This window comes from Galleria mellonella, unplaced genomic scaffold, assembly GCF_026898425.1.
Source record: "Galleria mellonella isolate WM207_F2 unplaced genomic scaffold, CSIRO_AGI_GalMel_v1 utg83, whole genome shotgun sequence".
In the NCBI taxonomy this organism is placed as follows: Eukaryota; Metazoa; Arthropoda; class Insecta; order Lepidoptera; family Pyralidae; genus Galleria; species Galleria mellonella.
This window is the reverse complement of record NW_026442162.1, coordinates 3,569,897-4,677,469: the sequence shown is the minus strand read 5'-3', so window position 1 is coordinate 4,677,469 and position 1,107,573 is coordinate 3,569,897. Positions and strand designations below refer to the sequence as shown.

Below are 1,107,573 nucleotides of genomic sequence, written 5' to 3'. Positions count from 1 at the left end.
GGTTCTCGTAACTGTGATAAAAAAATCCTAAATGGCCTCGGTCCCATATAAAATATTATATGTATAAGAAATTTCATAACATTTGTAATTAATAAAATAAATAAATAATAAATAAAGTAAATTTTTTCATTACATATTTGTAATAATTTGAAAGAATAGTAGTAGGTTGTATAGTCTAATTGAAATAAGAATATCTTTATTTCCTTGAACAAATATGCCTATGGTACAATATAGCTATGACCCCACACTAGGCAAAGCCTGTCTCGTGGAAGTGAAAGCAAGTAATTTTACAGTTATGGTGTAATAATTATATAATGTTTCAAAGAAGTGTATGTGTCGTGTGTGTGTGTGTGTGTGTAGTGTGCATATGTATATAGATGAAGGTGTAATATACAGTTCTGTACCATACATTACATAAAAAAAATTCTGTATCTTCTCTCTCTCTCTTTCCAGAATTCTCGATGCCTGGACTTAGCTTCCAGTGAGTTGACAGTCGCTTTCAGCCAGCAATGGGGTTACATTTATTATGTTTAAAACTACAAAAACTCGAAGATATTCAGATTTATTGTAACATAGATACAAAGTTTTTTTATGAAATCCAATCTTTCATAAGTAAAACAGTTGAATACAGTAATAATAAGTCATTATTATAGTGACATTTAATTAGTGAAAATAAAAAGATAACAAAGATTTACGACTTCTCGAGGCTTTTAAAACCTTCACTTATTATATATAATATCCAATATAAAAATTAATATTATATTATAAACTAACTCGAGACTTTAGTTTTGGATGGTGGACCATCATCAGACTGCTCTTGTTTCCTCTTTCTTCCTTGCCCCTGTTTGCCTTTAAAGTGTTTTCCTTTATTTTGTTTGTGGTGATTGTGCTGGTTTTTACGTCTTTTAACCATTTCCTCGACGGTCTTTTTCAAATAAGCTTTCTCTTCCTCATCTTGTAATACCCTAAATACGACCGATTTCTCATTGATTTTTATTTTGCCATCTGTAATTTTTTCTGATACCTCTTTGGCAGCGTTTTCTTTAGTAAGACGAACCCAACCTTCGCTATCGCCGACTTTGAAATCAATAAAAGCTATATCAGCACCTGCAAATTGCCATATAAAAAGAACTGTTAATTTTTCAAGTATTATAAATTTGACTGTATACTACTCTGATTCATAGAATCTGGTCTACACTAAAAACTTTGTTAATTTATTTATATATATATATATATATATATATATATATATATATATATATATATATATATATATATATATATATATAATAAATTTATCCCTTAAAGGGATTTCTTCCAGTTAGCCTTAAGAACTCGAAAGAAGAAATTGTTTATAAGGTTTGTATATAAAGTTGTTTGTATATATATTTATAATTAATAAATTAACATATTACAAAGTGATAGAGCGTATAATCAATACTCCGCTCCTTGGGTACCTAGAGGATTAGGATTTGTTAAGTGACCATCAATGTGATCTTCACTACCATCGCTCGACTGGTGAGCGAGACTATCAGCGAGACTGACAATTGCCTACCAGCTAGACCTACAGCTGCCTGCCAGGGAGACTGACAGTTGCCTACCAGCGAGACTGACAGCTGCCTACCAGCTAGACCTACCAGGGAGACTGACAGTTTTGCTAAAAGACAAACAAGAAGAAACAACAAAAAAAAATGTCGAAGCTTTCACACTAACATCCAGCTTTCAAAGGACTCTTGTGAACTTTTTAAAATTGTCTCTTTAAAAACAACATATCTTTTTCATTCTGTATCTCTGAACCAATTTTGTAATTACAGGATATGAATTTTTTGCATACCTAAAGCACCGAGGGCTTCTTTGACGTCTTCTCTCGTCATCTTGTCATCACCTTCACTGAAATGTAGCACTGTTCCAGTTGGCAGCTTTAATTCCTCCTTGTCAGCCTTAGCCTGCACAGAAGTTTAATTCTAATTAATTAGCACTTTTTAGTGCTACTTCATCTACATGACTGGATGTATGGTATATAAATTATGCTAAAAGATTAAATACGTAACGTAAAAGTAACTTTATTCTATACAATTGTATTTTTTTTATTATGGGTGAAAATTTTATTGCTGCCTGCGCTAACGGGATACGCTGGCGAAACACCAGTGAAGGGTGATAGATGAGAATGAAAACAGGCCAGTTAGCATATCATGATGAATTCATCAGGAATTAACCATGATGGTTTCCAGGGGGAACCGCGAGGACGTCGACCTGGTTGAGTATATTGCTAGCAATGGGATTCTGTCTCCATTACTAACAATCCCTTTCCCCCCTATACAATTGTATTTGCAAGGCTATGTTATAATAAGACTGGTAAACAGCCATAAAATTACTAAGTGTACACTACAGAGATGTTATCATCCTTAGGAGTAGCAAACTATGTGCTGTACAATGGATATCACAGATTATTCTGTTGTTGTATACAGATGAAGGTTAACCTTTTACACTCTTCAACAAGTTTACCAAAGGGAGACTTTGTACAAAAGTCGATTGCTTGGGTACCTCTGTCCCATTCGTGTTTCTACCGTGAAGCAGTTGTGTTTGCATGGGTGTGTTTCGATTTGAAGGGTAAATTCAAATATGTAAATTGAATGAATTTACAGGGTACAGAGGAATAACACCCGAGTCCTCAGGAATGGCAACGCATGGGGGGTACCATGGGCGAAACAGTATGCTCTGTTATGTCCATGGTACTATTCATGTCTATAGGCGACAGTTACCACTTTCCATCAGGTGGGCCATCAGTTTGTTTGCCATTCTAAGTTGTATAAAAAAAAGTTAGATTTGTTTTAATCAAGTTTTTGTTGAAGCTTTAGTACATCGGAGTGACCATGCCAGCCTCATAGGAATTGTCTGAAAGTCAGTCTGTCAGTCCGTCTGGGACACCTTTACCCACAGATAAATTGGATATTAGCTTCACTCTTCATTAGCACTCATAGCTTCAGCCATAAACTGTCCACTGCTAAACATAGGCCTGCTCCATGAGCGGGGGGCTTTGCCAGTAGTTGCCATGCTTGGCAGGTTGGGTTGGCAACAGTAGTTAGGATATCGGCTTGTTTGTATCAAAATAATAATTTTTAAACAAACTTTAAAAAGGAGTTTTCATATCAACCGTATTTTTACATGTTTATTGTAAATATATAAACACATTATAAACGTAAGTAAATAAAAAAGAAACTCACTTCTGCATCTTTCTCCTTCTTCTGTTCCTTCTTAGCTTTCTTGGCTGCAAATTCTTCTTGCTTCAACTTTACATACTCCTCTTGCCAATGAATTAACAGTTCAGTATCATTATATTTTACTGGCTTTGAGTTTACAAACTTTTCAGCCTGAAATATGCATATATGTATAATTTCATTAAATTTCCTTAACATAAATATTTAGAGGTTAGACATTATCACCATCATCATCATTACAGCTATTATTCATCCGCTAAAAATTTTATAAGAAGCAAAATTTACTTAAGTATAAAAAAAGTCCTTATGTGTCCCATACAGGTATGATTAAATACTGGGCACTTCAACTAATTGCAATATGAAAATAAATTTTGTATGATATCAGGAGAAAGTTTTTAATCACAATAAATTTTGGAATATTGTTTTCATATTTTAATAAAGTGTTTGTGTTGCAATATAATAATAATAATAAGTTTTTATTAACCCTCTGACCGCGCATTTTTTTCGCTTTATTTTCGCACATCGCTTTGACAACAAATAACAATAGTATACCAGTATTTAGCCATCCAGTGAGATTTTGAGAAACAATATCAATTTACTAAAACAAATATCGCGGGATAGCAATGTCAATAAACATTAAAAAGCGAACAGGTTGAAATTGCGGGATACGTAAAATTAAACTAGTAGATACTGCACGCGGAATTCACGGGATGCCTGGTCAGAGGGTTTAAGGAGAAACATAATAAACAATTCAATAAAATTAATATTTAATCAGTAATGGTTTTGTCAATTCTTTCTTGTCTGAAAACAAAGGCCTCCTCCAGAGTCTTCTATTCTATGCAATGTAGTTTGAATTAAAATCTCAGTCAATGTTTTTACACAACAGAAGAGCAATATATGACAGTATAATATGTTAATTTCATATAATTTTATTCAATAAATAATGTTAAATTAGATTGTTAAATTTCCCATAAGTACAAATTATACTGTAACTGTAAAAATAACAGTAAGTCAATCCTTACATGTATTTAAGTTAATTGTCTCGCAACCAGTTTCAGGACCATTGTGGATTCCTAATCGTGATTAATAGTAACATGAATGCCCTTATTCTTACAGCTAAAATGAAAAAAATATAAAATTGCGATTCACATCAATAAAAATGAATTATCATATATAAATCAAATTTACCTGCTCTTTTGTTTTAAAAGTAGCAAATACAGATCCTTTGAAATGCCTAGCTTTGGTGTGTGAATCCAGATACCTCCTCATTAAGACGTTTTCCACTTCCTCATACTGTTTGAAGAATTTCAACAAGTCATCTAATACAGAATGCTTTGGGAAACCCTTGGCGTAAATTGTGCGAGACATGAGTTCTTTGCGGCGTTCCTCATTCATCTCTGGAATTGGCATCTCTGGACTTCTTCTCACTTTTTTGTTGTCTTCTGATACCTGTTAAATATATTATTATATGTAATATATGACTTTTCCTTCAAATCTTCTCCAATTTCACTAGATTCAAGCCAAAGGCGAAAAAATCAATACAATTTTGCTCACACCCATATGCAATGTGGAATTTATAAAATTTTATACCCATTGTTATTATAATAGCATTTAATTTTGGACAATAATAATTTTATTTCACTTTTCCACTATATTTACTTGTCATCATTATCTGCTCTTTATGAAAATAGACTACTAAGATATTATGTATTATCTATTTATGTATCAATGTTATAAGTATGTGACGTATTTTATAAGATTAGGGTATGATGAGGCTGACATATCCTTAAAGGATAAAAGCCTCTAAATAAAAAAGATAAAAAAAAAAATCATCTGCTCTCGATTATTTGGTTTATTGTGGAAACTTTATTGATTTATGTTATGGTTGTGTATACTATTTTATATGTCTCAGGTATTGTATGTTTCCCTTTCAAAGTAAAATAAAAATAAAAAAAAAAAAAATACTAAAATATGTATTTTAGTAGCACTCTACCACTCTGGCTAGGATGACATTTGTTGACTAACTTTTTTATAAATTATCCTATTATTAGTACACAAAAATATATACAACTTAAGCAATTTCGTATGTATATATCAAATTGCTTAAGTCGGTAAGGTGCTATAAAGTAGCAAATAAACAAATTCATTTTCACATTTACAATATTAGTACAAATAGATGTAAACTGATGATTACTTAAGAAATAATTTAAACAAATTGAATAATTTTAGTTAATTAAAATTTCAGTAACCATTTACCTCCAATAATCCAGATGTAGAGTTATTTAGTGCTTTAGCTATGACATTGACATCTTTAGACAATTTGGCAAGACGATTGAATGTGGTCAGAACCTCGATCGGTATCCATCCATCATCCAACTTCACTTGCTCACGCAGAAACTTGTCACGAGGCAGATTTACATCACCTGAAATTTGTGTGAATACAAAATTGTAAATATGAAGTTTTTAAAGTCAGAAGTAAGGTTTTTTTTTTATGAGTGATTATGGAATCTCAACCCTATCTGTGTTAACGGTATACACTGGTGAAGCACCAGGGATGATAGGAGACGATTAAAATGCAGATCATTTAGCCCATTGTGATGAATTCACCATGGTGGTTTCCAAGGATGACTATAAGTTGCAAGGAGGTAGACCAGAGAGGGTATATTGCTAGCAATGTAGTTGCTAGTTTCCATTTCTAACAATGCCTTCTCCCCTCCGCCTAAACTAGTTACATTTAGACTTTTGTATTTAATAACACTATTAATATGGTTTGGTGAGTGTTCACACTAATTATTTAGCAAGGCAGAGACAAATAAGATTAGGATTGAAAACACGTGATAGACACTATAGCGGTCATAGTGTATTCTGTGAGCCTCATGGTGCTGTTCAAGTCTGCAGATGATGGTTACCAGGTTCAATTAGGTGGGGTATGATTTTGTCATTCTAAGTTGCTTAAAAGGCATAGTATAGCATTACAGTTACATTGGTTAAGTTATATAAAATACCAGGAAACCAGGAACTATATTCTTTTATAATTTATATTAAAAATCTAACATCAAGAGTCAAATACATAAACTATCCATATAATCAATATAAATAATGTGTAATAATGATATTTAATTTTGTTTGCGGTTTATTAAAAATTGGAAGCATTTCAATTGATGTACCTAATGTAATTATTGGTTAGTGTTTATGAAGGTAATAACGAATCATACTTACTGAAGTAATACTCCACTTGCCGTATGATCGCATTATCCACTTCGTTTTCGTCCACACAACTATCATTTTTAGTATTTTCTCCGTTGGTTTTAGTTGCTACATCAGTTTCCTTCTCTTCAGTCATGGTGATGCCTGGGAGATATGATAAAAGTATACCCCCGCTGAGTAATTAGTAGCGTACTCCGATAAAAATAGAACAATATAATAATTTACCTTTAATTATTTATTTAATTTTATACGGAGTAAAAATTTTTGAGAAAACACGTGTTATAATCTTACATGCGGCCGGTAAACGAACGAAAACGAATGAGTCAAATAGCGAGCGACAAAATAATGACTATATCGAATGATGAATGAAATGAATACACTTTAGCACAGACGATAAATAGTAACCAGAGGTACAATTTCCGTTCATGATAATTTTTAAGGTTGCTAATTTAAAAAATGTAGATCTGCCTTGCGCAAATGGTTTTAGCAGAGATATTGGATATATTGGATTCAGTTGTAATATTTTCAGTGATGGAGGTACATAGAATACTCCTTTTTTATTTTAATACCTAACATTAAGTATTGATCCAAATCTTTGACGATACCTATCTCAATAAACTCTAAGAACAAGGAATAAACTATTATTCATATTCGTAGTGATGGGACTCGAGTGATTTTTTTTCACTCGAGTCACTCGGTACTGATAAGTTACTCACTCGAATGCCACTCGAGTGAAGATAAAACTCGAGTGATTTTTATTGACTCGAGTCACTTGGAATATAAAACTCGAGTGACCAAAATTTTAAAACGAATAAAACAGTATTAATTTTACATAGAAAATGTGTATTCATTTTCTCAAAAAAATCTAAACAAAATGTAAAAAATAGAATTTTCCTTCAAACTAAACCTGTCATACATAATCAAGAAACCTCTTATATCAACTATCAGTCAAATTAAAATATTATACCATAATCTACTACTAATAAGTTCTAATCCAATTTAATTTATTCTAACAAGGAACTTTCATGAGATCCAAATATAAACAGTTTTATTATGTTCTTACACAATTTAAGTAATAATGTACGTGTTTTAAAATTAACTTAAATAAAACTCAACAAAAAAAAAAAAAAAAAAAAACAAAAATAATGTATCTTTAATGAGATAACAAATTTAACTAAAATTGGTGTAATAACTACTTTAAAAAAATAAATTGATAATTTTTTTCCCTACCAAACGGCTTTGATAATATCGACTTCAGCACACTTGCTAAAATAATAGAAGAATGTTTCTCCGTAACCTCTTTAGTAGTAACAGTTTGCGAAAAAAGTTTTGAATTATAAGTATTGTAATAGTTAGGTATGCTTTATTATTGTCAGAAGTCCATAAATCTGTTGTAGCAGCCGTATATTCAACTAAATGTAGAATATCTACAATTATAGTGCGTGCGGCATGATAAACATCAGGAAGAATTTTCTCTCTTAAAAGTTTCCTGCTACCGCGGGTAAACTTGTCACAATTTGAATTTCTCACTCGGTTCGGTATAAACCACTCGAGTGGTACGAGTCAACTCGAGTCACTCGTAATTCGAGTCGACGCGAGTCACTCGAAACTCGAGTCGTCAAAAATTTAACTCGAGTGCATGTAATATAAAAACTACTCGAGTCACTCGAGTGAAAAGCAACTCGAATCCCATCACTACATATTCGTATCATAGACTAAGAATAGATAATAGGTACATATTGTATAAATTTCTTAACGTTTTGTTTATTTAATAAATTTATTAGTATGAATTAACAGAATTTGGAATTAATTAATAAAGTAGAAAGTGTATAAAAAATTTTAGTTTAGCAAATTTTACCTGGAAATTGAAGTATAGACCAGAGTGTATAGTAGATAAAAGGGAAATTGTAATGAATGACAGTATCGTCAGTAATCCTAACCAAAATAAAAAAAATTAAAAGCTATAAAGCCATCTGATAAAATTAATAATTTACTTAATAAATGACATAGAAAAAAGAAAATGGGGGTTCGTGGTTTGACTACTTACGTAAATTCAAATCAAGAATTGTTTTTACAAAACTTTTCTTTACACGACTCTTGTGTTGTTGTCGATGGAAACAGTATGTGTGCTCAATTATATAGGTACGTGAACAGTTTTTCAGCTTTTGGCGGCGATTATGATAAATATGCAATGTATGTGAAAAAACATTTAAAAAACTTTCGAAAATGTAACATAACCCCTTATGTGATTTTCGATGGGAGCCATGAAACCAGGAAATTAAAGACTGCCTATAGTAGGGTTAAATCAAAAATTAGTGGAGCTAGCAGATTGGATCCTGTAACACAAGGGTATCTGCAAATTTTTCCCTTATTATTTAGGGATGTCTTCAAAGAGATTTTAAGAGATATGAAAATTCCTTTTACAGTGAGTGAATTTGAAGCCGATGATGAAATAGCAGCTCTGGCAAGGACTTTAAACTGCCCAGTCTTGAGTTATGACTCAGATTTCTTTATATATAATATAAAGTATATACCATTCAACACTTTGGACCACAAACCAACACTTGTAGAAGAAGGTAACAAAAGATTTTATGTCTTACAATGTAAACTTTATAAAGTAGAATTTCTAATAAAAAATTTTGGTGGTCTGCAAGAAAATATGTTACCTTTATTAGCAACATTACTTGGAAATGATTATGTTGAGAAGAGGATTTTCAAAAAATTTTTTTCTCAATTCAAATTACCTAAAAGTAAAAGGTGCAAGAATGACCAGCAGAGGTCTATTCATGGAATTTTTAAATGGTTACAAAATGAAACACTAGATTCTGCGGTATCAAAAATATTGGGAAGGTGTAAGAAATCACAGAAGGACAGAGTATTTGCTATTATTAAAAAGGGTATTGAAGGATACAACCGTAAGAAATGTAGGGCTTTAAAGTATTTTAATATCAGTAGTGATGACACACAAGAGGAATCAAATTTGACACTGCCTGGAATTATTGACGTAGATACAGAAGATACTGATGATGAAAGCTCTAGTAATAGTTCTTTATCTGATGATGAAAGTTCAGAAGAGATAGAAAGTGATCATGTAGATGGATTGCCTAGTTGGTATGCTGATAAAATTCGGAATAATTTAATACCCTCAGTTTACATGAACTTATACACTCATCATTTGCACTTCTGTTCTCCGCAAGCTGAAGATTATACAGATGAAGATGCATTTCTTTGTACATTGCCTATATTGAGATATAGTTTCGACATTCTCACTGATTTTTCTCATGAGAAATGTATATATGTCAGTAGACAGAATGATTGTAATTACAAGAGAATGTTCATTGACAGAGAGTATGCAATCCCAAGGTTACTAGAAGTGCCATTCAATGAATTATCTAATGACCAGTTGAATTCATACTTCCATCATTTTTTAAAACAAAAAATGCCATCCTTAGATTTGACTGACATATATTTGTTGCCATCTGATTTTCAATTGTTTATGGTATCAATGTTATGGTGGATAACAAATTGTAATGTACCATTGGCTAATGTTCACAGTTTGTTCATATGTTACATTATGCTGGAGGTTATAGACGAAAAAACTGGGACGTTCCGTGGTCACAAACATTTTATGGATAAATATTCAAACAAAATTATGGAAACTAAGAGGAGTCCCATTGATCGCCATAATGAAAACAATGAGTTGTTTTTAAACAAGAACAAGGTTCAGTATGAAGATTGTCTGATTGCAGCAAGTGTGCTTTTAAAACATTTTGAAATTGATGGTACAATCATTAAGAGGCCTAAAACTTACGATGTTAAGAGAGTACATAGTTTTGCACAGTTTCAATGTTGCTTGCAACAATTTAACTGTTTAAATAACTTATGTGGTAGTCTATTTGAACCTACGACATACTATAAATGTTATAATGGGACATTTGTGTATAATATTGCTTTGAAGTTAGAAAATCAAGTTGACCCGATAATATTTTTTGAACAGTACCTGAAAGGTGCGACAACTGTGTTAATGTTTTATAAAAGTCTGTGTTCAGTTTATCGGACATGTTCAGAGAAGATGTGCTTAACCAATAGTGTGTTGCCAGGAAAGAAACGTAATAGAAGAAAAAAGAAAAAAGATGAAGTTGATGAAATTTTTAATAAGTTTTTTGTCAAAGGATTTGAGTCACAGGTGTCAATATAATATACTTAATATTAATAATAATTTTATTACACATGTATTAAAAATATTTTTGGTTCATGATTATTTTGTAATAAGTATATATTAGTATAGTTACATATTTATATGTAAGTTCATATATATACTGGTTGTTTATAATTTTGATCTGTTTCAATGAAACTATAAAAAAATTATCAGACCATAAGTATTCTGATGTTTATTAGTAGTACAAATAAAAAAAAATTGAATGTTTCAAAAATCTATGATTCCAGATAAATTATCATACTGAAGACTAGGCAGCATGGTCTCCGACCTTAGCCTGTTCCATAAAGGAACAAACTTACTAAAAAAAATGTATCTATGTCATTTAGAAAGAGTATTTATATGATAAGTTTTACAAAACATATTTTTTATTAGTTCTAGTGAAATAGACTCAAGTATATATAGATTTAATTTTTATGTTGTATTACATATCATGACTTACTTAATATTTTTTGTATAATAAATACAGAGTATATAGTTTTCTAATTGTACTATATTTTATAGAGTAAGACCTAAATACTCGATGGACAATCCTTGGTGTATATTTTTATCTGTCATTAATACACTGAATTCTAATACACAGCACGCGTGTCCGTGGCAAGTACGCTGTTAATACAAAAAAAAAAGGTTAATCTTCCGCAATTAATTTCCCCTAATTATGGGGTCTATGATTGATAAAATTCCGCAATTTCGGACAGACTTCGTGTTTTGTTCATACCGAAATGGAACTTAATATTTCGTTCATCATAAAACTTTACATACAGGTCCAAAGGAACGATACTTTAATATATTTAACATTTTTGAACGGTGTGTCTATATAAATTTGATGTAATCTTAATCAAATTTATATTTCGTTCGGACTTTCAAATTTGGGAAACATTTCATGGTAGGCCTTCTAGACATATCTTTAAATATGTACGTAGGAAAAAAAGTTGCAGGTTATAATTAATTATAAAAATGCAATCATTTACAATAAAAAAAAAATCATCAAAATCGCTTCAGTAATAGTCTCAGAGACTACTTTTAGGCAAGAACTGTGGTAAGGAGGTAAGGGCAAAGAGTAAAGTAATTCTATCCATAGGCTATTATCGGGCATGTCTGACGCCTGTCTCGTGTTTCGCGTACAAACAGACTACTAAGTAGTTCCGGCTTATCGATGATGTGTCATTCAGTCAGAGCTCCTTTCTATATTTCTATATATAATAACAGCTTATAGATTAATCTTACAGTTTATTAGGTGCAAATAAAATTCATTATCTCAGTCTGTTTTTCAATAATTTATTTCAGTTTACTCTTTTTCGATGTACCATTGCTGTAATATTGTTTTGATATAGGGCTTACTATAGAATTCAATTTTTCGCCGACTATATAAATACCTAAACCTAAGATTGTACTAAATCCACAAAATACGAATCTCATTGGGAGATTTAGCACGTCGAAGATTGGATATGGCCACGCTCCGGTCCTGGCGTGAAGCACATGCATCCATATTATGTAGGACACCACAAACACTATGGTTATGGTGCTCCCGGTTATTCTTGACGGATAATTCCTCTTGGTGACCAGTAACTCGATAATCAGGAACACTGTGATGAATGTGTGCATGGTGTGATTTAGCCAGGCAGGGAATATTTTCTCCAGCATTTCGGGGAATACCAGTGGTTTATCGATCGCGTAGATGCCCCAGAAGGCCACTGACACGTAGAGGGCTATAGGGAAAGCCACGCTGAATAATATGTCTTTTATATTGCGTATCAATGGTGTCCGTTTCGGCGCCACTTCGTTTGTCCCGATTATGTCATTTAGGAATGACACGCAGAAGTATAACGTTTGGAGCATCTGTAACAAAATACATATTGATATTAGATTAGAAAGTCAGATGAGAAGATAAGATATCCAGTAATGGTTTATTAATGCCATTCTGTGTATAAATTTTTATTCAAATCAATTCAGGTATTTAATCATTACGAGTAAGACTTGATTTAGTAAAAAATATTCACTTTGCAGTTGCACATCCTTTACTAATTATATAAATGCGTATGTGAGTTTGTTATGCTTTCACGTCTACACCGTTAGATAAGGCTGTATGATGAATTTTAGTATAGAGACGAGATCGTTCCCTGGAGACGGTTATAGGTTACTTTCTTTTTCTCCTAGTTAGTGAGCATATTTCAGTCATGCAGGCGAAGTTGCGTGTAAAAGGTCGTTGACAATAAATTGGTTTTAAGATCAATTATTAATAGCGAAGTGACGGGTGGTGGTCTTAGCCCTTAGCGCTCCATAATTCGATTCCTGGACTTGTAGGGAGTGTAGTGTTATTTTAGAATGTTGTCAATATTTTGGGTTTTTTTTTGTCTAAGGGCTCCGTATGAACTTTTATCAGAAGAAATCTTGTGGAAATAGGTAGCTTTCTACAAATAGTAAATTATAGATAGCTTTCTAACCGACTAAAGTGTTATAACCGTGGTTGATTCAGATACGATGGATGATATCATCCAACGTAACTGAACAACCACGGACCTACTGTGTATATACACAGTAGGTCGACGTAGGTCATCGATTGACTTATTGACCACGCGTGATATTCACTGAAATGCGGATCTTAGTACCTATATATCTACTAGGGATGCTTTATTACACAGGTTGTACTAATTAATATACGTAATATGGGAGGGGGGTGGGAAGGGAATGTTAGTAATAGATACCTAACAGCCCTATTATTAATAATATACTCCATCAGGTCGATCTCCACGGAGTTCTCCCTGGATTTATGAATTCGTCATTATGGGCAAAATGACCTGTCTCATCATCTTATTCCTTACTGATGCATCGTTAACGTATACATAGATATGCAGATATGCATACGGGGTTATAATTCCCATTATCATCAATTAAAAAAATATATGTATATACGTAATATTCTTTGCTCCGTTAGGGGTAAAAGCTGAATCGTTTCTTTGAAATCCAGTCTTCTAACTAGTTTTCTGTTGACTTTTTGAGTTGCGTTGACTGAATGTTCTTTAATTCTATTAAGGCACAAGCATTCATCGCTACGAAAACTCGTTTTATCTGTGGTTCTAATACCTAGAATAAGTTACCATCCGTTGCCATCATTAAGAGTACTAGAATCTTTAATGTTATCTATCTCTCAAAATATTTATTTAATTTACAAATTTTTCTTGTTAAATGAATGTACCGCCATTTACTCTCACTGTTTAGCGTAACGGTTGACTGGTAGAGAATGTCATCAGGCATTAAGTCTGCCCTTAAGATATATATTCAGTAGTCCATGGTACTGCTCATGTCTATAGGCGATGGTTACCACTTTCCATCAGGTGGGCCGTCAGCTTGTTTGCTTTTCTAAGTTGCATAAAAATAAATAAATAAAACCTTGATGTTAAGATCTTCAGTGTTAGTGCAACCGAGTTTCTTGGTTACGACGTTATCATTTAAAAGTTCATAGTACTCAATAGAGTGGATCAGTTCTTTACTCCGGAGTTAAGAACTATTAGATAAGCTGCAAGTCCGTTTCCGTATAAAATGTAGCTATCACCTGTGGCGAGAATGTCTTGGTACTAGTTCGGTCTTTTTAAATATGTTTAGAGACGAGTTATGATAATTATTAACGAACTAAAGGTTATAAGCTGTACTAACACGATCGCTCAGGTCATGGAATGAGCACCCTGTGGAGATTTTTTCCAAGAGACTACAGCATGAGGTTCTTCAAGCAAGAGGTAAAGAGATTTCTTCACGGTAGGCAATGCGCGCGCAATTCTTTTGGTATTGCAGCCAGTCATAGGCTACGATAACCACTTATCATCAAGTGGGCTGTATGGTTGTTTACCACTTCAGTGGTATAAAAAAAACTAGCTCTTAAATCTGAAGAGAGACAAGTTTTGTGTATTAAAAAGTATTATTTGACAAGTTGCCTACAATCACCTATTAGGCATTTTTAAACATCTACAGTACGTTCACCTCTTTACTTGCTATATGCTCATATTTTAGAATCCAAATCGTTCAGTATAGTGTGGGTTAAAAAGGGTTTTTTTATATGAGTGAAAATGGTATGGTAGCCCCGCCTGCGCTAACGGGATACACTGGCGGAGCACCAGTGAAGGGTGATAGATGAGAATAAAAACAGGCCAGTTAGCCCATCATGATGAATTCATCAAGATTAACCATGATAGTTTCCAGGGGGAACCGCGAGGAGGTCGACCTTGTTGAGTATATTGCTAGCAATGGGATTCTCAGTCTCCATAACTAACAATCCCTTTCCCCCCGGTTAAAAAGGGTTTCTTTTGTGTATTATTTTTAATCTAACTGAAAGAAAACTGTCAACGATAGTTTATAGACATGAATTTAAAATTCATTTACCGGTTAGCAAAGGGAGAGTGCATAGAGATCATACATATGCGAGGTTTGTGGCTACTACATGGATCGGTATTGGCATAGAGCCGGTTTAATTCATTGCTTTCAGATATGTTGAAGCGTAAAGCAATCATATATAGTAAAATAAAATCATACATATATATTTTTGTATCGTCTTTTCATTGTTAGGCAGTTGTTTTTGAATGACTGTGTTTCAGTTTGAAGGGTCGAGATGTAGCAACAGAAAATGTAGGGCATAAGCATAATACTATTTCTGGAAATGCCAACATATTGTTTTTTTTAATGGATGATGTACGCTGGCTGGGTACCAGTGAGGGATGATAGGTGAGAATGAAAAGTCTGGTCAATTAACCTATTTGGATGAATACATTTAGAATTCAGCATGATGGTTTCCAAGGTGAATCACGTGGAGGTCGACCTGCCATATTGCTAGCAATGCGACTGGTATTCTACATCATATCCCTTTTCCTCCAATATTTAGAGTTCCCCAATATTGGGGCTTAGTGGCATCATGTGTATTCTGTACTCGGTACTGTTTATATTAATATCTGACAAGAGTTAATTACTATGGTGTTATACCTATATCATTGAAATGCACTGGAGTACTAAATTGGTAATTATTAAACCACTTAATAAACAATTCACTGCATTGCACCTACTAACATAGATATGACTGGGGGGAAAGGGATTGTTAGTAATGGAGACTGAGAATCCCATTGCTAGCAATATACCCAACCAGGTCGATCTCCTCGCGGTTCTCCCTGTAAACTATCATGGTTAATTCCTGATGAATTCATCATGATGGGCTATCACCCTTCACTAGTGCTCCGCCAGCGTATCCCGTTAGCCCAGGCGGGTTTACCATACCATTTTCAGCCATAAAAAAAAACATAGATATGACTTCATAGTTACCTACCATCTTACGTTATTACTTTAAGTACTCTCTGTTCCAAATTGTACAAAAAAATTTGACCCAAAACTATCGAAATTATGCTGAGTTAGGGTATTTATCTTACATATATAAGCATTTACTTAATCAAAATACTAAGGTTATACATAAATCATCATCGTATCAGCCCTCTACTGTTCACTGCTTAACATAGGCCTCCCCAAAAGGGGGCTTTGCCAATAATTGGCACGTATGTCAGACTGGACTACAGTTAGGCTTTGGTGATGTTTTGAGAGGGACGCTGCTTCCAATCCCACGATCATTAAGCTCTCTTAATCGCCTCTTACGACATCCACTGGAAAGGAATGGATGGCCTATTCTATGCCGGGACCACACGGCACTAAGGTAAATAAAATCCAATTTTTTCAAATATTTATTTCAATTTACTCTTTTTTGACGTACCATTGGTGTAATATTGTTTTGATACAGGGGTTACTAGAGAATTTAGCTTTTCGCCAACTACATATATACCTAAACCTAAAATTGTGCTAAATCCGCAAAATATGAATCGTAATGGGAGATTCAGCACGTCGAAGATTGGGTACGGCCACGATCCAGTCCTGTCATGTATAACGTGCATCCAGATTACGTAGGCTACGACGAATAGCATCGTTATGGCACTTCCGGTTATTCTTGATGGGTAGTTCCTCTTGGTGACCAATAATTCGATAATCAGGAACACCGTGATGAATGTGTGCAGGGTGTGATTTAGCCAGGCAGGGAAAATTGCCTCTATATAGTCGGGGAATATGAGAGGTTTGTCAATGAAGTAGATGCTCCAGAAGGCTACGGATACGTAGAGGGCTATGGGAAAAGCCACGCTGAATAGTACGTCTTTTATAGTACGAATAAAAGGTGTCCTTTTTGGCGATGATTCGTTTGTTCCTGCTATATCGTTTAGAAATGATATACAGAAGTATATAGTTTGAAGTATCTGCAACAAATTATTTGTTATTAGTACTAGTGGGTACCTAGACGCGGTAAGGCGTTCATGATATACTGTGTGAAAGGGTAGTCGCTTTTGATTCTAAACCGTCTTTTTTACACACGTAGGCTTCTGTTATAGCTTACCGGATGACGGATTATAACACCCATTTGAAAAATTCAAAAGGTTTTTGAACTGAGATTAGATCTTAGGATCTCTGGACCGTAGTCAAGCGTTGTTCAAATGACGTTACTCTTTTATACGTACGTACGTACGTATAAAAGAGTAACATGTTTTATTTAACGTGTTTTATTTTATTTTATATGTATAAAAAGACTATCTTTTAACATGTATATTTCTATTTATTCGATGATAAAATTGATATGATACGCACCAGAGTATTTGGTAGGTATGGAGTTATAACATAATTGAATTTATTATCTTTATAATAAATTGCCGAACTAAATTTCAAATGGCGCTATTTCAATTAAGTACTTATTTAAATTTTCATTCTTGTAAAGAATTAAACTGAAGCAAAATTAACATGGATCGTGTTAAATAAACATGAGTTATGAGTTTTACGGTTATGTATCAAGTAGATATTTAATTCGACTTTTTTTGTAATTTAATTTAGGAATATTGACCTATTTATGTTTTTGTTAATGAAATTAATGAATGACGTAGAATAGACAATGTCCATTATAAACCAAACAGTATGAAATTTTGTGTAGGTTTTTTAGAATGTAATTAAATATATGAACTCTTGTACGGTAGGTACTTAGTTGCCGATATAATTTAAATTGTTTTTTACCACGAAGATGACAAACATATAGCTCGTTTGATGGTAAACGGTCATTGTAGCCTAAGAACGTCTGTAACACTAGAGGTATTACGTGTGCGTTGCTGATTCAGATAATAATACCTATAGGGAAATAGTGTAGTTAATATTTAAATTTTTTTAAGTTTTTTATTTTTGAGGTATACATTTGTCGACGAATTGTTAGACATTTTACTTGTATAGTTACTACATCACTTATTTTATTTAGTTTATTGCCCAATTCAAACACTAGTCTCGTAACTTTTTATATAATCGCATTTATTATACCTACTACGCTGTAGTGAAAATATAAACATAAATAAGATATATAACATTAGTATTTATAAATAAATAATAAATAGATAATAATTGCAGAATATAAAAATATGTATGTACTTAGGTATCTAATAATCAATTTCTACAAAATTAACAGATATGGGATTATCATGACAATAAACTATTTAGTTTATGAAAGTATTGTCAAAATTGATTCCAAATTTAAAAGTTATACACGTTTGCACTGTTCACATTCAGAAAATACCTATTGTTGAAATGCGTACGGAAAACGATCTTTAGTGGTGGCTTGGGATCGCTTTTGTGGAGTGGGATCGTTTATAGGAATTTCATGAATGTGTAGGTACTTATGGAAACTTTTCTATGAGAATCTATCGGCTTTGGCTTCCTGCAGAATAAAATATATAGTGTTGTATTAAGATTGATATACAAAAAAAAAAGACAATTATTCATAAAAACTAAAACTACCTACCTATCTAAATATAATCTAATTAAATTTATCTAACTAAATCTACAAATGTAACTGTTACACTGTTTTGTCACTTTCTTTCAAATTGGGAATTTAGTGTAAGATAAAATAATTTAATAGCTATAAGTTCACGAGAGGTTTGACGTATTTATAAACAAGGGGGTATAAATAGCGCGTATTTAACTAAATTATATATAGTCATATATATATAATATATTCTTTATTGCACTAAAACATACAGTAACAAATTAGTAACAAAGTATGCAGAGGCGAACTTATCTCTAAAAGAGATTTATTACAGTCAACCAAATTAATTATGTACTTATGTACTCTATCTCCTGTACATTTAAAAAGTAAATATTCAATGACATTTGTCTATGCCTAATACTATACGCTTTTTAATCACAAAGCTGTTAAAGGATCCTAGTCAGTAAAAGTAGTTACAAAAATTAATTTAGAATTTGCACGTTACATACACACAAAGAAATAAATATAGACAAATTGTCTATAGGAATTAATTTAAAAATAGAATTGAATTGTAAACAATCGTTATGTTTTTATTTCAATTCAAATGTACTCGGGTCTGTATTGAAAAACGTTTTACAATACAATGTGTCTCGTAAACGTTTCAGTGGGTCGGGTAGGTATATTTATGGTGCGTCAGGGTCCCGCGGGGGTGTCATGGGCTTACACTTGCTGTGGATGTCAGTACGAGGGTGTGATTGTGATTTATTTTACGCTTTGTGTCCAGAAGTGTAGCGGGTGGAAACTGGCTTGACCGATGACGGTTACAAGCGACATCACGTATATAGGTACGTATACTACAACCCTCTTTTTTGCTTAGCCGTAGTCGGGTAAAAGTTGTAAATAGACTATGTCTGCTTGTAGAAAAAAAAAAAAATATAAAGAAATAATTATATAGGGGGTCTTATTAAGAGTAATAGAAGCCAAAATAATAATTCTCAAAATTCTTGTCTGTCTGTATGTTTGTTTATTTATTGTATCATGCAAAAACTATAGTATCAAATTGGAGGGTAAAAATCTCCAAAAATTGTGTTACGTAACACTTGGACGTCCTCTATCTTTTTAAGATTTAATTAATTATGTTCTACTGGAGGAACTTAATATTTGTCCCAAAGATATATGCGTCGAATAGCTGTCAATTTTTTTTTATTATTATTTACTTGTACTAATTTCCTGATTAAAGTCCTGTGTTTGTAATCAATTCTCAAAATTATTTAAATTTTTTATATGTAATATTCCTATTGGAGAAATATTCAGTTACATTAATAGAACAGTTCCTTGAAAGATTTATTTATAATTTTGATGTCAACCTACAGATAGATAATTACGGGTAATTTCGTCCATATGACCAGTACCAATGCCATAGAGTAAAAACACTCATTGGTTACGGTTTACTGATTTGTTTATGGTAATTTAGATAAAGCGCTGTGATATCGTTACGTTATGGTATACAGGCATGACGTAAAGCGGTGACACTTCAGTTGAACTACGCTTGACTGCGTGTGACGGGGATCTCAAAATCGAATCCTAGCTTAAATCACCTTTTTTGCGGAAGTCCATATCATTGATTAGTTGATTAGAATTATTTTGTTTGATTCCGCTACCATTAGTATTCATGCTACTATTCTATTCCAAGATTGACTATTATTATTATCACCAGAAGTTTTACAACCTTCCATATTAGCAATCGCTCTCCGACTGCCATTTCGTCCTTGCATGTTTGGCTAACACTATGCTCCGAACAATCAATCAATCTATCTATTAGTTTGCCTTAAAATGCCTCGTTTAGAAGTGAAACTCGTGTCGTCAACAGATACATTTTAACATGAAAATGGAACCTCGTATTAGTTTGTGCTGGCGGAGTACCAGTGAGGGTTGATATGTGAAGATGAAATCGGCCCTCTAGACAAAGTACAGACGAATTTATCGATAAAATCGTTATCGCCAACGAGCCCATGACATAGAATGAGATGGTGATGTGCACTGTCTTACTCTTTCTCATGTGATACTGAGTTAACTAAAGCGATTCTACCGATAGATTCGTTTGTACTTTGTCTTGAGAGGCAAGTCAATTAAGCCATCGTGACGTATCCTCGTTTCTAGGAGTAACAGTGTGAAGGTCGACCTAACAGGATCATTGTCATCTGATGATCTGATGATCTGATGTCTGGTATGATTACCAGCCATTAACTGTCCACTGCAGAACATTGGCCTCCCTCTTGGGGGATTTTGCCAGAAGTTGCCATGCTTGGCAGGTGCATTGGCAACCGCAGTCAGCTTCAGTGATGTGCCAAGACGGATGCTGGTGCCCATTCCTCGACTATTAAGTTTCCTTAGTCACCTCTTACAACACGTATGGGAAAGGAAGGGATGGTCCATTCTGCGCTAGAATCACACGACCTAACAGGATATATTACAGTTATGGGACATTAATACTGTTCTTAACAATTCCTCTCCCTCTCTATTTGAGATTTTAATGAGATAATTTTATATATAATAAACTTTGATAATTGTGGTATCGATTAATATTAATACAATGTAGTATTGGGGTCAAAACTTCACCTAATGACACTTATGGCAATTGTTTATCTTTATTATGTTATTAATTTGAACATAGGTCAAATCCAAGATAGTTGGTAACGGATATTGTTATCAAAGAAAATGAAGTATGTGTATATAACAAAAATACGTATGTACAATACCTACTAATTATATTAATAAGTAAATGTGATTAGTTTCTATACATTTAGAACTTTTTTTTTTTATATTATACGGACTTAAAAATTGGATTATTATTTTGGATATGTTATGTTGGTTTTGTTAGAATTGACTAGTTTTTTATTTTTTAGCTAGCCGTCATTCGTAAGGAATGCTTTTTATATATATATTTATTATATAGATAGAGTGTCTTCATACAAATGCTTCGAGAAAAGTGGGCCAACTTTTTCATACAATTTTGCGTAATAAATAGTTATGAGTGTTTTCTTTATAACTTATAATATTTATTTTATTTTAAATTTTTGCATCTTTTTAATGCGTAAAAACCATTTTATATATGAAATAATTAAATATAGGTAAGTCAAGATACATTATGTGCGTAAATATATAGAACTAATTTGACAGCTAATTTGACAATTAGCTGACAAAAAGTTGACCAGTTTTTGAGGTTCGAGACTCTATCTATATAATCTAAGTTCCTGATATATTCCTCACAATTAACCTGACTTCGTTTCCAACTTATTATTACTCATACACTTACCCGCCATTGTATACCGATAGTAAAGGTGGAATTAAAATTCCATTTTCATCAAATTAACAAAAAACACACTATATTAAAAATATGCTGTATGTGTGTAAATACCATAATCAGTCAGCCAGGAATAGATTATTATATTATTGTTTTAATAAACTACATGGTTTATTTACGTGTTATGTTTATTTTTTTATTATATTAACAATAACCTCATAAAACAAAATAACGCCTATTTTAGTAGATTATTATTAAATGAATAATATTGGCACTGATCCCCTTCTACGGGGCTCATCAATATTAATAGAGGTCACACCACCTTTAGTTTATGGTCTTTGTTATGGTAAAGTCAGAAACTCCTGTAATAATGTGGTGCGAAACTTTTGCTTATCGCAAACAACGTTAATATAGCCGACACAAAATTAATAGGTATCTTATTGTTCGGCAATCAATTAGACAAACTTCAGGTTTCGTATTGTGGATTCTCTAACAATTTCGAAATTTGAATTTAGAATTGTCCGTTTCTTTTTTTATCTGGAATATTATTTACGAGTGGTTGGTGGTATAGAGCCTAATAAATACTAAATTAATATACAGTTCAAAATTGTGCAAAAACCAAGGAATGTTTATTAAGGTTTTTGAAATATGTTCACTTATTTTCTACCTTTTTACAACTTTGCATACATTTATCCGTTCATTCGCCCTTCAATCCAACTTATGAATATTTTAAGATTGAAATATATTGCTTATTCAAGAGATTTTCGAGGTTATTGCATCCAAATATTAAAATGTGAAAATTGTATATCTCCCCTTTTAAATCCCCAATAGTATATTCTTTTTTTAAATATAGCGACAAAACATTTTGCTGAGGGAGAGGGAGTAATTTTAAAATTAAAATGTATTCTTAATTTAAGGTATCATATCCTGACTGACTGACATATACGAATAGGAATTAAGATTAAAAAAAATAATAAAGGAACAAATATTATCTACACATATTATTAAATATTTGTACATACTCGTATGTACAAATATTTAATAATTTAATATGGACTTCGAAAAATGAGTTACAAATTTTTTTTCTGACACTGTCTTAAATAATCATCAATATAATATTTGGATGTATTGAAATTGAAAACGCCTTGTATTAGCAATATAGTATTTTATTTTATTTTTCATATATATATTTATATATATATATATATTTATCTCCAATAAATTTAATGAAAATTTCGTTTTTATGCACAAAAATTAACTGTGACGTTCTTAGATGAATTATTTCTGATGATAATAATAATAATAAAATGATTTTTATTGACATTTAATATAAGGATTTTTATATATACTCTAGAAGAAAAGAAAGTTTTTGCAGGCGGGTACTGGTGATGGACCGTCAGCTTATTGGCCATTCTAAGTTTCATAAAAAAACCACAAAGAAATACTTACAAAACACCATATTGTCAAAAAGACATATCGAGCCTTGAAAGGCATTTCGCTAAATATTGTAGATGGAAACGGTATATCCAAATACAATTGATCATATGTAAATGCATATACATTTAATGCAACCACCGATAAATGGAACACAGGTAACAACATTATGTTAGATTGTTATAAAGAAAAAATTAAATAAATATTATAATATCTACTCGACTGTCAACACTCGCGTTTGCGCGCCAACTAAATTACAGCTTATTTTTTTTTTATAATAAGTAACCGCGTGCATGTACACAACGTTATTATGCTATGTACTCACTATCACGTAAACAGTGGATATTCGAAATAATTTTACGTATCTAAGTTGCCTTGTGTTATAATTATTTATGATTTCCTGTAGTATTGATTTATATTAATTCAAACATGGAATATCTATAATTCAAATTTCATTTAAATTCGTTTCAGCCGTTTAGGTGTCATTGAGTAACAATCATCTATACATACAAACTTTAAAAAATCTTTACACACTTTATGTTTTATAAGGTTTTATGCTTAGATTATAGTTTTATGATATTAGTAAGATTAATAGAACATTTTGCAAGGCACGTGTATGTATACATACTTTGTAAAATATGCCCGCAGACACGATACGTGTGTATAATGCTTAATTTTCTGCCGTACGAGTCACTATAAATGATTATTTATTAATTAACAGGCCTTATTACATAATGCTTAATTATTAAACTGGCATTCATGAAAGCAACCCCATAGAGTAATTATTGCTTAGCGTACCGACTATTTTATGTCATTTTTCCATATTTTACGAATTGTTTTTTTTAAATGGCTTGTAAAAACTTAAATAGCCTTAAATTAAATGTAGTATGCAGCCATAAATTATATAGATAGAGCATCGAGTCTCAAAAACGGGTCAACATTTTATGAGCTAATTGTCAAATAATCTGACTCGTTTTTCTATCAGTGTTCTATATACTTATGCACATAATGTATATTGATGTATCTCTATTTAATTATTTAATAAATAAAATGAGTTCTAACGCATTAAAAAGATGCAAAAATTATAAAAGAAAATAAATATAGAACTTATAAAGGAAACACCTATAACTATTTGCCACGCAAAATTGTATGAAAAAGTTGACCCGCTTTTCGCGAAGCATTTGTATGGAGACACTCTATCTATATAAGTAGTAAGGAAGTAGTAAGTAATGATTGACCTATTTGTTTTTGGAAAAAATGTCGATTAGAAATAAAATTTATGTCGAAACAACTTAGTATTAAAAAGCAGTACTATTAGTATTTTTGGAAGGTTTTAGTGTAAAGAGGATTTGTTATGAATAAATAGCTTTTATAACATTAATGTAAGTTCTTTAGATGTTAGAAGTTCAGGTTCCATATAAATTGAGGTAGTAGGTGTGTCTATCTATTAGGTATGTTTGTGGCTTTGTTTATTTATAGTAAAGGTCTAAAACCTTTTTGGTTGTTGTAATTGTGGTTGAATATATAGGAATAAGGCATATAGGTACCTGATAAGTATTTTTAACTAAAACTCAATGTCTCCGGTTATTAATTTAAATTGTTTAATAATTGAAATTCTTTTGTTTATGCTGTTTTAATAGGTACAAGTTTATTAATAGTCATGCCAAAATAGGTACCTGTATATTATATTATTATCTCTCTATGTCGCCAAGTCTAAATACATTATTAGAAGTTTTTTATGCTACTACTAAGTCAAACAATCTTGGAGTCCGTCTGATGGTAAATGGGATTACGACAGTGTAGAGGCCTGTAACATTAAGGATGTTATGCGCGTTGCTGAACTTTAAAAAAAATATTATGCTCTTTTTGAAGAATCCCATGCAGCCAACCCTCGGCAGGAAGGTCATTCCACAACCTGAGCGTTCGCGGGAGGAAGCTTCCATGAAACCGCACTGTGTGTGACCATTTTTGGGTGTGAAGATGAATTACCTGTCTATAAAAACTTTGTACAATAGACCAAACAACACAATTTGCTCTATGTTTGGGCAGAATCACCTTGTGGTGGTCGATGAAACGCATAAATTGCTTATTGTATAGTGCTTAGACCACTTGTTAAACGATCATGGCTTTAATCTCAGATGGGATAGTTAGAGGCATTAATGGACTCGTCATATTATTCTTCGTTGTTGTAGGGAGAGAGTTTACTACGATCTCACAGATACGTTTCGTTAATTTAAAAATATTTGTTATCTTTGAAAAGTGAATATGTTCAGAATTCAAGTTTTTCCTCAAAATTTATGATATCACGCACCTTTAATTTTGGTCTCAGTTCACGAGGGCGACTATCCCTAGTTTAATGGGCTTTCTGTAACAGCTAAAATTACATTGTTCTTACGTAATTAAATAGCAATATTGTGAATAGCAGTCCATTGATCATCATCGTCATCATTTCAGGGATTATCCGTCCACTGCTGGAAATAAGCCTCCCCCATAGACTGCCATAAAGAATGGTCCTGAGCTACCTGCATCCGCTGACTATCTGCAATGCATTTCAGGTCGTCACTCCATTTAGTGGGGGTTGTCCTACATTGCGTTCATCCGTTCGCGGTCGTCACTCAAGAACTTTTTTCATTTTCATTGATAATTCTCTGAAAATAATTCTGAGAAGCCTTTCAACTCTGGGGTCTAAGTTCAATGCACGTCAGCATCTCAGTCTTGTAGACCATTGTGCTTCGAGCATTTATCCGATTTATATGATGTTGTTTATATTAAGTTGTATATTTCTATTCTTCCTTGTTTGTTAGTTTAATGTATAATTTCATTTTATTTACTTGATATAAAGATTTGATCTTGAGGACTTGTCAAGGTTTCTTATAGTTGTGTTCAAAAATCTTTACAAGATTTATATCTGGGAGTTGCTAGCAGAACCTGTTGTATCTTATATGTATGTATATCAGTCTTATGATGTTTTACTATCTAATGATAGAGTTGAATATCTTCCGATAATCAATTATGAACTTTCGTATTTAAGATTTACTTCACTTCTTTTAGCCTTCATATGATTTGCCCTGAGTCTTCTATATGAAAGCATTTATAACAATTTTACATTAACTTGTTATGAGTTTTTCCATAAAATACTTATATTTCTACTTTGATGTCATGTTCTTAAATACAATTCAGATTTTCTTTCTCTTTGCTTTTCTTTCTCCTTCATTTTTCCAGCCCATGCAGTGATAAAAAATTAGGTGTTGATTAGTTTTGCAGTGTAACAATTATAAATTTTAATTTCGTGAACTTACGTAAGCTTCAAAATTTTCATACAAATTTATATTGCGGACATATTTTTTTTTATATTATGAAGTGGCAAACAAGCATACAGTCGGTCTGATGGTAGACACTCACTGTAGCTTATGAATGCTTAGGATACCTGCAATACTAGGAATATCACGTGCATGTTGCCGAGCTTTAAAGAAACCTTAATATACTCTTTTTAAAGAACCCCATACTGTAATCTTTTTGGAAAACCTCGCCAGGGAGCTTATTCTACAGCCTGAGCGTTTGCGAGAGAAAGTTCGTTTGAAAGCGCACTGTTAATGTTTAGGTATAATAAATTTCAAAGTGCAATTTAGCATAATAAAACATAATTATATCATAAACAATAAAACACCAATGGAACAACGATAATAAATTCTCACACTTTTGTTAATTAAACAACAATAACAATAAAAAGGTAAAGCCGATTAGATCTGAAGTTTTAAAAGTAGTAGTACTTACAAAACACCATATCGTTAGAAACATGTATCGGGCTTTGAACGGCATATCGTCAAACACTTTGGATGGAAACGGTATGTCCAAATACAATTGATCGTAAGTGCACGCATATACATTTAATGCAATCACAGATAAATGGAACACCGGTAGCCACATTATGTTAATAGTCGGTTGAACTGTTAAAAAAAAAAATTTGAAATTAGAATCTATGCTTGACTGACAACACTGGCGATTGCGCGGCAACTGAATTACAGCCTATTCTTTTTTTAAAAGTAACCGCGTATATTCTTATTACGTATTTAGTACTATGTACTCACTATCAAGTTTGCAATCATAAATAATGACTACCGAATTGGAGATAATATTATGTAACTTTTTAATGTTACATTAATATTTTAAGTTGTGATATCTACTTTTATATCAAACATGTAAGTCCGGATTCTCTTATGTACTACCCAGTGCATATTATTGTATTATTGGCTCTTACAGAGAATAATAGGTATATTTCTGTAACATTTATACGTATTATAAGCAATTTAATGTCATACTATTGAGCACGGATATTTTTTTAATTAATACGCTACTTCTGACACGTGGATTTCAAGAGCAGGAAAACAAACGAAAAATGCCACATCTAAAAAGCGTATCAATATGAAACATATTTTAAATTAGCCATGCCAATTAAGTTAGATCTTCAGGAACATAATTGTGAAAACAGCATCTAATTTGGTGCAGTAATGTTTGTGTGATGTCAGTACAAACATAAAGCCAGGTAGACAGAAAACATTTTAGAAATATTGTTTTGGCATCTATTAGTCTTACCTAGACCTCTTATTATACATTTTTTTAAATGTTTTTTATGTTGTTATATACATATGCATATACGTGTATGTACGTATATGTATGCTGTTTCTCACGCTTGTCTTTCATTAGGGTAGGCAGAAACAACAGAGTGTCAAATGCTTCAATTCAAAGAAACCTCTTAGGCTTCCTCCATATTAATCAATCTTTTCATACACGCTCGCCGGTTACGGCTACTTTTAATTAATTAGGCCACACGCCTATTTGGTGCACATATATCCGTCTAGAGCGGCCTCTACCGACATCTCCATTCATTTTTGCTCGATATATCTCTTTCGTAAATCTTCTCTCTTCAAATTGCTAAACCATCGAAAGATTTCTTTTTTGAAATTTGTCATCACTTCGTCTTTCAGTCCACACTTCTCTCTAATTACACTATTTCTTACTCTATATTTTAATTTAATACCTTACATACTTTTCAGAGCTCTCTCTAATCTTTGCAGCATTTATTTTACTTTCATGCTTCTTCTGCCATACCTACAATTCGCTTCCAAAGATGTTGGTGTCACTTCACCCTGAATTAATACAAGGCGAGTTTTGCTAGATAGATTTTTGCTTGCTATAATCGAGAGCAGTGCACCATTAACATTGTTTCCCGCTTTCATTCTCCTTTCAATATCTTTCTCACAGTTTCCATCAATCGTAATTATAATTGTTCGATATACTGGGGACGATAATGTAATGAATCATGAATCATTACTAATGATGAATACGTAACATTTTTAATCTATTACAACACGTGTACAGATAACAAATAGTGCATTAAAGTTTGAATAAATAAATATAAGACACTACAGACACGGGTAATTGCAACTATGTATTTGCATCTGTAGAAATACAATAAAATTTCCGACGACTCGCAATAGATGGTTATCAATTAGCAGAGTTATATAACGTTCTATTAAGGAACTGTCATTAAAAAAAACAATTGGCATGAAAGATCACTAGCAATCATCGTCATCATCTCAGCCGTTATCCGTCCACTGCTGAATATTGGCCTCCCCCATAGATTGCCATAATAATAATTTAAAAAATACTATTGTCGAATATTTAAAATTTTTAATTAGAAGAAAATAAAAACCTTTTTAGAGATTACTTTATGTATGGAATCCTCGGCGTCTGAGTTCAACTCACACTTGACCGGGTTTATTTCTCAATGTCCTATACCCAAAGGTTGTCTGGAAGACTGCTTAGTGATAAGACCGCCTTTTGTATTACTTCATTTTTAATTATTTATCGTAACTAGTGTAATAAAATATAAGCTAATAAAATAAATATTTAATTGAAGTGTTTATTTGCTAGATTAAGTTGACCTTAAAGGTAGGTGGTATTAATAAAAAGAAGTTAATGACAGACCAGAATGCGACAATATTATGATATTCAGGAGATTAAAGAGTGCAAAAGAATGGAATAGTTTATGAATTTGGAAAAAAAAATCTCACTACTAAAGATTATAAATCAAAGTTTTTTTTTTTATGCAACTTAGAATGGCAAAGAAGCTGACGGCTCACCAGATGGAAAGTGGTAACCGTCGCCTATAGACATGAACAGTATCCTGGACATAACAGAGTATGCTGTTTCGCCCATGATACCCCCCATGCGTTGCCATTCCTGAGGGCTTAGGTATTATTCATCTGTACCCTGTAAATTCACTGCCATATCCCACCATTCAAAGCGAAACACAGCCATGCAAACAGTAATTCATTAGAGAGAAAAAATAAGGCTAACTAAGCATATAATAAACATATAGATAGATAACTCCGTGGCACAATGCTAAGTAATCCCTAGTTTTTTGCAAATGAAGTCCCTGGTTTTATTGTTGATCAGATTAATACGTAATGACTTCAAAAAGAAGGAAGTTTTAAATTCGTTTGTACTTTTTTATGTTTCTTCCCTCTGAACTCTCTGTCAGTTGTAAACCGATAGGAAAAATTATTTTTTTTATCTGAAAGCTTACAAATTGGTCCAATAGAAATATTATAAAATCGGCCACAATTGGAGCCGACTTTTTCTGGAACACAATCTTAATTAGTTTAAATTGCTTTTTATTGGCCAAAGGCAAGAATAAAACGAGAGCAGAGTTTTTCCCGCTCTCGCTGTGTCTATGGTAGTTTAGTGATGTACATCCACCACTAGTGTTGGGCTGTCCTCCGCATCAAATGTTAGTAACCTCACGCACTAATTATCGAAATTAAACAAGATAATAAACAAGTACATACAGGATATGGTTTTTTTTAAACATAAAGTATAAGTACTCTGATATCGATGTTGTAAACTTGTTAGTGACCTAAGGTTAAGGATTCTTACTGGGCGTGTGTCGTACGATACATGTGTATGTCCGTTTATAATTGCTTACGTATTTTGTTTTGACTAGACCCAAATCATGTTATCTGTATGTGATTAACTATTAACTATGAATATATATATTTAATCGTTTGATATCGTGTAAGATTCAGTAACCCCTATCTGTAGGGGGGAAAGAGATTGTTAGTAATTGAGACTGAGAATCCCATTGGTAGGAATATACCCAATGGGGTTCCCTTTCCATTTTCACCCATAAAAAAAAACCCTATCTGTAAGATGGGGGGGGGGGGAAGGATTATTAGTAAAGAAGGCTAGTGGCCTCATTGGCAGTTATCATGAATGACTGTTTGACCTACTATATGACCTAATCCTCACCTATTTATTCATTAGCTGGGTATACCGATAGCGGTAATTCTATGCTATGAAAATTCGTACTATTTTAATGTAGTTCCTATCTACTCAATAGGCACCACTTTTTGATATTTATTTTTATATTATGTTTAAGAATACACTTTTATCTCGTAGAATACACTTTTATCTTAGAATACACTTTTATCTTAGAATACACTTTTATTTTAGAATACACTTTACTTTTATCTGGAGAAGCGAAGATTATACCATTGTTAAACCGAACTTACATATAAACGAAGAAAAGCGTTTATCCACCAATTTTTATGGTATATTTTTGTAGCCATATGTAAGTTGATGCTGTCATTTTAGTATACTTACTTGCTGGTACTTATATATGAAAAGGAAAATAAAAATCTAGAAAATTTTATGGTTATAGGTATTTTATCTTATAAAACTATTAAAGAGATAAGTCCTGTCTGACTCATAATCAATAATAAGTTAGATTTAGGTATATGAGACGAGTGATATTTATGACCTTTGAAATTTAATATGTTATAGGTAAATGAGTATATTGTTAAGTACCTAACCTAGTGATATAGGGGGGAAGGGAATGTTAGTAATGGACCTGAGAATCCATTGACCTATATCCAACCAGGTCTTAGCGGTTCCCCCTGGATATATCATGATAATTCCTGATGAATTCATCATTGAGCTAACTGGCCTGCTATGATTCTCATCTATCACCCTTCACTGGTGCTCCGCCAGCGTATTTTAATGCGGGGTTACCATTCCATTTTCACCCATAAAAAAAACCTAGTGATATAGAAGAGAGAAAGGGATTGTTTGGGGTTTAAAACTTCCATTAATAGTAATATAGGGTATTAGGTCTACTTCCACGCGATCGCGGTAAACCATAGTGGTTAATTCCAAGTGAAATCGTCACGATGAGCTAACCGGTCTGTCTTTATCTTCACCTATCATCACTCACTGGTATTTCGCACGTGTATGTCTATACACAGCACAGGCAGGATTACCATTCCATTTTCACCCACCAAAAAAGTTGGGGATATTACATTATATATGTATGTATATAGACATTGTATTAAAATGAATATAAGTTTTTAAAAATAATATATTATATTACGAGGTAATGGAAAAAGTCGACTGTTCTTATTTGTTATATCTTCTTTATGAAAAAAGTTAGATCTTTAGCTGTTTTTGTGAGACGTTGGGAATAACATACAGTTAGAGATCGAAATCCCAATATTTGTATGTGTGATTTAATTATTTATATTACTGAGGTAATATGGTCATGTTGGGGGGAAAAGGATTGTTAGTAATGGAGACTGAGAATCCCATTGCTAGCAATATACCCAACCAGGTCGACCTCCTCGTTCTCTTTGGAAACTGTCATGGTTAATTCCTGATGAATTCATCATGATGGGCTAACTGGCCTGTTTTCATTCTCATCTATCACCCTTCACTGATGCTCCGCCAGCGTATTTCGTTAGCGCAGGCGGGGTTACCATACCATTTTCATCCATAAAAAAAATATGGTCATGTTCGAGTATGGAGTTCATTAAATAAAGGTTCGATAGATGTCTCCTCTTTACACTGTAATAAAACAGAGTAAAATCTCTGTATTTATAGTTTTACTTCCCTTGTCATGGGTCATTTTATATTTGCCCCGACACTTGTCTCTTCCCTTTACCTTTACATATTAAATAATTTTCTAGGCGCCAGGGGTGTTCTCCAGAAATCTGTCCAATTCTAGAATATAGGCATACGAGTACGCGATCTCGGCCTCCCGAGCCGCTGCAGTGTTCCCCCTTTCCTTTCCCACATAAGTTCCTTATTCTTCTTATTTACCAATTTCTTTTACGCATTTAATTTTTTTCCACAATCTTTTCCTCTATACTGTGTATTTGTTAGTGGAGGAAACCAACAAACTAATGCATTCCCAAAGAGAATTAACGTCAGACAGGCGGCCGGTCGTAAAATTATAAGCCAAATCTTTTTATAATATGGGTAAAATCATATTATTTTTATCTCAGCCCTTAACTGTCCCCTGCTGAACATAAGTCTTCCCCATAAGGGGAGTATTGCGAGTAGTTGCCACACTTGGCAGGCGGGTTGGCAACCGCAGTTAGGCTTTTAGATATGTTTTAAGACGCGCTGTCCATCCCTCGCCCTCCCTTAGTCGCCTCTTACGACACTTACGGGAAAGGAACGGATGGCCCATTCATTGCTGGGACCACACGGCGTATATGTGTGAAAGAAAAATGGGTATTTTGTGTTATCATCTTTGTTGGCTATGTACTCCACCGGTCCCTTTGTGCCATCAATAAAAATATTTAACAAATTGCCAGAATCACTAAAAAAATGAAGAGAATGACAATATTTTTGTAAGAAGTCTTAAAGAAAACTAAATGTTACTATATTATTGGTTTTTACAGATGTTTTAAAAGGTACGCTACTGTTCATCCCTCCACCATAAGCTCCCTATATCCATAAAACCATATTATGCCGACCCTAAATAATAATTGGGATAAGGGTAGAAAGAGAATGATGATTGAATAAACGTAGAAAACGTTCTAGAAAGTTGAAATTTTTAATTTATCTCGTTGAGGTGTGAGGTGAGGTTGCGCAACAGCTTTTCCTTATCATTTATATCCGCTTCGTTATCACTGTAATTTGAACAGAGCGAAAAAGAAAATAATCATAATAAAAAATTGTACCACTTAATTACAGTTATCTGTTAATAACTATAACCTTATGACACCGTAGTCATATATCGATTTTCACGGATTTTTTTTAATCAATAGCTTTTTATTTGATAACCTTTAAAAAAAATAAACTTATTTAACATATACTTTGTTTATTCAGGTTATCCACCTATTATATATCTTTATCCGTTTAATTTGATGAAAAAGAATGCCTGCTTTTTTTTTAATCGAATAAAAATGGATCGAATACCACCATTCCATTTTGATTAAATTAAAAAAAAAAACTAACCTCGCCTGCGTTATCGGTATATGTCGGTGAGGTATCAATGAGTCATTTGAATTGTTGACCATGAGTTGGAATGAAACAAAAGACGTTGCTATCTCATTATATATTCTATTAAACGGATTTGCTAGCAATGACGATTCCAACGATGGATCCATTTGCTACTTGTCTAGAGGGCTTGTCTCCTTAAACAAAGTACAAACGAATCTGAGATAGAATGAAATGGCGACTTGTGCTATCTTTTTCTTTCTCATGCGAGTGGTGACTGAAATGATTCTAGAGATAGTTTTATTTGTATCATGTCTAGGGGGGGGGGGGGGGTTAGGCTAGTATGTAAAAAACCGACTAAGGCATCGAGCACAAAGGGAATTTGTTAAAATTCGATATACCGCGTCGCGTGACCTTTGTGTGACTATTTTTATTGGTCTATCAATTTAGACTATTTTCTGGGAGAGGGTGGGGGGAGAGGGAGGAGTCTGGTCATTGCATGAATGAGTACCTATACTTTATTTGCATTAAATAATATAATTAATTAAGCAAGTCAAATAATAAATATACCGTTACAGTTATAAATATATTAACTATTATTTTATATTTTAATGTTCTTACAATTACATTGCGTGTGTTATATTAATGTTTAAATAAATAAATCCTATTAATATAATAAATGTGAAAGTTTATAACGATGGATGGTTGTTTGTTACTCTGTCATGCAAAAACTATTGAACGGATTTGAATAACATTTGGTACACGGATAGGTTATTTCCTAACTTAGCACATAGGATATTTTATCTATTGATTCACACGGGCAAAGCCGTAACACAACTAGTAAATACAACTAGTAAATAAATAAACTCTGAAATTAAACAAAAATACAAACTAAGCGATTCAACAAATATGCTTTCTAGCTGTCAGTTTTTTTATCATTCTAAATTGAACAAGTATTTTTACGTAAATTATTTTAACTTTATATTCTATTTATAATATTTTGTTAATGTTTTATTTTAGTTAGCTGATCTAACGATTAAGTTTACGATTAATCGTGAAGTCCAAAGTCCTTATAAAGTTTAAAGTCTACACCAATATTTACAAAGTTGCATTAGGTATCGTGAGTTCAATGATAAAAAAAAGCCAATAGTTCATCACAATAGTGATCTGGTAATAAGATACCTAATCACAAATTGTGACTACTTTAAATAACATACGATAATTTATCAATAATATTATAATCCTATCAGTTATTAACTATCCACCGCTGAATATAGGTCTTCCCTTATTGGAGGGTTTACCAGTAGTTGCCACGCTTGGCAGACCAATTGGCAACTGCAGTTAGGCTTTGGTGATAATTGAAGAGGGATGCTGCTGCCCATCCTTCGATCATAGAGTTCCCTTAGTTGCCTCTTATGACACACACGGTAAAGACAGGGGCGGCCCATTCTGTTGGAATCATACGTACAGAATTTTAGATTATAAAGACAGAGTGTCTCCATAGAACCGAAGAACAGATCAGCTTTTTTATTCTTGCGTGAGTAAATCTAGTTACCAGTATGCAATTATTGCTAAGTAAGAGGGTGGGAGAGACTTTTCTATTTCAATTTAGTTAAATAAAAAAAAAAAAGATACAAAATTCTTACGAATATATTTAAAAAACAAAAAAAGAAAATCACATTGATGCATACCTTTATTGAATACTTTGATTTATATTGTGTATAGACAGCATTAAAATGCTTTTTCGTTTTAAATAATTGAAAATGGCCATCATTTTAATTAATACACGTGTGTTAATTTTACAAGTAATACGTACATTAGTATATTTATATTATAACAGAAATAATATATCAGAAAGTAATAGTTCTAAATTCAAATTTAAAAAAGCGAATTGATCTGGGATATTTTTAATCCAATTATTTGCAACATTACAAAAAAGGCGCGTTTTGTTTTAATTTAAAGAACAATTTTGTCAGCTATAGATCAGATTAGCTGACTGACTGACTTTTGACACGTTTTTGATACTCGACGCTCTATCTATAGAATCTAAATAGATATACAATATAAAAAGGTAAAGGTGTCGCCTTCTGCTGATAAGAGATTAGGCTGTCTTCCTTATACACATAAAAATGTATTATGCAAACGTTATTTTGCCCAGTACCGCCATCTACCGGGTGCATTTCTTCTTGTTGCTAAAAAAACTTAAATTTAAAGCGTTAAATATGCAATTAAAAAATTTCATTAATATTGATGGATCAGTTTCGGAAAGTAACACGGATAAACGTCGTGACACGTGTCTTTTTATATTATTATGTCGGGTCAAATTTATTATGAATCCACTTAGTCGTTCAAACATGTTCACAAACTTTTACATTTGTAATATTAGGTAGTGGAATTCAACATAAAATAGCCGGATTTAACTTTTTAATTCAAGAGGATCAAGGGTGGTCTTAGCGTGGCCAATATACGGCTTATCTCGCCCCCACACGGGCCGTAAGCCGTGTGCATCAGGGCTCAGCACGAAGATGTGAGGGCCACCACGCGTTCTCGTTTTGTAGGACATGATGTGAAAAAAAAATTACACGAACCGATTTGGAGTTTCATTTCTTTGTCTCTTGATACCTAAGATGTTAATCATATGTAAGATTTATTTACATTTACACGTTTTATTTAAAGTCTGATCTTAATACTTTGTATTAACTAGAATTATGATTTTTGATCTTTGCACTTAGCTGTAACTTACATTTCACGTTCATAAGGTTTAGAGTTCTTTTTGCTTTTAAATTAGTCAAATTTAAATTTTTTTACTTACTTTTTTATTTATTTTATATAAGAGCTTTTGAAGTCGATTAAAAGATGTTTTTTTTTTTCTATATTTTTACAGTAGTTTACAAAATGTTTACGTAACACAAGAGGTTCGTTGTCTGGTTTTTTTATAGTGAAATGTTCTTTAGTTCAAAAGTTGCTACCTTGTTGATTGGCTTTCATGATTATAAATAAAATAGAGGCCTAACAATTTTTAATTTAAATATATATTTTTTTAAATATTGTAGTATTACTAAAAATTATGCTAATTTTTATGTGCAAGACGAGACGACGTTAACACCGTAGACCTTAAAGAAGACTTTTAGATGAAGTTGAAGCAATTTTTGATATGAAAAAACATAGTCATCACTATCATCTCCCTTGGAGAGTTTTATCAGTAGTGACCACGCTTAGCAGTCGGGTTGTCAAACGCAGTTAAGTTGTAGAAAAAATATTATAATATACATTCTTCTAATAGAATCGTCAACTTTTGATCACAATAAATATAATTTAAAATTAATAAAGAATATTTATTTATATCAAATTCATAATTTTCACTTTTTTTGGCAGAATGGCAAACAAGCTGACGGCCCACCTGATGGAAAGTGGTAATCATTGCCTATGGACATGAACAGTACCATGGACATAACAAAGTATACTGTTTCGCCTGAGGACTCAGGTGTTATTCCTCTGTACCCTGTAAATTCACGCTATATCCCACCCTTCAAATCGAAATACAGTGTTTTTATTTACTTTATAATAATTACTGATGACAATTAGAGTTATGCCGATGTTGTCTTTTATGTTACCTATTCACATAAACATTGATTTAATATTTATTTGCATTTTGTACGAATATTTATTTTGTTTGTTTCAAGTGTAATGTTTAAACATTTATTCTACCGTCACTTGTAATATATTCATACTTGTAAAACTTTATATTTTCTCGTATAAACGATTTGTATTACTTTAAGAAAATAAATGTATTAAACCATTAATAATCCCTATTCCTGTCCGTTAAACCGTGGTCACCGTAATCAGAGGTAAACTCACGCTAAGAAAATAAAGTATTAAGTTTTCTATTAACACGCAATTGTAGGATATTATTGGCAATAATGTCGATCTTGGATTTACTCAATAAATACGTCGCTTCGGTACTTATTTTGCTCCCAATATTGTATTACTTTACTGCGGTTAGGTATTTAGTTTGTCATCCTGAATTGCGAATCGTTTTTTATTACAACGTATTAAAGTTCAATATTTATTGTCTCAATACTATATTTGCTTTCATAAATCGAATTTCTTTATTTATTTGTCATTATTATTTATTTATTTCTTTTTATGTTTCTAATCAAAATAGCGTATTTGTGGGTACTTGTGTCCCGTAAATATGCTGTTGTCATCGTTGTTCAATTAAATGGTTACATTTCAAATCCTTACTGCTGTTATTGACGTGAAAGTGACTTTGTTTGTTTATTATATTTTGGCGTCTTAATAATTTAAACAATCATTATGAAATTGGTATACACCCTGGAATTGGGATAAAGAAGGACAAAGGTTATTTTTTATGCTGATCAATTAATTCCAACCAACTGGACGAGTGGCGGTCCTCCACCGTGCGTTTTTCAAGGCACTTTCTTCCACGCACAACCACTCTTTGGAATCAACTTCCAGCAGTTGTATTTCCGTACCGATACGACATCAGAACCTTCAAGAAAAGAATATATACTTTTTTAAAAGGCCGGCAACACACTTGCAATGCCTCTGGTGTTGTGGGTGATTATAGACGTCGGTAGTCATTTACCATCAGGTAAGCCGAATGCTCGTTTGCCTCCTGTGTTGAAGAAAAAGTAAAAAATAAGCATTTTTTTTATTATTAGTTATTTTTACGTTAATATTCATAATAGTGAATTTAATTAGATTATATATAAAAAATTAATACATATATAACTAAATATATTAATACATAAGTTTTTTTTTTATACCACTGAGGTGGCAAACAAGCATACGGCCCACCTGATGGTAAGTGGTTACCGTAGCCTATGAACACCTGCAATACCAGAGGTATTACGCGTGCGTTGCCGACCCTGAAGAAACCTCTTTACCCCCCTTTTGAAGAACCCCATGCTGTAGTCTCTTGGGAAAACCTCGGCAGGGAGCTCATTCCACAATCTGAGTGTTCGTGGGAGGAAACATCTCTGAAACCGCGCAGTACGCGAACATTGAGGCTGTAGGACATGAGGATGAACTCCCTGTCGATGGCGAGCCGTACGATGGTAGAAAATACATAAGTATACCGGTGTGTCTAAAAAAAAGAAATATTATTCGGTGGACCATAAAGTAATAATTTACCAGTCCGCTATTTATGAAGGTCCGAATGTATTAGAATAAACATTAGATATTTACAACATATGTTGTAAGTTAATATGATTTGCTGAAATAAGTGAAAGCTTGTTGATTTCCCCGTGGACCGAGCGCGACCCCACGATAGACCTTTTTATGACCTCTAAAATTATTAGTATGTCAGTTTGCTGCTTTATGACTGTTTTGTAGTAATAAGGCATTTTAACTATGTATTTTTAACTGCAGTTTAACTATGTTCAAGGTAATAATATCAGAAAGTGGGTTTATTATTATTATTTCAGCCGTTAACTTTCCACTTGCCTTTCCCGTAAGAAGTGTTTTGCCAGTAGTTGCTACGCTTGGCAACCGCAGTTAGGCTTTTAGAGATGTTTTAAGAGGGACGCTGCTGTCCATCCCTCGCCCTCCCTTAGTCGCCTCTAACGACACCTACGGGAAAGGAACGGATGGCCCATTCATTGCTGGGACCACACGGCGTGTATGTGTGAAAGAGAAATGGGTATTTTGTGTTATCATCTTTGTTGGCTATGGTAGGCGTTGTAAGAAGTCTTAAAGAAAAGTAAATGTTACTATATTATTGGCCGAGCCACCATCGATACCGCTGACAACCGCATCTCATCCAAGACTCGTGTAAATGTAACTAGGTAATTGCTGATGCTGCAGCACAAGGCTGGCTAACGTGACCACTTAAAAAATCACTGCTGGTTCACACTTCGAACCGGGCAGTCATTTTAGTTATAATTAGATATATGAATTGCATTTCTGGTTCACAAAGCAGCGAGCAAGCGAGCAAGCGAGTAAGTGAGCAAGTGTCGTTTCGCCTACTACTATCGCCTCTTACTACACCCTCGGGAATGGAAGGTGTGGTCCATTCTATGCCGGGAACACAGCGAATTAATAGGGTAATCAGAAAAATTTATCGACTGTTGCTTAACAGACAATTAATTTGGCGCGGCCATATTTCCTTTATTAGAATTGAATGACACTTCAGCATAATATACAGTCGCGAGAGATGACTGTTACGGAGTACAGTGGCTCTATTGCTAGCAATAAAGGTTAACCATCACGTGGTCTCCTCTGGAAACTATTGCGGTTAATTCCTGCTGAATTGATCTAATTTCATTCCAACCTATCATCTCTTATCCCCTCTATGGTATTCCGTCACTCTATTATCAATACGTTATATTACGTCAAGGGGGGAAGGGATTGTCAGTAATGCGAACTACGTGGCCTACTCTGGAAATCGTCGTACTGAGTTCCAGGTGTATGCATCATGATGGGCTAACTGACCTGTTTCATCGTCACATATCATTTATCACTGGTGACCCGCCAGCGCATACCGTTAGCGCAAGCGGGACCATTCCATTATCATCCATTAAAAATATATTACGTCTAACATAACAATAAAACAGGTAGGGTTACCGTTCCATTGTTTGATGATTTTTTTGTTCCGTTTTCCCTATCAATAGAAAGAAAAGAACTATGCTTATACAGCTTCCTTTATTACTACAGCCATCGATAACAATTGATGTTTTTTAAAAAATACACAGTCAACGGTCAGCATAATACCATAGACAAAATAATAATATTTTGATAATACAGTATTATATTGCGCCATATTGTTATCTCCGAGAGAATTTATCTAATTAACATACCAAAAGTCATTGCGGATGCACTGGCTGTCTGATATTGCAAATAACTACAATTGATATACATACACGTCGATAATATTTTCTTAAGATCTATATATATATATATATATTTCTTAATTTTATTGAATGAGATGATTGAATGAACTTTATTACTTATTAAATACTCATACAGTTTATCAAAAAGTTGAATCGAGTTTTATTGATTATCATATCGCACGATATGTAAGTATCAAAATTGTTTTTATTTTTATTTTTTTTATTGGATTTTTTATCGTATCGGTTTCATAAAAATATATGTAAACGAGATATGAGCAGTATAAAAAAAGCGGAAAGAACCAGTGTCAAATTAAAAAAAAGTATACTTGATCTTGGAAATTTTTAATCAAATTACTGGTAACACTGATCGGTTATTTTTGCGTATTGTTTTTAAGTTTTAACAATAAGTGTCAAAATTCAGTTAGTCAAAGTAATTAGTTGAGTGAATTTTTAATTTGTTTTTGACACTCAATGCTCTATCTGTACATGTAATTATAATAGGTTCAGAGCTAATTATTTATCTAAAGGAGACGCGTAGGGTCGGATGATTAACCAGAACATTACCGTCCGGGTCTCAGGGGTGTATAAACTTTGTACCTACTTGTTGATAATGAAAACACCGCGTCGAGTGTCGCACACCAAAAATACGTAATTCCTCATCAAATTCTAAGCAGATTTTAAAAGCCTTATGAATATTCATTTCGCCCTAATTTCATATACTTTGTTAGGGGCTAAATGAGCCAACACTATGAATATGTATGCGACAAATAGCTCCAAATGTAATGGTGTTTAACGGTTTGGTCGATGGAACATATTTTTAAGCGACCATAAAAAAGGTTCTTAATTCACATACGCAGGTATTTTATAAGCCCTGTGTTTCCATATTAATTTGTATTGTAAAATATTAATGTTATTTTTTATATCTATTTTTTCTATGTCATTCGATTAAACTTTTATTGTACGTTATGTACATGGACAATTCTGAACTGTGCTTTTAATAATCTATATTAAAGTGACAATTAAAGCTACTTTTTTTTTATTACAACCTGCTTGTTGCGAAATAAATATTTATTTTTAAATACGCTTCGTCTTTAATGAAATGTGTCCAAGATTGAATTTGCTTTTTTTGCAAAGTATAACTGTTAAAGACGAGTAGTTAATATCAAGTTTAAGAATGAGACACAATAAGGTATATCATTAATAATATTGAGCTACAAATATTGGTAGCAATATGCCATGTCAGGTCGACCTCCACGTGATCCAATCACAAGGAAAGAGGAGGGACAAAACATTCTAATAGTTAAAATAGGTTTATAGGACGTTTTAGTTCTTATGAACAAGGGAATTAATGGACATTTTTGTCATGGTGTTTAATTTTCCATTATTAAATTAGATTACACCTGTATTTAAAGATAATATTCTAAAAATTTCTATGATTTTTTGATATCAAAAAACCACACGGGATTTTCTTAGTCTAAAATCTCACAGTATCGAATGAAATGAAATATTTATTCGTTTTAAATAGACACTTAACATAATAAAGGCCGTGTAACAGAATTTTTTGCCATCTGTTTAATTGCCTTAAAACTGAAGGCACGCAATTTTAATGTATTAATTAAATAAGGATACAATATTACAGTTTGTGATTATTAAGATTAAAGAAAAAAAAAACATATTCAAATAAATCTCATATTATCAGGGGGTGAGGGGGGAGTTAGAAAGTTGCTAAAAACATCACGTGATTAATGACTAACCCCTTACAAGAAGCAGTCAGCGTCGGTACATCAATCAATCATAGACACACTAGTATTGGGGTTTGCTGCAGACTCTGTGCCCAGCAGTGGTCCAGTAATATCTTAATAAACATCTGACGCAGAATCTACATCACCGTCCACTCTCATATTTCAAACATTTCGTTTCCTATTTGTCTTGACCTAGAGTTGAACCCGGAATACACTTTATCACTTCGGGTAATTATTATTTTGTTTATAGTTTTTAAGTTTTTGTTTATTTAGCTTCATTCGTAAAAAAAAACTCGCTTCATTTCAATCTTCGTTCGTTTGAAGGTTTCAAGAAATATATCTTAATAATGTATAAAAAATGACACGGAATTTGTTTGTTTTTTTTTATAATACAGGGGGCAAACGAGGTTGCTCGATAGCATGGGGTTCTCATGTGATATCGCTCTTGCTGCAAGCCCCATAGGTTACAGTAACAGTTTAAGCTATGTGTTTATTTGCCATCATGTAAAATAAAAAATGCAATAGTTCAAACTTAAAAATAATCCATGTTACAAAAAAAATGTTTGATTCACTATCATAATGTTTACCTTCTAGTAACAATTTAAAATATTATTATATACTATATACCTAACGTCACAGATAATATAATACTATTGCTAACGTTTATATATACCCTAATTATTTTTTTATTTACTTAATACTCTTTGTTTGATAATAAGGTCGCCTTGAAAATATAGTTTTCATAAATAAGGTCTCCTTATTGTATTTATACAACTGTTTCGATTGTAATTCTGTTATTTTTTTGTTTAATATAAATGAAGTATTATTAATAATATTATAATAAATAAATATTTATTATAAAAATACAGTGTGCATTTTGAGAAGCCTTGCAAAATTCTTTTATTGTCCATCTTTTGAAATGTAAATTAAGTATTATTAATTATATAATTAATCTGTTATTTAGTTGTTTATTTGTATTTTTTTTTATTCTTTATACTCCAATTTTCACTTCCAATTTGGTCCAGTTTTAAAGGTTGTGTAGTTTATTAATTAATTAATTTGAGTCTTCTAAATCCTCTAACGGTGGATTACGTGGGGGCCTCGTGGCGGATCCCTTTGTCCCAGCTTTGAACTACGGAGGCGACTACCCCCGGGTCACTGGAACTATGCCTCGTTGAGGGTGAGGCATGGTCTTCTAGTACGTTGTTGGAGGTCCTCTTTTCTCTACCGAATAATACTGAATGGATTTGAATGAAATTTGGTACATGGGTAGGTTAAATCCTAACTTAGCACATAGGATACTTTATGTATTGTTACACGCGAGTGAAACCGCGGGATTTAGTTAGTTTGAGAATAGTGAATGAATTTCGCATGTCAGCTAGACCGTGCTTTTGAAAATTACAATTTTCATCCCGGTTTCCGTGGGATAATTTGCAAACGAACTTTGCGATGCTGGAGTGTGCAAGATTTGCAAACAGTCGCAAAAAAGAATTGTAAATATCTTGTACATCGGTGTTGAAAATTAATATTAAATTCATTTCGGCTTCTGAGATTAAAGTGGTGCGCTGCTCGCGGCGTGGATGTAAGAAGCGGAATGAGAAATTAACGAAACGTAATGCTTAGTAACATTTTAAATTGTTAGGAAAGGGATTGTTAGCAATGGAGTTCGACATTGCTAGCAATATGCCCTATCAGGTCGACCTCCACGTGGTTCCCCCTGGAAATCATCGTGAACAATTCTTGTTGAATTCGTCACGATGGGCTAACTGACCTGCTTCATCCTTATCTATCATCTCTCACTGGTGCTCCGCCGGTGTATACCGATAGGGCGAGTGGGGTTACCATTCCATTATCACACATTAAGAAAAAAAACATTTTAAATTACCTACTACCCTACCCTCCTGGTATCGCACGGCTGTGACATACAAGAAATATGGTACTTAATCTTTGTCTCACACACTCGCTTTCTTTTTAATATGGAGACTTTTTAACTCGATTTTTTTTACTTTTTAGTATAAGTTTTCAAACATTTTCTTTCATACTAACTTTGTCCTGACTATAATAACACAATAAACAAGCTCGTCACTTGTATAAAGTTTAATAATGCAATAAAAAAAAAACCTAAATAGCTGCAGGCCTATAAAGCAATGCCTTTATAAACACATATATTCAACAATTCCCATAAGGGGAGTTTTATCAGTAGTTGCCACTCTTAGCAGGCAGGTTGGCAACCGCAGTAGGGCTCTAGTAAAATTTTAAAATTAATAATAATAATTAAATTTACCTATTTATATGTTATATATATTTATATCATAATTATAATAAAACCTTATTAAATATAAAAAAAATGTAACAAGACAATGTCTGTAGGTGGGGGGAAAGGCTATTTGTTAGCAATGGGGACATTAGTCCCCATTGCTAACAAACCCTGTCAGGTCGACCTCCACGCGGTTCCCCCTGGAAACCATTGTGACTAATACTTGTCGCATTCGTCACGATGGGCTAACTGACCTGTTTACATGCTCATCTGTCATACATCACTGGTGCCCCGCTAGCGTATATCGATAGCGCAGGCGGGGTTACCATTCCATTATAATCCATTAAAAAAAATGTCTGTAGGTATATAAATATATTTAAGAAACATTAATATACGAGATCTTAATAATGTGTTTTAATCTTGATAACATGTCAAAACAAATATTTTAAAAGTTTTGCCTGTTTGTCTGTCTGTATGTTTGTTCCCCCATCATGCAAATACTACTGCATTAAATTAAATGCGGATTCCAATGTTGTATTCCTGATGAGTTAGTGTGTAATCTGGTATATATTTTATTTTGATTCACAATTAGAGAAGTAGTCATGTATTTATGTATTTCACTGGTTTTCCCATCCACCAGTCTGAAATATACGTGAGCGAAATAGTGGGTAAAAAGCTAGTATACAACTACAAAAATTAGTTTAAATTCGAACTTATTTATAATTATTATATTGTGTATATAATAAATAATAAATAAATAAATAAATAAATAAATATTATGTATATATTTATTTATCTAACATATTATGTCTATATCTATATTAGTCTAATTATATAATTATATTATATGAATATATTAAGTATTTATATTTCCCCAATGTTTGCCCAATGGTTCACTGATAGAGAATGCTGTACGATGTTAAGTCCACCAAATGTACGTTTACTGTGCATTTAAGTTTGAATAAACTTATAAATTTATTAAAAAAAAAAAAATAAAGAACGAATTATTCTTCCCCATTTAATTCTGCATAGTTCTTCTTACATCGATGTTCCTGTTGTGGTGGCAGGCTGCAGCTTATACTTTTATTTAGTCGTATTCATAATGACGTCACCGGCGTCGTTGGAAATTAAGTGGGTTTTTCAAAAGGACTTCTCATATCAGATTCGGAGTCGTCATATTTAAAACATTTTAGGAAAGAGCTTTAATATACTTTAATGGAATTTCACTTTACACCAGTGAGCATTTTTTACACTTTAAGTGGGTAGTATGGTGATGGCTATGTTATTATATTAGATATTATTACTGTATGTTTTAGTGCAATAAAGAATATCTGTGTATCATGTAATCATATATATATATATATATATATATATATATATATATATATATATCTGAACATCAACTTCAGTATGTTTAATGCTTGTATTTTTTAAGTAAAAGTACAGATAATGATGAACAAATTTAATGACATTCTTTCATTAAATTTTAAGTTTATTAGGATAGAAAAATATATATTTATTAATTCTTATAAATTTCCCTCGATGTGCCAACTGATCTGCTTCATCTTCACCAATCATCATTTACCGGAGCCGGTGTATAAGGTTCCGGTATCGCAGGCGGTGTTATCGTTCCAATATCGTTTTATAAAAAAAAAAAACTCCGTTATCACTGACAAATAATTACCAACATAAAGAAACAAGGTATAATGTATTTATACGTACCACGGCCCAAATGAGAGGTATAGTGCGGAAAAAGAGCCCAACTTACATTACATTGCATATATATTTTTCTTGTGCGTAATATGTTCCAAATTTCATGAGATTCAATTTTATCTTGAAAAGTAACTCTATTCGACAATAAATGGATAAAAAATTACCTAAGTAAAAAAAACTAAGCATGTGTTCATAATGAATTACCTATTTATAGTTTACATTAAAGGTATTTTTTTTTTAATTTTACTACTTGTAATATAACAAATCCAAAACGCCTCAAAGTTTGAAGGCGAATGTCGTAACCAATGAGTGTTGCCGGCAATGACCTATGCAAACGAAACACGGTCCTATACGATTGCCCACGTATGCAAAAGCTTCAAAATACTTCGAAGCTCATATATGAACGATATTTTGGAAAAAATAATATGAGGAGTCTTAGACCAACAGAGGCCAAAAAATGAATTCTAGAAATATTGGTGTATGTTTTATATTGATATGTCATATAAAATTGGTCTACTTTATTATTTTTTTTTTAAACATAGGGGAAGAATATCTACGAATATCTTTGGAAAAAACTGTGAAAGCAGTTCACCTTCATCATCATCACTTTGATCGTTGTTTATTTGTGTTATCGTATATAATCTATAAGTAGGTATATTTATATATGTATATTTATATTTGTATATATGTATTTTTATTACATATTTGTATATTTATGTAATATTTGTTTAATATATTCATGTATGTATATTTATATAATCTCTATTGTATGTGTTGTAATTTTTTTTCACCGCATATTAAAATTTCTGTTTTGCCAAAGGTTGACTGGGAGAGAATGCTATATAGTATTAAGTCCGCCTTTTGTAACAGACATTTTTTTTGTAATGTGGTCAATAAAGCATAAATAAATAAAATAAATAAGAATGAGCACAAGGTTTATCTGATGGTAAGTGATTACACCGTACATAGGCACCCACAAAATCAGAGAAATTGTAGGCATATTGCCTTTTGAGAAGGAATATAGTCTATTGTTTAAGTTACAATGTGATATTTGTTCAGATCAGGCTACCGGGAATTGGTTACATACTTTGGTTGTGCGTGAAAGATAATGTCTCAAAAACGCATGCAGATTTCCTATTTCTGAAATTACGCGTACGAAGTACCGGGAATAAAGCTAGTAATATATTCGAGTATTATACATAGTACCTAAGTGGGCACACGCCTTGTAATATATACGGTCAAACAAGCTTCTTGGAGACATGCCAGTTATAACAAGTGTGCCCAAAATACTAGTGTAGTTACATCGTATTATACATGCAAGAGATACGACACATTCTGTCTTGTTTTAATATTATTATTATTATTTATAATTTCTATTTTCTGTGTTTCGGTTTGAAGGGTGGGATATAGCGTGAATTTACGGGGTACAGAGGAATAACACCTGAGTCCTCAGGAATGGCAACACATGGGGGGTATCATGGGTGAAACATTATACTTTGACATGTTCATGGTACTGCTCATGTCTATAAGCGACGGTTACTACTTTTCATCAGGTGGGCCGTCAGCTTGTTTGCCATTCTAAGTTGTATACAAAAATATATTATTATATATTATTTGATTGATTAAATCTACGCCTATTCACTCTATGGAGAGCGAAATTTGTATTCCTCCATTTAAAATAAGGAGACGCTATCTTGCTTTTGAATATTGTGTCAAAGCTCTTTCCGTATCAAACAACATGTCTACGAAATTGTTAGACGAATTGAATTTAATATTAAGGAATTGGGCATATAAAAAGATTCCTTATTATTATTATCAATTTTCAACGCAGTTAAACCAATTCATGTTCGTTAGCGTTATCCTCTTAAAAAACATTTTAACTCTAGATGTTTGGGTTTCTTTTTTTGATGGGTGAAAATGGTATGGTAACCCCGCCTGCGCTAATGGGATACGCTGGTGGAGCACCAGTGAAAGGTGATAGATGAGAATGAAAACAGGCCAGTTAGTCCATCATGATGGATTCATCAGGAATTAACCATGATAGTTTCCATGGGGAACCGCGAGGAGGTCGACCTGGTTGGGTATATTGCTAGTAATGGGATTCTCAGTCTCCATTACTAAAAATCCCTTTTCCCCCAGATGTTTGGGTTACAGATATTCAGATTAATAATATAATTAGAACAGAATTAGAATACAACGCAAATGCTAAGACTTCTTATGATACTAATTTGCTAAAACAAGAAGTTATCAAAGAAAAAATGCCAATTACGATGATTGGCATAAAGTATTCATTGACGAAGCAAAGTCTACGGGTGCGTTAGGCGCAGCGTTTTGTGATTTAAGTAAAAAACATTTTGGTTGCTTTAAAACCAATTGTAATGCATCCATTACGTCAGCGGAATTAAGTGCAATTTTAGAAGCATTGATATATATCTAATCTGTAATAAATATTCAGAATTATGTATTATCAGACTATAAGACTCTTATTCATAAAAACAAAAACCTTTTACAAATCTATTTGAACAATTACCCTGTTTTGTTACTTTCTTTCAAATTGGGGATTTAGAGCAAAAGAAAGAGACAAAACAGTTTAATAACTAAAATAGGTTTACGAGAGGAGTTTGAAATTTAAATAAAACCTTTTATTAGTTACCTCCTTGGTAGCTTTGTTTCGAAGTAAAAGGTCATTCCATTTTTAAATTACAGGACAGATATGAGTTTACATAGTAATTTATCTGGCTGCAAAACACGACAGATATGGATTTTCACACAACTTTTGCCGGTCGCTGCCCGCATGTATCTGGCCAGTACGGCAAATTTGATTTATCTCGTTTAAGCATGTTTGAGAAAAAATAATTAAATATAAACATTTCAATAATCATATTAGAAGTTGTTTTAATATCATCATAATTTTTATACTTGTTTTCGGATGTTTAGCGTTCGGTAGATAGGTTATTTTCTTTTCCCTCGCTTCATCCCCTTACGCGGAGTCGGTTCTCGTAATCACACGACGCCATTTGTTTCGTTGATATGTGCCACTATCGGTTATCTAATATGTATTAAGAAATCTGTCTACATATATCGAAAAAAAGTACGAAATTATATTTAATTTGTACTAACTGTATCCTGTGGCTTCGTCCGCCTGAATTAGTGTATAAATTAAAATACTTACTAATTTAGAATATAACCCAACCGTGTACTAAATTTCATTTAAATTAGTTCAGTAGTTTTTGCGTAAAAGAGTAACAAACATCCATCCATCGTTACAAGCTTTCGCATTTATAATATTAATAAGATTTACTACATAAGTGTCCCATAAAACAATTATGAAAAATAGTAACCGTAATAATTTCTATCCAACTGAAGTCGGTTAAAACGAGGTGGTTTCAATTCGTCTCTTTTTGTTTATGTTTTTTTTAAATGAAGTGGTAAAATCTTAAATATTTGATGTTGGTGATTCCATATTAATTTAATTGGATAAAACTAATATGGGATTAACGCGAGAGTAAATTCTATCGATTGTAAAAATAATATCAAATTCGGTTCAGAATTAGTTATGATTTCTCGTAACATATACACAATTTACTATTTTACTCATATTCGTAAGCGTGTGAGGAAGCTGTTTGCTAGCAGAATTAATGGGTACGACAAAGAAATTCTAGCAGACGACTTGCACAAAGCCTGCCTCTGACTCAGTGTTGCCAGAATGGGTACTTTTATCGCAATTTTAGGTAAAATTTTTTGTGTTCGTAAAATTTTAGAAAAGTTAAATTGAAGAAATTGTTTGAGAAAAATATAACGAATGTGCATTAAGTTGACTAGTATTTTGAATAGATTTGTTCTACAAAAAAATTACCCAAATTTTTCCACTTTCAAATCTATCCAGAAAATTAAGTCAGTGTAGAAAATGGATCTTAGTTTTTTCGTTGTTTGCTTTATGATTACACGTTAAAACGTAATAAAAACTGGTACACCTGTACCAGTGTTTATTACGTAATGTGTAATTAGATAAACGTGAAAGAAATCGTATTTATTTGAGGGAAAAATTTCATACAGGGTAACAATGAAAAATCTCATCAGGCAATCTTGTTTTGGTTGATTAACGTTCACTAGGCGCTTATATATTTACATAAGGGAATAAAATATTCGCTGTGTTTATTAAAGTCCACAATAATTATGCTTTCTTCGAGGCATTTGCACGCGTTTCGTTGGGCGTTTTAGTAAAAAAAACACGCCCATTAAGCCGAGCTAACGAGGCTCATTCTATTTGTAGGGGGAAACACGGAAATGTAGTAAAAAGAAGGGCCGTTGCAATTTTAAGGTTTCCTGGCATTTCTTTTATTTTTTGCAGGTTTATTTCAGCTTTATTATAAAGAGGAAATAATTATTAAAAAACGCCAAGCACATCCGGTTTTGTCACTTGAAAAGTGATGCTGTGTGAACTCGGATTTATGCGACGAGGTAAGAACGTCACTGATTAAAATAGCCACGTTCTGTTACAATATTTTTTTTGTTGATAAATAAAAAAGCTACTAATTGGCAAGAATGGCAAATAAATTGATATAACCTAAATAATTGAAAGTGAACAGCATAAGGGAGACGACAAAACAGAGATGGAGTAAAAATATAAAACAAATTTTCGACAATAATGAATGCTAAATTCATAAGAACGGCAGAAACTTGAGTGAGACAGAGGTTTTTTTATGCGACTTAGAATGGCAAACAAGCTGACGGCCCACCAGATGGAAAATGGTAACCGTCGCCTATAGACATGAGCAGTACAATGGGCATAACAGAGTATACTGTTTCGCCCATGATACTCCCCTTGCATTGTCATTCCTGAGGACTTAAGTGTTATTCCTTTGTACCCTGTAAATTATATATAATATAAATATCCCTTCAAACGGAAACACAGCTATGCAAACACAACTGCTTCACGGTAGAAACACGAATGGGACAGAGGTACCCAAGCAAACGACTTTTGTACAAAATCTCCCTCTGGTAATCTATGTTAATCTAAGCAGATGACTTTTGTATAGCGTGTTTTCGGTAAAATAGAGGTAGTATTATACATATTATGGTATGATCCTAATTAATATTGAGAAAGCAAATCTTGAGGATAAACCGCTGTAGTTTTCTACCTCCAACGGCCGCTCTATTAAAGGGCATTCCATGAAGGATTCTTACGTCCCTCGGGCTTTATTAATGAGATTTTTCTTCTACGATGCTTCTAGCACGGTTGCTGGGCAAATTTTAATGCAGCACTTTGATGAATACTCACGGAGTTGCTTTTTCGACGTTTATTTTATAACTAGCTAAAATAATATAATAAAATGTTCTATATTTGTTATATATATTAAGATATATGTTAGGACAGGGATTGGCTGAAGACCAGCGCTGTGCAGCAGTATACATTGCACTGGGATACTCACAGCATCAGCTGAGCCAGTTCCTTTTGCCTAATATGACACACTGGGGGGAAATGGATTGTTAGCAATGGAGTTTGACAGCCTCATTGCTAGCAATATGCCTTGTCAGGTCGACCTCCACGTGGTTCCCCCTGGAAACCATCGTGAACAATTCTTGTTGAATTCGTCACGATGGGCTAAGTGACCTGCTTTATCCACACCTATCATCCTTCACTGGTGCCCCGCCGGTGTATACCGATGGCGCGGGTGGGGTTGCCATTTCATTATCATCCATTAAAAAAAAAATTACACATTAGTTATATATGTTGCAGTTAAAATTTTTAACCAACCTGTTCAGTCAAAAGTACTTTTGACTGGTTAAGAGTTTTGACTGTAACATATGTAATATTTCCGTATTTTCTATTGTAACTATGTTTTTATGACAGTAAATATTTTCCATTCTATTTTAAAAATATATGGTACTTTATGCACTGATTCACGTGATTAGAACATAACCTACTCGTGTACCAAATTATATTAAAATCTGTTCTGTAATTTTTGAAAAGTGAAAGAGTAACATCCATCCATCCATGCTATTTATCTATCGTTACTTTCGCATTTATTATATTATATTATATTATTAGGATTTTCAAATAATCATATGTTTATAAATATATCGATGTTTAAAATGATTGTCGAATTTTTTTTTATTGTGACAATTGTGTTGTGAAAGCAAGCACTTCTGTAAAACTACTAATTCTACTACATACGTACTAGTTAGTACTACAATAAAACTTTTGAATGGACTAAGGCAATCTATATAAAGTATTATAAAGTCCTTATCTGTTAGGGGGGAAAGGGATTGTTATTAATGGAGCCTGAGAATCCTATTGCTAGCAATATACCCAACCAGGTCGACCTCCTCGCGGTTCTCCCTGGAAACTATCATGGTTAATTCCTGATGAATTTATCATGATGGGCTAACTGGGCTGTTTTCATTCTCATCTATCACCCTTCAGTGATGCTCCGCCAGCGTATCCCGTTAGCGCAAGCGAGGTTACCATACCATTTTATACCATAAAAAAAAGTCCTTATCTGTCTTGTCCATTGCTGAATAGGGCTTCCCCGTAGGCATGCCATAAGGAATGGTCCTAGGCCACCTGGATCCACTGACTCTCTGCAATGCATTTGAGGTTGTCACTCCAAGAAAATAAATTCATCGATCAATTAAAGATATCAAGATTAAAACATACACCAGTTTTTGTTATACTTTCAAGATTACGACTGTGGAAATGGAATCCAGTTTCGTGTAGGCGTTTTTGCGTAATACCGGAACAAACATACAGACAAATAGAAAGATAAATAATCAAAATTTAAAAAGAAAATCGATTTTGTGTCTATTATTAAAATTATTCTTTATATAAGTATATCTATATATTTATATATATAAAAACTAATGCCACTTTTCGTTGTAATTCTATAACTCAAGAACGGGCTCACCTATCCAAACCAAATATTTAGGCTTTGTTCGGACTATTTAGTAGATGGTTTATGTGAAGTTTGTACAAAATCGGTCGAGCGGTTCTTCATTTATCACATTTTTTGTAACAAATTAATTCAATAAATGGCGGATCATTTTGTTAATGGGGGTTTTTGTGTCGAATTCAAACTTTTTTTAAGATAGGGATTGGATTGTCAATTGAAACTTTTTTCAGTGTTGCCAGTTTTTTTTTGTTTAAGTAAATGACGTTATTTGACGTTAATTTTTTTTTTATTATTTCACTTTATACATAGCGAAGCACATACCGGGCCGCTAGTATTAATACAAATATACATATATAAAAAATTCTCAAGTAATTTCAACGTACAGACATCATCTAGTTAATTTTTTTTGTATTAGTGAGATTACCATAACAACCGCTTTCTCATGTCCAATGACCGTGTTTAAATCCAATAGGTACCTGACCTTAGTTAATTTGAGGGCGTTAATTTCAAAACGGTCTAATTGCAGTTAAATATTCTCCTTGCAAATTAACCGTGAACGTCTGTGAACGGACCATTTAATTTCTTAATCCAACGTCAAAGGGATTAATTATGAGTGAAATAAAATGCAACAAGCTTGGATAGGCTATGATTATTTTAAAATTTTGACTTTCGACATCGTTTTTGAAGTTATAAAAAATACTTTTAGCGAATAACTTGAATTAATGAAAATAGGGTTTTAACGTTAGACAATGATTCATATGTTATGACACGAGTATTATCCATGTATATTTAAATAGTATAAAGCAAAGTGGCTGCCTCAAAAGTTGTCACGTCAAAACTCAGATTGTGTAGATACTGCATCGAAATATAGAAAACGTGTTAAATACAAAGTTAAAATTTAATCAGCTAATTTGACGTTTGATTGACTAATTTCTTGTAGTTTTAAAATTCGTCCAAATTAGACAGCCAAAGAGCATGGCCCGTACAGCCTAGTCATAAGTTATTATCAACGACGAGTTTTTTTTTTAAGTAAAAACAAAACGCGCTATTTTCAGTGTTGCAAGGAAAAAAAAATTTCACAGATAAAGTAATTTTTTTTTTAATTTAGCTTTAAATTATTTGATTGAAGTCAATATATTTTTTTTGTGTAACAATATTTATTATTCTACTAAATTTAAAAAATAATTGAATCCACAATCTCGATTATACAAAGCAACCTGCCTGTTACTGGATCATAGAGATCGGAACAGAATATAGACAGTCGTTAAATCTAATCAGACAAGGTAAAGTGGCGTTTAAACTTACGATTACGTCATTGGTCCCCTAACTTGGCTACGACAGTCGTGGTTAAACATGACCGCTAATATTATTTAAGGTGCGACTGCCATAGTTTCATCTTTCTACCTTTTAAGCTGGATTCCCATTGAAGTGTTTTTTTTAAATACAGGATAAATATAATACGGGCACCAGTGAGGGATGATAAGTGACGATGACGCAGGTCAGTTAGCCCATCGTGACGAATTCACTAATGAATCAATCACGATGGTTTCCAGGAGCAACCGCGAGGAGAACGACCTGATATAATATATTGATAGTAATGGGATTGCTAATCACCATTACTAACAATCCCCTCTTATTATAGTGCTGAACTCAGTTTGCTCTTGCTCTGCTCTCAGTCTTGTCTAGGTCTGGTAAAATATTATTTGTTATAGAAACAATATGTGCATAACTATAATTTTTTATGCAACTTAGAATGGCAAATAATCAGACGGCCTACATAAATTATAATAACATATTTACGTATAAGAATGTAGTATTCAGAATAGTAATAAATATAAATAAAAATATAGTAGTTTATAGAAGAAAAACATTGTTGGATAGTTATAAATTAATTGTAATTAAATTTAAATTATTTACTTAAATACACAAGAAGTTATAACCTCTGCATACTTACAGTAATTTGTTTTACTAAAAAATAAAAAATAAAATAGTTTTGTTCATGTCTTCAATGATGAGATTGGGGTAAAAAGTATTTAGCCCTTGTTCTTTACCAAATAACTACGTGTAATGTAAAATTTAACGATGATTGGTTTAGCAATAGTACATTGGTTTAGTTCAGTTTTTCTAATAATAAAGACAGTCTAATACAGTGTGGGTATTAGACAGTGCCTACACATTACAATCACATCAGCCTTTAACTTTCCATTGCTGAACATGAGCCTTCCTCTTGGGGAGTTTTGCCAGTAGTTGCTATGCTTGGCAGGCGGATTGGCAACCGCAGTCAGGCTTTAGAGGTGTTTAAGATACAGGAAGTTGCCCATTCCTCGCCCTCCCTTAGTCGGCTTTTACGACACCCTTGGGAGAGGAAGGGGTGGCCTGTTCTATGCCCGGACCACACCTAGCATTACAAAACATCACACAAAACATCTGCTTATAGATTGATTGCAAGTTGGATAAATTCTAATAAGAAAAGCAAAAACATTAGTTTAGCTGTTAAGGTACCAAGAGATAGCCAAACCGTACTGATATTGTATGAAATTTTGTTAAGATTTTTATTACTATTGATTCGATGGATTTATTCAATATTTAGTGAAAAGGTAGACAATATCTTTGATATACAAATTATATGCCGATACGAGCAAAGTCACGGGAAACAGATAGTTTATTTACCAATAAAGATATAAAGAGACCAAAGTGGTCATGCCACCTTATCACAATATTGTAAGTAATCTGGTCGCATGCTAACGATTCCTTGCTCGCTTCAATTAACGCAAACTCCGCCGACCAATTTCAGTTCAAGTTTGTATTGTTTCTAATAGTCGACTATTCTAGAATAATATTGAAATTAACTTCGAACATTCTAGAATGTGTGTGTGCCTACAAAATTCAATTAGTATCGGCGATGTTTGACAGTAATAATATAAAATATACGAATATATTCTATTAATATACATATTTGGTAATTTCATTATTACTGTAGACTTGAGCAATGTGGAATTGACTCACTATGGAATAGGTGTGGTATAAATAAATAAATTATAAATCTATACTTTAATTTTGATCATGAATATTATACAAAATTAAATAGTTTGTATGGCTTTACGTAATCTAGTAGTCGTATGCGATACATTGTATGGCTTTATAGCGTAGATTTAATTACAGTAAAGAAATATTAAATGTTTATAACAAAAAACTTCTATAAATGAAAATAAGGATTTTTTTCTGTATCTTTATAATGGTAGAGAAGCTGATAGTCCACTTGATGGAAAGTGGTAATCGTTGCCTATAAATATGAATAAACACAGCGGGCATCACTGAATACACTGGGTCGTCCATGGTATCCCACAAAATCTCCACAAGATAAAGGTGACTGGGAGAAAATAAATCTATGTTCTGTTATGTGGTCCCGGCATTGAATGGTCCACCCTTTTCCCGTGGTGGGAAGGGATTGTTAGTAATGAGGTCTAAAAGCACCATTGCTAGCAATATACCCACTCCACACGGTTCCCCCTGGAAACCATCATGGTTAATTCTTGTCGAATTCATTATGGTGGGCTAACTGACCTGCTTTCACCGTTCTTTATTATCTCTCATTGGTGCCCCCCCCCCCCCAGCGTATACCAAAGCGCAGGCGGAGTTACTATTCCATTATCACCCATAAAAAACCCTTTCCCGTGGGTATTGTAAGAGGCAACTAAGGGATCTTAATAGTCGAGGATTGGACAGCAGCGTTCTTCTTAAAACATGACCAAAGCCTAACTGCGATTGCCAAACTGCCTGTCAAGCGTGACATTGGCAAAACAGCAGCAAAAAAAAAATGGAGGAGTCTTATGTTCAGCAGTGGATAACGTCAGTGACGATGACATGTCATTCTAAAATGTATAAGAAAAAATATTACTACTAACTATAATAAAACTCCGACGTAATTTCACAAATACTGTAGACAAAAGCTGAGATTGAGCAAAACCTATCAACCTATCAGCTCAGTGTAAAATCAAATTGTATCCAGGAAAATCTAGATGGAGTCTTTGGTAAGACTGTAGGTAGGTACTGTCACGAGGAAGTCGATACGAACTCGTCTGCGCCGTCGGGCCGTCTTTATCTAGTTTGTGTCGAGTCTCGAGTCGAGCCTACGGTGTTACAGATTAGTAAGTTTCAGATATTTTGTTGAATAAAAATTCGAAATTATATTGGAATGTTATTTTTATACATATATTATTCATATAATGTTATAATTATTTTTAATGAATAAATTAATAAAAAAATATTTACTGTTTATAATTACTGGAAGCTGAGTTTCGAATGGTACATAAAAAACCACGCTCATAACGAATTCTTGTTATAAAACAAACATATTGTATTACATCCTTTATCACTTTGTTTGGTTGAACTACTTCATAATTTTAGTCACACTTCTCTGAAAATATTCATTTTGTAACAATTGAGGTTGTTTTTCTTTTTTTGGATAATATTTTTTATGATTAAAAAAATCGGACTCGGGCAACAAGAGTTTCGTACAAAATCATCAACTTAAAAATTTTTTTCCGTAATAACTAGAAATTTACGGTTTTCGGATTTTTTCTTTACTTGTGCTACATGACATTGCTTCTTGCCAAATGTCGATGGAAAATCTTATAGCTTTTGATTCCTTTTGCGAATGTCAAAATATGTGATATAAATGGAACATAAACGGCTGTAATTTTTCACTGCGTCGATTTAAAAGCTTGATTTTTTTACGACATGCATTGATTGCAGATCTGAGTATATGATATTAACTTCAACTTGATACCTCTACGCGTTCCTAAGAAAAAGGGTCTTGACACAGGGATGGACGAACGGACGGACAGACGGACGGACAACGAAGTGATTCTATAAGGGTACGGTTTCCTTTGGAAGTATGGAATTTTTAAAAATTGTCCAGTGGGATAACAGAAATAGTATAATAGTTTGAGCATCAATTAGGTGATTTTGAAACACAACCACTTATTTTATATTAGAAAAAATATTGCCATAAATTAATATTTAAAGTTACCATGCATGAATTGCTCTGTGCGAGACGGAGGTCGTTGTAACGAGCTATTCAGAGGCGGCACTTCTATATCGACAACCAGTAAAACACGGCTTAATCTGGTGACGGGGTTGAAAATACTTATTTTAGTTCCTTTTACAGTACATTATCGCGGACTATTTGCATGCCAATTGTCTTCTGTCTTTTCATAATAAATTAAAAACACATAAACAAATTAAAAAAAGCATTGCAAACTTACAAAAGTAGTAAAAGTAACCAAAGATGAAAATATTATTGGGATTATTAAGTTATTTCATAATCGCAGTACATATGTCTATACACATGTACTGTGATTATTCTAACTGACTATAGCTAATAATTTTCGCTATTAAAAATTATGAGCCATGTCGAGTGAGACAGATCTCTAAGATTCTAGTTCAGTAATTGCTGTAAACAATATTCACGCCATTATTTGACAGTCAAAAATAAATAAATGGCCTTTTTCCTTGTCTTTGTCTTAGATGATGACTCCTGGCTAAAGTCTAATAGACTAAAAAAAAATGTTTTTAGCTACTGCATTATGTGCCCATTTACGAGTATTATCCTTAATCTATGTCCAAATCACGAGGAAACTACAATCATTTTTTAAATTACTTAATTTTCCCGCCATTATAGTTTTTTAAAGTCACTCTTTGTAAGTAGACTTTCAAATGGCAAAGGTATCTCATAATTTATTTTCAATAGTTATATAATATAACTTCGTAGTTAAATAGATTCTGATGTGAACATTTTTTTCGTTCTCTCTAATACGTACATAAAAATACGAAATTTAAATAGAATTTTGTTAAAATATTTCATTTAAATAATCAACTTTCGTCTATAGATACTTTATACATAGAGGCTAAATTTAATAAAACTGAATGCAGCATTAACATTTATTACACAATACGTTTTTTACGACTTATACTTTGTAAATTGTAAATTACGAACGGATCCAACATAAAATGTTCATTAATGTAATCATTGAATTAGGATGAAAATGAAGGGAAAAGGGATTAGAATTATTTTCCAACGAATTTTTAATATTCACGATTATTAAAAAAATGTTTTTTTTTTAATTACCCAAGATGTCGAGAGTTATACTTTAGGTACCCATTAAAAAAGTTTTTTTTTAAGTATATTTGGAAAAAATAATACAATTTAAAATGACTGTTCTTATTTTAATTTGTATTGTTTGTTTCGCAAAAAACAATGATCGTTATATTATACAAAGATAGAACTTTAAATGTTCACCATTGTGCAACTCGCCACAAACTAATGTTTCATCCTAACCATCTGGATGAGTGGGGTCTTCCACCGTGCGTTTTTCAAGGCACTTTCTGCCACGCACAATCACTCTTTGAAATAAACTTCCAGCAACAGTATTTCTGAACTGATAAGACATTATAACCTTCAAGAAAAGAGCATATTCCTTTTTAAAAGGCCGGCAGCACACCTGCAATGTCTTTGGTGTTGTAGGTAATCGTCGGCGACGGTAGTCACTTACCATCAGGTGAGCCGTATACTCGTTTGCCTTCTGTGGTATAAAAAAAGACGATATGTATGTATGAAAAACTAAATTCTGATTAATTTTACAAGAATGGGACAGAGGTCCTATTCGTATTTCTACCGCGAAGTAGCTCTGTTTCCATAGCTGTGTTTCGGTTTGAAGGATGGGATATGGCAGTGAATTTTCAGGGTACAGAGTAATAACACCTGAGTCCTCAGAAATGGCAACGCATGGGGGTATTATGAGCAAAACAGTATACTCTGTTATGTCCATGGTACTGCTCATGTCTATAGACGACAGCTACGACTTCACATCAGGTGGGCCGTCAGCTTGTTTGCCATTCTAAGTTGTATAAAAAAATATTTAGAAGTGGAATTAGTTTAGGATTAAATGTGACATAATTAAATATAAAATAAATTAGAAAAGAGTCACAAAATTTCGTTTATTTCTCGTAACGCTTTAACAGCGTTCATAACTTTAGTTTATCGAAGTAAGGTCGCAATTTTCAAAAACAATTTTCAATGTTCCCAACTGATTACTTAAGAAGTTCTCTGCTAGTGAATTAAAACATTAATTATGCAATAATATTCTTATAAAATTGTCACTAAAAGTTAGAATTTTGATGAGTAAAATAAAATGTAGGTACAAAGTTTTTAGCGGCAGATTTATATCATCATACCATCGGCATATCGGCCGTTTACTGTCCACTGCTGAACATAGGCCTTTCCAATAAAGGGGAGTTTTATCAGCACTTCCAGACAGGCGGGTTGGCTTAGACTAGATTTTTAGTTAAACTTTTCGTGATTGGTGACTACTAAATTCACTTGGTCGCCTCTTATGAGACCTACGGGATAGGACGGGTGGACTATTCTATGCCGGGACTAGAGAGTAGATTCATATGTAATATAATTAACGTTTTAGTTCGCTAGCTTTTTATTAACCAATTAGAAACATTGAAAAATTTTCAATCGTTTTTAAATTATGATATACAATTTGACGTTGTCGTATTTCGGTAATTTGAATTATGAACGCTTTTAAATATTTATTTTGTATGTCTTAGACACTGTAGGTAGATAATTTTTAAATTTGGAACGCTGTTTCCGATCTTTTTCTAAAAATAGATTTTGGTGTATCACAATCAGTTTTTGAAAAGTGACAAGTTTTATAGTTGCAAAATTAATATAGAATCAATATGGGAATAAATTTTAACCAAAGACGTGTTATTACTAGTAAATACACTACTAATAGAGAACAATTTGAATGTCACTTAAAATATTATCTATGTACACAAAGAAATATTTATATAGTGTATTGAAAATACTTGTAAAAATTTTTTAACAACAAAACGTGAAATTTATATTAAGAAATTAAGCCATAGTTATAATGATGTTAACTGTCTACTATTGAACTGCCGAATATAGGCCTCCCCCTTGGGAGCTTTTGCTAGTAGTTGCCACGCTTGGCAGGTGGATTGGTAACCACAGACAGGCTTTGGTGACGTTTTAGGAGGGACACTACACATCCCTCGACTACTAAGTTCCCTTGATCGCTTCTTACGGGAAAAGAAAAGGTAGCCTTTTCTTTGCCGAGACAATACGGTACATAATTACTAATATTAATAGGAAATCATAACTGGGACTTACAGTAAGCTTCTTTATAAGTGACGACACTATTGGACAGTCGTCACGACGTCGCATCGTTACGTGCAATGGCTGTTGTTTATTCAACAAATTTCTTTCGCGAGAACTTTCCTGTGCTTATTTATATTGTTATTTAAATGTATAACACAAAACGCGCTTATAAAAGGGAAACGCTGTTCGGAAACTTTGACGCTAGCCCAGAGGAGTTTTAAATAGAATGGTTGTATTTTTTTTTATTATTTTTATTAGTACTCGTACCCTTATCGTTTTTTAAGACATCTGTTTTCTGAACAATGAAAACTTTTATGGAAAGGCAAATAAAGTTAAGAGGATACTGTTTTGAATAGGCGCATAATAAGGTAATATTTTGGATTGCCTACCTTAAAAGGAATCGTTTATATTTACCAGAATGAGACTGAGTAAAACTGAGTAAATCCGTGGGAATACCTTTGTCCCATTCGTTTTTCTACCGTGAAGAAGCTATGTCCGCACGGCTGTGTTGAAGGATGTGATGTGGTAGTGAAGTAACAGGGTACCGACAGAAGCTTATCATATTACGCAGATTTTATTTCGTTTTTTATTGGCTATATATAAACTTAAGTTTGTCTAGTACTTCTTGGAAGAATATTGTACACCTCTCTACCCGCTAACATTGACGCTCATTCCATTTCGGGTTTGCTGGAAGAGACTGAGAGAGAAGAGAGTGTTGCAGCCGCCTTTGTACATTTGTTTACCTCTGTCATATTTTTATGTATTTATTAGTATGTGCAATAAAGTATAAATAAATAAATAATAGAATAAAGTATAAAAAAATAGTCGTACCGTCCTGGCATACAATGAAAATGGTGGCCTTTCGTGAATGTTGTAAGAGGCGACTTAGGAAATGGTCAAGTGATGGACAGCAGTGTCCCACTTAAAACATTACAAAAACCTGACTGCGGTTGCCAAGCGTGACAACTACTGACAAAACCCCCTCATGGGGGAGGCCTATGTTTTTTTTATAGGTGATAATGAAATAGTAACTCCACCCGCGCTATCAGCATACAGCGGCGGGACACCAGTGACGGATGATAGATGAAGATAAAATAGGTCAGTTAGCCTTAGTTGAAGATAAAATAGGTTTCTAGGGGAACCACGTGGAGGTTGACCTGATATGGCATATTGCTAGCAATGGGGCTGTCAAACTCCATTGCTAACAATCCTTTCCCCCTTAGAGGAGGCTTATATTCAGTACTGAACAGTTAACGACTGATAGGTGATGGTGATGAATGATTATTTTTAAATCGCTAGGTTTATTGTCGTGTTGGGCCGTTTTGTTTATGGGCAAGACAATTTTTTAAATATATATGTTAATTTTTAAAACATGCTATACATAATATTAGGTATACCTTGTTAGTTTAAGGGAATAGTAAAAACTTATAAATAAAACAAACAAATGGATTAGGTAGCTATTCAGGATTGGTGCCCGCATCGGAATTGACTGATGGACAGGGAGGGATTTAGACCTATGTCTACGTAAGAGGATTCGGTATAATCAGTGTGTTTTATTGTGAAATTGGTATTAATAAAATAGTATTATATAATTATTATTTTTTTAGTTATTTTATCAAATACTAAGTATTTAACAGTTAATTGTAAACTCTTGCGTTGTTTGTATATCTTAAGTCATGTTAAGTCTCGATCATAAATTTAAATAAGAACGAAAGAAAAATATATATTTGGCGTATATCAATAGCAATTATAACGTGAACATAAACAATTATAAACTTAAAGAAAATAAAAAAAAAAAAACTTATAGTTAATTAGGAATAATACAACCAAAATGGTCACTAAGTTTCTAGGCATTCATACATATATAACGCTTAAACGCTGTTTTTCGGGGAGGAAGGGATTGTTTACTAACCTCCCCATTACTATGGGGAGGTTAGTCCTTATTGCTATAAATATACCCTAACAGGTCGACCTACACGCGGTTCCCCCTGGAAACTATCGCGACTAATTTATCGTTAAATTCGTCACGATAGGCTAACTGACCTACCTTTTCATCCTCACCTACGAGTAACCTCTCACTGGTATCCAACCAGTGTATAGCGTAGGCGGGGTTACCATGCCATTTTCATCAATTAAAAAAGAACAGATTTTCTGTGGAACCAATGAGAGTGGAAGACAAAAAAAGTACGGCTGATAATATGTTAGAAAATTAATAAATAATTATAGATTTTTTTGGTCTTTAATTTTAGATTTCAGTCAATTTCTTTACCAAAATGAGGTTAACTTTTTATTCACGTGTCCAATTATTACTGGATATATAGAGAAATATATATTGTAAGATTAAGTTGGAAAATAAAAACGATACAAAATGTTTACGAATGTATTTGAAAGAAAAATATAAACAGAGCGTAACAATTTACATATAATAATACTTATCTTCACTGATTACTTTGATTCATATCTATTTTTAAAATATGTTTTCCTTTTGAAAATAATTGAAAGTGATCAATTACCTTTTTGCTTAATTGCCTTTTCAATTAATAGATAATTTATAAGCAATGTGAACAATACTGAATGAATAGATTTTATTCCGTACAAAAAACTGTTTTTTTTTTTTTCGTGGCAAAATCAGTTATTTCGCAATGTGACAAACAAAAAAATATGTCACTGAACTGAGAACCTCCTTGATGTAGGTTATGGTTAATGGCTACCCTAAAAAGCCGAAGCCAAAAGAACAAAAAAAAGTAGGTTAAAAATCAATATATCATATTATGATCATATATGTCATAATTAAAACTGTTAAAATGACGGAATTTTCATCCATTTGCTTCACTTTATTTATTTATTAAGAAAATAAAGGTATTTATTAAAAAAATAATGAAATTTATTTTAAAAAGTATAGAAATAATTAAATCTAATTAAAAATAAATTTAAATATTTAATAAAATAAAAAAATATTAAAGAAATTACTTGTTTAAAATAATTAATTTATTGAAACATACATAAATTTATTTATAAATGAATAAATATATTTATTTAGAAAAATATTTATTTATTTATTTAAAAAATAAATAACTAATATTAATATTTATTGAATTCAAGAGATAGACTTACTTTACATATATAATCTAACACTAAAACCAAATCCGCTTACAAAACCCGCCTCTGGTTTCACCAATATTTGACGCGTCACGTAAACCCTTTGTCCAATATGGGTTTTATTTGCCCACAATGTCCGTGTACTGTATTGTGTGGCTCTGTGGACTGTGGACATAGGCCTTCCACGTTTCCCATCTCGATACAGTTTAATTGCGAATGTTGAATACTTAAACAGTACCTATATAGAATGCCAGTGATGTATCGGAGTTATTCTCACATCGTACTCCTTATTGGAATAAGAATGAATATACACTAGAGATATTACAAGCACTATCTAGATTTGGACTGAACATAGCTAAAATGTATTACTTTCCCATATATTATTTATTTGGTCCTGGTATAGAATAGGCCTCCTCTTCCTCTAATGTGGGTGTCTTAAGAAGTCTAAGGGAGGGCGAGGGATGGGCAGCAGCGTCCTTCTTATAACGTACTGTATTGTATTGTAAAATCTTTATTGTACATAATTCAAATTAAGCACTGATAAATGATTTAATATACAATGGCGGACTTATCCCATAAAGGGATCTCTTACAGTCGACCTTTGAGAAGCTGAAAGAAAACTATAGAATGTATAAGGGTGATAACCTGACTAACCTAATAACGTATGAAGTCTAACTGCAGTTGTCAGTCCCCCTGCCAAGCGAGGCAACTATTGGTAAAATCCTCCTCCAAGGTGGAGGATCATGTTCAGCAGTGGACAGTTAAAAGCTGATATGATGATATGATGACATTGTATTTTTTTTTTATAATACAAAAACGGATAATAATTGCTCTTATTTTTATTGTCAAAAGTTTCATAAGTACACATTATATTTTAATGTGGTAGTGTACCAGTTTTAATGTGATTTCTGCTTTAGTGAAGCAGTTGTGTTTGCATGGCTGTGTTTCGTTTTGAAGGGGAGATATGGTTTGTTGATTTACAGGGTATAGAGGAATAACACCTGAGTCCTCAGGAACGCATTAGGGCAACATCGACATAATGGACGAAACAATATACTTTGTTATGTCCATGGTACTTCTCATGTCTATAAGCGACGGTTGCCACTTTCCATCAGGTGGGCCGTCAGCTTGTTTGTCATTCCGAGTTGCATAAAAAAAACGTATATATTTTTATTATTTTTGCATTTAGTAGTGAGTACTTATTGTAGGGAAATGAGTCTGTGAACCCAGACACGAGAACACTTTTATCCTTTGTTTATTCAACCCTTGAATGTAACTCGTAACTTGTTCCTGTACGGTCTCGGATAAAATCAGAAGGGTTTCAGATGCTTATTTTGATGTTTTTTTTCTGCATTATAAGTCAATAATTTTTCGATAATGTTTATCATAGACTAAGAATCTTTTTACTGTGTCTGTTTAGAAAAGTTTTTATAATAGTAATAGTAAGCTCTTTATTGTATACAAAAAAGAAGCATAAAAACTAATATATAAAGATATATAAAATAGTACACAAAAAAGTAGTTCTTATTTACTTATTTTTAGCGTCTTTAAAGTTATATTAATTTTGAAATTGATAATTTTTATAATACATCAATATAATACAATCATAATTACATATATATATATATATATATATATATATATATATATATATATAATACTTTTTTAGTTCATACAGTGTATTTTCAAATTATGCCATTTTATTGTATAACTTGTTTATATGGGATAGTAAGTATTGCTAGCCGTGTGCTTCCGGCATAGAATGGTCTACCTCTTCCCTTCTCGTGGGTGCTGTAAGAAGCGACTAAGGGAACTTAATGGTCCAGAGATAGGCAGCAGGGTCCCTTTTAAAATATCATCAAATGCTAACTGAATCAACGTGTTCAATTTGGAATTAAATTCATTACAATGGTCTAATTGACCCGCCATTTCATCTTCACCTATTATCCTTGACTGGTGTCTCGTCAGCGCTTACCGTTAGCGCAGGCAGTGTTAACATTCCCTTATTGACCATTTTAAAAAAAGAATATAGTACGTATATACTAAATTCGAACACATAGTCGACCGATTTTCTTTATATATTATATTGATTAGTGCTCTCACTTAAGTTTATTACAATCTAACAATAAAAGCGCTGTAGCTCTTTATTCGCTCGTTATTTTTACGAGTTCATGCCCTTGAGCTAGACTAGTCAGTAATAGAAAAATAATAAACTCTCATAAGAACGGGCGTGGCCTTCAGCAGTTCTTTGTCTGAGCAAAGTTGACGTTGATAGGTAAACTTACTGCCAGTTTATCCCGATAGGGGCGCTGTTGTGTCATAACGTAAACAAACGTCATATTTGTTTTAGTCTATGGTGATAGGCGGGAAAATGATATTCTTTTTTCAAAGGCCGGCTGCACATTTGCAATTTCTCCGGTGTTCTCATGGGTGGCGGTAGTCACTTGCCATCGAGTAAGCCACGTGCTCATTTGCCTCCTGTTTTAGATAAAAAAATAAAAACATTATTTTCTCGCTGTTATGTTACTTCCACTACGTACTGTCATTAGAATTTCCAAGTGGCATGGCGCTACAATCGCAATTTTGGGTGACAATTTACTGTTGCAACTTTAACTACGGACAGTACCGAAACTGTGTTCAAAAAGCAGCTAGTTTGCAAGACTTGCATTTTTACAAAATCGTTTTAAAGTGACAGGATAATGTAAAATTATAAATAGACTAAAAAGGTTCTATTTCTGCTTACCACTTAGAGACACCGTAGCATCAACCAATATAAAAGAAATTGCGCGTGTGTCTAAAGGGAGGTAGATTAATACATAAAAGTCTAACTAGTTAGTTAGACCAGTTATTCTACAAATATGTCTAGTAGATGAATTGGCGTGAATTTACTGGGTACAGAGGAATAACATCTGAGTCCTCAGGAATGGCAACGCATGGGGAATATCATGGGCGAAACAGTATACTCTGTTATGTCCATGGCACAGCTCATGCCTATAGGCGACGGTTACCACTTTCCATCAGGTGGGCCGTCAGCTTGTTTGCCATTCTAAGTTGTATAAAAAAACAAATGTAAAGTAATTGTTCGGGACACTAAATGTCAAAGGCGTTAATCCACTGGCTGGTTGCTTTTACTGTGATAATATCGCAATTATTGTCTGGTAATGTGTCAAGTTTCCCGTGGGTTCTCCTTTCTTTCCTGTAGGTATCATAAGAGGCGACTAACAGAACTTAATGGCCGAGGGACGGGCAGCACGTCTCTCTTAAAACACCACCAAAACCTAACTATGATTGCTAATCCGCCTGCGAAGCGTGGCAGCTAACGGTAACCGCTGGCGAGGTACCAGTCAAGGATAATAGGTGAAGAACTACTAGCCTTATGGGGGAGATCTATGTTTAGCAGTGAACAATTAACAATTGATACGATGTTTATGATGAATATATCAAGTATTATTATTACTGTAATTGTTTTAATAAAGTTTTAGAATAAGATGGTCTAATGAAACTTTTTTACGTAATTAAATTTTTATGTTAATAATTATTTTAATGTAATTCAACACCTTATTAAAATTTTCTTAATTATCTAATGGCCCTTACCTAAATTCAAGTCCAGTGATTTTTCCAATTCATTAACATTAATTAAAAACGTTTCGTTCCGTTAAATTGCTGTGGCAATGTAATTTTGTATCAAGTATTCTTCTTCTTAGACCCCTAAGAAGAAGAATAGTATATAGTAATATCTATATATTGGTCAAATAAGGAATATATATAAAAGTCGTTTGCTTGGGTACCTCTGTCCCATTCGTGTTTCTACCGTGAAACAGTTGTGTTTGCATGGCTGCGGATTGCGGATTCTATCTATCTTAGAGTTAAATAAGTTTAAATCAAGCTCTCTAGATATTATATTAAATTCAGAGATATGTGTTTCGGTTTGAAGGGTGGGATATGGCGTGAATTTACATGGTACAGAGCAATAACACCTGAGTCCTCAGGAATGGCAACGCATGGGGGGTGTCATGGGCGAAACAGTATAGTCTGTTATGTCCATGGTATTGCTCATGTCTATAGGCGACGGTTACCACTTTCCATCAGGTGGGACGTCCGCTTGTTTGCCATTATAGAAGCATAAAAAAAGATATGAATGTTAGTTCAAATATACAATTTACGTGACGTACATTTGTTTCAGTGTATCATGTATATTTAGTAGCTTCATCCCGCGGTTTCGCTTGCGTGGGTAAATGCACAAATGTATTCTATGTGCAAGGTTACGGTTACAGTTTTAAATGAAATTTCTATTACAGGATGTATATAATTATATATATACCATACCCTATCCATATACCAAATTTTATTTAGTTCAGTAGTTTTTGCGTAAAAAAGTAACAAACATGCATCCATCCAACAAACTTTCGCATATGTTTACCAGGATATGTTTATTGACTTACTTAGAAAGTAACCTACATCTTTATCCATCACATACAGTATGTGTATACCAAAATCTATAGTGATTGGTTAAGCCGTTAAGGCGCTATAAGGTAACAAACAAACTCACTTTTACATTTATAATATTATGTACCTATATACCTATAAAAGAATAATAAGATTCTAAAATATAGGTATCTAGGTACGTTGTTTTTTTTAATAGATGATAATGGAATAGTAGTCCTGCTTGCGCTAACGGTGTACGTTAGTGGGTTTCCAGCGAGGGATGATAGGTAAGAATGAAAAGGCAGGTCAGTTAGCTCATCGTGATGAATACATCTGGAATTCAGCACGTTGGTTTCCAGGGGAGACCACGTGGAGGTATATTTTTTTTTTAAATGGATGATAATGGAATGGTAATCCCACCCGCACTATCGGTATACACCGGCAGGGCACCAGTGAAGAATGATAGGTGAGGATGAAGTAGATCAGTTAGCCCATCGTGACGAATTCAACAAGAATTGTTCACGATGGTTTCCATGGGAAACCACGTGGAGGTCGACCTAATAAAGTATATTGCTAGCAATGGGGCTGTCAAACTCCATTGCTAACAATCCTTTTCCCCCTCACGTGGAGGTATATTTGATAGGGTATATTGCTAGCAATGGAACTGGTACTCCGCATCACTAACAATCCCTTCCCCCTAAGTACGTTTTGCTAGGTATATACAATCTAAGTACTTCTATTTATAACAGAGTAATATTGGTAGCTCATAATAGCTTTTAAATGGATAGTATTAAGAACTAATTTTGTTTACACATATATTTTAAAAGAAACATAACACCAGCCAGTATCTACCTGTACAGAGTTTTAACGGAAGCTTTCGCAGTTTCCTTTACAAAAGAACAGCTCACAACAGGTGTTATATTGAAAAATAGCTTTCAGCTAATCTGGACTGTGTCGCCATTGGAAAGAACATAATTTAGAATGTGACTATAAAGTTGTAAAGTACATTGTCGTTTTATTTAGTGTCTGAGCCCGAGATATATTTTATATGGCGTCCTTCTCCGTTTAAAATGAATTGCTAGCGTTGGTTTAAGTAGAAAATGCATTTTTTATTGTATTTTTCACTTGTGATTTGATTTCTGGCATATCAATTTATATAAATAAATAGATATCGAACGATCTGGTCAAATGGAGGTTATTTACGTAAATGTTGCAAACAAGCATACAGCCAGTCTGATAGTTAACGGTCACTGTAGCCTATGGACATCTGCAACACTAGTGTCATGTGCGTGTTGCCAAACCTTGAAGAAATTTTATTACTTTACGTACCATGTTCATAATTATGTCTAAATATTTTAAGTTATTTTTAGTGGGTGATAATGGAATGGTAACCCCATCTGCGCTATTGGTATATGCAGGCGAGGCATCATTAAGAGATGACAGATGTGGATGAAAGCAGGTCAGTTATCCCATCCTGACGAATTCAACTTGAATTAATTACGATGGTTTCCAGGGGGAACCGCGTGGATGTTGACCTGCATTTAAGTATATGATACAATATAAGACCGGATTCATGAAGATATCCAATGGGAATGATATACGGGAACTACATAGTTTTTTTTTGATGGGTGAAAATGGAATGGTAACCCCGTCTGCGCTAACGGGATACGCTGGCGGAGTACCAGTGAAGGGTGATCGATGAGAATGAAAACAGGCCAGTTAGCCCATCATGATGAATTCATTAGGAATTAACCACGATAGTTTCCAGGGAGAACCGCGAGGAGGTCGATCTGGTTGGGTATATTGCCTGCAATGGGATTCTCAATCTCCATTACTAACAATCCCTTTCCCCCCGGAACTATATTGTTAGAAGCGGGCAACGCCGCGGGTAACGGCTAGTGAATAATATAAATTCATATGTACCTACTAGATACCTAAATAAACCAAAAATTGACAAATGGCTTCCTATTTCTATTCACAATTAACTATTAATCAGCGCGGAGATTTCCACACACTAGTTGTTATATGAGAAAGGTTTTAATTAACCCAAAAGCGCCCGTGAATATCTGAAACTTTTCAAATTAGTTGTCAACCCCTTGTTAGAGTGACCAAAAAGTTTTGAAAGAGCCTACTTGCGGAGCCGTTTCAACCTAAAATTATGTTCTGCTCCCACTCACACTTGTCAAATTGGAAAGAGATGAAACGTAATCGTTTAAACAGAAATGAACGCAGTGTGTTTTTAATAGTTTTGTCCGACGCAATTAGTCATTTCAATTTAACTTTGTATTTTTGTTCACATGGTTGTAACGTATTCCAATTTTAATAGATAAGGAATATATTATATTACTTTATTTTAACATCAACACAGATAATAAATATTGGGATTTTCTTTATAACTGGCAAGTTAAACCACGAAAAAAAATAAATTTTTGGTGGGAAATTAAGTGTTATAATAAGGTATTGAGTGGTGTACTTTGGCATTATAGTAGGTAAATGATGAATTTATAAAAGTGTAGTGAATTCTCAATGATTAATATGAAGAAATAATAAAATAATAACAGCAATCATGTATTATGTATATATTTAACCTAAGACAGCCCCTAATGAAATCTTTATATTGTTACCAAAGTATTTGTTGTACAAATTTTCTATTAATTAAAACAATTTTTTTAATATTACTATGGTGGCAAACTAGCATACGGATGATCTGATGGTAAAGGTTGTTACTGTTACCTATTTAGACGTCTGTAACACCAGGATATCACGCGCGAATTGTCAAAATCTTAAAAAACTATTTGAAGATCGCCATGCCGTAGTCTCTAGGGAAAGCCTCGGCAGGAAGCACATTCTACAACCTGTGTTCGCGGGAGGAAGTTCTTCTGAAACTGCACTGTGCGTGAACATTCAGATTCTAAGACGTTAGGATGGATTCCCTGTCAATAGCGAGCGATGCGATGGTGAAAGGTGGCTGTAGGCATCATATCGAAGAGATTTTCAGAATAAAAATTATACATGATGTAGAAGATGCAAAGAGAAGCAAAGGATCACTTTAAATTAAAGGGATCGTTTCTGCCTTTTAACCTTAATTCTATTAATATAATAAATGTGAAAGTTTCTAACGATATTGTTGTTTGTTACTTTTTTACTCAAAAAGTATACAAAGGATTTGAATGGAATTTGGTACACGGGTAGGTTATATGCTAATTTAGCTCCTTAGAATATATAGACAGAATGTCTACATACAAATTTTTTAACAAAAACAGGTTAACTTTTTAATCCATGTGTGCATGATTAAAGTTACCATGTTACATTTGCTACTCAGTATATGGGAGAAATTATATTGTTAAATTAAATTGAAATATACATATAAACGATACAAAATTCTTAAGAATATATTTTAAAGAAAAGATAAACAATGCATAATGATTCGTAATGATGCTTATCTTTATTGATTACTTTGATTTATATGCAAGTATAGACTTGTTTATGTTTGTATTACGTTTTTGCTTTTGTTTGAATATGTTTTCCTTTTAAAATAATCTCTAGACTTATTTGTAATCTAATCATTACTGTTTTATGGACTATTATATATATATAAGGCCGCCTTTTGTATATGCACATTCTGTATAAACACTCCTTGTATACATCTCTACTGTGCGCAATAAAGAGTTTATTATTATTATAATAAACTAAAATTATAATAGATTTTGACTTAAATCTATTACAAAATTAGTTATATTGATCCTTAGAATAATGATTTCGCTGTAATACCAAATTGAAATTTTAATTTAAAGATAGATTTAGAAATATTACGCCTCAGAATCGACCCCAATATCACGTCGGAACCACGCTTGATGGATGTATAGTGAATAAATAGGTGTCATGCTAAAAAGGGCCGAGTAAAAAGCACATGCAACCGACTTGCTTATACAGATTGATGAATGTGGAGGAAGCGAAAGAGGTCAAAGGTCTAAAATGGTCACTTTGGTAATTCGTAATAGGGCTGTAAAATGATTCATATTTACAGTTAATGCAATTTGAAAATTCAAAATAAATTGAAAAAGTTGGAATTGTCTATAGTCATGAATGGCATTATAGTGATTGCGAAATAGACTTTGTGAAGTCCATGCTTAAGTCCGTTTTTCACGGTCGTTGCAATTTTTGAGGATTAAGATGCAATGCCTTCATGCTTTTGTAATTTAATTGTCTTTCAAACCAAAACACAGCAGGTTTGGTGTGGTCCCAGCATAGAATAGGGCACTCCTATTCTATGCTGGGACTGTAAGAGGCGTCTTAACGGTAGAGGGATGGCCAACAGTGTCCCTCTTAAAACGTCTCTAAAAGCCTAACTGCGTATCCCAACTCGCCTGCCAAGCGTGGCAACTACTGGTTAAACTCCCCTTATGGGGAAGGCTTATGTTCAGCAGTGGACAGTTAAGGGTTGAAATGATGATGCCAAAAAAAGAGAGGGGGGGGGGCAATAGTAACGGGTGGGGGGAAAGGGATTGTTAGTAATGGAGATTGAGAATCCTATTGCTAGCAATATGCCCAAACAGGTCGACCTCCTCGCGGTTCTCCCTGGAAACTATCATGGTTAATTCCTGATGAATTCATCATAATGGGCCTGTTTTCATTCTCATCTGTCACCCTTCATTGGTGCTCCGCCAGCGTATCCCGTTGACGCGGGCGGGGTTACAATGCCGTTTTCACTCATCAAAAAAAAAATAGTAACGGGTCATTAGCGGCTGTGTTCCTGTGTTTTTGTATATGATTTTGACAATATAAGTATGTTTTTAGGTATTAGGCACGTCAATTTGCTACGATTCTAGTAGTAGCTTTTGTTTTTGGAGCAAAATCTTAAATTATGTAGAATTTTCTTATCGTGGTGCGCGCATCCATGCGCGTGGCTAGATACAGACTGTTCATAAATTATTCAACAGGTCAAAATGTAGAAATAAATCGTGGTGGAACGGTCAACGTACTATCTATATATTCTTATAATAATAATAATAATTTATTTATTTGCTAGAAATGTGGTAATAATAATGGTCTTAAATATAATAGATCTACACATTTCGCCTATCTAAAGGCATGCAAATTTAGTATTATAATTTAGTGGCTTACGTACATATATTAATAGCCTAGTAGGATCAATCCATAAATATTGGCAGCCGCACACATACTAATGGTAGCAGACTAAACAAATACAAATACAAACTAAACAAAAACAAATACATAACAAGTCAATAATATAACAAATGTCATACAATACAAATGAATTACACATTTACATACATTCATTTAATTTTTAAAAAAATCATTTTTTAAATAAAAATTGCATTCCAGTAACCATTTTTTTAACCGTAATTTAAAGTGACTTACTGGTAGTTCTCTTATTGATTTTGGTATTTTATTATATTGATTTTGGTATTTCTTGGAATTTGGAAAAATAATAAATGAAGTACCTAAATTAACATCTCGCTGGAGCTGTACATATATAGTAACAGCTGAGGCGGCTCCTATTACCAGCAACATTAATTGTTTTTTTTTCTTTTTGTTGTTTTAATTTTTAATTTTCTTAATACTAGTAATAAAGGTTATCTATCTAAATGATGGCATGTATGAAAAGAATATCAATTAAAACCGAATTGAACCACCTTTTGCAAAAAACTGACTCAACATTACATGTACATAGTAAATAATAATGTTTCTTGTTTTTTAAAGAATGTCCTTCAACCACTGGTTTGATTTTAGGAGGGAAGGGTTGTTAGTAATGCTGACTCCCATTGCTAGTAATATACCCTGTCAGGCCAACCTCCACGTGGTCTCCCCTGGAAACCTGAATTCCAGGTGTATTCATCGCGATAGGCTAACTGACCTGCCTTTTCATTCTCGCCTATAATCCTTCACTGGTGTCCCGATGGTTACCATTCCATTATTATCCGTTAAAAAAAGAGGACATTGGTTTGACAGCTGGATACGTCGTGTAGGGGAGGCTTAAAATTATTGTCGTTTTTTCGTCAGTGACATGTAATATACCGTTAGAGCACTGCATGTGGTTCCTTACACTGTGGTTGAGTGTGTCAACTATGAAGGTACATGTTTTTGCGACAAACCAAACTGTCCTTTCTATTCTAGGTATTTTCTAAGTCAATGTAACAATTTACAATACCGGATGCAGTGCCAATGAGGTTAACAAAGAAAATCGTTTGTTTTGTTTGTTTTACGTATTGATTAAACCCTGTAGAAAATCAAAAGGGTTAAGTTATAGGGGTCACGACAAAGAAATTGAAGGTAGGCGAATTTTTAAGTTACTTCAAAAAGAATTCTACTTTTACTTGTATTTTGAAACGACTTCAAAAAGAGGAAAGTTCTCGATTTGGATGTACTTTTTTCTTTCTTATCTTTTAACTTCGTCTGTTGTAAACTGATTTGGAAAAATCTTTTTCTTTATCTGAAAGGATATAGTTACAGATTGGTCTGTCATAAATTTTAATTCTGGAATCATTTTTAGAATATTTTTTTTTTATTTGAAGTTTCTTGTTTGTGTACACAATGGAATCGATTCCGTAACATCATTCTTTAAATCTATATTTTAAATTTTACGTATCATGGGCGACACAGTATACTTTGTTATCTCTATAGTACTGTTCATGTATATATATATATATATATATATATATATATATATATATATATATATATATATATATATATATATATATATATATATATATATATATATATATATATATATATATATATATATATATATATATATATATATATATAGCCGTCGGTTACCAGTTTGCATCATGTGGATTGTCAACTTATTTGCCATTTTTAAGTTACATACATAAATAAAATAAACATTAGAATTGTAACAAAAAAGAAACAACAGTTTAAGAAAATTATAAAAATAAAAAAAAAACAAATTAAAACAAGTCAATTTAAGTAAATAAAGCACTTACTTAATTCAAGTATGATTGACGCATCCCAACGAGTATACCAACCCAGCGGTACTTTCAAATTAATAAACGTTTATTTCTGATTGAAACGAAAGGCCTCAATTAAATATAGACAACAAAATATTTGGAGGGAAAACTTTGGGGCACGGAATTGAAAGCGACCAGTATTAAATTGAAACTCCATTACCCAAAGCGAAGTATGTTATACGCGCACTACGCAAAAGAAATCTGGCAGGCGGTCAAAGAACAAGATTTTTGCTATTTTCAGCATTAAATAGCGTGCCATTTGTGAAATTAAACCAGAGCTTAGAATCTTTTTAATAGGAGGAAAAGTGGGTCGTGCCAGCGGTGCGAATCAAATTTTTCTTCTCGCTAGCGTTTAAATGTAAGGGTTTAGTGTAAGTCATTAGCGGAAGCGGACGGTACAGATTAATGCTCTTATGCATAAAAAAGCTGGGCCATCTTATACGACATGACGATTTTTTAAAGAGCATAGTAGAAGGAAAAATAGAGGGCAAAAGAGGAAGAGAAAGACCGAGGAATAACTACATGGGACAGATAAAAGAAACACTAGGTGTCATTCCGTATAGGGAGGTCAAGAATATGGCTTGGGATAGAACTGGTTGGAAGAAAATGAATGAATTAAGAGGAAACTTTTAAATGAAAAGAAGATGCATAAAAAGGTCTCTTAAATGTATTTTGGATATTGAACTGTTTCGTCTCATTTTTTTATGCGACATTCCCAATTTAAAAGAAAGTGACAAAACAGTTCAATAGGCTTGTAGTAGATTTTTATGAATAAAAAGAGAATTAATTGTGAGTTATATGGACTACCGGTCCCATTGCTAGCAATATACCTTGTCTATTATCCATTAAAAAAACTGAATAGAATTCATTTTTTTATACAACTTAGAATGGCAAACAAACTGACGGCCCACCTGACGGAAAGTGGTAACCGTCGCCTATAGATATGAGCAGTACCATGGACATAACAGTGTATAATGTTTCGCCCATGATACCCCCCCATGTGTTGCCATTTTTTTTTATTTACAATCACAAGTACTTTTAAATTATTTTTATTTAAAAAAATAACAATCCTAATTACGCTGAGGTTACGAAACTCTTATGAAGGGATGAGTGGAAATGAGACGGAGGGTCAATAAGAATTCTGTTTCGGGTTTTTGGTAGTTAAAAAAACATAGCGTTATTTACTGTCAAAACCACACTTCTCTTGTTTTTTTATTGCTTATTTTACAGCTCCAGAATAAGGGTTAACGTTTCTCATGAATATTTTCGAATGTCAAGGGAATTGGTTCCACTTTTCCAATTATTGAATCACATGTATTGTGGCAGGAAACACGATTTGCTACTATTTGTAAATATACGTACGAGTACATATTATAAATACACAATCGGGACTTAACGTGATATAAAAACCTTTACGGGTAAATAGTACCTACATACTTGCTTCTTTATTGCCGACGTTTTGACGTGGATTGCGTCACGTCGTGATCACGACAGGAAAGTAACAAAAAAAATGTATAATTAACTAATACATGTACAATCAATAAAGTCATCTATTGATGTGAAGTGAGGTAATGTTGTTTGAATGACGATTGATATTTATTTGTATGGACATCTATCAAATAAAAACGAGCAAGGTTACTTTTTTGGAAGTTTATTTTTTATTTATTACCAAAGGGAGTCTCCCTTTGGTTTGCAGTTGTGTTTGCATGGCTGTGTTTCTATTTGAAGGGTGGGGTATGGCAGTGAATTAACAGGGTACAGAGGAATAACACCTGAGTCCTCAGGCATGGCAATGCATGGGGGGTATCATGGGCGAAACAGTATACTTTGTTATGTCCAAGGTACTGCTCATGTCTATAGGCGACGGTTACCATTTTCCATCAGGTGGGCTGTCAGCTTGTTTGCCATTCTAAGTTGCATAAAAAAATCTAATAATAATTACCTTGAAACATAGTTACGTTTAACGTGTCATGTTTGTTTGTAAATATTTAACACAAATAGTCGTATACAATCTAAAAAGAAAGAATAAATTTATGTAATTCGAGTTATCTAGTTGTGAAATTATGTACATAATAACCCAAATAATGTTATAAATGAAAATTTGTAAGGATAATTGGACTGTTTCAGGATATTTTAGTTTTAATACAAGTTTCCTTTAAATTTATGCGTCATATATATAAATGTTACATTATATAGAATGTGTCTAATTTTGTACGCATATATGTTTAGGTTTATTTTATTTAATTACATTATACAAAGATTAGATTTATACTCGTACATCTAGGTAGAGGATCTAGAATAAAAGGAATCGTTCCAAAAATGGTCACCTCTTTAGTATTTTTTTAAACAAAGTCTACATTTTTTTATATTGACCAATTGCGTGTGACATAATTCAAATTTCTCAAAAACACACAAGTATAAAAAAAGATGGTCTGTTTTTGACGAAGTGTTTGCAGAAAATAGAGAAAGAATATCTCGTATTCCATAGATATCTCATTTGTATTCTTTTAATTTAATATCTATAGATTAATTTAATATCTATATATAAATTAATTATATATATCTATATTATTTATGTCCGCGTGTTAATATTTTATGAGACTGTGGTTAAAACATTCGAATTTAGTAATAAAAAAATAATATTATTAATATAACATTATTGGATAAATTAAAAAAATAAAAATAAAAACGCTCTTTAACAGTTACTTGGACATCAGGGACAGAGGACAAGTAGCGAGTAAAGCTTAAGTAAAAGATGCTCGCGATATTTAACATGCCAAAAAAGATGAAAATCGTGCGGTGAGAAGGTTTAAAGGCTCCTTTTGGGATAATAAATATGTGCTCTTGGAAAGTGTGAAAGTGCATTGTGGAGTCATGGAATGAATTTTGAGATTTCAAACCTTAATGTTGGTGCTATAAAGGTTTCTGTGATTATATTTGTAATCCTAATTCAGTTCTCGGTTTGGGCAATTGATGTTTACTTTACAAATTACTTACTTAGTTATTTAGTTATATATAATCTTTAGATATCATCATCATCATCATCTCATTTCATATATACTTACCCCATAGACTGTCATAAGGAATGGTCCTGAGTTGTTTGAGCCATATCTCTTGCATTGAAACTACTCAATGATGTTTTAAGCCGGTATCCACAATTAGACGTGTTTGACTCCAACTTGCTGGAATTTCGTCGGATGACCACAGACTGTTTTTTTTTTAATGGATGATAATGGAATGTTAGCCCCACCCGCGCTATCGGTATACGCCGGCGGAGCACCAGTGAGGGATGATAGGTGAGGATGAAGCAGGTGAGGATGAAGCAGGTCAGTTTGCCCATCGTGACTAATTCAACAAGAATTGTTCACGATGGTTTCCAGGGGAAACCACGTGGAGGTCGACCTAATAGCCTATTGCTAGCACTGGAGCTGTCAAACTCCATTGCTAACAATCCCTTTCTCCCCTACCACAGAGTGTTTGTGTTCAGAGATTTAAAATGTAATATAATTTTCTATTATTATTAAATATTATTCAATTTAATTGGAAAGTGTTTTTGTACTGCTGCATTCCTGGGTGAGCGTATTTGTGCGTAGGTATGACGTTATTATGAGATGGTGGAATGTGGCTGGTATGATGATGATGATGAAGCAATTTTTTCAATTATGATTATCTACATTATACTATATACATTGTATCTTAAATATATTTTTATTTACTTTTTCAGAATTTTTATCCGAGAATATAAATTGCATGAAGTGAATCATTTTATACTTAACGGAGAATAAACGGCAATAATCAAATTGTTCGCTTTAAAATTCGTCCCTTTGGCCGGTTATTGCTCGAAATTACCTTTCGTAAGGCCATTAAAAGCCTATTCCGCTGTTTAGGTTATACCGTTAAAGGTATAAACCGGTAAATAATGGTAATTTGTATGTAGGGTCTGCTTTCATAGCGTGACTTTTCCACTTTTAGCGTTTCGCTTTTATTTAAAACGGAAATGGCCCGTCCGTCCGGTAGACTAGCTACTATTTGATTACAGTGATACTATTGGATTTTGTTAGTGAGGTGCCGAGTTAAATCGACTCGAATAGTGACTCGAACACCTACTACTACTCAAACACTCGAGCATTTATTATACAATTGAGTACTGACTCGAATTAGGTATGCGAGTGTTCAATTTACACAATCCTCGAAATCTAGTTACATTACTCGAGTATTTATTACAAAATTGAATTGAGTACTGACTCGAATTAGGTATGCGAGTGCTCATTTTACATAATCCTCGCAATATAGTTACATTACTCGAGTATTTATTACACAATTGAATTGAGTACTGACTCGAATTAGGTATGCGAGTGCTCAATTTACATAATCCTCGGAATCTAGTTACACTACGCGAGTATTTATTACACAATTGAATTGAGCACTGACTCGAATTAGGTACGCGAGTGCTCAATTTATATAATCCTAGAATTATAGTTACACGTAAGTTTATATTTAAATTAAAGGAATCCTTATTAAATGATTGATATTTATTATAATTCTTAAAATAATTTTCTAAAATCAATTATAAAATTATTCGAAGTATTCGAATACCCATACAAGTACTCGAGTACCGAATTCTAAGACTCGAGTCAAGATTCGATTATTTTTTTAATGAATACCAAAACACTCGAATACAAAAATAGCGTACTCGGAATATCACTAGATTTGGTATGTTGAACTTTTTCCTCTACAAATAAAGCGATTTTAATCCTGAACACACACATACGCATATTCATAAATGACAATATAATTTTTTTAGATATATGATGACATTGATAATTATGTTATGTATGTATATAGGCAATGGTTACCACTTTCCATGGGGTTTCAACAAACTAATGATAGTTTGTTTTTCATTCTAAATATCAATAGAAGCATGAATGTAGTTTGCTTGGCAACAAGCAGTTTCTTATTGGCGGGAGAGGGAATTTGTAGTAATGGGAATTAACTATTCCATTGCTAGCAATATACCGTATCAGGTCGACCTCCACGCGGTTCTCCTTGAAAACTGTTGTGATTAACTTTATAATTATATTAATCATAATAGGCCAACTGACCTGCTTCATCCTCACCTATTATTCCTTATTGGTGCTCCGCCAGTGTATACCGTTAGCGCAAGCGAACTTACCATTTGATTATATCATCTATTATGAAAAAAGTAGTTTCTTGCTTTTTTAATCGTCATAATATTCATATGGGACCAATAAAGTAGTCAATTCTATCAAATAACAATAAAATCATTAAAATCGATCCAAAATTCTGACGTCATTCCGTAACATAGTTACAAAAACTAATTCGTAAGAAATGCGAACTTTACACTAAGTACTTTACTTTAAAGTACCCTGTATACTTCTCCATCCCATATATTACGTGCATACCAAATTTCATAGTAATCGATTAAACTATTACTCGTAAAGTAATAACGGGTAACAAACAAACAAACTCATTTACACATTTATAATATTAACAAGGATTTTTTTATAACAAACTGTTTTAGTTTTCAGCACAATTCTAGTTTAAATGTGATTTGGTTTTCAGTAGGTTATGAAAAATCAGACAAAATACCTATACATTTTTGAAGCACAATTCAGAAGCAGATTAGAGGATTATTAGTTGACGTATAATTTTTTTTTATACAACTTAGAATGGCAAACAAGCTAACGACCCACCTGATGGAAAGTGGTAACCGTCGCCTATAGACATGAGCAGTACCATGGACATAACAGAGTATACTGTTTCGCCCATGATACCCCCATGCGTTGCCATTCCTGAGGACTCATATATAAATTCCCGCCATATCTCACCCTTCAAACCGAAACACAGCCATGCAAACACAACTGTTTCACGGTTGAAACACGAATGGGACAGTGGTACCCAAGCAATCGACTTTTGTACAAAGTCTCCCTCTGGTAATTCTAACGTTAATTGCTAATTTTAACGTAACATAATAACAACTAACGTATAATATTATAAATAATTCGTATAATTACCTAAGAAAATAAAGTATGTTACTGGCAGGCACCTTTAAAACGAGATACAAACCATAAACAATATATTTATCCAGATCAAAAACACTTTATAGAATAAAAAAGTTACGCATCATTTACTTTACGGTTGGGTCGCCTTAATAAAACATGACCTTCTAATCCTATAACCATAAAAACGTGTAAAAAGTGTGTTTCGTACATTTTAGTATCAAAAAATATGGCAAAGTATAAAGGAAAAAGAATTTATTCTCAACCGACTTCAAAAATGGGGAGGTTGTCAATTCGATTGTATTGTTTCCAGTTTCTTACCCAAGATTTATAACTAAATTTTATCAAAATCGGTTCAGAAGTTTGCTTTTTATATAAAAATAACTGGTTTTGCTACGGTTAGTCTGTGTTTTTTTGTGGGGAAAAATATTAAATTACTAAATTATTTATTTTCATTACATACGTTTCGCCCTGTGGACTCCAGCATAGAATGGACCACTCCTTCCTTTCCCGAGGGTGTCGTAAGAGGTGACTAAGGGTACTTAGTATCTCTTGAAATATCACCAAAGCCTAGCTTCGGTTGTATATCCGCCTGCTATTCATCTTCACCTGTTATCAATCAATGGTGTCCTGCCAGCATATACCGATAGCGTAGATATCATTCCATTATATTTTATTTATATTTCACATAGAGGCGAGTTTTTTTAAATGGGTAACCATTTAAAAAAACTACATTTTTATGGGAGAGCAGTAGCGAACGGATTCAATGAATTTTAGACTCACAGATGACTCATACTTTAAAGTAATACATTACAAAAGAGTTGACTGGCATAAAAGTAGCCTAAAATAGCCTTCTCCATTTCAAAACCTGTACGCAGACTTTCATGACGAATGTTTTTTTTTTATACAACTTAGAATGGCAAATAAGCTAACGGTGCACCTGATGGAAAGTGATAACCGTCGCCTATAAACATGAGCAGTACCATGGACATAACAGAGTATACTGTTTCGCCCATGATACCCCCCATGCGTTGCCATTCCTGAGGACTCAGGTGTTATTCCTCTGTACCCAGTAAATTCACGTCATATCCCACCCTTCAAACCGAAACACAGTCATGCAAACACAACTGCTTCACGGTTGAAACACGAATGTAAGTGAACAATAAAAGAAATTAACTTTTATTTTTTTAACAGTAATAAAAGGTGGGATAATATTAATTATTTGCACCGTTATAAAAAAAAATAAAAGTTTAATATATTTACTTACGTTTAAAAATGAAAATTAAATTGAAGAGCATCACGGCACGGCACACTCGAAAAATTAGAATCACGGACTGGAAATCTCCACAATTTTTCCTCTTACAAGCTCTTTCCTTGTTGAGAATTTTCTCTTGGTCCGAAGTAGCTTTTTATCTTCAGTGGAGATGAGCGTTTAATCTTACCCCCAGAACGGAAAGGATACAAAGTACTAGATAAAGAGCCACTTCAACTGACATAAGTGGGGTTAGAGAAGACTTGGTTGTGGACAAAGGAAATTAATGGACGCGGTCTAAAAGTTTTCCTCAGGTATTTCAAGGTAGCGTATCGTTTTCTCGAAGATATTTTATATACTACACATGTTCAGTATTTAAACTATATTATACAAATCCTTACTAACTCGCTTGACGAATTTTTTAAAAATGGGGCGTCGTTAATCTATACTTATAATAAATCTGTAGAGAGGTCAATTCTGTACATGAAATATATATCCAAAATAACTATCAGGGGCTGATTAGTGATCGATACTGATGCCAAAAATGCAATCAGTAAAATTTTTGTCTGTCTGTCTGTATGTTCGTTATAGAAACAAAAACTACTCGACGGATTTTAACGAAACTTGATACAATTATTCTTCATACTCCTGGGCAGGTTACAATATTTGCATCACGTTACGATCAATAGGAGCAGAGCAGTGAAGGGAAATGTTGGGAAAACGGGAGAAGTTACTCCATTTTTAAGCTTCCGTCGCGTGTGCAGCCTTAATGGCCACTTTTTAAAATGTAAAAATGTCCACCCGTGCGACGCCGGGACGGGCCGCTGGTTAGTCATAATTGCGTTATTATCATCATCATATCAGCTTTTAACTGTCCATTGCTGAACATAAGCCTCCCCCTAAGGGGTTTTGCCAATAGTTGCCACGCTTGACAGACAGATTGGCAACCGCAGTTAGGCTTTGGAGATGTTTTAAGAAGGATGTAGCTTGCTCGTCCCTCGCACTATCTTATTCGCCTCTTACGATTCCTAAAGGAAAGAAAGGGGTGGCCTGTTCTAAGTCGGGACCACACGAGAATTTTAGACAACATAAAATAAATATGACGGCTATAAATTACTAGTATGTATATATATTTTAAGTCATTAATCGATGTATCTGTAGTCCGGAGTAAAATGAACGAATCCTAATTGGAAGCCTGGCTGAAGACCAGCGCTGTGCAGCTGTACACATTGTACTGGGACATTCACTGGGACATTTTTATTCCGATTAGTAAACATAACCCGGTCACGCGGACGAAGTTGCGGGTTAAAACAAGTAATATACTAAAGTGGAAGAATTTGTTGCTAATCTCTTAAACTATTAGTCGAGTTTGAAAAATTATTTTTGCATTGGATAGTTCTTTTTTTAAAGTAGGTTATAGGCTATTTATTTCACCATACGAAGCTGTGGAGTACAGTTCATTTGTAATATAAATGTGAAGGTAAGTTTTCGTCCGATTGTAACAAAAATACACATAATATTTGGGAGCAGGTATATGAATGAATGAATTTATTAAATAAATGAACGAAATTATGTAATAGAATGATAAATGCTGTGTAAATGGATTGAAACATGAGTTTATTTTTTATTTAAAAAATATGAATTGGGCGTCTATAAAAAATTTTATCCTTCCATACTAACTTGATAATTGAACGCGTCATGTGGGTATAACATAAAATTGTCTATATACTATAGAAAAAGGGCAAGCTTTTATTCAGTGTTAGCTAAGTTCCGTGGCTTCGCTCGGAAAAATCAATACATAAAGTGTCCTGCGTGTAAATATATGCGTATAAACCTATCAGTGTACAAAAATTCATTCAAATTTGTTCAGTAATTTTTGTGTGAATGAGTAATAAACATCTATTCCTTTATTCAGTCTTATAAACTATCGCATTCATAATATTGATAAAGTGATAACTTTACAGTTGGACGCGGTATATTTACTTGCTGGACAATTCTATAAAATAATACCATTTAATTTTTATTGCAATACACGTGAGTAACGCCGCGAGACATAACTAGTACATAACATATCAACAACACCGATCACTATGTAGATGAAACATTAAATTTTTCAGAACACGCGTCGCGCGGTGGAACACGCGAGCTTATTAGCGGAGGCTTTAGCGGAGTCCCGCTAACTACCCGCCCACCGAGGCTCACTAACTACGATTTATTGCTGGCCCGCTCTAGTAATAACTCAAAGCTTTACGTAGTTGATAGATGGACGCCGTGCAGTTATTTTGTACTCTATTTCCGGAGACAAATGAGAAATCTGTCAGTAGACATGCTTTCGTTGTCATATATAAGTGATAGAAAGAGACAATAATGTTTGTCGACGACTTATTCCCTCTTCTGTATACGATAATGACAATGTAACTATCGTAAATTCGATAATTCCTATAATGTTAAGGATCCCTAATTATATATTTTATTATTGTATTAATCGTTAACTGTCCACTGCTAAACAAAGGCCTTCCTCATAAGGGGGGTTTTACCAGAATTTACCATGCTTGGCAGTCGGGTTAGGATTTGGCGCCACTGCTGCCTATCCTTCGACTGTTTAGTTCCCTTAGTCGCCTCTTACGACACCCACAGGAAAGGAAATCGTGGACCATTCTATGCTGGGACCACACGGCCATAATTATATGTTTTAGATGTACCTATAATCCTTTTAAATTTGACCACATATCAAATTATTGCAGTCAACTCAAGTGGCTTCCTATCAGACTACGAAGAAGTGTCAATATTTTGCTCTTTGGTATTATACCATTATATCTACTTTACCTTTATGAAAGATTCAGATTTCGCGAGACTGATGCCCGTCTGAGATGCAATATCGTCTTAATTATAAATTCGCTTTGTTTTAATATTCAAAGTTACGCCAAATTATTTCGGTACTGCACAATCATTAAAATAATTTTAAGCAGGTATCATAAAATTTTATTCTGAAACTCCCGTTTTATTGTGCCAATTGTAAATATATATGTATTTATGTAAGTTGCATAAAAATAAATAACACATATTTATTTTTATGCAACTTAGAATGGCAAACAAACTGACGGTCCACCTGATGGAAAGTGGTAACCGTTGCCTATAGACATGAGCAGTACCATATACATAATAGTGTTTCGCTCATGATACTTCCCATGCGTTGCCATTCCTGAGGGCTCGGGTATTATTCCTCTGTACCCTGTAAATTCACGACCATATCTTACACTTCAAATCGAAATACAGCCAGTAAAAAACATGACGTTGATTTAAATAAAAAAATTATTAAATTTATCAATGAACTTTTTGAAATCAATCCTTAAAGCGATGGAATAGAAGCAACAAAGTCTTGTAAAAGCTGGGTTTGCGAAGGTAGAACAGTTTTGAACTTCGCATCCCCAATTGAAGCAATTTCAGTTTGCAAACAAAGCAGGAAGGAGGACAACGAAATTCAATCAGTCCGAAACTGTTTGGATGCAGGCGGCGGTGTAACTTGGTTGTGCGGGGGGCGGCCTACTGTTAATTCCTTAGGCGTTACCGTTGATATATGGTAAAATTCAAGATACACGATTCAAGGCTAAAGAAAATAGAGTACACTCAATTAAACTATTCATTCATTTTTAACTTGGGATGTTTGTTGCCAAATGTGTTAAAATTTTCTTACAAATTTTGTTAAAATATATTATAATAGTGTAGGGAATATATTAATTACTTGAGATAAAAAAGTAGTCTATTTTCTTCAATATTTTAAATCTATCTATCTATCTATCTATTTAAGAGCTGCGCTCTTGTCGGTGGAGCTCTTGCCACTCACTACGATTATCAGCGAGTCTCTTCATCTTTTGATACGTAATACGTGATAATATTTTAAATATAAAGTGTAAATAATAAACAAGCTTACTATTTAGGAAAATTACAAAATTATTTGATTTTGAAATAGTTTTTTATTGTCTTGCTTTTTAGTACAAATATGATATACGTAGCAGTCAAAGTAAGTAAGTGTTTTTTTTGTTCTCGTGTCGTTGAAACTGAATATCATACTCCTGCTGTGGTGTGGACAATCTATCAGCGCGCTCTGTATTGCATAACATTACTGTAATATAATAATAATTACTGTAATATTTGCCTTTACATAAATTATCAGCAAAATTATAAAAATAAACACGCCGTGTCCTAGGAAAACTTAATTAATATTTTTATTTTGAACTCGTGTAATCGTAATTTTTGTATAAGTATGTGAATCTAGGATACTTTTACATCTATGGGCGTAACCTTTGTGGTGCTGCTGTGTATTTTGTTTAGTATGGAACGGATATATTTCAGTTTTACATATAACATAGCAAAGTACTGAGTAAATTTGCACTTCTTATAATAGCAGTTACAACTCGCGACTTTGCGTGACTTCGAAAAAAAGCAAATAATTAAATGCTTAATTCATTTTCTTATTCTCTGTCCTGTCGTTTACATTAAACTTGGTAATACTACCTATATTACCTGCTCCACAGAATCTAAAGCTAATAGTCCACATTCAAGAAACTTGCAAGTGTACAAGTTTGAACGCCACTGGCACCTAGGCCGGAGAATAGGGACCGTACAAAGTTCGAGTGGGTTTGAGAACAATGAAACGCGGTATGTAATCCGTTAATGGAATCCTAATATATGTTAGAACACGTTACCAACGAGAAAGATTAGGATAAATGTTACGGATGGTAATCTCCGGATAGTATACAAATTACGTGTAACAGAATTAACGCGATTCCGTGTTACGATCCAATTAGAAAATTTTAGTTTTACTGTTATTATACAAATATAATTTTTAACCGACTCCAAAAAAGAGGAGACTCTCAATTCGGGTGTATTTTTTATGTTTATTACTTCATAACTCCTTCAGTTGTAAATTGATTGGATTTTTTTATTTGAAAGGACCAGAGGGAGACTTTGTACAAAAGTCGATTGCTTGGGTACCTCTGTCCCATTCGTGTTTCTACCATGAAGCAGTTGGTGTTTGCATGGCTGTGTTTCGGTTTGAAGGGTGGGATATGGCGTGAATTTACTGGGTACAGAGGAATAACATCTGAGTCCTCAGGAATGGCAACGCATGGGGGGGGGGGGTATCATGGGCGAAACAGTATACTCTATTATGTCCATGGTACTGCTCATGTCTATAGGCGACGGTTCCATCAGGTGAGCCGTCATCTTGTTTGCCATTTTAAGTTGTATAAAAAAAATACAGATTGATCCCAAAGAAATTTCATCTAAAGCTTCTTTTTTGTTGGCCACTGTTGTGGGATTTCAAATGGGATACTATAGCGGTGGTCAAATTTGACAATTGTTTTTTAATTGATCAAAGAAAATTTGATATAAAAAGCGGACTTAACGCTAGTAGCTAAAATTATATTACTTTCAAATTGGGTAATTGTAGCCTTTAATAGAGATATTTTTATTATTATAGATATAAATAGTATCATGGACGTCATAGAATGTACCATTTACGTATGTATATAATGTGATATCTACGCAATTCCTGAGAATTACGGTTCCATGGCTTCATATCTTGTAATCTCACTCCTACGCTCCGCCTTTCAAATCAAAACATTACCATGCGAACAAAGCGTCTTCACGTTAGAACATAAGTGCGACAAAGTTACGCACATGATTTTTATACAGAATCAATTTTTGCTAAATTTGTAAAACGATATTATAAATAATAATATGATTACCATATCAGCCTTTAACTGTCCACTGCTGAACATAAGCCTCCCCCTTGGGGGATTTTGCCTGTAGTTGCCATGCTTGGCAGGCGGATTAGCAACCGCAGTTGAAGATGTTTTAAGAGGGACGCTGCTGCCCGTCTAACGTCCTTCCTTAGCCCTTCTTACGACACCCACTGGAAAGGAAGGGGTGGCCTATTCTATGCCGGGATCACACGGAAAATGATAATAGAGACAGCCATAATGTGTGAATAATATTATTTGTTAAAAAAAAAAATAGGCTGAGTTAATTACTTCCAGACATTGTTTTTATTCTCATACTGCTTGTTTAATTAGAATTATTTTGTTTAATTGCGCTACCATTAGTAGGTGACTGCAAATATTTGAGGATTTATTACTATTATTATAAGCAGAATTTCTACGGTATACACCGGCGGGGCACCAGTGAAGGATGATAGGTGAGGATGAAGCAGGTCAGTTAGCCCATCGTGACGAATTCAACAAGAATTGTTCACGATCGTTTCCAGGGGGAACCACGTGGAGGTCGACCTAATAAGGCATATTGCTAGCAATGGGGCTATTAAACTTCATTGCTAACAATCCCTTTCCCCCCGAATATGGGGGTTAGAATTAAAACAGATTATAGTGAATAGATGTAAAAATGACGTGTATAACATACATTGTATGACAGTTGGGTGATTAATTTTTGCTTATTTTCTTACACTTTATTGTACGTTTTAATGTATAGGTATGATTCTAAGTTTTTTTTTTATACGACTTAGAATGACAAACAAGCTGACGGCCCACCTGATGGAAAGTGGTAACCATCGCCTATAGACATGAGCAGTACCGTGGACATAACAGAGTATACTGTTTCGCCTATGATACCCCCCATGCGTTGCCATTCCTAAGGACTCAGATGTTATTCCTCTGTACCACAGCCATGCAAACACAACTGCTTCACGGTTGAAACACGAATGGGACAGAGGTACCCAAGCAATCGACTTTTGTACAAAGTCTCCCTCTGGTGGTAAGCACATGTATAAGTTGACCATTATCCCGTATTTCAATATCCCACGTTTTCCCTCCAAATAAATTGGAGTAGTCCGCGACGAGGAAAAAACGAACTATTTTACTTTGCCTCATCGTAAACAATTCGGACATAAGGGAGATGCAATAACACGCCTTCGTGGACCGCGGTCCTGTTCCATTATGGGATGTCTTCCACCATTCTATGTCATTTGACACCCATACCCGTCCCTTGGGTAACGTGCGGGAATTCCGCGCAATCAATATTATTTAGTTGGCAAATGGAACGCCATTTACTGGGCGAGGTGTCTTGAATGTTTCCTAATGTGTCTACTAGTGAGGCGACTTAAGACATGTAATTTCGAAGTGTGATAAAGACTCTAACTGGTATTTACCAATTTTTGAAAATAATTCGTACACATATAATATAAAAATGTATATATAAAAATTGAATTTGTATATTTTTGCTAATCTATACTTATAATAAATCTGTAGAGAGGTCAATTCTGTACATGAAATATATTTCCAAAATAACTATCAGCGGGTGATTAGTGATCGATACTGCCAAAAATGCAATCAGTAAAGTTTTTGTCTGTCTGTCGGTATGTTCGTTATAGAAACAAAAACTACTGGACGGATTTTAACGAAACTTGGTACAATTATTCTTCATACTCCTGGGCAGGTTATAGTATACTTTTCATCATGTTACGATCTTACTAGTCTAGATTAGTTTATTATAATACTAGCTGCCTGTCCCGGCGTCGCACGGTTGGTCATTTTTTACATTCCCCTTCACTGCTCTGCTCCTATTGATCGTAGCGTGATGAAAAGTATACTATAACCTGTCCAGGAGTATGAAGAATAATTGTACCAAGTTTCGTCAAAATCCATCGAGTAGTTTTTATTTCTATAAGGAACATACAGACAGACAGACAAAAATTTTACTGATTGCATTTTTGGTATCAGTATCGATCACTAATCAGCCCCTGATAGTTATTTTGGAAATATATTTCATTTTACCAGAGGGAGACTTTGTACAAAATTGATTGCTTGGGTACCTCGTGTTTCTACCGTGAAGCAGTTGTGTTTGCATGACTGTGTTTCGGTATGAAGGGTGGGATATGGCGTGAATTTACAGGGTACAGAGGAATAACATCTGAGTCCTCAGAAATGGCAACGCATGGGAGGTACCATGGACGAAACAGTATGCTTTGTTATATCCATGGCACCGCTCATGTCTATAGGCGACGGTTACCATTTTCCATCAGGTGGGCCGTCAGCTTGTTTGCCATTCTAAGTTGTATAAAAAAAAATGTACAGAATTAACAGATTTATTATAAGTATAGATTTGTAACAGAGTTTGTTTGTTACTTCATAGCGCCTTAATAGTTTAACTAATCATTATGAAATTCTGTATACACTTATGACACGGAGTAGAGAAGGATATAGGCAATTTTTGAACGCGGTTATTGGATATATCTCAGTCACACAGGCAAAGTTGCGGGTAAAAGCTAGTAGGAGATATTTATGAAAACTTGACACATGACTTTTAATGCCCGGTACAGATTGGTGCTATGTAATATGAAACATATCATTCCGCCTTTCATTGCATGTTCGTTACAAGTAAGGATTTACCGTGAGTACGAATCGTGCATTCGCAACAAACCAGGGGTCTACCATGAAATGAAATTCCCAATTTTCGGACTCAATTTCGTGTTTTCGTTCATACCAAAATCGGCCTAGTAAAAGGAGCTTAAGGTTTTGTTCGTCATAAATCCCACCGTAACAGTCCAAAGGAGCGATATTTTAACATTATTAAATGGTATGTTTAATACAGTTAATTTAACATAAAAAATTTATTTCGTTGCGCCGCGAAATTTCGGAAAATATTTCATGGTAAGCCCTCTGCCTCGTGCATCTGTTCCCGTCAATTTACCTCATTTATTGCGAACACAACCCGTCATCATCTATGCTTTTAGATTCGCACGTCGCCAGCTTATCCCATGTCATGTTCGTTCGTTCGTTACGCGCAAAAGCACGTCTCTGAATTAACCGTCCTCACTGCGCGACCCTTTGTTTTCGTCCAAAAATCGACAGATAATTAATGTTTGTAGCGTGCGCGTGAGATGCATAGTTTACAAGGCGACCAGATTAAGAAATAGGTTTTAAATTTTTTTTTATTTGTTATTTTAAGGGTTTTTACCTTCTTCAGGTATATCAGCCTTATCATACCCTGAACTGATTTCTCAAATGTTACATAGTGGCCAACAAACTCTTTCAATGCATTTTATATTTCATTGTTATATTGCAACGAACTGTACTCGGTATTAATAAGTGTAATAAAAGCCGAAACAAATTTTTTTTCAAATATTTATCTGCCTCTGATTATCTGTTTGTTAATCTATTTGTATATTTTTATTCTTTTTTCTGTCTGTCTATATGTTTGTTCCGACATCACAAAAAAACTGCCGTACCATATTGGATGCGATTTTCACAGTTGTATTCCTGAAGGTCGAACTAAAAATCTGGGGGTCTACTACGAAATGAAATACCGAATTTTGGACTCAACTACGTGTTTTTGTTCATACGAAATCGGCTCAATAAATGAAGATATATATAGTGTCATAAATCCTACTATGAAAGTCCAAAGGAAGGATATCTTAACATTTTTAAAATTTGCAAAAAGTATGTAACATGTACTTTTAACATCACATTTGTTTCTCGTTCTGCCTCGAAATTTCTGAAAACATTTCATGGTAAACCCTCTGATGTGTGTTATATTATCTACTTCCAAAGTCCACGTGTACGAATTTGCGAGCCAAACCTAATTAAATATATAATTTACAATGGAGAACATCAATGGATAATACGAATACTACATATAGTCTGCAATGATTAATAGTTCGAATTTAGTTAGAATAAAAAACACTGTGTGTCACTTTAAAACATCTGGCTATTCGATGACCAAAAACACTGATAAGGCGCCAAAAATTTCTCCAATAAATTCTAATATATTCGGCAAAATATGGGCCGATATTACGAGTATTATGTTCACTAAAACGATCGAAATATGCCTCTCACTACTTCATTAATGTTATGACAATATTTTTTTTTATTTACAATATTTTTGAGTGATTAATTAAAATGGGTAGGAACCCATTTTAATTAATTAACCTAGGAAGGTGATCTTGAAAAATTACCAAAATTTTAAGCCACGATGATTGAATACACGATGTTTTTAAACCAGTGTTTTCTTTTAGTGAATGATAATGAAATAGTTACCTTGTCTGCGCTAATGGTGTACGCTGGTGGGCCACCAGTAAGGGATGACAGATGAGAATGAAATGACAGTTAGCCCATCGTGATGTATATACCTGAAATTCAGTACAATGCTTTTCAGGGGGCACCACGTGGAGGTCGCACTTATAGGGTATACTGTCTGTCTGCATTACTAACAAATTGTTTCCTCCAAATCAAAAGACATGTTGATATTGTACCCTTTAAGATCTGAGTCAATTTTATTAAAATTATTTATAAATACGAAAGTTTGTAAGGATGAATGGATAGATGGAATGGATGGAAGTATATTATGGAATGCAATAAGAAATAAATAAAAAGAAAAATCTTTAGCCTTTTATACATTTGGACGTTTGTTGCTCTTTTATGCAAAAACTACTGAACGGATATAAATAAAATTTGGTGCACGGATAGATTATATTCTAACTTAGTATATGAGATACTTTGTGTACTGAATCACGCGAGCACAGACGCGGGATATAGATCATATGCAGTAAACAGTTGGCTTGAATTGAATACATTATTCCCTTTCATTTCCCAGTTGAGTAACAAGCACAGAGGTATTACGAAGCCATCTATCTATAAATATTTATATAAATGTTTCAATTGTATTTATTTTTGTTATAGTTCGGTAGAACGCGTAGAAATAAAGTTACACGTCTTCGTTTCTGTTTGTACGTCACATTTTATTGTGTTTGTGTAACAAAACGTCGGAACCCAATTTCGTCCCATAGCATTGATGCTATTAGCTTCGTAAACAGAGATCCCAATTTTGTTTACACACATTTTAAAATAAATTAAAAAAATAGTTTGATTCTTCAGATAATTATTAACTGATATAATCACAGAATAGATACCGTATTGGTCCCGGCATAGAATGGACCACCTCTTCCTTTCCCGTGGCTGTCGTAAAAGGCGACTAAGGGAACTAAAATGGTAGAGGGATTGGCAGTAGTGTCTCTCTTAATACATCACTAAAAGTCTAACTGAGGTTATGGCGGGGGGAGAAGGATTGTTAGCAATGGAGTTTGACAGCCCCATTGCTAGCAATATACCTTATTAGGTCGACCTCCATGTGTTGCCCTGGAAACCATCGTGAACAATTCTTGTTGAATTCGTCACGATGGGCTAACTGACCTGCTTCATCCTCACCTATCATTCTTTACTGGTGCCCCGCCGGTGTATAGCGATAGCGCGGGTGGGGTTACCATTCCATTATCATCCATTAAAAAAAAAATTTATGGCAAAATTTCCCATTAAAAAAGTATATTCACAGCAAACTTTTTGATTTATTTTGTAGAATTTAGGATAGCAACCAAGCTGACGGCCTACCGGATGGAAAGTGGTAACCGTTGCTTATAGACATGAACAGTAGCACTGTGTCGGCCATGATATTCTTTATGCGTTACTATTCTTGAGGGTTAAGGCGTTATGCTTCTATCCTTATAATTTCATTGCCTTATCACCCTTCCATCAGAAACACATCCATGCAAACGCAACTTCTTCACGGCAGAAACGCGAACGAGATAGAAGCGCCCAAGTAGACGACTTATATACAAAGTGTTTCTCTTGTTATCTTCTAATAACCTAGTTTCAACTCAGCGCTGGTCATGGGTTTGTTACAAGTTTTTTATTTTTTATTTTAAGGGTTTTTATTATCTTCAGGCATATCATACCACTGAGGTGGCAAACAAGCATACGGCCCACCTGATGGTAAGCAGTTATCGTAGCCTATGAACGCCTGCAATACCAGAGGTGTAACGCGCGCGTTGCCGACCCTGAAGAAACCTCTATACCCCCCTTTTGAAGTCTCTTGGGAAAACCTCGGCAGGGAGCTCATTCCATAACCTGATTGTTCGTGGGAGAAAACATCTCTGAAACCGCGTTGTACGCGATCATTTAGACTGTAAGGTATGAGGGTGAACTCCCTGCCAATGGCGAGCCATACGATGATAGAAATATATCAGCCCTATCGTACCTTGAACTGATTTCTCAAATAAAGTTTTATGAAACACTTCAAATGATGCAACCGAATTCATCATCTCTTCCTGTTTTTTTTTAAGTTTGTTAAAAAAAATTAAAGAAGTTTTACAAATAATATTAAATGTAAGACGCTATTTTTGCAGAGTTAATATTACTTATATTTATCGCAAACAGTAAATTTATACTACGATTTATTTATTTATGACGATTAGACATAGTAATAAAGTACGCCAAAATTTTCTATTAGTAGACATTATATATATATATATATATATATATATATATATATATATATATATATATATATATATACTATTCCTCTTATTTATCCGCCAACTTATAAATTACGCAGCATTTCAATTCTGGTATATATATATATATATATATATATATATATATATATATATATATATATATATATATATATATATATATATATATCGCATTAGGATTATTCTTTAAAAATCTGTCCGATTCTAGAATAAGGGCATACGGGTATGCGACTCCGGCCTCGCGACCCGCTGCAGTGCCCCAGTCCTTTCCGCGACTGCAGTGTCCTTCCCCTTTCCTTTCCCACATAAATCCCTTATTCCTCTTATTTATCAATTTCCTTTACGCATTTCCAACGTTCCCTTCCTTTTTTCCTCAATCCTTTCCTTTATATTGTAGGTGGCGGAAACCACCAACAAATGCATTACCAATGAGGGTTGACATTAGGCAGGTGGCCGGTCGTAAAACTAAGCCAAATTTTTTTGTAATATGGGTAAAAAACATTACGCCGATCCCATATAATAATTGGGATAAGGATAGGAAGAAGAAGAAGACGTTATATATTTGTCCAAACTTGTTTAAAATTTTCATGTTATTCCAGTGTTAGAAATAGTTCATATTACATTAATTTTATACGAGAAACCAATGGTACTTTAACCCGTCGACTTTGATTGGTCGTATTTTATTCAGATTGCCCTATAAAGTATCAACTTTGCCGTAAAAATTTATAACTTACATATATTTTTATAATAATCACGACCGTGTAAAATTTTGCATTGTTATTGAAATTTAGAATTTTGTATTACACCAGTGAATTGTTTTGCTCGAGAGATAAATCAATGATTTATTTGTATAAACAGAGATATAGCAAAATTTAATTATCGATCGTATAGTGTTATGGTATGTGGATTGGATTACATTGACACGTATTTAATGTGGTACCATCTGTATATATTTTTTATAAAGGCTAGAAAAATATAATATATAAACGTGTATCATATCTTTATCATCATTATATCAGCCTTTGACTGTCCAATGCTGAACATAACTTGGGGGTTTTGCCAGTAGTTGCCACGCTTGGCAGGTGGATCGGCAACCGCAGTTAGGCTTTGGAGATATTTTAAGAGGGATGCTGCTGCCCATCTCTCGCCCTCCCTTCGCCTCTTACGTCACCCACAGGAAAGGAAGGGATGGCCCATTCTATGCCAGGGCACAAACGGCGACTGGGTTTATGTCGTATATAGTACGTACAAACCTTTTGTACAAAAATATCTAAATGACAGTAAAACCAGAATTGAAATGCTGCGTAATTTATAAGTAGGCGGAGAAATAGTAGAAATAGTATATATATATATATATATATATATATATATATATATATATATATAGTCATTTTCCATCCCTTATGTATCGTAGTGATTGGTTAAGGCGTTAAGAGGTTACATAACTTGGAAGGATAACTTCAATATGCGATATATCCAAATGATATAAGTATAATACATTACTGTAACTATAAATGCAGCTATATCCGCGACACACATACACATACTTCGGTTGGGTAATATAGTTTTTGAATCAACGTAACAGGCTTGACTGAAATTGGTGTCTTGGGGAACAGAATTTTATTTTTAACAATTGAACACTATTTCCTTTCGCCAAAAATCCCTCTAGAGGAGCATGTCTGCATGAATGTTGTTTTCCAATCTCGTTGCCTTCCATTCCATATGTTCACTATTCAACATACATGTTCACACAGAGTAGTTTTACGAGAAACGTAAAAATGTTCTATTCCCTCGCTCCATTACCTCAGCTATTTGGCGAAATGATTGAATTTACTAGAAAAACAAATATATATCATAATAAAACATCGCGTTGCCAATCCGATTGCGTTGCCGGTGGAATCAGTGAAGCCTTAAGCGCCCTCCCGCGGGAAATACGCGTAACACCCCACGAGCGCGCCCGTTCGCCACCCGTCTTCACTCTTATTTTGCTCTACGTCGATGGTTTGATGGTTTATATTTTTTCAATATCCAACCGGTTATTGGTTGTAAATTAAACAAGTTTCCGCCAGATCATATATGTTTAGATGGAGCGCCAAGTGGTAAATAACGTCTCAAATGTGTTGCCAACTACTTCGTTTCTGAATAATTGACTTTTGATGTTTGAACGTTGACTAAAATGATGGGAGGAATCATTATGATGCAATTTCATCTATTTGTTATTTTTGTATGTCATAATAGATATTAGCAACTTATTTATCAATTTATTTTAATGTAATTCATATTAAATCTTTCAATAATAAATCTCTTGTAAGGGTATACGATAGTCAGAAAACAGATATAATGCTAATAGTATTTTTTTTTATAACACAGGGGATAAACGTGCATGCGGCTCACCTGATAGTAAGTGTTTACCGTCGCCCATGAGCACCTGCACCACTGGAGCAATTGCAGCTGCCGGTCTTTTAAAAAAGAATATACTCTTTTTTTGATATGTATCAAATGGTAATTTTTTTTTATATAACTGAGAATGACAAACAAGCTGACGGCTCACCTGATAGAAAGTGGTAACCGTTGTTTATAGACATGAGCAGTACCATGAACATAACAAAGTATACTGTTATTCGCCCATGATACTCGCCAAGTGTTGCTATTTCTGAGGACTCAGATGTTATTCCTCTGTACCCTGTAAATTCACTGCCATATCTCACCCTTCAAACTGAAATACAATCACGCAAACACATCTGCTTTACGGTTGAAACACGAATGGGACAGAGGTACCCAAGCAAACGATTTTTGTACAAAGTTTCCCTTTGGTAAACATAAATAAAGTACCTTTTTTTTTGACAAAACTACCTAGTTTAACATTAATATAATTTTGAAAAGGCGCAATTTTTAATCTAGTTAAGCCGTTCTATAAAAATACTCTATCTAGATATTATTATTTACGTACTCATATGTGTGTTTTATCTATGCGAAATATGAAACGTTTTCATATCCGTTTGTGAAATGTTATTACGCGCTAGATATTAGTTTTTAATTCTAATGAAACGAACGAAATGGTTTTCACGTAGGTATAAAATGAATTTTCGATATAGACTTATGATTGTATTCAAGAGTTATCTATTTTCACATGAGAAATTTTAGTCTATGGTTTCCTTATATGACTTAATTAAGTGGATTAGTGTTTATAGTAATTAATAATAATATTAATACCTAATTAGATTAAAAAATAGCAATTTATTTCATTTGTAACATATTATAATCAAATAAATTAATTTATATTGCAAGTTTAATAGGGATTTTTTTTTATTATAAAAGAGTAGCATTATTATTAGATCAAAATAGTGTTGCCAGTATCAAAACAGAATTAATCTCCTTTAATTTTCTATCCCATTACCAGATAATCCGATTTTAGTGCAGTTATTAATTTCTCAGGGTAAATTGAGGGAAATTAAAATTCTTATCCATGTTTAATTAAATTTCAATTTATAAATCTTTCGTTATTCTCTCAAGATTCAATTAACAATCTAATATTATACTGTCTGTGTTGGTAAAATATATATTTATTTTTTGCCACAATAAATAATTTGTAAATTAATTAGTAATAGTTAAAATCAATTTTTATTTGCTATGGGAATATACATTTATGTTTACAAGAAAAAAATATTATTGCCATTGATAATATATATATATATATATATATATATATATATATATATATATATATATATATATATATATATATATATATATATATATATATATATGCATAATTATGTGTCATCTAATATTAAACAAAAATATGACTTGGGGAATAACACGCACGATGCACGATTTACTTTGCATTTGCCAGAAAGTGTTCGTGAAATTGCCATGTGATTATAGACTTAGGTCGTTCGCACATTATAAAACTGATCAGAAACAGATAGGTGAATACAGTGAGTGAATTGGCTGTTATCTTGTATATATCGTTGATCTGACGATATTCTAAATTTAATAACATTTTTTCATCTTATAAATAAATACACTAACCTCATGTGGTCTTCAAATTAGAAAACTATATTATGAGAGAGGACTTTCAACAAATATCTGAGGGGTCTAAATAAAAATAATACAGTACATCTAGATCTACGTCAATAAAAAGTTAAAATTTTAAATTGGCTGAATCGAGAATCGAACTTGGGGTCATATTTACGCAAAGCAACGTGCCCACTATTACATTACGGAGGTTGGCATTGATTGTAGTTGTTTATTAATAAATAGATTTAAATTGGAAACAAACTCGAGATTATTTACTCTGTAAAATTATTTACATTCCTTTGCTTTTTTTCTTGTATTGAAACGATACTGAGCCCACAAACTGTATCGAGCCTTTAAAAAGAGACTTTACTTTCCTTTGTTGTATTTTAGCATTTGTAAAACAAATTGTGTTCTGAGAAATTGTTTAACATGATGCCCACGCATCTATATCTATAACTATTTTCGCATCGCTTAACATCGATTGAAAATCCACCCTCACTTCCTAGAATCTAAACGATCATCAGAGAACTCTCTACTGAAGTTTCCCAATAGACTATATACAGTTAAGGTTTCTTCACAATCGGCTACACGCATATGCTGCCCGCGATAAACGGTAGTCCTTTTCCATCAGATAAGGATTTTGTTTGCTACCAATGTAGTGTTCTGTCTTCATGTGCCAATTTGGACAACGTTATTCAAATCGGCTAACTTTAAATCTTTTTTTGGTTTTTAGGATTATACTCATCATACTCGTAAGCCTTTGTTACCTATATAATTAATTAAATTTTGTTTACTGGTTATTGCCTGCAATTTTGAACGCGTGGATTTTGGAAATAGTAGAGCCCATATAATAGACCAATATATATATATATATATATATATATATATATATGACATACAACAAATTTTAAAGTAGATTTTCAGGAATATAAATAAGATAAAAACTGCATCCTATTTAGCGGAAAAAGTTTTATATGATGAAATTATGACGGAATAAACATTTAGATCGATTGAGAGACAAAAATAAAAAAAAATATATTGTTTTTATTTCTGTCGTTTTTATTAATATTATTTTGTTCTTAATTATCTTCTATATAATTATAATTTTACACACACGACAATGTAATACACACACACACGATCACACACACACAGTTTATTATAAATGTCACACACACACACGACACACACTAAATCACACACACACACACACACACACACACACACACACACACACACACACACACACACACACACACACACACACACACACACACACACTCACACACACACACACACACACACACACGCACACGCATGCGCGTAAGCGCGCGCACACACACACACACACACACACATACACACACACACACACACACACACACACACACACACACACACACACACACACACACACACACACACACACACACACACACACACACACACACACACACACACACACACACACACACACACACACACACACACACACACACACACACACACACACACACACACACACACACACACACACACACACACACACACACACACACACACACACACACACACACACACACACACACACACACACACACACACACACACACACACACACACACACACACACACACACACACACACACACACACACACACACACACACACACACACACACACACACACACACACACACACACACACACACACACACAAAACACACACACACACACACACACACACACACACACACACACACACACACACACACACACACACACACACACACACACACACACATAACATTGATGTAAAATATACACACAGATAACGGTACACACACACACACACACACACACACACACACACACACACACACACACACACACACACACACACACACACACACACACACACACACACACACACACACACACAAGAGGACACACACACACACACACACATAACACACACACATAAACACACACACACACATAAACACACACACACACACACGCACGCTCGCACGCACTCACACACACTCACACACACGCTCGCACTCACTCACTCTCACACACACACACACACACACACACACACACATGGCACATTTAGAGAATGTTCTATTTCGTTTAGGTTACTATTTACATATTACTATAAAGGTACGCTAATATACATATTTTAAATGACATTTTGATTATTACTTGTGCATGATTTTAATTTATGTATTATATTGTTTAGCATGTTTTCATTTAAGATACACAGTATAAACATGTGTTTCTTAGTCTTATGATAGAGAGTAATTCGATCGAGAGAATAATTTTAGCATTAAATATACATATTAACTGGCTTGTATTTTCAACTGTATTCAAAAAGAAAGTGGTTGTATTTTTTTCATAATTCTGTTACACAACACCGATTTGGAAAAAACACACACACACATATACACAGAACAGTTTTATACACACACAAAACACACAATAGTTTACAACATCAAACAACATTTTGTCACCATAATAACACACACAACACAACACACATTTTGATCACAAAAACTAAACTACAACATTTTGATAAAACTACACGACACAATCTCGAAACTTACACACACATAAAAAAACATTTTTCTAAATCGCACAATTGACACACACACACACACAACATAAAAACAAATTGACACACACAATTGAAACACACTACACACAAACACGGTTTATAAATATGCAATTTTGCTCGGATTGCACAAAGACATGTGCATTAAAAGCAAATATGCAATACTGACGGTCCGTTCGTCATTTCAGCTGTACATCAGTGTATGTAGTATTGCGGAGGGTTATATTGTTACCCTCCAGGCTTGTAAATTTGTATAGGTACATAATCAACGTCGAATATCGTCGCTTTGACATGTTCCGTTTGATCACACAAAATGTCACTCGTTAAACAAGAGAGACACACACACACTTATAAATATACACATACAACACACATATTTATTTATTTTTACACATCACACACACACACTTTTACACACACACACACACACACATTACACAATGCACCTACACAAAATAAAAGGTCTCAAGAAAATTATACTCGCTTTTTCGAAGTTACTTAATTATGGCTTCTGTTCTACCAAAAATTTATTTTGCCCTGCCCTAAACTAGGGTCTAGCTACGACTCTGTATTTTGATTTCTGATTTGTGTTCATGCAGGAGATTGTAGATTTTGAATGGAACTTGGAATTAACTTTTGGGATTAAGTAAACACTTGTAATATTAATAAGTAAAATAACGAACACAATTTTATTGTGGTAGAGCCACGCTGTAATCCTATATGGTATTGCAGCATGAATGGGCCGGCTCGACCGGGGAAGTACCACACCCTCACAGAATACCGACGCTAAGTGGTTGCACTTTTAGTGCGATCACATTCCGTATGGTGAGTGAGGGAGTCCGGAGGCCCATCCCATACCCATCCCATATATATTATTATATATTCCTAAAATCCTTTCCCCAACCCCGTCCCCCTATCTTACAACACGCAACCATGGCAGTGGAATTAAAAAAAATAACATACTCCAGGGAGGTACCAGTAACCATGTTGCTGGAGAATCCTCTCTCGAGCAACCACGCTCGGGCTGCCCTGCGTATTCTGGGGGGGCAAAATTCCGCTCTTTGGAACCAAGGGCAAACGAAGCAAGATTTCTACGGCATCCCCTTCGCTCAATGTGAGCTTCTGCAATATCAGGGGATTACATTCTAACTTAAACGCTGTTCACCACCACCTAGAAACGGCGCGGCCGGCATTGCTCTTTCTAACGGAGACACAGATATCCTCTCCAAACGAAACTTCATACCTGACGTACCCGGGATATAAACTTGAACATTGTTTTGTTTCGCGTGCCGGTGTATGCGCGTATGTCAGAGAGGATATCTGCTGTCGCCGCCTTGGAATTCTTGAAGGTGCGGACCTGTCTATTTTATGGCTGCGCGTAGACTGCAATGACCATCCTCGCGTCTATGCATGCCTATACAGGTCCCACAGCGGTAACATCGAAACCGACCAACTCATTGAGCACGTCCAAATGACTACAGATTCCCTGCTCGAACAGATTCCTTCCGCTGAAGTCGTGATTCTTGGCGATTTTAATGCCCATATACCGAATGGCTTGGTTCACGTACAACCGACTATGCGGGAAGATCTGTTCATGACTTTGCTTTGGATTATGGTCTGACGCAGCTTGTTTCCTCGCCTACGCGAATAAAGTTGTGTTGGACCATTCACCTTCACTGTTGGACCTTCTGCTGACCACCCACCCAGACAACTATATGATTTCCGTCGAAGCTCCGCTTGGATCGTCGGATCATGTCTGGTGCGGAGCGAGGTGCCTCTCATGAGTCCGATTCCACCACGTTCCACGGGTAGACGTCGTGTTTGGCACTACAGGTCGGCAGACTGGGATGAGATGCGGATTTTTTTCGCATCTTACCCATGGAGGCAGGTTTGCTTCGCACTGAGGGACCCCGACGCCATCGCCAATTCCATCGCCGATATGGTGCTTCAGGGAATGGAATTATTTATTCCTAACTCTGTGGTACCTGTCGGTGGGAAATCCCAGCCCTGGTATGGAGCCTCTTGTAGAATAGCATCTCGCCTGAAACAGGAGTGCTTCCTAGCCTGGGCCAAAGGTGTGGCGTCGCGAGATCCTAACATCAGTGCCCTTAAAAAGAAGTATAACTTTGCCTCTAGGTCCTTCAAAAGAGTTTTGGCCACAGCGAAGTCAGAGCATATTGGTAGAATTGGCAAGAGATTGGCTAGTTTACCTTCGGGGTCTCGAGCTTTCTGGTCTCTTGCCAAAGCTGCACAAGGGAATTTCTGTCAGTCATCTTTTCCACCATTGCGCAGGGAGGATAACTCGTTGGCTCTGAACGCCAAAGAGAAGGCTGATCTCCTTGGATCTCTCTTTGCATCAAACTCGACGTTGGATGACGGGGAGAAACCACCGCCGACCATCCCGCGTTGTAAGAGCTCTATGCCGGATGTTAAATTCACGCAAAGATCAGTGCGTAGAAACTTCTCTCCCTTGAAATCCATAAGTCGAGTGGGCCCGATGGCATTCCTCCAATTGTGCTTAGGACGTGCGCACCAGAGTTGGCTCCGGTTCTTACGCGTCTTTTTCGGCTCTGTTACTCATCAGGTATAGTCCCAAAGTTTTGGAAGACTGCTTTGGTGCATCCGATCCCTAAAAAAGGAGACCGCTCAGATCCAGCTAACTATAGGCCCATAGCTATCACCTCCTTATTCTCGAAAGTCATGGAATCAGTTGTTAACCATCAACTGCTCCGGTACCTAGAGGATCGCCAGCTGATCTCAGATCGCCAGTACGGCTTTCGACGGGGGCGCTCGGCTGGTGATCTTTTAGTTTATTTAACACACCGATGGGCGGTGGCAATCGAGAGTAAGGGAGAGGCCTTAGCTGTTAGTCTGGATATTGCGAAAGCCTTTGATCGGGTGTGGCATAGGGCACTAATCTCAAAACTACCTTCGTTTGGGTTGCCTGCGAGATTGTGCAGTTGGGTCGCCAGTTTTCTTAAGGAACGTAGCATTAAGGTCGTAGTCGACGGAGCATGCTCTGACTTAAAACCTGTGAATGCTGGTGTCCCGCAAGGCTGTGTACTATCTCCGACACTGTTTCTTCTGCATATCAATGATATGTTACAGATCAGTGATATTCATTGTTATGCAGATGACAGTACAGGAGATGCATTATACAAATCATGCAAAGATCTCGCGGGCACATACCGATGAGCTCCGGAACAGACTTGTGTCTGAAATCGAAACTTCGCTCGACAAAGTTTCGATCTGGGATGAACGCAATCTTGTTCACTTTAACCCCAAGAAGACACAAGTCTGCGCGTTCACCGCAAAAAAGACACCGTTTGTCGTATCTCCTTACTTTCGGGGCACTTCCCTCGATAATAAGTCGAGTCTGGGGATTCTTGGCGTCGATATATCTAGCGACGTCCAGTTTTGCGGTCATCTGGAGGAAAAAGCTAAGATAGCTTCCAAAAAGTTGGGGGTGCTCAATAGGGTGAGACGGTATTTCACGCCAGAAAACCGCCTGAAACTATATAAAGCTCAAGTGAGGCCACACATGGAATACTGTTCTCACCTGTGGGCAGGAGCGCCACATACCAACTCCTTCCGTTAGACCGCATTCAAAGTCGGGCAGCTCGAATTGTTGACGATCGGCGTCTTACTGTCCGGCTCGACCCACTGGAACTGCGTAGAGATGTTGCATCTCTGTGCATTTTCTACCGAATTTATCATGGGGAGTGCTCTGAAGAATTGTTCGGATTGATACCTGCTGCAGATTTTCACCATCGTACAACCCGCCATAAACTAAAATTTCATCCCAACCATCTGGACAAGTGGCGGTCCTCCACCGTGCGTTTTTCAAGGCACTTTCTCCCACGCAAACCACTCTTTGGAATCAACTTCCAGCAGCAGTATTTCCGAACCGATACGACAACATAACCTTCAAGAAAAGAGCATATTCCTTTTTAAAAGGCCGGCAGCACACCTGCAATGCCGTAGGTGTTGTGGGTGATCATGGGCGGCGGTAGTCACTTACCATCAGGTGAGCCGCATGCTCGTTTGCCCCCTGTGTTGTAAAAAAAAAAAATAACGAACACAAAGAAAACCGACTTTAATTGCGACAAAACCAGTTGTTTTTATTTAAAAACTAAAATACTAAACCGATTTAGATAAAATTTCTATGATACCAATTTATAAGTATACCTATCCTTTAAAATATAAAAAGAATCTTCCAAATCGGTTTATAAATGATAGAGTTAAGAGGTAACAAACACAAAAAAAAACTGGCGGTTGAAAAATGGACAGATAAAACATTGACACCTTCAAGAACAAAGCATATTCCTTCTTAAAAGGTACATACCTGCAATTTCTCTAACATCGCGGGAGCTTATAGGCGGCCGTAATCACTTACTATCAAATAAGCTACTTGTTTGACTTCTATGTCATAAAAAAATAGGAAATTATGTATTCTCAGATATGTATGTCTTAGTGGACTCTTTTTTTTATACAACTTAGAATGGTAAACAAGCTGACGGCCTACCTAATGGAGAGTGGTAACCGTTGCCTATAGACATGAGCAATACCATAGACATAACAGAGTATATTGTTTCGCCCATGATACCCCCCATGCGTTGCCATTCTTGAGGACTTAGGTGTTATTCCTCTGTACCCTGTTTCCCGCTATATCCCACCCTTCAAACCGAAACACAGCCATGCAAACACAACTGCTTTACGGTTGCAACACGAATGGGACAGAGGTACTCAAGCAAACAACTTTTGCTCAAATATATTCATTTTTAGGTATTTCACCCATAGAGGTATAAATATATTATTATAGCGACATTTACACATACATTTAAGACATAATAACATTTAAAAATTATACCTAAATGGTTACGTATAGTGCAGTTTCAAAGGAATTTTCTCCCACGAACGCTCAGGCTGTGGAATGAGCTCCCTGCTGAGGTTTTCCCTAGAGACTACAATGTGAGATTTTTCAAAAATATTAAAGTTTCATCAAAGTCAACATCGCGCACTTGACACCTCTAGTGTTGAAGGCGTCTATAGCCTACAGTAACTATTTAGCATTAGGCGGACTGTATGCTTGTTTACCGGTTTCATGGTATAAAAAACCATATGAAGAAAATGAATATATAAATAAAACAATAATTTACTTTCTATTTGTGTAATTCAAATTAAAAATAAATTATTAAAATCGATTCACGATATGACGAATAAAAAATATCCAGAATAAATAAAATAGACTAATAATTCAATTTGAAACTTCAGCATCAAGGAACAATCGAGTTAGCTCGAATGCTAGCGTGTGACAATTTGCATACTAGAGTGGTACAGTTGACTTGTTTATCTTTTAAAGTAATGCTGAATGAGAGGTGTTTGTTTATATTGTACGAACTGTGACAGAAATAGTGTAATGATTGTTTTCTTTAAGGAATGTTGTAGATTGGAAGGAAGTCAAAACTGATCTTTTTTTTTATACAACTTAGAATGGTAAACAAGCTGACGGCCCACCTGATGGAAAGTGGTAACCACCGCCTATATATATGAGCAGTACCATGGATTTAACAGAGTATACTGTTTCGCCCATGATACCCCCCATGCGTTGCCATTCCTGAGGACTCAGGTGTTATTCCTCTGTACCCAGTAAATTCACGCCATATCCCACCCTTCAAACCGAAACACAGCCATGCAAACACAACTGCTTCACGGTTGAAACACGAATGGGACAGAGGTACCCAAACAAACGACTTTTGTACAAAGTCTCCCTCTGGTATGATAGATTAATATGATAGTAAAGTCTAATAAATGCAGTAATAATTACTGAAATCGGTTTGGAATATGCGAATATATTGTGTTGTTTTGTAAATGTCTCCATAGATATGCTTCGAGAAAAACGGGCCAACTTTTTCATACAATTTTGTGTGATAAATAGTTATGATTCCTTTATAACTTTTGTATTTCTTTTATGGTGGTGTGGTGGTGTTGTGGGTGATCATGGGCGGCGGTAGTCACTTACCATCAGGTGAGCCGCATGCTAGTTTGCCCCCCGTGTTGTAAAAAAAAATCTGACAAATTCTGCACCTTTTTAACAGTCATTTTATTTATTAAATAATACTCCAAGACACATTTTATACGTAAATATATAGAATACTAACAAAAAAAAAAAACGAGTCAGCTAATTTGACAATCAGCTGAGAAAAAGTTGACCCGTTTTTGAGGCTCGATGCTCTATCTATATAATCTAAGTAATACACTTGTATATAACAATACGAACGAGATAAGTATTTTTTTTCTTTTTGAAATTGCTATAAGTCGAATATAGTTTGATAAAAAAATGTGCATGAGCGCGCACGCACACACACGCAAGAATACACACACACACACACACACGCACATACACAATTTTGTGTATTTACATACATATAATACATATTAGCCTATATTTGCAGGTTAATTAAGCAACTATATTTGCAGTGGCTCAAAAAATATCTGTGCAGAAATGTATAAAGTTCCATAACATGCCATGTGTGACGAGCTCGAGCCTTGGAGTCGAATGCTGTCGTCTTAATGTTCAAAGGGATCTCCCTGAGCGTAACATACGGTGTGTAGGTGAAAGTTTTCAACTCAAACGGTGCGGATCCGATGAGATTATTTTACTTGTAAGTTACATGTACAACAATTAATATAGTAAGACATGTTAATTTAAATGGACTTAGAAATATTTATTTTAATGAATGAAGATAGAAGGGGGAAGGGATTGTTAGTACTGGGGATTTATTTAATGGATGATAATGGAATGGTAACACCGCCAGCGCTAACGGTATATGCTGGCGAGGCACCAGTGAGAGATAGGTAAGAATGAAATGGCAGGTCACTTAGCCCATCGTGATAAATATTCCTGGAAGTTAGTAAGATGGGACCAGCGGGAACTACGTAGATATCGACCTGATAGAACATATTGCTAGCAATAAAACTAGTAGTCCGCATTACTAACTATCCCTTTCTCCCAGCAGCACTATTTATGCCATACCAAGGCCACTATCCTTTACTAGTTGAGCTATTACTCCACTGAACTTTTGGTATGATTGTTGAGTTTGAATCGGGAGTGATAACATTTCTAAATAGAAGAGAAAGCGGTTTATTAATAATGGGATCATTAGTCCCAATCTTATATATAAAATTCTCGTGTCACGGTGTTTGTTACCAAACTCCTCCGTTAAACGGATGGAAATCGTGTGCAATATAATAATTTTTTTTTTTATTTTTTTTGAGTTTTTTTTTATTTTTATTTTATTTTGATTAAGATAAATTTTCATGTATTTTAATCGCGATTTTTTACCGAAATGATGTATATGGTAAAACATAATAATTGCCGTAGGATAAATTTTCATGTATATATATATATATATATATATATATATATATATATATATATATATATATATATATATATATATATATATCTAAATTCCTACTGTATACGTCACGGTGGGCTAACTGATCTGAAAGTTAGTATTATTATCGTTTCATCCTTCACTGATACCCTGTCATTATATACTGTTATTCTTTAACGGATGATAAAGGAATGGTAACCCCACCCGCGCTATCAGTATACACCGCCGGGGCACCAGTGAAAGATGATAGGTGAGGATGAAGCAGGTCAGTTAGTCCATCGTGACGAATTCAACAAGAATTGTTCACGATGTTCCAGGGGGAACCACGTGGGGGTCGACCTGAAGGCATATTGCTAGCAATGGGGCTGTGAAACTCCACTGCTAACAATCCCTTTCCCACCCGCCATTGTAAACTGTTAGCATAGGAAAGAAAAAATAAAAAATTCTACCGGCTGACCTTTTCGAAATTTTTTCATTACTAAATTACAATTTGTAAATAATAATTTAGTATGTAAAAGTAGTTTACAAAACTAGCACATTTAACGACCTACAAAAGGTGGAATTTCTCTGTTCGTCTGCTTTTTGTGACTTTATTATGTACTTAAAATGAATAAAAGTCGCAAAATGTAAACTATATGTACTTTAAAAAGCACTTGAAAAATGATAGAAAAATACAAGTTAGTGACAGGAAACTGACAATTAGATAAATTGTAAATGTTAAATAATATTTTGGTAACCTCTTACCGAACTAGCTATTCTAGGCTTTCCGCTACATTGTACTTCGTTAGACTAGTGTGACCATTTTTATTTTTACTCGGAACGGGACATCGTCATAAAAGATTGAGTTTTTAAAAAATACCGACTTCAGTTGTCACAAAACTAGTATTTTGATTTCAACACTAAACTACTTTCTACAATAAGTTAAAATAACTTATGGTATCCATATACCTCACAAGAAGCAAGGTAATACTAAATCTGAATTAATGTTAGGCACTAAGGGTATATATAAGATCTCTTATTATTGATTTAATACATTTAAATAGCAAACAGAACAAGAGTATAATTAAAATGAAATATAAATTTCATTTCAATTATACTAACCTAATTAATTTCAAGTGTATATAAATTTAGGTTATTAAAAATGCTAAGGACTTTTTTCTACCCGCTGTATTAAGAGTAGTAGAAATATTGTATCACGGTCAAGTATGAATACCTATATTTCCAGGGAGAACCGCGAGGAGGTCGACCTGGTTGGGTATATTGCTAGCAATGGGATTCTCAGATATTTTTATGATATAGTTTGATATATTTTGATATATTTTGCTTTTGAAACCTCCAAAGCATAAATTCTTTATTGCTATAGTTTTAGTTAGCTAAGATAGTAGTTTTTAAATAAGCTGCCTGAAACATTGGAAATAGAAAAATTCTGATGGCGTGTTCCATTATTTAGGTCGCAATGTGTTCGTGGTTTTTGCAAAAATCTATGCCCTCTCTCTTTATGTGTCTATATATTTAAATCTAGATCTTAAAGGCTTTCTGTGTGACATCTGTAAGGCATCATAATACGGGACTGTCCGAGTCAAAACCGGACACATGGTGACATTACAGTGGCCGTCAGTAGGTAGGTAACCGGCTATGGAATGACAAATTGTGAAATAATTTAGGACCTACATCACTGTCTCCGAACACCGGCTCCCGCTCTGTTTGACATTTTAGCTCGTTCGCTGCGAAAGATTTACTCTTCTAATGTTTACTTTATTGTCACAACTTTAGTATTAATGTGTGAGGATACAAGGATTTATTGTTGGTGGAATTTCATGCCTGATATTAAGAAATAATAATACATAGCAATATATTATTCCAAATTAAGCAAATTAAGTGATTGATAGACATAGACACTTTCTTTAATAGATGATAAAGTATTGGTAACTCAGCTTGTGTTATCGGTGTACGATGATTGGGCACTAGTGAGAGATGATAGGTAAAGATGGAAGCAGGTCAGTCGACCCATCGTGATAAATCGTGGTTTCCAGGCGGAACTGTGTGGAGGTCGACCTGACAGGTTACAGTATAGGTATATATTATACATAGGAAACATCTAGATTAATTCAAATAGATGTATTATAATATTAATATGTTATATAGACATGTTCTTTTTTTATACAACTTAGAATGGCAAATAAGCTGACGGTCCACCTGATGGAAAGTGATAACCGTCGCCTATAGACATGAGCAGAACCATGGACATAACAGAGTATACTGTTTCGCCCATGATACTCCCCATGCGTTGCCATTCTTGAGGATTCAGGTGTTATTCCTCTGTACCCTGTAAATTCACGCCACACATGTTCATGAATACCAATGCTTTGATTATGCGGGTAGAGAAAACGCGACCATTAAAAGTTGAGGTAGTATGTTAAACTGAGATCATAATACATAAACAAATTTATAAAAGTATTTTTTTTAACCAATATAATTTATTTATTTATTTGTGTACAGAAAACGTGTATGTAAAATTTTTGTTCATTTACATTACTAGATTATACATATATTCGACACAGTTTATGTAGAAAGTATGCAAACAGGTTATATCTGAATTTAGTAGGGTTTTTTTTAATGGATGATTATGGTATGGTAACCCCGTCTGCGCTATCGGTATACACTGACGGGGTACCAGTGATAGATGACTGATGAGGATGAAAGCAGATCAGTTAGCCCATCCTGACGAATTCAACTAGAATTAGTCACGATGGTTTTCAGGGGGAACCACGTGGAGGTCCACCTGACAGGGTATATTGCTAGTAATGGGGCTTCTAATCCCCATTACTAACAATCCCTTCTCCCCCCAATTTGGTAGGGTTATACGACCGTATAACATTTTCTATACACTAGCCCGCTATGAATTGAGAAAAATAGCAACTGATGGTGTATCTTTCGTCCCCTTTTTACTTATTATATTTGCGTAAGAAGAAAGGAGGCAACCATATGATTTACAGTTTTTATTTTATCATTCCTTCTATGTAATTCTTTGTTCTTAGAACCTACCTATCTAAACAAAGTAATGAAATAAAAAAAGAACAACTCCAAAAAGTTATTGGACAAGTTATTCTGTTTTTAAGTTGCCTCTAATAAAAATAAGTAAATCGCTTTATCGCCGGAGAGAGTTTGAGAATAAAAACCTTGTAAAACTGTTTTCACTGAGAGGTATTTACAGTAATTGATAAACATGGTGTAGGCGCGTTATTACTAACAGCAATTGGGATCGGAATGGAAATTTATATTTACGCTATTCAATAAGTTTTACGGCCAGGCTTTTATGCCTTTTAACTTTATGGATGTAACTGAATAGCTTCTCTAGAGAAATGGTAAGAGAATATGTCGATAGACACGTTTTCGTTAGTGCCGTTACAATTTTAGCATACAAACATGATGATGATGATGATGATATCAACCGTTAACTGTCCACTATTGAAATAGCCCTATTCCTTAGGGGGTTTTGCCAGGAGTTGCCACTTATGGCAAGCAGGTTTGCAACCGCTGTTAGACTTTGGTGATGTTTAAAGAGAGAAGCTGCTGCACATCTCTCGACACTTAAGTTCTCTTAGTTGCTTCTTACGATATCGACGGCAGAGGAAGGGGTAGCCTATTCTATGTTTAGCAGCTTATGTTTAGCAGGGGACAGTTAAGACCTGATATGATACTAAATACATACTACTAAATACAAACGTAAATGTTCTATGTAGTTATTTTTATTATTATCAAAAGATTATATCGAAATTGGTTGAGAGCTGATGAGTACTCGTATATGGTGAAAAATTTCTCCCTGCGAAGTATTAAATTAATTTTTACCTCAGTACCTACAAATTGCTCTGCACCTTCAACACACCTTGAAAAAAAAAAACAAAAAGAGTAAAATGAACCCTAATGAATCCAATTTTTAAACATCGAACGACACTCGGAAATCTCTGTGGTTCATTGGCTTACAGAGCTCCATTAGCTAATTGCAAATTGGCCGTGTTTCCGTTACAAATCGCTGTTCCACAGTTGAGATAAAGTTTAATTTTGAATAATAATTTAGATTCTGTATCTGTCACTATAATTTTACCATAATATTTTAAGTATCATAAATAATTACTGCCTTAGATTAACAAGTTTTTTTTTTTTTAATTTTTCAAGTTTTAAATTATGACGTCGAAGTGTAAAAAGAGGCGCGAATTTCACTAATGCGTCCAGTAGGTACATACATACATAATTAAAATGAATTAAGTTTCGTTGTTTTACTTCAAATAATTTTCAAAGGGCATAATGGGAGGCACAGTATACTCTATCCATGGTACTGTTCATGTCTATAAGCGGCGGTTACCATTTCCATCAGGTGGGCCGTCAGCTTTTTCGCTATTTTAAGTTGCATAGAAAAGTGTTGACGGATTAGTTGGACTCAAAGTAGTATGTATTATTTTTCTTGTTCATTGTATAAAACAAAAATTTATACCTATAGTACAAATAAATCATATTTTATAATAGTATAAATCTGTACCTGTAATACTTGAAATTGCGAATTTTGATGTAATAAATCTATTATTAATTATATGGAGCACTCAGACGTACGTTTTATCTTATTTTACTTTTATTTCCAATAGTATTTGACAAATTCAGATGTAGACATACAAATTGATTAAAATTTGGACAAGATCTGTCAGATCAAGTATATATATACATATACCCGATTACTCCCGCTTTTTTGAATGTTCACAATTCGCGCGGGAACCCGGTTTTTGCTCGGTAACTTTAAATTTCACACTAGATTTTGCACTGTCGAGGTACACTTTAAACAAATATAAATGATGGCGTCATAATAAGGTTTAGTTTTTATGATTAAGCCTTTAAAGTCGATTTTTGTTTGAGAATGTATTTTTCAGAAGCATCAAATAGGGTTGTCACCGCTAGACAGACGCAGATGGCGGTCCATTCGTATTCAAATGCGGGTTGCTCGCGGTTTGAAAATTGTATGCTCCGTTCGTCACTTACAGAGCTAGAGATGGCGATGAAAGTTTTTCTACGGGAAAAAATGTGAAACTTTTTCATTTAGATTGATTTGTTTAATATGAAGAATTTCAGTTCTATAGCCAATTTAATGTCTACTCTATTGTAATGCTAATATTTTATATCGTTTCTTTACTATCTTTTATTATTAAATATATACGTTGACAACTCATCGGATGGGAAGAAAGCTGTCGTCTGCACTGCACTATGGACACTACAAAATAAGTATATTGTGACATATCCAAAGAATGAGTTGCTATGCTTTTAATTTCAGATTAGTTTTTAATCGTGACTGTGTCCACGTAACTGGGACTTGTTTATTCTTTCTCCATCTCGTATAGTACGTATATATATATATATATATATATATATATATATATATATATATATATATATATATATATATATATATATATATATACAAATTAAAAAAATCACTCACATTTATAATGTTAGTTATAATCAATCTTACTATTAAGAGCGAAGTACAAGAACTTATATTAGTTCTCGTATTTCTCGAATAATTGATTTAATAATGATGATAGCATTATCATCATTATACCAGTCAGTAACTGTCTACGGCTGAAAATAGGCCTTCCCCTTGGGAGATTTGTCACGCCTGGCAGCCGGGTTGGCAACAACCAGAGAAGTTTAAGACGCTGCTGTCCATCCTTCGACCACTTAGTTCCCTTAGTCACTTTTACGATTTCGACGGGAAAGCAAAGGGTGGGAAAGGGTGAAATTCTATGCCGGAACCACACGGCAAGGGGGGGGGGGGGGGAATCTCCATTGCTATCAATATATCAGGTCGACCCTCCACGCGGTTGCCCCTGGAAACTATCGTGACTAATTTATCGTCTAATTCGTTCACGATCGTTTTAATACTAACGTATTAACATAATTTTTTTTATGTCTTCCATAGTACGTGAAAATTAAAATTCATAATGTCTAGTTGAGGCATTAAGACGTGAATAGCTAACAAACAAACTCACTTTCACACATATAATATTAGTAAGGATTTACAAAAACAATTCCACTTTATCTATGGTATTTTAAAACGCACCCCCATAAACGAATCCAGCGCAATAACAGAAACGTTAATTTCACAAATGACAGAACATTCAGAGAACTTTTTACATCGTACCGTTATACGGAAATGAAGCTTTCAACAATGGCTGAACTTTTAACGACTAATCAGAATGGAGAACACCATTAGAGAGGAAAAAAGCGATCTTAATCATAAAGCCATCAATCAAATATCGTCCTGGTCGGGCTAAAAAGCTATATCCGGTGGGGAAATCGAGTTAGTTATCGCCATTCGATTAACATTGGCGTCATTAGCATATCAACGGTTAACTGTCCACTGCTGAACATAGGTCTCTCGTTATTGCTGGGTTTTACCAGTAGTTGCCACGCTTGGCAAGCGGGTTAGCAACTACAGGCTTTGGTGATGTTTCAAGAGAGAAACTGCTGCTCGTTTCTTGACTATTAAGCTCTCTTAGTCGCCTTTTACGATATCCTATAGCTACGGTAACCGTTTACCATTTGGTGGGCCATATGCTCGTTTGCCATCTTAGTGGTATAAAAAAATTCTACGGGAAAGGGGGAAAACAGTGACATACTTAAGATTAAGATAATTTTCTAGGAAAGTCATGGCCTCTTTTTTTTTGATGAGTGAAAATGGTATGGTAACCTCGCCTGCGCTAACGGGATACGCTGGCGGAGCACCGGTGAAGGGTGATAGATGAGAATGAAAACAGGCCAGTTAGCCCATCATGATGAATTCATCAGGAATTAACCATGGTAGTTTCCAGGGGGAACCGCGAGGAGGTCGACTTGGTTGGGTATATTGCTAGCTATGGGATTCTCAGTCTCCAATACTAACAATCCCTTTCCCCCCCAGTCCTGGCCTCTTAAAGAGGTGCATATTCACTCTCAGATATGTGCCAATAGCTGAAAGCTTCGTTCCTGATCCTGGTGGATAATTATGGGGTGGGAATGGAATTCCTGGCCTCCTGTTAGATATGTCTATGTCGATTACCGAATGCGAAGTGCCAGTTACAGCGACGGGGGACAATTTAATTAATTCCCATGATTTGCATTATACGTATATTTTTATGTTGCCTATTTAAATGTGAACAGGGAAATGGGATTATTAGTAATTAGGTTTAACAACTTCATTGCTAGCAATTATACACTATCAACAGGGCCGTGCCTGACGGGCGTTCATTGCGTGCACCGCACGCAGGCGGCCGAAATTAAGAGGCGGCCAAATCGTTACAAGTTGTTTACTGGGCCGATTTCGGTTAACCAAAAACTGATTTTTTTTTTGATGCCCTGTGTATAATAATAAACATTAAAAATTAAAGTAGTTTTTTTTAATGTTATCCTGGGGGCGGCCATACAGACTGGCACGCAGGCGGCCATATACCCAGGCACGGCCCTGACTATCAAGTCATCCTCCACGCGGTTCCCCCTGGAAACCATCATTTTTTTTCATTTATTTGGGAAAACTAAAAGTTACAAATTAAAAAATAATACATAATATTAATCAAAGAAAACATTGAGTAAGTTTGCCACCAACACCGATTACCACAGTTTTAATTCAAATATACTCGTAATACAAATAGCTGAAGCAAACAAGAACGGTTAAAAATTACATGAATCTTTTAGAGATTAGCTTTTTAAAAGTGCTTGGGCGTTCAATAATAATATCAACATCATTAAATAACGCGTTATATGAATTCACAAGTCTATACAAAGGTGACCGTTTTCCAGAATCATAGTTAATTCTTGGGGAATTGTTTACGGTGGACTAACAAACATGTTTTTATACTTACCTATCATCCCTCAATAGTGACCCGCCATTGTACACTGATAATGTAGGTCACTATCTCATTGGTCAATTTTGACTGGTTTTGTCACAATTGAAGACGGTTTTTTTTGGAGTGTACACAATTTTTAATTATTCAAAAAATAATCTTAAATACGTCAACAGTACTTCACTTTTAATTTGATGAATAACATCAAATTAAAAGTGAATCCTTCTTAAAGATAAATATAAAAAAGATAAGTAGACGGAACTTGGCTGTAAACTGTCCACGGAATAGCTAGCGTTTAATAATGTAGATTAAATCTAATATTGCTCCAACTTAGGTTCAAGTTGTTTGCAAATATCGCCTTATCATTTTATAGCCGCAATAAAGGCCGGTTAGAAAAAACACGTCTATTTTAAAGTTCGTTCCACATGGAGGTAGTTGGTTGTGGAAGTTCTAAAGTTCTAGAGTTACGTATCTCATAGTCTGTTTGTTTGTTCACGGCAGCCGCTCGCAATGGCAAATGTTTTCTATTCAGCAAAGGATCCTTATTTCTTAATGTCCCAATTTCTTTGTCAGGATCTGAGAAGAAAACAAAGTGAAGTAAATGAAGAACTATTTATTTAATTATTTATACTTTTGCATACATTAAAATATGTTTACAGGCTGGACTTAATGCCTGATGGCGTTTTCTACCAGTCAACAGTAACGTTAAACAGAAAAAGTGGCGATGTATTGGTCTAACAAAATCTATTTGTAAATGAAATAAATATAATAAATAACAACAGAAATATTTTTAAGATATAAGGACATACATATATAGAATAATATACTTACAAACATTTTTTTTTATACAACTTAGAATGGCAAACAAGCTGACGGCCCACCCAATGGAAAGTGGTAACCGTCGCCTATAGACATGGGTAGTACCATGGACATTACAGACTGTTTCGCCCATGATATCCCACATGCGTTGCCATTCCTAAGTCGTGTTATTCCTTTGTACCCTGAAAATTCACGCCATATTCCACTTTTCAAACAAAAACACAGCCATGTAAATATAATTGCTTCATGATTGAAACACGAATGGGACAGAGGTACCCACGCAAACGACTTTTGTACAAAGTCTCCCTCTGATTACAAACATTACACATACATATAACTATATATTAAATTTATAAATAAAAATGTTATTTGTAATTTTGTTTTGCAAATCATTTAGATTTCGACTATTAAATAAATTTTAACTAGCGTTTGATTCGTCTGATTAATTGGAATGTTAGTGACAGTCTAGAGAGAAAATACGAAACCAAGATTATTTTATTATCTGATACTGCTTAGTAGTTTGTATTTATGCAAATTCATTATTTATATAGTTAAACTTTATGGAAAAAGCACAGTTGAGTTTCTTGTCCGTTATTGTCGATTGAAATTGCATTCCGAATGGGCGGTTATGAAAGAAATGACTATTCAAAAATGCTTAAATCTAAGTTTACATGAATAAAAAAATTTTTTCTTTCTTTCTTCTTTAATTACTTTCGAAGTATAAATGTAACTTAATAAAAATACATTTTGATATGAACAAGAAATTACAGTGTTATTTATCGTCCATTTACTAGCAGTGTTAATTTCTCTTAACTTGTGATTATGGTTGGTAAAGTAAAATTAACTGGAATTTCCCATGATCTTGCCTTTTCCCCATAAATCTCCCCTCTCTCTCAGTGTTCAACATCAGTCTATTGAATTAGTAACACACCCAATTTAACTTGTTGAATGGTCTGCCGGAATACCTGAGGGATTGCAGCATGAGTTTGCATAAAAAGTTACATTGTACACTTTTGTTTTACTCGTGGTTATTTCAATATAAAACATTTAAGAGTATTAATAATAAAGTCAATACATTAAATACACACACACACACGCACGCACGCACGCACGCACGCACGCACGCACGCACGCACGCTCGCACGCTCACACACTCGCACGCACTCGTATAAAAATAAACCAAATACGAACTTCTTTGTGGAAATCGGTTAAAAATACGATGCTTACAGCTTTATATTTGTGATACAGTTTGAGAATTACACGGCAGTAGCATTATACGGACTCTACAAAGTAACTTAACGGGGTCAAAGAGGTTGTTGAAAAAGATTTTTAAATTGTCTGCATTTTATAATAAAAATGTCTACAAAACTTTGTCTTATGATGGAAGCTAAAAGTATCTCAAGCTGCGACGTTATTTTTCTTTACGCCAGCTACTTTATGGTGTAAACAGAGAAAACTGAGTGTTAGAGATATCAAAAAATAAAAACAAAATACTTTATTATGCAAACATCAGGAAATTATAAAGTTGACTGTGTCCTGCAGGATATTCTAATAAATTTTAGACGGAATGGGGGGAGGGGATTTATTATGAATAGCTAGTCGCATTGCTAGCAATATACCTTGTCAGGTCGATCTTCACAGAATGGAATTCACGTGTCATAGGGGTACCACTCCCTGGAAATCGTCATGCTGAATTCCAGGTGTATTCATCACGATGGGCTAACTGACCTGTCTTTTTATCTTCTCCTATCATTCCTCACTGGTGTCCCGCCAGTATATACCGTTAGCATAGGCGGGGTTACCATTTCATTATCATCCATTTAAAAAAATTAACTTTAGATACATCATTCACATAATTACTGGTCATATGTATAAAATGTATGGTATATGTATGTGTTCTTAGTTTACATGCATATACCTATATATTAGAATTTTAATATTTTAACTGTATGTATGTATTTTAATAATAAGCCGCACGGTGATATATCTTAATTTTAATTATTTTACCAAAAACTTGACACAGGCCAAAATTTAAATTAGAAATTCCTGCGTCCATAAAGCATGTAAAACATGGCGTACAACACTTTAAATATTTTGTTGTTTTAATAACGAAATGTTGGAATGACTATACAGTAAACCGCATAAGCTGAATGCACCAACAATATACAATACACGTGTATCCGATAATTCTGGAATATGAAAAACAGCGGCGACCACGCTTGGCAGAATAGTTGGGGTTGCCAAACTGTTGAATTAGTAAGTGGAAACGATGGGAACTATGTAAACTGGACTGGATTAAAGCTGGACGTCACACCGGTGCGTAACATCATATAAAAAAAAAATGAAAATAAACTAAAATATTCTTTATAAAGCTATATATTTTTTGTATTTATTAAGGAATTCAGTTTTCGAATTTCAACGGTTTAAATTCAAACAAAAAGAATTTTATATGAAATCTGTGCAACTAGTTTATTAAATTTAATTTTTTTACACTCTAAAGGTCTTTTTAAATCACATGAATATGGATGTGTTGGGTAGAGGCATATTATAAATAGTTGATATAAAATACTATGATTCTTTATTTCTTTTATTGTGTTATTATTTCTAAGTGGTTGCATAGATTAATTTTCTCCATATAAGGCAGAATTTAAAAAAACGTAAAGATTACAGAGCAAGTAGCTGTGTGATTTTGACAAAACTTGCATATATTCGACACGCACGCGCATGCACATACACACGCACACGCATGCGCGCACACGTACTAATGTACGTATTCACACACATTCGTGCGTGCCCTTTTACATTTATATATACTTTATTTACACTTTTTGGACTATTACAATTCATTTTGTTACATACTAGGTAGTTAGCTCAATTAACATGACAACAAATAGTGAATTTACATTGTATTTGACGCTGGGATTATAAATAAAAAATAAATTACAACAAAGACAAAGATTACAATACTAGTTTTTGCTTAATTTTTCATTTGTAAAATTTTTTTTTGTGTTATTGATTAAGTAGCATGTAAAATGTAAAAGTTGTATGTGAACCTTATTAAATAAATAAATAAATAAAATAAAATTGGTATTATATACACCTTTGTCTTATTTATTACTTTGCAAAAATATTAACTAATGGTATAGCAATTAACATGACATGATTGTGTCTGATTTGTGAAAGGATAGAACCCTATCGGTGATTCGTTCGATCGATATTGATAAAACATTTACAAGTTGGGATTGACTCACTTACCTAATTTTGGTTAAATTTTAATATACATATAAGAAAAAGGATCTTCAATAATTTACCTTTTTAAATAACGCATTGTTGATTCATCTGGTATCTTTAGAAACCACTTTGCTTGCCCTTTAAATATTTCACAAGTAAAAGTGATTTAACATATGTTACACAAAATCATACGTCACAGTGATGTAGCGTCACTTCATACTGACTGCTACAAATTAAAAGAAATTAAATCGCAGATAATCACTGCGTTCGGAGTTATTCGTGAATTATCAGATGAACTTTATTACATTGCATTTAAATCTTAATTCGCTCGCTCTTATCATAAAAAATATCATTTATATTGCATTTTTCTAAGTAAATGGTAGTGGTAAGTTATTATTCGACATTAAATATTTGCGGGCGAAAATCATTCTAGATTTGTCACTAGCAATATCACTGTGATTAAAAATAACAAATTCACTAAATGAATTTTTAATAAATGTAATAATATTGTCCATTCCTACATAAGACGTCTTACGCAACTGTGTAAAAGGGGTGTTGTATTATTAATGTAAAAGACGGAAAAATCTGCAGTAGCCCGTATCCGTATGTGAAATATGGAAATACGCATAGTAATTAACTGTAAACTATAGTGTTATACCATTCTACTGGTGTAACATAACTGAGAAGTTACGATGCAGTGGTTTAAATTTGATTTAGATATATGATATTTCTGTGTATATAAGTTACTCTGATCAAAGCTATAGATAACAATAAATACATTCTCTATGTCAAAACTGAATATGACTGATGATAAGGGTCAGATATACAAGTTTAGAAATTAGAGGGTCATGTTTCTTTTGTAATACGCCTGCGTAGTAAATCAAACTTAGCGCGGTAGTAGTATTATTATATTCCGTTTATTATCAAAATGTTATTTTGAAAATAAATTATAGAAATAAAAAAGAATGGTGTAAATTGGTGCACGTACTTCTCCAAAAAAGATATTTGTCAAATATGCGTCGAATACTTAGAATAGTATTTTTTTTATACACATATAAACACAGCCATGCAAACACAACTGCTTCATGGTTGATTTGGTCGAGGGTTGATCAATTAGTCGAAATTTATTCAGAATTTTCGAATTTAGATTTACAGATACGACATTGAGAAACCTTCGAGAATAGAACTTTCCTTCCTAAGAGGTCGTTAACATATCTGCAATTTTTCTTATTTTTTTTTATAACACAAAGGTGACAAACATGCCCGTTTGATGGTAAATGGTCACTGTAACCTATGAACGCCTGCAACATTAGTGTTATCACGTTCTTTTGATGTTGTGGGTGTCTATTGGCTGCGGTAATCACTTACCATACAAGTTGCATGCTATTTCTTCCCTACGTCATAAAAACATTTTTAAATATCTATATAAATAAAATGCATAGCTAAATGCGCCGTTTAATGTTCACTCGAGAACAATTGGATTTTTTTTTTCAAATATTATTTAAATCTAAAGAACATTCTTATGAAGAGAAAAATTGGAATGAAAAAAACACATTAAACTAGTTGCCAATTCAAATATTTAAATAAAATTGTATAAAGATTAATTATAATAAATTAAGAAAACTAAACATACCTAGTTGTGGGAGACTGGCGTCTAAATTGGCCTGTGTCTTAGATCACCAGGGCCCCTCCTCAGAAATAAAATACTGATATATATCTTTTAAAAGAATTATGTGTATTGGATGAGCTAGTTTACAAATAAATGATAGATAAATAGATAATAAATTTATTAAACTAAAAAAAGAAAAGACCTTAGGAAAGGATAAAAATAATTTAAGATTGTGTGTTCCAAAAAAAAAACCGACTACAATCCAGTTATTTAAATAAAAAAATAAATAAAAAACGACTACACCGATTTTGATAAAACTTCTACGGGACCAATCTCTAAGTATAAGAATTTTCCAAATCAGTTTATAACTAACCGAGTATGAGATAACAAACATAACAAAAAAATATAATGTAACCGAATTGAGAAGCTTCTTTTATTTTGAAGTCAGTTGAAAAATAACAATAACTCACGATATCAGTTGAAAAATAACAATAACTCACGATATTAGTTGAAAAAAAACAATAACTCACGATATTAGTTGAAAAAATGGTATGGTACCGCTCATGTTTATAGGCGACGGTTACCACTTTCCATCAGGTGGGCCGTCAGATTGTTTGCCATTCTAAGTTGTATAAAAAAAAACAATCACTCACGATATTAGTTGAAAAAAAAACAATAACTCACGATATTAGTTGAAAAATAACAATAACTCACGATATTAGTCGAAAAAAAACAATAACTCACGATATTAGTTGAAAAATAACAATAACTCACGATATTAGTTGAAAAATAACAATAACTCACGATATTAGTTGAAAAATAACAATAACTCACGATATTAGTTGAAAAATAACAATAACTCACGATATTAGTTGAAAAATAACAATAACTCACGATATTAGTTGAAAATTAACAATAATTCACGATATTAGTTGAAAAATAACAATAACTCACGATATTAGTTGAAAAATAACAATAACTCACGATATTAGTTGAAAAAAAAAACAATAACTCACGATATCAGCTGAAAAATAACAATAACTGATATCATATGTACTAGACATAATACGGCAATAGAAAATATTTTTAATTTGCCCTGTAATTCTATTGTGATGTCAAATGCAAAAGTACTTTTTTTTATACCCTGAGATGGCAAACAAGCATACGGCCCACCTGATGGTAAGTGGTTACCGTAGCCTATGAACACCTGCAATACCAGAGGTATACGCGTGCGTTGCCGACCCTGAAGAAATCTCTTTACCCATCTTTATACAATGTTAATTAATTAATATGAATTTACAACATAAATTTAGATTTGTAGGATTGAAAATTACAAAGTTATTTCTAAACGCGTTCTTTGACTTTCCTGCAGTTTAATTTGATCTATTCAATTGAACATAGTTGCACAAGTTTGCCACTGATACGTGTAGTCCGAGTTATAACTAGATTTTAGTTTAGATTTCTCTGTGGTTGCAATGCAGTTTGTGATCGTTGCACTATGCATACATAAAATTTGTTACTTTTAATATATGTGTAATTTAATTGTAGGTTTAATTAATAATTGGATACTTGTAAACAAAATTAATGTAATAACTTGTTTGTTTTATATATATGTTGTGTATATATTATCATTATATCAGCCTTTAACTGTCTACTGCTGGACATAAGTCTTCTCCTTGGGGGGGTTGGCAAAGTTGCAACGCTTGGCAGGCAGATTAGCAACTGCAGTTAGGCTTTGGATATGTTTTTTCGTCTGATATTTATTATTATAATATGTACGTATAATGTAGATTACTGTTTTATTTTAATATTATTTATTATACGTTGCATCGTTTATTATATTTTCTGCTATTCTTGTCTACGGTCGACTGGTAGATAACGCCATATGGTGATAAGTCCGCCATTTACACTTTCTAGGTGTATTTTTTATTGATGAATGAAAATAGAATGGTAACTCTGGTAGCCTGCGCTAACGGGATACGCTCGCGGAGCACCAATGAAGGGTGATAGATGAGAATGAAAACAGGCCAGTTAGCCCATCATGATGAATTCATCAGGAATTAGACATGATAGTTTCCAGGGGGAACCGCGAGGAGGTCGATCTGGTTAGGTATATTGCTAGTAATGGGATTCTCAGTCTCAATTACTAACAATCCCTTTACCCCTTTCTAGGTGTATTAAAGTTAAATAAATAAATAAACATAGTATTTCCTATGGTACTGTTTACGCCAATAGACGACAGTTACCTCTTTCTTATTGGTCAAGCCGTTAAGACGTTAAGAAGTATATAACAAACAAACACACCATCACAGTTAAAATATATAATTAAGGCAGACGTGACTTTCAACATATATATACAAAAAAAGAACACGGTCGAATTAAAACCCACCATTTTTGAAGTAGGTCGCAAAAACCGCAAGCATTCTCTTCAACAAACACACGTAACGTTTAGGAACAAACGTAGCTGAAAATCTAGGCACGGCTCGCGGAAACAAGATAAGCGGAAACTTTACATGCCGAGTGTGTCGGCTGACGTCCGTACGTGTCCCCCAACTGCTACAATAAGCGCTTATTTTTGTCCGGGAAATAGTATAATGTCAACAACAAATACTTAGGAATACAATTTTTTTACTTTTTTTTGATGCAACTTAGAATGGCAAAGAAGCTTACGGCCTACCTGATGGAAACCGTCGCCTATAGACATGAGCAGTAGCATGGACATAACAGAGTATACTGTTTCGCCCAAGCGGCAAAACAGCACAATACAAACATATTTATAATCACGACACAAAAGAGACTTTGTACAAAAGTCGATTGCTTGGGTACCTCTGTTCCATTCGTGTTTCTACCGTGAAGCAGTTGTGTTTGCATGGCTGTGTTTCGGTTTGATGGGTGGGATATGACAGTGAATTTACAGGGTACAGAGGAATAACACCTGAATCTTCAGGAATGGCAACGCATGGGCGAAACAGTATACTCTGTTATATCCATGGTACTGCTCATGTTTCTATCAGTTGGGCCGTTAGCTTGTTTGCCATTCTGAGTTGCATAAAAAAAGAATTCTAAATTCAAATTTATTAAATTGATCGACACTGTTCCTTATCTGTATCTATATAATAAGTTTACTATTGTAATCTTTTGGAGGAAACAGTAAAGAGTATCTATTTATCTATCAATCTTTTTGACGTACCAACACAGAACAATTTTAATAAATAATTAACATTAATATATTACGTGCTATAAACCTATTCGGTGCAAATGTACCTACGTAACATTAGAGATAACAATCATGCTTGTACTTTGAATTTTAGTGTGTAATTATATTACAATAATAACGTAACGACGACATTTCTAAGCCCATTAATATACGGCAATTTCCGATAACACGGCCACTGAATTAATATTAACTCCACATAAATGTTATTTCCGTGTAAGCTCCATTCATATTTATATAAAATATAATTTTACTAATGCAATGTGTAAAAAGTATTGTAGGTACTGTTTTTATTGTAATTTTTTTTTTTAAATGGTAACCCCACCTTATGGTATACGCTGGCAGGACACCAGTGAAGGGTGATCGATGAAAATGAAAACAGGCCAGTTAGCCCATCATGATGAATTCATCAAGAATTAACCATGATAGTTTCCAGGGGGAACCGCGTGGAGGTCGACCTGATTAGGTATATTGCTAGCAATGGGATTCTCAGTCTCCATTACTAACAATTCCTTTCCCCCCCGTTTTTTTTTGTAGTATACAGTCTTGATTGTATAGATAGAGCATCGAGCCTCAAAAATGGGTCAACTTTTTGTTAACTAATTATCAAATTAGCTGACTTGTTTTTTTATCAGTGCTCTATGTGCATACGCATACAATGTATATTGACGTATTATTTAATAAATAAAATGAGTATTTAAATGCTTAAGCATTAAAAAAATGCAGAAATTATAAGGCAAAATAAATATAGAGGTTATAAAGGATAAAAAATTGTATAAAAAAGTTGATCCGCTTTTCTCGAATATTCTATATGTTTATGTCTATAGGCGACGGTTGCCACTTTCCATCAGGTGGGCCGTCAGCTTGTTCGCTATTCGATGTTGCATAAAACAGTACTAACATATTAGTTGGACTCGAAGTAGTATGAATTATTTTTTTCCTATATATTACAATTTTAGGATTACAATCAATCATTCTATGATGCATGCAAATTAGCTATACATATGATGAATACATTCGCCGGCCGTCATCGGGTCATTTAGCAATCATTGAACTAGTTTCAACTGGATATAATCGGACAAATCGAACAGTAGTAATATAGTAACTAGTTTTTATCGGGGGAAAGGGGTTGTTAGTAATGGAGACTAAAAATCCCATTGCTAGCAATATACCCAACCAGGTCGACCTCCTCGTGGTTCCCCCTGGAAACTATCATGGTTAATTCCTGATGAATTCATCATGATGGGCTAACTCGCTTGTTTTCATTCTCATCTATCACTCAATACTGGTGCTCCGCCAGCGTATCCCGTTAACGCAAGCGGGGTTACCATACCATTTTCATCCACCAAAAAAAAAGTAGCTTTTACCCACGACTTCGTTCGAGTGACCGGGACGAAAAGTAGCCTATTTAATTTTCCATCCATTATGGTACGTATATATTAAGTTTCATAGTGTTTGTTTAAGCCATTAAGGCGTAAAAGGTAATATTGCATGTTACAAACAAACAAACAAACAAACTTATCCATTCGTGAGGATAACGGAGATGCAACTTACATTATCTACCTATTACGTGCAGTGTTAAATTAGCAATAATAAATTTTCTTACTTAACTTTTTTATTTACTATTTTTTTTATGCAACTTAGAATGGCAAACAAGCTGACGGACCACCTGATGGAAAGTGGTAACGGTCGCCTATAGACATGAACAGTACCATGGACATAACAGAGTATACTGTTTCGCCCATGATACCATGATACCCCCCATGCGTTGCCGTTCCTGAGGACTCAGGTGTTATTTCTCTGTACCCTGTAAATTCATTACTATATCCCACCTTTCAAACCGAAACACAGCCATGTAAACATAACTGCTTCACGGTAGAAACACGAATGGAAAAATTTCTTAGTTGCACTACACATAAATAATCCTATAAGAAGAATTATGCATAAGATTTAATTATCTAATTAACATTTACCACTGTCAAGTTACTAATCTAGGAATACTATGGAGGGAGAGGGATTATTAGTAACGGGGCTTAGTGCCATTTATTGCTAGCATTATACTATCGTAGATATCCACGTGATTCCCCTTAAAAACTTTCGTGGTTAAGAACCACGACGAATTTTTCATGATGGCTCAATTAACCTCCTTTCACCCTTACATATCCTCACTGGTGCCTTGCCAGTGAATAGCGATAGCATAGGCTGGATTATATATATATTCCATTCCATTATCCATATATATTCCATTATCATACAGTAAAAGAACCAAGAAATACCATGAGTGTCTCATTCTTTCCCTGTCGGTGAGTGCCTGTGCGTGCGTGCGTGTGTGTGTGTGCGTGCGTGTGTGTGTGTGTGCGTGCGTGCGTGTGTGTGTGCGTGCGTGTGCGTTCGTTTATGTATGTGTGTGTGTGTGTGCGTGTGTGTTTGTAGACACGTCATTTTAAATTGATTTCTACATTAACAGATATTCTAGATTAATACACACAGATTGTAGATAATAAACATGTCATTTGGTTTAGACACATGTCTCTTCCACTAACAGTGCCTATCTATGTTTGGCGCTGACATCAGATCCGGATATCCCGCTGTCATCATTGAGCTCCGGTTAATATAGTGCATGTCGAAAGCCGGTTTAATCACATTTGCAACACAAAGAGTGTGCTGATTGTGGCGGAATTTATAGAACTAACCCCTATAGGACTAAGTTAATGTACTTGTACAAGACAATGCGCTACATTAAAAAGTGCCTCAATTTTTCATAGAATAAAATAAGTAGTTTTGTATTTAATTCTTGGTCTGTACCATTACTTAGCTAGTGTAATATTTTAAAAGTTAAAATGATTAGGATAATATATATACATACATATATAGGATAAATGATGATACTTCCTTCAAGAGAAGACTGAAATCACATCTTTTAACCAATTGTACATGATAATTCTATGCACTTATACATATGTCTATATATATTTATCTATTTACTTATTTACGTATTTATTTATTTATGTTTATTCACAATTTGTGTTTGTTGTAAATACATTATTTTCACCCGTACCTTTCCTGCACTGGATTACCCAAATTAAATTATTTTCTCTCTAGTCTGTAGTTACACTGGGTTGGCTGGAAGAGATCTCTTTCAGAGATAAGCCCTCCCTTGCTAACAAGTTGTTAAACTAATCGTCGCATGTATTGTTTAAGTGCAATAAAGAATATATAAATAATAATTTATCAAGAACTTCAGAATCAGTTTAAATGTTTAGGAAAAGATTATATAACAGACAGAATTACCTTTTATTTTTTTAAATCGGTTAAAAAATTACATGTAAATTGGAAATGAAATGAAATGAAATTAAATTAAATGAAATGAAATTTATTTATTTGTTATAAAAGTAGTACATAATAGATGGTATGGTTATCTATGTTATATAGATCTCACTTTTAGTCTTTACAGACATGCAAATACATATTTGAATTAATCTATTATTATTCTTTGTTTCCGATAAAAATTTATAACATGTAAAATTTCATTATTTTGTGTCTCTAAAGGATCGACAAAAGTATTTGTAGACTGTAAACATTATACTGAAGAATATTAATAAATAATAATATCCTAAAAATTGTTTAAAAAAACGCCTACAGCCACCTTTTATCATCGCACCGCTCGCCATCGACAAGGAATTCATCCTCATACACTTGAACCTAAATGGTCACGTACAGTGCAGTTTCAGAGAAATTTTACCCACGCTTGGGCTGTGGAATGAGCTCCATGCTGAGGTTTTCCCTAGAGACTACAGTATGGGGTTCTTCAAAAGGGGCTTATTAAGGTTTCTACAGGGTCGGCAACTCACACATGACACCCCTAGTGTTGCAGATATCCATAGGCTATAGTGACTGTTTACCATCAGACCGGCTGAATGCTTGTTATACCACAAAGGTGGCACCTTTGTGGTATAAAAAAAAATACGTGTTGAATTATCTTTTTCTTCAAGTCCAATTTTGTTCGAGTCGAAATAGCAATCTGTCCACAAATGACCATAAAGTCGAAATCAGCTCCCCTTCCATTTCACGCGAATAATAACACTTCGAGACCCAAATTGTACCAATGTATTTCACTAATTGAAATAAATCTATCTGTGCCGAACAAATATCTGTTTCCAGTCCCTTAGTCAGCTGTTTCACTGACGACGACAAAGCGACTGGGGCGTTTATCACAATTTTATCGCTCCAAACAAATTACCACCTACTTCCCTTTTAAATTCAAAAGTAAAAAGAATATATCTTTTAAGGGTAAAATTTATTTTTATCTACTAGCTATCCGTCTCGGTTTTGCACGGGTAGATAGGTATGTATATTTATATTTTTTTTAGGCCCATTTTAGTTATTGAATATAATAGTACTTTTTGTAGGTGGAATTTTACTTTGCAAATAAAAGCGAACACACACACAAACACAGACACACATGTATGTCATATAGGCACGCACGCACACACACACACACACACACATACGCACATACGCACACACACACGCACACACACAACACACACACAGACACACTTACATATGCGCGCGCGCATCCTCACATACACAAAAGATTCAATAGAAACAAATTCAGAGAAATTGAAGTTGTTTAATAAATTAATAGAACTTTATCATGGCTACAAATCTGAATATACATTATGAATTAGGTAATCGCTGCTTCTTATTTTACACTACGGTTTACGCTGGACGCATTTATGATGGTTTACTATAGATATAATGGTGAAATGGTGATATAATCAGTAATTAAATATTATGGTTTCTAGGGAAAATGCATGGAGGTCGACCATGTTTACGACTGCTGACATTGGGGTTGCTAATGCTCACTACTAATATTCACTTCCTGCCTGTAGAATTCGGGTATAAAAAGATTTACGCTATTTTGTAAGTATTAAATAAATACGCGCTATTTCTATATTGATTGGACAGCAGCTTTTGACGAAGTAATTTCGCCTTATTACGAACAGATATGAAATAAACGGATTCCATTCCCAACACCTTCCTACACACACACTCTCTCTCTCTTTTACTAATATAATACAATTGTAACTAAACTATGCCTGTACATGGGAGATATTTAAGAAAAATAACATGAAGGATTTTAATAACACCAGAGGGAGACTTTGTACAAATTTCATTCTCTGTCCCATTCGTATTTCTACCGTAAAGCAGTTGTTTGCATGGTTGTGTTTCGGTTTGAACGGTGGGATATGACAGTGAATTTACAGGGTACAGAGGAATAACACCTGAGTCCTCAGGAATGGCAACGCATCGAGGTATCAGGGGCTCATGTCTATAAGCGACGTTTACCACTTTCCATCAGGTGGGCCGTCAGCTTATTTGCATTAATGAATGATTTTCGGCAAACATGTGCGATTTTTGTCTAATTTCGATTAACTTATTTAGTCTGAAAAGTTGAAGTTCATAGAAAGTATTTAGTACCTAATCTTTAAATCGTAGTTACTTTTTGATTTTTTTTCTTCTTAATTCGTTTATTTTTTTGGCATTAAAGATGCAGCCAATAAACAATAGTATTTATGACAAATTTAGTATTCTTTAAATAGTAGATACATTTTGTTTTTTTTTTTGGAAATTTCAAAAGGCTCTCAATTCGTCTATTTTTTTAGCATTATACACGATTGCGTCACCGATTAAAAACAAATATTGATTATTATAAATTAATTAATACAAATACATTGCATTGTTTGTGGATGCAAACTCAAAAAACCGTTAAAAATTCTTGTATGACAGTTTTTATGGGGGAGGTTTATGTCCAGCAGTGGACGGATAATGACTGAAATAATGATGATGATTGATTATTGATTTTGTAATCTAATAAGTTTTGTAATGATTGACGATGTAGTTTTTTTTGCGGTGCAAAATTCAGCTTATTGTAAAGCAAAATTTATTTTTAACTATACGATCCCGTATATATTTTATATTAAAACATTATAAAAAGAAAGTGTTTCTTGTGATAGATAGACTTAAAAAGTACTCAATCGATTTTGAAAATCTCTTTATCTATTAAAGTTAAATTATCAGCGAGTAACATATATATGTGACATACATATATAAGTAGATAGAAATTTCGAGCCTATATTATTTTCGAGATTTCTATCTACCCGTGCGAAACCAGGCTAAATAACTAGTATATGTCTATATGAAACATCCCGTTGTTGATAAGTATGCTTTCTCAATTTTCGTACTTGTTATTAAGAACGGTGATTTAAAGCCTGTTATTTATTTCTATAAAATATATTATTAAATGTACAGATAATTTTCAATATACTATTTCCAATTTCCATAAAACTTGTTTTTTTTCTAATAAGTTATATCTGGTGAAATTACTTATTTACAAGTCATTACTTGTAAATAAGTAATTTATCTGTAGAATTTATTCAAAGCTTCTATAAATGTCGGCTCTATGTACAAATATTACGGTTCATATTTGCATGTGTTTATATTTGATACAACTCACTGATTGTGACTAGGGGTTTGGGTAAAACAAATCTGCCGAGATAATCTTTAACAGGGGTACTCAATTTGCGGCCCGCAAGCCAAAGTGAATTACTCAATTACGTACGTAGGCAACAATACTTCTGCTTGACTCATAATTAAGATTGTGTTAAAGGAAAACCGACTTCAATTGTGGCAAAGTCAGGTTTTTGATTTTCATTTTCAACTAAATCGGTCCTCGTTTTGATTTTTGAAAACTAAACTACAAAATCGGTTATGATAAAATTTCTATAGTACTAATCTATGAGTAAGTCCTTTCAAATCAAAAAAAGAATTTTCCAAATTAGCTTATAACTGACGGAGATATGGGGTAAAAAAAATTTAATCAAATACAACCGATTTCAGAACCTCATTTTTTTTAAGTCATTTGAAAAATTAATACAATATATTATTCAATTAAGTATATAGGCAATAATATATAGGAATTGTATTATAAAACAAACACACACACTATTTGACTAATACAGAACTCTGTTGCTAAATTAAGCAGCTTTTAACGGATCAAGTCTTTAATTTGTCTATTTTTTGGCATATGTTAGGTGATGTCTTCGTTATTTCTGAATTGATTTTTGAATATTTTTTATATCTCTTTGGTTTCATTCTTGTGTTTATTTTGATTGAAGTTGCAGCATTTTTTATGGACTGTTATAATTTTAAGATTTTGCTCTGCAAAAACACGACTTCAGTACACGGGACTTTGAAAGATATGACCTAAGATCCTAATAACATAATAAATGTGAACGTTTATAACGTTGGATGGATGGATGTTTGTCAGTCTTTCACGCAAAAATTACTGAATAGATTTGAATGAAATTTATTACACAGGTAGATAACATATAGGTATATACATTATTTATCAATATATCACGCGAACAAAGCCACGGGATACAGCTAGGCTGATTTAATTTTAATAATTCGATTATCATTAGTGTATACTTCCGTGTTGATCCCAATTGGGTATTGTATTCTTTTGAAGTCGTTTAAAAATCTGTTTCAACCTGCGGCCCGCACGCTCCATGCAGGCCGCACCTTAAGGCCAGATGACGTAGAGGTCATTAATCACAGAAGTACCTTACAGCTGGAAGCCTCCACTGATAACTTATAGGCCAGTACCCTGAAAATTAATTGCGCGATGTGACAGCTCGTGTACTGCGAGTGATAGCAGTGTTCCGCTGACATTTGCCTTTCAGTGTACATAGAATTTGTCCAATTGCCAATAAACACTGATGGAAAAGAATGATCAAAATCGGTGCCTCATTATTTTTATTTATTATTTTTGAGGGAAGCTTACAGCTGTAATAACTTCATAATTAACTATACATGACAGTAATGAGCTAATTAGAAGTCACCACATATAATTAACGAAAATTGAATTACTTGCAGTCTAGATTTTTTTTTTCAACTCTGATAAGAAAAAAATATATATCTCTCTTATGTGTTTACTTCGCGGAGTTTTACACTGAAGAGTTTAGAGTGAAATTTCGATTAATAATACCATCATTATTTAGACAACAGCTGATCTTTCGTCGTACTGTCAAAAGCAACTAGATTGTGATATCTATCTAAGAGTAAATTATTAATACAATGTATATGTTTGGATGTATATGTTTATTTATGTATGTGTATATGACTATGCTGTCACAGATATTATTTTTTACAAATCTATTTTTTTTAACGCGCCACCTACCTGTTTATGCTTTAATTCCTTCTACCCAAATTTGTTTAAATAAGTTTTGTACTACACTATACGTATTGAAAATTGTTCAACAAATCATGTTATGTTGGTGCAATAAAGTGTTAAATAAATAAAATTTGTTTAATATTAGTATTTGATTACAATGTACGTATTAAACATGTACGGCAGCGAGACATAGAACGAAGAAGAAGAAGATTTGATTAGACTGTTTAAATTAGCTTCCAGGAAAGTTTGTATAGGGAAAAGAAAACCTTTTACGTTTTACCGGAATTATTTTCCAGTTTTTCAAAAGAAAAATTACTGTCTTGGTCCAACAGTACTCGAGATTTGCGCTTAGTGCGAAATAATTAGCATAACATTTTTATTTATATACATATACGTCTTTAAATAAAAATTCCGAAGGGCTGGAAGAAATTTGGGTAATTTTTTTAAATACTCAAAATACTAAAGAGAAAAAGTAACATTTGTACAGGACAAAGTCTGTCTGGCTTTTTGAAATAAAACTCGAGTAGTCAAAATTCATATAACAAAGAGTCTTTCGTTGAATTAAAAAAAACCCTAAAATTTTTAATTCAAAGGTTCGTAAAAATGTTGCTAAAATATTACAAAATGTGTAACACATTACATAATATTCATACGTGTAGATTAATGACTTACAGTCATCGTCCACTGTCATAAAAATCGCTTCGTTTCACGAGACCTGAAGGCAGTGTTGCCAGAATAGGAATAATTCCCAATTTGGGTAAAAAAATGTGTGTACAAATTCAGGCTTCTTGTTCCAAAGTACTGTTTAGAAAAGGTTAATAAGTTTTTTTTTTATGGGATTGGGCATTAAATAGTAGTGCTCAGGCTGTGGAATAAGCTCCCTGTCGAGGTTTTTCTTAAAGACTATAATTTTTAGACAATATTTTTTCTTAAAGTATGGGGTTCTTTAAAAAGGATTTATTAAGATTTCTTCAGAATCGACAATATGCTCGTAATATACCTTGATTACAGTGATGGTTTACCATCAGATGACTGTTTTTTACCTTCGTGGCAAAAAAACAGAGTAAGGATATTTATATACCGAAGGATATTTTGGATCTACCTTTTAATAAATTTAAAACTGTTATTAAAAACACTTATTGAGGGAAGCTACACACTAAACAATTACTTCAAAGACAAATATGCGTGGTATTAGTCGAACATGCACGGGCTTTTTAAATCTATGTTAACACATAATGTTAACATAGATTTAAAAGAGTAACTGTTGAGTTTCCTGCGGGTTCTTCTTAGCAGGTAACAACATTCCGAACACTGCAGTAGAGTCGTAAAAAATAACGATTTAAAAGTGTTTGTAAACAAATCTATTTGTTATTTCAATGATGACTTGAATTTGAATTTGTGTTCGCAAAATTTTGGAGGAATATCATTCCGTTGAAGAAATTATTGGAGTAAATAAAATATATTGGAGTAAAAAAAAAAATTGTTCACCAATTGAAAGCTGCTCAACAAATTATGGGACGAGCTGTCCTTGGAGTTTCTCTGGATTAAAATACAAAATGAAGTAGAGTTTAATATAGTCAGAGGATAAAAATTACCGACATAGCTTAACAAATTTGCAAACTAGCAAGTAGTGGCAGTGAACTTATGGAATATCTGTCGTAGAACCAGTAGCCGCCGTAGTAGATGTATTCTGAAGTGGAGGAAACATATTGGCAAGTATAGTGCAAGACGACTGGTGCGTCTAGGTGGAGTAACGACATATGTAGAGTGGCTGATAAAAATTGGAAGCGACAAGCCGAAGATCGTGCTAAGTTTCGTGTCTCGGGAGAGGTTTATGTTCAGCAGTAGTCTGCAATAGGTTCATTATGATGATGATGGTGAAAAGTGAACAAAATTGTATCAAATTACAGAAAAAAAATTCATAATTGAGTGAAAACAAAAAATTTGTATCTGGTAACCCTGCTCGAAGGGCTGTAATGGGGGTCGCGTGACGCTGGAACAATTTCAGGGGCGGGAAACCGTGATAAATGGTGGCTCCGTATTCATTTATTTTGTATCACTTAGAGTTTTTCCTCGTAATAATGTTTTTAAAAATGTGTTTCGCATAATCCTAATGTGAAATGACAAGGAATTTTAATAGTCCTGGACATTTATACAGCGTATCTAATCTATACCGACTGAGCAAATAGTGTTAACATTCTGTTATCATCCATAAAAAATCAAGAGTTTCTAGGTCGCCCTAACTGTATACAACGAACTCTGACGTGTCTTACCGGACAACTGCTTTATCTAGCTTGCGAAACACGAAGCAAGTGATAAAACATTCGAAAATTGAAAAATTAAAGTTTTATGCCAGGCTTTTGGAACCCTTGAACTGCATACAAGCGTTTTCTGACTGAGTAAAATCATAACTTTTTACTGTTTTTTTTTTTTAAATCATATATAATTTCAGACACAATGTATATATATATATTTTTTAATAAATGACTAATGACTAATAATTAATTCTGTATAGTATATGTTGCCCTGAGATTCAGGTATAGTATAGCCACCTCTTCCTTTCCTTTAATGTCGTAAGAGGCGATTAAAGGAACTTGATGATGGAGGGATGGGCAGCAGCGTCCCTTTTCATACGTTACCAAAGCCTAACTGCAGTTGCCAATTCGCCTCCTGAGCATGGCAATTAATGACAAACTTCCAATAGGGGGAGGCCTATGTTCAGCAGTGCGCAGTTAACACCTGAGATGATGACGATGATGATACGTTATCTAATTATGTAAATATATATATTATGAAGAATATTAGCAAATATATATGAAAACTAATGCCGACACGTTTCATATGTGACATGTGTGATTCGGCAAATTGAATTAACGCTCGCTACATCCAATTAATTTATTGCAGACTGATTCCTCATGCTGTATGGGAATTTGGACTTAATCTCCAACAGAATAAGGACTTTCAGTCAACTTTCAGTATATATAAGATTCAGAGTAATGTGTTGATAAATCGTGACTGAAATATTCATGCCTTTTTCACTGATACATAATTATCATAACGTATTGTATGCTAGACGATTTTTTGTTACGTGCGTACATTTCTTTATATGGTACAGAAAAAAATAAAACATAAACTAACTATATTTACAGGAGGGAATCGAAACTATTATTAGCATTCTTATAAGAGAGTGGAACAGAGCACTTTCTTTAAAACAACATGGGTTTTTTTTTAATGGATGGTGATGGAATGGTAACCCCGTCTGGGTTAACGGTGTACGCTGACAAGGTGAGGGTTAACAGATGGGAATAAAGCAGGCCGGTTAGGTCATCGTAACAAATTCAACAACAAATCAATCACGATGTTTTCCAGGGGGAACCGCGTGGATGTCGACCTGATAGGGTTTGTCGCTAGCGGTGGGATTACTAATCCCAATTACTAACAATCCCTTCTCCCTTCAATGTAACATGTCATTCAGAAGTGCCATGTAAGAATGGCTTAATGTTCTACATAAACTTTGTTAATTTCTATTGCACGGGTTCGAACCCGTAACTATCAGTAGGTAGGCGGTGTATCAAATCACCAAGATCGTTATTGAAATCTTAAAATTTTCAAATGTAATAAAAATCTTAATTATACGTAAAAAATTATAGTGTCTACTTCATTCGGATCAATGTTCATTAAGGTTCCACAATTGTATGAATTGAAGACCAAAATAGAGTAGTCTGAAGTGGGGAGACGGAGGGCGCGATAAGCTCGCCCGAATTTATTTTAAGCAATACATTTTTATTTTATTGATATTTTATTTCGAACGTCGTCGAGTTCGGATAGTCGAGAGTTGGAGAGATGAGACGCTTCATTAAGTACACAGATATAGAATAATATAGATGTCGCACCTGTCGTATTTACTTCGTTTGTTTTTGGTCAGAAAGTTTTTTTTACAACATAGGGCAAACGGGCATGCGGCTCACCTGATGGTAAGTGACTACCGCCACCTATGATCACCCGCAACACTAAAGACATTGTAGATATGCTGCCGGCCTTTTAAAAAGGAATATGCTCTTTTCTTGAACGTTGTGAAATACTGCTGCTGGAAGTTGATTTCAAAGAGTGGTTGTGCGTGAAAGAAAATGCCTTGAAAATATTGCTTTAACAATTTATTAACGTCGTAACTGCAGTCTCATATTTATATTAATATTATAAAGAGGTAAAGTTTGTGAGTTTAGATGTTCGAGGTAGTCTTCGGTACTACTGATTTAGTTTGAAAATTCTGCCACTGTTATTAAGGTATATTATCCCTGAGAGCTATAGACTACTTTTTAATTTAATATATATATATATATATATATATATATATATATATATATATATATATATATATATATATATATATATATATATATATATATATATATATATATATATATATATATATATATATCAATAATTAATCACAATAAATATAACTGTTTGTTACCTAATAGCGTCTTAATGGCTCAAGCAATCACTATGGCATTTGTTATGGCAAACAAGCTGACGGCCAACCTAATGGAAAGTGGTAACCGTCGCCTATAGACATGAGCAGTACCTTGGACATAACAGAGTATACTGTTTCGCTCATGATACCCCCCATGCGTTGCCATTCCTGAGGACTCAGGTGTTATTCCTCTGTACCCTGTAAATTCACACCATATCTCACCCTTCAAACCGAAACACAGCCATGCAAACACAACTGCTTCACGGTTGAAACACGAATGGGACAGAGGTACCCAAGCAATCGACTTTTGTACAGTCACCCTCTGGTACGACGTAGATCTATCGTATGGTATCACGTAGATGATGTCGGGTGTAAAAGTTAGTAACATTACAATTCTTTTCTACTTAATAATTCCTACTATAAATATTCTATAAATGTACGGTACCATTGACAATGGACGCTGTCCGCTTCACGTTTCCGTTACATTTCATAAATTATTCCATTAATATGAAATATTAATATGTCACATCGTCCAAATATTAATATACCTTTCCATTAGTAACATGGAAGCTATTGGATATATTTATTTATATATTTCTCCGTTACTGCATAACTAACTAATGCCATCAATATTTTTTACCCATATGACAGCGGGTTACTCAACCGTTACAAGACATTTTCTTTTGCCAATAAACAAACCTTATCTCAATTAAAATAAGGTGCAAAATTAAATAGCATATTGCAAAGCTACCACAGAGTAGAGTTAGGTGTATTAAGAATTCATAGAGCTTTCGAAAAACATTTTTTCTTCATGCACACATTCGGTTCCTTTAAGATGTTTATATTCAGCTGGAAATCCTTTTTAACCGACTTCTGAGAAAGGAGATTTTCAATTCTACTGTACTGTTTTTGTGTTTGTTCATTTTTGTATAAGCATCTAACAAACTAAACAGTGTTAGCGGGGGGGGGGGGGGGGACACTATCATGGTTATAAGTGTCAGTAATGCGGTCTACCAGTCCTATTGTTAGTAAAGATATAATACTCAGGTCGACCTCCACGTGGTCCGCCCTGGAAACCATGGTATTGAATCCCAGGTGTATTCGTCGTGATGGGCTAACTGACCTGCCTTTTCATCCTCACCATTCATCTCTCACTGGTGCCGAGCCAGTGTATACTTATAGCGCAGGCGGGGTTACCACTCCACACATAAAAAACTGACCACTGTTAAAGATAGGCCCCCAGATTAAGGAGTTTTGGTAATAGTTGTCACACTGGGTAGGCGGGTTGGAAACCGCAGTTAGGTTTTGATGATATTTAAGTGTTCTTTCCGCTGTTTTTTTTTTTGATGGGTGAAAATGGTATGGTAACCCCGCCTGCGCTAACGGGATACGCTGGCGGAGCAGCAGTGAAGGGTGATAGATGAGAATGAAAACAGGCCAGTTAGCCCATCATGATGAATTCATCAGGAATTAACCATTATAGTTTCCAGAGAGAACCGGGAGGAGGTCAAGCTGGTTGGGTATATTGCTAGCAATGAGATTCTCAGTCTACATTACTAACAATCCCTTTTCCTCCCTCTTTCCGCTGTTATCCATCCGTCGATCAATAAGTTCCCCTAGTCTTCTCTTATAATACCCACGGGAAAGAAAGGAGTAGCCCATTCAATGTTAGGGCCACATGACGTCAACAATTTTGTCATATTGGTACAATTTCATGAACTTCTCAATACTAAAAAAAAATATCACTAAAAACATGATCATCTTCATTTCAGCCGTTAACTGTTCGGTGATGAACATAAGCCTTCCTCATAAGGGGACTTTTGCCAATAGTTGCCACGTTTAGCAGGCGGGTTGGCAACCGCAGCTAAACTTTTAAAGATGTTTTAAAAGGGACGAAATACACGATATGAATGTATAATTAGGTATCTAACTCATATGAGGTAATGGTCTAATACAATTCCAGCAAATAACAATTTTTATGTCTTTAAAATACATTTTTACTGTCGTATAAGCAATAATATTACCCCGTCGTCCATTAAACGTAATAAAACTTCAATAAAAGTTAGACATTTTACTTTAGTAATAAAAACATAGTATAAAATACGTATATAATTTCTCGTCGTGAGCTATCAAAAATTGAAATTTCAAGAATGACAATTTATTTTAATTAGTTTACCAAAGTAAAATAGCAAATTTTTTTGTGACAAAGTTGTTTCAATACTGTAGTGTAGGGTTCTTCCCAAAAGAGGTTTCTTCAGGGTCGGCAACACACGCGTAATACCTCTGGTATTGCAGGCGTTAGGCGATAGGCTACGGTAATCGCTTACCATCAAGTGGGCCGTATGTTTATTTGCCACCTTATTGGTATAAAAAAAAAACACTTGTCTTAACTTTGTCGATGGATTAAAGCAATTATGACTTTTTTTATAAAAAAAATAAAATAATTCTTTTATAATAATAATAATTCTTTATTTGGAATAAAGACATTGGTTACAGTATTATTGAAAAACGATGATATCCGCAGAAGTATAAAACGAAGTTCAATAGTGGCTAAACTATGTTATTTAGTTTTTTTTAATGGATGATAATGAAATGCGCCCCGCCTGCGCTATCGGTATACACCGGCGGGATATCAATGAGGGTGATAGGTGATAATGAAAGCAGATCCGTTAGTCCATCATAACAAATTCCACTAGAATTAACCACGATAGTTTCACCATATCCTTTTCTCCAAACTGAAACACAGCCATGCAAATACAACTGCTTCACGGCAGATAGATGAATGAGATGATGATGATGGTCAAGCAGACGAAACTTAAAAACCATATAAACTTACTTTTATTTTTATTGAATTTGGAGATATAGGGATTAATTATTTAAAAAAAACACTAATTAACAACTGGAATTTCATACGGTACAGTTGATTTAGCATTCGATGATTGTTCATTCCAGTCAGTGAATTAGAACAAGATATCAATTCTCAAATGTTAATTTATATGTAAATAAATAAAGTTTACAAATGCTTGTACTAGCTATAATATTTGTAATTTACGCATAAATATTTTCCGATTAAAACTCTCAGGCCCTTGATACACGTGCTACATTGCCGTCTGCTAGGACTCAACATATCTATTTGTAAAAAAAATGCAGCGGTCTGAAGGAATGCGGTCTTTAATAGTCTGTGAAAGATATTTTGTCGATGGATACAATTTTTCTTCATGATAACATATTTTGCATGGCTGTGTTTCGGTTTGAAGGGTGGGATATGGCGTGAATTTACTGAGTACAGATGAATAACACCTGAGTCCTCAGGAATGGCAACGCATGGGGGTGATCATGGGCGAAACAGTATACTCTGTTATGTCCATGGTACTGCTTATGTCTATAGGCGACGGTTACAACTTTCCATCAGGTGGACCGTCAGCTTGTTTGCCATTCTAAGATGTATAAAAATAAAAAAAAATAAAAATTCTCAGGTCTTTAAGATCAACTACAGATCATATGTAGTGTAAATTTTAGTCCGGTTATAATTAAATCTCAAATGGCTACAATGTACAATTTTTAAACCGACTTTAAAAATAACTTTTTTATGTTTATACTTAGTTGAATTATAAATTAATTTAATAGAAATTTTACTAAAATCGGTTCTACAGTTTAATTTTTACAAAACAAAATCGAAAATTAGACTAAATTAAAATAACTGGTTTTGCCATAAGTCGGTTTATTTTTGAAGAGCACAAGTTTTAGTTACTATAAGTATACGTGTTGGATAAGAAATTTGGACCAACGTACACATTTTTACACGTGTACGTCTTGTACAATTTGGATCACAGACAAAATATGGTCATAAGAAAACACCGAAGTAAATTGGCTACAACGTACACATTTTTACAAGCACACGTCTTCTACAAGAAATTTGTATCACAGACAAAATATTCATCGTCTGCGTGGGCTTTGATTTAGACCAGAATATCGATTAGAGTTCACTCTAGGTTCGATATCGGTTCGTTCTCACTTCGATCTCAGTTTCATATTGATTTAAATCTCGGTCTAATAAAATAATATTAATTAAAAACATTTCGACATTAATCGTTACTGGAATGATTGATTGCAGATAGCGGAGTCGATACTGATGTGCCATTTTTCTAGACCTATCTTCAAAATTAAATTTTCAATTTGATCTCACAACAAAACCTTTATAAGTTAAAATTATTTTAAATTTAGTTTATGGTGATTTATAAAATAATAATTTCGTGAAACTATCAAATTAAAATATTAAGGTTTTTTTTAATGGATGATAATGGTATGATTATCCCGCCTGCGCTAACGGTATATGCTGGCGGGACACCAGTGAGGGATGATAGATAAGAATGAAAAAAGCAGGTCAGTTAGCCCATTGTGATGAATACACCTGGAATTCAGAACGATGGTTCCCAGGAGGAACCACGTGGAGTTCGACCTGATAGGATATATTGCTAGCAATGGGACTGGTAGTCTACATTACTATCAATCCCTTTCCCCCTAGTCACCATTGATGACAGCCACGAAAAAGGATGGGGTGGCCAATTTTATGCCGGGACCACATGGCAGTTTCTTATATATACTGTGAATCAAGCTTAAAGATTCAATCTCTTCTGTTCTTTACGAAATATGATTCACTCATCTCTAGATCTTACCAGCCTATAGAAAACCCTAAAGTACTGAATTACTCGTACCATGTAAAATTAATTGAAGAAAGGCAAATTGATCAGTGAAATAGAATATCTGTATGTTGTATATAACCAAGCCATATAACATAGTAATGGATACGACTCGACATACAAGATCGTAGTTTCGAATTTAATACAAGGTCGATCGGTACCTATCATGTTTTATAAATAAGTAACGAGAAAATACACAGCATTTTAGGGATGCGGTTCTTGAACTTTGTATTTCACTATTGTAGGTAGATCTGTAACAAGATTTTAGGGACCATTCACACAGAACGTATTTGTCGATAATGGCTCGGAACATTGAAATTTTTTAAAAAAAAATTATCTTACTTGTGAACAAAAAACACAGTAACACACAGTAAACGAACCTAATTAATTTGGGAGGTAGCGGTAGGCTACTTCTGTTTAATGTATTTTTTATTAATTTTTTTAGTGCATTTAATGCAGTGACATAAATATTCAATATGGTAACATAAAGTACATACTTAAAGTCTAAGGTTTAAAATATTGCTGTGGTAAATCCATCTATTATATACACTCCTTTTTTGCATTAAATCAAATATTTATTATAACGTCGTATGGTATACATATTTTCGGAATACAAAATAATGACAGAGAAAACCATATATTTTGTTCTCACTGGTGATCTTTTGCAAGAACCTTTTTATTAAGAGGATATATACGTATATTTACGTAGGTACATACATGCACACTCAACATACATAATTAATTATTTAATTTTTAATCAATGTAAGTTCCGGAATGGATAATGCGCACCTTTGCAATTCTCGAACTAATTAATTCGAAAGGTTTCGAATTTAAATAATTAATTATTCTCTTTATTGAAACTGTGTATCTAACAAAATGAGTATTGTGAGATAAATGTGTGAGATTACTGTAATTTTAATCTCGGAATAAGTGGTGTTCATATCAGTTTTAAGAACCTATTGGTGATTCAGTAAGTGCAATTTCTAATTTCGGTAATTTTTTTTGGTTTCGAGTCTTCAGAAAAGATGATGTTCCCAGAAACTGTTTTATAAAATGGTCCCTTCTATGTTTTGGGGGTATCTGCTTTTCTAAAGACTCGAAGTTGGAAACATAAATAAAAACTCACCGAAGTTGGGTAGAGGTCGCACTTCAACCATCCCATTAAATATCCCACTGTTAGGCATGGACTTCATCCCTTTAAAGAAGAGGATTAAACTAGCCAGGATTTTATTTTGAGCTTTCCTTTCCTTTAACTGGTGTATTGTGCTTTATTTCTATAGTTGCTCTAAGGAGCGGGGTAAAGTGTATGCCGAGGCGGTCTTTTTATATCTATGTATTAAGTACCCGTTAAAAAATAATCAAATACTGACTCAATATTTATTCGAGTCCTTTTGAACTTGAATGAATACTCTAGTACTTGTATGTGTATTCGAGTACCTTATTACACTCGAATAATTTTCCAATTGATATCTGAGGAAATTTCTTTTAACGGAAATAACAAATGTTCATTCATTTAATAATATTTTTTCTTTTGGTAATTAAAGGAAAAAATATGTTGAAATGTAAACAGGAAAATTATTACTCAAAAAGTGTGGTACTCGAATGAGTTTGTCTTGGTACATAATTAGTAACATCAAGTACTAACAATCTGCACGGGTAGGTATACAGAACTTTCGAAAAGATGTTATTCATTGATAATATTTTTTTATGCAACTTAGAATGCCAAACATGATGACGGCCCACCTGATGGAAAGTGGTAACTGTCGCCTATAGACATGAGCAGTATCATGGACATAACAGAGTATACTGTTTCGCCTATGATACCCCCCATGTGTTGCCATTCCTGAGGACTCAGGTGTTATTTCTCTATACCCTGTAAATTCACTGCCATATTCGATCCTTCAAGCCGAAACGCAGACGTGTACACACAACTGCTTCACGGTAGAAACACGAATGGGACGGTGTTCAAGCAAACGACTTTTGTACAAAGTCTCCCTCTGGTACATATTTGAGAGTGTATATGCACCATTGAGGTTAGGGCTTCTTTGGAAAATAATTGAAAATATGCTAATGTTTTCCCCCTTTCCCATAAGATTTTTTTATACCACTAAGTTAATAAACAAGCATATGACCATCTTCTTTCGATAGGTGAAAAAATTTCTAAAATTTATTGAGTAGTTTTTGAAATTATACATTACAAAATAAATAGTAAAATCTTTATAATATTATTATAGAATATAATTATATATAATTATATAGAAATAAATAAATAGAATAATGGTATTATATATGGATGGAAGCGAGGAATTTTTAGTATAGGGACTCCAATAGTACGTAGCATACAAAAATACAAAAAAAAAATCTGACGTTTATTTTTGCATAATACAAAAGCCTATTGTGATTCCGTTTGTAAATACAATTATAATATTATGCGCTCGTTAAGTATGTACTTAATTCTTCTTATTATTTCGTTCTTGCTTAATTATACTTAAGCCTGTTGAGTTTATGGGCTTATTTTGTAAATTTATAAAATAATTTTAAAACATTTTTACGATGGTAATTTCAATTTATATTTTGTGCATTGTAGTATGGTTCTATAATTACACAAGGTCACTAAAATCATAGAAAAAAAAAATGTAAATAATGGGTCCAAACAATTGATTGTAAAAAATCTAAATTAATCTTATGATCGATTGTTGTCGACGAGACGCTGTCAAATACTTGCTCTGAGATACCAGGTACGCTAAGACTGGTCTTGCATTAAAAAAAAGATATTCTCACGACTACAATACCTAATGGAGTAGTCAGAAGCATTTGTTGACTGTTATTGTTATGGTAAGCGTTATAAAGGGTTACCTATTCTATGTCGTGCGGCCCCGACATAGAATGGCCACCCCTTTCAGAATATATTAGAATCCAATGTATAGAAAACGAATGTACTGTCGCCATTCGGATTAATTTGTTTTATTATCGGTGTTTCCTATCACCGGATTATTAATAATATATATGGCAATGGGCTGGTCACATAGCTCGAAGAACTGGCGACCGATGGTGGAAGAAAGGTTCTTAAGTGGCGACTCCGTAAGGGCAAGCGCAGTGTAGGACGATCCCCTACTAGATGGAATAACGACCTCAAATGCATTGCAGGGAATCAGTGGTTGTAGATGGGTCAGGATCGTTCTTTATGGCAGTCTATGTAGAAGGCCTATGTCCAGCAGTGGATGGATGATGGTTATGATGATGATGCTGATGAAAGGAATATTAAAAATAAAACGAGAGTATCAATCATGAATTTTTAATCTAATTAAATTTAAGTGGAAACATGAATTCTTATAACATGAATCTAAAGAAGGAAACGCTATCATATTCTTAATTACGAAATACTTATCAAATTAACAAATGTCTTTCTTAGTAGTTGTTCAAATTATTATATAATTATATAAATAAGAAACCGTTCAATTAAATATGAGCCACCATATTATGGCACAATTATACGGTATTCACAATGACGCACTCATTAGTAATAAAAACAAATAGAAAAAAAAAACAATTTATTAATTGATAAATTACGCAAAATATAACAAACATACATTTGCGAATTGTGCCGAGCGCGAGCCTGTTTCTGTGTAAATAGACGATGCATCAAGTTTTTCGATTGCTCTCTTTTGTAATATTTTAGTTTCATTTTGAATTTCCAATATACAAGTTGAAATCGAAGTATTTTGCATTTTTTTAATGGCAATATTCTATTGAAAAAAGATTTTTCTTAAACAAAAATGGAGCGAAAACTGGGAAAACAATTTGAGTATACAATATTTAGTAGACGGTTTAGTAGTTAAAAAAAAACAGTTTTATTGTACAACACTCTTGTAAATGGATGCTAATTTGTATTTCATGCTGTAGTATTTTTTTATACTATTATAGTGACAAACAAGTATAGGGCCTGTCTGATGGTAAACCCTTAACGCACCGTTTATGACTCGGGTATATTGTCGACCTTATTACGTCCTTTTTAAAAATCCTATGTTTTTAGAGAAAATACGTTGAAAGGGAAGCCATTCCAGACTCTGAGCGTTCGTGGAAGGTAACTCCTCTAAAACTGCATGTGTATTTTGTTTATTAATTGATAATTCACGATTAACTTGATCCATCTTCTATTTACACTTCGCAATAATTAAGCTCGCCAGTGCCAAATGTAAAACTACCTATAATAAAACGTGTAACAATTAACTGTAATTAAAAACATACTTTTACAATTTTAATTTTATTTTTCATCATTATTTTGAGAAGGCACATGAAAATTTCTTACAAATAAATGAAATGAGACGTGCTGCGACGAAAATCGTCATATAAATTTTTTTTCTTGTATCACTAAAAAGCGAACCGAACAGTGAATGGTGAACAGAAGTTACAAGTTACAATCGTGAATTGTAAGACTGGGATTACACTTTACAATTTGCCGTCCGAGGTTACACTCTCGCGACAATAACAATGACGTTAGAAAAATGCGTCACCAGCCTTTCAAGGTCAATCAGTCGCGTCGCGTTACATTCTGTAATTTGCGCTTACAATTAACATTTTTGTAACATAATATGAACAGGTCTTACACACTATATAAAAATACAACAATATTTATTCATCGGATGAAGCTCTTTGAACTCTAACGAGCCCCGTATTGGTACGTCAGCCGTGAAAGTAGGTAACGATCTGGACCTTAATGCGATGCAATAAAGTCCCAAAAACATGTACCTAAAGTATTCCAGCTACATTTGCCGACTGTACCTAGGTGATATGCCACAGATAAAATCTTATTTTGTACAATGCTACCGTTATTTCATTTACAAAAATTGTCTATTTTTAATTAAAACTCAAATATTTGGATTACGGTTCTAAAATCAGATAGAGGTATATGAATCTGACTACATTCGACTTGCACCCCCCTTAGACACTTACCTATCATTGATAATATTTAATTTGATCCCAAAATAGATAATTCTTACAGCCAGCATGACTGGAGGCATGGAAAGGAAAGTAGCACGATAACATTAGGCGTTTTATATACATATTTATAGCCGATAGCAATAAATATATGAAGTCCGAACATTTGGAGTAAGTGGTTTCAGGAACAAGAAAAAATACTATTTATTATTTTTGAGTCCTTAATTAAAATGGCGGACTTTTTTCCAATATAGAATACATGTAGCACATTAAAGATACAATTAAGAATCAATAGCCAAATTTAATTAAAAATCGTAGAATCACAGAAAATTTTTAAAGTTCCTCAGATCGAATGGTAGAAATAGTACCTTTATAGGATCATTTTGTTGTCTATTTGTCACTCCAAAATTTTTTTTTTATTTTTCCAAATGTGGTTTTAAAACGGGTTTGATAAATTTACCTTAATTATAATAATTATTATATATTTAACATTAATATTTATTCCATTAAAAATTTTAAGAGTTTTTATTTCATTTTTCACTTAAATGCCAATATAATTATTATTAGCGATACAAAATAAGTTACTTCTTTGGAAATAATTTGATTTTATAATTTCAAGTCCGCTGTTTTGTTTCCAAATAGAAACTCCTTACTCCAAAGCATCAAGGAACATCACACACAGTAAAAACAAATATCAGCACACTACCACTACGCTACAAGTAAGAAAAATATATAATTTTCATAAAACTAATCTCTGAAAGCTCGTGAAAATATATTTAATAGTCACAAGATTGTCTTTTATATTTATAATACTACAATAAGTACTAATTGAATAAAAAAAAAAAGTTTGAACAGTAAATGTTCAATAAAATATGATAAATATATCAAACAATCCAAATGTCATCTGTTTTCCGTCAAAACTGAGAGAACTTAGTACTAAGAACACGCAAACTTAAGAAATAATAAAAGACAAACGAAAACACCTTAGTCATGTCTTTAGATCTGCTGCTTCAAACTGATTTTGAACCATCCTTTATTCAACTAATCATTTCAAACAAAAATCTCGTTCAACTGCAAGAAATCTATTACTTTGGTTATGTTGTGTTATTTATAAACATAAATAAAATCAATCTTGAAGCTGTCTTTTCAGGTGTTAATGATTAATATTGTGACTTTATTGAGATTTTAGTGAAACGATGACATATTATAAATGCATATCACAACTGGCCTTTGAATGATGTCAAATAGGAAACACACTTTAATGCGATGTTGGGAGCATGAAATGTCATGGTTACAGAATTTACCGTACTACAATGTATGTAAAGTACAAAATTTCAAAGAATCTCTCCTATATATGTAATTTAAAACCTTTTTACTCAAAACTATGGAAGCCAAAACGTGACGATGTAGCTAAAACACCGCCTACAAAATGTGACATAATTTCATTATTACCTATGAGTTTATTATAAACATATGCTTCTAGTATTACCGAGATAGCTTTTCTAAAACAGTTTCAAAGACTGGTCCTATTTTTAATTTCGAAATTTTAAGAAAATACAGCAGTGGTCCAAGTTTGATTGAAATAAAAAAACGTGAAATGGTGCCAATAGTTACTAAAAACATCCTAATTTCAATAACTAATAAGTCAAAATATGCTTAAATAACACTAAAGAATTTGATATACCAATAAGATATTCTATTAATGAAAGAATAATTAAAAGAAATCAATATATCTAAAGTAATATTGGCACAGTTCCACTTAAAGTCGCTTATAATCCATTATAAGAAATTACATAGAAGAGCCATCCCATATAGTTTAAAAATGACTCATTTAATATAATATCCATTTATGATTGTGGTTCTGACCCTGCCTCGTTAAAGCGATATAACTATATTATGGTACCGATATTATTACAAATTGTTACAATCTTATTCTATACTACAACAAGCTTGACGAAACATCCTAGGCCGTTAGGAACTGAAGACTGACAAATTAAATCTAATTTTATCTCACTAGAAACAAAGTGAAAACCGAAGAGTAAAGAATGAACCAATAGTGATCTAAATTTCACTAAAATTTGGAACTGTTTAAAATAATTGAAGTTCAGCAAAGGAACCAACGCAGAAAAATAATTCTATTCTTACACTAATTCTCACTTATTTTACAAACTTACCGCAGAGCAGTAAGTGATACATAACAGCCAAGTGAGTACCAATGTCGTTATTTCATAAATTAGCGCCTCGCAGTATCAATTGAACTTCAGCCTTCGAAACGTTACATACGATCCGACTTATTATATCATCAACTGTCTCCTATTTATTATCATTAAAAACATCATACAATTTTACTTCTAAGTCATCATTAAAACTTGTATCAATATCATGTAAATATATATTTTGTTGAATTTTGTCATTTGGATTCTGTAAAATCCCTACTTGTAAGTTGAAGCGAGGCGCCTCTTCAATAGTGTCAGTTCGTGTAACTATGAATTTTCCGGTTCATCCCAGTCAACGTTCGCCCATTGTGGCAACTCCGTCTCGTATTCCCAGCCGGGACCCTGTGCAGAAAATATTTAATATAACTTTTCTTATTGTGAATGTTAAAACCTTACGATTTCAACCTTTCCATTCTTTCTCGTATACAACATTCACAATAAATATTCTATTTATAGATGAATACAAAAGTTCAAGTGTCTCTTAAAGATCTATTTAAAAACCTTTATATTCTGGTTTGTAATAAGTTTATTCATAAAATCCCAATATTTATATGCAATTAGGGAGATCTAATTTGCTCGAAAGAAGTTAAAAACGGTTATATGGATTTGATTTATCTGTATTGGTGATATAGCATGAATGGCAACCAATGAGTTTTGCCATGGATATTCCAGTTTACTATCTATATTATTACAAGTTGATAGCCCCCTTGATGGAAAGCGGTAACCACAGTTTGTAGACAAGAACAGCTTTATGAACATCACAAAATACACTGTGATACTTATGGTAGCAAATGTTGCTATTCTTAAGACTATGGTGTTATGCTCCTACCCTGTAATTTTATATATTCTTTTAAAACCGAAATACAGCTGTACACTGTACAGCTGCTTCACATAAGAAGTACACCTGCCCACAGGTGGGATAGAAGTACTTGTCCAGACGACTTTTGTATAGTTTCCCTCTGGTTGAATGTTGGTATGAGTATGTATGAAAAATAAAATAGTAACACTACCTGCGCTATCGGTATACGCTGGTGGGGGACCAGTGAGAAATGATAGAAGATGAAAGCAGATAAGTTTTTTTTTGATGGATAAAAATGGTATGGTAACCCCGCCTGCGCTAACGGGATACGCTGGCGGAGCAGCAGTGAAGGGTGATAGATGAGAACGAAAACAGGCCAGTTAGCCCATCATGATGAATTCATCAGGAATTAACCATGGTAGTTATTTTTCAGGGAGAACCGCGATGAGATCGACCTGGTTGGGTATATTGCTAACAATAGGATTCTCAGTCTCCATTACTACCAATACCTTTCCCCCCAAGCAGATCAGTTAGCCCATCGTCACGAATTATGCAAGAAATAAACACGTCGGTATCTAGAGACAACTGTTTGGTTGACCTGAATGGATTAGACCGCATTATTGACAATTCCTTTTCCCTTGGTGTGTATGTAGGTATGAGCGTATGTCTGGCGTGTACGTAGAGCTCAGTACCTTGTACTTCCAAGCGTGCAGGTACATGACGAGGTCCCGGGGCCGCGGGTCGCGGTACCGCACGCGGCACTCGTAGCAGTGCGGGTCGGCGGACAGCGCGTCCGGCGCGCCGCTCGCCGAGCTGCTCGGCGCGCTCACTGCCGGCGTGCACCCGGTCTGTGTCGCCACTGTCACTTTGTCCGACTGTGGACAAGAAGATTAAAGTCGATACTTTGTTTACGCGTAAACCAAATTTATTCATTTTTATTTATTTATTTAACACTTTATTGTATACCAACATTACAGGATTTGTTGATCATTTTCAAAAGGCGGTCTTATTGTTAAGCAATTTTTTTTTATACAACTTAGAATGGCAAACAAGCTGACAGTCTACCTGATGGAAAGTGGTAACCGGCGTCTATAGACATGAGCAGTACCGTGGACGTAACAGAGTATACTGTTTCGCCCATGATACCCCCCATGCGTTGCCATTCCTAAGGACTCAGATGTTATTCCTCTGTACCCAGTAAATTCACTGCCATATCTCGCCCTTCAAACCAAAACATAGCCATGCAAACACAACTGCTCCACGGTTGAAACACGAATGGGACAGAGGTACCCAAGCAATCGACTTTTGTACAAAGTCTCCCTCTGGTAAAATCTCTTCCAGACAACCTTTGGGTAGAAAGAATTTAAGCATAAATAGGTAGGTGGCACATTGAGAGCTAAGCTATGTAAATTTGTTTTTGTTTTGGATAGATGAAAAGGGAATAGTAACACCGCTTGCGCTATGGGTATACCCTGTATATACCAGTTAATAGTAGATGAAGATGAAATTAGGATTGGTGTAGACCATGCGGAGGAAGCAAATCTATTTACCAGCCAGTCATATATGCGAGCGATATACATAGTATCTGGTTTTACAGTGTAAAGTAATAATAAACTAAAGATGTAGTAACAAGTTATGAGCAGAAGCTTCCCTTCACCTCGGTAAAGAGCGACGATTAATTTAGTTGGCATTGTCGGGTTACCTAGGTCATATATTTCATATTTTATTGTCTCGTTCACTGTACTTGACAACGAATAGTGTTTAATTATTATTTATATAGATTTAACGTTAAAGAAAAGATTCTTACAAGACGTCCAAGCAGTTTTAGAATAATCACTTCATCAACAATTCCATAGTGTATTCGGTAAATGTATTTAGCTGGTGTACATTCTTGTAATGTATCTAGGTACGTTTTGATTTTATAGAAGTATTTTTATCTTGTTTGGCATTATTTATATTTTGTCTAGGATTAGACGACCAAAAGTATTGGATTGTGGAACCCAAGTTATTTTTCCTCAGACTTGCATGGTGTTGGCTTGACCTTTTATTTTAGATATGGTCAATATATACGTCCATAATACCCTTTATAATTTATGCGAACCTCATACATTTATCAGCGATTATGTAACAACAAAAACACTGTCGTCCGGGCCACTGAACGTCTCAAGGGAGATATCATTTATCATTTGTCAGAATCGTCCAAACGCAAGGCCTGTGGAAACTTGGTTCATATAATATGCATGTACCCGTGGGACCACAAGTCTGTTTCTCCTTATATGCATCTGTATTTAGTTCTTATTATTAAATTTGTCATGTATTTATTAAATTTTACAAGATCTATCTAATTTTACGCATGGTCCCTTAAGGAGTTGGTGGACCTTTAACTTACTATAATAAAAAACACTGAAGAGGCTGAATTTTTGCATTGAATATTAAATAAATTATTATATACAGAGATATTGTGATGTCTATTAGTAATCAGTGTACTGATATTCTTAAAGTCCTGAGCAATTTCTGTAGTTTGTAATCTATTGAGTTTATCCATTACAAATGATACTAGTTATAAAGATAACCTTTATATACACAAACAAAAAGAATAATATTAAGAAGACTTAATTATACAAAAGTATGATAAATAAGCAATGGTAGGCGGCTTTATCGCTAAACAGCAAAGTCTTCCAGGCGCCTTGAAAAGTGAGGACCCTGTTTACCTAAACTAGGTTTTATACCTGTGATATAGGTAATATCTTTAAATCGACCATTCATAGAGATGAATCAAATGAGTCTAGTTTAGTGGAACCGCATAGTTTTATTACAATATTCCTATATAATATTATTTTACTGTCATCGAAATATATAAAAAGAAAAATCATTTCAATCTAATCCTAATTTTCTTAGCCGGCTTATTAACCATATCAATTAGAGAACCAAATACATTATAGCCTTATCTATTATTTAATGTTTTTGCGACTAAATTTTGTGTTAGTATCTCATTCATCGATAACATAAGGCGAAGAAGGAAAATCTGATAATGTCATAACTTTTATTATAAGAATCTTGAGCCGTAATATGAAAAGCTGGTGTTATGATTTCCGCGCAGTGATTTGACCATGAATTTTTGATAAGGGTCGACGTTTCCTTTGATGAGGCAACGTGGAAAACCAATGTTGACGAAAAGTTGATACTTTTCTCGACCTTGATTGTTTTAACATATTATTAAATCGGAAATCGATATAATATAAATGACGTTATTCATTACAATATGTCAGACAAAAATATAACCAAATTCAATAAATCACAGTCCTTTACAAATTATGTAATAATACTCTTATATTTGCCAATATTATAAATGTCAAAGTAAGTATTATATGAATAAAATATCTCCTATATATATTTATAAGTAAAAGTTTCGCTTACATATTTATTCTCCAATTTATTATTTTCAGGTTTCCTAGAAGGCATTTATTTGTAAACTGCTTTTAGGTTGCTCAGATTCAAATCCACGTCACGTATTTTGCATGTGGGCTACCCAATTACACTACGATATCACAGGTACAATCTACAGCGTTTACTTTCCAAACTTCTTAACTCGATTAGAAACAAATTTAGAACGTAGACCGCTTCAGGGTGGATTCACTACGAGTACGTATACGCATTTAATATTACCTACCTGTTCGGAGCTCACTGAGATTAGATTTGCTAATATCATAATATTTTCATGTCGTCAATCCTAATAAAATATTCCCAAGCTTATTAAAGTCGGATGGTTCATCATAGGATGAACATTTCCATTAGCAAACGCCACTTGGAGCTAATTTAATTTCTTATATGATTTGGAATGGGAAATAAGCTGACGCACTCTGATGGCGAGTGATGACCGTTGCTTACCGATGAAAGGATCATAAATATCACTTTCATTTTAAGCCTTGTTCAACTGATTATATGACGTAAGTTTTGGACAATCAAAATTTAGTTGTGCCTCGTTACATTCACCAAATCATCTCTTCACTCTGTCTGTGATTTTTTGCAATACTATGGTTATAATTGTATTCGTAAGACGTCTTTGTGCCACGAATTTGTTTCATCATGAATGTGACAGAATAAATTATGATATCCATGGTAAACTGTACGTTGCTATTTTAGAGAATCAAGACGTTATCCCTCCGTACCCTATAATTTCACAGCTATATCCCACCCTTGGAATCGACATACAGCCATAAAAGCACAGCTGCTTGGACGCATAAAAACGAGTAGTAGGTCTGTCTTTTATTAAAGATCACCTGTTTGGCATAACTTAAATATCTGGATTTTTTAAAAAACCTTTTCTACTTGCTTAGTTCATTATATTAATTTTAAGTGCATAAAGTTTCTAGATACATTTTCAGTTCTTCTATACAGGGTAAAATCAAAATCGTTGGTATGCTTTTAAAGGACCTTCTGCCAGTGACACTGAATATTTTCATTAAAGGAATATAGGCCTAAAAACGACAAAAATTTTGAGCCTCCCATAATAACTTAAAATTTGGTCGCTCTGTTTTTGAATTTTTGAATCACGATATTTGTCTTAATAAATTATGTAGCTCATGGGAAGATTTTTAGCATTAAGTACAGTTAATATCGATCTTGTAAATAAATGTTTTTTGCGTATCATCTTTTGAAAGTGGAGCTAGTTATGCAGAAATCTGCCATTTCTTATGGATATCCCAGGTAAAGTGGTTCTTTTCTGCATAACCTATTTAAATTTAAATTGGTGTATAATGTATACCTTGGCATCATTGGAGTCATCGTTGAGGGGGGGCGATGCAAGTGGTGAAGGTGCGAGGGTGCACGGCGGTGCTGGCGACGTCGCCACCTCTACCGGAGCCTCCGCGCCACTTGAAGGACTTGGAAGAGTCGCTGGTAAGAAACACATTGTAATTAGTGAAATTATGGGGTACATAAGTATAACATCATAGTCCTCAGGAATCGCAACGCATGACATGAGATGAGCTTCACAGTGTAGACTGTGATGTCCATGATGCGAGGGTTACCACTTTCCATCAGGTGTGCCGTCAGCCTGTTTTACATTCTGAGTAGCATAAAAAAGATGTCCTGGATATATAAATATATTGAACCAAATTAAGCAACTTATAACTATAGTTGGCAACTTGATGACCTTGATGATGTAGGGGTATAACATATCTTACGTTTCGATGAACGTAGATTTGATCTTAGATATATCCTATCCTGTACCATACATATATTTGCATTTATAAATATGTGTTGTCTATGCATAATCTTTAACTGAACTAGGAGTTATCTTACTGAATTTCACGTCACTGGTTAATTTTTGATTGATTTTAATTAATTATCATATACATTTTGTTTAATTCCGCTACCATTAGTATGTTTGTGGGAGCGGAATTAAACAAAATAATCACCTATAATAAATCACCTATGTATAATCTATATGTAATCGCTTGTCAAGCATGGTAACTACTGGGGAAACCCTTCTTTATAAAGGAGGCCTATGTGGAGCGTTAACGGCTGATATGACATTGATGAATCTAAAGGTATTTACTAACAAAAGAATTCAAGTATTTCTATCAATATTCTAGTATAATATATAGTATAGTTTGGGACTAGATGGTGTTCTGAGTATTTATTAGCATTATTATTCAGAGAGAATATATCAAGTCAAGAGAATATCGTATTATGCTACAATATATAGTACTTACGCGTCATAACAGTAGAGGGCGTGACACCTGGCGCGGGCGATTCTAGCCGCGGCGACGATTCCCTGGACGCGGGGCCGGTGTCACAGTCATCCTCGCCAACTGGCCAATCAATCAATCAAATAAACAATCAATAAATCAATCAACGAACAGACCAACCAATCAATCAAAAAATTAATCAAGTCTGTTGCAAACGTTCATGGCTTAAATGAACCGTATGTTTAAGTGCCTCATTGATGATCAATAAAATATTTTTTTTTACAAATTTTACTATAACTTAGTAATAATTTTAATACATTATTTTGTCGTGATTTTCAGTAAACTTGTGGTCAGTGGCCAGTGAACATATAATGGTCATGCGGACGAAGCCGCGAGTAAAAGAGAATAAATGGTTGGTTAATTACCTTTGTCGTCAGATGTGGGCTTGGAGAACAGCAGATCATCATCGCCCGCGTCCACTCCTAGCCAGTTCTCGGCATTATGTATGGCTATGAGATCTCTAACGAGTTGTTCGTCTGTTTTGCCGCCCGTGTCCCCGCCCTTACCACGAAGAGGTCCGAAGACTGGGTGGTTGTATAGCGGATCGTTCACTACTGGGTAGCCTAAAAAGTAATGTTAATGTTAAGTCTCGTCCACAACATTAAAATCTAATAAAATAACTAACCAAAAGATCATTGAGAATTAAATGATGCGATCATTTAATAAAAATATGGTCAATAGAAAGACGTCTTTACAGTAGTGAAATATCGGTATCATCATTATTATCATCAACATGTAAGCCATTATCTGTCAACTGCTAAACATGCCTGAATAGGCCTCCTCCATAAACTGGCAGTTAACCATTGGATTCTCTTCTAAAGAGATTGAAAAATAGAATATGATTTATTTGCATCACATATACAAGAAAGAGGGAAGAATTAAGTTGAGACTGTTAAAGGTTAAGAACAAAAATGAAATTAGTCGGAAAAATTTAAATTTGACAGAACCTTGAAATCACGATCAGATTTTTTATAAATTGACAATAATAGTATACTAGATTATATAAAAAAGTTAAATATATTTTAGAACATACCCAAATACTGCAAGTGGACTCTGATCTGGTGCATCCTGCCGGTCTTCGGCCGACACAGCACCACACTAGTGTTCGAGTTTCCGTTGTAGCCTAGCCGCTTGAACACCGTTGAACAGTCCTTACCCTTTGGAGATACTTTACACACTCCTATCTTGTAGCTCACTACTTCTATTGGCTCTTGACATTCGATTTCGTCCCTGTTTGAAAAAAGAACGTCATTTTATTAAAATGGTATATTCCACTGTTGAAAATACGCGTCTTTCATAGACTGTCATAAGGAATGGGGTCGTTTCTTTTGGCAGTTTACTGTTGGAGAAATTTTGCCAGTAGTTACTATGCTTGGCGTGAGATTGGCAACTGTGGTATGGCTTTTGGTGATCTTTTACCCTCCTAAAAATCAATCATCTCTCGACCATTAAGCTCCCTTACTCGCTTCTTACGACACCCACAGGAAAGGAAAGGATGGCCATTCTATGCCGGGACTACACCCAAAATATATGTTTACTTACGAGTATATGACTATCAAAATATAATGTTACTAGTTTATTAATATTGATAAGTGAAAATTAAGATTTTCTCTATTACTAGAAAGGGATAAACTATTTCTTACATAACATTTTCATAACAAATATAATTACGATAGACGCGATAAATCTAGGATTTCGTTTAATTATATTTAACCTGATCGGTTTCGCTTTATACATAAAGGTCCTTCGTACGTTTTTAATGTTAATACAAAGTATTTGGTCAAATTCGGATCCTTAATATTTGAGTTTGGACTGTAAGCTACTAAGTAATGATGCTACCTTAAAACATTATGTTGATAAATATTTTTATTTCTTCTTTTTTAGCTAAACACGAAATGGTTTGAACGTGCCTACGCTTATAAACGACTCGAGTGTTTGGTGGGATGTCGACGATATTTTCTACAAGCAACTGGCTAATCATTATGCGTATCATGTTTTTTTTTTACTTTTATACATATATTTTTATACAAACTTAAAAAATATTCTTAATTGTACTGTAATCTTATATTTTATTTAAAAGAGCATTAGCAGCTTTTTTAATTTATTATTATTAAACGCTCGGAATATCTACAATTTTGAAATTTATATGAAAAAATAATAAACGTAAGAGAAAAGAGCGTTATCTTTTTACGTGTTTGGAAATAAAGTATAAGTATAATAATAGATAAAATGTAATAAATCAGGTATAAAGTATAAATACATAATCTACCTATATTCGACAAATATTAAATAAAAAAAAAACAATTTTTTTATGCAACTTACAATGGCAAACAAGTTGACGGTCCATCTGATGGTAAGTGGTAACCGTTGTCTATAGACATATAGACATGAACAGTAATATGGACATAACAAAGCATACTATGTCACCTATGATAAACTTCATGCGTTGCCATTCCTGAGGACTAAGGTGTTATGTCTCTGTGCACTGTAATTTCATTGCTATACCTCACTCTTTAAATCAAAATACAGTCATGCAAACACAACTGTATCATGGGAGAAACGAGAATGGGACAGAGTTATTCAAGCAGACGACTTTTGTACAAAGTCTTCCTCTGGTATCAATACAGAAATAGTATGGAACTAACACGGTGCTAAACCGCATCGATAGCAAAAATAGTAATACCTCGACTTCCGTTATCGCAATTTACACAAACCCAGAGTTATATGATTTTTAAATGTTTAAAGATTCGTTTGTTTGAACGCCACAAACTCTCAGTTGTTCTATTGTATTATTGTGTGTCGCGTGAATTCGACGCACTGCTAAGAGCTTGCAGAAATGCGTGAAAAATTAAACCCCGAATTACGCGAATTTGACTACGCGATTATCACTCAGTCCTACTTATCGCGTAAGTTCGGGCTTCATTATGAAATAATGAAGCCCGAACGAATCATTTAATACTTCGTGACAAAACCTGTTTAGAATTAAATAGTATATATGTATATTTTTTTGAAATTACTTAATTTCGTTTTCATTTTGTATATTTCTATTAAATTTTGTCTCTTTATTGTATCATAACGTTAAAACCGATCGATATAATGTCGTGCTACGATAAATTATAAAAGCGTTCATTGAACAAAAATACTTACTCGGGGAACTCGCCGTCGACTCTGCAGACGTACTCCTTCTGCACTTGTCGGTTCCTTATCTGGTGCTCCATTTGTCTCGCCTTCTTCGGACTCCTCCCGAACAATAGCAGCCCTTATCAAACAAACACATTTCACGTTCTTGAGTTTCTTAACAGAAATTTTAGTTACATCTGATATAGCAGTACTTTCATAAAAATAAAATTCCTTCTACAAATATATTTTATTTTAAACGAAAGCGTTGGTAATTTTGTTAGTTTTTACTTTGATGAAATATTAATGGTATGTTTAGTATTGTAGTCTATACAAATAGAAGATTTATTATTGATACTTAAAATAAAATAATAAAGTTGAAAAAAATGATACTTATTAAAATTTATATTTTGGAATTTAACATCAAGTAAGTACGACGTAAGTCGATTTACGAGAAATTACGGACCATTTATATTATATGTACAGTTAGTTTTAATTTTTAAATTGTGATAATTTCGCAGACAAACCTTCATAGAGTAGATTTATTTAATAAAGCCATTTTCTACGTTATAAATATGCAAATCACAAATGTTGGTTCTATTTATTCTTCATATAAAATTCTAAATTCAAATTTGAGGTTGAAAATTCTGCATAACCAGTTTGAATAGAAATGAAAGATAAATGACCAAAATGGAATTGAATGAATTGTAAAGATCTGTCTGAGCATATATTTATTTTCTTATATTCCTGCAGATAAATTTACTCGAAAGACATTCGGTTTTGTATATTGAATAGGGTTTAATTGTTTACAGAAAGGATCTTCATTTCAAACATTTGGCAAAAAATACTTTTTCTGTATTCTATCTGAATTGAATACATATTTTTATTAATAAAACTAATTTTTACAATTTAAAATTAATATGTAGTTCAGGTATGTTTCTAACATATTAAAAAAAAAAAAACAGTTTCTACATACAGAAAAAAAAATACGAATAAGGGAATTATGCTTCTAGAAATTTTCAAGATATGTTTATATTTCGAGTATTTTTGAATTTGGAAAGTAAATATATTTATAAAAAATCCTGCCAAAGTTTGGAGCATGCTCGAGTTTGATAACGGTTCATATGAAAGTTTGTAGATAGATGCAGTGCGAAGTGAAGCATTCTCTACGTTATCGGTTGAACAACTTACGAACTGACATTTACCTGACGTTAACCTGTCCAGTCTGTGTATGGTCCTTAAATTCTTCAAGTTGTATTCCTTAGCGAGTATAAAAACAACTGTGTTGTGCCTATATCGACCGCATGGATGCACCTGAGGTTACAACAAAATAAATGAGAAAATATTATACAAAATTCATGGGTATTAAATTAAAAAAAAAAAAGGCTGAAAGACAAAATACAAATTTAATAGTAGGCTTAAATATATTTCTTTAAAGACAATGACTAATCAAGTCATTGAAAATAATTTTATACAAATGCAAGTTTTTCAAAGAGTTACAATTATTTAAATTAACATTAAGAATATTTATGTAATTTAATTATTAATGTACGATAATATTAATAGTTATCATTTAAATTGTTACATGATATAATGACGTATAATTATCAATCTAGTTATCACAATTATGTAAAAAAAAGACCCAGAGATTTTCGACACGATAAACAAAGATAGAAATTTAAAATTACATATTTTAGATACTCCTTTGAAATGTTATTTAAATATTAAGATATAAAACAAAAATATAATTGATGCTTTAATAAATGATGAGTCAATAAACACAAACGCTAGTCGCATTATAAAACAAAGTTAAAAAGAAATGAAATGGAATGTTATTCATAGACAGTTGAAAAAGTATATACATGCGAAGTAACTGGTGCAAAAGCTTCAAGAACATTGCATCATGTTGAAAACAATTGCTGTTGCCAACATGATACAAATGAAACATCTTCATGGTTATCATGCAATTATTATGGATTGAATAAAATACTACATACTTGAGATACTGAAAATTTCTAAAGATACATATCTTTAAAACAATACGTGTTAGGCTATAAAATATATAGATTTAAAAATATTATTTAAAAGAGGAGAGTTTATAAAATATTTTGAAAAATCATTTCGTAACAACGAAAACTTCGATGTAGTAGGAATGTCAGCTTTCAATATCTGCAAATCATTCGTATAACAAAGTAACACGATATTAGCCTAAACAACTCAAACAATACTAACGGCACACACAATCGAGTTTGGGATCCACTTACAAGTGGGATTTTAGAGGAGACCGCACATTTTTCCCAGATCTGTTTAAGGTATTTACAGTCTCGAAGTTTTGTGCAGATCACAATCTTGTGTCACACTCTGATGGCGAACTTTGCTCGAGTTAGTTTGAAAACAGAAAAATTTCCGTGGAACTTAGCGAGTGTTTTTAGATTTATATGCTTAAGCGCCGGAGTTTTGTGAAGAAAAAGTACGAGGTCATATTAAATTGGTGTATTCGAGGCAAACATTTCGTGTTATGTCTCAGAAAAATGTTTCAAGTTACAACGACGCACTTGGAGGTAATGCATTGTATTATAAGGGACATATTGCAGGAACTCTTATTATTACAAATTTAATAATAAAATAAAAGATTTACAAATTTTGTATACATTATTTATACGTATATATACGTATTCTTAAACCTATTTTTATCATCTTTGGATAATTATAAATTTATATTTACTTATACTTTAACTGTATTAATTACATAATTAAAAATCAGTTATTGGTGTACAATTGACCAAAAATATTCTAGATTAATGTTGACTTTGATTTCTTGTCTACCAATATCTTTGATTGTCCCATACTTGTCTGCGAGAATAGGTAACAAGATCTACATTACATATGTTAGTAATAGTACGTTGTCTTAGTGAACAACCATCAGAGTCTGACAGTGAACCAAACGCGAACACAACTCACCGGCAACGAGCAAGGCTTGTCTAACACGAGCAGCTCTTCGTCCGCGTGTATGATGCGCAAGGGGTTAGCGAGCACTGGAGTCTCGTGCCTGGCCCACCACGGACACAACAGATTCATTACCACTTGTATTCTTTACGATGCTTCCGTTGCATTTGGGATATCGTCAATGAATATGGTATCAGGCGATTCATTAATCGTTAAGAATTTTGGAGGTGTCATTTTGCATGTCCATTAAGGAAGGAGTTTGTGATTGTTTGGTTGGAGATGTCTTGTGTGAGATAGATATATTTGGTAGTATGTCATTAATAGTTGGTAGATATTAGTTATTATTGTAAATTTCAAATTTCGAATTCAAAATCGTGAAGTGTATATCGTGAATGTTGATAAGAATGCAGCATTTTCATATTTGTGTAAGTTACGGTAAGGTGTTTGCTGTTACTGTGAGTTTAAGTTATCTAATATCAGTAGTAAGATATGTTCTAAATATGTTCTATTTTCAAAATAGTCCTAGTATTTCCTACATGACAAATCTCGAAGCCCATCAGTGGTAAAGTAGGTTGCGTTATGCAAATGGGGTCTCGGGTTTTAACCTAATTCTCAGAGGGGCGATAAAGGAAATTTACTTTTCTAAATTGGCGTGCAAGCTTGTGTTATTCTGTCGTTCATCTAGTTTCTAATAGAATACTATTAGATATGGTTTATTAATTATTATGTAATAGTAAATTACATTGAAGCCATAATTAAATTTAATTATGAATTAAATTAAGAAAAATTAAATTGTTTATTACAAAAAGTAAAAGATTTTATATATTTACGATCTATCACAAAATATTATAAAAAAAAAAATCATTTATTAATCAATATATCTGAAATAACAAATTAATCTTAATTATAAGTACGAGGTAAAAGTAAACACAAAAAATCAATCTACTAAATCGTTACAAATAAAATAAATATTTATTCCTGAAAAAACATATTTTTCCGAAAAGTTTCTCTAATGTTTCCCTCAGTCAAATAATTCAATATTTGATTGCAGGAAATGAAAATTATACAAATCTCTGAACATTGTAAATAATGGAAAAAGTAAAGGAAGCCGCTGTTAAAATTACAGTATTTCTAAATTGTAGGGTCGAAATAACTTGAATTTTTAAAATGAAGTGGAATTCAATGTAACGATTCCCAAATGCAATTAAGCATCACGCACACATAAAAAAATGATCGTTGAATCAAAATGTAATGACAACAGAACTTGGCTGTGTAGATTCGTCAGTTAATAACGTATTAGCCTCTATGGGGTTTTTAGATCCACGCTGATTTAATGGCGGGATATTTTACGTTGTGAAATTGTGTACTTTGTATAGTTGCTTTTTGGCACTCTTGTGTAATAATATAAAATAAACAATTACAGTACAAATGTTAGTATTTTTATGAAATGTCAATATCATTACATATAAATAAATGTCTACAAAAAGGGATATACAGAGCTACATCAGCATCCTTTTAAGAGAGTATTTTATAAGTAAATTGAAAAATACTAACATTATATGTCCTACTGTTATGTTAGCACAAGAGACCTAACATTTTTGATGTTTTTTAAACAATATTTCTTTGCAGAAATGGTTTAGTTTCACCGATAAAACATTTTAAAAGAATGCTAATGATTTCAATAAAGGTTGTCTGATACCTCAAGAGCAATTTATAAGTAGAAATATCTTCAATCAATCAATTTTAATTTTTATTGACAGTCACTGACGAGATTTGGACCCTACGAAACGAGAAGATATATCGAGGGATTTTTTTTTATAAAAGCATGTGAATAATCAAAACTGGTACGAACTGAACGAAATTTACATATACAATTATTTGATAAAGTCATCAATACAGTATCATTTATTAAGATTATGTTTTTTCTATACATTCTGTTTGATTGATTGGATCGGTTGTTGCTATTTGCTATATTATATTAACAGATTGTATGTAAACGCCAACAGAATTAAGTCAGATCAGGTATTTTTTTGGATAAATTACCCTAATATTTCAGTTTCTTCGACCATTCAACCACTTTAGGTACCCGTATCAAGGGATATCATCAGTCAATGTAATCGGCCAGTCATTCTTCGGGCCCTTTTGACGATGTAAATAAATGAAATCATTTCCTTCGTGCATTTATACAGAATAGTTGGACTTATACAGACTTCTAAAGTAGTTCCTAGTTAAACATGTAAGTGATGTAATATTATTGGGATTCTGAAAAAATTATTGAACTAGAATTATGCCAAAGATGTCTATCTTCTTATAATAAAGTTTTAGTTTGTAACTATAAAGAGGTAGAGATTAGAAGTCTCTCTATAACTCTCATTAGTAACTGTGGCTGTAGCCCAGTAGAAAAAGGTGATAATAGATTTTTATAGACTCAAATATACAATAAATATGATATTCAACCCATGATAGTGAAATGTCATTTAAATAAACGTTTTAAACGTTCAAAATGTTTTATATTTAACAATTTAAAACATTTTTATGTCTTATATACATATAATTATTGTCGCTCGCTTCGTGCCTCAGAAGGGATATTAAGCAGTCGTTAGGTACCAGTACACCGTTATTTCGACGACACGAACGGTCTAAAAACGATAACTACTAGAGGGCATCACCCTCATAAAAATTTACTTTTTAAAGTAAAACAAATGATAAATGCGGAGTGACTCTGGAGAGTAAAACAGTAAAAAAATTGTTATTGTTTAGACCTTTACTAGTAAAGGATGATGATTTAATGATAAAAACAATAGTGGAAAAGAAAAACTGTTATAATTCTCGTTGTAGTTATTCGACTTAAACAATATTAAATGAAGGTATGCGTAAAGTGCTGTCTGTGACATGACACGAGGTGACGAACAGAGCCGATTTAAGCCGAGAAAGCCCGACGGCTCTCAAGTGTTGCCGTTCGATGAAACTCGACAGGAATTAAAAGCAATTTATCAGACAATAAATGTAACGAACAAAGCTAATTGTTCGCAAATAATAATATATACATTAGGCAGCATACCTACTAAATAAATGGTAACTTAATACATCGTATATTGAGCCGTTATTTAGTCGAAAGTTAATGGGGGAATTGCGATAATACAAGTAGGTATGGGTAATATGGATACCGATCCGATATTTATATATTAGGTTTCTCTGGACATTGATGGTGAAAAAAAGTTTTCACTTATTATGACATCATCCATATCGGTCGGATATCTATTTTCGAATATGTAATACAATATTATTTACCAGAGGGAGACTTTGTACAAAAATCGTTTGCTTGGATACCTCTGTCCCATTCGTGTTTCAACTGCGAAGCAGTTGTGTTAAACAGAGTAATAACACCTGAGTCCTCAGGAATGGCAACGTATGGGGGGTATCATGGGTGAAACAGTATACTCTGTTATGTCCATGGTACTGCTCATGTCTATAGGCGACGGTTACCACTTTCCATCATGTGGGCCGTCAGCTTGTTTGCCATTCTAAGTTGCATAAATTTTTTTTTTAGATAACAGAGTTTTATTTTTTAGTATATAAAAATTTTAACTATGTAGATATTGCTATATATTACCTACCCCTAATAATATTCAAAAACAGTGTCAGTACCTCGCTCTGGCTTGATAATAAGTTGATTTCTCTGACATTATTCTTTTTAACATTAACGCCTCATACCATTAGTTAAATAAGGCAAAGGTTAATTTTAAATAGTCAGTGAATAAGCTTTAAAATTAATATACAGTAATATTTGCTGGCAGATAATCCTCCATCATACAGCACTCTAAAATATTTCTTACTAAAGGAAGACTCTCGTAATCGGCAAAGGACTTTGAGCGAAGCTTTTAGAGCAACGAAAGAGGATTTCGGTGTGATGGTAGCTTTAGATGTTTCGGTACACATGAGTTTGAAATGAAATTACGAATGCAATAATATTTTGAGAAATACAACGTTTGACGGTTTAAGTGATAAAAAAATTCACGTATTTCTTTATTGGATATTTCGGAATCTCTTCAGAGAAGTTCTTTTTAATAAGGCTTTTAAAGGAAAGAAATGAACAAGGAAATTTTAAAAGAAAATTATTTGTAATAGAGAGTACGAGTATGAGAATTTATGCAAATGAATAATGTTGTAATGCGTAAATAACTAGTTTTTTAAATAAATAGGTGTTAAATTTCTATGATTTTAAAACTAACTAATTTATGGTGAAACTCAATGTAATATTGAAAAAGAAAATTCTAAAAAAAAACCTTAGAATAAATTGTTTTAAACTTAGTTGATATAGCTTTGATATTCTGTACAATTATTTACTATTTTAACAACAATTTTTATTATATATTTGGCAAATCTGACTAATATTTTTGTTTCTGAATTATATTTGATGAAATAAATGATTTAAATTAAATTGACAATAAATAATTTGAAATATAGTGGGAGGACATGTAATATTTTTTATGGTCACATAAAAGGATAAAAGTTAACAGGAGATTGTTAATAACTACATGGTAGTTCTATAAAGAATGATCACATAAAAAGGTGAAATATACAAATACACAAACATCCACTATATCTACGTTATTAACACTAATAGCATAACAGAAATGAAGAAACGAAGTAATGCACAATATGAACAGAAGCGATACACATAACATGGCTGTCTCAATTGCCACTTACGGGGATAGAGGCCGGTTTGTTGACAACCACAATGTCCTCGTCGATATGTACGAGGGTGATGGGTTGGCTGGTGACCGGTACTTCGTGCCTGCAACGATACACACGTCAGGCCTTGGTTTGAGGCGAGCTCCAGACACTGAGCAAAGTATCATCATCCCATTGCCATCGATTCCAATTGGATGTATCCAGTTGTTAATTTATATAGACGATATTCTTGGGATTGCTCAGGGTCCGTTGTATTTTAAATTGTTTCGACGAATGGAAATATAGATTAGACGAGTACAACACAACAACAAATGAACATGCGTGAGCGTATATATATACACAATGACACGTATGAGATCTTTAAATAAAGACACACGTTTTACAATAAGAATTAATGATAGTGGAACTTCTATTTGTGTCTTAGTTGGGAAGCGGTCAGTGCACTCGCATGCTCATTCGGTATTTAATTTTTATTTTAGAGGATTATATTATTGTTAAAGTAGACTATACACAGATATATAAATAGCATTTTTATAAAAAGCCCCTGCATATATTTGCTCTAAGTTAACATTTCATATGTCACTATTTTTATGTTTATTAATTAAAATATTTTAAATTCGTGCGGCAATTAAAATTTCCAATAATCATCTACGGTCTTCTATAGATAATTAAAGATGTTAAATTAGAGCTGTTATATTTAATTATTGAATTTCTTACAGGGTTTCTTAGTAAAATTAAAGATAATTACAAGGAAAGATAGGATAGTCACTGTTAATTAGAACTAAGGTTGTATCTGTGTCCAGTATATAATGTACAAGTGTATGTGTACATTGGAAAGTCCAACTAGTGTAATAGATAATCTATATTGTCGTAATAAGCTATCTACATTGAGCCACAGATATTAAAGTTGTTAAACAATGTGAATTTTGTACCTATGAACGACATTTGCTAGAAGGTCGTTGTGTTTGAGCCTGTAGTCTGGATCCACTCGTTCATAGTTGACAGTGAGTGTTCCAGCCCTGATGCACCTTTCGTACTCAGCTGCTGGATGAGCCCTGAACTCCCTCGCGAACACGTCGAGGATTTTCTCACCGACCCACCTTCCTTTGGTGAATGTTGTGAATGTGAAGTAGTATGGATACACTTTCCTAAGCCCTGCAAATCCAATGGAATATTGAAATTACGTTTAATATGAAATGCTTTGTATTAACATGTAAAATCTCCTTAACTAAGCGATTTTTAACATCAACCGCACTACTACTCCACAGAAACCAGATTTTGTAGTTCTAATAAAAGAATAAAATAGTATTAAAAGAATACAGATTATGTTAATATTTGATAATATTACAATGTTACACAGTTTTCTATCAAGTGATCCGTATCCCTGATTATCACCGCTTTCTAAAAAAATAAAATCCTGTGCCTACTAATTAATCAGTGAAACAATCAGCAGTAAGCTCTGTCTTAAAGGAAAAGAAAAGAAGGAATGGTTGTTGTTCAGATTTAATGATATAGAAATTACCTCTATTATATATTACTTTAACGGTGAAATTTGCTTGATAGATTATTACAGTATCTGCATGACTAATAACATGAGAGGGTAGTGAAATTAAATTGAAGAAATAACGGCATTGCGGTAAGATGACTAAGGCCATTAGCCAATAACATAATGGAACCCTCCGCTCCCTCACGGTAACTATGTCGGAAAATGTAATGTTCGAATTTTATCAGTCAAGTGGATTCATATTATATAAAGTACTATTCACTAACGTCTTATTAAATTATACATAAAATGATATTTAGAATAATATGCATTTTATTGGGTTACTTTTTGGTATTAACTGTGTCTGACTTGCGCCATCTACCTTCCTCTCTGTATTTATTTACTTTTTATGCCAGGTTGTCTGTGAGAGGTTGCTTTTAGCAATTTAGCCGCCTTTTGTATATGCACATTCTGTATAAATACTCCTTGTATACATCTCTTTTGTGCACAATAAAGAGTTTATTATTATTAATATATCGGAATATTATTAAAATCCAATTCTGAAAGTTTCAATTATGGAAATTATCAAGAATATCTATGTTTTTGTCAGATTTCTTACGATATAGGCAAAATAAACAGGCTTGAGCCGTTTCGCACGTCTCAGGTTTCCTTCACTTTTATTACGTGGAACTGGATACTCTTGATTAGTAACTAATTCTTAGATAGTCTATGGACTATCTGGTTATGATAGGAAGTACGCTGGTACAAGAGGAGGTGCATGAAAGAGGAGGCCAAAGAAAGGGGAGAAGAAATTTTCATTTTCAAAGACTGTAACTTTTTTTTCTAGCTTTATATTCTATTGTATATCAAATACTGTTTCGATTTCGCGTGAATTAATATGTGTTAAGTTAAAGTACAACCTACTCGTGTACCAAATTTTATTCAAATTCGTCTAGCCGTTTAAGCGTGTTTGAGTACCAAACACACAAACATCTAAATATGTATCTTTAACAACTTTCACATTTATAAGTAGGATCATTTGAATGAAATTTGCTACACAAATAAGTTGTTTTAATTTAGCGATTCTTACTTAATAGGATTTGATGGGATTCTTTACTTAGTGATTTACGCGGGCAAATCCGCGGGATACAGGTAGTTTTCATATAACGTAAAGTCGGTCCAGTCCTGTTATATATTGTCAAAGGGCGATACTGAGAAAAAAATCATGGAAACGAAATTATCGAGAAAGTTGTGGGAGTTGATGTAATCCAATAAGTTGCTGGAGATTATGGGCTGTCGCTCTTAAAGGAAATCAAAGGGATTTATGGATGGGACGAAATTGAAAAAGAAAACTCTTTACAATATTTTGTGTTCAAAATATTGTGAAGGTAACAGATATTGCATAAAATTTTAATAAATAATAGTTTACAATACTAAGATCTTATTCTAGGCACAAAATAACATCGTTTTGTTTCTAAACACATTTTATGTTTATTTCACCTCATTATCGTACATTTTGTATCATAATCATTGTATCGCTCTTAGCGATAAGTCCTCCCATTGTTTTCTCATTGTGATTATTTCTTGTAATTATTTATATTTATAATAAGTTTACTATTGTAATCTTTTGGAGGAAACAATAAAGAGTATCTATCTATCTATCATTTTAGCCACCACCACCATGCCAACACCTCCATTATAACCTTACAATCTTGCCTTTCGTAATTTTTTTTCATTTATGTAATTAATGTAATGAATAATAAAATTACAATTTTTTGCACGTTGAAGCGTGTGCGGCTGACAACTGACCTTTTGCTACAAAAGGTTTTTACGGTAAAAGAATTGTATTGAATTGGATTTCTGGGGTCAAAGTTTTATTTCAATAGTATAATTTTGTTTTATCATTCAACTCTAAGAATCATAATTGTTTCACTTTGTATTTACTGTTTAATTCGTAAATTGGACTTCTGCAACACGAGAGGAGTTACTAGTTCGCTGCCGGCCTTTTAAATGTTTGTAAGCTCGTTTTATTAATTATATATTATTGTACAAATAGTTTTTTTTTTTTTTTGTAATTATTAAGATGCGGTTAAAATTTACGTATGTATAAAAAAAATTGATGCGCACTGGAAACGCACGGTTTTTTTTTTAAATAAAATAAGCCATGCGACTCGTTGATAACATGGTTTTCTATAGACAAAAAGAATTTTTAAAATCGGTTATACAGTTTTTGCATTTATCCATTACAAACACACAAAAAAATCTAATCTTTTCTCTTCATAATATTAAGTAATAATTATCAATAAGTAGGCACTTACCATTTTCAATATAATAAGACGTCTCGTTGTAACGGTCATCGGTAAATCCTGGCCTCTTCGCTTTCAAAGCTTTCGTTTCTAATTTTGCCTGTAACAAAGAGCAATAAATAAGAGCCTGTTCTTGAAAATGTGCACATTATATGGAAGAAGATTTATGTATGTATGTGGTTGTATGTATGAATTGTTTTAGTGTTATAGTATTACAAAATAATTTCTTGGATTTTAATAAACGGGGTGTTGTTAGATTAGTCTTAATTATGATAGTCTGTATGATATTTGTATACGGTCATAATGAATTTTTTTTTTATACCACTGAGGTGGCAAGCAAGCATACGGGCCACCTGATGGTAAGTGGTTACCGTAGCCTATGAACACCTGTAATACCAGAGGTACTACGCGTGCGCTGCCGACCCTGAAGAAACTTCTTTACCCCCCTTTTGAAGAACCCCATGCTGTAGTCTCTTGGGAAAACCTCGGCAGGGAGCTCATTCCACAACCTGAGTGTTCGTGGGAGGAAACGTTGGAATTGATGAAATGTTGACATCATAGACATAGTAGCACACTCTCATGTAATATATATTTTACATTTAAAGCTTTGAGTTTGACTGAACTGAATTAAAGTAAATACATTTATATTAATGTAGATAAAGTAGCATATACTGAATAAAACAATAAAGGAATTTAAATGGAATAATAAAGGGTTTAAAAGTATTTAATATGTAATTATAGACTTCAGCGTATTGGGTGAACTGTTGACATGCGACAGTAAAGACTGGTACTCTTTTATAATTATCGTCAGTACCCTAACTGTTGAAATTAGGGGGAAGGGATTGTTGGTAAAGCGGACTACTAGTTCCATCGCTAACAATATACTATGTCAGCTCGACCTCCATGTAGTCCCCTTGAAAACCATCGTGCCGAATACCAGGTGGAATTCATCACAAGTGGTTAACTGACCTACTTTTGCATTCTCACCTATCATCCCTCACTGATGCCTCGCCAGCGTATATCGTTACCGCAAACGGGGTTACCATTCCATTATCATTCATAAAAATATTTGTTAAAATTATAAGAAAAAAAATTTTTAATTAAAAATAATCTCTTATAATTTAGTCTGTACAAAATTTAACTCGGCGAATATTTAATTTATACTTATACTTTATATTTAAGTTATTTATCGCGGCTTTATCCGCATGTATCAGTATGTAAATTACCCTATATGTTAACTAAGAATAAAACCTACATTTAAGCAACAATTAAGTAATAAACATACAAACTTCATAAATATGAAACTTTACAAACTTTCATACTTATAATATTAAGTAGGATTTCCGAATCTTCCGAAATTTTGGCTCCTGTATAACAATAATATTTAACAAATACATTTTAATGCATTATGAGAGACATATGACAATAAATTCCCAATAAGAAAATCTACCTGAAGTTCGGGCAACTTCATGATTCGCCTTCCGACTTGTCGAGAACTCGGAAAGTTTATACATATAGGGAAACAATTTCTCGAATATTCGTCGAAATAATAATAGATTGACAGAATATACGCGGGAATTGTGTGCCGAAATCGCTTTTAAAAACTTCTGTCAGCCGGGACTCGGCGTTGAAATGGGAAAAGTTTTTTTAACAAAACAATGGCGGCGCGAGGTTTTATTAATTCCGACGTCGCCGTCGTGTTGTTTCGCGCGCGAATTGTGTCGTTAAATTTTCAGGTAGACGCAAATCGGATGGCCTAGCTGCATGTGGTCGTCATATCTAAGTGGAACAATTTACTCATTTGAGTTAACAAATTGGAGATAGTCGAGCATATCATACTCGGAAGCATGACATGTATTAATATACTAATCTATATACAGTATCATGTTATAGCTAGCTGCTACAGATGGCACGTTATAATATTTGCACTCATTTACTTTGCATAATACTCTGCGTAATATATCATGCTACATCTGTTTACATATTCTCATTATGTAATACAAAATATATATTATAGCTATAGCAAGATACCTTATATGGAATGTCTATAAGCTGTTTTCTGCAAAACTAAATAAATAAATGGCAAGGGATGGGTAGCAGCATCCCTATTAAAACATCTCTAAAAGTCTATCTGCGGTTGCCAACCCGTCTGCTAAGCGTGGCAACTACTGTCAAAACTCTCTTTATGGGGAAGGCTTATCCAGCACTGAATAGTTAATAGCTGAAATAATAAATAAATAAAACTAACTCTAATTTATTAATTTAAAGGATTATTAAGATTATTAATTTAAATTTAATATTTTTCATTTAACAAAAGCACATATATTTTTTAGTTACCTAACATAATTAACATATGATAGAAAAGTAGAAAGGGATAATATTCAGCCTGTAAATTAGTCAACAACAAGTATATTACTTCGAAATCCAGTGAAGGTATTCATAAAATATAACAATGGTCCCAAAAAGCATAGCTGAAATTATGAATATAATTTTTCACCTTTTATACTAAATCAATCATGTGACTAGATGATTAGTATGAAAGTTAAAAATGTATTGTGAAGATACAACAATGGCCTTAAATAGAAGTTTAAAATTTACTTTAAAACATTCAATAATACTGGTTTGAATTCATTTAAAAATTAAATATTCGGTTTAATTTTATCCTCTACAAGTTATAATGCACTTCCATGTTTGTATTCAGTTGCCTTCGACTAAAACGATGGAAAAGGCAAGATTGATGGCATGAAACTCTATCCTAAGTCACAGACAATTTTAATAACGAGTAAATTAATAAGAGTATTTATTTACAATTATATTATTATTTTTATAGACTATGAGGTTTCAGTCTATATTTTTATTAACAAAATATTTATACTTATTGTATCTTTATGTCCACGCGATATGTAATTGTAAACAAACTTGATATAAGTTTTAAGTATGTTTTTATATACACAAAATTAACAAAAGTACGACATAAGATATCGGTGTGTAAGAGGCGACTAAGGGAGGGCGAAGCATGGGCAGCAGCGTTCCTCTTAAAACATCTTTAAAGCCTATTTGTGGTTGTAAATCCGCCTGCCAAGCGTGGCAACTACTGGCAAAACCCCCTAAGAGGGAGGCCTATGTTCAGCAGTGGACAGTTAAAAGCTGATATGACGATAATGGTATGATCATGCAACTTAGAATGGTAACCAAGTTGGCAGCCCACCTAATGGGAATTGGTAGCCGTCGCCTACAGACATGAACAGTACCATGGACATAACAGTAAAACGGATATAATACTGTGTCGCCTATGATACCCTTCATGCATTGCACTTCCTGAGGACTAAGGTGATATTTCATTATATATTATGTGTAATTGTCTTTGCCTATAAAGCACCCTTCAAGCCGAAACACAGCCATGCAAACGGAACTGCTTCACGACAGAAACATTAATGGGAATGATGATATATACTCCGTATTAGGTATTTTTTTTATAATTTTGATTAATGATTAACTAGTTTTGATATTTTTTTAAAAGTCATAAATAGTAATTATTACAAAATTTATTTTTTGTAAACAGATTATATAAACTTTACTTATCAACACCGATAAATTCAATAAAACACGAGAAAACAGTAAAATTCATTAGGGCGAAAGTCGAGCGATTTACGAATTGTTCTCTCCGAGGCATTGTTCGAAACAAAGACGATTTTTCATCGTGCAGTGTACCTCCGGAATTATAACGGGCCAAATCGAAATTTTAATTGAGAATAAATCTCGACTCGTGATATTGTACGTGCGTAAAATAACACAAACAATAACAATGCTATTTCATATTGTAATGCACAAGTATTAAATTATCAACTCGTACACGTATAAACGTGCAATGCAGGCGTAAATGTGAGATTTATAGTTGAAAAGTTTTAATTTGTTTAGTTTAGATTGCTTAGATTCTAATAACAATTTAATTTAAATATTTATCCCGTGGGTGTCGTAAGAGGCCACTAAGGAAATTTAATAGCTGAGGGATGAGCAGCAGCATCCCTCTTAAACCATCACCAAAAGCCTAATTGCGATTGCCAATTAGCCTGCCAAGCGTGGCAACTACTGGTAAAATCCCTCCTTATGGGGAAAATCTATGTTCAACTGTGGACAGTTAACGGCTGATATGACGACGATGATAAATATTCAGTTTACATTAGAAATTGAACATTATACAATATTTTTGATTTATAAATATTTGTAACTTAATTGTACTTAAAAGATAAGATCATTATCAAGGGATAGAATTACTTAATAATAGCTTATAATAATATTTTCTTATCTAAACCGAAACGAAAAAGTAGAACTACAAAAATAAGCTGTCGAACTCTTTCAGTTATATAGAATAGATTAGATATTTGTAGACAGGTATATTTATATAGATAGTAGATTATAACTTTAACTTGATAATTTTACCTAGTCACATTACAAAGATTGGTAAAAACGTGATCGAACGCCTTGATGAAAAGATTAAATTTTCAAATGGATAAATCCACTTCTCTACAATTGAAATAAAATTTCATTTTGCAATACCCACGTTCGACGAACGCTACACACGAGTACAAAATGCATACACGTAAGTATGCATACCGTAAAACAAAGTGCTGCTAGTTTTACCGATTAAAAATACGAAGGCTCCAAAACATGGAATAAATGGAAATGAAACGAACGGAAACTTTGCGGTTGACTTAACGTTGATTGCCGTAATTTAATTTTATATTTACGAATGGATTGTGAATTGTTTTCAAATTTATTGTAGGAATTGATATATGAAGATTGTTAGCAGTGAAACATTTATGGTTTTATAGTATATAATATGTCGTAATAGAGAAATATCTAATGTCTTTAAATTATGAGACTATTCGAGTTTATGACTCAATGTGTCAGGTAAATAAAAGTAAAAAGTTTGATGAATTTTAATAAATCATAACAGATTTAGACATAATAAAAAAAATCTAGAAATGGTAATAGATTACATATATAGGATATAAAATAAATAAAAATATTGCAGGAAATGAAAACTATAAAACAGCCTGTTCATAATTTTATTATACCGCTGTTTTTTGGACTTGATTGAATATTGTAACCGTCGATTATAGACATGAGTTACTCTATGGATATTACAGAATACATTGCGGTGTTCATAGTACAACATGCACTGCCATTCCTTTGAACTAAAGCGTTATACTTCCGTACTCTGTAATTTAACTGTCATATCTTACTCCGTATATCATGTTTTTATAGAATAATAAAGAGGAAAACATTATAAATTGTTGTTATTATCCATCAAGCGTCATTTAAAAGTCCAAAGGGGTAGATACAAAACCTTGCGTGCTATTTAATGACATCAGAATGTAATTAAGGCCAAAATTAAACGCTATGTAAAATATAGGGAAGCTAACAAACTTACAGAAAATATAGAACTTAGTTTTTGTTATAATAGGGTTATTAAAGTATAATTATTTTTGATTGAAATACATATAGAATAAAATGTAACCAAATTATAATTATATTTCAGGTGATATGAATACCCATAATTTGTTTTGTGTGAAAATGTAATGGGTTTTTTTTTTGTATAAAAATATATGTAAAGAGCGTAGAGCGAAATTGTATTTTTTTTATTTCCCATATAATATTAAGTAAAAATCAATGAAAGAAAAAAGGTATGAAAAAAATCAATGTATAAAAAGAAGTGATGCAATATCACATAGTTTTGTTTCATCGCCATCATTACAACATATTCCCATTTCACTATTGGATATCGAATTTTCCTTACATATGAAAAGGATATTAATTTATCAACATCATGCTTTGTTTACATATCACGATGATTTGGTACCAAGCCATTCCATCATCTATAGTAGGAAAACCCAAAATGAAATTACAGTTTTATTTCGAGATTCCTTTATACCCTTCTCTTTCACAGGTGCATGTTTTATTCCGTTTTGACTTCCTTGGAATGAAAAGGAGGAAGTCACATTGTATTGATGAACGCTGTCAGAGCCGGATTTCAAATATCCGTAGAAAGAAATACTTCGTTACTCTTACTTAGATCTCGTATCTGGGTAAATTCCGGTTCAGTATAAATCAACTAGAATTAGTGGAGGATATAAAATGAAGCCATTTTGAACACACTGGTAATGTGGATCAATTTCTCTATGCAATATCTATAAAATATTAAATGAAACTCTATTTGTTTAAAATATTCTAGGTCGTTTAAAAAGAGACCTAGTTCAGTTGCGACGCTGTTTGTGAATCGCATATCAATATATGAGATATAAAAACACATATGTATTCTGAGAATTAATAGATGTAGCGAAAGGAATTATAGCAGTTTGAACTTGTACATCATCTGCAATACTAATGTATATATTCAGCTATTTATTATTTAATGATTCATATCAGCCTTTAACTGACCACTGCTGAACATAACCCTCATAACCTTAGGGAGTTTTGCCAGTAATTGCGCTTGGCAGATGAATTGGCAACCACAGTTAGGCTTTAGAGATGTAATAAGAGAGACGCTGCTGCCCTTCCCTCGCCCTCCTTTAGTTGTCTCTTACGACACCCATGGGAAAGGCAGCGGTGGCCTATTTTATGTTAGCACTACGCGGTCATCATTCAGCTATTGTTACTATAATATTACATTACCACAGTACAAAAATTACTACCAGTAGCTAAACTATAGATACAAGGGGGAAGGGTTTGTTAGTAATGCGGACTACCAGTCCCATTGCTAGCAATATACCCTGTTAGGTCGACCTCCACGTGGTTCACTTCTGGAAACCATCGTGCTGAATTCTATATGTTTTCATCACGATGAGCTAACTGACCTGCTTTTTCATTCTCATCTATCGTCCCTCACTGGTGCCCTGTCAGGGTATACCATTAGCGCAGGGGGATTGCCAATCCATTATCATCCATTAAAAAAAACCTATAGATACAGGGGGAAGGGATTGTTAGTAATGAAAAGGTTTATTCCCATTGCTATCAGGTCAACCTCTACGTTGTTCCTCCTGGAAACCATCGTGACTAATTTATCGTTAAATTCGTCATGATGGGCTAACTGACCTGCCTTTTCATCCTCTCCATTTATTTTTCACTGGTGCTCAGCCTCGGCCGGGTTACCACTCCACAGTCATCCATTAAAAAACCTATAGTGCATCTATAGGTTTCTTTTTTAGTAAATAAACGTTAACAATTTATCTCCACACACTAAATTACCCCAAAATACTATCTATAACACTATTTCTGGCCATTCTCTAACCTTTTTTCGATATAAATTGTTTGTACGAATTCTGAATCGGAAATTAATCGGAGTCAATTAGGCTACCTACTGCTCCGGAATGGACTCAACTTTTTTATTTAATAAAAGGTTGGCCTAAGAATACAGCTGTAGCCATAGCTAACTATATCTGTCTCGTGAAATACAATGCAGAATTAAGAGTATTAAAATCGGTCCACAATTGACATAAAAATAGGTGGACAGACATTAAAAAATATACTTACATTCGAACATAGAATCTCTCCCTTTGTAAAGTCGGTTAAATAGTTAATAATATTGGAGTGGCGATTAGAATTAATTATAAAATATACAAAGTAAAATAGTAATACTCTAAAAACGCGCATATCAATTTATTTATTGACTCTATTCACCACATTACAAAAAAAAATTGGTATAAAAGGCGGACTTAAGGCTACGAGTAAGTTGCATTCTCTGAAAGTCAACTTTCGCAAAATAGAAATGTAATTATGCGGTAATTTTTTTTTATATAATCGTTGTAAATAAATAGTTTCAAACGTATCTCTCTTGACTCACAAATTATACAACACATATAATGAATATTATATATATATATATATATATATATATATATATATATATATATATATATATATATATATATATATATATATATATATATATATATACACAAATACATTAAACAAACATTACTTATATATACAAATATATATAATATATATCATATACGATAAAACTAATAAAGTAACGATAAAGATCAAATGTGATGATGATGGTGAATTACTTTTACAGCTTTTTTATAAGAGATTGGTAGACTTCTTTCGCTTTTAAAAAAAGTTTTGTTATTTGTTAGACACTATAGAGATATTATACACTAAAGACATATATGAATTTCTTAGACATGTCTTCGAAGATGAAACATCCACTCACATTTTGGGGTGGGTACCAAACACCCAGCCTTTTTTTAAGTACACCTATGGTTTGGAAGCGTGATTATGGAACTGCGAGTGTGTGTGTGTGCGACCTTGTGTTTTTATTTTCTTTATACAACTTAGAATGGCAAACAAGCTGACGCCCATAGACATGAGCAGTACCATGGACATAACAGAATATATTGTGTTTGTGTGTGAGAAATGAGGTAAAGTGTCACTATTAACGATATTATATAGTTCAGACCTAGATGTAAAGTGATTTGTTAGATACAATTACCGTTTTGCGATATTATCAGGGGCACCGTTTTGAACTGTGTTACGGGTAAACTTCGGAGCTTTGACTTTGGACAACTTTTGTATGTAGGTACGTACGTATACTTTGTGTAATCCGATTCAAGTTTGTCATTTCCCGGGTAACTTTTTGACGGGCTGCTTTTAATGGATTATGAAAGTGGTAATGTTTCGAGTGAAAACGATTTTTAATAATACTTAACGCCAGTTATAAAATAAATCAAATTATTTTATTCATATAATTTTAGTACTTAACAAAATCAAAGAATGCCATGATATAATGATATGATGTAGGACTCGATTATTGTATTTATTTACACTATTTTTACAAAAAAAAAAAAAAAAACGATCAACTTTTCAACCGACCAACAAAAAGAAGGAGGTTCCCAATTCGGTTGTATTTTTCATGTTTGTTACCTGATAATTCCGTCAGTTGTAAACTGATTAGAAAAAATATTTATTTATCTAAAAGGATATATTTACAGTAGACTAGTTTTTAAATCAAAATAACTGTCTTTTTTTTTTGTGAAACACAATCGTAATTATTTTTCTGTACAGCATAAATTTAGTTTAATCCCCCAATAGCGGAAGACCTATACTCAGCAGTGGTTAGTAAACGGCTGATATGATGATAGTGATGGTGATGATGATAAATCTAGTACATGTTTATGTTTTGTAAATATATAGCATATTTAGTTTCATTTTATTCTGAACAAATACCACTGTGTGATGAAAACTGTTACATTAGTTAATAAAGAAATATAATAATAATAATACATGCTAACGGCCCACCTGATGGAAAGTGGTAACCGTCGCCTATAGACATGAGCAGTACCGTGGACATAACAGGGTATAACTGTTTCGCCCATGATACCCCCCATGCGTTGCCATTCCTGAGGAGTCAGGTGTTATTCCCCTGTACCCTGTAAATTCATGACATATCCCATCCTTCAAACCGAAACACAGCCGTGCAAACACAATTGCTTCACGGTAGAAAGTTTAATCTCAAATAACAAGTCTAAAAAGAAGAATTAAAAGATATCACGTTACAAAAAAAAAACACTGCATTGAAAAGTAGTCGCAATTTATTGTAAAACTTTTATAACGAATTCGAAGTCCTTTTTAATTCAAAAAGTCTTCCCCCCGCCCTCTTTTCTTGATTCCCATTTTCCATTTAATTAATTAAAATAAGATAAGTAAAAGTTTATGTAACTTTTGCTTGTTAAAGATGGTAGGTACGAACTTTTATAGGAATAAAGTAACAAATACATTTAGCTTTAAAAAAAGGAATGAAAATAGGCAACGTCAATCGTGAAAAAAAAAAACAATGATGAATGTAAACATGTTTCTTAGACACATTAAGATTAAATATTTGAATTTCGCGTGTGGTTTCAGTAGAGAATAGGCCACCTCTTCCTTTCCCGTGGGTGTCGTAAGACGCGACTAAGGGAGGGCAAGGGATGGGCAGTCAGTGTCCCTCTGAAAATATCTTTAAAGCCTAACTGCCAATCTATCTGCCAGGTGTGACAACTACTGGCAAAACCCCCCTAGGAAGAGGCTTATGTTCAACAGTGGACAGTTAAAGGCCGAGTAGTACGAACGAGTAGTACGAATAAATTTTGCTTCATACAAGCAATTTTTGCTCCGTAAAAAACACGACTTTAATTATATTCTAAAATTAATATGGAATAAATTGGAGAAATAATTATTAAAATCAATTCAAAATGCGTAACTTAATCACATAATATATCAAAAAAATACAAGTAAATTAAGAATCTTCCTCTTTTCGATGTAGCTTAAACATCTATTCTAATATTCCTTAATATTTTAAATAAATATTTTTAATAAAGGTGCTTAACGCGATGTAAGTCTTTACAGGTAAATAGTACCTACATACATGCTTGTTTATTGCCGACGTATTTTAAAAATAACCACTAAACACAATCAGTTTGTGTGAAATAAAAGAAACATCGATACATTTATGGCTTAAAAATAATCAACGATATTGTTTCCTGCATTACTCGTGCGTTGGTGGCAATTGTTTGCAATAGCATTTGATTTATTATTTTCGTTCCGTTTCCTATTGCAAAAGTAGGTTAATCAGTAGTGCAAACGATAATAAATATTTCAGTATAATCTTAGATAATCTTGTACGTTGTAATGCAATGAGCAATTTCTAAAACATATTTTTGTTCCATTTTGTCTAAACAACGAATTTATTCTATTAGCATGACTACTTGTTGAGCATGGACTTCTTCATCTCTCTTCTCATAAAAGGGGGATATATCCCTGTTGCTATTGGGATAAACAATAAATTCAAAATTGTTTATTGATTAACTACTGGTAGAGAATGTCATCAGGCATTAAGTCCGCCCTGTAGACATTTTCCAATGTGTGCAAAAGTATAAATAAATAAATTTACTGAGTAATTATATATATATATATATATATATATATATATATATATATATATATATATATATATATATATGTATGTGTCTATACTCATATACTTAAATGATGTCTGTTTTATATATTGTAGTCCCGTGAGTGTCGTAAGAAGCGACTAAGGGAGGGTGACGGATAGGCAGCAGCGTCCCTCTAAACATTCAGAGGTTGCCAATTCGTCTGCCGTAGTAACTACTTGCAAAATCCTCCAAGAGGAAGGCTTATGTCCAGCAGTGGACAGTTAAAGACTGGTATGATGATGATGATGATGAAGTAAATTTTTAGATAATCTGCTTATAACTTTATTAAACTACTGTTAGTATATTTTTTACAATGGCTACACCAAATGAATTCATAGTGTATATATTTGTTGTATTTGAAACAGTCTGTGGCGACGAATCAGTTTAATTAAAACGAGCCATATCGGTTGCTTTTAACCAAAATATTGTGGAATTATGCGGTGGTTAGCTTAGATACCAATTAGGCGTTACGGTCGTTGGAGATATTAATTATTAAATGGAGGTTTATCTGTCTGTTTCTATTATTTTACTAGGCAATTATACAATTGATACCAATGTTATATAAGTAAGTTTGGTTGTTTATTTTTTGAGGAATTCTGTACGACAATTGAAATCACTGCTCCTTATTTCTCTTTTGTAAATTTTATTATAAAACACACGTTAGTTATATAAGAAAGACAGAAAGGAAGAGAGAGAGTGAGAGAAAAGAGTGTTGCTATATTTAAAAATATATTTTGTAAATATCTATTGTTGCTATTCCCAAAAATTTATTAACCTTTGGCTGTTGTTGGTTTTAAGTACCTCTTTTCAAAGAGTCAGAAAACCTATTATAATCATTAAAAATTGTGTCTTTCAAAAAAATTGGCTACAATTGTGACAAAACTAATTATTATGATTTAAAAACTGAACTACTAAGCTGCATTTGATAAAATTTCCACGATATATTATTTCAGATAAAAAAAAGAATTATCCATATCAGTTCAGAACTAATGGAGTTATGAGGTAATAAATAAAACAAATACAACCGTATTGAGAACTTCCTTTTTTTTTTAAGTTGGTTCAATATATATGTAAACAAAAATAATTTTATACCAAAAGTGGTAAGAGCTAATAGATACTAAGAAGTCAGTTCGTTCACAAAACAGACTCTGTCGGGAACCTTATAGCACTAGCACGTTCTTTCAAGACAAGTAATGTATTTAAATTAGGGTCGAGTGCACGGCTCCTTGTCGTAAATTTGTGGCGCCCCCTGCACACCGTTTGTGGAGATAATGAAAACAAAATGACCCGACCTGTGGGTGAAGGCCGCTACGAAAACTATGCACTTGGGAGATATTTTTAAAATTGTTTATATTAGTTACTCGGAGTAAAAAATTTAATAAAGTGGATTGTTACTAATAATGATTAGTGGTCTTGGTAGTAATATACTCTGTTAGATCGACCTTCATGCGGTCTCCTTGGGAAACACTGTTGAATTTTGGTTAATTTCTCATGGTGGGTTAACTGATCTGACTTTATGGCAGGTATCGCTTTATTTAACATCTTACCAATAATCTAATAATCCCATCAGCGCAAACCAATAGTATAAATAAGGTTATACTCCATATACATAGATATGAAAACACTGTGTACATCACAAACGATAATGTTTCCAAAATTGGTCAAATTAGAGCTAATTCTTGAGATTTTTATTACAAAAAGGAATAGTGAGTTAGTTTAGTCTAATCAATATTAAACTCAGATAGAACTAGAACCTTCAGAATCGTGTATAATATACATAAGTTATGAAAGTAGAAGATGTAACACATACGTACATGATTATAATGACTATTCTTTAGGAAAAAAAATTAACTAATTGGTACGGCTTTAGACCTTCAGGGCTGTGTTATACAGTTCATCACAATACAGGAGATTCTAACACAAAATCAAGGCAAATAATATTATGTATCTAACCACAAATCAAATTCATTAACAACTAGACATGTTAATTAATAATAAATAGCACTAATATGAAAACCGTAATTCGATAGCATGTTGTCATTTTGTGTAAATTGATGTACTCTCACTGGGACGTTAATTACTGTATGTTATTAATATCAATTTCATTAATTTAATGTTATATAAGATACTGGTAAAAACATGAGAAAATTTGAAAACCTCGCCGTGTGATTTCGACATAGAATGGGCCGTATCGTAAGAGGCGATTAAGGAAACTTAATGGACGATAGATGAGTAACAGTGGCAACAAAAGCTTAATTACGATTGCCAACCCGCCTGCCAAGCGTGGTAACTACTAGAAAAATCCTCTATATGGGGGGGGGGGGGATCTATGTTCAGTTAACGACTGATACGATGATGATGATTTGAAAACGTCTATGTATTTATCATGTTATTATATATATCCTAATAATATTATAAATGTGTGTATCAAGAAATTTGTATGATTGTTACTCAATTACGTTTAAATAGTTGAACGGAGTTGAATGAAATTTGGAAGACGGGTAGGTTATTTTCTAAATTACCACATTGAAGACTTTATATACTAAGTTTACTGGGTACAGAGGAATAACACCTGAGTCCTCAGGAATGGCAACGCATGGGGGGTATCATGGGCGAAACAGTACAATCTGTTATGTCCATGGTACTGCTCATGTCTATAGACGACGGTTACCATTTTCCATCAGGTGGGCCGTCAGCTTGTTTGCCATTCTAAGTAGTATAAAAAATATATACTAATTCACGTAGTAAAAGTCGTAGTATACTGTTTCTATCTTTAGAAAAGTTTAGAAGATATATTTACCTATCTGTACACGAATAAAGTTTATTTCTTAAAATGAAAGTCTTACAATTCGGAGAGTGACATCTGTAGAGTCTGTTACTCTTATTAAAAGGTCTAATTCCAAAACGTTCAAGGGGAAATTATGAACTGTATCTACAAATTTTTGTATAGGTTTACGAAAATATATTTACTATAACTAGTATATATAATATTTACTTAGCCATTTCTATGCTTTGCAAAAATTTCCCTTTCATATCCAAACTCATTTAGGTTCTAACGATTCACCAAATCGCTGAAGTTCGAACGTTACCTATCAGTTCTGTAATATTACAAAGCGATGGCGTCGCGTGATCATGGCCTATATCTTGTGGTGACCTTAATGTACACGCAAATCTGTTCACGTCTTTATTAACTATAACTCATATATTCATATTTATTACTACCAATAAACGAGATTAGATGTAGGATTTACTAGTAAATAGCTATCGAAGGCGTAATAACTTATTGTTTGAACACAACAATATGATCGAAAAAAAACTAAATCGCTTCGTTCAAGTAGGCAATAGACAAGTTGTTGATATTGGGAATATTGTAATGTACTATTGGAATTCGGAAGTGACATATCTACTGTAGTCAGCCTACTTAGAATAAAAACAAGTATTTTTATATTAGCTGTATCCCGCAACTTTGCCCGCGTGAATTAGTGTATAAAGTATCAAACGATATTCCGCGGCATTATCTTATGTGGTAAGTTAGATTATAATCTACCCGTGTCACAAATTTTGTTTAAAGTTGTTTAATTAGTTTTTAAGTAGAAGAGTAAGAAATATCCAAATCATTCAACCATTTCTAAGGAGGAATCCTTACAAATTTTTGCATTTATAGCATTATAAGGTTTCACTATTGCCTTTGTCCGCGTGACTGGTATATGAATTCAAAATTAACCTCCATAGAAATTGATAAATACAGTTTTTAATAAAAAAAAATTAAAAAAAACTGAATAATAATAAAATATAATATATCGAGTCAACAGACGGCTCTTTTATTCAAATTTAATATAATTTATACATAATATTATAAAAAAAAGAACGGTATATATTTATAAACAATATGTTTATTGACAGAAAAGAAAATTTTAATTAAAAGTAGCCTATTCTTTTTCATTTTGGTATACACATAATATATGGGATATTTCTTGTATACCAAATTTCATAGTGATTGGTTAAGCCGTCAAGGCGCTATAAGATAACAAACAAACAAACTCACTTTCACATTTATAATATTAGTAAAGACTTGTATAAAGTAGGTTAAGTACTAGACATCTGTAGTATAAAGCCTTCAAGAAAATGATACGATACATTGAAACACAAACACAGCGATTAATGACAATAACAATAACATGGACGATATATGAGTATAATACATATATAAACATATATTTTACCAGAGGTAGACTTTGTACAACCAGAGAGAGACTGTACAAAATTCGTTTGCTTGAGCACCTCTGTCCCTTTCGTGTTTCTACAGTGAAGCAGTTGTGTTTACATGAATTTACAGGGTACAGAGGAATAACACCTGAGTCCTCAGGAATAGTAACGCATGGGGGGTATCATGGGCAAAATAGTATACTCTGTTATGTCCATGGTACTGCTCATGTTCATAGGCGACGGTTACCACATTTCCATCAGGTTGGCCGTCAGCGTGTTTATCATTCTAAGTTGTATAATAAAAGATTACCGTCTATGTGTTTGTATATATATATATATATATATATATATATATATATATATATATATATATATATATATATATATATATATATATATATATATATATATATATATATTGGCCCCATATTTATATTGTATTATAAAATATTCCATTTATAAAAAATTGCTGAGTTCTTTAGGGATCATTAACGTGTTACATTGCAGTGCCGCTTTAGCGCCGCAGCGACCTTGGAATATGGTTAAATCAATATCATACTGATAGTTCTAGTGCAGTTAGCGGTTTAACGTCGAGTTAGCACTGCCACAGACTGAATAATATTTCAGTGTTCAGACAACCGAAATATTTCATAGACAAACCATAGTGCGATGTTTTGGTAAGAAACTACATAAGGCTTAGAATAATAGAGGACATACATATAGTGAGTGAAATCTCACTAGCTTTTTCCCGTTACTTTGTATGCGTGTATTTCGGAAGTAGATGGTCACTTCTAGATGGCGTATATAAGACACACCAGATTTCAAGTATGACCTTCAGAAATACAACTGTGAAAAGAGCATTCAGTTTAGTAATTTTTGCTAGACAAAAATTTTAAAAATGATTTTTTTTGATTTTGTTCCTCTTATATATATACACATACGAGGTTTGTCCGGAAAGTACGTATATAAAAATTTTATTTTACAATTATTCAGGTAAATCAATTTTATCCCCTTCAAAGTACTCCCCCTGTGACATAATGCACTTGTGCCAACGCCGTTTCCACTGTGAGAAGGCTCCTTGAAAGTCCTCTGGTTGTAGGTTTCTCAGCTGCCCCGTCGTAGCTTTTTTTATCTCATTTATGTCCCCCAAATGCCGCCCCCGAAGTACCAATTTGGTTTTTGGGAACAAGAAGAAGTCACACGGGGCCAAATCCGGCGAATAGGGGGGGTGTTCGGTCACCGTAATGGAATTTTTACTCAAAAACTCACGGACAACAAGAGAGGTGTGGGCAGGGGCATTGTCGTGGTGAAGAATCCAACGCCCCTCTCGCGCCAATTCTGGACGAACTCGTGCCACACGAGCTTTAAGGCGTCTGAGCACATCGACGTAGAATTTTCCATCAACTGTCTTTCCACGTTTTCGTCGGAATGTGAAGTGGAAGGACGTCCTGAACGTGGGTCATCTTGAACGCTTATATATATACAGCATATATATATATATATATATATATATATATATATATATATATATATATATATATATATATATATATATATATATATATATATTTTATTTAAATATTTCTTATGTGAAGACATCGTCTAGTACAATTTTATAATATAATACGAAATTTCATACAATATATATTACTTACTTAGTGACTACCAAAATTATAATTTTCCATATTATTTTTTGTATCTCTGCATTATTTTCACTAAACAAATTTAAACCGATTTTGATAATTCCTTTTACAATCAATAGGGCTTACTACTATTAATGTAATATTAATTTATCATTACAAAGTTCACTGCTTCTTGTGGTGCAAAATATTATATTAATTTTGGCCGTGTCGTGCCACCATTTGTCGTGACAAGAATATAGTATTCTTGTATTCGTTTATTTTATCTGTGGTGACATTGTTTTCACCCTTGCGAAGGGTGGCAAAGAACTTGGAGGGTTCCAAAAAACTTGTTCGACGGCTGTGCAGCGTTGGACAAGTTGTGTTCTAGTTAAGAAGTTGTTTATTGTTATTCCTCACGAATGGTGGTGTGAGATTTCAATATAATTCATGTAAAATTTGGTAGATAACAATGCTTGTAACAATGATTGTAAATAAAAATATTAAATTATGCATGAAATTTTCCTTACGTATATTTCTTTTCAAACGACTTTACAGTTTTTAATTGCTCATATTTTGTTGTTTACAATTAAAACAAGTCATTGCGATAAATTAAAGACGCAAAAATATTATATACTTACATTTTATGAATGGCTTTCTATTCTAGCTACTATATTATGGTTATATTAATAAAAGAGCAATCGATAAAAACTCGAGTATCGTTATAAATTTTGAAATTATTGTTATTCTAGTATTTGGTTATGATAATAATGGCGTAAAATTCAAATTTCGAATGCGTTTAAAAATGAAAACATGGCTACATACCTTTTTTAAGTCCTTGTTGATATCGGTGTCGTCCGCTTTTCTCTTCTCGCATGAAAGTATACAATTTTTCCCATTGTCTTTTTCACCCTGCAACAAAAGATAGCTTCTGTTAGTTTAATTTAAAAATAACATATATTTTGATATTTGAAACATGATCAAGGTTAATTATATGGGAAATCGGCGTACATTTAATACTATAGTGTAAGCTTCCGATAACATGGCTAAACTTAGGGTTATCTCTTAAATTAAAACATTATGTCTTAATATTATTAAAATATATTATTTGCAACTAGTAATTTAATTAAACTGTCTGAATATGCATAAAGATAATATGAATAATAAGCATAAAGTAAATCAATAAGTCATTTAAGAGTCGGCACTGTCCTTATGTAGACGAAACTTTGACAGTTAATCTATGCAACCTAGAGGTATCAACACAATAAAATAAATGAATATATTATACACTATATTGGACAGAGGTATATCTCTATCCAACATATCGACATCATAGGTATCATAAGAGACTTATCAACTTATTAGCGTAAAATTTTCAAATTTAATGAACTGGTTACATAGAATTTATATATACATTTTTATTTGTAGTAACGCGGGCCAGTGAATTACTGAAATGAATTCCCGCCAAATTACTCTTTCTTTGTGTTGTAGCAGTCATAGCCGAAATGATGAGGCAAAGGAAATAAAACATATGCACAACCGTATTCAAAAGGTAATGTTTTAATATTATGTTTATTGATATTTGTTTTTTTTTTTGTATTATTTTAATACGGAATAAATATAGGTTATATTAATGGATATTATTTTAAGTTTTGGTGGCATATTTTTGTTTATACATTAACCTCTGTTTAACATGTTTGTAATATTTATTACTTAAATTATTATTATTAATTAGACGAATTCATTATTACAAAAGAAAATGGGGCTTCGCTTGGTTAAGACCAATTATCTTTTTTTTTACTTTTCACTTTTTTTACTACTATGTTTTTGATTTTGTTATTAAATCCAATTATTTAGTTAAAATTACTTACTCCATTTCTCTTTTGATACAAACTAGGTACTTATATTTTACGACGACAGAAAAAGCGGATTGGCATTGAGCAATTTCGTCAATGCCTACAGCTGAATACCAAGAATACATTTGAGATATTCCATTAGTCCACGTGTTTCTGAGTTATTGCATTAATATAGAATTTCATTTATTCTGGAATCCCCTGGAAGGGAGGAGGGGGCAGGCATTCTTCGTCCATACCTGTCCGTGCCTCGGATTTCAATCGAGACAGATAAAACGCACCGCGTCACTGGCACTTCGTGATTTTTTTTTCATTAAACGAGACAAAGTAACAAAGCACTCAATGCCAAATATATTTTGAATTATAAATATAAATGTTTGTGACAAAACTCAAGATATTTCATTTATTAAATTTCATATGCAGAGGAATCCTGATCCTAAATACATATGATATTTTATACATAAATATAAAAAATACTAGTGTGATAACAGGCATAATATAACATAAATAAAAAAGGTTTACAATGTTTTCTTTGTCTATTATTTGTGTACAATGCAAAAAAAAAAAACAATAAATGAAATTAAAACAATTAAATAACCCTTGAAACGCTTGAATAGATTTTCATAAATTGTAGGTTAAGAACCATTTCGATCACGTAAAACTTTGAATAACTTTGAAACAACAAACAGCATCATAATCGGTCCATTCGTTAACACACACAGCCAGACATACAGATACATAGACGCTTTAAATTTACATCACATCCTCTTTCTGCATCTGGGGCTTTATACAAGGAATGCAAGGTTTAAACGAATTTAAAATTCGATTTATAAAAATTTTGACATTAATGTAATACGTTACGTCATCTCTGATATTAAAACTAGAGGTTTCAACAAAATCACGTGAAGTGATAAAAAAAAAGAGTGTATGAGTTTAATAAAATACAAACAATCACAACACTACACATGAATCAAATAAACATAAGCCCTGCCAGGACAGCTGCACACAACAAATGCACAATTAGCAAGCAAAACAAACATTCCACCGTTGATTGCGCAGCGTACGCACTAGTGCAGTTAGCGTTCACTTCACTACCAACTGTCACGATAGGGTTGCCACTCATTTGACTTGCTTTATTTACACGACTGTTTGATTAGTGTTTGATAAAAAAAAAACAGGTTGTTTTTTTATGGGGCAATTTTTTTTCTTCGAAACAGTGTTATTTAGTGTAGTGTTACCGCAGTCCAGAATATACGAGTATATAGTAATATCATAGACTATATAATTGTCTATGGTAATACTGGTCGAGGGATGGGCAACAGCGTTCGCCTTAAAACATCACCAAAGCCTAACTGTGGTAGCCAATCTGCCTGTCAAGTGTAGTAAGTACTGGCAAAATCTTGTGTATCTAATATAACATTGCAAACATATTCATAACTAGAGGGAGACTTTGTACAAAAGTCGATTGCTTGGGTACCTCTGTCCCATCCGTGTTTCAACCGTAAAGCAGTTGTGTTTGCATGGCTGTGTTTCGGTTTGAAGGGTGGAATATGGCGTGAATTTACTAGGTACAGAGGAATAACACCTAAATCCTCAGAAATGGCAACGTGTGGGGGGTATCATGGGCGAAACAGTATACTCTGTTGTGTCCATGGTACTGTTCATGTCTATAGGCGACGGTTACCACTTTCCATCAGGTGGGCCGTCAGCTTGTTTGCCATTCTAAATTAAATAAAAAAAAAAACTTTTATCTATAAATAAAACACTTCCCTTATTTGTTTAAACATTCTTGATTAACTTGAACAAACATTGATGTATTTGGGCTTTCATTTCATGTAATGAACCTTTAAAATAAACACGCTTTCAAATCTAAATCCCATCAATTTTTTTTTATTTACATCACATTCGTAATTAATTCTCTCTTGATGGCAAATATTAGTAATATTACCTACTTTGTACTTCTCTGTCTGTGAATGTAGAAGTATGTATATGTATATTTTACTAGCTGCTTGCTCCGGCTTCACACGGGTGTACTATCATTATCATTATCAGAATAAGGTTTGTTTTGATAATTATAAACGCAATCAAAAAAAAAATAGTGTAGTCATTCTGAAAAGATATATTTAGTTTGACGTATTGACTTATTAAAACCTCTCAAAGAGTTGGCTTTATTTCGAATCTAATTACACATAAAATAACTAATTAGGTTTGATTATAATGGAATAAAATTTAAATAGTTAAAGGTAAAAAATTTCCTTAAGATCACTGCCAGCTGGTAGCTGGTATTTTTAGTTATTATTTGGCAATTGATTTATATTTATATACATTTAGAGTTTTATAAATTAATGAATACTAAATTTGAGCTGCGTAAAGGACATTATCAGCAACTCACGACGAGATCGATGGCAAAATATTAGTGGAATAACATTAAGGAAAATCGACACCGCCATCTTCGCGGGGTTTCCAACAAAATGGCCTCAAGTGTTATTTGTATGGGTATCATCAATAACTATGAATGATAGGGTCTCGAATAGAACAGGCCCACCCAATACCGTATCTGGATAGAAGTAATATGTAGCTCTCGTGCGTCACGCTTGGCCCAGAATGTAATGATTTATTATTGCGCCTCGAATGAGGATGTTAACAATTTTTATTTTACTTATCCGTTGTTATCTACGTTGGCATTATTGTGTTGAGGCTTTAAGAAACAGTTCTATTTTTAAATGTTAAACTGTTAACATTATTTTTATTTAATTTGAAAATCGAACGTTTCGTTTTGTTAAATTAAAAGTATATTAAATATTTTTAAGACACTCTATGGACTAATTTAAGAGAAATATTTTATATAATTTTTCGATACCAAAAATAAAATGTAAAACTACCCGTGAAAATAACAATAATTTAGGAACTACTGATGTAAACGTTTATACGTATTCTGTACAATAGTTTATATTGTACGTAAATATTTATACTTGATATTTTGTACGTTAATTCCTCGATACAAAACAGATATGGAAGAGTAAATATGTTGAAAGCATTTACGTCATAAACCCGTCTGACTCACTAGACGCGGTAGTGTAAACGTAGACTATTATAAAACTGTAACGAAGGCGAACTAACTAAAGCATTATATAACTATACTAGGTGTATCCCGCGTCTTCACTTGTGTAAATCATCATACTCATCATATTTATCTCATAACAGTCGTTATACGTCCACTGCTGAACATAGACCTCCCACATAGACTGCCATAAGGAACGGTCTTGAGTCACTTTCATCCTTCGACTCCCTGCAATGTGTTTGAGGTCATCACTCCATCTAGTGGAAGGTCGTTCTACATTGCTAACAATGCTACATTTTCCCAATTGGTTGTCGGTTTTTTGAGCTATGTGACCAGCCCAATGCCACTTCAGCTTGCTTTTCCTTCGAGCTTTCTCCCACGCACAACCACTCTTTGGAATCAATTTCCAGCAGCAGTATTTCCGAACCGATACGACATCATAACCTTCAAGAAAAGAGCATATTCCTTTTTTAAAAGGCCGGCAGCACACCTGCAATGCCGTTGGTGTTGTGGGTGATCATGGGCGGCGATAGTCACTTACTATCAGGTGAGGTGCACGCTCGTTTGCCCCTTGTGTTGTAAAAAATAAAAAAAAAAAGCTATGTCGTTCACTTCTTTTGCCTTTCCATAGCTCGCTAAGTAACTTGTAGTTTTTGCATACGTTTTGCATAGGGGTAACCGTGTAGGGCCATGTTTCGGTTTCATAGGTCATCATTGGCAACATGCATTGGTTAAAGATCTTCGTTTTCAAACTTGTGAGATATTTTGCATGCATTTGTCGTTTGTAAAAAGATGTAGTGCAGTTTTCCAAATGCTGCCCCGCAGAGTTGAAATTGTTGGTTGGCCTTTTAATCATTAATCAGTACATATGTACATACATTTACGATATAACCTGCATAGGTAGATGTACTAAATATTCATACTATATATATATATATATATATATATATATATATATATATATATATATATATATATATATATATATATATATATATATATATATATATATATATATATATATATATATATATATATATATATATATATATATATATATTACTGCCTACCCTAATGCCTGCCTGGTAGGCAGAAACAATGGAACGCCAAATGCTTCGATTCAAACAAAACCTCTTTCGCTTCTTCCACATTCATCAATCTATATTTGTTGTGTATATATCTGTTACGTGATATCTTCTCATTGGCGAAAAATTGTTTAACCAGAACTTAAATATTTCAAACCGATTTTGATTTTTTTTTCAATCGATAGAGTCGACTGCTGTTTTGAACTTAGTTACATCGATTTTGACACGTTTGTAACTATATTTTTTTTTTGTTAAATAAAGTGTGAATTTTTAACTCCATTAAATAGAGCTTTATTTCTTGAGTTTCATTTCATTCATGCTAAAGTCCAAAGTAACAGGAAAAGCGCCTACTGGAGCTACGATCGATCGCTACATGTCTACAGGCCGCTACGCGCGTAGACGTAACCAACACTACGAAGAGACAGGCGTTGAGCTACATTCAAAATATGTATAGGGTACTAGCAATCCGTCTCAGCTTTGCACGGGTACAAATTGTATATAGATAGATAGATACTCTTTATTGTTTCCTCCAAAAGATTACAATAGTAAACTTATTATAAATATAAATAATTACAAGAAATAATCACAATGAGAAATCAATAGGCGACCTTATCGCTAAAAGTGATTCCTTCCAGGCAACCTTTGGATGAAGAGGAACAATTAGAGCAAATTCTGTAAAATGCGAGTATATATGAATAATAGCGAAGCTCATATCAGAATTCGTTGCGCGGTTTAGAAGAGATGAAACATAGAAACGCGGACAGTGATAATTTTAGGTAAGGACTCCAAAATATTCAGAGAATATCATTGAAATCATTTGAATATAAAACAATTCTTAAGTTTTATGTTAATACTAGTGATGCGGTTTGGGTTCGCACGGGAAGGTAGATATTTCTATATTAATATATAGCCTATATAGCTCGCTAATAATTTAGCTTTCTATAGGTATAAGAATTTTTAAAATCGGTTGAGTACTTTTTAAGTTAATCCATTACAAACAAAAAAACAATCAAATTTTTCCTCTTTATAACATTAAGTATACATATTGTACGTATATATTTAAATACGGGTCAATATTTATTACATATAATAATCTTGTTGCCTGAAATAAAACAAAATTAATAAAAATTACTATAGATTTGGTACAAATTAAATAATAGTATTTTGGCTTCGTAGCTTTTAATATAAGTAATATACAGATGGTAGTAAATCATGTCTGAACTCCATATAAGTCCGCCATTACTGTGCTCTAAAACAAGCCACACTGTCGAGCCAAGTACCACAGTGCCGAGCTGCAAGTGGGTAATAAAATATTAATAAAACCAGCACGTGTAGATAAGCGAGGATTAATTAAACTTCCTTGAATTTTGGTGAGTGACTTCAAATGTAATTCGAGTATTCTAATTTTAAAATGAATTTATAAAACATATCGATGAATGGCCAGGTATCTTGTAAATGAGATTGAAATTATTTGAATCTAGAACGCGGCAAACATGCACTGTTCATGTGTGAAAATCATATTTGTTTTTTGGAAGTTCCACTTTGTCAAGCCACATAGTGTCAATGCTAAAATATTAATAAAATCAGTACGTTTAGATATACGGGGATTATACAGGGAATTTCACAATTTTTTTTAAACGAATTGATAAAATGCATAAAATGATAATTGACGAGGTGTCTTAAAAATCATCATTATCTTCAGTCCACTGCAATCTACTGTTAGACATAGGCCTCTCCAAAAGTACACCACTATGTATGGTCCTATGCTTTATGCATTTAATTGTTCCTAGCAACTTCGGAAATCTGCGTGCCATCTTGCTAGAGGGCGCCCTACATTAAGTCTGTCTAAACGCAGTCATATCAAGGGATAAGGGGTGAATAAAGAAAAATACCTACTTACCGTTAATTAGAAACTGTTTATTATATAGTCGTTATATTTTTTTTTTTATAATTTTTATAAGAATATTTTACTATATATGACTACAAATGACATTGCCTGTTTAGAAATGAAGGCACATTTTTTTTATTAAAACGCGGTCTATTTTTTACGTCAGAGATTGTGTACCTAGGGGTCTTTTTCTTATATATCAATAAGATTAATTAAACTTTCGTACATTTTGTTGAGTGCCGCGAACATCTCTTCGTAAAATACTCATCGTTCCGTCGAAAACTTTTAATTGAAAGCCTACTGACCCCGTCGGCGGATTGATGATAGATACGACGTTGTAAAGTTTACATCGTGACAAATTGAGATAAATTGTGATCAGATTAGTTCAACTCTTCGATGAGGCGAGATAAAGCGATCTTTACACAACTGCGAAATAATGGAGAGTAATGTTTTTTGTCGCCGTCGCTTTTGTTTCTTCGTGTGTTTTGTAATGTGGGCCGTCAGCTTGTTTGCTTATTCTTAGTTGTATAAAAAAAGTCACCGAATGTACCCCGGCATAGAATGCAGTGCCCCTACCTTTCCCGTGGGTGCCGTTAGAGGCGATTAAGGGAGAGCGAGAGATGGGCAGCAGCGTCCCTCTTAAAACATCTCTAAAAGCCTTATTGCGGTTGCCACGCCCGCCAAGCGTTGCTACTATTGGCAAAACTCCCCTTATGGGAAGGCTTATGTCCAGCAGTGGACAGTTAACGGCTGAAATAATAATAAAAGTAATAATGGTTTTTTGACGTATTGTACACATGTAGTCTGCGTGGGTAGATACCTGTCCAATTCGTATTTTAGTTACCTAAAAGCCATCCATGTATATTTGTTTTTAATAGGTGAATATGAAATGGTGACCCCGCCTGTGTTATTGAAATACATAAGCTCTGAGAGATGATAGGTGAGGGTGAAGTAGGTCAGTTGGCCTTCCTCTTAAAACATTATCAAAAACCTAACTGCGATTGCTAACCCATCTGCCAAGCGTGGCAATAACTAGCAAAACATTTTTTTTTGTGGAAAAAACCTTTGTCCAGCTGTGGACAGTTTGAAATCGGTTAAAAAGTAACGATTTAATCATAACCAATTTGTAAATACTGTTACCGCAAGGAAAAGTAGTTGATTACATACATACTACATATATATCACGTCTGTATTTCATTGGGGGTAGGCAGAAACTATGTATAAAGTAATAAACTCATTTATAAATTTAATTCTTATAGTAAATGACGCCTATCCATTGTACATTACAAGAGACAAAATACTCTATAAATCTTTTTGCTATGATATAATTTATAGGCGCTATTAGTTTTTCACTTTATTTCCGTGAAATTATTGTTATTATACTAGTTTGTACCTGCAACTTCATCCACGTGACCAGAATATAATTACTGACTGGGATAAGAAGTAAATTATAGCCTTCTCTTTTTTATATATTTTATTTAGATAGGGACTAAATTCCCCATTGCTAACAATCCTTTCCGCCCAAGGAAGGTCAGTTAGCCCATAGTATTATATAAAATATTTTAATATATAAGTATAGTAATATTATATAAATTCTGAATCATTTTTTATATTTAAGTAAGCAATTTGTTACACTATAATTTAGGTCTGTGGGGTAACTTGTCAATGGCAGGTGGTGGACGGCAGGCTCGAGTTCTCCCTGACCATAAACTAGTACTGTTCGCCTCTCGTACTACAACTGACCTATAGTTCCCGGGGGCGTCGTTTATTTTAACGGGTCCGTGTTCCAAGTTTCCTGGGATATTAGGGTTCAGCCACGAAACAAGCGGTGGCGGAGCGATAGCGGTGGCGGAGTGATGGCGATGACGGGACTCGAGACGGTCGGAGAGCTACCGATGATATATATTTCTGACACAGGAGGTGTGCTAGTACTTTTATATTATATAATAATAATAATTCTTTTTTACTAGAGGGAGACTTCTAAAAAAGTCGTTTGCTTGAGCACCTCTGTCCCATTCGTGTTTCTACCGTGAAGCAGTTGTGTTAGCATGACTGTGTTTCGGTTTGAAGGATGGGATATGGCAGTGAATTTACAGGGTACAGAGTAATAACACATAAGGTCCCGAGTCCTCAGGAATGGCAATGCATGGGGAGTATTATGGGCGAAACAGTATACTCTGTTATGTCCATGGTACTGCTCAGGTCTATAGGCGACGGTTACCACTTTCCATCAAGTGGGCCGTCAACTTGTTTGCCATTATTAGTTGCATAAAAAATATTACCGTCATCATCTTCCTATCTTTATCTCAATCATTTGGGGTCGGCGTAATATGATTTTATCCATATTACAAAAAGATTTGGTTTTTAGTTTTGACGATCGGCCATCTGCCTGACGTCAACCCTTTTTGGGAATGCATTTATTACCGTATTAAAAGAAACCCCCGAAAAAACTATGGAAGATGTAAACATGTTAACAAAAGGAATTCCTAAATTCTAAACAACCCTGCTCTTCAGTGTCAATACGCGAGGAACGCTTAAGAGACTTGGAGGAGATAATAATATTTTTTTAATATATAAACAGACAAATGACTTTTTATCCAAAGTCTTATAAAAAACTTACAAGAAAATGGCAACACCGACAGCATATGAAGTAAACAAATGAAATATTTATTTTATAAGTCGCACTTTTCGTGGCCTTTGTCTTACTAGAATTGTATATATATTTCACACCACTGCGAATCGAATTATTTAGACTTTAGTAAAAATTACTATCAAGTATCGATTGAACGCGATAATGTAGGTATATATTTCAATAGAATTCAATGCAAATATAAATAAATGCATAACTGACTTCTCTAGTTATCATCGTCAGCATCATCACATCAGTCGTTGACTGTCTATTGCTGAACTTAGACCTCCTCCAATTAGGGGGTTTTGCCAGTAGTTGCTACAATTGGCAGGTAGGTTGGCAACCGAGTTAGACTTTTGATGATGTTTTAAGAGGGACGCTACTGCCCATCTCTCGATTATTAAGCTCCATTTGCCGCCTCTTACGACACCCATGGGAAAGGAAGGGCTGGCCCATTCTATTAGCGAGACCACAAGACATTACAATTAATTTATTAATGGAGCTTTCTAGCTACAGATTACCTTCTTTTACGATTAAGCAGACATAATATAACTAAAATTACTTGTGCTTACCCGCGCAAGAGTGTTTTTTAGTAAAATAACACAAAAATTATCGAAAATTAAATAACTTAAAGGAACACAATTTACTAGATTTTCTTTCCTCATTTATTTATACGAGTATGTCTTTGAATAGGTACGAGAATTTATCATTTCAAAACAAATAATAATGAAATTTAAATAACTTAAAGAAGCGCAATTTACTAGACATTTTTTCTTTATTTATTTATGTCTTTGAATAGGTATTTATCATTTAAAAATTCAGACATGACAATATTTTATTACCCTACAAATACAACCGCGAAGAAAATTTTATCAAGTATATAACAATAAGTAGGTTAATAATGATTTCAAAATATTTTTTGTCATTATTGTCATTTATGATCAGTTTAATACCTCTGATATTGCAAGTGTTCATAGGCTACGGTAACCACTTACCATCAGGTAGGCCGTATGCTTGTTTGCTACCTCAGCGGTATAAAAAAAAAGTTTGTATTCCTAACACTTACTATAAAAGGGTAGATATCGGTGCTCGGAGGGATGGGTAGCAGCGTCCCTCTCAAAAGATCACTTAAAGCCTAACTGCGGTTGTCAACCCAGCCAAGCGTGGCAATTACTGGCAAAATTCCCCTTATGGGGAAAGGCTTATATTCCGCAATGGACAGTTAACAGCAGAAGTGATGGTGATGACATTAAATACTAGAGAGAAACCTTTTGTGTGCAAACGTCTACTATGATATTTAAAGAACGCATGAGGGGCATCATAGGTGACACAGTACACTCCGTATGTTCATGGTACTGTTTATGTCTATAGGTAACAATTACCACTTTCTGTCAGGTAGGCTGTCAGCTTGTTTGCTATTCTAAGTTGTATAAAAAAAATAAAGGAATTGGCTTTGTAAGAATTTTTTATTACCGCAAAAACTGGATGAGCGTTCTATTTTTAAAATTTTAAATTTTGAATGACGTTTATCCACTGGCCTATTCGGTGCCAACAATTGTAACGGCATCGTTAAAATATGGAATATAAATCGAGTTTTTCTACTCACCTTAGCTCGTGCCGTCGCCAGCTGCTGTCTGACCAGTGAAAAAATGATCGCTTACTTTTTAAAACTACTCAGTTACTATTTTGAAATCTAGTATTTCAGGTGGGTAAGGAAACATTGTTTAACATTATCTATAATATAAAGAGGAAGATTTGTTTGTTTGTTTGTAATGGATAAACTTATAAATTATTTAATCGAATTAAAAAAAAATACAGAAGAATTCGCCTATAGAAAGCTACATTTCAGGGAATAACATAGGTTATATATTATTTTCAGAAATTCCATCTACCCGTATAAAGTTGGGTCGAATTGATTAATAAAATGCTAGGAATATGTATCAAAATGATATTAATTTTGCGCAACCCGTCATTTCCACAAGGTCGTTACATCAATTCGTTTAATCACAGTTTTATTACTCATAAATTTATATTTAATTTACTTGGTTTGTGGTGAATTTATATGCAGTACGGGATAAGTTAAATAAAAATTTATGTAATGGTAGGAGAGTATATAAATGTTCATCAATTAATTCTATTAAATATTTACGTCTACGATACGACCAAAACATGCTATAATTTTGATATTACTGTTACTCTACTTTTTCAGATTCCAGATCTTATATAGATTTATGTTTAATTAAAAAAAATAATCACCATACATTTTGGTACATGCAGCAACTGGTTGGCTAGTATAAAATTTTATTACTGGCCACTAAAAATATTTTACAAAAAAGAATAAAAAAACTGTTTCTTAATTTGAGAGGACACAAATAAAAAAAAATTAAATAGTTTATTCGTTAATGGTTCGCATCATTTCGAATAAAAAGCTTTATATAAAATCTGTGCATCCAGGTCACTGAATTTGAAACTTTTACAGTATAAAATATCTAGATCATTTATGACATCTATTGATATCGACATTTTAGATAAAGGAATATTATAGGTAGGTGTACAACACTATGAATATTTATTTTATATATTGTATTAATACTCTTAGTTGGTTGCATAGATTCATTTTCCGGTTTAGTCAATATAAGGGCAGTGCCGACTCTTAAATACTATAAAGATTACATACTCTGTGGTAAATATGAATCTCAGAAAGGATAAAGGTCGCAATTACTAGGTCAAGAGCATACAGCACATGCACTGCACAGATCAAATGACATCGTGCCCATTCGTAGTCAATTACTCCGTGTGCTCAATGAAAACGGGCATAAGGAGCGTAGGTCAAACGATCCGTGATTGAAATCACGACTGTGTATCTAATGTGAGTAATTTAGCTACCATTGGACTATAAAGCTCGCAATAAAGTTAATAGTCGACATAGCGATATGTCCTATATAACGTGGTAGAGATAACTAAATAAGTAAAAGTACCAGACACAGTGCCATCTAGTTCCAAATTCAATATTATATTATGGGTACTGAACCTAAGAACACACAGAAGGAATGATAAAAAGAAGTTATACGGCCGTATAACCCTGCCAAATTCAGATACAACCTGCTTGCATACTTTATACATAAACTGTGTCTAATATATAATTTAGTAATGTAAATGAACAAAAATTTTACATACACGTTTTCTATACACTAGCTTGCTATGAATTGATAAAAATAGCAACTGATGGTGTATCTTTCGTCCTCTTTTTACTAATAATATTTGCATAAGAAGAAAGGAGGCAACCATTTACTTTACAGTTTTTATTTTATCATTCCTTCCATGTAATTTCTTGTTCTTAGTACTAAACTGATAGGAATTATGAATGAATGAAAACTCTTTATTGTTCCCTCAAAGGATGAAACAGATATTTTATATTAAATACTTTTTTTTTTGTAAATAAATATTACATATAAAAATCATCCACATCTACACAGTCATAATTACTAATATAAATGTTTGTATTACATAGGTTTCTTGTCATTTTATTTTAGGATTCTTTTTTTTGCACTGGCAACACTTGTATATTGTACTTTGTTCCATGAGGGGTTCTATTAGTATCATAGTATTATATATCCTGTGATGTTTATGGTGCTGTTAAAGTCTATAGGCGAATGTTTCCATTCTCCATAACATCGGCCATCAGCTTACTTGTTATTAAAAGTTGTATAAAAAAATAAATGCATCTTAAAATGTAATTATCAACGATTTATTACCCAAGCAAAAATGTTATATCCCATAATTCTGACGGTATGAAATACCAAAGACAATTATTTTTCTTTTCTTAAAGACTGTATAAACATTTTGACGGTATGAAGTGCCAAAGACAAATTTTATCTATTTCTAAACACCGTAATATTATATCTTATGGAGCTAAATTACTGGTGATTATTTGAGCGATGACGTCACAAACTAAACACGTCGACGACGCGCCGTAAGTTCAAAGACACCTGAACATACAAAATCGCGTGACTACATACCCTTAAGTTGAGATATCAGCAATATTACGTTTGGTACAAGTCAAAAGTGGAGTGCTTTAAGAGCGTTCTTCTCACTCAGGGGCTTTGGAGAACGCAGATGAGGGCATAGTCATAAATGGTAAACCTGTGAATAATATTAGGTATGCGAATGATACCAGAGGGAGACTTTATACAAAAGTCGATTGCTTGGGTACCTCTGTCCCATTCGTGTTTCAACCGTGAAGCAGTTGAGTTTGCATAGCTGTGTTTCGGTTTGAAGGGTGGGATATGGCGTGAATTTACTGGGTACGGAGGAATAACAACCGAGTCCTCAGGAATGGCAACGCATGGGGGGTATCATGGGCGAAACAGTATACTCTGTTATATTCATGGTACTGCTCAAGTCTATAGGCGACGGTTACCATTTTCCATCAGGTGGACCGTCAGCTTGTTTGCTATTCTAAGTTGTATAAAAAAAAAATACTTTGCAACGGTTTTCTAAAAATAGCGACCCTAGTGTTCTCTTAGTGCGCTGATATGTCTTTTCCATTCTCCTGTACGGCGTTGAAGCGTGGACTTTGATAGAAATAATGTGTAAGATAATACAAGCCTTCAAGATATGGGTTTATAGGAGGATGCTAAAGAGATCATGCAGGAATAGGGTGCATAACGAGACTGTTCTGCAAAGAATACACAAAAAGGCAGAAATGATAAACGTTACAAAACGCCGTAAGTTACTGTACCTGGGACATATAAGAAGCGGAAGAGCAAATACAGTCTTATGCAGCTTATAATACAGGGAAAGATCCAAGGTTGCCGAAGACCGGGAAGACACCGGATCTTTTAGAAAAATCTAAGGCAATGGTTTGGAATGAGCATCAGATCCCTTCTCAGGATGGCGGTGGATGTTGATCGCCTACTTCCGATGGTAGGAGATGGCATCTTAAGAAGAAGATTGTAATTTCACAATATTTGTGCATTCGAGCGATTATTACAACAAAATCGTTAAGCTTGTCACTTAAACCACTCGCCGAGACACCCGTGATGGGTGCTCATTAAGTTCAGAAAGAGGCAATTCTGACATCCGATGTGGGCAATTTTGGGCGTCCAAGTAATTTGAGTTTGTATGGATAGAGCCATCGATTTGGTAATCGGTTTCGTTCGACACGGACATAGACTGTTCAATGTTCCCATTTTGCTAACTATAGATAAATGTTGCTGCGATTTGTTGGACGTCAAAATATGCTGTGACGCTCAAGAAGCAGCCGTTAGTATAAACTAGGATGTTAATGGCTCAGGAATTTATCATGAAATTTTGTTTAGATGTAGCTATTATTTGGGATAGATAAACGACATAGGTTACTTTTAAACCTAGTCATCCACCTAATCCTGTTTACGTGGACGAAGTCACAGGTAAAAAACTAGTTCTTAATATTAAGAAAGTGATATAATACGTTGTTATTGTCCTTGATGAACGTACTATGTAATTCATTTTATAATCGCAAGCCCAGAAATTACATTTATAAATACATAAAACTATACATTCTCACACAAGTAAAGCTGGTATACAATATACATTTATGTATATATGTAAAACATGTTTTCGTAACAATACAAAGTCCGTAAGCATTCTTTATTGTTCACACAATCGTATTTATATAATTAAAGAAACAATAAATTTAATCAATGTGCGTCGATTACGAGCGTATAATAGTAACAAATGCCAAGCAATAAAGATCTAATTAACAGTACAGACGAGGTGCTAATAGTTGAATAAAAAAATGTAGTACTTCAGCCATACGTATATTAATTAAATAATTAAAAAAAAATTAATTAGCTTTTTATCGCTAGTTTCCAAAATACTTAAGAAGAAATAACAAATTAATGATAACAAGTTCTCTTGTTGATTAATGGTTTGAATGAAATTAAAATAAAAAACGTTATAATAACTGAATAATATAAATGCAATAAATATTTTTTTCCAATACGAAAACGCACAAAAAATATAATTTGTGTTGCTTATTTTAATGTCAATACTTTTCAACAATTTTTAACAACATATCCTTCTATAAAATCCTGATTAAATTGGTATGTTAAAGTATACATTTAAACTTCAAAAATCAGCAAATATTTTTTCGAGATAAATTTTTTAGTTACAAGCAATAAAGATGTTAAAATACAAAATTTATGGATTGAATTAGCCTAGCTAGGAAGTCTAATGTACAGCGGAGGTAGCCCAAAAGTACAAGTAGTCTGCAGTAGACAAATGGAAGTAATTTTAAGTTTTAATTATATTAAATAGACAGTCTCGTTCTGTTTATTATATGAAGTGATAGGTGACAATTACCATATTTTAATGGTAAATCGTTTTGTAAAAATTTCTCAATTGAGCCCAATTACTAAATATTTTTTACTAAATTAGCTCAAGTCTGTGTATTCTAGGTCATAACCTAATTATTTCGTTGTCTGCTTTCTTCTGGTAGATAGAGTATCCTCATTTCTATACCAGTCTATTAATGTAATGGACTAAAACTTATTACACGTAATATATTAACATAGTACAAAATGTCCAGTAGGTACCTATTATATAACAATTATGTTTATACTAGATTTTATCAGTGACTTTATTTCTGAAATATGTTGATTCATAAGGGATAAAAACAGCATTTGCCCTTTTTCATCCTAAATATTAACCAACTTATTAACTAAATAAAAACTAAAACCTCCTACAAATCTATTTCAACTATTTGAGTGTTTTGCAACCTTTTTCCAAATTGGAAATTCAGCGCAAAAGAAAGAGGCAAAAGCCGTTCAATAGCTAAAATAGAGTTATTAAATGTTTGACGTTTTGGTGAATAAGAGGGTATACAAAATTTTATGACAATTTGTTGATCTGTAAGACGATAAGGTTAAGAGGTAAAGGCAAGAACAAATAAGTATAGTCATTTTCAGATTTACAATACTAGAAAGGATTTGCATGTATCGCAACAGCATCATAAGTCCACGTTAATGTGGATAATATAATTTAGATGCTGGTGCAATGATTAATAACTCGGTAATAAACTGCTTAATTACAAATTCGAAACGGGGTTATATTATTTAATTTTTAACTAAAATCTAGATTTATTTAAATATAGTCAGAAACAGTGACAAAATTACATTAATAAATATTTTTTACTCGGTAATGAAGCGAAAATTTTATGCCTCAAAACTGCTAAGTGAGTATTTTAAGTTCAAAGAAAGTTGTTAAGAAGTTGGAATCCATTAAATATTCTAGATTTTGCTTCACTAAAATGTTTGCAAATATTTTTTTTTAAATAGCGTATTATTAATTTAAATTTATGTAAATGTTTTCTTACCGTAATCTGTCATACTTGTTTAATATTATGACAAATTACCATGCAAATGGTGCATGTGGTTCTTTGACATTGATTGATATTAATTAATGAGAACAACCATAAGAATAATTTAATTCACCATTCTTACTCTGAAAAAGTTTATTTTTACACTCATCAAAAGTATGGTATCTGATAACTTAGGATATTATCAATCTATATACATTTAATTCGAATTAGTCGAATTATCAAGCTAGATTGAGTAACAATTCTACCAACTATAAATACCAATATATATATACCCAATTATAAATTACCTCAATAGTTATAACGATGCTGTTCTGTTATATTCATATATGGTCTATTATGATGCCAAATATTTTTAACGAGCAAGAACGACCAACTGTTCGCAACACAAAATCGCCCGTTTGCAACTTCTTTATAACAAATAGAAGTATCTGTGCCGTCTAATTTGATCATAGGGGTAAAGGAGTTCACTTGTACAGCTTGCTGGCTATTTAACCTGACCTATAAGGCCTGGCGTCAAGCCAGAGTATTCTTAATCGATACTATACATTAATTACCTAAGGAAGAATAGTAATTAATGTGACAGCCTCATCGAATTAGATCGCCAGATCGGCTTATCGCATTGGCGTTGCCAACAGCGAAATAGTTACCAGCGGGAGACTGTATAAAAGTCGACTGCACAGGTTGTTTTGTATCATTCGTGTTTCTGTCGTGTAACAAGTATATATATATATATATATATATATATATATATATATATATATATATATATATATATATATATATATATATATATATATATATATATATATTACTTCACTATTATATCCCGCATATAATAGTGAAGTAATAGGGTATGGAAGCATAACACCTTAGTTCTCAGAAATAGTGATGCAGAAGCATTTTGTGACATAATGGTTCATGTCTAATGAGTGACGGTTACCATTTTCGATCATATCGATCGTAGGAATTCTGCTGTAATGTAATGCAGTTTGCATTACATTCATTGTCCTTAACATATCAGTCTTTAACTGTCCACTGCTGAACGTAAGCCTCCCCCTTGGGGGCTTTTGCCAGTAGTTGTCACGAGTGGCAGGTAGATTGGCAACCGCAGTTAGGCTTTGGAAATGTTTTAGTCGGTACGCTGCTGCCCATCCCTCCTTTAGTCGGCTCTTATGATACCTATCGTTGCCGTATGGTCCCGGCATAGAATAGGCCATTCCTTGCATTACATTACAGTAGAGTTATTGACTTGAATTTGAACTAGTTTTAATTGTCACGATAACTAGTTGGTTGTGAGTTGTAAAACAGAAATTATAACTACCATCTGACACATGAATCTTTCAAAGTAGATCTTGGTGCGTAGTTCAGATTAACCACACTCATATGGGATGTATGGTTCTTGTCTAGTTATTTCTGGATTAGGACACATAGCTCTGGAAATGTTTGATAGCTACATAACCACTAACCATTTAGCAGCAGTATCAATATACGTGGAAAGGAGTCGGATGAAAGATTGACGAAATAGATATAAAATCGAAATAGGGTGGACGCAGAGGAGGTTCTGGGGTCTTATTGTAAACTTTTAATGACTTGGGAGGTTGAGGTCACGTGACTATAAATTAGAGATGAGAAATATCGATATGGCTTCAATATCTCTATATTGGGTTGCTGTTTGATATTGAAAAAGTCTTCATTCATTTTGATATCTCCCGTACTAGTTAGATATCTATATACATTTCGAAAGGGTTTCAGCTCATTTAGATATTATGTATTGGGTAACTGATATTTAATGTATACGGTATTGGCCTATATATACAAATTGTAGCTACGATATATATACTGGCTTGTTTTCTTTATGATTTTGCCAAATGCAGGGTAGCACGATTTAATGTGAAAAATTGTCAGGTCTATCTTAATTTACATTTCTAGAACATGCTTGTATGTATGAGGCGTATAATAAAGATGGATGAAACAGGGAATATAAGATAGGGTCTTTAGCACTTCGCTAGTAATACATTACTCGTATTTTAAATTTGTAATATGGTAAAAATAAAATAAAAAAAAAATTTCAATAAATAAAATCGATAAAATATATTTACATTTTAATATTTTTTTTAAGATAACACCAAGTTATTAGTCATAATAATATTATTTATGAACAGGTTAATCATCTCGTAATCTGAGTGAACTCTGGGTCAAGTTGAACACGATTAGTGCTTGTGTGCGAACCAAAAATAAACAACATGGTTAAATATTAAAATCCTATATTACATATAGAAATTGCCTAATACAAAATGAGTTTAGATATTCAAGTAATGTTGGGACACTTGATACGACACGACGAACTTATGAACATTATAATAGAAGGTAAGATAGAAGGAAGGAGTGGAAGAGGGAGACCGAGGCATTGTTACATCAGGGAGATCAAGGAAGGAGTTGGCGTCGTGTCGTATCAAGAGGTGAAGAGATTCGCTGAAAATCGTAGTGCTTTAAATAGGATAGATAGGTTCAAGTAATATGGGCGATATTAAAATGGGTGATCACCTTTTTTTCCACCACCAATATACAGAGGAACCCAATATATTATTATTGGAGAGATACTAATATTATTCATGCCTAGTTTGTGTTAACGAGGAGTGTACTGGTAACCTTTGGAAGGTGGAAAATATGTTAATAGAATAAAATGTATTTTTACTGAGTTTCAACATTACTAATGCGAAAAAGATTGCCGTGTGGTCCTGGCATAGAATGCGCCACTTCTTTTTCTATCAGTGTCGTAAAAGGCGACTAAGGGAACTTAATAGTCGAGGAATAGGCAGTAGCGCTCTTTTTAAAACATCAATAAATTCTTAACTGCAGTTGCCAACCGGCCTGCCAAGCATAGCAACTATTGGCAAACCCTCCCCTTCATAAGGAGAGACCTATGTTCAGTTGATATGGTATGATATAATGCGGAAATATACTAATTTGACTATTTGAAAATTATCATTTTGAAGCAAGACAAATTGAATAAATAATTAAAAAAAAAAAAACAAGTTGTTAATTGATTACAAAAGATATTTAATTTTAAAAACAAATCGTTAAGATTGGATTCTTTAATATATATGTCAAAATACAAATTAACTTCAGATTTATAAAGATAAAAAGATAAAAAAAAAATAGAACAAAACCTTTCAATTACACGGAGCCCTTACTCAAATAAACAATAATTACCTACGTAGCTTATGACGTTCAATTAAAGTTTAAATTCTAATTAAAAAACCAGAGGTTACCACGGAGACGAAATAAAAAAAAAAGCGTATTTGAGGTAAATTGTGTAGTCCTTACACCCAAGACTGCGAAGGTCGGTCGAAGCGTCAAGTGGCGACGTGTGGTACAAGCTATAAGTGACGAGCTGTCAATTAAGTAATTATGTATTGACATTTTAGATTGTCATTTTTTAATATAACTGTTATGAAGTTTTTTAACTAGTCGTCGCATTGAAATATAGTGCTCTTTGCACTATTTGTAACACGATATTGAAAATATTTGTAAAAAAACAAATTCATGACTTTATCATGAGTCATTGTAGCTGCTTTTATTACTTATTAGTTAATATTGACCGGCTTCTATAAATAAATACGTTTTTCTAAAAAAGGATGTATGAATCCTTTTTTTTTTGGCAGCTAAATAGTACCCACATACCTGCTTCTTTATTGCCAACGTTTCGGCGTGAATTGCATGACAGGACTGGAGTGAGCGGCATCTTTGTCTGGCAGCCCGTGCAGTCTATTCGGGTGCTCTCATACTGACACTATTATCGTTTAGGTACACAAAAAAATTTCATCGCTTTAAGTTCCGATAGCGTATTTAAAATATGTGTAAACAACGTGAAAGTTTAAAATTATCTAAGTTAATTCTCGTCTATAAATATTATATACTTTGTCGTGTAATCTCGGCATAGAGTGGGCCTTTTCTCGTGAATATTGTAAGAAACAACTAATGGAACGTAATGATCGAAGGATGGACAGTAGCGTCCTTCTTAACCCGCCTGTCAAGCATAGCAACTAATGGCAAAATCCCCCCAATAGTAAACTGCTATAAGGGACGACCCCGCTTCTTACGGCAATCTATAGGGAAGATGTACGCTCAGCAGTGACCAGATTACGGCTGATATGATGATGTTGATGAAATCATGTAATTAATTTAGTACTAAATTTACAATTTTAAGGCGTTTTCATTTATTTTATTCAGTTAAAACATTTTCTATTGACTTTTAATATTACAAATTTTCGTATTATATTTATATATATTTGTGGCAAGAATTTTTATATAAGTTTACCAAAATCACTTTCGTTAATAATTTGGGCCAAGCATAAAACATTTTACGAGTTACAAGAGCCCTCCTTTTAAGGAACAATGTGATATTAAACAAAAATCATTACTGTGAACTGCGGTTTACTGTCGGACATTCTTGAACAATGAGCTTTTTGGCCAATGGTGGTAGTTTACCAACATATACACGGGTACTTTCTTCAAGAAAAAATAAGGTATACACAATCAAAAATGTAGAATGCATGCTAAATTATAGCAGAATCGGATGCCAGCAAGTGGTAAAAACTTATATACTTGTTAACCAGTTAATTGTTACCTGTTAAATAGTTTTCACAAGCTATTACTTAACTAGTTAAAAACATGTTAAATAATAGCTTGTTTAAAATATGCTAAATAATTTCCCATTCATCCAATATTATTAAAGTATTAGCTTGAAACTTGTTCATTACAATAATACGCTTTGATGTAAATGAAACTCAACATTTATTTACTGTAGTAATCTTTATTTTTTTGCATCTAGTACAGTAAAGCGATCTCCACGTGGTTCGCTCTTGAAACCATTGTGAACAATTCTTGTTGAATCCGTCACGATGGGCTAATTACCTGCTTCATCCTCACCTATCATCTTTCACTGGTGCCCCGCCGGTGTATACCGACAGCGCGAGTGGGGTAAAAAAATCTTTCAGATAAAAAAAATCCAAATCGATTTAGAACTGATGAAGTTATGAGATAACAAACACAAAAAAATACAACCTCCATCTTTTTGAAGTCGGTTGAAAAATAGCGAGTTCAGTACGATCAGCAACGAACGTCACTATTATTGTTACAGCTTTCAACCATATTATATCACGTTATGACTAGACTCAGATATGATGATATGGTTAGCTTATTTTGTTGTTGGCTGTACCTCGGCAACAAAAGGCGATAACTCAAAGAAACCGAGAAATCAGTTTTTACGTTTAGCGGGAAAAAGAGTTATAGTTTGAACAAAAAAGTGAAAAAGATTCCTTGCGATTTATGACCGATGTGTTGCCAACGTTGCCGTTGGATTTTATTTTTTATCTGTTCGGAAATAGTTGTGGTTTTTCCATAAATTATGGTTTCGAAATAGGGCACTAATATATGTGTAATAATGTTTGCAACAATTAGTAGATAGTCAGATATTTCACATTTAAAATTATGGGGAAAAAAGTGCTTTTTCCTAAAATGTAAGTCAATAATTGTTAAATAACAATAAATATAATTTAAAACTTATAACATATTTTCAAAATATTTTATTATGCCTGTGTAAATTTAAAATACAAAATTAATAAATTCTTAACTCAAATTTAATTTAGGAAATGGAATGATTTGGATGAAATAATTGGAGAAAGGCAAAATTTATCATTCGGAATGAATTTTATTGAATGGACAGCTCGCACAAATTGAAATATGAACGTCAAATTATATCTACAGACTATGGTTCCATAATTATTATTGAATTATTACTGTCATAAATAATATACTATATATTAAAATGTTTTTAGTATAGATTTAGTATAACGTACTATATTTTTTTATGCAACTTAAAACGGCAAACAAGTTGATGACCCACCTGACAGAAAGTGGTTACCGTCGCCTATAGACATGAGCAATACCATGGACATAACAGAGTATACTGTTTCGCTTGAAAAATCTTGGAATGAAACATATTTTTGGGTAACAAAAGCAACAATGACTGACACAGACTGTCACACAGACTGTCACAGGTGTAAACCCTATCGTATATAAAAAGGATTATCGAAGTTGGTTCAGAATTAACGGTGACATTGCATACACATTCACACAAAACAAACTTAATAATCTTCTTAAAATATTAAAATTTGTAGTTTCTTTTTAAATACCTAATATATATTTACCCACCAATATATTTACCAACAATGAACATAAAGAAATTCGACACCCACTCAACAACGCGACGCGTAAAATCAGATTAACCATTTTAAACGTAGCTACATTAGTACATCGACAAATAGTGGAAATGATATTTAATAGTACATTACTGTTATTCACAGAGATACATTGCCACATTTAACAACTCGCGGACCGCCTACGTAATATGGGATAATTAAACAAAATTGTTTTAATTACGAGCGATAATTAGAGCCTGGAAAGCTGGCTTCATGCAGAGATAAATTAATTCGATTTAAGTATTTAACGTATTGCATTATTTTTAATTGCAAACTAGATCTACTAGCGTATAAGCGTTCGTTTTTTTATGCCATAAAGGTGGCAAACTAGCATACGATACATATAGATACATATAGAGGTGTCACGTGCGCGTTGCCGACTCTGAAGAAATCTTAATATACCCTTTTTGAAAGACCTCATACTGTAGTCTCTAGGAAAAACTTCGGCAGAGAGCTTATTCCTCAGTCTGAGTATTCGCGGGAGAAAATTTCTCTGAAATCGCACTGTGCGTGATCATTTAGGTTCAAGCGTCTGAAGATGAATTCCCTGTCGATGGCGAGCGGTGCAATGATAAAAGGTAGCTGTAGGCATAATTTTATCGGTTGAGAAAGATGCTGCACATACCGGTCTCATTTGGGAAATTTTGGAATTTACCGCACAGGAACATAATGAAGTCCCGTCCGCCTAATGAGGGATAATAGAATGACCTCATCATCATCAAACTTGATCAAATTTTGTTACAGTTTCTTTTAGTACCTTGCAGTAAAAACTGCTAATTGTCTTTCCCAGAACAATTCTGTGACCCAAATCTGCTATGTAGTACATGGTAAACTAAGACTTATATCAATATCTTAAGGTTTTGTTTCCTTAAGCCTTACAGTTATATATTTAATTGGGTGTTTTAAGGTTTTGTTTTATTAAGCCCTATATATTTAGTTCAGAATTCATAAAGTTGTAGTGCGTACAATTCCATACAACTACTCTTTTCCGTCCAAAGATCGCTTTTAGTGATAAAGTCGCCCATTGTATTCTCAGTGTCATTTCCTGTAATTGTTTGTATATATACCTAATAAGTTTACTATTGTAATCTTTTGAAAGAAACAAAAAAGAGTATGCATTTATCTGTTCTATAGAATACATAAGAGATATTAGTGTTCTAAAAGTGTCTATCTTTACAATATAAACACAAAGCGAGAGATTCATCTCTTGCTTTATCTTCATACTTACATATCACACTAGGTCTCGGACTCCTGACTTGTAAATTTTTATATCATATTGAGGGAAATATTCTAAAGATTATATTAAAAGAATATCTCAGCATTTTGATTGTAATAACCCTGTTCTTATAGTTGCAACGTGACATTAAGTCCAAAATTCGTCCAAACAACTCCTGTTAGGATTAGACTTTTTAGACTAATTTTTTTATGATCTTTCTTGATTAATGACAAACAATAAATTATTATTATTAATGTTTCCATTCACTTTCGATATATAAAACAAAAAAATCATTCAAAAACAACACAAAACGGGAACACGATCGCAGCGAGACAAAAAGTAAAGATCCAGTTTCGCCCTAACGATGGCGGCCGAAAAAAGGCAACAATGCTAAACTGTGACGATGGCTGGAATTGAAATAAAGCGGGTCGGAATACCATGCTCACAAAGTGAGCCGAGAAATGCTTCTGGGAAATTGTGCTTGTATTACATAGCAGGCGATGCGAACTACGACTGGGCTGATAATATTGTAAGATTATCAAAAGATAGTAGTCTCATTAAATATTTCTTTCAAAACACAAACCTATTTCAATTTTGTCTAATTCGTATTGGGTAAATAGTCGAGTCCTTCAATTAAAAAAAGAAATCATTGAAGCTACAAAAAAGTATAGTTTACGAACATCCTTCTTTTAAAGTAGGTTTCTAAAACTTTATTTTTGTAATCGTAGGTTTTACTATCGTGTTGGCTGCATATTAATTTTGTAATGATTGAACCAGCTGTCATTAGTCATTGCGGAGCAAAAAGTCTTTATGTAAAAACACGATGCTGAATTCAGAATTCAATTATTTGGAATGCAATGTATTTATGACACATCTCTCAATTTTTCGGTATGTGTATACATGTGTCTATGTGGGTGCGTGCGTGCGTGTGTGCGTGTGTGCGTGCGTGCGTGCGTGGGTGCGTGCGCTCGTGTGGTGAGTGTTGGCGAGTTCACTATAAAATTTTTTTTAGGAAAAATGTATTCATTAATCACCAAATGATATCATTGGCTATAATCAACACATGTCGTTATTTTACGTTTTTGTTACCTATTAGTCGTGATCTAACAGTAAATTGTTCTGTAATAACACAAAACATAACATTTTTAATGTCAATACAATTACGAATACTAACACTTGAAGGCATAATGGTGTTATGCTTTATATTAACATAATTTAAATAACTCGTGAAAATTTATCTTCGCAGGTTTGTTATGAATACACAGCAATTATTTTAGTAAACGTTCAAACGATTCCTTGTATAAATATTTAATCATATCTTCAAGTAAAATAAACACTGCCACGCATAATGATGGTATCTCTCAACTTAATGTAGAATTACATAATGTTTTGTAGGTAGGAATAAAAATAAGTGTTTGCAATATGACGAATAAATATGTCTGATCGCAGACTAGATTAAGCCTGTCTCGATTTGAGATATTAACCTTGGGAAGACAGTAGGGAGGAAGAAGAGGGGTTAAGACAAGAATAAGGATGACTAGGTAATATATAAGATAAAAAAAAATATTTTTTAAACTTAGTGTAATAAGTATATAACCTTATGTGTGTTTTTATCTAATTTTATCGTTAAAAAATAAAACTATTAAATCTCAACTTTGCTATTTATTTGCTTTATTTGCTATTTTTTTAGATAAAAGAACAGAATTATTTTTTACAATTGATTAATTGTATAGAAAAAAAAAAACATTATAATTGGTTTTAAGAATTTTAACCACGTGATTTTATAAGAATGTTAATCTAAGTTTTACCCCCTTATTCATGAAAATGCTAATTCATCAAATGAAATAATTAATAAATACAACTTTGTCTAATACAATAAATCGCTTTACACATTCGGTGCACGACAAACCTTTACATTACTATACCGTCATTAATTCCATTACACCTTAACTTTAACGCAACAATAAAAACTCACAAACACGCGTCCATTACAATTTATTGCAATGCAATTACGATTGACAAGAACATCTAAGACGCGAGCACGACTCTTGTAATCGTTTCGGGACAAATCAATCGAAAATCGATATTTGGCGCTTCAATGACGGGAAAAATAGGGAGAGTTACTTTTTGTGTGATTGCTAGAAAGAGGAAGCGCTCAATTCGTAAATACTTTTTGTCCTGTAGTTATGTTACGTGATATCATTGTCGATCGGAATTGATTAATTCTTTTTGCAATTATTACATTTACTTCTTTGTTTATGTCATATTAATTTTTCGACGAAACTTGAAACTGCTATTATTTCAAAAACCGCTTGTTATAAAGAAAAAACAATTTATAAGTAAGATCTCATATTCAAGATTTATGTATGATCTTCTTTCTCTCTCTCTGTGTGTGTGTGTGTGTGTGTGTGTGTGTGTGTGTGTGTGTGTGTGTGTGTGTGTGTGTGTGTGTGTGTGTGTGTGGGGGCAAACGAGCATGTGATGGTAAGTGACTACCGCCGCCCATGATCACCCACAACACCAGCGGCATTGCAGGTGTGCTGCCGGCCTTTTAAAAAGGAATATACTCTTTTCTTGAAGGTTATGTTGTCGTATCGGTTCGGAAATACTGCACACGTGCGTGGAAGAAAGTGCCTTGAAAAACGCACGGTGGAAGACCGCCACTCGTCCAGATGATTGGGATGAAACTTTAGTTTGTGGCGGGTTGTACGGTGGTGAAAATCAGCAGCAGGTATCAATCCGAACAATTCCTCAGAACACTCCCCATGATAAATTCGGTAGAAGATGCACAGAGACGCAACATCTCTGCGCAGTTTCAATGGGTCAAGTCGGACAGTAAGGCGTTGACTATCGATAATTCGAGCCGCCCGACTTTGAATGCGGTCTAACGGAAGGAGTTGGTACTGTGGCGCTCCTGCCCACAGGTGAGAACAGTATTCCATATGCGGCCTGACTTGGGCTTTATATAATTTCAGGCGGTGTTCTGGCATGAAATATCGTCTCACCCTATTGAGCACTCCTAACTTTTTGGAAGCTATCTTAGCCTTCTCCTCCAGATGACCGCAAAACTGGACGTCGCAAGATATATCAACGCCCATGAATTCACACATCACACGACAAACGGCGTCTTTTTTGCGGTACACACACACACACACACAAACAGAGAGAGAGAGAGAGAGAGAGAAATAGCAATGAATATTACTTATCTGTAACATATCATTGATATGCAGAAGAAACGATAGTACACAGCCTTGCGGGACACCAGCATTCAAAGGTTTTAAATCAGAGCATGCACCGTCGTGAGAGAGAGAATGACGAAAGCAGCGCTCTATGCCACACCCGATTAACTGCTAAGGCCTCTCCCTTACTCTCGATTGCCACTGCCCATCGGTGTGTTAAGTAAGCTAAAAGATCACCGGCCGAACGTCCCTGTCGAAAGCCATACTGGCGATCACAGATCAGCCGGTTACCGGAGCAGTTGACGGTTAATGATGGATTCCATAACTTTAATTAAATAGTTAGCATCTGAGCGATCTCCTTTTAGTAAAAATAAAACTTTGGGACTATGTGAGTAGTGTAAGAACCGGAGCCAACTCTGGTGCGCACGTCCTTTGGAGGAATCATTATAAGAGAGAAAAGTAATGCGTGAATTTAATGTCATCGTGATGGTCGGTGGTGGTTTCTCCCCGTCATCCAATGTCGAGTTCGACGCAAAGATGGATCCAAGAAGATCGGCCTTTTATCATTTAACAAAAAAAAAATTGGTATCGAGTAACCCTTTTAATTTAATTGGGGGATTATATGAACGTTGAACACGAACTCATTATAAGTTTTGTTTTTACAAAAAACAATTAAAAGGTACTGCACGAAACGGAACGTCCGATTCCAATTACAAATTCTTTGGTACACTTGATTAAATCAAATTAACCCATCGTCAAAGGAATACTTAGCTCGCAGTCGGGGAGCCTTGATATCGCCATTTTGCGAGTTTAACAAAAAGATGCCAGCGATTTGGAAGAAATTCATGCTCATGTCCTTTCGCTCTTGAAGTTAGAAAAGGAAATAAAACTGAAGGGCGACGCTCGACCCTTTTCAAGTAAGGCTTCATCTTGACATTACGTCCATTTGTGATACTTTAAAATAAATAATGACCACAGATGGCGTTGTTTCAATCTATATGTTTCGGTAAATTTCTTTTTATTTCTGAAGATGCGTGGCTGATGGTATTCTGGGATTACGTCGTTATGGATTTATTACAGTAATGCGGTAACGAGACAGCTATTTTTTTTTTAATTTTTAAAGGATATTTAAAAGGATACATTTCTCGATTCGTGTGTATTTTTTATATGTTACACATACTGCTTTGACATTTTAAGTAGATTGATATATATTATAAATATATGTAAATCGATCAAGTAACCTTTAGCTGATTAAAATAGTTTTCACAAAGTAATACCTAATTCACTTCAATAAATGTACATATAAGGTTTATGTTACTCCTGTGTTAACTAAAAGTATACTCACCATACGTTGTCATTCCTGAGGACTCAGGTGTTATTCCTCTGTACCCAGTAAATTCACGCCATATCCCACCCTTCAAACCGAAACACAGCCATGCAAACACAGCTACTTCACGGTTGAAACACGAATGGGACAGAGGTACCCAAGCAATCGAATTTTGTACAAAGTATATTCTAAAACTGGGATATAAAAATAGTTGTAGTTAAAAAATGTTTAATGTATATACTATTACGGTTTCACTTCAGAAACTTAAACATCTTACAGATAATTGAGGAAGATTCAAAGGAGATGGATGGTCTGGGTTTCACTTTAGAAACTTTGATATCTTACAGATAATTGAGGAAGATTCAAAGGAGATGGATGGCCTGTGACAAAGATGACGTGATCAGATAGGGAGTGAAGACCCAGATAACAGCAAATGGAGATGAATGGAAGAGAATAACATACTATTGTTACGCCGATCCCAAATAGATATGAGGCAAGGACAGGAAAATGATGAGGAAAAAGAAAAAAAAGAAAGAATATTTTGGCTATTGAAGCACAAATTTTTATTACATTACTACTGATTCGCTCCGGCTTCGTACGGGTAGAAAAATAATCTATAGATAGATATTTTGTTTTAGATTTAATAGGTAAATTATTTATATTTTCATTACAATACTTTTCGTAAAGATCTTTAATTGTAGTAATATATGTATATAAAAACACACAGTTAATTAGGCATGTAATTATTTAACTCTGTATTTATGCTTGGACGAGACTCGCAAAGGACAGAAACATGTGGAAAATGTTGGAAGAGGTCTATATCCTTAAATGGATACCCAAGTAAAGGAAAAGATATAATAATAATAATATATAAAAGAAAGATGAATAATTTATGTAATCGATTGAATAATTTTTTTATAAATTTATTTTATTAAGAAAATAATTGTTATTGAATGAAATTGCATGTAATATATATTTTTTTTCTTTTCTTTATACATATATTTTTTTTTCTTTTATTTATAATTTTTATTTTTATATTTATTATTTTATTATTTATGCTTAGATCATGCTGTATACGCATATTTTTTAAAGGGTTAACTTGAATAAAACATTACTGTACCATATAAATTAATAAAACATTGTTAATTCTCTGTAATGTATACCTATTGAAGTAAAATAAAATAAAAACGTTTTGAAAATAATATAACAAGTAGCCTTTGTTACTCTCTGATAATGTAATTTTATATAGGTGAAAGAATTTAAGAAAATCGGTTGAATAGTTTTTGAATTTATCCATTACAAAAACACACAAAAAATTCCTGACATAGAATAGGCCATCCCTTCTTTTCCTTGGGTGTCCTAAGAGGCGACCATGGACGGGCAGCAGCTTCCCTCTAAAAACATCTCCAAAGCCTAACTACGGTTGCCAAGCTTGGTGATATGATGATTTTTTTTTAATTATTTCAGTCGTTAACTGTCCACTGTTGAACATAAGCCTTCCCCACAAGGAGAATGATGATCATACATGATGATGATGATGATATAAAAATAAAATATTTCCAGTATAGATATAGATAAAACAAAGTTAAAATTTCCATTTAGTATTGAACTTTTCACAGCTATTGATATAATGCAGTGGCGGAACTTTGAGGGATCAAAAGTTGACTAATGATCAAAGACGAATTAATTAATGCTTAGAATAATCATAGCCTTCCCCTCGGTTCAATACACCTACGTAAAATTTAACTGATTCGTGGGTAAAATAGATTAGAGCCCGAATTTTAAAGGGTAATGGTTTATATTTAGCGATAATTAGTTATCCGTGTAAAATCACGTCTACGAAAAGTCTGAGCATATTGCGTAGTATAATATATATTTATTTATTTTTTGGCACAATTAGTAAACGAACTCGGTGTATATATATATAGAAATGAGAATGTTTGCAACATAACAGAGTAATACTGTGTCGCTCATGATACCCTTCATGTGTTACCATTCTTGAGAACTAAGGTGTTATGTCTCTGTACCCTGTAATTTCATTGCCAGATCTCATATTTCAAACTGAAACAGTTTATATTCAATAAAGCCCCTTTACAGGGAAGATATATATGTATATATATTTATCATATTTATTGCATACGACTACTAATTTTACTAATACACTTGACTGCACACTGCTGATAATCCTTTAGATGTTCAGTTAAAAATTGGTTATGTAAAATAGGCACTTGTGCCAGTAAATTCCCCGTCTATTTGCTAGAGGGCGCCACTTACATTTCAATATGAAAGGAACAGGAAATTGGTTTGCAAGCACACGATTCCAGTGAATGCTTCCCATGATTTGTATCGATTGGCATAGATAATTTTGTGGTTTTGTAAACGATTTTAAACCTAAATACGTTGTAACAGAGTATAGCTGTTTTGATTCGACGAGCACTGATGCACTGTTTGGGCGAGTCCGATATATATGGGAAAATAATGACACATTCATGTTTTTAGAAAAAAAATCAATCAAGCATGTAAGTATGGAAATGAATATAAAGCAAGGTACGTTATGTGTGGTCACATACAAATACTATAGAAAACTAGTATGCACACGTGAGTTCGTACACGTGGTCGATTCATATTGATTTATCGCAGTTAAAAGTAACATATTACCTTGTTCATCTCAAACATTACGTGTATGCCAAATGTCATGATGATTGGTGCCAAACAATAAAAAACCAAACTCACTTTTAGATGTAAAACTTCATTTATTATAAATAAGGATTATTTGCAATTACATTAAGTTTCAAATTTACTTTTAGTATTTATACTGTATGTTACTATTTTATTTTTATATTTACTGAATAAAGAAAAAATAATTTATAATTAATGTTATTGTTCTGTAATTTTTGGTTTTGCTAATGTTACGACTACCACTGCAATCTTTTATAATACATCTTTATCTATGTAAACAAAGCAGTAAATACCATCGCAACATATCTAGAAATATGGCATCATTAACAAAAAAACAAAAAAAAACTTGAATTGTCTCAAAATTAATATGGGGAAATAATAGTATGATTTTCCCATCATCGTCACATTAGCTGTTAACTGTCCACTGCTGAATATAAATCGGCCCCATAAAGGGAGTTTTGGCTGTATTTACATACATACATACATAAATATCTGTCACGTCTGTTTCCCATTAGAGTACGCAGAAACAATGGAACGCCAAATGCTTCGATTCAAATAAACCTTTTCGCTATATTTACCTGTAATCAATATAATGGTAGATTTGTGAAAATTTATCAAAATCAGTTCAGATTCAACGATGCAATACAAATGAAGACAAATTGAGAATTTCTACCTTTTGTAAGTCATTTAAGAATAATAGTTCTCTTTAATTAGTATTCACTTAAAAATACAGTTCGCTTTACCAGTGTTTCACTGGAAATCATAAGAACAAATTGTTTCGACGTCGGATTTTTACTTCGTTACTCACTCCCCATTTTCTATTAAGAGAAAAGCAAAATATAACTGTACCGTTGGCTGACTTGTATTTAATGAACAACATTCATTTCTCACACAAATTAACTTAATGAAAAGTCTGTACGTTGCTGTTAATAAATTGTAGTACTTCATGAGAAAATTAGTTTTACTAATAAATACAAGACAGATTATATAAATACCTAATAATTACATCAAACACTTGGTCCTCGAGCTAGGGTAACTTATTAGGAGGAACCAAGAACGCATATCTAGGGGCAACGATCATAACTTAAACAGCAAACAGACAGACAGAACAAAAGTAAATAGTTTAAGATTCCACAAAAATTAATTCATTTGTGGCAAAAGGAGTTATTTTTAGTAAAAAACTAGACTACTAAACCGATTTTGATATAATTTCTATGAGACCAATGTGTAAATATATCGTTTTAGACAGAAAAAAATTTTCTAACTCAGTTTATAACTGACTGTGTTATGAGGCAACAAACATAAAAAATGCAGCCAAATTCAGAACTTTCTTTTTGAAGTCGGTTAAAAGTCGGTTCTATCGCTCAAATAACCTCTTGAATTAATTTCCGTCGTTTTTTAATCATTTTTCCGTCATAAGCATTGACTTCTTCATAATTATTTTCCAGGGGTGCCTGGTCTTTTAAAATAGGCATATTATTCACTCTCGAATATGGCAAAGCCTTTACGCATATTCTGAGGTGAATACCAGAGAATTCTGTAGTGGGCAGACCCCACACAGCCACTCTTTAAATACATCACATTAATTTTATTACAAACAAAGTCGTTCAACTGTCGGAACTGGCAACACAAAACGCATCGTACTATTTGCATATAGAGTCCATAAATTCAGTTGACAATGACATTAGTAAATACTAAGCTAGAACACACCCTGCATTCCTTAAGCGTTGACATCGAAACGACCTTGCTCTATCTATAGTTACATGTAATAATAACAAGAACTAGACAAGTTGAAGCAGATAACTAACAATTCAAAGTGGATTTAGATCGAGCGAGCGAATCGTACTTCCTAATCGAGCTGTGCATCGATCGAATAAAACTGATAAATCTTTGATCAAACTGCTAAAACGTCTGAGCAAATAACATCTCACTTACAGATTGAGGTCTTATTTACATATCTATAGAGGTTACTTAAAATTTAAATGTTCCTTGGTAAATGCATCATTCGAGAACAACTGTGCCAAATTGGGTATTTTTCTTAAATGCACGTAATAATCCGATTAAGAATTTTAGGGAAAGAAAATAAAAATAATTATGCAGTAGTTAATATAAATTTTATCGAAGTCCTATTTTTTTTATTAAGCACCATCAAATTGTGGACGTTATTTCGTTGTCATTGTAAACTCTATCGATGGCTAAATAATTATTAAAATCGGTTTAGAACTTGCGAAGAATAAAGAATTTCCTTCTATTAGAAACATCTAAAAACTAAAACAACTATTATTGAAGCAACATAACTACGATTGGCCGTATAGTCCCAGCATGAAATAGGCCATCCCTTCCTTTTATGTGGGTGTCGATTAAGGACGAGTGAAGGATGGGCCGCAGCGTCCCTCTCAAAACATCTCTAAAGCCTAACTACGGCTACCAATTCGCATGCTAAGCATGGCAATTTCTAGCAAAACTCCCCCAAAAGAGAGGCTTATGTCCAGCAGTTGACAGTTAAAGGCTGATGACGATAACCACGATTATTACTATACAATCGATTAATTCGATTATTTTCTCGCCTTTCACATTAATCAGCACAAGTATCTATCATAAACCCTCGATAATTAGATAAGTGCTAAGCAATAAACATCGGACAGCCCACCAGTCGACCGCACAATTAAATAATCGAATCTCATCGATATAGACGATTATCGATTGAGATTCATTCCCATTCGTTTCTCACGAAGTAAACGCGTTAAGTTGTTAAACGTTTGTTCTGCGCGTGTGACGAATTTTAAATACCGCTCAAGAATACATGGATAACATTATATTTTATCGATTTTATTTTACGTGGTAGGAGGTTATATTTTTCTGCATTTTGTACGTGAGAATATGTGGGCCAAATGTTTACACCACTCGGATGGTAATAGATTCTTGTTGAGCTATATCGAATCGATGAGTTTCGATTGTGATTCGATAATTTTAAAATGACATTTATATAGATAACCAGCTAATGTATATAGCCAAAGCGTAACAAAATTAGTTGCCGATCCTGTACAGGCAAATGCTGTGAATGACGACCATGCACTCGATGGTCTGTAAATAATCCAAGCAATTAATGAATTTTTATGACTTAGGATCTTTTTTGTCATTGACATTGCATATTACAGTCTCTGTAGAATTCATAATAAACAACATCCGAGACATAATCCAGATCACCTGCAGAAGTGCGTTTAATGAATAAATTTGAGCGAGAATCGAATTTGAAACTTAATTACTCAGAGCAAAGTGCCTGCCACTAAACCACGGAGGTCGTAATGGAAGTAACGTTGTTGTATAATCTATTTACTGTCTACAATAATGCAAATGATGATTTTAGTAATAATGTTGATAATTTAGTTCAATGTAAACCACATTGGACGTATATTTTATTGCATTTACAGCTGACGCTTTAATGAACCAACATAACGACTTTATGTGATAAAAGGCCTCACAAATATAGAAACGTAGCAAAAAGCTGAATAATCATAAGGGCTGTTATTTAAAGAAATATCAGCTCCGAACAAGTTGAACGCCCCGGTATAAAGTAAAAAATATGGAAATTAATGAAGTAATTAATAATCAGCACGCAATCCCCGAGCAACAAACACACATATACAGAAAAATATTGGAGTACGACATACAATTATCATATAGTGCAAATAAAAAAAAAATGTGCGATGCAAAGTCCACTCGTGGCCTACATTGGATACTCGATCTTACTATACTGCATTAAAGTTCTTTATTAATTAGTATTTACAAAAAAAAAAAATGTTAAAAAAGACAATAGTCGCCACTGTGAGAACCCAGCGACTATGCATTATGTTTTTTGACATGTGTAGCTAGATTATACGCGCACAGGATAATTTTAAAAGGCAGGAATGCGTTTTTGTTGCATATAGTGATGATAGTTCAGTTCGTGGAACGCTTGATTGTTCGAATTTCGAATCACAGACTAATGAAATTTATGTTTATTTAAAAAACACGTCATTCGTATTGTGGAGGGTAAGTAAAGTAGTCGTCCAGTAAACAAATATTCATTATAAATACTAGATAATAATAATGATCGCTATAAAATAAAACATTAAACATTATGACAGATTATTAATTATAATTAAAACACAGCAAATAAAAGTTGGGTATAATATATATTTTTTTTATATAAATAGATTCCGTTGTCCTCAGTACATTTCATTTTTAAAATTATATATATAAAAAGGGATACAAAGTTTTCGTTTCACGTATTAATATATACATAAATATACATTTTTTTTTAATTTATTATGATTATCCAGTCTATAAACCTTATTATTGATACATTATAGATTCTGGCCCTTATAGATATATTTCTTCATTACATTTATACATACTATGGGACAAGAAACTCCGGCCACGGATGTCGAAGTTACCGGAGTTTACAGCGGCATAGATAAGAACTGTTAAACAAAACAGCTTGGTATTGTCAAAACAAAACAGCTTCCAGACGTTTCCAAAACGGCCTTTTGGATATTTGCGGTTATTTATTTATCTGTTACGCAACAGCTTGGTACACATTTTATTAAATTTATTCAAACTCAGTCTGAAAAATTTGCCTAAAATAGTTTATAAGACCTATTACTAAAGTCAGTTTCATTACAATTTCGTGGAAAGGCAACTAAATGTTGAAATTTTCACAGAACCACTCTCTAAATCAAATTACTAACAAATCGAAATATTTAATCAAACAAATAAATGGTTATTGATTTATTTGTACTACTATTGGACATAAACAGACTTTTAATAGTCAGCACAATCATTCTTCTATTTACGTTTTCATTAAGTTTTACTAAAACAAAATATAACAATTATAAATTCCAGTTTGAATAAAAAATAACATTATGATAAGTTCCATTTTTTGCTTCAAAAACTAAAGTACTGATTTTATCAAAATAGATATTTTATTAAAATTTCTATGAGACTAATCTGTAAGAATATCATTTTAGATAAAAAACAAGAATTTTCCAAATCAGTTTATAATTTCTCGTTATTTTTGATGCCAGTTGAAAATAAAAAAAAAAAAATATTTTATAGAATTAGGTGTTATTTTGCGGAAGTAATAAATTTGATTTGTTTTGTTTAATTCCGCTACCGTTAGTATGCGTGCGACTAAGGTAGTCTATTCCCAAATATTAGCAGTTGCACGCATACTAATAGTAGCGGAATTAAACAAAATAAATGTTATCAATATAATAAGAAAAAAATACTCATTTGTAAATATGAAACTAGCATAGAATGGGCCACCCCTTCTTTTCCTGTGGTTGTCGTAAGAGGCGACTAAGAGAACTTAAAGATCTAGAGATGGGCAGCAGCGTCCCTCCTAAAATATCACCAAAACCTAACTACTAGCCAAATATCCCCCCCTCCCCTTATAGGGAAGACCTATGTTCGGCAGTAAATAGTTAATATAATAATAATAAAATTTGTAATGAGAAATACGTAATTATTTTGCTAGACACTTACTATCCCCATATGGGAGTACATTAGTAATTACTATGTGCAGTTTAAAAGCATTAAGAGAATAAAACAAAAACGAAAGTATCAGCACATCACAGGACCGATAAGCTGATCGTACCCTTGGTGTTGTTAACGATAATAGTCGATTACAGCTTCCTTAATAGCTAGTCGGGAACAAGTTTTATACATTTACCATAAAGATGGGATAAACATGCATCCTATGGTAGCGAAAATGGTTTTTATAAGCGTTTATTTTAAAATAATTAATCAATACTAAATTGGAACTAGGTTGTTTTGATATAAAATCACAAAATTGATTGTTTATAAAAAAGATATTGAGATATCGACCTTTAGCTCGACCTTTAGCATTAATTTTCGATATTAATAATATAGTCTAGTAATGGATTAGTTGTATTAAAAAAAAAAGTTGAAATAAAATAAAACATGTGATAATTATCATGTTCGTAAAATAACATGGCGTACGATACGAGGGACCAGAAAATATTAATTTACAGTATTGATCTAGACACACGGCACCATGTCCTTGGCTGGACACGCTGCGCTAGTTTTTATGTATAGGCATTGTCATATTTGTCTAATCAACTTACCTTTTCATATTTTTATCCAAAATACGTCAGAGTTTCAAGACGAAGGTCTTAAACCAGTGTGTGTTGTCAGTGATGACTTATGGAACCGAAATATTGACCTACACGTTTGCCTGTATACAAAAGCTTTAAATTACTCAGCGGGCTATGGCGAGGGCTACACTCGGAGTTTCTGCGTGATACAATCTAAAACACGGATATCTGCAAAAGAACCGAAGTGACCGACATATCCCAAAGAATAAGCAAACTGAAGTGGCAATGGGCTGGTCACATAGCTCGAAGAACCGACAACTGAAGGGCAAGAATGGTTCCTGAGTGGCGACTCCATGATTAAATATCGAATCTGGAACTTCATTTAGAGAAAACATCATATCACAGTGTTACAACCCTCATCAAATTAGTAATAACCGCTTCATTTAAATAAAATACATATTTGAACTACACTTAATACATACATAAAGTACTTTATATTGATTGGTATAATAATAATAGGACCACTAGCTTCTTCAGTTGGAGTAAATTGCACTGCTAAGTGGCAGTAAAAAATACGATTCATTATATGTATTAATTTATATCTCACGCAATACAGTATATTTATGCTTTTATAGTCGAGAAAAATATCATTATTGTGATTATTATTATTACATTTGATATTTTTATCCACTACTATATAAAGATGATTTTCAATGCAATCTCTCTTGTCCGGGTCTACTTTTGCATTCTTTCTTTTTTCTTTTTCATTCCCAAATTCCAATGGTAGATATTATTCCCTTTTTATTCATGACATTTTTATTCAAATGTTTATTTGTATTGGTCGGGACATTTTATATGCATTATACATATGAATTTGCACTATCACTTTGTTTATTTCTTATAAGGACAAGATCAAAAATAAAAGTGAGTAGCAAATATGCAGGTATATGAAGGCAAAACTAGTTAATTAATCGGTAAATTTCTAACATGTACACGGTATCAGGTTGCGAGAAATTAACTCCGTATCTCGCTCACTCGATTTCATCCTGATTACATTGCTTTTATTTTTAGACCCTGATAGACCCACTCTGGTGTAAATCTAATACGGCAAAACAATTTGCTAGATGTTAACATTCTTTTTAGATATATTTTCATCAGCCATTTTTATATTACATTATGTACCATAAATATATTGAATGAAAATCAATCTATAGAAAAAGTATATTATATCTAAAAAGAAATTGTACTAAAAATATCACCTAACTACGTATTTCATTTTATTCCCAATCTTTTGCTGTAAGTGTTGCTCCTTTTGATATTTGTAAATATGTATACTTTTTTACTTCATTATAATATAATATTTGTTGAAAATAAAGTTGTACTATTCTGAGCCAAGAATAATCTCTTATAAAATATTTAGCAGAAAGAAAAATCTGACATTTGTTTGACGTTTTCAAACGTTTCAGCGTTGCCGCCGAAAACTCTACGTGTAGCATTGTCAAATACTCAGAATTATATATTTTAGTGGTAAGCTATTTGTAATGTGAATTGGCACAGTAGTTAGCGAATGTATCAACAGATAATTGACACTTTGACAGATTTCTGTGCAGAAGAATTGTACTCTGTGATATTCTTGGAGTTGAAATCAATCTAATAATCATAAGTGACACTTTTCAATCGACTTCAAAAAGAGACAGGTTTTTAATTCGGTTGTAATTTCTATGTTTGTTATATCATATCTCCGTCAGTTCTAAACCGATTTGGAAAATTCTTTTTTTATCTGAAAGAATATAATACTTACAGGTTCTATATAAATTTTATTAAAATCGGTTTAGTAGTTTAGTTTTAAGATAAAAATAACTGGTTTTGTCACAAATTATGTCGGTTTTTTTGTAGATCCAATCATTAATTATACGCAATGAAGTGAATAATTGGATCAGTAAATTATATTTTAGTCTTTTCTATTATTATTTTTAGTAACCTGTCGTTTGCTGGGGGAAAGGGATTGTTAGTAATGTGATCTGACAGCCATATTGCTAATAATATATGCTCTTTTCGCTGGTTGATATCCGCGTGGTGCCCCCTAATAAATATCGTGATTAATTCCTAGTGAATTCGTCACGATGGGCTAATTGAGCTGACTTCATTCTCATCTATCATCACTCACTGGTATCCTACAATCGTATACTGATAGCGCAGGCTGTGTTAGCATGCCATTATCGTCCTGTAAAAAGTCGTCTGCACTGTGTTATAAGGTATATTGAGAGGCTTAAATATATTAAATTATACTGTAACATATTATTCTCCAGAAATCCATCGACAAAAACTTGGTGTTAAAAAAAGCAAATTGAAAAGTATAATTTATAAAGTACGCTAGATTAGATTCTAAATTTCAGCAAATTAAAAAATGCCTTTTTTAATAACTTTTTTCTATAAAAAGTGCTAAAAACTAAAACAATAGCTAGTATAGCCATTAAAAAAAAAAACTATTTATTTATAAAACATAAGTCGATAACAAACTTTATCTTTGAACAACACATACAGCAATATTTTGTGTAAGTACATATAACTATGTATTTTTAGGTTTTTGTCTAAAAATATTAATCTTTGTGAGAGTCTGGAATCTGAACTAGGTCGAAACCTGTACTACAGATTGTGATGGTTCCCCCCTTTTGTGCACCCCTATATAATCTAACCACTTATAATAACTACCCTCTAAACTAACCTACACATGGAAAACCTACAAAGCCTAAGAAAAGCCTACGAAGGCTTAACCTAATGAAAACTCATGAAAATCTAATGAAAACCTACCCTAAAGAATGGCCTAACACCCTCAATATAACCCCATACCTATATTGCCTTATACACCACAAACATCCTATGAATCATATAAATCCTTACAATAAACACTTAATATTGAACAGATCTTATAGTAGAACACTTGATCATTTGGCCAGATAAATAAATGTGTGATCGTCTAGTAATGTAGGACCCGTTGTGTGTGTAATAACCAAAAGGTTCTTTAATTGGTATATGATAGGAGTTAAATAATGAAGATGATTGATAAATCTTTAAGGATTAAGAATAATTAATGAATTATACTCATAATTCATGAAACTAGAAGGTTATGTTAATTTAATATTAAATTACAGAATAACTGCAATAATAAAAAAAAATGGGGGAGCGGTCGGGCCCCTCACACGCCCGGACCAGTGGAAGACTTTCCAACTATCTATAACTCTTCCTCCTAAAAGGTAGGGAAGATTATTACTATTTATTAATGCACTCTGATGGTAATAAGGGAAGAGTATTCTCAGTTCCAAACCAAACATAAGTACATTTACTTCAACATTACAGTGGCTCCACCAGCCCCACGATGCTTCCAGTATAAATTGGTGTTTGCCAAAGGCAAAAGGATCGGAACTGAAATCCCAGGATCACTCCGACACGAGAGCTTACTCATGGGCGATGACCCTTTCAGTCCTATATGGCGACATAGAGATCACCCACTAACAGTACGAAACTGTTTCCCAGCGTCACCCTGTTACGAGCTTACTCAATGGGGGTTTCCCTTCAGCTCCACAAGAGATCAGACCAAGAAGCGAGATCACCCAGACACCAGAACCTACTTTGATGGGACATAACCCTTCGGCCCTATAATGTGACATTAGAGATCACCTGTGAAGACAGTCCGATAGAGATGAAGATTTGTGTGATAGGGGATACCTTCCACACCCTGGAATTGGCCAAGCCATATAATGTTGATAATTGCTATATCATAACATAGCATTGTCAATTTAATATTATTTACTTAATACCAAGAATACTCAAGGTTAAAGTTAAATTTGTTGATTAGGCCGGAGCCTAAGAACGAGTAGTCCAACCCATAGGTCGAGAGCTACTAAAAGTAATGAGTGCTATTGAATGAACTATAAGTCCAGTCAATTATATATAATATTATTGTTGGTTAACCACATTGTGAATTAACCAATTATTTATTCAGAGAGATATATCTAAAGGAACTATAAGTCCTTTAAAAGACACTGATTAATCACAAGTTAACAACGTCTCGTGAAATAACCAGTTGGGTTTTCTATAAGTTTGAGGACACTAAGTCCAACAAGCTATTATTGTGTTGAGAGTAATAGAGATCTTTTGTAATATTTGTAGAGGTTTGATTAATCACATTGTGAAATAATCAGATTAAATAATTATGTAGCTTTATAGAGAGGACTATAAGTCCTAATTGGTTGTTGTCATAAGTACTGATAAATTACACATTAAAGTGCCAGGTCAATTATTATATATATAAGTATATAGGAAGGACAATAAGTCCTATTTGTGTATGTTGTAGTAGTAGAGGCAATATATTGAATAATTATAATGTGAAAGATATAGATTAAATATATATTTGTATAGAAAGGACAGTAAGTCCCATTTGTACCCACAATTATTGTAGCTGTACTATAGTCTTAGTAAACCTATTTACTAAGAGGATTTCTCAGATAAACAAGTGTTTTAGTGTTTAAATCATCATGATTAAATCCCTAAGAAATTAGGTCTTTAAATAATTATCATATCATTTAAGTGAAATTTCTCATATAAATAATTCCAATATTTCCCCTACAGTTATTATAAAATAACAGAAAATTATATAAATTTTCTATAGACTTAGATATAGAATCATAACGTGTATAATCTCCTTTTGTTTGACATCTGTCACATTAATGACGTATTGATGTATTGAATTGAATTTTGATTATCTATCACAACTGTCAACGTAACAAATACTAGCAAGTTTGTTTATTTGTATTTGTTTAATATAATTAAATATAAAATCATCATATATCAACCGTAATATATAACTAAATTATCAGTGACATAAATAATCATGGTTTACACCAGAAATAATTAATAGTATCCAGTAATGCTGCAGTTTTATATTCATATCAGTAGCCAAGCTTACTTTCAAATTCAAGAATGAACAGAAGATTAGAAGTTTAACATTCTTATTGCAATTGTACTTGCAATAATATATACATACAGTACTAATTATCAAGAACATTCCTCAAATACATGTGTGGTGAAGATTTCCCAATATGCTATCTATTTGATTTCTAACCTCTAATGTGAATTTATTAAAGAAGTGAATAATCAGTGTTAGTGTTTGCTTTATTAATATTTAAAGTAATTGTCCTAACTTGATATTAATAGGTTCATATCTCCTTGGATACAGCCCAACATATACAACTAACTCGATAATGAAATTTATAAAATACTAATATTATATTTTACTATTTGTATATCTCCATTCTATTCCCATAAATATTCAAAATATGTATATTAAATATAAATCCAATAAAGATTCACTAATTTTAACCCTGTCTGAACTTGTCTAGTCAATATAGCATGAACAAACAACACACATACAAACCTTATCGCCATGACAACTTCCTTTCTAAATATGAGTAAAATACATAGCTTCACAAGTGTCATACAGTACCAATTTTATACTGAACCTCATACCTGGTTAAGAGTAACTATAGTCAGAGAATCTTTTAGTACTTTTATTACCATTAGGAAATAAATCCACACCTATAATATCAGCATAATTAAATATTATTAGTAATCAGTAATACACACAGAATTGTTATTATCAGCTTGCTTACTACAACAAAATCAATATTAAAGTTTATAATAAATCAAGACAAAATATCTATTTAAACAATACAGGCTTGTTTACCATGAACACCCCACAGTCACATGAATTTATCTAGTAACACAATTAATAATGTATTAAAAGTATTACATTCACATAATATCACTTGCAACAGTTAAGCTGTCTCTTTGTACATCTGGTGTAAAACAAATCCCCACATGTAGTCATGGATAATCAAATATAGACTAAGAATCATTAATCTGGTCAGCCGAGTAATGGTATAAAAACACTTCACCATGAAGCATTAAGTATGAACAGATATTCCAAACCAACACTGTAATAGTGTAATAAATACAAATATTTCATCATCATCATCGTTTCAACCATCACCAACCCACGACTGAACACAGGCAATTTCCACCGACTGACACAAGGAACGGCCCCACAATACACATAAAACAGTCACTCCAAACAATGGAGGTAGCCCACACCGCACTTGCATTTACAGAGTCGTCACTCAATAACCTCTCTCTCTCTCATCAATGGTTGTTTCCCTAGCAATGAGACCAGACCATAGTCACTTTAGTCTATTATCCTCAATAAATAAATACTTTATAATAACTAGATATGAAACTAGTTAGTATTGTAATAGTTCAATAGTTGATTCAATAAGTATTTTCCAAAACTGGACAATTAGAACATTGAATCAAATTGATGAAGTTCTATCAAACGACCATATAATTGGATTTTTTATATGAGTAGAATAACGTAAGTACGTAAATTATATTGATGTAAACTTTGTTCAAATGTGATTGCATTTAACGATATACGCATTACCTAAAAGTATATGGACTCGACTAAATACGTATTTTAATAGCTGTTGGGAAAAATATTAAGTATAGACTTTGCCTGTGATCACAGTCAAAAATCTAACTACGTAGTAATAAATGGAACAAGCTCACCGGATTCTCCAGTCTTCTATTGATTAATTTCACACACTTAATCCATAGTGATACACTAAGATCTCAAACCCCTTCATCGAACCAGTCCCTCCTAGATCTATATCCTAGTTATTTTTTTTATTTTATTGCGCAGTTCCTTAAAACACGACTCCTGCGCCATTTTTTTTTTCTCCTTTTTCTTTATTGCGCAATTCCTAAAAACCGACTCCCGCGCGCCCGCCGATCTGCCGGCTCTCCTCTTTTTTTTTTTTTTTTTTCTCTCACCTAGTAACGTCACAGATTATGTCACCGAAGGGTAGATATTTCAATAATCGGATTTAGCCTATTATTCGAACTGAACTTTTCTTTAAATTCAATTTAATTATATGTTAACGTATTTTGGTATTTTCTATTAAATTGATTATCGAATTTATAAAACTTTAAAGGCTCTCATAAACCTTATTAAACTGTGTTATATGCATCCTTTTTACACCTGATGAGAAAAAGGTAAACTATAATTTGGTTAATATAAAATATAATATATTTTTGTTTAATTTATTTAATTTTCTTGTGACGTCCACTACACTCTGGAAACACATCAAAGGAGTTTCCCTTCTGTGTCAATATTTCATATATGGTAACGTCTTTTCTGTATACTATTGTGAAACTTGACTTTAAAGTTTGTTTATATTAAATAGCTCAGCTTTCGCAGCGGTCACCCATAGGAACCCCTGTTTCTTTTCTATGTACTTATGGTATTAAACCTATTGTACTATAGGCGAACCGTCACAAGATCTCCCTGCTCTCTCCAGTATCTTACATTAGGTACATTATACTTTTAATAGGATAGCAAAAACACTTTTATTTACAAAACAAAATCACTATTTCAAACTAAACCGCCTCTCTATTATATCCAAAAGGAATAATTTACAATATTAAAATAAGGCCAAGCTAAGAGCAAAATGAACTGACTTAATTCGTAGGTCAGCAAATGAAAGCAAGTTGGGTTCCATCGCAAAGCAATAAGCACTTGATTTATGATATAAACACTACTATTAAGTTTGCAATCTCACAGGTAACATGTTAATTTAAAGGGGATTAGCTTATGGTGTATTCATTGGGTTCGAAGCATCGCCGAAGGTGCGCGTATTAGACCATGATTGCTCTGTCATATTTCACGATTGCATTTGGGTGGGGCTTGAGGTTATTATTTATTAACCAGAAGCCTGAATACAATTTTTTAAATGGCAAAGTTTCCAAGAGGGCCTTTCATTATATTTTATTATTTGAAGCCTCCTATAGTAAGTTTATAATATGGTTGAATATCCGATCAGCTGAAGAATAGTAGGACCTATTGCTAGCAATATAAACTGTTAGGCCAATTTTCACCTGATCTCTCCTAGTCATCTTTATGGTTAATTCCTGGTGGATTTATTACGATCAGTTTATTAATCGGATTCCTTCTCATCTATTTCTTCACTGATAATCCGTATCATAAACCAATACGCAGCGAAGTTACTATACCATTTTTATCCATTTAAAAGAACACTGTGCGGTACTCAAATCCTCAATAAAAAAAAAAACATTCACAACCTTACTATACCGAAAATTCGAAAAAACGTAGCCGGATGTCTTTCAGTGTTTTCAAAAGAGAAAATAAAAGAAAGGACAAACATACATGAACACTTAAAACATAATCCTTTTCGAGTCGTGTAAAATATTCACATCAAGTGAAGGTAGTTGAGAAAATCCTAATTGTCTCACAATTAATGTGTTCGCCACGTTCTCTACACTCTCGGTAATTGATCCTAGATTCTCTGTAAGCGCTTAATAGTCCCGGCCTGTGTCGTTGGATTATACGTGTTGCTCTGTCTTGTAGACAGCTAAATGGAATTCACCGGAGTACATTGTTAAATTGAGATTATTATGAGAATCTACATTACACATTTCAAATGTAATGGAGCTATTTTACAATTTCACTAGTGCTTCGCAATGGGTAAATAAAGTTTTTGAAAATAATATTTAGCCTATGTGATTCGCTGATAATGTAGATATAGGTGAAAGAATTATTAAAATTGGCTGAGTACTTTTTCAGTTTATCCATTATAGTTAAACAAACAATCAAATCTTTCTTGTTCACAATATTAAAATAATATAGATCAGTACAGATGGAGATTTAAAAAGGTGTTTCATTAATTACTAAAAGAGGCGATAACATCAACTCTGAGCCCAAAACGACTCGTTTATCATTTGGTTTAAATTATTGTATAATAACTTTTACACGGAACTTTGTATACCATAGTATTTTTATATCTTATATATTGATTGTCAGATGAAATAAAACTAAGCCTTAACTTCAGTTGGAAGTATAAAAATATCAAAAAAATTTTGAGGAGTAACAAAAATTAAATTAGATGTACATATATTATTAAATTAGATTGTGTTGTATTTGTGCGGGTGTGTGTGTGTGTGTGTGTGTGTGTGTGTTTGTTTGTGTGTGTTTGTTTGTGTGTGTGCACGTGTGCGTTTGTGTGTGTACATATGTGTGTGTGTGTGTGTATATATATATATTCACATAATTATGGGTTGTTTTAGATACAGATATATTAAGGTAGGTTTCAATAATTACGCAGTCAGTCCAGCATGAAAATGACAATCTATAATTTCTTTCCGATAAAATATCACAAGGATCAGCCGCGTAGATCATAAATATGCATCTATTTGCATATTTCTATGCAGCTTCATGGTAAATTGGAATATTTATCTAGAACTTGTTAATCTGGTCTCGCGATCCTGGGATTGGGTTTCTATTTTTTCATCTCGAGTTAAAAAAAAATAACCATATTTGCACCTGCTCGTTATTATTACACGTATATTTACATCTTATCTCCTAAGATGTTAAAGTAAAATCTTGTATTTTTTGCTTTTAATTTTTATTAACGTTATAAATGTGAAAGTGAGTTTGTTTGTTTATTATTTCTTAGCACCTTAACGGCTTAATCATTAACTATGAAATTTGATATACGCATATGGGATGAAGAAGGGCTTCATCATCATCATTTCAGCCATTATCCGTCCACTGCTGGCCATAAACCTCCCCCATAGACTACCATAAAGAGCGGTCCTGAGCCACCTGCAACTACTGACTCCCTGCAATACATTTCAGGTCGTCACTCCATCTAGTGGGGGAGGGGGTCGTCCTACACTGCGTTTGACCGTACGCGGTAGCCACTCAAGAACCTTTCTTTCCCATGGGGGGGGGGGGGGGGATTTTGCCAGTGGTTGCCATGCTTGGACGGCGAATTAGCAATTGCAGTTTGGCTTTTGGTGATGTATTAAAACGGACGCTGCTGCCGATCCCTCGAAATACAAATAATAATACATAAGGCTACATTTTATATCCCGCATAATAACACAGCCCCAGTAACTAACAAATAATACGTACAGTTGATGAAAAAACAAACAAACATTTATTTTCAATCGTTAATTACATAAACTCCAATGTTATATCTCTAATAAAAATAACTTACATTTCCATAATTAACGCATCGTAATGCACCCATAAAATACTGGATGTAAAATAAATGCATAAAATTAACGTCGAATCGTCGCATTGAGTCGTTAATGAAACAAACAGTATCAGTACTAACGTGGGAAAAATGTGCATTGACCATACAAAATCAACAGTCAGCGCCATCTATAAGTATATATTATAAACTATAACTTGCTTAGTACAAGTTCGACTAGTTAAGATATTAATAGCAAGTAAGATGCTGATGTTGGATAGGGATAGAAAAATGTAAAAAGGAATTCAGTATTCACTTCGATATCTGCGCAGTGACAGTTTATAAATTTATAAAATAAGTGTGAATTGTGGTTATTATAATTACAAATATATTTATTTTAACGTTCTGGCTTCTATTCCTTTTATTGATATCCCTCGTAACAATTTTACTTAAATATTTTCTATGTACAGACATATGTATATCAAATTAACGAGTCAGTCAATCATATCATTGATGTTTGTATATTACTGAGTTTTGTATTTTACTTTGTATATTGCTGTATACACTCTGTATATTATTGTATATTACTGAGTTTTATATTACCTACTGAGTTTAAAAAAAACAATAGCTGAGCTTCTTGCCAATTTTTCTCAGCTGTACATGCATTTCAAACTGGCCAGTAAAATTATAAAATACTATTAAAATAAACGTTGCGCATCGTTTCTTAGTACTCTGGTATCACTTTTATATCTACTTCGAGGTCGTAAAGCGAGATAGCCAAAACTTAGACGTTTATAAATCGATGTAAGTATTTCTGAACGACTAGGTTAATTTATGATACAACACATGGATCATAATGTTGAAATTATATTTTTTTCAGCAGATAAATGAATATAAAATGTACGACTACTATTTTTATTTATTTAATCTTACATACATTATATTGATATACTGTTTTTTGCAGCATTATCTATAAAAAAAACCCATCATTTCTAGAGAGAAACTTGGTACAAAATCCGTCTGCTTGGGTACCTCAGTACCATTCATGTTTTTACCGTGATGCAGTTATTTGCATGGCTGTGTTTCAGTTTGAAGGATGGGATATGACAATTAAATTACAGGGTACAGAGGCATAACACTTCAGTCTTCAGGAATGGCAACGCATGTAGGGTGTCATGGTTGACGCAGTACATTCTGTTAAGTGTCTGGTATTGTTCATATCTATAGATGACGTTTATCGTTTTTATTAGCTTTCATCAGAAGCTGTCAGTTTGTTTGCGAAGTTTCCCTCTGGTGAAATTGATTGATTGATTAGTATAATGGTTACTTACACTTGTTATTATGATTTTGTTTTATTTGTATTATACGATTTATTATATTAAAATTATATAATGTCTTTAGTTGATGCTAACCATTCGTAATAATTCACAACATAATAATTTACATACGCGTTCATGGAATGAATAAAACCACGTAGTATTATGTAAACATTTTAACAGATGTCATAACAATTGTTTCAAACTCAATACGCCACACCTGCGTCAATTTGCGTCCGCGCAGTAGTGTTGTGGTAGGTATAGGTCTATCGGGATTCATATTATAACATACCTTTCTCCCAGGCTGAGCTTGATGCGGCAATGGTGGCGGGGCTATCAGGCGCAGAGGCGGCGGGGCCGGTGGCAGCGCCGCCAGCAACGGGGGCACTAGTGGCACAACGCCGCCCATCGGGAGTGCCACCGCAAACTTTTGCACCCCCATCGTCCACGGGACAAACCAGCCCCCGCCCGCCTGCATCGCCCCCCCGCCGGGCCCGTACCACGCCAGCTCGATCAGCTTCCAAACCACATCCACACAACACCACTGACACTATCGTGCAAACATTGATCTTATTAAACACTTTTCACTAGTACCTGTAACAAGGGAGGATATATTGTTAGATAAAACAATTCAGCTTAAGTAAATTAGATTAAGTTATTAAGACTGAGTTATTCAGATTTAATTATTTTGACTGAGTAATTTAGACTGAGTTATTTAGATTTAATTATTTTGAGTGAGTAATTTTAATTGAGTTGTTTAGATTAAGTACCACTACTGATCGACGACTCCGTACGGGCAAATGCAGTGTAGAATGACGCCTCACTAGATGGAGTGTCAACATTAAATGCATTGCAGGGAGTCAAATGACGTAGGTGGCTCAGGACCGTTCTCTATGATAGTCTATGGGGGAGACCTATGTTCAGCTGTGGACGGATAATGCCTGAAATGATGACTACTACTGATCGTGTGAGGTACCTAACCTTTTGTTGTCTAGAGTTTCTAGACGCTATTTATAATGCATGAATACCTTTGACGTAGATATTAAATCCGACAAAAAATAATATTACTCTCGAAAAATTGTTAAATATATTCACAATATAATAGTAGACAACAATATGATTGCAACAATATAATGAATTTTCCAGACCGCGAGTTTGGCGGTTTGAGCTAGATCTGCAAAATATTATATTATAAAGTACAATTTTTGTCGACCAAGTATTTCGAATACTGCGAAGTGTGAATCAAAAGGGCCAATGAACTGGGTCATGGTGCTTGAAGTTGACTGAAACAACTATTTTTTATGTATTTTAAATTTATATTTTATACTTATACGATGATCATGTTTACCTACAGTCTAATATAATCATTGATACATATAAATTTCAATGGTTATGTTTGTCTGTATTCAATTATAAGTTTGGATAAAAGAAACAACTACAATATTTTAACGTAGTTATATTTTTTTATAATTAATTAAAGCCAAACATATATTAATATTACATCTATTTTGACTTGTTAAGATCTCTTAGAGTCTCTAGATATAAATAATCTTATACCCGTAACTGAGATATGCAGATTGATCAGGATAAAAGTAGCCTATGCCTCATCTTCCTTCTCCTTGTCTCCATCACATATAAGACCTGTACACCAAATTTCTTGTTCCAAAACATAATAAACAAACTGACTTTCACATTAACTAAATTAGGAAGAATTAATTGTAATAATTAAAAATAATGAAAAATAATTGTAATCTATTAATACGAGTATAAACATGTACGAAACCGTGGGCATGGCTAGTTAATTACAACTATTAATGCCAAAACCAGTTGACATAGCCTCGTTTGTTACGGACATATTCACATAACACGAGATTGGTTGCTTGGATAGATCAAAGAGATTTCGGGACGTTTACTGGACCGGAAAACAGAAAGAAAACACTCGATATTATATTATGACAGTGGTGGCTGAGCACCGTGAAATCGAATGTGGCTTAGTTATAATTAGTGGAAATAATCATTGAAATAGATATGCGATGGATTTATGAGACGTTATATTTTTTCGGATACAACTGATATTATTTTGGATTGGATTTACGTCTTTCGGACTAACGTTTCGGGAGTTACTCCGAATCCTAGTCAGAATACAAGCATTAAAAGTCCGAAAAGATAAGTCATTTCAGTGAAATTAATCTTCGGATGTTAGTATTCTGGCTTACGTCTTTAGATCTTTCTTCATTCGAATTAATGCCCTCTACATTAGTTTAAATGACAAAATATCCATTGATCTAAGTCAGAATACTAGTAGCACCAACAGTCCGAAAAATTAAGTCACTTCAGTCAAATGAATCTTTGGGCGTCAGTGTTTTGGCTTACGTCTTTAAATCTTTCGTCATTCGGACTAATGCTCTCTACATTAGTTTAAATGACAAAAAATTCATTGACGTAAGTCACAATACTAGCATTAAAAGTCCGAAATGTTAAGTCGCTTCAGTCAAATGAATCTTCGTACGTTAGTGTTTTGGTTTACGTCTTTAGATCTTTCGTCATTCGGACTAATGTCCTCTACATTAGTTTAAATAACGAAAAATTCATTGACGTAAATCAGAATACTAGCATTAAAAGTCCGAAATGTTAAGTTGCTTCAGTCAAATGAATCTTCGGGCGATAGTGTTTTGATTTACGTTTTAAAATCTTTCGTCATTCGGACTAGTGCTCCTACGTTAGTTTGAATGATGAAAAATTCATTGGCGTAAGCCAGAATACTATTATTTTGGATTGGATTTACGTCTTCTGGACTAATGTTTCGGGCGTTAGTCCGAATCCTAGCCAGAATACCATTTAAAGTCTGTAAAGTTAAATCGCTCCAGTCAAATGAATTTTCGAGCGTTGGTGTTTTGGCTTACGTCTTTAGATCTTTCGTCATTCGGGCTAATGTTCTCTTTGTTAGTTTAGTATGAAAATTCATTGATGTAAGTCAGAATACTAGCATCAACAGTCCGAAAAGTTAAGTCACTTCAGTCAAATTAATGTTCAGGCGTTAGTATTTTGGCTTATATCTTTAGTGCTTTCGTCATTCGGACTAATGTCCCCTATGTTAGTATGAGTGACGAAAAATCCAATGACGTAAGCCAGAATACTAGTTTCAAAAGTTAAAAAAATTAAGTCGCATCAGTCAAATGAATCTTCGGGCATTAGTGTTTTGGCTTACGTCATTTGATATTTTGTTTTTCGGACTATTGGCTATACTATTGGTTCGAAAAATAAAAGACCTAATTATTTAGCTTTGGAGTTAAATGCTTTTTATTAGACGATTCCAAAAACAAGAAGGTTCTCATTTCTATTATATTGAACTAAGAATGATGACACGATGAAAGAAATGATTCATTCATCATAATTTTTTATGCAGCTTGGAATGACACGCAGATGGCATACTTGGCGGATACTGGTTATCATTTATAGACATGAACAACATTGTGGATGTCACAGAATATACTGTGACTCCTGCGTTGTCATTCCTTAGGGCTATTTTAAGGTTGCGTACTGTGTAATTCTATTGTCTTATTCTTTATCTATATCCATTGTACTTATTACCATTGGTATTTAAAAATAGCGTGGGTATGAATAGATTAAAATAGAGTGCATTTTAAATTTAATTAGTATTTAATCTAGTATTTAATTAAGTGAAAGTTTATTTATAACGAATTGAGGACTTCGATAGCAAACCGTAACACGTCGTTTTATAAATAAAGTATAAGGTCTGATAACAGAAAGGTCCTAAGAGTAATTTATAAATAGTGCCGTTTTTATTTTCAACCCATTACAAAAAAGGAAGAAGTTCCAAGTTTGCCGAAATCATATCAGCCTTAAATTATCCATTGATGAACATAGGCTTCTTCATACGGGGTTCTCTCAATAGTTGCCACGTTTGGTAGGCGTATGGGCAAATTAGGTTTTGACAATGATTTAAGAGATACGCTGTCGTCCATCCCGCAACTATAAGTTCTCTTAGTTGCCACGTACGACACCAATGGGAAAGGGTGACCTATTCTATGCTAAGACCACATGGCGATAGAATACGAGTTTACCACTCTCAATAAATAAAAAAAAAAAAAATAGAAGACAGTAATTCCCCATTAATAAAATTGAGTTTATTTTTAATATACTAAAATTCCTATTTGATATAAACAGCTAAGCTACATACAATAAGATATCCTTTGGTATCACATGGATAACATTGCCGTATCCGTTCTGTTATTGCTAACTGCTATAACATTGTTGCTTTTATGGAAGAAATAATTTATTCCATTCTATAGACCTTCGTTGGCGGCATACAATTTTATTATTCCAGTTGGTAATAAAAAAAATGCGATTCGTATTAACGCAACGACGCTTCCTGGTACGTATAGAAGAAATGATAAGGTTGCATTGCAAACATAAGTTATCTTGTACATTTTTTATTTTATTTTTTAATTTTCTTAGAATTTAAAGTTTTTATCGTAACGATCCAGTGTAATGTAATTCACTGGATTATTGGTGCGTGTTATCGGTATTTATTTTAGTGTTTATTTATTTTTTGAAATAAGAAATGACATTCCATAAATTATTATGGGCTAAATCTAATCAAAAATAAATAAATAACATGAATAACATTAATTTATTGCATCTTTTAGCCAGTCTTCTAGGACAATATGAAGAATTAGAAGGTCAAGTATCGCGCTGCGGCGTTAATGAAGAAGATTCTTAATTCGTTGTAATATAATGTGTATATATAATAATATTTTTGTAATATATAAAATGTCATATTATAATAAATGATTTTTTTTTGAATTTATTATGATAAATTGATAATTATAAATTTATAATATATGAATATTATGAATATGATAATTTCAGCTATTATCTATCAACTGCTAGATTAGGCCTCCCTCATAGATTACTATAAGGAACGGTCTCGAGTCACCTACATCCATTGACTCCCAGCAATGCATGAAGTCGTCACTCCATCAGAATGATGAATTAACTAGTGGGGAGTCGTCCTATAACTTTAATTTAATATTACTGTTTTTTTTTTCAATTAATAAGGTTTATTTCCGTGTTCGTTCGGTAGTTATATTTTTTGTAGAACAAAATCTTAATTTAAGGTTAGAAATCTTAATATATTAAAGCACTCCACCTATAGACTCTTCTGAGAATTGTTTACGATAAAAATAGAGTTGTGTATTCTAGTACAAAACTCTTCAGTTGCGTTCACAACGATGCGTTTAGAACCACAATTGTTTCTTTTATCACCTCAAACTCTACTCTCATTTTATTTTGAGTAACTAGATCATTTTCGAATATGTATGTATGTATGTATGTATGTATAGTTTAAACTAGATTTCTGTTTTGAGCTGCGTCCAAGTTTTCAAACAAAGACAATTTTGTTAACTGTGTACTCTGTTGAGATTGGTTGTTATTGGGTTACTGGAGTAAGGTGTCAGACGAGTGAAGTTTCTCGTCTGCTTTATAAGATTTCAGACTTGAACAGCTCAGGTTTCCTTTGTTCGTCTCAATTCAAATCCAATTTGATAGAAATAGTTTGAATGTAAACTGCGATAGAACATTATTTATCTATTTATTTAAACTTTATTAACCAATAAAATGTGGTATAAAAGGCGGACTTAATGCTATTCGAATTTTAGTAGATAAATCACAATTAAAAAAACTAATAGACTTTTAAAAAAGAATAAATGTTATATAGTATAAATAAATTTATTAATTGAATGTCAATTTTTATACAATATATATATATATATATATATATATATATATATATATATATATATATATATATATATATATATATATATATATATATATATATAAACAAAAATATGAAAAACTGATAATAACAGGGTTTAGGGATCGCAATCGAGATAATTATTTAAATTGTTATAATGACTTATTTTCATTTTAAAAACGAAACTGAACCTCAATCTCATAATTGTATTGTATTTATTTCTGTATAAGTAATTTTTTTTTTTAAATTAAAACAGAAAATATTTTTATTTCAATAATTTCTCCTTCAGATCACAACAACCACATCACGTAGTTTAAAAATATTAACAATTTGTAACGCTATTGTATGAAATAAATTGATCAATTTTTTAAATAAATATATCAAGATGGACACCCTATAATTATTTCTCAATAACATGTTTTAACGTCGAACATCGGGTAATTTAAGATCATAATACAAGTAAAGAACAAACATTAAGTGTGGCACAGAAAAAATAATGAACGATAAAAAGTGAGCAAGTCCTTTGGAAACCTAATTACCCGGCGTGTACACCTTCATGCGACCAAATGGCTTAGGGTCCATTATATGTTTTTTTCAGACCTTTAATTCACTTGTATGTTTCTACGTGCAACAAAATTATTACCAGATTCCATTTATCTACATTGCGATTTACTTTTAATCCAAAAGATTGACTGGAAGAGACTAATACCACGCTGTATGGGAGCTAAACAGTTCTTTTTACTGTTTTAATTCCTTTTTTTCTATGCAATTTAGAATGGCAAACAAGCTGACGGCCTACCTGATAGAAAGTGGTAACCGTCGCCTATAGACATGAGCAGTACCATAGACATAACAGAGTATACTGTTTCGCCTATGATACTCCCCATGCGTTGCCATTCCTGAGGACTCTGGTGTTATTCCTCTGTACCCAGTAAATTCACTGTCATATCCCATCCTTCAAACCGAAACACAGCCATGCAAACACAACTGCTGCACGGTAAAAACACGAATGGGACAGAGGTGCCCAAGCAAACGACAGATGACTGGAGACACGAACATTTTAATTATGTTTGTAGCTTATAGTTTGTCAATAAACTCTTTTCTTTTAATAACTTTACGCCTACGATAGGTTACTAATATAGTCTTTTAGAGGAACCAGTAAAATGTATCTATTAATGGATTAAGAGACTTTTAAGGACTTTGACTAGACTACAGTATGAATTACCCACAGATTTTTTTATATTGGGGTTTTTATAGTGACGCGATATAAATAGTAGTACCAGAAGCAGTGCAACATTTCAACGTCTTACTTTATCAATATAAAACAAATAAAAGAGATTTACACGAGGTGTGAAACATCCGTATACAGTACTGTAAACATCCTGTCTATATAAACGTATTGTTGAACAAAACAATTAAATATAAATTTAATACCCTTCTAAAACAAATCGCCATTAATAAGATCCAATTTCCATAATCACCCTAACAATAGCAAATTAATAAATCTGTTTCGCCCTCATGAACATCCACTTTACGGTCCCCTACGGAATTCGAGTTGCGAACGCGGTCGCGCTTGACCAATTCTTTATTCAAGCACCCAGAACGTTCAAGCGAAATTAGATTATATGCCCATTTAAATAACACCGTAGATACGGCACACAAAGGAAGGGCGAGGGCTCCAAATCTGGCCATAATATTTGGTCGCGAATGCTTATCACGATTGCTTTGTACTCGTACGGTGTGTAAAAAAAGAAAAAGTGAACCACAGATCAAGACGACGATAACTCATTGGCGTTTCGATTTAAAATGCTTAATCTGAGCACACATGCAGTTCAGTTGATTCGATATGGAATGAGTTGGAAAAGTTTAAAAAGCTTCCGTTGCTCCGAAGATGTATAGGTTTCAATTACTTTTTCAACCAATATAAAATTATAGAATCAATCTTTGATGCTGAAACCGTTCATAAAGAAAAATATGACTACTACCTATTGGTATTTTTTACTGAACTAGTTTTTTTTTTTATACCACTGTGGTGGCAAACAAGCATACGGTCCACCTGATGGTAAGTGGTTACCGTAGCCAATGAACACCTGCAATACCAGAGGTATTACGCGTGCGTTGCCGACCCTGAAGAAACCTCTTTACCCCCCATTTGAAGTTGTTGTCTTGCAGAAGTTCATATTACTGGTTATTTGAATAGAATCATTTTAATTCCGCTACCATTAGTATGTATGTGACTCCTAACACTCGAAGATCATGCACAACTATTTATTATCTGTGCTACGAGTACTATAAGTTCCACAACCTTCCATATTAGTCATCAATCACCGACTGCCATTTTGTTCACGCACCTTTTGCGTCAATCTTCGAGTGTTGGTAGTCACACGCATATTAATAAGAGCAGAATTAAACAAAATAATTCTATTCAAATAACTAGTATTGGTAAATCGTTATGTTATTTTAAAAATATATTTAAACTTGATACAATTATCCCAAGGTAATTTTATATAGAAATACAAATAAATTGTAAAGAATAACTGTTGAGTTTCTTGCAGGTTTTCTCAACGGATTTCAACATTCCGTACCTAGCGGTAGAATCATAAAAATATGACGATTTGAATAAAGAATATTTATATTCTATTCTTAAGACATCTTTTAAGCAGTCTACAATTATCCGAAGAGGGAAATGCCATGTTCTTTGGAACACAATGTCATGCAGAGACCGAACGCAAAGAGAACCGGTCTTCTAGACGGGAGAAAGAGAGCGACATGAGAGAAGTATCCAGTGGTAGGAGAGCGTATTGCATAAAACTGCAACATAATATAGTACAAGCAGAAAAGGTCAATTTCTGGTAACACAATTTCGAACGTGTTTAACATCACGTCCCTGACTTCGATCGAGGCGTAAAACTCATAATAATGACGCGCTAATGAATCATAAAAAATAACAAAGCTCTTTTGTATCGATAAAAAGGGCAGTATTTCGATGATAATTATTCGTGAAGTACAGTCAACTACAAAATTTATATATTTTATACAATAATCGCTATTCAAAAAGGAGGACGCCCTTAATTTGATGGTATTTTTTAACGATGCTTATATGTGTGTGTGTGTGTGTAACGGGAATGTTATAAAATTACAGACGTTTTTGACAATTATTTTAACTGCATTCGAATGTCTATGTCAGAGTGAGGACAGTAGTTTACGTCATAACGTCTCAAATGGTTTTTTTTTAATATTTTTTTTTCTTTTTTATGCATATATCATATGTATATACGATGTTACCTATTATATATTTTTTTAATTCCAAGTGTTCAGTTACCGTTTCGTACTATTTTTTGTATTATTAGCTATTTTTAAGTGGCGTCTTTGTAGTTAAAAAATATATCATATGTCAATAGTTATATCTAATAGATCGGATTTGAATTCATAATTATTTTTACATAATAGCTGGAGCATACAGAAGAGGAGCTTAGGAAATGGATTATTCGATGGATAATAGAAACAGCAGTAGTTGTGGTTACGTTTGACTTGCCCGTATTACATTAGAATCCAACGAAGCATGAGACGAGCAAACCGTCTGATTTCTGATTAATATGCATTGTACTAACCTGAAACAAAGAAATTAATCTCATTACAAAAGACGTCACAATATGTAATAATCAAATTGAAGGTAGTCAGAAATAAACTTTCACAACAGCTGAAGAAAAATCTCGATGAAAAAATAATAATAATAAGAAAAATATGGTGGTATAAATTTTTCAAAACGCTGGAATTTTTTTTATTATCAAGTACATTATGCATATTTTGATATTTTTTTAAATGATAATAAAAAAAAATAAAAATATTTATGATGCCGACTGTACAGACACAATACAGATATCCTGTATAGGCACGGCCAGCATATAAATATCGGAACAAAAAACGTCGACGAGCCACAACGGCGGTCATAGTTCACTAAATAAATCGATTGACAATTAACGCAACAATAGAGAATTTATACGGTCATTTGGGCAGCACTGGTTAGGGCTGTCAAAATGTGACATTCAAAATATATTTTATTTTTAAACATAACTAAGGAATAATTATTAACAATTAATTAAACGTGTGTTGCTATGTCTGTATTACTAATAGAAATAGCAAATGATACATTATATAAAAAAATATTATAATATTTCTATTGCAAAATTAAATATTATAAAAAACGCCATTTATTTCTTGTTTTATTTGATAAATATCAAACGTTTATGTTTGTCTATTAATAAATCATTATTCGATACAAAAATGTATGAAACATGGTGATAAATGTGGAGACACATGTGTTTAATATCCAGTGAACCTTAAAATATGACCGGATGATGTGGACAGTTGTTCATTTATAACTTTCAGTGGGTTTCGAACGTGCATTCTGTTATCAAAAGGATGTTAAGCATAAATAATGAAACCTATCAGTGCTATGGGTAGGCTCGTATCTGATATCTACAGCATTAATACTCGTTTATAATCATAGTATTAAATTTTGTTATAAATAAGATAACTGCATGGGAAGTAAAAACATTTTGTTTAATCAAGATTTACTATCTCTTTCTCTCTCTCTTCAGGCGTATACTTTTGACAATCTTTGTGGTTACTATTTATACTATATATTTCAGTAATAATGTAGAATACACACCTCATTAGTTAAAATAAGAGGTTTTAGAGGTTTTGAATAGTTTTTATTCGAATCTCATTATGATTCATTTTGTACACTCAGCTAAGTTTAATAAACATTCAGTGCTGAGAACATAATCTGGGCAGCAACGCAATAGTGCAATTTCATAAACCAACGCCTCTCCCCTCTTGACAAATGACAAACGAATCTACCGCTAGTTATATTTCGATTAGTGTTTTTTACTTGACCGAAAAATACACTGGACATCGCTAACTTATTTTAGCTTACGAACGCGGTAGCGATAACGAGTCTATCGTCAGATTTATTTGTCACTTCTCTAGGAGAACTGGTTGTGTGAAATGGACTGACAATGGATTTAGACTACGAAACAAAGATAACGTAACATATCTAGATTCTAGAGTATTGAACACGGCCCAAGTGTTTCGCCATCTGATTTTGGCGCGATGATTATGTCACACATCTATTGTTCGAGCAATGATTTAATTTCAATGACAGAGGCATTAGATTAACGAGCAATTAATTAAATACTAGTAAATGACAAGAATAATTATAAGAAACGTTTAAAAATATTTAAATAAATTGTATATTCAATATTAATATTTAACCTTTTCTACCTGTTGACAACCATATTCAAATCGATTTTGAGAGATGGGAACGATACAAATCCGGTTTCTACTAAAACCAAACGTGTTAAATCGATAAATTTGGAATATAATTACATGTTTTACAAGTTACCATTGGTTAAGACAATTGGATATGATGGTATATTGTTAGGTAGATTGAGTAAAGTTTTGAGTTTTGACGTGGTTGATTTAAAGAATGGGATAACAAAAGAAAAGGTGAATGAAGTATGTAAATATAATATGGATAAATGAGGAAAAAAAAACAAATTAGAAAAAAAAAATGACAAATACACAGGTAAAGACAAAGCAGTGGACTTTATACATAAATTCAAAATTCCTATCTATATATTTAGTATGATATAATATGCTCATAATCTTTACTAATATGTATTATAAATGTGAAAGTGAATTTGTTTTTTTGCTATCTTACAGCGTCTTAACGGCTTAACCAATCACTATGAAAGATATACACGTACTATATGAGATGGAGAGGATATAGGGCTCTTTTTAAGCTTATCACGCAGACAAAGTCGTGAGTAAAAGCTAGTCGTAAGTAATGTATAATGTCAAATATATGATTTACTTCTTTATTGAGTTTTAATAAATATAATTCTGTTATTTGTGTATTATACATTTTGAACCAGATATTAACAAGTATCTAATTAAGAAAATGTATTACAGATACATCATTAGTGTAAACTGAATGTGATAGGCTATATTTAGATGCAATATTTGGTTTCCGTCACTACACAATGTTCAGGTACTCGTAGGTAGGTACGCCATGTGACCGAAACGGCGCGGCGGTCCATTGTCCGACTGATCCATTCCGATATTCATTGACAACGATTGTTTGGTATCGATTAGGAATATCGATCGAATCTTCATCACTAATCTCTAACAAATAATAAATAAAAAAAAAAATATTTTACATTTTATTGTACCAAGTAAAAAATAATTATAATAATAAATACAGTAAATATTAATAAGAAGTGATACAAAAGGCGGCCTTATCGCTAAATAATCTCTTCCAGACAACCATTGGGTAGTGAACATTGAGAAAAAGACAAAGGATAGGTGGCACACTACTATACGAGGTTTGTCCGGAAAGTACGTATAAAAGTTTTTTAAAAATTTTATTTTACAATTATTCAGGTAAATCAATTTTATCCCCTTCAAAGTACTCCCCCTGTGACATAATGCACTTGTGCCAACGCCGTTTCCAAGAAGGCTCCTTGAAAGTAATGCCCCGTCGTAGCTTTTTTTATCTCATATGTCCCCCAAATGCCGCCCCCGAAACCAATTTGGTTTTTGGGAACAAGAAGAAGTCACACGGGGCCAAATCCGGCGAATATATTGGAATTTTTACTCAAAAACTCACGGACAACAAGAGAGGTGTGGGCAGGGGCATTGTCGTGGTGAAGAATCCAACGCCCCTCTCGCGCCAATTCTGGACGAACTCGTGCCACACGAGCTTTGAGGCGTCTGAGCACATCGACGTAGAATTTTCCATCAACTGTCTGGCCTGGAGGGACGAATTCTTGATGGACAATCCCCCGAACATCGAAAAAAACAATCAACATTGTCTTGACATTTGAGCGGGATTTTCTTGATTTTTTTGTTCGTGGTTCCCCGGATGTCTTCCACTCTTTGCTTTGGGATTTTACTGTTCTGAGATCGGCAAAAATTTCACGGCCATTCTTGCCGAAGAGAAACTTGATTACGACGCGCTGCTCTTCAACGGAAGCGGGCTCCATGCCGACGGGGTTTCGTTAAGAGGTAACTTCACAGATGGCGTGACAAGCCAGTTCGCACAGACCAGAAGTATTGTTATAAGGAAGGGGTCCTGCGCTTACCTGGCCTCCCCACTCCTCTTTCTCGCATTCCAGAACACTTTTATACGAACTTTCCGGACAGACCTCGTATAGTACTAATGTATACAAACATATAGGTATACATAAACATACATATATTTAATAGCACACAATAATAGCAGGAGATAATGACGAAGGAAAATTAAGAATTCATAAATAATTAATTTATATTATAATTATAATTTATAAATATTTAATTTTAGACGTAGTCATTGTATATAAAAAAAATAGTAAAAAATACAAGAATTTATCAGAAAAAAATAAATTAATTAATTTAATAAGTAATTAATTGGTACCAGAGTTTTAATGATTCTTTTTTTAATTTAGCTGCGGTAATTACATCATATCTCATATCGTATGTTTAGAAACGGAAGTAACTTGAAACTCATTAGTGAAATAATTATTTTTTGCTTCTGTTTTGCTTCACTCCGTCAGTCCATTAGTGGGTTTGGAGTGCCCTCCGCACTTGCCCTGCGCGCGGCCTGTAAAGTTGCAAATGCCATGTGGCCAACTTTTTTTTGCAACTGGAAATGACAACCTGACATCTCACCTGATAGAAAGTAGTACCTGCCATTTATAGACATGAACGGTATCGCGGATATTCACTACGCGGACAAAATGCACTATGATGCAAATACCGCGTCCTTCGTGAGGATTGTGGTGTTGTCCTTGTTCCTTGGAATATAACTGCTAGGTATATCGTATCTTGGCCGTGGCTCTAGCTTGGAATAGGCCAACTTTTTTTCTCGTAGGTGTTGTAAGAGGCGACTAATGGTCGAGGGAGGTGCAGCAACGTCCTTTTTAAAACACCGCCAAAGCCTAACCGCGATTGCCAATCCGTCTGCCAAACGTGGCAACTACTGGCAAAACCTTCCTAATAGGGAGAGGCTTGTTTTCAGCAGTGGACAGTCAACGGTTGATATGATGATGATAATATCTTGCAAATTGGAATCAAACCACAAAAGCACTATATATGGGACAGAGGTACCCATTCAAACGACTTTTATATTAAGTCATTTATAATCAAGAGAAAATGCTAAAGCGAGTTCGTGTACAGTCAACCTGTAGCATCTGAATTTAAAAATAGATAACAAAAAATACCGGAAAGACAATGACTTTAAAAAAAAACTCTTTGGCATGAACTTCGATTACGTAAATACTAATGGTAACCAGCTCATTGTGCACTTTGAAAAAAATGTACTGTTTTTTTAGTCTCTAAACAAACTACTACTCTGTACCATGAAACACAATTACGAAGTGGCGCACCCAAATATCGTCATATGAAGAAACATGTTTTGTAATTTGTACCAAAATTGCGCAAGGAAATCCAGTGTGACGGTTTGTTAGTCATAAACCCTATCATAAACTGTACGAATGCTATAAATAGTACCGTTTTGACAGCATTTCTTTCGTAAATTAAAAAAGTTTTTGTTACGTTTGACGCCCGGAGCATCAGACGAATTCTCATGGTAGGTAGGCAGTGTCTAATTGTTTACAGATTTAGTCGCATTAACACATATGTATTTTGTTTTTTAGCCGACTTTAAAAAGAAGGTTTTTAAGTCGATTGAATTTTTATGTTTGTTACCTCATAAGTCCGTCAGTTATACATTTTTTATCTTATATTTACAGATAAGTTTCATAATGATTTTAACAAAATCAGTTTAGTAGTTTAGTTTTTAAATCAAAATAAATGGTTTTTCCACAACTGAAGTTGTTTTTTGCTTTTTTTTATCAAACAAAGTACAGTACAAACATTTTTTAAAAAAGGAACAAAGAAAAATTTTTTATAAGACTGTGTTTCACATAAAAGTCAACTTTTACTAATAGATCTAGTAATAGTCTGCTAGAGCTATTTTTGAAAATTTCTATGAGACCAGTTTGTAAGTTAGTTATATATATATATATATATATATATATATATATATATATATATATATATATATATATATATATATATATATATATATAATATATTATCATTAAAGCAAAATAAGCTTGGTTTATACGAGAATAACATTATCGACTAGATAAATCGAATAGATCGATCGTAAACTATTATGCTCATTCGTGTATTCGTAAATACGAATAAAAAAAATCGCTCGAATTGATCTTATGGCTTACAAACATTTCCCTCTCACGATATAACAATCAATGTAGCTATACATCCATTTATTTTAATTAAAATTCGTGAGTTGCTAAAAGTTATTTTACCTCTAAAAATAAGAAAATCTTTCTTTATCATATTTTCTTAAAACATCACCAAAGCCTAACAGCGGTTGCATTCGCCTGCCAAGCGTAGCAACTACTGGCAAAACCCCCTTATAGGCGAGGCGTATGTTTAGCAGTGGACATTTAACGGCTGGTACGATATTGATTTTTTTTTATTTACCTACAGTGTATTTTTTTTTTTTTTTTTTGATGGGTGAAAATGGAATGGTAGCCCCGCCTGCGCTAACGGAATATGCTTGCGGAGCACCAGTGAAGGGTGATTGATGAGAATGAAAACAGGCCAGTTAGCTCATCATGATGAATTCATCAGGAATTAACCAGGATAGTTCTCAAGGGGAACCGCGAGGAGGTCGACCTGGTTGGGTATATTGCTAGCAATGGGATTCTCAGTGTCCATCACTAACAATCCCTTTCCCTTCATGACATCTGAAGACAGAGCCCATAAAGCTGCCATTTTAGGAAACGAATTTTCCAAATTGGTCACAATCGAGAATTGAATCCTGGACTTTAATTATGCAAAGCTATATCCCCACCATAGCGCTGTGGAGGCCATCAAAAATCAACGCAACAACGTTGTTAAATCATGTAGCATACCTTTTTTAAGGACACCCAATGTTATCATGGTTAAAATTAAAACGAAAAAAGTCGAACGAAGCGAGACGGGGCATAATGCTTGCAAATTGCGACCTGAACCCGGGCCCTTTTTCCTTCAAACTTATTTCGCATACAATAAATTACAATAAGATACTCTTGTACGCGACTGGAACAAAATAAATTTGCGGTTTGACATTTACTTTTTATAAAAGACCATGTACACACAACATATGAAAACATCTGATTTGTATAAATAGAAAAAAAAAAAGAACGACGTGGGCAGATGTGAATTATAAATTTAGACAAGGAAATTACGTCGACACACCGACATGAAAGAGTAACAAGCCTATTGTGAACATATATGCTATATTATATATGTATTATATATACATATATGTTTGTGGTAAAGAGCCGATGTGGTAACGCAGGGAAACGCAGAGTGGGACGACCCCACACTAGACTAGACTGGAGTGACGACCCCAAATGCATTTTTTTTTAATGGGTGATAATGGAATGGTAACCCCACCCGCGCTATCGGTATATACCGGCGGGCCACCAGTGAAGGATGATAGGTGAGGATGAAGTAGGTTAGTTAGCCCATCGTGACGAATTCAACAAGAATTGTTCACGATAATTTCCAGGGGGAACCACGTAAAGGTTGACCTAATAAGGCATATTGCTAGCAATGGGGCTGTCAAACTCCATTACTAACATTCCATTTCCCCGTACCCCAAATGCATTGCAGGAAGTCAGTGGATGCTAGTGGCTCAGGACCGTTCCTTATGAAAGCCAGTTCTTATGTCCAGCAGTGGACGGATAATGGCTAAAATGATTATAATGACAATAATATAATAGAACCTGGATGACTGAGCTTAGCTGGGTATTTTTTTTTTTGATAAAAAGTGTTTTTTTGGAAATTATATTTAGATAGATGGTTTAGATATTTTAAATGTCTATTTCAATGAAACATAATGGAAATGTAAACAAACAACCTGACCGTAACAAATTGATCTAACTATAGGACAGTCTGCTTGAATATATAAAAAAAATCGATTAAATGATTGATTCGATTCGTTATTAATTTAATTCAGATAATGTTTCTCTTATAATTTTAACAGATCTTTGTTATATTTTCATTAAATTTCATTGTAACAAACTACCCCCTTATTCATAAAAACAATAAACCTCACATACTATACCTATCTAACTGTTTTGTCTCTTTCTTTCGTCAAATTCTAAGTTTTATTGTTAAAAATTTCGTAAGCACACATTACATTTTAATGTAATAACTATCAGTTTAACATGTAATTGGATAGAGAAAGCTCAACTAGTTTCGGAATCAATTCGAGACCTTTAATCATGAGCGGGCCGGTGGTTACTAAAACGACAAAACAGTGTATTAGTTAAAGTGGGTTCCTTACTTATTACTCGTGTTTGTTCACAAATTATTACTTTAAAAAAATACATTTTAACCGTTTTAGTGTCACTGATTTTTTTTCATATATACTTAAAAATGCCAAAAAAATCTTTGTCGTGTTGATGTCATTTACCTTTGTCTCTAAAATGTATCTCCTCCAAAAATTATACAATTTTAATAATTTTTCTATAGCGAGCTAGAGATTTAAAAGAATAACTGTTGAGTTTCATGCGATCTCTTTTCAACAGATAACAACTTTCCGAACCTTGCAGTAGATTAAAAAAAACGATGACGATTTAAAAGTCTATTTGAATGAAAAGGAATTGAATTATAAAAAAATAATTTGAATATGAAAGAGCATATTCCTTTTTAAAAGGCCGGCAGCACACCTGCATAGCCTTTAGTGTTGTGGGTGATCATGGGCGGCGGTAGTCACCAGGTGAGCCGCATGCACGTTTGCCCCCTGTGTTGTAAAACAAAAAAGAAAAAAGAAATTGTATTTCACAAAAAAAAAAAAAAACTGTCTTCAATTGTGACCTAACCAGTATTTTGACTTCAAAATTAAACTACTGAATGGATTTTGATAAAATTTCTGTGAGACCAATATGTAAGTATATCTTTTTGGATCAGAAAAAAAAAACTCCATATCGGTTTATAATTAATAGAGTTATGACGTGACAAACAAATAAATAAAAAAATATTTAAAATTAAATAGAATCTCCTCCTTTTTGAAGTAGGTTGAAAAAACACGGTTCCTTCATTTCGAATACATTTTTGTAAAAGTACCAACAAGTTTTCGCGAAGCGGATTTATTGTTTGGTACACACGCTTTGCTATGCAAACAAGTCGGTCGCGTGTCGCTGCCTCTCGGCCTATGTACACGGACCTTTATACAAAAAAAAAAAAAAAACTTTCCGGACACTAATGGTATTCTGATTAGATGAAAATAAATTTGGACTCACTTTGATGGGAGCGTGTTGGTTTCTGGGATTTTTTTAAGCGAAAGGGTCCGTCCGGAATAAACATTTGATATACGACCTCCTTTTATTTTGAGCGCATTGAATATTCAGTGAAATACGCACTCTGTACCGAGTTTGTTTGTAGGCCATAGGAAATATTCGCTACTTTGACATTTGTTCTATTTTCGTATTCTATTGGCTGTATCTTTAGTAATGAATGTATTCCATTGCCTTCACTTGTCGTGTCGTCCGGTATGGGTCACATCTTTCTGTCTCGTGGACGTCGTAAGAGTGCGGTTGCCAACCCGCCTGCCCAGCGTGGCAATCCCTTGCAAAATCCCCTCACGAACAAACTGCCATAAGGAACAAGGACTTTTTTTTATATATATTATAACTTAGAATGGCAAACAAGCTGATGGAAAGTGGTAACCGTCGCCTATAGATACGAGCATTACCATGGACATAACAGAGTATACTGTTTTGCCCATGATAGGACTCAGGTGTTATTCCTCTGTACCCTGTGAATTCTTTTGTACTTTTGTACAAAGTCTCCCTCTGGTAGACTCTCCCGTTTCAAACAGTCTATGTGAAAGGCCTATGTTCATCATCCGTTATGTGATTAACTCATTTGATGATGAATATTCTAGTAAAAATCATACCAAAAAAGCAATAAAATTCCATACGTATTCATGCTCGAGCATAAAAAAAAACTTTATATTATTATTACCGTAAAATCCATATCAATTATATTGATACTTATAAAATTAATAGCTGGTATTAAAGTTGCATGCTTTATAAAACCACGTTTGGTTATCGTTAACATACCAATCGATTTTTAATCTTTGTACCAATATGATACGTTCCAAAATCGTATATTGTTATATCCGATAACAAGTATGTTAGGTACATAGTGTAGCTGTAGACAACATAAAGGCTTGTTGTAAATTAATCATAGTGATAATTTGATTCGTTAGAAGTTACCGAAAAAAATGTGTATATATATATATATATATATATATATATATATATATATATATATATATATATATATATATATATATATATATATATATATATATATATATATATATGTGTGTGTGTGTGTGTGTGTGTGTGTATATAACATAGATTAAATATTAATATAAAAATTTTAACTGGACGATGTCTGTAGGTACATGAGAGATATTTAAGAAAAAATAATATGAGGGGTCTTAATGAGACCAATAAAGGTTAAAACATTATTTTTTAGAAACTTTGCCTGTCTGTACGTTTATTCTGATCTCATACAAAAATTACTGTACTAAATTGGATGCGCTATTCACAGTTCTATTTCTGAACGTCTCAATAAAAAGGAGACTACTTCATTTGTTTTACTACTTCTGTAATCACGTGGACGAAGTAGCAGGCAAGAAGCTAGTGTAGTATATCGTCTGCAATAAATATTACAGATTATAATATAGATATAGAAATGTGGGCGTTTCGCCCCACGTGCGGGCGAGACTACGATGTCAAACGTCAAGTTTTCAATGTGGCTTTTCGGACCACAACGTTAATCGCTCATGGATTTTTCTTCGCAGTATATCATTAACGAAGCTAAATAACTGTGCCCAGTTTGATATTATCTTGGGGAATATAAGTACAAATAACCATTTTGTTAATCATAATTTGTACTAAGACTATTCGCGCCATAATATATTTAATAATAATATGAATAATAGGTATTTAGTGATTTATACAATGTCCCGAATCGTACTCGGTGTGAAACGCCCCATACCTGTATACAAGCAATAATATAAATGATATCACGGAATAAGTAAAGATTACATGTAATAGATAATCATTTACAACTAAATATTTCAATCATCGATGTTTATAAATAACTATCTAATCTATATTAATCATCATATCTATCAAACTTGGAAGTTGTATTTTACGATAATAAACTCTAACTTCAACAAAATTGAAGCTGTTCTAAATTGTCTCAATAGAAGTTATATAATTTGGCCCCTTGCCAGATATAATAATAATAGATATATAACTTGTCTAATTCTAACAACTACACGAGTTATATAGTTTATTCACATCTGTTACACAACAAAATGGACATTAAATATCACATAATAATAAATGTCAACAAAATATATATATACATTTTTTTTTTTATACAACTTAGAATGGCAAACAAGCTGACGGTCCACCTGATGCAAAGTGGTAACCGTCGCCTATAGACATGAGCAGTACCATGGACATAACAGAGTATACTGTTTCACTCATGATACCCCCCATGCGTTGGCATTCCTGAGAACTCAGGTGTTATTCCTCCGTACCCAGTAAATTCACGCCATATCCCACCCTTCAAACCGAAACACAGCCATGCAAACACAACTGCTTCACGGTAGAAACACGAATGGGACAGAGGTACCCAAGCAATCGACTTTTGTACAAAGTCTCCCTCTACTATTCTGTAATGTTTATAATATGTATATACAAGCATATATACATACCATTGTAACAATCATAGGTAGGAGATAGTAAAGTGAGTTTACTCATAATAATTTTATGTATGACTTGCCTGGTATCATGTTATTACCTATTTTAGCCGTGAATATTTAATTTGCATTGCATTTGGATTTTGGTTAAAAAAATGTTTAATAAAAACGAACTTGGCAGTTCACGCTTTGGTATATTACCGTAAATATTTCAATCAGTCGATTCAATGTGAGCGATTTCAGTCGAAATAAAATGATTGATCAATCCAAATAATGAACATTCATTAAGATTACACACCACAGATAATAAATAATAATAATAAAGAAATTATAAATACGACAATGAAAACACACGTAAACTAAAGCATTAATACACGTAATCTAAACTATAGAAACACATATTACACGGCAAAATTAAAAACACCACACTTTGCTATTATCTACTCATAGGTGTTAATATTTACACTTGTAAAACTGGTTAATTGTGAATAAAGTACAAGACGAACAAGGGAATAATTGGGTACATGTATATTCAATTACGCACAACACGACATACGTTCGCAATGCGAGGCAATCGACACGTCGTGACATCACTGGTAGATAAGAATGACTCCCCGAGGTGGATGATGTTTACAAAGCCTATAGGTCACGTACAATTATATCTTTATTAATATTCTTATAGGCATGTGTGAGTTTGTTTGTTACCTCTCGGCGTCTTTACGTTTTACGTTACGTTTACGTTACGACTCGACTAATTGTCACGAAATTTAGTTAAGTGTATTTTTTTTTAATTGGTGATAATAGAATGTAGGGATAGGCAGCAGCGTCTCTCTTAAAACATCTCCAAAGCCTAACTGCGGTTGCTAATCTGCCTGCCAGACATGACAACTACTGGCAAAACCCCCTAATGATGGGGGCTTATGTTCAGCAGTGGACAGTTAAAGGCTGAAATGATGAATGGAATGGCACCAGTAAGCGATAATAAGTGAGGATGCAAGCAGGTCGGTTAACCAATCGTGACAAATTCCACTAGGATTAACCACGATAGTTTCCAGGGAAAACCATGTGGAGGTCGACATAACAGAGTGTATTGCAATGGTAATGCAGCAATGGGTCAGTTAGACCCCATTATTAACAATCCCTTTTCCCCCAGTTAAGTGAATTTAGTGTGAATACAGTTATAGGCTTGTCATCATCTTACCAGAGGAAGACTTTGTAGAAAAGTCGATTGCTTGGGTACCTCCATCCCATTCGTGTTTCAACCGTGAAGCAGTTGTGTTTGCATGGCTGTGTTTCGGTTTGAAGGGTGGGATATGGCGTGAATTTATAGGGTACAGAGGAATAACATCTGAGTACTCAGGAATGGCAACGCATGGGGCGTATCATGGTCGAAACAGTACACTCTGTTATGTCCATGGTACTGCTCATGTCTATAGGCGACAGTTACCACTTTTCATCAGGTGGGCTGTCAGCTTGTTTGCCATTCTAAGTTGTATAAAAAAAAATCCTGATCAATGAAAATATACCGTTTGCACGGATGAAATTACAAATATAAACCAGTTAAAATAAATTTAGAAGATACATAATTAAAAAAACGTTTTAATTTCTCAATCAGCATTATATTCATACATCATCATCATATCAGTCGTTAACTGTCCATTGCTAAACGTAGGCCGCTCCCTTGGAGGGTTTTGTCAGACAGGCGAATTGGCAATCGTCTTTAGGCTTTGGTGACGTTTTAAGACGGACGCTGCTGCCCTTTCCTAGACTATTAATTTCCCTTAATAGCCTCTTACGACACCCACGGAAAAAGAAAGGTGTACACTCATACAACTAACGCTGTTTATGTATAATATAATTTATTCATCATTATCATTAACTCAACAATTTTCTGACCACTTTGAACATAGGCCTCCCCTCCACTAACTCCCTGCAAAGAATCTAGTTTCGTCCTACAATGCGTTTGTCCATACGGTATCGCCACTCAAGAAACTTTCTTTTCCATTGGTTATAGGTTCTATGAGTGTGTGACCAGTCAATATAATTTATTATTCACATATAATTTACCGATCCATTCTCGTAATAGGTACAAAAATAGATTTATTTCCTATTGTGAATGGTGTTATTTGTAGCTATAATATAAATAGAATAGAAAGAACGTGGGTACATGTTTATTCAATTACTCGCAACACGAGCTTGTAATGATAGGCAATAAGCACGAATAGTGATATTACTGGTACTAGAAGATCTTTGGGCGATTCGGATCACAGTGTGAGTTTCCCAAATGCGCTTTTTTAATGGGGCGTTTCGGACCACAGTGTGAATTGCCTAAGTATTTTCTTTTCAATGGGTGATTCTATTATTATATCGTCGAATCGCTAATAGCGTAAATTACTCAACCTAAACCGTTTAGGTATACCTACATTCCGTATAGGAACGGGTTGTGAATAAAATACCATCAGCCTCTTGGCTTTTATAAATACTCATTTTTTTTTTATTTAAAAATAGAAGTTTTTATTCGTTCCCATTGGGAATCCAAGGCTTCTTTTTAGATGCAATGTAATTATACAGGGTAAAAGGGACAGGTTGGCCAACTCTGTATAACACCTTAGTCCTCAGGAATAGCAAAACGAGTATGGGCATGGCAGTGGCATAATAGGCGCATAATAGTGTATTTTGCCATATCTATAGTGCTGTCCATGACAGTTACCACTTTCCATCAAGCAAGCAGTCAACTTGATTGCCATTTTAAGTGTTTTTTTCATTCCTGAGGATTGAAAATATATTTTCCTGAATGCAACGAATTCTAAAATAATATGAATGAGTATATATTACATACATTTATTTTAAACATAACCATGTAATAAGATTCCTTTACCTCATATTTTCACTATATCTTTTGTGATTACTACAGGACCTAAAAAAAAGCAAAACCACAGTACCTTCACTAGATATGTAGATTTTATTATCACCTCAATGGTCTTTATTAAGTAAAGAGGGACAATTTCCCGCGAAATCTCGATGTCACGACGCTGTTTATATTCGTCGTAATATCCTTCGTGTGTTAGTATTAAATATGTAAAATCCATTATAAGACTTGGTTACAAGATGTAAATATTAAATAATGTTGCCATTTCAGAATGCATTTAAACATTATACATACATACGTATTAAAAAGCATATTTTATTTTAATAAATTGAAAAATTATTCAAAAATTAGTTTTAAAAATTCAAACTAATTAATTTTTAATTAGATGTAGATATTTTATTGAAATATATGTTTTTAACATTCATCCTTTAGCTATTTTTTTATTATCTGAAAACGCCATAACAGTCGCTTCACTGTGTAAATATAAAATAATAGTTTATATTAATGAATATGTACGACATTGTGTGGATAAATAAAGTATCTCTCTTTCTCTGTTTTTCTTAAAAATTTTCATAAAAAGTATTATCTATCAAATTAAAAATTTCTCCACAAAATACAGTAAATTTAGTCGTGACAAAATTATAATGAGAGCATACTCTGTTTTGGAAATATCAAAATCATCCATCATGATTTGCATATTTTACACAAAAAAAAAAAAAATACAGAGGAACTGAGAATCTGTTCTTTTTTAACGTCGCTTAAATAATCATATTATGAGAAACTAGGTTAATATTCTTACTGATAATAGAGTAACCCGGAACAGCGTTCCAACCAGAATCATATCGACCCAACCTCATTGACATAACCTCAATCAAAACCCTTAATTAGAACCCAAAATACGACCTTTTATGTAACGGCGAGGATTTAGGTGGAGGCCACACTGAAAGCGAACCTAATTTCGGTTAGCTTAGAACACCTAGCTACAACATTTTTAAGTGATATCCAAATGAAGGAAATTCTCAATTTGTCTAAATTTATTTGTAGCTGTGTTACTCGATTAAGTCATCAATTTCTATTCGATTTAGAATTGCAGTTACAGCTGGTTTTTTTACAGAGCGAAATATACTTGTTATACGTTAGATTTCATTATGAACTATAGAAGCAAACCGAATGAACTAATTGAGCAATATGAGTTAGATAAACTGATAATAACAGCTAATCTAACCGTCACTTACGTCACGATAGAAGAGAAACGTAAAGAGAAACGTACTCGTAGAGAAACGTCAATTCGTAGTCTGATATTAGATAGATAGACATTTATTCCTTTAACACACTATACAAGGATAACAAACACATCACAGGTTACAGACAAAACTCATAATATTAATAGGTAGATTTTGTCTATGCTATTTGTATCTCATGTTCATACTTATTTATCAGTAGTGTAAACGCAGATAGTTTACTTTGCATAGATTTATCTAGATCGTATAGTTGAATGTACGCTAAGCTAAATACATAATATTATGTTAGCCTAGCTTAGCTCTCAGTGTGACCACCTCTTAAACATCGTAAGTCGTATAATCACAGATTAGCCGACATAATGCCTGAATGCAGGATTTGGTGTCAATCAATGCACAAAAGTGTTAATCAAGAGGAATCTATATCTAATTAAGAGTTTATTGATTTATGCTATATTAAATATAAGAGAGAATGTGCTACTCGCGACATAGCCGTGGACCGCGCTCATGAATAGAGCTCCTATCGAATGCGAAACTAGTAGGAAATCTCCGTATTTAAAACTCGAGTAACGCTGATATAAATAATTACAATATAGTATGACTCACGATAGTTATTATACAATGAGAGAGTATTTGTCGAATGACGAGTTTTGGACTATTGATTTTTAATTGGTCCGGATTAAACCGGAGTTATCTGGATCCATGTGAAGAGGATTACTATATATAGTCCAGGTTTTTTTATTATTATTAGTAAGTAAATACAAAATGGCTGTGTGGAGCTAGTATACAATAGGCCACCTTTTCCTTTCCCGTGGGTATCGTAAGACGCGACTAAGGGATGGCGAGGGATGGGTAGCAGCGTACCTATTAAAACATCTCTAAAACTTACTACGGTTGCCAATCCGCTTGCCAAGCATTTCAACTACTGGCAAAACCCCCCAAAGGGGAGGCTTATGTTCAGCAGTGGACAGTTAAGGGATGATACGATGATGATGAGTAAATACAAAAGTTCTTTACAAAAAATTCAATTTTTTTTATTCAACTTAGAATGGCAAACAAGCTGACGGCCCACCTGATGGAAAGTGGTAAACGTCGCCTATAGTACATACATGTATAGTACTTTTTATTGGGATTACAAAAAGAAACATCATAATAAGATTTTTATTTTTATATGTGAACCTATAGAACCTACTCTTTTCTGAAGTCGATGGAAATAAAAAAAAGAATCAATCAAATTGAAAAATTAATTTCTGAAGGTAGTTGCAAGAAGGTTTTTACGTTAATTGGATTTTGTTTTTGAATACTGCCTCAGTATAATACCTTCCGACCTCGATTCGACTGAATAGAAGTACCATAATTATGTGACATAAAACATAGGTCCGTGACATCACGAAACATCCGTCGTTGGTAAATAATTTGGCTCTTCGAGGTATGTAGTACCGACTGCAGGTAATATGGTAATTACTGTTTCACAACACTGCATTGACGACATTTCGTGAATGTATGTTTTATATATAGAAACTAGTGAAGGACCCCGGCTTTCCACGGGTGCAATATTTGTTTGTGTAACTTTTAAACTGTTTTTTATACAATTTAGAATGGCAAACAAGCTGACGACCCACCTTGAAAGTGGTAACCGTCGCCTATAGACATGAGCAGTACCATGGACATAACAAAGTATACTGTTTCGTCCATGATACCCCCCATGCGTTGCCATTCCTGAGGAATCAGGTGTTATTCCTCTGTACCCAGTAAATTCACGCCATATCATCCCACCCTTCAAACCGAAACACAGCCATGCAAACACAACTGCTTCACGGTTGAAACACGAATGGGACAGAGGTACCCAAGCAATCGACTTTTGTACAAAGTCTCCCTCTGGTAAATCTGTTCAACACATTTTAGTAAGGCTGGTATTTCGGCGTGTGTAAAAGTACTGCACTAATATTCTTTAAGATTTTACAAAGAACAGTTTGTAAAATTTACTTTACTTTCAATGTAAACACCATCTTTTGGCTGAGATATTAAACTTAGATATATGGTGTAACGGATTTTTTGTAAAGTTAAAGTAATGAATATTGTTACTATATATTATTTTATTCCTTTATTTCAAATCTTTTAGACAGCACCCGCCATATTATGGAATTTTTACCAACTTCAATTATATTAATTGTGATTAATTAATATAATTGAATATATATATATATATATATATATATATATATATATATATATATATATATATATATATATATCCATATATATATATTGGTAGATTAAAAGACAGGGTATATATAGAACTCATGGGATCATGAGGTACAAAATAAAAAAAATACAATCAAATTTAGAATTTCCTTTTTAAAGTTATATATATATTATATCGAAGTAATGATATATACACACCATATATTATATATATCAAGGTAAAATAAATCATTTGAACATAATAGGGTAAATGTACGTGATTACGGCACTCACGACACTGGAAGGCCTTACGTTCGTAATCTTGATTTATTATTACCTAAGCATCAATTTGTTGTATGTCCTCGTATGAGATACAAACTTAACGGAGAAAAACATATTTTTGAGTTATTGCGTCAGTTAGTTGACAGATAGTATCTATTACCAGAGGGAGACTTTGTACAAAAGTCGATTGGTTGGGTACCTCTGTCCCATTCGTGTTTCAACCGTGAAGCAGTTGTGTTTGCATGGCTGTGTTTCGGTTTGAAGGGTGGGATATGGCGTGAATTTACTGGGTACAGAGAAATAACATCTGAGTCCTCAAAAATGGCAACGCATGGGGGGTATCATGGGCGAAACAGTATACTCTGTTATGTCCATGGTACTGCTCTTGTCTATAGGCGACGGTTACCACTTTCCATCAGGTGGGCGGTCAGCTTGTTTGCTATTCTAAGTTATATAAAAAAAATTTACTACTAGGAGATTTTCTTCTACTTACTAGAAAAAAAAAATTGGTACAGGAATTAAGATTAGAAATCAGGATCAGAGATCACTATCAGAATTAAGAGCATGATCAGGGATCACCATCAGGACCAAGAATTAGGACCAGAGATAAGAATATAATAATAATAGTAAATCAGGATCTTGCAACTAACTTCTGCAGGCATAAGTTTTTTTAATGAAACTTGGCTTATATGTTGTTATATTGTTCCCATTCAAACTATCATTCCTTGTCTTACTCCTTTAAGGGTAAATTCTACAAAAGTCAATAAATATATTAATATTTATTTTACGGGAAAGGAAGAGGTATAGGCCTATTCTATGCCGGGACTATATGGCAATTTTTTTAATTATATAAAAAAACCAAATTAATTTAATTGATTTATTTGATTAACATACGTTATCACAATTGTGTTCTAATTCAATTTCTCAAAAAAAAAATTTAAAAGCATAACCACTAGTATAACTATAATAATGATGACGTTATGGGAAAATAGTATTCAGATTTGTAATGGTATGAAATCACGCATATTGAGGTAAAACAACGTAAAAACAACGTGCGATAAATTGTTAACACATTTAATTAATAATACAAGGACACATGAAGATATGAATGGATGAAGTGATTTGTCGCGTTTTAGGATTTTCGCTATTGTAGGCATAAATAAATAAGAAAGGTTTTCGAGTGGCGAACCCGTACAGACAACGTTATTTTGGATGTCTCCCGTCAGTGGAGATAGTGGATGCAGGTGGTTCGGGATGGTTCCTTATGGCATTCTATGGAGGAGGCCTATGTTCACCAGTGGACAGATAACAGCTGATATGATGCATAGATGGAAGTATTATGTGCATATTAACAAATAATTTTAAATTTTATATTAATAACACTAACAACTATAAGTTATAGTAATCTTTTTTTTTTACAACACAGGCGGCAAACGAGCATGCGGCTCACCTGATAGTAAGTGAGTGTGTGATGGTCCCCCCCCTACTGTGTGTACCCCTTTATAATTATAACTACCCTCTAAACTAAGCTACACATGGAAAACCTACAAAGCCTAAGAAAAGCCTACGAAGGCTTAACCTAATGAAATCTATGAAAATCTAATGAAAACTTACCCTAAAGAATGGCCTAACACCCTCAATATAACCCCATACCTATATTGCCTTATACACCCCAAACATCCTATGAATCATATAAACCCTTACAATAAACACTTAATATTGAACAGATCTTATAGTAGAACACTTGATCATCTGGCCAAATAAATAAATGTGTGATCGTCTAGTAATGTAGGACCCGTTGTGTGTGTAATAACCAAAAGGTTCTTTAATTGGTATATGATAGGAGTTAAATAATGAAGATGATTGATAAATCTTTAAGGATTAAGAATAATTAATGAATTATACTCATAATTCATGTAACTAGGAAGTTATGTTAATTTAATAGTAAATTACAGAATAACTGTAATAATAAAAAAAAAATGGGGGAGCGGTCGGGCCCCTCACACGCCCGGACCAGTGGAAGACTTTCCAACTATCTATAACTCTTCCTCCTAAAAGGTAGGGAAGGGTATTACTATTTATTAATGCACTCTGATGGTAATAAGGGAATGAGTATTCTCAGTTCCAAACCAAACATAAGTACATTTACTTCAACATTACAGTGGCTCCACCAGCCCCACGATGCTTCCAATATAAATTAGTGTTTGCCAGAGGCAAAAGGATCGGAACTGAAATCCCAGGATCACTCCGACACGAGAGCTTACTCATGGGCGATGACCCTTTCAGTCCTATATGGCGACATAGAGATCACCCACTAACAGTACGAAACTGTTTCCCAGCGTCACCCTGTTACGAGCTTACTCAATGGGGGTTTCCCTTCGGCTCCACAAGAGATCAGACCAAGAAGCGATATCACCCAGACACCAGAACCTACTTTGATGGGACATAACCCTTCGGCCCTATAATGTGACATTAGAGATCACCTGTGAAGACAGTCCGATAGAGATGAAGATTTGTGTGATAGGGGATACCTTCCACACCCCGGAATTGGCCAAACCATATAATGTTGATAATTGCTATATCATAACATAGCATTGTCAATTTAATATTATTTACTTAATACCAAGAATACTCAAGGTTCAAGTTAAATCTGTTGATTAGGCCGGAGCCTAAGAACGAGTAGTCCAACCCATAGGTCGAGAGCTACTAAAAGTAATGAGTGCTATTGAATGAACTATAAGTCCAGTCAATTATATATAATATTATTGTTGATTAACCACATTGTGAATTAACCAATTATTTATTCAGAGAGATATATCTAAAGGAACTATAAGTCCTTTAAAAGACACTGATTAATCACAAGTTAACAACGTCTCGTGAAATAACCAGTTGGGTTTTCTATAAGTTTGAGGATACTAAGTCCAACAAGCTATTATTGTGTTGAGAGTAATAGAGATCTTTTGTAATATTTGTAGAGGTTTGATTAATCACATTGTGAAATAATCAGATTAAATAATTATGTAGCTTTATAGAGAGGACTATAAGTCCTAATTGGTTGTTGTCATAAGTACTGATAAATTACACATTAAAGTGCCAGGTCAATTATTATATATAGGTATATAGGAAGGACAATAAGTCCTATTTGTGTATGTTGAGTAGTAGATGTATATTGTATAATTATAATGTGAAATATATATATTAAATATATATTTGTATAGAAAGAACAGTAAGTCCCATACAATTATTGTAGCTGTACTATAGTTATACTATATCTACTTCCTTTTAGTGTCTTAGTAAACCTATTTACTAAGAGGATTTCTCAGATAAACAAGTGTTTTAGTGTTTAAATCATCATGATTAAATCCCTAAGAAATTAGGTCTTTAAATAATTATCATATCATTTAAGTGAAATTTCTCATATAAATAATTCCAATATTTCCCCTACAGTTATTATAAAATAACAGAAAATTATATAAATTTTCTATAGACTTAGATATAGAATCATAACGTGTATAATCTCCTTTTGTTTGACATCTGTCACACTAATGACGTATTGAATGACGTATTGATGTATTGAATTGAATTTTGATTATCTATCACAATTGTCAACGTAACAAATACTAGCAAGTTTGTTTATTTGTATTTGTTTAATATAATTAAATATAAAATCATTATATATCAACCGTAATATATAACTAAATTATCAGTGATATAAATAATCAAGGTTTACACCAGTAATAATTAATAGTATCCAGTAATGCTGCAGTTTTATATTCATATCAGTAGCCAAGCTTACTCTCAAATTCAAGAATGAACAGAAGATTAGAAGTTTAACATTCTTATTGCAATTGTACTTGCAATAATATATACATACAGTACTAATTATCAAGATCATTCCTCAAATACATGTGTGTTGAAGTATTCCCAATATGCTATCTATTTGATTCCTAACCTCTAATGTAAATTTATTAAAGAAGTGAATAATCAGTGTTAGTGTTTGCTTTATTAATATTTAAAGTAATTGTCCTAACTTGATATTAATAGGATAATATCTCCTTGGATACAGTCCGACATAAACATATAACTCAATAATTAAATTTATAAAATACTAATATTATATTTTACTACTTGTATATCTCCATTCTATTCCCATAAATATTCAAAATATGTATATTAAATATAAATCCAATAAAGATTCACTAATTTTAACCCTGTCTGAACTTGTCTAATCAATATAGCATGAACAAACAACACACATACAAACCTTATCGCCATGATAACTTTCTTCCTAAATATGAGTAAAATAATATAATAAATAATAAATAACTCACACTTGTCATTTAGTACTAATTTTATACTGTACCTCATACCTAGTTAAGAGTAACTATAGTCAGAGAATCTTTTAGTACTTTTATTACCATTAGGAAATAAATCCACACCTATAATATCAGCATAATTAAATATTATTAATAATCAGTAATACACACAGAATTGTTATTATCAGCTTGCTTACTACAACAAAATCAATATTAAAGTTTATAACAAATCAAGACAAAATATCTATTTAAACAATACAGGCTTGTTTACCATAAACACCCCACAGTCACATGAATTTATCTAGTAACACAATTAATAATGTATTAAAAGTATTACATTCACATAATATCACTTGCAACAGTTAAGCTGTCTCTTTGTACATCTGGTGTAAAACAAATCCCCACATGTAGTCATGGATAATCAAATATAGACTAAGAATCATTAATCTGGTCGACCGAGTAATGGTATAAAACACTTCACCATGAAGCGTTAAGTATGAACAGATATTCCAAACCAACACTGTAATAGTGTAATAAATACAAATATTTCATCATCATCATCGTCCCAACCATCACCAACCCACGACTGAACACAGGCAATTTCCACCGACTGACACAAGGAACGGCCCCACAATACACATAAAACAGTCACTCCAAACAATGGAGGTAGCCCACACCGCACTTGCATTCACAGGGTCGCCACTCAACAACCCCTCTCTCACATCAATGGCTGTTTCCCCAGCAATGAGACCAGACCATAGTCACTTTAGTCTATTATCCTCAATAAATAAATACTTTATAATAACTAGATATGAAACTAGTTAGTATTATAATAGTTTAATAGCTGATTTAATAAGTATTTTCCAAAACTGGACAATTAGAACATTGAATCAAATTGATGAAGTTCTATCAAACGACCATATAATTGGATTTTGTATATGAGTAGAATAACGTAAGTACGTAAATTATATTGATGTAAACTTTGTTCAAATGTGATTGCATAACGATATACGCATTACCTAAAGGTATATGGACTCGACTAAATACGTATTTTAATAGTTGTTGGGAAAAATATTAAGTATAGACTTTGCCTGTGATCACAGTCAAAAATCTAACTACGTAGTAATAAATGGAACAAGCTCACCGGATTCTCCAGTCTTCTATTGATTAATTTCACACACTTAATCCATAGTGATACACTAAGATCTCAAACCCCTTCATCGAACCAGTCCCTCCTAGATCTATATCCTAGTTATTTTTTTATTTTATTGCGCAGTTCCTTAAAACACGACTCCCGCGCCATTTTCCGTCCTTTTTTTCTTTTCTTTTTTTTTTCTTTTCTTGCGCAATCCCTAAAAAGCGACTCCCGCGCGCCCGCCGATCTGCCGGCTCTCCCCTTTTTTTCTTTTTTTTTTTTTTTCTATTCTTTCTCTCATAACGTCATAGATTATGTCACCGAAGGGTAGATATTTCAATAATCAGATTTAGCCTATTATTCGAACTGAACTTTTCTTTAAATTCAATTTAATTATATGTTAACGTATTTTGGTATTTTATATTAAATTGATTATCGAATTTATAAAACTTTAAAGGCTCTCATAAACCTTATTAAACTGTGTTGTATGTATCTTTTTTACACCTGATGATAAAAAGGTAAACTATAATTTGGTTATATATAAAATATAATATATTTTTGTTTAATTTATTAAATTTTCTTGTGACATCCACTACACTTTGGAAACACATCAAAGGAGTTTCCTTTCTGTGTCAATATTTCATATATGGTAACGTCTTCTCTGTACGCTATTGTGAACCTTGACTTTAAAGTTTGTTTATATTAAATAGCTCAGTTTCCGTAGCGGTCACCCATAGGAACCCCTGTTTCTTTTATGTACTTATGGTATTAAACCTATTGTACTATAGGCGAACCGTCACAAGTGTAAGTATAAAATTATGGTAATATACACATACAACTATTAAAATCTTTATCCATTCATCATCATCATCATCATCATCATCATGTCAGCCGTTAACTGTCCACTGCTGAACATAGGCCTTCCCCATAAAGAGGAGATTTGCTAGTAGTTGCCACGCTTGGTAGGCGGATTGGTAACAGTATTTAGGCTTAGGTGAGGAGACGCTGCTGCCCAATACTGGACCATTAAGTTCCTTTAATCGCCTTTTACGACTTCCATGGGAAAGGAAGAAGTAGTCCATACAATACATGCAATAATATTGAATGTTCATATTGGAGAGAACAATGCTTTCGGGGTGAAGAGGAACAAGGTATAATATTATGGCAAGCATTATAGTGTTCATTCATCAGTCCATCACCAGAGAGAGACTTTGTACAAAAGTCGTTTGTTTGGGTACCTCTGTCCTATTCATGTTTCAACTGTGAAGCAATTGTGTTTGCATGACTCTGTTTCGGTTTAAAGGGTGGGATATAACAGTGGATTTATAGGGTACAGAGGAATAAATATTTGAGTCCTGAGTAATGGCAACGCAAGGGGGTTATCATGGGCGAAACAGTATACTCTGTTATGTCCATGGTACTGCTCATGTCTATAGGCGATTCCATCAGGTTAGCCGTCAGCTTGTTTGCTATTCTAAGTTGTATAAAAAAATCTATCATACGAAACGATCAATTCTTGTTTAATGTTTACGATGCTAAAACTAGCAGCTAAGTATATGATGTCATCCATTACAATTTATGAATACAAACCTAACATCACGAAGTTGCCGCGGATTGCCTTTAAAACTCGTTCTGGACAGGAGTGATACCTGTTTTCTTAAGGCTTTATACATCCTTACTAATATAGTATGTGTGAAAGTGAGTCTGTTTGTTTGTAAACACTTAGCATCATAACGGCTTAACCAATGGCTATGAAATTTGGTATATTTGTACTATATGAAATGGAGAAGATAGGCTACTATTTATCAAGATAAACTATTCAAGGTCAAGGTCAGTCAACATAATTCCGATCGCAGACGAAGTCGCGGATAAAAGTCAATGTAATGAAATTTACAATTTTATAACTAGACATAGAAAACATGGTATTAAGAGTCTTAATAAAGACAATACAAGCTAAAACAAAAATTCTAAGAATTTTGTTTTGCTCTGTTTTTCTGTCTATTTGTTTGTTTGTTCCGGTATCACATAAAAACCACTGTCCCGAATTGCATGCAATTTTCACTGTAGTATTATCAAGGTTCAACTTAAAATTTAGTGTATGTTTTATTATGTACTTCCAAAATCTAAGCATACGAAGTCGTGGATAAAAGCTAGCATGGAATCTAAGTAAACAGACGCTCTTTGCCATGAATGGGTTTTATTTTAATCTTAATATTTCTAGTCGCCTATTTCTTAGGTATTATGAGGTAGACTATTATGAGAAATTATTTTCTTTTTAAACACATTAATGTGATCTCACGTCGCGCGAGCTGTACAAGGTTTTAAAATTTATTTATTTACTTATATAAAGCTGTGTTTGAAAAGAAAACGTTTTTATGACATATACATAGGGATAATCATTTATTATAATCTTATCTTGGTATTACTTATCATAATTGTAGGATAACTCGGAGTGTTTAATACTTTTAGAACGTCTCTAGGTATTAATAGTAGGGATTGTGAAGGATTTTAAACAAAATCATTTTAGTTTTAAGTAAGTATCCCATATACTTACTTAAATAAATATTTATTTATTTATTTAAATAATTTTACTGTTATAATTTATATTAAATGAAGATGTACAACAGGTGCGCTTAACTTTGTAAGAGTGGGGGGAATGGGATTGTTAGTAATGGAGACTGAGAATCCCATTGCTAGCAATATACCCAACCAGGTCGACCTCCTCGCGGTTCTCCCTGGAAACTATCATGGTTAATTCCTGATAAATTCATAACGATGGGCTAACTGACTTGTTTTCATTCTCATCTATCACCCTTCACTGCTGCTCCGCCAGCGTATCCCGTTAGCGCAGGCGGGGTTACCATACCATTTTCACCCATCAAAAAAAAACTCTGTAAGAGTTCTCTTCCAGGAATTTTTGAGCGGAAAGGAGCATTAATTATCATTAAAAAAAATGCATTAATTTACATTCTACTGTTGGGCATAAGTAAGGTTATTTCGTAAGGTTTAATGAAGAAAAATTTACAGTTATATATAATAAGTAAACTCTTTTTATAAAGACTGAACAGAAAAAGGTAACCTCGTCTGCGCTATTGGTATATGCTGGCGGGGTACTCTATTACAGATAGGAAATGACGAAAGCCTACCATGATGAATTCAGTAAGAATTAATCGCGATGGTTTCCAAGGAGAATCGCGTGGAGAACGACCTGGTGGCATATTGCTAGCAATTGGGTTATTAGACACCCATTACGTCGTAAGAGGCGACTAAGGGAACATAATGGTCGGAAGATGGACAGCAACGTCTTAAAACATCACCAAAGCCTAACTGCGGTTGCCAGCCCGCCTGTAAAGCGTGGAAGCTACTGGCAAAATCCTCTTTAATAGGGAGGCTTATGTTCAGCAGTGGGCAGTTAACGGCTGATATGATGATGATGATAAATAGATAGGAACAAAATATTTATTTATAATAAAGTATAATTCATTATAGTGTACAAAAAGTATAGTGTTTCAACAGTGAAGCAGTTGTGTTTGCATGGCTGTGTTTCGGTTTGAAGGGTGGGATATGGCGTGAATTTACTGGGTACAGAGGAATAACATCTGAGTCCACAGGAATGGCGACGCATGGGGGGGTATCATGGGCGAAACAGTATACTCTGTTATGTCCATGGTACTGCTCATGTCTATAGGCGACGGTTACCACTTTCCATTAGGTGGACCATCAGCTTGTTTGCCATTCTAAGTTGTATAAAAAAAATAAAATAATTTTGACAATATTAAAGTTACATTTTTTTGCGGAGAAGAATATTCTTCTTATAAATCTACTCGAGTTACCCAGGATTTTACATCAAAGGATTAAACAATATACAGACGAAGCCACAGGACAATTATTAGTTTAACAATTCGAATAGTACATTGAAATACAAAACGAACTTAGTGATTACTTCATTATTCTGCGAAATCAATTTATCCATCTATTACTAGGTATAAAAAACATGAATAAGTGCATCTGTGTACTCGATTATATTAAATATAGGATAATAGGTCTTATTTATTTGAAACAGGGATTTGATTACTTCAACAATATATTGTAATTACGTGTAACAATAGTTATTTGCCATCGCAAGTCATACTTATTTATATAATAGCTAATGTTTGACGTCATCGAATTTAAGTGTACAATTTTTTTAAAATACTTGTCGAAATAAGTATTTGTAGCCATAATAATATATTATTACATATTATTATCTTCAATTATTGACATATAGTACTGCTTTTTTATGGTAACACTGATGTTGTTTTGTTTCAATATGAAGGGCATCGAAGGGTATCATCTGTGTAAAATCAAACCATAGATTAATAACATTTAGATGGGGTATCTCTTGACAGTCGTGTAGTTAACAATTGTACATTTTACTCTGCCAAAGAGAGCGATTTCAATTATAAGAAAATACATTTACGAACGATGCAATATTAGATTATATAGACAGAGCATTGAGTGTCAAAATCGTGTAAACATTTTGTCGTCTAAATTGACATTTAGCCTACTTAATTTGGCACTTTTTTTTTAAATCAAGACAAAAGACATAATTTATTTAGTAATGCAAATAATTAGATTAAATATTTGCCGAACGAAGTAGATTTTTTTTTTATTTTAATTGAAAACTACCTATTTCTTCTAATATTATATAAATATACACATATTCGTATTAGTTACAAATTAATATACATTTATTAATTAAAATAACTGCCATTAAAAAATGGCATATTTTTTAATTTATTCTTACTATATAATTTCTCCCATATACTGAGTACTAAAAGTACATAATGGTAACCCTATTTATGCAAAATGGAGAATTACAAATGACAGAAAATATTTGAATTTAGAACGCAGAATTGTGTATAAGAGTAGAACAAAGAAACTCGCTTTATTCCTAGTCAAGTAAACAAAGTAGTGAGAACATTAGCTGTTTACGATATAAGTAAATATGTACAAAAATTCCGATCATGATTACGATCAAGAAGTAATAATAATAATATCCGTATTAACAACTATTGGTAGTCTAGTCCGCAAATCATCAAATAATGAAGCACTTAATTTTTTGTGTCTGCCATTGTTCATCGTGATAGAATAGTCTTTAATACATCGAGTAATATAATAGGGTTGCTACAAACTGGTTATTATTAATGTTCACGTAGGTAGGTTTCAACCGTGAAGCAGTTGTGTTTGCATGGCTGTGTTTCGGTTTGAAGGGTGGGATATGGCGTGAATTTACAGGGTACAGAGGAATAACACCTGAGTCTTCAGGAATGGCAACGCATGGGGGGTATCATGGGCGAAACAGTATACTCTGTTATGTTCATGGTACTGCTCATGTCTATAGGCGACGGTTACCACTTTCCATCAGGTGGGCCGTCAGCTTGTTTGCCATACTAAGTTGTATAAAAAAAGGCATATTTTTATTTAATATTATTATTATTGAAGTTAATACTTTTTTAGAAACAAAAGAATAAATATTGGTACTTTAATGTACTCGTAATAACTACAATAAAATATAAGCATTTATTCTTCAATTTCTAAAAATCTATTAAATGCAATAATAATGTTATTTTATTTACATAAACCGTATTTAAGTTTAGTTATAACTTATCTATATTAGCTGTGAACAATCACGTTTTATACCTTGGAGAATGTAGTTAACAGTTCACGAAATGAGCAATAGAGCAATCACAACGACGGTCTAAGTTGACTTGATAACCAAAATGGAATCACGTAAACCGGCCGGTCGTTAAACCACTTACCCTGTACTCTGTGCTGGCACAACCCTAGCACAAAAGAACGCGTCGAAATAAAATGAATTTACTATCAACTTGTACGTGATCATTGTTATGTAATCGTTGATAATGAACTGTTGTCGCGTGTTCTCGGATCTAGGTCTTGTGAGGACGAGGATAAAGTCGAATTTCGTTTGTGTTTACAAAAGTTAGATGCGATAGATTTTCATGACGTAGATGTAATTACTTATACGAGTACACTGTATACATCTAGATACTTTTATAGTATTAGTAAATCTTATTATATGTATATTTCAGTGTTACTGAGTGGTACATTTAAATCGTGGGTTCGATATTCAAACAGAAATTCTTTGCATATTTTTTTAACTGACTTCAAGACGAGCGAGGTTTTCAATCCTTGCTAATATATATATTATTTACAACAAAAAATTAAGGACTTACTACCTATAACATACTAAATAACTAACTGGCCTGTTTTCATTCTCATCGATCACCCTTCACTGGTGCCCCAGCGTATTCCGTTAGCGCAGGCAGGGTTATCATTCCATTTTCATCCAATAAAAAAAAACCAGGGCTTCTATATTTTATAGGGTTATAATGCAATGGTATGCTATCGGTATACACCGGCGTAGAATCATTTTCAAAATCGATTCCCAACTGACGGAGTTATGAGGTAACAAACATAAAAATAATACAACCGACTTGGAATTTTTTACTATCTGAAGTCGGTTAATAAACAAGAAACATGTTCTAAATTTAAATATATAGGGTAGTCGTGAAATATACCGTAAGTTTAAACAAATATTATAAAGAGAAGGTTTTTTTTTTACTATCATCATCGTGGTTTATAACTGACAGAGTTGGGGAGTCAAGGTTTTGTTAGTAATAGGGATTAGTCAACTTGACAAGGTTGATTAGACAACTTGTCAGGCTAGAAACCATCGTGTGAAATTCTAGGTGTATTCATCATGGTAGGCTAACTGACATGCCTTTTCATTATACCTTTGGCGCAGACAGTGTTACCATTCCGTTATCATCAATTAAAAATAGCTGACTGACTTATAAAGTAACAAACATAAAAAAGTTCAATTAAATTAACAATCTCCTTTTTTTAAAGTCGGTGGAAAAGGTTCTTAACCCTTTAAAGCCTGATTTTTTAAATCAAATTAAAAAATATATAAGGGTACACTTATACTTTTACTGTATTTACTAATAGAGAAAAATAGTAAAAAATAATCAAAACGATATTTTTATATATTCATTTTGAAAAAAAAAACATTTGGTAACATGTCAGCCAAATATTAAAATAAAATCGATTGTAGGCGCACAATGCGATTTATAACCCCGGTATCAAATTTGAAACTTCAGGTATTTAAGGGTTAATTCGATTATACTCCTATTTTTTTTTATATTTCATAATTCCATCATTTATAATCCGATTCAGACTAATCCTACAGAAGTATCATCAAAATCGGTTCAGTGGTTCGGTTTATAAATCAAAAGAACCGGTCTTGCCACCATTGAAGTCGATATTTGTTTTATGGAGCAAAATCTACCTGCTATCTAGTAATAACACTCGTTATATTAAAAATCAATAAAAAGTGCCTATATTCGCCGACAGATGGCGATGACTCAATTTAAAATGCCACTATGATTTTATTCTGTTTAACGTGCATCTACTGCGAGTTTAACTTATAGATTTATTGTCTCCTGTGGAGATTAATCTAATGTCTATAATACACTTATCATTTTTGTAGATGTAAGTCTGATGTAATCGGGTTTACGTCAAAATTCAATGATCATATTATTATATCAGCCTTCGACTGTTTATTGCTGCACATAAGCAATAAGCTGCACATTAGGGGATTTTCCAGTTGTTGCCACGCTTGGCAGGCGAATTGGTAACTGCAGTTAAGCTTTGGAGATATTTTAAGAGGGACGCTGCTGCCCATCTCTCGCTGTCCCCTAGTCGTCTCTTACGACACCTACGGGAAAAAAAGTGTGGCCTATTCTATGTCGGAACTGTAAATTTACTAAATATTATAAAAAAATTGTAATAATGCTTGATGATCATAACGAGATGGATAGATGTTGGTTATTCTTTGACGCAAAAACTACTAACGGATTTGAATGTAATTTTGTACAGCTACGTAGTTTACATCCTAACTTACCACAGAGGATGCTTTATATATTGATTTATGCGGGCGAAGCCGCGGGATATGGCTAGTTTATAATAGAAATAGGATTTCTTTGCGGGTAAAAGACTAACGCGCAAGTACCAACCGTCTTGATTATTAATGGTCTCGAAGAAGGTTATGGATTGCGTATAATTAGAACTGGTTTTATAAAAACGCGTACAGAACGCACCTGGAGCTACTAATGCCATATAGGGAAACTATAAATGTTGCCCGTACAGACCGCCAGTGGTTGTCAAAGTTTGCAACCGCCCCCTTATAAATCAGCCGCCTGTTACATTGAAACGCATGACTTGTGTAAATAAACGAGTTAAGTAAAAAAATAACCTACTTGTTTATGCTAGCTTACATTTCGTTACTTTATTTTTCTATCAGTGACGAATAATTTTATTTTAAACCGACTTTAAAGTAGAAGGAGGCCTTCAATTCACTTACTACATGGAATGAAGAAGGAAATAGGCTACTTTTCACCTTAGTCAGTAAACATATGTCGGTAACGTGGACGAAGTCGCGAGCGAAAGCTGGTTTAATGTATTTAATTTATATTATTGCAGATTTAATAACACTTTGAGAAGCTGCTTTCCATATAAAACTGTGTGTGTCAGTCCACAGCACACTTTACACGTAAATGTCTACAATGACAGAGCTTGGATCGGTGTGAATTCTCTCGCTTATCTACTTAAATCATTATTCTGGTCACCATAAAAATTCAATCACCAATAACATTATAAATAATAAAAAATATTATATATTATATATATATATATATATATATATATATATATATATATATATATATATATATATATATATATTAATATTAAAAATATTTTAGGCACTACAGATATCTTAAACCGCATGATATCGTCAAGGTAGCATATAGGATCTATGAAATGATGGTATAAGGCAGGGGGAAGCACAAAAGATCCCTATGGGTCGACGTGCAACGGCTCAGCTGACCCCATATGCGAAAATAACATAACATTATAATGTAAAATGAATTTGAATGAATGAATGAATGAAAACTCTTTATTGTTCCCTTCAAAAAATGATATAGATTATAATGATTCTTTTTTAATGGATGATAATTGAATGGTAACCCCGCCTGCGATAACGGTACTAACGGTGTACGCTGGCTGGGTACCAATGTGGAATGATAGGTAAGAATAAAAAAATAGTTCTGGGGGCCTACCATGAAATGAATTTCCGAATTTTCGGGCTCAATTTCGTGTTTAAATCGACCCAGTAAATGGAGCTTAACGTTTCATTCATCATAAATCCTATCCTAATAGTCCAGAGGAACGATATTTTAATATTTTTAATAATTTTAAACGGCATGTATTATGTAATTTTAACATCAAATTTCTATTTCGTTCGTCCCCGAAATTTCGAAAAATGTTTCGTGGTAGGACCTCAGTTTGTCCATTGTGATGAATACATCTGGAATTCATCACGATGGTTTCTGGGAGGAACCACGTGGAGGTCGATCTGACAGGAAAATTGCTAGCAATGGTAGTTTGCATTACTAAAAATCCCTTCCCCCAGATTATAAAGTTTAACAATATGTAATGGAAATAGAACACACTCCCGCTTGACATAAGATCTACTCTAAGCAAGCTAGCTTTTAAACATAAATTGCGCACTTATTTCTTAGAAAAATCACTTTCCCTTTAAACTTCTGCTGGTTATTCTGAGTAGTAGAATGCTATTTGCTCTTCTATTACAGTTGTTTTATTTGTTTTACATAACAATATTTTATGTATGTATTTATTGTATGGATATATTTATTTATTTATTATGTGTATGTTTATATTAGTCTAATTATACGTTTATATTATATTTTATGATTATATCAAGTATTGCGTTATTTTTCCTCTATTCAATAATGCACTGCCTACGTATTTCTCGGTTTGCCCAATGGTTGACTGGTACATAACACCGACCGGTGTTAAGTCCGCCAAATGTATTCTAATTTTACTGTGCATTAAAATAATAAGTACATTTAAATAAATAAAAATAAATATGTATATAACCAAAATGAATAATTAATTACATAAAAGCAAGATAAAGAGACAACAATGGGCGACATATGCATATAATCCTACCATTAAATACATACCTTATATATATATATTTCATATATATTAGTCTAACTACTTAATTTATTATTAATATAAGTAGTATTTATGTGTTATATGTGTATTTATTATGTATTATTATGTATAATTATTTCAGTATGTTGCTATAATTATGTCACATATTTTTCACCACATCTGCCCTTCATACGCTTTCTGTTTTTACCTAATGGTTAGCTGGTAGAGAATGCCATATGGCATTATGCTCGCCACTTGTACAAAGTTTTATTGTGCAATAAACAATAAATAAATAAATACCTCACATCTAAGCACTTATAATAACATATATTACATAAATAAATAAATAATTTAGTGTAATCTTTATACAAGGTGTAAATTAACAAACTAATTACACACATATTTGATCATATTACACGCGTACCCTCTCAGGGTTCGGACGGTGTGAACATTCCCCGCGAGGGTTTACTATGTTGAATTCAGAAAATCCTAACGAGACCTCTGAGAATTACCCACAGCGATCTGACGTTCAGGTAATAAATACATGAATACGTGTGTATTAATGGTCGAGGGATGGGCAGCAGCGTTCCTTTTAAAACATCACGGAGGACAAACTTCGATTGCCAACTCGTCTGCTAAGTGTGGCAACTAAATGACAAAATCCCCCTTATGGGGGAAGGCTTATTTTCAGCAGTGGGCAGTTAATGGCTACGCTATGGTATGGTATGATATGTATTATCCTATGTTATTTTGGTATAAACTAGATTTTTTTAATGAGTATATCAGAGGAAATATGAAAGTAGCGTTAGTTAAAGAGAAAAAGAAAGACAAGGTGATGAACATGTTTTAAGAAAGGTATCTATTAAGTGATGAAAGCGGATGGCTATAAAAGCAGGAGAAGATCCAAAAAGATATGGATGGACTGTGTGAAATATGATACGGTCAGAATGAGAGTGTATCAAAATAAAGTATACTCGTATGTATGATTTTAAGTTAGACTTTTAGGAACTCAACTGTTTGGCACAAAAACGCATACAGTTTGGCGCAGTAATTTTTGTATGACTTCAGAACAAATATATAAACAAACAGACAGATGGACAAATCATCTAAAAATTGTTATTCTAGTTTCTATTGTTCTTAATAAGAATAGCAGAGGCTAAAACAATGATTTTTTTATGTATGCTTCTAGGTTTTTCAATGGGTGATAATGTAATAGTAAGTCCGCCTGCGCTATCGGTATACGTTGGCAGGGCACCAGTGAGGATTGATAGATAAGGATGAAAGCAGGTCAGTTGGCCCATCGTGACTAATTTAAAAAGAATTAACCAAGACGTTTTCCAGAGGCAATTGCGAGGAGGTCGACCCGATATAGTATATCGCTAGCTAGGGTTTTATTGTATAATATAAAAGAAATTTATTAAAATCGATTCAGTAGTTTAGTTTTTAAATCAATATAACTAGTTTAGCCACAATTAAAGTTTTTTTAATAGGATACTATCTTCAATTATGTTAAAATTCAACATAGTAACAACCTAACAACAAAGATTGCATGCATGCATGCATACGAAAAAAACTGGCGGCGTGTCGCTCCAGTCATACGATCACGTTTTGTAATGATACCGTATTCGTCGGTCGCGACCAGTGTCCCAATACGTCGTATTACAGTATTGTTTGATTGGAAAAGTATGACAAAATATCTACTTCATTTGATAATATCGTAACCATGGAAAGTACTCCACCTAATAATACCAACCACCATAACTGTGGTATTTTTTATTTATTTATTATTTAGAACAAAGTATGTGTAGAAGTAGGATAAGTAAGCTGATATGGCAATGCGTTGGTCACATAGCTCGAAGAACTGACAACCGATGGTGAAGAAAGGTTCTTAATTGACGATTACGTACGGGCAAACAGAGTGCAGGACGACCCCCAGTAGATGGGGGGAAAAGGATTGTTAGCAATGGAGTTTGACAGCCCCATTGCTAGCAATATACCTTATTAGGTCGACCTCCACGTGGTTCCCCCTGGAAACCATCGTGAACAATTCTTGTTGAATTCGTCACGATGGGCTAACTGACCTACTTCATCCTCACCTATCATTCTTTACATGTGCCCCGCCGGTGTATACCGATAGCGCGGGTGGGGTTACTATTCCATTATCATCCATTAAAAAATAAATAAAAAAGACCCCCAGTAGATGGAGGGATGACCGTAAATGCATTACAGGGAGTCAGTGAATGCAAGTAGCTCAAGACCGTTCTTTATGGCAGTCTACGGCGGAAGCCTAATGGCTGAGATGATGAATACTGGACATCGTTTCCACAGTTGTATTCCCGAAGGTGTAACAATAACTGGCGTATGTTTTAATTTAGGTACGCTATATAGAACTGATCCATTTTAAGTTTTCACGGAGCGACGACCTCAAATACATTACAGGTAAGTCAGTGGATGCAGGTGGCTCAGGACCGTTCCTTGTGGCAGTCTATGGGGAGGTCTATTTCTCAGAGAAGTTTTTATCTAGTAGGGAAATTACTCATCATGGGCATCAATAATTTAGAGAGATGTTAAAAAAACCTAATTTGGGTACAGCTAATATAAGACAATCCCTTTTTATACGATTTGTACTTGCACAATACACGTGCGTTGTAGCATTAGACGTAAATACAAAAGATATTAATTATCAGGCAGAACGGTTTTTTATTACACAAAAGACTCAAACCAAAGTTCGTAAAAATAAAACACTTAATATGCACATAAATACATTATTATCTTGCTTAGATAATACATCTTTACGACTACAATGCATAAAAGAGACGTAAAAAAACGAACTGTGGTGAATTAGTGATGCAAGGTAAAATAAAGATGATTTAAAATTATAATTTGAAGATAAAGTGCATGAACCTTATAAGGCCTTCAATGAATCATTTTGTATTCGAGGTTTTTAAGTTAATTACATATCTAAGGGACAAAGAGGCGTACTTGATTAAGATAAGTTTTATAGCATAATTTAGAAGAATTTTGTAAAATGAATATGAATAAATATGTACATTTTTACTATTATTTTTGTTTCAGCCGTTAACTGTCCACTGCTGGACATAAGCCTTCTCCATAAAGGGAGTTTTGCTAGAGATTGCCACGCTTGGAAGACAGGTTGGCAATCACGGGTTTTGAGATGTTTTAAGAGGGACGCTGTTGCCTATCCCTCGCCCTCCCTTAGTCGCTTTTTACAACAACCACGGGAAAAGAAAGGGTCTCTATTCTATATCTATAAATATTAAAGGTATTTAAAAATTTCAAATCCTAATGCGAGTGACAAATAAAGAATTCTGTTAAGTATATTCTGATATTATTCGGTACAGTAACAGTAAATTAACGTAACCCATTCTTTAAAATTGATTAGCATTAGTATTACTGAAAGACGGGACTTATTTTTCCAGGCAGAATAATCTGTGACACTGTGACCTTTCCGTGATCTTTTATGCTCGCCCTTTTTTAAGGTTCGCTGCTAATTCCTATTAATGATAGGAATTTCAAGATGTTTTTTGTAGCGACGTTTTTTCTCTCCTCAGGATATGGAGTGTGTTTTCCAAAGGAGATACATTGTTTATGTATGAATGGGCCATACATTAAATTTTTGTTTCTTGCTCACTGTGACAAAATCTGAAAATATATTTTAGGCATAAGCTTAGTTAGGTCATTAGCTTGTTTAGTGTGCAGTGTTCAGTAAGAGCCCTTGTTAATACACATATTAGTTTTACTCAAAAGTATTAATTTCTTGAAGTAATTTTCTAAAGGTCTCAGATGATGATCTCAGGGATTTTGAGTGGTTTAATCCTGGCAACAGAAACCAGCATTTGGTTAGCATAATGAGTATAATGAGTAAGCCCATTCTGTGCTGGACCACACGACACTAATTTACTATATATACTTCATTTAAAATCTTTTAACATTTTAACAATTTGCCTTTTATCGAATGTCTGAAACAAATTGGTTATTGAGAAAATTATCAAACAAGAATTGATGTCAACGATGGCTTTTGTAGCTTTATTAGGACCTGGTTTAATTACATCACAAATATGGAATTTCCCAGTACGATATTATATTTTATGTTAGCAACGTCGCGGTATAACCTTCACTAATTTTGAACCAATTTTAATACTTCCTTTTACAATTAATATGATTCTTGTACTAATTGTGTAAAGGCTGTTTTGTTGCACAGTTTTTTACTTATCACTTACTTTTTTTTGGCAGACGAATAATAAGAAATTCTATAATAAGCTTATATAATAGACAATTAAATTTATGCCATATTTATCCTTAAACTAGAGGACATAAGACACTTTTTAGTCACATAAAATATTATTTTACAAAATTGACCATGACTCATAATTCAGATATCTTTTCAACCAATTTAAAAAAGAAAGAGGTTTTCCATTCGGTTGTATTTTATTATGTTTGGTACCTAACAACTCTGTCAATTATAAACCTCAAATAGAAATTTTATTAAAATGGGTTTAGTAGTTTAGTTTTTAAATTACAATAACTGGCTTTACCACAGTTTAAGTCTGTTTCTTTTTGTGGAACATAATCTAAAATAATATGCCATCTATATGGTTACGTAGAATTTGAATAATGTGACTATATTTGATACAAAATATCTAAAAATAAAGTCTATAAATATAAGCTTATAGAAACTGCCATTATAAATAATGACATGTCATGTAAACAAAGATTAACTTTAAGATATATTTATCCAAAGAGAAACAAATGTACAGACATTAGCTAGCACAGGAGAAAATATTACCGCTAATAAACTCGGGGCGCCGTCAAAATTAATCCTGTTTAAAAATCTCGCTTTCCAATTAATTTTATGTTCGTATTATAAACTTCAAAACCTATGTGTAATTAAGTGAACAACTATGAATATAAACTTTTATGAAACGGAACATTAAACTATCTGTACATTGTTGCTTATGTCCTATCAAACGTACAGTATAGTGGCTCAGGTTTTAAAAGCGAGCTAATAAAACCTTTGTTCAATCAAACGTGAAGATATCAAGACGAGAAATTATCTGCTTAACGTGTTGTGCGGAAGAATTCTTTTGCCGGCATTTTCTTTTTCGTTGAAACCGCGAGCCTTGGGTGATCGGGATTAAATAGGAATTTTAATTGGCGGTCAAGGTGAACAAAGTAAATTTTATGCGTATATAAAACTCTTAAATACAAGTGTTGTTTTTAATTCCACTTAACGACTAAAGTTTAATAATTAAAGACAATTAAAGAGGATGATAAATACTATAAAAAAATAGCCGTAACATGGATGTAGAAGAGCAGAATCGCCTGACAATTTTATGCAATTTAACAGGTAATCTTTGAATTTTAATTAGTGAAGTATTTTTTAAAGAAAACAAGAAGTAAAAATTATCTATTCGTATTGTGTAAGTAAATGGTTTATTTATTTCAAATTTCTTTTAACTATATACTTGTAGATTACGGTACAATGGTACGGATATGTCTTTAAAATTCGTTCTTTAAAAACCAAATTCAACTGTGGCAAAACTATTTTGATTTAAAAACTAAACTATTAAACCTATTTTAATACAATTTCTGTACAATCAATCTGTAAGTATATCCTTTCAGCTGACCACTTTACAACTGACGAGGTATGAGGTAACAAACAAACAAAAAAACAATTAAATTAAGAACCTTCTTCTTTTTGAAGTTGGTTGAAAATAGACAAAAATACCGAAATAATATAAGCAAAGTATATTAAAAAAATCCAATCATTATAATTTCATATGCAAATTTGCGTTTTATTTTGGTTGTATGATTTTCACTAAGGAGAAAGTATATCAAAACGTAATATTACAGTAATTGAGACCTTAGTGGTAAGATATAAACATTATAATAGTGACAACGTGATAACAATGAGGTACTAAATAGGACAATAGAGTCATTAACATCCATATTGAGAAATCAATAAAACTACACGTCAGATACTTCACGCTAAAACGGCGTCATCCATTGCTGTCATTGATACTAGTACATAAATAAATGATGTTATTAACGGAAACATTGTGTGTACGAATCGAATGCGGTAGATTTGTTCTTTTTTTGAATCACAGAGAGGGGTTGAAGTCAGCTTGAGAGAGGGGCAGGGTTTGACATTTATGACAATGGTCATAGTGTCATTTTCTTGTCTCTTATTAGGGTTACAAGGTTCGTAGAAGAAATTCCAGGTCATTCCAGCCAAAACCAGTTGATGCAATCTCATTCTAAATTGATTGCTATCATGCAATACTAGAGCAGCCGGATTTTTATTGTCATTTGTCTGCTCCTATATAAGATTATAATATACGGCCGTGTCGTCTCAGCATAGAATGAGCCACCCCTTCCTTTCCCGTGGGTGTTCTAAGAGGCGACTAATGTAACTAAATGGTCCTCTTAAAACATCATCCAAGCCTAAATGTTGTTGCCAAACCGCCTGCCAAGCGTTGCCACGCCACTACTACTATTAGCGAACCTGCCAATAGGGGAAGGCCTATGTTCAGCAGTGGACAGTTAACGATTGATATCATCATATTAGTTTTTGTTTTTTTATACAACTTAGAATGGCAAACAAGCTGACGGCCCACCTGATGGAAAGTGGTAACCGTCGCCTATAGACATGAGCAATACCATGGACATAACAGAGTATACTGTTTCAGGTGTATTCCTCTGTACCCTGTAAATTCACGCCATATCCCACCATTCAAACCGAAACACAGCCATGCAAACACAACTGCTTTACAGTTGAAACACGAATTGGACAGAGGTACCCAAGCAAACGACTTTTGTACAAAGTTCTTCCTATATTATATACGATTGTCTGTACCGCCACTGTAACCTATTACTTATAGTCTGATATCATCATAATTATCATCCAATGTTAGTATTGCATGTACAATATCATTAATAATTGTGTACTTGTCACGGATATTTAAATTTTGAGTCAAATTACCGATTACCGCAATAGCAACTGGTCCTTAAATGTTGCTGTAAGTGCTCGTGTCTCAACTGTTGAATACAACGCTGATGACATTGATAATGCCTCTTAAAGAGTTTCGTGATGATCATTACGCTTTGTATTTTTCAACTCGTGTCGTAAAATATTCATCGTTCAATTATCTCAAGATAAATAGAATTTTCAACAGTCTTTGAAAAAGAGGACGTCCTCGATTCGATTGTACGAATATTTTTTTGTTTGTTGCCTTATAACTTTGCTTATAAAACTATTTGGACATTTATTTTTTATCCCAAAAGATATACTATCACATTGGTTCAATAGAAATTTTATCAAAATGGGTCGAGTAGTTTAGTTCGTAAATTAAAATTTTCAATCAAATAACTGATTTTTGTGGAACACAATTTTAACGACTATGACAAATTAGAATTTTATAACATGACAGTCAGCATTATATTTCGCCGTGGAGTCCTAGCACAGAATAGGCCTCCCCTTCCTTTCCAGTGGGTGTCGTAAGAGGCACTTAATGGTCGCGGGAGGAGCAGTAGCGTCCCTCTTAAAACGTCATCCAAATATAACTGCGCTTGCCAATACAAGGCGCATTACCAATACGCCAATAATAAGCGTGGCGACTATTGGCAAAACCCCTATATGTTTAGCAGTGGACTGTTAACAGCTCATATGATGATGATGATGATAATATGTCTTACATATTTCGTGGTATTATAAATACAATAACTTCGTCTAATATTATTAGTAAATTCTCTTATACTGAAACTGATGTCAATGTACTTAGTACTACAGTAGTGTTATTTATAGCATTCGAAATCTATTTGGCAACGATGCAGTTATTGGGATTATCGTTGAGAACTGAGAACTAACAGTACACATAAAATTGAGATATATTTCGCCACAACTTTGTAGTGTTTGTTTGTAATATTTTATTATACAATATAGTCTAATAAGTTATTTATAAATTTCTTACTACACATAATATATATTCTTTTTTTTATATTTATATATTTCCATTCTTCTAAAGTCGGTTGAAAATACAGTCATACTGCATACAAACCCTTTTACAATTTGTATTCATAATGATAAGCGTGAAGCAATAACTGAAGATTAATTCCTTGGCTACAGGATGTAGCTGTCACTTCAATAACTATTATATTAGCATGCTTTTGCAATTCATTATACCAACGATTTAAACGAAACCAGTATATCGTGATCCCTGTAAAGAGCGAAAGTAATGTAAACGTAGATCTCACCATTCACTATAGACGAGTTCCACAAGGCACGATATTGGGTCCCACTTTAATTCACCACTTACTTTTAAATGATATGGTAATATATGATGTAATACTGCTTAATAATTTTTATTCACACAAATTCATCATTTTTATAATTAAACTTTTTGAGAAAAGCAACAGCTGAGTTCCTTCTTGATTAAATGTGTGTTCCGAAAAGGCGGTAATGAAAAATAACTATTCAAAAATAACTAAAGCCAAGTTTACTTGAATAAAAATGTTTCTTTATATCATTCAATGAAACTCGGTTTATTTATAGTAAACTATAATTTTTTTTTTTTTGCTATCCTCACACCTAATATAGAACTATTCAAAATAATATATATAGTTTTAATATAACACTGACAGGAAATAAAACATAATATTATTGCCTTAGATTATATGGATAGAGTGTCTCCATACAAATGCTTTGTTAAAAACTGGTCAACTTTTTTGTCCATGCTGCATGAATAAGGTTACCACAATGTTTATATATTATATGTAAACATTATGGTATTAATATAGTATATAACATTACTAACTATATTACTTAGCCGTGTGGTCCCGGCATAGAATGAGCCATCCCTTCCTTACCCCTGGGTGTCGTAAGAGGTGGACTTAATAGTAGAAGGATGGACAGCAGTGTGAGTGACATTGTTTAAAAAATCAACAAAACTTAACTGCGTCTATCTATTCGATTGTAAAGTTTGGCAACTATTAGCAAAACCCCCAAAGGGGAAGTCTATGTTCAGCAGCGGACAATTGGCGGCTGATATGACGATGAAGTACATGTATATTATCCACACTTACTATCTATATAATCTAAGGTTACTACATCTTAAGGTTATGTTAAATATAAACAAAACACAATCATTAGATACATTCATTATAAAAGCTTTACTGTCGATGTCAAGGATAAAACGCACAAAGGAAGTAATCGTGCTACTGTTCGTCCGTATGTTGGTACAAATCTCATAACAATAACTCGAGGTCGCTGCTGGTAAGATAATCACAGCGGATTTACCTAAATGTATTCTCAGAAGTACGTAAACAATTTACTGCAATTAAATGTATTATAATTATATATTATTACATTTATCTAACACTGGTATACAAAATGTTTGTTTATAAAACCATATACATTTTTAAGTAACTCCCAAAATGCAGAAAATACTCAATTCGTATGTATTTTTTGTGTGATTGCAATAACGTTATCAAGCCTTAATTATAATAGGTTATAATAATTCTTTATTAAATTACTTACTCGTAATTTACTCCTGACCATTGTATAATTAAATTACTTTTACTTATTACTTCTTGATACATCGTTCCTTGTTCTAAATCCAAATCTCAGATTATATAGAAAGAGTGTCTTCATGCAAATGCCTCGAGAAAAGTGGGTCAAATTTTTCATACAATTTTGCGTGATAAATAATTATGAGTGACCACTATATAATTTCTATATTTATTTTGTCTTATAATTTCTGCATTTTTTACTGAGTCATCATTTTTGATGAATGATGACGGTCAATGAGACTCATTTTTTAATGAGTAAATACTTATTTTATTTATTACATAATACGTCAAGATATATTGTATGCGTAAATAGATAGAACACTGATAAAAAAACGTGTCAGCTAATTTGACATTTAGCTGACAAAAAGTTCATCAGTTTTTTAAGACTCGATGGTTTACCTATATAATCTAAGATTCAAATATATGCAATACAATATACGAGGTCTTTTTTTTTTTTGTAAAATATATTTGTTCTTAAATTAATTCGCCTAAAACTCGAACCCTTGAATGTATACATTGGTAATAGTATATCTAGAAGCTCAAAAGTTGTTAATCATCTGTCGGTCTGATTTAATTTGTTCTAAGAACATCAAGACATCCTATTACAATGAAACGGAAAATAAGATCTCGCCAACCACGATTTGGATGCAAATTTATTTTTGCACAAATACATTTAATTAGAAAATTGGATTAGACGCTGGAATATCTTTTCATTAATATCCCAAATTAGACCCTTGACAAGAATTAAGCAGATTAAAATTGATCTTTGTTCGATGAAATTCAATTACAGAATTTGCCTTGTCACAATAATATATATTGGTATAAGCTTTTTGTGTATTGTGTATTAGATTGTTTATAGTCCAAAAAAGGTTGTTAATAACAAAAAAAAGGCAATGAATAAATCATTCATTGCCTTTTTTTTTGTTGATCTTAGTAATGAAAAAAGAGAGAGAGAAATAACCTATAGATCTACATAAAAATGCTAAATAATGTGGAGATTTCTTTGTTGAATATTGGGGTCACATAATGAGAAAATAGCATATGCGTTGCAGAATATATGATCAGTCAATTACTGGGTTTTATTCCTGTAATATATATGATAGTAAAAACTTAGAAAAACAGTAAACTGTAGATGATACCCTTGAAGTTGCAAGTGAGTATAAAATAACAAGTACAAGTCATTATTTGAATAACGTCAGAAGTCAGCTCACTTCATTGTTCATCTATAACCGAATAGTGTAACTACCTACGAGTATATACGCTTCACTTATAAATACGTAAGTAATAGGTTAATAGATGAAAACTTTGATGATGATAATCTACTAATAATATAGGTAGACTAGGTCTTGATCTCGAATAAAAAAAAAAAACAAATTGAATAATAAGAATAGAATAGTATTTCAGAAACTATAATGATAGCCTATTCAAAAATGGAATGTAATATTGCTAAATGAATGAAACAGAAGTCGATATTGTAGCTGGTATCCCTGACCTATCAGTATAAAGAATAGGGTATATGATTATCAATAAAGAGGATATTTACATCTTTTTCAACGACAAAAGAACGTCCGAAGGCTGCGAGTAACTCATTATCTGACAGACTTTCATTACTGCCACGACTTGGATGTAATTTGTACCTTAAATAATTAGGAGGGGAGTTCACACAAAAACTCTTGATACTATTATATCGAAGTATTCAATTATCTGATCCGATATATGTAATAATTGTTTTGTCGGGCTCGTTGATGGATGTTAATGATAATTTTGTATAAAAAGAGGGAACAAAGACGCCGCCACGGATTATAGTGATTGAAATGCTTCATAGTGATTCGTTATTCATTTGTAACCGGATATTTCCTTGTACTTTACCATGTTGAAATATAAAAAGAACATAATGATGACGACTTCTGTAGATCGATTGATTTAAGAGTTTTGATTCTCGGTCAGGTCAATTAGAGAATCAAATTGGCTCGTGTCTGGATTATATTATATATTTAACTCGAATGTGTTCTGATTTTTGCTGGCTGGTTTCCATTCCACATAGTAATGTAGTTTGATGATGCAACGATTGGTGACATTGTCTAGTAGACAATTTATTTGTGACATTTTAAGTGCCATTTGTTTTTTTTTTTAAATATTTTATAAACCAGATTGTTAAGATCCCAGTAAACAATTTAAAGAGTAATATTGAAATCACTAACAAATTAGCATCTCTTTATGGGAATGTTTTATTAGATTAACTTAATTTTTTTCTTAAAAAAAGACATGAGTCGAAAATGATAAAAATTTTGAGCCTTCTGTAGCAATACTAAGGCATGAGTTGTATTCCAAGTGATAGATTGACCAAAATATTCGTTCTCACTAAAAAATAAAAAATAAATGGTGGAAAACCGTACCGTATGTTATGAAATCTTGATCGGTTCCATAAAGATACAGATGGTACAGCTTGGTCAGCAAGCAGCAAGATGGAAGTAGTTAATGAAGGCCATTACCTAGCAGCGAGACATCATTGATTGATACTTATATGATGCGTTCAATTGTTAAGTAGTATGGGAAACACTACATTTTTCTCAACATTAGACGACCTATTTCTTTGGGAATATTTGTTTTACTGGTAAAAATTTAAAAGGACACTAACGATTTCACTCTAATCAGTAATTCTGAAACTCATTTTGTCTATAATGTTTACTTGCATAAACATAGTTCATTATAAATCAATCAGAAAAGTATTACTATAAACATATATGGAAAATAATGTTTTAGCACTAATTAGAAACGTTAGAATCCACGAGAACGGATCATTAAGGCTAGTTTACTCAAGGCGGTTTGCCCGCATGTTGCTACAACTACTAAACTTCAGACCTTGGGCAATGTTTATAATAGCACCATGAGTGCGCTCAAGTGATTTTTAATTGTGATTAATTTTGTAACTGCCGCGCCATCACTACCATATTTACTTGAACATGTGGTATTGGTTTAAGTTTTTTGTTTTGAGAAATAACTACAAATCTTGTAGAAATAGATTGGGCTATGTTTTCCTTTCCAGTAGGTATCGTAAGACTAAGGGAACTTAAAGGTCAAGTGGCAAGTACTGGCAGAACACTCCACAGGAGAAGACAGGTCTTCTCCTTCGGGTTCAGCAGAGGACAGTTAACGGCTATTACGATAATAATAGAATATTATAACTATGAATAGAATAGAATACAATTTTATTGCTAATTACTTTCTATACGACTGACATTTTAAAACCGAGTCCATTAATCCATTTTTAATGTTTTCACTACTGAAAATATGCCGTATAGGAATGGTTAGATATATAATTCTAATCCACAGATGGATATAGAGTATTTAATAACAAAAAGAAGGCAAGATTCAATTAAATAAATATACACTTGTATTAAAATAAAATACAATTTAAATAATGCTATTGTGTCGTAAAAGGCGACTAAGGCAACTTAATGACCGAGGAATGGGCACCAGCGTTCTTTTTAAAACAGCACCAAAGCTTAATTGCAGTTGCCAATCCACCGGCCCAGCCCAGCCACGCAAACCTAGCAAAACCCCTCCTCCAATAGGAGGAGACCTATGTAAGTAGTGGACAGTTAACAGCTAATATGACGATGATGCTATTGTTAAAAATAAATTGTTATATTCCCGTATCTTATAAACATTAGGTAAGAGATTGTGCAAGCAAACACTGCATAATTTTAGCCTGGAGTGACACGGCTGAAAGTACTTTGACCCGAAATAGAATAATAAATCTTCAAAAACAAGTCAGCACGTTCAATCGGGTTTTTATAACCTTTTTAGCTGCTAATGAACAAACTTTGAATCAGGTTTGAGAGAGGGAACAAAAAATATATCCAGATATAAATGGTGTTAGCTAAAATAAGTTTTATGAATACGCTTAATTGATATTACATGTACGATACGAGTACAGACAGAGTAATTTAATGCATTAAATGTAGATGATGGAATGGATTCTGTTGCCAAGAAATTGTCATCATTAAATTTGCTCGTAAAATTTCGAAAATAAATCAGTATCCTGCAATTTAAGCACTCGTAAAATTTGATAAATTTGTATCCCTGTTCTAACGATAAATTTTATATACAATTATATAATTTTCACTAAATGTCCTTGATAGTATTCCGTGCACTATCTACGACCTGGTATTATCTGATGCTGGAATGAAGCATTTGGTGTCGATTTGAATGTTTACATATTCAAACAATTCCTTTGTATTATTTTATTTTAATTATATCACATAGTAGTTTTAGGAGATATAGTACATTTACAAAATACACATAATATTAACAGAGATTTAATAGAGTAACTGTTGAGTTTCTTGCGGGCTCTTCTCAACAGATAACAACCTTCCGAACGCTGCAGTAGATTAAAGAAAAAATGACGATTTAAAAGTGCTAAAAACAAGTCTATTTGAATAAATATTAAATTTGAATTTAAATAGTTTGTGTATGCAATAAAGTATATAAATGCATAAATAAATAAATTGTATAATGCCCGATTATAATGCACTTGCATATCATGCAATGCTTTTAAAATAACAAACAGTGTCTATCGTAAATCTCTCAATAATAGGATTGTTCCATAAAACTGCAGACTTTTCAATGACTTTATTGCGTTTTATTATTCCTGCAAAAATACTACAATACCATCAATGTAGCATTCTCATTTCACGAGAGTAATGGTTTCTTTGTTACGAATTATGGTATCATTACGTCACGCGACAAATAAAATTTACGGGTTTTCTCCGTCCGTTTTATTAGCAATGATGGCGAATGAGACCGGTCTGATTGATTTATTTTCTCTATTAACTTCTCGGGACTTAATATGGGTGTCTAAGGGGCAACCTGTTGCACTGGCGGCGTTAGTAGCTTTAAAACTGACAATTAAGTAAACCAGCTGCTATCAATTCAGTGCAGCAATTAAAAGAATTCTTTGTTGGCCATTCATTTTATCAACTGACACCGCGATTGCTCTGTCTTCACCGGTAATAGGAAGCGTCTAATATAATTATATAGATAAATCTACAAATGAACAAAAAACTGTTTTAGTGGAGACCTTCAAGATCACAGTTACAATGAATAAATTTGTTATTTGCGTTTTACTTCTTTATATACACTTAGATAATGAAATGCTAATACGATGCTAATTCTGTGAACGCAACACTACGTTCTAACATGATAATAATAATAAGAAAATCATCACAAGGTCGCTGCCGGTTTTGATTACTGATATTTAGATAGTGGCATAATCTAATGTCTATAAATAATAATACTGTATATTAGGAATTGCCGTATGATCCCGGCACAGAATGGACACTCGTTCTATTCCCGTGTGTATTGTGAGAGGTGATAAAGGGAATTTAATGATTGATGGATTGGCAGCAGCGTCCCTCTTAAAACATCACTGAAGTCTAATTGCGGTTGCCAATCCGCCTGCCAAGAGTAGCAACTACCGGCAAAACTCCCAACAGGGGAGGCCTATATTCAATAGTGGATAGTTCAATAATGGCTGATAATATTAGGAATTGAATGCAAAAAATTGTGCTTTTCTTGATATACATTATAAATATGCACAAGGTTATTTTTTACTGCCCAGCTCATATTATTACGAGACAGATTATTGAGTGGCGAGCTCGTACAGGCAAACGCTGTATAGGACAACCCCTCATTAGATGGAGTTACGATTTCAAATGCATTTCAGGTAGTCAACTGATGTGTGTAGCTTGGGATTGTTCCTTATGGCAGTCCATAGAGGAAGTTTACGTCCAGCAGTGGACACCTAACGACTGATATGACATTATATATTTATTTTGGCAATATATACATGTATAAATATGTATCTTATATTGGAGAAATATAAATTATCCATACATTTACAAAACCTCGGTATGTGTAATGTATGTAAGTATATTTTTTTATGCGACTTAGAATGGAAAGTGGTAACCGTCGCCTATTGACATGAGCGGTACCATGGATATAACAGAGTATACTGTTTCGTCCATGATACTTCTCCATGCGTTGCCATTCCTGAGGACTCAGGTGTTATTCCTCTGTACCCTGTAAATTCACTGCCACATCCCACCCTTCAAATTGAAATACAGCCATGCAAACACAACTGCTTTATGGTAGAAACACGAATGGGACAGAGGTATCCAAGCAGACGACTTTTGTACAAAATCTCCCTCTGGTAAATGTTAGTATAAGGTGGATTACAAAACTAAACGTCTCGTGTCGAGTTTACTTTGGTCATTTATAACAATATCAGAAAACGGCGTGAACTTATTCGTTATCTGGGGCGGCGCGGAGTTTCCCACTTTTTTTCTATTTGTTCCGTGGGAATTTCTAAAATCCCTTTGAATATCCACTTCATAAAAGATCTAGCTGCTAGATTTCAGTTCCTTAAGGCGAGTAGATTTTCGGGCATCATTAATCAGTATGTGAGTGGTATTTCTCTTTTTTTTTGTATATAGACTTATCAAAATGATTCATAACCTTTAGGTATACTGAATTACATACTTTAATAATATATTTTATTTCACAGATGAAACACCGACTTAAAACGTGGTAAAATCGGTAATTTTGATTTAAAAATCAAACTACTAAATCAAATTTTGACGAAACTTCTATGGGACTAAGCTGAAAGTATTTCCTTTCAGATATGCAAAAGAAAAAAAAAATCAAATCGGTTTATAAATGACGGAGTTATGATGTGAAGAAAAAAATACAAACATAGAGAGAATCATAACTCCATCACAACTAAACCGATTTAGAAAATTGTTTTTTTTTTTATCTGACAGGATAAATTTATAGAAGAAACCGTACCGTAGAAAAATACCAGAAATCGGTTCATCGGTTTTTAAATCTAAATAACTGGTTTTATCACAATTAAAGTTGTTTTTTTGTGAATTACAATCATTAATTATTACGTGTCGATTAGCAATCGACTGTAATTAACATATCAAAAATAGCATATTTTCTAAGTGAAACTTATAATTGAGTAAGTTATGTTTTTATTTATTTACGTATTTGAAATCGGTTGTCATGCTATTACGATGCACTCTTATAAAAACAAGATGTGCAAGCTAGCTTCGATTCCAGATACACAATTATCCACTGATAAATAATGATTACGTACTGTCTGTATCAGATAATTTTCCCGTATCTATGTTTTAGATTTTTATAAATTAGAACTTACGTATTCACTGTGGTAGCCTGTAATGATATGTACTTAGTGTGTTTTTTTTTTTCTTTTTTAAAGAATGGTCTTAGTTTATAAAAAGACTAAGTACTATAGGTATAATAGGATGGTTTACCTGACTGATGGTATCAACTATGAGTTAAATCTGTCACCTGTTCTGACAACTAAATTATATATTTTTTATATATTTAAAAATACAGTTACATGAAAAAAAAAATACAACTATATATGCATAATTACAATGTTCTGTAAAACTTGTGGGAGAATGGACCCAAAATTAGATCAGAGATCTGTATCTCAGGAATCCAGGCTCCCTTATTTATTTATTTAAACACTTTTGTACATTCACTTTTAATATATTAATATCAGATTATAATAATATCGAATCGAATATATAAAATATAAGTAAAATTAAAATTATATATATTGTTAAAGCCTGACATATTAAATTTCCATGTAATTTTTTTTTTATTTATTTTTTTCTTCTGCCCGAAGTAATTATATAACAAAATTTGTAGTTGTACTAATGAACTCTCTCTGTATAAATATTTTTCTTTAATAATATAAAGCTACTTCTAAATACTTTCGAGTTTTTATTCGCTCCACATGTCTTAAAAGATATATATGTATATATACATATATAAGTGTGTGTAGAATAACTATTATTATAGTATAAGCAACTTAATTGCCAAGTGTATAGTGAAAACTTTTTTTTAAACTTTGAAGGTATGAACGGTTACAACAATATAATGTTTCTTCAACAGCTTATTCTTTTAGCGTATCTTTTATTTTGAAAGTAAATGTAATACGCGTAATTTGTACCTACTGATTTGCACTTTCATACTATTATTTATTGTTTGATCACGAACAAAGAACCGGCAATACATACGTTCACATAACAAAGTACGCTGTTTTGCATATTTATTTTAAAATACACGTAAAATTTTTATGTTCGCCATTCATTGGCACAATGTTTTTGTGTAGGCAACAACATTGTTAACAAGTTTGTGCAAATATCACTAGCACCATGAACAAGGAAGCACTGTACTATCGCATTATGTTTTCCTTGTCGTTGCCGAGACATACTATGGACCTATGAAAAAAAATTAAGCATAAATTAAAATGAAACGAGACTAACTAAAAGTTTATTTGTAAAGTAAAAAAGGCACATCTGAAAGAAGTGTCACGAAAAGTTGACACGAGTCACGACAATGGAAGAAATAAGAGATGTATATTTTTTGTGACCTTTCTGTGTAGGAATTTGTCTTCTTTTATCTTCTTATAATGCTGTTACAAAGAAAAGTGTGAGCACTGACATAAATAAGATTATTCCATTTTTAAAAACTGATATCGAATATTTTTGTACCACCTAAAGGTTGACTAGTAGAAAATGCCTACAGCATTAAGTCTGCCTTTTGTATTAAATTGTTTCACCTTTATTTATCTATAAGGTCCTTCAGTATGAGTATGGTATATACGCCTTATGTGTGAAGCGAAACGGTGTATAGTTTCATGAGAAACTTTCCATTACACACATATTTATATACCGTAAAAAAAAATAAAAAAAATAAAATAAAAATGAAACATAAGTTTTAAACATCAAATTACTGAATCATTATACATCATCATCATCATATCAGCCTTTAGCTATCCATTTTTGAACATAAACCTCTTTCTAGAGGGTTTTTCCAGTAGTTGCCATGCTTAGCAGGCGGATTGGTAACCGCAGTTAGGCTTTAGAGATGTTTTAAGAGGGACGCTGCTGCCCATCCCTCGCCCTTCCTTAGTCGCCTCTTACGACACCTCCGGGAAAAGAAGGGATGGCCTATTCTATTCCAGGTCCACATGAGAATCATTATATGCAAACAATTTATAAGTAAAATGTGCCAAAAAACTCACTCAGTAACAAATTCAATCAGCTTAGTCGAGATGGTAGGGAACTTACCTGCAAAGCAAAAAATATAATTAAAATCAAGTCAAATCTATAGTCCTTTATCGTTTGAGAAATAGAAAAGAGATTCGTCTCTTCACTGTTATTAATTATACTTAGAAACTACTTTTTATTTGACAGAAATAAAAAAAAATCATTAAAGCATGCCACAATGTGACTCAGCTATTCCTTATCTCATTCTCAATTCAAAGTCCAGCCATAGAATTTAATTATCTGGATACAAATAAATGACTGGAAAACTTACTGATATACGAACTACTTCACTTAATGGAAACACCATATCACGTCAATTAATTAGTAGATTAACTAGTATAGTTGTACAGTACTTTATAAAATTATCTAATAATAAAATGTATGATTACTATAAATTGATTGATACTAAAAGCGGAGCTGCACTTAGTCCTGTCTATTCGTAATGTTGGTAAGTAATCAGTAATTGGATTACGATTATAGAAAGATATTTAACGGTTAACATTGATATTATTCAATAGCTTAAAGTTTGAAGGAGATCTATACTCAGTACGTCTTGGCAGTGCTGACCTTTGGAACCAAAGCATGTCCTACAAGGTTGCCTGTAAGTAGCGAGATATGGAGAGAGCTATGCTCGTGGTTTCTTTGCTTGACAGAATCCGATATGAGGATATTCTCAAAAGAAATAAGTCACCTACATAGCACAAAGTATAAGCAAACTGAAGTGGCAATGAGCTAGTCATTTAGCTCGAAGAACCGACTATCGATGTGGACGAAAGGTTCTTGAATGGCGATTCGGTACGGACAAACGCAATTTAGGACGACCCGTCACTAGATGGAGTGACGACCTCGACTGCATTGCAGGGAGTCAGCGAATGCAGGTGGTTCAGGACCATTCCTTATGGCCATCTATGGGGAAAACCTATGTTCAGCAGTGGATAGATAATGACTGAAATGATGACGATGGTGTTAGATATTATTGGAATAAAATAAATAAATAAGTTCCCACATAATCGCACTAATAGCTTGTAGTTCATGTTAGGATATGATATGAGAATCCAGACAACGAACGTCTGAGGGAACAACCCGGTACTAATCCAAGCCAATTTATTAAAATTCGTTTTCTAAGCTGATCCGATCGGGAATCAAACTAGGGACTTTATATGCACAAAGCAACGTAATATAGCATACATTATTACTTAATTACACTAATGTTGAATAAATATACCCAATAAACTGTTAATGATAATTTATTTATATATATTTTTTAGCGTACGAAAATTACATTGCTATAATTTACTTTGAACAAAGATGTAAAACAGACGAGCTTAACTCTGTAGGAGTTCTCATCCAGCAAACCCAAAGTGGAAAGGAGCATTAATTTACAGCGGGTAGTGTATGTACAGTAAAAAGAAGTAACAGTATGACATTTTTATTAACGTTATGTTTTTAATGATTTATATCAATAACGTCTTTTCATCGCGATCTATCATCACATATTTAATTACGATCTGTCAAATTAAAATGTTTTTTTCGTACAGCTTAGAATGGCAAACAAGCTGATAGCCCACCTGATGAAAAATGGTAACCGTCGCCTATAGACATAAGCAGTACCATGGACATAACAGAGTATACTGTTTCGTCCATGATACCCCACATGCGTTGCCATTCCTGAGAACTCAGGTGTTATTTCTCTGTACCCTGTAAATTCACGCATTTCCTAAACGTGACAGTTTGTATAAATTTAATTATGTGGCGTAACTATCTGTAAAGATTTTTTTTGCAATTATCCACGGATAAGGGAGATACCGGTTTCTGCGCTTCTGGTTTGGTTAATTTACTTCAGATTGTCTTTGAAGTTATATATCAGTTTCTCGGTGAATAGTCGCTTTAATTATATATGTAGCATGATACGAGGTCTGTCCGGAAAGTTCGTATAAAAGTGTTCTGGAATGCGAGAAAGAGGAGTGGGGAGGCCAGGTAAGCGCAGGACCCCTTCCTTATGTCCCTAACAATGCTTCAGTTCTGGTCTGACCGCCGTGCGGTGCGAACTGGCTTGTCACGCCATCTGTGAAGTTACCTCTTAACGAAACCCCGTCGGCATGGAGCCCGCTTCCGTTGAAGAGCAGCGCGTCGTAATCAAGTTTCTCTCGAAACTCGGCAAGAATGGCCGTGAAATTTTTGCCGATCTCAGAACAGTTTATGGGGATGATGCTGTGAAGGAACCAACCGTCCACAAGTGGCTAAAAAGATTCAGAGAGGGCCGAGAAAGCGTTCAAGATGACCCACGTTCAGGACGTCCTTCCACTTCACATTCCGACGAAAACGTGGAAAGAATTCGAACTTGTGTTAATGGGGACCGTCGTTTAACGGTCAGACAGTCGTGTGGCACGAGTTCGTCCAGAATTGGCGCGAGAGGGGCGTTGGATTCTTCACCACGACAATGCCCCTGCCCACACCTCTCTTGTTGTCCGTGAGTTTTTGAGTAAAAATTCCATTACGGTGACCGAACACCCCCTATTCGCCGGATTTGGCCCCGTGTGACTTCTTCTTGTTCCCAAAAACCAAATTGGTACTTCGGGGGCGGCATTTGGGGGACATAAATGAGATAAAAAAAGCTACGACGGGGCAGCTGAGAAACCTACAACCAGAGGACTTTCAAGGAGCCTTCTCACAGTGGAAACGGCGTTGGCACAAGTGCATTATGTCACAGGGGGAGTACTTTGAAGGGGATAAAATTGATTTACCTGAATAATTGTAAAATAAAATTTTTAAAAAACTTTTATACGTACTTTCCGGACAAACCTCGTATATTATGTTCCAGATTCCTTATCATACAATATTAATACATTGTCTGTTTATTTTGTGTATTATCAACCGATTTCAAAATAGGATGTTCTCAGTTCGGTTGTATTGTTTTAAAGTTTGTTAGCTCATTACTCCGTCAGTTGTAAACCGATTTCAAAGATTCTTTTTTATCGTAAAGGATATACTTACAGATTCACAGAAATTTTATTAAAATCTGTTTAACAGTTTTGTTTTGTAAATAACTACGATTAAGTCAGTTTTTTATGTAACAGAATCTTTATAAAAATGTATAAAGTCCAAGTTCACGGAATTCCATTGAAATCCTTTTGTTTCTGATAATATCAATATCATATAGCATTTGGCCTTTGTGTATATCAAAGGTGGTCTAGAAACTCTTGATACATGAGGGCGACATTCTCACACGAGTACTAGCAATATTTGGTCATAACGACAAATTGCTAAAATATATTCACAATCCTTTTTCCTTTTCTAACACTCCATTACCGTCCCACAACTGGACACGGGATTGCAATACATTATCTACGTAACTTTGCATCAAGTGGCAACCCTGCAATTAAGGGTTTTAAATAACATGACGTCTACCGGCTGCCCAATTCCACTGAGTATCCCCCACAACGCCATTTATAATTTCTTAATTTTAATGTTCGCCTTAAATATGGCTATTAGGAAGGATTTATATAGTTCAATAAATTGCAAGCCAGTTGCTGTTTCAAATGATGATAATTATAGAAAGTTAAAGGAGGCTATAAATATTTGGCTTTCAAACAGATCGACATGTTGCTACTCTGGTGTGTTTCATTGGGTTTTGTACGTACTATATCACTTTTGAAGTGGAATGCAGTAGGTTAATCAAATATACCAATTTAAAATGTAAATAAATTCTTGTACAAGAAGAGATTGAAGTGTTCCTTGCAATAAGTCGGAACAAAAAAATGCCGACGTTTTTTATACTACTATGGTGGGAAACAAGCATACGGCTTTTCTGAATCTAAACAGGATTACCGTAACCTATGGATGCCTGGAACACTAGGGAAGTCACGCGCACGTTGCCGACCCTTAAAAAAACTTTTTGAAGAATCCCATGCTGTAGTTTCTAGGGAAAACCTCGGCAGGTCATTCCACAACTTTAGGGTTCGCGGGAGGAATCTCTTTTTAAACCACACTGTACGTGATTAACCGTGATAATATAATATCCACTAATAATATCAAAATTATTATTTTAAAACGACAATTCAAATATTGAATTTAAAATATTTGAATATAGAACACAATATTATGTAACAAATTTTGCTTAATAAGAAGCGGTTTTTTGCCGTGAGGTCCCGGCATAGAACGGTCCACCCCTTCCTTTCCCGTGGTCTTAAGAGGCAACTATGAAAGTGCCATGGATGGACAGCAGCATCCCTCTTAAAAAGCCTGCCAAGCGTGGCAACTACTAGCAAAAGCCTCCATGGGCGAGGCTTATATTCAGCAGTGGACAGAAGGCTGTTATGACGATGACGAAGAAGCGGTTTTTTGCTCCGCAAATCAAAGTAGCAGCTTCAATCGTCACAATGTTAATATAGGACAAACATGAAAATTAAAATTATCTATCTCTAATTGTAAAAAGAATTATCAAAACTTTCGATATAACGACGTAACATACACGTAAAATTTATAGACAAAGTAACTTAACGTGTTACTTTGTCTACAATTTTTTTACGTGACGTATATGTTTACTGGCCGATATAAAAAATAGCTTATATCTTTCTCCACCCCATATTATTACAGCTAATTCATTTAATAAATTAATTTATTAGCTATATTGTAAAGTAATCAAGACTGCAAATTTTATACGTATTTATAGCAGACCTCACTTATCTATTTTTACAGACAATAAAAAAGTTGTTTATCAGACTAAATGTCAATATTTTATAAGCTGGTTTTACCACCACGTCACTCAGAACAGGTGACAATTGTTACCTTATAGCACCTTAACGGCTTTACCAGATTGAGACTTTGTACAAAAGTCGTTTGCTTGGGTACCTCTATCCCATTCGTGTTTCTACCGTGAATCAGTTGTGTTTGCATAGCTGTTTTTCGGTTTGAAGGGTGGGATATGGCAGTGAATTTACAGGGTACAGAGGAATAACACCTGAGCCCTCAGGAATGGCAACGCATGGGGGGTACCATTGGTGAAACTGTATACTCTGTTATATCCAGGATACTGCTCGTATCTATAAGTGACGGTCACCACTTTCCATCAGGGGCCGTTAGCTTATTTGCCATTCTAAGTTGCATAAAAGATGCATTATATTTTGTAATAATGCAAATTTTTTCAACATTACTTTTATAAATGTGAAAGTTGGTAAGGACATTTAGGTATTAGTAATTATTATTATTAAAAGACGGGCTTTCTTCAGACAGAAATGCCTGTGCCACTGCGACCTTTCTATGATCTTTTGTGCTCGCCCTTTTTTTAAAGATCGCTGCTAATTGAATTTGGTATTAATTACATAATCATGCAGAAGCTAATGAATGGGTTTGAATAAAATTTGATTCATGGGTAGGTTTTTTTTTTAGAATTTTATATGTATAGGTTTATATTGATACATGCAGTCAATGCCGCGGGATACATATAGTTAAATATATTTGTATAATTGTGTAATTCAGTGATTATTCTACTAACATATAGACGCAACAGGGAGAAAATCTTGAATAGTAGAAAGGATCAAACTATATCTATCGAATTTAGTATGGGGAGTGCTCTGAAAAATTGTTCGGATTGATACCTGCTGCTGATTTTCACCATCGTACAACCCGCCATAAACTAAAATTTCATTCCAACCATCTGGACGAGCGGCGGTCCTCCACCGTGCGTTTTTCAAGGCACTTTCTCCCACGCACAACCACTCTTTGGAATCAACTTCCAGCTGCAGTATTTCCGAGCCGATACGACAACATAACCTTGGTTGGTCGTTGGTGTTGTGGGTGACCATGGGCGGCGGTAGTCACTTACCATCAGGTGAGCCGTTTGCTCGTTTGCCCCCTGTGTTGTAAAAAAAAAATTATAATAATGCAATAAAATACTATAAGAATATTGAACTTGACTTACATCAATCATGAACTCACGATATCGCTATAAGAAGTGAGGTGACACGGTGTTCACATATTAATTATAGCTGCAACAGGTTGTGCAAGGTCTTGTTTATTTATGTCTGTCGTTCATGAACCACTTTCGTGTTTTTATTTTCAATGTCCAAAGGATGACGGTTTGATGTTTAAATATTCTTTTTTTTTTATGCAACTGAGAATGGCAAACAAGCTAACGGCCCACCTGATGAAAAGTGACAATCGTCATGTCGTTGATATATCTAGAAAGTATTTTATAGTTGAATCTTTCTATATTTACAGGATATTGGCGTTTCACGTGAGACACGAAGTTGAAAGGTCCACCGAAATTGCACAGGACTATTGCTAAATATGATCCAAAGCCCGGTACTAATGTACTCGGCGTAGTAAAATGAGTTAGAATTCTATATTTATACAAAGAGAAATGACGTTGGAGTTGAGAGTTGAACACTTTAGTCCTAAGGAATATTTATGAATGAAGATTTATAAGAAATAAGTTGTCAATTCGATTGTTTTTTTTTTATGTTTGTTACCTAGTTACTCCAGTTGTAAGTTGATTTGGACTATCTATCTGTCCAAAACGGTTCAGCAATTTAGTTTTTAAATCAAAATATCAGGTTTCAGCACAGACAAAGCCAGTTTTTCTTTGTGGAACATAATTTTATTATATAATGACCTTATGCAGTTTTCTCCTCTTACACTGAAAGGAAATAACATGAAGGATATAATAACGTAACGCCATTTATAATAGTAGGCAGGTAATTGAGAAATTTGTCCTCCATTAGGGCGGTCCTCTGCGTAATAATGGGAGTACGCCTTGACTATAATGCTTTGCCCGTTGGAGTGTTGCCAGTTGAAAAAAATCCAAATTATTTGTATATTATAATAATAATATTAATAGGTGAATGGTCTTACCCCAACCAGTTTGGATCAACACCTCAGACGATTAAGATTCCGTGACAGTTTACTTTCGGAAAAGATGCAGAAAGCGATGATTTTAAACAGTACCCGCATAGTACGCAATTTTCTTTTCCTGGGGCCTTGAACTCCAGCCAATTGTGTTTCTGCAGGGCGTTAGTTTGCCATCTACTCTCCTTAAGACTGGAGATATGAACCTTATTTGAAAAAAAAAAAATAATAGCCTTTATTTAGTTCATATGTTTTTTATTGCTTGGATATAACAGTTTAATTCTTAGTCCATTTATCTATTTTGTTTCTCATTATGTGACCCGTTCAAAAGTGACCAACATAGGCCGAAGAGTAAGCAAGCTGAAGTGGCAATAGGCTGGTCACATAGTTCGAAGTATCGATAACGGAAAGAAAAGTTTTTCAGTAGCGACTCTGTATGGGAAAACGCAGTGTAGGACCAGCCCTCACTAGATGGAGTGACTACCTCTAATGCATTGTAGGGAGTCAGTAGATGCAGGTGGCTCAAGATTGTTCCTTATGGCTGTCTATGAAGGAGGCCCACGTTCAACAGTGGAAAGATAACCACTAACATGTTGATGATATATCCTGGATTAAGGTATACATAGATTATTTATTTTATACTAATTCATAAGGGACAAGTCACGGGATATAGCCAATATTATGAATGAGACAGTGAAGAAGTTATTATTTCGATGCAACAAACATCTCTTGCGCCAGCGTATACCGTTAACGCAGACGGGGTTACCATTCCATTATCATCCATTAAAAAAATCTCTTACAGGGGCAAAGAGATTGTTAGTAATGGAGATTGAGAATCCCAGTGCTAGCAATATATTCAATCAGGTCGACCTCCACGCGGTTCCCCCTGGAAACTATCATGGTTAATTCCTGATGAATTCATCGTGATGGGCTAAATGGCCTGTATTCATTCTCATCGATCACCCATCACTGGTCGGTGCCAGCGTATACCGTTAGCGTAGGCGGGGTTGCCATTCCATTTTCATTCATCAAAAAAAATCTCTTACGCTTAATTTTCTAAATGGATTTTATTGAAATTTAGTATTTAGAGCGACCATATTCTAAATTAACTATATAGGGTAATTCTAATCCAATTCTCGGAAGCAAATACAGCGGGGATACAGATAGTATGAAAATAAAATCTATTTATACGAAATTAGGTTTCAATTTAAATCCAGTGTATATTTATTCATTAGAAGTAGCGCTTCAAAGAATACCTTGGATTTTATAGGAGTGAGATCGTGAGAAAAATCTTGTACAGAAATAGACGTGTGAGTTTGTAAACGTACATCGACATAGATGGTCATAGCAATGGCGCTCACCATCCATGCCCATATGGGACGCTTGGAGACTTGATTCTGTCCATAATATATGTGTGTCGAGGACACGATATACCTGTGATGAAATTTTAAACGCGAAGCCGGTTTTGCTAGGAGTTGCCACGTTTGGCAGGTGGATTGGCAACCGCAGTTAGGATTTGGTGATGTTTAAAGAGGGACGCTGCTCATCCCTCTAACATTTAGTTCACTTAGTCGCCTCTTACCCACGGGAAAGTAAGCGGTGGCCCTTTCTATGCCGAGACCACACGACCAAGGCTATATACCTATTAAATGTAACTGAAAACTATCCGATTCATCATTTTAGCCTGTATCTATCTACTGCTGGTTATGGGCCTTATATATTAATATGGGCCTAATACCTTCCAAACATATGTGATCCTCCTTTTTTCGCATATTTTCGGTCCTTTTTGTTGGAGAGCTTATGCTCATAAGGCACCACTATAGGCAAACGGGTTGTTTCTATCTTTAATCTATTCAATTGCTTAACCTACTCACAAATATTTAAACATATATACATTCTATTTTAATTTAGTATTAATATTTCAGTTAGGTCAAGGAATCTCGACTAGTTTCGGGACCATTCGGGACCCTTAATCGTGAGCGGCTGTGACGCAAACCTGACTGCGTGCCTCGGCTTACTGAGCGCGAGCTGTAGGCGTTCGCAGCACCGTCACAGGTAAGAAAGACGGCATTTGGAATGTGCCCATTTATTTCATTATTAAATACTCCATCTCTAAATCGAGGATAACGTTTAACGTTAACGTTAAAGATTGTAAAACAAATATTTAAATCCATTCAACAATTTTTTTTTTTATTTCGAGTTCATTTTGACTTTGATCTTGTCTCAAGTGATGATCAGTAATGATAAGATTTAATTTGATTCAAGGGTCATTGATTAACCAAACATTTAAACATCTTGATAAACATTTATATTTATATTTATTATATAATTAGTGGAATTGAGAATATTAAGAGACTACGAATAAAGATAAATCACTAAGATAAGCAGGTTCAGATATCTATAGAATTATGTTCTAGTTATTTTCGACTTATCACTTTCAACTATCAAAGGCGAAGTAATTTATTTTACAAGAATATCTAATATCCAAAATCAGAGACATATTTTTTTTATATACTAATAACATAAATCAACAACAACAATATTATGTTATGTCCATGGTACTGCTCATGTCTATAGGCGACGGTTACCACTTTCCATCAGGTGGGCCGTCAGCTTGTTTGACATTCTAAGTTGTATAAAAAAAAAAAAAAATCCCTCTTAAAACATCACTAAAAGCCTAATTACAGTTGCCAACCCGCCTGCCAAGGGGGAAAAGGGATTTTTAGTAATGGAGACTGAGAATCCCATTGCTAGCAATATACCCAATCAGGTCGACTTCCTCGCAATTCCGCCTGGAAACTATCATGGTTAATTCTTGATGAATTCATCATGATGGGCTAACTGGTCTGTTTTCATTCTCATCTATCACCCTTCACTGGTGCTCCGCCAGCGTATCCCGTTGGCGCAGGCGGGGTTACCATACCATTTTTACCTATTAAAAAAAACCCGCCTGCTGAGCGTGGCAACTACTGGCAAAATTTCCCTTTTGCAGAAAGCTTATGTTCAGCAGTGGACAGTTAAGGACTGATATGAGAATGATGATGACGATACAGTATACTCTGTTATGTGCATGGTACTGCTCATGTCTATAGGCGACGGTTACCACTTTCCATCAGGTGGGCCGTCGCTTGTTTGCCATTCTAAGTTGTATAAAAAAAATGTCAAGCAATATCAAGTCTTGATTGCTATTTCAACTTGCAAAAAATACATAAACATGTAGTAAACTTCATACTTCATATAAGAAATAAAGCATTGGACCATGCTGTATTAAAGCAAACTAAGATTTCATAACCAACAATCAGGGCTTGACAATACAGGTTTTGTTCATGTACAGAATATATGAAGTCGACATAAAAAACGCAGTCAGTAATTTTGCGTTACGCGGTGTCTTCGGTAATCGTAACCCGATTTTGATACTTCCTTTTGCAATTGAAGGAAACAGTTCTATTGAAATTGAACGAAAATAAGTGACCTTTTTATTAGATAATATATATAAGTACTTTATACATTACAACTTTACATTTAATATGACAATATTAATCAATAATTGAATAAATTTTAATTAAATAAATAATGTACATTAAATAATTAACAAGTTTTTATTTATTTACGTTATTAATATCGTTTCAGCCATTAACTGTCCACTGCTGAACAAGCTCTCCGCGTAAGGGGAGTTTTGCGAGTAGTAGCCACGCTTGGCAGACGAATTGGCAACCGCAGTTAGGCTTTACAGTTGTTTTAAGAGAGTCGCTGCTGCCCATCCCTCGCTCTCCATTAGTCGGCTCTTATGACACCTACGGGAAAGGAAGGGGTGGCCTATTCTATGCCGGGACTACACGGCCAATTTTTTTAATTGACAAATTTTTGATAAACTTTTGGTACAGATATTAGTTTATAACAAAAATGTACATGGACGGTACACTACATGTACAGTTATTAATTAAATTAAATAATGTATTTAATTTAATTAAAAACTATACATGTAATTAAATAATGTATATAATTTAATTAAAAACTGTACATTTGTCAAACTTATTTGGATTTTCACCAGAAATATGGCCAAGGTAAAACAGATACAACGATGAAGAAGTTACGTCAACGAAAACATCATGCGGTAACCTAAAAATCAACATACAGATGTTAAAATATTTAGAGATGATATTTCAAAGTCGGAATGCGAATGCAAAAATTTGCTATACTGTCAGTCATTCGACTAGGTATAATTAATTTACAATTCAAACAGATGTTCATGATTTTCTGATGACCTCGTATCATCGTGACGTACGTAGTGTTACGCGTCACGACTTTTATTCATGGTTGTCAACGTGTCAGTGAAATATATATGTCAACGTTAAAAAAAAAATATTTAGGACAGTATAATTAATATGTAAGATTTTATTATATAAAAAAATTATACAGCGACGATAATGCTAACTAAATTTATATTAGACTGTTAACCTTACTATTCCTATTTTAAAACAAATAAAACTCACCGATGGTCACCTAGATGTTTAATAGACATTTTCCGTTTTACCACAAAAAATATAAACTTGTGATAGATGTTCAATACATGTTTAGACGTCTTATTTCAAAAGTGTGGGAGAAAGGAATTGTTAGAAATGGGGTTTAATAGCTCCGTGTATAGCAATCTACACTACTCGTATCTGGTCGACCTCGAGTGATTCCCCCCTGGAAACCATTGTGGTTAATTTTTGTCGAATTTATTATGATAGCTAACTGCATTAACTAACCTGCTTTCATCCACATCTATCATTTTATAACGCGGGCGGTTTTACAGTTTCATTTTCATTCATAAAAAAGAGCTACAAAAGTATATACTAGTATATATTCACTTGAATTATTCACTTGTCATTGTATATTTTTATTTATGGTGCAATAAAGAAGTCAATAAAATAAATAAATATATCTAATTTTAATGTCTAAAAAAATAAAACGTACATTATTGAAAATAAAAGGAAATAAATTATTTTATAGATTTTGACATATTACAATTATAAATAAACATTATTTAACACAGACTAAATACATTTAATCACTTAAATAGTTTTATTCAATTCTATGTAAATAGTATTTTAATTTTCTCATGGTAGGACCGTTTAAAATATTTGAATTTAGAATGCGGGATCGTGTGTTAAATGTGGAAGTGTCGAAACAGCTTTAACTTCGCAAAAAACAGCGGTGACTAATAAGGAAGCATTCTCTATCGATTGCGAGAATAAATATCGACACCCGTTGGAAATTGGAAATATACCATATACGTAACCTATAATATATGGAAATATTTGATATGCAAAAATTCTTTATTTTTTTTTAAATATTACTTATTTTTTTTATTTAGTTACACCATAATAACCAGTTAACGTAATTATAGTAAGCATAACTTATGCCCAAAAAGTGTTTGCAGATTTTGTCATAATGAGGAAGAAACGCCGCAACAGTTAATTTATGGCTGTAGCCATGTATCTCCTTTGGAAAATACACTTTATGTCCTAAGGAGATAAAAAAACATCTTAAAATTCCTATCACTGTTTGGAATTGTTTACCAGAGGGAGACTTTGTACAAAAGTAAATTGCTTAGGTACCTCTGTCCCATTCGTGTTTCAACCGTAAAGCAGTTGTGTTTGCATAGCTGTGTTTTGGTTTGAAGGGTGGGATATGGCGTGAATTTACTGGGTACAGAGGAATAACATCTGAGTCCTCAGGAATGGCAACGCATGGGCGGTATCATGGGTGAAACAGTATACTCTGTTATGTCCATGGTACTGCTCATGTCTATAGGCGACGGTTACCACTTTCCATCAGGTGGGCCGTCAGCTTGTTTGCCATTCTAAAGTGTATAAAAAAAAATAGTGGTGAACTTTTAAAAAAAAGGGCGAGCACAAAATGTCATGGAAAGGTCGCAGTGTCACAGGTTTTTCTGCCTGAAAAAGCCCGTCTTTTAATAATGATAAGTTTGTTTTCATATCTGTGTTCGAATATGTTATACGATATTATTTTTTCGATAACAGACTTTTAATATATTCGTTATTGAACCGGTATATAGATAATGTAACTAAAATATATAGATATTGCTATATATTACCCACCCTTATTGTATTGTGCTTTGATTTTTTAAACATCTTTAACGATATTTAGGAGATAATAGTACATTACTGCAGCGGCCAGCAACTGAGGCATTGATGGACGAACATACAAATGTGGGCCGAGGCGTAGACGAGGCACACATACGTGAGTCTATCAATGCCTAGTTGTGGCCAAGGCTTGTGTAGTACTGTGTTTCGCAAACAATGCGCGGAAACCAAAAACACAAATTTACTTTTTAAGTTTAATGACGAAAAATGAACAATAATAATTTTTCACGCGCCATTTTGTTCCTTTGTTTTTTTTTTTCAATAAACAGCTTTCTCTTTGCAAGCCAGTTTGAAATTTAAATTAAACCTTTTATTAGTTACCTCCTTGGTAGCCATGTTTCGAAGTAAAAGGTCACTCTATTTTTAAATTACAGGACAGATATGAGTTTACATAGTAATTTATTTGGCCGCAAAACACGACAGACATGGATTTTCATACAACTTTTGCCGGCCGTTGCCCGCATGTACGGCAATTTTTGAAAATTGTCAAAATATTGTCAAAATTTCCAAGCATGTTTGAGAAAAAATTTATGTTGTCACAGTGTATTTTTAATTAACAGTCTACTGTTGAACTAAGCCTCCACCTTAAGGGGACTTTGACCAGTAGTTGCCATGCTTGACAGGCTGGTTGGCAACCGCAGTTTAGCTTTTGGTGATGTTTATAAAGGGACCCAACACTTGGCAATTAAGTTCCCTTATTCGCCTCTTACAAGACACAGCAAAGGAGGGGGTGGCTCATTCTACGCCGGGACGACACAGTGTATTCAATTTCTAATATATATTATAAATTATAAACATTAAATTATGCCAATAGTAGTACAAATCAAGAATTTCATTATGCATTAATTTCTGTATTAATTTCAATGCAATTTGGTTTGGCAACCTTTTCATTCATTTCTATTGAGACGGTATCTTTGCATCAAATTTCTTTCAATGAATTCCATTCATTTTATTAAGTGACAAACATCTATACAAACATTTGTATTTACGATATTGCTAGTATTTAATCCCCCGTTCCAAGTTAGATGGAGTTAACATTAATTTAGTACCAAAATATTAAGCTTGCAAAATAAACGTCAAATTGAAATTGAATCTAATTAAGTCAACATTTTACGCAAATCCGACTTCTGGATGTTTCCATTAAAATTAAAACGTCAGCTGGTTATGGTTTTGACATAAAGTGACAGAAATGTTCGTATAATTGACAATAGCCGTGACCCGAAAATGAGATTAAGATGTTAAATATTGTTTTAGGCGTAGAATGTAAAATATTCAAAATTTTGTAATACTGCATTGTTCAAGTACTGTTTTGTAATCGTTTTAAATGTTTTAGGAAAGCAGAGAACGAGCAAGTTCACTAGCCAGTGGCAAGTGACTCACTATTCATTTAGTGAGCATCACTATTACTACTCGCTTTGCTAAATTGTTTATTTATTCTTTTTGTAATATATTATGATTTAATTTGACATTTATCGATTCCATTTTGCTACTTACACAGCTTTCATAAAATATATTGATGCTAAAATTAAAATAAACCAGTATTTTGCAAATAAATTATATACTCATTTGAGAAACATTGGTAGTTAATAATTTATGTATTTCACTTGGATTTTTCAATTGGCATTATATATTTTTTATGTTTCTGGTGCAATAATAAGTTAAGTAAATAAATAAATAGTTTATTAAAACACGACCAAGAATTATTGATATATACTTAATAAAATACATCACAGACAATCTTAAATCTTAACATTTATTTTCATTGTATAGTTAGATATGAAAGATATTTATTTTAAGAGAAAAACTCGCAAGAAACTCAAGAGTAACTGTTTTCAAATTGTTTTACAAATGAAAATACATAGACACATGTGGAATATAAATAGCGTAGTTATTAATATAGTAATTAGTGTTTACTTTTAAATCAAATTGTATTTATTTATTTAGACATGCTAATATAATTATATACGTACAAAAGGTTATGACGTTGACATTTCGTGTTCCCACTCCTACGTCAATATGATTAAGACGCCCATCATAATCTGTGGCATTTGGCACATTTCACTTGACCCCGTGCCTCGCTGAGCTACTACCAGTGGTTAGTTGCTAGGCAAGTTTACTTGCCTGACAAAGATAAATGTATACTGGAAGTGTCAAGAAAGGCGAGTAGATAAAATGCGACTTAAGATTTATCCTGATTTATTAATATGGTATTATTCTATAAACTTAGACAATGAGTATTTTTAATGAGTCTTTAATAATATTTTCAAAAACTTACTAATAAAATACCCGCGCAATTACGCAATAAATTACGTAAATTTCTTGATACATTTGATTAGCTCCACTTGGCCAGAGGAAATTATCACAAAAAAATATTTAAAAAAACTTGAAGAAAAAGAAGTATAAAGGAATAATACTTGAATCCTTTATTTTTATATTGGACTACTAAAATATAGTAATAGGATAGATACTATGAGTATCTTATGAGATAAAGTCCAAACATATGTAAATAGTACTAGGGTGATGTCATAATTTCTATTAATAACAGAAAGGTTACTTAAGAATAAACACTATATTTGCATATTTCTTGAAAAACAATCGTATGTACATATAACATGTTAACAATGTATTTTTAATACAAATACGTGACTAAAGTAGTATTTTAAGTAATTAAAAAGATGTCCTTTTCATTAATCCAAATTTCTGACAAATTTCATTTAAATGCGATCAATCATTTAAGCGCGGTTCAATGTAAACATTTTTTTAAAACGCACATTTCATTATCAGTAAGCAAATTTTTTTATAATACGCGATATCTTCGCAATTTTTTTTTTAACTTTTTTCTTTCGTTATCTGTTTAGTATTGTAATTGAAATAGTTGTTGTCAAAATTGAGGATTTTGTAAAAAGATTACGATTTTATGTCATTTGACTTTTCAATCTTAAATTATTGTAATTTATTATTATTTATAAACCAACGACCCAAGTGTACTCGTAGGTATTAAAATTAAGAATGTGTTCAACGATTTGGATTTGAATATTAAAACTGCTGAACCGATTTTGATAAAATTTATATGACATTAATCTGTAAGCTTATCTTTCCACATAAAAAAAATAATTTCCCAAATTAGATTAGTAACAAACATAAACAAAAATACAACGGAATTGATAACCTACTTCTTTTATAAGTTGGTTGAAAAAATACGCCCCTATGGCTATTCCATTATACTTTACATTTAGTATCAAGAGACAGCGAAAGTGAAGTATGTAGTAAGGTCGCGCGCAAAGTAGGAGAAATGCGGTTAGTGGAGGGGAGTGAGACGCGCACGCGCACGTTGCGTAACGTATCGTAATCAACGATCGCCGACATTGACCGTATTTGGACGACGAATTTGTATCGTGAGTTAATTTGTGAAGATTCTTGCATTATTGTTAATTATAGTTTTAAATATTTATCATAATTGTATTTTTGTTCAATTATTATATTTAAAAGATGACAGCTATTACTTTATGGATTGATTTTTCGACTTTAGTTGTTATTTGTAGATATAAAATAAAGAAACTAAACCTCTATAGATAGATAGATAATTTATTTGCATTACTTACGGCACACAAATAACAATAGACATAAATGCACAGTAAAAAAAGATAAAAAAATACCCAAACAAAAAATAATAAAAAAAAAAATTAAATGCATAAGATAAGTAACAATTTTTAATTAATTTATTGCATTTGTTTAAAAGATTTTAAGTACATTATGTAAGGATATTTGAGTAAAAATATTTTAAAATAAAAATAATAGTAGCAAGAACTAAACTTAAACTTAAAATGAATTCGTAGAAACTCTAATTTCTATGAATAAAACGGTTAGATTAAATAGTAACCAATTAAAAAAATCTTCAATTTAAAGTTTACATCAAAAATGTTTGGTAGGTAGAGTAGTATGGAACATTTTTTAACAAGTACATGTGGTTATATTTAAATAAAGCCAGTATGTTTATTCGTTCAATAACAGATTTTACTTTCAAATTCAGATTTCGAACTGTGAAAATTTAAATTTAGATTTCTTATAATCTGTATATGCGTCAATACAAAAAAAAAGATGTAATAATAATTTGTAATTATGAATAGTGAGATTACTCACTATTTTTTTTTTAAACGAATAAAATATGCCGATGGACGACTAGGTATTTAGTAGAAACATTAAAATGTTTGAATTTGGAACGCGGAATCACGCGTGAGTTTACACGTGGAAACGAATGAAAAACGGCGGCTTCAATCGTCACAACATGGAATAAATCCTATGAATTGCAAAAAGAGCTATTAATTTTAAACAATTACGTAACATATTAAAAAAATAGGGATAACAGACATGATTTTGTGTTCTAAATTCAAATATTTGAAATTTATAATGACTTCTATGAAACATATCGTTGTTCACGGGTGCTTTTATTAGTTTTAAAATATCGAATAGTGACACGAGCAGCGAATTCCGCTGTACTTTACTATCATAGAGTACAAGTGTTTCGTATGTGAGATTACAGTTCATTTTTTTTATCAGTTCTAATATATATATATATATATATGTAAGTATATATATAAGTTCAGGGGTGCGGGTATGCGACCAAGGCCTCCGAGCCACCGCAGTGTCCCCCCTTTCCTTTCCTATATCCACATATTATTCTCATTTATCAATTTCCTTTACACATTTCCAACGTTCCCTTCCTTTTTTCTCAATCCTATCCTCCATACCGCAGAAAAACTAAAAACCAAATCTTTTTGTAATATGGATAAAACCATATTATGCCGACCCCAAATAACAATTGGGATAAGGGTAGGAAAATGATGTAATATTATGTAAGATGAAAAAAATTAATAAAGTAAAAAGTATTGGGACAGAATAAAAAAAAAAAAAAACAAAAAAAATCTTGATAAAATTCCAGCCTTCCAATTAAAAAAATAATATCAAAATTAGAATACGCATAATGACATTAAAAAAAAGTGATCAAATTAAAAATCCCACTTTTTAAAATCAACTGTAAAGAATTAACTTCCTATTAATCATACCAGCCTTAAACTGTACACTGCTGAACATAAGCCGCCTCCTTGGGAGACTTTGCTCGTCATTGCTACATTTGACAGGCGGATTAGTAACTATACATTACTAATTGCAAAAAAAAAAAAAACTAATAAAATGGCAGTTATTCATGTATTTTTGTATTTAAAAATCGAATTGGTTGCGTTCAGAGTGATACCCGAGCGTAACCCGGGCATTGTGGCCGGCGGTCACAATGCGCACGGGCAGCTATTTCCGTTCATCGTAAATGTCTGGTATATTTTGATACACCACTTGTGGGCACATCAAAAGCTGGACCGAGGCCGACATTAATTGGTTCTACTGGCTGACTATTCTAGTGGAAAAAACTGTATTACTCTGAACAATATAAGATATATAACTGGCTAATAAAAATATAAAAACGTCATCGGAAAATATTACTCCATTTGAAATATGTCCTCATAAAAAATACGCGGCAATAATGTTAAAATTTGAAAACATTTTACAATGATCATTCTAAATTTCTTATTATAACACGTACACGTGTAAAAGAGATATAAAATATAGGTATACATTATAATGATTTTATAAATATTCAGACATATAATAGAATATATTATAATATATATCTGAATACTTTAAAATATATAGGTAATATAAATATCTGAATAAATGTCAGATTTTTAAATTTTCATAATTAATTGAAATAATTTATAAGTTTGTGTTCAATAGATAAAAACCAATTTTAATTGTGGCAACACTAGTTATTTAGAATTAAAAAACTAAAGTACTGAATCGATTTTGATATGAAATATCTACGATACCAATTTAAAATATATCCCTTTAACTTTAAAAAAAGTTTTTCAAGTTGTTTATATAACTGACGAAGTTATGTTATTATTATATAACATAAAAAAAATACATCTAAATTGAGAAGCTTTTTCTTTTTGAAGTCTGTTAAAAATTGCCATCATTCTAAATAAATTTAATAATAAGTATAATAAAATTGTAACTAGATAATGTCTGTAGATTGGACATATTTAAGAAAAACTGATATAAGGTTTCTCAGTAAGAGCAATATAAGGTAAACTAATATATATTTTTTTTATTTTGTCCATCTGTATGTTCACGAAAAAACTATTCCATCAAGTTAAATAAGGTTTTCAGAGTCGTATTTCTAAAGGTCTAACATTAAACCTAATGTATGTTTTATATTGATAAATCATATAAGTGGTGGGTTTAATTTGTCTTACTAATTTTATACAACTTAGAATGGCAAACAAGCTGACGGCCCACCTGATGGAAAGTGGTAACCGTCGCCTATGGACATGAGCAGTACCATGGACGTAACAGAGTATAGGTACTATTTCGCCCATGATACCCTCCATGCGTTGCCATTCCTGAGGATTCAGGTGTTATTCCTCTGTACCCTGTAAATTCACGCCATATCCCACCCTTCAAACCGAAACACAGCCATGCAAATATAACTGCTTCACGGTAAAAACACGAATGGGACAGAGGTATTCAAGCAATCGACTTTTGTAAAAGTCTAAATTCAACGCGAACGAAGTAGTGCGTAAAAATATAGTTATAAATACAAAATATCATACAGAATATTACCTAAGGCAGTAAGGCTTTCTTAATAAATCCTAGTAATAGTTAGATTTAATTTTAATGGATCTTAATAACAGGAGCTCATAAAAACAGAATCATTATAAGAAGTGTTAATGAAAAATAAAATACATTCTTTAAATAATTATTTCTATGCCATTTGCATACGTAAACACATACGAGTGGAATATACATAAAAATCTTTTATAGAACCAGTTTCAGTTTAATCGGTGCATTATCAAATAAAGGAAACACATAAAAGCCCTTGAAATAGAATAGGCCACGAGCAAAATAAAGAAACTTTTCCACCCATTGCGGTCATAAAAATATACCACACTATTATTCCAAAAATATTGGCGCGTCAGCTAATAGCTGAATGGCGTGATGCAAAGCGAGGGAAGCGACGGCTACCTATGTTGAGTGTGACGACGTAGAAAAACCTATTGGCTCTTACATATTATGGTTCACTAAAATATACCATACGGAACGCAGTGTCATGACATGTGGAACTTCCCACTACCGATATTTTCTTATTTTTAACCGACTTCTAAAAGAAAGAGATTTTATTCATATGTATTTTTTACCCTCATATGTATGGACGATCAAGCAACAAGAACGCCGAAAAATTGATGCTCTAGAGATGTGGTGCTGGCGACGACTGCTGCAAATACCTTGGACTGCCTTTCGAACTAACGTTTCCATTCTGAACGAACTGAAAATCAGAGAGAGATTGTCGTCAACTGTTCGTATACGAACTCTCAAATACTTCGGCCATATCATCCGGAATGAAGATTGTATGGAACGTTTAATTGTCCAAGGAGCGGTACAAGGCAAACGTTCTCGGGGTAGATCGCCAACGCGATGGACTGACCTCATCAAAACGGCCACACAGAAATCTATTGTGGAATGCTCTCGCTCGGCGGCGAACAGAAGTAGATGGAGACATATTGCGAGGACCTCAATCGCGAAGGAGAGCCTCACCGACGATCCACCGTCATTGTGAAAACCACGACCACTCTGCCAAGAGTGTACGACTGAAGAGAGAGAGAGATTTTTTACCCGATTACAGCGCAGCAAAAGGAAGGTTACAATTTTGACCGGTATGAATGATCATGAAGTCGTGACATGTGGAACTTCGCACAACCGATATTTACTTATTTTTAAGCGACTTCTAAAAAAAAGAGGTTTTATTCATACCTATGCATTTTTTACCCGATTACAGCGAAGCGAAAAGGAAAGTTATAATTTTGACCGGTATGTATGATCATAAAGTCATAACATGTGGAACTTCGCACAACCGATATTTACTTATTTTTAAGCGACTTCTAAAAGAAATAGGTTTTATTCATACCTATGCATTTTTTACCCGATTACAGCGAAGCGAAAAGGAAAGTTATAATTTTGACCGGTATGTATGATCATGAAGTCATAACATGTGGAACTTCGCACAACCGATATTTTCTTATTTTTAAGTGACTTCTAAAAGAAATAGGTTTTATTCATCTATATTTTTACCCGACTACAGCGAAGCAAAAGGAAGGTTAAATTTTGACCGGTATGTATGATTATGAAGACATAACATGTGGAACTTCGCACAACCGGTATTTCCTTAAATTTTAGCGATTTCTAAAAGAAAGAGGAGATTAAATTTTAATGCGGTAGTTTTTTAATGCCGGAACAAACATACCGACAGGCAGACAAAATTTGTAAAAAAAAAATATTGTTTTATGATTTATTGTTCTTATTAAAACCCCTCACATTAATTTTCCTTAAATTTCTTCCGTGTACCGATATCGTCTAGTTAACAATTTTATTAAAAATAAAGATGATACATAATTGTTATGAATAAACATATTTGGAAGAATAAGATAAATTGCATAATGATTCGTAATGATGCTTATCTTTACTGATTACATAGATTTATATCCGTGTATAGATTTATATCTTTTCGTTTTAAAACCATTGAAAATGGCCATCATTTTAATTAATACATGTATATTAATTTGTAATCAATGCGAACATATGCATATTTATATAATAACAGAAGCAATAGTTTGGAATTCAAATAAAAAAAAAAAGACTTGGTCTGGGAAATTTTAATCTAATTACTTGCAACACTGAAAAAATGGCGCGTTTTGTTTAGATTTAATAAAACATGTGTCAAATTGTGTCAGCCAAATGACAATTGGTCTGACTAAATGTTGATACATTTTTGACAATCAGTACTCTATCTATATAATTTAAGTATTTAGTAAGCTTAACATAACATTTTTAAGATTCTAAATTCAAACGGATATTCCACATTCTAAATTCAAACGGACACACTATTCCTTCTTTTCCTGTTCTAAATTTAAAAATTTTCAACGAAGTAATGACTACGAAACATTTCCTCGTTGATTGGTGCGTTTTATACAAAATTAGTTTTTTTTTTAATGGAGGAAAACATTTGTTTTACGAATTCTAATCTACATACTCAGATATACGTGAAAAATGTTTTAGCAATAACCAAACACCAATCTTAAATCTCAATAAATATTTATAGACTAGTGGAGTGAATATGAATAATGTATACAAGCCCTAAGGTTATGTTAAACAGTAGGTTGATAGGAAATTCCTTAGTTCAACCGACAAGATAGGTGATAAAGTTAAAAAGACAGTTAAATTTTCCAAGTCAAAGCATTTTAGAAACTTTTTTCGTTTTCAAAACAGCGTTCTTGATACTTTTTGACACGTGATATCTTTGACAATTCTAGAGCGATTTTTTGAAATCTTTTAATAATATCATCTTTTATATGTAGATGCTACTCGTATCTTTGTCAATTGTCTAAATATATTTCAACATACATTTCAAGTAGGGACTATGAATAGAAATACAGTTAGAGTCAATTAAGCTTCATTGATTTTAAATTAGGGCCAAATATTGACGAAGAAAGTACATGCAGTTTCAACACACATTTAAATCTATATATGTATATAAATTAAAAAACATATTTTAATTAAACAATACCTATATAAAAAGCCAGCGAGTTTAATTGTGATTAAATTTATATTAAATAGTAATCTTTTTACTACCGATTACAAAAATAATTGAAAAAAATCGGTCCAGAACTAGTGAACATAGGAGGGAAGGGGATTGTTAGTAATGCGGACTATTAGTCCAATTGCTAGCAATATATATTGTCAGGTCGACCTCCACGTGGAAACTACCGTGTTAAATTCAAGGTGTATTCATCGCGGTGGGTTAACTAACCTGCCTTTTCGGGGGAAAGGGATTGTTAGCAATAGAGTTGGACAGCCCTATTGCTAGCAATATGCCCTATTAGGTCGAGCTCCACGTGGTTCCCCCTGGAAGCCATTGTGAACAATTCTTGTTGCATTCGTCACGATGGGCTAACTGACCTGCTTCATCCTCACCTATCATCTCTTACTGGTGTCCCGTCAGGGTATACCGTTAGCGCAGGCTGGGATATCATACCATTAACATCCATTAAAAAAAAAAAAAAACTAGTGAACATATCGCTTAAAATTCACGCATTAAAAATATAGTCAGTCATTGAGAACATTCTTCTTTTGGATACAGTTTAACAGAAATCTGATAGTGTCTATATATATATCCCGTGTCACGATGTCCGTTCACGCTAATTTTGAAACCGCTGAATCGATTTAACGAACTTTTTAAATGTATGTTATTTGTTCCAACTCGAGGGGACAGTTTTTAATCCAATAAGGAAAAATAGACTCGATAGATGGCGGTAAAGGGCAAAATTACATTGGCGGGGTGAGCTAGTATAGTATAAAATTTACGTTTTAGGTGCTTGGTTTGACTGATTGAAGTGAGTTGCGCAATGAATAATTTTTCCTCACTAGTTCAACTACTGCGCAGCTACGTCACCGTGACTTGTCTATGTCCAAAGAATAAATATATAGTAGAAGCGACACTCAAACACTATCATTTATGAATCAATGTCACCAAAAAGTACCCTGAGGGTCTACCATGAAACGAAATTCTGAATTTTTGAACTCAAGTTCGTGTTTTTGTATTTACCGAAATCGGCGCCATAAATGAAACTTAAAATCCTATCATAAAAATCCAAAGGAAGACGGTATGTATTATGTAATTTTAACCTCAAATTTGTGTTTCGTTCCACTTCGAAATTTCGGGAAACATTTCATAGGAAGGAAAGGCGCTGTGTTTGCCCGTACGGGGCTACAACTCAAGAACCTTTTTTCTCTATCGTTTGTATATGTATGTATAAATATAATGTATGGATGAATAAAGCAAATTTTATTGTCCTTCTCGCGGAAAATACAATATATACAAACAATGCAGTTATTATTATTGAATTCATGGTAGTGTCGTTTCTACCTGGACGTGTATTTTTGTCTACGTGCAATAGTTTTATTATCATTATGGTTTTCAATTCAGTGTCACGTATACATACCGGTTAATGAGCGTCGGTTTACGTAATTATTGTTTTTATTGCAAACGCTACCTTTGATATGAGGTCGTAAGTAAGTATAAAAGGTACGACCCCGCTATATGTATTGTTAATTTTTAAAAGGCTACCAAAAAGACACGGTTCCGTATATTTTTTTACAGCGAAAAATGGATGTTTGTTACTCTTTAACACAATAACTATGAAATGGATTTGAATAAAATTTTGTACACGAATAGATTATCGTAACACATAGAATATTTTATGTACTGATTCACGCGAAACCGCGGGATACGGCCAGTAGAACATAAATCATTTATTATTCTAATTGACTTCTTTACAAGTTCTTTTAAATCTTCATTTTTGTATGTTTTTGTTGCTAGGATCGCAATATTATTATTTACTGAGAAAAATTCGTAAGAAACTCAGCAATGATTATTTCCTTATGTACATAAAAGATAATCTTACACTTGTTGGTTACACGTAGTGATTATATTTAGTAATTAGTTTTATTAACAAACAATTTAAAATAAATCATTTTTTTGTTTTTTGTGAGTATTGTACATTACAATTTGTGAAATTAATTTAATCTCTAATTGTAATATAATTTATGATGTTGCTCTGTTCAAAATATCTATGTATATAAATTGATGTCATTGAAAATTCTAGCTACCTTATATCACTAAAAGTAATGTTTAAAAAACAGATAATTAATAATAAATTTAAAATAATATTTTACAATAAATCGAAAACTATTTATTTACAACTGACTTCAAAAAAAGGGAGTTCTTAATACGGTTGTATTTTTTTTGCCTCATAACTCCGTCAGTTGTAAACTTCTTTATAATATATTTTTTTTTTTATCTAAAGGGATATACTTACAGATTGGTTCAATAGAAATTTTATCAAATAGTTAAGTTTTAAATAAAAATAACTGTTAGTGCTACAATTGAAGTCGGCTTTTTTTTGGGGAACACAATTTAAAAATTGCGATATATTAATATTATGTTTTAAATTCGTTCAGTTCCGAAGTTTCGAATAAATTTTCATGGTAGGTTGATTTTTGTGATCCTTCTTTATCGAAGAGATTTACTTCTTAGTAAAGGTACGTTTATAAATTTTTAATTTAAATTCCTTACTAATATATAAATTTCATTTTAAATTTTGTAACAAGTAATCGTGGACAATGTCATCATGAGTACATGATCGATTACGTACTGTATATTGACTAAATATAAGCTGTGATTTAGATCACGGTTGTTTACCAAATGTTACTATTGAGTAATATATTCTATTCTCCATTACATGACTTGATTGATAATGCTCTTGATTTGAGCAAACTAAAATTATAAACAAACGATTTATCTAATTTGTTTTTAAATATAGTATTATTATACTGCTTTATTGGTTTAGTCTACAAAATTATTGAACATTTTCTATATGTACATAATAATATATATATATATATATATATATATATATATATATATATATATATATATATATATATATATATATACCAATTCAGATATCCTCGAAGTTTTTTTTTATACAACTTAGAATGACAAACAAGCTGACGGCCCACCTGATGGAAAGTGGTAACCGTCGCCTATAGACATGAGCAGTACCATGGACTTAACAGAGTATACTGTTTTGCCCATGATACCCCCCATGCGTTGCCATTCCTGAGGACTCAGGTGTTATTTCTGTGTACCCAGTAAATTCACGCCTTATCCCACCCGTTAAATCGAAACACAGCCATGCAAACAAAACTACTTCACGGTTGAAACACGAATGGGACAGAGGTACCCAAGCAATCGACTTTTGTACAAAGTCTCCCTCTGGTAAAGATTTTACCTTACAGACCTATAAGATCATGTTTTCTTATTTTTGGGTAGACCCTTTTCTTATCTAATCCCTTTTTCCTTTTACCTCATTGATATATTATATTATATAAAAACATTCGAAGCAAATAATCAGATATTAAATATGCACTTATAATTAAAAAAAGTAATTTACGACTTTTTTTTGTAGATAATTACGATTTTTTACATATTAACATTTATATTTTTACAAATATTGTAACAATGCACTATTCGAACATAAAAAATTTAGTATTCGATTTTATTTGCACCAGAGAAAACATGATAGTAGTTCATACTCTCTTGCCTTTTCCTAAGATTTTATAGGACAATATCTGCTGAGAAAAATCAGTAAGAAACTCAGCAATGACTCTTCATTTTACTTATGTACATACAAGGTAATTTTACATTTTTTAAACGTAGTGATTATAATTAGTAATGAGTTTTATTTATATATAATTTCAAATATAATTTTACAATTAATCAAATTGATAATTGTTCATGATCATGCCTTTTCCTGAGATTTTTTTAAATAAAGAATAAATTTGAAATTGTCTATGGTTATAATGCACTTATTTCTTGTTATGTATAGGAAATTCACATGAATATATATATGAAATATTCAAAGTGTATCAGGACAGAAAAATGGTATATGAAAGTAAGTGGTCTACACCTCAAAGTCTTAAAAGAGAAGTTTATAATAATTTCGTCTTACCTGTGATGACATACAGTTGGGAAGCGTGCATACTAATGATATGACTAGTCAACCAAATGCATGTCACACATAGAAAACACCGTACATGGAGTTTCTCTGAGGGATCGAATCTAAAACGAAGTAATTCGCCAGAAAACCAAAATCACCGATACAGCTCAACAAATTTGGAATACGAAATGGCAGCGGATTGGTCATATCTGTCATAAACCTGATAATCGTTGAAACAGACATATTCTGGAGTGGTGATTGCGAATCGGCAAGTGTTGTGTAGAAGACATGCGGCTAGGCAAAGACATACGTTGTGTTACAGATGACAACTGGCAGTGAAGAGCCTAAAATCGAGTTCAGTGACGTGCTTTGGGTGAAGCCAATATCCAGCAAAGTACTATAGTAGACTGATTGTAACGATGATGACATAAAAGTGATAATACGTATTTGTTATCTATTTTCCCTGGAATATATTATATCTAACTGACATCCGAGTGAAAACAATTCAACGCCACCATATTTCAATTAATGTGTATTATTAAGACTACATTCAATAAAAGCATTACATTATCCAAACATTCGCCTTTGTAACAATGTGTGTTCTAGGTAAATAGACATAGAAACTAGGTTAGTAAATACCGACTCGTATTGTCTAGAGTTATGCACATACGAGATAAGACTTATTGATTTTAAGACATACAAGTGCTTGTTATTTACAATGATTTTAAATTATGAATGCTTGTACATATATAAGTATAAGAATTAACACTATATGTAGTGTCATACTGACAATGATGGCTTAGATGTAGGGGTTTAATTAAAACCTCTATTAAATCCTATTACCTCTCCCTTTAGTTCTATTTTCCTGTGTTCTCTCTTTATTTTCCTCCGTCATTCTCTGATATTGTATGTTTGCTATTAAATATGTGTATGTTTATGAATATATATATAGAAGTGTGTGTGTGTGTGTGTATATATATGTGTGTTTGTATACATTAGTATCTAAATATTAGTAGAATAGATGCAGGCATTCTCTGTAAGTTTTATTAACAGTGGAATATCCATTGTTTTTTTTTTCATTCATACTTTTTCTTGTTTCAGTCCGCCTTCACTTTTATTACTCTAAGTAGGTAATCCTCTAAGGCGTTCAATATACAAAATTTTTATTACCTCTCCCCAAGCAATAAGGCGCAAGATGTAATCTCTCGTATCGTATATTATAAGTACAAATAAGTATATCACGTTTTGTGTACCTCTGCCATCCCTTCCGGCAAAAGGGGTGATTTATTGTGCTCGTATCAACAATACCAAACAACCGTTCCACTCTTATAAATTTGTCGAACCTTTCCGTCCGTTTGTGTCTAAGTGAAATTTTTGGCGCGACACTAAAATATCTAGTTTCCATCTTCGTTTATATAAATCTTGGACAGACATCATCCCATATGTTTTTTATGGTTTGGTAACTACAAAGGAAAAACGTAACCCTTATAGGATCATTTCGTTATCCGTCTGTCTGTCCGTTCGTCCTTCCGTCTGTCATGACCCTTTTTTTAAGAACGCGTGGAGGTATCAAGTTGAAGTTAATATCAAATACTCAGATCTACAATCTCTCGACCTAGAATCATGAAATTTGGCAAGAAGCAATGTCATGTAGTACAAATAAAGGAAAAAATCCAAAAACCGTAAATTTGCAGTTATATCACAAAAAAAAATATACTTGATGATTTTGTACGGGACCCTCGTTGCGCGAGTCCGACCCGCACTTGACCGGCTTTTCTATACCACACAGGTGGCAAACAAGCATATGCCCCATCTGATAATAAGAAGTTACCGTAGGCTATGAACGCCTGTGATACCAGGGGCTTTGCCTGCGCATTGTCGATCCTGATGAAACCTATTTATTTATGTCTCAATGCGAGAATGTACGTACCAATGTACGTACAATAAATTAAAACAATTGCGTCTTTTTGATATCATTTTAGGAATTGTTATGACTCTCAAAAAAAGGTGGTTTGTGTCTAAATTTTTTATTGTGTGTATATTATGCAAATTCCAAACTGATTTTCGCGATGTTTTTTTTTACAATCAAGACTCTACTCCCATGTAGATTCCATATTAATTTTATAACAACTGAAGCTGCCATGTTTTTTTTTAAATGTTGCGAAATAGTATTTATGTGTATATTTTTATGGCTGATAATAGAATGATAACTCTACCTGCGCTAATGGTGAGGATTGATAGGTGAGAATGAAAAGGCAAGTCAGTTAGCTCATTGTGATAAATTCACTTGGAATTAAACATGATGTTATTTACGACCATAAGGAAGTCGACATGGTAGAGTATATTGCTAGTAATAGGATGAATCCCTATTACTAACAATCCCTTCCCCCTTTTAGACTATATTACAAAATAAGCCATTTTACATCTTGTGGTAAATCACGCTGATTCACCATTGAAGTAGCTTTTTTTACAGAGTAATACATACTTGTTAATTTAACATGTCAATACCTTTACATTCCCGCACAATACCACGGGTAACAGTTTGTATAGACGCCACACTTACTGAAACCATCACAAAGGGGCACTGATGCTAATATCATAAGGAACCGCCTCTGAAACGTTCCACTCACTCTGTTGACTTACCATGAATATTCAATACGTCTGCCAAATTCTAGACCGCAGTCTGTACCGTGTACAGACTATCAAAATTAGGTATATTCAAGTCACCACAAGCTACGGATGTAGTTAGCATAGACGTAAATAGATATAGATGACTTTGGAACGAGAATTTACAAGAAAATCATATAGAAATTAATCATTACGTTATTTAAGATAGATAGATAGATAGATAGATAAACACTTTATTTGAGCCATTTAACACACGTAAATTAATAAATAAAATGAAACAATTTGATTATTTACATTTTTTCAAATATAAAACAACATATAAAACAAAAAAATTAATATTGGAGATATGTTTTCAGCAAGTGTGTCGCAGTGACCCAAAAAGGCTACAGCTCAGTGATACCTTTGCTTAAAAGCAAAGCACTGATTTTCAGCTGCAACCTGAAGTAAGGCTACACGGACGCGTGCAACAAACCCAGAGTGTTACCAATTTAACCTTTTATTTTGACCTGTGTAACCAATTTAATAGCAAAAGGTAAAATTATATTATATAGATACATACTTATATAGATGATGCATAAATAATATATTTCATTAATTAATTAAACATAATTTTTAACATATACAAATAATAATTCACCACAGTAATTATGTTAAAAGCAGTCGCTACCAGGCAACTAATCCAAATGTTTGCTTATTTAATAAATGTTGCTTTATCAACTTTTTAAAAATTGATTTGGATGCAGCTAGTCTCATTGGAGGGGGTATGCTATTCCAGCATTTAGTCGCCTGGTGGCGAAAACATCCGGTAAAAGCGACTGTCCTATGGTTATGAACCGCCAACGGGGGCCGCGTTGATCGAGACACATTACATCCATAATAATTGTTGAAAGTCGGAAATTTGAGTTTTTTATATAGATATTCAGGGGATTTAAATTTCACAAGATCAAACATAAGTACAGCAAGATGCAATCGTCTACGTGAGTCCATGTTCAACATAGATGCTTCATTCAAATATGGTGTAATGTGACTACGAGGTGAAACAACAAAGCAAAAGCGACAGCACGCATTCTGAATCCTCTGTATCATTCGACGAGATGAAGAAAGGAGACGAGGCCCGTAGACCAGATCACCATAATTTAATCTGGATAATACAAGAGATTCACAGAGTGTAATTCGTGATCTTTCTGACAACAAATTTCGTATCTTGTATAATATTTTAAGTCGATAAAAGCAATTCCGGACCAAACCCAACACATGGTTTTCAAAACGTAAATTACTGTCAAAAAGCACACCAAGGTTCTTTGCCTCGCAAACATGTTCAATATTTGTATCACCGATCTTTACAACTAGATTATTATTCGATGCCTTCTCAATTTGATTTTTCGAGCCAATTACCATATATTTTGATTTTAAAGGATTAAGAACAAGAGCATTATTATTAGACCATGCAGCGATGCGATCTAAATCTTCATTCATTTTCTGAACGGCATTAGATATCCCAATTTGACTTCTAGATATATACAGTTGTACATCGTCCGCATAACAATGATAGTTACAGTTCTTAATAACATTAGGGAGGTCGGCACTGTATATAATAAATAGAAGTGGGCCCAGTATAGATCCTTGAGGAACTCCACGCTTCACCAACCTGGGGGAAGATATCATACAAGTACCATCATCCTTCAGCAATTTAACCGCCTGAAATCGCTCTCCTAAATAACTCTTAAACCAATTAATCGAGTGATGATTAAACCCATAATATGACAATTTAGAGAGTAATAATGAAATATTGAGACTATCAAATGCGCGGGAAAAATCAAGTAAAGTTAATATAGAGCCTTGACCATTATCTTGAGCAGCCAATATGTTGTCTGTCACATCAAGCAATGTTGTGACAGTGCCTCTGCCCTTTCGAAACCCCGACTGGAAAAGCGGCAGTATCTTGTTGACTTCAATGTATTTTAATAATTGAAAGTATATGGCTTTTTCCAAGATTTTAGATAAAAAAGGCAATATACTAATAGGTCTCAGATCTTTAAATTCCTTTGGATGGTCAACTTTAGGAAGAGGAGTAATTAATGCCTTTTTCCACTGATGAGGAACCACACCTGTTACAATTGATTTGTTAATTATATCAGTAATAATAGAGAGAGTATGTGGTAGGGTAAGCAAAACCATGTCTCGACTAATACCATCAGTCCCAATTGCGTTTGATTGTATGGACAAAATATACTTGGCAACATCATTTGAACTGATAGGTTCCAATCTAAAACTAGGCGTCGTTGTATTAAACCGATGAAATTCAAAATAGGTTAGCTGTGAAATAGGGACTGTTTCAGGTCCGGGCACTTTTAGAAAATATTTATTAATACTATTAGGGTCGTTAAAGCTGTCAGGAAGATAATCACTTTTACAAGGATCTATTAATATTCTATCCCTCAAATTCTTCCAAAACACTTTACTATTACTCGTATTAGAGTTAATATAATGATTATAATAGGCTTTCTTCTCAGCAGCAATACTCATAGACACTGTATTTTTGAGGTCTTTATAATATTTTTTGTCCCTCTCTAATTTAGACTTACGATATTTATTATGTGCTTTGTTGCGTAAGTCAATCATGCACTTAATTGTATCAGTTATCCAAGGAAGTGACTGATGACGTTTGAATTTTCTCGTCATTATTGGAGCATGCCTGTCGAAAAGGGACATAATAAGCGTATTAAATCTATCGACCATATCATCAACCGTGCTCATACATGAAACAGATGCCCAATCATGTGTAAGAAGGTCCTCATTAAATTTATTTATGTCTATATTTTTTATGGGTCTATATGTCACGGATCTAGGTGGAATTTTAGATTTCCTTAATGTGAGAGTAACATTTATCATCGCATGACCAAGTGAACCAGTAATATTTGTGACAGAAATGTCACGGATCCTACAATTTGTACATACAAGATCAATTAAAGTATCGGAACCAACTGAAAAATGTGTCGGTTCATTCACTATCTGTTTAAGATCCATACAGCTTAAAAATTGGTTGAATTTAATTACACTGTTATTCGAACTATCGAGTAAATTGATATTAAAATCACCTAGCAGCACAACGTGATCATAGTTTGAAAAATATGTTACCGATTCGGTTAATGCATCAATAAATAAGTCTACGTTTAACCACTGTGGTCTATACGCCGTACCTACAATAACACGATAACCATTTACTATTGTCGATAGCCACATCTGCTCAATACCTCCATTGGGATGCTTTACATAGCGCACGCGCATGCCTTGCTTAACATAAAAAGCTACACCACCCCCTCTACCGCCACGCATGTACTGCGGACGCGGCGTGTTCCTTAGCCGGTACCCTGGCACCGTGGGGGCACGCGCCTCCTGGCCTGCCGGCAACCATGTCTCGTTTATCGCCACAATATCCGGTTCGAAACGATTCATTGCAATAATGAAATCATCATGACCTGTGTTCAACGATCCCGCATTATATAGCGCTAACTTAAAAAATTGACTTTTCATCATCATGGCATCGCATATACACATGCATATATATATAAGTCATAATTGTACATTTGTAAATATATTTTTGTTAAATTTGTATTAATTAATGTAATAAATAGTAGTAGATAAATAGACACAACACATACTTCAAAATAATTGCAAAAAAAAGAAAATAGTAAGCTATTAAAATATAAGTAAAAGGTGTAAAAAAACAATAATCGGTACATGTGTAGTATCAATACAAACGGTTCAAGATCATAGGATATTATCACTGCGACACACTGGTTCACCCTACTTTTATATGTAAATAGCGGAGTAGCCGTACAATGTGTATAAAAAAGGAAAATATATACAAAACCACTCAAGCTATTAAACAATAAATAAATATACTCCAAAATTGTAAAAAAATTGACTAAAGCATGCAATAAATGTAACAAAATACCATAAAAAAGAAATAAAACTAACACTACCTCAAGCTTTTGTACACTGATAACAATAAAATATAGATTATAAACAAATAATAATGTTTTTTGTACATTTTTAGAAATTTCGAAGAAAATGTAATTACAGCAGTGTACTAAATATGTGTAACGTAGAGATTTAAAAAATAGAGCGAACCGCTTCCGGACCAAAAACTCGAACAAAATCATCGTCCGTCCGCAAACGCAAACGTGGAGAACCTTTATCGTGATATTGCCGTACATATATCCTGCCTTCCTTTGTCCACACGTAGCGCCATTTATACTGATTACAAAAAGTCCGTGCGCGTCGAAATAGTTGTCTGTTAACCTTTGTCAACCTCTCATTTACATAAAAGCGACGCGGTACGCCCGGCAGCCCTGTTCCTTCCGTGGTGGCACCGCGGCGTACCCGCGCAGCCTGTAGCAGCTGATCACGGGTAGCACGGCGCGCCAGTCGTACCACAATAGGACGAGGGCGCTCCGAACTCACTTCTAGAGACTCTGCCATGCGTCCCACACGTCTCGCACTCACTATGTCCTGATCGGACAAATTAACACCCAGCTTAACAGCGAGAGTCGTAACAACATGCGACAGGCTTTCCTCTTTTTGCTCCGAAATACAAGATATTTCTATATCGTTTAATAAAAGATCTTGATCTCTATCGTTGATGTCCATTTTTAACTCGTTAATAGAAGCGAGAAGTGATGTGTCACATTGCTGCACACCGGACATATTGCCCATCCGATTCTCCAAGCTATTAATGCATTCGTCTATCTTATCCATACGACTCTCGCATGCACTAACTCTACTTGAGATTGCAGTCAATGTCTCATTTAAAGTTTTTAACTGAGCCCGTGTCGACTTCATTTCATCTCTAAAAAGACGTATCTCCATAGTAAGCGCTTGTATATCCGTTATTTCGCTGGTGGTATTTGGAGTGGTATCATTTAATATTGACTGCTCTGCCAGAGAAATATCCATATGCAAGGGTGAGCCCGGAACTGCTCCTCCGCGCTGCACAGTAACACCATCTACTGCTGCTCGAACAGGAGTATTCGTATTGTCGAATTTAGGTTGCCTGCTTTTACACATCACACACCGCCAAGCATCTCTATGCTCCTTCGTTAAGGTGTTATAAAAGCGCTGCTCGGATATATTTGCGCAATCCAAATCAAAGTGTTGATTACATCCACCACAATAAAGATATCTCTTGTTTTCAATTAATTTAAGGCATCCAGCACATTGTATTTTGTCTGACGACATTGTAAAAAACAAAAAAAAAAACAAAAAAAAAAATAACAACAATAATAATAAAATAAAAAAAAAAAATCAAAGGATGAATTCCGAGACTTGAACCCGCAACCTCCGTCAATGTCGCACTTTGCGCTTGCACCTCCGCGCCAGCGACAACTTAAGAAACTTTTTCAAAATTATGAAATATATATACAGCGCAGTGAGTGCGGTTGTGAGTAATTACTGAACAATTATTGACATTGAAACTCACAAGGTCACTTAGCACAATTCACGGTCACTAAGTCGAGTAGAATTTAACGGTTAGAATAACTTAATTTAATCACTACATCAAAACTATTTCAGATCCAGAATAATGAAATATAGAGTTTTAAAGGTTACACTTTAAGGAGCAGAATCATTACTTTTGAAATCCAAATATACTTGTTTTTAACAATTTAAAAGATAAATGAATACGAGAACTAAAAATACACGTCCGCAGCTGTCACCGCGTCCGTAAAACCTCCTCAACTAATAAACTATACTAAACAACTATACTAAGACTCAACAATACCCTTGAAGAATTATATCATCATCATTTCAGCCATTATCCGTCCACTGCTGGACATAAGCCTCCCCCATAGACTGCCATAAAGAACGGTCCTGAGCCACCTGTATCCACCGACTCCCTGCAATGCACTTCAAGTTGTCACTCTATCTTGTGGGGGGGTCGTCCTACACTGCGTTTACCTGTACGCGGTCGCCATTCAAGAACCTTTCTTCCCCATCAGTTGTCGGTTCTTCGAGCTAGTCCAATGTAATATGACCAGTCCATTGCCACTTCAGCTTGCTTATCCTTCGGGCCATGTCAGTTATTTTGGTTCTTTTGCGGATATCCTCGTTTTAGATTCTATCACGCAAAGAAACTCCGAGCATAGGCCTCTCCATAGCCCGCTTAGTAACTTGTAGCTTTTGCATACGGGCAATAGTGTAGGTCCATGAAGAAACATATATGAATACATTAATATCATTAGTAATGGCATGACTATATAAAATATGCGAGATTTTTACGCGATGCGAGTCGAGATTGATAATTATCATACAAAAATGTTCAAATTCAACTGCTTGCATAGATTTGAACAAACATTTTTTGTTTGAAATGATGCGAGCCTGAGGGGGGAAGGGATTGTTCAGCGAACTACCAGTCCCATTGCTGGCAATGCACCCTGTCAGTTCGACATCCACGCGGTTCCCCTTGAAAACCATCTTGGTTACTTCTAATAGAATTCGTTACAATGAGCTAACTGACCTGCTTCCATCGTCACCTATCATTTATAACTGGTGTTTCTTCAGCGTATACCGATAGCGCAGGATTCGGGGTAGTACGTGCACGTTGCTGACCCTGAAGAAACCTTAAATACCCTTTTTGATAAACCCCATACTGTAGTCTCTAGAGAAAACTTGGAATTTAGAAAATCTAGGGTAACCATTATGAATATGAAGAGCAGCATGAACATCACTTATCATAAGTACAATGACTCTAATATATTTGATGACAATGATCAATTATCTGGTACTATCCAAGCCTTATTAGTTCGTCAAAATGGAACAAACGGTAGAGATGTACAGTGTCAAGTTAGTTCACAACTTGTAGGCAGTTCAGGAGTGACAACTTGACAAGTTCATAAACAAACCAGTCAACGGGGAGCCTTGTTACAAACTCAATTAACAACACAAAATGTAATTTCACAATGGAAAGAATTAGATATCACAGCTTACGTTCCGTTATTTAGATATGTTATAGTCGTACTTTTGGGATCTTGGCGTAAGGCTAAAACATAACCTATGCTTTATAAACAGACCCTATAAATACTTTCTACTTATGGGTTCTCAAGGTACGATAAAATCCCTTTAAGGGTATTTAGTAGTACATTGTACCATTGTGCGAAGCTGGGGCGGGTCGCTAGTAAATTTATAAATATTAGTACAACAAATTTCGACCTGCAACTTCGTGTCCATTCAAGGAATAAAATGTAACCTCTATGTCAATCTAAAATAGGTTATAGTTAATCTACGTTCCGAATTTAAATCGAACCCATCCAGGCGTTTAGGCGTGATTAATTAACAAACATGTTCATAGACTCAGATTTAGGTGTAATAGTAGGTTCCTGTAATGTATAATAATGTAGATATACGTAGATAGAGTGAGTAATTCATGTTCACTAAAGTGTTCAGGCAGGTGGCGCGTCGCGTCGGTCCGGATTGTTGAGCATCCTAAAATATGGCTGAACGTAATTATGGTCGGCCCCACCGTCATATACTTGAAAGAGATTCCACTGGTTTGTTTTAATTTACTATATGATTTATTGTTTATTGTTTTTTTTTCTCTAATTTCATAAGTTTGTGTTTATTTTTTTTATGTTCTAACCTCAGCTCGTGTAATTTTTTTATACTACGTAGAATAGCAAACAAGCTGACGGCCCACCTGATGGAAAGTGGTAACCGTCGCCTATTGGCATGAGCAGTACCATGGACATAACAGAATATTCTGTTTCGCCCATGACACTCCTCATGCGTTACCATTCCTGAGGATTCAGGTGTTATTCCTTTGTTGTGTTTGCATTGCTGTATCACAGCCATGCAAACATAACTGCTTCACGGAATAAACACGAATGGGACAGAGGTGTCCAAGCATACGACTTTTGTACAAAGTCTCCATCTGGTGGTAAATATACAAAATCTTAAATTTTATTTAAAAAAAATTCAGTAAATCTAACTATTGTAAATTCCCGGGGTAAAAAAAAATAATGTTTGGGCTAATTAAGCAACAGAAATAAGTAATGATTCTATACAAATTACTGGTTTATATATTTTTTTCTCACACCAAAATAGTGATCTTGTTTGAATAAAAGAAGGGACTAAAATAAAAAAGACTATAAAAAAAATTAGTAGGTGCAATGCGGTTTTAGAAAGAGAGATTTTTTTTTTCTCTTGCGTATGCTCAAGTTGCGGAATGAGCTTAGTGGTGCCCCTAGAGATTACACCATAAAAAGAGTATAATGGGGTTTCTGTAACGCGCACGTGACTTTTTTGGTGTTGCAGATATCCATAGGTACAACAATATTATTCTTTTGCCACATACTATGATAATCGTTTACCATCAGAAGGGCTTTATGTTTATTTATACGTTTTTTTATCAACTTCAAAAAAGAGAAGATAGTTAAGAGTATTTGTACTTTTTGTGTGTATCATACACATAACGACCAATTTTAAACTAATTTTGATAATTTTATTATTTTTATAATCTATACAATTTACTTTTAAATCATGATTCTCTAAGTATATCCTATACTTACAGATTGATCCTACAGAAATTTTTATCAAAATAGTTTTTTTATGCACCTAAGAATGGCAAACAAGCTGACGGCCCACCTGATAGAAAGTACAAGTAGTATATATGTATGTATATATATATATAATATGATGCACTAGTTTCCTTTTTCATTTTATTAAAAAAAAATGTTTTTTGTTACTTGAAGTGCTTGTTCATTTATATTTTTATAATTATATTACCTTCCTAAAGACACTGTGCTTCCATATCAGCTTACAATCTTTTCGCCCATGCTATTATTAATATCCCATTGCTAAGCGAATGACTTCCCCATCATCCAAAACTTCCCGTTCTGCGCCACCTAAAACCAGTTCCTTTTAAATTTGTCTTGATCTACACGCCGTCGCTTCCTGGGCCCGGCGGCATATAAATTATTTCAAATGTTTATGAATTAGGAATGTGTGCTACTAACTAGCTACTAAGCAGTGTTTCATCAAAATCTCTACTCTTCAGTTCAGTACAATTCGTTGTTTTTTTTTTTATTTTATTTTCCTTTTCTTCATTTTCATATTATAATAATCATGCAGTATTTTGATAGATTGGGTAAATACATTTTTAAGACTTAGCTATGTAAAAATCTTTTTTTTTATTTTAATTAACTAAATTTTTTTCTATTGTAAGTACTTACTATTTATTGTTGACAATAATGATATTAATGTAAAAATCAGAAATATTTCCATGAAAGTATCCATCAAATTGTGCATCAGTTGCTCGGGGTAGCAATTTGCCGATATAATCCTGTTATTTAGGTCACCGACGCAGTGCATGGGTGCATTTTATGAACATTTTTATCTATTTGTTGCCTATCGTTTTATTTTATCTTTTTTTTTTAATTAGTGGTCAGTGACTAAGTTGTGTACCTAATAATTTTACATCGTGCCTCCCACCTAATTGTTTATAATTACTCCTCTCCATGTAAAGGTTGGTATACAATATCTGTATATATGAATGATTGGATGAAAATGTTTTATTGTTGCCTTCAAAGGTTGATACGAATTATAAAGATTAACAATGTGTACACAAAAAAAATATAATTAATTATATATATATATATATATATATATATATATATATATATATATATATATATATATATATATATATATATATATATAAAGTCTAAGAAAGAGGAACCATAATCAATACAAATGAATGGTACTTCAGTTTGAAACTTCCGTGCCTATTGTAATTCGCGTGGGTACATAAACACATTACATTTGTTGAGAAACAAAAGCAATAAATAAATAATTAATGAACCCATTATTGAATCCCTAAGTATCTGTTAAATATTTATCTTTATTTATTGCCAATTACTTTTATTTAATACCAATATAAATGTTTAATAGCAAAAATTTGAAATGTAAAAATATATTATTGAAATTTAAATATGTCATTGCTAATAAAACTACTTTGATAAATATAGTAAAAAAAAACAATGAATAATAATGAATTTGTTCAATATTTTTCGTAATTACCTAATAATAAAAAAATGTAATTTAAATATTATTTTTTTTGCAGGAATGTGAAATAATACTCCACTCCCTCCCTCATATTTGTATTCTGTAAATAAATTAGAAATAAAAAAAATATTGTCAATTTTTTAATAACTAAAAAATAAATTTAAACATTATATAATTTGTTTATAAAATTTTATTATGTAAATTATAAAATAACGTAAAATTAGAACTTCCGTACCATTTAACTTTTATATATATTTTTAAAATACTTTTAAGAAACACTTCAAGAGTCGAGCCCTAAAACACCGTTAAATTAAGTCTCTTGACACAGTTACAATCGCTCGTTTCTATTAGTGGAACAGTAAAAATAAATTATGAGTGTATTATACAACCCGAATGGGGTTTTCTTTAGTCCTATGTTAATATTATACACCGCCGGATCGTGAAGGCGATGGATGAAATATGATTGCTTACACAATAGCATCTTTTTAAAAGAAATATATTTTTGTTTTATTTTATTTTGTAACTGAGTATCTTAGTATTAGTTTCATTTATTTTTTAAATAAGTCCTAATTGATTAATAGGTAGTGAGATACTCCTTATAGTTTCCTTCACATAATTGCTTGCAAAATAGCATCTTTCTAATGAGATGTACTTGTTTGTAATTAAGTACATATCTTACTGCAGCGGCTCGGGAGGCCGGAGTCGCAGACCCGGCCGAGCCGCTGCAGTGTCCCAGTCCTTTCCGTGACTGCAGTATCCTTCTCCTTTCCTTTCCCACATAAGTCCATTATTCCTCTTATTTATCAATTTCCTTTACGAATTTCTAACGTTCCCTTCCTTGTTTCCTCAATCCTTTCCTCTATACCGTAGGTGAAGAAAACCACCAAAAAATGCATTTCCAAAGAGGATTGACGTCAGGCAAGCGGCCGGTCGTAAAACTAAAAGCCAAATCTTTTTGTAATATGGTTAAAAACATATTACGCCGACCCCAAATAACAATTGGGATAAGGGTAGGAACACGATGATAGATGAAATGTTAGAATTTCCTACTAGTTGGTTATTTTCATAGGCAACAAAACTACACACCTGTCGTTCTAATAAATATTCAAAGATCAACGTAAACTCACATCATTGATAATCGTAATTTCAAGTTCACAGTATTGATCAAGCGATGACGCAAGCTATCAAACTTGACTTTGATTCTAAAACATCTGTTTCCAGTAAACCAACAACAAATACATGTTTGTATAAAAAAGTACGATATCAAAACTTTATTAAATGGAACGTTGGATGGATATTTTTTTACTTTTAGTACTTGAACTTCAGTATTTTTTATTTATATCTATTGTGTTCACATGTATATCAAAGGTATCGCGTTTGATGTATCAATTTAAATGTTTTATTATTAAATTTAGCGCGTTTCAATACACAAACTTTTACTGTGGTAACAGCTCGCCTGAAGGGGGGGGGGAGGGATTGTTAGTAATTAGCAATATTCCCTGTCAAATCGAGTCAGATCCCTGTGAACTCCACGTGGTCCCTCCTAATGCCATCGTGCTGAATTCCAGGTGTATTATGCGCTAATATTATATTATAAGTTATTTTTTTATACAACTTAGAATGGCAAACAAGCTGACGGCCCACCTGATGGAAAGTGGTAACCGTCGCCTATAGACCTGAGCAGTACCATGGAAATAACAGATCGCCCATGATACCCCCCATGCGTTGCCATTCCTGAGGACTTAGGTGTTATTCCTCTGTACCCAGTAAATTCACGCCATATCCCACCCTTCAAACCGAATCACAGCCATGCAAACACAACTGCTTCACGGTTGAAACACGAATAGGACAGAGATACCTAAGCAATCGACTTTTGTACAAAGTCTCTATAATATATCTGTTGTTATTTGTGTGCTGTAAGTAATGCAAATATATTATATATCTATCTAGCTATCACAGACGATAGATAACACGAAAACAGTAATTTTAATTAGAATTAAAATTATTTATATATTTCTCTATCTATATGTCACACGGACAGCAAATAGTTTTATGTTATTTTGCGATTATCACTATAAGAAGAGACTAGACAACGTACAGTTTGCGATACCTCTTTTAGTGTTGTAAGGCAATAAAACCGCCATTCCGGCGTCCCCTGTTCAACCCCTATCTGACAAAGGACTTGATTAATTACCCATGTATATTGGGAGCAATAGTTATCAGCAGATCTGGAGTTCGGATGCTTCTCTGTAACTCCATAAAGCTGTTTATAGACTTACCCTAAGGGGCCGCCCCCTTGAGGGAGAGAAATTATTGTTAATAATAGGAATAAGCAAACCAATTGCTAGCAATAAACCCTATCAGGTCGACCTCCTCGCGGTTGCTCCTGGTAATCATCGTGATTGATTTATTGTTGAATTAGTCACAATGGGCTAACTGGCTTGTTTCATCCTTACTTATCATCCCTCACTAGTACTCCGCCAGCGTATACCAATAGCACAGGTGAGGCAACTATTCCATTATCATCCATTAAGACTCTAAGGGAGTTCATATAGTTCATAAAAACTAAAACTTTTTAAAAGTCTATTTAAACTATTACACTGTTTTGTCACTTTCCTTCAAATTAGAAATATAGCACAAAAGAAAGAGACAAAACAGTTCGATAGCTATAATAGGTTTGTGAGAGGTTTGACATTTTTATGAGTAAGGGGGTGAATGTCACGTATTTAGACATTTATTATCAAAGTAATTATCTTCATCATTGATACGTAAAGGTAGTAGACTTGATATATGTACTATATTTGTTACTAGTTTTCGTGTTAAACTGTTTTTTTTTTATACTATTAAGGTGGCAAACACGCATACGGCCCACCTGTAAGCGGTTACCGTACTCTATGAACGCTTGCAATACCAAGAACATTACGCGCGCTGCCGACCCTGAAAAAACCTCTTTACCTCATTTTGAAGAACCCCATGCTGTAGTCTCTTGGGAAAATCCGGCTCGGAAGCTCATTCCATAACCTGAGTGTTCGTGGGAGAAAACATCTCTGAAACCTACGCGACCATGTAGGCTATAGAGTATTAGGATGAACTCCCTGTCGATGGCGAGTCGATGCGAGGCGATGGTAGAAAGTGGCCGTGGGCATCATATTGAACAATTCCTCTGAACAAAATCCGTTGTACAAACGGTATAAAATGTTTATTTCTGTTAATAATACATTTAAATTTGTTATATCGAAACTTTATTTCATAATCTTAATTCATTAGGTTCTGTAGGTAATTAGAGCGCAAAAAAAAATTAACTATTAACATGGAATGTGTTTCTATAAAAAAAAAAACAATATAAACATTTACCAAAACTTAAAAACTAATACTGTAAAGTGTGCGAGTATAGGACATATTTATACTTTGCTAAGCATATTAAAATTCGTGTAGAAGTAATCTTCATAATACACAGAAATATTGAATAGATGCCAAATTGTACGTAAGTTTTTTATAATGTACTTTTCAGTAAATACAGAAGGAACCCTAAACACTGGTCGTTGTACGTTTTCCAACACACTACATACTGCGATAAGAGAGAACATGAGTATTTTTGCTTTTTTAACTTAATTAGCTGATTATAATGCAATTTTTTTTTTTAATGGATTTAAAACATTTGCTTTAAGTTTACTCCCAACAAGGCAATTAAATACACTGTAATTTTAAACATTAAAGTCGTTGTATGCCTAATTAATTTGTAATTAAGTGCAAATTAAAGAAAAACATAAATTAATGTAACTCAAAATAGCATTTATTGCATGATTAGGTAGAATCAATAAAGTATCTGATTCTTGATAGCGCGTTAGATACATATATACTCTTTATTGCTACCTCAATAATATTACAATAGTAAACCCATTTTAAGTACAAACAATTACAAGAAAAGATTACATTGAGAAAACAATGGGCGACCTTGTCGCTAAGAGAGTAATTATTTATATTATCTTAGGTTTTCATATAATCTATTATTTGATAAATTATATATATATATATATATATATATTATTAAGTTAGGTTTAAGCCTTTTTTGCATGATTTTTTTATTGGTGAAATAAATAAAGGTGATATAATTCATGTTCAATTTTAAAGGAGAAAGGGTTAAAAAAATAAATTTGGCTGCTGTTTTTTGCTGCAATGCACATTAAAAATGTATCCAGACACAATCAACTGAAAGCCGCCTTATAAAAGAAACGCCCAAAAATTTTTTGCCGTTTCCTTTATATATTTTTTTTAAATATATATATATGTATATCCTTATATTGCATTATATTAGAAGGAAAACTCCAACTTAAGTAATCGAGCGGTAAGCCCTCGTGGTATGTATCCACAAAACCAATTACCCAACGGAAATGCTCTTTAAACCATTTAATGGAGTCTGATAAAGAATTCCAAGACGTTGACACTGAATGTTTGGGAGGCTCTTACATTTACTAAACGCAAAAATAAAGTACAGTGTGCATATAAAATGTAAATAAAAAATGTACTTTATACGTACCATTTTTTTATACAACTTAGAATGGTAAACAAGCTGACGGCCCACCTGATGGAAAGTGGTAAGCATCGCCTATAGATATGAGTAGTCCCATAGACATAACAGAGTATACCGTTTCGCCTATGATACCCCCCCCCCCCCCCATGCGTTGCCGTTCCTGAGGACTCAGGTGTTATTCCTCTGTACCCTGTAAATACACGCCATATCCCACCCTTCAAACTGAAACACAGCCATGCAAACACAATTGCTTCACGATAGAAACACGAGTGGGACAGAGGTGCCCAAGCAATCGACTTTTGTACAAAGTCTCTGTAATGTAGGGTGGTTAGCTAGATCTCTTTTTGAAGAAGGGTTAAATTAAAAGTATCCGTAACTAGCGAGCGTGTATGTATAAGAGGAAGCAAAAGAGGTATATTGGAATCAGAGCATTTGACTTTTCATTGTTTCTGTCTACCCCAACGGGAGACAGGCGTGACGGATATGTATGTATGTATGTAATGTAGAGTGGTTAGGACTCAATCCCAAGATTAAATTTCACAATTTTCAAATTTATGTTTGGGATATTTAAAAGTTATTTTCACTTGTACCGTGCTTCGGAAGGCACGTAAAGCCGTCATGCGGTCAACCACGTCACAATTGATAGAAAAGGTTAGAGATCCTTACTAAAATTTTAGTAATGTAACTCAAGGTGTAAAAAATGCTATAAAATATCTTTGGTCGCGTGCGCTGCGGAAACTATTGGTGATATAACAAAAGTATGTTGTACAATATTGAAGAAAATATCAATAACTACAAAAAAACTTTGCGATACTGTATGTCCAACTATTATCGTTATATCATAATAACCACTTTTTACATTTTAAAAGTTGTTAGAAATACCGACCAAAATTACACCATTTATTCATACTTCTGTTTAAATCCTTATCCAAATATTTATAAATAAAAAAAAAAAATATATATAAAAACCTTAGTCAATTTAATTAGATAGGATTAGATAAAAATGTAAAATGTTGTAAAAATGTCCACCCGTGCGAAGCCGGGACGGGCAGTTAGTCCGTAATAAAATTTTAAAATTAAATTTTTTATGTTATTAATCCCATTAATATAATAAATTCCAAAGATCATAACGATGGACGATTAGATGGATGGAAATTTATTACTCTTTCACACAAAAATTACTGAACAGATTTGAATGAAATTAGGTACACGGGTAGGTTATACCCTAATTTAGTACATAGGATACTTCACGTACTGGTTCTCGCAGGTAAAGTCACGAGATGTAGCTAGTAACTCATAACTATCAATTACAAACACCCCCAGACATGTTATTATGACTAAATTAAGTTGAAGTTAAGTTAAAATAACTATTAAAACAATTTTCATTACTTTGATGAAAACTAATGAAATATTCTGCCAAGGTCGAAAACAAAAGAGGCGTTGCCACTCACAAAAACTTGAAGCAAGAAACTCATTTTATTAAAACAAAGTATTATTAAAGATGTAATATTAAATAATATTTTGGTACCTAGAAAACAATTTAGAGAGAAAATATGACAAACTTAAAACATTAACGACATTGAAATATATCTTAATTTTTCATTTCACAAATATAATAAAACTGTAACTACCTACGTCTTTACATAAGAATTTATTTAAGAAAAAATTATATAAGAGGTAGTTTTTGATATATGACTCGGGACCGATCCTTATGACAGTCTATAGGGAGGCCTATACTCAGCATTGGATAAATAACGTCTGATGATGACATGGGAGGTCTTAATAGAAGCAACAGAATTCAAAACAATAATTTTAGAAATTTTTAGACTGACCATCTGTAAGTCTATATGTTTATTTTGACATCACGCAAAAAAAATTTTTTTTTTTATACAACTTAGAATGGCAAACAAGCTGACGGCCCACCTGATGGAAAGTGGTAACCGTCGCCTATAGACATGAGCAGTACCATGGACATAACAGAGTATACTGTTTCGCCAATGATACTCCCCATGCGTTGCCATTCCTGAGGACTCAGATGTTATTCCTCTGTACCCAGTAAATTCACGCCTTATCCCACCCTTCAAACCGAAACACAGCCATGCAAACACAACTGCTTCACGGTTGAAACACGAGTGGGACAGAGGTACCCAAGCGTTCGACTTTTGTACAAAGTCTCCCTCTGGTAAACTACTACACTGAATTGCATTTAGTTTTCACAGTTGTATTCCTCAAGGTTTTGCTTAAAATCTGGTGTAGGTACGTATGTTACATCTGAATACGCGATCTAGAAATAGTCTATTTCTTTGCTGTCCTATTTCTGAAATACGCGTACGAATTAGTGAAAAAAAAAATTTACAATAAATATACTTTTTTATATTTTTCAATCGGTCAACTGTATTATTAGTTTATTATTTTTATACTCATATGAGAGTTACGCCATCTGGTGTTTAAGTGTTTTATACTGTCTTCATTCACACGAATACCTGTGACGTGACTTACAAGACTACAATTTAAAAAATATGCGTTGTAAGATTGTGTTCAACAAAAAAATCTACTTCAGTTGTGATAAAACTAGTTACTTTCATTTAAAAATTAAACCACTAAACCGTTTTTGATAAAATTTCTACAAGACAAATGCATAAGTATATCTTTTTAGATAAAAAATAAATCCAATTGAATTAAGAATTTTGAAGTCCGTTCAAAAGTGAAACTGCTACCTTTTGGTACTTTAACGAATAAATCAATCATAAAAAAATTTGGCATACTTATGATACTTATTCATTGACGAACATTTTAATCATGTAGACGAAGCCTGCCATGGCTAATTAGCTAATTAGTAAATAATAATTGAAAATTTAAAAGTCCAAGTGAGAAAAGTAAATTATAATAATTTAAATGTTCCACTAAATTAGGTGTTATTTTGCGGAAGTCTATATAACTGGTGAGTTTATCATCATCATCATCATATCAGCCATCATCTGTCCATTGCTGAACATAGACCTCTCCTTATAGACTGCTGCAAGAAACAGTCCAGAGCTATCTGCATATGAGTAGTTGATTAGTATTATTTTGTTTAATTCCGCTAACATTAGTATGCGTAATTATTATTAGTATGAGTCGCCAGTTGCACGCATACTTATGGTAGTGGAATTAAACAAAATTTTACTAATCAACTAACCAATAATTTAAATGTCAGACGAATAAAACATCAAGTGTAAAATTATAAATGCATGCACATAAATAAGATATGGCGTGTTTTTTTTTTTCAACAAGGGACCGATTTGTGAACTGATTTGAATAAATCACGTCAACATCTAATACATTAGCATATAATTGATTTAAATTGAGAGATTATTGAGTCTATTTATCTTGAGTCCATATCAGACTTTTAGGCGACTTCAGAATGGTGGGCGTGCTCAATTTAACGGTATTTTTTATATGCTACAGGACATCTTCACCAATTTAGGACTTATTTTGACAAGGCTACAATCGGTTAGACTTTTATCATAGTAGTTCCTTATTAATTTTATAGTATTCCTTATATTAATTGCTTTATTTATGTACTTTGTATTATATTATATATATCCAAAGCATAGATTATATAGATAGTGTCTCCATATAAATGCTTCGAGAAAAGCGCGTCAACTTTTTTATACAATTTTGCGTGGTAAATAGTTATGATTCGTTTATAACTTGTATTATTGTCTTATAAATTTTGCATATTTTTAATGTGCAACAACTCATTTTATTTATTAAATAATTCAATATAGATACGTCAAGATACATTGTGTGCGTAAGTATATAGAACAATAATTAAAAAAAAGAGGTAATTTAACAATAAGCTGACAAATAGTTGATCCGTTTTTGAAGCTCAATGCTCTAAATATAAAAAACAAAGTTAATATTTATAATAATTTATTAGTAAGATAATTTATTACTAAGATTTTTATCAGTTAACCTTACTTTTTTTCTGACTGTACTAGATCACCGGCATTTAGATAGTCCGCGAGATATTCGCAGTCTCATTAGACAAAGGACACCTACTGATTTATGGGCTTATAGCCGACGCCCGGCGTTGCTTGAAATATACGCAGTGTTGTTGAGATAATTACAGTTTCGCTTGCCAATTGTTAAAGAGCATTTTATACATATAAATGTATTTTACATTGCAAATTGCAATTAGTATAAATTATATATTTTTTATGCAACTTAGAATTGCAAATAAGCAGACGGCCCACCTGATGGAAAGTGGTAACCGTCGCATATAGACATGAGCAGTACCATGGACATAACACAGTATACTATTTCGCTCATGATACCCCCCCCCCCCCATGCGTTGCCATCCCTGAGGACTCAGGTGTACCCTGTACCCTGTAAATTAACTGCCATATCCCACCCTTTAAACCGAAACACATCCATGCAAACACAACTGCTTGACAGTAGAAACACGAATGGGACAGAGGTGCTCCAGCAAACGACTTTTGTACAAAGTCTCCCTCTGGTGATGTCAATATTATGAGAAAAACTTTGACAAAGTCCTTCCTAATATGATTAATATAAACGTGAAAGTATGTCTTCATTAGAGTTGTTTATTACCTATTAGTACCATAAGGACTAAACTTATTTCCATGAAATTTAATATACACATACTACACAGGATGGAGAAGAACATAGAGTATTTTTTATCCAGGTCAATAAACATATCTTGGACACACGGACAAAGATACGGATATTTGGTATTCATATCATCATATTTGGTCTTCGCAAATAAACACATTTCTCAATTTCCTACTCAACTCGAGTATGCTCCTATTTTTTCCGCTTTCGTCGTAATTTACATATCCTATCGCTCCTTTACGCGATTCTTTTTAACCGCATTGTTCCTGATTATCTAAAAGACCTATTCCTGTTTCACTGAGAAACAGGAATCGGCTAAATCAGGGGCTAATGGCCATACTTCACGCAGTGTCAACAACCTCCGCCTCAAATGTCCCGCTCACTCCACTTACTTTTTTTTATTCTAAATCATTTACTGTTCAGGCAGTTCGCCTGTGGAACTCACTATCTTCACGTCCAGCAGCAGTATTTGCGAACCGATACGACATCATAACTTTCAAGAAAACAACATCAAGGCCTTCGAGAAAGGCCGGCAGTACACTTGCAATGCCCCTGGTGTTTGCAAATGGTCATGGATGGCGGTGATCACTTAGCATTAGGTGAGTCGCATGCCCGTTTGTCCACTGTGTTAAAAAAAACGTAATAAAATTTGGTATTTAGGTAAGTTATATACTAACTTAGCACATAGGATACTTTATATTTTCTGAATACATGCAAGCAAAGCCGCATGATACAGTTAGAATAATATTAAAGAACTTTATCGTGAAATCATCTATTTCCTACATTGAAAAAATGTTTGTTACATTACATTTAAGAATAGACTAGTTATTCCAAGTTATGTTAAGATGGATACTAAAACTATGCATTCCGTTCGTTTATATAGATCTGGTTAAAATACTGTTCAAATAACACTGGCTTATCCATTTATCAATTGCGCACATCCTCACACAGATTGAAGCAAGGCCGAACGTCTTGAACGCGTAGACATTGAATGACGTTCTATATAATCTTGGCTACTGTTTTTTTTTTATTGTACACTAATTCTAAATTTAAAATTCGTGATTCATAATTTTTTTGTTAATGGCCAATATCTAGTGAATTTAAAATTCGAACTGATTATTATTCTCAAAGAAACATGCATCGAAATACGCCAAGAATTTTGTCTACACGACGAGTATTTAATGTCTTTGGAACGGTGGATATCGTAGGTATTACACTGGGATCTAGAAAATTCATCGTGCTGTCTATTACTAGACGATGATTACAACGTTTCATTAAAAAAAAAAAACACCTTTCGCCATGATTAGATTCAATAAAAAAGATAAACTAACTTGCGGTAATTTTTTTTTATCATTTTTCAAACCATTTTTCATTGGGATATACTCGTATGATTCATTTTCATTATATAATACATATACAAGTATAACAATAAAATGTACAGGCACGGGCGTATCCAGTTTCTAGCCCAGTCAGGAAGGAGGAGAGGAAGGGGGGGGAGTCAGATTTGTTGCGATTGTGACTTGCTTACTGCGTAGTTTTTTAAAAAGTTAACGTATAATCTTAGAATATACGCATAATAGATTGCAAGGCATACCCTTCTCAGTGGGGCAGAGGGGGGGGGGGCAAACAGTGCTCCCTATATAGAACAAAATAATCAAATCATTAAGGAAGGTAATGATTAAATTTTACTTGTATATCTTAAGAAATGAATAAAGGATATCGCACATAACATTAAAACGAACATGTTTTAATATCACGTATCATACATGAGTCTACAAGCACCAATCAATCACAAACTCCATTAATAAAACTAAAAAAGTGAATTAACAATAACGAATGAGATATGACCTCGTCGTGATGATCCGATTCTACGTGATTAATGTATAAGTAGTTTATCATTTAATGTGACTTGAATGGAGTTATAAAACGCCTATAGACATGAGCAGTGCCATGGACGTAACAGAGTATACTGTTTCGCCCATAATAAATGCGTTGCTATATCTAAGGATTCGGGTGTTATTCTTCTGTATCCTGTAAATTCACTGCCATATCCCTCCCTCCAAACCGAAACACAGCCATGCAAACACAACTGCTTCACGGTAGAAACACAAATGAGACAGAGGTGCCCAATCAAACGACTTTTGTACAGTCTCCCTCTGGTACCGACAATGCAAAGCGAGGAACAATTAATTTTTATCAGGGTTAATATTATTATAACGGTACTAGTTAATGCTCAGTTTATTTTTATAACTATGTACATAATTAAGAGACGTCCAAAAGTTATTCTTAATTTTATTTGATTTTATTTGTAACTAGTAGAAAATAACGCCCACCTGTGTGAATTTTATGTACTGATTTACGATATATAAAGTATCCAATGTGATAAGTTAGGATATAACCTACGCTTACACCAAATTTTACTCAAATCCGTTCAGTAGTTTTTGTGTGAGAGAATAACATCATCGTTACAAACTTTTGCATTTATTATATATTAATAGGAGATTTTCATATCGTTTCTTGCGACTTTAAAATGTTTATTTTACCATATTTAAACGTAGATGCTAGACAGTATGTGACAGGAAGTGCAGGAAATACGGACGTTGTAGCAAGATGAAGGGAAACCATTGCCATAAAAGGGTAAATAAATATTTAATAGAGTATATTTCTATTCAAATACAAATATTAATTGATTATATTGCAAACTAATGTATGTAAGTACTATTAGTAAGTTTTGTATTGTATTCCCCCCTCCCCCCCCTTCCTATGGGGAAGGCCTATGTTCAGCAGTGGACAGTTAATAGATGATATGATGATACGTATTTTTTTATACAACTTAGAATGGCAAACAAGCTGATGGCCCACCTGATGGAAAGTGGTAACCGTCGCCTATAGACATGAGCAGTACCATGGACATAACAGAGTATACTGTTACGCCCATGATACCCCCCATGCATTGCTATTCCTGAGGACTCAGATCTTATTCCTCTGTACCCTGTAAATTCACGCCATATCCCACCCTTCCAACTGAATCACAGCCATGCAAACACAACTACTTTACGGTTGAAACACGAATGGGACAGAGGTACCCAAGCAATCGACTTTTATACAAAATCTCCTTCTGGTATTTATTAAGAATAATTTATATTTCAAACATCTATCTATTATCTCGTATCTATTCATGCTATTATATATAGAACTATATGAGTAGACAGTAAAGTCGAAAGTCGAATGCCAATTTTTTTTAAACTCGCGTAATCGAATTATATGAAAATTAACCAATAATTTCAACATTAGCTGTAATCCTGTGCCACTGAACTACCGTGTCTATCTATATCTACATCTATTTATAATATTCAAGGCACGTGTAGAATCTCATAAGCCGACTGACAGACTGTAAGATGCGCAGCCGTGTTTGTGACATCTTGATTAGCACCTTCAGTGTAAAACATTATTCTAACAAGAGAAATAAAAATAAGACAGCATTTAGCATTATCGTGTCCGGCGACTGTTAGTTCAAGACCGTCTTTTGTATAATTACAATTTAATAAAAATATCAGCTACATAATATTATTCGATATACTTGTACTTCGTTCCACTAAGTTTTTAATATTTTTTTTTTATAATACAACTGGTTTGGAAACATTTTTTGCAGGCGTATTTATAAAAATTAATAATAATATTTACTATTTTTATTCTTATAATTTTACATTGTAATAATTATAAATATAGTAAGTATATACATATAATTTTTATCATTTCTCTCCAAATGATATTACAATATTAAATTTATCACACTCAGGTTGTGGAATGATCTGCTGAAGCTTTCCATAAAGACTACAGTATGAGGTTCTTTTAATAAGAGTGTATTAAGGATTCTTAAGGGTCGGCAACGCGCGAGGGTTTACCATCAGACGGGCCGTATGCTTGTTTGCCACCATAGTAGTATAAATTTGTAATAATTTTACATAATTCGTAATAATTACAATTTATTAATTTCAAAATGAAAATAATAAAATTATTAATTTAAAGTTAGAACTCAAATTTATAGCAAAATTCAAATTACAGATTAAAATAAAAAAAATAATTCAACAGTTTTCGAAAGCAAACTAGAGCTTGTGTTATGAGCAATCTAGTAACTAACATCTGGGGGACACAACTAAGAACACTTAAAAAACGTTCGTTTCCTAAATATGCCTGACCGGGATTCGAACGCGGTACATCATTCACGCAAAGTAAAATTTCCCCCACTGCGCCACGGAGGTCACCAATAATACTAACATGACGTAATTTTATAACACATATCAAATGAATACACACATTGAAATACAATAATAAATAAACACAATGAAATGTTAAAAAGAAAAGAAAGCACAGTTAACTATATAAACAGCTGACTAGATAGATTTCTGAAATAAACCGAGCAATGTTTATGGGAACGTACACTAGGTGGCTTAGAAAAATAATCACAATCTATCAACGGAACGCAATATAAACTTTTCGATTGCTGAAATTAGAAATACCACTGTTCACACGGAGATTGTTAATAATTTCTCTGAAAACTATATTTTTTTTTTTGGTTTACCTACTTGATTTATTTTCACATTATCATTGAACCGTTTACATTTTTAAACGGAATTCAATTTATTACACTTGTAGTTCTTTAAAACCTTGTAGTTCAGACAATTTATAGACCTATTCCGAAATTTATTTATCTAACAACATATATATAATATATATATATATATATATATATATATATATATATATATATATATATATATATATATAATAATAAAATTTATTCCAATTCTTCAACCTAAAAAGCTCGAAAGACTTCATCATTTGCAATTAAGAATAATGAAAGGATACAATCATTAAGAGTTGTTTGAATCAATATGCGAAATAACGATTATCATTATAATCATCGTGTCAACTTTTAACTGTCCACTGCTGTATATAAGCCTTCCTCTTGGGGGGTCTGCCCTTAGTTGCCACGATTGGCAGGCGCATTAGCAACCGCTTTTTCAAAGTTTTTTTCTGCAGAACAAAACTTTAAATTATCAATTTAACCTATTTGCTGATTTCATAACCATTATCAGGATGTTTCAGAGTTCTGTTACAAAAAAATCGGCTAACAAGATTTTAGGATTTAAGAGTATGATGAAAATATTGGCTGTGGTCCCGGCATAGAATGAACAACGTATGAGCCGACTAAGGGAACTCAATTGTCGGGAGAATGGGTAGCAGCGTTCCTCCAAAAATACCACTAAGTCTAATTGCGGTTGCTAATCCGCCCGCCAAGTGTGGCAATTATTGACAAAACCTATCTTATGGCAGATGCCCTATGTTCAGCAGTGGACAGTTAACGGATAATATGATATGGTATACGAAATTATGAATAAATGTAAAAATTTGTAAACAATTGGCGATAAGCAAGGCAAATCTTTTTTTTTTTTTCGGTGAAAAATCTTAATCTATAGATTATGAACTTTCGTTGGAAATACTAATCCACAGATTACCACTTTTCACAGATACTTAACATCGATTAACTCTGTCCAATATATAGTCCTGTTACGAAATTATCTACAATCTGGCATACCAAGTTCCAAAAACTATTTTCGTTTCGAAATGTTACCCAACCGAATGTCTGTCGCATCACCGAAATCGGTCTATATTTGAACCAGTAGCCGCTTCAGACTACAATCCTGTCGAATTCCGGCCACAGATATCTCTCGATCCATTAATGATACATAACAATATATGTTTATATACATTACTATCAAGGACTTCACTAGTGTCAACGCGTCAGTAGCAGCTGGCCGATGCATAAGACCTCCTATAAATTCTTGGAGACAATTTGATATCACTTTTACTTGGCAACAAGAGCACATTTATTTTTTATAAAGCGCGCGACAGACATCTGAAACAAAAGGTTCGAGTCGAGAGAAGAATGTCTCTTTTTTTTTTTATTTAAAAATAAAATACGGAAAGTTCGTCGTTCGCCAACAATCTGTCGCGAGACAGTCGGATGTGTGTTAAAATAGACACAGTTCGAGTCCGTATCTATAGGCGTCAAAACTGTTCTCTAGCATTTGTCTCGTCTATTTTTTGTCTATTTTAATTTTGTATTCAATCTTGAATCGAATTTGATTTGTATATTGTTATAATTCACGATTGATTTTGTTTCTCTTTACTTAATAACATATTTAACCTCCTCAGTGTATAATCCTTATTCATACAAAAATAATGTACGATTTGTTTTTGTACAAGTAAATGGAATTTACATGTTTTCCTCAATAATAATTAGGAAACAAGTTTAGAAGCAAACTATAGGTAAGTATGATTAGATACTTGTGCACAACAGAATTTTAAGTCTTAATATTTATATAAATAATTGTTTTTTCTTTATTTATAATTTATTGTATGTACAAAGTACAGTGTTATAAATTATATTAAATGAAGAAGTACAACAGGCGATCTTAACTCTTTAAGAGTTATCTTCCAGCAAAACCCTGAGTGGAAAGAAGCATTAATTACCAGCGAGAAGTGTGCGTACAATAAGAAACAGTATAGTACAAGTACTTACTATTATTATATTATATATTTATTATTTAAATATAATTGTGGTATAAAAACATCCATATATCTGGTAATGTTATCTAATAATTATTCTATCAAATTCGTACATATAGACTGAAAAAAATAGAATTTACAATTTATCTTATTCATCTGTTATGTATATTTTTAGTTCTATCTGTGATCTTTAAAAAAAATCTTATCTCTATGGTTGCGGGTTCGAATTCGCACAATAGAAACATTTGTATTCATGAGTATGTTTGTTTGTTTTGCTCTGAGCGTTTTCTGTATATACAGAAACAAGTAGATTTTGCTTCGAGCAGTTTTTTGCTCCACACAGTAAAACGGCAATTTCAATGGTCACAAAATTAATACGGGACGGGAATGAATCTTTCATTTCTTCGTCTCTTTCGCGATATATTTGTTAAAGTTAAGCCGATTTTGATAATTCTTTTTGTAGTCGATATGGTGTATTTTACTTCTATAGTACATATTAATTCTATAGTAATTTTATCACGATCAGAGTAGTTTTTTTTTTGGATCAATATGTTCATATTTATAGAACATTTTTCATACTTAGTCTTCATTAGTTCTGCGTTTAGCATCATGCAAAACGCAGATCTCCGGAGGCTTTAAAAGTGCTTTACATTTTTGTATTATTTTGGCATTATATTTTTAAATGAAAAACTCATATATTCAACAGGACATACATATTTACATAATAAATTCTGTATAAGTGCAGAAAGTACTAAAATTTATTTTATACAAAAACATTAATTAAATCTAATTAATTTATACAATTAATTTATATTTATTTCTTTTTAAAACTAATCACTTGTTTTACTAAACTAATTGTTTTTAATTTTTTTATAAATATATCGATATAATTAAACATAGTACTTACCTAGAAAAAGTTAACTGTCATAAACGCCATAAAAACTCACTGATAACCCGTTTCTCAGTTTTATATAATTAATAAAATCTAACAAATTATTAAAAATCCTAATTCAATCTAAAAGTACTTGAGTACCTAATCATAGTGAAAAAAAAAACAATATAACGAAAAAAAGTTTTAGTTAAATCCAACAAAAATAACGAATAATATTTTTTTTTTTACCTAAAACAGTAAAATTGCAAACAAACAATTGTAAATAATGGTAAGTAGTAAATAAAGTTAATTTAACATCTGTGACAAAAACTAATATCATTATTATAGGAATCTCAATTTGTCATTTTTTGTAAAAGATTTACAAAAAAGATTTAATAATAAATTGTAATAAAAGTGCATAGACGAAATAGAAATAAAATAATTTAACTTTTCTTTTAATTTATTTCGGTCCAAAAAGTCATTAAAAAATTATAGTCTCATATAAAAATGATAAATTTATGTTATATAAAAACAGACAGCGAGTAAGAAAATATATAATTATTATTAAAGTATAATTTATAAAATAAATGTAATTCAGTTATTCTAAGATTTCATCTAAAAGGTACATTCGTGAAAATCTAGCAATCTAGTTGGATCTATTTTTAAAATATTTTATTGAAATGCCATATTTTAAGAGACAAGTTGTCCCCAAACTTGGTACGACCTTAAAGTAATCGACCCTTCAACTTGAAAACGTTAATATTTTATGTACCAAACTTTGGGGTCCATTGATGAATATTCTATTAACGCACTTGTCATATTGTAAATGAATTATCCGTGTGAAATTCTAAAAATAAATTTTCCATTAAACTTAGTACTAAGTACTCACTTGTTTGAAGGAAAAGCTGAGCAAATTCTAACAATCCACACACCAACTGTTTTCCCAGGCTGATTTTCACACAGAGCTTTTCACTATCAAGACAATCAATAAGGCTCACACATTAACGAAACAAATTTACTAACGATCAAAAAGATTTTTGTCTTTTATTGAAATATACTATTACGTTATATTTATATAGGAATGATACGTAATTTTCGCGGGAAACGCAGAGCGTAAAAACACGACCCGCCCACACGACGGCTGAAGAGCGACTGAACTGCTGGTTCACTTCACCTGCATTGCGTGCGCTGATCAGTGGTGTTCGAGTGGGACGGACGATACAAATAACAGGTTGTACGATAGGGACGGAGGGCATCACACGTGCTTCAGTACCCGTGTAGGGGGTGAGCGGTTTTCAGGAAAGGGGCGCGTTATTACAAAGCTGGAATGAATAGGCATGTATTTTGCATTATGAAGGCGGACAATGGGTCGAGTTATGCCTTTTGTTGGACTACGACATTTTCGGTCCCACCTTCTTTCGTTAATGAACTTCTTTGAACACTATCCAGGTTGGTTGCTATTTTCTGATAATCTTTTGTAATGGTATACAAAGCTTGCGGTGGTGTTATGGAAATATTAGAATAAACAATAATTGAATAAACGGATCATGACTCCATAATATTAAATACTGTATTTAATATTAAATTTCCGATTAAATTAGAATATGGAAAAAATATTAGGGCCATGTTCCGTGAAATTCTTAAATAGTCATTCGATTCAGGTTATTAAGAAAGTAATTAAGCATTTTTGATAAAAAAAATCTATTTCAATATCAAAATTTGTTCTATAAATAAATAAAGATTGTCTCCCACAAATAAACCGACTTCAATTATGACATATTGTTACTAACCACAAAAAAAAAAAAAACATTTCAATTGTGACAAAACCAATTGTTTTGATCTTTTAATTCAAACTAAACAACTGAATCGATTCCGATAAAATTTACTTCGGAACCAATCGTATGTTTAGAACTGCCGTTGTTATGAGATAATAAACATAAAAAAATGCAACCGTATTGAGAAATTTCCTTTTTTTTTGATGTTGGTAGTTTGGGTTGTTTGGTTTGAGATTGGTTGGTTGATCGAAGTGAAAGTTATATGGAATTAATATAATTATAAGAAGTAAACTCCATCGATTGCAAAGTAAAGGATGCTAATAATGATGACGATGATGGTGATGATATCAAAATTAGTAAAAAATTGGTGAAGATACAGTGTACCTATCATACAATATCTTTTACCAATTTTGAACGAGAAATAAACTCAATAGCCCATATGATGTAAAATGAAAACAGTCGTCTGTAAACAACGAAACTTGAATATATTTCTCCCTCATATATTTCTGAGCAAAATTTCCTGAGACCTAATTAGTATTTTTTATGGGTGAAATGGAATTGTAACCCTGCCCGCGCTAATGGGATACGCCGGCGGAACACCAGTGAAGCGTGATAGATGAGAATGAAAACAGGCCAGTTAGACCATCATGATGAATTCATCAAGAAATAATCATAAAAGTTTCCAGGGGGAACCGTGAGGAGGTCGACCTGGTTGGGTATATTGCTAGCAATGGGATTCTGTCTCCATTACTAACAATTCCTTTCCACCCAGATCTTATCAGTTATACCACTGTACTTTTTACTATCACTGCTCTATGTCACTTTTCAAATCGAAACACAGGTAAACACAACTGCTTGGTGACAATGTAAGTGTGGAACAAAGGACGCTTATAGTATTAAATATTTAGTCTATTTTTGTTCAAATTACTCGTAATGGCGTGCAACTGTTATAAATTTGTTTATCTATTCTGTCTACGGGCCTGTCTATAATGTCTACTGGTTTATTTTAGTGTAAATAATAATATATTATTTCAAATGTATTGAACGTATACAAAATAAATCTATATAAATTACCTTTGAGCAGTTTTAAAAGATAAAAATAATGAAGACAAACATTTTGTGGGTGCCAACCATTATATGGATATGATGTAATCCCATAATCTTAACTCACAATACAATTTATTACCGAGTAGATATGACAATATTAAAGATATGAACATAATAATTGCTCTTCGAAATATACTCTCCTGTATATACATTTACAAATCATATATATATATATATATATATATATATATATATATATATATATATATATATATATATATATATATATATATATATATATATATATATATATATATATATATATATATATATATATATATATATAATGAAAAATAGACGATAAACAATGAGTATTAATGAATAATTTATTGTTTTTTCACGCAGGGTTAAAAAAAAATTTATAAACACAAATACTGGTGAAGAATTATCTCTCTCGTGACAATAGCTTGATTTTTGTTTGTAATCAATTTGTTTTTATACTTTCAAAGTCCACGTGTTTGAAATTGCGGATAAAAACTAGCAATAACTAACTACACAATATTAGTAAGAAGGGAAGCGAATTGTTAGCAATGAGAGCTCGTAAACACAATGCTAGCAATAGGAGCTCCTCTTGATTCTTCCTGGAATCTATCGTAGTGAATTCCTATAAATTGATCAGGATTGGCTAGCTGATTTGACTAGTGGGGAAAGGACTAACCTTCTCATTACTAATAATGTACCTTATCAGGTCGACCTCCACACGGTACCCCCTGGAAACCGTCGAGGTTATTTCTTGTGGAGATCATCACAATGGGCTAAATGATCTACATTCATTCTCTATCATTACTCACTGATGCCCCGCCAGCATATGCCGATAACGGGGTTAACATTCCATTTATCAACCATTAAAAAAGAAAAGCGGATTTGACTTCATCCTTATCTATCATGACTAACTGATACCCTGACAGCGTATATGGACAGCGCAGGCGTATTAACCATTCTATTTTCAGCCTAACAAAAAAAAAATATAAGTATGGATATGAAAAGCACAATGAGAAAGACGTAGGTAGAACTAATTTCACATGCCAACTATATTACTGAAGGCTCTTTGATATAGCAATAATAAATATTCGGATACAATTAAATATCTGATTGTGTAGCAATGGCGTCAAACACTCGGAGCAAACATTTATTCAATTAAGGCCTACATTGGACGTAAGAGCAAGACGTGATACAATATTGACAATGAGAGTAACATCATTATATATATATATATATATATATATATATATATATATATATATATATATATATATATATATATATATTTATATATATATATATATATATATATATATATATATATATGATTCTGGAATGCACTGCCTTTTTTAAAAGATATTCGAGAATTTCCAAATAGATTAATGTTCAAACAAAGAGTCATTACAACAGTTTTAGCTGATCATAATTTTTTATATATATTCTTTATTGCACTTGTAAGGTACATATAAAATAATGTATTTATAAATGTTGTGAGCAAGGGTTATCTCTGACAGAGATCTCTTCCAATCAACCCAGTAAAGTAAGAAAGCATGTCGTTAGAGGGCAGCTGAAGTGCTACAACTACTAATACATAAACAAATTTACAGTTTAAATATTAAAATATAGTACACATATACATACACTATAAATAAATATAATACCTATCTACTTATACAATAAGTGTTAAAATAAATGAATACACTACTTGCATTAGAAATTTAGTTTAATAATTTTAAGATTTGGCAGTTCAATTAGAAAAATAAAAAATTATAACTCAAGGGAAATAAAATGTGATTTTAATCTTTTCTTGAAAGAGGTATTTATATATCTATTTAGTTATATATATATAGATTTATATATATATATATATATATATATATATATATATATATGCATATTTATTTATATTTATGTATGTATTATTTGTTTTGTATAGATATAAATTTTTGGTTGTTATTATTTATTATTATTTATTGGATTTACTGATCATCCTAAAGATTGACTGGTAGATAAATACCAAATGTGAGTAATAAAAAAAGTATTTTATTTTAATACGTCACCTAGAAGTGTTTTACTTCATTGATTTTCCTGATTCCAAACCCATAAACCTGTTGGAGTTTTAATACTGGCTGTTGACACTGAAGTTTTTTAGAACAATATATTATTTTTAAGTTCGTTCAGTGTCAAATTTTTAAGACATGTCTTGTATTTTTTCACTAAACTTATTATTTTATATCATAAATACATATATGTTTTATTAGTGCATTTTGCTATTTACAACAGGTTATGGGCCCAGCTCTGTAAGTAGAAAATTTTCATGATATCTAACAAGAGTAATTTGCCAATCTCCTTTGAAAAACTTAAAGGACGGGTGAACTATGATTTTGAGGGTGAGCTCTTATTTTTGAAAATATATGAAAATGTATTTGTGGATATAGTACAGATGATAGTTTGTAACCTGAAATAAGAAAACGGCTGGACGATAAGGAAAAATCATTGATTTTAATTGAAAAATGTTGTATTTCTGATCTCATGGGAGCTAAAACTGCAAAGGAAGCTTGGAATGCTTTGGAAGGTGCATATGATGATAAAGGTCTTGGTATGAGATCGAAGACGTTACGTAGTCTTTGTTCAATCAAACTGGAAAACTGTGTTGATATGGAGGCGCGTGTCAATCAAGTTATGTTGTATTATCTACAGTTAGTAAGTACGAATAAAACTATCGATGATGAGTTTCTTCGGGCAATTATGCTGCAAGGTTCTCTAAAATTTTGTTGGCTGTATTTGTATAATTATACAAATATCTATGTGGGTAGAAAACCCACATTTAAACAAATAAATCTATACTTATAATAAATCTGTAGAGAGGGCAATTCTGTACATGAAATATATTTCCAAAATAACTATCAGGGCGTGATTAGTGATCGATACTGGTGCCAAAAATGCAATCAGAAAATTTTTTGTCTGTTTTTGTCTAGACGGATTTTAACAAAACTTGGTACAATTATTCTTCATACTCCTGGGCAGGTTATAGTATACTTTTTATCACGCTACGATCAATATGAGTAAAGCAGTGAAGGGAAATGTTAAAAATATCCACTCGTGCGACTGCTATACTAAATTGGATGCGATTATCATGGTTGTGTTCCCGAAAGTCCAACTTAAATGAAATCCACGTGTACAAAGTAGTAAGCTAGAAGCTAGTCTATTTAAAAAATATAATAATAAATAATTCATAATATCGTTCTTGACTATACATTTAAACTGTGACGTCACTATACTTAGTCACATCAATATCAACACATATAATAAAATCGTAACTGGTTGCTGTCTGTACATAGGAGATTTTTTTTTACAATAAAGGGGGCAAACGAGCATGCGGCTCACCTGGTGGTAAGTAACTATCGCCGCCCATGATCACCCACAACACTAAAGGCATTGCAGGAGTGAGATATATAAAAAAACTATTATAGAGGGGCTTAATAAACGCTCTAGAACCCAAAACAATGATTTTTAGAATTTTTGTCTATTTGTGTGTATGTCTGTTTTTCTGTACATTCGTGCACGCTAATCTCAGAAACGGCTTATCCGATTTATACGCGGTTTTTACTAATACGTTGCAGTTTACTCCACTTAACATTAGTATTTGTTTTATTTTAATCGATTCATAAATAAAATAGTTATATTAATCTAAAGGATCACATATAAAATGCTATAACTGATTAGTTGTATTTACCAGAGGGAGACTTTGAACAAAAGTCGATTGCTTGGGTACCTCTGTCCCATTCGTGTTTCAACCGTGAAGCAGTTGTGTTTGCATGGCTGTGTTTCGGTTTGAAGGGTGGGATATGGCGTGAATTTACTGGGTACAGAGGAATAACACCTGAGTCCTCAGGAATGGCAACGCATGGGGAGTATCATGGGCGAAACAGTATACTCTATTATGTCCATGGTACTGCTCATGTCTATAGGCGACGGTTACTACTTTCCATCAGGTGGGCCGTCAGCTTGTTTGCCATTGTATAAAAAAAAAGTTGAATTGGCTGAAACTTTTTTTATTATTATATATTATTATGTATTGGTTTTTAAAAATTCTGTCTACTCGTGCGAAGCCGGATCAGATCGCTAGTGATGACATATGTTCCAAAACAAATATTGAAAGAAATGGTCGTAGCAACAAAGTTACCTAGTGTTTGTCATTAGCCTTCCTAGGTCGTTACATGTCAATAGAGTTCTTATTGACATAACCTTTATATATTTCTGTTGCTATGCAGTAATTTCCCGGATAGATTAGACTAAATAATCGTAACTACATTGGTTTGTCTACATCTACATCTACACTAATATTATAAGAAGGAAAGATTTGTATTTTTTGTGTATGTATGTTTATAATGAATAAATTCAAAAACTACTTTGCCAATTTCAAAAATTCTTTCACCATTAGAAAGTTACATTCACTTTGAGTAACATAGGCTATATTTATTGCTAGAAAAGATTAGGAATCCTTACTAAAACTTTAGTAACGTAACTCAAGGTGTAAAAAATTCTATAAAATATCTTTCATCGCGTGCGCTGCGGAAACTATTGGTGATAGAACAAAAGTATGTTCTACAATATTGAAGAAAATCTCAATAACTACAAAAAACTTCTGGATACTATATGTCTAACTATTATCGATATGTTACAATAATCAATAAATTGTGAAAATGTCCACCCGTTCGAAGCCAGAACGGGTCACTAGTATAAAATAAAATATATATAAGATTACTGTATCAAAATATTGGTAATTTTTTATTAGTATTTAATCATTTATTTATTAATGTTTTGCTTTTTGTCTAAATGTTAGTAAGAGTTAATTTTATTAATAGATATGGGACCCTTCCTCGGGTGAAGGCCTTTTCCAGTCCTATCCACTTATCTTTGTTCTTGCCGATAGTTTGCCAGTCCTTTTCTGTAAATTTGGTTATCAGCCCATCGTCTTTTTGGTCTCCCTATTCTTCTTTTCCAATTCCCAACCATCTGGATAAGTGGCGGTCCTACACCGTGCATTTTTCAAGGCACTTTCTTCCACGCACAACCACTCTTTGGAATCAACTTCCAGCAGCAGTATTTCCGAACCGATACGACTAAAAAACCTACAAAAAAAGAGCATATTCCTTTTTAAAAGGTCGGCAGCACACCTGCAATGCCGTTAGTGTTGTGGGTGATTATGGGCGGCGGTAGTCACTTACCACCAGGTGAGCTGCATGCTCGTTTGCCCCTGTGTTGTATTAAAAAAAAAAAGTGCCCTTTCCATTTTATTGGTTTGTATATCCGTTCCACATCTTATGGTCATAGGTTTGATGCGCGAGCTGTACGTAAATTAATTTGTGTATGTTGTAACTACTCCTCATAGGTATCACTATGTAATTACAATCAAATCAAAACCGAATTAAAAAGTAATTTAGTAACACAATTTACTTTATCAATCTAGTCGGTGACGCCTCCTTTAATCAATAAAAAAAAAATACAATAAAAAGGAATAGATAGAATAAAGGTTGTCTGTAAGAGATTGCCCTAGCGATAAGACCGCCTTTTGTACCTTTATGTGTATATTTCAATCTGTATTTATGTTACTGTATTTCATTTGAATTATTCACTTGTCATTGTATATTTTTATTTATGGTGCAATAAAGAGTTAAATAAATAAATAAATAGACTTTGTAAAAAAGCATGTCCATTTTTATGCCTGTTTTTTTTAATGCCATATCCCACTCTTCAAATCGACACACAATTATGCAATATACGTGATACGTATATGTATATGTATTATTGAAAATCGGGTAAGCAATATGCCAATACGATTGCTTAACCGATTTTCACTAATAAACTGGAGTTTGCTCCACTAAACATCAAACATTGGTTTTATTTTAATCGATTCATAAATATAAAAGTTATATCACTCTAAAAAATCATCAAAATCATATAAAATGCTATAAAATAACCGATCAGTTGAATTGGCTGACACTTTTTTTATTATATGTATTGATTTTCGTAAATTCTGTCCACTCGTGCGAAACCGGGTCTGATCGCTAGCTTGATAATATAAATAAACCATACATAAGATGCTTATTAACTTAATTTACGCATGTATACGCAGTATATTTACATGTCGTAGAGTTAATGAGGAAAAGTCGACGTAAACTAGTAATTAACTGTTAAATATTTAATATCATTTACAACAGAGGAAGCTGCAAATACAATTGTGGCTTCCGTTAGTACCAGGGCGTAGCCTTGGAGGACCAAATTAATGGGAAACGTACTTACTACGCAGGCAGAACAATGGTTTGAAACTCGACCTTATTTCATTTGTAAGTAGCGTTTGCCCACAGCCTCGCACGTGTGGATTTTGTAAGTTGGAAACCCAACGAAATAGGGGGGAAAGGGATTGTTAGTAATGGCGTCTTATTGACTCATTGCTAACATTACACCCTGTCAGGTCGACCATTTTTTTTTATACAACTTAGAATGGTAAACAAGCTGACGGTCCACCTGATGGAAAGTGGTAACCGTCGTCTATAGACATGAGCAGTACCATGGACTATCATCATCATCATAGCAGCCGTTAATCGACCACTGCTGAATATAGGCCATAATTAAATTCTTTCCCATAATTAAAGTTCTGCCAGGAGCTGCCACGCTTGGTAGGTGGGTTGGCAACCACAGTAATGCTTTGTTAATATTTAGAAAGTGACACTGCTGCTCATCTCTCGACCATTAAGGTCCCCTGGTCGCCTCTTATGACGGGACGGACGGACGGGGGACTTATTCACGGGAAAGGAATGGGTGGCCCATTCTATGTCAGGACTAAATGGCGATATCATATCATCATACCAGTCGTTCATTGTACACTGTTGAACATAAGTCTTCTCCATAAGGACGGTTTTACCAGTAGTCGCCACGCTTGGCAGGATTATTGGTAACCGCAGTTAGCCATATGTTATTGTTATACAGATAGAATAACAATATAAAATTTATTACACGCATACAGATATTTATTTATTTTATTTTATTTATTTAAACTTTAATACACAGTGAAACTATATACATATGGCGGACTTAACACCGGACAGTGTTCTCTACCAGTCAAGCACTGATCCAACCGAGAAATAAGTAGGCGATGTATTCTTGAATTGAGAAAATATAAAAAAGTTATAAGATATGGATTTGTTTTGATATTATATTACGCATACACCTATTCTAAATACCCGCTACCGTATAAAACTACCCACTAATTGGGGTTCGTATCATGAGAAGCACGAATTTAAATAGCTAGGGCGGACTATGGAATGGCGCGGGATGGCACGGAAATTTATGCATTAGTATTTTATATTGTCGTGTTTCATTTATCATTATTTACTAAAGAGATTTACCAGAGGGAGACTTTGTACAAAAGTCGTTTGTTTGGGCACCTCTGTCCCATTCGTGGTTCTACCGTGAAGCAGTTGTGTTTGCATGGTTGTGTTTCAGTTTGAAGGGTGGGATACGGCAGTGAATTTACCGGGTACAGAGGAATAACACCGGAGTCCTCAGGAATGACTACGCATTCTATGCGTATCTATATATATTCTATGGGTATCATGGGCGAAACAGTATACTCTGTTATGTCCATGGTACTACTAATGTCTATAGGCGACGGTTACCACTTTACATCAGTTGGACCGTCAGCTAGTTTGCCATTCTAAGTTGCATAAAAAAAGATCCTGAAATAATTGAGAATGATTACAATATTTAGATACAATGCGATAGGTCATATATGACTCAAATCTCCTGCATTTTTTTATACCACAAAGGTGGCAAAAAAGGACTTTAATTGTGACAAGTCAGTATATTTGTTTTAAACATTAAACAAATGAACCGATTTTAATAAAATTTATATAGGACTAATTTACTCAAGTAAAATAAATTACAAATAGCTCTTATTATATAAAAACAATACAACAATAAATTAAAGTTAATATAAAATTCCTTAAGTACTAATACTAATTATAAGTAATCCCCCAACGCACCACACCGAGGCAGCGTACCCAAGATACTGGAAGCATTACCTCTTTGGATTGCCAAACTTATCTTTTGGGCAAAGTAGCTACCAGCTCTTGGGTCACCAGTAACCTCAATAAGACGCGGTGCGATCGTCCGATAAAATAATAGTAAAATAAATAATTTCCCAAATCGGTTTACAGCTGACGAAGTTATAAGGCAACAAAAATAAGAAAAAAAAATACAACCGAATTGAATCTTCTTTTTGAAGAAGGTTGAAAATGACTGTGAAATTACAAGATATAGAGTAAGTCAAACTACAAGATATGGAGAGATTACACGATATCGACTAAGTGTTATGAGGTAACAAATATAAAAAAAAAATTACTAGATTAAGAATTTAGAATCTCCTTCTTTTTGAAGTCGGTTGAAAGTTAATAAAAAACCAACATGAGAGTAAACTTACTAATTACGAAATTAAATTATCAAAATTTATTTAAAATTAGTTAACATAAAAGCACAAAAACATACTGAAAATTTGAGAACGATTTTCTTTGCAAAGTTACGTTCATTTTCATAATAAAAGCTGAGGTTTCGATTTTCAAATATAACATTATTAGCTTTTGCCCGCGTGACAGGGATATGTTTACTGACTGGAACAAAAAGTAGCTTATATCCTTCACCATCCCATAAACCCCTATATTACATGTATACCAAATTTCATAATGATCGGTTTAATCGTTAAAGCGCTATCAGGTAACAAATTATTAGCAAGAATTATGCGTAATTACCAAATATCTCGACGAGAGACGATTTTTGCACACAAATACGTGTATTAAATTGCTTTTGAAAACTTGTTTAAAATGGGAAATATAAAGGAAAAAGGTAAGCCCAAAATAACGCGTCAACGAGTCAAAAAATCACCTCTCAACTTGAAATATCCTGCAATCCGCAAAATTGGTGCAAAAGTGACGTGACGTTTACATACGTAGCGAAAAATACGTCAACTCAGGGCAAGGGATCGGCGGCGCGGATTAATGGTACTGATACGCTAATACCGGCCTATGACAAGCCAGAAGTGTGTTGCCTTGACAAGTTTTCTACTTGTGTCCAATTATAGGTTTTTCTTTTTAATAGATGATAATGGAATGGTAACATCGCCTGCGCTATCGGTATACACTGGCGGGGCACCAGAGAGGGATAATAGGTGAGAATGAAAGGGCAGGTCAGTCAGTCAGATGAATACACCTGGAATTCAGCACGATGGTTTCCAAGGGGAATCACGGGGAGATCGACCGTATATACTATGGAGGGTATATTGATGGAAATGGGACTAGTAGTCCGCAGTACTAACAATCCCTTCCCCCCTCCAATTATAGGTTACCAAAAAGGGCACAATAAGATTTTCAATGGATATTAATAAAATCACCCGATGACAAAGAAGATAGTCAGAAAGCATTGGATTGATAATCGTTTTTAAAAATGAATATTTTGTATAATTTTTAGACAAAGTGTAAACTGAGAAATTCGCGTCCATTATATGCGGATTATTTATCATACAAAAGAAATGCATTCAATCATCATCATCATCATATCAGCTGTTAACTGCCCATTGCTGAACAGTTGTTAACTGCCAATCCCCCATAAAGAGAGGTTTTGCCAGTAGTCGTCACGCTTGGCAGGCAGGTTGGCAACCGCAGTTGGACTTTTGGTGTTGTTTTGAGAAGGATGCTGTTGTCCATCCCTCGTAACGGTACGAGAGTAAGAAGGGATGGGATGGACTTCCGAGAAAGGAAGAGGTGGGCTACTCTATGCCGAGACTACATGACAACCTTACTACATTGGCTAGACCGAAAATTTAACCGGGGACCTCATTATGTAAAACAGAGTGCCAATCGCTACGGTACAGAGGTCGTCTACAAAAGAGATGCAACCTTACGTTGATTCTATAGCCCATATCATACCATATCAGTCGTAAATTGTCCACTGCTGGACATACATCTCTCTCTATTGGGGCTTCTAGTTAGATCTTGGAGATGTTTTAAGAAGGCCACTGCTGCCCATCTCTCGACCATTAACTTCCTTTACTTGCTTCTTACGTTATCTACAGGAAAAGAAGGAGTGGCTTATTTTACTCTGAGACCACATGGATAATACATAAGTCATACATATTTCACAATTTCTTATCATCAAATACCTATAGAGTCAATACGTCATGTCTACATAGACAAAAATAAAGATAAGTACTTCCATTGAATTGATATTATGCTATGCGACCTTTTTTAATGATCGAAAAGTACCTCGAGGATTGTCCCCTGTGAAGACCTTTAGGTTATTTTTTGATTAACATTCACCGCAATGTATTCTGTAATGAGATCCTTCGTATTTGTACTTGTCAGGTCGCCGCCCCTGAAAGTCTGGGCCCATTCATTAACTAGACAATTAAGCTATTGAATTAAGGAGACATTTCTGCAAACATACAAAGGTTTATACTCGTTATACGAGAAGATAAAGTATTTTTTTTATACAACTTAGAATGACAAACAAGCTGACGGCCCACCTGATGGAAAGTGGTAATCGTCGCCTATAAACATGAGCAGTACCATGGACATAACAGAGTCCTCAGGAATGGCAACGCATGGGGGCGAAACAGTATACTCTGTTATGTCCATGGTACTGCTCATGTATATAGGCGACGGTTACCACTTTCCATCAAGTGGGCCGTCAGCCTGTTTGCCATTCTAAATTGTATAAAAAAATTACAAAACAGGATTGTACGAGATATGAAATTGTAAGCATTGCTGTGTAGGTTACATCAACTCGCAATACCGGTACAAGGTTATTCGCAAAACGGTAGCACCACGCGAGTCTAGAAGCACTGAAGAGAGCAACTAAACACGTCGGGTGAAAGAGTTCTCAATAATTATGCCACGAAAAATGAGAAAAAATTACTGAAGGGAGCTACTAACCACGCCAGGTGAATGAGTTCTTAGTAGTCACGCCACGCAAATAGAAAAATACTGTTGAAGCGAGCTACTAAACTCATCAGGTGAGTGAGTTCTCAATAGTTACGTGACGCAAATCGAGAAACACTATTGAAATGAGATACTAAACTTGCCAGGTGAGTGAGTTCTCAGTAGTTACGTCACACAAGTCGAGAAATATCACTCACCTGGTGAGTAACTTCTAAGTCTAAACTCACCAGGTGAGTTATCAATAATTACAGTAATGTGCTACCAGTTATACTGAATTTTTTTTTAAAAAATGTTTTGTTTATATTTGCTGTGAAGAATCTGTCATTTCATGAATACATTACAGATTGAAGGTTGGAATATGGTAGTAAAATTACAATGTACGGAGACATAACAAAATGGAATAGAATAGAAAAATCTTCATTCAAATAGACTTGTTTACAAGCTCTTTTAAATCGGGATTTTTGAATATTCTACTATTGGTTTCGGAATATTATAATCTGCTAAGAGGAAACCGTAAGAAACTGAACAGGTACTTTTCAAATTATTATATACAAGATAATTTTATATTTATATAGATACTGTGATTATAATTAGCATTCTTCATGTGTATATTTCAATCTGTATTTATGTTACTGTATTTCATTTAAATTATTCACTTGTCATTGTATATTTTTATTTATGGTGCAATAAAGAGTTAAATAAATAAATAAATAATTCTTTTTATATTATTCAATGGAAAATAAAAAAGTAAACATGAGCAGATCAGTTCTCACACTCACACAGCATCCGTTCACGATTATGACGGATGAACCAGCCATCATTACGTCCAACCATATTTTAGAGCTCAACGATCTAGCCCACTACGCCAGTCTAAACCTTATAATGAGCATGATTTGTTCAAGTTATCTGACTACGTAAATATAATTTACATCAATACATTACTTAATCATTGAAATAGATAGATAGATAGATACTCTTTATGGTTTTCTTCAAAAGATTACAGTAGTAAACTTATTATAAATAGATACAAACTATTTCAAGTATTTGTGTTCAATTTCTGTTCTCTAAGTTTGGCACCTGATTAATTGCCTTAAGCGATGTACATATGCAATTATGCATGCAAATATTTTTTTCAGTATAAGACATTTTACTTAAACTTTATTACTTCATTGGTCACGATTAATGATGCTGTCTTATTTGTAAATAGATATAACAGACAGTCATCTGCGTAATATTTAAATTAAACGTAATTTACAATACAATGCAAGGTTGTTTCAAGATAATTGCAGGGAACAATTGCTAACGTCGTAAGGTCGGTAAAAATAACCTCCAGTCATGGCAGGAGAATTAATAATAACTAAGTGTCATTTTTTTTAAATGGATGATAATGGAATCGTAACACCACCTGCGCTATCGGTATACACCGGCGGGGCACCAGTGAAGGATGACAGGTGAGGATGAAGTAGGTCAGTTAGCCCATCGTGACGAATTCAACAAGAATTGTTCACAATGGTTTCCAGGGGGAACCACGTGGAGATCGACCTAATAAGGCATATTGCTAGCAATGGGGCTGTCGAACTCCATTGCTAACAATCCTTTTCCCCCTACTAAGTGTAATTATATTAAGCATAATTTAAAATAATAAAAATTTAAATGGAAAGCTCTGGATATATCCTATAGCAATATCTGGGCGTGTGGGGACAGTACATTAATAGATGCCGCTGTAAAAATAAACAGTATATGGAAAACATACAGATAATAAAAAAGATTTTTATAAATCGATACCAATATTTGTATTGTACAGGAATCGAACCTATTGTAGGATTTGGAAGTTAAGAAGTTATTTAATTTTATAGTAAGTATTGAGTTTCTTGAGAGTTTTTCTTAACAGATGCCAACCATCCAAACATTTTAATAAATTAAAAAAATAAAATAACAATTTAAAATTGCTCGAAAATAAGTTTATTTGAAAAAAGACAATTTGAATTTAATATATATATATATATATATATATATATATATATATATATATATATATATATATATATATATATATATATATATATATATATATATATATATATATATCGTTGGGTAATGTTTTTTTTTTAATTCTGTCATCGAAAATTACGAGTTGTTCTTTTATTTTTTTTCTTTTTCATTCTTTTATCTTTATAACCTAGATTACCTAAACTCGTGCCAATTTCGAAAAGTTCGTTTACTTGGCCAACCAAGAATCAAATCCCAATCGTCAGTTACGCATAACGATATACTGCGCTGTTTATTATTATTGAAAAACATTGCATACTAGCTGTATCCCACGGCTTAGTCTGCGGGAATCAGTTTAAAGTTTCGCATTTATAATATTAATAGAATATCCTATTAATAATTAAAGAAAAAAAATAAATATCGCCGTGTGGTCCCGGCATCGAATAGGCCACCCCTTCCTTTCCCGTGGGTGTCGTAAGAGTCGATTAAGAGAGGGCGAGGGATGAGCAGCAGCGTCCCTCTTAAAACATCTTTAAAAGCTTAACTGCGGTTGCCAACCCGCCTGACAAGCGTAGCATTTATTGGCAAAGCCCCCTTATGGGGAAGGCATATGTTTAGCAGTGGACAGTCAACGGCTGAAATAATAATAATAATAATTAGTTAATATTTTAAACATACACCTACGTTCTTATCTCAACAGAGACTTATCGTTTCGATATCGAACTATTTTATCTGATATGTATTACTAGCGGCCCGTCCCGGTGTTACACGGGTGGACATTTTTACATTTTAAAAAGTGGCCATTAAGGCTGCACACGCGACGGAAGCTTAAAAATGGAGTAACTTGTCCCGTTTTCACAACATTTCCCTTCACTGCTCTGCTCTTATTGATCGTAGCGTGATGAAAAGTATACTATAACCTGTCCAGGAGTATGAAGAATAAATTTACCAAGTTTCGTTAAAATCCGTCCAGTAGTTTTTGTTTCTATAACGAACATACCGACAGAGAGACAGACAAATATTTGACTGATTGCATTTTTGGCACCAGTATCGATCTCTAATCACCCCCTGATAGTTATTTTGGAAATATATTTCATGTACAGAATTGACCTGTCTACAGATTTATTATAAGTATAGATTACAAATTATAAATTACAAGAAAACATGAATAGAGATAACAGCAACCACTTGAAGATGTACCTAATCGTAACAATCTGTCGGTAACAGAGAGACAGACAAATATTTGACTGATTGCATTTTTGGCACCAGTATCGATCTCTAATCACCCCCTGATAGTTATTTTGGAAATATATTTCATGTACAGAATTGACCTGTCTACAGATTTATTATAAGTATAGATTACAAATTATAAATTACAAGAAAACATGAATAGAGATAACAGCAACCACTTGAAGATGTACCTAATCGTACGTTTATTGTAGTAATAAATTGTATCTTTAATTACATCAATAAATAATTCATGTTATGTTCTGATAAAAACATATCCTTGATATGGACACATACATACATACATACATATAGATAACGCAAAATGATGACGACTGTCAAGCGTATTTGTACTCGTGTTCATTTTTTAACGACATCTTTATACACCTGATTTTTTTTAATGATAATGAAATAGCAGCTATACTGACGGAATACCAGTGAGAGATGATAGGTGAGGATGAAGCAAGTTAATTGGCACATCGTGAGAAATTCAACAATAAATAAATCACTATGATTTACAGGGGGAACTGCATGGGTGTCGATCTGATAGGATATATTGCTAGCAATGGAGGTACTATTTCCCATTATTAACAATACCTTCTCCCCCCGGCTCGCCTGATAGTAAATGACTCCGTCACCCAGAGGCACGCGTAACTACAGAGAAATTGTATATTCCTTTTTTTAAGGCCGGTAGCACCCCTGCAATACCTCTAGTGCTGCAGGTATTAATTGGCAGCGGTAGTCACTTACCATCAGGTAAGCTGCACGCTCTTTCGCCCCTGTGTTATAAAAAAGTGTTGCCAGCCTTTTAAAAAGAAGAACGATTTTTTTTATATTACAAAGGTGGTAAATAAGCATACAGCCCTTCTGATGGTAAACGATCACTGTAGTCTATGGACGCCTGCAACACTAGGGGTGTCACGTGCGCGTTGTCGACCCTGAAGAAACCTTAATATATCCTATTTAAAGAACGCTATACTGTAGAACCCCATACTGCACCGTGGGTGTCGTAAGAGTCGACTAAGGGATAGCGAGGGAAAGGCAGCAGCGTCCCTCTTAAAACATCTCTAAAAGCCTAACTGCGATTGCCAATCCGCCTGCCAAGCGTGGCAACCACTGGCTAAACTCCCCTTATGGGGAAGGTTAATGTCCAGTAGTGAACCGTTAACGACTGAAATAATAATAGTAAAAAATACAGTAGTCTCTAGGGAAAATCCACAGTCTGAGCGTTCGTGGGAGAAAATATCTCTAGAACTATATTGACTAATTGATTAAATGTCTCAATTTGTTACCAATTTCATTTGGTGAGCATTTCTCAGACTATTTCAACAAAACTTGGTTAGTATTTCATTAAGTTACATTGAACCAGGCTATGTATATTAATTATTTTGTACATGCAAGTATTTATTTAGCAAAAGTCAAAACTAACGTCGAACCCTCATCAGTCATTGTAGAACCACATAACTTCGTCATTTCAGAGCTCAGTTTGTTTTCGTCCTTTGGAAAACTAATTTGGGGTATAAAGTCGATGAAAACATGGCGTAATTGAAATTGACGGTTTATATAACTAGTCTTTATATGCGACTTTGTTTATATGGTGGGAATATATATACATTTTTAGGCTTTTTTTATACAACTTAGAATGGCAAACAAGCTGACAGCCTACCTGATGGAAAGTGGTAACCGTCGCCTATAGACATGAGCAATACTATGGACATAACAGAGTATACTGTTTCGCCCATGATACCCCCTATGCGATGCCATTCTTGAGGACTCAGATGTTATTCCTCTGTACTCTGTAAATTCACGCCATATCCCACCCTTCAAACCGAAACACAGTCATGCAAACACAACTGCTTTATGGTTAAAACACGAACGGGGCAGAGGTACCCAAGCAATCGACTTTTGTACAAAATCTTCCTCTAGAGGCTGATGTAATGATAATGAAATACACTCTCAATATAATATTTTGACTCATAATCATAACAAATTAAGATCCATGTATAAGATATCAGCCTTACACATGTATAGGCCTTCCCCATAAGGGGATTTTGCCAGTAGTTGTTACGGGGCAGGAAGAAGTGACCCATTCTATGCTGGGACCACATATACCATATAAGACACTTTAAACCTAATTGTCATAAGTAAAGACGCTTTTTACCACTAGTAACGAAACAGTATCTAAACAACAAACGTCTATACGAACGCCATTCTGTTCCCTACTTTAATTAATGCAACTGCACTATACAAAATGACAACTTAATTGCGGTAGGTAGCGGCTTCGAATCATTGGTTTCCGCTGATGCATCTACGTCTGATTGACGGTACAGGTCATGTTTGATTCTTGATAACTCGTTAATAAGTTTGCGTTAAGTTAATTAAGTTATAAACTGTTTGTATGTAACATTTAGTTGATTTATCTTTACGTCGTGTCCCGTAGGACGGAAGTTTAGTTTATCAATAAAAAATAAATTATGTTCGTTGATAAATAACAGTTGGATTTAACAGATATTTATATTTTCTTTTTTTATGTATTTTTAATAGTTTGGTTAAAATTTTTAAGAATATCGATATGAGATTCAGATAAAACAAAATGTATCCTGTCAGTTAGTATTTTAAGTATATATTTAATTTCTTATTACTTTACATTTAGTACTTTATATTTAAGTTGTAGGATTTTGTTTCAGTTGAACGTTACAAAATTGTTCATTAATTATAAAATTGATATAAAAAATGTGTATCTGCTTCAGAATAAATTTGAAAATGTGTTTCAATTTTGAAATAGATTAGAAAAATGTTGAATGAATGAATGAATAAATGCACGAAAGAAAACTCTTTATTGTTCCCTTCAAAAACTGATAGAGATTTTAAAGATTAACAATACGTACGTAAACAAAAATAATAATTAATTACATAATAACAAGATAAAGTGGCAACAACAGCCAGCCTTATCACTAAATAGCGATCTCTTCCAGACAACCTTAGAATGGAGAGGAATAATTAAATTATAATATAAATAATAATAATTAAATGTGGTGTCAAGACGCAACAGAAAAATAATAAGACTGAAAAAGGCAAAAAGAGGGAGTTGCACAGATTAAAAAGTTACATAATAAATATTATTTTCACCCAAGTTTATTTATTTATGCATGATAAAAAATGTGAATGTTTACTAAAGTTTTACTGTCGTGTCATAAATTAATTGCTACATATGAAAACAAAATAATTACTGTAAGTACTGTTACGTAATTTGTGTAGCCATACCAATTAATATATTGACTCGTAATTGCTAAAAGACAAAAAAGAAATTGATGTATTCACACATAATTGCTCCCGCATACGACCATAATTGGTGGAAAGTGTTCTCGTATATGGGTGCAATTATTTGAAAAGCCGTATTTAATACTCGGATGTCTATCTAATGCATATAGCTTTTGACCCATGAAATATTTTTCTGTACTATATAATAATACACTGCCGTGTGGTCCCGGCATAGGATGGACTACTTATACAAGTATATAACATATTATGAATGGGGGGAAAGGGATTGTTAATAATGGAGACTAAGAATCCCATTGCTAGCAGTATACCCAACCAAGTCGACCTCCTCACGGTTCCCCCTGGAAACTATCATGGTTAATTCCTGATCAATTCATCATGATGGGCTAACTGGCCTGTTTTCATTCTCATCTATCACCCTTCACTGGCGCTCCGCCAGCGTATCCCGTTAGTGCAGGCCATTCCATTTTCACACATAAAAAAACATATTATGTATTATAAACACTATATTTAGTATCATACTGATATAGTGACGGTTTTGGTGTAGCGGTTTAAAATACTGCTTCACATTTAGATTGTCGCAGGTTTGATCCTCGCACGGTACAAAACATTTGTATTCATGAGAATGTTCATTTGTACGTCTGTATGTTTTCTACGTATAATTTATACATTCCATATGTACAGTGCAGTTACTATGTGGTCTTGGAATAGAACGTGTGTGTTGTGTGTGACGTGTGTCCTTTACCGTGTGTATTGTAAGAAGCGACTAAAAGAACTTAATAGTCAAGGGATGGGCATCAGCGTCCCTCTTAAAACATCACTAAAGCCTACCTGTGATTACCAACTCGCTTTTATTAAATGAAATGAAATGAGTTTATTTGCATTAAACAGTTTAAAATTATTACAAGTCACGTGGTATTATTTTGGCACCTGTTTAATTGCTTTAAAAGATGTAGGCATGCAAATATTTTACATTTTATATAAAAAAAAAAAAACCGGTAAACAAAATTATAATTCAATTACATTATTTAAACTGACTTACATATGACTTACAAAGTAAAAGTCTAGATTATAGTACATTATGTCATTTATACATATATCTACACATAACAACTAATACAATAAATTTTATGCGTGGCAACTACTGGCAACTACTGACCCCCAATAGTGGGAGGCCCATGTTAAGCAGTAAACAGTTAAAGGCTGATATAATGATGAGAATGATGATAAGAAATTAAGGAAGATTTTTATAAATATATAAGATTTAGTACTAGCTTTAATTTGCAACTCCGTATGTTTAGATTTTAAAACTAGAAAAACCAATTAAATAGTTCATATCTTAGATCATCGTATCAAGATAAAATATATACGAGATGATAAGTTAGACCTTCAGCAATATGGCTATAAAATCCGCGTCCAATTTGGTGTTTGTTTTTATATAAAATCAGTAAAAATATACAGACAGTCAGACAAATATTATAAACATTAATTATTGCTTTGACTTCAAGTGCTTTGTACATAATAGTGTTTAATTACAATTTCATTTCAAGATATATCTTATAATAGAAAGAAGACTAATTTCTGTCCAATATTTAAAATAGCGGTTCGATAACTTTAGGGTCTAGATTCGAACTAATAAAAATAAAACGATTTTTTTATGCAACTTAGAATGGCAAACAAACTGACGACCCATCTGAGCGAAAGTGGTAACTTTCACCTATAGACATCAGCAGTACCATGGGCTTAACAGAGTATACTGTTTTACCCATAATATCTTCTATGCGTTGCCATTCCTGATGTTATATCTCTCACTCAGGTGTTATACCTCTGTACCCTGTAAATTTACTACCATATCCCACACTTCAAACCGAAACACAGCCATGTAAACACAATTGCTTAACATGAATGGGACAGAAGTGCTCAAGCAAACGATTTTTGTAAAAACTCTCCCTCTAGTAATTATTATGATATTCAGAATTCGGGTTTGGATCAATGAAAATTCAGATTTTTCTGATTCTGATATGTTTACTACATATCCCGGTCACGCGAAAAAAACTAGTAATAGTCTATAAATGAATTCAGACTTTTATGCTTTTATTTATAGAAAGAATCATTAAAATTCAGAAACAAAAAAAGCGAAATGAACAATCTTCTCTTTTTTAAATAAACTGGATGAAAAATAACATTACTTGTATGAGGTGTAACCAAGAGCACGTAGCAATTACACCATAATACTGACCTGAAACAAAAAAAAAAAAACGAATTTTATTAAAAAAGGCACATATTCTCAGTAAAACGACAGAGTTGAGTCCCAGTGATTGGAATTTACAAATTATTCATGTTTGTGTTATTTAAGTGCGACAGCTACATGTTTTGTGCTTAAAGCCACCGTCTGGTAAGTCACGTGTAAAAATTCCGTATAAGGATTTCGTGTGTCAGGTGGCGGCTTTCAACCTTAAACGTATCGCAGTACTAATTTAGAATTAGCGGAAAAACCGCATAACCACGTATTTGTGTATATGTGCGTGCATGCGTGCGTGCGTGCGAGAGTGCGTGCGTGCGTGCGAGCGTGCGTGCGTGCGTGCAAACGTGCGTGTGTGCGTGCGTGCGTGCGTGCGTGCGTGCGTGCGTTCGTGCGTGCGTGCGTGCGTGCGTGCGTGCGTGCGTGCGTGGGTGCGTGCGTGCGTGCGTGCGTTATGTAAGAAAAAAATATATGCGGCATAGAGCAATAGAAGCCAAAACTGTCGAAATTTTGTTTGTATGTTTGTTATTCCTGAAGGTCCAACTTAGAAACTGGATTGTTTTCTTGACATATCAAGAAGATAATCAATGAAATAGAACACTTCTAGGTGGCGTACTACCTAGAAGTGTTATATTTCATTGATTTACCAACTTCTGGAAACCACGTGTACGAAGTAGCGGGCAAAAAGCTAGTATTATCTAAAATGAATTAAGTAGATAATAATATTTGTATAGGAGCATAACAAAATTAATGAAATGTTAATTATATTCCATCCGTGACGTCAGGGTTACTTAAAATTCCGACGCTTCAGGCGTTTTTATTATACCCCCGTCACTACGCCAGTCAAATTTCAGCTAAAAATAATGGGTTAGTGATATCAACAAGCAAACTTACTCATTAATTTTGAAATTTTATATTATTATTTTACATATATAAGAAAATACCTACATCCCGCGGTTTCGCCCACGAGGATCAGTACATAAGGTATCCTATGTACAAAGTTAGGATATGACCAAATTTCAATTATATCCATTCAGTAGCTTTTGGGTAAAAGAGTAACAAACAGCCTCCCATCCTGTAATTTTCCTTAAAGTTATAATCTCAAGATGTTCAAAAGATACGTGAAAAAGCAGCTAGTAAACAGACATAGTGAAGTCAACCCGTAAATTAGGTTTCCCCAGCTCACCGGTTGATCCTGTGTTTGAATTCTGCACCAAACCTTGTTTTTGCAGGTATATGTTACTCTATCACATGTCGAGTTGTTAAAAAAAAATCCATCCATTTTTCATCATTAAAATTTCGCATTTATCTAGACACGCGGCAGTGTACTCAGCCAAGTTCAAAGAAAAAAGAACTGGCAACGCAGCAGCCGAATGTAGGTAATATTACACTAATTATTTAGAACGACCATTGACTCCCTCACAACGAGAAATATAATTCAAATTTGAAAGCGATATAAACGCTCTTCAGTTTGTCTAGAATCCATAATATCTTAATAGTTGCTCAAAAAGTTGTTGATATATTAACGATTAAAAATCGGCATTTTAATGACTGACACTGACTGATTTATAGATTAAAAACCTAACCCACTTCAAGATGATTTAGAAACTAAATATTTGGCAACAAGGTATTGTAGTGAGACTAGTTCTTATGTACAGACTTTATTATATTTGTCAAATCAACTTATCTTTATTAAGTCATACACAAGTTAGTGTACGTCTTGTTTGTATTGTACTCATACTGTTGATATAATATCTATATTGCTTTTCTAACATTTGTTTTGTTGGTAAAAACTAGCCAAGCCAAATTCTGAGCTTGAATTACATCCTAAGTAAAATAAATGCATTATGTTAATAGTTGTCTATTAAAATTTAAAAATTTATAACATTAAGTAGCATACATGATAATAGTACTAAGAAATAAGAAATTGTTATATATATATATATATATATATATATATTAATATATAATTATAATTAAATATATATATATATATATATATATATATATATATATATATATATATATATATATGTATATATATGTATAGGCATGAGACAAAACGATATCAGATTGGTAATACTGAACTTGGCTCTCATTTCACTTTTATCACCGCTATATTAGTATGGACAGTCCTTTTATACGACATTAAATATTTGTTAACAGACATTTACCATATGGTTATATACCGAGATCAATATATACGTAGATCTTTATTCTATATAGATATCTATATATTACACGCCTATATAACACGACACCAACTCCTTCTTTGATCTGCCTGATGTAAGGTAATAGCCTTGGTTTCCCAACCTTGTTAGATCCTCCTTCCTTCTATCTCACCTTCTATTATAATGTTCATAAGTACGTCGTGTCGTATCAAATGTCTCAACATTTTGTCTTTATTGAGTAGTATTCTTAATTTTTATTTATACCTACAGTTGTAACATATAATCACAAAAAGCTAATTTGCACTCAATGCAATATATGTAATTGAGCAAAGAACTGGCAATGAATTAGACATACGAGGCTACAAATCATCGTGTATGAAATGGTATGATTACATTAGTTGTGTTTCATCACGTCGCTGTAATCAGCGTTTGAATGTATTACTGATAATGTTAAGTACATTAAATGTTGTTTGTGAATCATTAAAGTAAGGTAAGGAAGAAGGAAGGGATTGTTAATAATGAAGACTCAATTTCTCACTGTTAGTAATATAAATAAAAAATCAAGTCCAAATTTATGCTCTACTTTCTGGAAGCGGTCTTTGTAAATTCCTAGTGAATTCACTACGATGGGCCAACTGGCCTAACTTCATCCTCACCTTTCATTCCTAATTGCTACTCTGTCGGCGTTTTATGCCACCTAGGTGGCAAACAGGCATGCAGGCCATCTGATGCCAAATGGTCACTTTAGCCTGTGGACGGCTGCAACAATAGGAATGTTAATGCCGATCCTGAAAAAAACCTTAATATACCCATTTTTAAAAATCCAATACTGTAGTCTCTAGAAAAAAAAAAAAACCAAAACCTTGACGCTCCCTGTCAAGGTATTCCATTATCATCCACAGAAAAAAAGTTAAGAAACTAAGATTCGCTCCGTCTAAATCCACCCACGCTTTATTATCATCACCTCTAGCAAGCCACATATACACTCATGAAATATTCTCCATTAATCAAGACCTAAATTTGCATGCAGACAACAATCTGACGGGCTATCAATAGCCCATTGTTCATGCCGCTATGACTGACGGTACACGGTAGGTTGACATATTTTTCACTGTAACGCCCGTGGAAACACGCTCGGTGTTGTGGAAACACGTCAATATGTCAATGTCATTTGATCAATGGCGCTCACAAAATTTGACATTAATTGAAAAATTATAAAAAATTGTATTATATATCTTAAAAATTATATTATGTTGATTAAATTATACTAATGAAAAAAAAAAACACCTAATGAACTACGAAACATTTTCTAGGTTGTATAGCTCTTACCCCCTTATTCATAAAATCGTTAAACCTCTCATAACCTCTTTTAACTAGTTTGTCTCTTTCTTTTGTGCAAAATTTTCAATTCGAAAGAAAGTGACAAAACAATGTAATAATTAAAATAGGTTTTTTAGTTATTATGAATAAGAGGATTAGATTTTATAGATACAACATCGACTATTTTGACGTTTGGCTGACTAAAGTTTTTTAAATCAAAACAAAAAATGCCCCTTTTTAATGTTGGGTACACACTCAGCAACACTAAAGCTACTTGACAATGGATGGCGTTGTTAAGCAACACTAAACCAAAGAGTGTTTGGTACTTGACAACAGATGGCGTATTTTACAAAAAAAACCGTATAAGCTCAGTCATCCAGGCACTTCCAACATTAAATATACACACGTACGTATTGCTTGCAAGTTAATATACTTGTATTAATTATGATTGGAGGCAATTTTCAATGATTTAAAATTAAAACATGTTTCATTTCTATACTCAAATATAAATCAAAGTATTTTATTTTGTTTGTTCAAATATATTCGTAAATATTTTGTTTAGTTTTGAATTTATAATTTAATCTTACTATATGGTTTCATATACAGACAATGAGTAATATTATATATATTTATCATGGCAACTCAAGAATACATGTATAAAAATTTTACCTATTTTAGTCGAAGCATTTTTATATGGGGACATTATTTATTTATATAATCTAAGATTATATAAACACGTACATTAGGGATGGAAAAAAATATAGAATACGAATACTTATTATCTTGACAATTATTATATCCACTCACGCAGATGAAGTCGTTGATATAAACTAATATTCATATAGTTAGTAAGCGAGCAGTTGGATTAAATAACATACAGTTTAAACGATAGTTATTTAAATGTACCCCAGATATTTTAACAGTATAAGTATTACCAGAGGGAGACTTTGTACAAAAGTCGATTGCTTGGGTACCTCTGTCCCATTCGTGTTTCAACCGTGAAGTAGTTTTGTTTGCATGGCTGTGTTTCGGTTTAACGGGTGGGATATGGCGTGAATTTACTGGGTACACAGAAATAACACCTGAGTCCACAGGAATGGCAACGCATGGGGGGTATCATGGGCGAAACAGTATACTCAGTTATGTCCATGGTACTGCTCATGTCTATAGGCGACGGTTACCACTTTCCATCAGGTGGGCCGTCAGCTTGTTTGCCATTCTAAATTGTATAAAAAAAAAATACTATAACATTCCAATAGCAATTATATTAATTAATATAGTTGCTATCAGAATTTTATAATTTCAACATAATTTCACATTTCCTATTGTGTCGTTATTATATTATACATAGTATGCAATTTAACTTTTCACTATAAAAGTAATACCTACTCAGCCGGTGCCACAGGTTTATCAAAAAGTACAAATCAAACAAAGTAACACGCGAGCTCAACTTTTAATTGAATCCAGTCACCTTCCGAGTCTATAGACATAGATATATATACATTTTTCGAATCATCAAAATATACTAATCAATCGTGTACCATGAATAACGAACATAATATACCTAAATGACTTAACATTATCAGTAATACATTCAAACGCTGATTACAGCGACGTGATGAAACACAACTAATGTAATCATACCATTTCATACACGATGATTTGTAGCCTCGTATGTCTAAAAAAAAAAAAAAATATTCATTGCCAGTTCTTTGCTCAGAGACGGGCTTACATATATTGCATTGACTGCAAATTAGCTTTTTGTGATTATATGTTACAACTGTAGGTATAAATAAAAATTAAGAATACTACTCAATAAAGACAAAATGTTGAGACATTTGATACGACACGACGTACTTATGAACATTATAATAGAAGGTGAGATAGAAGGAAGGAGGGGAAGAGGGAAACCAAGGCGTACTTACATCAGGCAGATCATTACATCAGACATTTCCTCTCCTTAAGAAGAGAGATGTGAATATTATTAAAAAGAAAAGACAATAATGAGCAATAGATACCATTACAGACTTTTCCAATTATAATATTCGTAGTATTAGTACGTTATTGGTATTAACATTGCCGTGTGGTCCCGGCATCGAATAGGCTACCCCTTTCTTTCCCGTGGGTGTTGTAAGAGGCGACTGAGGGAGGGCGAGGGATGGACAGCTTCGTCCCTCTTAAAACATCTCCAAAGCCTAACTGCGGTTGCCAACCCGCTTGCCAAGCGTGGTAACTATTGGCAAAAGCAGAAGTTGCCAGTCATATTCAGTAGCTTATGCTCAGCAGTGGACAGTTAAAGGCTAATATAATGATGATGATGGTATTATATGGTATATAGTAAGATGTGTTTTAGGATGTCTGTGATGATTCAGAAGAGAAATAGTAAAACTATAGTACCGGTTTTCAAAGCAAGATAAGATTATCCGGCTTTATTTTGCCATGCATTTATACTTAATTAGATAGAAACTTCGCGGCTTTATCCTCCTTTTCGGAGCTTTTTCGCCAATTCCCGTGGGATCTCCCAAAGAAACATAATGGATCACTACGTTACACGAAATTTAGTTTTCAAGTTTGTACATTTTCTGGTTCTGTAAAAGGGTAATATAAACTATTTTACGTATTGATATAGAGAACAAAGAAAATCAGTGACTTTAAACCGACTTAAAAAAGAAGGAGATTCTCAATTAGCTTATATTTTTTATGTTTGTTAATTCATGACTACGTCAGTATAAAATAATTCGGAAAATTCTTTATAGATTGTTCCCATAGAATTTTTATCAAATTCGGTTTAGTAGTTTACTTTTTAGTTTAAAATAACTGGTACTGCCATATTTGAAGTCGGTTTTTTAGAACAATATATTTGATTATTGTAATAATAGTTGATTTCACGAAAAAAAAAAAACTAGTGTAAACTAGTATAAGTGAGAAAAAAACTAATATAACTTTTGAAAATGTCCTAAACGACAAAATCGATCAGGTGTTTATTATTTATAGACTATAACCTTATAACTCCTTTTTGTGGCAGAGTACAAGTATTTTTCTAATAATATCAACAAACAATACGATTTTTGTTTTTTAATTTAATAGTGAACGGCCAGTCTGATGGATTTTACATAATTTTATATTTTTTAAAAGGTACTTAGTATGTCTATTAGTGTTTAGTACTCATAGTTAGAACTAGATGGCGCTGTGCAAAATGTCTAGTAGTATTAATTTATTATTAATAGTAATAAAAATAATAAAGAATTTTCAATAAGTTCAGGCCTTTTAGTAAACATCTATTTAATAATTAATCAAGAAGTTAAATGGGTTTAAACTGGCAACTTTTATAGAACTGTCTGTCTGAACAATAACTTGATTTTGACGTTTACTAATTAGGTAAATTAAACTTGAAGTTAGTGGTGGTGTAGCAAATTTATCAAATATTTAAAAGTTTATACAAGATATAATGGTAAGGGCATAAAGAATTCTAAATCCAATCATAGTATTTAACTATTTTATACATAGATCGAACAGTAATACAAACTCGAATGTGGTACTTGAATTTATAAGAGTACCATCAACATTTCATCCATTTACTTTCCACTGTTGAACGAAAATAAGCCTCCCCATATGGGAAATTTCGCCTGTAGCTGCCACGCTTGACAGGCCAGTTGGCAACCGTAGTCAAGCTTTAGCGATGTTTTAAAAGGGACTCTGCTGTCCATCCCTCGTCCTCCCTTAGTCGGTTCTTACGATACCCACGGGCTAGGAAGGGGTGGCTTATTTTATGGCGGGATCACACGCCTGCATGTATATAACGTACTGCATAGTTACTTGAAATAAAAAAAAACGAACAACTGAAATTTAATTTATATAGCTAAAATAGTGTAGAATCAAATTTTTCAATAATTGATAATATCGCTAAAAAAAACCATCGATTCCGATAAATACGATCAACTCAACCAATTTTCACACACGATCAGATTCTTGTAAAACCATCGGAGCGCGACTGGAATCACACCAGGGAATGTCGGCGGTTCTGTGAAATTCGAAGAAATAACGCATCAGAGTGGGACAGCGTTATAGGCGAGCCTCACGCGTGAACGAGACGCAGACACCCGACACTGTTTATTACTCGGCCAAATGGAGTTATGATGATACGGACGATTTATTACGGGGAAGGCCTTTTATTGGGGAATTTATAATGCCTATCTTATATAAAAAGTGGCTGAGGGTAATGAATATACCGCACCTTTAGCCTTAAGGGTTGCTTTAAAGTCGTTATCTTGAACACAATTTTCCGTTTTACCAACAATCGGCGCGGTATTTGTTCCTCTTTGTGTCTGAATATTTCAAATATTCACATTCGAAAATTGAAAATTTAAATTGAATATGGAACTGGCGTATTGGACGCGTAATATGATAATTATCGTAATTTTAAGCTTTATATAAAGTCATTAATATCTCGTAAAACTTAAAAGCCTGGATTTTTCATGGGTGATAATGGAATGCTAATTCTGCTTTCGCTATTCATATATGCTGGTGGGGTACCAGTGAAAGGTGATCGGTGAGTATGTGAACAGGTCAGCTGGCCCATTATGATGAATTCACTAATAATTGACCACGACGGTTTTTAGGGGGGACCGTGTGGAAGTCGACCTGATAAAGTATATTAATAGTAATGGGGCCCTTAAAACTTATAACTAACAATCCTTTTCCTGCCTAGCCTAGGCGAGGCAAATATAAAATCTGCTAATAAAATATACCTGTTTGCGGGATGGACTGATACAACGAGGTTTTTTTTTTATCTTTATATGTGTTATTGATTCAGTGCATAGTCACCACTCAGGAATCTTTTTTCCCCATCCTGCTCTGTACACATATATGTACTAATGAATACATAAATAAATAAATATAGAGAGAACATATTGTTTTCGTAAATATTCATGGAAACACACCTAGCAGCGTTCGCGTGGCCGATATCTTTACTAGATATGCAAATAAAAATGACACATTAATAAATCATACAGGTCAGTAATGCACAAGGGTATAAAATATTTTCACGTCGTACTAACCTCGTATTGCGTGTGAAAACACGTGCAATAGAAATTTTTTTTTTTTTTTATACAACTTAGAATGGCAAACAAGTTGACGACCCACCTGATGGAAAGTGGTAACCGCCACCTATAGACATGAGCAGTACCATGGACATAACAGAGTATACTGTTTCGCCCATGATACCCCCCATGCGTTGCCATTCCTGAGGACTCAGGTGTTATTCCTCTGTACCTAGTAAATTCACGCCATGTCCCACCCTTCAAACCGAAACACAGCCTTTACTTTACTAATTTCACATAGTACTTTAATAATTTCATTTTAATAATAAAACTTTTTTTTACAACACAGGGGGTGAACGAGCAGGCGGCTCCAAAGCGTGATTTTATAAAATCTATATATTATATATAAAAATTAATGCCATTTTCGTTGTAATTTTATAACTCACGAACGAGCTCCCCTATCCAAACCAAATGTTTAGGCTTTGTTCGGACTATTTAGTAGATGGTTTATGTGAAATTTGCACAAAATCGGTCGAGCGGTTTTTCATTTATCACATTTTTTGTAACAGATGAATTCAATAAATGGTAAATTCAATGCTAAATCATAATAACATAAAAATAAAAAAAATTGACAAAAAAGTAAAAAAAAAATTAGGAGTCACCCTTATCATTGAGGGGTATGAAAAATAGATGTTGGCCGATTCTTAGACCTACCTATTATGCATACAAAATTTCATAAAAATCGGTAAAGCCGTTTCGGAGGAGTTTGGTAACAAACACCGCAACATGAGAATTTTTTTTATATATTAGATTTACTATATATGCTGACACAATAATAAATATATTGGGGGGAAAGGGATTGTTAGCAATGGAGTTCGACATTGCTAGCAATATGCCCTATCTGATCGACCTCTACGTGGTTCCCCCTGGAAACCATCGTGAACAATTCTTGTTGAATTCGTCACGATGGGCTAACTGACCTACTTGAACCTCATCTATCATCCCTCAGTGGTGCTCCGCCGGTGTACACCAATAGCGCGGGTGGGGTTACCATTCCATTATCACCCATTAAAAAAATAATAATAAATATACTATGAATATATGTTAAAGTTTGTAACGATACATGGATTGATGAATGTTTGTTACTCTTTCATGCAAAAAATATTGAACGGAAACGAATGAAATTTGGTGTACGGTTTTTTTAATGGATGATAATGGTTTGGTAACCCCGCCTGGACAATCAGTGTACAGTGACGGGGCACCAGTGAGGGATATTAGATGAGAATGAAAAGGTAGGTCACTTGGACCATCGTGACGCATTCAACGATCGTCACGATGATAGTCACGATGGTCCCCAGGGGGTACCGAGGTTCATCTGATTGGGTATATTGATAGCAATAGCAATATGTTGGTGCAATAAAGTGTTAAATAAATAAATAAATAAATAACCTTCCCTACTGGGGGGAAAGGGATTGTTAGTAATGGAGACTGAGAATCCCATTGCTAGCAATATACCCAACACCAGGTCGACCTCCTCGCGGTTCTCCCTGGAAACTATCATGGTTAATTCCTGATGAATTCATCATGATGGGCTAACTGGCCTGTTTTCATTCTCATCTATCACCCTATAGATACCCAACTGATATGGGCGATATCGAAATGGTTAATGACCTTTCGCCACCGATATACAGAGGAATCTGATACATAGATATCGGAACGGTATCAATATTACCCAAGCTCATTAAACCTTAATTAACACAGAAACTAAAACTTTAACTACAAAATATTAAAGTTTAAAAATAAAAAGCTTTTGAAAAACGATCGGTACATTGTGTTAGCAAACTCACTTTTTATGTACAATCATAACATTTTTAAAACAGAACACTTCAAAAAGTCTGGATGTAACTAGTTAAATTTATTCGCATTTGACGTCACAACGCCTAATATCTAGCATAAACCGGAGATCTGTCTACAATATCTACGTCATGCCCACGTGTTGTATGTAGATCACGAGTCCAGTACATGCCTGGAACGATACACGTGTATAACTCGCAATTTGGACTCTATCCATCTGCAGAGAAAGAAATTTTAAAATAACATAAATCGGTGGCTAAAGCGGTGGCCGTGACATCACTCCTCCATTCAGCCATTTATTATCGATACTCTACTTTCTCGAAGTAATATCGCCACTAATAAATCGAAATAAAGACGTGTTTATATTGTAATAGACAACATAAATATTTTATAATTTTCAATACAATTTTTTTAAATATACGTCATTGCAGAATTAAAATCGCAATGAAATATATCAACGTAAATAATGTTATAATTAAATTTTGCTTTTTAAAAAAACCACTGTATTTAACTATAAATAAACACCGATGGAATACAAATAATTTCGTAGACATATTAGAAAAGGTATTTGAATTTAGAACGTAAAATGATGCGTCTACAATTAGATTTTGCTTGCCAATGAGCAGTTATCTGCTTCGTAAAGAAAAATGGTAGTATCAATCGTCTTATAATCAATTGAGTTCAAACAAAAGGAGGTTCATTTAGGAGAAAATTTCATCAAAGAGGAAAATTTAATTATTCTAGATTGTATTGCATAAAAACCCGACTTTAATTGTAACAAAACTATTTATTTCATTAAAGAAGCTAACCTACTGGACCAATTTTGACAAAATTTCTATAAGACCATATATTTGAAAGTGTATTTTCAGACAGAAAAGGAAATTTTCCAAATCGGTTTATAACTAACGGAGTTATAAGGTAAAAAGAACGTAAGAAGATACAACCGAATTGAGAACCTACTTCTTTCCTGAAGTTGGTTAAAAATTAATATAACTACGTAGAAAACTTGGTTCAAATCTATATATATAAAATTAATGCCTCTTTTCGTTGTAATTTTATAACTCAAGAACGGGCTCACCTATCCTAACGATATCCAATATAACGATAAATGCACTCAACATATTGCATTTATCGTTATGTTACAATAACCACTTTTTAAAATGTTGTAAAAATGTCCAGCCGTGCGAAGTCGGGACGGGCAGCTAGTTGGTTTATAAATAGTAATGTTACATAGCCACAAAAATACAGAATTAAGACCTTATTTTTGAAGTTACTTCAAAATCTGATTTCGAAATTAGAGATATCTGTAACCAACATGATGTCGATGAAATATATATAATTCACTGCAGAAGAGACTCCTGTATGCGCAACTCCTAACGTTCATTAGTTTAATAAAATTTTATTACACATTTGCAAATTTTATTTTTAAATCGAGATGCATTAGTAATGGAGGTACATTGATTTACTAACGTTACGTTCTTTTACACTAAAAATATTCGAACATAAATATTCTATACGGACATTTTAATCATAAATATACACGTGTAAAACTGATATCTTATATATAGATGGATCTATTTGATTTGTTATGATTATGAATATCTACCGAAATCTTCTATTCAGAGTGTAATACATAATATAATACATACATACAAATACATAAGCGTGGGAGTACCTACAAGTTATTAGCGACTGCGTCTGCATGACTATGTTCTTCTTATATATATATATATATATATATATATATATATATATATATATATATATATATATATATATATATATATATATATATATATATATATATATATATATATATATATATATATATATTATCTTTGGTATGGAGTTTTTGTTGTTTTTCGGTCCATGTTAATTTTTTTTTAGAAAAATATTCGGTTTGACTGCACTATATGACTATATATATATATATATATATATATATATATATATATATATATATATATATATATATATATATATATAAGCAGTCAAACCGAACCGTTTTCTCAAAAAAAAAATAAACATGGACCGAAAAACAACAAAAACTCCATACCAAAGAATCATATTCATATTTGTATCTTTTTTAGGGTTCCGTACCTCGTAAGGAAAAAAGCTTTTTTTTCGATGTCTGTGTTTGAGAAAAAAGTATTCAGATACACATACAGTATTTGTTTTATCTGAATTTATATTAAAGTATTTTATATTTGAACAATAAATTCCGCTTTAATACAAAGTGTTCTCTGTTTATACAGGTAAGTCTGTTTATTTGAAACATCGTGTTATGAAATATTATTTGAATATCGTCGAATTGAGTACAAAAAGGTTAGTATAAATTTAACATCAAAGTAAAAATAGGTAAACAATCAGACGGCGGTAGTCACCATCAGGTGAGCCGCATGCTCGTTTGCTCTCTGTTATAAAAATAATCAAATAATTGGATTTACAATGCGAGCTATTTAAGAGTGTTTATTAGTTTTGCTTTTTTTATACTACTATGATGGCACTACATATTTGGTAAGCAAAGGGTCGGCAACGCGCGCGTGATATCCCTGGTGCTACAGGCGTCCATTGACTACTGTAACTCTGTTTACCATCAGACGGGCCGTATGCTTGTTTGCCACCATAGTAGTAAAAAAAATTCAAAAACAGCATAATAAGAATATTATTGCATGATTAACGTTTGAGTTCATAGGTATAGCACCTTTTAAATTCAATTCGATATATTGAAAATTCTTTGTTTTGAAAACTTGAAAAAACTACAAGTTGTAGAGTTAATTGTGACAAAAAAAAAAATTATATAACTGCGACTTGCTGTTAATTGTAGAAAAATTAATACCAACTAGAAATCTCACTATTTTTATTATAAAACAATATTTTTAATAATAAACTGAACGCACCATAACATAACATAAAATTTTCTTGGATTACATTTTAAAAATTTAAATTTAGAAAGTGAATCCAGTGTCCACGAGTAAATTCTTATTTTAAAATAAGCAGTATTTTATAATAAGAAATGAAAAATTGTCAACTTCAGTAAACATAAAATTAATATAGGACACAGAATCAAGTTGTAAAAAAAAAATATCCGCTCAGAGTTGACGAAGATATTATATGATCATAGATTATATAGATAGAGCATCAATTCTCAAAAACGGGTCAACTTCTTGTCGGATAATTGTCAAATTATAAACACATAAATATATCTTGATGTATCTATATTTAATTATTTAATAACTAAAATGAGTGTTTACGCATTAAAAAGATGCAGAATTTATAGAACAAAATAAATATAGAAGTTATAAAGGAATCACTCATAACTATTTATCGCGCAAAATTGTTTGATAAAGCTGACCCGCTTTTCTCGAAGTATTTGTATGCAGACACTTTATTTATATAATCTAAATATATGACATACACAAAAAAAAAAACAATTAAGAATCTCTTCCGTTCGGAAGTCGCTTAAAAATGCCACGAAATCTGTCCACCGACTGAATATAGGTCGGGACAAGAAAATCCCTCTTTTAAACTGTGTTAATCCATCGGCTTTTCACAAAACCTTTCATTTTGAAGCCTCTTGCATCAGCATTAACTTGCCAACAATAGAACAGTATGGTTGTATAGTTACTAATCAAGCTGGCAGATGTTCAATTCTGGGATAGATGAGAAATTAATACGTGGTCGTAACAGTTACTTACAAATTGAGGACTGAGACAATTTCTTTATACATTTGGTTAAAATTCTGTATTAGTCTACATTTTTAATACTCAACGTGAGTTTAACACCTGTTTGTGGGTGTAGCCGTTTACCATAATATCTTTAAATGGTTGCCGGTTCGATTCTATACAATATAAACTTTATAAATTTGTCCGCTTTCGTAAGTATATTTATCTGTTTTTTTTTTTTTTTTTTATTTCACTGAGGTGATACAAACAAACAAGCATACGACTCACCTGATGGTAAGCGGATTGTTTAATGGATGACAGGTGAGAATAAAAGGGCACGTCAGTTAGCCCATCGTGATGAATATACCTGGGATTCAGTTCCTAGGGGGGACCACGTGGAGGTCGATCTGAGAGGGTGTTTTGCTAGCAATGGGACTGGTAGTCCGCATCACTAACAATAAGTGGAACGGTAAGCGGTTTTTTTTTCTTTGATAGGTGAAAATGGTATGGTAACCCCGCCTGCGCTAACGGGATACACTGACGGAGCACCAGTGAAGGGTGATAGAGGAGAATGAAAACAGGCCAGTTAGCCCATCATGATGAATTCATCAGGAATTAACCATGATAGTTTCCAGGGAGAACCGCAAGGAGGTCGACCTGGTGGGGTATATTACTAGCAATGAGATTCTCAGTCTCCATTACTAACAATCCCTTTCTCCCCCTGGATGGTAAGCGGTTAGGTCTTTATATATATGTATTTATAAAAAAAATTGTCAATAATTAACATGTCGGATATACCCCTATTGGTGATTTTATCACATAGCGAAACTCCTAACATAGTCCTAACATAGTCCCTCTTCATAGCCAGTGGAGTAACTTGAACACTTCTCATACGACCACAGCGTAAGCCATCACAGTAATAAGTGGTGAAACAGATACAGTACACAACTAATTCTGTCCACCATTAATCACGTTCTCAAGACAGTCACATATTTAAATATTTATTTTCAGTGAGAGACAACAATGACGCTCTTTGATGGGCAACGTCTCGGTATCTCCATTGCATAACTTGATCTATGGTTGACCTATTTAAAAATAAAAACCAGCGATATTCTAAATATTTCGTCGGTGTAACAATTCAACAATGCAATTAAATCGCTTCTAAAACGGTCTATCCCGTTATTAGGCGTTTAGAGGTGGGACAGATTATAAAAAATGTTATTGCCTAAACTTTTTCGAACATAAATTAAGAAATTGTCCACACTTAATACTAATCAAAATTAGATAACGAATTGTAATTATCTATATAGGAAAATATTATTATAGTTTTCAAAATATCTGACTACGTCGTGTGGTCCCGGCATAGAACGGGCCACCTTCCTTCTTTTCCCGTGCGTGTCGTAATAGGTAAATTTACTGGGTACGGAGGTATAACACCTGAGTCCTCAGGAATGGCAACGCATGGGGGGTATCATGGGCGAAACAGTATACTCTGTTATGTCCATGGTACTGCTCATGTCTATAGGCGACTGTTACCACTTTCCATCAGGTGGGCCGTCAGCTTGTTTGCCATTCTAAGTTTTGTAAAAAAAAACGGTGACTAAGGGAACTCACCTCTTACGACGATTGCCCATTTCTCGCCGATTACGTCTAGCAATGGGCAATAGCAGTTCTTTTAAAATATCACTAAAAGCCCAACTGCAGTTGCTAACCCGCTTGCCAAGCATGGCAACTACTGGAAAAACTCTCGTCACTTATCTTTACGACAAGTCTATAATTTTTTGTATAAAGCAATGTCTAAAATATCTTGTCCCATTCTCAGACATAAAGTGGGACAGATTATAAATTGGGGGAGAATATTGTTGGTATGGAGAACGCGTACGGAAAAACACTCCATGGGTTGACATTCATCCAGATGGATCGAAGATTACCGCTGGGGACAACGGGGAAAAATGAATGAAAAAGCAGAGGACCGCATTGCTTGGAAGGCAATGTTGGAGACTTTTATCCAGTAGTGAATCAGAATAGAATGATAACAAAAATATGTATTAAAATTAATGACACAAACAATTTTATTTTTTGACTATAATAAAATTAAAAAAATAACGGTAAACTACTATTTTTATTATTCAATATCTGTATATTGACATAGTCATGACAAGTCTTATACTTTTTTTTTATGGGTGAAAATGGTATGGTCCCGCCTGCGCTAACGGGATACGCTGGCGGAGCACCAGTGAAGGGTGATAGATGAGAATGAAAACAGGCTAGTTAGCCCATCATGATGAATTCATCAGGAATTAACCATTATAGTTTCCAGGGGGAACCGCGAGGAGGTCGACCTGGTTGGGTATATTGCTAGCAATGGGATTCTCAGTCTCCATTACTAACAATCCCTTTCCCCCCAAATATAATTTATTATTAGGAAATCTATAAATATAAGTCGAGACTTCCGTAATTATTTCCTTTCCAAATAAATTTTCAGTCTGTTTCTTCAATACAAATGTGAAATTAATTATTTTATTGACTAAGTTAATTAGTATACTTTTTTATTATATTATTTCAGCCGTTAAATGTCCACTGCTAAACATAAGATTTTCCCATAAGTGGAGTTCTGCCAGTAGTTGCCACGCTTGGCAGGCGGATTGGCAATCGCAGATAAGCTTTAGTAATGTTTTAAGAGGGACGCTGCTGCCCATCCCTGAACCATTTCCTTAGTCGCCTCTTACGACACCCACGTAAGAGGCGACTTACGGAGGCCGAGGGATGGGCCGCAGCGTCGCTCTCAAAATATCTCCAGAGCCTGTCAAGCGTGGCAACTACTGGCAATATTCCCCAAAGGGGAGCCGTTCAGCAGTGGACAGTTCACGGCTGACATGAAATGAATGAATCGATACTTAATATATTCATTATTATACCAATATATAGATATAGTAATAGATATTGGAATTACGATATATATATATATATATATATATATATATATATATATATATATATATATATATATATATATATATATATATATATATATATATATATATATATATATCTCTACTCTCTATCTATTTCAGAAGGAACTTTGGTTGAAGATAGTTCGATAGATAATAAAAAAAACTCTCAACTAACCTCCAAATATAAACTGATATAGCCGTAAGATTACATAAAATTACCTACTCCAAAAACTTCAGGTGAGCTCGAATACAGCTCCACCTTGTTTGTTAAAGGTCCCGTCATCCCTTTTAAGATATTAAGCTGAGATTCACTTTGCGCAGGTTTTAACCTCGGTACCCTTTTCAAATAAACAGCTTTTATGAGTGGAGTTGTCCCACTATTTTTGGTCCTTTGACAAGATTAAGTCAAGCCCTACTTGTGTTTGAATGATATCAAAGCGAAATAGACTTGAAGATTAGAAATATATATATTTTGCGTTACAAATTGCATATTATTTTACTTGACAATATTAATTATATTATTCTTATTGATTTTGTAGAAAACCTTTTAAAGCGAAGTCTCATTTTAGAAGTGCTAAAATGAGAATTTTACGTCGTCAATTCTGAATGAATAAAAATGAAATGAATGCTTTTTAGGGTTCCGTATCTCAAAAAGAAAAACGGAACTCTTAAAGGATTACCTGCGTGTCTGTCTGTAAGTCCATCTGTCACAGTCAATTCTCTCCAAAACTAATGAACTGATTGAATTGAAATTTAGTACACATTTATGAGTCAGTGACTCAAAAATAGACCTGTAACTTAATATATGAATTTAAACATAGGGGCCATTATTGAGGGTAAATTTGAAAATTAAAAAAAGTGTCGTAAAATATATTATATTATATATTATACTGTATGATATATCAAATGAAAACTGTTGTGAAAATCTCAAATATACTTTATTTATTTTTTTATACAATTTAGAATGACAAACAAGCTGACGGCCAACCTGATGAAAAGTGGTAACCGTCGCCTATAGACCTGAGCAGTACCATGGAAATAACAGAGTATACTGTTTCGCCCATGGTAACCCCCATGCGTTGCCATTCCTGAGGTGTTATTCCTCTGTACCCAGTAAATTCACGCCATATCCCACCCTTCAAACCGAAACACAGCCATGCAAACACAACTGCTTCACGGTTGAAACACGAATGGAACAGAGGTACCCAAGCAATCGACTTTTGTACAAAGTCTCCCTCTGGTATAATTTTTTTTTTAATTTTAATATATATTTGAAGTTATTTGGGGAAATAGGCGAAAATTTATTATTATCATCAAAAACTAGTAGCCTTAATATTTTGAAAAAGTACAAAAAATAATCATTACCTATACAAAATACAGGAAAATCTGTAAAAAGTTTATGGTGTTTAAAGTAAAATAGACTTTATATATATATTATAGCACTTTTTCACTTGCCACAGACAAATGTTTACCATCTATACGTGGAATTTGTTTTTCACCTGTCCCTATCATTGTGTGTCCATCCAATAGGAATAAATGAAATAAACATACCACTTTTTCCTACCGATATTTTTTCGATAATAACAAGTACAGTCTGTTAGAAAATTATTAACAGTACAAATATATCCGTAAAATTGAGTCAAATTTAAAACAACTTGTGGAATGTTGATAATCAGTGTACAGAACCCTCTCCACGCGAGTTTAAGTCGTACTTGTCCGTTTTTTGTAATTACGTTGCTAATTCCTAACTGAATTTGATAATTTTTTTATGCAAATAATAAATTTCACTCCAGTTATGGATGTATTTATTTATTTCGACTGAAGCCGCCATTACACTATCATATCTTACCAACGATATATTTTGTAGTTATTTTTATCATAATCATTATACGTACGTACGACCTCAAAGAGATTTTATGGTTCGTTTAATTGCTTCTAATGGTTTATTTTCAGTAGCGTTTGATGTTTTTCAGTATGATTCTGTACAAAGCAACCTCGCTGATTTACAATTGTATTTTAGTGTAAAAATGCCTGTGAGAATTGCGATTTCTAGGTATCCCTACTATTAAAATTAGTACTCCTCTGTTTGAGCCATTAATTTTTACCTTATTCAGGAACCGTGCTCTTGTTAGTGGAGTTTTCGACGCCAAATATTTCTTTGCTCTGTCTGATGTAACTATGCTTTGATCTTCCGCTTCCCCGCCTTCCTTCTATCTTCCATCTATTATAATGTTTATAAATTCTTCGTGTCGTAGCGTATCATCAAGTGTTCGGTAATTTTTTGCTTGCTGATTTCAATAATTTTTATTTATTTGTTTCCTTTCCTTTACGTGCAACAACCACGAGCGAAATCGCGGGTAAAAGCTAGTATACAATAATATATACTCTATATCAGAAATAACATATAAAAAATTATAGATATATAGACAAATATTCTTTATTATTTTCTTCAAAAGTTTACATTAGTAAACTTATTATAAAAGGCCGGCAGCACACAAGCAACTCCTCTCGTGTTGAAGGTGTTCACGAGCGACGGTAGCCGCTTTCCATTAGGTGAACCGTCTGCTCGTTTCCCTTACTAATAATAAAAATAAAATACAAAGCCGAGGTTTTTCCAAGAGACTACAGCATGGGGTTCTTCAAAAGGGGGGTAAAGAGGTTTCTTCAGGGTCGGCAACGCGCGTGTAATACCTCTGGAATTGCAGGTGTTCATAGGCTACGGTAACCACCTACCATCAAGTGGGCCGTATGCTTGTTTGCCACCTCAGTGGTATAAAAAAAATACTAGAAATGATTAAACTGAGAAAACAATAGCCGTCCTAATCGCTAAGAGTGATCTCTTCCAGGCATCCTTTGGATGGAGAGGAGTAATTATAAATAGTTTGACCGGAGGCATGGGAGTCTATTCGGTTTTCTTAAATACATATAGATATGTAATGAAGGTGTCTATAAATATTTTTTTAATATAATGTGTACACGAAAAATATCATCGTTCATCGACGTATTTTGCCACGATTGAAATCGCCAATTTTTATGGTACAAAATATATCTGAAGCGCCGCTACATTTAGCTATAAATTTACTATCAATCAATCGCACACTGATTTCTTATTGATCGTCAAAATGATCGCTATGGGTTTAGCTTTGTTTGAATCATGGCGTTCATTAATCATTTTTCCAATTGTCGAGACGGACACGAGAGTACTGGCCACCGAAACTTCACACGAGAATATTGGAAATATTCGACCGAGACGAGGCGGCCATCTGTTGAAGTTTCTTTCGTACTAGCGTATCTCGATCGAAATGTATGTTACTGAATAAATGCACAAGAATTCTTTATTTTCACTGAACGAAAGACATAATTACATAAAATATATTTTTTATGTTAATTAAAATGGCAAGCAAGCTGACAGGTCAACCCTTGGAAAGTGGTAACCACATCATATAGTCCTGAACAGGTGCATGGATATTGCAAAATAAGATGCATTGCAAATGCCCATGGTACCTGCCCTTCATGCGTTGTCATTCCTGAAGACTATGTACCCTGTAATTTCACTGCCATATCCCATCTTTCAATACGAAACACAGGGGAAGGGATTGTTAGTAATGGGGAGTTTAGTCCCCATTGCTATCAATATACCCTATCAGGTCGACCTTCACGCGGTTTCCCCTGGAAACTATCGTGACCAATTTATCATTGAATTTGTCACTATGGGCTAACTAACCTGACTTTTCAACCTCACCTATCACCTCTCATTGGTACCCCGCTAGTGTATACCGATAGCGCAGGCGGGGTGACCATGTCATTTTAACGCATAAAAAAAATACGAAATACAGGGAAAGAGACTGTTAGTAATTAAGACTACCATTGCTAGCAATATATTTCGTCAGGTCGCCCTCCACAAGATCTCCCCTGGAAACCATCATGCTTAAATCCATATAAATTTATCACAATGGGTTAACAGACCTGCTTTTTCATCTTAACCCATCATCTACTAGTATTCCTTACGCGTCTACCGAGCAGACGAAGTTACCATTACATTATCATCCATTAAAAAAAGAAAAAAAAAAAAAAAAAAAAAAAAAAGCAAAAAACAGCGCTAGCAGCCCGCGAATAAAACTCTTTCGTCTACTTAGATCTTGAAGCTTAGACAATATGTAACTTGGTACCTAACAGGCAGTCTCAAGAGAATTGCCACTTGACATTTCGTATTTGGTATGTGTTAAAACATAAGCGAATATTGACATAACCCGAAAGACTTCGGCGGAGTGGAATGGAAACACAATACTAGCTTTATATTTTATTTCAGCCACAAAGTCAGTTTTTGTCCGTATGAAATCTATATTATTGTTATCCTTGATTCATAAGCATTTAATTATATAAACATATACATATTTATTTAGCTTTTTGCCTGCTATTTCATTCTCGTGGATTCTGGAGGTAAATATTTCTAGACGGTATATCAAAATGAAACATAACTTAAAATATGATTTTTTAAGTTAGATCTTCAGAAAGACAACCGTGAAAACTTTATCCAATTTATCGCGGTAATTTTGCGTGATCCGGAATTCACATGCTGACAAACAGACAGGCAATATATCTATAAATTATTGTTTTGACACATATTGGTTTTATTAAGCTCTAAATTACCTTCCATATACAAATAGACAAAGAAAAACAATTTTAAATCCTCTGACCAAATTAACCTACTTAAAAACAGTGGTATCAGCATGATTATATATATATATATATATATATATATATATCTTAAGAGTAAGAATAATAGTAAGGATAACTAGAACATGCAATATCTATACCAATGTACGTCAATGTTTAAAATAACTCGATTCGATCTTAACTCGATCAAATCTCGTCCACTACAATAGTACAACTTAATGGCTAGTAATACAATATTTCATAATTTAGATATGAAAACTGACTTTTCTTCGTATTAACCGCGATTTGTTTAAGATATTACTCTCATGCAAATTTATTCTCATACACTATTTAAATTCAAACTTGTGTCAATGTATGTCAATGTATAAAATCACTCGAATTGATCTTAACTCGATCAAATCTCATCTACCAAAATACATTTTCATGGCAGGTGATTCAATATTCCTTGATTTATAATAAATATAAAAAAAAAATCACTTTTCTTTATTATGATTATGAGTTGTTTGGTATGATAATTACATTCAATACACTAATTAATGTGTGTGAGTGTGTGTCGATGTCTAAAATAACTCGAATCAATCTCAAGTCGATCAAATCTCATCTATAAAAATAGTATAGCTTCACGGCCGGCGATTCAATATTCCTTGATTTATGATATGAAAAGCGATTTTTCTTCGTTATGACCGCGAGTTGTTCGGTATGTTACTCTAACTCGATACATGACTCGCGATTATTTTGAGGGATGGGTACTCATATTAACGACACGAAACCTGTTTGGATGTATTCCAAATGCGATATTAAAACCGCTTTGTTTGCGTTACTTTAGATTTGAGTGATTGATTCGGAGTAAGTGTATTTTTGTAGTAATAGGCGAATTGATTTTGTGTAACTTTATTATGTTGTTATAAGTTACTAGTATACCTATTGCGTATTTATTGTCATTACTTTAACAATTTATAAACGTAACGTTAAGAACATATATATAGATAGATAGAACATATGTGTAGGTATACTGCGTATACTTACACATGCATACACACATATATTTATGTGTGTATGTATGTGTAAGTATACGCATAGGTGTAAGCATATATTTATGTCTATGTGTATTTATACGATTAAATATAATGTAACTAATCTATATATATATATATATATATATATATATAAATTAATGCCACTTTTCGTTGTAATTTTATAACTCACGAACGGTAACCTATCCAAACCAAATGTTAAGGCTTTGTTCGGACTATTTAATAGACGGTTTATGTAAAATTTACACAAAATCGGTCAAGCGGTTCTTTATTTTTTAACTTTTTTGTAACAAATGAATTCAATAAATTGCGGATCATTTTGTTAATGGGGATTTTTGTGTCAAATTCAAACTTTTTTTTTAAAATGCGGATTGTGCTGTCAAATTGAAACTTTTTTCAGTGTTGACAGTACAAGCATGTTGTTATGTCGTTCATGCGGTCATTATCATTTTGGACGTGCTTCGACTGAAGCAAATTGTCAGCGATATTGATGTTAAAAAATTTTTTTATTATTTCATTTTTAACGTAGCGAAGCACGTACCGGGCTGCTAGTTATGTATAAATATAAGTTTGTCTAGTTCCTTTGTTTGAAAATTTTCACACTATTGTACACCGCTCTACTCGCTGACATTGATGCTCCTTCTCACTCGGGTGTTGTTGGAAGAGAACTCTTTCAAAGTAAAGCTCACCTTTGTACATTTGATTACCTCTGTCAAATTTTTATGTATAATTAGCGTGTACAATAAAGTATTAAAATAAATAAATAGATTAGACAGAACTTCCTCTGTGTAGGACACAATAGGTTTACCAGAGGGAGACTTTGTACAAAAGTCGATCGCTTGGGTACTTCTGTCCCATTCGTGTTTCTACCGTGAAGCAGTTGTGTTTGCATGGCTGTATTTCGGTTTGATGGGTGGGATATGGCGTGAAATTACTGGGTACAGAGGAATAACATCTGAGTCCTCAGGAATGGCAACGCATGGGGGGTATCATGAGTGAAACAGTATACTCTGTTATGTCCATGGTACTGCTCATGTCTATAGGCGACGGTTACCACTTTCCATCTGGTGGGCCGTCAGCTTGTTTGCCATTCTAAGTTGTATAAAAATAAAACACATTTTATGGAAAAATCTTTCTCGTATCGAGCTGCCCAAGTATGGTACAAACTCCCTTCTTGCGTACACGAGAGTCCTTCGATTACCTCCTTCAAGAAAAAGTTGCAATTACATATTCTTTCTTTTGATTCGTAATCTTTATTTTTAATTTAACAAATTTAATTAATACAATAAATTTTTAATTTGAGGATATCCCCGATAGTAGCGAGATGTTATAAAAAATGTCCTATATTAATGGTTTCCATAGATTAATACAAATCACGTGTAATATTTCTATGTAATCCCATAAATAAAGCACTATGAATTGATTCTCTGTAAATCTCCCAGGATTGGGAGATACCGGGAACTGGCTAGTACTATATTATAGATAAAGCTTTCGAGTCTGTAGATTATATGCAACAGTTTTACTAAATGGGATTATTTTCAGTCAGTAGCACATCCCTAAGGATCATACGCAAATCCTTAGGGCTACTATTCACGGATTACCAATTGCCGCTAGCTGTTAGTCACCGTTAAATTAAATTTATTTTACTTTTATTAACAGAAGTTAGATTTCTAAAATAAAAAACAAATAACTTCGCTTTCATATTTATATATGAAAGCGAAGTTATTTGTTTTTTTTTTAATGGATGTAAATGGTGAGGATGAAAAGGCAGGTCAGTTAGCCCATCGTGACGAATTTAACGATAAATTAGTCACAACAGTTTCCAGAGGAAACCACGTGGAGGTCGACTTGATAGAGTATATTGATAGCACTAGGGACTAACCTCCTCATTACTAACAATCCCTTCCCCTCTGTTTGTTTGTTATCTTATAGCGCCTTAATTGCTGAACCAGTTACCATGAAATTTGTTAGATGGGGTGGATAAAGATAGAGGTTGCTTTTTATCGCAGTTAGTAAACATGTCCCAATCACGCAGACGAAATCGGGAGTAACAGCTAATCAATAATAATTTATAAGAGAATCATGATTAAATAAATATTTCTTTTTTTTTTTAATTTAAATTATCACTTTTCTAACCACATTCGAAATAAAAAAACAGGTATATATGTACTATTTACCTGTAACCGCGGCGCGTTTATTTACAATCGTGAATTGAAAAAGTCGGACGTGCGATTAGTCGGCAGTGTTCGGCTGCTCTACACTAGTAGCAGACCGTAGACCGTGTTCATTGTTTGTGGCGGCATATTCATTGGCAAAATCTATTAATTCACCGTACGTGTCGGTGTTGCCAGTTGGCTATGTAGATCAGCTTAATTGGTTTAACTTTGTGCGCGCTGGTGTGTAGGAAGCATTGTGCTCGTATGATTAAAACCTTCTATTTCAGTCGTTACAAAGATTTTTAACCGATAATATAACATTAATTTAATTTTACTTATCTAATTACAATACAACAATAAATTAAAATTAATATAAAATTCCTTAAATACTAATACTAATTATAAGTAATCCCCCAACGCACCACACCGAGGCAACGTACCCAAGATACTGGCAGCATTACCTCTTTAATTTAAACGGCAAAGTAGCTACCAGCTCTTAGGTCACCAGTAACCTCGATGAGGCGCGCTGCGATCGTCCGATAAAAAATCTTTGCATCTGGGCCCCACGGGCCCATCGTTTCTACAGCAAAGACAAAGATTTTTAAATATCGAACATGTCGGAAAAGTAGTATTCAACCTACTACTGGATCCGATTTTTTTTTAATAATTGAAAATACTGATAACAAATTACATCCAATCATTTATTGCACCAACTAAATTAAATCAAGTGACACCAGTAGGCTGCCTATGCCACGTTGGATTTCAATATGCTTATCGAAATGTACTCGTACACATGGTGAGCGTTACTTTCATCACGCCAGTAATAGTAAATAAACGTCTCTGATTGTTTTTTTTTTTATATCACATAGGTAACATTTTTATTAGATAAAATTATTTCTTTGACTTTTGGAATTTTAGGAAAAGAAAATAGTTTAAGATACATACTTACATAATGCGTCTGAATATACATATATGTGTATATCTTAGACTAGTGATCCGGCCCGGCTTCGCATGGGTAGACAGAATTTTCGAAAATAATATAGAAATTATAGAAATATGGTGTCCGTAATATATTTTGTAACTTTAAATATTAATAAATATATAATTAAGATTAAATTACTCTGCTAAATCGCTTCAAAATAATAGCGGTGTTTTCATAAATGTTACAAAAAAACATTTTTTTTTTCAAGTATACTCGTACATGACCAGCCAAGTCTTAATTATAAAATCCGGTCTCAAAGAATATACATCTCTCAATTTTGATGCTAAATCATCAACCGACCTGAATTAAACGTCATTTTACATTTTGATGACACAGTATAGGCATTTATGACGAAGATTGATGAGGCGATTCGAGCTCAAATATGATATGAGGGATAGATCAGGTCGAGAGAGAATTTTAATCCAGAAGTAAAAATAAATTACGTGATACTGTCAAATATTATATAGATATAAAATATTAGGGTCGTGTGGTCCCAGCATAAAATAGACTACACTTACAGTTCCTGTGGGTGTCGTAGAAGCAGACTAAGGAAGGGCGAGTGATGGACAGCAGCGTCCCTCTTAAAACATCTCCAAAGCCTAACTACAGTTGCCAATCTGCCTGTCAGGCGTGGCAACTGCTGGTAAAACCTCCCTAAGGAGAGACTATGTTCATGTATCCGTATCCGCCTGCCAAACATGGCAACAATTGACAACCCATCCCCTTTCCTCCCAAGAGGGAGGCTTAAGTTTAGCAGTGTACAGTCAGAGTCTTAAAACATCTCTAAAGCTTGACTGCGGTTGCCAATCCGCCTGCCAAGCGTGACAACTACTGGCAAAACCCCCCAAAAGGGAGGCTTATGTTCAGCAGTGGACAGTTAAAGGCTACTATGATGATAATAAGATATATATGTATACATAACGATATTATAATACGTGTAGTTAATTTTAAGCTTTTGCGTTGTTTACACATATTTTAAATTTACAATCGAGCCTTAACGCAATGTAAAAGCCTTTACAAGCAAATAGTACCTACATACCTGCCTTCTTTATTGCCGACGTTTTGACGTGGATTTCACCATGTCAGGTCACGACAGGACTGGAGTGAGCAGTGGCATCTCGCACTATGTAGGTACTTTTTTAATAGCTGAATAAATGAAATAGTATCGCCTGTGCTATCGATATATGTTGACGGGAAACTGATGAGAGATGATAGGTGAGGATGAAAACAGGCCAGTTGGCACATCGTGACTAATTCATCAATAATAATATATAATAAGCACGATGGTTTCCAGGGGGTAACCGCGTGGAGGTCAACCTGGCATGGTATACTGCTAGCAATGGGTCAGTTAGATTCTATTACGGAATCAGACATTAGGTAATTTGGAATTTAAACCAAAATTAAAACCTAAGGATGGATCTAAGGACATGAAAAAATAGATAGATAGATACTTTTTATTATTTCCTCCAAAAGAGTACAATAGTTATTTTATTATAGTTATAAACAATTACAAGAAATGTTCACATATAAATACATACAATTTAAATAACCAATTTCGTTAACCCATCAAGCAATCATAACTGATTGGTTGCAAATAGTATGTTATTGAATGCAAATGTAATTAATATTAAATCGCTGAACAGTCACGCTTATCGAACAATGTTTTACCATACAGCAGTTAATAATTGGATAACATACACACCAAAAATAGTGGTACAATGTTAACAATTAATGTAATGACAATAACTTGCTTATTGGAAACATCCACGGACTGCAAACAATCCGCACTGGGAGAGATGTTTGCGCATTTTCCAATATCCGACAACGGTCGCAAATAAACAGTCATGTGTTTGCTCAATCGGTTTACTCAATCTACTGAATATACATTCAGAGACTTGAAGACAAAAAAAAATCACTGACCGAAAAAAAAATCACTGACCGAAAAAAAAATCTGGTCATATTGATGATAATTGTGATTTTAATCACTAACTGTCCATTGCTGAACATAGGTTTCTCTTGAGGGGTTTTGCCAGCAAATGCCACCTTTGTTAGGTGGACTGACAATCGCAGTTTGGTTTTGGTGATGTTTTAAAAGGAATGTTGCTTCCCCTCTTGACCATTAAGTCCCTTTAGTTGTCTCTTACGATACCCAGTGGAAAGGAAGAGTAGGTCCATTCTATGCCGGGACCACTTTACCTTATGCTCTCTACTTAATGATATTATCGCCCATTTTGCAACTATAGGGTTCGAAGCATAAGACTTTAGTCCTCAGAAATGTAAACGCATGAAGTGTATGATGGGCAACACAGTATAGTCTGTTATGTCCATAGTATTGTTTAAGTCTATAGGCGATGCTCAACACTTTTCATCAGGTGAACCGTCAGCTTGTTTGCCATTCTAAATTACATAAAAAACCATTTTAGTCACACATGAGAAATAAACTTTACTTTCTTGTAAGTCAAAATATAAGTAGTTTTAACACCTATTTAAAAAAATAACAGAATTTTCATTGCTTCTAATCAAACTGTTTATAACGACTCCTCTCCATCCAAAGGTTGTTTGGAAAAGATCGCTTTTAGCGATAAGGCCGCTCATTGTTTACTAAATGTGAACATTTCTTGCAATTGTTTGTATCTATAATAAGTCTACTGCTATAATATTTTGGAGGTAACAATAAAGAGTATCTATCTATATATCTATAACACGAAATTCTATATCCTGGTCACGATATCCTAAAATAGATTATTCCTTCGAATCCCATTATTTCATCCCGCTCTTTGTGATGCCAATACCTCGACAATTAATTAGCAAGTATATAGGCACAACAGACAAGTGTAAACTGGAAATTACCTCGTTTCATACAATTTCCTTGGTGCTTTCGGTAATTTCAATCGGATAACGTTCACGTACTCGTATTTGTTGTGCACACAAAACGGCAATAATAGTGATGTGCCGAGTCAAGCACACTCGAATTGGTATTAAAAAAAGTAGGTAATCGAGTTTTTTTCGAAAATTTATATTTTTAGTAAGTATAAATGGAAAAGTAATCACGCCTGTGCTATCAGTATACGCTGGTATGGGCACTAGTGAGTATAGATAGTATAGATGGGGATGAATGAAGGTCAGTTGATTAATCGTAACAAATTTAATGAGAATTTGTCAGGAGTCTCCAAGAAAATCGCGTGTAGGTCGACTTGATAGGTTATTTTACTAGTAATGTGGATGTTAGTCCCCATTACTAACAATCACTTTTCCCCTTGAATATCTATTAAGTAATCAGTTACACGAGTACTCAAAATTCAGAACTCGGATACAGAGTATGCGAATACAGATTTTAAGATCTTACAATATTCGAATACTACATATGTGATTATCATAAGGTTTTTGTTTCTGTTAGCATTTTATTAACATTTCTCTCAATTATCAAAAGAAAAATTAATTAGATTACCGAACATTTATTTTTATCATAAAAGTGAACTTCACAAATCATTGGAAAAAATATTCAGATTGAAAGTACTTGAATACCCGTACAAGTAATCGAGTGCTTGCCCGAGTTCTTGAACTCGAGTCGGGATTCGACTTTTTTTTAACGAACACAAAAAGACTCGAATACAATACCGAAATAAGGCCGATTCGACCCACCACTACGCAATGTTCGTTTTATACCGTCTTTATGATGTGGACCCTAAAGCTACCAAATGGATTGGTTACATCGTACGTAGCCTATGTACGGGCAATATTACATGCCTTTACCGTATTTGATATGTATGAGTAAAAATAAATGAAGGCGCATTTTTGGATTTTCCAATAATTTTAATGTTTGCTATTCAGAGTTCCGTACAACGTATTTCATATATTGGAACCCTTATGGCGCGAATTTGTTCGTCCGTCATTCGATTACAGCTTTTTTTCCTGTCTGTGTTTGCTGTTGGCCGTGGATGACTTACGTAATAGGTGGTTATATTAGTAATATTTATATATGTTTATATTAATAGTAATTACTAGAACTATTGATTTTAAAGTATCTATTTTATGTTATTTTATTTTTCAATTCGCACCAACTAAAAGAAACAATTTAAAACAATGTGAGGGTACCCGCAAAATTTTGTGCGTGCTGCCAGAAAATACACCGCTCACTTCAGTCATGTCGTGACCACGACCTAGTGCAATCCACGTCGAAATGTCGGCAATAAAGAAGCAGGTATACAAGTACCATCCATCTGCAATTTTCATCACATTAGGTCGCCACAATGTATTTAAAATTTAAAAAATCATGAAATTTTCCGTTATCGTAGTATTGTGTGCACAGAAGGCTATTATTAACTTGGTTACGCGGGAAAACTCATGAACATAGCTAGAAGAGAGATAATAGATAATACAAAAGAGTATTCAGGTCTTTTTTGCTTTTCTGAATATGTATTATTATTTTGATGAAAACAACGTGATAAGCAATAACAATCTCGTAAAAATGCAAGTGGCCCGGGATAGGTTATCGAATTATCTTTATGGCGCCCTGTAACCGACCCACCTCGGGCGTATATTCAGATGTGCAAATAAAAATAAAAACGGGAGCATATAGACTTAAATATAATGTATAAAAGTGTGTATACCTACAGGTCTCTTGATTTTTTACCCTCATCATCATATCGGTAGCTAAAAATTTTTTGGCATTTTTCGACGCGAGTTTCTTTTGACGAAAAGAATCAATTTCACTGATAGAATACTTAAAACATGCTAATAATTTTAATTCCATACTGTATAGAATTATGTTCATCCTTTATTCTACCTAAATAATTAAGTCATCATCATCTGAGCCATTATCTGTCCACTGCTGAATATAGGCTTCCCCCTATAGACTGCTATAAGGAACGATCCAGAGCCACCTGCATCCAATAACTCCCTGCCACGTATTTGCGGTCACTCAAAAACCTTTATATATGTATATATAATCACTATGAAATTTGTTATACTCGTATTATAAGGAACGGAGAAGGACATAGGCTACTTTTATACTAGTCAGTAAATACGTCTCGATCACACGGATGAAATGGTGGTAAAAAGTTAGTAGGAATGATAACCCCTACGCTATTAGTCTCTGCTGGCGAGGTATTGTCAATCAGTGACGATAAGTGAAGATACTCGTATAGTCAGGTTACTAGTTAATTGACTAGAATTATTTTGTTTAATTCCGCTACCATTAGCATGTACATGACTGCCAATAACCGAAGATTGACCACCACTATTACTATCAAAAGTTCCACATTTTTCCATGTTAGTCATCAATCTCCGATTGCCATTTTGTTCGCGCACGTTTTACAACACGTGTTGCACCTCTAAACGAGGCATCTTCAGGCAAATTATTGGATCGCTGTTTGGAACCAAGTTTTAATCATTCGGCGAAATTGTTCTGTAACTTTGAGTGTTGGCAGTCACACACATACTAAGGGTAATGGAATTAAATAAAAGAACTTTAATAAAATCGCAGCTCGGAACCAAATTTTAATCATTCGGCACCTAAACTACGAATTGTGTCTTTCTTTCTTTCTAATTGTTCCGTAACTTTGAGTGTTGGCAGTCACACACATACTAATGGTAGTGGAATTAAACAAAAGAACTCTAATTAAATCGCTGCTCGGAACCAATTTTTAACTATTCGGCACCTAAACTGCGAATTGTTTCGGAACTTTTGGCAGTCACACACATACTAATGGTAGTGGAATTAAACAAAATAATTCTAATTAAATCGCTGCTCGGAATCAAGTTTTAACTATTCGGCACCTAAACTACGAATTGTTCTGGAACTTTTGGCAGTCACACACATACTAATGGTAGTGGAATTAAACAAAATAATTATAATTAAATCGCTGCTCGGAATCAAGTTTTAACTATTCGACACCTAAACTGCGAATTGTTCCGGAATTTTTGGCAGTCACACACATACTAATGGTAGTGGAATTAAACAAAATAATTCTAATCAAATAACCAGTGATATGGATTTTCACAAGATAACACCTAGTTCTGTAAAATAGAAGTGAGATTTGTTGGCTATTAATAAATTCACAAGGAATTAACTACAATGGTTTATTGAGGGAGCGCTTAGAGTTGACCAGCTGGTAATGGGGCGGCTAATCCCTGTTACTGACGGTCTCCTTCCCCCATTATCACACAAATTAAGATTACCAACTGGAGAGACGTCGATTACTTTCTATTACAGTGATTATCAGGGGTATAAGGTCTTACATAGTAATCCAGGATAAGCTATTCCATACTTAATATCATTAGTCCCAAGTCGTCCGACATTTGTAAGGTTAAGATTTTTATAGCAAAAGAAAATAGTAAACATTTATTATAGGCTTGTTGTATAGTATAGTTTCGTAAGTAGTTGCCACGCTTGGCAACTGAATTGGCAACTGCAGTAAGGCTTTTGGTGATGGTTTAAGAGGGATGGTGCTGCCCATCCCTTGACTGTTAAGTTCCCTTAGTCGCCTCTTACGATACTCACGGAAAAGGAAGGAGTGGCCTATTCTATGCTGGGACCAGATAGCAAGTAGGCTTATCCTACTAGGATATTATAAACTTATATATATATGTTTGGATGTCTTTTACATTTGGATGCTTAAATGGCGAAAAGGATTTGATTGAAATTTGCCCTGGTATTGCAAGTATAGTCTATTCGCTTACCATCAAGCGGCTTTCAAGTCTGAGCTTCAAACCGAAACACAGCCATGGAAACGCAGCTGTTCTATGAAATAATACGAGTGGGACAGTGGTGCTCAAAGTTGTCAGTTAAACTTGTTATTTTTATATTTTAATCGTTTTTCGATCCATCATCATCATCATCACGTTAATGGTCCTCTGTTGAACGTAGATTGTCTGTCCACCATTGTCAGTTATAAGGAACGGTCCCGAGCCACCTGCTACCGCAGACTATATAATTTAAGGATATAGCAAAAGAATATAAAAATAAATTCGGGTAATAAAGGTTCACAATAAATATTTTCTTCAATAAATATTTAATAAAAATAACATTCCTAGACTCATTTTAAAAGACGTATCTTATAACAAAGAGACTGAATTAATATAAAAAGCCGGATGGCAGTAAATATAACATCCCGTTACCTCATTTCGAATGGATTTCTGGTTAATGAAAAAAAAATGGCACACCCGACATGAAGACAAACAAATAAATCTCACCCGTCAATCAGACACGAGCGGAATTTATTTGTTTGTCTTTATAATCGTGTCAAACATTTTTGATTGATTTGATTTGCTAGTGGACATATGAAGCTCACGGTTGTCATGGAGACCAAATATGAAATGGCGGGAAAATTTAAGGGTTCTAATTTAGAAATAAATAATTTCTATATAGAAATCCCGTATTAGAATATTCGTCCACGCTGTTCTCTGAAACTGCTCGACCAACTTTATTGAAATATTATGTATTGTACGCTCTAATTTGAACAATAACATAGTTTTTATCCCCATAAAAAATATTATGATTCTGATATGTATATATATTTACGAAAGTACATATCGAATAAAATTTACATATTTGCCCTAACATGTTATATATGTATATTTATTCTTATAAATGTATAAATGTGTATGATATCACATTTTCCATGTAGCTACTTAAAATTATAATTAATATGTAACAAAAACTAAATATGGCGGGAAAATTTAAGAAAATTCCAAATTCGAAATATATTTTTATACACCTATCCCCCGATTTACACGGTAGATACGTTCCTGAGAAAAACGTGTAAATCGAAAATTAAAAAATTTCAAGTCAAAACCGTGTAAATCGAAAAGCTTGCAGAAAATGCATAATTTTGCTATTTAACAGTTGTGATTTTTTTCAATATTTTTAGGTGTACACAGAAATAAAAATATAAATTTTCATTTGTTCTAATAGTTTTTATTGTAGCTTCGTTCATGTTATATGATTTTGCAACATCCACTACTTTATCTCCCTTTCGTAAGCGATCCAAAATTTCGATTTTAGTTTCTAAGGAAATAACTTTTCTTTTAACTTCTTTCGACATTATAAGCCTATAATTTTTTTTAATTTATGTTAATTTATAAAAATCTTAATTATGCACTCACTTGTAATTTACGAATATGAAAAATTAAATCTTTCTGACACTGTGAAACTTTCACTCAAATACAATTTTCCGTAGATAAAACTTTAATTTTATGCGAAGAAATACAGACACAGTGTGCATGTGCAGCAAGTCAGCACATAAGCTCGGGATTCCCCGTGAGATGTGTACACAGCGCACGTGTTCAAACACAGTAGCATTTAGTAGAGTGCGATAAAAACAAAAAAAAAAAAAACTTATTTGGAAAACCGTGTAAAAGCGAAAACGTGTAAAACAAGTACCGTGTAAATCGGGGGATAGGTGTACATCAAAAAGAATAGATAAACTCCTTTCTATGCGATTTTTTTTTAATTTTTAATATGAATCATGGAAAATAATAATGAAAAAAGTAAGAATATTTAAATTAATTCTAAATTTGAGAAATAATTTTCAGATTCTCACAAAATACACGAAATTATCTAGGAAAGATGTGTCATTCGCGAAGAACATGCAATATCTTGACTGCCAGTGTCATAGATAGGTGTATGTATGTATTGTAAATAGCATGAGATCTAACGAGATCTCATTTCCTGCCATTTATATGTACATACAAAAAAAAATATTGCTCTCCTTTCTTTTTTTGACAGATAAAAGTTGGATAAAAACAATGTTCAAACACGACATTGTAATGGAAATATAAAAATTACATTAAAAGAAGTAAATTGAAAAAAAAATGTCATTAAAAAAAACGAGAAAGGGCATGCTACGGTGATCCGGGCATGGAGAATGTCACATGAAAGGTTGATAAAACAATATAAACGTGGAAAGTGGAAGCAAAAATACGAGTACATGTACTAGGGGATATCTAATTAATTTATAATGATTAGGGAGCTTCAAAAGTTCAACTTACAGCAATGATAATAAAATTTACTTTGTATTAACCTGCCATGTTTAAAAGGTCTCTCGTGTTGAGAGCGTAATATTAACGGAGTAGTATATTAACATCGGCAGATTATGCTAAGCATTGCCTATAGACAAACCGTGCTACCTTGCAAAATTAGATGTATTCTAAAAACGAAGATAGAGAGTCAATGGATGCAGGTAGCTTAGGATCGTTCTTTATGGCAGTCTATGGGGGAGGCTTATTTTTTATCTTTTAAAATGATGGAATGGTAACCCCGCCTGCCGTAATGGTACATGCTGGCGGGGCACCAGTGAGGGTTAAATGAGGTTAACTGTCCACTGCTGAACATAGGCCTCCCCCACAAAGGGGGGTTTGGCATTAGTTGCCATACTTGACGGGCGGGTTGGCAACCGCAGTTAAGCTTTATTTGTTTTAAGAGGGACGCGGATCATTCTTCGACTATAAAATTCCCTTAGTCGCCTTTTACGACAATTACGGGAAAGGAAGGCGTGGCCCATTCCATGGCGGACCACACGGCAAAATTTAAATAAATAAATATTAACTACCCGTACGTATTACATACGGAAATTTAAACTTGCTCGCATGTCGGCGTGTCAGAAATGATGGAGTTTTGCCAACTATCGGTTGAAATTAAAAAAAAAAAGAACCGACGGCGTTGTGAGCTAATGGATATTCCTAGCTCAATGAATTCGAAATGGAAATACGTGTAAAGTTTTCTTTTAACATTTTTCAAATGGAATTATGTACCGTTAACAAAACAGTGTATCTAAAAAAAGGACTCGAATAAAAATTTAAAATTAATAGATTTCTCTCCGTAAAAACAGCGAGTTCTATTATCATAAAATTATTAAGAGTAAAAAATACGCGAGTCAATAGATTATGTTGATAATCGATAAAATTGCAAAAAAAAGAGAAACATCTATAAACTTAACATATAAACTGAAAAATTAGAGAATACAGCATGGGGTTCTTCAAAAAGGACGTATTAAGGTTTTTTAACGGTCGACAACGCGCGCTTGTCATCCCTGGTGTCACAGGCGTCCATAGACTGCGGTAACTTCGTTTATCATCAGACGGGCCGTATGTTTGTTTGCTATGGCAGATTAATCTCGTTATAATTATGGTTGTCTTCTTCACATTGATGATTTAAAATGCATGTAATAAAGTTAGAATACCAAATTCATTAGTTTCTCTATTTACTATTGCTCATTATCAATCCTTAGTGTCATTGCGCTAATATTTTCGATGATTTTCAAAAATTCTATTTAAGACCAAAATTGATAACGATCAAGATTTAATTGGTTAAATTATATATATATATATATATATATATATATATATATATATATATATATATATATATATATATATATATATATATATTATACAACTTAGAATGGCTAACAAGCTGACGGCCCACCTGATGGAAAGTGGTAACCGTCGCCTATAGACATGAGCAGTACCATGGACATAACAGAGTATACTGTTTCGCCCATAATACCCCCCATGCGTTGCCATTCCTGAGGACTCAGGTATTATTCCTCTGTACCCAGTAAATTCACGCCATATCCCACCCTTCAAATGAATATATTTTGCAGTTGTGCAATGCCAGGAAGGTTAACTAGTATATTTATAAATGGGTATCAAAAAAAGCAGCCGACTGACAAGCGGTAAATTCATCAGTCGATAGATACGTTTTCGTTAGCATTCCCATGTAAAAACAACAGGACGTCGCTCTTTCCTTCTATAACGTGCACCCAATGACGAACTAATAAAATAGTATGGCTTTTGCCTAGATAGAAGTTTTAGTAACGGAAAAAAAAATAAGGACATTGCATTTTTTTGCTAACCGTAACCAACGGATCTCGTGTGCCACATTAATTAAATTTATATTCTTTTCATAATTTAAGTTAGTACTCGTATAATATAACATAGATTTAAAATGATAAATTGCCTATATTATTGCTAAATGCCATTTATAAAACCAACCATATTGCAATAAGAATACAGTCGAATATCCAACTGACTAGTAATTTCAATATTAGAATTATATTAAACTAGTTTATGTGTACGACTTCGCCCGCAAATAAGCATACAGCCCGTTTGATAGTAAATGGTTACTGTAATATATATCCAAAAGTTATAGTGACGTATTACAAGAGAGTCACGTGCGAGTTGCCGATTTTGAAGAAGTCTTAACAGACCCTTTTTAAAGAATCTCATACTGTAATCTTGAAGGAAAACCTCGACTGTTTATTCCACAGCCTAAGCGTTTCCTGGAGGAAACTACTTTGAAATCGCACTGTACGCGACCATTTAGATACTGGAGCGTGAATATAAATTCCTTGTATAATATTACCACAATATAAGTAATTAAGAAGCATTTTTTTATTTTATTTTGTAACACTCAACACTTCAATAGTGTTATTAATTACACAGCAGTAAAAAGGTTGTCTATTAATTGAAATAAAAAAAAACTTTACACTAATTTTAACCCAACAAAAGGTACAATTACATTTCCCAAAACTCGGAAGAGCAACAATCGGAAGCGAGGAGCCACTGCTTTCAAATTCTTCAAGAGATTTCAACCGGAAGGGATTGTTGGCACGGTACAGTATTAGGTACTTGTACAAAGACGGACTCGGATGGGTATATTCTATATTTAAAATTTGGTAGATATTCTAATTTCAAATTTTTAAACTAGAATAGAACTAGGATAATGGTAATTACTTTAAATTTAAAATTTGATAACTTTATAGTCACAGGAACAACAATAATAAGCTAGTTTAAAGACAAATTTAGATTAGGAATTAAAAGTACACAATTAGTTCCACGATATTAATTTCACCAACAATTTTGTGTGTAAATTAATTCTGTAACGTTTAGTAGTTTCTTGTTTAGGAAATATTCAAACGATACCTTAATAAAAGATATTTATGACTCACGATAATTTCTTGTATTTGTTTGTATCTATAATAAGTTCAAAATTACTCAGCGGATTTTTTTTATGATGGGTAAAAATGGTATGGTAACCCCGCCTGCGCTAACGGGATACGCTGGCGGAGCACCAGTGAAGGGTGATAGATGAGAATGAAAACAGGCCAGTTAGCCCATCATGATGAATTCATTAGGAATTAACCATGATAGTTTCCAGGGAGAACCACGAGGAGGTCGATTATTAGGATATATTGCTAGCAATCGGATTCTCAGTCTCCATTACTAATAATCCCTTTCCCCCCTATGGAGAGGGCTATGCTCGGAATTTCTTTGCGTGATGAAATCCGAAATGAGGATATCCAGAAAAGAACCAAATTAACCGATAAAGCCCGAAGGATAAGCGAGCTGAAGTGGAAATAGGCCGGTTACATAACTCGAAGAACCGAATACCAATGGTGAAGAAAGGTTCTTGAGTGGCGATTTCGTGCAGGCAAACGCAGTATAGCACGACGCCCTACCAGATGGAGTGACGACATCAAATGCATTGTAAGGCAGATAGTGGTTGCATGTGGGTCAGGACTGTTCCTTATGGCAGTCTATGGAGGAGGCCTACGTCCAGCAGTGGACGAATAATGCCTGAAACGATGATGTCAGTGATGATAAGCATATTTTTATAATATTTTGGAGGACACAATAAAGAGAATCTATCTATCTATAATAATCTTGTCAAGATTATAGTAGAGATATGTTAATTTTAAAAGAATCATTAAAATTGATTTATCAATTTACAATTAGCCAAGATCGAAAAAATTTCTCCCATTCGAAGTAGGTTGATAAAGAGCATTTATAGACTTCAAGGTTCAAAATCGACCTAAAATAAAGCGCGATAGATTTAATCCTAGCAGATTTTTCACAGCGGCTAGACTAAACAAAACACGTCAAGGCAAAAAAAAAATCAAACCGCAATAGAAAAAAAAAAAAACAGTTGGGTCGCGTATAATTTCTCCCGCCAAATAAATAATTTGATATGGAGAACTGATTGGCACGTATCGTGATCGAGTTTATTTCTGGACGGATCAACAGGAAATATATCGGACATCAAAGATCGGTCTGACAGTGTCAGGTGATTGAGACTGATCGAGAATAATTAGGTACGTTGATATTTCTGTTAACCTTTGACGTCACTTTTGGAGTGCTCTGAATTTTTTATGACGACCTTGGTGTTACTTTTTTAATGGATGATAATGGAGTGGCAACCCCGCCTGCGTGAAGTGAAAGGATTGTTAGTGACGAGGTGGAACAGCCCTAATGATAGATATATACATTGTCAGGTCGACCTCCATGCGGTTCCTCCTGGAAACCATCGTCGTTAATTATTACAGAATTCGTCACCCCGAGCCAATTGACTTGACTTCATCTCCTCACTGGTGCCCCGTCAGCGTATACCAATCGTCCCATATTCTTAGTAATAAGGTCGAACGGCCCCATTGGGGGGATCCTCATGGAAAGGGATTATTAGTAATGAAGACTAATGGCCCCATTGCTAGTTCTGTCAGCCTGCAAGCCCTGTCATGTCGACCTCCACGCAATTTCCCCTAAAAATATTTGTGACTAATACCTGTTCCATTCATCACGATGGGCTAACGACCTGCTTTCATGCTCATCTATCATCCCTCACTGATGTTCCGTCAATCTTTACCGATAGCGCAGGCGAAGTTACCACTCCATTAACATCCATTAAAAAAGTGACCCCATTGCTGGCATTACACCTTATCAGCTCGATCTCTGCGGTTCCGGAACCTTCATGATTAATTCCTCTGTTATTCTCCACGATATCCAGCACAAGTACTACGCCATTGTTTACCGTTAGCACGGGTGCATCGTTGCATCTTCATCCATAAAAAAAAATCTCTTTTGCTCTAATTATTATTATTTTTAAAATTTTTACAAAATTCACATTCAAATTATTATTATTAACCAATTGTCATTAACCATATCATAACAGTGTCGCATGGTCCCAACATAGAATTGCCCAACCCTTTACCGTAAGTATCTTAAGAGGCGACTAAGGAAATTTAATGGTCGAGAAATGAACAGTAGTGCTCCTCTTAAAATATCACCAAAGTCAAATGTTGCTAACCCGCTTGCCAAGCGTGGCAACTACTGGCAAAATCCTCCGAGCGGGTGGCCTATGTTCAACAATGTACTGATACAGTGATAATGAATCATTATTAAATGTAAAGACGGATCTATGCTCCTTACCCCAGCCAACAAAACTGCAGACATAAGTAGTAAACTACTCGTACATTTGAATTTGAACTTTATCTTACGTTATTATTGGTGCGAAAGTTATGAAGTTATAATTTTCCGCTTTAAACTTTTTCCACGAGCATTGCGTGGCCCTATTTTACTGTTCTGTATTATACATATATACGCATACAATATAACTATACTATATATATTATATAACTAGTACTATGAAGACTCTACATTGCATAAAATACTTGTAACTTTAGTAAGATGTATACATGGTTTATTTATTTATTTATTTTACCAGAGGAAGACTTTGTACATAAGTCGTTTGCTTGGGCATCTCGGTCCTATTCGTGTTTCAGCCGTAAAGCAGTTGTTTGCAGGGCTGTGTTTCGGTTTGAAGGATCGAATATGGCAGTGAATTTACAGGCTACAGAGGAGTAACACCTGAGTCCTCAGGAATGACAACGCATGGGGGGTATCATGGGCGAAACAGTATACTCTGTTATGTCCATGGTACTGCTCATGTCTATAAGCGACGGTTATCACTTTCCATCAGGTGAGCCGTCAGCTTGTTTGCCATTCTAAGTTGTATAAAAAAACCATGACAGGTGTTCAACATATGTTTAGACATCTTACCACAAAAAAGTGCCTCTAACATCTGTTTATGTCTAAACAAAAGTAAGTCTTCTAAAACAAAACAAAAAAAAAAAAAACAAGATAAGTAATATTACTAACTAAACAATATTTAATTATTTAAATTGAAGTTATGTTAAACAGTAGTTTCAATATTTTTTAAGTAAGACCATTAATGTGTACTTTAAATGCTTACAAAAAATATGTATTTTATAATATTTAAGACTTTATTTTAATACTGCGAACTCTCTAGAGTTCTGTATTCGAAACACGCTCGAATGCTTCTAGACAGTTGTCTCAGACAGACACCGTACTGACTATAACTGTCCGCGACTCTAAAATACTGTGGAAGTTACTGGAAGTTTATAAACTTTCCACACATTGCGAAACTATTCAATTAACGCCCATTGAAATTCTTAAACTTCTCGATATTTGTATGGAAATACGTAGAAATCATAATTTTCCAAGTAAGACGATGTAAAGTCAAAGGTCTGAGGGATTAACATTAAGTTTAGTTCACGGAGCTTTAAGCGACTCCAAATGGAGGTTCTTGACCCCTTATACTTTCTGAGTATGTAACATGATATCTTCACCATTTCTCAAACGATCCTAATTAATATTTTTAAACGTTAAACGATATTTGGTTGATTGATTTCACATTAAATTACACTTAAAGTGTTATCTTTATGTGGAACAAAATATCGTTCGTTCCGAAGCAAAATTTTATTATAACTCATTGGGTAGTGAGTTTTTGGTGGATTATTCATTATATTAGTTATATAATATCATTTATAACAAATGTACTTTATTCCACTATCTTTCTTAAAATGTAAATACAAACAATAATAAAACAATTTTAATAAAGGCAGTAGAACAAAATAAAAGTGTTTATTCGACTAGAATTATTTTGTTTAATTCCGCTATAATTAGTATGTGCGCGGATGGCAACACTCGAAATTTTACTACTATTCGTATTACAAGAAGTTTAACAACCTTCCATATTAGTCATGAATGTCCGACTACCATTTTATCCATGCAGGTTTTGCGAACATGTTTCACCTCTAAACGAGGCATTCAGCACTGAAATCTAGTCTCTGAGCAGCGATAATTTAATTCGCTTGAAAATGCTTTATTAATTAAGCATTAAAATGAGTTCAAGTACACAAAATCAGTCTAACTGAAAATGATCAGTTATGTATTTCTGTATTTCGAAAAGTTTTATTCATTCGATTATTCATAATCATTTTGTGCATTGATTTCAATGATTATTTCCTTAATTGAAACCATCTATGTTTATGTATATGATTATATACTTATTTTATGTACTGAAGCTATTATATTTGATTTGAAAAAGAAAAGTTTGCATTAGCGGAGTGAACATTTGTTTCTCAAAGTTCCTAATAATAAAAGGCATCTGAAACAAACATCTCTTGCTGTTGGCAACGCGTCGCTTGTTTTTCAATGATCTAAAATTTTGACCCTTATAGGGTCACTTACCTGAAACAAAAAAAAACATAATTATATTCCATAATTTAATGTCTAAGGATATTTATGTATTTACAAATATATAGGTATTTCATTTCATATATATATATATATATATATATATATATATATATATATATATATATATATATATATATATATATATATATATATATATATATAAATGAAATATCAAATTTCAATCAAAATGATTTTGCCACGATTAAAGGCAGTGCTTTTTTTTTAGAACAAATACTAAATTATTAATTATTATACTAAATCATCATAATCATTAATCTAAAATAAATTATTGTCCTGTAACAAATATTCTCTGGTATCTATAAAATAACTAATATATTAGTACTTAGTTAATACCAATAAATAATAGAGTATTAGAGTATTCAACGTATTACACTACATAAATTTATTATCTCTTAAGATATTTGGCATTCCGCGCAAACCAACAGTTCGGCCATTTTGATTTACTACAACTGCGTCCATATTGATACATTATAATGGCCGCATTTGTTGCACATAATTCTGTCCACATGCTGTAAGAATTGCAAACAGATACCTTGATTTTACATACAATGTGCCAAGAAACTCATATAAATCACGTCTTTTAAATAATCGATTATAAATTAATCCGGCCATTTTGTATTAGTGCAACACTAACGCACGTGCGTCCATGTTTTTACATTACGAGTATAATGATAGTATTTGTTGCACATAAACTCTTTCCACATGCAATAACTCTTGTAGACAGATTCCTTATATTACATACAATGTGCCAAGAAACCTAGATAAATCACGTACCTTGAATAATTGATTATAAAATAATCGAGAGTGTTCACACCGAATAATCGAAGTATCCATTAAACAATCAATTGTGTATATTGACGAATTAATGAGTTTACTTTATTTGCATTATACAATATAAGGAATAAACAAAATAATTAATAAATGTAACAATGCAGTTGTATAAGCACAGTAACCAATTTACCAGAGGGAGACTGTACAGAAGTCGATTACTTGGGTACCTCTGTCCCATTCGTGTTTCAACCGTGAAGCAGTTGTGTTTGCATGGCTGTGTTTCGCTTTGAAGGGTGGGATATGGCGTGAATTTACTGAATACAGAGGAATAACACCTGAGTCCTCAGAAATGGCAAATCATGGGCGAAACAGTGTACTCTGTTACGTCTGTGGTACTGCTCATGTCTATAAGCGACGGTTACCACTTTCCATCAGGTGAGCCGTTAGCTTGTTTGTCATTCTAAGTTGTATAAAAAAAAAGTAAGTGATGTGAAGTTTTATACAATTTAATTAATTATAACCTAATGATCGATGCAATACTATCGATAGTATCAATTCTGATGATAGTATTGTGTTACTAATCGATAATATGTTTCAGTAGTGATATTTAGCTTTTACTGTGTGGTCAAGTAACAAACATTTTGTCCTTACAAACTTTTATATTTATACTACTATTATAACCTGCCTGTACTCATTTGAATTTATATAAGTAAGAAGATTTATCGTTTATTTACATATAATTTCATGCGAATGTCGTAAAAGGTGATTGAAAGAATTCAATAGTCGAGGGATTGGCAGCAGCCTCCCTCTTAAAACATCACAAAGGATAACTGCGGTTACCAGTCCCTCTGCTGTGGCCATTAGTGCAGTGGGCAGTTAATGGCTAATGATGATACATAATATCTAGGATATTGGGATAGATTTCTCTAACTTTCTCTCTTATCCTAACATTTTAATTTGAAATTCTTCCAAAATTACTGAATTATGCACCATCATAAACCAAAATTACAATAATTTTGATTGTCTTAGTCCTTAGAATAAAAACCACCATGATATCAAATAGAAATTTTAATTTTAAAATGGCGCCCCAGAATCTGCCCCATTGTCTGTATGTGTATTTAAATTCATACACATTCAGCCTCTTAGATCTGATACATCGTACATTCCAAATTGATTAGTCGATTTATTAAAATTACACAAATATAAAAAATTCAAGGATATTACTGCTGAGTCTAAATCAATTATTTTTATAAGCTTCTATACCTTGGAACTTCCAAGTCTGAGACAAAGAAAATAAAATTATTAGATTAGACACGAGACAAGTACTAAAATGGATCAATCAAGAGACATGTGTAAATGTATTTATTTGTTTATAATATTAGATGAACTTACACTTTCAGTCATATATTTGCAATGCCGAAGGATAAGCAAGCTGAAGTAGCAATAGGGTGGATACATAGCTAGAATTACGGACAACCGATGGGGAAGAAAGGTTCTTGAGTGACGACCCCGTACGGGCAAACCCAGTGTAGAACAACCCCTCCAAATCCCTCATTAGATGGAGCGACGACCTTAAATGCATTGTAGGGAGTCAGTGGATGTAGGTGGCTCAGGACCGTTCTTTATATCTGTCTATGGGGAGACCTATGTTGAGCAGTGGATGGATAATAGTTGAGATGAAGATGATAATGATATGGTATGCAGAAGTTATTTTATTAACGATAAAATTGTATTTTATTAAAATTAAAAGTTATACCTGGTATAGGGTAGAATAATAGAATAATTTTATTATTCATTATTCATTAGTACAAATATGTGTACATGGCGGACTTAATACTAAAAGCATTCTCTCCCAGTCAACTATAGGGAAGTGTCAGAATACTCGAATGCGGTACTAGTAATTATTGATATACATACATACTAAAATTACATATATAAACGAATAGATACATATAAATAACAAATATACTTACACATATTTTCATTTAGATATGATAACTAGAAGTAGACTTTCCCATTAATTTCCCTACTCCTGAAATCCACGAGCGCTAAAAGTTAGTAAATAAATAAATAATTTAAAAAAAAAAGGACAATTTATTTAAATTTTTCACCACATCTGCCCTTCATACGCTTTCTGTTTTTACCTAATGGTTAGCTGGTAGAGAATGCCATATGGCATTAAGCTCGCCATTTGTACAAAATTTTATTGTGCAATAAAGAATAAATAAATAAATTTACAATCTCTAAATTTTTTATACTGTTAAAACCAAACCTTTCAATTGTGACATTAATTCGACATACCTGATGACTGTTCCCTCGAATCCGTTTCACTATATCATAATATCAAATATATATACCACAACATCTGACAATTCTAGTAAACAGATCCTACCCATTAGGGATTTGGGAGTGATTGATCGACGAGTCTAGATTGTGCGGTATATTCCTGGTCCCGAGGGAAGATTCAACGTTGCTCGAATTGAGACCGCGTGTCATATAATATTATAACATCTTAATATGAAGGAAAGGGTTATCCTGATCCCCATTATATTTTTTTTATAGGTGGCAATGAAATAGTAACCCCACCCGCGCTATCGGTATACACGGGGGGGGGGGGGCACCAGTGAAGGATGATAGACGAGGATGAATCAGGTCAGTTAGCCCATCGTGACGAATTCAACGAGAATTGTTCACAATCCACCACGAGCGCTAAAGGGTATATTGCTAGCAATGGGGCTGTAAATAAATCCAATCTTCATTATATTATATATTATATCAGATAACTGTTCACAGCTGAACATAGGTCTCTCCCTGTTGGGATCTTTTGCCATATCTGGTAGGCCATTATCCTTATTAGTATCTTTATTACTAATCTATTACATATGTAATGGGGGAAAGGAATTGTTAGTAATGGAGACTAAAAATCCTATTGCTAGCAATATACCCAACCAGGTCGACCTTTTCGTGGTTCTCCTTTCATTCTCATCTATCGCCCTTCACTGGTGCTCCGCCAGCGTATCCCGTTAGCGCAGGCGGGGTTACCATTCCATTTTCATCGACCAAAATACAATTGTAATTGGGCGATGTTTGTCCATGGAAGATATTTAAATAAAATTAATGGAATGGTTTTGAATAGGTGTAATAGAAGGCAAAAATTGTTTTTTTGGAATTTTGTCTGTCTATATGTTTGTCAATCACACAAAAACTTATGTACCAAATTTAATACGGTTTTCACTATTGTATTTCAGAAGATCTAATTTAAAAAGTGGTTATAAGTTTTATTTTGATATGACATTTAAAATGGTATTTTTTATTGAAAATCTTCGCGTACGAAATAGCAGAAAAAAGCTACTACTTAATCATTTGAAAGTAAGTTTGTTTGTTACATCTTGGCGCCTTAAGCCACTAGCTTAAAATATCATTATAAGTTTACGTGTATAGGTACTATGTGGAATGGAGAAGGATGAAAGATGAAGAAGATGCTACTTTTTATCTCAGTCAGGCTACATATCACGGTCACGCGAACGAAGTCGTGGGTAAAAGTTAGTAAATGATATTATATAGTAGGTATATATAATATTATTAATCTGTTATGTCTATTATACTGCTCATGTCTATAGGTGACGGTTACCACTATCCATCAGGTGGGCCGTCAGCTTGTTCGTCATTCTAATTTGCATAAAAAATTCTCTTCCAACCCTTATTGTATATTAACAAAACTTAGATCATAACTGTGTTACAACTGTAAAATATTTTGTGATTTTTTTTTATTTCTTATGCATGTAACATAAGGTATTACTCTAGTTATATTTAATTTGGTACTGCTTGTTACCAGTCAGAGTATACGAAAGTCTAAAAGATTCACGATTCCAAATTTAAATATTTTTTAAACTTATCTATATAAAAATATACACTATTTAATTTATTTGTAATTGAAATATTGGACAGTTTATTATTTTTTTACAATACAGGAGGCAAACGAGCATGCAGCTCACCTGATGGTAAGTAACTACAGCCGCCCATGATCAACCACAACACCAACGGCATTGCAGGTGTGCTGTCGGGCTTTTAAAAAGGAATATGCTCTTTTCTTGAAGGTTATGTGTCATATAATATTAAATCAACCATAGTTTATGTACTAAAAATATTGTCTACAGGAGCTGAATAGATTGTGCAAAACAGTATAAAACGAACATAATGACGTCCACTAAAACATAGACAATAACCGTCCATAGACTGGTGGTTGCAAAGCTGCAACGTGTTAGTACAAAGGGCCGAACCATAATGGATTACTTTAAAACTATAACCTTTTGTTCTCCTCTGTGGCGTGGTTCTTTGAAATAATAGTGAGTAACTCTTCGCCGCTTACAAATCATACAATGCAGTATAATATTTACACAGTGAATGCGTAGGCATGTTTTTGAAAACAATGACAAAAATATATCTGGTTGCTTTAAGACATTAATTATATTGCACTCGTTTGTTCCTTGTGTGCCATCTGGTGCGTAAAGTTTAGACTGCATTCGATCTGCACCATAATGTGGAGCATAAAATTTTGTTTTATAAAAAAAAAAATTCAACTTCAATCATAAAATAACCAGTTACTTTGATTTAAAAACTAAACTACTGAACTAATTTTGATAAAATTTCTGTACCTATCTGTAAGTATATCTTTTCAAACAAAAAGAAATCCAATTATGATTAATAAAACTGAATAAGTATAAAAATGAGATTTAGACATGTTTTTTTTTTGATGGACGATAATGGTTTCCCCGCCTGCGCTAACGGGATACGCTGGCGGAGCACCAGTGAAGGGTGATAGATGAGAATGAAAACAGGTCACATGATGAATTCATCTGGTTAACCATGATAGTATGGTTAGATATATTGCTAGCAATGGGATTCTCAATCTACATTACTAACAATCCCTTTCCCCCTGATTTAGACATGTTGAAGTATATAATATTTCGTCACACACAGTCTACCCATATATTTTTATCTCTCATACTTCCTCTAATATACTCATTCCAAGGGGAAAAGGATTGTTAGTAATGGAGATTGAGGATCCCATTGCTAGAGCGATATACCCAGCTAGGTCGATTTCCTCGCGATTCTAATTGGAAACTGTCATGGTTAATTCCTTGTGAATTCGTGATGGACTAACTGGCCTATTTTCATTCTCATCTATCACGCTTCACTGGTGCATCGCCAGAGTATCCCGTTAGCGCAGGCGGGGTTACCATTCTATTTTCACCCACCAAAAAAAAAAAAGATATACTCATTTTTAATTTTGCCCATTCTTATTACACCACACATCTATCTCAACATTCGCATCTTAGTTACATGCAGTCGCCTAGTGCAGTTATATCATAACAAACATATAAATATACAACCGAATTAAAAACCTCTTTCTTTCTGAAGTCGGTTAAAAATCATATTATTTATTAAATCACAACATATGATAACTGTTATTCATTAAACGTGTGTAAAATAACAACTACATATTTAGCGCAGTACGATATTGAAGTGTATATAAGTATATGGATTCAAATAATAAAGAATTATGTTCAAACCCAATTTAAATTCACTGGTGCAATGGTGCATTATGCTAAAACGTTAGTAGACGGGTTGTGTGATAAATAAAGTTCTTTGCTGGCCGAAGTTACAGACTTAATTTAGGTCACTAAAGTATTTAATTAAGTATATATCCATTTACATTATAATACCGAATGTGATTCGATCCAGACTTCATTTTTTAAATGGATAAAATAAAATTATAACACCGCTTGCGTTACTGGTTTACACAGGCAGAGTTACTGAGAGATGATAGGTGAGGATAAAGTTAGGTCATTGTGACGTATTTACTCGTTCAATTCTTTCAAGTAACCTTCGTTTCCAGGGAGAATCGAAGTAGCCAGTGGATAAGGACATTGGCTATTCAAAGTTGGAACCAAGCTTGGACGCAAAGTCCCAATGCGTGGTTGGGTTTTAAAGGTAAGGCCCCAACACACGTGCATGCCTCTCGCGATCATTCGGATTTACGACGACACGCCGGTTACACACGAAACGGTTTACGATTACGGCGCGTTTAAAAACAACCATTAGAACGAATGTACGACATTGGCTGTATAGTAAGTGATTTAAGACCGAAGTTCGTAGTAAAAATTTACATGCACATTTTCAAAAAGTAATTTCGGTATACACATACGTATATATAAGTATGCCCAAACTCATACATGTACGTACGCACGAACACATGCACGCACACACTCACGCACACGCACGCACGCATACACACGCCCACGCATGCACGCAAGCACGCACTCAAACGAAAACGCACACACACGCGCACGAAGAGCCGTGTATTTATACATATGTGGATTTGCTTCGATTTTGGCTAACCATTCACAAGATTTGAATGGATGGGTATTGTTCTATTTACAGCAAGTTTATTGAACTTTGAAACATTTATACGCCTATTAGACGATCAGGAAACGATCAGCTGTTAGTCATTGGCAACAAAGTTCCAATTATATTCTTCCTACTCCGAAAATAACCAGCGAAATAATAGTAGAAACTTAAAATTATTCAAAATCTACGTGTATCTAGTATACACGTAAATTTTGAATAATATTAAATTCTTTAATTTTTCATTATTTAATGCATATTTTTATATGGCATTAAAACGGCCACTTCTTCCTTTCCCGTGGGTGCCGACTAAGGGAGGGCGAGAGATGGGCTGCAGCGTCCCTTTTAAAATATCTCCAAAGCCTAATTGCAAATGCCAATCTGCCAGCCAAGCGTGGCAACAGCTGGTAAAACCTCCCTAAGGAGAGGCTATGTTCAGCAGTGGACACTTAATTGCTGATAATATTTAGATAAACGGAAATAAATTATATTATTATTAAAAAAATATAGCTGATATAATGATGATGAATGTATAATATAAAATAAAATATATAACATAAAGTGGCTGTAATTTTGATATTCAATTTACATATTTAATGACCATGCGGCAGTTAATTGCAAACAAGTTTAATAATTTTAAATTTAATAACAATTATTATAATAACAATTGTGACACACACACACACACACACACACACACACGCACACGCACACGCACACGCACGCGCACACGCACGCGCACGCGCACGCGCACGCACACGCACACACGCACACACGCACACGCACGCGCAAACGCACGCGCACACGCACACGCACACGCACACGCACACGCACACGCACACGCACACGCACACGCACACGCACACGCACACGCACACGCGCACACACACACACACACACACACACACGCACGCACGCACGCACGCACGCACGCACGCACGCACACGCACACGCACACGCACACGCACACAGGCACACGCACTCGCACGCACACAGGCACACGCACACACAGAGAGAGTGATGAGCAAAAAAACTAAATTATTATTACATTACAAATACGTATTTCGAAACAAAAACGTCTTGTGACCATATTTTCGTCGAAAAAGCCGGGATACCGTAAAATCGCTTGTAAACATCAAAATTAGCAGGCACCGTTCATAAACGACGTATATAAATATTACGATACAAATACGTATTTATGTATGTACGTGCGTACGTACATTTAGTGCAATGAAAGCTTTGACGGTGTTGGCTTTGTAAATATAGACGTTGTTTGTTCTAGCGTAAAGTTGACAATGCCCTGATCAAGTTGAATGGATCTCTTAAGAGTCTGACTGTGATTGAACTTTTTATTTTCTTGTTTGTACGCTATATTTATAGACTTTATTTGACAGGTCGTAAGGTTGAATTTATTTAAATGTCCACTTGAATGCCAACAATGAAAATATACGGCACATATGAAGCCAGTACCACCCACATATAATAGAATATAATTCTGCTAGAATTGTAATGTCATTTTCATATCGTTTAATTATTGCATTATCGTTTTAGGTGAATGATAACTATTTACAGAAAGGAAGTGAGCAGAGGGAGACTTTGTACAAAAGTCGATTGCTTGGGTACCTCTGTCCCATTCGTGTTTCAACCGTAAAGCAATTGTGTTTGCATGGCTGTGTTTTGATTTGAAGGGTGGGATATGGCGTTAATTTACTGGGTACGGAGGAATAACACCTGAATCCTCAGGAATGGCAACGCATGGGGGGTATCATGGGCGAAACAGTATACTCTGTTATGTCCATGGTACTGCTCATGTCTATAGGCGACGGTTACTACTTTCCATCAGGTGGGCCATCAGCTTGTTTGCCATTCTCAGTTGTATAAAAAAACTCAGCTTAACTCGGCTATTTGTTAATCAGACGGTAACTGCGAATATTCATCTAGCATATTAGTATTATAACTCTTATATATTTTAAGAACATTGGTCTTTGTAGAAATATTTAAATCGTCATTGTCCACTATTAATCCTTTTACTTTATATTAATGTTTTCTTGGCTCGAATCATTAATATAAATAGCATAACAGATAAGATACTGTTAAAATGATTTTTATATGTAATTCATAACGCTAGGCTGTATTGTGATAAAATTTATGCATTTCAACATTTCAACGTAAGACCTTTAAAATTGCCCTGATATGAAAAAAAAAAAACAGTGAGGTTTTATAATTTGTCAAAATAGTACAAGTATTTTTCAATTAGGAAGAGTAAAACACTTACCAAATGGAGACTTTGTACAAAAGTCGTTTGCTTGGGTACCTCTGTCCCATTCGTGTTTCAACCGTAAAGCAATTATGTTTGCATGGCTGTGTTTCCGTTTGAAGGGTGACATATGGCGTGAATTTACAGGGTACAGAGGAATAACACCTGAGTCCTCAGGAATGGCAACGCATGGGGGGTATCATTGTCGAAACAGTATATATTGTTATGTCCATGATACTTATATATTATAAGCCATTTTAAGTGTATAAAAAAAAATTACGTGTGTCATAAATGGCTCAAATAAAGTGTTTATCTATATATCTATCAATATGTCCAATAGTTTAGTACCTTTTCTTTGTTCTGTTTCTGCTACTTTTTTAATGGCCTATGTGTGGCGTCACGTGACTATTTCTATAACGCACCGCGCCCATTTCTACGACGCACCTGCTTAGCTATTCATTACTCGAACATCTACTCATTACTCGAATATTAGCCACTATTCGACTTATTTATTCTGCCGAGATATCTTCTAATTTTTTTTTCAATAATAAATATATTAACATGATTTACATTACGTAATATATCATTGTGTAATTATTAACAATTACGCAATAATATTTTTGTCTTAAATAAATACAAGTTACGTTAAATTAAATTAAATATTGTTTTGAAATTTCAACCTAATATGTGGACGTTAATAAATGTTATGTTTAAATATAAATATTTAAATTTGGAATATATAGATTAATAGAGAAAAGATTATAAAAACCTAGTAATTAAATTTTATAATTTTGTTCAATAACACAGAATACTAAAATAAGATTTTCGTATTTGAGTATTTTTCTACCGACTTTAAAAAGGAGGTTCTAAATTCGGATATATATTTTTTTATATTTGTTATTTCATAACTCCGTCAGTTGTAAACCGATTTGGAATATTACTTTCTTTACCTGAAACGACATATTTACAGATTGGTCCTGTAGAAATTTTATCAAAATATGTTTAGTATTTTAGTTTTTAAATCAAAATAACTGGTTTTGTCACAATAGAAGTCGTTTTTATTTTTGTGATACAATTTTTTATTATTTTTGCGAGTAAATAATTATCCAAAAACGATTACTTTTAACATGTATTTTTAATAACATTTTGACTATTATTTATGGTATTATACCATAGCAATGTTTGATCTCGACTCAGAGCTGAAATTCAAAACGTACTATTTATATAAAATTAAATATATACTATAATAGAAAAAAAAACACTATTATTCAGCAGATTACATTAAAATACAAAACACAACATATATATATAAAAAAATATATATATTTACCGTCAGTATTCATCTTAACAACGTCAGCCACGTATGTAATGTAAATATTTACTTGTCGCGTAGAATTCTCGGGACATATTTGAACGTAAGATCTTGAGTTATAATAATAATTTATCGTTTTGTCCCGCCGTAGGATATCCTCATGATTTTACATGAAACTATTCCTGTACAAACTTTAACATATTCTAATAGAATAGCATGCAAAAGTTTGTAAGAATAGATGGACTGATGTTTTTCTCTCTTTCACGCTGTACAATACTTGCAGATAATCATTAAATTCCTGAACGCAACTGTCATGTGACAGTTGCTAAGTGTCAGATTCTGTATTTTAATTACTACTCTATGTTTGGTTGTTGCTGTCGTACAGTCGAGCAGCTATATGCCGACTAATTCTGTAAAACCGTGTATTTCTATAAATGCAATAAAAGGTTACACCAGGAACACAAGATTTAATTATCTAATTCTTTTATTTGGCTATGCTACACACGCAAATACTACTGATCGGATTTGAATGAAATTTAGTACGCGGACAGGTTATGTCCTAACTTAGCATATAGGAAACTTTATGTACTAATGCAAGTGGGTAAAACCGCAGGAAATAGCTAGGGATAAAATAAAGTTGATCGTATAACTTGGATTTTATATTTGTTCATATGCGTGTATTCATATCAATCATTTCACTACATGAATTGTATTGTGTTAGGGCTTCGTATATGCCATATACTTTTACCTAACCGAGGAAGAAAAGAGAGTAACGTTTCTTAGGTGTATACATGTACGTAGAAATCCATCTTCTCAACACGTCTCTAGTTTTTTGTCTAGATTCTCAGATAGATATAGATATTTTACAAATGTTTTAGATTTATTTTATATAAGTAAGGCCGTGTGGTCCCGGCATAGAATAGGCCACCCCTTCCTTTCCCGTGGGTGTCGTAAAAGCCGACTAAGGGACGAGGGATGGATAGCAGCGTTCCTCTTGAAACATGTCTAAAGCCTGACTGCGGTTGCCAATTCGCCTACCAAGCATGGAAACTATTGGCAAGACCCCCCAAAGAGAAGGCTTATGTTCAGCAGTGGACAGTTGAAGGCTGATGTGATGATGAGGATGATATGAGCAATTTTACATGGTGGTTATATTATTTTATTTATTTATTTAAGGAACACCAACAGCATATTGCATTATAACATATAGGTATAACAGACATTAAATATAATACAATATTAATGCACACGCCTATTATAGGTATTCACAGCATTTACTTTAACATAGTTTACTTTAACATGGTTATAAAGGGTTATGCAGTTTGGCAATAGAGTTTAAACTTTTAAACAGCTCAGTGTTCATCCTACATATTCAACTAACATCATATATCATCAATGGATATATAATAAACGGAATCCCAAACGAATTCTTATTTAAAACAGATTTCCTTTGATATAATTTTGTATTATTTGAATTCAACATTTGCAAAACAAATCGAATACAGCGAAGCGTTTATATTATAATATTATTTTATTTGACATTGATTGAACGACGTGTGAACATCTCTAAATAATTGTCAATCACGAGAAATTTATTGATTGTATTGTTGATGATTAAAATTCATATTAGTAGCTATTTTGCACAATATATTGAAATAAATCCTATTAATATAATGTACAAAAAAAATTGAAATTATTGATGGATAAATGTTTGTTACTCTTTTAAGCAAAAACTACTTAATATACATGAATGAAAAGTTACTCGGGTAGGTTATAGTATAAATTAGCACATAGAATACTTTACTGCGGAAAAAGCCGCGAGATATAACTAATTAACAATATTTTGAGCTGTTAAAGTTTTATTTATCAATTTACGTAACTATTTACATATCTATAAATACACTACTTCTTTATAACCTTTTAAATTACAAAGCATATGATATCATAAGAATTCATAATCGTAAGAAAATAGCTGAAAATAATTTGAGCCAACAAACTACTTTGTGTAATGACGTTAATGGGTTATTTGATCCATGTATGGAAATATATGTTCGCATATATATGGTACGCTTCTGAAGATGCAACAGGCGACTTTAACTTAACCTACATTTTAAAAGAATCTACGAGGAAAACGTAAAATATAAACCATTAAATGATTATGACATTCTGTATACATTTCCAATCTTAGTGCAAAAGGAAGTATTTTGTAAAGAAATATTACAGTAAGGAGAATCGCTTGTTGTACCGGTTAGAGATATTTATGTACAATAAATTAAAAGTGTTCATAACTCTGAGCTAAAGTTATGAACACTTTTAATTTAAATTAAATATCTTACGGAACTCTATATCAAGTGATTAAAAATCAAAAGCACTGTAATTAAAAGAAGAACAAAAGCTTTTATTAGAAATATTTTAAACTTATAACAGTTTATAGTCTATTTTAATTTTTAATGTGAATAATGAAATTGTTGACTTTTTTGCCCACTTTAGAAATCGCTGCTTTAGCTCACCGAAGTTTCGCAACGTCGGTCAATTTTCAAAAACACTTGAAGAATTTTTTATATTTTTGAATAATTATTTAAAAAGTACTCTACGGATTAAATCATTAAACATAGATTACGCTGCATAAAAATTTATCACTATAAACTTTCTCACCTACTTCTTATTTTGCTTTGTAAATTCTCTTTATATTTTTATACCATAAAAATCTAAATTTTTAGTGGTAGTTTAATAAGTATATTTATTAAACCATAACCATTAAGCATTTTTTAAATAATCATTAAATAATCGAAAATTATTAAATTAAAAAATTCTTGAGTATTGACTGATAAATGCGATCTTACCACACATTAATATTACCGATTAATTATATATATATATATATATATATATATATATATATATATATATATATATATTATATTATAATATAATTATTTTATATAGGCATATAAAATTATTCTTTTATATGCCTATATAAAACCGTCGCAAAAATAACCAATCAACTAATGGCTAACGCGTAAACTTTTAAATATTTTTTTTGTATTGCAAGTAATAACTGTAATATATTTTGATATCTCTATAAAAGTATATTTTAAATAGTATTCCACCCACGTTTTATAACAAAAAGTCACTCATAGAATAATAAAAGTAGAGCTATTTTTGGCGAATTCTTCGTGAAATACCCTACTAAAGATTATTCTAAGATTTTAATATATAAAATATTCGGATACCATCTTTTTATAGAATGATTTTTGAACATAAATACTATAATTACATATATAACCGAAAAAGTTATAAACAAGAATGTTAAACAAATTATTTTTTTTGCTCCCAAAAGAAAGATAAATCAAACATAACATGAACTAATACAGACAACCATTATTGATTGTAAAACGAGCAACCAATGAACCGTTTTACAAAAGTGATGTTTAGAAAAATTACGCGTGAAATGAAAACGTATTTATTAGGTGCCGTCGTCGATTGAGTAAACGACAAATCGCGTCATCGAGATGTCCACGATTTGCATACATAAAGACGAAACGACACCAGTCGCGCCTCGGATTGAATAGATACAACCTTTTTATGAACGCCACACGCTGATCTTGTATACGGAACGTAACAAAATGGTATTGTGAGCTGCTATTTCGGATGTTTTTATTTTCATGAGCCGCTGACTCTGAGCTCGTATAGGGATGGGAAACTAAGAATGAATGATAGAACTCGATGTTTTACATCGATTAAAGTTGCAAACATGTACTTATGTGATATATTATGCCACTAAATGCAAGAACTTTTCATCAGATAAATAGTTTACTCACACCTTAGAACTAGATTTGTCAAGCACAGTACGGTTTCAGAGGACCTTCCTCCTGCGAACACTCAGGTTACGAAATAATCTTCCTGCCAAAATTTTCCCTAGAGACGATACCATGGAGTTCTTCAAAAAGGGGATATTCTTTATTCTTTATTGTACACGAAAGGAAATGTAAAAACAAACATAATAGTGCACAAAGGCGAGCTTATCTCCAATAGAGATTTCTTCCAGCAAACCCAATATAAAAAAAAACTAATATATTATGGTTTCTTTAGGGTCGGCAACGCACGCGTGACTTTTCTGGTGTCACATACGTCTATAGGCTACGGTAAGTACATTTACCATTAGATAGGCCGTATGCTGATTAGCCACCATAGTAAAAAAAAGCCTTTTTCATTACTAAAGATCCAACCTAATTTGTAATCTGGTAAGCTGGTTTAAATGAATGAATGTACGTATGTTTATTGTACTATTAACATAATAGTACAGTTTACTTAATTATAGTTACAATAACTATATAAAAAAAAAGAATCATACATAAATTTAAAATTTTATTATTATTCACAATTTTTGACGAATGTTCGTGAATATCGTTGCCCGTATGCGACAGCTTCTAATCTTGATGCTTTATATTATTTTCATGGGTTCCCCGGTCGCTAGCGGAACTTGCTCCTTGATTCATTCATGACTACGGACAGCTATTTACAGAGATGCATGATTAAATGATTTAGGTATTTGTTTGTTACTCTTACCAAAAGGTATTGTAAGGGAAAAAACTGGATTTATTAGAATAACTGTGTAGGTCATAATATCCATAGATTGCTGAGTCAAATCCGACTAGGACTATGAAAACTATATGTTTATATATAAAAAACACAGTTCCGATTATAGGCAATGGTCTGTATTTAATTATTTCCACTTTGAAAAGAAGCTGTGAGTCTGAAAAAGAGAACGAGAGCTGTAAAAATATTGCCAGCTTCATAATGTTAAAGGTATTGCCAACAGCAAAATTTTAATCATTGCACATTTTAACATTAACGATTTAACTAGTTAACTTAAAAAAATAATTAAAGTACATTAGAGAAAAAATTCAAATTTAAGTGAAGGACAATCTATCTGTCCCGTTTACAATTCAATTTTTTCTTTCCTTAATAACCTCAATACAAATATAAAAAATAGTGAAATGACCAACCAACCAACAAACTGAATTAAATTTTTACTAACCTACATAAAAATATTGTTTTGATCAGGTAATATTAAGCTCTTAAAAAAAGTTCTAATTCGTCTCGTTTTTTTACACTTTATACGACATCCTTCAAGTAAATAAAGTTATTTAAATCAAGCTAGTGAGTCTGTCTAACTTCAGAGATTCTAAGTATTTTATAATAAACGTTCTCCTACTGATATTTACAGTCCATAGAGTATTCTATTCCCTTTCAAGACTGTCTGCTTTGATAGACTATTTTTAACATACTTTTCAAAAGCTTTTTCCACGATTCATATATTTTTGTAATATTTTACATTCCGATAATTTTCTCCGTAACATTTATTTGCTATTGAATTTTTTTGTTGTACAGAATGTTTTATGAGACACTGATGCGCATTGCTCTTTCAACCTTCTTAAAGGTAAAATTTTGCGCGTATATTTATTTGCCTTTATTATTTTAGGCAATACTTATTTTTATTTATTTACTCAAGATCACACGTAAACAATAAATATATTTATATTAAAAAATATAAAAATGGTACTCCTTATGCGTTACTATTCCTAAGCACTAATATGCTACAATACTATCTGTAAGCTTCTGTATTTAGTAGCCTTAATTTTTTTAATTATAAATTGGTAGCGTAAGATTATTATATCTTGGCGGTATATATGTAAAACGGGAAACTTTATGAATAGTTTGTCGTTTTTGACAATTACTTCTAGTGCATTCGGTTATCTTCTTCAGAGGGCATACGGCGCCATAGTTCACAGTGATTTCATTTATACAACTTAGAATGGCAAACAAGCTGACGGCCCACCTGATGGAAAATGGTAACCGTTGCCTATAGACATGAGCAGTACCATGGACATAACAGAGTATACTGTTTCGTCCATGATACCCCCCATGCGTTGCCATTCCTGAGGACTCAGGTGTTATTCCTCCGTACCCAGTAAATTCACACCATATCCCACCCTTCAAACCGAAACACAGCCATGCAAACACAACTGCTTTACGGTTGAAACACGAATGGGACAGAGGTACCCAAGCAATCGACTTTTGTACAAAGTCTCCCTCTGGTAAGGTGGGTTGCAGCTGACAGAGCCCGTGAAGATCTCAGTGCGACCACGTGAACGGCGGAGATAGCAGAGAAAGGTGTGTTTTGTATACAGTGTTTTTGTTGTTACCTCATGAAGGTCTCTTGTCTTCGCTGCTGCTCTCTTCGGAACGGTCTAATACAGTCTTACACGCAAAGCTTACTGTGTCTTCCTTTAATTCATGTAGCGATATCTGTCAGTAACAAAAACTTTGTATCTATTGAAATTAGGGCGACGACCAATTTCCATTGCTTTACAAATCTTGCGAGGAATGAACAGCTCTTTTCTTGCTGACTTGGTTCATGACGAAACGTATATAGTACGTCACACCAGAGGTCATATATACAGGTATTTCCCGTTAAAAAATAACATAAGTTTTGAAAATAATACTGCTATATATTTCAGGCTGTAGTGTTATATATGTATATAGTACGTACTATGTATAAATCCATGTTAGGTAATACTATAATATTATATCGTCATAGTCGTAGAATACTGACGGATCTGATAAACACGAGTATTACATATAAAGATCCGTAGGTATTCTACGACTATGACGATATTATAACACTGTATTACCTATTTCGTAGATAGAGAAAAACATTTAAAAATATTGTACCACTTTCTTCAGTAGTTGGATAAATACATCTTATTATCCAGTTAATATCCTGTGAGGTTCTATGCATAGACATAGTTGCTGTCCTAGAAAGCTGCGCAATTAAATATGTCTGTTTAGACAAAGATTTACAACGTTTCCATTTCATTTTATGAGTTATGGATATTGGAAACAGTACGTGTTGATGGTAACGTAGTTATTCATACTAGGTTAGTTTAAAGATTCTATAATAAATTAAGTAACTAAATAATATAATTGTATAAGGCCCCGCTGGAAAAAAAAATTTACTTATCTGTTCCATCGCGTAAAAGCTATTGTACTAAATTGAATGTAGTTTTCATATTTGTATTCCTAGATTTTTTAATTAAAACCTAGTATAAATTTTATCTGTACTTGCCGTGTGTTTCCAGCATAGAATAGACTATCCCTTCCTTTCCCGTGTATGTCGCAAGAATCGACTAAGGGACGGCGATAGATAGGCAGCATCGTCCTTTTAAAACATCTCTAAAGCCTACCTGTGATTGCCAACCCGCCTGTCAACCGTGCCAACTACTGGCAACCCCCCCCCCCCCCCCCCAAGGGGAGGCTTATTTTTAGCATGATATGACAATATATAATATATTTTATCTATAAGTCTATTTAATTGTTTTTTTTCTATTTCAAAAACGTACAAAGGTGCGAGTGAAAACTAGTAATATTACATTTACATGAAGTGAAAAATCATCTCAGCTCAACGGCTCATCATTTCACGCGCCTACATAACACCGCAGCTTAATCTACATTATTATGTATGGCCCATTTGCTACTGTAGGCCAGATTTGGGTCTGTTATACGGGAGACAAATTAGCTCATTATCTTATACTGAAAATATTGCAATGACCATTTTAAGTGGAATTGCTTTTACCACTTGAGCGTGGGAGAATACGTTAAATTAGGTGTCTCCGCAAATTGGTCGTGTTATATTTTAACGCACCTACGCTAAGCGTTCCGTACATAAAACTATTTGTTTGGACTTTCAGACGCGACCTTAATGCTCGCATTAAGTTTAAGTGCCTACTTAAAGAAATATAAACAATGCTGGTTGGGATTCAGATCTGTTGTGTCTTGGTTATTCACCCGATGGTTGACGTCATAACAGCATTAGGCAAAGCAATATACGAAACGCTGGGATCTCTAGAATACTGCGCTAATGTAATTACCAAATTTCAATATATATATGTATATATGTGGAATTTATATTTTCCGTAAAACAATTTTTTTAAAAGAATTTATTACATTTTTCGTCTTTACAAATATGCGTCTTTATAGCTAATTTTTCCGCAATACAATGATACAGCAGAAAGGTAATACATACAACTGACGGACCCCGGGAAGGGACGGGAAGAGAGATCCCTCTCTCTTACACACGGACTGTGTGTAAAAAAGAGGGATCTCTCTTACACACAGTCCCTCTCTTTCACTCTAAGATGCGATCATGTATTCGTTTCAAATTATAATTGCGTTTCAATATATGTGTTTTTTTTTTAAAGAAAATAATCCTACATATATATATATATATATATATATATATATATATATATATATATATATATATATATATATATATATATATATATATATATATATATATATATATATATATATATATATATATCTTTTGACCCTAAAGGGCTAGTCGTATTGCAAAAGCTGCACGTTACGGCTCTGTTCGTCCATGCGGGAGCACGTGCTCGCGGAAATATGTGACCGGTACAAATGACAGTGGGTCGTCAAAGTTTGTTTTGTTTGTGTGAATCATTTTATTTGACAATAAAAAGTTAAATAACAAAATTATAAATTCCTACTCATTCTATTCTAAATCCTTCTTAAAATAAGCAGTTCTTTAGTGGAACTCACTTTCTACCTCTATACGATAGATAGGCTCAATTTCTATTTTCTAAAACTTAGTTAAATCCTACTACCTATCCTTATAATCATTTAGTCCTTATTTACTACCAGAATGATGTGTGTTTTAACATATTAAGAGGGACACTTTGTACAAAAGTTGTTTGCTTGGGTACCTCTGTCCCATTCGTGTTTCAACCGTAAAGCAGGTGTGTTTGCATGGCTGTGTTTCAGTTTGAAGGGTGGGAAATGGCTTGAATTTACTGGGTACAGAGGAATTACACCTGAGTCCTCAGGAATGGCAACGCATGGAGGGTATCATGGGCGAAACAATATACTCTGTTATGTCCATGGTATTGCTCATGCCATAGGCGACGGTTACCACTTTCCATCAGGTGGGCCGTCAGCTTGTTTGCCATTCTAAGTTGTATAAAAAAAAAACATAACAACATTAACATATACATGTATGATTAACATACATGCATATGTTAATGTTATTTATACATAAAGATTAAACTGTTATATAGTAATTAACGCCACAAATTTAAGATTTCGTTAAGGCAATTACTGTAATTATCCGAAAACTGCGAATGAAATGCGTAATTAACTGTATCAAAATTTTCAGTTATCTTAACTCGTTACACTTGTTATGAACCGTTTTCTAAGTACAATACCGTGTCACGGAACATTTAACAATTTAATACAATAAGACGGGGGGGGGGGGGAAGGGATTATTAGTAATGGAGACTGAGAATCCCATTGCTAGTAATATACCCAACCAGGTCGACCTTCTCGCGGTTCTCCCTGGAAACTTTCATGGTTAATTCCTGATGAATTCATCATGATGGGCTAACTGGCCTGTTTTCATTCTCATCTATCACCCTTCACTGGTGCTCCGCCAGCGTATACCGTTAGCGCAGGCGGGGTTACCATACTATTTTCACCCATAAAAAAAAAATACAATAAGACGTAATGTAAATGGAAATAAGTGCTTACTTTATAAGCGAGTAAGCATTTGCACTACTTCTACAAATTGGGTTTCGATTTAAAGGATATGGCAGGATCTATCTATCTATCCTATTTAAGAGCTGCGCTCTTATCGGTGCAGCTCTTGCCATTCACTAAGATTTTCTGCGAGTCTCTTCACCTCTTGATACGACACAACACCAACTTTTTTCTTGATCTGCCTGATGTAATTATGCCTTGGTCTCCTTCTTCTTCCTCTCTCTCTTCCTTCTTCTTCCTCTCTTCCTTCTTCTTCTTATAATTTGTCTCTTTTCTCCAACCCTAAGTAGGACTTCCTCATTACTAATTCGATCTCTCTAGCTAAATTTCTCCAACCAATGGCAGGGTACAAAAGCAATAACATCTTAGTCCGCAGGAATGGCGACGCATGTGGAGTACCCGGCATAGAATGAGCCATCCCTTCCTTTCTCGTGGGTATCATAAAAGGTGTCTAAGGGAAGTTAATGCTCGAAAGATAGGCAGCAGTGTCCTTCTTAAAAAATCATCAAAGCCTAATAGCAGTTGCCAACCTGCCTGCCAAGCATGTTAACTACTAGCAAAACTGGGGAGTTTTGCTTAAGGGGGTTTTTGTTTTGTTTAACCCCTTTCCAATAAGGGATTATGGGAAAGGCCTATGCTCAGCATTGGGCAGTTAACGGCTTATATAATAACAACCTTTTATGTGAAATTCAAATGTCTACTACTAGCGCTTTAAAAACACCCAGAGCAATTATTTTAAACTCGGTAACCTAAAAACCACACTCCTTTCACTTCGAATGTTAATGTTTTGTTTGTTAAAGCTAAAAATCTCCACCACTGAAAATACTGAAACGGCGCAACAGTGCTCATTAACCCAAGCTGGCAGGGCAAATGGAGACCTCTTGAATGCAGAAGTGCATAAGGCAAAATATTACGCTAACCAACCTGCCCGTATTGTTGCTCGCTTTTTATGCGGCAAAGTTTGCAACTCAACGTATTTATATTTACTTTGTAGAACATAAAAAGTGTTATTGTTTCTTTCTATTTCTAGAACTTAATTGAAATCGTCATTAATATTATAAATTGTTCTCTTTTAGAAAAATTTGTTATTCTTATAGCGTTTGGCTTGGAGAAGAGATAGATTTTTTTTATTGGACGAAAATGGAATGGTAACCCTGCCTGCGCTAACGGGATACACTGGCGGGGCACCAGTGAAGTGTGATTGAACGAGGATGAAAACAGGCCAGTTAGCCCATCATGATGAATTCATCTGGAATTAATCATGATAGTTTCCAGGGGGAACCGCGAGGAGGTCGACCTGGTTGGGTATATTGCTAGCAATGGGATTCTCAGTCTCCATTACTAACAATCCCTTTCCCCCCGAAGAGATAGATTATATGTATTATATCCCACTCACCATGTGGTCCCAAAATAAAATAGGCCATCCCTTTCTTTCCCGTGCATGTCATAAGAGACGACTAAAGGACTATAATGGTAGAGGAATGGACAGCAGCGTCCTTTTAAAACATCACTAAAAGTCTAACTGCGATTGCCAATCTACCTGCCAAGCGTGGAACCTACACGCAAAACCCTATCATTTGGGAAAGGCTTATCTTCAGCAATGGACAGTTATCGGCTGATATGATGATGATGATGATGATATTCCAGTCAGTATATCCCGATCACGAGGACTTTGTCGCGGATATAGCTAGTTAACTATTATAAATGTGAAATAGGGTTTATTTATTTCCATTTGTTTTAGGGATTTGAAGCATTGTGATTATAGGTGAATTGTGAGTATATATCTGATTTTTATTATCAACGTTTCGGCATGGATAACACCATGTAGTAGTTAGTTAGTTGTCAAGAGCAAATGACCTTTTGAATACAGAAGTGCATAAGGCAAAATATTACGCCAACGAACAAACCTGCCCGTAGTATTTGCTCGCTTTTTATGTGTGAAACTTCTTAAACCAATACAACCTTATGTTTACTACAATACACTTTATACTGAATATAAATTATATCATTATTTCTTTCTGTTGTTAGAATTTAATACAACAATTGTGACAGCGAATTTTTCTTTGTCTCTTGGCGTATAACCAATGATCGTAAAATTTGACTTCCTCGTATTATGTAGTGGTCATTGAGAAATTTCCATCGGGTGGTTTGTCAGCTCGTTTGTCTCCTTAATAATAATAACAATAAAATACTTATGTGATCAGGATAAATATTTCACTTACACGGATGAAGTCGCAGGTAGCTGAAGTATTAATAGTAAATATTAAAAAAATCGGTTTTAACTAATTGATTAAAAAATTAAACAACTTTAGCGGGGTAACATAAAATTTTAAATCTAAAAATACATCATTTTTAGATATACAAAAACTTCCATTTTTTTACCGTATTATAAATAAAAGTTACGGCCTCCTCATGAAAGGAGCTCTTCCTTGTGAGAAAATACTTGCTCATAACGGCCTTGTGAATCCGTTGTGAATACTGTAGAATATGAAAACGAACCTAAAATTCCGAAACTATGAACACAAGGCGAAACACCCTAGTGTTTTCGTGAATATATTTACTTTCCTACTGCGTTCACTCTTTCCCTTGAAACGTACAGGTCTGTCTATGATTTTCCCGTACAAAAAAGGGACACTTCACACATAAGTTTTACCGGAATTATATGTGAAAAAATACGTAAAAGAAAATCGTGCTCGTTAACCATACGCGCTGGAGCGTGCTTAATGTAGCCTCAATACGCTCTTTCCGTTTGGTACGCGGTTTGGATGCTGATCACGAGCGCTGCAAGGAAAGAGTTGTATTGTTTTAGATATTTTTTTTTCATAATAAAGTAAATATAAAGCACATTTTTTTATTATATAAACATAAATTATAATCTATATAACAAGTTTATTAGAAAATTATAATTTATTAGAAAAAAAGCCTTCAATTTAAAACTAAATTATTTAATTTGAAAGTAGGATTTTCACAACAAAATACGAGTAGACAGACGAATAGAAAAGATAGGTCTGTTTTTGGCAGAAGTGTAACAATTTTTATCGTTAAATTATCACACATACAATAACATAGAATCTACAAATTTCAATATCGTTATTAATAAATAGTTACTTATTACAATGGTGAAATACCAAATGAAACGATGGCTTCAAACGTGTTATAGAAAATCTGTAGATTCCCTAGATCTATAGTAGACAGATAAATCTAGGTCATTTCTTATGACATTTTATAGAAAAGTTTATATTCAGCAGTAGTTAATGAAAGACTGTAATAACGGTGATGATAATGAGTGAACTATTAAACCATGATGATCTTAAAAAAATATTTCGAAAAACGATCCCAATAATGGCACTATTTTCGATAGCAATGTTAGTTTGCAGGAGTCAATATTGGACAAACAAATAGCTAGCTTTGTTTACAATCTAAGACAGTCTGTTTTTATATCTACAATAATCGCAAATATTGGAAACCTGCTAGATCCAATAAAGAATTCCAATATCTCATCTTTGTGTAATGTGCGTATGTTTGACAAATAACAAGTATAGTAATGTTGGCAAATAAATTTATCATATACTAACGCACTTTGAAAAATATTGGAAAAGCTAATACGAGTACAAGAAAGTTTTTGAACTTCTATTTTGTTTAGGATTTGGAATGGTCACTTTGGAAAATTAGATCTGGAAACTAGTCACATTTTCTTTAGCAACTTATATAATTGACAGTTTCTATAAAATAGTCTCTAAAATATGTCTATTAAATAATAAATAAAAAAATACATGTAATAAAAAAATAAACGAATAAAATAATAACGCTCCCTTAAATTTTCAAATAACGATCTTAATTAATTCACATCCACATGCTTGCTTTTAAACTTTACACAAGTAACAACAATCTAAAAAATTATCTAGATTACAAAATCGTTGTTGTTGTATAAATAGTTGTAAAATCAATAATTAAATAAAACCATTTGTATTATTTTACAATATATTTTTATTATAAGAGAGATAATATAAATTATATAAAATTATATACGTGCAAATATAATTTAACAATTATGAGGATATTACTCTATAGATGGAACGATGACCTCAAATGCAATATAGTCAGTGGATGCAGGTGGCATGGGAGCGTTCCTTATGACAATGTATAGAGGGAGACCGTTATTCAGCAATGAACAAACATTGATGATTATGCTGACTCCAATAACTAGTTTCAGATAGCCAAGAATATAAAGAAATATCCATTAGAGCTTTTAAAATGTGGTAAAACAATAAAGGTCAGATTTAAAAATACATTTACAGCATTCTATCAAGTACCAAGAATTCAACATCATCAATAAAATAAAAGATTTCAATGGTAACATTAGAATAGGAACATTAAGATTAGATAGCGGTGCGCCCTATAGTCAACCATGTATTAAGTAAACCTACTAACTTGCAAGGTTGCAAATATTCATCTCAGGTATTTAATGCAAAGTTTCTAGTAGCAGAGACCTAACACTGTTTCTCACTATACTAATAATATTAGCCAGGAGACGAGATGTTGCAAAGTAAACGTAAACAACCAACTTCCGACAATCTTAGACGAAAATTTAGTTGCGGAACTCGATGTACTGGATAAGTTGTGCACCAACAGTTGAGACCAAAATTAGTATGTGACTATGAAATGTTATTGCGAGTTTATGACGGTAGCTAGAACTATGATTTACATTTTATAGGTTTACTAAATCATATTAAAACAAAGTTCTCTCTTATGACGTGCAGCTCAAGAGCTCAATGTACGGTACTAATCCATTAATTTATGACAGAGAAAGTGTACTAAATTGTATTTAAAGGATGTTTTTAATAACATTATATTTTAATGTCCCAAATGGGACTATATGCATAATGCCAATGAAGATTATAAATTTGCAATTGTAAATTACTTCTTTAAAATTGAAAATTGAAAAACAAGTTTTAGAATGCAAAGAGATTTAATTTTTTAGTTCTTACAATTAGTTTAGACTAGTATCACCATATAGTCTTGTATCAAGTTTATTATATACAATAATAAAATAAACTTTATAAATTTAAAACTTTCCTTTCATGACTTCAGCCATTGCGCTGATGAACCTGTCGCATGAATTAATGGACTTTTTTTAAAAGAAAGTAGTTCAAAAATTCAGTAGTGGACGGATAATGGCTTAGGTTATAATGATGGGTGCATTTTTTTTGCAAAATTACCATTATCTTTTTTATCTATATCTTCCCTTTAACATGTTGAGACCAAAACTGAGTACCAATAACAATTATTCTTACATGCATTTTTTATCTTACAAACATATGATACTTGTAAATAAACCAGTCCAGATATTTCCAGTATTTACATAATATTAGCATCAAATTATAAGATTGAAAATTAACTTTTATTCATCTACATCTATAGACATTTCAAGTATATTTGTTACTGTAGCTATAATATAAACTTGAGCAAATCGCGCAGTTTTATACCATTGCCATGCAATATGCAGTTTATTAATATATTTCACTTCTAACACGAAACGTTTAAATATGACTAAATTACAAAAAGGAGCAACCAAAGCAATTCTGTCATTTAGTACCGTTCTATTATGTAATGCAACAACTTGCTTACAATTTTCTGATTATATTTGTGTGTAAAGTTATCGAAATTAAAAATTATTTAACATCAAGTGTATTGCCACTTCCAGCTTCTATTGCTCAAAGTACAACTTTAAATTGGGATGTACCAGCCCATAAACGGTACGTCAAGCCACGGATTAAATTTCGTCTATCATGTACATGAATTTTGGCTTTTAATTAATGTTGACGAAAATGTTATATGATCAATCATATGCAAGACATTTAGTTTATTACATATTCAAGGGTTTATTAGACTTCTTTTTTTTTAAATGATAAAGTGAAGTATTAAATATCATGGTCACAGAATTGCATCCATGTAATTATTACAGCTGAACGAGTTTTCAACTATGCAGTCAATATAATATATTAATCTAATATTTAAGATCTCCGCAAAAACACTAACATTTATTCAAGTAAAACATTCAGAGTCAGTTATTTCTATATAATATCCTTTTGCCACTACTGGGAATGGTTTATATCCCATAAGAAGGAAATATTATCTTATCATTAACATGACGGTCAAGTATATTGATAAAAGATTTCCATTAAAAAATTCCTTTCCCTTCGTCACTGAAATTGGAAACATTGTAGCCCACTTTGTCACTCTATACAAATATAATGATATTATTTAATATAGCTTAATAAATAATACAGGTACATAAAAGCATAAATCCAAAAGACATAAATTTGAAGAAGAAACATTTATAAGAAATATAGTATAAAGGCTCTCAATGTAAGTCTTGGTCACTTCTGGCATTCTCAAGTTTTATAGTCCAAGCTTGAATGCACAATAAACTGTTTATTGTTGCGCACACATTTCACTGACTAAATATCTGCATTCCTGATGAGGAAAGTTAATTTATTCAAGTCCGAATTTTGGTGTAAGAATAAAGAGGGAATTCTGCAGAATTCAGTGCAGAGACATTAAACCTTCTCGACCTTCCTTTTAGCAAAGGAACCAATTTTTCCATGCTATTTACATCCTTTTAAAGGACAAAGAAATATACGCATAAACAGAATGAGGTATATATATTTGTATAAACATTATAACCAAAAAATCAAATCACCTGATTTGTTTTCATGAGCTACTTTGATTTTTTTTACTTTGACTTTAAAAAAAGGAGGACGTACTCAATCAGCTTGAATTTTCACTTTATATGTGTGTTACGCAATATTTTCTCCAATTCTTATAATTATTTTTGCAACAGGTAGGTCTTCTTCCGTATTATTAATAATAAAATTTGTATTTTCGCAATGCCAAATCTTAATTTATAACTGTATAGTAACTATAGAATTGCTTACAAGAAATCTATTCTTCATAGTTGATGGTTCTTTCGCAGAAGCAGCAACTAGTACACAAAATTATGTTAACTTCCAGAAATCAACATCAACACAGAAGTAAATCGAAGACTTTAGTGAGCAGAAGTCTTTTAGTCAGCATCAATAATTTCATTTTACATATCTTTCAATAGATTATAAATCAAATATAAAAAAATTTATACTGTAAATTTTCTATCAGAATTTCTTTCGATTTAAGTTAGAAAATCTTCGAATAATGCAAGAACATTGCGATGCTTCAGTAATTTCCCATCAAAGGCAAGTTTGGGCTGAACTGATTATTTTGTACATGCGCCGTTAATGTGGGCACGAGATTGGATCCGGGATGCCAGACGCTCGTTACATCTCAATTTAACTTGCTCTTCATTTTGTGTGTGAAAGTGTTCACTTTGGATAAAATGAAACACTCCCAGTAGAATTTATAATGTACTAATATATTTGTTCAATTCTGACTACGAAGTTTTTCAACTGAAATCCAAATTTATATCTGAAATTTAAAACAATGGTAATGTTTATATTTCAGTGGATGTTGTATGAAGAGAAAGTTATAATACTGGACAACTTTTGTTGACAATAGCAACATTTATTGTCCTTGATAAGGATTTAGGTTATTTTACGAAAACAGTGTAGTACTTAATTTTTTTTTAATTATTATAGTTAAAATCTCTGTCTTCATTAATGTAATTAAACAGTACATCTTGGTTTGTTTGAAAGTCTGTAACGAGAAGGATGGCGTTGGTATTCGCAATAGTTTTATTGTGTATCATCGTTTTTCAATAATATTGTAATAATATTATAATTATGTAATCAATGATTTTGTTTCAAATAAATAAATATTATTAAACCTAAAAAAAACTATATATATATATATATAGTTTTTTTCTCTGTGGTTTATAAAAACCACCTGCAACTACTGACTTCCTGAAATACATTTGAGGTCGTCGCTCCATCTAGTTGAATTTGAGTACATCGCTCCAATTAGTGTCCAGTATCTAGACTTCATCTGATATCCATTGTATTATTATTTTTTTATACAACTTAGAATAGCAAACAAGCTGACGGCACACCTGATGGAAAGTGGTAACTGTCGCCTATAGACATGAGCAGTGCCATGGACATAACAGAGTATACTGTTTCGCCCATGATACCCCCCATGCGTTGCCATTCCTGAAGACTCAGGTGTTATTCCTCGGTACCCTGTAAATTCACGCCATATCCCACCCTTCAAACAGAAACATAGTCATGCAAACACAACTGTTTTACGGTTGAAACACGAATAGGACAGAGGTACCCAAGCAAACGACTTTTGTACAGTCTCCCTATGTAATATGTAATATGTTAGATTAGAAACTATATTTTTATTGGTATAATTGGAAGTGTTCAGTATAGTTAATCTTTGGGAAAAACGTGTACTCTTAGAAGCTCAAATTTCGAATATTCGCTTTCATATATAATAATATAATAAATTTCTTCTATGACTTTGTACCGTGGTGCTCAAAATTTCATGAGAATCGTAAACATAAAAGTCCCTAAGGTTATATATTTTCGCTAAAACATTTCATATTTGCACTGAAGGCACTAGACGACCCAGGAGCTGTACTGAATATAACTTAAAATTTGTTAGACTTTGTATTTTTCTTCTTTTCTGCTATGCTTCTAGGAGTTGGCAGGTAGTCAAGGTATGTAGTGATTCTAGTTTTTTTTTTCTTTATAGTAAATGTTTGAATACATTGGGCTGCTTTCTTACACAACTAATTATTTAAAAAAAAAAAAATTTATAATTAGGTACTCGTATAATCTATATTAAGTAGTGATGAGGTCTGTACACCAAACAAATGATATTTGAAGTATTTTAAACATTTCAAAACTGAATGAGTTATCCTATCATACTATGGTTCATTGTTAGGGTAATCCAGTAATATCTAATTATTAGTATGGGTTTTTCCCTGTTAGAAAAAAATTTATGTACTGTATTGCACTTTTATTTACTTAGTTGCCTCAAACGGTTTTTTAGAGATAAGAAGTAGTTACTTCTTTTTCTCTATCTCATCGTAATTATTGTTTTTAATATTATTAAGTAGTCATTAATTATATATATATATATATATATATATATATATATATATATATATATATATATATATATATATATATATATATATATATATATAATATATATATATATATATATATATATTATGGTACTGCTCATGTTTATAGGCAACGGTTACCATTTTCCATCAGGTGGACCATCAGCTTGTTTGCAATTCTAAGTTACATAAAAAAGTAATTTCTTTATATTAACAAATAGAAAAAAGACAACATTTGTTGCATCTAACAAATATATCAGCATATAACATACATATAAAGAATGTTGTTGGCAGTGTCTGTTCTTGATTAAACTTGTCGTCACTGCTTGTGAGTTAAAAGCAACGTTTTAATGTTTAGATCAGGGCTTCCGTCTCGTCCGGTTACTGTGAATCTGGCTTCGTAGCACCCAACTGCCAGACGCTCATCGCATTGCAATTTGGTTCTCCCATCTGCATTATACGGCATGTATAAAATGCACCCGTTGCTTCTTCCAACATATATATGTGAGTACTTATGTATAAATAGTTTCTTTTATTTCATTAGTAACTGGCAACTTGGCTATCCGACCTTCTTTATATTTTGTATTTTTATATTATTTTTTACTACAAGTATACTATATTTGATATATATAGTATATGTGTTGACACATCTCTTCTATACCTATATATTGGATTGCTCTAGAAATTGAAATAAGGTGGAAATAAGGTCATCACCCATTTAGATATTGCCTATACCAGTCGGATATCTCCATTCGTTTCAATCAAGTGCTTAATTTCAATACTATATACTATATATATATATATATATATATATATATATATATATATATATATATATATATATATATATATATATATATATATATATATATATATATATATATATATATATATCCAGTGTTGGCAGCCACACATAACTATGGTAGCGAAATTAAACATAATAATTCTAATTAAATAACCAGTGACATGGACTTCCGCAAGGTAACACCAATTCAGTCAGTAAAATATCAACAAATACTAAATTGTGAAGGTCAAACATAATATATAATGGAGAAACAAAAGTGTAAACTCAAGGTTGGGCGTCGAGTAATCGGAAGTGCCAAACGAAGGAACCGTGCCAGAAATACCGCATTACTTCACAATCCCTTTGATTGCAGTAGAAGGTTCCGACTGAAATAGAAGTTATCCAGTCACGTCTCTACAATGCATTTGGAATAAAGATTTTGTTCTACAAAAAAGTGACGTCATTTCATCAGTATCGAAATTCGCATTGAATCGATAAACAAAATCGATCCAAGATTGGTGAAGATTATTTGATCATAAAATTGTTCAACATAAAAGAGTAAGGTAGCTTGGGAGGGGACAGGTGTGGAATGGATGATAATGGTATGGTAACACCGCCTGCGCTAACAGTATACACTAACGAGGCATCAGTGAGGGATGATAGGTGAAAATGAAATCAGGTCTGTTAGCCCATTGTGATAAATTCCACAAGAATTAACCACGATGGTTTCCAGGGGGAATCGCGTGGCGGTCGACCTGATAGGGTATATTGCTAGTAATTGAGCTGGTGAATTCCTATTACTATCCCTTTCCCCCCGTGAGGAGGCAGATAAGAAGGTACAGTGCGGAGCAGTACTATCCCTTAAACTGTGACTACACAGCAAGATCATTAATGAAGATAAGGCCACGCCCAGGAAGTCAGCGCGCTCATTACATCTCAATAGAGGCACATCTCGTCTCCATTGTGTAGTGTAGATCCGTGTTAATGTGCACCAGTTGCTTCTAATAGACTATCATTTTGTTATATACTAGCTTTTAGCCCGTAACTTTGTACGCGTGGATTTTTTAAATGGGAAAAACAATGAAATAGTCCACTTTTTATAATAATAATTCATTCTCACACGCTTTAACTTAAATGGTTATACATAGTGCGGTTTCAAAAGAATGATCTCTCTCTCTCTCAAAGTTTTCCCTATAGCCTTTTTTTTTACAACACATGGGGCAAACGAGCATGCGGCTCACCTGATGGTAAGTGACTACCGCCGCCCATGATCACCCACAACACCAGCGGCATTGCAGGTGTGCTGCCGGCCTTTTAAAAAGGAATATACTCTTTTCTTGAAGGTTATGCTGTCGTATCGGTTCGGAAATACTACACTATGGTAGACTACAGTATGGTGTTCTTCAAAAAGAGTATATTAAGGTTTCTTTAGGGTCGGCAACGTGTACGTAACACCCTTAGTGTTGCAGGCGTCCATAGGCTACAGTGACCGTTTACCATCAGACGGGCTGTATACTTGTTTGCCACCTTCATGGTATAAAAAAAAGAAAAACAATTCTAAATAGCGTATTTAGATAAAACATACACCAGTTTTTTTATTAAATCTTTAGGAATACTGTGTTCAGTTTGATGTAGCAGTTTCTATCATGCTGCCGGAACAAACAGATAGACAGACAAAATTTCTAAACATTGTTATTTTGGCTTCTATTGTTTTTATTAATACCTTTCATATATTTTTTTTTATAATATCTTCCACGTACAGACGCTATTAGTTAAAATTTTATTACATTAGTAAGATTATTTGTAAGTACATTCAAAATGGAGGATTTTTTAATTTGCTTCCAATAAACACTTATCACTATGCTGACGTATTATGTATATGTGTATGTATATTTATATATGTTTATATGTGTATATATATGTATGTGTATATATGTGTATATGTATGTTTGTGTAAATATATGTGTATGTTTACAGGGTATTTTATGTAATTTATAATGTGTAGTTTGTATTATTCTTTGTGTATACATAACTTATGCGTTTATACAATATATGCAGATCGTATGACTCCCTATTTTTATTTTTAAAATAACACAATTAACATGGAAAGGTTGTGCTGGAAGAAATCTCTTATTAGAGATAAGCTCGCCTTTGTACATTATGTTTATAATGAATTGTAATATGTTATTAAATTGCAGTATGTTTTGTGTACAATAAAGAATAAAATAATACGTAATTTCCCACCAAAAATACTGGTATAAATGATTTAAGAATCCGTTATATAACCATACGAACAGAAATGAATTCTAACATGTGTTGCTAAGCGCAAAACTCGAGAGAGGCAGCATTAATTCGGCTATTTTTCATTTAATAAATATACATTGAGTACCAGGAAGGTTCCTATGAAGAGAAAACTTGAAAAAAAATACCCGAAAAGACGTAAAAATTACCATTTTTCTTTATTCTATATAAACTGTTCTTATCTGCCAATTTTTTTATGTATACTTACATGTAATATTTGGAATGAAGAAGGGCATAGAGTACTATTTATTACCAGAGGGTAATTTTGTACAAAAGTCGTTTGTACAAAGTCTCCCACTTTGTACAAACGACTATTGTACAAAATTTCTCTTTTTAAAAATTTTCTGGACGTACGTAACAAAAAAATAAACATATTCTCCTTCTCTTTAGGAGTCGTATAAAAATCAAATAATTTAAACGTTTTAAAAAGAAAACAAACGCTTGCAGGCTTTTAATTAGAAAACTTCCAAGCGGACTATAATTCGGTAGTATTCCGCTCTGAGGTGGTAGGTCTGCTTAACATTGATTCTCGGTACAGAAATTTCCACAAACGCTCTTTTAGAGTTCCGTTATAGAGTTGGCAAATGGTATAGAGTCATCTTGATATTTATTAACCCATCTTTCAAACGTCTTGTGAATTTAGTGATCGTTAAATAAAATATATGTATATATTATAGTATTAATAATACGCATTATATAATATATTATATAATACGTTAGACTCTTATATGTATATACAATAATGAAGACTTTCAAACGCCATCTTTCTTACCTGTAACGGTACCATAAACGCAAAAAAAAAAAACAACCGAATTCAAACAAAATCAGTTATTTTGATTTAAAAATTATACTACAAAACGGATTTTAATAAAATTTCTATTGGATCAATCTGTAAGTATGAAGAACTTTAGAAATCGGTTTACCACTAATAAAGTTATGAGGTCACAAACATAAAAAACACAAACGAATTGAGAACTTTCTTCTTTTTCAAGTCGTTTGAAAAGAAAACGTGACGATGAATAAGTTTCAATGTAAATTTATTACGTCATGTACAAAAGAAAATACTGGTCAAATTTCGAAGTGTAACACATGTAGTTATACAAGACTGTTTTGTTTAAATGAACGGTGAAATGTAGTGACAGACATTTGAACTACCAGTTAATTTCTAGGAAATTAGCATTATATACAAAATTCCTATGAATGAGTTAATTTTAAGTTTTGCGTCTTTTTACAAAAATATTTAAATTTATTTTTTAAACTTAACTCGATGCAATTTCAAGTAACATATCCTGATCACGTGAACGAAGTAGCGGGTAAAAGCTAATAACCTATATAAATAACTAGGATTTACCTGAAATCGCGTCGCGGTAAGTCCCAGAAATAAATTTAAATATGCTATAAATTAAGACGTGGTTTCGGTGTTCTGGTTAATGTCTTCCGATGTTTAACATACAGTTACACAATCCAAGCTGTAGAAACGAGACGATCGCTGTGACAATCTGATATTTTATTATCATTTTTGAACACGATTTTATCTGCGCACGTTTCGAATTAATTTTATAGGAACATTTATCACGATATATTATATAAAAAAAAAAATTATTCAGTATCACAAATCATTCTCCTAGATTTAATTTCACACAATTAAAGCTTTCACATAGCACACGATAAAACATAGTCCTATATGGTTACCCGTATGTTAAACCTTGAAGTTACTCAACGAGCTTTAGATAGGTCTATACTCGTAGTTTTTTATTACTATTTTTTTGATAGAATCCGAAATGAGGATACCCTCAGAAGAGCCGATATAGCCGGAAGGATAAACAAGCTGAAGTGGCTATGGGCCGGTCACATAGCTCGAAGAACCAACAACCGATAGCGAAGGAAGGTTCTTGAGTGGTGACCCCGTACAGGAAAATGCAGCGTAGGACGATCCCTGTTAGGTGCAATGACAACCTCAAATGAATTTTCAGTGAATACAGGTAGCCCAGGACCATTCTTCATTGTAGTCTATGGGCAGGCCTATGTTCAGCAGTGGATAAATATGATCATGATGATAAAAAAAGCTTTAAATGAATTACAGAATCTCGATTGATTTTTAAAAATAAAAGAATAAAAATAGAATTTATAATAAATAAATAATAAAGATATATAATATTTTTTTTTTAATAAATAAAAAGTACATTGTAAACTAAAAAAATAAATAAAAATACAGCTACTTCATAGACACGTTACATAAAAAATATTTGAATTCAGAGCATAGAATCATGTGTCAACTAAAAAAAAATGAAGTTTGTATTTAAATTAAATTAAATTCAAAATGATTAAAATATGCAATACATGTAATATATAATATTCTATATGTAAAATTATTCATTTAATTGGTTTGAATTATTAATAAACACACATTTTTATTTAAAAATGTATTTATAAATAAAAGTTAATCTGAAATAAAAATATATTCTAATATACAAAAGTGTATGTCAAATTAATCAGTTATTTTAATACAAATAATTACACTACAGTAGGTACATGTATTTACAAATAACTCAATCTAATGTCACAAAAAATATATTTAATAACTCAGTGTGATGTCAAATTTACTACTCAAACGAAACCACATCAGTGCGTCTGTAATAAAAGCATTGTTTCTGAAGGAAACCCTTGAAAACAGTTACAAAGCAAATTAACTACTATTGGACGCAAAAAAACACAGCAGAATTTTATTACGTCTGTTGCCTTTTTAACTTTGTAAACAATCCACTGAGTTTCAATGTCAATTATTACAATATTTTTATCATTAACTCATAATATTGGATTATTTCATATCAGCGGTTCCCTGTCCACTGCTGAACGAACATAAACCTTCCCCATAAGAGGAGTTCTGCCATTAGTTGCCACGATTGGCAGGCGGGTTGACAACCGTTGTTAGGCCTTTAAATTAAGATGTTTTAAGAGGAACGCTGCTACTCATTCCTCTACTATTAAGTTCTTTTAGTCGCCTCTTACGACCCTCACAGAAAAAGAAGGGATGGCCTATTCAATTTTAGAACCCCACGGTGAATGGGATATAATACATATAATCTGGCCTATTCTATACCAGGACCACGCGGATATAATATTAGATTATACATTTGGCAAATTATTTTAAATACCTATATATTCACATTTGAATTTTAAAGTAATATTATTAAAGTGCATCAGTAGTGACAGCGGAAACAATAAACAGGCATAAATATTCACATCTGGACGAGTCCTATTATTTCTTACCTTTTGCTGTATACTCATGGAGCTCGGATGCAAAGCATTTTTTACTATTATCCAGTAGCCTCATGTTATCTATACATAGGATATATTTAAGATAAAATATATCAAATAAATAATTTTATCCATCTATTTGTATGTTTGTTCCAGTATCACACGACCAACTACTGCATTAAAAATGCGGTTTGCACTATTGCGTTCTTCATTTAAAATCAGATTTTTTCATAACACAAACAAACGGGCAAACGAGGACATGCGGCTCATGTGATGGTAAGTGACTACCACCACCCACGACCACCCGCAACACCAGAAGCAAGCAAATGTGTTGCCGGCCTTTTAAAAAGGAATATGATCTTTTCTTGAAGGTTATAATGTCGTATCGGTTCAGAAACCCAGCTGTTGGAAGTAGACTCCAAATGTGGTTCCAAATTTTACCTTGATATGCCATCTACGAATAGAAGCTGTCAATATGCTTACTCAAAAATCTATGTACCTTATATCAATTAAGTAAAAAAGAAACTATTTCCCATCATTCACTTACAAGAAAAGGTCGTTATTACATCTATGCGATCTCAACTTAGTTACATTAGAACACTCGGGTCTCCACTCGGCGTCAATTTGTCCCCCTTTTCTTGTACCGCCCACTCGAACCATTGTTTCGTATCAACGCGGTATTTGCTCGAACATTCTCTGCAATCGTCGATCGTTCAAAGCGTTTTTGCTATGTCGCTGTTTGCATTATAGCTTCATTGTGTGCAACCTCCACCATTGTACAGGGTTCCACCTATTAGGGCGCTTGTATGTAATGTCTTTTTGGAGGGGGGAAAGGGATTATTAGTCCTCTTTGCTGGCACTGGCGTAGAATAAACTACCCCGTTCCTTTCTCGTGGGTGTCGTAAGAGGCGACTAAGGGAACTTAATTGTCGAGAGATAAACAGCAGCTTCTTTACTTGTCGACTTGACAGGATATATTTCTAGCAATCCTCTGTTAACTGTTCACTGCTGAACACAGTCCTCCCCCTTTGGGGAGTTTTGCCAGTAGTTGCCACGTTTGATAGGCGGGTTATAGATAGTTAAGATAACCGCAGTTAGGCTTTCGTGATGTTTAAAGAGGGACGCGGATGCCCGTTCCTCGACCATTAGATAATCGACTCCTACGACACCCACTGGAAAGCAAGAAGTACTTGATAGTAACAAGAAATTTTGCTCCACAAGAAAAACCAATTTCAATTGTGCCAAAATCAATTATTTTGATTTAAAAACTGAACTACTGAACTGATTTAGATAAAAATTCTATGGGACCATTCTGGAAGTATGTATAGAGTAAAGCAACTAGTAAAATGCTTTCCAGTAATAATATTATGAATAAGAATGTTTATTACAATTATCCAACCTAAGTAACGTAATCCAACCCACACTTATAATCGTTAGCTGGTATTACATCATATTATACCACCATATTTTTTATACTTGGCATATTTAGTAAACATCTTGCATATTTTTTTTACGAGATTGTAACTTCTCTTATAGATGTACGCGCAGTTAGAATATAAGTTTTCTTACTTACTAGAAGAATACTTCTTTATACAACTTAGAATGGCAAACAAGCTGACGGCCCACCTGATGGAAAGTGGTAACCGTCGCCTATAGACACGAGCAGTACCATGGACATAACAGAGTATATAAATGACGTTAAGTTCTAAAGTAATTAATTAAAAAAAAAAAAAAACAACTGAATTAATAACTTCTTCCTTTTTTAAGTCGTTTGTAAATTAATACTATAATGTAGTTGACCAACCTTTTTTTAACTTTACTCCATGCTCAATTTAGCCAATGTCCATTCTTTCTTTCCTACTTTCATACACGTTCATCGAAGAACTCTTAGCTTAATAAAATAACGTATATCTGGCGGGGATAGGGACCTGCGTGCAAACAATTATTATACTGCTTATTATCACTAATTTTGTCGTTTCGTCCGTAAAAGAAGAGAAAAAAAAGGGAGACCATTCCTGTCCTTCAATGACTCTTAATTCATTTTTGAATTTCTGGCGTTCGTATGATACAATCTCAGTGTGATTAATAGAAACATCTGGTAATTAAGTAGTGACATAATTTTCATCTACAATTTTTATATGTTATTTCATGTGTTATTAATTTGATAAAGAAAGATAGCAATATTAATAATTGTTCACTAAATATGCAGAGTAAGAAAAATTGATTATGCAGTATAATCATCATCATCATCCTCATTATCATCATGTTAGTCAATAACTCCACTGCTGAACACAGGTCTTCCAGAAGTTGCCACGCTTGGCAGGCGATTTCGCAACCGCAGTTAGGCTTTAGTAATGTTTAAAGAGAAACACTGCTGCCCATCCCTCTATATATGCAGTATAAAAGCGCGGTATAAATACAAATATAACAATTGCACGTGTTATTATGCATCATAAATACATCGAACAGACGCCGAGCCGAGCAGCAGGTTTACTGCAACTAATAAATGAATATTAATGTCTGGATATCACTATTCGATAGTACAACTAGTGTGGCTCCGAGCCAATTGGGTGATTTCTTGAGAATTAGTCACACCGAACGCGTCGCGCGACCGGCCGGAAAACGTCTAGCGCGCGTCGCGTGGGCATATGTGACGCGGGAACACACGTCACGTGTTTGGAAATAGATCGTGGGTAATGATAATTCTCGTGGCAACTGGACACAGGAATTTTTAAGAGGAACATCAAGACTGACGCTCTGTTCTGTCCGTGTATATGAACCTTATGATTTTTTATGCAACTTGGGATGATAAATAAACTAATGCACATCATCATCATCACCTTCCTGCCAAGAAGTTAATTATTCAAAGTTAGCCTAATATAGTTTTATTCGTATTTTGGTTTAGCTTTCGGTTTTACAACTGGACGCATGTTTGATGTCAACCGGGGAAGAAGAGATTATTAGTATCAGAGATTAGCAATATCATTGCTAGCAATATACCATAACAGGCCGATTTAATCGCAATTCCCCATGGAAATCATTGTGATTAATTTATTGTTGAATTCATCACAATAGGTCAACTGACCTGCTTCATCTTCACCTATCATCCCTCACTGGTACCCCGCCAGGTAGTAATATTGTAGGCGGCGTGGCCATTCTATTGTCATCTCTGACAGGCCTGACTTCAACTCTCCATGAGAATAAACTCGTGTGTTGTTTTTTTATGTAACTTAGAATGGCAAACAAGCGTTGCCATTCCTGAGGACTCAGGTGTTATTCCTCTATACCCTGTAAATTCACTGCCATATCCCAACCTTCAAACCGAAACACAACCATGCAAATACAACTGCTTCACGTTAGAAACACGAATGGGTCAGAGGTGCCCCAAACAGTGCAAAAGTGCAATACAAAAGTCGTTTGCATCACAGTGGGACAGTAGTGCAAACGACTTTTGTACAAAGTCTCTCTCTGGTTATTTCTATTAAAAAATCTCCCTATATGTATAGCACTAAAGATGAAATTCAGGATTTATATAAAATGTAGACAAATTGTCGATTCAGTTTTCTTTACCTTGTAATGCAATATAACATGAAGATGTTTACTCCAAAAGGATATAATTACAGTATACTAACCCAGTATAAGTAATAATACTAAAATACAGTATGGAAACTCCCTGCCGCCCGCTGCGATCTGACCTCACTCCCTCTCAAACACGTGTCGGCACCCAAATTCTGTATTCTCGCGCTAATCGTAACTACACACGCACACAAAGTCATATATATGTACAGACGTTACTTGTTTCTGTTGTCGTGACAAGCATGGCCTGTGGCGTTTTTGTATAAAGTGTCCAAGTCTATTTCTAAATCTTTGGTCCGAAATGACATATGTAATAGAATTTTTTTTTAAAGCTTTACGGCTTCGGGTGCTCCCTTTTAGCACAACTTTAACATCCATTACTCTTATTGTAATGAATATTACTGTCAGTTACAGTATTTATACTTACCTTTTTATTTAAAATTTGAGTAAAAAGTTCTTTATTTATAAAAAAGACTACTTGTGGATGTTTGAAAACGAGATTCAATTTGGAATCTTTGTTTCAATAGGATTGTGCTTAACAAAATAACCGTCTACAATTGTAATAAAACCAATAATTTTGATTTTAAAACTAAACTATTTTCTTAATGGGTGATAATGAAATGGTAACCCCCGCGCTATCGGTACACACCGGCGGGGCACCAGTGAAGGATGATAGGTGAGGATGAAGCAGGTCAGTTAGCCCATCGTGACGAATTCAACAAGAATTGTTCGCGATGGCTTCCAGGGAAAACCACGTGGAGGTCGACCTAATAGGGCATATTGCTAGCAATGGGGCTGTCAAACTCCATTGCTAACAATCCTTCCCCCTCCAAACTAAACTATTAAACAGATTTGAATAAAATTTCAATGGTACCAAACTATAAGTACGAGTACACTCTCTCAGATGCAAAAAGAATTTTCCAAATTGGTTTATAGTTGACGAACTTATGAGGTAGCATACATTAAAAACAGTGCAATTGAATTGAGAACCTGCTTTTTTTAAGTCGGTTGAAAATACGGGTGAATTTACAGGGTACAGAGCAATAACACCTGAGTCCTCAGGAATGGCAACGCATGGGGGGTATCATGGGCGAAACAGTATACTCTAAATATGTCCATGGTGTCCATGGTACTGCTCATGTCTATAGGCGACGGTTACCACTTTCCATCAGGTGGGCCATCAGCTTGTTTGCCATTTTAAGTTGCATAAAAAAATCCGCGGTGCAAGAAAACTTTTTTATTCTCACCTATCATCTCTCATTGATACTGCGCTAGCGTACATCGTTTACCATTCCATTATCATCCATATATATATATATATATATATATATATATATATATATATATATATATATATATATATATATATATATATATATATATATATATATATATATATATATATATATAGATTCCTTATCCCTCTCTAGAGGCGACCACACCTTCTCTCTCTGATTATCTGTCTCCAGTAGAAATAACAAATGTTTACGGGCGTGGTTGTACACGTCATCTGTTTATGACATAAAAACGTACGGAAATTGGCAGCGACAGCCCTGGGTCGCGATGTTTTTGTATGAAGTGTTTGGGGTGTGGTTCAGCAATAACAATATATACAAACTTACAACAAACCATTTTTTTTCCTTTTTTTTTATGCAATTTAGAATGATAAATAAGATGCCGGCCCAGTTGAAGGTAAGTGGTAAACGTCGCCTATAGAGATGAGCAGTACTATGGTCACAACAGGGTATATTGTTTCGTCTATGATACCCCCCATGCGTTGCCATTCCTCAGGTCTAAAATATGTCTCTGTACCTTGTAATTTTATTACCATATCCCACCGCCCTTCAAACTGAAAAAACAACCACTCCAATTCAACAGCTTCACTGCTGAAATACGAATGGGACAGTGGTACCCAAGCAGATAAATTTTGTACAGTCTCTGGTGAAATTATTATTTATTATATTATTAAATTTATGACATTCAAAATTTATTTCCCATACACAAACGTATTTAAGACTAACGATCCGACCCAGCTTCCCTCGGGTAAATATAATTTTCAAAAACAATATATAGCCTATGTTACTCTCTGATAATGTAGTTTTTTATAGGTGAAAGAATTTTTAAAGTGGATTCAGTAGTTTTTAATTTTTTTCCATTACAAATAAGTACACTCAAAGTTTGTATAATTGTAACCTCTCGGCGCCTTAACGGCCTTAACTTAAGTTTGGTATACAGGTATAATATAGGGTGGAGAATGACATAAACGATATTTTATTTCAGTCACTTAACATATTCAAGTCACGCAGACGAAGGCGCGGGTCAAAGCTAGTATTAAAACATTTTTATGCGATTTCAAAAAGAAAAAGGTTTTCAAAATGGTTGCATTTTTTTACGTTTGTTTCCTCCTATCTCCGTCAGTTATAAACCGATTTTAAAAATTATTTTTATCTGAAAAATTATAAGGTAAGTGCGGGTAATAAGGCCTAGTTAAGAGAAATTTGAAATTAAATAAAATCTATCTACTCGAATCAACAAATTTTAATGTTAATGTAAACTATCACGCTTAAAAAAGAAATGACTATTTTTGCTATAAACAAGAATAAAATTAAACATTTTTAAAAACCTTGTGAGTAGGCCTTATTATATTATTATAGTAGGATAATAAGCCATATATATATAAACAAAAAAAGTTTCTATAACTTTGCAATTAAGATCAATAATTAATAGTTATGCTTACTTACAGGTTGGTTCTATAGATATTTTACCAAAATTAATTCAGTGGTTTAGCTTTTAAATCAAAATAACTCGTTTTGACAAAATTGAAGTTGTTTTATTTATGGTACACAATCTTATTTATGAAAGCAGTGCGCGGACCCGTGATGGATTTGTCATGAATTTTTACTTTTTACAGTCCGCTACCGAAATTAGACACGAACTTAACAAATAAAACAGGTATTCTGTACTGGATTATTAAATTATTTAATTCTAACGTATCCGAATAAACCGTTGGGAGGATTTCAAAATAAGTATAAAAAATGGACGGAACAGATATAACCAAGCAAACGACTTTTATAAAAATCTCCATCTAGTGCGCAGGTTTGCTTCAATGGATAAAATTATATATTTAAATATAGCAAACATTTATGTATTTAAGTGGTATATAAATAATTATTAACGAATGTTAAAGAGAGATTTATGTGTGGGACGATCGACTAAAAGCTTATGCATGTTTTGGGGTTATGAGTTTATGAATATACTGAAACGGCCCACTCACTTTACATTGTTGTCGTTTACTATTGGGTATTTTAATACAATGCAATCTGAAAATCCACATAAATATTATTTGGAGATCCGAATTACGTTCTGACGGTCGGTGATAGGTTTTTAAAAAACGAATACTATTTAAGTACGCAATGTCGTTTAATATAATTTAACACAGAGTCTTTATTTAAAATTAGTAATTATATAATATTATATATATATATATATACTATGAATCGTGATTGATTCCTAAAATATACATCGTACGTTCGCGACTTATGTTAAAACATACTGGCCTCTTGCCGCCCTGTGGTATTCCCTTTTATCAATTTCCTTTGTAAAGTGTGTCTTCATTCTTTCTGGGAATTTTGTGTGGGAACAGCTATTGTGCAATATGTATTGGTATGTTGTAGTATGGTTTGGAATGGGTTTGCACCCGTAACATCCGTATAAATAATAATATAAGAGTGACGAGTAAATATTATAATAAAATTGTATACTGGTTGTCAGATGCTGCAGCCCGTCTCTAGACCAATAAATTCCCTTAGTCGCTTCTTACGATACTTACGAGAAAAAAAGGACCAATTCCCAATCGTCATCAACATTATTACATCAGCCTTTAACTGTCCACTGCTGAACATAAGCCTTGGTGGGTTTTGACAGATTATTTATTTAACAGAGTATTTTTAGGCAAATTGGCAACCGCAGTCAAGTTTTAAAGATATTTTAAAAGGGACGCTACTGCCCATCCATGCCTTGCCTCAGTCGGCTCTCACAACACCCACTGGAAAGGAAGGGTAGGCCTATTCTATGCTGGATCAGACGGTCAATTCCTAATGTGGTCAATTAAGGGGAAAAGGGGATTGTTAGTAATGGAGACTGAGAATCCCATTGCTAGCAATACACCCAACCAGGTCGACCTCCTCGCGGTCCTCCCTGGAAACTATCATGGCTAATTCCTGATGAATTCATCATGATGGGCTAACTGGCCTGTTTTCATTCTCATCTATCACCCTTCACTGGTGCTCCTCCAGCGTATCCCGTTAGCGCAGGCGGGGTTACCATACCATTTTTACCCATGAAAAAAAAATGTGGTCAATTAATTAACATATCCGTACTGTACACAATACACCTAATTTCTAAAACACAAAGTTACACAAAGTCCACGTTCGTAAAGGAACAATTATTTAATGTCACAAAACAAGAAAGATCAGATTGTCGTCTAGTCCAGTGATCATTGTAACCGTACAGGAATTATGGCAGCCAGCTGCACCCGACCTACTAACGGAGACAATAAAATGTTTGTTATTAGTATACTATTTGAAAACAGCTCGTCCAATGTAGTTATATGATTGTAGTTCGTTCGTTTAAGAGCGTGCCAAGTCCTCTTGCATTGTTTATACAGTTTACAAATCTTGATTTTTGTCTTTAAAATAGCTGAGAATAAATGAAACAATGATTAAAGTAATGAATGAACTAATAACGAACAAATGGATGACTGAATGAAACGACACTTCGTAAGAACAAATATTACAAATTACATACAGTTTGTTTAAACTTATTTATTTATTTAGTGCTTTAATTTACTCTGTTATGTCCATGGTACTGCTCATGTCTATAGGCGACGGTTACCACTTTCTATCAGGTGGGCCGTCAGCTTGTTTGCCATTGTAAGTTGTATAAAAAAAAAAACGGTTTATGCACTCACCATGAAAATTGGTATATGTGGGATGGGAAAGGGCATAGGTTACTTTTTATCTCGGTTAGTGAATATATCCCGGTCACATCGACGAAGTAAAAGCTAGTGAACTAATAAAAATTGTTCTCTTCAAAGAAAAGTATTCGGGGTATTCAGAATTGTAGGACCAAAAAAGCTAATGTCCTACCTATGAATGGAAAGCACATATAGCATAATATATAGCACTATATTTTGTTCTTCCTGTCACATCTTACGACGTTCTGGAGATGAAAGGTATTGTGACATAATTTATTCTTACTCCATTACCATATTTCATTTTTTATCTAATGATTTTTTTATATTTTTGTTTATTTGTCTAATAAATTTTGTTTATTTATATAATAAAATAAATTTATTTGCCTACCAAAATTAGTTTATGTTACTAATAAAAATATTTATTATTTCTTAGTAGAAACAAACATACTGTTTCCTCTTCTTATTGTATACATACTGCCTGTTGGTAATTTATGCTCCTTTTGCACTCATAGTTTGCTGGAATAGAAGACTTACAGAGTTAAGCTCACCTGTAATTTTTGTATACAATAAGGTATAAATGAATAATGTTTAATTATTTTAAACGTGCCTTTTAAAATTGTTATATAATGTAAAAAAAAAGCAATCGAATTAAAAATTCCTTCCATTATTAAATATTTTAAAATATAACAAAAATAATATTAAATATAGTTTAATTATTATTATATATTTATTTTTATAATACTTATTTATTTTATTTTTTAATTCTACCGCCGGATACGGCACGTCGTTATCTGCTTAACTGAACCGGTTAAAATCATAGTTAATCTTGTAAACTGACTTTACTATGTAATTCAGAAATACGTTCGTCACATCCATTAATTGTCACACTATATGCGGACACCATAAATTTTAAAACTATTTCTGTAGACTTTCAAACAAACGACGATTTAGATGATAATCAACGCCGGACAGGGTGGGGAAATTTATGGTGTGTTCCGGGATGGTTGTTTTACTTCTATTTAATGAACTTTTAACTTCATATTATCTTCTAATGAATGCGGATAATTAGATTTTATGTTTGTTTCTTTGTAAAAGTTTAATGTGCCACACTATATTCTTATTAATAAGTGTGAAAGTGAGTTTGTTTTTTTGGTTACCTCTCGGCGTCTTAACGGCTTAAAAGATCATTATATAATTTGGTATACATATGTTAATAAAATAAACATAAAATATACGTATTTTTTATGCAGTTTACAATGGCAAATAAGCTGATGGCACACTTGAAGGAAATTGGTAAACGTCGCCTATAGACATGAACAGTATCATAGACGTAATATAGTACACTGTTTCGTCCATAATACCCTTAATTCCTTCGTGAATTTACTGGGTACAGAGGAATAACACCTAAGTCCTCAGGAATTTATTTATTTGAAAATTACTCACCACACTTACAGTTTCCCAAAACGTGTAGTGAGCCAGTTTTATTTTACAAATTTTGTACAACATTTTAAAAATATATTTATTTTGTTATTAAATATGTCAATATCTGGCTGCTGAGCAATCAGAGAATTGAGCAGAGAAATAGCCTGATAAGTGGGAGCAAACTGAGCAGTACAGGTGCGAACCGGCGGTGCCGATAGTAGTCGACAAGAATGGCAACGCATGGGGGGTATCATGGGTGAATCAGTATACTCTGTTATGTCCATGGTACAGCTCATGTCTATAGGCGACGGTTACCACTTTCCATCAGGTGGGCCGTCAGCTTGTTTGCCATTCTAAGTTGTATAAAAAAAATGCGTTGCCATTCCTGAGGACTGAGACGTTACGCCTCTGTACCATGTATTTTCATTGGTATATTCTTCCAACTGAAACACGTCATCTTCACTAGAGTCATAAACATTTTTAATTATGAATGGATGAATGAATGAATGAATGAGTATACTTTATTTGTATTATACAATATAGCGAATAAGCAAGACAATGAACTTAACGATACACTTGTATAAATACACTAAAGAGGTCTTATCTTTAAAAGCAATCTTATGGATTATTATTATTATCTTTTATGTATGATTAGACATTTAATAATTTAAAACAATTGAGATTTGATATATAAATATTATTAGAATATGATAATCATATTGCAACGTATCATCTTCATCAGATGACGTAAAAGATTTCATCGGTTCATGTCCCGCTTATTTCGAAATTTTTAAATTATTTAATAAATAACGAAACATGAATATAATTTAACAATATTTCTAATGTCATAAAGTTTACAATATTTTTTTTTATACATCTTAGAATGGCAAACAAGCTGACGACCCACCTAATGGAAAGTGGTAACCGTCGCCTACAGACATGAGCAGTATCATGGATATAACAGAGTACACTGCTTCGCCCATGACACCCCCCATGCGTTGCAACTCCCGAGGACTCAATATTCCTAAAATCCTAACATTATTGACACTAGAGTCAAAAGTTTCATCACACTTTATTTGACAATGAAAGTAAGTCGTAATATTTCTTTGATGAGCAAAAAAAAAACTGCTCGTTGCGAAGCAGTCTACTTATAGACACGCCAGTCCACGTTCTATTTTCAAATATTTTCAATATACGAAATATGTTGCCATTCATCGGTATAATTATGTTTATGTGTGTGTATGTGAGTGTGCGTGTGTGTGTTTATAAATTTATTAGCTTTTTTTTTAATCCCGACCCAAAAAGAGGGGTGTTAAAGTTTCGCGTAGCTGTGTGTGGGTCTGTCTGTGGTACTGTAGCTTCTAAACAAATTGATCGATTATGATGTAGTTTTTTTAGTTTAAAAACTTTTTTATTTATTTTTTTTATTTTATTTATACATTATTGTACACAGAAATAATACATAAAAATATAACAAAGGAAAGCAAAATTTTAATGGCGAGCTTAACTGAAAATGTGACAATTTACAAATAATAAGAATTGTTTTACTGAGCAAAATGTACTAATCCATTGTCTATTAAACATCTCTATATCAAGTGTAGATGACACGCACGTGTTGTTAACTGGGCCATCGTATTTCTGTCTGTTCGAAATACCGATTGGTTTGATATATAGTACTTCGCGTTGGTCACTGTTCAAATTATTATTGTTTAATTCTATGTCTACGTTCGTGAGCGTAATCAATTTATTTCTTACTAATTTTTAAACGTTAAACTGTTTATAATTACTCACTTAGCGATAAGGCCGCCAATTTTTCTCTCAGTGTAATATTTTCTTGTAATTGTTTGTATTAATTTTTTTTAATAAGTTTAATGGTATAATGTTTTAGAGGAAACAATAAAGATTATTAGAGGATAAACCTTTTGATTGACCGCGTTAAAATATTATTAGATTATATAGATATAGTGTCTCCATACAAAAACTTTGATAAAAGCGGGTCAACTTTTTCATACAATTTTACGTGATAAATAGTTGAGAGCGTTTCCTTTATAACTTCTATATTTATTTTGTTATATAATTTTCGCAATTTTTTAATGCGTAAAAACTCATTATATTTATTTATTAATTAAATATAGATACGTATATAGAATGCTTGTAAAAAAACGAGTCAGCTAATTTGACATATAGGTAACTGGCAAAAAGTTAACCCGTTTTTGAGACTTTATGCGATGAAACTCATTTTGTGTAAATAAATAAATCGTGTAAGAAACAAATTTTTAATGCCACCAAAAATAACTCCTATATTTTTTTACGAATCTTTACATGATACCTTCGTCGATTTCGGATTATTTTTCAAAATAGATTCTGCAATCTATAGGGTTAACTCCATGGACTAGCAATATTCACATAGTCATGATTAAAATAGCCGTTTCTTGCAGAGTCATATTTGTGATAATACAATCAATAAAGTTTAATCTCATTTTATTACTACATACATTAATTACTAGCTGTTCCACGCGGCTGGTCACGTCATGTTTTCTTTTGAATTATAATTTTCAAAAATGCTTTCTCAGTTGAAGCTTACATTATGAAAATAAATAAATTTATGCTCCATATTTTTAGGTTTCCAGGTTTCTACAGTTAGTCGTTTTGGCTGTGTATAATAGTCAGGACAAAAAAATGTGTATATACATATATATATATATATATATATATATATATATGTATATAATTATATTATAAACCTAATTTGAAAAAATTACACCCATTATGTAATTTAGAGTTACTGAAATGTTACTTTGATTACAAACCCGGGTTTTATTTGTACACAGATTATCAGGTACCAGAGGGAGACTTTGTACAAAAGTCAATTGCTTGGGTACCTCTGTCCCATTCATGTTTCAACCGTAAAGCAGTTGTGTTTGCATGGCTGTGTTTCGGTTTGAAGGGTGGGATATGGCGTGAATTTACTGGGTACGGAGGAATAACACCTGAGTCCTCAGGAATGGCCACGCATGGCGGGTATCATGGGCGAAATAGTATACTCTGTTATGTCCCTAGTACTACTCATGTCTATAGGCGACTGTTACCACTTTCCATCAGGTGGGCCGTCAGCTTGTTTGCCATTCTAAGTTGTATAAAAATAAGGTACTATTCTGTATTTCAATTTGTAGTTATAAAATGCATATAACAATTATATAAGTCGAAATTCGCTATCACTAGCCGTATAATTAGACGATATATTTATATCGAATCCCATATACAAATCCAGGTGATTGGTAGAGCACAAAGTCCGCTCGCATATTCTCATTTGTACGATTAGTATTTTTTATTCATTGTACCGTTCGACTATAAAAATAAACGTATTGGGTAGAAGTGGCATATACGTTTATTTATAAATGCAATCATCATAATATTATTAAAAAGGTTTAAAATTTTATTAAAAAGGACTCTCTGTACAAAAGCATATTATAAATTAAATAACTATTTAAATGACAAAACTGCATGGATTTGAATATTGTATTAATGTGAATTGTATTGTAAATGTAATTATTGTATTTTTTTTTAAATTAATATTATTTTATATAGTAATTATTATAATTATAAATTGACGTATCATAAGAATCTGTAACAGATGTATATGAATAAAGATGATTGATTGATTATCATTACATTACATTATCTGTGAATAACATAGGCTATAATATATATTTAAAAAATTTATCTGTCTGTCCCATTCGTGTTTCTACCGTGAAGCAGTTGTGTTTGCATGGCTGTGTTTCGGGTTGAAGGGTGAGATATGGTAGTGAATTTACAGGGTACAGAGGAATAACACCTGAGTCCTCAGGAATGGCAACGTATGGGGCAGTATCATAGGCGAAACAGTATACTCTGTTAGGTGTATGGTACAGCTCATGTCTATAGACGACGGTTACCACTTTCCATCAGGTGGGCCGTTAGCTTCTTTGCATTCTATCTATCATAAAAAAAAAATTAAAAAATAATAAAATTAAAGATGTATACGAAATTTACAATAATCTTATATTAGAATTAGATTTGAATTTTTGTTTGTAGTATAGAAATTCAAAAAATATATCAAAAAAAAAGGAAATTGTGCGAAAAAGGGATAGCTCACTAACTTTCTTTTTGTTCACTCCTATTTTTGTTGCTTTGTGTACAGCGCCTTGTATCTATATTGTTGCTACTTGTGAAAACCTATTAGTGGCTTATTTTGTGATCCTAAACTGTATCTTTTTGCTTTAGTGTAGTCCTGGTTTTCCTATGAATATATAAATAAAATAAAATAAATAAAATAACTGTGTACATTAAACGTAGTCAACATTATTGAATTCACGGTATTGTCACTTCCACCTAGATATTTATTATTATGGTTCGAACACACGCTCTGGCAGGTGGCCAGTTCGATTGTCTGGCGTACACCCAACTTCAAAGTAAAGATATGGAAACAAATTGTACGTCTTGTAATAACAATTCATCATTAAATCTCGTAATATCGTTCTGCATCGGTTTTGATTCGAAGCATTCGGGCTGCGGTATTCAAATTATTGCATCTAAGTTGTATTTATATTAATAGTTTAATAAAATTGTTACTATACGATGTCTGTATTAGCTATGGGTGATATGTACGAGTATATGGATACGATATCTATATATTGGGTGCTTCTGGATATTGATGGCAGAAAAAAGTTCATCACCCGTTTGGATATCGCCCATATCAGTGGAATATTTATTTTCTAATATATTAAAAGTCTTTTTTTTGGATAATAGACTTAAAGTCTGTTTACACATTATTTATTAGTTATTGGACCAATATTGAGACTAAAATATATAGATATTGCTATATATTATATATGGTTGGCTTATATGGTCATACCGTGTGGTCCCGGCAATACCTTTTCTTTCCCATGGATGTCGTAAAAGGCGACTAAAAGTACTTAATGGTCCAAGGATGAGCAGCAGCATCCCCCTTAAAACGTCATTAAAGCCTATCTGCGGTTGCTAACCTGCCTGCTCAGCATGGCAACAACTAATAAAACTCCTCAAGGTTGGAACTTCTCCGTCCTCTATTATGTCTTCATGGAACATAGGCCTCTGTCATAAGGAATGGCCTTATGGCAGACTATGAGGGAGGCCTATGTTCAGCAGAGAATAATTAACAGCTAATATGATGATATAGATGTAGATATAATCTATTTCACTACTTTTCTTTTGCTTTTTTCATAATTAATTATTCAAAAGAGTAATAATAATAATAATAAAACCAGAAAAAATATCTTTCAGCTATTAATTATATCGAGAAAATAGAAAAATTAAAGGGTTTTTTTTTTGCCGACGATATTAGAAAATATAAAATTTATGATTAATATAATATTACTATATTTTATGATGCAAATTAATACCGTAGGTTTTTTTTTTTTACAACACAGGGGGCAAACGAGCATGCGGCTCACCTGATGGTAAGTGACTACCGCCGCCCATGATCACCCACAACACCAGCGGCATTGCAGGTGTGCTGCCGGCCTTTTAAAAAGGAATATACTCTTCTCTTGAAGGTTATGTCGTCGTATCGGTTCGGAAATACTGCTGCTGGAAGTTGATTCCAAAGAATGGTTGTGCGTGGAAGAAAGTGCCTTGAAAAACGCACGGTGGAAGACCGCCACTCGTCCAGATGATTGGGATGAAACTTTAGTTTGTGGCGGGTTGTACGGTGGTGAAAATCAGCAGCAGGTATCAATCCAAATTCCTCAGAACACTCCCCATGATAAATTCGGTAGAAGATGCACAGAGATGCAACATCTCTGCGCAGTTTCAGTGGATCAAGTCGGACAGTAAGGCGTTGACTATCGATTATGTTATATCAATTATGAATTTATTAGGTGTGGGAGTTAGGATTGTTTAATTGTCTATTAACTGTATTATACAAAAAAGATATACATTGAAATGGGATTACAAATACCTTCACGTAGGTAGTATGTAGGCGGACTATAGAGCAATTTCCATTTTTTTATTTAATTATTCGATTCCACATTTTTGTCTATGCGATTTATTGTAAATATGTTACGTGACTGCGTCACAGATTATAAACCGAGTTTTACAATTCTTTTTATAATTGCTGGGATTTACTATCATGTTGCTCACGTTTTAAGTATGTGAAGATAAAAGCTGTCGTTATTCTTTGCGGAACAAACTACTTCTTGTTTAGAAGTAAAATTTTCTTGTAAACATTTGATTGCACATTCTAATTGCAATTATTTTCAATTTTAAGCTTAGACTATAAAGTATTCTGTGTAGGCTTGCGTGTGCGTGGGTGCGTGCGCGTGTGTGTGGACGTGCGTGCATGCACGTGTGCGTGTGCATATGCTTACGTGTGTTTATGTGTGTATGTGACCATGTGCATGAGTGTGTGTTGGTTTAAAATTGGACTCGTTATATGTAATAATATAACACCAATTAATCAAAATGATACCAAGAGAAAAAACAATATCAATTAACACAAAGTGACTGGTTGCCAATCATTAAAACACACTATAATGTTCCGTAGAAAAACAGCTGACAACGATATATCATTCAAACAATAGGTACAGACGAAACTCATGAACGTCCGAAAACCAATTAATTACAGTTAATCTATTTCACTCCCAGTCATTGCAACCGCATTTTTTTTTTCTATCGTCGATAAAAGGGGAGTAACAATAAAAACGCCTTCATAAATTAGACGCTTTGGGATTATACGACTGTGTTACAGGTGATAAACTTAAGCGTTGAATAGAAATTATTAATTTAAATTGGAATAGAAGTTGATAATAGAAGACTTTTTAATTATTTGTCGAGCCAACAAAACTAGATGTCGTTACAAGTTACTCAAAAGACATTTTTTTTATAATGTTTATCATTGTTTTGATTTATATATTTCATATATATTAGTACATTCACATATACTAAAAGTAACGTTTATGTATTATATCTATGTTTCTTATGTATTATGTATAATTATTTCAGTATGTTATTATAATTATGTCACATATTTTTCACCACATCTGCCCTTCACTCACTTTTTGTTTTTATGGTACGTAATGGTTAGCTGGTACAGCATATATACGCCATATGACATTAAGCTCGTCACTTGTACAAAGTTTTATTATGCAATAAAGAATAAATAATTAAATTTTATTCCCCTTTTAATTTTACACTAGTAATTTGTCCAGTAGGAACAGACAAGACAATATAAATTGTGTGTGTTTCTATTGTGTTTATATGAGTGTTAATGATCATTTTTGTCAATTGTGTATCTAATAACTAAGAAGAGATAATACCTTAACGAATTAAAATACACATTTATTAATACAAATTTATTTCGTTCAAAATCTGACATATTTTAGTCAAGAGAAAAATAATATAAATGAATATAAAGCGACATATTATGTTTATCAAAATTAAAATTTATTTAATGAGAAAATGTCTCGAAAATTGGATTGTTGCATTTTTATACCTTTTAATATGTTATTTTTAGTATTTAATTATTGTAACACGAAATAAAATTAAATATATAATTACAGAATCATCAACAACGTTCAAAACATTTCAGCATATTTTATTCTTGTCATAATTGCGTCTCTTTCGATTCGCCACATTTGCTCTCAATGGGGCGCCCATTACTAAAAATATAAATGCAAATCGCTCGTAACATGGACCAGTCGGATCATTCAGAGCGTATAAAAGTAGGCGACTTTAAATATTGCACAATCGGCTACCAAAAATAAACATTGAAGAAATATATTTCTTTAGTATATGATATACAGTCTTCAGACAGATTAATTACTAGAAGTACAATTAATTCTATATATTATTTATTAATATCCAACCCATATCAAGTTATTCAGAAACAAGAAGACTTCTGAGAAGTTAACTCTGTTTAGTAAACGACCGAATAATTTAATTTACAATTCAAAGAACTATGAATAAATAATGTAACAAATAACCCAGTAACAAATAAACAATAAGCTGCGTTTCAATTTTGAAATTCCCAGAACTCAACAAAAAGTTTTTAAATTTAGAATTTCACAAAAGTCACAGGAATTATTATATTATACTATAATACAAAATGTGACCGTCAACCGAACTTACCATTTTAATTATTCTATAAAAGTAAATTTGATTAATAATAATAACGATGTTGCAATAATAATTTTAATAGGAAATATTATAAAAAACAGTAAATGAATTAATGCCATGCTACTGTACATTGTAACTTCTTTTAAGCGTTACGTAGCGAAAAATGGATGAAGCAAAGCCATGACAGCGCTTCATCAGTCTAGTGGTGACCATCGTCTGTAAAACCTAGGGTCTACCATAAAATAAAATTCTCCGAATTTTCGAGCTAAAATTTGTGTATTTGTTCGTACCGAAATCTGCCCAATAAATGAGCTTAACATTTTGTTCGTTATAATAGTTCGTTATAATAAATTATTAATAAATAATTAAAAATATTTTATAATTTTTAATACTTTCAAACATTATACGTATATATTATGTACTTTTAACATCAAATTTGTGTTTCGTTAGATAACGAAATTTCGGAAAATATTTTATGGTAGACCCTCTGATCGAAACGTAGAGATAACTCAGGTAAATTATTATAGATGGCGTTAATTTCCTTGTCTTATAAAACATAATAACGGAAATATTTGAAAAATGCAAACAATACATAGTGATTTTGCATATAAAGTCGCAGGCTTTCTAATAAACCCTTAGATAGTAAGTTTTCTTCACAGAAACACTGTAATAAAATGCCTTTCAAAAGTACTATGAAATGTACTTCGCCGTATTAAGTGGAGCTAAATAAATTGAAATTTATTACTACTCTAGAATCGTTTCCAACAAAAAGATACAAGATTAGATGCGACGAGAAGCTATCTTAAAGTTATTTTAAGGGATTCATTCAGTCAGAAGTAAATATATAGAATACTGATAAAAAAACGACTCAGATAATTTGACAATTAGCTGACAAAAAGTTGACCCGTTTTTAAAGCCCGATGCTATATCTATATACCAGAGGGAGACTTTGTACAAAAGTCGATTGCTTGGGTACCTCTGTCCCGTTCGTGTTTCAACCGTGAAGCAGTTGTGTTTGCATGGCTGTGTTTCGGTTTGAAGGGTGGGTATGGCGTGAATTTACTGAGTACAGAGGAATAACACCTGAGTCCTCAGGAATGGCAACGCATGGGGGGTATCATGGGTGAAACAGTATATTCTGTTATGTCCATGGTACTGGTCATGTCTATAGGCGACGGTTAACAGTTTCCATCAGGTGGGCCGTCAGCTTATTTGCCATTCTAAGTTGTATAAAAAAATATATATATAATCTAAGATAATACTATAAACACTTGAATATTCACTTCGACACGTAAGAGGATTATTATAAGAAAGTAATAAACGTTGATGTAAAATAATTATTTTTTGCAATTGAAAATTATATTCCAATTAAAAAAAAAATACATTATTCTTTATTTGTCAACTAACATGCTATTCTCCTTAAAATTATTTTACGCTAATAATGAACAGATAGTATGCAAAAGTTCCAAATTACCCAGCGGTCTTTTTTTTTTTGATGGGTGAAAATGGTATGGTAGCCCCGCCTGCGCTAACGGTATACGCTGGCGGAGCACCAGCGAAGGGTGATAGATGAAAATGAAAACAGGCCAGTTAGCCCATCATGATGAATTCATCAGGAGTTAACGATGATAGTATCCAGAGGGAACCGCGAGGAGGTCGACCTGGTTGGGTATATTGCTAGCAATGGGATTCTGTCTTCATTACTAACAATCCCTCCCCCCCCCCCCCCCCAATACCCAGCGGTCTATGGAGAGGGCTATGCTTGGATTTTTTTGCGTTACACAATAAAAAATGAGTATATTCGCAAAAAACCCAGAGCCTGAAGGATAAACAAGTTGAAGTTGGCAATAGGCTGGTTACATAGCTCGAAGAACCGACAACCGATGGGGAAGAAAGGTTTTTGAGTGGCGATCCCGTATGCGCAAACGCAGTGTGGGACGATCCCCCACTAGATGGAGTGATGACCTCAAATGCATTGCAGGAAGTCAGTGAATGCCGGTGGCTCAGGACCGTTCCTTACAGTACAGACAGTCTATGGGGGGGGGGGGGGGGGTCTATGTTTAGCAGTGGACAGGTAATGACCGAGATGATGATGATGAATAGATTACCAGAGCGAGACTTTGTACAAAAGACGATTGCTTGGGTATTCTGTCCCATTCGTGTTTCAACCGTGAAGCAGCTGTATTTGCATGGCTGTGTTTCGGTTTGAAGGGTGGGATATGGCGTGAATTTACTGAGTACAGAGGAATAACACTTGAGCCCTCAGGAATGGCAACGCATGGGGGTATCATGGGCGAAACAGTATGCTCTGTTATGTCCACGGTACTGCTCATGTCTATAGGCGACGGTTAACAGTTTCCATCAGGTGGACCGTCAGCTTGTTTGCCATTCTAGGTTGTATAAAAAAAAAGGAATAAAGTATATTGAAATAAATTTTATATTAAAATATTTTACTAATATTATAAATGTGAAGTAACTTTATTTGTTACCTCTTGAAACTTTAACGGGTAACATTAATCAGTATAAAATTTACTATAAATTTACTGTTTGGTATGGAGAAGAAAAAACAAAAGAAGATACTTTTTATTCCTGTCAATCAAAGAGTTCTAAAAGGCATCCTTTTTCCTGTGATTTTTTTATTGTACTGTATCAGCCATTTACGGTCCACAGCTGGACATAGGCATCTTCCATAGGGGAGGTTTTGCCAACAGTTGCAACCCTTGGTTTTATATTCTAATTATTTCCTAATATAATATAGACTAAAGATTAATAAATAGTTTTGTTCTAACTTTATATGATATAAAATAATACTAAGAATGTGTCCAATAACACTATTTTCTTATTGTATCTATTATGGGAAAGAGATTTTGTTCTTGTTTTCTTTACAGATAATACTAAACACAAAATATAGTTGCACGTGATTTTTATATTAATCTAGTTGACTTGGCAAACCTTGTGTTGCCATTTACCGCCACCTACCGGGTACATTTTTTCTTATTTAGATGTAAACTATCCTATTTCTCAAGTTGGAGTAAACAACGCTTATTTACAATACTTGTACAAATATATTTATTTATTTATTTAAACATTAATGCACAGTAAAATTCTATGTACATTTGGCGGACTTAACACCGGACGGTGTTCTCTACCAGTCAACCATTGGGCAAACCATGAAATACGTAGTCGGTGCATTATTTAATACAGGAAAAATAAAGCAATACTTGATATATTTATATATATACATATTTATATAGATACATATCTGTCACGCCTGTGTCCAATTAGGGTAGGCAGAAACAATGGAACGCCAAATGCTTCGATTCAAACAAGCCTCTCTCGTTTCTTCCACATTCATCAATCCTTTTATACCCTTTTATATCCTTTTTTACCAGAGGGAGACTTTGTACAAAATTCGATTCGATTGCTTGGATACCTCTGTCCCACTCGTGTGTTCAACTGTGAAGCAGTTGTGTTTGCATGGCTGTGTTTCGGTTTGAAGGGTTGGATACGGCATGAATTTACTGGGTACAGGAGAATAATACCTGAGTCCTCAGGGATGGCAACACATTGGGGATATCATGGGCGAAACAGTATACTCTGTTATGTCCATGGTACTGCTCATGTCTATAGGCGACGATTACCACTTTCCATCAGGTTGGCCGTTAGCTTGTTTGCCATTTTAAGTTGTGTAAAAAAGAAAACACGCTCGCCGATTACGGGTACTTTTATCATTTACAAATTTTCATTAAAATCAGTCAGGTGGTTTTGGAGATTACAGAGTATTTAAATCAAGATTAATGTAATTACACGCTAATGTTGTAATTACAGTTATAATTTAATTAAAATCTCACCAAATATCAGACGAACAGCGATCGATCACAGCTGCTTACCTGAAAATGAAAATATGATTATAGATTCTAAGAATATTTGAGAGATAAAAGTTGCCTAATTCCATGAAATTCAAACGTTTGATTACACCAAAATGCTCTCATAACGAAAATATCTGGCCAATATTCACAGCGGGACTTATCGCTATTTTCAATAAACTTTAACATTTGCGCCCTCTGTAACGGTGTTTTACTTAGACTATTTTTAAGTTACTTTCAAAATGTTTACGTCAGCATTTTTTTATCTTATATATAAAATTCTCGTGTCACGGTGTTTGTTACCAAACTCCTACGAAACGGCTTTATCGATATTTATGAAATTTTGTGTACATATTGGGTAGGTCTGAGAATCCACCAACATCTATTTTTCATACCCGTCAATGATAAGGGTGACCCCTCCCCAAAATATTTTTTTTTATTTTTTTGACAAATTTTTTTATTTTTATTTTATTATAATTTATCATTGAAAAATATATAAAACTTTAAATTTTCATCGTTTTACGAGCAACCCCTATATTTTAATTGCGATTTTTATATTTCGCAATAAGTGGTAAAACAACGTTTACGGGGTCAATAGTTTATATATATATATATATATATATATATATATATATATATATATATATATATATATATATATATATATATATATATATATATATATATATATCTCATTTATGTCCCCCAAATGCCGCCCCCGAAGTACCAATTTGGTTTTTGGAACAAGAAGAAGTCACACGGGGCCAAATCCGGCGAATAGGGTGGGTGTTCGGTCACCGTAATGTAATTTTTACTAAAAAACTCACGGACAACAAGAGAGGTGTGGGCAGGGGCATTGTCGTGGTGAAGAATCCAACGCCCCTCTCGCGCCATGGACGAACTCGTGCCACACGAGCTTTGAGGCGTCTGAGCACATCGACGTAGAATTTTCCATCAACTGTCTGGCCTGGAGGGACGAATTCTTGATGGACAATCCCCCGAACATCGAAAAAAACAATCAACATTGTCTTGACATTTGAGCGGGATTTTCTTGATTTTTTTGTTCGTGGTTCCCCGGATGTCTTCCATCTTTGCTTTCACGGCCATTCTTGCCGAGTTTCGAGAGAAACTTGATTACGACGCGCTGCTCTTCAACGGAAGCGGGCTCCATGCCGACGGGGTTTCGTTAAGAGGTAACTTCACAGATTGACAAGCCAGTACCGGGCGGTCAGACCAGAACTGAAGCATTGTATATATATATATATATATATATATATATATATATATATATATATATATATATATATATATATATATATATATATATATATATATATATATATATAGTTACATCTTCTTGTTTTATTTATAAATATAGTTTCATTTATACATATAGTTACATGGTCTTGAGCCACTTGCATCCCTGCAATGTATTTGAGGTCATTACTCCATCTAGCGGGGGATCGTCATACACTGCATTTGCCCGTATGAGGTCGCCACTCAAGAACCGTTTGCCACTTTATATTGTATAAAAAGAAGTACAAATTCTCACCTATATTCAATTTCGTCATATTAGCTGGCGAATGTCCAGCAATGAGCCGCGTCGCCAGGCAACAAAGTTGCAAATTGGCAAGGGATTAGGAGGCGTGCCAGTATATTGTCGTAGCGTGGGAGTTTATTGTTATCCCAACCAGTTGCAAGTACACAAAAGTTGTAAGAACTCGCTAAAAAAATTGTCATGCATATCTTTTTTATGCATTTTGAATGGCGAATAAGCTGACGAACCCCTGGTAGAAAGAAGTAACCGTCAGTAATACTAACTCATATACAAATTTATTATATATCAAATTCAAATAATATTTAAGTATGCTTATAAAAAAGATCTTTCAAAATGTTAATTTTTTCTGATTTTACTTAAGTTTCGGAAAATCCTCCGTTTAGAAGGAACTAACTCGCACAATAAATTATTCAGTTAATTATCTTTTCATATTATTATGTGTTACTTGTATATATATACTTTGTATATAATAGTATTTAGTATTACTTATAAAAGACTCAGCATGTAAGTTGTTTTTAAAAGCTGTGGATTTTTGAATGAATAAATAATTAATATCATCTATATCTTCTATACTAATATTAAAAAGTGGAATAAATTGATTTTCATATGCTTTTTTGTTTATAATGGATAAATTCAAAAACTACTTAACCCATTTTAAAATTTCATTCATCAATGAAAAGCTATATTATCAGCTAATAATATACGCTTTATACTATTTACAAAAAAAAAAGCAAAATTCCCTATTTTGCTTTTTTTTTCCCTATTTCACTTACAATATTTTAACCCAAAGTATGAAAATTTTGTCTATTAAAGCTAATACAAAATACTTATCTATCTTTCTATTTATCAACCCGTGTGAAGCTGGACGGATCACTAGTCTATTACATGTTTACACATAAAGAATTTCCGAGTACATATTGTTCCCTAAAAAACCTATTTCAGACATGAACACACAGACACTGATAAACGATGTGATGTTTTGTAGAATGATGTATACATATATGAATATTTGAATTTAGAACGTGGTACCACGTGTCTATGAATAGAGTATTCTTAATTCGATTCTTTTTATTAAAAAAAAAACAGCTTTAATCGTCTAAAATTTAAAATGAGACCAACACATTGGAAACCTCTTTAATTAACTGAACTAATTAGAAAACTAAATTAGAAATTAATATTACGTCCGCCATTTCGTACCTACGCGTGGATTTCAGAGGTAGGAAATCTAATGAAATATAAATATATATAAATCAAGATATATTATCATAAAACATATGAATACACCAGATTTTAAGTTAGACCTTCAGATACATTATGAAAAATATATATAAGTTGGTATGGTAGCTTTTGCGCAATGTCAGAACAAACATACATACATACAGACTGACAGATAACATTTCTTAACCTTTTTAGTGCCATTGATTTAAACTCATATCCACTTAAAAATGCCAAAGAAATCTTTGTCGTGTTGATGTCATTTACTCTTGTCTCTAAAAAAACTGTATCTCCTCCAAAAATTATCCAATTTTAATATTTTTTTTTTTACAGCAAGCTAAACAGCGACTGATTTCATGAGCGCTATGACGCTCGTGGAATTTTTAGTTGCAATGCGCACGAGCGTGATGGCGTTCGTCGGCACTCAAAGGGTTAAAATTGTTTTATCTTTTATTTATTTATTTGTATCAAAATTAGAGGACTTCTTAAAGAATTTAAGTATAGTGTGGTACAAAAGGCCGGTCTTATTGCTAAGCGATCTCTTCCAAACTTTTTTTGCTCTTATTAAGACCCCCATATTTTTTTTTCTTAAACGTTTCCCATACACAAACATAGGCTAGTTACAACTAGCTAGTAAAAAATTCACTTAAAAATTAAATTAAACCTAGTTTGTAACCGTAATTCGATTTATCGGTCCATCGCTACCTCCGCTTCAGTTCACTTTTGTCGACTCCATCATTCAAGAAGCGATAAAGCCATCGCAACAGGTGAGACGCTGGCCACCAGCCAATGCAGCGGCGCGACATATGTATGTCAGATGTGGAATTGAGAATTGAAAGGATTCATAAGGTCAGACATGATATCTTAACTCTGATTAAAAATTATGACAAAAGTATGTCTAAACATGGGAGATATTTAAAAAAAAAATATATATAATAGCTTTTAAGAAGATTAATATATGCAAAAAACAATGATTTTTAGAAATTTTGACTATCCGTCTATTCCGATATCATGCGATATCTACTGCACCAAATAGGATGGTGTTTTCACACATATGTTTGTTTATTATGTTTTCAATGCGTATAGTGTAGTACAAAAGGCGGTCTTATTGCTAAGCAATCTCTTCCAGACAACCTTTGGGTAGAAGGAATTAAAGCATAAATAGGTAGGCGGCGCGTTCAAAAAATAGATCTGTAAAAATAAATATTTGTGACAGCATAGTCATATACACATACATAAATAAACACATATATCCAAATATATACATATATATACATACACATACATATATAAATATATTTACATATGTATGTACACATATACATACATAGATACGCATAAATACATACAAATATACCACACTAACACACATATTCTTCTTTTTGAAGTTGGTTGATAAAATATTAAAGGGGTATTAAATGTATTTTCAATTTATACTGAATTATTTTTTAATACTTTTTGAAATATCGTTACGATTGTGAGAACATATAAAATGAAAAGGTGAACATAATATGAATAAATAATAATTCATGATAATGAATAATTAACTAAAAATTTTGTTAAAAAAAAAAACGCTGACTTCGATAGTGGCAAGTCCAATTAAGAATAACAATTGAACTGTTTGTAATAAAGTTTCTATAGGACCATTATGAAACTATATCCTTTTAGATAAAAAAAGAATTTTCCAAAACGGCATATAAATGAGGTAATTAATTAATAAACTTATAGTAAATCAATAGAAAAATAAATGGATGTAACGACTGTAGACGGAGAGCTCGGAGGTCGGAGACGGCTCGACAATCGTGGTCTATCTTTTCAAAAATTCACACACGTACCTCATAAATCTAGCAAAGCCTGCGGGCTGCCATGATGACAGAGCGATGTAGTGTGAGCCTCCAAATAAAATAAAAGAAATAAAAGATGTCTACACTTTTTCAGTTGGCCGTAAATCGATCTCGTACACGGCATTATTTATGTGTACCCTCAAAGTATTATTATTGAATAAACATCTACAATTACCCTTTGGAGCCATATATTAATATTATAAAGTAATTAATTGTTTGTAATAAAGTAAGTAAATGCATAAACTCAAAAACTGCTGAACCAATTTTAAAATTTCTTTCAATTACAAAAAGCTGTATTATCAGCGAGTATTATAGGATATATTATTATTTTCGAGAAATAGAAGAAATATATAATAGTTTAATATATATATATATATATATATATATATATATATATATATATATATATATATATATATATATATATATATATATATATATATATATATATATATATTAAACTAATATAATAAAAAAAATAATAAAAAAATATTTTATTCATATTCCCGCCAAATCAGCTTCAAGCTTATATTATGTACGAATAAGTGAATGTCCTATTTGTATATCCCGCTGTAACATATGTGTTATTATATTATTATTTTTATATTACGATCCATTTACATAAGTGGCAGTATTACATTGTGCTTTTTTAAAGGTACTTTCTCCTACACACGACTGCGCTTTGCAATCAACTATCAGCAGCAGCATTTCCGAACCGATATGACATCGTACCTTGCAATAAAAAGGTATAATCCTTTTTAAAAACACACCTGCATTACTCCAGTCCTATGGGTGCTCATAAGTGACGATAGTAACTTACCATCAAGTGAACTGCATGATCGTTTGTCCTTTGTGTTATTAAAAAAAGATCTATATACTTTATGATTTAAGATTAAAACGGATTACAGAATATCTGTTACAGTCTTATGAATAGGACAGTAACAGTTTTATAAAGCTACTGCATTTTTTATTACTAATACATTTCTAAGAATGTAATACACTATCTCAAAGACTACCCTCGGCCACCCAGTGGCACGAAAACTTACCGTCTCGCCGTAATAAGGGGAAACACATTTACGTCACCCTTACCTCAATGAGCCTAGATCTGGTTGCATAGACGTTTTCCCGGCAAATGTCTATTATTCAGTGTCCGTGAGAGATCCGACTTGAAATATATACTTAGAAGTTTTACTACCTGCAAATCCGTCGGTTCTGAATAGTGATGTGCCGATCGGCCATTTTTGGTATTCGAGTATTACAATACTCGGAAAAATAATTAAAATTTGTGTCCCACAAAAAAGACCAACTTCAATTGCGACAAAACAAGTTGTTTTGATCCAATAATTACTGAATTGATTCTGATAAAATTTCTATGGGATCAATTTGTAAGTAGGTACATTTTTCGGACAATAAAGAATTTTCCAAATCGGTTTAGAATTGATGGAGTTATGAAGTAAAAAACATAACAAAATACAACTGAATTGAGAACCTCCTTCTTCTTGCAGTTGTTGAAAAATAATCGAATCCTGACTTGAAACTTAGCTGTCGGATATGTACTCGAATATTTATACGGATATTCGAATACTTTATCAAACCCAAATACTTTTATAAATATTTTTTAAAAATTTCCTTTAATGAAAATAAGAAGTTTATTTATTTATAAGCTTCTGTACATTAAATTTTAATATAGATATTAGGTTATAACAAAAATGTACACGAGCGGACTTATTTCTTAAAGGAATTTTTTCCAGTCAACCTTAAAAATTTAATAAATGTTTGGTAATTTAATTATTTTAGTTTTGATAATAAGGGCACTGTATTCGAATACATTGTATTCAAGTTTGTATATTAAATACTCGAATACCTGTTAGGTAATCGAGTTAGTAACCGAGTCCGGCTGGCTCGGTACATCACTATTTCTAAGACGCGAGCCGCCCCTGAACGATTAATACGTAATGATGGGATTAAGTACGAGTAATTAATAGAGACGGCCGTGGTTTAGATGTTTAATACCCAAAAACCCCAGTAGTAATGAATTCAATTTTAGACGATATCAACATTGGAGTAAATATTTATTAATTTAAACTACTTTATTGAATATAGTATAAAAAGTGAACTTAGCAGTAATGAACTAGTAGTCATTCTCTATTATTAAATGTTTAAATCATCATCATAATTTTTAAATTTAATTGGAAATTTAATATAATCGGAATCTTAATGTATAATGACTTATTTTTATGTTGTTATTACTTATAATCTAAGTATATGTAAGTGTTATGATTTATTGAAATAAATTTTCATTCATTCATTCACATATCAATAATTTCATACATCTAATGCCAACTTAAGAATGCAATAGATACAACAATTTTATTTTCAAACGACTTCAAAAAAAGAAAATTTTTAATTCGGTTATTTTTTTTAAGTTTGTTACTTCATAAGTTGTAAAACGATTTGAAAAACAATTTTATTATTTAAAAAGATACGCGTAAGCATATTTAAATTATATAATATATATTTTAAAAACCTAACTTACTGAACTAATTTTGATGAAACTTCTCTCTCATAGAAAAACTGGTATTGCCACAATTAAAGTCTTTTTTATGGAACACACTTTAATTATTCCAAAAGCAATTTAACGTAAATTGAAATACGATAAAAAAATTTGTAGCCCCCCATACTAACATTGTGTCCAGTATTTAATTTAATATGCGATAGATTTTTGATTAATTTTGATTAATTTAAATTTTGATTAATTTAAATTTTGATTAATCTTTTTCATCAAATTTCTTTTTAAAAGTTTCTTTGAAAGACGAGTGGTTTTAAGTCTTTTAAAAGGTTTCTTATTATGAAACAGGATGGAAAATAAGCTAATGGCGTACTTAATGGAAATTGGTAACCGTCACCGTCAAACAAAATCAATACATTAAAGATCTCTACTAGTATGATTTCCACGATTATTTGTTTAGAATTATTTTGTTCAATTCCGCAACCATTAGTATATATGTAATTGCCAATACTCGAATATTTACCACTATTCCTACCAGAAGATCCGCAATCTTCCATATTAGCAATCAATCTCCGACTACCATTTTGTTCATACAGGTTATGCGACACGTGTTTCTCCTTCTTCTAACTTTTGGTAGTAACATTGGTTGCTTAATCTTCGAGCGTTGGCAGTTGCACACATACTAACGGTAGCGGAATTAAACAAAATAAATCGAATCAACTAACCAGTGATATGAACTTTGCAAGATAATACCTAGTTCAGTAAAATAAATTACTCCATGGTACCTGGTATTCATTAAGACACTGGGTTATTCTGCAGTTGCGTTACTTTAGTTTTCTTGTATGCATGTATGATTGGTAATGTATGTATATGTATATATATATAAATCAACTTCCAGCAGCAGTATTACAGAACCGATACGACATCATAACCTTAAAAGAAAAGAGCATATTTCTTTTTAAAAGGCCGGCAGCACATCTGCAATGCCTTTGGTGTTGTGGGTAATCATGGGCGGCGGTAGTCACTTACCATCAGGTGAACCGTATGCTCATTTGCCTCCTGTGTTGTAAAAAAAAGTGTACTATATTATATTGTTTATTAGCATTCTTATTTTCGTAAATTTTAAGCATAAAATTTATGTACCTACTTATTTAAAATACTGGAAGTTATGCATAGAGATGTAATCCTTTTAGATGAATTAGTTATCATTTAGACGTGTTATGTTGTCCAGAAATAATGTTGTTCTATGTTGTAACTGTAACATCTATTATTTTTTCTTTTTTAATAATTTTAATTAACTATTTTTTTTTTGTCTCCACCAATTCACAATTTCTATCAGGTATTCGAAGAACTGGGAAAAACCCCTTATATATGATAAGTCCGCCATTGTACTCATTCTGTTTTCAGGAACTCTGTATCTTATAATTTAAGTTTTTAGTATACAATAAAATGTTACAAACTAACGAATTAAAGTATTATGCCTCCTTATATCCTGTAATTCAAGTGACAAGCACAGCTGCTTCAATGCGGAAACATTTTTATGAAGAATTCAGTGTTACTATATTTATAGCCATACAATTTTATATGGCCATTTTATATACCAGAGGGAGACTTTGTACAAAAGTCAATTGCTTGTGTACCTCTGTCCCATTCTTGTTCCTACCGTGAAGCAGTTGTGTTTGCATGGTTGTGTTGCGGTATGAACGGTGGGATATGGCGTGAATTTACAGGGTACAGAGGAATAACACCTGAGTCCTCAGGAATGGCACGCATGGGGGGTATCATGGGCGAAACAGTATACTCTATTATATCAAGTCTATAGGCGACGGTTACCACTTTCTATCAGGTGGGCCGTCAGCTTGTTTGCCATTCTAAGTTGTATAAAAAAAAAAAAATACATGGCACTACAAATGTAACATTTCACTACATTTCCATATTGAGACCGCCAAACCAATATGTGTATGAGGGACCGTTTTTATTATTCAAGTCCATTTACGAAAACCTAAATAGGAATTTAAATAGAGCGAAACGAGATTAGACCTAAGTAACATTCAATGTTACCGCAGCTTTGGATCCTAAATATTTAATGTACATTGATGACATTTTGATACAGGTCTATACTTTCGTTCTGTTTGACCTTAAAACTTACATTTTGTTCGTATGTACCTACACGTGTTCGTGTACTCATTTGGCATTCGTTGACTATTGCTTTTAAATTTTTATTATAATATTTTATCCATCGTTAATTGTCCACTGCTGGACGTAAGCTTCTCCCATAAAGAAAACCAATAGTTGTTAAGCTTGGCAGGCAGGTTGGTAACCACAGATTAATTTTGGTGATCTTTTAAAAGTGAAACTGCTACCAATTCCTTAACCATGAAATTTCCTTAGTCGCCTCTTACGGCACCTACGGGACAAAAAGATGTGGCCCATTCTATGCCGGGACCAAATAGCTAGCAATTTATTATTTAGATATCAAGATAATAAATATATACGAGTACATAAATTTTAAAGTTAGACTTCAGGGACACAAATATCAAAACTGCATCCAATACAGTGTAGTCATTTTGGCATGATAAATGAACATATGTACTTCGGTAAAAAAAAAAGTTACGAACACTGTTAAAGGAACGCTCTCTTAAAGGAATGCTATTTTAGATTTCACAGTGAGTACAAAAATCACGAATTCCAAAATAGAAAATACTCAGTCGTCGATACGAAATAGTCCACTCCAAAAGGTAAGATCATGAACTACGGGTAGGCTGAATAACAAAGCCAGGCCTTAGCGTCTCATTTTGTATAATCTAGAATCCGCCCGGATACCTCGCCGGCGCTATGTTCAGCGAAAAACACGTCCCATTCTACAGATAGCATTGCCAGATTGGGTATTCTTTTCCCCATTTTGGGTAAAAATTTTACTGTTCACGAAATTTGGGGATATGAAATTATTGGAGAAATGTTTGGAAAAAAGTGTAATGGGCTTGAAGAAATTTGGGTAGTTTTTTGACACTTTTTGTATTTGTAAAAGATATAGTAGTATATAAATACAATAAAGTATTATTAATGAAGGTAGCAAAATGGAGGGTAAGAAAAGTAAAAAATATGGAGGGCATTTTTTCGACATTCGCATAGTGGTTACATGGCAACACGTGGTGAAAATAGACACAAATTTGTGATTGGAGAAGTGAAGGAAATCATATGCATTTCCAGACAAAATATATGATACTAGTTGTACACGCAGCTTCGTTCGTGAATCATTATATAAAACATTGTATATATATATATATATATATATATATATATATATATTCTTTACTGCACTAAAACATGCAGTAACAACAATAAGTTAATAACAATGTTAGCAAAGGCGAACTTATCTCTAAAAGAGATTTCTTCCAGTCAACCTAACGCAGTGGCATAGGAAGTAATGAGTGGGCAGTATGTACTAAATTAGGATACTTACACATTCACCAAATTTAATTCAAAAGCATATTGTACTTTTTTAGTATAAGACTAAAAAAAATGGATGCGTGTTACATCCGTCCTTACAATCTTTCATATTTATAATATTATCAAGGTGTGGGTAAAAATAAAAAATCACAATTGGTAACCCTGCTACGGGGACCTTTGATAATATAGAAAAATGTTCCCTCGTGGGTTCGAGACGCTTTCGTATATTTGTGATATTGTGATGTATCCAAGTGTAACAGGGTTGTGCCTTTTAAAGAATATTATTGTAGACATATCACTGGAGATTTCGTTAACTTTATCCGAACATAATGGGGTTATTCCACATCGGTGGTACCCCGTAATTTATTTAAACATTGCTCACCAATATAAGATGGTACAATACATGGGCTTAATGTAAGTATGTATAGTTTGTTTTCATAGAATTTTATGTATATATTTAAAACAATAGATTCTGTAAAGATGTAATAAAAAAATGTTTACGTTGACCAACTGGTTTGATGTCTTTCCTATATAATACAGCTTCAAATTAAATTAAACTATTTATTTACACTAAGTGGTTTGCATGGGTGTTAGAAACTACTTAGTATCCTTTTAAGAGATATAGTAAATTCGGCATACATGTTTTTTTTTATTATAATATTATGATGTCAGCCGTAGTTTTTTTTAATGTTTGATAATGGAATGGTAACCTTGTCACTCGTACACTGGTGGGGTTAGTGAGCCCATTGTGACGAATGCAAGAAGTGTTAATCACAATAGTTTCCAGGGGAAGCCGCGTGGAGGTCGACCTGACAGGGTTTGCTAGCAATGGAACCATTAGTGGAGACTACTAACAATCCCTTTCCCTCCAATATCAGCCGTAGTGTCTACTGCTGAATATAGGCCTCCCCATGGGAGATCTTGGCAGTGCCACGCATGGCAGGTGGGTTGGCAACCGCAGTTAGACTTTGGTGATTTAAGAAGGATGCTGCTGCTCATCCCTCAATCGTTAAGTTCCCATAGATCCTTCTTACGATACCCACAGGAAAGGAAGGGGTGGACTATTCTATGCTGGGACCACACGGCCAGTACATACAATAATACATAAAATACTGTAGACATTTTTCAATGTGTGCAAAAGTATAAATAAATAAATAAATAAAATAAAATTTTCAACATACTTATATGTAATTTATTAATTATATTCCTAGTTATCTTTCACGTACATTAAATATTCCTGTATGGTGGAATTACTTCATCCGTATATAAATCGTCGTCTCATGTTTAGTGGCAAATAATATTAGTAAACTTAATCAGTCGCAGTCAATATTGTTAGCACTAATTTGATTGTTATGTCACACGTGTGGAGATGTGACGTCACTGCACTTGCTCTATATCGTTCGTGGATATACAGGCAGACAATTTGTTCTAATTTCACTGCTTACTGATTGACTGAAGAGTTATGTCCATGGTACTGCTCATGTCTATAAGCGACGGTTACCACTTTCCATCGGGTGGGCCGTCAGCTTGTTTGCCATTTTAAGTTGCAAAAAAAATCATACTACAGATCTGCGTAATTTATATTTATAAAATCAACTGTCCTGAATAACTATTAACACACAATCAAAAATACGAACCCTATAGATTCTTTCTCCTTTTGGGTTCTCAAGGTTGCTGGAATAAATACATTTAAGGGGGGGGGGGGAAGGGATTGTTAGTGATGGGGTCTAATGAATCCTTTGCTAGCAATATACCTTATCAGGTCGACCTCCACGTGGTTCTCCCTGGAAACCATCGTAAACAATTCTTGTTGAATTCGTCACGATGGGCTACTTCGTCCTCGCCTATCATTTCTCACTAGTGCCCCGTCAATGTGTATCGATAGCGCGGGCGGGTTTACCATTCCGTTATCACTCATTAAAAAAAATACATTTAAGGGATAAGTCTGCTTGTGTACATTTTTATTATAACCTGTATTATCTGTATTATAAGTGAATGTACAAAAGCATATAAATTCATTTATTTAATTAGGCACAGCTACAGTAATACAATTCACATTACATTGACTATAATAAGCTTTATATATAAATAAAAAATAAATAAAACAGTAGAATAATAAAAACCAATTATATATTAAATTCAGACACTTCTTTTAGCGTTTAAAGATAAGAATTTAAACTCGGAGCAAAAATGTCCAAGTCATAATAATTATTGTAAAAATAATAATCCTCATATTCACAAAAATACTAAAACCTTTTACAAATCTCTTTTAAATATTACATTACTTTGAAACTTTCTTTCAAAATTGAACTAAAAGGAAAGAGATAAAATAGTTCAATAGCTAAAATAGTTTTATATGAAATTTGACGTTTTTATAAAGAAGGGGATTAATATAGAAAGCTGAAATTTGGTACAAAGTTTTATTTTATATATATTATAGCATCCGTTAAAAAACTATTTCAACTATTTCAGAAATTTCAACTTCAAGAGAAAGCATGACACCACACGTGCAAAGTCGCGGGCAATAACTAGTATTTGTATAAGTAATCATGATAAATATTAGAGTGCTAACAGAAGAAAACAGAGGTGTCGGTTAAGGTAACTGAAAAAAATATCTAACGTACCTAAAGAAGTTTATCTCCTAGAGTCCTTAAGGGTAGCGTTAAGGTAACAAATAAATAAACCCACTTTAAGATTTATAATATTAATAAGGATACAGTAATACTATATGGGAACCAGATTGTATAACGATATACAAAAAAGTAACAAACAAGAATTATTTGTCAAAATTAAACACGAACTAGAAAAGACAAAGTGACAGATAACTTGTTCAACATAATGAAATTGTCTCCGTAACATTATATCAGCTACATTCAGAATTCGCTAGATACGCTCACAGTGTTGATATTTCACTAGAATTCGTTCCCCTATCTATAACCTACACGTAAGAAAGTTTAGGAGATGTTATTAATTCTATAAATAATTATTAGATATATTAACATCCTTTTTAACAAATATAATCGTCAAAATTATATGCAAATAGAAATAAACCATCATCAGCGATAAATTCACTTACCTATCCCCTAGCATTGCGTAGAGATGTTGCGTATTTTTGCATCTTTTATCGCATATATCGTGGGGAGTATTCAGAAGAATTGTTCAAATTAATGTCAGCTGCTGAAATTCATCAACGTACAGCCTAAAGCTACAAACTAAAGTTTCATCCTGACCATCTGGATGAGTGGCAGTCCTCCACCGTGTATTTCTGTTATCTTATTATAATTAGGAATTATCTTCTTTATCTTCCTTGTACAATCAAAGTATGGAACGAATTCCCAGTAGCAGTATTTTCGAAGAGAAACGACATTAAAACATTCCAGAAAAGAGTATATTTCTCCCAAAAGACCCGTATAATTGCGAGTGCCCATGGGCGGCGGTAGTCACTTACCATCAAGTGAGAAGCAAGCTCACTTGTCTCCTATGTTTTAAGAAAATAACCTTACTTTCATCTATCAATATTACCCTTATGTACAATTCATATCGATAATTATCTATTAAATTATGTTAATCACTCAAATATTTAATTTTGCTTCACCAGAGCGAGACTTTGTACAAAAGTCGTTTGCTTGGGCACCTCTGTTACATTCGTGTTTCTACCGTGAAGCAGTTGTGTTCGCATAGCTGCGTTTCGGTTTGAAAGGTGGGATATGGCAGTGAATTTATAGAGTACAGAGGAATAACACCTGAGTCCTCAGAATTGGCAACGCATGGGGAGGATCATGAGCAAAACAGTATACACTGTTAAGTCCATGGTACTGCTCATGTCTATAGGCAACTACTACCACTTTCCATCAGGTGGGCCGTCAGCTTGTTCTAAGTTGCGTTGCTATTCTAAGTTGCACAAAAAAAACTCACTGTTTTCAATTGTTACAAGGGTCTGTTCCTTATAGCAGTTTACCATTGAGAGTTTCGCCATTTCAAATGTCATAAAAATCATCTCGTACTTGATTACCCCTGATAACAATATAATGGATAATGACGCATTATGGAATAAAAAATGGAATGAACATTAACTTCAATATAACATATACATATATTGAAGCTGAGGTTATATAAAAGGAGGTCCTGTCTCTGAGCAATCTCTTTTAGATAACGTTCAAACGAATATTGGAATAAACAAAGATAAAAAAGAAAATCCAAATCAAGGGGATCTATAATAAAGACACACCAAAGACAACTGTAACAACTGTTGAATGCTCTGATAAAAGTAATCGACTGTGAAGAACGAGGTACTCATTTTGTGTAAGTCATTTTCTTATCTATACATTCGACGTTTTAGACTCAAATTTGCAACGATGTCTTTTGATATGGACTTGAAGATGCAGCGAGAGATAAAAAGACAAAATTTTGTAACTCTGTAATGGTACTGTTCATGTCTGTAGGCGACAGTTACCACTTCCCATCAAGTGTTTAGTAAAAGTTTAAACTTTTTATTAATAATTTTTGTGTTCTTGTAATATTTAAGAATCATCATCATCATCATTATCATCACCATATCAGCCGTTAACTGTCTACTGTTGAACATAGACCTCCCACATTTGGGTTTTGCTAGTAATTGCCACGCTTGGTAAGCGAGTTAACAACCGCAGGTAGGTTTTTGGTGATGTTTTAAGAGGGACGCTGCAGTTCATCCCTCGGCCATTAATTTCCCTTAGTTACCTCTTATGACACTCAAAGAAAAAGAAAGACTGGCTCATTCTATGCAGGGACCACACGGTAATATGGTTTAGTTATTACGAAATTTAAATACAACTGACTATTTTAAACCGTCATAGTAAACGTTACACTTGACGCAGAATTACTTTGTACATAAACTTTACATTCCTCACAAATTGTTCAAATTTCCTCTTAAAAAGTTTCTATGTTGTTAAAGCAAGAGATTTCAAACGGTATTGCGTAATCGAATCGATTCCTAAAAATCGTAACTTTACCCGAATAAGAATTATTTTAAAAACATAAAAAAAAATCGTAATATCACAGGACGAACGAAACAAGCCCCAAATGTCACGTTCGGCGGCGAGGCTCTTCAATTTTTGTCGTAACTAGAGTGACGGAAAAACCGAAATTACAATTCGGAATATCGCAAACCATTTTCAACTTTAACACTTCGGAAAAAGATAAACTATCCCTTGTTGGTAGAGCAATATTTTCCAGAGATGGCGTATTCCATCGTAGAGTTACAAGGTGGAACAACATAATCAAGTTAATGAGATAGCTCTGCGGTAGATATCTTAGTGAATTCGCATCTGTTATGTTAGCAGAAACTGATTTGATAGTGATCTCATAACACTTAGGGGTGCGACAATCGACAATATCCCTAAAAGGACAAGACATTCATATGTTAATTAAAGATTAAGAAAGAAGAACTAGAGGGAGACTTTGTACAAAAGTCGATTACTTGGGTACATCTGTCCCATTCGTGTATCAACCGTGAAGCAGTTGTGTTTGCATGGCTGTGTTTCGGTTTGAAGGGTTGGATATAGCATGAATTTACTGGGTACAGGGGAATAATACCTGAGTTCTCAGGGATGGCAACACATGGGAGATATCATGGGCGAAATAGTATACTCTATTATGTCCATGGTACTGCTCATGTCTATAGGCGACGGTTACCACTTTCCATCAGGTGAGCCGTCAGCTTGTTTTCCATTCTGAGTTGTATAAAAAAAAAGATACCAAGAATTTAGAAATACTCTGTCTACTGCTGAATATAAGCTTCCCTCTATTAGGGAGTTTGCCAGTAGTTGCCACCCACGACAATGGATGGGGTGGCCCACTCTATTCCGGGACCACACGGCTTAAAACACAAAATTGACTCTCACATTTATAATATTAATAATGTTTGGTAATGACATAAATTCCATTTAAAAAACTTTTAAACTCTATAAATATTTTAAATAATAATTTATTCCTGTGACTTTGCAAGCTTAAGAATAAACAGAGTTATTGTCGAACCAACATAAGAAAAGGACAGCTCTACAAAGCACATTGAGGGGAATTTGACGCATCAACCTCATAGTGGGTAATACCTACAAGTATCCAAATGTTTCGGTAGATTCCTTCACGCTTTCAATTTCTTATGTCAACAGCTAGCGCGTGCCTCCCCTAATTATGTACGGTAGCAACAAAAGTCATTGAACATATCAAAATTTTCAAAATCTTTATACACTGTCGTATACATAATATACTATATCATATATAAGATCTAATTAAAATTACCATTCTTTTAAGTAAAACTGATTATCTTTTCCAAAGAATGAGAATTTTTCCCAAATCCTTATTAATATAATACCTTTGAAAATAAGTTTGCCTCTTTGTTTGCTACTTCATAACACCTTAAGAGCTTAACCAATCAGTATGAAATTTAGTGAACATGTACTATACAAGAAGAAGAAGGATATAGACTAATTTTATTCTGGAGTGTTTTTTGAGATTGTCCGTTACAAACAAACAAACATAAAAAAATCTTTATAATATTAGTAGATATAGAATATTACGCATAAACTAGTAAGTATTATTTATATTTACGAGTTTATGCATATGTATTTACAAAATAATGTTAACTAATGATGTTTTTTCTGTCATAAATTAAATAACTGTGTGAAATTGGCTCACTGATCTGCCTTTATCACTGCGTTTTAGCAATATCTATGGACTCCCGCGATGCAGGTTTACGTAGTGCAGGGTCCAATGCACTCGTGATTGTATATTTATTGTTGAAATATTTTTATCATTTTTCGATACATGTTTCTTTGAGAATAATATTCAGTTTTACTGATAGGACACTTTCTTAAAAATTTCAACCTTTTTTTATATAGAATTTAGAATGGCAAACAAGCTGACGGCCCACCTGATCGAAAGTGGTAACCGTTGTCTATAGATATGAACAGTACCATGGACAAAACAGAGTATACCGTTTTACCCATGATACCCCCACGTGCGTTGTTATTTCTGAGGACTCGGGTGTTATTTCTCTGTACCCTGTAAATTCACGCCAAATCCCACCCTTCAAACCGTAACATAGCTATGCAAACACAACTGCTTCACGGTAGAAACACGAATGGGACAGAGGTACCCAAGCAAACGACTTTTGTACAAAGTCTCCCTCTGGTGAAATCTATATTCAATTATTTATCTATGCAATAGTATCTACGAATTATGAAAATCTTTGTGTGCGTGACTTTTGATGTTGACTGTACCATATAACATTAGGCCCTCCGTATACTCTTCATGTACTGCTTTTTTATGTCAGCGCTTAGGAGCTTTAATTTTACACTGTAAATGCTATGAACGTGCTAATGGGGAAGAGAAAAGGAAGGGATGACATTTCTTATCTTTTGGAAATTCAACTTGTATTATCCTATTAAATGAAAGTATTTGACCCATCTTAGTGCATATTATTGTATGAATTAAGATTACACAGAATATATAGTGATGCCCGTAGTACTTAAATTGTTATTTATAAGAACTAAGCTGTTAAGCATCAGTACTTTGTTATTTTTAATAATTGAAAATTGTGTTCCACAAATAAAAAAGATTTTAGTTGTGGACAAAACCAGTTATTTTAATCTAAAAACTAAACTACTAAATCGACTTTGATATATTTTTTTTTTATAAATAACTACATATTTCATATTTCATATAAAACAAAATTCTAAATCAGTTTTTTACTGACGCAGTTATGAAGTTACAAATAAAAATTTTCAAAAATCAAATAGAGAATGTCCTTTTTGAGGTTGATTGAAAAAAAATAAGATATAGGTAATATACAAATAAATAAAAGTAGCAATAATAACAATAATATTTTTTATTGTTAGGGAGGTAAGCAAGCAGACGGTCCGCCTGATGGAAAGCGGCTACCGTCGCCCATGAACACCTGCCACACGAGAGGAGTTGCTTGTGCATTGGCGGCCTTTTAAATGTAATTTCAATAAATTTATAATAATGTATGCATGTAAATTTAATATAACTACGGACTATGTTAAATTCATAAAATTATAATAAAAAGAATAATAGCAACAATATATCTATCAAAATTATATTTTTAAAACCAAAAAATAAAGAAAATATACAATACATTCTTATTACTAATATTATTAACAATAATATTACTAATTTACATCAAATAAACTACACCTTAATAAAACAAATCTTTATTTTACTCAAGAAATCAACAGTATTAGACACATGCCCCATATATAGGAAATTTTTAAATAGTAACATTGCTAATATTCCCACTGAATAAAATAAAATATGGGAACAAATGATTTGATAACTTGTCTCTACAAAACCAGCTATGAGCTGAGAAATAACACATTACTAATAGTAATATTACTAATACTATTTTTATTATAATAAACTCACAATAACAGAATACGACCCAATGACAAACAACTTGTGATTGTTAAGCTTTCGCAATCTCGGATCGTTTTGATTGCAGCGATGGAAAATATGGCTACGAGAATATTGTAAAAGAGAATACGATATCAGAGTACCCAGTCCAGTGCAGTATTATACAGTGACGGACTAACGGGGGGCGGGGGGCGGATGGGGCGGCCCGTTTCGGGGCTCTGGTCTTAGGGGACCTGTAAACGCCTCTATTTACCTTATCAATATCCATTTTCTGTATATGTTTATTTAAAATCTAAATTTAATTTCACTTGCATTTTAACTAAAGACTTTAACAAATGTGAACTGCATAATAAGCTTGTTAAATCATATTAACCTCTTAAAACTGGGGGTCTCATTCAACTTTGCCGCCCCGGGCCCCTGGCGAGCTTAGTCCGCCACTGGTATTATATCTTAGTATAATGTGCTACGTACTGAGAGTCTGGTAACGCAACCACATATACAAGACAAGAAAATAGTAACACCAATGTGCGTGTTTTGCAAATGTGTGTATTTGTGAAATTAAATGGAATTGTAATTGTAAAAATAGCAAAAAATCATGTATTTGTTGTAATTATGATTTCAATTCATAGACGTTTACAACTTCATTAGATTAGAAATGTTTTTCTATCAATTTTTGTAACTTAAATAAATATACGTGAACTTATAATACATGTATATGTTAACAGAGATTTAAAAGAGTAACTGTTGAGTTTCTTGCGCCAACTTTCTGAACTGTACAGTACATTTAAAAATGTCGATTTAAAAGTGCTTGTAAACAAGTCTATTTGAATAAAGATAATTTGAATTTGATCACAATTGTAAAACATTCATTTAAAACAAATTCAACTACAAAATGTAAAAATAATTAGAACTCGTTTGGTTCACACTCGCGCCAAATCAGCTTCGAGCTTATATTGTGTAGGTGAGTGTCCTACTTGTCTATCTCGCTTTCATATATATATTTATAATCTACGTTTTATTATAATAAACAATTATATTAAAAAAACCTTTTCGACCAGTCATCCAATAGACACATCTAGACATGTGTCCCGAATTGTCATGTAATCATTTGGGACATGTCAAAAGCGTTGAAGCACTGATAATTTTTACACTACAATTATATTATCTGAGACGACGTCCAATGTTATTTCAATGGTTAATTCTCACGATAACACTATTTTGGAGTCACATGTGAATTAGAAATTAGCACATAGGATACTTTATGTAGTGATTCACGTGGGTAAAACCACGGTGTACAGCTAGTAGTCAATATTGATTTTGACATCATCAGAGTCATTTTTTTCTACTGAGTTAATTTTACTTTTTCATATGTTAAATTTTACTGATAATCACTCAAAACAACAAAATGTACACAGTGTTATAAATGTTGAGTTCATATCCTACAACTTTTAGCAACGTAGCGAAAAGCTGTGTACATAGGATTATGTGTGTTTCACGCGGGTAAAACCGCACTATACAGATAGAATTTAATATTAATTTTGACATTATCAAAGCCATTATTTATTTTAATAAAGCCATTTTACTTGTCCGTACATAAAATTTCATTGACAATCACAAAATGTACATATAATGTCATAAATGTTGAGTTCATATCCTACAACTTTCAGCAACGTAGCAAAAAGCTGTGTACATAGGATTATGTGTGTTTCACGCGGGTAAAACCGCACTATACAGATAGGATTCAATATTAATTTTGACATTATCAAAGTCATTATTTTTTTTATAGAATAATTTTACTCGTCCATGCATCAAATTACATTTATAATCACTCAAAACCACAAAATGTACACATAACGTTATAAATGTTGACTCCATATCCCACAACATTCAGCAACGTAACGAAAATCTGTGGATAACTTTAGACTTTTGTAGTTTTATATTTGCGTGGATATTATTCTGTCAGTAGGTAATCCTGTTTTATATTTATATTACAATAAAAACAAGATATCAGTGTACTTGCACGCTATGTATATAAAAGTCGTGTATTACTACAATTCAGTGTTGAATAACTTAAAATTTAATCCTATTGAACTGTGCCAAATTGTCTCACATTGTTGGAACATTATTATACAGTGACAACCAGTTACACGATCAATTGTTACTTTACTAAATATAACATTTAGTAACGAGGATTAATATCTAGATGTTTCTGGCGAGTAAGTGTAAATAAAGGAAAAATAATTGTATAGAACTGTATTTTTAAAAGAAGTATGAAATATACAAGTTTTAACTTACAAATTAAGAAAATGACGGTTTTCAATACCATTGTTCATGCCTTATTTTATTCTTTTAGGAGGGAATTTCTAAAAAACCTTTCCTAAGTGAATGTTTACGTCTAAAATGCATTACCTGCTAAAATTTTAAGTTTTTAACCCCTGTGATATAAGCTGTGCATTGATGAATCAGTCAGGACAATATATATATATATTCATTCTATAACTAGATACAATAATATTTATAGCAATATCAATAAAGAATTTTAATTAGAAATAAAATAGACTTCATGCAGACTTAATTAGAAGTGAGGCTCAGAAACAATCAAACATAAATTTCAATAAATAACAACTTGGAACATGCTCTTCTCATATCTAGCATATGTAGTTAACCACTTTAGAAAAAGATAGTGGCTATTCTTTGCTTTAGAACAGTATTCTATGTTAAAACAGAGTTTCGATATAACATTATGTTATTTTGGAACGAGCCAGTGTAAAAGAAGCAGGAACAAGTGCAACAGGTACCTTATTTTACCAGTTTGAGATCAGCTCTACTCTAAATAGGATTGTTTGTTAACAACAGTTTTAGATAACCTCAATTCCTATGAACTTAGTAGATTATAATAATTCTGTGAATCACATTCATAAATACTAATGTAAATAAAATAACTCAAAACAAATATATATATACAATGGAGAAACAAACATTCAGCCGGGGTCGTTCCAATAAATTACAATCAAAGTTGAAAGCTTCATCACGAAGTAATTACAGCTGAGTTAACCCAGTTAACCCAAAGTTTTAAGGGCGTACTATACTGCTTAAGTTGGTGTATTATTATAAGCAGACGTATTACTTGAATCGCAGTTTAATGTCATAACGTTACTTTAATGAAATTAATGAAATAATAAACAATAAATATAAAAAATAAAAAAATAAAAACATTTAGTACAGAAATAACACAGGAATGAATATATAGAAATTCCCAGAAGAAAAACATTTTAATTTGTCTCATATTTGTGGGCAAGAGATTTTGTTGCCGATTGTGATCCAATTTATACAATTATTCTAAAATAAACAGAAATTGGGTGTAGTAAAAGGCGATTAACGGAACTTAATGGTCGAGGGATGTGGAGATTACCTTTTAAAACGATCACCGAAAACCTAACTGCGGTTGCCAACCTGCCTGCAAAACTCCCTTTATAGAGAAGGCTTATGTTCAGCAGTTAACGGCTGAAATGATGTTGATGATCCCTTATGTGAGAAATATTAGCTTAATGTGAGAATATGAGGATATTTTCAATTTTATATAATAATTCTTAACATATTTTTACATAATTAGTTATTTAGTTTAAAATTTGTTTAAAATATATAACACAAATAAATTATAGTATAGGTATAGAGACTTCGTTTATTTGTGTACATATATGAGTCTGTTTAGAGAAGGTTCAAAACATATTGTACACGATTGCGTAAACATACACGCACACACACATACACACGCACACACACACACGCGCGCACACACAGTGACCTTAAAATTAAGGCTTTTGAGCAAAAACGTATAGCGTTCCTTCTTTAAATAAATTGTTATCTATATATAATCATTGAATTGATTATTCCAAATCAAAATATACGTATAGATAGGTCCGGACCTCTTTGTTTGGACTTCAAAGGGCAGGGAGTGTAAATATTCGGCCTTTATGAACTGGAATACGGGCTTTTCCATTTATTGCTTTTGATCTGAACGTCTGTTGTTTGATTTCTGTAAGAATTTAAGCAAAGAAATTACTTTTTAATATTATTTCTTACGTACTACGAATGGGAGGTTCATGTATGTAGAAATTTTTCAAAAGGAAATTAAATCAAATGTTACAAGATGTGAATACGTATATCGTTATACACATACATTATACTCGCATATCTGTTATATATGTATATGGCATGGGGGGTGTCATGGGCGAAACAGTATACTCTGTTATGTCCATGCTACTGCTCATGTCTATAGGCGAAGGTTAGCACTTTCCATCAGGTGGGCCGTCAGCTTGTTTGCCATTCTAAGTTGTATAAAAAAAAACAAAACAAAACGTGTGTGTGTTTGTGCATGTGTTGTATACTATATAAGACAATACTTTAACTACAATTGAGTTCGATACATTACAGTAGCCCGACACATCTATAATTTTATTTTCATCTCAAGTTTCTTATGGGGTAGGCAGAGAACTGTGTGTGAAAGGTCCTTCTTTCTTACATACACTTCTTTTACACTGTATTTTTATACCATTCATTTAATTTTGATACATAGTATAATAATAATATAGTTGAAAACTCTCTGTCGAAGTAAAGTATGTCCTTTTCGTGATACACCCCTAACTAGTTCCTAACTTGTACGTAGACGTTCCCAGCTCAAAGATACTCCACGTCAAAGTAAAATAACTAGGGGCTTTGACGGCCGCAAAGAAGCGGTGGATGAAAGCATTTTTGCATACATAAATAGGTAGGACTCTCAAAAGGCCCTATTGCCTTACACTGTAAGTACCTACAGATTGTTGACCTGTGGATTTTTTCTTTTCATAATTAAAGTAGTGGTCCGCCCAGACCTTGCTAGGAAATTATATATTGCTTTCTCTATTTGGTCGTCAAATATTTATTTAATTATGCATCATGGAATTCAAAACAAGCTGACTGACCATATGATGGAAATTGATAACCGTCGCCTATAAATATGACCAGCACAGAATATACTGTGACGCCCTTTATGTGTTGCTTGCTATCCCTTAGGACTTTGATGCTACCTTCTGTTCTCGCCTTCGTATGTTAACGTAAGATATGCCTTCGTAATATCTAAAATTACTATTATATTTAATACTAGTGGTATACCACGGCTTTACTCACGTGAATCAAGACATAAAGTATCCTGTGTACTAAGTTATGATATAACCTACTCGTGTGCCCGAATTCATTCAAATCCATTCAAAAGTTTTTATATGAAATACACTAGCGACGAAAATTAAGGGATAAAAATTGAAATAAAAATCAATTTTTTTGCGAGGTACTTTTTGGGTAATGCTAATGCCTGCGGTAAGACAGTAGTCTAAAAAATCGAGAAAATTAATAAAAAAAATTAAAAAAATTAAATTTGTTTTTCAAATTTTTTATTATGTCAAATTAAAGATTATTAAATTTTCTAAAAGAGCTATTAAAAGAGTAATATAATAAAAATATAATAAAAAAGTAATAAAAAAAAATTTTAAGCCGGTAGACCTTTTTTTTAGGTAAGAAAAAATTTGCTGAATTTTTTTGGTAGTTATCTTAGGATTAATCTAGACCCAAACATAATAAAAAATATTCACGGTCATGTCTGAAAACTAGTCACTTGAAGCTACAAATTGCTTTTTTTCTTTTTGCTGTACCATCATTTTCCTCGGAGTTACAGCTCGTTGAAAATCACCCAAAAATTTGGATTGTTTTTATATCCCTTAATTTTTGCGACAAGTGTAGTAACAAATTTCGATCCATCCATCCTTTATTCCATTCCATTTTATTTCCATTATTTTATTAATAGGATTAGTTTATGGCTTAAATCCTCAACATACTTATGGTATAAAGTTGTAAACAAAAGAACTTTTCACTTTGCAAGTTTTCGTCAATTTAAAAGCATTTTATTTTATTTACTTAGTTTAACATTTTATTTTATTTACTTCCACCATGCTGGATTAAAAAATAATCTCAAAATATTAATAAGCAAACTCACTTCCTAAACCAAAACTCCTTCATATTCCTCGAGGACTATTATCATACTGAAGTACACACTTCATCCACTCGAGAATTTAATGTAATATACACGAAGCATTCCAGTATCCATTCAATCCCCTTTAAATATCGCGAACGCACGTTTATATTAAATAATAATCGTCTACTTAATTACTTGCCTGCGCTCTCGAACGATATATATAAAGTTATATAGTGTCAATAAATAAGATTTAGTACGTAGTGAAGTGTAATTTCACCAGGTATTATGTTGCTGTTACTCGACGAAACGCTACGTTTAGCAGAGTATCTAATATATTAATTCATTCATTAATTATATTTAATTAAATATTAAGTCTTGGATAATTTAGTTTTAACGTAGTTGGTCCGCCCATAGTCCCGGCATAGAACGGGCCATCCCTTCCTTTCCCGTGATTGTCGTAAGAGGCGACTAAGGTAACTTAACGGTCGAGATAAGCAGCAGCGTCTCTTACAATATAACCAAACTCTAACTGCGTTTGCCAAACCGCTTACAAAACGTGGCAACTACTGACAAAATTCCCCAATAGAGGAAGACCCATGCTTAGCAGTGGACAGGTAATTACTGAGATGATGAAGATGAAAGTGGTTGGCCACTAAACGAAATTGGACATGAAATACTGAATGTGAAGGTGAAGGTGGCGCCAGAATCTAAATTTGTGGTTCTTGTTGATTATTTTGTACTTTATTTGAGGCAAAATTTCTAAATTGGCGAGTGGTTTTTTTTTCACCGATATAGTAATAATTTATTATAATTTTTGTTCGTTCAATGTTTTTTTGCAACGCGGAAAATAAAGAATATATAAATAAATATAATGTACAGTCATGTACAATGTACTCACTACCTACCTCCATTCGGTGCGCTCAATCTCTCGCTGGCTTCAAAACCTCTGTTAAAGCCCATTATCTCTCCCTTTAAGTAACTATTTTTTCCCATGTTCTATCTTCATCTTCCAGTGTCACTCTCTCCTGTTGTATGTGTACTTTTAAGTTTGTGTATGTTTATGTATGTATGTATGTATTTGTTTATGTATATATATGTATATGTGCAATAAAGTGTACATAAACATAAACATAAACAATGATGTATTGATGTATTTTTTTATTTCTTACATTTCTAAGTAATTTTATTGTTAAAAGTTTTATAACCACACGTTGTATTTTAATATAATAACTGTCGGTTTAACTTACGTGTAATTAGCTCGAGAAAACTCAACTAAACTACATGTAAGTTAAACTGGTATTTATTACATAAAAAAATTTAAGCGACTTCATAAAGGAGATCTCATTTTGATTTTTTGCAATCAATAGACTATATTTCCTTATTAGTTGTTTTGTCACGATTGACGTCGTATGTTTTTTTACTTATGTCATTGAACTAGAAGATTTAAGAAATAATTAATGTGACAATGTAAATAAGTGTTTATACAGTTCTAGACATAACTGTACATATGTTAATTGGAGCAAGAATTTAACAGGTCAAGCGTAATAGGATGGTAATGGAGTTCGGACGTAGAATAATTTGCTAGAGTAGAAATAGTTGTGTTTTATTAGAAGAAAAACTGGGCCAAAAGATAACACAGGAATTTTAATTAAATCGTATAATTATAGTGGCATACGAAAGTAAATAATTGTATGGAAAAACAAAACAAAAAAATGTATTTGATCATTTTTGTACAGTTACATTTGTTTAAGATGTAAGTGCTTGCTAAGTAATAAAATATAATTTAAAATAGTTAATATATTGCTGACTAGTAATTCAGCCTGACTTCGTATAGACGGTTAGAATTTTTTATATATATATATATATATATATATATATATATATATATATATATATATATATATATATATATATATCAATATAAGAAAATCTAGGCATCATCTGTACTGTGTTATAAAGATTTGTTTATTTTGCTTAATGAACAAATATTTGTCTTACAAATAAAATAATATTTTTTTTTTATATATTGTACACAAAAATTACATTGTTATAATATATTTTAAATAAAGATGTACAACAAGCGAGCATAAGCTGCAATGCTATTTTTAAGCAAACTGCCTATCGCGGAATAAAATCTAAATTCGAATATTTACTGTTTATTGTAAAACTTCAATACTTTCTAGATAATTCTATATTTTATAGACAGTAGTTATAAACATTGTTAACAAGAGTGAAAGTATTAAACCTAACTCTTTTGAATTGCACCACAATTGTCCACCTTGAACAGATAAGTCTGCCCCGGGAGGACAGGATTTGTGGTCGAAAAACTTTGCCCATTAAGACTCACAGACGGTCATCAGTTGGCTGTTTAGTTGTCACTTGCTACCTACGTGCTCTGATAGCATTAAATGCAAAGTTTAATCAAAAATTGTATTATGAATAAATTTAACTTTTATTCTTTCGCGTTGCGAGGTTTATGGTTTATAAGAGACGGAATTAATAAGATCATTTCGGCAAAATCTCGAGAAAATCATTTATGACAATGGGTGGGTAGAATAAAAATCTGCTACGAAAGCAGAGACATGACAGCGCTACGTTAGTCTACTCGTGACCACGGCCAGTGTAACTTGTTCGTAACATCAAGATAACTTAGATATTTCAAGTAAATTATTACAATATACCTAAATGAACACGTTAATTCCCAGTTCATTAGCTATAAATAAATTGAGCTTGAGAAAGTTAAAAAAACTTTATTTTCCTTCTGAGGCTTTCTCTAGAGACTGACATAGAGTTCTTGAAATGGGTGATATTAACGTTTCTTTACAGTCGAAACATCAGTAAGCAATGCATGGGATCGTCATTCCTGAGGAAGAGTCATCATCATATCAGCCTTTAATTGTCCACTGCTGAACATAAGCCTTGAGGGATTTTGCCAGTAGTAGCCACGCTAGGCAGGCGAATTGGCGACTGTAGTCAGGCTTTAGGGATGTTCTAAAAAGAACGCTGCTGCCTATCCCTCAACATCCTTTAGTTACCTCTTACAACACCCACAGGAAAGGAAGAAGCCCCCCATTCTATGCTGAAACCATACGGCGTATAATAATTGCTGAGGAGGAGTATGTAGTATGTGATGGTAATGGCGTTATTTACGTATATAAGTAATAGTTAACATTTTCTATCATATAATACTTTAGCACAGAGGAATAACACCTGAGTCCTCAGGAATGGCAATGCATGGGGGGTTTCATGGGCAAAACAGTATACTCTGTTATGTTCATGATACTGCTCACGTCCATAGGCGACGGTTACCACTTTCCATCAGGTAGACCGTCAGCTTGTTTGCCATTCTAAGTTGTATAAAAAAAAATATTTGCCATTACAAAATTTTGATACACATATAGACTGTTTATATTAATATTATAAAGAGGAAGGATTTGATTGTTTGTTTGTTTACTTCGACTACCATCGCTGGCGTCCGCACGCGCGTAGTGGCTAACAGCACGCTGGTCACGCAGTGCTGCTCGCGACACAGCCGTGAACTGCCCTTAAGAAGACTCCTATCAAGTTTAATAGAATTAGTAATTAGTGATTTTAAAACATAAATAAAGCAAATATAAATAATTAGAATATCAAACATATTCTATTTATCGGACTGTACGCAAGCGAAAACATTAAATACATTTACTTTCATTTAAATATTCATTACATTAGAAGCAAGAATTCACCGCAACAACATAACTAAACAAATAAGGTTAATATTAATTCTTATTTTTAATTTAAACCTCTAAGAATTGAAGACAGCGAGAGCCACATTTTGAGTTGAATTTAACAAGAGGGAAAATAAAGAGGAAACAAGTTGTTCGTGATCTTATTAGCATATCTCTCACACAATTGTAAACTTGGCTCTTTGATGTACTTATTTTGAACAAGTAGTAAGATTTTGCTATCCTTCTCACTGGTTTATATTTGTAATATTATCTTTTGTTTCAATTATTTTTAATATTATTTTACCCGCGAATTTGTCCGCGGTACCGGGATATACCTGTACTCGTATTGACAGGCATATAGATAGACAAACTTATTTTCTATAAGTCTAGTTTATTCTCCATCGCAATTATTTATTTTTTATATCACATTTCAAAGGAATGAGAACCTCGACAGGGATGTCGAGGTTTTTCCAAGACACTACAGCATGGGGTTCTTAAAAAAAGGGATAATGAGGTTTCTTCAGGGTCGGCAACGCGTGCATGGCTGTTTTAGTTTGAAGGATGAGATATGGCAGTGAATTTATAGAGTGGAGAGGCCTTATTCACCTTAACCCCTTAGAAGTTATCATGACCGAAACAGTATATGCTGTTAAGTCCATGGTACTGTTCATGTCTATAGACAGCGCTTACTATTTTTCATCAGGTGGTCCGTCAACATGTTTGCTATTCTAAGTTGCATAAAAAAAGCTGTAGGATTTTATTTCAGATTTTGCCCTCTATTTTAATCTCGTGTAAACCTATATAAGAAAACACTACGCCTTATCAAAATGGCCGCCCAACGCGTTGCTTTCGTTATAATACAATTTAGTTTTTGTTTAGTCATAGCCAAAGAGCTAAAAGTTCAACCACGTAGCCCTGTGTTTTGTTGTTGAGATAACCTGAAATCCCAATGTAATTCCCGGCAAAATTTAATTTCGCTTCGCCCTAACCAGGAATAGTGGTGAAGTTTTTTAAATTGTCTACCTGCACAGAGGGATTTTTAACAAACAAAACTTGCTCCTAACAGCTAGCTTCATTTGGAATTTTTAAATGTAATTTTATTTTTTGTAGTCCAAAAGGTCAAGTGTAACACGTTAGTGGCTATACACAAAGCTGCTTTATTTATAAATTAGTATAAATAAAGCGTAGTATGAGAGGCATATTAATAAATGCAAGGTAAATAAAGATAAAATATAAGTTTGAAAATCAAGCACAAACATTGAGACTGTTCCATTAATTTAATATCTATTAAGTTATATTTATTTTTAAACTGACGACTTGCTTATGGAACGTGGTAACCGTTGTCTACACATGTAGAGACTGATATCATATAATTAACTATAATGTCCACATGAGTCCTGAGGGAATCGTGGATCGCTTCTCGAAGCCTAGTGTTAACCGTTCGGCACCCAAACTACGGAAGCTGCAATCCGATGGTAGCGGATAGAAGCACTTCCGATGGTAGCGGAATTAAACAAAATAATTCTAACGAAATTACCATTGATATGAAATTCTGCACAATAACATCTATTTCAATGAAATAAGATATTATTTAGTAAAAATATTATCGAACAATATTCGAGAGCAATTTATGTAATGAATAGCCAAGTTTGTTCAAGTTCTAACAATCCCAGAGGTCGCGTTACGACGAATACCGCACGAACTTGCAGAAAGTATATCAGTAATTACAAGTGCTTACTACTTAATCTCAAAAGTATTGCTAGTTTTATTTTTAGAAGTGATAAAACATTCAACAAAATATTCCTTTTTAAAAGGCCAGCAGTACACCTGCAATCCATATCCCTCAGGTGAACCTTATGTTTGTTTGCCTCTTGTGTTATCTGGACCGAAATCTACTATAATTATTGTTACTTATATTGTACTCGAAATTGTGCAAATGAGTTTGTCTATTTGTTTGTTACTTGTTTTATATATGGGACCTGGTATATATCAGACCTAGTGTATGTATGTATATCGACTCGGTGTTAGCGATACTAGTATTAATAATACCCATACCTACAAGTTAGGAGCAAATTGTGTTGATTTTTTATGCAACTTAAAATGGCAAACAAACTGACGATCCATCTGATGGAAAGTAGTAACCGTTGCCTGTAGACATGAGCAGTACCATGGAAATAACAGAGTATACTGTTTCACCCATGATACCCTCCATGCGTTGCCAATCATTAGGGCTCAGGTGTTATTCCTCTGTACCCAGTAAATTCACTGTCATATTCCACCCACCTTTCAAACCAAAACACAGTTATGCAAACACAACTGCTTCACGATAGAAAGAATAGGACAGAGGTACCGAAGTAAACGAGTTTTGTATAAAGTCTCCCTCTGATAAATGACCTCGCTCTGATTGATAGAATTATTAAAATCGGTTCAGATTTGTAGAGGCTACCACACCACATATACATGTTAGTTGAAACCTTTTTTTTTTCTAGAAGTAAGAATAATATATATATCACACTGACAAAAAAACCAATTAATATAATTAAAACTCTTAGTAACAAAAGATAAGTCCTTAGACAATCTCATTATGCCGAAACTTCTACAGAGATGTATAATTTTGTTATCTCAGTTGTCCGACGTACTTCCGAATCGACGGTGGGTATATATTATAATACATGAGCCATTCCAACGCTTTAGATGAAAGGGACATTCAAACTTCATGGCCCTTTTAAGAGAAACTTCGCAAATTAAGAGGAGAGTTGTCTGAGACTATTCTGAGTCGTGCGACATTTGACTATCAGTCGGCAGTCGATAATATTTTGGGATAATTTTGGGGGAATTGTTAGTGACGAGAAGTGTTTTTTTTAATGGGTGATAATGTAATGGCAACCCTGCTTGCGCTAACGATATACGCTGGCGTGGTACCAGTGAAGAATGATAGGTGAGAATGAAAGAGTAGGTCAGTTAGCCCATCGTGATTAATACACCTGAAATTCAGAGCGATGGTTTCCAGGGAGACCACGGGGAGGTCTACCTAATGGGGTATGTTGTTAGCAATGGGACTGGTAGTCTGGATTACTAACAATTAAAGTCTAACCTTAAAAACTGATGTATGTGTCATGTTGATACTACATCTAGGAATGATCTATTTTAATATCTTTCAAATTCACGCATACGAAGTAACTGATAAAATCTCTCTCTCTCTCTTTCTCTCTTCAGTCGTCCACTCTTAACAGAGTGATCGTGGTTTTTATAACTATAGCGTATCGTCAATGAGATCCTTCTTCGCGATTGAGGTCCTCGTAATGTGTATACATCTACTTCCGCTCACAGCCGAGCGAGAGCATTCCACAATAGACTGCTGTGTGGCCGTTTTAATGAGGCCAGTCCATCGCGTTGGTGATCTACCCCGAGAATATTTACCTCGACACTTAGATAAGAAAAGCTAGTATATTATACCTTAAAGCCAATCTCTTATATTGTAAGTAAAATCTAGTATCAAAGACACGTCCACGCTCTTTCGCATTATCCAATCACATCGAGTTCAGAAAAAATTAACTGCACGTTTAGATTACATGTGACAAATGGAATAGACGAATTGTATTGACTCTTGCAATCTCTTGAAAGTCTAAAAAAAACTAATAGAGGTTTCGAATATTTCTATATAAATTATATATCTGTTTCTTATTATTTCATTAATAACAGTAAATATAAATTAATTTATTAATTTATATTTACTGTTATTAATGGAAAAGCTGTTAGTTTTCCAGATACATAAATAAATAAATTGGTGTTATATCACAGTGTGGCAGACAGACATAGAGGCTGTCATGGTAAACAATGGTAAACGGCAGTGATGTTAAACACTTACCGTAGCCTACGGATGCCTTTGACACCAGGGATGCCATGAGCGCGTTGTCGATCCTACTAATTAATTCATTGATTCATTCATTTATTCATCAAATTATACAAATGGAAAGCACTTAATATATGGTCCACAAATCTGCATATTAATGAAACCCATAATTCAATATTGAATTGTTCTCTATTCCCTTAATAATTTCAATTCTATAGGTAGAACATTCATTAACAACACTTTCTCATCATTTTCGGTCACTTCACCAAGTATCACATAAGGATCCTAATAGGGTAGACAGAGAAGATCGTCTACTTCTAGTTGGATACTTGAATATTTTTATACATTGACATTGATATGTCTTTTTTCTGAGAACAGCGGCATAAGGCCGACGACGGTTTCAAAAGCGCGCTATACCGACTTTTCTATTCACAACAAAAATAGGATAACGATCTCATACATAGAAATGCTTTCCTTTTTATTTCCACTGAAGTATAACCATGTCTTAAGCTTGGCTGTATAAATAAGAGTCATATTTGTGTGTTTTAGCAATATTTTTGTATTATTTTTAGTACTTTCGTCACATTTTAATTTGAAAACAATATTTTTATCTGCATTCTAGATATACAGGTTGAATTTAATATCATTAAAATCATTTTCTGTCGCTATTGTTTCTACTCCAGCCTCTAGTACTCTGTCACTACTACAGTGGTAAACAAGTATACGGCCTGCATGATGATGAACGGTTACCCTAGTTTATGGATTCTTGCAACAGCAGGGGTGTCACGCACGTGTAGCTAACACTTAACCTAAATATGTAAAAAACATAAATTTTATTATGTACTTTTTGAAGTTCTTTCAGTAATTACATACATTTTTTCCAAAGAAACGTGACTCGACATTAAAGAAATATAACATACAAGAAAGTAGTATGGAAAGCTTTAAATATTTTATGGCTTTTCTACCCATCATTCTTTTGAATGAAGTGTATTCTGGCCCATAAAAAAACCGACATCAATCGTGAGCATGAAGTACAAAATAAATTGAAGGACCAGATTTTCATAGATACACTACATTAAATATATTTTATTGAATATATAACGTGGAATCGCGTGTACAAGTAGATTTCGTGATAATTTAAAAAAATCAATATTTTTTGTTTCAATAAAGCAAACGGCACTTTCAAACCCAATACAAAACTATTACAGAGTTTAATTATAATAGAAAAATTTTAAACATTGGTTAAAAGTTAGTGACGTAATTATTTAACACAACCGCTACCTACTTCCATATTTTGAAAATCTCTTAAAAATGTTTAGTAGAATTAGAACATACGCTAAATAATTCCCTTATGAATTCTAGTTTACCATATATTGCTACTGCCCCAATATTTATATACTAGATTTCTGTTTACATTGATAATGATAACGAAAAGTCATTACTTATTTAAATGTCGCCCGTAGATACCATTCGAATATTTATATTTTTAAATCAATATAGTTTCTTTTTCTATACAACTTAAAATGGCAAACAAGCTGACGGCCCACCTGATGGAAAGTGGTAACCGTCGCCTATAGACATGAGCAGTACCATGGACATAACAGAGTAGGTATACTGTTTCGCCCATGATACCCCCCATGCGTTGCCATTCCTGAGGACTCAGGTGTTATTTCTCTGTACCCAGTAAATTCACATCATATCCCACCCTTCAAACCGAAACACAGCCATGCAAACAACTGTTTCACGGCTGATACACGAATGGGACAGATGTGCTCAAGCAATCGACTTTTGTACAAAGTCTCCCTCTGGTACAGTTATTGGATAACCGATACTTAATACGAGTATATCCGTTACTGGATTATTATATAGATATTGTGGTCACAATAAAAATATATTGCTATATAATTCCCGTCCCAGATATAAATATAAATAAGCGTTTTCAGAATAGCATCCTAAAGTCTCATCATAAATCGCCTATTCTGGGGCCATTTTAATTGTTGTTAAGAACTTATTTTCCTTCGTGTTCTCGTTTTCTGTTTTACTGTATTGTAAGAGTTTTAAGGCTCATAATTTATTTACAAATGAGAATATCTAAACTAATTTGGTTTATATTTTCTCGTTTCGAAATAAATTATGAGTACGCTCAAGTTTCTATTACAATATATAGTTTTTTTTTTTTTTTTTTATAAAAATACAGTAAACGTTTAATTTTGCTTTAAATTTTAATATTTTATTAGCCATAAAAGTGTTAGGATTATCCAATCTTTTTTTTAATGAATGATAATTGAATGGTAACCCCGCCTGCACTAATGGTATACGCTGGTATACGACCTCACCGTGGTCCCCCCTGGAAACCATCGTGCTTAATTCCAAGTGTATTCAACACGATGGGCTCACTGTCCTGGCTTTTCATTTTCACCTATCATCCCTTACTGGTGTTCTACCAACTTATACCGTTAGCGCAAGTGAGTTTACCATTCCATTATCATCCATTAAAAAAATCCTTTCCATTTAATATAATAAATGTGATAGTTTGTAACGATAGATAGACGAAAGGATTTGAATAAAATTTGACACACGTGTAGGTTACATCCTAATTTAGCATAGAGGCTATTTTATGTACTAACTCACGCGGGCAAATCTGCGGGATATAGCTTGTTGTATCATAAATAAACAAAATCTGTCTAAAACAATATTAGATAGTTATACTAGATTTGTTTGTAAAAAACAAAAACTTTGTACAATAGTACACAAAATAATTAAGTTATATTCTATAAAAAAAATGTCTGCTTCATTGGAATCTCGTACAGCTATAAACGAAACGATTTTTTACTCATGGCAACACAGAAATAAACGGTCGGTCTGCTTGGGCTTTGTACAATTTTGCAAGTTATTGAACTGAACTGTAACATCGAGTAGGGATGTCATTAAATGTAGGCACGTTATTTGTCCGCCTACGTGGCTAGGGGTTTCTATTCTATATTTGAAACGTTTGTGAAAAAACAGATCTATTGTGAGCTGTAGAGACACTTTTATTTTTTTATTACTCCGATCGGAGAGCAAGATGTCTAGACAATGGTACCGACGGCCCACCACTAAAAATTGGTACCTAACCTACGGGGGAGGAGATTGTTAATAATAGAGACTACCTACTCATTTGTCAGGTTGACATCCACGCAACAACCCCCCCTCCTTCCCATACCTCCTTTTGAAAACTATCCTTGTCAATTCGTCACAATAGGCCAACTGATGTAAACAGTAGAATAGAATTGTAAAACATATATATGTATATTTGTGACATAATATTTTTTTTATTTAGTAAAAAAAAATAAGACAAATTTTAAAAGAGACTATAACAATAAATTTAAAAAACAGAACATGTTCTAAAAACATCAATGTTACTCGTAACAGTCAGTATTCAATCTCAGATCAATTTATCTAACTTTATCTTCACCTATTGCTCCTTATTGGCATTAGTGGTATATTAGGAACTGCACAAGTACGGGCGAAATTCGAATTCATTTTCATATTTAAAAAAAAAAACGTTTGCAGAACCACGTGTCTACATATATTCCGAGAACTGTGGCTTCTTTATTCGGTCGGATATTAGAAATATAGGAAGCGGGGGTGAGGTCAGGACGGGAGACGGGTAGTAAGTAAACATACTGCATGGATTAGTAATATTACTTATATTGTGCTAAAATATAAATTGCTTACTTGCGTTACGGTAGAAACGGATAAGTCCATTATAACTACCCTTATTGGGAAGGAAAGGGATTGTTAGTAATGCGGACTACTAATCCTATTGCTAGCAATATACCCTGTCAGGTCGACCTGCACGTGGTCTCCCCTGGAAATCATCGTGCTGAATTCTGGGCAAGTCAGTTAGCTCATTCATCATCATCATCACGATGAGCTAACTGACTTGCCTTTTCATTCTCACTTATCATCCTTCACTAGTGCCCCGCCAGCGTATACCGTTAGCACAGACGGAGTTACCATTCCATTATCACTCATAAAAAAAAAACTGCCCTATATAAATCACAAGAAAAAAACGAATAAAGTTTTAATGTGACATGTGTGACATTTTTTTATTATTATTATTTCAGCCCTTAACTGTCCAACTGTCTAACTGCAAAACATAAGCCTTCCCCATAAGGGGGGAGACTCATGTAAATGCCTCGAAATCGGTCATTTTTTAATATTTTTTTTTACAGTGAAAAAATAATTTAATTGTTTAGAACTTTTAACACAACTTTATTAAACATTTTAAGACTACAAAAAAAAAGAATTATTTTTTTTTTTAATTCAAAATGGCGGCTCAGCATGATGTCTTGTAGGCTGCCTCTGACGCGAGGTCCGAAACTGCTTCATTTGTCACTCATCAACCATTGATCTGAAACACAAAAAAAAAAAAAAATTATTTTTTTTCAGGACATATAAACGGAAAGGATAAACCTATAAAATTAAAAAGAAAAGGATAAAATCCAATATAAAATCAGCCTTAAAAAAAAGTTACGATTTTGGGCTATTTTTTTGACCCTTTTGACCCCAAAAAAAATAAGTAATCAATCAGAAATACCTGAAGTTTTAGGTTTATCCTTCCGATAGTAATGTAGAGAAAAGCCTCACCAAATTTCAAACAAATCGGTCAATAATTTTTTGAGCTACAACACGAACAGTTTTTCAAAAAGTAGTTTCGAGATAATCGCGTTTAAAGTTTCAGTACAGGAAAATGAGTAGTTTTACTGAATTATTAATTACTTACCGACTAATTTGCAATTCCAGGTCCATATAACAGTCCTTCTTCCTCCTCAAAAAGTTGATTTTCATCTATTTGATGTTGTCTGCGAGCTGAACGAGCATCTTTGGTCTCTGAAAGGCTTTTACGATTCTGTCGGGTTATTCGCTCCTCGTCTGTACTATCCGCAAATATCTTAGCATAAGTGCCAATATTCAGATTCAAAAGGTTCATTATTCTTAATACGGAAGTATAACCTTCATTAAATATCCCTGCAGCAATGTAAGCTGAAATTTCGACTACTTTTAGTCCGGAATGCAGGTGTTTTGGGGATAATCGCCAAACTGTAGCGTTAAAACTTTCGTTCGCGTTCTGCGTATGACCACCAAGGCATCGCTCAAGTAAATCATCTTTGGACAAATCTTGATATATTGGTAAAAGATGCTGTTTTAAATCTTCACCAAGTAATGGAGCTAAATTTTCCTTTCGAGGATCTCGATTTTGAGCAATAGCCTTCTGCCATTTGCACCAGCTATCAACGCCTACAGGGCAGTTATCATGTTGGGGATTTTCTGTAGTGGAAAAAATATGATCATAAGTAGCCATTATGGCTTTTTTCATATTTTCAACACTGTTAACATTTCTCTGAATACTTAAACCATAATATTTTGTTAATTTTTTTACCACTTTATCAGTTAGTTTTCCTCTCCCCGAAAGTTTCTTTTCTTTTCTTACATTTCTAAGTCGAGAACCCATTCTTTTTTCTACATGACCAATACATTCACTCTTCACTACTGGTAACTCATTACCGTAAGGTTCTAAATCTAGAATAGCCTTGAATGTCTTAGAATCTCCGTCACCAATGTAGTTACCATATTTTACTCCGAATTTTTCTTCTGAAGTCGAGAACATTTCTTTCATGGCATCGACTTCCATCTTTCCTGACGAACCTTCGTGATTTTTTTGACACTCATCCTCGTGATATTCAATCCACTTACGGAATTCTTCTGTATGAGTCTTGTTCTTCCAGTAAATACAGCCTTGACAGTAACTACTTTTTGTTTTCAAATCAATAACTTTCCCTGAATAATATCCTATGAGCGTTGCAACACCGTAATTTGATTTGAAACCACGTTTTTTCCAAGTACCATCTCCAGATACTTTTAAAATATTTTTTCTCTTCCTTGCTCGACATTTTTTTCCATCTCTTCTTTCACTGCCTTCTGCGATAGAAATTCAAATGATAATTTCACTGTATTATAAATGTGTTCCACAATGTTAGCGTAACAACTTTTACTCAAACCAGTGCATAGGTCCATCAGGTTACAAAATAAATTTATCCCTTCTCTTCCAACACCCAAAAGTCTCATGATAAACACTATTCTCCGGTTTATTTCAAATCCGTTGTTAATGAAAGGACCTGAATTTATTGTTTTATTACCACATGGACATGTGACAACAATTTTAAAACCAAGACCTCTGGAACTACACTCATTGAATTTTATCTTCTGATTACACACCGAGCACTTCACAATTTCAGACAAAGCTGTAAACACTGTAAAAAATTCAATTATCCTGTACCCGTGTAAAGGATTTGTTATTATATCTTCACTATCACGGGCATGGAGTTTTTTGCCACTGGCACTGTGATCATGGCTTACACTGGCTTCGAATTTTTCACCTTCATTATTAGTGAATTGATTGCCCTGAAACTTTCGTTTCCGGGTGTTATTTCTTGCAATATTCCCACGTGTACCTTTTTTATAATTCGGCATTTTTGCTTTTCAAAATCGACTGAACACGAAGAAATCTCCAGCTAAACTAAATATATTTCTCGACTAACGATTATTCGTGTACTAATGTTACACGTGTGCAGAAATGTAAAAGTATATATATATATATTTACTAAAAAGGATTCTCGATAGTTGAACAAAAGAAATATTTCCAGGTATTATAATAGAAGGGTCCTTTTCAAGCGCCCCGACTACCTGGCTCGTTACTTGACAATACGTACTTCGGCCCGCTCCACTGTATTAGCTATAACTTTGTAAATATTCGAGATTTTTTTTTTCCGGCTCGTCAGTACACGCTCAACATAGTATACTTTCAGAATATCGAAAAAAAAAAAAATCGATTTTTTGAAAATTTTACATGAGTCTCCCCCCATAAGTGGAGTTTTACCAGTAGTTGCCACGCTTGGCAGGCGGGTTGGCAACCGCAGTTAGTTTTTTAAATATGTTTTAAGAGACACTACTGCCCATCCCTTCACCATAAGCTCCCTTAGTTGGCTCTTAAGACATCCACGGGAAAGGAAGGGGTGGTCCATTCTATGCCGAGACCGATACGGCGACATTAATACGTACAATTAATACATACATTTAGTTTTGTCCAAATAAACTTATCCAATTAATTACCCTATTCCATTAATAATTTTATTACGCAGTAATAAAACAATAAATTAATTAAATAAATTAATTACCGGCACGTTTATAGCACAATAGTCACAGCCCTATAATAAAATAGCAGAAATATATAACACAGAGTTGCTATTCTACCCAATTTCACCTACAAATTGCTGCAACAAAGGAGAAAGTTACTTTATAGTTTGATAAATACATCTGTTCCGTGCCCCTCAATCATCCCCGCGGGCGTAACCTTACAAGGAAAACTAAAAAAATATATAATGGCAAGACGGGAATAAACCAAAGCGATCTAATAATAGATATACGAATATCTTTGTGCTTCGCCCTTTCTTCGCTTCACTGTTTCGAGAAATAATACTATGACATATTTTATTTGCATTTTTATGACATTTATTACAAAATTTGCTGTAACTCGTGACTTTATAAGTGTCAGTTAGGGTAAATAACATCTTGTGTGGTAATTTCATGTAGTATGCCCCTATGAATAGGGGTAAAAGTATCCTGTATGTAAATATACTGTACTCTATGAATATTCTACGTGCACTAAGGTAAAAAACAGGACACTTTGTTTAAAGTGTTGTGTGTTATAATGATTATTATGTAGTGCATGATTTGCTCACATAAACTGAAGTAAAAAGTATTCCATACATGTATGTTTAGTGTTTGATTTGGTGTACATGAATTGGGGTAAAACAAATCCTGTGTGTTATTATTACTAGGGTAAAAAATATTGTGTGTATTTAGTGTATGATATATCTCCATAGATTGTGGTAAAAAGTACATTGTGAGCTAATTTAGTGTACAATTTATCCGAGGGAATTAGAATAAAACATTGCTCTTGAGAATTGAGGTAAAAAGTATCCTGTGGCTAAATGTAGCCTAAAATTTGCCCGCGTAAATTAACATAAAAAACTATTATATATCTACATGTGTGAATTTTGGATATGATCCATATTCATTCGTTAAAATTTATTTCAAAAGTGTTCAATAACAAAGACCTAAACACTACAAGGCTTCTCAATTTTTAATTTTATTAAAAATAATCTGGCTATGAATCAAATTAATTAAAATTTAAAAGCATTTCTTGCTTGAAAGCAGTTACCATTAAGGTTATGAAAAATTATAAGTAAAGACAAGAGATATATCATAGAAACTACAACCGAAAGGTACCTCGTTAATTATCAATTAAAACACCTTGCATGGTAGGAGTCAGCCACTCTCAACCACCTGTTTCACATTCCTTGACATTTTAACGAACTTTCTTTATGATAATATCACCTGCGCAATAACGAATGTCTGTTAAACAAAAAATAATAAAGACCTTTATAACTAACTTCATTACTGTTTATATATAAATTATTGCTAGCCGTGTAGGTCATGGCATAGAATAAGACATCCTATCCCGTGGATGCCGAGTAAGGGAGCTTCTGCTGGAGCGATTGGCAGCTGTGTCCCTCTTAAAGCATTACCAAAAGCCAAACTGCGGTTGTCAACCCGTCTGCCTATTGAGGCAACTACTGGCAAAACCCCGCTTATGGGAGACTACGTTTAGCAGTGGACAATTAACGACTGATATATCAATATATTATTGCACATACTAATAATACAAATAGATATATAATAACAGAAAACAAACGTACAACAGAGAGGTTTCATCCAGCAAACTCTAAATTGGGAAAGAATCATTAATATGATCAAGTAAAAGTTCACAAACAAAAATATGAAAACATAAAAGTATATTGTACTACATACATATAAATACAACAGTATAAAGTACTAAATCATACATACACTTGTACTAAAAAAGTTGCAAATTTCAATTTTGTACGCGTGCATTGTTATAAAAATAGTCTAAACATATAGCATATAGGATAAACTGACAGAAATTTCTAGCATTCTTTTAATATGCTATTATATATATTCTATTTTATTTATATTCTTTTAATACTACTGAAACAAATAAACCAAAAAAACTTGTTTCAAAAAACTACAATACATTTTGAATCCCATACTGACATTATCATCAATAATAATTATTAATTTTAGATTAATAAAATTTCTCTTATTTATATTTTCTAATACGTGGGGTGATTCTAAGTTTTACGCGCTAACGACTTCATTTTCAGCGTGTATAATTCATTAATATAATTAAGTAAATAAATATATAGTTTTTTTTTTCATTTATAATTATGGAAAATATAAAAGAAATAAAATAATATTATTATAAATATTAAGTACGTGGTACGGAAAATGTAGTAATGAAAGTTGGGTCTACTATTACGCTCATATACTTATTACGCATCAAGCGTAAGCGTAACGGTTAATTGTATAATAATTACAAAGGCTGACACAACGATATCTGCCATCGGGAAATTCAGAAATATATCAAATCTCTTTGCATATTGTTCTATTCTTTTTTTTTTAATAATGAACATGTATAATTTATATTAATAATATAAATTATTATCAAAAGTTGTGAAATATTTAGTAATCCTTTATTATTTGAAGTGTACACAGCTGTGTTCCTAAAGATCTCATTTAAAATCTGATATACCTTTTATTTTGATACGCTGTCTAGAATTGGTTACGTATTTCTAAAATCTACATATATAAAATTTAGGACAAAAGATAGTAAAGCAAAACAAATAAATAAAATAAAATAATTCCATTATAAATATCAAGTACGTGATTCGGAAGCTGTGGTGATTAAAGCCGGGTCCCCTATTACGCTCATATAATTATTACGCTTCACGCGTAAGTGTAACGGTTGCGTCGCGGCCCGTCCAATTGTATAATAATTACAAGGTCTGACACGACAATATTTGCCATCGAGAATATATTATACCTCTCTACACATTGTCACGAAATTGTTGCTTTGACGAGACGTGTCCATAGCGCTTTATATTTATTACATGACAGAAATGTACCTAAAAATATAATAATTTATGGTTGTAGGAACTGCAGTAGACGATACAATATTACTCGTAAAGTAATATTCGAAGTCGATTATGCTTTGACGATAATAATAATAAGTGCAACGCAATTTTTTGACCGCTTCTGTAATACAGTGGTAGGTACGATTCTTTACGTAAATGAGGTCACTGGGTTTGATTTCCGGTTGGGTCAATTTAGAAAAGTTGAGTCTCCAGATTTTTTTTTCATGTAATAATAAGGTGAAAATGAAATATTAACCCCATCTGCGCTATCTCCATTAGTTGTAAACCGATTTGGAAAGTTCTTTTTTCATCTGAAAGGATGTTCTTATAGATTAGTTTCAAATTATTCAAAAGAAATTTATTCAAAATATATTTAGTAGTTTAATTTTTAAATCAAAATATAATAGCTGATATATTGTTTATAATTACTCCTCTCCATCTAAAGGTTGCTTGGAAGAGATCGCTTCTAGCGATAAGACCGCCCATTGTTTTCTCACTGTAATTATTTCTTGTTATTGTTTGTATCTATAATAAGTTTACTATTGTAATATTTTGGAGGAAACAATAAAGTGTAAGTATCTATTTATCTATGTATCTATATATTGATTTGATTACTGATATTGTTATATTATATTTGATATATAAGTAGCACGTTCATGATTTAGTGTTTATTATCCAAAGGCTATTTCCGGTGTATATCCATAATAAAATTTACATTACGTTATAATACATTAATATAAAACAATTTAATATAATTAAAATACAATATAATATTTTATAATTCATAAATGAACATGATTCTTCGAATATTATAAGTATTAATGTGAATTTGTTTGTTTGTTACATCCTGGCGCCTTAACGGCCTATCCAATTACTGTGATATTTGGTACATAATTACTATATGAGAAAAACAAGGACTAAGGCTTCTTTTTATTCCGGTCAATGGACATATTGTTATTTGACGCAGCATCATGTTTACATGCGGATTTTGATTAGAAACGAGCAGTTTTTTTGCTCTACAAAGAAAAACGGGAGTTTCGGTCATATTTTACAAAAAATCCTTAATAATATTGTAAATGTAAAAGTGTTTCCTTTTATTCGAGGATATAGGCTACTTTTTATCTTGGTCAGAAAAAGTACCCTGGTTACGTGGACGAAGTCGCAGGTAAAACCGAGTTAATAAATAAATTTTAGCTCCCGACACGGCTCACTGGAGGAGAAATTGAGAGTTGAGTAGAGGAATTGAGAGTTGAGCAGAGAAATTGAGATTTGAGGAGCAAAATTGAAATTTGAGCAAAGAAATTCAGAGTTGAGTAGAGAAATTGGCAGTTAAGCAGAGAAATTGAGAGTTGAGCAGAGAGAATGAGAGTCGAGCAAAGAAAATAAGAGTTGAGCTCAAAAATCGAGAGTGAATAGAGAATAATGAGTATATTCGTCTTTCATTTTTATAAGCTATTCGGCCCGGATTTGTACGGGTAGATAGAATTTTCGAAAATAATATATAAACATATGTAACTCGTTGATAATCTAGTTTTCAATAGGTGAGAGAATTTTTAAAATCAATTAAGTATTTTCATGTTGATTTGTACTTTTGCACACATTAAAATAAGTCTACAGGGCGGACCTAATGCCTAATGGCATTCTCTACCAGTCACCTGTTACGCTAAACAAGGAGAGTAAATATCGGTGCATTGGTCTAACAAAATCAATCTGTAATTAAAATAAATATTTGATAGATAACAACCTACATAATAAATTTACTTAGGAATACCTTTTAACATACAATCATATAGAATAATATACTTACCAAAATATACATACATTAATTCATTATAAATAAAAATACAAATTGTTCCTCTTTATAATATTGATCTAGATAGATTCGCATTTATTTATTAAATTTATTTAAACAAATAAATAAATAATACATTTAACAAATACCGAATATTACTTGATCTGATATATTATTGATGCAGTGTCAATATTTCGAAATTACGTGATAATTCGTGAAACTTATTTAAAAATTACTAATTAACACCCACTTTCATGTTACTCTTTACTTTAATTCTATTTTTTGTAAAAGATAGGGGTAGCGGTAAAGTGAAGATTGATTGTCGGTATCGATAACCTATCTACGGGCTTGATTGAATGAATTATTCATGCCTCACTCCCCATAAACATAGAAGTTCTTGGATTTCTAGAGGCATGTTATCTTTCACTTTGAATATTTTGACTTGAGGGCGAAATTTGTGGCAAGTAGGTAAACATGTAATTTATGTAAGACGTACAAAAATATTGTTCTATACTCTGGCAACACTAGGTTTGTGGGTGTTGACATACGGATTTATATGTTTGACTCATAAATATAAACAAGGTATAACAAGATATAATAACAAATAAGTTAGTAATAACAATCCTTATTGGTATTATAAATGTTAAACAGTGTTTGTTTGTTTGTACACATTCAGTGGACACGGAATTTGGTGTAAACTCACAATATGAAATTTTTTTTTTCCAACTTAGAATAGCAAACAAGCTGACAGCCTACCTATATGGAAAGTGGTAACCGTCGCCTATAGACATGAGCAGTACCATGGACATAGCAGAGTATACTGTTTCGTCCATGATACCCCCATGCGGTGTCACTCCTGAGGGCTCAGGTGTTATTCCTCTGTACCCTGTAAATTCACTGCTATATCCCACCCTCCAAACCGAAACACAGCCATGTAAACACAACTGCTTCAGGTAGAAAGATGAATAGGACGGAGGTGCCCAAGCTAACGACTTTTGTACAAAGTCTCCCTCTGGTAAAGATGGAGTAAAAAAAAAGGTAGAGAAGAACATAGGCTACTTATTATTCTTGTTAGTAAACATGTCTTGGTCGTTCGGTCAACGTCACGGGTTGAAGCCAATACCTAATAATTCTTATCCTATTTTCTTACGCATTAATACAGAGTAAAATCGAAGATATTAGATGTATGTGAAACTAAATAGGAAAGAAAGGACAGGACAGAAATTTCGTACCTAAATAAAAAATTTAAAAACAAGGAAAAATTATGCCTCTGTCAACTCTACAGCTAATAAAATCATTTCTCTAACTTCTTCATTCACAAAGATATCAAAACAAGCATACGGCACGACTGATTGTGAACAGTTTCTGTAGCCTACAAACATTAAAGACTATGACAACGTCACGTACGCATTGTCGACGCCGACACCTTATTGCGTCTTTTTTAAAGAACCCGTAATCTCCGGGGAGAATCTCGACAGGAAGCTCATTCCACAACCTGTGCGTTTGCGGAAGGAGTCTCCTCTTAAACCGCACTGTACGTGACCATCCACTTTCTACGGTGTGGGAGTGAATTCCCTGGTGATAGCAGGCTATGCGATGGATGATGCAGTAAAAAAGGACGCGGAAAGTGGATTTAACGTTCATTTTAATACGTAAAATTTTTTCCACTAAAAAGCCAATTCAAGTGAATACAGATAGACCGATGATCCATGGAAAGTCGTAGATCAACTATATTGAAAATATTTTTATTTGACGCAGAATTATGTATTTACATGTAGATTTTGATTCCAAGCGAGCAGTATTTGCCCTGTAAATAAAAAGGGAAGCTTCAGTCGTAAAATAATATATTTTACAATAATTCATACTAATATTATAAATATGAAAGTATCTTTTTTTGTTTGGGGTTATAAACTACTTTTTATTTTGGTCAGTAAACATCACATGGACAAAGTCGCGAGTAAAAGCTAATATATAATAATTTACAATAAGGGACATGATTTTTCTAATAATTTAAATAACTTTTACGTGGTTTACTAGTTTTTATTGACACAAATTTATAATTATAAAATCGATGTTTGTTGAAAAAGCAACAGTTGAGTTCCTAGCCCATTCTGCTCATTTGCAAAATTCAAATTGCATTCCGAATGGACGGTGAAATCATAAAAGAAGACAATGCTTGTAACTAAATTGACCTAAAAAAAGTATTGTTATTTTTATTATGACGAGTGAAGCTTCCGTTTTAATTAACATATTTGGACCTAAGAATTAAAAGGAAGTATGAAAATCGGTTTAGAATTAGCAACCTTGTAATATATAGTTGCAAAATAGTAACCGTTACTTTTTAACATAATGCTGATTTTTAATTAATTCATCCCTCAAAAATATATTCAAAGAGTAGATAATAAAAACTATAACTAAATATATCACGTTATAATTAATAACTGTTATAAAATGGTTTATTTCATTACAACAACAGGCTAAATAACAGGTTTATAAATATAGCGACGTAACCTCCAATAATGAGCGCGACAACTCAGCGTAGATACTTGTTGCAGCGACTGTCTTAACACGACGTCGATTTTCAATTAACGAGCAAAAGGGAACAGCTGATTGTGTTCAACAGCTGTAAAGGGAAATTAATGACACTCCTAGACGAGTTCGTGTAACAGCTAAACAAATTTAATAACGATACTAAACTGTAAGGAATATTTTTCACATCAACGTTACGTAAACAATTATTTTAAGATTTATCAGTAATAAATTACAACTCTTGTTGTTATTATAAGTTTTTCATTAATTATTTAAATGTGAAATTATTAAATATGTGAAATTATTTTTAGTTTTTATAGTCAAAGGAAAACTTATAATTTTCTATTAAATTTACATTACAGACTGCTGTGCTAAAATAGTAATTTGAGTCTTGAATATATTTTAGACAATACTAACCAATATGTATTTTTATGTATATATTTTATTTTGAAAAACGTGTTATCTTTATTTTTTCTTCATGTCAAAATAATCATTCAAATCTGTGGTTACTTAGCAGCGTATTTTTTGTAATTCATGTGGTAACATGTAGTTATCAAGATATTTCAAAAAATTTTATGTTACAAAACAAAATGATAACTAAATAAAATATTTTATACAGTCTCCTTTAACAAACCCGTCGAAACCTTAAGCTAATTCTTCATCACGAACACAAATCAATTTACAAGACACGTTTTCACGTAGCAACGAAAAACCGCATTTACAAACATACCGTCGTGTCGTGAAATATCACGTTCTATATGCTCGTAGTACACCTTCGGTGAGATAAAAGCCTTTACTTACGCTAAAACGCTGACTTAAAATAGCATTAATAGAACATAATCACGCCACTGTTACGGGGGTATTATCATCTCCGTGAAGACTCACCGTGAACACGTGATCACAGAAACAGACACGTCACTATTACACGGTCGATAACACGGCGGGCGTGCGTCGATGGCGACGGCTCGACGGAAACTGGGCGGGTGGGCGCAGGACTAAGGACTCGGTTTGGGGTAAGAAAATACAGGGTTGTATTTTGTATACGTTTCCCTGCTCCGGTTAGGCACGGCCGGGAAATGGATTTTTGAAGATTAATCTATTCGTTTCCTTCGGCTTTGACCGGGTACATTTTTTTTTTATTTTAGATCAATAGTTCCGAATAGTAGACACATGTTTTGACATATAACTTAAATTTTGTATTTTTAAATTTAAATATGGGAATATCGTTTCCACTATTCTTCTTCCATTTTCAAAATAGACCTCTCACAATAATAGCTATTAAGAAGAATCCTAAATATTCTGCATCCATTGAAAATTGATTAACAGCATCACATTTAACGGTCACCGCTCAATCTAGAGTAAAAAATAAAATAGTAGTGAAGTTATGTTTTCCTTTCCTTTCTCGTAGGTGCCTTAAAAGGTGAATAAGGGAGCTTAATGATCGATAGATGGGTAGCAACGTCCCCCTTAAAACATTTTCAAAAGCCTAACTGCGGTTGCCAGGGGGGAGAAGGGATTGTTAGTAATGCGGATTATCAGTTCCATTGCTAATAGTATACCCTAACAGGTCGACCTCCCCGTGGTCTCCCCCTGGAAACCATCGTGCTGAATTCCAAGTGTATTCATCACGATGGGCTAACTGACCTGCCTTTTCATCCTCACCTATCATCTATCACTGGTGCCCCGCCAGCGTATACCGCTAGCGCAGGAGGGGTTACCATTCCATTATCATCCATTAAAAAAAATCTGCGGTTGCCAACCCACCAGTCAAGCGTGGCAACTATTGGTAAACCTATGGGGAATGAGCATATCAGCATAGACAGTTAATGATTAATATGTTAATAATTATGTAAGTTTTTCGTAATTTGTCATTGTCTTACAGCAGGTATTTCTGTTATTCGTTTTGTAGGGTAGAATAATAATTTATAAGTGTACAGAGCAAAGTATAAAGCATCCTTTCAAAAGAGGATTCTACGATATTTTTTCAGTAAAACAGTACTATTCCATTTTTTATTAAATAAACATAAGTCGAATAACGACGATAAAATCAAACACGCGACACGTGCAGCTGTCAAGTTAGTATATGAGGTTTAATTTTTTTGGTCACGTGTTGACCCACTTTCTTAAAAAAATTCAGTGTCTCTGATAGAAAAACTCAACTGAGTAAGACAACTTGATATATGTAGATGAAGACATGACCGTAACTGTGAAGCAGGTCCGTTTGTATGGCTGTGTTTCAGTTTGAAGGGTGGGATATGGCAGTGAATTTACAGGGTACAGAGGAATAACACCTGAGTCCACAGGAATGGCAACGCAAGAAGGGTATCATACTCTGTTATGTTCATGGTATTGTTCATATCTTTAGGCGACGGTTTTTTTTTATGCAACTTAGAATGGCAAACAAGCTGACGGCCCACCTGATGGAAAGTGGTAACCGTCGCCTATAGACATGGGCAGTACCATGGACATAACAGAGTATACTGTTTCGTCCATAACACCCCCCATGCGTTGCCATTCCTGAGGACTCAGGTGTTATTCCTCTGTACCCAGTAAATTCACGCTATATCCCACCCTTCAAACCGAAACACAGTCATGCAAACACAACTGCTTCACGGTTGAAACACGAATGGGACAGAGGTAACCAAGCAATCGACGTCAGCTTGTTTGCCAAGTTGTATAAAATAAAAAAGAATATTTTAGGTTGTATTTTAAAATTATACCAGAGGGAGACTTCGTACAAAAGTTGTCTGATTACGAGTAGATACCTCTGTCCCATTCGTGTTTCTATCATGAAGCAGTTGTGTTTGCATTGTAACGAAATTACAGGGTACAGAGGCATAACACCTTAGTCCTCAAGAATGGCAACGTATGGACGACATAGTATACTCTGTTATATCCATGGTATTGTTTATAGTCTATAGGTGACGATTACTACGTACCATCAGGTTCGCCATCAGCTTGTTATCCATTCTAAATTAGATTAAATAATATTGTTTAATAAATTTAAAAAAAAAGTGCAAAGTCGAACTGGATTTCTAGAACGTTATATGGCAAAAAATCTGTCGTCAATGACGGATATACCTACATACAATCGAACGGATCATTACAGTGTGTCTCAAAGTTCATGACATCTATATCAGTTCGGTTCCACCACACAGTGTAAAACAAGTTCTCGAGTAAAGAGGCATTCAATCATCGGTAAAATATTCTCAAAGTTTTCAACCATTACACATTATGAATTCAAATTTATCATGCACATTGCGGGGAGTAGTTTTTACCACACCGGTAAATCAAAAGCAAGTTTCAACTACCAAAACCGTCGTTTAGCGGTATGTCTCGAGTCGGCTAATATTTTTTTACTCTTTTACAAAAAAAATAATAATAATTTTCAATGAAATTGAATCATTTGGAAAATAAATTATATAAAATATATTTTATTAAAAAAAAAAATCGGCCCACAATAGGCGAAAACATCATGTTACAAATCTTAACAGGAAAACATGAAATCTACATGGGGCTTAAATCTATTGACTTCAAAAATAGTTATCGAAATCAGTTTAAAATATAAAATCTTCAATATATTTGATAACTTTTACCCGCGACTTCGTCCTCGTGACCGGAACATATTCATTGACCGGGATAAAAAATAGTCTATAATCTTCTCCATGCCATATAGTACATGTATATCAAATTTCATAGTAATTGGTTAAACCATTAAGGCGCGAACATGTAACAAACAAACTGACTATCACATCTACAATATTAGTAAGAACTCATCATCATCATCACATCAACCGTAACTGTCCACTGCTAATCATAGGCCAACTGTCACGACACAATTCCAAAGATCCTGAATGCCTGAGTGCATAATGTAGAAATATGGTTTCCGAAGCTTAGATCTTCAAACATTAAAACTCTCAAATCTTTCAGCACTGTTATCCTCGGTATAAATGTGCTTTCTAACTGCTAATTATACTTTACGACTTTAGAAGCCCTACTGAAAGTTATTACCTTTGGTGTCATTTAACACCAAGCTCTTTTCTTCAGCCCAATCTAAAATATTATTAATATCGCTTTGTAGGAGCTCACAATTAGAGAACTTAATGACTTTAAAAAATAGTTTTAAGTCATCAGCAAATAAAAAAACAGCACACCGCACTGACCACCCCCGGCAGGTCACTAATAAATATTAAGAAATTATTAAATTACTACTCTGGCTTAAATTAGAATACGTGAAATATGGTTTAGAATCATGTCCTTTATACTGCATATACTGCCTTGTATGGTAGTTGTAGTAGTCACGAGGGTAGTTGAAGAAAAAAATGTATTAATAAAGGAAAAAATCCAGCAGTTGAAAATTTATGGAGGAGTAGGTCATTATCTACACTACCGAATGTCTTTTTTATGTCACAATAAGCTGTATTTATCTAGAATTCAGGGTCTACAGCTTTTATTACATATGTCCAAAAAAACAGTAAGTTCGTAGCAGTGGAACGCTCAAGCTTAAAACCATGCTGAGAGTTGGCTAGTCTGCTCTCGATTTATTTTCTAATTCGAATATGTACAATTGACTCGAATAAGATAGTACAGCCACTGGTCTAAAATCGCTTCCTTACGAGACATTGTTACTCTTTGGGATGAGAACCACGCGGAAAATTTTCCACTTTTTCGGGTACAATGATTTTTTATGATACAAATTGAAGAGATGATCTAACGCCTTCATAAATATGGAACTACAATATTTTAATACGTATGGAAGAATACCGTTAGGACCAGCTGGATTTTTTGCCTCGAATCGTCTGAGTGCAACCGTCACATCTTCAAGAGTTATCATGTCAATGTGTACGCGTGTAGCTTCCGATCCGCCGCAATGGCTTCCTTAGCATTTAAACGAGAAGGGATCTTTGAATATACTAATTGAAAATACTCGGCAAAATATTGCGCCATCTCCTCCTGAGGCATTCCCTCCAAGCATAGATTCTTAAATTTTTTATTTAATCGTTTAGAAGCAACAACTCCAAAAAGACGATGGATCTTTTTTTATATCGTGTTCCATTTTAATTTTATAAATTTCAAGATCTTCCTTAATGTTCAATTTCACCATCGCTTGAAGACTCATAAATTTTTCCCTATTTTAGAGCCCATCTTTTTATAACACCGGTGATGATAAGCCTTCGACTTAATGTTGCCTTTGGTACAAGCAGAGTACCACACAGGGTATGTAAACCGAGATAGCGCTAACAAACGTATTATAATATTAGTTAGATTACACAAGATGAAATAGAAATAATTAGCATTATTTAAAATGCAATGTTCTACCAGTAAAAATTGATATTTTCCCAAAAGCGAGTCGATATGGGACAAAAGATTTTTATATTTCATACATACGGAGCGTCCATTTGTTTACTTAGTAGGAGAACTACAATTTTTTTAATTATTTTATATTTATGACTTCTGATATTTCTGTCCTTTTATATCCTATAAGATCAGTAATTTCTTTATTCTACGTATGGTAACGACTTTCATTTCCATCTGTAACTAACTATATATTAACAACTTACTATGCATTTACACCGTCGCCGTGTGGTCCCGGAATAGAATGGGCCCGCCCTTCCAGACTATGTGTCGTAAGAGGCGACTAAGAGAACTTAATGTTCAAGAAATGGACCGCAATGTTCCTTTTAAAACATCACTAAAGACTAACTGCGATTGCCAATCCACATACCAAGCGGTACAATTACTAGCAAAACTCCCTTTATGGCGGGGAAGAAGAAATTTTTAGTAATGGGGATTAGTAGCCTCATTGCTAGCAATATACTATATTAGGTCGACCTTCTCGTGGTTTCCCCTAGAAACCATTGTGGTTAATTAATTGTTAGATTCGTCACGGTGGGCTAACTGACCTGCTTCATCCTCACCTATATCATCTCTCACTGGTACCCCACCAGTATATACTGATAGCGCAGGCGAGTTTATCATTTCATTATCATTCATTAAAAATAAACTCTACTTATGGGAAAGGCCTATGTTCAGCAGTGGATAGTTACTGGCTGTTATAATAAAATAATGTCTTTACAAATTATGATAACCCCATTAGGAATTATCGTCGTGAGCATTAACTACACTTAACTATTAATGAGCTATGCAACTTATTACAAAACTGGCTGTTGTCCGCGATTTTGCAAGCATGGTGTCCTACTTCCCCTTCAAGTAAAAATTTTCAAAACTCCTTCCTTAACGGATGCTTGCTTTATAAGAAAAGTCAATATTCCATATTTTAGTTTTCTAGAATTTTGGAGTTTTGACTGTGTATTAATAGTCAGCCAAAACAAATGATTTTATAAATATTTATTTATTTTATTCCTCTATAAAGAATAATATAAAAATATATATATTACACTTAAAGTATACAAGGTGGTCTTATCGCTAAAACAATCTTTGAAGAAAAGAAAAAAAACGATAGTTTTTTTATGCAACTTAGAATGGAAAACAAGCTGACGGTCCACCTGATGGAAAGTGGTAACCGTCGCCTATAGACATGAGCAGTGGCATTGACATAACAGAGTATACCGTTTCGCCCATGATACCTCCATGCGTTGCCATTCCTAAGGACTCGGGTGTTATTCCTCTGTACCCTGTATATTTGAAGTATACGATTAAATATTTATTTTGAAAATGAATCGATGACATTATGATCAATCGACTTTAGAATCGGCACAATTAATAATCGAAAGGTAACTAAAATTCTACTACGCTGTTGCGGTTGTCGTTAGGGAATCGAGCCAGCGTTCGGCTCAATTGCGGCCGTGTATAACAACTTTTCGAGCAAAGACACACTCAATCATCCGTGAAATACTGTGAAACTTATAACTTAGCACCATTAAGCCTTGTGTGCACTAGGAGATATTGGTCTCGAGACACTGTATCAAAAAACGGTCTCACTATATCTTACAAGACATCTCTAGACATATTTTTTGATGTAGATATACTAGATGAAGAGCCGTGTGGTCCGGGTGTAGAATGTGCCATCCTTTCCTTTTCCGTGAGTATTGTTAGAGTTGATTAAAGCGAATTAATTAGCAACACCACTTTTAAAACATCACCAAAATCTAATTACGCTTGCCAACCCACCTGCCAGACATAGCAACCACTAACAAAACAACACAATAGGGGGAGGTCTATGTTCAACAATGGTTAGTTAACAACAATATTGTTGCCAAATGTCTCTATAAACATTTATGCAAGTGAACACTAGCCTTTACATATAATATATTCAAAATCGTGTATATTGGCGAGTTAATTTTCTATACCGGTAATAAAAGCTAAGTTTCCATTATCTAAGTTTTAATATTACTCAATTCCACCGTAGAGTCGTGTTTACTTAATTCTTGAGGCCTCGGAAGTAAGTTCCTTGCGATTTTATCGGGACACGCGAGCCCGTAATAAAAATTGATGGATAGTCACAATTATAGCGCTGGTGGTTTTACGATCGTATTACAGTCGAAGTGTGAATTATGCGAGTGTAAGGATATTATAATATTTTTTATGCGGCTTGTAATGGCTAACAAGCGGACAGCTTACGTAATGGAAAGTAGTAAACCTCGCCTACATACAGCACAATGGACAGCATTGTGATGGTCGTGGTTTCCCGAGCGTTGCTATTTCTGGAGACTTCTACTCTTCAGCGGTTCATACTAAGAATTCATTATCATATCAGTCGTAAACTATCCATTGCTGAACATAGGCCTTGCCCTTGGAAGTTTTTTAGTAGTTGCCACGCATGGTAGGCGGGTTGGCAATCGCAGTTACGCTTTGGTGATGTTTTAACAGGGGCATTGTCCATCCCTCGAACATTCGAAATTCTCTTAGTCGCTATCGATAAGGAAAGGAATGACGTGTTTACTTATTGTCTATTATTTTTTGCTCAAACAGTTTGAAACGCCAAAGCATATAATGGCTTATTTATTGAAAAGTAATAACCAACGTCATTAGACATGAAGACCACTATAAATATCATATAATGCATTGGTATTTTTTTTGTAACTGAATTTGTTGTTAGCCGCATATGGCTTTTACAGCTTCACCGGGCGCGTGTGCGGGTGTGAGTGCAGATGCACTCTAATCCCGCGAGAGGGGAGCTACAAAGCGTCAGTTCTTACTTATGGACTGCAGCGTGTGCCCAAGGATGCCAGAGTGACTCGGACCTTGGCTTGAACCACCGCACTTCGACCCACGTCAAGGGACGGATAGTCGATAGGTCTTGACGAGTGGAGAAGTGGGGTCGGAGAGAAGCATTATGCTTGTACGGGTCTCAGATATTGTAGTTCCCTGACCTGAAATTTCACTGTTTTACCAGACTCTTAAAACTGGAACACTGCTTTGTAATAACAATTATTTCAGAAATAGGAAATGTGCAAAGATGTCTATGCAAATGAACTTTGTACAAAGCCTCCCCCATCTAGCATGTATTTGTTGTGAAGACAATGAAAAGAACAATGAGAGTGGATTGAAAGAGATATTCCAATTCATGGGCAGCCTATAAAAGCTTGCAATACTAGAAGTATCACCACACGTGCTTTGCCAATCCTTGTGCACGTGAAACCACCAAGTTTTAATGCCAAAAATATCATTATCAATCTTGAAAACTGCATACACACCTGCTGCATAGCTTGATCAAAAAGGTGAGATAGAAGTATTTATGCTGATAGTTTTCGATATCGCTGAAAATATTGATATGGGAATGGCATACGAGGACCTACCGTAATAGCCCAACCTATTATATTTACTTCTCTATTTAACATGAGCATAAGTCGACGTGGAAAAAATATCCTTGATGCACACACGTACGGGTGACAAAGTGATCCTTTGTTTTTTATCGTATAAAGTACAGAACCCTAACCTAAAAATAGAAGGAAAGTTTTTACGTAGTGACGCGGAAAGTTGCGAAGCAATAACGTTCCCTCCTCGCGTTTATATTATGGCATATTGTGGCGTATGACGTATGTAAGGATAGAGGCCATTCACTCGGTTCTTTTTACTTACTTCGTAAAAGATCTAGAAGAAGGCATTGTTAGTTATGAGGATTCTAGTTCCTCTATCATATCCAGGCAGGTTGGTTCAAACGCAGTTTTTTTACAACACAGGGGTCAAACGAGCATGTGGCTCACCTGATGGTAAGTGACTATCGTCGCCCATGATCACCCACAACACCAACGGCACTGCAGGTGTGCTGCCGGCCTTTTAAAAATGAATATGCTTTTTTCTTGAAAGTTATGATGTGGTTTGGAAATACTGCTGCTGGAAATTGATTCCAAAGAGTGGTTGTGTGTGGAAGAAAGTGCCTTGAAAAACGCACGGTGGAAGACCGCCACTCGTCAAGATGGTTGGGATGATACTTTAGTTTATGGCGGGTTGTACGATGGTGAAAATCAGCAGCAACTATCAATCCGAAGAATTCTTCAGAACACTCCCCATGATAAATTCGGTAGATGTTCTTTCTAGAAACCATTGTGGTTAATTCCTAGTGAATTCGTAACGAAGTCACGATAGGCCGACTGATTGGATATGAATATAAATGTGATATTCATATTTTTTTTATTCGTGGTTTAATTTAAAGTTGTCATTAGAAGTAGGTACAGATATATATATATATATATATATATATATATATATATATATATATATATATATATATATATATATATATATATATATATATATATTAGAAAATAACTAACTTCCAACGTGCATACTACAATGCGACAGCCTTTGTCTTGATGCCTACGCGTATTTTGTGTGCAAAGGAGCTAACAGCTCTCGGCCACAGGTAATATAATATTATTGTCGGGTCACATACTCCATTTGTTTGTGTGTTTATCTATACCTTCCGGCATAATAATTTTTTCACCTGAAATTCGTACTTATGGAACTTAAGAGTTGTAAGAAAAACTTAAAAAGTATCAATTATAGTTGAACATTTTTCAAAAAAGCCTTAAACTGAAAATTTTGCTGTGCTATGTACGCTTAAAGAAATAAGCAATTGTATATTGCAAAATGGATCAAATCAATTTTACTCAATAGACTTATAGAAAAGTTTTTTTTTATTGTATAGCGAAATTAGAAACACATTTTTTTTCTTCCGAGAGGAATTTGCAGAAAACTCAAATATGTGTTTAAGAGTAAAAGGGACTATTAGTATATTGTTATGGTAAATATTGAGCAAAATTACTGCCTACCTACAATATTATTCAATTGTTCTTATAAATTTTTTTATACTACAAAGATAGCAAACAATTTGTCTGATGATAAATAGTAACTTTATACGCTTTTTTTTTTAAATAATACACTGTACATGGTATAGAAAACCTCAGCAGAGAACTCCTCTAAAACCTCATGGTATTATTAGGACAATACAATTAAAAGTAAATGGAAGCGAACAAAAACGTAATCAAATGAAGATACCTATTATTCAACGTGCTTTCAAGAGCTCACGTTTGCAGAAACCTCAAAGGTATAGATTGTTCCTTAATATAGAAGTTTCCAACAAATTAACCAAATTGGTTGAGTACTTTCGCCTCAAACTTTGAGCTCAAGACTTTTTGTGATCACGTAGAATAAGTAAGGGAAACTGGCTACATTAACTTTCACCTTGGGCCACGAGTGAGTTCAGATTCGGCGAGATTATTGAACTTGTAAGAACAGATGTGCTGGACCTTATGTTTCATCATTGTCATCGTGAACATCAACTGATCATCATCATCGTATCAGCCTTTAACTGTTCATTGCTGAACATAAGCCTCCTCCTTGGGGTGTTTTGCCACTAGTTACCACGCTTGGCAGGTGCGTTGGCAACCGCAGTTAGGCTTAAGAGATGTTCAAAGAGGGACGCTGTTTCTCATAGCAAGGCGTACAATTAAAGCCTCATGCCTCGCTCTCCTTATTCGCCTCATACAAAATACACAGGATTGGAATGGGTGACCTATTCTATACCCGGATCATACGGTGGTGCCGGGACCACATGGATGGTCACAGTCACACGGTCACATCAATTGATAAAAAGTGGTAATTACAAAGATTATAGTAGTACATGGCCTCAACTTTTAACTGTTCACTGCTGAACAGAAGCCTCCTCCTTGGAGTGTTTTGCCAGTAGTTGCTACGCTTGGCAGGCGGGTTGGCAACTGCAGTTAGGCTTTAGAAATATTTAAAGAGGGACGTTGCTGCCCCTCCTTTGCCCTCCCTTAGTCGATTCTTATGACACACACGAGAAAGAAAGGGGTGGCCTATGCTAAACCGGGACCACACGACAATAATCTAAATATAGATTGTATCAATATGTAGCTATTTTACGCTAAGTTCTTTACAGTCTTTGTCCTTAAAATTTATTTATAACTAATATAATGTGAAATAGGGTAGAACATTTCCAGCGAATATATGTTAATTTAGGATATATTGAATAGATACAATAGGTACATACTGGGTAGTTCCTCGTAGTTTAGTAATTACAAGGAAATTCTGAGTAACAGATCTAAATGAACTTTCACATTAGTATTATTGGTAGTTACAGGGAATGATAATCATTAGAACACCTCTATCAGGAGGAAAAATGTTAGTAATGGGGAACAGCGTTTTCAATGCCAGAAATATTTCCTGTCGAGCCCTAACCTTCGCGCGTTGTCCTTTATGGAATCATTTTATCTAATATTCGATGAATTCATTACTATGGACTAAATGACCTGATTCATCTTCACTTATTATTTCTCGCTGGTGCCTCGTCAACGTATACCTATAACTCAGACTGGGTTACCATCTCATAGAAAAACCTGTCTATTGTCCACGGCTGAATATAAATATCCCTCATATTTCGCTGGAAAGTACAAACTACTGACACATGCGCCCATCTACTCTCCCATTAAGGATTGTTTTTTTTATACCACTGAGGTGGCAAACAAGCATACGGCCCATCTGATGGTAAGTGGTAATACCAGAGTTATTACGCGTGCGTTGCCGAATAAAGATATAACTGTAAGAATTGATACATATGTGATTAACATATGAATGCCAATATAAACATTTCGTTTATGTAATGCCACAATGAAATAAATATATGCTCAGGAGGTTGTGTACAACAAACTTTGTTAACACAAAAAAGGCATCCAATAAAAGTTGGCGGTGTGGTAAAAAAGTGTTATTATACTAGCTGGCAGTTTTATGGCTCGCAGTTGTTATTAGACGAAGTCAACGTCTTTTTGTCTTACTGAAGACAGTAAAATCTATCTTTTATTCTTATTAATATACGAAAAAAACAAAAGTATCATATCCTTAAAAATTATACTTGAAACGGTTCTGAATAATAAAAATTAATAAAAAAATATGCTCACTACTATACTCTTTAATAGTCGGGATAACAAATCTTGAAGTTTTGTGCTGTTCTTTTTATTTGCGACTATTGCATTTCAATCGACTTTAAACAGAAGGATGTTATCAATTCGGTTTGTTTTATATTTGTTCCCTTATAATTCCATCAGTTATTTTTGCGTAGGTATCGTTACCATTTCAAAATATTACTCATTAATTATTTTAACACTGTAAAGTACCCAATAGTCACTGTGTAGCTTGCAGAATAACAGCGCTGTGCCAGTAAATAAACTTACCATGATGTTGAGTGTTCACCACTTTGGCGACTAATTGTTATAAGTTAATATTATTATTTTGTTGTATAAATTAGTGTCTATATATCTTTCTTTCTTCTTTCATTAAAAAACAACCATTTCAGTTTTACCTCATTAAGAAAACGTAAATTCAGTCACGCAATCACACATGTTTTACGACAGAAATATAAATGGGACATCCACGCGGACGACCTTTGTATAAAGTCCTTTGTCCCATTCGTATTTCCACCGTGAAGCAGTTGTGTTTGCATAGCAGTGTTTCGGTTTGAAGGGTGGGATATAGCATTGAATTTATGGGTACAGAGAAATAACACCTGAGTCCTCAGGAAAGGCAACGAGGAACGCATGGAGGGTATCATGGGCGAAACAGTATACTCTGTTATGTCCATGACACTGCTCATGTCTATAGGCGACCGTTACCATTTTCCGTTAGGTAGGCCGTCAGCTTGTTTGCCATTCTAAGTTGCATAAAAAACTCTTCTTCTGGTAAACAAGAAAACTTACATTCTACCTGTTCGTATATCTACAAGAGAAGTTACAATTTCATAAAAAAAATATGTCAAGATGTTTATTAAATATGCCAAGTATAAAAAATATGGTGGTATAATATGCTTAAATATCAGCTAACGACAATAAATGTGAGTTGGATTACGTTACTTAGACCGTATAATTGTAACAAACATTCGTATTCATAATATTATTACTAGAAAGCATTTTACTGGTTGCTTATAATAACATAAAAGCGGCCAAGCGTGAATCAGTTTCGCATACATAGTGTTCCGTATATAGGCAATTTATGAATAAAAAATTCAAAAAATCGAAGCGCACAGAAATCATATAAAAATAATAAATATAAAATTAATAAATACTGATGATTGTAATGAATTATGAGGTAGTCGGAGGCTTCAGTTAACTGTTGCCGCTGTAGTCTACCTAAAACTTGTCATACCCACATTTTGTCGAGCATATTAAAACTCGGCGTGGTAAGTAAGGCGAGCCTACCGTCGTGGCATCACCGAAATTTCGGATTGTAATTTCAGCAAAGAAAAACGGGCAAGAAATCCAGTGTTGCTTTTTTTCAGACAAAGTTGGGTTTACAAAAAAATGTGCTCAACAATATTGTAGGGTAGGTCGTGTAGGGAGCCCGACATTCCGGCACACCACGCCATCTACAGTCTGGACATTATAGTTAACATGACGTGCCTCAACATACGAGCCTACGTCAAAAATAAAATAATAAAATATCGTATATAGTTAGATTGATGAATGTGAAAGAAGCGAAAGAGGTTTGTTTGAATCGAAACATTTGGCGTTCCATTGTTTCTGTCTATCCTAATGGGAGACAGGCGTGACAGATATGTATGTATGTATGTATGTATATAGTTATATAATTAAAGTAATTATATTAATTTTTATCAAATATTATCATTATCATATCAGCCGTAAATTGTTTGCTGGTCAACAAAGGCCTCACTCTATTAGGGAGTTTTTTTTTATGCATGATGATGAAATAGTAACTCCGCCTACGTTAACGGTATACTCTGGCGGGATACCAATGAGGGATGATAAAGGAGAATGAAAAGGTCAGTTAGCTCATCGTGATGAATACACCTGGAGTTCAGCAAGATGGTTTCCAGGGGGTACCACGTGGAGGTCGACCTGATGAAGTATATTGTTAGCAATAGACTGGTAGTCCGCATTACTAACAATCCCTTCTCCCCCTTATTGCTCTATTGGGGAGTTTTGCCAGTAGTTGCTACGCTTGGAAGGTGGGTTGGAAACCGCAGTTAGACTTTGGTAATGTTTTAAGAGGGACGCTGTTGCTTATCCCTCGGCAATTAAGTTCCCTTAGTCGCCTCTTACGACGAAAGAACTCACAGGAAAGGAAGGGGCGGCTCATTCTATGCGGAGACCAAACGACACGGCCATTGTCAAATATGCAAAATATAAAATATTGCAAATGTATTTTTTGTGTATAATTTTTTTTTAATTTTTATTTTAGAGTTATATACGAAAACGACTAGAATATATTCCTACTAAACGATTTTAATATGGGCATAGTTCATGTGAGAGAGAATACCAATGGTTTAGTAGCTGAGTTACTAAACCAGTGAGTTAGTACGGTGCCTTTGCGGTTTACGTTATAATAATCAAGCTACGAGTCCCTTAGAGGATACAGAGGGTCGAAGGTCAATGACCTTTATCCTTACATACATTCCGTCCCGACCATAACAAACCATTAACGTCCCATTGAGCACAGTTACCTTATTACATACTAGCTTATGCCTACAACTTCATACGCATGGGTTTTGCAAGTTATAGATGGCGTATCAAGTATAGATAAAATCTAGTATAGATTAAAGATTTTAAGGTAAACTTTCAGGAATATTTGTCTGTCAGTCAGACAGACAAACAATGTTTCTAACAATTATTGTTTTGGTCATAAAACAATAATTTATTTATTTATTTATAAACAAATTAATAAATTAAAATGTAACAGAGGTAAGCAAATGTACAAAAGCGATTCTATCGCCTACTTAATATTTTTTGTTTAATAAAAACATGAATTTTATAAAGTATGAAACTATGTGAATACAAACTACTAAGCAGTATCAGACCGTAAATATCAGCAGTAAATAAATAAATAAATGTTACTATAATTGTCACATAGTTTTCACCGCATCTGCCCTTCATACGCTTTCTGTTTTTACCCAATGGTTAGCTGATAGAGAATACCATATAGCATTAAGCTCGCTATTTGTACAAAGTTTTATTGTGCAATAAAGAATACAATAAAATAAATAATAAACATCTTTTTTCTTCTGTTTTTGTTTCTTTTTCCTTCTCTTTTTGCATTTTTTTTTCAATTTACAACGGGACCCTAAAACTACGATTATTTGTTTAGTCCACACGTTTGTTTACATATACGGAACTCGTCCCCGACTGGAGATGCGAACGTGCGCGTAACTACATTGGCGGTGGATATTCGCTTTGTAAGCCCAAGAGGTTTCTGTGGGTACCTTTATTAGGTACATCTGTCTATATACATTGCTATTTACCTTGTAAGGTAAACTATTGACAAAATAGGGTTCAACAATTTGACCAACTCAATTTTGGGATAAACGACTTTGAGTGGGTGCCAAGAGGTAATATTCTTTGGGTAGCTTGTATTTAAATAATTTTATTGACTGAAGAAAATATGGTACAAAAGGCGGACTAAATGCTAGTAGCATAATGTACACCTATACACAATAGATAATTTATGTATACATAAAATGATGATTATAATATACACACATATATATATATATATATATATATATATATATATATATATATATATATACCTTACCACGTATGTATAGGGCTTTTAATGGGTGAAAATGGAATAGTAACCCTGCCTGCGCTATCGGTATACACTGGTTAGGCACCAGTGAGAGGTAACAGGTAAGGATAAAGATAGGTCAGTTGATCCATCGTGAAAAATTCAATGGGAAATAACCACAATGGTTTCCAGGGGGAACCGCGTAGAAGTCGACCTGAGCCTTATTGCTAGCAATATATCCTATATGAATGAAATATTGTAAAATACAGATACAGTTCTTACTAATCACTATTGCAATTTTTTTTATTAAAATATTTTTTATGTAAATTAGAATGGCAAATAAGCTGATGGCCCTCCCTCATTTTATTTCTTTTTAAAAATTCCTACTTACAGACATTATCTAGTTGTAATTTTATTATAATAGTAAAATAATCTATCTATCTATCCACTGCTGAACATAGGCCTCCTCCATAAATGGTTATGCTAATAGTTTCCATACTTGGCAAGCGAGTAGGCAACCACAGTTAGTATTTAGTGATAATTTCAAAGGGATGCTGTTGCCCATCCTTCCACCATTAAGTTCTTTAATCGCCTCTTATGATACCCACAGGATAGAAAGGGGTGGCCCATTCTGTGCCAGAACCATACGGTGAGTAAAATAATATATTTATTAAATTATCTATTTTCCGATCATATCTGTTACAGACAGAGTTAACTGAATGCCAGATACATATAATACATCTCTTATTTCCAACATTTTCATGCCGCGTCTCAAGTAACCACACTAGTTACAAAGACACTTGACTCTTCTCTCAGACGACATACTCATCACATCTTGAAGTGCCATTGTATAATGTATAAAAGTTTATCACATAAATTAGGATAACGATCCCGTCTACTAACCAATAATACAAGCTTGAACACGTTCGAAACTTATTCGAAATCCAGCCGAGTGGCTGTTTCGAGAACTCGACACTAGTTCACATCGCGATAACGCTGAGCAACTAGCTCGATTCAAGAATAATCGAGTATCGATTTCACTTGTGCGGCGCTTGGAGTAATCTATAATTTTGTCACCCCAGGGGAGTATGGAAAGAACTAGATTCCATCCAGATTACACCGTTCCCAGTTTTTACTTGTATTAATGTTAAAATATATCACTGATAATCGAATCCAAAGTATTATTATAAAGAGGAAAGATTTATATTTTTGAATATTTGTAACGAATAACTCATAAACTACGTTTTCTTTAATGTTGACAATGAAGTGGTAACCCCGTCTGCAATAATACCTGGACTACCAATCCTACTGTTAGCAATATACTCTCTCAGGTCAACCTTGGTTAACATGATCCCCCTTAGAAGCCATTGTGCTGAATTCCAGGTGTATTCATCACGGTGGGCTAACTGACCTGTCTTTTCATTCTCACCTATCATCCCTCACTGCGTATACCTTTAGCGAAGGCAGGGTTAACATTCCATTAACATCCATTAAGAAAAAACTAGCTTTTTACCCGCTAGTTCGTGCATGCGGATTTCAGAAATAGGAAAACTAATGAAATTGACTATTTCTAAATGGCGCGTTAATATAAAATGTATATAAGTTTTTAAGTAAAACATTCAGGAATTTAGTTATGAAAATCAAATTTAATTTAATGCAGTTGTTTTTGCACGAAGCCGGATATTATATATAATACTTATATTATAACTCACGTTATTTTTGCTTAAATATCTCCCATATACAGATATCGTCTGGTTACAGGTTAAATATATTTTATAAAATTATAAATATAGAAGTGAGTTTATTTGTTACCATTTGGTTTGAATGAATAAAAAAAGAAATTAATAAAATCAATTCATTGTTATATTATATGTATATAGTAGTTAAGTTAGTAAATATATATATATATATATATATATATATATATATATATATATATATATATCTATATATATATATATATATTTACTAATTTACACATACATATAACAAAATACGGACGAATTCAGAACCACCATTTCCTTTTTGAAGTAATTTAACAACATTGTAAAGTAAAGTATGTACTTTTTTTATGTAGACGGTTTATAATGAATATATACAGAAAAAATATAATATCTTTATATATTCAAAAGTACTCAATGTCTCATAAAGTATTATTTTGCAACTAATATAAATTTTAAAAGGCATGCCTGCCTGTCTCTCCGCCAGCACTTTAAAACAAAACTCGGAAACTAATAAGTGAGCTGGCCATTCGAATCTTTGAAAATTCTTTTCGATTCACAGAATCGGATTAAGAAACAGGAAACGTTCAGAAGTTGTTCGCTAAGTTCAGAACTAGTTCAGAACCTCGGGTTACTCTTAGTTATTATGTAATCGATTTATTGAAACTGGAGATGAGAAAACATTGGAAATGAGCAATAAGTTTTGGATTACCTGGACGTTAGTGGTAATCTTTGTCATAATAAAAATCGTACACTTTTTTATTATATTTGAAATCAGGGATTCTCAAAGTAGGTAGTCGATATCAACTTCATGGATTAGAAATCGGTTTTCCAGGGGTCGATATAAACGAAAATTGGTTAAAAGGGTCGACAAAGTCTAAAAATGGACCGTTATTAATTGACACAAGTTCTTATTTGAAGAACTTTCTAGATATTGTATAAGTTAAAGAAAGAAAGAAAGAAAGAAAACTCTATTGATAACCAATTGCATTTATGAAACAAAAAAGACAGTAACATAAATTTGTTATTATTAGTTGCTAACATGGCCAGGACTCAGCATTATGCTAAGGTATTTTATTTACTGCCACAGCGCTGTTGTGATGTTTTTTAAATGCAACTTAGAATGACAAATAAGATGACGGCCCACCTGATGGAAAATGGTAGCTGTCGCCTATAGACATGAGCAGTACCATAGACATAATAAAGTATACTGTTTCGCCCATAATACCTCCCATGCTTTGCCATTCCTGAGGACTTAGGTTTTATTGCTTTGTACCCTGTAAATTCACTGTCATATCCCACCCTTCAAACCGAAACTTAGCAATGCAAACACAGCTGCTTCACGGTTGAAACATGAATGGGACAGAGGTGTCCAAGCAAACGACTTTTGTACAAAGTCTCCCTTTTGGTGAAGTGTGTGTGTGTGTTATGTGCAAGCCATACAACGTCTTTACGGGCGATCACGATGTATTTTACAGTGTTAACAATAATGAAATAGTATATAAACAACAAAGAGAGAAGAAAATATTAATGTATAAAAGTAACATGGTTAATAGATATGGCATAGATGAAAGAAATTTTAAAATCGATTGTGTAGTTTTCAAGTTCATACATTATAAATGAACAATCAAATCTTTTCTCTTTATAATATGACTATATATTAATTAAAGAAGTTCTGATATCTAGCTTTTGTTAGACTCAAAGAAAAAAATATTCATCAATACAGTAAGAGAACGCCTGTGTTATAAAAAAAAAAAGCACAAGAATTTATCTGCCCAATTTTTGTCTAAGGTTACCAAAAGGAAATTGCTTTGTGATAAGATAGCTTTTGTTACGAATAAATACGTACTACACACAATGTTTCTATTTAGATACTGTTACCAACTAGGTGTTTTTGTACTTTGACAACTTCTAATGTATGTATTTTTTCCAAAGAAATAAGACCTTTAGAAAAATATACAAGAAATATTATTTTGCCGCTATGAAAACTATTTACTTATTTAAACAGCTTTATTAGGAAATGTAATGAAAGTATCTCATATTAATGACAAAATAATGACGGTATATGAGGGAGACCTACGTTCAGCAGTGGATAGTTGACGGTTGAAATGACGATGATGATTATGAAGATAAAAAAAAAATGCTTCGAAAAATTACCAAGATCAATAGACTTTGAAATTTGTTTAGTTAGCTTAGTTCGTAGTAAGCTAATACAAGTTATTCATCATCCTTATATTAGCTATTAACAGTCCACTTTTGAGAATAGCTTCCCCCTTGAGGGATTTTGCCAGTAGTTGCCACGCTTGGCAGACAGGTTGGCAACCGCAATAAGACTTTAGTGATGTATTTATAGGGACTCTACAACTCATTCCTGGAGTATTAAATTCCTTTATTCGTCTCTTACGCCACCCATGGGAAAATGAGTAGCCCATTCTATTCCGCAACCATACAGCTAATAGAAATCATTACACAAGTCTTTTTTTTTTATACAACTTAGAATGGCAAACAAGCTGACGGCCCACCTGATGGAAAGTGGTAACCGTCGCCTATAGACATGAGCAGTACCATGGACATAACAGAGTATACTATTTCGCCCATGATACCCCCCATGCGTTGCCATTCCTGAGGACTCAGGTGTTATTCCTCTGTACCCAGTAAATTCACGCCATATCCCACCCTTCAAACCGAAACACAGCCTTGCAAACACAACTGCTTCATGGTTGAAACACGAATGGGACAGAGGTACCCAAGCAATCGACTTTTGTACAAAGTCTCCCTCTGGTAAACTACTCTACTCTACTGCTAAACATAGGTCATCTGGTCTTTAAGTCTTTAATTTTGTCGAAAATAAAATTGTTTTCGCCGTATTTACCAATATTAAGGAAGACGAGCGCTATTTTGATTAAACTACAATAATGCAATATTTGTTTATTAGTCAATACATATTCAAAGACAATAAGAGCAGTCAGTATTAACAAGAAGAAAAACAAGCAACCAGTTTCTAATTAGACACTGCTACAAAACTATCATAAAGAAACACTACGTTATGGTACAGGGTTTCAAGATCCTTTATGGAAAATTTTTAGAGATACACTTATATCTAAAATTTAAAAGTGCAAATTCTTTGAGATACTACTTTTTCTTGTGTTTTCGTAGATACCTTAACTTTCCCAAATGTAATAATAGTGTATTATAAGGCAGGAGTCTAGAACTTTTCAAAAATATCCGACGTACAAACGCTAAAATTATTTATAGATTTATTTATATATAATCGCCATTCGGTAGTCTCGTTTAAACTCAAAACTCGCTTAACCGATTTTAATTTTTTTTAATTTCATTCGTTGTAATACAGGGGTAGTAAAAGAAAAAAAAGTCGAAAAGACCTAAAGTTCGGCTGAAGAACTGAATAATTAAAATAGGTAGTTTGGTATGGAAATTGCGAAATACTTCTTCGAAATACTTTTAATAGACAATTGTAGATGATACGAATTTCACCAAGTCAGGTAGTATAATAAAATTATTTCTTATAAAAAAAAAACTACGCAATTTTAATTTATTTTTATTTATTCTTGCCTTTCCAAAACTTTCTCTTAGTTCAAACAACTCGGATCGTACTTTTTAAAGAGTTTTACAAAACTTTTTCTGTACCGCTTAAATACACTTTGTACCTTTTTGAACTTACAGATGAAATTTAAGATAAGTAGCTTAGCAAAAACACGCTATGTCGATGCCGAATACGACAGTTAAAACAAAATTAATATGGATCCAATATGGGGAATATATATATATATATATATATATATATATATATATATATATATATATATATATATATATATATTATATTATATATATTATATTATATATAATATTATAAGTGACAGTCAATCGACTGTCAAAGCAATTATATCAAAAAGATTGAATTCAGAGTTAACCTTCTATACTATTCAAAAGCTAAATAATTTGGGTAAATATAATACGAGTTAGTTTCGTATGGGTGTTTGGACATATACGTATAGGAAATAAAGGTAATAAAAAAGTCGACGAGCTGGCGAGAAAGGGATCAGAATCAATAATGATAGATCCTGAAACATATATCGCACTTATATCAAATATTGTTAACTATACCCTTGAGGTGTATTTGAAAATAGGACAGCAAAAGGAATAGAGAAAATCGAAGGATCTCAGGCATTTAAAAAAAAAAACTTAAACGACAAGGCCTGAGGGATGGGTTAAACTCATCTACAGTGGTGGCAGACACTAAGCAAGACTCATAATAGGTGCCTAAATTAAGCATATGTATGTCTGTAAGGCATATACTATACAAGATGGCTCTATCTTCGGACATACTTGCAGATTGTGCAGCGAGGAATCGGAATCCATGGATCACCTGATTGCTATTCCTACGGACTAAGTATTATACTTCTGTACTCTGTAATTCATTATCGTATCTCACCCTTCAAATCGAAACACAGCAATGCAAACATAATTGAATGAAAAAAAGCACGAATGGTACAGCGGTACCCAAACAGACGACTTTTGTACAAACTCTCCAACTTTATGGGTATTTATAAAACTAAAATAAACGGGCAGATATGAAATGGTTTTAATAGCTACAGAGCTAATAAAATTTAATTAAATTTGTGAACAACGAGAAACCGTAAAAATGGTTTTGTTTTCTCTTAATACATTGACTTCATCTTAGCATTTAAAACAGCTACATAGTTTTGTTACAATCTGTGAATTTTCTTACGTGAACTAAAATTATCTAAGTTTCTTTAGTACACTTTCTAAATACTCGAACATGTTTAGACGTATAGTGTATCATTAAAATCCTTGGAGAAAAATACACTTGTTCATCTTTTTTTCTATCATTTTTCTGACTGTTTATGCGTTTGCATGTCATGTAAAAACGGCTGGATTTATTGATGTGACATTTTTACTGTATAATAAACTAAATATAAAGTAACATAAATAAGCCGAGTCCTCATGAATGGCAAAGCATGAGGGGTATCATGTGCGAATCAGTATACTCTGTTATGTCCATGGTACTGCTCATGTCTATAGGCGACGATTACCACTTTCCATAAGGTGGGCCGTCAGCTTGTTTGCTGTTCTAAGTTGTGTAAAAAAAAAGCTATAAAATTTTTAAATATTATCTTCATAATGGTAGAATTATAAGTTTTTCAAAGCCATCTATTATCAAGTAGATTATAATAAAGTGGATATTAAGATTGTCTAAAAAGTAGAGACTCATTGTTATTCTTATGAATGAACGAATACTTAAAGAAATTTCTTTATAGTGAGTGGTGAGTATGAAGATTTAAGTCCGTTCCAGCTGACAAACTTCTATGATAAAAGTTATCGGTTTTCGGGTTCGGTGCGTCGGTGACAAGAATGTAATAAAATTCATCATCATCATCATCATCATCATCATCATATCACCCGTTATCTACTGCTGAACATAGTCCTCCCCATACACTGTCATTTAGAACGACTAAAAGCTACCTTCATCCACTAACTCCCTACAATGTATTTGACGTCGTCATCCAGTGGGGTTGAACCTCCCCCTTCTTTGAAGTCTATATATATATATGTTTTAAACTTGTCAGTCGTTTCTGACTAATAATAAAATTCTCCGATATACATATATAAATAGACATAGTTAAATTAACATAAGTTTTAAAAATAATTAAATATTTTGTACCATAAAGAAAAACTATTTCAATTGTAACAAAATTATTTATTTTTATCTAAAACTAAACTACTAAACTGATTTTGATAAAAATTTTATGAAACCAATCTGAAAGCATATAACTTCAGAAGAAAAAAAAAGAATTTTCTAATTCGGTTTAAAACTGACGGAGTTAAACACAACCGAATTGACAACCTTATTTTGAAATCAGTTGATAATATATTTTGAAGTCGGTTAAAAGTAAGAACTCCGCTATCTAATTTGCATAAAATTTAAACATTACAAAACCCTCTCGGCGTAGTTGAGACGAGCTCATGAGCGTCTTTTTCAATTTACAGACGAGATATAAGAAGTGTTGAATATTGTAAGAGTAGTAAGTATGAACGCCCTCAGGGTTGCTACTAAAATAATATACACGTCTATGAACCCAGGGTTAACCCAACAGGGATAGTGAAGTGCTACAAGTTTCTCGTCATTCGATACTTTACTTTGATGTAGTTAAGGAAAATATCGAATGAATGTAATATTTGGGTACGTTTTCAATATCGGATAGATAGAATATCAAATTACAGTTTTAGGTTTTCGGTTCTGACCCATTTAGTTTCGGGAGATCAGGAAAGTTTTTAACAACTCGAATGTCATCTAATTAAGTGTTTGATTTAAACATATTTGTAGTTTGTATATTAATCTAGTATTCTAACATGAAAATTTATTTTAAAATTTTAAAACTTATCTATTCGGAAATGCAAATTATCTAAAGGCAAAGGGGGGGGGGGGGGAAGGTAATAATAATGTGTAGGCCCCATTACTATTCTAAAACTCTGTTTGAAGTAATACACCTTGTCATGTCGCTCTCCACGCGGTTCTCTCTAAAAAGCATCGTGGTTAATTCTTGTCAAATTCACTTTGATAAACTCACAATCCTTATTGTCGCGGATTAAGTCTTGGCTGATGAATGATTGTATATAATTATAATAAACGCCACACAATGTTACCAATCACCTGATCCTCAAGTTAGGATACCCTGAGTTGTAGGGAGTCAGACAACAAACATCTAGAGGCACCGGCCAGGAAACCCAGATCAGAGCCAATTCGGTAAAACTTCGTTTCCTAAATCGGCTCGACCGGGAATCGAACCCGAGACCTCATTTATACAAAGCAGCATACCCACTACCGCGCCTCGGAGGTCGTCAAATATTTTTTTTTTTTATTTCTTTGTTTCCATGTCCTTACAGGACACATCTCAATTCCACATGTACCATGTCAACAACATTGATTTAGATTTTACAATAATAAATAGTAAACATTCCAGCCCTTATGAATTCCGTCAAAGAACATATAGAGATTAGAACCTCTATTCGAAATATTATTTAATAAAACAAGTGCTCTCATGAAAGGTACGTGATGGAGCAAACTTCTTTAAATGTCTTGTAATTTACAAATATGTTGTAGTCATTTAAGTGACATGCCCATTCTTTTCATTTAAAAGTTTCCTCTTGTTGGTTTCTTTGTTACTCCTAACTTCATGCATTTTTTTCCATCCAGCTCTATCCCAGGCCATATTGACGTCCTTATACGACATGGGACCTAGCATTTTCTTTACCTGTCTCATGTAGTTATTCCTCAGTTATCCCCTTCCTCTTTTGCCCTCTATTATTCCTACTACTATGCTATTTAAAAAATCTATATATCCGTAACTCGTAAAAATCTAATATTTTATTTAATATCACAGCAAAAATAGAAAATTAATTAAACTCTTCGCTATTAATATCCGTCATAAACATCTTTTCAGTATTCGAAGCAGTCACGCAACCACATACATTGTAGTGGGTAGAACATCCCTATTCGTAAGGAGTGGCGATGTGGAATGGTTCTCGCCAGAATCATAGTATAAGGGAATGCAATAGACATTTATTGAAATTATGGCACCGTATCGCGGAAAGGATCTGGAGTGGACCTTTCTGGGATGGAATTTAATGAGCCGACAGGGGTTCCGCGTATCTTATGATTTTGACGGTCCGATAATTTTTAGCCGGCCATCGATTTTTACGATTCTGTAAATCTTTACGTTGATAGAATATCGATTGGGAGGGTTTGTTATCTTAGAGACAGTACGAATTGTCCAATGGTTTGTTTTACGATTGTAAGAGAGCAGCTCTAATAAGCTTAGTAAATGCTCATAGTTACACATCCATCACCTGGTTCTCAAACTAAGGTAACCTATCTTATGAGAAACCATGCAATAAATATTTAAGTTCCAAGCCAATTTAGGAAAGTTCGTTTCCAAAATTGGCCCGACTGGGAATCGAACCTAGGACCTCATTTACGCACAGCAATGTGGCCATCATTACGCCACAGAGTTCGTCTAGGTATATTGAATGGAATTCTTATGCAACATGAAATGGCAAACAAGCTGAGGCCTGATTAAAAGTAAAAACTGTCGCTTAGAAATATAAACAGCACCACAGACATAACAGAACACACTGTTTTCCCTATGGTACGCTAATATGTTGACGAATTATATATTTTCATTCATTTTTCAAGAATTTTGCGTAACATAACAAGGAAATCATTAACCCTGACATGAACACGCCAGAGCCACTACATCGTTCAATATGTGAGCATAAAGGTCGGCAATACTCCTTGTATTCCAGGCATTGATAGGCTTCGGTAACCGCTTACCATCAAGCGGGTTGTATGCTTCTTTGCCACCTGAGTGGTATAATAAGCGTTGTATTACGTCTCTGTACCCTATTATTCTTAAACTGAAACACTGTGTTTCTCTTATTAATTAATTATTGTTTGGCTATTTCCTAAGCAGATGCCTTTTGTATAAGTCTCTCTCTAGCATAGAAGACAGGAAGATCATCCTTTTAAAGATTCTCGTCTATCTTATGTGTAAATATATCTTGGTCCTAGAACACTATTCAGTTCTCATAGTCCTTTCAACAAAACAACAGGAATGATAAATGGTAACATTACTTTTGTGAGCAATTAACACGTAACAAATTGATGTCAAAGTCGGGACAGTGCCAATAGTTCCCAGAATAGAACGGGGAAGTCTGCATACTACTGGCATGCGATTAGTATGAAGAATACCGATGTATGATCAAGACGTATGACCCATGATGTATGATACAATCCTTACTGATATGAACAAGAAAATTTTAGGCTTTCTTGTCACTTGATTTACAAGAGAGGGGAATTAACGCGAGCATTGGCGATGAATAAAGAAGTTTTTTTTTTATACCACTGAGGTGGCAAACAAGCATACGGCCCACCTGATGGTAAGCGGTTACCGTAGCCTATGAACGTCTGCAATACCAGAGGTATTACGCGCGCGTTACCGACCCTGAAGAAACCTCTTTATCCCCTAAATAATATTAGTAAATAAGTTAATTAATCCAAATTTACTACATTCTCGTCGCCACTTGTCCTTTCAACCTTTAACTGTCCACTGCTGAACATAAGCCTCCCTGCTTGGAGGTTTTGCCAATATTTGCCACGCTTGGCAGGCGGGTTAGCAACCGCAGTTAGGTTTTTAGAGATGTTTTAAGACGGACGCTGCTGCCCATCCCTCGCCTTTCCTTAGTCGCTTCATACGACACCTACGGAAAAGGTATTGGCGGACCGGGGCACACGTGGTCCTAACCCAGATTATATTGACCCAAATTAACACATTTTACGTAAATGATCGCGTTAATTCCCGACCCTTATAAACCATCAAATAGATAACAAATAATTTTTTCTCGATGTCTTAACGCCTCATCCAATGGTTTTGACTTTTTATTCTGATTCTGGATATCATCATCATCTTCACATCAGCCGTTAACTATCCACTACTGAATATAGACCTCCGCCATAAGAGAGGGAGGGGAGGGGGTCTAGTAGTTGCCACGTTTGGCAGGCGGATTGGCAACCGCAGTTAAGTTTTTGGTGGTATCTTAAGAGGGACGCTGCTTCCCATAACCGTAACCGTAACTGTCGGCTATAGACATGAACAGTACCATGGACAGCAGAATAGTTGTTTCGCCCATGATACTCCCCATATGTTGCCATTCCTGAGGGCTAAGATGTTATGCCTTTGTACCCTGTAAATTCACCACCATATCTTCACCCCTCGAACCGAAACACAACCATGAAAATACAACTGCTTCACGGTAGAAACACGAATGAGATAGAGGTGTCCAAGCAAATGACTTTTATATTAAAGTTTCTTCAGAATCGGCAGTACGTACATGATACCCCTAGTGTTACAAGCGTCTATAGGTTACAGTGACTATTTATCATCACACGAGCTATATGGTTATTGCCACCTTCGTGGTATAATAATAATAATGGCAAGACAAAAGGTCAATGGTCATGTCAAATCAATTCTCAGAACACATTCCTGTACAGAAGTGACAGAATACACAAAGGATGTAAAAGGATATAAAGGGAGACATGAAGAAGGATTTTTTATTTCAATATACTACAATGCTGTTCGTTGGTTCCTTCAAGCTACTACTGGGATCAAAACATAATTCATTCATTGAAATTACCGCCTTATCGCGCGGTCCCATCTGGTCCTCAGAAAGGTCTCACATCCGATGACGAAACGGGATTAACTAGGTTCGGGCTTTGTTTGTCGAAGTTAAAGGGTACTGTAATTTTGGAGATGATAGGCAACAATTTATATATGTATTTTTTTTTGATGGGTGAAAATGGTATGGTAAACCTGCCTGCGCTAACGGGGTACGCTGGCGGAGCACCAGTGAAGGTTGATAGATGAGAATGAAAACAGGCCAGTTAGCCTATCATGAATTTATCAGGAATTAACCATGATAGTTTCCAGGAAGAACCGCGAGAAGGTCGATCTGGTTGAGTATATTGCTAGCAATGGGATTTTCAGTCTGCATTACTAACAATCCCTTTCCCCTCTTATGTACGTATTATGTACTTGCTTTTTATCCATTACTTCGTATGAGTGGTTTCTAAATTAGAAAAGCCAATTAAACAGACCACTTCATATATTAAGCGTATCAAGATGAAACATACACAAAATTTTAATTTAGACCTTTAGCTATACAGATATAAAAATTACAATTTGGTACAGTAGTTTTTGCGTAGTACCGGAACAAACAGATTGACAGATAGGCAGACAGTCAGACAGGCAAACAGACAGACAAAAAATTTTCAAATTATTGTTTTGGCCTCTGTTTCTCTTACTAAGACCTCTTATATAAATAATACTCGTAAAGACTGCCATAAAAAAGTCCTGAACCACCTGCATCCACTGTCTCCCTGCAAAGCATTTGAAGCCGTCACTCCATCTAGAGGGGGATCGTCGTACACTGCGGTTGCCCGTACGGGGTCGCCACTCAAGAAACATATTTCCCCATCGGTTGTCCGTTCTTCGAGGTAAGTACCACCCAGTGCCACTTCAACTTGCTTATCCTTCGGGTTATGTCGTTTACTTTAGTTTTATTGCGGATATTCTCGTTTCAGATTCTATCACGCAATGAGACTTCGACCATAGCCCTCTCCATAGCCCGCTCAGTAATTTGACTGCTTTTGCATACGGGCAAACGTGTAGAACCATGTTTCGATTCCATAAGTCATCACTGGCATCACTGGTTAAGGACATATTAGCATAGCATTGTAGCATATTTTCAATTATTAATTAATTTGTATTTATTATAGAAACTGAAATTTCAGTTTTGTAGATGTCACTTCAGAATGAACCTCAAATATATTGTAAAAATAAATAACAAACAATTGTAATAACAATTCTCAAATAAAACACAAACTTTTTAACAAATGTTTTAAAAGCTCATTATTGATAAAAGTTTATCTTTGCGTATTTACAATCCAATCCTTCAATCCTAATTACACAAGAAACACAAACACAAAGAGGTCAGCAGATAGACACACTAATAGAAAGTTTCTGTGTGAGTACAAACACCCTTTGTATGTCACTTCAAAGGTGCCGCAAAAAGGTCACGTGGTATGCCATATAGAACGTATATAGTCATGTTGTGATAACTGTAATATATTCGTGGTGGCGTGGTGAGCCGGGTGGTTAAGCTCCCTATAATATTGTTAAACCCAACAATGGCTGACTCATTCGTCATACTCGTGAACGAATGCTTCTAGAAGGGAATGTTCACGAATACTGTGATTGATTGTAGCTTTCATTATTATCATCATATCAGCCTTTAACTGTCCACTGCTGAACATAAGCCTCCTCCTTTGAAGATTTTGCCAGTAGTTGCCACGTTTGGCAGGTGAATTGGCAACTGCAGTTGGCCTTTAGAGGCGTTTTAAAAGGAACCCTGCTACCCATCCCTCGCCCTCCCTTAGTCGCTTTTTACGATACCTACGGAAAAGGAAGCGGTGACTTATTCTATGCCGGGATTACACGGCCTTCCATATTAGCCATCAATCTCCGACTGCCATTTCGTTCACGCACGTTTTGTGACAAGTGTTAAACAAAACTTTAAACAAAGCTTTAAACAAAACTATTTAAAATATTTCAATTTTACCCTGTATAACAGCTGTTTAATTTGACATTTATTCTATGAGCACGGAAACAAGCGTCAGCTTGCTACAATAATCACAGTGAGAAAATGTTATTTTAAAATATGCGGCATTACACGAATATTGTTTTCACACAAATTTATGAGTACCAAGTATTTTTTTATTTTTTTTTTTTATGCTACTTAAAATGGCAAACAAGCTGACGTCGCACCTGATGAAAAGTGATAAACGTCGCCTATAGACATGAGCAATACCATAGACATAACAGAGTATACTGTTTCGCCCATGATACCCCCCATGCGTTGCCATTCCTGAGGACTCAGGTGTTATTCCTCTGTACCCTGTAAATTCACTGTCACGATTAGTTAAAGGCTCTGTAACAATTAGTATTAAACTACAAAAAAGTATATAACAGTAATAATATCTCAATACAAATCATCAACAGAATATCCAACTGCTCACAGCTAAACATAGGTCTCCCCCTACTGGGAGGTTTCGTTTTAGAGATGTCACGCTTGGCAGGCGGGGCGGGCAGTAACAGCAGTTAGGCTTTAGTAAAGTTTTAAGAGAGATGCTACTTACTGCCCATTCCCTCAAACGTTAAGTTCCCTGAATCGCCTCTTACGACACCCACAGGAAAAGTGGCCCATTCTATGTCGGGACTAAGGGCATTTAATAAACGAGTAAGGAGCCATCTCACTATTAAAACAAAACGAAAGTCTAACTGCGGTTGCCAACCCGCCTGCCAAGCGTGGCAAACAAAACCCCCCAATAGAGAAGGTCTATGTTCAGCAGTGAATAGTTGATAGCTGATATGATGATGATGGTGGTGATATGTATTTATAACATAAGAATATATTATGCTTATAATGTATAAATAAACAAATCCATACAATATAAATGTGAAACTGAGTTCTTTTGTTACTTCTTGGATCTTAATAGCTCGGTTAATAGTGAATAAAAAAAATAACAGCCATGTAATTTTTTATTCACATGCTATATGGGATATGGACAAACATAAGTTACTATGTATCCCATTTAATCGATATACAAGTATCTTTTGGACTTACCATGAAATGTTTCCCGAAATTTCAGGGCCGAATAAACACAAATTTTATGTTACAAGTACATAATATGTATCGTTTAAAAATACTAAAAGAAAGTAAGTAAAGTACTTCCTTTGGACTTTTATGGTAGAATATATGACGAACGAAATGTTAAGCTCCATTTACTGCGCCGATTTCGGTATGAACAAAACAAAAAATTTAATTTGAAAATTCGAAATTTCATTTCATGGTAGACCCCCAGGTCGTGCGATCGAAAGTTTTTTTTTACAATACAGGGGGCAAACGAGCATGCGGCTCACCTGATGGTAAGTGACTACCTAAAGTATGTCTATATTAATATTATAAAGAGAAAAGATTTGATTGTTGGTTTGTTTGATTGTAATGGATAAATTCATAAACTACTCAACTGATTTTAAAAATTCTAACACCTATATACAGCTACATTTTCAGCGGGTAACATAGACCATATATTATTTATAAAAAATCTTTGTACTCATGCAAAGCCGGGCCGGATCGCTAGTAATCCTATTAATATTGTAAATGCGAAAGTTACGCAAAAACTACTGAACGGATTTGAATAAAATTTGGTAAACGGGTAGACTATATCCCAACTTAATATGTAAGATACTTTATATACTGATACACACGCGTGAAGCTGCGGGATGCTACTAGTATATAAATATAGTAAGGTCTGGATTACAGACGCATGCGAATGGACGTGACGTTTCCTTGTTCTCGTATCGTAGACGTACATATTTGAACGTCTCTTCCTGGAGTAAGGGGAATGTATTTGACATTCGGTTCATCAGATATTTATAAACAAAACAGAGTAATTTCGTGTGGGGTATAATAACATATGTTGACACGTTTGACAGTCAGTCAGGGGGCGTTAAGACGGCTCTTTGGAACTCAATACACTCGTATGATATATCAGAAAAGTAATTTTTCTCATAAATAGACATGTTAAAGTTTTTTTTTTAATGCAACTTAGAATGGCGAGCAAACTGACGGCCCACCTGATGGGAAGTGATAACCGTCGCCTATAGAGATGAACAGTATCATGACATAACAGAATATACTGTTTCGCCCATGATACCGCCCATGCATTGCTATTCCTGAACACTTAGGTGTTATATATGATATGGCGTGAATTTACCCCCTTATGTGTTGCCATTCTTGAGGACTCGGGTGTCATTCCTCTGTACCCTGTAAATTCACTGCTATATCCCACCCTTCAAACCAAAACACAGCCATGCAAACACAACTGCTTCACGGTAGAAACACGAATGGTACAGAGGTGTCCAAGCAAACGACTTTTATACAAAGTTTCCCTCTGGTAAACGTTGCACTGGGACACTGATAGCATCAGCTGAGCCAGTTCCTTTTGCCTAATATGTGGCACTATTTATATATGTAATATTTTTGTATATCCTTTTGTAATTGTGTTTTTTTGGCAATAAATATTTTCTATTCTATACTATTCTTAAGATATGAAAATTATAACTTTTTGTTTACAATCACATACGAGGGCATTTTATATTGAAACATAAGTCTCATTATTTCAAACACAAATAAATTAGATTGTATGATTAAAATTCGTCTGTCTCGATTTTTTTTTTCAATTATACTATAAATATCGTTATATAATTCTAAAATGTAACGATAGAAATCCAATTTGAATTTAAACGAAAAAGTAAAAAGTTTACTGTAAAAAAAAAAAAAACGAAAACTTCTGTTCCTAATAGAAAACAAAAAACACACGTGTTTTATTTTATAAAAAATAGTCGAAATAGTCTCACATTAATAGCTTTATATTCTTATTTTGCGGAACATAAACGCTAAAAATCAATTATGTTTTCTTTTTTTTTCAAGTTAACATGACGTGGTCACGAAAAGGCTTGTGTATGTAATGCTAGTAACATGAATGTAAGTTGTTTGTATACTTAATTAATAAGGTAAGGCACGAGCATATATTAAAATGCATAATTTTAATATTATAATCAACTTTAAATGGTAAATATAGGCGGTTTCAAAAATGTTTAGTTCCACGAATGCTCAGGTTATGGAATCAATTCTTTGTCAAGATTTTATCAAGAGACTAAAGGATTCTTTAAAAAAAGGGATAAAGAAGTTCCTTAAGGTTCAATGCGCGCGTAAAAACTAGTATTGCAAGCGTTGATAGTCTACGGTAACCGCTTACCGTCACTTGGGCTGTATGCTTGTTCGCCACTTCAGTGGTATAAAAAAATATCGTCGTAAAGTCCCGGCATATTATAGAATGGACTATCCCTTCCTTCTAGTCTATTGTGGAATGCTCTCGCTCGGCGGTGAACAGAAGTAGATGGAGACATATTGCGAGGACTTCAATCGCGAAGGAGATCCTCACCGACGATCCACTGTCATTGTGAAAACCACGACCACTCTGCCAAGAGTGTACGACTGAAGAGAGAGAGAGATCCCTTCCTTTCCCGTAGGTATCGTAAGAGGCGACTAAGGGCACTTAATGCTCAAAGGATGGGCAGCAGCGTCCCTCTTAAAATGTCACCGAAAGTCTAAATGCGGTTGCCAACCTGCCTGCTGCATGACAAATTGGCAAAATCAGTATTTTTAGTATTATTATATCGTTAATTAATCTCAGTTTTCATTTCTAATCTTTATTTTAAGGCTTTGCTCCCGCTACTTCTGATATGTGGATTTTAGAAATATAAAAACCAATGAAATATACTACTTCTAGATATTGTACTTGTACAAAAGTCGATTACTTGGGTACCTCTGTCTCATTCGTGTTTCTACCGTGAAGCAGTTGTGTTTGCATGGCTGTGTTTCGGTTTGAAGGTTGGGATATGGCGTGAATTTGGCGTTGGGAATGGCAACGCATGGGGGGTATCATGGGCGAAACAGTATAACTCTGTTATGTCCATGGTACTGCTCATGTCTATATGCGACGGTTAGCTTTTTCCATCCGGGCCGTCAGCTTGTTTGCCATTCTAAGTTGTATAAAAAAATACAACAAATTTTAATTAACCTTCAAAACAAAACTTTGTAAACCGCATCCAAATTGATAGAGTAGTTTTACGTGATACCTGAACAAACACATAGACAGACAAAATTTCTAAAAGTTATTTGACCTCTATTATCAAGAATTCTCATATTATTTCTTCTTAAATACCTCCCGTGTACAGATACCGTCTAGTTACAAATTTATTTTGTTAGTAAGAAGTAAGATTTTCTGTCTTCATTTATTCAAAGGCTTAAAGTAAATACCACATATGTTCCTTCATTAATACTGCTCTGCTCTCTTATGAATATGATACATGCGAAAAATCGCGTCGACTCGCAGCCCTGACATCCTAAGCTCGGAAAGTCAATGCGCTTTCATGAATAAAAGGCCTTACTCCGTACACACACGCATCATTATAAGAGGCTTCCCTTTTATTCCAGTTAGTACATAAATTACTGTACACATCACTTAACAAAATGTTTGTGCGACGACGTTAAATGCTTCTTTGTTTGTCGAGTTAGTCGGTTGTATTGTTCCATTTCAGCGAGGTTTAATCCTATTTAACATACTTTGCCGCTTTTAAGTCGCTCGGTTTAGACGCTGAGTTAATACAAAGACTTATGATATTAATATCTGTACATTTTCTCAGATATCGCCTAGAAATAACAAAGCTGGTGAAAAATTACATTGTACTTATTTAATATTTGTTGTAAAGTATGTAGATTTATAACTAATCTGTCTTCCTTAATGCGGTAGATAATAAGAAGAATTCATAAACGTAGATTATTATTGCTTAACGTAAATTTATAAATGTGAAAGTGAGTTTGTTGGTTAGGTACCTCTTAGGGGTTTAACGGTTTAAATAATAGAATAGAATAGAACAGAAAAGGACAGAACAGAACAGAACAGAATATAACAGAACAGAACAGAACAGAATAGAATAGAACAGAATAGAACAGAATAGAACAGAATAGAACAGAACAGAACAGAACAGAATAGAATAGAATAGAATAGAAAATATGTATTGCCCGAAAAAGGCATGGGTTACAACAGAAAATACAGTAATACTATGTATGAGTATAAGAAGTGTCTCATATTAGGCAAAAGGAACTGGCTCAGCTGATGCTGTGAGTGCTCCAGTGCAACATGTACAGCTGCACAGCACTGGTTTTCAGCCAGTATCTCTCTTAACAAAATACAACAATCAATCGCCATTAAATTCAGTATACGAATATTAAATGGGATGGTAAAGGATATAGGATGGATTTTTATCACCGTTAATGAACCTATGTCGAATTCCACAATTTTTGTCCTTTCACCTATGACAATTCGAAATGTAATTTTTTTTTCTTTTTTAGGCCAAACCAAGGCAAAATTTTTTGCAAACAAAGACTGAGAGCAGTTAATCTGTCTTTGTTTGCAAATATTTTCGCCAAACCCTGAATGCTATATATAAGTGTATAGATGTTACAATAAGTATAAGTCCTCATATTTCACCATAATTATGCATGCCTTACTTACTTATGCCATACTATTATTATAAAGAAGAAATATTTGATTTTTTGTGTTTGTTCGTAATAGATAAACTAAAAAACTATTAAACTGATTTTAAATGTTCTTTCACCTATAAATACATACATTATCAGCGAGTTTCACATGCTATATATGATTTAAAATAAAAATAGTAATCCATACTAAAATTACAATAATTTACAATAATAAAAAAATTTGCGTATTAACGTTCTATATATTTATTTATTTAAACATTAATGCTCAGTAAAATTCTGTATACATTTGGCGGATTAAAACCGGACGGTGTTATTTACCAGTCAACCATTGGGGATTTTATAATTATATTATAAAATATAAATTTATCTATCTTTCTATCCATGCAAAACCGGGATAGACCGCTAGTATTATTTAAAAATGTTTACAAAGTTGTGAATCTGCAACATACAGAATTTATGAGAGCGAACAGTATATTCACAAAGATAACTTTGACATGGCTCAAAATCTCGCCACATTAACACGTAATTTGTCAAGCGATTCTATACCTTATCACATGGTACTAGCACGTTTGATATTCACGAACAGATGTGCTGATTATATCCTCCCTCCGCCAAATTAATTGCGTCTAATGAAACACACGAGTCTCGGAACCTAATTCTGATGCATAATTAAGCATCCCTAAACTAATAAATATAGAGTCGAAAATAGCATAGCTCTTATATTAAACAGATTCAAAATAAAATGTTCATGAAATTTCGTGTACTCGAGAATTCTATTTAACGTCCTTCACTTTTAAGGAAAATTTATTTATTTATTATTAATTATCGCATTTTAATTAGCTATACTTTATCAGATGATTTATCAAAAGTATTAAAGATTGAAAATTTAAGAAAACTGACTTGAAGGTATTTTTCATTAACAGTACAACATAGTTCTTCAAGGATCAACGAAATTATTAACATGTAATCCTTAACCCCTAAATACTTGAAGTTTCAAATATGATACCGAGGTTATAAATCGCATTGGGCGCCTACAATCGATTTTAATATTTGGCTGTGTACACGTTACCAAATGTTTTTTTCAAAATAAATATATAAAAATATCGTTTTGATTTTTTTTTTACCATTTCCCCCCATCAACGCATGATACTCATCATGCGTTGCCATCACTGAGGACTTAGGTGTTATTCCTCTGTACCTAGTAAACACAGTAAAGGATACGCTTATATATTTTTAATTTGATTTAAAAAATCAGGTTTTTAAGGGTTAATTATGCCTTAATTGTTAATACCGTGTGGTTCAGGTATTGAATGGGCCATCCCTTTCTTTCCCGTGGATGTTGTAAGAGTCGACTAAGGAAACTTAACGGTCGAGGGATGGGCAGCAGCGTCCCTCTTAAAACATCTCTGAAGTCTAATTGCGGTTTCCAAACCGCCTGCTGACTACTGACAAAACCCCCCAAAGGGGAGGCTTATGTTCAGCAGTGGGCAGTTAAAGGCTGATCTTGACTAAGAATACAGCCATTAATTTTTTTTTATACAACTTAGAATAGCACACAAGCTGACGGCCCGCCTGATGGAAACTGGTAACCGTCACCTATAGATATGAGTAGTACTATGTATATAACAGAGTATACTATTCGTCCATGATACTCATCATGCGTTGCCATCACTGAGGACTTAGGTGTTATTCCTCTGTACCTAGTAAATTCACGTTATATCCCACCCTTAAAACCGAAACACAGCCATACAAACACAACTGCTTTACGGGTGAAACACGAATGGGACAGAGGTACCCAAGCAATCGACTTTTGTACAAAGTCTCCCTCTGTCTATTACAATAACACCTATTTTAACTAATCAACTTTCTCCTAACTTCACGTCGAGCTCATTTGAATAATAACTTAACGAAATTTTTGTTATTTCAGATTTATGCTAATAGTTTAATTAATTCCAGTGTTTTCGAAGCGAGAAACTTAAAGTACTAAACTAAAATTGAGTCTTACAATTCAATATATCATTTTTGTTAAGTAAACAGTTGACTAAGGCAAATACTATATCATATCTTTCTAATCTTGTCCCACCCGATTGTCCTCCATTCACTTTTAGCTTGGTGACTGTAGATGTTGTCAAGAGAACCATTCGTTCATTATCTACTAAAGCTATCGGTAGCGATAATGTGAGCCTTGATATGATCCTTCCCGTGTTGGATGTTATTTTGCCTGTGCTCACTCACATAATTAACTTTTCTCTCATGCATAATGTCTTCCCATCACAATGGAAAAAGGCTTACGTCATACCACTTCCTAAATCTACTAATCCGACTAGCTTTTCCCAGTACCGTCCCATATCTATTCTTCCCATTCTTTCAAAAGTTTTAGAATCTATAGTTCACAGCCAATTATTTAAATTTCTTTCCACCAACTACCTTTTATGCCCCTTTCAATCGGGCTTCCGACCCTCTCATAGCACTACTGGAGCGCTTCTTAATATTACAGAGGACATACGTCGGGCTATGGATAGCACAAAATTGACTGCAATTGTTTTGTTGGATTTCAGTAATGCTTTCAATTCGGTTGATTTTGATGTTCTCCTTAGCACCCTTCGTGCAGTCAACGTTTCCACTCCAGTTATCGAATGGTTCTCTTCTTTTCTTTTCGGCCGCCAGCAGTGTGTTAGAACCAATGATGGTTTATCGAACTGGGCTTCATTAACTGCTGGCGTGCCTCAAGGCGGTGTACTTTCCCCTTTATTATTTTCTATCTTTATTAATAATATTTCTCGAGTCATTACTTCTCCCTTCCATCTGTATGCGGATGATCTGCAGTTGTATCGTCACTTTATGCTGTCTGAGGTTACACAGGCAACTTCAGCTCTAAACGATGATCTACTGGCTATTCACTCCTGGGCTAAATCATTTGGTCTTATTGTTAATCCAGCCAAATCTCAAGCTATGATTGTCGGTAGTGGCAGGCTGAGGTGTAAGTTGGAATGGTCTCAGATTCCTCCATTGGTATACGAGGGTACTAAGATATCTTATACTGATAAAGTGAAAAACTTAGGACTTATTATGGATAGTACATTGTCGTGGACCTCTCATATTAATGACATTAGTAGACGGATGTACTTTTCATATCACTCTCTCAAACGTCTCCAATACTTTCTCCCTTTCAATACCAAAATTATGCTTGCACAATCTATTCTTCTTCCCATTCTGGATTATGCCGATGTCTGTTTCTTAGATGTGACCGAGGAGCTGCTAAATAAGCTTGAGCGGTTGCAAAATTTAGCGATAAGGTTTATTTTCAGCTTACGAAAATATGATCATGTCTCGGAATACCGCACTCGTTTAAAGTGGCTCCCAATTAGACATTGTCATGAGACACATGTCCTAGCGGTCCTATATAATATCCTTAATAATCCCAATTCTCCTTCCTACCTTCGTTCCCGGTTCCAATTATTACCTCCTCCTTCCAGACCTAGACGTCTTTGTCTGAACCAGTCCAGGGTACTGAAGCTTCCCTGCTGTAAAACCCATTTTATGGGTAACTCATTTGCATATCGTGCTGTACAGCTGTGGAATAAACTTCCCGTGAATATTCAGAATAGCCCGTCTAGCAGTTCCTTCAAAAAAAGATTAAAATCATTTTATCTTTCCAATTTAATTTAAATATAAAAATGATTAGAAGACTGTCATCATTGTGTTCTCTTGTATTTGATATTTATATGTTGTATTTAACGTGTGTATGTATGTGTGTATATGTATGTGTATGTGTATATGTATATATATGTGTATGTGTATGTATGTATATATGTGAATGCATGTGTGTATATATATAATTATTTATAATTTATGTAAATATTTATTTAAATTTCTGTCTTGCACTACTACTGCCCACTCACTACTTCCTATGCCACTGCGTTAGGTTGACTGGAAGAAATCTCTTTTAGAGATAAGTTTGCCTTTGCTAACATTGTTATTAACTTATTGTTGTTACTGTATGTTTTTGTGCAATATAGAATATATAATAACGTTTTAAATTTAAACAATGAATAATTATATCTTTCACTCGCGACACCTTCGCTAGTTTTGTATCGAATTCAATGATTATTTTTATAGTCGACAGTGTTTACTTTGACGTAATTATGATTGAAGTTTTTTTTTTATGGGTGATAATGGAATGGTAACCCAACCCGCGCTATCGATATACACCGGCGAAGCACCAGTGAAAGATGACAGGTGAGGATGAAGCAGGTCAGTTAGCCCATCGTGACGAATTCATAAAAAATGTTCACGATGTTTTCTAGGGAAAACCACGTAGAGGTCGACCTAATAGGACATATTGCTAGCAATGGGTCTGTCAAACTCCATTGCTAAAAATCTCTTTCCACCCTTATGATTGATGTTGAATTTTATTTTTAAACAACATTGCCGTGTAGCAATCAAATAAATATGATTTGATTTGAAAAACGAGTAATCTCATTGATCAGTTATTTCTACTGCATATTCCCCGAAAAACAGAACTATGATCTAAAATTCCAGATTTTGGAGCATATTTTTGATATTTTGCCATAATATTCAAGGGACGTATTGCAAACAGTTTTAGCTTTGCATAGTTAAAGCGCCGAGTCGGGATCACAGAAATTGTTACAGAATACTAAAACAAGCAGTAGTTCAATTACAAAAATACTAATAGATAAACGCCGCTAATATTAGTGTTGTTAATGTTATAAACTACCTGTATACTGTAACTTTGACTATTGGATATTACTAAAAAATTTGAGTCATTTGAGCTTATGACAATTCTAAAAAAGAGCATTTTTAGTTCGTTACATGTCTAATTTTTGTCGCAGTCATAAGTACTGGGTACATACACACCTGTTCTAATGTACCTAATGTGATTTAAACTCATAACTTTGATTTATAAAATTAAAAACTGTTATAGGCTATATTTATAAAATACTCAGCATGTAAGTTATTTTGTAAGAAAGCTTTTTGCATTTATGCAATAAAAAAAAAACGAAGTAGTGATTGCCTTGTCAACTTGTAACCGATTTTTACAATCCTTTTTAGAATCGAGTTATTCCATCGTTTATCCGATTCAGTTTAATTTTATAATTGATTGAGTTATTAGCCATTTTTCTATGCAGGCAAATCAAAATTTCGCATTTTAATAATATTGTTCTCGTATCTACGAAATATTCCGTCATTTATAGATGTGTGTGTATTCACAATTTAAACAGCTTTTTTTGTAGAATATTCTTGACGTTGTTAATTTGGTCTGCCACTGGCATTTATATTTTCTAGTAGGATAGAGTTAAGCTACTGCTTATTTTTTAATCTGTACCGGTGGTGTGCAGTCAACCAACTAGGTCGTCCCCGCTGCACGTTCCATGGATCAGTAGGCGATTGGGAATCCAGTATTCTAAGAATAAAATGTCAGAAGCAAGTTACAAGAAATATGATATATGTATAGGATAACATAAAAATGAAAATACGCCTCGTATTCTAACACGGGTTTTCAGCTATTAAGTTAGTATTCCAAAACTAAACTAAACACCTAATAAATACAAGAATACAAAAATATTTAAAAATGTAAATCAAGGGAATAGTATAAGTAGTTGTACATGGACGGGTGACGTCGCATCATAAAGGTTTCATCATCATACTGTCTATTGCTGAGCATAAGCCTCCATTTTGCTAGTAATTGCCACACTTGACAGGCGGATTGGCAACCATCCTTAGGTTATGTTTTAAAAGGGACGCTGCTGCCCAACCCTCGCCCTTAGTCGCCTCCTCGTGATCATCCACAAGAAATAAAGGGGTGGCCTATACTATGCCGGGATCATACGGCCAGTATAAAGGTTTATTACGAAGAACAGAGTTCGCTAATCAGGCTCCCCTATCTCTTGCATTGAAACTACTTAATGATATTTTGAACCGGTATCCGCAATTGGATGTATTTGCCTCCAACTTGCTGGAGTTTCGTCGAGTGACCACAGAGTATTTGTGTTCAGACGTTTTTTGTTTCAGTTAAATCTTTTTATATTATTTTTGTTCAATATTTTTGTATAATATTCCTTTTTATATGTTATTTTACTCATGCTTTCCTGGGTGAGCGTATTGGAAGACTGTATGGATCACCCAGTGAATGTAATAAATAAATAAATAAATTTCTAACTATTTTGTACAAAACCTAAAATAATTAAAATTATGTTCCACAAAAAAAAACCGACGTCAAATGAAACAAAACAAGTTATTTAGATTTAAAGCGAAACTAGTATACCGATTTTGATAAAAATTGTATGTAAGTATATCCTGTTAGATAAAAAAAAACCAAATCAGTTTACAACTGATGGAGTTATGAAGTAAGAAAGATAAGTCAATCGAAAAGGAGACTTTATACAAAAGTCGTTTGCTTGAGCACCTCTGTCTCATTCGTGTTTCTACCGTGAAGCAGTTGTGTTTGCATGGCTGTGTTTCAGTTTGAAGGGTAGAATATGGCAGTGAATTTACAGGGTACAGACGAATATCACCTGAGTCCTCACGAATGGCAACACATAGGCGGGGGGGGAGGTATCATGGACGAAACAGTATACTCTGTTATATCCATGGTACTGCTCCACAAGAAGGAGATTCTCAATTCGGAAAATTCTTTTCTTTATCTGTAAAGATATACTTACAGATTGTTTCACATAGAAATTTTATCAAAATAGGTTTAGTAATAAAATTTTTGAATCAATATAATTAGTTTTAACAATATCAATAATTTATTTATGTTGTTTGCATGGGGGCTATTTTGGGCGAAACAGTATACTCTGTTACGTCCATGGTACTGCTCATGTCTATAGGCGACGGTTACCACTTTCCATCAGGTGGGCCGTCAGCTTGTTTGCCATTCTAAGTTGCATAAAAAAACTTCTGAATATTTTGTCCTACTAAACGTACCTATGAGTTCAACAAACGTATACTGTACTACACACATGCATACACATTGTGCAATCGACTAGAAATAGGTGCTGTTATCTGAAAGCGCATTCGATGCATCGATACGTCATCGAGGTATCGTAAACAGGTTTATTGAAAACGGAAATCACTATTGCTTTGTATAGAATACAAACAAGTAAGAGTTTTCTTTCTCATAAAAAAAAAAAAAACTGTAACAATAATATTATTATGACTTCACTATTATTATTTTTAAAGTAAAAATAGGTACTAATATGACTCGTAGAATATAACTAGAGATTTCGTACAGTAATAAAAGATTGTAAAAGAGTATGATCCCATAAAAAACCGACTTCAATCGACACAAAATCAGTTACAATCACCTAAAAACTAATCTACTGGACCGATTTTGATGAAATTTCTATAGGACCAAACTGTAAGTATTTCCTTTCAGGTAAGAAAATAATTTTTAAAAACGGTTACAATTAATGGAGTTATAAGGTAACAATTATAAGAAAATACAACCGAATTGAAAACGTCTCTCTTTTTGAAGTACTACTAATATTATAAATAAGAAAATTAGTTTGTTTGTTTATTTGTTACCCTATAGTGTCTTAACGGCTAAATATGGTACGGAGAGAAATATAGCCTACTTTTTACCTCGGTCATAAAATATATCCCGGTTATGCGGACGAAGTCACAGATAAAATCTAGTGCAGAATAAATAAATAAACTTAGAAAATACTCATATATACTCACATATACTCACTGCATAACGATCCCAATCCTAAGTGACACTTGACACCTCGGTCGTGATCTTCCGGTATTGTTAGGGGCAGACAATAGGGTAACGCTTCTTATCCGATACCTCTTCTAGAATTCTATTCTCAGAAATTGTAATAACACCAAACTGTACCAATTAGTGTCCGATTTGGTGTCTCGATTCGTCTAATGTATAGTATTGGGGGGAAAGGAACTTTAAGTAATGGGGACTAGTAGCCCCAGGTGGACCTCTCCGCAGTTCCCCTGTAAAACATCGTGGTTAATTCTAGTTGAATTAGTCACGATGGGCTAACATGTCTACCACAAGTGAAGTAATTTATTTTTGTGAAACACCATCTTAATTATTTATTTATTCTTTATTGACCACATGACAAAAAAATGTTTTCCCGTGGGTGTTGTAAAAGGTGACTAAGAGACCTTAATGGTCAAGAGATAGACAGCAGTGACTTTCTGAAAATATCTGAAAAATCCGCTTGCCATTCATGGCAACTACTTGTAAATATTTTTTAATTAGTTGTATGGGTGGCTTATGTTCAACAATGGACAGTCAACGGCTGTATCATCTACATCACCATCATTCTTCAGCCTAGCTTCTTCACTACAGACAGATAATTGGTAATTATGAAAGTAGATATAATTGTCGATATACAAATTAAGAGCAGCAAATTTAAATACTGCCAAAATTAAAGAACCATCAAGTCCAGTGATATCTGACAGTACTCTGAATCTTTTGTTCGCACTTTGTTGTACGACAGACTGGCGCTATTTTAAAAAGGAAAGTGCTGATAATTAAATTTCGAGTTCGTACAAACAAAAAAACAAACAATAAAAATGTCGTGACCAGTGTGAATAAAACCCGCTCACTGACTATTTCTTGACTTTACTAGCTAATAGAAAAAGTGAAATAAAAAAAAAATAATCAACTTCAAAAGGTTTTCAACTTGGCAACTTTTTTGTAAAAGTAAAAAATATCACTTAATCTCTTCTCTGATTTCTAAATTAATTTGATAATTTTATCTGGGAATCTACTAAAGGTTTTAATGGTGGTCAGGCCGCTATTTCTATATTCCACAAATTTATATTCTTTTGTCTGATATGCTTCAGATATCCATTATAAACGTCGGACATTATTGACCCTGTACTCTGGTCGAGATACGCACTAGAGTACTGGGAATATAACTGGCCACTAACAATTTGACAAAATATTATTGGCCGCTAATAAAAACGAATCTATTTGTGTTCTTTAAAAGGTATATTTGTCAGTTGTTATTTATAAAAAAAAAAATCCCCTCTCTGCACTAATTTACATTCTTCAGCCTTTTTTTTATGAAAACATATTTTTTTTAATGTTCCTTCAAGCGAATTTCATGAAGATATCGCCCAATAAATAATTGAACTTCACAATTGCTGTGTATGGTATTTACATTTTCCACAAGGAAATGCCCCCATATTCTGCAGCCGGCCTTCATCATTTTGGTCCCGGTGCGTGTGCTATTTTTTAATAGCACGCTAGATCGAATTACAGGTCAGTGGGTACCGTTGTGTTATGAGTACTTGTTGTCCCGTGCTCAAGGGACTACATAAGTTTTATGAAAGAACACTCCTATAGTTTCGGTTAAGTCTCCGCATAGAGTGGCTATTTATTTATATATTTATTTAACTCTTTATTGCACCATAAACAAAAATATACAATGAAAATTTAATAATTCAAGTGAAATACAGTAATATAAATACAGATTGAAATATATACATAAAGGTACATATATACATAAGGTAAATTAATAACTTTTTTCGTGCATAAAATACAAAAACCTATATTGCACAAAACTATCAAATACATATAATTTAATACTATATAATTTAGTTACATAAACATACATACATAAATACATACATAGCACACACAAGATAATACGACGAATCCAGTTAAAAAAAATACAGAAGAATGGAAAAGAGAAAGAAAAGGTGATTATTAAATTCTAACCTTGTACTATTATATTTAAAATTTAATTAGTTTCTTGCAAAATTCATGCAAGATTAGAAAAAAGAGTGAAAGAAAAGGTGATTATCAAATTATAATCTTGTACTATTATATTTAAAATTTAATTAGTTTCTTGCAAAATTCTTGCAAGATTAGAAAAAAAGAGTGAAAGAAAAGGTGATTATCAAATTGTAACCTTGTACTATTTAAAATTTAATTAGTTTCTTGCAAAATATATTAATTAATACCGTTTTTATTATACGTGCTAAATCCTAGATCGAAAAAGCGATACTCTTCGCTTAAAATACTTACAATGCTCATTTAAAGGGGTCCATTGTGTACAACAACAGATGTCTTTATAATGAATATTTTCTTCAAATGCCTGCTGAAGGGTTCCATTCCAAGGTTTCGTTCTAACCTTCAGTGATATTTACATTTTTTTGATGACGATTAAATGAATTTTGAAAAGATGGTGATTGAGGTTTATTTTTAATTTACTGAATTGTGATATAATACGTATAATACGTGAATTTGCTGGGTACAGAGGAATAAAACCTGAGCCCTCAGGAATGGCAACGCATGGGGGGTATCATGGGCGAAACACTATAGTCTATTATGTCCATGGTACTGCTCATGTCTATAGGCGACGGTTACCACTTTCCATCAGGTGGACCGTCAGCTTGTTTGTCATTCTAAATTGTATAAAAAAATCTCCTCTGCATTTTAGGGCTCTCAATAAAAACCATCCTGTTAATTTCAAATCGTATCATTATAGGATACTAGTAAACAAACATAACCATAGTCAAGAAAGAAATGAAAAAATGGATTTTTCCCAAACGGGATACAATAACAGTACAAAATTCCATTTTCAATAAAAAATAATTTAATTATTGAAACCTTTTTATCACGTAAAAAAGTGATATGACTACTACACATTTTATCAAAAATCTGTACGTGAATGCTACGCTCCCAAAAACATCACTGTTATTTCTTCAGTCGAGTTAAAATCATTTCATTTTTATCTAGCGTCACATTAGACCGATCTTCGGTCGCTGCACATCTACAATGGATTCTGAACACACGAAATTACGATTTTGCTACAGGTATTACTTACTCAGTTACATTACACGAAGACTCATAGAACGTATTGTATAAGAAATAAATCAAATTACATCGACAAAGCGTTGTGGAACGCTCGCGCTCGGATGATCGGCAACAGAAGATCGGCGTAATGTGGCATTAGCCTTAAATTTAGAATGCGCATTTAAAGGTGGCCATTGTGTATACAATACAACAGATGTCTTTACATTGAATATTTCGTTCGAACCTTCCCCGCGGATTCATTAAATGAAAATTTCGTCTATAATAAATTAAATTTGACACGCAGCTGATGTCATTGCGATAAATTTATTCCTTATATTTACAAATTAAAATAGATGGCGTGATTGTTCAATTATAGATAATGTTTTTTTTTATTATTAAATAAATAGAAATATTTCCCATAATTCTTATTGCCCATTTGTTATTTGGCCATACTATTCTATTATAAAATATTTGTTAATTTAATTTGTAAAGCGCTGTTAGTTTTTTTTAATAAATAAATTTAAAATTTCGCTTTTTTCTGTACAGATTACAACTACAATGCCGTGGATTGTTTTCAACTAAAGCTTAATTTACATTTTTTTGATACTACGAAAGTAGCAAACAAGCGTAAAGCTCATTTGATAGTGAATGATCAATGTGGCTTATGAATGCCTGCAATTCCAGAGGTGTTACATGTGTGTTGCCAATTCTGACAAAACCTTCATCATTATCATTATATCAGCCGTCTGTCTGTCCACTGCTGAATACAGGCCTCCCCTATATGGGTAGTTTTGCTAGTAGTTTCCACGCTAAAAATCCGGGTTGGCTGTGACTACCAATTGTTAGGCTTTTGGTAATGTTTTAAGAGGGACGCTGCTGCTCATTCCTTGAAAATTAAGTTTCCTTATTCGTCTCTTACGACACCCACGGAAAAGGAAGATGTGGCCCATTCTATACCGGGTCCATACTGCAAAGAAACTTAATACATTCTTTTTGAAGAACTCCACACTGTAGTCCTTAAGTAAAACCTTACATTACGTAACAAACATCATGTACTTACAGTAAGTAAGCAAGTAGTGGCCCATTATATGCCGGGTAGACACCGTAAAGAACCTTAATACACTCTTCATGAAGAACCACATATTGTAATCTTTAAGAAAAACCTTACATTACGTAACAAACATCTTGTAACTTCTTTTACGATATATTTTCACTAACACACTCATATTTAAATCTTTAGTAATGTATGCATTCGTTTGACGAATTCAAAGGCATGACATAATTCGCGCTATTTTTTTTAATGAAGCTGGTGTAGTTTCACGTATGTTGTAGCAAAATCATAATTTCATGTATTCGAGTCCCATTGCAGATATTCGGCGACCGATGATCAGCCTAACGTGGCGTTAACTTAAAGAAATGTGATTTTTACTGTATATCTTCTACCGAATTTATCATGGAGTCTGCTCTGAAAATTATTTGGATTGATACCTGCTGCTGATTTTCACTACCGAACATCCCGCCACAAACTAAAGTTCCAACTCAACCATCTGGATGAGTGGCGATCCTCCACCGTGCGTTTTCAAGACACTTTCTTTCACGCACAACCGTTCTTTGGAATCAATTTTTAGCAGCAGTATTTCCGAAACGATGCGACATCGTAGCTTTCAAGAAAAGAGCATATTTCTTTTTAAAAGGCCGGCAGCACATCTGCAGTACCTCTGGTGTTGCGAGTGGTCATGGGCGGCGGTAGTCACTTATTATAAGTTGAACCGCATGCTCGTTTGCCCCCTTGTGTTATAAAAAAAAAACTAAAGAAAGAATAGTAATATGTTTTAGGTAGCATCATTTCAAGTCATTATTTATGTCTAGATGTAAATAATGATAAATAATAAAGATTTCAGTAATGGATTTTTTTTAATGAAATAGTATTTTGTATTTTTGTTGTACCCCACTTATTTTTTCTCAGAATGTACAGGTTTATATCCTTCGGGAGACAAACTTCTACTTTCCTAATGCATGCATTAGTTTCACAAAGTCAGAGAAAACTCATAATTCGCACTATTTTTTTAATAAAACTAGTGTAGTCTGATGTGTGTTGTATATCATGTAGTCCTAAAACGCAAACCAATTTTCATAAAGTATCTTGTGTCATATTTAGTACATGAAACTAGTTTTTTAATTACTAATTTACATAATGTAAATTGAGGTTCATACAACTAGATTCCATTTGATACAAAGATTTAAATGAGCCTAATACATACTACATGCAACCTTAAATGCATTCGCTTAATTAAGGCAGTTTTTAGCACGTCTACGAGTGAAATATTTAGCAGTAACAAAATTACAATAAAGAAAACACAATTATATAAATGTAGATTTTATTAAAGAGATCAAACTGTCAAAATTTGTTACATTGAGTTCTAGGGTTCTAGGAACAACAGATCTTTGATTGGGTTAGTTAATTAAATGAAATATTAGCGCGTCTACAAGTAGAATATTTAATAGTAAAATGCAAAAAATAGATGATACATATATAAATATAAATTTCATTAAAGAGTTTTAACTTACTAAATTTATTTCATTTGCTCTTCCGTTATTTTTCATTACGAAACAAGTTTCAAGCACGACGCATGGTAGTAGTTGCAAAATGTAAATTAGGGTTCACACAACTCAATTCCATTTGACATAGAGATTCAAATGAGCCTGATACGTACGAGTACCACATGCAGCCTCAAACGCATTCGCTTAATTAAGACACATGTTAGCGCGTCTATCCATTTGGTAGACGTCTCCGCGCGGCAGATTGCGCAGCCGGTGCCACCCTGTATGTATTACATTAATTGAATAATGCACTAATGAAAGAATCTTTGTTCTGATATCTCATATTCTTACCAATATTACGTATGTAAAAGTTTATTAAGATTAAACGAACTTAAAATTTATCGTTGACTAACGTATAGGAGAATTTTTACCGATATTCTCGCAGAAAACTATTACTTATAATACGCTACCTCAAAAAATAGACACCCACCCGAACACACACGCGCACACACACACCCACACTCCCACACTCCCACACACACGCACACGCGCGCACGCACCACACATTTATATACGCACACAGATACGAACGTGTCAAATACAGACATGTGCATAAATACACACCGAAATACAGTCGCACACAAATACAAAAGACATGAATTCACATAGATTCGACTATATCAAAAAAATGCATAAATCGAATAAATTTGAATAATGAAGTCCATTGAAAATACGTGTTATAAAAGCGTATTGTTTTTATTATGCACAATTAATTATACTCCAATATTTAGATTATTTCAATATAATCAAAAGTAAAATAAATTGAAAGCCCGTTTTCCACTTTGAATAATAATTAATGGTGGTCCCGATCGATATATACCTACGTTACTTTGAAACAAGTTTTAATTGGATAAGCCAGCCAGGTGGCTAACCCCATGAACAATATAGGCTTAACCGAATAAACTCAATATCCTTATCCTTTCCCATCAATGATCATAGATTGTCTATGACAGTGATTTTCAAAGTGTGGGTTGAGGGATGATCCCCCAAGGGATCCCCAAGCCTCTACAAAAAAGTGGAAAAAGGTCGCGAAGCCGTAAAAAAACAACGTTCATAAAGATATTTTTATTAAGAAAATGTCCGTTAGGCTAACACAAATTAACAAAATTTATGTTAGCCTACCCTATCTTCTCCATGGAGGCGTTTCGTAGCGTAATCGATATCTTTTTTTAAACATACATACATACATATCTGTCACGTCTGTTTTATGTGCATAATTACTATATTTGACCAATACCTAAGAACATAAATAAAAATGTACGAATTTGACATTTTTTTTATTTTACTTTATGTAAAAATAAAAGAAAAGAATTTTCTAAATCGGTTTAATATTAGTAGAGTATTACGTCATAACTCTAATAAAACTATAAAAAATACAACTGAATTGAGAACCTCCTTTTTTTTGAAGTCGGTTAAAAATGACATAAATAAATAAAATTTGTGATAAAGAATGATAAAACTATTCATTAAATATGTATATCTTCCTTTAAAATTTTACATGTAAATTGTTTTAATTGAGACATCAAGGAACCGGAAATATTTTAATTTGCTCGAATAAAAATAACATAATATTTTGTTTAATTCCGCTACAGTTCTCATTTCATCAGGCTTTTAATAGACCGCTATTCGGATGCTAATATTGGCTGTTCGACACCCGGGGATCGTCATAAAATATTTACACTGTTTTGTTGTTGTTGCTAATAATTAAAATTTTGATCCACAAAAAAAAAACACCGATTTTAATCGCAGCAAAATCAGTCATTTTTATTTTAAAACTACTGAACTGTTTTGATAACATTTCTATGGGATTAATTTTAAACTATATCCTTTCAGACAAAGAGTTTTACAAATCGGTTTATAAATGACGGAGATATTTGGTAATAAACATATAAAAAAATACAACCGAATTGAGAACTTTATGCTTCTTTGAAGTTGGTAGAAAATGGGAGTTCAACTGGTAAAAAACAGAGCCCATCAAAGTCGGACGATCTTGATTGGCATCCAACTGAGACGCCAAACGGTTGGCCCAACATTAATTAATCAGACGGTGCAACATCGAATTGCTTTGATCTGCACAGCTGAAGCTTAATCCCATACGTCTTCGCTCAGATTGTCAAGATTACTCGCGCTCACAGACAACTATATATTCGACTATATACATACAAAACGGGAATTTAACGAACTTACTGTGAATGTCTTTTCCGGTAATCGTTTCGGCTTCATCCGGACGCGCCGTACGCCTTCTGAAGATTTCCGGATGAAGTCGGAACGATTACCGGAAACGACAAACACAGTAAGTTAGTTAAATTCCCGTTGTGTATATATATTATATAGATATCGTATTTAAAAAAAAAACCTAAGTTATAAAAACTTAAGAAATAAGCGATTGAAGTACCTGAAGCTATATGGAAATTAAATTTGTAGATCAGTATATACAGTACTTCTTATTTCGTACTTACTACTTCGTAGTACTTCGTACATTAAAATCGTACAACTATCTTACTAAAATTACATACAAATCTGAAAGTGAGTTTGTATGTTACTTCTTTTTTTTTTGATGCGCGAAAATGGAATGGCAGCCCCGCCTGCGCTAGCAGTATACGCTGGCGGGACACCAGTGAAGGGTGATCGATGAAAATGAAAACAGGCCAGTTAGACCAAAATGATGAATTCATCAGGAATTAACCATAATAGTTTCCAGGGGAAACCGCGTGGAGGTGGACTTGGTCGGGTATATTGCTAGCAATGGGATTCTTAGTCTCTATTACTAACAATCCCTTTCCCCCCTATGTTACCTCTTAGCACCTTATCGGCTTAATCTATCACTATGAAATTTAGTATATACGTCACATATTGTCGTGTGGTCCCGGCATAGCATAGGCTACCTCTTCCTTTGCCGTGGGTGTCGTAAGAGGCGACTAAGGGTAACGAAGGTTGAGCAGCAGCGTCCTTCTTAAAGCATCTCCAAAACCTAACTGCTGTTGCCGTATCCGTATCCGCTTGCCAAACGTGACAACTTTAGGCAACCCATCCCTTTTCCTTCCAAGGGGGAGGCTTATGTTTAATCTTTATAACATATTTCAGTTGCATCGACTACGTTGCGGATTAATTGCAATTTTTTAAATACCTTTATTTTTTATGCAGTGTACAAAATTCTACTAAATATTAATTGATTTTGAGAAATTATAATTTTAACCTAAACCTATTAAACTTTCTGTACTTCCCACTAACACTTCATGACAATCATTCCAGATGTCTTTACGAGAAATAACTAAGCTAGCTAACTCACAGACTGACAAATATACAAACATAGAAATAAAAAAAAAATGTTTTCGCATCACCAGTATTCATATAGGTATTACATATCCAATACCAAATTTAGAATACATGATATTACAAAAAACCGTAAAATAAAATATCATCTGCAATGCTGTTCACTAAACGTTTTTCGATATAAATCCCACTCTTTGACAGTTGGATAAAAAGTAGAATATAAAAAAGCATTACTAGCATAAAATCGTTTTTATTTGTCAACGAAATATTCAGAATCTATTCAAATGGGAAATTTCGTGGTTCCAATGGCCATAAGTCACAAGACGTACTCAGTCATGTCATAGTTGCGATGATATATCATACTTAGTTCCAACTAGCCTGACATGTAAATATACAGCGACAAAACTTCAACTGAAAAGTTGAGATGGCAACAAAAAGATAATGTTAAGTTTAGACACCCTAACACTTTATACATTTCGTGGACATTTTAAATAAATAAAGAAATTATTTTATTTATTTATTAAAATTTAAGATTGTGTTCCACATAAAAAAATCAGAGTTTAATTGTGACAAAATCAGTTATAATAACTGGTTTTGTCACAATTAAACTCTAAACTGGATTTAAAAATTAAACATAGTATACTGTATTGTACTGTACTGTACTGTACTGTACTGTACTATAACAGAGTATACTGTGTCACTCATAATACTCTTTATGCGTTATCATTCCTGAGGAATAAGGTGTTATGTCTCTATACACTGTAAACCCACTGCCATATTCCACCTTTTAAACTGAAATACAATTACGCAAATACAATTATTTCACGGTAGAAACACGAATAGGACAGAGGTAATCAAGCAAACGAGTTTTGTACAGTCTCCCTCTTGTAAAAGGCGACAGAAAAGTTTATCCCATATCCTATAGTAGATTTGGTCACAACACAATTGCGACATATGACTATAGCGTCATTCTCACGAGTATAGGCTACTTGTTCAAGTAATGTTCTCAAACTTTTTGATTTATGTACACAGCTTTTGAGCACCTGCTATATATAACAGGGAGGTAATGTGGCTTGGCAGATGATTGTTATGGATCTCGAAACGAATCTCGTTAGCGAGTTCGTTGCGCAGATTTTTCTTCTCTCTTCATATTTTATTCGACGTGATCAGATTAGTTTACCTGTAACAAGAAAATGAGATTTTTATAGTTATTGAAAAATATTATTCATTTGATGATGATAGCGATATCAGCCGTACTGTCCACTGCTGGACCTCCTCTATAAGAGAGGTTTTGCCAGTAGTCGCTAGTGTTGGCAGATAGGTTGGCAATCACAGTTAAGCTTTGATTATGTTTTAAAAGGTACGTTGCGGCCCATCCCTCGACCATTATACCAACCATAATAATATTATTATGGTAGGTGAATAATGGTATACCACGCGGAGGTCGACCTGTTAGGGTATATTGCTAACAATGGGGTTATTTGACCCCATTAATGACAATCTAAGTTTAGGTATACACGGTTCTCATTTTTCAAGGCGCCTGAAAGAAATTGCTGTTTAGCGATAAGGCCGCCTTCAGTTGCATATTTATCTTACATGTGTGTAATAAAGTTTTGTTAATATTATTCATTTTGTTTGTGTACATATTGTTATTGTGTAATCTTTACAACTAGTATAATTTGTAATTGATAAACTCAATAAACGCTATTATAATTTATAATTACAAACAAATCTCTTTCCCCTCCACGTAGAGCTGTTAACCGCTCCCGTTAGAGATTATAACTGATGAGGTACTTTTAACGAGACTTTAATAAGGAGCTTCTCTCTTTCTAAATACATTTCAATGATTCATTTTATAATTGAGACTGTGTACTCCTGTGTTGGTCCCATATTAATGTTGCCACGATTGAAGTAGGTACCCAGTAATTGATTTAAATTAAAAAGGTAGGTCGTTACGAGATATCATAATTGATTAAATAATTTTCTAGGAAAAATATCGTTCAAATTAACATATTTCATTTTATATAAACCTGTATATATTTATATTTATGACAACACGCATAGATAGGTACATGCAATGACAGACTGTTAATTTCAAATAAAATTCCACATGCAAATTGTCTAGTTTCACACACATAGATAAACTAGGTAAGTATTTGGTAATTGGCTCTTTTGTATCCAGGTACGTTTCTTGTTATAAGGCTGTCAGTGTACGACCGTGAGTACTAATGTTTTACTGTAACAGAGTACTTGGACACCTAACGCCACAGATAATATAATACTACTAACGCCTACCAAAATATTAAAACACTATGAGTACCATCCTTACTGGTTATGTATAATAAAATCGTAACTGCAAAATAAAATATACAAATCTATTCAGAAATGGCTACATAACTAAATAACGCCATTTAAAAGCAACGAGCACTTCTTATAATATTTATCACCTCTTATCACCTTTATCAAACTTATACAAACCTAAAATACGGGTCTCGTTGCTTTTGTCACGTCCCCTTATTTTGCCTTTAAGTGATACCTTCGATAAAATTAATACCTAATACAGCTTTGGATATCGACAAAGCCACACGAACAATACCGTTCATCTGAAGCTTAATATTTCTTACTTTACTGAGAAATCGGATGGCTCCATTCGAGGAACAGCGGTGATCGTACGCCCACGAATATTAAAAGGTCATATAAGCCTTAACTCACCCCGAGACTAACTTTTTATGGACAACGGTAAATATAGGTGACAGTAATTGTGTGTGAGGACACATTTATCCGTTAGATAATTGTTGACTTCTGTTTCTTTAGCAATGTAAAGATTTGTGACAAAATAAATTCAATCGAGAGTAGATGAAATTAATCCCGTTATGTACATAAAATGTAACAATTGTCAAGTCTTGCAATGCAGTTCTTCCAGTACAAAAAGTTATGAGATCTCACGTAAGACCAAATCAGTTATTTTAGTTAGTATCTATAAAAGCACCTATTCAATAACTTTCTTTTAAATTATTATTTATTTATTTATTTGAAATTTACTCACCACACTTACAGTCTCTCAAAACGTGTAGTGAGCCATAAGTTTATTTTACAAACTTACAAATTTTGTACAAAATTTTAAAAATATATCTAGTTTGTCATTAAATGTATCAATATCTGGCTGCTGAGCAATCAGAGAATTGAGCAGAGAAATAGCCTGATAAGTGGGAGCAAACTGAGCAGTACAGGTGCGAACCGGCGGTGCCGATAGTAGTCGACAAGCACGCAATCGCATTATTATTATCTATTATTATTATATATTACAATTATCTATATATTAATCTGAATTAAAAACTTTGTACCCCTTTTTATGAAAATTATTCCGACGGAGGAGTATAATATGAATATAATTGGCACACTTTATATAGAGAAAGAGAATGCAAATTTTTTTTATTGTGTAATAAAAAATACAATATATCAATAATAAAAAAAAAATAAACCCACTACCATGCGTTTGACACACACACGCACACGCATATATGTATATACTCTTTTGTTTATTGTTAAAGTATGTGGTCTCACTGAATGTCAAACATAACCATAATAAAGTCATTTATTACAAATATGTTACGGTTGAATTTCAACCACTGGGCGACCATTAATTTCAATAATAATGAGCTTGGTAGACATGGTAATTACTGGAAAATCCAACTCAATAGAGGGAGAACTATATTCAGCAATGAGCAGTTAACGGCTGATATAACGATAATAATGATGATGATGATGATGATGAACTTGACATTCGGACACGCTATGTTACATGTAGCATTCAAAACTAATTGACATTTATTAAAATATATTTGTGTATATATATATATATATATAACAAATCGCGTTGATCTTTGTCCGATCTTGTCAAGTGGAAATAACATAAAAAATTCATCTGGTCCAACGTCAGTTTGTTCTACAAACTTGTACATAAATCCGATATCCGAACTAGACAAATCTCGGATTCCAGACAGCCAATGTCCGATGCCATTTGTCGGACCTTAACGGTCTATTGTGTTGAATTATAAATGATTTCACACCATTGTCAATTTATTTTCATTTACGTACACCCCCTGGGAAGATAAACTCGTTTGTACGACATAAGTAATTACTTCAGTCTCTAAAATTAACACTTCGGAAATTTCTATATCTTTATCCGCAGTGAAGCAAAAAAAAAAAAACAAGTCAAACATAGTCTCGTTTTTTCAATAATAATACATAATTATACTATGCATTTGCTTACATATGTATTGTATATATTTGTATATTATATATTTGTACATATACATTTAATTCTTCACAATTTGTGAATTTATTAGTATGTTTATTAGTACCATGTGGTTTTTTAATAAGTGATAATGGAATGGTAACCCCACCCGCGCTATCGGTATACACCGGCGGGGCACCAGTGAAGGATGATAGGTGAGGATGAAGCAGGTCAGTTAGCCCATCGTGACGAATTCAACAAGAATTGTTCACGATGGTTATCAGGGGGAACCACGTGGAGGTCGACCTAATAGAGCATATTGCTAGCAATGGGGCTGTCAAACTCCATTGCTAATAATCCCTTTCCCCCCAGTACTTCTTTTCCTGTGAGTGTCATAAGAGGCCACTAAAGGAACTTACTGTAAGAGGGATGGGTAGCAGCATCTCTCTTAAAACATCTCTAAAAGCCTAACTGCGGGTGCCAAACCGCCTGCCAAGCATGAGAACTACTGGCTAAACTCCCCTTATGGGAGAGGCTTATGTTCAACAGTGGACAGTTAACGGCTGAAATGATATTGATGTCTATATATGCTTTGTTCTTTTTTTACCTTTTTCTCTTGTACCTTTCGTGGGTTGGCTAAAACAGATCTTTTTTAGAGATAAGCTCACATTTACTAACATGTTGTTAGACTGGTCGCTGTATATCTTTTTTACAAGTGCAATAAGGAATATACATATATAAACAAATACCCAAATGATATAATTGATAAAATAAAAATATATCAAAAATAAAAATAATAGGAATATTTATGAAAATAGTTAAGTAAATTAAACAATGTTTACATCATTTGTTTTGTTATATTCACCGTGGATAAAAATTTAGGAATTATCCTACTGTTTGCTTTTTGCAGAAGAAATTTAAAGCAATGAATTCTTTCAAATGCGATAAATAAAATCATTTATCACATTTCAAACAATTATTAGAATTGACATTTATTATTTATTCCACTACCGAGATATTTATATTGTTGGATCTGCCTGAATGAATAAAATATAACGTTATTTTTCCGCAAAGCCAAGTCCCTTAAATCCTCTTGAGAATAGACCGAGTCGGTGGAATCTAAATCATATTGAACTGTAGTATTTTGAATGTGCCGGGTGGTTCCGGCATAGAATAGACCACCCCTTTCTCTCCCGTGGGTGTCGTAAGAGGCGACTAAGGAAACTTAATAGTTCTAGGATGGGTAGCAGCGTCCCTCTTAAAACATCACCAAAGGCCTATCTGCAGGCGCCAACCCACCCGCCGAGCATGGCAACTACTGGCAAAACCCTCAGCAAGGGGAGGCCTATGTTTAGCGGTGGGCAATTAACGGCTGAATGTTATAACATATGTAGTTCATAAATGCATTAGTACGTGATCGAAGTAATTAATTAATTTTGTTAAATTATACACGATCAATTATTCTATCTTGTTTTCGACATAGTATACTCTGTTATATCCATGATATAGTTTATGTCTGTAAGCGACGGTTACCACTGTCCATCAGTTTAACCGTCAGCTTGTTTGCCATTCTAAATTGTATAAAGAAAATCCGACCCAATACACATTTTTACTGGCACAATCAGTAACATAGTGTTTAACATAATGTGTTCTGATGTTGTGTGTCTATCTACTACCATTAAAAAAAAGAAAAACAATTTAAAATATTTAAATTTAGAATGTGGAATCGTACAAACAATAGTGTTATTCACCACAAAATAATGAAACGTAACCGACAATTGTAAACCCTAAATTGACAAATCGGTTTAAAATTGTTTGAAATAGACAAAAAATATATTTAAAGGTATTTATTTATTTCTAATTGCATTACATAATATAGCCGGTAGATATATGAACAACTTCAATTAGGGATCCTGTTGGACACAGCGAGTAGAAGATAGGCTATAAATTGACAACCAAATAAAAAATATTATCAATCTACTAAGTCCATAATAACATGTACCAACGAAGCCAACTTTAATGTGAAAGGTGAAATTCTATGCAATGAATTCCTAGAAAAGGCAATCTCACTAATGTCAAAAGGTCGAAATCCGATAGCATTCTGAAAATGTTTAGGGAAAATGTCAACTTGCCTGTGCGACAACAATTCGTCGTATTAATTAGGTTACATCAAACTCGTGCACAACTATGTTCGGAGTTACGTTGCGTGATAGAATCTGAAACGAAAATGTTTGCAGAAGACGACCAATGTGAAAGTTAAAAAGTATATATTGCTATGAAAAAAGAGACGAGTTCAAACGTAAACATACGTGTATGTATTATTGATTGATCGATTGTTGTAACTTTTTTAAGAGAAACTACAAGATATTTCTTAGATAGATATACTAGATCGTAAATATTGCATATTTATATATGCTAAAATTGGCATAAACTAAAATTTCATCCCAACCATCTGGACGAGTGGCGGTCCTCCACCGTGCGTTTTTCAAGGCACTTTCTCCCACGCACAACCACTCTTTGGAATCAACTTCCAGCAGCAGTATTTCCGAACCGATACGACAACATAACCTTCAAGAAAAGAGCATATTCCTTTTTAAAAGGCCGGCAGCACACCTGCAATGCCGTAGGTGTTGTGGGTGACCATGGGCGGCGGTAGTCACTTACCATCAGGTGAGCCGCATGCTAGTTTGCCCCCTGTGTTTGTTGAAATTGAAAGTTTAACGTCCTCATTTCTAACATTTGCTACTCGTACTTTCGTGGAAAAATTCTGAGATTTTTACTGGGATTCGATCTCAGAAGCACAGAAGAATTATTGGTCTAAGCTTCCTCTGTTCTATTATTATATTTACTTAAACAGACATTTTGAAGTATTAGTTAAATGACAGTAAAACATATCCAGAAGCATCGAATAACAAACAAAGCTATCCATGATCATACTTTAGGAGAAATGGATTCACAAGACCTGCACGCTTGGAAGCCAATATCGAGGCGCAGGTGCAATAACTTGAATGGTGAAATGATATCCAATAACGCGCGAACACGTACCGAGCCGACTCCATACTGAGCCCTGATAAATAATGTAAAAAATATTGTTGGCTTATTAGAAGGTGCCTGTGATTTCTTTGGTCAAAAAATTATCTTAGTTTTTTTATGATACTTAAAATAGCAAACAAGTTCAAAGACATAAACAGCACTATGGCTATTAAAGACAATGTGAGACTCATAGTACCCTCAATGCATAGAGGACGAAGGGCACTGCTAGTAATGGAGGTACATCACTGCTAGCAATACAACCTGGCAGATCGACCTCCTCTCGAACCTCTCAGGAAACCGTTGTTTAATTCAATTGAATTAATTACAATGAACTAAATGACCTATCTTTTCGTCCTCACCTACGGAATGAAGTCGGGTATCTACCTACCTCGAGGTACCAGTAGTTATCATGCCAACACAGATGAGGTGACCATTCTATTATAATCCACTATAAAAAATCCTAATGTGTCATCATTCCGAAGACATTATGGCATCCATTCTCTGTAATTTAACTGCCACATCCAGCCTTTCTAACTGAATCACAGCTATGCAAGCATAGCAGCATCACAACAGAAACAAGGACAGAACAAAGATACCTATGGAGATGACTTTTGTATACTCTCCATCTTGTGATATATTTATACATGTAAAGGATGTTTGGTGCTTGGGTTTGACTATTTTTGAGGGTTTAAAAAGATCATGTGCTAGGATTCACCTATATACTCTATGCTCTCAGTAGCCATAGGTAACATGGATACCGATCCGATATTGAATTCCTCTGGACAGTGATGGTGGTAAAAGGTCATTACTCTTTTCTTTATTGCCCATATCGGTCGGATATCTATTTTGAAATATTTTAAAAGTCTGTTTTCTAATATTACTTTTTAGTATAACAGACTTTTAATATATTCGTCATTGGACCAGTATTTTCATTCATCGACGACTTTTTAACCGACTTCCTAAAGAAGTTTTTTTTTTATTTGTTTATATTTTATGAGTATACTAAGTTGCTAATTTTAAACCAAACTTCATATTCGATTTTCAACCGACTTTAAAACGAAAGGACATCCTGATTCGGTTAGTTTAAATTTTATATGTTTGTTACCTCATAATTCCGCCCGTTATAAACCGATATCGGAAATTCTTTTTTATTTGAAAGAATATACTTATTATCGCAGATTTTAAACGAAGTTAGATATTTCGATTTTCAATTGACTTTAAAAAGAAAAAGGTTATCAATTCGGTCATATTTGTTTTATTGTATTTGTCACTTCATAATTCCGTCAGTTGTAAACCGATTTGGAAATATTTTTTCTTTATCTGAAATGGTATACATATATGTAGATCGGTCCCATAATTTTTTTATCAAAATCATTTCTGTAGTTCATATTTTAAATCAAAATATCTGGTTTTGCCACAAATGAAGACAAATGTCTTCAGTTGAAAAAACCTTTTCTTGTGGCATAAAAATCAGTTTTTTTTTGTGGTATATTACTTAATTTGTAATTATTATTATTATTATACATATTTATTTTCTTAAACATCTTTTAAATACAGACGTCGTGTAATTACAATATTATATTAGTAACATTGGCTTTTAGATACTTTTTTTATATTTTTTCTTATCGTCTGGAGACAAGTAAAGAGTCCTCTACAAATTTCGAAATTCAATCTTTATTGTAGAGAGATAGTTATTGAAAGACGTAATATTAAGCAAACTTGGATTAATTTAGTAATTTAACAAAACCACCAAGACAAGAAAATTTTAGCGATGAAATTAATTTCGGGATTTAAGCCAAGTTAAGCTTTATAAATTAATACTTTATTACTAACTAAAACAAGTATATTTTGCAATATCGGTGAACATTAAAAATAATAATTACAAATTAAGTAATTGAGTATTATATGCCACAAAAAAAACTGATTTTTATGCCACAAGCAAAGGTTTTTTGAACTGAAGATATATGTCTTCATTTGTGGCAAAACCAGATATTTTGATTTAAAATAAAAACTAGAGAAACGATTTTGATAAAAAAATTATGGGACCAATCTATATGTATATCATTTCAGATAAAAAAATAATTTTCCAAATCGGTTTACAACTGACGCAATTATGAAGTAACAAATACAATAAAACAAATACGACCGAGTTGATAACCTTCTTTCTCGATTGAACATTGAAATATCTAACTTTGGTTAAAATCTGTGCTAATAAGTATATTCTTTCAGGTAAAAAAGAACTTCCGATATCGGGTTATAACTGACGGAGTTATGTGGTAAAATAACTTAAAAAAAATATATAATTGAATTGAGAATCTCCTTTTTGAAGTCGGTCGATAAGAGATAAATTATAGAATCACATATCAAAAAGATTATTAAAATCTTCAATGAAAATACATTATCATCGACGTTCATTTGGATCCATTTCCGTATTTGAATTTTCATTATGGATTTTTTTTCGGAAATTGCTCGCAAATCCAATTGTCACCAATTTTCTCCGTTAAAGGAGAAAATTGAGGAAAACTTCCTTTATGAGAGAACATGAATGCGTGTGAATGGGAACCGAGAGAGCGTTGCGACTCAATGTGGTAGCCGTACAAATAAGAGAAAATTAGTGCCCCTTTTCTTGCTTTTAACGCAATCTTATACTGATCATTTTAATGTTATAATACAACAAAGAATATTAGAATATTAAGATTTTTACAGTTTTATAAATTTCTGTTTATTTGTTTTTACATCATCATCTCACTGTTATTGTTTTATTATTTAATATTAGTTTTCCTTCACTTCTTTAAATTTGAATATTGTTCAATATTCATAAATTTTTTCAGGGTTGCCAACGCGCACGTGCCTCTAATGTTGCAGATGTTGCAAGCGTCCATAGGACACAGTGACCGTTTACCATCACATGGGCTGTTTGCCACCTTTGTGGTATATATATATATATATATATATATATATATATATATATATATATATATATATATATATATATATATCTTTCATACTAAGTCAGTCGCGCCCTCTTTCTACCTGCGTGCGTGTTACTAGAAACATCACAATGCCTTTGTAATTTCTTTAAATATATGAACTAGCGATCAAATTCAGTGCTTGTATCATTAAAACAGTCACCCAAATCTATAAGTCATAGGCAGTATGAATATCAAATTAAAAAAAAAAAACAAAACTTAATTAAGAAGATACAATTTCTAATTAATTATTCCTTTCCATCCTCAGGGTGCTTGGGAGAGACCGCTATTTAGCAATAAAGCTGTCCATTGTTGCCTCTTTACCTTGATGTATTTTTTTTTGTGTACATTTTGTTAATTTTTATAATCTGTATCATTCTTTGAAGAGAAGTATAAAGAGTTTCATTCATTTGTCAACGCTAGTAAATTAACTCATTACACTTGTGTTAGGATCCTGGAGGACCCAAATAATGAGCGTAATGTAAGTTTAAACGATTATAACTTTTCTATATCAATTACAATACAATAAAAACATTTGGAGAGGATGGATGAAAGAAGAATTACGAAAGAGATTTATCGAGCAAGAATGAATGGAGATGTCGGTAGGGGCCGCCCTAGACGGACGTATGTCGACCAAATAGGCGACGTGCTGAAGAAGGACCAAATTAAAAGTACCCGTAACCGGCGAGCGTGTATGAAAAGATTGATGAATGTGGAAGAAGCGAAAGAGGTTTGTTTGAATCGAAGCATTTGGCGTTCCATTGTTTCTGCCTACCCTAATGGGAGACAGGCGTGACAGATATGTATGTATGTAAATAATAGAAGGTATAAAATTGTGTAAATATGACTGTGCAACCACTTAGAACAAGCCATTTGTAGGTGCTGGTCGGATGTGAAGTGGCAGCCGCTTGCAGTGGAAGCCTACGTCAGCGCACCAGAACGCGCCACCTCCGTAGCCCGCCGCGGGTACCCGCCGCGATGATGTTCGTGCGCTAACAGTTGTTAAATACGGACGAGCAAACTAAAAATTATTTTAGGTATGTAAGGGAATAGGAAACAAAGGATGATGTGTTGATCATCGTGTCTATCCTATAAATTTGTGTGATGACGAAACCAGTAATAATAATACAGACAGACAGATAAAATTTCTAAAAAATATTGTACTGGGATTCCAAATATCAATACATGTATTGATCATATTAAGACCCCTTATATTATTTGTTCATAAATATCTCGCATGTACAGACATCGTCTAATTAGAATTTGATTACATTAGTAAAATTCAAAGAGGACAGGCCTGTTAATAAAATTACCTGGCCGCAAACTGACAGCGTTTTCAACTGGCGGGGCGACGTATAAATCTCTGATAACGACCACTTTGCTGCTCCGAAGCTTTGCTAAATTGCCCCCGAGCTGAGAAGGGGATGCGTGTATCGCAGTAAAATTACGCATTTAAATTTCCCTGTATTTGAGGGGGCAGATAAAGAATTGTAAGGTAATAATTATCTACATTTCAGACGTTTCATGGAATTAAAATGAAATAAAGACTAACTTTTTTTGTTGGCGCTGACAATGAAAATGTGTCTTTAAATGCCACGAATTCGTTGTTTAAGAAGAAGACAAAAGATGTAATTGATTTAAACTTGTGATTCAACCTATTTAGGAGTAGCGATAAAATTTTTATAAATGTAAATTTTATATTAATTAATAAGTACAATATAGATTGTAAACTTGTATATATGTAAATGAATAATAGAATGCATCCTTTTAATTAATAATACTACAATTAATTTATTAATAATAAGTAGCCGTGTGATACGGCATAGAATGGGTCACCCTTTCCTTTCCTTTGGGTATCGTAAGAGACAACTAAGAGAGTTTAAAAGTCGAGTTCGGCAACAGTGTTCCTCTTAAAACATCACCAAATCCTAATTACGGTTGCCAACAAGCGAAGCTTGACAACTACAAGAGAACCCAACCTTATGGAGGAGACCTATGTTCAGCAGTGGACAGTTAACGGCTGACATAAGAATAATAAAAAAGTAAGGGGCAAAAGGCTGGTCATATAGCTCGAAGAACCAATAATTGAAAAGGAAGAAAGGTTCTTTAGTGGGGATTGATAAACGCAGTGTAGGACGATCCGCCACTAGATGGAGTGATGACATCAAATGCTTTGTAAGGAGTCAGTGGATGCAGGTGGCTCGGGATTGTTCCTTATAGCAGTCTATGAGGGAGGCCTATAATCAGCAGTGAACAGACAGGGCTGATATGACGATAATAAATTACTGTTACCTGAGTATATGTTGCAATCGTACCTGTAAAAGGCTATATGGGATTCGACGTATAAAATTTTACATAATATTGCACAAAAGCGTCATTTATTCACGAGGCTTTTTGGAGTGAAATGCTATATTTGAAAGCGCGCGTACCATTTCCCCTATCATGCCATAGAATGTGATTTTAAAAGATATTTAAAAATCGTATTTTATGGATAGGTAGATAATTGAGTGGAAACCCCGCCTGAGCTATCTGAATATATGCTGGCGGGGCACCAGTGAGGAATGATAGGTGAGAATGAAAATAGGTCAGTTGGCCCATCGTGACAAATGCATCGCAGATTAATCAATCCACATGGTTGCGTGAAGGTCTACCTAACAGGGTATATTTCTAGTATTCTCCTACTAATTTACAAACAATTCTTTCTTGTATCCAATTGTAATCTACTGAGATTGGTAAACTTGTAATATTGGTATAATTGCCCTTCTTTTATACAAGTTTACCTTTTTAGATTTTATATTTTTCTAGTTAATTTTAAACATTTGCGTTATTTATACATATTTTAAATACACAATCGGGACTTAACGCGACGAAAAATTTTTGCAGGTAAATACTACCTACATATTTCTGCTTGTTTATTGCCGACATTAGACGAGTATTTTTCAATTTCGAATGTGTCTTTTTATAACTTTTACTTTTTGTTAAATTCCTTTTTACATTATTGACATTTATACGCCGTTATAAAGGAAATAAAAACTGGAAAATATCTAATCGTATTTAATTTTATTGGCGCTGCCCTTCCCTCCTATGATGGTGTTGAACATTGCTATAGCTAGGAAAGGATATTGCAAATTTTTATGCACATATATACTAATATCTATATGAAAAACAATTAAATTCTTTGCCAAAATATTAAACGGTTAAAAATTGGTGAACGATAAACAGGATAGTAACAGTTAACATTCACGAATTCAATTTCAATTAGCAACACCAGTTTCAGCATTATCAGCCACTTACACTTGCTTAAACATAAGGATGGTTTACGCTTATTAGTAAAATGATTCTGGAAATGAGAAAACATATAACACTGGGATAGCAGATTTCGTGGAATTTTCTTATTAGCCCGTTTACACCAAAATTTCGTTTAAATAATGTGTTATATTCCCGGGTTCTGATTTTCATTACCAACTTTGAAATATAATAAAATATTAATATTGATATTTGTAAGACAACAAAATACTACTATTCTGGATAGAAAGGTCATAAGCTACAATGTATCTCAGTCAAACAATATATCATAACATTAAATTATTTTGATTAAGCTATAAAATAAATATAAAAAAATCCACGAAGTTAAATATACCCAAACTTCACAGTTTCACATGGTCACCCATCAGTGTTGGGATTACAATAATAATATGTCATAGATATAAGATATATGGATGTAAATTTATATTGTATTGTAATTTTGTTAATGGTTCTAAATAAATAAATTAGGTTGTTGTTGGATGCTTTAAGTAATGCTCCCAAAAATACCTAGACAAAAACACCTAGACAAATGGTGGCGTGGTACGCCGGATTATTGAGTTCTTTAAAATATGATTAATATAAATGTAACTTATTTATTTTATTAATTTGTCTTAATTATGTAAACATATAAATTTTATAATCTAATACTGATTAATAGTTTGTATTTACACCAATTCATAATTTATAAAATTCGATTTCTTCTTCATTTCTTTTAGTTGAAAATGCGTTCCGAATGGGAGGGAGAATCGTAAAAAATACTAATTAAAATGCTTAAATTACTTTAATAAAAATTATATCTTTCTTACATTCTTTCTATTCCAGTTACATGGACGAAGTCGCAAGTAGAATTTAGTAGAGAATAAATAAATAAATTTCTTATTACAAATTTTGTTACGTGACCAACTTTATATATTCTTCTTTTAACTTGTCTCTGATTAACAACTGTACAATTAATTCAGCGCCCTCACGACGCCCAATTTTATCTTAACTTCGCAATAAAATGGGCTTAATCCCCCCAAACTCATCACTCACCTTGTTAAATCGAAGTCGGCTAAATACCTATTAGAAACAGCATCTGTGTCTGACATCAAGGGATAGTAAATGACTGAAGTAACTGTATACAATAAAAGTATTTTCACTAACAAATTATTATTGTAAGTCGTAAGACACAATTATTTCTGAGGACGGATTCTAGAATGTATGGAAAGTAGGTGCATTCATAAGACGTATTTGAATGTTTGCTTAAAATTGGATGAATCACGACATAACAACATATGTAAAGATAGAGGCCTTTGGGGACTCGACTCTCTGTCCATCCTTCAAGGTACCTCTCGTGAAGATAAATAGATGGATCGACGTAGAAACTGTGTATAAGATAAGTCAAATCGCATCTACCCACTTCTATTTGTTCTCCTTTAACCAAAGGTTGTAAGAGACTGCCCTAGTCAAAAGATTGCCTTTTGTACCTTTATGTACCTATATTAATATGTACTTTATGCTATCGTATTTTACTTGAATTGTTTAATTTTCATTGTATATTTTTGTTTCTAGTGCAAAAAAAGAGTTAAATAAATAAATAAGTTTTTTACCAGTTTCAAGACGTTAAGGAGATTATCAATTTCATTCATTATAGATTTAAGCCATTTACAATGCACTGCTGAAGATCATAAAGCACGTGAATGGCACCAGTATTTACTGAATTCCTACAAGACTTGATATTATAATTCTATTTAACTGAGGGTCAACCCACACTACATTTGCCCATACGCGATTCACTCAAGAATCTTTCTTTCCCAGTTGATTAGACAGTTTTTTTATTAATGTGATATGTCCATCAACTTTGGATTAATATTAATTTTTTTTATTCAACAAGGTTTACTCGTAACACCAAATTGTACTTCGGTATAGATAATCGCAAAAATAAAACTGATATTTTCTTTTTTATAAATAAAATCTTAAACCAGAAAATATCTAATAATCGAACGTTGTATTGCTAGAAAGTTCTTTCCATGACTTAATGGCCAATTTCAAACGATTATAGACAAAGTTACAGCCAAATTTATTCATTCTTCTTCTTTGTTTTTGCTTGTTCCCGTTTATTTAGGATCGGAATCCCTCTTCCTCGTGCGCTGGAATGTTTGCCGTGGGTTAATATTTCATTTAGGTGAACTCCAAGTTCTTTAATATAATGGACGTCTGAGTTGGCAGCGGTCTTCCTCTGTTCCATCCCATGTACTTTACAGCCAGTACTTTACGTAGTATCTGATCCCACCTCATTACATACTCCATAACAATCTATTTTCACATTTAGATACCTTATTATATTAGTTATTAATAAAATTGCACTTAAACAATATCTGTACATGGGAGATATTTAAGTAAAATTAATACAAAGGCTCTTAATAAGACCAACAGATACTAAATATTTTTTTTTTTTAATTTTGTCTGTCTCTATGTATGTTAGTTCTATTATAACGCAAAAAACTACTGCAACAAATTGGATGTGATTTTCACTGTTGTATTCCTGAAGGTTTTACCTAAATTCTGGTGTACACTTTAACTTGATACGCGATTCAGAAGTGGTTTATTTAGTTATATTATTTTTTTTTTTGAAATCTACGCGTAAGAAATAGTGGTTTAAGAGCTAGTTATAAAAATATAATAAATAAATACCACTGGATATCAGCGCCATCTAGTATGATAACAACTAATAAATATATTAAACACAGCTGTTTTTTTAAATTTGTTTACACTACAGAGATAGCAAAAAACATATGGTCCATCCGATGGTAAGCGATTACCACAGCCTACGATCTATTAAGAAAAGACATTTCAAATTTCAACTTAAAAACACAACATCACGCGTGCAAAGTCGTGGTTAGTTCATTAAATATAGCTAGCGATCCACCCCGGTTTCGCACGAGTAGATAGAACTTTCGAAAATAATACATAGCCTATATTACTCGCTGATAATGTAGCGTTCTATAGGTAAAAGAATTTTTAAAATCGGTTAAATAGTTTCCGAGTTTGCCCATTACAAACAAACAATCAAATCCTTTCTGTTTATAATATTAGTTCTCCATAAGAAACGGCCCTTCTACAATGCAATTGAGCGAATAAATTCAACGCTTCACAAAACAAACATAGCCTGCATTTGAAGAGATGACAAAACAAGCCATTTCCATTTTACACGACAATGCATAGATTACCATAAGTTTGCACAAAATTTACATTTCGGTATGGCACCGAAATCCATGAATGAAAAGTCTTAACTGTGATTAAATATTAATTGTTACATTATATACAGTTTATTAACAATAAACTAATAACTATTTTATGCTGAAATAGAGGTTTATTGCATCCCTATTAATACTAATAATACCAGAGGGAGACTTTGTACAAACGTCGTTTGCTTGGGCACCACTATCCCGTTCGTGTGTCTACCGTGAAGCATTTGTGTTTGCATGGCTGTGTTTCGGTTTAAAGGGCAGTGAATTTACAGGGTACAGAGGAATAACACCTGAGTTCTCAGGAATGACAAAGCATGGGGGCTATTATGGGCGAAACAGTATATACTGTTATGGCCATGGTATACTACTCATGTCTATAGGCGATGGTTACCACTTTCCATCTGGTGGGCCGTCAGCCTGTTTGCCATTCTAAGTTGTATAAAAAAAAAACTATTAAGTCTTTCTAACTATCCATACAAATATTATAAACTAGCTTTTACCCGCGACTTCGTCTGCGTGATATCTACCTCCTTCCCATATAGTATATGCACATCGAATATCATTTTGATTGCTTAAGACTTTAAGACGTGTTAAGTGATAACAACAAACAAACACATTTTCAGATTTATAATATTAGTATCTAAGGATATGAGATGTTGTATGTTTGTTATCTCAAGGTGTCTTAATAGCTTATCCAGTTATTATGTTATTTGATATACAGGTATTATATGGGATGAAGAAGGACATTAGCTTTTATCTTGGCTTTATTCTACTTTTTATCCCAGTCATGTTCATTACATGCCAAATGGACGAACTTGTAGGAAACAAGTAGTAATATTATAAATGTAAAGTCGATATAGATGTTTGAATGTTTGTTATTCAATCACTATTTAATAGTTTTTTTTTATACAACTTAGAATGACAAACAAGCTGACGGCCTACCTGATGGAAAAAGCTAACCGTCGCTTATAAACATAAGCAGTACCATGGACATAACAGAGTATACTGTTTCGCACATGATACCCCCCATGCGTTGCCATTTCTGAGTACTCAGATATTATTCCTCTGTACCCTGTAAATTTACGCCATATCCCACCCTTCAAACCGAAACACAGCTATGCAAACACAACTGCTTCACGGTTGAAACACGAATGGGACAGAGGTACCCAAGCAATCGATTTTTGTACAAAGTCTCCCTCTGGTAAATAGTTGAAACGACTTCAGTAAAATTGGTACACAGACAGATCTTTTTATTACTTTTAATTTTGAAATACAATATTTTTCTTGTATGAAACAATAGATACAAAATATAATATAAAAAATAAGTATTTTATAACTATCAAAGAAAATATCAAAATAAATTTAATTCAAAGAAGTTTACAACTTCGAAACTGCACAAAATTTCTTGGGCAACCATAAGTTACCTTAATTGAAACAGGTAAAAAATATAGCCGTTTTCGTAAGGCCGTGTTTCTAATTTCCAAGACAACATATCTTTCAGAATCGTATTCAAGAGCCTTATTGTGCTTTGAAATTCAAATATTCGTAAAAATACCAGCTTTAGGGTCCTGTGAATTAATGTGATATGATAAAGGTTTGGGCTATCAGTCTTTCATGTTAAATGCTAACAGCTACTGCTATAAATTTGATTTTTTTGGACTTCTGAAATTTAATACTTACTTCTACCTAAACAAGGTTGTGGAATGAGCTCCCTGCCGAGGTTTTCCCAAGAGACTACAGCATGGGGTTCTTCAAAAGGGGGGTAAAGGGGTTTCTTCAGGGTCGGCAACGCACGCGTAATACCTCTGGTATTGCAGGTGTTCATAGGCTACGGTAACCACTTACCATCAGGTGGGCTATATGCTTGATTGCCACCTCAGTGGTATAAAAAAAAAAAACTAATATTATAAAGAGGATTTTTTTATAAACATACGAATAAATCTATCCCCACACCTTAAAATCAAAATGGCAATCAAAACACGCAATGCGGTGTTAAAGGAGCTTTCTCCCGCGAACGCTCATGTTGTGGAATGATTTTCCTGTCTAGGTATTCCTTAGAGACTATAGCAGGTTTTTCATAAAGGGTACAATAAGGTTTCTTAAGAGTCGGCAATGCACGCGTAACATTCCTGGTGCCACAGGCACCCATAGGCTACGGTAATAGCATTTACCATTAGATAGGCTGTATATTTTTTTGCTATCATACTAGTATATAAAAATAACAGATAAAAATAATAGATAAGAACCAACACGGAGAAAGAGAAGACCCAAAAAAAAGATTGTAGATAAACGAGGCAAGATTAGAACGCAAAAAAAAAAACGATATAGCGGCTCTAAATTATGGAAAATTACAAGATAATGTTTATTCCAGTGCCCTTAAGCAAATTCGCTGATTACAGCTAGTACAGTACAACAAAATACTCAAGTTCGATCATATAATAAAGTCTTTGTTTTTAATTCTCGCACATGGTTGTAGTTTATAAAACTGTGACCGTAAACCCAGTTTAAAACTTTAATAAGTGCACTAAGAAATATTGGCGCTTTATGGAAGATTTATGCTCGTAAAATTATTATTGGTTGCCACTTTTATACTAGCAAATTAGAGTTAAAGTACTGAAGAGTTTAGACTGTGACAAAATGAAAGTTAACAATCAAATTAAATGCCACATTATTATACTAATCGCCTAGTTCTCAAGCTAGAATACCTTGTGTTTATAAAAAACTAGGCAACGGTTATTTGGGAACAAAAGCCAGAACACCTACAATCGAACCAATTCATAAAAGATCGTTTTCTAAATTAGCTCAACCGGGATTTTCATTTTAAAATTGAACATGCTCATCGCTGCACCACGGAAATCGTCAGTTTAGATTACACTTTAATTAGTCACTTTTATAAATTTATTGACGTACAACACAATATAGCATGATTTGGACATCAGAATATAGTAAGAGTACACAGTTCATACAATTAGTTCTTGAAAATTAAAAAAACATTTACATACAACTGTATATAAAACATATACCAGATTTTAAATTGGACCTTGCAATAAATTTTGAGTTATGCCAGTATAACTATAGAAACAGCCAGACACATCTTTTTTTAATTATTGTTTAGCCTTCTATTGCTCTTATTAAGACCACTGAAATTAATTTTTCTTAATATTCCATGTACATCAATACAATTTCAAATCAATCATGATCGTCTAGTTAAAAATTTATTATATTAGTAAGAATTAGATAATTTATCTACGAAGAATCTCGTCAGATGTGTTACTAAGGCACACGCAAGAAAAGAAAAAAATATGTTACTTATTTTATTTATCTTGCTTTTTTGTATATGTATCCTTTTATCTATTTATTTGCGTACATCTACGCAAATGTCTGTTGTTATTTGTGTAATGTAAGTAATACAAATAAATTATCTATCTATCTATTATCGGTCATCAATCTGTTATGTCACAATTGAACTCGACATTTTTGCGGCGAGAAATGTGCCTGTCACATCGAATTTTAACACGAATCACAAATCTACGACAAGTTGACAATAACGCTTCATGAATTCACAAAAGCAGACTAGTAAGGTAACAGGCTAGTTCCTCCGTCCGCTACTATCCTGAGTTTAACAATTCATGTCACCTGGAGACTTATTGGCAAGGACTTTGTACCCGCGTGTTAAATTTATGCGGACTTTTTCGCCACCAGCTCTCAAGGATATTTTTCTGAGAAAAATATCTCGATTCGTTCTCGGGGGTATATTAAAGGAGTATACTTGATTTTTTGTTATATGTTTATGAATTTTGAAGAATGCAATATTACATTATAACTATGTTCACGATAATAACACTTGATGGGGTAACAAGAAGCATTTTTCGATTATTATTACCTTTGTTTACATTACACGACAATCGACACGCTCACTTTTCGTTGAGTATATTTGAATCAATCACAGTACTAACGTGACAGGGAACAAGCTTAACGCCATCATTTGAAATAATTTGGTTTGTTAGTTTTTGTTGTGTGTTTGAAAAATGAAATATAAAGAAATATAGATTTATTTTTAACTAGCTTTGTGCTCGCTATTTCGGATACGTGAATTTTAGAAGTAATAAAATCAATGTAATAAACTACTTCTAGATGGCGTATCAAGATTAAACATATATCCGATATTAAATTAGACCTTCAGGAATACTCGAATTTGTTGTGGTAGTTTTCGTGCGATGCTAGAGCAAAAATACAGATAGAGAGATATTTTTTTTTATAATTCTTGTTTTCTATTCTTATTCAAATTCTATTACTCTTACTAAAACGCTCCCATTATTTTTCTTAAATATCTCCCATGCGTTGATGATAATTATTTTACATTTTTATTATTAGATACGAAACTGGAACATTTATGCTACTATTATAATTGTGAGTGTGGTTATTTATTTGTTTAATTTTTACCTCTTGCCAATCATGACGATAAGTTAAGTCATTTAGCATGGAGATAGCTACATAGATAGAGGGATAGATAGATAACGATAGATAACAAGCTACTTTTTGTACGTCATATTTACTTTTTTACATTTTTATATAGATAAAATCGCAAATACAGTTAATATTACTAATATATAATAATAAAGTTGTAACTACATATGTCTGTACATGAGAGATATTTCAGAAAAGTTGAAATGTCTTAATACTATGTACTAGCATTAAATCCACGTTTTGTACCATGTTTTCTTTTGGAGAATAAAGTTATTTAAATAAAATAAACAATAGCAATAGAAACAAACACAATATTTAAAAAAAAATTAAGTATGTTTATCTGTTTGCATGTATATTTGTTCTGGCATCACATAAAAACTACCTTACACCAAATTGGATACGGTTTTCACAATTGTCCTCTTGAAGATTTAACACAAAACTGTTATATATTTTATTACCTTGATACACCATTTCAAAATAATTGATTCTCATTGGTTCTCCTAGTTCTGAAATCAAATACAAAAAAAATCGAACAAAATAGAGGGACCAAAAGCTAGTGCTTCAACAAAATAATAAGCAGATACAACTATTTCTCCAACTTTCGGGACATCGATGTCAATAAAACCAAATCTGACTTAGGTTATTCAGTCTCAAAAGAAATATTGGACTGTCTAAGAGTCTATACACTTTATTGAAGATAAATTCAAAGCGTATAAGAAATTTATATAAGTACTTTGAGTAATTGACGTAAACAGAACTTTTTCTCAGAAATAGTATTTCGAACTAAGTATATTATCGAAAGTTTCTGTAAAAGATGGAACGAATGAACGTATGAATGGATATAACAATCCAAAACCTAACGCTACTAGTGTGTTTATGAAACTTTCACGAATAGGTGTGTTCACGAATAATGAACGCAGACCAGTTATCCCACCATGACGAACTCTACAAAATTTATCACTATGGGTTTCTAGTGGGAACCGCGTGGAGGTCAACGTGATAGGGTATATTGCTAGCAATGGAGTTTTTAGATCCCATAACCAACAATCCCTTTTCCATGATCCTACATTTGTTCCCTATAAACGATAGAATGGGGTCAGAACAATATAGCTAATAATGTCACGTTCTATGTACACGTCGGTTTGGTAAAATATATGTATGTATTTATATCTATATAATATTATAAAGAGGAAAAATTTGTTTGTTTATGGAGGACAAACTCAAAAACTAATCAATCGATTTTAATAGTTCTTTCGCCCATAGAACGATTTATTATCAGCGAGTAACATAGGTTATATATTATTTTCAAAAAAATTAGAGATCCCTATGAAAATTATTATAATGCAATTCGATTATATCAAAAATTATGAAACCGAATTATACTAATGTATTAAAAATTTACTAATTAACATTAATATAAAACACTTATTTATATTTCTATCGTCATGTGGTCCCGGAATAGAATAGACTACCCCTTCCTTTCCCATAAATGTCATAAGAGGCAACTAAGGAAACTTAATGATCGAGGGATGGGCAGCAGCGTCCCTCTTTAAACATCAATAAATCCTAACTGCGATTTCCAATCCTCCTGCCAAGCGTGGCAACTCCGGTAAAATCTTCCCAATACTAAAAGGGGTAGGTCTGTGTTCAGCAGTGGACAGTTAATAGTCATGATGATGATGATGATGATGATATTTATTTATCTACATATACACAGCGGATCACTAGTAATTAATAAAATGACGAAAATATAAAAGCTGTGACTCGTGTCACCTATAATTCACACATGCTGACATTGCATTATTCTTCTCAAATATATAAAAAAAGTGTTGCCAAGACTATAAAAAAGGATTAATAGGTACTATGTATTTCGTAAGCGCGTCCCTAACACTCCCCATAAGGGAATCCTACCGCCATAGAGAGCGGAATTCCTTCATGTCGAAATTTAGTCACCCTATTTACATTAATCACGTACACAAGTATGCAAGCTAGTTGGAAATTCCCCTCACGTTTATCACCAGGAAGTACTCAGACTGAATAATTTTGTGCCCCGTTAAATCATTCATTCGTACACTGTTTCAATCACTTACAATTCATTCACCGGACGTTTCAGTTCACTTTGTAAATTTAAATCTTGCGTAGAATAACATAAAACACTTTTTAGATAACGTTCAAAAATATTTTAAAATAGTTGGAAATTTTTGCGACAATATTTCTTAATTACTACACCAATTCAGAACAGATTTTAATAATTTTTTTTTTTAAATAAAAATGGCAAAAAAGCTGTCGATCCACTTGATAGTAAATAGTAAATGTCGCCCTTAGCCATGAGCACAGTATCTTAGATAGAACAGAGTATACTGTGTCGCCCATAATACCCTCATGCATTATCATTCTAGAGGACTATGGTGTTACGTTTTGTAATCGATAGCTTTTGCTCTTATGTTGATTTCATTGTAATACTATGATAATTGAATCAGCTGTTTTGCTACGCTTGCTACGAATCAAAATGTATATGTAAGCATGATTCACCATATAAATTCAAATATTTATAACATGAAACATCTCGTCGGTCGTCAGTATGGACGTATTTATGTTTGAAGTAGTTTTAGTTGACATTAAAAAAAGACACAATTTACTTGTATTATTTTTTCAAAAAGATATTTCCAAATTGGATTGCAACTGACAGAGTTATGAGGCAACAAACATAAAAAAAATAAAAATGAATAGAGAACCTCCATCTTTTGGAAGTCGGTTGAAAATAATGTTATGTAGAGAGGACGAGTCCAATGTTTTCGCCGACAATGTAAACCTACTTTCGTTATGCATGCATTAGTTAGTCACGGAACTAAAACAGTTTCACCCTCGGCACGGTTATTTAATGAAACTAGTTTCATTTAACTAAATTCATAGTGTAAACGTGACGTGATATCAATCTGGCGAAAGCTACAATACTGATGGGACTATGATCCCCTTTATACTATACCCCCGTTTGTACACCCCAAAAGTTTCATTTGTCATTTATTTTTAGAAGATTTTAAACTGATTTTGGTTATTCTTTTTGCTAATGATAGTCTTATATTGATTTTGAATCAATTAAAGCTTTTTTTCTGCATGTCTACTTATTGGCAATCAAAATTTGCTTGGAGACACTCAATTTCTGTTCTAAATTATAAAAAAAAAATGTAAACTAAAATTATAGATCAATTAAATATTTATTTATTTATTTTTAAGGCAAACAACATTATCATCATTTCAGCCGTTAAATGTCCACTGCTGAACATAAAACCCATAACCATGGCAGGCGGTATTTGACACACACGCACACACACATACAGGAAAGGCTGGAGCGGCATATATACACCACATGGACATACAAACACACAGCTTAAAAAAACACAAGACAATTACACAAAAAAATAATACACAAAAAAGACATCAGCCAGTAAAGTTTGCATAGATGAAGGAAACACAAAAAGCAACTATTTTTGAAAATTAAAGCATTAAAACAAACAGATCAAATACCGAAAAATCAAGTCACAATGAAATTAATTAACTTTTTTTAACAGTACAATATAAGTACACATTAACGTTCATAATCATATTTTACGAATTACATACTGTCCGCTGAAATTTCGCACAATTATTATATAGAAAACGAGAACAAACGACAGAATTCTAATATTTTTTTTTAAATTATGCAAATATTTCATTACATCAATAAAAAAAACGTATTACACACACTACCATGTATTTGACACACACACACGCATATATACTCTTTTGTTTATTGCTATACAATACCTAATCAAGAATTACAGGTTATTCATATAAAACTATTATTAAGCTTAATAAGCTATACATATGAGGTTTTATAAAAACTATTACGACAAATTAGTACGCGAAATATTTTAGAATCATTGTCGTCAAATATTCCGACACGATTATTATTTAGTTAGACCCCTATCGTAAGGGAACCTTTGTAGGCCCTAAAGCCGGTTAATTTCAAAGGGATTCTTTGTGGTTGCAAATTGCTCAAATCGCTTAAAATTTATCTTGTGTTTTTGGTGGAACTTATAATCTAGGGTCAAATGTAAAGTTAAACTGATTCGACTGTATTTACACTTTACTACAATAGTTATATGAGAACTATTGAAAATTGGGAAATTGGGTTCAAAAACAATTAGTAAGAAACTGTCAATTTTACAATGAAATAAAAATGCAAGCATTTACTGCACAAATTTACAACTAGGCGACTTACAATGAGGCGACTAAGAAAACTTAATAATCGAGAGAGGCAACAGTGTCACTCTTAAAATATTAGCAAAGCCTAACTGCAGTTGCACGTCAAGCCAAGCGTGGCAACTACTGGCAAATCCCCTCCCCTCCTCCTCCCCAGCAGTGGACAGCTAACGACTGATATGTTGATAACGGTATTTTTTGTTAAATAAAATCTTAAATTTTATACATAAATTCTAAAGTAGACACGATCATCCATAAGACTATACATATGAGATTATAACCATGAATCTCACAAAATTTCCATTAGCAGTGCCATCACAAGGCTGTGCCTGAAACAACACATAATTTGACACACATAAGCGTTTTAATTACCTTCAAAGCTGGGGGACTATGTAAATAAGGCGTGGGGACAAAACCGTAGAAGAAACTGGAATAGTCTCGAACGTTCTTCTTATTCATATTAAAACAATTTTATTTAGACAGATAAGGATTTGTTTATGTGATTCGTGCCTCCGATATCGATGACATCTCTTATCTTTGATACAATTTTTATAAGTTTACTAAAGCAGAGCAATTGAAAGTAGTACTTAAAATACTTCCACGTAGTTGTACATATAACATTGCTTTGCAGTACTCTTTGAAAATTGCAATTTTAAGAGAGCTCTATTCCAGCAACAGTTCGTCCATGATTCAACTCCACGTTTCGTGACAACAATTTACTGAGGACAAAACAAGCCAAATATTGTTGAAAGTGCAGCTTTGCATTTCGAAATAAACACAAGGGCGACGAAATAATGCATACTATTGTACAGATAGAACGCTTCTAGTGTGCAACCATCGTTCTGCACTGTAACCGGCGGTGCATGCCTTCTATCAGCAGGACACACGCGTTCCGAATACTACTCTGAAAGTGTAAATTGCATTCTGAAATCCTATACCTGCTAGTGTTTTTAAAAATAACGGATACCTACGTGAATTTACAGTTGTAAATGAGTCGTTAAATGGAAACAGAAACTTTCTAACAATCTTCAAATTGAAATATGTATGAAATGAAGAAATGTTTCAACCGTAAAGCAGTTGTGTTTGCATGGCTGTGTTTCCGTTTGAAGGGTGGTATATGGTGTGAATTTACAGGGTACAGAGGAATAACACCTGAGACATTAGAAATGGCAACGCCTGGGGGGTATCATGGGTGAAACAGTATACTCTGTTATGTCCATAGTAGTGCTTATGTCTATAGGTAACGGTTACCACTTTCCATCAGGTGAGGTTTGAGTTGTATAAAAAAAAACTTTAAAAATTGTTTTAATACAGATAACATTTCGAATACAAGCCAATTTACGGTATCATCACTTATATTTTCTTGTGATTTTACTCGATAAACAAAACTAAAAGAGGAAAGGAGTCTACAAAGTTCTATGATCATGGTTATTATCCATATATGTATATTGGAGTCAACTTTGATAAGTATTAAATTAGTGAATAACTAAAGGTATAGGAAACGAAACGAAACGAAACGAAATTAATTTAAATAAAATGAAATGAAATGAAATGAGTTTATTTGCTTATATAATATAAGGATTCAGAAAGAAATTGAAAATATTAAAATTACAGGAGAATTGTATATTGTAGTGATATTTATGATGTAATAACTCAAGAATTCCTATTTTCCATTCTTTCATATGAACTTGTAAGTGTTATAGATGGCAGTATCCACTTTTAATTAAGAGACCCTTCAGATAGTTTATTATATTTTAGTTTTATTTTAGACATATATTTTAGTTTCAAAATACAATTTTTTTTCAACTATATTGTACTAATTTTATCAGTGCATAGACCAGTTAAAAATAAAATACAAATGTAACTCAGTTTGTTCATTTAACGATGTCAAACATTAAATCTCTCGATATAACTGCAGCATTAGCAACAATGTCCATTATTTTCTCCAAAAGCTCGTCCATATTTCACAGTAGAGTTATTCAGATGCTTGTAATATAATGCACCTACAAATGTGTGGGCGACCAGCGCTATAAATCCGAGCTGCAAACAGTGTACTCACTCGACGACAGCGCCGCATGTGCTGACAAATCATCTTGATGCAATGAGATTAAATAAAGTCTTTATTCAAATGGACTTGTTTACAAGCACTTTTAAACTATCATATTTTTTATGATTCCACCGCCCGTTTCGGAATAATCTTCTCGGGCAAGAAAAAACTGGATAAAATTCGATAGTTGTTCTTTTCAAAAGTTTCAATATTACTTTCTGTAATCATATATTTTATTATAAAGTAGTTTATTATCAAATAATAAGAATTCATAGATATCACAATTATTATTTACTAGCTTTTGTCCCATATTTTATAGACGTGGATTTTAGAAATAGGAAAACCAATGATTTTGACTATTTATAAATTGTGTATCGAGATAAAATATATACCAGATTTTAAGTTAGATCTTCAAAAATAAGATTGTGAATACCGCATCCAATTTTGTGCAGTACTTTTTGCATATCACCAGAAAAAAAAAACATACAGATAGACAGAGACAAAATTTCTAAAAAATATTGTTTTAATCATATTAAATTACAAGTATATTAGTAACATTAATTCTATAGTTAAGATTCAACTAATGTGTTTCTCAAAGTCAAATGTGATTTTTAATTTGACTCCAACAATTTTTTAATTGATTTAAATTTCCGACTAATTACCCGATGATGGAAAGCATCGTTAATCCGAGTAACGGTGGCAAGCTCAACCCTGCTCTGTTGCGGTAAATTCACCATTGATTGGTTTAATTTGTTCAACGCTGAACAAGTCTATATTCATCCATAAGCGCTTTTTACAGTACATGAAAATGAAAATGCTTTTATAGAAGAGATATTTATTAGTAAAATTCCTCTATGCACTGTCTGCCGTAAACCAGAACCTAATAACAGCCACAATGCATAACGACTTGACCGGTAAGGATCAAGTTCCCGGTGGCTTTTAACATAGTATTTTTTTATAAAGAATTTAATAGCTAAAACAAAACAGGATTCGTGTCGTATCGTATCTTATCAGCCATTAACTGTTCACTACTAAAGATGGGCCAGCCGTTCCTTTCCCGGGGGGTTGTAAAAGGCGACTAATGGAATTATTAAATTCCATTAGTCGCCTTTTACATGTTGCTGTCCATCTCTTGACCTAATGGACAGCAACATAGCTCTTATAACATCACTAAAGCCTAATTGCGGTTACCAACCCGTCTACTAGAGAGGAAAGGGATTGTTAGCAATGAAGATTGACAGATATTAGGTCGACCTCCACGTGGTTCCCCCTGGAAAATATCATGAACAATTCTTGTTGAATTCATCACGGTGGGCTAACTGACCTGCTCCATCCTCACCTATCATCCTTCACTGGTGCTCCGCCACTGTATACCGATAGCACGGGCAGGGTTACCAATCCATTATCATCCATTAAAAACCCGCCTACTAAGCGTGGCAACTACTGGCAAGAACCACCCCCCCCCCACCCCCACCCCACCAATAGGGGGAGGCCAATGTTCAACAGTGGACAGAAAAATCACTGATATGGTATGGTAACATAAAGATCTAAAATATAACATGTTTGATATTACTTGCAAGGATTAAAAAAAAATATATTAGAAATATGAAAGATATTTCAAAATATTGTGTTACTAGCTTAGTTATAACTAATAACTAGGTATACCTAGTTATAGGCAAACCACAATATTGCGAGTACGGCAATGCAACCGACGTGACCAAGCTAGACGAGCTTGGACTTACCAAGGCTTGGGATTCAGGGATTCCTCGGATTTAACCCGGAAACAACGTTATGACATTTGGTTTGGAATAACTAGAAAACATTTATATTATTCACTATCCGTATCCCGTGGCTTTGCTCGCATGAATCAGTATATAGTGTTCTATGTGCTAAGTCAGAATATAGCCTACTCGTATACTAAGTTTAATTCAAATTCATTCAATAGTTTTTGTGTGAAAGAAAAACATCCATACATCCATCGTTACAAACTTTCGCATTTATAATATTATTAGGACTAGTTGACGCTATAGTTAATATCTTTTCCAAATTAATATAATTTTTATACCACGAAGGTGGCAATCTAGCATATAGCCCGTCTGATGGTAAACGATCACTGCAACCTATGTGACGCTTGCAACATTTATTTATTCATTAGTACAAATATGTGTACATGGCGGACTTAATGCTAAAAGCATTCTCTCCCAGTCAACCATAGGGAAGTGTCAGAATACTCGACGCTATTATTGATATACATATCTTTTACCAAAAATATATATAAATAACAAATATATTTATATGACATATACTATATTATACACGGAATTGAGAATAATATAAAGTACTTACTGCTCGGATAAAAATAAAAAGTGTGCGTTAACGCTTTTTTTGAAAGACGGTTTAGTCATCTCTTAATGGCATCAGGAAGCGTTCTGAAGAATGTATAAAACCAGTACGGTGAGAGGGGAAGGATAATTGGAGAGTATTATTGGAACGAAGGTTACGTTCGTGAGTTTCAAAAAGATAATGGAATTTACCTTAAGTAGTTAGAGACTGGGGGTTTCTTAGCAAAGAGTTCAACGTTGGGGGTATCACGTGCGCGTTGCCGACCATGTAAAAACCTTCATCATCATCATCATTTCAGCCATTATCCATTCACTGCTGGACATAAGCTTCCCCCACAGACTGCAATAAAAAACGGTCCTGAGCCACCTGCATCCACTGGCTCCCTGCAACGTAATAATCTTAATATACCCTTTTTAAAGAATCACGTATGTAGTCTCTTAATAGGAAAAATTTCGGCCGGGAATTAATTTCACAGCCTAAGCGTACGCGGGAGAAAATTCCTTTGTTTTAAATCTGTACGCATCACTGTATCGTTAAGCGCATTACTTGAGAATATCTAAACCGATTTGGCGATCATTTTTAATAATGTTCGTACCTAATAGTCCGATTAGGGTTTTAAGGAAAGAAAAATTGGAATTTTAATTGGACTAAGTCTATCGATTCAGCTGGTTTTAAATAAAAGCATATTTTCTATACAGGTTTTATTTATTGACAAAATAACGACCCTGATAATACTTAATACGATGTAGTTAGAGTCGCAATCTCTAGGTTCAGAAGCGATGCTTTATTTTTCATTATAAGAAATGATCCTTACTAATATTGTACATGTGAAAGTAAGAGCACGCAGGCTCGTACTCACGTCACAGCCGCACATAACTAAGGATCACGAATTGATTCCGAAACTAGTCGGGATTTTTCGAACTAATAAAAACTTACATGTAGTAAGTTAGTTACTGGTAGTTATTACATTAAAATATAATTTGTGTTTACGCAACTTTCAACAGTAAAATATGAAAGTTAGTTTGTTTTTAGTTACTTTTTTTTGTTCAAATATCAATAACAATCACACTGATTACAACCTTATAACGCATTTTGAAATTTGATATGTACGTACTATATAAGATAGAGTAGGGAGGCTACTATTTATTTCAGCCAGTGATCATATACTGGTCACGCGGACGAAGTCGCGGGTAAACACTAGTTATAATATAAAAAAAGAAATATTATTCGAACATTAGTGTTGAGCCAAAACTATCGAAGATAAAATTAGGGAATATTATTTTATAGCGGTTTCTCATATTTTTAACCAATTACAAAAAGAAGGAGGTTCTCAATTCGGTTGTATTTTTTTAACGTTTCTTAAATCATAACTTCGTCAACACTAAACCGATTTGAACTTTTTTATCTAAAGAAATACACTTACAGATAGTCTATAGGTGTACATTCACAAATATTTAGACATTTGATCCAATATTGACTACATAACGGTGGTATCTCGTGTTTAGATTAGGATTTTCCTTTCCAAACATGTCAATTAGATGGGATAATATAAAAACAATGCAAAGAAAAACATATCGCAGTGACCTCAAATACTAAGAACAACGATTTAATGACAAAATATCCGTTATAACATAATTAAGCTTTGTTGATTTACCTTCAAAACAAAACCATCGCAAGAAAAATATCTCCGGGCAAAATCTATTGAACGGTTCTCATAAGGTTCTATTATTATTCGAGAACATTCACATTATGTGAAGTTTAATTTCGATAAATTATCCTCACGTGACCATCAACCGATAAACGGAGCAACAAAATTCAATATGCCATCTTTCCTTTTCATCCTTAAAATGCCGTAAAAGCGACTGCGGTAACATAACAGTACATGAAAAGGAAAACATGTCATAAAACCCCATAAGGCGCTGCCTGACCAGGGTGGTAATAGTCGATGCCTTTATCTTATGGGTTCCGTGCTCATTGGGACGTTTATAGATTGTTATGATGATGGTGCTGTTTGCCAGTTGCCCGTTGTTACCAGGCAGTAAATATAGAATGTTAAGTTGAATGATAGCATTAATATTATTGCTGATGTGTCACAATTCTGTTTATATGTTCTCATAAAGGTATGTCAAAAAAAAAATTACTAATTGTTAATAAAATTGAAACTAGAGGATGTTTGTATATGGGAGATATTTAAGAAAAAAATATACGAGGAGACTTAATAGAACCAATTGAAACCAAAAGAATAATTTTTAGAAATTATATCTGTCTGTGTGCTTGATCCAGATTACGCGTAAACTACTGCACCAAATTAGATGCTATTTTCACAGACCCTAAAGATCTAAAATCTATTACATGTTTTATCTTAAAACGCCATCTAAAAGTGTTCCCTGATTCTGAAATTCTCGTGCATGGTGTAGCGTATAGAATAAAACTTGACTGTAAATTTATTCGACCCAAAATGTATTACCAAAACAAAGGTCGCGTGGTGACTCCGTTGATGGAATATTACTACAGTGCATTTATACATAATTATTATGGATCGATTTGCAATATGTATGTAATATGACGCTACGACAGATTAACAGAACATTGAATAAATGATACAGATGATGACATTTGGAATATGTACATATCACATCAATGAATCAATTAGAATGAAACATCAAACATTTATCACAGGAAGCTTCGACTACCATCACACAAACATAGAACATATGAGTAAACTCAGAGTGGACAGACGCAAAATTTAAAGGTGGCCTTTCCTTATGACAGTTTTTGGAGAAGGCTTAAGTACAACTGTAGTCAGTAACAGTCCAGTGATTTTAACAGCCGTAAATTTGTTAAAGATCGAAAAGAAGTTATAGTAAATGTTGTAAATCGTCAAATATATATAGTGATTATAAGAAAGAAAAAAAATATTCAGAAAGAATTGTGTTCTTTTATTGCAATATTTTTTTTCTTTCTTATAATCACTTTATATATTCGATGATTTACAACAGTAAAATCGTTTACTTCTAATAAGTCCTTTATTGCTAAGAATCTTGACTTCGTCTTCTCTCAAACTTGTCTCCATTTAAAATATTTAGTCAATTTGTTAACTGCGATACTAGTAAGTACGCATACTCGTATATACAGATTCTCTTCTCCAAAAGGTTACAGTAGAAAACTGACTAAAGATACAAATTACAAGAAACGATCACACTGAGAAAACAATAGGCGGCTTTATCGCTAAAAGAGAGCTCAAGGCAACCTTTACATTGTCAACATTTCAGCCATTATCCGTTCACTGCTGGACATAAGCCTCCTTCATAGACTGCCATAAGGAACGATCCTGAGCCACCTGCAATCATTGACTCCCTGCAACGCATTTGAGGTCGTCACTCCAAACAGCCAGCTAAGTAATCGTGTAGGATTGTTTCGGTTTCATAAGTCATTACTAGCAACACGCACTGGTAAAAGACCTTTAAATAGAGTGGAGTAATTATAAATACTATATATATATATATATATATATATATATATATATATATATATATATATATATATATATATATATATATATATATATATATATATATATATATATATATATTTGACCTGATCATCGTTATGGTAATCAGATCATTTGCTCTTTAGTTCTTTTTTATCTCAAGTTCCCATAAGATGTTCTAGATTGTTAGTGTCTCTCCGAACAATCTGCCTAAAATATCGGGAATATCATTCAATAATTATTAAAATATTTTAAACGAGGAAGACGAAAAGCCACCAAGTTAAGCAGCTTATACTATGTAAAATTAATTAGAAACTCCTTTAAGGCTGTGATTTAATTTGGATTAACGCCTTTTACTTTTTAACTTTCGAGGAAACGGTTTCATGAACTTTAGCTACTCAAAATTTTCTTACATTTTATTTACGAAATAAGAGACAAAGTCAGGTTAACTACTTAAGAATTCTATTCACCTTGACGAGTGTAATCCTCAAGAGCAATATTTTCCTTAAATATAACTTTATAAACTATTTCCCAGGCATGGAGCATTTTACAGTATGCGTTGTTCGAACATGGAGTGTAAATTCATTACTGAACGAACTGTGAATTGCTTAAAACCTCTATTTTTTTAATGGGGCCTTCCCATGGGAACCATTATCTACATTTCAGATCACGCTGTAAAATATTTCAATGCAGATATGAATTATTGACAAAAACATCGTAGCACGGATAACTTCAATAAAAAAAGCTTTTAAGTGATTCAAAGCGAAAGATTCCATCAAAAAAAAGTATGTATTACTCTATAAAAAATAGTTTAATCGTTAATGATTTTTCGTGTATGTTGCTGATCCTGAAGAAACCTTAATACATACTTTTTGAAGAATCCTATACAACAGTCTCTAAGGAAAACCTCGGCAGGGAATTCTTTCCGCCTTAGCGTTGATCTCGCTATTCTTATGTTAAAATGAATAAAACGCATTGATACATAAAGAAATATTTGAATTTAGAACGCAAAATCATATGCCGATAAATATAAGACTATTTTGCTATTTAACTAAAAAAATTTGATCAGCAAAAAAAATTGCAGGTCAATGTACCAGCTATTTATTGATATACGAGTATATTGATGACTATTGAGTTACAAAATTAATTAGGACCATCACGGGTGTAAGCTCTGTGTATGGTATAGAATATGGTAGGTCACGGTGATGGCAAGAAAACGAAGACTCTTACAATTGGATTTTATTTTACGTTTTTAATATCGTTACTTACAGATAATAAATAGACGTGTGGTGTCGATCGCATCTAGGTGCAGACTAGGCGTGACCTCCGTTGCGCCGATTATAAGTTTACAAACGACCGCACGCAGAGACAATGACATAGACAAACAATTTTATTAATAATTGAGTTTTGAGGCACAGAACGCGTCGCTTACACTCTGTCTATTCTAAAGAGCACATTCTTTTTTTAAACGCCGGTAGTACACTTGCAATTCCTCCGGTGTTGCGGGTACTCACGGGCGACTGTAGTCACTTACCATCAGGAGAGCTGTATGCTTGTTTGACTTGTTGCATGCAGAATTATTAAAGTCGGTCAAGAATTGTCAGATAGTCCCGTAATATTTAAAAATAAATACGACAAAACAAATAAGACAAATCCATGATTGGCTTTGTAATCATTCAATCAAAACATTCAGACAAAACTGACAAACTCTTCTTTTAAAATAAATAAGTGATATGAACTACATAGACAAAGGAAAGAAAAAAAATGGGCTATTATGACAAACAGAAACAAATTGGGTTCTTTTAGATTTAATGAATCAGGTTATAGCAGCTTAAAAAGAGTCAGAAAATGAGAGCATTAAACAAATACCTGCGTGACATAAAATGAGTAAACATATATATGTATATTTATTCATTATTATTTATAAAAAAAATATTATAAAATATAATGTAATATAATGTAAATATTATAAAAAATAATGCATATTAATCTACAAAACACAAATTGAGCACGCTTCATTGAATACAGCCTCAACGCGTTGCGCTCGTTCATATTGTGGCTCATAATATATTATACCAGGATAATCCTTTGATTTTAGTACTTTATTAATTACATCCATCTATGCTATTATGAATCATTAAAATCAACTACAATGAAGTGTTTTTGAATCATCATCTACCTACGCTTGTCCCAATTATTTTGTTTTTCTTTTCCATTCTTCTCTTTTCGGAGTTATTACCGCAATCACTTCCATTTTGGCTATATCATCTTTTATATAGTCCATCCAGGTATTTTTGGGTCTTCTGCTACCCTTATAACCATCACCATTCATAATTCATGCTTTTCTTGAAATACGATTACGAAAATCGGTGTTTTTTTTTTTTCTACAGGTATAAAACTACCGTCATATCTCGGATATTATATTTGATATTAGTGTTAGGCGTTACCGTAGTGTAAGGTATATATTAAAAATGCAAGACTCTTTTTTCTAATATGACCCATGAGTAAACTTCCTAGCGGTATCTAAATATTTAACGACCACCGTGGTACAGCGGCGGGCATATTGCTTTGGGTAATGAAGTCCCGAAATCGGGATTCGATTCTCGGTCGGGTTAAATAAAAAAACGAACTTTTATAAAATTACCTCGGGTCTGGGTGTTTTCAATTGTAGCGCAGATGTTCGTTGCGTGTTTTCTAATAATACGAAATATTCTAGCTTGAGGACCAGATCAGAACCTCATTTATTATAAAAAAATGTAATAAAAAAGAGAAATAAATCTGTTAAGTTCCACAAAAGACTACACGTTCTGATATCAATTTTTAGGTTTTGCATTTATTCATTAACGTCTTGTAAATAAAAGAGGACAACAGATTCACAAAGACATTTACAAGCAAGAAGCAAGGCCGTTAATTGTTTTAGTAAGTGGGGGGTACAAAATTGGTACTCGGGGCACGGTCAGGGGCCATTGTTTCGGTAATGAATAGAAATTGGTGCTACAGACCTCTCTATTATGAGGGGACACGAATATTGTATGAGCTAAGAATTTTTTGGTAGAGAATTTGGATCGGACCTTGATGTTTTCATATATCATTATGACAGATAGTTTATGGGTCAGGCAAAATCAAGTGTCCAAGACTTAAGAATGAGATATACCGTCGCTGAAGTGTACGCGATATATGAATACAAATTATTTGCCATACAGTCATTATGTAATTGGGAAATATCAAATTTAAAAATTCATCCAAATTGTTAGGTATATGTGACTCAATTTTACTGAAATTACTTGCTTCATCATTTCTTAACCCTTCTCGTGACTCCGTACATTTTTCATAGTTTTCACATTTCAACCACGTTTTATTTTATTTCAATTATCTATTAAGCAGTTTTTATAATGGTTAATTATTTCATTTTAATTGCCGTATGAACTCGTCATAGAAAGGGTTACCCTTTCTTTTCCGGAGGCGTCATAAGTGGCGACTAAAGGAAGAGTAATGAGCAGCAGCGTCCCTCTTAAAACATCACCAAAAGCCTAACTACGGTTGCCAACCTGTTTGCCAAGCGTGGTAGCGACTGGCAAACATCTACTTTACAGAGGATGTCTATGTTCAGCAGAGGACAGTTAACGGCAAATATAAAATTGTTTCACATCATCACAATTTAAAAATATTATAGATAGTTTAATCTGAGTAACGGAGATATTAAAGTTGTACTTATAATGCAGTTACTTTCTTAGACAACTTTGAGACATAACATTATCTGTAATTTGATCGAGAAAACTCATCTAGTTTCGGGACCATTCGGAAACCTTGATCATAAGCAACTGTGTGCGAGCTATGACGATAACGTGTACTTTCGAAATTTTTAATAATAAAAATTTGAGTCAATCTTCGCTTTTATACAAATATTACATACAATTTAATGAATTCATAGTTAAGAATATAAGTTAATGTTCCGTCAATGAAACATTACTGAACAGAACGGGCAACATGGATTAACCCCTTGTTATTTTCCTCGACAGCCGCTCTTAATTCGATAAGCCTAAATTGTGTAACCAAATTAACATTACAAAAGCTTCTTATATAGGTACCCATTACTATTGTGGGTACTTAAGCATTATATTGCCACAACATAATATACCTAAGTACCTAAAATTATTACTAATGTAATAAATTAACATTTTCGCCCGCCACTTCGTACGCGTGAATTTCAAAAGTAGGAAAACCAACAAAATAGATTATTTGTAGATTTTTTTATACTACTAAGGTGGCAATCAAGCATACGGCTCACCTGATGGTAAGTGGTTACCATAGTCTATGAACGCCTGCAATACCAAGGTTAATAGAAAAAACTGAAGAAATTGGTTTTGTTGTAGGACACAATCTTTTATTACGGATTATTGAGACCCCTTATATCATTTTTTTCCCATGCACAAACTTTATTTTATTACATTAGCAGGATGTGAAAGTGAGTTTATTTGTTAGCCCCTACCCCTTGTACCCTTAGCTACATCCCGTGCTTTGCTATATAGGTATATTTGTACTAAAAATATAGGTACTTAACATAGCTACAAAAAATAGAGACAAACTCTTCTCAATTCTCTCCTCCTCTATTTCTAAAACGGTTATAAATCAATTCATGTCTACTTACTTTACCCGCGAATCTGTCTACGTGGCCGGTATATGTTTATTAACCAGGATAAAAAGTAGCCTATATCCTTGTCTATTCCATAAAGTAAGGTGTATACCAAACTTCATAATGATTGGTTAAGCCGTGAAGATACTAAGTTATCTTCAAATACTATACTCTCACATTTTAATTTAACCTAAGCAAAGATCTAAAAAATATATATATATATATATATATATATATATATATATATATCGCCATATGGTTCCAGCATAGAATGGGCTACCCATTCCTTTCCCGTGGATTTTTTATTTTTAGGTGTCGTAAGAGATGACTAAGTGAACTTAATGCTCAAAGGATGGACAGGAGTATCCCTTTTAAAACATCAATAAAGCTGAACTGCGGCTGCCAAACCGCCTGCCAAGCGTGGCGACTACTGGAAAATCCCACTTATGGGAAGTCCTATATTCAGCAATGGACAATTTACGACTGATGTGATGACAATGATATTTGTCAAATAAATCAATACCAATTGCATTAACGAAACCAGTAGGTAGTCAGTAAGTTAAAGCATGAGGGCAGTTGATAAGTAACTTCCCAATCTGTATGCTAATGCCAGTTATAAATTGGCTGGTAAAGAGGGAAGGCAAAGGGGTTGAGAACCAATTAACCGAGATAGTTATACATTGTGATATTGAAATAAATCGATAAAATATCATTTTGAATAACAACAGTGAAATAAAATCCTACTAATATAATAAATGTAGAAGTTTAAGTATGCCAGATAAAAGTTAGTTGTTTGCCTGATTCTAGACAACACACACAACTAGTATTAACAATTCGGCGTCAAAGTACCGAGCAGCGATCTACTAATTTGCCTGAAGGTGCCTCGTTGGGAGATAAAACACATTTCGTAAAACGTGCGCGGACTGAATGGCGGTCGGAGATTGATGACTAACATGGAAGATTGCAGAAGTTTTGGTAATAATAATAGTAATCAATCTCCGATTGTTAGGTACATAGTTCAGTCGCTTTAATTTATGACCTATAAATATACCTACTCTATATTCCATTTCATTTCATATTCGAAATATGAATATAATATATGAAATGTACGATATGAGTAGCAACAGTAAAATCCGAATTAGGATTAATCCACCTGTATACATTATCGTTAGAACCTAATATCTTTATTAAAATAAATGTACAAAAGCATATAAATAAATAAATAGTAGCAGTACACGTACAAAGGGGGAAAGGGATTGTTAGTAATGGAGACTGAGAATCCCATTGCTAGCAATATACCCAACCAGGTCGACCTCCTCGCGGTTCCTCCTGGAAACTATCATGGTTAATTCCTGATGAATTCATCATGATGGGCTAACTGGCCTGTTTTCATTCTCATCAATCACCCTTCACTGGTGCTCCGCCAGCGTATCCCGTTAGCGCAGGCGGGGTTACCATTCCATTTTCACCCATAAAAAGAAAAGTCCACGTACAAATAAAACTAACCTAATGAGAACGGACATTGCGCACGTGATATTCATTTTGTAGTTTACCAAGTTTATGTTATCTATTATCCACTTATGCCACCCTTTAAAAAAAAAATTGGCTAGTGCAAGTCAAAAAACATACTATAATATGTGCCTAGTATGCATGATGACTTGACGCAAACGATTCGGATTGATTGAATGGAAATTGAATATGCATGAAATGCTTATATGAACACATGTGTATTGATTTATGGTTACTCTGATTTATATATTTTTATTTTATATTGGTACAAACTGTCATTAAAAAAAATATAATAAATTTTTTCTATGTTATATAAAAATAGATAATGAATATCGAAATATATATTTATATATTCTTCCATTTTGATTTTAAGTCTGTACCCGGATATATTTATCTCCGGGTACAGACTTAAAATCAAAATGGAAGAAATGGGGACCATTATACACCGCCGATAAACGCAATGTAAGATGCCCCCCCACTAGATGGAGTAAGGAACTCAAATGCATTTTTTTTTGATGGGTGAAAATGGTATGGTAACCCCGCCTGCGCTAACGGGATACGCTGGCGGAGCACCAGTGAAGGGTGATAGATGAGAATGAAAACAGGTCAGTTGGCCCATCATGATGAATTCATCAAGAATTAACCATGATAGTTTCCAGGGAGAACCGCGAGGAGGTCGACCTGGTTAGGTATATTGCTAGCAATGGGATGCTATTCAAATACATTGCCTCTGTAATCAATCAAGACCACTAATTTCCTATCAATGGATGCAGGTCGCTCAGGACCATTCCTTATGGCAGTCTATGGGACAGGCCTGTGTTCAGCAATAGATAACCGTTGATATGATGATGATAAACTTAAAATATGTTTTCGTTTTAAAATCATTGAAATTGGTAGTCATTTTAATTAATACTTGTATATATCCCGAGAGCTGGTAGCTACTTTGCCCAAAAGATAAGTTTGGCAATTCAAAGAGGTAATGCTGCCAGTATCTTGGGTACGCTGCCTCGGTGTGGTGCGTTGGGAGATTACGTATAATTAGTATTAGTATTTAAGAAATTGTATATTAACTTTAATTTATTTATGTACTATATAAATTGGATATAAGTATGTATATAGGTTGTAAGCAATATGCACATATATACATTCACATGATATAAAAAATTGTCTACAATTTCAAATTTAAAAAATCAACCAGATTTGGTAAATTTTTAATCCAATTACTTGCAACACTGAAAAATGGTGGGGCTTTATTTTGTTTTAAAAAAAATGTATGTGTCAAAATCCAGACAGCTAATGTGACGTTTGGCTAACTTAATAAACTCAAGTCCACGTTTTAAATTCGAATATGTATTCAAATTTTTTAATTAAAATAAATTGATGAAAACGCACCGATTAATCATTTTATTGTTATTATCAAATTCACATGTTGCCTTTTATTTTTTCTTAGAGTTAATTCTTTGTGATTTAAAATTTACATTAAAAAAAATCTAAATTCATATCATTCCTATTACGAATTTAAAATATAATTAGGTATGATATCGGTAACAAAATCGATACTGTCCGACATTCAGCGATGCAACCATTCGTCTATGCAAGTTTAGCTTGCGTGTGACACGCTATTGAAAACAACCTGTATGTGATAATGTAACTCATTTCTTTCCCATAACAAAATATAAACCTTAACACCCTAAATAGAAGGTTTAAATTAGTACTATATATTTGAAAAGTTAGGCTGTTCAATGCTGTTCAATTTTGAAGTCTTATCAAGAAGCCGGTACAATTCGCGAGTCGCGAAGGTGAATAAAAAAAAACTAGGAGGTGACTCACTAGATATTGAATAGCCATTGTTGTTCATCATTCCAATTTATTTGTTTGCTGTATCAATTTTTTTTATAGCAGCACGATATGTAACCATATACTCCTAAGCAAACACAGAGACCTTATTCGTATTACATTTTAAAGAACGAAGCAAGTGAAAATAATTTTGTAAAGCGATTAAAAAATTATTATTGTGACTACTATACGTGTTCAAGTACATCACTAGGCGATCGCGATCGACTTCTAGCGACGTCCCATCACTACTTCTGTTATCGTATTTCAAAGGTAAAAATTGGTTTCCGTTTCCACTACCTTATTATAAAAATAAGTAATAAAAATCTTGGAGTCAGATCAAAAGTAATTACAATTCAAGAACCAACATACATTCCGAGCTTAAACAACAGGTTTAATAAAGACATCTCATATATTTTTTATACATATTTCTTACGTCTATAAATATTATAAAATTATTATTATGTTAGTTGTTCTCCACTAAACTACTGGCAAAACCTCCCTTAGGTTTTGCCGGTAGTTGCCATTGTCAGCAGGCAGATTGGTGACCACAGTTAAGCTTTCGTGATGTTTTAAGACGAACGCTGCTGCCCATCCCTAATCTTAATATATAAAAATCCTAAAATCGCGCAACCAATTTTTATGAAATTTTCTAATATATAGTATTAGTTTTTTGCCCTTTACTTAGCGTGGTTTCAGAAGTAGGAAAACTTTTGAAATATATCACTTTTAGAATGCGTGTCGAGATAAAACATACACTAGATTTTAAGTTATAACTTTAGAACCACAACTGGGAATCATCATCATCATCATCATCGCCCTTTAACTGTTCACTGTTGAACATAAGCCTCCCATTTGGCAAGCGGATTTGCAACCGCAGTGAGGTTTTAGAGATGTTTTAAGAAGGACGTTGCTGCCCATCCCTCGCCCTGCCTTGGTCGATTCTTAGACACCCACGAGAAAGGAAGGTGTGGCCTATTCTATGCCGGGACTACACGGTATTAACAACTGTGAATACAGAATACAATTTGGTGCAGTTTTATTTCTGGAATAAACATATCGACGGACACAGACAGACAGATAGATCGACAGGCAGAAAAAAAAAAACCAAAAATTATTGTTTTGACATCTAAGTTAAATTAAGACAGTTAAGATACATTTTTATTATATTAGTAAGATCTGCTCCAATTCGAGAATCAAATAGTTTTTATTACAAACGAACCCGTTAGGTGGCGGTAAGGTAAAATAGCTTTTGCCGGGTCAGCTAATACGAATATAGATTATTGACAACCCTATCACCGCACGTGTCGTCGAATTATCACAAATTGAGGATCAAAGCCTTCGTTCGCCCCCATCCAATTCACGAGTGTTGATAAAACGTCTTTTGATGTAAACGACGAAAGCGGGGAATACAAGTGATGTACAGGTGAATTCGCAATACTTAAATAAATAATAATACCGTGTTAAACAGTTTGGAATTATTGTAAAAGATTATATATAAATAACAGTACAAAAATTACTAATGCCAAATGAAAATTAAAAAAAAAAAAAAACAGAAACATTGAGTACACAAAGATTTTTTTGTTACTGAAATATTCATTATTACTAAATGTTTTTTTTTAATACCACTAAGATGGCAAACAAGTATACGGCCCACCTGATGGTAAGCGGTTACCGTAGTCTATTAACGCCTGCAAGACCAGGGGTACTACGCACGCATTGCTGACCCTAAGGAAACCACTTTACCCCCTTTTCTTCTTTAAAATGCTACATAATAACGTACACAAAATACTTTTATTCATATGATAAAAGGCAAACGAGTAAGTGGTTCTTCTGTTGGTAAGCGGCTACCACCACCCGACGGTAATGACTATTATGAAATAATTTCTTAATATGTTTAAGGTAAAAAAATTTGATTTTAGTTTATGATGGTTCACAAAACAGTAATTTGGCGAAATTAACAAATTATAATCAGATTAAAGATAAATTTAGAGAAATGTCACCTCTGAATTGGCCCCTTTGATCAACGTTTGCCATGAGTGTATCACTGGATACTGCCAAATATCGAGCCATCGCCAAATATATTTTTTATGCAGCTTAGAGTAGCAAATAAGCTGACAGTCGCACATGATACCCTTCACGTTGCTATTACTGCGGTACTTAGGTATTTTTTTAATGGACGATAATGGAACGATAACCTGCTTGCGCTAATGGTATACACTGGCGGAGCATCAGTGAAAGACGATAGATGTGAATGAAGAGGCAAGTCAGTTAGCCCATTGTGATAAATACACCTAAGAATTCAGTACATTGGTTTCCAGGGGAGACAGCGAGGAGGTCGGCCTGACAGGGTATATACTAACAATGAAACTGATAGTCCGCATTACTAACAATCCCTTTCCCCCTGGTGATTAGGTGTTATGCCTCTCTACCCTATAATTTCACTGCCATATACCACCACCCTTCAAACTGACATACAGTCATGCAAACACAACTGCTTGATTGCAGAAATATGAATAGGACAGAGGTACCTAAGCAGACGACTCTGCACTTGCTCCTTCTGTTATATACTTACATCAAAATTACACTTTAGCAATCGTCGTGATCAAATCAAATAATTGAAGCGAGTGATTGAGACAATCATTCCGATAATTCACCGATAGCTGTTCATTTTAAATTGATTCATTTTGAAGTATCCAAACCGAGTGAAGAGAACAGATAAAGCAGCCGAGAATTCAGTAAATACGAATGTAACAGTCACTGAACTTTAACTATTCGTTTGCTCTTGTCCAATTGCTTCATTGCTAAAATACGCGCCGTATTATTTGGATCCATTTGGTAGATTGCTTTTCCACTAATGTAACACGAATTTTGCTGAAGTAATAATAATACCGGTCGTAAATGATTAATATCTATATAATAATGCTACTGTTATATTAAAATATATATAGATAGACGATGTAAAAGAGAAACGAAATATAGTAACGTATATGTTACAATGAGATAGGCAGTATAATTGACGTACATTTTAGGAGGCAAAAGATAAATCGGTGACAGTTAAGAAAAATAGAAATGCTGATTATGGTGGGACTTATGGAATTTTCAAGTTTTAAAGTATAATTTAGTTTAATAAACCAACCAAAATTAGTTACACAATACCTAGATAAAGCATAAAATAAACTTTAAACATTTTGCTCTTTCAATGCAATATTGTAGAAACATTGCAAACGTCTTGTTCAAAAAGTTATAGCATTAAATCCCAGCCGTATTTTCTATGGTCACAAATTTAAACTAAAGTATAACAAATACGAGTACATAAATATGTATATTTTTTTTTTTTTATATTATTTTATAATATTATTTTCTTTGTCTCTTATGTAATGTGAGTTTTTCGACTAATTTGGACTTTCTGATTTAAGAAGAGCTTTTAGACTGTGATATTAGTAAGAATGTAAGTTTGTTTATTACTTTTTTACGTTTGACTACTTAACAAAATTATGAGATTTGGCATTAAGCATTTAGTATAAAAAGAAGAATTAGCCGTGTGGTCCATATAGCGTAGAATAGCATAGAAAAGGCCACCTCTTTCTTTTCCGCGCGTGTCGTAAGAGACGATTTAGAGAGAGTGAGGGATGGGTAGCAGCGTCCCTCTTAAAACATCTCTAAACCTAACTGCCGTTGCCAATCCGCATGCCAAGCGTAGTAACTACTGACAAACTTCCCCAAGGAGGAGGTTTATGTTCAACAGGGGACAGTTGAAGGCCGGTATGATGATGATGTGATAATAAAGAAGAATTTAGACTACTTCTTCCCTGGTCATACAGGCACAACTAGTTTTCCAACAAAGAGATCTGTAGTAACTTGTTGATACTCGTGCTCTTGATATGACTTCGATCCTGCTCTTTAAAAGACAAAACGAATAAAACACTGTAAAACAATGAACTATACCGTCGGAGACAACAAGCAAATAAACGAAACGACTTATCTTTGACTAAGCGGCCCCTTTCTGACGAATGTAAACCTCGTAAACCGTTTTATACGAAACCACAAACTGTATGTTGACACGTACGGATATTTCTATTGTTGTGCTGTCAATTTTTATGTGTTCCTACATTGTTAGTTTACGTTCGGAGCTTGTTTGGTTGCGATAAAATTGGTAGTTGTTACCGCTCGGTGAGGTCTTGCGTGTGACTTATTGACTCCGGGTAATAAATATAAATGTATTTCTAACGTCGTAAGTCTATTGCGAAAAGCCATGAACGTTATAATGTATTCATCTTTACCTTCGAAAATACTATTAAAATATCTACAGTCTTAGATTATATAGTCTCCATACAAATACTTCGAGAAAAACGGATCAATTTTTTTTATACAATTTTACGTGATAAATAGTTATTAGTGACTCCTTCATAACTTCTATATTAATTTTGTATGTATAGGTCACTTTTTCCTTTCGCAACAATTGTAAGAGGGCAAAAGGAACATTATGGGGAAGACATCTATATACAGCAGCATATAAATATTTTTTATTTATTCATATATATATACTCGTATATATATATTTAAATTGGGGCGAAATGAAAATGGTATCAACAAGGGTGTTCACACTACGGATTGTTAAAAGTACTTAAAATTAGTTAAAATTACATGAGACTGAATGTTTTATTAGTTATATATGTACTATCTTTAAAAATATTCAGACAAATTGAAAATCCTTTTATTTTGATAGTCTCAATGCAAATAAAATGACAAGCCTTTTGCAATTTATTGTTTCTATTTACTGTAATGTTTTTTTTTTTTCGTGGAGCAAACTTCAGTTATTATTATGCGAATTAAAAAAGGATTTTTATTTTTATCAACTATGTTAAACGATTACTTCGCCATTTTTCATTTTTACTGTGGACAAGGCTAACTCTCATGTTGGTTCCATTTTATCTGAACAACGAAAAAAAAACAACGCATATCATAATCTGTATGAAAATACACGATCTATGGTACCTATACAAGCTATAATTCGTGGCTTGCGTCACATTTTCCAATTAGAGAGTTCCCTTATTGTTCCATTCTGGCGGTCAGAGTTTAATTCAAACTAAAATTTAATTTAACTTGAATTTGCATCGTTGACATTACATTCATAGCACAAAGTAACAGTTATTTCTATCCTACATACTAATATTATAAATGTGAACGTTGGTTTGTTTGTAAAGGTTTTTTAATGGATTATAAAAATGCGTACAATTAAATTAACTTGAATGAAATTATTTATTACTATTATAATAGAATGGTAACCTGTGCTATCAATATACACTGGTATGGAACCAGTGAACCATTTTAGGTGAGGATGAAAGCAGGTTTGAGAGGAATCGGGCTTATTTATTTATTCATTAGTACATATATGTGTACATGGCGAACTTAATGCCAAAAGCATTCTCTCCCACTCAACCACAGGGAAGTGTCAGAATACTCGAATGCGGTACTAGTAATTAATTGGCTTCCGCTTGTTTAGTTCAAGTAATGTACTAAATTGTTCTTCCAGATCTATTAGTTCATTGGTTTAATACTGATCGTTTTTGAAAACGATCTTCAACCTGATTCAGTGAAATTAATCCATTCAATTAGATAGTTCTGTGTATTACGCAAGACTAAATGAAATGCTATTCCTGTATGTTCTATCATCATCATCATCATCATCGTCGTCATCATTAGGTACAACCTATCCATTCTCCACTGCTGAACATAGTTCTCCCTCACTTTATACCACGAAATACGATTCGCGCCTATTGCATCCATTACGAGGGAGACTTTGTACAAAAGTCGATTGCAAGACGTGTTTCAACCGTGAAGCAGTTGTGTTTGCATGGCTGTGTTTCGGTTTGATCGTCGCTCCATCTCGGAAAAGGTGTATACAACACACTCGCCTGCACGGGCTCGCCACTCGAGAGCTTTTCGCCCTCAAGGAAAATAAACTGTTTGAGCTATATGGCCGGCCCATTACCACTTCAGCTTGCAGATTTCCCAGACAATGTCGGCGACTTCAGCTCTTCTGCGGATCTCCATGTTCAATGGAATGACTCCGATCAATAATTCTATTTTAACTAAACAATAAACTGTTACAAACAAACAAATCAAACAATTCAAACAAACAAATTGTATACCACACAAAAAAAACTGACTTCAATTGCTATATAACCAGTTATTTTGATTTTGAGAACTAAACTACTGAACCGATTTTGATAAAATTTCTATTAAACTAATCTGTAAGTATACCCTTTCAGATACACAAGAATTTTACAGATACAGTCTAGAAATGACAGAGTTATAAGGTAGCAATCATAAAAAAATACTACCGAAAGAACCTCCTTTTTTTTAAGCTGGTTAATTATTCTGTATTCTATACAAAACTAAGCCTGTTCTATACAATTATATAATAGCTCGTTGGGTTCCATTATCAGATGAATTGAGTTCAATAATTTAATGAGTAAAAAATAAACTGTACATTGTACAAACAGATTAATTATCACAATTTGCAAACAAACAAATTAATAACATTTGTGTTAAAGACCATTACGATTAAGACTAATCCTTTAGTTAGTGTACTATTATATTTAGTATAGTTATTACCCGCGACTTCTTTCATGTCGGATATATTCAATGATAAAAACAGTTTAAAGAAAGATACAGTTATTCATTCTAAATACTGAGATTCTACTATGACTATGCTATATTTAATAACGATTGATTGAGGTTGAAAATACCAAGAGGTAACAAACAAACATACTTTCGTATTTTTAATATTATTAAAAATTTGTTTTAACTCACATTTTTGTTCATCCCTTTATGTGTATGTTTAACTGTGTATACCAACTGTATACACAATTAAACATAATCTACTGCAATATATCAGAGAAAATGCACATAGAACCCAAAACCAACTATTAGCTATACACAATAGTAAATTTATATCATCATTTCAACAGTGGCTCAACTCGTGTTACCAATCACACAGTTTGTTTAGTGAAATGACGTCACACTGTAGCAGTGGACGAGGATCGACTAACATAAGAATATCACTTACAACCTCTTCACTCGAGACTCTTCAGAAGACCCGTGCTCGCACAGAAGCGTGGTCACATGTCGTGTTACTATAAAACAATTATATTGCTTTATGAAATAATCGCGACATCTATCACACACATTCATACATACGCAACACATACACCCACGTACACGCTTATGTCTACGCATACTAACACGTTACACAGACACACAAACGCACACAAAGACATTGAGCGCGCGCGCACATAAAATCAATTGCCTTTGCCACAAGGCTCGTGGTAATTAATAACATTTTAAAAAAGACCATTCGTTTAACTCTCAAAATAAGCGTCCACGATGGCTATTATACATTTGTAAAAAAATGTTTACCACCTAAAAATTTTTTCATTTGGGATATATTCAGATAAAAACACGTTTAAAGAATATCGGGGAAGAGGTATTCATTCGAAATACATTGAGGATTCTACCATGGATTGAACATTTAACGCGCGCATTGTCCTGATGAAACAAGACTTTTCAAAAAACATACTGGACGTTTTTTAACATTATTAAAAATTTATTTTAAACGACGCAACAGATTGCAATAGTAATCGGAGTTTATTGTTTCACCCTTTTTTAAATCATCCACGAGGATTATACCCTTTGCATCCCAAAAAACGGATGCCATCAATCTTCGATCAGATAAAATTAAATCACAGATTTTTTCTTCGTTTTGATCAGTGGAAGCAGTCGAAAGCCGGCCACTATGGGGCTCATCTTGAATGGTGTCACGACCATGTTTAAACTCTGCCACCTAGTTTTTAACAGTCGCATATAAAGGAGCGGACTCACCCAAAGTAGCAGACAAGTCTTTATCTATAGCTTTTGGAGTTAAACCTTTCAAATTCAGGTATTTTATCACTGCACGATGTTCAATTTTATCAATTTTTAAAAATAGCTCTGACTTGACTTACGATATCACGTGTAAACGAATAATGAGTTACTGTGAATAAACAAAATTGTATACTTGTTACGCACACGAAATGTAACACAAAATGACGCACAAAAACACACAATGACTTTAACGCAATGTTCACGAGAGAACTTTTCATATATATATATCTAGATGGCATGTGTCATTTTATATGTAGATCAAACATGGCGCTATTAAACTTGCCTTAATGTTATATAAGTAAACTTTACTCTATAAAACGACATCCAACTTCTATTGTGAACACAAAAATACACACACGCATATGTGCACATTCTCTCGCATGTACATGCGCACGCACGCACACTTCCATACACACACATACAGCCCTATACACACTAAGGAATGAAGATAAATTTCGTAAATACCATACACTGAGTATATCAAAAGATGTTTGCTGCGAAGCAGTCTTCTGTATAAAATGTATACAACATAACAATTTCTCATTCTAAATAAAAAAAAAAATTATCATGTCTATCTGCAAAACATTTCATCAATTATGGATGTGTTTTTCATCACTGAAGTCCTTATCTTTTCAAATCAAAATGTATATATTGTCTCCAATTCTCTGTTTGAATTACAATCATTAAATTATTAAAGAGTCAGCACTGTCCTTATATTGATGAAACTAGAAAATGAATCTATGCAACCAATACAACCACCAAGTATTCCTCTATCCCAAATAATAAGAGACTTTAATTTTGTGATTATTTGATTTATGAGTATTACAATCTCAACTTTAAGCTTCACAGTGTAAACAGGAGTACTTGACATACCCCTTTCAATTTGCGACACGAATTCTCCCCTTAAAATAATATTGGCATAAAATTCCAAATTCTAAAATCCAACGGTGAAATGTGATTTCGTATGTGGAACACTATTTGGATATTTTATCATGCAGCGAATAGCATTAGGCCGACTTGGCAAATATTGGAACAAAGTTCTTACCAACATTACTGTTAAGGCCGACCGACGTTCATATTAATACGAAATACCTATACCGATATGAGTGTAATACGTACTTTATTACAATTAAATTATAAACGATGTTGCCATCCTTAGAGGTTTAATAAAGTTTGATTGAGACAGACAAACTCATACCTTTATACGTAGTAATTTAAGTTGGATGTGTTTTTTTTGTGCGTGTGTGTTTAATTTTTTTATGTAATCTTATACTACATATTTTCTACATGAATCAAAATCATTTTTATTTATAAGATAAAGCAGTCCATCATTATTTGTTTTCATATTTTATGTTGGTATATTGGCACTAATATTTGTGACCAAACTGGCAATATGCAAGTAACAGCGCCGTAGTCGGCGCGACGGGCGTCGACGACATTCACGGTTTACGACGTTTTTACTGCTAACTGAAAGCAATGCGGCGAGTCCCCGGCGCTTTTAAATTGTGTTCTAAATTCAAAATTGTTATTTAAAGAGACGCGCTTATTGTTGTTGGTCACGGGATAGTAGGTACAATATATACCTATCAGTGATATTGAAAGATATTTCTAAACTGGTCGATATAATCCAGTAGATTCTATAGTAATGAACTCGTAGGTACTAGGTGTTACATCTAAACTGTTCAACATAAGCTTAGCTTTATGGCTTGTAGAGTCCATTAAGGAAAGATACAGGAAAGACCCTAATACCACATTCTGGTATCCAGTGAAAAAGAAAAGTAATTCAAGGTTTACCTACTAGTAGGTATCTAGTAATTATATATAGGTATTCGTTACATAAACTATACAAGCTAAGTTTTACGATTTATGGCGTCCATTAATACTTTCAGTAATCTACAGTAATTTTTTAATGTATATATTTTGACAATTATTCATTACCTAATGACAAAGTAGCTATAATCATCATCATTTCAGACATTTTTTATTCATTATTAAAATAAAATAAAGTCCTCTAAGTATTTTTTTTAAACATTTGTTTTTTTTTTCTATTTAATACGAATCTTGATAATTTTTACTATTTTTTATGCAAATAAACTCTAAACTTTAGCAATACTAACGAAACAAACATAGAAACAGACATTTTAATATATTTATAATTTTAGTAAGCAGTTCCACCAATCACATTAATATTAGTATTCGCGGTATCCATATTTATTATTGGCCAGCAACATATTTGTTTACGACTTCGCAAAACTGGCAACACTAAAGTTTCTACATAAATCGGAACGTCAACCGAACTAGTGTATAAAGCATACGATTATCCGACCAGAGAGCAGCTTGCGAGTAGCGGAACTGTTTTGTAATAATCGAACGTGAGGTCAACAGGTGCACTTTATGGACCATAGACTTAGGGCATAAATTCACTTTTTCGAGTTTTCCACGTTTTCTGGGAAATAATGTCCAGCTCGGAACAAATAAATAACTTACCAACGTGCGATTCAGGGTTGACAACGGTTATTTTGTATTTAAAAAAAGAAAGAAAGAAAGAAAGATGATTATTATTATTTGTTTGTAGTATATAAAAATATTTATTACTCAAATGAGAAATATTTATTTAGATATACGATTTAGGTATTTTATTTTTTATAAATTAAATATAATCCTGTATGGACAAGTTTTAATTTTTATTATTGAAAATATTTAACGAATACCTTTGACTGTAACAGTGTTCTACCTCATATTGGAGTTTATTATAATGTACACAATGCAAACAACCAAATTAATCCCAGACACGTCGTTTCTCAGTTTAATTTTGTTTGTCAACGTTTCCCACGAGATTCGATTAAATTTAAATTCATAAAATTTTATTGACACCAAAATCGTATTCGAATTCATAATTGTTAATATTTAAATTTAAATATAGGTATTTGTTCCAACATTCTATAACGGCATAAAAGCTGAAGGCTCATTTGATTGAAAGTAGCAACTGTCGCCTATAAACATAAACGGCACTATGGACACCACAGACTATACTATTATGCCGATGGTACCCTTGATGCGTTGACATGCCTGAGGATTATAGTGTTATGTTTCCTTACACTGTAATAAATAAAATTTCATATAATTTTTACACTTCAATATAAGCAATGTCTATTCAAACTCATGTATACCTACCGACGAATCCCAGCCCCAGCACACCATTTAGTAATCAAAAAATTAATAAAATAACAGAAAGAATGTCCATTATGGAAATACTGAACATTTATAGAATATACTGTGATGTCACTATTATCCCTCATGCGCTGCGATTCTTGAGGACAATAGTGTCACGCTTCCCTTACCCTGTAATAATAATATAAAATAATAATATAATGTAAATAAATACAAATGAAATTTCATCTATTCAAACCCATGTATACGGACGAATCCCGACCCCAGCACACCGTTTAGTAATCAAAAAATCAATAAAATACAGAAAGCATGTCCATTACGGAAAATTAACAATAATGTTCGATTGCTTGCTACGTTCATTGTGTACGAATCCATTGAGTGCAATAATGGAAATCGTTTTTTTTTTTTTGTATCTTTTAATCTTAATTATTAATTTATCAAAATGTTATTTCTGTTTTGTTTTTGTATAAAAAAAAACGTACACATGTACAAAAACAACAACACAAACCTTATCATTAGGGGGTATAAAAATAAATGTTGGCCGATTCTCAGATCTACCAAATATGCACACAAAATTTCATGGAAATCGGTAAAGCCGTTTCGGAGGAGTTTGGTAACAAACACCGTGACACGAGAATTATATATATATATATATATATATATATATATATATATTGTAAGTAATGTGTGCTCTATCTATCTATCTATAATCTATTATATATATATATATATATATATATATATATATATATATATATATATATATATATATATATATATATATATATAGCATTCTCTGCCAAATAAACTTTAACAAAGCATAAAAAAATATATTTGTATTATTATTTAATAGTAGTGACATTTTATGGCTTTATATAATAAATAAATACATGGTTATTCGTGGAAAAAATATTAAAATCAGATATTTATTTCTTTGAGTTTTAAATATTTTCCTCCTTATAATATTAGTTTAGATTATTTTGCTCTCTTATTTTGAAAAAGTATATAAAAGTGTTATTAAAAAAATACAAATACACTGTATTTTATATTCATATTCTCAAGCCAAAGTCATTGTGGGATAGACATAGAGAGGATACAATGGGCCCTATCGCATATTATTATTTTCTATGATATCATGATAATCTAAAATTATTTTGCTTAATCGTTAAAACAAAGAAATTAGCAACCCTAGTAAAGTTGACGAAACGACTTAATAAAATCCTCACGTACGTTGATATAAGACGGCCTTATTGCATTGAAATACAGATGAAACTTGAATGATAGCATTCCATTTCACGAACATTAATAAACAGTTTTACAAATGAGAATTTGGTAAATGTCTAAATACTGATTATAAACATTTCCTTATAATTTTTTACAAATTATGACTGCCATCAGATTAACAAAGTTATATCTGGATAGAGAAATGAATAATGCTCTTGCGTCACTAATACAGAATTGATTTGGATACTTCCTTTTGCAATCGACAGAATTTACTCTCGTATCATTCTAATATTAAAATTCTATGATGATTGAAGCTACCGTTTTTCTTTACAATTAAAATCTTACTTGTTCCGAAGCGAAGTTTAAATTGAATTTAATCGTGTTCGATTCGCGTTCTAAATTCAAATTTAAATTGATTTAAAATCTAATGCCCACGAAACATTTCGTCATTGAGCGGTACGTTTAATTCGTATATATAATTTTATGACGATATACTTTATAGGGGTGGAGTCATATGTATGTACCTGTATTTGTATATAAGACAAATAATGGACTACAGAACGTATTTTATTATGTGCGTAAATACTATTTCGATAAAGGCACTTCGCGCTAATTGAACCCTATTGTGGTGGCGATATTATCGTACTTTATCGTCGTACTTTCGTCATGCCGATTGCTAGTTAATTCGTGACTAATCCGTTATTTTATGTTACTGTGTTTCCTTTTGTCGTAATTTTTTGTAGGAATTTTCCGAATGCTTTAACATTTTATGAGTTATGTAAGCGTAATGTACAATATTAGGTTATTAAATGCATGTGCTTTTAAATGGATTTTTATTTTTACTTTATACGATTTGGAACGGTAATTAATCTGACAGATAGCTTGAATGCTGATGCTTTTAGTATTTTTATGCGTTTTTACTATTAAAGAGTAAGATAATGTGCACATATCTGGTACCTTCATTGCCATATCAAGCCCTGCTAACCAAAATACGGCTATTTAAGGTTTCAAGTAAGAAACTATTTAGAAATAGTTTTTGACCTACTACTTCGTACACGTGAATATCAGAAGTAGAAAATCCATAGACTACTTCTAAATGGAGTATTAACATCTTCAAGAATACAATTATTGTTTTGGCATTTATTGGTCTTATTAAGACCCATCATACTGCTTTTTTTTCTTATATCCTATATACAAACAACATCATGGTACAATTTTATTATATTGGTAAGATTGATGAATATGTGATGAAAAAAGATACAAAATTATTATACAGTCTAATTGAGAATCTGTTTCTTTCGGAAGTCGTTCAAAAAAGAAAAGCTTATATCCATCGAATATCTTTTGTTTTTGTTCGATATAGTTTTTTTTTTTTTTATGAGTAAAAATGCCTTGGTACCTGTACCTGCACTATCGGTATACACTGAGTTATAAAACAATATATACAAAGATTCCCATGCAATGATGTAATATTCCCATCAATAGCCTAGTACTTATAGTACAAGCTTTGCTTGGTTTAAGATTAGATGGCGCAGTGTAATATTTTCAAGGGGTTTATTTATTTATTTAATTTACTTTGTACGAGGGCCAACCTATATACGACTAGACAACATCGTAATTACACCACACACTGGTCACCTAACACCCGCCGAGTAAATTCACCACCGATCGAGCAACGTACCTATTCTCTGAGTACCGGTTCAAACTCAGCGACTAATTCGAAGAGTTTACGTAGCACTTTCAGATTATACAAATAGAATGTTAAGCGTCAAAGACAGGTCAAAATTTAGTCAACTTATTGTCATTATAGCTGACTGAATTTTAACAGATATTTTTCTTCAAAATAAAACCCGCCATATTACATTGTTGCAAGTAATTGGATCAAAAACTTTCTAGATTTTATTAATTCAATTTGGGACCTATTTTTTCTGATTGAAAGTTTGTGACGATTGAATTTTGACAGTTATGGATTTTTCTTCAAAATAAAAAGCCCATTTTTCTACATTCAAAAATATTAAACTTTTATGTGATTTGGGACTATTTTTTCTGACTGAAAGTTTGTGAAGCATGTAACGATCGTTCAATATTTTTTTTTATATCACAAAGGTGGCAAACCAGCTTAAAAGCCCGTCTGACCATAAACTGTTACTATAGTCTACGGATGCCTGCAACATCAGGGATATCACGGGCGCGTTGCCAATTCTGACGGATCTTTAATACACCAAATTTCAAGAATCTCATACTAAATAGATAGTTTATAGAGAAAACTTTGGCAAGCAGCTTATTTCAAAGCCTGAACGTTCGCAATAAAAAAACGCCTCTGAACACAGATTGTACGCGACCATTTACATTCTGGGGTATGAGAATGAATTCTTATGTCTTGTATATTTATTAATATATAATTAATTTATAGAATTCAAGTCTACCAGTTGGAACACAGTCGTAAAGGAGAGTCCATTAGCCGAATGTAAGTACTGGCTCTCGAACGAGCGCATTTGTGTCGATTACCCAACGATCTATAATGCGACCGACTTTTTAATGTTTCGTTGTTAAAATAAACATAATGCTGTTACAATATACACACGTCTGTATAGATATCGCTGTTTCACTTGTGTTCCTTTCGTAAGATGCATTGTGGATGTGATTTATTTTGTACTAGCCGTTTCCCGCGGCGTTGCCCGCTTTTAATTACGTAGTTCCCGTATATCTTTCTCTTTGGAACTCTTTATGAATCCGGTCTTATATTGTATTATATACTTAAATGATAATTACTTACCTAATACCTTCATAAGGAGGGAAAAACATTATTAGTAATGGGGGTTAGTCCCCCATTGCTATCAATATACCTTATCAGGTCGACCTCTACGCGGTTCCCCCTGGGAACTACTATTTTATTGTTGAATTCGTCACGATGGGCTAATTGACCTGCCTTTCCGTCCCTCACTGGTGCCTCGTTAGTATATACCGACAGCACAATAAAACCTTATTCTTCAGGAATGGCATTGCATGAGGGCTATTATAGACATCGCTGTTTACTATGATGATCAGATTACTGTTAATAGTTGATTACTGAACATAAGTCTTCCCCATAATGGACGTTTTACCAGTAGTTGCCACAGTGGGCAGGCGAGTTGGCAACTGCAATTAGGCTTTTAGTGATGTTTTAAGAAGGACGCTGATGCCTATCCCTGTACCATTAAGTTCTCTTAGTCGCCTCTTACTGCACCCACGGGAAAAGAAGGGGTGGCTTATTCTATGCTGGGACCACACGATGCATTTTTATGACCACAGTTGATGATTATATTAATCATGTAGGTCGTCAACTTTTTCGCCATCCCATGTTGCATAAAATAACAATACTATTTTAAAATCATTTTACATGACTGTCCCGAAAAAGTGTGTAATGTTTTTTGGGCTCATTGTGCATCCCTTATATCACTCGAATGAAAAAGAACTTCATTATCGGTAGCTTCATTCGTCACAAAATTTAAATGGGACCAACACAAGGGTACACTCCATTGATTGTAAGAAAGAATCGTAAGAACCGGTATAGAATTTTCGACGTAATGACTTAAAAAGGAAAAAGGAATCAGATGAATAGATAATCCTTTTTTGGAAGACGCTTGAAAATATTGCATTCAGTCAAAAGAATATTTTCTAAGTGACTAATCTTGACTTAATTAAATATTTACATCAAATAAAATTGACAGTGTGGTCCCGGCATAGAATAGGCCAACCTTTCCTTTCCCATGAGTTTCGTAAGAAGTGACTAAGGTAAGACGAGGAATGGGCAGCACAGTCCCTCTTAAAACATCTCCAAAGCCTAACTTCGATTGCCGATCTGCCTGCTAAGCATGGTAACTACTGGCAAAACCCCCCAAGAAGAAAACTTATGTTCAGCAGTGGACAAGAGGGAGACTTTGTACAAAAGTCGATTGCTTGGGTACCTCTGTCCCATTCGTTTTTCAACCGTGAAGCAGTTGTATTTGCATGGCTGTATTTCAGTTTGAAGGGTGGGATATGGCGTGAATTTAATGGGTACAGAGGAATAACATCTGAGTCCTTAGGAATGGCAACACATAGGGGGTATCATGGACGAAACAGTATACTCTGTTATGTCCATGGTACTGCTCATGTCTATAGGCGACGGTTACCACTTTCCATCAGGTGGGCCGTCAGCTTGTCATTCTAAGTTGTATAAAAAAAAAACAGTTAAAGACTGATATGATGAAAGAAAATTTAGACAAAAGAAAATTTCCATGCACTTAAAAAAGTTGCATCAGAGAACAAATTGTTGGCATCTGACATCGAATTCGCTAGCACTGTCTCATGAGTTGACTTAATTAGAAGACCACAAGTGCACGGCAGTCTGAAAACAAAATAATTACTACATATAACATCATCAAAGCACCCTGCCATGTGGAGCGATATGCATGAACATTAATTAAATGGCGTGTCACATAGATATAAAACAATCCTAGATGCTCATTCCCTTAGAAATGTTATCCAAAAGTTTACCAAATTAGAATTAAAGAAATTTACTTTCCATTAAGTGGGCTATTGGTTTGCCATTTTAAGTTGTACAAAAAAATAAGTAGGTACTGTAAAACATTAATGGAGTTGGCTATTTAAATATTATAAATATGAAACTATACTAGGAGTCACATTTTCACAAAATTTTATAGAAAATTATGGCATATTTTGCTACAAGCGCTAAAAATGTGGTTTCAGAGTTATTTTTTAAATCGTAAATTGCATGTTAAACTTGCAAATAATCCTACGCCAAGTCGATTGACTCGCATTGTAGCAATAGGTTAAAATCCTCTTTTCATAGATGCACTCAAGCGTGATACATTAACGTGTTGTCTTAGTAAGATATAAAGTAGAAAACTAGGTTAAAGGCAATACCATCCAATAGCAGTTGAACAGATTTTTTGACTCTGTGACTTTTACGCATGACTGGGTATCTATCATTTATCCTACATCAATGGTTGGAGAGCAATAAATAATTTTGAAATTCAATAGATGACAGCAAGAGACGTGTCTCTGGATCGTTTATTGAACTTGATAATATTTTGCTACAGACAACAAAGGTCCTGTATAGGAAACAAAGATGGCTGTGTCGTGGAAAAGCTGTCATTTATTGAAGAGTAAGACAGTAACGGTTAAACAAAAGGTGCTTCAAGTTTGTTACATTAAATGTACCTCAGTCGTAGTTAAACGTGAAAGAGAAGTAATTCCTCTGATAAAACGAATTGACGTATAAACAATTGTAGAACAGAGAAATATAATTTCCGTAGATATTTATTAAATTAAAAATACTTTTTTTTAATGAAATTACTAACAACAAATCTATCATCATCATCATCATCATCACATCAGCTGTTATCTGTCCACTGCTGAATATAGGCCTCCCCAATAGATTCTCATAAGAAACGGTCCTGAACCACCTGCATCCACTAATTTCCTGCAATGCATTTGAGTTCGTCTCTCCATTAAGTGGAAGTCGTTCTACACTACGTTTGGCTGTACCGGGTCGACACTCAATTTTTCTTTCCCATTGGTATTCGGTTCTTTTAGCTATGTAACCAGCCCATTGCCACTACAGTTTCCTTATCCTTCAGGCTGTGTTGCTGACTTTTGTTCTTTTGCAATTTTTTTTTTAAACTTCGAGCATAGCTTTTTTTTTACAACACAGGTGGCATACGAGAATGCGGCTCACCTGATGGTAAGTGACTAAAGTGACTTTCCATAGTACACTGTATACGGGCAACTGTGTAGAACCATGTTTCAGTTTTACAGGTCATCACCGGCAACACCTTCTGGTGTCTTTAAACTTAGCGATATTTAATAATATCTATTTTAGTTCATTGGTTTAAATTACAGTTAATAAATTAGCATTTTTTTTTTCACTTAAAGTCTATCAACCAACTTAAAATTATGGAGTATATGGTAGTCAATTTTATTGGATTTTTACCAGAGGGAGACTTTGTACAAAAGTCGATTGCTTGGGTACCTCTGTCCCATTCGTGTTTCTACCGTGAAGCAGTTGTGTTTGCATGGCTGTGTTTCGGTTTTAAGGGTGGGATATGGCGTGAATTTACAGGGTACAGAGGAATAACACCTGAATCCTCAGGAATGGCAACGCAAGGGGGGTATCATTGGCGAAACAGTATGTGTGTGTACTGTTATGTCCATGGTACTGCTTATGTCTATAGGCGACGGTTACCACTTTACATCAGGTGGGCCGTCAGCTTGTTTGCCATTCTAAGTCGTATAAAAAAAATTATAGATATGTTAGGCAATACTTTCGTCAATTTATTACTAATTCAAGTAATTGTACATGATTTATATGAAATTTAGTACATTGATGTACTAGATTATAGATAGGAAACTTTTATTTTAATTCATGGTAACGAATAATTACTTATTAATAAATATCTATCTGTAACAGAGACCAGAGATTGCTATGAGACAAAATGATTTACTAATAACAACCTAATAGAAGGATTTTGATTTGTATACAGGGTGAAGTCGTAATAACTAACATCATTTTATTACAGTCTTCTGCCGATGAAACTGAACATTTATCAAAGGAATATTTTTTATTATATTTTTGTTTTTTTTTTTCATTGTTATAACATGCTATAACATGTCATGTGACCACACCATTTCTGCCTGAGCGAACACAGAGACAACATGGTCCATGAATTTACTTTTACATTTGAAGAATCCGAGGTTATAGGAAAAAGGAAGCACGTCATGAGTAAGGCCATTTCACATTGTCACTGTATAAATTCACGTATGAGTTCGCAAACTAATTTGTATGCGAGGGCGAGCGAGCTATGGTTTAAAAAAACAACAACAAAAAAAGATACTAATCTGATCTTGGATGCTTTCTATTATTATTGTTATATTTCTATTATTATTCTATTATTATCTACTATTGGGCACGTGATGCGCAGGAATGAGAAGCATATTTTAAAAAAAGTATTAAGAATGAAAGTAGATGGCTATAAGAGGAGAGGAAGACCTAAAAAGACATGGATGGATTGTGTGAGGGACGATATGGCCAGAATGGGAGTGAATGCGGAAATGACTGGGAATAGAAAAGAATGGAAGAGGAAAACATATTACGCCGACCCCAAATGATAGTTGGGATAAGGGTAGGAAGATGACGATATTATCTACTATTATTTCTATTATTATGCTTTAGGAAAAAAAAGTTTAATTTAACTGGAACAAAATCTCAGAGAAAAGCTGTTATTGATTTAGATTTCGCCCTGATTAAGTGTACAATTGGCGTGTGGCCTGGCATAGAATGGGCCACCCCTTCCTTTCCCGTGGGTGTCGAAAGAGACGACTAATGGAACTTAATAGTAGAGAGATGGGCAGCAACGTCCCTCTTAAAACATCACTAAAATCCGATTTGCGGTTGCAAACCTATCTGCCAAGCGTGGCAACTACTGTCAAAACTCCCCTTATGGGAAAGGCAGTTCAGCAGTGAACAGATAATGGCTGATATAGTGTAGTATGGTAAATGTATAATTAAAAATAAAAAAAACAAAAACAAATTATTAGAAAAAAATATCTACATGTCTTTATTTAAGAGTATCGAGTATTTATCCGAGTTAATTCTCTTTCAACAACAGAAATACGAGAAAACACCATTTCTCATTACTATTTCTTAGAAGCAATCGGATATTGCATTGTGCAGTAAATACGGTTGTGCTCTGAACGTACTGAACAAATCAACCACACCGCAATTAATACTTTAACTGCATTTGTAATTCGTTTGTAATTATTGTAAACTACTTCTGCTTTTCAAATAGTCGACTAAGGGAACTTCATGATCAAGGGATGGGCAGTGGCGTCCCTCTTAGAACATCACCATAAGCCAAACTGCGGTTGTCAAACCGCCTGCCAAGCATGGCAACTACTGGTAACGTCCCTCCAATGGTAAATTCTGGGAGACAGTCTCTGGGAGAGGCCTATATTCATCAATGGACAAATAAGAGCTATAATATTAATTTCCATTTTTCAAGCGACCACGTGACTTTTCGTTAATTTCCGGGAGTCAAAAAAGCTGTTTTACGCAATAAGATTCATTTCGTATGACCTACCGCGTTGTGTAGATGTCGTGGCTAGATCTTTGAACTGATCACTTCATGATGTAACCGACCATTTCACGATAGATAATAATAGGGACGATGAGTGATGATGAAAGCAGGTCACAAGTTTTACAAGAATTAACCACGATATTTCCCATGGGGAACCGCGTGGAGGCCAACCTGATAGGGCTAACAAGGGGACAGTAAGGTCCCTTTACTAACAATCTTTTCCACCCTGCTACGGTATTTTTTAATGGGTAATAATGGCATGGTAACCCCGCCTGCGCTATCAGTATACTCTGGCGGGGTACCAGTAAGAGATGACAAATGAGGATAAAAACAGGTTAGTTAGCCCATCCTGACGAATTCAACTAGAATTAAACATGATGGTATCCAGGGGGGTCCACGTGGAAGTCGACATGATAGGGTATAATGCTAGTAATGGGGCTGTTTGACCCCATTACTAACACTTTCTGTCCCCACTGCTACAGTGGTTTGGACATGTAGAAAGAATGCCAGATGAAAAGCTGACAAAACAGATATATAATGCGAATGTAGATGGGATGTAGGTACCGGGGGAGACCTAAATTCATCTACTGCAATCAAATAAAAAGTGTTCTTTCTGAATTCAAAACTCTCCCGAATCGGCGTGTGATAGATAGATAGAAATTCCATATTTGGATTATTAAATAACATAAGATTTATTTTATAATGAAATCACCCCTTTAAAAAGGTTTTTTCTCAAAATTCCCAAAGCTTATGCGCGCGCGAAACCGAGATAAATGGCCATACTTTTATTGTGGTAAAAAAAAAAGTTATTTAAACATAACTTATAGATTCAATACTAGAAGAGTATGAGTTATGTTTGTTATATTGATATTATTAATCCCAAAATTTCACTCAATACAGTTCTTTAAAAAAAAAAACAAATAAATAAAATACTTTTAAAATATCAGTCTGTCATCATTTGCACTACTTCACATCAAGCAAAATATAGTAGATCACACTTTGTTTCAATAATTAATAGGCCTTCAAAAATTCCTTACATAGATTCGTCACAGACCTAACAAAAACAATTTGTTATGAACGAAATTGTTTCGAAGCTAATTTTTAATAATATAATTCCCTCAAACATTAGACTTTCATACCGTGAATAATTCTTCATCCCACCTGAATTAATATTAAAACGTACTATAGTCGAACTTTCGCCTTTGTTAAAATAAAAATGTTTTTTTTTTCTTTCTTTTTTGATGTATAATTTAAATACACTTAAATACAAAACATATTACACATATGGCCTGCATAGATTAGGGACATTTATTAGAAACTTTTTAAAAAGTTGTCTGCTCGTCATTCTTCTGTCTCATTTGTGTTTCTGCTGTAAAGCAGCTGTGCTGGTAAGGCTGTGTTTGGTTTGAAGGATATGTCTATGGAATTACAGAGTACGGAAGTATAATACCAGGAATGTGGTATAAAGCATACCTGTGTCTGATTAACTGCACGATATTATATAATTTGCTGTTTCAATAATACTTCTTCTTCTTGTAAAAACTAGTATCTAGCAGTGGACAATGCGATTTAACCTTAATAGGTTGCTACAGTAAATTAGTCATATAATAAATAGGAAATATCAGCCGCATTGCTAGCAATATACTTTGTCAGGTCGATATCCACGTGGTCCCCCTTGAAACCATCTTGACTTGACTTGTCTTTCAATCCTTACCTATTAACCCTCACTGGTAAGCCACCAGCGTACACCCTTAACGAGGTTACCATTCCGTTATCATCCATAAAAATCCTACTTTTTGAAGGGGAAACGGATTGTTAGTAATGGGGTCTAACAGCTCCATTGCTAGTAATATACCCTATCAGGTCAACCTCCACGCGCTTCCTGCAAGATACCATCGTGGATATTTTTTTGTAACATTTGTGACGAAGGGCTAATTGATCTGTTTTTACCCTCACCTATCATCCCTTACAGGTGTCTCGCCAGCGTATACCGATAGCGCAGGCGAGGTTACCATTCTATATTCATCCGTCAAAAAATACCTTATTCCTTGAATATACAATTTGAGAATCCGACTCCGCTAATAGGGTCGTTGGAAAAACTTTACGAACACTCGAACTACTTGAGTTAGCGTTGTAAGGGTTTGGGTCTTATTGAATAGAGTTTGTTGAACTCATTGTAGGTACGTATGTTTATCTACTGGTTCGAAATTTAAAATTTTCTGCAGCGAACCCCTCACAACCTTCCATCACCTATTTAACTGCTTAAAGGGACAAATTCTTAGAATTCCTTTTTTATAGTACAAACAATTCCTATGCGAGTTTTATTAAAGTCTATAATAAAACAAGTTGTTTAAAAAAAATGTCGTATATACTTAACTACACATTTTTAATACAAGGCGACTAAATATATATTCTGTGCAAAACAAAAACAAATTCTATGTAAACACATACCCACACACGTGTACATACACATCGATAAAGTACGAAATATTTCGTAGACAGTCTGCATTGCAAATAATTCAAAACGTGAAATTGAATGTTTAGGTACAGATTTTGTTTTTAAAACGGACAGTTTTTTCCTTTGCAATAATATATAATTTAGCTTAAACGGACAAAAACCGTTATCAAAACTATTTATTCTTCTTTTCATTTAAGAGTTTCCTCTTGTCGGTGCAACTAATTCATGCATCCTCATCCAGCCAGCTCTATCCCAGGCCATATCCTTTATTATTGATAACAAAATCTCTCGAGTCATGTATAATGTGACAAAACACAACAACTGTTTCGACTTCATTCGACAGTTTTCTTTAAGGTACGTACGACGTTTTGCGTCACAGCATCTCTCTATGGGCTGTCAATTTTCGGAAACGACAAACATAGCAAGTTCGTAAAATTCCTGTTATACATATATGCATATAGGTAGTTCAAAATTGGTCGAGATATCGCGTTACATATAAAAAACAGCCAAATAGACAAAATCCTTTTTGAAGCTGCTTAAAGCGCACACTTCGCTTTAACAAATGACGAATTAGGACTTAATAAAACCGGTACTCGGTCGTTATATATTTATTTGCAGTCATTAGTCCCTCCTTGAGGCTGTAACATAAACTCTTATTATGGAAGTTAGTAGGCCATTAGCCGCCATCTCACTCTAAGACTCTTTGATGGCCCTAAGCTAAATATATGAAGTGGCATCTTTGACATCGCTGTTTTCTGAGCCCTGAAAGTAATAATTGGGGGCATTTGCACGACACAATTTTGCACGATTTTAAACGATTTCTAAGTGACTTGGTGATAACTGGATGTATTGATTGATCGACTTCACAGGTATGAGAATTTTTATGATTAGTAGTTGAGCTATTAAAGCATCAGGAGATAACAAAGAAACTAGATTTCACATTTATAATATGATGAAGGCAATAATATCTTATTACTAATAATATTAGCATAGTATAAATACTGTACTATGTCCATACTGTACTATGTACTATAGTACATTATTGACATTCCCTGCCGCCCACCACGATTTGACCTCACTTCCTGTCAAACACGCTACCATAGTCGAAAGGATGTTGCTAGTCTACGTTTTTATAACCACCAATTTCAGAAAAGAATAGAGAATACACTATTTAAGAGGTATAAAGAGGATAACGTGTGACGTCAGACAGGTCAGTCTACATTATACAATACATTGAAGCGCGCGCTTTCCACCCGCTATCCTTTACTACACACGCACACATTGGCACATTCACATACGTTACTTGTTTCTGTAGTTGTAACAATCGCGAATTGTGGCGTTTTTGTATAAAGTGCCCGAGGTGTAGTGTACTGGGTATAATGTATAGTGTATAGTGTACAAGAGGCACTGTACAGACTGCGGTATATAGGCTATAGTATGCAAGCTGTAGTGTACAGGCTGCAGTATATAGTGTACAGTAAGGATATAATATGAAAAGCATTTTACTGCAAAAAAAAAATTAATACAGACAAAATAAACTAATAAAAGATGAAATATTTTGTGGACATATTTGAATACAAATATTTGAATTTGAAAGCCGAAATCAAGATCTCGTAGTCATGACTACGAAAAATTTCGCATACAACAAACAGAATGTTCTACAATAAAAAAAGGCATATTCAATCTTTACAGAATTAAAATAGATTTAATACGGGAGTACACTCTGTCGATTGAAAAAATAATTATCAAAATCGAACCAAAATTGATAAAGATATCGCTAAACACATACATTAACAAAAAATACAAACTAATTAAGAACTTCATTCTTTTTGAAGTCGCTTAAAAATATTCTACAAAAAACAAATTGGTCAAGGTATCAGAAACGTCGTTAGAATATTTTAACGACGACTTCATTTGCCGTTTTTGTAAATAAATTGTTCGACGGCGAAGTTGAAACATAACGGGCAATTTGATATAAATTGCAAACAGTCGGATCTAGGAGGAACACTGTAACGGTCCATGCAAATGTAAACCTTAACCCGAGTGTCGTGAGTAAATTTTCCTATGTGTTAAAACGATAGGAATTAAATTTCGAACATTATGTTACGAAGGTGTATTAAAGTGGATCATACCAGAGTCGGGTATAAAAAGGTGTAGGTAAACAGGAATGCCTTTGGCTCTATTCTCACAAAACAAACCGCTCAAATAACATTGAAGTTGACAAGTCAATCGATTGAAGTTCTATTTTAAGTTTTTTTTTTTTTAATGGATGACAATGGAGTAGGAACTCCGCTTGCGCTAACGATAACGGCTGGTGGAGCACTTGTGAGGGATTAAAAAGGCAGGTCAGTTAGTTCACCATGATGAATAAACCTAGAGTCCAGCACAGTGGTTTCCAAGGGGGACCACGTGGAGGTCGACCTGACAGGGTATATTGCTAGTAATGGGACTGGTAGTCCGCATTACTAACAATCCCTTCCTTCTCTCTATTTTAAGTTTGTAATGATCTATTACGTATCAATTGATTTGCCAACTGGGAAACACAAGACGATTGTTGGCTACGGTAACTGTTTACCATCAGGCGAAATATATGATTAATTATTTAATTCTGCAAAGGTTTGCCACTTTTGCAGAATTAAATAATCAATCGACTTAAATAAGGGGGTTTTCAATTCAGTTTTATTTTAACCGATTTAAAAAAAAGGAGATTCTATGTTCCACTGTATATTTTTTTTATATATCTATCTTTTGTCGTAGTTAAATAACTTTACATAATTTTTCTAAGAAATTTTCAATTGTGACAAAACCAGTTATTTTGTTCTAAAAATAAAACTACTGCACCGAGTTTGATAAAATTTTTATAAGATCAATTTGTTGTTGTTTTTTTTTCTAAAAGGTAAATAAAGAATTTTCCAAATTGAGAAAAAAATACAACCGAATTGAGAATTATTTTTGAAATGGATTAAAAATGTGAAAGCTGTAAAGATATTTCTAAATTTATGACTCAATCATGCTTAAACAGCTGAAGGCATTTGAATGATATTAGGTACACGGGTATAGATTTGATATAAAAATATAAAGATTAAAACATTTTATATACAGATTTGCGCAGACGAAGCCACGGGAAACAACTACAAGTGAATAATATTTAAATATCAAATTTACATCTGTCTCAGAGCGTTAACGCAGAGAAGGCGTCCGGAATGAGAATTATCTTAAACTAAAACGCTAAAAGCTAATTGAAACTTCAGAAATAGTTGGCACCGCCCGCAGTATGGATTGACAGTTCTTTGTCGCTGACACCATTGTGTTTAACGGCGCGACTATGAGCATCTATTTCGGGACCATTAAATATACGGACTTGTAGTCCAGAGGTGGATTGTTCGACAACTATAGACTTAACTAGACAAGTGACAAGCGAATTCGTCGATGAAATCGACATCGCTAGCGAGTCCGTGAGATAGAATGAGATAGTAACGCCGGGTGACTCATTCCAACTCACGGACTCGCTAGCGATGTCGATTCAATCGACGAATTCGCTTGCCACTTGTCTAGAGGCCCTGGTCCTGTACCAAGACTTCGTCCGTGGGACCGAGATAGATGGATTGACGGGAAAAAGTAGGCTATATCCTTTTCCATCCCGAATCGTACGTATATGCTTAATTTTGTAATGATTTGCTAAATTGTTAAAACTCTAAAAGGGAAATACTATACAATAAAAAATTTTAAGTAACCCCCGAGTTGATTTTTTTTTTATACTACTTAGAATGGCAAACAAGCTAACGGCCCACCTGATGGAAAGTGGTAACCGTCGCCTATAGACATGAGCACACAACACAAGTGTTTCGGTTTGAAGGGTGGGATATGGCGTGAATTTACTAGGTACAGAGGAATAATATCTGAGTCCTCAGGAATGGCAACACATGGGGGGTATTATGGGCGAAACAGTATATTTATTTTATTTATTTATTTAACACTTTATTGCACCAACATAACATGATTTGTTAAACAATTTTCAATACGTATAGTACAAAAGGAGGTCTTATTGCTAAGCAATCTCTTCCAGACAACCTTTGGGTAGAAGGAATTAAAGCATAAATAGGTAGGTGGCGCGTTAAAAAAAAATAGATTTGTAAAAAATAATATCTGTGACAGCATAATCATATACACATACATAAATAAACACATACATCCAAACATATACATATATATACATACACATACACATATAAATATATATACATACACATACACATATAAATATATATACATACATATACATATATACGCATAAATACATAGTATACTCTGTTACGTCCATGGTACTGCTCATGTTTATAGGCGACGGTTACCACTTTGCATCAGGTGGGCTGACAGCTTGTTTGCCATTCTAAGTTGTATAAAAAAAAAACTGACCTGCTTTCATCCTCACCTATCATCTATCACTATTGCCCCGCCAGCGTAAACCGATAGCGCAGGCGGGGTTATCGTTCCATTGTCATCCATAAAAAAACCGTTTAGACGCGTAAGATCAACAGATGCTAAAAGAATATTTCTTTTTAGAAATTTTGCCTGTTTGTTGGAATGTTTGCTCCGGCATCAAGTAAAAATTACTGCACCAAATTAGATGCGGTTTCCATAATTGTATTCCTGAAGGTTTAACTTAAAATCTGGTGTATGTTCTATCTTGATACGCCATCTAGAAGGTGATATATTTAAATAGATTTCCACGCGTACGAAGCAGCGGGCAAAGAGCTAGTTATTAATAAAATTGTCTATACTAATGTAATAAAGCGAAAGTGTTCGTTTGTTTGATTGCGCTAATCTCTGAAACTACTCGTACTAGTTGGATTAATTTTTTCTTTTAATTTTAAGGGTTTTTACCTTCTTCATGTATATCAGCCCCATCGTACCCTGAACTGATTTCTCATATAAAGTTTTATCTACTTTCCCTTTTCACGGACAGAGAGAAATTTATGGATATCAACACTTTACAGAGATTTTCAAAAAATCTGATTTGAGTTCAACTAATATAGATTGAATTAGAGCAATATTTATTTTATTTAGATTTAAGTGGCGTATGAATTCTTTTACATTTTTATGTTACACAAAATTATAGTATCACAAACTTGACAATAGTGTGATCAGGGGGTCTATCATGAAATGAAATTTCAAACTTTCGAGTTCAATTTCGTGTTTTTGTTCGTACCGAAATCTACCCAGTAGCTGGAGCTTAACATTTCGTTCGTCATAAATCCTACTATAACAGTCTAGAGGAACGATGTTTAAAATTCTTTAATACTTTTAAACGTTATGTTATTATGTAATTTTAACATCAAATCTCTGTTTCGTTCGTCCCCGAAATTTCGGAAAATATTTCATGGTAGGCCCCCAAGCCTTTCCCATCATATGTACAAAGTCAAACAGCAAATTTATTAAACTAGTCGGATTTGAAGAATTCTTTTTGCACTTATTTGCACATTCTTTGAAAAAGATTGTAGGTTATTCAATATCACTATACGATCACGGACGAAACCGGGAGATATGGCTAGTTATAAAATAAAACCTTTTACCCGACCGCTTGAGTAACCATTACATAGATAGCTAAAACCAGACTAGATTTCAATAGATTTGAATTCTACTAGTATAATAAATCTGAAAGTTTATAATGATGGATAAAATAAATAAATAAATAGTTAATTCAGCAAACTTTGTTACGCTTCCAAAAAAGGTTTATACAGAGTAAAATAACATGTGTAGTGGAGATGTTATGCAATGTTTACCGAAATGGTCCCCGCTCAGGGTTACGCTGCAGCCGAGCAGCTACAGCGCTGATTTTCAGCGAGAGCCTTTCGAATAGGACTTAATTTAATGTAAATTAATATTGTTGGATATTTGTTTGTCACACAAATAGTACTAAACGGATTTGAATAAAATCTGGTACACTGGTAGGTTATATTGTAATTTATTATACAGAATATTTTATATACTGATTTACGTGGATGAAGCCACGGGACACAACTAATATAAAATAATAAAGTCGTATTCCAAACACCAATTGGCGTGCTCGAATTAAATTCTTTTATATTGAAATGGAAACAAACTTAATGGAGTTTCGGTGAACGACGTACACCCATAAAAATGCCGCAACTGCACTTTATGAGTCCATTATATTATACCCGACTGTCGAATAAAAAAGAGTAATGTGATATATGTAAAAACCAAAAAGCAAATTTATATTCAATAGGTTTAATTGTTGATTGCTAATTTATATGTAATTTTCTAAAAGAGATTTTTAATTAGATTTTTTTCTCTGTGACGCGAATACGTCGATAATTTTGAGACGATTTTAATTATTCTTTTAGCAATCGGTTGTGTTCAGTTCTCGTATTAGAATCATTTTTAATGATAGTGTGTTTAATTTTTCTTTGTCAAAATTTTGCTTATTGGGTATCAATTTTTACTTTTACTCTCACGATTCCCCATTCTAAGTTTAAATGTATATATTTTTAAAACATTCCATTCATATCGGTATTACATCATCATCATCATATCGGCCTTTAACTATCCACTGCTGGACATAAGGGGACTTTCCTTGCGAGATTCTGCTAGAAGTTGCCACGCTTGGCAGGCAGATTGGCAACCGTAGTTAGGCTTTAGAGTCGTTTTAAGAGGGACGCTGCTGCCCATCCCTCGCCTTTGGTATCACATATTGGATTTAAAATAAGAATAATTAGATTGTTGAGAATAGTGAAATTATTATTAATAATAAATAAATAAATATTAAATTTGTTACGATGAAGTTTTTTAGGAACAAAATCTGTTACTTTATAAATACAAAATTTCAGATACAACCCTACAATTTTGTAGCGTAATTTAAGTAAGATAAGTATTCAAAAGTAAATATTTTTTTGTTATACTCGTAGCTTTCAAGAAACCACTTGGACTAAATTAAATTTATATCTATTTTTTATCATTTTTTTTCAATAGTACTTAACTAGTACTTGTAACAAAATATCAATTAACTAAAAGAATGATTCGTAAATATAATCAATTCCAGAGAAGTATTTTTTTCAAGAACGGAATAGAGTTGGTCATTGATAAAAAAATTATTATGGGTATTTTGTATACGTACTAGTTTTACCCACGACTTCGTTCATGTAATATTTAAAACAAAGTAACATAAGTTAAAAATAAAAAATAAAATATGAGCATGCTAATTTCTAATACTAACTTGATTGCTACTCAGCAATCAAGTTAGTATTGTTTTAGCAGGGTTTTAGTAAGAGGGACTCAAATTTTCATTTTTCCATTCCAGTATTTATTGATCATTGAAGTTGGAATATTTTTTTTTTTATAATTGGTAACAATAGTATGGTAACACCGCCTGCGCTGTTGGTATATGTTGACGAGACACCATTGGGTGATGGTAGGTGAGATGAAAGCAGGCCAGTTGGCTCATCGTGATGTATTAAACAATAATAGTTTAACCACGATAGTTTCCAGATGGAACTGCAAAATCGACTTGATAGAGTGTATTTGGGCATGGGTGCGTTGGTTTGCCCTTGCCGATTGGGTAGTTCTAAGTTTATTTTACTGGATTTGCAGTAATAACGAATTTGTTGTTGTTTTGGATATTATTTTTAATATTGCAACTAAACCATATAAATTTACAATATTTTAAATGTATATGAAAATGAAAAGGTGACGGTATATAATGCAATTAAATTAAAACGAATGACGTGAATGTGGCTGCTGATTAGTAGGTCATCGCAATTTGCTTCACACTTCACGATCTTTGCAGCAACCATAGATTATGCAGTAACAGGGTGTTTTGCTAGCAATGGGATTTAGACCTCGTTACTAACAAGTTTTTTCCTCGTGTGAAATTGGAATGATAACTTTGTCTGCGTGGGGGGAAGGGGTTCTTAGTAATACGGATTACCAATCCCATTGCACGCAATATATCCCGTCAGTTTAACCTCCACGTGGTCCCCTCTGGAAACCATCGTACTGAATTTCAATTCATCACGATGGGCTAACTTACCTGCCTTTTCATTCTCACCTATCATCCCTTACTGATGCCCCGCCAGCGTATATCGTTAGCGAAGGCGGGGTTATCAATCCATTATCATCCATTCAAAACCAAACAGGTACCAGTGAAAAATGATTGATAAAAATGAAATCAGGTCATCCAAAGGTTACCTGAAAGAGATCGCTCTTAGCGATAAGGTCGCCCATTGTTTTCTCATTGTGATTATTTCTTGTAATTATTTATATTTATAATAATTTTACTATTGTAATCTTTTGGAGGAAACAATAAAGAGTATCTATTTATCTATCAGGTCCAACTTAATGAATCTACAAGGAATTAACTATGATTGCCAAATACTATATGAAGATTGATCAGGTATATCGATGGGGCAGCTATTCCCCATTACTGATCCCATAAAATGAGTAAAACATCCCCTTAAAAGGATATTAATGATTACGATTCCACCCTCCACACTCTCGATCGGAGTTTACGGACAAAAATCTTGGGACTATAAAGAATTCACTTATTTATTCATTTTCAAGCTGTCCCCTGCTGGGGCATCAACAATTCAAATGAGACGGCCGATGTTTATTCCACTCGTTTCGATTTGCATTCACATCAAATATAAGTGGAGCAAAATGTAAAAATGTAATGTTAGAAAGGCCGTTTGTTATAATCCAAGAGGCTTACAATTACATTGTTTTGCGTAAATTGAATTTATAGGCGACTTTGAAAATAAGGGTCTCGTTACGCTTGCATTTTTAGGGTTCCGTAGCAAAATGGTATGACTTTTTTTATACAAGTTAGAATAGCAAACTAGCTGATGAAAATTGGTAACGGTTGCTTATAGACATGAGTAGTACCATGGACACAACAGAGTATACTGTTTCGCCAATGATACCTCCCACGCGTTGCCATTCCTGAGGAAACTATTATGTATAATCTAAAATGTAGCATACCCACATGTAAAATTTTGGAGGAAAAATGACATAATTAAAATTAATAGTTATATCATTCTTTATCGCAAATTTTAATTAATTGTTGAAAATTATTCAACCAATTTAAAGGAAAAGGTTCTATAATTTTATATTTCATTTAAGCTGCAATTTTTAAACAATACAACAATAAATTAAAGTTAATATAAAATTCCTTAAATACTAATACTAATTATAAGTAATCCCCCAACGCACCACATCGAGGCAGCGTACCCAAGATACTCGAAGCATTACCTCTTTGGATTGCCAAACTTATCTTTTGGGCAAAGTAGCTACCAGCTCTTGGGTTACCAGTAACCTCGATGAGGCGCGCTGCGATCGTTCGATAAAAACTCTTTGCATCTGGGCCCCATGGGCCCATCGTCTCTACAGCAAAAGGTTCTTATTTCGGCTATATTATGTTTTAGGTTTATTACTCCATAACACTGTCATTTACAAACCGATTTGGTAAATTCTTATTCGACATTTTCTTTCGTACATTTTCTGCTCTGACGTTTTCTTGTATGGGACCACTGTATAAAAAGCTATTTTTTATAACAATCAATATAATAAAATTGTAATTAGAAGATGTCTGTACGAAATAATGAATCCAAAATATTATTTTTTTTTAATTATATCTGCTTGTTTGTTCCGGCATCACACAAAAACTACTGAACAAAATTGGATACCGTATCCACATTAATATTCCTGAAGTTCTAACTTCAAATCTGGTGAAAGTTTTATCGTGATACGTCATCCAGAAGTGGGTTAAATTACATTTCCCATTTCTAAAATCCACGCGTAGGTTGTAGCGGGCAAGATTGTAGTGAGTAATAAATTTTACTTGATCACTAGTCACAGAGGGAGACTTTGTACAAAAGTCGATTGCTTGGGTACCTCTGTCCCATTCGTGTTTCTACCGTAAAGCAGTTGTGACTGCATGGCTGTGTTTCGGTTTGAAGGGTAAGATATGGCGTAAATTTACAGGGTACAGAGGAATAACACCTGAGTCCTCAGGAATGGCAACGCATGGGGGGTATTATGGGCGAAACAGTATACTCTGTTATGTCCATGGTCATATCTATAGGCGACGGTTACCACTTTACATCAGGTGGGACGACAGCTTGTTTGCCATTCTAAGTAGTATAAAAAGAAATTCGTTTATGAGTTAACTATACACTAAGCATGGGTATCATTGGTACTGAACCGATATCTATGTATAGATTGAGTTATAGATAGATAGATAGATAATTTATTTGCATTACTTACAGCACACAAATTATAACATATACATAAAAATGGAGATAACATAAATGATTAAAAAAAAATACAATACAATTTTTTCTTTTGTGCGTGTGCCATAACAATACAAAATGGTCACAACTCAGTTTATTGCTTCGCCCACAAAAGAGCAAAGCACTGATATTCTGTTGGGGCCAAAGCGAACAATAAAATAATACTACCAAATTATCTATACAGTAAACAGACAAATATACAACAAACATATATTGAAAAAAAGTCATTATCCATTTCGATATCTCAATTACAGATATCTATAATTATAATCTTTTAATTGAACTAGGTATATACAAGTACAATACAATTACATGTAGTTCTGACTCGCAAACTAGGGTTAACTCTATGTCAGGAGCCAGTGCCTTCACAAGCGTGTGCGCGTGTGTGTGCGGGCGTGCGTCCGTGCGTGCGTGCGTGCGTGCGTGCGTGCGTGCGTGTGTGTGTAAGTGTGTGAGTGCGCGCGCGTGATGTGTAATCATTAGTATTTTATAAGAATAATAATAATAATTTTATATTCATATTAACTAGGTTCATTATTTCGATATTGTATATTAGAGAATAGATGTTTAACATATCTGTTATTGAGTTAATGTATACATATGTATATTGTAATCAAAATATATTTATTATAATAAATAATAATATAATAAAAACCATTCTTATATATTACCTACCCCTACTATACAGGTTATTTGAAAGAAGTATTCGCTGGTGCAAATGTTAATAGCATAAATGTTCCTCGTTCTTCGCGACGAATAAGGGGGACCGTGACCAATTCGTTTCGAATATATGACCGTTTGTCACGCGATGTTATTTTTTATTTCTCTACGGATAATAATAACAACTAGTATATCAAAATATGTGTCTACCGACATTATAACTTTGAAGGGCGTCAGAAGTTTGTTTTTATTAAGAATTAAAAATGTGTTCGATTTAGACTGCTTTGAATTAATGGAAATATCTTTTTTATAGAATGTCTTTAATGGATAACAAAGGGGTTTTTGTAATGGATGGAAATGGAAACTTAACCTCGTGACCAGTGTTCAGTCACTTACAGTTAGATTACTTGAGCCAATGTAATTATTTCACCAGAAATTAAACCACCATGGTTAGAAGAGACCGAGTAGATTTTCATTTATTTATAAATAAATAAATAAATGAAACATAAATGTAATATGTTATATATTACAATGCAGGCAAAATAAAAGAATGCAAAATTCCTTGATATGGATATATCAAGGGAAACCTGCAACTAAATTATAAATTCGTAGTCACACAGACTTCTATGAATACTCCAGTAAACAGTTATCCGCCGAGTAAAACTGCAATAAAAACAACAAAAGAAAAGACACAATGCACTTGAAAAATGTACGGAGTGAGTCCATTAAATTAAACGAGCGGCGAGTTGCAGCCAGAGGCCGCTGTGAAAAATTGCTAAATACTTGCATTTTGTTTTCCCACCAAAAGTATGTAAACGTAATTAAAATTTCCCCTGGCTCTCTTGTTCTTTCTCACTCGGAGAACCAGAAAAGATGTATTGTGTCTGTTTCTTTATGCATTTTATTTACACACCTACATATTAAAATATACGCTTATGTTCTACGAAATAACCGACTGCAATTGAGACAAAACTAGTTAATTTGATTTAAAAACTAAACTATTGAACAGATTTTATTTAAATTTCTATGGGAGCAATCTGTAAGTATATTTTTTCAAATAAAAAAGGAATTTTTAAATAAGTTTACATCTGACGGAGTTACGAGGCAAAAAACATAAAAAAAGTATAACCGATTTGAGAATATCCCTCTTTTTTAATTCGGTTATTCTATTATTTAGAATAATAGATACTATATTCATTTTAATACTTTAAAAAATTAGCAATTATAAAGTGGTAATTGGAAAGCTATTTACACAATTAATCCTTATTATTTAAAAAACTTGGTTAGTTTGAACATTTTATGAAGATTATGTTTTCTCTTTACACCGTGTAAATTAAGAAAAGTAACAAAATCAAAATAATGTGCAACGAAATAAATCGAATGCTACCTCTTCTCAGAGTAACATAGGCTATTTTATATTTTCTGTAAAGAACCCGTGCGAAACCGGGACAGGTTGCTAGTTATAAATAAACTTATATTTACAATACAATTTAAATAAATTTCTTTTATAAATACATATATTGCTATCTGTGTCTTATGAGAGACAGAGCCCTACAGTAAGACGTCTAATAGATTTTTTAATGGGTTATAATGGAACGGTAACCACCAATATACAATACAGTGAGAGACGAAGCAGGTCAGTTAGCCCATCGTGACAAATTCCACAAAAAATTGTTCTCGATGGTTTCCACGGGGAACCACGTGGAGGTCGACCTAATAGGGCATATTGCTAGCAATGGGGCTGTCAAACTCAATTCCTAACAAAAAAATGTTTAGTCGTACAGAGTACGGGCTTAATGTTACACAGCATTCTAGTTGTAACATTGTACAATAAAATACCTACTAGAATATTCTATTGTTAAAGCCACAAAGTTCTCTCCAGGCCATAAATCAATTATTTGAAAACGAAACAAATACACTATTCATTATACAATTTTGACAATTGTTTAATTAGTTATTTGAAGTTCGTTTTCGACCGTAGACAGGTATCTGCCATACAAATAACTTAATTTCAAACTAGTTGAAACTGTTTTGCAAATAATATAAACAATACGTTGTTTAATTGATTGACAGATGCATATTTCTGATGAGAATTTAATGAGATATTCTATATCTATTTACCAGAGGGAGACTGTATACTAGATATATTTGTAATTGCTTTAAAATTTAATAAATTTCGTCATTTTTTACTTTAAACATAAATCATTACTAACAAAAAAAAAAAAACCAACTAGGCACAGTTTATAAAAAGTGTAAAATTGGAAATAAGTTTCTTTTTTGCTAAATAATTTTAAATTTTATCCACAAAAAGTTCAGTCGGGATAAAATTATTGTTGAATGAATTACAAAAAAAAAAGAATCGTAATAAATCAGTGCAAAATACAGTTGAATTGAAAACTTCTTTTCTGACATTGGTTAAGGGACAACCATCAAAATCATGGAAAATATCATCTATGTACATATTATAACATATAAAATTAAATCCAATTAAAAATGGATCAATCTAGCAGAGAATCAAGGGATGTAGGCTCAGGCTGGCTTAGGACCGTTCTTTATAGCGGTCTATGGGGGAAGCCTATGTTCAGAAATGGACAAATAACGACTAATATGATAGTGATGGTGAAAAATTAATCGAATTAAAAATCCATAATTGGAATCCACTAAAAATATTTTTCTTTATAACAAAGGGAACAAACGAGCATACAGCTCACCTGGTAACATTGCAGGTGTGCTGCCGGCCTTTTAAAAATGAATATACTCTGTTCTTGAAGGTTATGATAGTTCGGAAATAATGCTGCTGGAAGTTGATTCCAAAGAGTGGTTGTTCGTAGAAGAAAGTACCTTGAAAAACGCACGGTGGAAGACCGTCACTCGTCCAGATGGTTGGGATGGAAATTTAGTTTGTGGCGTGTTGGACGATGGTAAAAAACAGCAGCAGGTACCAATCCGAACAAATCCTCAAAACACTCCCTATGATAAATTCGGTAGAGACAATGCACAGAGATTCAAAGATTTCTGCGCAATTTCAGTGGGTCGAGTCGAAATATCAACGACAGACCTCATTTCTCTTCATCTTTTTTAAAGTCTCGTAAAAGACATTATAGTCTACTAACTGAAGAATTACGAGTATTAATACCTGTACATGCCCTTATGATGTGCCTCACACCAACAGTTATTATAATAAATATTCAGTTTAGAATATAAGGTACTTCAGTTCAAGGTGACGCGCCCATGAATATTATATGTATATGAACGCTAACACTTCGTCTCGGCTTTGTTGTTTTGCTTTTTCGGGGTCGTAAGCTTTTAAGCCGACTAAGTATTCAAGTCCCAATAGGTACTGGTTAGATTTATTGCTTTTTTATGTTAAAGTTCTATTTCCTTGTCGGAATAAATTTTGGGTCACTTAGAATATTGATTTTGTGATAAAGGCAAGGTACAGGTAAAAATGAAAGGATCTGAAGGATTGGTTCTTGGTATGATATACCTACGTATCTATAGCATTATATAGTGATGATGACTAGGTGGAATTATACGATTTTTTTTATAAGACAGTTTTGTGTTCATATCTAAAGAAAAAGATTATTTATTACCACTTTACATCAGACGAGCCGTCACTTTTTTTGTTATTCGAAGTCCCATTTCTATATCCATGAATATAATTAATACCTGAAAGATCACCAGCGTTGCAACTATAAAGTATGCAGTAGTTTACTCTTGATCAAAAACCAGTTGTAATAACTACCGGTTTAATTTAAGTGTAATTAAACACAAATAAACCTCCTCGCGGTTCCCCCTGAAAACGATTGTGATTGATTCATTGGTGAATTTTTCTCGATGGGCTGACTGACCTGCTTCATCTTCATTTATCATCCTTTACTGGTGCCCCATCAATGTATACCAACATCGTAGGCGGGGCTACCATTCCATTATCATCCCTTAAAAAAAACAGTGGAAATAACACCTCAGACGAAGAGGAAGACCTAGAAGCCAAGCCGTTCATACCCAAAGTGTTCCGAACACCGTTTTTCTTATCTATTACGATGATTGCGTCACAGCTGCTCATGATTAAGGATTAGGAATTGATCCCGAAACCAGTCGAGCTTTCTCGAACTAATTATGCGTAAATTAAATCAGTAGTTATTATATTAAAATATAATGTATGCTTACGAAACTTTTAACTATAAAAAACCAAATGGACCTTAATTAGTTGTATCTCGTGGCTTCGTCCGCGTGAGTGTAGGTATATTCTAGGTAGTGTACAAAAACCAATACTTTTTTTTAACATCTTTTTGTCTCTCTTTTCTATACAATTCGGAATGACAAATAAGCTACTGGGCCAGTCGATGAAAAGTGGCAACTGTCTCTTGCAGACATAAAGTGTTTGTGATTACTATTCAAAACCTTACTCACTCTGAATATCAAACAACATGATATGTAGACGATGAGTATCAAGTTGTACCTGAAACGAAAACATATAAGTGTTAGTTTAGTAGTTCAATTAATTATAATTATGGATTATCATTTAAGAATACTTAGACTTATGTGATTTTTCATGACACTTAGAATGCTAAACAAGGTGACGGCCCATGCTATGAAAAGTGGTAACCGTCGCTGTAGACTCGAATAACACCATGGACATTACGGATTATGCTGTTATACTCATGGTATCCCTCATGCGTTGCCATTCCTGAGAACTAAGATGTTATGTCTTTGTGCCCTATAATTTCACTGCCATATCTCACCGTTTGACAGTAGTTGCTACGCATGCATGGCAGGCGGATTAGCAACCGCAGTTAGTCTTTGGAGATGTTTTAAGAATGTTGCTGCTGCCCATCCTTTGTCCTCCCTTAGTCGCCTCTTACAACATCCACGAAAAAGGAAGGCGTAACCTATTCTATGCCGGGACTACACGGTAACATTTATATATAGCCAACTATAAATAACTGATTCTATAAACTCCGCGTATAACTCTCAGGTACCATACCTCAGTAGTATGGTATCTGAGAGCTATACTTAGTGTTTCTCTGATCTGTAATGAGGAAATTCGCAAAAGAATCTAACCCACAGAATATGCTGAAGTGGCAACAGCCCGGTCTTATAGCCCAAAGAACCGATAACCAATAAAAAAGCAAGGTTCTCTAGTGGAGACTATGCACAGTTACACTCTTTAACACTCAGTTTTTGCTACCCTAAAAACGCTCGGTGTGAAAATAGACAGATAAAAATTAAATTTACCATTAATATCCAAAACTGAACAATGTTGCATTGTTAATTTGCAATCCACTCTACTAAAATGCAGTTGAAAATTCCCAATAGAAGTTGGTCACGAATAGTAGATAATGCAATTTAGTAGCAGCCTCGAACTGCCGGCACGAGCAGCTCCCAATGGTAAAGAGTTGAAAAATAATCGGATATCGCTCATAAAGTTTGACTGAGTTTGGTTCATAGACTAATAGGTAGAAGCGCCAGTAACTTTGGTTGTTACGTCTTTCTGGATTCTCGAAAACCTAACAGAAGAAATAATTGGAATAAGTTTTTACTCTCCAATCATTGAAAGTTCAGTTTGAAAGAATTTTTAATCTATTTTCACATTGAAATACTGCGGAAAGTTCAAGTCTGGGATTAAATATTTAATATACAGAAGATTCTACATTAGTTTTTCCACTTTTTATATACTAAAACGCAGCCAAATAAGTACAACTGCTTAGTAAAAAAACATAGGTATATATATATATATATATATATATATATATATATATATATATATAAGGAAAGTGGTAACCGTCGCCTATAGACATGAGCATATACCGTGGCATATACCATGGACATAACAGAGTATACTGTTTCGCCCATGATACCCTCCATGTATTGCCATTCTTGAGGACTCAGGTGTCATTCCTCTGTACCCTGTAAATTCACTGCCATATCCCACCCTTCAAACTGAAATTCAACCATGCAAACATAACTGCTTCAATGTAGAAACACAAATGGGAAAACAAAGCAAACGATTTTGTCAAAGTCTCCCTCTGGTAGGATACTACTACTAAGCATTTTGGAGTTATTACATTTGCTCGGGCGTTGGTAGCCAATGTACATCGATATTGTTGTAGATTAATTTCAATGCTCTGTATAATATATGATATGAGTAGGACGGATAGAGATTATCTCTGTCCAACCCACTTACCTTTAATGCGCTAATGATAATGTCTTATGCAAAAATAAACTAAAAACAACTCTACCTTTTAGGTGTTTAAATTAATTATAGAACAAAAGAAATAAATCCAATAGAAGACAACAATAAAACAAAATATCCGCACACAAGTTCCATCCTTCCGGCGCGCGAACAAAGCAGCCGAAAGTAGTATTTCTTCACAATTTAACGTGTTCGTGTCTGGTTGCAGTTCTAGGCTGTTTTCACATTTTTACGACCTCTAAGTTTTGCCTCTATACAATTTAATATTTCTAAAAACAAAAATTTAACTTTTTTTTTATATTTACTTAAAATAAAAGAAACTTCACGTATAAAAAATATTATAAGGAAGGAAGCAATTCGATATAATTTTATTTAATAATAGGTATAACTTTGGGTGTAAGTTACAGGTAGTTTTATATGAATTGATTTCAATGATCCTTTGATAAATTCTTTTTTGTTTTGGATTGGTCTCAAATTTTTGTATTTTCCCCATGAGAAAGAGATTTTTATCTTAGTAAAATAGTATCATATAAAGTAACATACGAACTATGTAATCATTAAACAGCATGTATTTCAGTTGGACAAAGTTTGACTGTAGTCCGGGGGATGCATAATCGAATTTCAGCCAAAATTTTTGATCTTTTTTAATTTCATGTTTGGATTTTTTAAATTTGTACCACTTACCACCTGCTACGTCTAGTAAGCCACATTAAAAGCCTTCGTTTTTAACAACAGCGACCTAGTAACCTTTGTCACAGGAGGAAGACAAGCAGTAATGCCAGATTACTTATTGATGTCAATATATGGCCGTGTGGTCCCGTCATAAAATGGCCCATCCCTTTCTTTCCCGTGGGTATCGTATGAGACGACTAAAGAGGTTGAGGTTTTTTTTTGATGGGTGAAAATGGTATGGTAACTCCGCCTGCGCTAACGGGATACGCTGGCGGAGCACCAGTGAAGGGTGATAGATGAGAATGAAAACAGGCTAGTTAGCACATCATAATGAATTCATCAGGAATTAACCATGATAGTTTCCAGGGAGAACCGCGAGGAGGTCGACCTGGTTGGGTATATTGCTAGCAATGGGATTCTCAGTCTCCATTACTAACAATCCCTTTCTCTCCAGGAGGTTGAGGTATGAGCAGCAGCGTTATTTTTAAAACATCTCAAGTTCTAACTACGGTTACCAATCCGCCTACCAAGCATAGCAACTAAGGCCAAACCCTCTAAGGGGGAGGCTTATCTTCAGCAGTGAACAGTTAATGGCTGATACGATGATGATGATTATTATTTATTATTAATTATACATTCTATAGTTTTCTTTCAGCTTCTCAAAAGTTGACTGTAAAAGATCCCTTTATGGAATAAGTCCGCCATTATATATTAAATCATTTATCAGTGCTCAATTTGAATTATGTACAATAAAGATTTTACAATACAATACAAATGATTTATACATGATGAGTGGGGACTTTTATAAACTTACTATATTTTTTATATCCGACAACTGTTTATTATACATTATTTATTCTTATATTATAAATTTAATCACTAGTTTTACGGTTATGAGCGCACATGAGCCAAATTCATTATACGTAAGTAGATAATAATAGTTGCACAACAACATTGTAACCGACACAAAATAAATTTCAATTTTAATATACTATTATTTGTCTTCACTTCACCAATAAGCCAATAACATGTATTGGGAACTATGGCGTCAAATAAAACAGTATGCAACTGTAAATTTTACGGCTTGGCAAAACACCAGCTAAAGGCTGAAAGGTGCTAAATAAAGTATTTCGCAGTGGGATTTGGAGGCGATGTGAGGACGGAATTGAATCTGGAGCTTTAATCTAGCTGTCGCTGGATACCTATTATTTATTGAAATCATAATGCTATTGAGCATTATTGTAATGTTGAAGTTACAGGATGAAATCAAAATCATTACCATCCTTTAGGTAACCTACGGTAATTTACCTTAGTTATCTCTTTTATTAAACTAAGTGTTACTTTATGGAAGTCCATATAAGTGGTTATTTGATTAGAATTATTTTGTTTAATTCCGCTACCATGTTAGTACCCCGCTAGTATAAGTGTGAGTGCCAATGCTCGAAGACTGACTAATATTATTGTTACCATAAGTTCTACAATCATCATCCATGTTAATCATCAATCACCCAATCAAACACTCCCTTCTATTATAACTGAAGTGTTATTTTGTCGACTCACGTTTCTTAAAAAAATTATACCACGAAGATGGCAAATAATCATACAACCCGTCTGATTGTAAACGGTCTCTGTAGCTTATAGACGCCTGAAACACTAGAGGAAGACTTTGTACAAAAGTCGATTGCTTGAGTATCTCTGTCCCATTCGTGTTTCAACCGTAAAGCAGTTGTGACTGCATGGCTGTGTTTCGGTTTGAAGGGTGGGATATGGCGTGAATGTACTGGGTACAGAGGAATAACACCTGAGTCCTCAGGAATGGCAACGCATGGGGGGTATCATGGGCGAAACAGTATACTCTGTTATGTCCACGGTACTACTCATGTCTATAGGCGACGGTTACCACTTTCCATTTTCCATCAGGTGGGCCTTCAGCTTGTTTGTCAGTTTGTCATTCTAAGTTGTATAAAAAAAAAAAGGTGTTGCAGGCAGGCAAGAAACCCTAATACACCCTTTTTGAAGAACCCTAAACTGTAAACCCAGAGCAGGGAGTTTATTCTACAGACTCGAGTGAAGGAAAATTTAAAGAGAAAATTTAAATTAAATTAAATTGTCCATTTTAACACTTCATTAAAAGGGCGTCAACGGTTTCGGTTTCACCATCTATAGTTATGGTAACTACATATATTACTTATACGTTTTGTATATCCCATGCCTACAACATAAAATTTTATTCGTTTCAGTCCCAAAAGCAACATGTGGCACATTATATTATTTGCCTCAACAAATATCAGTGGAATAAAACGAGGCGGCACACACTCGCTCCCAAAAAGGCATTACTGGCAGTTTTTAAAGGACCACCAACGATCTACAAGAGACGTAAACGTGACGACCACGATATAATACATATAGAAATAAAAAGTTTATTTTAAAAGAACAATATACAACTGCAATTAACTATCTATTTAAATATAATTAATACTTAAACAAATCTTGTTGCTATACACAGTAACTTGGTGTAATCAGCACATTTAGAATGTGTTCTTTATTTGAGTATGGTACGTAAGATGGTGGGGATGAAAACATGAATATGAGTACTTAGTGGTGTGCCATTACCATCAATTAGTTACCACATTGTTACTGCCAAATTTAGGTACTTTTTTATTTGCTTCAACCCAAATAAAATGCCCTTCTTCTTCTGTCCTTTAATTGCTACCATTACTCTGTCTCCAACGTAACCAACACGCTATTTATTGTAAACACAAACACAGTTCTCCAATTAATCAATAATACTACATATAATACATGTTCAAATCATTTATCATCATCAATAATAATAAGAAATGCCACAGAATCTAAAGTTATGAGGAACTATAAAACTAATGTCTGGAAGCACAACCCAGAACACCTAAACTTGAGTCAATTGTGAAAAGTACGTTTCCTAATTGGTCTGATTGGGAATTTAAAAATGACACTTCAAAAACTGAGGAACTTCTCAATGTAATTGTACATATTTTATGTTCAAAGAAGGAACATAACAATTTTTATGTTTATTATTTCAGAATTTCCTCATTTATAAATCGATTTGGAAAATTCTTTTTTTTTTAACTGAAAGGATATTTATTTATTTATTTATAGGATTACCAACATAAGATACAGTTAAATATTTCAATACAATACACTGGTGTAAGAACAGTTAGATCTAACTTTTCTTACATTTATAGGCAACCACAGCATGCCTTGTGTTTGATAAACATTAAAATAGATTTAAATTATTAAATGCCATTAAATAAGTAAAGATATTAACAATATGAATAATAACATAATATAAAATATTAAGATCCTTTTAGATCGATTCCATACAAAATTGTATCAAAATCAGTTAAGTAGTTTAGCTTTTAAATTAAAATAACTGATTTGACCATGTTTGAAGTAGTACTTATTGTGGAACAAAATCTTACATAACAATAATAAATAAATTTGTGTTTGTTATTTAAGATTCATTTGTAATCCATTTTTTTCTGCATTTTCTGGAATTTTCTATACCAGTTACGTTACGAGCGATCACATCACACGGTCGTACGTTGTAAACCGCTCTCCTGGATTCAATTTGTTGCAGTGAGCTGCCGTATTACCGGCCAGTCCGCCGACTACTCGCAATGAAATTACCAATGCAACATGACGAGTGACCACCGTGGTGGAAAACGATAATAACACAAGGGAAATTACGTTACAGGATGCCAGTTGGTCTGTAAATTGCTTTGACGCTAATTTGTGACTGGACATCAAAAAGCATATAAATATAGCAGTGTTCACATCCTCCAATCAATTATTACCAGTGGATATGTATAGTGGAAGACGTGTTTTTTTATAATTCCCAGAATGGTAACCAAGCTACCAACTTGCCTGATGGAAAGTGGTAACCGTTGCCCATAGATATAAGTATTAGGGGCATTACAGAATGTACTGTGACGCCCATGGTACTACTCATGCGTTGCCATTTCTAAGGACTCAGGTGTTATTCCTCTGTACCCTGTAAATTCACTGCCATATCTCACCCCTCAAACCGAAACACAGCCATGCTAACGCAACCGCTTCACGGTAAAAACACGAATGGGACAGAGGTATTAAGCAAACGACCTTTGTACAAAGTCTCCCTCGGGTAATAATAATGCATATATTCTCTTCAGATTCGTGTGAAAAATACATAACATGTGCAAATAAGACATTTGACAGATCGCATGTATAGTTGTTATAAATTGGCACGCCACCGCATTTGAATGGGGTTTCAGTTTTCGAATACACACAGGGTTACAAAATATATTCCTTCTAAAATGACGGTGCATAATTATGAGTAAAATAGAATTTTTTGTTCTGTCAGTGTTTATGCATTCAATATGTAGTCAGAACTTTTTATTGTAAAGCAGTACCAGAACGACGGTATGATGAATATGTAATGGTAATCTCCCTGCACTGTCTGTATATACTGGCGAGACATTAGTGAGAGATGATGAGCGAGGCTGAAAATAGGCCAGGTAACCCATCGTAATGAATTTCATAAAAATTAACCACGATGGTAGCCAGAGGGATCCGCGTGGAGATCGACCTGACAGGGTATATTGCTAGCAGTAGGGCTATTAGACCTTATTGCCAACAATGTCTTTCCCTCGATGAAGTCAAGTTAGTCAGCCCATCGTAAGAAATTCATCAGGAATTAACAACCATGGTTTAAAGGGAGGTCGAGCTCACAGGGTTTAATGCTATTAATGGATCCATTAATCATATTACTGGCAATCTCCTTTATCTTCGTCAGTATATCTGTTTGTGTGTTAACATTTCACGTAAAAATAATTGGATTTATTGCAAATTTTTGGGTTAACTACGTTATAAAAACTTTCAAAATTACCCTCAAAGATGTACATGTGTGATAATACGGCAATGCAAACGAAGCAGGATAGTATCGGTTGCAGAGATATTTCCTCCCACGAACACTCAAGTTATGGAAGCTCCCTGCCGAGGTTTTCCCAAGAGACTACATCATGAGGTTCTTCAAAAGGAGATAAAGAGGTTTCTTCAGAATAGGCAGCGGACGCGTAATACGTCGTAGGCTACAGTAACCGCTTACCATCAGGTGGACCGTATGCTCGTTTACCACCTCAGTGGTATAAAAACAATGTTAAACACCAATCCACCTCAGTCTGAGACAATGAACTGTATCAATGAGAATTCACTCAGACGTCTCTACAGCATCAGTCGATAGCCACTTCGTTATTGATCTCGAGAGGTAAATTGTCAAGAACAAGTGGATACTGTTTGGATAGTATCCAAGACAGAAAATATATTAGACGACAAATATTCGACGAAATTGTACACATTGTCTTGTATTTGTAACAATGTATTTTCAATGAATTCAAAAAATAGGAGATTATCAATTTGGTTTTAGTTTTTTATTTCTTACTTCATAAATCCATCATTCATTCATTAATTTATAAATTGATGTGTAAAATTTGATTTTTATCTGATATAATATATCCTGTACTTTACCAGAGGGAGGCTTTGTACAAAAGTCGTTTGCTTGGGCATCTCTGTCCCATTCGTGTTTCTACCGTGAAGCAGTTGTGTTTGCATGGCTATGTTTCGGTTTGAAGAGTGGGATATGTCAGTGAATAGAGGAATAACACCTGAGTCCTCAAGAATGGCAACGCATGGGAGATATCATTAGTGAAACAGTATACTCTGTTATGTCCATGGTACTGCTCATGTTTATAGGCGACGGTTACCACTTTTCATCAGGTGTACCGTCAGCTTATTTGCCATTCTAAGTAGTATAAAAAAATACTTTAAGATAAAATTAAAAGTTTTAGGTTTTAAAGTAAAAAATAACGAGATTCTCAATTGGGTTGTATTTTTTTTATATTTTCCTGAACTATGTGCTATCTTACAGAAGTACATATTCCTGTTTCTCATGTGATGACTCAATTGTAATTACACCTAGGTACTGAAAAAATATAAGATATTTTTCCACAAAAAAAAAAAACTCTTACTCCAATCGCAGTTAAACCAGTTGTTTTGATCTAAAAACTAAACTACTGAACCGATTTTGATAAACTTCCTTGTGACCTATCTATAAGTATATCCTTACAGATAAAAAATATATTTACCAAATCGGTTTAAAACTGACGGTATAATCAGGTAACAAACATAAAAAAATACAACTGAATTGAAAACCTCCTTTTTGAAGTCGGTTGAAAATGAAATATTTTTAATACTGAGTCACAGTATTTAAAGGTAATAGTAATAATATGTAATAACATGCAAATATGCTTAATAAATAAGCAAATATAGTAAATAGCAAGTTCTAAACCAGACATCTTCAATACAAATGACAAGTGGCCCAGAAACCAAAATATACTTAGTAATTTGCACTATTTCCAACTGTGTCGGGTATTAGTTGTCTCCCGAACCCAGACAGTGATAGACGTTTTATAAATGAAAGACGAAACTGCGCTCTTTTAATCTGTTTTCTTGTTGCCATTGTTACTGGGTACTAGTATGGAAATACCTAATATATAATGGGCGGGGGGAGGGGATTATTAGCAATGCGAACTATCAGTCCCATTGCTAGCAAGATACCCAATCAGGTCGATCTCCACGTGGTCCCCCTGGAAACTATCATGGTTAATTCTGCTGGGATTCGTCACGATGCGCTAACTGACCTGCCCTTTCAAAGCGCGCATAGCTTGGAATACGTAGATTTGGAGGTTATCTCCAAAAACAAGATATTTTGCAGGCCTTTGCAGCCTTTTAAAAATTACTACAAAGAGGGGATCAAAAACTCCAACATCGTCTAACCAAGTGTATAGCTCTTAAAGGAGATGATGTTAAAAAATAAATGGCACTCATTCGAAAATGTAGCTCGTTGTTTCATTTTTACCGGACTTATCAATCCATCCTCGTATGTGTACATACGTGTCTACACGTATGTACACGTACACATACAATACACATGTGTATTGTGTATAATGTAATGTATAACTACAATATTCAGTTTTCTTTTATATCTATTTATATAACCGTGTTTTTGTTTTTATGATTTGTAATTAAAGGATAATGGTATTAATTATTATTCCAATTGTTAATTAAATAATTGATTATTATTCCAAATAAAAAGGAAATTTCGATTTGATGAAACTTTATCGGCCAAACTGCAGATTCTTATCTCTATTTTATAAACTGGGAGACTTTGTACAAAAGTCGATTGCTTGGGTACCTCTGTCCAGATCGTGTTTCTACCGTGAAGCAGTTGTGTTTGCATGACTGTGTTTCGGTTTGAAGGGCGTGAATTTACTGGGTAGTAGGAATAACACCTGAGTCCTCAGGAATGGCAACGCATGGGGGGTTATCATGGGCGAAACAGTATACTCTGTTATGTCCATGGTACTGCTCATATCTATAGGCGACGGTTACCACTTTCCGTCAGGTGGGTCGTCAGCTTGTTTGCGATTCTAAGTTGTATAAAAAAAGAGATACCTGTGAAGGAATAAATGAAAACTCTTTATCGTTCTTTTCATAGAATGATACAGATTATAAAGATTAATAATATGTACACAAATGAAGTGAATGCTTATTTACATAAATTTCATTACATAAAAGCAAAATAAAGTGTTTGTGGCCTTATTGCTAAATAGTGATCTCTTCCAAGCAAACCTATGGTTTATTGGATGGCTCTGAAGAAATTTTAACATACAATTTGTCTTAAATAAATTAATGAAAACAAAATTACTGGAAGAGCATACACTATTAAGCTACAGCAAAATGGTTCTGGAATATATTGTAGATTATATTCAGCCATTAACAGCAGCATCCGGACGTTATAGATTGAGACGAACACTGCAGGTATCCCCAATAGAATAGTGATTGATGCATTAGTTCTCTCATGCAATTATCTATTATAAACTGTATCTCTATACAGTAATGTTTATAATTGCATCACCGGAATATTATGCACAGTCACATTGCTGGCAACTTCGCAACATGTTCCAGGGTATTAATTGAGTGTATCTGTTTATATTGATAGTTCTGTAGGCACGACATCGCTGTTAAGTGTTTATTCTAGACGCAACAAAGATAATACTAAAAAGGGACAAAATATTTCTCTCATGATGATAATTTCATAACAAAAATTTCTTTTTATTCTAAATAACGAACAGCCTAAAAAATTATTTCTATTTCTAATGACTCTGTACTTATATCATGGGTAACTAACGAACGGATTCGGAAGTCTTCTTCGGGGGGCGTATTATGGCGCTTTAAAAGAAAACATCTATTTCTTTCTACAATATTTTTGTTAAGGTGCATCGTTTGGTATAAAAATAAAATATGGGATTCAATCATATGTCACATAAGACTCTTCATCCGAAATTTATTCTTATAATAAGAGCATTAAAGACCAATACAGCCGTAATCATCATTGATGCCATACTCCTATTTGATGTTAACATTAAATATTATAATAAGACACCGAAGGATATTTCGGATTATATACATATCTTCATGGTCGGCAAAGTGCACGTGACACTCATAGATATTGCAGTGCGTCCATAGTCTACAGTGACCATTTGACATCAGACGGGCTGTGTTTGGTTGCCACCTTCGTGGTATAAAACAAAAGAATATTAACTTTAAATTCTCTTGTTATGGTCTTTTACAGTCTTACTAAAAAATACCATAACTTGCGATTATTAATCTTATTACAGACCCGCAGACGTTGTAAAATCGAGTAAAATTTACCTTTTGGATAATACGCAAATAGATTGTTTACGAAAAATTTTATATAATCACATGAAAATAAACACAATCAGTCTTAACAAGAGGCTCAGTGAGATTACGCCTCTCTTTGTCTTACACAAAGCTGATTAACTGAAGACAATAAGATTCACCAGGATCACATACTTGTATGTACATGTCTGTGGTAATGTAATGGAATATTAGGGAAATGTCTTTTATCAAGCGACTTCAAAAAGAATTAAGGTCTCAATTCAGTTATAGGAAGTTATTACCAGAGGGAGACTGTATAAAAGTCGTTTGCTTGGGTTCCTCTGTCTCATTCGTGTTTCAACCGTAAAGCAGTTGTGTTTGCATGGCTGTGTTTAGGTTTGAAGGGTGGGATATGGCGTGAATTTACAGGTACAGAGAAATAACACCTGAGTCTTCAGGAATGGCAACGTATGGGGGGTATCATGAGCGAAACAGTATACTCTGTTATATCCATGGTACTGCTTATATCTATAGGCGACGGTTACCACTTTCCATCAGATGGGCCATCAGCTTGTTTGCCATTCTAAGTAATAAAAATTTTTTTTTTTTAAGTTTATTACATACAACTGATACAGTTAAAAAAAGAATTTATCAGTATCAGTTGTAAATTCTTTTTTTTTTTATCTGAAAGGATTACAGAAATTGGTCCCAATAGAAATTTTATCAAAATCAGTTCCTGAATTAAAAGAACTGGTTTTTCTACAATTGAAGTTGGTTATTTTGTGGAACGCAATCTTGTCGTTGTTAATAGTGAACACTACATAGTATAAAATAAAGTCGCTTCCCATCTGTCTGTCCATATGTATGCATAGATCTTTAAAATTACGCAACGGATTTTGATGCGGTTTTTTAATAGATAGAGTGATTCAAGAGGAAAGTTTATATGTATAATACATACATAATATTGTAGAGAAACACTGATAATTTTATCGTTCTTATAAGTATGTTACGATAAATTAATAAAATATATATTCGATATTATATTCTGTAGGATATTTAATATCACCATTGCCCCCGTGCGAAGTCGAGGCGGGTCGCTAGTAATTTATAAGGCCTAAATTATGTATTAAATAACTTACACTTAATTTGCAAAGTATGTTAGTTAAGTAATTAACTAATTAGTTGTGTTTGTTTAGGTCAAATCTTGTAAGCTTAACAGGAACCTGTTCCTGACACCGTTTGAACTGTTAATTTTATATGCACTTTTAATTCTGTTAACAATATAATATATTATATATTATTCAGCATTATATTATTTTCAAAATGACTACCGCAACAACATAACGGACGGTATATCCTTACTAATATTATAAATATGAGTGGGTTTGTTTATTACCTCATAGGGCCTTAACAGCTTAAACATTTTTATTATGGAATTTGTTTTAGGTACATGTACTGTATGGGATAAAGAAGGATATAAGCTACGCACACCAACGCGACTACACGCGTACAAAGTCGCGAGCAAAAGCTAGTATTTTATAAACCCTGTTAATTTTGGTATGAAATGAAAAAGCTTAAAGAGTAGGTAACGATACAATAAATGATGTTATTTTAAAATAGCCGCAATCAGAAGATGGCGGATTAGATTATAAAAGTTAATTTTTATTTCATTTTTTACACAAATTTGTTATTAATTTGAATTATTGAATTTCTATAAATTTTGCTGGAGTCAGATTTTCTATATAGTCGTATGTATTTTTTGTTATGAATGATAATGGAATGGCAACTCGGCCTTTACTATCGATATATACTGGCAGGATACAGGAAAGGATGATAGTTCAGGATGAAGCAGATTAGATGACCTATCGTGACGAATTCAACAATAAATCAGTTACGATGATTTCCAGGGGAAACCGCAAGAAAACTTGAATTGAAACTTCTTTGTCGCCATGATGTAAATTTAAGTCTGGCCACATCTATATGTTGATATTATTTTTTTATACGGTTTTCTTCACTATTCAAATGGTTGTCTCGTCTTGTATCTACACGTATTATATATATTGTTGTTTTAAAAAATATTATTTTTACTGTGACCCTCTGCATTATTAACATTTTCCTTCTCCCCTGGGGTCTGGAAGTCAGGGAAGCCTGTATTCAGCAGTGGGCATTTAACGGTTAATATGATAATAATGATATATATATGAGAGTACACAAAAAAAGGGAAAAGGGATTGTTAGCAATGGGGTTTGACAGCCCTATTGCTAGCAATATGCCTTATTAGGTCGACCTCCACGTGGTTTCCCCTGGTAACCATCTTGAACAATTCTTGTTGAATTCGTCACGATGGGCTAACTGACCTACTTCATCCTCATCTATCATCCTTCACTGGTGCCCCGCCAGTGTATACCGATAGCGCGGGTGGGGTTACCATTCCATTATCATCTATTAAAAAAAAAAAGTACACAAAAAACTTTATTTTTATTGCATTATTTACAATTCATTAACTTACATTAATAAAACTGAGACATATTTGCTATGATTTAATAAATTGATGAAAACAGATGAGAATAGGAGATGTAAGATATTGCGTTACCTTATATATCACTACTCCTTAACTCTTAGAAGGAAAGAGAGAACAAAGAAGAAAAAGAGATCAAGAAACAAAATATTAAATACTCCATATTATAATAAATAATTTATAAATTAATATTGGTTAAATAAAAGGAGAGCTAGATGTCACATCGTAAAGGATAATCAAAAAGATATAGTCCATATTCAGAATCAATTTAAGACAGACACAGGTTACTTTAGCTGATAAGTGTAAAAAATAAAATATATCAATTAGATAGATTTGAAAAGCATTAATAACATTATTGGAGAACAGAGGTTCTCAAAATAGAAAATCGTGCGCAATGGGGAATTAACCCCCATGAGATAGAGAGACGATTTCAGGTCTTGCATGAATTCGATGGATATAAAAGGCATAGGATTGTACTTTGTAACAAAATACGAAAAGTAAGAAACCTATATTAATTTTTGGATCACAAATACATTGTAATGATGATAATAAAGATATTAGATATTATGGAGATATGTTAAAAATGTTGTAGAGAGTCCATAGATTAAGGAAGTTCAGAAACGCACTTTCTTCAAAAATATACAAAAGGGCAATTAATAGAATATTGAAAATATGAAATAATTCTGATAATAACTAGATATAAATAATATTTAATCTAAGAACAACTCTGTAACATCTAAAAAAGATCATGCGAATTTCAGAAATTTCGTCAAAGTATGTTTAGTTTCGAGTGTTTGCTTCTTCTCGTGTATCGATAAATTTTTTTGATTGCTCGACGTTCGTTCAAATGCCACAGCCTTGTTAGCCAATGTGATTAGCTGAAGTATATCGTAGTCTCTGTAATGTGTTTCAATAATTTTACAAAGTTCTTGAATCATCCAAGAGCCTTCACTGTCTCTAAATGCCACTAACCCTAAAACATATATTACTTAATCAATTTCTTCTATTCTTACTAATATGAGTTATTTAAATGTAAATACTTGTAAAGAAGATTGAAGAATAGTTACTTAATCACAATAATCAATTGAATAAAATTTGGAACATGTATATATTCCAGATTAACACATAGAAATGGTTTATATCTCACGAATTACAAAAAACGACTAGTCTATAATATTAGTAAAATAATTTATACGTCAAATATACGCAGTAAAATCGAAATCATTAACATTGACTTTAAAGGAATATTCTACCAGTGAATATGAAGATATAGCCTCCATACTTATTTAACTTCTGGAAGCCCTAATGCGCAGTTGTGGGAGGGCTTAAAATTTTTTATTGCTTTTCGAAGAAAATTTAATTTCACTGGTAGATCACTACCTTAAAAGGAGGCTAATGACTTCGATTTTACCCTGTAAACAAAAAATAAGTTAAATAATTTTAAACTTTCGCGTTGTTTACACATATTTAAAATTCACGATCAGGACTTAACGCGACGCGATTGCAGGTGAATAGTACCTACATACTTGATTTTTATTACCAACGTTTCAACCTAGATTATACCTCGACATAGTTCATTCCACTATTTACCTGAAATCATTCATTGCATTAAATCTTGACCGTGAATTTAAAATAAGTTTAAAGAACTCTATTACAGTATTTACCTTCAACAGTAGGGTACAGCGTCAGAAAGTCAATATGTGACGGTATGTGGTAGGTTTTGAATGAAAGAGCATCAGTTTCCACAAAATTTCCGTCGTCGACATCATCTCCTCTACAAGCCTAAAGCACAGATAACTTAAATGCTTATATCTTTGACGAGGACGATTTTAATTACGACTTTGGCAGTGTAGCGGTTTAACATCTCACCTTTTGATCATTAAGGTTTCGGTTTCCACACAATACAAATTACTATTAAGTTAAAAACTTCTACTTTTTCCAAATTGATACAAAGAAACCAGTCTTCGAAGAGACTTTTCAAAGTGTAGACCATTTTCAAATTAATATATGTCAGATATTAAAGTTATCACAATAACTACATCCGAATAAGTATAATCAAAATCATCTAAGTAAGCAGACAAATGACTGGCCGTATAGCTTAAAAAACCAACTGTCGGAGGGAAAAAACAATTTTCAAGCGGTGACCTCATACAAGCAAACCCAAAAGTAATTAGGGCGACCCTCAAAAGTTTACCAGAGGAAGACTATTCAAAAGCCATCTGAATAGATACCATTGTCCTGCATGATTTTTTGCCACTAAACTTGGATGACTGTATTTCGGTTTCAAGCACAGGATAAGGCAATGAAGTTACAGGGTACGAAAGCGTAATCATAGACTACAGGGATGGCAATATATGAAGGGTACCATAGGTCTGACAATGTATTATGAAAGTTCATGGTACTGTTCATGTAAGCAACGTTAGCTCGTTTACCATAATAAGTTGCCTAACAAAATGGAGTGATATCTTTCAAATGTATTGTGTAAAGTCTGATGCAAAAGAACGAGATTTGTTTCTTATGGTAATCTATGGAGAGCCTATGTTCAATAATTACATATAGCGGGCAATAATTAATGGCAGAAATAACGATGGTGATGAAAAATTAACAAAATAACTTTTTTTTATACCTGAATAAAAAATAATTTAGGAATAGTCGCTAGTCTCTTATCCTCGAATAGTTTCGTCAAATTTTGTAGGGAGAAAGGTCTATCAGCAGCATACAAGTCGCCTTGATTATTACCGTGTGTCAAAAATGTTATACATATGCACGAAGTGTTACTGTGATCTCGATCTATGACTGAAAAAATATCAATTTTAAATTTTACAAAAAAACGTACATTAATTAATGTTATGTTCCATAAAAAAAAGAGATTTCAATTGTGGCAATACCAATTATTAAAAACTAAATTATTTAACTGATTTTGATAATATATAATATCTATGGGACTAATCTGTAAATACTTACAGATACATGCTTACAGATAAAGAAATAAAAGTATTTTCCAAATTGACAGAGTTATGTGTTATGAGTTAAACGTAAAAAAATACAACCGAATTGAGAAACATCTTCTTTTTGTAGTAGATTGAAAAGAAAGTAAGTAAAATGGGTCACTTTGTACGATAGAACGATTTTATAAAGAGAGAAAGATAAAATTTAAAAGAAAATATCGCGTAACATACACAAAGAAATCGACGAATTAAGGGTTTTAGGGTTCAAGTATGCAAGTTTCTATTCCCTTTCTATATTCCACCATAACTTCTAAATTTTTAGACAGACTTGGATGTATGGGATATCCAAGGATGTCAGAACCCTTACATCACCTCAAGTCACATTAGCTACATATTTTTTTTTTTTAAAAAAAGAATAAATCAGGTTGCATGAAGCCATATTCAAAGGTGAAAAAATAAAATAGCAGAGCAGACGTGTTTCTTATTTTTCCCGCCAAGGGCCATGCCAATGGCTAATATCATCATCAACATGAGAATTAATTTAGAACATATGATAGAATATTTTAAGTAGAAAGAAATAGAAAATACATTTATATAATTTGTGTGCAGAAAAAAATATAGACATACATACAGGCAGTTACCGTTTCCTTTATGTTACTATATTGTAGGTCAGTGTGTGTAGACACTTCAAACTGTACAGATTTGAACACTTTGTTCAGCTTATCAACATCTTTAAATGTCCCCAACCGAGATGGAGGTCGTTTGTTTCTGAAAGTTCAAATATAGTTTCTTAATACTTTAATAATGATTAACTAAAACTAAATAAAAAAATACCGACTTTAATTCTGATAAAATCAGTGATTTTAATTTAAACACTAAACTACTGAATTAATTTGCATGAAATTTCTACGGTACCGATCTGTAAGAATACCCTTTCAGACAAAAAAGAATTTTGCAAATCAGAGTTTATAACTGACAGAGTTATTAGGTAACAAACATAAAAAAACAAACGAATTGAGAACCTGCTTCTTTTTAAAGTCGGTTGAAAAGTTAATAGAGTTGGTAATATAGTAGTATGAAATCTCCTTGGTCCTCATGCTAATGTTACAGTCAAAACTGATACAACTAGTCAAAACTACTTTTAACCAGCTCGATTGGGCAAAAGTACATTTAACTGTTATTTTAGTCATAAGTATTATTGACTAAAGCATACGGTTAAAAGTACTTTTGACTGATTTTGCTAGTCAATCGTACTTTTAACTGGTTAAGAGCTTTGACAGCAACAGTAATACATGATGTCTATGTATTACCATCCCCGAGCATTGAGAGATGTCCGCACTATTTAGTTCCATTTTTATATAACACAGGGGTCAACGAGCATTTGGGTCACCTGATGGTAAGTGACTACCCCCGCCCATGAGCACCCGCAACACCAGAGGCATTGCAGGCAGACCAATGGCCTTTTAAAAAGAATATGATCTTTTCTTGAGGTTTACGATGTCGTATCTGTTCGTAAATACTGCTGCTAGAAGCTCCAAAGCGTGGTTATGCGTGGAGGAAAGTGCCTTAAAAATACACATGGTAGGCTGTCACTCATCCAGATGGTTAGGATATATGCTATATGATGACGTAGTTTTATATATACATATAGCTAGGTCTTCATAAATAATAACAAATATAAAACGTCTTTCTAGAAAATTCTTACCTAAAATACACTGTGGATTGAAACTTATACTGGTTGAAGATGAGCAGGTACTTTTTCCCCGACATATCATAGTACAAAGCATTCGGGTCGAATTGGCGTTTTATAAGTACCTCTACATTCCGATCGGAGGCTTGGTTTTCCGTAGGTGACGCTTCTGTACTCTGATCGGAGGTTCTGAAGATAATGTTATAGAGACTGTTTAGAAAAAACAAATTCCACGTTTCCTGGAAAACTAATACTTTTAAGCGGCTTTAAAAAGAGGCTTTTCTTTATTCGCCTATACTTTATGTTGAGCTAGATAAAGATTTTGTCTTTCATTGCATTAGGTTGACTGAGATCTCTTTCAGAGATAAGCTCACCCATTACATCAGTAACAAGGTCTACATCTTGATCTATTCCGCTACATCCTTTTTTTTGCATATGATATTAAAGATATACGAATACAGGACCAAATGTAGAATAACGGGAAAAAAAGATTGTGAGTAACAGAGACTGGCAGTCCTATTGCTAGCGATATAGCCATCTTAACTCGATTGCCATGGGATCCCATCTGAAACTACAGTTATTATGATGAATTTAACAAAATTGTATCTGGACGATGTCCGTGCATAAAAAAAAAATTGATTAAGAATTTTAACAGAAGCAATAGAAGCTTAAAACAATATTTTGTAGAAATGTTATCTATCCGTCTATCTATATGTTTGCTAAAACTACTGCACCTATGCATAAAAAACGCTGCATTAAATGCGGTTTGACTGTAGTATTCCTAGAGGTCAAATTGGTGTATGTGTTATTTTGATACGCCATCTAGAAATGATCTATATTTTTGATTTTCCTATTTTCGATACATGCACGTACAAAGTAGTGGGCAAAAAGGTAGTTTTTGTTAAATTCGTCACGTTTTTTTTTTATGTAACTTAAAATGGCAAACAAGCTCTCACCTTGGAAAGTGGTAATCGTTGCCTATAGACATAAATAGTACCATGGACATTACCGAATAGAGTTTAAGACAAATGACTTGCTTTCATTCTCACCTATTATTATCCCTCAGTGACGCCCCGCCAGCATACCCCAAAACGCAGTGGAGTTACTATTGTCATTGGCAGTCGTTAGAATAAAAACACATTTATTGATAACAAAAAAAAAAAATATAAAGATCAAATCTAAATAGAACATCTTCATCACATACATCGAACCTCTGTTTTAAGCTGCTTAAAAATAAAATACATTGTTAAATTCACATAAGTGGAAAGACTGAGAAGATCAACGCACACCTGTTCTTCTGCTGGGTTTAGAAATAAAAATGTTTAAATCTATAAGTGAGCACTTCGAAAGAAGAGATATACCAAAATTCCCCGAGAAACTGTTAATTCATAAAAAAGTGCATTTTGCACTACAAAATCAAGTGATTTCAATCATAATAAAACATACCTGCTGATAAATAACCATATATTTAGACACATGGTATAGAAGACTTTGATTATGGAGGTAGAGCAGCGAGTCTAAGTCTTATAGCCTTAAATTGAAGTCTGGCTGACGGAACTCACTTATTTAAAAAAAAAAAAACAATATAAGTCATTTTCAGTGTTGCTAGTGATTAAGTTAAAAATTTCCCAGATCAAGTCAATTTTTAAATTTGAATTAGGAACCTATTTTTTCTGATACCAAAGTAAAATAAGAAGTATTTATTTATTTATTCATAGGAACACCAAGAGCATATTTATACGGGTAACACATAGTATATAACAAACATTAAATATAATACAATATGAATGCACATGCTTATTAAAGGTATTCACGGCATTTACTTTAACATAATCATATAGTATGAAAAGAAATAAAATAATATATTAAAAATTACATTATTTGTTTTGGAAATATACATACAATATAACCGGGGTTGTGAATAATAAGTGGATAAAATTAATAAGTAATAAAAAAAATTATTAATTATAATTAGAGTTACATATTACTAAGTAGTTCGCCGTGTAATTCCCGGCATAGAATGGCCGAAAGGAACTTATGGTCGAGGGATGGGCAACAGTGTCCCTCTTAAAACATCACGAAAGAATTAGCTGCGGTTGCCAATCCGCCTACCAAGCATGGCGACACTGGGAATACCCCCCAAATATGATGGATGCCTATGTTTAGCAGTGGACAAATAATGGCTGATATGTAAGTAGCTGCAAAGTTTTTAATGGTAGATTTATTTATTTATGCAACCTATTCTACGATTAACGTTTTAGTTCGCTAGCAGAGCACTTTTTAAATAATAATTCAAAAGCATTGTCTTAATTGTTTTTGGAAATTGACAGTTATTTGCGACGTTGTTAGGCCTCGTGAACTTAAAAACATGGTGACGATCTCGAGGAACATAACCTCAAAATAAAATACTATCGAATTGAGACTCTCCTCTTGTTTATAAGCCACTTAAAAATCGAACAAGCAATGAACCATCCAGACGTAAATACAAAGAAAATTCATTTTTAATATCAACGTCTTTAGTAGATAAATTGAACAACAAGTTTCTACTCACTTTGCCTTGGGCGATAGAAAACCAAAAGGGGATGCATCTGAATCATCCATTTTTATAAGCAAACACGTTTACTTTGTTCACTATTTATTGCACAATATATTATTGTATTTAAAGCCGACTGAAACTCTCGAGAAATGCACACAAAGTGGCAAAAATTTACGTTTCTATCGATCCAAAGCAGATATCTAATCGGTATGTCTGTATGACATGATAAGGACTCGATTTTAATTTATAGGGTACCGTAACTATATGGCTGAATCCAATAGGCATCTAATCGTTATATGTCTACTGCTGAATATAGATCTCCCTATAGACTGCAATAAGGGATGATCCTGAGCCACCTGCATACACTGACACCCTGCAATCCATTTGAGGTCGTCACTCCATCTAGTGGGAGGTCGCGTGACAGTGTGTTTTCTTCTACGGGATCGCTACTCAAAAACCTTTCTCCCCTACCCGTTGTCATTTCTTCGAGCTATGTGACCAATCCATTGCCATTTCAGCTTGTTTCAATAGGCATCTTCCTTCATTAGACATCATCCTTATTATTAAAGTAAAATAATAATATAAAATTTTCTTTAACTACAGTAGATACTGGGCCTATACTTGGTAAATCGTTGCATAACAGAGTCTATAATGAAAAGAATCACAGAAGAATCAAATCCAATAGGACTGACAAGCTGATGGGTCATAGCTTAAAGTTCTAATAACTGATGAGGAAGGTTCACAGTGGCGAGACCACATGGGCAAACATAGTTAGGACGAACCCTGTCTAGATGGAGAGACAACCTCACATATACGTATTGCAGAGTCGGTGAATGCAGATGGCTCAGTACCGTTCCTTTTGGTGATGAATGGGGAAGCGTACGCTAAGCAGTGGACTGCGAATGGCTGAAATGATGATAAATAGCCTGCTACAGTTTTTCTAAAACATACAGTATGGAGCGTTTAAAAATGGAGCTTTGTCAAAGTGTTTTGAGGATTTACAATGCATTACAGATTTCTATAGGTTAAACTAATTGTACACCATCAGACATGTTGTAGCGTTTTAGCTTTTGCTACAATTGTGATGTAAAAATCTGTATTTCTGATGAATCTTCTCATGCATTAAACAAAGTGTATTAAAATTGTAACATCATCAAATAAGGCATTTGTAAACGGCAATAAATATCTTAAAGATCTAGTTGCATAAATACCCGTATTATAAGGGAGGGTAGGTAAGAAATATTTTGGCTTTCTGTCAAATATTTTTTCTTATTTTTTATATTAAAAGGGAAGTGATATGATATATATAAACAAGTTTTGTACTATAGCTACAGAACCCCATTATTCTGTGTTCGATGCACGCTTTTTGTTTCCATTACTTTGGTTTAAGTCATAATTTTGGTGTATATGTAGAATAAGTATAACAAAGTATTGCGATTTTTTGTACTTGACATATTTATAAATAATTACTGGTATATTTATTGAGTCATTAAAAATAATACAGACAAAAGTAATAATATATTTTTTGTATCATTTCACCTAAGTTATATACCTATCATATCCCTATTTTATATGTACTGTAATGCTTATTATAAATCTGCAAGTGAGTTTACTTGTATGTCAACCTTTGACACTTTTTTTATTTAACTTAGAATGGCAACCAAGCTAACGGCTCACCTGATGAAAAGTGGTAACCGTTGCCTATAGACATGACCAATAATACCATGGACATAACAGAGTATACCGTTTTACACATGATAAAATGGGCGATGGAAAACTTTAATGGTTCAATCAATAATTACACAATTTGACATACATATATTATTTGAGAATGAAGGACATAAAACTGTTTTACATTTCGGTCAAACAAACGAACTCATTAAAATAAATCCTATGAATATTGTAAATGCAAAAGTTTGTAAGAAATTAATGTAACATTATTGAATTTCCTTTGTTTTTTTTTTATATACATATTGGTGGATTTGTATACCTCGATAGATGATCAACCTCATCGAGGACTTAGCCTGTTTTACCATCCATTGTTATGTACTGTTACCTATGTATCACAAAATAAAATAAATTAATTAATGAAAAGAACTTATATTATTGTTATTTTTCACGCAAACACTATTAAACGTATTTGAATGAAATTTGGTACACAGGTAGGTTATATCCTAACTGATTCATGCGAGCAAAGCCGCGGAATACAGCTATACAGCAGTATAGAACACGAACATAAATAAAAAAAATTTCAGCTTGTTTGTTTAGATGATGCATTGTTATAAAAACACAAGGCAAGATTGTTTATCAATTTTTTGTTGTGTGCGTTACGTTTTACGCCGAATCGCGATATCTTCGCAACCTCAATTACACTGTATGTTATTGTGTATGTTACACAATGGAATATTTGTCATTTCTAAGGCAATTTATGATAATTTTTGTTCCTTACAATATAAACATAGGATTTACTTCAGGGTTGCCAGACGAGATTTTTCAGTTTTACACACAAACAATGTGTTATCATGATTTAAAAACTAAACTACTGAATCTATTTTAATAAAATTTCCATGGAACCAATCTAGCATTATATCCTTTTAGACAAAAAAAAGACTTTTTCAAATCGGTTTACAACTGACATAGTTAGGAGGTAACAAACTTTAAAAAAAATACAACCGAAGTGAAAACCTCCTGCTTTCTGAAGTCTATTAAAGTATGCCTATTTTATATCACTCCATATCTGTTACTTCTCCATCTCTGCTTACTCGGCAGACATATGGCGTAAAGATAAAGAGAAATGAAAAGATAACGCTTGTATGTTTCTGACAGACTTTTTAATTTCGAAACGCAACACAAGCAGTGCCCTATTTCTTACTAAAATATATGTACGTATTTAATTTAATTTTAAGTACCAACCTGCACTTGACGTGGGAATGAATCTGTGAGCACCATCCCAGACAGTCCTCATTTTGCGGATCTCTCCAATTTTCGAGACTCAAATTCCGAGTGTTGGGAACCTTTAAACGCTTTGTTTTGTTGGTTCCGTATATATATCATTCATCATTATCATATCAGGCCTAAAAAGTTTGAATAGTAATTTCGAAATTAATACGTGAGTAAAAATAATAAAACCGATAGAAATAACTTTAACATACATATTTTATAAATTTTCATGTTAAAAAGAGGATCAAGTACTTTATTGTTACCCAATTGTGTTGAATCGTTGCTGCATTTATGTGTTACGTATACTAGAGAATTCAATATATAAATGAGGTTTTAAGGTAGCATGCGTATATAGCAAGAGATCTCTAGAGTTATATTAAAGCGATCAGTTTTATTTATTTATTTAAAGTAACACCAACAGCATATTGCATTATAACATATATAACAAACATTAAATACAATACAATATTAATGCCTATTATAGGTATTCACAGCATTTACTTTAACATAGTTATACAGTGCCAGAAAATGAAGTAATAATTATAATGAATTATTAACACAGTTAAAAAAAAACTGCATCATCTGGCTGGAATTATCTGTAAATATTCGTTCAAAATCGTAAACAGTAAACCTATTAAGAATCCTTATTCTATTCTATTATTAACCCATGATGTCTCACTGCTGGGAAAAGACCTCATCTGCTTCCCTTATTAAAAAAAAAATCTAAATAATTTTATACTGAAAAAAGATTATATATTTTGTTTGTAATGGATAAATTTAAAAAATAATTTAAGCGGTTTTAAAAATTATTCCACCTATAAAAAGTTAGATTAACAGCGAGTAACATGATCTTCATTTATTTATTATTCAATAAACCGGTGCTAAGCTGGGGCAAGTCGATTCGTTTGTCGTTTAATAAATTTAAAAAGTGGTAATTTAATAAATATGAAAGGTCCTTTTGCGTTGACCAAGTGGAAATTGAGCCAAATGTTATATAGCGTTTAAGGGGCCACCATGCCAAAATTTACTGGCACTCGATTGAATTCAGTTCACGGCACGTGCGGCCGATATTAATTTCTGGGAAATTCACAAGGAATTGGATACTCTGAGATATGAGGTTTCGACGTGCTGAAAACCCGCTTCGTTTTACGTGATTTCAGACACGAAGGTTGCCGAATAAAAGCTGGATAAAAGTTGCCGAGTAAAAGTTAATATAACAAATTACCCGATCTTCGTTGTAAAATATTTGAGTGAGACCATGAACAATATTTAGGGCAGAGACAATTGTTAGAAATAAACTTCGATCAGTAAATTATGTGATAGAAATAATTGAAGACTCCTACAAAAAATCTGACTTCAATTTGTGACAAAACCAGACATTTTTAAAAACTAATTTAGAAATTAAACCACTGAACCAATTTTGATAAAATGGGAGCTATAAGTATACGCTTTCTGATAAAATAAGATTTTTCCAAATCGGTTTAGAACCAACGGAGTAATGAAGTAACAAATATAAGAAAATATAATCAAATTGAATTGAAACTCCTTCTTTTTGAAGTTGGTTGAAAAATAAAGTATAAACATTCGTGAATATTTTTTTAATGAATATATTGTACTTCGACATTTTTAAGCAATTTGAAAAACTAAACAATTTGATGGCCCATTCAAAGTTAATAGAAATTGGCAACCGTCGCCCATATTCATGAATAGTACTATGGCCATTACACAACTCATTGTGATGCCTTCATTCTTAACGCTATAAGGTTCCTTTTTTAATGGGTGAAAAATAGAATGGTAACCCCACCTGCGCTATTACTATATACTGGCGAGGTACTAGTGATAGATGACAGGTAAGGATAACAACATGTCAGTTAGCCCATCCAAATTGTGTTTCAGTTTGAAAGGTAGGATATGGCGTGAATTTACAGGGTACAAAGGAATAACACCTGAGTCCTCAGGAATGGCAACGCATGGGGGGTATCATGGGCGAAACAGTATACTCTGTTATGTCCATGGCACTGCTCATGCCTATAGGCGACGGTTACCACTTTCCATCAGGTCAGCCGTCAGCTTGCTTGCCATTCTAAGTTGCATAAAAAAAATTACACATGAATTAACCATGATGGTTTCTAGGCGGAACTACGTGGAGACATGATAGTATCATGGGACTAAAAAACTCTATTACTAAAAGTCCCTTCTGCCCCTACAAATTACATACACTTGGCAGCATAAACAGAAGTGGTCTAGAGGTATTCAAAGAAAGATTTCTGTGCAATATTTCTGGTAATTCAATTTACCAATAGCCCAATATACTATCTAGAATCGCTTCAAGTTAAGCGGTCCCAATAAATATGCAATGAACTTGGCCGACGAACGATCAATCCACGCCAACATGAAGTGCAAACTGTTTATCATAATCGTCTATGAACACGAAAATTCAAATTTTATTGATAACGAAGCATATGCTGCGCTGTCGACGTAAGCAATGGTCAGAACTTGATAGATAGATAGACAGATACTCTTTATTATTCCCTGCAAAAGATTACAGCAGTAATTTTTAATAAACAAAAAAATTACAAGATCACATTGAGAAAATAATGGCCGGTCTTATCGCTAAAAGCAATTTCTTTCAGGCTTAGGACGAAGAAGAGCAATTATAAACAGTCGCAGGCACGATAAAAATTCTGTCCATTTTTAAACACTGAAGATATCTTAGCATCATAAAACAAGCACTATGTGTTTTTTTTTTACCAAAATTATTTAGTTCGCGATTGGGAGATGAGTATTGACTTAAGCTGCGATTTGATACAGCATAAATCTCTAGTAGCTATTTAAGTCTTGCACGCGTAATTTATTTTGATAGTGCTTCGGGTGCTTGTTTCACAGCAGCAAGAAGGAGCACTATGCGATTTATATTAATGAATGATAATGGAATAGTAACACCGCCTGTGCTGGCAGTCTACGCTGACAGGGCACTAGTGAGAGATGATAGGTGAAGATGAAAGTGTCAGATAGCCCATCGTGACGAATTTTACAATAATTAACCACCATGGATTAAAAAGGGAATCACTTGGAGGTCGCCCTGTAAGTAATATATCCTGTATTGCTTACAATAGGATAGTTACACCCCATTACTATCATTACCTTTCCCCCTACAACTACGAGATTTGGTATACATATACTATAATAGTATATGTCATATACGTGTAAGTATATTTGTTATTCATATATATTTATTCGTTTATATATGTAATTTTAGTATGTATATATATCAATAATTAGTAGTACCGCGTTCGAGTATTCTGACACTTCCCTATGGTTGACTGGGAGAAAATGCTTTTAGCATTAAGTCCACCATGTACACATATTTGTACTAATGAATGAATAAATAAATAAATGGAGATAGGAAATAAGCTACTTTTATCCCAGTCAGTGAACATACCCCCGTCACGTGGACGATATCGTAAATCCTAATATATTTATAAATAAATACATATTAGTCATAGACCAAGAAATAACTAAATGGGACAGATAAAGGAAACACTAGGTGTCATGTCGTATAGAGAGGTCAAAGATATGGCCTGAAATAGTGCTGAAGAGAATGCACCAACAAGAGGAAACTGTTAAATGAAAAGAGAAGTCACATAGTTACAGGCAGACTATACAAAATATTTTTTTTAAACAAAATGACAAAAAAGCTGACAGCCTAAAATAACTATAAGCATAAACTGCGCTCCAGATATCACAGAATACACTGTCTGTGTGTGGGATACAATGAAATATCTCATACTATATGTATGAAAAGGAAGCGCGTCATATCTTTAAGAAACTTCTAGCATAATTTCTTATATTGTTTGTGGGCTATGACACGTAACGTTGCGACGTAAATTTTGGATCGATTTTAATAATTATTTCAACAGGAGTTCGTCCCGTGTTGGTTCCGTATTTAGTTTTCAGCGCTTGCAACTTGTACTTTTTTTTACGAAACAAAAGACTAATAAACAAAAATTAGGGTATGATGAGGCTGACATATCCTTATAGGATAAAAGCCTCTAAATAAAAAAGATAAAAAAAGACTAATAAACCTATTTCACCTGTTAAAATGTTTGGTCATTTTCTTTTAAGCTAAATTAACTTTTAAAGTAACAATTTGAAGGAAAGTTAAAACAGGTTTTTAAAATGTGTTAATACATTTCTAGACAGTATTACTTTTCAAAAGACTTAAAAAAAAAGGGGGTTGTGAATTCGGTCGTATTTTTATGTTTGTTACTAACTCCGTCAGTTATATACCGATTTAATTTTTTTTTATCTGAAAGGATATACTTACAGATTAGTCCGTAGAAATTTTATCGAAATCAGTTCAGCTATATAGATTTAAATGAAAATTACTGGTTTTACCACAATTGAAGAAGTTTTTTTTATGCAACACAATCTTAATTATGAATATGACAGTTAATGAGTATAAGACTTCCCACAATCGAATTGAATTCACGGCACCCCATTTATAAAGATCGGTAAAACGTTTATAGTACACCTGTAAATTATTACCTACCCTTTTTTTACTCCACAACTGGCTAAAATGTACGCGATGCGCGCAATAAATTTTGTGATTTGTTGCATTAACACGAATTCAGTTAGGTCGACCTCGTATTAATTTACAGGGTCTTTGTTCCCTCCATAATTAGAAGGCAGCCGAAAAGAAATGTCAGAGGTCCCTCATTAGTGGGCCGTAGCGAACTTTGCGACGTACATAACTACCTACACCGTAGCTATGTCGCAGGGAATTTAGGATATTACGAATTTTGTTAAATAACCAAAACCAAACCATGAAATAACAAACACTGTGATATTCTATTATAATTTATTACTTACCATATCAGATGTTAACTGCCCATTACTGAATATAGGCCTCCCCTTATTACAGAGTTTTGCCAAAAGTTGCCACACTTAGCAAATGGATTGACAATTTTGGCAGTTAGGCTTTGGTGATTTTTGATTGGTGGTGCTTCAACCATTAAGTTACCTAAGTCGCCAAATACGACACCCACGGGAAAGGAAAGGGTGACCTATTCTATGCCGGGACCATACGGCATTGCTGAACATATGTCTCTTCTGTGTTTTTTTTTATACTACTGAGGTGGCAAACAAGCATACGGCCCACCAGATGGTAAATGGTTACCGTAGCCGATGAACAGCGGCAATACCAGAGGTATTGCAGGTTTTGCTAATAATTGCCACTCTTAGCACGCGGGTTGGCAACCGCAGTTAGACTTTGGTGTTGTTTAAAGAGGGGCGCTGCTTCCCATCCCTAGAACATTAAATATCCTTAGCCGCCTCTTACGATACCAACGGTAAAAAAGGGATAGCCCATTCTATGTCCAAAGCACACAGCATTATTCTTTTACTTTAGATTATTTGATTCAGTGAGTTCGATTCTAAGGCGAGATAATTTCTAATCTTAATTTTATTATTTGTTCTCGCTAAAAAAGTCAAATTATATGACAAAAGAAGAATAGAATAACGGGGTCATGAACTTTGAACTGAATGAGATCGACTGTGTTTCGTTTTAAATCATATCTCTCCTTAAGACGAGAGATGTGATTTTATTGATTTATATTGAAAAAAAATAGTAAATGAAGTAAATCAATTACATGTCATCCTAATTCCTGAACCAACAATAACTGTAGCTACCATATTTTCAATGATGCTTCATATCACGAAATTAAATGTAGAAAAATGAGAAAGGAAAACTTATATGGAAAGAATAAAGAACTAAAACTCAAGTAAAGCGACAAACATATACGCGCATGTATGTATATGTCATCATCATCATTACTTTATGATATCCGTAGGTATTTAATAAAATACCTGACATTCTTATTCCCCTGCGACATATACAAAGTAATTGACGAGGTTCGTTTGGTCTTTGTAGATCTTGTGATGACATGAATAAAAAGGGATAAAGAGGTTTCTTCAGGATCGGCGCGCACGTGACACGTCCCTGGTATTTCAAAGGCCTATGGAAGGCGGCGTTGCCAGTTTGGGTACTTTTTCGCAATTTGAGTAAAAATTTTTCTGTTCGCGAAATTTTGTAGAAATTAAATTCCTGTAGAAATGTTTGGAGTAAAGTGAAATGGGCTTGGAGAAATTTGGGTGATTTTTATTCTCGTTATATTTTGAGACATACAGTGCTGTTACAACAGCAATGTTTCTATGATTCGTACCATAAGAATAAAGACTAATTCTTATTCTTGTTATTTTCACAGATTTCCATAAAGTTTCTGAAGTTGAATAAATTTCAGGATTGTTGTAGTCTATTAATTCTTTTTGGATTTCATCAATTCTCGTTTCTTATATTGTAAAATTATACAATATATTTTCACAGGCTTTACAATTACGGGGACCCCTGAACCTAAAAGAGCCCGCCTCGTTTCCGAATCATCTAACAGCAGCGGCGGGCAACAATGCATAAATTACAATTGATATTCTCGTAAACTTGTTTACGCGAAGAACGTTTTAATTGTCCATTGAATATTAATTTTATGTACTCTGTATAAATATCTACAGGGAGTTCATTACGTTTTATATTTCATTTTGCACCTGTCGTATCTCGTAACAGAGTATTCGCCAAAGACAACTCCGTTTAAGCAACATTGAGCGTGTCTTGCTAAGACTTTAACTTAATAAAGTGTGAGCAAATTTTAATCTTCGCATCCGTATATCTGCTTCAATGTTTGTTAATTTAAAATACAAAGTTTGAATTAAGAATTGAATTCTTTTTAAAAATAACACCGAGACAAAGGTAATGAGTGTCTACGGATAGAGCAGCTAGGATTATGTAGAAAATAAATAACATGCTACAATTATTTACTATTAATTCAATAACTCAATTTAATATAAGAATTCAGTTAATAGTTCAGGAAAATGAAGAACTAATTTCTGTAAGCAAATTAAATTTCATCGTACAAAGAATACACATTAAAGACCATGACGAAAATCTTTAAGATGTTAGACTAGTGACATTGATAGATCACTTACAAGTCTGGATATAATAAATAATTAAAATTCCACAAGACTAAGTTCGCTTAGCGAGAAAGGTCTGCAAAAGTTGAGCAAATTTGCAAGCAAATTGGACTTTGTTAAAGTTTTATGAAAATTACAACTCGAAAATGTTGTTTAATAAACGAAGTCTCCTTTTAATGTGCATTTTTCATTCTATGCAATAATATTTATTAAGTAAAAGAAATAAGATAATATGAAATTTTCTAAAATTATGAACAATATATTGGACATCCAGCTTGTATTCTGATTTACCTGAGTATGCCACATTCGTTTAGACATGTCAAAAGAATATTAAATAATATAATTAATTAATATATATTATATTGAAGATATTGTATTACTTATTTAATACAGTTATTATTAAATAATACAACATCTTCAAAGCCTAACTGCAGTTCTCAACTGGCCTGCCAAGCATTGCAACTATTGGCAAAACCCCCCATATGGGGAAGACTCATGTTCAGTAATGAACAGTTAACGGCTGATAGGATGATGATAATATGCAAAATGAAAGTATAAGTCCCGAAAAAGGTGCAGACTTTGAAATATAAAATATACCATGTGCTCTAGATATATAGCATGTGCAGATAGAGCATTAAGTCTCAAAAACGGGTCAACTTTTTGTCAGCTAATTATCAAATTAACTAACTTTTTTGTCAATGCTCTATATACTTACACATAAAATGTATTTTGACGTATTGTTTAATAAATAAAATATAGTGTTTATGTATTAAAAAATCGCAGAAATTATAAAACAAAATAAATATAGAAGTTATAAAGGAATCACTCATAACTAATTATTACGAAAAAGATGTATTGAAAAGTTGACCCGATTTTCTCGAAACATTTGTATGGAGACACTTTATCTATATAATCTAAGCATGTGTGAGGAAAGGATCATTCTCCGAAACCAATGTAGATACATAAGCCCATGAAACTTGAAGTATTCGTAGAAATTAAAATTAATAAAGAGATAGAAACCTAAAAGCCTCGGATCGCCTATTCCATAAAGGACTTAGCGTGAAAACAGTCTGGAACAGTTACGAATCACTCATCACAACCTAATTACGGATACAAACAACGTAAAAACCTTAATATAAATGCCTATCTTTTAGTAAATCATGGGCCGTGCAAGTCGGCACGGCAAGTTTTTCCATCTTTATAGCACCCCAGGGATTGAAACGGTAGGATTCGGAACACTAACGGCATTAATATTAATGCCCGAGCCTACTAGATATTATATTGACTGCGGGTTAGTCATTTTGTAGTACACGCACATATTTCATGAGGAATATGTAATACTTCTTAAAAAATGGGGTAAAGAGGTTTTTTCATGGTCAGCAGAACGCGCTTAATAACCTTTTTATTATTATTATTACAAATTACAGACGTTCATAGGCCGCGGTAACAGCTTACCATCAGGTCGGCCATATACTTATTCGCCAACTCAGTGGTATAAAAAAAAAATTTAAAACTAGACTTTTTAGACTAAAGAGCAACCTAATTTAATGATTTCAATACACCAACAAAACAAAAATATTCGTAGCTGGAGAGCTACTAAATTGTTAATCTGAAGACATAAAATTAGAAGTATTCGATAGGCCTGTTTAATGTTGAGAATGCAAAGAATTTGGGTTCCACTCTCGTAGCGTTTTTATTTATTGCAATTTCAAAGCCCAACTCCAAGCTTATACGTACAGAAACAATACAATGTAGTCGATCCAATTTTCTGAATTACATACATTACATTATTATTTTTTCTGCAATACCTGGATTTTAAGGTAGATTATATATATATATATATATATATATATATATATAGAACTATATCAGTACAACTATCAGACTGACTTTAAACGCAATCAAATTGAGATGAAATCGACATTACGTCGAATAATAGCCGAATGGATGATCAAAACTAACGAGATAGTTTACAAGCATTAACTGGATCACATCAATCTTATTCGACAGACAAATTATGGCAATTTCAGTCAGATATTTAGACATATCGATGAAATTTAGATAACAGCGTTTAATATAGATGAATAAGAGAACTAAACCAATACAAAATTGACGTAATGCACAGTCTGTACGGATTAAAGCAGATCTGTGAAGATTGCTAGCGGCTGACAGCGATCGGGCGGATGATGGATGTCAGGTGATCGGCACATCGCATATTCAACGAAGCAGTTATGACGTAGATAAATGTCCTGGATTTTGAAATGATATTTCCAAAAGCCTAAATCGCTTTACTGATATTGTTGTGTTATTTTTCATCATATAAAAATTAGAATCTACTATAATTTAATCTGTACACTGAGAGAATACTAAATTTCCATTTGTTTGCACCAGCTACGTACCTATTACAGTTTCTTTAAGAAATAACAATAAAGGACAGGATTATATTAAAAAAACTACGAAGACGTTAAAAGACACAATAACAGTTTTTCTACATATTCGTAAATAGACACTTGGTAAAAGAAACCTTAATCGTAAAACTTAATGTAATAGTGTATAAAATAGCAAATAATAAATTACATACAGAGTGATGATGACGATGATGAAAGAGGAATTGGCAGCAGCGTCCCTCTTAAAACATATCTAAAAGTCTAACTGCGGTTTGCAATCCGCCTGCCAAGCATGACAACTACTGGCAAAACTCCCCTCACGGGGTAGGCTTATATTCAGCAATGGACAGTTAACAACTGAAATGATAATGATATACAAAATAAAATCTAAATTATTAACTTTCTTCAGCTTACTTATAAAGGATTGTTCTACAAATTAAACTGAAAGGAATATATGCTTATTTGCCACCTTGATGGTATAAAAAAGAATATTTGTCTTATATCAACTAATGTATCGTTGATATACGACTGAAAAAACTAAATATAAGATACAACCAAGGCATGTCTAGCAATCAAATACTAATATTATAAGCGTCAATTGTAAAGATAGATGCTTGTTACTTAATCATGCTTAATTTAACGATTAAATTAATGATTTCAAAGAAATCTACCACTTTAAATTATACCTTAATTTAAAACAGAATACTTCATACACTGAATCAACAAATTTTAAAGAAAAAAACAGTTAATAGTAAATAAAGCTCTAAATTTTTGTTTCAAGCTTCATTAGGAAAAATATTCAATTACACAGATCGAAACAACACTCCCTTCAAAGAGATGATTTCGATTTTGTCCTATTAAATTGTTAGCACAAACGACTTTAAAACTGCAAATTTTCGTTCATTTTCGATTTTTGAATCGGTCAATTTAAATAATCGCTAAATCGCAGCGCACCGGAAAAGTTCCATAAATTTAAGTCGACGTCGTATTTGAAAATCTTTAAGCTCATTTGGGCATGTAATTTTTACCCCTTTACCTTTTCAAGTCCGCCACTCCGCCTAAAATAATATTACAAGGCCGAGAGACTGGGCAACGAAGATTTTTCGCTTACCTGAACGATCTCAGCACATTTGTGAGAAACAAAGCGCCTTTTAAAAACACGCTGAAGGCTATTCTCAATGTAAACTACTTTTTAAATGATTCTAAAAGAATTTTTTATTCTTGAAGAGTAGGTTTATTTTTATTTGTATTTTTTTTAATAAAACGGTAACAGTGACTTAACTTAGCACTAGGGCATTTGAAGATAATGGCTCAGATGCCTAGTCTGTCTTAGCTTTTGATATTTTGAAGAACTGCATGTTAAAAACCTGTATTGGGGTTTTAGAAAGCAGTCCCACAACTTGCTAAGAGCTTGTGTATGAGGGAGCCCACACCTAAAGCTTATAAGGTACAGAATAAATGTAAATGAACATTTTTAATTGAAAGAAAGAAAGATTTTTATTGAAGTAAACTTAGATTTTTTTTAATAGTAATTTTTTCATAACCGCCCCCATTCGGAACGCAATTTGAGCCAAAAAGAACGAACAAGAAACTCAGTTGTTATTTTTGTTCATAAAGTTTAATTATATAAATAATGAATTTGTGTGCATAAAAACTACTAAGCAATGTCAGATCAAATCAAGTTTAAAATATATATAGTACATAATTAATACAAAACAATAAAATAACTCAGTTGTAGTGGTCAGAGCAAACCAGTCCTTATAGGCAGCACCAGTTCACGAGTATGACAGATTAGCTAGTCCTTATTGCGCTCAACCATATTTTAGGGAACTCAATAACCCAACCCACCACGCCCCCACCTGTCTAGACATTTTAGTGAACATTACTTACTCAAGGCTCAACGACGTCATAGCCAAAATAAAAAAAAAAAACTCATACTACATAACAATTACCGTATCGATTGAATACTTATTTGTGTAATAGTTTTACAACTTTAACTGAAGTAATGAAATTTTAAAAACATACTGAGTTTCAGATACGTCTGTCTTAGTATCTGAGATTGAGAGTAACATCTTCAGATGCAAAACAGCATGTGACCGCACTTACACTTTTTGCAGACATTTGGCAACTCACCAAAAACGGAATGTAAAGTCGACAGGTTAAAAAATACCACCAGATTCCTTAATTCCTTGCGGAGGCAATATTAATGAGCTGGGACGACCTAACTGTTAAATGAGGCAGTCCTGGCCCCTACAAATGAGGCCAATTAAGAACTCGACCTCCTTTGTAAATCTTGCCTTTATTAAAAAGATAAATATTACACCTTGTATCCGTCTATAGATGTAATAAAACAAGTTTCAATATTCAAAAAAAGTATTTTGTTCAAAAAAGTTGTATTCAAAATGATTTAATCAAACATAAAGAATTAATAGGTATAAACAGTAATGCACCAGATGTAGGTCATTTCTGCCACAAAGACGTAACACCTGTTTCGCTGACAGTGCGACTGGTTGACAGTTGACATGCCTAATTCAACTTGAAACGGGCCAAACTTTACCACAATAAATATAGATATAGTGGTTCGTGAGTTACTCCAAAGTTGTGATATCATTTATACATACAATATAATTAAAAAAATTTAAATTTAAAATATAATTACTTAATAATTTGGTGACACATTATTACGAGACTCTAAGCAGAGTCGGAAATTTATAAAAGCATATCAAAAAATATGCACTCAATTAACTTCAGTTTTTTTTACCAGATTTAATTTATATTTATTACACATGTAAATAATTTATTGATTTATAATCACATTCAACGCTGTCAAAATGAGGCCTTATCAAAATAATTAGTTTTTAATCGAATTTCATTGGTTAAACTTTGAATTCATTTTGGAATTGCTTAATTGTCGTTTATCAGGTTTCACGTTTTATCAAGATACATAATAAAACAATACACATGTTTATTTTAAGATTCATATGTTCGAGGAATGGAGAGCAGCGCCTCTCTTAAAATATCACCAAAATAACTGCGGTTATCAACCCATCAGCCAAACGTGATAAATACTGGCAAAAAAAAAATAAAAATATTCTAGCACTCGGACGATAATGCTTTGGCTTTTTGATTACTTTAAAGTAAAATAGGCATGTGTATTAATATTGTATTATATTTAATGTTTGTTATATATGTTATAATGCAATATGCTGTTGGTGTTCCTTTAAATAAATAAATACTTATAAGAGAAAGATAAAGATCTATCCTCGGGGCTAAAGTATCCTAGGCATTCGGTCCCTGCGCATAACTTCATGGAAATTATTTAAATTAGTACGCGTTTCGGATTACGTCCCCGGTTCGTCATATTTTAGGTAATTGTTACCAACTTTATATTGATTACAAAATCTCACAAATTTTCACTAATTTAACAAAGTTTAAATAGACGATGTCTGTACATGGAAGACGTTTAAGAAACTTTTAGTTTTAATAGTAAAAAATATTTTTTTACAGATTTTGTCTGTTTATATATTTGTTACGGTATCACGCAAAAACAACTGCATCAAATTGAATACGGTTTTCATTATTGTATATCTGAAGGTCTAACTTAAAAACTGTACTATGTTTCGTCTTGATACGCCATTTTTTATTTTGCTAGAAGAGTCCCGCGATTGATCACGATCTCACCTGATGGAAAGCGATGATGTGGTTAGACCACATGGATGGAGCTCGCGAGCCCATGAATAGCCTATTCACATTTGCCTTAAATTGATGGAATTATATTTGTATTGTTTATAATTACTCCTCTCCATCCAAAGGTTGCCTGGAAGAGATCGCTCTTAGCGATAAGGTCGCCCATTGTTTTCTCATTGTGATTATTTCTTGTAATTATTTATATTTATAATAAGTTTACTATTGTAATCTTTTGGACGAAACAATAAAAAGTATCTATCTATCTATCTATATTTAGATGGTAAAACTTAAACAGAAAGAGAATTCCACTCCTAAACCGTACGCATGATGAAGGAAGACGCAAAGCACTTCGTGCATATAAATGGTGTGTCTACGAAGTAAGTCAACTAGAATTTATCTATATCATTTGTTTTCCTACTACTCCACGCAGACGAATAGCGGGCAATAATCTATTAATATAAAAATAAACCTTCATAGAGTGAGAACAATGCATTAATAATTGTATTATAGTTGAATTGTTTATATGTCATTGTTTATTTTTATGTTTTTGGTGTAATAAAGACGTAAATAAATAAATAATTCATTTAAATATACTTATAATACCAACACGTAAACCCCTCGAAAGCAAAAACAAAATCAATATTGGTTCAGAATTATTGCAGAGAAAATATTGCATAACTTAAAAAAAAGTACAGAAGAATCTCGAATCTTCAAAATGTAGCCACTCAATAATAATAAAACATCAAACACCAATACAGGCATATTGACTAGAGCCACAATAAGAACTTTATTATGACGAAATATCTTTCCAGTATCCGATAGAAGAATGTCACTTAATCTAAAACAATAGTATTTAAAACACGCGGCCGAGGGAAAACGTTATGACAAAGGTGAATTCTTGTTCCAACTTCCCTACACAAAATGACGCAAGAAATATCCGGCGTGCCCTCCGCGAAACTCTGGTAAATTCTTTAAAATTACTTCGACAAAATCCCCTTATTGTCTTTCCGACAATGTCTCACAGTGATGGTAGATATTCCAATATTACTTTTTAATGTGTGATTAAAGGAAATTGTGGAATTTTCATTCGGGACATCGAAGTTTTTACTATACTTGCGGGCGATTAAGTGAGTACTATGTTTTGAAACTTAAGAACTTACATTAACACCAAGAAGATTAATGACGACGATAGAAATCTAAAAATTAAGTCAGAGATCAGCATTAAGTTATCGCTACCTAAACTTCAATTTATTATCTATACTAATATATAAAAATTACTAAAATATTTATTTATACTCTATTTTTAACTATATAACTACTAATAATTTATAGTACTATTTTTGCACCATATATGTTATGCTTTATATACAAACCCTATAGATACCTTCTCCTTTCTGGTTCTCAAGATTGACTGAAAGAACGTAATATATTAAAATATAACACCTATACATGGCCTGGGATAGAGCTGGCTGGAGGAAGATGCATGAATTGGTTGCACCGACAAGAGGAAACTCTTAAATAAAAAGAAATAACAATAATATTTATTTATTTATTTATTTATTCTTTATTGCACAATAAAATTTTGTACAAATGGCGAGCTTAATGCTTCATAATATATATACTTTTGTGCAGGAAATAAAAACTGGTGAATCTCCAATTAAGTATGTTTATTTATTGTTACAGCCCTTCCCTTCTACCAGCGCACATTTAATAGTAAGCATACCATAGTCCTCAGGAGATCTTCAATTGGTGATAATGAAATGGTAACCCCGTCTGCGCTATCGGTATACACTGGTGGGGCACCAGTGAGGGGTGAAATGTGAAGATGAAAACAGTTCAGTTAACTCATCGTGATGAATTCTACTTAAATTAACCACGATAATTTTCAGGGGGAGCCACGTGGAAGTCAACCTGACAGGCCTATTGCTAGTAATGGAAAAATTAAACCCTATTACTAACAATCCTTTCCTCCTAGTCCTCAGGAATAGCAAAGCATGAGAGGCGCCTTGGGAGGCTTATGTTCAGCAGTGAACAGTTAATGGCTGAAATAATTATGATGAAAGTTTAGGCGGTACAAAGAAAACTATTGTTTGCGGATTACTCATCGATATTTAATCAATTATAGATTAAACTACCTTACAGGAAATTCGAGAGATAACCACCTATCTTATCGAGGGATCGCTTCTAGCTAGTGACGAGGAGTGCTGTGCGTATCATTAAAATTTCCAATGGAGTCTATGTGCTATATAATAAAATATGTATTAAGTTAACAAAGTACCAGAGAGAGACTTTGTACAAAAGTCGATTGCTTGGATACCTCTGTCCCATTTGTGTTTCAACCGTGAATCAGTTGTGTTTACATGGCTGTGTTTCGGTTTGAAGGGTGGGATATGGCGTGAATTTACTGGGTACAGAGGAATAACACCTGAGTCCTCAGGAATGGCAACGCATGGGGGGTATCACGGGCGAAACAGTATACTCTGTTATGTCCATGGTACTGCTCATGTCTATAGGCGACGGTTACCACTTTCCATCAGGTGGACCGTTAGCTTGTTTGCCATTCTAAGTTATATAAAAAAAAGTACATAAAGTATCTAATATACTAAATTAGGATATAACTTATCCGTGTACCAAATTTCATTCAAATCCGTTTAGTAGTTTTTGCGTGAAAGGGTACCAAACATTCAACCACCGTTCCGAACTTTGGCATTTATGTTATTATCCTTACTAATATTATAAATTTAAGGAGGGATAAGGGGGGAGGAACCAGTTTTATTGCTAATAATATACCCTATCAAGTCGAAATCCACGTGATCCCCCTGGAAACCACTGTGCTAAAGTCCAGGTGTATTCGTCACGATGGGCTAATTGATCGGCCTTTTCATCCTCATCTATCATCCTTCACTGGCGTCCCGCCAGCTTATACCGGTAGTGCAGGCAGGGATATCATTTCATTATCATTCATTAAAAAAATATTATAAATGTGAAAAAGAGAGGCACCCACGAAAAAGAAAGGTGTGGCCAATTCTATGCCGAGACTACACAGCATAATACAAATATAATGTAATATATAGAATAGGAAGAACCGTCAACCGATGGGGAAGAAAGGTTCTTTAGTGGCGACCACGTACGGGTAAATGCAGTGTAGGACGACCCCCCACTAGATGGAGTGACGACCTGAAAGCAGGGAGTCAGTAGATGCAGGTGGCTCAGGACCGTTCTTTATGGCAGTCTATGGGGGAGGCTTATGCCCAGCAATGGACAGATAATGGTTGAAATGAATAAATACAGAATAGGATAAAGAAAAAATCAATTTGAATCGAATCGAAACATTGAATGTTTCGATTTTTTTTTTTTTCTTATTTTATTCAGAGAGTGTTTCTAATTTTATCGAAGCTTAGTTATTTTTGAAACGGAATATAATATGAATAGCATCTACAAAATTATATTAATAAGCAACAATTTACTTACCTATTAAAAGCCTTGATTTACAAAAGCTGAAATTACAGCAAATATTAATGGAACGGTCCGATTCAATGCTACCAGATATTATGTACTATGTAGACAAATCCTGATTAATTTGAAATTCAGCGAATCACAAATTCGTCTGGCTTTTGCGGTCCCATCTATTATGAATGTGCTAAGCCGCCTTTGGGTCCCTTTTAGAGGTCTTGATAGCCGAAATTACATTACGAGTTGGTAATTTGAACAAATGTCAAAAGTGCTATTAAGTGATACAAACGCGATTATGTTATTATTAGACTTTTTATCCTTAGCTCAACCAAAAACCTCTTTCAAAAAAAGAGCCCAAAATTAAAAGCGAAACAAAAGGAATTTAACATTTTACTTTTGTTTAACAGATATCAACAAAAAACGGCTTAAAAATGTTAATATTTCACTGAACTAGGAAGAATCTTGCGATTCGTATCCGTTTAAAATTATTTTGTTTCATTCCTCTACTGTTAATATCTGCCAAAACTAGAAGGTTGATTATCACTATTACTACCAGAAGTTCCACAACCTTTTATATTTTTTTTGATAGGTGAAAATGGTATGGTAACCCCGCCTACGCTAACGGGATACGCTGGCGGAGCACCAGTGAAGGGTGATAGATGACAATGAAAACAGGCCAGTTAGCCCATCATGATGAATTCATCAGGAATTAACCATGATAGTTTCCAGGGGGAACTGCAAGGAGGTCGACCTGGTTGAGTATATTGCTAACAATGGGATTCTCAGTCTTCATCACTAAAAATTCCTTTTCCCCCGACCTTCCATATTAGCCATCTAACTCCGCCTGCAATTTTGTTCACGCACGTTTTGTAACACGTGGTTAAAATGTAATGTGTTTATTTTTGTTTGAAAGTATTAGTTTTCAAAACTGTTAAAAAACTACACTGTATTTTTTTTATTGTTTGTTGTTTTATTATAGGGTTGTTATTATTTAATTTTTAGACTCGAGCAGACGGTCCTCCTGATAGAAAGTGATTACCTTCGTCTATACGCACCTGCAATACGAGGGAAGTTGCTTGTGCTTTGCCGACCTTTAAAATGTTTGTAGGTTTAAACCGTTTTATATTGTAAGGGCAAAACTTTGGAAGATTTAATTCTAAGCTTTCTTGGTACGGAACATCTAAATCATTAGCTTAATTATCTTGACCTAACATAATATTGAACCCTGTTGGGCCCTTTGTGTAACAATTACCTACAATAACTTCATATTACAAATAATGTGAATCGATTCACGTGTTTTACGCCCAAACTACCCGTGCATTCTTGATAAAATGCTTAACATATCCAAAATCAACAGACCAAAGCACACGAGTGTGCCCTTCGCCTCCGGCTTATGTTTTATTAAAACTGAATTAACGGGCCCCAATTGTGTTCTGTCGTCTATACGAGACCCTTTATTATTAAACATCGGTTAATCAAAGGACAGCCTCAGAAATTAAACCAACCTTTGTAAACTTAAATAAGGGAAATTGGTAATTTTAATGGTTTACATAGGATATGAAATATTATTTGGCTATGTAAACTACAATTAAGTATTTTAGTTTCCGCACACAACGTGATCAATTGTGTTTATAAAAGTGAAAATGAATTTATTTGTTACCACATAGCGTCTTAACGTCTCGACCAATCAATCAAATGAAATTTGGTGTAATTTAACATCTAAATTAAAAACTGGTGTAAGTTTTAATTTGATACGCCATAGCTAGAAGTAATCTATTTCATTGTTTTTCCTACTTCGGGAATCTGCACGTACGAAATAGCGGAAGAAAACAGTAAATAAATAATCCTTCTTTATTTTTACAACATAATTATTTAAATTAATAATAACAATTTCATTAAATTAATTATAGATTAAATAATTACATATTTATGTATGACAGAGCCAAATACAATATTTTGTACAGACTAAGTATGTAGGCACTTTATCAATTAGGTGAATAGTGTACAGTGTACCATTATAACACAGCGGTGTATCGAGAAATAGATGGAAATAGTGAATACACAGCGGGCTTTTACCATTATTCTACATAGCTATAGAAATACCTAATATTATACCACAGTGTAAGGAACAACCAGTGGTCCAACACCTTTAACAGGAGGGAAAGAAGGGATTATTAATTAAGGGATACTAACAACCCCATTATTAGCAAGACACCCTGCCAGAGCGACCTCCTCGAGGTTTCCCCTGGAAATTTATCGTGTTTTTTTTTTATTGATGAATGGAATGGTGACCCCGCCTGCGTTGTCGGTATACGCTGGCGCGGCACTAATTATGGATGATAGGTGAGGATGAAAGCAGATCAGTTGGCCCATCGTAAAGAATTCAACAGAAAGAAACTGATAGTTTCCAAGAGTAACCGCGTGGAGGTCGAACTAATAGGGTATGGTAATCAATAGGGCTGTTAGTATTTAATTAAATTAATAACAATTCTTCCCCCCCCCCCCCATCATAGGAAATACGCTGGTATATATCCTATGATAGGGAGAGAGGGGGGGTATACGCTGGCGGAGCACCAGTAAAGGATAATAGACGAGAATGAAAATGTAGTTTAGTTAGTCCATCGTGATGAATATACTTGGAATTCGGCTCGATGGTTAAAAGGGAGAACCACTTGGAGGTCGACTTGACAGGAAATACTGCTAACAATGGGACCGGCAGTCGGCATCACTAACAACCCCTTCCCCCAATCGTCATAGTTAATCTTGATGAACTTGATGCTTGATAAGACTTGATCTTGACGAACCCAAAGGCGACTATACTTTATTATATCTCTAATGTCCCGCCAGTATATACCAATGAGAATGAGAGAGATGACCAGTGACATATCATCGTGACAAATTCATCAAAAATTAACCACGATAGTTTCCAGAGAGAAAGGCGTGAAGTCGATCTGAAAGGTCATATTGTTGGCAATAGGGTTCCTAGTCATCGTTACTAACTATCACTTCTCATCGTGGTAAAATGGTCAGATGTAGGCTATCAGTACGAATAAACATAATAAACTGCGTATTTTCGTTTTATTACAAAGTAAACAATGTCCGTTCAATTTAAATACAAAGGATTATAAATAAAAATACACACAGCGCCCTCTTTAAGAAGTTTGTGCAATTAAAATAAATTTAACTAAGTTGCATATAACCAAAAACACAGAAACATCTGCTTAGAGTTAATACAATGTTATTAGTTAAACTCGACAGATGGCGCGGAAACTAGTTTCGTTATCAAAGAATTTAATATTGTAATTTCTAAACTTTATTAAAAATTTTGGAATCCTTTAAATCCAAATATTTAAAAAAAAAAAAAATAGTAAACTATATTTTCAAAGATAAAATCAGAAGTGCTAATGAAATAAGTGATTTAGTAGCACTTTTGCTTTTGTCTTTGTGTAAAGCATTGCTGCTTGACAAATTAGTTTAAATGATAAATCATAGATGGCGCTCATCGTTTTACAAAAGAAAAACAACAGTATTTTATAAAATTATATTACTCTTTTAGAATGAAATCTTTGACTGCACTATTAAATTAATTTAATCACTTACCTGTTCATTGCTGCTGCTCATGAAGCTGGCCTCCCAGAAATCTTCAATATTCTCCGGAAAATCACACTCCTTCGTTGGATCAGGACTCAAACATGGTTGCCTCATTTTGAACACTAATATTAACCCACCATCCTCTTCTTCAGGCCTCCAGGCACCACACATTGTCGCCACAGTCCTGGTTTTCTCTACATTACTCTCTGCATCATGGTTTAATTTAATTTTCTTTATGGGTGGAGAGTCGAGATCAGAATTAATTTTGGAATTTTCACTGGCCATTATCAAATTATTTCGACTTTTAAATCGATATAGTTCAAGTAATTTAATGACTTTATTTTTATTGGGAATTGTTATAAATTTTTTCAGAAATCCTATCATAACACAACTTAAAAACAAAACGTAATAAAAGCCTTACAAACTATTTATTTTAATTAATATTATTAGAAACACAAAAAATTTGAATACGAATAGAATTATATGAATTTAAATTAGATATTTAAGAAATAAACACACGCGGTACTCCACAAAAAATACCGGTTCTAACCACTCAATTAATAAACACTTGATTATATCGAAAGCTTGAAGAAGCTTAGTAAATAATGAGACCCACTGTGATTTCATTCAATTGTCATTGACACTCTACACAAGAATAGTCCAGTTTACTCGTTTTTCGCTCAAAAATCCCGACGTATTTAGGTTATCAGGGAACTCTAACAGAATTAAAAACAAACAGCTGTTTTCTTTGGCGTGAACTGTCAAAAGTGTCAAACGTTGGATGCGTTCGTAAAATATTAATTTCTTACAACAAATTCAAATATTTAGGTACGAATTCACAAAGAATAATATTATTCCTACGTATGTTAATTATATATTAATTTTAATAAATTATTATTCGTCTTACTAATTTTCACTCAATTGTCTGAGTTTTTTACATATGCAAGAAGCAACCTATTTATCTAATTACAACGGCGTAATTATTTTACCCGAGGCTCATAGTAAATTTATTGAATGGGGCCTTTACCTAAAAAGCGATGTTGTAGTTTTATTTTAGGCCAGGCCGTCTCCTTAGGTAAAGGGTTCGAGCAATTTACTCGCTTTTATAGTTACGTCACTGCCAGACTGGGTATTTTTTTATAATTTTGGGTAAAAAATTAATATACGTTAAATTTTGAAGAAGAGTAAAATGGACTTGCAGTAATTTTTTTATTTTTTATTTTATTTTTAGTAGTGGTTTTAATAATTGTAAAGTCTGTAGAGGTATATAGTGAAGTAAAATACGATAATGAAGATTATATAATAAAAGATAAGGAGAAAAAAAACAAAGGATTTGCCTTTTTTCGTCATCCTCTTTGTTGCATTTGGTAAAATGTAATGAAAAATTATACAAGTTGTAACAGTGTAAAAGTCCTGTAAATCGTGTTGATTTAGAAAAAAAAAATTAATAACGTTTAGGTGAAAATCAAAATTGGCATCTGGCAACCCTGTTTGCTATGAAGATTAGGAATTTTTTCTTATTAGTATTGGTACTAACTATATAAACAAATGCTCTATTAATTTATTACTTTATTAATTTAAAACAGGGGTTATAAAGGAATTTTTGCTGGGTTTTCCTCATATTAATATTGAAATAAATATAAATTCTATAGTAGACCAAAAATAGTTAGCAAAAAAATAAAATTGCGACAGCAACCCCACAACCGAATTATATCGAAATACAGTCAGCGAAAAGTGAAACATTTTGATGCTATAAAAATTCAGATCAATAGATAGGTAAAGAATCATCAATGACAGATCAACCCGGTTAGGTAAGCCTATTTACATTTAAAAAGGGTATGGGAAAAAAACCTGCTGAATAAACAGTTATTTGAATCTAAAAGCCAACCTCTAGGCTGTTTGCTTTTGATCTAAGCGCTTTATGGTACAGATATTTTTAATCTTTACAATTTTAGGTAAGATTACAGACAAACATCTATGATCTTTCATCTTTTACCAGTTTATTAAATAAGTTTATACTTTTCTTAGTATTTTGTTCGTTGCTTTGCACGCATAGATTTTAGAAGGAATAAAACCAATGAAATTGGCCACTTCTAGATGGTGTTTGAAGATAAAACCTATACCAGATTTTAAGCTAGACCTTCAGGAATACAGTTTTGAAAAGTACATCTAATCTTGTGCACTAGTTTGTGCAGCATTAGCGATCCCGATACAAACATACCAATAGACAAATATTTCAAAACCCTAACCTCGATTTTTCTTAAATGTCTTTCGTTTTATCGTCCAGTTTCTATTTTATTCCATAAGCAAGATAAGATTAGTAAGATTTAGAAATAAATTAATGAGATTTAAATAAATAAATTATAGATAAATAAATAAATTGCTAGTTATTGAACGCATTACCTACTTGAAAGTACAAAGCCGGACTGGGCTGCTAGTAACTATTATATAATGCAAAATCAACTTATACTTAAATAAAACTTATATAGGTACAAAGCATTATTTGACTAATCTTCTAGGACCAAAGATAGAATCTTTAGTCTTTTCAACCAACTTCCAAAAAAAAGAGAAGGTTGTCAATTCGGTCACATATTTTTTTATGTTTCTTAACTCAGAACTTCGTCTTAATATAAAAGTATAAAGCGACTTACAAAATTCTTTTTCAGTATACATATATTTACATTGTAGTATTGGTCTTGGCATAGAATAGGCTTTCTTTTCCCGTGGGTGTCGTAAGAGGCGACTAAGGGAGGGTAAGGAATGAGCAGCAGCGTCCTTGGTCCTTATAAACCATTTTCAAAGCCTAACTGCCGTTGCCAACCCGCCTGCCAAGCGTGACAACTAAAACGTAAAATTAATCTTATGGGGAAGGCAGGCAGGCAGTGGACGGTTAACGGTTGAAATAATAATAATAAACATATTTTCAGATAATTTCTCTTTGTGTAAGAAAAGCTAATTGTCAAGAAAGAATTTGTATGGTAATTGTTGTAAATTTGTAGATAGTATCAATAGGAATACTGATTTTTCAAGTCTAAAACTTGGTTTCCAAACGATAGATAGATAATTATGTAGTCTCTTGTGAAAAAATTAAGATTTCTATAGTACATTAAGTTAAGAGATTAGGTGGGCAACATATGTATGTAAGTACAGATGTTTCCTACCTCTTGGGAGATAGATTTTGAGCTGGAAGAATCGGAATTTTACCGATAATTTAAGGTAGACAGAAGACATTGAGATATGTAGCATAAAATATAATAAATATTTGCAAATTGAAACACTTATCAATTGACTTTAAAAATAGTGGAAGTTCTCAGTTAGGTTATATTCTTATATATGTTACCTCAGCCTTCCGTTATTTATAAATTTATTTTTTGTTATTTAAAAGATATATTTTATATATAGGATTTATAATACTCGTATTTATGTAAAAAGGACAATTCAATTAAAAACAACTATATATAGATAAATATATTTAAATATCCAAACATGTATTTTATATTTAGATACTGGCAAGAACTTATACTTTCTATAATAATTGTTGGAACAAATATAGGATAATATGTATATAATATTTCTGTTACAAAGTGCGGTAAGCGATGATAGTTCAGTTGGACAGCAATTTACTGAGATATGGAAATCCCATCAAGATTCATTCCATAGAGATTTCATCAAAATCGATGCAATTTGATTTTTTAAATAACAGATATTACGACGACAAATAACGATGTTTTTTTTTTTCTGCGAAATAAACTTTATTTGTAAATGGCACTCACTAATAGATTTCACAAACAGATTAGATACAGTAATAAAATATTAATAAAATCTTCTTGGTCTGAATAGCATAAATTGGGTTATGGGCAAAAGCTTGGAACCTCATTAGACTCGTGTATTTTCTCTTCACGAAATTGTTTCCATCATTCACAGCCGCCGTGGCGTCGTTCATAATCTAGCTGACTAAGACAATGCAATTTGGAGGCCGGAATGAGACAATGACGGGCAATCGACGTCCAGAATTCTTCGACCATGGATTTAGATTAAAAATATATATTTATTATTACCATTTTGCCCACCATTTTGTACGCATGGTTATAGAACTAGGAAACCTAATTAAGTAAATCACTTTAGATGGCGTATCAAGCTTTTTTTATAACAATACTAATTGTTTTAATGACTCATTCAATTAACATTTATACTTGTTAAGTTTTAAATTTATCATACCTAATTATGGCGAAATATAGGGACTTATACCTATTGTTAACATCTATGTATTTACCATGTCTCTTATAAATAAATATTCATTCATACATACAAATAGTAGAAACGAATACCTTTAATCTATAAATCATATTGACAGATGAACCGTTTTTTTTTTTTATCTCACAACAATGAATATCTTCTTTTTTATGCAACTCAGAATGGCAAATAAGCTGATGGCCTACTTAATAAAAAATGATAACCGTCTCCTATAGACATGAGCAGTGCCATAGACATAACAGACTATACTGTTTCACCCATGGTACCCCCATGCGTTGCCATTCCTGAGGACTAAGGTGTTATTCCTCTGTACCCTGCAAATTCACTGCCATATCCCATCCTTTGAACTGAAACACAGCCATGAAAACACAACACGAATGGGGCAGAGCTACCCAACCCAGCGACTTTTGTACAATCGTCATCTGGTGTCCTCCAGTAAAATATATCACATAACTTGATTTAAATATATAGATGAAATATACATCTGATGGGTAATAGGATAATTGTTGCTTCAGCAATTAATTGTCCACTGCTGGACATACGCCTTCCCCATAAGGGGGGTTTTGCTAGGAGTTGCCACGCATGGCATTCGCAGTTAGAATTTTGAGGTGTTTTAAGAGGGACGTTGCTGCCCATCTTTCGCCCTCATTTAGTCGTCTCTTACGACAGCCATGGGAAAGGTAGGGGTGGCTCATTCTATGCCGGGACCACACGGCTAATTAATATAGGATAATTATAAAAGTAAATACACCATTATTTTTATTTTAAATAACGTATAAATTATATATAAGTATTCTACTTCATCATCGTAATAATCATCACAGTTACATCTTTTTTTTTTAACTACTATTTATTTATTTTTTTAATTTATTTTGTAGAGCACTTTTGAATAACGTGGCTATTCTAATTTCCTTATTTCCACGTTCCAACATCCATAAATCAGTCGCGAATGAATCTTACTTGCGTGGGAGAGTCAGCAGATGCTGCATGACGCTTGGATATTGCAGACTGCCACAGCTTTATTTGTTTTTAGCTCAAAATGAATGTTTGTGACTTGTTATTTATCGAATGTTATTTATATTTACTTCAAAGATATAATTATTGCCTTGATGTGAGTATTACTTAATTTTTCCTCTATTAAATAATAGACCGCCTACGTATTTCATGGTTTGCCCAATGGTTGACTGGTAGAGAACACCGTTCGGTGTTAAGTCCGCCAAATGTACATATAATTTTACTGTGCATTAAAGTATAAATAAATAAAATAAAAAAAACTATGATGTATGACGCACAACGGGAATTTAGACCTTTCCGTTACAGTCGTAACTTCGTAGCTTGCTGAGTAACTTGCATATGCCAGCGTTTTATGTATGTATGTATGTATGTATACGCTGGCGGGGCACTAGTGAGCGATCATAGGTGATAATGAAAAAGCAAGTTAATTAGCCCAACCGTGAAGCAGTGTTTGCATGGCTGTGTTTCGGTTTGGGTGGGATATGGCGTGAATTTACTGGGTACAGAGGAATAACACCTGAGTCCTCAGGAATGGCAACGCATGGAGGGTATCATGGGTGAAACAGTATACTCTGTTATGTCCATGGTACTGCTCATGTCTATAGGCGACGGTTACCACGTTCCATCAGGTGGGCCGTCAGCTTGTTTGCCATTCTAAGTTGTATAAAAAAAAATTCAGTACGATGGCTTTCAGAGGGAACTACATGGAGGTCGACCTGCCTGGGTATATTGCTAGCAATGGACTGGTAGTCCGTATTACTAACAATCCCTTCCCTCCTTATGATGCATAGCGCATATACGTAAATGCCGCATACGACATACAAATAATTATCTTCCACAAAGGTATTATTATAGGCAAACTACAGCATTTTTCTTTATTCTAAATGTTTTTACTAAATTGATTTTGTGTCTAAAGTTTATATATTAGTTAATAAGATTTATAAGCAGAAGAGGGTTCATGACTTCACGACACAGGAAATCCTAGTGTTAAGTCTCGGGACTTTTTTTTCTGTATTCAAAAATGCACAGCCTACGTATTTCTCGGTTTGCCCAATTGACTGGTAGAGAATACCGTCCGGTGTTAAGTTCGCCAAATGTACATAGAATTTTACTGTGCATTAAAGTTTAAATGTATAAATAAATATTGTTATTATTAAAATATTATTATTATTTACGTAAACAAGTAGATCTGGAAGACTTGAAGGTTACCTTTGAATTGTAATTCAAAAGATTTAGACGAGAATTTCTTGCGTACGACGAAACACGTTCGTATCGAAATTGGAGCCGTAAACAGAAAGCGATATTTAATTCGTAATGAACTACATACATACATACATATCTGTCACGCCTGTCTCCCATTAGGGTAGGCAGAAACAATGGAACGTCAAATGCTTCGATTCAAACAAACCTCTTTCGCTTCTTCCACATTCATCAATCTTTTCATACACGCTCGCCAGTTACGGGTACTTTTAATTTGGCCCTTCTTCAGCACGTCGCCTATTTGGTCCATACGTCCGTCTAGGGCGGCCCCTACCGACATCGTAATGAACTCTACCATAAAATAACTAAACAATCAAATTTCGGTGCATTTCTTTAACAATATTTATTTCGTTATTTTTTTATATCAAAGTTTTCTTTTGTTGCACTAAGAAATTTCGTGAAAATGTTCATGTTAGTAGATATACTGATTAAATGTTTTTCTCGGCGTAAATTATGAGGATCGCTGTCCGTCTGTCCACTCACGCGATTGGTCCAAAAGAACTCTGTAATCGCTTGTGTCCGCGACATCTGTAAAGTATCAACTAAATGATCTGGCGACGTGTGACAAATGAAACGCACCTTAATAGTAGCCTACGCTGAGGGCCCGAGCCTTACCGGTAGGGCTATGAAAGCCGCGGATTATTCGTATGATTTATTAATGATAAGCAGTTCGCCTTGCCTTCCCCCGTGCAAACGGCTTACGTGCCTCCGATCAAACTATTTATAATTACTCCTCTCCATCCAAAGGTTGCCTGGAAGAGATCGCTGTTAGCCGATAAAGTCGCCCATTGTTTTCTCATTGTATTTCTTGTAATTGTTTATATTTATAATAAGTTTACTATTGTAATCTTTTGGGAGAAACAATAAAGAGTATCTATCTCTCTATCTATGTACGTTCCGAAATTTCCAAAGATCTTTTCCACGGTACTATACCATATCAGTATAACGGGATTTTGCCAGTAGTTTCCATGTGCAGCAGGCGGGTTGGCAATTGCAGTTAAGCTTTAATGATGTTTTAAGAGTGACACTGCTGCCCATCCCTCGAAAATGATTTCCTTTTGCTGCCTTTTACAATACCCACGGGAAAGGATCGCCAGGATCACATGGCAACGGTACATTAGTCCTCTACAAACTATCAAATTTATACAAATCAGTTTAATAAACAAATATATTAAACACTTTTGAAATCAAGTATCTTATAGCTTTTACACGCGATTTGTCCGCGTGACCGGATACAATACGTGTATACCAAAGTGTCGGTCATGAAACATTGTTTATCCGTTCGGTATGCTGTAGAAACCATATTTACACATTTCTTTAATACAGAAACTAATAAGGTGTTTGTGATCCGCTAACTCTTTTATGAAACTCTTACTTTATGGCCACAAGGTCCTCAAGGAACATCAGTGAAAGATAGTGGAAAACCGTCATATTAGCGGTGGTTTTACGGAGATATTTGTCATAGTCAATCCTTGTCGCCGTGAGAGTGTGCAGTGCGCCTTATAATGACAGCAATATGTATGTATATATATAAGGTCATGTTTTCATTACTTGAAACCAGCAAACGAATTCATTATTAGACACAATATATTGTATATTACTAATATAATAAGAATAATAAAATTGTACATAAACTATGTCTGTACGTGGGCGATATTTGAAAAACATTATATCGAGGGGTGGGGGGAGGGAACATCTAATTTTTTGAAATTTTCTTTGTCTGTTATTATTAATTTGGATGCGGTTTCATAGTTTTTTTTTAATGGATGATAATGGAATGGTAACCCCACCCGCGCTATCGGTATACACACGGGGCACCAGTGAAGGATGATAGGTGAGGATGAAGCAGATCAGTTAGCCCATCGTGACGAATTCAACAAGAATTGTTCACAATGGTTTTCAGGGAAACGACGCTAGCAATGGGGCTGTCAAACTCCATTACTAACAATCCCTTTCCCCCAACAGCGGTTCCATAGTTGTACTCCTGAAGATTTAACTTAAAAGCTGGGGTATATTTCATTTTGTGACACCATGTCCCACTACCAAAATCCATGCGTACGAAATAGCAAGAAAAAAGCTTAATTATAGTACATTGATTATATTATCATACAAGCTATTATCTGTCCACTGCTGAACATGAACCTCATAGACTGCCATAAGAAACAGTGGGAGTGTTTCTGGCCACCTTTATCCATTGACTCCTTACAATGCATTCTAGGTCGTCACTCGATCTAACTGATAATCCATCTGAGACGATTCCCTAAGACGTCCTACACTGCGTTTGCCCGTACGGGGTCTCCACTCAAGAATCTTTCCCTCAATCGATTGTCGGTTCTTCGAGCTATGTGACCAGCCATTTCAGCTTGTTTATCCTGTGTTGGTTACTATGGTTTTCTGTAGATATTCTCATTCCCTTCTCCATAGCTCGCTGAGTGACTCGAAGCATTTTCAAACGGGTATCCATGTAGGACCATGTTTTCTACTAATCTTTATTAACATTATAAATGTGAAAGTGAGTGAATAAGATGTATTTGTTTATTCTCTCTTGGTGAATTATGGTTCAATCAACATCATGACATATGGTATACCTAATCTTTGGAATGAAAAGGAAAATAGGGTACTTAAAATTTTAAAAATAATATCCAGAGGGAGATTGTACAAAAGTCGTTTGCTTGGGTACCTCTGGCCCATTTACATAAAAAAAATCTATTTTTAACAACCAGTTTTCGAATTTGAAAAATAAATGCATGAAAACTCTTTATTGTTCTAATCAAGGAATGGTACAGTTACAAAACAATGTGTACAAAACATTAAATCCTCCTTTTGTACCATATTTTCTTTTGGACAAAAATGTTATTTAAATAAATAAATACGTACACAAAAGAAGAAACAATTTTGATAATTATTTTCACAATTAACAGAATTACTTCTGTGTCAGTATTAATATTCTGATTACTGAAGTATCCCTTTTTTGTTTGTGGAAGACATTGAAGATGGCAACTCTTTTGTTTCTTTTTTTTTTTAATAGCCATTTATTTTCATTTTATCTATTACTCTTAATTTTTTTTTATTGTAAATTTTACTCTCAAAATGTACTAAAGCTATTCATTGTTATAAGACAATTTCTTATTTAATATTAAAAGTAAACACTTATGAATCCACCAAACACCCCAACAGAAGAAAATTTTAAATTACCGCAGACTATCAGCCGTGCCATGGCCTAGTTGTAGTAACGTTGAAGTAACCCGTGTCCATCTGAATTAGCCCGGGCATAACTAGCGGGCCGAGCGCCCACCTCAACCATAAATTAGATGCTGCTTGAGCTCTACATGGGTTGAGCGGGTGTCCATTATCGTACGATACGGTTATTTATTATTTTTATAATTAATTAATATAGATATACTAATTGGATGGAGTAATCTCATAAATGTAATTTTAGTTTGAATTATATTGATTTACCTAAATATCTATCCTAAGTAGCTATTTACTATCTATAAATCTTTAATCATATTTTTAAAATATATTTTTTCTTGAGCATTATTCTCAGAACCATCAGAGGCTTGAATTTCTGCTGCTACATCTACTAACTACATTTAATATTGCGATTGAATCACAATTAAATATTGTCATTTTACGACTGTGTGTGAAACAATTGTTAAACAGGCAAAAAAGTGTCTAATATGGGTAATTCTTCTATTAACTATATTTTTTTAGTACTTACATCAAAAATTTTGAAGTTTACATTGAATATTGGGATATATTAATAAACTAATTACCTGAAAATAAACAACAGCATTTGTAATTTGTTGACTTCATAGCTTTATATAGGTGCCACATTTTATAATGTTTTTTTATTTTTATTTTTTTATTTATTAAATACAAACAAAAAATCAAATCTTTCCTCTTTATAATATGAGGTTTAATAAAATGCTTTTCATGAACTCACAATAATTATTTTCTAGACAGAAATTAATAGGAAATAGTAAGAGTATCAAAACGAATCAAGATCAAGGAGGTTTATTATAATCCTGATCCAACAGTCTGGATATTTGATAACCTTGACAATATAAGGATTTAACATTTTGCCTAGCAATTATGCCTGTTTGAATTAAATATTTTTTATCATCATTTCAGCCATTAACTGTAAACTGCTGAACATAAGCCTGTATTTTTTTATGTATTTAAAAATAAATGTATCTGATTATATCTATTGATAGTCCAGACCTCATAGTGCTTCTAATATTGACTGACTGTATCTACAATAAATTAAACAGGATTTATGGCTACGTACCTAAAATTAATGCCGTGCCATGTTGAACAATGGAAACTAGCTATAAAGCATGGGCCATAGACTTTTAATCAATCTGCACGAGCGGTGCGGGACTGCAAAAATGGCAGCAGGTTAGTGCTCTCTTAATTAAAACAATAAGGAAAATTGGTGACCGTCCGTTTGTTACTGTCTGTGTTTTTTGGGTATGGACAACGTAGCTTGATTGATATTGTGGATTTTGTTTTGGTTCAATCTTTTTAGTACAATTTTTTTTACTTGCTACATATTATTGTTCTTTTTCGTCCTCTTTTGCACAATGATGTTTATATATATATATATATATATATATATATATATATATATATATATATATATATATAATTTTTTTAATAATCGAATGTAGTTGTTTATTATTAACAGTTGTAGCAAACGACATACTTTCTCACTGTATTTTGAAAGAGACCTCTGTCAGATATATTGCATTAACAATGTAATTTACAAGTTTACATATTTTTAGTATATCACGAAAAATCATTATTAATTAATTAATTATATATATAATTATATATATATATATATGAGAGATATATATATCTATAATTATATATATATATATATATATATATATATATATATATATATATAATTAATTAATTAATAATGATTTTTCGTGATATATTGGCAAGTTGGTCTAAAAATATTACTGACTTATAAATAAGTTTGGATGAATGAGAGGATTCAATTTTGCGTGCAGTTTTAGTAATTTTTAACCGACTTCAAAAAGAAGGAGATTCTCAATTCGGAAAATTATTTTCTTTATCTGTAAAGATATACTTACAGATTGTTTCACATAGAAATTTTATCAAAATAGGTTTAGTAGTTAAATTTTTGAATCAATATTATAGTATAGTTTTGACAATAACAATAATTTATTTATGTTGTTTGCATATATATATATATCATGGGCGAAACAGTATACTCTGTTATGTCCATGGTACTGTTCATGTCTATAGGCGACGGTTACCACTTTCCATCAAGTGGGCCGTCAGCTTGTTTGCCATTCTGTTGTATAAAAAAAAAATTATGCTGTTTATTAAGTTCCTTTAGTCGCTTCTTACCACTCCCAGGACAAAGGAAGAGGTGGCCCATTCTATGTCGGGACTGCAAGGTATAGTAGATTTACACGTGTTAATATATAAGTCTATACATATAAAATACTGAACCCCAAAATGAGAGGGGGGAAGAGATGGTTAGTAATGGAGAGTTTAGTTCCCATTGCTATCAATATACCCTATATGGTCGACCTCCACGCGTTTCCCCCTGGAAACTATCGTGACTAATTTATCGTTGAATTCGTCACGATGGGCTAACTGACCTGCCTTTTTATTCTCACCCATCACCTCTCACTGGTACCCCGCTAGTGTATACCGATAGCGTAGGCGGAGTTACCATTTTCACCCATTAAACAAACAAAAAGAAATTAAACCCCAAAATGAAAAATAGTCATAAATAAAACAAATATAACATAAGCTAATACGAGCAACTTTAATCTTCGCAACAAATCGCACTTTGAGATGTTTAGGCGTAGAAATATGTTAATATTATTCGAACACGGAAAGTAATCCGCCATTGTGCGCCAGTTTATGGTAATAATGCGCAAGATTAGAGTTGTTATTTACGTCTGTTCGGATTCGGAGGGGATGGGTATTTTCTGTTGCAGAAAAGAAATTATATAAAGGTACATAGTGGTATCTTAGCACTCGATTCACTCTGTTTATCATATATTTTAAATACACTATCGGGATTTAATGCGATGAAACATGTTTGCAGGTAAATAGTACCTATACACCTGTTTGTTTTTACAATATGTGTAAACAATGCGAAAATTTAAAATAAACTGCATTGATATTTTTTTTTGCACTAAAACATTTGAAAAAGTCAAATAATAGTCATATAATATAAATGTTGCAGTCAAAACTCTTAACCAGTCAAAAGTACTATTGACTAGCGAAATCAATCAAAAGAACTTTTATATGTTTTCTTTATACTGATTGTAATGCCAAATTTTTCGTAATAAACGATTTCACATTTAATAAATACCTTTTTTTTTTCATCTAACAAGTTAATAGTGCTTTTGACTGATGCTTTATTGCAGTTAAAACTACTTTTGATGAAGAGTGTCAGTCAAAAGTACTAATAACCAATAATTTTCAGTCAAAACCACTTTTGACTTACCTGTTCAGTCAAAAGTACTTTTGACTGATTTTGCTAGTCAGTAGTACTTTTGACTGGTTAAGAATTTTTACTGCAACACAAATAATTTCATTACATTATATGTAAGAACCCCGTTTGAAGTAAAAAATAAGAGCCGTCTAAAAGCTGCCGAATCATAAAATCCGTATAAAATTCTAAATTCAAAATCTAAGTATGTACAAAAAGAAAATAAAGGTAAAGTAAATAAAGCTAAGGTTACACGCGCGGAGGCATGCGTCCGCTAGTGCTGTAGTTGCCCGATGAATTAAATATGGCGCCGGGCACGCCGTACGCCGATTGTGTGTGCCCGGAACATAGGAGCAAGTGGATGTGAATTACGAAAACTGGATTAGATTATTATTGGTATGTTGTAAATCGAACATTGTTTTAGACAAAAATTCTAAATTTGTCTAAAACAATGTTCAAAAATTTAGTTCTAAACAAAAATTAAATTTATCTTTATATGATCAACTAACTACTACAACTATTAATGGACAGATTTAGTTGGTATTCGTCAAAGAAAAGACTTGAAATGATAAAGAATGAATAATAATCTAGTTTACTAGATGAAGTAATTACCTTAGAGGTTAGCTTATGATAACTTGTATGGTAGGAATACTAAGATAATGTCGGATATATTACGTAAATAATTGTCGATTAAAATTATGAAGAATAAATTTTCACACATGCGTAATACCTTTTTTAATTTATGTTTTGCACTATTACTGCCCACTCACTACTTCCTATGCCACTGTGTTAGGTTGACTGGAAGAAATCTCTTTTAGAGATAAGTTCACCTTCGCTAATATTGTTATTAACTTATTGTTGTTACTGTATGTTTTAGTGCAATAAATATATATATATATATATATATATATATATATATATATATATATGGAACGTCATCAAACATTTGTTGCAGATGAAGCAGATGAAGTTATCATGTATATTCTATATAAATGTTGTCTTATCCACATATTCATACAATCAACGCAACATCGTATTCAAAACAATCCACGGGCAAATAACCGATTCTCGGCCCCACGGGTGTCGTTCCGTGCCCGCTTTACTTTTTCACATTATTCCGGCCGCGGGAGGCGGTGCGTGCGATCTCCATTACCTAAGTGTTTATTTTTATGAAATGTATGCAGTGGCGTACTGTGTGCGCCACACTTTACAATACACATGAGGCGGGTGAAATATAATTTTAAAAAATTGAGACTTACGTCTTTTTATTATGTCTTATCGTATCTTACTAGCTTAAAAACCTCTGTTAAATCCTACTACCTCTGCCTTTAGTACTATTTTCCTGAGTTCTTTCTTCGTTTTCCTTCGTCATTTTCTTCTGTTGTATGTGTGCTATTAAGTATGTGTATGTTTATGTATATATTTGATTGTGTATATATTATATATGTATGTGTATGTATGTATGTATATATGTTTGTATATGATAATATTTATATAATAGTGCGCCACCTACTCTTTGTCTTTTTCTCAATGTCCTCTACCCAAAGGTTGTCTGGAAGAGATTGCTTAGCGATAAGGCCGCCTTTTGTATCACTTCTCATTAATATTTACTGTATTTGTTATTTTTCTTTTTACTTGGTGCAATAAAGTGTAAAATAAATTAATAAATACAATAGTACCTATTATACTATGTAAAATGTATTTTTTTAATGGATGGTAATAAAATAATAACTCCGCTAGTGTGTCGGTATATACTGACGAGGCGCCAGTGAGGGATGATCGGTGAGAATGAAGCAGGTCAGTTGGCCCATCGTGACGAATTCAGTAATAAATCAATTACGATAGTTTCCAGGTCAAGGTCGACCTGATAGATTATATTGCTAGTAATGGTATTGCTAATCCCCATTACTAACAATCCCATTCCCCCCTTACCTGTGATGTAAGTAAATATCGAATAATTTATTTTATTGTTTGTTACGTATACATACATATATCCCTGTATGTAAAATACTTAATGCTGTTTCTTATAACTATCTAAAATATACTGTGCAACATATAACCTCTTACTTTTTCGAAGTCGGTTTAAAACCATTGTCGATTTAAAAAGGGCCCATAACCTATTACCGCTGCCGTACGAATTGTTGGCATTTTGCCATTGTATATACAATATGCTAGGTTAAATATGTTACAAGCCTCACAATAGCAATGTAGCTAACAGAGTATCTTCGACTTGATAGGTGGGTAGGCACTCTTTTTTTTTATACAACTTAGAATGGCAAACAAGCTGACGGACCCAAGCAATCGACTTTTGTACAAACCTGAAATTCAAATCATGAACATAATTTTATTTATAACTGTAAGTATTTAAAGTACTTATATTTTAAAGTCTATATTTTATTTAAGTTTTTACTTTATTTATAAATAATTTTATTTTTCTAATTGAACTCTCAAATCTTAAAATCATTAAACGAAATTTCTAATGTAAGTAGTATATTAATTTATTTTAACATATATTATATAAGTAGTAGGTTGTATATATTTATAGTATTATTTATAATATTTAATTATATATTTTAATATTTTATTTAACTGTATATTTGTTTATGTATTAATAGTTGTAGCACTTCAGCTGCCCGCTAACGAAATGCTTTCTTACTGTACTGGGTTGACTGGAAGAGATCTCTGTCAGAGATAAGTCCACCCTTGCTCACAACATTTATAAATAGATTATTTTATATGTAACTTACAAGTGCAATAAAGAATATATATAATATGGGAAGTTGTAAATATTATGTGAAGAAGTTTTATCTCTGAAAGACGAAGACTTTTGACTTGAACCTTGAGACCTATTCTCATATCTGTACAATTAAGGTTTAAAAATTTGATATGTTATTTTATTATATTATATTATTACATATTAAAAAATTATTTTGTCATAACTTATGTAATGACTGTTGCACGTCAGTAATGACAAAATGTGTGAAACCATTATAAAACTAGCATATGACCTTATTGTACCACATTTTTTGCAATAAAATTCATTCATTCATTCATTCATAGGTCTCAAGGTTGAAATCATATGCTGGCACTATAATACTGTGACTTTTAGATTAGGAGTAGGCTTATTTGAAAAACCTCTCTGTTCACTTCAATTCATAATTTAAGTCCACATATAGTTCCAAGAATAATTGTATCGATTATCTAAGTATGGGTAGTAATCGAACTTAAGATTGTGTTCCACAGAAAAAAAACCAACTGCAGTTGTAGCAAAATAACTAATTTTGACTTAAAAACTAAACTACTTAATAGATTTATATGAAATTTCGATAGAACCAATTTGTATCTTTTCAGATAAAAAAAAAAAAAAACTTTACAAGTAAAGGATAGTTATGAAGTAACTAACTTTAAAAAAAATACAATCAAATTGAAAACTTCCTTCTCTTTAAAGTCGGTTGAAAATAATTAAGAAACGGTCCAAAAACTCATCAGCACACGAACAATATCTGTAATATTACTGAACTGCATTAGTTAGAACACGAAAGGTGTTCCCAAATACAGTGAGAGGTAATAAAAATGTATAAGAAACACTTGGCGGGCCAGAAGATGTGGTAAAGATCTTCAACTCCTTTGAAATCCCACCGGCAACCGTCGTAACAAGGTTTGTGGCGATTTGAATCTCAAAGATTTCAAATTTAAGTTTCGTATCGCTACAGGCCTTTAACTGTGGCCCAAATGATAAGTTTTCAGCGGATTGCATTCATTCATAGACTAGGCATGGGTAATATATGGTAATATAATATGTTATATACACGTAATAACGGTTTCGCTACGATATCTATATATTGGGTTCCAACGGACATTGATGATTGATTGATTGACGATTGATGAACGATTGTATTTATATATTGGACAACCAATATTTAATATGTGCGTTATTGGTCCTACTGTGATAGTCTATACTGTGACTACAATATAGATATTGCTGAATATTACCCCTCCCTACTATAGACGATAGTTTCCTTTTTTTTATACCACTGAGATGGCAAACAAGCATACGGCCCACCTGACGGCAAGTGGTTACCGTTATTATATCATCAGTTCCTCTTTTTATTAGGTGGGTCACCGTCTTGTTTAACATTCTATGATATTTTATGTCTTATAACAAATAAACATATTTTTCGATTTTCCGTGAATTCCCTAGAATCTCTTTTTATTTAATGCCTATGTATGTCTATGTAACTGAAACTTCTATACAAAATATTAACTATTTATCAGATTTGGTGATTCTCATTGTAATAGACTTTTACCAATAGATTTAAAGTATTCGAAACAAATTAACCTGTTCATAAAGGTGGATCTGAATATGAAGACATGTACGCATATGACGGAGAAAGCCTCTTTTATCGAATCAAAGCAACAACCGGCAACAGTAGGCCAGAACTCAACAACCTCCATACCATAATTGTATCATTGGGGATGACTAGGAAGGTCAGATATACTATTAGGACAGGAGCAAGCGGTGATCTATGGTGTCTGCATATACAAAAAAAGGTATATATTTATAATAATATTCATATTAATTATTAAAAATATATACAACCGCTTTGCACTCATATATTATACCAAACAGTATCTTCTTATAAGCAATATTCAATTTCAGTACCCTTTGAAACATCATCTTTATGTATTAGCCAGTCAATCTGCCTTCCGTATTGGAATACAAAATATATCTGTACATTACGAGAATATCTGAAGTTTGGTTGAATTTGAAGATTTTCACATAGATCGTTATGTTTTTGGGATTGATAAAGTTATTAAAATAATGTGAAATAAGTAATGCAGTATAGAATTATCGCTGGAATATTCTCTTCGAGCACTTACTCGTAGATAAACAAGTCAAATATCTTTCAATTATTTTTTTGTTGTTATTTAATTTTGCCAGGACATCGTCAATGCAAAATCATGATCGCCTTTTTTGTAAATTTATGGAATTATTTTAATATACTTTATTCATTCTTTTTGTAATCAATGACGTTTGTTATTGTGCTACATCTATGTATATCATATATTAGCCGGCATAGAATAGGCCAACCTTGCTTTCCCGCTAGTGTCGTAAGAGGCGACTAAGGGAGGGCGACGGATGGGCAGCAGCGTTCCTCTTAAAACATCTCCAAAGCCTAACTGTGCTTGCCAATCCCCCTGCCAAGCGTAGCAACTACTGGCAAATCCCCCCAAAGTGGAGACTTAGTTTCAGCTATGGACAGTTAAAGGCTGATATGATTATGTAGGTATATTAATTTTAATACAATTGAAGCAGACTTATTGCTAGTAAATGCAAGATTCCGCCGTTTATTTTCATATATTTTTAAATCTAATATTTCTACGAAATATTAAGACGCTTTTAGCATATTTTATTTGCCTAAAAATAAAACTTTGTTAATATTAAAGTCTGAAGAAGATTGTTTTTTTTTTTTTTCTGCAGAGCGAAATTTCTTTTTTATACAACTTAGAAAGGCAAACTAGCTGACAGCTCACCTGATGGAAAGTGGTAACCGTCGCCTATAGACATGAGCAGTACCATGGATAAAACAGAGTATACTCTTTTGCCCATGATACCCCCCATGCGTTGCCATTCCTGAGGATTTAGCCGGTATTCCTCTGTACCCTGTATATTTACGCCCTTCAAACCGAAACACAGCCATGCAAACACAACTGCTTTACGGTTGAAACACGAATGGGACAAAGGTAACTAAGCAAACGACTTTTGCACAAAGTCTCTCTCTGGCAAAGCATAAAGCAAGTGTGTTAAAAAAGGTAAAAACACTTGAATCGCCATTAACATAAATCTAATCTTATATTAATGATCAAATAACATCAGAAATCTCATGAGGACAATAATTTGTCTTGAATTTGGGAGTCGAATGTTGATAATAATTTCTAAAAGTCTCCAAGGATGGAGTAGAAAAGCGGATGGTCATAAGGTTGTATGAGACAGACCTATAAATTTGGGTGCAATATTAGTACCTTGGGTAATTGCGTAAGTAAATTGTTTATGTCCATTAATGAATGAATGAATGAATGAATGAACGGTTTATTTTATCTTCACAAAAGGTGGAATAAAGTAACAACATGAGGTACAATTTGAAATGAAGACCAGTTTTGTGAGAGACTGGTGCTTGCGGTAGATTTAGAAGAACCTGTGTTACAAGTCACCAGTGCCCCATCTCCATGGACTACACAAATACAAGACAACCAATTAGTAATTATAATACACAGAAAATAATAAGATATAGAGTGCAAGAATAAACTTAACATTAAAACTTATTTCTAGTATATAACTTAGGCAAAGTTAACAAAAAAACAAAATACAGACTATGTGTGCGCGCGCGCGTGTGTGTGTGTGTGTGTGTGTGTGTGTGTGTGTGTGTGCGCGTGTGCGTGTTAATAAAAATATATTAAATACAAATAAAATAAATATGTGGCCAAGAGATTTCGACAACGCTTTTTTTTTATAATACCTACATACATACATATCTGTCATATCTGTCTCCCATTAGGGTAGGCAGAAACAATGGTACGCCAAATGCTTCGATTCAAACAAACATCTTTCTTCTTTTTTTTATAATACAGGGGTCAAACGGGCATGCTGGTCACCTGATGGTAGGTGACTACCGCTGCTTATGATCATCCGCAATATCAGAGGCATTGCAGGTGTGCTGCCGGCCTTTTAAAAAGGAATATGCTCTTTTCTTGAAAGTTATGATGTCATATCGGTTTAGAAATATTGCTGCTAGAAGTTGATTGGAAAAAATATTTTTTTTATTTCTTCTTTTTTATTGTAATATTTTTAAATATCTTTTTTTACGTTATTAATCCAAAATTTATATTACAGATCGAAACACGCTGCTCTAACTTAAATAAACCCTTGTAAACAAAACCACAAAATTTTATCTATTTTCAAGAACTACGCTGTAATCCAGTCTTTCTGGAATATACTCGTATGGTCAGGGCGTTCATTTAGCTTGAACGATAGTTGATTTGTCCTCGCGTCCTGATTACTACACTTCCCGGGGATTTGTTATGATCCCACTAATTGTCGGCATCCCGGTCGAGGTTCGTTCCTTCCTCATTAGAGGGAACGGGCGCCGTGACGTCACTGGGCGTCACACGTTTCTAGAACCGTATTGGCGGTAACAACATTGCATACGCGAATTAACGAGCACGATGCGGTCATTCAAGCGATTTGTTTTTGCAAAATTTTGAATTAGTTATGTCAAGTAACCTTTTACCAGAGGAAGACTTTGTACAAAAGTCGATTGCTTGGGTACCTCTGTCTCATTCTTGTTTCAACCGTGAAGCAGTTGTGTTTGCATGGCTGTGTTTTGGTTTGAAGGGTGAGATATAGCGTGAATTTACTGGGTACAGATGAATAACACCTGAGTTTTCAGGAATGGCAACGTATGGGGGGTATCATGAGCGAAACAGTATACTCTGTTATGTCCATGGTACTGCTCATGTCTATAGGCGACGGTCACCACTTTCCATCAGGTGGGCCGTCAGCTTGTTTGCCACTCTAAGTTGTATAAAAAAAAAAAAACTAAGTCACTAATAAACACCTAGAAGTATATGCTGTAAATACATAGTTGTCGTGTAGTCCCAGTATAGATTTGGCCACCCCTTCTTTTCTCATGGGTGTCGTAAGAGGTGACTGGGGGAAGTTCATGGTAAAGGGATGGGTATCAGCGTCCCTCTTCAAACTTAAAACTCTAAAAACAAGCATGGCAACTACTGGCAAAACCTCCTCATGGGGGAAACCTCTGTTTAGTGGACGACTGATACGATGACGATGATTGTAAACAGGAAAGCTTTGAATGCTTGCTTGTATATATTACAAATTTATTATAAACTCAAAAACTTCTCAAACTATTTTAAAAATTCTTTGACCTATACAAAAGCTATATTATCAGTGAATATTCGTGTTCATATTTTCGAAAAACATAATATCAGTGAGAGATCAACTGAGTAGGCAATTTTTTATTCATAGTTTGAATAGCTATTGTATGGACAAGAAGGCCATATTTTAATCAAATACTTGTAATTAATTTTTACTTTGTATTTTATTCATAATTTTTTTTTCGTTTTCGTCCTTTTTTGTTATTTTTTTTTTACAAGCTTTTATTTAACTTCACTTTTTTTGTTAACTCATATTTTTGTTGCTTTGTGTATAGCGCCTTGTATCTATATTGGTGCTACTTGTGAAAACCGGGGGGAAAGGGATTGTTGGTAATGGAGATTGAGAATCCCATTGCTAGCAATATACCCAACCAGGTCGACCTCCTCGCGGTTCCCCCTGGAAACTATCATGGTTAATTCCTGATGAATTCATCATGATGGGCTAACTGGCCTGTTTTCATTCTCATCTATCACCCTTCACTGGTGCTCCGCCAGCGTATCCCATTAGCGCAGGCGGGGTTACCATACCATTTTCACCCATCAAAAAAAAAAAAACTTGTGAAAACCTATTAGTGGCTTATTTTGTGATCCCAAACTGTATTTTTTTTTTGCTCTAGTATAGCCCTGGTTTTCCTATAAATAAATAAATAAAAATAAATAAATATATTATTATAGTAAAATTCTCACCAACACCTTACCATATTGCAAATATAATAAAACTAAATTTAAAAAATATATATATATATATATTTATAAATCAATAATAAACATAAGATCAATACAAGATTACCTTCAATTTTGAAAAAAACAAAACTCTACTAACATTCCTTTTAGCTATTTTACGACACAGCCCAAACAAAGTGGAGTTACGCACCTGATGGTAGTAAAGTCGTACTAAGAAATTGCTTTTGCGAGGATCACGTAATCACTTTATCTGATCCGTTGATTAGTGAAAATCACGAACTGAAACGCACCTGGGGCTTAAAGTCCTTTAGTCAAAGGAGTCGTAAGGGTTGTCACATAATTCGAATGAGGCCGATTTACTTTTGGTTTGATTGATACGTTTTAATCTTGCTTTTTGCAAATCAAATAAAACCCAAATAATATTAGATACAGTAGTATAAATACAAACAAGCTAACGGCCCACCAGTACGAATTAAGTGAAAATTTAAAAACAATCAAAGGAAGGGCAAGAAAGAAAGAAACATTATTTATTTAGTGACATATGTACATAGACATTACAATACAAATTCTAGGCACTAAAAAGGCTGTTACTTAGCATGTGTCGGGAGTCCTTACGACCTATGCTGGTCTTCCGTAAGAGCCTATACAAATAGTGCTGTGCGCAAAAATAAAATTAAATAACCAACAATAATAAGACTAACATTAGTGTTAGGTTAGTATATAATATAAAATATATATTAGACACATAGATAATATATAGATAAATACATAATAAGTGATATGTAGTTTTTTGTTGATAAAGTACAGGTAATTAAAGTTTAAAAGGCGGGCAGCCTACCTACAAATTATCCGGTATTGCTGGTGCTCATAGTTGGTGGTAGTCACTTACCATTAGATGAGCTGTATGTTTGTTTGATCTTGTGTTGTAAAAAAATAAATTAGTTGCTTGTGCCAACCCTATAAGAACGTCAGACGGTAGCATCTGATTGTCAAACAGCGATACTATATTTTTTACGATTTTCCATTGATCCCTCGCACTTAATCTTTAGCTGTTTTATATCTTTTGGCTCAGTTTTATAATACTGCTAGAAATGGCAAATAAGCTTACGGATCATCTGATGAAAAGTTGTTACAGTATCCCAGAGTATAAATAATAAATAAATACCAGAAACAGTGCCATCTAGTGCCCAAACTAAAAAACAAAATATGTTCATGAGCACGACTTTAATTCTTGCTGCTGTAATTAGGGGCATTTATTAATATTTTATTATTACTGTTATATATATATATATGATATATATATATATATATATATATATATATATATATATATATATATATATATATATATATATATATATATATATATATATATATATATATATATATATTACTTAAATACGAATTCAACTGCTAATTAGTAACCACAATACTATGAACTCTACTTACAACCAAACAGCAGGTAAAGTACTTATTATTTTAACAAACGAAACAAGTGTATGTAAAAGTTCCAATTAACTGGATTACTTGGAAGCGCAGTTAACCGGACTGGAGGTGAGACAGAGAACAGTTTCTGTTACAATAAGCGTTTCGCCCCTAAATTGAATTACGTGCAATAGTAGATCAAAAATACGGAAACATTTTTCGCACGTTCACGCACGAACCGAACTCAATCTACATACATACACATTTGTCACGCCTATCTCCCATTAGGTTAGGCAGAAACAATCTACGTAGTAATAGATAAACAGATATATGCCACATACTCATATCTATTGTATTGTCTAGTCCTAAAGCTTTAATGTGTGAGTGTAAAGATATTAACAATTTGATGGCACAACGTGTAACATCCACAATCGCACTCATACCCGGGATATTGTTTTCAAAAATTTTCGTATTGCTCCACAAAAATTAGTTGACAATAACTTCATTTGCACGAAGTATGAATGCTGCCGCTATTCTTTTATTAATATGGTCGTCAAGTTAAGTAAAGTTAAGATTTTGACAGCGACTTCATTTGCATGAATTTTAAATATATCACTCATAGTAAACTGATATTGTTTTTCACTGTTTGTATAATTTCATGAATTTACGGTGTTTATCGTTACCGACAATTGTTTTAACCTTATCCAGACATTTTCATCTAGTTACGTTTTATTTTAATGAGTGAAAATAGTACGGTAACTTTACCCCTGCGCTTACGATATGTACTGGCTGGGCACCAGTGGAAGATGATAGATGACAACGAAAGCAGGTCAGTTGGCACATCATGATGATTTCAATAAGAAATTTGATATAACTTTATTATAACGTTTATTCTAAAAAAATAAATTGTATTAAAAATAAACGTTCTCTGCTCGAAAATGCTCCCGTATGCAATTAAAGTCCGCGGTGTACAAAACAAAAACGCAGTGTGGCCAGTTTTAAAATTAAGTTCAATTTAGCGGAAACTGTTGTGCATAGTGTCATAAATGAGGAAGTTTTTTGGTTGGGCTACTGTACTGTTGGGAACTACGTCTAAATAAATTTTCAATTGTGGTTGTATTTTTAAACGATTTCCAAAAGAAAGTGTTTCTTCAGGTTCTTTTTCACGACTAACATAATCGTTACACAACTGCATCATATATTTTATAATTATTTTTGTAATCTTTGTAATATTCCACACTGAGTTAAAAGTCACATTTTGTAAAATATGCTAGTCCTTATTATTATATATTATTTATTAATTATTTATATTAATTGTAAAATAAAATTGCCGTCTGTTAACTTGAAGTATTGTATGTATTTTTGTTCTTTTTCAATTGTTTATAAATATTCTTTTTTATAAAAAACTACAATTGCCAATATATAAAAAGGTTAATTTTAAACAGTCATTTTGCATTGCCGAGACAGACACGTGCGGGTATACTCGTGTTTTTTCATGCAACTTAACATGTCAAACAAATTGATGGCCTATTCTTTTTTAACTGAATAGATATACTTACAGAATGGCTCTATTGAAATTTTATCAAAATCGGTTCAATAGTTTAGTTATTACATTAAAATTACTTGTTTTGTCACGATTGATATCTGTTTTTTTTTTTTGTGGGACCATTATTTAATTTGTTATTGTAGGTATATTTTTAATTATTTAATTTGAAATTATATATTTTTGTATTTTTGCTGCAATAAAGAGTATAAATAAATAATCAATTTACATTTAATTCTCAAAATTGAGGTTCGAGATCAAATACGCTAAAACAGAGACGAGACGTTAATTGGACTGTTTTTACTGTCACAATAAAGCACTACCGCTCCCACTTTGATGGTAACAAAAATCATATACTAATATCTTAATAAACATTAAGTAATGACACCCTTAATACAGTTCTAACAACATAATATCACTAATCAAGGCCTCCTACTCTGTTATTTGTATCATAATTTAATAACACGTTCCTTCTGTCAAATTTTGATGGACCCTTTTTTCCTTTGAACGGGATCACACCACTCAAACATTAATCCAAACTCAACTGCACTAGTAACAAAGTTGAAAATCGATTGCGACCGACGACTGATTCGTAAACAAACGTGCAACCTAATGACGTCATTGAGCGATGCCCCAGAGGCACTTTTTAGTATTAAAATGATAAACGGGCCACGCTATCGAGGACGGAAATCTTCCAATTTATTATACGATACGTCATTATTCTATTAGGTAAACAAAATTTAGGGGTTAATGGAGACGTCACAGCTATTAGGGGTGTGCTCGTTGCGCTATTGTGATTATTATCACGCGTTATTTTCGTTGAAAAATGACCGCTCTTGATTACTCGAACGACCTGTTATAAATGACTTCTGAGTTTTTAGGTGAAATAGCTTTTGCCCGCGGCTTCGTCCACGTGATAGATAGATAGATGATTTATTTGTATTACTTACAGCACACAAATAACAATAGACATAAATGCACAGTGAAAAAAGAAAAAAAAGATACATGTATTAAAAATTTAAAAAATAAAAACAAAATGCATTAAATTAGTAACAATTTTTTCCTTTCATGCGTGTGCTACAGTAACACAAATCGGTCACAACTCAGCTTTTTGCTTTGCCCTAAAAAGAGCAAAACACTGATATTCTTATTCCCATTCGTGTTTCAACCGTGAAGCAGTTGTGTTTGCATGGCTGTGTTTCGATTTGAAGGGTGGGATAAGGCGTGAATTTACACACAGTACAGAGGAATAACACCTGAATAACACCCGAGTCCTCATGAATGGCAACGTATGGGGGGGGGGTATCATGGGCGAGACAGTATATTCTGTTATGTCCATGGTACTGCTCATGTTTAAAGGCGACGGTTACCACTCTCCATCAGGTGGACCGTCAGCTTGTTTGCCATTCTAAGTTGTATAAAAAAAAAACTCGCGGCGTTGGTCACGTTTTATTTTTATTTTTTTACAACACAGGAGGCAAACGAGCATGCGGCTCACCTGATGGTAAGTGATTTCTGCTGCCAACATCAAACGCATTGCAGGTGTGCTGCCGGCCTTTTAGAAAGGAATATGCTCTTTTCTTGAAGGTTATGATGTCGTATCGGTTCGGAAATAGGTACTGCTGCTTGAAGTTGATTCCAAAGAGTGGATTCATAATTCCAAATTCACGCGAATTATTATAAAGTATTATAATTATTATATATAGTGGTGTTGAAAAACGTTTGGATCATATGATCTGCTCACCATCAGGTACGGTGTGATCACTTTGACTAGCTTCTACAAGAAATTAAGATAAGTTTGTGTTCCACTAAGAAAAAACTTCAATTGTGGGAAAACCAGTTATTTTGGCTAAAAACTAAACATAAAGTTATAAATATATAATAATTAATAGCTATATTATCAGCATGTAACATAAGTGAAAGAATTTTTAAACTTGGTTAAGTAATATTTTTTAAACAAACACAAAGATTCAAAACGTTTCGCATTATAATATTAGTTTAAGAAAGGGAGGGGGGATTGATAGTAATGAGGTCTAATAACCCCTAGATCCTCACAAGTCAACTTCTACGCGGTTCCCCATGGAAACCATTATGGTTAATTCAACTTAACACGGTCAGCCAACTGACCTGCATTCATTCTCACCTATTGTCTCTCACAGGCATCTCAGACTATCGTCTCGTCGTCAGAGACTATCGTCTCTCGTGGCCAGTGTATACCGATAGCACAGGCGGGGTTACAATTCCATTTTCACCCATTAAAAAAATATTAGTTTGAATTGGTTTGGATATATATTGTGTGTATATATATATATATTTCTTGTAATTATTTATATTTATAATAAGTTTACTATTGTAATATTTTGGAGGAAACAATAAAGTTTCTAGTCAATAAACAATAAACCGTCTAGCAGTTCCTTCAAAAAAATATTAAAATCATTTTATCTTTCCAATTTAATTTAATATATATTGTGTGTATATATATATATTCTCTTGTAATTATTTATATTTATAATAAGTGTGTATGTATGTGTAATATGTATATATATGTGTATGTGTATGTATGTATATATGTGAATCTATGTGTGTATATATATAAAAAATTTATGTAAATATTTATTTAAATTTCTGTCTTGCACTACTACTGCCCACACTACTTCCTATGCCACTGCGTTAGGTTGACTGTCTCTTTTAGAGATAAGAACATTGTTATTAACTTATTGTTGTTACTGTATGTTTTTGTGCAATAAAGAATATATATATATATATAAAGAGTATCTATCTATTTATCTGTAAAAAAAATTCACATTGTACAATACCCTGTCCACAAGAAGGAATGTTCGTTAAAGCCCTATAATGGCATATAATTGTTATTTAAACTCATCAATAACACACTTCCGTGATGAATAATAAAGAGTGCACACACTACGGCCATAAAGGAGGCGCGTGCGACGTTGTACAAAACAATCATTTACACCATTATTTATAACATCGGAAACAATGAACGTAACTGGGCTCATTAAAAAATTTAAACGCAATCATGGTAGTACCATTTGTGTATATCTCGAACGCGAGTCGGAATATTGTCATGCGTGATATTTATTTAATTTTTATTTACTCTATCAGGTCGACTTCTACGCAGTTCTCCTTGGAAACCATTGTGATTAATTGTTGTTGAATTCTTCACGATGGGCCAACTGACCTGCTTTATCCTCACCTACCATCTGTCACTGATACCTATCAGCGTACACTGATAGCACAGGCGGGGTTACCATTCTATTTTCCCCCTTTGAACACAATGGATCTAACACGGGAAACTTGAGGAAACTCAATCGACTGCAAAAATAATTGCCACAATTGGTTTTTATTGTAATAATTTTTGGACAGCTGGTGGTGCAGACTGAAAATTAACATTGTGGTGTTTTCTAATGAGGAAAAACAAAATAGTGGCCCCGTCTGCACTATCGGTACACATTGGCGGGGCACCAGTAAATCGTATAGGTGAGAATGAAAGCAAGTCAGTTAGCCTATCCTATCTATTTATATATATATCATATTTTCCCCATAATGGAGGGTTTTACCAGTAGTTACCACGTTAGGATTTTGTGATGTTTTAAGAGCGACGCTGCTCATCTTTCGACCATTAAATTAACTTAGTCGTGTCTTATGACACCCACGGGAAAGGAAGGGCTGGCATCACACGGAGTGTCGTGCTATAAAAAAATAAATAAAATAAAACAAGTAGAAATCGAAATCACGTAGTAGTGGTAATCGTGCTACTACCGTTTCCACTACACGTACTATACTTAAACGGTCATTTTCCGCGGAAAGTAAACATACTCGAGTCCGATTTCGAACTGTAAAACGTCACTGGGTTTACTCGCCGCCTGTTATTACCGGCAATATATCAAAATATTATAAAATGAGGGTAATTTCACCCTTGTTTGCTTGGCCGGATAAATTTTTGTTTGCACACGTACCGTGGTGGAGAGCTTTTATGTTGTAAACTGGCAAATATAGTCACGCGTTGCAAGCTTAGTTGTAGATACTGTGTAATTAAAAATGCATACTTTTTGACCTAATTGAAAAACTTCATATAACGTTTTCAACATGGGTTTTCCCATAAGTGCAATGATATATGGTAATTTCCATTGAGTTATTACAAACGTAATGTTAACTAATATTGTAAATGTAAATTTACATACATTTACTTTGTATAAAAGTCGTATACTTGGGCACCTCTGTCCCAATCCGTGTTTCAACCGTGAAGCAGTTGTGTTTGTATGGCTGTTTCGATTTGAAGTGTGGAACATGGCAGTGAATTTACAGGGCACAAAGAAATAACACCTGAGTCCTCAAGAATGGCAACGCATCATCACGGGGTATCATGGGCGAAACAGTATACTCTGTTATATCCATGACACTGCTCATTTTTATAGGTGACGGCTACGATTTTCCATCAGGTGGGCCGTCAGCTTGTTTGACATTCTAAGTTGCATAAAAAAAATGTTAATTGAAGATTGTGTCCCGCAAAAAAAAAATCTGATTCAATTGTGTCAAATCCAGTTATTTTTATCTAAAAACTAAACTACGAAATCGATTTTGACAAAATTTCTATGGATCCAATCTGTAAGAGTAAGTTCAGATAAGAAAAGAATATTCAAATATATGAGGTAACAAACAAAAAAAAAAAAAAATACAACGGAATTGTGAAGTGTCTTTATTTTTTAAAGTCGGTTGGAAATTAATTTGTTTGTTTGTTATTAATATAACTTAGCCTTAGCCTTAGCAGCCTTAGCAGTTCAATCATGTGTTATTTCAGCTGAAATTGTGCAAAAGTAAATACTAAGTTGACCGCCATGTGGTCACCCCTGGAACCATCATGCTGAAGTTCAGGTGTATTCATCACGATGGGCTAACTGAACTGCTTTTTCATGCTCACCTATGATCCCTTACTGGTAGCCCGCCAGCGTATATCGATAGCGCAGGCGGGGTTACCTTTTCATTATCATCAATTATAAAATATACCTTTCTTTTTTTTCCTTATTTATCATCATGTTTATTATGTTTGTAGCCTAATATTGTTAATTCTGCATCTACAAATACAAAGTATTAGTTCTTGTGTGTTGGAAGGAATTGGCTTAGAAGGCACAGGTTACCCTAATTTGTAAGCTAGGATAAAAAACATGTAACTGTGCAACCCTGTATTTGTTAATAAAGTTTAATATTATTATAGCCTCCCCCCCCCATAAATGGGGTTTATATACTATGATACGGTAAAATTTTCACATCGGATTATTCCCAGGATTGACAGCCCTCTATGTCGAGGCTATTTCGACACCGAAGAAACGGCAGCTCACGTAATCCTGGAATGTGAGGCTGTGGCCCATCAACGTTTAGAAATCCTCGGAACGGTGAGATCGCTCCGTGAGGCCTGTGAAGAACCCAGGAAGCTTCTGCGCTTCTGGGCGGAGCTAGGTTGGCTGTACTAGCCACGATTCACACGCACAACGGACCAAATGAGAGACTATGCGCGGAAATTAGAGTCTTTTTCACATTCATATTCACATATTCCCAGGATTTTCTATAGCGCTGACCAAATACCCCTATGTAATATTATGAATAATATGTAATTACTCTAGTTTTCCTTTATAAAGTAATGTAAAATCTTTCCTGGGGAAGACCTAAAAGTGTTTATTATTCATTTCCGTACAACAAGGAAAGAATACATAAATAGATACATAATAAAATAAGTTCAATAACAATTATATATACATATAGTTATATAATAGTTTCCTTAAAACATACTTATGATATTACCTGCTAATATATTTGTAACTAGCGCACACACACATACACACAGCTTCGCATGTGTATATAAAATATTTAAAAATGGTATGTTACTCGATGCATTATATGCATTTCCAAAGAGTGTTGACGTCAGGCAGGCGGCCGGTAGTAAAACTATAAGTCAAATCTTTTTGTAATATGAATAAAAAATATATAACGCCGGCCTCTAATAATAATTGGGATAAAGGTAGGAAGATAATGATGTTACTCGATGATAATCATCTCGTCATGATTGTCATCATCTCAGCCATTATCTGTCCGTAGACTTTCTTTAATAGACTGCCATAAGGAATGGTCCTCAGCCACCTGTATTTACTGACTCCCTGCAATGCATTTGAGATCGTCAGTCCATCTAGTGGGGAGTCGTCTAACACTGCGATTGCCTGTACGGGGTCTCCATTCAAAAACCTTCTTTCCTCATTGGTTGTCGGTCCTTCGAGCTATCCAGTCCATTGCCACTTCAGCTTACTTATTCTTCGGGCTTTGTCGGTTAATTTCGTTCTTTTGTGGATATCCTCATTTCTGATTCTGTAACGCAAAAAAACTCCAGGCACAGCCCTCTCCATAACCCACTGGGTAAGTTGAAGCCTTGGCATACGAGCTACAGTGTAGGACTATATTTAGGTTCCATACGTCATTACTGGCAACACGTATCGGTTACAGGATAATAATAACAGTTGTTTATAGGTGAAAGTATTTAGAAAATAGGTTGAATAGATTTCGAGTATGTGCGTTAACAATTAAATAAATCCCTTCTCGATGGCATGTCAAGATAAAACATGCACAAGATTTTAAGTTAGACATTCAGGAACACAACTGTAAAAACCGCAACCAATTTGACATACAAACAGACAGAAAGTCAAATTTGCCAAAAATATTACTTTAGCTTCTATTGGTCTTATTAAAACCCCTTATAACATCTCTCATGTACCGATATTGTCTAGTTACAAATTTATGGTATTTGTAAGGTAAAAATTAAAAATAATGTATTCTTAAGTAGCTTTTACTATTGACTTTATATGCGTGATAGGGATAAAAAGTAACCTATGTCCTTCTCTATCACAAATATTTAGTATTAACAAGTGTATTAACTTCCTGACGATTGGTTGAAGCCAAGATTGGTGGCCTAAAAGCCCCTAAGAAGTAACAAACACAAAAACAAATTCGTATTCATATTTATAATGTTAATAAGTTCGCTGTTTTTCAGCTGAGTTTAAGAAGGAGGATTTAATTGGGTTTTATTTCTTCATCATCACCATTCATCATCATTTCATCATCATTCATCATTTCAGCCATTATTCGTCCACTGCTGACATAGATAGTCATAAAGAACATCTGCATCCACTGACTCGCTGCATTTCATATCTTATAGGCGTCTATTATTCTCGTCGTATTATTATAAATTTATTCTCTTATGATAAGTTGTATCAAACCGAATTTTTTTAATGACTGAAAATTAAATGGTACCTACCAATGGAAGTGGATTCTTTATTTAGGTGTTAGCAATGAGGCTACTCATCTCCATTATTAAAATACTCCTCCCCCCCCCCCCTTACACGAGTTATCACAACAGCCCACTCATTATTTAAATGAAATCAAATTAATATCATTTAAATATACAATCTCTGACTGCCTTGATATTAAAATTAGTTGTTTAACACGCACAAATAGTAATGTGGCGAGTTAGCCTTTTTAGTAATCGAGTAATTTGGTGCTCGTTAAAATATAATCGAATTCGGACTCGTATAAGCTTTTGAGTAATTTTTCAATTAATTTCCGATTTTAATAAAGATAATATTAAAATCGGAAATTAATTCCGTTAATAATAAATTCCGATTTTAAAAAAGATGTACCTACATAGATACTTTATTGGATCCTCTATAATATCACAATAGTAAACTTATTGTAAACACAAACAATATAAATTGTTTCGTTTTGTAACTGAGAAAAAATAATAAAATGACGAAAAAGAATCATAAGAAATTACAAAGAAGAGAATACAAAGACGACTAATATTTAAGTAGCGCAAGAATTAAAAACCTGTATTCGAAAATCATGTTTCTGAATTTTGTATATTGGATAATCGATACTTAAGTACCTATTAGATATTCGAATTCTGATTCTTGAATCAGTTTGACTCGGCACATCACTAATTACGAATGTACTTATTCGGTAATCTGTTAAACCATAATCATATTAAATCAAAATATTTTAATGTAGATTTTACCTCGTAACGTGACATATGGTGGAATTAATTAAAAAGCTGTCCAATACGATATAAAATTAACATAATCTTTCGTGTCCAAACATGAAATTTTATTTTGAGGACACACTAATAAATGAGTGTAATAAAAATGTTTAGGCTATATGTGAATAGTGAATTTGTTATTGAATTTTTGAAAATTTTAAAGAAATTACAAATTTTATAATTCGACTACTAAATTAGTAGTATATTAATTTTAGTATTCGAATGATTTTACTAATTAGTTATTCGATTCAAACCACTAGTAATGAAAAAAATGGCCTTTCCCTGTTATCCACTATTTTAACAAATAGCTACTAAAGAATGACTAAAATAAAAGTAGCGAATAATATTAGTAGTCGAATAATAAAAATAGTTCGAATCAATTCCTTAATCGAATAATTAGTAATCGTATTAGTAAATTTGCATATCGCTAATAATAATATTACGCTCCGCTAGATGGAGCTAGGATGGCAAGTGTGTTGCAAAGTTAATGAATGTTGGTGGTTCAGGACCGTTCGTTATGGTACTCTATGGAGGTCTACGTTCAGCAAAGAGGGACAATTGACGGTTGAGATGATAATAATATTTTTTTGTGCTATATTTGTCTATATATATAAGTAATACTCGTGCAATATGGTCCCAGAATAAAACCACCCATTATCTTCCTGTGGATGTCGTAAGAGGCGACTAAGAGAAATTAGTCTAAGCAGTAGCGTCCCTTTTAAAACATCACCAAAACCTAACCACGGTTGCCAAGTGTGGCAACTACTAGCGAAACTCCTTTATGGGGAAGCTCTATGCCCAGCTATGGACAGTTAACGGCTGATATAATAATAATAAAAAAAAAAACACTTAATACTATATGTACGCTTATTTAATGGAATAAATTTGAAAATTAGTTGATTCTTTTAAGCATTAATATAACATTTTCTACGGTGGGGGGTATGCAGGAGGTTTGCCTTCCTAACAATAAAAAAAAATATTTAAATCCTACATTTAATTTCAAAGACACACTCCCAACCGAGTTCTATATCAAAATCTAGGTCAGCAACATAATAATCGACAAATGTAACTAATAAGCCATTAAGCCTAGCCTTTAGCCGACTGCACCTAAAAAGAACAATTATGTCTACGTCAACCGTCACCCGTTGTCAACCGAAAGCCAAAGTTCATTAGCTCTCTAATGGGAATTGAAAAACGCGACGAAACTAAAAAAACATTCTATATTAAATGCTGGTGAAGTCAAACAAAAAGCAGGAGTGACAGGCCCGTAGGGACGAGATGTTATATTAAAAAAACAGCATTGATATAATAAAGAAACTAGATACACAGTCTGATACTGAGGAACTTATTTAGAATGCAATTTGGAATGGCAAAATAGCTGATGGCCCACCTGATGGAAAGTGGTAGTATCATGGACATAACAGAGCATACTGTTTCACCCATGATACCCTCATGCGTTACCATTTCTGAGGGCTCAGGTGTTATTCCTTTGTACCTTGTAAATTCACTGCGATATCTCACCCTTCAAACCGAAACACAGCCATGCAAACACAACTGCTTCACGGTAGAAACACGAATGGAACATAGGTGCCCAAATTAACGGCTTTTATAAGTAAGTCTCTCTAATGTTAACAAAGATGCGTGCATTTAACTAAATCTTGCGCTCATTTATGACTATCGCGTAAAATTTTGAGTGGCTACGTTTGCAGAAATGTTCTTACAAATTACTTGTAAATATATGTTTTGATACTGTGTTGCATATTTATAACAAATATTCGATTTGACTCATGGTTTGTCCAATTATTATTATTTTGATTGTTTGTTGAAAATTGTTTATCACATAGAAAGGAATAATATACATAAAAGAAATACACAGTCTTATTTATTTATTTATTCAAGCAACCAAAAAGACATCCACTATGATTAAACTTTTTATCTCAAGCAAATATTTCAGGTATATATGTAGTGTTATCTTAGTGTCTTAGTAGTTTTTTTATCTGATTTTGAGACAGTTTTAAGTATATTTTTGTATGAAAATGTGAATCTTAGTTTTTCTTTATATCAATGACTAGCTGAGACAAAAAGGTATCAAATTGGAATAGTAAGCGGACGGAAACATGGACGTCAAAAAAAACCTATAGAATGAAACTTATAGTATCGTTTATGCATTGCCTTTTTATTATACCTCTGTAGTACCTTAGTAGTATTATATCTTAGTAATTTTACTCTACCTTCAGGCCGCAACACAGCTATGTAAGAATAGCTGCTTATCTTATTTTTCGCATATGGGGTCAGCTAAGTCGTTGCATGTCGACTCATACGGATCTTTTGTGCTTCTCCCTGCCTTATATCATTTCATAGATCCTATGGGTTACCTTAACGATATCCTGCGGTTTAAGATATCTGTAGTCCCCTGGCTCTAGATAAGCCATTCCCAGTAGACTTATACGCATACTTGTCAACGAATCGCAGTGTTCCATGAATTTCTCACCGCACAGTCTGCATAGTGTGTCCGAAGATAGACCCATCTTATTAGAATAGCTGCGTGGTGCAAGAAATAAGTGTGGAAAGGTGTATAAAGTCTCTCTCTGGCGATGAAATGCAATAAACACAATTATTATACAAAGGGGTCGAATAATTTTCATGAAATTATGAAATGTCGTAATTTATTTACACATTTTTACAACCGAAATAAAATTGTACAAGTACTGTCACTAGCTTAATTAAAACTAAAATTACGCGGACCGACCCTTTCATACGATAATTAGGTTAAAACGCAATAAAACTGACATGTTTTATGGTTAGAATACTACAAAAGGCAATTTATTCGCAATAAAAAAGTAATAACAAAACTAAAAATTAAATGGACTTTTACCCCCGTTAAAAGTTGATTTTTCAAAGCCGCCGTTAAGTCTAATAGAGAGGTTGTAAAAATAATTAACTAATCGTAGCTTTTTTGGTAGGAAATGAAAAAAAAAACAATGTCGTCAACGCCCGTAGCAATTGGTTGGAAAACAATAAAAATCGTATGCCCCCGGCAGTTTGTTGATTGAGAAAAATTACTTTAGCTCTGTGAGAACGCATTCTGCGCCAGATTACGAGTATATGGACCGTTTACAACTGACGATAAAGTTTTTTTTTTTAGATATATCTTATATATAATCTCTTACATTTATTGTTTACATACAACAAAGCCCAAAGAATAAGCAAGAGGGTGTGGTAATGGGCTGGTCACATAACAGGAACAACCGATGAAGAAGAAAGGTTCGTAAGTGACGATCCCATACCTGTAAACGCAGTCTACGATGACCCCACACTAGATGGAGTGACCATCTCAAATACATTATAAAAAGTCAGTGGATGCAGATCACTCAGTACCATTCCGTATAGCAGTCTATGGGAGAAGCCTATGCTCAGCAGTGGACAGATGATGGTTCATATAATGATTATGATGATTTATTGTTTATAAAAAACAGGAATTTAGTTTACACGTTATACTCGTACCGGCCATGGTCACGAGTAGACTGATATAACGATGTCATGTTGCCGCTTAAATGCTACTTGTCAAAACCCTAAGATAGCTTAGATAAATTATTGCAGTTTTCCTAAATGGTCGTGTCAATTCCCGTCTCTTATAAACCATAAACTATGTATGTAACGTGAAAGTCTAAAATTTATTACAGCCATCTCAGATTTGTTTTTAAAATTATTAAAAAAATTACACTTTTAAATTCCAAAAGTATGCTTTTGATGGAGTTTTTTCAAAAGAACTGATACAGTGTAAAATCTTCGACAGGTGGATATTGTACCACAAAAAAAAACACTGGCTTTAGTCCTGACAGTCCTTAATCGATTTTGATAAAAATTCCACAGAACTAAACATAAAAGTATATCCTTTAAAAAAAAAAAATTTTCATAAATGACGAAATGGTAAAAAAATAAAAATTAAAAAGGTCTTTATTTAAATAATAAAAATGGTCTAAATAATTGCTGAACGAAGACAGATATCTTTTTCCATAAATTAGAGTTTACATCCATATTGATCCAGTTGGTATGAATTTTGTTTTAAATCGAAATTTTATTGTTAAACAGTTTCGTAAGTTTACCTTATATTTTCAATATAAGCTCAACTAGCCAGTTAGGCTCGCGTCCGTATTATAGTCGCTCACGACTAAGGGTCCCGAATGGTCCCGAAACTAGTCGAACTTTCTCGCCTAAACTCTACGTGTGAACGTAAGTTAAACTGATAGTTATAACATTAAAATATAAATCGATATTGATTTCTTTTTACAATTGATAATCAGTGCATATGTAGTACATAGTAGTTTAGTACATAAAGTATTATATGTACTACGTTTATATATAACCTATTCGTGTATCAAATTTTATTCAATTCAGTAATTAGTTCAGTAGTTTTTGCATGAAAGAAATATAAATATTCATCCATTGGACAAAAAAAGCTGATTTAATTTTGTTACGATGAAAATAGTTTCTTGACGGCATAAAATCTTAAAATCTGTAAAAAATGTTAAAAATATTATTTGAAAATTATCGTATGTTGTAAACGGACCACGGAGTCGATAGTTGACTGACTCACTCATTAGTCCCAAGCTGTGCTTTAATCAGTGGGAATAACATGTAATTAGTTGATCTAGAGCGGGTTGACTCAACTTTCTCGTCGGCCCTTTGACTATTTGACCGGACGGACGAGCGAACCGGTCATTCGCAAACCGTACGATTGTAAACTTCACAAGATTTTCTATTCATTTATATGCTAATTTAGATCGTGTTAAATGAATTTTAATGCCCAACTAGCACAACTAATTCAAAGCTTTGCTCGAACGATTTGGGAATGTTGGGATAAAAAGAAGACTTTGTTTAATAAAATTTGACATCTATTTACCTTCTCAGGTAGGTAGAGAGAGATTGTTAGTAATGGGAACGTTAATCCCCATTGCTCATACCTCATACTCTCTCATGTCGATCTCTACACGGTTCCCTTTGGAAACCATCGTGATTAATTCTTTTTGAACTGTCGCAATGGGTTAACTGACCTGCTTTCATCCTCACCTATCACCACTCACTGGTGCCTCGCACGCATATACCTATAGCGCAGGCGGGGTTACTATTCTATTATCATCCATTATTGAACCTAATATTATTAATATAGTTAAAAAAGATAAGCTTTTTAATGGATAAAAGAGGTAACCTCGCCTGCAGGGCACAGAAGAGATTATTTGTTATAAAAAGTTGTTCAGCAAGTTGCTAGCTATATATTCTGTCAGATCAACCTCCACTTTATACATAGTCTATACAAAGTTCATGTTATATTTTATTCTAGTAATCTCAAATACTTAAAAAATACTTCAAACTGTGGTGCTAGAAGCTAGTTTTTACTGAACAAACAGATTAAACATCTTCATCCATTAGTAACTACATTAACAGCCCATTTAACTGACACGTCGAGACAAAAGGGTGAACGCACGGAAAAACAAACACGCAACGACAGAACCCGCATGTCATTACTATCACTTAACTGATTACTGCGTTAATTACGGACGTCAGATTGCTTATTAACTGTTGATGGCACAATCAAAATGTTTGGCTTCTGTACTACTTTAACAGCGTTCAAAACTTTAGCTCTTCGAAGTGTGATAACGCGCAATCGTGGCCAATTCAAATTCAAATCATCTTTGTTCAAATATACTTGTTTATAGCTATCGGTATACACCATGACCGGTGTATACCGATAGCGCGGGTGGGGTTACCATTCCATTATCATCAATTTAAAAAAAAAAGCACAGGCGGAGTTACCATACCCTCATCACACATTAAAAAGTGCAATTAAGTAATAAACATCCAAATCCTAAAGCTGTGAACTTTATTTAGCTCATATTGTTAATGGGATTAAAATAATACACCCACAGTAGGATTTCACAGTAAACATAATATACGTATACATATAAAACTTTATGAGTGTGCTTGTTAAACTGTATTACATCAATCATATGCCATCCCCAACAGTAAGGAACAGTCAGTAACACCACCATAAAACAATCGTGATCTACTCAACATTAACGATTTATTAATTACAGAATGGCGCGCGGGTGCACCGCATCCTGCCTCTGTCATAGATTAGAGAACAAACGTAGAGGTTATAACTGATTGAATCTAAATAAAACTAAGTTTATTATAATAATAATAATAATAATTTTTATTTCAGACTTTTTGGTCCATTAAATATTTATTAGTAACAATATTCTTAAAAACTAATGTTAGTAAATTTACATACACAATACACATACACACACATACACACATACAATATATTAAGCAGTATACAGATAATCACCGCTGCACAATTCCATTGGAAATTGCGCAGCAGTGATTAACGTACACACAGTCCAGCCTGCTTGCTATCATACTCAGGATGCTGTTGGTGCCGGCACGTACTCTGCGCACCAGGGATGCACACCTTTTTCGCATCGTGGCATAAAAACAATCTACACGATGCTCAGCGAAAATCCCTGACGCGCTGCAGAATTGTGGCAGCCCCATCAACACCTATACTTATTATACTTTTAAAACTTAGTTAAACATTATAGTTAAATGTTAAATTTACTAAAAATGTTTAATACCAGCGATTCACCCTGGCTTCGCACGGCAGAGAAAATGTAAAAAATAGTACTTTATTCTTATATATGCAAAGTTTTGATACTTTGAATTGCATTATTTTAATTTAAGCAGTGTCTTCTAATTTTTCTGAAAATAATTTATAGCCTATGCTACTTGTTGATAATGTATATTTTTATAGGTGAAAGAAATTTTAAAATCAGTTGAGTAATTTTTTAGTCTATTCATTACTAACTAGCAAATATACAGAAAATCAAAACTTTTCTATTCATAATATTAGTATAAATGTTTAGACGTTCAAATGTTTATTAGTCAATTGCGTTTAAACGGCTAAATAGATTATAGTGAACTTGGTAAATCCATTGATACTTGATTTCAAAATAATTTATTTCTACAGTGCTATATTATAAATGCAGTTAGCCAGCTATGGTCTCCTATACACAATAATGAATACAACTGACTCTTTCAATTTATTAAATTATTTGGAGACTAAATATATTCCACGGCTTTATTAGCGTAAATCAGTACTTAAAGTATCCTATATGCTACGTTAGTATATAAACTATCCATGTACGAAATTTCTTTCAAATCCGATTAGTAGTTTTTGTGTGAAAGAGTAACAAACATCCATCCAACATTATAAATTGTTATATTTACATTAATAGGAAATAGTATTAAAAGGATTGCATAGTTTCACTATAAGTTAATCCTATGGTGGTGCATTTAAAAAGTTCTATATTTTCATACAACAATTAAATGATTAAGATTAAGCGTAATATCCTTACTAATTATATTTATAAAATAAATGTAAAGTAAGTTTGTCCGTTACCTTTGGCGTTTTAATGGATCGATCAATTTGATTCTACATATTTTTTTTTTTGTTTGTTACCTCATAACTCTATTAGTTGTAAACTGATTTGGAAAATACATTTTTATTTTAAAGGGTATACTTACATATTGGTATCATATAAAATTTTATCAAAATCGGTTCAGTACTTTAGTTTTTAAATCAGAATAACTAGTTTTGTCATAACTAAAGTAGATTATTTTGTAGACATAATCTTTAATTACTTCATTCATATGGATATAAAATGTAGTATCTACCTACTATGTCACATCTGTTTCATTTAATGATTTGATCTGTGACAGAGGTTGCGTGTGCGCACATGCGGGTCCCACAACAGTTTATCTGCTACGATCTCCTGTCGACGGACAATTGGTAAAAAATGCCCCGACACTAAATTTACCGTAAATTGCTAAAACGGTTAAGTTTGATTCTGTTTACGATTTTATTTAAAGATTGCTCTTTTTAGTAATGCGGGTTATTGGATTTTTAATTATTTTTGTTATCCAATGAATGGGCGTGATAAATTTTGTCATGATGGCAGACTGCATGTGATTTTTTAATGAAATGTCTGGATGCTGTAACAATAGTGGTTTTAGACAGCTGTGAAAGGGTTATTTCGATTTCTATCTACTTTTTACTTTACTGCAGAAAAGAGTGATACCGTTTTTTTAGGTATGAATGTGTATGTGAGAATGATAACCCCGTCTGCGGTATCAATATACGCTGTTGGGGCACCAGTTAGAGATGATAGGCGAGGATGAAAACGAGTCTATCTGACCATAGTGACGAATTCCACAATAATTAACTACGATTAGGAGGAGGTCGACCTGATAGGGTATGCACCTTACGAAGTCGACCTCCCAATACTAGGAATATTCCCAGTATTGGGACTCTTAGATTCTATTTCCTTCCAGGTATTATGTGACGTGTGTATATGTGTAATAAATGTGCCATTCCAACCTAAAGATCCAAATATTGTCATATTTAATATTTGGATCTTTAGAATAACGTAAAATTTTAATAGATTTTAAAAAAAAAACAGTGTTAGTAAATGACATCCATATTATAAATTAGATATACGAAATACCTGAGAGAGACTTTGTACAAAAGTCGATTGCTTGGGTACCTCTGTCCCATTCGTGTTTCTACCGTGAAGCAGTTGTGTTTGCATGGCTGTGTTTCGGTTTGAAGGGTGGGATATGGCGTGAATTTACAGGGTACAGAGAAATAACACCTGAGTCCTCAGGAATGGCAACGCATGGAGGGTATCATGGGCGAAACAGTAGTCATGAGCAATACCATGGACATAACAGAGTATATCTGTTATGTCCATGGTACTGCTCATGTCTATAGGCGACGGTTACCACTTTCCATCAGGTGGGCTGTCAGCATCTTTGCCATTCTAAGTTGTATAAAAAAAATACTAATAAATATGACAGGCTCTTCCTATTTCGTGGGTGTCGTAAGAAGCGACTAAGAGTACGTAATGGTCGAGGGATTGTCAACAGTGCCCCTCTTTAAACATCACCAAGCCTAACTGCGGTTGCCAGCTCGCCTGCCAAGCATGACAACTACTGGCCAAACTCTCGCACAATGGCGATGTCTATGTCCAGCAGTGGAAAATTAAATGCTGATATGATGATAATGACAATGATGGCAGGCTTAAACAAACATATAAAATATATGTGTGTGTAGGTATGTGTGTATGTATGTATGTATATATGTGTATTTATGTAAGTTTTTATTTATTTATGTATTAATGTTATATTATTACTCATGTACTTTTATTATTTACATATGTAGGTATATAGAGCTGTTTTTATTGTATTATAAATTTAATTTTTTACTGGGTATTGTTTAGTTTATCTTTAATTGTACGGTTATTACCCTTATACATTCTATAGTTTTCTTTCAGCATCTCAAAAGTTGACTGTAAGAGATCCCTTTATGGGATAAGACCGCCATTTTATATTAAATCATTTATCAGTGCTTAATTTGAATTATGTACAAAAAAGATTTTACAATTACAATACAATAAGGTAGCGAACTTAAAAAAAACATAGCGGAGTTAAGAACTTTTTTCTTCTTCAAGTCGATTGAAAAGTAGACGAATTGAGAATATTCTTCTTTTAGAAATTGATTAATATTATCTATTATGACTATTCTACTCGACAGATGGCGTAACCACATTTATATCCGAACAAATTTTAAAAGTAAAAAAAAAAAGAACATATTATACAAAAACAACAAATTTGATTAGGCGACCATCAATAAGCAATGATACGATCAACCCTTAGTCACATGGACCGTACAAATTAGAGGCGAAAAAAATTCAATAACCCTCCAGTGGCCACCGATCGGCAATATCAATGACGTTTAACCCTAAACATAATCGAGTCAGAATCGAAACTACCTCGGGGACATCGGGGACTGTTTTGTACCATAAAATTGGCGAGTATGTTTCGCAATAAAATTTCTCCCTTGCTTTAAAATGTGGGGTCATTCGCGCCCGCGGCCTTTAAGGGTTAGGTGGTGTTTTAGAATGTTGGTTTTCAACTGATTGCACTCATGTAAATAGTTTTGTATTTTCAAACGACTTAAAAAAGGAAGGAGATACTCAATTCGGTTGTATTTTTTTATGTTAATTACCTTATAATTACAACAGTTATAAACCGATTTAGAAAATTGTTTTTTTTTTTTTATCTGAAAGGATATAAGTACAGATTAGTCCCATAGAATTTTTATTAAAATCGGTTTTAGTTTTTAGACAAAACTGTCACAATTGTCGTTTTTTTTTTGTGTTGTGTTCAATTATCGAATATTACTTAAAGTTATTTACATTTACAGATATAATTATTTAAATAAAGAACGTCGTCGTCGATCCTAATGACTTTTATTTAATTTAAAATCAAATAAAAGACCCTTGTCGTGTTTCACAAGCGACTGAGTGTCCTTTTAATATTATAAATTCAAAAATTTTACTGAACGGATTTTAACGAAATTTACTACATCGATAGGTTATATCCTAACATAGTACATAGGATACTTTATGTACTGATTCAGGCGGGAAAAACCGCGGAATACATTTTAAACGTCAGAAAGTTCTAAATAGAGTATACTTAAAATAATTCTTTAACAAGGGAAATTAATCACCAAATACCAAGAGCGAGTGATAAAGAATGAAAACTATACAGGGTAACAAGTAAGATTTGCTATTCAGCTTCGATTTATCCTTCCTATGCAACTTATAAACAGGAAATTTTGCAAGGATGTATAAATGAATGTTTCTTACTCTTTCACGCAAAACTACGAAATTGTTTTCGATTATATTTGGTACGCGAATAGGTTATATCCCAATTAAGAATATAGGATACTTTATGTACTGATCCAAGTGGGTAAAGATGTGGCATACAATTAATTAATAATAATTGCGTGCTAAAATTCCAAAATCAATATTTTTGATTCCAAATTCGAATTTTCATTAAAGAGAAATGTAGCAGTATAAATATCATAAATTCAATTTGAAATTTGATTAAATTATGACTATAAAAAATGCGCACGAGAATAGAGAGATGTTTTTCAAAATGCCTTAAATTTTGAATTATTTACTTTTAGTACTTATTTAGTTTTTTTTTATTCATATATATTTGTTAGATAATCTCCTATATGTTTAGAAACATACGTACATACATTACAAATACTTTTATCCACTTTAAATGTAATTTTTTTCTACTTGAAATGGCAAATAAGCTGATGGCTCACCCGATGGAAAGTGGTAACCGCCGTCCATAGACATGAACAGTACCATGGACATAACAGAGTATACTGTGTCACCCACGATACTCTTCACGCGTTATCATATTGCCATACGTCGTAATTTTCAAATAAAGGATAGATCATGACTATATTTATCATCATCTGGCAAATAAAGGCTAGAATCGATCAGACTTTATCATGATTGGTACTTTGGCTGAGTAAACCAAAAGCACATAAAGGTTGCCTAGAAGTGATCGATATTTAACGAAAAGTCCGCCTATTGTTGCCTCTATATGTTGCTTTTATGTTATTAAGTTTATGTAATTAATTATTCATTTTGTTTGTGTACATACTCGTACATATAGTTAACCTTTATAATCTGTACTATTTTTTTTTAAGGGAACAGTAGAGAGTTTTGATTCATTAATTCATTCATATATACTGGTAGTACAGGTGGCGTCCTCACTATGTTGATTTATTTGAAAAAATAAAGTTGATTTAAGAACGTTTTTTTTTTTTCGAGACGTTAAAAAATTCAAAAATCTTAGAAGCTCAACTCCTCTTTAACCCTTGCAACGGCACAGTACATTACCCCCACGGAACCCGCGTGTCGCTTAAACGACCCCATAATTGATAAGTAAAGGAAAAGAAGAGTACCGCCTTATACATATTTATGAGATACCCGAAATTGTTACGGGACCCTGCGAACAGGAGCACTTGCGCCCATTGCCGTCTCATTATGTTTTTAGGGTTCCTTTGTTATTGCCGCTTTGATGTCTGTTGCGTAGAAATCGGCAGTGGGATTTCCTCTAGTTTATATGATTTGAACAGGGCTCGAGGGTTAAATGGCGAGTGAACTAAAGTTAGACGTTTTTAAATTATGCTTTGCGTTATTGCACCTCTGTGCAGTCTATTTCAATAGATCTTACTAAAAATGTAAACATACTACTAATTAATCCGGCTTTCGAGAAATCTGCTTGTTGCAGCTGTTTAAGGTATCATCATCATCATCATTAAAGCCATTATCCGTTCACTCCTGGACATAAGCCATGGACTGCTATAAAGAACGGTCCTGAGCCACCTGCATCCACTGACTCCCTGCAACGCATTTCATGTCGTCATTCCATCTAGTGGGGGGTCGTCCTACACCGCTGTACTGCTGTACCACTGTTTAAGGTATAACGTTGATATAAGTGAATAATTTTAATCTTTCGCGTTGTTATATACATATAGATATATTTATTTATTTTATTTATTTAACACTTTATTGCACTAACATAACAGGATTTGTTGAGTAATTTTCTATACGTATAGTGAAGTATAAAAGGCGGTCTTTTTGTTATTGCTAGGCGACGGTTATCACTTTCCATCAGGTGGACCGTCAGCTTGTTTGCTATTCTAAGTTGTATAAAAAAAATTGTAATATAAGTATTTATAAAAAAAGGAATTATATTTTATTTCGCAATAAACAAATGCATTAAGAAGACGCGTTATTCCATAACTCTACTAACAACAAATAGATCAAGCAAAAATATTTCTAAACCTTAAGTGCTGCACTACTGATATAGGTACATAATAAACAGGCTCTTGTCACGATTGTTTTAAAAATTATAAAGTCTAATAACAACAGGAGGTGAGGTGTTGTTATTACATTAAAAAATTTCAATTTCTTCAGGGCGGCAACGCGCACGTGTTACCCTAGTTTTACTGGCGTCCATACAAATAGGCTACAGTTTGCCATTAGACGGGCTGTATGCTCGTTTGCCACCAAAATCACGAAAATCTAAAAAGATACGTAATTGACTGATGACCAATAATAATAAATCAAAAACAAAAGTAAATAAAAAAGTAGATTAATTGACTGAGTAGAGTAGAGTAGACAGATAGATACTCTTGATTGTTTCCTTCAAAAGATTACAATTAGAATAGACATTTCCATTTATTACTACATTAAGAGTGTTTGCGGGATAAACTCAACAAAACTAGGTTAAACCTTTTTATTAAATTTTATTGAAACGAAAGTGAGTTTTTTTTTGTGAAATTTGGTATACACGTAAATAATATATGGGATGAAGTATAATACTATAGGCTACTTTTTATCTCGGTCACGGGAATGAAGTCGCGGGTATAAACTAGTATAGTTAGCTAATGCAGCTATATTTTCGAAAGTATTATTTATTTGTGTTAAAAATACAACATCTGAAGATGTATGACAATTAATAAAAATAAGTAGAAACAAAAATATCGAAACATATAATACTCAATGATGTTTTGAGCCGGTATCCGCAATTAGACGTATTTGCCTCCAACTTGCTGGAGTTTCATCGGATGACCACCAAGTATTTGTGTCCAAAGATTTATGATTTATTTTCTAACGTTATTTCTATTATTGTTACCTATATGAGTTAAATCTTATTTATATTATTCCAAATAATTATACATACGTGTTATTGTACCGATGCTTTCCTGAGTGAGCGTATTGGAAAACTGTAAAGCACACCCAGTTGATGAAATAAATAAATAAATGCTAAATAAAAATTAAAATTAGGTTAAATCAATTTCCTTTATTTTAAAATTCAATGCAATAAAAATGTACGTAGAATATGTTCCAGAACAACGAACCGCGAGCGCGCGCAACGATGCGTTCGAAAACCATAATAAACGCAAACTTTACTGTCCTAACTCCTTCGCACGACGTTGTTACACCTCTCTTTATGACAATAATCCATTGCTGAACTCTTTATACACGCCAGCTCATTTTATAATTCACACCTTGTTTCTGAACGCGCTTAATGGATCGAGTGCAGTGTACGCGATCGTCGTCGCGTTTTTTGATATCTCCTTGGAATTTATGGTATCCTAGTAACCGGTAATTGTTATAAAAATATAATTCTTTATTAAACTTGCTTCATATGAAGTATTTATTAGTTATTTATTAGTTTATTTGTTCGTACTAGACGTCTTTCCATTTCATAATTTATAAACCATGGCGTCCAAACAAACTTAATTTTGAACAGGAAGACTACCATAGTAGCTTTATAATGAAACAATGGTAACGATTTTGAGAGGTGATTTCTCTAAACCTAATTCTAAAATTAAAAATTCATTTTGATTTCATAACGAAATCTTTATTTTAAGAACCAATAAGACCTATTCCTAATAGATTTAAAACAAAATTATTAGTACTTTTGACGTCTGGCATAGAATAGGCCACCCCTTCCTTGCCCATGAGTATCGTAAGACGATTAAGGGAGCTTATAGTGAAACGATTGGCAGCGAAGTCCGTCTTAAGACATCATCAAGGCCTAACTGTGGTTACCAATCCGCCTACCAAATGATAGTCAATAAAACAATTATTTCACAAAACTATGAAATTAAAATAAGACAGTTAAGTTTTGAGAAATAGCGTCTCAGAATCGACCGCGATGCAATATAATGTTTGATGGGTTTAATAGTATCCTAGTATGTGACTATCCTTTTTATTTCCCACACTTTCCAGCAACAACTCTGATCATGTTTGTATGTACATAAAGCAAACAGAAAACATTCACTCGTCTCTCGACACATCGAACCACTTTGCGGTCTAATTATAGCGAATGCGCAATTATAAGTTTTAATGAATGAAATCATATCAATTTATGTTATGAGACAACACGGCTCCACATGGTCGTAATGTGGCACAATGATTAGCTTCCGGTGGCAACTCCATGTTTGTCATCCAATGATTTGCGATGCGAGCGGTTTTGCAATTATTATTGGCATGACAATGGATTCATTCACAACTGACTATAGGCAGTTTCAAGATAATGTTATAAGACTGATAAAAACAGGCAAGGATATGGTACAAATGTATTCTAAATTCGATCCAAATTCTTTCATGGTTGACGTCACTGAAGATTAAAAAGAACTCAGGGTACATTTGTTATGTATCTCGTATCATAGTCTGCAAACGCTCAGGCTATTGAATGAACTGAAATTTTTCCTAAAGACTACGGTATGGGGTTCTTCAAAAAGGGTATATCAAGTTTCTTCAGGGTCGGCAACGCATACGACACCTCTAGAGTTGCAGACGTCCATAAGCTACAGTGACTATTTACCATCAGACGGGCTGTAAATTTGTTTGCCACATTCATGATAAAAAAAAAAAAAAAAACTAAAACCAGATATAAGATTTTAAGAAAATAGAAGTTATTACCATCATATATAAAATATAATAGCAAAGCGTTTGATAACTAATGAACTAAGTTTGTCGGATATATTCAGACGAAATCTGACAACCCTATGAAGAAAAGAGGAATAGAGGACGTAAGTAAGTACATAAGAGCTATATTAAACTATTCAGAGAGTGAAAAATTGTGCAGCGTCGAGAGGGGTTGCGGCAATGGTAATAATGCCATCCACAACCATACAGTCAAGAAGATGACTATAAAATAATCTAGGCAAAACGTCAAAATAGCTCTGGTTGAGATGAATGTTTTACCCACATAATAATCGTTTTAATCATCTTCTCTTAAAAAACCATAAATCTCGGAATCCGAAAGTCTTAAAGTTAATACCTATTACAAAAGCCAGTTATAAATTTTCTCTTACTCAATACATATTAAAACCATTTCGAGATACAAATAGACAAAGAGAAGTTATTTCTTAAGCCAATTCATAGAACTATTGGGTGTATTGCGTACGATTCTAGTTCTTGTGTAACATTTTTTAATATTATTTGTAATGTACATTATATATAACCACAATATTTAATTATTTATTTTAACAGTGTTACATACCTAAAGTTTCTACACTTAATTAAAAAATATTATTACAATAATCTGAATCATATTTCATCAGACATCCTGCAACGCTCGCGAAGCTGATGAAACGTGGTTCGTATCTATTTTAATATTCATTCATAAGTTCTTTATATTATTCAGAAGAACATCTGCGAATTATGAAGATTTAGACAGAACAAGAAAATATTTCACTAACAAATTGCACTTGCGAAATAATGAAATGACTAAATATTCAAAAATATTAATGATAACGGCCATGGTCGACTCACCTGGTGAGGTGACAGTGAGTCCTAACAAACTCTCTTTTTTTCAATTTTAAATTTTCGCGTTGTTGACACATATTTTAAATACACTATCGAAACGTAACGCAGTGTAAAATTGCAGGTTAATAATACCTACATATTAAATTTTTATTATAAATTTACCTCGTGAGGGTACTCGAAGAGACTGCACGAGCTGCCAGACGAAGATGCCGCTTACTTCAGTCCTGCCGTGACCACGACGTGATGCAATCCACCTCAAAACGTCTACAATAAAAATCAGGTACGTATGACTATTTCTCATTGCGATAAGTCCCGATAGTGTTCAAGATAAACCGATATTTAAAATAAAACTCATATTTGTTCGGTAATGGTGAAGGAGTAGTGCATTTTTTGTGACACTTATAATGATTAGCAAACTGACAGCTCATCAAATGGATAGTAGTAACCTTCACTTATAGACATGAACAGCACTAGAAGTATATTTTCCAGATTCTCCAGTATCGCGAAATATACAAGGTATGAAAATGTATTCTTTTACTTTTTATTTTCTTTTTGCATTCCATAATTTGGTTGGTAAATATTTATGAAAATATATAAAAGTGATAACTGACTAATTAATAAGAATTTAATAAATGATTGATTATTGATTGTTTGAATTAATGATTGTTTGACCAATTCTGTGAAAAATTGTTGATTAGTTGATTGATTGATCAACAATATGGTAGATACTTTTTTATTTTAAAGCATTTTTAAAATTTATTGTCATATTCTATTGTTTTCGAATGCACAGTCAGGACGGAGTGTGAAACATTTGTCGCGGTTACAGTTTATTAACGAGTCGACATGTGTTGTTTTGTCGTGGCACAGACGGTGAGGCGCGGATCATTCAACAGTTATGTAAAGCTAACACAATATTAACCACAAAGATTTTTTTAATGAAATTGCAATGTGAACAGATCGTATAGAGTAATTATATAAAAGATTACTTAGCATTTTTAGTCTATTTCAATTCGTCTTTACTTTTCGTGTATTTTATGTGACTATAAAGAAATTGATGATTAATTTGTTAATAACCAAACCGGTTAATTAAATGTTTTATTAACAAAACCAAATAATTATTAAACTATAACGATTAGTTAATGATTGATTAGTTGAATGATTAACATATTGATTATTTGATTAAATAATGGTTATTTGATAGACCGTTGTAAACCGATTTGTTCCATTTTTTACAACAAAATTTGCGGATATTTATTTGCAGTGAAAGTAAAAATATATGAAAATGTAATGTAACAAATGTAACAAAAACAAATAAAAATATTATTAATCATATTTTATAGAGCTCTAATTTATTATTTATTTATTCATTGATACATATATGTGTACATAGCAGACGTAATGCTTAAAGCATTTATTCCCAGTCAACCATAGGGAAGTGCCAGAATACTCGAACGCGGTAATTATGGATATACAAACATACTAAAATTACATATATGAATTAATCAATACAGATATACTTAATATATAAGATATATAATATACATAGAATAATATATAGTACTTACTGCAAAAGCATAAACGTTTTTATAGAAAGACGATTTAGTCGGTAATCTCTTAATGGTATCAGTATTATCTTATATAATAATAATAAAAAAATATATATATATATATATATATATATATATATATATATATATATATATATATATATATATATATATATATATATATATATATATATATATATATAAAAAAAAGTTTTACTCTGTACTTACTGACTACTAATCCAGTTTAACAGTATAATAAAAAACCTAGTCACGACTATTTATTTACAATATATACTTAAATTATTATTTAAAGTTTTATATTCTTTTTTTTGTATTTATATTCAAAAAACCATGCAAATTAACGCACATGTAATTTATAAAACAGTGTAAAAAAAATTACAAACGACAGGAAGTTCGCTGGGAGATGTCATGTGTTCAGCCTCTGGTGAGGCCGCTGACCCCAGCAATATGGCGGCACTAGATTTTCTAGACTTGTTTTTAATTACAATTAATGATGAACGATCATTTAAAATTGTTGTATCGATAGCCCCATACCTTCTACACTATTTTATCACTTTTTTCAAATTCGGAATTCTAAGTAAAATAAAGAGACAAAACAGTTTAATAATTAAAATAGGCTCACGAGAGGCTTAATTATTATTATGAATAATTAATTTTATAAAACTTTGTTTTTAATTGTGTTATGAGCATTTTTTTTTAAACCGTATGACGCTTGAAATCGCTCGGCTAAATGCGACTATGTCTAGTGCTATATTTTTTTCAACGCCAATGTCGACAAATCTCTCTATTCTTTAAAAATTATAATTATAAATATATAAGACATATTAAAATTCATACAAGTATTCGAAGTTATCCTTTTTAATGTAATATATATATATATATATATATATATATATATATATATATATATATATATATATATATATATATATATATTATAATAATGTTGCGTTTATCTGACTAAAGTTTACAGATTTTTCTCTGTTCAAAAATTCATGCTTAAATTATGATTATATATATATATATATATATATATATATATATATATATATATAATTATATTTAAAATAAAACATATTTAAAACAGTATTTCAGAATAATATAAATAATCTCCCCTAAATACCTCCCAACTAACATTTCGTTCCACGTAAAAAATAAACGTACGAGTATTAATTATCCCACGTATTTAACATTGCAAAATTAGAATAGTCTTTTTGAGAGTTAATTTGAGTGGCGGTCAGCGTTTAGCCGACTGCAAAAAGATAAAACAGTGTTCCCCGAGCTTCTAATGTCACATCTAGATGCAAATTGTTTCGGTCCCGGTATTTATTTTAACTCTAATTTCCCCGTGAGCACCGCAGGGTTGCCCAACGCAGCGGTGCGACCGCTTGCTTTTTTCTTGTTAAAAACTTTTTTATTAACACTTTAAAAATTCGCGACCGTCAAATTGGATATTAATGGGTGGAGGGACTTATATTTTTCTATTTTTAACCGACTTTAAAAAGAAGGAGCTTCTCAATTTGGTTTTATTTTTTTATGTTTGTTACCTCATGACTCCGTCAATCGTAAACCGGTTTGGAAAATCTTTTTTTTTTTTTTGTAATCTAAAAGACCTACACCTATCGATCACTTTTATAGAAATTTTATCAAAATCGGTCCAGTAGTTTAATTTTTAGACCAAAATAATAATTTTTGTCATAATTGGAGTAAGCTTTTCTGTGTTTATTATCAAATTTTATACTTTTTGTTTTAGAAACTGCAAAAGATAACATGGATTCATGATAATTCTTCTTTTACATGATATAGATTTTAGTATGAATATATCATAATCATCATCATCATCATCATATATTTTATTGGTAAATACTTATAACAAAATATTGTCTAGTTTATTAAGGCATAAGTGCTGCATTGACCCGGTATAGAATTGACCAACCCTTCCTTTTCCGTGGGTCTCATACAAGGCGACTAAGGGAACTTAATAATCGAAAAACGAGCAGCAGCGTCCATCTTTAAACATTACCAAAGCCTAACTGCGGTTGCCAACCCATCTATCATCAAGCGTGGCAACTACTGGCGAATCGTCCCTAATAGGAGAGGCCTATGATCAGAATTGGATAGTTATTAGCTAACATATTAGGTCTGAGTTTGATTCTAGTTATTTTTTTTTATACAACTTAGAATGACAAACAAGCTGACAGCCCACCTGATGGAAAGTGGTAACCATCGCCTATAGACATGAGCAGTACCATGGACATAACAGAGTATACTGTTTCGCCCATGATACCTCCCATGCGTTGCCATTCCTGAGGACTCAGGTGTTATTCCTCTGTACCCTGTAAATTGACGCCATATCCCACCCTTCAAACCGAAACACAGCCATGCAAACACAACTTCTTCACGGTTGAAACACGAATGGGACAGAGGTACCCAAGCAATCGACTTTTGTACAAAGTCTCCTCTGGTAAATGTGGTAGTTTAAATCAATATAAAAAAAAACTATATCTGCTTAAGAAAATATTGTTCCACATAATAATAAGATAAATAATTAAATACTTACATTATTTGTGTACACTAATGTATGGCCCGGTATAGAACGGGCCGCCCCTTCCTTTCCCGTGGGTGTCATAAGAGGCCACTAAGGGAGGGCTAGAGATGGGCAGCAGCGTCCCTCTTAAAACATCTCTAAAACCTAACTGCGGTTGCCAATTCGCCTGCTAAGCGTGGCAACTACTGACCAAACTCCCCTTATAGGGAAGGCTTATGTCCAGCAGTGGACAGTTAACGGCTGATATAATAAAAAAATTGGCATCCAAGGGATGGGAAGGGATGGTTTATTCTATGCCGGGACCACACAGGCTATATTATTATTACTAATCAAATAAATATTCATTTTATTGTGTTCCATTTATAAATATATACATTTAAAAAAGATAACGTTTTCTTAATGACCTATTTGATATTCTTGATATTACTCGCACGTGCTTACTCGTATTTGCTTATTTACATCAAAGAAACACACCTCAAATATTTTCGTAAGCGCTACAGCGCTTCAAACACAAAAGACATTTCAAATAAAATTTTGACTGTGAATTAAAAGTAAACATCAAGAACGGGGTAATTCTGTAAAACGCACCTCGTAGGCGAAGACCAAATGATTTTTGGAGAACTACCTGCTTGTAGTTAAGCTTTCGGGCGGGTGTGTGGCCATAAAGTTAGCGAATGTGGAATAATTTTTTTTTTATTGTCACATTATTTAAATTTATCCATAACAGCTTATTTTCACGGTGTGAAAATGGAATTGTAATCCCGCCTGTGCTACCTGTATACGCTGACTGAATACGAGTGAGTGATATCTCATAGCCACATCTGTTTATTCATATTATATTACTAGCTGACCTGGCAATTGTTATCGTGCCATATAAATTAGGGATAGGTACAACCTAATTACTTAGCGATATGTAATATACTTTACGACGTATTCTCATACCTATCAAATATGAATAAAAAATGTATAGAGGTAATTATAGGTTGACTGGAAGCAATCTCTTTTAGAGATAAATTCGCCTTTGCTAACTTTATTATTAATAATGTATGTTTTAATGCAATAAAGAATATATATAAAGAAATTTATAAAAATCATTTGAACAATTTTGGAGGATGGCGTCTACAAATACCATGACAGAAGATTTTTATACATGTATATAGATAACGAATCTAATCTACAAATAGGTTATATATTTATATCATTAATAGTACCTACTTCGCAACAAACTTGGCATGAAGATCTTGTTATCTCTGGGACAGGATAAAAAAATATATACGTGTAGATTTTCTCTGCCTACACACCACGATGAACCTGCCGTGAAGGTGATATATAATAATATCGACTCAATACTAATGAGTTATCTTGATAATCCATTAGTATTACTAATTTTTTTTTTATTTATTTAATTGCCTGGTGATCTGTACTACAGGTTTTAACCTATTGCAGACACCAGCTCTTCACAGCAGAGTTCCCTAATATTTTAATTTTATTTTATCCTAAATACCTCGTGTATAAATTTAAGTTGTTTGTTGTTGGAAATATAAATAAATATTTTATTATTAATATTATATAATAATTAAAATTACTCGCCAACTTAATGGCTCCAAACATTAATGTTTTGTATTAATTAACTCGGTATAATTAAAGTGGTATGCGAAACACTGGCCCCGGCGCGGGTCTTAAACGTTTTTATGTTTTAAACACCGCCTTTCACGTAGACACCGTGTTTTGTATTTAGATGTAAAACAAAAATGTATTTTCAACCGACTTTAAAAAAAGACGGCGATTTTCATTCGCTTATATTCCTTTTATGTTCGTTACCTCATAACTCTGTCAGATGTAAATCGATTTGTGATTTTTTTATCTGAAAAGATTTACTTACAGTTTGGTCTCATAGAAATGTTAACGAAATCCGTTCAGTAGATTAGTTTTAAAATAAAAATAACTAGATTCGCCACAATTGAAGTTTTTTTTTTTGTGGAACTGTATACGTCTGATATACATAATTGATAATCACATATTTTGTTTCATAAAAGGTTTAATTTTTTTACGATACTTAGAAATAATTAAGTAGTAAAAATCTTGGTCAGCTCACTTGGTGACGTGATATTTTTTTTTTAGTGGGTGATAATGTAATGGTAAACCCACCCGCGCCACCAGTATACACCAGCGGGGCACCAGTGAAGCATTATAGGTGAAGATGGAGCAGGTCAGTTAGCCCATCGTGACGAATTCAACAAGAATTGTTCGCGATGGTTTCCAGGGGGAACCACGTGGAGGTCGACCTAATAGGGTATATTGCTAACAATGGGGCTGTCAAACTCCATTGCTAACAAACACTTTTCCCCCGGTGACATGATATTGAGTCTCTATAGTTTCCAAACTTACCATCATTCGGTAATGGGAAAAGAGTAGTGCATTTTTTAAGCGACTTAGAATGTCCCATCTGATGAAAAGTGATAACCGTCACCTATAGTAATAAACAGTACAGGGTACATCACAGAATGCACTGTGATGCCCATGGTTTTATATATTGACATTTTTTATGCAACTTAGAATGACAAAAAAAGTGACGGTCCACCTGATGGAAAATGGTAACTGTCGCTTATAGACATGTACAATACAGAATGCACTATGACACTCATGGTTCTATGCGGTGCCATTTCTGAGGACTATAACGTCATGCCTCCATACTTTTGTAATTTCACTGCCATATCCCTCTTTACAAAACAGTCCGTGAAACAAGCACAATTGCTTCACAGTAGAATCATGGGTATCCAAGTAACTTTACAAAGTCTCCCATCTAGTAAGTATCTAATTGAGACAAATACGGAATTAAATATTTATCACTTGCAAAACTTCAGAAGCGCGAAGACATACAACGTTAACGATTTAATAAAGATCAGGTAAATTTAATATATAATTAGTTTTAAGTATTAAATTTGATTGCCTATTATGTTTTTGTTCTATGTTATAACCTATTTGTTCTCTAGGTAAACCTATTTATTTTTCAAATTGTTTTAGATTATGGCAGTATACACCTTGTCACTTTGCCTTCTTCTATTAATTACGAAGAATAATTACACTAACAAAAAAGTAATTAAATGCTACAAGTATGATTGCTTATAAATAAAAATGTTACCTACCTTTTTTTTGAGTATAAATAAAATAAAAAAAAAAATTATAGTTGTGATCTTACAACTATAATTTAATGGAATTGTCGGAGGCATTTGAAGACTAATGTCGTTAAGAAATTTAAACAATAAAGTATAATTATAATACCTTCAAAATATGTCGAAAATCCGGCTGGAAGGATCAAAATTTGTTCATCATTGAATTAGTTGCAATTTATAGTTAATACAAATTGTACTTAAATTTAAATAGGAAATAAATGAGTTACTTGTTTCTGCAGTAGTTCATATGACGTTATTTTTTAAAAATCTACTGTAAAGCGGGAATTCGTGTAAAAAATTTAGGATATTCTTCTTTCTACAGTTGGTTAAAAATTGACACGCTGCGCCACTGTGCCGGTAGCTGGAAAGCATCGGCCGTGATCCCCAAAATACTACGGTTAATAAGCACCCCGCGTTTATAGCTTTAACAAAATTGCCCGGTGTTTCTGACACTCGGTTTTGAGTGGCCATTCGTGTGTAAACGACCTTTGATCTCTTGAATTTTGAAACGTATTAAAATGAATGTGAGATTACGCAGTCGTTGATAATGTTTTTATGTGTGATGACTATTTTATTACTCATGGACGGCTATATAAGACGCGTGTCTTCGTCGTTTGATAATTTGATAACATTTTTTTTTTTTTTGATGGATGGTAATGGTATGGTAACCCCGCCTGCGCTAACGGGGTACGCTGGCGGAGCACCAGTGAAGGGTGATAGATGTGAATGAAAACAGGCCAGTTAACCCATCATGATTAATTCATCAGGAATCAACCATGATAGTTTCCAGGGGGAACCGCGAGGAGGTCGACCTAGCTGGGTATATTGCTAGCGATGGGATTCTTAGTCTGTCATTACTAACAATCCCTTTCCCCCCAGCATGATATTATATTAGGTATGAATAATATAATTTGTGTATTATTACCAAAATAGCTGTATCCAGTAACATCGCTCACGTGATTTAATACATAAAGTATCCTATGTACTAAGAGAGGATATAACTTGTCTGTGTACCAAATTTCATTGATCCTCACTGTTGCTTAGGCGTGTTAGAGTCAGAATTATACTAACGTCTAGACGAGCTCCCTGTTTTGTTTTTTATAACACGAAAGGTGCCAAACAATCATACAGGCCGTCAGATAGTAAACAGTCATTGTGGCCTTTAACTATTGGAAGATGAATCGTTAGCTCAAGAAATTCGTTAATATATTGCTCTGTACATATAAAAAATAATAGATTTTAAAGTTATTTAAATTTCTTAATATAGGTATAATATAAATGTAGCTAGACTATATAGCTAGTGTCTGTAAGTACATTTGCATGGCTGTGTTTCAGTTTGATGGGTGGGATATGGTGTGAATTTACTGGGTACGGAGGAATAACACCTGTGTCCTCAGGAATGGCAACGCATGGGGGGTATAATGGTCGAAACAGTATACTCTGTTATTTCCATGGTACTGCTCATGTCTATAGGCGACGGTTACCACTTTCCATCAGGTGGGCCGTTAGCTTGTTTGCCATTCTAAGTTGTATAAAAAAAAAAGAGAAGGGATTGTTAGTAATGGGTATTAGTAGCCCCATTGCTAGCAATATACCCTGTCAGATCGATTTCTTCGTGGTTCCCCTGGAAACCATCGTGATTGATTAATTGTTACATTCGCCACGGTGGGCTAACTGACCTGCTCCATCCTCACCTATCATCTCTCACTGATGCCCCGCCAGTATATACCGATAACGCAAGCGTGGTTACCATTCCATTATCATCCATTAAAAAAAAGGTGCCCAAATAACCTTGCAGATACTGTCATCTAAGTCTTTTCTTTATTAATTATGTTTATATTTTTATAAAATAACAAAATATAAAAAAAAAAAAACAGAAATATTGTAATTTTACAGATTTTGGAGAGGATGGATGGAGATTTATCGAGCAAGAATGAATGGAGATGTCGGTAGGGGCCGCCCTAGACGGACGTATGTTGACCAAATAGGTGACGTGCTGAAGAAGGACTAAATTAAAAGTACCCGTAACCGGCGAGCGTGTATGAAAAGATTGATAAATGTGAATAAAGCGAAAGAGGTTTGTTTGAATCGAAGCATTTGGCGTTCCATTGTTTCCGCCTACCCTAATGGGAGACAGGCGTTACAGATATGTGTGTATGTATGTATGTATGTAATATCTGTACTGAGTGAAGTTCAAAATCGTTAACATCCTTTAAATGATGATGATGAAAGCAGGTCCGTTAGCCCATTGTCACGAATTCCACTGGAATTAACCATGATAGTTTCTAGGGGGAACCGCGTAAAGGTCAACCTGATAGGGTGTATTGCTAGTAATGGGGAAATTAGACACATTACTAAGACTCCCTTTCCCCCTACTACAGAGTGTTCTATTTTTATTGTGAAAAAAATATTTTATTGTTCAGATGAAACCTGGCTATTACAGTATGCGTGTACAATCGAGGGGATGATCAAAATAATGGGATTTGCCCGGTGAGATTATGCCAGGATTATTTTTGCTGGGTATGTACTAAAAATTTTTCCGTAACTCAGTCGACGAAGGAATTGTTTTATACGAGAGTGAGCTTTAAATAGTAAGCGGTAGAGTATCAAATAGCTTGACGGTTTTACGCACGGGAATTTCATTTTGTCCCGAATAAAAATATCCTATACGACGGCTTTGCTTTATCATTGCGAAGCGGGGGTGTAATTAGTTTTCGCAAAAGCAAGCCCATGTCCTTATTCTGGAGCTCAGTCCACATTCACATTTCTTTTTTTTACTAGGTATTGAAAGGATCCCGTTATTGACCACGATCGTACCTGATGGAAAGCGATAATGTGGTCTAAGATGGGCCTCGCAGGCCCACGAGTAGCCTATTCACATTTTCCTTTTTTTTAATTTAATGAGCATGCATAAATACATTAAAAAAAAACTGGATTTTTTAGTACCACTTAAACCTCTTGGGCTTGTGTGTGATACTTTACATTTCTTTCTCAAATGTCAATATTTACTTTAATATTCTACCTTACCTTACCTTAATTTGGTGTAGATTGTATTTTAATGAAAAAACATAAGCAGGGAGAGAATTCCACTCCTTGGGCGTGCGCATGATGAAGTAAGACTCAAAACGCTTTTGTTTTTGTAGAAAAAAGAGATCAATAAGAAGGATTATATTTTATTTGCATTTTTAGTGCGTTAAACTGCACATAATTTTCAAAATTAGTTCAGAATTTATAAATACAGAATATATTGCATAACAAAAAAAGCAGATAAGTAGTGTCTTTTTGAACGTATTGATAAACTAAATTCTTAAAGAACGAACATTAATTTCGACTAAATTATTACGCGTATGTGTCCATCTTGAACGTAAATATTTGAATTTAAAAGTGATACATTAAAAAAAATTAATTATTAAAATATTTACAATTAATGTAAATAATATAAAATATATTAAATAAAATAATAATTTCTTATAATATATAAAATTTTATTCCTATTTTCCATTTAAAAAATATTGCATCACGGAATAACACTTCATAGCGACAGGGGCCGGATTAGCAAGTATCCGCCGGGTTTCGGGGGCTGCCGGTGAAAAATTGAAGCGTTCATTGTTTTAAATGTCAGTACGTGACGCCAGGGGGCGCGGGTTAATTCGTCGGACGTAATCTGTTCGAAGGATAATTCTGTCACCACTCGACGGATATGCACGTTCTTTTTTGATTATATTATTTTCTTAAATTTTATACACTTTAATACTAATTAATTAAATTATTTTAAATGTTTAATTAAATAAATAAATTAGTTATTTTATTTATTAAACTTATTTATTGTACTTAGTGTAAATGGTGGACATAACACCATATGGCGTTATCAACAGCTTAGTTTTATTTTCTTAAAGAGTGTTATAATCCTAATTAAAAATAAATATAAATAATTAACTATACCTTATCTTAGTTTTGTAGGTATTTTTTACCCAAAATACGAATGGATTATACTCATATTTGTTTCATACATTTTACACGGTTTTGTCTGTAATTTTAATTAATGTGCTTATATAAGATTTATATCAAATATTTATATTCCGAGAGTCATAAATTTATAGATAGCTAATCTAATAAAAATAAACTTAAATATAGCTTCTGTATACCACCATTTTACGGGATTATAAGTTATGTAATTTATGTTAAGTAAATGGTAAAAAAATATACATTTATTATTTTAGGGATTCCACTTTTTGGATTTGCACCACGATTATAAAAATTATATTTGGGTATTTTTATAAGTATGATAGATAAGAAAAATAAAATTATTTAAAATATATTTGAATAAATATAAAAAAAAAATACGTCAGACTTTTTCTAATGAGAACACATACTTTGGTATATCACACCACTCAATTTATAGTGTTATTGTATACATTCTGTAGTATTATTAATTATATAAATATAATCCACATTTCTTAGCCAATTAAAGGTAATGATTACTTTTTAATTGATTTCGTTTTTTTAAGTCTAATGGTTTTTATGATTTATTTGCTATTTTATGTAAATGCAAAGCAAAATTTCATAATTAATGAAAATAAGTAATCCTATTGTTAAGACGGTATTCCATATTGCATACCTACCTTATGACTAAGAAATATATAATATAATACAATGATTTTAATTGGTATTTCATTAATTAATATTCGCATAATGTGAAAAATATAATTTAAATTAAATTACACTAATTAATGTAAATTATGGCCATATAACTACCTGAAATAAAAATATTTATTTATCATTATTTATTTGCCTTTAGTATTTTACGTCGTTTATCTTCTTAGTATATAAGGATATTTTTTAATTATCGTGCCTTTCGTTTTTTTTTTTTAATTTTGATATTTCAGCATGTTGAAAATGTAAAAGAGCACTGGTGACGTGTTAAGTATTATGATACTTAAATCCTAAAAATTAACCCTTAAATCTTTTATTCATAAAAAATATACAATCAAACTATATGTTCGAATTTAAAAAAGGAATGGCTATATACCCCTCCTTTTCTTAAATTGATTAAAAACTAAAACTTTCTATTTTAACTATAAGACTGTTTTGTCACTTTCTATCAAAATGGGAAGTTAGCGTAAAAGAAAGAGACAAAACAGTTCAATAGCTAAAAAAGGGTTTATAAAAGGTTTGACGTTTTTATGAATAAAGGAGTTAAAGGATTATGTTGCTATCATAATATTAACTACCTGTTATCTACATAAGTGCCGTATTATATTATTTTTTTACATTAAAATTATGTTTCACAACAAACCGACTTCAATTGTGGAAAAATCTGTTACTTTGATTTATTAAATTATTATTATTATGATATTATTTAAAAACTAAACTACTGAACTGATTTTGATAAAATTTCTGTGGGATCAATCTGTAAGTTTTTTTTTTCATATAAGAAAAGTATATTATAAATTGGTTTATAACTGCCTTTATATATATATATATATATATATATATATATATATATATATATATATATATATATATATATATATATATATATATATATATATATATATATATATATATATATATATATATATATAAGTTATAAGGTAACAAACATAAAAAAGTTTTTTTTTTACAAAATTTCTGTCTCTATTTCTATAGAATGTACCCAGATTTGTAGTTTCATTCATAATTATTGATTTTCATTTCTGTACCCTGTATATATAACTGTCTATATATGCAGGTACTGTGGACGACGCACTTTTTTTATTATTAAAAATAAGTATTTTTTCTTTTCAGATTTTGGTTGGTTTTCTTATTTTTCTCTCTTTTTTGCTTTGTATATATATATATACCAGCCTACAGTCCATTTGTATAAGTACCTAGATGTAGGAATCTTAATTACAATTTTAACATTTATATAATAAAGTAAAAAATTATTTTTATTTTACAAAATAAGAAAATCTTTTAATTTACACTTTTTGAATTAATATGATGTACTATTTTTATGTACCCTGATTATTTATTTTTATACTTACTTTCATATATTTCTTAATTTATTGCTAAATAATGGCCATTATAAAATTCCTTTTCACACAAAAAAGAATGTAGTTAAATAAGGAACTATTTATCTTTAATACATTCCTACATAGTCGTTATATTACTTTGCATTAACATAACTCAAAAAAGTCAACCTAAAGTAGTAGAATACTTTATTAAAAAAAAAAGTGTCACGAACAAATGCATCGGTGGCACGATAAAATCCATCACGAACCATATTATTGTGTTACCTATACAAAGTGATTGTCACTCGAGAGGCACATGGCGGCGCTGGGCACGCCGAGGCGGGGCCTCTAGTACCACGCCCCTACCGATAAGGTTCAAATCAGTATGGAGATTCACAAGATTTTCGGCTTTAGCGAACAGAAAGCCGAGCGAACGCGGCTACAGTGCGTGGCTGCCTTAATACATACTTGAAACCCGTGCGGGTCGCACGCATCGCGACAAATCGCAATTCGAACGGCATTCCATTTGACATTCGATTTATTTTTTTTAAAAAAACAACAATGATATTTTGAACAGTGAGTTTTGTTATGCGGACGTAACTTTTTAATTTTTAAAAATGGAAGTAAGTGCAATGCCGCCGATGCCGTTGGACTTCTCTATGGTGCGAAGTGGGAGCGGATCACCTGGTGGCATCAGGGAAGGGTCGCCGAGACCTGTGTCTAACAGCGCCTTCAGAGTCGTTACACCTAAAGGTATGCTTATATTTTTTTTAACACACAACACTCCACAGTTTCACTTGTTTTAAATATTTACAACATAGCTGAAACAAGATACAAACTTTCAACAACTTAACTATTATTACCTACAGACTTTTAATAATAATTATATCTATTAAGTTAGTTTACATTTAATAGATAGCAAATTTACTTATAATTAACAATTTTTTTTCAAAACAACTACATTTTTATATATTTTTTGTAAATATAAAATATTTATTTACCTAAATAAATTAAGAATTTTTTATACTTATTATTAAATAATAATAATAATATTTTTTATTATATTCAGGAATTTTAGCAAGTATATTTAAACACCTGATAAAATTTGTGTTTATAACAATCGTCTAACTAAATGTTGAAGAACAAAATATTTAGCGCTGTGTGTTTTATGTTTTAAAAAAGACGAGATGTGGCATTATATACATATATTATATTCATGATGATATTATTATTTTGTTTTATTTTATTTTTTTTATTTGTCATCGTTAAGTAGCAATTTATTCATTTATTCATACAATTATATGTATAACATTTTTAAAGCTTAATTAAATACTAAGTGAATTAAACTGCTACTTACCTATCTTTATAGGTTACAAATATCTTAGTTGTGTATGTTAAAATAGATTTTAGATCATTTTATTGCTTATTCATTAAAATAATTTCTTTTTAAGTTTCTTTTTAATCAATATTATACAAGGTGAAAATAACCTTATAATAAATAATTTAAGATTGTGATCCAAAGGAGAAAATTCTACCGAATGTTCCAAATGGGTTTATAACTGATGGAGTTATAAGGTAATAAACATAGAAAAATACCATCAAATTGAGATTCTTCTTCTTTTTCTAAAGTCGGTTGTAAATAGACAGTCCAATACTAACTCTGTTGCTCGACACGCCATGTCAAATGATTTAAAAATTTTTGTTGTATTTCGACACATATTTCTTAAAGAAAAAATGTACAGTTTCAGTAGTAGAAACGATCCATTAAAAGAATATTGAAAATTCTTCCTGTTTCTTGTATATATAGGTAATTTTTTATTATTCTTTATTTTATTATTATTTATTATTTTTTTTCATATTATTTTTACCTAATATACAATATTTATTATATGGAAAATGTATCACGTACTGTATATAGTTTTTTTAAAAAAAAGTTAAATATTTTTTTATTAGCTTTTCAAAATTATCATTCTTAAGTATAAATTGTGATTATAACTTTATTTAACAAGCAAATCTAGTGATTTGTTTCTTAAATATAATAATAATTACTTAAAAAAAAAACTATATGAAGCACCTGTCTTTTTTTTATTTAATACCTGTCTATTATATCGACTAATTATGAAATTATTTATTTTTATTGTGCTTATGTACACTAGCCTATACCTAGGTATAAAACGATACGTTTTTATACCTCAGTATAATGTAACAGTTGATACTTCCTATTAAAAAATCATTTAAGGGACTACCGAAAAGCGGAGGGCGCGATTCTTAATTGCGATTGTATTTTTGTACGTATTTGTATGTCTCTCGTTATCTTCACCAATTCTGAACCGATTTTGATAATTCTTTTTACAATCGTTATCGCTTATTCCTTTATTAGTTTATGTCTATTAAAGTTGTCAAAATTGAAGCAGATTTTTTGCAAAGTAAAATCTTAATAACCCTAGTAGTTAATACTACTCCAACTCAAAAAATACCCACGTAGTTTTGGATTCGAAACAGGTGCCTTTGCGTATTAATTTGTAAATTTCGACCCATCTCTCCGGTGATGGTAAACATTACTAACAAAACTATATCATCCGAGGAATTACATACCTATATATAATCGTTCCGTGTCTTATTAGCTTCCAATATTTGACAAAAATATAGACGAGTCAAATGACACACCTGTTCTTTACTTCCTTACCACTAATCTGGTGGTGGTAATCTTACTTTACCACTCTTTCACCAGAGAGAGACTTTGTACAAAAGTCGATTGCTTGGGTACCTCTGTCCCATTCGTGTTTCTACCGTGAAGCAGTTGTTTGCATGGCTGTGTTTCGGTTTGAAAGGTGAGATATGGCGTGAATTTACAGGGTACAGAGGAATAACATCTGAGTCCTCAGGAATGGCTCTGCATGGGGGATATCATGGGCGTAACAGTACACTCTGTTATGTCCATGGTACTGCTCATGTCTATAGGCGACGGTTATCACTTTCCATCAGGTGGGCCGTCAGCTTGTTTGTCATTCTAAGTTGTATAAAAAAAAATAATATAACAGTCAGTAATTCTCAATTATAAATACGAAAGTTTGTAAGGATGGATAAATGGATGAATGGATAGATATCCGTTACTCCATCACGGAAAAATTACTAGACGGATCTGAATTAAATTTGATACACTGGTAAGTCATATACCATTATAATTTAATACGTAGGATACTTTATGTACTTACTAATTTAAATAGGTGAAGCCACGGAACTTAGTACACAATATTTTATATAAAAACTGATATAGATCCCTTTTTATACCAGTAACAGGTAATAAATTTGCGGTAATTAATTTTATATTAACACGTCGTAAAATCAATTCCCTTCTATGTAAATTTATTATTAAATACATTTAAAGAGAAATGTATCTCCTTAAAGATCTTCAAAAATATATCTAATTATGTCTGCCGTTAACTGACTACTGCTAAACATAGGCCATCCCCATAAGGGAGACTTTTAGTTCTTGCCAAGTTTGGCAGGCGGATTGGCAACCACACTTAGATGTTTTAACAAGAACCCTGCTGCCCATCCCTCGGTCATTAAATCCTACATCTCATTTACTTAAAATTGTTAAAAACAATTTATACTGTTCTTAAGAGAATAAAATAAGATATTAATATTATAAAATATAGAAGTTTGTATGGATCATTGGATAGATAGATGTTTGTTGGTCTTTCATTCAAATTTTTTTTTATGTAACTGAGAACGGCAAATAAGCTATCGGCCCACCTGATGGAAAATGGTAACCGTCGTCTATAGACATGAGCTATGACAACAGAGTATACTGTTTCGCCCATGATTCCCCCCATGCGTTGCCATTCCTGAGGACTCAGGTGTTATTCCTCTGTACCTTGTAAATTCACTGCCATATCCCACCCTTCAAACCGAAACACAGCCATGTAAACACGACTGCTTCACGGTAAAAACACGAATTGGACAGAGGCGCCCAAGTAAATTACTTTTCTACAAAGTCTCCCTCTGATAAGACTAGTCAACTTATTTGGATAAAATTTTGGTATATAGGTATAGGTATAACTTCCTAACTTAATACATAGGATATTTTATGTATTGATTCGTGTGGGTAAAGCAGCTGAAAATAGCTAGTACAAAATATGTATTAGTTGGCACCGAATTTATAGCAAACTCAATTTAAATTTGATCATCCCTCTCTTGGCAATAGGTCACGTAATCAATATGACTGTCAAAGGAAACTTAATTGTCACCCTCCGACCCCACAGTGAATGATTGTCGACCGGCCTTTATTGGAACGAGCCCATTATTAGCCCTCTATTTTAATAGAAATGAATTATTTGATCGAAACGGTTATTAACTCATTAGAATTTGACTGAAATATTTAGGGTTCACTTGCTTAATATATAAAGATAGAATTTTTAAGATTTTCCGTATGTTTGCAAGATTTTTTTAATAATCAAATACTATTTAAATAATAAAAATATCGTCCATGTGGTTCGGGCATAAAATATATATAAGCCACCACTTCCATTCCTATGGATGTTGCGAGAAGCGACTAAAGGAACTTACTGGTAGAGGGATAGACAGCAGCGTCCCTCTCAAAACATCTCTAAAAGCTGTAACTGTGATTGTCAACATGCCTGCCAAGCGTGGCAACTTCTGGCAAAACTCTCCTTATGGGAATGGCTTATATTCAACAATGGTCAGTTATCAATTGAAATTAATATAAATATTATACTTATACCGCTAATGTTATATATATATAAAAGATTCTAAAGTCATTTAGATGCCCGTAATACCTATTCAATCATGCCGGAACTGCTGAATAGTTTTGGATAAAATTGTACATGCGATTGGACCAAAACAACTTTACAATTATTTATTATTATATATTATTAATGTATACGACTGTTCATCATCATCATCATCATTCCAGCCATTATCCGTCCACTACTGAATATAAGTCTCCCCTATAGACTGCTATAAGGAACGGCTCTGAGCCACCTGCATCCGCTCTCTAATTATAATTTGATGAAAAATTTGAAGTTATGTTTTTTATGCAATTTATAAAAATATTTTTTTATAAAATAATAAAAATACGTTGAATCTCTTATACTAAATCGACAAAAATAAACTTAAACCACCTATATTTTCTTTAAAAACATGTTCAGTCTCATTATTAATAATTATAGAAGAATATCCCTTTTGATTTAAAATTTTATTTAACAAAGAAGACACTGTTTTCAATCGTGACAAAACCATTTTGATTTAAAAATTAACTACTGAACAGATGTTGCTAAAATATTTATAGGAACAATTTGAAAGTGTATTCTTTCAAATAAAAAAAAAAGAATTTTCCGAATCGGTTAATAAATAATGGAGTTATCAGATAAATAAAAAATGCAACCGATTTGAGCCAAGCTACTTTTAAAAGCCAGTTGAAATGGATCTTAATGATTTCGACATCACCCTATATTTTCATACATGTCTGTAGAACCGTATTCTTTTGTTGTTGACTGTACATAGGTCATAATAATTCTGATTGGTCAAAGGAAACCAACATAGGCAACATTCGGTCGATTGCAATTTTCAAACGATCTTCGACGCCGGTGCGGAATGCATTTGAAATATTAATTTCCAATTTCAAGTCCGCCCCTGTGAAGACACCATTTTTTCACCTCTCTCCCTCACACATTAAAATTTCTATAATGGCGGTTTTTTAAAAATGATGGACTGATTTTTTATTTTATGATGAAATAACAATTTTATATATTTAATTTAACATTTATTATTTGATAAAATACTTAGTGTTTTATGTAAATATGCAGTAATGCATACGATAAAATTTTGCTATACAAAAATCTACGAGTAAAGTTTTTTTTTTTTAATATCCTTTATATTGTATTAAAAATTAAGCATGACCCTAACATTTTGTCACGATGACATTTATTCTAATCCTATGAATATTATAAATGCGAAGGTTTATAAGGTTGGATGGATAGATGGATATTACTCTTTCACGTAAAAATTACCGGACAGATTTGAGTGAAATTTGCTAGAAGGGTACATTATATCCTCACTTAAAATATAGGATACTTTATGTATTAATTCACACAGATAAATCCGCAGGATATACTATGTAATAAAATTTTCTTAAATGAATTTAAATAATTTTATATTAAAATAAATTCCATATTTAATCGTAAAAACAGCCCAGTTATCTAACATATTAAAAAATCAACAAGTATTATTTGTCTACTTTTGAAAGGCAAAGGTATACCACCAACATAATATACTTATATAAGTATATATTTTTTATTAATACAAAACACGAATTTCTTATCACTTTATATTCCTTCATAAAGATATTTTAAAAGTCAAAAGAGCAGATTATGATAACAAACTATCTCTAAATATAGTAACAGTTGTACGTAAGTATCGAATAATACTACAAATTTAGAATTTACTAAAAAAGATTTCCATAAAATATTTTTTTGTATAAATAATATTTACATGTACAATTTTAAACAATAAAGTACAATTACATACACATATATGTACACACACGCGCGCACACACACACACATATATTAACGAGATATCAATGTCTAAATAACTTATATGAAAAAAGAATACTAATATTTTTTTCTTCACAGAAAAAAATAAGACAAATTTAAAAACAGAAACTCCAATTAACCCTCCGTCAAACATAAAAGGGCAAAAAGCGGCCAACACCTCCCTACACCGTGAGGCGACAATAACACCATAATACTAATCCACCGCGATCCCACCAGCCCTCCGGTCTCTGCGACCCGGCACGCGCCCCTACCCTCTTGAAAACTCAAGTGTAAAAACGTTATTTCAACTTACAATGTTTTAGCTGTGGATTACAGCAAGCTTTCACATTTGGAAGCGATGTTATAATTGACGACAGGTGTTTAATGAGAAATACACTAACTACCATTTTTAATACAGACGTTAATACGGAAAGTGATAACCGTCGCCTAATAATATATATAGTTGTAAAACTAAAAAAAATATTATGTTACTACAATTATTTTAGACGATGAAAGCACGGAACCCATTTCACTGTGTAGGTCCAAAGAAGTAGGTAAATTAAATTAAGTACTGATATGAAAAGCAATTAAAAACATAATTAAATATTTTTTTTTTATAGATTACTTATTAATATTGAGAAACAACAATTTAAAATTCTGAACCATTAAACGAAAATCCCATATTTTTTATTTTATTTATTTATGTATATACAAAAAAAAATTAACGATGTATGTATGTATACACATATATGTAACGGAAAATTAATGAACTCACTTTGTTTTTGCCATAAAAAAAATATTAAAAATATTTGTACTTTGTCCAGTTGTATTTATTAAGATATTTATTATTAGATATTAATTCACGCGACCGATATCGATAGATGTGTTAAAAATTGCATATGTATAAGTGGATACTTCTAAAAGCTTTAAATACACTAATTTATTAACTAACTTTAATGAATTTATTTCCATTAACTTGATAGAAGGGCATTAATTAGTTCATTTATTACAATGTAAAATTATAAAAATTAAAACGGTAAACGATATTAATTGAAAATCTCATAATAACATGATACCGTAGATAGAAAAACAATTAATATCGAAGATAATAATCCGGATTGCTAATAATTTCTCGTACATAGCCCAGACATCTGATCCCGGTCGTAATCGGATTTGCCTGATCGAACGGTTCTTATTGAGTTTGCCATTATTTTTGTACGCGTTGCGACGTGGAGGGACATTGATTTTAATGAGATTGCGTATAGATTCGTTTCTATTTTCGAAAATAATGTGTACAATGTAATAATAAATATTTTCTGTGTTGAAAATATATATTTTCTATAAAAACAAAAACCTGTAAAAGTATAAAAAAGTAGAATTGCATTAAAAAAAGAACGCGATTTAGAAAATATATAGAATCAGATTAATTTAGTAAAAAAAAATAATTTAAAATTACTCATGATAGTATCCCAGCGACGATAGAATACTCTTGTGATGTCTAATTTTGGTAAAATGTGCTATGTTCCACAACGAAGATCAAATAAATATTAAAACCTTATTTTATATAAACTGCCAAAAATACTTCAAAAATAGTTTAGGAATAAAAATCACTGTGTCAATACAGTATACGAGTACATACTGAGAGGTACCAAACTATATAAAGATGTAATCAAGAGTGGCCGGAATAGAGTGAATGCCAGGGACAAATTTATGAAAATATACAAAGCGAGAGATAATATTTTTGGTGAGAACAGATACTAAAGTCGATTGCTTGGGTACCTCTGTCCCATTCGTGTTTCTACCGTGAAACAGTTGTGTTTGCATTGCTGTGTTTCAGTTTGAAGGGTGCGATATGGTGTGAATTTACAGGGTACAGAGGGATAACATCTGAGTCCTCAGGAATGACAACGCATTGCGGGTATCATGGGCGAAACAGTATACTCTGTTATGTCCATGGTACTGCTCATGTCTATAGGCGACGGTTACTACTTTCCATCAGGTGGGCCGTCAGCTTGTTTACCATTTTAAATAGCATAAAAAAAATACTAAATTTTTTTTTCTACTGCTGTAGGGGCAAACAAGCATATAATCCGTCTGATGATAAACGGGGTTACCGTAGCCTATGGACGCCTGTAACACCAGTGACAATACGCGGCCGTTGCCAAACCTTATTATGCCGTTTTTAAATCTTATGCTATATATATATATATATATATATATATATATATATATATATATATATATATATATATATATATATATATATATATATATATATAAAATATATATATATATATATATATATATATATATATATAAAATATATATAATATATGCTTTTAGTACAGATCAGAGTGTTTACTTCCCAAAAAATATGTACCAGTGACATTCGTTCCACTGATTTGTACGGCACATGAAACGCAGCGATCCATCATTCCGGATGGAAATCCAATTTGCCCGTACAGCAACTAGACATCTCCGGTAAATAGATTACGAGGACATGCTTCACCACGATTATTGGGCTAACCGATTTATTTTGGCGCTAAATATAATAGGATTTCACTATTAGAGGTGAAAAAAGTAACGTGTAACGTGTGAGGTGTTTGTGTTACGTGCAACAAGGCCCAATTCATATGATTTGATAATCATTTGTACTCTTCTACAAAATAAGATAAATGAACGAATAAATGAAAACTTTTTATTATTCATAATAAAGAAAAAAAAATGTCAAAAATAAGAAAATAAATAAAAGATATTATAATGAATACAAGTCCCTGACCGGTTAAGTCATTTAAAGTATTTTAAACATTATTTTACATTTATTTTCTTTGTGTAATCAATTGAAGAATTGATTTGTGCTAGAGTACAAATACATACATTCATATCTGTCACACCTGTCTCTCATTAGAATAGGCAGAATCAAAAGGGCGCCAAATGTATTGATTCAAACAGGACTGTTTCGCTTCCTTCACATTCATCAATCTTTTCATACATTTTTTTTTAATTTGGCTTTCCTTCATTACGTCGCCTATGTGGTCGGCATAGGTCCTTCTAAAGCAGCCTCTACCGATATATCCACTCATTTGTGCTCGAGTACAAGCACTTTTCTAATAATATTAATATGTAAGAAGGTCCAGTAAATGTCGTCAATCACTACTATTAACTCATTTACAAATATTTGAATTTTTAAAGACATAGACAGCTAATATTCGTCAGATAAATGGTACAAATAAAGATTAATGCATTTATCTTTATAACGCCTCACTTTTTTCCAATAAACAGTTAGCTATTTAGCTACATACGATAACATACATAAAAAAAAGAATTCGGATGAAAATAAAGCCTAAATTCATTTAAAAGATATAAATATTAATCCAAATCATTGTCTCTAAGCGAAACTGTTTGATACAGTAAAAAAAAATCAACACAAATCATTATAAATAAATCTTTTGATGAAAAATTGTCACCTCAACTATAAATATGAAGTTAAAATGGTTACAACATTTAGTTTTATTCTTAAGAAATTTGTAAATCGGATATCATCAAGATAAACTTCTTAGTGACTGCATCCCAGAAAATTATTCTATTACTACTCTCGAATCAATGTTTTTAATCAAAAAGTATGTTTTTAGCCATAAGACTTGTGACAAGGTTATCTTGCCGTGGATGATAAGTTGCAGTTAGCTATACTTATTATTTGAAATACATTATTACTTATTTATTAAATAGTGACATAATTTCGTATAATTTTTTTTTAAATTAGTTTGGAGAGAGCCTTGAACATTTTAGTTTTAAAATACCTTAAGTGAATAGTTACTGTTTATTCAGTGCAGAAAGAAAGACTAACAAAATCTCGACTGGAATTATTAAAATCATTCATTCATCATCATGTTTATAAGTTATCTCGTTTGCCATAAAAAATATTTCTTTTTTAAAACACTTGAAATATATAAAATTTCAAGAATCAAAACTCTTTATTGTATCAACGTGTAAAAATCTAAACAGCAACATGTTACATTAACACATGCTTGCGACAAAACGACGAGATGAAAATCGCACGTCCTTGGCAACATCCGACATCCGCTTCTCACAAGCGCACGCATTTAAATCATTACGCAATAAAAATTAAAAGAATAACGGATGACTTCTACAACCGATGCGTAATTTGTTATTTAACAGTTATATTAATAATTATTTTTCAACTGCAACTGCTGTCAATTATATTTGTTTTTTTTTTTTAATCTACAGTGTATATTTAGTTAGTAGGTATAAAGTTTTAAACTTTCGCGTTGTTTGCACATATTTTAAATATAGAATGTCGTCAATAAAGAAGCAGGTATGTAGGTATTATTAACCTGCAAAGGTTTTTTATAGTCTTAAGTTCCGATTGTATATTTAAAATAGGCAGGGGGACACGATGACAAAGAAAAAAATGGCCCGCGGAAAAAAATTTAATAGATGGCGATATTAGTCGCGATTTATTATTAATGCTTCCGTAAGTCTATATATATATATATACTACTAGATAATAGTTTATATCTATATCTATATGTACTATATTATGCAGCAGTATTTCCGACTATATATATATATATTCTACTACTAATGCTAGTATAGTATTATATTATCTGTGAAATAGGTATAGATTTTGATTCATTGTGAAGTTTCTTTACATTTCAACATATGCAAATAGAGTTGAAACAATTTATAACTTTACTTCTTTTGCATCTTTCAGGTCAAATAGCATCTATTTAACTGATATAATTTATTATATGAGATAAAATTGAAATAGTCGGCGATGCGTAAAACTAAGAAAAAAAGGAAGAAATTTTATGAATTTAAAAACAACAAAAAGTTTTTAATTCTTCTATACTAAGTCAATAGCTAAACATGCCATTTTAATATTCAAGTTAGGGTTCATATTTTTTTTGTTGAATGCTATTTTTAACTGACTCCAAAAAGAAGATTTTCAATTCAGTTCTAGATAGATTTGGAAAAATATTATTTTAGAAATCCTGTAATATAGATTTGTTATAGAAATTTTATTAAAATCGATTCCTTAGTTTAAATTTTAAAACAAAATAACTGGTTTTGTCACAATTGAAATTGGCTTTTTTGGTGGAACAAAATTTTATTATAAATTCAGTATATACATGAATTTTTTGAATATATAATATGATATTTTTTACAAATCAATAATAAAAATACAATTTAAATCAAAATCCTGATTTTCTATTAGAATCAGTGACATAAATAATGTAAATCTTAAAATTTGACCAACTAATTGTTGGCATAAAGATAGGGTCCCATTAGGCTAATGGCGCACACGTGGCGGAGCTCGCCAAATCCCTTCGTCGTATAAAAGGCGATTTACTGCCCAAATTCATTATTAATGGGCCCTTTGAAGCTGCGGTTGGACCAGATGATGATTACTTGATTGCGTCGGATTTTTAGAATTCACGGATTTAGAAGGAATTGAACTTTATTAGAGTGAATTATTCAGCGAATCGCTATAGTAAAAAGCAATCAAATATTTCAATTTTAAGTTATGAAATTCAAAAGATTTGGATGAATTTCTATCTTCCTGGGAAATTATACTTATTAATATTCTTTTTTTTATACTACTGGGGTGGCAAACTACAGTCCCGCGTCTCGCCGACCCTGAAGAAACTTCTTTACCCTTTTTTGAAGAACTCCATGCTGTAGTCTCTTGGAAAAACTTCGACAGGGAACTCATTCCATAACCTGAGCATTCATGGGAGGAAACATATCTGAAACTGCGCTGTACACGACCATTCAGGCTCTGATATTTGAGAGTTAACTCGCCGTCGATGGCGGGCTGTACGATAGTGGAAAGTGATCATGTGCTTCATATTGAACAATTCCTCAGAGCACAGTACTTTGCACAAGAAATAGAACGCGCTAATTATCTAAAAACTATTTTAATAAAATTTTATGAAAATGTAAATAAATTAATTATTGAACGTACCATAACACTGTCTGCTGATCAATGATAATACAAAAAAAATAATTAATTGATCAAATGTTTCAATTTTATTGCTAAAAGTTTTATAATTACACATTATGTATATTTTTAATGAAAAAGTATTCACATCGCGTCATAGCCGCTCATGACTAAGGGTCCCGGTTAGTTAAAAACCATACAAGCTTCCTCAGCTAAAATACAAGTAAGTTAAACTGGTAGTGATAATAGATTAAAATGTTTCAATTTGTCACTAAATTCATTTAGAGAGTATTTCTAGGGTAATTTCAACAAAACTTGATTACCTTTTCATTATTGTAACTTTATATTTCAGTATGTAGTACGTTATACTACGTCTGTGATTGAAGAGATTGTGATGTTTATACTCTGCAAATGAAATGCAATTTTCAATCGACACCACTATGAAGGAGGTCAATACGGTTGTCTTTTTATGTTTGTTACCTCATAACTCCGTCATTTATAAACTGATTTGGGAAATTCCTTTTCTACCCTAAAGGCTATACTAGCAAATTGGTTCCATAAAAATTTTACTTAGTTCAGTAGTTCAACTTTAAATCAAAATAACCGGTTTTCAAATCTATTACTTATACTCGTAGGTACTTATTATAAAATATGATACTTAATAAATAATTTTGTTGATCCGTAGTTTGGGCACTGTAGATCATTTGGTATAAAAGATTCAAAAAATATTTTCATATTTCGACTACATTTCTTGGAAAAACTTTTAGTTTATTTCATAAAATCTTCCGCTGTATTATTCAGATCAGTCTTACAATAATAATCGTCATTATTATCAACCGTTACCCATCCACTGCTGAACATATACTTCCCTCATAGACTATCATAAGTAAGGGTCCTAAGCCATCTGCATCCATTGAGTTCCTAAAATGCATTTAAGGTCGTCACTTCATCTAGTGGGGTGTCAAATAACAATGTGCATTATAATATAATCTTATAACATATTTTAAAACATGCTCATAACAATATCTATATAGAAGTTAACATACTGAATTACGCAATGCTACGCCCCAAAAAAAACCTACTTGAATAATTCACGACTTCCTTGACCTGAAAGCTTTAAATCTTAACCCTATTAGAATCTTCCTGTAGACAATTTATATGGCCAAATAAGCGGCTACATCAAACGTGGACGCCGGCACAATTCTAACCAATGAATTGCTGTATGATTCATGATGACTTGTAGAATTGATTGAAACTATTCATTGATGGTCCAATTTAATTCGAAGAGAAAAAAAACTGGTATAAAGGCGATATGTTTCTTTTGTAAAATTTTCGAGTTTCTAAAATATTATATGAAGAAATTTTTGCATAATATTTTCTACAGAAATTATGATTTATTTCTGTAGAGAATCTGATGCAGAAATATCTTTTTGTAGTTGACTGATCATAACTGTATTTTCGGTATTTTGGTGTCTGTAAATATTGTCTCATGTTGTATTACTGTATTCCCTTTGCATTATCTGTGTTTTGTTCTATTTTATATACTTTTTAGGTTCTACCCGCAACTTCGGAATTTAAAGTAGCCTGAACTCTTCTCCATCTCATATATAGTAGGTGTATACCAAATTTTATATTGATTGGTTAAATTGTTAATTTACTTTAAGGTAACAAAGAAACTCAGTTTCACATTTATATGATTATTAAGGATGGTGTTTTGATGTAAATAAATAACTAAATGTGATAAATTAATAAAAAATATTACCAGCTCAGGTAATGTTTATATTATTTACAGCTTGGACCTAAGCTGTATTTTATTACCTGTATTTTAATTAATATCATGTAATCAATACTTGTTTGTATTTGATGTACTGTGTATCCTTCATTCATAATTTTAATAACGATTTGATGTTGTTACATTACAGACACTATTTAATAGGCCTTAAATTAAAACTGCAAATTGTAACACTATACCAGTAACGACTTTGACCTTAATTTGATGAGCTTCACAATCAGTCCCACGGGCATTAGTTACAGATGTGATTTTATTATTTGGATGCTCATCAACGTACTCGACTGTCGTTAACAATTAAATATTATTCTCTATAATAGATGATTGAACCAAAACGATTTTTTTACTTGTTAGATGCAAGATTTAAATAAAAGCAACTGCATTTTTACTATTGATAGTTCTATTGTTGTATTTATATAGAATGTGGCTGCTACACCTAAATTAAAAGGTAGACATGAACTGTTTAATATCATCAGGCTTACTTTGTAAATGTACAATTTGTGAAGTTATAATTTGAAGTGAAAGAGGTTTGTTAGAATCGAAGCATTTGACGTTCCATTGTTTCTGCCTACCCTAATGGGAGATAGGCGTGACAGATATGTATCTATGTATGTATAATTTGTGCAATCTGTTTTAAACTGTTTTCTTCTTTGTGCTCTCAACTCTAAACACAAGTATCTTCTTCACTGGCTTCTTCTTCTTTGTTATCATTATATAAATTTCTTTTATACCTAATGCGGCATTTTTTTATTTTAATAATAGTTGTTATTTAATGTAACAACCTAGGTGGGTAGGTTCTGATTGACATACACAAAGACCGCAAGGTTTTTCTCCACGAGAGAATGTTATTACCATTTTGACCTAATAGTACAGTACTACTCCTCTCCATCCAAACGTTGCCTGGTAGAGATCGCCTTTAGCAATAAGACCGTCCATTGTTTTTTCAGTGTAAACATTTATTGTAATTATTTCTATCTATAATAAGTTTACTACTGTAATCTTTAGGAGGAAATAATAAAGAGTATCTATCTATGTCCAGTTTTCTTTTATGTTTCCCTTTTCTTGTAATAGGGTTTTTTTAGAATTCCCTTGACTCTCAACTTCTTGGGTATTAAAATGATAATGTAGTGTATTTTACTCAGTTTCCAGAACAGAATATATTATTTATCACTATAATAATATTAATTTATAATATTTCAAATGCTTAAAAATTATTAACAAACTGGCTTTATAAACTTATATTTAAACTTTTCTTTAAAAATAATTACAGTTTCCCCCATATAAAAACCATGCAGACGGACAATTGCGTTCAATTGAAATATTCTGCCCTAAGAAAACATTCAATCTCGCACAATTAACACCTCTTAACCCGTTCAGTTGTTCGCACGACAATCAGTAGCCAGTGGATTGTACAATTTAATCGCTGGACCGTCGTCAAATACACACAAACTGAACGCAAACATGGAGTTTTTGTCTAATTTATTATCTTTCTGGTTGTGATGATTTTATTATAATAAAGTAAGAATATGTATCGACATATTTTTTACACTTTACACACAACTTTAGCCGCATGATCCGGATATATTATTGATCGTCGTTCAAAAAATAGGCATCGATATTTTATTTTTTATTTTTCAATGGCTCCCTCTCGAGGAGCACGTGTACGACCGGATATTAATTTCCAGTTTGTATATATATATATATATATATATATATATATATATATATATATATATATATATATATACATATATACATATACATATATATATATATATATATATATATATATATATATATATATATATATATGTGAGAAGAAAGAAAGAAAGAAACTTATTTTACAGAAATATGCGACAACACAGGGGTTAAAAAAATCATATATTAAGAATTATAATAAAGAGTAACACAAAAAATATATATATATATATACAACATTAGTTGCCAAGCTGTCGGCAAATACCGCCAACTAGCACGGGGGGGGGGGTTATTAGTAATGGTATTTAATAGTAATAATTGTTAGTAATAATATCTAACAACCCTATTTTTAATGGGATGTAAATATTACATTTTCATCCCATCCATTAACCCCAGCTGCGCTATTGGTATACGCTGGTTGGACACCAGTGAGTGACGATAGATGAATATAAAGGCAGTTCATTCCAGCCTTTCGTGATTGATTAATTAATCACAATGGTTTACAGAGGGGACCGCGTGGAGGTCGATTTGACTGAGCAATTGAGCCAAGAAATTCCATTATTAACAATCCCCACACCCTTTCAAATCCCCCATTGCTAGCAATATACCTGGTCAGTTGACCTCCATGCGATCTCCCCTGGAAACTATCATGCGTAATTCCAGATTAATTCATCACGATGGCCTAACGAACTTATGGCTTCATCCTCATATATTTTATTCCTCACTGGTACTCCATCAGCGTATACCGTTAACGCAGATGGTATTACATTCCATTATAACTCGGTAAAAATACATTTGACTAACCCATTAGGAATTATAACCGTGAATATATTTATATTTAACTGTTTTTAATAGACACGTTATGACACAACCGATGGGAAAAAAGTTTTTAGAGTGGCGACTACGTACGGGTAAACGCAGTGTAGGACGACCCCCCGATTAGATGGAGTGACGACTTGAAATGCGTTGCAGCGAATCAGTGGATGCAGGTGGCTCAAGACCGTTCTTTATGGCAGTCTATGGGGAGGCTTATGTCCAACAGTGGACGGATAGTGGCTGAAATGATGATGATGATGAATAAACACGTTTATGATATATAATTGTAAGAAATTCTCAAACACATTCAAAAACAAACACATAATTGGTCGACTAGTAAAGAATACCGTCCAGTGTTAAGTCCGCCAAATGTACATACAATCTTACTAAGCCTTAAAATTTAAATAAATAAACAAATATATAATTAAAACAATGAGGCATTGCACATATTTATAGGGAGCTGATTCACCCAAGGTCGTTTCTATTGCGAATTTAAATATTCACACGAATGGTACATTGACGAGCCACGATTTAATTTGAACATAGATCTCTGGATCAATTAATGTAGCAGATGACAAACAGTGTGACTAACGCCCATGCGTAGGAGTCGTGGAGCCATGGAGCCGTGGGAACTACTCCGGATTTTAAATGGGCACTGACTTACTTTTACTCGTAGATTATACGTAGGCCAAATTAGTACAGAACACGGTCTTAGAACAAAAAAAATAAAAAATACTATCTTTTTAAATAGAATTTAACAAAACTATGTCTGAGTTAATAAATCTCGTTTAATTGATGTAATTTAAAGTTTATTTGCTGTTGTTAAAAATTTTATGTGGTAAAATTGATTAATTATAACAATAAATGCTTTTAGCGTTATGACAGCCCACAATTTTCTCAGCGTTATCTTTGCATTCTTTTCTACTAGTCAACCTTCAGGATGCACATATATATATATATATCACTGAATAAATCCCGGTTACGCAGACAAAGTTATGGGAAACAGTTATAAATAGAAAAATATATTAAAAACAGTTATTTGATTAACATTAATAAATTACAATTTTATTTTATTTTATTTTTTATTTATTTATTCTTTATTGATCACATTACAAAAAATTTCTGGTACAAGAGGCGGACTTCATACTATTATAGGTAAATAACATAGCTAACTATTCGTACTACTGAACTACTAATGCTGCTTAATATCATAATTATGGAAGTTTATAATGATGTTTGTACAATACATATGTTTATTAATCATATTTAAAGGGCTCAGTGGATTATATACTTTTTTTTTATACAACTTAGAATGGCAAACAAGCTGACGGCCCACCTGATGGAAAGTGGTAATATCGCCTATAGACATGAGCAGTGCCATGGACATAACAGAGTATACTGTTTCGCCCATGATACCCCCCATGCGTTGCCATTCCTGAGGACTCAGGTGTTATTCCTCTGTACCTAGTTAATTCACGCCATATCCCACCCGTCAAACCGAAATACAGCTATGCAAACACAACTGCTACACGGTTGAAACACGAATGGGACAGAGGTACCCAAGCAATCGACTTTATATACTGATTTATGCGAGGAAAACCGCAGGAAACCGCAAGTATATTTAAAGAAATAACGACAAACACCTATTTTGGCAAAATGAGAGTCCTAATTAGTCGTTTTACCAAAAAAGGTAAAAGATTAACAAACAGGGTAGATTTAATCCTGAATCATGTAATAATGGTAGAGGCAAACGTAAGCTATTACCTACAATATATGTATTACTAATTAGTAATAAAGCGTAATTACGCTTAAATATTTCATATAACCAAAAAAGGTGAGTCCTAATTAACTCCATTTTCAATAATGGAAAAGACGATGACTTAATATGGCAATACGTCTTACTTACAGGATAAGGAATACCCATCGTAGTAACTAAATTATATAAGATAGAATTATTATTGAAAATATAAATTAAATAATTAAAAATTTGCGTTAATGTATTCTTATATGTATGAATTAAAATTTAAATGATACATTACATAGTGGGTTCAAAAAAAAATCTCTAATAAGAAAACAACCTGTATCTGTACCAAAGACACTATATAGGTATACAGATTGTTCCTTTTTCGAGAATTATTATCTATTATTATTTTTTTATTGTAATATACTCGTATATTTTTCTTTTTTTTAAGAAATTGTTTTTTGAGATAGTGTCTCAAAAAACAATTTCTTAAAAAAATAGTGTTAAATTGAGTGTTAAATGTTCTTAAATTAATAGTGTTAATGAGTATTAAAAATACCTGTTTCAAGGAAAACATTATGTTATTTAACGTACTGTATATAAACATGGTTTATAAAAGCAAAATTAATGGTCGAGGGATGGGCAGCAACGTTTGTCTTAAAACATCACCAAAGCCTAATAGGCCTATATTTAGCAATGGTAATATCGACTCTATACCACTGATTTTTTAAGTAACATTTACAAGAATAACATTTACAATTCGTCTGTATTTATTTAGAAAAAAAAAATCATTAGAAGCGCAATTGCGTTGTAAATTTTGAACCGATTTTACAAGTCTTAAATTGCTTCGACAATAAGAAACTTTAAGACACGAGTCTCTTTAACGAATGTTTTTCATAAATATATTTAACCTATTTATGGAAAGTTTTTGTGTACTTCGACAATGATTTTTATTTTATTTATTTATTTATTCTTTATTGCACAATAAATCTTTATACAAGTGGCGAGCATACAGCATTCTCTACCAGCTAGCTATTTTCTTTTAATGGGTGATAATGGAATGGTATCCCTGCCTGCGCTATCGGTATACGCTGGCGGGGCACTAGTGAGGGATGATTAGGTGATGATGAAAGTAGGTCAGTTAGCCCACCGTGATGAATTCCACTAAAATTAACCACGATGGTTTCCAGGGGGAACCACGTGGAGGTCGACCTGATAAGGTCTATTGTTAGCAATGGGTCAGTTACACCTCATTACTAACAATCCCTTTCCCCCCACCAACTAGCTATTAGGTAAAAACAGAAAGTGTACGAAGGGCAGTGGTAGTGAAAAATATGTAACATAATTATTGTAACATACTAAAATATTAACTGGGTTTTTTTTCCATTTATAATTATTAATATTATTCGATATTAACAATAATTATTTTTCAAACCAAAAATACGCAAGAAATAATCGATAACACAATGATTAAGTTCTCAGAAAATATCATACTTCAAAATAATATTATATACAATTTTGTTATCTTGAAAAAGTATGCGTAAATATATTCAGCTAATAATCTGAAGTCAGGAAGCTGTGACCTGACCTGACCCTACCCAGTAGTCACATAGTATGCGAATAAAAATACTCTTTATTTCTTCATTATGAATAGACTGTTTGTTTTCCACATGATAAGGAGTCCATCGTAGACTGCTTGTCACCCACTTGATAAGAGAATACTCAGTATTGTTTGAAAGCCCATTTGTTTTAAAAGACCTACTCTTTGAAATGCCGATTTGTATAAGCGATTCCTAGTATCGAATCATCTTTTGAAATTTATTTAAAAGCTGTGTAATATTGAGAAATATCAATGCAAGTTTTATTAAAATATAGTTAGAACTTATAAAACAAAATTTCGTCAATAGAACATTTAAAACATTAGGTACAAATATTACAGTATTTTCAAGTAACTTCAAAAATAAAGGGGTTTGAAATTTTCGATGTTCCAATTTTAAATATATCTAATTCTCGTGTCACGGTGTTTGTTACCAAACTCCTCCGAAACGGCTTTACCAATTTTCATGAAATTTTGTGTGCATATTCGGCAGGTCTGAGAATCGGCCAACATCTATTTTTCATACTCCTCAATGATAAGGGTGACCCACCCCAAAAAATATTTTTTTTTATTTTTTTGAGAATTTTTTTTGTTTTTATTTTATTATAATTTAGCATTGAAAAATACATACAAATACACCTTTAAATTTTTATCGTTTTACGATCAACCCCTGTTTGCGATTTTTATATTTCGCAATAAGTGGTAAAACAACGTTTACGGGGTCAGCTAGTTAATTTATAATATCTTTAACATCGGAACGGTTATTTTAATCTAATATAATCTTTTTTGCAAACTTTTACTTATACAATTACAATATTAGGATACTACTACAAAATAAAAGTCGAATCAAGTTGAAATCTCCCACTGCGAGAGCAATATTACAAATCAATATCTTCAATGCAACATATTGCATTTCAAATCCTGTGCATTGTCCGTCTGATGATCTGAGATCAATGACGTACTGTGTTGTATGACCACCCAGGCGCGGAAACGTGACACTTGTATTACAAACTGAAATTAGTTGAGACGATTGATAATTGCCATTATTTGGGGCAATATAATATAAAAACGAAAATAAATATAATATAAATACAAATACTTTTCATGCCAATGATTACGTAAAAGGCAATAATGTAACTGTATTAGGAAAAGATATTATTACAGACGATTGCTGTTTGCAGATGCGAATTTTAAATTTTAATCAAAAAGGAATAATTATAATATACTAGTAAATCCGCCATTGTATATTAAATCATTTACTAGTATTTAATCTGAGTTATGTACAATAAAGATTTTTACAATACAATTTACAATATCGCAATATCTTCTAGTAATTCATATATATATTTATTCGTTTATATATGTAATTTTAGTATGTATGTAATCAATAATTAAATTAATTCTGACACTTCTTGGTTGACTGGGAGAGAATGCTTTTTGCATTAAGTCCGCCATGTACATATTTATAATTTAAATAAATATATTTTTTATTTTCTTGTTTCTTTTTGTAGTGGAGCATATTCCTTTTTAAAAGGCATACCTGCAATGCTGTAATGGACTAACAAAAAAAATATTCTTTTTCCACATATTTATGATCTTTATATTTGCCGTGTGGTTCCGGCATTGAATGGGCCAACATTTTCTTTCCCATGGGTGTCATAAGAGGCGATTCAGGAAATTTAATAGTCGATGAATGGGCAACAGCGTCCCACTTAAAACATCACCAAAGCCTAACTGGGGTTGTTTAATCGCCTACCAAGCGTAGTAACAACTACTTACAAAATACCCCAATAGAGAGAGGTTTATGTTCAGCATTGGACAGTTAACGGCTGATATCCTGATGATAAAGTATTATAAATAAATCCTACACATTCTTACGTATTTTACTTTAATAAATAAAAAGAAATAAGTACGAGAGTTAACCCTATACGTTGAATTACCGAGATCACAACTCGAACATATATTTCGCACTTCTCATAAACATCATTGGCATTGTCTATAAATAAATCGATCCTCGCTCTATAGATCTTTGTTCTTTTATCTCCTATCGAACGATTTGAACTACATCATTCGCTAATAATAATTCAAATGAATGGATGCCCGCTCCCATTGATGAACTAAATGCCTTATTGTCTTACGACAAGTGTATCTAATTGAAGTTACGCGGCATCCTTTCATATTGATAGTAGAAGACTCTGTTGGTGGTATGCGGCTTATCTATCGTTCCTATAGACATTGATTACTGGCAAACGATCTAAAATTGTCCTAATAATCAAAAAGGATTTACCGCCTTTATTTTTAAACTATGGCTCTATTACATTTCGTTAAACTATTGTAATGATACATTTAAAATTAAGTAAGTTAAAACATACAACGCATTTAGTTCATATCCTTTAATAACATTGTTAGATTTATTTTACAGGAACTACTTACTAGTATTATTTCCGGCTCTTTTGGTGTTAATATGTTCTATGTGTTAATATGATTATTTTTTACAAAATTCTATTTAAATTACTTAAATTCGTTCAATAGGATATTACTAACTTTTATGTTTCAAATAATAATAAGATTTACAATTGTTTTATATTTTTTTTACGGAATAGAAAAAAAACATGGTTTAAAGTTTTTGCATGCGTTATAATAACAAACCTATGTTCCAAATATTATATATCTAAACTTACTAGTTTTGGCTATGCGTTGATAGTCAATCAGGATATATTTTTTACTTTATAAGTATTGATAGATTATCTTTTCCATTCCTCAAATTCATTCCTGTCATCTTACTTTCTCTCTGTATCTACTGTTTTTTCATCTATTATTTTTATACGATCGCTATTAATCAGTACCAATTGATCAGAATTAAGTTGTATGACATTATCTTACTTTCACAGCGATATTTTAAGTTGTCCCCAATACAGTTCATAAAGACACAAGGGACCGTAATTCTGAAATAAAAAAATATTGAAGCCCGTCAACTGATCAAGAGCTGTAATAAAGTTAACTGTAATCGAATCTACTTCATTGCATGCAATTCAGTCAAGATGGGTGCGCCGGACATTTGTTATTTGAGCAAAGAGCTGCTAGGGGTTACGGCGCCGGCTTACTTATCTGCTGGTTTAAGTACGTCTCTATATTATTTACTAGTAACCCGCCCTGTCTTCGCATGGTTTTCGAAAATAAAACACTACTTATATTATTCGCTGATAATATTACAGGTAAAAGAATTTTTAAATCGGTTAAGTAATATTTAGTTAATTCATTACAAATAAAAAAATTCGAATCGATATTTCCTCTCTTTATAATAATATAGTTTAGACTAGATTTTGCCCGCAACTTCGTACGCGTATATTTTAAAAGTAAATAACCACTTCTAGATGGTGATATTAAGCTATATTAAGCCTTTAGGATCATAACTCGGAAAAACACATTTAATCTAGTACAAAAAGGGAATAGGTATATACCTACCTCTAGTAGTGATGTTTTCTTATCTCTTTTTGGAAAAACTGTATAATTACATTGCACAATTCATACCATAACAAACCACGAAAGACCCACAGCAGGGCACAAATCACACCCACAGGGTATATAAGTACATATATATAGTCAATAGATAATAAAAGGAAAAATAATCAATTTGCAAATTTCTAATTTTGCAGTCTTATCTTTACTTACATCATTTACAAAAAATTACAATGAATCAGTACTAACTAATTAATCTTACAAATGATTTTTTAAGCCTTTAATCTCATTTATTAATAATGAAAAGGATCTGATTAGTCGTGTAAAAACTATTTTAATCAAGATTTCTGAGCCGAGTCATATCTAATTCTTTTATTGAATTGAAATTAAATTCAATTGTTTCAAGTACAAATAAAAATCAAAATATATGTATTGAGAAAAGTTTATCATACAATCTTTAAATTAAAATTGCAGTTTGTTGTATTGTTATCCTTTCTTTCTTCTTTTTTCTTTCTTCTCCATTCTTCCTTTCTTCTTCGTCTGGATCTAAGCTTGTTTATATCATTATTGATAATAATAATATCAATACCTACTTGTACAACAATTAGTCCATTATCCTAAGGTTGTCTTGAAAAGATTGCTCTCAGCAATAAAACCGCCTTACTTTATTTATACAATTGTATCGTTATACTTATTAATTGTCTTGTTTATTTCCTATATTATATAATGCAAATAAAATATACTCATTCATTATTACCACTTCATGCTTTGACGACTTATCTTCATGAAATTTGATATGCAAATGGAACATTGAGAAGGACATAAGCCACTTTTTCTCCCGATAATACAGACGATCTCGCGGGCAGGGTAGTTTAATAATCGGTAATATGAACTTACTATCTCTTGAAGACCTATAACAGATCAACATACTTCACTTAGCCACTCTTTTTAAGTGATAAGAGCAAGCGGAATTCATAATATTTTGCAGCGTTTGAAAATTAAGTGACTGTGTGGTGATGTAGTAAGAATACAAAGTGTCACCACTTCTTCTCCATACTGAAGACGTAGTAAAAGAGGATTAAGAAAATAAAATATACCATAGTGTCACAGACTTAGAACTCAATATTAAACTCTTCATGCTGTCTTGCTTATCTACAATACACAAGTCCGCGTTCTAAATTCAAATATTTTAAATCTTTTTGTGGAAATATTCGTCCTCGGTTTTGTATATTCTTTTTTAATTTTAAAATAAGAACAAAGGGATGATCAATCGACAGTATGGCAATTAAAATCGCTGTTTTTTGTGAACCAAAATCTACTTGTGCCTATTTCTTTCCTAACGCTACATTAACCCTTCATCGCTCACTCTAATGACTTGATCCGATACACAACACAGGAAGCGATGATACAATTGGCGTTGTCAGCGACAATTTAGTAAAGCCCGCGCCCGGACGACGGTCATTGATTCCTCGAGATGGCGCCATTCGGCCCGCTTTGTTTTTAACTCTTTTATATCCTGCCATTGACTCATCGCACGATACAACCTTGATGGTCCCGACAGAAATAGAAATGGGATTGTGACCGCGTTGACTATTTTTAGCAATTAGTTGTAACTACAAGATCATGATGATCTATTAATTAATGTAATTGTAGCAAATTTTTATCAATTTTTACCACAATTTAGGTTTAAAACTGAATTATCAATAAACTGTATCCGCGAATTTGTTATTTTAACAGTTATAACATTGTTATTTTAACAAAAACTAACATTTAAAATCTAGAAAAATATGTTTAGACAAAAACAACACCTATTTCAATTATGATAAAGTCATCGATTCATGCGTAGGTCTTTCATAGTTTTTTGTTTTTTTTTTTTATTATTTAATTAGACTGACCACTGAACCAATGGTCTTTTTAGGCTAAAACAAGCAGTGATTTTCAGATTTGCTTTTAAATAAAGCTATCATCAAGCTGTGATATACTATTTGTTTCACAGCAACACACATGGCGAGAACATTTTTTTTTTTTATTTTACCTATTTTATCTTTTTTGTTGTATTTTTATAATTATATAAGACATTATATGAATTTTGTTGTTAATTAAAATGTATCATAAATGACTAAAAACAAAATTAATATGGGACTAAATCATGTCGGCTGTTATAAAAAAAATATACAGTCGAATGTGGAACTTCTTTCTTTTTTGAAGTCGGTTAAAAATTATCAAAATCGATTTAGTATTTCGAATGACGTAATAGTATAAAGCACAACATATCCACTTAAACCATACTGTTTTTTTTTATGGGTGAAAATGGCATGGTAACCTCGCCTGCGCTAACGGGATACGTTGGCGGAGCACCAGTGAAGGGTGATAGATGAGAATGAAAACAAGTCAGTTAGCCCATCATGATGAATTCATCATTAATTAACCATGATAGTTTCTAGGGAGAACCGCGAGGAGGTCGACCTGATTGGGTATATTGCTAGCAATGGAAATCTCAGTTTCCATTACTAACAATTTCTTTCCCCCTAGACCATACTGTTATATACATACATGTATACATAGTATATATTCGTGATTCCTGTCTCCCATTGAAGTATATATTGAACATTTTTTAATGGGTGATAATGGAATGGTAACGTCGCCTGCGCGATTGGTACACACCGGCGGGGCACCAGTGAGGAATGATAAGTGAAAATGAAAGAGCAGGTCAGTTAGCCCATCGTGATAAATACACCTGGAATATAGCACGATGGTTTCCACGTGAAGGTCGACCTGACGAGGTATATTGCTAGCAATGGGACTGGTAATCCGCATTATTAACAATCCCTCCCCCCCCCATATATTGGGTGTTTTTTTTTGTTGGATGAAAATGGATTGGTAACCCCGCCCGCGCTAACGGGATATACCAGTGAAGGGTGATAGATGAGAATGAAAACATGCCAGTTAGCCCATCATGATGAAATCATCATGAAGAATTAATCATGATAGTGTCCAGGGGGAACCGCGTGGAGGTCGACCTGGTTAGATATATTGCTAGCAATAGGATTTTTAGTCTCCATTACTAACAATCCCTTTCCCCCCTATATTGGGTGTTAAACTCATACAGTTTTTATATTGAATACGTTCCTACTCATACAGGTATTTCTAAAAATATACCATAAACAACGCCCATGTACATGGGTGCTTTAAATTATCTAATATCTCCACTGACGTCAGGACAGAAAGCCTTATTATGAAGTGTTATTATCATGTATGGAACAATGATATTGCAAATACGCTTTTATTTTGGCATTGAACATTTATCCAATATGTAAATGAACTAGTTGTATGCCACGGATTTACATGCACGTATTAGAAGAAATTTTGTACGTATAATTTAGTATAACTGTAATTTTAATTTCATACAAATTTTTCAATAATTTCAATAGTAATATTAGTCTGTAACAAACATTTACATCAGCCACTAATTATCCATTGCTGAACATAGGTTTCTCACATTAGAGGGGTTTTGCCAGTAGTTGCCACGCTTGGCAGGTGAGTTGGCAACTGAAGTTAACTTTTAGTAATGTATTAAGACAGACGCTACTGCCTACTCCTCAAACATTAAGTTCCCTTAGTCACCTCTTACGACACCCATGGGAAAGGAAGAAGTGGCCCGTTTTATGCTGGGACCATACAGTGACAGCGATATTCAAATATAGTATTAATTATAAATCATGATCGTCAATTTAAATATCCAAACATGTTTCCAAATATTTATAAATAATACCTCATAACAGGAAACACTAATTATAAACAAATATAATTAGTGTTAAAAATGTAATAAATGAGATTTCTCATGTCATGTTTTACAAACAAAATATTGTTGTTTTACAGCATTGCAATATTGCATTTATAATGCATTGTTTATATACAGATTAAACTGTCGAAGATATTTTATTAAAATTTGACATGACTGTTCTTGAATCAAACGGAACAAATTTTAGAATGTGTGTGTGTGTGTGTGTGTGTATATATGTAGGTTAGTGTGAGTGTGTGTCACAATTGACTTATTTTTATTATTATTTTAAGGGCTTTTACCTTCTTCAAATATATCAGACCTATCGTACCCTAAACTGATTTCTCAAATAAAACTTTATCTACTTTCCCTAGACACGGAAAGAGAAGAATTAATGGGCATCAATAATTTACGGAGATGTTCAAATATTTCTGGTTTAGGTTCAGCTAATATAGATTGAATAAAACCAACACAATTGACTTTATAATTGACAAATTTTATAACACAATTTACTCATAAATACTCCTTTAGAATTATGTACATAAATATTTCAATTTGTGAACGCAACATCGAATTATCCAGCGGTCCACAAGTAGCCGGATTCGCCGAGCACACTTGGCACTTTCGGCACGCTGCGCAGGCGCCACCGAATCGCTCTCTTCCTCTCACGCGCACTGATTGTCCTTGCTCTTATCGACCTTATCCTGTTTTGAGATGTCCGCTCTAATTCTGAGGGAACTGTTTATTCGTATATAAGTCGCTGGTTTTGTTGTTTGATATTATTTCTCGATAAGTATGTAAATGCAATTAAACTAAAGTGGCCCTTATTTATACGCTGGCAAAGTACCAACAAGGGATAGGAAGAAATTTAATCAATTAACCTATTGTGAAAAGTTTATAGAGACACGATCCACGATGATAACCAGAGAATACCGAATAAAGTTAGATCTGATATAATAATATATATGGTCAGCAATGGGGCTATTAGTCCCTGTTTTTATATGATGATGATATTGTGCCAAAATCTTGACTTCATTGCGAACAATACCTGAAAAATCACTTAGAAAATGGCGAAATGATTTGGATGCATATTGGGTTGAAGTTTGTACTGTGCAAGAATCGAACCTGAAACAAATGAAAGTAGAAGGGAGAGCGATTTATAATAATAGGGATTAGTAGCCTTATTACTATTAATATAAGTTGTCTAATCAACCTTCTCGTGGTCGCCCCTGAAAACCATTGTGCTTAACTCCAAGCGAATTTATCACGATAAGCTAACCTGATCTATCTTTTCATCCTCACCTATCGCCACTCACTGGTGGAAGATGAAGCAGTGTGTTAAATCGCTACAGCACCAATCAAACATTTGTTTTCGGTTTTATTTATTAATCGTTTTTATATTACTATTTACAAAATTCGAAATTGACATATTTTTCTTTTGTTTCCATTCACGGTCCTAGTCTTTCAAGTTCTTTCCGCCAATATACATATATTCCCAATTTCCATACCTGGTATCCTTTGTTGGCCACAATTTCTATGGGACCAATCTGTTAGTATATCTTTTCAGATAAAAAACAAATTTCCCAATCGGTTTAAAATTTACGGAGTTATAAGATACGAGTAACAAATATAAAAAGAAATAAAACCGAGAATCTTCTTCTTTTATAAGTCGATTGAAAACCCAAAACAAAGTTTACTAAATACTGTATTATCAACAAATTTTGCAGTGATTACTGTTCGCATACATTCCGATAAGTTTAATCACTTAATCCACTTGTAATTATCTATTTAATTAGTTGTAGTTAGGTGTGTTTAATTGGACACATTAAAATTATATAAATTACATACTATGACAATTAATAGAAACTATTTTGTTACAAAAAATATAAATTATACTCTAATAGCTATAGATTAAATCTAATTTCCTACTGCTGGGAACAGATTTCTTCTTGTTTTTAAAGCTTATGTTTATTTTTATTCAATTAATGAACTCGCTGTGTTTTTGTTGTTTCCGACAACTGTTTCAACTTCATTCGGAAGTCTTCTTATACCAATCGTTAACTGTCCACTGCTGAACATAAGTCTCCACCATGACGAGGTGCTTTGCTAGTAGTTGCCATATTTAGCAGGCGAATCGCTATTGGACTTCGGTGATAATTAAAGAGCGACGCTGCTGCCCATCCCTCGACCATTAAGTTAGTCGCTTCTTACGACGCCCATGAGAAAGAAGGGAGAAACTATTTTCGTCTTGATCAATTTATATAGAATCAAACAATACGACTTTTTCGAGTTTTATAATCTAAATCGTTACGTCTCGACCAGAGACATCTTTAATTAGTTCTCACCGTCCTAAGGTTACCTGAAGAGATAGTTATTCAGTGATAAGACCTCCCATTATTGCCTCTTTATTTTGCTTCTTGCAGTTATAATCTTCTTTTTATGTATACATTGTTATGCAACTATATTACTCTTTGAAAGAGAACAATAAAGAGTTTACAATCCTTCCTTCATGACTGAACACCTAAAAAAAATTCACAGTCATTTACAAAAAAAATACATTCAAATTGAAACCCCTCTTTTCGAAGTCGGTTAAAAATCAATTGAGCAACTCATCAAAGCAATAGAACAATGACAGTGGCCTGACACTTCACGCGCTGTGAAAGTGATTGCGAGAGCCCTAATACGCGGGGGCAGGAGTCGAGTAAATCAAGACGGGCCAATTCGTTGACATGACAAACTTTCAATTGGACAAATTGCTGGCAACACCACTAATGCAACATGCTAAATTGTTTGCTCTTAGATAAGACTTGAGAGTCTTGGAAGAGCATGATATTTATAATTATGGTCTGGTCACAGTAGAACGTAACGATAAGGTTTGTTGAAATTATAACACTGTAAATAAAATTAATAACAAATCAAAACATTCAAGATCTACCCTAAGCAAGTTGGCTTTTAAACACAAATTGCGCATCTATTTAATAGAAAAGTCACTTTCCCTTTAAACTTCTCTTGCTGGTTACTCTGTATGAGTCATAGATTGCTATTTGCTCTTCTATTACAGTTGTTTTATTTAATTGTTTTATACAGTATTATTTTATGTATTTATTATATGTATATATTTTTTTTATTTAATATGTATGTTTATATTAGTCTAATTGTATGTTTATATTACATGAATATATCAAGTATTTTTATTTTTCCTCTATTCAATTATGCACAGCTTACGTGTTTCTCGGTTTGCCCAATGATTGACTGGTAGAGAACACCGTCCAGTGTAAAGTCCGCCAAATGTACAATACATAGAATTTTACTGTAGATTACAGTTTAAATAAATAAATAAAATAAACATTCAATCAGTTAATCTATTTTTGACTTGTATTACTATAAAACAGCAGCGGACAATGTTATGTTTAAGGCCATTATTTGTTTTCATTTTCCTGAAGTTCTATCAAAACGAACTTTATATAAAATCATATTTTTATTACAGTTCCTGAACGTATTCCATCTAATAGAGATAATTCCGTTTTGCTTTACAAAAATAATAATTACACGTACAAACACACGCACGCACGCACGCACGCGTACACGCATGCTCGTACACACATACGCAGTACGTAAGTACGTACCCACGCACACATAAACGACGAGATGTTGCGTAGATAATTTACATTGTAAATATTTTAGTTGAATTTAGAATTTGTTTCGTAACAAGCAAATTTTTCCTCCACAATGAAAATAGGCTACTTCGTAAGCAACAAAATTAATATGTAATCAACAAGACTCTATTGATTGAAAATTGAATAGCGAAAATTGATTTTTTTAATCTTAATAATTCACAAAATAATTTAAGGAATTTTAAAATCGACTTTTGTAATTCGAAATAAATTATCAGATTAAAGAATAGGTGGGACTTTTATTTATTTAAAAAAATTATTAGGTACTTTTTTTTAAATGGATGATAATGGAATGGTAACCCCACCCGCGCTATCGGTATACACCGGCGGGGCACCAGTGAAGGATGATAGGTGAGGATGAAGTAGGTCAGTTAGCCCATCGTGACGAATTTAACAAGAATTGTTCACGATGGTTTCCAAGGGGAACCGCGTGGAAGTCGACCTAATAAGGTATATTGCTAGCAATGGGGCTGTCAAACTCCATTACTAACAATCCTTTTCCCCCAATTATTAGGTACTAGCGGCCCGTCTCGGTTTAGCACGGGTGGACATTTTTACATTTTAAAAAGTGGCCATTAAGGCTGCACACGCGATGGAAGCTTAAAATGGAGTAACTTCTCCCGTTTTTTCAACATTTACCTTCACTGCTCTACTCCTATTGATTGTAGCGTGATGAAAAATAAAACAAAAAAAAAACCTGCTCAGGATTATGAAGAATAATTGTACCAAGTTTCGTTAAAATCCGTAAAATCCGTAGTTTTTGTTTCTATAACGAACCTACAGACAGATAGACAAAAATTTTACTGATTGCATTTTTGGCATCAGTATCGATCACTAATCAGCCCCTGATAGTTATTTTGGAATTATATTCATGTACAGAATTGACCTCTCTACAGATCTATTATAAGTATAGATTTTGACATATTCTTAATAATATAATGAATATATAATCATATTACATTAGGTACCTATACCTACACAGCTGTTTCTTTTAATTCCAAGTTTGAATTATTAAGTTTAAATTTACAGAAAATGTTACTACAATGTGACTTTTTAAATGAAATTAATTTGATGAAATATAAATAAAAATTATTTATAGTAAAATAGAATATTTACATGTTTATAATAAAAATTGAATAGAGGAACAAAACATATGGTAAAATGTCAAGCAATCACTCACTACCAATTGTTTCGGGAAACATGAAAAAGTTATTATAATATCCTTTGATTTTTTTTTCTCGTGTTCGCTAATTAAAAATTGACCTTTCATGAGTTCACACAAATGTCGGTGCCGTGTTATGTCAAATCATAGACACGGCAGATGCGTGTGAGTCATGTGTCGTAATTGTTGCGTGGTGCCGAAATGAGGAAGTGACCTAATAGATGGATAGAAATTGTTCAACTCATATCGTTTTACGGAATTTTAGACTATGCACAAGTAAATATTAAGACGTACTCAAGATGATCATTCGTTCTTCTTAGTGTGGGACACATTTAAAATAAAAACATATAAAAAAGTTAAATTTCTACCACACACCAAAGTCATTTATTTACTTTTATGCAGTATTTTTATAACATTTTACTCTAGTCGCTCGAAACCCTTAGTTCAAGGTTTATTGAGTCTTAGTTCAAGATAGTCAACTAATTAATCTTACTGGTCTAGTTCTCTAAACAAGTGGCAAAAGAATTCATCGACGGAATCGACATCACTAGCGAATCTGTTGGGTAGAATGAGATAACATTGTCGGATGTCTCATTTAAACTTATGAACTCGTTTTCGACAACATTTCCATCGATGGATTCGCTTGCCACTTGTCAAGAGGGTCAGACAGGCGGGCAGAAACCAGGTCCGTACTTAGGCAACAATTTGGCTAGCTGAATGACTACTGACTTATTTAGGACTTATACAGAATCGTTAAACTAAACAATTTGAAAAAAATGAGATCTTTTTTTTTAAAATGGCTTAAAAGTGTTTGTTAATATCCAAAATTAACACAACATAAATACATTTTGTTTTTTATACAACTTAGAATGGCAAACAAGCTGACGGCCCACTTGATGAAAAGTGGTAACCGTCGCCTAGAGACATGAGCACTACCATGGACATAACAGAGTATACTGTTTCGCCCATTATACTATAATATACATTTAATAAAAAAAAAATGTAATTTACAAATTATGAAGACAATAGAAAAAAAATTCAAAACGATTTATCAACTCACAGTATTATATCAATAAAATATAATAATAACTCAAGTCAATGATAAAACGCAGATAAACAAATCTTACATTGTGTAAAATTTATGATATCTTAACCTTTTTAATACGTAATATTTATAAAATAAAATAAAATAAAAATAAAAAAAATATTTATAGGACAGAAAATCATATTTCTGTCCTTTACTATTCTTCTACGTATATCCGAGTACATTCACGTAAAATATAATTCCTTTACCCTTTTTCAATATCACACATCATCATTATCATCATCATCATCATCATCACATCAGCTTTTAACTATCCACTGTTGAACACAGTCACCCTTCGGGGGTTTTGTCAATAGTTGCCACTCTTGACAGGCGGATTGACAACCGCATTTAGGCTTTAGAGATATTTTAAGAGGGACACTGCTGCCCATCCCTCGCCCTTCTTAGTCACCTCTTACAACACCTACAGGAAAGTAAGAAGCCTATTCTATGCCGGGACCACACGGTCAAATATCAGACATAGAGAAATAAAAACGTCAACATGCAATAGTAATTCTTTTTATTTATAAAAAAATATAATTGCTATATTCGTGAGTATTAAAAAAAAAACATCAGATACGTGAAATTGAAACTTACGGTTAAGTGTTTTATAGCGATAGTTACTCAAGTAATAGTCAATTTATTACACGTTTAACTGTTCCTTTCATCGCTAGTCAACCAATTAATTTCAGTTCAAACTATTAACATCGTTTACAGTATTGCTTGCAGTTCAACAGTTAAAGTAATGGAATATTTTTCTTTGGCAAACCTTTAGTAGAATATATATAATATATATATATGTACATTACAAAACAGTTTTATGTTCTGGATAGGTTTAAATTTAATCTGTGGTCAATGAATTTTTTAACAGTTTGCTTTTTTATTATTGTCTGTGGTAAAAAAGAAATATTAATCTATATTATAAATGTAGGTATACAGCCATGTATTTTCTAATGGTGTAACAAAATTAATATGAGACTGATTCGGGAGTAAACTCTATGAATTAAAAAAAAATGCTACTAAAATCGCCAGCCATACCAGAATCGCCTAAAGTGTTGTTCTTTTATCATATACATGAGTAAATTTGCCATATTATCCCGGCATAGAATATGCCACCTCTTCTTTTTTAATAGGTGTCATAGACGGCGACCAAAGGAACAAGGTCGAGAGATAAATAGCAGCATCCCTTTTAAAACATCACCAAAGCCTAACAGCGGTTGCCAAGCCGCCTGCAAAGCGTGGTAACTATTGACAAACCCTCCCAAATGAGTGGCCTATATTCAGCAGTGGATAGTTAACGGTTCATATGGTATGAGTACATAAAAATACGATCATATTCTTCCTTCTTTTTGAAGCCGGTTAAAAAACAAAATTTTAATTTGTTACAATAAATCAAATAGATCAGAATACTCTTTATTATTTCCTTCAAAAGATTACAATAGTAAACTTATTATAGATACAAACAATTACAAGAAATGATCACAGTGAAAAAACAATGGGCGACCTTTGGATGGAGAGGAGTAATTATAAACAGTTTGATTGGAGGCACGATGAGAATTCTATTTTAAATGCATATGGAGATGTAATCCAAGCAATAATATAAATAATGAATATATATCTGAATATTTTTTTTAACGGGTGGTAATGAAACGGTTAACCAGGGGGAACCACGTGGAGGTCGATCTAATAGGGCATATTGCTAGCAATGGGGCTGTCAAACTCCATTGTTAACAATCCCTTTCCCCCCATATCTGAATATAAGAATTACTTTTATATATTATTGTAAGACTAGAGATGTTTTTCATTTTCACTTTCTTCCACAGGAGTATCGGCGAGCGAAGCTTTAAGAAACGGGATATGCCACTCTCTTTGGGGCGCGCCAGCGTCCAGACCCGAACCCAGGCTAGCGTCTCCTCCACCAATCCAGAACCATGACACTTATCCTGTGAGAGGTAATTATTTTTAATATAACTAAATATTCCTGCGGAAATGTTAAAAATACAACTAATATAAAGTTGTATAGCATTGTAATAGAATTCATTTTATTTCAAACTTCAATAAGTCTCTCGCCAATAACGCGACATTAACTGCTAGTACTAATAATCGATGGTTTATATGAAATGAATCTTATTATAATTGATATAAGACGTATTTTTTAACATACCAAGTTCAGTAGATGAAAAAGATTGTCTCAAAAAAAAACTGACTTCAACTATGATGAAACCAGTTATTTTGATCTGAAATCTAAAATACTGAACCGATTTTGATAAAACTTCTATGGGTCTAATATATAGGTATATCCTGACAAATAAAATGAGGATTTTTCAAATCGGTTTACAACAGATCTCCATCTGTTTGTCTGTCTGTTTTGAGGTAACAAACATAAAAAAAAATTACCACCGAATTGAGAATCTCTTCTTGAAGTCGGTTAAAAATCAACGTAAACCGTAACTCCAGGATCTACATGAAGGGAGGCAATACAATATGGCTTACAACGTCATAGACTGCGTAGAACGTGAATTCCAATAAAGGGTAATACTAAATCCCACGACTACAGATTTGGGCCTGACATATCTTATCGTGAGCCCGTCAGCCCATATCGATGGCAAAATTACGTTTGTTTTATGACTTTGATTTGGTGTCGGCAGCGACAAAGGTGGCTCATCGATACGCTATCGTGTTCAAACGAACTACATGTTATGATGGTTGTAATTTTTGTATCGAACATGAAATTTTGATAAAGCCGATAAGAGGTACGGTCCGCATGAAAATAGGTTATGTAACTACTATATATCTACATTGTATGAAATAATATACATAACCTTCAAGAAAAGAGTATATTCTTTTTTAAAAGGCCGGCAACACACCTTTAATGCCGCTGGTGTTGTGTGTTGTGATGGTCACTTACCATCAGATGAGCCGCATGCTCGTTTGCCTCCTGTGTTGTAAAAAAAAAATAAATAAAGTCGCTTCCCGCCGTCTGTACGCTTATATCTTATCAACTACGCGACATATTTTAATGTGGTTTTCACCAATAGATAGAGTGATTCAAGAGGAAGATTTATATGTATAGTTTAACAAAGTTTTGTGACAGTTTGTTAAAATATGACGATAAATGTTCAAGATGTCGGAAGAAATCAAGTCGACTGAGAGCTTGCTTTAAAAATGATGCCTAATCCGTTTAAAATATAACAAAACTGTATATAGCAGTATTATTTCTCTTTTATAAGTCCGCAATGGCATATGTTTATCTTTTAAGAATAGCTTGCCCATTTAATTAATATTTGACGGAACAAGCTAATGCAAAAAATGTAAATAAACAAACTCTACTACCCATGCGAAGCCAAGGGGGATTGCTAGTTAAATTAATTACATTATTGTCTGTATGTTTCTTTCAGCATGACATAAATACTACTTCATCAAATTGAATGTGGTTTTCGCAGTTGTAAACTTGAAGGTCTAACTTAACCAAAATGCTTATGTTTTATCTTTATACATTGTCTAGAAGTGATTTGTTTTATTCGTTATTCTACTTTTGAAATCCACGCATACGAAGGAGTGGTTAAAAAGTTTATTTAATAATCATGTTGTTAACATGAGGATCGCTTTTTTACTGCTGTAGGCTATTATATCCATTGACAGTGTTATATCCAACTTTATTCTTATATAATATTATAAAATAGTCAAACAATTTGCTTTCTGTCGGTACTCTGACCGCGTCTCAGAGTTGTAAATCCGATTTGGACATATGTACCTTTGTAAGCAAATATTAGTTTACAAGATAAGGTTTTGTGGCACGACTGTTTGGACGGTATAGATTGTTCGCATTTCGACGAAACCTCATAAACACGATGTCTGTGTGTTCGTTCAGAATCTATGTACTAACTTCACACCAATCTTTTACAGGGTAGTCAGAGAATTGAGTTGTAATGACTTTTATTATATTGCCTCATTTAGTTTGTGTGCAAGTCTTCTTTCCTTTCTATTCTCTCTGACTTCTCTTCAAATCTCTTCTTAGAAATCCTATCACTGCTGAACTTAAGCTTCCCCCATAGATTGCCATGAAGAACGGTCTTGAACCACCTGCATCCACTGACTCCCTACAATATATTTGAGATCGTCACTCCATCTAGTGAGTGGTCGTTCTACGCTACGTTTTACAAGATATAATATTATTAACATTCATAATGAAATAAAATTTGTATAGAAATAATACCACTTGTAATGTATAACTATGTATAAGACATCGGGAATTTAATCTTCTTGAAGGTTTCAATGTTTTATCTATTCTAGAGATATTTTCCCTGTAATTTGATTATGCGTAGAAGAAAATGTCTACTCTAACAGCGCACAGTGGAAGACCGCCACTTAACTAGATGGTCAAATCGAACTTCAGCTTGTGGCGAATTGTACAATGATGAAATTAAGCAGCTGTTATTAATCCTTAAGCACTAAATTAATCATTGAAACAAATGTGCATTAATATAAAGTTTAAACGAAGACTATAGAGTAACCACAATGCTCGATCAATCAAAGGGTAGCATTCGTGCAAGTCAAGGCTGGTCAATATTTGCCAAATGGCTATATACGGTCACGACATTTCTTGTTTGCCCTATTATTCACGACAATGTTTGACTATGTCCCGCCAAATGGGACTAAGGGTTGTTGGACATTAACAAATTCATTTTCTAACCGACTGATAAATAAATATAGAGTTTTTCTTTTTTATTTCATACCACTAAAGAGGCAAATAAGCATACAGCCCGTCTAATGGTAAAAGGTTATGTAGTCCATGAATGCCTGTAACACCAGGGCTGTCACGGTGCCATTGTAAACCCTGAATAAACCTCAATTAATAGGATTTAAAAACCCCAATACTGTAATCTCTAGAAAACTCTAAAGTGATATTTCTTCTGGAATTTTTAACGGATTAAAATTGCTTGATGGATTTTTAAGTCATTAGACAACAACATCCACAGACTATACTTGTAGGTACATGATATAATTATATGTAATAATTATTACTGTAGCTGTAAATTGAAACTTGACAAAATTCGTTAATTTTAACCAATAGAAAATATAGATGCCCCACTACTGGGCAGAGGAATATTAGTCTACCTTGCTGTTCAGGTGGATCTGAAATAGTGTTTCCGACTTCTCCATTCTCTCGAACTGATATAGGTATATGGTTCCTTCTAAGGGTGCTTTGTTCCCACAAACATATCAAAAGCAGTTATTTAGATTTAAAAAGCAAACTACACTATATACTTTATTATTCAGACTACAATGTGGTCCATTTTGTTAGTAACAATTTTCTTAAAAACTATGTTAGTAAACTACTAATCCGATTTTGATAATAATCTGTGGAACTACTCTGAAAGTATATTTTTTCATATGAAGAAAGAACTTACTATATCGGTTTATAAATGACGAGTTTTGAAGTAGCAACCAAACAGAACTACCTCCTTTTTTGAAGTCGGTTGTTAAAGAATGGTGATACTAAAATATTTAGTTATATAAATTGCCAGCTGGATTTTTGTGACATCATGTGTTATCAATTTATAATAATTGAAGTTATAAAACAGTTTTGTAAAGATATAAAAGGATTTAGCATGAGTATAAAGTACATAAATCATACACAGATAGTAAAGGTCTTATTGCTATAAGATTTAATAAATCCATAGACCTGAATATGTACAATCTGTCACATCCAATGTGCATTTATAAGCTTGTGGTATCAAGGCTTAAAGATTTGAAGGAATCATTCGACAAATTACATACATAGGTACGAATAAACAGAAAAATAACTCAGATGGAGTTCTTAATTTGAATTTTTTTATGTCAATCAAATAATAAATATCTTCGAACGGCTCACCATTTACAGAGAATTCATCGCCACACCTAAGAACCTAAATTGTCGTATACAGTAAGGTTTTAGAGCAGTTGACTCCTGTGAACATTCAGGTTTTTGAATGAACTCCTACCCGAATTATTCTCTAATAACTAGGAAAATATAAGATTACTCAAAAAAGTTTATAAAATTTTTTTAAGGTTGTCAGTGCATACGTGACACCCCTAGTGTTGCAGGCGCTCATTGGCTACAATGACCGTTTACTACCGTATGTTTGTTTGAAACTTTTATGATACAAAAAAACAACCAATATTTTCTTAGGCATCTTTCATACTTTCGCCAAATATCTAATAGTTTTAATCTAAGGTTCTTTAATGTTTTCTTGATTCGGCTTAATATGTGTATGCCCTAACAAACTTGAGTCGCCCCGCTTGTGTAAAGTTGCGTGACTTCTCGCTATGACAATTCAATTTGGCGTCGGTCATTTGAATTATTCACATTTGTGATTGTTCCACGCCACTCTTACTAGTGCAACAAACAAAGGAACGGTCTGTTTGTTTGTATTTCTTTATACGTTGACTCTTTTATATGTTTAACAGGTACGTGCTTAAAACTTTATATTGAATACGAATTTAAAATTTAATTCCAGTATTATAGACCACCAACTAACAAATTAAGGTCCAACAAATGTTGTTTTGGCCTATATGCGCCTATATCTTTGACCTATATCCTATGAGCGCCTACAAGGTCCATTTCTTATCAGAATAAAAAATATTCTATCTCTCAAGTTAAATTAAACAACACAATCATGTTTACAAAATTTCATTGAAATTTGTCAAATGATTTTTAAGATAATCGCGAGGGAATGGCGTGATTGGAAATTTTTCTGTACATTTTAAAATACTCATGTCGTATTAAATATCTCACGGTATTCTTATATGAATTAATAAAAAAAAATTATATAATTTTAAATTTAATCTTAAAATACTACTGCAATCTCTAGAACACGAATTGACCTCTACCCAGATCCCCCTAGAAACCATCGCGGTTTATTCTTGTTGGATTCATTACGATGAATCAACTGACTTGCTCCCTCACTGGTCTGATCGTACAGATAGTGCTAGCATTCCATTATCATTCTTAAAAAATACCTTAACTCTCATAATGGCAACATACGAATGACGTCATAGAACTTAACAGTCTATATGGTTACCAGTAGCCATCAAAAATTCCATGTTAAAAAAACACCGTTTCCTCGAAATTTTGTAGTTTACAGCCCCAATATTTCCAGATTGACTCAGCCTATTGACATCCCTCAATTTGCTCTGCATGAGTATGTGCCCATGCAAATCTGGGACGGGCCGTACGGTACAATTTCTTGCTACAATCGTATGTGTTTAAAAAAGCAAGATTGTAAAGTTGGTCATTATCACAAATCCAGTCGTTTATCAAATGTGTGTGTTAATCTCAAAGGCGCCGCGTGTGACATTTCGTCATACGACATACGTGCATATTGTATATGTATTTTTTACGTCCAACAAAAATCAACCTTAAATCTTATAATTATAAAGTTCTTTTATCACTAACGATGTACCATCGTGACCATATTTATGTTTGGATACGACACAAATATGAAGACTGCTATTGTTTCAGCAAATAATTCGAGGAAACATCGAGGAGAAATCGGGACATGCGTACAAAGGCACCGCGAAAGATAATGTAGGGTCACCATGGTGTTAGTTTTTTTGTCTATTTTATTATCGTCATACACTGACCACTGCTGTAGCATAGGAAGAGTTCATAGACTACAATAAAGATAAAGCCAGAGTCACTTGCATCCAATATGCGTTTTATTAATTAAACGCAGCACGGTACGATATCGTATGATTTTATCGATACGATATTATATCGTATTATAGTTATTAAACTATTCTATTACATCGCGGTGATAAAATCGTGTCGTGTCATAAAGTAAATTATTATATTGAGGCACTTTTAAAATTCCACAATGATATCGTACATTTAACACAAAATTTTAAACGCATCTCCGTACAACTGCGTACATTTTGTTCTTCTAATATATGGTAATGATAAAATCGTACGAAATCATGTTATGCTACGCTTAATTATGAAAATGACTATTAGTATATAATTAAAAAATAAGCCGTTAACCGCAGTCAGGCTTTGGAAATGTTTTAAGAGGGACGATGCTGCCATAGTCGAGGGATGACTATTAAGTTCCCTTAGTCCTTAGTAGAATAGTTAGTTAACCGGGACTACAAGGCGATTAAAAAATATAAAACATCATAATTTAATTTAAATTTTAAAAAAAAGTAAGTCGAGAAGAAAATAATAATTTAATTTATGAATTAATTAAATTATTATTTCATGACTTAATAATGTGGTTATTTATACGACCGCAGTGATATCTAAAGGCATTTTATTCACATAATTAAAGGTATTATAAACCTATTAAACAATATTTAATCATTTAGACACAGTTTTGTTAAACACGCGTTTAAATCATAGCTGCAGTAAAATAAAAAAAAAAAAAAATTAAATAACAACAATAACAATACTAATACCTTATAAAACTTGTCATCCGTACTAACAGATGACAAGTCACCAATTCTCAACCCACGTCACTGGACGTGGGTTGAGACCGTCCCACGCGGAGCCCAGGGCGTGTTGAACCTAATCCGTTCACCCAATATCAACAAGCCCGTAAGATGTCACCGCTTGTAAGCCCTGATTTATCATAGTTATCGAAAAGACCGATCTGTCACTATATACTCACACTAATTCTCACTTGAAACGGATGTGACGAAATGCAAGATTAGTCACATAGTTACGTATTTGAGTATCATTATTTCTTTTTTATTGACATTAAAATATTCCGTTAGATTTTTATATACAAATATCTTGTAAAAGATAGTCATATAATACCATATCTCTCATTGTATTTTCTAAATTTAAAATTAGAGCATTTTACTTCGGTAAATTTTGATATAGATGGCGGCTCCAACCGTAACAAAGCAATCCTATCGTTCTTTTTTTAAAACAAATACAACACGCAGATAGAGTATAATTTATTTCGTATACGAGTTAGATCAGAAATATTTGAATTTAGAACGCGGCATTGTTTGTTAAAATTAAAAACCTAGGAATATCATATTTAGGAACATATTCGCCTTCGACGTTATTCATCCTCTAGTTCTTCTAGTTCTCTCCCGTAAACGTTGAGACTGTGGAATGATCTCCCTGCTGAGGTTTACCCTACACTACTTTTAAACTACAGTATGAGGTTTTCTAAAAATGATATATTAAGTTTTTTTTTAGGTTGGCAATGCGCATATGATATGAGACGTTTTATAAAAGCAATATAAATCCAAAACATTTTTTTTTTAATTTTTCTATCTGTATATTTTTTCTGTTGTTATACAAAAACTGCTGTTATACGAAAGTGAAACTTATATTTTTGTATATGTTATATTCCCAAACCCACGCGTACGGAGTCACAGGCTAAAGCTAGTTTAAATTAAAGATAATTTTAATTAAAAATACAATGATTGACTTTGATATACTAAACTTCTTTAAGTAGCGAATAATTTCAATAGCTCAGTATCAGTAAATTCCGTTAGAAAAACTAAATAAAAAAAAACACGATTGTAAAGATAAAGTGATAAACAATCGATTATTGAATAAAATAATAAATCTAATCTCTCACAGACCTTCAAAATAGAACTTTGATTACTTTAATCCACAGAGAAATGGATTAATTTTGAACAAATCCGGCGCGATTAGCTCCGAGGTTTTTTAATATATTTTTTTTATTCTACTTTGAAGGCAAACAAGCATACGACCTGTCTGATGGTAAACGGAGTTACCGTAACTAATGGACGCCTATAATATTAGGGATGTCGCACGCGCAACGAATTTTATTGTATATATACTAGAAATTCCATATAGTACTTAAACTCTTTTAAAAAGCAATTACTTATTGCTACGACAGAAAGTATAGTTCTTGAGTAGCGCCTCGATAGGGGCGACCACCACTCCATCCACTCCATCCCACATTCCACTTCATAATTGGAGGAGGGAAAGGTTCAGTAATAAATAAAGCTTTCAGTAATAGGATCTAACAGCCCCATTGCTAGCAATACACCATATCAGATCGACGTCAACACGATCTGGAAATTAACGTGGTTAATTCTTGAATTAGTCACAATATACTCGTGAATGGAGGAAGAACGAAACCGATGCACGTCACGTAAACTGAACACTAGATCTAAAAAAAGAGAAAAAAAGCATACAAAAATGATTAAACAAAAAACTTCTGACTTCAATTGTGACTATCTACTCGCCAGCGTATATTGATAACGCAGACGGGACTACCGTCCCATTTTTACTAAACTAGATAATAGGCTATTTGACAATGTTAAAAATAAAGTGTTAATTACTGTAATCATGTATACTGTATGTATTATGAGTTTAAAAATGGTAATTTACTATCGGAAATTGGAAATATTTTTTTATTAATTAAAATTGAAAATAGTTAATTATGCAGATTTTTCTTATAAAAATCCTGTGGATCATATTTGCTGACGAAATTTTGAGTTCAGCAATGGACGATACAGGTAGAAAAGTGTGCAAAATCTCGCCTCAAACCAAAAGGCTTAATGTCAGTCTGGGATCATCCATAATAATTCACATAGTTCATCTGAACTAAGAATTATCGAGTATCCAAAATAATAGTGAAGGTGAATGAGGTCAAAGAGTAAATTAACTTAAAATACCATAAATGTTACAAGTTTTTTTTTGTTTTTGATGGGTGAAAATGGTTATTTTTATTTGCGCTAACGGGATACGCTGGCGGAGCACCAAATATAGATGAGAATGAAAACACAATTCGTTCATGATGAATTCATCAAATTAACCATGATAGTTTCCAGTTTACGGTCTGAAACACGAATGGGACAGAGATTTCTTCCAAGCAAACGACTTTGTACAAAGTCTCGCTCTGGTGAAATGATTAAATATATATCAAAGTACATAAAAAAAACGTTATTTTTAAATAATTATTCACAATTTATTAACTTACATTGATAAAAGTGAGACATATTTGTTATAATTTAATAAATTGATGAAAACAAATCGAGAATAGGAGACGCAAGGTGATAGAATTCCTTTATATATATACTTCGGTCTTTTACTAATCAAGATTTGGATAATCCTCGCGATAAAAAAGTATTAAAAATATTATAACACGATTGATAATAAGTATTAAAAGTGAATGATAACATTTGATTTATAAGTAGTTCGTGGCAATTATTGCCCAACGTTATATATAAACATGTGTAATTCCATGTTATTTCGTGATTATTTCGCACTTACTTAGTCGTAACAATGTATAATCATATAATATTAGTATTAATTAATCTGTAAGTTTGTTTGAATGTATCTATGTATGTATATGTCTAATGTTATAACGTTAAAAAATGTAAAAGGTTATTTCATCATCATCATCAGCCATTGACTGTCCACTGCTGAACAGAGGCTTCTCGTTTGGAGGGTTTGTCAGCAGTTGCCAGGTGTTTGGCAGGATTGGCAAGTGCAGTTGGGCTCTGATGATTTTTTATGAGGGACGCTGCTACCCATTTCTCGACCTTTAAATTTTCTAAGTCGCTTCATACGATACGAATGGGAAAAGAAATGGTGACCTATTTAATGCCGGGATTACATGGCATAGAATATGTTAGGCCACTACTGAAGGTAGAAATGGCTAATTTTTTTTACAACACAGGGGGCAAACGAGCATGCGGCTTACCTGATGGTAAGTGACTGCCGCCGCTCATGATCACCCACAACACCAGCGGCATTGCATTTAAAAACTCACATGTCCGCCATCTTGGATTGCGACCATTAAAAATAATTGGTGTATCTGTGGAACAGTAATCAAAGATTGTGTCCCACAAAAAATTACTTCAATTGTGACAAAACTAGTTATTTTTGTCTAAAAACTAAATCACTGAAACGATTTTGATAACAGTTCCTTTCAGATTAAAAAAAAGAATTTTCCAAATCGGTTAAGAACTAACGGAATTAACGGAAACAAACATAAACAAAAAATAATAATAGATCCGAATTGAGAACTTCCTTCTTTTTGAAGTCAAATACCTATCAAAATTAATGTAAATGACCCTTATTTTTCATTTAGTTAAATGTACAATCAAAATACCATATAGTTTACTACACAGTATACCGTATATTATGACAGAATTAACCACGCTTCCCGTATGAATTCGATCATTAGTTAAAATACTAATAATCCGTCTGTCTTTAATTCTGATTAACGATTAATACATGACTTGCAACTTTCTATAGAATGTCTGTTGACGTTTTTAAATGACGATAACATGGTTTAAATAACTCTATGTGATAGTGTTTGCTATTTTTTTTTTGATGGGTGAAAATGGTATGGTAACCCCGCCTGCGCTAACGGTATACGCTGGCGGAGCACCAGTGAAGTTTGATAGATGAGAATGAAAACAGGCCAGTTAGCCCATGATGATGAATTCATCAGGGATTAACCATGATAGTTTCCAGGGAGAACCGCGAGGTGGTCGACCTGGTTATATTGCTAGCAATGGGATTCTCAGTCTCCATTACTAACAATCCGTTTCCCCCCTGTTTGCCATGTTGTTCCGGTATAGAATGGTTCACCCTTTCTTTACGCGTGGGTGTCGTAAGAGGTGACTAAGGAAACTTAATAGTCGAGAACGGCAGCAGCGTTCCTTTTGAAACATCAAACTTAACTGCGGTTACCAACCCACCTGATCATCATGGCAACTACTAACATAACCCCCCTATGTGGGGGAAGCATGTGTTCAGCAAACGGACAGTGGACAGTTAACGGCGTAACAGTTAGGTATAAATGCCACGTACATATTTGAATTCGATGCCAAAGAGAATAAGAACAAGACTACCTAATAATGATATAATACAATTTAATAACGAAATATAATTGTAATGAAATACATAAATATTTTTATTAATGGTCAAAGACCAACTTATCCCGCGTGACGTGGATATACGTAGTAGCCTATCAATTAATTATTTGGCCTGGCACCGACTTCCAACGACTTCGCCGGCTGCACTCTTTTTTTGAAGTCGGCTAAAAATGAAAAATAGATTTACAATTTCCACCAAACATATGTAGTAACATAGATATAGAAATGAAATAAACAGAAAACAATACGGCCCTTATAAAACTTCTTCTATATTTCACGTGTAAAATCAATAGAAATTTATGCAGTATTGATTGGCGATTCAATGGATTCCGGCCAGACCGAATGCAGTCCGATTTAGTGCGACCGCAATGAAAATGCAAATTATCTATCCGACCGCGGGCGCGTATTTTTAATTTGTTAAAAGCTCTCGGAAAAATAACAATCTGAATACATAGCAGCGCAATTTGCGGCCTCGCCTTTATAATTAAAATTGCATTAAGCGCACAAATAGGCGGACGTTAATGGCTCTAATGCAACGTGCATCGAAAAAATGCATTTGACTGACGTTCCGTAATCCAATTTCGGTGAATGCAATGCAATGAGTTTTAACTACGTACGTCATAATGTTGCTGTGTGTACTTATTATTGTTCTACCAGATCACTAATTATTTTCTCCTTTTGCATTTTTTACTTCCAATTGTCATTGTATAATTAACGCCGTATATATAATGACATAAATTAAATAATTTGACCGGTTACTTTAATTTAACACTTTTTTTTTTATACAACTTAGAATGGCAAACAAACTTACGGCCCACCTGATGGAACGTGGTAATCGTCGCCTATAGACATGAGCAGTAATATGGACAAAACAGAGTATACTGTTTCGCCCATGATACCGCCCATGCGTTGCTTACTTAGATACTACCATACTTAGATTTAAGCATTTTGTAATAGTAGTTTTTCTCTTTTACTTACTAATAATATTGTATATTGTCTACTTAATTATTGTGAGCATATTGTTGGTGTGTCTTTTATAAATAAATAAATAAATAAAAATTCCTGAGGACTCAGGTGTTATTCCTCTGTACCCTGTAAATTTCTTTGGCCATTTTCATATCTGAAACTGAGAATAAAATTTTGCAACTGTTTTGTTTAAAATTTAATCAAATAAATATCGATGTAATGGTGCAGTGCAATGAAAATAATATAAAAGGAGATTTCTGTAAAAAAAAAATAGTATAATGCACAGTCCTTAAAATTTCAACCAGGTACCTAACTCACCGTTATTAGTAGGTCCTCCAATTGTAGGTAACTATTTTAAGGAATAGTGATAAAAACATAATGCTCCTAAGTAAGATAGTATCAAAAATACATAAAATCATAAATTTTATGTTCACATGCTAACCCAACAATTATATTCTCCTTTTCGTACAATAAAAACTAAAATCAAGCCGTCAAATTATATTATCTAATTACAAAAGAGTATACCCTGAGTGTACAATGAGCCTCAATAATATCTTTCTTTACATTTCACTTCATTACCCTCAGAGGGTGCCATTCAATATTTTGCAAAGCCATAAATTCGAGCGCACTGCTAGGGCGGAACAATGAATCTAAATAACCATTAATATGTTATAAATACTATGGGGTAATAAAACCGTGTCGCGTAGGGAACAAACAAACAAGTGTACGGAGGCAACCCTTAAACGCTGCCCATTGTTAAAGAGAGCCGGGCGTGAATGTTTGGGGGACGAGTCACGAGACTGAGCTATAGCCACGAGTCCTGCCGAATCTGCCCGATTGGTTCCGCTCCAAATGCCGACAGCTGCTCCTTTTCAGATATAGGGGGCGCTCTTCATTAGCGTAACTTGTCTCGTCTCGAGATGGATGTTTGTTTTGGACAGCGTGAGTTTAGCGCTGATGGCCACTTGATGATCAATGAACGTCATTTATAGAGGGACATTGTTCGTAACGATGATTTGGTTTATGAACGCGAAAATAATAAAACAGTTTTAATTATGGGTTGTAATATAATTAAAGATAGAGATCTTTAAATATAAGAAATAATATCAATTAAAAAAATAATGATAAAGGACAAATAAAAAGTGCCAATAAAATAGGCAACAGACGACATAAAGCAATATAAACATGAAAAGTATTATGATAACTTTTGATCTTTAAAAAGATAATTCTAATACACACATGCATGCTTTTAATTTACTAACAATTCCAATATTCAACCAAACAAAAGCAACAATACATCGTGTGTAAGTAAACTAAACAAAACTAACTGTACAACGAAACGGCCAGTTGGCAGTAGTTGCGTTTAGTCCCGCCCGCGGATTAGTGAATTGTAAAAAAGATTGGGGTCCGCATGACCCGATGTGTTAATTACAGGGGTTGGGCGAGGGATGTAACAGATGAAAGTCAATTTGCTGCTGCGACATGATACGGCTCATTTCATTGAGCGACAAGTGCAACACCTGCGCTTTTTCACTTTGCCTATAGCGTAGGGTGTCTTTTGTGTGCCTATGCAAATAATAGGAAAGAATTGCATTGAAATAACTACAATAATAATAGGACATTTATTAAGCAATTTCCAAGTGTACAGGTTTTCAGTTTTGTCTGTGTTTTGTGGTTATGTTACTAGAGTACGTCGCTAGTGTTTTCTTTTTTTTGTTTATAATTCTTTTTTTATACAACTTAGAATGGCAAACAAGCTGACGACCCACCTGGATGGAAAGTGGTAACCGTCGCCTATAAACGTGAGCAGTACCATGGACATAACAGAGTATACTGTTTCGCCCATGATACCCCCCATGCGTTGCCATTCCTGAGGACTCAGGTGTTATTCTTCTGTACCCTGTTAATTCACGCCATATCCCATCCTTCAAACTGAAACACAGCCATGTTAACACAACTGCTTTACGATAGAAACACAAATGGGACAGAGGTACCCAAGCAATCGACTTTTGTACAAAATCTCCATATGCAGCGAACTTACAGAGTACGGAGATAACAGTCTAGTCTCGTCTTTTGGAATGACAACGCATTAATTACATGGGCATCACAGTACTCTATGATGCTGTATTGAAGAGCAAAATATACTTGCAATGAAACAAGATATAATCTTAAAACTTATATCTATAGGTAATTGTGATTATTATGGTAATGTCGTATTTTATTAATAGACTAGCTTTATGCCTGTTATTTCATACGCCTGAATTTTAGAAGTACTCGTAGGAAAAATCATAAAATCACCACTTCTAGATGAGGTAAGACTAGATTTTAAATTAAACCTTCGGGAACACAACTGTAAAAACCACATTTAATTTGATTCAGTCATTTTTTTTTGTAATGCTTCTATAAACATATAGACAGTTAAAATAAAAAAAATGTTTTAGCATCTACCTCTCATATATGTTTTTCTTAAATATGTATCTCCCATGCACAGGCATCGTCTTATTAGGTAGATAGCTAGATAGATATATAATACATTTTCATTACTTACAGCACACAAATAACAACAGACATAGACAGGAGGAAAAGGGATTATTAGTAATGGGATCTAACTAAACCATTGCTAGCAATACACTTTATCAGGTCAATCTACACGCGGTTCCCCCTGGAAATCATCATAGTTAATTGCTGACAAGTTCATCATGGTGGACCAATTGGCCTGCATTCATTCTCACCTATTATCTTCCACTGGTGCCTTGTCGGTGTATACCGATAGCGCGGGCGGAGTTACTATTCCATTTACACCCATTAAAAAACAGACATAGATCGACATACCCAAACATGGAAATAAAAGAATACATATACAAAAAAGAAAAATACATAAATGAAGTATCATAATTTTTCGTTCGTGCGTGTGCCTTAGTAACACAAAGTGGTCACAACTCAATTCAAGCAATAAATTATTTGATTTGCCCTCAAAAGAGCAAAACACTGATATTCTGTTGTTACAATTTTATTATAATATGTAGTAAGATAATTAATATCATTATAATTATATTACATCTACGTATTTAACAATATGCTCACAACAATTAAGCAGACAATATACAATGATATAAGTAAGTAAAAAGTGAAAAACTACTATTAAAAATGCTTAAATCTAGGTTTACTTGAACAAAAACATCTCACTCCTCACTACCAAGCTTAAGGCCATATGAACACATCAATTAAAGGTGTATACAGCTCTCACAGATAAGCGTCAATGTATACTAAGTAATAATTATATTAGAGAAGACCCAATTACCAATTTATATTATTAATAAGCCTAGTAAACTGCACTAAAGAATTACCAAAGATGTCAATATCATGGTCAACGTTTGCGGCTTTATTATACGATGACAACATTCTGTTGAGAGGAGAATTGGATCCTAAGTTAGTACGATAAGCGTATGTTGAAAATGTGTTAACCATTTTAGCAGTTCTAATATTGAAATTACGTGGTACTATCAAGCGTATATCCTTAAGAACATCAGGTATCAAAATAAGGCCATTTAAAAACTATTAAATATTAATTCTAAAACATGATTAATAAATGTTACCATTTACAGATGAAATTAAATTCGGCATCAATCGCCTGGTTGGAGACAGAACGAATGATGAAGAGGACGAAATTCACAACAACGAGTCCAGACCCGAAGGTGTTTCACCGGCTTCCCGCTGCGGAAGTCCATGCTGGGCTCCCTCGCCCCAGTCCCCACGATCAGTTCGGTCTAGTTCCCCTGAATTAGAAGTTGATTCACCACCCTCCTCACCTAGAAGACCGCCGGATTCTTCAACACCCCCAAAGAGATCAGAAGCATTTTCTATGAGCGTTCTCTTAAGACCTGACGCTCCAAGAGTACAACCACAAAGACCTTTTCTGTATCCTCCGCTGCCCTTCGCGGATCTCTTACGTGATGCAAGCAGCCTTGGTCTTCCAGGCTGGGGTGGATATAGTAATCTTTACCTACATGCGGTGCAAGCGGCTGGACCGGAATTAATGCGACTGCGAGCCGCCGTTCTTGGCGCTCAGGGTCCGTTAACCAGACCTTTGCCGATAGGCGATGTGTTCTCTTGTGTTAAATGTGAGAAAATCTTTAGTACACCACATGGATTAGAAGTTCACGCAAGAAGGTCACATAATGGGAAGCGGCCATTTGCTTGCGAGCAATGCAGTAAGACGTTTGGACATGAAATCAGCCTCACTCAACACAGGTTTGTATTTAATATATTATTTTAATTATTATTAGTTTCGGATAAAGTAAAACATTATTGCAATAGGTAGTTTGAAAAAAAAATATATATATATATATATATATATATATATATATATATATATATATATATATATATATATATATATATATTTATATATCAAATTGATAGAACTGTTCTTTTCTCAATGATTGATGTATAAAATATAATACAATGTAATAAAATTCACATATACTATGATAAAGGTAGAGTCAGTGGATGCAGGTGGCTCAGGGCCATTCTTTATGACAGTTTATGGAGTGACAGTGGATGATTAGTAGTTGAGATTTTTATGCAACTTAGAATGGCAAACGAGCTGACTGCCCACCTGATGGAAAATGGCGTCGCCTATAGACATGAGCAGTACCATGGACATAACAGAGTCTACTGTTTTGCCCATGATACCCCCCATGTGGTGCCATTTCTGAGGACTCACATATCATTCCTCTGTACCCTGTAAATTCGCTGCTATATCCCATCTTTCAAACCGAAAGACAGCCATGCACAACTGCTACACGGTAGAAACAAAATGAGATGACGATGACGATAAAGGTAAACTAAATCTTTAAATTAGAGAAATTTTACATTTCTAGGAAGCTATTTTTACTCTTTTTTTTTTATAGTAGAGACTAACAAATATTTTTTTCTACAGGGCCGTCCACAGCGTAGAAAAGGTATTCGAATGCAAGCAGTGCGGGAAAACATTCAAACGATCAAGCACCCTGTCCACCCACCTTCTGATTCACTCGGACACCAGACCCTACCCTTGTCAGTACTGCGGGAAAAGGTTCCATCAAAAGTCGGACATGAAAAAACATACATATATACACACCGGTGAGTACTTTATTTGAAAAAATGAAAAAATACACATACATAGATATTACAAAAAGTCTTAGATACACATTCCTACAAAATTTACAATTAAATAACCGGATTTAAAATTATAAGAAATAAGCAATTATCGTTCTGTAGAATAGGGGCTCTACCATGAAATGAAATTTCGTGGTAGTCGTGGAAAATAAGTGGAGCTGTTAAAGCGCCATAAACATCAAACAGTTACATTTACTATATCAGTATCAATTTTTTTAATGAATGGTTTTATGTTTTTGTATATATATGTATATGTATTATTGTATACAGATATGTATTTATTTTGATTTTAATTGTATGAGTTACTTATATATGTCAACATATTTATTATTTTTTAATAGAAACATCTATAATGTTTCCTTCTATTATTGTACGCATACTGCCCGCTAGTAATTAATGCTCATTTCCACTTAGGGTTTGCTGGAAGAGAACTCTTACAGAATTAAGCTCGCCTTTTGTACATCTTCATTTTATATATATTATATGTTATAATTTTTTGTGTACAATAAAGAATAAATAAAAAAAAATATGATGGAATGGTAACCCCGCCTGCGCTAACGGTATACGCTGGCAAAGCACCAGTGACGGATGATAGGTGAGAATGAAAAGGAAGATCCCATCATGATGATTATACTTGGAATTCGGCATGATGGTTTCCAGCGGGAACCACATGGATGTCAACCTGACAGAGTATATTGCTAGCAATGGGACTGATAGTTCGCATTACTAACAATCCCTTCCCTCCTTATTAGTAAGAATTAGCTATTTAAAATCCATAAAATATTATAATTATTGATCGATTCGATCAAACATCAATTTTCTACTATCAATCTTAATATAAGCCAGTACAATCTTATTGATATTGTATTTGAACGCGTAACCAAATCATGATACCACATTAATCCATACAGCGGTATTAAATTGTAAACCCTGTAATTTTAGACGTCATAGTATTTGATAAATATGATATAATTATGAATGAAGTATACTAATGAATATTATGTACTAGATTTTACCCATGACTTCGATAATAAGGAAATCGCAAAGTATAGGTATTTTTTTGAGTCGACTAAGGGAGCATTACTTATCACTATGCTGACGTATTAGATATATATATGTACATGTACATGATCATGTATATGTATATGTATATGTATATGTATATGTATATGTATATGTATATGTATATGTATATGTATATGTATATGTATATGTATATGTATATGTATATGTATATGTATATGTATATGTATATGTATATGTATATGTATATGCATATGTATGTATATGTATATGTTTACAGGGTTTATGTATTTTGTGTAATGAATATGTAGTTTGTATTATTTTTTGAATATATTTATACAATGTACACAATTCGTATGACTGTCTATTTTTATTTTTAACTAACAATTCAAATTTACTTGAAAAGATTAGCTTTAAAATAGAGCTGTTAGAAGAAATCTCTTTTAAAGAAGAGAGAAGCTCGCCTTTGTACATTACGTTTAAAATTAATTGTTCTTAACATTATGTTTGTGTACATAAAAGACTATACTCATTGATTGAGATAAAACTAGCCTATGAACAATATAGACTGCTTATACTACTTTTTATTTTGCAAAAGGCTCTATTTCATATAGTACATGTTTACCATATTTCATAATGATTTATTAAGCTCTTAAAGCGCTAAGAGGTAACAAACAAATTCACTTTCACATTTATAATATAAATACGCATATAATTTTATATGAATTATTCATTGCAGTATTTATACTATTTATTTGCGAAATACAATTAATTTTAAATGCTCAATTCGAAGTTTCGCTGCGTGATAGAATCCAAAATGAGAATGGCCGCTGTAGAGCCAAAATAGCCGGTATAGTCTGAAAGATCAATAAGCTGAAGTAGCAATGAGCCGATGATAATAAACAAAGGGTAATTAAATAGGTGAAGATATCAGATTTATTACCGAATATGAATCTACCTCACAGGCTGACAATGAAATGGTCTGTTTTCAACCTCCTTTTTTGAAGTCGGATGAAAAGTACACAGTAGTACATGTAAAAAATACAATTCACCAGAGGGAGACTTTGTACAAAAGTCGATTGCTTGGGTATCTCTGTCCCATTCATGTTTCAACCGTGAAGCAGTTGTTTTTGCATGGCTGTGTTTCGGTTTGAAGGGTGGGATATGGCGTGAATTTACTGGGTACGGAGGAATAACACCTGAGTCCTCAGGAATGGCAACGCATGGGAGTAGCATGGGTGAAACGGTATACTCTGTTATGTCCATGGTACTGCTCATGTCTATAGGCGACGGTTACCACTATCCATCAGGTGGGCCGTTAGCTTGTTTGCCATTTTAAGTTGTATAAAAAAAAACATTGGGTAACAGATAAATGGGATTGCTTTCTGTAGCTACTTAGAAACTGTTTTAGAATAACATTTATATTATATGTAAGTGTAATTATAGTAACCAGAAATTATAGTAAAAAAGTTATAGGCTATTCCCCCCATAAACCAAATTGACATATCATCATCATTGTTTAATTAGTCGTATTTAACAACGAATTAAATATATAAAATTACATTATACTTCCTTGTGACGTAAAATAAACAAATAGCTATCCAAAATCCTGTCCCATTACGACTGAGGATAGAATTTCATAGACTATAACTCAACCAAACTCCGCACCGCTTAGTTGCCCGCAGTAATTCAGTAGCGAAACTCTGTCAAAACATCTTAAGCCACCCCCCGCAACGAAATTAATGTACATTAACACCTAAGATGAGCTAGGTGGTTGTTTTATAATATCGCATAATGCGAGGATGCGCCCGAGACGTTTGCGGTTACATTATAGAGGCGATTGGGTTACTCGTACACACGGCTGCCTTGTGCGTCGAATAAATAATTGAAAATAATGACCGATAATCGTATTTTGCTCCGTTAATCTATTTGTAATAGTATGAGAAAAACAAAAAACATAGTGAAAGTGTCTCAACTTTATTGATTTTATAGTGTCATTTGTATTCAAACAAGATATTAAACTTATAAATTTTTTTATTGTCTGACAAAAAAATTGCTGAGTTCATGCTTGCATATTTCAGTTGAAACAGCTTTTTAAAGAAGATAGTATAAAAAAATTTATTTAAATTATGACTTTATTTATAAATAATTTAAGAAAATTTACTAACAACTGTAGCTACAACGTATATACATATATACTACGTATATAACTGTAGCTATAGCGCTAAAACGTCACATCTGTTAGATTACACATAGAGATTTCATGTTATAAACTCAAGTAGTTTTCATTTAATTTATCCGTGAACATTACCAGTGAAAGACTTTATATAAGAGTCGTCAAGCATCCACTTGTTTGTGTTTTGGTTTAAAGAGTGAAATTACGTACGAAAATATCACATTGTAATCCTAAGAAATGGCAACGGGTAATGGGTACCATGAACTTCACAGTATGTTCTCTAATGTGCTTGATTCTGATCAATTGTATGCCACGGTTACCGCTTTCCATCAGGTGGGCCATCTGTTTGTTTGCCATTATAAGTATCATAAAAATTATTCCTTCTAATCCAAACGTTGCCTGGAAGAGATCGCTCTTAGCGATAAGGTCGCCCATTGTTTTCTCATTGTGATTATTTCTTGTAATTATTTATAATTATAATAAGTTTACTATTGCAATCTTTTGGAGGAAACAATAAAGAGTATCTGTCTATCTATAAAAAAATCTTATCAATCATTGGTGAATTGATTTTGTTTTGAAATAAGAGTACTATTGCTATCTGTAATGGAGCAAAATTTATGTATTTCACTGTGATAAGTAAATCATTATTTTCCTGTGAGTGTAATAAGAGGGTACTAAGGGATCTAATGGCTGAAGGATGAGCAGCAGCGTTCCTCTTAAAGCATCACCAAAATCTAACTGCGGTTGCCAACCCGTCTGCTAAGCGTAGCAATTACTGGCAAAACGAAAGAGGACAATTAATGGTTGTTACAATAATATATAATAAGTAAATCATATTTTGTGCTCGTCAGCCCGCTGGCCTGTGTGTATCGCTAGGCCCTTCATGAATATAAGATGTTGCGGTCTTCGCAACGTTGTCTCACTAACACTTAAGTCGCTGTGAGATTCTCTGAGACCGTATTACACTTAACCCTCAACTGGTATCATGATTTTCATGGACTGTCGTATTATTTTCCTGCCAACACAACAATCATGTACATTTTAGGGTTAAATTCATATAACATGCTTGTTTAGAGTATAAGTTGTTACTTTACGTAACAAATTAGTATTTTTTTTTTAAATCTGTGTGAATATAATCAATATTACATTTTGGAAGATGTTACGATTAGATTATTATAAATTTAATAAACTTATTTTGTCTCTCAATTGCGACACTTGATTTTTATATGCAACTTAGAATGGCAAACAAGCTGACGGCCCACCTGATGGAAAGTGGTAACCGTGGCCTATAGACATGAGCAGTACCTTGAACATAACAGAGTATAGCGTGTCGCCCACGATGCTCCATACGTTGCCATTTCTAAGGACTAAAATGTTATGCCTCTGTACCCTGTAACTACACTGCCATATCCCACACTTTGAATCGAAACACAGCCATGAAAAAACAAAAGCTTTACGGCAAAAACACTAATATTCGTACAAAAGAACTGTAAAAATTTACAACATTAAATAAGACATGAAAGACTCATGAAAATATTAATAGTTTATTTATTATTGAACAATTATTCATAATAATTGTGGATGTAAGTATATTTACTTTTGATACAGGAAGGAAGATGAAAAAACTAATTATTCAATACTAATTTGCACTTAGGTAATTGCATTGCATTGCATTGCATTGCTTGTTTCCTTATTTGTATAAACGTGACGTGCTAAGTACTGAATAATACTTACCATTTTGCGATACACGACAAATGCAATTTGTACCGCGAAACATTTCCTCGATATATCCGATTGGAAATATTTGAATTTAGAACGCGAAAAGCTTACTAATATAATAAATGTGAAAGTAAGTTTGTTCGTTTACCTCTTAAAGCTTTAAAAGGTTACAAAAATTGATATATACTTACTATATGGCATGGAGAAAATATAGGACATTTTATTTTGGTCAATCAATATACATAGGCAAAGTCGGGATTAAAGACTAAAATTTTAGAAAAGTCGAATGATCCCCGAAGAAAAACCGTAATTTTAATCGTTATAATATTAATATGAAATTGAGGACACAGGAGTGAACTCTATCGAGAGCATAATAAAATACAATAATCGGTTCAAAATGAGACACGTAATCGCTAAATACATTTGTCATAAAAAATAGGAACAAATTAAGGAGTTCATCCTTTTGGAAGTTGGTTAAAAGTTTTTATTATTATATCTGTGCCTCTAGTGAGAAAGGGTTCAATTTAAAATGGTCACTTTTCAGGAGAGCCAAAAAACTATTTTAAATAAAGAAAAAAAATTCTGCTGCTTTTATTATTTGCTAATTGAACAAGTCAATGATTGCATTTATAGTAATTTTTTCTCCTCTTTCTTATGAAATTGTCGGTTTTTGTGTAAAACCTATAGTTTTGAAAATAATTCTATTATACCTAATCACACTTAACAAAAATATTAAAATTATCATGTGAAAATAGTTTTAAGTTGAATTAAAACTATTTTATTGAAGTATTGAAGAAAAACAATGTTGTGTATTTTACGCTATAAAAAATAATCGCTATTAAATGGTGTAAAAGGGTTCAAATCGAACTGATTCATTTTACAAAAATAATTTTTGTAAAATATTGTAGTTTTATTTCTAATTATGACTTTTTTACCACAAATATTTTGTTAATTGTAGCCTTTTACATGTTTACTATCTCTATTGTTTTTAAAGATATCGTTACGATTCTTATACCATTCGAAAGAGAAAAATTTGCTTATTTAAAGTAGCCTAAAAAAGAAAAAGGCTATAACTTGAGTTATACCCTTTCTCACTAGAGGCACAGATATTATATTATTACTAATATTATAAAGAAATATTTGATTGCTTATTTGAAATTGGAAAATATATATATATATATATATATATATATATATATATATATATATATATATATATATATATATATATATATATATATATATATATATATATATATATATATATATATATATATATATTACTTTTGAAAATATGTCTACCCGTGCAAAACCGGGCTGAATCACTAGTTTATACATATAAAGATATAATCTTATTACGATGCACAATTGTAAATAAATAAATACCACAGGTCATATTTACAACGCCATCTATGTAGTTCCAAACTAAGAGGAACTTGTATTACGGGTACTTTGCTAGCAATATACCTGTCAGAATATACTGCTAGCAATTGGAATAGTAGTCCGCATTACTAATAATCAAGGGATTATTAGTAATGCGAGCGCGGGTGGGGTTATCATTCCATTATCATCTATATAAAAAAAAATCTACTCTTCACATGCTTTCTGGTTTTACCTAATAGTTAGTTGGTAGAGAATGCCATATGGCATTAAGCTCACCACTTTTATAAAGTTTTATTGTGCAATAAAGAATAAATAAATAAATAATTTATTATATAAACGTTAAATGTAATGGATGTGTTATAAATATTACTAAACAGCGTAACAGACAGGATCTTACATTGTAAGGATTTGTTGATAAAACATTGACTCCGTTAACAACGAAGCTTTGATAAGGAATAAATGCAAGTGATTAATTAACCTCGCAAGTATCAACTTGTCAATGTCACTCAAGTAATATTACAAGGGACACTGTAATTTGAACAAGTAATGCATTTGTTTGTGATACAATTGATTGTGATAAAATGGTGTGATCGTCCTACTAGACTTTTTTAATATTATATATATGAAAGTAAGTTTGTCTGTTTGTTACCTTATAGCACATTAACGGCTTAACCAATCACTGTAAAATTCGGTAAGTATACATGTACAATATCTATTTATTTATCCCAGCTAGTAAATATATCTCCAATTAACGGACAAAGTCGCGGATAAAGGCTAGTATGATTGTAAACGCAAAAGTTTGTGAGGATGTCTGGGTGAATGTTTGCTACGCTTACTCGCAAAAACTACTGAACTAATTTGAATTAAATTTGCTACACCGATAGGTTATGTCTTAATTTAACATATAGGATACTTTATATACTACTTCAAGAGGACAAAGCCGCGGCTTACGTACAGCTAGCTGACTAGTTAAGTGCAACTGAGAGCTATAATTTAATATTTCATGACATATTTTCGCCGTTTAATATTATCCTGAATGTAAAAAAAATTTTTCCAGTAAAGGCTAAAACATACGTTTAAAAATTCTGCAGCGTTCCCTTCTTTATCTAATAGTGCCTTGCCTACCTACTTTGCTCCCCAGTTCATTTAAGATAAGGGTGGGGGCTCACGGCCCGTGATTCAGACGCATAGATTCGCCGTTTTCATTGCTTTGACAGTAGGTGTGAAGGAGATAGAAAAAGATTTTCTAATAGGTGTAAAAAGGACAGTGTTCTGAAGGGTTGGGTTAGTTATTGGATGTTTCTGTTGCTCTGTAGCAATAACTATATATCTATATATCATATATAATATGATATTGGTAGTGTTGAATAAATTTCCATATAAATGTGAAATAAAATTTAAAATGTTGTACTAAAAATAGATTATAATAATCAATCATAATTGGATTGATGTAGACAAAATTAAAACATAATTTCTGAATATTCGTTTTGAAAAGTTGTTAAATATATTACTTATGACTGTATGTCTTTTACAAGCATAAAAAATATAACAGCATACAAAATAATATAACTGCGAAATCAAAATATATCATCCTTACTAAATAATCACAAGTGAATAAAAAGTACAAAAAAATGCAAGTTTTAGTAATGCCAGAAACATTACCTAGCTATAGTGTGCAGTCGGTAAATGCACTGAATAAAGATTCGATCAATATTGTCTGCAGAAACTTCCAGTACCTATAGTGATACAAGTGTGATTTGAGACAATGATTGGGTACAAAAAACTTCTGTCTTGGAAACGAAGCCAAGAAAGCCCCATATCAGTTTACTCGTGACCACGGTTAAAATTATTATAGTTAACCTAAATGATGACATTAATTGTCGTCTCTTATAAAACATAAAAATGTATTTTATATTTCATAAAAATCTAAACAATACGAACAATATTTTTATCGCCCTTATTACCATAGAATGTATATCAAAACTGAAAGCATCCTACATTAACCCTTAGCATTAAATATAAGTACATCCAACCGCAGCTACCCCAAGACAGAGCATTAACAAATACAAATAAATTATGTTACGTTTACACCTGATCCCGCAACCCTTCCACCCACGTGTAAATTATAAACAATATCAACTTAGCGAATAGTTGCTCGAACGGCATTTTAATCAGTGTCCCAACTTCTTGATTAATGTACGCCCCCGCAATTTATCGTTGGAATTTTATTTATAATTACTGCCGCGAAATTAAATGGTGCGCGATTAGTCAACGTCAAGCGAGAAGACCGCGGCCCGCGATTTGTCACCTCACCCGAAGCCGTTTAATTCGACGCTAATTGGGTCCGGAAGTTTGTTACCCCTGAACTTCTACTACCTGTGTTAGTATGGCAATTTTCGACTTAGTAGTTACGAGCGCTAGTTTGCTAACATTCGGGCAATTAATATCAGTTAACGTTTTGAATTATTCATCAAGCTTTAATAACACATTGTTAACAGAAACTTTGTTTCTATTTCCAGTGAAGTTTAAAAATGCAAATTGGCAATAATAGATAACGGATAGTGAGGGACCTATAATTGTACCTTGGGACACACCACAGATAAATTAAAGACGCCATTATTTTTACCGTTCAAAATTAATAAAAATGCGCGTAAAGACTAAGAAGAGAAGATCACTGGGCGTCTCGCATCTCAACCCGTCACATAAATATTTGATTCACAAATTTTCCCATTAAAGTATTTTTTAAAACTCTTCCTTGTCTTAATTAGTCGGGGAATAAACAAGTGGCACATTAGCTCTCGGAATAATTACACAGCGGCTGTGTTTTGGCCTCTTTTGTGTTTCTTCTTTTTTTGTTTTTGCATTACTTCCCTACCTCGGTTTGCGGTAAAGAATTTTAAAAGCATTTTGCGAAATTGTTTTGCATCAATTATCTAATATAGTATACAAAAAAAAATCTAATTATATCAAATAAATATTAATAGAAAATATTCGTCACTACAAAAATGATGATGATGGTGATATCAGCCATTTTCTGTCCACTGCTGAGTATAAACCATCCCTTTGGGAGTTTTGCCAGTAGTTACCGCGCTTGGCAGGCGGATTGGCAACCACAGTTAGGATTTGGTGATGCTTTAAGAGGGATGCTGCTGAACACCCCTCGACCATTAAGGTCCTTTAGTTGCCTTTAACGGCACCGATAGAAAGGAAGGGGTGGCCTATTCTATTTCGGGACTACAATACTACAAAAATATAATTGATAAATCGTAATTAAAACCTTATTGTTCGGGATAAGAATTCTAAATAGTCAAACTGTTTGAGCTTAGTTATAGTTCTCTACGTTACTTTTTTTCAACACTCAATAATAGCCTACTTAATATATTAAATCAAGAAGGTGATAATAACGTATGCATATAATGTCTATACTTTATACGAAATATAGTAACAGTAGGTACATATACAGATGAAAAAAGAAACAAAATTAAAAAGTATAAAACACTTTATAATAGCCTCTCCCGTGCCAAATGTATTTAACACCCGCAACCCCTCTGATTACGTTTTAAAGCCTTTTCTTACTTAAAAATAAGAAGAGATTCCCAGCACTTCCTAAATGCTCGCTATTGTATAATTGAATTTCACAAGTCGCAATTCCAACGTGGAATGGCAACAGTATGCAAATGACGCTAACAAAAAACTTCTTGATTTCTAATTGAATAAGACAAGTTAAGAATATTAATTTGAGTAAAATTTTCAAGTCGATACAATAAATGGCGAAAACGCATACATTTCGTCTAGTTATAACTCGCGGTCTAGGAGATAAGTAGTGTCCTATATTCCGAGTTAGTAGTCTATTCTTGTATCAAATAATTAAGATTGTGTTTCAAAAAAAAAAAACAATTTTAGTTGTACCATAATCATTAAAAAACTAAACTATTGTACTGATTTTGGTAAAATTCCTATGAGAACAATTCGTAAGTAAATATATCCTTTCAGATAAGTATCTAATTTTCCAAATCGATTCATTACTAACAGAGTTATGAGGTAACAAACATAAAAAGAAAAAATACAATCGAATCGAAAACCTGCTTCTTTTTGAAGTCGATTCATTAAATTCAAATCTATTCTGTAACTTTTGCGTGAACGAGTAACAGATATCTAATCACACAGACATATTCACACACTTTTCTATTAATAACAATAGTAGGATTTGAAATACACGAGACCTTTTAGAATTAATTTCGCTTTCATTATTCCTAAATATTAAACCACTAATTAAATATTACTCATACAAAAACAATGCAAAACAAATGGAGCAAATTATAAATAATCGGATGATTTTCCTCAGTGTTCTAGTTTTTTTACATAACTATATATATGATCAAAATTGATCAACCAAATCAAATTCAACTATATAAATAGCAGCCATAAAACTAACTGTCCAATCTCTCAAAACCATTCCTCGTACAAGATTCCAGACTTCAAGTATTCCGTCCACACAACCTAAGGGGAGGAAATCTAAGCGGTCCATAAGGAAGGGGGAGTCCACGAGAAAGTGGTGGGGGGAGGGTGTCGCTCTGCCCCGGGGGGACTGAATCAAGGAGTGCTACGTGCCTTGAGTTTAATTAAGGACTCTGGAGAGTCTTTGGATACTTCGATTTTTAGTGGCGTTCCCTTTTAATTTGTTCAACACATACTTTCCTAAATCATTGAATCGCTGCTAATGTTTCATCTAAATTATAGGAATTTAATAACTAAATTATATTATTTTAATTTTTAATAAAAATATACCTATACTGATTTTGCTTCTCAAAAACTAATTCTAAATTTAAAATTAAATTTTGTTGTGGACAATCTTTAATTTTAGGTTTAAAAATAACAAGTTCATTACAATAGATAATTATAATATGTAATCATGTAATATTAACTATCTACATATGTCTATCCACATCGATATCTATACATGTATTAATATCAAAGATTTCCAGTAAGAAATCCCTACAATTCACATCGAATGTATAAAAGTTTATTTCAACAGAAACCTCCCAAGACGTAATGCTCACAGATTTTTCTGTGCTACGTCGTCGCTTCGCAAAGCCCCTGTGATATTCTCCTGACATGCTCGTTACGGCGTTCCACATTTTCAACTGGTTGTGAAAATGTCTTATAAAAATCTTCTGATAAGGAAAATCAATTTTGTATAAATGTAATTGTATTTATTTATCCAATTTCAAATAGGGACTGATGGAGAAATGATATTTTATCGATTTGATTTATAAAAAATCGATTCGGTCGTGGTTTGAGAACTTAGAAAACTTTGCAATTAAGAAAATATGTTGGAATATTTGTTTGGAATATAAAATATATTTTGGAAAATAAAGTTAGCGATACTAAATTGACTATTTTGTTGAATAATTGTACATGGTATTATTTTTAAAACTTATTATGTTCATGTTTTAACGATATAATTATGTATGTCAAAACAGTTCTCGGAAACCACAAACTGTAACTTCAAAAATTCCCTTTATACACATATATAGAAAATTTACATGGTCAATTTCGTAATAATGACTACTACATATGTATGTAAAACCATTGTAATATTACCATATGACCTTATTATACAGTATTTTTAGCAATAAAATTTATTTCTTTATACAGCCTTTTTAATAAGGGGAAACCAGAGCAGAGGAAATGTTACAGTAATATTATATAAGACCTATGGTAGTGTTCTCATCTATAAAAGATTTTTATACTTTCTATCAGATAGCCCTTGTCCTATTTTGGCATAACAAAGTTACATATTTTTTTTCAAAGTACCTTTCGAAATAGAAAATTTTACCGTAAAAGTAAAGATTTAACTGAAGTTGGAAGTCACTCTCAATTTTATTTAATACACAAAAAAAAATACCTTATTGTTTCCGAACAAACAAACCGTAGAGAAACATCACCGGCCGTCAGATTTATATTTTTTTTCCACGATACACGTAACTCGATCTCACTGGGGATGTTCAACGGAGGAATCACTTCGAGATTTTTTTTCTCACGCGAAAAAATGACACTTGAATTTGTATGCCGGGAGGCCGGCCTCACTCCCATATAATATTAGGCGCTCCCGGGAGAGAGGGATAATTAAATTAATGTCCTCAGCCCTCTTTGGCCCCGCGTTCCGTTGCCAGTAATCCGACACCTGCATTGTTTTCACTTAGTATCTCTTCGTGTAGTTTACTCATAGCAATTTCTGGAGATTAAATATAGAATTATTGCGTAGCTCTTATAATAGTTAGTACTTCTTATGCAGAAATCAAGTACTATGTTAGTACACTATACTATCTGTCGGAAATGTATGAAAATATTAGTACCTGCTTTTATTTTATATTCGGTGCGTTTAATATCTCGCTAGCTTCAAAACCTCTATTAAGTCCTACTATCTCTCCTTTTAAGTACTATTTTCCCGTGTTCTCTCTTCATATTCCAGTTTCATTCTCTCCTGTTGTATGTGTGCTGTTAAGTATGTGTATGCCCTTTGTTTTCTTATTGTGATTATTTCTTGTAATTATTTATATTTATAATATGTTCACTATTGTAATATTTTGGAGGAAACAATAAAGAGTATCTATCTGTCTATCTATGTTTATGTATCTATGTTTATATAATATTGAGCCACCTACACTTTGTCTTTTTTTTTCTTTTCTTAATGTCCTCTACCCAAAGGTGGTCTGGAAGAGATTGTAGCCAACATATACCGATAGCGCAGGTGGGATTACCATTCCATTGTCACTCATTAAAAATATCTCCTTCAATTCTATATTAATTTCAATGATTCTTTTTGTAATCTACAATATTTATTTTCGTGTTAATTCCATAGAAAATTAGTCACCGTTGAATTTTTTTATTATTAATACATTATAAAATCAAAATATTAACCCTATCAGTGTCTGTACGTAATCAAATTAATGCCTCGTTAGATATCACATCGATCGCCCCTAACAAGTGATATCACTTAACTCGAATGAACTCGAATCGAACCGAACTAGAACGTAACCCATGTGCAACCCGAGAAGCGTGGCCGACGCACGCGCCACCTAATTCAATAAACACATTATAGCGATTAGCCAGCGGGCCCCCGCTGGGTCAGAACGAGCGAGCGGCACCGAAGCGCTCCTGAAGGGTTACCAGTCAGATTTGGAATGATGATTTTGTGATATTAATCATTCGTATTCTAATTTAGAGAGCGTGTAGTTGGGGTCGGAGTGCTTGAGTTTGCTTGAATCTTCAATAGTGCCTATTCGTGTTAAGGATGTTTATACTAAAATGTAGCAAAGTCTATATTATTTATTTATTTAAAATTTAAACCATAGTTAAACTATGTAATTACATATGGCGGACTTAACCACAGACGGTGTTCTCTACCAGTCAACCATTGAGCCAACTGAGAAATAAGTAGGCGGTGCAATATAAAATTGAAGAAATATAAAAGTAATAAAATTAATATATTATAAAAAATAATTAGTAATAATAAAACAAATAATTAATATATTAAATAATTAAATATACACATAATATATATATTATTAATTATTATATTATAAAATAAATATATATATATATATATATATATATATATATATATATATATATATATATATATATATATATAAATGGATCAATATATAAAAAAAAATGTTTACTTTAATGTTATATTAAATAACGTTTTTAGATGTTAAAGTTTTTAATAAAAAAAAAAATTAAGAAGTAGTCAATCAGTACCTAAATACTGCAAGAATAGAGTCTATATACGTGATAAATTATTTCAAAGTCTGATTATAATATTTCCAAAAAATTATTAAATAAGTTAAAATAAATTGTTATTGTCATAATAGATTTTAAATAGAACACAAAATAACATTGTTCAATTAATTAATAATGATTTCAACGAAATGATTTAAATACATATTAAAATTACATTGTTCAATTAAAAAATTTATCCAATGATTTATTTTTAAAATGTTCGTCTAAGATCTATAAACATTTGATTTAAATATATTTGTGTAAATCGAAAGTCAACTTTGTCTTTTTTTTAAAAACTTGAGAATGGCAAATAAGTGATTTAAATATATTTAGAGGTAAATCAAAATAACGTCATTAAATTTAATTTTAAATAAATATTATGTATAATACAACAACAATACAAGTTACTTAAATTTTTTTTTATACAACTTAGAATGGCAAACAAGCTGACGGTCCATCTGATGGAAAGTGATAACCGTCGCCTATAGACATGAGCAGTACCATGGACATAACAGAATATACTGTTTCGCCCATGATACTCCCCATGCGTTGCCATTCCTGAGGACTCAGGTGTTATTCCCCTGTACCCAGTAAATTCACGCCATAACCCACCCTTCAAACCGAAACACAGCCATGCAAACAGCTGCTTCACGGTTGAAACACGAATGGGACAGAGGTACCCAAGCAATTGACTTTTGTACAAAGTCTCCCTCTGGTATCTGTCTGTTACATTAAAAAGCCATAATGTAAGATAAATTTTAACTTGTCTTACATTATTGTGTTCTGTCCAATTTACAATGTTTCCTGCAAATTTAAGACTATTATGAAACAAAAAAAAAATAGCAAAATCAATCCAGCCGTTCTCGAGTGAAACGGTTCCTATTGATTTACAACACATTTTTACTCCATTTTTTTTCATATATGATTAATTTCACATTGATTACTTGGTAATAATAATGACAAAGTGAAATTATTATTATATTATATTAAAGATTATCTTAATCGTGGTTGTTTAATTAGAATTATTTTGTTTAATTCCGCTATAATTAGTGTGTTTTGTGACTGCCAACACTCGAAGATCAACCACATTTCAATCAACCGTCCTTCCTCTTCAGTAAAATATCCTAATTGTCTTTTCATCTAATAAATAACCCTGATAAAAACTCGTCAATGCATAAATTAATAATTCTATGTCAATATAATGTACTAATATAGTGAATTATAGCGCCTGTTTCCTTTTTACAAAGCCACTCACTGGAAACCGACTGTTACTATATAAAAAACACATTGATTAACTTATTAACGGTCCCTAAATGATTCACTCATATTCGGTGTAATAATAAAAATATTCTCTATGTTCTTAAAAATAAAGTTTAAAATTCAATGTATGTTGTGTAATTTAAAAAAAATGCCATATTAGGGTGACCTTCCGTTCTGAATATTGTGGACCGATTTAGTATACGTAATATACTGGTCGACATAAATGCGGAGGCACGTGCCGAACTCATGCGCACTACTACAGGATGTCATTATTTAAACAATAAATTTAATTGTAATCTGCCTTTTGTATTTGGTACCTACTCTGTATAATTGCACTATTCGTCTACTAAATTTGAGTGAATTCTTTATTTAAACTTAATGTATTGAAATTTGTTTAAATTCACTACTAGTGGAGATAGGTGGAATAAAATTTCACTCTTGCCCCTCAGCAGGGAAATATTCATAAAAACAAAATAGACTGACCAAAATATCTACTCACTTACCTAAAAAAAATTATAAACTATGAGTTACTATGCATAAAATACTTTTAACAGCATCAAATGTCATTATATTATTTATTTATTATTATAAAATTGTTTGATATGTCTATCATGCATATCAAATAATTAATATGGGTTTTTTCTTATGTAACTTAGAATGGCAAACAAGCTGGAACTGGCTGACCCACCTGTTGGAAAGTGGTAAACGTCACCTGTAGACATGCGTTGCCATTCCTGAGGACTAATATTTTATGCCACTGTACCATTTAATTTTATACCCATATTCTATTCTTATGATTATACAATTGTAACTTAATACTACTAACTCGTATCAATATCTAGATTTTACTGCAATTTTGTATACATAAGATTGATGCTTTGCAACTACTTGCTTCAGGTTTCCAGGTTTATGAAAACTAGTTGGAAAATAACAATTACATTAACAAAACAATTACATTCAAAATAGTATATTATAAAAAAATGTGATCAATGTAAATATATGCTGCACATTCTTGGCAGCAAAAAAAAATACATAGATGCTCTTTATTGTTTTCTACAGAAGATTACAATAGTAAACTTCTTATATATATATATATATATATATATATATATATATATATATATATATATATATATATATATATATATATATATATATATAAACAATTACAAGAACTAATCGCAATGAGAAAACAATGGGCGACCTTATCGCTAAAGGCGATCTCTTCCAGTTTTCAAAATACGACGGTGGCATCACTGTTTATTGAAGTATGTTTGTATTAGTTTATATTTCTCACTGATTGCCACTCGCAGGGAGCAATAGCAAATGGCAAAGATGTGTGTGCAGTTTTTTAAAACGCGCACTGTCTTTTGTTAATATATTAATGTTGAAATTGTATTTTGTCTAGATTTACATGTAACATGATTACGATGTTAAAAATAATTACTTTATTTTACCCTCTCCGCCGTTTAGGAGTAACCAGAGAGAGAGAAGAAAGTATCAACTCTAATACGTTTCTTTTACACACACGAGATCACATAATATAGGGTAGCGTGCCAGCAGCGATGAGAACGACAACTCTTACAGTACTGGTACAAGGAGTTAAGATTGGAAGGTATTCCTTCACCCATCGTGACCAAAAATGGTCAACTAGACGAAGCCTTAGTAGTAGTCTATTTTTAAATGTTGGCAGTAGCACGCGTACTAATGGTAGCGGAATTAAACAAAATAATCCTAATCGATTACCCAGTAAGGATTAAACATTTTCTAAATATGGATTAATTAATTAATAAGTACCTACTAGTCTATAATCTATTAATTAGGCGACAATTATCGTCTATTAGATACGGTAGACTATTTATTTGTTTGTCATTTAGAGCCGTAAATAAGGTATTTTTAAATAATTTAATAATAACGATGACTTTATAAAATTTCATTTTAAATAAATATTATATATAATACAACAACAATACAAGTTACTTCAATTTTTTTTTATACAACTTAGAATGGCAAACAAGCTGACGGCCCACCTGATGGAAAGTGGTAACCGTCGCCTATAGACATGAGCAGTACCATGGACATAACAGAGTATACTGTTTCGCCCATGATACCCCCCATGCGTTGCCATTCCTGAGGACTCAGATGTTATTCCTCTGTACCCAGTAAATTCACGCCATATCCCACCTTTCAAACCGAAACACAGCAAACACAGCTGCTTCACGGTTGAAACACGAATGGGACAGAGGTACCCAAGCAATCGACTTTTGTACAAAGTCTCCCTCTGGTATCTACAGTGAACTTTAACATCGGAATCGATGAGGTAATTTTTTACACCGTGGTTCTACAGCGCAACTAAAAAGGTTATCAAAACGTTTTGATATAAAATTAAACACGTGTCCAGTTACCATTTTCAAAAGCAAACCGCGAACACACTAATCAAATTATATCTATTTTGATTGGCCAGCGCTCGCTGTGCGAATACTTTCGAGTGTTTTGATTTGTCGATGCGACAATAACACCAGTTGTTCAAGTGTTTTCATAAACTCTCCAATTCTAAAATGATTATGTTTTATCCATTGTCGATCTTCATACAAAAGCGATAAGGTTAAGTTTTCAATGAACGTAGAAGTAAATTTCTAGCACATTTCCCCGATCTTAATGTTTATAACATAAGGTTCAATATGCGATATTATAGAGAACAGATGTAAGGGCTAATAGATACTCGCTGATCTAGTGTGAACTGGTGCAACTCAAGTGCAGGAACAATATCAAATGCTAGTGCATTTGTTGAAATAACATGAAATTTCTTTGAACTTAAATTCACGTACATATTCACAAACATACACATAATAATAGCTTTATACTTTTATATGTGATATGTCAAGGAATATAGGAAACGTAATTGGGACACTAATTTTTGTATTTAGATTTAAACTTTTTTTAACTTTTACGCTGCATGTTTTATGGTTTATAAGCAACAGGAATTAATGTAATCGTTTAGGTAAGCTATGATAATTCACCTGAATTTTCTCGACATTTCGGCTAAGTTACACCGGCCATGGTCACGAGTAAACTGATGTTGCGCTGTCATGTCTCCGTTTACGAGGCAGTATTTTTTTCTTCTACCCGCTCAATCTATTAATATTCTAATACGATTTTTTTTATGATACTTAGAATGGCAAACAAACTGACGGTCCGCCCGATGAAAAGTGGTAACCGTCGCGTATAGACATGAACAGTACCATGGACATAACAGAGTATACTGCGTCGCCATAGTAGTATAAAAAAAATTAAAAACATAATTGTTGAAGAGTTTGAGTTTATAACTCAAACTTATAAAAAAATTATAAAAATCAGCTGCGCATACCATCTTACATTACATTGAGCTAACAAAATGCAAATAACTTATACGTAAAAATTTTTTAGATAATCGTAAATTCTTTATTATAAAAATTAAATGCGTTCTGTTTTTTTTTTTTTCAATTTTTGTAATAGAGATTTTATCAAAATCAGCACAATAATTTGTTTCTTTAGCTATTTTACGAATGACAAACTGTTTACTGGTCGTTACTCTTCTATCGACCATTACTTATTCAAACTCTATAGGTATATAAAAAAAAAACGTAAAATGTCGTGTTTAGATTACGCCAACACACTCACACCGCCATGTAAACCTCTACATAAACCGTAAAGAGATTTCCCCGGTACGTACCCGGGACGTACCCAGCACGTACGCTACGTGATCCGGTTCGAGGCAGATTTGCTACGAACAAAGGGCAACGACCTTTCAATACCTAAACTTACAATTTCATTGTCTTTGCTCAATGACAAAATACATGTACTTTGGTACATGTAAAATATCTAAATACGGGCGAAAGATAACAAGTATCGCACTAGTAAAGCCTCAATAAATGCCTAGTGCCACATAATTGTCCTTTTTTATGATAATTATGAATAAATTATTTTGAGCTATTACAAAGCGCCATCTACTCCCAATAATAGTAATCCAATTAACCCTTCTTTGCATGATTTTTTTTTTATTGGTAAACTAAATCAAAGTGATTTAATTCATGTTCAATATTAAAGGAAAAATGGTTAAAGCAAATTTGAAAGCTATGTTTTTTTTTTTCTGCAATGGACATTAAAAAGGTATCCAGACACGATCAACTTAAAGTCAACTTGTCCTTTATAATTTTTGGGCATTCAATGTTATGATGGAAATTTCCACCATTATGCAAAGAAGGGTTAATAATTTAGCACAAATTATACCTAGGCAACCGAAAGTTTCTTTCTTACCTCTTCATTACTCTTAATTAATTGAAAAATAATATGAGAAATTATACTTCTGAGTGGCCAAAAAATCAAAACAGTTGTTGATGGAGTTAATAGTGTATTATGTAGAATACAAATAGACAAATTCAAAAATATAAGTATTTGAATTGTGTGAGAATCGAACCTGCGACTATTGGATTGTAAGATGGTGTGTTAAACCACTACACCATTGGAATTGTCAAATTGCAAATTTGTAATCTTTGATGATGTTAGATATTGAAAATAATATTCCATTATGAATATATTTTTAAAATATATGCAAAGCCTGTGAGTATACTTGATTGCACGTTCCCCAGCCAAACGTCACCATAGATTTATGTCTTTAAAATAAGCCGTTTAATAAACCCTCTTTCAGAACTCACGACACGATTACGATTCGATCATGACTTTTACTACAAATTTTTTAAATCTTTATTTTATCTCATACCTTCTTTTACATATTTTTTATGTCATACCTCATCAATGTCATTGCCTTGGCTTTGGGTATTCTTTCTAAAATAGTATTTTTTCTTTATTTTTGTCCATTTATTTTGTAATTTCTAAATTTATATTAACGTATTTAGAATTAAAATCAATAAAAGGAATGTATTTTATGATAAAGTTATAGTGATACATTTCAATTGACGCCGCAACTGCGAATACATTACGTGTCATTTTTGACCTTAGATTAGGCACAATAAAGGCTAATTGACTATGGCTAAATTGCAATTTAGAATTATTACATAAAATGTATGACAGAAAAAAATAATAACATGTTTACAGTATAGTATTTTTGTAAGAGTTTTTAAGGGCGAAGGTTTTATTAAGCTTTTAAAAAATTAAATTAATTTATTAAAATTATCAGTTGTAACACGTTTACAAAATGAATGGCAGAAAAAAATAATAATATAATTATAACATGATTACAGAATAGTATTTTTGTAAGAGTTTTATAAAAATAATAAGTATTTTTGTAAAAATTAAAACATTTTATTAAAATTATTGATTACTTTTCGTACAAATTAAATTATTTTCGATATATACTCCTAACTCTGTGATTATTTATGTCTTCAACATTTCTTTTCTAAACTTTTCAATGAATAAAGTAGTCGATCCTAAATGTCCTAGTTGAGGGACAAATGTAATCCTGCAAATAGCTTCAACCCTTGCTGGTAATGCTCGTATTATCTATAGCCATTTGAGTGGCAATTTATTTGTCATCTGCAGTTACATATTGGATATGATAGCTAATTATTGTCACATTTCGGATTTAGTGATATTTAATCCTTAAATTATATACCCACACGATGTTCGATATTGATATTTTAATAGAAACAAGTAAGGGAGGAAGGAATTGTTAGTAATGCGGACTATCAGTCCCATTGCTAGCAATATGCCCCATAAGATCGACCTCCACGTGGTCTCCCCTGGAAACCATCGTGCTGAATTCCTGGTGCTTACGATGATTACGATGATGATGATTATGATGATGGTGATTACGATGGGCTAACTGATCTGCCTTTACATTGGTGCCCCTCACTGGTGCCCCTCCAGTGCATACCGTTAGCGCAGGTGGGATAACCATTACATTATGATTAATTGAAAAAAAAATAGAAATGAATATATGTTATATTTAAGCCATTGTCTTCTAATAATTGGTATATATGTAGTAACAGAGAGGTAACTACAGAAAAAATAACTATTGCCCATTTATCTAAAGTATGATATTTATTTTACTCCACAAGTAAAAAAAGGATGAATTCAATTGTGACAAAATTAAAACACTATCAATATTGAAATTATCGATTGAAAAAATAATTATCAAAATCGGTTCACAATTGGTGAAGATATCGCATGACATACGACTTTTGTTATCTCATAAGGATTAATGCAAATTTTCATAATATGTAATGCTAATGTGAATAAGCCACGATTATATTTATTTTTTAACCGCAACTTTGTTCTTCAATTCTCTATATGTTGATTGGTCTGGATAAAAAAAAATACTTAAATATGTATGTATGTATTTACTTTTCCCCTCCTCCCCTCCTTATATTTCGTGTAGTTATGCCTAATTTTATGAAGACGGGCACCAAGAGGTAACAAACTCATTTTCAAATTAGTAATTCTACTATCTGATTAATATTATAAATGTAAAAATTTATAGATATGTTATAATATTTAATTATTTGGATATTTGTTACTCGGTTACGCTTAAACGGCAGAACAAATTGGAATGAAACTTTTACACTTCATATAATTATCACGTATTATAATTGGCATTTCCAAAGCCACGGGGTGTAGCTAGTATTATCTTATAATAAAGATTAAATAGTTTCAGTTGTGGAACAAACTAGTGCCCTTTGAATACCCAATACGAAACTCCGTCGACAAGAACTGTTGGAATTTGAGAGTCACCTCGCTTATTGCTTGGTGACAATTGATGTTTGTAGTTTCACTCCTTTCCCCAGAATCCTTTGTTTAGTTCTATGTACAGTCCGTTTATAGCTATACTTAAATATACGATTTTCGACTGAAATTTAGAGAGAATATTTACTTTTTTAAAATTTAAGATTAATTTAAAGTAAACATTTATTCCTAAAAAAGTATTATTTTAATTATCACTATTATTTATTTCGTTGTCACTATATTCGTCATTCTTGAGTCACAGTCACGATCATAAAATGACCTAAGAACGACGTTCCTTTAGTTTATAAACGTCATCCTGATACCTAAGAACTGAACATTATGGTGATCGTAACAATCACCTTTAATGACTAGATAATAATGTGCAATATATCCATAGGACGTCATTTTTTGGTCATTTTAGAGTCGAGACCACAAAATGACCACAGCACAACGTCGTTTTAGACTCACAAAACTCTTCTACCTGGAAACTGCATAAAATCCTCATCATAACAATCCTTTTCAATGTGCAACTGGCGAAACGACAGCGCGTATTCTACCCCTCGAAAATCTCAAATTCCTCCCCGTATTACGGTCACAAATACATCGCAATAAGTGAAGTGACTCGGACATTCTCTAGTCGCCAGCAATCCCGTCGGGCCGGCAATCTGCACATTCCGCTTTTCGTACTCAATATTGTCAACCGCCATTTTGTTGTCTAGTTGCCAAATTGTTACTTGCTTTGTACAATGTTAATTTTGTGTTTTCTCCGCATTTGTTGGATTGGTTAACATAATAATACGGGCATTTGCTTCAGTTTCTATTTAAATAAATGTAAGTAGGTATTTGAAATATTGAATTTTCCTTACATCAAATTTCATCAACACATTTAATTCATTTAATTTTTTTTTTAATTAAATTAATATTCGAACGGTTTGAGTTTCACTTACACATTTTACATCATGTTGAGCCCACCACTAAAAGTATGATACAGGATATTTAAAACACTCCATACAAAACCTGATTTTCTATCCAATACTGAGTCGTTCCCATGAACACGAGGGTTGGAATTAACGAATTTGTCAACTGTCAACCGAAAGGACCTTATTAGTTTTAGCCAAGGGGCAATGTCGATTTTCACGCTGATACACTTACATCACATAACAATCTTCAGCTTGTTACGAAGAAAACAAAATTATAAAACTATTTTTAACTTTTTTGTACGCTCAAACACGTAAATGATAGTAGCAACAGTATATTTGTTCCCTATAACAAATTTACCGTATATTCACAACAAATTTATTTATTTATTTAATGAGTCACTAATCCAGTACTATCACATAAATCTGACCAAATGTATTTGTTCATGTAAAAAGTGGTCTACCTTATAATGATGATGTGATGATATGACGTAATGACGTCATGCGGTAATGAACATTTATACGAATACAAACTTTCATATTTATAATATTACCAGCATTGGCAGCATACCTGCAATTCCTCTTGTGTTGCGGAATGCTCATGATTGGTGCTATTTCTATTTAATAAATTATAATATATTTAATATTAATTTCATAAATAAAAATCAAATCAAAAGCGATTCCACGATATAGGCGAATTAAGAGCTATTTCCTTTTTATTCAAACTGCACATACATTAAACCACATCACGAGTTACTTTGATATTGTCAATGATTAAGAGAAAACAGTAAAACCTGTGCGTAAAAAGCCCATCCCAAATAGGCGCAGCAGTAACCTAAAACACAGTAGCCTGCACAATAAATCTCCTGTCTAAGTGGCATTTACACACAACACACATCTTTTCCGAGTAAGAAGCGAATCGTAAACGTCTTGCACGGGTTTTGTGACCCACCCCGTGGGTTACAACGTGCGAGATGCAAAAGTAACGGGCAGTGTTTTTGTTTTTAAGATATGCCAACAGGAATACAATATAACCTTATATATATTATATACTTGTAGATAAAGCATCGAGCCTCAAAAATGGGTCAATTTTTTGCCAGCTAATTATCAAATAAGCTGACTCGTTTTTTATCAGTATTTTGTATATTTACGCATATAATATATTTTAACGTATTATTTAATAAATGAATGTTTACGCATTAAAAGATGCAGAATGTATAAGACAAAATAAATATAGAAGTTATAAAGTAATACTCACTTATAACTATTTATTACGCAGAATTGTATGAAAAAGTTGACCCGTTTTTCTCGAAACATTTCTATGGAGACACTCTATTTATATAATCTAAGAATACAACATATAACCTTAGTGGTATACCGTGGTTCGATTCCCGGTCAGATCAATTTAGTAAACGATCTTTTCCGAATTGGCTCGGATCTGGTTGTTTCCCTAGATATTTGTAGCAAGGTTCCTTATAAAAAAGGATAGTTTAGCATGATAAACAAGCGATTGGTGTGATATGACCTAGTGACATTATTATTATTATGTACTGTGCAATTTGATTAGGTTTACTATCATATTATATCTCTGATAATTTTATCAGGATTGGAAGAGCTTTTTGAAATTATGAAATATATAATAATAATAAATAATAATTTATATGAAAATATTTTTTTAAATAAGAATTATGAATCAATCAATCAATCAATCATTTATTTGTGAAACATAAGTGAAAAGAAATTAAATAAATGTAACAAACTGTCTCTCAAATTAAAATATAGTTATTTAAAGTAAAATAATTTCATGCAATAATTTTCTATAGTTTTCAATCAACTTCAAAAAAGATGTTATCGGTTTACAATTGACGGAGTTACTACAATTTGGTAATTTTATCATAATCTGTTTAGTAGTTTAGTTTTTAAATCAAAATATCTGGTTTTGCGATAATGGAAGTTCCTTTTTTTCTTTTGTCGAATACAATTATATTGTCTACCAAAACTCTAAAAGCAAAACTACGTCAGGTAATACCAGACGACTATGCTATAAGTACTAAAAATATTCTAGTCGACGTAAGATGTAAAAATGGAATTCTTATTTCACGTTACAATGTAAACGTGCTTTGTAAAGTAATATTTCGCTACGTAACCACCTTTGTTTTCCAACAAAGATGGCGGTGTTTGCACATCTCTCTCAAGATTGAGCGAGCGTTACCATTTCCCATTAGATGGGACACCAGAGTGTTTTGGGAGCACCAGACAAGAGATTGAATCGTTGTTCAGTGTTTATGTTACGCCAGTGGTTTGTTTTCTCAATCAAAATTCGCTAGATTGCCATTTTGTTTGATTTTCTCAAAATAATTGGAACCCTTGTTCGGTTTATAGTTCGCTTTGTGCTACTATTGAATGTTTACCAAATGAATTCTATAGATTTTATATTATTACTTAACATCTCATTAACGTTATATATTTGGACACAAGTCTCTCCCTATAAAATAGAATATAACCTACTACCAAGCTTGCTAGTCACACAATTTGGCATGATTGGGATATTGCAGTAAATTTACAGGGTACATAGGAATAACACATGATTCCTCAGGAATGGCAACGCATGGGGACTCTCATGGGTAAAACAGTAGGTATACTCTGTTACATCCATGGTACTGCTCATGCCTATAGGCGACGGTTACCACTTTCCATCAGGTGGGCCGTCAGCTTGTTTGCTATTCTAAGTTGCATAAAAAAATTTATATAAATAATTATTTCAAGTATTCCTTTTCTTGTTTGTATGCTTTGTTTATTACCTTAGTTGCCTCATACAATAATATCCTGTTATTAATGAAATTTTATAAATATTTACGAGTTTATAATATTGTTATATATAGCAGGTGGGTAATTTTAAAACCTAATAAGTTGAACTGGAAAACTGGATTGGTATATGATACATATTAGTGCGTTATCCTTAAAAGGTACAGTTGGTAAGCACTGCAGTTGGTAAGGTATAAACCAGTTACCCTGCGAACATTCTTTTCTCACCTACGTCTGTCTACTGTGTTCAATTCCTTTTATCAAAATAAATACTCAACTCAAATTGAACTGTACATACTTATATTTATAAATTTTAATTAAACTTAAACAATTTCGAAAATTAGCGCGAACAATGTAACTCGGGTGTTTTTAAGAAGACAATTATTTGCTTACACATTAACATTAATGAAGACTTAAGTGAATAAATAATAAAGTGAAATAATCACCCCTTAACTTTCCACTGTTGAACAAATGGAAGCCTTCCCCATAAGGGGAGTTTTGCCAGTAGTTGCCACGCTTGGCAGGCGGGTTGGCAACCGCAGTTACGCTTTTACAGATGTTTTAAGAGGGACGCTGCTGCCCATCCCTTCACTATAAGCATGAAACAACTTACTACGCTATTATATTCCTCGATAATAAATACTATATTTATTTACACTGATGATTATAATATTTCGTCGAAACTACAAAACAGAATGGTTCTTATAAAAAGATTGCGGTGAATAACCATCCAGTATTCTCCACACCTCGAGCCACAATCAAGAAACTATCGGATGCTCCAGTAAATCTTATATATATAATCTATAGACATGGTCATCCCATCCCAGGGAGGTGGGAGGGGGGTGGAAGGCACGCGGATCGTAAACCGGGATTCTTGGGAAAATCCTCACTTCACTACAGACCTCGGTAATCACGCCGCGTCTCAGCTTGTGTGGATTTGTAGTACTATACTTATGTTTGTTTACCCAACGCTGTATTAGATGAAAGGTCACAGAAAAAATGAGTTTTGGTTTAGTGAGTATCATAATTTCCACATTAAATATATATTCCTAATATAAAATAGCATAAAGTCATCGGGATAATAGATTTTTGCGTTATCATTTGCTATATGTATCATCGTCATCATTATTTCAGTCATTATCTGTCCATTGCTGGGCTTATAAGCTTCCCCCATAGACCGCCATAAGGAACGGTCCTGAGACACCTGCATCCACCATCCATCATCATCAATCATATCAGCATTTAATTGTCCATTGCTGAACTTAGACCCATACTTGTCACGCTTGACAAGGCTTGGTATGGGTGGCCCATTCTATGCCAAGACCACACTGCAATATGTATGCCAAGTTAAAATAAATTCGCCCTGTAGACATTTTTCAATATGTGCAAAAGTAGAAATAAATAAATAAAATGTTTCACCTTTTCTTTTCCTGCAGGATACCATAAAAGAGAACTATACGTTATGGTAATCTCGTCATCTACTTGAAATCAGTTTAAATTATTATCTATCTACTAGTTACTTTAACTTTTATATTGTCATTAATAAAACCAAAATATGCACTCTCCGCTCGACACTTTAAGTTTGGTATCGTTTTCATGCACTTTTAATCTCGCACCTGGCCACCTCTAAGTGCAGCTGACATTGGCTACTGGGTTTTCTAATCAATATCTATTTATGTTTTAAACGCATTTGCTAAAATATTTTGAAAGGAAAAACTGATCAATTGTCCTATCTAACTTGTAAATGAATCTATTAAAATTATATTATATTTATATATATACCTATATATTAACTGCTGTACGAATACTGACGAAGATATAATGAATTTGTAATTTTTATTTGTCATAATTGAACACATTTGTTTCCAACATACCCAGAAGGACAACCCTTCTAGATATGTTGTAAACAAATCTATCAATAAACATAATTTCACTACAGCATATATATATAAGATATAATTAAATTAAACATATCCTGCCTGAATTACGCCGAGTAAAGGCATGTATCGATGTAAACTTCTTGTATCATCTAAATCTTTAAGATAATGCACCTTGCATCAACTCCAGTACGAACAAAGTCATCCCTCTTTGTGGCTGGAACACGGTCTGAATTATCAATGGGCATGTAAATGCAAGCTGAATTCATGAGCGACCTCCGCAATTTAGTCCACCGTTTTTTTTTATAAGTCACTAAATTATGAACGCTGCCCAAGTAGTCTTTTAAATTATTGTTATGGTTTTCTCAGCTCTCGACGACGGTGTCTTGATTTTCTTTTCTGTTTTCTTGTTATTACGTTATATTTTCGTTTAAATCACTTTTTGGAGTCGCAGCAATTTATTGGCTTTGATCGTAATTCCATTTGACATTTACGATGAGCTTGTTTTATTTATTCATTGCGTATACTGTTTTATTGTTAAGATTGCGCTTTTTCAACAAATTGTAAAATTTTTCATTAGGTATAAGAATGTTTTAAGATTCTTTAATATTATTATTTGCCGAGTGGTCCCGGCATAGAATGGGCCACTCCTTCCTTTCTTGTGGGTAACATAAGAAGCGACTAAGGGAATGTAATGATCGATTAAAGGACAGCAGAGTCTCTTTAAAAATCTTGCCCAAGCCTAACTGCGGTTGCCAATCTGCCTGCAAAACTTTGTAACTACTGGCAAACCCCTTCAATAGGGGGAGGTCTGTTCAGCAGTGGACAATTAATTTCTGGTATGATGATGTTGATTATGTAATCAAACATAATCCTGGTTACTCATAATCATGGTTGCGTCTGGACTTAATTAATCGCGTACTAATTTTCATGGACACAATCAAGCTCTTATCAAATTTCGATGCAAAAAATTGGGAATAAGAGTAACAATAATTTAAAAAATGGCCGATAGTGTCGATTATACAAAGTACTATCTAAAAATAAACATAGCACCACAGAAAACGCCTGCGCCATATTTCGTGAAATCTTACCGGCGAAGCACTTTAAGTTGGAGGCATCATATATTTAATTCACGACCGTCTAAAGTACGTCCCCATAAAAATCCTGCTGTGTGATACTGTGCAGATGAGCCAAGCCAGGGACGGATTTGGGCGTACTATAATTTAATTATATTAATGTCTGTTTTATTGCGAATCTCGCGTTTAGTACCCCGATAATGGCTCGTAATGATTTTGCCTGTAATCCGATATAATCTGTGGTGTTTTGGTTTGATTATTGATTTTGCGATATTTTATTTATGATTTTCTTTATTATATCAGCAGTTATCTTCTTAAATAAATTAGTAAAAAAATATGTTTGTATATAATAAAATTATGAATTCTTTGATAAAAATACTCATATCACATTTTAATTTTCAATTAAATAATTATTAACATGCCGTGCTTATCCTATATATACCTATAATGTAAATGTGGAAAAATCATTGTCGTTATTATTAGCTCACTAATACCCACTGATGCCCGCTGTTGTACGTAGTAGATGTTCGGCTCTTTGCTTACAAGTATTTCTTACTATTCTAAGTATTCCGTAGATGCACCTAGACACAGGTCATTCCACTCTGCACTATTCGACTAATGGTTTCCATTCTGTAACATGTACGCACAAACATTGTAGATTGTGTTTTAGTACAAAAATTGCAAAGTCAAAATTTCGTTATCGATAATTTTGGTTCTCTGGCGAATGGCGTGCACTAGTCGTAGTGCACGCCATTCGCCAGAGAACCAAAATCTTTCATCGTCTACATCATTATGTCAGTCATTAACTTACCACTGCTAAACATAGGCCTCCCCCCACCGAGGGAGAGGGGGTTTTTCCAGTAGTTGTCATGTTTGAGAAGCGGGTTGGTACCACAATTTTTTTAATGGATGATAATGAAATAGTAACCCCGCTCACGCTATCTGTATACACCGACGCAGCAGTGGAAGAAGATAGGTGAGAATGAATGCAGGTCAGTTGGCCCACCATGATGAATTCAACAAGAATTAACCATGATGGTTTCCAGGGGATACCGCGTACAGGTCGACCTGAGGGGTATACTGCTAGCAATGGGGCTATTAGACCTCATTAGTAACAATTCCTTTTTCCCCATAGTTTCAATGTTGAAATAAAAGTAATGTCCAGTTTAAATAGATACATTCGTTCAAAAAAAATTTTTTTTATACAACTTATATTGGCATACTAGCTGACGGCCCACCTGATGGAAAGTGGTAACCGTCGCCTATAGACATGAGCAGTACCGTGGACATAACAGAGTATACTGTTTCGCCCATGATACTCCCCATGCGTTGCCATTCCTGAGGACTCAGGTGTTATTCCTTTATACCCAGTAAATTCACACCATATCCCACCCTTCAAACCGAAACACAGCCTTGCAAACACAACTGCTTCACGGTTGAAACACGAATGGAACAGAGGTACCCAAGCAATCGACTTTAAAATTCGAGAGATTTCTATTTATTGTTAGTGGTTCAGGAAAAATATGTATGGTATCATAATTTTGGCCAACCTCATTTGAAGCTCGATGCATTAGCAGATGTTATTCAGCTTATTGTCTGCTCTATCCACTATACTGATAGAACTGTACGATGTAAACAAACAAATCCATATCACTTACCCGGAAGCCCGGCCCTGTATCCCGGTTATCCGGATCTGTATGCGGGATTTACGGTTATCGCTTACCGGGATGCGTTCAATCACAACCCGCCAACTTAATACTTAACGCGCGTTACTGCTATGCTTTGAGAGTGCTTAAGTTTGTCTGATATCACATGAGAAGTAGAAAATGAATTCATTTATTACAACTGGAATTTGACTATCAAAATATAGTATTATGTAAATGCAGAGAGTTAATAATACTGAGAATAGTAAGGGCATATTCAGTTGTAAATTTTATATGGATCATAGCATATTTACAGATAAGAGACAAAGAATGTCGATTCTTCTTGTCTTCTGTTATCTATTATTCTATTCTTCTACAAATTAATTACTCTAATCTGTGTAATTTCACATTGGTGTAGACAGAAATAATGGCCACCGAATGCTTCGATTCAAACAGATCTCTTTCGCTTTCTCCACATTCACCAATCTATTTATATTAGCTCACCATTTACAACTGCTTTTATTTTGGCCTTTTATAAAACATCAGCTATTTGAGTGACCTACGTCTATTTAGGGTGACATCTACTGACATCTCCATTCATTCGTGCTCGATAAATCTCCTTATTAATCCTTCTCGTCCATTCTCTCCAAGTGACCAAATAAATAGACATCTCCTTTTTCAATCGTTTACATTATACCGTTTTTCACTCTACACTTCCCTCTAATCACACTATACATATTTCTCATTCCTTCTTTTACGTATTGAAATATTAATGTAATTCAAGATAATTAACATTTTTCGTCTGAGTTAATAAAGAAGGAGTTTAAAGCCCATCGTAAGCCGGGAAGCAATGCAGAATGACAAGTAAAAGTTATTGTCGCCGTAAAAATCTGTGAAGCTCTCGCCTATAACTAGTTTATATTCCATTACCCGCTAAGTACGCCGTTGAGACGTTACGATTGCGATTATAGCGAGCGATGAGTTAACGGAAAGCTTGGAACTGGGAATTGGAAGTGAGAATATTGATCAGGGATATTAATTGTCAAGCCGTAGAGGAAAGCACGCTTTACCATTTTCCATAAAGCATCTGCTGATCCTTAATAAATTATAAATGTGAAAGTGAGATCAATTATTTGTTATCTCTTAGCACCTTATCGGCGAAATCAATCGTTTTTAAATTTGGCATGGCGTATGGAGAAGAATAAGTCCAGGCTACTTTTTATCCCGGTAAATATATACTAGTTGCGCGGATGAAGTTGCGGGTAAAAGATATAATGTTTCGGTCTTAATATATTTAAAAATTATGTTTTATTAAGTCATAATCTTAGATACTAACCATAAAATACATTTGTTTATTTATTATGTTACAAGCGGGACAAAACATAAGCTTCATCATAACATCTAAATATAGGTCATCGACATTTAATATATTTAATAAATATGATCAATGTATTAATATGGTAGTCGAGACCTTAAAATTACTAAAATCATTGACGTAATTTTTTAGTCATTTTGCTGACGATCCAAAAACGATTTAAGAGTGCCGTCTTTTTAAGGTCACAGATGTGACCTAAGTAATTTTCTTCTATTTAGCACTCAACAATTGCACCAAATCAATAATTCAAAGTCGATCATTTCATTCAGTCGTCAGCGAGGGCCCTCCGAAACAATTAAGTGTCTCTCCCGCCCCACTCGGAGTAATATTGAACAATTACGCCGCTAAACGCCCCAAGATTTCACCTCCCATGCGGACTTTGAATACAAGTTAGAAGTGGTAATTATATCTCTAGACAATTGTATGGATAATTGATATAAGTATTATTGCCTGATATAGCGAGAGGAATTTTGTTTCTGTACTTATAGAAATATTATATATATTTGTCTATATCTACTTATTCACTTTCAATATTCTGCACTGCATTTATTACGTTTCTGTTTTTCTTGTTTTTTTTTTAAGTGGTAAAAATGGAATGGTAACCTTACCTGCGTTTTTGGTATAGTACTTTGGCGGGGCACTACTGAAGGGGAAGATGAAAGCAGATCATGCTTTGGCTCATCGTGGCGAATTCAACAGTGATTAAACTCTTTGGTTTCCAAAGGAAACCAAATATAGGTCGTCCTGATGGTGTATATTGCTTGCGTTGAGCCTGTTAGACCCCATTCCTAATAATCCCTTCCCCCTGATTGGAAGAGAATGGTATAAAGTACAAAAATAAGTCTGCCTTTTTGTGCTATATTTTTTTATGTGTTTAATAAAGAATACGAGTAAATAAATAAAATATCTATAGATACAATGTATTTAAAAGCGTCAGTACTCAATTCTTTTTACTTATTTATGTTATTATTGAATTTTATTTTTCTAATTAAGCAAATCCCCAATCTGTTAACAGCTGATGCAGTTGTATACAAAATTCACTAAAAACCCACCGTTTATTAGTTAAACATGATTAAATTACAAAATAATGTCAAGGTTACAAATGTTCGCATTCTTAATATTTATAGGTATACATATTTATTAATATACTCGATTATTCTACCGAATAATAGGTACTATGTTTTCGTTGACAATTTCAGTAGTAAGAAAATATTGTATATTCTATCAAAACAACAGCCCAATAATAGTATATTTATTCAAGGAGCGTGCGTAGTACGTAGCGCTATTAGTAGAACCTAAACGCGGGCGCAAAAAGGGCCACGAAAACATCACAATTTGCGGGCCCCACAAAGGGAACATCTTTCTTAGGTACCGCAGTAAAAATCTGTTGCGGAAGTATCGCGCAGATGGAGATAGAGCTAACGAGCGAGGCTCGCGGCGAACGCTCTGATTTCCAATTCAAAGGAAAATTGCGATCCATAGTGGAAAGGGTGGGACTCAGGGAGGCTGGGTGGGGTGCCCCCCTACGCGTTGCTACGCGACGCGGGGAGGAGCCGCCGCAATCACTGCCCAATGGCACGACGGATATAAATTGCTCTTGCGACGCGACAGTGATGCCAGAACGGGAGGTTTGCGCCGCACTCGCTCGCACTAATGAAGTCGCCGGTCGCCGGTCCCCTTGATTGACGGACTCGCGGCCCTTTTTCGAAATGTTATACCTAAGTTCGGCTCTGGTGTGCTGTGATTTGTGAAGGTAATTACCTATTGGACTGCCGCGTTGGTGATAGACTTCTGCCTATATAAATAAGGTCTATTTCGTAACTTAAACTATAAAAATATGTTTGATTCTGAAACACACAAATTCATAAATTAAAATTCACTTTAGCTTATATTGAGTAGTACACAAATTATTAATAGATATCTAATTAAATTAGACAATTATTAACTCTTCTACTTGCTGTGCCCAACAGGGTCCATAATTGAAATGTTATCTACTAAGTATATTATGGAATGCAATAAAACATAAATAAATAAATAAGTATGTTTATTACCTTAATTTTAGGTGAAGTAACTATTATCTACATAAATGACATTTTTGTATGTACCTACCTAATTAAAATCCAAAGTAATTAATACTTTATTATTAAATTTTAAATGAGGCAATACCTAGATTGGCACTCGAAATGAATAATCGATTTGCGCAATTCCACCAACTCATTAACCAAATCTATGGAACCTCGACTATCTAATGCTATTTCATAAAGAATTCTTGCCTAAGCACAGATAGATATCAAATCCTCTAGAGAACGGGGTATGGATTTCAGCATGCACACGTGAGACTTCTACCTATATATGCATACATCGGTAGCCGCTGATTATCACGTTATATCTAATACGCTCTATTACCAATGGATTAAAAAAAAACCATTTATGATAGTCTACGTATTATATATTGATATTATATAACCGTATCTATTAGTTAGGTATTTTTCTAAATCTAAAAGAAAAATCAGGCACGTTTTCTTTATAGAAATTAATCATTTCTCCTATTCAGCGCTCACAAAGGAAACGAAGATTAAATTGAACCCGGCGAATGCCATTTGTAGACAATAGGAAACAAAAGCTTCTTGACAATAAAGCGCTTTATTAAATTCCGTTGGCGCTGCGCGAATCACGATACACATAAAGTTTTAATATACTAGAACGTTGGTGTCAGATAAGCTATAAATTTTTGTAAGTCCAGCGCTGGCCGCGCTTCGAATCCGTAATGCGGACTGGACCGCGCAGAGATTACGCAGACGTGTATTAATATGGGCGCACGTGGGCAACGGTCTTAACATTATAGGGCTGTCAACACATTCTGATAATAAATAACGGCCATTTATATTCTTTATTACTTTATAAACATTTTAACAAATAACAGATTTTTTCAATATAATTCGGGTAGGTATCTAACCATAAGCATTCAAATTGATTTAGAGTAATGGACTTTAAAGTATCTACAAAAATACGGATATTGATCCCAATATCTCTTAGCACGTAAACTATTTATTACCTTATGACAACCATCATACAATATCTATTTGTAAAATATTTAAGTATTACGATACTAACTATATTTTATTTCAAACAACAAATTTTTCCGTACCTATACCTATCTTTATATACCTACTTTATATTATTTTATTTACTATACATTATAATATCCTACTAATACAATCATTATCTAAAGATAGTTAATTTTAATTTACTATATTTATACTTAACTATTTATACTTTAAACTACTGAGAAACCTTAACGATATAATGACTTGAGAATGAAACTGTATGGAATATACCTATATGCCATAACAAATATTAATAAAATTAACCTTCTTTCAACATAATATAATTTTGACACAACCCTAAGTAATACGACACTGTCCTGATCTCCACACATCGTGAAGGTGCGGATCGATAGGTTGGTTGGGGCACGGATTATTTTAGCGCCACTTACATCAAAAACCAAGTTGGTTCGTCCCTGTCCATTTATAAACGTATTTCTGTATATAAACTTATCATGTTACTATATTTGAACTGATTTCGTATAATATTGTTTTACCTGTAAACTTAGATATTAAATCCTTTTCTCTTATAATAGTCAGAATTTTCATTGCAACCCTTTACTTTTCATTTACCTAAGTTAATTTAAGTTGAATAAGTTAAGTTAACCTTTCTTTGCATAATGGTGGAAATTTCCACCATACCATTAAATGCCCAAAAATTATATAAAAGAACAAGTTCACTTTAAGTTGATCGTGTCTGGATACCTTTTTAATGTCCAGTGTAGAAAAAAAAACATAGCTGTAAAATTTATTTTTTTAACTATTTTTTCTTTAATTTTGAACATGAATTATTGATTTATTTTTACCAATAAAAAAAATCATGCAAAGAAGGGTTAAAGTGTAGTTTTAGCTGGTGACCTCGTCAATTTAAGAAGTAGTATATATCATTCTGTGTGTCCCATGTGTACGTTATGTGGTCCCGGCATAGAATAGGCCACCCCTTTCTTTCTCGTGAATGTCATAAGAGGCGATTAAGGGAAGGTGAGGAATGGGCAGCAGCGTTCCTCTTAAAACGACTCTAAAGCCTAACTACGGTTGCCAATCAGCCTGCCAAACGTGGCAACAACTGGGAAACCCCCGAAGGTGGTTTATGTTCAGCAGTGGACAGTTAAAGGCTGATGTGATGATATATCCTTCCTCATTCCATACACTAAGTGTATTCTAAAATTCACAGTTATTCACTGAGCCGTTATTAAGCACTAAGAGATAATAAACTCATTTTCACATCTATAATATTCTTAGGTATTACTATTATGTATTCTGTAATTTTTTTTTTGATGTGTGAAAATGGTATGGTTACCCCGCCTGTGCTAACGGAATACGCTGGCGGAGCACCAGTGAAGGGCGATAGATGAGAATGAAAACAGGCCAGTTAGCCCATCATGATGAATTCATCAGGAATTAACCATGATAGTTTCCGGGACGAACCGCGAGGAGGTTGGGTTAGTCGACCTGGTTGGGTATATTGCTAGCAATGGGATTCTCAGTCTCCATTACTAACAATCCCTTTCCCCCCTATTCTGTAATATTAGTAAGAGTCTTAATAAATGCTCTTTTGAGGGCAAAGCAATTAACTGAGTTGTGACCATTTTATGTTACTATAGCACACGCATAAAAAAAAGGAAATTGTTGTTTTATATATTTTGGTTTTTTTTTGTTGTTTTTTGTTTTGTTTTACATTCTTTTATCTTTTTTACTGTGTATGTCTGTATTATGTGTATGTTTGTATTGTAATTTGTGTACTGTAAGTAATGCAAATAAATTATCTGTCTTTCTATCTATATATATACATACATACTGTTACGCCTATCTCTCTTTAGGGTAGACAGAAACAATAGAACATCAAAAGCTTCGATTCAAACAAGCCTCTTCATTAATATTACTTATATTCAAAATCTATATCTTTGGACACCAGAGGACGCCATTCTCACATGTCTCAAAGTAGTACCATACTCTAAGTTTACAACTATTGTTCGCAGGCGAGAAACCTCACAAATGCCAAGTATGCGGGAAGGCGTTCAGTCAGAGTTCGAACCTGATCACCCATTCGCGAAAGCATACAGGATTCAAGCCCTTCGCTTGTGAACTGTGCGGGCGAGCGTTTCAGAGAAAGGTGGACCTTCGAAGGCATAGGGAAACTCAGCATGCAGATCTCAGACCACCGCAGCATATGCAGCCTCCGCATACAGACGTGCATCCAATGCACGCGCCGGACTTACATGCTGTCTCAGAACACAGAATAGGTATGTTGGTATTCTAATAAAATAATTTAAGTTATGAGAATTCATTTTAGTCTTCTCCCTGAAAACCTTTTTTAGGTAGGTATTATAAATAATTAATATAAGGTCAGATTAATAATCGGAATATTAATCTACTGTTAATTAATAACTACTTAATATTACATTAATGATTAGAAATCACCTTTATTCAACTACAGTCTCTATTCCTTCTCCTTTAGAGTCACAATTCCTTAGTTTCCGTAAAATCAAAATTTAAATAAGTTACGAAAATTTATTTTAGTTTCTCATCCCCAAAACCTTTGGGGGTGAAGAGATCGCTTTAGTGTTAAGGTCATACTTTGTTTCCTCTGTGTGATCTACTTCCGGTATTTTTTTATTTAATTATTCTATTGCTAGTCTTGTTCTTCCTAGTTCGTATGCGTGGATTTCTAAAGTAGAAAATTCAATTAAATATATATAACCATTTCTAGATTGCATACTAAGATAAAACGTTGTACAAATTTTAAATTAGACCTTTAAGAATACAACTGTGAAATCCACATGCAATTTGGTGTGGTAGTTTTTGAGTGACGCCTGGATAAATATAGACAATTGCCAGAGGGAGACTTTGTACAAAAGTCGATTGCTTTGGTACCTCTGTCCCATTCGTGTTTCAACCGTGAAGCAGTTGTGTTTGCATGGCTGTGTTTCGGTTTGAAGGGTGGGATATGGCGTGAATTTACTGGGTACGGAGGAATAACATCTGAGTCCACAGGAATGACAACGCATGGGAGGTATCATGGGCGAAACAGTATACTCTGTTATGTCCATGGTACTGCTCATGTCTATAGGCGACGGTTACCACTTTCCATCAGGTGGGCCGTCAGCTTGTTTGCCATTCTAAGTTGTATAAAAAAAAAGACAAACAAATTTTCCCAAAAATCTTGTTTAATTATCTGTTAGTTTTGTTAATGTCTCTTATGTCATATCGTCCAGCTACATGTTTATTGTAACAGTAAAATAAGATACTTGTAAAATTTAAAATATTGTCATTGTAAAGTTCTGTATTCTAATTTCCTAATTAATATATTAAGGATTCAATTTCTGCATTTCAAACAACTAACCTCATTTTCTTTTCCACAGACCTCCGACCACCACACCCAGAGCTGCGACCACAGCACCCAGACTTCAGACCACACATGAGCACCGCAGTGCCACCTTTGCAACCCCTCCCCTCCTGAACCTCGACAGCCTTCGCGCCTGCCAACTGGCGCTGAGGCAACCAAAGTACCATTTTGATTTACCAACGTCAGAAGATATCAGAACAACTAATGGATATCAAATACTAATCTATGCCATATTATAACATCGTTTGCCTGATCTTCGAGCTAAGATACCCTGTATTATGAGGAACCAGGCACCGAACACCTGGAGGTACAACCAAGAACATCTCAAAGTGTTTTCTACTTCTGTAACTATTCGAATCTACTTCTGGCGTCTAGAATCAAATGTTTACAGTGTCATATCTTAGACCCATCTTCAATATCTGCTAGAACAATTACCAATTACAAAATGAATGGCAAATATGACCAAAAGAATAGAATATACTAAGAACTTAAAATCAAACTTACAATACAAATATTTAGCAAATTTGTAGTATAAACTGTAATAGATGCCAAATAAATACAGAAGTAGAAGTTATATGAACTCTCGAATCGGAAATCTAGCAACTGTATTGCACTGTCCCTAAATGTATCCCATTTAGCCTATCCTTAATATCCATTTTTCTACAAGAAGGACCTTAGAAAAGTGACCAACTGTGCTATAGAAATCACTTATTTTTGGTCCAAAAATATCTAGATTTACCAAAGACTCGACAGAAGGTGTGAAGCAATTGTTTTAATATTTTCATTATGGTTAATATATACTATAAGGAATGTGATGAATGTTAAACCATAGGATTTACCAAAGATTTTGTAAGGGAATAATATACTACCTGCATCTATGTTTACATACGCTTATCATCTGTCTGAGTGACCACATTTTACTTTAAGGATTAATAACCTCAGGGAATCATTGAAATAAGTATGAATTGAAAGTATCCAATGGGTTATAGCAGGTCCTAATGCTGCTATTGACTTATTTAAATTCAGAACTTGTTTCAGTGTTTGACTGAAGATTAACCTTCTCGTACAAAACTGTCACTTTTTTTATATCTATCTCAGGAGAAACCCTAAAAGGAATGAACTATTTATCGAAATTATTCAATAAACTAGATTTTTTTTATTATGCATCTAATTTCTAACCACTATAAGAGTGAATGACAAATATAGGTACCTTTTTCCAGACAGATGGTATTTAACTAGGTACACATAACAACAAAATCTAAGTACATTACCATTGCGAAATTATCTTAATGTTTAGGTAGGTTAAGAGTCACGTGAACGCTTTTACTTGTGAGTATTTTGATCTCATTATAAAATTGTAAAGTGACAGTTCTATGTTATGTGCTAAAAATTTCAGATGAATTTATAAAGTCCGCAATGGGGTCGATTCCGAAGCGCTAATTCTCGAAACTTGTTTGTTTGTATGTTGTTTGCTTGTATGTTTTAATTCAATATTTCATAGTTCAGCAGAATTACTGTTTTAAAGCCGTGTAGGTCCCGGAATAGAATAGGCCACCTCTTCCTTCTCTGTGGGTGCCCTAAGACTAAGCGAACTTAACGCTTGACGGATGAGGAGCAACGTCCCTCTTAAAACATCACTTAACTGCGATTGCCAACCCGCCTGCCAAGCGTGGTAATTACTGACAAAACTTCCCTTCTGAGTATGATGATTGTTTTATAGATGATTATAAACTAGATTTTTAAAAATTTTGACTTAAATAAACCTATTAAAAATTAAGTTTCCTTAGATATCAAATTGAAATTATAATTTCAAAGATACCTACATTTTGAGAAATGTCGCCTCAGAATCGACCCCAATGTAAAGAGTTTAGTGTAAGTACGAAGTACAGTCATGGAAAAAAAAATTGCACGAACATATTTTTCTTTTTGACGTTTACAATTGTAATTTTTTGCATCTATTGATGTTGTGTATAATATTAGTCAATCGTGTAACAAAGTCACAATTGAATTGTAAATAAATGGACTGATGGAATCATTCCAAAATTTTTAATTATGATTTCTTCTAGTACAAAGCTAAGGCCGTAATGGCTGTGCAGTTAAAAATTTAAATAATTCCAGAAATCATTCCTTGATGTCGCTGATTGTTTATTATGTTTAATTATGTTTATTATTTCATGTGTAATGGTAAATATGTTACCACAGACAATTTATTGTAATTATTAATATGTTATACTTAATGTAAAATTAATACTCACATATCATATTGGTATAGCACGTATACAGAATAAAAAAAATATTTACTTTTTAATTTCATTGTATTCTTGCATAGTGTATATATTAGCTTAAATTATATGTACAAAACTGTTGTCTATTTTTATGTATTCTAGTGCTGATACTTTGAAATATTTAAAGGCAATAGTTAATATCTTATACGGTATAAATTGTACTAAAAACAATGTGAAATCCTTCATGCCAAAGTGACATAGCAAATTAGTAAATTTGTAAATACATGATGAATACGTAAAATCACTAATTAGTGAACACAGAACACTTCTATTTTCTCACAGTCGGTTATTACTATTTTTTTTTAATATAAGAATTTTTTTTATGTTTCTTATTGTATAGTACTCGCTACTTTGTAATAAAAATATATAAAATATAAATTTATTTATCATATATTCTTCTTATACAAATTTTGGCTGAATTAATTAATAACATTTATTAGATATATTTTATTTGGACTTTTTCCACCGACTGTTCAATAGATGTATATATAAATAGATAGGCATATTTAATGTTTTTTAACCATTTCACGTCACAATCATATAAATACAGTACTATAATGTTAATTGTAAATAATGTATAAATTTAACTAGTTGTTTTAACGGACCCAAAGACAAACGTGCAATCCTATGTCATTATTTCGAGTTATATTATTATTATAATTGTCACTTCAATAAAATGATGATGTATAAAAAAAAAACCTGTTTTTTATTTCACTTTAATTAAAGTTCAATTCTTTACGCTACAGTATAGTAAAATTTATATTATTTAATTGATTTACCATGTGTTCCCGGCATAGAATAGGCCACCCTTTGTTTTCCCGTAAGTATCGTAAAAAGCCTAAAGGGTAAAGAACTAAAGAACTTATGGTCTAAGGATGGGTAGCAGTATCCTCCTTAAAAGATATTTTAATCTTTGATGATGACCAAATGCATAATTGCGGTTGCCAATCGTGGCAAATACTGGCAACCCAGGAGGAGTCTATGTTCAATAGTGGAAAATTAATGGCTGATATGGTATGGTAATTAATTAGAATTCTCTGAACCACAATATCACTAAAAGACATAAACATATGAAAATATTTGTATCGTAGCTCCTGCCTCGTGAATCAGTACCTAAACTATCCTATATGCTAAGTTAAGGTATAACCTACCTTTGTACTAAATTTCATGCAAGTCCATTCACTAGCTTTTGCGTAAAAAAGTAACAAATATCTTTCCATTCACAATTACAAACTTTCTCATTTATTATATTGATAGGATATATTAGATATTAGGTTATAACCTAAAAAGCATGTTTTTTTTATACCACAAAGGTGGTAAACAAGCATACAGTTATATATATTATTATATATATTATTATTATATATAGTTATATATATTAGTTATGCATATTGATAAACAGTTACGATAGCCTATGGACGCCTGCAACACTAAGGGTGACACTTGTGCGATGCCAATCCTAAAGAATCCTATAGAATCCAAGTATTATAATATATAGGACATGAACAAAACTGTTGACTTCATAGCTCAAATATTATATATATACTATATCACATAGCATCCTGAAGACTAAAATGTTTTACTTCTATACCCTGCAATTTGATTGCCATATATGGATATAAGCGGTTTGAAGTTTAAGCTCTTAAAACCGCGGTACAGCGGACAGCGGTACCCAAGCAATCGACTTCTGTACCTATATGAAAGATATTTAAGAAAAATTGATATGAAATTTTCCATGAAATCAACGTAAAATTTCGATTTGTAGCGTGAATTTACTGGGTACAGAGGAATAACACCTGAGTCCTCAGGAATGGCAACGCATGGGCGGTATCATGGGCGAAGCAGTATACTCTGTTATGTCCATGGTACCGTTCATGTCTATAGGCGACGGTTACCACTTTCCATCAGGTGGGCCGTCAGCTTGTTTGCCATTCTAAGTTGTATGAATAAAAAAGCAGACGTCGTTTAATTACCTTTTTATTATATTAATAGGATTTACAAACTCATTTAAATTGTCACTTTTGTTTGATTACACCAGTGGGTTTAAAATATGGATTTTCGGTATCTGCTGACGGAATTGAATTGTGTAAGTACCTAATACACATTCTGTAAGAAAATTCAAATAGACACTCGATATCATAAGTGGGTTGAGAGAAAATAAAAATTAACAAAATCAACATTATGTAAATAAATTGTGAAACAACCCTGATATTAATACCGTCTCGCCATTAAGATGAGGGGCTAATTTAAGATCCGCTGAGCCATATCTCAAGTTACATCGTCGAGTACAATAAATATAATATTACCAATAAATTACTTGTAGGAAGAGACACTGATGTCTCCAGAACTGATTAATATAATATAAAAAAAAATGATTATCCTATAATGTGTGTATTTACATATGTAGGTGTATACATTTACTTTTTATTGTATTACATGTTTAATTTAAGGCCAGCAGCACACCTGCAATGCCGTAGGTGTTGTGGGTGACCATGGGCGGCGGTAGTCAGTTACCATCAGGTGAGCTGCATGCTCGTTTACCCATGTGTTGTAAAAAAAATTTTAGCTAGATATCATTGAGTTTATCTTTGTCTGTACGATTTTTACCCTTGAACGTTATATAGTTTTCTTTTAGCTTCTCAAAGGTTGACTGTAAGAGATCCCTTTATTTAATAAGTCCGCCATTGTATATTAAATCTTTTAATTTATCCAATTTAAATTATGTACAATAAACATTTTACAACAACAACAAGAATTATGTATGACAAAGTAGATTTTTAAAAAGTTCAACTGTACCATAAACCAATCCAATTAACCGATACTGATTGCAATCCATCGGCGATGTTTGTCTATGCTTTGTGAGTGCTCAATGTTTGCAATGTTATGATCGATTGCTCATTAACTTAATTGTTTATCAATTTTAATCCATTCTAGGGATAGTAAACAAGTCTGTTTGACTACGGCTTGAGTTATTACACTTATTTTTTTTTACATTATCATTATATCAGCCTTTAACTGTCCAGAGGTTTTACCAGTAGTTGCCATGCTTGGCAGGCGGGTAGACAAATGCAGAATATGCTTTGGTGACTTCAAAAAGAAGGACGTTCTCAGTTCGGTTCTATTTTTGTATGTTTGTTACCTCATAACTCCGTCAGTTGTAAACAGATTTGAAAAATGCATTTTTTTTTTGTCAAAAAGTACTACAGATTGGTCTTATAGAAATTTTATCAATATAGATTTATTACTTTAGTTTTTCAATCAAAATAACTGGCTTTATTATAAATTAAGACTTTTTTTATTGTGAAATAAAATATTGAAACTACTCAATGATATTTTGAACCAGTATCCGCAATTGGATGTATTTGCCTCCAACTTGCTGGAGTTTCGTCAAGTGACCACAGAGTATTTGTGTTCAGACGTTTTTTGTTTGAGTAAAATCTTTTTATATCTATTATTTTTGTTATTTTTGTGTAATATTCATTTTTATATGTTATTGTACTCATGCTTTCCTAGATGAGCGTATTGAAAGACTGTAAGTGGATGTAATAAATAAATAAATTATTTTATATATATATATATATATATATATATATATATATATATATATATATATATATATATATATATATATATAGATATATTCAGAATCTTTGTGTGTGATGCAATATGAATTATTCAGAAAGGCAAACAAACCTTTGGTCAATTTGATTACAAACGTACCTACATATAATAGTATAAAAAAGAAAACATTGTTAGATTTAGAAATAAAGCGGGAAGGAGCCAACAAACTGGTCTGTCTCGAGGGGTCGAGTGGACGCTAAACGCCTGTTAGCACGCAGTAGATACAGGGACGCACCGGGGATCTCTGCTATTGTTCTCGACCAGGGGCGGATTTAGAAGTATAACTATTTTATATTTATTTTCTTATAAACTAAACTCCTTTAAAATACGCAAATTTAATATATATGCAAATACGTTCTCTGCTAATCCACCGTTGCACTAAACAGAGAACAATATAATTTAAGAATGTGTTTCACAAAAAAAAACCAACTTCAGTCGTGTCAAAACAAAAAATATTTTGATTTAAAAACTAAACTGTGAAACCGATTTTGATAAAATGTTAGACCAATCTACAGGTATATTTTTATTGGTACCTTTCAAATCTGAAAATTTTCGGAGTTAATACGAACAGCATTTTCAGGTAACAAACCTAAAAAAATACAACCGAACTGAGATCTTCGATGTTTTTGAAATCGGTTGAAAAAATTCAATGCATGTTATTGAACTCAGTGTTAAATATAATAATTAATAAATATTTTTATATCTATGTACGAAAATAACTAGTTATATTTATTAAAATATTTTATTATAATACTGTCTCGAAAAGTATTTAGTATCTAATATCAATTATTTTTGTGCTATTGTGATGTTACATTGGATTAAAATTTTGCAATATTATTTCTATGAGTCATGAGAGAATTTTGTAAGAATTAGAATTTGGAAAACAAAATATAAATTATTTTTGTACTATTGATGATTAAAATTTTGCAATATATATTTCTATGAAATATTCTGTATTATGTATCCTTGTGTCTTTTCTTGTAGATTTGAACTTATCTAACCTGAACCAAAGGAATTGTTAGTAATGGGGTATTACAGTATCATTGCTAGAAATATATCCTATCAGATCGATCTCCATGCGATTCCCCTGGATTTTGGAAAACAAAAAAAATACCTAACCTCTAAAATTCTTTAAGAAACAATGATATGCATTTTTTATACAAAACGGCCAGCGTATACTAATAAACTTGGTTACCATTTGCCTGGAAACCATCGTAGTTAATTCCTAATGCATTTGTCACGATGGACTGACTTAATTTTATTCTCACTGGAAATAATTTTGCATCACTCTGCGTGTTCTACCGCTTGTACAACGGATTGTGTTCAGAGGAGTTTTTATGAAATGTTTCCTCCCAACGAACACTCAGGTTGTGGAATGAGCTCCCTACCGAGGTTTTCCCAAGAGACTACAGCATGAGGTTCTTCAAAAGGGGAGTAAAGAGATTTTTTTAGGATCGGCAACGCACGCGTAATACCTCTGGTATTGCAGGTGTTCATAAGCTACGGTAACCACTTACCATCAGGTGGGTCGTATGCTTGTTTGCCACCTCAGTGGTATAAAAAAAAGTAAACGTAAATAGGGTAGATAAAGTTATCATTTCTATTCATAAAAGAATATATCTACCCACATAAGGCGGTGTGATGGGCCGGGTCGTTTAGTTCCCTTAAATATGGTGGAGCTCAATGATGGATGATCCATCCTTCGTTCGCGCAAACGGGCGCTCCTTGTGTTGTTAATTAAGTACAAAAGTCGATTGCTTGGGTACCTCTGTCCCATTCGTGTTTCAACCGTGAAGCAGTTGTGTTCGCATGGCTGTGTTTCGGTTTGAAGGGTGGGATATGGCGTAAATTTACAGGGTACAGAGGAATAATACCTGAGTCCTCAGGAATGGCAACGCATGGGGTGTATCATGGGCGAAACAGTATACTCTGTTATGTCCATGGTACTGCTCATGTCTATAGCGACGGTTACCACTTTCCATCAGGTGGGCCGTCAGCTTGTTTGTCATTCTAAGTTGTATAAAAAAAATACATATAAATATAACTTAATACTAATTTTAGTCACAGTATCCGTGTAAATGTAAAATTATCTTGTACCTACATAATAATTTGAAAAGAGTAACTGTTAAGGTTTTTGCGGGTTCTTCTCAGTAGATAACGACATCCAGAATACAGCAATACAATCATTAAAAATTTACAATTTAAAAGAGCTTGTAAACAAGTCTATTTGATTAAAAATTATTTCTATTCTATTTTAAAATGGGCTTCGATTTTATCATCTATTAGGGGTTTTTTTTGATGGGTGAAAATGGTATGGAAAGCCCGCCTGCGCTAACGGGATACGCTGGCGGAGCACCAGTAAAGGGTGATAGATGAGAATGAAAACAGGTCAGTTAGTCCATCATGACGAATTCATCAGGAATTAACCATGATAATTTCCAGGGAGAATCGCGAGGAGGTCGACCTGGTTGGGTATATTGCTAGCAATGGGATTCTCAGTCTACATTACTAACAATCCCTTTCCCCCCTTTCTATTAAGGGCTTGAGATTATACAAACCATTCACATAGTCAAGTGTATTATTCTATCTTCATTTAATAAGACTATCAGCCTGCAATAAAACTGCCTTAGGCCACCTGTTATTATATTGATTGTCTACAATAAACTATCGCTTTATATATAAAATTATATAAACACCAAGTGAGTTACATCTCAAATAATAACGCCAGTCCCTGTCAATATTCTCTTTGAAATATCTTATCGTTACATATAATAAATCTTTCCGGTCATAAATTACTAATTAACACTTGTATATACAAAGTTTGATGTTATATAAATAGGTATATTTTTAATATAACAAGTGATTAAAGCAATATTTGTTTAATAACCTTTCACATATCGGTTCCATGGTGTAATGGTTAGCACTCTGGACTTTGAATCCAGCGATCCGAGTTCAAATCTCGGTGGAACCTGGTCCTTTTTGCACCGTTATTTGATATCAAAATAAGATAATCAATAATTATTTAATAAATTAATAATTAATTTACCACTAGGCAGTTATTAAAGAATTAAAAAAAGGCTTGTAATGGATTTAGATGGATTTTTTACGAAAGTCATCTGCAAAAAAGTCTCTGCCCCACTATTGTCTTTAACACCAGACAGCTGTGATTGCATAACTATATTTTAAAAAAGTGAGATATTAACAAAGTTAATATCTCACTTTTTAATACAATAATAAAACATTAGTAAAGGTATAAGATACATAGGCATAATAACTTAGTTTCCAAAAATGACAACGCGTGAAAAATGGCAACTGTCACAGGATATTCTTTGATATCCATGTTTATGTCTAGAGGCAACCTTCATCACTTTTCATGGAGTGAACTGTGAGATTGTTTAATATTCCAAGTCTCATAATAAAATATAAACAACCACTCTATACAAAGTTTCACATTTCAATATTATTTGTGTGATTAATATAAAAAAAATACTAGTCAACAAAAATTAACATAAAAAAGTTCATACTATTTCTTTTATGCCTGAATCCATCCCTGACCGGTCAGAATCGCCAAGCATATATAATTCAGCGACATCCACGTGCGTCTCGGACGCAATCAGTATTGTGAATAATTGATGCGGACGCGGGCTCGCACGCTGATGATTGCACGGCCCGCGAGATTGAGAGATTTCAGCCCTAAGTCTGGCCCTGGCGGATTTATGACGTCGTTATGATTAGACTTATTGACGTAAGAAGGTACATTTAGTATATATATACTATATGTATAATAAAATTAAAACCAGATGATGTTAATTTTAAAATCTGGTATATATTTTTATTTTGATATAGGTACCATCTGAGTCCTGAGTGTGGTTCCGACATAGAATAGGCCACCCCTTCCTTTCCGGTGGGTGTCGTAAGAGGTAATTAAAGGAGGATCTCCAAAGTCTCACTGCAGTTGCCAATCCGCATGCCAAGCGTGGCAACTACTGGCAAAACCCCCCTATGGGAGAGGCTTCTATTCAGCAGTGGGCAGTTAAAAGCTATGATGATGACGATATCATCTGAGAGGTTATCTACTTCCACAAAAATTCTCGAAAAAACTATTGCACTTACTTGTACAATTTCTATTAGATACTACTCGTACCTAAATTATTTAAGTTTAAAGATTTCCTTTGGAGACTTTGTACAAAATTCGATTGCTTGGGTACCTCTGTCTCATTCGTGTTTCTACCGTGAAGCAGTTGTGTTTGCATGGCTGTGTTTCGGTTTGAAGGGAAAGTTCGGCATCTTTCCGGTCTTTGTGTTCCTAAGAACAAGAAATGCATAATTTTCTAATATTCTCTCTTGTGTTTGCTTGTAACGTAGGTACCTACTTACGTGTAATTATAAACTTTTGTCCTATTATTGTTAACAATTACTAAATTGTAATTTTTTTACCAAATAAACACCTGTAATTCTTCTAATGTTGGAAGTGCCTATGAGCGATTGGTAATCACTATCAGATGAGCCTTATATATGTTCGACCCTATGTCATAAAGAAAAAAAATGTAAATAAGTTGGTATCATAAATTAAAACCGTTAGTGTCCATTAGTCAAAAAGTTTTTTTTTTTTTAATTGTTAGCGAGACAAACGAGCAGACGGTCCACCTGATGGAAAGCGGCTCCCGTCGCCCATGAACACCTGCAATACTAGAGGAGTTGCTTGTGCGTTGCCGGCGTTTTAAATGTTTTTAGGCACCTTTTTTTGAATTTGATGTTCATGAAAATGAGCGTCTTCCTAAAGAACATTTTTTTTTTACAACACAGGACAAACGAGATATAAAAAACATATGAAAAATTCTTTCTTTAAATCAAGTAATTTTTAGCAATACTTTCATAGCACATTTGGGTTAGAGGTTAAAAGGTTAAAATCGTTCTAGATAATCACATATCGAGTGCACATAATTTTGATGCTTCTGTTACAAATAATAATGTATAAATTACAACTAGCGATGGAAAAAAGTTGAAATCACGTGACCTATTCACATACATTTGATAGGACGCCTTTCACTATTGCTACGTTGACCTCAGCACATCGTGACTTCTTGTTGACAGAAAGTGTATTGTAAATTTATAAATTCGCATAAGAGGTTCCATGGTGTAATGGTTAGCACTCTGGACTCTGAATCCAGCGATCCGAGTTCAAATCTCGGTGGAACCTAATATTTTATAACAAAAGTCAATTCAATTAGTTGATGATAAAATAAATTAAAATATCAAATAATTATTGATAATTCAAAAATCTCATTAGTTGATTTGTTACTGCAATAATTCTTAAATATGTATTTTATATTATGTATTATTTAAACAAACAAATCTTGGTTATATGATTTTTAAAATATGTTTATTTTTACGGTTCCATAGCTCCAAAGGAAAAAACGGAACCCTTATAGAATCACTTCGTTGTTCGTCCATCCATCCGTCCGTCCATACTTCTGTCAAGATCCTTTTTATTAGGAATGCGTGGAGGTATCAAATTGCAATTAATGTCATATACTCCCGTCTGCAATCTCTTAAACTAGTGAAAAAAATCAAGCTTCTAAATCGATGCAATCAAAAGATACGGCAGTTTATGTTCCATTTATATCACATATTTTGACATTCGCAAAGGGAATCAAAACCTACAGGGTACTTTTCGTTGACGTAGAATCATGAAATTGGTCAAGAATCAAGGTTTAGTACTAGTAAAGGATAAATTTGTAGTTATTTCACGAAAAAAAAATTATAAACTTGGTTTTGTACGAAACCCTCGTTTCGCGAGCCTAACTCACACTTGGTCGTCTTTTAAATTATTTAGTATATACATATATAACTGTTTAGCGTCTCATCTTGAGACATATGAGACATAAGCACCATACTCACCATGAAGATGACTTCAGAATGATGTTTTGTGTTGATGTCAACAAAGTAATTTATTAAATTCCCGTTATTCAGATGTATGGTCATTCTTCAATAGGTTTCTTTAAACTATGGATGCTAAACGTGTTCGAAATATAAAGACAACTTAGTAGATTAATTTTAAGTTACCTAATTCTTGTATTCGTCGAAAATAAATATCGACTAAGAGCGTGTCGACTTTTTTATTAACATTTTAATAAATATTATTGTGCGTAATATTATCTATTATGAAAATGTAAGCAAAAAAAGAGGAAGATAATATGCAAGATTTCCCCGCTTTCATTCTGCGACCACTTACTTTCATGGCCCTATACACAGAAGAGAGTGAATTCAACTGGAAGTGTTGATAATCCGCAAGTCCTACCCAATTTCATCACGTTTTGGTATCACTTTTCAATAGCGCACCCACAATGGTTCCACAGACGCGATCAAATTTATTCAAATTGAGTCGTGTCGCCATCGCTTCTCTGTCGTATTTGGTTTACATCAGTGCCGAGTCGAAACGAACCCTATTTTTAAAGCAATAAAACGCAATTTCTATTACACCGCCACAGTCTCAATTCCGAACATTGCAATGTATGATTATGGATAGAAATTCTTATTCCACTCAAAATAACACCCGTTTCCTCTTAGCAGTGGTTCACTGGCTTTTTCTATAATATTCACAGAGGAATTTCGACGTTGTTACTTTCCAGTTTAAGTCTATATCAGTATGTGAAGTTACTAAATAGTGTCTTGGAACCAAATAAGGATATACATACTAACGTTTGAAACACTTGTATCAATATAATATAAAGCAATTGTTGTCTTTTGAAAAATATTAATTTAAAAGGTCATCCATCAACCATTAACTGTCCGCTGCTGAACATTGGCCTCCTTCAAAAGAGGGGTTTTATCAATAATTACCAAGCTTGGCAGGCAGGTTGACCACCGCAGTTATAATTTTTTTTTGAGGGGGTGAAAATGGTATGGTAACCCCGCCTGCGCTAACGGGATACGCTGGCAGAGCACCAGTGAAGGGTGATAGATGAGAATGAAAACAGGCCAGTTAACCCATCATGATGAATTCATCAGGAATTAACCATAATAGTTTCTAGGGAAAACCGCGAGGAGGTCGACCTGATTGGGTATATTGCTAACAGATCCTATTGCTAACAATCCCTTGTGTAACAGTAACAGTCTTTGTGAAGCTTCCCTCGCATCCTGATGTGAGCAACAGCCAATTCAGAGGTATTTTAATAGATGATAATGGAATGGTGACCCTGCATCAACGGTATACCCCGGCGGGACATCAGTGAGGAATGACAGATGAGCACTAAAAGGCAGATCAGTCAGCCCATCGTGACAAATACACCTGGAATTCAACACGATATTTTCCAGGACCACATGGAGATCGACGTGACAGTGTATATTGCTAGCAATAGAATGTAGTTAGTTACCTACCATTTTCAGTACTGTATCTAAATAGATATTGATCATACGATTTATTAGCAATCGTTCGCCGTAGCTGACACCTCAAAAGGCAACTGGAGAGCGGCATTATGTAAATACAAAGATTACCAGTGTCTCGACCGATGGGGTATCATAATGGGTCGGCTGATGCGATTGGGTGGCGGAGGGCGCGTAGGTAACTCAATACGGCACTTGGACGCCCCTCGTTGATAGTGCTGTGAATGAATATCGATAGATTTCTTTATTTTTATTCAAGTAAACTTAGATTTAGGCATTTTTGAATAGTCATTTTTTTCATTACCGCCATTTATAATTTCTTGCTAACACAATCTTAATGTTGAAAGTTTAAACGTTCACAATCTTGGTACGTCTTTTATCATTAAAGTTTAGTCATTTGAATTAGTATCATCATCATCATCATCTCAGCAATTATCTGTTCACTGTTGAATGTAGATCTCCCTCATAGACTGCCATAAGGAACGGTCCTGAGCCATCTGCATCCACTGACTCCCTACAATGTATTTGAGGTCATCACTCCATCTAGTGGAGGGTCGTCCTATTCTGCATTTGCCCGTGTGGAGTTGCCACTTAAAAACCTTTTTCCCCACATCAGTTGTCGGTTCTTTAAGCTATGGGACCAGCTATTCTATAAAATCCTTGTATTTCAGATTTCTGAAATTCTCCCATTTGGTTAATCGCCAATAAAATAACATGCAAAATTTATTTAAAAAACATTTGATTAACAGAAATTAGATATTTCATCATCTTTCATTTCCACATTTCTATTCCAAAAGCAGGTAGCTAATCGCATTATTGTATCAAATAAATGGTAAATTTATTTTATTATTAGTTTATTCACTTTTAGACCACAATAGAACACGTGTTTTATTCTTCTGAGGGCAAAATGATAAACTGAGTTGTGACCATTTTGTGTTATTATGGCGCACATACAAAAGCAAAAATTGTGTTACTTCTTTTAGGAACTTTTCTTTTTTTTTTAATATATATCCTTTTATCTTTTTTTTTTTTTTTGTATGCCTATCTATGTCTGTTAATATTTGTGTGCTGTAAGTAATGCAAAATAATTAGGTATCACATCATATAATATCTAATTGGTTCACTGTATCAATTATTATTTCGATAAAAAGATGCGACAAAATTGTTTACTAATTGTGCCAACTATAGAAAACAGGTCTCTATGACCTGTTACGCGTAAATATATACTTACTTTAGAAAGGTTTTGGCAAACGGTTAGAAATAAATGACAGAACGCTTATCAACCGTTCTTGCTTAATTTCTCTCTGTTCATTATATCATCTTACCAGAGGGAGACTTTGTCCAAAAGCCGTTTGCTTGTGCACCTATGTCCTATTCGTGTTTCTACCGTGAAGCAGTTGTGTTAGCATGGCTGTGTTTCGGTTTGAAAGGTGGGATATGGCAATGAATTTACAGGGTACAGAGGAACAATACCTAAGCCCTCAGGAATGGCAACTCATTGAGGGTATCATGAGTGAAACAGTATACTCTGTTATGCCCATGGTACTGCTTATATTTATAGATGACGGTTACTAGTTTTCATCGGGTAGGCCGTCAGCTTGTTTGCCATTCTAAGTTGCATAAAAAAATAGTCATGAAAAATTAGCTGAATGACAGCTCTGTCTACCTCAAAAATTACATAGATATTAACGTAGGTGATATTTAAATAACATAATTGGTACTAAGATAGAATTAATTACCTCTGCAGTGCAAAAATTAAGTTAGGTGTGGTTCGTTTCTCCACAAATTTCGAATTTGAGTGTATCATAATGCAGATTTTGATATCTATTTTCTTATAAAACTGACTGAAAGTGTTTTGTTCTATAAAAACCGTTTTGGTCCCTAGTACCTATAAAACCAACACGAGATTAAACCTATCAAATGATAAAGGATCATTAATATCTGTACATATTTTGAAAAAAAAATCATGTAATACAGACACAAAAATACCACCAAAATAAGAACCTTTAATTTAATTAGAATTTAAAGTCATTTGCAAAGCTAAATGTATAAAACATTATATTATATCGATACAATTTATTTCATTTTAATTTCAATTTCATTTCAATTTATTTCATCGACATTTTATCTAATAATCTCAACGTCACATCACTATTCGTCTTGAAAACTCCCGAAAACTCTAAACGGATTCGATGTCTGTGAACGAGGCGACAGTTTTAAAGTACCCTCCTCTCCCTAACTCGATTCTGATGTTTCTCAAACTCGCGCCGCGACACCGGTAGCCATCTTTATGTAAATTCTTCGACCACGTCAATGAAGAAGGTGGCCAAATTTGGTACTACCCAATTTCCAACGAATAATAATAAATTTACAAAGACACTAGCGCCGCGGCAGCTGCAAATATAACTTGGCCTCTCTCAAGTTCCCAAGACAGTTCAATTCATTGGTGTCGTGACGGTTTTTTAAATGTTCGAGCCAGATCCATGTAAGTTGATTTGTTAAGGCTTTTCTGAAGAAATTTCGCTCGATATACATATTAACAATTATTTATTGCTTTTTTCTAAAAATATCACTTAGAGAAAATATCTAATAACAATATCCTTTATTTTGTCTTTTTCTTAAATCTTATTATTTTTCTATTGCTGCGCCTTGACCAGACGAAAGTTTGTCTGAAAGAGATCGCTATTTAGCAATAAGACAGCCTATTGTTAGCTCTTTGCTGTAGGCTTCCGGCATAGAATAAGCCACCCCTTCCTTTCCTGTGAAAGGCGTAAGAAGCGATTAAGGGAGGACGAGGGATGGGCAGCAGCGTCCTTCTTAAAACATCACTAAAACGTAACTGCAGTAGCCAATCCGCCTGCCAAGCATGGCAACTAATGGCAAAACTCCTCTTATTTTTTTTTTACAACACAGGGGGCAAACGAGCATGCGGCTCACCTGATGGTAAGTGACTACCGCCGCCCATGGTCACCCACAACACCTACGGCATTGCAGGTGTGCTGCCGGTCTTTTAAAAAGGAATATGCTCTTTTCTTGAAGGTTATGTTGTCATATCGGTTCGGAAATACTGCTGCTGGAAGTTGATTCCAAAGAGTGGTTGTGTTCTTATGGGGAAGGCTTATGTCCAGCAATGGACAGTTAACGGCTGATATGATGATAACTGCTTTATGTCTTTTTATGAAGTATAGAGAAGCAAATAAACTGACGGCCCACTTCATGGAAGGTAGTAACTGTCGCCTTTAAACATAACTAGTATCATGGACGTCGCAGAGAATACTGTCATGCCCATGGTACTCCTCATACGTTATATCTATCTATCCTATTTAAGAGCTGCGCTCTTGTCGGAGGAGCTCTTGCCACTTACTACGATTTTCAGCGAGTCTCTTCACCTCTTGATACGACACGACACCAACTCCTTCCTTGATCTGCCTGATGTAACTATGTCTCGGTCTCCCTCTCCACCTCCTTCCTTCTATCTTGCCTTCTATTATAATGTTCATAAGTTCGTCATGTCGTATCAAGCGTCCCAACATTTTTCCCCTTTTGTCTTCAATAGTTCTAATAATTTGTCTTTTTTCCTAAGCAGGACCTCCTCATACGTTCATGCGTACTTGTTGCGTACCATGGTATTACACTTTCATACCTAGTATTTCACTGCCATATTCCACTCTTCAAACCGAAACACAGCCACGCGCACACAGCTGTTTCACAACAGAAATATAGTTGAAACCAATTTAAACGACTTTGTACAAAATAATACTCTGGAAAAATTTATGTTTTGATTATTTAAGAAAGCCTCTTTAGAGACCTTCGTGTACAATTAAGACGGCCTAGGAACTTCTGACATTTGACTGGGAAGACTGCTAGTCGCGAGCCTCAGTCACCAGCGGGTAGGCGCCGAGAGGAATACCGGGGTGTTTTTAGTGGGTAAAAATCCCACAGTACCCATTCGTCGTCCCGCCGGCGGATGGGTCTCTTTCTGAAGATTTTCACCCTAGTTAAAAAAAAAAAAGAAAAAAAAAGGAACTTCTGACATTACTGCTACCCTGTGTATAAATATTATACTTGCTTTTAAACCATTAATTGGCCACTGCTAAACATTGTCACCTAAGTGACTAGTTAAAGATCTGCCTCCACTAGGAAAATAATATATTGTACATCATTATCCAATCCAATAAGAGTCTCTAATAGGCTTTAAATAGATAGATAGATAGATAATTTATTTACGTTACTTACAACACACAAATTACAATACAAACATATACATAATACACAGTAAAAGAGATAATAGAATGAAAAAAATAAAAAGCAAAATATACAAAACAACAATTTCCTTTTTTTTCTTTCATGCGCGTGCCATAGTAATACAAAATGGTCACAACTCACTTTATTGTTTTCCCCTTAAAAGAGCAAAACACTGATATTCTGATAAATGAGTTATTATTTACTAATAAAAAAAAAAAAACTTTAGTCAACATCTCTGGAACTATTATAGTTAAAAGTTTCGTAAGCACACATTATGTTTTAATGTAATAAGTACCGGTTTAACTTTCGTGTAATTAGATCGAGAAAGCTGAACTAGTTTCGGGAGCAATTCGTGATTCTTAATCATCAGCGGCTGTGACCTTGATTGCTCTGTTTCGATAATCATTGAATTATCTGAGTTGTGACTTAGAAAACCAACACTAAAATGACTGAAAGTAAAAAACTAAATTATCTTTGAATGACATTATAAACAAAATAGCGGTAGAATTAAAGTGTGTAGCACCAATACAGTGTAATGTAATTTATGTACATTTTTGTAAATTAATTTTAATTTTGTTACAAACTAATCTATGCTTTGCTGAATTTTTTTTTTTATACAACTTAGAATAGCAAACAAGCTGACGGCCCACCTGATGGAAAGTGGTAACCGTCGCCTATAGACATGAGCAGTACCATGGACATAACAGAGTATTCTGTTTCGCCCATGGTACCCCCCATGCGAAAATATTTTTTCAAATAGATTTGAAACTGACGGAGTCATAACTCTATAGATAATAAACGTAAAAAAATCGATCAATCGAATTGGAAATCTCATTCTTTATTTAATCGGTTAAAAGAGACATTTAACGATTAGTTATATTGTAACATCATTATAAACTACAATTAATGCATATACACACATGCTACAAGACAGTGTTCCCGAGAAACTGGCAGCTTTGCCTATCTTGATATTTTTTTTTATACGACTTAGAATGGCAAACAAGCTGACAGCCCACCTGATGGAAAGTGGTAACCGTCGCCTATAGACATGAGCAGTAGTACCATGGACATAACAGAGTATTCTGTTTCGCCCATGGTACCCCCCATGCGTTGCTATTCCTGAGGACTCAGGTGTTATTCCTCCGTACCCAGTAAATTCACGCCATATCCCACCCTTCAAACCGAAACACAGCCATGCAAACATGCTCTCCCAGACGCTCTATACTCTAACAGAGTATCAGTAAATGACGACAGGCGATGATGAAGTCGTCAAATTTTTGCTTCTAGAAAAATCCAATTTAAACGTCATCTTTATCGTCTTTATCTTACGTAAGCTCTCAGGGCCAAGTTCGACCACCTCCGATTTGATTCAGTTCGCGCCACGACTATATCAATTTAATCGTTCAATTGAAATTCAAAGAGTACCACGACGAATCAATTACAGGCGAGCGTGGAGCATTCAAATAACGCCCCGCTACCACCCTAATACGCCCCTACATTGAATTGTTATTGAAGAATGCGCGTGTGATAGAATGTCAACCAATATCCCTGTTAGGTTTTTGTCGGCCGTATTTTGTGCGAGATCCGTTGTAGGTGGTAAACGTGTTGCTATAAAATTGAAAAAAAAAACGCATATTGTGGAACCCGTCCAAATTAATATTTCTTTACTAGTGGCTATATCCTGAATTTTTATTATTACATAGTTTCAATAAAAAAAATACCAAGAAAAATAACATTAAACATAATTATAACCATTTTGATATTATTAATTTTCAATCGATGGCAGATATCATAAATATCTAACCGTTTTCAACCGACTTCAAAAATAGAAGGAGGTTCTCAATTTGATTGTAATTTTCTATGTTTGTTCCCTCGTTACTTGGTCAATTCTAAACCTATTTAGTAAATGTTTTTTTTTTTTTATCTGAATGGTACATATTAACTTACATATTGGTCTCATAGAAATTTTATAAAATCGGTTTAGTAATTTAGTTGGTAAATCAGAATAACTGGTTTTGTCACAAATGAAGTAAATTTTTTTTGTAAGACAATCTTCATTTAAAAATTATACATAGAAAATGCTAATAAAAATAATAATACATTTGTTTATTAAATTTCGTAATTCGACAAACAAATAATAAATTATACAATTTAAAAGTAATTAATTTGGGTTCTTGCGGGTTCTTTTCACTGCCATGCCATATCCAATCAGCATAAATAATAATAAAAAATTAAAAATATAATATTACATATTTCTATTGTATTCTAAATCAATCCATAGAAATCCCAGTAGTATTAAACATATGGACTTTAGCCAAGAATCCACTAGGTAAGTACGTAGTTTATTCCATGCCAGTTACTATGCCCAAACATCTTACGGGATAAATAAATATTGAGAGAAGAGGCTCCTTCCACAGTTCAAAACATACCAACCCGTAATAAACCTATCGTATATCACTAAAAACTTTTTATGAACACTCCTGAGAATCAAGGTGCGTGGAAGCAGAAAATTATGCAAAAAGCTTTGATGGTCATCCGCATATAAACTCGAGGGTTCCTTTTACGGCTTCAACGCATCAATATTTTATGCGACACGTCACATCAATATATAGAATCAATCATTTTTGTCATAGTCTTTTTTATATTCAGATACCGTGTACAGTTTGGTATTGAATCGATCATATTATGAAGGAAAAATGGTAGGTAGATACATTTCAAGCGCGCCAAGAATGAAACCTGGAGATGATGCTAAATTAATTCCACTATAAAATTTGCATTCACTTCCACGCAAATGACAAACACTGATTGGCTTATATGCTCATATTATTTTAATCATTTCATACCTTTCCTTCTTTCATAAGTCAAATAATTGACTTTGAATAAATTGTAAAATGCTTACATGTGCGGTAGCTGTGTTCAGATCATTTTTTTTCATAGATAATTTTCAATCGTTAATCAATTTTAAAAAGGAGAGAGTTCTCAATTTGGTTGTATTTTTTATCTCCTCATAACTACGTTATTTATAAACCAAATTGGATTTTTTTATTATAAAGGGCATACTTCCAGATCGGTCTCTTAGTAATTCTATCAATCGGTAGTACTATAGTTTAATTTTTACTGGTTTTGTCACGATTGAAGTCAATGGGTTTTTTGTGAAACCAAATCTACTTGTTTTCTGAGGGTATCTGAGGTCCGCGAAGTTACTTTCAAAAACTCTATATTCCATCATGCACTACATTTCTTTTCAATTGGTGATCTTTTTTATGACATGATAATGGAATGGTAACCCCGCCTGCGCTATTTGTATACACTGACGGGACCAATAAAGAATGATAGGTGAATGAAGCCAGACAGTTAGCTCACAGTGATAAGGTTATAAGAATTAATCGCGATGGTTTCGTGAAACCACGTGGAGGTCGACCCGACAGAGTATATTGCTAGCAATATGACCACTAGCCTTAACTAACAATTCCTCCCCCCTCGATCTTTTGATTCCCATAATTGCAGGCTACTCTCCTGCACTTTGTTGGCAATATTGCAAGCAACCTTCATTTTCTTGCACCTGGGAAACCATTGTATTTTCATATATTAAAAAAAAAACAGCAAAATAATAATAATAATATCATAATATATGTAATTTGGAATCATAAGTTTTATACGACAATATAACGTGTGACGCACGAGAGATGAAATAAATTTTATCGCCCTATCACTTAGTATCAAATTGCTTATCATAAATATGGCAAGGTTTGTCGTATTTATGGCAACATATAAAAACCCTATGCGATCCAGTTTTTTACTGCAGTAATCACTTTTCATTGCGCATTCAGTTAATATTGACATATTGCGGTTTCGTATGATCACGATTACTGAAAATGAATTTTTAATTTTGCGCGTTCGAAGTAATTTTGAAAATTTCTCTTTGTTCTTGGTCGAGGAAGACTTTGTATAAAAGTCGGTTGTAGGAATGAATACTTCCGTTCCGTAAGTGTTTGTGCTGTCAAGCAACTATAACTGATCGTTTTACTCGTAAAATTAAACCTTATCTTATTAATCACGTTATTCTTTAAACGGTGAAAACCTGATAGTTGTTAGTGAAATTCGAGATCTAGGAGTATTGCTTGATAGCAAACTTAAATTTAATGTACACATAAATAATATTGTCACACGGGCGGCACAAATGCTTGGTTTCCTTAAACGTTCTTTAAAAGGCTTTAAATTGAGGCAAACTAGATTAATTCTTTATAACAGTTTAGTGCGTAGTCGTTTGGAGTTTGCCTCTGTTTCCTGGAATCCAGTCTACAGCTCTTCATCTCAAAGAATAGAAAATATCCAACGAGCATTCACTAGACACCTAGCTTACATAACCCGTAACATATCGCATAGGCGACCTTATAGTCAGAGAATATCCTTCTTTAACATTACCTCTCTTAAGACGCGTTATATGATTGCAGATTTATTGTTTATTCATAAAATTTTCAATAACAAAATTCATTGTGCAGATTTATTGAGTTCAATCCAATTAACGGTACCTCTAAATTATCCTCGACACCCTATAATTAGAACATTTAGCTTACCGCGCTGCAGAACAAACCTAGGACTGCATGAACCTCTGGCTAGGATTAGTGCGTCACACAATGAAATTAATGCCAAATTACCTGAAATTTATATAGTGTATGATAATTCGAATTCCTACAGGAATAAATTGCTGAAGCACTTTGTACAACAATCTTATGAAAATTAACTCTAATTATGATAATATATATTTTTTTAATATTTTTTTTAATTCAATTCACTCATAATCTTATTTTCTGATATTGCTCACAACTTAGGTTACATGTTTATTTTTATTATTTACTTAATTTTCTTACACTGTATAATTATGTTAAAGTGAATGCTGTGAATACCTATAATAGGCATGTGCATTAATATTGAATTATATTTAATGTTTGTTATACCTATATGTTATAATGCATTATGCTGTTGGTGTTCCTTAAATAAATAAATAAATATCTGTATGAATGTAAGGCTTCCATTGAAGGGTGAGATGTGACAGTAAAATAACTGGATATATAAGCATAATATTTATAATTTTTTAATGGGTGAAAATGAAATGGTAATTCCGTTTACGTTATTGATATATGCTAGCCCTAGTAAAGGATAATAGTCTTAAATCCGATGGACCATCATGATGAATTCATCAATAATTAAGTACAATTTTTTTTATACAACTTGGAATGGCAAACAAGTTGACGGCCCACCTGATGGAAAGTGGTAACCGTCGCCTATAGACATGAGCAGTATCATGGACATAACAGAGTATACTGTTACGCCCATGATACCCCTTATACGTTGCCATTCCTGAGGACTCAGGTGTTCTTCCTCTGTACCCTGTAAATTCACACCATATCCCACCCTTCAAACCGAAACACAGCCATGCAAACACAACTGCTTCACGGTAGAAACACGAATGGGACAGTGGTACCCAAGCAATCGACTTTTGTACAAAGTCTCCCTCTAAAATGCTTTCTAAGAGAAACCATGTGGGTATATTGCTAACAGTGAGGCTGTTAGACCTCTTTATTAACAATCCCTTTCAGGCATAACATATTAGAAGGTACTCAAGAATGACAACGTATGAAGTTTACCTACCACGGACGTCACAATGAATTCTACTATTTTCTTAGTATTTTAAATACCAACGTTTCGAGATGGAATGTTTCGAAATGGATGGAAAAATGGTGCTACCATTTTTTGCATTTTTGCTACTTCTTTATTGCCGACGATTGATGCATACGTCGGCAAAACAGAAGTAGATATGTAGGTACTATTTACCTGTAAAGGCTTTTACATTGCGCTAAGTCCCAATTGTATATTTAAAATATATGTAAACAAGGCGAAAGTTTAAAATGAACTATTCCTTAGTTTTTTTTTTGATGGGTGAAAATGGTATGGTAACCCCGTCTGCGCTAACGGGATACGCTGACGGAGCACCAGTGAAGGGTGATAGATGAGAATGAAAACAGGCCAGTTAGCCCATCATGATGAATTCATCAGGAATGAACCATGATAGTTTCCAGGGGGAACCGCGAGGAGGTCGACCTGGTTGAGTATATTGCTAGCAATGGGATTCTCAGTCTCCATTACTAATAATCCCTTTCCACCCCAATTCCTTAGTATTGCTGATGACTATTAATGATAGTTGCCACTTTATAACCGTCAGCTTGTTTGCCATTCTGAATCGAATAAAGGCATTAAGAGAATTAATAAAAATACAACACGAATTCAGCACGATGGTCCTGAATTCCTGGTGTATTCATCACGATGGGCTAACTTGGCCTTTTCGGTGTCAATATCATACCAATTTTATTAAAATTAAAATGTACAGACATCTTTTAGTTGCCATTTTATTATATTAGTAAGATTAGAAGAATTTCCCCATAGAAAAATTAACCCCTCTATACTGCGTTTATTACCTACCCAACTTGAAATATTAATTTAACTGCCCCAATTATCGGGTGCAAACGTAGACGTATGGCGTTACTAACGGATAATGTTCACGGTAGTTGGTGGGAATAATTGATGACTCCTCAATCCCATAGGACTCGCGTATAGTGGACTGGCATGCAATGCTTATGGTGTGATTTACTTCGAGTGCCAACGTCAACAGCCCTGTTGTTTGAATGGGGTTGAAACCGGTTTTAAGGTAAACTTATTGATTAGAATTGGAGGAGGAAGACCGAGGAATAACTACATGGGACAGATAAAAGAAACACTAGGTGTCATGTCGTATAGGGAGGTCAAGGATATGGCCTGGGATAGAGCTGGCTGGAAGAAGATGCATGAATTAGTTGCACCGATAAGAGGAAACTCTTAAATGAAAAGAGAGAGCTTATTGATTAGGTATTTGATTTTAGGACTTTGTAAAATTACTCTTCTCTGTCTAAAGGGATTGTTTGTATTAGGTGGGCCTCCACGCGGCTTGTCTCGGAAATTATCGTGTGCCCACCTGTCAGTGGTATTTTTCCAATATTGACAGCACATGCATGGTTAGCATTCCATTTTTATCTATTGTAAAAATTGACACCTTTCCACCTCTTCCCCCTGGTTACCGCAATTAGGTATTGATGATGTATTAAGAAGAACGCTGCTCGACCATTTAGTTTTACAACATCCACGGGAAAGGAAGGAATGGCTATATCGGGCCTACAATGATTTATTATAGGTCCGATATAGCCACGATAATGAAATGTATGTATGTTAATCATACATACATTTCATTATATTATATTTCCGCTGATTGAAGATATGTAAACAATTACAAACTGTATTTCGTAAGATTTGCTAACAAATTTTTTGTAGGGGCTTTAATATGTAGCAGTTCGTAGTAACAATATGACTTGTTTTAATATACTTGGTGCATGTATTAAACAATTTTAACGTGATTTTTTTTTATTAAATTAATAAAAAAAGGAGGTGAATCTTTAAAAGTATTTACAGATTCACTTCCAAGAAAAAAAGATTTAAATTGTGGTATGTCTTAGTATTTTGTTTTATTAAAACTAAACTAATAAAAAAATAATTTCAATAAAATTTCTACGGTCCCAATCAGTAAGTGTAACGTTTCAGATAAAAGAAAAAATATTTTTCAAATAGATTTGAAACTGACAGAGTCATAACTCTATAGATAATAAACGTAAAAAAATCGATCAATCGAATTGGAAATCTCATTTTTTATTTAATCGGTTGAAAGAGACATTTAACGATTAATTTTATTGTAACATCATTATAAACTACAATTAATGCATATACACACATGCTACAAGACAGTGTTCCCGAGAAACTGGCAGCTTTGCCTATCTGGATATTTTTTTTTATACGAATTAGAATGGCAAACAAGCTGACGGCCCACCTGATGGAAAGTGGTAACCGTCGCCTATAGACACGAGCAGTACCATGGACATAACAGAGTATACTTTTACTCCCATGATACCCCCCATACGTTGCAATTCCTGAGGACTCAGATTTTCTTCCTCTTCTTCCTCTGTACCCTGTAAATTCACGCCCTTCAAACCGAAATGCCAGCCATACAAACACAACTGCTTCACGGTAGAAACACGAATGGGACAGAGGTACCCAAGCAATCGACTTCTGTACAAAGTCTCCCTCTTTACTAAACAAAGCAAAAAAATGGTATACCCTTAGATTATACGTAGATATACCCTAAACCACGACGCTCTCCATAATTCTGCTATTACCGAAATAAATCAAGGAGGTCTTACATTTTTAATATAGATAGGGATATTTAATTTAATTTATCTGCTTTATGAGACATTATTGTAGACAGTTCGCGTGTTCAGAGCCATCTATCGGTAAGTAACGAAGATTTATAGGGACAAGGAGATTAATTAGTATCTCCGACAATTTGCCACATTGATTTGTTGCTTGTATAGAGTTTTATTGCCAATTGACCGATGTTATCTTCAAATAATAAGTATGTGGGTTTCTTAACTATTAAATACTTTACTGTAACTATACTATGATCTGACCCGGTTTCTAACGGGTAGATGGAATTTTCCAAAATAATATCTAGCCTATGTCACTGTAAAAGAATTTTTAAAATCGGTTGTATATATTTTTTTAATTTATCCATTACAAACAAACGATAAAATCGTTCCTCTTTATAATATTAGTATAAACTATAGAATATATGCCCAAAATAAATAAATAATTTAAGAAAATTAAGGAGGGTTTACAAGATTTAAGTTGATACTTCAACAAAATTCACGCTATAGACTGAATATAATAGTTACCTACTGTAATTAAATTCTAATTTTATTAAATTATTTAGCTTATAATATAAGTCTTCTGATTAAAGTCATACACTGAGAAATAAAATTTCTTAATACCTTCATTATTATCATTACAACCCAATATCCATCCATCATCCACTGCTGAACATAAATCTCTATCATATTTTACACAAAGTACGGTCCCGAGCTACCTGCATTCATCGACTCTCTCCAACACTTTTAAGGTTTACTCCATCTCTTTAGATTAAGAAAAATAATTACTTAAAATGTCAGTGAGCAAGGTCTATGTTTTTTTCATTTTTAATAGACGATAAAGAAAGATACCCCAGCTTGCACTATTGGTGTATACTGTTGGAGTACCACTGAGGGATCACCCCTGGTAAGAATAAAGCAGGTTAATTGGCCCATTGTGATAAATTTAACAATATAATAATCATGATATATTCCAGGAGAAACCTGGACGTTGACCTGATAGAGTAAATTACTAGTAACGGACTTACTAATCCACATTATTAACAATCCCTTCTCTTCCCGAAAGGTCTATGATGATTCGAGTATGCAGAAAAAATATCAGATGAAAGGTACACAAGAACATAGATACGACAGTTGAAAGTAAGATAGTGTTGAAATAAATCTTGTGCTATCTAAAGGAGAAGTCAAAAGTCTTTGGACTTAGATTATTAAATATATAAATTGGCAATGAAAATAGATAAAAAAAAATGTTAGAGAAAGATAGACAAGTACCGCATGCACTTATTTACAAAACACGTAGGTACACTAGTGAAACTTGTGATGATATTGCCGACTGGCAATATTAATAAACTAATAGACTTGTCAGTAGGTACGTTATGCTCGCAAACCATTGTATTTTTTTTTGATGGGTGAAAATGGTATGGCAACCCCGCCTGCGCTAACGGGATACGCTGGCGGAGCACCAGTGAAGGGTGATAGATGAGAATGAAAACAGGCCAGTTAGCCCATCATGATAAATTCATCAGGAATTAACCATAATAGTTTCCAGGGGGAACCGCGAGGAGGTCGACCTGGTTGGGTATATTGCTAGCAATGGGATTCTCAGTCTCCATTACTAACAATCCCTTTCCCAACCATTGTATTTGCATGGAACATGTTATGAAGCTGAGATTTCTCCCACGAACACTCAGATTATGGAATAAGCATGAGGTTCTTCAAAAGGGGGTTAAAGAAGTTTCTTCAGAGTTGACAACGCGCGCATAATTCCTCTGGTATAGCAGGCGTTCATAGGCTACGGTAACCGCTTACCATCAGGTGGGCCGTATGCTTGTTTGCTACCTCAGTGGTATATAAAAAAAATATAATGGACAGAAGCCTTTGGCTTCCTACCAGTAGAACTGAAGAATTTTCTCAAATATGTCGAAAAGTAACAAAAGTCTTAACAATCAGACGCGCCTTGTTATTATGACATGCTCCTAATAAGTCAATAGAAACCCATATTCCTTTGAAAAAATATTCACATTTATTCCCTTGTTTAAATGATATAAACGCAATTTCACTCTGAGTAATCTTTTATCCTTTGTGAACTCTAAAAACGTTAGTTAAGAAGACCGATAGGAGCAATTTTAAAGCCAATACAATTTGACATGCACCGCGAGTCCACGATGCAACTGGGCAGGCAATGTGAACAACATTATGCAAACAACCACTAAACGTTACTGCCAGTAACGTAAACGTATACGTTTACGACGTTGGCCTAACTCGTATAGGTTGTTCCAGTTTGGCGATACAATATATTTAATATTTAATTTTTTCATATTTATTTCGGAAAGAACAAGCTGGAATCATCAACGTGTTCCTTCAGTCCTTCATGTCATGGGCCTAACAACCGCGACTCTTATTGTTGTCTTCCATGCGCTCTAATGTGACTAATTTGTTTTTGAAGTTTCGACCACACTGCGTACAGTATAATTTGCCAGAATCACTGTTCGTATATACGTATAATCACTTAGTACAAGTCTGCTAATGCTTTATTATTCTTTGAGATGTTGCCTAGTCTTCGATACGTAATATTCAATATTTCTAATAAAATTATTTCCTATCTCAGTTATATACAGCATATACAGCAAAAACAGATATATACAGCAAAAACAGATTCGTAACTTCTAAGTAAATAAAAGAAAAAAAAGTTGTAACTCTTGCACCGCAGCGGTCGCATCGCAACGTACCACGCCTCCGGACGCACGACACACAACAACACACACCACGGGTGTCGTTCGCACGACACCGCGCCGTACCGTGTTTTTAATGCGTTGTAAATTTACTATTGTAAATTTTGTAAGAAATAAATATTATTATTAGTTAGTTGTCATCAAAAAAAAAAACAAAAATGAATATTTAATATCATTAAAATCATTTTTTTATAAATTTGACCTACCTATTGATAGTTCTGATATTACTTAATAATAACCTATTTAAAATATACATTTAATCACAAAAATAATAATCCAATAAAACATTATTATAAACAACAGCTCCTCATCCTAAAATACAAGAAAGGGTTGTAACTCTTGCGACGCGACGGTCGTATCGCAAACATACCGCGCCTCTCCGCGACCGTTCGATAATTACCGCACGTCGTAGCACGCCCGCGGGTGTCGTTCGCACGACACCGCGCCGCACGGAGACTTTAATGCGATATAAATTTACTTTTATTTGTAGAACGCGGTAAATGCCGGTGGCCATTATGCGAATTGCTTTCGATTTGCGACATCGTAATGTAGGTGCGCGACACATGATAGATGTATGCTGAACGGGTCTTGTCTACTTGAAGTCCTAAGAGGGTAGTATACTAGTGTAAAGAGATAGATTAAAGAGTAATATTAAGTATTCAATACTATCAAATCCTGCTAATATAACAAATTGTAACTAGCGATGTTTTAAATAGAAGATATTTAAGAAAAATTAATATGAGGGGCCTTAATAAGATTAATAAACGCCAAAACAATTTTAGATAATTTTTAGGCAACATTTTTCACGAGTAAATGAAACATTTCTCCGGCGCAATATTGGCCAAACAAATACACCAATTACCAAACATAACACTGTAACACATAATGAGAAGAGCAAACTTAACGTTCCATTAAACAAACGCGGCCAATATTTGAGCAAACCTCCCCTTGTCGCCAAAATAATAATCTTGTTATTAACTGTGCACAATGAGTATTTATAAATAAAAATTCACTCAAAAGGCCTATGCACATCCGTTGTTCTCGCATAAAGAGTCACCATTGATTGTAAAAGGTTATATGTACATAATTTATACAATTCAAAGACAACTTCGTACGTACAACCTCAAAGTCCACATTCGTGTGCTTCCAACAATTCAGATTTAAAAAGGGACTCGTATTTCAGAACCACACTGTCTTTTACAGAAGCCAACCTAAACTGTACTTAGTGATGAAGACAATTAGTCTCAAATTCAATTTACAATTTCTGTTTAATACAAATAGACCAGGGGCGCGCAAAGCTGTAGGCCTATTTGTGTCGGTTTCACACTTACAACAATAGTGTCATGATTCGTGATCCCGGATTATCCCGGAACAATCCCGGGATTAGGTCGTGTTGCGGCAAACAAATAGAGGCGGCGTAAAGAGTGGTGAACAAGTGTTCACAATGTTGCCGCGTCACTAATGGGGTTCGAATTTCAAATTTATTGAGAACAATTTTTTTTAAAACGCCGGAATGATTACAAATTAAATTGTCTATTGCCTATGAAATAATTACACTGACAGTATCAGAAAATTGTATAATTTCTAATTTTAAATAAAGTTTTTAAAAGAATCCATTATAAAACTTTAGATAAGACCTTATCATTTACAATATCAGTACAGCATTGAAGATAATTAAATTGTCTTCCAAAAAAAAAAAACAGTTTCAATTGGGGCAAAACCAGTTATTTTCATTTAAAAACTAAACTACTGACACGAGTTTGATAAAATTTCTATATCCTTTTAAAAAAAATGTGATAATTTTCCAAATCGATTTACAACTAACTGAGTTATGAGGTAACAAACAAAAAATACAATGGAATCGAAAGCTTCCTTCATTTTGAAGTCAGTTGAATTGAAAAAAAGTAATACAAAAAATAAATAATTTTAGAACTCTTTCTAAAGTAAGTCATAACAGTTCCAAAATGATGAACATAAAAAGGAACATTTAGTAAATAATAATCTTATTCATTTTTCCATTATTACAAAAAACAGGTACAAATTTAAAGAAATTATTTAATTTACATAAATTTTCAATACAATTTTTTTTATATAATTTAGAATGGCAAACAAACTGACGGTCCACCTGATGGAAAGTGGTAACCGTCGCCTATAGACATGAGCAGTACCATGGACATAACAGAGTATACTGTTTCGCCCATGATACCCCCCATGCGTTGCCATTCCTGAGGACTTAGGTGTTATTCCCCTGTACTCTGTAAATTCACACCATATCCCACTCTTCAAACAGAAACACAGCCATGCAAACACAACTGCTTTACGGTTGAAACACGAATGGGATAGAGGTGCCCAAGCAAACGACTTTTGTACAAAGTCTCCCTCTGTTAAAATACAATACCTAAATCACATTGTTAGAACACGTTTCCGAAAGTTCTCGTAAAAACGTTATAAATGTGTGTTAAGCATTTAAATACTATAATTAAAACCATATATTAATCAAACGCTCGACACAAACAAAATACACTGTTAATCATTCCCCAACATCTTCAAGTGCTACCTGTTTCATTAGCAACCTTAATTGTCGCTTCTTATCCACCGTGTTACATTTGCACGGTGACCAAAATAATAAGACCTCTTAATTACAAAACTAGAATCATCGAAGTCGATTCTGAAACGCAATTTTCCTAAACCTATTTCTAATATTCAAATTTCTATTTAATATCGAAGCAAAAAAAATTGTAAGGATCAATATGAACGAACTTTCTAATATATGTATTTCAGGCAAAAGCATTGTAATTTAATATTTTTGTGAAGCAAATCTAAAAATATTTCAAAATTGTAATGTTATTCAATTATTTTAAGTATATTGTTGTTTTTTTTTTTTACAACACAGGGGGCAAACGAGCATGCGGCTCACCTGATGGTAAGTGACTACCGCCGCCCATGGTCACCCACAACACCTACGGCATTGCAGGTGTGCTGCCGGCCATTTCTTCGTATTTCAATTATTTACAGCTAGTGATTCTTTATTTAAAATTAATTTGGAATATTAAAAGATTATTCGCTCAGCCTGCCTGCAAATAGCAGCGATGAATAAAAAAATCCATTGTAAAAGAAAACAGTTTCAAGCATGAGATTCTACAGGGATCAACCTATACTGGGGCCCTTTGCCGTTGTTTCGGTACTAATTAATCAGTTTAAATCGCCTCCGACACACCCCGTGACAATAGGATTAAAAGCCATTGTACCTGCTTTAATGCGGTCTCCGTAAGCCCTCCGGTTGAAGACAGGCACCAATTGTGTATGTTAATGGTTATCTATGTAGAGTAATTGTAAAATTTATATTGTATACAGTGCTATTTAAAGATTTCAATTAAAAAAAAAACACCAATTACAAGTTAAGCGTAATCTATCTATCTATCCACCTATCTCTTGGCCACAACAGAATATCAGTGTTGCTCTTTTAAAGGCAAAGCAATAAACTGAGTTGTGACCATTTTGTGTTACTATGGCACACGTATGAAGGAAATGAAAGGAAATTGTTAGTTTATATATTTTGTTTTGTTTTTTGTTTTGTTGCTTTTTTATTTTCATTCTTTTATCTCTTTTACTGTTTATTATGTGTATGTTTTTTTATTGTAATTTGTGTGCTGTAAGTAATGTAAATAAATTATCTATCTATCTATAATAATTTAAAACATAAAAATAATTGAAAACAATAAAAAATTTCCAATGCGGTTCAACGATACAATTTGTGTGATTTCTATTCTCTATGTTCTAAATTTCCAGACTTGCATCAGTAGGAATAAAAAAAGTTTATTTGAATTCTATGTAACCAGGTAATAACCAATGTCGATATTTTTTTCAGAGCCAAATTATAAATGAATGTACACACGATGAATATTCATTATTTTTATATTGGTTAAACAAATAAATATTTCTAGTAAGTAGCATAAATTTTGCATTTTAATTTTGTCAATATAAAGACGCTGAAAGTCAAAATGTCCTCAAAAATAACAATATATATGGTGTGCCACGGACAAGTGCATTATATGTATCATGTCCATGGTACTGTTCAAGTCTGTAACCACCGATTACAGCTTTCCATCAAATGGGACATCAACTTGTTTACCACTTCAAGTTTAATAAAAAAAATATATAAAAGGACAATCTGTAAGAGCCAAGTAGAAAAACATTCAACTCAATTACATGCCACCTAATTAGTAACAAATTATACAAAACGTCGAAACACTGAAACGGAGGAAACCCAACGATTTAAACTCAAACAAATCTCACTCTATTTAGTCAGTTGGAAAAAGAACCGAAATAAATTCACATCCGCCGATTTTCCATTACGACCTGTCTGGTGTAACCGCTAACGATTGTGTTCCCGCTTTTTCTAACTCATTGCAACCCGCAAGACGCCCTCTCTTTCACACTCTAGTGTGAAATCAGTCCGACAAATTAAATCCCGCCTCAGATTATTACATAGCTCAGTGACTGTTCATAAATAACCCGTAGGGAGGAACGCGAAAATGTAGCGAACGCACCCGCTTCCCAGCTCTAGCAAATTTAATTTAGTTTTTTTTTTACTCTATGGAATTTAAAGCTGTATATATAAATTATAGTACCTAAGTATATTTTTAAAGTTCAAAAATAGAATAGATACTCCTAGAGGTAAAATTAGTTGGCCTATTACGACAATTCACCAGAAATTAACCTCGATGGTTTTATGGAGGACTATATTTATGTAGCCCTGAAGGAATATAGATCTGTATTCCTTTCCTCGTTTCCTTACAAGAGTACTCCCCTAATAAAGGGAGTAGTCTTGTAAAAACCTGTACTAAACCAATTTTAATTAGTTTCTTAATTATCACTTCAACATTTAAAAGATGAGATCCTAAGTTTGATTCCCGATCGGACCAATTTAGGAAACTAACTTTTCTGAATTGGCTCGGGTCTGAGTGTTGTGAATTGAGAATCCATATATTTGTTACCTGTTTCCTTCTAACCCAGGGTATTTTTGCTAAAAATCAGGCAATGGATGTGATTGTATGACATTTACGAGTATTATAAGTTATCTAACGGATAATTGGGGGGAGTGATTGTTAGTAATGGGGTTTAAAATCCCCATTGCTAGCAATATGACCTATCAGGTCAATCTTCAAGCGATTTCTCTGAAAACTATCGCAGTTAATTCTTGTTAAATTTGTCACCATAAACCATATGATATGCTTTCATTATCTTCTATCATCCGTCATTGGTGCATCACCAACGTATACCGAAAGCGCAAATGGGATTATTATTTCATCTTCACCCATAATAAAAAAAAATATTATTAGTCATTATTTACGTAAATGAAAAATAAATCTGAACATTTTTATTTACCACAATTCACAATCTTAAAAGGCCACTTCACCATTTAAATTTTAAACCTAAACAAAGAAAAATGCAATGAAATGCGACTGGCCAGGAGGAACATCCATTTCGAATTTCGAAATCCAAGCGTCCAGCGGCCGAAATTCAAATTTGGAAGTCCAACCCCACTGGATTTGGGGCGGGCGAGCATTCCTCACAGACGCGACGACTGCTCGCAGTTATATTATGTCCGTGATTTATGGCATCGAATTCTCGTCGGTAATTAGTGCGTGCCTTCCTCGCGCAACCCGACAGGGCCGGTGATGTCGTTTATTAAATTTTTAGTTTTAAACTCCAGTTAAGATTACAATCCTAACTGCAGTTAATAATACTTTTTTTTTTAATTAAATTGAAATCATCAACACATTAACATAGCTCCTAAAGCGTAGTCAGAATAATGCATGAAGACAAAGACAAATTCTTTCTTCACAATTGTTATCCTCACTGTGTTGACTCACCAAGTGCTCTTCCCTATATTTGAAGAATCCAAGTTCATAAATAGAAGAAAAAAATATACAAGAAAGAAAAAATTTGGATATCCAATACTAATTTTGACACATGTAAATGTCGCTAAAAATTTTTCTGTATTTATCGTCATCGGTTATCAGGTCAATATAAAACTTAACATTTAACTATTCCCATTTAAAAGACATATATTTTTGTAATAGATAACTTTTTAATAATGATAATAGATTACTATTCTCTTTATCTGTTAGTATTTAATAGATATATATCTATATCTAGGCACTTCAATAAAATAGATATTGGGTTTAAGGGTTTCGAATTTTCGATATACCGCCTTGGCTTACTCTTATCGCGCACGATATCATGTACGTGATGTGATGCATTAGATCGAATGGCATCAGGTGGCGATACTCATAATATGATAATATTTTAAACCGAAATATAGACGTATATATTGTAAGACAAATTATATATCTGTCGTTTCAACAAATACAGCCTTATCTTTCATATAATGTAAAGCCTATTTCACAACTCAGGCTCATTTATTAACTACAAAGTTAACACACTGAAATTGATTCTGAAGCGTCATTTCGTTTAAATTTAGAGAAATGACGTTTAAAGTTTTATTTTAGAGATAAGTTTAGAGTCTAAATCTACTTGTAAAATAAAACATTAAATTTGATATTACAACGAAATTGTTATTCTAAGTCTAATAGGAACAAAATTTCTAATAGATTTAAAACAAAATTATTATAAATTTAGTCTATATTGGTTTATAAAACAATCATTTCGCGAAACATTAAAATTAAAATATTAAATTAAGAAATAGGTTTATCTTTATAAGTTTTTGGATGATACATAAATTAAAAATATAATGCAATGGGTTACCACATATAATGCAATTGGACAAAATATAAGCCAGTACAGGACCATCACAGGAGACATAAACGTGGAGTAGCCACTTTTAAAAACACTTATTAAAGATATTAAGTAACATACGCACAAAATATTGCAATGAGTAAATTTTTCAATTTAAAATAACTTAAATACTAAAATTAATAACAGTTACAACTATTAAATAGTTTAGTTAGTTGATGTTTGTTTAATTAGTTACAAATTAGATTTCATCGCTCGTGCATCCGTTTAACTAACCTCAAACACAATTAGAGTTTAACTAGAGCTTATGTCGGCGGCCGCCGCGCCCGCGGATTACCGGAGATTGAGTTTAATCGGACGCCCGGGAACGTCCCATTAATAACGGGACTTCGTTAATTGAACTCCTAGTTGCCGCCAGTTATATTTCAAATATAGAACGCAGTCGATAACGGAACACAGAGTACTTAATTCAATTAATATTATCACTAAAGCGCGATAAATATTAGACAAACTTTATTACAGTAGGATTTTTTTTTTTAATAAAACAAATAACTCTCTTCCGCTTCCACTACATCGCTATGCTTTTCATTAAAACTCTTTCACTAATGAGACAATTGTACATTACCTTTGTACATTATGTTTAAAATTAATTGTTCTTAACATTATGTTTGTGTACAGCAAAAAAATAAAGAATAAAAAATAATGAGACAATATAATAAATAATATTTTTATAATGTATTTATGTAAGAATATTTATGTGACCATAGTGTGTAGTATTTCTCCATTGAATATATTATATAATTTGTGACTAAATATAGACATATCGGTAATTCATTTACCCACAAAAATTTTCTATATTTTTCACTGAGTAATTATATTTCTGTTTTTCCAAAGGTTGACAGGGAGAGAGTGCTATATAGTATTAACTCAGCCTTTTGTACCCAAAATTTTTTGTGATGTAATTAATAAAGAAATAATATTTTTTTTTTTTTTTACTGAACTAGGTGTTCTTTTGCGGAAGTCTATATTGTCACTGGTTAATTGATTTTAATTACTTTGTTTAATTCCGCTACCGTTAGTATGTGTATGACTGCCAACTTCTAAAAATTCCACTACCTTCCATATTAGCCATCAATCTCTGCCATTTTACTCACGCACCTTTTACAACAAGTGTTTTACCTCGAAAAAAGGCATTTTCAGGCAAATTATCAGGTCGCTGCTAAAAGCCCAGTGTCAAACGTTCGGTACCCAACTGCGAATTTATATATACAATAATATATTTATATATATAATAAAAGTATTTCTTATAGAATAGTGGTGGCCAATCTTTGAGTGTTGGCAGTCACACATATGTATACTAATGGTAGCGGAATTAAACAAAATAATTCTAATCATATTTCCAGTAAAATAAATAAATTAAGAGTGGAAAATTTCCAATAATTCTTTTTTTTTTTATTCTTAACTAAAAATATTCACAACTAAAATAATTAGCAACTGTTTCTCTATTGATAATCCGAAAAACGTTTAACTATTCTAATTCCAATTTTTTTTTCTTAAAACAATTCGATTCAGCCTATCTCAAGTGATACGCTTACTAACAGCATTTAATTTTTATTTATATTAAATTATTGAAACTATAAAATATACGACATAACTCTTCCTTTTTCAGGATAGTAGATAAAATCGAGGATATTGAAAAAAAAATCCATGTAGAGTAGCGAGAGCCGGGGAGCTAATGTGATTGCGCTCAGGTGCGCGGCCTGAGTATATTGCCAACTGAGCGGCCGAACAGCTAAAACGGTCACTCGCGATGAATCGTTTGGTGACTGACAATCATTACTGATTGTTGATAGAATTTTGTGATTAAAGTTAGTCATTGTAAAAATCCCTTATGGCAGTCTATGAGCTAAGCTTATGTTCAGCAATAAACAGTTAACGGCTGATATGATGATGATGATGATGATTATAAAGAACGTTCTACTAATATTATCCTACGAATGTACTAACGAAGAAAATGAGATAAATAATTTTCCCTCTCTCTCACTCAATCGCCTTTTTATATGATGATTTTTAACTCAAATTTATTTAATCTTTCTGTATGATTTTTTACTTATACAAACCTTATCCTGAGATTTACAACCGCAACAAAAAAGAATAGGTTCAGTCATTCTGAAGCTTTACATTTATCAGCCAATTGGTTTGTTTTTATACTTGTGAATGTTTGTAACAATCTTTCTTACTCAATCACGCATAAAAAGCTAAATTGATTTGAATGTTTAATAGACTGAGAGGTTATATATTAACACATAGGATACTTTATATATTAAATATATGATATGAACGGGATTTGCCGGCAGACATTCCCAGGTATTTACCTGGGAACATCTATTTGGGTTTTAGGTATATTTAATTTATTTTTAGGTTATTGAGCCTGAAGAAATTTTAACATGCTCTTTTTAAGAACCCCAAACTGAAGTGATAGTCATAAAAATAGAAATGCTTGAATGAATAATGTTAAAAATTTATATATACTTACTGTACTTATTGCTCATGTCTATAGATGACGGTCACCATATTCCATTAGGTGATCTGTCAGCTTGTTTGCCTTTCTTAATTGCATAAAAAATATACTATTTGTTAATCTACAATGGGTTTTATTTAAGTATCAAATCTAAAATAAAATTTATAATTTATAATATTTAATGATTGCGTAATAATTATTCAAACGCTTTTTTAAACTTAATTCAATATGCTGTATTCGTAATAGGATTCATCAACCACTTCCCCTACCTTTCATCTCCAAGCGCCTTCTTAGTCAGCCGATGATCGGTTCGCTCCTATATAAATCATTCGCTGTCGCGTTGTATTGGATTAAGATTTCCTCCCGATGTATTGGATGGGAGGGCTCCATCTCGCGGAGTGACAGCGGGGTAATGTGCTGATGCGAATTTCCCAGGAGTTACACTTTGTATCTGTAACACTTTGAAAGTAATTCGATAAATATACTATAAAATAACGTTACGCCTTGACACTTTAGTGATGAAAGTAGATGTGGTAGTGAGATAACAATACCTATAACAATAAGAGGACTTTTATTAATATCCCTTCTAAATCACAAACGTCTATTACATTTCAATTAAAATGATTAAAATTTGTGTCCCACAAAAAAAAAGTTTTAATTATGACAAAACCAGTTATTTTTTATCTAAAAATTAAACTACTAAATTGATTTTGATAAATTATCTGTAAGGTACTTTTTATTTATTAAAATTCTTTTTACAGCTTTTACCCGTGACTTCGTCTGCATGACCTGAGGGCCTACCATGAAATGTTTTCCGAAATTTCGGAGCCAAACGAAACACAAATTTGATGTTAAAATTACATAATACATGCCGTTTGGAAATATTAAAAATGTTAAAATATTGTTCCTTTGGACTTTTATGATAGGATGTATGACGAACGAAATATTAAACTTAATTTATCGATTTTGGTATAAACAAAAACACGAAATTGAGTCCGAAATTTCGGAATTTCATTTCATGGTAGACCCGCAGAAATAGTTCACAGACCGGAAAAAACGAAAAGGCGTTCTTTTCCATCACAAATAGTATTTGTATACCAAATTTCATAGAGACTGGTTGAGTCGTTAAAAAATTAAAGAGTTAACAAACTCATTTTCACACCTCTTTCAGAAATACTCGTGAGTAGATACATACATATGTATCAACTACAAAGCGAACTGCAGCTGAAACTGAACATACGACTATAATACAAGCTCTCATACCTCAGGGAGAGAAGTTGTGATACAAACAACCATTGTCCCAACAAATAATCTGTCTCGGAGTAAATATTTTATTAAAAGGGCGCCGCGGAGTTCGCGGCACCATCACTCTTGCGGCGCAATATCGCGGACGACAGCGGAACAAATCGTTGGGCATGCGGTGCGGTGGGACCGGCTCCCGGTCTTCGAAAGGGGAGCAGATTCTCGATTAGTCTGTATTTTCTTAGTTGATTGTCTAAGACAAGAACTAATTTCTATATAAATATATCCAAAAATATACATTTATTTTACATAACGTGTATTTAATATAAAATACGAGGAAAACAATAATTTAGGACCTCAGGTATTATTCTTAATTCTATTGTTTTTTTATACCACAAAAGTGGCAAATAAGCATATAGACGGTCTAATGGTAAACGGTCACTATAGCTCTATTGGACGCCTGCAGTACTAGGAGAGTCAAGTACGCGATTTCGATCCTGAAGAAACTTTAATGCGCTTTTTTTTGAAGAACTCCATACTGTAGTCTCTAAGTGAAACCTCGACAAGAATAGTTTTTGCTTAGTAAAAAATTACAGCTTTTAACGATTGATTGATAAAATTTACTCCTGTGTTGAATAAATTCTGCTGTTCACAAAAATTATCGAATCAAAATTGGCAAAAGTCGCTTAATATTGTTGAAAAAAAAAAAAACAATCTAATTGATAACCACCTTCTTTTCGAAATTGTTAGAGCACAAGAAAGTATTGCAACGGCACAATTAACTGTCAAAATATTTGAATTATTCTATAAGTCAGAAACATTGAAAAATATTAAAATGTCTTTTAAAGTTGACAGATAATTGCGACGTTGCCACACTTCGGCAAGCGAAACTTATGAACGCTCTTAAAAATAATTAAAGACCTACCACCGTCAATCTTTAATTTAATTTTCGACCTTACAGCCGTCAATCTTGAGTTTAATTTTAAAAAGAGAAAAGAACAAGAGCCGTCATGTCCGTCGGCCATTTGTCCCCGTCGTAGATTACGTTCGAAATGAAAAGTGGGTAGTTTTAGAACTTTTTTCATCGCGCCCCGTCGTAAATACTTGTCGCTTGTCAACCGGTTGACTGATTTTCTTGGAAAATAGCTACACCCCGTATTGGCTTCTTGCGCGTGTTCTGACCATTTTTTATTTTTTGTTATTTGGTTTTATAATTCGTGCTTTCTTTTGCCAACTGATATACATAGGGGCGGGGGGGGGGGAAGGGATTGTCAGTATTGCAGTCAGTATTACTAGTCCCATTAGTAACAATATATCCCATCAGGTCGACTTCCGCGTGGTCCCCCCCGGAAACCATCGTGCTGAATTCCAGGTGTATTCATCACGATAGGCTAACTGACCTGCCTTTTCTCACCTATCAACCCTCACTGGTGCCCCGCCAATGTATACCGTTAACGCTGGAGGGGTTACCATTTCATTATCATCATTAAAAAAACTGATATACATATGATATGTATACAATTATATAAAGCTTCGTATTTATATTTTACTAAACTAGGCGTTATTTGCGGAAGTCCATTTCACTAGTTAGTTGATTAGAATTATTTTGTTTAATTCCGCTACCGTTAGTATGCGTGCGACTCGGACTACTTTTGCACTCTGGGCGGTGAACGGTCAACACTAGGCTCCAAGTAATAATCTAAGAGTATTAATTACCTGAAGATGTCTCATTTAGAGGTGAAACACGTATCTAAAAATTTATGCGTAGATGAAATGACGGTCAAAGATTGATGACTAATAGGAAAAATTTTTGAATTTCTACTAATAATAATAGTAGTGAATCTTCGAATGTTGGCAGTCACACGCATACTAATGGTAGCGGAATTAAACAAAATAATTCTAATGGGCTAATCATATTTATTTTATTTCAGTATTTATAGAAAAAGTGAAATGCTCCTAATTAGTTCGCCTTTTGTACCTTATATATTTTACGTAACTGTATTTAACTTGAATTTTTTAGTTATTATTGTATTTTTTTGTGTTTTTAGAACAATAAAGAGTTAAATAAATGAATAAATAAAAATTCTCAGAAAACGCCATTTCAAAAGAGGATATGATAGTTGTTCCACACTCATTACTGAGTTGTGTGTTGCGTGTTGTGATAGTTTATTTCATTATACTTTCCTATTATTATAAAGAGAGAAAATCTGATCGTTTGTTTGTAACTTTGAGTTTATCACTTAAAAACTATTCAACCGATATTAAAAATTCTTTCGCCTATATTTTTATAGGCGATAGAATGTTATCAGCACGTAACATAGGTTATATATTAGTTTCGAAAATTCCATATGCCCGTGCGAAACCGAGCCGGGTCACTAGTATTACATATGATTTTTTTATATATTTCTTTTTTTAACAAACCACTCATAACTAGCAACAATATGTACCATTATAAAAATTATCATAATAAAAACTTTTTGACAGCCATACATATTTAGGTAGGTATATACGCATATTACTAACGTGTATTTGAATCGAACCCTTCAACCGAAACTTCATGATTATTTCTACATCGTCTTACAAAGTTTCTTGCTGTATTTCCCATAAGGGTTACACATCCGGGTAGGGCACACCCTTACGCAAAATTTTAGTGCCTAAACATATTCAGTAAATAATAGAGTACATCAATCAATATGTGACTGAATACGGGACTATGGCCGGTGTAGTGTTTCATATTTCATATTGCCACCTAACTCTACTGATATTAATCCAAGGGCTGTGGTTCACTGGAACAAGTATATTTTGCCCTGCAAAAATAATCTACTTCGATCATATATACCTTCCTAATGCTCCTCAAATATTGCGTCTAAATTGCGTCCACCATGTACCCTCTCGTATAGGTATTCCGTCACCCGTATCCAATAGCGAGGACGGGATGCCTTAAATAGTGTACCGCAAACCATAAAAAAAAACTTCGATCATATACACACACATACACATATACAATAGACACCCACAATCCATTTTATTTATATGTCTTTTTATTATTATCTTTATATTAATAAATTATCTATCTATCTATCTACACAGATGTTGAAAAACGAGCTGAGTCATAGATACTTTACCTTGTAAATATTTGAATTTAAAAGGTTGCATCAAGATTTAGCTTCTCAACGAGCAGTTTTTTGCTCGACAAAGAAAAATGGCGGCTATGATCCTAACATGGGGGTAAAGTCAGATTAAAAAAAAACATATAACTCGGTTCAGAATAAGCAACATAACCATGTAACGTGTTTACAATAAAAACGACGAGATACAGAAAAGTATTTATTATGAGTACAATACTCGACATGCCTAATTTTAACCGACCGTTATTAAAAATATAAACTACTCGTAAAAACATAACAACAATGTTTTAAATTTAAATATTAAGTTTTTCCAAATTTTACTTTATTAACAAGACAGACGTGTAGTTGTACTCACTTGCTACATTTGAAATATAATCACTCAAATAAACACGTTAGTACTTTTTTTATTCAATATTCCGTGAAAGATTTAGGTCTCTGTCCCTATGACTAATCAGTTTGTAGATGTTTTCCACGTTCGGATATTGGTAAAAAAACAATATTTTATACCGGTCGCTAAGCGCCACTCGCAAATGTATGCCCGTGGACGCGGCGTCCACCCTCGATAAACATACACCAGATTACTTAGATACGAGATATATCCCACGATATTTTTCTGTTGTTTCTAATTGTAAAACATTATGTGCTGTTTATTATATTTATAAAATAAAATGCTGTTTATATATAAACATAAATCATACATAGATTACGGAGGTCGCAGTGTTACAGGTTTTTCTGCTTGACAAAGCCCATATCTAAATATAAATAATAATATAAATTTAAAACATAAGTAAACATAAGTAAAGTCAAAAACATAAGTAAGTCTATAAAACATAAGTAAAATTTATTACATTTTATGATATAGTTCTGTAATGTTTCCATAAGAACTTGTGAATATTTACACATAATAATTAGATGTATTATGCCTTAACCTATTTACTGACACTAAAATATTATTTCAGTTACATCGTATCCGTATTGTACCATCATGCTGAATTCCAACTGTATTCATCACGATGGGCTAACTGACCTGTCTTTTCATTCCCACCTATCAACCCTCAGTGGTGCCATACCAGCGTATACCGTTAGCGCAGGTAGGGCTACCCTTTCATTATGATCCATTAAAAAACAACTTGATCGGAAATGATAACCGTCACCTCTGACCTAAATTGCATTTATTTAATATTTTTAACCATTTTTAAAATATCTTAAGATTTATTTTTTCTTTCCTTGACCACGTACAACCCTCCCATCTTTCTGGCCATCACATTAAATATTAACAAAATAAAAATGTAGAATGCCAGCAGACGTGCGCCCGTTATGGCGACGTCGGGTAACCGCCAAGGAGCGATTCCATTTCCGAATGTTCCCGCCAATAAATATCTTATCGAGTTACAATGAGGTAAACGGGCGGCGCCTCGGGACTATTCGCCACTTTCGGAATTCAAATAATTTACGTAACATTTTTGACATATTGTATCTGTGCCGTTCGATGTTTGAATTTTTATTTACTTATCCATGACAGCTGCCGGTCAAGCTAATATATTTTATCATAGATTAAGAATAGCATTTGCTATCATGCCTTTACGAATAAAAATATTTATTTTAAATATTTAAACACCTATAAGGAGCTTTTTTTATGGCCTATATTTTTAAGGGTCTTACGAAAGAAAAAAGTTCTCTTAACTCTTTATATAATTTTAAGATGTATCTTAGGCGATTCTGAGCCGATTTTGATAATTCTTTTTGCAATAGATAATAAGATAACTCAGATAATTCACTATATCTGTAAGAATAGTAAAAAATCTAGAGAGAATAAATTAATAAATGCTATACCACAAAATACCATGTATGTACCTAACATTATATATACTTATTTGTTCCTATATTCTTTTTAAATTGAAGTATAAACTTATGGATTATAAAAATTATCCTTACTAATATTATAAATGTGAAAGTGAGTTTGTCTGTTTGTTACATTATGGCACTTTGACGACTTAATCACTATGAAATCACGCACTACGATGGACGCACATACATACATACTACTCTTCCTAGTAGATTATAAAAACTAATTCACCATGATTCAGTAAATACATAGAGATACGAAAACATTTTTTTATCTAAACAATAAATCTAATCTTTACACCAATATATAGTATTGTATTATCTGTGTCAATATTTAAAAAAAGGCCTAGGAAACATGAGTATTCACTCAGCAAAATAACATCCTGTTCTAATTTTATTATTATTATTTATTTTACAATTCCACAATTCAGGTGATTAGAGAGAAATGTGGCTAGAAAGACGATGTAGTGACAAAGATCGAAGACGGAATGTTGCGTTGGTGTGACCATTTCAAGGGGATGGATGGAAGAAGAATTGCGAAAGAGATTTCCAATATATGGCTGATATCGAAATGGGTGATGAACTTTTTTCCACCAGTAATGTTCAGAAAAACCCAATAATAGAGATATCAGAGCGGTATCGATATTACTCACGCCTATATATTATACATATATTTGGCGTGAATTTACTGGGTACAGAGGAATAACACCTGAGTCCTCAGGAATGGCAACGCATGGGGGGTATCATGGGCGAAACAGTATATTCTGTTATGTCTATGGTACTGCTCATGTCTATAGGCGACGGTTACCACTTTCCATCAGGTGGGCCGTAATTTGTTCAAGAAAGCTCAACTAGTTTCCGGACCATTTAGGACCCTTAATCCTGAGTGACTGTGACGTGTTAAACGTTAAAAAACAATTCTGAACATCTCTATAAATTATTAATGATCACTTCAGAGTACAATAGGACTGATAGACCTAAAAAATAACTCTTGAAAAATTTAACAAAACGCGTATATTTCGTTGAGCAAATTAAAAAACGTGATTTCCCTGTTAAAACGAACTATTTAAAAAAAAAAAATATAGCCAGTGTCACTCGGTACAGTAAATGGTTTCTGACTATACTGCAAACATCCAAATCGTTCACGCATTTAGAAGTTATAATGAAATAAAGAAATTCACATATATGTCTCTAAAAATATTACACTCCTTTTTTGAACAGTCGTGTAAAAAAGTAGGTACAATAAATAATAAAGAATGTACCAGACAGCGTCAAACCACCGCAACTTTCGCATCCTCCGTCAGCCGGTTCCATGGTGTAATGGTTAGCACTCCAGACTCTGAATCTGGCAATCCGAGTTCAAATCTCGGTGGGACCTCACTTTTTGTATAGTAAATCTTATTTCTACTCTTGAAACACGTCAGTTTGTCTAAATTTCTTCCTTATTTATTTACGTTATTACAATAATAATATCATTTTGCCATATTAATAGGTACAACGCAATATTTTAATAAACTGAAAAATAATAACAATAATCAAAACAAACTGATATCAATATTATATGTGTATATACAATGAAGCTTATACAAACAAACGATCAAACGTATGCATTACTATTTCACCGTTTAAGCAAAAATTTACTACCACAACTATTACTATAAAGGTGGCGCCCTCTGATGTGAATTGTTTCTTGGATTCCTTCCTATAAACGAAGGCCTCTGACGTAATTTAGTTTATTACGTGAAACCATATTAGCATTTACCCAAACAAATCACACGATAATGTAGCAAAGATAATTAATTATTTAGATCCACAATAAAAAAAAATAAATAAATAAATAAATAATGACAAAACCAGTTATTTTAATTTAAAAACTAAACTACTGAATGGATTTTAATAAAATTTCTATGGGACCAATCTGTAAGTGTAAATATCCTTTTAATTAAAAAAAAAATTATTCAAAAAATTTACAACTTACGAAATTATAAGGTATCAAATGTAAAAAGTTCCATCTTTTTGAAATCGTTTGAAAAATATGTTGCTAAATAAAGTAATTCAAGTTTCTCACTTATTATATAATATAATTTTATTCATATAAAATATACATAAATCAGATCTTATGTCAATACTTATAAACGGTTGTTTAAACATTTGTTATGTTGTCGACTTTCTAATTAAAAGAATATAAATTCGACAGTGAAGTCAGGGCCGCTCCTTAATGAATTAACTGATTAGATTAATTAAAAAATGCTAACTCTTTCGCTACCTGCCCGCCTTGGGATTTAGGGGCGCGGACTACGTGGATTAAAAATCTATGTAGGTACGGTTTAACATGGTCAGTTAAACTTAATCAAGGCTCAAAGTACGTTATAATAATATTACGTAAACTTTGAATTGATATAAAACCTTTGTTGGATTAAAAGATTAAAAATGGATACTTTATTGTTACTTTAACAAATAATAAATATTTTTACTCAACTACGACAAATCAAAAATATTTTGACTGATGTGTATATATGTATATTCATCTGTTCCCTCGTAATTTTTAACGTACTTATCATAATTTGATAAGCATCGTACTTTTTAGGCCGACATTTTTCAGTAGTCAGATTTTATATGTAAATATTAAAATTTTTGTAGGTGCTTTATTTTAAACTCAATTTTCTACATGACATATTTATACTTATATTTTACCATCTTCTTTTTTCATTGATTGTATTTACAATCTTATAATAGGTATCTATCTATCAATTTACTTCGGAATAAGTATATTGACTTCGCCGTGTAGGAAGCGGTGGCCTATTGGCCTTGAGTGTTGCAAGCGGCGACTAAAGGAGTTTATGTTGGAGAGATAGATAGCAGCATCCCTCTTAAAACATTACCAAAAGCCAAACCATGGGTGCCAACCCGTCTTTCAAGCGTGGCAACTACTGGCAAAACCCCCTTTATGGGGGAGATTATGTTCAACAAATATATTCACTATTTTTCTATATGAACTTTAATCTTACGATTAAAGTTGTTTGTTCATTGTTTACACATATGTACTACGTACTAGAGTACGTACTAAGTACGTACTAAGAGTACTGCTCCGGTGATGTGACTCATCCACTTAATCATCAAAATCCACGAATCATAGAGTCTTAGGTTTAATTGTATATAGCCGTATTTAAATACATGAGTCAAAGTAATAATATGTAGTAGGATTTGTATGAAAAAATAATAAGTATTTATTTATATTTTTTTCTTATCTCAATTGTGAGATTACAAAATTCAATGTCTTTTTTTTAATATGCAACTGAGAATAACATACGAGTATAAACAAACAGTCCACGTAATGAAAAATTCTAACCATTGCTTATAGACGTGAATATAACATGGGCATGCACTCTGTCTCATTGATATTCCTAAATATTATGGCAATACAGACAAATTCCGATCCTCTGTTTTTATACATGGATATCGTATGTTTCTGTGCATAGTAATTTTATAAGAAAACACTGTAAAGATGATTCAAAATTAATAATTATACATAATCACTTAACAGTAGATTAAAATCCTGATCCTGTGTCAAATAACACGATAGTGCAACCGGACCGCAACCCTTCCGATTCCGAGCGATGGTTATCGTCGCACGCGCACAGACATTACCTGTGAATTATTATTTCTGATTAATAAATTGTTAGTCCCATGAGTCGGCCACTGAAACACCGTCACGCTCCCATCAATTATGGAATTTGATGGTTTTTCATTAAACCCTATGGCGCCCTGAGGACTCGACAGTGGGTTAGTTGGACCGAATGGGCGTGATCGTCACAACGTTGTCATAGGTGTTATTGGGTTAAGTGCAACACGTTTTTGCTATACTGATATTAATTAGTTTCATGAATATTTATTGTTGTTATTTGATTATTGAGGTGTATGGCTGTGTTTCAGTTTGAAGGGTGGGATATGGCGTGAATTTACTGGGTACAGAGGAATAACACCTGAGTCCTCAGGAATGGCAACGCATGGGGGGTATCGTGAGCGAAACAGTATACTCTGTTATGTCCATGGCACTGCTCATGTCTATAGGCGATGGTTACCACTTTCCATCAGGTGGGCCGTCAGCTTGTTTGCCATTCTAAGTTGTATAAAAAAAAAATTATGTTGGGAAAGTTTTCTAAAGAATAAATAATTTAGTTTTTCTTGTTAAAATTATTTCCAATTATAAATTCTTATCAATTAAATTTATATTTTTCATTTATACTATTACATTAATATAGTTCTTAAAAATAAACAAATGTGAAAATGAGTTTATGTATATGTCGCTTCTTGGCGCCTAAATAGCTTGATCTATTGTTATAAAATTTGGCACATTAGTATTTGGCATGGATTCCAATTCAATACTTTGTTGAGGTAAACTGTAATTTTCAGATGAATTCAAAGAGAGGAAAATATTTATTAATAAATTCAATTGTAAGTGCTTTCGTAAATATTCTGAAAAATAAATAATACAAATTCTGAACTAATTTAATCCCATACTCCTTTTGTTAAAATTAAATTATGTATATTATATTTATTTTGGAAAAAGTATCTCCATTTATTATTTAATAAATAATTAATTATTTAATATAAATTATTGCTAAATTCAAAATAAATTAAATTAAATAAATAAATGAAATACATATACTAATAAATTAAATAAATACAATACATATTAGGTTATATTTAAATATTTTTCATGTTTTGGTAAATATTATAGTAAAAACAAATATATAAATATAAGAATTATTTAGCGCAAAAATAAATCTTCACAAAAAAAGTCAGGTTCCACCGAGATTTGAACTCGGATCGCTGGATTCAAAGTCCAGAGTGCTAACCATTACACCATGGAACCGGCACTGACGAGTGTCCGCCGTCGAAATTAACTATCGCATTCTGTAGCCAATACATTTACTATTTACAATCTTTTTAAGATATTCTATTGTAAATTCTATACGTAATTATTAAAGTCTAAATCAGTTTACTACTGTATACTTATATTAATATTAGAATGTTTAGTGTGAATGACCCAAAATGGAGGTCAATATACTGTTTAAAGAAAGTTGTAAATTATATACTAATTATTGTGATCTGTGGCATAACCAATATAAATATACATCTACTTCATGTCCATACAATATAAAATATTTATTACATAAGTTAAATATAATCTTTAATCATATATTCCAAGCATTCTGTTATTTTTATCTTACTAATATAACAAATTTGTAACTAGATGATGTCTGTACATAGTAAAATTGGTATGAGGGGTCTTAATAAGAGCCATAGAGGCCTAGAAGAGTTTTTTCTAGGATTTTTATCTCTGTCTGTATGTTTGTTCAGTCACGCAAAAACTACAGAACCAAATTGAATACGGTTTTCACAGTTGCGTTCCTAAAAGTCTAAACTTAAATGTATACATTAAAAAAGTTATATTTTATTTATATAAATTGTTAATAAACTCTGTTGTACTTGGATACTTTACTTTCCTTTTTTATTTACTCTTAAGTGAATTTAATTATTATAATTATTACGTCATATTTTTTATTATTTGTGACGTCACAGGATTATATAATTATCTGAAATGAACAATGTGTAATTAATTAATTTAATTTAATAATGAAATAAAATTGTAATAACCCATCGTAAAAGTTATAAAAATATTAAAAACGAAATTTGAAAAAATTACAACTATGTTCCATTCGATATTCAAAATACGAATCACACCGACGTGTACTTTGACTGACGTTCCAATTTTTTTTTTGCCTACGTTAGTGGGACTCAATTTATAGAGCACGTACGTCACAGCTCTGTCATTTTTACAACTGACCTAAAATAATATATATTTATACCAAACAAATTCTCACTAAAATTTTAAAGAAAATTTTACATGAGTTCGTGACTCCTGGAGAAGAAACTAACCAAATTAAGGGCCAATATGAACTAATTTTCTAATTGATTTAAGACTTTTTTCATGCAACTTAGAATGGAATACAAGTTGACGGTCCATTTGATGGAAAGTGATTCCCATTCGTATTTCAACCGTGAAGCAGTTGTGTCTGCATGGCTGTTTCGGTTTGAAGGGTGAGATATGGCGTCAATTTACTGGGTACAGAGGAATAACAGCTGAGACCTCAGGAATGACATCGCATGGGGGGTATCAAGGGGCGAAACAGTATACTCTGTTATGTCCATGGCACTGCTCATATCTATAGGCGACGGTTACCACTTTCCATCAGGTGGACCGTCAGCTTGTTTGCCATTCTAAGTTGTATAAAAAAAGTGGTAACCGTCGCCTACAGACATGAGTTGTACCGTGAACATAACAGAGTTTCTTAATATTAACAGTGTATCCCCTATAATATATTTTTGATAATAAAACTAACATGTTTTATTATCAACAATTAAAACAATTTTAGTTCGTTATTTCAATAATCTTTATCTTGTGACGATGAACTGTGATAACTTTTTAATTCCAATCAATGTGATGGCATCGGCTGTACTCACATACTGCCAACGGCCAGCGATCAATTTAATGGTAGGTTAGTATTTGACAAAATATAGGGTAAGCTTGGGCTATCGTGCCGGAACGGTTTGTTGTCATTTCCCCTAATAACTATCGTAGTAAACTGTGTAGGGTAACCAAATGGTAATTAATACAGGGACATAAAAATTATGTCTAAATTATGGAATATTATAGATATTTCTACATGGTATAATAGAAAGTGGTAACTTATTAGCATACTCTTATTACAGTATTTTATTTATTTATTTTTATTTATTTAACTCTTTATTGCACCATAAACAAAAATATACAATGACAATTGAACAATTCATGTGAAATACAGTAACATAAATACAGATTGAAATATACACATATAGGTAAAAATTTTTGAAAACTTTATAATTATCGAATTCGACTAGTTTGGGGGAAAGGGATTGTTAGTAATGGGTTCTAACAACCTTATTGCTATCAGTATTACTCTATTAGGTCGACCTCCATACGATTTCTCGTAAAAACCATCGTGGTTAATTCTTGTCGAATTCTGTATTCGAATTCGACTGACTTGCCTTCATCCTCATCTAGCATCTATCGCTGGTGCCCTAGCGTAAACCGATAGCACAGATGGTTTTTTTTTTAATGGATGATAATGGAATGGTAACCTCACCCGCGCTATCGGTATACACCGGCGGGGCACCAGTGAAGGATGATAGGTGTAGATGAAGTAGGTCAGTTAGCCCATCGTGACAAATTCAACAAGAATTGTTCACGATGGTTTCTAAGGGGAACCACGTGGAGGTCGAACTAATAAGGCTAGCAATAGCAATGGGGCTGTCAAACTCCATTACTAATAATCCCTTTCCCCCCGCACAGATGGGGTTACCATTCCATTTTCACCCATTAAAAAATCTCGACTAAATTAGCCTTTCCAAATTAAAACTCTGTAAAAAATTAGAAACACCTACTTGTAAACAAGTATAATATGTAAATGACCCTGTATGTTAGTACATTTTAAAAATACAGTAGCAGTCCAGATTTAAAACGATTATGGGGTCACCCTACCCCATGTCATATTTGCTAGTTAAAGTTTACTGTAATTACCTTAAATGTGTTAACTAGATAGGTTATAATGTACCGCGTCACGTATGCTAAGCGATCTCGTGTTGTTCATAGGTTTTTAACCGACTTAAAAAAGGGAGTATATGTACTTGTAGGATTTAAAAAAAAATAAGGTGTTCAAATTCAGACCCCCATATTCAAATTCCATCAGGAATGGCAACGCATGGGGGATATCATGGGCGAAACAGTATACTCTGTTATGTCCATGGTACTGCTCATGTCTATAGGCGACGGTTACCACTTTCCATCAGGTGGGCCATCAGCTTGTTGGCCATTCTAAATTGCATAAAAAAATCCACTTTCCATCAGGTGGACCGTCATCTCGTTTGCTTTTCGAAGTCTTATAAAAAATATGTGGGTAGAACACCTATTCATTCAATTGTTTTTATATAATATCAACTTTTAGCCGCGACTTCGTCCGCGTAATCGGGATATGTTTAATGAACGAGATAAAAGTAACCTTCTCGTATATCCTTCTTTGTCCTATATAGTACGTGTATTTCACGTGTACCCAATTTCAGAGTGATTGGTTAAACCATCAAAGTATTATAATATAGTAAAACAAATAAACTCACTTTTATAATATTAGTAAGGATTTCTTATTGCAAAATATGCAGCTTATTCCTGTGTTGATTTTTTTTTCAGTACGTTTGTTCCGTTATGGAACAGGCTAAGGTCGGAGACCATGCTGCCTAATCTTCAGTATGATAATTTGTCTGGAATTATTCCTGAGCCTTTATCACAATCAGTGTTTTTTAAACCAATTTTTTTGTATTATACAAATTCTACTTAACAAAATGACTATTAATAAATAGAAAGTATTATGAAAAATAAATACACACAGAAAGAGATATTTTACACTACATACGAAATTACGTTATTAAATTTATATTTTTATAATTCTAAATTCCTGTGAAAGGAACGTAGCGTATTCGACATATTTAATTGTGCGCCAAAACTAAAATTCTATTTATAAAAAAAAATGGTTATTCTAAATTCGAATAGTTTTAGTTAATGATAAATGGTATTTAAATTATAGACTGTTTAATTTTTAAACTTTAATTGAAATATTCAAAATAAGAACGAATATTAAAAGTATAAATGAGACTAATTAGTGGCATATTTATATTTTTTAAATAATTATGTATTATAATTCATTTTAGCTATTACAAACATTTCAAAGAACCTTCTAAGGTAAAATTATGTTAAAATACCTCGACCTATAAACCTGTGAAGGATATTGGAAAAGTCCCCGCAAGTTGACTCATTAAATTAAGAGATGTAGTTAGCGTATTGGCCGTGTAAGGCGAGTTATGACTGGATGAGGCAAGAGATTTATATAATAACTAGCTTTTACCCGCGACTTCGTATGCATAGATTTTGGAAGTGCCTACTAATAAGTAACTACATCTATAGCACGTATCAATATATTTTAAAAATGTGATTTTTTGTCTGTTTATAAAGAATAAACTCAAAAGTGTTTAACCGATTCTAAAAATTCTTTCATCTGTCGAAAATTACATTATCACCTAGTAACATAAATTATTTTATTTATTTGTCGTAGATATACCATTTATAGGCACGAAGCGCTTTGCGTTTTCCCTCATCATGCATTCGGCCAAGGAGTGGAACTCTCTCTCTGCTTATGTTTTTCTATCCATATATAATCTACATCAATTTAAGGCAAACGTAAATAGGCTATTTGTGGGCCCGCGAGCCCCATCTTTAACCACATCATTGCTTTCCATCAAGCGACATCGTAATCAATCTCAAGGCCCTTCAATAGTAAAAAATAAATAAAAAAAAAGAAATTTGTAAAAAAAAAAAGTAAGTGTGGACGAGTCACTAGTACTTATCATATAGCATTTAATTTTTAAATATTACAAATCATACAACAGAATTTTTTTATCTCTCCATTACATTCGCGTATTTATCATATTGACGTTGACATTGACTGATAAATAGTGATATTATTGATAGTTAAACAAATGACTGATAATAATGAATGATAAAACATCACCAAAAGAACTTTATTTATATTTCTTTATTTATAAGCGCAAGTATGTGAACAAGGCAGATTTAATGCAGTTGCAAAAATAACTTACTGGCTTAGTTATACCACCATCTTTCTATCATTATCCCATATCGTTTAAACTTTTAAAACTTGCGTATTATATTAAGGATTTTCAGCAATTTCTTTAAGGAGAAATTTCTCAATTCATCTGTATTTTTTATGTTGTGTTGTTATGCGATAAACTTCTCACATTCTTTTCTGCGTAGTAAAATTTTACATTTTGCAAACACACCCGATTCCGCGTTCTATATTCAAATTTATTTCGTCGCACATCACTTTATTTTATTCATTTTAAAATAAGAATAGAATAAAATTATGAATCTTTTCATTGGTTATATAAATTAATGGAATATTTGTACTTTGTCAACATGTAAACATACTAAAATGTATAACAAACTCTTTTGCACGTAATAAAATACTGATAACGACAACTATGACTCATTCGTTAAGTTTATATAAGTTAAATATTAAGTAAATATTATATCTATCACATTGTAATAATTTATTCATATTTTGTTAACTAAATTCTGAAATTTGAATAAACAATGATTAAATAAAAATAATATTTATAGTCGAAAGCTATCAGACTGACTTGACTGGGAGGGCAACTCCGCCTGTGTACATTTTCATTAGAACCTGATATCTATTTTAAAAGTGAATGCGCAAAAGTATTTAAATAAATAATTTAATTTATGTACACATACATGTACTAATGTATAAACATTAGTACAACAACATATAAATAAATATAAAGTAACATGTGTACAAGATAGACTTAATGCTAAGAGCATTCTCTGCCAGTCGACCTTAGGGAAGTGTTAGAATACTCGAATGCGGTACTAGTAATAATTAGTATATATACATACATAATAAAATTTACATATTTAAACAAATAAATATACACAAACATACTTACACATATATAAGATATACTGTGTTGTACACGAAGATGAGAATAATAAATAATAGTTAATAACTTGTATTTTTCTTTGCCTCAACATAGTATTGTATTAACTGTGCCTCAACTGTATTGTAACCAGTCGTTTCATCATAATATTCTTAGATAACAATAGGTATGTCAGTTTTTATCTATTGTTTTTTTTGTACAATACCAATGTCAAACTCTTTCAACTAACAAAATCTTAGAAATATCTAATATAGTAAGTATTGTAAGTAACAATTTTGTCATAATTATTTGACTTAATCTTACCATCAAATTAGTACAATTAAGTACATAAAGTATTAGGTGATGGTGTGTTATTTTTTTAATTTAATTCGGGTGTAGGTTTAAAAATAAAATTATGTAGTAACATTTTAAAATTTTATTAAAAACATCTCCTGATTTTCCAATACTGAAAAAAGAAACCAAGCTATCAAGAAATCTGACAATTATTTAATTCAATATGAATTTGTTTTACAATTTAAAATAATACAAACACAATATGTAAAATTACATAGTTTTTATAAAACTAAACCAAACTATTAAGCTAATGTCCAAATACAAAGACGGCAACGATTTTATGTTAGAGCAATTTAAATTACAAAAAAGGTCGTGCGTCAAATTTTAAAGGGGAATAACACCTGATATCCGCTTGAATACAAATTACAATATAGCAGAATTAAATCGCAACAAAATAATATTTAATTCAAACTAATCACGTCCTAATGAGTGCGAACAATTCAAATTACAAAAACAGTGGATACAATTATGTCGGGGAAAAACATCAGACTTCCGCTCGTATGAGGAAAGCCGAATGATTCCGCATTTGAACGGGCTTCAATGCATACTATCAATCATCTACATGTTAAAGATATATCTCAATTTTTTTTTTTATAACACCACGATATACTACCACACAGTTTTGAGCGCAAGGACAGTATGATCCATGCATGTGATCAATGTAAAAGAGGACAATTTTTGTCTCAAGGTTGGCCACTCATATGGCGGCTCATGAAGTGCTTTTTAATACATTTTCTTCCCATTATGATCCTTGTATCACTACAAAATTTTTATAAACACGCAAACTGTCAAAATCGCGCAATGTCTAACACTTGTCCAACGCATTGCTTTCGTTACACTTCACAGTAGTAAATCAAGCGATCGAGAAAGCATTTCTTCCGTATTCAAAGCCATTGTTTGCTGTTACAAATCGATCATCGCATCACAAATGTGAAGATCGACTCAATAACGTCGTCCAACTCCTTGCTGAATGGCGTCAACGGAGACAGCTGAGCGTCGCACGGCCCCGTCGGCTTCTTCTGTCCGTCCACCACGAGACAGCAGCGGTGTCCCACGAGCTGCACCTTGTCGCCGTTCCATCGCTTGTTAATAATAACACCACCATTAGCACCGACTAAGTTGATCGCGCCGTAGTTATTGACCACTTCGATGGTGCAGTCGTTTCCGATCACCTCAATGTCTCCTTGGTTGGTCGCGACACGGATGATACAATTATTTCCGACTACTTTCAACCGAGACGCGTTAGTCTCCATCGTGACTTTCTTCTTGTTTCCAACGACTGAGTATGCCTTCATTTTTTATTTTTCTACTCAACTTTCCTCACAAGATGTGTTTTATTTCAGAGTTAATAAATTGGAATGAATCAGCGTCGCGTACGCTTGGCCTTTATAGGCGCCCGCGCACGTGTCCGAGGAGGGACTCCCCTCTGATATCGTGCTCATTGATGAGAACGGCTCGTGTGTCGTGTCACATTTACGTACCGTTACGTATAACTATCTTGTACATGTATATATTGTTATTCCCCATGAAATTGGTGACAGGTAAAATACAAATTTCATGGTTTTCAGCGGTTTTAAAACAAGGCTATTTTGCCAAGGTTATCCATAATTTAGACCTAAACTCTTATAAATTTGTTGTTTTAGAGATTTTATCTACAGGAATATATTGAGATATTTTTTTTTAGTCAATAATAATATTTAGTTTTATTTTGTAAGAATGACCAGATTGATTTATGTGTATTTCAAGCATTGTATAGACTGATATTTCTTAAAAAAAAATAAGAAAGAAAATGTCTGAAAAATATACTTTAAAATTTAATAAAGAATAATAGGTAAGTATTATTATTATTATTAGATATACAAAATGAAACCCTGTTTTGATCCCTCCCCATAGTATGAGTTAGTACTGCGTTCAGTTGGGTCACCGGGTCAATACTGATAAAAAAACAGTACAGTCACTCATATCTACGTTAATATATATATATATATATATATATATATATATATATATATATATATATATATATATATATATATATATATATATATATATATTTTTTTTTATTATAATAACTCTCTTTAAACGAATCCAACAGGCAGATTTTTTTATACCATAATGCATATATAGATGTTTCTCACTTGTATTTTTATGTTTATATTACACGATGGCCAAATCAAAACCGGTTTTGGTACTTCTTGTTACAATCGACAGAATTGTTTGATTTGGTTGCGATTGTGTCTTTTTTACGTAATTTAAGATTGTGTTCTACATAAAAAAAATCCGACTTCGATTGAAAAGTGATGTCGGTTTTTTTATGGAACATAGCTTAAAATGGAAAACTAGTTATTTTGATAGAAAAACTAAACTACTGAACCGATTGTGATAATTTTTTTTTTATCTTAGAGTTATTATTTTAGAGTTATCTGTAAGTCCTTTTCATATAAAAAATATTTATTCACATCTTTTTATTCCTGACGGTATTAATATGCAAAAATTATATATATAAATATTATGTAAAAAAAATATAAAGAAAATACAATCGAATTAAAAGTCTCCTCTATTTTGAAGTCTGTTGAAAACAAAATGTAATTAATGTATTTAAAAATGCATCAAAAAATAAATTGGGTACTTTTATTTTGTTACTATGTTATTAGCACCTATTTTCTTTTTTATAATAAATAAGTAAATATATATAATTGTTTGTTACTATATTATATCTACTTTAATAAACTTTTTCTAAGAAACTAGTGAACTACATATTTTAAAACAGATCGTTCTAAGAATTTTTTTATCCATTTAATCTACGTAACTAGGTAGGTACATAGCAATTTATAACTTCAATTCTCTGCCAAAACGTTCCTAGAAGTGGAAAATTATTCTTTATTTCAATAAAAAATATTTACTTTATGATAAAACTAATAACTAAATACGCATAGCATGCATACGTAAATTTTATCTAAGTATGATTAGAATGGTCAATAGTTACAACTATATGAAAATATATCAATAAAAAACTGTTTTATTTTTTTTTGTAAAATTAGATAGATTTAGTCTAGTATCAATTAGCTAAGGTCATAATCATCGTCATCATCACATCAGCCTTTAACTGTTCACTGCTGAACATAAACCTCCCCCTTGGGTTTTGCCAGTAGTTGCCACGCTTGGCAGGCGGATTGGCCATAGTCGGGCTTTATAGATGTTTTAAAAGGAACGCTGCTGTCCATTCCTCACCCTCCCTTAGTCGACTTTTATGACACCCACAGGAAAGGAAGGGGTGGCCTACTCTATGATGGGGCCACACGGCCATTTCATTATGTCATAATGAAAGAAGTCAATTCTGTTCACCAAAAAATAAACGAGACTTCGACCGAGTGTGTAAGGTTCGAAAATAAATTAGACAAAGAACGCGGAATCGCGTTTGTTTAAAACCTTTCAGAACTTTGCTTGGAAACGAAGAACATTAATTTGAGATCGATAAGAGAGCATTATCAAATTCAAAAATAATTATAAATCGATTGAAAACAAAAATAAGAGTCAACATCACTATTTTTATTTGTTTATCTCAAAGAATATATATACTTACAGATTAGTATCACAGAAATTTTAACAAAATTCAGTAGTTTAGTTTTTAAAACAAAGTAACTTTCTTTACCATAATTGTAGGCGGTTTATAGTTGAACTTAGTTCGTAAATCTAATCATTTACGCTCTCAGTTTATACCAAATGAGATGCCTAATACGGAGTGAGTCAGACTTAAGGAGCAGACATCATTTCGAAAGGTTATTCCCTGGAGTCTGGACCACTTTTTTGGCCGGATTTAGAGTGCCGACGCATGTGGAGGTGGCAAACCGGTTTTATAGTTTACCAACATTGATTTAGAAAAAATGCTCACATACACAATCAGAGATTACAAAACGGCACTGAAAAAACATAGAACTACTTCATACAACCAAAATTTGTACCATGATTCGCTTAACTGATTTAAAAAAACATTTATTGAATTTTAAGTTCAAGTAATACATGCTTGAATAAAAATGTTTGATCTCGTTTTATCATCTTCTCATGGTGTAGTGATAGAAAGAGAAAGGTTATAATTCTAAAAATGCACTATATTAATTTTCGTTTCCTCATTTCTCCATTTCTTTTTTTTTTCTTTTTAAATTCCTTTTCTTTGGCCTCTACAGATAATTTTGCAAAGAAAACAATATCTACTAAAAGTATTTTTAAATTCAATTTTTATTATTGTATTTTATTGTATTAGCTATTAATTATCCACTGCGGAACTTAACATCGTTTGACTAGTAGGTTTTGCTAGTAGTTGCCACGCTTGGCAGGCGTATTGGCAATCACTGTTTGGTGGTGTTTTAAGAGGGACGCTGCTGCCCATTCCGCGACCATAAGCTGCCTTAATCGCGCTTACGACACCCACGGGAAAGGAAGGGGTGGCCTATTCTATGCCGGGATCTAGTCAGTAAATTTTACTTTTACAGCCTTATATAAATTATGTAAGGCACAATAAACAAAGTAAAATTAACAACGATTACTAAATAATTACTCATATTTTTTCCCGATTACAAAACTTGAATATCATCATTACTTTATCGCGCCATAACGCCGCTTGTAAAATATTACTTGTATTACCTATAATGAGTCATGGATGTAATCTTCGACTTTAGACCGGTGAATGGCATCACGAACTATGAAAGGGAGAGAACTATAATTCTAGTAATCCGAATATGATGTAAAAGTATCTTAAAACATTGATCATTGATTAAAAATTTATTTATGTTTTAATCGCCTTTTATTGAGGAGCTTTATCCTTTTCCATTCGGCTATATTTTTTGACTGCTTGCTTGCAATATCTTCGTGTATAATTGTGAACTAGTTTGAGTAATTCTTCTTTAATCGAAAAATATTTTTGCTCTCACATTAAATTCTCTTTCACTATAATAGTGCTACATAAATAAAATACACAATTAATAGCCTTTCTTCTCCTTATTTTTTAGGTTTCTTTTCCGCCAGCTTCGTGAATTTATCCCTTTGACTTGCCAGTTGGAATAGCTACTCGGCACTGGTATCCTGGTCCATTCCCATGTTTATGAACTCTGACTTTTTATGCATCTTTTATTTTTGTTCCATTATTAGGTATAGGTTTTTTTAAATGGTTGATAATGGAATGGCTACCCTACTCGCGCTATTGGTATACTATGCTAGGGTATTTACCGCACGCTCATGATTGATTGCAAACAATAAACTTTCTCTGCCAATACAATTGTAAATAAATTAGATTTGATAATAAATCAATATTAAGGTTATTGCAATCCGGAGATAATATAATACATTTGATAATAGAAATAGATTTTGGAAATTTAATTTTATATCTAACTACATTATAACTTTTTTTTTATACAACTTAGAATGGCAAACAAGCTAACGGCCCATCTGATGGAAAGTGGCAACCGTCGCCTATAGACATGAGCAGTACCATGGACATAACAGAGTATACTGTTTCGCCCATGATACCCCCCACGCGTTGCCATTCCTGAGGACTCAGGTGTTACTTCTCTGTACCCAGTAAATTCACGTTATATCCTACCCTTCAAACCGAAACACAGCCATGCAAACACAACTGCTTTACGGTTGAAACACGAATGGGACAGAGGTACCCAAACAATCGACTTTTGTACAAAGTCTTCTTCTGGTAAAACTTTATCATATCAGCCTTTAACTGTTGAACATAAGCCTTCCCTTGGAAGGTTCTGCCAGTAGTTTCTACGCTTGGCAGGCGGATTGGCAACCTTGACCTAATATAGAGAGTTCTTTAAACTATAGTTACAATATGGCATTAAAAGTAAACAAAGACAGTATAAGTAATAAAGTACACGGAATTAGTTTGTTTATCCGATAGCTGGATTTCCCCTAGCGTTTACCATTTCAATTCATTTGAACATAATCACAAGTCTAAATGCATTTTAAACATGCTGACCTGCCGACCGTTGGTGTAAAAAACAGGATGTGCAATCAGAGACTAAAAGAGGCTGTAACAATTGAGCCATCAACAAAATCATGCACTCATTTTCAAGCTAATGATAATTGTGATTGCCTATATAATATTACAGTATATATATATATATATATATATATATATATATATATATATATATATATATATATATATATTTGCCTTTTGTGTGCCGCCAAATTTTGAACAGTATATATACGTATACATATTTATATATATTAAGAGACTTTAATATTTTGTTGACTTTAATAGGTTGTCTGGGGGGAAAGGGATTGTTAACAATGGAGTTTGACAGCCCCATTGCTAGCAATATGCCCCATTAGGTTGACCTCCACGTGGTTCCCCCTGATAACCATCGTGAACAATTCTTGTTGAATTCGTCACGATGGACTAAATGACCTGCTTCATCCTCACCTATCATCCTTTACTGGTACCCCGCCGGTGTATAACGATAACGCAGGCGAGCTTACTATTCCATTATCATCCATTAACAACTGCGGTTGTCCCTCCCCCCTCCCCAAGGAGAGGACTATGTTTAGTAGAAGAAAGACGACGGATATGATATATATATATATATATATATATATATATATATATATATATATATATATATATATATATCGTTTAGTAAGTAATAATAGATTTTATATATAATCAACAAAAGTATGAAGACGTAATTTAATTTAATCCAATACCATAACTTTAGTCACTTCCTCGGTCATATCAGTAATCAAATACATCACACTAGTAATTCGTAACGTCTTATTATGCGTAACTCATGAGGAAAACAAATAAATAAATGATGGATGGATGAATGATGAATAAACTGGATGAAAATTCTCCATTTACTACAATTTAATACAGAGTAGAAGGAAATTCAAGATTTACTATTACGGATCCAGTTATTTGTACTAATTGCATGTTTTCCGTACAGATTTTAATCTTTAGACCAATTTTATGTTGTAAATAGCAGGGATGCAGCAATAAAACATATAAAGTAAAACACTTTTATTTTATGTTGACTGGGTACAGAGGAATAACACCTGAGTCCTCAGGAATGGCAACCAGTGATAGATCATGGGATGAAACAGTATACTCTGTTATGCTCATGTCTATAGGCGACGGTTACCACTTTCATCAGGTGGGCCGTCAGCTTGTTTGCCATTCTAAGTTGTATAAAAAAAAAAAATGTATTTGAGATATAAAATAATAAGTTTAGTGAAAAAAATACAAGACATGTCTTATAAAAATCTGATATAGAACAAACTTAAAAATAATACATTGTTCTAAAAAACCACAGTGTCAACAGCCAGTATTAAAACTTCAACATTTTATGTACAATATCTTACTATATTATTGTTATACTAGCTTTTAGCAGCGACTTTGTCCGCGTAGTAGACTATATTCATATATAAAAGTAACTATATTCTTCTCATATAATATATATATATATATATATATATATATATATATATACATTGTATATATATATATATATATATACATATTGATATATATATATATATATATATATATATATATATATATATATATATATATATATATATATATATATATACGAAACAGTATACTCTGTTGTGTCCATTCTCATGTCTATAGGCGACGGTTATAATTTTCCATCAGGTGGAATTTCATCTTGTTTGCCATTCTAAGTTGTATAAAAAAATATATATATACTAAATTTCATAGTGATTGGTTAAGCCGTTAAGGTGCTACATGGTAACAAACAAACTTACTTACACATTTATAATATTAGTATGGATTGCTACTATTTATCTATATTCATATCTCGGTTACGTGAACGAAGTCATGGGTAAAAACTAAGATAAAAAAAAATATTAAAACTAATGATCGGATGGCCATAAAAACATAGAATGGCGTTTTTGTCACTATACATCTACCCATGTAGAATACAAATTGTATTTATTTATATAGATTTGTTAACCAACTTCGAAAAAGGAGGAGGTTATTTTAGAAACATTTATAAATCGTCATATTTTAATTATTATTATTATTACTCTGAGTTTAGAATGTTGTCTGCTAAGAAGAACCGTAAGGGACTCAATGGTGTATTCGTTGAGTTTATATTGTCCAATGTACATATTATATATTTCCTACTTCCTCTTCGTTCTACGAAAAAATAAAATTTTATATCACTACAACATCGAGGAAAATTCACAGCTTGACATTTTCCTATATCTTTTTTTTTTGTGTAGTCATAACATTTAGTATTATTAGTGACTCACCGTACTATTACCAAATTGATGTAATCGCGAGAAATGGTATGAGTCACCATGTAGACACAACAAACTCGCGCGCACAATACGCTTGCCCTAAGAACAACGAGCGAAGAAGGGACAAGGCTTCTTGTTATTATAATACTGCCACTTTGCCTATAATAAATGTAATTTGGAAAAAGTAGGTACAGTCAACACGAAAATAGACTGCTTACATACATAAAGGATAGTAACTAGGATCTTAAGCAAGTTAACTTTTTCATAAAAAAAAAATATCGTCTATAGATAGATACCTCTCAATAGATATATAGTTAAATGTCTGTAAACTAGCTATAAATACCGTAAATTAGATAGATCTATGAAAAACCATAGATTTAAGTATAATATATATTCTTCTTTATTTCTTTATTCTTTATATATATATATATATATTCTTCTTTCATATTTCTTATTTCTTAAGTATAGTATTACCTTAGATCGCACGGAATAAATAAAAAGATATATTAGCTTTTTATTTATACTTTATTGTACACAAAAATTACATTTTTGTAATTTATTTTGTATGAAGATGTACAACAGGCGATCTTGGGGGGAAAGGGATTGTTAGTAATGGAGACTAAGAATCCCATTGCTAGCAATATACCCGACCAGGTCGACCTCCTCGCGGTTCCCCCTGGAAACTATCATGGTTAATTCCTGATGAATTTATCATGATGGCCTGTTTTCATTCTCATCAATCACCCTTCACTGGTACTCCGTCAGCGTATCCCGTTAGCGCAAGCGGGGTTACCATTCCATTTTCACCCATAAAAAAAACAGGCGACCTTAATTTTGTAAGAGTTCTATTAGTATTTTATATTAGCTTTAATACGCAAAGTTTTGATACCTTGGATTATATTAGTGTTAAATACGTAGAGCTTTCTAATTTGTTAAAAAATATATGTTTTTATATATTTTTTTGGTGGTGGTAAACAAGCATACGGCCCATCTATTGGGAAACGGAGTTAGCGTAATCTAAGAACGCCTGTAATACCAGAGATGTCACGTATAACTTGTATTAGTCGTTGATGAAGCTTTCTATAGGTGAAATCATTTTTAAAATCGATTGAGTAGTTTTTGAATTTATCCATTTACAAAATAAACATACAAAAATCGAGTCTTTCCTCTTTATAATATTAGTATAGATAGCTGACAAAGATTTTTTTTTTAATTATTTGGTATTTAAGTAGGCTTATTATGTTATATTACGTTAGTAAAAAGCACAAAAGATAAACATACATAGAAAGCATAGAAAGATCGCAGTGTCACATCTTTTTATGCCTAAAAATTCCGTCTTTCAATGATTTATAAATTTATTTTTTATTTAATATTTATGTATTTTAATGTTTTCATTGATATTTTATCAATAGTAAAAAAAAATATTTTGTTTCAGCTAGTTACGAAACTGATAAGAGAATAATACTCTGCCAGTACAAAGGAAGTAGGTATTATGTTGATTTTATTGTCTTAAAAGATATACAAGATATATAGGTATCAAGAAAATGATGACAACTACAGATAGAAAATTAAAAATTTGTCTTTGATAAAAAAAAGTATCTAATCGATTGACAGATGTGCTCAATAGATTAGTTTAGTAGAGGAAAAATACTGAAAAACTAATACAAAACAAATAAGTAAGTTTCTTTCTTGCTAATGCAACTGATGATAAATCAAAGATGTAGTTCATTTAAATACATATTTTTTTTTTTTTAATGAATGATAATGGAATGGTAACCCTGCCTGCGCTATCGGTATACACTGGCAGGGCACCAGTGAGAGGTAACAGGTGAGGATGAGAGCAGGTCAGTTAGCCCATTGTGAAGAATTCCACTAGAATTCATCACGATAGTTTCCAGGGGGAACCGCGTGGTGGTCCACCTGATAGGGTACATTGCTTGCAATGGAGGTGTTAGACCCCCATTACTAACAATCCCTTTCCTCCCAATATATAAGGTATTGTAAGTAATAAATTCTTTAGTTATCACCTAATTCTAAGATCAAAGCTCCAATAAAATTCTATTACCTACCGCTGAATATATGTTTTCATATTACGTCAAAAAGTAAGAACCTAATCTATCGTGTGTGGGGGAAAGGGATTACTAGTAATGGGATTTAATGAACCCATTGCTAGCAATACACCCTATCAGATAGACTTCAACACGGTTCCCCCTGGAAACTATCGTGGTTAATTCTAGTGCAAATCGTCACGATGGGCTAACTGACCTGCTTTCATCATCACCTATCATCCCTCACTGGTGCCCCGCCAGCGTATACCAATAACGCAGGAGGGTTACTATTCTATTATCACCCATTAAAAATAAAGCTACCGTGTGTACGCCACAAGCGTCTGGTTTTTTAAGAAATTTTTTAATAAAAAAAGTGGAATGGTAACTCCTTAAACTAAGAATCGTCTAGTGCCAACCCTAGAATCAAAACTGAAGCTAAAACTGAAATACGAAATATATAGATTATTAATTAATTGTTTACAAGATCTTTTAAAACGTCAATTCTTAATGATTATACTACTGGGTTCGGGATGTTGTTATGTGCTAAGAGGAACCCGCAAGAAACTCAACAGTTACTCTCTTCAAATTATTATATTCAAGATAATTTTACATTACTATGACTATAATTAGCATTAAGTTCCATTTATATGTATTATTAAATAAAAAATAAACAAGCAAACATGAGCAGACCAAACCCTACAAGCAGCATCTGTTCATGAATATGACAGATGAGCCAACCATCATTGCGCTCAAACATATTTTAGGGAAGTCAATGACCCGGTTGATCACGCCACCACCAGTCAGAAACTTATAGTGAGCCTAAACCGTTACCATAGAGAATATAGATCCTTTCAATGTCATAATTATCTTATGGATTTATCCGCAAAATCGTCTGTTGATGATAAGACAGACCGTGATGATACTGTGCATTATTGATGTCTATAGATACTTATCACATATTTTATACTTTCCATATCTATTTTATTATTTTCTTAGTCATTGCGCAATAAATAGTAACAAAAATATTGCGTTCTAAAATGTCTACGTAATTTTAATTCATCATCAATCATGTATAATTACTTTTATCGTTGCATGGCACGATTTTATCGTCACGATATTATTGAAGAGGACAATTTACGTAATTGTCTGTGGAAATGATTTAAATTTGGATTGTATGACAATACAATATATATTGGAAACGATCGGAAATATAAAATAATATTTTGATCGTATCGTAACGATAAAATCACAACATGGTTTGTCATGCTACGGTAAATAATAAAAGTGACCTATTATAGACTTTCACAACTTCAACCTATCTAAAATCACGTGTAACCGATCAATTGGGAAACAGGCTGCATCAAGTGCTCTTAGTTGGAAAAACCTGAAACATCCTGCACAAATAGTAAATTGATGTTCTTTCTATAAGCCAAATGTTCCTGATAAGGTGTAACAGGAAGACATTATTAATTATCATCATGATTATTAAAGATTTTTTATAACAACTCAAATCTAACGCTCAGTTAAGAAATTTATTTCAGAGAACGAGCATCAAATTCCGCAGGGGTTTTTTATACTTGTTTAATATTTATAAAACGAAATTAGTCAGAAGGTTAAGTGATTGTCAGAATGATTTGAATGAACCCTTAAAAAAATTTGGAGTAATAATACAAAACTAAACATTTTAAATAATTCTCGCCGTGTAGGTCTCGGTATAGAAAGAGCCACCCCTTCCTTTCCCGTGGGTGTCGTAAGAGGCAACTAAGAGAGCTTATGGTGGAGGAATGGACAGCAGTATCCCTCTTAAAATTTCACCAAAAGCCAAACTACGGTTGCCATAAGGCTTGCCAAGCGTGGTAACTACTGGCAATACTTATTATATAATAATAGTTATGGGGAGGCTATTTTCAACAGTGGATAGTTAACGAAATAACAACAAAAAGACATTCTTAATACTATCCAAAAATGATTTTACGTAATACAATTTTAATTCCAAATATTATATTGTATATTAAAATTCTACTGTTTATTTCCTTTCTATTTCTTTTTTCTATGTTTCAACTAAACTAAGCAAATTAGAAGATTCGATCAAGAAAAAGATAAGGCGTAATCGAAAACGATTGAAGAGTATTGAGATTTGCAATGTTGCAGTGTAATTTCGTGGAAAACAAATATATTAGAATTTTAATAAGAAATAAAAAAATAATAATATAGATATTACACTATAAATTCATTGAACTGTCACCGCGCAAAAATACTACGAATTACATTATGCGTAAGACGTTCTCTGACAAAAAAAAAATAAAAATAATCTACTAATGGCGCTTTCTTGACGCCAATGTCATATCAAAATTATAACTTTTGTTCTTGAACTAACATCGGATATTATTCATTCGTTTTTCAACCGTGAAGCAGTTGTGTTTGCATGGCTGTGTTTCGGTTTGAAGGGTGGGATATGGCGTGAATTTACTGGGTACAGAGGAATAACATCTGAGTCCTCAGGAATGGCAACGCATGGGGGGTATCATGGGCGAAACAGTATACTCTGTTATGTCCATGGTACTGCTCGTGTATATAGGCGACGGTTACCACTTTCCATCAGGTGGGCCGTCAGCTTGTTTGTCATTCTAAGATATAAAAAAAAATTCAGGTCATTGTAATCTCCAACTGAGAGATGATCCAATAAATACAAGAGGGGGAGGGAAGATTTTTAACGACAGGTTTTAGCTGTGGAATAATGGGCTTAATGAGCAATATATAGCTTATCAAACACATAGTTCAGTGAGGTCACGCGGTGCTCTTGCGCACAGATAATATGACTACAATACTATCTTCTAAATACCATCGCGGTTAATTCCTGGTAAAATCATCACCATGGACCAAATGGCCTGATTTCGTAACTTATCACTCATTGATATCTCGTCAGTGTAAATTAATATCACTGGCGAGGTCGTCATTCCATTTTCTTCAATTAAAAAACATCTGCAGTCAATCCTCGTTCTCACTTCTCCATTTTTTCTTACAACATACCTTGTTTATTAAACAATTTTACATTCTTATGATTATCTATTGAACTGTGTTACTAAATGACTAATTTATACAAAAAATATGCCAAAATTTTCTAAGTAATACAAGAAAAACCAGAATATAGATATAGTTAGGTAGGAACTCTGTTTAACTATAATTACTTCTACTTAATGTAAAAGCGAATATTAAAAGTTTAAAATTAATTTAAGTAGAAATTAAATTCTTGAGTACACGCAATCTTGATCTATGTGGTTTTATTTCCCGCTAACCCGACAGTCTATAGTTATTTTAATCTGTGACTGGCAATTTTAATAGGCCCGACGGGTCTTGGTCCCGAGGTAAAAAACGGCATGCATGACTCATGCGTGGGCGCATACTTACAATTCCTCACATTATCAGACAGGTTGATAATATAATGATTGTTTTTGTCCGGACTCGTCTACTTTATGAAGTCAATGATCCTTCTCAGAACAGATTTGGTATAATGTTTTTTTTTTTACTCAACCGCAAATTACATAATGGGTACTATATATGATCTAAGATACTTTACTAACTTACCATATTTTTTTTAATGGGTGATAATGGAATGGTAACCCCGCCTGCGCTATCGGTATACGCTGGCGGGGCACCAGTGAAGGATGATAGGTGAGGATGAAGCAGGTCAGTTAGCCCATCGTGACGAATTCAACAAGAATTGTTCACGATGGTTTCCGGGGGAACCACGTGGAGGTCGACCTAATAGGGCATATTGCTAGCAATGGAGCTGTCAAACTCCATTGCTAACAATCCCTTTCCCCCCTAACTTACCATATTTAGAAGTTCTTAACATGGCATACTTTTCAAAATTAATAAATTCAAAATAAGAGAAATAATAATTTATTGCAATAATAGGTAATAATTGCGTAACACAATATTTTTTAATATATTTAATAGTAAAATTAAACGCTATTACGAGTAAAAAACATATCAATATTTATTATTTAATATTCTGTTTAGAAATATAATTTGGCCTAAATAAATTCTGTTCCAACAGCTAGTGCTTAATATTTATTTTATTTATAGTTATATCAAATCATTTACAAGTTACACCTACAAGTAACTGAAAAAAAATATTAACGTCGTCAACCACCACTAGCAACTACCGTATTGTAAGTACTTATTTTAATTATCTTTACTTTAATATTACTTTAATTTGAAATTTTATTTATTTATTTATTACAAAATTTCATGCGCAGAAGTGCTAAGGGATAATCTCTTAGCACTTCTGCGCATGAAATTTTGTGTGAAAAAGGACATAGGCTACCTTTTTATCCCGATCAATCAATATATTCCGGTCATACGGACGAAATCGCTAGCGAAAACTAATATAAGGCATTTTTTTTTTAATAAGTGATAATGGAATGGTTTCCCCGCCTGCGCTATCGGGATACACTGGCGGGGCACCAGTGAAGGATGACAAGTGAGGATGAAAAGGCAGATCAGTTAGCCCATCGTGACGAATTCCACTAGAATTCACCACGATGGTTTCCAGGGGGAAACGCGTGGAGGTCGACCTGATTGGGTGTATTGCTAGCAATGGGGCAATTAGACCCTATTACTAAAAATCCCTTTCCCCCTAATATAAGGGATTTTGTAAGGGATAAAATTAAATACTATTAAATTTATTGTCGACATTATTATTTCATGTTTAGTGCTAATTAGTTTGATGAATAAAGAGGAATGCGTTTTTTTTGTCTGATAACTGCCAAAATAAATAACAAATAAATTCTGGTACTAATCATAACAGAATGTACGGCCTAGTTACCTAGAATCCTTTTGTTTACCAACCTTGAGATAGTAGTGATCCGTAACATCCGGTTATTGACTAACAAGTACAGTTCGTAAACTTTAAAAATCCCCGGACTTTAGCATCATTGATTGCATAAACAGAAAGATCCGTGTGCATTTACGTAACCTGCATCCGTGTATTTAATACGTGCCTATATTTCTACACGAAGCTGTGTTATTTTTACTCAACTGCAAAGGAAAAGTGGGGAATGGCTTTTGGTTGTAGTTTTGTATGTTTGTTACCTTATAATTCTGTCAGTTATAAACCGATTTGGAAAATTCCTTTTTCTTACCCGAAAGGATACGTACTGATAGACTGGTTCTACAAAAATTTTATCAATCTCGGTTTAGTAGTTCAAAATATCAAAAAAACAATAAGTTTCGCCATTATAGAAGTCATATTTTTTGTTGAACGCAATCTTAAATTTTATAGTACATAGGTGGTAAACAAACATACCTACAGATTGTCTAATGGGTGATTGTTAAGAACGGGAACTACCGGTTCCTTAACTACCAATACACCATGAAAATTCGACCAGCACACCCCCTGGAAACCTTCGTGTACTAATCCAAGGGAATTCATTACGTGGCTCATTGTCTTTGACCTAATTTAACCTTCACCTATCATCTCTCATTGGTACTTAACCACTTTCCACAACATTTTGTTCTAAAAAAAACTGAAAGGCTCGACAGTTTTTTTTTTATTGATAAAAATTTACGAATAAATTAATAAAACCTTAGATGTAAATTTATTAGTTACCAATTTTGATACAACACATTGGCAATTTTTATGTATATTTACTACAATGATAATATCAAAACAGTCTACCCCATTCTACTTAAGGTGGAAACATCAACGTTATGAAAGTCACAGTATATATACTATGACGCACGTGGCGCACCTTATGCTACGTAATGGCATAAAGGTACTATTATAATATTATATTATCTGTGATATAGGTATGCAGGCTAAGATAAGAAATTCGATCAAATGGCAAACTGCTAATTCGCACGTTTAATGACGTCAGATAACCTATCTTGAATCAAATGCTGACAATTTCTATTAGAATCGGTTCATCCTCATGAATATATGTAACATAATTAATGTTGTTTAGGCCGTCAGCACACCTGCAACACCTGCATCAGGCGAGCCGCATGCTCGTTTGCCCCCTGTGTTGTAAAAAAAAAGTTGTGTTACAAAAAACCGCCTTACTGTACTTATACAATTGTGTCGTTATATTTATTGTGTTGTTTTTCCCCTATATTGTATAATGCAAATAAAGTATACATCATTCATTCTTTCTTTCAAAAAAAATCTGCCTTCAATTATAGCAACACCAGTTATTTTTATTTTAAAACTAGATTACTGAATTGATTTTGATAAAATTTCTATGGGACCAAACAGTAAGTTAGCAGATAAAAAAGCAGCGGTATACAGCTAATGTAAAATAAAGGTGGTCTACCTTTTATTATAAAAGGTAAAACAGTAAGATGTATCTATAGTTTTTTTTATTATTATTAATAAAGGAATGGTAACCTTACCTGTCCTATTGTTATATGCTGGCGAAGTACTAGTAAGGGATGGTAGGTGAGGTGATAGCAGGTCAGTTAGTGCCATAGTGTCATTAAGCCCATCGTGACGAATGCAAGAAGTAATAATCACAACTGCGACTTACCGTGTGGAGGTCGACCTAATAAGACTCGCTAGCAATGAGGCCATTAGTCCACATTACTAGGGGGGAAAGGGATTGTTACTAATGGAGACTGAGATTCCCATTGCTAGCAATATACCCAACCAGTTCGACCTCCTCGCGGTTCCCCCTGGAAACTATCATGGTTAATTCCTGATAAATTCATCATGATGGGCTAACTGGCCTGTTTTCATTCTCATCTATCACCCTTCACTGGTGCTCCGCCAGCGTATCTCGTTAGCGCAGGAGAGGTTACCATACCATTTTCAACCATCAAAAAAAAGTCCTTATTTATTACTAACAATCCATTCCCCCCGACCCCCCCCCCCCCCCCCCCCTATAGTGAGGAGAGTTTGTCAGTAACTTCGTAGTGTAAAGTGGCAACGTTTAGCGATTGTTCGAACAGGATATAGATACTCCTTGTCAGGTCGACAAAAAATTATTCATCAGGTCCCTCTCGTAACCATCGTAGTTTATTCCTTGTAAATTTATCACTGTGGTCCATCATCATTAATATCATATCAGCTATTAACCGTCCACTGCTGAACATAGGATACACATAGGAACATAGGGACCCCTCCCCCTTCCCAAGGAGAAGGTTACTTAGGAAGGTTTTCCAATAGTTGTCACGATTTGCAGTCGGGTTGCTAGGCTAGTAGTTAGTAGTCAGTTAGGCTTTGGAGATGTTTTAACCCTTAAAACCCCAATTTTTTAAATCAAATTAAAAAATAAATAAGGGTACACTTATACTTTTACTGTGTTTACTAATGGGGAAAAATAGTAAAAATAATCAAAACGATACTTTTATATATTTATTTAAAAAAAAAAAAAACATTTGGTAACATGTAAACAGCCAAATATTAAAATAAAATCGATTGTAGGCGCCCAATGCGATTTATAACCCCGGTATCAAATTTGAAACTTCAGGTATTTAAGGGTTAAGAAGGACTCTGCGACCCATCCTTAGACCATTAGTTCCTTTAGTCGCCTCTTACGATAATACCCACGGAAAAGGAAGAAGTGTGTAGAAATAGGCCACTCCTTCCTGTCTTTCTGTCTTTCTCACATTACAATCACACGGCAACAGAGGCCGTACCTACTAATAATTTCATCATAAATAATATCAGACAAATACTGTGTATGACGTATAGATGTATTTTATCAACTTATACACGGGGATTATTTTAAGTCTCCTTCGATATGTCATACAATATCTGTGTCAGTAAATCAATATAAAGCAAGTTTATTAGATTAGCAAAAACTCCCGTACGTAAATTCCTACGTAATGTAAATAAATTCCCCTATATGCAACTAAAAGATAAGAGGTAACTATTTATTGATATATTTGATCAAATGTCAGTAAGATTATTATTTCGTTTTAGCCGTTAATTGTCCACTATTAATTGACTACTGAACATAGGCCTCGTCCATAAGAGGGACTTTGCCAGTAGTTGCCACGCTTAGCAGGCGAGTTAGCAACCGTTATTAGGTGATGTTTCCAGAAGGACGCTGCTTTCTATCCCTCGACCATTTAGTTCCTTTAGTCGCCTCTTACAATACCCATGGAAAAGGAAGAAATGGTGCATTCGATGCCAGGACCGCACGGCAATTTCTTGTACCTTTATTATAAAACATTTTACTGATGAAGCTAGTCATAGTTTAGGAATTTTTTTTTTTTACTAGGTTGGATATCCATTGAATATAATCTAGGAATACTTAATCATATATAATCAGTATTTATGCGAGTATCTTACTAGAGGGACTTTGTACAAAAGTTGTTTGCTTGGGCATCTCTGTGACATTCGTGTTTCTAACGTGAAGCAGTTGTGTTTGCATGGTTGTGTTTCGGTTTGAAGGGCATATGGCAGTGAATTTACAGGATACAGAGGAATAACACCTGAGTCCTCAGGAATGGCAACGCATGGAGGGTATCATGGGCGGAATAGTATACTCTATTATGTCAATGGTACTGCTCATGTCTATAGGCGACGGTTACCACTTTCCATCAGATGGGCCATAAGCGTGTTTACCATTCTAAGTTGCATGAAAAATAAAAAAATAAAATAGTATTTTGCTTGTTACCGCGGGCAACTCCATAATCGGTGATTTAAAACAAAACAGCTCATACTCATAGGAATTTTGGAATAATGTTATCGTAACGGAATTAAGATAAGAGATAGTATGAGATAAGTACAAAGTAAATATGCACGAGATAAAGTCATGACTCAGTCTGAAATTACATTTCGATGAATGAAAATGTTATAGTAAACATGAATATAAAATAGAGCCTTTAAACGGGTGAATATGGAATAGTAACCCCCTCTACATTATTAATTTACGTTACTGGCGGGATAACGGTGAGAGATGATAAGTGAGGATAAAGTCAAATCCTTGGCCTGTGATGACGTTCACCAGGAATTAACCACGACGATTTATACAGAGGATGCGTGGAGGTCGACCTGACAGGGTATATTGATAGCGATGGAGCCCCTAGTCCCCTTTATTTAACTCCCTCCCTCTTAAACTGTTTCTTTAATGGATGATAATGGAATGATAACCCCGTTTGCGTTAACGGTATACACGCTGCTGCGGATCCAGTGAGAAGTGATAGGTGATATTGAAAGAGCAGGTCAGTTAGCCCATCGTGATAAATACGCCTGAACTTCAACACGATGGTGTCCAGAGACCACAGGGTGGTCGATCTGACAGAACATATTGTTAGCAATAGGAGTCTATATAGTCTGCATTACTAGCTACTTAAACAGTTGGAAGTATTTGAACGTAATTTGATTCTCAGATGGACCATATCCTAGGGTAACTCGTAAGATACTTTATAATTCACGCGAGCAAAACCACGAAACAAAACAAGTATCTATAACAATATGCAAAATTATCGTTGTAATCTTAAAATGATTGATGGCACTTCGAGTTCCGTCAAGGGTAGATCATAATCTTGACATTTACGAACACATTCTAAAAGTGGATTATCATTATATTTTTAGACTGTTTTGCAAATGTTATGTATATTTTTATCTGAACAGGAAAATAATTTAAAAATATACAATGCACTGAAGGCAGGGCCGTAGCTAGACCCATGTTTACGTTAGGGCAAAAGAACTTTTTGGTAGGGCTTAATTAAGCGTTGGCTTTGTTAGGCCATAATTGACTTCGAAAAAGTGATTTTGTTTAATTTTCTTGGGAACTTCCATCTTAAGGTAGGTCATTGCCTCTCAATGCCCCCTCTCCTAGCTACGGCTATGACTGAAGGTGTCAGTCTAAAACGGGTCATTTCTTGTAACAAATAAGTAGTTGTAGTAGTAGTAATTGTTAAAAGAAATAAATAATTATCGGAAAACAAGTATTCTGAGGCATCATTGCTCTAAATCAGTCCACAGATTATTTATTCTTATTACCTATTTCTAAAATAAAAATACCAATTTGATATTACAGCAAATCTTTATTCTAAGGTCCAATATTTTTTTTTGCAACTTAATATGGCAAATAAGCTGACGACCCACCTGACGGAAAGTTGTAACCGTCGCCTATAGACATGAACAGTACCATGGACATAACAGAATATATTGTTTCGCCCATGATACCCTTCATGCGTTGCTATTCCTGAAGACTGTAGTGTTGTCTCTGTACCCTGTAAACTCACTACCATATCACATTTTATTGTGCAATAAAAACTAAATTAATAAATATTTTTCTATAAAAATAAAAATACGTCACGTATTTTATATAAAGGAACAAAACTACACTAGTGTGATTTTTTAATAGTTGTTCATGGAATGGTACTCCGCCTGCAGTATCGGTATATGCTGGTGGGACACCTGTGAGGGATGACAGATGAGGATAAATGTAGGTCAATTGGGCCATCCTGACAAACTCATCAAGAGTTATTGATGTTACGACGATTTTCAAAAGATTGATTTTGTAAGGGTCTCTAAACCCATTTATTAACCATCCATTAAAAAACTGCCTAGTTAACGTGGTAATAAAACTTTAATCCTTTTCTTATGGAGAAACCCCCATTGCCATGAAGGAAACGTAAATGGAGTTTTAAAAGGTTATATATAATAAATAATAAACAAAACTGCTGCGTATAAAAATATTTATTTCGCACATAACTGTTAAATATTGGTAAAAAGCAAATTTTTACATTTTAATTTTAACTTTTCGCATAGATTCTCTCTGCATTTAAAAAATGTTGCAGGCAGGAAGGCATGCTCTTCTTTTTAAAAAGTATCTTATTTATACTAATTTATACCATTATTTTAGGCCATAATATGCACGATCTATGTTAGAAAATAACTAATAAATGCCAACTGTAAGTACTACGCGTTGGTGGCGCCGAAATACATATTGCAAATCACTCTAGAGGATAAATATAGCAACAGGCATTATACAACTTTAAAGTAGGCGTAGGTTGCAATATATATATATTGCAGTTACAGTATCTATATATTAATATAGATTCAATGTATAACACCAAAATAGAGAGCCCAATAGAAATGAAAATATAAATATCCGACTGATGACATGGTCGATATGGAAATTGCATGATGACCTTTTTTCTTGCATAATTGTCCTGAGGAACGCAATGTATAGATAACGGAGCTGTACCGAATTACCCGAGCCTGTTTAAAGTCGATCATATTAGATGTAAAATAATAAACGAGACCCAATATTTTCTATTTTTTGATGAATGAACGATACTGTTATAAAAAAATTAATAATCATTTGGCAAATATGAATGCAATGACAATATTGATAACCGAATATCCTAATCTTAGAGAATTTTTCTTTTTTCAAATGCAAAGAGAACAATTTACATAATTTCTTTTTTTTTCTTAAAATGTAAAACTAATTTTAATTCTACCATATTTCACTGTGTTAGAATTGACAAAAAAAATCCTTTTCGAATACAACAGTATGGCTGACACATTCCTCACGTTAAAATTATTATAAATTGAACACATGAAATAACAAATTATAATTAAAAAAAAATCATTCAGAAAAAAATTGCATAATAAGCATTTTTTTATGAATGATTTTGTTTCTTTTTAATTATTTTTATGAATTGTATTTCTTCACCCATACAGTTATATTTGAAATGGATTATAATTCATATTATTTCATTATAATCATGTATTACTATAAATAAAAAAAACTACATATTAATGGTATTGTAAAAACATAAAAATAAATTCATCAAATCAATAATTGCACTGCTTTGGCATGGTTATATATTTTTTAAATATATGTTCCTAGCTTTTCGACTGGTATTCACAGATCAGAGCTGTCCAATTCGGTTACAATCTCTGGCCAATATAAAACACAAATAACATTTGAGGCCCGCATAAATAAATATTTTAACAAAATATAAAAAAAAAATCGTAAAAGAAAAAATTTCAAATTTGTGGTGGATCGATATTATGCCGAAGGCCGCACAAATATAGACCACGGGCCGTATTGTATGTCCCGCGGGCCGTACTTTGGACAGCTCTGTAATATATATATATATATATATATATATATATATATATATATATATAATTAAATAATAAAAAAAGTAAGTATCTAGTTATAATATATTATAACTAGATACTTACTTAAATACCTTGAACATTTTTTTACTTTCGCTTTTACTTTTTTTTTTATACACTGCGCTGTCTAGTTCTAAACTATTACATGAATAGGTATTAAGCAATTGATGTAAATACTTCAATAGTTTCCTAAAAAGGACCTCACAAAATGTTACAAACATACTTAAGTATACAAATATTTGTATTGCATGCCAAGATTGAACTTGCAACAATAATACAAGGCCATACGTTAAACAACTATACAAAATAAATCGTCAAATTGTCACAGTACAGTTAGAAATTGTTCTGTACTGTAAAATATATATTACACATCCTGTACATTGGACACATTAAGAATATTTAATTCATTGTATAATAAAATATGTTTATTTACTTTTTTTAATACAATTATATATATATATATATATATATATATATATATATATATATATATATATATATATATATATATGTAATTTTTTTTACCTACCTATATGAACTGACATCGAGTAAGTAATAAAATGCACAAAGTATTTTATCCTGACCTATGTTTAATTTTAATAAATGACTACTTTATCATGTAAATATATTTAAAAAAAAACTAATTAGATAATTCTAAAGCAATAAAGCATAACTAGTATATAAAATTGGCTACTTAAAATGCTAAGTATAAATTAATTATAAACCCATAATTTGTTTTGTTATTTACAAATAATAATTATACTATCACAATGTTTGTTTTGTAAATAAATATACAAAAAAAATCCTAAATATATATATATGTATAAATGTGGCACAGTATAGCATTATTACTTTCAGACCCTTACTCCTGAGCATTCACTGATTATTATCACCAATAAAATAAAATAAAAGGTTGAAATTTTGGACGTCTCCACTTTCTCGATCTAGAAACAATATAATCAATAAAGCCAAATTAAGAGCCCCTTTTTAATTTATCTATTATGTTATTATTCACTGTTATTTCAATAAAAACGTGAGTATATGTATATATATATGTATATAAAAAATATGAGAATGTATAATAATCATCATCATCATGATGAAAAAAAAAACAGATTATGTAAAACTCTAACTACTGACATTTAATTTTTTTTTCTCAATGAAGTAAGTAATTCATAGTGGTTCTATACAGATGGTTCACATATGTATAATTACATAAAAGTACATTCTTGGGAGAAATATTTAAGTTTTTTTTTATATTAAATATATATACAGATGAATAATACTTCATATTAATTTATACAGTCAAAGTCGAAAGATACAACTAGTATAGAAAATAATATATAAGTGTAAGCTTTGTCGATCGGTTTTATCGATTTTGTGCCAAATCAAGTATTTTATATATAGTTTTATATAATATAAGTCTAGGTATTTAGTAAAAAAATCATAATTAACAATTTGTTGATTATTGCAAACGTGAATTATTCAATTTGAGGTCTAATTAGGTCGTGTGCATCTAGATGGAGCGTTGAACATGAGAAAACGTATAAAAAACCAATCAATGAAAAAAATTACAAAAACATGTTTTTTTTGGCACTTTAACGGCTCAACCAACTATCAAACAAATTGGTATACCGTTAGTATTTGGTTCAAATGTTCTGTCTGCGATTAAAAGATTAATATATTTTTTTTTAATATTAAATAAAAAAAAGAGTTTAAAAAGCGTCTGTAATGAAACATTATCTAGATGATATTATTCGAACCGCCTTATTCATAAAAACAAATACTTCTTAGAAACATTTCATTTGTTATATTTTATCATAAAGACAAAATATAAGCTAAACAGTTGCTAAAATAACTATTAGGATCAATTCTGAGGTAGCATTCACTAAGTTTATTTCTAAAATCACAATTCTAGCTTTTAGTTTAGCAAAACCATTAATGAACTAAAAATTTTGTTTATACTTTAAATGTTTAATGTAATACCCGTTTAACTTAAGTGCAATTAGATCGAGAAAGCTCAATAAGTTTCGGAATCAATTCGTGACCCTTAATCATGAGCGGTTGTGAAGCGAGCAAGAGCCTAACTACTTTATATATATATTTATTATATATATTTATACTTTGAATATTTTTTTATAATTATAAATTTATAATTTCCCTGCAGTATCAAATTGAAATTTTCGTTTTAGAGTCTATCTATAAAATTAAAATGAACTTTAAATATTTTTTTATAACATTTTGTCTATTTTAAACTTTTTTATGAATAAGGGGGTGAGAATATAATGTAATAAATATATTTTTAATCTAAATATGGCAATAAATAATTGTCCACTATCGTGACATTAGTGTGCCAGTTGAAGTGGTTGACGCCCGGCACTGTGACTAGATGCAGTCGACCGCTCTCGTTGAGCGTCCGCAGTCCAATAAGGTCCTCCTTGTATATTGCCTGGTCCTTCATTTCCACCACAGTCTCGTTGCCGTGATAGTAGCCGAATTGGCTGAACAACATCAAAACAATTTAAAAATATAATATAAAAAATTTTACAATATATAAATATCAACTTATCTTCATATTTACTAAATATACATTAACAATTTTATAAAAATCGATCGATCCGTTTCAGAAGTGTGCGACCACAAACAACGTGTCACAAGATTTATATATATATATATATATATATAGTATTGTTTTATGTATTTTTTATATGTTGCATTTCCAGTCAAATGTCGATGACAGCGAGACACGGTAAAATCGTAAGGCTTATAATTTGGTCTGTTTGTAACATAACATTGTATCTTGTACTTAATAAAAAAAAAGCAAATTAAAGTAAATTTATTCATAAAAAACATATTTACTGTACGACAATGCTGTCGGGGTTTCTACTCCACTATCTCTCAAAGTTACGTTACGAGTGTCTGGAAAATAGATCGTTATTTATAAAATTATCTAGTTATATGTCTATAGGCGACGGTTACCACTTTCCATCAGGTGTACCGTCAGCTTGTTTGCCATTCTAAGTTGCATAAAAAAAAGTTAATATTTCACCTTACTACTATAAATAAACTAATCATTCTTAATACTTTAATGTCATCAAGTTGGTACATACCTGCTTTGCCAGGGCGTTATAACTTGGTCATCGGGACCGCCAATTAGCACCAGTCTCTTTAGTTTCAGAAGATTGTTTTTGAAGTTTTGCGATTCTGCGGACCTGTATATAGACAAGGGAATTTCAAAAATACTTTTTAATCAAGCTTTTGCTACGTACTAGCTCTTTATTCGCTACTTTGTAGTGTGAATTTCAGAAGTAGGAAAACTAAATTAAATTAAATTGTTTAAATAGACCACTTCTAGATCAAGCTAGTGTATGTATTAAAATAAAACAAATACCGGATTTTAAGTTAGTTTAGGAACACAGTTGTGGAAACCGCATTCAATTTGGTGCAGTAATTTTTGCATGATGTCGGAACAAACGCATACAAACGTCACAGAGAGACAAACAAACTTTCTAAAACTCATTCTTTTGGCATTTATGGTCTTTATTAAGTCTCCTAATATTTTTTTTAAATAACTCATGTGTACATGCCTCGTGTAAATATAATTTTATTATATTAGAAATTAAGATATCTTGTGATTTTTGTCAAATTTTAATATAAAATTTTTAAAGAATAGGATATCCAAGTACACTTTTTTTTTTTAACATGATACTTATTTGTATAAGTTTACGACTAAAATGATCAATACTTTCTCATTAATAAACTTTATAATAATTAGTTCACATCAGGTATTTATTTTGAGACGTCCTATCACACTTATACTAATTATCAAAAAAAAATTAATAAATAATAAAAAAAAAATATTTATAAAAATCGTTAAATAATAAAGTACATTCAAAAAACAAAGAAGAGATTGTAATAAAGTCAGACAAAAAGTAAGGTCCCACCGAGATTTGAACTCGGATTGCCAGATTCAGAGTCCAGAGTGCTAACCATTACACCATGGAACCGGCTGGCCGGTGTGACGAAATTATGAATCTCTTATTGTGAGATTAAAGATTTGAGATTAACATAAATAATAAATGAGTATAAGTGTTTTTTTTTTAATAATATCAATATGTACACAAAATTTACTGACATATATGTATTCCAACACTTGAAACCAATATCTTTTAATAACTGATTATTTAAAAAATATATATATATAATGTTATATCCAAATTCGTATATAATATAGTATATATCATATATGTGTAAGTATATTTGTTATTCACATATATTTATTCGTTTCTATATGTAATTTTAGTATGTATGTATATCAATAATTTTTCTGTATAGTGCAGAAACTTGGACGATATTGATAGAGATGTGGTGCTGGCGACGACTATATATGCCTTTCGAACTAACGTTTCCATTCTGAACGAACTGAAAATCAGAGAGAGATTGTCGTCATGTTCGTATACGAATTCTCATATCATATATTGTATGGAACGTTTAATTGTCCATTCTCGGGGTAGATCGCCAACGCGATGGACTGACCTCATCAAAACGGCCACACAGAAATCTATTGTGGAGTGCTAACAGAAGTAGATGGAGACATATTGCGAGGACCTCAATCGCGAAGGAGAGCCACCGACGATCCACCGTCATTGTGAAAACCACGACCACTCTGCCAAGAGTGTACGACTGAAGAGAGAGAGAGAGAGATATCAATAATTAGTAGTACCGCATTCGAGTATTCTGACACTTCCCTATGGTTGACTGGGAGAGAATGCTTTTAGCATTAAGTCCGCCATGTACACATATTTGTACTAATGAATAAATAAATAAATATATATACCGGCTGGAAACCGATTTTATATCTAGATATTTTGTTTTAATTGAAGGGTTTACTTTCGGGATAGTTCCGTTTTATTTGTTAAAATCGGTATACAATTGGTTTTTTACAAAATATTACACTTACGGATTGAAATTCTCTTATGGCTCTAATAACTGATGAATTTTGTTAGAAACATATATGTACTTTCTTTATAAATACATACATATAATAAAATCGTAACTGGTCACTGTCTGTACATGGAAGAGACATAAGAAAAAATATTGTGGGAGGGCTTTATGAACGAACTTTAACAAAAAAAAAGGTGTAACCTTAACAATTAAAAGGCTTAATTGCTTTGAATGCGGTTTTCACTAATGCATTGCGGTTAGCCGCACTCGACATTTAGTATTTGTTTATTTATTCGGCTCATAAATAAAAAAGTTATATCAATATAAAATGCTATAAAATAACAGATCAGTGGAATTGGCTGAAACGTTTTTTATTGCATTTATTAATTTTCGATAATTCTATTTGCTCGTGCGAAGCCGGGTATAATATATCGTCATAGTCGTAGAATATATATATATATATATATATATATATATATATATATATATATATATATATATATATATATATATATATATCGTCATAGTCATAGAAAATTAATACTTACTGTAAATGGTTATTGAGGTAAGGCAGGAATACACTGTAAGTCTCATACAGCTGCTGGTGGTACGGATCGTTCCAATAATTCCCAACGGACGTGTGCTGCCCAACTCGAGAGTAGAACAATTCGTAGACTTCATCTTTCACGAGACCCGGAAACACTAAGTGGAGGAAACCAGCTGGAAATGACATAGAGGTAATTGTTAATAAATTCCGCCTGCCTAGCATGACAACTATTGGCAAAATCCCCCAAAGGGCAGACTTACGCTCAGCAGTGGATAGTTAAAGGCGGTCATGATGATGAAGCGAATTTTACTACATATCTAGACGACGTACTCCAAAATGATACCACTTTTATAGTTCCACTAGTGTTTTTTATATTTATTTACATAACAAAATTATAGTTACAAAACATTACATAAAGAGATACAAGAATGGTGTGCAAAAATTCAAATCATTCTTTTTCTTTTTTTAAATATACTATATGGCTTCTTTCCAGCCATGACCAATATCATATTCATATTTCTTTATTAACCAACGTAACAGTTTTCGTCACACAATGGCAAGTCAATATTTGATTTGTTCATCTTTTTAACCTACAAAAAGGTGTCTTCATCAGTTAAAAATAAAAAATATAATAAAAAATTCTCCGTATTATTTTATTATTCATGTTTCAATATGTACTGTACTAAACATGTAACGGCTATACACATTTAAAATAAATAATAATTTATATTTTTATAATAAAAAAGACGTTACAGAGTCGTCAATCCGCGTGACAGAGGTGTATTTCATACAAATCACTAAAAATTTTAACATGTAGGTTAAAAAAAAGTATGACCCATTTACATTATAATTTTGAAATTAATAAAATAAATAATAACAATAATAATAACATTTAAATTATAAAATGAAAATAATATTACAAATTATATATAGTTAACATTATAAATTAATTAATACATGTCAATATAATGGTGACTATATACCAATAATGATGACATCAATTTATAAAATTGGAATTGTCACACTTCTTACAGTTAAACATAAATAAATAATAATGCTATAATTTAATATTCGCATTTAGGTATTCGGTCACGTTGTAAAAAGGATGTTGCTCAAAATATGTCTTTATTTTATTTTTAAATTCATTTCTCGGCAATTGCGTTGCTGTATTGGGTAATTTATTATACATTTTTATTTATAGATATATGCCTTGTTTCATAGTTTTTGTGAGTCGTGTTCTTGGCAATTCGAATTTGTCTTTATTACTCCTCACTTGAGTATTTATGTATTTATATATATGTATGTATTTCTGTTTATGTATATATATTTATATACTTGGATTTATATGGATTTATTTACATATTCACATTATTATACGTATGCAAATCTCTAAATATATTTAAAAAACGAACAGTTCTGTGCCTCCACATGGAACAAAATACATGGAAGAGATAGCTCTTAGCGATAAGGTCGCCCATTGTTTTCTCAGTGTAATATTTTCTTGTAATTGTTTACTATTGTAAACTTAATCAGTTTACTATAGGAATCTTATGAAGGAACTAATAAAGAGGGCTAAGAAACGGGCTGTCATACTCCATTGCTAACAATCCCTTCCCACCAGATATCAGATCTTCTTTCATAGACCCATCTCTACTTTCAAGTGTAATACAAACCTCCATATTGTCCAGCCTGTGGTGAACTTAACGAAATAAATGTATCAATGGTGATATTAGAAAATGTCTGCACTATGCCTCGTGCGACGAGACCGCCTTGAGAATATCCTGAAATGAGAGAGAAATACAAAATACATACTTGTTATAGTGTATCAAACAGTAAAATTATGACATAAAACTGACTTGAGTACAACAATATATTCAGTCATATACTGAAAACCTATACCTAAAATATTCTAAAGGATTTTTGGCTAAATACCTTTTGACCTCACCCCCCCCCCCCCCCCCCATGAAGCATCGCCCCAAGTGATCATCTGCAGAAAAAATCAGCACTTCTACACCAAAATCTTCTAAATTTTAATTAGAATTCATTCAGAATTTGATTATGTACCTATAACTACTTTCATATTTTTTATAAAAATAATATACATATATTCACTTTAGGAATTATCTATTTACAACAAATTATATTAATCACTTATATATTTAGTATTTAGCTAAACAGTATGTAAATATTAGTATAGACTGAATACTGAGTAATTACCGAACATTTGTTTAAGTCTATTTACAATAAAATATATAAATAAGTCTATAACCTCCTTTTAAAATTTTTTTGTATGTCCAATATTTTATAAGTAATTTAGCTTTTTTTATACAACTTATAATGGCAAACAAACTGATGGCCCACCTGATGAATAGTGGTAACCGTCCCCTATATATATATATATATTGTCATAGTCTTAGAATACTGACGGATCTGACCAAGATTACATATAAAGATCCATCAGTATTCTACGACTATGACGATATATAACTTATAAGTAATATAATTATAAATTATATAGTTTATAAGTAATGCACTAAAACTGAAGCAAAAGTGGGCTGGTTGTTTACCAATATAAAGACCAAAGATGGACTACTCTATCAACAAAATGGTTGGGGCTAAATGGAAAAAGGCATATCAAAGTTAGTAGACCAAAACAAAAGTGGATTGATGACTTTAAACAAAATAGGAACTAAATGGAGAAGGCCTATACTGAATATGGAGCTCACATTCAAAATACTACATTACAAATAAACTAACATAGATATTAAGATTTCTAGTACTAACCATAATGTAATTAATACAATTTAAAACTACTGTTGTATATGAGAATTATTATTATATAAAATAAGTACCGCATCATTACAGCAATCCCCTAATAAGGGTGCCCTATGAAGAACCAGGCTACAAACATATGGGGACACAACCCAGAACACCCAAACTCAAACCAATTTGGAAAACACCATCTAATATTAAAGTAACAATCACATCAAATAATTAAAAATCACCTACCAATAAGATTTATCCCTTCAGGGTGTTTAGCTGATATGTTGGCCACATCCTGGCCAATCTCCAATACTTGGTGCCACATTGTTTCCAAACTAGACCAACTCTCGAACCTGTCCACATTGTAAATAATTGTTCCTGGATGTTTCTGAAATTTAGAACATTTGGCAATTTAGAAAAAAAAATGATACTTAGATAGGCAAACAAACTCATGGCCCATTTGGTGGAAAGTGGTAACCATTGCCTATAAACATGAACAGCACCATAGACAAAACAGTATACATAGTGACTACAGTACTACTTATGTATTTAATATAATCTCTATCAAAATTCACACAGAGTCACTTTTTGGACAAGTAAAGATAAATTATTTCTACTTACTCTGACCAGTCTTAATCCACAAGATGCCAGTAACTTACTTTATTTTTTTTAAGTTATTCATAAACAATAAATTGTATTGAAATTTCATAACTAGTAGAAATATAAAATGTAAAATTATTATAATTAAATCATCTCCTGTGGCATCTTCCTTTTCTTCTTTTAATATTAAGCTTACTCTATAAATACAATTAATAATTAAAAAAAAATACACAGAAGTTCTCCTATGAAAGTATCGATCAATATTTCTATGTTGTTACTTTCTTTTCAAAATTTCCCCATTTTAAACTTTTTTAACTCCTGTGTTCCTTGGCTCTCTGTATATTTCCTAGTACGCTAAATCCTATATTCCTTCGGGAGATTCCGAAAAAAAAAGACTTATTTTTTTCAGCCGTAGTTCCGTAGAACAAGGTCCGATGAATGATTCAAAATAATTAAATATTTTATAATCATTTACCTCTTTAATTCTATGCAAAATCATTTCCATGCTGTTGCTTCCTGTCATAATTCCATGTATTAAAACTACAGGTTTGAATGATAAACCTGGGCTTGCGTACAAAAACGTAACAAGACATAGGATTTTCAAGTACATCTTCGTAATAATAAATCAGTGAACAAAGAAATTGACGACACTTTGTTTTCTATAATAAACAAACAGAAAAAAATATAATCACTTTATACGAAATATCTTTACTATTGTAATAAGAGGCCCTTTAATTAGATGGCTTGTAAATTTGGACGTAATTCACATAACAAACTCAACAATTTAAATATATAAGCTAATAAAAAGGAGCACGATAGAAACAATATATCAAACCCATATAACAAAGCACATTGACATAAATAAGCGATGAGCGACACTTTACTTCTCAGAATACTAATCTGAACAATTCATTCCGATCAATCGAATGATGTGCAAATCGTTCGTCTACTAATTTTATTCATTCGACTATTAATTTTATGCGACTATTACTGATAATACCGCCCCCTTTAGGTAACATTAGCACACTAATTAGGTTTTTAGGCAAATAGTACAGCTTGGGTCCATGTCCAGTAAACACTAAGTCTCGTTTAATTTAGAAACAACTCAACAGTTATATTTATTACAAATAGTTATAAATCTTAAAAATAAATGAGAACTCATCCCACTGTTATTTAATCACACACTTATTAGTGATAGCAAAATATAATGGCAAAATTATAGTCCAAGAATAAAATGTAGCAATCAGAAACTAGCAAGAGGTCTGCTCACACAGTTCGAAGGAAATAACTAACTTTGTCTATTCTATATAAAAAGTAAATATGTATATTATATATAAAAAGGTAAATATTATATACAAAGGAATATGTAGAAAATAATATATAAAAACGAAATTAGATTTGTCAGAGGAGAGCGATCGAGATGTAGAGAATGACAGCAGAAACGAATATAAAAAGTAAACGTTGCTGTCATGTCTGTACGACCAGTTCGAAAGAAAGAAAAAGGTAAAATATCGATGTACAATTTAATTAATCTACTTGATGGAAAAGAAAGTAATAATGTTCATATGTGGCTATGAGATGAATATGTACAATATTATATACTAAATATAAATTGGCATCTTGCCCATTAACAGAAAAAAAACATTCTGGTAATTGATTCGACTCAGCTATGTTTGTACCAACTCTTAGATCAACAAATACGAATGAATGAAATTAGTAGTCAAATAATATTAGTAGTCGAATGACATTAATAGTCAGATGACATTAATAGTCTGTTGAAATTAGTAGGTGAATGAATAAAAATTAGTACTTGTTAATTAGTTAATTAATCGAATAATTCGAATGAAGTGCTCAGTTGAATAATTAGTAACCGAATTAGTAACGCTGCGCATCGCTAGTTCAAGTGTCATGTCAGTTGAATTAATCTGCTTTTCTGTTTTTGTCTTTTTCTCTAATATAATTAAACTATATTAAAAAATTCCTTTGTTATTATGTGCATACCTAATTAAATTGTTGAAATCTTTCATAAATAGTGTTAAAAGTAAATAGGTACATTTTCTATAATTAACTAAATCTATATAAATTTTCGTCAATCGCATAGGTTATGTCCGGCATGTGTTATATTTTCAATAAATTTGATACCTTTTATACTTTCCAGTTAAAACTTTGAAATTGTAATCAAGCTTCAATCATCATGACTACAACATCTTTAGGAGAGCAGCTTAAGAAATTATCTGCACCGCAATCGTCTATTTACGAAGACCATGACAAGAGAGTGTCACTCCTTTTCAACCCCAAAGAGGCAGCTTCAAAAGATCGAGATACATTTTACGAGATTGGTATTAGTGGTCTAAAGGAACTTATAACTTTATATGAAGGTTTTAGAGTTTTTGAAGACACACTGTTTAGTCTGTCATCTAAAGATTTTGAAAGAGCAATGGAAACTAAACAAGTTAACGAGCACTTAGATCAGACTATAGAAAAATTTCTGATGCAATTATCGCCGTATTTCTTGTTGCAGTCTGCTCACAAAGCATTAGAATGGCTCGTAAATAGATATCACATACATCAGTATAATCAAGATGCCATAATGGCATTGATATTGCCATACCACAGCTCGATGATATTTGTAAGATTTGTTCAAATTATGAATATTAAATCTACGTCAAATAGATGGAATTGGTTAAGTAGTATACAAAAAAAAGGTGTACCGTTAGCCAATCAGATATGGTACAATCAGTGTGTTTCAAATGCAGCCTCTTTAAAGTTTCTAGTGAACAGTACATTGAAATACATAGCAGAGTTTGGTGAAAGATCGTCACATTTGAATACTGTATTTGCGTTTCTGTGCCAAACGGCAGTCGGTGTGATGGAAACAAGTAAAAAAGTAAATGAAGCAGTTGTGAACGCCCTTTTGCCAGTGATCGTAAAGGGTATTGAATCCTCTATTGTTGATTTTAGAGCAGCAGTCCACATCATATTGGGCTTTATGTTCACCAAAGTGAGTCTGAAAAAGGAGACTCTAAATGAGATTGTTGATAAACTTTTGACTACAGAATTTGACTTAACATATGATGCCACTATATTACTTACTATGATGTTTACACACCAGACCCATATGACGATGATACCTGAATCAATATTATCTAATATATCAGTTGAAACAATGAATACTCTTTGTCAACATATTAAGAATTCTGTTGAGAAGAAGCAGAATATTGTACCATTTTCTTTGGCATTCCTTTCAAGTGTGCTGCGGGTTGTACAACGTGACATGGAGGAGTTCAAGAAATTCTATCAATTGCCAGAAATATTTTTGGATGAGGTAAACTTGAGGAATCAGCAACCGGAGAAGATTGTAAGGTATGTGAGAAAGACTCTGTTTTCCGCGCTTAGCCTCTCATTTGGGCTGTTGTGCGTGATTTGATTGTAAGGTATAAATTGTTATAATATTTTCATATTTTTGTGTAACTCTTTAATGAGGATAAAATATAGAATGTTATCTTCATCTATTTTCACATATTTATTTGATCACTTATCTTTGAAACAGTTGCTGTGCACCTAGTACTTTACTAAAATCAACAATTTTGTATTGTATTTGGGTTAAAGTACAGTAAAATTTTAAATTAAAAAGAAAGGAGATGATAAGCAGACCATATTTTTAATGTTTTGTTATCTATATAAATTATTATTTTATATTAGCTTTAACAGACAATTTCGTTTCACTTTAGGTTTTTTTATTGTATTTTTCATAGAAATCTCTAATTTTTTTTTAAATAACATTCTATGATAAATAATGTAGCTCTCTATAGATGAAAGATTTTTAGAATTAGTTATGTAATTTTTGGGTATATCTATTACAAACATCAAATCTTTCCTCTTTATAATAGTATAAATTTTCAATTTAAAATATATGAGATTGATATTGAATATATTAAAATAATTTATAAAATAAATATATTATTTTAAATTTAAATTCTGTGGGTGTATATGTATACATAATGTTTGAGTGAAATATAAGACAACTATTTGCACGATGTATCAAAAAGGAAGAAGTTCTCCATTGCTTCATATTTTTTCATGTAATCTGTGTAATATTTTCAATAATTCTGATTTTGATAATGTTTTTTTGTAATCAATGAGTAGGGTTTCTCCCGTGTTAATATAAATTTTTCATAATTAAAGCTGTTTATTTTTTTTGTAAAAATATTTTAAAAACTACTAAGGATTTTGATAAAATCTTTTTTTCTTGTTTCCCTCAAAAAACTTATTTAAATTTTTTGAAGGAAACAATTTTTTATGAAAATTTCTAATTGTTTTCTTTTTTCTGTTTCTGTATGTAATAAATACCTTTAGACATGTTACACAGTACCGTCTAGTCCTAACCTAAGTATAGTTGTACTATGGGTACTAGACAACTGATATAAATTCATCATGATTTTTATTTATTTTATTTTTTTTATTTTATTTTTTCATGATTTTCCTAATATTTAAATTTTCTGTCGTAGTTTAATCTTATTTCTATAATTTATAATTTTCTCAATAATCAATAGTTACACAATAATTTTATTATCTTTTTCCAGATGTGTACTTAATGCATATCAACCAAGAAAAAACAAACCAGTTGTTGTTGAAAATGAAAGTGATGTTGAAATAATAGAAGAAGACGATTTAAATATAAAGATACTTGAGTGGTACTCATTTTTACTAAAAAGCATTGAAAGAAAGTATCCAGAAGCATTTGATAAAGTTGTACAAGAAATTATGAGTTCAGAAAGCAAAATTAATAAGAAACGAAGAGTACAATTATCAAAAGTGCTTACATTTAAACCTGCTGTAGCCCATGAAATTGGTGGTTCATATTTATTTGAAAATCTCAATCATGTGAATCCACAATTGCGTGTTGAAGCTGTGAAATACATTGAGAAAGAGTTTGAATCACTGAAGAATGAAAATATTGCATTTGTAAAAGATTCAATTGTTAACAGATTTAATGATGACAATCCAGAAGTTGTAGCTGCAGCATTAGAAATCTCTAATGACTATATAAAAGATATATTGAATGAAGAAGATGTTGTGAATGTTTTCATCAATATTATGTCCAGGGGATCTCCAGAATGGAAATCTATTATCAGGAAAGCTGTATTTAAATTTTGTTCTTTAGATTTACTACCTGTTAAACAAGAGACAGTATTAGCTATGTTGCCATATTTATTTCCAGATGATGTTGAATCTGCTAAAATTACATGGCAGATTATAATTTCAACTTGGGGTAAAAAACTTAAACTTGTACAGAACATTCAAGGTGTGACTAAAGAATCCAAAGACAATTGTAAAGTCCTGAACCAAGTTGTATTCAAGGCTCTATTTGAAAAAAAATCTATAAATTTTGATGATATCCTTAATCATAATCATGTAAATGTAAAAAACACCCTTGATGTTTATATGTTTTTACTACTAAAAACATGTTCATTGAATAAAACAACAGCTGAAGAAATGATAATAATGTTAAATATGCTCTTAGAAACAGTTGAGAATAAAGTTATAATTTCAAGTACAGAAGATCAAGTATTTTCAAGCAAAATTACATCTGAATTTATTAAACACTGCAGGGAAGATCGAATAATTTTTCAAGTAATAGAGTACATTTTTTCAAGCATAATTAAAAACATAAATGTTAAAGATATTACAAAGCCTTGGTGCAATGTCTGTGAGACACCAGCTATCATTCTTATTAGAAGATTGTATGAAATTTGTATCACAGGTTGTGGTATTCCAACTTACGAGCGAAATTATGTTAATCTTTTGAAAGAACTTTTGTCAAAAATTTGTAATAATAGCAGAGAGAAATTTGAATTTATAGCAAATTTTGCATGTGGACATATTTTGTATGCTACTGATCCTAAAGATGTAGTTGGTCCTGAACTTCAGATAAGAAGTATTAAATTGCTAAATAATTTTATTGCTGCTCAAGAAAATATGGATTGGATCTATGACTCTGATGTAGTCACACTGATGATACTTTTTAATTTAAACAATCCTCTAGTAGCTATTAGGAATTGTACAATCGATTTAATTGAAACTCTTTTAAAAGATAATCCAGATAATACTTTAATATATGTAAAGCTACTGATTGAGGTAATGACTCATAAAGAAGAGACTTTACTGGATCATGAGCAGATATCGCAAGTTCTTAAAATTATACTGTCTCAGCAAAGTCCCGCTATGAAAATATTTAAAAAGAAATGCCTGATTAAATTTGCAAATATTTTGATTGGTGAAACTCCAGCACATATAAAGGCAAATTTACTGAAATTACTTAGCAGTCTTGATGATGCAAGTACTTTCTCTTACATTGTTCCATCCTTAAAGATTTTAGAGAATGTTTTACCAAGTGAAAAAATGGACACAAAACTAAGATTCAACATTTATGAATCTAATTTGTTTAAAAGTGTTTACAATAATATTAATGAATCTACAGTTTCAACATTTAGTAAAAAAGATGTATGGAATTATATTGAGCTTGGTTTAAAAGAATATAGAGAATGTGTCCTATTAGAAGAACAGACATATACAAGTCCATGTGTGTTAATCCTGAAACAAATTGATGAAAATGTTTTCAAAAAGATTCCTAATGAGAAAGTACAGGATATAATTTATATGATCACATCAGCTGGTGCATTTAGCAACAATCCAACAATCGCGAGTGTGGCATCAAGAGTTATGAAGAAAGTTCACTTACAGTTTGCTGACTTTAAGCATATTTTAGAAGGAATGTTAAGTGTTGAAGATCCAGCAGCTAATATGCCTAAGAAGAAGAAATCATCAGTATCTATGCTTTCATACCAATTGACTGAGACTGATGAATGGCGATTGGGGGTTACCTTCCTGGAATATGTGCAGAGCAAGAAAAAAATGACAGTTGATAATTCATTTGTTAACATTCTATTCCAAATTCTTAACAAATGTTTAAGATTTGAAGAACAATCTTATGTTGAATATACAAAACAGCTTATCCTGTCTTCACTCTGGTATTACTGTACTAAATTTGTTGATGACAAAGACGAGGACGAAATGAAGTCTCTGAAATCCATTTTCAAAGTGGAATTAATAGTGATGTGTATAAGAGGAACTCAAAATCCGCAAACTCACCATCACGCCTTGATTCTCCTGTCTCATGCTGCGTACATATTACCCGATCAAGTGCTACATCATACTATGGAAATATTTACATTTATGGGATCGTCAGTACTTAGACACGATGACGCATACAGTTTTCAAATTATTGTTAAAATAATCGAAAATCTAATACCTATATTGGTTAAATTGGACAAAAAAATTGAAGAACACACAGAAAAGGAACTCCAGCAATTGCAAGATCGGGTTGTACCAGTATTGCGTATATTCGCAGATGTTGTATTACATGTACCTGAACATAGAAGGTTGCCTCTATATACAAAGCTTTTGGAAACAGTAGGTGCTAGTAATTTCCTCTGGGTATTCTTGGCATTACTACTGGAGACTCATGTTGCTCATTTTAATGATGAAAAGAAAAAAGACAGAAACCAAAATAGGTTATTGGCCAATCAGGAGGCACCTGCAAACAGGCTTGACTTTGGTCAAAACGTTTTATTAGAATTTCCTCCAGAAATTTGTTTGGAAAATTTCTTGAAACTTATAGTATATCTTAAATCTTTACCACTTCAGAAAGATGAAAATTCAATGGACACGGATGTAGATCCTACTGATATATTTAGCGTGAATGGCCATACTCCAGTCCAATTACGTCAATATAAATACGTAATAATTACTTTTATGAATAATTGTTTGTCATCCTCAAGATTTATTGACCACTGTGGAGCAGCCAGTTCTTACGAAATCATGGAATCTCACTATAAAGGGTTTATAGTAAATGTGCTCACCTTTATTCAAAGCATTTCTAAACTTGGTGATGAGAAAACAGCAAAATACTGGCGGGTGATGCTGCATCATAGTTATGATCTCTTAGATCACGCTAATAGTTTGCTGTCCCCTCCTATGTTCCTATCTGTGACTAGAGGATTACTTAAACACACGTTACAGGCGGTTCGAAGGAAAGCCATGGAATTACTTAATTCTAAAATCCAATTTAACCCTGAAATGTTCGAAAATGTCAACAGGAATTTGCTGTACTCTTTGTTGCCTGCACTGTTGGATATAGTTAAGACTATTGAATCCAAAGACGAAACTTTAAATGAGGTTGCAGCTCAAGAATTAGAGCTCAATCAGCAGACGGCATTGTTGTCATTGAAACTTCTTACAAGATTGCTAGCATCGAAAAACCCTGAACCATTCAAACCTGTCCTGGAAATTGTCACCGAGTACACTTGTAATTCTAGCATATCAGGAAACGTAATGGCGTCCATCGTTTTATGCTTGGCTGAACTTTGCAGTAACCTAAAAGCACATGTCTTAGTTGGTCTCCGCAAGTTTATGCCCGCCCTCCTTAAAGTGTTAAAGAAGCAACGTAAAGCAGAGACCCCAGAATTGGTTCTCCTCAGTACGATAACCGCAATAACAAAAATATTAGAGAGTTTGCCACTATTCCTTAGTCCGTATATGCAGAAAATTTTATATGAATACTCTATTTTGTCTGCCAAGTGGCAAGCCCATGATCAAGAGTGTAATAAAGTGTCCGCTATTGTAACTAAGTTGGCAACTATAAAGAAGAAGATTGCTGCTTCTATACCTCCAAGAGTTTTAATACCAGTCACGAATGAGACGCATCAGTTGCTTCTGGGAAAAGAAAATTATGACGCAATTGGACCCTTGATGTCTGTACTGGCCGAGAGCTTCTCCAATGTGACGACTGCTGATTTCACAGCTCTACAACAGGATCTGACAACATTCTTCTTATCAGCATTGCAGTTGAGAAGTGACGCCGTGAAAAAAGAGATAGATGACGCCATTATAAATAGTGCAGAGGATGAAGTGATCAATGCATTAGTTCGATTAGTACTCAAACTATCTGAGACCAGCTTCAGACCTTTCTATTTTAAAATCTACGACTGGGCTATAAGGTCTAATGTTGAAGGACATAAAGATCGAGTTATCACTTTTTATAGGTATGTTCATTAAAATTTTTTGACTATCTTTAAATATCTTTTAGACATTTGCATTGCATTTGTTTATGCTTTATAAAAATCGGGTATTAACGCGATCATTTATATAAATTATGTAACTATATAATTTACCCCTCGGAAAATAATCTTAAATACGCTACTGGCGAGATCTGTGAGTGACAATTTTCTATGTACCATGTCTTTTTTCACAACAATAAAACATCGCTTTGACAACAATTAGCACTACGAGTATTTAGCCATCTAGCGTAATTCTAAGAAATAATATTAATCTAACAAAACAAAAATCGCGGGATACTAACGTCAATAAATATAAAAAATGAGAGCACGTCGAAATCGCAGGATGCCCAGTCAGAGGATTAATGACGTTACATCTTACCATCAAGTGCTTCACTGGCTTTAATATTTTTAGTAATTATTAAAAATAAACTTTCAGATTAAGCGCTGCCATCGCAAACCAACTGAAGGGTCTGTTTGTACTATTCGCCGGCCACTTCATGAAAAATGCCGCGGAACTGCTCGATTCCTGCAACAACAGCAAAACAGAAGATTTATACTTCGATTCTGAAGACAAATGCGTTGTGCTCGTTAGATGTATAGTGAAGACATTACACATGGTGTTCTTATACGACAGCCAGAATTTCCTCAATAAAGAACGATTCGAAACCCTCATGCAACCGGTTGTCGATCAGCTCGAGAACACCGTTTGTGGAATATCGAACCTTAAACAGAGAGCAGAAGAGTGCTTAATACCGTGTATATCGCAGTTTGCTGTCGCGACAGCGGATGATTCGCTTTGGAAATTATTAAATTATCAGATTCTATTGAAAACTAGACACAACGATGCGGAGATAAGGTTAGTATTTTATGATAGTTTCCAGAGGTAACCACGAGGAGGTCGACCTGGTTGGGTATATTGCTAGCAATGGGATTTTTAGTCTCCATTACTAACGATCCCTTTTCCCTCTGCTGGTTAGTGTTAGCTTATTTAATCGGATATCGAGTTATTTATCGATATTTATATTTGTGGCACAAATAATCGATAAATCGATTTAATTAAGATTTGTGGAGTTCTTGAAATAAATTCCAATAAATCCATATTGAAATTGAGACGTTTCGTATTCTCAAATTGCAACATTAGCGACATAATGGTTCCATATTGTTCTGATAGATGTATATTAGTCTAACTTGCCAATGCAAACTTGTGTAAACCGATCCTAATAATAAACAATTCCTAATTGTTGTGTCATGAATGCGGTATAAAATTGTCATTGGCAATAGATTGGATTGATATTAGATTCAAGAGTAGACCTATTTAGATACTAACGATCTTTCATTCCACATGCCAAGCGTGGCAACTACTGGCAAAACTCCTCTTATGGGGGTGGCTTATGTTCAGAAGTAGTCAGTTAAAATCATGTCAGCCGTTATGTAAATAAGTAATAATAATAAATTTTAAATATTTATTTATTCATTAGTACAAACATGTGTACATGGCGGATTTAATGCTAAAAGCATTCTCTCCCAGTCAACCATAGGGAAGTATCAGAATACTTGAATGCGGTACTACTAATTATTGATATACATACATACTAAAATTACATATATAAACGCATAAATATATTATTATTATTATTATTATAGCTTTTTTATCCACTTCCGTGGTCCCCAAGGGTAAAAGCCTCCTCCATCTTTTTCCACTTCTCCTTGTCTATAGCAATACCCGTCCAGTTCTTTCCTGCTATCTTTATTATGTCATCTTCCCATCTCTTTCTTTGTCTTCCAACATTTCTTTTTCCTGCTGGACCTCGCCATTTTGTTGTTTGGAGAGTCCACCTTTTATCTTTGTACCTCACTATATGACCTGCCCATCTCCACTTCTGTTTCATACTATGCTGAAGAGCATCTTTTATTTTGGTTTTCTTCCTAATATCAGTGTTTCTTATTTTCTGTATTTTTCTTAACTTTAAGATACTTCTTTCCATCGCATGCTGACATGATAGGATTTTGTTCTTTATTTTTTCTGTATAGGTCCATGTTTGGCATGCATATGTTAGGCTTGGAAGGATGCAGGAATCCATAATTATCTTTTTTAAGTTGAGACTGTAGTTCCCTTTAAGGATTTCTTTTTGAGCCCAATATTTCTTCCATGTTATGTTTATTCTTCTATCAACTTCATTTTCTCCACTGTTCGTTTCGAAAGAGACCATTTTACCTAGGTACACATAACTATCCACATAATCTATAGGGTTCTCTTCTATTGTGATAATTTTTTTGCTGTGGTTTGTCATGATCTTTGTTTTGGTTGCATTCATATTTAGGCCAATTTTCTTACTTTCCAAATCTAGTTCTTGTAGCATTTTTTCTAGGTTGCTAACCGATTCGCTAAAAAGTACTATATCATCTGCGAAACATAAGTGTGTTAGTCTTTTGTTCAGTATCCATATACCCTCATGGCTCCAATCGATACTTTTAAAGATGTTGTTAAGTACTGCTATGAAAAGTTTTGGAGAAAGTGCATCTCCCTGTCTTACGCCTCTTCCAATTGTGAACTTTTCACCCTGCCTCTCCAGTTTGACTCTGCTTATACTATTAGAGTAAATATTTTTTATAATATTTATGTAGGTGCTGTTTATGTTATTGTCAGCCAAAGCATGCCATATGGATGAATGTGTAATGCTATCGAAGGCCTTGGAGTAGTCCACAAATGCTATGTAAAGTGATTTTTTAAATTCTTTGTACTTTTCTATTATCTGTTCTATTGTGTGGATGTGATCGATTGTAGAGTAATGTGGTCTGAATCCAGCCTGCTCTATTGGTTGATATTTGTCAATTTCTGTTGCTATTCTGCTCAAAATAATGGATGAAAAGAGTTTGTAAACTGTGGATAGTAAGCTGATAGGTCTGTAGTTGCCAATATCAAGCGGGTTGCCTTTCTTGTACAGCAGTATAATGTCAGATTCACACCATTGCTTTGGTACCACTTGCTTTTCCAAAACTAGGTTAAAAATTTTCACTATATATGTGATTAAAATAGGCACTCCGATTTTTATGGCTTCATTCGTAATGTTGTCTGAACCTGGGCTTTTTTCAGGTTTTAATTTTTTAATAAGTTTTATGACCTCGTACTCTGTAATCTGGTTCGGTGCTGCTTCTGAATTGCTTTCCTTACACACAATGTCTTCATCTTTATATGTTTCTTTTTCTAAAGGTTTTTTATACAGGTCGGTGTAGAATGCCGTTGCACTTCTGACTATGTCATCTCTTTCCCTGATTTCGCCTTTACCATTATTTAGAGATTGTATCCATTTTTTATGTGTTGTAAGTTCTTTGAAGGCTCTTTTTGAACTTCGGAACTTTGTCATGTTTCTTTCAATAACTGCTCTTCTGTAATTATCATGGTCTTTCCTAATTGCTCTATTAGTTTCCTTAAATAACTTCTTTATTTTTTCTCTAGTTTCTTTGGTTTTGTGCTTCTCAGTCACTAGTTCAGTTCTTCTAGAGATTAGACTCAGTGTTTCACTGCTTAAGATTTTATGTTGGCCAGCTTTTCTTTTCTTATCAAATCTTAAACTTTCTAATATTATTTCTTCCAGTTTGTTGCTCAAGGCCTGTACATCTTCTAAATTAATCAGTGAGTCATGTGATTGTGCTAGATTCTTTTTCAGATTTCGTATATAGCTGTTTCTTTTCTCAGTGGAGTTCAGTTGATTTGAAGAAGTGTTAAAAGCCCTTCTACTTATTTTTGACTTTTTGGTTTTAAGAGTGCATCTCACTAATCTATGATCAGACGGAAAGCTTGTTTTGTTTAACACCTCTATATTACTTACAGAATTTGGATTAGAGCTCAGAATGAAGTCGATTTCATTTTTTGTTTTATGGTCTGGTGATATCCATGTCCATTTTCTAGATTCTTTTTTCTTAAAAAATGTATTCATGATCGACAACTTATTCTCGTAAGCATATTGTATCAGACATTCACCTCTTTCATTCCGTGTTCCATATCCAAATTTTCCCATTATGATGTTTTCATGTGGTTTCGGGTGTCCAATTTTTCCATTGAAATCTCCAATGACAAGCACGTTTTTGTCAGCTAAGTTTTGTGCTTTTGTTAAGTCGTTATAGAATTTTGTTAGTTCCTCTTCACTTGAGCTCACAGTTGGGGAATAAACTTGTATAATCGATATTGGTCCATCCCTCAGATTCATTCTTAGCAATGCGACTCTTTCCGATATTCCCACAAAACTTGAAATATTGTTCTTTAATGACTTCTTAATAATGAAACCCACTCCATGTAGGCCCACTGTTTCGCCTATGTAACAGAGTATATATTTGTCATGTTCTTCTATAGCGCTTCCCATTTTTTTTGTTTCTGCAAGTCCCATAATGTCCCAATTAATTTTTTCTATTGCTTGGTTTAGTTCTATCATTCTTTCTTTAGTTGCGAGTGATCTTACATTGTATGTGCATATTTTTAGGTATTGATCTATTTTTAATTTTGTTTTTTCTTTTGTATTGCTTAAGTTAATTTTATTGCTACTTACATTTTTGTTTTTGGTATTTGTTATTTTATTTGATATTTTATTTGATGAAGGGTAATGGTCGTCTTCCCCCACGGTGACCAGCCGGCTTGGGGTGTATTCTGTTAGTGTTACATTTGATGGTTTTAGTAAATTTGTTTTGTTTTGATTCCGTTTGCTAGAGGTAGTTATTAGTTTTTTGCTAGTTCCGACATGGATGATGATCTTTCACGTGCCACATAATTAAGTATGTTTGGTTTTGGTTTGTCTTTCATTAAATCTGTAGGCAAAACAGGTGAAATATAAGATGAATTTGGACTGCTGTTAGCCAACAGTTTTTTACTGTGATTTTTAGTAGTTGGTGAATCAGTGTTTTCTCTTTTACGCTTTTCGCGATTGCTTTCTTTTGGTTTCTTTACTACTAATTGATCATATTTCAAATAAGCTATATTTCCTTTCTTTCTTTCCTCCTCTAATTTCGGTTGTAGTTTTCTACGTATATCTAGTACCTCTTTGGGATAGTCTTCTTTAAAGTAGATGCCATGTGGAAGGTTAGATTTATTTTGTTGTACAAGGTGCTTTTTCCATGTCGACGAAAAGGACACCACTATTGGTCGGCTTTTGTTTGATGAAGATCCAATTTTATACACACTTGCTATTTCATGACTATCTAAGTGTACTCCCATATCCATTATTATTTCTTTTATATAATCCACTAATTCAGCTTCGCTTCTCTCATGTTCCTTAATTCCAAAGAATACTAAGTTGTTTTTCCTTTTATCTTTCTCTATAAAATTGAGTTTTTGTTCTAATTTTGTTATTCTTGTTTTAAGAGCGTTATTTTCCATTACAAGGGCTTTCATCTTCTCATCTAATGCTTGCATTACATTTTTAGTAACTTCGGTAGATATAATTGAAGTCTGCTTGTTCAGTTTTTCGTCTAGTTTTGAGAGTAACAGTTCCATATTTTTGTCCATATTGAGTGTTTAAAGTCGTGAACGTAATCCGTTAGTAAATTAACACTTTTTAATTTTAGCACTTTTTTCTTTGTCTGGCAACACCACAACTATCAGTGTCAAATATGATATGGTTGGTACGTAGATGTAGATTGGATTTGTAGGGTTGGTACTATTGTTGAAGTTTCTTCTATTGTCTATGATGCGAGATGAATTGTCACTTTTGAATATTTTTGAGGTTATGTTCGCAGGAATATCGTTTAAAATTTTCTAACTAACACTATTTTTTCAGCAAAATTTTTTTATAAATCACACACTTTGTAGGGTTTTGATAACTAATATCACTGTTTTGTGCACGTTTGGTGTTTTTTTCCACTGTTTAAGAATATTATCGGCTTAGCAAACTAACAAGAGTATTAACAGTTACGGTACCGGAAACGGAATTTATAAAAAATATATATGAATAACAAATATACTTACACATATGATATATACTATATTATACACGAAATTGAGAATAATATAAAGCACTTAAGTATGTACTTACTAATATAATAAAATTGTAACTAGGCGATGTCTGTACATGGGAGATATTTAAGAAAAATGAATACGAGGGGTGTATGTGAATATAAAAGCAATAGATAGATGCTAAAACAATAATTTTTAAAAATTTTGTTTATCTGTCTGTTCTCAAAAACTACTGCACCCAATTGGATGTGATTTTGTTGTATTCCTTAAAGTGTAACTTAAAATCTGGTGTAAATGCCATGTCATAATATAACAAATAAAAAAAAATGAAATATTTTACTTCGACAGGCTAGTCGCTTTGGACTGTCTCGTCGCTATGGCAACGCAGCTGGGTAGCAGTTGGCTGCCATTGCTAGCTGAGAGCGTTCCGTTCCTGGCAGAGCTTCTGGAAGATGGCGACTCCAGAATAGAATCGTCTACAAAGGACGCCATACGCAAGCTGGAACAGATTCTAGGCGAACCGCTAGAGAAATATTTTTAAACTGTTAGAAACTTATTAAACGTTTTTGTTGTAATATATATAAACAATTTTAATACATATATATATTTTTTTTATTTACAAGTCTCCCTTTTCTAATTTTAATGCACAAATGTCAAACGACTACAAAAAGATTATCAAGTCGGTTATATTTATTTTTTTTATAAATAAATGAATGAGTATACTTCATTTGCATTATACAATATAGGAAATAAGCAAAACAATAAATAAATGTAACGATACAGTTGTATAAGTACAGTAAGGCGGTCTTATTGCTGAAAGTAATCATTTCAAAACAACGTTTTTTTTTATGTTTGTTACTTCATATCTCTGTCAGGTATAAACCGATTTGGAAAAATCTTATTATTATTATTTTTTATCTGAAAGTTTATATTTACAAATTACTCCCATAAAAACTTTATCAAAATCGGTTCAGTGGTTTAGTTTTTAAATTGAAATAACTGATTTTGTCATAATATGTCTTTTTTTTGTGTGATTCTAAACTTTCTTTTTTTATTAAAATAAGACCTATTGTAATGAGATTTTTAATTAGATGCACAAGTCTAAAACGCGAGAAATATCGTTTTTGAAACCGACTTAAAAATAAGTTTTTCGATTAGGTTGTATTTTTTTTATGTTTGTTACCTCATAACTCTTAGTTTATAACTAATTTGTAAATTAATTAACTAACAATCCCTTCTCCGTCACAGAATGTTGTGTGGGAAGGGATTGTTGGTGGAAACCATCGTGCTAAATTCCAAGTGTAGTCATCACGATGGGCTAACTAACCTACCTTAGAGGGGAAAGGGATTGTTAGTAATGAGGGATTGTTAATAATGGCCCCATTACTAGCAAGCCCTGTCAGGTCGACCTCCTAGCGGTTCCCCCTGGAAACCATTTTGACTAATACTTGTTGCATTCATCACGATGGGCTAACAGACCTGCTTTAATGCTCATCTATCATCCCTCATTGGTGCCCTGCCAGGGTATATCGATAGCGCAGGCGGGGTTTTTTTTTTTAATGGGTGATGGTAACTCCGCCCGCGCTATCGGTATACACCGGCGGGGCACCAGTGAGGGATGATAGGTGAGGATGAAGCAGGTCAGTTAGCTCATCGTGACGAATTCAACAAGAATTGTTCACGATGGTTTCCAGGGGGAACCACGTGGAGGTCGATCTGATAGGGTGTATTGTTAGCAATGGGTTCATTAGACCCCATTACTAACAATCCCTTTCCCCCTCGCGCAGGCGGGGTTACCATTCCATTATCATCCATTAAAAAAAAACTAACCTACCTTTTCCATTTTTTCTTTAGTTTCATATCTTACTGGCGCCCCGCTAGCATACACCGTTGGCGCAGGCGGGGCTATAATTTTATTATCATCCATTAAAAAAACTACATATTCAGATATTTAAGATATAGATGTTATTTCTATTACTTTTTTTTTATTGATAGGTGAAAATGGAATGGTAACCCCGCCTACGCTAACGGGATACGCTGACAGAGCACCAGTGAAGGGTGATAGATGAGAATGTAAGAAAGCCAGTTAGCCCATCATGATGAATTCATCAGGAATTAACCATGACAGTTACCAGGGGCGCGGTTCCCCCTCGAGGAGGTCGACCTGGTTGGGTATATTGCTAGCAATGGGATTCTCAGTCTTCATTACTAACAATCCCTTTCCCCCCTATTTCTATTACTGTTATGTGATTAAAATCTAATTATTATTATTACATTTAATTATACATATGTGTTACAGTATCGATGTTTTCCTGGGTGGGCGTATTGGGAGATTAAGCTCATCCAGTTGATGAAATAAATAAAAGTAAGTTATACTTAGTCTATGGTACAAAGTTGCATGGCACACTATGGTTAGATAGATATGGGGATTAGTAGCTCCATTGCTGCCAGGTCGACCTCCTAGTGGTCCCCTCTGGAATCCATCGTGTTATTTTATTGTTATATTGTTGTTATTTATTATTAGATTCGTCATGCTAACTGACTTGCTTCATCCCCACTTATCATCCCTCATTGGCGCTTCGCCAGTGTACACCGATAGCGCAGGCAGGGTTACCATTCCATTATCATATGTTAAAAAAATATAGTATATTGGGGGAAAGGATTGCTAGTAATGAGGAGGTTGATCCCCATTGCTATCAATATATCCTATCAGGTCGACCTCCACGCGGTTCCCCCTGGAAACTATCGTGACTAATTTATCGTTGAATTCGTCACGATGGGCTAACTGACCTGTCTTTTCATCCTCACCTATCACGTTTTACTGGTACCCCTCCAGTGTATACCGATAGCGCAGGCGGGGTTACCATGCTATTTTTACCCATTAAAAAAAATAGTACCTATATGTTGATAGTTCGCACTTTAGGTACCTAACAATGTAAATATCCACAATGCGGGCGTGTTCATTCTTCTGTGAACGAAGTCCAATTTATGCATTCACTTGATTACGTTTACTCCTCTGGATTGAATAAACTTCGCCTCGCATTCGTATGGGTAAACAGTTCTCGACCTCTGCCTTCACACTGTGTAAAGATGCTTTTACGACTATATAAATATAATAGGACATTTTATGTCATAGCCGTGTAGTTGGCATAAAATGGGCCACCCCTTTCTCGTGGGTGTCGTAAGAGGCGACTAAGAGAACTAAATGGTCGAGGGATGGGCAGCAGCGTCCTTCGTAAAACAACACCAAAGCCTAATTGCGGTTGCCAACCCGCCTGTCAAGCGTGGCAACTACCGGCAAACCCCCCCTCCCCCAAAGGGGAAGGCTTACGTTTAACAGTGAATAGTTATAATCTGATATGATGATGAATTTGTCTATTCAATTTATTAATAGATTTTGTACTTATTATTCTGTACATCAGCAGACGTCTTAAGGCTGGGTCAATGACTTGTTTGTATAAATTTTTGAGCACGACCTATCTTTTCAATTTCCTTGGGTTCCTTCAATTAATAATTTCTGTAAATAATTAGAAAATACTTTTTTTTTTAATCATAGACAATGCGCACAACGCACCTTTTTGGTTTCTTTTTTATATATGAAAAAGTAGGTATTGGTTTTATATTATCTTAAAATAAGAAACTAGAAAGGCGCGTCGTGCTTAAATATATAAAAAAAAATATTGAGTTGTTCGGTTTCATGAGTGCTGTTACTGTTTTTTATGTGAAAGGGTGACAAGCATACGGCTCATCTGAAGGCAAGTAATCACAACTGTAGAATACCTATTCTATGCTTATAACACCAGAGATTTGCCTGTGAATTGCTGGTCTTTCAAAAAGGTTTCGGTGAAAAAATAAATATCCAATTTGTGAGGTTCGAAAGAGGCGGAAAATTAACGCTTTTATTTAGATAAATTATGATAATTTGATATATATAAATATGATAAACACTTAGTCCTTTATCTTAAATTTGTCTTGAAATGATTGCTCTCAGCAATAACACCGCCTTACTGTACTTATACAATTGTATCGTTGAGTTAGTAAATTGTTTTGCTTATTTCCTATATTGTATAATGCAAATAAAGTATACTCATTCATTCATTGATTCATAATTTACCTGAATTATCTCCACGTTTTGACCAGGTCAGGTCGACCTCTATGCAGTTCCTCCTAAAAATTATTGTGTTTAATTTTTAATGCATTAATTAACATGAGCCAAATGACTTGCTTTCATTCACACCTATCACCTATCACCTGGTACCCCGCCAGTGTATACTGATAGCGCAGGTGGGGGTTACCATTGCATTATTATCGATTAAAAAAAAAAACAAACCCGTTTCGTTATCGTTTGCCATAAAAAAAAATCTGTATACTGTGATTTAAGGTGGTTCTCCCGGGGCGTTTAACACGAAATCAATTTATATTTTTAACGTAATAATATAAATAGCCTGACCGCGGTGCGTTTACCGAAAAAAATATTTCTTATTTTATCAACGAAAATGTACTATATTTCTTATTTCTAACAACAGTATAAAAACACGTAACGAGCGGCCCACGTGCTGCGTAATAACTTGGTCGATAAATTACCGTAACACGCCGCCCTCAAATCTGCCAAGTACCTAAATACCGAATCGAAGGCGAGAGTAAAATTGTTGTTTGCAACAAAAACATACGGTGGAACGGCGTAAGTAGACCGTTACGCTATATCTAACTAATATAATATTTAATAGTTAAGGAATACTATACTCAATATAGGAACAGTATACTCTGTTATGTCCATGGTACTGCTCATATCTATAGGCGACGGTTACCACCCACTATCAGGTGGGCCGTCAGCTCGTTTGCCATTCTAAGTTGTATAAAAAAAATTGGAAGCAGTGTCCCTCTCAGAGCATCAGCAAAGCCTAACTGCGATTGCTAATCCGCCTGTCAAACGTGGCAACTAATGACGAAACTCTCTTTATGGGTGAGGCCTATGATCAGCAGTGCACAACGGGTGATGAGACGATGGTGATCTATTTACATGTATCTGTTTGATACGTGAATAAAGTCGACATAAAAAAATTATAATTAAGTATAGCTTGCGAACCCTACTAATATAGTAAAATTGATAATAAATAGATACTCTTTATTGTTTCCTCCAAAAGATTACAATAGTAAACTTATTATAAATATAAATAATTACAAGAAATAATCACAATGAGAAAACAATGGGCGACCTTATCGCTAAGAGCGATCTCTTCCAGGCAACCTTTGGATGGAGAGAAGTAATTATAAATAATTTGGTGGGAGACGCGATGAAAAATTCTGTTAGTTCTAAATATGGAGATGCGATACATGTAATAATATAAATATTATCCCTACTCTATAGATGTTTATAGACTATTATAGAGGTCTTTTTTCTTTTTTTTTTGATGGGTGAAAATGATATGGTAACCCCGCCTGCGCTAACGGGATACGCTGGCGGAGCACCAGTGAAGTGTGATAGGTGAGAATGAAAACAGGCCAGTTAGCCCATCATGATGAATTCATCAGGAATGAACCATGATAGTTTCCAGGGGGAACCGCGAGGAGGTCGACCTGGTTGGGTATATTGCTAGCAATGGGATTCTCAGTCACCATTACTAACAATCCCTTTCCCCCCAATTATAGAGGTCTGTACGTACAGATATTGAAGAAAAGCTGATGCGTTCATAATCTGTTCCCTTATGTTTACATATACTATATGAAAGCAATCTATTTACAAAATGTCGTTACTTAAAATATGTCGTTTTCAAACAAAATTAATATTGGATTATTTGTAAGTACGCAACGTTTTAATATTTCATTAATGAAACAGAGTTTTGTGCGTCTTTGTTGAAATAATAATGAAGGTAACTAAATCAATATACATCAAAAATACCTTTTGGTGTTACGATTATGTAAAAAAACGATTATGCCACATGTGAAAATGAAATATATTTTTACGCACAACCACGCATTGGAATCAATTTTCTAAACAACTAAGTCGATTTTGATAAAATTTCTATAGGACATAACAAGTAAAAAAAAAAAAATTCAAATCGGTTTACATCTGACGGTGTTATGAAGTAAGAAACATTAAAAAAAGGGAACAATCGAATTGAGAACGTTCTTTTTTTGAAGTTGATTGAAAATGTCTATGAAATATGTCGTTGTCCATCAGTATGTGTATGTATGTATGTATTTACGAATTATTCGTATTTCTGAATACGCAATTTGTGACCAAAGGGAGTAAAGGAATACTAGTCAAAGGCTGTGTAACAGAAATAATGCATCTAAATGCGGCTTCAGTATTCAAGGAATTGAATCTACGACCCTTGTCATGCAAATGCAATGCGGCCGGATACCAGATTGAAAGACCTGAGAACTACTTGCAGTACTCAAATCAGAGTGTAACTAATACTGGAGAGGATTTTTAGTATATTTTTTAATGGGTGATAATGTACTAGTAACTCTGCCTGCGCTATCGGTATACACTGGCGGGGCACCAGTGAGAGATGACAGATGAGGATGAAAGCAGGCCAGTTAGCCCATCCTGACGAATTCAACTCGAATTAAACACATAACTTTCCAGGGGGAACCACGTGGAGGTAGACCTGATAGGGTATATTGCTAATAATGGGGCTATTTGACCTCATTACTAACAATCCCTTTCCCTCCGGATTTTTAGTAATGGGGTCTAGTGACATTGTATTTTTTTAATGGAAGAAAATGGAGTGGTTACCCCGCTTGCCCTATCGGTATACGCTGGCGGGGTACTAGTGAAGGATTACAGGTGAAGATGAAAGTAGGTCGGTCTGTCCATAGTCAATCGATTGAATAAGAATTAATTACAATGATTTCCGGGGGAACCGCGTGGAGGTCGACCTGATAGGTTGTATTGCTAGCAATGGGTCTGTAAAACCTCAATACTAAAAATCCTTTTACCCTCAGTGTCATTGTATTAGGGTGACCTCCACACTTGGAAACAATACAGAGAAATAACACCTGAGTCCTAAGGAATGGCAACGCATGGAGGGTATCATGGGCGAAACAGTATGTGTGTGTACTGTTATGTCCATGGTACTGCTCATGTCTATAGGCGACGGTTACCACTTTCCATCAGGTGGGCCGTCAGCTTGTTTGCCATTCTAAGTCGAATAAAAAAACAACTGTCGTAGGTAATTCAACTGATGTGACTTCATCCTCACCTCATCATCACACCCTGGTATCCAATCAATGTATATTTTATATAGTGTATAATTTAAACATTAAACACTTTGTATCATTATAATGAAATTTATATGTGTTAACAAGGGAATAAATATAAAAAAAAAATTAAGCTTTAAGATCGAAGTACGAAAGTATGGATTATATGTTACTTTTCAAAAATAAAATGTCCTATAATTATCATTATAGTTTGGCCATTAGATTATTTTTTAAATAATTCTTCAGGAATATTGAAAATTGCTTATTTTAAAAAACTGACAAATGACTCACACGTTGCCACATTTTGGCATTTATGCTTTTAAACTTTCTATCAACGTACGGCTCGCCATCGACAGGGAGTTCACCCTCATACTTTACAGCCTAAATGGTCGCGTACAACGCGATTTCAGAGATGTTTTCTCCTATGTACACTTAGGTTATGGAATGAGCTCCCTGCCGAGATTTTCCCAAGAGACTACAGCATGGTGTTCTTCAAAAGAGGGGTAGAGGTTTGTTCAGGGTCGGCAACGCGCGCGTAATACCTCTGGTATTGCAGGCGTTCATAGGCTACGGTAACCGCTTACCATCAGGTGGGCCGTATGCTTGTTTACTACCTCAGTGGTATAAAAAAACCTACTATAATACTTAATATAAGTATTACATGTAAACGCTAAAGTTTGTGAGGATGGATGTATGTTTAAAGTTTCCTACTTTCACGTTTAAACGGTCAAATGGATTTAAATGAAATTTGGTGTAAGGGTAACTTAATATCCTAACTTAATGCATAGTACATTTCATTCAGGATGACATCGAAATTTATTAGAATATTCTATTCAAGGTTGCCAGACGCTATGTTAGATTTGTAGCGAAACGTTAAAAAAAATCTCCATTTTTTTCCATTATTAAAATCCAAGAAAGGTCCTATAGATTTGGAACCCTGTACTCTGTTTTGCTCTTTCTACTCACACATGTTATATACCTCTATCATCATCATACTTTAACTGTCCACTGCTGAACATAAACCTCCCCCTTGGGAGGAGGGGGGTTTGCCAGTAGTTGCCACGCTTGGCAGGCGGATTGGCAACCGCAGTTAGGCTTTAAAGATGTTTTAAGAGGGACGCTGTTGCCCATCCCTCGCCTTCCCTTAGTCGATTCTTACGACACCCACGGGAAAGGAAGGGGTGGCCTATTCTATGCCGGGACCACACGGCACTTCTACACTATATACCTCTATATAATTTACAAATACCAAAACTATCCTGAAAAATTACCCAAATTTGTCTATACGATTATTTTTATCGTCCTATTTTTTTGGATGCATGGCATATTACTACTGTCCGTGCATCTCGTTCATTCCTTCTTCGTACATTTGGGTTGTGGAATGAGCTATCTTCTTCAGTTTTCTCATTACAATATAATATGTGGCTTTTCAAAAAAATCTACTTAAAAACATTTAAAAGGCCGGTAAAGCGCAATCGACACGAGGGTGTTGCAGGTGCTCATAGGCGACGACAGCCGTTTTTCATCAGGTGATCCTCGTTTGCTTTCCTAACAATAAAAAAGCGCAATTCACTTTTCTTCAAATAATTCGCCAAAAATTTAATTTTTTCAAAATTTTGTGAACGCAAACATACCCAAAATTGAGGGAAAAATAATCCTAATCTGGCAACGCTTGTTCTATCAATGGAACAGACAATTTTCACCAAATAAATATGGGTCAAAAAACGAAAAATAAGCCTCTCATATTAACCCAGCTCGCCCTTTTGTTTAGTTAGTATGAAAGATTCGAAATATGTACGTACTTTGTACTAGTTTTTTTGCCTGTTACATCGCACGCGTGGATTTTAGAAAAAAAAAAAACCAACGAATAAACCAATTCCAGGTGGCGTATCAAGATAACATATATATGTAAAGATTTAAAATTACACCTTTAGGAACACAACTGTCAGAAGTGTATCTAATTTGGTGTAGTAGTTTTTGTGTGATGCCGGAACAAAGATATAGACAGACAGACAGATTGGCAGACAGAATTTCTAATTTTGCTTCTATGACTTTTATTAAGATTTCTCATATAATGATTAGAAGACTGTCATCATTGTGTTCTCTTGTATCTGAATTTATATGTTGTATTTAACTGTGTATGTATGTGTGTATATGTATGTGTATATGTATATATATGTGTATGTGTATGTATGTATATATGTGAATTCATTTGTGTATATATTTAATTATTTATAATTTATGTAAATATTTATTTAAATTTCTTCTATGACTTTTATTAAGATTTTTTAGAGATAAGTTCGCCTTTGCTAACTCATATATTATATATATATATATTTTAAATGTATACCATGTACATACACCGTCCAGTTACAATTTTATTATAATAGTAATGATACTGATTCACGCGAGTAGCAAATAGCTAGTACTAGTAATTTATTTTACTGCGGTCTTTTCTTCCTAGAACATTCTGTAAAAACTATTTCCTCATTGTGATCGCGGCGTTTGTATATTTTTTCATTACTGCCCTCAAAGAGTTTCCTCGAGGATGAATCACTCTCTTATTAGGACGTCCTCATTAACAGTGCTAGTAATACTATGTATGTACAGAAACCCATTCGATTTTAGGGTTCCGTATTATAAATCTTCATTAATGCTTCATTAAGGTAGGAGATAAGAGGAAAGATTTGATTTTTGTTTATAATAAACACATTCAAAAGATATATATATATATATATATATATATNTATATATATATATATATATATATATACGTATGCGTTATTAAAAAAAAAAAAAGAACTTTAATTGCAGAAAAATCATTAAATTATTATTAATAATTCAAGAATTTATAATACATATTAAGTAACAAACATGGCAGTAGAACCAAGAAACAAGAAATTGTTATAAATTCATTTTACAATGTTGTATGTTCTTGTAACTTTACAAAATTTAAGATTTTCCACACATAATATGGCACTCATATAGATCTCGGTTCTTTTTTCAGTGGAGCCGGAACGACTCATATTGGTAATATTGAACTTGGCTCTCTTTTCACATTTATGTTTTTGATGAGATTGGTAATACACAGAAACATACATTGAATTAATTAATTTTTGACACTCTCTAATTGTCGTTTAGGGGGGAGGAGGAGAAGGGATTGTTAGTATTGTACGGGGATTATCATCCCTATTGCTAGCAATAAACCCTATCAGGTCGACCTCCACGCGGTTTCCCCTGGAAACCATCATGGTTAATTCTAGTGGATTTCGTCACGATGGGCTAACTGACTTGCTTCATCTTCACCTATCATCCTTCACTGGTGTCCCACCAGTGTATACCGATAGCACAGGTGGGGTTATCATTCCATTATCATCCGTTAAAAAAAACTGGCATTTGGAATAATTATTCGTTTGTTTATATTTTCATTTAGTTCTACTAAAATATACTATATACATACTATTCCATTAATTTTATGAGGTCCTCAGACCATTAATTCTGTGATTTACGTAGTACACAATTTTATATGATCACGGAACCCTCGGGGCCCGGAACGTTCCCTTTGAGAAACAAAGGAAGTGCGCGTCATTTCATACCCTAGTAGTCCCATTGTGAGACGCGAGGTGTCGCTTCGCCTCTCTGTAATAGGAAAAGAACCGTTCAAAAGACGTCCCACTTTTACAAAAATCTTTCGTGACAAGCTGCGAAATTAAAAGTGACGACAAAAAACGGATCCCAAATGAAACAATATCGTGTTAGTATTAGATATTTAAATTTTAATCGAATTAGAAGTCAATTCTTTTTTTTTTTTGTTGCGGCACATATTTAATGATTTCAAAATTTGGCGGCACACAAAGGAAAAGATAAAAATTATTTACTTACTACAACACACTGCATAAATAGTTTAGGACAAAAATTTTAAATATTTGCAAAATTTGGCAGCACACTTTTAAAATTTGGCGGCACACAAAAGTGCCGCGGCACAGTGATTGAGAATCACTGCTCTAAACTCTATTTTTTGTTTGTCCCGTCCTCTGTAAAGTTAAGTAGATTAATTAATCATATATAAAAACCGCTTATCTCTATATGTTTATCTAGCGAAGTGCCATTGACGGATGATGAAGATAGGTCGGTTAGACCATTGTGACCAATTCTACGGCAATTACGTCGAAACGGAAACAAAATATATTTTATTTATATTTTGTTTCTCTTTCGACGTACATTAGAGATGAGTGGATAATGACTTCTGAGTGAATATTTCAGTAAGCTCTCAGGTTTGCAGTCTTCGAGCGAACATTAATAACAGGTCGCAGGTTGTTTAAATTTAGGCATCGTGAATTTACAGTCATAAGTACATTTATTCTTATGGTCAGGGTTGCCAGATGCAATATTTTATTTTTACCCAAATACGAATTTGTGAGAGGTGCCAGTTATAATGCAAAATTTATTATACGGAATTTAATTAAATTTGCTACAAGGATGGATTATATTTTAACTTATATAGTAGTTTTATAAATATAAAGGTAGTTTATAATAAATGAGGTATCGATGTTGACATAAAACTAATATGGTGGCTACTAGAAAAATCTTACAAAATTGAACAGTCAGTTTTTTGTGACTGTGAAGTACTATTTGTTCAGAATATTGTTCACAAGTGGAAAATTAAGCAACGAACACAGTCAAAGTAAAATAGGTTATTTAAAGTAAATATTTCACGGTATCGGATGCGGTTGCCGGCTCTCTTAAAACCCTTTAGGATAAAGGGCTGTTGGCTTTATTAATTTCAGTATCTTGTTTAGACGAGATTTCTCCTTTATTTTCTGCCGTCGGTGGATCTTATCTTGGATTAATGATGGATTTAATATTAAGAAAGTCTAATTAATTTCAAAGAACAAATCATATTTATAAATCTTTAGGTATAAGCGTACAAATTATATAAATAGTATTTATAAATATCTATTTAAAATAAGATTCATTATAGACGAAGTAATGATGCTTTTTTAATGGGATGAATATGGAATAATAACCCCTACTGTGCTGTCGATACATGCTGGCGGGGTACCAACGAGGGGTGAGAATGAAAGCAGATCAGTTGGACTACTGTAACGAATTAATTAATAATTAATCACAGCTCGACCTTCACGCGGTTACCCTATAAATAATATAGGGCAACCGCGTAAAAGCCGAGCTAATAGTGTTTATTGCTATAAATGGAACCTTTAGTCCCCGTTACCAACAACCTTCTTCCCCTGAACTTATAACATTGCATACATGTTTGTGCCCTAAATAAATGCATGTAAAATGAGACCGTGTTCGAAAAAAGAAGCACCTAACCTGATTTTGATAAAATTTCTATGGAATTCAATTTAAATAAGGTAACAAATATAGAAAAAAAAAATACAACCGAATTGAGAACCTACTTCTTTTTTAAGTCGGTTGACAACTAATTAGCTGTGTTTGTGACTTCGTCTGCGGGACTGGGGTATGATAATAAAAACTAGCTTAGATCCTTTTCCATCACAGATACTACGTATGTGCATAGCTATATTGGCTAATATCCTATCAGCTTATTTATTTATTTATTTATTTATTTATTTATTTATTTAACACTTTATTGCACCAACATAACATGATTTGTTAAAACAATTTTCAATACGTATAGTGTAGTACAAAAGGCGGTCTTATTGCTAAGCAATCTCTTCCAGACAACCTTTGGGTAGAAAGGATTAAAGCATAAGTAGGTAGGTGGCGCGTTAAAAAAGATAGATTTGTAAAAAATAATATTTGTGACAGCATAGTCATATACATATACATACATAAATAAACACATACAACCAAACATATACATATATATACATACACATACACATATAAATATATATACATACATATACATATATACGCATAAATACATACAAATATACCATATTAATACACATATATATAACACACATAAAACTGGAAATACGTAGGACTAAGTGATTATAAGGATAGGTAGTGGGCTTTAACTAAGTTTTTAAAAATGGGCAACGATTGAGCGCACCGTATAGAGGTAGGGAGTGAGTTCCACAAACGAACTGCTTGCACGGAAAAGGATTTGGAGTAGAAAGAGGAAGAATGGGTAGGAATTATGAGTTGGAGGTTGTCAGTACTACGTAAAGAATAAGAATTAGAATTGCTCTCTCCAAGAAACATAAAACGTTATTTCCCAATTTATAATTAGATAATCATTAAGGATTAGCTTTTATCCGCGTCTTTGTTCCCGTGATCGGGTTAAAATGTAGCTTATATCCTTCTCCATCCCTTATAGTACACATGTACCAAATTTTATAACGATAGCTTAAGCCGTTAAAACACTAAAAGTTAACAAATGGACAAACAAACTCACTTTCACAGGTATGGCATTAATAAAGATTACCAAATTGACACGGCTAAAAATTGAATCCGGGAGTACATTTACGCAAAGTTACATTCTATCACTACACCACGGAGATCGTCTTTAGGTATTTTAGTACTAAAAGTTAGAACTGGTACATAATTCGATGATTTGCCTGTTTTTAATTTAAACCACGCAATAGATCATATAATAATAATAAATAATCATACAATATTGCTCCAAATTTAATTTAAATTATATTAGTATACCGAATATAATGCGATATGTAAATTCAAAGGCACATTTGTATAAAGAATAAACAGGAACTTTCCGAGTTCCGGGTTCGCTTTCCACGCCGGCACAAATATTTGTACGCATGTTAAATATACACGAAAATAATTCCGTGGAATGGCCATTATATTAATTAGTGTTTTTTTTTTCTTAATTTAATTTAATCTGTTAATTAATTATTTAGAATTTAGTCTATTCATTAATCAGAATTAATAATAATTAATTACAGTGGTATAAATAAGGTGCATAATGTTATGTATGTTATTTATTTTATATTATTCCTAATTAATTGTTATTTTGTTAATTATTAATTTATTATTATTATAATTACTATCTCTTATTTACTTTTTGACGATGTCAGATATTGACATTATTGACAACAATCGGATGTTATCTAACTGAAATTAGGTAATAGGAAATGAAATAGGAAATTGTTCTTAAAGGAATGTTATCGAAATCTGTATAGTATTCGTAGGTAGTTTAGTTCTTAAATTAAAATAACTGTTTAATCAAAATTGACGTCTGTATATTTTGGAATACAATCTTCAATTATTAACTGAAATGAATAATTCATTTCCAATATGCCATACATATACTCGTATTAATTAAGAGATTAAACAATTAAATTAAATTAAGCCGACTTCAATTGTGGTTAAACAAGGTATTTTGATTAAAAAACTAAGCCACCTACTAAACAGATTTTGATAATATTTATATGGGACCAATCTATAAGTATATTCTTTCAGACAAACAAAAATAATTTTCTAAATCGGTTTAGAACTGACGCAGTTATGTAATAAAAAACATTAAAAACAGAATGATCGAATTGAGAATCTCCTTAAAAAAAGAAGGAGTGTGTTTTTTTTATGTTTGTTGCCTATAACACAACAGTAATAAACAGTTTTTAACCTTAAATTAAATTAAAGAAATATATGAGTGTACCCTTTACTGTGTTTACTAATGGGCAAAAATAGTAAAAAAAATCAAATATTTATAAATAAATTTTTATATATTTATTTTGAAAAAAAAAACATTTGATAACATGTGAACAGCCAAATATTAAAATAAAATCGATTGTAGGCGCCCAATGCGATTTATAACCCCGGTATCAAATTTTAAACTTCAGGTATTTAAGGGTTAAATTAAAACAACTGATTTACCACAATTAAAAAACGACTCTTCCATTAGATTTATTTCTACATACACGCGATTGTTTTCAGTTTGGCGTGTTACAATGTCATTGTAATGCACGGTACGTTATCGTGGCGTGACCGGCAGAGCTTACAAAAATATGACGAGTCCAATAAATGTTGAGTGCTTCTCACAAATTATGTTAAATTGTTTTGTTTGACGCACTATTGAGTGTAATGTGTCTTATTTGCGGATGGGACGTAAGGGTTGGGTTGTAAATGGAATTACAACTTCTATTGCTCGAAATTCTAAATCATAAATTCTCAACTTTTTCTGACTGACTCCTCTAACTGTCACTCCATCTAGTGGGAAGTCGTCCTACAGTGTGTTCACCCGTACGATTGATAGGCTATATATGGTATTCAATTCTAGCCAGCCGTGCGAAGACGGGTTGAATCGCTAGTAATTTAGAAATACGGTTAGGCCCTTATTTGTCTCCTTATCCACTATGGAAGCTGTAAAAAAAAAAAGATCCTATCCTACTAATATTATAAATGTGAAAGTTTGTTAAGATACGAGTATATGTTACTCTTTCATGCAGAAACTACTAGACAAATTTGAATGAACTTGAATGAATTGAACTTGGTATACGAATGGTTTATATCCTAACTTAGTACATAGGCCATAGTTTGGTATTAACCTATTGTTGCCTCTTTATCTTGCTTTTGTATTTTTTTTTTTTCATTTATCTTTATAATCTGTATCATTCTTTGTAAGGTAACAATAAACATATTTCATTGATAGAATATCCTCTACAATAATTCACGGGAGCGTAGTCCTAGAATATAAATAGTAATATATATATATGAGACTTCCGGATGATGTCGATACATCATCCAGCAGCAGTATTTCCGAATCGATACGACAACATAACCTTCAAGAAAGGAGCATATTTCCTTTTAAAAGACCGGCAGCAGACCTGCAATGCAGTTGGTGTTGTGGGTGATCATGGGCGGCGGTAGTCAATTACCATCAGGTGAGCCGCATGCACGTTTGCCTCCTGTGTTGTAAAAAAAATATTTGTCGGGTACGACAAACATGTATATTCTTTATTGCACTTGTAAGTTACAAATAAAATAATCTATTTATTAATGTTGTGAGCAAGGGTGGACTTATCCCTGACAAAGATCTCTTCCAGTCAACCCAGTACAGTAAGAAAGCATTTCGTTAGCGGGCAGCTGAGGTGCTACAACTATTAATACATAAACAAATATACAGTTAAATAAAATATTACATAAATACATACACTATAAATACATACAATACCTACCTACTTATATAATAAATGTAAAAATAAATGAATATACTACTTACATTAGAAATATCGTTTAATGATTTTAAGATTTGACAGTTCAATTAGAAAAATACAAAAAAAAAAATTACTCAAGGGAAAGAAAATGTGATTTCAACCTCTTCTTGAAAGAGGTAATAGAGATACTCTCTTGTATGTGGGAAGGGAGTTTGTTCCATAACTGGACAGCTCGATACGAGAAAGAGCTGCCCATAAAGTGTGTCCTACACACAGGAAGTTCAAGCATCCTGGACTGAAGTTGACAGGAGCGTTTAGGACGGACTGGTGGTGGTAATAATTTAAACCGGGAGCGGAGATACGATAGAGAATTGGGATTATTGAGTATGTTATAAAGGAAAGAAAGGATGTGCATATCACGTCGAAGTCGGATATGGAGCCACTTTAACTGGTTGCGAAAGGCAGACACGTGATCGTATTTACGAAGACCAAAGATGAACCTAATAACTAGATTTTGTAAACGTTCCAGCTTGTTTAGAAGCTCTTCAGTCACATCCAAAAAACAGACGTCGGCATAGTCAAGTATCGGGAGTAGTAGAGATTGTGCGAGCATAATTTTTGTGTTTACCGGGAGAAAGTATTGATGTCGCTTGAGAGAGTGAAATAAAAAGTGCATGCGTTTACTGAGTTCATTTATATGACATGCCCAAGACAAAGTGCCGTCCATTATGAGACCAAGGTTCTTAACTTTCTCGGCATAAGTTACTGGAACTCCATCATAATAAAGTGCCGGTATCTCGGACCAATTCAACTTGCATCTCATCCTGCTGCTGCCAATAATGATGGCTTGTGATTTAATAGGATTTATGAGAAGTCCAAATGTATCAGGCCATGATTGTATTGCAGATAAATCAGTATTTAAGGCAGCAATGGCATCAGACAATCCAGGCAGTGCGAAGTGTCTGTAGAGTTGTAGATCATCCGCATACATCAACATAGTAAGTTTATAAAAAATATTATTTAATAATTATTATTAATTCTAATTAATGAATGAATTAATTACTTTACTTTTCTGAATTTAAATTAATATATTAAATTTTATTAAGATAAAAGTAAACTAATTAATATAATGGCCATTCCACGGAATTATTTTCATGTACATTTAACATGCGTACAAATATTTGTGCCGGCGTGGAAAGTGAACCCGGAACTCGGAAAGTTCCTATTTATTCTTTATACAAATGTGCCTTTGAATTTACATATCGCATTATATTCGGTATACTAATGTAATATCAATTAAATTTAAAGCAATATTGTATTTATTATTATATGGTCTATCGCGTGGTTTAAATTAAAAACGGGCAATTCATCGAATTATGTACTAGTTCTAACTTTTAGTACTTACTGCCTATTAGTACTAAAATACCTAAGAATGATCTCCGTAGTGCAGTGGTAGAATGTTACTTTGCGTAAATGTGCTACTGGATTTAATTCTAGGACATGCCAATTTGGTAATCTTTATTAATGTCATAAATATGAAAGTGAGTTTGTTTGTCCATTTGTTAACTTTTAGTATTTTAATAGCTTAAGCAATCGTTATAAAATTTGGTACACATATATTATAAGAGTAGAGAAGGATATAAGCTACATTTTAATCCGGTCACGGGAACAAAGACGCGGATAAAAGCTAATCCTTAATGTAATAATATCCTTCATAATCCTTAATAATTATAAATTGGGAAGGTAGCTGATAGGATATTAGCCAATATAGCTATGCACATATGTAGTTCAGGGGAAGAAGGCTGTTGGTAACGGGGACTAAAGGTTCCATTTATAGCAATAAACACTATTAGCTCGGCTTTTACGCGGTTGCCCTATATTATTTATAGGGTAACCGCGTGAAGGTCGAGCTGTGATTAATTATTAATTAATTCGTTACAGTAGTCCAACTGATCTGCTTTCATTCTCACCCCTCGTTGGTACCCCGCCAGCATGTATCGACAGCACAGTAGGGGTTATTATTCCATATTCATCCCATTAAAAAAGCATCATTACTTCGTCTATAATGAATCTTATTTTAAATAGATATTTATAAATACTATTTATATAATTTGTACGCTTATACCTAAAGATTTATAAATATGATTTGTTCTTTGAAATTAATTAGACTTTCTTAATATTAAATCCATCATTAATCCAAGATAAGATCCACCGACGGCAGAAAATAAAGGAGAAATCTCGTCTAAACAAGATACTGAAATTAATAAAGCCAACAGCCCTTTATCCTAAAGGGTTTTAAGAGAGCCGGCAACCGCATCCGATACCGTGAAATATTTACTTTGAATAACCTATTTTACTTTGAATGTGTTTGTTGCTTAATTTTCCACTTGTGAACAATATTCTGAACACACAGATGTGATTCACAGTCACAAAAAACTGACTGTTCAATTTTGTAAGATTTTTCTAGTAGCCGCCATATTTGTTTTATGTCAACATCGATGTCTCATTTATTATAAACTACCTTTATATTTATAAAACTACTATATAAGTTAAAATATAATCCATCCTTGTAGAAAATTTCATTAAATTCCGTATAATAATTTTTGCATTAAAACTGGCACCTCTCACAAATTCGTATTTGGGTAAAAATAAAATATTGCATCTGGCAACCCTGACCATAAGAATAAATGTACTTATGACTGTAAATTCACGATGCCTAAATTTAAGCAACCTGCGTCCTGTTATTAATGTTCGCTCGAAGACTGCAAACCTGAGAGCTTACTGAAATATTAAAATAATATAATATAATATAATATAATATACTTACTAATATACTCAGAAGTCATTATCCACTCATCTCTAATGTACGTCGAAAGAGAGACAAAATACATATATATTTTCTAAAAAATCTCGTGCTAGATGCCTAGGTGACTATAAAGAATATAGAATAGAATTAAAATAAACACCATAATTGGCTACAAAACCATTTCATTGGAGATAAAAAAAAAATTATAAATAATATCAAATTAATGTAGGATAATTACTTTTGTATTTTAATACTTTTTTTTTCTATACAACTTAGAACGGCAAGCCAGCTGACGGCCTATCTGAAACCGTCACCCATAGACATGAGCAGTACCATGGACATAACAGAGTATACTGTTTCGCCCATGATACCCCCTATGCGTTGCCATTCCTGAGGACTCAGGTGTTATTTTATTTATTTATTTATACTTTATTGACCACATTAAAAAAAAAAATGTCTGGTACAAAAGGCGGACTTAAAACTATATAGCATTCTCTCCCAGTCAACCTCTATCAGTCTCAGTTATTTCTCTGTACCCTGTAAGTTCACGCTATATCCCACCCTTTAAACCGAAACACAGCCATGCAAACACAACTGCTTCACGGTTAAAACACGAATGGGACAGAGGTACCCAAGCAAATGACTTTTGTACAAAGTCTCCCTCTGGCGAGAAAACCCATGCAGTTATTAATAATGCTAACATTTAAGACAGCACTTTGTTTGCAACTATCATCTGGAAGTACATATTAAACGTGATGATTTGATGGCAAGGCAGGATACTGTGAAGAACATGACACATACCTATCAGTGTTTCCTTTATAAACAATACGTCTCCGCTTCGCACTTCACTTCTCTACATTTCCTGTAACAACATGGAACATGATAACTTGAAATATTTGTGTAAAATGATAGTTATTATACGTTAGGCTTCGTTCTCGATTATATATATATATATATATATATATATATATATAAGTATATTCACCATGCAGCCTCTCCAAGTTACTTGGTAATCAAATGCAATATTTAAAAAAAATATATGTATTTCGAAATATTTGATATGTCACCCCTCAATGTGTTAGTATCGTGACATGCACCTCTTATTCTGTGATAGAACATCAAGTAAGTTCGTTTGATCATTTATTATACATCAGGCTTCGTTCTAAATATACTCATATATATTTAGCGACGGCGAGGGATGGGCAGCAGCGTCCCTCTTAAAACAAATCTAAAGCTTAACTGCGTTTGCCAAGCGTGGCAACTACTGGCAAAAACCCCCAAGGGCTCCCCCTTATTATGTTCAGAAGGGGACCATTAAGAGCTGATGTGATGATGACGATGATATTTATCATGCATATGGGGTTCTTTACAAAACGTGTATTAAGGTTTCTTCAGGATCGGCAGTGCGCACGTGATATCCCTATTATTCCAGGCGTCCATATGCTACAGTGACCGTTTACGATCAGAGGGGCTGTATGCTTGTTTGCCACAGTCGTGGTATAAAAAAAAGGAAAGAGATATAGAAAAAAACAATATACACAAACATATAAATACATTTACAACAAATACATTTATTAACCGTTATTATTATACACAAATTGAGTATATAGATTTTTTAAGTTTGATTAGTCTTCAGAGTCTGATACTCTAAAATTGCATTTAATTACCAAGTGACTTGGAAAAGCTGCATACGGATTTTTTTTGCTTGGCGAGGAACTTAATAACGGCGCGGTGTCAAATTTTCTCCATACTCGCTGACTTCTTTCCGATTCACTTGTTTGCAGGTTGATAACTCAAAAGTTACTGACCCGATTTGGTTCAAACTTAGTATATATACTCTTAATGAGGTGCTTAACAAGTGACTACCTGAACGAGTAAACCAACCCCCACCGACCCCTCCATTCCGCGAACCTTTTGACCTCCCCTCGTATCAATATCTGAATTTTAGATAAATGAATTACTGAAATAGGCTTATTATTGAAAGAGTATTGTAATATTGTTTGAATAAAATGTTATTTAAAAAATACAAAACAAAACATTGAAACCAGTTTACTTAATTATCTAAACTATTATAAATTCTAATTCAATGACTATTCAATGACTATTATAAATTCGATAACTATTCTAACATTACGTTAAATTAAAATCTAACCAAAATGGACTTGGTAACGGGCATATAATAAAAATATAACTCAAATTGTAGATAAACGAAAATAATATTGAGCAAATAAGTAATTCAGAAATGGCAAATTTTATAAAACATTCACAGGTAAATTAATGTTACGATAATTCATATTAAATAGTCAGGTAATATATCAGCATAAATAGTTTCGAGGATTAGAGTGAATTAAAGAATGTTACGGATCGCTAATAGCTACCCATAACATACTCTTGACGTTGAACCAGGCTCAGAACAACACATCTGTATGACGATAAATCACTATAGAAAGCAACAATCGGCCTACAGATGGGTTTAAGCAGTCTTGATCTCAGAGTATTACAAATTGTTTCTAATATCAAAGCAACACGATAAACCAAATTATGAAATAAGAGAAATAATACACACATGCACATAAAATCCAAAAATGGCATAGAAATAGAATATATTATAGTAAATTTAAATGATAAAATAGAGAACTTGTAGGTACACACAAGCACATAAAATCATATTGTTGAAATAGAATTAATTAGCTTAAAGTAAATGCTGAAAGAATAAATAGACGCTGAAAATAACATTATTATTCATACAATTAATAATTATTCAGGTCGTAGAAAGCATTAGTGCTTGTAGATCATCTGCTTCCTCCATTTTCTATCATTATTCCTTTCATTAATGTCATCAATTTTATGTCTTAATATCTTAATGTTCTCCTACACTAAACCTCCTAGCAAAACCCTTGTTAGTTCTAAATTATTTAGCAAAACCTATTCATGTTTAAATACTTTGTGAAATTATTCTTTGCAAAACCATACTTCGCTGTTCGTTAAACCTAACGATAAATGTTCTTCTCGGTTCCGATAATCTTTGTTAGCTGAAAACCCTATTAAAACCCTATTTCTATATCTAATGCAAAATCAATTAAAATTATTAAAATTAAAATTTAAGGTGATTGAATCCTATTCTAAATATCCTGAAAACACGAGAAAATAATAGATTAGTACAGTCAAGAAAACGGAACGGTCTTACCGGATTACGGCAACCTCGAACCTGCTACACGCCAATCAGGAACCCGCACCACGCCAACCAGGAACTACTCGCGATTCACTCCCGGACAATCATATAAAACTACATTTATGTAAAATATACTATTTTAAGAAATATGCAAACTAGCGTATCGGGCGGAGTCTTGACCAGCACGGAGGGGAGCCTTCCTTACGGACCCGGTGAGTGTTCATTTTGCTGCTAAGCGCGCCGAATGAGAGAAGAAAGTGAGAACCTCCATACAGACTTATTATAGGGCCTTCCCTCGTTATTTCTTCGTCACTCTATTCCTCGCTCATTTTTCCCTCCATTTTCCCAAATTTTCATTCAACTCATTCTTACTGGTTATCCCCAATTTAGGTAACCTATGTGCTCTATTCCTATTGGTTTGAGCCAAAATACCATGCTTTACATAATCCAACTACCTTCATAAATTTTAAATTTATTATTATTCCTAAAGAAATAATTCACAATCAAAACATATATTAATATCATAGTTTTATCTAATTCATTAAATATATAATATAAATTTTATTCTACTATAACATTTATTACTACTAAAACGGATAGACATATAATCGTACCCTTTCATTCATTACTTTTTCTAGTCAGGAGATAAATTTAAATTCTTCTCATTTACGTACATAAAGTATCATTCAATTCATAGTTTATCTGTAGTTAGGAAGTTTAGTGTCCGATTAAATATGTTTTCTTTTTAAAGTTAATTAGGTTATCATATTTCCACGATAATGTTCCCTTATTTTATTGCTAACTTTTATCATAAAATAATATCTTATAATCAATGAATTTCTATTAATTCATACACGCAAAGCGCCCTCTTCACGTAAAAATGTAGAATATGTTTCCAACTTCCTATTTTTTTTTTATAAAATTTAACACAGTAATAAGTAATTTAAAGTTCTTATTGTCTGCTTATAAATTCACTAAACCCTGCTCTAAATTTATTTAATATTCTAATTTATAAATTTTGTAACATGTATGATTTTTATATGAAAATAGTAGTTTTATTAATTCAGATTCATTATGGCGTACAATTCTGAACATCGATTCAACAATGCATATTGATGCATTGTTGAATCCATTTAGTATTAATTTATGATGTTTGGTATTGACCAAACATAAATTAATACTAAATGGACGTTCATTTAAAGTTAATTTTTTTAGATTGTTTTCTAGGTTAATAAATTTATTTCTGTAAACATTAAAATATTAATCTACTATTTCAATTAATTACAAGTTCAACACCTCTCCACAAGATGGCGTTAAATGTATTTTACACATATAACGACCCGTTACATACTTCTCTGCATATAAATATAGAGATAAGTGATTTATATATGATAGAGCCCGAGAAAAAAAAACCGAGCTTCAAAAATTAAATACATGTTCCAGATAAACGCTTTTAAAATGTAATAGGAAGTAAATACGACGTAAATAAGTATTATAATTGTCGCCAAAGCAAAACATGTTTTATTTTTGTACAGCGCCATCTAGCGGTACAGTACGGATACGACTTATGCAATTTTTAAATAAATTATCCTGTATCAAAATATAGCTGAGCTTTAGTATTTATATATTAAAAAAAAAAAATGTTTGGAGAGAAAAGACGAGAATTTACGCTACCATCACCACCTAGAAAAAAAGTAAAGAAAGAAGAAAGATTACCACGCCTAACTAAAACAACGGAAGAGCTCAGATCAGCGGCCCGGGTGTCGAATTGCCCCAGAGTCGATGATGGGGGAGGCTTATGTCCAGCAGTGGACGGATAATGACTGAAATGATGATGATGATGATTATGCCGGGGTAAAGGGGTTCACCCTGAGGCTCTCATCTTACTCCTGTAAAGGGAGTACAGAAGACCTTGATGGAAAGCAAAAGCGCCCACTGGAGAGTGATATCGCTCGCTCGAATTTAACCTATTCATTGATTAATACTAATTTAATCTGTGCTCTAAACATCAGTTACGTTATATACATGTTTGTGTCAACTTCAACTGTAAGATTTAATATTCCGATAGTGGTTAACATTAACCACAATCCTTCAATTCTCACTCAGTCCCAGTGGATTACATTCATAAACTCCTTGAAGTTACAACATGTAAACAGATGTATATATATATATATATATACGGGTACATATATGATTCCATGGTATAATTCTTAAACCGCAAGATATCGTTAAGGTAACACAACATCATAATTATTCCAGCCATTATTCGTCCACTGTTGGACATATACCTCCCCCTTAGACTGCTATAAAGAATGGTCCTGAGCCATCTGCATCTACTGACTCCCTGCAAAGAGTTCCACTGCTTCCTGCTATAAAATGATGGTATAAAGCAGGGGGAAGCACAGAAGATCTCGATGGGTCTACGTGCAACGGATAAACTGACCCCATATGTGAATATAAGTATATACTAAATTTCATAGTGATTGGTTAAGCAGTGAAGGTGCAAACAAACAAAAAAGTCATTTATAATAATAGTAAAAATGGCGCTGATCAAATTTAACGGGGAAAATCTAGCAACGTTCTTAATGAGCTAAAAAATAACGAAATATCTGATATCATTTTTAATTAGACTGCTCCGTGAATAGGAGACTCGTTTTTAATTATGAGTTAATAATGAAATGTTTAAAAAACAGACTTGATGTCGACAGCAAAAGACTATATTTCTATGGTCTGTCTAGACTTTAAGAAATAACTACTTTATTGTTACACGTTTTGTACGCAAACATTATATTTTAACTCTTATAATAGCTGGATTGATTTATGTAAGTGCACGTTTTATTGTCTTAGTCGCTCATGTTTAAGGATCACGGTCGATGCTGAAACTAGTTTATTAAATTACACGTAAATCAACTCGGTTACGGAAAAAATACTCACTTACTCAGTAATATAATATAATAATAATTAGTTTATTCATCTCCACAAATTACAACGTATAGCGTATTTATTTTATACAAAATAAAAGTATCGTAATTTGTGGGAGATCTGGAGCCTAAACTAAGTTGTAACTTGTATCTTAGACACCAGGTAATTTGTTTCAATAGAATTCCATAAAAATATAAACAAATAAATAATGTTTAATAAAACTAATTAAAATAATATATACATTTCACAGTTTCACAAAAAAAAAAATAATGATCAGTCCCATTCATGATCCGTACCCGACCCAAAGGTCCCCATGACACTTGCGGCATTTCCGCGTTGGATTGCCAGAGATAAATAAATAAATAATTAATTGATTTATCAATGACTGTAAGAAATCCCTCTATGGGATAAGTCCGCCATTATATATTTTATATTGCAACTTTTTAATGTGTCCAATGAAACAATAAAGATTTTCTAATACAATATGGGTGTGTTATATCCAAAAGATTGAATATTTAACCGTGTAGGCCCCGACATAGAATAGGCCACCCTTTTCTTTCCCGTGGCTACGTAAAGGTGACTAGGAGAGCTTATGGTGGAGGTATGGGCAGAAGCGTACCTCTGAAAATATTTCTAAATGCGATATTGCTGTCAACCCGTCTGCTAAGCGTGGCAACTACTGGCAAAACCTCCCTCATGGGGGAGGCCGTGTTCAGCGGTGGACAGTTAACGGCTGACACGACAATACAATATGGAACTGTCCTACGGTCGATATGTCCATGGTACTGCTCATGTGTATAGGCAACGGTTATCACTTTCCATCAGGTGGGCCGTCAGCTTGTTTGCCATTCTAAGTTGCATAAAAATACTGATCTCCAATAGTAATACAAATAAAAAATCGTATAATTGGTTGAATGTTTCGATTTGTCATTAATTTTACTTGGAAAATGTTACTGGAATAATTTCAATTGGATTACTGTATGAATTCATCAGGAATTAACCATGATAGTTTCTTGGGAGAATTGCGAGGAGGTCGACCTGATTGGGTATATTGCTAGTAATGGGATTCTCAGTCTCCATCACTAACACTCCCTTTCCCCCCAAATAGGTACTATTAATTATCTATGAATGAGACCGTATTGCAGGGAGCCAGTGGATGCAGGTGGCTCAGGACCGATCTTGACAGTCTATGACAGCTTATGTTTAGCAGTGGTCAGATAATGGCCGAAACGGTGATGATGATGAGGCCGTATATGTATGTACAGTATACTAGGTATTTATACTGTATATACTCGTACTTATACAGATATGACCTCATTCTTGATTTAGATTCGCTGGTGGGGCACCAGTGAGGGATGATAGGTGAAAATGAAAAGGCAGGTCAGTTAGCCCATCGTGATGAATACACCTGGAATTTGGGGTTGCTGGAAGAGAACTCTTACAGAGTTAAGCTCGCCTGTTGTACATCTTTATTTTATATATATTATATGTTTGTAATTTTTTATGTACAATAAAGAATAAATAAATAAATAAAATAGTTTCTAGGGGGAACCACGTGGAGGTAGACCTGACAGTGTATATTGCTAGCAATGCGACTAGTAGTCCGCATTTTACTACTATTATCTCACTAATATAATTCCCAAGAGACTACAGCATGAGGTTCTTCAAAAGGAGGGTAAAGAGGTTTCTTCAGGGTCGGCAACGCACGCGTAATACCTCTGGTATTTCAGGTGTTCATAGGCTACGGTAACCACTTACCATCAGGTGGGCCGTATGCTTGTTTGCCACCTTATTGGTATAAAAAAAAATCTACTATTAGATTACTAATAATCCCTTCCCCCCTGTAGTCTATATCCTTATCTACCTTCTTATGTTATAATATTTCACTAGCTTTTAGTAACTAACTTTTGCCCCCGACTTCGTAAGTGTAGATTTTGGCAATTTTATTCCTTTTTGGGGTTGAATTTTTAAAATTATGTATTTTCATATATATATATATATATATATATATATAACCTTTATCACCAGGTGAACCGCATGTACGCTTATAATTAGTTTGTCGTCCTTTGAATAAAAAAAGAAAAAAAAAACACTTTAATATATTTAAATTCTATTTTAGTACTTAATATAATACAATATTAAACTTTTACAAAACAGAAACATTAGCGCTACGTAATAATTAATCTTAGCTTTGTATTTTTTATTCTAAATTAATGAAACTCAACGGTAGCTAGTTAATTTTTTTAATCTCTAACTTTCGACCTAATTAAAATGTTGAAATCTCTTGAAATAAAAAAAAATAATTAAAAATTAATTGTGTTAAATATTGAATTGTAATTACACTAACTTTGATTCGCAGCTTTGCTTGTGTGAGTAGGGATAAATACTTGTTTTCTTCATCTGTGTACTTAATTCGATCAAAAATACGTTCTGTTTAAAAATAATTAAGTGACAATATTTTTTATATAATCACCATCATCATCATCATCATTATTATTATCATCATATTAGCTGTTAACTGTTCACTGCTGGAAAAATCCCTATTGGGGAGGTTTGCCAGTAGTTTCCATGTCTGGTGAGTTGACCCTGGCAGTTATGCCTTGGTGATGTTTTAAGAGGGACGCTGCTGCTCATCTCTCGACCATTAAGTTTCCTTAGTTATATATATATATATATATATATATATATATATATATATATATATATATATATATATATATATATATATATATATATATATATATATATATATATATTGTCCTACGATACCTTCGCGATAGAAAGGGATGGCTTATTCTTTGCCGGGGACATACGACAATTTTTATATATTTATATTTACCAGAGGGAGATTTTGTACAAAAGTCAATTGCTTGGGTACCTCTGTCCCATTCGTGTTTCAACCGTGAAGCAGTTATGTTTGCATGGCTGTGTTTCGGTTTGAAGGGTGGGATATGGCGTGAATTTACTGGGTACAGAGGAATAACACCTGAGTCCTCAGGAATGGCAACGTATTGGGGGTATTATGAGCGAAACATTATACTCTGTTATGTCCATGGTACTGCTCATGTCTATAGGTGACGACTACCACTTTCCTTCAGGTGGGCCGTGAGCTTGTTTGCCATTCTAAGTTGTATAAAAAAAAAGCTATATAGTCTTCATAATGAAGTTTTTTTTTTTTACTTTCCTATTGATGTTTATTTATCATTTCTTCATTTATCTTCTTTCTTATTTGTTATTCGAAAAATCATTAGTCCAAAACGACGTTTCATTTATAAGCCATGCTCTTTTCACAGCATGCCAAGAAAAAGTCTTTCATGTGCATAAGTCCGTAAAGGACCTTTAAAGATTACGTACATACCCCAATTAACTATTAAAGTATCAACAACCCAATTAGTTATTGATACCTACGGTGTATTTCCAACCGGAGTATGCTAATTGATTTCTGCGGTTTATCCCTTATACTACACAGTGATAAGAATTTATACCTTACACTTTATATTGGACGTATATATATAACCTAAGCAAAACAAAGGGAGTTTTCTTCCTTTTTTTACACTTGATGAAAAATGGTAACCGTTGCCTATAGACATGAGCAGTACCATGAACATAACGGAGTCTGTTTTGATCATGATACCCCCCATGCGTTGCCATTCCTGAAGACTTAGGTGTTATTCCTCTATACCCTGTAAGTTCACGTCATATCTCACCCTCCACACCGAAACACAGCAATGCAAACACAACTGCTTTACGGTTGAAACAAATGCCTCTCTAATGCCTTTTCTATAAATAATTAGTAACAAGTCTAACGAGCATGGCAAATGGCAAAGTAAAAATCATTATCATCACTACAATGTATCCATAGGGGTGGAAGGTGAATTGTTAGTAATGCGAACTGCCAGTCCCATTGCTAGCAATATACCCTATCAGGTCGACCTCCACATGGTCTCTCCTGGAAACCATCGTGTTGAATTCCAGGTGTGTTCATCACCATAGGTTAACTAATAATAGGCTACGGCTCTCCAAATTTGTTTGTAGAGCAGGGGACTAGCAAATCCGTTGCTAGCAATATACCTTGTCAAGTCAATCTCCACTTAATCTCTCCTGGAAACCATCGTGGTTCATTCTGATGAATTCGTCACGATAAGTTAAATTATCTGACTTTATTCTCACCTATTATTACTCACTGGTAACTGGTAACATTTGCAATCATTAAAGAAACGCCAAAGAACCATGCTTGCTTCGCTTTTCCTCTGCCAAGGTTAAAAACAGCAAGAGCGGATCATTTTACATGAATGAAGCATTTGCCAGTAGTTAATAAGATCTTGGAAGAGAAGTTTCTAACTACTATCCAATGCATCAGTCCGATGATTCTTCGTAGGTATATATTTACCAGGTGTATAAATGTCATGATAATGGCCAAATTACATGTGGAAGCTTATCGATCTACATCCCATTATTTTATGCAATTTAGAATGGCAAACAAGCTGACGGCCCACCTGATGAAAAATGGTAACCGTTGCCTATGGACATGAGCAGTACCATGGACATAACAGAGTCCGTTTTGCTCATGATACCCCTCATGCGTTGCCATTCCTGAGGACTCAGGTATTATTCCTCTGTGCCCTGTAAATTCACTGCTATATTCCACCGTTCAAACCGAAACAGCCATGCAAACACAACTGCTTCACGGTAGAAACACGAATAGAACAGAAGTGCCCAAGCAAACCATTTTTGTACAAAATCTCCCTCTGGCCAATCTTTGAACAACCTGTCTATTTGTCTTAATTCACACGGCAAAAGCTGCAAATTACTGATACAGTTTGGTTTAATATTTCTTCTTATTCTGGCTTCGTTACGAGTTCTTATTCACGCAGAAGACTCGCCTATTTAAACGGAACCCTAAGACGTCTTTATTTATTTACTTGTTATGAAAGCTATCCAGCTCACAATAAAAAGGAAAATTCAAATGCGCACCGTAGACATTTCTCATAAGTCCAGTATTATTGGATTGAAATTCGTTGGGCGTATTGGAATTCATCGAGAGGGTTTATTTAGGATGAAACGCGGTTCTTTTGTTCGGCCGCAGATCTTGGATCGTTTGTTTGATTCGTGACAGATTAGTAGGTACCTAGTATTGATAGATTTATAATATTTGACATTGAAATACATTTTATTACGCTTTGCAGGTCTTGTACCTGAATATAAAAAATTTTTCCTATCAGTTGTGTAGAGGACTAGACGTACGCTGGGTCGATACACTGTTGTACCATTATCTTTACACAGCCAAATCTTTAGTCTAAGGAACAATATGTATTAAATTTCTAATAGATTTAAGTAAAACGTAGTGTTTCAATTTAGGAGTGTACCCGAAGGCCTTGGCTGAAAATCAGCGCTGTAGTCTATTGACTGCATCACTTAATGGTAGAGGGATGAGCAGCAGCGTTCCTCTGAAAACATTTCTAAAAGCCTAAATGAGGTTGGTAACCAGCTTGCCAAGCGTGGCAACTACTGACAAAACTCCACTTATGGGGAAGGCTTATGTTCAGCGGTGGACAATTAACCGCTGAAATTATGAAAATAATGATATAGCTTATGCTGTGTACGTGTTTAATATCTATGACAATAAAAATAATAATTAAATAATTAATGTTTAAATTTAAAATACTTTTTTTTTACAACTTAGAATGGCAAACAAGCTGACGGCCCACCTGATGGAAAGTGGTAACCGTCGCCTATAGACATGAGCAGTACCATGGACATAACAGAGCATACTGTTTCGCCCATGATACCCCCCATGCGTTACCATTTCTGAGGACTAAAATGTTATGCCTCTGTACCCTGTAAATTCACGCCATATCCCACCTTTCAAACCGAAACACAGCCATGCAAACACAACTGCTTCACGGTAGAAACACGAATGGGACAGAGGTATCCAAGCAATCGACTTTTGTACAAAGTCTCCCTCTGGATTCGCATAGTTTATTAGTCTTAAGTTAGATTTTGTCGCCTCCTATAAACACCATTAAAATTTACTTCTAGAAGCTCGTAAGAAATTCTTAATGTTCTTCCTCGGTGTTTTCCATGCCGTGAATATTAAAAAGTAAGCGTAAAACTGTGCATATAGAAGTTTTTATATGACTCGAGCTTATCTCGATATTATAAAGAAAGTTTTGAAGTGCATACTTGAGACTATGCGATGTAGCCTAGTGAAGTTCTAGTTTGCAACAAGTACATAGTTTGCAGTAAAATAAATATCGTTATATAAATTTTTTTTTTTTCGTTATATATTTTTTATACAACATAGAATGACAAACAAGCTGACGGCCCACCTGATGGAAAGTAGCACCATGGACATAACAGAGTATACTGTTTCGCCCATGATATGAGAGAAAGTCGGGTAATATTTATATATATATATATATATATATATATATATATATATATATATATATATATATATATATATATATAACAATAAGTATTGGCGACCGGCCGATGCTAACTCTTTAGACATTATTATACTTTTTTATATACATTTACTTTTAGAATGTTCTTATTATTTGTAATTTAAATTTTTATATTTTTTGACATATATATCATATTGTTCTGTTCCCTGCTTGCTGTTTAATACATTTATTTCGCTACTAAATTCCGTGTCTACATCATTTCATCACCTCATCACAGTCCACCGCTCCCTAATAATAAGCATGGCAATAACCAGTTATTATGGTTTAAAAACTAAATTAATGGACCGATTTTGTTAAAATTTCTATTGGACCAATCTGTAAGTATACGATTTCAGATAGAAAAAGAAATTTCCAAATTGGTTTACAATTGGCTGACTAATTAAGTAACTAACATAAAAAAAAATACAACCGAATTGAGTATCTCCTTCTTTTTGCAGTCGGTTGCAAGTTCGGAATTTGCTGGAATAATATCCAGTGAATTTTATATCGGGCTTAGACGTAGGCTACTATTTATTCTGGTCAATTAACACATTCCGATCACACGGATGAAATGGCGAGTACAAAATAGTATATATACATACACGTACAAAATATGTTATACTATGTCCTGTGACTTTGCTCACGTGAATTAGTACATTAAGTTTTTTATGTGCTAAGAATATAATCTAGCCGTGTATCAAATTCCATTCAAAACTGTTCAGTGGTTTTTGCGTGAAAAAGTAACAAACACACATAAAATCATTTGCACGAACTTTTGTAGTTATTATATTAATAGGATGTATAATCTATATATATAAAAATTAATGCCACTTTTCGTTGTAATTTTATAACTCAAGAACGGGCTCATCTATCCAAACCAAATGTTTAAGCTTTGTTCGGACTATTTAGTAGATGGTTTATGTGAAGTTTGCACAAAATCGGTCAAGCGGTTCTTCATTTATCACATTTTTTGTAAAAAATGAATTCAATAAATGGCGGATCATTTTTTTAATGGGGATTTAATTTTTTTTTTATTATTTCACTTTATACGTAGCGAAGCACGTACCGGGCCACTAGTTGTATATAAAATATATTTAGTGTGAACATTTGTAACGAACAATATTTTGTGATAAAAATTGCGGTGACAAATGACTGTCGCGGCCGAACATCGCTCTTGTTTACCGCCTGACAGGTGGGTCTTCTCAAGTGACTGGTCTAAGTAGAAATGTCCTGTTTCGTATATGACAAAAATGAGTAAGCAAGTACCTAAGCACTATAAATATCATTAATGTAGTGTACAGTCAACAGTAAAACTATAATCAATTAATGAACATCTTTTCACTTCATCTATCGCTAATTTTGAACCGATTATGACAATTATTTTTGCAAACGGTAGCATTTTATTCCGAATTAATTCGTATTTAATTTTGCAATGACTGAAGCTGTCCTTTTTTCGAGGAGTAAAAAATTACAAGTTTTGAAGCAAAATGTACTTGTTTGTAGACACACGGTCCTATGTTCTAAATTTAAAATTATTTTCTACGTTTTCAATGTTTTGTGTGTAGATTTTTTGTTTGTGCAGGTTTTTGTTTGTGTGTGCGTGCGTAAGTTCTTGAGTGCGTGTGTGTGTGGATGTGTGCGTGGCTGCGTGCGTGGTTATATGCATGCGTGCGTGTGCACAATTATTTCTGAATGGACACGCACATTAATGCGTGTGTTGCTGATTTTGTTATTTCTTGCGAAGTAAAGTTTCGGTATATTCATCGAAACACAGATATGGTGGCACAAACTAGGAAGACAGAGGACAGGTGGCGGAGAAAGACAGATAAGACAGTTGATCAATTTGATAAGGTATATTGTTAGGGCTGCTAGTCCCCCTTACTAATAATCCCTTTGCTCCAGTAAAATGTACTTGTCTTTAGTACCATAAAGATATGTATTGATCGCCGTTAAATTGTTCATACAAAATAGGTATTACATAATATATAAGGCAATACCTGCCTCGTGCTTGAGCTAGACAAAAGAAGTATTATAACATTATAATTGAGTTAAGATACGGCTGAATAAACAAGCGATCCCAAACATCAGGATACCTACCTGGTTACCTTGAGAACTTTCTTAAGGCCACAAGCGAAAAAGATATTGATATGAATCTTGAACGTGTAGGTATATATTTTTTTAATTATAAGTTAGATTCTGGTATTAGTAACTGTTCAAAGGTAAGAGGATGGTCGCAGGTTTGATTCCAATTTCTATGCAACTAAGAATGGCAAACAAGCTGACAATCCACCTGATATAAAGCTGGAACGATCGTTTATAGACTTAAACATCTAATAGATCATAAGTACCATGATCATGGAATTACTATGACGCCAATTATATATGTCGTTTGCTGCTATTTCTATAAATTACGGTATTAAACTTCCATAGGCATAAAAACAAAACTATGAACATTTTCAAATACCGGAATAAGAAAGCTGATTACTTGTACGTAATAGGTAACATGGCGTTTTTTGACCCGATTTCCTCACGTGAATCCCTTCATTACATTTACCCTGTTAAATAATGCTCCTTTGTAATCGAGTTGACGTTTCATCCTTCACTGCGGCGGCGACCCCCGCCGCGTTTGTTATTAATCGATTCCGCTCAGGAAATTATGTCGTGTATTTTCTTAGTGAGAAATGTTGATAAACTCCATCCGCTGTTGTTTTAACGAAGAAAATATATGTATAATGAGGTGACCACCTTCGTGGTGAAGTGGTGGGTACGTCGCTTTGCGTAAATAAGACCCTGCTCTCTGTTCTCGGTCGAGCTAATTTAGAGAACGAGGTTTTCGGAATTGGCTCAGGTGTGGGCATTATGGGTTGGGTCCCCCAATATTTGTTGCCTGTGTTTTTTTAAACACTGAGCAAACGAGCATGCAGCTCATCTGATGATAAATTATTACCGTCACCCATGATCACCCGCAACACCAGAGGCAATGCAGGTGTGCTGCCGGCCTTTTAAAAAGGAATGTGCTCTTTTTTTGGAGGTTATGATATCGTATCGGTTCGGAAATCCTGCTGCTGAAAATTAAATCCAAAGAATTGTTGTGCGTGGAAGAAAGTGCTTTGAAAAACGAACGGGGAGGACCGCTACTCATCCAAATGCTTCCTTATAACTCAGAGTATTTTAGCTTGTGGATCAGATGCTTGGCTTGATTTTTTTCAATTATTCACGTCAGCCGTTAACTGTCCACTGCTAAACAGGCCTCCCCCATAATGAAGGGGTTTTGCTAGTAGTTGCCACGCTTGGCAGGCGGATTGGTAACTGCAGGTGGGTTTTGATGTTATTTTAAGAGAGACAAACTTTCCTTAGTCGCCTCTTACAACACCCAAGGGAAAGGGGTGGCCCATTCTGTACCGAGAACGGATTCTTCTAGGACGTGATATATAAAATGCATAATAGTATATAATAAAAAGTTCATATATATGGATATATCTATATAAAAGATTAGGGTCTCAGTTTCCTAATTTTCCGAGTTGTTTGAGAAAACTGACAAATTAGCCGAGAATAAATAAAAAAATAACTAACTAAATTTACACACACACACACACACACACACACACACACACACACACACACACACACACACACACACACACACACACACACACACACACACACACACACACACACACACACACACACACACACATATATATATATATATATATATATATATATATATATATAATACAAATACTAGTAATATATAATCTTCAAAGGCTGAATGATAATAATGAAATATGAGAATAGTACTAAGCGCAGTATTAAATGAGGAATAGCTTGCAGGCGGCACGCTACAGAAGCAAATTAAACTTATATACTTGTACGCGAGCAAGGAACGAGTGGCAGCTGTTATAAGCAGATCATGGGGATGTTAGAAGATCAACATTTTACGAGCTGTCGACAGCGTTTGAAAGTTTAAACATTCACCTGCTCACAGCATCGCTCTTCTTGAGAGAAATATCTTATGAATTTATATATAGGTATAGCATGTTTTTTTTTTGATAAGGCACGTTTTCTTATTAGGTGGTTATTTAATGGAAGCAACAGAAGCATAAAAAAATAGATATTAGAAATGTTGTGTCTTTCTGTATGTTTGTTCCAATATCACGCAAAAACTACTGCACCAAACTGAATGTAGTTTTTACTGTTGTATCTATGGTCTAACTTAAAACTTGTGTATAATTGGTTTTGATAGAACAATTAGAAGTAGTTTATTTCATTAGTTTCCCTTATTTAAAAATACGCGCGTAAGAAGTAACGGGTACAAAACTAGTTTTAATAATAAAATTCTAATAATACAGGGTGTAATCGAAATCATTAGCATCCTTACAAGAGGTGTTCTATCAGTGGAACGAGAGATTCCGTGAGAAATTTAGCTTTAAAAATTAACTTGACAGATGGACGCACCTACTTAGCGTGGCAGGCACCATTTTTTTTGTTCTTTTTCGACTGAAGTACACAATAATTTGACAATAATTAATGAAACTTATTTGATATAATTTATAATTATAATAAAATGAGATAAATAAAATAATAAATATCTATAATTAAGATTGTGTAAGACACAAATAAACCGACTTCAATTGTGGCAAATTAGTTATTTTGATACTAAAAACTATAATACTAAACCGATTTTAACAAAACTTCTATGGGAACAATCTATAAGTATATCTTTTCAAATAAAGAATTTTTCAAATCAGTTTATAAGTGATGGAGTTTTGAGGTAACAAACATTAAAAAAAAAAACCTACAACCGTACAGAAAACCTCTTTTTGAAGTCGGTTGACAAGTAATGTACATTAATATTATTATTATGTAGTGTACATATAATATTAAAAAATTTTGCTTGTCCTAAATAGCAACACCTTGTAGCTATCTAAAATGTATATAATTAACACCTATATCTAACTATAGTTTCGCAAAATAAATGATTCAATCGATAAATCGATCATTTTGTCTTATATTTCTTTAGAAAATAAAAATGATCAATTAAAATGGCAAAGCTCCCTTAAAAGAATTGTTAATATTTTCAGTTTTGGAAATTTCTTTACTATATTTGTTATCGTTTCCTTTTTGTTAAGTGAGTATAAATCACTATATCATAGTCTGTACGTAATATATGAGTCGGTTTAAAACTATGTAACTCTCGAGAATTAGCATAGTTGGAATTGATACAACTTTTAACTGCGACTACGTATCAAGTTTGTGATATTGTAAACAATTCGGGGAACTTTAAATTAAGTGGCGGCGTCTGCGTTGAGAGTAGGTACATGCCATGAAAGAATGGGTAAAACTTGTAAATACATATACAACGAGAAATCAAATTCAGTGGTATCCTTTTAAAGGGCTATTTTACTGGTCAATAAATATGTAAAAAAATTCAGGCTCTAATACGAACACGGTGCGTCAAGTTGTATAGCAGCCTGTATGTAAGTATAGCAGGCTCAAAGTTTTTCTCAAGATACTTGTCGGCAATTTGAATAAATAAAAAGGTAATATTTTTTACAACTTTAAACAAGATATTATTAATAATGTAATGTAAACGTTATGTAATTTAAATAGGACTCTTTTTTCTGCGCTTAGTCTCTTATACAGATATTATTAGTTCTCGTTATTCGAAATTTGAAATATTTTTTTTTATTTGCAATTGGCCAGTACCAATTAATGCAATAATATAAGTCTAGGTATTTCAGGTATTATAAATAATAAATTACTTAAGTAAGTAAGAGTAAAAATGAACTTAAATCTGTAACATAGCTATTCACGTTCACATAAAATAGCAGTATGTATAAATTTTTACCATTATTAAAATTCTGCCAAAATGGTAGAAATATAAAGGTAGATGCAAAGCGTTTTACAAGAGTTCCGCCGCCGTCTGGATACATCATAAACCTGTTTACGCATTTAAACGTTATAATGCAGAGAGTTTGTCGTACAAAATGCTTTATGTCTAACATAAAAACATTTTACGAGTCCGAACTCAAACGGAGGGCGGCAGAGATATGGTAGGATTTATTCGTGACAATCATCGTGAATAGTAATCAAAATTTAAATAATAAACTTTGTTGCATTGTTATTACAATTTTATCGCCGCCAGCGTCAATTATGAGGTTTTGTTGTCGTCTCTTTGTTATAATGAAATTGTGTTGTCATTTTTTAAATATAATTAACCTGTAGATACTTAACGTTATTAATGGATAATGAAAATAAAATATTGGAAAATGATTAAAATTGATTACAAAAATTTAATAGGACAGCTAATAACCTAAATAAAATTCATAATGTGCCAAATACAATATTAAATAAATTTCTCTGATTGCTAAACTACTATATACCTAAATTCTACTATTTATAATTAATTATAAATATAAAAGTTTGTAATAATATTTGGATGTTTGTTAAACGATCATGCTTAAACTGGATTGGAATGAAATTTATTATATAGGTAGATAGATAATATTTTAAATTAATAATTAAGATACTTTTTTATCCCAATTTACGTAGACTCATTCCTTTCCTGAGGGTGTCGTAAGGGACGACTTCGGGAGCCATGGTCGAATGATGGACAGTAGCGTCCTTTTAAAACATCACCAATAGCATTGGACAGTTAACGACAACAACAACGTAGACTTATGGAATATTCTATATAGATTTAACGAAATAAAATTTGATATGTAAAACAAAATGGACGCAATTAATGATTTTATTAGGATAAAGATTTTTTTTTATTTATTTATCTCGCAAGAAGATACCAATTGATAGAATTACAATCTGAAAGTAAACAATGAAAATCTTGACCAATATTACAAACGTAAAAATGAATTTGTTTGTTTATTATCTTTTAGTGCAATCGTTATTAATATAAATTAGCAAACACAAAATATTCGTGATGGACAAAAAAACATAACATACTTTTTATTCTGGTCAATCGATTTTACAGGGTACAGAGGAATAACACCTGAGTCCTCGGGAATGGCAACGCATGGGGGGTATCATAGGCGAAACAGTATACTCTGTTATGTCCATGGTACTGCTCATGTCTTTAGGCGATGCTTACCACATTTCATCAGGTGAGCCGTCAGCTTGTTTGCCATTCTAAGTTGCGTAAAGAAATGGATATATTCTGATCACGTGGATGAAGTTGCGGGCATAAACTAGTATTCCATATTACCAACATTAATTCCATAGAGTACAACGTTTAAAAGGATTGGAGTACTTAGAACACAGTATCATATCACTATTACTAAAAGCGCGCAGCGAATTCTGCGGTTTCATATTTTAGCTCTAATTTAATAAAATTTGAGAGCTATGTGAGTTTTTCCGTAGGTACACTTACTCAGCTTGATTGCACTGAGTTTTTGTAAAATGTATTCACTATAGTTACAGTACGTACAGGTACTTTAAATATATAAATTAAAGGGATTTGTCGGATCTCTATTTAAAAGGGGAGGTCAGGAAGAATTTTTTTGCGTATATGTACGACAATAAATGTGCTCGTATATATATATATGTATATATATTTAGTTTTGCAATAAGCAGTTTTTTGCTTAGTAAGGAAATCGGCAGCTTCAATCATCACAAAATTAGAATAAGATCAGTATGGACGTATACCTCATTGATTGCAAAAAGATTTTAAAAATTGGTTTAGAATTAGCAATGCATGGCATATTTGTAAAAAAAATCAGACAAATTCAGAATATCATTTTTTTCTGGAAATGCTTAAAAATATGTTCTTCTTAAAATTATTTGGAACGAAAATATTAGATAACCTGATTCAATCTTACATATACACACACGCACACAAATATATGATTCTACTAACACACATGCATTTGTACGTGTCTGTGTATAGTATTTCATTCAATATTGCCATCGCACACATATTAAAGCACAATGTTATTTAGATGCGTCGAAATTTGAAATCACTGATCGAATCGGGATATGAGCTTTCCAGCTAATGATTGTAGGGTGACCATGAAAGTGTCCTATATCAGGAATTCTATCTTACGTATTCATATAAAAATCTAAGATTCACATTTCAACACAATATTTACAGTTATTACTAAAAAAGAATTTTATTTATTTATTTATTCTTTTTGTACATAAAAAAAATTACAAACATATAATATATATTAAATAAAGATGTACAATAGGCGAGCTTAACTCTGTAAGAGTTCTCTTCCAGTAAACCCTGAGTGGAAAGGAGCATTAATTAGCAGCGGGCAGTGTGTAATAAATAATACAATAGAAGGAAACTGTATAGTTGTTTCTATTAAAAATGATTATTTTTTATTGAAAACTACCTATATCCGGCAGCTTCACTCGCGTGAATTAGTATATAGAATATCCTATGTGTAAAGATATAGCCTACCCTTGTTATAAATTTCATTCATATCCATTCAGCAGTTTTTGCATGAAAGACTAACAAATATCCATCCATTGTTAAAAACTTTCGTATTTGTTGTATTAATAAACTTATTTATATATTTACACTTAATATTATATAAGTTTGAATGGTGGGATATGGCAGTGAATTAAGAGGATACAGAGGAATAACACCCGAGTCCTCAGGAATGGCAACGCATGGAGGTGTCATGGGCGAAACAGTATACTCTGTTATGTCTATGGTACTGCTTATGTCTACAGGCGACGGTTAACACTTTCCATCAGGTGGGCCATTAGCTTATTTGTCATTCTAAGTTGCATAAAAAAAATCTACACCCCTTATACTTTACCATTTCGGAAACCAAAGTCATTATGATACCTTACCTTGTAATTTTATGTCGCACAAAGTTGTGAATAAAATCTCGTGACAAAATATATCAAAGTAACTTGATGACGTTACCTGTTCATTTATTTATGGGCTCGCCCCATATGGCTCTCGAGGGGCGCACAGTGCTCACATGATCACATCAAAAACTGCCTGTTACGACGAAGTTTTATTGTCTAGATGACACAATGCTAGTTCCTCTTTGACCTCGTAAACCTTCGTTTTAATACATGACAGTTATTAATCTTACATTTTCGTGATATTTTGTATTTTACTAGCTTTTACCAGTAACTCTGTCCGTGTGACTAGGATATATTGATTGACTACAAAATATATTAACTACTGTATTCACGTGTAGTGACCTATTTAATGACCATTGGTTGAAACATTAAGCCGCTAAGAGGTAATAAACAAACAGATAAATTTTCTTTTATATTTATAAGGATTTATTTATTTATCCAACAGACATTGGCGGGCACTTTTCCTATATATACGTATATAAAGCGCAATGTCCACTAATCTGTCCACTGCTGAACATAGCCTCCCCTATAAGGAGGGAGGAGGGGGTTGCCAGTAGTTGTCACGCTTGGCAGGTGGGTTGGCAACCGCAGATTGGCATTTGGTGATGTATTAAGAAGGGTGCTGCTGACCATCCATCCACCATAAGCTCCGTTAGATAGCTCTTATGACACCTACGGGACAAAGAAGGGGTGGCCTATTTTATGTCAGAACCATACGGCTAATTAATATATACGTATAAGTACTTTTTAAGTTTATTCATTACAAATGATCAAATTTTTTTTCTTTATAATGTGAGTATAAATATAAACTTTAATCGATTTATAATAAAACACAAAATTGTATGCTATAATGCCTACGTGTAACGCAGTACACACAATTTACATAGTTTTGTTGGGGCTAAAATATTTATCTTCTTCGCATCATCATCATTATATTAGCTATTACCAGTCCACTGCTGGACATAAGCCTTGCCAGTAGTTGCCATACTTAACAAGTAGTTTGGTGGCTTTAGTAATGTTTTAAGAGGGCGCTGCTGCCTATTCCTTTGACAATAAGTTCTTTTAGTAGTCTCTTAATAGATGTCCTACGCAGATCTTAAGTAATACATTTAAATTTGTCTTTTACTGATTAGTTATTTAGAATATTTTGAGTAGCACTTACTACATAATAAGGATGGAATTTTATCTTCTTTGTTTCTTTTTATTTTGTGTACTCAATTTAATGGGCCGTGAAATGTTGGAAACACTTTTTGATGCCATTGTAAAGAATACTATTCGCTCCGACTTCGCACGAGTGCAATGTTGAAAAACAATGTGATATTTTATTTTTATACAACTTAAAATGACAAACAAGCTGACGGCCCACCTGTTGGAAAGTGGTAACCGTCGCCTATAGACATGAGTAGTACCATGGACATAACAGAGTATACTTTTTCGCTCATGGTACCCCCCATGCGTTGCCATTCCTGAAAACTCAGGTGTTATTCCTCTGTACCCTGTAAATTCACGTCACATCCCACCCTTCAAACCAAAACATAGCCATGTAAACACAACTGCTTCACGGTAGAAACATGAATGGGACAGAGGCACCCAAGCAATCGACTTTTGTACAAAGTCTCCCTCTGGTAATGTATTGATGGTAATGGATATCAATGTGAAGGTATAAGCAATACTCGTATTACTGTTGTATTCGTCTAAATAACATTCCAAACTTTATACAATTTGAATTAATTCTTGTAATCATTTAAATAATTATAGAAAACTATACGAATAAAAAAAAAACATACGCCAAAGTTTGACTGTTTTGTGATCCTAATCTTTATTAGGGGGTTGGGGGGAGAAAAGGGATTGTTAGTAATGCAGACTAAGAATCCCATTGCTAACAATATATCCAACCAGGTCGACCTTCTCGCGGTTCCCCCTGGAAACTATCATGATTAATTCCTGATGAATTCATCATGATGGGCTAATTGGCCTGTTTTCATCCTCATCGATCACCCTTCACTGGTGCCCCGCCAGCGTATCCCATTAGCGCAGGCGGGGTTACCACTCCATTTTCATCCAATAAAAAAAATCTTTATTAGATACAATTCCATCATACATAAAATTGTTACATTTCAGTATTTTCCATGAAAGCTGTCAGTCGACTTGATTTTTTACGATGTCTTGAACATGTATCGTCATATTTCAACAAATTAACACGAAACAATGTTAAACTATACGTACAAACCTTCCTCTTGAATCACTCTATCTACTGATGTAAACCGCATTAAAATTTGTTGCGTAGTTTAAAAGATCTAAGCGTACAGATGGCGAGAAGCGACTTTATGTAGAGATACAAATTACATTTATTTATGCTTTAAAATAAATACATTATTATATAATACCTATTAGATGGTAAGATTTTATAAGGTAGATAAATACTCTTTATTGTTTCCTCCAAAAGATTACAATAGTAAACTTATTATAGATACAAACAATTACAAGAAATAATCATAGGATAGCTCTCTTTATATACGAGCTTGGATATACGAGTATGGACTCAAATACTAACGGAAATTTGATAAAATATTTCTGTCAAGAATGTCCACTCAAATCGTCAAATGATTGTCACAATAATGGTTTGCCAAATATAGGCAATGCAAGCATATTAGTTCACTTCTGCTCTTCATAGGTAGGAATCGAATGCGCCATTTGCCACATATAATGGATTGAATCTGTTTGTAATAATCCATTATATTTAAGTTTGTTTGAAATATTTATTACATGCCTGTCAAGCTACTGGTAAGACTCGCCAATAGGGGGAGGTATATGTTCAGCTGTGGACAGCTGATATGAAGACTATGACTTATTAGTGATGTTAGGCGAGTTATTAGTACACGTACACACACACACACACACAACACACACACACACGCACGCAAGCACGCACGCACGCACGCACGCACGCACGCACGCACGCACGCCCGCCTACCCGCAGAAAGTTTTATACTTCTGCGAATATCATCGTTTTTCAATAATATTGTAATCAATGTTTTTGTTCCAAATAAAGAATTATTATTTTTTTTTTTAATTTCAAAAAAATTAATTTATTGTTATTAGTGATATAGTGATTATTAGTGTCTGAGTTATTAGTGATGTTAGGCGAGAACAAAATCAGGTCAGATGACCCACAGTGACGAATTAACCGGGTAAATTGAGTGCGATGGTTTATTTTTTTGATGGGTGAAAATGGTATAGTAACTCCGCCTGCGCTAACGGGCTGCGCTGGCGGAGCACCAGTGAAGGGTGATAGATGAGAATGAAAACAGGTCAGTTAGCCCATCATGATAAATTCATCAGGAATTAACCATGATAGTTTCCAGGGGGAACCGCGAGGAGGTCGACCTGGTTGGGTATATTACTAGCTATGGGATTCTCAGTCTTCATTACTAACAATTCCTTTCCCCCCTGAGTGCGATGGTAGTCAGCGGTGACCGCGCGGAGATCGCCCTGATGAGGTATAAGGAGTCTAAGTCTAAGGAGATTAAATTAAGAATAACATACAATCAAATCTGCTAAGTTTTGAAATACAAAATTCCGTTATAAAAAATTATATTATATTTTATCCTTATTAAAATATACATAACGTTAAACTCTATACTAATTAATATTTAAAACGGAAGAGTTTGTTTGTTTGAAGCAGTTGTGTTTGCATGGCTGTGTTCCGGTTTGAAGGGTGGGATATGGCGTGAATTTACAGGGTACAAAGGAATAATATCTGAGTTCTCAAGAATAGCAATGCATGGGGGGTATCATGGGCGAAAGAGTATATCTGTTATGTCCATGGTACTGCTCATGTCTATAGGCGACAGTTAACACTTTCCATCAGGTGGGCCGTCAGCTTGGTTGCCATTCTAAGTTATATAAAAAAAAAAAACTTTGAAACTATCAATAGGATCTGAAAAAAAATTTTGTTTTTGGTAGTTGTCAGTTGTCAAGAAAGGCAACATTATGTACGATCATAGGCCAGTACGCAATATAAGTCACTTTAATAAATCAGTACATACTAAGATGACATTTTTCGAAATTCCCATAAGACCGAGATATAGTTTTGTCCGCCCACATAAAATCACAGAAAAGCATCATTATTATGAAATTAAATATTTTTAACAGTAGATTTATATTAATAATAGTCTCACATGAATATTGACACGCCGCACCTAAGGAATATAGCTGAAATGAATTTAGGAAGGTTAATTATCAAAGTACATGCTAACTAAAGCCAATTAGTTTGCTAGCGTGAGAATGTATTTGTATATCTATATATATGTAGTTTCGTGTGCGAAATGTGTATATAAAGTTTGCAATCCACTGATGGGTAAAATATTCTAGAGATATATAGCATTTTATTTATAAAATTGAATAGAAAAAGAAAATTATTGAAAAAACATCACAATACTTGCGGTATTTTGATGATTTTTGTTTTTTAACTGCAAAAAAATACCGCGAGCGATACTAATTCGTATACATGTGTAAAAACATAATATTTTAAAGTATAGTTTATTCAATACATTTTAATGATAATGAAATATAATTAAGATTGTATTTAATAAAAAAAAGCCAACTTCAGTTGTGGCAAAACGCGTTATTTTGTTTTAATAACAAAATTAGTAAACCGATTTTGATAAATTCTCTATGGAACCAAGCTGTGAGTGTATCCTTTCAGGTGAAAATAAATATTTTCAAAACGGTGTATAACTGACGGAGTTATGAGGTAACAAACATAAAAAATACAGACGAAATCGGAACTTCCTTCTTTTTGAAGTTGATTGAAAAGATAAGGGAACAAATAATTAATTCCACCATAAGATAGTTTACTCATGTCCAACAGAATGTTTCATTTTGTTATTCATTCAGAGAATGTCGTTTTAAAACTTGGTTACCTTTTCATTAAGTATTGTTAAAACAGACAGACAGTAAAGTAATGAAAGACATGGACCATTTATTGGTATCTTAAAGGATGGAAATTCTCAACTCGTTCGTAATTTCTTGTATTTATGTTACATAACATTTTCGCCAATTTATAACCAAATGCTGCAATCAATAGAGTTTACTCCCATATTGGTCCTATTCTTAATAATATAAATGTGAAAGTTGAATAGTTTGTTATCTTATAGCGCATTAGTGTCTAAACCAATCACTATGGAATTTTAGTATGTACGTACTGTATAAGAAGAAGATGGATATAGGCTTTTTGTCCCGATTAGTAAACATATTCTGTACACGTAGACGAAGTCGCGAGTAAAAGCTAGTAAATAATAATTATGTGACCACTCAAGCCACCTTTTCCTTACAAAATCTCTTATTTTAATCTAATTTGTCTAGGAAACTACTCATCATTCATTAGTGCAATTTCTTCAACAACAGATATAAATATACATTATCTACAACAAATGAAGATTCTAGTCCTTCGAGCCGGATGCATTGCGAGTATATATGGCAATTTATTATAAAGGGTGCAGACTGTAAATATTCATTTTTGTCCCGAATGGTCGTCTCTGCGACATGTAGCATTGTATAGCATCGTTATATTACCTGATATAGTGGAAACTATACTTAATGACTTCATGTGATTTCATAGTAGTTGGTTACTTTACAACTACCCCCATTTTAGTTTCATTGAAACAGCTTATGACATAAGAACTAGGTAGAAGTGACATTCTTGACAATTCAAATCAATAATAATTTCGCGTTTGTCGCTTGAGCCGTAAGCAAGAATTGAATTCCTTTAACCAGCGCGGTCATGGACCATTGTAAGAGTATGTCTTAAGACACTAGATGGCGCTTTTATATTTTTTTTTATATTCTTTGTGTCTAAACGACGACCTTGACGATGGCAACTGTAAAAATTAATGTTTTTTATAGTAATAATATAACTTTACTATAGATACTATTTATTTGACCTATTTTATTATACAGTAAGTTATGCACTCTTTACCAATTAAATTAATTATTATTATTTAAATATATTTTTGAAAGGAATTCCATTAAAACTCTTATTAATGCCTGGATATCTAGTTTCCTTTTACTATAGTATTGTACTGTATATTTGTTTATGTCGTATATAAGTTGTTAGATTGTATACTCCTTTTTATGGTAGGGGGTGTCACTTTATACTACGTTTGTCCGTTGACGACCTTTTAGGACGCCCATATAAATATTCTACTTTATTAGTATAAAAAAAAAAAAAATGTCAAGGACAAAGTAAAGTATGTAATTTATTAAATGAGTATAATGCTAAAGGGCGTCCCTTTCAGCTTTTACCAAAGTAGATACTAATGTATAACTATAATTTTAGATTTATTATATAGTAATAAATACATACACTTGTGTCATGTGGGTGTTTTTGAATCGAAAGATTACTTTTAATTCAGATTTTGAAGAATCCTAAGCAAGTTTTCAATAGCAAAGTTTTTTAAAATACAATTCCAAAGAAAACAACATTCCTTGAAATAAAAAGTACGTCGAGATATATATGTTTCATTCTTTGAAATTTGGTATATACGTATTATATAGGATAGGATAAGTATTATGTCGGATGGATTTAGACTTCCTTTGAACTAGGACAGTGAACATATCTCAGTCATACGGACGAAGTCATGGTTAAAAGCTGTACATATAAAAACACAGTAAACCTCTTTAGGAAGTCGCTTAAAAATTTCAAAATGTTATAACCGAAACAAAGACTATCCAAACACGTATCTCTTTGTTATTAAAAAAAAACAAAGAATCCAATAGTCCACGCTTTCTTTTAATACCGCATTCATTATACACAAATTCCAGTTGTTTAGAAATTTCCAATTCACTTTATGCACGAGTTCTATCCATTTTAATTCTACTATTGTTATAGCATTCCAGAGTGTGCCTTTGCCTCTCGATCGTAAAGCTACGTGACTGTGTGAGGGTATTCCCGATTGTCATTTGAGAATTAAAAAAAATGGGTGAGGATTTAAATTATTCTAGAGTGGACTTTAATATAGTAGCAGAAGATTTCATTTTCCTTCATATCAATCGTTAACTATCCACTGGTGAACATAGGCCTTTCTCTATAGGAGAGTTTTGTCAGTAGTTGCTATGCTTGACAGACGGGTTGACAACTGCAGTTAAGCTTTGGCGTTGTTTAAATAGAGATGCTGCTACCCATTCCTCGACAATTAAGTTTTTTTTTTATACAACTTAGAACGGCAAACAAGCTGACGGCCCAACTGATGAAAAGTGGTAACCATCGCCTATAGACATGAGCAGTACCATGGACATAACAGAGCATACTGTTTCGCCCATGATACCCCCCATGCGTTGCCATTCCTGAGGTCTCAGGTGTTATTCCTCCATACCCAGTAAATTCACGCCATATCCCACCCTTCAAACCGAAACACAGCCATGCAAACACAACTGCTTCACGGTAGAAACATGAATGGGACAGAGGTACCCAAGCAATCGACTTTTGTACAAAGTCTCCTTCTGGTAGTTCCGTTAGTCGCATCTTACGACACCCACGGGAAAGGAATTGGTGGCCTATTCTATGCCGGGACCACACGGCCAAAGGCGTTAAGATGTAACATATAAAACAAATTCACTTTCATATTCATGATATTATTAATGATTATACAGGATGAAGAAGAACGTAAATTACTTTTTATTCCGGTCAATGAATATATACCGGTCACATATAAAATTGCAAATAAAAGCTAGTGTTATAATATTTTGACGTTAACTGTACCAAATGTCCATTCAATTATATGTACATTAGGACATAAAAAAAAAACACGTCGCAATAAAAATGCAAAGCGGCCTCGTCGGTAGGCTCGCCGCTAATTTCATTCATGTTTATTTCATGAAAATATGAATAAATGTAAAAATTACCAGTACTACACTTATTCGTTATATTTCTAGTTATATTGAATAATTCATATACAAGGAGGAAATTGAAATATATTGAAGTATGTACGTAAAACTAAGAATCTACTACGCTATTGAAATGGGTGATGACCTTTTGTCATGTACATGCTAATTGTTGTCATTACAGTTCTTTTAATGGTACAAATTATTCTGACGGCACAAATGATAAATGAAATTTTTATGGATGTAAACACGCACACGCACGCATACACACGCACACATGCACGCACGCACGCACGCACGCACGCACGCACGCACGCACACGGACATTTCAAACCGAAATATTATCATGTGAGCGCATCTACTTCACGACACATATACGAGCTGGACAGAAGTACCTCAGCAGACAAGTTTTGTACAAAGTCTCTCTCTAGTAGTTCATAAGTAAGTCTTATTCTTACTCAAATGCTCAGATGAGGTCAAAACGATTCTACGAGTATCAAGGGATTTGTCAGTCAATTGCCTAGGGGGTCTCAATTGGAAACGCTGGTAAAAGATCGAAATGAGGTTCTCCTGTTTTCGTGTAATTGGTTAAAAATTTAATTTAGTTTCAGGTCTAAAAAACTGTGGAATTCAATGTTAAAGCCGTGTAATTTATTTGCGTCAAGTAAATTGGCGTCTTCACAAAAAGTTTCTAGAGATGAGAAACTGTGCAATTAGGATTAATGAATATTATACGTCGATAATCCTTGTAAATTAAAGTTCGAGCTAGGGATGAATAATATATAGCAATATTTTAATTAGAATACCTATATACTGGCCAATAACGAACATGCTCAGATTCTATTAACCAAAATATCATTTTAGATAATGGATTTTTAATATATTCGAAAATAGATATACGACCGATATGGACGATATTGAAATTGGTGATTACCTTTTCTCCGCCATCTATATCAAGAGGAATCCAACATATAGATATCGGATCAGTATCTATATTACCCATGCCTACCTTCATACGATTTCGATCTTATAGCATGGGTATATAATATTACATATACTGACTCAGTGGAGTTATGCGAATCTGTGAAAAGGCTGTTTTGAATAGCTTAATTTGGCATACCTTTCACTTTCTACGTTTGATGTTCATCAGATTCGGATTAAAATATACCTTAAAGTGTATGCATCAGATAGTGGCAAGAATGAATATTAGTTTCACTACAAAAGTATTGTCGATAAGTATCGATTTGATTGTTGTTGAATAATATATAAGAGCAAGTATTTGATATATAAAGAACAGCCTTATGGCAGTCTTGTATGATTCGTCGAATCGTAAGATAATGTGTATTTCTATACTTTTTTTTTTTATGTGTGGTAATGATATGGTAACCCCGCCTGCGCTAACGGGATACGCTGGCGGAGCACCAGTGAAGGGTGATAGATGAGAATGAAAACAGGCCAGTTAGCCCATCATGATGAATTCATCAGGTATTAACCATGATAGTTTCCAGGGAGAACCGCGTGGAGGTCGACCTGGTTGGATATATTGCTAGCAATGGGATTCTCAGTCTCCATTACTAACAATCCCTTTCCCCCCTGTATTTCTATACTATAAAGTAGTAGTTGTTATTATGTTCAATTAATTAACATTCATAATTGCATATTGTGAGATATCGATTGTATAACATAAACACTATGTACTGCATTTATTTCGAAAGCCCAACTCCTGAGTTTCTTGTAGTTTTTTCTCAGCAAATATCTACATTCTGAAACTGCACTAGAGTCATAAAAAAGATTATAAGAAAATATAATCATAAAAAAAAAAAAAATTAAACAAGCATTGAGTAGTGGAATCAATCTATTCTTATTTATTCACCTTTTATATATATTTAACTATGAGTAGTATTCCATTTGTCTCAAGTCAATATTACAGTAGCATATAACTACTTCAATGTTTACTAAAATCTATCTCCTTATTTACTTTAATCTAACAAGCCCTTTTCATATCTTTCTCATTTGCGATTTTGTGACTAGATGACAGTCGGATGACAATCAGAAGTGTTTTTTTTTTATACAACTTAGAATGGCAAACAAGCTGACGGCCCACCTGATGGAAAGTGGTAACCGTCGCCTATAGACATGAGCAGTACCATGGACATAACAGTACACACACATACTGTTTCGCCCATGATACCCCCCATGCGTTGCCATTCCTGAGGACTCAGGTGTTATTCCTCTGTACCCTGTAAATTCACGCCATATCTCCCCCTTCAAACCGAAACACAGCCATGCAAACACAACTGCTTCACGGTAGAAACACGAATGGGATAGAGAATATATGGAATATGGAATCATAATAACAGTATTTATTCAGATAACATAAGGCCCATTTTTAACTAACAAAATTTATTTAATTAATGAGCGATCATGACGTTCCTATATTGATAAATAATCTGTCTCACCCAATATTTAAGGATGAAACAGTCCATTTTACCGGCAAATGTCTCCAGGACACTGTTCGAGCTAGTACCCTGTCTGATAACGAAACAATTCGTTTACGCCGTGCGTAAAAATCATCAGTACGCTCTTGCGCAAACATGTGTGACGCACTACATCAACGTGGTAGTTCCAACAGTGCCCTGAAGGCTACTCGAAGAGCCTTGCAATTCTTTTGATTATAGTTGACCCACAAGCTACTACTGTAGAACACCTGACAAAAAGCTATATGTAAAATCATACAATAATCCTTACAAATAAATGTGAAAGCGAGTTTATTTGTTTGTAATCTTAACCAATCTACTATATGGGATGAAGAAGGATATAGGCTACTTTACATCTCTGTGTGTAAACATATCCCGGTCACGCGGACGAAGTCGCGGTTAAAAGCAAGTATCTTTATAAATTACGAAACAAACTGCTATCTATCTATCCTATTTAAGAGCTGCGCTCTTGCCGGTGGAGCTCTTGCCACTCACTACGATTTTCAGCGAGTCTCTTTACCTCTTGATACAACACGACACCAACTCCTTCCTTGATCTGCCTGATGTAAGTATGTCTCGGTCTCCCTCTCCCCCTCCTTCCTTCTATCTTACTTTCATTGTATGAATATTTGACTTATTTAGAATGAGTGTGTATAAAACACATTTATATACATATTTTAGTAGTAAATGCACCGTCTACTTAATTTTCTGCTTGCCTCATGGTTGACTGGTAGAGAACGGTATTAGGTGTATCTATTCTATACTTACTTATCTATTCTATACTTATAATAAATCTGTAGAGAGGTCAATTCTGTACATGAAATATATTTTCAAAATAACTATCAGGGGGTGATTAGTGATCGATACTGATGCCAAAAATGCAATCAGTAAAATTTTTGTCTGTCTGTCTGTATGTTCGTTATAGAAACAAAAACTACTCAATGAATTTTAACGAAACTTGGTACAATTATTCTTCATACTCCTGGGTATGTTAAAGTATACTTTTCATCACGCTACGATCAATAGGAGCAGAGCAGTGAAGGGAAATGTTAAAAATGTCCACCCGTGCGACGCCGGGACGGGCCGCTAGTATTATATAATTGTGCATTGGAATTTAAATAAATAAATTTTCATCCGATTGCTGAAAAAAGGAAAAGCTGAAAAAGACCGGAATCATGAAGAGTTCCAATGGGTATGGTATGGTATGGTATATACTACATAGTTAGAAGCGAGCAACGCCGCGGAAAACAGCTAGTATTTATATATAGTCCATTCCAATAGAATTAAGTGGCAAAACAGCTAACTAAATTTTGTTGAAATTACACTCTCTAGAAACAATCTTTAAGTGTGATTAGTAACAAATCGAAATTTTCAAATTCAGTTGACTTTTTTTTTATTTGGTAATATTATTGAACATCAGCAGTGTTATATGGCATATCGTATTATTCGTTTACTGTCCACTGCACAAGTCTCGCTCTATTGCGGAATTTTGCTAGTAGTTGCCATGCTTGGCAAGCGCAGTTAGGCTTTAATGATGTTTTGAGTGAGTAAATCTGCCCATCCTTCTAACATTAAGTTCCGTAAATCGCTTTTTACAACACCTACAGGAAAGGAAAGGGTGGCCTATTCTATGCTGGGACCACACTGCAATTATATGGTCGGGTTAATTATTCTATTGTTAATATTTTTATTAAAATCTATTGAAATGGACTACAGTATTTTTTTTTTATCGCGTAAACATCTCATGTAGCTACAACTTATTTGTCTTATTGCTAATGTGCACAGTTCGATATGACGTCTTGTGAACGTCGCCACATGGCTCTTTGACGTCCCTTGGCATTTTTGTCCCGTCATCGAAGTTTAATTGGGGTCACCGATCATTTGTTTGTTTCACACGATCGCTTGCTAATTGTTAAGTTATGAGTGACAGCGATTAAATAATTATTAATTTAATTCGTTTAATTTGGTCATGGTACAGGATCAATTCGGAAGTATTTTTTTCTCGATAAGAATAATTTTTGTAACATTTTGAATATTATTTATTTATTTATTTTAGAAATTTTGGGTTTTCTATTGTTTTTTTCTAACTTTATTTTTTATGTGTAATTAAAAATATTGTCGATTCATAAAATGTCAATTTTTATAATAAATGTTGAGAAAATATACAATTGATACGCTATCTGGTGGTGTCTATTGTAATCGACATTTATTTATAATGATACTACTTGTAATTTAATATAAAATATATAAATATATCAAGCGATTACAATATTGAAATAAAAGATAAAAAAATTTCAACTGGCCACAGTATCAGATGATAAATTGACTGCTTTTTTTTTAAAAAACCAATGAATGATTTGCCCTTTTTAGAGTTTTACTGAAGTCTTGTAAAATATTGGTTGAGGCAGCAAAATTTTCTATTCCATAATGAAAATTTAGAAGTAAGTTTTAATTTTATTATAAATTAATTTTAGAATGGAAATTTAAACTAAATATGTACTAAAAATTTTACATTAACCGAGAAGTTCAAACATCAACAAAGCTTTTTAAAAAAGTGCTACGAACTCACGTCCTCTACTCGCTTGCCACTTATACCAAACACACTGCTATAATGACGCACGACATTAATTTCCTCACCACGTACACTACAAGGTTACAAGACCTAACAAAAAGGGGTGTTCTCACTGCGAAAGCTATATACGCGTGTATAAACACAGTGGGCCCGTACTATTATTTCATCATCATCATCATCATCATCCTACCCTTATCTTAATTATTATTTAGGGTCGGTGTAATATGTTTTTTATCCATATTACAAAAAAATTTGGCTTACAGTTTTACGACCGGCCGCCTACTTGACGTCAACCCTCTTTGGGGATGCATTTGTTAGTGGTTTCCGCTACCTACGGTATGGAGGAAAGGATTTAACAAAAAAGGAAGGGAACGTTGGAAATGCGTTAAGGAAATTGGTAAATAAGAGGAATAAGGGACTTATGTGGGAAAAAGGGGAGACACTGCAGTTACAGAAAGGACTGGGACACTGTAATAGCTCGGGAGGCCGGGAACGCATACCCGTATGCCCTTATTCTAGAATCGGAAAGAATTCTAGAAAGGACACCCTGACGCCAGCCCGTACTATTATTTATCACTTTTAATTAAACTCGTATGAAATTAAAACGATAAATAAAACAGACGGTAGCCACCGATGTAGCGGAAACGAGAAATTGTGTGTGACAATAAAAACGGTCAAGTGCGAGCTGCATTTGTTGAGTCCTATTAGATGTTGAATTTTTTATGAAACTCTGAATAGTGGTAACCGTCGTTTATAGATATGAATAGAACAATAGCTATCTGAAATAAGCGTGTACAAACGTACAGACAAACAGATATACAGACAAACAAACAAACAGACAAAAATTCAAAAATAATTGTTTTGGATTCTGTTGCGTTCATAAAGCCCCTCTATTATAGTTTTTTTTTTTTTTATATATCGTCTATGTACTGACAGTGACCAGTTATGATTTTATTATATGTATAATTAATAGGGTATGATGACCTACTGTATTTTTTCATGCTTTATTTTACTCATACTTTATTAAACATAAAATTCTACTTAAACTTGTAATACCATCGATGATGTGCATCATATTCTATTAGAGTGTCGTATAAATACGAAGGAAAGAGAAGAATTCATGCGCCACTTTAACTTAAATAAATTGAATGTTGGTCTTATTCAAACTATGTTAGCTGAACTTAAACCAGAAATTTTTGAACATCTCTGTAAATTATTGATGCCCATTAATTCTTCTCTTTCCGCGTCTAGGGAAGGTAGATAAAGTTTTGTTTGAGAAATCAGTTCAGGGTACGATAGGACTGATATACCTGAAGAAGGTAAAAGCCCTTAAAATATTTAAAAAAAAAAATTACTTTATTTTTACAAAGTCTGTAAGAGATTGCTTTTAGCGACAAAGCCGCCTTTTGTGTATGCACATTCTGTAAAGTTTATTATTATTATGAAAAACATATAAATGCTTTATATTTTTATATTCTTTTGTACATTCACTTTTAATTTAGATATTAGGGTTTTAAGAAAAATATACACAGGCGGACTTATTCTTTAAAGGGTTTTTTCAAGTCAATCTTGAGAACGCGAAAGAACAAAGTATCTATAGGGATTGTATAAAAAATATATATAATGGGTTATATATATATATATATATATATATATATATATATATATATATATATATATATATATATATTATAATATAGAATAACTATTATAAATAGTATACATGCTATTAGTTTAAGAAACTCTAAATATCGATGACTACAATAATAATTCCCGGCACAGTGTAAGCTACAACCAGTATTCCTACGCCTTCGGGGTGTGGTCGAACGATTCCGTTTCAACTCGCTGATTAGGTATTTCGCAAACAGTTTGCGAAAGCTGAAAATTATTCAATGCGTGCTAACAATCTTCATTATTGACATGTCTTGTGTAACGTTAGTGCTGTCTCTATAGAACGATTTAAGAACTAAAATTTATATTATGAATAATGGGGCTGATTGTTAAATAAAAATACATTTTTTAATAGATGATAATAGATTGGTAACCCCGCCTGCGCTAACGGTACACTTTGGCGAAGCACCAGTGATGGATTATAGGTGAGGATGAAAAGGCAGATCAGTTAACCCATCGTAATGAATACACCTAGAATTCAGTACAATGTTTTCCAGAAGGGAACCAATGGAGGTCACCTGATAGGGTATATTGCTAGCAATGGAACTAGTTTCCCACATTACTGACTATCCCTTCCCTCCATTAATACATTTAACTTATGTAGCGATTAAGAAACATTCATGATACGTAATATTATTATTGTTAACAATTAGCAAACGTTAACAATAATTTAAAAATTTAGAACTGACTGAGTTATGATGTAACAAACATAAAAAACAATACAACCGAATTGAAAACCTCCTTCTTTTTGAAGTCGGTTGAAAACCTTCTTGTATATAAATCAATATAGGATTTAGTTTGTATAATCCGCCAAAGTAAATATGCTAGTACGTTAAAATTACGGACTGGTATATTTCTTTTTCTTAAGATTCATTATTGACATGAGGTTGGCAATTATCATGGCGATCTTTACTTTGTCCACCGCCATCTTGAAAAGGGACTAGGTCCCTTTTCAACATGAGCTCATTCAAGCTCATTTCGAATCACTGCCTTAGATTTTTTAACCAAGAGGATCGACGTCTTCCGTGCCTTTAGCAACCTTGAATCTTTCCTTGTATCTTTCTTAGCTACAGAAATCTGTATTTTTACTGTCCCGCATTATAAGTCCCAAGATCAGCATCTTACGACCTTTAATATATCTACATTTTTGTGTATTCTGTATACCAGTATATTTACTTTGGCATAATAATTCAGTGCGAGAGGTTTACGAGTATTAAACGTGATAAGTTACAAAGCAAATCCTATTACGATTTGTGGAAGGGGGGATTTTAAACACTCCTGTTTAGGTGAAAAGGATCTGTTAGTAATGGCGTCTAAAATTCCCATAGTAAGCAATATATCCTATCGGGTTGACCTCCCTGCGGTTACCCATAGAAACTAACGTAGTTAATTCTTGTACAATTTGTCACAATGTGCCAATGGACTTGACAATACAATGACAATAGAATTACCTTTATCCTCACCTTTTATCTCTCATTGGTGTCCCGTCATTGTATACCGATAGTGCAGGCGGGGTTGCCATTCCACTTTTATCCATTAAAAATCCTTTCTGGCTGGAGTTATCCATTGGACAACTGGTTGGACAGAGTTCTTTAGACTGTGGTCACAGTAATTGTTATTATGAATGTAATAAGCTGCTTGTCTGTCAAAGCGTGTATTATACAAGAAATATAATACTCCATCAGCGTTATTAATTTAATAGTTATTAGATAATGAATAGGTGTCTCCCCACAAATCTGTCCCATTAAATTGAATTTTCATTGAACACTAGTTTCAGAATCCTTGGATACACATACTTACCTAATGTAATAGGTATGTTTACCTAAAGATTTTGAAATGAATTCATGTATACTCCTATATAAGGAGTAGGTGTATGTGTGTGTGTGCAATCGTTATCATATCACGATCGTGTGTATGTATTTTATTATTTTAATTTAATATATATGAATGTTTTATTTTAATGGATGATAATGGAATGGTAACTCCGCCTGCGCTAATACACTGGCAGGGCATCAGTGAGAGATGATTGGTAAGAATGAAAAGGCAGGTCAGTTAGTTCATCGTGATGAATACATCTGGAATTTAACATTATAGTTTCCAGGGGGGCCACATGAAGGTCGACCTGATAAGGTATATTGCTAGCAATGGGACGAGTAATCCGCGTTACTTACAATCCTTCCCTCCCACGTACATGTATATGAACGTCGTGTGGTCCCAGCATATAATGGGCCATCCCTTTCTTTCCCATGGGTGTCGTGTCATAAGAGACAAATTAATGGTCAGAGAACAGACAGCAGAACAAGCAGATGTGCCTCTTGAAACATACTACCTACGCCTATTAAACATACGCCTACCCAGCACTGCAGCTATCAGCTAAACTTATGAGGGAGGCCTATATTTAGTAGGGGACAGTTAATGGCTAAAATGATGATAATGATGATGATGATGAATATGTAAGAATATGAAAGTGAATTTCTTTGGTTTTTTTTTTATACAACTTAGAATGGCAAACAAACGACCCACCTGATGGAAAGTGGCAACCGTCGCCTATAGACATGAGCAAGTATCATGAACATAGCAGAGTATACTGTTTCGCCCATGATACCCTCCAGGCCTGAGGACTCAGGTGTTATTCCTCTGTACCCTGTAAATTCACGCCATATCCCACCCTTCAAACCGAAACACAGTGATGCAAGCACAACTGCTTTACAGTTGAAACACGAATGGGACAGAGGTAGGTAGCAAACGACTTTTGTACAAAGTCTCCCTCTGGTTGGTCGCCTCGTGACGCGTTCAAAGTTGGTATACACATAGTATTTGCGACGGAGAAAAATATAAACTACTTTTATCTAACCGTTAGTGCCGTTGGCTTCAGATGGCCTTTATATCTTCATCGGATGCGTGTGCAGGGGCGAGTGCAGATGACACTTCAAGCCCGCGAGAGGGGAACAGCAAAGCGTCAGCTCTTTCTTATGAACTGCGGCGTGCGTCAAAGCCCTTAGTGTGGCTCGGACCTCGGCTTAGGCCACCGCACGGTTGAAGTGCGGTGGCTTAAGCCGAGGTCCCCCGTGTGTCGAGGTGGGTCTTCGTCCCCGTCGTCGGAGACGGTGTGTGCGATGTGCGGATGTGTCTGCGGGGACGCGTGAGGATTCCGCGGTAAGGAGGGGTATAAACTACTATTTATTGATTTTTTTTTACAATATAGGGGGCAAACGAGCATGCGGCTTACCTGGTGGTAAGTGACTACCGCCGCCTATGATCACCCACAACACTAACGGCATTGCAGGTGTGCTGCCGGCCTTTTAATTATAGTTCTAGGCGTATTATGAACACAAATATATGTATTGAACGGGAATCGAACCTGCAATCGTCAAAAGGTGTTCAACTAAGATCGTGTAACTGTCGCTAAATATAGATAATTAATTTGAGTACATGTTAGACGTACTCAATTTCAATTAGTTTAATTAATTTATTAATGAATTATCGTATGGTTTAAAAGCTGGTTTAATTTCGCGGTACAGTGCTCAAAGGTTTAGTGCTCGGCGCCTACTAATTAGAGTTTTATTAATAAATAATAAATTTGCACCAGCCAGCCAAGCTTTGCTCTCCTTTTGAAGAGGTCTTAATTTTCATATGCTTACACATTTTATGACCTGACTTTTACCCTGACCTGATGGATGGATGGACCCTTATACAAATATTTATGTATATATAAACTAGCGATTCGCCCTGGTTTCTCATGGATTTGTTTTGACAAAATACCGTTTATGTTACTCTCCTGTAATGTAGCTTTCTATAAGTGAAAAGGTTTTTAAAATCGGTTAAGTATTTTTGAGTTTATCCATTACAAGAAGAAAATCAAGTATTTGCTCTCTAATATTAGTTTAGATAAATGGATGGACCGATTTTGATAACTCTGAGTGATTGTGAAATATGTTGTCTACTTCCACCTATCGTTGCACTGCTCGTCATAGATAAAGAATTCATCAATTTGTGACAATCCTTGGTTAATATTATATTCTATTTGGAAACTGTGGTTATTCTTAATCCATTGGTGTTAACTAGTCATAGTGAGGTTACCATTTTACATTTAGTCGTTGACCATTTAAAACAAATTAAGAGAATATAGAAACAGGCACAAATTTATTTACATAAAAAGTCCACAAGTAGGTATTAATAAAAAGAAAAAAGAAGTAAAATTAATAAATTTAATTTATTATTCGAATTTAGAATGCAGAATGTAACTGTTATAAAGCTGTATGTACACATTACATAGAAAACAAAAATACAGTAAAAATGTATGACTTTAATTAAACAAATGGTTTTGTGTAACTACTTGATACGCATATGATTCTTGTCTTACGAAACACATTAAAAATGTACAAATACAACTGTTACTTGACTATTCTACATGTCAGCGTTGTGTACGCTGACTATTTAATAATTTATATACCTATTTATAGGTCTATGTTCAGTTTGTATTTGTATTTATGTAAAACATTAACAATGCATCCTTAGCTTTACCTAAGTTATTAATAATTGTCGTGGCACCTGTGTCATCTATATCTGTAATATAAATAGACAGTTTTAATAGAATTTACTGAAAATGTAAACAAACAATTAATCCTACCGTAACACATATAATTTTAAAGGATGTTATTTGATACCACGCTTCATCCAGATGAGATAGATCTGACACATTTAGGTTATCGCTCCATCAGTTATTCTTCGACCTACGTATCCAATCTGTTGGCACTCCAGCAATTTTCTTAACTACGCCGATCATCTTAGCATCTGAAACAGAAATAACTTATAAATTTTCGCATTTATAATTTTATTGGAAGTGATATAAAATATTAGTGGACAGCGATAGGGTTGAGAGCCGTTAACAGGCAACAGCTGCCGTCCCATTTGTCCCGCGTCGCCACCGCCTCAACTTACCACGGTCATTTATAATACGACCGCATTCAATTTATTTGGTCAACAAAGTCGTGTTGAGTATGATCGTAGACTCGCAGCAACCCGTAATTGGGGTTAGAACTCGTAATTAGACGGCGTTATTGGGGTTAGAACTCGTAACCGGAGTAAAAATCGGGAAATAAAATCTCGTCACATATTTATATTTAGACCGCTGCGCTGTCTCATTTGTTAGTAACGTTTTTAAGCGACAGTCAAAAGAGGTTCTTGATTCATTTGTATTTTTATGGCTATTTTATGACAGTTGAAGCTGTATTTTTTCTACGCGAAGCAAAAAATTCTTGCAGAGAAGTAAAATTTACTCATAAATTAGAATTGTCAAATAAATTAATGGACCGAACGATCGATAGCTCGAACGGTTAAGATGTAAAATTCTCTAACCTATTATTTAGAATTACTAAATGCGATTGGATTACGCATTTTACAATAATTTACAAGATTCAGCAGTCTAAATTTAATTATAATGTACAATAGTCTTTAAATTTTACATCGATTTTAATTTTGTATTGTGTATTTAGTTACAATTATAGTTGCCATTTTCCAAAATCAATACTCCATCAATATTTTCGCACAGATTGTCATAAACTTCTTCAGTTGTGTTACTTAGAGATTGATTAAATAGATCCTATAGATCATTAATATTATATACTACAATACAGTGATTAGTTTCATGTCACTGATTCATTAATAATATTTCCGTTATCTGTCTGTACATAATTTAGCGATGGAACCATATGATGGAGTATAGATAGCAACATAAGTTTGTATTCAATTTTAGTGTTTTCTATTAGATATATAAACATATTAGCTACCCACTTTGGCTTTACATGACTTTTTAAAATAAAATATAGCTCATCGTCATCATCATCTTCCTACCCTTATCCCAATTATTTGGGGTCGATGTAATTATTTCTCTTTCATTCTTCTATATTGGCAGTAATTTCCGCATTTACTCCCATTCTGGTCATATCGTCTTACACACAGTCCATCCATGTCTTCTTAGATCGAAAATATAGCCTATGTTACTCGTTAACAATGTACTTTTTTCTATACATAATACAAATATAATAACATTTCATTATTGGACACATTCTAAATAATTTATTGCCGTTCTGCAAAACTCGACAAGTTTACAAATAAATATATCTAAGTCCGGATACTGGCTCATGACACTGTTGAGTAGAGTCAGTGCTATTGGTCGTGGAGTCTATTTTCCTAGCTCTATTCTTCTCAATAGAACATGGAAAAAGTTCGTTCGACGTGCTCGAGCATAATTAGAAGGCGCTCAAATGGATATTGATGCCAGGATGCTCTTTCTGATTATATTTCTACCCTTTAAATACTTTTAAAATATTATCAATTAAACCTAATTTTCGTTTCACTTCAAGTGAGTTATATCCTACCATGCCCAATAAGAACTTACTAGGGTATATATTAGGATAGATAACATAGTCTACATACTATTGCCACTATATTAATTCTCTTTGATTTTTTTCCACTATAAGTATATATTTTGACTCATGTGGACTCCAGATAATTGTATTACTTTCTAACTTACTGCAAACGAAGGTATTATATAATATTTTGATGGCCTGTATACAATCTAATTGTTGTTATTGTCGCAACATGCAAGGGTCCTGAATGCCTGAGTGCATAATGTAGAAATATGGTTTCTGGAGTTTAGATCTTCAGACATTAAAACCCCCAAACCTGTCATCAGTGTTACCCATAGTGTAAATGTGTTTCCTAACTAGTAATTATAGTTTACGACCTTAGAAGCCCTACTGAAAGTTATGACCGAAGATTTGGTGTCATTGAACACTTAGTTGTTTTTTTTTTTAGTGCAACCTAGAATATTATTAATATCTCTTTTTAGGAGCTCACAGTCAGAGAACTTGGTAATTTTAATAAATAATTTAGTCATGTGCAAACAATAAATAGCACACCGCACTGACCACCTGACCGGAGGTGGTCAGTGCATTTATTAATATAATAGTGCAGTTATTAATATAAATGTTAATAACTCTAACCGCCCTAAATTATTTATTTATTTAACTCTTTATTGCACCATAAATAAAAATATACAATGACAAGTGAATAATTCAAGTGAAATACAGTATCATAAATACAGATTGAAATATACACATAAAGGTACAAAAGACGGTCTTATCGCTTGGGCAATCAATTAATCAAAGGCAATAAATTACATCCCTGACTTACATCAGAATACGTATAATATAGTCTAGAATCATGTCCTTTATACTACACATACTGCCTTCTAACACGAAGGTAGTTGGCGGAAAATTTTATTTATTAGCAAGAAAGTGGAGAAGCAGAATATTATCCACGTTAGCGAATGCCTTTCTTATGTCAAAATAAGCGGCATCCACCTAGAATCCAGAGTTCATAGCCTTTATGACATATGTCCAAAAAGACATTAAGTTCATAACTGTGAAACACCCAGACTTAAAGCCATACTTGGAGTCGGCTAATTTACACTGAAGGCAGACAGTATAGCCACTGGTCTCAACTCGCTTGCTTATGACACACTGTTACTCTTTAAAACGAAAACCACGCGCGAAATTTTCCATTCATTTTTGGGTAAAATGATTTTTAAGACACCAATTGAAGACATGATGTAACGGCTTCATAAATACAGAACTACAATCTTTCATTCCACATGAAGGAATACCGTCAGGACCAGTTGAATCTTTTGCCTTGAGTTGTCTGAGTGCAAACGTCACATCTTCAGGAGTTATCATGTCCATGTATACGCATGTAGCTTCCGATCTCGCCCCCGCAATGGCTTCCTCAGTATTTAAACGAGGAGGAATCTTTGAATACACTGATTGAATATTCAACTCAAACTCAGCAAAAATTCTGAAGCCTTCCCTCCAAGCATAGATTCTTACATCTTTTATTTAATTGTTTAGAAGCAACATAACTCCAAAAAGACGATGGATCTTTTTTTATATCGCGTTCCATTTTATTTTTATAAATTTCAAAATCTTCCTTAATGTTCAATTTCACCATCGCTCGAAGACTCATAAACTCTTGCCTATTATATACAGAGCCCTTCTTTTCATAACACCGGTGATGATAAGCCTTCGACTTATCGTTTGGTATGAGCAGAGTACCACACAGGGTATGTATACCGAGATGGCTTTGATAAACGCGATTTAATTGGTACTCAATTATTTATATAGTCATTGACTATTTCATAAAAAAAGACACAGCCGCGTTGGGATCATAAAATTCATGTAAATTATCATCATAGGTCGCCTATTGGTTTTCTCATTGTGATTATTTCTTGTAGTTGTTTATATTTATAATATGTTTACTATTGTTATCTTTTGGAGGAAACAATAAAGAGTATCTATCTATATATCATCCCAGAAAACACTCTTCAATGTATTATAACAATTTATAAAAGTCTGCCTTTTTAAAATAACACGTATCTAGTCCTTACATCGATATCTATATTCAAGTTTGCACACTTATTATCAATAAATGTATCACCTGTATATTGAGTATTTTGTAGAATTCAAATAAATTAAAAAAAAATAGATAATAATATACATTTAATTTTAAAATTGGTTAAACATTTAATTTCAAAGTTTTTTTTATGCACTTAGAATGGTAAACAAGCTGACGGCCCACCCGATAGAAAGTGGTCACAGTCGCCTATAAACATGAGTAGTACCATGGACATAACAGAGTATACTATTTTGCCCATTATACCCCCCATGCGTTGCTATTCCTGAAGACACAGGTGTTATTCCTCTGTACCCAGTAATTTCACTATACAATTAAACCGAAACACAGCCATGCAGACACAACTGCTTCACGGTCGAAACACTATGGGACAGAGGTGCTCAAGCAAATAACTTTTGTACAAAGTCTCCCTCTGGTTAATTGAATGCGAGACCTATAGCATGGCACTTTAGTAAATACAAAGGAGTATAGTCCTTTTATGAAACTAACGTTAAAAACCATTATCACCAAAACTTCCTATTGTGCTGAAAATAAACTGTTGACTCACTGTATAAAGCACGAGTCATTGTAAACGGTTGAGGCGTGGGCGCATTGTAAGCGATAATTTTGGACCACAGGCATAAATAGATTTTCTAATTCATAAAAACGTCGTCTCATAAACCTATTTTATCTATTGATTTCTCTTTCTTTTGCGCTAATTTCTCAGTTTGAAAGAGTGTAACACAACAGTATTTAAAATTGGATAGTAGAAGGATTTAGTTTTTATGAATAAGGAAATGTACAAATCCAATTTGTTTTTCTGGTCTTACAACCTTAATTGGACTATTCAGTTAGTTCTCAGTAATGGTAACATGCCATGTGGTCTCGGCATAGAGTGAGACCTCTCTTCCTTTTCCGTGAGTGTAGTAAGAGGCGACTAAGGAAACTTAATGATCCAGGAATGTTAGGCTTTGGTGATGTTTTTAAAGGGACTCTGCTGCCCATCCCTCTAGGTACGAGGAGTACCATATATCATAGTATTCTGTGATGTCTATGATGCTGTCTATGTATAGACATGGTAATGTTTTTTTTTATGGGTGAAAATGGTATGGTAACCCCGCCTGCGCTAACGGGATACGCTGGCGGAGCACCAGTGAAGGGTGATCGATGAGAATGAAAACAGGCCAGTTAGCCCATCATGATGAATTCATCAGGAATTAACCATGATAGTTTCCAGGGGAACCGCTAAGAGATCAACCTGATTGGGTATATTGCTAGCAATGGGATTCTCAGTCTCCATTACTAAAAATCCCTTTCTCCCCACATGGCAATGGTTACCGCCTTCCATCAGTTGAGTCATCAACTATTTAGCGATTCTAACATTCATAAATATGAAGATTCTTCCTATGATGAGAGAATTAGTATACAATATGTCACCAATGATTTTTATTTCCAGAAGAGGAGACTGAAAGAACAAAGTATTACGTACATAGAAAAATAATTTTAAATGTAATCTTATATCATACTGACCAGCGAAGTAGTCTATGTAATATCCTTCTTTTAAGAGGATCTGTATTCAGTATTTAGACATCAATGGTTTGTTATTATTATTATCTTAAAAAACACGTTAGTAAAAGACTTTGGATTTATAAAGAAGAGTTTATATTTGAAATAAAGTTCTTTAAATCGAAATACTTATAAATTGTATATCGGACTAGAACTTTCTTTAAAAAGAAAGACGCGACAGTTTTTCCATCAATGTACTTTTAAGATCGCCAGTCACAGAAACAAATGGAGGAGCATTATTTATAAGTACCTATTATCTGTTGGAGGTCACGAGATCTAATTATGAGGATACCGACGTATTTAGAAGGGAGATTGTTAAGGATAGATAATCATTAACATAAACACAAATAACATTAATAAAGTAATCATTATGTTGAGTCATACTGTGTTGTAATTATTTCTGTCCGCTTTACACCCGTTTTTAAATTCGGTAATGCCTGACTAGTTTCTAACTAAATAGATGCCTTTATTCATGAGCGCGGTTCATAGCTTTATCGCAAGCAGAATTTAAGAACGTAAGTAAAGCCGTCATAAGTAATTTCAAAATTAATAAAGTACATATTTAGATTATGTAAATTATTGGATAAGTCATTTTGGTAAGAGCTACATTAAATATCGTAATGTTAATATAAGTTAATATATACGCAGTATTAATAAATTCTCGATAAGCCACCTTAACCTATGTAATATGTTTCTAAAATTATGACGTCTATTACACATTCATGAGCAACTGCCTTAAGGCATGTTAGAAATAATTACCTACTCTATAAATACCATCTTCATTTATGTAATAAGCTAAACTTGCCAATTAATACTCAGTTAATTTTTCTCTAACTAATCCATTTTAATGCAGGAAACTCTCAGTTAATTCATTTTTAAATAAAGGGATGAATAAGAAATTATACCGTCAACTCACTAAGGGTTTAATAAGGATTGATAAAGAAATAATAAAAAATGCTATTCTGTTTTTAAATTAATGTATTTTTTGGAACCGTTTTAATTTACAAGTTAATATAACAAGTTATCAATAGATTTTTGAAAAAAGTTTCTCCATTCGCCTGCATTGTTTGTGCTTACACTTCGGAATTAATTTCAATAAATATTTTGTATAAACAATATCTGGAAATATTTGTAAGAAAAAATAACCCATAAGAACGACAGATACAAAGAATGCTGTATTTTTCATATCCTGGTATAGATGCCCATTATAACTTTTCATCAGTGATTTAGTAATAAGACCGATTCGGAGCAAAAAGAAAATAATCATAGAGGAAAAAGGAAAACTTTCATTTAATATATTATCTTTTATATATATATATATATATATATATATATATATATATATATATATATATATATATATATATATATATATATATATATATATATATATATATATATATATATATATATATAAAAGAATCCGCCTACGTTTCGTGTATAAAAAGATAAAATCTTATCATGCCAATAAATGTTTTCTTTCCTATTTTATTAACAAAAAGCTTTTTACCCGCTATTCTGTACGCGTGGATTGGATAAGTACTTGTAGGAAAATCAAAGAAATTAACCATTTCTACATGGCATATTAAAATAAATCATACACCCATTTTTAAGTCAGAAATTAATATAATAATGATAACCACATCCAATTTGGTGCAGTAGTTTTTGCGTGATGTCGAAACAAACATATAGATAGATAAAATTTCTAAAAACTAGTGTTTTAGCTTCTTTTGCCTTTATTAAGACCTCATACATACGAGTATATAAATTTTTCTTAAATATCTTCCATGTACAGGCAACGTCGAGTTACAATTTTATTATATTAGTAAGATTGTGTGTTTCGGTTTGAACAGTGGGATATGGCAGTGAATTTACAGGGTACAGAGTAATAACACCTGAGTCCTTAGGAATGGCAACGCATGGGGGGTATTATGGATGAAACAGTATACTCTGTCTTATCTATAGTACTCCTCATGTCTATAGGCGATGATTACCACTTTTCATCAAGTGAGCCGGCAGGTTTTTTTTTATACAACTTAGAATGGCAAACAAGCTGACGGCCCATCTGATGGAGTGGTAACCGTCGCCTATAGACATGAGCAGTACCATAGACATAACAGAGTATATTGTTTCGCCCATAATACCCCCCATGCGTTGCCATTCCTGAGGACTCAGGTGTTATTCCTTTGTACCCTGTAAATTCACGCCATATCCCACCCTTCAAACCGAAACACAGTCATGCAAACACAACTGCTTTACGCTAGAAACACGAATGGGACAGAGGTACCCAAGCAATCGACTTTTGTACAAAGTCTCCCTCTGGCTTGATTGCCATTTTAAGTTGCATAAAAAAAATATATTATTACTACTATTTTTCGCTCGCTTGTAGTCGTACCCGACCCAAATTGGTTACATTATGGGAAATATTACCTCGCATGGCGCACGTTCTATTGTTCCTATGCGGTGGTGCTATAGTCCAGCTTTATTCTCATATGGCAGCTACTAGATACAAAATACTAGCCTTTTATTTACGAGTATTTTATAACATGATTTATTTTATATTCCACGCACAATCACACTTCGGAATCGACTCCCAGCAGTAGTATTTCCGAACCGATACGATCGCGAGCGCTCATGGACGGCGATAGTCAATTACTATAGGATGAGCATTTTATAACATAGATGCAAAATGGGCCTGATGGTACGTGACTACCGTAGCTCATGGTCACCCATAACACCAGAGAAATTGCAGAAGTGTTTCCAGCCTTTTAAAAAGGAATACTATTTTTTCTTGATGGTATCGTCTTATAGTAACAAATAAAATATTATCATGGTAAAACCCCTCAGTAGAGGGAGCCCTATGTTCAACAGTGGGCAATTAACGGCTGATATGGGTGGATAATACACACATATTAATTCTGATTTTTTTTTTCACATTGATTGTTAGTTTGTTTAGTTACTGATACCTTGATAACCATGACGTATAGTAAAGATTTTCTCACTTTTTGTCCGAAATATATTATTCTAAAAATATATACGGGTCTATATATCAATAGCTTTTTATGTATATCTTTACATTTATATAAAGAATACGCTACATATATTGAATTTATAATAATTGTGATATTATATATTTATATATATATATATATATATATATATTTATGAAGATGATGATGTACAACTAATAACTCGTCCCGGTTTTGCACGGTAGATAAAAAAATAAAATAGTTTTTTATATTAGCTTTAATAAACAAATTTTTGTATACTTTTGATTACAGATTGCTAATTTCTTTTTAAATAATATATAATTTATGTTACTACATTTTAATGAAATGGTGAAAAAATTTAAAAATAGTTTGAGTAATTTTTGAGTTAATTTGTTACAAAGAAACATACAATTTAAGAGAAACGGGTTGATAAATTAAAATGCTTAACATTGTAGTTCTCTTTTATCACGTCTTCATCGGTAGGAAAACAAAGACTAATAATCACAGAATTGTAAAAACATAAGAACAATAGAAATATAAAAATATGACAGACGGAATATGATGGCCAGTTATATAAAAGGCGTATTGTGATGGCCAGTAATACGCCACACAATTATTATTAAATCTTTCTTCAATATAACATTAGCATAGATTAGTATAAAAGTATAGATAGAAAAGTAAGCAATACATATTACAAAATACATTTATTTTTTAATATCGAGAGACCTGTTGCCGTTATATCAGAGAATATTATGTTAAACAGATCGTGAATTCATGCTGTGTGAATAGATTTTATTCTGTTTCCTAACAATTTTTTTCGGGACATATCATATTCAAGTCAATGTCATAAATCGTTTCTCATAAACATCAAAGAGCGTATTAGAAGACATCTTTGATACACTCCCACGTGGTAGTAATATTATATTTCCGTAACATATTTTTCTCTATTTTTTAAATCTACGTCACATTCCCTTTATACCGCCAATTTACATATATGGCAGGTAATATATGATTTCAATTCAGGTGTTGAAATGCAGACGTGACTTTGCTCGTTCCTCAACTATGAAAATCCGCTAGAACCTCCACAATAAATTTCTAATACGAGTAATGCCCCTAAAATTGTGCACGTGAAAACTTATAAAAATATTTGGATATCATTTGCTAAAGTTTTCACCGGTTAAAATAACTGTTTTTTTTTTTTTGCTTTTTACTAGCTAAATAAGCTAGTGAAGACTATGATCAGTAAATGGCATTATGGCAATTTATAATTTTTAACTGATTTTGAAAACGGGAAGTTTAGTTGCCAATTCTATTTTGAATTGGCAAATTGATTCAATAGTATGGAAACGGATGCTGTTTTTCTTTGCGAAGCAAGATTTTGATTGTAGCACCGGTCCAATTTTAAATTTAGAACACCGAATCGAATATCTATTTCGGTGTTCTAAATTCAAAATCGATACGTTTTAATTATTTGATATTTGTTCTAAAAGTAAAATCTTCTTGATGACATATTAACTTACTTTTTAAATTCTTTTTACGGAAGCATGGTAGGGGTGTAAAAGCCCGTCATCAATTGATATTCAGCATCGCTGTATAATATTGATTGCGGAACAATCCGACTCATCTCGCATGGATAGCTGTCGTGTCATATAAACGTACTTCTATCTTGTAAAGCCATACTATCTTGGTAGAGTTAGTAAGTCACACTTAATTATATTAAGGACCCTCTTAGAAGTTCCGTTAAATGTCTAATGTAGTTCATTGTTGATGAACTACGCAAGATAAATACTCTTTAGGTATCATTATCATTATGCCAACCGTTATGTACCTATCCACTGTTGAAGATAGGCCTACCCCATAGTCATAAGGAACGATCCACCTGTATCCTCAGACAATTCCTCTATACTTTAATTTAAATTTATAAATTTTCCACATCGAAGCTTTAGAGCCATTTTAAGAGGAATTAACAGAAATATTATGGTGGATTTAGTTAATGAAGCGAGATTAATTAATTTTAAATTTCTCTCTATGTGATATACAATAAAGATTAAAAAAAAAGAACATTTAAAATTAATAATTTAGATATTGAACAATGGATAGGCGTTAATATATTTTTTTTTTTTGCAAATTTATTGTAATAATATTATATAAAAAATTCTCAGAATAATACAAATTTACAATTCCAATTAATACAAAAACTAATATAGATTGTTGAAGAATAAATAAAAAGAATAAAAAGTGAGAGTCGAAGCTGCACTAATCGGAATTTTGTATATTTTAAATAAAAAATGGAAAGAAAAAAGCTTAGATTAACTACCTTATCTAAATCCGCCTTTGAAGTTAATAAATTACACCGCTTCGATACGAAACTATTGAGTTATTGATTTAGTAAATGATTGATTGAATGGAAAAAATCCTAAAACGGGAGAAGGCAATCTCCTTTGATGAAAGCTAATATAATTTTGTTTTAAAAAACATCATTAATTTTTTTTTGTTTATGACTGTGTTGCGCGATTACGTCTACAAATCTGAACCGAATTTCATGATCATTTTTGTAAACACAAATGTTCATAATTATTTTCGTAAAAGATAGGGTTATTTCTGTATCAATAACTAAATCTGCTGATTTTTCGTAGCAGAAAATTTGCGAAGTAACATTTCCTTGTAGACATTCGTTTCAATTTTCTAAATTAAAATATTTTCAATCTAATAGATATATTGATAAAATATATCATCGTTTATCATGTGTATGTGCGTGTGGGTGTAAGTGTGAGTTTGCGTGCGTATGAGCGCGCGTGCGTGTGCATCGAGTGAGCATGCGTGCGTGCTCGGTTGCGCGTGTGTGTGTGCGTGCATAAGCGCGCGTACGCGTGTGTGTGTGTGTACGTGTGTATTTCAATTGAGGCCGCTTTGTTGTAAAGCATATCTATAATCAAAATTGATAGAAACAGTAGAAGCGATATTTCGTCATCACAAAGGGCTGCCATCTTTCGTATGTCATTGTACAAACATGACACGCGTCCATCCTAATGTCCCATTGTCTCTAAAGGGCCGGAATAATCCGTGTCTGATTGAACTGAGACCGGACAGTATCAACACAGAGGTTATTACATATTCACTAGGAACGTGACCGTTCAAACCTCCACTTTACACGATTGTCCCAAAAAGGAATGCATTGTTTTATATCTATTCACATAAGTATGTATCTGTGTGAGATTTTTGATTATTCACAGCAGTTTTCTTATTTACACAACAAAAAAGTAGTGCTGTTATTAAGCTACTTGGTTTTTTTATGCAACTTAGAATGGCAAACAAGCTGACGGTCCACCTGATGGAAAGTGGTAACCGTCGCCTATAGACATGAGAAGTACCATAGACATAACATATATACACATAACTGTTTCGTCCATGATACTACCCATGTAAATTCACTACCATATCCCACCCTTCAAACCGAAACACAGCCATGCAAACACAACTGCTTCACGGTAGAAACACGAATGAGACAGAGGTGCCCAAGCAAACGACTTTTGTACAAAATCTCCCTCCCTCGAATTTTCGTTTTTCCTCTATCGAAGCATTTGGCGTTCCTTTGTTTCTGCCTACCCTAATGGGAGACAGGCGTGACAGATATGTATGTATGTATGTATATTTTCATATTAACATCTTAATATTATTAATAAACAGACTAGTTCTATTATGAGACCAAACTGCGGGAAATCACTATTAGTATCCAAATATTCATCATTATCCTAATTTCAACCATTATCCAAATATTACTAATGTTAAAATCATTAGATCCATTATGAGTTAAAGCTACGCACGATCACTGTTATTATCCAGGTTTTACTAATGTACTTATGTACCCCTACTTCCATTATGAGACCAAGCCGCGAGAAATCACTATCTATGTATTTTTTTTAATGGGTGATAATGGACCGGTAACCCCACCCGCGCAGGGGGGAAAGGGATTGTTAGTAATGGAGACTAAAAATCCCATTGCTAGCAATATATCTAACCAGGTCGAACCTCCCCGCGGTTCCCTCTGGAAACTATCATGGTTAATTCCTGATGAATTCATCATGATGGGCTAACTGGCCTGTTTTCATTCTCATCGATCACCCTTCACTAGTGCTCCGTCAGCGTATCCCGTTAGCGCAGGCGGGGTTACCATTCCATTTTCATCCATAAAAAAAAACCCCCACCCGCGCTATTGGTATACACCGGCGGGGCACCAGTGAAGGATGATAGGTGAGGATGAAGCAAGTCAGTTAGCTCATCGTGACGAATTCAATAAGAATTGTTCACGATAGTTTCCAGGGGGAACCACGCGGAGGTCGACCTAATAGGGTATATTGCTAACAATAGAGCTGTCAATCTCCATTGCTAACAATCCCTTCGTCCCCAATATCTATGTATTACTAATGTAAAGATTACCAGTTCTATTATGAGACGTAGTTGCGGGAAATCATTATTACTAAATATAACTTACGTATAAACGACTAGTTTCCATAACAATTAAATGCAAAATAAACAATCAAAAATGTTTGTTGAAACGTTGATTCAAAATTTCATAACATAACAACGACTTTGGATTCGTAATGAAATGTAAACGCGAATCCTTGCGATTTATTTGCTGAATAAATAAATACGAGGTATCTAAAAGGGTATTGTTGTTATGTAAGTTTGTATTGTATAGCTGTACTCGATTTTCGATAACAAAATTAATTGGATGACTTTGGAATACCGATGTAATTTTGTATTTTAATCTCGTTAAATAAATTAATAATATGTCGATATATACTGCAATATACAAAGTCGATTGCTTGGGTACCTCTGTCCCATTCGTGTTTCTACCGTGAAGCAGTTGTGTTTACATGGCTGTGTTTCGGTTTGAAGGGTGGGTGGCATATGGCGTGAATTTACTGGGTACAGAGGAATAACACCTGAGTCCTCAGGAATGGCAACGCATGGGGGGTATCATGGGCGAAACAGTATACTCTGTTATGTCCATGGTACTGCTCATGTCTATAGGCGACGGTTACCACTTTCCATCAGGTGGGTCGTCAGCTTGTTTGCCATTCTAAGTTGTATAAAAAAAAAAGAATTAAATGACTTTCTAAAGGAAGCATAGGCATATTTAAAGGGATTCCGTACTCGTTCCAGAAGTATCTGATGCCCACTATAAAATCTAATCATGATGTTCACGTCTGAGTAAATATACACCTGAACTAAGAGACCAGGCTTACACTGGAAAATAATCCTAAATACATCAATGAAAGGAGGAAAGAGAGAGAGAGAACTCTGTTATGCCCATGGTACTGTTTATGTCTATAGGCGAGGGTTACCACTTTACATGAGGTGGGCCGTTAACTTGTTTGCCATTCTAAGTTGCAGAAGAAACTTATATGAACCTAATTCCGCGTTTAAATATTTCTTTTTTCAATCTCTCTACGAAATTGTTATTTCTGTCTATATTTTACTAATATTATAAATTAGAAAGATAAACAATTATTTCAAAACGCATTTGAATTTGCACACATCGGAGTACGTAGTATATATAAATAACAAATTATTTTCAAAAATGCGCCGTGAATCCGCCCACAGAGGAGCACGTATGAACACGGCTCTTTAATAAATAACTAATGAAGTTGCCTCGTGCTAATGAATAAAGGAGATTAAACCATACCGTCCGGCTAACGTTGCATCGGCAAATTCTGGCAAATTTTTTATATAAATTCCCACACTAGGTATATCCGTGACTGCGTCCACACGTTGGTCGAAATATATACAATCGTAACAATAAAATAACAGTGATAAAAAAACATAATATTTATGTCAGTCTTCTACTGAACATAGGCCTTCTCTAAAAGGGGAGTTTCGTCAGTAGTTGCCACGCTTGGCAAGCGGTTGGCAATCCCAGTGAGGCTTTATTAATGTTCTAAGAATGACGCTGTTGCTCATCCTACGACCACTAAATCCTTATTGTCCCCTCTTACGACATCCACGGGAAAGGAAGGGGTGGCCTATTCTATGCCGGGACCACACGGCAAGTATAAAATATACCTATTAAATTTAAAGGATCCTCAGCAAACATATTTGAAACACGATTTTTCTAAACAATGTTTAATGAAACTCTATTATTAAATATTGTTTTAGTCGGTGGTATGTAGACTATTATAATAAAATTTATACCTTTTTTATTTATAAAGACTTTTCTTTTGTTTAGTTCAAAAAAAATCTAAACAAAGGAAGACTTTACTTTTTTTTTTACCAGAGGAAAATTTTGTACAAGAGTCGTTTGCTTGTTACCTCTGTCCCATTCGTGTTTCTATCGTGAAGCAGTTTGTGTTTGCATGGCTGTGATTCGGTTTGAAGGGTGGGATATGGCAGTGAATTTACAGGGTACAGAGGAATAATAACTGAGTCCTCAGGAATGGCAACGTACGAGGGGTATCATGGGCGAAACAGTATACTCGTACTCTGTTACGTCCATGGTACTGCTCATGTCTATAGGCGACGGTTACCACTTTCCATCAGGCGGGCCGTCAGCTTGTTCGTCATTCTAAGTCGCATAAAAAAAAATCGTGTCATTCTCCACGGATGTCAGGATTTATTTTAATGATTTTTGTATTAAGTCTCAAACGTAAGTCTAAAGATGTCTTGGTATACTGTAACAATAGTTGATTGCGTATTGGAAGCCCAACGTTTATGAGTATAAAATAATTAACCCTTTGTCTGTTACTTGATGGGATTTATGCAAAAGGCCATCCGACAATGGGGGCTGCTTTGCTCTCGACGTTGTGTAATGTGCTCACGTGTTGATGAAATAATCGGATTTTACATTGTTCCATACGTGCCATGTTATAGACTAGCTTTCTGCCTGCAACTTCGCGTGGATTTTAGAAGTAGTAAAACCAGTTGAATAGATAGATAGATACTCTTTATTGTTTCCTCCAAAAGATTACAATAGTAAACTTATTACAAATATAAATAATTACAAGAAATAATCACAATGAGAAAACAATGGGCGACCTTATCGCTAAGAGCGATCTCTTCCAGGCAACCTTTGGATGGAGAGAAATAATTATAAACAATATATGACTTCTAGATGGTCATCATCATCATATCCGCCTTTAATTGTCCACTGCTGAACATAAGCGTCCTCTTGGAGAGTTCTGCCAGTAGCAGCCACGTTTGGCAGGCGGATTAGCAACCGCAGTTGAGCTTTAGAGATATTTTAAGAGTGATGCTACTGCCTATCCCTCGCCTTTATTCTATGCTGGGACCACACTGCACGGCACATTGTCGTTATTACTACTTATAATTCGATTGTTTTTTATGCAACTTAGAACGGCAAACAAGCTGACGACCCACCTGATGGAAAGTGGTAACCGTCGCCTATAGATATGAGCAGTACCATGGACATAACAGAGTATACTGTTTCACCCATCCATCTCCCATGCGTTGCCATTTCTGAGGACTCAGGTGTTATTCTTCTGTATCCTGTAAATTCACTGCCATATTCCACTCTTCAAACCGAAACACAGCCATGCAAACACAACTGTTTCGCGGTAGAAATACGAAATACTTTTTAATCAGTCATAATTATAGATATTTAGTTAAAAGACACGATGCAATGTTTACCTACCTATAATTGAATATACAAAGTAGTTTTAGTGACTAGTAATATTTTAGTTTTGTGATCCTATTATTATATTATTAGTTATGAGCTTTAAAGATTAGGTTACGTTAATTAACATACTATCATTTTAAAATATTGTAATTAAATGTTACACGGATCTTCCATTCGTAGCAACAAAATTTAAACACACACGAGTGAGTTAAATATAAATATTTACGAAAATATACAGATTGGATTTAGCGAATATAACCGGGGACGGGCTTTTAGGGGCACTCAATAATCCTGTCCCCATGGGAAGTGGACATTTTGTGTCATCAGCATCTGTTTGTTAGAACGAGATGGAGATATATGTGTTCAGTTTAAAATGAGAGAGACGGGTGAGAATAATAATGAGTGATAATACCATCAGGAGTATGTGCATTTTAAATGTTTTAAACATCACCTACATAGAATAATTAAAGTTTATTTCGCTCCAAAAACCTAAAAAAAACAACCAAATTAAGAACCTCTTTTTTTTAAAGCGGTTAAAAATATCTTGACGATGGCATTAGATTATAAATTTCATCTTTGTACAATTTTAGTTAACTTTGAGCCTTGGGCTATTTCTTCTATAAGTTCTTTATACTGTGATGAAAGTTATTGCGGAAAAAAAGCTAGTACATAATATATTAACTTTTTTCCCACTACTTCCCACGCGTGGATTTTAGAAATAGGAAAACCAATGTTGTATAATATGCCACTACTAGCGTATCAAAACAAAAACATACACTAGTTTGTAAGTTAAATCCTCGGGAAAATAATTGTAAAAAATATTTTATAAATCACAACCGAATTTAATTAAATATACGATATATAAATATAATTCAATTATAAAATCTACTCGACTGTTTTCATAGATAAAGTCTAATCTGTAAACGGTTAGAAAAAAAAAACGCGGAAAAACGATTGTCAAGCAGTTTACAAGTAGGTACATACTTTATTATATTTCCAACGTTCTTGTAAAAGCTTGTAAATTTATGCTATTGCTATAATAAAGTAAATGGCAAAGACAAAGTCGTATCGTCAACTCGTGATGTAATGCAAACATTAATATTTGAATAAACCCGCTTAACTGCTACCATTGTTTTAAATATCGAAAATATAAATTCAAATTCAAGTCGTCCTTATTCAAATAGACTTTACAAGCATTTTTAAATATTTTTTTTAAATCTACTGCAGTGTTGGGAAAGTTGTTATCTGTTGAGAAGAGCCCGCAAGAAACTCAACAGTTACTCTTTTAAATCTCTGTTAATATTGTGTAAAAATATAAAGTATATTTTATTATTATATGTTGTATTGGCGGTTAACTGTCCACTGCTGAACATACTTTCCCTCTAAAGGGGGGGGGGGGGGGGGGGGATTTTGGCAGTAGTTGCCGTGCTTGGCAGGCGGGTTGGCTATTACAATTCGAATGGACGAGAATGGAAGGACTAGCCTATTCTATGCCGCGACTTATACGATTTTATTATATTACTTTATTAATATAATAAAATTGTAACTAGACTGTCTCCTTATATATAAAAACTAAAACCTTCTACAAACCTATTTTAAGTTTTACACTGTTTTGTCACTTTCTTTCAAATTAGGAACTTTGGACCAAAGAAAAATACAAAATAGCTCAATAGCTAAAATTTGTCATGACAATCGTATTTTCATTCGTACATTCGTTCGGAGGGTGAGGGATGGGCAGCAGCGTCCCTCTTAAAACATCTTCAAAGCCTTACTGCGGTTGCCAATCCGCCTGCCTAGCATGGCAACTACTGGTAAAACCCCTCAAGGGGGAAGTTTATGCTCAGCAGTGGACAATTAAAGACTGATAAAATGATGACGAACATAGGCTATATATTAATTTTGAAAATATAGAATGGCTCAAATTCTTAATTGAAAATAAAAACATATTAAATATACAATCATATTTATATTTGTACAAGAAAAAGAATAAGAGCTATGGTGTATTCTAATTACTACGCAATTTAATTAACTTAACCATAACTTATTTTTTTTTTGATAGGTGAAAATGGTATGGTAACCCTGCCTGCGCTAACGGGATACGCTGACGGAGCACCAGTGAAGGGTGATAGATGAGAATGAAAACAGGCCAGTTAGCCCATCATGATGAATTCATCAGAAATTAACCATGATAGTTTTCAGGGAGAACCGCGAGGAGGTCGACCTAGTTGGGTATATTGCTAGCAAAGGGATTCTCAGTCCCTTTCCCCGCACCATAACTTGTTAGTTGATAATACTAATATATTATCATTTAACTAGTTAATTTACATATAGCTAATTAGCTGACAGAATTATGTTCTAAACGTGACTTGTACATACCGATATGCTTCAATAAGTACTTCGATGTGCTTTAATAAGTACGATACGTCTAATGTAACGTAAAATACACGTAATGTATTTCAACAATTTCGAATTCCATTTTCCGACTTTACTGAGGATTACCGAAGGGTGTTAATAAATGTCGAGCAAAAGTTATATAAAGCTTACAGAAATTTCCAAATCATTGGCCTTCCTACCGCTTGGTGGATGACGTTAGAAAATATTTGATTCGCATTGAAAAATGTTGACGTTTCGCCCGTGTGCGAAGTTGTTGTGAATTGTTGTCGAGTTTCCGTAGTGACACACTTGGAAATTGGCTATCATCGGCACCGCGAAGTTTTGTTGAATTATAAAATATTTCGGAAAGTGTATATAGGTACCTACTTCTACTTGTCCCGCGGCTAATGACTCGTAACTGAACCGCGTCTAATTTGTCAATTTTGCGAGTTTTTCGCTAAGCTATTCCAAGTTTATCTCGTGCAACTCGATCTAATTATACTCCGGTGTATTTTTAACGGGATTTTGCATAAATTTCACATTTTGGGATTTCTTAGCAAATTAGCCTAGATTTATTGGCGGTTTTGTTGATAATCACTTATTGGTTTACTAGCTGTATCCCGCAGCTTCGCTCGTATCTCGAATCGGTACAAAAAGTGTACTATGTACAAAGTTACCCTGTGTTAATTAACCCGTGTATTAAATTGAGGAGTTTAAGCGTGAAAGAAAAACATCCATCCACCACTCTACCCATCCATCCCTCCTTGCTAACTTTTGCATTTATAATATTAATAGAATGGAACGAAGAGGTAGGTACATTTAAACATTTAAACAAGTATGAATTTAATATATGTATTTCATGGGTTACTTAAAAATAAAGGTTCGTCATTTGTTTTTGTGTAGGTACATCATCATCCTCATATCAGCCGTTAATTGACAACTGCTGAACATAGGCCTCCCCTTTAGGGGGTTACCAATAATTGCCACGTTTGATAAGCGAGTTAACAACCACAGTATGGGTTTGGTTATATTTTAAATAAGACGCTGTCTATCTCTCGATCATTAAGTTCTGTTAGTCGCTCGTTACGATACCCACGGGAGAGGAAAGAATGGCTTATTTTATACCAGGAACCACACAGCGAAGTTTACAGTTTTTGATAATACATCAATAATAATCGATATGTTTTTTTTTTATGGATGATAATGGAATAGTAATCACGTCTGCGTTATTAGTATACGTTAGCGAGACACCAGTGAGGGATGATAGGTGAGGATGAAAAATCAGGTCAGTTAACCCATCGTGATGAATACACCTGGAATTCATTTTCACGGGAGACCACGTGGAGGTCAACCTGACTGGGTATATTGTTAGCAATGAGACTGGTAGTCTACATTACTAACAATCCCTCCCCTCCAATCGATTTGGGATGCCATTATTTTGTGGAAAAAATTGCTCGTTTTGAAGCTAAATCTAATGTAGACATATTTTACATTCTAAATTCTAATATCTTCAATGTATCTATTAAACATCTAAGCATTTAATGGTGTTCGCTTAAAACTGACGTCTCGTGTTTTTTTAAGGCATTAATTTTTCTTAAAATTTAATTTTATTTATATTTTTTTATATATTTTCAGTGACCTGTTTCACGCATCGTGCTACAGCGTACAAACTATTCATAAATAGAAGAGGATGTCAAATTAACAATTTTCGTACTCGGTTTTTTTTTTATACAACTTAGAATGGCAAACAATCTGATGGCCCATTTACATCAGGTGATGTAAAGTGGTAACCGTCGCCTATACACATGAGCAGTACCATGGACATAACAGAGTATACCGTTTCGCCCATGATACCCCCCCATGCGTTGCTATTCCTGAGAACTCACGTGTTATTCCTTTGTACCCAGTAAATTAACGGCATATCCCACCCTTCAAACCGAAACACAGCCATGCAAACACAACTGCTTCACGGTTGAAACACGAATGGGACAGAGGTACCCAAGCAATCGACTTTTGTACAAAGTCTCCCTCTGGTTTACTTTTTTTTTTTGATTAAATTAGAAAGACGAGATAAAATATTCAAGTCCATTCCATATAATCCGTTGAAATTTATGGTCTTATTATGACTGATTAATTTTTAATGAAGAAAGCAAGATTTTGGCTTAATGGGTTCATAAGTTTTTAAAATCTAATTTTCATTTAATGGCATTAATTATTTCCACTGCTTCATGCGTATATATTTATGTGTATTGGCATAGATATGAAATTTCGCAAAAAAAAAAACCTAGTTCTGTAAGTTATATTTCAATACTATACAATATAAATGTGTTACTTCAAAGAGTTACTTTAAACTTATAATAGCAAACAAACTGTTAGCCTACCTAGTGAAAAGTGGTATCACATAAGCCACCGTTCATTCTGTATACATTCTTTTCATCTGACTTAAAAAAAAAGGAAGCAATTCGGGTGTGTTTTTTTTTTATATTTGTTACCTCATAACTCCGTTAGTTCTAAAATGATTTGGATTTTCGTTTTATCTGAAAGGATATACTTACATGTTAGTTCATCAGAAATTTTATCAAAATCGGTTATATAATTTATTCATTTATTTTATTTATTGAACACTTTATTGCACCAACATAACAGGATTTGTTGAACAATTTTCAATACGTATAGTGTAGTATAAAAGGTGGTCTTATTGCTAAGCAATTAAATAATTTAGTTTTTAGATCAAAATAACATATTTTATTACAATTGAAGCTGGTTTTTTTTTTTGGGTAAAATTTTTAATTATTAGTGTTAAAATAATTGTTTTTTAATTTAGTATTTATTTATTGATTTTAATTTTTAGACCATACCATCACGTGTAAATATGAACAGCATCACAGAACCCATTATGCATGCTAGGACTATGATTACATTTCGGAACCTTGTAATTTCACTGCCATTTTCTGTCCTTTTAACTGAAACAATCATGCAAGCACAATTGCTAAGCGGGAGACACGCGGAAAATGTTTGAATACATTATTAGCAAATAATATTGTTTTTTCTTATTTATTAAAAAAACCGTGCGAATCCAGCACGAATGGCTAACAAGAGATATTTTCTATATCACGAAAGTGACAAATACATATACAGCCTAACGATAATAAGTTATCTTTGTGGACGCTTTAAACACCAGGGGTGTGACGTGTGCGGTTTTTAAAGAACCCCCTCTAGGGAAAACCTCGGCAGGAAGCTCATACCACAATCTGAACGTTAATAAATTTTAAATTCAATACCATTTTTAAGCGAATTTTCAATTCACCTGTACCTTTCGTATGTTAATGCTACACGATATCTTAGTTAATTCTCGACCGATTATGATGTTTCTTTTCACAATATTTTCGAACGGATACGACATCATAACCTTCAAGAAAAGAGCACATTTCTTTTTAAAAGGCCGGCAGCACATTTGTAATGCCTTTGGTGTTCTGGGTGATCATAGCCGGGGGTAGTCACTTACCATCAGGTGAGCCGCATAACCGTTTGCCCCTGTGTTGTAAAAAGAAATCCATAGCGTTATTCTCGTGTTGGACCCGTACTAATTTTATCAAATATAACGGTAGTAGATATGCCATGAACTGCCCCGTCAGAGATCACAATTATTAGTATTTATTATTATTTTTTATTTTTATAAATGTAAAGCTTTGTGAAAATATCCTTTATTTGTTATAATATTGATATAAACTATTTCAACAGAAGTTATTATATCAAAAATATAAACAAACGAATATTTGAACCGACCAAAAGGTAGTTCTTGTTGTAAAATCTTTAGTGTATATAATTGATATTGGATACATAAAAAAATATAAAAAAAAACCGATTAATTGATTGAGTGTTTCAATTCATTACTAATTTTATTTATAGAGCATATCGTTCCTTACTGATATCATTTAGAGAGTGTTTCATTCGTTACTAATATCATTTAGAGAGTGTTTCAATTGTTACTAATTTCATTTAGAGAGTGTTTTATTTGTTACTAATTTTATTTAGTGAGCGTTTCTATTCGTTTAAAAAGTAAGTAACTTCATTTAAAAAGTGTTTCTGTGATAATTTTAACAAAACTTGGTTATCTTTTCATTAAGTTTTATTTTAATAGCTAGTCTTTTAGCCACTTACACGCGATAGATACCATCTATTTTACATCGAATACTTTCGTTCAATAAGCAAAAAACAACTTCATTTTGAACTTTATTAGAAGGCGATAAAGGTCATAATAGGATAAGAAATATCTAAATAGGTACTATTAATAACTAAATAGTGTGGGAGACGTATTATTATACGTGAATTATAATTAGTATTAAGAGAATTGTGTGATTGTATAGTTAATTATATATATAATTGACATAAATATAATAGCATAACTATTAATAAAATACATCTAATTATGAAATTTCACTTAACATAAATCCTTGTAAGCGACTAACATAATAAATAGATGTCACAATGGTATATACCACTTCATGCAGCAAATGAAATAACATTAATTAATATAGTAAATAACATAATTTGACGGGAAAAATATTTAGTAATTAGGTTTAAAAGCTCCATTGCTTGCAATATCTCCTATCAGGTCGACCTCCACGTAGTTAGGAAATAATTCTTATCATCATCATAATATCAGCCTTTAACTGCCCACTGCTAAACTTAAGCCTTCTCCTTAGGGAGTTTTGCCATTAGTTGCCATGCTTGGCAGGCGGATTGGCAACCGCAGTTAGGCTTTGGAGATGTTTTCAGAGAGACGCTGCTGCCCATCTCTCGCCCTCCCTTAGTCGCCTCTTACGACACCCACAAGAAAAAACGGGTGGTCTATTCTATACTGGGACCACACGGCTAATAATTCTTATGTACTTTCAAAAATTACTTACAATTATATTTTGCCCTATAAAATCATCGGCTTCTAGATAAGACAAATCAATGCACAATGAGATTGATCTGTTCGTACATTTAATTGAAAATATTTGAATTGGAAACATAGAATAGCGTCTCTATAAATGGATTTTGCAACAGTTTTTTTTGGTGTACAAAGAAAAATAATAGCTTAGATTGTCACAAAATTTATATAGGACCAAAATGGCTATAAAACATACTGATCTGATACTAAGGATTAATTATCATATACTAGCTTTCCGCCCGCTACTTCGTACGCATGAAACGTTTTATTTATACGCATGAATTTTAGAAATAGGAAAATAAATGAAATAGGCCATTTCTAGATAACGTACCACGATAAAATGAACACCAGATTTTAAGTTAGATCTTCAAAACCATAGTTGTGTAAACCGCATCCAATCCGCCATCTTGTGACTGCGGCCATTTTAAAAGATACCATTTATTTTATCGTTAGTACCTACTCTTTAGTAACTTTTATTTATTATCTACTAGCTGTTGTCAGCGACTTCGTCCGCGTCTCCGTCGTTTTTCGTAAAATAAATAGCCTATGTCCTTCCTTACGGTTCAGTGGTTTTGATGTAACAGACACATTTCCCTTCACTGCTCTGCTCCTGTTGATCGTAGCGTGATGAAATGTATACTATAACCTGCCCAGGAGTATAAAGAATAATTGTACCAAGTTTTGTTAAAATCCGTCGAGTAGTTTTTGTTTCTATAACAAACATACAGACAGACAAAAATTTTACTGATCGCATTTTTGGCATTTGTATCGATCACTAATCACCCCCTGATAGTTATTTTGGTAATATATTTCATGTAGAGAATTGACCTCTCTACAGATTTATTATAAGTATAGATTACTAACAATGAAGACAAAATATTCACCATCCGCCATCTAGTGATGGCAGCTATTTTGAAAATATTTAATATTGATAGATATATACTCGTAGATAGATACTCTTTATTGTTTTCTCCAAAAGATTACAATAGTAAACTTATTCTAAATATAAATAATCACAATGAGAAAACAATGGGCTAAAAGCGATCTCTTCCAGGCAACCTTTGGATGGAGAGGAATAATTATAAACAGTTTGATCAGTCGTGCCTCCACGATGAAGATTGAGCATTGTATATTGAATTGTCATCAAAACTAAATGTTGCTAATTAAATTAAAGGCTGACAGCGTTTCATTCAGCTTCTTCCCTGTAAATATTGTTTATGAATTATTATTACATTGAAGCATAGACTAGAGATATCCATTAGATTAAGGTAGTTGATGCGTGTTTGAGAGGAGGTGAGGGCCGATCGCAGTGGGCTGCAGGGAGTGTCCATACTGTACTTTAGTACTATTATTTATACTGTGGTAGTGACGTAGCGTAAGGACATGCTGTGGGAAGTTTCAATAAAATAATACAAATGTAAAGGGGGGAAAAGGATTGTTATCAATGGAGTTTGACACCCCTATTCCTAGCAATATACCTTATTAGATTGACCTTCACGTGGTTCCCCCTGGAAACCATCGTGAACAATTCTTGTTGAATTCGCCACGATGGGCTAACTGACCTGCTTTATCCTAATCTATCATTCTTCACTGGTGCTCCGCCGGTGTATACCGATAGCGCGGGTGGGGTTACTATTCCATTATCATCCATTAAAAAAAAATTCAAGTGTAAAATTTTATACTTTAAATAGAACTTTGCATTGTTCACGGTGTCACAAATATGACGGTTATAAGTATACAAAACGAATGCTCCCTTGACAAGATGGCGGCTATATTTCAACAAAATTACCCTTCCTAACAAGATTAGCTCCAATTTTTTTCCGCTGGTAATAAAAATGTAAGTACCTTTATATTTTCGCACCCTCGTTAAACTTTGCAGAATTGACCTGAAACTTATGTGATTAGAGCTGTTAATTCTTTTTTTTTTTTGTAAGTGTATTTTCACATAATTCACACCTTTTAAGGAAACGACTCATAATATGTTGTATATGTATATGTACATGTGTATGTATATACTCGTATGTATGTTTATGTGTATGCAGGTGCATATGCATACATATATGTATATGTATTTTTGCAAGGTTTGTACAAAAGTCGTTTGCTTGGGCACCTCTGTCCAATTCTTGTTTCTACCGTGAAGCAATTACGTTTGCATGGCTGTGTTTCGGTTTGAAGGGTAGTAGGATATGACAGTGAATTTACAGGGTATAGAGGAATAACACCTGAGTCCTCAGGAATGGCAACACATGGGGGGTATCATGGGCGAAACAGTATACTCTGTTATGTCCATGGTACTGCTCATGTCTATAGGTGACGGTTACCATTTTCTATCAGATGGGCCGTCAGTTTGTTTGCTATTCTAAATTGCATTGAAAAAATGTCTTACATGAGCCAACATTTCTCTTAAACTTAGTCTGTCTATATGTTTTATACCTTTGCGTATACATCACATACCTAGAAAGTAATCCTTATTATATAACTAGAGTCTGTATGTTTGTTACCTTTTAGTGCCTTAACCGCTCAACTACAACGCGATAATTTATCTACTACATACACGTACACAGATAATACATATAATATTACTCCGATCAATCAACATACTTCAATCGCGCAGGCGAAGTCGCGTGTAAATATTAGTATTCAAATATTTCGCTAACGTATTGTCATAAGCTAGTAATATTATACTATACAACCGGCAGATATCAGCGATTTACATAAATTTCTACGGGTCACCAGGAAAAATATTCATAGACTCGACTCAGCACAAAGGTGCGGTTTACATAATCTATTTTCTGTTAAACTAACATTTCTATTGGCTTTTTGATCGAGTAAACTTGTTTCCCTTTGAACTGTGGCCTTCATTTTAAATTAATAGTCGAACACTGATCTAAATGTTAAAAGTTAAAAGGTTTCAATTTTTATACAAATTCTTATATCTCCAATTTAAAAGTTAAATTATTATACATTCCGATAATTCTATATTTAAAATTCCTTTACCACCACTTGATAGAAATACCGAAATCTTTGTAAATAACTTAATAAATGACATTAAATTACAATAACTTGATAGGTTTTATTTATTATTTATACTTTATTGTACACACTAGTAAAACATAAAAAATACTACAAAGGTAAACGCGAGCTTTAGTCTGAAAGAGTTAAGTAACTAATCATTTATAACCATTGTTTAATCGGCTGTATATTTGTCTTATCGTATCTTTAGGGATTTATAGGCTGTGATAATCGCTTATAATGATAAGCGATTACCATAGCCTATACAAATATACAGCCTGCCTAATGAGGCAGGCTGTATATTTGTCTTATTGTATCGTATATTTAGGGATTTATAGGCAGTGGTAATTGCTTATGATAAGCGATTAGCATAGCTTATACAAATATACAGTCTGCCTAATAAGGCAAACTGTATATTTGTCTTATCGTATCTTTAGGGATTTATAAGCTATGGTAATCGCTATACAATTTGTTTTCACTGTATGCCTATTTGCCATTATCATTATCATCTCAATTGTTAATTGTCCACTGCTGAATATAGGCCTCCCTCATAAGAGAGGTTTTGCCAGTAGTTGCCAAGCTTGGCAGGCGGGTTGGCAACCGCAGTCAGGCTTTGTGTGATATTTAAAAGGACGCTGCTGCTTTGCCCTTGACTATTAAGTCACCTTAGTCGCCTCTTACGACACCCCAGGGAAAGGAAGGGGCGGCCCATTGAGTTCTGGGACTACACAGCAATTTTTTGAAAAAAATTGCCACTATAGTAGTATAAAAAAAGCAATTTTTCTATATGAATGGACAAACGAATGAGTGATTGAGTTTATAGGTATAATTGATGACCTTCTAGGAACTTCTGGGTAAGGGTTTGATAAATAAGATATCATTTGATTCAGCTGCGAAAAATACTGGATAGGTCGTTCCTTACGTGAAAAATGAGTAATTGCGTGTCAGATGTCATCCCATTGAAATGAAAAAAAAAAATCAGTTCAATTTTTTAATAAAAAAATGTTTATTAATTGTAATTCCTCTAACTGTCAATTTTGAAATCTTTACCACTTTTACAATATTTGAATTACACGAAATAAATAATAATTTGTATTCTTATGTAAACATAAAATTTTACAAAACTAGACATATTAAACTACTATTATTAGCATTAAAAATTAGGTTAATTTTTAAACAATGTCTTCACACGTAGTTCGCAGTGTGATACGCGATGCTGTGAAGCAAAACGGCGTAAGCCATTGAAGACTTCTGGATGAGGTCGGAATTAGTATGCTTTAAAATGCTATTTTTATTAAAGATATACTTTGAAGAAAGGAGGATATTATTTACTTATTTATGTACAGAAGTATATTTGTAAATAAAAAGCGCTCGCTAAAAATAAATGGAAATGAAATACATTCCATTCTTTCTCCTAGTGGGGAAACGTTGGTAGGGACTAGTTGAACTGGCTAAAACAATTATAAGCTCAGATTATGGAATGATCTCCCTGCCAAAATTTTTCCAAGAGACTACAACACGGTGTTCTTCAAAAGGGGGGGGAGGGGGTAAAGAAGTTTCTTAAAGGTCGGCATCGCGCGCGTATTACCCCTGATATTGCAGGCTTTCATAGGCTAGGATAAGTGCTTACCGTTAGACGGTATGCTTGTTGGCCACCTATGTGGTATAAAAAAATAGCAATAAACCTATTTCAATTCGCGTATAAAACCCACCACACTTGTGAATAAACGATCAGTTTTCATAAATATACCTTATCCAAGAATTTATCCTCTCTATATTTGTCGTATGTTTGTTTGCTACTTCAGTGCGATAAAAAAAACATATATGTATATAAACAAAACCTGTGAGTTCGTCACGATAAAAACTATCCTATTTCCTTCTCCCTGTCAAATACTACACGTAAGCCGAATTTTACGAAGATTGGTTGAGCCATTAAAACGTCAAAAGGCCTTCACTTTCACATTTATAATATTAGTAAGGATTTAGAGATACTTTGAGTTTAAAATTTGCTTTGATAGCATCTATCCATTATAACTTTGTAGGGCCACTATTTGAGTCTTTATTTACTTGACTTAGTATAATCCATTTCATTTTGTAAACATAGTTTTATTGTTATTACAGTTTCATTATTGGTACGAAATATTTCGTAGCTATAAATTCTAATTAGGCATGGATATATATATATATATATATATATATATATATATATATATATATATATATATATATATATATATATATATATATATATATATATATATATATATATATATATATATATATGTTGGTATCTTTTGGACATCAATGATCGGTTTTTTTATACAACTTAGAATGGCAAACAAGCTGACGGCCCACCTGATGGACAGTGGTAACCGTCGCCTATAGACGACGCCTATAGGATATAACAGAGTATACTGTTTCGGCCATGATACCCCCCCATGCGTTGCCATTCCTGAGGACTCAGGTGTTATTACTCTGTATATTAGATAACTGATACTTAAAATGTCTATTACCAATAACGACCCAAGCTAATATATAGATATTGTTCTATATTAGTCATTCCTAATTGTAATAATTTTTATGATATTTCTGAGATAGATTCTTCCGAATTAGATTTTGCTATGCATAACCTATGAACCATTATGATATTTTTTAAGTTAAAGGTTCCAAACATGTCTTCACGATTTGATTCAGATAACATAATGATATCAGCCGTTATGTCCTAAATAGAACATAGACCTCTCTCTTGATAGGTTTTCTCAGTAGTTATCAGGCTTGACAGGCGGGTTGGTAACAACAGTTACTTTTTGGTGATGTCTTAAGAGGGCGCTGCTGCTCATCCCTCAACCGTTAAATTCTTTTACCTCTTACTACATCCGAAACAAAACATGAGACATGGCGACCTCTACGACAATGACTAGCGAGCGGGGGAAAGGGATTGTTAGTAATGAGGAGTTTAGTCCCCATTGCTATCAATATACCCTATCAGGTCGACCTGCACGCGGTTCCCCCTGGAAACTATCGTGACCAATTCATCATTGAATTCGTCACAATGGGCTAACTGACCTGCCTTTTCATCCTCACCTATCACCGCTCACTGGTACCCCGCTAGCGTATATCAATAGCGCAGGCGTGGTAACCATGCCATTTTCACGCATAAAAAAAATGACTAGCGAGCTAACCCTTCACTCTTCACATGAACAGATAAAATTGTTGAGAGTAATCTGTAGCTTATGTTACTTAGAGACAATGTAGCATTCTAATGGTGAAAGAATTATTGAAATCAGTCAAAAAGTTAATGAGTTTATTCGTTACTAACATACAAAAATAAAAATCTTTCCTCTTTAGTATAGATTCTTGTTGGTTTGCTGTATTTTGCTCATTATGTTTGGGGCAGTCCAGGGCTCCCCCCTGGAATGTTTTCAGTGAGAATACGATGAAACTGAAGTATGTACACTTGAGTATTTTTAACGGTACGATTATGAAGTGCTGAACGTTTTTCTTTTTTATTTTGTATTTTTGTTTATTTACTAGCGGCCCGTCCCGGCGTCGCATGGGTGGACATTTTTACATTTTAAAAAGTGGCCATTAAGGCTGCACACGCGACGGAAGCTTAAAAATGGAGTAACTTCTCCCGTTTTCCCAACATTTCCCTTCACTGCTCTGCTCCTATTGATCGTAGCGTAATGAAAATTATACTATAACCTGCCCAGGAGTATGAAGAATAATTGTACCAAGTTTCGTTAAAATCCGTTGAGTAGTTTTTGTTTATATAACGAAGATACAGACAGACAGACAAAAATTTTACTGTTTGCATTTTTGGCATCAGTATCGATCACTAATCACCCCCTGATAGTTATTTTGGAAATATATTTCATGTACAGTATTGACCTCTTTACAGATGTATTATAAGTATAGATTAGATTCTTGCCCACTACTTCGTATACGTGGATTTGAGAAGTAGGAAACCCAATAAAATAGATTACCTCTAGATTACGTATCAAGACAAAACATTTCTTTAGTTTTTAAGTTAGAACTTTAGAACAACTGTGAAAATTGCATTCTAATTGGTGCAAAAGTTTTTGTGTTGTACCAGAACAAACAAACAGATCGACCGACAAAATTTATTAGAATATATTAATTTTGCTTCTTCGACTCTTCGATTAAGATCCCTTATATCTTTCAAACATTCACTTTACACAGACATCGTCTAGTTACGTTTTTAAAAAAGAAAACCGACTTTATAAAGAAGGAGTTTCTCAATTTGGATGTATTTTTTATATTTATTAACCTCATTACTCTTTCAGTTGTAAACGATATACTTACTTGTAAATGTACTTGTACATGAGATACTGGAACGATATACTTATAGATTGGTCCCATACAAATTTTATCAACTTCAAATTAGTAGATTAATTTTAAAATCAATAAAGATTTTGTTAAATCAATAAATGAATAAAGGTTTTGCCATAATTCAAGTCGGTTTTTTTTTGTGGATCTTAAATTATATTAATAAGATTCAAAATTCTTTATCAAGTAAAACATAATCTGGGGAGGTGTTATAAAAATAAATACCCACTTTGATACAGTATCAGACTAATTTAACTTTGGCCAAACAACTTTCCGTCGCGGTGAGATAACAGCTATCAAACTGAATTATGAATTTCTTTTAAAAAGACTCACCATTTTGTTAAGTACATGATGTTTTGCATTGTATATATATATTAACTAAGTATCTATAATGCATTTATTATCAAAGTTTGTTTATTTTTATAGTTTATAGAAAGTAACACTAATTAGTTTTTTTTAACGGACTTTAAAAGGTACGGTTTTTTTTGTTACCTCATTACTCTGTCAGTTCTAAATAGTTTTAGATTTTTTTTAAAAAAATATACTTATAGATTAGTTCCATAAAAATTTTATCAAAATGGGTTCCATAGTTCAGTTTTTACATCGAAATAACTGGTATTGTAACAATTGAAGTTGGTATATTGTGAGGGGCACAATCTTTAATTATACTAAATGTTTTTATAAAATATTTTATATACTATTTCATTTTCTTATATATATTTTTTAATTTACCTATACTTATATTATTCATTAGTAAATGTATGACAAACAAGACAAGACGGACTTAATGCATTCTCTCCCAGTCAACCTGAGGCAAGTGTCAGAATGCTCGAACACGGAATTGGTATATTAAAATTTACATATATAAATAAATAAATAAATAAATAAATAAATATATATATATATATATATATATATATATATATATATATATATATATATATATAAACAACAACTATGCTTACATATATATAAAATATACTATGTTATACACGAAGATGAGAACAATAGATAGTATTACTGTTCTGTTAACGTTTTCGACGTAAAAAAATTTGCCCTCTGGAATGATAATCCATGGATGCGACGATAAATTTCGCCTATTTCGAATTTTTGAATTTGAAGAGCAAGCAGAAAATTAAGTAGGCGGTGCATTTAATTATTGTAAATATGATTTTCATAATTTAATTATATTTCTATAACCCAAAAGCTATGGATACGAATTTATTGTTGATGGATTTCTAGTACTTATTAGTTTTCCTTTCTGTTTGCCTTTTCAGGTTATATAAAAACTACCTTTATTTTTTCATTCGATAAACCAATTTCTATTCAAGATCGCACGTCTTAAATAAAAAAAAAAGAAATAGAGGAAAAAATCTATTCAAAATGTAATTTGCGACATCAAAAACAAGCATTTTTACGTAACCTGTAAACACTTCAAAAGGGCCTTTCATCCCTCTATTGCCTACGACCGTCAACAAATCGTGATTGATGAGATATCGTGTCATTTTCGGCCGCGACTATGGCGCCGGTCTCAAATTCAAAACTGTGTAACTGAAAAAACATAAAATCTGATGAGGTACGTACCAATCTGATTTTCCCATCTAGGTTATTATGTGCCGTAATTGTTAATTTTAAACTTACACGTTGTTGGCATTACATATTATAAATACATTTATTATTATTTAGTGTTTAAAAAAAATTACCCTAATTATTTTTACTATTATGATTTTGACAAATTTTATATTAGAAGTTCAAATATTATTGTGACATTTCCCGTATTTAGACTCAAGTTTGAAAAGAAAATTATTCAGTTTCCCAGTTAACCCTCCTGGGTAGGCGGGTTAACAATCGCAGTTAGACATCGGTGATGTTTTGAGAAGGACACTCATACCTATTCCTCGACCATTAATTTCCCTTAGTCACCTCTTGCGATACCCCCAGGAAAGGAAGGGGTGGCTCATTCTATATCGGGACCACACGCCTCAGTAAGCAACCTCATTCGAGTTAAATAAATAGGCTTAAGAAATTGCGCATAACGCATAAAGTATTCAAATTAACCGTTAATTCCGTTCTAAATTCGAACTAATCGAATATCGTTGACACAATAAGAATATAATTTTAGAATTTCCAGTTAACGATGGAATTGAATTATGGCAATAGCAAACATAATGGAAATTGTTAGAATTAAATGAATATTATCACAATGTTATGACTAGAAACTTTTGGCCAAAGTAATTTTATTTCTCCCCAGTCGGACATTAGGGTGCTTATCAACTAGATTATTATATAATAAAATATAACCTGTAACATAAAAACCTGACCATTAATCTATTGTAGTGTGTTTCCGACACACTACTAATTTTTCATCGTGCCTCCCACCAAACTGTTTATAATTACTCCTCTCCATCCAAAGGTTGCCTGGAAGAGATCGCTCTTAGCGATAAGGTCGCCCATTGTTTTCTCATTGTGATTATTTCTTGTAATTATTTATATTTATAATAAGTTTACTATTGTAATCTTTTGGAGGAAACAATAAAGAGTATCTATCTATCTATCTATCTATCTACAATAGATTGGACCACCCCTTCCTTTCCCGCGGGTGTCTTAAGACGTCTCTTAGGACGATTAGGAGAACTTTAACAGAGGGAGACTTTGTACAAAAGTCGATTGCTTCGGTACCTCTGTCTCATTCGTATTTCAACCGTGAAGCAATTGGGTTTGCATGGCTGTGTTTCGGTTTGAAGTGTGGGATATGGCGTGAATTTACTGGGTACAGAGGAATAACATGAACGGGAATGGCAACACATGGGGGTTATCATTGGCGAAACAGTATACTCTGTTATGTTCATGGTACTGCTTATGTCTATAGGCGACGGTTACCACTTTCCATCAGGTGGGCCGTCAGCTTGTTTGCCATTCTAAGTTGTATAAAAAAAAATTAAGGATATTAAGGTATGGACAGCATCCCTCTTAATACATCTCTAAAGCCTAACTGCGGTTGCTAACGCGCTTGACAATCTACTTCAATGGCAAACAAGCTAACGACTCATCTGATGAAAACTGGTAACCGTTGCTTTATTTTCAGACAGACAGTTTATTTTTAGATTCAATTATAAACTATCTCTTGTCATCTATACTATTACTTTCAATAATGATATTATTTGTAACTATCTTTTTCTCGCAACATTCTATTCGATTCAGATCTATCCTTCTTCATATCATATAGTATGTGCATATCAAATCTTATAGTGATCGGTTAAACCGTTAAGATACCAAGAGGTAAAAAACAAATCTACACACATATTTATATAATTGGATTATTGGTAATACATATGTATATATGTACATATATTATTGGGTATATTGGTAATAATAATATAATTTTATAGATAGATACGATCCAATCAGTTCGCACCTTTATAAAAAACCAATGTTTATTTTCTGTGAAATTCACAACGCTGATAAAATCACATCAGTAACTTTGTTTCCAGTCCAATGAGTGTAAAATGAATGGAGGAGGTAAATAATGAATATGATTATTTTTATTAGAATAACCTAAATTTAAACGGGAATAATAAGTATGGGGGCGTATAATAATATAACGTAACGAGATGGCTCTGATGTATAAAAAATTCGAATTAAGAAATTGTTTAATTGAACGATAGGATACTATGCAAATATCCAATTCAGAATAGCAAATGAGCTGACAGCTCATCTGATGGAAAGTGGTAACCGTCGCCTATAGATATGAACAGTAGTATTATCAGTCATATGAACAGTAATATTATCAATAGTAGTATCATGGACATAACAGAGTACACTGTTTCGCCTATGATATCCCCCATGCGTTGCTATTCCTGAAGACTCAGGTGTAATTCCTCTATACCCTGTAAATTTACTTAATCGTTTCAGGATAGAAACACGAATAGGACAGAGGTACCCAAGCCATATCCAGAGGTATATATATATATATATATATATATGTTTGTATAAATTAAATAAATACATATTATATTATAATTTATTAAAATTATATATAAATAAAATTATTAGATAAATTTGAATATGAGGATGATATAGTTTTCCTTGTATACATTTATATATGTATTCGTATATTCGTAAACCATCCATCTACCGTTATTATATACTATAATTGTCATACCTTTTGCTGTTCTGCAAAATATAATTTTGATATAGGTAGGTAGAATCCATTATAGTTTTCAATAAAGAAAAAAAAAAGAGCTGATTACTACAGTTTTGTATGCCTGGAACTAGTTATTTCCAGTTTAAGTGCGAAATACTGGAAATTCCTTCTTAGTGCTTACATTATAAAACTGAACAATAATAAAATGTTCTTATTCTTTCGAGTTTCTAGCTTTAGCGGTTTAGGCTGTATGTTGATAGAGCTGTCAGTCAGTCGAGATTAGTTTTTTTTTTATATAACGGTTATAAAAAAAATCATTTTAACGTTATTTTTTAAATAACGACCAATCAGTAAAAAACGTTTGTCACGTTTCAGTAGAGCCGATTTTACTGGTACAATACACAACGCCCTCATACGTTAAAGTTAACTTATACATGTCTAAACCTTTTTCTACACTCCAAGTGTGAGTATTAAGTAATGAGCAACAATTTGAAATCATTATTTTACTAGCTTTTACCCGTGGTTCGTCTGTTTATCTAGAATATGTTGATTGATATAGTATTATATTATCTGTAAGCCCGAAGTAAATAGTAGCTCATATCTTTCTCTATCTCAAATAGTATAAGTCAATTGGCAATTGGTCGACCCATTACAGCTAGTATCAGTTTGTATGTAAAAAATAAAAATGAGGTTTTATACCTATTATTTCGGGCAATTTTTCAATTTTTTTCGCTTCGTGGATTTTGAAAAAAAAATTAGGCGAACCAGTCGAGTCGTTGTCGAGTTGTTTATTTATTTAACTCTTTATTGCACCATAAACATAAAAATATACAATGACAACTGAATAACTTGTGCTGGTTTTGCGCTTAGCAATAATTTTATGAATTCATTATTATATATATATTTAAATTTTTATCATAATTTTTTGTAATATTAAATATTTTTATGGTTATATATCAAATATTTCTCATCACTGTTATGGAATATTGTTAATGGTCTCGATATGTATTCAGAAAAAAAAAATTAATGGTCATGACACATCACCTATTCTCTATTTCATAAACTACCTTTTCTGTAATAATTTAAGATTCTCCACATAAAAACATCGATTCCAATCGTGGTTTAAACCAGTTAAATTTAAAACTAAACTACTCAACCGATTTTGATAAAATTTCTATAGAATTAATCTGAAAATAAATCGTTACAAATAAAAAAAAAAAGAATTTTCCAAATCGGTTTATAAATAACGAAGTTATGAGGTAACAAATATAAAAAAAAATATAACTGATTTGAGAATAACCTCTTCTTTTGAAGTCGATTGAAAATATTAAGTATTTTTAATTGTTATTTTACGAAATTGATGGCAGCTTTGATCACAGCAATTAAAGATATGGCAATTTACTTATTACGAATATTGACCTTGACTTTGACAAAATCATCATCATCATTTATTTATTTAATTATTTATTCATTAGTACAAATATGTGTACATGACCGACTTAATGCTAAAAGCATTCTCTCCCAGTCAACCATAGGGAAGTGCCCGAACACTCGAATACGGTACTACTAATTATTGATATACATACATATTAAAATTACATATATAAACAAATAAATATATATGAATAACAAATATACTTACACATATATGATATATACTATATTATACACGAAATTGAGAATAATCATCAGACATTCTAACAAAATTTTAAAATAATAATGATCGGATATCGCCTCTGCTTTTAAATTGTTCCCTATATTCAATCTAGCTAGTAGCTAGTAGGTAACTACTTGCGTTAAGTAATCTGTCGTTAAATGTACGATAATGTTTTCGATAAGAACTTTCAATACACTCCTAACGTACAACATTATTAGAGTTTGTTATTGTTATATCGACTTTTTAATAAACATATACAATTTTTTTTAATCGACGAAAATGGAATCGTAGTCTATACGCTGCGCTATACGCTGGCGGGGCACCCGTGAGGGATAACAGATGAGAATGGGGGGGAAATGGATTGTTAGTTATTTAGTTTGATAGCCCCATTGCTAGCAATATCTTATTAGGTCGACCTCCACGTGGTTCCCACTGGAAACCATCGTGAACAATTCTTGTTGAATTCATCACAATGGGCCAACTGACCTACTTCATCCTCACCTATCATCCTTCACTGGTATCCCGCCGGTGTATACCGATAGCGCGGGTGGGGTTACCATTTCATTATCACCCATTAAAAAAAATAGGTGAGAATGACAAAATAGGTCAGTTAACCCATCGTGATGAAATGAATTCACTTGGAATTGCAGATGGTTTCCAGGGGAAATTGCAAGAGGTCGGCCTGACAGGGTATATTGCTAGCAATGGGACTGCTAGTCCGCATCAATCCCTTCTTCCCCTCCCAAGGAGATGTGAAGTTGACGTCAGGCAGGTGTCCAGTCGTAAAGATGAAAGTAAAACCTTTATTAACCCTTTATTTGGCAAAGAAAAAAAAACATTTTGAATTGAAACAAATACTGAAATAGGAATGTGTAAAGTCTAAATATGCCAGTGTTGCTAACACTCAAAAACATTTTGTTTCATAAAGTGTGAGTAGTTTATGAGAATAAATATTAATAATTATATTGAAATCATAATATTTCTTTAACACTTTATTTTTTTTTAAGTTTGTATGGCACAGCATACAATACCAAATTAAGGGTTAATATGAATAAATTTAAAATAATTGCAATAAGGGCAGGAAGTTGACGACAAAGATGAAGATATCCGTTTATTACCTCGAAGTCGGAGGTAAAGATTTATGGTTAGTATAACAACGTTGGAAGGGACTGTTAGTAATGGGGACGTTAATCCCCATTGCTAACAATATATCCTGGTAGGTCAACTTTCATGTGAAACCCCCTAAAACTAGCGAATTCGCAACAGTGGGTAACTGACCTGCTTTCATCCTCATAATTTCATAATCCAGTGGTTCCCGCCATAGTATACCGTTAATATAAGCAGGTGTTTTCATCCATTAAAAAAAATACAGCACTTCACCAAAAAGTCACAGAAGAAAAGCCAGGTTTAAATAAAATCTTAGCTTTGTTCTCCTTTACAATAGGTAAGGTAAGCGGCAAATAATATTTTCCGCGAAGAATGGACGTTAGGTTTATTTGAATATAAAAGGCGATTATTCGTATTAAAGCTTCTTTGGTCCGGTGGTTTATTATTTAAAAACTTTAAAATTTGTTTGTTTATTTAAAATAACAAACAAACAAATAATATTAGTAAGTATCTGTCATCTCATATGTTATTAAAATCCATTTAGATTTTTAAGGGTGATTGGCCAAAAAAGGATGCGATTCTCATGCTTTATATGCTCCATCATTTGTAAACCGATTTGGATTTTTTTTTTTTAATTACATTTGATTCATTACATTAATTAAGTTGTGTTTCTGAAGATTTCATTTAAAATCTTGTGTATGTTTTTCTTAACTGAGCTGTGACCATTTTGTGTTACTATGGCACACGCATGAAGGAATGTTAACAATAGGAGATTGTTAGATTATGTATTTTGTTTTTGTATTTTTGTTTTTGTATTTTTGTTTTTTTATTTGTGCTTTTTTTATTTTTATTCTTTTGTCTCTTTTGCTGTGTATTACGTGTATGTTTTTTTTTATTGTAATTTGTGTGCTGTAAGTAATGCAAATAAATTGTCTATCTATCTATCTATCTATCTATCCATCTAGAACCATTATATCAACCGTTATCTGTCCACAGCTGAACATAGGGAGAGGGAGACTGTAATAAAGTCGATTACTTGAATACCTCTGTCCCATTCGTGTTTCAACCGTGAAGCAGCTGTGTTTGCATAACTGTGTTTCGGTTTAAAGGGTGGGATATGGCGTGAATTTACTGGGTACAGAGGAATAACACCTGAGTCCGCAGGAATGGCAACGCATGGGGGGTATCATGAGCGAAGCAGTATACTCTGATATGTCCATGGTACTGCTCATGTCTATAGGCGACGGTTACTACTTTCCATCAGGTGGACCGTCAGCTTGTTTGCCATTCTAAGTTGTATAAAAAATAAACAAAAAGCATAGGCCTATCCCATAGACTGTCATAAGGAATGAGGCTGTTCCTTATGGTTATTCCAGGTTGTCTTGAAAAGATTGCTTTCAGCAATAAAACCGTCATACTGTACTTATACATTTATTAATAGTCTTGCTTATTTCCTATATTGTAATATATAAATAAAGTATATTCGTTCATTCATTCCAGTTTGCAATTGAGGGGATTTTGCCAGTAGTTGCCATGTTTGGCTGGCGAGTTGATAACCACCGTTGGATTTTTGGTGATATTTCTAGATGGACTCTGCTGTCCATTCCTCGATCATTAAGTTACCTTAATCGCCTATTACGATACCCATGAAAAAGGAAGGGGTGGCCCATTCCATGCCAAGACCACACGACAACAGGCTATATATTATTTAAAAAAAATTAGTGATCCTTATATAAAGTTACAATGAAGTAACCCAAGGTATCAAATATTTATCTATTAAAGTTGTACATAAATCTAGCTGTATGAAGCTGGGATGGATCTCTAGTAATAAATAAAACATTACAATAAAAAGGTTTGAAATTTGACCCTTGACTAAACGTTTTGCGGTTAGCGATTAGGCACCATTCTGTATTACGTATTCAACCCTTGTTCCACAACAGACGCGCGATGGGCGACGAATGAATTAGGACTAAATTTAACTTATATCTAAATATCTGTTAGATTTTACTGAAATAGGTATTTATTTATTCTTTATAATTTGTACAAATGTAATATGGCATTCTCTACCAACTAACCATTAGGTAAAAATAAAGAGCGTTCGAGGGCAGTGGTGGCGAACATATATAACACAAAAATTTTATTTACTTATTAGTATTAGTATTAAATTAACGTAATAATAAATATATATATATATATATATATATATATATATATATATATATATATATATATATATATATATATATATATATATATATATATAAAATAAGCTATGTTCAGCAGTGGACAGTTAACAAGTGATAAAACCAAAGGGAAAATATTTATATGTTTATTACTCACGCTTAGATGACTGAATCACGCATACATATACCATGTTTTGACCATTGGGTCATAAGATAATTTCACACATGCATAACAGCTGGATATGCTCGTAATTAGTATTATAAATTTTAAATTTGATTGTTTGTTAGTCCGCAGAAACGATTGGATGGCTTCTAATTGAATTTAAAATACTAATAAACCATATCCTAGGGTTATTACATAAAGTACCCTTGTAGTAATTAATGCAAGTGGAGGCGCAAAATATAGCTAGTATTTTTAATTATTTAAGATTTTGATCCACAAAAAAAAAATAACAATTTCAATTTAACAAAATAAATGTGGATCCGACACGTGAACAAATCTTTTTGATTAAAATACTTTTATCAGATACCTACCATTTTTCTTAATTGTAGAAAATTAATTGGCAACCCTATGCTATTGGTTTACGCCGGCGAGGTGCCAATGGCAGCTGATAGGTGAAAATGAAGCCAGGCCAGTTGACCCATTGTGATGAATTCAACAGGAATTAATCACGATTGTATTTAGTGGGGAACGAAAGTAGGTCGATTTGACCACACAGGGTTGACACATTGTTTGCAAATAAAATATAAATAAAAAATTATAGTAATATAACCTAAGCTAACAAAAATTTATGTATTGAATCAAATATAAAATACTATACTATCTTTCTATCTTTTTGATAGTGTTTTTTTTATACGGCCCACCTGATGGAAAGTGGTAACCGTCGCCTATAGACATGAGCAGTACCATGGACATAACAGAGTATATTGTTTCGCCCATGATACCCCCCATGCGTTGCCATTCCTGAGGACTCAGGTGTTATTCCTCTGTACCCTGTAAATTCACGCCATATCCCAACCTTCAAACCGAAACACAGCCATGCAAACACAACTGCTTCACGGTTGAAACACAAATGGGACAGAGGTACCCAACAAACATTTTTTGTATAAAGTCTCCCTCTGGTGTGAATACAGAGCACAGCATTAGTCCTAAACACCGATCATTATTCAATTTATCCTTCACACTATTAAAACACGGTAATTAAATCAAGAAATGGATTCAAATATGTAAAAATCTTCCAAAAAAAAAAAAATATAAAAGTAATGTAAATTATAGATGATCTAAAAGGAAACATCCTATCATAAGATATCTAATCATATCTTAAAAAAAAAACCTCATAAACAGCTAACAGATTTTTCTTATTTGGTTGTTCACCTCAACCCATTTCCCTAGAGCAATTCTCTTTCATATTACATTTCCTTTACGCATACAAAAGATACAACATAACATGATGTGACCTACATATCTACTTAAGTATACAAAGTAATACATATTCAAAGAGTGTTTATTTTAAAATGATCACTCAACATCTGAGTACATTTTCCGATTGAAATATTTCGAAACAAGTCCCGTTTTAATAAATTGCGGTATACGTTTTAAACTTTTTGATATTATTCTAACGTATAATAAGATGGTTGGCAGTAGGTTTCCTTTGATTACATTCATTTATTAAAATCAATATTATTTTAATCTTTTTGCAAAGTATTCTTTTATTCTATTTATGAAAAGACTTATACAAACTTGTTCAGTAATTTATTTAAGCACAGTTCAAACTTGGAACTTTGAAATTTTAATATAAACGGTTTTTTTTTATATAACTTAGAATGGCAAACAAGCTGACGGCCCACCTGATGGAAAGTGGTAACCGTCGCCTATAGACATAAGCAGTAATATGGACATGACAGAGTATACTGTTTCGCCCATGATACCCCCCATGCGTTGCCATTCCTGAGGACTCAGGTGTTATTCCTCAGTACCCAGTAAATTCACGCCATATCCCACCCTTCAAACCGAAACACACCCATGCAAAAACACAACTGCTTCTCTCAAATGTGAATATGATATGTAATTACTAAATTTTGCTGTTAGTGAATGGCAAAAATACTAATTTATTGACATTATTATTGCTTTCATCTTTATTTAAATAGACTTGTTTACAAGCATTTTTTAGATCGTATTTTTTTTAATCTACTGCAGAGTTCGAAAGTTTTTATCTATTAAGACGAATCCGCAAAAAACGCTCGTACTCTATAGGATAGAAAAGGATATAGTATAGGCTACTTTTCATACCGGTCCACGATTATATCTTGGTCACGAAGTCGTGGGTAAAAGCCAGTTTTTAAATAAGTCTATAGCTGTAAATATACAAATTAGTTTTCAGGATGTTTTTCGAGAGAAAATGAATTTTTGTGGTTCAATAAATAAAATACCTCATGATTTTTTTATGGCGACAGCAGGCAATTAATGTGTGGTTTAATTTACAAGATTTCATATAAATTTCAAATGTTTGTAATTTAAACTGAAATAAAAAAAGTAAACATTTACTAGAAATCAAAACTTCTTAAAATATCGAAATACCAAATTTTACCTGCGAATTCGTCCGCGTAACTTCACGTTTATTTACTAACTCAAATAAAAAGACTCAAATAATCCTTCTTCACCTCATAAAGTACTGGATTACCAGTATATACCTGTATAACTTCATAGTGATTAGTTAAGGTTTTAAGGCACCAAGAAGCAACAAGCAAACTCACTTTGTCCACTGCTGAGCATAGGCCTCCCTCATAAGGGGGGTATTACAAGTAGCTGCCACGTTTGGCGGGCGGGTTAGCAACCACAATTAAGCTTTGATGATGTTTTAAGAGGAACGCTGGTGCCCATCTTTTGACCATTAAGTTTATATATAATGACAGAAAATCATGTTCCATTTTATTATATGTATTATTTGCTGCCACAATTATAATATATTTAATGAAACAATATTTCCGTTATCGGCTATAAATTGGGCCAAACGTCACATAGCAGACAATGGTACCGTCGCAAAATCCATAAGAAAATTCCTCTGGTTGTGACGGTGACAACGACGACTGCGTAATTATAATATCGCATAAAATATTATTCCCGTCGTGTCGAGATTTGGCCGAGTCTCGGCACTTTCATTAGATTTTTATGGCGGGCATAGAGATTCTTATTTGCTTAATATATTTATTTGATATTTTTATTCATGATAATATCTGTTTGTGTTAGTCTGAGCGTTTCCTATTTGTTTATTTATATTTGTTTACATTAATATTATTATAAATACTAACGAATCCTTGCCTCCTTATTGATATAATGTGATTGTGAATTTATTTCATTAATAAATACCTATTAATTCTTACGTACTTATTAATATTATATGATAGTGAATTTATTTCATTAATAAATAGCTATTAATTCTTACTTACTTATTAATATTATGTGATAGTGAATTTATTTCATTAATAAATACCTATTAATTCTTACTTACTTATTAATATTATGTCATAGTGATTTTATTTCATTAAAATTACTAATTCTTACTTCCTGAATGATATTATGTAGTAGTGAATTTATTTCATTAATTTTATTATAAATACCTATGAATTCTTTTTTCCTATTTTATATTATGTAATAGTGAATTTATTTGTTACTTTTTGGCTTAATTTACTGACTAAACAAACTAACTAAACTAATTGTTGACTAACCCAATTGTTGTAAAATTTGGTACACTACATTACACATTTGATTTGGACAAGAAACTACATATGAGTATATTACTTGTAATCCCGATCACGCAAGTTAAGCCGCGAGACTTGAAAGTTTAAATATTAATAGATAATAGTTACGATAAGTTTACAGCGAAAAATAGGAGAAATATTAAAATACAAAAATCATATCTCAGTACTAGCTGTATCTCATGACTTTGCTCGCGTAAATTACTACATAAAGTTTCCTATATGCCCAGTTAGGATATACCCTACCCGTGTAGCATTGCATGCAAATTTTTGATAGATTTTTTATGTAGAATTTTTGTGTAAAAGAATAAAAAAACATTCATCCATCCACCTTATTAATAGGATTGTATGATTGAAAAATTTCGAAGTGAAGGAGCTTTGAACTCTTGTCTTCAACGCCATATAACATAAAATATGTGTTTGCGCTTGAAGGTGAGAAGCTCTTGGTTAAAATGAAATGCTTGTCCGTGCCTCAAGTTTTATAATAAATTAAAGTAAATACAAAAGTGCGTGTAGTTCTATCCGTTAACAAAATTTGAATGTTTGACCTTCTAGCGGTTAAACGGTCTATATCTATGGTTCTAATATTGCAAGTGCGAAAAATTTAACTTTTATTAAAACAACTATAATGTCTAATCTTGAACATGCCCCCGGCCTTGAAAGCTTCAGCTTTCAATTTTAAAACTTCAAAACTAGAATTAGTCATCAAGTAAGGGACATATCTTGCTGTAAGCGCGTCTCACGACACCTGACGATGTGCGAATATCGGCTACTCTAGTGATGCCGTCTTTGCCAGGGAAGATCTTCACTATTCGACCGAGATGCCATTTTAGCGGCGGTAGGTTGTCGTCCTTAATAACTACTAGCATATCAGGCTGCAGTTCAAGTGTGTTCTTCCTTCCTTTAGTCCTTATTTGAAGTTCTGACACGTATTCCTTCGCCCAACGGGACCAAAATTGCTGTCGAATCTGCTCAACTCGTTGATAACGTGTCAGTCGATGAACAGGCGTCTCAGTGAAGTCATCACCAGCAGGCGCAGTAAGTGGACGTCCCACCAGAAAATGGCCTGGACTAAGAGGCGACAAATCTTGTGCATCTGAGGACATAGGGCTTAAAGGACGGGAGTTCAGGACCGCTTCAAATTGTGTCAACACTGTGCTGAACTCCTCGTAGGTTAAGTGCGCGTTTCCTACTATACGACGTAGGAAATTCTTACAGGACCGAATTCCAGCTTCCATAATCCACCAAAATGAGGCGCATAAGGCGGTATGAATGTGAATTGAATATTCTGAGCCGTGGCATATTCTATAATCTGTGATGAACAATTAGCTAAAAAATGTTTAAAGTCATTCATCAATCCAACAAAATTTCTACCATTATCAGAAACAATCTCACATGGGTTGCCACGCCTAGATATAAATCTCTTTAACGCTAATAAATGTGTATCTGTTGACAAGTCACTGACGAGTTCTAAATGTACAGCGCGCGTTACAAAACAAATAAATAAGCACACATAGCATTTTGTCGTCCTAGCACCTTTACCCTTACGATTAAGTATGAGCATTGGTCCGGCGTAGTCCACCCCAGAACGCATAAAAGGAAAGCCCGAAGTTAAGCGTTCTTTTGGTGAATCTCCCATAAGGGGAGTAGGGGTCATACCTCTCAAGCGTTTACAAATAATGCAATTATAAACAACCTTCCTTGCTAAGTTTCTACCGCCAATTGGCCACCACATTTCACGTAAGTTATAAAGAAGCGCCTGTGGAGCTGCTGCAACAACTGCTTGTGTTCGTGTCTGAATAGTAGTAGGGAGAAAATATGTTTAGATGAAATTAAAATCGGATGTTTTTTATCAAAATTAAAGTCGGGAGAATTTACAATCCGACCACCAACACGAATTAGTTTATTTTTATCAATAAATAAATTTAATTTACACAAATTATGCTTATTAACTAGAGTACTATTATTTGTGAGTAACCTATACTCATCTGAAAACGATTCTAGTTGAGACAGTCGAGCCAAAGTTATATCAGATTCCCTCAATTAATTGACAGTGAGAGTACCTGACCGTTGAGTATTTTTATTGCGCGTATTATGAATAAAACGTTGCATATATGCGACAGTTCTTCTCATGCGACTATATTGAGAAAATCCAACAAATGGAAAGAATGTACGTTCGCAGTCTTGATCAGTAGCGTAGGAATGCGTCACACTGGATTTCAACTCAGGCAATAGTTGCTGAGAGTCAAGTGAATTTAATGATACATTATTGCAACTGAAGTTAGTGTAACGAAGAAAAGATGGGCCTTCCCACCATAAAGTAGAAGATGAGAGATCCTCCATCTGAATACCGCGCGAGATCAGATCAGCTGGGTTTTCCTTCTCTCTGACATGACGCCATGGAAGTTCCTTCCCCAACTCATATATTTCTGCCGTTCTATTTTGTACAAAAGTTTTTTGTACTAAATAGAAGAGTCCTTCTTCTGAGACCTTGCATTCGAGTGCCAGCTGCTTTAGACACCTAACAATAAGAAACGGTGCGGAGGCTGTCCCAAACGTTACCGTGTTTAATTGATAAATACCTAACGGTTCAGATGGATTGTCACGCCACACAATCAACTGGAGATCGCGTTGTAATTCGTTTAGGAGACACTGCCTGTACATCTTTTCGACGTCTGCACAAGCAGTGTACCTATGTTGTCTGAAACGAAGCAAAATGTCAACTAAATCACCCTGCACTGGAGGTCCGATTTGTTGAATGTCATTTAAAGACACTCCACTACTGGTGGCGGCACTCGCATCGAATACCACGCGAAGTTTTGTTGTGCTGCTGTGCTCACGATACACGCCGTGATGAGGTAAAAAGAAGTGTGGGGTTCCATATAAAGTTACTCGCGTCATATGATCTAATTCGATGTATTCGTGTATAAATTTAAAATATATTTTTTTATAGTTAGAATTACGTTCTAATTGCTTCTCTAGTGCCAAAAAACGACGTTCAGCTTGTGACAAAGATTCACCCAAAACAGATGGCGACTGTTTCAGTGGCAAGCTGACGCAAAACTTTCCGTCACTATTGCGCGTGGTAGTACGAATGAAAGCTTCCTCACAAGAGCGTTCTTCGTCAGTCTGTATGTCACTAGTTTTAGGCACCTCTTCTAACTCCCAAAACCGTCGTAACTGAGTGTCAATAGATTGAGTGAAGTTACATTGGACAGACGTATTGATATTGTGCGTGTTAAACTCAATAGGCCCTGAAATAATCCAACCTAACCTTGTATTTTGTAAAAAGGGTCCATTGGGTAATCTCATTTTACCCTCGCATAATAAGTCCCAAAATAAGTCTGCGCCTATTAAAATATCAATATTTTGAGATTCATAATATTGTGGATCAGCCAGCTGTATATAGTCAGGTATCATAAACGACTGCGCGCGTTGACTATACATAGCAGTAGGTAGCGTAGATGTAATGTGCGGCAACACAAAACATTTAATGCGTGCGGAGTAATTTTCAATGCGTGATTTAATCTCGATATCACATATCTGTGATGACGTTGTTACTGTGTTGCCGACACCTCGAATTTCGCAAGTGGACTGTATTAAATTTATATTAATTAAATCGCATAGTGGTTTAGAAATAAAACAATGTTGACTACCACAGTCGAGAAGCGCGCGTGCTAAGTGAAACTTATTGTACCTATCGGCTATCTCGACTATAGCTGTAGACAATATAACGGGTCGCATAGTAGATTGTTTGTGAATTAAATTAGAATTATCTATGTGTGCACTGTTTACTCGAGACGAATGAATTTGCGCGGGGATGGACGGCGCGGGCGGTGCGACGGTCGCGGGGGTCATTTGACTAGAACCCGGGGTTCCAGTGTCGGATAGATGCATTGATACGACCGCTACTCGATCAGTCACGTTATTATGAATAAGCGTGTTGTGTTTTTTAAAACACAGTCTGCAAGGTCCAAATTTGCACATATTAACTGAATGCCCTGGACGTAAACAGTTCTCACATAATTTATTTGCGGTTATAAATTGCAGTTTAGCGTCTAAGTTAGTGTCCAAAAATGTTTGACATGAATAAAGTGGATGATCGGCGTTACACATTAAACACGATTTCTTAGTAGACGTGATTCGACCTTGCTGTGACTTATTGGTGGAAACATTGCAGTGCACTTTATGTTGTGATTTTTTATGTGACGGATAATATGACGATTGTTGTGAAGTCGCGTTTTGAGTTTTAACGTCACTGTTAACCCTGTGTGAAACTAGCAATGTTTCCAACATGTCAGCCCTGTCTCTGAGGAACATGAGTAAATCATCTACCTTCAGTGAAGAATTATCATTAATATATTTTCGTGTGGTGCATTTAAATTGTTCCCATTCACGTTCGGTGGTTTCATCTAACTTAGACGTTATAATAAATATGATTAAAGTATCCCAGTACTCAGTAGGCTCACCTAATATTTTTAATGCGCGTAAATTTCTTAGAATAATGTCTGTTAGTTTTCTGAGTGCATGTGGTGATTCCTTAGAAAGTTTTTGAATAGTAAATAAGGCCTTAACGTGGTTATGCACCAACAGACTGCTATTGTTGTATCTGTTGAGAAGTAGTTCCCATGCTACCACATAGTTACTAGCAGAGAATTCTAAGGAATCGATAACTAACTCCGCGCTTCCCTTTAGTGACGATTTTAGGTAGTGGAATTTCTGAATATCGCTAATTTCATCGGAATTGTGTACTAGAGATAGAAAAATGTCTCTGTATTCGATCCAATGCTCATACGTTCCATCATATACAGGTAGGGAGATGGTCGGAAGTTTTATAGACTGTGACGCCCTATTACTGCCCTTACTGGACGCGCTAGTGACCTCTACCGATTTGAGCAAACATTCAGCTTGAGCTAGTGCATGATAATAGCAATCTTCAAACAATTCTCGTTGCGTCAGCTGCGAATCTAAATCTGAATCTCGTACAATTTTTTCGATTTTTGTTTGAACATCGCTAAACTCTGTAAATATAACACCTTGCATGCGTAATTTTACATCGGCGCATTTTTGATTAGTTAATTGTTCGAGGGTAATATCACTAACGGCATTAGAAAATTTAGTAAGCCTGCTTTTTAATATGCCACGCGTCTTGACTAGATCCTTTAGCAATTCATTATCGTTTTCATTATTAGCGACTAGCCTATTAGGGGATCTTTCACGATTTATTTTAACACTAGCCTCATTTATACTCATTTTGGCAAATTATGAAGGTACTTACGTTTGATTCTTGGTCTGTAAGATCAGCCTGTGCTAGCTGCGACACAAAGCTGCTTCTTATTGCTAAACACAAGAACTGTAACGTGACTAAAGGCACGGTGTGACACAATTGAAGCGAAGGAAATGGGGTTAGGGAGGATGGCAGACCGTTCCGGAATGCGCTTATGGACGATTGCTGTCTGCTGCTGCTCCTCCGACGCCTTAACCTCGATCCTTACTAGATGTCTTCTCACTTCTCGTAGTCCAAAACTTGTGCGATGAATTGGCATACGATGAGTCCAATGGTCGCTGACTCGTACTTTGCGTATTATTATTCGGCAACGAAGGTCCAAAACACGTATGTTTGCGCTTGAAGGTGAGAAGCTCTTGGTTAAAATGAAATGCTTGTCCGTGCCTCAAGTTTTATAATAAATTAAAGTAAATACAAAAGTGCGTGTAGTTCTATCCGTTAACAAAATTTGAATGTTTGACCTTCTAGCGGTTAAACGGTCTATATCTATGGTTCTAATATTGCAAGTGCGAAAAATTTAACTTTTATTAAAACAACTATAATGTCTAATCTTGAACATATGTTTTAATTTTTAAATAATTGAAAGTGACCGTCGTTTCAATTAATACAAGTATTAAGTACGTAAATAAAAAATATATATTTAATACATACATAAATATGTTTATTTAATAATATACCAGAAAAAATTGTTTTCAATTTAAATTTAAAAAATCAGTCTAATCTGGAACATTTTTTTTAAATACTTGCAATACTGAGAGGAACACTGTTTCGTTTAAATTGAAAAAAAAATGTCAAAATTTGTTAATCAAACTGAAGGCTTAGTTTCTATGCTTTTTCCATTGCAAATAAATTAATGTTACTAGTACATGTCAGCCAAATGCCAAATTTTTTAGACAATTTTTAATTTAAATATTTACAACACTGCAAGAAACACTGTTTTGATTTGAAAAAGTATGCGTTAAAATTTATTTAGTCAAACTGAAGATCAACCTATATGACTTAGTTCCTTTGCCTTTCCCATTGCAGATAAATTAATATTATTACTACTACTTAGTCAGCCAAATGTCAAATTAGCTGACTAAAGCCATTTTTGATACCCGATTTTCTGCCTATCTACATAATTCTAAGATTATAATATATTTATTAATAGCACTGCTTATGTAGGTAGGTAAGTAATCACGTAGGTGTGTAATCAAATAATGCAGTATTAATTAACGCTGCGTATATATGTTTCAATACGATGTTACTATAGTTTACAGACGATAATGAGGACTATCGAGTTCGCATTACCGTCTCTACAATTTAGTACGTACTAATTGCTTTAACACATTCACCCAGTGTTGCCAGATAATAATTTTTAAATCTATCCAAAATGTCAAATATTTTTTCTCTAAATTGACACTTTTTCTTTACTTTTATACAATTATAAACTTGTTTTGGTTATCGTGTGAAAGGCCGTGCTTTGTGCTGAATGCTATTGATACTTTCATTGGTAATCTCTCTCCCACTTATTTAAAAAATGTCTAACATCTCATAAACTTACTTTAGGTATTGAACAGTTTAAAAGTAAGAGACAAAACACTGTAATAGTTAAAATATAAGGCGTATAAATACACATATATGTAAATACTAAAAGTGTCAAAAGATTTACTCAAACTTCTCATTCCCATTTAATCTTTTTCCAAACATATTTTTCAACAATTTCATTTTTCCGAAACATACTTTCTCGATCATAACATTTTTTACCCAAAATTACGAAAAAACCATAATCTGGCAACACTGAATTCAACACAGCGCGTGTCGTGTTTATTTAAGGACAAATGATGGTAATGAATCGATGCACGCCTGTACTGATTAACCTCCATACACGGAGCGATTACGATTATAAAAATTAAAATTTTTTGTGCATTGTTAACTTATGTAATCTGTTTCTTCTTTGAAAGAAACAATAAAAAGTTTTAATTCATTCATTCCTTTATTTTATGTTCACTGTCAAAGTATGAGTTGTATAAGGATTTAGTGAGCCGGTGGTGTTCACGTAGCTTTGCTTTGCAGATATAAGATCCTGGGTTTGATTCCCAGTTGGGCGAGTTTAGGAGATGAACTTTTCAGAATTAGCTCAGGTCTGATGTTCTGAGTTGCGTAGATAGATGCTGGTTGCCACAATCGGGATTCTGAAATCGAATGTTGGATCTTCCGTATGTATCAATATAGTGTTCAATTTCTAACAATTTTAAAATAATTTAAGATTTTGTTTCACAACGTCAACCGTGGCAAATTCAGATATGTTGTATTAAAAACTAAACTACTGAACCGATTTCGATAAAATTTCTATGAGACCAATTTGAAATTATATTCTTCCAGATAAAATAAGTATTTTCCAAATCACTTTATAAATGACGAAGTAATGGGATAACAAACAAACAAAATATAATAATCAATTAAAAACCTCCTCCATTTTTGAAATCGATTAAAAACAGTAGAATATATACAACTTCAACTTGTATTGTTAATGTGTGCAACATTCATTTCAGTATGTTATATATATATATATATATATATATATATATATATATATATATATATATATATATATATATATATATATATATATATATATATATTCACAATTGAAGTTGCTTTATTACGAAGCAAAACGTTCATCACGATTTCTCGACGCGACACTTAAATCGATCCGTGTATGGCGAGCATTATAAACGTTTACTGATACCAGATAACCTTATTAAAAGCTACCGTAAATCAATTTATATACATAATTTATATTTACCCGCGACTTCGTTCGCGTGACCGGAATATATTGATTGACCTAGATACAAAGTAGCCTGTGCCCTTCACCATCCCAAATAGTACGTGTATGCTAATTTTCTTTATGTGTACTTTTAACTTGCCGTGTGGTCCCGGCATAGAATGGACCACCTCTTCTTTTCCGTGGGTGTCGTAAGAGGCGACTAATGGGACTTAATGGTCGAAGGGTGGGCAGCAGCAGCGTCTTTCTTAAAAATTCACCAAGGCCTAACTGCAATTACCAACTTGCCTGTAATAAATACTGGCAAATTCCCCCTTCATGAGGAGGTCTATGTCCAGCAGTGGACTGTTAATAGCTGGTATGGTAATATGGCATATGGAGCTTTTAACTCAGTAAAGAAAAACAGCAGCTTCAATCATCATAATATCAAAATGGCACTAACACAGGAATAAAACCTATCTTTTTTTTATGCAACTTAGAATGCATGAAAGCAAAGAAGCTGACGACCCACCTGATGGAAAATGGTAACCGTCGCTTATAGACATGAACAGTATCATGGACATAACAGAGTATACTGTTTCGCCCATGATATCCCCCATGCGTTGCCATTCCTGAGGACTCAGGTGTTATTCCTCTGTACCCTGTAAATTCACGCCATATCCCACCCTTCAAACCGAAACACAGCCAGTTTCTACCGCAGCTGACCAAAACTGAAAGTTTGGTCGCAGGCAAAGTCATAGGAAATAGCTAGCTTAAAATATTAGTAAAAATACTGGATTACGTGATTAATAATCGTATTATTGACATTTCGTCGTTGATATTTATATCTGGTTACAATTTTATTATATTATGTGACAGATATGTATGTACATATGTAAGATAAGGTAGACAAGATATTTAGTCTATAAAATAATTTGTTTCCCCAGTCACCTCTTATACCATCTTGTGGAATGAAAATGAGTCGCACAATATTGGATTCTCACTCCGTCATTACACGGAGATAATTAATCCTTACAAATTTAATAGATGAGAAAATGAATTTATTTGTTACCAAGAGGTACCATGACGCCTCAACCAATAGTGATGAAATTTGGTATATATATATATATAACGGGAATTTTATCAATTAACTCAACAATCCTATGTTTGTCGTTTCTGACAATTGTTTCGACTATATCCGGAAGTCTTCTTCATATGTACATAGATTACTTGTTACCTGGTCTATCAATGTAATATTTGACTCGTGGGTTAAAAACAAGTACTTAGCACCTTAACAATTTAACAAATCATCGTGCAATTTTGTATGTATATAGTACTTGAGACGGAGAGGGACATTACAGGGAAGTCGGTCGGGTAAAACGATTTATATTATATATGTGAACTAGGTGTGGGTAATATATATATATATATCTATATACTGGTTCAATAACGAATAAGTTAAAAGTCTGTTATTCAAATTATCATTTAATATATTTGAAAATAGATATCAAACTAATATGTGTGATATCGAAATGGATGATGGCCTTTTTTCTGCCAACAATGTCCAGAGGAACCCAATATATAGATATCGAATCGGTATCCACATTACCTGTGCTTTTTTTTGTATAAAAAAAAATGTGACTTAATATAACTTGGCTTAACAGTCTTTAGTCATGAAAATCAAAATTTTACCAGAGAGAGACTTTGTACAAAAGTCGATTGCTTGGGTACCTCTATACCATTCGTGTTTCAACCGTGAAGCAGTTGTGTTTACATGGCTGTGTTTCAGTTGGAAGGGTGGGATATGGCGTGAATTTACTGAGTACAGAGGAATAACACCTGAGTCCTCAGGAATGGCAACGCATGGGGGTATCATGGGCGAAACAGTATAATCTGTTATGTCCATGGTACTGCTCATGTCTATAGGCGACGGTTACCATTTTCCATCAGGTGGGCTGTCAGCTTGTTTGCCATTTTAAATTGTATAAAAAGAAAAAATCTATAGTTATTGTTGTCAGTAATCGGGATGGAAAAACATATAAGGCTACTTTTTATACAGCTTGATTACGCGGACGAAGTCGTGTGTATGGTATACACTAGTATTAGGACAAAAGTAAAAATGACTACCTTTGTTTGCTTTGAATTCGCCTCGATGGTCTAACTGACCTGCTTTTTCATCTTCACCTATCACCTCTCACTGGTACCCCGCCAGTGTATACCGATAGCGGAGGCGGGGTAACCATGTCATTTGCACCCATTAAAAAAAAATTAACTTTGTTGATTATCTTAACTGATAGTCATAAAAATCTGTAGTTATTGTTGTTAGTAATTGTGATAGAAAAATATATAAGGCTATTTCTATGATAATGATATGGTCACTCCACCCGCGCTATCGGTATACACCGGCGGGGCTCCAGTGAAGGATGATAGGTGAGGATGAAGTAGGTCAGTTAGCCCATCGTGACGAATTCGATAAGAATTGTTCACGATGGCTTCCAGGGGGAACCACATGGAGGTCAACCTAATAAGGCATATTGCTAACAAACTCCATGGGGCTATCAAACTCCATTGCTAACAATCCCTTTCCCCCTTAAATACTAGTATTAGGACAAAAGTGAAAATGACCATGTCTGTTTGTTTATTACTTCTTATCGCCTTAATGGGTCAAGTAATCGTTATGTCAGTGCTTATAATTTATTTATGAAATATTAGATAGCTCGTAATCGTTTGCACTTATGCGTGATTACTTATGCATTGGGCTACTTACGCGTCCATTTCATAAATTAATCTCTGAAAAGACACTACTCTATTTTACATTGCGTAAACATACATCGTATGGGGGGAAAGGGATTGTTAGTAATGAAGACTGAGAATCCCATTGCTAGCAGTTAATTCCTGATGAATTAATCATGATGGGCTAACTGGCCTGTTTTCATTCTCATCTATCACCCTTCACTGGTGCTCCGCTAGCGTATCCCGTTAACGCAGGCGGGGTTACCATACCATTTTCACCCATCAAAAAAAAACCCCTTTATTAACAATCTCTTCCTCCCCCTGCCCTCCGATATATCGAAGTTATGTAGTGGTAGGATGATTGTTTATACATGTATGAGCGATAAATGGACTAATTAGAGAATATCCAACAATTTATAATGGACTAAGTGGAACTGAATTTTGGGAAGTAATTAATTTACTAGACAATTAACTATCGTCAACAATGTGGCACGGCATCTACTTTAAACCGTTTCAATTGATTTCAGTGTTGTGATATTGTGACGTCATTAATTTTAATGCTTTTGTTGGAATTTCGGTTAACATTGGATGATTCATTTTTAATATGAATTAAAAATCTTATAAGGAACTTAAGTTGTTTTTTATTATTCTAACGAGAGTAAGCCGTGTGGTCCCGATATAGAATAGGCCACCCCTTTTTTTACCGTGGGTGTCGTTAGACGAGCTTAAGGGAGAGCGAGCGATGGATAGCAGCGTCTCTCTTAAAACATTATTAAAGACTAACTGCGGTTGCCAACCAACCTGCCAAGCAATTAGCGACAGAACTCTCCTTATGGGGAAAGTTTATGTTCACCAGTGGACAGTTAACGGCTGGAATGAATGAAAATTCTAATAATGTATCTTTCTCTAGGTGAAAGAATTTTTAAAATGGGTTAAGTAGTTTTTAACTTTATCCATTAACACTAACTGCGGTATTCCGGCTACCAAGCGTGGCAACTACTGGTAAAATCCCCCAAGGGGGAGACTTATGTTCAGCAGTGGACAGTTAAAGCGTTAAAAGCTGATATGATGATGAACGAGAATTGATGGTGGCGGAACTAATTCGAAAAACAAAAGAAACGCACCTCAATAAATCTTGCTATATATAACCTTTTATTCAATCACTTGCAGTTAAGAGTGTTTGCCAAATACCCATTTCCGAGATTAAAGTATTAATGCGCAGCGTTAAAGTTATAACATTAAAAGTTATAATTAAAGTCCAAAGAAAGTCTTCATATTTTGGCTACATAAAAGTTTTAGTACAATTGATTTTATACTCATGTTTTTGCACCGTTGGCTGTGGCAAACAAGTTTACCTGATGAAAAATGGTAACTGTTTACGAATGATCGATAAGGAGTTACCCTCTTATTCATAAAAACGGTAACGTTTTCCAAACCTCCAAACCTTACTATAGGGAGACTTTGTACAGAAGTCGTTTGGAAGTCCTTAGGAATGGCAACGCAAGGGGGATATCATGGACGAAACAGTTTCCGTCATACGTTACGTAACATAACAGTATACGTTACGTCCATGGTACTGCTCATGTCTATAGGCGACGGTTACCATTTTCCATCTGGTGGGCCGTCAGCTCGTTTGCCATTCTGTTGCATAAAAAACCTATATGACTTATTAGATTATTGTCACTGTCTTTCAAATTGAGAAATTAGTGCAGATTAAAAGGTCGAAACACTACGAGGTGTATGAGAAGTTTTGACGTTTTTTTATGAATTAAAGGGTTATTTTAGAATTCTAATTTATATTCTACTAGCAATCCGGTCCGTACATATATAGCTCATATATATATACGGACTATAGGTCAGCTGTCCCGAGGGAATCTAGTTGCTGATCTAAATTAGCACTACATTAGGTGGGCCGTCGGCTTGTTAGCTATACTAAAATACTATTCTACTAATAATAATGATCCGTGTGGTCAGACGTAGAATAGACCACCCTTTCCTTTCGTGTGAGTGTCATAAAAGGCGATCAAGAGAGGGCGAGGGATGGGCAGCAGCGTCCCTCTTAAAACATCTCCAAAGCCTAACTGCGGTTGCCAACCCACCTGCCAAGCAATTAGCGACAGAACTCTCCTTATGGGGAAAGTTTATGTTCACCAGTGGACAGTTAACGGCTGGAATTAATGAAAATTCTAATAAAGTATCTTTCTCCAGGTGACAGAATTTTTAAAATGGGTTAGGTAATTTTTAACTTTATCCATTACAAGAAACAAAGAATCAAAACTGTCCTCTTTAATAATCCGCGACTTCGCCCGTAGTCGTATCATTCTGTAGACCCCTAAAACCTTTCTCAATGTTTTTTGTTTTTTATTCCAGAAATTAACGTGTTCAATGAACAAACAAACACTTTTGATTTATTTTAATTGTATATTTTGAATGTATGTTTTATTTCACTTTACTATTTTATGATATCACTTTTGCTACGGTATCCGTCATTTCACCTTTTTTTTATTGGATGATAATGTAATGATACCGTCTGCACCAACGGTATAGTGGCGGGGCACCAGTGCGGGATGACAAGTGAGAATAAAAAGACAGGTCAGTTAGCCTACCGTGATGAATTCACCTGGAATTGAGCACGATGATTTCCAGGGGGAACTACGAGAAAGTCGACATGATCTGTGTATTGCTACAAATGGTACTATTAACCCCCATTACTAACAATCCCATCCCCTCCGTCCCCCCGTCGTTTCACCTTATAATTCAATAATTTTTAATAAGTAAAGTCGGTTTTTCATGAAACACTATCTTAATTATTGTGGGTAAGCTTTATTATGTAAAAGTAAATCATATTTGTAAAGTACTATAGATAAAAAAATATATTTTCATAATAATTATGTTCCATAGTATAATGATTTAAATACTAAACTACTAAACAGATTTTGAAATTAAAAAAAACCTACAATTAAAAACATCATCATCTTAATTCATTTGGAAACCATATCAAAAAGATTTGTTGAAACTTAAAAATGATATCATAAATCAAAAAATCAAAATCAAAATATTCAGAATTAATTGTAATTGTGTAATACAAAATAGAAAAATGTTAAAAGGTTAGGCTTCTTGTATAAGAAATATTGTCTTTATAAAGCTCGTACCATGCTATAAACCCAGTTCCAGATACTGAAACCAGCCAGTAAAGTAAATTATGTAAGACCGTAAAAAATATAATGGAAATCCAAATGGATTGCTTGAATTGTTTTCCGACTACAGCGTAGTGAAGTCGAAACAAAGCACTTAAGTCATTACTCAGCGAGTCGACAGCTGCACAAAGGGCACATCGCGTGTCCCGTTTCATTGTTTCGCCGATATTGATACCGTATTTGTTACTGCCCCATTTTGATTTATCATAAATTCAACTAGTACTAATTGATTTGATTTGAATTGGTCGCCGTGTGGTCCCGGCATAGAACGGACCACCCCTTCCTTTCCTTTTAGTGTCGTAAGAGGCAGCTAAGGAAACTTAACGATCGAGAGACAGGCAGCAGATAATTATAAGTAAACAGGCATCCAGACAAGTGGCAAGCGAATTCGTCGATAGAATCGACATCGCTAGCGAGTCCGTGAGTTGGAATGAGTTATCCGGCGTTGTTATCTCATTCTGTCTCACGGACTCGCTAGCGATGTTGATTCCATCGACGAATTCGCTTGTCACTTGTCTAAAGAGTTTTTGATGGGTGAAAATGGTATGGTAACCCCGCCTGCGCTAATGGGATACGCTGGCGGAGCACCAGTGAAGGGTGATAGATGAGAATGAAAACAGGCCAGTTAGTCCATCATGATGAATTCATCAGGAATTAACCATGATAGTTTCCAGGGGGAACCGCGAGGAGGTCGACCTGGTTGGGTATATTGCTAGCAATAGGATTCTCAGTCTCCAATACTAACAATCCCTTTCCCCCCTGTCTAAAGGGTAGGTGATGTTAAAAAAACGAAGCCGCTGCCCATTTTTCGACCACTGAGTTCCCTTATTCACCTCTTACGACACCCACAGGAAAGGAAGGGGTATTAGTAATGAATCGATTAAAATGTGCAGTAGTTCTCCATTGTATGTGTTATACTTGTAAGTCAATATGGCTATGTTTATAACTGTCCATCTATAACTACTTTCATACATTTTTACCACATAATTATATTTCTTTTTTGCCAAAGGTCAACTGGGAGAGAATGCTATATAGGATTAAGTTTGTCTTTTGTATTTATAAAAACAAAAATCACAATAGTTAAATGGAAGACAACACGGTAGTAAACCGTATTGATTGCAAAAAGAATCGTGAAAATCGGATCAGTATTGATAACGTGATCGCGTAACATGATCGCAAGGAAATCGGACTAAATGAAAGAGTTTTTAGAAGTCGCTTAAAAATTATTTCTATTATATATATATATATATATATATATATATATATATATATATATAAGCCATTAAGCTGCTAAAAGAGAATGAACTCTCTTTTACATTTATAATATTACTAACTTTTTGCTGTGACCTTCTTTCTTTTGTGTTATCGTCTCAATAATTGTTTTTTTTTAATGATATAAAACAAATTTTACAATAATTGTTTTTTTAATGGGTGAAAATGGAATGGTGGCCCCGTCCGCGCTATCGGTATACACTGACAAGGCACTAGTGGAAGATGATAGGTGAGTATGAATGCAGGTCGATTGGCCCACCATGATGAATTGGGCAATTCAAAAGTAATAAAACTAAAATAATCTATACTTATAATAAATCTGTAGAGAGGTCAATTCTGTACATGAAATATATTTCCAAATAACTATCAGGGGGTGATTAGTGATCGATACTGATGCCAAAAATGCAATCAGTAAAATTTTTGTCTGTCTGTCTGTCTGTATGTTCGTTACAGAAACAAAAACTACTCGACGGATTTTAACGAAACTTGGTACAATTATTCTTTATACTCCTGGGCAGGTTATAGTAAACTTTTTATTACGCTACGATCAATAGGAGCAGAGCAGTGAAGAGAAATGTTGGGAAAACGGGAGAAGTTACTCCATTTTTAAGCTTCCGTCGCGTGTGTAGCATTAGTGGCCACTTTTTAAAATGTATAAAAGTCCACCCGTGCGACGCCGGGACGGGGCCGCTAGTATAGTAATAAAACTAATAGGTTAGTTTATTTTTTTATGTTATATATGTTCATCACCACTGCCTTCTCTTTCTCTTGCAATGCTTTCTCTTTTTGCATAATGATTAACTGGCATAGAATGCATGAATCTCGCCATTTGTACAAATTGTATTGTGCAATAAAGAATAAATAAATAATGATCTCGGTAAAATCTAGCAGATATTTATATGTAAGTTAAATTTAGTCCTAATTCATTCGTCGCCCATCGCGCGTCTGTTGTGGAACAAGGGTTGAATACGTAATACAGAATGGTGTCTAATCACTAACCGCAAAACGTTTAGTCAAGGGTCAAATTTCAAACCTTATTATTGTAATGTTTTATTTATTACTAGATATCCATCCCAGCTTCATACAGCTACATTTATGTACAAATACAAGTTGTATTAAATAAATAAGTAAATAAGCAAGTGAATAAATAAGTAAATAAATTCTTAGTTACACGTACGGTTAACACTTTTAATATAACCTGTGTGGGAATTAGTAATATGGCAAGTAAATAGGCAAGTAAATAGGCAAGTAAATAGGCGCTAGTAAATAATAAGACTAGTAAATAAGCAATCGAATGAATAAATAAATTCTTAGTTATACGTACGGCTAACAGTTTTAATATCACCCTGTGTGGGAATTATCTGTTTGCACTAGGTATTATAAAATTATTTCGTTTTGTTCTACATTCCGATTCGGACTGCACAATAGGACAAAGAGGCATATTTTCCGAAACAGAACGTGCACGAAGGGTATTGTGCCTTTGTTTGGGCGGACACGTTGATCTGCTAGTCGCGTATTGCAATGAGCCGCTTTCAGGGTTCATTGTTATGGTAAACAGCGTAACTCACCATTATTTGTGCACTTTATGTTCTGCTATCAATTAATAACAAATAAAATAATAAATAATTAATTATTTCTATTCAATGTTATAAAATTTAGCTTTTCATTTCATTTTTGGCAGATAAAATAATATTTGTTTTAAATCGGTTTTTTTTAGATTTATTCAGTGTTATAAAATAGTTACAAGTTAGTATTATATTTTTTTAAATATCTATTTAATCTTACATAGCAAATAATCAGTCTTGCTTGACTAGTAAAAATTATAAAAAAAAAACGTACTTTAAGTGTAAATATACATAATACGTAGTATACGTAGCGTAAATATACATTTTTTTTTATGAAAAAATTTTTTCATTTTTTGATTAACCGGGATATTTAGTGTCCCCAGACTTCTGAAAATTGGGACGTCCCGCGCAAATCACGACATCTGCCAACACTATTCGTGAGAGACGTTAGCCGCTTTCCATCAGGTGGGCAGTCTGCTCGTTTGCCTCCCTAACAATAAAAAATATATTGCACTACTTAAAAATTATATATATTTTACTCTAGACAACCTTATGTTGGGGATTCATCACACACACACACACATACTGGGTTAATGTATCGCCCCACCTTTTCTTACGTATTATTTTTGTTTTTTGTTTGTTAATATTTATCTCGTATAAATAGTCAGTTGTCAATTGAAATACACGTCACTGTCAACCTTGTCGTATCAATACATTCCGCAACATTTAACTTTTTTTTTTATATTCATTATTCTTTCATGTGTTCTTTTAAGTATTCTATCTGTAAAATAAACAATACATATTCAATTCAAGTCGCCATGAAATACTCTCATTTTTTTTATAATTTTTCAATATATTTTTTTTCTTGAAAAAATGTTCAGTATCACAGTTTCTTTCTAAGACACTTAAAAGAGGATGTTAATTATTTATATAAATTGTCTAATATAAATATGTTTACAAGTACGGATTTCTGTGAGAAAGATCCGACTCACCCTTGGCTGATTTAGAAAGATAGGAAAACAGAAATGTCGCCTGCATTGCTTTTCTACAGCATAGCGCTCGCGTGCCGTTTTATCCTGCTTTTAGAAATATGACTATTGTTGCCTGTGAGCTACAGATTTATATAGATACGGATGCTTACAACAGTAAGGTATATCTGCATAGAATTGTTAAACCCAGTAGCTGTATTTGTATGGCTATGTTTTGAAATGTGAAAGGATGCACTTTGATATTTATTTATTTTACATTTTATTGCACCAATTAAAAAATAATAAATACAGTAATTTTTAGTGCGGACTTCTCACTAAAAATTACTTAATACAAAAGGCGGCCTTAAAGCTAAGTAACCTCTTTAGATAACCTTTGGATATAGCATAGGGGGCAAACGAGCACGCAGCTCACTTGATGGTAAGTGAGATGGTAAGTGAGAGACACCACCCATGACAACTCACAACACTAGAACCGTTGCAAGTTTGTTGCCGATCTTTTAAAAATGAATATGCTCTTTTCTTAAAGGTTACGATGCATAAACGATATTGGGAAAAAAGACAAAGGGTAGATGGCGTACTATTATATAGATACTTACTTATATAGATTTATATATACAATATATTAGTACGATATGAGAGTATCAAAGTATTTTAATGCCCAAGGTACTCCTCATAAGTGAGGGGGAAGGAATTGTTAATAATGTTAGTAAAACTATCGTGGTTTACTCGTTGTCAAATGTACGGCGATGGGTCAACTGACCTACCTTTATCCTGACCTATTAGCACTCGCTGCTACCCCGCTAATATAGGAGGAAGACATTGTTAGTAATGCGTTCTAACAGTCCCATTGCTAGCAATATACTCTATCAGATTGACCTCCTCGCGGTTCCCCCATGGAAACCATCGATATTATTTCTTGTTGAATTCTTTACGATGAGCCAACTGACCTGCCTTCATCCTCACCTATCATCTATCACTGTTGCCCCACCAGCGTAAACTGAAAGCGCAGGCATTTTGACCCATTAAAAAAACTTACTAGTATATACCAACAGCGCAGGCGAGATTATTATTCTATTTTCACTCATTAAAATATCTCTTCTAACCAAAACATATCATGTAAGCTTACCTGTTTAGCGGAAAAACAAAGATGTGATTGAGGTGTACCCATGATAGCTAGCTGAAAACTCGAAAACGTTGTTGAAGTGAAAAATAATAATTATATAGTCTAAAAATACTAAATATCCACACTAATCAAACATACCTACTATTACAAAAGGCTACTATCTTAAAAACCTGCCTTATTACCAGAAAATTCCTTACGTTGTCAACTATTACATCTTCCTTCACCGACACCTCTTCCCTTACTTGGTTGAAGCCCATGTGGGTGTAAACCTTCATGTGTAAACCTTCTTCTATAAAAAGAAAAGAAAGAAAAACAAAAAAATAAATAATATAGGTAAATATAATTTATAATATGAATTATAATAATATAATAATTTTAATGGAGGATAAATACGAGTACATAGGAGTGTGTGGTATTGCAAAATAAAAATGTAAATTTCTACATTTTTAGACGCTAGACGCAACTAAAATGTTAGTTTCTAACAAAAGAAGAAGTCTCTTATTAGAGATAATTGTATATTACGTTTAAAATTTTGCACGTTTGTGCACAATAATAAAAGAAGAAAGGTGTCCAAGCAGACGACTTTTCTATAAAGTAACCTTCTGTTAGATAGATTCCTACTTCTTTTCTCTGTTAGTACCACATCCAGAATATTGACCATCCAAAATAAAAATAAAAAGTCCTTCTCCATCCTAAATATTTTATGACTTGCATGTAAAATTTTCCGTCAATTAGTTGAGCCGATAAAGGTCAAAAAGTGACAAACAAATCCACTGACATCCTATTAATATTATAAATAAAAAACTTTGTAAAAACGGATAGATAGATGGATATTTGTTACTCTTTCACGCAAAAACTACTAAATGGATTTGAGTAAAATTTAGTACGTGGGTAGGTTAAATCCTAACTTAGCGTATAGGACATTAATGTATCGATTCACGTGGGCAAAGCTGCGAGTTACAGTTAGTTTTATAATATTACTAAGAATTTGAATCACAAATTTAGTTTTGTCAATTGATAATATATAATACTCTCACTAAACTACCAAATTAGATTTATAAAATGTAACTTCAGAATTGGTATCATTGTTTATACCTTACTTACCTCAGCGATTATTTTTTCTTGACCACAAACTATCCAGCCGTAAATTCTGCTAATGCAAAACTCATTTAGAATTCCTTTTAGCTCGCCACAGACACAAATAACGCCGTGTCCCACTAAACACCTGTAAGCAAATTGAATGGACTCACTGACGCGAATATAATACCATTGTGTCGAACGAATAACTTTGACAAGTTTGAAAACCCGACTACATTGAGATTTCATTTGTACGAAAGGTGTTTTTATATTTCTTTATTATAATCATAATTTCTTTTAATTATAAATAAAAACAAAAACAAAGCGTACCGTTTCTTCTTTTTATTGCACATACACTGTCCGCTGGTAATTGGAGCTCCTTTCCACTCAGGGTTTGCTGACAGAGAACTCTTACAGTTTTTTTTTTATATGTGATAATGAAATAGTAACCCCAACCGTGTTATCGGTATACACCGGCGGGGCACCAGTGAAGGATGATAGATGAGGATGAAACAGGTCAGTTAGCCCATCGTGACGAAATCAACGAGAATTGTTCACGATGGTTTCCAGGGTGAACCACGTGGAGGTTGACCTGATAGAGCATATTGCTAGCAATGGGGCTGTCAAACTCCATTGTTAACAATCCCTTTCCCCCACTCTTACAGAGTTAAGCTCGCTTGTTGTACATCTTTATTCAAAATAAATTATAATGTAATTTTTGTGTACAATAAAGTATAAATAAATAATTTATATGAAACTTAATAAAAAGCATTTTTTTATGTTTATTTTTCCATGACCGACCCGGTCAGCAATGCATTATTTATTAAATGAAACACTAACATGAAATTTAACAATTTTTTCATACAAAGAATAAAATAAATATAAAGGTATTTATTAGAAGCGAAACCATAGCGTGATTTACTTTATTTGCGGTGTCATCTAGTAACCGTTTTATTAACATATACTTTAATACATATGAAATAAAATTAACTTTAATAATATATGGATAACCGTTTTGGACAGTAGAAATTAAATGCAATTTCAGCTGAGCATGCAATTTCAACGGGGAAGAAACTAAGCTGTCGCTTTTGACAAATGTGAGTGGATACAATGGGCTCGATTCTGAAGCGTCATTTCTCTAAATCTAAATCTTTATATTTAAAATATCAATTTGATATAACAGCGAATTTTTATTGTAACGACCAATATGAAATAATTTTCTAATAGATTGAAGTACAGAAATAATTTTGACTTAATAATTAAATATTATAATTTTAGTTGATCTGATATGATTATCCATAAAATAATAATTTCGTGGAATTATTAAATTAAAATATAGATAATTTAGATAAATTTAGGGAAATGTCGACTTAGAATCCGCTCAATGACAATGACAGACTTCCACAATTACTTCACAAAATTATCAGAAGGCAGACTGCACAAATTTCAACTGAGTATATAGCTGTACACAGCTATATACTCAATATTCAACCATGAAGGAGCTGTATTTCTACTTGAAAGTAATCATAATGGGACCTTCCCCCATAAACTGCCATAAGGAACAGTTCTGAGCTATCTGCAGCCACTGACTCCCTGCATTTGAAATAATTACTCCATCTAGTAGGTTGTCCTCCTACCTCGTGCGAACAAACGCAGTGCTTTTGCTCGTCACTCAAATACCTTACTTCTCCATCGGCTGTCGGATCTTCGAGCTATGTGACCAGCCCAATACCACTTCGGTTTGCTTAAAAGATTGCGTAAAATTATAGGGTGCAGGGGCATAACACCGTAGTCACAGTAATTCCACAGTTTATGTTTATTTGTCATTTTAAGTTGAATAAAAAAAAATAACAACTTTTAAAAAAATTTAAATGACAAACAAACCGACTGTTAAAATAGAAAGTGTATATTAATAATCTTAGCGCCATTCGTATTTCTGCTGACAATGGACTCCGTATCTAATAATATTACTGATTATTCAACTTACCGCTTTCCATCAGAAGGTCGTCAGCTTGTTTGCAATTCCAAATTGAGTGGAAAAACAACAAACAACCCGAGCGACCTTCTGATCAAAACGTCAATATTACAATTATACGTTCCTCATCTAATCTTTGTTAGGAGAAGGGATTATACTGAACTAGGTAAGCGAAAGTTAAAAATAAATCTTGAGAAAACATAATTAAGAAAACCGAATTCAAAATTAGTATAGTAGTTTTTGCCTATAAAATAAATATAGAAACTAAAACAATATTTTTAGACGATTTGCCTATCTGGATGTTTGTTTCGGTACCGCGCGAAAACTATTGCTCCATATTGGATGTGGTTTACACACTTGTGTTCCTGAAGGTTTAACTTAAAAACTGGTATAATTTTTATCTTAATACACCATCTAAAAGTGGTAACTTTCATTAGTTTTTCTACTTCAGAAATATACAAGAACGAAGTAGCAAGTAAAAAGTTGGTTATGTAAAACAATTAATTCTCTGACCGGAATAAAAAGAAGCCTATATCTTTCTCTATTTCTTTTGGTATGTTTGTACCAAATTTCATAGTGATTAATTAAGTCGTTAAGGCACTAAGATGTAACAAACGCCTACGGTAGTCAGCATACTTTACTAATACCGTAATTTTAGCAATAAATTTTCTACCTAACGATTTTCAAATATTGTGCTATCCTCTTGTATTTATAACGTTTTTTTTATACAACTTAGAATGGCAAACAAGCTGACGGCCCACCTGATGGAAAGTGGTAACCGTCGCCTCTAGACATGAGCATAACAGAGACATAGACCATGGACATAACAGAGTATACTGTTTCGCCCATGATACCCCCCAAGCGTTACCATTCCTGAGGACTCAGGAGTTATTCCTTTGTAATGATTGTATTTGACCTTCACCTTCAGTTATGATCCTGCATTGTATTCTGTAAATAAATTATATGAAAGACGAGTCAGTATATATGCGAAAAGCAGCTAGCTTTCTAACATACTGATAGCTAAATATAAAACTGCATTAAAAATTAATAATAAATAAATTACATAAAAAATATATAAAACAAATAAACTCATTTATATTATTTTAGTTTGGTTCAGTGTAGTTTAGTTATTATAGTAAAGATTGTCTGTGGGATTAGGATTAAAAAGTTCTATACTTTTTATCCAATCCTAAAAAATATGTGTGTAACATCAACAACAAGAATCAACTGTATCAATCTGTATATCAACAATCTGTATACCAAAATAAGTACAAAACCATTCAACCATTTGAGTAAATAACAAATTTTCACATCTATAAATAAGACGCCAAGTATTAAAATACCATTTTTTCCCTTAAAAATCCCGTCTGATTGATTTCTTTAACTTATAAGCTTAGCTAAGGAAATTTCTTTTCCAATAATAAAATTGTGCTGTTGGACTTGTAACTTTGCAATTTCCAACGAGCAGTTGCAACGCTCTTATATACATTTTTTCCGCTTACCATAAGTTTGAACTGTACTCATGTTCTAAAGACAGCTGCAATATGATATATACATAAAAAGGGAGAAAAATACGATGTAATTATTTACAATCTAGGCTTAAAGATCTCAAAACACGCGCGTCCATTTTTGGGTAACACCAAAATTTCTTATTATATTTTTACAAGCTGTTATTTTCAGTTTTAATGCATGCAGCATTAATTATTAAAATATCCTAAACGTAAGAATGATTGAGTAACAAATAACGTACAAATATACAAACATATAAACTTAATTTGTATGTGTATAAAAATTTATCGATTATATTTATAACATTTATTACTTTAAAGACCTGTTATTTTAAATAATATAGACTTGCTTTTGTTTAGTCACAAACATGAGTGCTAAAGGAATGGTAACTCCGTCTGCGCTAACGGTATACGCTAGCGAGGTACCAGTGAGGGATGATAGGTGAGGATGAAAGGGCAGGTTAATTAGCCCATCGCGATAATTACACCTGAGATTTAGCACGATGGGATCCAAAGGACCCGTTAGGATATATTGTTAGTTAACAATCCCTTCACTCCTACATAAACAGATGTTAGACACCCACTTGTTTATGTGAACATTATGATACACGTGTTTAACGTCTATCTATTGGCAGTTTATCTGTTTTGTGGTAAGACCGTTAAACTTCAGAAGTAATATGTACTAACAAGTATAACATCTTTGAGGTTTACCAATGTATATCAACTTTGGACGTTTGCCTCATTTAAACATTTATTTACTTACTTTATTTTATTTATTTATTTATTCATTAGTACAAATATGTTTACTTAATGCTATTCTCTCCCAGTCAACCATATGTCAAAATATCGAATTTTTTTTTATACATATATACTAAAATTACATATATAAACGATAAATATATATGAATAACAAATACTTACACATATATGATATATACTATATTATACAAGAATAATATAAAGACGGCTCGGATAAAGATAAAAGTAAGCACCTTTTTTTTTTGATGGAATGGCATCAGGGAAGCGTCGCCTATGTAGAGAAAAGAGCAGTACGGTGAGAGGGGAAATGGAGAATATTACAGATGTTCGTGATTTCAAAAAGATACTGTTTCGCCCATGCCTGATGGAAAGTGGTAACCGTCCCTATAGACATGCGTTGGACATAACATTCCGCCCATGAGGACTCTCAGATATTATTCCTCTGTACCCTGTAAATTCACGCCATATCCCACCCTTCAAACTGAAACACAGCCATACAAACACAACTGCACATTTACTTTATTCCGTTCAGATATAAACAATTTCTGCTCCAACCTATTTATTTATTACAAGATTTTTCTTTTTTCATTTCATAAATTATGCAATTCACCATTCCATATTTATTTTCGAAGAGTGACTTTTGGCATGAGGTGGGAGAAGGGGGAGAGGCATGGTTTTAGGGGACCGGCCCGCCCTACGAAATTTTCCATACGTAAATAAAAGGGTACCTGCTGACAACCTGCAGTCATAATAGATGACAAGCCGCTGAAATAATAATGAAGAGAAGAAATGTCTTTGTTATCTAAGAATAGGTGTATACCGAGAATTCTATAAACGGAATATTGGTAAGCGATAATTTTATTTGTTCACTAACTTCTGCCCCCAACTTCGTGCAATTGGCTTTAAAAATAAGAAAATCAGTGACTAGATCTAAATAACGTATCAAGAGGAAACACATATTATAGTATTTTTATTATATTGTTTTAGTATTTTTTTTTAATATTTGTCATTATAAATTAACAAATTTTTAGTTGTGTTAACACATTTTAGGATATCAATCTTGTCCAATGTCTTGCATGTCTATAATTAACTATGTACATTTTTTTATTGTTATCTGTTGTGTTTTCCAAATAAATAAAAAAAAAATTACTAGATTTTCGTCCTATACAAATAAAAATGTAACAACCACATCCGTTTCGGTGCATTATTTTGTGCGTGATACCAAAACAAACATGTTTTGGATTCAAGTGCTTTTATTAAGACCCATATAGATTTTTCTTAAATATCTCTTAATTACGGAAGGTTATGAAATGAGCTCGTCGAGTTTTTTTAAGGGATTACAACATTGGGTTCTTCAAACATGGAATAAAGAGGTTTCATCAGGGTCGGCAACGCGCGCGTAATACCCCTGGTATTGCAGGTGTCTGTAGGCTATGGTAACCGCTTATCATCAGGTGGGCCGTATGTTTATTTACCACGTCAGTGGTAAAAAAATTACAAACATCGTCTTGTTGCAATTTACTATAAAATTCTAACTAGACGATATTGTTTGCAAAAAAAATATTTTATGTTAATTTGTTTCCTTGTACCTATAATTATTAATATATGAGTATGTTCTAGTATTATATGTTGCATATAGTTAATAGTTTCATGTTTTGAATTTAATAAAGGTACTTATAATTATTTTCCTTAATGTTTTACGCTGTTAACTTTCGTAATTATACAATACTATCATACCTACTTGTACAACAATTAGTTAATTACCCTAAGAATGTCTTGAAAAGATTGCTTTCCGCAATAAGACCGCCTTGTATCGTTATACTTGTTAATTGTCTTGCTTATTTCCTATATTGTATAATGCAAATAAAGTATACTCATTCATTCATTCAATAATAAAAATTTGTTCTCTTACAAAAAATAAATACCAAACTAATTGAGAACTTCCTCCCTTTGTAAATCTTATAAACCCATTTGTATCAATTTACAATTGTCAACAAATAAGACGACATCCCCCTTCTATTATACTTTGTAAATTTTTAAAAACAAACTTCTACAGGACTGCACAAACAAATGTAACTGTATTTGATAACATCGTTAGCCACCGTTCCTTCTTTTGTATTCAGATCTTTGATGTACCAATAACTCAGTTAAGTCTCCGCTTTAAAAGTTCATAATATAAATTGTAAATCCAAACCTTTTGATGAGTTTCACAAGAGAATATTTTGTATTTATTTGTTTTGCTAAACAATTTCTCTACTAATAAGACAGTCTTTATAATGATTACAGTAGAATTATCAGCAAAAACTAAAATACAAAAATGTACGTGCACACACACACACACCCACACACTCACACACGCACGCACGCATGCACGCACGCATGCACGCACGCACGCACGTACACACACATACGGTTCGCACAAAACAATGCATAATATTTAGTATAGAGAAAGGATATAGGGCATTAATGAAGTATATAAATATTTTGTTATTCACATTTCTAATTATGTAAATTATACATAACATATTTTAAAAAAAGTATTAGTAGTAGTTTTATTATTTGCGGGTTGTTCTCGCCAGATTTTGACATTCTAAACCAAATAGTTGAATCTAAAAATTTGTACTTAAATAATCACTGGTACTTTTGTTCATATATACAAGTTTTTTTTTTATACGACACCTTATTTTTCAGGAATGAAAACGCATGAAGGGTATTAAAGCGATACAGTATACTCTGTGATGGCCATGGTACTGTTAATGTTTAGGTATAGACAACGGTTACCACTTTCTATCATGTAGGCTGTCAACTTGTATGCCGTTCTTAGTTGCATAAAATAAACATTGGACGCTAAGCAAGGTGATGGCTCATTTGGTAGAATATGATTACCATCGCATATGTACATGAACAGCACCATGAATCGAGGTTTTCCCAAAGGCCTACAGCATGGGGTTCTTCAAAAAGAAGGTAAAGAGGTTTCTTCAGGGTCGGCAACGCGCGCGTAATACCTCTCGTATTGCAGGCGTTCATAGGCTACGGTAACCACTTACCATTATCATCATCAGGTGGGCCATATGCTTGTTTGACACCTCAGTGATATAAAAAAAACCTTCAAAATACTCTGTGGAAACCCATGATATCCCTTATCCGTTGCTATTCCTGAGTACTAAGGCGTTGTGCCTCTACAACCAGTAATTTCACTGTCACATCCCAGCCTTTAAACTGAAACACAGCCATGCAAGAAAACTTCACAGCAGAAATAAGAGTTGAATAGAGGTATGTACTTAGATTATATAGATAGAGTGTCTCCATAAAATACTTCAAGAAAAAACGGGTCAATTTTTTCACACAATTTTGCGTGATAAATAGTTATGAGTGATTCCTTTATTATTTCTATATTTATTATGTTTTGTAAATTCTGCATCTTTTTAATGAGTAAACAATAATTTATTTATCAAATAATACGTCAAGATACATCTTATGCATAAATATATAGAATACTGATAAAAAAACGAGTCAGCTAATTTGACAATTAGCTGACAAAAAGTTGATCCGTTTTTGAGGCTCGATGCTCTATCTATGTATATAATCTAAGGGTATGTACTAGCTACGGAGTACCAGTGAAGGGTGATAGATGAGAATGAAAACAGGCCAGTTAGCCCATCATGATGAATTCATCAGGAATTAACCATGACAGATTCCAGGGAGAACCGCGAGGAGGTCGACCTGGTTGGGTATATTGCTAGCAATGAATATATAGATATTGTAACTACAATATATGGATGTTGCTATATATCGTTCAATCTTATTATGTACCCATACAGATGATTTTTGTAGATTTAAAGACTACATTAAAATAAAGAGTATTTCAATTATTTCAGTTACATGAGTGAAATTGTCGAGTTACAAAAATCTCTTTGAAAGTACGTACAATATTCAAACAATTCAATTTTTTTTTTAAATGGATGGTAATGGAATAGTAACCCCGTCTGCGCTATCGGTATATGCTGGCGGGGTACCAGTGAGGGATAATAGGTGAGGATGAAGCAGGACAGTTAACCCACCGTGTCGAATTTAACAATAAATCAATCACGATGGTTTCCAGGGGGGACCAGTTTGAGGTCGACCTGATATATTGCTAACAATTGGGCTACTAATGCCCATTATTAACAATCCCTTCCCCCCCCCCCCCAATAGAATTGTAATATTGAATATATAAAAATGAAAATGGCGTAACAAATAAATGCTTATCTATTTGCTTATTACAGGTTTATGATATTCTCTGCAGTCATATTTTTTTCTCATTCGTATTCAATGGCAGCCGAGAAATTGAAATCAATATATCTGTGATATTCTATCCCTTTGAAGTTCCTCGAACGCCTGCATTTGCAGGACGATGTAATACCTCTATAGTTTTCAATAAACTTTAAAAGTATATTTTTAAATTTACAATCGTGATTTACAGGTAGATAGTACTTTTTTTTTATACAACTTAGAATAGCAAACAAGCTGACGGTCCACCTGATGAAAAGTGGTAACCGTCGCCTATAGACATGAGCAGTACCATGGACATAACAGAGTATACTGTTTCGCCCATGATACCCCTCATGCGTTGCCATTTCTGAGGACTCAGGTGTTATTCCTCTGTACCTAGTAAATTGACGCCACATCCCACCCTTCAAACCGAAACACAGACATGCAAACACAACTGCTTCACGGTAGAAACACGAATGGGACAGAGGTACCCAAGCAATCGACTTTTGTACAAAGTCTTCCTCTGGTAAGTACCTAGGTATACAACTGATTTTTACTTTTACTGATTTTACACGTAATTTTGACGCGGTATGGTAAATTTAAAATTGAATAACATATTGTTCTGAAAAAAATTTGTGGCTTCGATCATGGCATAATTACATGGGCTCAATAGAAATGGAAGGAATTTTTAGTAATTGACATTAATGGCGCCATTCCTAGCTTATCAGGTCGACCTCCGCACGATCCTCCCTGGAAACTGTCATTGTTAATTCCTGATGAATTAATTACGATGGGTCAATTAACCAGGCTTCATTCTTGTCTATCATTCTTCACTGGTGCAATGTTATTATTCAATTTGCATCGCATTAAAAAAGAAACATGGGATCAATCAAAATGAAAACTATGTTGATTGAAAAAATAATCATAGTTTAGGAGGATATTACGTCCACTACATATGCATCATTGAACGTTATTAAGTACATACCTACAAGTCATCATCATTACCTTGCCTTTTTCCAATTAATTAAAGTCGACAGAGTCATCTTCCAAAGATATTTATCAGTATTTGTATATAGACTCACTCCTCTGACTTTAGAAAAGTTTTTAGTTTTTTAGTTGGTTAAAAAGAAGTTTCTTAATTCGGTTGTATCTTTTTTTATGTTTCTTACATCATGACTCCGTCAGTTATAAACCGATTTGTAATTTTTTTTTATCTGAAACCATAGAAATTTTATATAAATCGGTTTAGTAGTTTAATTGTTAAATCAAAATATATATATAATATATATATATATATATATATATATATATATATATATATATATATATATATATATATATATATATATATATATATATATATATATATATATATATATATATATATATATATATATATATATATATATAGAAAAAATTTTGAAAATCGGATCAATTTTTTTTTTTTATATTTGTATAACTGGCTTTGTAGTCAGTTTTTTATGGAACACAATCTTATTATGTATATTTTGAAATACTTATACGTAAAGAATTAAAAGAAAAACACTCCAAATAGCCGTCGTCAGATAAAGTATCCAAGTATTATTTCAGCCATAATAATATTTCATTGTAGTTTCGCTATATACCATAGTTCACCGAAAGATTCTTTCCGGCCTTTGAGTAACTTTGTAACAAAAGATACAAATAAAACTAACATTGTGTACATCCGTGGTATTAATGAGGGCCAGATAATGGTGGAAGCGTGTACCGGACGCGGGGCTATTAATCAAAAAGTTATCGCCGCTGACGGGTACAGTCTTTCTGGGCATAGATGAACGGAGTAACGGCCCGCTATATGTATCATGTTGCAAAATTAATTATGCATCAATTAATTTGTTGTTTAATAGCACAGAAGTTTTCGGTAATATCGGAACGGCAATGGAACGTTTAAATCTGTAGGTGCGGAAGTTTATAACGACAAAATTAAAAAAAAAAAATAACGATTGAAAACTGCTTGTAAACAAGTCTATTTTAATAAATATGATTAGAATTTCAATGTGAATGAATAAATAAATTAATTATTACTTTATTTACTTTATTAATTTATACGATTTGATGCCGAATGCCCCTCTAACTGAAAAGTAAAGTTTACAAATATATTATAAGACCCGTCATCCTGTATGGATCTGAACGTTGGCCCATAAAGATGCTGGATGAAAGACAAATACACTTATCAGAGATGCGAATGTTGAGATAGATATGTAGGGTGTCAAGGAATGATAGAATACGAAATGAGTATGTACGAGGAAGTCTGAAAGTTGCACCAATAAGGGAGAAGTTGCAAAGCAATATACTCGTATGTCTTGGTAAGGTCACGTCATGTGCAGAAATAAATGGAATAAAATGGAAACAAAGGAATGGGACGACCGAGGAAAAGGAGGATGGACTTAGTGAAAGATGATATGTATAAAAAAGGAGTGAGCTCGGAAATGACAGCTGAGAGGGATTTGTGAAAGAAGACATATACTGAGCCGACCCCAAATAAATGGGAAAAGGCAATGCAATGATGATGACTTAAAGAATGATCCGATAGGCCACGTAGTAAAAAATGGTAACTAATTTAATATTTTCTATACACGGTAACATATGGTCGTTTATACTCATATTCATGCATAACTGGAATTTAACAAACTTACTATGTGTGTTGTTTCCGACGACTGTTTCAACTTCATCCGGAAGTCTTCTTCAAGGAGATTTTGCTTCGTATTGCATCACAGCGTCTCGCCTCGCACTGCGGGTTGCAGTTCTCATTTAACAAAAGCTACAAGTTATGGTTGCCAGCATCTAAAATATTCTAGAAATCGTAATTTTCGTTATACGGAATTGGTTGTGTTTGATACAACCTATTCTAGTCGGAATTTAATTTTGTTTTTTTTTTTTTAAATCACCGTAAGTAAGCCACTTGGCAATCCTAGATTATTATTAGGTTACAGGTTGTGTGGTCCTGGCATAGAATAAGCTACCCCGGGGGCGGCTGCTGTCCCACATAGGCCCTAAAGCGGAGGCGTGCGCGTGTTCCCGCATGCGTTGCCATTCCTAGGAACTAAGGTCTTTTGCCTATCTGCCCTGTAATTTAATTACTATATACCACCTTTCAAACCGAAATACAACCATGCAAACAATTTATAATTAATATAAGTTATACTTATATATAATTATATTATATTTTAGCTCATCTTTCATTTATCCCGCAGTCAAATTCTGTAGGTATACGTTTTAATGGAACTTATTTTAAAATTTAAACTGCAGAAATCAGCGGCGGGATCTTAGACTAATAGCAATGTGCAGCACGAATCTCGAAAAACGGAATAGAACAAAACTCGAATTTGACAGAAATAATTGCAAGTCTTCGTTTCGAGTTTTGGCTTTAATTGAATATCTGCACTTTAGAGAGCAGGTTAGGATCTTGTATTCCACGGTATTATAATTCGATAGAGTTGACAGTTGCTAAAGCAATTTACTTGAGATGGGTCTATAGTGCCATCAAGTGGTGTTAGTAAATGGTGTATTTTATAATTCTCTATACATATATATAGATAACTTAGCCTATTGTTATAAATGCGTACTATAAATACGAAAGACTGTAACGATGTATAAATGTATGTTTGTTACTGTGTCACACGAAATGTAATGAACAGATTGAAATAAAATTGGTACACGATTACACTATATTTTAATATATTGGATAATGTATTAATTTGCGGGGAAAGGGATTATTAGCAATGGAGTTTGACAGCCCCATTGCTGGCAATATATCAGGTCGACCTCCACGTGGTTCCCCCTGGAAACCATTGTGAACAATTCTTGGTGAATTCATCACGACGGGCTAATTGGCCTGCTTCATCCTCACCTATCATCATTCACTGGTGCCCCGCCGGTGTATACCGATAGCGCGGGTGGGGTTATCATTCCATTATCACTCATAAAATATATATATATATTGATTTATGCAAGCAAAACCAGGGATACAGCTAGTTAAGTATATAACATAAATTCTCATTTCACTAGCTTATACCCGCGATTTCGTTTGCGTATATATTCACTGACCGAGATAAAAAGTAGCCTATGTGCTTTGTCATCCCTTATAGATCAGTGATTAGTTAAGTCGTTAGGGCGCTATAATTCACAAACATACTAACACTAATAATATGAGTACAGTATTTTATTAATTGGACGAAGATCCTTATTTGTCGAAATTCATCATCATCATCATCACATCATTCGTTATTTGTCCACGGCCTAACATAGAATTATGAGGTCGTGTCTTCATCTAGTAACAGGTCGTCCTACACTACATTTACCTGTAAGGGATCGCCAATCGAGAAGACTTTATTCCCCATCGGTTGTCGGAATTAAATTCCTAGAATTGTCATAATGGATGTTTAGAACAAATGAAATACCTAACTCATATTTCATGAGAGCAAATACGGATTAAGATAATAACGCTCGCCGCGGTTTGTAATGTCAACATAGGGTTCTTAGAACGTGAAACTGTACAGTTATGAAGGTCGTTGTATTTGATACAGCGCTCTCGTAATTGACTATAGCAGGTATTTGATTTATTGTTTACAATTTATAGCTCTTTCTCTTATTATTTATTAGTTATTTAGGATAGCTTTGCCTGCGTAAATCAGTATTTTATCTTTATAAACGTATGTGTGTGTGTGTTTGTGTGAGTGCGTGCGTGCGTGAGCGTGCGGGCGTGTGTGTGTGTATGCGTTTCGGTTTAAAGGGTGGGATATGGCAGTGAATTTATAGTGTACAAAGGAATAACACCTAAGTTCTCAGAAATGGAGACATGGAAGGGGGGGGGGGAGTATCATGGGCGAAACAGTATAGTCTGTCATGTCCATAATACTACTCATGTCTATAGGCGACGGTTACCACTTTACATCAGGTGGGTCATCAACTTGTTTTCCATTCTAATTCGCTACAATAAATTTCTACTCGTGTATGAAATTTCTAAGGTTTGCAATTCCGCAATCCTTTTTTTTTCAGCTGAACATTTATAGCAAATTTGCAATTATAGCGAGATACCGCTGTAATATCCGCAAGACATTTAATCCATACCGTGTGTTGGATTTTTTGAATTTCGAATTTACCAATTTTTTAACTGTTATTCTATTAAAATTAATTTTTACTATTTTATATTTCAATTCTTAATTTAACAAAAAGCATATTTTATCATGTTTTTAAATTATTTTAAACTAGTAAATATATATCCATAAAAAATATTTAAAAATAATAAAGCCAAATCTTTTCTCTTGTCGATAATGCATTAAAATACATTTATATAAGTATAAAAATAAATCCTATATTGTGTAATATGTATATTTAATCAAACTAATTATAAATCTTGATTTAAAACTACCTTTATTATATAAAAATCAACAGAAATCAGTACATCGATAACATATTATTTTTATTACTTCTATTATTTCCTTTCTTTCTACTTGACGTACTTTACTAGAAATTAAAAAAAAAATCACTATATATACTGCATAAATGCAGGAATTCTGTAGGACTTATTGACATGCAGGAAATCAAATGCTGAAATGTGACAACGCAGAATATAGGTTTGCAAACCCTATAAATTTCAATCAAATCCGTTCAATCATTGAAGCATGATTGAGTAACAAACATTCAAACATCCTGTCCAACTTTTATATTTAGACATATGTTACAATATCTGTGTAAGCATGACATTTATGTGAATTTATGCTCTTTACAGACATCATAATTATTTATTGTTACTCATCGTGCATGATTACTCCTGATTTATTAGGCAATTATTGCTACATTTAATTAATTATCATAAAGTAATTTAATTATTTTCATACACAGCAATATCACCGGTGACACGTTATAAGAGTGATTTTCACTCGCGATGACTTAATATTGTACTGGCTATTATTTGCTATTAAAATTAAATTATGAGTTATCATATAAGCGCGAGCGAATATAGATTTTAACACAATGTGATGAAGTCTCTATCCGCTCGCTCTATACGAACCAGTCAGTTTCAATGCCAGCTGTGACTTCAATTCACTGCTAACCGAGCGCAGCTTATGACTTACGAATAAATTCGAACGCAGTGACTATTAGCGGTTTTATTTAAAGTAGTTTATAGCAGTTTATATGAAGTCACATAGCTGGTGAGACAATGATTTCTCGTAGTATAAGATATTTCACTTTCTACATGTGAAATATTCCAAACCTACACCTGAACACTAAAGAATAGTTTTTCTAATTCAGTTGTTATCCCAGCTATGTTAACTATATCATGTTGAACTGTATCATGTTGTTACTTCGCAACAGGAATGTAACATGGTGATTTCAATGCAACCCTCCTAGACAAATGGCCAACGAATATTTTGATAGAATTGTTATTGCTATCGAATCGATGAGATAGAACGAGATGATGATGTCCGGTATCTTATTCTTTCTCATGCGAGCACTGATCGAAATGATTCTATGGATATATTCATTTGTCACTTGTCTAACGGGGCAGATTTGTTATATAAAATTACAAGTATTTATTCAGGTAAATAGAGATGATAGGTAGAGGTCATAAGTAAGACGAAGGTCATTAACCAGTAAGTGTTGCCAGTAATGACTTATGGAACTGAAACATGGTCCGACACAGTTGCCTTTATATAAAAGCTTCAAATTACTACAAAGTCACCGACATAGCCCGAAGGATGAGCAAGCTGAAGTGGCAATGGGCTGGTCACATAGGTCGAGAAACCGGCAATCAATGGGAAAGAAAGGTTCTTGAGTGGCAAATGTAGTGTTGGACGATTCCCAGCTAAAGGGAGTGATGACCTCAAATGCATTGCATCAATGAATGCAAGCGGCTCAGGACCATTTCTTATGGCAGTTTATGAGGAGGAATCTTTGTCTGATTATTTTTTCAATTAGATAAAGCAACTTTTTGCTAAAGCATATTTACGAAAGAATATTAATAAATCTCAAAAACGTTATTTTATAGTGGCATTCTTTTCTTTATTGACAAGACCTTTAAGGACATCGCTTTTTTATTATATTGATATTTCATTGTTATGTCTGTAGTGCCGGTTCAATTCACATTCACATAAAATAAATAGTACAGTGTAACCTTTAAGGTCACTAGCGTGCTTGTATAAATATTTTCCGAACCCCACTTGTGGTCCATTATCAATTAACCTCTACGGACAATTACCTCTATTACTGTCTTCCATAAATACAGTAAAAGGTCGTCTTATATTACATTAGATAGTATGGATACATAAAAGGTTATTGGAAAAAAATATTTAATGTTATGTTTGTTTAATTAACTTTTTTATTCTGGTTGATACTATTCAGCCTATTTAGATAAAGTATAAACAAATTTTTCATGGAATCGTTTCGGTCACTTGCATTAGAAAGAACAAGACAGCACATCTCATCATATCATTCTATTTCATGGAAACGTTAGCGATTCTATCAGTAGATTCGTTTGTACTTTATCTTGAGGAATAATGTTAAATATAAATCATGAGCATTCTTTTGCCGTGTAGTCCTGGCATAGAATAGGCTACACCTTCCTTTCTCTTGGGTGTTGTAAGAGTCGACTAAGGGACGGCGAGGGATGGGCAGCAGCGTCCTTCTTAAAACATCTCTAAAGCCTAACTACGATTGCCAATCTGTCTGCCAAGTGTGCCAACTACTACTTATGTTCAGCAGTGGATAGTTAAAGGCTAATATGATGATTCTTTTAAGGGAATAATATTCCCACAGAAAGCGCACTTCTCATATTTACCTAGACACGCCATATTAGTATGGGTGATATAAAAATGTGCGTCATTTTCGATTTATATTTATTTGGGAAATATATTCATTGGAAAAATACTCTTTTAAATACTGCTAAAGCTATTGTTAAGAACATTAGAAGATTTAAGAAATTAATATTTTTATTAATATTTATTGTAAATTTTCAATAAATATATTCGTGCATGTTATATGATATTAATTATTAAATTATGTATAATTCAAATAAATATAATTTTTAACTGTATTATACATTATTTAAAATTAATTTCATCTCTTTATACGAGTATACTACTTTTATACGCGTATGGTTCAATTTTGTCAATTAACTACAAAGATTTCTACTATTGTATATATTTCAGTACTCGTTGTCTATTTTTATATAATATAAAATATGTGAGCATATTTTTTTTAATGACTGTTTGTACCAAAATAAAATAAAAAAATATATATAATAATAAAAAACAAATATTACTTAAAAAAATAATATAAATAATAGTTTAATATTTATATTTTGTAAATAGCAGATCCGACACATTTTTTTCTTTCACTAAATACCGCACTACTATAACCGTTTTTAAAAATAGCTAGTTTATTATAGAAATAACCTACCTATTTAAGAGATGTTTCTCTATAAACAACATTAAATATTTAATTATATAGATTTAATTATGTCTGACGTCAACGTCAAAAATTTAATATTGAGATGATTGAATAAATAATGAAATTTCGTTTGAAATAATCAACAATATTTCTAAGCAATTTGAGGTGATTTCAAATGTTATTTCTGACAATAGGTACTATTAATATTAGAATTTAAGATAAAACGTCTAAATTTGAAATAGATATTTGACATTAAATATACTTGCGAGGCCCTTGGATCGATATTATTATACCGGATATACGATATAATCCACATCTCATATATCGTACATAAAATTAGTTCTTGCACGGATATCAATACTCTAAAACAAAGCGAAGGGACCGAAGGGCGTCTTATCAGTAACATTGGCATTAATGGCCTAAGTTGGGCCGAATTACCGTTGTCATACATGGTGTATACATATATTTTGTTTGTTATTGTGTCACGCTATATCATGAATGATTTATCCATTTGATGATTATGTGATTATATTATATGTGTATATTATATATATTATGTTATCACTGAAGAAAAGCAAAATTTGTATGGATGATTTCCTGTCCTTAGAGATATATACGTGACCGATTTCTAAACTTAATGTATAAATAATAAAAACATTTTAATGAAATTATATAAATGTATTTTTAAACTTCTACGCAAAAAGAAGGGTGTTATAAGTTTGACGTGTCTGTTTCGTATGTATCTGTCTGTACCGTCGTAGCTCCTAAACGAATTGATCGATTGAAATGCGTTTTTTTATTGTTTAAAAGCAGACGTGATCGTAATAATTCTTAGCTACAATATGTGAAGAACTATTTAGCTATTTCAAGGTCTTTTAATGGAAAGATGTTTTTTTTTTTTAATTATTAATAAAGTTATTAATAATATTAAGTAGTCGATTTAATAAAGTGCCATCAAGAAATCTTAACATTTACTAATTTATAAACATAAAATTATAAAAACTACTACGTGACTAATATTTAAGTACTGTATTCGAGTGTCAAGTATCCAAATTCTGTATATTGTTTACTCGAGTATCTGAGTATATAATAGGTATTCGAGTCAGACTAACTCGGCCCATTACTATTTCTTCTACTACCATTATGATATTGCGAAGCTGTACAACTTCGACTACTTGAGTACCTAGTAGATATTCGAGTCAGGCTAACCTGGTACATCATTCATACTTCCACCGCCATTTTATTGCAAAGCTCTACAATTTCGAATACTGGAATTCTGTACATTGAATACTGGGATACCTAGAAGTCACGTTGACCCAGTACGTCACTATTTCCTCCAACACCATTTTATTGCGAAGCTGTACAACTTTTGAGTTCAATAATGAATTTCTCCGAGCGAAGCCAAGCGCGGTATTACCGTGCAATAATAAATTGTTATTAAAGTCATTGGACTTCGCAGAGCTGTTCAGAATAATTAACATCCTGAAAGTTGAAGCGTTCGTGGTCTATTAGTAATACGTAGTTAGCTATCAAGTAACTAACTATTGTTATATATTTTACAAGTGGAAGTACTTGAAATCAGACTCAATTCAATTAGAAAAGTTTCTCTTAAAATTTTAGACTTCTTTTGTAATTTTTAGTTATTAATATTAGGTATATTAGGGTGATTTTTAGCAAATTTCAATTTCTATCTAAATTCGGTGAACTTTTTTGATTGCAAATTTTCAATAAAAACGATGTCTCTATAAAGTATTTTAAAAACATCTTCTTCTATATTTCGAGATCATTGGCTTTTCTGAAGACTCGAAATTCAAAAGGCAGGTGAAAAAGATTCACTGAAGTTGGATAGGAATGGCACTTACTAGAAATCACCCATTAGATAAAAAAATTAACCTTCTTACTGTTCGATCCGAAATTTGAACCTATATTTCTCAATGGAAGGCGAAGACCAAGGAATAACTACATGAGACAGATAAAGGAAAAACTAGGTGTCATGTCGTATAGGGAGATCAAAGATATGGCATGAGACAGAGCTGGCTAGATGAAAATATATGAATTAGTTGCATCGACAAGAGGAAACTCTTAAATGAAAAGAGAGATCTCTCGATGGAATGAGAACTCCGCCTGTGCTATTGGTACACGCTGGTGGGGTACCCGCTCAAGGTGATGAATTCACCAAGAATTAACTAGCTAAAAATACATATATACATACATACATATCTGTCACGCCTGTCTCCCATTAGGGTAGGCAGAAACAATGGAACGCCAAATGCTTCGATTCAAACAAACCTCTTTCGCTTCTTCCACATTCATCAATCTTAGCTAAAAATAAAGTATAGTATATGGACATACTACCTCTATACTTTTTTTTTATGGAACTTGGAATGCCAAAGCAAGCTGACAGTTCACTTGATAGAAACTGGCAGGTGTCGTCTGTAAACAAAAATAACTCTATGGGCTTCCCAAAATACATTATAGGCTATTTATGAGACTATATGAATTCTAGTAGGTAATTTTTTATTTATTTATTTAATAATTTATTGCACCAATATTATAAGACTAGTTAATTTTTTTTAAAAAGTATAGTGTAGTACAAAATGCGGTCTTATTTCTAAGCATTCTTTTACAAACAACCTTTGGGTAGAAGAAACTAAAGAATACATAATGTTATTTATACTTTCTAATATTATAAATATAAAAGTGAAATTGTTTGTTTGTTACTAATTAGCGCCTTAATTCCATAACTTATTACTATGAATATAATGTAATTGGCAATGTATCGAATTAAATTTATTTAATTATTTTTGATTGTAATTTGTCAAATTATTGTACACCGCTCTATTCGCTGACATTGACGCCCCTTTCCACTTCGGTTTGCTGGAAGAGAACTCTTGTAGAGTTAAGCTCGCCTTTGTACATTTGCTTTCCAGTGCCATATTTCTTTATGTATTATTAGTGTATACATAAAATATATTAAATTTAGTGTACACGTACTTAGTATTTTGAATGGAGAAGGACATGGGATATTATAGGACTTTTTTTATCCTGATCTGTGGAAATATTCTGGTGACGCAAACAAAGCCGTGGATAAAAGCTAGTAAGCCATAAATACAACCGTCTCCTTTCGTATAGTGTTAAGTAAAAAGGTGACCAACTCCAAAGACGCAAAGATTAAACCGATACAAACTTGGGATAGTTCTTTCAAACTACTTCCCTATGAAAGCCTTTTTGTTTTCTTCGTGAAATAGTGATTTATTTGGTGCACCACTTTAATCCCGGCGTTGGTTGAATATTTAGTGTCATTTTGTTTCTCTTTAGTCGACTGTATAAAAAGGAGAGTACTGTTTTTAAGCGATTTCCAAATCATAATCATATCAGTCTTTAACTGTCCACTGCTGAACACAAGCCTACCCCTTGGGAGGCGTTGCCAGTAGTTGCTACGCTTGGCAAGCGGATTGGCAACCGCAGTTAGGCTTCGGGGATGTTTTAAAAGGAACACGGCTGCCCATCCCTCGCCTTCCCTTAGTCGGCTCTTACAACACTCACGGAAAAGGTTGGCCTATTCTATTCCAGGACCACAAGGCCGGATTTTCAAATAAAAGTGGTTATTTAATTGGTTTGTATTTCTTGGCTATATATCACTAGTTATTACCTGTTAGTATTAATTACTACTAGTTCGTTGCTTTTGTCTGTGGTTTCGTCCGCGTAATTGGGATAAGTAAATTTGTTCCACAAAAAAATAACCGACTTTAACTGCAGTAAAACCAGTTACTTCAATTTCAAAACGAAACTACACAATCGATTTTGAGAAAAATTCCAAGGTACCGATCTGAAAGATCCCTTCCGACAAAAATAGAATTTTCCAAGCAATTTATAAATAACAAAGTTTTGGGGTGACAAACATAAAACAAAATGCAACCGAATCGAAAACATCCTCTTTTTTCTGTTAGAAAATCATTATCGTGTAGCACTAATTTGAGTGTCTTATATATACAGGATGATAATAAAATCATTAGTATCCTTTTTAATAACCAACTTTAAATAAACATAAAAAATCATTAAAAAACATCAGAAAAAAAAACAACAAAAAATTTTAAGCACCCTATACTAACACAGTGTGTCTGCCAATTCATATGGGAATGGCATGGGTTAAAAAATTTACGTCTATGGATTTCCAATTATTAAAGTTTCCATCTTGACAATATTACAAGTATATAGCATGGGTATATAGTTGTACATAACTTGGCTGAGCAGCATTCGGAAAACTACACCATATCTTCTCATCCAAAATATCTTAAAGTTTGAACACGAAGATCTTTAACCAACGCGTGTTACAAGTGATGACATACGGAATCGAAACATAGTTCTACACGGTTGCTCGTTTTTTATGCAACTTAGAATGACAAGCAAGCTGACGACTCACCTGATGGAAGTGGTAACCGTCACCTATTGAGCAGTACCATGGACATAACAGTGTATACTGATTCGGTCATGATACCTCCCCTCCCCATGCGTTGCATTGCTTGTACGCGAAAGCTGCGAATTACTCGGTAAGATACGGAGAGAGCTATGTTCGAAGTTTCTTTGCAAGATAGGATCCGAAATGAGAATTCACAGAAGAACTAAAGTGACCAACATAGCCCGAATCATAAGCAAACTAAAGTGCCATACGTAGATTCTCTAAGTTGTTAAAAGTCGTTTTGTTCCGGCATAGAATGGACCAACTGTTCCTTTCCTATGGGTGTCTTTGTAAGAGGCGAACCGATACGACAATCGATACGATACGACAACATAACCTTCAAGAAAAGAGCATATTTCTTTTTAAAAGTCCGGCAGCACACCTGCAATGCCGTTGGTGTTGTGGGTGACCATGGGCGGCGGAAGTCACTTACCATCAGGTGAGCCGCATGTTCGTTTACCCACTGTGTTGTAAAAAAAAGGTGATTAAAGGATTTTAATGGTTAAAAGATGAGCAGGAGCGTCCCTCTTTAAACATCACCAAAACCTACCTGCGGTTAGCAATCCTACCAAGCGTGGCAACTACTGGCAAAACTCCCTTTATGGGAGGCCTGTGTTTAGCAATGAACAGTTATCGACTGATGTGGTACATATTATTATCAACTTCGATTAAACCACCCTGTATATATCAATTATATATTCAAAACTCAATTCAGAGCGGAACAAATTAAGGAAATCACCAACACCTGCAGCTCTTGAAAGTTCGCGGCGTTGTTAATTGGGGGAATTCGATCGATTACTTCGTTTTGCGATTTTTATTCTATAGTCAATATTTTTTTTAACGCTTTACGATCGTTTAAGAAGCGTAAATAAAGTGTATAAAATTAATGTTAAGCCCGAAATGAATTGTCATAAGAATTTATAAGTGACGGAGAAGAAAGACTTTGACGACTCGAATGACGACTCTTTTTTTTTTTATACAACTTAGAATGGCAAACAAGCTGACGGCCCACTTGATGGACTCTGTACAGCCAGTGTAACACATCCAGGGGGAAAGGGATTGTTAGTAATGGGGTCTAACTGACCCATTGCCAGGAATACACCCTATCAGGTCGACCTTCACGCGATTTCCCCTGGAGACCATCGTGGTTCATTCTAACAGAATTCATCACGATGGGCTAACTGACCTGCTTTCATCGTCACCTGTTATCCCTTACTGGTGTCCCGCCAGCGTATACCGATAGCGCAGATGTGGTTAACGTTTCATTATCACCCATTAAATATTATATATAAATACAATATTATATCTTTTTAAATAACGAGACACCCTAGCTGTGAGAGAGTTATTGATCAATTCACGGCAGAAATATGCAGAAGTGCACTTATTCCAACTAGTTCATGATCTAAACCAGTGATTCTCAACCACTGTGCCGCGGCACTTTTGTGTGTCACCAAATTTTAAAAGTGTGCCGCCATATTTTGCAAATATTTAAAATGTTTGTCATAAACTATTTATGCAGTGTGTTGTAGTAAGTAAATAATTTTTATCTTTTTCTTTGTGTGCCGCCAAATTTTGAAATCGTTAAATATGTGCCGCAACAAAAAAAAAAAAAGGTTGATAATCACTGACTAAACATTCGTTATAGCAGAATTGTTCTACCATCCTTGTTCAAGTGATTAATTATCTGCCTTAGCTCCTATAAAAGGGATATTATAGTCGTAAATAGATTTAAAAAAGGTTGAAGTTTCACTTTTTAACTAATCACTTCAGCCGTTAACTGTCCACTGCTGGACATAAGCCTTCCCCATAAGGGGATTTTGTCAGTAGTTGCCACGCTTGGCAGGCGGGTTGGCAATCGCAATTTGTCTTTCAGAAATGTTTTAAAAGAGATGCTGCTGTTTATCGCTCTACCATTAAGAAATGGAGGGATAGCTTACTCTATGCCGGGACTATACGGCCATCTAATAATACTTAATAATTTTTAATACTATGCATTTGTTCATTTATTATTATTATATACTATATTTTTGTACATATTGTATTTATTAACAATTTGTGTATGTTTATGTTATTACTCGTAGTATTCCATTTACTTTGTATTTACTCTAAATTATTTTTTTTCTTATACCTTTCCTGTACTAGATTACCTTTAATCATTTTCACTCTCTTGTTGTTCTTTTTTTGGTTCTCTGGAAGAGATCTCTTTTAGAAATAATCCCACCCTTGATAATAAAGTGTTAAATATAAAACCTTTATAATTCTCATTGTACCACCATTTGTAAATAAACATACATGTGTAAACAAATAAATATTTAAACATGCTCACCTCAAGCTACGTAAATTTAAATGTAAATTACATAGGAAAAAACCTCATCTGTACCGCACCTTTGCTTCCTTCACTTCTGGTGTCCTGTCACCGGTATCGAATAGAGAAGACGGGAGACCCGGTTCAATTAAATAAACCAAACTGAGGGGTGGGGTAGGGATAATTAGTCCCGAATATAAATATTCATTATAACAGAATGGATCCTATAATCATCGATAGAATGATTTATTATCTGTCTTTGTACATAAATTTTGTTCCACAAAAAGTAATCTGTCTTTAATCGTCTTAAAACCAGTTATTTTGGTTTAAAAACTAGACTCATCAACATCATCATATCAGCCGTTAACTGTCCACTGCTGAACATAGATTTCCCATAAAGGAAGTTTATGGAGGATCGTAAGGGGGGTTTTGGCAGTAATTGGCACGCTTTGCAGGCGGGTTGGCAACCGCAATTAGGCTTTTTAATGATTTTTTAAGAGAAATGCTTATACTCATTCCTCGAGCATTGAGTCCTCTTAGGCGCCTCTTACGACACCCACGGGAAAAAGGAAAGGATGGACAATTGGATTCCATGAACAGAGCCGGTTTAGATGAAATATTTATTGTACCAATCTAAAGGTTGTGTCCTTTCAGGTCAATAAATTCCAATTCAATTTATAAATGACGGAAGAAGCAATAAATATAAAAAATACAACCTAATAGGGAACATCCTATTTTTTTTAATGGAAACTGAATAATATAAATGTCATCTTATACAGCTTATCAGCTAGTAAATTGTAGGAAAGGCGTACAATTTTCTATCATTTACTAGTTACATGGAACTCTTTGTTCTTTGTGCCCTTTACGCGTTATTTTTTTTTAAGAAGTGTCACAGTAATATAAGAAAATTGTGAAGTGAAAGACGAGACGCTTATATGAGTATTCCACCACCCTGACTCACACCTACTCGCCCCACCCTCACTAGACACAGCGACTAGGGCACAAATGTTGCAGGGGCGAATGGAAATAAATGCAGGTGGTACAGTACCTTTCCAATACCAATTCTTTATTTCCTTTTTTCATATTGTTTTGAATTGTTTTGTATTCAAATTAGTATTTTTTTTTCGTTAATGAAAATATTGGAATTATAATAGAATGAAGAAACTTAAGAATGAAGTATCTTTATTATTATTTGTATTATAATTATTTGTATCGTGGATTTTACTTACTCACGTATTTGTCTTCGATTTATCCAAATTACTTTTACATTGTAAATAACTTTTTTTTTATACAACTTAGAATGGAAAACAAGCTGACGGCCCACCCGATGGTAAGTGTTAACTGTCGCCTATAGACATGAGCAGTACCATGGACAAAACAGAGTATACTGTTTCGCCCATGATACCCCCCATGCGTTGCCATTCCTGAGGACTCAGGTGTTATTCCTCTGTACCCAGTAAATTCACGCCATATCCCACCCTTCAAACTGAAACACAGCCATGCAAACACAACTGCTTGAAATTGTATCAAAATTGTTTCAGTGGTCTAGTTTTTAAATTAAAATAACTACTTTTGTTGCAATTGAAGTCTATTTTTTTTTTTTTTGTAGAACACAATTTTAAAACTATCCTACTTTAAAATCCACGCGTGCAAAGAAACAAGCGAAACGTTAGATTAACAATTTTTTTTTCTATTTTTATAACAATTATGGACTTTCTTATTTCTTTTCTATTTTGGTGACTATTTTACCGTCACCACTACATATGAAAAGAACAAAGAATACTATCTGCCAGTAGGTACTGAAATTGAAATTCCCCAGCGCGCCTTTGCAGTCTGCACATTTGTAGGAGTATGTACCGACACGGATAATATGTACTATACTGTACCACGGACAATCGGAGATTATACGGGCCCATATGGGGTCGAGATATTGGGTTTCATAGGAATTTGAATATAGCGACATTGCATTGCCCTTTTATTGTTTTCTTTCGCCTTTTATATAAACATATAAATATGTATATACGATATGCCACTTATGAATTATATAGGTAAATATGGTTCTTGTTTAATTTTACGATTGTAGCTTTACAAAGCAAGAATTTATTTCAAAAAATTTTGAAATAGAGGAAATATGGCTATTTTTGATCCCGGTCAATATATCGGGTCATGCAGACGAAGTCGTGGTTAAAGATTAGTCCTAAACACATTTATACTTATGGGTACACATAAAGCATTAATGATAAGTAATTTTTTTACCAAACACTTTTACCAATATTGAAAAAGGGATATTTGTATTTTTTAAAAAACGGGGTTACCTAGTTAGTTGGAACTAACAATAATTCTAATTAGATTTTGATAATTCCATTTTAAATCGTAGATAATCGATTTACGAGTTACGTTGGTTCATCTGATTTATTAAAAATACCGTTCAAATGAAAATCTAATGACAGTAGTTTAAAAAAATACAAAAATGGTTTATAAAATTAATATATTTAACTCTAAATAAAATTATCAGATTTATTTATTTTAATTTATTTATTTAACACTTTATTGCACCAACATAACAGGATTTCTTGAACATTTTTCAATACGTATAGTGTAGTACAAAAGGCGGTCTTATTGCTAAGCAATCTCTTCCAGACAACCTTTGGGTAGTAGGAATTAAAGCATAAATAGGTAGGTGGCGAATTAAAAAAAATAGATCTATAAAAATAAATATCTGTGACAGCATAGTCACATACACATACATAAATAAACACGTACATCCAAATATATACATATATATATACATACAGATACATATATAAATATATATACATACATACACATATACATACATATATACGCATAAATACATACAAATATACAACACTAACACATATATTAACACATAAAACTGGAAATATGGAAGACTAAGTGATTATAAGGATAGGTAGTGGGATTCGTCCTGAATAGGTTAAGATGTTGCGTGTATATTTTAAAATATATATTGACATCCTTAACATTGTGGGTTCACTTCCAAAGAGGGTTGACGTCAGGCAGGTGGCCGGTCGTAAAACTAAAAACCAAGTTTTTTTGTAATATGGACAAAATCATATTACGCCGACCCCAAATTATTGGGATAAGGGTAAGAAGATGATGATCATTAACATTGTGCCCCACAAAAAACCGATGTCAATCGTGGCAAAACTACTTTGACTTAAAACTAAAACTGATCCAATTTTGATAAATATTCTATGGGACCAATCTGTAAAATAAAATCCTTTCAGATAAAAGAGTAATTTAGCAAATCTGCTTATAAATAAACATAAAAAAACCGTATTGAGAGCTTCCTTGTTTTTTAAAGTGGTTAAAAATTATTTGAATCAGTCTAGAATTAATAAATATGTCGTATATATATTATAAAAGATATATTCACATAAAAAAGTATCGTTGAAATACACGTGCCTTTTTGAACATGACCTTAATACTTCAATATGCCTAAGTATATTATATTGGATTGGATACATATTTCGTAGGTTTTAGGATCATCATTCAATGCTGCTGACACGAACGTGATGAATGACTGATCAGCACCACTCCACTTGATGAGCCGAGGGACAATAGATGGTTCGAGACGGATATACTTACAGACAATTTCTTATTAAGAGACTTTATTGAATTCGCATTTTTTTTGCGTCATATCTCTGCTGATTGTAAGCTGATTTGAAAAAATCAACATAATAACAAATAAAATCGAAATCATTAGACGCACATAAACTTCTTATTTTATATATATTTTTATATATGTTTGTTTATTGTGTAAGTATGCTTATTTTATTTGTATTCTATTTACCTTATATACCTTTTTCCTGTACCTTTCCTACGCTAGATTACCTGCTAATCATTTTCACTCTCACTGCATTGAATTGGCTGAAAGAGATCTCTTTTAGTAATAAGTCCACCTTTGTTATCAAGTTGTTAAACTAATCGCTGTAAACTTAAAAAATACTTTATGTACTAATTTATTTCCGAATTTCCGAAATTTCAGTATTTCCGAACCGATACGACAACATAACCTTCAAGAAAAGAGTATATTCCTTTTTAAATGGCCGGCAGCACACCTGCAATGCCGTTGGTGTTCTAGGTGACCATGGGCGGCGGTATTCACTTACCATCAGGTGAGCCGCATGCTCGTTTGCCCCCTGTGTTGTAAAAAAAAATTAACATGTGCAAAGCCACGAGATACAGCTACTTAGAATATTTTTGTTTTTTAATGAAAGAACATAATTTTTAGGCGTTGTATATATGTATATCGTAACAACTTGTGAAACTAATCGCTCTACCTTTTTTTCAAATGCAATAAAAAATATTAAAAAAAAATCAAAGATATTCACGTATTCGTTACTCAAACGCAAAACGGTATTAATGAAAACTTATTTTTCATTTATTACTAACCTTCGTACATTTTACTAGTCAAAAAAGTATACCTTTATAAAATTTTATTGAATAAAATATTATTTTATCAATATTTGAAATTAAATCATTTGTTAACAAAAATATAACATTTTATTTAATTAAATCACATTTTATTACATAATCAGCTTTTAACGATGCCTTTGTTTGTTAAATAAAGATATTTGTTTTTTTTAAGTGCGTCGATCTTTAAAAACTGTAAAAAAACTGAAATCAGATGTACTTTTAATCAAATAAACAATAATATTAAAAAAAAATGTTGGTAAAAAACTATTTATTCATTTATTATAAACAAGTTTGTGTTCACCACACATAATAATTGGGATAAAGGTAGTTTTCGATGATTATTTATTCATAGATATTTGCTTTTGGCCGTGTAATCCCGGCATAGGATAGGCCACCCCTTCCTTTCCCGTGGGTGTCTTAAAAGACGATTAAGAGACGCGAGGGATTTGAAGTGTGAGCAGCGTTCCTTTTAAAACATGTCTAAACTTGTGATGCAAAATTTTTGTATAAGTATAATGACAATTATATTTACTATATCATCTGTATTAAAAGACGAAAAGGGTAAAGGATCTAATTATTTTTACAGCATGGACGATTGGGGGCTGATATGATGATGATGATGATTTGCTTTTGCCTGTGACTTTGTATGTGTGGATTTTAAACAAGAAAACCAATCATGGTAAACCAATTAAACTATTTCTAAATAGTGTATTCGCCGTGTGTATAGATATGTAGTATGAATAAACCATTACAAATATACAA

The 1,107,573-nt window shown here is 33.3% G+C and overlaps 12 protein-coding genes, 3 long non-coding RNA genes and 5 other non-coding genes across 25 annotated transcripts; 6 read left to right on the top strand and 14 right to left on the bottom strand.

Moving 5' to 3' along the window:
- Positions 1 to 546: 546 nt before the first annotated feature.
- LOC113516685 (la protein homolog) lies at positions 547 to 6,787 on the bottom strand. Of its 2 annotated transcripts, XM_026901147.3 has the most exons (7): positions 6,651 to 6,787; positions 6,438 to 6,569; positions 5,475 to 5,641; positions 4,407 to 4,667; positions 3,225 to 3,371; positions 1,835 to 1,946; positions 547 to 1,107 (listed from the first exon to the last, which is right to left on the bottom strand). In XM_026901147.3, the coding sequence occupies exons 2-7, from the start codon at positions 6,559 to 6,561 to the stop codon at positions 770 to 772; spliced, it is 1,149 nt and encodes a 382-aa protein (XP_026756948.2). In that variant the 5' UTR covers positions 6,562 to 6,569; positions 6,651 to 6,787; the 3' UTR covers positions 547 to 769. The 2 variants fall into 2 exon arrangements, with proteins under 2 accessions (XP_026756948.2, XP_026756947.2); XM_026901146.3 differs by having other exon boundaries at positions 6,438 to 6,768.
- Positions 6,788 to 8,169: 1,382 nt separating this feature from the next.
- LOC113516694 (protein asteroid) lies at positions 8,170 to 11,764 on the top strand. Its single transcript, XM_026901156.3, has 2 exons — positions 8,170 to 8,567; positions 8,852 to 11,764. Exons 1-2 carry the CDS (start codon positions 8,537 to 8,539, stop codon positions 10,621 to 10,623), a joined length of 1,803 nt encoding a protein of 600 aa, XP_026756957.2. The 5' UTR covers positions 8,170 to 8,536; the 3' UTR covers positions 10,624 to 11,764.
- A 130-nt stretch (positions 11,765 to 11,894) lies between these two features.
- On the bottom strand, positions 11,895 to 27,204 carry LOC113517006 (androgen-dependent TFPI-regulating protein-like). The gene is made up of 2 exons (XM_026901520.3): positions 26,964 to 27,204; positions 11,895 to 12,480 (listed from the first exon to the last, which is right to left on the bottom strand). The coding sequence occupies exons 1-2, from the start codon at positions 27,114 to 27,116 to the stop codon at positions 11,920 to 11,922; spliced, it is 714 nt and encodes a 237-aa protein (XP_026757321.2). The 5' UTR covers positions 27,117 to 27,204; the 3' UTR covers positions 11,895 to 11,919.
- LOC128199950 (androgen-induced gene 1 protein-like) lies at positions 16,337 to 23,459 on the bottom strand. The gene is made up of 2 exons (XM_026901519.3): positions 23,205 to 23,459; positions 16,337 to 16,913 (listed from the first exon to the last, which is right to left on the bottom strand). The coding sequence occupies exons 1-2, from the start codon at positions 23,355 to 23,357 to the stop codon at positions 16,353 to 16,355; spliced, it is 714 nt and encodes a 237-aa protein (XP_026757320.1). The 5' UTR covers positions 23,358 to 23,459; the 3' UTR covers positions 16,337 to 16,352.
- Positions 27,205 to 146,701: 119,497 nt separating the features above from the next.
- Positions 146,702 to 701,957, bottom strand: LOC113516693 (pseudouridylate synthase RPUSD2-like). Of its 4 annotated transcripts, none has more exons than XM_052901887.1 (14): positions 356,850 to 357,120; positions 238,833 to 239,134; positions 189,303 to 189,389; positions 171,686 to 171,773; positions 168,817 to 169,039; positions 167,900 to 167,987; positions 161,449 to 161,557; positions 160,274 to 160,385; positions 158,160 to 158,356; positions 157,492 to 157,689; positions 157,091 to 157,189; positions 156,139 to 156,269; positions 152,066 to 152,248; positions 146,702 to 150,916 (listed from the first exon to the last, which is right to left on the bottom strand). In XM_052901887.1, exons 2-14 carry the CDS (start codon positions 239,016 to 239,018, stop codon positions 150,842 to 150,844), a joined length of 1,776 nt encoding a protein of 591 aa, XP_052757847.1. In that variant the 5' UTR covers positions 239,019 to 239,134; positions 356,850 to 357,120; the 3' UTR covers positions 146,702 to 150,841. The 4 variants fall into 4 exon arrangements, with proteins under 4 accessions (XP_052757847.1, XP_052757848.1, XP_052757849.1 ...); XM_052901888.1 differs by lacking the exon at positions 356,850 to 357,120 and adding an exon at positions 259,277 to 259,610; XM_052901889.1 differs by lacking the exon at positions 356,850 to 357,120 and adding an exon at positions 259,377 to 259,610.
- On the bottom strand, positions 333,407 to 334,636 carry LOC128202256 (uncharacterized). The gene has a single exon (XM_052901890.1). It carries the CDS (start codon positions 334,548 to 334,550, stop codon positions 333,426 to 333,428), a length of 1,125 nt encoding a protein of 374 aa, XP_052757850.1. The 5' UTR covers positions 334,551 to 334,636; the 3' UTR covers positions 333,407 to 333,425.
- Positions 515,364 to 517,968, bottom strand: LOC128202258 (uncharacterized). The gene is made up of 2 exons (XM_052901891.1): positions 515,838 to 517,968; positions 515,364 to 515,465 (listed from the first exon to the last, which is right to left on the bottom strand). Exon 1 carries the CDS (start codon positions 516,744 to 516,746, stop codon positions 515,841 to 515,843), a length of 906 nt encoding a protein of 301 aa, XP_052757851.1. The 5' UTR covers positions 516,747 to 517,968; the 3' UTR covers positions 515,364 to 515,465; positions 515,838 to 515,840.
- LOC128202259 (uncharacterized) lies at positions 641,793 to 658,439 on the bottom strand. Its single transcript, XR_008253683.1, has 3 exons — positions 658,107 to 658,439; positions 656,462 to 657,330; positions 641,793 to 642,666 (listed from the first exon to the last, which is right to left on the bottom strand). It is a non-coding gene; the product is annotated as an uncharacterized LOC128202259 (long non-coding RNA).
- Positions 670,950 to 678,356, bottom strand: LOC113509201 (caspase). Its single transcript, XM_026892517.3, has 6 exons — positions 678,198 to 678,356; positions 675,662 to 675,835; positions 674,588 to 674,724; positions 673,635 to 673,804; positions 672,673 to 672,790; positions 670,950 to 671,981 (listed from the first exon to the last, which is right to left on the bottom strand). The coding sequence occupies exons 1-6, from the start codon at positions 678,245 to 678,247 to the stop codon at positions 671,755 to 671,757; spliced, it is 876 nt and encodes a 291-aa protein (XP_026748318.2). The 5' UTR covers positions 678,248 to 678,356; the 3' UTR covers positions 670,950 to 671,754.
- Positions 701,958 to 763,958: 62,001 nt separating the features above from the next.
- On the top strand, positions 763,959 to 857,040 carry LOC113517777 (zinc finger protein Gfi-1b). Its single transcript, XM_052901915.1, has 6 exons — positions 763,959 to 764,296; positions 798,693 to 798,821; positions 814,302 to 814,947; positions 815,639 to 815,820; positions 852,702 to 852,965; positions 854,085 to 857,040. The coding sequence occupies exons 1-6, from the start codon at positions 764,161 to 764,163 to the stop codon at positions 854,180 to 854,182; spliced, it is 1,455 nt and encodes a 484-aa protein (XP_052757875.1). The 5' UTR covers positions 763,959 to 764,160; the 3' UTR covers positions 854,183 to 857,040.
- On the bottom strand, positions 791,425 to 793,423 carry LOC128202266 (uncharacterized). Its single transcript, XR_008253688.1, has 2 exons — positions 793,309 to 793,423; positions 791,425 to 792,074 (listed from the first exon to the last, which is right to left on the bottom strand). It is a non-coding gene; the product is annotated as an uncharacterized LOC128202266 (long non-coding RNA).
- LOC128202267 (uncharacterized) lies at positions 796,142 to 807,863 on the bottom strand. Its single transcript, XR_008253689.1, has 2 exons — positions 807,822 to 807,863; positions 796,142 to 798,812 (listed from the first exon to the last, which is right to left on the bottom strand). It is a non-coding gene; the product is annotated as an uncharacterized LOC128202267 (long non-coding RNA).
- A 5,833-nt stretch (positions 857,041 to 862,873) lies between the features above and the next one.
- Trnaq-uug (transfer RNA glutamine (anticodon UUG)) lies at positions 862,874 to 862,945 on the top strand. Its single transcript has one exon. It is a non-coding gene; the product is annotated as a tRNA-Gln (tRNA).
- Positions 862,946 to 865,102: 2,157 nt separating this feature from the next.
- On the top strand, positions 865,103 to 865,174 carry Trnaq-uug (transfer RNA glutamine (anticodon UUG)). Its single transcript has one exon. It is a non-coding gene; the product is annotated as a tRNA-Gln (tRNA).
- Positions 865,175 to 899,423: 34,249 nt separating this feature from the next.
- On the top strand, positions 899,424 to 899,495 carry Trnaq-cug (transfer RNA glutamine (anticodon CUG)). The gene has a single exon. It is a non-coding gene; the product is annotated as a tRNA-Gln (tRNA).
- A 3,426-nt stretch (positions 899,496 to 902,921) lies between these two features.
- On the bottom strand, positions 902,922 to 902,993 carry Trnaq-uug (transfer RNA glutamine (anticodon UUG)). The gene has a single exon. It is a non-coding gene; the product is annotated as a tRNA-Gln (tRNA).
- A 6,147-nt stretch (positions 902,994 to 909,140) lies between these two features.
- Positions 909,141 to 910,440, bottom strand: LOC113517774 (uncharacterized). The gene has a single exon (XM_026902517.3). The coding sequence runs from the start codon at positions 910,366 to 910,368 to the stop codon at positions 909,988 to 909,990; it is 381 nt and encodes a 126-aa protein (XP_026758318.1). The 5' UTR covers positions 910,369 to 910,440; the 3' UTR covers positions 909,141 to 909,987.
- A 22,051-nt stretch (positions 910,441 to 932,491) lies between these two features.
- On the bottom strand, positions 932,492 to 941,211 carry LOC113517776 (lysosomal thioesterase PPT2 homolog). The gene is made up of 6 exons (XM_026902520.3): positions 940,822 to 941,211; positions 939,993 to 940,134; positions 938,657 to 938,764; positions 936,985 to 937,156; positions 934,603 to 934,704; positions 932,492 to 933,993 (listed from the first exon to the last, which is right to left on the bottom strand). The coding sequence occupies exons 1-6, from the start codon at positions 940,954 to 940,956 to the stop codon at positions 933,795 to 933,797; spliced, it is 858 nt and encodes a 285-aa protein (XP_026758321.2). The 5' UTR covers positions 940,957 to 941,211; the 3' UTR covers positions 932,492 to 933,794.
- Trnaq-cug (transfer RNA glutamine (anticodon CUG)) lies at positions 935,428 to 935,499 on the bottom strand. Its single transcript has one exon. It is a non-coding gene; the product is annotated as a tRNA-Gln (tRNA).
- A 1,044-nt stretch (positions 941,212 to 942,255) lies between the features above and the next one.
- Positions 942,256 to 956,009, top strand: LOC113517775 (HEAT repeat-containing protein 1). Of its 2 annotated transcripts, none has more exons than XM_052901878.1 (5): positions 942,256 to 942,387; positions 942,505 to 943,709; positions 944,930 to 949,450; positions 949,902 to 950,321; positions 955,758 to 956,009. In XM_052901878.1, the coding sequence occupies exons 2-5, from the start codon at positions 942,541 to 942,543 to the stop codon at positions 955,948 to 955,950; spliced, it is 6,303 nt and encodes a 2,100-aa protein (XP_052757838.1). In that variant the 5' UTR covers positions 942,256 to 942,387; positions 942,505 to 942,540; the 3' UTR covers positions 955,951 to 956,009. The 2 variants fall into 2 exon arrangements, with proteins under 2 accessions (XP_052757838.1, XP_052757837.1); XM_052901877.1 differs by having other exon boundaries at positions 942,256 to 942,395.
- The last annotated feature ends 151,564 nt before the right edge of the window (positions 956,010 to 1,107,573 follow it).

What these genes read in the sequence shown, in the direction of transcription:
- LOC113516685 (XM_026901147.3), bottom strand. Translation starts at nt 6,561, where the DNA reads ATGACTGAAGAGAAGGAAACTGATGTAGCAACTAAAACCAACGGAGAA. An exon ending in GCAAGTGGAGTATTACTTCA is followed by an intron (nt 5,642 to 6,437) that starts GTAAGTATGATT and finishes CACAAATTTCAG; the next exon opens with GTGATGTAAATCTGCCTCGT. An exon ending in AGAAGCCCTCGGTGCTTTAG is followed by an intron (nt 1,108 to 1,834) that starts GTATGCAAAAAA and finishes GGCAATTTGCAG; the next exon opens with GTGCTGATATAGCTTTTATT.
- LOC128199950 (XM_026901519.3), bottom strand. Translation starts at nt 23,357, where the DNA reads ATGTTGTTACCTGTGTTCCATTTATCGGTGGTTGCATTAAATGTATAT. An exon ending in TTTTGACAATATGGTGTTTT is followed by an intron (nt 16,914 to 23,204) that starts GTAAGTATTTCT and finishes AATTTGTTGCAG; the next exon opens with ATACTTCAAACTATATACTT.
- LOC113516693 (XM_052901886.1), bottom strand. Translation starts at nt 701,647, where the DNA reads ATGATAGGATTTCTGAAAAAATTTATAACAATTCCCAATAAAAATAAA. An exon ending in ACAAACCGGCCTCTATCCCC is followed by an intron (nt 161,558 to 167,899) that starts GTAAGTGGCAAT and finishes TTGTAACCTCAG; the next exon opens with GTGCATCCATGCGGTCGATA. An exon ending in TGCACGCTTGGAAGTACAAG is followed by an intron (nt 150,917 to 152,065) that starts GTACTGAGCTCT and finishes TTTTCTGCACAG; the next exon opens with GGTCCCGGCTGGGAATACGA.
- LOC113517774 (XM_026902517.3), bottom strand. Translation starts at nt 910,368, where the DNA reads ATGAAGGCATACTCAGTCGTTGGAAACAAGAAGAAAGTCACGATGGAG.
- LOC113516694 (XM_026901156.3), top strand. Translation starts at nt 8,537, where the DNA reads ATGGAAACAGTATGTGTGCTCAATTATATAG. An exon ending in ATGTGTGCTCAATTATATAG is followed by an intron (nt 8,568 to 8,851) that starts GTACGTGAACAG and finishes TTCCTTTTACAG; the next exon opens with TGAGTGAATTTGAAGCCGAT.
- LOC128202256 (XM_052901890.1), bottom strand. Translation starts at nt 334,550, where the DNA reads ATGTCGTCAGACAAAATACAATGTGCTGGATGCCTTAAATTAATTGAA.
- LOC113517777 (XM_052901915.1), top strand. Translation starts at nt 764,161, where the DNA reads ATGGAAGTAAGTGCAATGCCGCCGATGCCGTTGGACTTCTCTATGGTG. An exon ending in TGACACTTATCCTGTGAGAG is followed by an intron (nt 798,822 to 814,301) that starts GTAATTATTTTT and finishes TACCATTTACAG; the next exon opens with ATGAAATTAAATTCGGCATC. An exon ending in ACATACATATATACACACCG is followed by an intron (nt 815,821 to 852,701) that starts GTGAGTACTTTA and finishes TATTGTTCGCAG; the next exon opens with GCGAGAAACCTCACAAATGC.
- LOC113517775 (XM_052901878.1), top strand. Translation starts at nt 942,541, where the DNA reads ATGACTACAACATCTTTAGGAGAGCAGCTTAAGAAATTATCTGCACCG. An exon ending in CGAGTTATCACTTTTTATAG is followed by an intron (nt 949,451 to 949,901) that starts GTATGTTCATTA and finishes ATAAACTTTCAG; the next exon opens with ATTAAGCGCTGCCATCGCAA. An exon ending in CACAACGATGCGGAGATAAG is followed by an intron (nt 950,322 to 955,757) that starts GTTAGTATTTTA and finishes TTACTTCGACAG; the next exon opens with GCTAGTCGCTTTGGACTGTC.
- LOC113509201 (XM_026892517.3), bottom strand. Translation starts at nt 678,247, where the DNA reads ATGGATGATTCAGATGCATCCCCTTTTGGTTTTCTATCGCCCAAGGCA. An exon ending in AAAGGAAACGGTAACTGCCT is followed by an intron (nt 673,805 to 674,587) that starts GTATGTATGTCT and finishes ATATTTTTTCAG; the next exon opens with TCATAGATCGAGATCACAGT. An exon ending in CTAAATTATTTTTTATTCAG is followed by an intron (nt 672,791 to 673,634) that starts GTATAAAAAAAA and finishes TCTGTGCTTTAG; the next exon opens with GCTTGTAGAGGAGATGATGT.
- LOC128202258 (XM_052901891.1), bottom strand. Translation starts at nt 516,746, where the DNA reads ATGGAAGTCGATGCCATGAAAGAAATGTTCTCGACTTCAGAAGAAAAA.
- LOC113517006 (XM_026901520.3), bottom strand. Translation starts at nt 27,116, where the DNA reads ATGTGGCTACCGGTGTTCCATTTATCTGTGATTGCATTAAATGTATAT. An exon ending in TTCTAACGATATGGTGTTTT is followed by an intron (nt 12,481 to 26,963) that starts GTAAGTACTACT and finishes ATTTTGTTACAG; the next exon opens with ATGCTCCAAACGTTATACTT.
- LOC113517776 (XM_026902520.3), bottom strand. Translation starts at nt 940,956, where the DNA reads ATGTACTTGAAAATCCTATGTCTTGTTACGTTTTTGTACGCAAGCCCA. An exon ending in TGAAGGGATAAATCTTATTG is followed by an intron (nt 938,765 to 939,992) that starts GTAGGTGATTTT and finishes CTCTCATTTCAG; the next exon opens with GATATTCTCAAGGCGGTCTC. An exon ending in ATAACGCCCTGGCAAAGCAG is followed by an intron (nt 933,994 to 934,602) that starts GTATGTACCAAC and finishes GATGTTGTTCAG; the next exon opens with CCAATTCGGCTACTATCACG.